Genomic DNA, 1072632 nt, shown 5'->3' with positions numbered 1-1072632 from the left:
ACCCTATGGTAGGTAGTTATGGAATAAGTTGTCCACAATGATAGTTTCTTCCTAACTTCCGGGAGTAAAGTGTGGTTTATTCTTTGATACGTAAGGCTTTATATCCCTCGTTCGGAGCAGCTGTTCTCCTTTCCATGGTCCCATCATCTTAGAATCAGAGAACATCATAGAATCATAGGGTTTGAAGGGACCGCAAGGGTTATCTAATCCCCTGCCAAGATGCAGGATTTGTTATGTCTAAACCATCCAAGACAGATGGCTATCAAGCCTCCTTTTGAAAACCTTCAATGAAAAAGCTGCTACAACCTCCCAATGCAGTCTGTTCCATTGTACTACTGTTCTTACAATTAGGAAGGTTTTTTTTTTCTGAGATCTAATCTAAATCTGCTATGCTGTGATTTGAACCCATTGCCTCTTCTCCTGCCCTCTGTGGCAAAAGAGAACAACTTTTCTCCATCTTTTTATTGCAGTCTTTCAAGTATCTGAAGACTGCTATCATATCCCCCCTTAATCGCCTCTTTTCCAAACTTATATATACTCAGTTCCTTCAGCCTTTGCTCATATGGTTGCATTCCATCCCTTTGATCATCATTGTCACTTACCTCTGGATCCTTTCCAGTTTCTCTTCATCCTTTCTATACCTTGATGATGAAAACTGGATATAGTACTCCAGCTGAGGCCTAACCAGCGCCAAGAAGAGCAGTACTATCGCCTCGCATCACTTGAATGCTATGCCTCTGTTAATGCACCTAAAATTGCATGTGCTTTTTTTCCAACGGCATTGCACTGCTAACTGATGTTGAGGTTGTGATCCACCACAACTCCCAGATCCTTCTCAGCAGTGCTGCTGCCAAGTCAGTTTCCCCCCATTCTGTATTTGTGCATTTGGGTTTTCTTCCCTAAGAGGAGCACCTTACATTTGTCTGTCTTGAATTTCTTTTTGTTGTCTGTATCCCAGTTCTCCTTTTATCAAGATCCCTGTGAATTTTAGCTCTATCCTCCAAAGTATTGGCAACCCCCCCACCAAGCTTTGTGTCACCTGCAAACTTGATCAGTGTGCTCTCTATTCCTACAAACAGGTCATTAATAAAGATGTTAAACAATGCCGGACCCAGAACAAGATCTCTGTGGAACCCCACTTGAGGCCTCCCTCCAATCCAATATCATTTCATTAACAGTTACTCCTCCTTGAACCCTCCTGCAGTGTAGGTACTGCTTGATAGTTACCCTCAGTGGAATACAATAGGGACCATCACTCGAAGGAGAGGAGGTTACTTACCTGTAACTGGAGGTTCTTTCAGATGTGTGGTCCCTTTCTGTATTCAACCTGCCTTCTTTCCCCTTTACTGCACATTTCTGGTTTGCGAGGGAGAAGGAACTGAGGGCGTGGTTGGTCTGCTCCATCCTTTATCGCCTCTGACAAAATCATGAGGCTGAGCAAGGGCAGCATATGCACAAACCAATGGACACTACTACTTTCAAAAGCTCCAGCTCCGGATGCATGGCACATGTGTATAACTCTCAGTGGAATATAGATAGGGCCCACACATCTTGAAGAGCCTCCAGTTACAAATAAGTAAGCTCCTCTTTCAGATCTTGGGACTCCCAGAGATTGGGAGAAGAGAGGAGCCACTCCCTGCTTCTGAGAGTTTTGGCAAGAGCAAGAGCTATTTCTGGCCCTAAGAATGAGCTCTAGACTTACACAACAGGAGAACAAGGACAGCGAACCAAACATTGTGCAGCAAGTCTATGTTTCCTTGTAGTGAAGTCTGGTCACAGTGACTAGTGACTGCTGTTTCTATAGTAGCACCACTTCCATCTCTTCCTTTTAAAGACAAACCACTCACTATTTATGCTTTACTTTGAACAGTCGCAGCTATAGGGATAAACGGAAACTTCCAAAAAGATGTGAGACCCTAATTACAAAAGGGTTTATTCATCCCTACCAAACTCTCGCTTTACAGAAGCAAATTGCACTGCGGCAGGAGACGGTGCATTTGCAATGTGACAGATGGGACAAGAAAGAAAGCAATGTGGACATGGAGAACAATACCAGCCACTAGCACAATGTCATTCACTTCCTGTGTGTAAGCTTTTCCTGCTAGATTCATGCAGAATATTGCATTTTAGAAATCTGCTGCCATGCCACATTTAGCCCTTGTGTTAAGAGCACTTTGCCATGGAATGGCACTTGAATTTCATGCTTGTTAACTCTTGTTCATATAGGAATACATTTTTTTTTAAACAAAATGGAGCAGCTGGCTGCCCCACTTTCCAGGAACTCCCGAGGCTGCTCCCAACTCTGAGAGACTCCCTGGGCTACTCCCAGAGAGTTGGGCAGCATGGGGTGTCTCAAGGAATCAGGGGAGCGCTGGAGTTTCCATGGCTGCTAAGCTCCCTGCTCTATGACGGGGAACCTGGAGGTCCTAAGATCCCCATCTCCAGCCAGGGCTACCAGATCTGCCAGACTCCCTGCCCATAGGTGCTGGAACTATGGGTGCTGGGGGTGCTACAGCACCTCCTGGCTTGAAGTGGATTCCATTATGTACTGGGTTTATAGGTTGGTGCAATGGCTCTCAGCACCCCCCACTATAAAAATTGTTCCAGCACTCCTGCTTCCTGCTGTAAAGCTAAGAGCCTAGAGTCTGGGCTTCTAGGCTCCCTGTGGCAGGAAGGGATCTCCATCCCTAGGACAATCCACATGGTGGGGCTGCCCCACAGCTTCAGACTCTGAAATCCTGGGCAGTCCAGCCACCCACCAGGTGGCCTGTCAGAAAGCCAGGGCAAAAGTTCATCAAAACCAAAAAGTTTCAGCGAAACATTTAGTTGTAGATGAATCTGCATTTACTAACCAAAAATCATTTTACTGGCAAATACCCAACCAGCTCTAGTAAGAACCCCTTTTAAATCATCTTGGCCTTCAGAACACAGTGAATGCCACCTACTTTCTGTGAAATGAATACTCCGAACCGGGGGAATTTTAAAGGGCAATTGTTTCAGAGAATGCCTGCCCTCCATGATAAATTACAGTTGCATTTATAAATTCCATCTCTAACTTCTCTACAAAACAGCATTGTGTCTGCCTGATAGTCTGTTCACAAAGAAACCCAGTCAACACACTAGGGAGATATTAAAGCAGATTCCAGGGGCCAGAGATGGCTTGGACAGAGCAGTTAATCAAGGCAGACCACAGAACTCTCTTCTGTGAGACCCTTTGAGGCAGATCCTATTTGCTTCCAAATTGAAAGTCATCTTATTCCATAGACTATACAGTAGCATAGTGCATCCAGAAATAAGTACATGGTTTTGTGCAGTCCTAGCTAAGACAGGTCATGGGGAGTGAACATGAGCCAGCATCACCTAAATTACCCATCAGTTCTGGATCAATATTTTAACACATGTGATTCTTTTCAGCCAGGAGAGGCCTGAGCTCAATTACTTTACAATTCTCTTTTTTGCTACAGAATCTGGATTGAACACAAGAAAATATTTCCTTGTAAATGCTATCATTCTCATCTGAATTGAGGGAAGAAAGGACGGTTTCCAAACAGATCAATCATAAAAGTGCAGCTGTCAGCATATTACCAATACATCATCATATAACTGGAATGGAAGGGCTGGCATTTCATCAGCACTGTCTGCTGAAGTCATAAATACTCTGTGAATATACACACTTGCACTTGTAAAATTTAAACAATATCCAGACTACAAAGTGCATTAACATGCCACTGTGTAAGGTCCATGGAAATAGGCCTGAGAAGGTAAATTTAGATCTGGCTCTTCAACCTCAGACAAAGGCCAGGGAGGTGTTTCGATCCAGTTCCATCTCTAATAGGTTATTTCAACCAATGCTGTTTTACCAGGCCTCTCTAGTGGGCTTTTCCCTGGGCCTTTTTTCTTGTGTGAAGCAGGAATAATCACATATACCTAATATATAGTCTTAAATCACTTTATTTTTGACAGGACGCAAAATAAAGTTCAGAGATGTAAGGGCAGCTACTGCTGTAGACACTGAAGGCTTGTCTACATTTACCGGGGGATCGATGTGTGGCGATCAATGCATCAGCGGTCAATTTAGTAAGACCCGCTAAATCGACCGCAGATCGCTCTCCCATTGACTCCTGTACTCCACCAGAACAAGAAGAGTAAGGGGAGTCGATGGGGAAGCGTCTCCTGTTGACATAGCATAGTGTGGACCTCGCAGTAAGTAGATCTAAGCTACATCGACTTGAGTTATGCTATTCAAGTAACTCAAATTGTATAGCTTAGATCAACTTTCCCCTGTAGTGTAGACAAGGCTTCAGTCTTCTACAAACTTTCTACCAGCTGTCTGACTGCACTCAGCCACTACCTCTGTCCTTCAGGCAGTGTGCTCCATGATTTCTGTTCACAAGGCTAGGAAGTTCCTTTTGTGAGAGTCAGCACAATTTAGTAGACTGAGTGAGAGACCATTCCTAGCTCTGACACGGTATTCCTTTGTGTGGCCATGGTCAAGTCACATAGGCCAAATTTTTCAAACTTGGGCACCCAGAGGCATGGATTTAGGTACTTACCTTTATACAACTCACATTTGAAAATATAGGCCCTAACCATTCTGTGCCTTTTTCCTTGGGTGAAGTGGGGATAAATCACATATAATTACAATTCAGAGGACTGTGGCACAATCAGGAAGTTGATGTTTGTAAAGTGCTATGTCAGTCCTAGAATACACCAGAAAACACACAAATCCCTCCTAGCTGCCCCAGGTACTCAGCCTACAAAGGGAGAAGGTAAATTAATGAACAAACCTGATGTTTCATCAACAGTGATGCTGCTACAAAGGGGACAGAGATGTTTCTTTCCAGGAGGGAATTACATCCCATGGAGGACTGAGATTGGGAAAACGAGGAAATATGCCAGATTTTCCATCAAACGCTCAGCTTTCTCTTTGAACGCTGTGCAGACACGAACCACAGATGAGTGTTTTGGAATCTTTAATCCAAGCACAACACCCCCATCTGCCAGCATTTTTCTTTCTGTTTTGTACATTGGGCTCGGTGTAGGTCATTTCCCTCTGACCACTTTCATTGCTCTGCCTGACCCTTTTATCAGAGCTAAGATTTAAAGTGCAGCTGATACATGTATGGGAGTTAATTCTGATATTGCTAGAAACTGGTAAAACAGATCTTAATACTGCAAGGTGCTGAGTGTCTCCGGAGAGGTGCTGAGCGCCCTAATCTGAGAAGAGGTCAGAATTGGGAACTCAACAGAAGCTGAGGGTACTCAGCACCTGGCAAGATCAGACACACAAACTGTTTCTTGGTTGACTGAGTGTCCATGTTCATATTTGGGCATAGGCAAGTGTTCTGAGGGTAAACCAGCTCAGATTTTTCAAAAAGGCCCCCAACTCAAACATCCCCACCCAGAACTCAAATGGAGGTCTTTTCCTGAGGTCTGAGCAAAGCTTGGATAGCTTTCTTTATTCTGTAGATGTAATGAATCTGCACAGTGTCATTGGTTCCTACTTGAATCTGGCAATTTTTTTTGGATCTGTTTTACAAACAAATCTGGTTTTGAAATTATGTGTGAACTCCAGATACTTTAATATTCACCTACATGTAGAGTGCTGTTGCAGATACCATTCACTGTGCTCCCTGTAGATATGAACCAGATGTAAATAGAGAAAGGAAGGCCCTTATATCATTTTCCCTGAATACTCATAGGGATGAGCACAATCTCATCAGAGACCTCTTGAAAAGCCCAGCTCCTTGGATCTATACAATAAGTTGAAATGATCACTTAAGTCCCTACTCTTGGCACCCATCCTCTGACAATCTACAGATTCTTGGCTGGATACGATAGAAAACAATCCAAAGTTCCACTAGTTACTTTCAAATGCAAAGCTATAGCTATAGCCTGTGATCTACTGTTATTTAGGAGAATGTGCTATTTGTTAGTTGTGTATTTATATTGATTGAGACTTGGTATTAACATTGATGTCTTGGCACTCAGGACAATCAACGCCTTTATTTACAGTGCATATTAGCATTACTATAAAATTAATACCCAGTCCAGGCAGTTCAGTGTACTTTGTGAATGTGGCTTCCTGGTAATTTCACTAACATTTCTTCCTCACTTTCTTTCATATAGAAGCTGTTATCCACTAGTAAAATTGGACTAACAATAAAAAAAACCCACAAGGGTGTTGTGGGGATTAATATGTGAACAGAGCTGAGCAAATCATTCAGAATGAATAATTTACATGTTAAATTTAGCTCCATTTTCTGTCCACAGAAGGTTTGAGAGCCAATCACTAAATTTGAAAATTAAATGACTAACCAACATTGCGTATTCCAACATTAGTGGTGGATAATACCCTCTGCTGGCAGCGTGCCACTAAATTAAAGCTAGTGCTGTTGAATTCAAAGTTGTGTTTATAGTTTACAAAAGATAGATACTCTCTGAGGTACAATGCCAGAGGTGCATTGAGGCTATCACAAAGAGAGAGGGAGGCAGGAAGCAAACCTGAATTTGTGAGCTGAACCATGTCTCAGATCACCAGGGTTGGCTGTACATATACTACAATGCTTAAACTGTGGTGCTCAAGATCTGTGCTTCAAACTGTGGGCTCTGGCTTGGTGTGTAGTTTGCACAGTTTGCACTGTCTTCAGTGGCTATCTATTCAATATATAGTTTTTATTAGGGGTTAGTTACACATAGTTCAAAGAACTCAGAACTAAATGGTGTTCACCTCCTCCCAACCCTTGAAGTAAGAAGTAAATGAATGTAGTCCTTTTGAAAGCAAAGATGGGATGATCACACTCCAGCGTAGGTACAGAATGGGCAGTGACAGTGCAAATGCCTTCTTACTTCTTCTCCAGTGTGCCCCAACCCTGAACTGGAGGGACTGGACTTGATTCTGATCTCATTACACCTGTGTAAATCCATTAATGCTAACAAACTTACTCCTGATTTACACTGGTGTGATTGAGATCAGAATCAAGCCCACACATTCTAAGGTGAGAGGGTAGGAGTCAGATATGCATTTTTTCCAAATCTACAGCCTTTTTATTGATTTTGCCAGCAAAAATGCCAGGTGTGGCTTGGATGAATGAATATCTGTCTGCTATACCATTGCTTGGGGCAATCAGCTGTTACTGCTTTCTGAGTAGCAACAGATGTCCGGGACCTTGCAGGTTGTTGTTTTTTTCTGGTGGAGAAGAAATCAGTAGGGTGGTATCTAGGTATGTGTAATTTGTTGTATTTATACATTGTCAAGGTTCCTTCCCCACTCTGAACTCTAGGGTACAGATGTGGGGACCTGCATGAAAACCTCCTTAGCTTACTTATACCAGCTTAGGTTAAAACTTCCCCAAGGTACAAACTATTTTACCTTTTGCCCTTGGACTTTCGCTGCCACCACCAAACGTCTAACCGGTATTATTATTAGGAAAGAGTCCGTTTGGAAATGTCTTCCCCCCCCCCAAACATTACCCCCCCTTCTGGGGAAGATTTGATAAAAATCTTCACCAATTTGCATAGGTGACCACAGACCCAAACCCTTGGATCTTAAGAACAATGAAAAAGCATTCCGTTTCTTAAAAGAAGAATTTTAATAGAAGAAAAAGTAAAAAGAATCACCTCTGTAAAATCAGGATGGTAAATACCTTACAGGGTAATTAGATTCCAAACATATAGAATCCCTCCAGGCAAAACCTTAAGTTACAAAAAGACACAAAAACAGGAATCTACATTCCATTCAGCACAGCTTATTTTTCTCAGTCATTTAAAGAAATCAGAATCTAACGCATATCTAGCTAGATTACTTACTAAGTTCTAAGACTCCATTCCTGTTCTGTCCCCAGCAAAAGCATCACACAGACAGAGAGAGAGGCTTTGTTTCTCCCTCCCCCGAGCTTTTGAAAGTATCTTGTCTCATTATTGGTCATTTTGGTCAGGTGCCAGAGAGGTTAACCTAGCTTCTTAACCCTTTACAGGTGAAAGGGTTTTTCCTCTGGCCAGGAGGGATTTTAAAGGTGTTTACCCTTCCCTTTATATTTATGACATACATATACTGCAGTCCTGGACCAGAGGTAGTCAACCAGCACACTGGGGAATTCCTTTCTTCAGGAATCCCAGCCTAACACCCTTGCTCAGTTCCCAGAAAGCAACTGTACCTCAAGAACTGATTCCAATCTGAGGCCATGACAAAGAGCAAACTCCCCTTCTGCTCATACAGTTCCCTCTACACAGAATTTTGCGTAAACAAAACTAGCACAACACAGCATGTCTTCCCAAGGCTGAAATTTGTTAACACACTACCTAAAAAAAAAAAAAATTAGACTACATGTAGCAGCACCACCTGATGACACCTGCCATAACACAGCTAATTTCACATAGGTGATCCTACAACCACTGTATGGTAACAATATTCAGCTGCTAACAGTTTGAGATGGATTTGAACCAGTGGCTGACTTGAATACTGGCTTAATTAATTTTCATGGAGAATTTGGATTTTGCAGGATGCCTTTTGCTCTCTTTTTTAGTTCTTCATATTAAGGTCAAGGTGTTAATGCTACTTAAGTTATGTGCTTTAGGGATTTTGGTATTGCGTATTAGCTGCAGCAAATGGTTAAAGTACTGTATTAGATTCTATTCCCCTCCTCCTGAGTGACAGATAATTCAGAGGACTAGACAGCTTGTGTGAATGAGTCTGTATAGCAAAAAGCAGCATGAATGATTGATTGCTTTGGACTCCTCTGAGTCTGTGTAACACTTTCATTTTGATGTACAACATTCTAACAATGTGAAAATCAATATACATGTGAGAAAAAGAAACAGGAGTAACATCTTGTCCTCTCTCGTTTCTTTGTCTTTTCTCTTCTTCCCATTGCTGAGGGTTTTTTTTCTTTTACACCCTAGCAGTGGTGGTGAATGCTAGTGAGGCAGCATTCAAGCCATACCTAGGAAGTTAGGTTTGGGCTAATTTATTCCCAGTATCAATTTTTCTTTTTAAAATCAGATGGGCAGGTCACCTGATCATTTGACTCCCAGCCTATCAATACTGTACATTATTTATTATCATTTGTGTTTTGGCAGTGCCTAAAGACCCCACCTGAAATCGGGGCCACATTGTGCTACGTACTGTATACACACACGCAGTGACAGAAAGACCCTCCCACAAAGAGCTCACAGCCTAAATAACAGGTTTCAGAGGGGTAGCCGCGTTAGTCTGTATCAGCAAAAACAACGAGGAGTCCTTGTGACACCTTAGAGACTGACAATTTTATTTGGGCATAAGCTTTTGTGGGCTAAAACCCACTTCATCAGATGCATGAAGTGAAAAATACAGTAAGTAGTATAAATATTACAGCACATGAAAAGATGGGAGTTGCCTTACCAAGTGGGGAGTCAGTGCTAACAAGGCCCATTCAATTAAGGTGGAAGTGGCCTATTCTCAGCAGTTGACAAGAAGGAGTGAATAAGAGAGGGAAAAGTACTTTTGTAGTGCTAATGAGGCCAATGCAATCAAGGTGTACGTTGCCCATTTCCAACAGTTGACAAGAAGGTGTGAGTATCAGCAGAGGGAAAATTATTTTTTGTAGTGACCCATCCACTCCCGTCTTCATTCAGGCCTAATTTGATGGTGTCCAGTTTATAAATTAATTTCAGTTCTGCAGTTTCTCACTGAAGTCTGTTTTTGAAATTTGTTGTTGAAGAATTGCCACTTTTAAGTCTGTTATAGAGTGTACAGGGAGACTGAAGTGCTCTCCAACTGGATTTTGAATGTTACAACTCTTGATGTCTGATTTGTGTCCATTTATTCTTTTGCGTAGAGACTGTCCGGTTTGGCCAAGGTACATGGCAGAAGGACATTGCTGGCATATGATGGCATATATCACATTGGTAGATGTGCAGGTGAACGAGCCCCTGATAGTGTGGCTGATGTGGTTAGGTCCTATGATGGTGTCCCTTGAATACATATGCGGACAGAGTTGGCAATGGGGTTTGTTGCAGGGATTGGTTCCTGGGTTAGTGTTTCTGTGGTGTGATGTGTAGTTGCTGGTGAGTATTTGCTTCAGGCTGGGGGCTATCTATAAGTGAGGCCTGGCCTACCTCCCAAAGTCTGTGAGAGTGAGGGATCATTTTCCAGGATAGGTTGTAGATCATTGATGATGTGCTGGAGAGGTTTTAACTGGGGGCTGTATGTGATGGCCAGTGGTGTTCTGTTATTTTCCTTCTTGGGCCTGTCATGTAGTAGGTGACTTCTGGGTACCCATCTCGCTCTGTCAATCTGTTTCCTCACTTCCCCAAGCTAAGTTCTCTCTCCATTCAGGTGGTCCCACGAGTGTGGGACTGAAACACTTGGCAGGATACTGTAGTGAAGCTTACACTGCTGTTGCCTATGCTGTACTTGTCCTCTGATTAAATCTATCTGGCTAGCTAGGTATTTATACTACTCTGATCATGGTAGCATGTGAGTGTCTTAGAAATGTATTAAGGTTAACAGTGTTCTGTGCTTCTCCCTTCCCCAGTTGGCACTTGTGGGGCTGCTATGTCAAAGAAGTGAGATTTACATTTGTTCTGAAAGCTCATGGTCACCCTGGTTTCTTCTAAAAGTCTTTATCCCTTTGTGCTGCACTGTGAAATATACCTCTGTGGCACTATATTAATGTTACTCCTTAGCCAAACTTTGGAATCTAGTGGGTTAAGAGGAGACATTGATGATGGAGCCAGTGTTCCTTTCCTTGGCTTTCTACTGTTTCTCTCTCAGCTTCTCTGCTGTTTCTCCCACTTCTTTCACACATATAGACAAACACACCTCCACCACCTAGAAAAACCCCTCTGCCCATAAGTGCCTTATATGTGCTTTGTGTTTTGGATGGAGGCTGCTTTTGTTTAAGCTCTCTATTCTATAAAGGTACTCGATTGCTTTTGACATTTGTCCTGAATGAAAGGCAGCTGCTACACCCACCAATTTCAACAAGATTTAACCCAACCTAGTTTTAATTAATAAAAACTAAAAAATGCCAGATGGGGAAATTGGATCCCCAATAAACAAATGGGGCCTGGCAACATACCCCATACTACGCTTTCTGGAATTTCTTCACAATACTGTGTTATCTGGACTTCTGCAAAAACCAAATCAATATATTCTAAGAATACGTGTTAATCAATCTCATTATGTGAGCAGCTTGAGATACAGGGAGATATGATGGAAAAATCACTAAGAGGATGATTTTTTTTTAATCTTCCAGAGGAAGAATTATTCAAAAACAAATGCCTATTTAATTTGCATTTAATGCTAATGAAAAATGTCAGAGACTGAAGTCCTCTACCTCAGTCACAAATGACAGCAGGAAGGCAAGTTGCTTGTAGCTGCTGCGCTTGCAAACTAACCTAGAGGGATCAGCTATAGGGCAGGGGAGGAATTCAGCCCACATGGCCCATTCAGTCCTTAGCTCTTCATCTGTAACTGCTAGCTAGGGAATCAGTGACATGGAGACCCAGTCAGTGGAAGGATCTCTTAGGACACTGAGTCCTTTGAGGGTATGGGAATCTAACCATAAATGAGGCCTCAAAATGGGCTTGGGGGTTGGGAGTTAGTAAAAATAAAAGGGTTCTTTTAAAAAGAAATATGTGACTAGCAATTGCTTTGGATATTCTGGAACCTAAAGAGGGACCACCATGGAACCTGGAATCTGAACCCACCCACTGAATTTTGCATGGGTGAGTTTTGATTTCAAATCCTCAGATCAAAATGCAATTATTGGTTTGGTGCTGAATCAGATCCAAAGCCTGGAATGAGCTTCTCTTCAATTTGGATGTAAGTGAAATTCCAAGATATATGAACATGTAGGGCCAGATCCTCAGCTGGTGTTAATTGTCATGGTTCCATTGACTTTGATGGAACTGCATTGATTTGCGCCATCTGGCTTATGGTCAGCAGCTCAGATTCTGTACCGGGAGATGGGTAGTTCAGAAAATATACATTCAAATGTAATTCACTCTTTCTACTGAGCAAACTTTATTAAAAGTATTTTCTTTGTTTGGGGGTTGTGAGACTTCAGATTCACTTGCTCTGGTTTGGTCACAAGAAGAAGAAGAACCAGATAATAAAAGGAAACATATGGTATAAAATATGGCTTCTGGAAGCTTCTTTAAAAAGTATTGAGAGACTGAATGCTCTTAAGTGCAGTGTTCATTTTCTGCTATATATAGGATGGCAATGTAAATGATGCCTCACAGGATAGAATGGATGCAATGATGAAACTTTATACCTCTCCTGGCAATATCTTTCCTGTGTGTCTGCCTCACCCATCTGTTGAACTGTACTCTGCTGAATCGTTGTGAGCCTCAGCTAGAACGAGCTATAGTAGTTCAAAGAAATGCTGTTACTGATTGGGGTGTATGTATCCCTGCTCCCTACTGCAATGAAACAGACTTGCCCAAAGATCTTGGTGATTTTCTCACCCTGTAATTGTTGGCCTACACAAATGTGTAGTCGGTGGGTGAGATGGTATGTGTACACCCTGCCCTCTAATAGATCATTGTACGTTGGACGCATCTAAGTGAAATGACACATCCAAAAAATGCCTAACGTCACTGAAAGACGATGCTACATCCCATGAAGGATGTAACATTAACTTCAAAATGTTCCAATACATATTAGCGAGGTATTGTTTATACTACTGCTGGGCAATGTGTAATCTTTGATTGCAACAGCATGTTTACAATATGAGAAATGAGGGCAAATAATATGTGAGGCCAGATGTTCCAAAGGAGTGTGAGCTTCTGCAATTGCACCTGCCTAATGTATGTTTGGATACAGTACACCTAGTGTGTCCTTGCTGGGGACCAAAGATGCATAAGCATTTGTATGACCACACAAATACTGACTGTGTGTCACTTCAGTTATTTATATATATATACACATACACACACACACTGGGAGCTGTTAGTGGTACACACACAAATGCATGAGCACATCTTTGGGAGTCAAGAGACCTAGATTCAATCCCTGTCTCAGCCACAGATTTCCAGTACAAGCCACTTAAGCTACCAGTGCCTTAGATTGCCTCTCATAAAATTGGAGTAATACTTTCCTACCTCACAAAGGTGGTGTGAGAATAAAATCCATTAATGATTGTGAAGCCTTCAGATATATAAGTACCTATCAGGACATAAGTAGATGTGTAAGTGATAAGTAGTGCTGTCTAGAAATACATGAACTTGTTCTCTTGGGATTGATACCTCCTCATCAGTTATTGAGAGTGGACCACATCCACCCTGGTTGAATTGGCCTTCAATATTGGTTCTCCACTTGTAGGGAAACTCCTTTCTCTTTATGTGTCAATATATATTTATGTCTGTATCTGTAATTTTCATTCCATGCATCTGAAGAAGTGGGGTTTTTACCCATGAAAGCTTTTGCCCAAATAAATCTGTTAGTCTTTAAGGTGCCACTGGACTCCTTGTTGTTTTTATGAAGTTGTTTTATCTGGTTTACTTTTCAGCCAAAGGGCAGAATCTACCCCCTAGAACAGTGGTTTTTAACCTTTTTTCATTTGTGGACTCTAAAAAATTTCAAATGGAGGTGTGGGCCCCTTTGGAAATCTTAGATCCAGTCTGTGGATCTCCAGAGATCCATGGATCACTATGGGATAGCCACTGCCCTAGAATGTACAATACTTTACCTCCCAACAATGACCAGATCCCACAAAATTCTCATTGACTTCAGTGGGCGCCGAATGGAATCCCAGAGAACACACTGTCAGGGCATGGGCCCACAGAGACTGATACAATCCCTTTAAAGAAATAGATTGCTTAATCAGAATAACCTATGCTGTCTGGGCTTCTTCATTAAACAAGGAGTTAACAATTCAGTAAACTTGCAGCTTTCATCTTTGCAAATAAAAGACTGTTCTCAACAGCTGCTTCATCCAGTCTCTCAGTAGAATGAAAAAATTCTCCTTTGTTTACAGCTACTTAGAATCCTGATATGCTAATGTAATGTTCAGGGTGATGGTCTTAATGGAGTGTGGCAGCACAGAGAAGTTCTTCTATAATAAAGAAAATAAACTGCCTGTATCAAATTATTTAATAAAATCTTTTATTGGTGTACTTCAGCCTTTACATAGGGCTACACTGTGACTTGGGCTATACGCCTGCGCAGTTGAATAAAAGGGAATAAGAACCTCCCTTACACACTACCTTGCGTCCAGATATGCTTGAGTGAACAGGGCTATAGACCCATTTACTTCCTCCCTGGAACAGGTGGTCAGAATGGGAAGAGCCTGGCTCCATATCACCTTCCCAAATTCAGTGCAGAGTAGCTGAGTCAGCCAGGGTGAGCAGGGGGATATATGTATGGTATAAGCCAGAAGTAATGTATGGGAATATATGTCTGGTATAAGCCAGAAGTAATGTATTACTCCTTAGAAAGAAGCAGGGGAAGAATTGTGGCTTAGAGGGAAAGTCAGAAATGCCCAACTCTTTAAAAGCTGGAACCATCATAGCCTGAGATGGTCTGACCAGAAGCAAGAACATTCCAGCAGAAGCAGGATAGCCCTTAAGGACTTAGCACCAGGCTCCAAGGAGTGCTCTGTTCCCGTTTCGACACCTAAATAAGTGGCCAGGTTTCAAAGCAGCACAGCATGCTGGGTGCTATGCGCTTTTGAAAATCTGACCCTTAGTCAGGTGCCTAAATGGGAGAAAATCTGACAGAGGGTGTGGGTTGCTGAGTACTTGGAAATCTGACTTTGATCTCTTTTGAATATCTGGCCCCACACATGGCAACAGTCAAGGGTTTAATGTTTATCAGCATTCTGTTTTGTTTTTTAATACTTCTCAGTGGCCTTAGTAAAAAGGAAGGCTGTTCCAGTGGTTAGGCCAGTAGCCTGCCACTTGCAAGATCCAGATTCAGTTCTCAGCTGTGCCACAGACTCTCCCCCATGACCTTGGGCAAATCACTTGGTTTCTCTGTGGCTCAGTTCCATATTCATAGCAGCCTTCAATTACCTGAAGCAGGGGTTCCAAAGAGGATGAAGCTCGGCTGTTCTCAGTGGTAGCAGATGACAGAACAAGGAGCAACGATCTCAAGTTGCAGTGGGGGAGGTCTAGGTTGGATATTAGGAAAAACGATTTCACTAGGAGGGTGGTGAAGCTCTGGAATGGGTTACCTAGGGAGGTGGTGGAATCTCCATCCTTAGAGGTTTTTAAGGCCCAGCTTGACAGAGCCCTGGCTAGGATGATTTAGTTGGGGTTAGTCCTGCTTTGAGCAGGGGGTTGGACTAGATGACCTCCTGAGGTCTCTTCCAACCCTAATCTTCTCTGATCTGTAAAATGGGGCTAATAGCACTGCCCTGCCTCCCATGGCAGTGAGGATAAATACACTGAAGACTGTGAGAAGCTCAGACACTATAATAATGGCTCCATATAGATACCTAAGATAGATAATTTGGAAGTAAATAAAGCTCTTAACCCTTAAGGTTCCACGTATGATTCTATTTCTCCAATAGGAAAAAAAGAATCATACTAATGGGGACCAGCCAAGCCACCCCTCCTGGCAGACCCAGGACTGTGCAGAGGCAACCACACTCTGGGAGAATTCGGATCCAAGGTGGTGTCTGCCCTCCCCCAACCCCCTCCAACCTGACCTGGGGGAAGACAACACATGGAAACCAGCCAGCGACTCCAGCACATCGGTGTAGAAGCAGTCAGAGCAGGGACACTTAGAACTTTCTTCAGTTTTGACTGGACTTTCTCTGCCCCGTGCTGATTGGCTGTTTGCTCCAGCCTCCCCCTCACCCCCCCCCCCCCAGTATCTTCAACTCAGATTCATTCTCTTTTCCCCTGCCTGGCCCTCCTCAACCTCCTTCCCTGATTCCCTACTAACTATCCCCCTCCCCCCAAAATTGTGGCTCTACCATAACATTTGTTGCCACCACATTGTTCACTATGCTTGTGTGTTACACCCCTTGCCTCACCCTGTCTGTCTTGTCTATTTGGATTATAAGCCCATCAGGGCAGGGACTGTCTAAACAATGCCTAGAACAACAGGGCTGCATTCCTGGTTAGCCTTTAGGCACTACTGTAATAAACATCATTAACAACCAACAATAATAATAATAATTAATAATAGAAATTTGTTAAAACGAAAATGTTCTTTTTTATTTGAGTACTAACTACTTTGTGTTGCAAAGCTATATTGCAGGCAAATCCTGGTGTAAACTCAGCAGCATCAACTTTACTGTTTGGGTTTTGCTTCTTTTGATTGTGTTTACAGTCAGAGTATGGTGGAAAGCAACTACAGTCCCAAGTCCATTTGACACAAACTTCTGTCATATTATTTCTGTATGCCTATTTATGCAAGTGGATATTTAAGTGCTATTTTATGGCATACTTTGGCCACAATACAATAGGACATGTTTTTCTGTCCTGTGCTTGACTTCATGAAAGGTACATTCATAAAATCAACGATACTTTCCAGTAAAGTGTTTGGGATCTATTTCATCACCAATTTAAACTGTGACCGAGAAATAAGATGCAGGCAAATTGTTCCCCATTATTTGTGAAACTATAATAGACAATGTGGAGCTAGAAAAGCATTTAAATGCTGTATCATTTAATGAATGAACCTTCAGTCTAATGGGCAAATTGCTCTCTGTGTGGGTTCTTCTCAGATAGGGGAGTTAAAATGCAGCAAATTTCAACTCATTGTGTTTTCTGGAAATGTTTCCATTTGGAATGGTGCAGTTTGCTTCCCACTGGGCAGATGCAATGGTATCCTCCTACTCAGCCTGTGGATTAACCATAGGCAAAGAGCTTTCCTATAGAGGCCTCCTGCCTCACTACTGCTGCCCTGCTCTACTGGCCCCTCAAGGGTTCCTGGATAGCATAGCACTGATATGAAACCTATACGAGACACGATGTCCAGAAGCTCCCGCAACTTTGACTGCTTCTGAAACACCTCTCAAGGGGCATTTTCAAATCACCATGGGAGACTCAGCATAAGTTGCTACAGACTTCTTCTGGGGGGTTGTGAGAGAGGATTCAAACAGAGCTTGGAGATGGAGTTATGATTTGTCTACTGTGACAAAGCTCTGTCCTTGCCTCCGTGGGTCCCATGTTTCCTGGCGGATTTTGCTAGCCTCAGAGGCTCACTGTGACCCTGCATGTAACCCTTCTCCCTCTAGAGACAAGGGTCACAGTCTACTGAGCCATTTTCATCATAAGCCAGCAAGGGAGGTGAGGACAAGTTATCCTTCCTTGCACAGTCTCTGTTGTCTCCCAGTCTCAGTGATTAATCAGGGGGCAAAAGTGGGGGGGGGAGCCCAGGCCTGCCCTCTACTCCAGGCTCCAGCCCAGGGACCCTAATAGTATCAGCTATGGTAGCTGACCTTTTAGAAACATTACATGTACCATTCCCTAGGCTACTTCCCCCATAGCAGCCCGCACTTCCTCAAGCTCCACTTCACCCTTCCCTCAGGGCCTCCTTCCTTGTGCCTGATATGGTGTGTACTACTCAGCCTCTCCAACAGCGCAACTTCCTCCCACAGCTCCTGACATGCACACCCACCTGACTAACTGGGAGGCTTTTAACTAGTTTCAGCCAGCCCCTGATTGGCTTCAGATGTCCCAATCAACCTAGCCTTCTCCCTGCCTTCTGGACAGTTCTTAATTGGCCCCAGGTGTTTTAATTGACCTGGAGCAGCTGCCATTTCACTTATCCTGGTACCAGAGATTTGTTTAGCCAGGAGCTAATATATCTATCTCCCACTACTTTTCTATAGCCATCTGGCCTTGCCCCATCACATATCCCCTCCTCTGCTCAACACCATAGAGTTGGGCAACTTGGGTGTTAAGGAAAAGTTAGCATATGTGATTCCATTTTGATTTGGGGTCCACTGTTGTCTAAAAACAAGCACATCATGCACCAGAAGGCGTGTTCCTTAGATACTGCATTCCTGTGAAAACTCTCCCCCTCGTTCCCAGCCTGTCTCTTTCTTGTCTGTTCTTAACTCCCTGCATCCTGACCTTTTGATATGGGCCTCCCATCCTGATAAGAAAAGTTACTGGTGCATTGCTTCAGTGCCATGGTGTGTAGTTAAAGGAATGGTTTAGCACGGAGAATGTACCTAGCAGGGATAGGTGGAAGATAAGAAAGGGGTTTGTCTATTGGCTAAGGTTTCCGATGCACGAGGGCAACATGCTTTGCTAAAAGGTATATAATTTTTGTATAACCTGCATTCGGGGTCCCCCTCTGACTACCAGGGGGGCACCACGCTCGAGTGTAATAAACTTAGTATCTTTGAGAACTCTGCAGTTGTGGACTTTGTTTGTGTGCCTCAGCCTAGACTCGAACTGTGCATGACCTATTAAGTATAATTCGTAGCAGTTCTTGTGCGTGACCTATCAGGTATAATTTGCAACATGGGATGCCAGGCAGTATGCTCATGACAGACCATCAGCGTTGCCATGGTGACATCCAGCCCTGTGCCGTATGCGGAACTGGAATGGTTGGAGGGATAAGAACCACCTGGTGACCCTTGCATTCTTTTCCTTATTCCGCTGCATCCACTGGAGAGATGCATGGTCCGTTACAAGAGTAAATCGCTGGCCTAAGAGGTAGTAACGCAGTGTCTCCATAGCCCATTTGACAGCAAAGCATTCTCTCTCGACTACTGCATATTACTGTTCTCTTGGGAGAAGCTTTCTGCTTAGGTAGAGGATCGGGTGTTCCTCTTCTCCCACCATTTGCGACAGAACTGCCCCCAACCCCACCTCGGAAGCGTCTGTTTGTAAAATAAATTCCCTGTTAAAGTCCGGGGCTATGACTACGGGGTCATTACAGAGGGCTGCCCGAAGGTCTGTAAATGCCCCCTCTGCTGCGTCAGTCCACTTTACCATGTCTGGACCTCGGGCCTTCACCAGGTCCGTTAGGGGACTTGCCTAAGTGGTGAAGTGGGGAATAAATTGTCGGTAGTAGCCTACCATGCCTAGGAACACACGGATCTGCTTCTTTCGTGTCGGCCGGGGCCAGTTTTGAAATGTCTCTCGGTTATTCATTTGGGGCTTCACTATGCCCCTTCCCACAATATATCCCAGGTACCTAGTCTCTGCTAGCCCTATGGCGCATTTAGCGGGATTAGCAGGGAGGCCAGCCACCTTAAGGTGCGCAGTACTGCCTCAACTTTCTCCAAGTGGGTTCCCTGGTCTGGCGTATGGATGATGCCATCATCTAGGTATGCAGCTGCATCACTAGTATGGGGGCGCAGCAGCTTATCCATGAGGTGCTGGAATGTGGCTGTGGCCCCATGTAGCCCAAAAGGGAGGATGGTGTACTGGAATAGCCCATCCGGGGTGGAGAATGCTGTCTTTTCTTTAGCTTCTTTGGTCAGAGGAATCTGCCAGTACCCTTTTGTCAGATTCAGTGTAGTCAAGAATCGGGCACTACCCGGTCGGTCAATCAGTTCATCGATGCGTGGTATGGGGCATGCATCAAACTAGGATATTTCATTCAGTCGGCGAAAGTCATTACAGAATCTCATGGTACCATCAGGTTTATGCACTAGAACAATTGGACTGGACCACTGACGGTAAGATTCTTCAATAACCCCTAATTCTAACATTTTCTTTACTTTGGCCTTGATTTCTTCTCTTTTGGCTGCTGGGATTCGATAGGGTCTCAATGTTACCTTGGCTCCGGGGATCGTGCAGATATGGTGATAGGTCTCAGTCGTCTGCCCTGGTTTTGTAGAGAACACATCTCTGTTGCGATTAATCATGTCGGCTGCCTCGATCTTTTGGATCGGCGTCAAGTCGGATGATATCCTCACTTGCTTGTGTAAGTTATCCTCCTGGGGAAGGGTCTCCTGCATGACTAAGCATGCCTCTTGATCATGCCAAGGTTTTAGAATATTGATGTGGTAAATTGGCTCCGATTTCCGGCAGCCTGACTGCCGCACCTTATAGTTCACCTCTCCCACGGCTTCGATTATTTCGTAGGGTCCCTGCCACTGGGCCAACAGTTTACTTTTTGCTGTGGGCACCAGTACCATCACCTGATCCCCTGATTGGAATTGTCGAAGCTTCACTTGGTGGTTGTAATGGGTTCGTTGGGTCTCCTGTGCTCTCTCCAAGTGTTCCTGTACAATGGGCGTAACTCGGGCTATCCCATCTCTCATCTGCAGTACATGCTCAACTATGTTCCTTCTGGGATTTGGCTCCTCTTCCCAGGCTTCTCTGGCTATATCCAATATGTCCCAAGGGTGGCACCCATATAGTAGTTTGAATGGAGAGAAACTCGTGAAGGCTTGTGGAACCTCCCAGATGGCGAACATGAGGTAAGGCAATAGGGTATCCCAATCTTTCCCATCCTGGCTCACCACTTTCCTGATCATGGCCTTGAGGGTCCTATTGAACCTTTCCACAAGACCATCTGTTTGTGGGTGGTATACAGAGGTCCGCAGGGCTTGTACATGGAGCAATGAACAGAGAGCTTTCATCAACTTGGACATGAAAGGTGTCCCTTGATCAGTCAATATCTCCTTGGGTAGCCCAACCCGGGCAAAGATCTGTACTAGCTCCTTAGCTAGTGTCTTGGAAGGTGTGTTGCGCAGGGGAACAGCTTCCGGGTACCGGATTGCATAGTCCAGAACAACAAGCACATATTGGTGGCTCCGAGCTGTCTTCTCTAGGGGCTCTACCAGATTCATGGCTATCTGTTCGAAAGGAACCTCTATTATTGGAAGAGGTTTCAAAGGAGCCCGCAAGTGCGGGCAAGGGCTATGTAACTGACACTCCGGACAAGAGGCTCAGTATCGCCGGACATCTTCATGTACTCCTGGCCAGAAGAACCTCCGCAGGATCCATGCCTGGGTTTTCTCTACCCCTAGGTGTCCTCCAAACAGGTGACTGTGGGCAAGACTCAATATGGCTTTTTGATGTTTTCATGGCACCAGAAGTTGTTGTATCTTTTGCTCCTGCATTTGCACCACGCGGTACAGGAGATCTTTCTTCACTATAAAGTAAGGTCCGGGACCCCGGACCTTCCAATCCACAGCTATCCCATTGGGTTCACTCGGCCACCTCTTTCCTGGTGTTATCATATCTGGGGTCCTCCGCCAGGTCCTGCCCAAAAATCTCTCTCCCAGGACTAACCTGCCCAAGCTCCCAGGGGCCGGCTTCTGCTTCTTCCAATGGCTCGCCGCCATCATGGCTGGGGGAAGCTTCTGGTTCAACTTCTGTGGTGGAAGTTTCTCTGTTGGCTGCTCGCGTCCCTCTGCCTACTAGGGAGATCTTCTGGCCCTGGGTCAGGATCTGGGTTCCCAAGGCCTTCGCTACCTTCCTCTCTTTTTTTGTTTTCCGGGTCTTTCGGGGGGCTGAGAACAGATCCTGAGAAATCTCAACGAACATCGGGGGTTGACATTCCCCCGGTGATGAGTTGCTGTCCTCAGGGTCCCCACCTGCCTCCAGCCTCTCCGGGGGGAGTAAATTATCAAACCCTGGATAGTGGTTTGTGGATAGTGACTACAGGCCATGGGAGTTTAGGAACTATGCCCAAGGTCACCTCAATGGGATTTCCCTGAACCTCTGTCTCCACTGGGATGGTTGGGTAATGGCTCATAGCCCCATGCACGCACGTCACTGCTACGCATTTTGCTTGTAGAAGCTGACTACTTTTTACCAGCTTACCCGATACGAGGGTGATAGCACTCCCAGAGTCCACAAGCGCTGTAGTCTCTGCTCCATTTATCCTCACTGGCCTGGTGCAATTATGCAGGGCTAATGCGACCCCCACGAGGAGGATAAGGGAGCATGGGACCTCCCAATTCCCCAAGTTACATTGCATAGGCTCCTCAGTGCTAGGACACTGTGCTGCTATGTGTCCCCACTCTCCACATGCATAACGTCTATAATTGCTTTTAATCACTCCCCTATCCCGGGGGTTAGGGGGTTTAGTCCCGGGGTTCCCCCCACTCACGCCAATCCCTTCCTTCTGGGATCCCTGCTGGTTTTTGGCCCCCCCTTCTTCCACGTAGTACTCCCCAAGAGTTTGGCTGCCCAAACTTCCAGGGTTGGGGTCGGGTGCTTGCTTTGAAAGGGGCCTTCCTTGGGTAGTCGGGTCAGTTCCCTGGCTGTCATCCATCTTTCTACCAGTGTGATCATCTCGTCGTACGTGGATGGATCATTCTGGACTACCCATTTGCGGAGATCTGGCGACAGTCCCTGCATGTAATGGTCTATGAGCAGGATCTCCAAAATCTCCTCTGGCCTGCACACCTCGGGCTGTAACCACTTCCGTGCGAGGTGTATGAGGTCGAATAGCTGGGACCTTGCGGGTTTGTTCTCCTGGTATTTCCACTCATAGAAGCTCTGGGCCCTTACCACTGCCATTACCCCTGATCGTGCTAGGATCTCTGCCTTCAGACGGGTATAGGCAGTGGCATCCGTGGCAGGCAAGTCAAAGTAGGCCTTCTGGGCCTCTCCACACAAAAAAGGGGCAAGAATGCTGGCCCACTGTTCCTGGGGCCACGCCTCACGCTGAGCAGTCCTTTTGAATGGGAGGAGATATGCCTCTATGTCATCTTCTGACATCATCTTTGGCAGACAACCAGTCGCCCTCAGGGTTCGTGTCCCGTCAGACCACCGGGCCTGGGTGGTGAGGATCTTCAGCTGGTCCACCACTTCTCTCAAAAGGGCACGATCTTGGGTTGCCTCGCTCATCAATAATTGATTGGTTTCCTGCTGTAGCCACATAGACTCCCGTTGTGCCATTGCCTGAACCCAGGTGGCCTCCTGCTGGGCTGCCGTGGCTTGTACCAGACCTCTTACCACCTCCTCCATTTTGGTATAAAGCAAACAAACAAACCAAAACAAAAAAAAAATCCAAAACCCCAGTGCATTTTTTTTAAAACCTCTTTCTTCCGCCACGCTGTGAACGAAATCCCACTGCTAACACCAGTTGTGACAAAGCTCTGTCCTTGCCTCCGTGAGTCCCGCATTTCCTGGCGGATTTCATTAGCCTCAGAGGCTCATTGTGACCTTCCACATAACCCTTCTTTCTGTAGGGACAAGGGTCACAGTCTACTGAGCCATTTTCATCATAAGCCAGCAAGGGAGGTGAGGACAAGTTATCCTTCCTTGCACAGTCTCTGTTGTCTCCCAGTCTCAATGATTAATCAGGGGGCAAAAGTGGGGGGGGGGGGGCCCAGGCCCGCCCTCTACTCCAGGCTCCAGCCCAGGGACCCTAATAGTATCAGCTATGATAGCTGACCTTTTAGAAACATTACATGTACCATTCCCTAGGCTACTTCCCCCATAGCAGCCCGCACTTCCTCAAGCTCCACTTCACCCTTCCCTCAGGGCCTCCTTCCTTGTGCCTGATATGGTGTGTACTACTCAGCCTCTCCAACAGCACAACTTCCTCCCACAGCTCCTGACATGCACACCCACCTGACTAACTGGGAGGCTTTTAACTAGTTTCAGCCAGTCCCTGATTGGCTTCAGATGTCCCAATCAACCTAGCCTTCTCCCTGACTTCTGGACAGTTCTTAATTGGCCCCAGGTGTCTTAACTGACCTGGAGCAGCTGCCATTTAACTTATCCTGGTACCAGAGATTTGTTTAGCCAGGAGCTAATATATCTATCTCCCACTATTTTTCTATAGCCATCTGGCTTTGCCCCGTCACACTACCCTAAGTCTTGGAAGTAACTGGAGAAGTCTCCTAGGTCTTGTCTGCACTAAAAAGGTTTTGCCAGTATAACTATACTGGTAACCGCCCTCAAGTGGAGACACAGCTCATACTGGTAAAAAAGTGCATCTGCCAGTACAACTTATACCCGTTCCCTGAATGAAATAAGCTGTAGCAGCAAAAGGACTTTTTGCTGGTATAACTACATCTATACTAATGTTTTGCTGGTATAGCTATGTCAGTTGGGGTGTGCAGACCAGGCCCAAGATTGCTGTCTGCTTTATCCTCTGTATGCTATACTCTGGCACCCAACAATACACTTTTTTTCACTAATTCCATGGCTAGGCAGGCTTTCAGAGATACAGCTGCATTTTTAAGTGATGCTGCTTTGTTTTTTTAAAGAATTTTAAGCTACTTTCTCTTCTAATGGTATTTGAAATAAGTTCTTCTTTAGAATTCTGTTCAGTTTTCTTATCTCCAGTATTATATTTAAAAGTCTTAGAAGAGAGATAAAGCCTCATGCTTCAGGGCATAAGCCAAGAACTAAGGCTTTGTCTTCACTGCAAAAGATGATGGCTTTTTTACATGGAGAGTTAGTTTGAGATAACTATCCTGATGTAAAATCTTAGGCATGGCACAGGTACTTATTAACTCATTAATCTTATACTGTGCTTCTAGGACTGGCCTCAATGAGCTACACTGAAGTAAAAACTACCTGTGCCTTCTCTCCACTAGATTTTACCTGGAGAATGCTTTATCAATTAGAAACCTACCTTTTTTTTTTCCAGTGAAGACATAGCCTACCTGTCCTGGTCTAGGCAGTAACTTTCCCAATGGGAAAGCTATTCCTTATTCATTCACCTCAGGGGAAGAGGGGGAGAGTTGCACTTTTTCTGAAGCATCTGGTACTAGCTGCTTTTGGTTACAGGATACTTGGACTACTTCAGGAACCATGGGTCATCCAGTCTGGCAGTTCCTATTTCCCTTGAAATAATGGTGTTCCAGTATCTACTCAAAGGACACAACCCTATTATTAATGCCAAACTGTCACCTAGTGTCAATCAGTGTAGCTCCTTTGACTTTGATGAAGTTTTTGTAAGGAGAGGTATCAACAGCTACTAGTATGGGAGCAACTAAGCAAATGAGGTGATATAATGTTAGCGTGGGAGTGACTATGCTATTGTACATGTTAAACCATCAGAGGAGTGAAGTTTTGGAATAGACTTCCAAGGGAAGCAGTGGGGGCAAAAGATCTATCTGGTTTTAAGATTCTACTCAATAAGTTTATGGAGGAGATGGTATGATGGGATAATGTGATTTTGGTAAGTAATTGATCTTTAAATATTCAGGGTAAATAGGACTAATCCCCTGAGATGGGATGTTAGATGGATGGGATCTGAATTACCCAGGAAAGAATTTTCTGTAGTATCTGGCTGGTGAATCTTGCCCATATGCTTAGGGTTTAGCTGATCGCCATATTTGGGGTCGGGAAGGAATTTTCCTCCAGGGCAGATTGGAGAGGCCCTGGAGGTTTTTCGCCTTCCACTGTAGCATGGGGTATGGGTCACTTGAGGGAGGATTCTCTGCTCCTTGAAGTCTTTAAACCATGATTTGAGGACTTCAATAGCTCAGACATAGGTGAGATTTTTCGTAGGAGTGGGTGGGTGAGATTCTGTGGCCTGCGTTGTGCAGGAGGTCGGACTAGATGATCAGAATGGTCCCTTCTGACCTTAGTATCTATGAATCTATAAACATCTGAACATGGCCAGAGAGAACTTAAATGGTCCCAAAAGTCTGACCAGACTCAGGCTGAGCTGGCTGCTCTTGTAGTTAATAAAAGTGCAGGTGCCTGTGTTTTGCTGATCAGGGCCAGAGTGCTCAGCACCTTGCTGGAGCAAGGCCATGAACTGTATAATATAGAGAAAGAAATGTACTACTTTTTCATTACAACCATCATTCCTGACATCTATGATTCAAAAATAAGGGTCTCAGGGCCTGGTCTACACACAATGTAGCTATACTGGTACAGTTGAAGCCATAGAATCCCACCCCCCACCTCTCCGTGCCGATTCAGTGATATTGGTATAAATATGCTTTCTATTGGTAGAGCTAGTTCTGTAAAGGAATGGAAATAGCCATGCCAGTAAAAGGAACCTTTATTACACCAGTATAACTTTGTTCACACTAAGGGGTTTACCAGTATAACAATTTAACTAAAAAGAATCACATCCTAACTGAAATAGTTATACTGGGATAAAAATTATGAGTAGGCTAGGCCTTATTCTTATTTCCACTGAGGCCACTTTATCACATTTTGGCAATGTAAAGTGGTTTTAGTGTAATGAGACTCAGGCTCAAACTTTCCTTACAAGAAGTTATTTATGCTAAGTAATGAATCTGAGCAATAGTTATATTTTACCTTGGGAATAAAAGCAACACATTAGAAATGTTTCTAATTCCCATCCCTCCCCAGATAGTGTAAACAGTAGTATTGGAAATTTTCTCATAAATTTATTACATTTTCTGTCCACGCATAATACTATCAAACACAGTTAAATTTAGAAATGTTTATGGTTATGTTCCATTTGTATACAGAGTAACACAGTTTCTAAGCTAATAATATCTTTACAATCTTTTCAAGATCCCCCAGTTTCTCATTTCCCTGAGTTGTATGATGTATCTAACCAGAACCCTGTTTGTGTCTCAACAGAAAAATGAAAAAAATCAACAAAGCAGAGATGCTGCTAGAGACCAGCTCAGGGACAATTCTATAGTCTAGTCTGTCAGTTACCTGCTTCTGTCTCATACTAGCAGAACATGAACTGGTGTCAAACAGTCAGAGGCTTGCCTTACCCTTGAGTTTTTAATTTGTTAACCCTTTGCATCTTGGATGGTTATAAACCCAGCTGCTTTTGTCTCTTCACCTATACATTTGCACCCAATTACTTCACATTACAGATGTTCACTGACTTCAGCAAGTGCAGGATCAGGCCACAAAATGGACTCAGGTGTCATATCCCAAAAGAAGCAGTCTTAACTTTAATGCTTTTCAGATAGCACAGCCCAAACAAAACAATCTATATGCAAAACATACAGCAGATACAGAATAGGCCAAATTCTGCTCTTAGTTACACCCGAGCCATTCCATTAACTGGAGGTGTAAAAGAGTAGAATATGGCCCATTATCCTTAAAGGAATTTTGGACAAGACAGATAATTTATTAAGTGGAGCAAGCTATGGGCCAACCAGTAACAAATACAAGAAACAAAATAAGTATAAATCTACTATTCCACATGCATGCTATAAGATTGTATAAGCCTACATAACAGTAGAGGCAGTACAGGACATGCATGCAGCATAAAAGATGGACAGTACTGGAAAAAGAGACCTGAGTTACAAAAATCAATGGAATTCAAGGGTTTTGAAGATCAGCAACCCTGTGTGTGTTTTAAAGTGTGTCACTGCTCTCTGCTGAATGGAATCAGAACTGCTCAGCGGTGCGTCAAAGGCACTATACTGGTAACAGCAAACTGATATTCTTTAGATGAAAGGGAGCTGTGCTTTTGGGACAGGAGTTTCATACATTCACAGAAGGGACTATTGTGATTATCTGGTCTGTATATAGCAGGCTATAGAACTGCCCCAAAATAAATCCTAGAACATATTTTTAAGAAAAACATCCAATCTTGATTTAAATATTGTCAGTGATGGAGAGTCCACCATGACCCTTAGTAAATTGTTCATTGCAATGGTTAATTACCCTCCCTGTAACCAAATTCTGAATGGCCATGATGTTCAGCACAATGACAAATGGACAGTTCAATTTGTTAGTCTCTAAGGTGCCACAAGTACTCCTTTTCTTTTTAGTTCCTAGCTAGTCACAGATTTGTTACAATATTAAAACAATAAAGCTTGCAAGTTCAAAGACATCAAGATATTTACAATCAAGCCAAAGAAACTGTGTGAATGATATAACTATCTTTTCAGTCGCATTTTGATGAGATTTGCGATTTAATGTTTTTAGTGGGAAAAAATATCATGCTAAGGAATATTTCTTCTTTAAAAGATCACTTTGGTGGGGATTGCATTCAGTAGTTTTCCTTACTACATCGTTGTGATTCTGAAGCCAATACTGTCCTTGCCATACTGATACATTTAAAAAAAAAAATTCAGTACTGCTCTAATAGCTTTGTAAGGCAGTTCTGCCTAAGGTATTGTTTTTATTTCCCTTCTGTTCTGACATGATCTGAAAGTCATTGATTTTTAGCATGTTTGAAACTTTTCCACTTTTATTTCTTTCTCTTTCATAAATCATTTCCCCTTGAATGCTTTTGACCATGATTATGGCATAGCACAACAAATTCAATGTTTACTCGCAAAAGGCAGCTGAATTAAACTTCTTCTAGGGACTCATCTTTACTTAGGCAAAAGTCTCAATGAAGTTGATCGGATTGCTATCCTGATTCCATTGACATGTTAAGGTTATCATGGAACAAATCCTGCTCACCTTAGCTCCCAATGAAGTCACATAGGTAAGGTGGACAGGGTTGCGTCCTGCTTTTTAATGGTAAAGCCCAGCTCCCTTGCCAATGTCTTCATATAAAATCATAGGCACCAAAAGCTGCAGGAAAATAATACTAGAGCATTGCTGAGTTCTGTCAGCATGGATCACCTGTTATCTGCTCAGTGCTCAACTCATTTTTCTTACCTTTAACTGTCTACATCATATCTTTCATCAAGCCCCAGTGATGAACAGAAATACTGTTTCACATTTTGCTTTGAATATCTTTCTCTTTTGTTATGGCTTTCTGTGTAATATTGTAAGTGATGCTTTAGCACTTGATATAGGTTGTCATGTAATCACACTAGATTCTGACCAAGCACGAGAATGTTCCTGCTTTGTAACAGAGAATCTGTTCTTTGGGAGTGCTTTGAGTCCAAACAACCTGCAAGCAGCAACTCGATACTTCTTAGACATAATGTTGTACAGGATAGGGTTGATGGCAGCACTAAGGTAGAAGAGGACGAAGGACACCAAGTTGCAGTACTGGCTGATCACAGCTATCTCCAAGGATCCGGCTTCAAAGGATTTGGAAAACAAATATCGTCCTACATGAAAAGGCAACCAGCAGAGTATGAAAGCAAACACCACCACAGCTGAAATGGAAACAGCAGAAGGATATTAAAACAATAGGTCATTTAAAATTAAATGTACTTATACTTCTTTAATACTAGTGAAATTTAAAGAGTGTGATTTGTATAAAGTAAAAAGCTGATCATAATTTATTTTGTTTTTTGGTATTTATTTTTCCTAAATTAATATCTACATTATTAATAGATTATAAATCTCAATAACAATAATAATAATAATAATAATAATAATATAGTAAAATATATAGCTATATTTTAATATATAAATCTCAGCCGAGTTTAGTGTAGAATAGTTTTCAACTACATCACTTTGGGTTTTTGCTAAAACAGGATTGCAGGAACAATATAGTGATGAAAACACTGACATTAAGTGTTTTCAATTAACAGTAACATACACGGTGTTTTAAAAAGCTCATAAATATAACTGATGGCTTTAGAACTGCAATTTTACATTAAAAGTATAAGGACATAGAGCTATATTGAATCTGGGTAAAGGACTCAAAGAAAGGGAAAATGAAACTGGAGCTCTAAAAGATTTATCTGCAAGATAATGAAAGACAATAAAACAAGCTACCAAGGCAAGCACAATCCATCCTATGAACCTTCTGGCTTGTATATTGCTCTTGAGAATGAGTTACCCTAAGAAGAACAAAGCTAAAAATATGAATCTGAAAACTTGAGCTTTTGCCCATTTTGCTTTCTACACTTCCTGGAAAGTGGGGAATATTTTCTGTTGGTTCATTACACATTATTGGTTCAACAGTACTTTTTAAATTGTTTTGAATAGCCCTTTTCACACACAAAAAAAGACCAGAATTTCAGGATAGAGTTTTTAACAGCCTTTTCATTAGGTAGTTAACTTATTTGATTTTACCAGAAGACTCATTTTGTTTATTATCGTATCTGGGTAAGATCCTGGCCACTGATATCAATGGGACCAGGCATGTCACGCAATGGCTGAAACAATACTTATAGAGTGTGATTGAAAAGCAATTGAAAGGGGATAATTATCACCAGCTTTTCACAAAACATGATTTTTATGTTTAAATGCACATACAGCGAGAAATCATAGTCTCCCAATTCTGCTGATAGCGGCTTGATTTTGGGAAAACCATTTAACAAGTTTCTGTCTTGGGAGTCCCCATTTGTAAAATGGGACAGTAATATTTCCCTCACTGAGTCTTAATTTATAAGAAATTAAGATAATCTAAGAGAAGGTGCTAAGGAATCAGAGTTACTATTATAAACCAAGGCCAACATTTTCAAAAATAAGATATGTATGAAAAATCGGCTTGACTGGACTGAATTTAGGTATGCTGAGCCATATTTAGTCTCTAAAAGCTAATGGTGTGATCGTCAAAGATGCTGAGTTCTATTGATTTAACTGGGATCAGTGGGCTTCTGAAAACCACACAACTTTTTTAGGCCTTTGAATATGGATAAAGAAGCCTAACTTTGCCTTTTGATAATTTTGAATTGTTGACCATTCAAATCAATGGAAAGTGAGGGCATTATGCACCTTGCATTATTGAACCCCTATTAAGTTCCTTCATTATATCCCTCATTAGATTTCCAGTGGGTAGATAATGTTGTCTTTCTCTTAAAGGATATTCTAGCCACATGCAGTGTCATTGTAGCTGTGTCAGTCCCAGGATATTAGAGAGACAAGGTATGGGAGGTAATATCTTTTATTGGACCAACTTCTGTTGGTGAGAGAGATAAGAGTTCGAACCTGAAGAAGAGTGCTGTGTGGCTCGAAAGCTTGTCTCTCTCACCAGCAGAAGTTGGTCCAATAACAGATTCCAGCCACAGTCCTTTCGTTCTCTGATGTGGTGTGAAGCAAGGTGTTTGAAATATTATTAATGTTTGCGGCAGTGCTTTAGGATTGAGGTAAGTATTTTAGGATTGGAAATTGGTATATTTAAACTTTTAGAAATATAAATATGGAAATGAGGTACTGGAGGGTTTTCTTCCTGTAATAAGCAAAAAATTCACAATTCTGAAAATTTAGATCAGGAAACAGAAGTGTAAGTAGTGAGTTACTTCCAAGGTAACGCCTAACCCTCTGAAGTATTCTATTGATCCTAAAATATAACTGAAGGTGCACGAAGTATCACAGCTTTTATCACACATGCTGTTGTTGCCTAGTAAATTTAAAAAAATATGAATAATCTGTTAGATACAGTTAATAATTTAGATACATGGGACCACACTGTGTAGCTCTTTGGCCCATAACTCCAACTTAATTGAATTTAGTAAAGTGGGGCTGTCTCCTGCAAAACCTTATTCATGTGAGGAAAAAAGTTACCTACATGAATAGACCTACTGAAATCAGTGGGTTTACTCATATGTGAAAGGACTACTTGCACAGGATCAATGCTGCTAGAATAATATGAGAATTTGTAATTTTCTACCAATAAACTGATGGTAATTTTTTTCAAACTGATGGTGCCAGAAAGTGTTACCTTTTTCTGTACTAGTGGATCTAGTCCATACATGGGATGCCTGTTAACTGCACTGACATTGAGTGCTTATGGGGTCAGATTCTTTAGGGTTAAAGACATGTGCCCATTTGTATGTTAAGGTTAATATTTTACAAGCGAATAATATTATTTTACTGAAAATATGTAAACATACTAAATTAAAAATGACAGGGGCTAATGACTTGGTCTTGTTTCCCGCAAGTCAATGGGAGTTTTGCTATTGACTTCAATGGGAGCAGAATCACAGACTCCAAAAGAGAGAGAATATTCCTTATTAAGTACTTTAGTTTTCATTACATTAATAAACTATATTTGTTAGTTTTCTTCAACAGGCTCTGAGAAATTGACATTCCCATCATTCTGTACATGCATTGATCCATTCTGTTTAGATCTCCTGCAATCAAACATCATGCTTTTAGGAGGGTTTAGTTTTGTGGATAAATACAAATCCCCTCAAACTGGCATTTGGTACCTTTAACTTATTTACAAAGAGGTTCAGGAATTTTCAGTGCAATAGTGATTGTAATATTAATATTTTTCACTAATTATTCTTTTCAATATCAGAGATTGTTATATTAATATCTGCCCAAGTATTTTGCATAGGACGCCGGTATAAGTCACAGAGAGTGAAGAGTATTGTTATATTGCTACTATAAACTTTAGCCATATGGTAAAAATGGTCTATAAATGCTTCACTTTTAGTGACCATTTAAAAGCACCATCAATGTCTGTCTCTCTCTCTCTCTCTGACACACAACGCCCCACAGTCAAATGGAATTAATATAAAATCCTACCTAACATTTTCACAGTTTGTTTGTTGTTCTTGTCCCTGATAGAGGTATTTGGTCCTATGTTCTTTCTCTTCCTCCTCCAGATTTTCCTCCCAATAAGGCTGTAAAGCACAGTCAGGCAAAACACAGGCAGGAAAAAGAAGACGCTGGAGGTCCAGACCATGATGGTGAGCAGCCCTGATTTGATCGCATACTCCGTAGCTCTGCACTCGTTGGTGTCCAAGGGGTTCGTTCCGTTCTCATGCTCAACCCCAACCAAGACAAAAATAGGTCCCGCGCTTGCAAAGGACACAGCCCAGAGGACCAGGATGACCAGCTTGACTTTCCCTTTGGTGATCACTGCTTTTGCTTTGAGGGGGAAACAGACGGCGAAGTACCTCTCCACGCTCAGGGCTGTGATGTTGAGGATGGTGGAGTAAGTGCAACTTTCGCTGACGAACTGGAAGAGCTTGCAGAGGAGGTCTCCGAAGTTCCAGGGTCGGTACTGCCAGAGCCGAAAGAGATCCAGGGGCATGCAGAGAAAGATCAGCAGGTCGGAGAAAGCCATGCTGGACAGGTAGAGGTTGGTCGTAGTCCGCATGTCTCGGAACCGGGACACCACCAGCATGGTCATGAGGTTGCCTAGAATCCCAACGACAAAGAGGAGGACGCAGGTGACCGTGATGCCCGTCAGCACCGGGGCTGGGAACAGGTGCATGGGGTACTCGGGCCAGGTGTCGTTCTCGTAGCCCGGGGCAGGCGCGCTGGAGTTGGGCCAGCCGCTCTGGTTCCGCATCCTGCCGCCTACTCCGGGGGCAGCAGGCGGGTTCCGCGGCTCGGCGGCTCAGCGGGTCCGGGGCAGCCCCGCGGGGCGGAGGTGCTGGAAGGAAGCAAAGGCGGGCGGCACAGGGTTAGAGACGGGGGGGGGGGGGAGAAGACACAGAGCCCTTAGCAATGGAGCCAGCCCCACCAGCCACCCCGAGGCCCCAGGCGGCTGCACCCCCCAGCCCTCTTGGCCTCTGCACCGGGTGCGAACCGCCCCCCCCCCTCCTCCTCCTCCTCCTCTTCCTCTTCCTCCTCCCCGGGCTTGCAGGTGCCCGGCGCCCCATCGGGGGCTGCCCCCGAAGCAGCAGCGGCGGCTTTAGCCCCCGTCCCGCTCTCCGCTGTACCTGCAGCTGCTCCTGCCTCTGCCTCCCCGGCTCACCTTCCCCCCGAGCTCCATCCCCGCCGCTGGAGCCGCTCTGCCCCGCTGCCGCCAGGCGCCGGCCGGGGGCTGCTGCGCTCGCAGGTGCGGCCGGAGGGAACAGCTGGAGCCGCCCCGCGCCGCCCTCTTCCCCCTGGGCCACTGGCCCCGGCGGCGAGCCCGCTTCCCCGCGCTCTGCGGGCGGGCTGGGGGCTGCAGGGCGGCCGCTCCCGCGGAGATCCCGGGGGAGGGGAGCCAGTGTGTGAGGAGAGAGAGGGTGTGATTGTGTCAGGAAAGGGTGTGTCCCTGTCCGAGGAGCGGGCTGCCCTGGGTGAGTCGAGGAGTGTGTGTGTGTGTCAGAGGAGAGGGCTGTCCTGTGTGTGTGTGAGAGAGAGAGAGAGGAGAGGGCTGTCCTGTGTGTGTTTGTCAGAGGAGGGGGTGTCCTGGGTGTGCATGTGTGTGAGCGGAGAGGGCTGTACTCTGTGTGTGTGTTTGTGCATCAGAGGAGAGGGTAGATGGGGGGTTGTGTCCCTGTCAGAGCAGAGGGCTGTACTGGGTGTGTGTCAGTGTCAGAAGAACGGGTGTATTGGGGGGGGGGGTGTCAGCATCAGAGGAAAGGGGCGTATTGTGTGTGTGTCCTGTTGGAAGGAGGTATATTGTATGTGTGCTGGTGGCAGAGGAGGGTATGTGTCTGTGTCAGAGGAGAGGGGTGTATTGTGCATATGTGTCCTGTCAGAGGAGGGGGTGTATTGTGTGTATGTCAGTGTCAGAGGGCGGGGGGTGTACTGAGTGTGTTGGTGTCAGAGGAGAGGGCAGGGATGCTGGAACTAGGGGTTCTGGGGGTGGAGTAGCACCCCGTGGCTTGAAGTGATTTCCATCATATACAGGGTTTACAGTTTTGTTCAATGGCTTTCGGCCAAACCAAGAACTGAGTATGAGTATAAAGGTAGATTGTCTATGACAAAATCAGTGTAGAGTGTGCAAAAGTGCTGGAAAAGAGACAGCTACATGTGAGGGGCTTTGTAGACAGAGCATGGATGCGACAGAAAAAAATGTGTGGATGTGTATGAGGTGTCAGTGTGGTTGAAAAGAGGTGTGTGTGTGTACATGCAAACAGTGCATGAGTGCTAGGCAGGAAGGTGGGCATATGTGGGGGGTGCCAAACAAAGGGGTGAGTGTGGTTCAGTGCAAAGTGTTAGTATCTGTGAAGAGGGAGTGTGTAAAGGGTCTTGGGAGAGAGACAGAAGTTTGGGATTTTTTAGGGGGAAATGGGTGTTTGAGGACAGGAGCAGACAGTGTATGCTGTGTGCTGGGTTAGCAATGGCCTGGATAGGAAGAGCACCCAAGCTCTCAGGAAAAGAAATCTAGAGGTCAGTGAAAGAAGCCCCATGTGTCAATGTCTGAAGAGCTGCAGTACAACTGATCCGCAGCTGCTGGAAGGAGGCCAGAGAGAAGAAAAGAACCACATGGGCTACATTATTTTGTTCAGCAAATCAAATCTGCACTTGTAAAACTGTGCACTAAGGAGCTGACAGTTCTTGCAATTGATTTCTAACTTTCTGATATTTCCTTAGGTGTTGGTTTAGGTTAGTTTGTTTCCTCAATGTGTGCAGTAAAAACCTGGTGCAGGGGCCCCAGTGAATGTGTCTTGCAGTTTTTGCTGCTAAACTTGTTACAAGAGGATTCTCAAGGGGAAGAGGAGGATACACATAAGGGTGCAAACGACATGATGATTAAATTTGTAGGTGGATTATGTGATTCCTGGTAAAGGAACAAGGCAGGCTGATGTTTTCTTCTCTTCATTCAGATCAGATTCAGATTCATTGAGCAGTGAACTTGTGAAATCAGATTTTTAAAAACATCATACGTGGAAGGAAGGAACTACTGTTCAACTGGATGTTTTTTTCCCCACTGTATTTGGTGATGAAGAGGGATTGTGTTTACCCAGGAACAAACTCAGGTTTTAAAACAAACCCTCCTTTTAGATGCATATTGCCCTCTATCCAAGACAAACCTGATAGAAATGTGTCATGATGAACCTGTTGTGTATGAGAGTGAGAGAATCACTGCTCTCTAACACACAATAGGGTGTATTAGAAGGGTGGAATCAGACTGTCACAAGCTCTTTATTGCCATCAGCTAGAGTGAATTGTGTGTGGGCCTCAGAGTAGGGTGATCTGCTACCATGAAATTCCAAGTGACCACTGTGTGCTGCAAAATAACAACTAGCCATAGGTGTCAACGTATCACCAAATCATTCACGTTAGGAATAGTGAATATAAAAACTGAGGTTCATGTTAATTAAACAAACCCTGTTGGCCAGTTCCTCAGCTGGTGTAAATTGGTGCAGTTCCATGAAGTCAGTGGATCTACCCTTGATTTAAACCAGCTGAGACTCTGGCCCAATATCTTTTAAAGTTTGTTTACAAGTCATCTTTAGGAAAGGATTTCTAACAGAAGTATCAGCACTTTTCACGAGAATAGGGTCCTTGATAAATTCTCTTTTGGCTTATTAAGTACATTCTGGGGCTGTCTACATTCCCCTCAATTTTTCAACTGGATAAGATATATTCTTCAGTTCCTGACATCAGTGATTGTGAAGGGAGGTTATGATCCCTGGAACAGCTGCTACATTTTGATCAACAGGTGATTGCACTTTATTGGTTGTTTAAATGGTCTCTGTGTGTAGTTTGTCTACTAAATTTGTAAAGTACACGGCAATCTCCAGAACTGGAAGGTACTATAGGGCACCTAGAAACTTTATAATACTGCTATATAAAATGAAGGGATTTTTGCAACTGGAGTCCCTCATTATGTGTCTTTGGTCTGCATTTGGCTCTTAGCAGGTATATCTAGGAATACAATGCTTAGTGAAGGTACAGACACAGCAGGTACAGTAATTACCCTCAGAAATGATTTACATATATTGAGACTCTGATTAATGTGTCCCTGTTACAGTCCTCTCTGCCCTATTGGTACTTTGGAACTGTTATATATAATCTAACCCAATGTTTCCCAAACTGTGAGGTGCTCCTAAATACAAGAACCATATATTGCCTGATGAGAACTAGCCAAAAGGCAATGCAGAAGGAGTTTTGGGATGGCAAACCAACTCCCAGAGCTCTCAGGTACATAATGGGAGCGTACCCAATGCTACATGCCTTCAAGGTGTTCAGTGTTCTCCCCTATCTATGCTTCTACTGGCCATTGTGCTGGGGGGCAGGGCAAGCCCGACATGGCCCTGACTGTTCCTCATCACTCCTATCCCACTCCTGGCTATACCCCAGAAAGTGCTAAAGGGGACTGCAAATGTTTACCCAGAAGAATCTCTAAAGCCATTCAAACTCAACAATATGTCCCCTGTGAATACATACACTGTCTATTTAATGACAGGTTTCAGAGTAGCAGCCGTGTTAATCTGTATTCGCAAAAAGAAAAGGAGTACTTGTGGCACCTTAGAGACTAACAAATTTATTAGAGCATAAGCTTTCGTATGCATCCGATGAAGTGAGCTGTAGCTCACGAAAGCTTATGCTCTAATAAATTTGTTAGTCTCTAAGGTGCCACAAGTACTCCTTTTCTTTTTGTCTATTTAATGTCCTCATTTGTGTGAATATAAGTGCTTCTGAGGGAGGGAATGATTTAGTGCATAATGCTTGGGAAATTACCTTACCTCATAGAACCCTTGACTTTTTAACAGACAGTAGAACCCCTTTCTACAAACTAATTGGGACTGAGGAGTACATAAAATTGAACATCTCAAAATCACTGTAGGTATGCTGCCTAACTGCATCACTTTCTTCTTGTCCTTCAAACCACTGCAAAGCCATTTCCAGTGCACTGAAGTCATCAGAATGTGAAGGGAGATCAACTTGTTTTTCATCTACACCACATTTGTTATGTGATGAAAAATGGTTCATATAACTGGTGTGTTTATAAATTTGAGGTTCTTCTGTAGTTGCTTTAAACATGCACTGAATGAAACAGATTTTCCCTATAATAATATTCCAGATGGATCACTTTCTTTTAAGTTTACCTTTTAAGCATGCCCTTTTCCCTTTTTCATTATTCTGTGGCCACTGGTTTCCCCATCCCCTTCCTCTACCATTGGGCAACCACTTAGTAAAGTGCTTAAGGGTACCATGGGTGAAATCCTGGCCCCACTGAAGTCTATGGCAAAACTCCCATTGACTTCAATAGGAACAAGATTCTGTCCCTTCTGTATGCAGGGTGATACCCAAAACCAAATGCAGCTCTGCTCCCTTCTGTAATGTAGTAGAACCTGGTAAATTGTACCTACTAATGACAGTGTGACAGTGTCCACAGAGCTTCTTTGCCCTGTACATTTTGAGGCACGTCAGCCCCACAACATGGAGAACCTGTAACAGCAGGACTGTGGTGAATGTTTACAGGTCTCACTGCAAGATGCGAGGCAGACCCTCACCTTTTGAGGATTCCTGATGGACAAGGAGAGAGTAGGTCCACTCGTCAGATTTTCTGAAGGGACTGAATGGGCAAGAGGGATAACTGGCTGTCTCAAAGACACCATGGGGTCACCAAATGCCAGATTAAAGTAAGTTTGTGCAGTGGTGAAGGAGAGGGTCTCGCCAATTGGAGCGGAAGTCCTGAGATGCAGAAAGCATTTGTATTAGGGGAAGGAGAGTTTGAACAGTAGGATCCCCAAACAGTGACAGGTTTCAGAGTAGCAGCCGTGTTAGTCTGTATTCGCAAAAAGAAAAGGAGTACTTGTGGCACCTTAGAAACTAACAAATTTATCACCTGGTTTTGAGTAATGAGGTATTTTCCCATCATTAGTTAACAGGGCAGCATTGTGTTAGTTATTATATAATAAGGGGTATCTCCATAATCAGAAAACCTAGAGGCATTTTTTTTGTAAAGAAAGCTACATGCTGCAGAAAACAGAAAAACGATTTGAAAAAGCCCCAACATCACAGAATTCACAATTTCCCAGCATTTGTGATTTCCTACTATTAGTTAATGATAACCTAGATTGCTAACTCTGAAGCATCTGTTAGAATCATTATCCAATATCTGCAAATCTAGGGCTAAGCACCAATACTACTGGGACATTATAGCTCTGAAAGTGACTTCTTTCAGATGACATAATATCAGAGCCCTGACCACTTATAGTCATTGAAGATTCCACAGTACGTTTTGTAATCATAGGGGTGTTATGGCATCCTCGCCATATTCCAGTTTGCTTAGGTTTGTTTTACTTACCTAAACTCTTCTTGGACTTTCAGTTGTAGTCAGTATTGTTCAGTTCTGACTGTAGCATAATGTTCCTCTGAGCTATTAACAATTGCTGGATTTCACCCGGTTGCAAATCCGTGGTGGGTGATTTGAAGAAACATCTTTCCATGCAGCTATCTGTTTCTCTATTCATCTGCCTTTCTAATTATGTTGCCAACTTCTAACTGCAGAAAACTGAACACTCTTGCCCCTTCCCCTTCCCCACGGTCCTGCCCCTGCTCACTCCATCCCCCTCCCTCCATCGCTCACTCTCTTCCACCCTTGCTCACTTGCTCATTTTCATTGCTCTGGGGTGAAGCCAGGGTTGAGGGGTTTGAGGTGCAGGAAGGGCCTCTGGGCTGGGGACAAGTATTTGGAGTGTGGAAGGGGCTCTGGGCTGGGGCAGCAGATTGGGGTGAGGGAGGGGATATGGATTCTGGACTGGGGGTGTAGGCTTCAGGGTGAGGCCAGAAAGGAGGGGTTCAGGGTGCGGGAAGGGGCTCCAGGCTCAGGCAGGGGGTTAGAGTGCAGGAGGGAGTGAGGGCTCCGGCTGGAGGTGCGGGCTCTGGGGTGGGGCCAGGGATGAGGGGTTCAGGGTGCAGTAGGGTCTCCAGGCTGTGACCAAGGGGTTTAGAGTGTGGGAGGAGGTTCTGAGCTGGGGCAGGGGTTGGGGTACCGGAGGGGGGTCGGGGTGTGGGCTCTGGGTGGCGCTGACCTCAGGCGGCTCCCAGAAAGTGGTGACATGTCCTTCCGACTCCTAGGTGGAGGGGCAGCCAGGTGGCTCCGTGCACTTCCCCCACCTTCAGGCGCCACTCCCACAGCTCCCGTTGGCTGTTGTTCCTGGCCAGTGGGAGCCGCGGAGCCAGCACTCGGGGCAGCACCTGCGGGTCGCGCCAGCGCATGGAGTCCCCCGGCCGCCCCTTCATCTAGGAGCTGGACATGCCATCTGCTTCCTGGGAGCCACCCGGAGCCAGGTAGGGAATCGGTCAGCCACACTTCACTGCCAACTGGACTTTTAATTGTCAACACCGCTGCCATAGTCCCTTTTTGACCGGCTGTTCCGGTCGAAAACAGGACACCTGACAACCCTACTAAACATCATAGAATCACAGATTTTCAGGCCAGAAGGGACCATTGTAATTGTCTAGTCTGACCTCCTGCATAACACAGCCCACAGACCTTTCCTGTATTAATTCTTGCTTCAGATCCAGTAGCTGTGGTAGAACTAGAATAAATCTTTTAGAAAAACATTCAATCTTGTTTTTAAAAATGTCTAGTGATTGGGAATCTGCCACAACCCTTGGTAAATTGTTCCAATGATGTTCCAATGAACCCTTCACTGTTAAAAATGTATGCCTTATTTACAGTAGAAATTTGTCTACCTTCTCCTTCCTGTCATTGGTTCTTGTTGTAGCTTAGGTAGATTGAAGAGCTCTATATCATAGATGTTAGTAATGGAAAAGATATAGTAGAACATCCAGTCCACATACTGCCAACACAGGATTGTTCCCTACCATTCATATTATTGTTTCGTGTCCAATCTAATTTAAATGATATAGCTCTATATAATAGGGGAACTGGTAGTGCTCCCTACATTTAGGTTGCCTAACACATTGCATGAATACAAAGAATTCTTGCAATATTTTCTTTGAGAAGTTCTTGCACCTTCATTGTCTGCAGCAGACTTTTGATGCTTGGCAGGAAGAATGCCCTCAGGCTACTAATGTGCCTTTTCTTTGTCTCATGAAATTCTGTTCAGCTTTTGTTGAGGGTTAAACTTCCAGAAATCACCAGTTCTGATCTCTTGCTTTTGTTCCTCGGGATGATTGTGACAGCTCGCCTCATGAACATTCTAAAGCGGGGCACATGTATGGCAGGCGGCAGGGTGAATGTGTGTGTGCTGGATTTTCCACTCCCCTGACCTATCATGTGGCCCTAGTAACCTGTGTCACCCTTGGGTGCACCACATGGGGAAGGAAATAGTCCAGGCTTCCATCCCAAACACATATCTTAACCCCCACCTCACTGAGTACTTAGCCCCCTGCACATATTCCCCCTGTTCCCACGAGCACTGCATAGGATTGGAACTCCCCAAGTCCCCATTGTGGAGACAGGAGAAGGGAAGGCTAAAGAACATACACTCAAACACCTGTACACAAACACACAAAACAAAAACAACTATGTTAAAAACATTTAGTTTGCAAAGTCAAGCACTCAAAAGTCAGGAAATGTCAAATTTATGATTGCCTATGCAACCTTAATTCAGCCCCCTTGTGTATAGGGTTAGCATTATGATAAGAGACTTTAAATACATAATCACAGGCTATTATTTCCACAGGACCCCTGCCTCTTTCAGCGCACAAGATGGAGCTACAAAGGGGGCAGAATTAAGATTGTGCAGGCAACTGCAAATTGGTATGTCCTAATTGTTGAGTGCGTGACTTTGCAACCTAAATACTGCTCTTTTAGCTTTGTTCATTTGTATGTAATAGCTTATGTATAAATATAGTTAAATCATCCCCTTTTCTTTAAGGCACAAAGGGAATGAAAGATGGGCACATACCTGATTTTGAAAAATGTTGCATACAAATATAATTCAATAGAATAAAGAAAAATCCGTATTTTTTTCAGATGTTATGCATCACCTTATGACATGCTACACAGCTCAGGGAAATTCTCTGTGTTTTAGGGACTTAATGCATACAAGTCTGTGCCACTTTGCAACTTAAAGGCTAAAGGCCTGGGCCCAGCCAACCTTGATTACTAAGGAGGCACACCTGAGCAGGAATCATAAGAGCAACAGAAAGAAACTGGACTGCTGGCCTTGCAGAGTTCTCAGGGAGACCGGGCAGGGCGGGGGGAATACAGAGGCTGTTAGGACTGAGTAGACTCCAGTACAGAAACTTGAAACTTGGGAAGTGATATAACAGGTAGGAAAGGCCTGGGAGAATGAATGGTCTCGAAAACTTTATTTTGAATGTTAATTTCATAAAGCAGAACAGAGAAGGGATGGGAATGGATAAATGGATTTGTGAGGAGGAAAACAGGCGAAGGACCACTTGCAAGGCTGCTCTGAGGCCACAAAAGGGTACCCAGGCAGCAGCCCTTCTTTGATGCATCTATATCGGTGGATCTTGAATATGTGCCTGATCCTGAAATCATTCCACAGAACTCTTACTGATTTTTGATGGAAGTTCAGTATGTAGAATAATGGCATGACTGGGTCATAGATACCAAATTTCATTGGATTTAACAGCATTCCAGCCTTTGTTGCTTAAATAATATCATGACTCAAGGGGTTTTCAAATTGTGTTACCTAGTCAGGGCTAGACCCAGGGCAGCAGTAATATGAGGTTGAGAAAAGGGGATGCACAGATGATTTTTTTATAACAATTTTTGTTTCCGTTTGGTTTGGTCATGTGTTTGCTGTGATCTCCTTGCTGGTCTTCTGAGCACTTGGCGATTGTGGGCCATGTTCAGGCTTGGTATAAACAGGTACAACTCTGTTGACTCATGCATTCATGCATATACTTTAGGAATTGTGTAGTGCAGTGGTAAAGAGCTTTGCCATTGACTTTGATGGAAGCTGGTTTAGATCCCAAACATTCATTTACTTCCTTTTATCTGCAGCAGCGGGGGGGAGGGGGGGGGCAACATTTTTAGTGATGGTCCCGGAAAGGGAAAAAGTTAATTCATCACTGTTTAAAATTGCATGGATTTTTAATTTTTGTTTATTTCAAGCACTGTTTTTCCACTGTTCTATCCATTAACTGGATGTATGAGATACAACATTTAAAAACCCCACATCAGTGTACTTTTACATCGAATATGTTTACTCTCAAAATACCTGTGCTGCTTTTGTGAAGCAAGCACTAGAGTTAAGGTTGCAAGAGAGTTTCTATTTATTTCTCCCTGTTGTTTTCTCCATTTTCTTTTCATCCAATAAAGTACTAATTCCTGCTTTTTACATCACAGCTTGTTGTCATCGGAATCGCTGAAAGTTCTGAACCTGGCATGATTGTGGCTTTATTGCAGGAAGATGAAGAAAGTAGGAAAACAGACTGGGAGGGAGAAATCTCCCTTTTAAAAATGACATATCTACAACAATTCACAGAAAAGCAAAACGCAGATATTTGATTATATCAAAGGGCAGAATATGTTTTGACTTGTTTTATATATTTTAACAAGTGGAAGGGCTCTTTTAAGGACAATCAGGTAGCATCTGACATATGCTTTTAAAGTACTAATAAACCGTTTAATAACTAACAACAAACAAAATCTTTGTACTTTAACATAATGATGAAAAAAACCAGAATATCCTTGAGTCACTCCACAGTTGTTTACATGGAGGTAAACATCTGCAAAGAGACTTAGAAATGGTATTATTTAAGCAGTGACACTCTATTGTAGAATTTAATTTTACCTCTTTGCAGTATTTTAATCCATTATACTAATAGGCCATGTCATACTAATGCTTCCATCACTTATCTTCCTACTCACTAAGCTAGAGAGGGAGGCTGTGGTTCTTTGGTCAGGGCTATACTGCATAGATTCATCAATTCCAAGGCCATAAAGGAGCACTGCAACTATCTATTCTGACCACCTATATAACACAGGCCATAGAACTTCCCCAAAATAATTCCTAGAGCACATCATTCAAAAAAAAAATCCTATTTTGATTTAAAAATTATCCACGATGGAGAATCCACCATGATGCTTGGTAAACTGTTCCAGTGGTCTATCACACTGTTAAAAATTCATGCCTTTTTCCCAGTCTGAATTTGTTTAGCTTCAACTTCCAGCCATTGGATCATGTTATACCTTTCTCTGCTAAAAAGACCATTATTAAATAGTCGTTCTCCATGTTGATACTTATAGACAGTAATCAATTCACCCCTTTAAGCTAAATAGACTGTGTTCTTTGAGTCTATCACTATAAGGCATGTTTTCTAATCTTTTAATAATTTTTGTGGCTCTTCTCTGAACGTTCTCCAATTTATCAACATTGATTTTTACTCTCAGTTAAATAAAAATCTAGAGATTATATTAAATGACTTATGGCGTAAAAGAGTAATGGAAGATTTTATTGTATTTCTTATGGATGTCAATGAGAGTTTTGCCAGAGTAAGGACTTCAGGATTTGACCCAATATTATTTTCTTCCTTTGGCTTCCCAGATAGAAAGTTGTGACTATTGTTCGGATGCCCAGCATCTTTTGACAAAGCTTTGCAGTCACAAGGCAACAAGTATTTGTATGTGTAGAGGCTTGTAGGGGCTTTGTGCTGGGAGAGAAGCTGAGCCCTGATTGGGGGCGGGGCTTCTCTGACTAGGCGTCCTATAAAGGTAGCTAGCCAGTCAGGCAGTGGCACAGGAGCCAGCAAACAGAGCTGTAAACAGGAGAGTTTGAGGGGGAGTTTGTATTGTGGTGCTTGTTTGGGGTTTGTTTTTGCTGTGGGTGGTGTTTTGGTGTGGTTTGTGTTTCCCAGATTAACAGGATTGAGGTGGGAAGGCTATGACAGATACAGAGGCAGCAGTGGGAGTGACTCATGCTGTAGAACACACAATGAAGATGACTGGATGTGGAAGCTGCGGTATGTACATGATCCTGGAGTGGGTACCTGGTAAGAGTTTTGTCTGCATAAAATACCTTCTGATAGAGCTGATGGAGGAAAAGATCCGAGGTTTGGAGATGCAGGTGGAAAGTCTGATTGAGTTTAGGAAGGGGTTTGAGCAGATGATGGAGCAAAGACATGAGGTATCTGAAGGGAAAAGCTCAGACTTACAGATGGAAGCAGGACTGAGGAATTCTGAGGGGAGACGGGGTGAGGAAAGTGGTCAGTGGAAGCATGTGACTAAAAGAACCAGGTAGAAGAAAAGATGGGCCAGTGAAGGTGAAATAGAGCTCAAGAACAGGTTTGCAGAGTTGGAAAATGAAGAAAGGGCTCAGCAGATAGTCACTGAAGGTGGAAGGGCAAGGAAGAAGAGAAGAGCGGCTAGTCCTATAGGAAAAGGGGAAGAGTCAGTGGAGACTACACCAAATATGAGCCCCAGGAGGATACAGGAAGGGTTGAAGAGGATTATAAGGGAGAATAGGAATGGAAAGAACTTGCAGCCAGAGGGAACAGTGGATAGGCTGGAGAATAGCACCTTCACCAGGAAAAGGCAGGTCTATGTGATTGGGGACTCTTTATTGAGAAGAATAGACAGGCCTGTAACCAGAGCTGATCCAGAGAATAGAAGGGTGTGCTGTCTGCCGGGTGCTAAGATACTGGATGTAGACTTGAGGTTGAAAAGGATCCTAAAGGGAGCGGGAAAGAATCCCCAAATTATCCTTCATGTGGGAACAAATGATATGGCTAGATTCTCGCCGGAAAATATTAAGGGAGACTATGCTAGGCTGGGGAAGACGCTTAAGGAAATCGAGGCTCAGGTAATCTTTAGTGGGATTCTGCCTGTTCCTAGAGAAGGGCAACAAAGATGTGACAAGATTATGACTATAAACAGATGGCTTAGGCAGTGGTGCTATAAGGAGGGCTTTGGGATGTATGGCCACTGGGAGGCATTCATGGACAGAGGACAGTTCTCTCAGGATGGACTTCATCTGAGTAGGGAAGGAAACAGACTTCTAGGATGGAGGCTGGCACAACTGATTAAGAGAGCTTTAAACTAGGAATTTGGGGAGATGGTTGGGAGATGTCCAGGTGATCTCCAAGCTGGATTTTATCATTGAGAGGGAAGAAAACAAAGTAAGAAAGGATATAGCCGTGGGTAGGAGAATGTATATAAGGAGGAAGAGCAGTGTGGATACCAGTATAATAGGTTATACTGGCTGTAAAATGACTGTGCCTAATAGGGTACAGAATGTGAGCGAGGCCAAACAGCAAAAATTAAGATGTTTGTACACCAATGCAAGGAGCCTAGGTAACAAAATGAAGGAACTAGAGCTACTGGTGCACGAAGTGAAACCAGATATTATAGGGATAACAAAAACATGGTGGAATAGTAGTCATGACTGGACGACAGGTATTGAAGGGTACGTGCTGTTTAGGAAAGACCGAAATAAAGGTAAAGGTGGTGGAGTAGCATTGTATATCAATGATGAAGTAGAATGTAAAGAAATAAGAAGCGATGCAATGGATAAGACAGAGTCTGTCTGGGCAAAAATTACATTGGGGAAGAAAACTATTAGAGCCTCCCCCGGGATAGTGCTTGGGGTGTGCTATAGACTGCCGGGATCTAATTTGGATATGGATAGAGCCCTTTTTAATGTTTTTAATAAAGTAAATACTAATGGAAACTGCATGATCATGGGAGACTTTAACTTCCCAGATATAGACTGGAGGACCAGTGCTAGTAATAATAATAGGGCTCAGATTTTCCTAGATGCGATAGCTGATGGATTCCTTCATCAAGTAGTTGCTGAACTGACTAGAGGGGATGCCATTTTAGATTTGGTTTTGGTGAGTAGTGAGGACCTCATAGAAGAAATGGTTGTAGGGGATAATCTTGGTTCAAGTGATCATGAGCTAATTCAGTTCAAACTGAATGGAAGGATTAACAAAAATAAACCTGCAACTAGGGTTTTTGATTTCAAAAGTGCTGACTTTCAAAAATTAAGGAAATTAGTTAGGAAAGTGGATTGGACTGAAGAACTTATGGATCTAAAGGCAGAGGAGGCCTGGGATTACTTTAAATCAAAGCTACAGAAGCTATCGGAAGCCTGCATCCCAAGAAAGGAGAAAAAATTCATAGGCAGGAGTTTTAGACCAAGCTGGATGAGCAAGCATCTCAGAGAGGTGATTAAGAAAAAGCAGAAAGCATACAGGGAGTGGAAGATGGGAGGGATCAGCAAGGAAAGCTACCTTATTGAGGTCAGAACATGTAGGGATAAAGTGAGACAGGCAAAAAGTCAAGTAGAGTTGGACCTTGCAAAGGGAATTAAAATCAATAGTAAAAGGTTCTATAGCCGTATAAATAAGAAGAAAACAAAGAAAGAAGAAGTGGGACCGCTAAACACTGAGGATGGAGTGGAGGTTAAGGATAATCTAGGCATGGCCCAATATCTAAACAAATACTTTGCCTCAGTCTTTAATAAGGCTAAAGAGGATCTTAGGGATAATGGTAGCATGACAAATGGGAATGAGGATATGGAGGTAGATATTATCATATCTGAGGTAGAAGCGAAACTCAAACAGCTTAATGGGACTAAATTGGGGGGCCCAGATAATCTTCATCCAAGAATATTAAAGGAATTGGCAACCGAAATTGCAAGCCCATTAGCAAGACTTTTTAATGAATCTGTAAACTCAGGAGTTGTACCGTATGATTGGAGAATTGCTAACACAGTTCCTATTTTTAAGAAAGGGAAAAAAGTGATCCGGGTAACTACAGGCCTGTTAGTTTGACATCTGTAGTATGCAAAGTCTTGGAAAAAATTTTGAAGGAGAAAGTAGTTAAGGACATTGAAGTCAATGGTAAATGAGACAAAATATAACATGGTTTTACAAAAGGTAGATAATGCCAAACCAACCTGATCTCCTTCTTTGAGAAAGTAACAGATTTTTTTAGACAAAGGAAATTCAGTGGATCTAATTTACCTAGATTTAAGAAAGGCGTTTGATACCGTGCCACATGGGGAATTATTAGTTAAATTGGAAAAGATGGGGATCAATATGAAAATTGAAAGGTGGATAAGGAATTGGTTAAAGGGGAGACTACAATGGGTCCTACTGAAAGGTGAACTGTCAGGCTGGAGGGAGGTTACCAGTGGAGTTCCCCAAGGATCAGTTTTGGGATCAATCTTATTTAATCTTTTCATTACTGACCTCAGCACAAAAAGTGGGAGTGTGCTAATAAAGTTTGTGGATAATACAAATCTGGGAGGTATTGCCAATTTAGAGAAGGACCTCCATATAGGAGGATCTGGATGACCTTGGAGTAATAGTAATAGGATGAAATTTAGTAGTGAGAAGTGTAAGGTTATGCATTTAGGAATTAATAACAAGAATTTTAGTTATAAGTTGGGGACGCATCAATTAGAAGTAACGGAGGAGGAGAAGGACCTTGGAGTACAGGTTGATCATAGGATGACTAAGAGCCGTCAATGTGATATAGCCGTGAAAAAAGCTAATGTGGTCTTGGGATGCATCAAGAGAGGTATTTCCAGTAGAGATAAAGGAGGTTTTATACCGTTATACAAGGCACTGGTCAGACCTCACCTGGAATACTGTGTGCAGTTCTGGTCTCCCATGTTTAAGAAGGATGAATTCAAACTGGAACAGGTACAGAGAAGGGCTACTAGGATGATCCGAGGAATGGAAAACTTGTCTTATGAAAGAAGACTCAAGGAGCTTGGCTTGTTTAGCCTAACTCAAAGAAGGTTGAGGGGAGATATGATTGCTCTCTATAAATATATCAGAGGGATAAATACTGGAGAGAGAGAGGAATTATTTAAGCTCAGTACCAATGTGGACATAAGAACAAATGGATATAAACTTGTCATTGGGAAGTTAAGACTTGAAATTAGATGAAGATTTCTAACCATAAGAGGAGTGAAGTTTTGGAATGGCCTTCCAAGGGAAGCAGTGGGGGCAAAAGATCTATCTGGCTTTAAGATTCTACTCGATAAGTTTATGGAGGAGATGGTATGATGGGACAACATGATTTTGGTAATTAATTGATCTTTAAATATTCTTGGTAAATAGGCCTAATGGCCTGTGATGGGATGTTAGATGGGGTGAGATCTGAGTTACCCAGGAAAGAATTTTCTGTAGTATCTGGCTGGTGAATCTTGCCCATATGCTCAGAGTTTAGCTGATCGCCATATTTGGAATCGGGATGGAATTTTCCTCCAGGGCAGATTGGAAGAGGCTCTGGAGGTTTTTTGCCTTCCTCTGTAGCATGGGGCACAGGTCACTTGCTGGGGGATTCTCTGCTCCTTGAAGTCTTTAAACCACGATTTGAGGACTTCAATAGCTCAGACATAGATGAGAGGTTTATTACAGGAGTGGGTGGGTGACATTCTGTGGCCTGCGTTGTGCAGGAGGTCAGACTAGATGATCATAATGGTCCCTTCTGACCTTAGTATCTATGAAACTTTGCCACATTGAAGGTGGCACTGACAAGGGCTAGAGGGCTTCACCTGACTTTGTGTGTATTTTATTATGAAATTTTACTTGGGTTGCATTAGTGCCAAAAGGCCCAAGCTCAGATTGGAAAATAAACCATGCCCAGCCATACTTACTTGTTGGTTCGTCTGTTTCTCATATTGGATAGAAAGCAGTAGCTTGCTGACTGAGTTCACCAGAAATGGAAATCTGCAGTTAATCTGCTTTGTCATCACCCTGTGATTATAGGGAATAAGTACAGATGGTTTAATAGAAAAAAAGAACAATGTGCTCTGAAAGAGTTCTAACCAGACAAAACCAAAAGTACATTTGAGAGAAATAGGTGACGTGGACTCCGGTCTGATAAAATCATTAGTGACTACCTCCACATATAAGAATGTGAAAAATGATGGTTCCCTAACAGTTGCTAAGGCTATTGGTGCTATATATATATATCATATGTTTTAGGACTCCCTGGCCCAGTGGAATGGGGATATGTGCATCATAGAGAAGGAATATCAATTATGCTAAATGTGATAGGAACCTCCTATAAAAATGAGACACTGCATAACAAGCAGATGCACACTGTAAATTACAGCCCTAATACCAGCAATCAATGCACTGACCATCACCAATAAGACAACATTACTGTCGTGTTCCTGATACAATGTCATGTTGTCCATATAGAAAAGGAGTACTTGTGGCACCTTAGAGACTAACAAATTTATTAGAGCATAAGCTTTCGTGAGCTACAGCTCACTAAGTGAGCTGTAGCTCACGAAAGCTTATGCTCTAATAAATTTGTTAGTCTCTAAGGTGCCACAAGTACTCCTTTTCTTTTTGAGAATACAGACTAACACGGCTGCTACTCTGAAACCTATGTTGTCCATATGAATTTGAGAAGAGATTAATGTAAAGAGATACCCGGAGAGATTCTGAATTAGAAATCACTCAGGAAATGGATCTTGGAATTGGTATAGAACGAGTAAAAAGAAAAGGAGTACTTGTGGCACCTTAGAGACTAACAAATTTATTAGAGCATAAGCTTTCGTGAGCTACAGCTCACTTCATCGGATGCATTTGGTGAAAAAAACAGAGGAGCTCCTCTGTTTTTTCCACCAAATGCATCCGATGAAGTGAGCTGTAGCTCACGAAAGCTTATGCTCTAATAAATTTGTTAGTCTCTAAGGTGCCACAAGTACTCCTTTTCTTTTTGCGAATACAGACTAACACGGCTGCTACTCTGAAACCTATAGAACCAGTGTTTCTCAACCCCGCGGCCTGCCTGGGGCCCAATTAGCACACAGCTACTGCCCAGCTCAGCTGTGTGCTAAAGGCTGGCCTTCGTGGTGGGGTCCAGGCTGCCTGTTACCAGAGTGGCAGGGCTGAGGTTGGGGCTGCTGGCCCGCCCCGTGTGGCAGGGTCCAGGCTGCCGGCTGACCCCAAGGGGTTGGGGGTCCAGGGTCTGGGGCTGCCGCCTGGCCCCACACAGCAGCGGTCCGGGACAGCCACACGACAGGGGTCTAAGGTGGGCAGCTGGCCAGCCCCGTGTGACCGGGCTCTGGGGCGGGCGAGGCTCCAGGGTCAGGGTCTGGGCTGCTGCCACCTGGCCCCTAGAGCCCAGGTAACACATTGTGGGCTGCATAAATAAGTTGAGAACCGCTGGTTTAGACAGTTGAGTTCACTGTGCAGCGGTAATCAATGGAGGTAGTAGACTCTGTTAATCAGGAGTTAACAAAACAGAGATTATTTACAATGCTACTATGTAAACTAATGGTACATTTTTAACCCTGAATATGGCATTGAATTTTGGTAATTTCATGTTCAGAGCAGCAGAAGAGAAGCAGAAAAGTTCTAGAGAAGGGCATCTAGAAAATGATTAGAGTCTTCCATATTACAGATTTGAGAGACTAGGGCAAATTAGACATTAACCTCTTCAGGTGTATGCTCTTCTGGAATATAGGAATTGCCCTACTGGATTAGAATCATGGCCCCACCAGTATTGTATCCTCTCTCTAGCGTGGCAGGTATCAGATGTTTTAGAGGAAGATACAAAAATCTCACCTTAAAGCAATGTGGAATAATCTGCTCCTCACATTAGGTCTCCTCTTCATCCCTAATATTTAGAGATTGGTTTAAACCTAAACGCATGCATGAGGTTTAAAACTTCCGGGTGGGGCCTATGCTTTTTTACATGTTTGTACAACACCAAACAATGGGGCCTGTTTGGGACATCTGGATGCTACAGCAACCTAAATAATAATGTAATTTAATATAGCGAAGGTGAAGTGTATAGTGAGAGTCAATTAGCTGATCTGATGTATCCTTTCCCATAACAATACAAAGAAGGAACCCTTAATTAAATAAAAAGGAACACACATATAATAAATATTTTTGAGGCATGTTCTGTGGGTGCCATTACCATCTTGGGCACCAATGCTACAAGATGAGCCACTTGGCAGACTCCTGCTTTTTGCTTTAATGGGGGTCTCCATGCATGCTGAGCTCCAGGCACATGGATCAACTTGCAGGATTGTGACTTTGCTTGCTACCACTGTTTCAGGTGTGTCCTTTACTCGAACAGGGAATAAAACAATCATTGTGGTGAATTTACTTAGATTGTAAACACATTGGGGAGGGGACCAGCTCTTTGTTACGTTTGTACAGTGCCTGGCACATAGGGCTAAGGTCTTTAGGAGACACTGCAATAACAATATTTTGTACTATGTAGGCACTGCCCTGGTAGGGCTGGTGTGGATCTTGCTTGCCGAGGGGAAACTCTGTTGTGGGATGGCATCTCCAGGAGTCACCGTCCTTACTCACTGACTTCCCAGCACAGAGTACAAATGCACATTTTGTTCCCCAAGTGCTCTATTCTACATTGTGGGGGTAGGAGGGAAGTAGCCCAGTCTCCTCCACACCATTTCACTAGTTCAGGCAATGTCTGCTCATGGGGGCACATGGGCTGAGAAGTCCTCTGTGCTCCTCTTAAATTTGGGGTTACAATTGTCATTGCCCTTTTGAAGAGCTCCTGTCCACCTTCTCCCTCTCAACATGCTGTTCAAGGACCATGGACAATCTGTCCTATGAGTTCAGTGGGTCCCTTGCTGCAGTTTGGTAACAGAAAGGGTTAGATATTTATATGACTAAGAGCAGACTCTCTGTTTACAATAACTACGGCTAAAATTATGGGCCTATTTCAGGAAGGTGATGATACACTCCAGAAAGGCTCTCAATACCGTACAGTCTCTGTCTTAACAAGGATTTTCAATTTTCTTCAATACAGTGCTTCAAGGATTACCAGCTGGGATCAGGAAGCAACTTCCTCATGTCATGATATTGCAAAATTACATGCATTATGGGCCTTGCACTGAAGTCACTCTCTGACTTCACTGAGAATTGGATCAGGCCCATACATATCTCACTGTCAAGATATCAGATTAAGTGAGATGTTGTTATGGAAGTCTTAAAAGAACAAGCGTAATAATTAAAAGACAAAATAAGTATTTACTAAAAATATTTTATATAAAAATATGTACAAAAATTACATTTTTTTAATAGAAAAGTTAGTGTTATTGCAGCTGCACACGCACAATGAACACAAAGAACTATTTGCTATATTTACCGTTGAAAGTCAAGAGGGTAACGAGGCTGGGGGAATGAGAGTGTGAATCCACAAACAGAAATGGTAGATACATCTATTTGTCTTCAAATGAGTCCTTGTCAGATATTGCTCATTAGTTTTTCACCAGGCTGTGTGTCTTTGGATTACTGGGAAATAAAATATGATTATTCAGTCTATTCCCTGTTGTGCTACATATATTCTCCCAGAATGGAGTGACATAAAAATGTGTACATATGGAGAGGAAAAAGGTTGGAAATGCCTGGGAGCACTTCCTAAATAAAATTGGGCCCATTATTATATATCAAGTTGCAGAGACAAAGTGATAAAAAACATCTGTGTGTAGTAGATACTACTATCTGTCTTAAGTTACTGTCAGCTATGAATTTGTGCACAGCCCCTATGGCTTCTTCCCCATTCTTTTCCATCTGTGTCTCTCCGAGTTCTTTATGTCATATAGACTTTTTCTTAATCATACGTATGGTTTTCACTTTTAGGCTACAACTAATATATCTGAAATTCTCTCACAGTTAAGAATTTTTTTAAAAAAATAAGCACCTAATATAACTGGATTTTGAAAAAAAACCATTATTTTATTTATATACTTGTAATTGAGTATGTTGCTGAGGAGTTAAATAATATGAGCCTGATTCAGGAAATGAAATCTTTGGGACTACTCCATTTGTAAAGTGAAGTACATATATAAGACTTTGAAGGATCCGGGACAGAAACTAGATCTGGAGGGAGCTGTTTAATGCAGTCTTGTACTTCTCCTGTGTTAAGTAAGAGCACTGTGTCACCTGAATCAAAAATTAGAATTGGGAAGAAAATTTGGATAAAAGTTCTCTGGAAATTATTTTCTTTTGAAAATTTATTAAGCTAAAAACTGAACTCTGTAGTTTGAAAATTAGTCAGTTTTGTGAAAAATAAGCCCAGTGTAGCCTAATCGGATTGGATCAGATTGTGCTGGCCTTCCTCTCATTGAATAATATCTAAGGGGTTGGTCCTGCCCCATTAAGTTTTTTGCACTGATCTGAATGGGAGCAGGGTCAAGACCTTACTCCACAAACAATTTCATTGAAAATCAATGGAACAACTTGCAAAGTAAGACCTCGCTCGTGGAAACACCTACACTCAGGCCTAACTTTATGCACTAAGAGTACTCCCATTACTACATTGGGACCTAAAGTATTATCTAATATGAGTAAGGGCAGCAAAATCTGGTTCACGCTTAACTAGATAGACCCGAAGTATCTACACCAGTGTAAATCAGGAGCAGTTCAATCAAAGTCAGTGGTGATCAGTGTGAAACTAGTGCAAATTCATACTGTATTCAAGATTAGGAAGCCACCAAATAAAGCTAAAAACTCCGTGGTGTGGACTTGGAGAATTCTTAGATAATGCTTCAGAGGACTAGCTGAAAAAAATATATAATGTATAGGAGACATGACTGCACCGCAAAGCCAGCTTCTCCAGTAAGCACTGGAGCAATTCACAGAATTGGTTACTATTGAAATTAACATATTTTCCTCCGCGGAGAAACAGCAAACACAGATTGGAATAATGATTTCGAATCTCTACCTGCATGTGCTTCTTTCTTCTAACTAGTCAAAACAAACCGATTGCTGTCAGTTCTTTTCTTGCTGTTCATAGGTAAGGTAACTAGAGTGACTGGCGTGCCTACCTTTCTGATGTGTATAGACAAGGCAAGTGAGGCGACTGATACACATTCATTTCCTGTTTGCCATAAAGAAGGTAGTAGGGTGAGGGTACACCTGTTTTTCCTGTAGGCCATGGACAAAGTAAGGTCGTTTGCTGACTTTCATCATTTTATGACTCCTGGGACAACCTTATTATATCAAAAAATATAGGGCCAAATTCTCTACTGGCTTAATTCTGTTTACTTTGATTTACATCTGCAGAGAATTTGATCCATACAACTTCCTTGCCCCACTTGCCTTTCACTCCCTCTTTCTTTCAGAAATATATGGTCTTTCCTGGGCTAGACCTGTAGCTGGTGTAAATTGGTGCAGCTCCACTAAAGTCACTGGAATGGTGCTGGCTGTTGTACACTACCTGAAGATCCGGCTATCCTGCCTATTTCTTAACAAAACTTTAACTTTTGAAAACCAGTTCTAATCATACAGCTAACAAATCTAATATTCAGTCCAGGTAGAAAAATAAATGCTATGTTGTCCCCACACAGCCCTGCAAATAAAACAAAAATCTAAACAGTATTAACTAAAATCAGCCCATGCTGAAGCAGAGATAGTCACGTATCCTCTCCAGGAATGAGAACGTTCTCCTTCAAATCCAAGCTAATTATTCTGCATCACATCATGTTCCATGGCATCATGCCAATTAACATGAAAGAACAACGTCATGTCATGCTTGATGTGAGACAAATAATGTAGTCCTCTGAATGCAACATTTAAAGGAAAACACTTGGGTTCTGGATCAAATACTCATTTTCAGTAAGTATAGAGTGAATCCATATTTGAACATGCTGTAAGTGTGGTAAAATCTCTGCAGTACAATGTTAGTCAACTAAGCAGGGATTATCAAAATGTTCTGGGAATACATAGTATTGACTTACTGATTTCAACGGCTCTGCTGTGCCACTTCATTTTTCTGTCATCTACTCAATATCCAAATGAAGACAAAAATAACTAGGCTGTGATCCCATGCAGCACTTAAGCACATGTTTAACTTTAAGCACATGAGTATCCCATTGATTTCAAATGGAGTACTTGCATGTCAAAGTTAAGTATAGGTTTCAGAGTAGCAGCTGTGTTAGTCTGTATCCGCAAAAAGAAAAGGAGTACTAGTGGCACCTTAGAGACTAACAAATTTATTTGAGCATAAGCTTTCATGAGCTACAGCTCACTTCATCAGATGCATTCAATGGAAAATAAAGTTAAATATGTGCTTAAATGCTACTGTAGTTTAATTGTTTGCTAGCCTTTCATTTTAAGAAATCTAAGATTCAAACATAGGGCCTGATCCTGCAAACCTTATTCTCAAGAGTGTAGTCCAACTGGCATCAGAGGGACTTCTGCTCAGGTAAAGATTACTCACGGGAGAAAGAGTCAGCAGGATAGGGTCCAAAGTGTCTTTCATGATAAAATCCATTTTCCAACCTCAATCGAATCCCCTCTACAAGTCTATTGTCTTCATCTCATCCCTATGCAAATCCACCGCTCCTGCAGAGGGACTGCCACAAATGAGGTTTTGAGATGCTTTGGTAGAGTGGTATGAGGAACCTTGGATAGTGCCTGCCTGCACTTGATCCGGTCCTAGCCAAAGCTATTCATCTTTGACACATTAAAATCCAGGCAAGTCCTAGATCACTAGCATGTTTCGGGATCTGCTGTGCTGTTATACAAGGCACAGTCATATGCAGCTGCAGCCACCTGCTGCTCTTCTATATTACGATCTGTTACCATCATTTCTCAGAGCAATCTAACCTTTCACAGGATGAATTGACAGTGGGGATTCTTGCATTGTCACTATTGCTTTGAAGTCACGGTATTGTCACAGTGGCTTCCTCCCCTCTCTGCCACCTTAGATTATAGAATTTAAAAAATGATTTCCTTTGGGGGGGTCTGGTTTTTTGTTAATCATTTAGCTGATCAAAAAGGCTCCAAAAAAACTTGCTTCTTTGTCCATGTCAACCATGTCCTCATTACTGACAGAAACAAAAATCCTATCATCCCTTTTCAGCTGAAATACTCCACCTTGATATATGGAGTAAAGTCCATATTCTGCCTTTTTAGACCAGCAGCTAGTTCTTGCACTTTTCATGAGCAGGATAGGCTCTGGATATGTTGTCAGTTTGTAAACATACTGGACCATTTGCTTAGGGTTTCTGATTTGTGCTAACAGATCTGATTCTGAATCCTCGTTCTCAGGTTCGCGGAATCGAAAGTAAGTTTGAGAGTAGATGTAATAAAACCCTGTTCTGGGTATAATTAACTCCCCATTTTTCAACTCCACATTATAGAGGAATGAATGGTCTTTCCTTGAGGGTTCCCAGGTATTTATTTTCTGCCCAACACCTCTTCTGGATGAGGAATCTATTCGAGGGGGGAAAAAAATAGATAAGAATATAGAGCTAAATAATGTGCTATATGATAAATAATGTGCAACAAAGTCCACTGTCTCTTAGCTGATGAGACTGTTTTTCAAAAACTAAATAAGAGCAATGGGCCAGATCCTGCTTCAGATGCCCCAATCTCTCTTAAAAGGTATGTCTTCACTTGCTGGTAGATCAGCACTGCTGCAATTGATGCGATGGGAGAGCACTTGAGTACTCCACCGCCCTGAGAAGTGTAAGGGAAGTAATAGTTTGTTCTATTTTTTTGATGTGCCTATCACCATAGCTTCTAGGCCCTTATACACATATCTTTCTCCAAAAAGACACTGCAAAGGAGATAGACAAAGTTAGGAAGAGGGAATTTTAATTAAAAAAACAACTAAAGACATAGAAGGAAGGTGCACCATAGATCCCAAGTTAAATGGGGTTGATACTACTACTAGAGTGAGCTGAAGAATTATTCTGACCAAAACCAGAAAATCTTTTTTTTTTTTTTTTTAAAGCCTTCCCTGTTTTCTGGCCAAAAAATGTCATTAAGTCCGTGATAAACAAGCAGAAAAGGGTGCCTAGAATAATCAGCAGTCAATATTCATGTCTGGAAAATCACAAAGCACACACATTCAGAGATCTTTCCCTATTTTGCATCCATTTTCTTCCTTTATCAATATAGCAAAATATCTTACTTGATGTAGATAGAGAGCTCTTCTTATTGTGGCTTCCAGTTAAGTGAGCTGCTATTCTGTGTCCATGGTTCTGAGATCCCTGTTCTTCAGTTCCTGGAAGAGTTAGAAAAATTTCAGATACGTGAAGATGAGAAATAACCATTTTAAATCTCAAATTAGAATTAGAGAAACAACAAAGTCATTGTCATCTCCATGGAAATATGTGACTGTCTAATTACTAAATTGACAGTATTTGAGGATTTATGTGTTTGTCAAAATGTTATATTTGACCAAGTCAATGAGAGATTGAAGTGTAATGGTTGATATGGTCAAAATTTCTCAGAACTTCTCATACTCTCTTCGAAATGCCTTTTTAAGCCTTCTATATGTCATGTCCCTCCTCTCCCCCCCGCAAAAAAAAAAACCCAGTGCCCATACACCCTATACTAAAAATAAGTATGTGCTCATGGAAAGGGTAAATATCTTTAAAGGACAAATTCTGTAGTCTTTACTCAAGCAAAATTTCCTCTGACTTCTTGAGTCAGAATGCTTCCTGATAGTCCTCCTGGGGTGTAAGGCTCTGCATCAGCGGAGAGCTGTGCCCAATCCTTAATTAATGTAGCTGCACAACAACAAAGTACTATTTGTTTTCTGAAGAACAGAGAGGTTAAATGAATTGCATAAAATCACTGAATCAGAGACAAAAACAGAAGCCAGGTGCGTTTCCTGAAACCTGATTCCATGCTCTACTAACTTGACCACATTTTCTGACAGCTTAATATGGCTCTTAAAATAATACCAACCAATACCAACAGCTACTAATTTCCCATGCTTTGGACAACTGAGTAAGAAATTAGGAACTATTCTCTACAACTGGAAAACATGTATGAAACCACTGCACATCTGCTATCATCGCAGTTTCTTTTTTATGTGCTAAATAAATGTGTTACATTAAAAATACCTTTCACTGCAGATGAAATGTTTTCCTCATAGTTTCTTGATATCATCTGCAAACACACGTAAAGAAAACAGTTTTCTTTCTGGGAAATCAGTAGAGCAGTGACAAAGATGCCAGAAACACAACTATTCTACATACTCTTATATGCCACATAACTGAGCAAACTCCAACATTTGACCATCAAGCAAATTTTATTTCTATTTGTAAATAAAAGCAGACATCAAAAGGAAACTGTATCATAAATTTCTCACAACAAACTGTTTTGCAATAATTTTAAATATCTGGGCCCAAATTGCAACGAAGCTCATCCAATTGAGTGTTAAAGTTCTTTGGAAAATCTGGCCCTCAATAAGAGGAAATATAGAGTTTATGGCGTCAGATTCTGTTTGCAATTACTCCAGTGTGGATCTGGAGTAATTTGGTTGTGGAGTAATTCACTGGAGATACTCCAGATTAACCCTGGTACAACAGAGGTGAATTAGATTCAGTGGTTTTCACTAAGAGCCCCCTGGAGTCAGTGGCAAAACTACTGATATATAAATAATGGCAGGAATATACACACAGCCACTTTCAGCGCTAAAACGTTAGTCATTCAGGGGTGTGAAAAAACACACCCTTGAGTGACAAAAGTTTTAGCACTGAAAAGCACCAGTATAGACAGCGCTTTACATGGCTCCCCGCGATAAAGCTACCACCCCTTATTTCAGGGTGGTTATTTTTTATCACCGGGAGAGCTCTCCCCTGGCGATAAAGCGTGACTACGCTGCCCATGTCACAGTGCTGCCTCAGCCACGCTGTAACATGGACAGTGTAGACATACCCTTAGTTACTGTAGTAAATCTCATACCCTGTTCTCAGTCAGTCGATCACAAAACTTACATTCAACATCTTGAACTAAGACTCTTGTGAAAATTTCCTGGCTTTCTTGAGGTTTTAATCAGATCCCACCTTATTTTCATGTAATTTTGATGTTAGCTCTTTATTAAACAAAAATATTTTGTCACTTGAAGCCATTACTATTTCTCCAGTGTAACTCATGGTTCCAGTCTCATGGGAAGGATATTTTGAAAACACTGAAATAGCAATACAGTTTCCATTGAGCCATGATGGCTCCTCAATTGTAATATCACCATGAGAACAACAAAAGCATTGTCACCTCCTTGGAAATGTAAGAGACACTGCCATTATCCAAGGAATATTGAGGTTACAGAATGTAATGGCTCTGGATTTCTCGATCTGCATTTCATTGACCCAAAAGGTTTCTTTCTAGCATAATGTTTATATGGATTTTGGAAACAGCTACTATACGCATATGCAGCAGTTGCTTCTCTAGGAAACAGTCTGAATCCTAAGTGTCTTTCCAGTGGTAGTAATGTTAGAAGTTGTAGTGCAGACAAGGTGAAGAGCCTTTTTCCAACTATGTTGTATAACTGCAGGATTGCACTGGTGCAAAAAAAAATATTTATGAATTTTTCCCATTGTAGAAACCTACTAAGTTAATATAGTGAGCCAAATTCTGCTCTCAGTTATACCAGTTACATTTGGAGTAACTCTGTGGACTTCAGTTTGGGCCAATATTTTATTTAAAACAGACCTCCAGTGCATCATCATATAATAACTAAATCAATATTAATTTACTAGATCAGTATTTCTCATCCTTTTCAATTTGGCAACCCCTTATTCAAAATAAAACTTCTTCACAATTACATTTGTGATAAAAATAAGAGTAAAAAAAAAGTATCAATGATAAGCGTATATAATTTATTAGTGTGTGTGTATGTATTTTGAAAGGTTGACACAGAATACCTGACCTTGAAGGGTTAGGGTGTGTGGGGAACGGGGGAGTGAGATTTCCAGTTTAGATAGTAATAAAATTGTCAATGCTTCATGACATACCTGTTCTCTGTACAGCTGTGAGGTGGGAGGTGAAAAGTGGTTTTCTTTACGATAATGGGGACTGTGGGCAAGATTTTAATCTCACACCTGTTACAGTCCCTGTGGCTTGTGTGGGAATCACTCCTGATTTGCTAGTGTGAGTGAAAGAAAATCAGGCCCTACATCTCCATGCTCTGTCACAAATGAGGAGAAGGATAGACAGACATTCTACATAGTGGGCATGCCAGACAAACATTAGTGGATGAACCTCTCTTTGGGATGAACTTAGTAATAATTGGTCACCGGTATTTTCTATCTCTTAAGTATAGCGAAACTCTTGTAGTGAAATGACAATTTTTGTTTTCAGAAGAACTTCACGGCAAACAAAATTCCTTTATATCTGGAATTGCAATTTAACCATTAAAATGCAAGGAAACAGTTTGGGATTTGCATTTTATTTCACTAGTTGGAGCTTAACTCTCTGAACCATCTGGATTATTATAACCAAGCTCCACTGTTTAGTCTGTGTGAAAGTTCCAAAGTACCTTTTTAATTAACTTTCCTAGTTGCCACTTCATTTGCCAGCAGGGGTCACTCTCTCTTTCTTCATTTTCATTTAGATCCACATGTCTTATGAAAGTTCCGAGATCTTCCCCAGTGAGACAAGCAATGCCGCTCTTGGAATATGTGTCCTGGAGCTGTGGTAGAAGGCAAAAAAACTAGTTAATTTACTTAAGGTGCCAATATATGATGCATTTCTAAAACTCCTGTGTTTAGGAAAACCCTTTCTGTTCTAAGTAACACCAATATGCTACAGCAAGTAATGATTTTATAAAAGAGAGTTAATCCTGTCTTTACATATTTATTGAGTTACAACCAGATACCTGATATGTAAGAATACACTTAAATTTTTATCTCTCTAGTCATAAACTGGACATTCAGAACTCAGCTGAATAAGTTTATGCACTTGCAATAGCTACGTCACTAATGCTGAGAATTATTTTATCAGCTCTAACACTGTTAGAATTTAGTTCCTTTACACAAGGGATCTTCCTACACTGAGGACTGAAGATAAGCCTGAAAATCAGCTGACACTGCTGCCCCACTAACACTGAATATGAACCCGCACATCAGCCACTAACCCACTCCCCATGTCTGCACTTTGGACAAATTCCACCCCAGATTCAAATCTTGCAGCTTGGGGCATTTTCTGTAATGGAAGGGGGCTAGAAGACCACATTCCAAACCCCTTCCCTATGAATTTTGAGGAAGCTGGCATTCAGATCTGATTCCACATCTCAGTCTTGTGACTTGGGCCCATCTCTACATCATTCATCTATCTAAAGAGATAATTCCTTCTTCTGAGGTGTACAGAGAGAGTGAAATCAGGGCCCCACTAAAGTCAATGGCAAAAGTCCCAATGTCTTCACTGGGGTCAGGAATAACTTTCCTAGTTATAAGAAAAGGAGTACTTGTGGCACCTTAGAGACTAATAAATTTATTTGAGCATAAGCTTTCATGAGCTACATCGGATGAAGTGAGCTGTAGCTTACGAAAGCTTATGCTCAAATAAATTTGTTAGTCTCTAAGGTGCCACAAGTACTCCTTTTCTTTTTGCGAATACAGACTAACACGGCTGCTACTCTGAAACCTTTCCTAGTTACAGTTTAAAAGTAGTAGTTTCAATAGTTTAAAATAGTAAAGAATATAGTGAACAACAAAACCCTTCTTCAAGCTCTGCTGCTTCTGCAGGGGATAATAATAACCCATTATCAAAACTGAAGCTGGCATTTGTTGCTTAATGTAAGAACACAGTAACCTAAGCAGGTTCATCACCATCATCATCCTCCACAACCCCTGTTAAAACCTGTATGCCAGTAAAGTTTGGAAAGGAAAGAAACCCGTGAACATACAAAGCATTCAGACTACCTTCTTCTTCTTGATTTAATAGTTTAAATCCAACCATTCCTATTTTAACGGATTTTTTTGGTTTGTTTGTTAATCTGCTGCCTCTGGATGTTAATTTACTTAACATGTCACAGTTTCAACTATCCTTCAAGCTTGGAACATTCAGCATCAGAGAACCAGGGGGACTGTTCTCTACCCCTCGCCCCACCATTCCCATCCTGTCCTGTCTGCTTGAAAACAAAGGAGGCAAGCCACAGATTTCCCGCTTTAGCAGGATGGAGAGAATTTACCCATCTGACCTTACAAATCTTACCTCACTTAACTGAAGCTCCTGACCTTTGTGCAGCAGCATCTACAGAGCATTCCCTTATGTTTAAAAATACTACCGTATTCTATAATCATTGATGCAAAATGCTCTGACTGACAGGAGTATCCCTACAGGCTTCTGGGTCATTACTGCAGAATAGGGTAGTATTTTTAATATAAGGTTTCTTACTTTGGGAACGTTACTTAAATTGATGGAAATAAGCCATACAGATATAAGCACCTTTATACTAGTGCAACTGCATCCATGCTAAGGGGTTGGTTTTTAAACCAATATAATTAAATTGGTACCAAACTTGTGTGTAGACCAGCCCTTACCAGACCACTCTCCTACCAGATCTAGGGACCGGGAAAGGAGAGGGCACTTCAAAACTTTGCTCTTCAACCTGAAAGCAAACTGTACTGCCATTTCTGCTTTTTGCTTACTTGTCACACATCTAGCCCCTGAGAAAACTTTACTGTACTAGTACCTGGCATTGCTGCAGCATCGTGCATCCACAGAGTTTAATGCACTCTGCAAACACGAATGTGGCAGTGGAATATTAATATTCACATTTTAGAGGTTAAGGAAATGGAGGCACAGGACGTTATGAGCCTTAATCAAATGATATTTGTACAGCATTTTGAGATCCATTGAGGGAAGGTGTCACAGAAATGTTAAATGGAGCATTATTAGTGAAATATTTCTACAACGTACCCATTATCTAAGGGCAACATCTGGATTATGCTTTTAAAGTCAATTAAGTCTATTTTCTTCGCTGTCCTATATCCTGGATGTGTAATCAACTCTACCGTGCATCCTAGGGCTGTCTCTGCTTTTTAGCACTCCCCTCCCATAAGCCAAACTACGCTGTTCAAAAAGCTTTATCCATTTTAGGAACAACAGATGGTTACATTTAGCTAATCAGATGACTATCCATATAGACTGAGAAAAATTACCTAGCATTAAATAAGATTTTTAATTTGTACTAACAGCTGAAAGGATCTGACACCTGGCCAGTGATGACTATTTGACAGAAGTCTCAAAATACAGATACTATGAAACGGCAAAAAGAAGGGAAAAGGGGGACCAGGCTCACTGATAAATATCACTAATCATAATCCACATGTACAATAAAGGTAACAAACTGTATTTACAGTTCTAATATAGCAGTGCCTTACATCTGTGTGTAGGAGAACAAAAAGGACGGGTAATAGAGACACCATGTAATATAATTATGCAGATACCGCAGGCTATTTTCAGGCCAACAGAAATTCCCTTCAAGGTGACCAGAGCTAGCCTTCACACCACAAAGGGGTTAGTTATTCTCCTGCAATCATAAGAGCTATATCTGAGGTACAAATTGTTGGAGGTGGTTTATTTGGGCTAGTAGAGTACCCTTTCAAAAGTTCAAACCATACCTATTTGGAGGAAAAGCAACTAGGCAAAGGTGCTGTGTTTACTAATTGTTCATGTTCAAAAGTTTGACAACAAAGAACTTTGAACCAAGTATATGAGGGTTGGAACAACTTTGAGTACATTTCTCTTATCACCAGAACCCTGTAATCTATTTTCTTAAGACAAATGTGATGTTTCTGTAAATTCTTAATCTCACCAAATATGAAGCTATCAGAGCAACAAACTCAACAGACAGGTCCCCAGTTTTATCCATTCAGGAAGTCTGGTATGGATTGTAGAATGGTGCAAATCATTGGATAAGAATTTCCCAAACCATCTGATTTAGCCATCTCAAAAGAAGCTGTGAGTAGAGTATTACTAAATTTTGCGGGTGGTAGATTCAAGGGTTGCAATAATATTTTATATTTATACAGCACCTTTCAAATGCAAGGATCTCAAAATCCTACAGAAATGATAGACCTAGCATGCTGCTTGCGTGTAGTCAGGAGTTAGGGCGAGCCCCCAGATGGACAGCACAGTATAGTAGAGATGGCAGGATAGGAAACGTGGATGGACAAACCCACTACCCCTGCAGAACTGCCCTGGGGTCATGAATGTCCACAGAGGACCATGGTTTTTAAAGTCTTGTGCCAAAGTCAACCCGCCAAACATTGCGTGGAACTTCCATTACCTACTTAAGAAAAGGTAAATGGCCGAGCCGATGCTTCCAGGACATGAACCTTTGGTTGCACGGAGTGCAAAACGCAGCCCACTACACAGTCCTTCCCCAACTCTCTGCGTGGGGGGCAAGGATCAGCGTGCGGTCCGCCCGAGACTCTACCAGGCTTAGTCACTGTCTGAAAAGGAAGCGTTGTCGTTGGGGTTGTTTTTCAGCCTGTGTGACTATTGGGGTGAGCAAGCTGACTCTCCTTGTAGCCCCGAGCGCCACTCGTGTTCCAGCAGTGCCGAGCAGGCACAAACTGGAGGGAAGAAAGAGCAACTTTGGGACATTCGCGGAAAGCACCTTTCTGTTTCGGCGGGGAAATATCAATATACGGTGAGTTTTAAAAGCTTCTCCTTTCGTGACCTTTGTATTCTGCATTCAGAGCAAGCCAACCCAGCCAACCAGCAAAACAAACCAACCCAGCCTAACCCGTTTCTCCTACAGTGGAGGCAAAAGCTCTGCATCTCTACAGCTTTCCTGCTAAAATAAACATTGCCAAACTACAGGTTTCAGAGTAGCAGCCGTGTTAGTCTGTATTCCCAAAAAGAAAAGGAGGACTTGTGGCACCTTAGGGACTAACACATTTATTAGAGCATAAGCTTTGACAGCTTATGCTCTAATAAATGTGTTAGTCTCTAAGGTGCCACAAGTCCTCCTTTTCTTTTTGCCAAACTACACTTCACCGAGGGCCCGATCCTGCTCCCTGTAAACCCTGGGAGTGTTGCCGCTGCCGTCAGTGGGAACAGGATCACTCGTGCGTGAGCCCATCCAACCTGGCTTTGAACAGGACAAGGGCATACACGGTGCACACCCCCCCCCCCCTTTGAATAGATCTGCAACGAGAGCGAGACAGAGAGAAAATGAGGCCAAATCAGCCTGCAGATTGAGCAGCGCTGGATCCGACAACCTGGATCACCGCAGTGGCACTTACCTGCTTCAGCTCATTAGTGAAGTAAAGGAAAGTCACCGCCACGCAAATGGACTGGAGCAGCACAGCGGAGATCAGCACAAGCCCACAGGTCTGGCCAGTGCTGGGGCCAGCCGTAGGCAGCATCATGGTTGCTGCGCTCACAAAGGGAAGACCCGCAAGACTGGGAGAGCGAGCAAGGCAAGGGCGGTTGTTATTGTTGGCTTTGTTTGAGGTGGCGCTCTTCCTGGCTGAGCGGGGCTGCAGACTTTGTCCCTCATCCACCCCCTTAGAGGATTTCCCTGCTGGCTGATCTCCAGGAAATGGGGAGGGGAGAGGGGGAGAAGGCACAACAACAACAATCCTAAAATCTGCACATGAAAAAAGTACAGCCACAAAAATCCAGCTTCCGTGTTTGCAAAACCGGTCTGTCCTTGAGCTCTGCTTTCTTTGCTGTATAGACAATGCTGCTGGAAAATAGAGGGGAAAATAGAGAGGGGGGGGGGGTGAATATCATGTAAATAGCTTTTGAATAGCTATGCCTTTTTGCAACCCTTTCTTTGTTCCTTGTAAAGCTATCATTTCTGCCACATGCTAATACAGAGCCTGATTCTCTTGGCTCACCAGTTTTACACCTGCCTAACCCCATTGAGTTCAATGGAGTTATTCCAGATTTACATCAGAGGGAGTGAGGTCAGAATTAGACTCTTCATGTGTATTGAAAATGCAATAAAAAAGCAACACCAAGATGCTGTTCTCCTCTATGTTGCAAGGCCAAATCCCCTCTTCCCCCCCCCCCTTCAAAAAAACCCCACAGGGTAGGTTGGAAAAAGAAGATACTGAAAAAAGGTCCTTCATGGAATGGGAGCAGCAGTGGTTCTCAGCTGCCTGGCAGCCTCTGCTGGCAGTTTGATCTGGGGACAGGGCTGAGGAGAAATGGATTGGGGGGTGGGGGGGATAGGGGCCCTTCACAGCATCCTTCCACCTTCAGCCTGGGGAGAGTGTGCAGTATAAGATATTTCTGACTTTGCCCTCCTGAACTTACCCTGGGTTTCCCCTCCTCACATTGGACTATCCTTTGAGGAGCATTTTTGGGCAGCTGCCATTAGAGAGCCATTGGAACATGACTTATAAAAAACTGGGCTTTTGTGCAAATGCCCAAACCATAAGCTCTGAAGCCCACAAGATTTCTAGGAGCTTCAAGAAGATGAAAACCTCTTGAAAGAACAGTATGTAGGAATTGACATGTGGAATTGACATTCATGGAGATTCCTGGCCTTACTGAGGTTCTCCTGTAAGATAGCCTTTACCTGTAGAGTTGTAGGCACCTTAAAGATTAATGGATTTATTTGGGCATAAGCTTTTGTGGGTAAAAAAATCCCACTTCTTCAGATGTCTTCTTATGCCCAAATAAATCCGTTAGTCTTTAAGGTGCCACCGGATTCCTCATTGTTTTTGTGGATACAGACTAACACGGCTACCCCTCTGATACCTGTAGAGTTGGTGATTCCAGTCAACTTGCTGGTGGATTGAGACCACCCCACTGGCCATTAGTTCCCTCCCAAACCAGTCTTGCCTGCCCCAAGCAATTTTGATTCTTTTCATGTGCTGCCTGCTTTTTGAACCTTTAGCTTTGCTTTGTCCACAACCATGAGAGCCAAGCAGGAGATTTTCAAAAGCACCCCAGCAATTTAGGATCACAAGACTCACTGACTTTCAGTAGGATTTGTGTTTAAGGGATTTAGGCACTTTAGAAAATCTGCAGTCTAGAAACTCTTCATTTTTTAAATGAAATCTGAGATTCTTACATAATCACCTGACTCCAGAATCTGGGGCTTTAAGAGCAACATCAAATATCATGAGACTTATAATAAATGAAAGTTGGCAGCACTGCCTCCCTTCTTCACTTCCTCCCAACACCCTTCCATCCCTGCTTTGCTGGCAGGCTCAGAAGAGAAGACTCCCCTTCTGCCACTAAAGTTGGTTCCTTCGGGTCAGGGTTTTGGTACTTTGGCTGAGTTCTGTGGATAAGCTGATATGGCTATTGTGCCTATTCGCATTCTAGTCTCCAGGGCTGTCCCTCACAAGCACTAAATTCACTTCAAAAAGATAAAACAAAACATGATTTCCAAGAGCTTTTGTTTATATGTGTTTACCAAAGCATCTGCTACTACTAGTTCTCTCATAGAGGATGGAGCCACCATAGTCTGTGTGTGGAGGGGTGTGTGTGGGGGAAGCATGTCTTCTCTTTCCCCTCCAACTTTCCTATTTAAACTCTGAAAACTGTGTCTCTTTTACTCAGACTTTGTTCACACTTGCAAGTTGTACCTGTATAGTTAAAGCAGTACAATTCCCCTTAGTGCGGATGCAGTTATTCTGGTACGAAGGTGCTATAAAGAACTGCCTTAAGTCACCTTCATACCAGTATAACTGCATCCACACTAGGGACTGTAGCAGTATATGGGTTAAAAAAAAATCACATCCCTAACTGACATAGTATAAAGAAAAGGAGTACTTGTGGCACCTTAGAGACTAACAAATTTATTTGAGCATACGCTTTCGTGAGCACTGAATGCATCCGATGAAGAGAGCTCAGATAAATTTGTTAGTCTCTAAGGTGCCACAAGTCCTCCTTTTCTTTTTGCGAATACAGACTAACACGGCTGCTACTCTGAAACCTATAAAAACTATGTAGACCAGGCCTCAGCGGTACTGTAGCTTTGAGGAGGTGTGTGATAGACAGTGCCAGTATGGATCTATTGACAATGCAGATGGCTGTGGGTTGAAATCCACAGCAAGACCTGAATTTACTTTATGTTGACATTTCAGAACTATATTAGGGTTAAAGACTATCCTGTCAGACAGGTACCCTAATGATAACCTTGTATTGTTCAACACACGAGAGGCCTATAACACAGCCTTGGGCACCACCCTTTCTTCTTGACAGATGTAGCCAGTGAAGCTGTACCAGAGAAGTTTCAGTAGTGGGGCAGATCAAAACAGCTGAGAAAATTGTGTTAGGATGAATAGGTGATTGGAAGCTAAAAGTCTGTGTGCTAAATGCTGTAGCATTCAGATTTTTATTGTATCCCACTCTCCCCCATTTGGAAACTCTCATCCCATTTCCAGAGAAACAGGACTCTCTGCCCAACGTTTACTGTCCAAATAGAGTGGAATCAAAAGTGAAAGTAGAATAGATTTCACAGAAAGTTTTAAGGCACGCCAGGTTAGGGATTCATTCTTCATCTTGCATTTTGGGCCCTTCTCTGGCCTCCCAACAGACTTCCCCCAAATCTGCAAAGTTAATAGGACTAATCATATGAGTAGAGCTACTCATGCATGTAGGTGTCTGTTGGAACAAGGTCCTTAGACTGTACAGTGCCCCCAGTGTAGGGCCATGTCCTCCTATTGTTGTTTCTTATAAGCTTCATGCACATTTATGACACTGAATAAGTGATAAATAATAACAGGAATAAATGGTACCCCCAGTGTCCTTATTTAAAATCAAATTAATAAAGTTCACATTGAAAAAGAAAGGTGTGAAAAAAGATAAATAACATTCAAAGGCCTTTTCCCAAAAAATGATGGTGTCACATTTCATTTTGAATTTCCAAATTTCACTAACAAGAAAGACCCCATAAAATTGTATGGGTTTTCACACTAAGGTGGGATAATTTGGGAGGAAAATCAGCCCATTTTCACTATAAAATAGACATATTTAAGAGGGAAAATTGCACACATTTTAAAGTTTCCTGTTCTGAAATTAAAATATCTTTCTGACTGTACATTGCACAGGTGAAATGTACAATTTTGCAGGTTCTGAAGGTGAAAATGACCATTCTGTGGGAATTGCACACACACTGAAACTTCTGGGTCACAACATCACCTCGAAGGAATTATACAAGTTTTCATATTCCATTTATCTAAAAACCTGTTCTGCCCTTTTGCACACTGCAGGAGCTGAAGTAGCTCACTAGCAAAAGTAATGTATCTGATCAGCCTCTGCCTAGCTGTCAAGCAATCTCTCTGTCACCCCATAAAGCCTATTCATTGACCCATGCACGGGACTTTAATAAGGGATAAACTCACTCCCTGTCCCATGACAGGATAGTGGAAGAAACCTAGGTACATAAAATCTGCATTACTCACTACACCAAGAAAACATTCTGGCTCTACACCTCCAATCACTCTTCCCTAGATGTCTGATCAGTAGGAATCTTCAATACCTATGCAAATCTCTGTAAAACATGCTGAAGTGTCCCTGTTTCCCCACTGCAGTGATGGCAGGCACATTTTCAGCATCATGAGGGGCATGGAGGTTCAAGTCTAATGCTGCATTCATGAAGATGAACATCATTATTAATATTTATAATATATTAATTGTTTTTTTATTTGCAATGCAGTAGCACAGAGGAGTTATGGACCATGGCTCCATTGTGCAGCTGCTGAAAAAAAGATGGTCTCTGACCTAAAGCACTTACAATTTACGTACCTCCAAATGCCTAACTGGACAATATGAGCCATATGCAAATGAGACAGACAATAGCAGATGTTCTTGCATATAGGGGCTCTCTACATTGACACCTCTTCTTAGCGACAAGGGATGTCCTGGTTTCTCCATTGACTTTACCATATGGAGTGTTGGTGCTATGGCTGGGACAGAGGAACCCAGCCAATCTGTAAAAGGAAACAGCACTGTGCTGTGTTGTCATATTCTAGCTTTTCACTTCTGGAGACCATGGTCCAAATGGTACCCCTAGCTCTTTGATCACAAGTGGAATGAATCATCCCCATTTGATGCCTCAGGGCTTGTCTATACTGGGAAAGTATACAAATAAAGGTGTGACATTAATGCACAAAAGTTAAAGTGAATTAAGCCTCCCTGTGGAGTCTCTCATTCAGGAGTAAAGTGGCTTTAGTTCTCAGTTGCTTACTCCTCCTCCAGGATTAGTCCTGGCTACAACTGGGTCTCTCTATTTAGAGGTAACACAGTTAAATTCACACACTAAAGCAAAGAGAAATGGGTGTTTAACTAGAACCAACTTCATGTTGTTTTAGTGGCACTTGAACTCTTGATACCAACTGTCACAAATGGTCCAAGGCTTATCTCAGTGACAAGGTGAATGTGCACCTAGGGCTCTATTTTTAAGTCATTGCCCCAGTTTGATTCTTCCCTCACTTATGCATATAACTGCATTAAACGGCGCGATTCCTGGTTCCTTTTATGCTGGTGTGAGAGGTGAATCAGGCCCTGAGGGTAGCACATCCACACATGGGAAGCACAGCCATTACTACACCCCTGACAGAGCTAGCAGTGTGTGCTTTCCTCCATGGCTAGGCAGCTCTGATGGCCACTGGAGCCATCTTCCTGCCCTCCCTGAACCTTGTGCAGTCTTGTGTTCAGGTAGACACAAAAATTGTGATTTGGACCAGCCTTTGTATGGTGAGTGCAGGGTGCTATCGAAGGCTACTTGCATATACCCTCCCTATCTTTGTGTATCTGCCCAGTGACACATCCCAGCCTGGCCCCTACTTAGCATTTAATGTAGCCTGTAGGTTCCTTAGAGGAGGGTCAATGGACCAGATTCTGAGCTCACTTTTCACTGTTTTTTAACCATTGCAACTTCATTAGAATTATTCCTGATTTACTCTGGTGTAAGTGAGATCAGAACTGAGCTCTATTTGCCTGTAAAATGCCCTGCTCACCTGTTATATATATTAATAATAATAATAATTAATAATAAATTTAAGCTTGGCCTGCCTCAGTATAGGATGGATGAGCCAATCTTTTCAGGCTGGGCACAGCTTTATTTTAAATGCCCCCAGGATAGGATTTATTTCAGAAATATCAAAATGACCTCATCAAAATGTTGTTTCAATAGCGTCAAAACACTTCATTTTGTCTTTATTGTTTCAATTATTTTATTATATTGTATTATGCAAAATGATAAAGATTAAATGAATGCTTTGACCTTATCAAAATGAAATAATGAAACATTTCAATATTTTTGACAAAATCAATATCTTCCCTAGAAACATTTCAATTTAATCAAATACATATTTAATATTTTCAGATGAAAAACTGTCCTGTCAGAAAATTTTCAACCAGCTCGATCAATTTTAACTAATAACTTACTTAGTGAGCAGAAATCCTAGAATAAGTAAACACGGGTGCAACTATCTATGGGCCCAAATGTGAAGTCCTCATTCAATATGAGTGAAATCCTGGTCCTACTGAAGTCAATTGGACTTTTGCCATTGACTTCAATGGAGTCAGAATCTCACCCTTTGTATTTAGTTCTTACTTAGATAAAACTTCTGTTCAGATAAGAACTTCAGAATTTAGCCCATTGTAAACAGGAATCACCATCCTCTTAAGCTGTAGCTGTGTTTCTCAGGGCTGTGAAAAATGTTGCGCCCTAAATGTCATGGTTAGGTTGCCATCTCTCAGGCCTTGTCTACACTATGAAAGTACTCCAATGTTACAGAAGTCGATTTTTGGGAATGGATTGTATAAAGTCGAGTGCATGCATCCACACTAAGCCCATTAATTCGGCAGAGTGCGTCCACAGTACCATGGCAAGCATCGACATTCTGAGCGGTGCACTGTGGGTAGCTATCTCACAGTTCCCGCAGTCCCCGCTGCCCATTGGAATTCTGGGCTGAGCTCCCAGTGCCTGATTGGGCCAAAAATTTGTCACGGGTGGTTATGGGTAAATGTCGTCAGTCAACCCTCCCTCCCTCCGTGAAAGCAATGGCAGACAATCATTTCGCACCCTTTTCCCTGGATTGCCTGAGCAGACGCCATAGCATGGCAAGCATGGAGCCTGTTCAGCTCACTGCAGCAGTTATGACCATTGTAAACACCTCACGCATTATCGTGCAGTTTATGCAGAACCAGCACCTGAAAAACCAGGCCAGGAGGCGACGGCAGCGCGGTGATAAGGACATGAACACAGATTTCTCTAAAACCGCAGTCCCCAGCAATTTGGAGATCATGGTGTTACTGGGGCAGGCTCATGCCGTGGAACGCCGATTCTGGGACCGGGAAACAAGCACAGACTGGTGGGATGGCATAGTGTTGCAGGTTTGGAATGATTCCCAGTGGCTCCGAAACTTTCGCATGCGTAAGGGCATTTTCATGGAACTTTGTGACTTGCTTTCCCCTGCCCTGAAGCACAAGAATACCAAGATGAGAGCAGCCTACACACTTCACAAGTGAGTGGCAATAGCCCTGTGGAAGCTTGCAACGCCAGACAGCTACCAGTCAGTTGGTAATCAATTTGGAGTGGGCAAATTTACTGTGGGGTTGCTGTGATACAAGTAGTCAACGCATTCATTGAGCTGCTGCTATCAAAGGTAGTGACTCTGGAAAATGTGCAGGTCATACTAGATGGCTTTGTTGCACTGGGATTCCCTAACTGTGGTGGAGCTATAGACGGAATGCATATCCCTATCTTGAGACCGGACAACCAGGGCAGCCAGTACATAAACCACAAGGGGTATTTTTCAGTGGTGCTGCAATCACTAGTGGATCACAAGGGACATTTCACCAACATCAACGTGGGATGGCCGGGAAAGGTTCATGACGCTCGCGTCTTCAGGAACTCTGGTCTGTTTAAATGGCTGCAGGAAGGGATTTACTTCCCAGACCAGAAAATAAGTGTTGGGGATGTTGAAATGCCTATAGTTATCCTTGGGAACCCAGCCTACCCCTTAATGCCCTGGCTCATGAAGCCATACACAGGCACCCTGGACAGTAGTAAGGAGCTGTTCAACTATAGACTGAACAAGTGCAGAATGGTGGTAGAACATGCATTTGGACGTTCAAAGGGTTGCTAGCGCAGTTTACTACTCATTCAGACCTCAGCAAAACCAATATTCCCATTGTTATTGCTGCTTGCTGTGTGCTTCACAATCTCTGTGAGAGTAAGGGGGAGACGTTTATGGCGGGGTGGGAGGTTGAGGCAAATCACCTGGCCGCTGAATACGCACAGCCAGACACCAAGGTGGTTAGAGGAGCACAGCAGGAAGTGCTGTGCATCAGAGAAGTTTTGAAAACCAGTTTCATGACTGGCCAGGATACTGTGTCACACTTCTGTTTGTTTCTCCCTGATGAAAACCCGCTCCCTTGGTTGACTCTAAATTCCCTGTAAGCCACCCGCCCTCCCCCCTTCAATCACAGCTTGCTTGCAAAGAAAATAAAGTCACTATCGCTTAAAAATGTATTCTTTATTAATTGATTATAAAAATAGGGAGATAACTCACAAGGTAGCCCGGGTGGGGTGTGGGAGGAGGGTAGGAGGGAAGGAAAAGGCCACTTTAAAACTTGTTGAGTAACAGCCTTTTGTTGCTTGGGCTGTCCACTGGGGTGGAGTGGTTGGGTGCCCGGAGCCCCCCTCCTCCCCCCGCGTTCTTGGGCATCTGGGTGAGGAGGCTATGGAACTTGGGGAGGAGGGAGGGTGGTTAAACTGGGGCTGCAGTGGCAGTCTGTGATCCTGCTGCTGTTCATGAACCTCCACCAGATGCCAGAGCATGTCCGTTTGATCCTGCAGTAGCCCCAGCGTTGCCTCATGCCTCTCTGATCTTCCTGCCACCACCTCTCCTCACGTTCATCTGCCACTGTTCTGTACTCTGCTATTGTGTCCCTCCACACATTCTGCTGAGCTCTGTCAGTGCCGGCCGACTGCATGAGCTCAGAGAACATTTGATCGCACATGCATTTTCTCGCGGCCTTATCTGAGATAGCCTTTGGGACGGAGGAGGGAGGCTTGAAACATTTGCAGCTGCTGGAGGAAAAAAAGGCAGTGAAGTATTTAAAAAGATACATTTTACAGAACAATGGCTATACTCTTTCACGGTGAACAACACTATTCACATTACATAGCACATGTGATTTTGGTACAAGGTCGCATTTTGCATCTTATATGGAGTGCCTGCGGCTTTGGTCTTAGAGATCACACACGCAGTGCAGGGCAACAGAATTTGGCTTGCAGGTGGCCATCGTAAGCCATAGTCTTTTGGCTTCTGCAACCTTCATAACTGCAGCGCCCTCCTCTCCCCTACCAAGCAAAGCCCGTTGAGTTGGCCATTTAGTGCTGCGGTTTTCCTGTTAACGTACAGCAGCAGAAACCAAACTAACCCCCCGCCCCCATCCAATTCTCTGGGATGATCGCTTTTCCCCTCCCCCCACCACCTGGCTGGTATCAGGGAAGATCCCTGCTAACCAAAAGCGAACAGCTCAGCACCAGTGGGCCCCCCCCACCGCGTGGCTAACTGCAGGGAGGATTTCTTTTCAGCCACAGGCAAACAACGCAGTAGGAACAGCCACCTCTGAATGTCCCCTTAATTAAATTCCCGTATTTCAACCAGGTTATTATGAACGATATCACTCTCCTGAGGATAACACAGAGAGATAAAAAACGGATGTTGCTTGAATGCCAGCAAACACCGGGACCATACATTGCCAGGCTTTGTCATGCAATGATACCAGATTACTTGCTACTACCATGGCGTGGTAAAGTGTCCTACCATGGAAGACGGAATAAGGCTGCTCTCCCCAGAAACCTTCTGCAAAGGCTTTTAGAGTACCTCCAGGAGAGCTTCATGGAGATATCCCTGGAGGATTTCCGCTCCATCCCCAGACACATTAACAGACTTTTTCAGTAGCTGTACTGGCCACAAATGCATCCCAAGTCCTCAGGGCTACTTAATCATTAAAAAATGCTTGCTTTTATAACATGTATTATATTTAAAAAGGTACACTCACCAGAGGTCCCTTCTCTGGCTTCGTTGTGTTGGGAGGATATTTCAGTCAGGGTGATAAAAAGATCCTGGCTGTCGGGGAGAACGGTATGCTGTGTGTTCTCCTCAAGCTTGTCTTCCTCCTCCTCATCTTCCCTGTCCGCAAAATCCTCAGGAATGGCAGAGTACCCCATCATCGGAGTCCAAGGACAGGGGTAGGGTAGTGGTGGTGGCCCCCCCTAAAATTGCATGCAGCTCAGTGTAGAAGTGGCATGTCTGGGGCACTGTCCCGGAGTGTCCGTTTGATTCTTTGGTTTTCTGGTGTGCTTGTCTGAGCTCCTTAAGTTTCACGTGGCACTGTGTTGCGTCCCTCCTATAGACTCTGTCCCTCGGAGATTTTTTGAAATGTTTTGGCATTTCTTCTTTTGGAAAGTAGTTCTTATACTAGGATTCCTCTCCCCATACAGCAATCAGATCCAGTACCTCCCGTTCAGTCCATGCTGGAGCTCTTTTTCGATTCTGGGACTGCATGGTCACCTGTGCTGATGAGCTCGTCTGGTCAAACAGGAAATGAGATTCAAAAGTTCCCCGGGGGTTTTCTTGTACACCTGGCCAGTGCATCTGAATTCAGAGTGCTGTCCAGAGTGGTCACAATGGTGCACTGTGGGATAGCTCCCAGCGGCCAATACTTTCGAATTGCGTCCACACTAACCCTAATTTGAAACGGCTCCTCCTTGGGGAGTAGCACAGAAATCGGTTTTAAGAGCCCTTTATGTCGAAAAATGGCTTCGTTGTGTGGACGGGTGCAGGGTTAATTTGATTTAAAGCTGCTAAATCCGACATAAACTCGTAGTGTAGATCAGGCCTCAGAGAGGTGGATTAACTACATTGACAGACAAACCTCTTCTGTCAATATAGGAAGTGTAGAAATATCTGTTGATATAGGAAGTGTAGACTATAACTTTGCCACTGTAGCACCTGTTGTGTAGATATATCCTTGGGACATGAAATTTTTCACAACCCCAAGTGATGTCGCTAGGTTGATCTAATTTTTAAGTGTAGGCAAGGCCTCAGACCTCTTACTAGGATTTCTCATACTGAAGCAGACCATTGATCCATCAAGTCTAGTATCCAGCAGTGGCCAGTGTTGTCATGTTTGAATCTGGCTATTAAAAATTGGATCCTGATCTTCTGCAACCTTGCACCTTATGGAGTCCTCCAGACCTGTGCAAAGTGGGTGACTATCACTGCACTTAAATGGTGGCATCTTACTTCCACTTTGCACAGGTGAAAGCAAGTACTCAAGGTGCAGGCAGTTGTGAATCTTAGCTTTAATAATTCAGAGCAAACTGGGAGGGAAATCCATAACTTACCTAGCTGACTCTGTAGCATTTTAGAGAGAGGAAAAATCATTCCTGTCAAACAGCAATCTACTTATGCCCTGAAGCGTGACATGTTATTACCCTTATCTTTGATAAGAGACTTTGCCCTCCATGAAAATAGAACAGATAAGTACTGCTCTGTGGGGTGCCAAATATGCAAGCAGAGAAAACTAAGTTCCTTTCTGTAAAGCATCTTGACTGTCTTTGCCAGGAATGTAGTTTCTACCTGAGACAGTTTAAAAGAAATATACAAACTGATACTTAGGGAAAAAGAAAAGGAGTACTTGTGGCACCTTAGAGACTAACAAATTTGTTCATCTCTAAGGTGCCACAAGTACTCCTTTTCTTTTTGCAAATACAGACTAACACAGCTGCTACTCTGAAACCTGATACTTAGGGAATGATTTTAATGAGATTTCTCCTTTCTCAGTGAGAGAAACTGCCATTCACACACTGATGTCCTAAGACTCCTGACAATATTGTAATGTGGTGCACCTACAAAAATGCCCTCCCTTAGGCTGTATCAAGCCCTGTGTTCAAGACTTGTGTGGGTGCAGAGAGCAAGACTGAAGAACAGGGGGCTACTGGACTTCAGGAAAGCAGACTTTGACTCCCTCAGGGAACAGATGGCCAGGATCCCCTGGGGGACTAACATGAAAGGGAAGGGAGTCCAGGAGAGCTGGCTGTATTTCAAGGAATCCCTGTTGAGGTTACAGGGACAAACCATCCTGATGAGTCGAAAGAATAGTAAATATGGCAGGCGACCAGCTTGGCTTAATGGTGAAATCCTAGCGGATCTTAAACATAAAAAAGAAGCTTACAGGAAGTGGAAGGTTGGACATATGACCAGGGAAGAGTATAAAAATATTGCTCGGGCATGTAGGAAAGATATCAGGAGGGCCAAATCGCACCTGGAGCTGCAGCTAGCAAGAGATGTCAAGAGTAACAAGAAGGGTTTCTTCAGGTATGTTGGCAACAAGAAGAAAGCCAAGGAAAGTGTGGGCCCCTTACTGAATGAGGGAGGCAAGCTAGTGACAGAGGATGTGGAAAAAGCTAATGTACTCAATGCTTTTTTTGCCTCTGTTTTCACTAACAAGGTCAGCTCCCAGACTGCTGTGCTGGGCAACACAAAATGGGGAAGAGATGGCCAGCCCTCTGTAGAGATAGAGGTGGTTAGGGACTATTTAGAAAAGCTGGACGTGCACAAGTCCATGGGGCCGGACGAATTGCATCCGAGAGTGCTGAAGGAATTGGCGGCTGTGATTGCAGAGCCCTTGGCCATTATCTTTGAAAACTCGTGGCGAACGGGGGAAGTCCCGGATGACTGGAAAAAGGCTAATGTAGTGCCCATCTTTAAAAAAGGGAAGAAGGAGGATCCTGGGAACTACAGGCCAGTCAGCCTCACCTCAGTCCCTGGAAAAATCATGGAGCAGGTCCTCAAAGAATCAATCCTGAAGCACTTAGAGGAGAGGAAAGTGATCAGGAACAGTCAGCATGGATTCACCAAGGGAAGGTCATGCCTGACTAATCTAATCGCCTTTTATGATGAGATTACTGGTTCTGTGGATGAAGGGAAAGCAGTGGATGTATTGTTTCTTGACTTTAGCAAAGCTTTTGACACGGTCTCCCACAGCATTCTTGTCAGCAAGTTAAGGAAGTATGGGCTGGATGAATGCACTATAAGGTGGGTAGAAAGCTGGCTAGATTGTCGGGCTCAACGGGTAGTGATCAATGGCTCCATGTCTAGTTGGCAGCCGGTGTCAAGTGGAGTGCCCCAGGGGTCGGTCCTGGGGCCCGTTTTGTTCAATATCTTCATAAATGATCTGGAGGATGGTGTGGATTGCACTCTCAGCAAATTTGCGGATGATACTAAACTGGGAGGAGTGGTAGATACGCTGGAGGGGAGGGATAGGATACAGAAGGACCTAGACAAATTGGAGGATTGGGCCAAAAGAAATCTAATGAGGTTCAATAAGGATAAATGCAGGGTCCTGCACTTAGGATGGAAGAATCCAATGCACCGCTACAGACTAGGGACCGAATGGCTCGGCAGCAGTTCTGCGGAAAAGGACCTAGGGGTGACAGTGGACGAGAAGCTGGATATGAGTCAGCAGTGTGCCCTTGTTGCCAAGAAGGCCAATGGCATTTTGGGATGTATAAGTAGGGGCATAGCGAGCAGATCGAGGGACGTGATCGTTCCCCTCTATTCGACACTGGTGAGGCCTCATCTGGAGTACTGTGTCCAGTTTTGGGCCCCACACTACAGGAAGGATGTGGATAAATTGGAAAGAGTACAACGAAGGGCAACGAAAATGATTAGGGGTCTAGAGCACATGACTTATGAGGAGAGGCTGAGGGAGCTGGGATTGTTTAGTCTGCAGAAGAGAAGAATGAGGGGGGATTTGATAGCTGCTTTCAACTACCTGAAAGGGGGTTTCAAAGAGGATGGCTCTAGACTGTTCTCAATGGTAGCAGATGACAGAACGAGGAGTAATGGTCTCAAGTTGCAATGGGGGAGGTTTAGATTGGATATTAGGAAAAACTTTTTCACTAAGAGGGTGGTGAAACACTGGAATGCGTTACCTAGGGAGGTGGTAGAATCTCCTTCCTTAGAGGTTTTTAAGGTCAGGCTTGACAAAGCCCTGGCTGGGATGATTTAACTGGGACTTGGTCCTGCTTTGAGCAGGGGGTTGGACTAGATGACCTTCTGGGGTCCCTTCCAACCCTGATATTCTATGATTCTATGATTCTACTTATTTACCCTCTTAAATGAGGTACACTTTCTCATTCCCATAAGTAAGAAGGGAAGCACCACCACTTGGCAAACAGATTTAGGGCTTGTCTTCACAGCAGTTAGGCCAGGTCTACATTACAAACCTATATCGGTATAACTACACACCTGAACGACACAGTTATACTGACCTAACTCCCCCATTTAGACAGCACTGTGATGATTTCAGAGAGGGTGGGCTACATTACAGTTAGGAATTATTTAGGTAAGTCGATGGCTAAAGAAAATCGGGGAGAACTTTAGAGAGGACTTTACAAAGTTAGCTCAATAGGCAGCATGGTGGTAGATTACATTAATTGTTAAAAATGCAAAATAATGCAAATTAGAAGGAATAATCTGAATGATTCATACACATCACTAAGTTCTAAATTAACTGCAACTACTCAAGAAAAAAACCTGGACCTCATTGTGGATATTGTATTAAAACCTCTTTTTTAAGTGCAGCAGTGGTTAAAAAAAAAATCGGTTGCATAACAAATAGGGTAGAAAATTGTTTACTACAAATATTATAAGGCCATTGCAAAAACCGATAGTCTCTGCTGTGGGAGTTTCTATGGAAAGTTTTGTTTTTAATCATTTTGAAATGGCAAGGCTGTCACCTCCTCAGCCCAAAGATTAAAGATTATAGTATAATAGGGAGTAGAACTTCCTCTTAGCCAATAACAAAGCCAGGAGTTAAAAAGTGTGCTGTGGCCTGATAATCAAAGGGAGTGAAGCCAAAGGCGGCTGGGCTTGTAATGGCATTCCTAAAAACTGCTGTTCATGGAAGGTAAAGTTTGCCAGTTTCAGGATATTTTCCATTGCCTGAATAACCCCTAGCCCTGTCACGGTGCAATCCAGTTAAGAACATAGGCAGGAGGAGGAAATGAAAACCATCTCTCAGGCTGACACACTTTTCACATACATCATGCCCCTTCCAAACATGTTATTTAGATATTTAACTAAAGATTGAATTAAAAAACATTTGGTTTAAAAAGTAGCCAGTTAATCTATAACTGTGGCAATAATTGATGAAAGTCCATAGGGCTGACTTGAAAGCAAGTTGCATATTTTTTTTAACTAAAGCCACAGTATATTTACTGGTCTCAGAGTAGCAGCCGTGTTAGTCTGTATCCGCAAAAAGAACAGGAGGACTTGTGGCACCTTAGAGACTAACAAATTTGTTAGTCTCTAAGGTGCCACAAGTCCTCCTTTTCTTTTTGAGTATATTTACTGCTATGGTTTAGCCTTTTCTGTCCTCCTGTATCTAGAGTTTAAAACAAATCCAAGTTAATACGCCTTCATCTTTCAAAACAAGATAGGATTTCAGTGCCTGGGGAAAAGGAATAAAGCAAGCACTTCCCAGCATTTTCCAGGCAGGATTTCCTTCTTTGACAAGCTGCACTTGGGAAGGAAGTTGGACACTAAACCATAACAGGGACAATCAGTATCTAGTGCAAAACAGCAAGCATAAAACTGAAGAGCGAAGTTTTTGTTTGTTTGTTTTTTTAAAAAAAGATCAATATTTCGGTGTTGCCAAATCTCAAAATGATTGTTGTAGCCGGGTAGGTCCCAGGATAAGAAGAGACAAGGTGGGTGAGGTAATCAGAAAAAAACTTTTCTCAGGAAAAACGTCCTAACTGTAAGAACAGTAGGACAATGGAATAAGCTACCTAGGGAAGTTGTGGAAACTCCTTCACTGGAGGTTTTCAGAAAGAGGCTGGATAGCCATTAACAAACCCTGCGTCTTGGGAGGGGGTTAGATAGTGTAGTTCAAAAACTTGTCCCTTCCACCAAAGGCAGTTGGTCCAATAAAAGATACTACCTTACCTACCTTGTCTCTTTCCTGTCCTGGGATCAACAAACATACAACAACAACACTGCAGCAAGAATGATTAGCACTTCAAGACAAGGGGCAAACAATGATTTACTCACATTGCTTATATAACTTCCTAAGCTAGATATGTTTTGTTACTCCCATTTTATAGATAAGGAAACTGAGGCACCAAAAGCTTGAGGTTTGCCTAAGGCTGCATGGCAAAACATAGGCAGAGACCTGGCAGGCAGTGGGATTTTCAGCCATATTAACTACCCATGTAGCTGCCCAGGTGCTAACTAGTGTAGACAGATAAAGCTACTGTCTGCACCAGTGTGAGTGAACTAGGATAAGTAGTATAGGTGAAAATCGTGACTTACAGTGGCTTTGCCAGTCTACCGCAGGGGTTTGCACTGGCACAGCTATGGAGACATCTGTCCACCATTGGCTGTGATCATGGCAAACCTCCTGTGTAAACAAGGCCTAAGAATATGGATCGTTTAATGCTATCTGTCAGTATTTGTGCATGAGCTGGTCTAACTCTTTTCTTTGCAAAGCCACATTGTTTTGCTGTCTCCTTTTGGATTGTGGATTGATACTGTATCACCTGGTTACCAAACTTTAGGGGTGGGAATTGCAAAACTGAAAATGTTGCAGTTTAATCTTTCTGGGGAAAATCAAGATAGAAATTGCTTCATAATGCCTGGGGATAGTAATCTCAGAAAGATAACCAATGGCTGCAGGCTGCAATCAGCCAGGAAAACTAGCTCTTCAGGACAGTTAGGTTGCAAAACTACCTCCATGACCAACTCAGTTAAAACAAAAAGAAAAGGAGTACTTGTGGCACCTTAGAGACTAACAAATTTATTTGAGCATAAGCTTTTGTGAGCTACAGCTCACTTCATCGGATGCATTCAGTGGAAAATACAGTGGGGAGATTTATATACACAGAGAACATGAAACAATGGGTGTTACCATACACACTGTAAGGAGAGTGATCACTTAAGGTGAGCTATTACCAGCAGGAGGGAGGGGAGGGAACCTTTTGTAGTGATAATCAAGGTGGGCCATTTCCAGCTCTTGACAAGAGGAACAGTGGGAGGTGTATGTGGGAACCCCACCCCCACCCCCCACCGTTCCTCAGATGTTGTCAAGTGCTGGAAATAGCTGAATGCATCTGATGAAATGAGCTGTAGCTCACCAAAGCTTATGCTCAAATAAATTTGTTAGTCTCTAAGGTGCCACAAGTACTCCTTTTCTCTTCTAACAAGGAACTTTACTAGTGTTAGGAAAACAACATTTTCCCTAAAGCTACTTGCTGTTTCACTATACAGCATTTCTAATTTTTCGCCTGCCGAATTTCCTGCTATAGTTTTAAGAAAACAGAACACAGATTCTCATTGTAACAGGGTGTGTGCTGGCCCATTAAATGAGGCTATAGGTCAGAGGTGGGCAAACCATGGCCCGTGGGCCACATCCGGCCCGCGGGACCCTCCTGCCCAGCCCCTGAGCTCCTGGCCCGGGAGGCTCGCCACCCGCCCCTCCCCTGCTGTTTCTCCTCCCCCACAGCCTCATCTGACTGCGTCGCTGGCGCAATGCTCTGGGTGGCCAGGCTGCGAGCTCCCGGGGCAGTGCAGCTGCAGAGCCTGGCCTGACCCACTACTCTGTGCTGGTCGATGTCATGGCTGGCTCCAGCTGGGCGGCACGGCTGTAGTGCCGCCAGCCACAGGTGCTCCAGGCAGCGCAGTAAGGGGTAAGGGGCGTTGGATAGAGGGCTGGGAAGTTTGAGGGAGTGGGCAGGGGGCGGGGGTACGGATAGGGGTCAGGGCAGTCAGAGGGCAGGGAACAGGGAGGTTGAATGGGGGTAGGGATCCCAGGGGGACAGTCAGGAATGAGAGGAGGGGTTGGATGGAGGGGCGGGGGGCAGTCAGGGGCAGGGGTTCTGGGGGCGGTCAGGGGACAGGGAGAAGGGGTGGTTGGATGGGGCAGGAGTCCCAGGGGGGCCTCAGGGGGCGAGAAGCAGGGGAGGTTGGATAGGGGTCAGGGACCAGGCCACGCCTTGCTGTTTGGGGCGGCACAGCCTCCCCTAACTGGCCCTCCATACAATTTTTGAAACCCGATGTAGCCCTCAGGCCAAAAAGTTTGCCCGCCCCTGCTATAGGTCAAGTACTGCCCATGCTTGGTTCAGCATGTAATGAAGGAATTCTGGGGGATGTAGTTCAGAGAGGCTGATGGGCGATGTAGTGCAGACGTGATGAATAGCAGGTGATTGCAAGACTATATAATGCAGATGTTTGGTTAGTTTTAGAAAGACCAGGGAGAGGCTAGACTTAGAGTAGAGGGAAAAGGTCTGGGAGGAGGCCTAAAGACGGGTAAGAAAAGAACAAAGAACTCTAAAGAGGGGTAAAGAATATGAAGGAAAAGGCCTGGGATAACACACACGAGTGTGGGCTTGAGATCTGGTGTTGGTATGTGTGCTTGGGCAACCTACTGGTGAGCTTGCATTACAGGTTCCCCTCAGCGTCTAATCCATGGAAAAGATGATTCTATTGTAGATGTCCCCTGTCCCCCTCCTCCAGCTCTGGAGGTTCCCACTCTATCCCTAGTGTGTTGGCCAAGATGGCAGCTGCCATAGTTGTTTGGTAGCCTTCTGTTGAAATTTCCAGTGAGTGTGGCAGGAAGTCCCCTCTTGATCCCTTCCACTGACAGAGGTGAAAGTTGTGGCCTGTGGAGAACCAAAGAAGGAATCGTTTAGCCTGAAATGGGCCAAGAGTCTCTTTAGTCCTGTGTCAATGAGGCAGTAGACTGTTGAGCACAGGCAGGTTGAAGAAGTGTTTTGTTTTGGACTCTTTTGGTTGTTCTGGAGGGCCAAATCACTAAAAAGCAACTAACCTAACTGACCCTTCCACAAAAGGGAGATTGCAAATCTGAGGAGAAATAGAGATACCTGAACTGGATAAACTGAGGCACAACCACTCCCACTGATAGGTAGGACTCTGTTGCACTTGGAAAACCTAAAGTTGCATGTCTGACAATTGCAGTGCACTTGTGCTACAGTCTATTCGATTCTACCTTCTACCCTGCATGCCATATAGAATGGGGCTGGGCTGAATGGGAATGATTTAGCAGTTGGTTTTTTTTCCTGTGGTCCTGTGATGCTCGAGCACCTTGCTGAAAATGTACCTAGTTATTCATTCTGCTCTGCCCACCAGTGTGGCTTCAGGGAGCCCTGTGAGTAATAGAACTAATGTGATTCTGCTGACTAACAGGCAAGGAGATGGGAGGAGTTGGGGGTCTGCATCTCTTGCACCTTTCAGGGTGGAAACCACAGAGTTGGCCTCTATCTGTGTTGTAAGGTCTTCTGGGTGATGTCAATCTACAGATCCACTCCTTATTGCCTGTTAGGGCTCCCCAATGCAGTAGTGTCTGCCTAGCCCAGTGGTTCCCAAACTTGTTCCGCCACTTGTGCGGGGAAAACCCCTGGCAGGCCGGGCCAGTTTGTTTACCTGCCATGTCCGCAGGTTCGGCCGATCGCGGCTCCCAGTGGCTGTGGTTCACTGCTCCAGGCCAATGGGAGCTGCTGGTAGTGGCGGCCAGTACATTCTTCAGCCCACATCGCTTCCAGCAGCTCCCATTGGCCTGGAATGGGACTTTCCAGCACACAGCCCGGACAGCTGGGTTTACTATAGGGAGGGAGATTTTGGCTCCTGTGATAGCTGGAGATACTATGGAAGTACAGTGGCCCAGATTCACAAAGGGACTGAAGCACTGCAACACTGAGTGGCAATACCTAACTTCTAGGCACCAAGCAAATCTCAGGAATAACCATATGATTCACAAAGCCTAATTAGGTGCTTTTGCTCTCTATACAACACATGGGGAGAGAAGTGCCTTAGAATGCAATCCACAAAAGCCAGTATGCTAGGTGTGGGGGGCTACCTAAGCTTGCCAATGAGAGATGCTGCCAAGAAGGATGTGTCCTAAATCCCTCCCCTCTCGGAGCTATGTACCGATCTGAGCTTGTGATCCACCAACAGGAACCTGTCTCCTGGAGTCAGGCCCCTTAGATGCCCAATAAGCTTTGTGAGGGAATGAGTCGGGCACTTGCCTTGGCTGGAGAAGGTGGTGCCTGCCTTATAACAGTCAGCCCAGTGGTTAAAGTACTCACTTGGAATATGGGAGACTCGGGTTCAGTTCCCTTCCTCTGCCACAAGGGGGGAGAGGATTTGTACAGGGGTCTCCCATTTCCCAGCTGGGTGCCCTAAACCCCAGCCTGTAAAATCACACTCTTTCCCACCCAATGACTATGAAAGTATTTATCCACAGTGGGACAGTCATTGGAGGTGAGAGATTGACTCTGTTGTTTAGGGCACAGACCCGGGAGGTGGGAGACAGCAGGGTCCAGTCCCCTTGCTCCAGTCACTCAATCGTTATTGATCCACAGTGGAACAGTTTCAAGGAGAGAGACTTAGTGAGCCCCATATTAGAACATCCCATAGCTCAGTGGTTAGAGCATTCTCCTGAGACATGGGAGACCACTGTTCTTTCTCCCCGTCAGGCAGAGGGGGAAACTGAACCTGGGTCTCCCACATCCTAGGGGAATGCTCTAACCACTGGGCTAAAAGCTGTGACATGAGCACTTCCTCTTGCCAGACTATGAATGGGACCCAATTTAGTAAGCAGCCTCTGAGCATGCCTACCCTGCACACAAGATAGACATTCATCTGTCTGTCTGTGAATCGCTATGGAAGATGGACAATTGGATACTTAGAAGGAGGCAGCAGTGTGCATGCCCAGAGGCAGAAATTTAGGCACTGGGGGAAATTCTACCATGAAATCTTAGTTGCCAAGTTTAGGTGCATAAAGGGTTTGCTGCAAATTTTGTGGATTGCACTGGAGCCTAAAACTAGGATTTAAGTGCCTAAATCTGGGTTGTATGATAATGCACCTAAATACCTCTGGATTGGGGCTAGGGTGACCACATGTGCTGGTCATTAATCTGCAGTCTGTGTCAACTGTGAAAGGTACTGGGAAGGTAGCAATATGTGGCCTTTATCCCATGATATTTTAAATGTAGGAATCCACACTATTTGACCCCAGTGAGAATTTGTCTGTGTCCACTGTCCCAGAGGTATGTATTTTTGTTTTTACAACAAGATAACTAACGTGCCACAGTTATCTCGCTGTCAAATCCTAGTGGAGACAAGGCAGCTGTAAGTTGAACAGCAAGATAGCTAGCTGAAGTCAGCGTTATATTTCCCCCCCTACCCAGGGCTGACCTTGCCTAGTTTGTTTCCTGGTGACAGTACAAGGCCTTGTCTCCACTACGGTAGGGAACGGTAACTGAGAGTCTGCTGAAAGAGCCTTGAAAGAAAGAAGTATCTCTCTTGTTTCTAAAGGGTTTCCTTGCTGCTAGCAAAAAAGTTTCAAATGTAGGAATATTTCTCTCAAATGGAAACTGTCCTTACAAACTACAATTAAAAATCCTTTTTTGCCCTTGTTACTAATCATGCCTCACACACCTTATGGATGAGTCCTAGAGCAGTTCTAATTTTCTTTAAATTCTATATTTGTTTTAACCTTCTTATAGAATTTGGAGGATACAGATTTTTGGAGATTTCTTTTGTGGTTCTGAGGAACTCTGACTGGACCTGAAACATTCTATCCTTAGGGGAATAGAAGGAGAAATCATGGATTCTGTGTCTCAGTTGTTCCATATCACTTATCAACTGAGACAAGGTGGGTGAGGTAATATCTTTTATTGGACCAACTTGTGTTGGTCCAAGAGACATGCTTTCAAGCAGCACTGATTTCATCTTTAGGTCTGGGATAAGATCATGAGAAGACAGAAGTTTTGAGGTGCACTCTCAAATTAAATGGGGTCATGGTAAAGAGCCAGACCTGAAGAAGAGCTCTCTGTAGCTCAAAAGCGTGTCTCTTTCACAAACAGAAGTTGGTCCAATAAAATAAGGAAAAGCCTGGATGACAATACCAAAATAGTCATTTCTGAACATCTTCTCTCTTATTTTAGGACCTTAAAACACTTTGGAAATACTGGGCCAGCACCTCAGCAGATGTAAAAACTTGACATTCCCCCATTTCTGAAAGATGGCTGCGAAGTGGGGGAAGGGAAAATATCCTTTGTGTCCTAATACAAAGATCATGAGGAGACTGAGAGAGTGCCATAAAATTTCTAATTAAATGAGGTAATTGTAAAGTACAATTTACTCTCTTAAAATAAGGTACATGTGGAATCCTTGAACCTGATTCTCTTCTCATTTTCATCAGTTGAAGTGAGTGGAACAACTCATGTGAGTAACTAGTGTGAGCAAGGGATTCACCATCTGGCCCATTGTGTTCCCCAGGGTGCATGTTCTGTTTCATAGCTGATGGATGTATTCACTTAAATTACAGGTTTCACTTAAATTACAGAAGTAACAGAAGCAAATGAGGGTGCTATTATAGAACCAGACTGAAATATTATCAGTATTGTCTCTTCTCTCAAGATTACCCTAGCTGGGAGAATGTGCTTGAGAAGACAAGTGCAATATCAAAGGCCAACAAATTGCATAGATTTTTACACAACTAGATTTTCTTCTCTCCAGTTTCTTTAAAGATGCACTTACCATTGCAAGGGGTGTGACAAGGGACAAGTGACATTGTGTGACAAGGGGCAAGTGCTGTTTCTAAGTGCACTTTTGTTACACTTGAAAATGTATCCCAAGAAACTGATGCTCATTTAGAGATCAATGTGCTATCTTTTAAATAGCAATTTCTTTGTCTATACTGGCATCTTCTACATTCTTCATGTCTGGCATTTTATAAATACTATCTATTATCTACTCGTGTTTGTGCTGGTATGATTACAAAGGAGGCAATTCCAACAGAAGCATACAGCATATAGGCAGGCAGAGACACTATTAATTTCAGATAGCCCAGGGGTTGCCAAACTTTTTGGCCTGAAGGCCACATCTGGGTACGGAAATTACATGGCGGGCCATGAATGTTCAGGAAATTGGGGGTTGGGGTGTGGGAGGGGGTGAGGGTTCCAGCTGGAGATGCGAGCTCTGGAGTGGGGCTGGGGATGAGGGGTTGGGGGTGCAGGAGGATGCTCCAGGGTGGAACTGAGGGTTTGGAGGGTGGGAGGGGGATCATAGCTGGGGTAAAGGGTTGGGATGCAGGAGGGGGTCAGGGGTGCAGGCTCTGGTTGGCGCTTACCTCAAGCATCTCCCAGAAGCAGCAACATGTCACCTCTCCAGCTCCTACGCGGAGGCGCAGCCAGGTGGCTCTGCATGCTGCCCTGTCCTCAGGTGCCGCCCCTGCAGCTCCCATTGGCTGCAGTTCCTGGACAGTGGGAGCTGCGGGGGCAGTGCTTGGAGCGGGGGCAGTGTGCGGAGCCCCTTGGCTGCCCCTACGCATAGGAGCCGGAGGAGGGACATGCCACTGCTTCTGGGAGCCGCATGGAGCGGGGCAAGCCCCAGACCCCACTCCCTGGTGGGAGTTTGAAGACCAAATTAAAACATCTGGAGGGCTGGATGTGGCTCCCGGGCCATAGTTGCCCACCCCTGAGAGAACCTCACTCACAAATAAGGAACAATGAAGTTGTCAATCCCTTTGAAGCTCGTCTCTGGACGAGGCTGAGTTCAAATGCCCCCGCCACCCAGCTGGTGCAGGGGAGGAGGAAATTCAGGCAGGAAAAGGAAAACAAAGAACTAAAGTAAATAAAATCCTATTTTCGGAGGAGGAGACACAGAGACAAGGGGAAGCAGACTGAATTCCAGTTCCAGAAGAAGGGGGAGTTTGGACAAGCTAAGACAGATGCATGTGGGCTGTTGTGTTTAAAAACTTTTTTCTTGTTAGGCTTTGATATCGTTGAGATTAAATCTTACTTTACTTTGAAAAAAGCTGTTTTATGTCACCACGTTGACACCGGTCACAGCTCCAAGAGAGAAGAATTGGAGGACTTGAATCCAGTTGGGCCTGTTGAGGCCTCACACAGGGGACTGTAGCCTAGTATCCTGTTCTGAGGGTGAGAATCATGACATTCCACCCCAGTGAGGTGAACACGAGACCTAGAGGGGGTGCACCTGGACTTCTAATGTGGATTGGAGGATAGACTGAATTGTGACACCAGATTGCCCTTCCTATCCTCCAAAGGCATTCCTGATACCATCACTCTATGACCCAGACTCTTGCCTAACACCACTACTGTATGACCCATGATGTTATTAATAATGGCCTGTATTTTATAGGGCTTTTTGACATATGATATCAACTGTGATTCCAGCCATGGTACGTATTAAGAAGGGGTTCATCTCCAATTAGTAATGTTCAACATGCCCTTTGCTTTTCTTGGTGCATATCCATAACTCTCATTGGCATCAACTGCTGCTTTTGCTCTTCATGCAAAACTCCTGTCTGAGTTTATGGGATTAGAGTTGATCCTGTTGTCTTTGGGCTTTTACAACCCTGCATTCTCAGCTGGATCTTTATTTCTGGTGTACTGCCAAACCTACCTTTCCAGCACAGCAACAATGTGAACCATGGTCAATAGCTGCACCTTATTGCAACCAAGAAAACTTGCAATAAGATTCTCATGTGCTTTGGGCAAACCAGGCTTTCTCCAGCCTGAACCTTTTAAAAGCTTGATATTTTAAACAAACAAATCCCCATTTCAGACTGCGCACTACCCAACTCATGCTCTGGGTAGCCTACATAGGGATCTTATTCCCTTGTGCTGGGGACAGTTTAAGTCACCATCAAACTCTTATTAAATTATTGGTAGGTGGTCTCTCCACTTTCTTCTTTTGGGTCTGAGGATCAGATTTGCATCAGAATCCCGCCTTTCACATCAGAGTTAATAACTGGTTTACTGAGGGGCATGGTCCAAGAACTGGGCTAAGAGCCAGGAGCTTCCAAATTCTAATGCAGGCTCTAACATTAGCTGTGACTTAGGGATAGTAACTTAACTTTTCTTACCAGGTTTCCCCCCCTCTCTGTGGGGGGAGGGGAGGGAAAGGACTCTTACTCACTCAGAGGCGGCTTGGGAAGGTTTAATGTCCACAAAGCACTACAGGTAACTTAGCACTTTCTACCTACTTTATGATACCTCGATGTGTCTGCTTTTTAAAGAGGTCAACTGCATCTTTTTTTTTCTTCACATGCTTCTGTATATACAGAGATTTAGGTGTAAATTATAATATCTATGTACCAATATTGCTCACATCAACATAAACTAAAATAGCAATCTTGAGCCTTGCTTGGCAGGATGCCACATCTGGGACATCATCATGGTGACTGCTGCATCAGCCAACCATTTCTTTGACTTGGTTTAAACGTACATGATCAAATTAATCCCTGATGTAATTACAGTGTAGTTTCTCCTGGCATGAATTTGGCCTGCAAATCTCCTTGGCAAACTTCTTCCTTACATATATAAGATTGTCTGTCTTAAGTAATTTTAATAACAAACCAATATAAAAGTTTTTCAATTCAGTGCAAGCTGAAAACTTGTATAAGGCGCTTATTCAGACTTCCATGAAATTCAAACAACGTGTAATACAATTTCAAAAGCCCATTAGAGAGGCGTTCTTATGTTGTCTTTGCCTCTTTGGGTTTAAATTTAACAGAGACTCTTACTGAGCTATACTCCTAATAAAACTGTAATATTCTCCCCCTCTCACTCTCACAACTATGTATGCAGACAGCATCATCTCCAAACAGCCCTCACGGATACATTGTTTCTGCCCTTTGCTAGGGCCATGGATTTGGAGTTAGGGGACCTGAGACTTTGTTCCCAGCCTAGATCTTCCCTATCTTCTCCATGAGAGGATCTGTTCTGTCCTCCCCATCTTAAAACTCTTCTTTAGGTGTCTCCGTTCCTGTCCACCTTGAGGTGCTTTCTGAATATAGTGCCAAATTTGTATAGCCGCAGAAGAGGGAGCTGCATTGTACTCTGACTCTGGCAATATCAACAGACTTGTTAGCTGTGTTCTAACTCTAGAATCTCTGGTCACCAGCAAGGCTCAAATAGAGTAGTTTGTAGAAGGCTGGATGCTATGGGAGGTTGGGTGGGGGAGGTACTGGTCTTAAGGGGACACTTGTGGTATGCTGTTGGTGAAATCTGGTTCTTTTCAAATGCAAAAAAAGTCAAAAGTATTAAAAGGCTGGAATAAATCAACTCATTCTTGGTCATGCTGCTTTAGCCCTACCGGTTCCTCCACTTCAGTTCAATATTGATGATGCACAGTGCAGAAGGAACTCGGCCTGATTTTCAGATACCAGACTCAGCTTGTAGTGCTGGCAGGTAGAAAAAAATCTTGTGTTGACTTGCCAACTGAGGAAGTCTTGTATAATCACTGATACAGAATAAATATGGAACATCTGAATTTAATCTTTTACACAACCACTTCTGACCCATAGGAAAGACATGAATGTGTGGAGTGGAGGGGAGGCATTGACCTCTACTGAAAACTAAATTTACTGTACAATGGTGTGGTGATTACACATATGCACCTGAGAATTAAAGAGGCTAATATAGAGAGTAGGAAGAAGCATGTGACCCAGCTGATGCTAGAAAAAGTAGCCCTATAGAAGGCAGAGGATTGGCTGAGGGAAGGATCTCTGTAAGGGTGAAGCTTACCCTGGGTACTGAGGCAAGTTTCATCCTTAGAGGATCTTCCCTTAGTAGTACAATAGCCTTTAGCATGGTTAGACCTCTTTCTGCCTGTGAGGAGAGCAGTTCTTGGCTGCCATAGACCTTGAGAAGGTTTGCTTACGATAAGTGTTTGCTTCATTACTATTTAAGACTGGGCTGCTGTAAAGCATTAATTGTATGCCGTGTTATAGCCATGTTGGCCCCAGGATACTAGAGAGACAAGGTGGATGAGGTAATATCTTTTAATATCTGTCCAGACGTGAGGAAGAGCACTGTACAAGCTCAAAAGCTTGTCTCTTGCAAGCAGAAGTTGGCCAAATAAAAGATATTACCGCACCAACCTTGTCTCTGTAAAGCATTAATGGTTTTTCTTTTTGCTTTGACTTAGAGCTTGCTTACACAGGAAAACTGACTATATAGCACTGGCAGTAGAACTCCTCCATGTGGACACTTTATTCAGAAATAAAAGTGACTTTACTCCAGAGTAGGTATTCTGGACTAAAGTAATTTTTATTCTAGAATAGTATCCCCATAAGGGAGTTATACCAGCGTAGCTATCATGGAATTACTATTTAACAATAGCTATGCTGTTTAATTTCTCCATGTAGACAGGCTCTTAAGCCTAGTCTACACTAAAATCTTAGATTGACATAGCTACAGTGCTTGGGGGTATGAAAAATCCCACTCCTGAGCCCTGTAGCTATGCTGACCTAACATCTGATGTAGATGTATCTGTGACAGAAGGATGCTTCTGACAGAAGGTACTGGTGCTCTGGAAGGTGACCTACAGAGACGGGGGGAAAAATCTTTTAGTCACTGTCGGCTGTGTCTATGATTTGAGGTTATGCTGGTCTAGCCATAGTGTTGAAACTGTTTCTATAGTCCCCATAGTGTAGACATGGCCTTAGCCTGTAAAGACCTCCCTTATCTGAAATATCCACAAATGATTATAGTTTACAGATGTTGCTTTTTGCTTTAAATATGTGTGGGATGGTGTTTGGGGTCTGATATCTGTGCTGCCTTCCATCATTCTGCTGCTGATGTGTAAGCCTGGAAAGAATCTAGGTCCTTCTCCTGTAGCTGTATAGACTCTGTAATACTAACAAAAGTAAAAAGTAGTAAATACTCACTATCTTCTAGCACAAATAGAACCTTGAATATATACAAGGAGGAGACCTACTACATACAGCAGTGTGCTCTTTTTTTTTTTCTTTGATCATCACACAATTTTTAAGAAGCTTTGATGCTAGTTGATGACTCCACTGTACTGTGTACATGCATTATTATGGCAGCATCCACATGCTCCATTCAGGACTGGAGTGCCACTGTGTGCCTGGAGGGCTTGCAGTCTAAGGCCAGGAGCCTCTAACCCCTTATGTGCAGGTAGACTGCTGAGCCTGCATGAACCCAATTGAAGTCAATACAGATCTGCAATGGTGCAAGAGATTACACCTGCAAGAAGCTCCCAAACTTTGTTAAATTAAGTTGGAAAGCCAGGAAATGCAGAGTTTTCAAACAAGGCATCCAAACTACTGACTTTGCCCCTGTAGTGATGGTCTGAGAATCAAACTCATACTACCTTATCTATAACCATTGTTTTTTTACTTTTATCAGTGACCCTAAAAAACTAGAATGCTTAATAGCACAGTACCTATTGTCCTTTTATCATCTGAGTAAACAGTAAAGAATCTTACAAAGAAATAGATAAAGATTAAACAAATAATCAAGTGAAGTCTGTCAGTCCCCACCCTTTCATTAAAGACCTATAGAAGTACTCAACACCTTGCAGGTTTAAGCTCTGTGATTCTGTGTTGCAGCACAAAACATCTCCATATAGACAGGTTTCAGAGTAGCAACCGTGTTAGTCTGTATTAGCAAAAAGAAAAGGAGTACTTGTGGCACCTTAGAGACTAACACATTTATTAGAGCATAAGCTTTCGTGAGCTACAGCTCACTTCATCGAATGCATCCGATGAAGTGAGCTGTAGCTCACGAAAGCTTATGCTCTAATAAATTTGTTAGTCTCTAAGGTGCCACAAGTACTCCTCATCTCCATATAGAAAACCTACTCCTAGAGCATGGAAACACAGCACTTGCATGGAAAGAACAAAGTCACATTTGGGACAGGAGGCATGTATGAATGTCACTCGATTACAGACCTTAGAGTGGCTATCCTTCAACAAAAAAGCTTCAAAAACAGACTCCAACGAGAGACTGCTGAATTGGAATTAATTTGCAAACTGGATACAATTAACTTAGGCTTGAATAGAGACTGGGAATGGATGAGTCATTACACAAAGTAAAACTCTTTCCCTATGTTATTTCTCCCCCCCACCCCACCCCCCCTTGTTCCTCAGATATTCTTGTTAACTGCTGGAAATAGCCTACCTTGCTTCAGAGTAGCAGCCGTGTTAGTCTGTATTCGCAAAAAGAAAAGGAGTACTTGTGGCACCTTAGAGACTAACAAATTTATTAGAGCATAAGCTTTCGTTGAAGTGAGCTGTAGCTCACGAAAGCTTATGCTCTAATAAATTTGTTAGTCTCTAAGGTGCCACAAGTACTCCTACCTTGCTTGTCACCATGAAAGGTTTTCCCCCCCCCCCCCCCCTGCTGGTGGTGGCTTATCTTAAGTGATCACTCTCCTTACAGTGTGTATGATAAACCCATTGTTTCAAGTTCTGTGTGTGTGTGTGTGTATATATCAATCTCCCCTCTGTTTTTTCCACCAAATGCATCCGATGAAGTGAGCTGTAGCTCACGAAAGCTTATGCTCTAATAAATTTGTTAGTCTCTAAGGTGCCACAAGTACTCCTTTTCTATAGAACCAAGGTTCTGTGGTGCTCATTTTCAACACCTTATGCACAAAGAGTGGCCCAGGATAGATGGGGATGGCCAAGTTTTTTGTTCAGGCCCTAAGTGACATCCAATAATACAGGAAGGATTTGGATTCTGATGTGTGAAGAAAGGAATATGCAGGCTGGCATCTCCATGGGGCAAAATGTAAACTAGAACCAGACATCCTAACTACAAGTGCAACTGTAACACATTTCCTGCATTTCTAACCTTTTAATTGTAGTGTTATTGATGGGCAATAAATATATTTGCAGACCACTGATGTGCCTGCTACCTCAATTTCAGTGTTAAAGTTTTTCTTATGGGCATACTTTTATAGGCTTGGAGTACTTGTGGCACCTTAGAGACTAACAAATTTATTTGAGCATTTATTTGAATGCATCCGATGAAGTGAACTGTAGCTCACGAAAGCTTATGCTCAAATAAATTTGTTAGTCTCTAAGGTGCCACAAGTACGCCTTTTCTTTTTTGCAAATACAGACTAACACAGCTGCTACTCTGAAGCCTTTTATAGGCTTGCATTCAACATGGAAAGAAGAGCTCCAAGTTGTTCTTTATCTGTAGCATTTTCCTTTGTTTTTGATTGTTACTTGAAAACAACTTGTTTTCTGCAATACTGGCAACAATTGAGATGTTTTATCCATAATCTTTACCAGAATGTAGAGACTTGACATAGAGCTGGGTGTAACTTCCCTATAGTGGTTTGTTTTATTAATCCTGATTACTCATGCTGTTACTGAGAAAACATGAGTAAAACTAACAGACTTTGGAAACTGAAACTTAACACTATATTAACAAATATTCTTTTGCTTAATAGAAAAGAGGCCAGGTCCTCAGCTGGTGTAAATAAGCATAGCTCCCCTGACTGCAGTAAATCTATACTGATTTACACCAGCTGGGAATCTGACCCAAGATTTGTAAACTTTTTTGATTAATGAGAAGCTGCCATGTCATTCCCTGATCAACTTTCAGAGTGATATTTTTGGTTCTGGCGACACCAAAGATCATGGGTTATCACAAGTTAAAAAGAAGTCAATGTATTTCCTACTGTCCTAATCGTAGATCTGTGAACACTGTCAAGCACATTAACACCCAAAGTTCATTGAACTAACATGGCTTATTTCTATTTAAAATCTCACAGCATGTGTAATAACATGGTTGGGAGTGTTAAATCAAGACTAGTAGTTTGGGCATGCAACTCAGAGTCAGGGCTTCTGTTTCTTCCCCCACCCCCCACCCCCACTCCCACTCCGTTTCTATAATGGATGGCTTACCAAAGATCCCTATATGAGTCAAGGTCTGAAAGTTTTGGCCTTAACCCCTCTCTGCTTCAGTTTACCTACCTCAAAGGTTGTAAGAGACTCTCTGGGAACTGATTGGTTTCAGAGTAGCAGCCGTGTTGGTCTGTATTCGCAAAAAGAAAAGGAGTACTTGTGGCACCTTAGAGACTAACAAATTTATTTGAGCATAAGCTTTCGTGAGCTACAGCTCACTTCATCACTTCAACTGATCCTGTCTCTCTCTCTCTCTCATTGGCATGGCGTGCTAAATACAAAGCCACCTCATGGTGGCAAACTTAACACATAACTACCAAAATACTTGCTTGAATAAGAAATATTGACCCTAATGTGAACTAACTTTTTGCACATAAACCATATATCTTCAATTGAATGAGTGTGGTTGTATGTCTGTGAGGCTAGTAAGCTCAGTCCTGCACTCTCTTCCACAGCCCTGACGAAGTCTACACTTACTCCCATTGTTTTCTGAGGGAGTTTTTTTCCTGGTGAGTACTACAAAACTTGGCACCAGTTCAGGGAACAGTTATCAGGAAATTAGATGCTACCTGAGACTGTGGAATTCCCCGTCCCAGTAACTGAAGGAGTAACAGTTGAGTTTATCAAATACAAAGGTGAATACCACCTCTGCTGGTCTAGATAGTGTAGCTCTAGGTCCTAGTGGCAGCATAGTCTAGTTGATAGGAGCACTGGACTGGAACTGTGGGTTCTGTTTGTGGCTCTGTCCTGCTAGGTGATCCTGGGCAAGACACTTCACTTCTCTGTGCCTCCATTTCCCCATCTGTAAAATGGAGAAAATGTTACTGCCCTCCTCTGTAAAGCTCTTTAATATTTACTGATGAAAAGTGCTAAACAGAGTTAGGTATTTGTTATGAAAGTTAGTGGATCTATGTTGGTTTATATCAGCTAAGGATCTGGCCCAAAGATTTTGCATTATAGTAACTGTTGCATTTACAAGCTCTTTTCCCTCTATCAGATGCTTGTCTTCCTGCATAGCAAAGGTCTCAAAGTTATTGAAACTTGATACAGACACTTTGGAGGGGGGTGATTAGCTATTAATAGGAAAAATTTAGTTTAGCTTAAAATGTTACTAGTCTGAAAAGTGACTATAAAAATTATATTTGCAGATCCTTTTAGCTAATAGATCACAATGATTTCTGTATCAAATGTGCTTCATTTACACAAGTTCTTTCCAGCTTCCAGCTCTGCAAACTCATGCTTGGGTGTTTGACTCAAGATGGATTCCATTCATCATCATTAATGATAAACTGACACCTGTGTAATCCCATTGTCTTCAGATGATTGTTTACTTACCGCCGATGTTTGGTGATGCATACCAAGGAAGAGAATCCAACAATGTTGGCTCTGCATGGCTAACAGACTTTAAAAAAAAATCATTAAGCATTTATTTTTCTCACTAAAGTCAGCAGATACACAGGGGGACAAGTCTGATTAGCAAGAAAGTGCCATTTCCCCATAGTCTTTGTCTTAAGAACAGCCATACTAGATCAGACCAAAGGTCCATCTAGTCCAGTATCCTGTCTTCTGACAGTGGCCAATGCCAGGTGCCCCCAGGTGAATGAACAGAACAGATAATCATCAAGTGATCCATCCCCTGTCACCCATTCCCAGAGTCTGAGGGTAGAATCACAGTAAAGTGACATCAACAAAGTTTTGAATCAAAATGTTGGTGTTAAAGAAAAGACCAAAAGGAAAAGGGATGGGGGTAGGGCCATGTGTGTCTGTTACAAAACCTAATGCAAACAAATGTTTTCTTTCATGTAGATTTAAATAGTCCCTAGGAGACCCAAGCATACAAGAATTGTGCTAGCACATGAGAACCAGAGAGTGACACTAGAACAGAAGCCCTGAGTCTGATAGTTCCTTCTGACCTTAAAGTCTGTGAGTCTGAGTCATCTGATGTGTGATACAGTGCATTAATCCACACCAGAGGGGTATGAATTCTAGTGTGCACTAGCACTTGAAACAGGACGATATTAACACACACACAAGGGAACTTTTTGTGCACACCAGTAGGGTCCATGCAGGACAGCTTGTGTGAAACATGCTAGTGCACACTAGAAGTCACATCTCACTAGTGCAGACTAATGCATCATGTAGACAAGCCCTCTGTTAATCTTAATGAAATTATTCCAGATCTGTACTACTATATCAGTAAGACTTAGCTCCATATACATTTTATTCCTTTTGTGGCTATTGTTGTTAACGTTAGATAACTAGTAACTTAATTTTTTTTAAATATATTCTTCCCCACATCAGCTATTGATTTCCTGCTTCTTGCATTTCACCCCTTCTCTTCGACAGTGCAACTAAACTGGTCACTTCCCACTGTGGGTCCTGTCTTTGATCTTGCCTACTCTAGGTACATGGGGAATAAATCCACAGAAATATGTGGAACAATCCTGCTCTGCTTCTGTGACTATAAAAGCTGAGCTAGGCGACCCAGCATGGGTATAGTGTGGTGTTGTGGATGTTGTGCCATTATGTAGATCTATTTCTCTTTCTTCCTGAAAGAAGATCAGGAAAGTAAGCAAGCACATGTGGAAGCCTTCAAGACTTCAGCACGATCCAGGAGCATGACTTGCTCCTGTCCACGCAAGATGACCAAACCATATTTTAAACCTGTTGGTACCATGATGTAATCAGATCCTGCAACATGGTATCTCTATAACATAGATGAGACATAAGAGTGCAGTGGGAGGTAGGAAGAAGCATATAATGAAGTTATCAACTCCATACAGATTTCTTCAGAAGGCTCCAATGACTTTCTGCAGAGATGAACTGACTGATTTTGACTGGCTGCAGCAGAAGTCTGGTTATTATTTCTGCTTAATAAACTCCATAATTAGTCTCTTCTCTGTGTAAAGAATATAATCATTCCAGACAGCAGATGCATAAGGAGGCAATGTCACTTTGGCTTGCAGTCAACAAACATCTGAAATACCCTAGCATTCATTCTTAGCTACTTTCTGATTTAACTCTCAAAATACAGCATCACATGTAGTGCGTAGGATTGTCTTGCAGGCCAAACATCTATTACAGAGGACTAAACTGCCAAAGTAGACTCTTGCGCTTGCAACCAATTCTAGGTCCCTCCTGCCTACAATACAAACCAAATTATTATCTTATAATATATGTTATCCTCATAAGCAAGGGGGAAAAACTCCATGGTAGTACAAATGTGTTTTCCTGTGTGTGTATAAAACACTAGGAAAACACATTTGTACCCCTGCTATGGAGTTTTTTCCCCTGCTTATGTGGACAAAACATGTTATAAAATGGATTATATAATATAAACATAGTTTACTGTAGACCAGGGCCAAAGGCTGGGCATGTCTGTAGCTTTGGTCCTGTTCCTACTTTGGCTTGATACATGTTTCAACCAGGCTCAAAAACGATTGTCAACCATAGTTCTGTGCTTGATGACCTTTCTCCAGCATAGTGGTACTATTATGGACAGGGATATTTTTAAACCATCAGGGTACCCCTAGGTTGTCTATACTTTGAGCTTTTTCTTAAGATGTCCCCATATCTCACTATACCCATTGCAGCTCTCTCAGCAATAGCAATGATGAACGTGCTAGTATAAACAGCAGAGTGTCTTCGAAATGCAGCTCAGAGCAAGTCTCCATGACATGGGAGGTAAAAACACAATGGCTTCTAGCCCCTTCTCTGAGGTGAGAAACCTTGACTACTGGGCCAGTAAAAAGTAAAGAATAACAAACACTTGGCTCTTATTTACCACTTTCCATCCATCAGCCTCAAAGTGTTTCACAAAGGAGGGTAGATGATATCATTCTCGTTAATTGTAATTTACAGACTGGCCCTTTTAGGGAGCTGCATTCCCCCAGAGGAGCTCTAGGGGGAATTCTGTCTTGGAAGCCACAATGGATATACCTGCAAGGCAAGAACAAACCTGTGGCAGCAAGTCTCAGAGCCAGGGCCAGCAGACTCAGGCTTATGCTACAGTGCTATAAATAGATGTGTAAACATTCCAGCTTGGCCTGTGAAACCCATCCCCTCCCTGGCTTCAAACCCAAGCTAGACCCTCTACAGGGCTATATTTTAGTGCCATAACGTGAGCCTAGGGCTCTGGCTGGAGGTGTGGGCTCTGGGGATGAGGGATTTGGGGTGTAGGAGGGTGCTCCAGGCTGGGACAAAGGGGTTCAGAGTTTGGGAGGGGGCTCCGGGCTAGGGCAGGAGGCTGGGGTGCGGGAGATGGATCAGGGCAGGGGTTTGGGGCACGGGAGGGAGTCAGGGGTGCAGGCTCCAGCTGGCCTTTACCTGAAGCAGCTCCTGGAAGCAGCAGCAAGTCGCCTCTCCAGCTTCTATGTGGAGGTGCGGCCAGGCTCCTCTGCGCACTGCCATGTCCACAGGCGCCTCCCCTGCAGCTCCCATTAGCTGCAGTTCCCAGCCAATGGGAGCTTTGGGGTGGTGCTTGGGGCGGGGGCAGCACCCCTAAGCATAGGAGCTGGAGGAGGGACATGCTGCTGCTTCTGGGAGCCTCGGCATACGTGTGCGGAGCGGCCTCCAACCCTGCTCCCTGGCAGGAGCTCGAGGGACGGTTTAAACTGGCTGGAGGGCCGGATATGGCCCCCAGGCTATAGTTTGCCCACCCCTGGTGTAGCAATGAACCCAGTATCTCCTCCCAGTACACTAGGGGAGTACAGTTAGGGTACCACATCCCTCTCCCACTCATCTGGGATGATTTGCAAACATGAGGAAGAAGCATTTCTTAGAGCACAGAGATTGCTATTGTGCCCTCCACCCACTTAGGCATCATTGTTAGAGACAGACACAGCAGACCATTAAAGTTAGATCCTGCAAATGGAACCATTGAGATATATCTCTGCCCCTACATAGCCTCATTGTTTACTAGCTAGAGCACTGGACTACGATTGAGGAAACTTGGGTTCTAGTCTTGGCTCTGCTTCTGGGTGACCTTGGGCAAGTCACTTCCTCTTTCTGTGCCTTAGTTTCCCCATCTGTACATAGAGGTAATAATCCTGACCTCTGATCCACTGATGAAAAGTGCTATCTAAGAGCTAGGTATTATTATTCATTTGGAGGATCTAGCCCTAAATTTGCTCATTCCTGTTTTGATCCTGGGAAATAGCCTTCCCTCTGCAATAAAGAAATGCAGAGATGCCTGCAGCAAACAAAAGGTGAGACTCGAACACATGCACCTCCCCCGTCAATTGGTCTGCAAGGTCAGAATCCAAACCCACTGCAATTAGCTCTCCTGAAAAAGAATCTTGTGGTATGCAAAACACAGCAGGTGTGTCCAGTTGTGAGTGGGAGAGGAGAGGGCTATGGGTCTCTCACAGCACAAAGACACTGGATTAGCATGGATTCCAGTGAAGCATTTGGGAGTCAGGAAGTAGACTGATCTGACTTGCATATAAATAATTCAGTTCCTGTAAGCACACTTTCATTTTTGTACTACTGTCTTTTTAAAAACATCTTTTCTTCATTCAATGCAAAAACATCCAATCGGGAGCTTTATTTCATCACTTGCTTTCCAGTGTGCCCTCTGCTGGCAATTCATTGAACTTTTTTTTTTTTAATTAAAAGCCTGGGATCACCTGTTGCAACAGAACTACAGATTTAAGAGTAAAATATCTTTTTTCCTGTCCAATAAACTCTGAATTCCACACCTAAACTGCAGTAAGTATCCTGCAGAAGTCGTGATACCTTCAAATGTCTCGACACAATGGAAGCATTGTAGTTGGGTCATTCTAGACTTGCTGAAACAATTGGTCTTTATGTTGTGGGTTTTTTAAAATGTCCCAGGTTTGATACAAAATTTCAAAATGAGCTACACAAGGATGTCAACTTCTGCAGAATAAAGTAGCTCATCAGGAGTTAGGGTGGGGATTTTTTTTTGAGACTAGTTTATCTAAAGCAGAATGTTGGAAAACATTTTAAGATGCTCTGAGGGAATGATTACATTTGCATTTGGCATGATACTTGCGACTAAAAGATGTTAATGATACTACTGCCATCACTATTTAAACAATATTAATGAAAAGAAAAAAATGCAATGGGACTTGTGCCAGAGCAATGATGAGATTTTAAATCATCAGATATTTGTGCCAGAGAGTTGTGTAAAAGTTTGGAGGTGGGGGGGGGGGGGGGTTATCATGCTGTTTTATAGGCAAAGCTCAGTTTGCAGAGTTATTTCCTCTGGACACATGTGCTGTTATAGCTGGGATTGTAGATGTATTGTGGCTTTCCCTACAGAGCGCAAAGCTGGCTTTGCACTCTCTCCACAAGAGTCTCTGCCATGAGGATGTTTCCTGGCAGGGGAAATGGGGCTGGCCCATATCTGGTTACAACAGTCTGCTGCCATGGGTGTTCCTCAGGTGCTCAATGGCAGCTGTGACCACTCTTATCATGCTGTGCATAAGTCCTGCTGTCAGCCTGTCTTCCTCCTGTCTGGATCCACCTGGTGTATCTTGTCTTACACTTCAACTGCAAGCTCTTTGGGGGGAAGGACCATCTTTTTGTTTCGTATAGCACCTAATCCAATAGGGCACTGAGTAGGCCTCTAAGGGCTACCGCAATATAAATAAGGCCCATAGGGGCCTGAATGATCTGTGGCAATTCCAACATACAGGAGCTGGTTCAATCAGTCCTCTACTTCCTCCCTTAGTCCCTATTTGGGCTCTGCACTGATGGAGGGATGAATAGTAACCATAGTTGTCACTGTTCCCTCCACAAAAGTTCCACATGGCAGCCCAGAAATAATGGGAGTGGCCAACGTGGAGGATTTGGAGCTGCTGTGACATATTCCCTGTCCAACATGGCTCAAATATTGAGAGTGCTTTTAAGGGCTGACAGAGGCTGCTCACAGTCATTACACAGTGCACTCTCCTTGCTCAGGGAGAGCCCCAGGACCCAGCCATGGGCTTGGAGCAAGCGGAAGCACTGAAATGCATCAGCTACGGCAGTATTGATGGGCCTGCGGAGAGCATAAAAGCAAGTCCTCTTACCCATATGGCCAAAGATCCACAGAATTTGGATCAGTGTTCTATAGATCCCCGGGACAATGTAGACATAGCCTAAGTCAGACTTTTCAAGCCATATTTGGCTCCTGCTGCTTTAAAATGTTGTGGATTTATTTTCATTTCTAGTCTTCTCCTTGCACCCTTTCTTCTTTATAAATCCAACAAGAATGGAGTTCTGTGATGGGACGGCCGAGCTGGAAGCAGTGACAAAATAGCACAGCTAGTCACTTTCAAAGTAATGCCATCAACACCATTAAAAAAAAAAATCTGAGTGAAAGGGAAAGAGAGGACAGGAGTTCAGAAATTAAACAAGAAGTGGAAGGTAGAAAGAATGTGGATGGAGAAGGATCTAAAAGTTCAACCATCTAGAAGCCAGCTCAGTAAATAATAGTAATTATATATATAAAATACTTGCCATAAAGAAAATCCCTTTACGTTGGTGAAAAAATCTCTTTGAGTGAAGAACACAGCAGGTGTCTGTCTTCAGGCAGCATGACAACAATGGTGCAGGGGTCAACTATTGCTCAACCAGAACAGATGAAATTGACATTTATCATTTGATAGAATAGAAATCAAGGAAGACAAGGTCATTGTAGCAGAACATTTTCTCAGGATCAAGGTTTCCTGCTTTGAAAACAAATATTCTGGCTGTGACTCAGCATTTCTGAAGCAACCTTGTGGCCTCCGAAACTGTCTCATTCCATTGACTCCTTCTAAGTGAAAACATGACAAAAATTCAAGGCAGCATGTCACACCTCTGAAAAACAACATTTTTTCACCCTCAGGGCACGGGTGAGAGAAAACTCCCTAAACACACAGGACCAATCCTCAAAGGTCTTTTAGGCGTTGTACAGCTGAGCATTGCAACACCTAACCCTTAGGTGTCCTACTGCCTAGTTAGGGTGGCCACTCATGCATCCTCAGAATACTAGACATGCCGGTACTTCTGGGAATGGTGTGGGCCCACCTTTGCTGGCATGACCTTCCATACCTATGAGGGCATGCCAACTGGGGTGAAGCAGTGTGCTTTTCAAAATGGCATCCCCCCACCTGTGATACCGGTCAGAAACCCCATCCAGTTTTATCTCGGTACTGGACAGGGGACAAACCATTTAAAAACTGGACTGTGGTTTAAAACCAGAAGAATGGCCTGCCTGCACTTAGTGAATCCTCAGTCTTGACCGTGGCACCCAGGCTCCCCATACAATACACAGGGAGAATTAGATACCTAAGAAAAAGCTGAGCTGTGAAAGCTAGCTAGCAGTGAAATTCTGGGAAGGGAGCAGGGAGAAGACAGAAGCCTAAGCAGTTCTCTTGATGCACCTGGCTGATGTCACCCATCTCTTGTCCTCCCTCCACTCAGGATCCTCAGATGTGAAACCCTATTCTGGAATTAAGCTGTTGACCTGGTTTAGGTGCTTAGGTAGCTCATGGCTGATACCTCTCTCATGCTTACTCTTCATTTCCCCATGCACTTAGCTGTCTCCTATGCAGGCACTGCACTGTCCTCCCCACACATTCAGCCCTTCAGCTGCAGGGAATGATGGGTAACAGGTGTTAAGAATGCTCAGAGCATGCCTACAAGATCTGGCCTTGCTGGAGAGATAGATGTTCCCCTGCTTAGTTTGAGAATCCTGCATTGGTGCCCCTAGGGCTTCAGCTTGAGGTAGGGCTCTGAGTAGCTTGATAGTTGTAGGGCGGTATCAATGCTTAAAAAGTTTTGTGAATACTGACCAGCAAAAACTTATGTGCCGAAGGGACTTAGGTATTTACAGGGTTAGGTGGCAGCTCTGAAGTGTTTTTTGAAAATGAGTGGTGTCTAGAAGACTTAGGCACCTTCTAAAAACAGTACCTTAGGGCTCTGGATCACACTATATTGTCCTCTGTCACTAGGAGTTGTTTTTGCATACACAATATGGTCATGAAAAAAGATGCACAACAAATACATTTTGATCTATTTATTGATTGTTTGTGTACCACACTTGCATCACAACTGCAAATTAAATCTTATGAACTCTTTTTCCCAGCAGTGGGAAAGAAGCAGAAACTGGTCATGCATAAGATATTACATGCACCCACACTATGTTGTTCTTTTGGTTTTGAACATCTTCACAAATACAAGAATGCAAACCCAACTGGGCTTTAACTATATTTTGTTACTTGCACAATTTAGCAGCTTAAAAGGATTTTAACCAAGTTAACCCACTTTTTTATCATTAGCTTTTTTTTTTTTTTTTTTTTTTTTTTTTTTAAGCGATGCAAGTCAGACAATCTTGGTGACTTTTTTAGTAAAAGATGGGTGGGGATACAAAAAGGGTCCAAACACTAATTTGGAAAACAAAGTCTAGAACAATATTTGGGAAATTAAAGGAAACACCCTAATAATTTAAAAGCCACAGTGGCCCCTTCTGCCCTTGTTAAGGAAATGGTCTACATAGGCAGCAAAACTAAGTTCGGGACTTTTAAGCAACTAGTGATTTTTGGGTGCTCAACTTGAAACGCCTTACGGCACTAGGATTCAGGAAGTAGTCAATACTCCCCCTCTGGAAATCAGGGCCTTTTAACATGTACTTGGACACCCAAAATCACTAGTCACTAGCCTGCTCCCTGCCCAGGCTCAGCTTCTGGGGACAGGAGCTGACTCTGAGCATGGCAAGGGGCTCCAACTCACTTGGCTGCTGTCCCCAGAAGCTTAGCCTGTCCCAGTCAGCCGCTGTGCTGCACCGGGCACAGTCCCTGGCAGCGTGCGTGACTGAAAGAGGAGAGGCTCTGGTCCCGCCCCTTCCTCTCTCCATCCCAGGCCAGCTGCTGGGGGCACTTGACCCTACTGGAGGGTAACTTGACTCTTTGTGCCCCTCCCACGCATCGCCCTTGCCTGGTTAGTGAAAGCAGGACCTAACTACTAATGGTTCGATTAGGTGAACTTCTCTTTGGTTTCCCAGTGAACAGCTAAGTCCAAGACTGGTGCTTTCATGGTCACCAGAAACATTCTCCTCTCACTATGGATGAGGAGACCTAATTTGTGTAGGGGAAAAAAAGCTACCTTCAAAAAGTAGTTAATAGTATTGGCCTATTTTACCAAAAATTCAGCAGGTTACTTAGCATGAAAGAAGTTTAAATGTTTTTAGATAAATATAAAAATTTGAAATATATAGGATTAAGTCCAATATCTGTACAAGGTAACAATGTGCTTAAAGCCCCAACTCTCACTGAAATGAGTAAGGGTTGAAGGAGCTCAATACCGCCCAGGATTTAGGCCTATCCAAATGCAGCTCTTCAAAAAATGTTGAGTCATTGGAGTAAATCAATGTATTGTAACACGGATTTTCCTTAATCTCTTCCAGGCAAGAATCAGATTTGCCTCACAGTACATACTGGGCCAAGTTGGACTCTCAGCTGAGTTATACTGGTGTCAGTGCAGTTACTCCAGTTTAACTCAGAAGAGAATATAACCTGTAAACTTTGATCATGGGAAAAACTAGAGCAAGGAGGCAAGAAGTAGAAATACAGAGGAGAACAAGCCTATGGCTTACTTCAGGCTGATGTGGAATTTCTGGAAAGTGTCTTGTGCTGCTATACTCAGTAAACTGTTTCAGAGCCGGAACCCTGATTTCTTGTAACCCGTTAGAGGACATATTACACAGCTTTACAACTAAGTACCATATACTTGTTACTTAGCTGCAGGGTAAAACTTGTTCAGATACTTTGATATAACAAGTTGCTGCTGTTGCTTCACCTTCATATAGTGCAGCCATTGTGGATTTCACATCAAGATGGCGATGACAATGAATAAATTCAATCTAGTTATCTACTTGCTACCATCTTCTGTGCCAAAAATTTAATATGCTTCAGTGCATGAAGGAACTTTACAACCAGCTCCATGAATATATATTCTAACTGTGCTATCCATGTCACTACAGTTAAAATAGATCAGTAGTTCCATTATAACTTCATATTAGGGATTTATAACTGCCATAAACATATGCAGGGCTAAAACTTTTGCAGACAAGTCTTGGGGCCAATTTTCTTATTATAGAACACAACCCCAAATTTACAGGACTATTAACCACTTGGATGCTATTTTGTAGTACTATAGCAACTTTAGTTTTCTAAAATGCATTTTATAAGCCTGTAGCCGAGTGTACCTTAAGCTATTTTGGTACTAAGATTTATTTTTTGAAGTACAAGGCCTGATCCAGAGCCCAATGAAGTCAATGGAAAGACTGTCATTGATTTCAGTAGAGTATGGATCAGGTCCATAGCCATAAAGGCCCTGAAATAGAGCTAACTGAACTCAATGGAAATGTTTTCATTGACTTCAGTGGAGTTTGGTGTAGTCCCTATGTTAAGATTTGCAAGATGGCTTTCGAGTGTATACAGTAACATTGAAACTAAAACCCTGGATAACACTCCTGATGGGGGAGCTTTGAAATCCAGATCCGAGTCTGAATCTTCCTGCATTTTGGGATATTTGGATACGCTGGCCAAATTTTGCTGCAATTTACATATATGCAAATCTGAAGTATCACCACTGAAGGCAATTAATCGAAACCAATGTAACTGAGAGAAGAATCTCTGTCAGTGCTTTTACTTGGCCAGTTATTGAAATTGGCTTGGGCTGTGCACTCTGTGTGAACCTACAGCCAGAGATCAGTTTCAAGCTCTTATGGTTCAGCATGGACTGGGGCCCTCTCTTGTTAATCATTCTTAATACACACAATTATAGCAACATCCTGCTGTTTTATGCTATGAACCCATATGAGGCAACCAGGTCATTCTGCCATTAGCTCCCAGTCTATATGTGCACATACTAATGAAAATGGACTCTAAATATCTATTTTAAAAATGTGGAAGTCAAGATTGTGGAAGGTCCATCAAGTACGTGTGTTTTAGGACTTTCTAGAACCTTCCCATAGAAATCAAGTACAAAAAAGGCTCTATTTTAAAATGTTCCATAATAAATTGACAAAAGCCAGGAAGGTGCTTACTTTAGTGCTGTAAATTTGCAGAGCACTGTAAAGCTGAGCCAAAGAAATAAGTTGTCTTTATCAGAGGGCATGTATTCCAATGACCCAAGCTGGCATAGTACAGAACAATACAATACAGAGACTGAAGAATGGGAAAGTTTAACAGAGTCCTTTGTAGTATCACAGTACCTCATTAACATTTATGAATATATCTTCAACAACCTTGTGAAGTACAGAAATAGGACTCCCTCTCTTACCGAAGAAAGAACTGAGGCACAAAAATGAAGCAAGTTGCTCAAAGTCACACACACAGTGGCAGAGCTCAGAATTGAAATCAGCTATCCCAAGTAAAAACATTAGACTTAGATCGCAAGACAATTGCTCTTTCTGTCTTAGATTAAAAGCTCCTGGCTTTTGTCAGTTTGTCACAGTTGACATTCAATAACAACAACAAAAACAACAAACATTATGCAAAATACACACTGTTGTAAGTAGTTTCCATGTCCTTGTCTTAACTTCAGTTGTTGTCTGGCTATTTTAGAGAGGAGCTCAAGTTGCAGAACCTGATTCCCCAGTAGCATAGCTATTCATATCTGGGATTTTGGTTCCATCCATAGGAGAGAGAAGATCCAGCTGCATAGTTCAATCTGAATCTGGACTTTAGGGTAAAGCTCATCTCTAGTGATTTTGCTTGCTACACAGGGGAAACTTCCTCCAAAAAGCACGGAGGACAGTGAATGGAAGTTACAAGCACAGAAGAGACTCAGTGAAAAACAACTGTAAATGTTAAATACAAACATCAGTGCAAACCACACAGAGGGCTTTTTTAATTGTTAGTATTTTCATATTTTCTCTAAAGTGGTCATAAAACTGAAATTTTAAAGGCAGGCATAGTCACAACCTTTGGCCAAAAATGCAATCAACTTTAAAGATGTAAATTCACAAATGGAATCTGCATTTGGTGGAGTTTCCATTGGTCCATATAAGCTTGCACACCGCTTTGTCTGTGTGTAGGATCAATGTCTGTTAAAGTCAACAGAAAGGACATACACAGGCTACATTCTTTTTTACAATTTTTTTTTTAGCACTGTGCTTGTTTCAAAAAAGGACCAGACTCCAAAGTTGTTACATTTTTGGGGTAAAAAGCTTGCTTAGCATGCTTTAAAATGCCTTGAAGTTAGAACTGTTTTTTTAAAAAAGCTATAAATCTGTGTGCCTAAAGGCCAACACCTAAATCCATAGTTAAGCACCTAAATAAGTGGCCTGATTTTCAAAATTTAAGAGCATCGCAGCTTCCCTTGACTTCAGTGGGATTTGTAAATGCTCAGACCTCTAAAAATCAGGCTACCCTTATTTAAGTGCCTAAAACCAAACACCTGTTAACTGAAAATTGTGGCCTTGGTGCCTAATGTTATGCACCCAAACTTGAAAATTTTGACTAATAAGAATAAGTTTGAGGAACACTGATTTTCTTGTTGAGAACTGCTCAGTATTCATTCACAATGGTTGCAATTGATGTCGCATCTGAATCTACAATGGATTAGTTTTTAATGGCGCAACAAGGTGGATGAGAATATCTGTTATTAGACCAACTTCTGTTGGTGAGAGAGACAAGTTTTTGAATCACACAGAGCTGCTCTTCAGGTCTGGGAAAGGTACTCCGAGCATCAAAAATTTAAATTCATTACTTAGCCAGACACTAAAAACCATGGACTGAACAGAGACATTGGATTTATGGCTTATTACAACAATCTGTAACCCGCTAACCTCCTCTTTTTGTCCTGTGACTGCAGAGATGTTAATGGGCCACTCTACCTTGAATGGTCCCTTAGCAAATGTGCTAACTATTTATGAAAAACAATTTGTTCCACCTTGCATTTTGCTATGACCCTGGGAGTACCTTTCCCACCAGAGCTGAAAAAGAGCTCTGTGTGGCTCAATAACTTTTCTCCCTCACCAAGAAGTTGGTCCAATGAAAGACATTACCTCACCCACCTTGTCTCTCTAATATCCTGGGACTGACACGGCTACAACTACACTGCATACCACAGTGTTTAATAAGTATTTAGCAAATTGCTACGCTGGACAAGGCTAATCAACTACTAACCAAGTAGTTAGTGACACACTACTTCTTGCAACAGAAGTTCTATGACATAATCTTGAACAAATGAACTTAGCGTAAAAGTGCACAACTTTTTTGTTTTTGAAATAGTGAGCTTTAGATTGACTGTTCTGTGCCTTCTAGAGAGGACTCACTTTCTTCACAGGTTTTCAGCAAGCCACTTTATGTAGCTGTCTCTGGTCCGATGTCCTGAAGAGAAATTGGTAGGCCAAATAGTAAAGATCATGCAGCCATGAAAGCAGTCATCAAAGTGATCAAGTGTGACCTCCACACCTGCACTCTCCAACCGTTTGGCATACATTATTCCATCATCTCTCAGGACATCATTCTCGCAAGTCAGGATGTAGGTCTTTGGCTGAAGCTGGAAAATTTCTTTTTCTGCTAGCAATGGAGCTGCACGTATGTCAAGTAGTGCAGGTATTTCCTGGATGATTTCGGCCTTCCCTGTGGATTGTATCACAGGTTTGTAATTCTTTTTGAACGTCGAAGGCAGGAGAGAAGTCCAGTTCAGACGTCCCCTGAAAGAAACAGCCTGGCTTACGTCGAGGGAAGTGTGGTTGTTGATCAGCATCGAGGGGGCAAAGTCGTAGTTACCATTGAAATAATCTATCCAAAACTTCACCATGACGAAGCGAGGAAGAACAGGCATGTCAGTGTTCTGCTGGTATGAAGGAGTGTTAAAGTCCAATGCCTGAAGGACTGGATAGATTAAAGCCTGCAGCTTCAGTTTGTTGGTAACACTGTCATCTAGACTAAGCTGTAGGAAAAACACAGGACAGAATCCAGATTGTAAAAAAGCGGTCACTGCTTATGCCGTATCTGATCCTACATCACTGGTTCCACTGAAAGGAGTTACAATTCATTCCCCCAAGAGGAGAGAAACCACCATTTGATGTTTTATGGACAAATGCCCTGCTGGTGTAACTCCACCGCAGAGAATTTTGCTCTTAGTCTGGAATCTTAACAGTCTAGATCTGATTCTGTTCTCACCTGCACTGCTTTTACACCAGTGATTTCAATGGAGTCATAGTTGATTCATACCAGTGTAAGTGAGAAAAAGGCCATGTCTACACTAGCAAGTTTATAGTGGCACAGCTGTACTGATGCAGCTCTATGCAGATTGGAGCAAGCTCTTCCGTTGACATAATGAAACCACTTCAATGAGCGGCAGTAGCTATGTTGGCAGGAGAAGCTCTCACGCTGACATGGCGCTGTGCACACTACCACTTATGCCAGCAAAACTTTTTTTTTCATGCCCTGGAGCAATGTACGTTTTGCCGGCATAAGTGTTAGTGTAGACCTGGTGTAAGACATGCCATTTCCAAAAAAAAAGGGCTGCTCTCCTGGGTGTTAGTCCTAAAGAACTGACCTGCTTTGATAATTGCCCCTTATTGATTGATTAATGGCAATTGCCCCTAATTAAGGCCCCATTGCCTTAAAAATTCCAACCAGATCAAATTCAGACTAATTTAAATTAGAAATACATATGGTATGAATAGCAGGGAAAATAGATTTTTCCTACAATTGAATTCAAACTCTTCTGTTAAATTGTCTTCCTGTGAGGAAAAAATGCCATTTAATTAAAAAAAATTATTTCCCCTTCAATTGTATTAAAAGAAATAAGGTCATTTTCAAAGACGGGCAGCTGCAAAAATTGCTTATTCACAAAATAGGGAACTGAATTTATGAATTATGCATTTATGTGCCCAATTAGCCACTTATGCAGGCAAATAAAGGATTCACTAGCACAGTGGGTAAGGTTGGGACCTAAATTGCACTTTTAAAATCTGGCCTAACAGCTTATAAAAGCAGTAAGACATTCTAGCACTTCTTGATTCAGAAATAATTGACAGGTCTTACTTATGTCTAGCAGCTGGCTTTTACGGGGGACCACTACCATTCTATCTCTAAAGCTAGTCTGTCACTTTGTGATGATGCAGCACAAATAATCTGTCTACCCATGTGTACTGCTGGAATATGAATTATTATTATGATAGATACAGACAATGGATTTTACCTGCTGGCACACAGCAGCAGCCAAATTTCCTCCTGCACTATCACCAGAAATTGCAATTCGACCTGGATCAACTGAGTATTTAGCTAGGATATCAGACCGCAGAAAATACTTTGTTGCACGTAAAGTATCGTGGAATTGCTCAGGGAAATGAACCTCTGGTACCAGCCTGTACCTACAAAAGAAGAAAGACGCTTACAAAGGATAATCATTATACGCAAAAAATGTACCTTTCTAGGAGGACTATTATGTACTATCAGATGGATAGTAAAATGAAAAAATAACTTAGTTTAAATATTATGGTTGAAATACTTTTTAATACTTAAACAGTATTTAATGCCTACATGTTGTTATTACAACTCTAATTCAGAAAGTGTGATGCTAACCCACTGAATATGAATAAATTAGGAAATTGTTAAGTGGAACTTTTAAGTTGTTTCCCAATAGAGGATCTCAAAATGTGAGGATTCATTCATTAATGTTTTTATCACAAAACTTGTAAAAAGCAGGTGGTATTATCTGCTCGGTGTGGAGCTGAATACCCTGCTTAGCCCACATGGGTAAGGGTAAGCCATGTGTCCCCAGCAGAATAAGGATACAAAATCAAAGTTATGGAGTTCCCTGTCCCCTGCATTTGTAATTACAGTTGGTGGACATAGCAGTGGAAACATTTAACACAGCTACAGCATATTCAACATGAAATGAATGTGGGCCAGGAATAATAATAATACCTAGCTCTTATCTAGTGTTTTTCATCAAAAGATCTCGAAGTGCTTTACAAAGGAAGTTTGTATCTTTATCCCCATTTTACAATGGGGGAAACTGAGGCATGAGTGAAATGACTTGCCCAAGAGCATCCAGCAGACCAACGGCTGAGCCAAGAATAGAATGCAGCTGTCCTGAATCCCAGTGCAATGTTGTATCTGCTAGGCCTCCTTGGTCTTCAAAAAACAGTGGGAGATGAATGATTTTTCAGTCATTACTTAAACCCTTGGGAGTCTCAGGGTTTCTCTAGAGCTGTGTAAATACCATTGACCCAAACTGAAATTTGTGGGGAGGAGGGGGAAGAGGGGATTTTTGATAATCAGCATGAAAAGTCAAAAGTTTTTCAGTATCTTTAAAGCTTTCTCAGGACAGGAAAAAACTGTTTCCCGTATTCCTGAAATGTTCAGCTTAATTTAATAGAATCATAGAACTGTAGGGTTGGCAGGGACCTCGAGATGTCATCAAGTCCATCCCTCTGTGCTGAGACAGATTAAGTATGCCATCCCTGACAGGTGTTTGTCCAACTTGTTCTTAAAAACCTCCAATGATGGGAATTCCACAACTTCCCTTGCCATCAGCCCATGACCGGCAATAGAAAAGCTACCCTTTTCTCTAGTGTTCACAGCAGGCAAAGAGTCTGGTTTCTTTTGTTTTCCCTGTTAGGATTGTTGTGAGCAACTGGCCATTCTGAGCAGTCGTTTCTGATCAGTTTGCAGCCAAGGCAGAAGTTAGCATTTGTTCTCTCCCAACTTGTGAGCCAAATCGGAATGGTGTTATTATGTGAAACAAGTCTGCAAGTCAAACTTGTGCCAGTAGGCAGAGTTGTAATATAAAAGTGTCTAATTGCATCGGTTGGAAATGTAATGTTTCCTGACATTTTAGATCCGCAGAAAAAGACTGTCAACTCCTCCACTCAGGAAGCTAACAGGATAGCTTCGGACATTGTTTCCTAAAGTTGTGGCTGTTACAGAAAACACCCTCGGAAAGATATCCTTAATCAGTCAGCCTTTTGTTCTCTCTCCCCAAAGTGATCTATTGTATTTAAAAAAAAATCTCACAGGCCCTGCAAACTTGGTTTTGTTCCTAGAGTAGTCTTCGGCTGATACTGCAAGCAGGCCGCTGCTTGGAAGCTACACCATCCTCAACACTAGGGCACCAGGAGTCTGGCTGGTGGATAGACATGGGGTTGTGATGACTCTTTCTCTGTTGTGGGATTAATTTGAGGTTGCAAGTCAGGCTGAGTCTTTTGACCATGTTTTTTCCATGGAAAGTCCTGCTACTGTCAGACAGGCAGCTGATTAAAAAGCACCTTCCAAACTTGCTCCCTTGTTTATCATCCAGCCTGGCAACAGCAAAGCAGGCTCTTGTGTCTAATAAAATAATAATAATAATAATAATACTTAGCTCTTATATAGTGCTGTTCATCAGCAGATTTCAAAGTGCTTTACAAAAGTCAGTAGCATTATCCCCATCTTACAGATAGGGAAACTGAGCCACAAAGAGGTGAGATAATTTACCTATGGTCACTCAGCAGGCTAGCGGTACAGTCAGACATAGAATCCCAGTCTCCTGAGTTCCAGTCTGCTGCTCTATCCACTAGGAAACACTACCTCAGTAGGCGATTTTTGCGATTCTTATTCTCTTAAGCCTTGTATAGCTTAGTATGTAAAGGTGTGTTGCTAGAATGTTAGCTAACATGTGCTAACCAAAATGACAGGCCTCAACTCTACCAGCTTAGCATACGTTACAGGCAGTGTGTCTTGTCTACACTAGCTAGCACCCTTTTAAATTCTAGTCTAGATACGGCCTTAACTTTCAGCCTGCTTAGGATACTCACTAATTTGATTTTATTAATCTTGCCCTGTGGGGTTTATTGAATATAATGTGGTGGATTGACTGACTAACACTCTTAAATGCTATCTCCTGTATCCAGGATAAGAATTGATTCACCCTGAAGCACATGCCTTTGCATAAAACCAACATGTGCTATACTAGAGCATACTCCTATATTCTACTGACTGTTTTGCATCCAACAGAAATTATATGCGCAAAATAAATTTCAGGCATAATATTGAGATAAATAAGAAGTTTTTCAGATTCTTAAAACTATTTAGGCTTTAGAAAGCAATCTGTATATTACATTAGATAAAGTAAGATATGATAGGCCTTTGGGAATCCCCTCTACAACTGGATAACAGATTGGGTATGCAACATTCAAGTGAGAAGATGTGCAATTAAACTAATGAGAAATCAAATTAGACTTCACTGAGTACAAAAGGCTTGATTGACAGAGATAATGGTTGGGTAGAGAAGACTAACGGCTCACCAAAACAGGCAGAATTACAGCATCATAAACAAGAAAAGGAATAAAAAGGGACATTTCAATATTGTGATAGCCACTTGTCTGCAATGGCTAACATCTTGCTCATTTATTTTTGTGTTTATTAGAGGAGACAGTTAAAAGGAACTGGAAACAACTACCCTTAAATTATATTGGAATGAATACTGTACCAGTAAAATCAATTCTGCATAATGAGGCTGTAATTTGATCACGAGAATTGGCAAATAATCTCATTAATTCAGTTACTGGCCCCACTCTTCTGTCAACTTTAATATTTTCATTTACAAAAGAAAAGTGCTTAATGCAACCACTCATATTTCCCTCTTCTGGTTTATTAGAGTGGCCCATTAATATACTTAGCAACTTAAGAGGGTTGTTAAACTAACTGAGAAGACTCCATAAGGTAAAGAGAAGGCCTAAATTCGCCACTGCCTTCCAGCATGTGTAGTGATTTGCACTCGTGCAAAATGTGTGGCAGTTATCAGGTGAGGCACACATACTGGCAAAGTAATCTCTACACTTGTGTTTGATACCATCACCCTCAGTGAGGGCTCTGCCATCATGATATTTTATTTTGATTGATCACAGAAAAACCTGTTGGTAAGAAATCTGACCACTGTGAACATACCTTTTGTGCTATTACTCTTTCTAATTCTCAGGTTACATACATTTTGCCTTTAGATATTTGCCCTTGACTGATCTAGACTGCCTTTCCATCTGTCTGCTCAGTTCCTTATATTCTCTCCTACATTCTTCCATCTCCAAGCTATTCTCTTTCACTCTGCACCATTTTTCCACTAGTTTAAACACCTTCTCAGTTACCCACAGAGCAGTCCGACAGTGACATTTCAGAATGTGTGCTTTGGTGGTTTTGAGCATAACAGTTTTCATTTTACCTCCGTATGTTGGGATTGTTCTCCTTCACCTGTGCCAATGACTCAAACCCATTGTGGACTGAAGTTATATAATGGTCGTTGATTTTGGATAAGTCCAAATGTTGAATGTCTTATGTTTAAGTTTTAATTTTGTTGCAAGCTAACAGCTGATGGTCTGCACCAGTCTGCACTCAGGAAAGTCTATGTTCATTGTGTACTTGATCTCTAGTATAGCTGTATCGTTACATATTTGATTTGTTTCAGAGTAGCAGCCGTGATAGTCTATATTTGCAAAAAGAAAAGGAGTACTTGTGGCACCTTAGAGACTAACAAATTTATTTGTGCATAAGCTTTCGTGAGCTACAGCTCACTTCATCGGATGCATCCTTTTCTTTTTATAGTTGATTTGGTTCTTTGTGATATCGTCAGATAAGCTCCATGTGTGGACAGAAAAAGACTAATGCCTATGTTAGAAATATTATTTGAGAGCAGCAGATCCTGATGTCAGAAATCAACACATGCGAACTTATGTACTTTGTTCACATTAGGCGTAGAGATGGCAATGACCCTGAGAAAGTTATTATGGAAGGAATGGTGGAAGGTCATTGTAGCAGGGATGACAAATGAGGAAATAGATGGTATGCAGCAGATCACTGTGGTCAGCATGAAGTTAGTGATGGATTGTGAAGACTTCCAAAAATTCTGTTCTGATGTCAGAGTAAGGATGTACTTACTTTAAGTGTTCGGGTGAGGTTAGATCAATATATCAAGTGTCTGCAAAAAGGAGTACTTGTGGCACCTTAGAGACTAACAAATTTATTTGAGCATAAGCTTTCGTGAGCTACAGCTCACTTCATCGGATGCATTTGGTGGAAAATACAGAGGGGAGATTGATATACACACACAGAGAACATGAAACAATGGGTTTTATCATACACACTGTAAGGAGAGTGATCACTTAAGATGAGCAATCACCAGCAGCGGGGTGGGGGGAAGGAGGAAAACCTTTCATGGTGACAAGCAAGGTAGACTATTTCCAGAAGTTAACAAGAACATCTGAGGAACAGTTCTATTCGGGGGACACCATCATAGGGCCTAATCACATCAGCCACACTATCAGAGGCTCATTCACCTGCACATCTACCAATGTGATATATGCCATCATGTGCCAGCAATGCCCCTCTGCCATGTACATTGGTCAAACTGGACAGTCGCTACATAAAAGAATAAATGGACACAAATCAGACGTCAAGAATTATAACATTCAAAAACCAGTTGGAGAACACTTCAATCTCTCCGGTCACTCGATTACAGACCTGAGGGTAGCTATTCTTCAACAAAAAAACTTCAAAAACAGACTCCAACGAGAGACTGCGGAATTGGAATTAATTTGCAAACTGGATACAATTAACTTAGGCTTGAATAGAGACTGGGAATGGATGAGTCATTACACAAAGTAAAACTATTTCCCCATGTTATTTCTCCCCCCCACCCCACCCCCCACTGTTCCTCAGATGTTCTTGTTAACTGCTGGAAATAGCCTACCTTGCTTGTCACCATGAAAGGTTTTCCTCCTTCCCCCCCCCGCTGTTGGTGATGGCTCATCTTAAGTGATCACTCTCCTTACAGTGTGTATGATAAAACCCATTGTTTCATGTTCTCTGTGTGTGTGTATATAAATCTCCCCTCTGTATTTTCCACCAAATGCATCCAATGAAGTGAGCTGTAGTTCACGAAAGCTTATGCTCAAATAAATTTGTTAGTCTCTAAGGTGCCACAAGTACTCCTTTTCTTTTTGCGAATACAGACTAACAGGGCTGCTACTCTGAAACATATCAAGTGTCTGTGTTTGTGGAGGAGAGGGCACAGCAGGAAATAGTCTCCACTGCAAGTTTTAGTTAAGCAACAGTGGTAAAAATCAGCTACCAATTGAAGTTCTATACAAAGGATTGGCAACCTTTGGCCCGTGGCCTGCCAGGGTAAGCCCCTGGTGGGCCGGGATGGTTTGTTTACCTGCCACATCCGCAGGTTCAGACGATCGCAACTCCCACTGGCTGCGGTTCGCCACTCCAGGCCAATGGGGTTGCAGGAAGCGAGGGCCGGCACATCCCTCAGCCCGTACTGCTTTCCGCATTTCCCCATTGGCCTGGGACGGTTTGGCCATGGCGGAGTGAGGCGCGAGAGCCAGCAGCTCCTCTGCCAGCATGGCTTGTATTCGTCCATTAATATCTGTGTACTCCAAAAAGGGGGAAGTATCAGGCAAAAATGTCACCATGCCTGCTGTGGCTCCTATTCGCCCTGATACCGTGAACTTCGTTCATACCAATTTGCGCAAGAACAACAGACAATCCTATGCTGTCAGTGAACGGACGTAGGACAGAGGAAAGAAGGAAGAGACAATGGGCGGAGAGAAAGATTTGAGGAGATTGAGGGAGGATCATGCTCATGTTTCTATTCTAGCGTTTGAGGAGTTTCCTGTCTGGGAGTGAATCAAGCCCTCCCCCCAGTCACTGCCATTTCTCCTCCTGGAGAATCTCAGTGCTGGACAAACACATTTTCCCCTTTATCTCTGCCTCTGTCTATAGCTCCCCAAATATATATATATATATATATATATATATATATATATATATACACATATACACACACACATACACAAAGAGAGATGGCCCGACCCTCACCCAAACTGCCCTCGTCCATTTTCGCCCCTTTGGCCGCTCCTTCTACCTCCCTCTGCGTCATTTAACAGCCCATCTGGAACCCTTCTTTGTCAATGGGGTCTTGCATCACAGATGAAGTCAGCAAAGTTCTGGAATGAGTCACTGTAAGGTAAAGGCTTGCTGCTATGCCCCATAACCCAGCTTCTTTCAGATCCTCCTCCCAGACAATTCTACTCATGCTGACAGGTATCGTGGCAGCCTGGTTAAAGCCACTGGCCGTGCGAACCACCCTTCTTTTGGGAAAAATGCAAGGAGCAATTAAGTTCCTTCATAGAGCAGGAGAGCTGGAGACAACAGAAACCACCCAAGGCAATCAGCTGCATGGCAAAGCCTGAGCATGGCTAAGCCATGTTGGCTGTAGAGTTTCCCTGGGGTCGGGAAGGAATTTTCCTCCAGGGCAGATTGGAAGAGGCCCTTTAGGTTTTTCTCCTTCCTCTGTAGCATGGGGCACGGGTCACTTGAGGGAGGATTCTCTGCTCCTTGAAGTCTTTAAACCACAATTTGAGGACTTCAATAGCTCAGACATAGGTGAGGTTTTTCATAGGAGTGGGTGGGTGAGATTCTGTGGCCTGCGTTGTGCAGGAGGTCGGACTAGATGATCAGAATGGTCCCTTCTGACCTTAGTATCTATGAATCTATGAACTTGCAGGACATCAGACCAGTGCTGAATCTTGGGTACTGGAAGAGCTGTTGCTCGTATTCCCCGAGTGCGAGGTGGTGGAACTCATCGCTCTGGCCAAGGTGCTTTTGGAAATATGTGTCGCGGAGGCCGTATGTTTGCCCCAACCAAGACTTGGCGACATTGGCACCGCAGAGTAAATACAACTCATATGCATGTGTTAGCAAGATTGTGGCTTTTTAGTTCCAGTTAAAGTGGTTCCCTCTCACTCCCTTTTTACTATGTACTTTTAAATGTCCTGTACTATTGAGGGTGCCATTATCTCTTGTAATGAGAACAGTATTCAGATACCATTCTAATCCACTGTCATTGAGAAGGGCACAAAATATCAAGTCCTGTTAGAGACTTTTTTCAAATGAAAACCTTTTAAACAAGTCACGACAAAGAAAAAAGCAATTAACTCATTCATAATGATCTATATTTCTAAATACTTTAAGATTTTGTTGATTACTCACTCAACTGAGACAATTACAGCATTCAGAAATTCTGCCATGATCCTGCAGAGATTGTTATAGAAGCTTGTTCCTGGGAATAAGACGACCAAACGTTAGTGCAAGACAGTAAATTTTGTGAATATGCATATTGCACACAGCTTTACATATCTTTAGATTCATAAGAAAAACAGCAAGCACTTATATTCAATCCTGTAAAAACCCCTGACATTATAATAGACACTCATTATTATCAGTAAATCTTTATGCAAATGTAAAGAAATGGAATGGAATGCAGTCAGTGTATAACAGCAGGTACCATGATCTAATGGAATGAACACAGTTTGTGTCTTAGCAGTTTGTGCACTCTCTTCCTGGCTTTGGCATCAACTTGCTGTGTGACTTCGGGCAAGTCACTTCACCTCTCTGCCTCAGTTTCACTTATCGCTACCTAACCGCATTGGGCTGTTCTGAGGATTAGTGTCTGAGAAATGCTATTTTTGTGCAAGTCATTGTATATGTGGTCATGATATTATGCATGCTGGACTTGAAACTTGCAGTTTCTACTGAAGGTAGTAGTCCTATTAAAGTCAATGGGACTGCTCACCTGAATCAGGGGCAGCAGATTCAAAGCCATCTTATTTCTCAGGGTACTAATTTTCTTTAATTCTATGCCTCTTCAGTTACTGAATAGGTATTTCATGGTGGTGGAGGATATAACAATGTATAAGCATCTCTTTAAAGTACACAGTCTTGAGATTTAATATTTAGCAGTAATATTTCTACCACTAATTTTTACATCTCAAACTGCAATAATGTGGTTAGAGTTACAGTGATCTGAGTGAAGCACTGTAATTCTGCAGCACACACTCTGCCTTGGGAGTGCTATGCAAGTGTTACCACAGAACCAGTGCAGCTGACCAAGTTCTATAAAGCATCACTAACAGCTACCTATGACAGGTCTTCCTGAAGACTGCACTGGGCTACCGGGGGCTGACCAGTCATTGTGACCCAGAGGCCATGCCCCCTCTTGCCTGCTGTACATGCTCCAAGTGGAGAACTCAGATAAAAGGAGTCAGGCCAGTCGCAGGGGTGGAGGAACACTGCTGGCTCCTGCAGAGGTACCTGCAGTGCCCCGGGTGGTAAAGCCCGGGGACCAAGACTACCTGCCAGCTGCGGTGACTGCCGTGGAAGCCAAGCTGCCACCTGTTGAGAAAGCTGCTTAAACTACGGCCCAGAGAGGCATGAGGCCTATAGACTGATTGTTTACCCTCCCGAGGCTGCAGCTGGTTTGCTGCTTCTCCCTGCCCAGGGGGCTAATTCCCTAGTCTGTTTGATTGTTTGCTGCCCCAGCCAGAGGCTGCCAAGCTATAGAGTAAAAAGTGCCACAAGTACTCCTTTTCTTTTTGCGAATACAGACTAACACGGCTGCTACTCTGAAAGCTATAGAGTAATTGCTTACTTTGCCCCACGCAGGGGCTGCAGCCTGCTTGCTGCTTTGCCCTGACCACAGGACTAATTCCACAGACTGTTTGATTGTTTTGCCACTCAGAATCCACTGATTACCCGTTTAGGTGACCCTGTCAGGGAGCCGGGCCAAAGGTGGCCGAAATCACCTATGTAACGGGGAAGCCAACGACCGAGGGGCAGAGTGGACTACCCCCATACTGGACTGATGGGGGCACCCCAGCTTGATCAGCAAGGCCCTGCCGTCACAGGGCTAATTGGGAGAATTCTGTGAGACTAGAAAGGCAGAGGAATTTTTAATGGGTACAGTTACTAATTATGGACCAAATATGCTGGCATTTCCAAAAGTGCCTACGTGATTTAGGTACACACGTCCAACTGAAAGTCAAAGGCACATCTGATAATCCCACCCATAATCGTTCTTCACACTAAAACTGTCATAGGGTTAAGCAGTAATTAAATCTGCACCTTTCAACATACAATATGCTTTATTATCCTCTTGGAGTGTCCGTGGAAACACAGAAGATGAAGAGGGCACGGCCTTCAATCTTCACCCCAACCAGGCAGATCTTAAGGACACCCACAGGGAGTGTTTGCGCTCACAGCCCCGCACTGAAAATTCTACTCCCTGACAATAATGTGGCTGGATTAGTGGCCAGGCTACCACTGTCTACAGCTGCGCACTACCTTCCACATTCATAGCGTGTTAACTTAACACCGCTCTAGGCAACTTTGACATCCAAGGCAGTTTTCTGCTAAAGGAGCAGGCCATACAAAGTGCCTGGTCCCACCTCCCTCTAGCTGTCTCTATTCCCTGCAGTTGCACATTGCTCCAAATACGTGTAATTTAGAGCCAATCAAAAAATGGGAACATTTCCACAAAAAGCTTCAACATTTTCAACTACCTATAAGGTGCTTCTTGTAGAAGGATAAACTGCTGCCTGGGGCTTAGGCAAAATATATCATGTAGCCATCAGTCCCTAATTGTTTGGTCAGTGTTTACTGTCCTCGGTGGCATGCAATACAGAGACCATAGTGACCTACACCAGTGATTTTCAAACTGTGGGTCGTGACCCAGTACTGGGTTGGGGGACATAAGGCACTGGGTCGCGGAGGCTCTGGTTAGCACCGCTGACCGGGCTGTTAAAAGTCCCGTCGGTGGTGCTACCCGGCTAACGCAGGCTAGTTCCTACCTGTTCTGACACCCGCTGCACCCCAGGAAATGGCTAGCAGCAGATCTAGCTCCTAGGTGGGGATGCCACAGGACTCCGTGTCTGCCCCCGCCCCGAGCAATGGTTCCTGGCCAATGGGAGCTGGGGGGAGAGAGGAGAGAGGTGCCTGCGGACAAGAGCCATGCAGAGATGCTTGCACACTTCTGCCTAGGAGTCAGATCTGCTGCTGGCCGCTTCCAGGACACAGCACGGTCCACGGTGCCAGGACAGGCAGGAAGCCTACCTTAGCACCCTTGCTGTACCGCTGACCAGGAGCCATCCAAAGTAAGTCCGCGCCCAAACCCCACAGCCCAATCCCCTGAACCCCCTCAAACCCAGAGCCTCTTCCTGCACCCCAAATCCTTCATCCCCAGACCCTGCACTCCCAACCCAGAGTCCTGATGCCCTCCCGCACCCCAAACCCCACCCCCTGCCCAGAGCCCCCTCCCACATCCTGAACCCCTCATTCCTGGTCCCACCCCGCAGCCCTCACTCCTGCCCTCTGCCCCAGCCCTGAACCCCTCCCACACCCCAAACCCCTCATCCCCAGTGCCATTAGGTTGTCGGCATCAACAATTTTCTTCAACTGGGTCACCAGAAAAAAAGTTTGAAAACCACTGACCTATACCAGCTTGATCATGAAGGAGTCCCCATAAATAACTCTCTACTCTTTTCAGTATGTGTTTAAAATAAGCTTCTGATTCTTTTGCAGCTATGTGCTGATAAAGAATGCATTTGTTTTCTGTTTCAGGATTACTCTCCCGCCTCTTATGGCAAGAGTTGGGACAGTTACTAGAGACCCAGGGTTCCAGCTCTCATTAGGTTCAGACATGTCTCAGAGAGCAAAACTCTCAGCTTCTGGGTGGGAGAACAGCTTTTAGTTACACTGAACCTCCTCTGATGAGAACATATCATAATCCACTCTAATTAATGACAGACACATACTTGCACTTGCCAAAGCCCATCCTCCTCCATGGATGTAAACGACACTGCGCTTTAGTGTTTCATCTTGCTTTGGAGAAGGTTCAAACACTCTGACTTCCACTCCATCAAAAAGGGCATCTGTTATCTTAATGTGTTCAGAGGACGAGGGCTCCAGCTTGTCAAAAGTACCAATCACATAATTCAGAACTCTCAAGTGATGGCTGAGTCTTAGGCAGTGAACCAGGTTGCACTAGGGAGAAATTGAGGAGTGGGGGGAAAAAATCATTTGTTACTCACAGGCTTATCTTACTATGTTGCATTAAATATCCTTGCAATTTTCTTCAAATGACAGTACCTGTAACTAGACAGGTAACAGTACTTAACACCCATGAGGTAATGATGTAAAAGCCTTCCAAAGTTATATTGTGACAAAACTGTGCCACCCTAGGCATTCTCAGGGCATGTCTACACTATAAAAAGAGACCCCTGGCAGTGAGTCTCAAAGGCTGGGTCAACTGACTTGGACTCCTGGGGCTTGCACTACATGGCTACAGTGTAGTTGTTTGGGTTTGGGCTAAAGGCTTAGCCCTGAAACCCAGTGAAGGAGGTGGGTCTCAGACGCTAAGCTCCAGCCTGAGCATCTACGCTGCTATTTTTAGCCCCATAGCGTGACCCCAAATCAGTTGACCTGGGATCTGAGATTTCCTGTCCCAGGTATTTTTTTTTCTTTTTTTTTTGGCAGTGTACACATACCCTCAGTTGTCTTAATATATATTTTGGAAAAAAAAAAAAGCACCATGAGCACGTGGAAGATCAAGATGGCAGTGGGTTAGAACTGAGACACTCCACCTTGAAAAGCACAGTTAGATTGAAAAAGAATTGTCAGGAGTGGGTAGCACCATAGCAGTAGTTCTCAACCTTTCCAGACAACTGTACCCCTTTTAGGAGTCTGATTTGTCTTGCACACCCCTAAGTTTCACCCTCACTTAAAAACTACTTGCTTACAAAATCAGACATAAAAATACAAAAGTGTCACAGCACACTGTTACTGAACAATTGCTGACTTTCTCATTTTTATCATATAATTATAAAATAAATTAACTGGAATATAAATATTGTACTTACATTTCAGTGTATAGTATATAGAGCAATATAAACAAGTCACTGTCTGAATAAAATTTTAGTTTGTACTGACTTCGCTAGGTCTTTTTATTTAGCCTGTTGTAAAACTAGAAAAATAGCTAGATGAGTTGATGGACCCTCTGGAAGACCTCTGTGTACCCCCAGAGATACATGTACCCGTGGTTGAGAACCACTGCATCATAGGACCCTTAGAACTGCTGAACTGTGTGTCAATTTCTTCCAGTAGAGGGCAGTAATACACATACACAGTAGTCATTTTGTTATATTATTACAATTAATTTCTACATTTCTCATAGTGTATTGGGAAAGTTTAGGTGTTAATAAAATCCCATACCACAAACTTTTCTACACTTCCAGTGAAAATACGAACCCTAAAGATCCAAATTTTCTTCTTCTGACTTTACTAGTCTGAATTGCATCACCTAGTTGTTAGGCAAGAGTTAAAAATTCAGTTAGCAGCTGAGACAGAAACCTCCGTAACTAACAAACAGAAATATCAGAGGTCCAAGGATAGTGGCAGCTGTAAACACTTGATAGGCTTACGTGGTCAGATGTCCGCCCAGTAACTCAGCCTCTTGGTAAGAAAGAACAGTACAAACCCCCGCACAACTCTCTGGATATCTGTGAACACTCATCCCCCTCACCCTTTCGCCTTAAGAATAGTCACAGATAAATGATGTAATTAAAATAGTTTCTATGTGTATGTCCTGCTCCTGTCATTATCATGTTAAATGTTCTCTCCCTCTCTCTGAAATAATGTTTGTCTCTGTAAGTACAAAATAAATGCAAATAAATTAATAAGAAAAGGTATATAATTGGTTACTGTAACACTATACTTTTGAAGCTATTTATCAGTCTTCCCGGTACCATGAATAAACCTCTTCAGTATTGTCTGTGCTTGCCTGATTCCAGGGGAAAAGAATCTCCTTGCTTCACACAGTAAAGCCTGCATTCCTTTCTACAAGCTGAAAGAGTGTGAGTAGCTCACTCAATTGGGGCCTCTGCCTCAGTTTATTCTTCCCTAAACTGATTGCAATAATACCTGCCTTGTAGGGACAGTGACTGTGAGGCTTAATTCATATTTAAAAAGCTGTGAAATCCCTGGAGAAAAGGTGCTATTAGAGTATTCTTCTTCTTGTGTATAAATGATTCATCCTGAAGTATAAATCTTTTCACTTTCAGTAAGTTTCTTCAAGGAAAAATCTCAATTACTGAAAACAAGACTGAGAGGCAGGAATTGGTCTCAAGGGAACATGTGGTGCTTGCTAATCAGCCCATCTGTGTTTGCTGACTGAATGTTTAGCCTCCTAGGATGAGATCAGAGCACTAGAAGCAGAGTGGGTTGGGAATTTATTTCTACCCACTGAGCCCTTTGTTGTGATGCAACAAGAAAACTAGCACTGGCTTAACTTTTTACCTATATATGGGCTTCAGGGATGTCTATGCTGCAGTTGGGAGGGTGTCCCGAGTGCAAATAGACTGACATGCACTAGCTCTGCTTGAGCTAGCGAGCTAAAACTAGCAGTGTGGCTGTAGCAGCACAGGCAGAAGCTCGGGCAAACCCACTCAACCGACTGGGGACATATTCAGGTGCCTAGCCCGAGCTCCTGTCCATGGCCACGATGCTCCTTCTAGTGCACTAGCTTGACTAGACCTAGAGCATGTCTGTTTACCTGGACTGGGAAGTATGCTCCCAGCTACAGCATCCTCAGGATGCAATTCTGGTATCTGACTTCTTGTACTTTGTTTATGCATCTTGCCCAGAGAGGATAAAGGACCTACTACTACCTGCTAAGGGAGAGCCCCTTCAGCTGAAAAGGTAGAGAACTGTTTCCCAATGTACATATGCTTTATATAGTAATTGTGCTTGCAGCACATTATATTTTTTCCCATGCATGCTGTGGAAGATCCAAGAGGGGATGTGGAAGGGAAATATCAGGCCAAACCACACAGTGCACTATGATAATGAGGCTACTAGTGGGTATTTAAAAAAAAAATAGATGGGTTGGAGGGGAGGTCTTTCACTATTTTGGAAGGCTGACCACTTGTCCCAGCTAAGGCATGCTAGAAACCAGGAAGGAGTCTGAGCCCTTTTATAATTATTCCCAACAAGTCAGAGTGTTGAACGGGGAGGTAAGGGGGATGGTTACCAAAAGCCATGGGAGCTTGATACGCAGTAACATTAGAGAAAGTGTCAGAAGTGATATTTTACTTTGTGAATAGACCATGGATAAAATTTTCAAAAACACCTAAGTGACTTACGAGCCTAAGGGCTTGTCTGCTCACAAAAGTTTTACCTCTAACTATATTGGTGCAGTCGCAGCACTAAACACATACCCCCAGTGTGGATGCCATTATACTGGTATAAAGGTCTTTTATCTGGTATAGCTAATCCTGCATCGGAAGGGGGGCTAAATGATACTGGTATAAGGCATCTTTATACAGTAAGACTGCATCCACACTAGAGGTTGTACTGATATAACTTTAAAAGAACTACTAAAATAATCACTCTCCCTCACCCCCAATCAAAATAGTTATACCAGAATAAAAACTGGGTGGAGACCATGTCTCGGGAGAAAAAAATCAAAGGTCATTTAAGCTCCAAAGTGCCATTTGGAAATGGGTTTTAATACTACTAAGTGTTAATTTTTTGCTGATTTTTCCAATTCATTTTAAGGATGTGTATTTCACCGATTATCAGAGGGGTAGCCATGTTAGTCTCTATCCACAAAAACAACGAGGAGTCCGGAGGCACTTTAAAGACTAACAGATTTATTTGGGCATCATCTTTCGTGGGTTAAAAACCTACTTCTTCAAGCATGCATCTGAAGAAGTGGGTTTTTTACCCACGAAAGCTGATGCCCAAATAAATCTGTTAGTCTTTAAGGTGCCACCGGACTCCTTGTTGTTATTTCACTCATTGTTAATAAAAAACAGTCCTTTGTATTTACTACATCTCTGCACTGTTATTTTCCCTGGTCACTTTCCAGTGGTAAGCCTGGGAGCCTGTTACTGCAGGCCACAGTGTCAAAGCTTTCGGAGGATGGATAGTTTAATAGAAGCACACTATTCCTACAAATACAGAGGGGTAAAGCCCATCTTTTTGTTCTGTGTATGTCCAGCACCTAGCACAATGGGGGCCTCGTCCATGTCCAGGACTCCTTGGCGCTACGGTAATATAAATAATATTTCAGAGGAACTCCAATGAAAGAAGGATTTGTTGCATGACTGCAGATTCCTTGTCATGGAGGCTTTATTTCTCTGGGGCCATAAATCTAATCTCCCACCTATGGTACTTTACAAAATTTAGATAATCAATATTCAGTACAAATATGCGGCATTAACATTAATCCAACTGGTGTATAAAAAGCCCCTAAACCACCTTCACTACATGTGCCTTTAGAAAGAGGCAGGCTTGAAGTAGGCCTAATTTTATAAATCTCAGCTTCAATGGACCAAGGAAGGCAATCCACTTCCAAAGCTGAGAGGCACTGACAAAGGATGCCCTCCCAGCAGCCTGTTTAAACTGTGGCAGTATCACGGTGTGAAAGAGGTGGCTTCTCAGGAAGCCAGGTTCCAAAATGTTTATGGTTTTATTGACTGAACACCAGCTCTCTGTGTTTAAGAAAGCCCTCCCATTAAAAAGAATACAAAAAGTATCAACTCAACCCCTGGAAATGCTGAATGCACAAGACAATTTGTATCTTTGAATTTCAGATCATGCTATTCTCCCTCTGTTCCTCCCATAGGAAAATCCAATTCAAGGTTGAATGCAGGAGGGTTTCTCTCACACATGTTACATTAGGGGAAACGTAAGTCAATGTGGATCAGAGAACTACCCCCAAGCTTCCTTTGAGGTTCAAAGAAGTTCAGTAAAGTTAAGTAATGCTTTGACATCTAGCTGCATTAACTTCAGTGGAGTTGTGCTGATTTACACCAGATGTGATCTGGCCCTTTGTGGGTCTTGTGGTGGTTCTCAGAGGTTATTCTTTAGTCAAGGAAATTTTGTGAAACTGTTTTTCTGCCTGATCTGCTATAGTGCAACAAGCAGCGTGTTCAGGGAAAGGAGCAGATAGGTCTTGCCCAGCTTGTTCATTTTAGCTCACATTCTCTCTGGATAGGGAGCCCACATGTCCCATAGTTAGGGCATGTCCCTACTTCGTTTCACAGAAAATTGTTTTGCAAATCTGCAGCTGCTTGGCTACCTGCAGGTCTATCGCATGCTGTCACCCTACCCTGCTCCCATGAGGCCTCCCTGCAAACTCCATCTGTTACATGAGTGATGGAGCCAGTCCACTCCCATTTATGGGACTTACTGTTGTCAAAAAACAATCAAAGGGAAGAAACCTACCAAGTTCACACATTCCTGTACATCAGGGTTTAGAGAGACCGAACAATTTCTGTTAGACCCAGACACTCTTTTTGCCTTAATTGTGCTTAGTGCGTAGCTACCAAAGTGACAGGTGCATTAGATTCATAGATACTAAGGTCAGAAGGGACCATCCTGATCATCTAGTCCGACCTCCTGCACAGCGCAGGCCACAGAATCTCACCCACCCACTCCTACGAAAAACCTCACCTATGTCTGAGCTATTGAAGTCCTCAAATTGTGGTTTAAAGACTTCAAGGAGCAGAGAAGCCTCCCTCAAGTGACCCCGTGCCCCATGCTACAGAGGAAGGCGAAAAACCTCCAGGGCCTCTCCAGTCCGCCCTGTAGGAAAATTCCTTCCTGACCCCAAATATGGCGATCGGGGCAAAAGATCTATCTGGTTTTAAGATTCTACTCAATACGTTTATGGAGGAGATGGTATGATGGGATTAGAAATATCTTTGATATATGCAAAGATTGGTTATCATTTCTAGGGACTGAGAATGTGCAGGTTACTAAATGAGAAAGTCTTGTCCCCAGGAATTTACAATCAAAATCTACAGTATATGGAATCAGAAACTGGTTCTGACTCTGGGCACTTCTGCTTGTGGCAAAGCTACTGCCAACTCAGTGTCTGCAAAAGAACTCCCAATGTTGCTAGCACCTTTGGAGCTTAACTATTGCGAGCAATGGCTGGGCACTTAGGGTATGTGTACACTGCAATTAAAAACCCGCAGCTGGCCCATGCCAACCAACTTGAGGTTGCGGGGCTCGGGGTGACAGGCTGCTTAATTGCAGTGTAGATCTTGAGGCTTGGGGCAGAGCCCAGGCTCTAGGGTCCTGTGAGGGTCCCAAAGCTCGGGCTGCACAAGCCCCAGTATCTACAGCGCAATTAAACAGCCCTTTAGCCCGAGCCCGGCGAGCCCATGCCAACGGACATGGGCCAGCTCCGAGTGTCTAATTGCAGTGTAGACATATCCATAGAAAACGTCCTTAGTGGAAGCAGGGCCACAGAGGCTTGGTTTGTGTTTGACAGGGTGGGGCACAGCTTCCTGGCAAGCACCCAGCAGAAATAGGAGTGGTGAGGATTTGTGTCTCTGTGAGTATAATCACTGCCGAGAGATCACAAGGCCCTGAGGCTATGTATGAGTTTAATCATCTGAGGACTGTCATCCTTGATTGATTGTGAAGAAATGTGCCAGCCCCTTCCTCAAAGCATGTCACTTTTGCTCCCTTCCTCCTTTTCTTTGTAATCACACTCCCAATGTCTTTCTTGTATTTCTGCATTGCATCTATATGCCCTCTTCTTTATTAATCTTTCCTGTACCGAAGTCAACTTTTTTGACCTTATTCCTTAGCCCTGCCCAGGCTACAGTTTAATTGAGTTTGTAACCAGTTAGGGACCTGGTTGGCTCTAAACATGAGTTGTGCTCGCACCCCGTGTGTTTAAAACTTGATTGGTATCTGGATTTCCCCACTAGGAAGTTTGCCAATACAGTGGGAAGCATTAGACTGGCATAATGGTTCTACACTGCCCCCTGCCTATATTAGGCTTTTGCTGGGATGAGTTGGAGGAGGAAGGGGTTGTGGCAAGAGCAATCATACTTCAGCTGTTCTGAGCTATGGATGGGTGGGGAGCATTGCAGCTCAGTCATAAATTACAGCACCCCTGAACCAAACACCAGCCCAGGGTCTCAGCCTGCTGGCATGTTTATCTTTCTATAGTGGGTTCACCACAGTTACTTTGCTGTGTTGGCACGAGAACTTGCCAATATTTGTGTAACCAGTTTGGCTGGTCCTCCTTACCCAGAGCTCTTTGTGGTAGCACCCTAAAGCAGATTGCCATATGTGCAGCTGATGCCATATCCTTCAGGCACTCTCATCTGACAAGAAAGATTAGGATAGCTGCCCATATTTTCCTAGAATGCACTTCTTACAAAAAAACTTCATGGTTAATAAGACTGATAGACAGAAAAGGTGCTGTGTGGACATAAACTGACCCATGTTTCTTGTAACGGGTTACACCCACCATGCCTGTAACATGCAGCAGAATCTTGGTTGTAGTGTGGACAAGGCTTTAGTCTTTATACTTTCTCTTCTTTCTCCCAGGCTTTTGGTTCTCATATTAACTTTCTGTCTCTTTCTTGGTTTCTTTCTCACTTTCTCCTCTGATCTCCCTCACCTTCAACCTGTTCCCCCTTTCCCCTCCCATTCTCTGCCACACTCCTATTCCTTCTCACTATCCCACCCTGGTGTTGTCTCCCCCCATGCCAGGAATATGTTGCCAACTGAAAGTGAGAGAGATACAGAAACACACACACATGCTGACCTCTCACAATCCCGTACTCTGACGCAGCGAGGGCAGTGAATTAATATAGTGAATTAATATAGTTAAAAAGTAAACATATCATTTCCACCAAGAAACTGTAACGTTTAACTGTCACGCTGTCTTTATAAAGTTGTTTTAATAACATGGCTTCAGAATAGTCGAGAGGACAGTTAGGTATTATATGATTAGAAGCAAGTAAAGTCAAGTTCATGCTCTTGGGAGAAAAGGTTAGACACAAGAACTCCAGAGATTTTAAAATCAGAACATTTAGCCAGAAAATTATTACTTCAGTCTGCAATCAAACCCCCAGGGGATATTATTGTGATAAACAGTAACAAGCTGAAAACACATTCAGGAGTAGGTGAAAGTTCAATGGACACATTTAAAGAAACCTAAAACCAGTCAGTGTTGTAACAACCACTGTGAGAGGCGGGGGAAATTTAGCCCTACTGAAAGTATCCTTTGTTGTAAAAACTGACTTTGAAAATAACTGCCATGGCTTGACTTTTATAGTTACCACTTCAGCTACTCACACATTGAGTTTTTGGTCTTTCAGGCTCCCATTTTAAGGACAGTCCCTCATTCCTGAGTTCATGCTGTCACTCAGCTTTGGAAAACCTCCTAATTAATATCTGCCAAGCACCTTCTCCCTCTTTGCTCCTTAAAACAAACTCTTGAAGGCTCAGCTGTACTGTGATGTGTTCCATCTATGAAGACTAAACTACACTCCATATTTGTTCTGTATTGTAGTCACTTGTTCCTTTCTTTAGAAAGTAAACTCCTGCGGGCGGGGACAGTTTGTTCTTTTACCCAGTGTGCAGTACTATGTATTTCTCATGTTACATAAATAAATAATATGGTGGAGACATATGGCGTTTATACACTAATAGTAACATGTACACAAAAACTGATTAAATCAAGAGCAGATGTCTTTCTAGAAGATATGCTGTCATTCAACTAGAGGTTATGGGCATGATGCAAGAATTACAGGGTGAAATTCTATAGCCTATGCTATGTAGGAGGTTTAAGTAGATTATCACATGCCTTCTGGCCTTAAAAATCTATGAACTGATTATGGTGGATACTTACAATCCAACTGCTTCAGACACTCATACTGAACACATGAAGGGGCCCAAACGTGTAAGATGCTGAGCACCCTTAACTTCTATTGAAGAATGGAGCTATTTTGGAGCACTTTCATGTCATTTGGCAGATGCAATATGTCATCTATTACAAGGATGTGTGAGAAAAACAAGATTTTTCAGTTCACCCCCCATGTAGACTTATTAAAATGGCAGTCTTGGTCTCCACACAAAAGCTAAGACGCATCCTTTAAATGTTTTTAAATTGCTATAAATTGGTGTTTTAAAAGGTGTTTTTCATGTATGCAGTTTTATAAAATGAAGCAGTACTGGCAAAAATAGTTTTTTAAAAAGTGCCTCAGCATATATGGCAGGGTAAAACCCTGATTGTCGCTATAAAAAGATCAGACTCTATTAGCAGAAGAGGAATTAAATTCATGTAAAACCATGATGTGAAACGTTTTGTAACCCCTGGTCTGCATGATGTCACCATGCAAACACCAAAACAAAATTTAAAGTGGGGAAAAGGTTAGGGAGCCTCTGAAATGTTATTTGGAAAACACAGTATAACAAATACAGTGTCCAAAGGTAGATTCCTCTTGCTTATTAGTGCAAGCCCAAATACTAATTTTACTTGACTTGAAAGCCTTTCCCTCTGCTTTCAAACTCTTCCACCCTACATTCTTCCTGGAATATGATGGGTAAAGTGCTAGGATAAAAGCACTCAATTTGTTTCTTCTCTTAGGAAATACAGAGGAGGCAACATGTAATAAACTCCACACAAAAGATCTCCATCACCTAGAGAGAGGGAAATACATTGCATTTGAAATCCCCAAAACCTTATGCTTCTGGATCTGTGAGTGGGATTAAGTAAAGCAGAGATCAACAACAGCCCCTTCTCGGTTATGGCATGCAGAAAATGTCTACGACTGCGCTGGGGGCTGTAATGAGGTTAGCTGGCCTCCTTACCTGCCTGGAATAGGGACTGACTACCAAATGCTTTGATTCTACAATGGAGTCAGCCCATCACTTCCCACTGTCAAATGATTCAGGGGGTGGGGGTCCTAAGGAACTGAAAAGGTTTGGTTTTGTGCTGAGCAATGGGAAGAGCCTTCGCTCCGAGCTGGCTCCCCAATGTCACAAGGGCAGCCGCAGCCTGGTAAACAAGGCTAAGGACCGACCTCATGCTTTTGAAGTGGATGGGCTCGCGGGGCATTTTCCTCCCAGCTGATATGTGTGAGAGGGAGAGACACAGAGATCCGATTCTGTTTCTAGATGCCGGGAGTCCATCAGCCACCGGAACTACATTCAAGGGAGCAAAAGGAGCTGGCACAAAGGGGTTTCTTTGGCATTTCTCATTCATTGAATGCAAAGGCAGCGAGGGAGGAAGAGGGAGCGCTTGCTGCTGTAAATCAACCAATCAATTAATCCAAGAGGCGCAGAGCCGTCCAACAGCAGAATTGATAGCGTATTAGCACTGTACTTTAAAGAAATCAAGATCAGATACATTTGCAGAGCTTTTTTCCACCAAATGCATCCGATGAAGTGAGCTGTAGCTCACGAAAGCTTATGCTCAAATAAATGTGTTAGTCTCTAAGGTGCCACAAGTCCTCCTTTTCTTTTTGCGAATACAGACTAAGACGGCTGCTACTCTGAAATTTGCAGAGCTAATTTCTGCCAACTCGCCCGGAGGCAGCTGCTCCAAAAGGCTGAGACGCCTCTCCTCTCTTAAAATCAGTCCCTGGACATACATGACATTTCCTCAGCTGACTGCAACGGAGAGAAATACAAGGGGCGTGTGGGGGTGGCGAGGGAAGGCGAAGAGAGAATAAAATTGCATGGATCAAGCTTACCATTTGCTGGGTTGCCCTGAAAGTGGCATCCAGCAGCATGAGCTTCCAGGGATCCGACACTGTGCTGGGTAAGGGCAGGTACACATAATAGGCTGTCAGGGCTACCAACGCAGTCAGCAAGACAAAGGCTGATTTCATGTTGGACCGGTGCCTTCTTTGCTGTGTACAAGCACAGACACTGAAGCAAGTTTTTTCTGCCTCCTGACAAATTTGCTGCAAGGTTGTAGCTCCCATTCAGGGCTTTCATAACCTTCACAAGCCAATCAGAGGACGCGTAAAGAGGAAGTGTAGGCTTTTCCGTCCCCCTACATCGGTGTCCTTGCAATTGTTTTCGTTTCATCATGTTTCGGGCCTTATCTGAGCACAGAGACATCTAGGGGACACTGTGATGCAGTGCACCACTCGAATCGCAAGCCTATAGCCACACAGCAGATAACGCACAGCACCAGGATCAGGCTGCATCTATGTAATCCAACCCCCAAATCATCTGGCTTAACGGCAAAGTGCTGCAAATGTTGCATGTGATAATACCTAAGTCTCCAGTCCCTCCAGAACCTAACTTTACACGCAGCAGGAGCAGTCCCATTGAAGCCCAAGCCAGACACTTTGTGTGCCTATGAACAGTCCCAATGGCTTCAATGAGGCTGCTCAGACGGGCAAAGCACCCTGAGGGGCTTGCAGGATTGGGAGCAATATTTTTACAAAATACACTGCAGTACATATATTAAAAGTATGACTGCAGCTAATGAAAACTACACTACCCTTAAGGACCAGGAACAATGCATGTATTTTTCACCTCTGCCCCCTCTCCTCCTGACATGTAGAAGCTTAAAGTTGGGCAGTGACATATTGTCAGTTACAATAACGTCTGCTACAGGCCAGTGACTCCTCACTGACTCACAGTAGGGCAGGGAAGGTATCCTTGACTATACTTGTATTTAATTTTACAGAGCCTATAATACCAAGGCACCTATGCGGTGACAGGAATGGAGAGATCAGAATCCACTGAGAGAAGCATGAGGAGCATTAGATCTGTCTCTGTCAACTACGGAGTCTATAAATGAGAAATGAAGGATATATGTTGGAATCCATTACTTTGGGTCACAGTAAGGGGGTACTTTTAGGAAGGGGGTGGTTTTGACCAAAAGAAGGTAGTAAATGGCCATTCAATTAGAAAAAGAGAAAAAAGCCTCAAGTAGAGACAGTTTCCTAAAAAAATGTGTGATAGGGTTAAAATTGTAAAAAGAAAAGGAGTACTTGTGGCACCTTAGAGACTAACAAATTTATTTGAGCATAAGCTTTCGTGAGCTATAGCAAAGTGAGCTGTAGCTTACAAAAGCTTATGCTCAAATACATTTGTTAGTCTCTAAGGTGCCACAAGTACTCCTTTTCTTTTTGCGAATACAGACTAACACGGCTGCTACTCTGAAACTGGTTCAATTTGTACATACTATAGTTTGGAATGGGCATGTTGAAAACCCAGGGAAGGAACTGTAGATTTGGGATGAAAATCTGTCCCTTTTGAAGTCAATGGCAAAACTTCCCTTGACTTTAATGGGGCCAGGAGTTTACCAAATGGCTATAGTACAAATTTTGCTTTTTACTTCAGCAGAATTTATCTCACATACAATAAAAAAAAATCCTAAACAAGTTTCTTCTTCCTTATCCTTTTCTTCCCTCATAAATTCAAAGTGGAGGCCACCTCACTGTGTCATGCCAAGTAACAGACATGACAATGTTCAGCATGGATCTGACTAACCTCCATATCACCAATGGTTACCCTATATTTGAGCTTGTTTATGGGACCATTAAACAAATTCAAATATTTCGTTAAATGGCTTGTTTCCCCATCAATAAAATACACATAAAAGAATGAACACACTCCTAATTTTAATATTTATTTTAAGATTAATTCATCAGATAAGAAAAGACATAGGAAACTAACACAATTTATGTGAAGCTCCTGAAAAGAGAAGCTTTCTAAAAGAAATGGACGTGAAAAATTAGATGACTAGTTTATAAGAAATGAAAAGCTGACACTTGATCCTGTTGTCATTGGAGTCAAAGATAAAAAACATCCATTAATTCCAGTGGTAGCAGGAGCAAATCCCTGAAATTTGTGAGGAAACGGGGTTTCAAGGACCACAACACTATTTATAATTTTATATTACATCACAAAAACAATGTGTTTTCTAGAACTGTTTCCACATACAGTTTATCGAGCAAGTTGTATGTTAAAGGGCTATTAGGAAATGAGTCAGGAATACAGCAGCACATTAACGCTACTTTATTTAAAGAGAATCAGCAGTTCCCCGGAGAATCTGTTTTTTCCAGAAGTTCATAACTTGGTTGTAAAAAAATTGCTGTGGGTTGGAAAACAATAAGCAAGGTCTCAGCCTGGGAGGGATTCTTTTTTACAAATTAGCAATTTTTTCAGTCATTTCTATATGCAAAATATATGGGACACTCTGCTGGTGCAAACTGGCACAACTCTACCGATTTCAACAAAGTAGCACCAATTTACAGGAGCAGAGAATTTTTCCTGCAATTAGAGTGAAAGCCAGCCTTTAAGCAACCACTCCAAGGTATTGCCAAGGATTTTACAATGTTATATTACCTGTTATAAGAATCATGTAATTCAGTTTCCATAAGGTGCATGTATATATGCACAAAGGGCTGGACTTTGCAAACACACACATTAAGTTATGCATATGTGTAACCGCAGAATCTGGGGCAAGGTTCATGCACAGGAGATTCTGCACTTTGCATTGTTCCATTTGTTGGTTCTAGTTTTTATGCTGAAATGCCAAACAGTAGTCAGATACAATGGCCGTATTGTTCCCCTGAGATCCAAGCCCAGCACTGATTCTCTGTGAAGGTATTTCCCAGTTAATTGGCAGAAGTGGAGTAATCTGTCTTTGTTGCAGGATTCCCCCATCCTCCAGACCCCATGGAGACCTTTCTGAGGATACAGAGTCTTTGCTGAGGGACGAAGTGGAGGCTGGATGGCCAGGAAAGGAGGAGTGGGATGGGGGCAGGACTCTGTCCCTGCAGAACATACCCAGAAAAGATAATATACCATCTATCTGGTTCGCAGGGTTCAAACCTTTTACTCATGCATGTAATCCCTATTTACATGGGACATATGCCTGCAAGCCTTTACTTGCATGAGCAATCTCTAGTATCACAAGCAGTGTCCCCTTTCCTTTGGCCCTTAGGATCTGACCCAAAGCCCACTGAAGTCAACAGAAAGACTCCCACTGACTTCATTGGGCTTTGGATCAGGTCCTTAGTCCTCAAGATACCTAGAGTAGTAAGAATCCCTAATATAAAAAGGATGAATACTATCAAAACGTTTAATTTTGGCATATAATAATTAGGTTAGAAGGACATCAGTCAAATTCCTTTTAAATTGACACAGTCAGAACTTACTAAATCGGGTCTTTCATAAGATGCTGAGTACATACAAAAATACTCATTTCCAAATCACAAAGGTTTAATGTTAGAGACAAATATAAAGAAGAAAAAATCAAAAGCATTAGATATGGTTAGTTTTATATCAGTTTTGATACAGTTGAGTCAGCTGACATTCACATTAATCAACTCATTTTTCCTTCTTTTGATCTAATTTAATTATTCAGAAACTCCTCTTCACCAAAATCATAAAATACTTTTTAACATCCTTAAGGCAAAGCTTATTAAATTTATTAATGTGGCAGTATTTTTGATGGCCAAAGTATTTATAATTATTTTTATCATGCCTAAAGGTGGCACAGGTGGTTTACTGAGCAATTAGATCTTTGGCTTAAAGAGACAGATTTAAATATGATGTGACTAAGGTGCCAGCAAAAAAGTAGGGAGGAAATGGGGTGAGAAGGGTGAGCAAGCAGTAAGATTGTGTGACTCGGTTTAAGAATATGCACACTTGCAGGGTCAAAGACTCATTGCTTTTCTTTTTATTATTATGGTCATATTTCTAGGAAGCATTTTAGAAGAAGTACCGCCTCAGGAGACATGAGGAAAGGCGGCTCCAGTTTGCCAGTTTGGGAAGCTTAACTGAGAACTCAACTGAGCCTACAAATACTAACCAATAGAAATGGTTTTCCTTCTAGCTGGGGCTGAGCTAGATACGTCTGGGAAAATATGTACTTTACCATCAACTTTAATGGCTACAAAACACATTCAGGTAAGAAGCATCTAGCGTGATCAGACAGCAAGTGTGAAAAACTGGGACGGGGGTGGGGAGTAATAGGACCCTATATAAGAAAAAGACCCCAAAATCGGGACTGTCCCTATAAAATCAGGACATCTGGTCACCCTAGAAGTATCAGAGGGGTAGCCGTGTTAGTCTGTATCCACAAAAACAACAAGGAATCCGGTGGCACCTTCAAGACGAACAGATTTATTTGGGCATAAGCTTTCGTGGGTAAAAAAAAAAACCCCTTTTTCCGTGCATCTGAAGAAGTGGGTTTTTTTTTTTTTTTTTACCCAGGAAAGCTTATGCCCAAATAAATCTGTTGGTCTTGAAGGTGCCACCGGACTCCTTGCTATTTTTGTCTACAGTTTCCAAGTTGGGGCCCCCATCCCGCACGCCCTCCTGGGGCACGGCAGGGGCAACTCTCCCATCAGAGGCAGGCATGGAAACGGACAGCGCCGGATTCCCTTCTCGCTCAGGCTGGCTTTAAAGGGACTTTGTTTAGGGCCGTGTGGCTCCGCCCCTCATGGACGCCGATGTCATGTCTTAGGGGCGGGGCCCATTGTCAAGCTGCGCCCATTGGCTGGCAGCTGCGGCGTCGGCGATGGGCGGAGCTCTGGGGACCAGGGCGGGGTTCCTAAGGCGCCGGCCTTGAGAGTAGCCTCCTGGAGAGTGGCCAGGCAACGGCAGCTACATCCGGGTCTGTCTCTCTCTCACGCCCTGGCTTGCCGTTGGACTCATTTGAAAACCGCCAGCAGCCAATCAGAGCCCAGGTGAGCTCAGCCCCTGTGACCTATGTTCGGGCGAGAGGAGCCGCAGAATAGCTCCCTTTCATTCACACACCTAGGGATGAGGGAATCCCGGCCGGCCAATGGGAGATCGCTTTGCAACGAGCAGCACGGGCAACGCCCAATGCCCGAAGGCAGGACAACAAGGCCTTTTCAAAGAGCGAAGGGGGGGGGGCGGAACCTGGTGATGCCAATCCCGAGAAGGGCTAATGGGAAACCGGCTTTCATAGGGACGCCTGCGCCGACGCCGCCTGGCAACCAACGGGCGGCTGGCTTAGAGCAGCGGCTCGCTTTTTGAATTGGGGTCGGCGGCGGCCGCTCGCGGTGCCTGGGAGACTGTGCCGGTTGCGGGTTTGGCGGTGAGGAGCGGTCAGGGCCGGGGACGCTGGGCTGGGCGGTGCGAGAGGAGAAGGAAGGGGGCCGGGCGAGGGCCGAGCCTGAAAGCTGCCGACCCCCGGGCCGCGCAGTGCACAGCCCTGCTCCCGCCGGCTCCTCTCTCCCCCCCGGTGAGCGCGTTTGTATCGCTCGTTACAGTCCTTCAAAACCAGTAACGCGCCTGGGCCGGGAAGGGGCGCGATCAGCTTCCGCCACTCGCCCTGAGCGCAGCCCCTGACTGGGACCGCACCGGCCGGGAGGCCTCCCTGCCGGGCGGGGGGCTTCCCAAAGCCACCCTGACAAATACCTTCTCTGCCCCTCGGTGCTCTTTGAAAGCGCCCCGCGAGCGGGGAAACTGACCGGTGCCCCGGGAGGTACCGAAAGTGCTGCCAAATACCCGCCATTAACAAAGGGGTCCCCCCCGGCCCCCCCAACGGGCTTACAGCAATATTAGGTGTTCAGTTTTTAACGATAGTAATTGTTGCTGGCGGGGGCGGAGCGTGGGTGGGTGTGTGTTTGTATATATATTCTGCCTGTTTGGCACCTTTTATTTTTTCTTTTTGCGAATACAGACTAACACGGCTGCTACTCTAAAACCTGTTGTGTGTTTTTTTTTTTTTTTTTTTGTAACCTTAGATATGTAGGTTTCAGAGTAGCAGCCGTGTTAGTCTGTATTCGCAAAAAGAAAAGGAGGACTTGTGGCACCTTAGAGACTAGCAAATTTATTAGAGCATAAGCTTTCGTGAGCTACAGCTCACTTCATCGGTTGCATATTTAGGACCTTTGTGCAAGAGTAGGGTCCTCTGAACTGTAGAAGGAATTCCTTCTTCTGGCTATTTACAAGAACTATAGTAAAGAGCAGAATTATCAGACACACAGATAAACATGATTGGTTGGGGAAAAGTAAATGGCTTTTGTAATAGACTGAGGCTTGACTTCCCATTAGAATTCTTTGTGGATATTAAAAAGCATGTGAATAAGGGTGGTCCAAAGGTGTACTTGGATTTTTCAGAAAGCTTTTGACAAAGTCTCTCATCAAAGGCTTTTAAGGAAACTAAGTAGTTATGGGATAACAGGGAAGGTCCTCTCATGGATCAGTAACTGTCTAAAAGATAAAAAAGAAAAGGAGTACTTGTGGCACCTTAGAGACTAACTAAAATGTTTTCCACCAAATGCATCCGATGAAGTGAGCTGTAGCTCACGGAAGCTTATGCTCTAATAAATTTGTTAGTCTCTAAGGTGCCACAAGTACTCCTTTTCTTTTTGCGAATACAGACTAACACGGCTGCTACTCTGAAACCTGTCTAAAAGATAGGAAACCAAGGGTAGGAATAAATGGTCAGATTTCACAATGAAGAGTAGCAAACAGTAAGGTTTTCCAGGGATCTGTACTGGGATCTGTGCTATTCAACATATTCACTAATGATCTGGAAAAGGGAGTGAACGGTAAACTGGTAAAGTTGCAGATAAGTAAGTCCAAGGCTGACTGTCAAGGGTTGCAGAGGGATCTCTCAAAACTGGGTGACTGGACAATGATACATTCAGAGTAATACTTGTTGGGGGGGAATAATCCCAGCTACCCATATATAATGGTGGGTCTAAATTACCTGTTACCATTCAAGAAAGAGATCTTGGAGTCATTGTGGATAGTTCTCTGAAAACTTTTCTCCGTGCGCAGTAGCTGTCAAAAAGGCTAAGAGAATGTTAGGAGCTATTAAGAAAGGGATAGAAAAATGAGACACAAATATCATAATGCCACTATATAAATTTATGTTGCTCCCACACTTTGAATAGTGTGTTCCATTCTGGTCACCCCATCTCAAAATTGATATAATGGAAATGGAAAAGGTTCAGAGAAGGGCAACAAAGATGATCACAGATATGGAATGGCTTCCATATGAGGAGAGACTAAAAGGGTTAGGTGTGTCAGTCTTGGAAAAGATGACTGGTGGTGGGGATATGATTGACTATGAAATTGTCACTGGGGGGGGAGGAAGTGAATAGAGAAGTGTTTATTCTTTCCCACAATACAAAAACCAGGGGGCACCCAATGAAATTAATAGGCAGCTGGTTTAATACAAAGAAAGAGAAATAATTTTTCAGACAATGCACAATTAACTTTTGGAACTCATTGCCATGGGATGTTGTGATGACCAAAAGTATGACTGAGTTTAAAAAAACAACTAGGTGAACTAATGGAGTATAGGTCCATCCATTGCTATTAGCCAGGGTGGTCAGATGTGCAACCCCATGCCCTAAACCTCTGACTGCCAGAAGCTGGGAGGGAAAGACCGGTTGATTGCTCCTACTGTCCTGTTCTGTACTTGGCTCCCTGAAGCTCTGGTACTGGCTGCTGTGAGAGATGGGATACTGAGCTAGATCCATTGGTCTGACCCAGTATGGCAATTCTTATGTTCTTTACTGTAAAGGATCGTCTGCACATACGATGCCAGAGCAGTGGATCTGCACCAGTCTTTAGTGAAGACACTCCTAGACTGATGGGAGAACGTCTCCCATCGGTGTAGTTAATACAGTCCCCGAGAGGTCACAGGTATGTTGGTGAGAGAAGCTCTCCACCCTACATGTGGAGTTAGGTAAGTATAAATACATTGCTCAAGGGTGTGGTGTTTTCACTCCCTTGAGTGATGTAGTTATACAGACTATAGGTTTGTAGGGTAGACCTGGCCTATGTCAGTATACAAGGTAAGATCAACCTTGCTGTCTGTAAAATAATGTTGGTCTTTGTTACTTAGTTGATTAGGCATTGCACTCCTTGCCCATACACCATGTTCCTGGAATTTTACTATGTCCTCTCCCATGCAGTGTGTTAACTTGTGATTTCAAAGACTGCTATTTTAAAAGGGCATTGTATTTTACAAGTTTTGTTTGTGTTATAAGAAAAAACATCTGTTCATATTGTTGTAAGCAAAAATATTTATCCCTTTTTGAGCACAGTGAGCTGTAAGGATATCCATGAGTAACATTTTGCAGCTGTCTTTCCTTAAAATAGTAAAAGCGTAGTACATTTGGGAGCATAAGGAGAAGAGAATATCGGCAAAAAGGATACTTAGCACTTTCTCCTTGATTTTATATAATACCTATACCATGGTATCTTAAACTTTTTTTCATACAGTTTCACGTTCCCTCATACCACTGTGCAAATACTTTAAGCTGTATGATGGATCACCGGAATTGCATATTTCCAAATCCACTTACAAAAACATGGTTCTTCCTAGTCAGGAGAATCTTGGCCAACTGAACTGATGATTCAGATAAGTGGACCTGGCTCTCTAGTCATTCCCTTAGTCTGGTGGGAGTGGGGAGGGATGTGAGACAGGGATGGCTCCTTTTCTGAAGTTCACAATTGTTCAGGCAGCTTCTCAGAAGATGGAGAAACATATTGTGCAGACAAGGAGTCAAAGGATCATTTAGTGTGGGACAGTGAACTCTGTGAATGAGTATTAATGTTCAACAGTCTTCATCCTGTGGAAACAACAGAGTAAATTTCCCAGTGCTGGATAGTCAACTTACGTTGATGTCCTGCAGATTCACTGATTCCACACCCCCATGTCAGATAACTGAGGAATTTTGTATTTAAGTGCTGCACTGAGTACTTTAGTAGTACTTTTTTTTATAATACTTCATAATTCTGTATGTAGATTATGCACTTGGTGCCTCCATGAGGCTTTCCGGTGATGGCAAGGAACCCCTTCTCTCTGTCTGTGATAAGGACTGCATCACTGAAATTGCCCAGCAAGCCAGGCCTGAGGACCTTCAACAGTAAGCTGGACAAATCTGGTCAACTCATCTGGGGAATCTGAGGTCAAGTGTGTTGACCTGTATACCACAATCTTCTTTCTTCAAACTTTCACCTTTGGAAAACGTATGCAAAACCGCCATTTCTTTTTTAGTGTGAACTTCTCTGAAATTAAATGCAAATATCACAGTTAATCCAGCTTCCTGAACCTCTTTCAGATCATGTTTTAACAAAATTCCTATCTGAAGTAAGCAAGCAATTTCTTGAGATCCTGGATCAAAATAAATCCTTAAAGCTGACTTTTTTTTTTTTTTAAAGGGAACACTGGGCTTTTTACTCTCATATCCCTAGCTATCAAAATGCTCTGTCTTCATACAGTTTTCCTCAAAAATAAACTACTATGAATTTCCTGTAGAAACTATTTCTGTGATAGTTGTTTGTGTAACTGTGACTCTTAAAATAGCTGTAGGCTAAGAGGATACTAATATGTAAGTGGGATTTGTTAGTTTTAATATTTAGAAGTCTAAAACTAACTTCTCTACCTTTCCACAGGACTTTTTACGGACTATTTTTTTTTAGTATGTACTGTTCAGATGAAACTTATTTTGGGTACTTATTTTGCAGCCACTGAAGAAAGAAACACAGACTTGATCATGACCGACGGCAGTATGCTAGTGTCTGACACTGGAAGGAGTCTCTTGGGAGATTCTTCTGTTCTTGATTCAAAAATTATAGAAACTTCCAAGGAGAATATATTTATTGGATTGGCTTCAGATGTTGAAGGTAACAGGAAAAGCTTTTTTTCAATACTGTCTCACTTCTTTGTTTGAAGATTGTTTCTTGGACGATATATACATATACATTGTTTTTTTGTTTGTTTTTAAATGGGAAGGTGTCATAGCCTGAAGCCTTTTGTACAGCCACAAAGTGGGTACTGAACCAAAAGTAGTGTGTCTGTCTTCTCTACAGATATGTTAAAAAGGGACAGAACTGTACAGGTGAAAGTAGTTCATTCTTCATTCTTGCTCATCACACAAAGTGCCAACCAAGAATCCAGTCATAGTGATGGTTTTATGATGTGGACACTTTTACTAAGAATAGGCATTGATCACCAACTTGCTTCATGGGCTGGTGAAGAACCGTGAGATGGGTGGCTTTTTGGTCTCTACTGATGTCTATAGATTTGAACTAGTAATCTACTTCTGGAAAGATCTACATTGATTACCAATCTCCTGAATTATACAAACCAGTTTTACCCCCTGCCCCCCTCCTCCCAAAGAGAGACTAAAGTATGCTCTATTTCCCACAAAATATTGTAGTTTTCCTCTGTATTTGATTTATCCTCTTTCTCCTGATATTTCAAGAATGGATGTCTCTACCTGAATACTTCATTCAACCTAAACCTGATTAGAGGATATCTGTAAAATTAAAAGCAGGGTAATTCTTCAGTTTGAAAGCTAATGAGGCTCCTGCAATTCAACCAAAAGATTGTTAGTAACTTGTGGTGATTGTCATTTGCAGTGGCTCTAAATATACAGTATCAGTATTAATACCTCTTTTGATCTAGGTTCAAAGTAAATATTTCATCCCATTCTCCCTTCCTTGTTTCACATGACACAATCACACAGTTGGTAGTTTCCATTCAATAGGCCATGACATAGACATCAATGCTTGTGAAGAACACTAGCAGAGCTTTTTGGAAAAGCTTGGAGAACGTATATCCACAAAATGCCTGGTTAAATTCATGCCACTACTTTAACTTTTTGTGAATTCACCAAACTATGGTAAAATTTCTTACTGCCAAGGCTTTTGACCTAAACTAGGTTTAAAAAAAAAACAAAACTACAAAAAACCCTTTGTTATTCAATCAAAGGAATGAAGAATTTTGTTCTTTGATTACAGGCTTGTCTGTTCAGTACCCATCTGTTGCTAAAAAGTGTCAGTCGTAGAAATGTAGGACTAGAAGGGCCCTCAGTAGGTCATCTCGTCCAGTCCCCTGCATTGAGACAGGACTAAGTATTATCTAGACTAGACCATCCCTGAGAGGTGTTTGTCAAGGGTCACCTTTGATGGGAAAGGCTAAGTTAACTAGAGTTACATGTACTATTAATTGTTCACAGGTGTGCATTTGTATGTCCCAGATTCGTTGGGTTACTTCTGTGGTATGGCTGCAACTTTGTCTAGAGTCAACTAGGAGTATGTTATAGGAAAATCAGCACTCGCAGTTAACGCATTCTCTGCAGTAACTTCCTTGAAATGAAATCCTGTGTTCAGGGTTTGAAAACTACCCTTGCTCATGGTCGGTAGAAAGCTTTCACAGACAAGTGCCATCAAATTATGCAGAATTTAACCTTATTTACAAAATTTAAGATTCTGGCTCTTTGTCTGCAACCTGTCAACATGAGACAAATAGAAACTGATGTAGAACTGTCTTTCTTGGCATGGGGCCCATGGGCCTTGCATTTGAGATCCCTGATCTAAAGATAGGAATGGTGGTAAATAGTTACTGTAGCAGGAATGAGCCTCTGAACTTGGCATGCAGTAAATATGAGCATGCAAGATAGTATGAAAGAAGATGTGAAGTTGGGAGTGAGTAAATGAGATGGAGGGAGCAATTTAGGAAGATTCTTGGACACAAGTGATGTGATGGAGTTATGTAATGTTGTGGAAAAGGAGTGGCTTGAATAAGACTTTCCATTGGTGGACTATAAACACAAAGCACTTCATCTTGACTCTGTAGCTAAGTGCACTTCCAAAGGTATATGCTAAATAGCCATTTGTGATTTTCAGTTTTTTTTTTAAATGACTTATTAATTCAAATCTGCCACCTGTACCTCTGACAAATCCTGCCCATTGTGGGAGCCCCTTTCCTTCCAAAAAGGTAAGACCCTTTTTGTTGCTGGCATTCCCATTCAGTAATTCTCAATCTAGGCTTTCTATATAACCCATTAATCAGTCATACTGGTGCCCATTCATAAAAAGCAATGTTTGAGAAGTTTAAAATTGTCGTACTGCAACTCTAGAATAAACAGACCTTTTAAGATCTGCAAACTTTTTGTTTGGGGTAAGATACTTGCATATAATTGATCCCTTTTTTCCCAAAGGGCACAGCTAACTTAAACTTGTTAAATAGTTTCAGATAAGCCTGTCCAGAGTTGCAACCCCCATCCAATCTTTGTGGCTTTAAAATCCTACTTTCTTAAATTTACTCTCCTTTCCTGTGTGTGAAAGGTGCACAACTAAGATGAAAATGACTAGATAATGCTCATAAACTGGGGAAAATATCAGATTCTGTAGTAACCTTGGGTGTTATGTGGGAGAGTTAGTCTTTCACAGAGAAATGTGACTTTTTTTTTTCTCTTTAGTAAATAGTGTTAAAGTAAAATCCTATTTCCCTCAGTTATGCCAGGCAACTTTCTATCTGCCTCAGGCATTTCAAAAGATGCAATTCTGTGAATGCCTCCAGGATGTATGCTGGAGAAATGGAGCAAGTTCACAGGGGCTTAGACATCACTTTTTTTGGAAAGCTTTATTAATGTTAGAATATTAGACATTAAAATACTAAACAGCCATGCCTCTGCACCATAGACTAACTCCACTTTGCAGCAGTTTCTTCTAATTGTGACCTAGAATAACTTTCTGTTTGAGATTGATTTGCACGGTGAAGCAGGAAGGCTGGTGAGTGACTTAAACATTTCTTTGGTAAATTTGTTACATAGCTAATTCTATTAGTAGTAATTCCCATGGAATCTAAAGCTCTACTACTGCTGTGCCTCTCAATACTTGTTGTTCACTTTTTTTTTCCCCCTTTCCACACGGTTCCTGTGTGAATATGAATGAGCACTTCATTGGCCATAAACTATGTGGTCTTGCTTCATCATAGACTCTAGCAAGTATATGGCTCCTGAGTTCTACTTTAAGCTGTATCATCTGGCTTGCTATCAGACTGGGATAAGATGTCTAGTGGGGCCCCATGCAGGGGGGGTCTGTTTTGGGTCCAGTACTAGTGAACGTTTTCATTAATTACTTGAATAACAGAGTGGAGAGTATACTTCTAAAATCTGCAGATTATGCCAGACTGGGAGAGGTTGCAGGTACTATAGAGGACAGGATTAAAATTCAAAACGACCTTGACAAATTGAAGAATTGGTCTGATCAAATTTAATGTAAACAAATGCAAAATACTTCATTTAGGAAGGAAAAATCAAATGCACAAATACAAAATGGGGAATAACTGGCTAGATAGTAGTATTGCTGAAAAAAATCTGGGATTATAGTGGATCACAAATTGAATGAGATGACAATGAGATACAGTAGCCAAAAGGCAAACATCATTCTAGGTGTATTAACAGGAGTATCATTTGTAAAACACAGGAAGTAATTGTCCTGTTCTGCTTGGCACTTGTGAGGCCTCAGCTGAAGTACTGTGCCCAGTTCCAGGCACCACACTTTAGAAAATTATGTGCGCAAATGGGAGCGAGTTCAGAGAAGAGCAACAAAATGGGAGAAGATTTAAATAAGCAGACTTTTTTTTAAGCCTTTCCTCATAGATTAGGTAATGTTTAGTTTTTAGAAGAAAAGACTGAGGGAGGATTTGATGATCTATTTGACGACTGTTAAGGGTTGTTGTATATGTGTCAGTGATCAGTTGTTCTCCTTGTCCATAAAGGAAGGACAAGAAGTAATAGGTTTAATCTGTAGCAAGGGAGACTTAGATTGGATATTACAAAAAAATTCCTAACTGTAAGGCTGATAGTTAAGTACTTAGAATAAACTTCCAGAGGAGGTTGTAGAATCCCTGTCATTGGAGGGTTTTAAGAACAAGTTAGACAAACACCTGTCAATGATGGTCTAGCTTTACTTAATCCTTTCTCAGCATTTGGGGCTGAACTAGATGACGTCTTGAGGTCCCTTCCAAACCTACATGTCTGACTGATGCACTGTGCAATCCGTCGGCTGCAAGCTTGACTTGAAGAAGCTTTTTAAGGCAGCACCCAGTCTTCAGAGTTGAAGTATTCTTGGTAAATAATACTTTTTGAGAAAGGACTATGGATCTGGCAAGATACCAGTGTACAGTTAGCATGTTTGCCTACATTATGGCTTTGTTTAACATTAGGATTAGATTTTTCTATTGGCTATGAATATTGCAATTTTTTCTCCCCTGAACAGAGGAAATGCCTCAGATTGAAACCAGAGTGGTTTTAATTCAGGAAGCTGGGAAACGTGAGGAACTCTTGAAAGCCTTGGAGGTATGTGGCCTTAACATAAAGAAGTCATCATAATGACATTGTTTTGACAAACTTCATGTAAGTAATTTAATCTCATACTGAAGTTCTCCTCTTCCACAGACCATTAAGATAATGGAAGTCCCAGTTATAAAGATAAAGGAAACTAGTCCTGGTAAATCGGAAGAAAAGCTAATAAAAAGTATAATTCATATGGTATGTCAGGCATCTATGCGTGTAAGATTGCATGCAGCATGTTGCACTTCTCTGGGACTGGAGTGCACAAACACTTAAACTTCATGATATTTGGGTGTGATGAAGGCATAATAGACAATGTTTCCTGTGGTGTGGTTTGAAGCTAGTTGAGTAGAAACTTGTATCAAATTTGAAACTGCAATTTGCTTAAGTGTCCGTTCTGAATCCCTGAACTAACCTATTTGTTGTACTTAATGTGTTCCATGCTTGGATATGGAACACTCAAACTATATGTGTAATGTCCAAATGCACACTTCTGTTTAGACTTTGTAAGTTTCTGCTATAAACTAGCTTCATAATTAGTTAACTGGCTTTTTTTACTCCACAGTGAAAGAGCTGCAATATATGATTGGTGCATGAACAGTTTTGTAAGCATTAAGTGGTTTCTTAATGTGAAGGATTCTAGAAAATGGAGTTTGGACCTGAAATCTCCAGATTCAGAGCAGCCTGTAGTTAAATCTTCTGAAATATGAAGTCTAACTTCATGCAGCATAAAACATTTTTTTATGGTATCTTTTGGTCTGCAAGTTGCAACTTTAAATTGCTAAACTGAGTCTATTTTTAGCGAAAGAATTCCAAAATACACAAACTAAATTCAGATGCCATGAAGGAAAAGATTCACTTTTCTGTTGTACAAGAACAGTTGTATCCAATTGAATTAATATAACAAGATGATCTTACTCTTCTTATATTGTCAATGTGACACTCTACTCCCCCCAAAAAGACTGAGGAAATCCTTAAAGAGAGGTAAAACGATTAATATTAGAACAAATACTTTGGACTCTTAAACAATTCCTTAAATTCAGAATCTGAAATCACTTTAGAAACCTAGATCATCCCTAGTTCAGTGGTAAGAATATACAAAGATGTGGGTGTTTTTTGCATCTTTAAACAGAATATGCAACTTTTTGGAACACTGGTGAAAACTGTAAAGCTATCTTTGATACTAAATTTCTTTAACACTTCAAGGTAAAAATAAACTAAGAATGACATACCTAGTAAATGAATGTTGCAGGAATGACACTTTTATTTTAATATTGTGTGAAAAAAAATTAAGGAAATTAAAGTGCCCTATATCAAGATGGAGTCCGTGGAAGAGTTTGGGGATTCTGAGTCTCCAGAATTTGAGACAGTCTTCATTGTAGCAGACTTTCAAGATTCCATCTTGGAGAACTTGTACAAGTTTGACTGTCGTGTTCTTGGACCTCCAATAGTACTTCATTGTGCTCAAAAAGGAGAGGTAAGGTGAAAGCAAATGACGACCTATTCTTTTACTTTATTTGTTGATGGACATTGACAACACATGTAAATAATACTAACATGAAGAGTCTGACTACTTTCTTCCTATGGTAGACATTTCATTTAAATAGCAATATAGCTCTCCTTATTGTTTACGTAGATGAAGATCTTGTATTGTGATGGGGCAGCTATTCTGAATCTCTAAATTCTTCTGAACCGGAGGCATTGCTGAAAGCTGTAGCAGTCTTTCTTGGTGCAGAATTCTGGTCTTTCACATGTCAGTTTCACAACATACATAAATGGCCTTTTAAAAAATTATATATATATATATAGTAAGCACCCATGTCTCTAAGTGACTTGGGATTTGTTATTGTTCAGCACTTCTGAAAAGTAGGCCATAAATGGAGAGTGAGGTGGCTTACAACTGCCAAGCCAGTGTGCAGAAGTAGCTTAAGCCAGTCAGTTATGTTCACAAATTACTTCTGCTGGAAAAAGTACTAGACCTGGTCTATTCTTGGTTTGGTTAATGGTGTGAAGTTTTTTAACCAAAATAGTCACCTGAGTAAAAGTCCTGGTGTAGATGCAGTTGAGCTGGTATAAAAGTGCCTTATACCATATAGTTTATTCCTTTTCATGTACAGAAATAGGTATACTAGTATCAGCCCCTTTATGCCAGTATAAGTGCATCCACACTAGAGGGATTGTACTGCTTTAACTATACCAGTATATTACTTTGTAGCATCTAGGATGGTTAAAGCACTATAACTTTCTAGTGTAGACAAGCCATTAATGTAATGTGTAGAGCTTCCTTTTCTTAACTCTTTCAAGAGCCTTGGCAACAACATAAACCCCTTCGTTGCTCTCCCTCTTATACTGCTATTTGCAGGTTATTCTCGGAAAGGGAAAGCTACTAGGAATTCAAGTCCTGAGAAATCCAGTTAAATTAACTCTTAAAAAAAAATAAAAACATGTTGGTGAAACTGCTGGTAATGATGCCTATGTTAAGTACCATTTGAACCACCCAAGAATGGGTATGCAGCACAGGCTAAAAGTGTTTTATAATCCATGTTCTAATCCCCTCTAAAGTCTGATGTTGACAAAAGAATATTCAAAGTAGGATCTTTGACAGACAGGAGAAGTGCACAAATACTACTTTGCACCAGGAAGAGGTTTAAGGAAATACAGATGCTAATTACTAACACTTACTTGAAATTAATAAATTATCTGAAATGCTCCTCTTCTTTGGAATACTGCAGTGAGTGAGTAAAGACTGCTTTAGTGCCAGGCGCTTCTGTCCAACATAGTTGCTATAAGGTGCAGAAGAATATATAGTTGGTGGGAAGTAAAGCTCTGTTGCAGGACAATAGTGTATAATATGATCCTATAGGAAACATAGAGGCATCTATGATAAAGTTACAACTGTAACAAGTTTAGAGCACTGCTTCAGCATAGGCTACAGAGATACTTCAATCATTTCACCAAAATGCTGGCAGTTTCTATTTCAAGATGTACCAGAAAACAATGAGCCTTGTTAGTTGGTATCAGTGCATTTTAACCAAGTTAAAATCTTGTAGAGCTACTGTCTAAGTTTTTTGTTTAACCTTTTTTTTTTAAAATAGCTTGTGGTTCTGACTACTGTAATAAATTTATTTGATTTCAGCCTCTACCTTTCTCATGTCGCCCATTGTACTGTGCAAGTATGTTGAATCTGGTGCTGTGCTTTACAGGATTCAGGAAGAAAGAAGAACTAGTAAGATTCTTTTGTCTTACACCCTTGTCCCCTCCCCTTTCTTGGACTGATTAATCTACATGTAACTATGTTCAAGGTAGTTTTCTGTTACATTACCCCTAGTGTACAATGTCTAACAGTTACTAAAGCTTGTATTCTTGAGTACAGATTTAGGATTCTAGGGTCTACTTAAGACACTCTCCTACTCCTGTTGAAGACAGTGGGACTCACTGACTTGCATGGGAGCAGCATTGGACCCTTAGGCAGCATCAAGTTGATCACCTAAGAATTTGACCTGTCACTTGTGTTGGATAACGTACATGCTCTTGAATGCACTCAAGTAAAACCTGGATATCCTGTTCAGAGCATTTGGAGTGTCACTGCCGTGTACCGTAATCTTGTTAGAACTACAGCTAAGCAGCATCGTTCCTGATCAGTAGTCAAATGGGAAACTTTGATATTACAAAAAGCAACTGATAATTCACTTGGTGTCTTATCATATACGCCACTACTGAATTGGTGTTCTGGCATGGTATCAAGGCAAACTGTACTGCTGGAGATGCTGGCAACTGCATGAAGCACAGAGCCAAGACCATCTTCCAAGAGCTAGGAGTTAACTCTGATGTCCTGCCAGACTCAAACTGAGCAGTTGACATTCATTTGTTCTAAACTCCTGGGTGGCTTTTTTTTTTTTGTTTTTTTTCCCCCAGCCAAGTATGTTAGCCTTCATTTCTATTTTTTAATAGCCCAGAATCCAAAGACAACTGCCACTTCTACTTACAGAAGTGGCAGCATGACAACGGGCTATGATATGTTGGGAGTCATCTTGTTTAGTGGCTTTATGGGCTGCTAGGTAAATGTAGACTTTGATGGGGTGAGATGATTGTGAAGCAGCATGAACAGCTAACTGTATAGCTGAGAAAACGGCAATGGTTGCTTGAATGTTTCCTTAAAATACATTTGATACACGTTAAATGCTTCTAAGGCAGGTAACATGGCTTGCCAACCATGTCTCCTTTTAAAAATGACTCCTTTAATAACTACAACAGTACAGGTTAAATGAACATGCAAAAGATTTGCTTTACGTTTAGTTCCACTGTAGTTTATGGTGTATATAACTCTTGTCTTTGTCCCTTCATTAACAGCTGTAAGTTTCAAAAGTGTATGATTCTCTTACTTCCTGACTCTTGCGCTTCAGGTTAAGCTGGTGACCTTGGTTCATCATATGGGTGGAATTATTCGAAGGGACTTCAGTTCAAAAGTTACACATCTGGTGGCTAATTCTACGCAAGGAGACAAATTCAGAGTACGTGAACTTGAGTTGCACTTCGAGCACTTCAAAAAGTTTTTCAGTGTAGATTGACCCCTTCAAATCAGAATTTTTTAACTTGGAGCAGATGCACTTTTGTAATGAAGAAAGTGGGCTAAGTACAAAGGATTAAAGATTTCAGCATATCTTTACCCCTGTGATGTCAAGCTTTAAAAATAACAGGTGGTAATTGTTTAGCTGTTGAAATCAAGAAACAGCCTGTTTTTTAAAAATACCTTTTGTCTAATAGCTCAGTGGTTTGAGCATTGGTCTGCTAAACCCAAGGTTGTGAGCTCAATCCTTGAGGTGGCCATTTAGAGATCTGGGGCAAAAATTGGGGATTGGCCCTGCTTTGAGCAGGGGTTGGACTAGATGATCTCCTGAGGTCCCTTCCAACCCTAATATTCTATGAGTCTAAAGGCTTTGTTATAGATGAAAACAATCTCTGAAAATAAGCATTTTGTCTCTTGTGAAGTACTTAGCATTAAGTTAACTGAGACCACTGCAATTGAGGTTTCAGAGCACTTATCAGCTTGTTCTGCTTCTATGGGTATACCTATGCTACAATAAAAGACCAGCGGCACAGCTCCAGCTGACCCTGGTCAGCTGACTTGGGATGCCGGGCTAACAATTACAGGGTAGAGGTTCAGGTTGAGATCCACCCCCTTTGTGGGATTACATCACAGAGCCTGGTCTCTAGTCCAAGCCTGAATGTCTACACTGTTGTTTTGCGCCCCATGAGCCTGAGTCAGTTGACCCAGGCTCTGTGACTTGGTGCCACAGGTTTTTTATTTTATTGATTGTGTAGATGTACCCAATACTTGTGAAAAGTATAGGGAACACTTGTTGGTATAATGAACATTAAGGGTGCCTTATACATAGCAAATGTCTTTAAGTACTGATCGTATTCTGTCTTGTGTGCTGTGTAACTTGACCGGTATTGGTTGCAACTACTGCTGGCAACTTAATGCATTACATAAAGATACAAAGTGGAAATAAAAATTCCATCTTTTAGGTCAATAGAAGGACCCTACTAGTTATAGCAATAAGCCTTCATAGTCTCATTCTACTATACTAAAACAGCCATCCTTATGTTTTGTCAGTATGTTGATCGTTACAGGGGAATGCTTTGTCTGGATGCAAGTTTACTGTATATATAGCTAATACACTAAGCTATAAACTCTGAATTTTTATTGGTATTTCTGTATTTGATTTGGCACAGACTACCAAAATACAACTATCTCCTTGCAATAAAAGTAGTGATAATTCTGTTTGTGGGCAGGACCCTAAATTATGTCCTGCTGGATGTTCTGAGGGTGGGAAGCTGTCAGAATAAAATAACTAAAAAAGGATACCATTTGGTCAATAACGAACCTCTGTGACGTCTTTGGCTTCAACCCCTACCATAGCAGCAGTGCTCGGCCTTCAGTCTCTCCTGGCAGTCAGCCTCTCCTCTCCTCCTCCCTCCCCCTTTTTTTTTTTTTTTTTAGTAAAAGTTATGAACGGGTCAAGGCCTTCTGTAAATGTTTTGTTTTGTGACTTTTACTAAAAATAACCATGACCCAATTTTAACCTTTAAAAATAGGCTAATGCAAACATCTTCAAAAACTGTAGGCTGCAGATACAAGTCTGTGGTAGTTCTCTTCTTCCCCCCACCGCTTCGCTCTCTTATCTAAGCAAAGGTAGAAACTTTTTCACTGGATAATGTACTTCTAGGCTGCAGCTATCATTGTAAATGGGGTAGAGCTTAATGCTCATGTTTACTGGGTAAATGTTGAAATGGATGTTGTGGCTTTGTCTATTGAGTAAAGATACTTGCACATCTAAAGACTCTCTCTACTGTAATCACTCTAACTACAGTGATCCATGCTACTACTTGGTTATCTGCTGATAATCATAGTATAAGGTGGAGTGCATAACTAGTTGAAGGACTGTACTCGGAGTAATTACCAATGGCTTGTTATCACAGTGGGAAGACTTATCTAGTGGCGGTCCCACAACTGCCCTGTGTTCAGTAGTATTAAATATTTTCGTTAATGACTTGGATAATGGAATGGAAAGTGCACTTATAAAATTGTGGATGACATCACGCTGGAAAGAGATGCAAGCACTTCTGAGGACAATTAGAATCATAAAAGACACCGATAAATTGCAGAATTAGTCTGAAATCAACAAGATGAAGGTCAATAATGATAAGTGCAAAGTACTTCACTCAGGAAGGAAAAAAAATGAAATGCCCAATGCAAAATGGGAAATAACTGGCTACAGAGTATTACTGCAGAAAAGAAACTAGGGGTTATAAGTGGATCAGAAATTGAATGAGTCAATAAAGTGATGCACTTGTGGAAAAAGGTCAGTATTATGGGTCTATTAACAGGAGTGTTGTATGAAGACCTGGGAGGTAAATTGTCCTGCTTTACTTGGCACTGGTGACACCTCAGCTGCATTACTGAGTCCAGTTTTGCTTCCATATTTTAAGAAAGATGTGGCAAATGAGTCCAGAGGAGAGCAATAGTGGGCTAAACTTTAGGAAATGTGACCTATGAAGAAAGACTTTAAAAATTGGGTGGGTTGACAAAGTGGTGAGGGGCCCTCATAAGTTTCCAAATATGTTAAGGACTGCTCCAAAAAGGATGGTGATCAATTTGTTCACCAAGTCCACTGACAGTAGGAAAAGAAATAATCTTACTTTACATCAAGGGAGGCTTTGGCTAAATATTAGGGAATGCTGTCTAATTGTAAGGATCGTTAAGGACTGCAATAGGTTACCTAGGGAAGCTGTGGAATTCCTGTCACTAGAGGTTTTGTAAGAACAGTTTAGACAAACGCCTTTCAGGGATGTCTGCCTCAGTGTGCGCGGATGGACTAGATGACCTCTCAAGGTCCCTCCAGCCCTACATTTCTGTGATTCTGTTTCTCAGAGGAGTAACTTCATCCTTTTTACAATACCTGATTTTCCAAATTTAGAAATGTTGCCAGGAGCCTTTCTCCAAGTTTGGAAGGAACTTAAATGGAGAGTTCACTTCTCATAGCTAATGACTTCCTTCTCCTTCTAGCTTGCTGTGAGTCTGGGAACTCCTATTGTGAAAGCTGAGTGGATTTACAAGGCTTGGGAGAGAAGGAATGAAATGTAAGTGTTCCAAAAAAAACCCCCAAACCCCACTCAATTTAGACCTTTTCTATGATACAAAAACAAGCTTCTATGCAGTAATGACAGTAAATATACAACTGGTTTTAATGAATATTTATTTTTAAGTGATTTCCGTGCAGCTGATGAGGAATTCAGAAATGAGTTCAAGGTTCCCCCATTCCAAGACTGCATGTTAAGTTTCCTTGGATTTTCCGATGAAGAAAGAATTAACATGGAAGAAATGACAAAAATGCAAGGTTATTGTTAATCACATTTGCAATGGAATTTATAGGCAATGCATTTTTATCTTTAAATCTGTCTAAAACTAAAATGCTGACTCTTTGCATGCAGGGAGGTTTGAACAGATCTTCTATTTAAAAAGCTACATTTAACTTTAGATCTCATGGGGCATAAAGCATGTAGCAAAACCAAACTTATTTCGTGCCAAAGTGAGGGGTGGGTGTGTGTGGTGTGTGTTTGTTTGTTTGTTCTGCAACGCTATGGATTCAAAACTGTTGCTTCACTATTTCTCGCCCACCCCCCATCTAATGGTCAAGATTTAACTTTTTAGGAAGTTGGTTAGAAAAACGTGCAATGTGTATGCTTGGCTTCTTCTGACTCAAAGTTGCATTCCACAAATATCTGATCAAGTGTGTTACTTGAAGCAAGTAATACTCACAAGTTTTATTATGTATTTGCAAGAAAATAAATCCCTTGTATAGAATTTATGGCAAAATATTTGTTTCCCTTCAATAGTGTAATACAACGTAATGAGACTACTTGGCTGATTTGATTGGTTTAAGGTCTGTTCTTACTGTGTGTGTGTGTGTGTGTGTGTGTGTGTGGAGAGAGAGAGAGCGAGCATCTTGCAGCAGAAGTTTTTCCTATTCTATAGAACTGCACCGACTATTGTCATGCAAACATTATACAACTGAGCCTTTATCAAGACAGAGAAGGAAGGAGTCTCCCTCTTTCAATGTCCTTGTAGCCCATATGGTACAGCTAGCTTTACAATGTACACAGCTTCCCATTTGTAATGGCTGTGTTTAGGTAAGCCGTTTCTGGCTTGCTCTTTAGGAGCAATGTCTTTTGTGGGAGTCTCATTTTCAGACATTCTCAAAGATGTTCTCCAAACTATTTTTTAAAAATCATCCCTAGTGGCACCTGAGCTCCAGGAGAGCAGGAGATCTCTATCCCTTTTTTTTTTTTAGCTTCCACCATAGCAGAAATTGTGAACTTGGGGAGGGGCTATAGTCCTAAATGGTGCACCTTGGCTTATCGAAGCTGTCCCCTGAAGTTGTACTGCAATAGAATGTCTGCTGGTACCCTCTTCGTTTCCAGAGTGGTGTGTGCTGGGGGTGCCCAGGATGCAGCTGTGTCAAAACTTGCTGACTAACTCCCCCTTCATCTTGCATCTTCTCCCCTTCTTTATTATTCCTTCTGTACCCCAACTTTGATACTACTACAAAATCATCTCTTACCAAAACTTTAGATGCCTAATTCTTCAGTTAATTTGATTTATTCTCTTACTGTAGGTGGGCAGTACTTGCCAGTTAGTGATGACAGGTGCACACATCTGGTTGTTGAAGAAAATACAGTAAAAGATCTCCCATTTGAGCCTCCAAAAAAACTTTATGTTGTAAAGCAAGAGGTTAGTGTACACAGAAGTCTTAGTACTAGAATATTTTTTAAATCATTCAGTATGTTAGCAACAGTTCTATTGGGTGTATATAATTATATATTCTGAATGAACATAGTTACACTTTGAGGATTTTTTCATACATGTAAGTGGTATTGAATATCGCAGGTCAAAAACTTGTATCAAGTTTTTGAAACCAGTTATAAAAGACTTTCTTTCCCCCATATAGTGGTTCTGGGGAAGCATTCAGATGGATGCCAGAGCTGGAGAATCCATGTACTTGTTTGAAAAGGTATGTTGACCTTTAGTAGTATTGTAATATGTTGACTCTCAAAGCCCACATCCTGCAAATACTTAACTTGATTACTGTGAATCGTCCACTGAAACTGATGGGATTACTCACAGTAATAAATTTAAGCATGTGTGTAAGTATTTTAGGGCTTAATTTGGATGCTGATAACTCATGATGACAGTATATTTCTAAAATTCCTAAATTCTCTTGAAGCATTCAGACTGAAATTTAAACATGTGATTTACTTGGACTTTGCTTGCTTAGTAGTCACTTCATGGTGGTCTTGCAGTTATGCGGTACAGAATTTTTAAAGCTGGAAAAACAAATACATATTAGCCTTTTTTTTTTAATAGAAATCCTGTTTAATAACCTAAGGGACTGTAGTGTCTTAAACTATTAACATGTTTGCTGTATAAAACTTTCAATTATTTTGTTTGACCATACAGCAAAATGCAGGCAACTGTGTCTTGTGTAGTGTGTATATATAATCTTTCTTTTCTGTAGTCTAAACAGAAACAAGTTGGAGGCAGTGACTAAAAAAGTACTAAACTGAATTTTCATATCTAATTACAGCCGGAGAGTCCTGAACTCAAAAAGTCAGTGTCGCAACTTTCTCTGAATACCCCAAATAGCAATCGCAAGAGACGTCGTTTGAGAGAGACCCTTGCACAGCTCACCAGAGAAACTGACATGTCACCATTCCCTCCTCGGAAACGCCAATCAGCTGAGCATTCCCTTTCTATGGGGTCTTTACTGGATATTTCTAACACACCAGAGTCCATCATTACCAATGGAGGTAGTTGAAAGAGAGGTTTAACCAAGCTTACCAATGCTTAAAGCAGTATTCTTTCTTTGCAAATTACAGAAGTAGAAAAAATTAGCTATGCTACAGTTCTGACAAATAACTACAGGCTTTCTCCCTTTCAAATTATGCAGGGAGCAGAATAGGAGTGAGGCGTGCAGACACATGTAGCAGCCAGGCCAGCTGTTATCATGTCAGTAGATGTAGTCAAACATGGAGGAAAATGAGGAAAAAATACACATTTACCAAATATAAATCTCCAGATAATGTTACTCCAAAGCATTGTGTGAAACTTGTCAAAAGTCTCCAGCAAACCAACAAGGTAGCTAGCATTAAGTCATCTGGAAACCTAGGCAATAGCATACCTGGAAAAGCGACCGTATCAAATCTCAAAAAAAAGATTCTTTTTCCAAAGGAAAGCAAAAAGATCACTGTAAGGCAGACTTATGTTGAAGCCTTGAAAGATACTTTTGCCTCATGTCAACATCTTGTAGGGACAAATAACATATCAAACGTGCCACAAGATTGTGAAGAACCAACTTGCTTAATTTATGTTGACCAATTAACTAACACAGAAACTAATATCTCTGCATATGGTTCCTGTGGCAGAGAGCAAATTGCAAAATTCACAATTAGTCAACTCCTAGAACTTGGACTCCAGAATAAACCCCAATTCCAACATGCAAGAGAAAGATCTGGAAATGCTACAGATGTAAATATGAATACCCTGACTTGTATGAACACCTATGATTATGTCCAGCAAGTAACCTATGGGCATAGTCATCAGGGAAAGGACAGCAAGGACCAGTGTAGCTTTATAAATGAAACATCTTTGATAGAGGAGACTAATGATTTAGTAGGAGACTCTGAACCTTCTTCTGATTCAAAATCAAAAGCCAGTTACAGTGATACCAGTGCTGCTCTGATAACAGGTAAGAGTACTTGCTGCAGGCACAGTAATGTTGAAGTTGATCGGTACAAATTCAGAAAAATCAGGCATAAACTTCCCTCTAAGCCGTGTTTGTTAAATGTACTACTTGGGACCATGTCATTCTTCAGAATGTACAGAATATCCCAAATCAATCTGAGTCTGTATTCAGAACACCACTAGCTGCACGATTAGTTCCCCAGGATTCTCTCCTGTAGGTTAGAGGTTTTCAGGCTTTGCATAATGTGGACCTTATCTTTAGTCTACCATTTCATTGGCAGTTGCTCATCTTATGACAAATGCTAACATGGAAAAATAACAATGAGGAAAATACTTGCGCTTTTTTTTAAATAGCGTTCAGCAGCTAGAAATAGAAAGGTACCTTCATATGAACAGGCAGCTCTCTGTACCACTAGAGTGGTGCACCATTTTGAGAACTAATCCTATAGGATATAAAATCATATTTTTTTTTAAAAAAAAAAAACCAAAAACAAAACAAACTCCCTTGATGGATATTATCCATAGTGTAATGTCACTGTCCTAGGGCACTTGACAGTCCTAGTAGGAGTTTGACTTTGGGCTAAGGCTATGTCAACAGTATACATCTTACAGTGGCACAACTGTACTGCTGCAGCTGCGCCTCTGTAAGGTCACCAGCAAGCATAATTAAACCACCCCTAACTAGCAGCAGAAGCTATATTGGTAGGAGAGCGTCTCCCGCCGACATAGCACTGTGCACACTGGCACTTTTTGTTGGTGAAACTTACGTCAGTCAAGGGTGGGATTTTTTTGCCTACATTCCTGACTGACCAAAGTTTTACTAACAAATGTGCCAGTGGAGACACAGCCAAAAGAAATCTCCCGCTAATGGAACAAATATTCTCCTTGCATCAAAAAAGATAATATAACCTTTCTACCCCTTTTCGATATTAAAGGGGATACCCTTAACAAAAGCAGCTGATATCTTTCTGATAATCTTGAGAATCCGTCTTGAAGATTTTAACACAATTCTAAAATAGTCTGTCCCTTTCCCTTTCGTCAGAAACACCAAAATCATGTTCAAAGCCTTCCAAAAATTCAACTCCTCTGCCTGCAAAGCAGTCTGCAAGATGGCAGGTTGCAAAGGAACTGTATCAGACAGAAAGTAACTACGTAGATATTTTGACAACAATTATTCAGGTAAGTTGTTAGATTTGTTACTGTATTTAGATGAGTCTCGCTATTTAATTTTCAATCCCACCATTGATTTGCAGTTTGATACAGCCTCCTCTTTGGACGATCTCAAAACACTTAGTATTTATTAAAAACTCCCCTTTTCTTCACTGACGTCAGAAACCTACTCTAGTGAAGAGATGGAGAGAGAGAGGCATAAGACTTCAGAAAAAAGAAAACTAATTTGTTCAGCATGCCTTTTTAAAAAAAAAAAATCTATACAAAATCAACTTGACTAAAATATTGAATGCCATTGAGCTAATTTCCTTTGCAGTAGCTGATCATACACTTAAGAATGAGCTCAAATATGATTATTCAATTAGAGATGTTGTAGCATAAGCCTGTGCCCTACTTTTCTAATGTGGTGGTTACAGAATGGAATGGCCTTGATAATGGATGAATTTAATGCTTTTACTCTCAAACCCTGTATTTACCATGTGGCATAATACAAAATACTCCAGTGAAGTGTAGGAATAAGGAGTTCCTCTTGTCAAGTTTATGGTTTATAGAAAATATGACCAGGAACATTGCAAATCTTTCCTTCACACCAATATTTCAAGTTGAATAGTGGTTAATATGTGTATACGTTATCTCAAAGATGACAGCTGAATCCATTACATTTTTTGTTTTGTTCTTTCAGTTATTTCAAGTTCCTTTGGAAAAAGAAGGGCAGCTTGGAGGACCTATCCTTGCACAGGAGGAAATTAAGACCATATTTGGCAGCATTCCAGACATCCTTGATGTGCACACTAAAATAAAGGCTAGTTTTGTCATACTTATCTCTTTTTTTTTCCTCCAGACCATCAGTTATTTTCCAATTTGAGTTATTGTGTGCACCTTTTAACAGTAGACTTCTGTTGCACTCAACTGGAGGGGGTATCCTTAACTTGCTTGTGTTGTATAATGCTGTCTGGTTCAGAATGACTGACTGCCATGTTTTGTCTTGAGTTGGCTCTATTTCAGGACTGGTGAATGATGTGCAAGTCTAAAACATCTTAAGATCCTGCAGGATCAAAGGTCCTATACATATAAGTAGGTGGTACTTGTAGGTTGAATGTAGAAGACTTCAGACCATTCTACAGTAGATATTGTAGAAACTCTTCATTCAGATCACTCCACTCCGCAGGCTGGCTTGTTCCATTTCCATCTCAATAGCTGCTTTCACAGGGAGATATTTGTAGCTGTGGGATATTTTTTTGGGGGGGGTGTCTTTGACTGACCTGGGCCCACATTCTCAAAAATAGTCTAACATTAGGCTAACTTTCCAAAGTGTTGAACGCCCAGCAATTCCCATTGGAGTAAAGAGCAAAGACACTGAAAAATAACTAGAGGGGTGGGGGGGTGCGTGTGTCTTATTTTTAAAAAGGTTTGTCAGTTTTTTGGTGTCCAGCAGTAAATTCCTTAAAGGGGCCTGACTGTTCAGAGCGGAGCATTCATCATTTTGAGAAAATCAAACCCCTTTAAAAGATGCCTTGAATTGGACACACGCAATTGGTTGTTTTTGAAAAACTTGGTGTAAACTTCTGTCTCTAAAGACTTTAGTATGGAAATGAGGCATGAACTGAAGTTTGGAGTGAAATATAGCCTGTATCACTCAGTCTCTACTCTTAGTTTGGACACTTGATATGCAGATTGCTGTCTAAATTAGCCATTAAGTTTTTTGCTTCAATATGGCATATCCAGGAGCCATAACATTGAATCTCCTGATGAAAGGAGATACAAATTTCAATCAAATGAAGAAAGATTTTTGCTTTTATAGTTTTAGAAAAAACTTAGTATGCAATTGCAAGATGCTATTTTTGGTGGTTTTGGACTTTCAGTCCTGATTCGTATTTGAATAGTCTGGAATAGAGGCTTTCAGACTGCTTGCTTTCTTAAATTAATTTTTAATAATTTTAGAAATTATACTGTATTTTGGGGCATCGTTATCAATGCATTAACTGGGAAGCGCACAACATACACCTGCATGTAGGTGGTGCTCAACTTAAGGTGGAGAAGGTGAAGGACACTTGCCTTTTTCCTCTGTTTTCTTAGTCATGGTGAAAAGGAAGAGCAGCACAGGAACAAGACACTCAAGTGACTTACCCATGGCATAGGCTGTAAGTGCAAAGGCCTAGGATCGAACAATCCTATCTGCCACATGGAGCACTGTAGAAACAGCTCTGCTTGAAGTGTATGCTGGTCTTTTTCACTGTCTGCTCAGGATGCACCAAGTGCTAACACACACCTAGCTCTGACATCAGCCAATGAGTATAAACCTGTGTAGTGTGTGACATGCTGGAACTGAAGTTGGCAACATGGGCGAGGTTTCTGTGGTGCTCTGGTGCAGTTGATAGCTTTTTGTTTAAAATTTTTAAAAAAAAATCAAGAGTTTTAATGGAATAACTATGAAAGCAAATAGAATCACTATTATAGCCTTGCTATTTTGAGATTAATTCAGTTTTGTGTCCTCTGCATAGTCCTACTTGTGAGATGTACTGGTGTGGGTGCAATTCAAATGGTGGAACCTTCTCAACAGTGCCTGATAGACTGCTCATGTGTTTGTCCTATGCTTTCCCTCTGTGTTCCTGACCATTCTGAGCATGAGACTATGAAAGGGTATATGGCATCCTCTTCCACCTTTGTTCCTTCCAACTGCAGCAGTAATTATGTGTGAACCATCAGGATCCATTGAACCTAGATCTTTCTCTTGAGAAGAACTTAATGGTTTATCTAGCTTTAGCTTTACTTTTAATGTATTTTGTAGTGTTAGTTGTGGTAATTTTAAGTTTAAATAGTTAATGAACAGTTTTTATTCTTCAGTAGTAAAGTCTGAGATTCTTCTTCAAGTTGATCCAGACATGTATTCCACTTAAGTGTATGTGCACTGGTGCTAGAGAATTTTTTGTAGCAGTACCCTTAGAGGGACGGTGCTCGCACCTCATGGCTGTAGTCCCTCCCCATCTATGTGAGGCAGCGCCACCCCGACTCTCCGTCAGTTCCTTCTTGCTATCTGTGGCTGGAGTTGGAGCTTGGAGTGGTTTAATCACACATTTCTCTCTGCAACATTACCATCCGTAGCATGCTTTTGTTCAGCCTTTCCCTCCTTTGAGGCAGTGGGACTATCCCAGAATGGGTCATAGGTCCAACAGGAGAAAGTAGTCTGGCTCAGGGTTAGGTCAATCTACACAAAACCAAGGCCATGCTTTGCAGCCTGAGTTTGGCTCCCTGTATCTTGCAGCGTGGCTGCTGCAGGGCTGAATGAAGAGGAATAGCAGTGTTCGGGTGACTGTCCCAAGTCGTCCTCAACAGTAGAAAGCCCTCCATCAAGGTGGCCTATTCAGCGGTGTAAAAGGGTCTTTAGTGTGGTCATTAGCCCACAAAGTCCAATCAATACTAGCTTCTAGCCAGGACATTTTGGAGTACCTGCTGCACCTTCAGAAGTTGGGGCTGGTGATGACCTCCTTGAAAGTACATTTGGCCAAGATATTGGCATTTCATCCGCCTATTCAGGGATGATCAGTCATCTCCAATGCTATGGTGGCAAGATTTGTGAAAGGGCTCCTTTTGTCTGCATCCTCCGGTTCGACAGTCTTTCCCAATATGGAACCTTAAGGCTGCAAGGACTACATTAATAAGACCTCCCTTTGAGCCCCTGACATTTTGTCCATTCCTGATCCTGTGTCAGAAAACCACGTTTTTGGTAGCCATAACATCTGCTACCAAAGAAATAAGTTGCAGGTTCTGATGGAGAATTGTATACAAGGAGGCTGTGCCAAGGATAAAGTGACTTTATGATTACTCCCAAAATTCTTGTTTAAAGTGATTTCTCAGTTGCACTTGAACCAGGTGATTATATTTACCTGTGTTCCGTCTGAAGCTGCATTGCTTTCCAGAGGATCAGAGTCTTCATACATTAAACATCAGGCAATGCTTAGCCTTCTACCTGGACAGGAGCAAACTGTTTTGTACTTTGCCTCATTTGTTTTGTATGTAGATCCAATGAAAGGTCAAGCAGTCTCTTACCAGATCTCCAAGGGGATAACATCCTGCATTAAGACTGTATATGAAGTAACTTCAGCCGCACCCCCTCAGCGGGTATGAGCTCTTGCTATCGACATTGCTTGTGCTCTTGTAGAATTTCTCATTAATGTTTCCATATGGACATCTGCAGGGCTGCTATTCGGTCATCTCTTCATATGTTCACAAACCATTATGCCATAATCGCATCTTTTGGGATGAATTTGAATGTTGATAGTGACCTGCAGTCTTCGTCTAGGTAGACTTCAAACCCCGTTTCCTAGGGCGGTACTGCTTGTGAGCCACCTAAGTGGAATACATGGCTGCACTGAGTCAAAGAAGAAACTGTTACTTACTGTAATTTGGGTCTTCAAAATGTGATGCAGATATTTATTCTATGACCCACCCTCTGTCCCCTCTGCAGTGGGATCTCAACTCCAGGCACAGGTGCCAAAGAACAGAGGGAAAATTGGGGTGGTGCTGCCTCATGCAGTCTTGGGAGGGGCTACCATCATGAGGTGTGAGCACTCTCCCTCTATGGGTACTACTAAACAAATCTCCAGCTCCAGCACGCTGGGCACACGCACGCATAAGTGGAGTACACCTCTGCATCACATCTCGAAGAACCACAGTTACAATAAGTAACTGTTTCTTCCATGATGGATTGAGAAGTTGAGACCTGGCTTCCAAAGGTGCATCTCTCATCAAACAGTCTTTCCTTTGTTGGACGTCCACACAACGAGCTTGGTGTGCTTCTGAGCACTCTTAAAGGAAAGTGGACCCTCTGAATCATAGCACTTGTACTCCAAGGGTATGCGATGACTGTCAGAACAGGGCTGAAAGCCATATTGTTTCAAGAAATCCTGGGTGCAAAGCTACCCAGATCTGACACATCTTATCCAAGGTGAATAGGGCACTGATGTTCCTAGTATGAAAACGGCAACACTCTCTTCCAAGATCTCACTTTCGTAGCTTGTATCGCTTTTTGAATAAGCCTGTTATAAGACAAGGCTCCTATGTTTCATCAAGGAGTATCAAACGTGAAACGGCATGAAGGTATTTAAGAAGCCAACTCAAATCGTTCCTCCTACACGAGCATACACAAGCAGGTCTTGAACAAATTTAAGGTTTTTTTTTTGTAATGTGCATTGTTTGCCTGGACTGCTCATCCATTTTTAAAAACAATACTAGCTGCCTATTTAATTTTAAAAACTGCAAAAAATACCCACCTCCCTTTCCATTTCTTATAAGTAGTCTTGAAGTTCCTATCTCCTCAGTGTGATAGATATGCTTGCTTTTGATCTGCTTAGCTCTTGGAAGTCCAGGAAGGCTCCAGGCTGCTGGCCCTGTGCTGCCCAGAGTCCCTATAACAGCTCTGCCTGCCATTAGGGAATTTTTTCCTGAGAACCCCCTGTAACATTTCACAAACCCCCAGAGATTCACAAACCCCAGTTTGGGAACCACTGCCCTAAGGGGATACAAAGAAACCTACTGCTAGTTTTTATCCTCAGATCTTCCACCAGGGAGGGTTGTTAAACAGATTTGTCCATAGATGTTTTGCAGCGGAAGTGAAGCATTTTTTGACTCTCCCATTAAAGTTGTTTCTCCCTTCTCTATTTTACATACGTCAGGTCCAATAGTTTCTCCATTTGTCAGATCCACAGTCTGAGGAATAATTGGAATGTTTTAGACATACTGTGACAGAATGCACCCCTGTATTCACACCCTACACACAACAGTAGTGACCTTTGTACAAGGTATGCATTGTGAGGTATCATTTGAAAACTCATAACTTGCTTATCCATAATACCATGGTTAAAATGTGTGTGGCAGCATTATAAGTAAAGTTATAAACATCCCCCTGTATAATGTTCAGATGCATGTAGCACCAAACTGGTCATACAGACTTGTCTTGAACAAAGGAGTATGCATCACCAAGCAGAATATTCCAGGTAGTGGTGGGAGTGGGTGGGTGTGAGGCTAAAAGATCAATATACGTACAGACACAAGTTCAGTTCTTAAGGTTCAGATACATAGCTGACATGGTAGTTGCAAAGAGTCATTAGGATATAGTCCAATGTTTATATTTCAGGGCGATCCAATCAGACCGGGGGGTCTCAGTCCTTGTGACTTAGACTTCCCCTGCATGAAACCTCAAGCAGATCTGAGATGATGGAATCAAGACCCAACAGTCTCTTATACAGTTTTCTAGTAGCCACTTGACCATACAGACCTGGGTAAACAATAGGCTTTTGATGTAACCTTCTGCTTTCTAAACACCACCAGTAATTAGTTACGCAAATTAACATAGGGCAATTTATTCATTAGGTAGTCTATCACAAACTTCAGAGACATACAGACTATGACATTACTTCATCCAAAATTCATCTAAATGTTAATATTCCCTTTTGAACTCTGAATTAATAGTTTATAGTTACAGACAGGAACGGTCTGTTCACATGGCTAACTTTTGAGATCCAGTTAGTATCACTTCTAATATAGGTTTGCATTTCAAAGTTCTAGCCCATCTACCATGAATGGCCCTAATTATCATTCGCATACCTTTCTAACATGACTTTAAAGGTGCGCTCTGGGTCGTTCAGCCTGCAAGCTGCTTAACCGTTTCTGAGGGTTTCATGAGTTATACTTTTGTATATAATTTGCTGTAATTATATAGCAGTAGTAGCAAAAAATAGTTTGCATAATTATATTTTAATTTGTTTTCCTCCATGTGACATTATCTAAGGAAGCTCAGACAGGTAAGAACCCAGCAGGGAACATCCTTCCACACAGATTTTGTCTCCTGGTTCTCAGCTGGAAATGCTTTTCAAAGGGGGACTAAAACTATAAAAAGGAGGGCAAACACCCAAAGAGACTTCTTTCTCTCTCTCTCCCTGCCCCTTTCACTCTTTGCACCTGAGAAGAAGGTGCACACAAGAAGCAGCTGTTGGACTCTGGGGTAGACACTCTGACCTAGAGGTTGGTCAGTAATACTGTTTGAAGCATATGGTGAGACACTTTGCTTGAATCTAATATAGTTTAAGTTGGACATTAGAAAGCATTTTATCTTATGTAAACTTTTCTTATTCTTGTACTCAAAATTCATTTCTTTGTCGTTTATAAATTATCTTATTGGTTTTATCTAATCCAGTGTGTTTTAAGCCAGTGTCTGGGTAATGCCATTTAAGGTGGCAAGTAGTTGTATGTTCCCATAATAGACTTATATATTTGAACTGTCCATGAGAGGGCTGGGCAGCACATTCCTGGGGGGGGAATCCAGGACTGGGCATGTGTTGGGGTCACCGTGCAATATAACCAACGCAGAGTGTGACTGATAGGCTACAGTTACACAAACGCATCTGGGAGTGACCTGCACACTGGCAAACTGTTCATTAGTGGTCCAGGTTGAGAGCTAGGACAGTAGGGCATTGCAAGGCACTTCAGATTGCAGGGCAAGGGTGACACAGCACGCCACTGGTCTTGATTACACCCCAGTATGTCACACTTCACAGGTTCTGTTATCTCTATCTGGGTTGGAGGGAGAAGAAGAAAGTGATAGTTTTGTCTTAGGAAGGGTTTTCATTCTCCCCCATTGGGAGTTAATATCCCATTTGAGAATGCAGGAGCTCTCATGTCTATTTATCTGCAAACTGGGAGATAACCTTGTATTGACTTACACTTGGATGATGTTTGGAAAGCTGTTTCACAATGATGAATGCGAGGCATTTGTATGATTTGTAAGCTTAGAATTGGAGCACAGTTCTATAGCAAGTGTTGGATTCCATGGCAATTGCCACACAATGTCAGGCTTTGAGTAAAGAAATGTATAAATACTAGCTGTACAACTTAGATACATGGCTCTTTTAAATCAGGCTGCTTATTGTCTTCCTAATACAATTGTTTGTTTTATATTCCAGGAAGACCTTGAAGGCCTTATGATAAACTGGGCTGAAAGCAAAAGTATTGGTGATGTCATTCTTAGATATGTAAGTTATTTTTACAGTTACTGTAAACTGGTTTTTACTAATGTAAAAAAAAGCTTTGTACAGATGTTTATCCAAACTCTAGAAACCAGGCTTGAAATGTTACAAAGAGATTTTTCCTGTAACCTCTGGTATTCCACTGCTGTTTGAATAAACTGGGAGCACCAAGAAAACAGCCTGTCAGTTTTGTAATTGTGTGGTTGTACTTTGCTTCCACTTCATTCCTAGTGAAAAGATGCATTGGGGCGGGGGGGAAGAGGATGGTTGAAGGAATACATTTAAACCAGCTCAGAGGGTTAGCTGTTTTAGTCAGACCAGGATTTCCTATCCCTTGGTAATGAATATGCAAGAAGGTAGGGACAAATGCAGTTCTAGGGAAACAATAATTGGAATACAGTTGTCCAGTGTTCTCCCTGACTATTGACAATAGGTTTCATTTGCCCTACTGTGGCTATATTTTCAACTGTCACGTTCGCACATCTTAGCCCAAGATAAAACTACAGGCAACCCTATGATTTCTTCTGTAGGATGAGGAATACAATCGGTGAAGAAAAGGGGTTCTGTTTTCAAGCTTCAAGGAAGGTGTGGTCTAAATAGTAAGACCCTCGGAAGTCCAGAGTGGAAAATGGCTGCAGCTTTCAAAGCTGTCTTACTATTGTAATACAATGTACATAAAGACTGCTTGCTTGTTTACCTAAGGTCTATGCTTAAAGCATTTTGCAATATTTTTTTCAGTCAAAAGACTTGTTGAAAACATACCCTCCTTTTGTGAATTTCTTTGAAATGAGCAAAGAAACTATTATGAAATGTGAAAAACAGAAGCCACGGTTTCATGCTTTCCTAAAGGTATTTATGCATTGAACTTTATTTTCAGCAACTCTTTGAATATATTACTGAGACTCAAGTTTAATACCACTAAAAACTTCACTAACTCAGTAAATCAGTTAGGGGAAGGAAAAATACAATAGAACTGTAAATTCTGGCCATGGGATAGGATGGGAGGTTTAGGCACTATAATCCTCACTAATTCTTCAAACCTTTATAGAGAAGTGGCATTTAGCAACCGGTATGGGACATTAGTGTCTCCAGGGTAACAGACTGACAGTCTGAAACAAGGCTGTTACATTTAAAATGTAACAATCATCAGCACCTCCAGAAAGTGTTAATATCACTGTGGAATTAAGTTCTTGAAAACAAATGAAGGGTATTTTGCTGCTTCTTAGATGAGCAACCTATTTTTCTGGACTAAAACAGAGATTTAACTCTCTCCTTGGTTGAGTTTTGGCTACTTCCAGTATGGTAGGAGGTTGGGGGTTTCTAACTACAAGTTAGCTCTTCATAGCTATTAAAAATAAGATGGAAGACATTGGGTCAACTGGTAGACCATGTTAATGCTTCCATCAGGGAGATCAGGGAGCCACATTCACTCAAAAGATTTTTATGAGCATGTTCAATAGTTACAACAGTCAGGATTTTGTCAGCTACTGCCCTCTATAACTTGTCCTTCTTGGGAAGTGGTTATTCAGAAGGTGGTCAAACTCTGGTATTTGAAAGTCTTGGATTGCCTTAATTCTTAGACCTGTATGCGGAATACTAATGACTGGTTTCTTTTGCGGATTGAGCGATGGATAAGAATTGAATTGGATAGCAAAACTGACAGACTTAACACCTACTATCAACCTGATTGGGGGGGTGGATAGGATTGCACTTGGATGCTACTGTGCCCCACCTTTCAGACTGCCCGAAGGAGGGGTGCTATTACTAGGGGATCTTTAATATAGAAGCAAAGGGGTTGGGAGTGGGGGAAGGGTTCCTTTTAGACTCTAGTGGAGTGATAGCTTGGTTACACACAAATCTAGGTAATTGTTCAAAAATAGGCTTTAGACCTAGTTTTAACAAAAGCTGTGTAAATGGTGCTGAATGAGCACCCAGGGGTGTTGCAGTAGTCCAGAATTTTCACATATGCTGTCACTTGTATTTATAGATTCTCTTTTAATACTGTCTTTTTTGGCATAAATTATGCAAGTGGTAAGAGAATTGAAAGTACTCTTTAATATACTATCTTGAATTATAGCTTCATATCTCAGGAATGTAACTGAGAATCAGCTATGCTTAAATTTTTATTTTTTTATTTTTTTTAAATTCCATGTTGGATTTCTTGAGCAGAAAAGCCTGCATGTTGCTCTGGTGTAAAATGCAATGCCTTTCTCCTTTCTAGATAAACCAAGCTAAACAAGAGTGTGGCCGTCAAAGCTTGGCTGAACTACTCATTCGACCAGTTCAGCGGTTACCTAGTGTTGCTTTACTTCTAAATGGTAATTTTTTTGGTAACGTTTTGGGTCAGACACCTGGCTTATTAGGCAGTAAATGAAAAGTGGTGGTTGCTGTTTAGATGAATTAGAATCTTATTTCAATGTTCCAATCATAGTTGGTAAACCCAAGAGCCAGATTGTGTGGTATGTATTTCAGTAGATTCAGTTGGTCATATGCTTCACTTCAGCATACAGGTATAGGCAAGCCTCTACTCTGTGGAAATGGTGTATATGCTCTAAATCTTAATCTATTTCAGCTCCCAAAGCCACAACCTTTATGCCAAAATAATTGGGAACACTTCAGTGTCATAGCATGAACTACTTTCTGTCGTCATTTCAGTTCTAATGACTCAGTGTGTGAACTGCTACTTGATGTAGTAACAGTCATTATGTACTCCTGAGTGATTTACTTGGGATGCTCTTAAAGGCACTCTAGTTTAAACATCCCTCTTGCCTTAAATCTACTACCTAGCAGTATTAAAGTAGAGCCTAAGACCTCTCAAACACATTGTTTTATTTTACTTTGTGCCTGTGACAGAAGCTTATGTGTAGCAAGTTTTGTAATTTTTTATATATCTGACTATCTTGTGATTGTCCTGTTTTTTTGGATCTTTCAACCCACAAAACCAACCCCTGCCTCTAAAAAAGGGAGAAGATAGTTTTAAAAGAAACTCAAAAGAGAATGTGAATGCACAAAAACTGGCAGTGGACTTCAAGGCAGGGTAGTACTCTTGAAAGTTTTTTCAACTTTCTTAATTGACTAGATTTCAGTTTTATGTTCCTTCACAAGCACTGTAAAGGGTAGAACCTGATATTTGTTGCTAGGATTGGAGTGTAGATGACTTTTTTCCAAACATAAACATGGGTGTACAAAAATACAAACAGATGGCTTGTTAAGTGGCTAGATTTTTATGGAAACTGTATATGCAAATGGAACATGCAGACGTGAAACAGCAGTGAGCGCATGTGACTCATACCTCTTGAATGAGTGTAGGTGAGCATGAAGGTGATTGAAAACACCTATGAGTGTGCGAGATTGATTTCAGCAGTAAACTCGCTAATAAGTTGCTTTATCGTGTTGGGCATGAGGCTGCATTAACTTAACAATGAAAAGTAAGAGGTCTTCCTGTCATGGGAATTGTAAAGCAAAAGTTTTAAATGATTTATTGTTGCAGAGATTCAACATTTAACATTTTCCTACTGCAGACCTTAAGAAACATACAGCAGAAGACAACCCAGACAAAGGCATGCTAGAGAGAGCCATTGAATCACTAAAGGAAGTGATGACGTAAGTGACGCTTTTGATATGAAATATTCTCTCAGGTCTTACTGAGGTATCTTGCAAAGCTGTGGCACCCCATACCTCTTCAACATTCCTCCCACCCCGTGCCAGAGCTTTCAAGGGAATCCTCTGAAAGCGGCCTCATAGCTATCTTTTGCTATGTGTGCCTGGGGAATTCCTCCCTCTTGGCCCATGTTGGGTCTAGCACTTTTAGAGCTCCCTTATGCCACTCTTAGTCAATGTAAAGGAGATCTTTACACACATGCACACCCCGCCTTGACTCACCCATTATCTTGACTCCAATGAACGCTATTGGAAGGACATAAACTACTGGTGGAGGGTCAGTTTCTGTTGTGTGTTGTGTAACTGTGTAATATAAGTGTTCTCCGTCTTGAAGTTTTAGGTTCTAAGAGTCTTGCAGGTGTAGGATGTACCCTAGTGAGGAAAGATATTCAACATTAGAGTAATGCTATATTTGTCCAATACAAAAAAATTATTCATGAACTCTAACTAGCAACAGTTCACTTACACATGCCCAAATCTCTTAAAGTGAGCATTGCATTTAATTCAAAGGACAGAACAAAAATGGCAAGTACTTGACACTGTTGAAAATCAGTTTCTGCTTCTCTGTTCATAGTTGCTGAGCAGTTTGCTGGTTTCTGCTAACGTGTAACTGCATTGTTCCAGATTTGGATGCACATATATTTAATGCATTGCACATGGAAAAGCAGTTCACTTAAATGATCATGTTTGTGGTGGTGGTTATTTTAATTTGAATGGTCAATTACTGTATACATTGGTGTGCCTGTGGGGACGATATCTTGGAATGTTCAGCTTCACTTTTGTGTTTTAAATTTAGTTTGATATGTTCTTATTATTTAATACTGATAAACCAACATGCTTTCCTCAGACACATTAATGAAGACAAAAGGAAAACAGAAGCACAAAGACTCATCTTTGATGTTGTGTACGAAGTTGATGGATGTCCAGTAAGTTACTTCCCTCAAGCTGACCTGTAGAATGACTAACGAACTGATTTAGCTCTTGTGTCAAAATTCTACTTAACCTGATTACCTCTGTATAACTCTTGTGTTTAGAATGTACATTCAACAATATCAAAGGTTAAAAGGTCATTCACGATACTATATTTCCAGTATTGAGTTGAGGGAGTGATAGTTTGGCTCGTATTTATTAATGTCTAATGAGCTGTTCATTTCTACCATTTAGGCCAATCTCTTGTCATCTCACCGAAGCTTAGTTCAGCGATTGGAAACGGTTGCACTTGGCGATGACCTCTGTGACAGAGGAGAACAGGTCACGCTCTTTCTGTTTAATGACTGTCTAGAGGTAAGGCTGTAGAAAATTCTCACTGAACTGAGGCATTGCAGAATGCTTTGTAACTCAAACTTTAGTATAAATAAGCAAGTTATCCTAAATACTGAAACCCTATGAAGAAATAGTAAACAGAGAGGGCAAGTTGAACAGTTAGCCTGCTATCAGTATTGCCTGTTTGTTGGCACTACTGTAGAGATGTCTTGTATCCCTAATGAACTGACTATGTATTGGCAGTGAAAGACATTGTTATGTTGAAGCAGCATATGGAATAATACTGTCCGCTAAAGTAGAAGGATGGTGCTTCAGTATCTCTTGCTCTTCCACAGGACATAGTTCCTTGGAACAAAAATTAAATAGTGACATAAATGACAGGTTTCAGAGTAGCAGCCATGTTAGTCTGTCTGACATAAATGAGTTTAACTTAGTTATAATTTTCTTCTAGCCTATGTCTTCTGATAAATCACTCAATTTTTCATAAGTAAATGCAGTACATAAAGATAATGTTCGCCTGAATGGGTGAACACTGCTTGCATCTCTCAAAGCTTTTAAATTACAGCAAGTTTGAGCATTTTACTTGTCCCTAACACGTCAACATCCATTTTCCTCTAAGAAGTAGAAGATGTTAAATCTCAGCATGCTTGGGATTGGATTGACAACCTGGATTTCAGTAGTTAAGTGTGTGTGTGTGTGTGTGTATGTATGTATGTATGTATGTATGTATGTTTGAGTTACTTTCAGCTTGTAGTGAATCAAGCCTTTGGTGCGTGCGTCAGCCGCTGGCACTATTGGAAGTGCTGGAGATACTGGCTTAGCACATTTTGCTTCTTCTGGGTCTTATTGGTATTTAATATCAGTAAATGGGTCTCTCTCAGATAGCTGCTTATGTACACATTTTTGTGTAGTCTAAAGTGTCCACACAAGCAGTATAACCAGTAATTGCTGTTGGAAAAATGAAGACGTGGTGGGGGAGCATAATTGGGCTTTGGAGGCTTAAGTGAAAAAGAGAGAGAGTATTCTTTACAACCTCAACTACTGTGATTTGGTTCAGAGACTTTCATTAAGGAATTTAAAACTCGCTACAAAGTCTGCCCAAAGAAAGACCACAAGGCAGTTTAACAACTTGGACTAGTGTCACGCCACTACAGGCAAGATAACTTATTGTATCACTTAATGACAAAACAAAGCTGAGCTACTTTGGCCCAGAGAAGCACCACTCTGCCAAAAGAAGGGCAAGTTAAATTGGCTTTGACAAAACTTTGGGCTTGGAAAAAAAAGAAAAAAGAAACAACCCTTCTCCTTTAGAAGGCTGAAAATGACTGAGCGTTAATGGACATAAACTCAGGGCCTAGTATAAATTCCTAAAACTACAACAAACTTGGTGGGGTAGTGGGCCCTGGTAAGCAGGATCCACTTTGATTCATTCTAGTCTATGCTACCATATGGGAATATGTGTAGATATGCCCACTTGAAGCATTGTAACTGTATAGCGGCAGGAGCACCTCTCTCATTAAGGCTAAGACTAGCTTGCTGTTTAACAGTTGATATTTTCCAAGGGCTCTAAAATGTGTACATGAATTTGTTTTTAAACTGCCACGTAACATTAGTGTCTGGGGTAGGGTTAGTGGTCACATTGAAGGTTGTTTGAGCAAGGGGTTCCTGAGATACTGCTCTGATTTAAATTAAATAAATTGTCATGTGTTCTGCACATTTGGGGCTTAAATAATGGCTCTCATCTTCCCCCAAACTGATATAACCTACTCAGGAATGATCTCTACTAGTATCTGGCACCCACTGCCCCTTTTTGGGGAAGCAGTGTTCTTTGAGTAGTGGAGCATCTGTGGGTGCTCTATTTCAGATTCACATACACCTCTTGAGTCCTTGATTGAAAATATCTAGTGTCCATTCAGCCCACATACGTGCCCTATGAAATCTTGTGGCAAACACCAAGGCTATATAGGAGTGCATGGCGAATTGTCCTCAGTTCCTTCATTTCTGCCGCTGCCTGAGACTGAACACTACATTGTCTGTCTGCCTAGAGCATACAAGGCCTTTCTCTTTGTCCCCTTTTTCTGTCATAGTTATTTAGGGTGGTTTTAAGTGTTGTTTTAGATGTGAGAACTGCTGTCCTTCTCTTCCCTTGGAGACTTGCCCTTTCCTGGTGGGGTATGCCTGGTTTGCCAAGTTTCAAATGATGCCTCTCCTCCAGGAGGCTATACCAGTGACAATGGATGATCCAAGTGTGTTCAATGCCTTGGGGAGTCTCGCATCTCCCAAAGTGATCCTTTTTTTTGTTTTTTGTGTAGCACTTAAGTCCAGGGCTAGGCAAAACAGGGAGATAAAACTCCAACTGCTGGTGATGGAACAGTCCCTGCAACCACCCTCTGATCCAGGTCAGGCCTCCCTCCCCCTCTGAACATTTGTCCCAGGACTGATCCAGCACCCCAATCAACCACGGGTCATGCTTCTCCTAAGAAAAAGCCTTTTGGCGCTCCCTCAGAATACTCCCAAAAAGATGAGCACAGACTCTGTATCTAAGGAGCCAGCTGCAAAGAAGACTAGGTTCCTGTCCAGGCCTTCATCTCCAAGGGTTCTGCTGAAGCCAAGGACTCTTCCTGTAGTGCTGGCAGGACCATGAAGCCTTGGAGATCCAAGGAGAAGAAACATAGCTCCAATAGGGTGCCCATACCCTCCGCTAGTAAGGGGTGTAAACAGAGGGTACCCTTGAGCTTAGCCCCATCATTGGCATTGAAGCATCCCATTGGTGCCATCACAAGCCTTAACCCAGCCATAGCTACCAATGCAAGTAGCTCAGGCATGGTCCTTAACCAGCTATACACTTGGTACTGAGCAGGCATCGGCATCTGACACAGCCTGTAGCATGCTCATCATTAATGGTGCTATCAGCTCCAGCTACCATGACCTTGGCTGTGGTGTTGGTATGAACTAGAGTCCTGGTTGCTGTCGGGTACTGAGCATCTCACAATGCCGAGATCTCGGGCTCTGAATGGCAAATCTGTGACACAGGACTCTCCTACATCTTCATTGGCTGCTTTCCCCTTCCCTTCTCCCATGGAGAACATGGAGGAAGACTCCCAGTCAGTCTCCTCGATTCCCTCTCCCCTCCCCCAACTCCTATTAGGGGTTCTCCAACATTCCTCTTCAGGGAGAACTTTGCAGCTCATCTAGGATGGAACCAACCCTGTATGCCACTCCTGCTCCATTATGGACCCCTGCAATGGCCATATTGGGACCTGTGGGCTGGCTATTGGCAACAATTCAATAGACTTCTGGTACTGTCCTTTAGGGAAACTGAGGTTACACCATCCTCCCTCTGCCCTTTCACGGCAGGCAACAACATTTGAGGAACTGGAGGCTAGGGCAGAGGAGGAAGTCACCCCAAGACTCCCATTTCATTGTCGTCATTCCTTTAAAAAGTTGCAGCTATAATGTAGCTTGAGCCAAGCTGGTGAGCCAGAGTCACTTGTCCATGTGCAGCAACACTGGGATGGCTCCACAAGACAGGTTTGCGGGCAGCCTGACATCTGAATAACTGGGTGCCTCAAAGTGGTGATGTGGCCATGGAATTTGAGTAGCACCATGTACCATGAGTACTTCTGCCTTCAGCAGCTTTCTGAACTTTAGCTGTGCTATGCCTGTCCTGTACTCAACCTGTTCCCTGATTCTGAATAATGTTCCAGATGTTGGCACCCATTGACTGTTCCAAGAATTCCTCATGGAACATCACCTGTGCATTGTCATGTATGCCAAGACTGCCACAGAAAATAGATTTTTCTGCTTCTTTTGCATGTCCCACCTAACTCAGCAGAGAAATGGGGGGGTTGCAGTCCCTTTGTGTGTCATCCTCACTGTGCTATGAACTCTGGCAACCTGCTGCAGTAATCCCTGTACCAGTCAATACAGTTGTCTTTAACCTTTTCATGTGTCTTTTATATTTGGGAAAGGAACTTGCTGCCTGGTTTCACTAGCTCTTGATGGAGGAAAACTCTTCACTTTCAACACTATTAAAGGCAAACTTCAACATAGGTCTCCCAAAAAATGCTTGAGGAACTTGGATATTTATCAGACCGGTACACAGAATACTTCCTAAGGATTGGGGTCAGGGTTTTAGCAGCTATTGATTTTGTGAAATAGTAGACAAAAAATCACTTGTGCAGTCTGTGCTAGATAGCTTTATTAGAGGTCTCAGTGATATAATGCACTTAAACCCACATATATAAAACTCTGTCGTGAGAGATTATGAACTAAATAAAACTGCTAAAGCAGAACGGACCCCAAAGGAATCTCGACTTTAAGTGCCAGGATGGGATACAATGTGTTTGGGGAGGGGAGGAGGATAGTAAGAAAGGATTAATTTGGAGATTAATGAATTGTAGATGGACCATGAAAATTCCATTTTGAGACACTATTGTAAAAATGTGTATTTCACAAATACACAGATTACGTGAGTTGTGATGGTTTGGTTTTTTTGTTTTTGGTGGGTGGTCCATTTCCTATCCCAAGGAGTTTCTAGAATTCCCTGTTCTAAGGGATGCCTAGAAATCAACTTTCCAAAGTTCCCTACCTCCTTCAATGTAAGATCACATGAATTGGGGTACTAGTAATAAATAGGGAATTTTTCATTGGTGTAAAATCTTACAGGATTTCATCAGGAAATCTAGTGAAACTTTTGGCTCTAGTGAGGACAATTTTCACCTTTTTAAAAAAATAGATATTGCTAATACATATGTTCTCATTGAGGGAGAGGAAGAATCTAAAGTGGACTAGTACTGCATCAAACTTAATAGAAATCCTGCAAGCAAACTGGGAGCCCATGATTTTGTAGCCTTCATTGTACACACACCATAGCAAGTGTCTTATTTTAAATAATTAATTAAGATTAAGTACCACACTTGTTTTTGACCAAAGGATTGCTTTCCTGTGCAACAGCCCCAGGCTCCATAGCTTTGCTTTGGTTTTTCACTCACCTAACTAGTAGGAATCTGGAATTCTGGGGTGGAGTTTGCAGTATTGTGCCTTTCTGATGAAAGAACACTTCATGTAATTTCTAAAGTATTTCTTCCTGCTGAGCAAGGAACAGGCTACAGTAAAAATAGTATGAAAACCTGTGCAGTATTGGTGGATTGCAGAATACTCTCCAGTCCTCAGAATAAAAAAAAAAAAATTGCTGTGTGTGAACTCTTTCCATTTGAATCAGAGTGACTCAAGGGTGAGATCTGAAAGTAAACAAAGAGCAAAAAGAAAAGGAGTACTTGTGGCACCTTAGAGACTAACAAATTTATTAGAGCATAAGCTTTCGTGAGCTACAGCTCACTTCATCGGATGCATTTGGTGGAAAAAACAGAGGGGAGATTGATATATACAAACACAGAGAACATGAAACAATGCGTTTATCATACACACTGTAAGGAGAGTGATCACTTAAGATGAGCCATCACCAACAGCGGGGGTGGAGGGGAAGAGGAAAATCTTTCATGGTGACAAGCAAGGTAGGTTATTTCCAGCAGTTAACAAGAATATCTGAGGAACAGTGGGGGGTGGGGTGGGGGGGAGAAATAACATGGGGAAAGAGTTTTACTTTGTGTAATGACTCATCCATTCCCAGTCTCTATTCAAGCCTAAGTTAATTGTATCCAGTTTGCAAATTAATTCCAATTCCGCAGTCTCTCGTTGGAGTCTGTTTTTGAAGCTTTTTTGTTGAAGGATAGCCACTCTTAGGTCTGTGATCGAGTGACCAGAGAGATTGAAGTGTTCTCCAACTGGTTTTTGAATGTTATAATTCTTGACGTCTGATTTGTGTCCATTCATTCTTTTACGTAGAGACTGTCCAGTTTGGCCAATGTACATGGCAGAGGGGCATTGCTGGCACATGATGGCATATATCACATTGGTAGATGCGCAGGTGAATGAGCCTCTGATAGTGTGGCTGATGTGGTTAGGCCCTATGATGGTGTCCCCTGAATAGATATGTGGACAGAGTTGGCAACGGGCTTTGTTGCAAGGATAGGTTCCTGGGTTAGTGGTTCTGTTGTGTGGTGTGTGGTTGCTGGTGAGTATTTGCTTCAGGTTGGGGGGGCTGTCTGTAAGCAAGGACTGGCCTGTCTCCCAAGAAACATCTCTGACATCATAATCAAAAAGGCTGACAAAGAAGGTGCTGTCGTCGTCATGAATAGGTTGGAGTATGAACAAGAGGCTACTAGGCAGCTCTCCAACACCACTTTCTACAAGCCGTTACCCTCTGATCCCACTGAGAGTTACCAAACGAAACTACAGCATTTGCTCAAGAAACTCCCTGAAAAAGCACAAGAACAAATCCGCACAGACACACCCCTAGAACCCCGACCTGGGGTATTCTATCTGCTACCCAAGATCCATAAACCTGGAAATCCTGGATGCCCCATCATCTCAGGCATTGGCACCCTGACAGCAGGATTGTCTGGCTATGTAGACTCCCTCCTCAGGCCCTACGTTACCAGCACTCCCAGCTATCTTCGAGACACCACTGACTTCCTGAGGAAACTACAGTCCATTGGTGATCTTCCTAAAAACACCATCCTAGCCACTATGGATGTAGAAGCCCTCTACACCAACATTCCACACAAAGATGGACTACAAGCCGTCAGGAACAGTATCCCCGATAATGTCACGGCTAACCTGGTGGCTGAACTTTGACTTTGTCCTCACCCATAACTATTTCACATTTGGGGACAATGTATACCTTCAAGTCAGAGGCACTGCGATGAGTACCCGCATGGCCCCACAGTATGCCAACATTTTTATGGCTGACTTAGAACAACGCTTCCTCAGCTCTCGTCCCCTAATGCCCCTACTCTACTTGCGCTACATTGATGACATCTTCATCATCTGGACCCATGGAAAAGAAGCCCTTGAGGAATTCCACCATGATTTCAACTATTTCCATCCCACCATCAACCTCAGCCTGGACCAGTCCACACAAGAGATCCACTTTCTGGACACTAGGGTGCTACTAAGCGATGGTCACATAAACACCACCCTATATCGGAAACCTACTGACCGCTATTCCTACCTACACGCCTCTAGCTTTCATCCAGGTCGTACCACACGATCCATTGTCTACAGCCAAGCTCTACTATATAACCGCATTTGCTCCAACCCCTCAGACAGAGACAAACACCTACAAGATCTCTATCATGCATTCCTACAACTACAATACCCACCTGCTGAAGTGAAGAAACAGATTGACAGAGCCAGAAGAGTACCCAGAAGTCACCTACTCCAGGACAGGCCCAACAAAGAAAACAACAGAACGCCACTAGCCATCACCTTCAGCCCCCAACTAAAACCTCTCAAACGCATCATCAAGGACCTACAACCTATCCTGAAGGACGACCCATCACTCTCATAGATCTTGGGAGACAGGCCAGTCCTTGCTTACAGACAACCCCCCAATCTGAAGCAAATACTCACCAGCAACCACACAACAGAACCACTAATCCAGGAACCTATCCTTGCAACAAATCCCGTTGCCAACTCTGTCCACATATCTATTCAGGGGATACCATCATAGGGCCTAATCACATCAGCCACACTATCAGAGGCTCGTTCACCTGCGCATCTACCAATGTGATATATGCCATCATGTGCCAGCAATGCCCCTCTGCCATGTACATTGGTCAAACTGGACAGTCTCTACGTAAAAGAATGGATGGACACAAATCAGACGTCAAGAATTACAACATTCAAAAACCAGTTGGAGAACACTTCAATCTCTCTGGTCACTCGATCACAGACCTAAGAGTGGCTATACTTCAACAAAAAAGCTTCAAAAACAGACTCCAATGAGAGACTGCTGAATTGGAATTAATTTGCAAACTGGATACAATTAACTTAGGCGTGAATAGAGACTGGGAATGGATGAGTCATTACACAAAGTAAAACTCTTTCCCCATGTCATTTCTCCACCCCACCCCACCCCACTCCACCCCCCACTGTTCCTCAGATATTTTTGTTAACTGCTGGAAATAGCCTACCTTGCTTGTCACCATGAAAGGTTTTCCTCCTCCCCCCCCCCCGCTGCTGGTGATGGCTTATCTTAAGTGATCTCTCCTTACAGTGTGTATGATAAACCCATTGTTTCATGTTCTGTGTGTGTGTGTGTGTGTGTGTGTGTGTGTGTGTGTGTGTGTGTATATCAATCTCTCCTCTGTTTTTTCCACCAAATTCATCCGATGAAGTGAGCTGTAGCTCACGAAAGCTTATGCTCTAATAAATTTGTTAGTCTCTAAGGTGCCACAAGTACTCCTTTTCTTTTTGCAAATACAGACTAACACAGCTGCTACTCTGAAAAGGGAATAAGGGATCCAGTGATAGAATCTTGAGGGGGCAAAAATAGTCAATCACTGAAGAAAGCACAGAAGAGGAAGTCATTATCAAAATGTAGCAAATAGAGTACAGAGAAGATTCTTCCAGTTTTGTGAATGTAAGAACAGAATCATGAACTAACTCCTGTGAATTAGGTATCCGAGGTGTCAGATAAACCCCTCTAAGTTTGAATGTAAAAGAAAAGTGCTTCTTTGAGTGTGGGTAGTATTGGAGAGGTATGTGAGGTCAAAGGATGGCTTGCATTGGACCATGTTGGAACACTCTCCCTACCTTGGACTACTTATAAACAACTTATGCCCAAATTCCCCTTCTTTCCCGTAGCAAATAGCGCGTGGCTTCATGGAAAAGAGCAGTTAGACATTTAAAAAATACTAACATAAAGCAAATGGCTGCCAAAGTGTCTCCTGGGAACCCTTAGTCCATCCACCTTCCAATGCTGTGGCCCTCATTGCTTTGAGTTTGCCATGTTTTTTAGTAGCTTGTCTCGCTTAGGTAAAGCCAACCTTATCACATTGTAGATAACACTGCTTTAAGTCACTCTGGTTGCAGAGAAGTGGATTTTCTAAGCTGGGCCAAGGGCTCTGAAAATCCAAATACTGTACTGGGCTACAACTAACTGATGGCATCCCTGTTTGAACATTGACCGATCTGCTGTTTTTAGGATTTGCTCTACAGCTAGGTGCATGCAAGAGTATACTGGGAAACTAGGGGAAGCAGATGAGAGGAAATGTCATAGCCTTTCAAGGAACATGCCTCCTCTTTTTTAAATAAAACAATCCTAGTTCTTCTGAAAAAACAGACGTACAGCTTCTCTAAACAGAAGTATAAATCCATATGTTGGAGCTGGTTACTAGATGAAGACTTCATCTGTTCTCTCACTAAGCTTTAAGCTTTGATTTTTAATGATTGTTTTAATTGTAAGATATAAACTTGTTACCTCATACTCTTCTTACAGATTGCAAGGAAACGGCACAAAGTTATCAGTGCTTTCAAGAGCCCCCATGGCCAGACCAGGCCCCCGGCATCTCTCAAACACATTGTTCTCATGCCTCTCTCGCAGATCAAGAAAGTGCTAGACATCAAGGAGACAGAAGGTCTGTGCTTGGAATGGTGTTATAGCTAATAAACCCTGTGGGGGAGACACACTTCAATGTTCTATAATATATTCTGAGAACTAATTATGTGATTACACTCCAGCTGACAGCTACAAATGTTAATGTTCTGGCTTGAAACCACAGAGGAACAAGTTTTTTATTTAAAGATTGTTTGCCTGTTGGCCAGTGATCTTGAAATAACCACTAAAGGCCATATCAACAAGAGCCAGCCAAATGGCACTGTGAACCTGCAAAAAAAAAAAAAAAAAGCAAGCCTACAGACCTTTTAAACACAGCCCTTGTTCTGCTGAGTGTGCTTTTTGTTGCTTGTCCCATTGCTGTTTCCACAAATACAAATCCACATTTCAAATGTGGTGGTGGCATTCAAGGAGCTATCCCTGCCACCTGAGGACAAAGGTTTAACTTAACTCGTGTTACCTTTTGGTCACGATTAGATTAATGTTTCACAGTAGCAACAGTTCATACCAGTTTATTCAAGGTTGTAGCAGCAATGCTATCATAAATCTGTTTTCAGAAGCTTGTAATTGCTGTAAACATTCTCTGGTTAGAAATTAAAATACAATAATGCTTCACTTCAAGTGATCAAACTTTTTGGTTGGTGTTCTCTAGATCTCTTCATCAGATGTTACTGGGTTTGTATGTTTTTTCAGAGCTTAAGACTTCTCTTCTGAGTAAAGTAGGAAGAGGCCATCTAGTAAGCAGGCACCCACCTCATACAGTCTAACTGTAACTTTAGATTTAACTGCAGTCATTTTTTTAAAACTGGTATTAATGGAGAGTGTTTGGAATATATATATATAATATGTATATATAATTTTTTTTTGCTGTAGCCTTGTTTGATGGCAGAGACACCAGAGTAGACTGACAATGAATTTTAGTCTCTTAGCTTCTTCACACTAAAAGATGATCCATTGGTGGCAAGAGGGTAGCTGAACTCTTCTGACCAAGTTCTAGCTCACGTTTCTGAAGCAGTGCTGAGCACTGTCTGTCTACATTTGCAACTTAATTGTGTTCAGCAGCGGTTGGCTGTCAGCAATGGGTCACTTGTCCAGCATAGACTGGGTTTAAAGGAGATTGATGTTAAGATATAATTCTGTTTAGTCAAACTTGTATATCTTAAATGGTCAAACTTCCTCCATAATAGAATAAATAGCAGCTTTGATGTTGCTTCTCAAAGTGCCCTACAAAATAGGGCAGGCATCACTTACCTCTGCTTTGCAGGTGAAGAAACTGGACCTGCCCAAGGTTGCAGAACTGAGAAGAGAATCCAAGATTTGTTACTATTTCCGTATCCATTAGACTATGCTGCCTCTAAGGCAATGTCTACACTTCAGTTAGACCCCCTTCAGCTGGCTTGTGCCAGCTGACTCTGGCTAGTGGGGCTCAAGCTAAGGGGCTGTTTTAATTGCAGTGTAGATATTCAGGCTTGGGCTAGAGCCCAGGCTCTGGGACCCTCACAGTGCAATTAAATAGCCCCTTAACCCAAGCACCGCTAGCCTGAATCAGCTGGCACAGGCCAACCACAGGAGCCTAATTGCAGTGTAGACATATCCTAATAGTCTTTTTAACTTGAACCTGACTGCTACTTAAATGTAAGTCATAAGATTACTTGCTTAAAATCTGGTGGTTTTTTTTTTCTCCAGAATTTGTATGAACGTTGACTGTCCTCTGTCTGGAAATGTGTGAACTGAATGTTTTTGTCTTCAATTATAGACTGCCACAAAGCTTTTGCCTTGGTTGTGCGGCCACCAACAGAACAGAACAACTTGTTGTTCAGTTTTCAGATGACAACTGAGGAGCCTCCTAAAGAGGATTGGTTGAAGATGCTGTGTCGGCATGTAGCGAACACAATTTGTAAAGCAGATGCTGTAAGTTGTCTAGTAGTAGGTTATCAGTGAAAATAGTTCATTGCAAATGTCTTTTAGATGCATTTAATTTAACTGCTTCCTTGTGATAACAGGAAGAAACCAGGCATTGGCATATCCACAAGCTAACAGAATAAGAAACTTCTCTGGTGGTTAAGAGGGCTACTAAGGCCTACCCCTTAACCATTAAGTTCTACAGAACCTAGCTCTTTTTTTTTTTTAAATAACCATAAAGAATTAGTAGTTTTTTTTATAACAGTCCAAGGCCTGTAGTATAGATGCAATAGGGCATGTTTATACTATCTTTTGGGTCTTTTACCAGTGTAAGCCAGGCTAGCGTAATTCTCTGCACTGTTGTAGCATTTCTAACAGTAGGCATTTTCATTGAGATGTAGAAATTGACTGTGTATAATCCCTTAATTCGTTGGTCTGTATAGACAGCCTGATAGAACAGGTTGAAATGCTTCTACCTCAGGGAGGCATAGAGCCCTAAAGCATCTTTCATCACAAACTGGAATGTTCTAAGATGTCAACCTTCTCCCAGCACGCCTTTAAGAATTTCTAGTGTGTATTTCCAGGCCAGAAGCCAAAAATAAAAATTTTATTAACTTTGAAATACAGCATGTAAATGGTAACTGGGCAAGGACCTTCCAGCTTACATTTTCTGTGTGTGTGTGTGTGGGGGGGGGGGGCGGGCGCACGCACACATGTACCTACACTCACTCACTCTGGAGCGAACAGCCGGTTTGAATTTGACTGTGCTCAGCATGTTAATTCATATTTTCACTATACAATCTGTTAAATATTTGAGGGTTTTTCTTTAAGGCTGAAAAAAACCAAACCTTTCTTTAAATGAGTCTTGTCTTTCCATGAGGACACTAGTTCAGAATGTGTGTACTATTTCTGATCCACTGGCTCACTTTGAATGGGTGAACTTCTGGAGAAGGGGTATTTTTACCCCTCTTCTCTCCCCCCCCCCCCCCACAGTAAAAGATATTTTTATCCTGAGAGAAGTATCTGACAGTTTTGCTAAGTGGGCAAGCCACCCATCTATCAGTTCCTTTAATTGTCTCTTTGTCGCCACTCAATTCTAATAAGTATAATGGTAGAAATGGGGTATCATCTGTTACTAATGTTCTGTCATTGGAAATAGTGAGGGGTCAAGTGCTTTTCTAGTGTGGTATACGATACTCTGAAACACACCTTGTCCATTCCTAACTACATCCAGTCCTCAGAGTGGTAATATACATTGGTGTCAACTTAAAGGCAGCAGCCCCACCACACTTTAAAGCAACACATTTCCATCCTGAGTGTGCCCCCATCTTTAGCTTGATTTGCATACCAAATAAAACTGGAATCTTTTTTGCACTTTAGGGGGTCAAAAACTTGATCTTCTCCATCTGTACCTGGACACCACACCCTTTCTGAAAAGTCTGTGATGTATAATTATGCCTGTTTTCTCATAAATTCAGTAGGTATTTACAAGCCTGCCACATGGTGGCAGTAAAGGCTTTATCTTGAGCTCTGCCCTAGTAACACTGCAGTGAATAATGCTGTCATAAGCTGTTCTTGAAACTTAACTCTGTGTGTACAGTCGTCTTCGGGCAGCTTTCCTCAGACTTCACAAAAGATCAATTCCTTATCCCTCACATAAGTCTAATCTAAAGACTCCTGTGATGCTACTGGAGTTTCAGAACGCAAAATATGAAATATTTATTGGGATGTCAGTGACTCTTCTAAAACTGGCAAGTAAAACTATACAAATATTTAAAGCTTCATCCTATCCTATGCCCTAGGGCACTGCTCTTAATTATGTAACTGAATAGTCTACATTTTTTTTTTTGAATCATTCCAGTAATGTTAATTTCTGTTCTCTGGAGGAACTTGGGATCTTCTGAAGCACTTTTTACCAAACATAGGCCAAAGGTATCGACTTTAACTAGAAGACTTTTGAAGACTATCCAATCTGTCCATTAAAATAGTAGAGTATCTTGCTATGCCAAGACTCCACTACATTTACAGTTCAAATGTGCATACCCCTTTACATCAGCCCTGGCTTTTTAACAATTTCAGATTTGACCCACTTGGTTTGCTTTGACTACCCTGATTTTGAAAATGGGGCTAAGGTCTCCTACAAGAGACTGTTCTAGTAGCTAGCTTCAGTAAATCTAGTAAATCCAAATAGCAGCTGCAAGATTAAGTACAGCTGCTACATTCGCTATCCCTTCTCCAGTGGAATTTAGAGATCTTTAAACAGAAATTGATAAATTTTACAAGATTCAATTCAAATTTTTGTGTACTCGATGTGTTGGATTTGTGCACCTTTTCTTATAATTATGCCTGTCTGTAGGAAAACCTTATTTACACTACTGATCCTGATTCAATTGACATAAATACAAAAGATGTGGACAGTACGTTGAGTAGGGCATCCAGGGCAATAAAGAAAACATCAAAAAAGGTAAGTGTTTAATTCCCTACTTGCTAAGTAATTACTTGATATGTGAACCTTATTACTTGCACCAAAATCTTCCAGTGCCAGTGTAGTCAAGAAATTTATGTTGGTATTTCTGCCAGTGCTGGCAAAGTTCTATATATGTGAACTGATTAGGAGGAGAAAATGAAATTTTTGTTTTGTTTCTGTTTTTTAATTGCAGGATTGTAAATACATTCAAAAAATTTCTTTACTTTTTATACATTAAAAGAAATTCCATGAGATCAGTTGTGCTGCAGAGTTGCAATGTGACTGTTTTGTGATCTATGTAAAATGAAGAGTCTGTGTTAATTCAACCCATGTGTCCAGACCATATGTAGCATTCAGCTGAAGAAGCAAGAATTGAAAAGCATGCATGCACAGGTTGACTACTAAAGTAGACCTCTAAGATGCTGTATAGAAAGCACTGTAGGACATGCAAGGTCTCTAGACTGTTGTTGGAATTCCACAGCAAATCAAAATGTGAATGCATGTTAGATGCTAATGGTCTCATGCTAAGACTTAATGTATGTAACAACTCTTGTCAAACTCTGCAGGTTACGAGAGCATTTTCTTTCTCCAAAACACCAAAGAGAGCTCTTCGAAGGGCTTTAATGGCACACAATACAGTAGAAGGAAGGAGTCCCTGCTCAGCTAGTGAAAGTTACTTAGGCAGCCGCCTGACCAGTACATCCTCATTAGCAGTAAGTGACTTGGCTGTACAGTCCAAGTGGCATAACCTTCATTTTGATAAAACTGACTGTGTATTAATTCTGGTGCATAGAGCTTATTCTTACATGGCAACCTCTTATTAAACAAGGTCCACACTGCATATGCAACAGTTGTCTATACTTTCTTAAAAAATAACTCCATTTATATTCTGGTCTGAGTAAAGTCTCTTAAGATGTCCTATCAGTCTGTAAAATGCAGAAATATCTGCTGTACCATGGGAAACAAGAAGCGAGAATGCACTATGCAGATTCCAAAAAGCGACTACCTTTTAAGAGTGAACATACCCTCTCATGGCAAGATGAGAAACTCTTTGCACAACTTGGAATGAAATTAGTTCTAAAGCTATCCTAGGACGAAGTATACAACTGGTTCATGCAACTTGAAATGGCTAAATTTCCCATTTTAAAAACAGACATCCTGTGCTTTCTACCTCCATTAACTTCTATCCTCATGGACTCTAAACAGGGTGGGGGAGGAACCAAGAAGCTACAGCCCCAAACCTCCAGGAAAGGATATTCAGTGTCATAGATTTGGGGAGGGGAGAGGATCTCGGTCTTCAGTGTCTAAAATAACACAGGTTTCAGAGTAGCAGCTGTGTTAGTCTGTATTCGCAAAAAGAAAAGGAGTACTTGTGGCACCTTAGAGACTAACAAATTTATTAGAGCATAAGCTTTCGTGAGCTACAGGTCAAAATGCATCCGATGAATGAGCTGTAGCTCACAAAAGCTTATGCTCTAATAAATTTGTTAGTCTCTGAGGTGCCACAAGTACTCCTTTTTTTTTTTTTTTTTTTTTTTTTTTTTTTTTTTTTTAAAATAACACACACTGCTACTCTTTTCTCTGCTATAGTTTAAGAACTGTAACAGTAGACACTCAAGTTGCCAGCACAAGCAACTATAACAGATGGGACTTGGTGGGATTGAAAATAAACTAAACTAAATTTTTGAGTAGAACGCCTGCTCTTAGATCTGTAACTTGTTGAAAATTTCCCTTGTAACTCTTGCGGTGGTTGTCTCCAAAAGTTGCCTTGCAGGATATCCCCTCTGGAATAGGGGTAATACAGCAGAATGTGCATTCTAATGGCCCACTGATAATCAAATCAGTCAAAATATTGCTTCACTCTGCTGCTTGAGTTAAGGATGGGAGCATATGAACTAACATTCTGAATCAGATCAGTGGTCCACCTGGTCCAGTATTCTGTCTAACAGTAGCCAGAAATAGCTGCTTCAGAGGAAACTGCTAGAAGTTCAGCAAAAGGTAACTAAGGAATAAATTGCCCACAGGGATAGTTGCATCCTACCTCCCATTAGAGGTTCCTTCTCCAAACAATCACTTACAGATTTAATTTTTATTCCTCCTCCCCTCTTGATATTTTGTCTATGGCTATCCTCATTCTGGTACAGTTTGTATCTCATAAAAAGTTACATTCCAGTCATGCATTTTCTCTACCTCCTATGTCCTTACATAGTTGAGCTTCACCCTTAAACATGTCAGCAGAACTACAAGGGATTGGTTGAATCCCTTTCTTTTCTATGCATTAACAAGATGAATTCAAAATCTCTTGATGCTCTTCCAAATAGTAAACTACCAAACATATAAGTTGGCAGCATGGCATCCATCCTATGCTTAGGAAAAGGGGAGCTGTGGTTAAAAACAATCCAACCTGTAGCTAAATTAGTTATGAAATCAACAGTTTTGCTTTTAGATGAGGCTAAATGGCAATTTTCAGTTTTCAAAGTAACTGCATCTCTCATCCCTTTTGTGGCCTCCTTGAGGGCACCCACACTCTAGGGGTCTGAAATTTTTCTTGGGTGGAGTCCCACAACTCTTTGTCTAGATCTAGAATGTAATTCCTACTTCAATTCACAGATTATCCCAGCATGTCTGCATTTCATTGAGCACCTGCAGTTCTGCTTGCTTTGATGCTGTCATTGCCCCAGAGAGCCGTGTGTGTGTGTGTGTGTGTGTGTGTGTTTTGTTTGAATCAAAAGAAAACAAATCTTAAAAACAGCTCACATACTAGTCCTAGCTTACTAAATAGTCACCCATCTTTCATCTCTCCAAGTCCTTCAGGATTTGTCCCTCTTTGTCAGTGTCATTGATCCTGTGAAAGTGACTTTTCCCCATTTATGTTAGGGTGATCGCTTTATACTGTTTGGTTAGTCAGGGACTCATAGAGTTAAATTAGCACATGCAACTTCCCCCAGGAGGTAAAGCTACTTCAGCCTTGTTACTTGCTTAGGGATTTGCAATAATTACCCCAGTGACTTTTAGTTCCAGCAGGAAACCCTCTAAGAGCTAGGATCCAGAATACAATCCCATGGAGGAATTAAAGTTACATATAACACTTTTTTTTTATAAAGTTGATTCAATTGTCTGAAATTGTATATTGCTGTGACAGATAATATAGACACCTGGGATATCCAGGCAAAGCAGTGCTTTACACAATAGCATTGATAGTTGCTGATGCTGTATACCCAAGAGCATCATTTGGATGGGGAAAATGACTTGTGAATTTGTCATTACTTCAATTTAAGACCATTAATACAATCTCCACTATGAGCAAACTATTGCAGAAAGAGTACTGTTCTGGCTTGTATGCATTATTGAACCTGTATAAAGTGCTGTGGCATGATCTCACTGTTGTTCCTGCAAAATTAATCTGTTGAAGATATTGAGTAAGTTTTAAAATTCACAGAACATAAGAGCCCACTAAGCTTCTTACAAAGGGCTCAAAGGAATTGTTTAGGTGAAGTGTTTTTGTGTAGATAATATCCTGGCCATAGGTATGTACAATCTTTTTTTACTTAGAGATATGGCATTGAAATAAGGCACAATAAAAGAGTAACGTGAATTATGCAGTGTCTGCACTAACTCTTCACCCCAACCCCCTTCCTATTTGTAGATTGCACGTTCCTCTTCTACATACAGCCTAAATGGATCTGTCAAACATGTCGTTAGTGTTCAGCGCTCCAATTCTGTTGATGGGAGCTCTCAAAGTTCCAGGTCTCGACCTGTGCTCCGTCCTGACTCTCCAACTAGCCGTCCTTCACATGCCAGAGAAGGAAAAACTCCTTCCAGCCCTGAAAGCTTAAATGGCCACTCGTTGGCCAGACCTTGTCCCATTCCTGTCATTACTACCACTTGTGATGTAGGAGATGACCGGAGTGGTGTTGAGAACAGTTCCGTTGTCAAACCCTGATCTTTAATGCCCACGTTGCATAAAGTGAGCTTCCTAAAGATTCTCATATTTAGCACAACTACTAAAAGATTAAAGAATTGGTCAAATGTTTTCTAATGGGTGCTGGGTTTTCCTTGGTCTGTCTTGGTGCACATCTCAACTCCCATTAGTCTACTTAATATTTCTTCTGTTAACTAGTTGGGTCTGAAATGGGGAATTTAAATTCTTTGGAAATGGAATTGACATCACTGATAATGAGGGGGTTTGGATTTCTTTCCAAGTTTTTTAACCATGTTTGCCCTATGATAGCATTAAAGTGCCCCTTAATATTTACACATTTAATGTAAATATGGGAGAGTCTTCATGCTAAAGTCAAAATTTGACCAATCAAATTCTGGATTCAGCATGCAGTCTATTGCCTCTGATTGCAAATATGGAAGACTTCTAGAGTACAACTGTTAAGACTTTCATGAGTCTTAAACGGTGAGTTTTGCAATTATCATCCTATGCTAAATACTTCCATAAGAACATGTTTCTCTTCTAGTTCAACAACTAAAGCATAACTATAGTACTATCACTTGTTACCACTACAAGTGAAATATAAACTTTTGAGATTGTAAAAATTTTTTAGCTCTTAAAGCAGCTCTTACAACTATTCTTGTACTAATTTTAGTTTCAACTTTTGCTTAGCAACAAACTGCTAAGCCTGCAGATCATCTCAAAATCCACTGATGATCAGTTCTGCTGAGACTTGTTCACATCAGAATAGCAAGCCTTTGTCTAGTTTGCAGTAATACACAGGCTAAGAGTATTTAGTAATAAACTACCAAAAGTAAGTTACAAATTTTTTTGGCCTTTTTTATACCAAAGTCTCTGTAAGGGTCAAATCCAGTAGTTTTTGAGGAAGCTTGAAAATATGGTAAGAGCAGAACAAGTTTAAGTGGTTATGTAGCTAGGGGAAGCTCCTCTCAAACTTTCAAGATTTGCTAATATAGTAAACTGTCTTATAACATGTTCTCTGTTAGAAAACTTGGAAGGAGATACTATGCTGTTGTAAAAGCATGAACTGCACAAGGATGTGGGTTAGATATTTTGCTTTATTAAGAGAACTCTTCAGAAGGTCTCCTAGTACTGTGCATACCTCTCAACAGTCTTATTACAGGAGAAATCTTCATTTTATATAATGAACTTAACCATGTCTCTTACCCACCAAGTTAGTTATCCAAAACTTGAAAATGCCAATCCTTAAAATTAAGGGTTAGCAGACTACCTCTACTGAATAAACTGGACCCACTGTGTCCCGCTTATTTTGGGTCTTGAAATGTTGAGAGATATGACTACAACACTGACACTGATACCTTGATCATATTAACAATTTTTTTTTTCTTTTTTCCCTACCAGGGTATCCCTTCTCCTTCCTTGGTCAACCTTCCCTCAATGTTTGCAAAGAGGAATTGTACCTTAAGTCGATCAACAACCCACTTGATATGAAGTAGGCTTAAAATGGACTCCTATACTGTAATGACTGACAAGCTACTGGCTGTTCAGATGACATATTACTGACATAATGGTACTTTAGTCATTGTCACTTAGTTGCTTAACTTAGTTACTTAACATTTTGCTAACTGGTAGGGACTCTTTGACTAGTACTGAAGCAGATCACCTAGTCAACCAAACAAGTGAAAAACTTGATCTAGGTTTAGAAATAATGTACTCGTTTGCACAATCCATTTCCTCACCGGCATAATGTAAACACTTTCTTTCAACAAACTGTCACCATTTATGCAATAAAGTGTTTTGGTGTCAAATGCTGAAATTAAGAAGTCTCTTACTTGAGTCATTAACTGAAGATCATCATCCAGTGGATCTAGAAGAGGCTGCTTAACTTCATCAATTGGCTCTGTACCACTTGTCTTAAAAGCTAATGCATGGACCATTGACTAACCTGAAATAGTTTAAGATACGCCCTTTAAAGTATGACAGTTGGCCTGTTATAAAGCTGCTTTGTCTGGCTGTTCTAGAAGATCTAGTTTATTGGTGCATGAGTGTACCTTTTTGAGTGGTCTACTGCATATGGTCCTTCGTATTTTCTACGCATCCTTTTCTAATCCCATACATCCAAATCCTGTGATTGGCTTAGCCGCCAAAAGTAACTGATCTGATAGTAAATTAAAAGTAAAATTTTTGGATGTGGAAGTCCAAGAAAAAACATCACTGTACTTAAATTGTATTTATAGCCTTTGAATTGAAACTATTTTTAAAAATAGTCTCCAAACCTTGTATAACTACTTTTTTATATATAGTTTGTTCATGCACAGGCTCCTCCAATGCAAAGCTGAAATTGTGGACCTGGTTTCAATGTCTGTCAGTAATATTTTTACATACAGATTTTTGGTGTATAATTTCCAAAACCTTTTTCTACACCTTTGCTATACGTAATCTTTTTGTATTTTTTTTCTTTGCAAGCTGTATATTTTAAAATCACGTTTTCAGTCTGTATTATCCAACCCTGTCTCAGGAATTGTCCAAATGTGTATATTTCTGCACTTAACTTTGAACTAATTGCCTGTGTGTCATGCGTGGCATTTCCAACACTTAAGATTCCCTTTAATCACAAAATGCTACTTTTTCTGTTATGTAACTAGTGCTGCTTTTGAAGACGTCAGATGGCCTGTTACTTCTGTATTTTTAAGATAGGTTTTTTTGCCAATATAAATCATGTAAATAAACTGTTTAAAACAATATTGCTTACTGTTGTACTAAACAGACTTAGGAAAAGTCAAATGAGTCTGTGTCAAGGTGAGTGTTACTGCATCAGGAGCTAGTCTAGAAGCTTGTATAGTGAATCATAGTAATATAGTTGCAGTCCACTAAATATATGCATATATACCCAACAAGGTTCCTGTGAAATTCCTTGTGAGGATTTACTGTTGTGGATACTGTTCTGTCAGGGAGCGTTGCATGTTTTTCTGACAATGTGACTATCTTTGGGTTCCTGTGTTTGAAGGAAAAGTGGCTCTCTCTTCCAAGAGGAAAATCCCTGAAGTACACAAACATGCTATGAAAGCTAGCTGTAGTAGATAGATAAAATACAGTCTAAATTAAGGAAGAATCATTCAGTGTATTTCATCATAAGCTAATTGCTGCTAACGCTACATTACTGATATCAGAAATGTAACGCTTTAACTTTCCAGTAAACTGCAAAATTCTAAATATTGAGCTTTCTCTTGCTAGGTCCTGAGAACTCTTATCCCATTGACTTGAGTCCCTTGTTGTATTTGGCCCTTTTTTTTTTTCCACTTAAAACTAACACACAGGATAAAGCAGTATAAGGGTGTCATGCTCTTTGGAATGGCTCATCACCATGAGTGCCAACCTCAGGGCAAACTGTCAAAAAATATGGTAGTCACCCTAAACTGGTTGCATGTTCTAAAATTAGATTTCACCAAACCAATAACAAATGTGAACTCCTGAAGCACTATAATTACCTTACCATGGAGTTCTAGACAGTCCCCTTAGACTGGAGTGCCCATCTTACCACCCAGACAAGCTGGACTTAGTGATAAATGGTCACTTACTCCAAAGATCTCAAAATATTCAGGTTGATCCAAATCCCAAGAGACCAGTCACTTACCCCATGTTAATTTGTACCGGAGATGTCTCACTGAAGGCAATGCTTGTAGCCAGTCCTATAGTAAACTAACTAAGGATTTATTCACTAAGAAAAAGAAATGTTTACAGTTTAAAGCAGGCAACTTATTTACACAAATGAGTTAGACAGATGTAACTGTCAGCATTGAATGCCTTTTAAGGCTAAATCAGGTTGATTGGAGAATCTTTGCTTTTGTTTCCTCACTCCAGCCCTGTGAAAGCCCAAACAGCAAAGGGATATAAAAATTCTTTATAGTCTTCCAGAATTCAAGGTGAGGGGATGAGCTTTCTTGTCATAGCACCTTCACAGGGGTAAGAGGACCATCAACCCAGTCTTTGTATCATGACATTTGCATGATGGCCTATTTCGTCTTTATAGTCCTTGATGAGTGGGGAACCATTCCTCCTGCTTTGGTTCATAAATTCAGAGCAGGCATTTTCACAACTATAGAACAAAACTTGTGTATTACCTTTATAACATGAGATTCAGACATTCTAAATAAGATTAATGCATACAAGCATTTTTTTATAGAGACTAAATGCATCCTTACGAGTCTAACACCTATCCTGAATAAGACCAATGTAGAGGTGAGCTGGTCTGGTTTCCAGCTATGAATTTGTCAGTGCTCATCTGGTGCCTAAAGCCCTGGTGAGAGCTGGCACGTGGTTTACCATCATCACAAAGGCCAATCAAGAGACAAAGTCACACAACATTTATGTATAGATCTTTCTGGATGATGGATTACTAACTATGTTCTAATACAATTTGTCACAAGAATGCCTTGATGGAATTATGGCTTTGTATTGTATAGTTGTAGATCTGATCTGTATGTGGTTATAGCAAATGCTGCTATCAACATTGTCGACTATATTTCTCAGCTGTGATGACATGAGTCTTTGACTTTGACTTTTATGTGAGAAGCCCCAAACTGACTGTAATCAATAGGGTTCCAGTGCACCAATGGAAATAGAGCAAAGGCTTGCTGACTAGCTCGGTTAGTCTGCTATTCCCACAACCAAAAAATTATATGTATAATGTTCAGAAAACCAATGGATTTTTTTTTCTGGTTTTCTTTAGCAAGTCTTTTATATTTCGTGAAGGCAAGAGTCAAAGTAAAATAAATTTGATACTCTGTAGGTTCAAACTTAAAATGGAAGTGGACTAAAGCCCCCCCCCCCCCCCCCCCCGCAAGGCCTAACGAATCTTCCACCAGAAGAGACCAAAACTCTGCCACTCTTTGTACATTCTAGTTGGCTCTCTTGTAACTGCAGTCTGTCAAAAGACCTATCTTTCTGGATCAGCATGGTCCATTACTCTGTAATTTGGCCATGGAATCTAGCTATTGATTATGGTAGGGAGTAATTCTGCAGAGTGCATTTTTTTTTTTTTAAATCTCACTCTAGCAGTGACCATGAATCAGGTTAAGAGTAGGGCTGTCAATTAATTGCAGTTAACTCACGCAATTAAAAAAAATCATGATAAAATTAATTGCAGTTTTAATTGCACTGTTAAACAATAGAATACCAATTTTTGGATGTTTTCTACATTTTCATATATATTGTATTCTGTGTAATTGAAATCAGTATGTATTGATTATTTGCACTGTAAAAATGATCAACAAAAGAAATGGTATTTATCAATTCTCCTCATACAAGTACTGTAGTGCAATCTTTGTTGTGAAAGTGCAACTTACAAATGTAGATTTAAATTTTTGTTACATAACCCCTCAAATAGTTTAGCACTGTACCAAGGATTGAAGTGAAGGTAAAAGGCTACTAGAAAACTGAAAGATATGCTGTAAACAGCCTAAGTGGGGTTTTTGAGGTCTGAAGTGTAAAACCTAGAAGTAGAGGCTCATTTTTCTTTTATTGGTGGCTTGTCTTGTTTGTTCTTTCCTTTAGTTTTCTACTCCATAATTTGGCACAAATGGGTAGCAAGCCTATTGCACCTCAGGCCATGTTTCTCAGGCTTTAGTATGACCATTCTGCAGTTGATTTGTGCTTGTTCATTTCATGCACTGTTTGCTAATTCCTAATACTGAAGATTTCCTCTTCTCCCAACCGGTTGGATTCTCCTGTCTAGCTTCTGATGTGAAGCAGACTCTCTGCATACTTCAGGAAGTGCTTTAGGCAATATCTGTAGCTGATAATGAACACCTAGTGTACTAATGGACCATAAACAGGACACTTTTTTTCCTTCTGGCTGGTCTTGGCTTCTCTGCTTGCCTGTCTGAATTTGGCTGGGGAAGAGCTCACAAATTGCAAACTTTGTGTGGTGAGAGAGGAGAGGGGAATTTGAGAACATTTTGCTTGTAATGTTTGTCCATCATTCAAAAAAAGGTTAAGGAACAAAGCTGATGTAACTTGCAGTTGTTCATGTACACCTCAAATATGACTGGTTTCAGAGTAGCAGCCGTGTTAGTCTGTATTCGCAAAAAGAAAAGGAGTACTTGTGGCACCTTAGAGACTAACAAATTTATTAGAGCATAAGCTTTCGTGAGCTACAGCTCACTTCACTGGATGCATCCGATGAAGTGAGCTGTAGGTCACGAAAGCTTATGCTCTAATAAATTTTAGTCTCTAAGGTGCCCCAAGTACTCCTTTTCTTTTTTTCAAATATGACTAACATAGTTTAGAAATTTAATGCTTAAGATAGTTTAAAAAACCTACTTTCAACACTAGTTTTAGGCTGCAAGAGTAGCATCAAATCCATTAACTGAACAGAGGCATTTTAATATCCCTTTTCGGGCCAGACCATGTAGAGCCTTATCTTTCCGATGCAGATCTTGCTAGCTTTGTCCATACCTTTTTTTTCTTCAAGGTTAGATTCTATGCACTCTACCTGAGAGGCTGCATTTTAAATTGATTTGGAGGTTTAATTGGTGGAGGTTTTCTTGTTTTTAAATGGGGTGTTTTATAGAGAGCACAAGACAGCTGTAATCAACCATTTTGTGTGGTGAACACTTGATGCTGTAAGTCCTTAACTGAAGGCAAAATTCTTCAGCAGGTTTTCTGTCAAGTAGGGTGTGAGAGGGAAGCTTGTTTTGAAAACTCCAAATTTAAGAACTAGGAATTAAACAGAACTATTGTACAAATGAGGCTGCTGGTTAGTCTTACCAAGATGAGGACCAAGTTTAACCCTAAACTACAGTTGTAAGTCAAGGCTTGCAAATTCTACTCAATATTGTCCAGTCACATTCTGTACTATTTATGCACCAAGATGGAAAAGCTGGCAAGAAGGGAAAGTTGAATTATGAGTACAAAATTAGAATTACAGGCTAGGTACTCCAGCTTGTTTACCTACAAGTCTTCAATCATAAAGATAATATCACATTTTTGGACTTTAATACACTGGTTTGTTACATTATTTTGCCATTTAAAAAAATTTTGGACTTTCATACGAAATCTTTCTTAGTCAGAGAGGCAAGGATCTACTGGTGTACTCTCAAGAACAATGCAATCTCGCTTAATGGCCAGTGCACACGGATGGTGCAGCTATCACTGGATTTCATAAATTGTGTTGTAAAAGATCAAATGGATACCCCAGAGCTCCTGCATAGAGATAAATTGTGCACGCTGTGTGGCAAAAGGCCAGAACCAACATCATCTGCCTTCAGGTAGTTTGGAAAATGGGCATATGCTTAATTCTTCACTTTCAGGGTGTTACTGCTTCCAATGATAGGTGCTAGAGTAGACCAGGTGCAGACAATCCTGGTGTAACTATTCTTGTTGTAGAATGGGGAGGGGGGGGACAGCGGGTCCTGTTCCTAATGTATCCATTCCCCAAAGACTTTTTCTTGACAATCACAAATTTAAATCTATTCAATGTTTTCAAATGGAGGCTCTAGGTCTGTTCACGTCAACAAGCCAAAGCTTCTATTAAGAGGAAGGGTGAGAGTGGGGATAGTGTCCCCCATCTCTCCCCCCAACCCTTTTGCTTTTCTGTATACCTAGGCAAATCCGCCATAGATGGCGGGGCTGAACTTAGCAATTAGTTAGAAGTTTTGCAGTAGGTCTGCACGAGGACTGAGACCTCCCTATGACAAATTTTTGTTACCAATCTGCCTAGGCCACAATTGATCAGACTGGTGCCACAGGATCTTTTTGGGAAGGAGATGATGAGACACACCAAGTGTTTAAATTTTAAAGCTTTAGTGATTAAAATAACAGCAGAGAGTGTTGGGAACACTCCCATGTCACTCAGGGGAAGAAAGAAAGTGTTAATGCCCCAAGGCCTAATCCACTTTCATGCTCTCACACGCCTCCCAGACTGGCCAAGTCTGGTTGTAACATCAGAAGAGGTTGTGGGGGAAGTGGACGGGAGTGCTGTCCTGGGCCCAGGCTGTCCAAGGATCTGCTGTGCTTTCTGAATTGCTCTAGGTCTCAGGAGGGTTTTAAGCTCTGGGCTCCTTTAGGGGTGTTCCATTCTGCGACCTCTGTTTCTGGTGCTCTTTGTATCGGTCTAAACCAGCTTGCTGTGACCTTCTCTGTTTCCCAAAACATCCCGGCTCCAGAGACTTTGTTTTCCCTTCTATTGGGCTTTGTTGTCATTGTCATCTCATTTGCTCTCACTGTTCTTGCTGTTATCTTTGCAGCTTTGCTCCACTTAATTTTTCTCTTCTTATGGCTGGTCCGGAGGGTTGGACTTTCCCCCTTCTGTCTTGGCAGGTAGCAGCTGGCCTTGGGCTGAAGTCAGCTTCTTATCTTTGGACTTAGCTTGCTAGCTGCAGTGTTGAGTTAACTCATTCTCTGCTCTCTTCCCTGCCTCTCATACCTGCAAAGGAAACTTCCACTCGCACACCTCTGACCCTCCCCAAAATGCTTTGCGATGCTTGCAACAGTGTCAGCAATGTACAGTGCTGCTCTGCCTTCCCCGGGGCTTCCCTAAAGCAAGGAGGCCACTGGATTGTGACACCTGGTCAAATGAGGTGCTAAACTGCAGAGACTGCCCTCAGTGGCACTGTGTGCTGCTTTGTGACTGCATTGTAAAGTGACAGACTTGAGCAGCAGTTAATTCAGGGCATGTTTGTTCCCTGAATTGCTAAGAGCACCTGCCGTTATCAGTCTCAGGCTAGTGGCAAAAGCCCTTATTCTGCTTTTAGTATTGCCCCTAAGAGAGCCAGAATGGGGAAATAAGAGGAGGGAACTTGTTTAAAAAAAAAAATAGCTGGGTTAAAATACTGAGACTTGTGCAGTTCCACAACAGGTGCCTAGTATAACTGGCAAACTGCATTAGTCATATAGGTTGTTATGGTTCTAGAGTTCCACTAAACTCAATGCTTCCCAACCCCACAAATGGATGACTGTGCTGGGTAAAAGTGTGAGATCCAAATTCCATTGTATTAGGCATCATACAACCACAGGAAAAAAAATGTTCCCTGACCAAAGATTTTATAATCCAAGGCTGGATGTAACAAACACAGTGCAGTACTGCAGTCAGATAATGAACTGGGAGCGTTAGGCGGACATTCAAAGGGACTAACATGATGATAGAAGCCATAGTCATCAATAAATGATACTACCTAGCTTTTCAGTCAATCATCTGTCAACTCTGTCCCTGCTCCTGACAGGGAACAAGTCAAACTGCCCTAATACCCAGTAAATCATGCAGTTTGATCAAAGCACACCTTGTGACTAACTGAGCTAGGGCAAACCATTTGGGAGGTAGTGGGAGGGGACAATAATTGAATGCACCAAAAGAACTATTATCAACACCCATTTGCCCATAGCAGAATGGGCAGGACTGGAAAAAGCCCTACTTGACAGAACTAGCAACCCTTCACAACCGCTTTGCCTCCACTCCAGAGGGAGGTCTGCTTTGTTCACTGACTAGTTGGAGGAATGAAAGAACGGATGAAAGGGGTAGCTCCCAGTGGAAAAAACCTTAAACTACTGTAGGAAGGACCTGGTCAGTTTAACTCTCAGTCAGGGGTGTGAAAAATCCACACCTTTGAGCTGCACAGTTAGACAGACCTAAGTCCCTGTGTAGTTAGTGCTGGGTTGCTACTGCCTCTTCGGGAGGTGGACTATGCTCCTGGGAGAATCCAGCCCTTTGGCAGAGGTAGTGACCGCACTATAGCATTGTAAGTGTAGATTAACATTTTAGGGCTTGTAGATTCACTACTGCTACCTGCTCTTCATAAATAAATAATAGTTTAGTCTCTTAGATGTAAGGTAATCTGTAGAACAGTAGTTTTCTACTGGTGGGCCATGGGTGCTCTGGGGGTCCTCCGACTAAGATTTCCAAAGGGGTCTGCACCTCCATTTGAAATTTTTCAGGGGTCTGCAAATGAAAAATGGTTGAAAACCACTGCTGTAGAACACAGGATATTTAATAGTTATTTATCTTTATACTACTTTTTTTCCTGTCTCAAAGAGCTTACAACGTATTTGTGTTCAGTCCCTGGTACAAAGGGGTCCATGCCTAGGACTCTTAAGTGCACCCCCATATTACAAATAATTAAGTGCACCCCTGGTAATTTGTAAACTTTTTTTCTCTTCTGTTGTTTAAAAAAATCACCAGGTTTCAGCCTCAGTAGTATACAGGGATACCCTCTCCAACTTTTTCTGGGGGGAAGGGAGGCAGGGGTCCATGTGGAAAGAACAGTAGCAGCAGGCACTTCTTTAAAGCCTGCTTCACTTTCACTTGTGACTTGGCAAAAGAGCAGCCCAGTGAATATTCAGCAGGCAAAGGATGGTTCAGCTCTCCCTAAGTGAAAGCAATCTGAAGATGACTTATAGAAAATAAAGAACATGTTCCATAAACTCAGCAATCCATCTTGTCAGTGGATGTACAAAATTAGAAGCTCTTAAAGAATAGGAGATTAAGATGACTTGTACTGGCAGTTATTGGAAAATAACTATAACTGGAAGAAATCTTATCTCTTTGGGGTAATTTCTGCTCCTGCTGCAGCCTGCAGTTATTTTGCCACTGATTCAAGGAGGGTTAGGATTTGGATTTTTGTGACCATGTAGATGAGCATCCACCTTCACCTATTGTCTGAAACCAGGAAATGAAAAGGCAATAACAATCTCCCCAGAGAAGGATTCCTACTTGGATTAGTTTACGTGGGGACATAGCGTTCCTTGGTACCCTGCACAGCTGTCCATCCCATAATTACAATCTGCACTAATAAGTAGTTGCATAGCTACTGTCAAGGTGAATGTTCTCCATACCTTCAACAATTTTGGGTAGCAGCCTAATGTTTCTCTCCCAGTGAATAGGTACATCTCTTAAAAGTCCCTTTTGCTAACTGCCTCACCCTAGTTTAGAGCTATTGTTACTATAGATCATAGTTAATACATTAACAGAATGCCATGGCCATGCTTAAGCTAAAGAGATTTGTTATAATAAAAGTTACAGTAGGGCCCAGAGGCATCTTCTGTGATCAGTGCCCTCAAAAGCTTCCATTGTCAATAGCCAAGACAGAAAATATGGAAGATTATTACTCCTGTTTTACAGATGGGGAAAAAGTGACATGCTCAAGGTCATCTGGGAAGTCTGGGAGGTGCGGTTGGACTTGAACCCTTTCCTCCTTAGTCCCTGTCCAGTGCCTGAATTGCAAGAGCACCCTTCCTTAGATCAGAGAGCTCAGAGGTCGCAGCCAGCCATAAACCTATTCCTATTTGGAATTCATACCTCACTGGTTGAAATAAACATACTTTCACTGCAAGCTATTAAAGCATTTATGGACTAAGATTCATCTTTCACAATTCTTTGAAAAAAATAAGTGGAGAGATTGGAACTGCCTGAAAGCACCTCTTTTTGAGTCTGGTGCAAAGAGTACTGTTTGACCTGTATTTTACAGTAAAATAGCAGCTATTTCACACTATTTTCTTGTTACTATTTTTGAAACTGATGTTTACATCTAAAAGCCAGACAAAATAAGGGCCAGCTCCAGTGATTTTTTTTTTTTAAACAGACAAGAAAAGCTGTTCACAGCTAGATATGTTGGCCAACTCTACACAACAGCTGTTGGAGTGGTGAAGTAAACTGATGTCAAGTTCTTTGCCTTGAGACTGGTTTTAAGCTCAGAGTCAGAAAAGGGCTGTCCTCTACCACTGATAGAAGCCAAAAGGACAATCCGCATGCCACAAAAACAAATTAAATGTGTAACCCTGTCAAACATTAGGCAAACAAGTCATTTTTAGATAAGAACATCACAGTGATTAAGGGCTGGATTTTCAGTTGCTACAGAATACATTTACAGCCCATGTGAAAACACACCCGAACATTTATTTGTGCAAATTAGTTAGGTACACAATTATCCACTGTGTGTGCAAAAGCCCTTTTGTTTTGTGCTCTTTTAGTGCCTTTAATGGTCTGATCATAGCAGTACTTAATTAAGCCTGGTAATGTTCAGATAAAGGGTTATGAATAACCCCAGCTGATGCAGTCACCTCTAATAATGTAGGAATAATGACTAAGAAGTGGATTTTTTTTATTATTATTATTTATTATTGTATAAAGAGGGGAACAGGACCTATTGTGAAGAAAGAGGAGGCTGATAATACATTTGTGAAGGGTATAAGATGTGAGGTATTCTCATATTTTGAGCATAGATAGGAAATATGGGAGGCTTTATATTTGTGGAGTACATATGTGAACTAAGAGATAAGATATGCGTTTCTGCAGAGTGTGCTAACTAGTACTAGAGTGAAGAGACAAGACCAGTGGCCTATAGATGCTGGATTGGAATGGTCTAGTTGATCACTAGATCTGTTTAGAAAGTTTTCAAAATGTTTTCATGATCATTGATTTATTTTTGTGAAAAAATTCACCATTTTTCACTTCTCTTCTCCCACTCAACAAAGTGATCAATAGTGATAAGTAAGGATATGCGAACTGGAGTAGAAATGTAAGTTGGATAGAGTAAAGTGGGTAAGGGGAACAATGGTTGTGATACAGAGATAGAATTGGTGGTGGTGGTTAAGCCATAACTGAAATTTCTAGTCTTTTGGAATCACTGGATGGCTAATAATGCAAAAAAGTATTTTGCCAACTGGGGTGGTGCAGGGTCTGACTTTTTTGACCTAATGCCAGTGGTATGTGAACCCTTTGTTCCTGGAGGTGGGGGGCGGGTGGGCCCTTGGGCTGGGAGCACTGTGGATGCCACATATGTCCCCCTTTTGGCAAAGTAATATTTTGTGCCAATCAATTCACAATCCCTGGCAAGTGTGCAGGATGGAATTAATGGGCTCAGGGGTGCGGTTGCAGTCTACTTTTCTGGGCTGGAGGAAAGTTTGTTTCTACCTGAGGTTGGAAGGTGGTTTGTGGGTGCTCATTTTCACCCCTTTCCTCCCATAAAAGCACAGTCTGCTGAGCACAGTATTGATCTGTTGAGAGATTCTTCTAAATTGGGATTGACTAGAATCTAAATCCTGTTACCTGTGCTCTTGGATGATTTGTTTTGTGTACAGTTAAAAATGGTAGTGTGTGTTTCTCACTGTTTGGAGATACTAACTACCTCAGCATCACTGCCCTCATGAATTTTCAAATTCTCTATCCTTACCTAAACAGTAAGTGTCTTATTGCCTATATTGGATTGCAAGTTCCTACATGCTTTCTGCTACTCTGTGATGGCAAAGATAACATTTCGGTAGTTTCTGCAGTGTCTCAGCCTGGAGGGAATGTAAATATAAGCATAATTGATTTCCAAAATGTGTCTTTTCTCTGTGTTTCAATGGTTTGTGCATTACAATTGGTATGACTGACAAATCAGCACTGATTGCTAATTAAAAAGCTGCATATGTTAAGGAGTTTCACACATCCATTTCTTCCTCAGATTAAACTCTAGCTGTATGAGTGAGTGCTAGCAAAGCTCTACTGGATATAGTCTAATTACTTGCGATTTTGCTTTGACTTAACAGTTCATGAATTACAGTAGCTATGACTGACAGATCATTGCTGATTGCTAATTAAATGGTAGAATTCAGTTTTCTGCACCTCCAGTTTATACCGCTTGAAAAGTGACACTCTGGATCTTAGCAAAAAGCTTTCTCTGTGCTCATTTGTTGGTTATGTAAAACCTGATGCTCTTATCCCTGTGTGAAATGAAATTTCTCAAGGTAGTTTTAGCGTAAGTGGCAGATAAATAGTAATTCTATTTTCTAAATCTATCATCTCACTTATAAAGGAGACTTTGGAGGGAGACAGTTAAAGGCAGGATAATGACTCAGCATGGTTCCCGGCACACTCAATCTCTTATGGATCACCTTATCCATCATTCACTGAACATGAAGAACAATGAGATCTTCAGCCTTTATCTGTAAAATGGGACAGTTCATTCACTACCCCAGGCACCCACTAGGTCGCCCCCAGACACCAGAACATATGCAGGAATGGATTTTCTTACCCCTCCGTTTGTCTGTTTTATTCAACACACTTTCAGAATTTAATTTGATCCCTGCCAGAGGGGCATATTTTAATTACAGCAATCTAGACAAAGAATGAGGCAGAAGGTGGGAGCTTTTTGAGGTGGTTGTCATCGAGTGTTAGATGGGAACAGACAGCATCATGGTGAGTTGGAGGACTAATAGCTATAACACGTCTCAAAAAATGTCTGGTAATATTAAAAATATTACTCCAGAATTACATTCACAACCCGGTCTCATTAAAATTGGCCATTATGCTGCAGGATGGAGGGAAGCCAATCTTACAGGATTTGCCTTTAAAAAGGGTGCTAAAGGTAATCCAAGGAGTTACAGACCAGAAAGCCTTACTTCAGTAGTGGCAGTTTTACTAATTGAAACTGTAATTAAAATAGAATTGCAAACAACTTAGACAAATGTTCATTAAAGGGGAAAATTGGCACTGCATCTCTAAAGGAAAATTGTGCTTTCCTAATCTGTTATGCTTCTGTGAGTATATCAACAAAATAGTGAATAGCTCAACCTGTGCGCACGGAAGTCCACAAGAGATATTGCCATAAAGCCAAGGTAAAGGAGAACAAGACATTATTTCAGCTCGCATTTATCAAAAAAGTATAGAGTTAGAGTTCTTGGCATTCAGATGATCATAATGGTCACTTTTGGTGTTAAAATCTGTTAACCTAAAGAAGGGAAAAAACCCAAGCAAGCTGTATTAGAAGAAAAAGATAAAGCATGATAAGACACATCATTATTTCCTGAATATCAGGAATATCCCCATCTGAATCTAGTTCTTCACCTTTTAAAAAACCAGGGACCATTTTTATTATTAATCTGAGACAATAAAAGGATTTAGTCAATGCCAGTTACAATGTAAGATTCTAAGCAGTGGTATGTAGAGGAGACATCCTTCATCCAAAGTAAGAATTAAATTATACTGCTGATTTAGTGTTTAAACATGAGAATGATGAGTGCTACAGAGAAACATAAAGTAGATGGACTTAGATGACATAGTTTAGAGATTTGTTTCATTAATCCAAAAAGGTACTTGCAGGGCCAGTACAGAATTTTAACAAATAAAATGGGGTTCAGCCTCTTGTGCCAAATATGAATAGGTTGATCTGATTTACATAAGGTCATCCTCGACTGAAGTTAAATGCAACAGGTTATTTTTGAAAGGTTCTGTAAAAATACAGCTGTTGCGTTTGTTCCAAGCAATATTTAAGTAATTTCTTTACCTGTGGTTCAGATTTCAAATTTTATTAACACAGTAGGTTATATACATTATGTAGGTAGGAATAGCGGTCAGTAGGTTTCCGCGCTATTCCTACCTACATGCCTCTAGCTTTCATCCAGATCATACCACTCGATCCATTGTCTACAGCCAAGCGCTACGATATAACCGCATTTGCTCCAACCCCTCAGACAGAGACAAACACCTACAAGATCTCTATCATGCATTCCTACAACTACAATACCCACCTGCTGAAGTGAAGAAACAGATTGACAGAGCCAGAAGAGTACCCAGAAGTCACCTACTACAGGACAGGCCCAACAAAGAAAACAACAGAACGCCACTAGCCATCACCTTCAGCCCCCAACTAAAACCTCTCCAACGCATCATCAAGGATCTACAACCTATCCTGAAGGACGAGCCATCACTCTCATAGATCTTGGGAGACAGGCCAGTCCTTGCTTACAGACAGCCCCCCAATCTGAAGCAAATACTCACCAGCAACCACACACCACACAACAGAACCACTAACCCAGGAACCTATCCTTGCAACAAAGCCCGTTGCCAACTCTGTCCACATATCTATTCAGGGGATACCATCACAGGGCCTAATCACATCAGCCACACTATCAGAGGCTCGTTCACCTGCGCATCTACCAATGTGATATATGCCATCATGTGCCAGCAATGCCCCTCTGCCATGTACATTGGCCAAACTGGACAGTCTCTACGTAAAAGAATGAATGGACACAAATCAGACGTCAAGAATTATAACATTCAAAAACCAGTTGGAGAACACTTCAATCTCTCTGGTCACTCGATCACAGACCTAAGAGTGGCTATACTTCAACAAAAAAGCTTCAAAAACAGACTCCAACGAGAGACTGCTGAATTGGAATTAATTTGCAAACTGGATACAATTAACTTAGGCTGGAATAGAGACTGGGAATGGATGAGTCATTACACAAAGTAAAACTATTTCCCCATGGTATTTCTCCCTCCCACCCCACCCCCCACTGTTCCTCTGATATTCTTGTTAACTGCTGGAATTAGCCTACCTGCTTGTCACCATGAAAGGTTTTCCTCCTTCCCCCCCCTGCTGTTGGATGGCTTATCTTAAGTGATCACTCTCCTTACAGTGTGTATGATAAACCCATTGTTTCATGTTCTCTGTGTGTGTATATAAATCTCTCCTCTGTTTTTTCCACCAAATGCATCCGATGAAGTGAGCTGTAGCTCACGAAAGCTTATGCTCTAATAAATTTGTTAGTCTCTAAGGTGCCACAAGTACTCCTTTTCTTTTTGCGAGTACTGCTAATGATGGGCGTACTAAAGTATACATTGATGGTGTCTGGTGCAATTGCTTGCTCAGTGCTTAGGGTGCCCCATGCCTGGATACTGACAGCTGGGCTAAACTCAATGGTGCTAGTCCCAAGTGCCTAGGCTTGCCATCCTTGCTGGTAGAAGATACTGAGGATCTATGGAGCTGTCTATCTCCTTCATGCTCAGAGATTTAACAGCCCCTCCAGTACTGGAGGAGAAGTCAGTTTACCTTCAGGACCTGGAAAGATAATTTAAACAATCAATTTGCAGACACATAGAAGATAAGGTGATAAGTAACAGTCAGCATGGATTTGTCAAGAACAAATCATGTCAAACTAACCAAACTAACCAGCTTTTTTTAACTGGGTAACAAGCTTTGTGGATAGGGGAGAAGTGGAAGATGTGGTATATCTTGACTTTAGTAAGGCTTTTGATACTGTCTCACATGACCTCATAAAAACTAGGGAAATACAATCTAGATAGAGGTACTATAAGGTAGGTGCATAACTGGTTGGAAAACCATTCACAGACAGTAGTTATCAGAGGTTCACAATCAAAGTGGAAGGGGACATCAAGTGGGGTCCCACAAGGATTAGTTCTGGGCCCGGTTCTGTTCAATATCTTCATAGAGAGTACACTTATAAAGTTTGCAGACAATACCAAACTGGGAGAGGTTGCAAGTGCTTTGGAGGATAGGATTAAAGGTCAAAATGATCTGAAGAAACTGGAGAAATGGCCTGAAATAAATAGGATGAAATTCAATAAGGACAAATGCACAGTACTCCACTTAGGAAGGAACAATCAATTGCACACATAGAAAATGGGAAATGACTGCTTAAGAAGGGGTACTGCAGAAAGGGAGCTGATGGTCATAGTGGATCACAGTAAACATGAGTCAACAGTGTAACACTGTTGCAAAAAAAGAGAACAGCATTCTGGGATCTATTTGCTGGAGTGTTGTAGGCAACACACAAGAAGTAATTCTTAAGCTCTACTCCATGCTGATTAGGCCTCAACTGGAGTATTGTGTCCAGTTCTGCGTGCTACATTTCAGGAGAGATGTGGACAAATTGGGGAAAGTCCCGAGAAGAGCAAAAAAAATGATTAAAGGTCTAGAAAACATAATCTATGAGGGAAGATTGAAAAAATGTGTTTGTTTAATCTGGAGAAGAGAAGACTGAGTGGAGACATAAAAGTTTTCAAGTACATAAAAAGTTGTTACAAGGAGGAGGGAGAAAAATTGATTCACCTCTGCACCCCTATATAACCTTGCTATCTGGAAGAAGAAGGTATAGGGTGCATGCAGGGGAGATGGTTAACTGAAAATCTCTGATCAAGGACTCTAGAGGTTCATGTGTATCTGAAGTAGAGCACCCATACGACACTACTTGGAGAACAAGAATGAGCCTTTGGCAGCAAATTTCCTGACACTGGATTTTTAAAAAAAGATCCTTTGCATCTTTATTTGATATGAAAAATAAGAGACACACATTAGTAAACGATGCCTATGAGTGCCAAGCATGCTTATTTATTAATATTAGGCCTTTTATAATTTGTATGTTGCACTCACTGGAGGGAGCTCTGATCTCTCACACACATTTAGCCCTGGGCGTGTTCTCTCTCACACACACTTTATTATTATTTATGGGTGTTATCAATATATTTGGGCCTGTATTTAATACAAAGGATGACACAATCCATACCCCAAAGTGCTCACAGCCAAATTCCATATTCCTTAATGAAGCAAAACTCCCATTGACTACAACAGGATTTTTGCTCAAAGATCGTACAATTTGGTCTAAGGACTCGGTACTTTTCCTATTGAAGTTAATGGGTGTTTTGACTTGATTTCAGTATCATTAGGATCAGGGCCTGAGTTAGTCAGTTCAGACACACATTGCAATTGAGATACTGAACATTGTTCAGCTTTCTTCCTTCTGTGAAGAGAGGCTATCTGCCCTGGAACACAAATAAAATGGCTGGAGAGATGGACACCAATGGTATCACAGTGATTCCTTCAACTCAGCCGTGAGTGAACTTGGAAAAAGTTTTCAGAGAAAAATTTAAAAAATCACTTTCTTAAAATAGAGATCACATTGTTTCCTTAAGTAGCTTTCGTGTAAAAAAAAATAATTAAAAATAAATCACTCTGGGCTATGTCTTCTCTATAAAGAAAATTCATGGCAGAACAGTTTAATTCATATATTACAAAATTCCAGCTATGACTGCACATTTGCAGCAATGCATTGTTCAGCCGCAGCTTACTCTCAATTAAGTAAAAATAATAATCAGAAAAGCAAATGCTTATGTCAAACTGCGAGAGTAGGCCAACCCTGGCCACATCAAAAAATCCCACTTATAGCACTGCTTTATGTGCCCTTCTTAATGTGCACGCTGAATGGGGCAAGAACCATATCTTCTTTTATGCACCAGGTACAGTAAGTGATCGGTACAATGCCTGGGCCCTGATCCATGGTGGTGGACTTAGCCCAACCAGAATCACATTTTATTGAATGGGGTTTGCACAGACTTAGCGCTCTGCATGTGCAGATCAAATTGTATTGCAGGATTGTGGCCAGAAGTAGTTAAAGGCAAGTAGCCAGAATAAGGAATATATGGCATCTTTACATTCCTTCTTGTGTTGTTTCTTAACTAATACAAGCACAACTTCTGCAGTGCAGTATATTTGTCAATGCCATTCATTCAGGCTTTGAATGAAATTTTAGTCCCACTGATGCCCATTGACTTCAATGGGGCCAGGATTTCACCCTTTATTCCAAGTGGAGAACTGCATATTTACATGAACTCGACCATTTCATCTTCACCTTAATTGTTATTCAATTTGTTAACTGGATGTGTAATACCCTTCAAGAATAATACAAATGAGATTATGACCTCGATGATCCCTCATCAATAATGGTTATTTCTGTCTTGTTATTTATACAGGACACTGTGAGGTCTATGATGCATTTGTCTCTAGTCATTATCAATTGTTTACACTGTAGTATTTGAACCAATCGTACTTTAGAAAAGAACACTGCAAAAAGAGCATGAGTATTCCTTCCATTGGTTTAATAGGGTTTTCTGCTCCTCACAATACATTAATGTAAAGATTAGTCACTATTCGCAAAGTTCAGCCTAATTCTCACTTTTTTTGAGACCTTTTAAAACTTAATACCAAAACCACCCTGAAGATACCAGCCAAAGACAATGTATGTGCACAAAGAAAAGGAAAAAAGAAAAGGAGTACTTGTGGCACCTTAGAGACTAACAATTTATAAGCATAAGCTTTCGTGAGCTACAGCTCACTTCGCGATGCATTTGATGAAGTGAGCTGTAGCCTCACAAAGCGTATGCTCTATAAATTTGTTAGTCTCTAAGTGCCACAGTATCCTTATCTTTTTGCGAATCAGACTACACGGCTGCTACTCTAAAGAAAAGGAAGAACATCATCATATGATTGCCAGGGGAATGTGTGCCTATGGTGCTAAAACTGTTTACCAGTGATGCTCATATCAATGCTCTCTATAAAATAGTGAAGCCATATGCTCTAACCATCAATTGGGCTTTCCAAGCATTGTCTGGTGCTTAGAGCAGGTGATTTCTCCATTCATGCACTGTGTGACCCTGGGCAAGAAACATAGGGTACACCTAAACTGCAGCTGGGAGTGAGCTTTTCAGCTCGGGTTGACAGATTTGCACTTGTGGGGCTCAAGCTAGTGTGCTAAAATAGCTCTGTGTATGTTGCGAAATTGACAGATGTTTGGGCTAGCCCCAGCAGCCTGAACCCATGGGGTTAGGTGGACTTGAGTTGGAGTGACTAGCCTGAACCTCTGCTGATGCTCCACATCCATACTGGTATTCTTAGTGGTCTAGTGTGAGTCCTGCTCGCATGAGTCTGTCTACCGAGCTGGGAGGGTTGCTGCTTGCTGCAATATATACATGCCTGTAAATTGAGCTTTTTAAAAGCACAAATGGAAGTTAGGCACCTACCTTCATTAGGTGACTTGTGACAATCTCTCTGTGCCTCACTTTCTCCATCTGTAAAAATGGGGATAATAGGATTCATCAACCTCACAGTAATGCTGAAAATTTGAAGTGAAAAAAATCAGCCCTTGACAGCACACAGTGAGATGGATGAGACCCCAGTTTCTCCCTTTATTTAGGGTAGCACATAACTGCAATGACTCAAGTACAGTTGTGTGGTAAATGACTTTTCACTGGTGACTGCAATATTATTGAGTAGCAGGAACAGTGAAGAACAAGAAAAAGATAAAAAGCTATCTCTGTAGGAAAAGCTTTTTAACTTCAATATTCCATTTACTCAGGAAGGACCAACTTCAGGTGAGGGACAGACAAATTGACTGCTTTAATACAAAGAACATTCAATCAAAGCGGGGGAAGGGGAGAGTAGTAAACATCACACCAAGTTTATTCTTGCATAAACTAACATCAGCGAGGTGTGACATCTGAGGAGAGTTACATGATTACAGTTTTAAAGCTGGAATGAGAATATGGTTAGGTTCATCTTGTGTCATTTCTTATTTTCATGGCAGACTCTGAAAGAGGAACAAGATATCAGGATGTTAATACCCACTGCAGCTGAGGCAAGCCAAGACTGTGCAATTCAATGTTAACCTTTTTAATATTCTGCAGGCTAATTGTCTGTCCATTCCACCTTTTCCTCCCAGGTTAATGAAGTGGTTAACAGGGGAGAATAGGACTGGCTGGCCAATCACATTACAAAGCAAACTGAAAAGGTCAGAGTAATACAGTGTATTATCTTTCATGGACTATTCTGAAACTGAATCTCAGATCTCATCATGATGGATTGCAACAAGAACAAAAAATGGCCCTATCTGATGTGTGCTCCTGACAATGACTGTAGTTAAAATTGGACTCTGTAAGACTGTAACTATGATTGCCCTATTTTAAAATTAAAGTTATATGATCAGTCCAAGCTTTAGGTGGCCCACAAGATCCTATTCTTAGTATAGCAGCACCTCTGGGTTACATTGGTTTGTAATCATTGTATATTGCTGGGCTCTTTTCTGGTCTCTACTACTGACTTGCTACAGGAAAATCACTTAATTTCTGTATAGCATTTTCGAAGCTCATGATCAGCATGAATTTTTTGATGTTTTTAATCCTTTAAAATGCTGTTTTGTTTTATGGTGTTAATATGGTTGTAATATAATAATACCTAGAAGTCCCAAATGAGATTTTGACTCCAGGGCCAGCCACTGTGCAAACACATGGTAGAAGACTGTTCTTGTCCTGAAGACTTCACAGTCTAAATAGACATCACAGATTAAAGGTGGGCGAAATGAAGGATTTATTATGCCCATTTTACATATTGGAAACTGAGGCATGGAGATTAAGTGATTTGCCCCAAGTCAGTCAGTAGCAGAGCCAGGAACTTATCTCAGCCTTCCTGAGTCCCAGTGATGTGCCTTAACCACTGGATTATCATTCCTCTGCTGTTTGCAATGATCCTGTCTTGTATTTTAAAGTGTTTGTGCAATACCCCAGCAGCTTGTCAAATGGAAAGACTTTATAAATTATCAATGTGAAAAAGTTCACTATGGCCAAATGCTTTGTTAACATTGAATGGATGGGTAGATTGTATTGCTAGCAACAGTTTTGGTTCGTGATTAAGGTTAATAGTAATTTACCTAGTACCTGAAAGGGTTAAAAAATCGTGCCTAGTGTTTAGAGCGGAAACATTGGTCTTCATATACAGGCTCTAACTTCAGCAGCAAGGAAAAAAAACATAGGCACTGTTAGAGGGCTTGGATATTTATATCAATTTTTGAAATTGATGCAATTTTTTTTGTTTTTCGTTGAGCAATTTTAACTGACATCAGCTGCTTGAGGCCAGTGAACCCAGTTGTCAATAGGTCAGGCATTTTCATGACACAGGAGAAAGCGATGCAGTAGGAAAATAACCATTATTCATTCAGGAATTATCCCTTCCAACACAAATAACCTAAAATTGGAAGCCTGTGAGAAGAGTCCCAAATGTGCCCTCACTTACATGTCCGAAACTCCCATTGTAACCACAGACAGGAGAGTTTTTAGTGTTGGCTCCAAATAGGAGGACAAGAAGTCTGGAATGGCAGATAAGTTTGAAAATAATGAAAGACACTGAGTAGGTAATCATCAGATGCAGTGCCATAGCACAGGAGATGATAGCGTCAAGTGGTGTGGCTAGAATTTTTTTTAAAGGGCTGTATAATTGACTATCTATTTACATTTACAGTTATTCATGGTGAGGCAGGTGCAGTTGAATCATCCATTAGCATTTATGTTGGCTGCTGAAGGCATAAGTGATTTTCACGGTGTATGCCACTGAATAATTTTTCCGGTGCATTAGATGTTTCTTTCCACTGTTTTCTGAAATATCAGTAATTGGGTATTGTGACAGGACAGGCAGGATACCAAACTGACTGGGACACAGGTCTGATTTGTTAGGGCAAATCCTACATTCCCAGAATGGACTATGTTTTGTAGAGAGCCTCTTATACGCAAGGAATTCTAAAGCACCTGGGAAAGTAATAAGCAGGTGCTGCAGAGACTTCACTGTTGGTAAAGACAACAGTAATTACGCATAACAATAACTCACATACAGCCTTGGACACACTAATGGGGTACATGAGAATGTTTTTATGGGCCACCTGCCTCTTTCTCATGTCTGAGTTGAGTCGTTTTTAACATTTTATTTGCATTGTCCCTAGGGTGACCAGATAACAACTGTAAAAAAACGGGACAGGGAGTGGGAGCTAATAGGTGCCTATATAAGAAAAAGTTCCAAAAAACAGGACTGTCCCTATAAAAACAGGCCATCTGATCACCCTAATTGTCCCACAGACTTTTTTCCCTGTGTGATAATTGCTATAGCACAAGGCATCCTGCAGGCTGTGACACATGGCCTCTAGCAATGACACTATACAGATCAATCTGAGTGCAAAATGTAGAGCAGTCCTTCTTCCCCATCTGGACATCAAACATCTGTTCCTGAAGGTGTGCTGCCACATCTTGTCTTTCCCCCATTCCACCACCACACACCCTGCACTTGGTCTCTCTCAGCGGGTCTGTAGTTGGAACCACTCCAGAGCAATCAGATTTCTAATATGGGACAGGAAACTGTTTTCTTCAGGGTCGGTAACATGTCTCCCTTGCCCCAAGCTTTAGATATTGTGTAATCATCTGTTTTGCACTTTGTCCTTTACACCATACTAGGTAGAAATATTTGTGTTTGTCTTCCATACTGCAGGATAAACAGAATGATCAGTTACACCAATTTACACCAAATTTCCTGTCATCCTGACAATTTACCAAAAGAGGATGTGATTAGCTTGTAACTTTCTGGTCCATGGAGAGCTAGCTTTCCATTTTACCCTGCGACTGCTCATCAAAAATGGATGATTGCCACCACCATATATCATAAAATTCCAGCTGACAAAATCTATTCTGTTGTACAATAACCCTGCCTCCATAGTACAATAAGCCTTTCTGGCTGTGTCCCATGAGTCTAAAATAGGTCTAGGTAGCTCAGATTATTAGAAAGCAGTTGATCACATTTTCATTCTGTTGTACCCTTTCTTTGACTCATGGTTGCATATATCAAGCATTCGTCCTGCTGTGAAGATCATAGCTTTACTAGCATTTTGATGTCAGGTTCTTCAGTTTGTGTAAATCTCACTACTCTCTGTGAGACAATGCATTCTACAAGGGTCGGGCAAGACTGTCACAAGCATCTGAAGGGAATGGCAAAGCAGTAAGGGATCAAACCCAATGGTGAAGTATGGAGCCCCATGGAAGGCAATAGGAGTTTTGCCATTGACTTCCATGGAGCCAGGATTTCATCTGAAAAGCCTTGGGATAAAATTTTCAAAAGCATCTAACTGCCTTCTAGATTCATGTTTATTTTGCATGTGGACATAGAATCATAGAATATCAGGGTTGGAAGGGACCTCAGGAGATCATCTAGTCCAACCCCCTGCTCAAAGCAGGGCCAATCCCCAATTTTTGCCCCAAATGGCCCCCTCAGGGATTGAACTCACAACCCTGGGTTTAGCAAGCTAATGCTCAAACCACTGAGCTATCCCTCCCCCCATAAGGGTCTTAGGCTCATATCCTCAAAGGTATGTAGGCCCCTGAGCATTCACAAAGGAATTCAGGTGTTGCAGCTCTCACATAATTTTTACAGTGCCTTGCCACCCCCATGGAATCCTCAGCCAAAAATTAGGCACCCAGGCACCCTATACAATGCATGGGGACTCCGGAACCTGGACCTCCTAAGTGAGGTGCTGTCCTCTTTCTGGCCTGATCAGTATTTAAGAATTTTATAGCAAGTGGAACAGTTTCAACGGGAGAGATTGAGCAAGAGAGTGACCACCCCAGAATACGAAGGTTTCTAAGCATCAGAGGAGTGAAGTTTTGGAATAGCCTTCCAAGGGAAGCAGTGGGGGCAAAAGATCTATCTGGCTTTAAGATTCTATTCGATAAGTTTATGGAGGAGATGGTAAGATGGGATAATGTGATTTTGGTAATTAATTGATCTTTAAATATTCAGAGTAATCCCCTGAGATGGGATATTAGATGAATGGGATCTGAGTTACTCAGGAAAGAATTTTCTGTAGTATCTGGCTGATGAATCTTGCCCATATGCTCAGGGTTTAGCTGATCGCCATATTTGGGGTCGGGAAGGAATTTTCCTCCAGGGCAGATTGGAAGAGGCCCTGGAGGTTTTTCGCCTTCCTCTGTAGCATGGGGCACGGGTCACTTGGGGGAGGATTCTCTGCTCCTTAAAGTCTTTAAACCACAATTTGAGGACTTCAATAGCTCAGACATAGGTGAGATTTTTCATAGGAGTGGGTGGGTGAGATTCTGTGGCCTGCGTTGTGCAGGAGGTCGGACTAGATGATCAGTATGGTCCCTTCTGACCTTAGTATCTATGAATCTATGAATACTGCATAAACCAGGGGTTAGGGCACTCATCTAGGCAGTGACCTGAGCCAGCTCAGAGAGAGCGTGTGTGGGGGTGAGCACTCTAACCATTGGGAAAAGGGAGGGCAGTGCCACCTCTTCCACAGCTGTGGATTTTGTGAGTTTGGCGTGCTGTGAGGAAAACCTGTTGGATCGGGCCCCCGAGCAACTAGGCAGGGGACCACCTAGCTGAATGGGGCCTAGTTTGTGAATGGGGCTTAGGCACATAGCAGCTCAGCAGCATCAGGCGACTTTTCAAATGTGCACTGGCAGAAATTTTGGCACCTAGGGAACTTTACCAGCCACACATCGGTACTTAGGAAATGTAGGCACCTACGTGGCTAGGTGGCAGCTAAGCAGGGTTTCAAAGATCTTAATTTTGGACTTAGGCAACTAAAGTGGCAATTAGGTACCTAAATCGCTTCATGGGTATAGCCTTAAGTGACTTACTCTATGTCTACACTACAGCCTACAGCAAATGTCGGACAGGCATGAGAAGAGGTGTGAGCCCTGACCAATATAACTCTGCCAGCAAAAGCCACTAATGTAGACAGTTATACTGGCAAAATTGTGATCGTATCATTATAGCTTGTTTCGCTCAGAGAGGCGTGAAATAAAATAGTCTATGCTGGTAAAAGCACACCTTTGCTGGTGTGGCAGTGTCTGCACTAGGAATGCTGGGCCAGAATAGATACTGGTATGGCTATGCCAATAAATCGCATCTCGTGTAGATATGGCATTAGATGGCTAAGTTCCATTTTCAAAAGGGAAAACTTAGGCCCAGCTCCTCAAAGTATTTAGGTGCCTAACTCCTGCCCTGCTGGAATCAAGGAGGACTTGGGCCTCTGGCCTTGTAATGCTGAGCAGAGCAACACCCAAATACCTTTAAAAATCTTCACCCTAGTCTCTGTTTTCTGAGGCTCATGGCATCCATTAATTTCAAATGGATTTTTCAATTGGATGCTTAGCACTTCTGTGAGTCAGGACTTTAAGGAGGTCCCCCTATTTCTAGGCCACTGTTGTAGTATGTGGGCCTGTAAGTGTAAAGCCTGCTGGCTTTACTTCAAACAGTCCTATAAGTCAAGTAGACTTCATGCAGAGGCAAGGTGAGCAGGCTCTGGCTCAAGTTATAGTCCACAGAATAACAGACTAATATTCTGTCTGAACACGTGTGTGTGTGTGTGTGTGTGTGTGTGTGTATAAAAAATCTTTAGAGCAGGATAAAACCCACTTGCCTTTATTCTCTAATACAAGGAGAGAGTGGGAAAGATGCAGCAATGGCTATTTCTCCACCATGTTTAAATAAACAAGACAATTTTGATTAAGACTCTCAAGCCAAGCTTCCTGCAAACATTTATTCCTGCCAGTTGAGACTAATGAAGTGCAGGAGCTTCTTGCTAAGGATGAGCCATCATGAGGGGACACCTCATTAATTTGAAGGCAGGCCTTTGTTGTCCCAACTGTCAAAACTTCCATGGTATTAATGTCCTTGCTGCCTTCTTCGACATGCCTTCGAGGGCTGAGGAGGGGATAGTATCATATTTCCCCAGGGACTAGTGCTGCTGTACACTTTGAAGCCTCTTCATTTTCATTTTCTGCCTCCTGGCCGTTCTGAGCTTTTTGGTCTTTAAGAAGTTGTCTTCTAAGTGATATAAGAAGTCTTCAATTATTCCAACCTGCAAATAGAAATAAATAAATGTCAAAGGTCTGTTTCCCCCTGCAAATAAACACAAAAAGCTTCTTTTCAAATAGGTTTGTTCTCTCAACATAATTTTTTTTTAATAAAAAAATTGGTTTATAGAATGAACAGTGCTCCCAAAGAACAGGTTGGTGTAACTGTATCTAAATATTGTTTTGTCTCTTTCCATTGGGATTGCATTCCTTTACTGATGTGGAATAGACTCTTTCACTGGGTTCTGCACATTGGAAATAGGAATTTATCACAGCCCTGTCTTTTAATGGCATTGAAAAACAGTCCCTCTAAAAGAAGGCATGATGAGGAAATTAATCTCAAGCAAATTTTTCTGATAAGGAACGAATGACGAAAGAGAATCGAGGCGTCTGGCATTTATATGCTGAAAGTCAGCACAGGGAGAAAAATGAGTTGTCCACATTGCCATGGCAAGAGTCATTTTTCTATTAAATCTAAATGAAGTTCTGAATAAATACATTTCCCCATGAAATATCATTCACCAGAGGATAGTAAAAGACTAAAGGAAGCAAAACAATAATTCCCGACGATACCATCAGTCTCCTGCTAGAATAAAATCAAAATTATTCTAATAAATGGCACATTTCAGATACACACACTTTTTTCTTGTCAACAACCGCTTTAAAACAATCTAAAACAGCATATACAAAATGGGGCTGTGTACAGGTGTTCTGTAAATACTGATGCATACATATTTATATGGTTCTTCAGAACCATAATTTAGGTTTATTCAGATCCACTGCCATGCTCTGAAATGAGCAGCAGTCTCATAAGGTGAACACGATTTTGATGAGTTTGCACTTAATTACATACAAACTCATTTCTTAGTGCCCTATTTCTATAAGCATCTAAAGAAGCAATCTTCCAATTGCATTCTAAGATGCATATTTAAAAAAAAAAGGCTTAATCTATCATCCTGACACACATTCAGCAGAGTGTTGCTTTTGTCATAACAGAACAGACGACTACGAACTAAGCCGAGCATGGCTTACTACTACATTCACAGATTGAGGTCAGGTTCTGCTTGCACATACCTCCAATATGGGCTGTTACTGGGCTCCTGGGCTCCAGCTCTAAGCAGCTCCACTCCACCCTGGTTATGCCTGGTGCGTATGCATATGTGGGGGCCATGGTGGGTGGTGCATGTAAAGCTCATGTAAATCATGCACAGAGACTCAGGGTTTTTCCTAGAATGCTCCTCTGAGGCTCCTGCTGTAGAAGGCCCACAATACAGCCTCTCTTTCTATGACTTTTGGGGCACCACCACAGATTTTCAGTGGGGCACCTATACCCAGCACCTTGCTAGAGAGCCACTTGAAACGCCTGCCCAGGTATTTTTCCCCCAGCTATCCTAGGAAACATGGTTTGCATTCAGTTGTGGAATTTCACCCACATGTGGCTGAGCACTCTGTCACAGTAGCATCGACAGGCGCCCTCCAAGACCATCGAAAGAGAGAGCATGAGACGGTCTCTGCCCCGAAGAGCTGACAGTCCAGTCTAAAGAGACAAAGGGTGTGTGAAAGGAAACATGATTATCCCCATTTTAAAAAAGTGCCCCTTCCATTGTGCCTAGGTATGAAATTACCTACCCAATATCCCACAGGAAGGTGCAGCAGAGATGGGAATTGACTTCCACAGTCCAGTGCTTTACCTGCAAGATCATCCTCCCACTCAAGGTTAGATTAAAAGGCAACTTTGGTTTTTTCCTTGAAGTTAACAAAATCACTCTTTTATTTCAGCCAAGCAAACACCTTGGGGGCATGGCTCCCGTTGTTTCCCCTCATGCCAGCATTTCCTAAACCTTGTTCAAAACAGGCTATGGGGAGTGTGTGTGTGGGGGGGGGGTTCTCCTCTGGGCTCTTGAGACATAATAAACCAGTGCAGCACTGATCCCATGGTTTATAATGTCTCCAGAAAGCCCTGGATGGGATTATTTTCATAGATCAAATCACAATGCGCCTGTTATTGTATGCATTTTAAACACACCTCTCAAAGCAAGATCCCCACCCCCAAAATGGCATAGCAAGGGATGGAGGGCTAACAGTTACTTACGTAACGGCTGTATTACTGCCATAGTTGATGAGCTGATGTTATTTGCACAGCAGTGACGGCATTCAAACCATAGCTGATTTACAATTAAAATGTACGGCCGTGAGCTGAGCAAGATTTAAAATTAGCATACGAACACAAAGAAAATACAGTCCTTTGACAACATGATAGGTGGTGGGGGCTAGTTTAGAATGGCTGTTAGGTGGCTGCACCTTTCAGTAGTGCTTATTCATGGTTCTTAGCTTGCACATGTCATTTCAAAAGGTAAATTGGAGGCATTGTAAATGGAGCATATGGCTGTCATGTTGAAGGGATATCGTCAGAAGAGGTTACTGTCACAGAGCGGGCGTTTCGTGGCTGCTGTAGAGAAAATGTTAGAAATATTTATAGTCAAACCATAACAATAGCTGATAGTCTACCACTGACAAGGGCAAATCCTGGAGCGATAGCACTAAGTCCTTCAGTCCTTACTCAGGCAACAATACCACTAAAGTCAAGACCTGCAGGCTTTGGTCATAGACCTGACACTAGTCAATTATGTTAGTGATTCTTGTTTGACTCATTTCAGGCCTGGTCCTATGCCCATTGGCTCAGCCTTTCAGCTTCCACAGTGCAGAGAAAACCCACTGTCCACTTTATAGAGATGCACCATGTTCCACTGTGGAGTCATTGCCTGGACTGGGCCTATTAGGATTATCCTATACAAGAAGCCTTTGACATCATGGGAGCTCCACCAGTGATGTCCCTTAATGCCTTCCCTATTTGCAAGAGATGTACTTAACCTATACATCCAAATGTACAGTGTCTTGGATGGCCCTGTGCTAGGGTGCAAATTCTCATATGCTAGTGACCTGGGAGTCCAGGAGGCCCATTTGCATTCATTGACCAGACAACTTGTATTGCTACCTGTGCTTTGCTGTGTTGCTTCAATGAGCTGCACTGCCCCACACGCTGCAGGCAGGTGTTCCCACCATACCTGCCTCTCAGCCATTCAGTGGCAGCAGAAACCATTTCTACTCTGGATAAGCTTCCAAACATCAGAGAAGCAGCTGAATGCAGCCTCATACTCATGTTCTTTGGGCCATGACAGGAATGGCCCCTTCGCTGAGGTGACTCGCAGCTCTTCCCCTTCAGTTCCTAATTGCAGGTTGTACTTGGCTCTGTTTCTTCTCACTGGGTCACTACAGACAGGTCCCAATAGACAGAGGAAACAGGGGAGATGTGGAAAGACATTGCAAAAGGGAAAACAAAGAGAAAGAGGGGTGAGATGGAAGAAACGGGACTATATACTTTGTAGAAAAGTAGACCTAAATTCTGCAGCAAAGTCCCTCTATTTTGCAATACAGCTGCATGGCAGACTGCAAGTGCTGTGGCAGCTCTGGTTAAATATAAAAATTGAGATTTTTTTTTAATGGAACGAAATATGTAACTAATCTCAGTGCTGTGTATTCCTTGTGATATTTAACTTGATATTAAATTCAATTTATTTTATACTGCCCATAAATTTTCTCTTGTGCTTCAGAGTCTTATATTGACAACACACTGGAGAAGTTGTCAGGTGTAGAAGTTGGAGGTCTTGGTAGCTGGATAGTGGAAAGCTGGGGCATCTGATACTGAGAAAGGGACGAGAGGCAGCTTGAGATCCTGGCATACACATGTTAGCTACTACAATGATTAGGGTGAAATGCTTAACTATGTTTGTAAGTTGTCCTAATTAAGTTTCATAGCTTATACCCTACTGAGAAGCATAGGGAAGTCTATGCCCATCTCACAACTAATTTAACTTATGTTGTTTGCAGCCTAACGAAGACAAAAGCATCAGTTTCTGCTGGATTCACACGTATAAGCTTTTCTTTTTTAGCAATAAGGAATTTCTACTAAGGAAGTCAATAGAGTTCTGCTGGTTTACATGTAATTCTCTTCTTAGGGTATTTCTACACAGCCAAGAAAAACCCATGTCTAGCCTGTGCCAGCTGAGTTGGGCTCAGGCTGTGGGGCTGTATCATTGCTATATAGATGTCTGGCCTTGGGCTGGAACTAAGCTCTGGGACCCTCTCACCTCACTGGGGCCTAGAACCTGGCTCCAGGCAGAGCCCGAACGTCAACACAGCAATGAAACAGCCCTGCAGCCTGAGTTGGATGGCACGGGCCAGCCACAGGGGGTCTAGTTGCTTTGTAGACATACCCTCAGATGCTGGTCTATAATTCTGCATGAAGAAATATAATGGCAGAAATATATAAGGTCCTGGGGAATTTACTGATATCGAGAAAAGCAACAGAGGCCAAACTGAGGAAAAGAGAAAAAGAAAAGACAAAGAGGTAGAAAATTCAGATGGACTGATAATCTGGGCAAAAAACAGAGGGTGAAAGAGATACAGAAGAAATAAAGAATGGATCCAGAGTGGGGGGAGGTTTTTAAAAATGGGAAGTAGGACTGAGAGAATGCGGCAAAATTCTCTAAGGGACTAAGACTGAGAGTGCCAGGATATAGGGAATCAGAGTCTTTCAGGAGGAGGCCTTTATTAAAGCAAAAGCTGCAAAGAGGCTTCCAGCTAACTTGAGTTTGAGTTTTGTTTCCCTTGTTTACCAGAGCCCAAGCCCTGTATGGAACTTTGTACTTCATATGAGACAACTAGCGGCCGAATGATATACTGCAAGTATGTCTCATTATGGACAAAAAGAAAAGGAGTACTTGTGGCACCTTAGAGACTAACAAATTTATTTGAGCATAAGCTTTCGTGAGCTACAGCTCACTTCATCGGATGCATTCGGTGGAAAATACAGTGAGGAGATTTATATACACACACAGAGAACATGAAACAATGGGTTTTATCATACACACTGTAAGGAGAGTGATCACTTAAGATGAGCCATCACCAGCAGGAGGGGGGAAGGAGGAAAACCTTTCATGGTGACAAGCAAGGTGGGCCATTTCCAGCAGTTAACAAGAATGTCCAAGGAACAGTGGGGGGTGGGGTGGGGGGGAGAAATAACATGGGGAAATAGTTTTACTTTGTGTAATGACTCATCCACCCCCAGTTTCTATTCAAGCCTAAGTTAATTCCAGTTTGCAAATTAATTCCAATTCAGCAGTCTCTCGCTGGAGTCTGTTTTTGAAGTTTTTTTTGTTGAAGGATAGCCACCCTCAGGTCTGTAATCGAGTGACCGGAGAGATTGAAGTGTTTTTGAATGTTATAATTCTTGACGTCTGATTTGTGTCCATTTATTCTTTTACGTAGAGACTGTCCAGTTTGACCAATGTACATGGCAGAGGGGTATTGCTGGCACATGATGGCATACATCACATTGATAGATGCGCAGGTGAATGAGCCTCTGATAGTGTGGCTGATGTGATTAGGCCCTATGATTAGGCCATTATGGACAGATAACAGTAAATGGGACACGAGGAGTTAAAGGCTAATTTGCCCACCTGTAACTCTGTGAACTTCTTATTTTGGACATTATGAGTTGACTATAGTTGCCACCTTAGAGATGCAGAATAACCAGCCAATGGCCACCTTCACTTCCAGTTCTTACCCTCTCCTTGTTGGCAAGCCTCCGGTCTGTCCTGCTTCCCAGTCCCCAGTGCCGGTTTTGGAAGGTAGAGGACCTGGCCCACAGAGTGGGACCTAGATGCTGGCCACATTCCCAGCCATGTGACATGCACAGTAGTTACAAGATCACTGTGCAGCTGTGTGCACACAGCTTACAGTGAACATGAGTCCCACATGACAAAACCGAGCAGCACAAAAACTGGTCAGGGCTGTTAACAACCAGGTAGGGGTCACCTAAGTGGAACTGACAGTGAAAAGGATGGGGAAAACTTCAAAGCTGGACAGGACAAGGTGTGCCATCAAACCAATTATCCACAGGCCTGGCATTCCACTGATTAGAAAGTACCTTCTCTTCTCACACTTGCTGAGACACAGCCGTGTACCTGAAGGAGTTCTTTTTTTTCACTTTCCCACTTCACTTTAAGAAAAAAAAAAAAAGAAGAACATAAATGGAATGATGGAAGGTCTTATTTCAGGGCCACACATAAAGGCACTTCCATTCTCACACATCTTGAAAAAGATGAAAGGTATAATTAATGCACTCTAAATGACTGGATGGGCTACAAGTCAATTACTCTGCACTATATGTTAATTCTGAATTCACAGTAGAAAAGGAGATGGTCTATAGTTCATTTAACTACAAAGGCAAACAGCTCATATTTAACTAAAATGTTGTTACATTATTCTACAAAAGTGTGCAGAAATTGTAAATGGTTAAATACTTTCAGCACATTTATTTAATATAGTTAATGCCAGGCTGCAATGCCAATATGGGGTACTTTGATAACAGAACACAATTCATTTGAAGACTGAACTGCAGAATTTCTTGTCAGTCAAGAAGAATATATGGTTTTTACTTTAACTGGGAGTTTGATTTAGAAACATTTTATTGCAGTCTTGAAAGTGACATTAAATAGAACTCCATACAAAGATAAGAAACAATATATGCTTGTTTGAAGCGAATAAAGATATTTTCAGTCCTGACCCTACCTATTTTACCAGTAATATCCTGCAAATATCCTGAGGCTTGTCAGCAGGGAGGGGTAAGATAGGTCAGTGACAGTGAATGGAAATGCAGGACACAACTGTCAATGTTGCTCATCAGCTTGGAAAGTGCCCTCCGAAGGAAGTTGTCATGGATCCTAGGCACCTCACTCTGCTGTTCCCTGGTTCAAGTCTATTCTCTGGGTGACATCCTGTTTGCTTAGGGAGATCGTGGATGTAATTAGATGTATCTCAATTACTGCTGCATATGGGCCAGCTGTGTCCATCTTACTTGTATCTTGTGATTGCTTGTGATGGCCAGATGGCTAGTTTTGGATATCTACACCTAGCCACCGATGGTCACTATACAGGTCTCCCTCATATATATGAGAGATCTGTATAGTCCCTGTTACAGTAACTCCCTGTGTCTTGAATACCATTAACAGGTGGATCCTGAACATTCCAGTTATTATGCTGACTTATCTGGGGGACCATATGAGGGATCAGAATTAGGTTGCATCAGTTTTGCCAAGGTGCCCTTATTACTACTGCCAGACTCTCCTGGTGTCTCATGTGGCTGCCTACACGCAGTACCCACCCATCCTTTTAACTCCACAGTCCCATAAACACTCAGTAACTGGGTGTGAAGGTGCCAGAGACTTTCTCAGTCTCTCGTGTGCTTTTGATATGCAACTTCACTTAATCAGGGAAAGAGACAGCGTGTAACACAGGCTCTTTCAGCCTGGCCATATTTCTTTTTGAAAGACTACTTCCTCCTCTTCTGATGGCACTTGCTTCACATATATATTACTAGTACTCTCAAAGAGAGCCCAACTGCATTGACTTTCTGTGCACTCAGTATATTCTTCACTGGGACAAGGACACTTTGCATAGTCATCCTTAAACACACAACATGCACCAAACAGGAAGTTAGGGCCCAAGATGTATTATATAGCTATTAGCCATAGTCCATGCTGTTTTCATCCAAGTCCTGATGAGTCTCAGATGTCATTAAACTTGTCACTGTTATATATAATTGCTGCAGAGGGCTTGCCCTGAGGCACAGACATCGATGATCAGAGATTTTCTTCTTTGACAGGGTAACTGGTTTGGTGGATGGGAGAATGCAGTAGACATAATATACCTGGACTTTGGCAAAGCTTTTGACACAGTCCCACAAGATAGTCTGATAAGTAAGCTGGAGAAATAGGGGCTCGGTGGAACTACCATTAAGTGAATACATAATTAGTTAAACAACCACAAGCAAAGAGTAGCTATTAATGGAATGATGTTAGATTGGAAGGCAGTCTCAAGTGGGGGTTTCATATTGATCTGTTCTGGGTCTGGTGTTATTTAACATCTTTATTAATGACCTGGATGTAGGAATAGAGAGCATACAGATGAAATTTGCATATGACATAAAGCTAGGGGAGGGGTTGCAAACACTTTGAAGGATGGGATCTTGTTAAATTGGAGAGCTGGGCAATAGACTATAAAAGGAAATTCAACAAAGACAAATGTAAGGTTCTACATATAGTGAAGAAAAAACAAATGCACAAATACAGAATGGGGGATAACTGGCTTGGCAGCAGCACTGCTAAGCAGGATCTGGGAGTTGTGGTGGATCACAACCTCAACATGTGATGCTACTGCAAAGAAAGCAAATGCAATTTTAGGTTGCATTAAGAGAGGCATAGCATGCAATTCACAGGAGCTGATAGTACCACTCTACTCAGCGCTGGTTAGGCCTCAGCTGTGTCCAATGTATAGAAAGGATGCAGCAAAACTGGAAAGGATCCACAGATGAGTGACAAAGATCAGATGGATGGAATGCAAGCCATATGAGCAAAGGTTGAAGGCACTGGGTATGTTTAGTTTGGAAAAGAAGAGATCAAGGGGGGACATGATAGCTGCCTTCAAATACTTGAAAGGCTGCCCTAAAAAAAGATAGAGAAAAGTGTTCTCACTTGCCAGAGAGGGCAGAACAAGAGGCAATGGGTTCAAACTACATTATAGCAGATTTAGGTTAAATCTCAGAAAAAAACTTCTTCACTGTAAGAACAGGAGGACGATGGAGCAGACTGCCTGAGGAGGTTATGGAAGCTCCTTCACTGGAGGTTTACAAAAGGATGCATTCCGATGAAGTGAGCTATAGCTCACGAAAGCTTATGCTCTAATAAATTTGTTAGTCTCTAAGGTGCCACAAGTACTCCTTTTCTTTTTGCGAATACAGACTAACACGGCTGCTACTCTGAACTCTACAGAAAGGGATCGTAGAGAGAGGCTAGTGATGTATATATATGAAGCATCGGAGTAAGAGCTGAGAGGATTATCCAGTAAAAGTGATGAACAGAAATCTTCACAGATTTTATTTAAAAAGTAAGTGATCTGGTTTGCACAGGTTCTGTGAGCAAAGGGTGCTCTTTACCTGGGGAAACTATGGCCATAGAAATGCATGATTTTCATTGCTGTAGTACATCTGGCCATGCATGTTTGAGAAGCACAGCTGCTACAAGAATGCTCTTTTTGGGGGCATGCACAGTAACACAATGTGACAGATATGGCCATTTCCTGCCATGTCCTGGACAAACCTTACTGAATTAAATTAAACCTTACTGAATTAAATGTAAGTATCTTAGGAGTTCATTGTATTAAAATACAAATGTTTATGTATTGGATTGTATGTAATGACACTAGGTAGGGTGACATGACTAATGTAAACCCTGGGAGTGCTATGAGCATCAAAGAACTATTTGAAATAATGTGCCAGACAAGAATTAACTTTTAAAGTTAAGTGGGTTTTCCAGGAAATCTCTAAGGGGAAGTGAATGCAAATGTACTTCTCCGGTTATGCAAGAACTCAGCTTTTTGAAGATTCTCCTGAGGAGGGGACCTGTGTCTGCTGATCACCTGTTATGCGAGGACAAGATCAGAGGTCCAAACTGTATAAAGGAGTGAGTTATAGATTCATGGTGTTCTTGTTCTGGGCAAAAGGTGATATGAACCTGTAACCACAGAAAACCCCTGTGGTGCAATTAGAAGGACTGACTCCTAGAAAAACCCTTGTTGGAGTTGGGGTGATCGCTGGTGAGCTTATTATTATGTGTGTTTTAGATATGTTTTCTCTGTAATGCTGTCACCTTAACAATTAATGTGCTTGCTTAGGAAAAAGCTGTATGGTAGTTTATTTATAGCCTCTGAGGGGATGCCTTGCTAGAGGATGTTGTGAAGGCCAACACTATAACAGGGTTCAAAAAAGAACTAGATAAATTCATGGAGGATAGGTTCATCAATGCCAGAAGCTGGAAATGGGAGACAGAGGATGGATCACTTGATGATTACCTGTTCTGTTCATTCGCTCTGGCGCACCTATCCGAAGACAGGATACTGGGCTAGATGGACCTTTGGTCTGACCCACTATGGCCGTTCTTATGTTATGTTCTTATGAGAAGAAAACAAAGCAGGCCTGCTTAGGCAGTCTGACTTGCTGAGGAACTCGCAATGCAGGCAGAAAACCCAAGAGCAGTGATGGCTGAAGCACCAGGAGCCTAAATGTAGGTGCCTTGCTGACCACTTAGGGGGAATACAGGTGCAGTTGCCCTGAACTGTGATGTACACAATACTCATAACTACTCTTTCTGGATCCAAAGCACTTGCCTACAACTGTCTGACAACTTCGTCTAAAAGATTGTGCAATTCGTGCTTTGGACTTACTTCCAGAAGAGGTCACAATTTTGGATGCTGATGCAGAAGATAAATACAATGTTTCTCTTTAGTATTTTGCACACATCTAACTCATCTGCATTGCCATTCTTTAATGAAACAGGCATGTTAATGACAGACAGCTCTGTCACACATTTCCTTCTTAAAGGACTGAATTAGTGAATCACTGAAAAACAGTTCAGTATGCACCGATAGGAAACAGGGCAGTTGGTATGTTAGCATTAATTTGGTGCTAAAAGTAGGTGTGGGAAGAGGGTTAGCAATGAGAGTGTGAATACTAATAATGATAGATTACATTTACTAAGTGCCTGACAGTTTCACAAACTATCCTGCAAACATTCCCGATCAAGTATAGTGCTTACTATTACAAGTAGTCTTGATGACTCATGGTATTTCTCATAGTTATAAGCATAATGCTTGGTAGTAAGAGTTTGCAGGATTGGGTTCCATATGCATACCTGTCTGGGCAAAGGATGCCACCTCTGTTGTGGAGGGCAGCAGCTAAGCATGGAATTTATGCACAGGGCTCTTCATGACAACAAGCACTGAGGAAATGTGAGCCAAAAATACCAGTGCCAGTCCCTAGTTATAGGAAATGTGAAGTGGGATCTTCAACAGAGCTGTGAAAATAACTGATTTGACTGTTTGCTGACAGTTCTGAAAAACTGGAAAAGAAAATTCATTTCAGATAGACTTGACATGAACAAACAAAAAAATTACATTTTCAATGAACCAAGAAGTCAGGGAAAATAACATTTTGGATTGAATGAAATATTTCATTTTGATTTGGGTTTTTTTTAAACTTTTTTTTAATAATTGAAGAAAATTTCAAAATGAAAAGTTATTTCAAATAGAAAAAATGAAATGTTGTTTTGAAAATGTCAGAATGAAAGGTTTTGATTCTTTTCAGATTTTTTTTTGTAATTTTTTTCCAACCAAAACAATTTGGTGAATTCAACATGAATTTACAAAGTGTGTAACTCAATTCGAATCAGCAATTTTCACTGAAAAATATTTTGGTCAAAATTTTTTGCCCAGTTCCGATATTTAATGCCTTGTGCCCTGTGACCTACTGGAAAAGGAACTGAATTGGTGACCACAATCAGCTGAGTTTTTTAAGGTTTCAAGGACTACTATATCGCTATATTTTTCACCATTATTTAAAATTCTTCCCCTGAACAGTCTTTTCCTGTATCTTGCATAATGGAACAGGCCAAATTTGCATGTGAACAGTATAGTACAATGCACAGTGGATTAGATTACCAGAGATTTTTTTCCCCCACCTCTACCTTCCAACATCCTCTATACCAAGTAAGTATAGTAGTATCCAGAATCCAGTACTATTCAACATGTCCTTTCTCCCATCAAGATACCAAGAGTGTCCCTGGTTGTTTCCTAGTCTTGATCTGAAGATTGTTAGACTATTCTGCCTTTCCATTGTTTACTTTTCAATTAAAAGGGAATGTCAATTAAATAGAGCAGTTCATCAAACAGCAGCCTGTTGCTGCTGAAAAAGGCATAGACATTGGAAGCAAAGATCAGCTATCTAGCAGTCTGTTTGCCTGGCAAAAATATAGCCTAATTTCACTCTGTTTCATATGCATATACATTAGTACTGCTTTTCCCATACATTTATCCTTATGTTAGTTACAGCTGTTCTTTTATTCATTCTTACGTGTTTGCTCTGCTGTCAGATTTATGAAATAGTCATTCCACTGAGCTCAGCACACGGCAGTCATAACTTAGCTACATTGCAAAATACGGGATGCCCTTGAGGTAAACTCAGGTGCAAAGGTTTTATGAAGCATCTCACATGTGGCAGTTCAGAGAAGTCTATTTGTCAACTTATGTCTATTGTTCAGTTGTTCAAAAGATGTTAAAAGGGCCCTATTAAACCACAAGCTGTCTAAATTCCAAGGAAACTGAAGGGAGGAGAGGGAAAGATTTGCATTATTACATATGAAGATTAAAAAGATCTGTATTGGGCCCTGTTGCATTATTGTAACTTCCTTTTGATGTGGAAGATACCAGTTGGTAGGTTCTAATAGTCTGCTTATCCACTTACGTGCACCCCAGTTACTCTAGTATCTGGGTACCTCACAAATATTAATGAATTTATTCTCACAAGGGAAGTAAATATTGCTATGTCATTTATTTAATTTAATTTATTTATTTATTGTACCGCAGGCCGGAACTAAGGCACAAAGCAATTAAGTGACTCAACCAATATTGCACAGGATAGCTGTGGCAGAGCAGGAAATTGATTATAAAACTCCTGAGTCTTGTAACCCATAGAGCTAGCTTTAGCATTTATTTTATTTAGCAGTAATGCAAAGAACCTACAGGCCTGTCTCCTATAAGACATTGGCTTCAGTAGTTAGCATAAGGCTTGAGGCCTATGAAGTTTGGCCCAGATAAATGGCCCACTGGTCATCCTTAAGTTTTGGGGAATTGGGAATAGAGTGTTTAATGGGGAAGTTTGTACTTACTGACACCAGGCAACCACAGGAATATGAGCTAATACCAGTGTTTGGATATTTTAGGATAGGAACATCTGCAGAGATCTGACCGCAAGAGTGCCATGGCAACAAGGTGAGGTATATGATAATAAGTTGAGCTCATTAATATACTAACCTATAGGAGAAGGGCACCCCAATGTTAGTAGGGTGATGAAATACAAATAAGGAAGAGGAGAGACACCCCTACTAAATATGCATTAGGCATAGTGATGTCAGCGTAACATATTATAAAAGTTGGATTCCTAGCCTCTGAGCAGGAGAAGAGAGAGAGAGATGTAGCCCTTGGGAGGTGCCAGGATGATGACCACAGGTGATGATGAGGAAGGTGATGGTGCTGAGGAAGATAATGTCTAACATTTCAGGTTGTTCTGCTAGGGATGGTGTGAGTATATAGCTGTTCAAATGTACAGTCTGTATTATCTCTATCTATCTTGCAGGTTATAGTGAGCAGTGGCGTAGATAGGCGGAGCAAACAGGGGGAGCGGATGTAAAGAAAGGTGCCACCCGCCGGTCAGTGCTGCAGGTGCAGGTGAGTGCTGCAACCATGCACATTAGTGTTCCCAGCTGAACAGTAATTTTGATAATACTGGACCTGATCTTGGGATAAGAACCTATCAAACCTCAAAGTGATAACTGGGTATTAAGCAATCAATATAATGAATACATAATCCATAGATCAGGCTACCGTACTGGCCTAGTGCCTTGAACACAAGACAAAACTTTGCTGTCCTGACATGTGGATAGAAGATCTTTTTTTAAATATAGGCACAGAGCAGACAGTGGCAGTGCAAGTTCTTCAACACTGCTCAGTAAATGTGTTTGAATGCGGGCGTGGAGGGGTTACCCTGATGAGTTAGAGGAAGGTAGGTCTCCGTGGGTTAAATGTATCTAGCAATATATGGCACAGAAAGTCCTCTGCCATATACTGCCAGTGCCATGGATTCACTGCATGGGGGGTGAACGGCAGCATAGTGGGGATGCAGGAGAACTCTATACCTTCTACACATGGTGGAACTAGGCTCTATGTCAGCCCCACATGGGAACATGACAACTGGGCTGGGACTGGACAGAAGCATGTCCAGTTGGTCTTTGATTACATGGATGATTACATGCCACTTGCAACATTAGCTTCCCTGCACAAATCACAGGTATTTGGGCTTTGGGTTGAGGGCGAAGGGAGGTGAATTTCAGCTTCTGTGTATCTAATTTCTTGGCCTGTCTGCTGAGAATACCAGTCGGGGTATCAGTGATTAGTGAGCATTCTGTGGTCGGACACCTGTTCACCAGGAAATGGACTGAGATCGCCCCCACTTCAAACAACTGTCAGATAGCAATAATTTCAACAACTTGGGAAGCTGGCCAAATTTTATGCAGGGACCTACAGGTGAAAGTCTTCATGTCCCATTAATACTGAGAAAGACAGACTCTTTACATTGCCATTTGCCTTTAGCAGTAAAATTACTCAGCCCTTTTTTCTTTGTTTTTAATATTTAAAATAACAATTAACCCAAATGATAAATTCGATCACAACATTTAATGAAAAAAGCAAAGCAATCAATGATGAGAGCAGAATCCCATAAAACATCTGCCTCCCCCAAAGTCTAATGTTTTTGTCACTCTCACAGTTTAAAAATGGCCAGAATAATTTGAAACTAATTTGATAAGCCCTCTCTACTATCACAGGAAGCAAAGAAATGTGTTTAGAGGGTCCTTGTATATCAAGTTTCAGCCTGAATAAATTTTTATGGTTGATTTAAAGCATAAAATCCTGAAAATAGTGATTTGCAAAGGGAATTCTGACAGACCCTTTAACCATTTGGAAAATAAGCACAGCTATAATTCCGCTGCTTCAGAGGAAAATTTTGAGTGTTTTGGTAAGATGCAACTGCTGCTTCTATTGCAAAAGCCAAACTTCAATAGTGGCAATCTGGATATCAGATTTTGTAAGAGCTTTGCATTTATAACTGATTGCATAAGCTCCACTGTGGTCTCCTGCTTGTTCCAGAACAATGAAATTAATTCAATGGCAATAAAGGCAACTAACTAATTTGTAACTGCATAAAGCCATAAACAGCTGTATGCATACAGCAACATAACCAGTCATGTGATGGCTGAGCAATTTATAGCCCTTTGAGAAATTTGAACCTCTCCAAAAAGTCTTAGCATATATGAGTTACAAACTGTATTCTATGTACAACCTCCATCCACCAGCTCTTCATCGTCTGAGGTAATCCTTCTCCTCAACTATGTATTAGGGCTATTTAGCCTAGTTTAACATTCCTAACTAAAGGTGGTTGAAAAGTTCCCAACAGAATGATTTTTCTGTCAAAAAATGCTGTTTCATTGAAATTGAAACTTTCCATGTGAATGTGTTGATTTTAATTACATTTTATTTAGGAAAAAAATCAAATAAAATGTGTTTTGATAAAATCAAAACAGAACATTTCAACTTTATATGAATGGAACATTTTGATCTTTTGTTTAGAACTTTATTCGATTTTCTGTTCGATTATAAGCGACTATAAAATACAAGTCAAAATCAGAACAAAATGTTTCAATCATATAAAAATGAAACAGTTTGATTGACTGGAAAAGAAGTGTTTTCAAAAATTCTGTTTTTTGGGAAATTTCTAATTTTGTTTGTTTTTGTTATAATTCAGAACAAAAACAAATTTTGAAATGTTGGAATTTCCCACAGAATGAAAATTCTGAATTTCGGACAGCTCTATTCCCAACCATAGAATATTCTATTCAGTTTTAACTGTTGTACTGGTTCATGTTAAGGTTACAATAAAAGGGAGAAAAATATCCTGGCCAAAATTTTCAAAAATGCATGTCTAAAGTTAGGATACATAAAGCATGTCCAGCGCTTATTGAAGTGTCTGGGAATCCTTCCATTAATTTCAGTGGGCATTCGATTAGGCCTTAAATCAATATTTAGGTGCCTAGATAAGTGGCCTGATTTTCAAGAATGCTGAGAACTCAGCAGCTTCTGCTGAAGTCATTGTGAGCTGTGGGGTTGCTCCACACTTTTGATAATCAGTTTATTTAACCAGGTGCCCAAATACGGATTAGACTCCTTACTTTAGGTGTCCATTTCTGGAAAAAACCTGTCTCCTACATTTAGTTTTTTTCAAATGTCACTGTTCTAGAATACATTTATATGGTGCCTCTGTATTATAGGCAGAGCTGATGGGCAAACACATATAGACAGCACTAACACTTTTCTCTATAAGACTTTTTTTCAGTTGCTTATCACTTAGCCAAACTTTATTCAGGGAGAAGTTTTCAATGCTGGGTGGCTGCTCCTGACTGAATTTATCTGGAAAGTTTCAGTGAAAATAGTTTAGCTGTTTCTGAGAATTAGATTAGGAAAAAATATGTAGTTTTGCCTATGTTAAAAAATTCATATAATTGTTTCACTGAGAAGGTCTACTGCACCCAAGTTTTGGAGCAGGGACTGGAAATTTAACAGGAGATGCCCTTTATGTCAGGGATATGCCTTTTTCCATCCTCATGAATATTTGGCTGTGATAAGCCTTTGAAAAATCTCAGTTCTCAAATGCTCAGTAGAGACTTGTTAAGACTTTGGCAGCTAAATTCTCCAAAGAGCTCATCTGCACTGAGCACCCGCTGTCCCCACATAGTTGTTGAAATGACATAAGCATGGGATACGTATAGTAAATGAGGTTGAACACGCCAGGGTAACACTTACACTAAGCTTGCTGGCTTTGACAAGAGTGTTTGCCTTGCTAATATGTCCTTATATTAATAGTGTTGTATAGGACAAAGGTGATATTTTGTTCACGGAATGTACTGACTTGATAGATAAGAGGAAGTTATCAGCACAATGAGCGCACAAAATGTACTACCAAAAAGTTCCTACATTGTGAAAAAACATGAGAGTCCCTACACCAAGCAAGGGGTGAAAGGCCTGGTCAGCATGCATGATCAGTGTGTGATCAGTGATAATAAACCAATTAGAAGAGAGATATAACAACATGGAAATAGAATGGACAGCAAAAATTATGTAAACTGAAGCTTGCACTTGCATATTGTATGAAAGACATACTGCTTAATGTTGATTGGATGGTCATATAATGCAATTGTTTGCAATTGCTGTTCCTGGTTGCTACAGATCACTGAGATGGTCACACTGGGCACCAGAATCAAGAGCAGGGGGGAGACTGTTTCTCCTGTGCTTTCAGTGGTGCCTCTGGTGGCATGCTGGCAGCATGGAAGAAGAAGAGAAAGACAAATAACTGCACAGAGAACAGCTGGACCAATGGGGCAGGGAGGGAGTGAGGGTGGAAGGGAGAGGGGTCAGAGGGAGTATATTGGGATGAAGAGCCTGGGGGCAAGACTGGGACTGGGTGCCAGTGTGTGTGATCATGTAATTAAAGACAGTGTCATAATACTAATAATAAAGTTGCCCAATCAACCTAATTTTTGGTATTTCCTATCTTTGAGTGTTTGACGTTGCAAACATAATATTTGTTTAACACAGATTTGGAGTTCTCTATACCTAAAACAGAACCATTCTGCCCTCCTATGGCTCAAATTGTAACCCTTTGGGAAACACCTAATTATACAAAGAGATAATCTCAAAGCACCAAATTCTGTTAGCAGAAATGAGCATACCTCTCACACTGCTCTCCATGGGAGTTGTATCTGAGGCTAGAAATTGACCCTTTTAACTAAGGGGGAGGGGTAATTGTAAATGAGGCATAAGGCAGTTGGATCTTTGTGGACATTCAACTAGCTGTTCATATTTCTTTTTAAATTTTATATCAATGTCTAGTTATTATTTATGAAGGAAATATTATAAGCATTAAAAATATCATCTCATGGGATCTGTGGGCAGATGTGAGATAATCAGAAGATATACCAATTGCAGAGCAGAAATTTTGTGAACATTATAGCATTTATTTAATCTCTTCGTATTTCTAATAAAATCTGACAAAAAGACATCTCTTTATTACTCTAGGTATTTTTGAAAAATATTTGAAAAAACCCCAATGATTGCCTTTTGCAACAATCCTGAACTTTGAAAAAGTCATCATAAGCCACTGATCTGACATGTATACAATGAATTATTTCTTGTTAAAACTGCATTCAGATACAACATATTCTGGGAATTTTAATTCAGTTGGCTTCAGTTGTAATCACTGATTCTGAAATCCCTCTACATTCCTCTGGCAGCATCTGTTTGAACAGTTTCGAACATCTCTGTCGTATTTGGCTAGTCAGAAATATTTTTGTTGGTTTAAAAGTTTTGATATTTCAAAACCAGACCCAGATCACTGGAATATAAGGAAATAAACAAATGGAATGGAGGCGATCGGATTCTGGTGATATCACAAACCACTATCGCCCTGCTGGTTTGAGAGAGCATGGAAAGCTCAATGCTCAAATCCCTCTGCATTCTTTGCACAGATGTAGAATTCTGAAATAACGAGGGACATGTTCTTGTCTCAGTTACACCTGTGTAACTCTGGAGTACACGCTACTGAGTTACCATGAGTCAATGGATTTAGGGTTAGAGTTTGCAGTGATGTGACTGAGACCAGAATCCAGCTCCTCAGCTCCCTGGAACCACAAGTTCAGGCGCTGGCAGTATTCAAATTCAAGTCATCTGCCCTTCATTTTTCCAAGAGAAATGCAATTTGTTATGCATGAGTATTTAGATGGGATCTTTAAAACTGAAGTTCCATCTGTCCAGTTGGGACACTGAAGATCCCATGACAATCTGTAACAGAGCAATGCTCTGAACCTCGAGCAAAATTTCCCCTTGCCTGTGCTGTCATCCCCTTTCTTAGAGGTGGCTGTATTTAACCAGTGCTGTATGTATACAATTGTAAAGTGCTTTGTGGTGAAAGGCTTTGTGTCAATATAAGATATCCTTATTTCTTCACAGGCAGGCCACTATTTATTACATAGAATCAAATTTATCCCAGTGCTGACAGTCAGCACAAGAGTCTAGGTACCATTTAAGCCTTTCTTAAGTCCCTTAAGGGTGATATTGACCAAATGCAGAGGTCCCAAGAAAGGCACTACACACCTGGTAAGCCTCACACCACCTAAGCCTCACTTAAGCTTTTCAGTGGGGTTTAAGTGAGGTGTAAATAGCACACAGAGTCTTGTGTGTGTTCTCTGATCTGTGCTGAATTTTACTAGTATTGAAAAACAGTTAAAACAATACCCCAAATGGGGGAGAATGAAGGTGTACTAATGAAGTGTACTAATCATCAAAACGAAGTGATTCAAACTGTTTCCCCAGACGATGACCATGTGAAACTGTTAACACTGTCAAAGGCTGAACATATGAGCGTATTAAGTCAAAAACAAATACTTATTGGCGCTAACTGTCTGTGCACTAACAAGCGCCAAGACAAAGGGTGGGGCTCACAATAGCACCAACTTTCGTTTTCACCATTGGAACAAATGAGAGCCAAGAGGACATTCACTCCCTGAGAAGCAGAGTATTCTGCTGTCTTCAGATGCAAGTTTTACCTTCTGAATTTTATTCCACACACGTTCTTTATCACTTCTTCCTTCAAGGGTGTCCATGGCATCTGCCATTAGCGACTGCAGCTGTGGCACCAAGATAAAAATTATCAGTGTGGAATTCACACAGAAATAACTTCTCTAAATACAAAGATTAAAACCTAATTAAAAATTCATTTGTACACTGATGATTTTATTACTCATCTTTCACACAATGAGCACCAGCACCTCATCTTTGCTTCAACCATTACCCTGTATTATTGTGGATATAAAATACTTAACAATGGGGAAAATTCTACTGGAAAATTTGTACTTAAGACTATAGATTTTAATACAGTAAATGTTTATATTTTTTAAAGCCACTTTTGGGTTGTAAAGAACAAAGGTTCCATATTTCATTATTTAGTTCTCCAAGATATTCTATGTATTATAAGAATTTGTGTGTGTGTTTTCTTCCAAGGCTAATGCATCATAATTTAAGACAGCATGTAAAACCACTAGAGTACAATGCTAAAGCTGAGATGTTTTTACTGTATCTCAAAGCATGTAGCTCATTTACCTTTTTTACTATCCTTTTCTTTGACAGAGCCTTCCCATCATTCAGCATAACAGAGCATAAAGAATAAGGCAGACTATTTCTACTGTAAACTATAAAAAGTATGTATTGATAAATGCTTGATAACCAGTATTCAGTGCTAGAGGCGAGGCCCAAAATTCAGTGTGCTTATAGTGTTGCCTCATTTGGGGTCTTCCTCTCAAACATTTTCAGAAATACATTTTCAACTGCATTTAAATAGAATAATAATATAGGAATTGCCAGACTGGATCAGACACCTACTTCATCTGGTTCTGTCTCCAGCAGTGGCCAGAGGAAGGTGCAAGAAACCTCACATTAAGCAGATGTGGAATAAGTGCCCCCTTTCCCCCATAAGATCTCCTCCTAAACCCCGTAGTTAGAGATCAGCTTGAGGCTTGAAACATGAGGTTTAATATCTCTTCCAAAGTTTGTTAGCATTACCTATTATAACTCTGGAAATCACATAAAGGTCCAATCTCCTCAAGGGTTTGGTATAAAAAAGCACATATATAAGGGAATTCAGAATTAAGATTCAGAAGATTCAGGTGCTGAACATTGCCAATTACTTACCTTTCTGTACCTAGGTAGTGCAGGACCTTAATATGAGTACGTGTTCTGATGACATATAGGAGCCCTGACGTTTAGGCAAGGTAAGGGAGAGCTGACTTGTAATCTGAGCAGTAGCTCTATAATTCCTAATTTTATGGAAGAAAGTCTCAACATTCAAGTTTTTGCAATTAAAATTACTTCCCCATGCTCCAGTGCTGGAGAAATAATACAAAATCATCTCCATGAATACGCGTGTAAATCTCTAAATGAGTTTGCTTTGGTTACATTCACTCCCCCCTTTTGTGTTAATTTTCTACAAGCATCCATTGGACAGTCTTATTGGTCCAAATATTTGCAGAAAACAAATGTCAGTCTTTCACATAAGTATATGTGGAAAACAAAAAACGCAAGTTTTGCCATTGGCTTTAACAGGAGCAGAGTGAAAGTCTTTGATAGACCTGTTTGGGAATTTTCTGTTGGAATGGTTTTCTGATAGAAAATGTCCTTTTTGCAAAATTTAAATTTTGTGCAAAAAAATTTCATTTTTGCTGAAAAATTTTAATTTTCCACCAGGAAAAATTCAAACAATGCTTCTTGGCTATCTCTCAGGAAGGCTTCTGTCACTCTCTCTTTCTGCCTTTTTGGAGAAAGTGAAATTGACACGAGCCTTCCAGGAAGGCAGTCAGCAAGCTGAAAAATTCTGTTTTGGTTCTGCAGAAACAAAAGTTTTCTGGAAATTCATTCTCATGAAAAATTTCATATTTTTGATCCCATTTAAAATGGACAGTTTTTCAAAAAAGCAAAGTTTTTCATGAGAATGGAATTCCATTTTTCAGACAGTTTTGGTCTTTGATTTATGGGAATGCAAATGTGAAACCACAAAACCTCTGGAAGTTCTGTATTGATTGTTGTTAGCATTGACAGCTCAAATTAACTGAAGTCTCCACTGCTTCCACAGATTTTATGAATTAATAGTAATTTAAAAAAAATCCTGAGCTGAGGTTCTCTCTGCCATATTTTAGGACTCTGTGAATTTATATGGTTTAGTAGTTACAGAAAGGCGTTTATATCTGAAATGCCTCCGGAGGCCCTTTACCAGTGTAAATCTAGAGTATCTCTACTGACTTACATAGGTGCAAATGAGAACAGGATCTGGCCTATTATATTCTTGGTGGAAAGATATCAACAATCTAGTCATACAGCTATAAATGGGAATTAAGGACTAAGCAAAACCACCACAGAGTGTGCACTCATTAAGGCTGCTATCCAGTGCCCACTGAAATCAGTAGGAATTTTTCTATTAACTTGAATGCATACTGTATCAGGCTCTGAGAGCCCAATCCTGCAAACAGTTACTCCTGCATGTACAGTCTCTCCCAGGTAGCTTCCCATTGAAATAACTGGGAGACTCAGCAGGAGTAATTGTGCCCTAACTGAGAGACCCAAACTTTGCTATAACATTCCAGCCCTAAGGAATTTGCCTCTCCTTTAATGTAAACAGTTTAAAAAATGCAGTCAGACAGAGTCCTGGAGAAGATGAGAGGGCAAAGAACCACTGGGAAATGAAGAAAATCATAAGTACATTTTAATACTGTGGACAGGACAGCTTGTTAATTTTTATCTCCTTTTAAATCATTTGTACTTCGAGCTTGGCAAAGAAGGAATTTTCTATTGAATGTTTAACATTCATGATTGAATATTCAGCTATGGGCTCTGGTTCTGCCAAGTCCTAAGCAAAAAAGAAAAGAATCGTTTTTCCCTGTCCTTGTTTTCCTGAGGCTTCCTAACTTCAAAAAAAGTTCCCAGGAAGGTCAAGCTTGCAGCTGGAAAAAAGCTGTTGTAAGTAGATTTAGGCAACATTTTAACAGTATGTTTCTTAGCTGTGATATAATAAAAATATAGTACCCTGGAGAAAGTCTGTGCTGACAAATGTATCAGTAACTCAAGATATTCCTCTAGTCAGCCTTACAACATGGGGACATAAGGTTCTAATACCAGAAAACCCTTGCCAAAAAGGATGGTGACTTTTAATAAACAATTTGCTCTGTAATGTGGTTTCCTCTTATCTTGAGCACAGTCTTCAAAATCCGGCGACTACCTCCCTCAGCCATAGGCACTTGGTCAGCTTCTCTACAGCAAGCTACTCTGAGAAGCTTCAGTGCTGCAGAGCTTAGGAGCTTTGCAGGACTGCAGTCAAGGGGATTGGCTTTAGGAAATCCAAGAGCTTTGGTAAACCAGGATTTGGATCATCAAAGTCTGACCAAATAAATGGAGGGAGTGAGGATCATGTAATCCTCATTCAGGCAAATCATGAGAGAGATTTGTTTTGCCTGAATAAGAGGCCTTAAATGTTTAAAACATGCAGATGGCTTAATAAAACAACCTTTATCCTATACAATACTGACAATGCTTGCACTTCTATAACACTTGCCATTTATGGAGATCAAAGTCGGTTAAAAACATTAATGAATTCAGCTTCACAACACCCCTGTGAGTGTTAATATCCTCATTTTGCACACAAAGAAACTGAAGCACAGAAGAGCAAAAGTGACTTGCCCAAAGTCACACAGCAATTCTGTGACAGTGCCAGGAATAGAAAACTTTTGAATCCCACTTTGGTGCTCTAACCACTCAACCATTCTGCCTCTTTTGTTTCATTCAGCTACAGTGCTAGATGTTTTAAATACATCACAATCTAAATAACTGCATTTTCTAAGATTATTTTCTGAGGGTGAGGGAAAACATTTTAAAAACGCAAGTGTAAATGATTCAGACGGGTTGCATAGAAGTTATTCTTGCAGGTGCTTAGCTTCTCCTCTGACAAAATGCTGCTGTGAGGTTTTCAAAACTATTCCAAGTTCTCTGCATATTAAAAATTGACTTCCACTACAAATAGCACCGCAATGTTTCCCCCCCCCCCAAGCTACAAAAGCCAAAACAAGGATTAAAAATAAATACTTACCAATTCAGCATCCTGCTGACTGATGTCCTGTAGATAGGGAATGGTTGCTAGCTCAGCCATTGCTTGATTAATCACTTGAGACTGTTCCTTGACTCGCTGCAACCGACTGAGGAGGCTGGCATACTGCAACTTCTCTATCACACCTGAACATGCAGAGAAACTCTCCTATCCTCTCAGCAAAAGCAAATGGGTTAGAAGAGAGCCACAGAAAATCTACTTCTCTCTTGAGACTTATGTCAGGGCTTATCATCATATATATTCACGCTGGCAATACTGTAACCAAAGAGGTGTATAGCACCTTTAAGATAATGCTTTCTAAAATCTTATATAGAAAAAAGTCATCCTTTATACAATCTCTCTAGTACTATAAAAATAAATACATAGCTTAAAACAGATAGGAAGGGGGAGACCGCAGATATCCGATATTAATGTAATTTTTATTGTCATCACTTAGAAAACGCTTTTCCATAATCCTCTTTGTTAAAATATGGTTTGGCTTTTATGCTTTTCATGTTTCAGCAAAGAGGTTGAGGAAACCATGTAGTGCATAAATCTACCACATGTTCACAGGCAAAGAAAATCCACAGCTTTCAAACCTGATCTTAAACACCAGAAAGCTGCAGAATCTGAGTCTGATCCTGCAGGCACTTAGGCAAGGGCTACCTTTCTAGCATATGAGGAGCCTAGTCATATGCTTATATTTAAGCACATCCCCAAGTAGTTGCAGAATTAGGGTCTTAAAAAGTGCCTAAAGATCTACATAGGTGCCTAATGGGATTTTCAAAAGGTGCCTAACTCCCACGGCATCTAATCTACTTCAGTTCTTTTGAAAATCACCATACACGCCGAATATTTGTTTGAAAATCAGATCTTTAGAGCATATTCACGTATTTTCTTGAGGAAGGTGGGACAGGAGAAAGGGGAGCTAATATCTTCATTACCCTCTTTTTGAAGGGTACACAGCTCTCTCACTGAAAACTCCTTAACAGGTGTTACGAAAGCAAACTATTAGTGATTAGAAGGATATACAAGTTCAGCGGGAGCTGTGTGCGCTCAGCATCCCTGAAAATCAGCCCACTTATTTAAGAGCCTGAAATTCAAAATGTTGGACTAGATTTTCAACACAGCTTCTAATAGTTTTGGCAGATCTTTGTTCCCACAATCACATATAGTTGCAAAACAGCAAGTGTGGTTGCATCCACCTAGATACCTAGCTTTGTGATTTATGGGTCCAATCAGTTAATGGGCTGGTTGACATTTTTTGAATGAAATGAGGTTTCTTTGGGCTGGTTGACATTTTTTGAATGAAATGAGGTTTCTTTGGCAAAAATATTGACTTTTAACTCTTGGTTTTTCACAAAAGTTTGAGATATTTTTAACTGACATTTTAATTAAAGAAGTCATCAAATGGTTATTGCAATTGTTGTCAAAAACTTGTATTTTCAGTAAATGGAAGATTTTGATAAGAATCCTGATAATGGTTTTGGTACAGTTTTTGATAAAAATGTTATTAGAAAATTTCACAAAAGTTTTTGAAAAAAATAAAAAAGGGTCCCTCTTCCAAATCTGTGAAATGGAAACAACTTTGAAATTTTCAATTTTTTTTTCATTTTTGACCAGTTCTAATAACTAGGCTCCTAAAAGTGAGCAATTGTGGATGTAATTAATTTTGCCCATAATTTTGGACCTCTGCTATGGGGGAAGGAATGGCATCCCAGTTAGAAATCAGGTCTTCAAGCCTAACCATAAAAGAAAGATGGGCAGTTATATAAGTACAAGTAAATAATCCCTTCATCTCTCCAGGGAAGTCATTTCCTTAACTCCTACTCATAAAACTACAGCGCTACAGAAGAAATCACTGGAGATCCTATGCAAGAGAAACGATGCTGTCCTCTATGCACCACAAAAAAGGTAACCCCAGCAGATCAACACAGCCCCTGGTCGATAGAAGGACTGTAGCAGAAACAGTTGTACACCCAGTGGGTGCATCCATTATGTGGGCTCACTGAACCAAATCCCTGTATAAGGGATGTAGCAAGCATGTTTGTTACTCCTCCCCATGCACAGATAGCATGGTCATTTAGGCTCCAGCTTAGCAAAACATTTAAGCATGTACTGAAGTCCATCCCTATTCAGCAAACCACTTAATCATCTGCTTAACTTCAGGAAGGTGCTTAAGTCCCATTGTCTTCAATGAACTTTAGATTAGATTCTTATGGGAGGTAGGGGAGATTCCATCCCTCAGCCCTGTCAACATTTTTGCAGTGAGAAAAGCCCTATTCTACAGGCTTTCCATGTCCCCAGGATATGAATTAGAATAATTAGAATGCAAAGTCAAGGAAAAGATTTGTTTCATTGCAGCAATATAGATATATATTAATTCAAATAAAGAAGAGCAATTAATTAATGAGAGTGAAAGAGAGAATTTATCAACATGTAACAACTGAAAACAAGTTAAATAACATTTCTGGTTGCAGCAGAAAGTTGTTTTCTGGACTCCTGATCTCCCACCCCCATATAAATGATAAGAAATGAGTGTATTGACTCATCAGCTGAGAAAGAGGTTAAAAATGCTTCTTCATTTGGCTGAATCATGCTGTCTTGGGGTGAGGGGAGGAGGAAGCGTGCTTCTCCAATTTTTATAAAAGGGGGGGGAAGGAAAGGAAACTGCTCTTTGTCATCTTGATTTGCTAGAAAAATAGGGGAACACATCATGGAGCTAAAGAAAACAGATTTGGTGCCTGAGCCAGCTCTGCTTTATGGCCCCAGCGATGTTATTGACATTTACAATAGGCCAGAAGTAAATAAATAAATAATGGACAGCAGGATATTTTTAAAGGAATTATAACAGGTTGAACATTGTCAGGGGTTGTGTTTCAGTGACAATGAAAAATGAAGAAAGAGAGCGTAAATAACCGCTTCTGACATGAAAAAGAGTTCACAGGGATATGAACCACATGATGAGAATTACACGAACTAGAGTGGAGTTCAAGAGGCTACTAAACTGCAGTAAAAATTTAATAAAGTGGCCATGGATGAAGCTGAAACTGCCTCTACAGGTATAATGAAGGTTACGTAAATAGCAATCTTAAATGGAGGCTTTAGGGGGGAAAGAATTGGCCTATTTAATAGAGGGAAGAGTTAAATATCTAAGAAACAGGACTGTGATATAACCAACAAATTCATCAGAAAGGTTGAAAATCTGTCTTTGATAGGAATGCAATAAGGGACTAAAACTTTAATTGGCAGACAAATCACAATGCTCTTCCTTCCAGATGCGCACAGACATACATCATCCAGGTCTCACACAGAGTAAATGAAAAGTAAAATTAACAATTGTTGGGCCTTATCCTGCAGCCCTCACTCACATGTATCGTCTGATTGAAGTGAAGGACCAAAGTTACTCCTGGGCCAGATTGCCCCCTCCCCAAAGAAAACCCGCAGCTAAAAGAGAAATCTCACAAGAGTTTCCCCTGAATTTAGACAGGTGGGGTTTGCCAGTCCACAGAAAAAGTAGTGGAATCTTGGGGGATCTTCTGGAAGGACAGGAACGTCTAAGGATGTGTTTCAGAGTAGCAGCAGTGTTAGTCTGCATTCACAAAAAGAAAAGGAGTACTTGTGGCACCTTAGAGACTAACAAATTTATTTGAGCATAAGCTTTGTGAGCCAAACACCAGCTCTGAGATCCCTCTGTAAATCCTTGAAAGGTCATTGCTAATGGAGAAGACCAACCCAGTAGCAAAGCAGAGTAGCAAACCAGCCTACTCCAGGTGGAGTTTGCTTGACACAATTACTGGGCAGTGAGAGGGGCCTCTGAAGCACAAAACCTAAAGCAAAGCAAGACTGTTGTCTTATTGCAAAAGAAGCTGGAGAGCCTGTAACATACAGGGCACCTTAAGTGTCCTAAAGAACTTTTCAGGTTGCATATTATTGGTCCCACATGACACTGAGATATATCAGAGAGATGGTATTCCCCCTCTTGTTTTTCTAGATACTATTTAAGAAGTAATATCTGTGTCCCTTCTATTCATTAATAAAGTTTGCTTGTGGAGTCCTAGAGAATAAGAGAAACAAAGTGATTGCTCAGCTTAGATTTAAAGTTGGAACTCTGACATCAAATGCAAGTGACGTGTCTAACCATCCAGCCTTTAGGAACAGAATTTTGCAAACTTCTGCAATCCACTCCCCTATAGCTGTTGTCCTTCATTTTTATGGTATCTCCATTTTATCAGCTTAGCATGTGAATGATGCTGTGCCTTGCGAACAAGCCCAATGGTGAGCTGGAACAATCTGGAAATCTGTCATCACAGTTCTTCAATGTCCTCAGGATTCTCGAGATAACATACCCTTGAATCTGCTTATAATAAACACTGTTACAGAAGTGAAAACAGACAGCAGAGCAATTTGTTCCCTAAGTGTGTTTTATTTCTGTATGTCTTGCTGTGGAACCCATTAAGGGGATTATATACCTAAGGGCCCCCCTTGGTCATGTTATGTAACACCCTGTCCCATACATATGGGATGGCTCCAGGAGCAAAGTTCTATTCAACACAGACAAGAGTAGCAGAGTCTGGCCCATGGGACTATTTAGTTGAGTACCTGCTTACCAAGGGTTTCATAATCTGGCCCTAGAGTAAAAGTCTGCTTCTGCTCCCATTGGATCAGCAAGAAAGACTTCCACGGGAGCAGGAAGTGGGAGACACTTAGATACCAAAGAGGTGAGCCTGGTGTAAATGTCTGGAAGATTAGATTTAAAGAATTTTTACCATCAGATGAAGTTATTACTAGAGTGTGGTATCCTTATTCATTCTCAGTCTTATTTGATTATGCAAATAGTCTCAGTGATTTTAGTAGGGCCCTGTGGGTACTACTATTCAATGAAAGTAAGAGTATCACAACTGGGAGCACAATGTATGTTCGGCATATATTTCTCATTAACTCCATGACTTACAAACAGCAAAGCTTGAATGAATTGTATAATTAACTCCAAGTTACTGTGCTGCTCATCTGAAGTGGTGGAATTGATTTATATTTAGGACAGCTATTATTGTTTAATTAGCTCTGCTTTGGCACTAAGATGTTTCCACCAAGGAATATTATTAAAATGACTAGGAGAAGAATTTTGGGTTGCCCAGAATTTTGGGTTGCATTTTGGGTAGCTCTGGCTTTTCAATTTAAGCACAGCTTTTTTGTTTTTGTTTCCCCCCATAAATGACCTTGTTTTCTTTTAACTCACGAGAAGCTTGTGCAACTAACATCAGTAATTGAAGTGGAGTGGTCTACAAAACATTCTTCTTGGGACTACATTGTATGTAGCTTGTGAGAAATAAATAACAGGCTTCAAGAAAAATTTGGAAATTTCAAGAAAACTGAAGTGTCTGGTTTTTGCATTGCCTCGAATGAGGCTTTAATCAGGGCTAGCAGAATAGACCTTGCTCTGTTCTGTTAGGTCTAGCTTGCTTTGTAATCTGATTTTTTGGTCAGGGTGCTACGTTGTCAGGATCATTCTGCATTAAGAAAACTGAAGGGAAGGAAAACAGTCCCTCCCACAATAATATATGCCTGCATCTTTATATTTTTGTGCAAGATTGGCAGCTGCTGGTTCTAAATCAATGATAATTAGTTTTGTGTCAGGTTTTTCTCTCTTCTAACAAAGCCCCTACATATGACCTCCTGGTAAAGTGGCTGCTGGTTTAGAATCTATATGAATATGTCTTACTAAGTCCACTTAAAATTCTGCTTCTTGTAAAGTTAAGTTGCATTCAGGGAGGTCTCATCAAAACTTCATGGGTGAAATCCTGGTCTTGCTGAAGTGAATTGAAGTTTTGCCCCTGATTTCAATAGGGGCAGGAGATCACCACATCTATTTTGGAGTTCCTCAGCTGGTATCCATCTCAGCAAGAACAGTCATTTTAAAATCACAGGGATGGATCCATAGCTGTTGTAAATTGGCATTGCTCTATTGAAGTCTATGGAGCTATGCCAATTCACACCAGCTGAGTATCTGGCTCATAAACTCAGATAACCCTACCACATTTTCTACTAATCCTGTCTCTTATGTTGGTTGATTGCATCTTTTCTCTTGCATCCCCTATACCAAGATCTCAAATGTGAAACTTTTCTATTGAGACCATCTAGCCTTGTTTCCACAAATTCATTTCCAGGATAGACTAGAAATGGAGAAACATATTTGCCTGGTACTGAAGCTAAGGCTTACTGGCCTGTAATTGCCAGGATCACATCTGGAGCCTTTTTTAAAGATTGACTTCACATTAGCTATCCTCCAGTCATCTGGTATAGAGGCTGATTTAAGCAATAGGTTACATACTATAGTTAGTAATTCTGCAATTTTATATTTGAGTTCCACCACAACTCTTGGGTGAATATCATCTGGTTCTAGGGACTTATTATTGTTTGATTTATCAATTTGTTCCAAAACCTCCTCTACTGACAATTTATTCTGGGACAGTTCCTAAGATTTGTTACTTAAAAAGAACGGCTCATTTTGGACCCAGGTATGTTTCCATAAGGTTTTATATGAAGGTCTTAGAGAAGAATGGTAACATTACATACTTCAGAGATAGTTCTCTGAAAACATCCCCTCAATGTGCAGGGGCAGTCAAAACAGCAAACAGAATGTTAGGAATCATTACAAAAGGCTAGATAATAAGACAGAAAATATAATGCCACTGCATAAATCCATGGTACACCTAGACCTTTAATACTGCATGCAGTTCTTGTCACCCCATCTCAAAAAAGATATATTAGAACTGGAACCAAGGGTTATCCAATGAAAATATTAGGCAGCACATTTAAAACAAACACAAGGAAGTACTTCACATGATGTACAGTAAACCTGTAGAATTCATCACCAGGGAATGCTGTGAAGGGCAAAAGTATAACTGGGTTCAAAAAAGAATTAGATAAACTAATGGAGGATAAGCCCATCAATAGCTATTAGCCAAGATGGTCAGGGATGCAACCCCTTGCTCTGGGTATCCTAAGCCTCTGACTGCCAGAAACTGGGACTGTATGACAGAGGATGGATCACTTGATTGCCCTGCTCTGTTCATTACCTTGGAAGCATCTGGCATTGACCACTGTTGGAAGACAGGATACTGGATTAGATGGACCATTGGTCTGACCCAGTATGGCCATTCATATGTTCTAAAACTTGGGATGAAATCCTGCTCCCACTGAAGTCAATAGGAATTTTGCCATTAACTTCAAAGGGGCCAGGATTCCATCCTTGGAAGCATCAAAGTTGTCTAAATAGACTTTAGGATTTTTTTATGCTAAAGATGCACAAGCACATCAGTAACACATAATGTACTTTCTTAAAGTAGTGCATTTCAAATCAGCCTGCACACCAGTTAGAAGGGGATTTGGGTCAGTCAGAGAATGGTCAAGGACAGATGAATTCAAAGAGGCACGTTAACACTGAAAACAAAAAGACATTTCTTTTGGGATCTGTGCCATGAGACTCCTTCACCTTTGTCATACTGAGCTAAGAATGTTTTATTAGGGTCCATTTCTGCAAGGTGCTGAGCACCTTCACCTCCCACTGAGTTTTGTGAGATCTGTCCTTTATTGTCTGTTTACTTATTACTGTCAGAGTGAAGAAGATATAATTTCTCGAAGATTTTAGCTAATGTTTTTCATTTGATAGAGGTTGCTAAGTAGCAGTTTTGTCAACCTCCTACCTACTGTCAGACAGTAAGAATATTAATTCTGTCATTTGCTAAAACACCTGATGAGGAAATGCCTCTGATTTTTCCAAGACACAGATAACTAGAAAACTGTTATTGCTAGGGGAAAAATGTTAACATTAGCATTTGTAGTCTGTTGAGGAGAGGTTCTTCCACTTATTTTCTGGAGAACAATTTAAGAATTGCATTAAAATAGTCTAGTCTACATGCAAATTTCATTTTTGACCTTTTGTGCTAATCAAAAGCCAAAGTGATAAAAAGCTGTGTACATTACAGTAAAAAGTACAGTGTGGAATATGCTAATATATCTACAATATGTCTGTCTCAGATTTGAAAGTAATTTCACTTACTTCCCTATGTAGAGCCTAGGTTGGAATTGAATCTAAGAGTATGTCTACACTACAATGAAACACTCATGGTTGGCCCATATCAGCTGACTCAGACTTGCAGGACTTGGGCTGCGGGGCTATAAAATTGCACTGTAGATGTCCCAGCACAGGGTTCTGTTGAAGTCAGCTGATTGCTTTGCAAACATACTTGCCTAGTTTGCCACACATCAAAGAACCACTAACTAAAAATATTTTCTTGTTTCTCAAATTACAGAATCATTTAAATATCTGTCTGAAACAACAGAATAAAAGACATCAACAAAACACATCTTAATCATCACATATACACAAACCTCTATTACTTCATTCACTGCATTCTATAAAGTAGAATCTATACCCACAGTTAATTTGGTGCCTCTGATAAAATCCATTATTGGCAAGATCTTTTTCCCTATGGTCTCCAAGTGTGTTACTGATTCTTCTCTTGTAAGAGGACTAAAAGGAGCTCTGTGTTCTAAGAAATGAAATAGTAAACCTTGATATTGTTTTTGATCATACCAGTGCACAGTGCACCTTTCAAACAAAGTATTCTGTAGGGGATTTAGCAAACCATGTGGGCTCGGGGAAGTGTCAACTTGCTGGGAAAAGCCACCCAGACACTCAGCTGTCAGGAGCAGAGAAAGTAAGCTGGTTGCTTTATTTTATTCCAGTTTTTAATCTGGTCATTCTCCCGCCTGAGCTGGTTGGATGTTTACTACCACCCCCTTCCTTCACTGTGTCTATACTTCAGCCTCACTCCCTCTGCCTTTCATGCTCCCTTTCTTCCCTCCTTTTTCCTTACTCCCCTCCATTGTTGAATCTTTTGCTCTTTGCACAACAATAATATGACAGAACCACTGGGGCACCGTTGGGTACCAAATAACTGCATTTGCTCAATAAATACAAACATGCAAGGCCTACCTACGTACATACTGCTGCTCTGGCTGGTTTCTCATGCTTCTAAAAATATGTGAGCACCACTCAGGGATTACAAACTATTTAACGGAATACTACCCTATTCCTATACACCAGGAGTGGCCAAATTTACTGACCCACTGAGCCGCTTACTATAATTCTAAGAAGTTTGAGAGCTGCAAGACATGCACAACCTGCCCTGTGGGGTGGCACCCACTGGGGTGAGGGGCTAAACACCTTAGGTCCCCCTCCCTGCAGGGTAGAAGCCCCGGTCCCACCACCCCTCTGCAGGTCAGAAGCCTCGAGTTCCCGCCCATCCAGTCTTGTAGGCGGAGAATTGGTGGTGCGTGGGGAGCACCGCAAGCCACACTTTAACTGTAAAAGAGCTGCATGAACTCACAAGCCACAGTTTGGCCACACCTGCTATACACTATACCCTCCCTTCAATGTTCTCTCTACCTTCCTTTGTTTCTCTTTAGCTAATCCCCTTCCAACAAAACCTTCCTTCCAAAAAAATTAAAAGATACAAATAAATCAACCAAACACAAAAAAATCATGGCACTGATGTGACATTTGCCAACCATCACATTATTCCTCCCACCCTTTTGTCTGTGTTATCTAATTAGATTGTTAAATTCTTTGGGGCAGGGACTGTTTCTTACTCTACATTTGTACAGTGCCTACCACGATGGGGCCCCATTCTTGGCTGGCGTCTCTAGGTACCACCAATAATAATAATCAAATAAATAATAATAATAATAATAAATTTAATACTACTTTGCACTCCTACAGTGTTTTCCATTTGAAATATTAATTAATTGGGCCTCACAACACCTCTGTGAGATGACTGATTTTTAGCCTCACAGATAGATGAGATGACTGGTCTCCAAAGATTACTGTAACACATGTGCTTTCAGGACACCTAAAGTTTTCTAAGAGTAACTGAGCATCCCACAATCTTTACTGCATTTATCTTCACTACACCTCTGTGAGGTAGAGCAGTGCTAATAACACATGGGGAACTGTGGCACACAGAAATTAAGCAATTTGCCTAAGGAACTTTGGCGGGAGCGGGGAATTGAACTCTCATCTCCTAAGTCACAGGGTAACACCATAATCACAAGATCTCCTTCCTCTCTACAGCCAAGTAAATCATTTAAAGTGAATATCTGCCTGCACTGGCAATTGGCAAACACAGTGACAAATGTCTACATAGATAGAGTGGGGGGAGGGGGAGGGAAGTGAGTGGACAGTGGGGAGGAGTGACAAGCGCCTACAAATACAGGATGGGGAGGAGGTGAATGGTTGTCTGGTTGCATGACAGAGTAGACATGCCCACTGTGGCCTGTGCTTTAGCATAGTTCCTTGGTCTGTGTCTCAACCAGTCCTCTTCCCTTGCAGGTGACAAACCCCATTGCATTCAAACTACTAGGCAAATCAGCAATGCATACCTGAAAAGGATGGCAGCTTTTTACTTGACATCTTTTCCAAGAATTTCCCGACGTCTTTGTTTTTGAAACCCAGCGTCAACAAATATTGTTGGGGAGGCAAAGAAGCCCAATCTGCTGTCTGTGGTAAGATGTGAAGTCCATGGGGATCTGGAACAGGATAGTGATAGCATTTTGCACCCTTGCTTTTTCTTGAGGGCTTACGTTAGTGCCTCTCAAATTTTAGCTCCTCGCTTGAAAAAGAAAAGAGCTAAAAGAGTACTGCAGTCTATTGAATTTAACATAAAACACCCACCAAAACAAGTGACCAGAGAAACCCCTTAAACATGTCCAGTGCCAAGGCATAGGTGTAAGTAGTTTTTGAAATTCTGAATGTTGATGAATTTTTTTGTTGAAATGTAAAATTTCACGGAAAAAATGGTAAAAATTTTCTTGAAAATTTTGTCTAATTTTTTGAATAGCTCATCAAAAAATCCTAAATTTAATATTTCAACATTTGTTGTTGAAATTTTTACTTTTAACAAAACAAAGACAAAAACCTCAAACACCACCATCCTGCACAAAAAGCAGGATGAAATTTTAGTGACAATATTCACAAAAATGTTATTGTATTTTCAACCAGCTCTACTTTTAAGATGCCCACTAATATAGTGAGATAATGATAGAGGATCCCATTCACTGCTCACTGGGCTTACCAGCACAAAAATAAAATACAGTGAGCAAGATATTCCTCTTCCCCAAGTATTATGCCAATAGATCTCCATTAACTTTGCTAGAGTAACTACTGAGTTTCACTGAGGTGACCCAAAATGTGTTCTATTTGGTAGAGTCGTTGTTTTACTCATACACTTTACTCTGAATGTATGCACATTCTGGATGTGTGAAAATATTTTAAATGATCTAATTTTGTGCTATACCATTCCATTCTTTTTATCTCATTTCTATATACAGAGTTTACTTAACAGGTGGTTAACAGCCAGAAATTATAAAATTCTACCTGCTGAAGTTCTATGTAGCTTTTAATAGGATGCTAGGGGTTTGCAATTGTTGCTCTTAAAAGCCCTACCTATATTCTAAAAGCTTTCTGCCTCTGATGGATTCAAAAGTTTAAAATAGACTGTATTGTGCATTTGAAATTAAAAATATACCTCCTTTTCTTCCCATGGAACAAAGGAAAACTTGTGGAGAAATTCAGTATAATACATCCTTACAATAAGTCAAAACTTGAACCAAGATTTGGATGAATGAATGTTACTGAAATTCGTGATTAAGGTTATTTTAACTAACCAGTTAATAATAATAGAGCAAGTATTTCAAACTGTATTTTCACAGAAGTGGTTTAGTTCACATTTTAAATCCCAGAGATGAGGGGTATGGAGACTCTCACTTTCAGGTCATAAGTTCAGACCTGTGCCAATCTGGCAGTGATGGAAAATCTGGCAGTGATAGATATGGCAATTTCCTGCAATATCTTTGGGAGATCTTACTGAATTAAGTTTAAATAGCTTTACAGTCAAGTGTATTACAAATTCAAAGTTTATGTATTATTGTGGGATTGTATGTAACTTCTTTAGGGGACAATCCAAACCCTGGGAAATTTTATTTGCTTCAATAGACTATTTTAAACAATGTGCCAGACAAGAAGGAACATTCGGGACAAACAAAGTTAAATGGGTCTCCTAGGAAATACCTGGGGGGAGGTAAATGCAAATTCTCACTTTTGGACGCAATCTTTCAAAGATACACCCTGAGGAGAGAACCATTGTATCTGACTGATTACCTATTCCCAGTCCCTGAATATCAAAGTTCCAAGATGTATAAAGGAAAGGATAACTTATGTTTTTGTTCTGAGGAAAAGCTGTTATGAACTTGTAACCACAGAGAAACCCCTGAGTGAGGTTTGAAGGACTGATCATCTACCAGAGCCTTTGTTGAAGTTGGGGGTGATCTCTGGTTAGATTAGGATGTGTGTAGGTTCTTTTTTTTTTTAATACGTTTTTCTCTGTTATGCTTTCACCTTAAGAATAACTGTGCTACTCAGAAAGGGCTTTGTGGAAACTTACAACAAAGGGCAATTTCCCCAGAGAGAAAGCAACCTGCAGATACTGGCTGTATAGGCCATCTGGCTTGTTGGGGAACTCACAGTGTAGACAGGGGACTATGCTGTCTGGAAACCCCCTGGTCAGGAGAGAGAGAGATGCCAGTCTCTACCTCAGAGAGGTGATGGCTGAAGAGCCAGGAGCCTAGAGTGGGTGTCCTTGCTGGTCCATAAGGTGCAATTGCCTTGAACTATGACAGGCACTAGCTGAAAGCTCTTCGATGAACTAAGTGAAATGGCTTGGGGGTCTCAGTCCAGTTCTGAATAGAAAAGTCACAAACAACACCACCACAGTTGGCGCTAGCTGTTACCCTTGTCAGCTGCCTCAGCAGAGCATCTAGTGACAGTTAATTTTTCCATCCTTGTCCTAAGTTCTCAGCCTTAGAGGGTGCTCCCTGCAGGTCAGAAACGGGGCATATTGGTGGAGAAGCTTGCACTGCAGCACTGCCTGTGCTTTACCTGTTCTGTAAACATATGAGGGCTGCAAACTCCAGAGCTGTAAGTTCAGAATCCTTCACCATCATTACAGTCACAAAAGCAAACAAAATAAAACAAGCCATGCTAAATCTTTTAGCATGTTTTTAACTAGCATTTTAACTGTTTTTTTTACTTGTATTACACAGAAAGTTGCACACAATGGACCCAATTATGACCTCAGATACACAGGACAATTCCCAGAGAAGTCAATGAGCCAAATTCTGCTCTCAGTTACACCAGTGTCAAACAGAAGTCTAATGGGTGACTCCACTGAAGTCTAATGGGTTATATAACTATGCATCTGAGGCCAGAACTGGGTCCATTAGCTTTATTTATAAGCAAAATAATTGATTAAAATGGTCTATAATCAGGTGCTCTCCCTTTCCCCTCCTCTTTATCTTTTTTTCTTTCCTTGGGTGTAGTAGTGAAAGAAATTAAAAATTAAGGGTGACATTTTCAGAATGCCTATGTGATTTAGGCACACAAATCCTATTGACTTTCCAAGCAACTTATCCTCCTATGTCACGTACGTACTTTTGAAAATCCCACCCTCTCTCTGTATTGTTTGGGGGAGACGGGATTCTATGAGGTATGAGTTTGTCTCCTTTTCAGTCAAGTTCAGGGAGTTTTATATTATACTCCTCTTAATGCCAAATACTTTTGTTCCCTGGAAGTTCTCCACAAATTCACATCAGCAAGTAAACAGAAGACAGCTACTTTATAACCTCCATGACAAATAACAAGTCTCTATTTTCTCTATTTAAAAAAAATACCACCACACATGTAGGGATGTTCTTCAACTTGTAAAATCAAGGTGATCTGTCTTTACAGTGACATTTTTAAAACAAGACATAAAATGAACAAAATAAATGTGCTTAGTTGTGTACAATACTTACATGACTTTGTTGTCAGTGCTTGGACTTACTAGTCTAACAAACTATTTGTTTTTTTAACAAGGAAGTTTTCAGTGCTCCTGAAAGGTTCCATATTGATTGCCCTGAAGGATGAAGTCATTATTCACAGAGCTGGTATTTCATAGAAAGTGGTATAGTCATATAGCCCAATCAATAAGTCTCAGCTCTGACCTAGGGCAATACCTCTAGGAATTAAAGAGTATTTCAGTCTCCTAGAGCATTCTGCTAGAACTGCCCACAAAGCATCAGCTATAGTGTGGGTTCTTGTAATGGGAGCAAATGTCCTCAAGCAATTCGACATAGTGAGAAACTTACCTCTCCCTCTGTCTGATCCTCAGTCATCACTATAGTGTGACGCCTTAGGGTCTTCTCATAGTCATCACTGCTCCAAGTAAACTCAGTTAGCAATGATGACAAGACATGCCTTAGCCCATCATCCACTTTCCTTCTGGGATTAGGATTGCGATCTAAGTGCTTATCAACTCAGGAAAAGGCTAATTTAACTTGCTCAACCAGCAGGGGACAATAGTGGTCACACAGAAGATTCCCCTGTTCACACCAAAACTCAATGCCCTCCACTGGATCCCCATTCACTTCTGGGTCTTACTCAGGGTCCTGGATCTGAATGAAACCGGGCTACCCATTCATGACCATTGGGAATGATCAATCATTATTGCCCCTGGTGGGGGAGACCAGTAAGAAGCAGCCGCAGAGCATCTGCAGCAGAGGGGCTCTTGACCAGAGGTTAGGGTGAGCCCAAATCTGATAATCTTCAGAGCACACGACAAAGCCCAATGTACAACGAAAGCTTTGCTGCAATAATGGAAGTTAAAGAATGATGCTTCGAGGCATCATGGGTACAATTCACCCTTGGGCAGGGTGTCAGTACAAAGCTACGCCTCCCTTACATTGTGTTTGAGGACTTAAGTGCTACATAGATCATATGTTGGCCCTCTGCTCAGGGGTGAATTTCACCCCATGTGAGAGTAAGAATTTGTGGGATCCGGCCCCCAACCACCCACAAATCAAACTCAAAGTCAGCTACAAACACACAATACAATGAGGTCCAATGCCACTTGAAGATGTGAAATCCACTCTTACCTGTGTATATGTATTCCACATAATCAGGGTGCTTTTTAGCAAAAGCTGCCTTCATCTTGTCTGTTTTGTCAGCCTTTGCTTTTGTTGCAAATGGTGTGTACATAACTGAAAAAGATTCCTCCCTGGTGATGGCTTCTTCAATCATAGCCTAAAATAAAGGGGGAGAAATGATATATACTGTGCTGTTAAAAAGTGAGCTACCATTAAAAAAAAAAAGTATGTGAGGGAAAGAAAAATAATTGACATCACAGCTGATATTTTTCCCTTTAATAATTGCACAGTCATGCAAAGATAACATATTTTGGTCTTGAATATTAATTAGAGAGGAATTCAAATTAGTTCCAGAAAACATTGCCTATCTCATGCTCAGAAACTCAATTTAATGTAAAAAAAGCATTTTTAAACAACATTCAGTGCAGTGAGTCTATGTCTTCAGTGGGGAGAAAAGTATTAGATAAATTATCTTCAAGTTAAAAAGACCAAATTGATTCCATGTTCTCTGAAGGTCACATCCTTCCACCTGAAATTTTATTCATTATTTGGGAGCTGGTTAAGCAATACTCTACATTTACATTATCCTTTGGGTGGCATGAATCAAGTACTGGGGCTGTATGGAATGTTAGCCTTAAAATATTAAATCTATACATAGTTTGCATAAAGAGTGAAATTCATGCTTGTGGAGAGGGCCAGCACAAGGTGTATGCATCATGTAAACCCTTAAAATAGGGCTAAATGGTACATTATGTTGGCTTCCTGAACAGAGGTGAATTTCACCCTAAATGGACTACCAGAGTAAAATGACATCACGCCACAGTTTATCTGGTCCTCAGCTGGGGTAAACTGCCAACATCGATCAGAACTAATCTTGCTCAGCATTATTACTGCCCCTGCATAGGCAGGATTTAACCAGTTTCTGAAACAGCACTGAACACAGTGCATTCTGATTTGCACGTTTTGTTAAATCATGTTCAACACTGATTCAGCTGCACCCATTACAGACATATGTTGCATTTTCCCTAATGTCAACAAAGCTTCAATAAAATTTGGAACACTGAAACATTTCTTCAGTATAACTTTGTTTATGTGTAATCGTTCACCTAACACAAGGTTAGTGGAGACAATCACAAAGAAAAAGCATAAAGAGACAGATTTGCATATTCTAACAGGAAATAGCCCTCACATCACACTATATTGAAGTGAATCACTGAAAATCTCAGTTTTTGAACTGAGCTGTTTTACTGACAGACCAAATGGATCTTACTTCAGCTGTTGAAGTCATTCCTCAGTGATATAAAATTGCCCAGGAAATAATGAGCATATATGTGAGATATGCTCAACAGACAATTGTTTCTGCTAGGCTGGAATGGAAGACTGCAATAGGAGACGAGTGACGTATCAATGTCCTTTTCTGTAATGGCCTTAAGCAGGTCATTCTACCAATTTACTTCCAGTAACAGAATACTGGATCCAGTGAAAAGATCTATTCCCTTTGTACAAAGTGTCTCACAAATGACTTGTTTGTGGATGTGGTTAAGAGTCAGAGGGTCTGCACTTCATAAACATTTTCAAAAGGAGGCAAAATTCAGAAATAGGCTACTTTATATAGAGAAAACACATGCTCTCAATAGCATGACAATACCATATATATGGTCATGATACCCATTGCATAAATAAATTGATACAATCACAGAATATAATGTGGAATATAATGTGGAACCAGGAAATTAACTGCACTTATGCCCAAATCCTTCCATCTCTTTGCTGACATGGAGAGCCCTCACAGCAGCAGAAATGGAGCAGTTTCACTCTGCATGGAGTCAAACAGGACTCCAGGAATACCACACAACAAAAACACTAACCCAGGAAGCTATCCTTGCAACAAAGCCCGTTGCCAACTGTGTCCACATATCTATTCAGGGGACACCATCATAGGGCCTAATCACGTCAGCCACACTATCAGAGGCTCGTTCACCTGCGATATATGCCATCATGTGCCAGCAATGCCCCTCTGCCATATACATTGGCCAAACCGGACAGTCTCTACGTAAAAGAATAAATGGACACAAATTAGACGTCAAGAATTATAACATTCAAAAACCAGTCGGAGAACACTTCAGTTTCTTTGGTCACTTGATTACAGACCTAAAAGTGGCAATTCTTCAACAAAAAAACTTCAAAAACAGACTCCAACGAGAGAGTGCTGAATTGGAATTAATTTGCAAACTGGATACAATTAACTTAGGCTTGAATAAAGACTGTGAGTGGATGTGTCATTACACAAAGTAAGACTATTTCCCCTTGTTTATTTCCCCTCCTACTGTTTTTGTAAAGTGCTGGAAATGGCCCACCTTGATTATCACTACAAAAGGTCCCCCCTCCGCACCGCCCGCTCTCCTGCTGGTAATAGCTCACCTTTCCTGGTATCTCTAAGGTGCCACAAGCACTCCTTTTCTTTTTACGGATACAGACTAACATGGCTGCTACTCTGAAACCTGTCATTATGCAGGGAATTGTAACCCCTATGCAATGTGGGGCCCAAAACCATAGAACCAGCCTATGCAATCATGCTCACAACTCTTGGTAGGCAAGACACAGTGTCAAGGAGCTGCCGCTGAGTGGACCTTCTGGTCTGTTTCTCCCAGTTTGTGAATGTAAGGGCCATATAGATTTCTCCTCTCCCTTTTGCCCTGGAGGAGTTCTCCAGGGCCCTGCCAAAATACTCAGGCTGGGTATTTAGAGTAGCATTTGGGGCTCATTAAGTCCTGTTAGCCTACTCACCTGCACTCTGCCCACTCATCCATCTAACATTCCAAACCTCTGAGACATGGAAAAGAAAACAAAACCCTGCCTTCTTTTCACCCTAAATACGAAGTAGGGAAAAGCCAGGATTGAAAATTACCCTGCTCTGCAGTCCAGAATGGGAAATATTCAGTCTTGGACCAGTGACAGGTTTAAAATATCTGTTATACCATGAGCCACCTGATATAGGGACACTAAGGATATGTCTACACGGCAAAGAAAGTGGTGGTGTGTCTCAGAGCCTGGGTCAAATGACTCTGGCTTGAGGGGCTTGCACAATGGAGCTAAAAAGGAGCAGGTATATATTCATGTTCGGCTTAGAGCCCAGGCTCTGAAGTTCAGCAGGGGGGATGGGGAGGGTCTTGGAGCCCAGGCTTCAGCCTGAGCCCTAATGTTTACACTGTAAGGTTTAGCTCCAGGTCAGTTTACCAGGGCTCTGAGACTCACTGCTAAGAGTTGTTTTTTTTTTCTGCAGCGTAGATGTACCCTGACTGTTTCCTTCTAGTGAGATGAGATAATAACATTTACATGATATATATCTACAGTAGCCATGGCTAGTTCTGGCAAGCTGAAAAATAGTAGACCTTAAAATAGCAACATCATGATTTATAGGAAAGCTCTTTCAGATGTTGTATGTTAGTTTTATGAACTCTAATTTTTCTATCACTCTAGGATTTGCAAAACCTGGCTTTAGAGATGAAGAAGTATGAAAAATAGGACCAATAAAGTCTTCAAGAGACACATTTTTTAAAAAGCAGAAGCCCAGCTATTTGCACACACAAAATCAACACAACATACAGTTCTAATACAAGTACTCAATGGGGTTGGCATTTTTGTGCTGATATTGGGCACCCATATTAGCATTTAACCATAAAGCTATAGAAAGCAATTTTCTAATTTGTAGTCTAAATGGAATGCATGGTGGCATGCTGCGGTGTAGAGGTTTTGGTGGAACTTACTTGCATAACTCACTTTTGGCTTCACCAGCCTTGAGAACAATTCAAAATCATGGCAATAAAACCTTTACACCACCATGTACCCATACACAGTCTGTGCAGTTTGCAGATAGGGACTGGGTCAGAGTGCAATATGGTAAAATATCACTCAAAGGGGAAAAAACAGTTCCTTAGATTTTGGTCAGTACTACTACTGAAGGTCCTATTATTATCCAAGAGCAATTTTTTTCTCCAGCTCCTGAGCTTGCATGTAGCTGCTATTTGTTTTATTATCCCCTTGGATTTTTATGGGCTAAAATCTTTAAGGACATAAAAACTTCAGCACATAAAAACTTTGGAACAGAAAACTTTATGCAGTGGGGTCCCTGAAGATTTCTCTGCTGAAGTCTTTATGCACTGAAGTCCATATGCTCAGGGAGACTTCAGCACAGAAATCTACAGGCATGTCTAGGCACTGAGAATGAGATGCTAGCAATTGTTATTCCTCTTTCCGTGTGCACCTAGAGCCCATTCAGTACCCATTCAAGTTAATGGAAAGACTTCCATTTATTTCACTGGACTTTGGATTGGGTCACTGGAGAACAGGATTGGGAAAGTCATTCTGTTTCCTGCCTTCATGCCTCTTGATGGGCTCTGCAGAGGGGTAGCAGGGAGAGGATGATGCTGATTTACACCACTAGTGGCAATAACGTCACACCCTTGCATAAGGATGGAGGTGGACACCCTCTAGGTAGGCAGAGACATCTCCCTATGCACTATATAAGGCGTTGCTGAATTTTCACACATGCCTGACACAAGCAATTTGTAGTGACATCTCAACGATGGCATTGGTACTTCTTTGACCCCAGTGGGATTAGAAAAGTGGGTGAGGGGAAAGAACACCAAGGAATTCAGAGAAAAAGATGGAAGAATGTGAAATCTGGGACTTCTGTGAACACCATGATAAACATCTTCCCCACAGGTCACACTGAATTCCAGTCCCTTGGGACTAATGTTGTCCTACCATGTACAATGCATTGGGATGAAGGAGGTGACAGCAGCATAGCATGCGTCCCCGCACAGACAGGTGGGCTCCCACTTCCTTTAAAAAGGAGACAGGTTTCAGAGTGGTAGCCGTGTTAGTCTGTATCAGCAAAAAGAATGAGGAGTACTTGTGGCACCTTAGAGACTAACACATTTATTTGGGCATAAGCTTTCGAGGGCTAAAACCCACTTCATCAGATGCATGGACTCCAATGAGAAACTGCAGAACTGGAATTAATTTGCAAACTGGACACAATCAAATTAGGTTTGAATAAAGACTGGGAGTGGATGGGTCATTACAAAAATAAAAACTATTTCCCCATGCTAATTCCTCCCCCCCCCCCCCCCCCGCCAGTGTTACTCACACCTTCTTGTCAACTGTTTGAAATGGGCCATTCTGATTATCACTACAAAAGTTTTTTTCTCCTGCTGATAATAGCCCACCTTAATTGATTTGTCTCATTAGAGTTGGTACGGCAATCCCCATCTTTTCATGTTCTCTGTATATATATATATCTTCCTACTATATTTTCCACTCCATGCATCTGATAAAATGGGGTTTAGCCCATGAAAGCTTATGCCCAAATAAATTTGTTAGTCTCTAAGGTGCCAAAAGTACACCTCTTTTTTTTAAAAAAGGAGAGAGGAAGGAGTTTGGGATCTCTTGGCCTTTGGTCCAGGCTTGCTATATTTATGTCTAAACATATATAAAATGGCCAGGGTATACCTAGAGTTAGAATATAGTCACAATGAATTTGAATGCATTTTTTTTCTTTATAAAAATTTGAAACATTTTCAAACATTCTCCTCCCTAAACCTCCCAGATTTGGGGCAAGTCAAGCTAACAGAGCTTCCATTCTCTCTCACTCAGGGCTTGATGTAGTGCTCATTGAAGTCAATGGAAAGACTCTCACTCAGTGGACATTGAATCAGGCCTGTATTGAGCATTGCAATGAATCAAAAGTACCCTCTTCGGCAGTGCATTGAAACATAGGAATTGCTATACTGGATAAGACCAGTCCCTCCAATCTGTACCAATGTTCCCTCTAATTTTTGATAGGCCGTGTGCCCAAAAAATTTCTTCTGTGCAAATGTTTGTACTTCTGTGTAAGTTGTTGTGCATGCAATGTTTCACCATGTGCGCGGGGTTTCAGATCTGTGTGGGCACGCACATGCGCACAGCTTAGAAGGAACAGTGGCAGGTACCCATTGCTTCAGAGAAGGTACAAGAAACTCTTTAATAGGAAGTTATGAAAAAACTCGCCCACAGGAACATTTTCCTCCTATAATCCGTGGTTGACATGCCCTGAAGAAAGAGGGTTTATATCTTTTCCAAAACTCTTGTTTTAGAACTGTGTGAAATCACAGAGTCTGTAGAGTAATTATTAGGCAGCAGAGTATTTAAATTTTCAACCTCAGATATTGAATCACTGATTCTTTTTAATCTGAAATAAAAATACCCATGGGGTATAGAATGGCTGCTGTATGAGGAGAGATTAATAAGACTGGCACTTTTCAGGTTGGAAAAGAGACAACTAAGGTGGGGATATGATAGAAGTCTATAAAATCATGACTGATGTGGAGAAAGTAAATAAGGAAGTGTTATTTACTCCTTCTCATAACACAAGAACTAGGGGCCACCAAATGAAATTAAAAAGCAGCAGTTTAAAACAAACAGAAGGAAGTATTTTTTCACACAACACACAGTTAGCCTGTGGAACTCCTTGCCAGAGGACGTTGTGAAGGCAAAGACTATAACAGGATTCAAAAAAGAACTAGATACATTCATGGAGGATAGGTCCATCAATGGCTACTAGCCAAGATGGGCAAGGATGGTGTTCCTAGACTCTGTTTGCCAGAAGCTGGGAATGAGTGACAGGGGATGGATCACTTGAGGATTACCTGTTCTGTTCATTCCCTTTGAAGCACCTGGTATTGGCTACTGTCAGAAGACAGGATACTGGGCTAGATGGACCTTTGGTCTGACCCAGTATAGCCGTTCTTACGTTCAACATTTCCATGGTTTATCAAAGGAATGTTTAAGATTACATTGCTATCATGAAAATTAAAAACAAATTAAACTAAAAACATTCCCAAACAAATAGTTCTGTCTAGACAGAGCCAATGGTTTAAATATATATTCCTTTAACAGAAGGAACACCACATATCCTGTTTATCTCTGACCACCTGACTTCTGTGGAAATATATCAGAGACACCCTATATCATGTCTACAAATATGCAGTTTCATAGATCTTTTAATGAAACCTAAATTTTAGCCAAAACAATCTTACATTGTCTCTTTAATAACCTCTAAAATTTTGGCAAGAACTCATAAAACGACCAGGTAGATTTACAAGAAACAAAGCTTTCCTATGCCAACTTTTCACGGCAGATGATATAACTACTTTTCTTTAATGAAGCTTTTGCCATTTTGCCTCTCTCCTAACAGACATGGGAGAAGAAAAATGACAGCATGGCTGCAAATTCTTCATAATGGTGACAGAAGCTTTTGTGGCTACCCTTCCTGACATTAACATGCATAAAGGTTTAATTTGGAAAATCCAATTATCTTGACATCTAGAGTTAGCTGGATATTTAGACATCTTCCGAGAGCCTTATCGTGGGGCTGCAGTGCAAGCTCAGCCACTGTCACATATACGTTACAGCAGGAATTGATGTTCTTATTGACGATTTTTATGGATGTAATGATATAAGTCAGGGCAAAGCTGAGAGCCTAGTGTACAAATGGTTACTGCTCTGATGCTGGAATGTTACACTTAGAAATATGGGAACACTGCAATGGAACCTACACACTGTCCTCTATATTTTTCCTAATGTGAGGGAATATTTGGCAGCTCTGCACTAAGTCTGTCAGTGCTGTGATATAACTATCTTCTTATCATTCTGATCTTCTGATGTTATTTTTCTGGGGGGAAAATAGATAGCGTGTTCTTTTCCCCAATCTGTTTATGCTATGAAAAATCATATACTGTACCGTAGATGAGAACTTTCTGTTTATCTGCCATGTAATACTTTCTCATTAACGTATGTCACATCAAATCATAGAATCATAGAATCGTATACTATCAGGGTTAGAAGGGACCTCAGGAGGTCATCTAGTCCAACCCCCTACTCAAAGCAGGACCAATCCCCAACTAAATCATCCCAGCCAGGGCTTTGTCAAGCCTGACCTTAAAAACTTCTAAGGAAGGAGATTCCACCACCTCCCTAGGTTAACGCATTCCAGTGTTTCACCACCCTCCTAGTGAAAAAGTTTTTCCTAATATCCAACTTAAACCTCCCCCACCGCAACTTGAGACCATTACTCCTTGTTCTGTCATCTGCTACCACTGAGAACAGTCTAGATCAATCCTCTTTGGAACCCCCTTTCAGGTAGTTGAAAGCAGCTATCAAATCCCCCCCTTATTCTTCTCTTCCGCAGACTAAATAATCCCAGTTCCCTCAGCCTCTCCTCATAAGTCATGTGTTCCAGTCCCCTAATCATTTTTGTTGCCCTCTGCTGGACGTTTCCAATTTTTCCACATCCTTCTTGCAGTGTGGGACCCAAAACTGGACATAGTACTCCAGATGAGGCCTCACCAATGTCAGCTTATTTAGGTTCTTAAGTTATTAATGTATTTACGTCAGGGCAAAGCTGAGAGCCTAGTGTACAAATGGTCACTGCTCCGATGCTGGAATGTTACACTTCTTAGAAATATGGGAACACTGCTTTTTTAATGTGCGGTATATTTTTAAAACCAGCTTTGCAGAGCAGCATAAAAATACATCTGTGTATTCTGCTGAGTTCTAAAAGGCGGAAGCAGAAATGCTTAAGATAGTTACTTTACTGTTCAAGATGTATTAGATATTTTCATAACTGTCACTTTATGTTTTGGGCAAGAGGATCCAGGCTTTACATCCTTCTGTAAAGATCACAACTCATTAAAAAAAGTATACCTACCATTAATGGGTGGCAGGGAAAGGGAGAAGTCTAGGCTGTTACTGAAATTCCCTGCATACATTGCTACCAGTTGGGGAAAGCGTTCAGCAACGTATCTACACATGTCTACAAAAGCTTCCCCCCAAATCCCACAAAACATCATGCAGGAATGATGGCACTGGAAGTGCTCATATCTCATATAACAGGTTTACAAGCAAATCATGAGTGACATCAACTGTGGATGGGGGACTGAATCTTTCCTTTGTGCCCCAGGATAGGAGTCCCAGTGATGAATTTTGTTCAGAATGTCTCTTAGTTGTGAGTTGGGGGAGAATCAAGCCAATGAGACAGAATTATCTGGTATAATGAATGAGGCATAGCTAAATTTGTAATGGGCTGGCAGGAGGGGGAAGTAGTTGCTAAAATCTATAATTCAAAGACCAACTCACTTGGAAATTCAGCACAACACCAATGCAAAATATGGTAGTCCACAGAATTGGTGCCCCCACATATTTGTGGGGAATAATGAAGTTGGCCCAAAGAGCTTTTAACCAACATTGCTAAATGTCTACCCTTTCTTTATAAACAAAGAGATTATTTTGATAGTGAGCAGTAGTAGAATTCCAGTAGCTGAAAAGGAGAATTTAATGTGATTTTGTCCCTGTACAACCAGGTTTACTTCTAGCACCCACTAAAAAAGACCTACGGTTGTGGACCTTTGTTGCTGCCAGTGCCATGGGAAGGTGACTGATATCTGAATGCTGTGCCCATTGTTAGGTTTCTCCAGTGATATAGGAAAGGAATTATAAACTGCAGAACTTTTAAAGAGCTTGGTCTCAGAAAGAGAGGACAGTCTCACACCACATGGGCAGAACAAAAGGCTCAGCATCATTCAGCACTTGTACAATCATGCCCAGAGGATAAAATCTACACAAAGGAGTCTGAAGCCACCAACTGACTCCTCAATGTGTTCATCCACTCTTAGATTTTAAGGTCAGAAGTGACCATCATGATCATCTAGTCTGATCTCCTGCACATTGCAAGCCACAGAACCTTGCCCACCCACTCCTACAATAGACCCATAACCTCTGGGTAAGTTATCCTCAAATCATGATTTAAAGACTTCAAGTTACAGAGAATCCACAACTTACACTAGTTTAAACCTGCAAGCAACCTGTGCCCTATGCTGCAGGGAAGAAAAAAAAGCCCCAGGGTCTCTGCCAATCTGACCTGAGGGGAAATTCCTTCTTGACCCCAAAGTGGTCCATAACCATTTCTGCAACACCCAACAGCCAGTCACCAGGGAAATAATTCTCTGTAGTAACTGACAGCCCTCCCCATTTAGTGTCCCATTAACAGATATTGGAGATATTTGCTGCTAGCAGTCGCAGATGAGCTACATGCCATTGTAGGCAGTCTCATCATACTATTACCTCCAAAATTTATCAATCTCCGTCTTGAAGCCAATTAGGTTTTTAACCCCCACTGCTCCCCTTGGAAGGATATTCCAGAACTTCACTCCTCTGATGGTTAAAACCTTTGTCTAATTTCAAGCCTAAACTTGTTGATGGCTCGTCTATATTCATTTGTTCTTGTGTCAACATTGGTGCTTAATTTAAACAACTCCTCTCCCGCCCTGGTATTTATCCCTCTGATTTATTTACAGAGAGCAATCATTTCACCCTTTGTTTGGTTCGGCTACCCAAGCCAAGCTCTTTGAGTCTCCGCCCATAAGGTAGGTCTCCCATTGCTCTGATCATCCTAGTATCCCTTCTATGCACCTGTTCCAATTTGAATTAATCTTTCTTAAACATGATGGAACACAGTATTCCAGATGAGGTCTTACAAGTGCTTTGTATAATGGCACTTACGCTTCCCTAGCTCGACTGGAAATACCTCGCCTGATGCATCCTAGGATCACATTAGTCTCTTCCATGACCGCATCACATTGGCGGGTGATAGTCATCCTGTAATCAACCAATATATCCAGGTCTTTTTCCTCCACTGTCACATCCAACTGATACGTCCCTAGCTTATAACAAAAATTCTTGTTGTTAGTCCCTAAGTGCATGACCTTGCACTGTTCAATTTCATCCCATTTCTATTACTCCAATTTCAAGGTCATCCAGATCTTCTTATATGGTATTCTGGTCCTCCTTTGTAGTGGCAATACCTCCCAACTTTGTGGCAGCTGCAAATTTTATTAATGCACACACACTTTTTGTGGCAAGGTCATTAATAAAAATGTTAAAGAAGATTGGTCCTGAGACTAATCGCTGAGGAATTACACTAGTAATCTCCCTCCAGCATGATAGTTCATCTTTCAGGATGACCAGTATGACCTGGTCTCCTCCTAACCTAACCAGTTCCTTATCCGCCTTTCAGTTTTCATCTTAGTCCCCATATTCTCAAATTTAACTAATAATTTCCCTATGTGGAACTCTATCAAATGCCTTACTGGAAATCCAGTTAGATTATATTTGCATTTCCTTTGTCTAAAGAATCAGTTATTTTCTCAAAGAAAGAGATTAGGCTGGTCTGGCATGATCTATCTTTTTTAAACAATGTTGTATTTTATCCCAATTACTGTTTACCTCTATGTCCTTAACTACATTTTCTTTCAAAATTTGTTCAGTTGTACAGCTGAGATTAAACTAACAGACCAGTGGTTTCCCAAATCACTTTTTCCCCCTTTTCTTAAAAATAGGTACTATATTGGCAATCCTCCAGTCATAGTTTAACTCCTGAGTTTACAGGTTCATTACAAATCCTTGCTATTGGACTTGCAATTTCATATTGCCAGTTCCTTTAATATTCTTGAATGGAGATTATCTAGGCCCTCTGATTTAGTCCCATTAAACTGTTTGAGTTTGACGTCCATCTCGGCTGTGGTAATTTCTACTTCCATATACTCATTTCCATTAACCAAACTCCGAATTACCCTTATTAAAAATCAAGACAAAGTATTTGTTTAGGTGTTGGGCCATGCCTAGATTATCTTTGATCTATCCCTCATCCTCAGTGTTTAGCAGTCCCCCTTCTTTCCTTGTTTTCTTTTTATTTATATGGCGATAGAATCATTGACTATTGGTTTTAATTTCTCTTGCAAGGTCCAACTCTATTTGGCTTTTGGCAGTTCTCACTTTTCCCCTACACTTTCTGATCTCCAAGAGGTAGCTTTCTTTGCTGATCCATACCATCTTCCATTTCTTGTAGGCTTTCTACTTTCTCATAATCAATGTTTGAGATGCTTGCTCATCCAGCTTGGTCTGGAACTCTTACTGATGAAATTTTCCCCTTACTTGAGATGCAGGCTTCAGATAGTTTCTGCAATTTTGGCTTAAAGTAATTCCAAGTTTCTTCCATATTCAGATCCTGGAGTTCTTCAGTCCAGTACACTTCCCTGACTAATTCCCTTAATTTTTTAAAGTTTGCCCCTTTGAAATCAAGGATCCTAGTTGCAGATCTATTTTTGTTTATCCTTCCAGTTAGTTTAAACTGAATTAGCTATGATCATTCAAACCAAGGTTGTCCCCTTACAACCAGTTCTTCTATGAGCTCCTCAGCAGTACGAAATCTAAAGTGGCATCACCTCTTGTAGATTTGGAGAGTATTTAGTGAAGAAATCTGTCAGCTATTGCATCCAGGAAAATCTAGACCCTAGTATTATTTGTAGCACTTATCCTCCAGTCTCAAAACACAGGGGAATGAGAAGCGACACTGAGTGGAAATACCCCTTGAAGGGGAAATGGAATGCTTATTTCTGGAACTTTCCAGTGGCCTTAGCAGAAAAAATAGAAGCTGACACGAAAGCAATGCAAAAAGCTAAAGCTAACTGAAGGAGACATCAGTCCTCCTTCCCAGCACACAGTTCCATGCCCTTTGGGAACCAGACCCAAACATGAGAAGCTTAATCAGTCAGTAATAGACTGAGACAGACATGGTCTGCCTACAAACAGGATGTTGTTATTGGGTTTCAGAGATGCATCAACTAACATGACTGGGCCAGTGCAATGGCAAACCACATTTTATGTAAGTGAAGGGCTGCTGATCTAGTGGCCGGGCAACTTGACTATATGTAGAATTAAGGCATGTTTTTGAAAACTGCTTACTGTTTACTCCCTTCTAAGAGACTTCATCTAAAGCTCTGTGTGGTATCCCCCTAGAATAAGAGTAGATGTCCAAGTGGAAACTCATGTGACAGTTAATACTTCTAGGAGTTGCACAGGCATTGCTTCATCTCTTTTCAGAGAGGAGGTGGTATGCAGTGATGGGGTGAAACGGATAATGGATGCATAACTCCTGAAGAAGACCTGCAGCCTAGGAGGGAGGTGAGGCTGGGTTTTCCCTGATGTTTCCTTGGCATTCTCCTGAATGGGTCTATATTCCCCCATGAACCTTCAAGCTCTCTACCTTCTGCAGTCTAGTAAACCTGTCCCCTAAGCAGTGCATGGGTTCAGAATTCCACTCCTGGCATTTTCATATTATTTTTGTTCCCTCCTGCATTTTTCAAAATGGTATGGACCTTGTGTTAGCCAATCAGATTGCTCTCTTTTTACACCTCATTTTGACAACATGATTTATGGATCTTCATTAATAGTTAAAACTTTTATTGGGTTTTGTATTGTGCTTTATATTGGGATTTCAATAGCTACCGACTATGACCAAGATATGTATTGTCTATTACTTTAAACTGAAATATTGGTTAAATAAATCCATCCCTTCTGAAATTAGAGATAATTAAACCATTTGTTTTAATAAGAGCGACATTCAAAGTGCTACCTTCTCAATATATGAAAAAATTGGTATGCTTCAACGCGGACATTAATTATCTGATATTAAAAAAATATTACTAAGTAGAAATCATGTGGAAGGGAGGAAAATTAATAAAGGGAAACGACTGTGTAGAAAAAATAATTTAAAAATAACCTGGCTAGATACATGCATAAGGCTGCCTGGATGAAGATACTAGTAACAACTACAGCAACAAAAAGCCTTTAAAATAGTATCAGATATGATATTAACTCGCTGCTATTTTATGGAGCAGTGAAAAATTCAAGAACAAGTGACTGGTGCAATCTCATAAGCAAAGGGACAAAATATTACAGAAACTCCAACTGTGATTAGGATTCTGATGGCAATGGAGTTGTACTAGCACTTCCTCAGTGAGGAAGGACGGTCAAATGGTTAGTGCAGTAGCCTAGGCTGAGGGAGACCTAGTTTCATTTCCTGCTTTGCCACAACTACCCTGTGTGATCTTGCACAAGTCACTTGGTCTCTCTTTGACTCAGTTTCCCCATCTGCAAAACGGGAATATTAGAAATTCCTTATCTCATAGGTGTATTGGGAAGAAAAATATATTAAAGGTTGGAAGGTGCTCAAATACTGTTATGATGGAAGCACATACTAACAGGACAGTTCCTGCCCTAAAAAGCTTATAATCCAAATAAGTATGACAGAGAAGAAATAACTTTAATTGGCTTTAGATCAGATTTTAAGTGACTTGCTCAAGATGATATAGAAAGTCAATGGCAGAGTCAGGAATTGCAGCCAGATCTCCTAAGTTACAGTCCAGGGTCTTAAGAAGAAGACTATCCTTCTTTTGTGTTGTGATACAGCATGGTCAGAGGGCAGCAGAAGAGTGTTAGAAGAGAGCCTTATTCCTTATAGAGGGAAGAAAGTTTGCAATAGATTAATTAAAGCACCTGAAGCCAATTAAAGCACCTGAAGCCAGTCACCTGATAAACCCCTTCCTTCCCCACTTCAATCAGACAAGGGAAGGAGTTGAAGCAGAGTGGATTGGTGTTGGAGCAGAGAGCAGTTTGGAGGAGTTCATAGAATCATAGAATATTAGGGTTGGAAGGGACCTCAGAAGATCATCTAGTCCAATCCCCTACTCAAAGCAGGGCCAATCCCCAATTTTTGGCCCAGATCCCTAAATGATCCATCAAGGCTTGAACTCACAACCCTGGGTTTAGCAGGCCAATGCTCAAACCACTGAGCTAGTTGAAACAGAGTGGATTGATGTTGAAGTAGAGAGCTGTTTGGAGGAGTTGAAGTAGAGTGGATTGGTTTTGGAGCAGAGAGCAGTTTGGAGGGGAAGCAGAGGAGAGTTTGGAGAAGTGCTGCAGTGGGCTAAGAAGGCCAAGACCCTAGGTAAAGGGACACCTGGTTTGTGCAGAGGGAGGGCAGGAAGCCCCACAAGCTGAAGGGCAGGAGAGGGAAGTAGTCCAGGGGAAGGAACCACTAGTTCAAGAGGTTTACCGCTATCCCTAGGGCCCCTGGGCTGGGACCCGGAGTAGAGGGCAGGCCCATGTCCCTCCCTCTCCACTTCCCTCCTCTAGGACACTAGTGGGGCAGTTAATACCCCAGTTCAGGGGTGAGAAACGGTGCTCTGAACCCTCCCCAAGAAGAGAAAGCACGAGACCCATCGAAGTAATGCCAGCAATTTGCCACAGTGTGCAAAAACATTTTTGGTTTTGTAATGGAAATGCAAGATGATTTCACTCCAAATTTCCAAAAAGCACAAAGAGATTAATCCTTTAAAATATCCATGTCTCATATATACAATTTGGATAGGCCTACAGATTTTATTGGCAAGAGCGACGAGAGAAGATGAAAAGAAACACGTTACCCTTTCCCACAGTGAGAAAAGTTAAAAAATACTTCTTAGGGCAAAAATACGTTCTACAAGGGTATATGTAGCTTGGATATTTGCCTCTAACTACATTGTTTCAAAAATATGGGCCCTATCCTGAAGTGCTTACACTTACAAAATACCAGCTGAAGCCAATGGACTTTCTATGAACATGGATTGCCAGATAGGGTACTTCTGAAGTGAAATATGACAACAAGCTTAGCCACAAAATATATGGTGCCCTCAAGAATTGACGAGAAATACATTTTCTCACTAAGATGATACCCCAGCTATACAAAGAAACTAAACTGTCAATTCACATGAAACATTCCATTAGAAGGATTACAAAACATTTTCCCTGTTGCCAAGCTAAAAACCTGACATGCAATGCAGTGCTGATTACGGGACACATCTATAGAATGAGTATATAATGCTGCTGGTAGCCCCCTAACCAAATGAAGATTGCTGATGGTATTTTGGTTATAGTCTGAGTTTTCTTGCTATTAACCTTGCTCTCTTGGGTCACGAGCCTGCAAGATGTCAATTGAAGTTGACATCTATGGGAATTGAAGGTACTGATCACTACTCAAGAAGTACTCAGACCATGTAGGATTGGGGTCTAGTTGCTTCATCACACTGTAAATTAATTATTTTGTGTTTATGACACCATAGATTTTTGACATGGGAAGGGCTGAGGTCTCAATGAACACTGCGTAAACAAAGCAAAACAAATTCCATTTAAATATTTAAAGAATTTGCTTCTACCACTAGTGTCCCCCTTCTTTTCTGTAAATGTTTGAGCAATACACTTGAACTGACATAAATGTTTGTAGAAAGCCAAATCCAAAAGACCCAGGCACAAACAGCCACAGATCCTGAAGGTTCTCTAGCTGGTGTTGTAACAGACAGATCCTCATGGATCAGCACAGAGAGGAACCTGTAACACATACTCACCAGGGGGTTACACTTGCCCAATAATCCAGGAACAGAAAAAAATACCTTGTGACTTATATGACCAATCGCAACTAAGCCAGACATTGCTAATTTTACATATTTGTTATCCCCCAGTGGGGTAAAACTTTTCAAAAGATATTCTGTGACCAGAGCAAAAGGCTTAATTTGAAATGGATATTATTATTCAATGAATTATTTGCTCAGTTCTATGCAGCATTATACATAGGAATTGTTTTGACAAAATGTGTTTTCAACCAAAAAAACCCAATTTGTTAAAACCAAAATTGGTCACAGGAAAGTTTCAGTATTGATCAAGTTCCAATTTCAAATTTTTTTCGGAAAAAAGTGTTGAAATTGTCAAAACATCCCATTTCAAGTTTTTTGAAACAAAAAATTCATTTTGTCAGTTTGAAATGACTTTTCAGTTAGTAAAAATGTAGAAAAAGCTTGAAATAAAAATGAAACAGAAATTATGTAAATGAAATATGTCAACTGACCAAATTCAATTTGTTTTCTTCAGATTTTCAGTTTGAGAGAATTTGAGATTTTGATGTTTTCATCCTTATTTGGGATGGGAAAACCATTCCCCACTGACCTCTAATTATACTTCCATCTCATAATGGAGTAGACAGAAAAGATTATTATTCAGAACCAATATTGTATATCATATTACACATCATTTCACAGAAGTATAGTGAATGAAAGACTTGCCTTAGAGTGAGAAATTTAAGGAGCTCAATCTATTTAGTTTACAAAGAGACGCTTAAGAAGGGCCTTGATCACAGTTTATAAGTTCGTAACTAGGGAGAAGATATCTGTCAGTAAAGGGCTCTTTTCTCTAGTAGAGACAAAGGCATAGTAATATCCAATGGCTGAAAGTTAAAACTAGCCAAAGTCAAGGTGGAAATAAGGTGTGTATTTTTAACACAGAATAATTAACCAATAGAATATCTTTCCAAAGGACGAGGTGAATTCTCTATCACTGAAATGTCTAAATCAAGATGGGATGTCTTTCTAAAAGATATTCTTTAGTTCAACCACAAATGATTGGGATTGATACAGGAATTACTGGGTTTATATATATCTAAAGGCAAACAAACACAAGAGAAGACATAGGCCATCAGTGGAGAAGAAAAAAAGCCTAGGGGTTACTATGATGAGAAAGGGCTGTTTAAACAGGTATGTTTTAAGGAGGGATTTGAAGGAGGAAGAGGATTTTTGGCAGATGTTGCCAGGGATAGGGGCAACCAAAAACTAGAGAGATAGATGAAGGGAGAAATAAGTGAAAGGATCAATGTGATCATAAGGAACAGAGGAAAGAAAAAAGGGTGAGATATTGATGGAGGCAAGATGATAATAAAGAGCTTTGTCTTATGGATAAAGAGCCTCAGTTTTATGCAGTAAGAGGAAGCTAGCCAGTGGAAAGATTTAAGAAGGGTGACACATTCGAAGCCATGGAAGAGGCAGAAGATGAGTCTTATTCCAAAGCAAAATCACCAAGTGAAGATACGAAGATAGCCAGTAGAATCCTGAAAACCTTGTGTCGGGCCATTGGATCAGAAGTAAAGTGTGATAGTTTTCCCCCCCACATAAAAATCAATCTTTACCAAAGTAAAGAGCCTTAATGATCTCCACCAAGATATCCATCCTGGTTATGTCCTCTTCTCCACTTTCCCTCAAAATCGTGAGACTGCCTTGCAGAATTCTGGAGGAGGAAAATGGTTAACAAGAAAAGGAGCGTGCATCAATAGCTGTTGCTTTGGTTACAAAGGCACATAAGCATGTACAGTCGTGACAAGTTATTTTCAGCTTAATCAGAGACAAAGAGAGAACATTAACATAAAGATCAGTACTTGTTAATGCTACCTGGTCACCCTCTGGTGATAGGTCTCAATGGTGTCATGCCCCACAAAATGCTGGGTAATCATTGCTATAGGCACTATTAACACTGAAGTGACCCTTAATGCTGAATGCACAGAATTCAGCAACTCAAAAAGGTAAGGTTGTTGTTCATGCATCTTCAACATACAGTACTTTCTCAGGCCCCAATACTTCTAATGATTTCAGTAGGCACAATATTGGGCCCTAGCTGCCTGTATGTGAACACTCCTAGATGTTATTGAGTCCTTAGCCCATGCTAAAGACACTAAATTGAAGGCCAGTGACTTTGTCCAATGTCTGCCTCACAGTGAAAATAAAGCACCTGGAGAGATCAAACAAATGGGAAGATCTTTGTTGACACTTCACAGCTTCTGCAAACAAAGAAGACGAGCAATTCCAGCTCCAAGGACAGGCAGAAAAAAAATAGGAACAGGGATGGCAAAGACTGCATGTTTCCACCAGTGAGGTCTTGGGGAGTTGGGACTTTACTGGATCTCCTGATGCACATGCAGTAAGCACGTAGGGGGAAAATACCCATCCCAGTGTCCAGCCCATGAATCAAGCCCACAGAATGGGAGTGGAGCTGGAACCTGGGCTGAGGTAGAGGTTAATACACAGGTCCCTTGGTCGATTCACATTTGAAAGTTCACAGGCACAGCAAATTCTAGCTCAATAAACTAGACATACTTTGCACTCACAACAGTTCCAAAAGACGATGGCTCCTAGGGTAAGATGTATTCATGTGTATAAATAAGAAGTCAGAGGATGTAGCTAACAATTTTAGGAAAGGGTAGGGTGACCAGATGTCCTGTTTTTAAAGGGACAGTCCAATTTTTTGGGACTTTTTCTAATATAGGCGCCTATTACCCTCCACCCCCTTTTTCGTTTTTTCACAGTTGCTATCTGGTCACACTAGGAAAGGGAAGATTCATCCTGCAGACCTCCAGGAGTGATGCTGGAACATAAAGGGCCTGATTCTGCTCTTCATTCCACTGGGGTAAATTAGAAGTGTTTTTTCTTTTAGTCTTCATACAACAAAGAGTAACTGTGATACAGTGTACACCAGTGTAAGTGGGATCAGAATCAGACCCTGATATTTTATCATAAGGTAAAGTTTATGCATAATGTATGAAACCATTGTAGATTGTATGGATTTTTATTAACCATTTAACCAGTGACAAAGTAGCTTGACATAAAACATCTTTCATCTCATCCTGGGAGTCAGGCCATGAAGCATTTGCTTGGACAATGGGGCATGCAGATAGGGAGGTACAGCTGGGGCAAATATCAATTAGGGAGTGGAAAGAATTAGTTTTATAACTGATAGAGGGCTCACCTTTGCCTTTGGCCCTAAGTGCTGGAGAGTGGAGGGACAGCCCATGAATTACCCTCTGATGGTAGGGGATGAACTTCTTGTTGGGTCTCACTGCCGGAAGAATGGAATGGGCCCCATCTGCAAATTGGGAGGTGGGTCCCCCAAAGGCTGGAACCCCAGCTGCCACACAGTCTTTGCACCATGTTATAGTTGTGCTTAGGGCCAGCTTGGGCAATCAGGAAGAAAGGCACAAACAGGAAGAGAAGAAGTAGGGAACTAATGCCCAGAGAGTGGATGGGAGGAAGCAACTGAAAAATAAGTATCAGGGGGTAGCCGTGTTAGTCTGTATCCACAAAAACAACGAGTCCGCACCTTAAAGACTAATAGATTTATTTGGTCATAAGCTTTCATGGACTAGAACCCACTTCATCGGATGCATGGAGTACTCTATGTATCCGATGAAGTGGGTTCTAGCCCACCATGCATCCAATGAAGTGGGTTCTAGCCCACAAAAGCTTATGCCCAAATAAATCTGTTAGTCTTTAAGGTGTCACTGGACTCCTTGTTGTTTCTGAAAAGTAAGGAGATCCTTCTATTAGCTCTTAACCCAATCCTAAAAATAAAGAGACAGGAAGGAAGAGAGACTCTCAAGCAGTTACTGGAGTGAGTAGAGTTTCAGAAGCACATATGTGCGTGTGTGTGTGTGTGTGTGTGTATATACACGTGGGTTTGTGGGTGTGTTTAAGACAGAGGTTAGAGCTGTAACCAGTACCAGTGAGATAGCACTAAGCCCCTAGGCCCCAATCCAGCAAATGTTTACTTGATTACTTCCAAGAATACCAGTACTCCCATTACAGTCCGTGGGGCTACACATGTGCTTAAAGTTAAACATGTGCTTAAGTGCTTTGTTAGATCAGGGCCCTGATCCTACAAAACCTTACTCAAGTGAGTAATCATTGCTCGAGCGATGAGGGTCATCAAAGCTGATAGGACTACATGCAGTGATTAATCTTTGCAGAATTGGGGTCTTACTAGTTATCTTTCTTATTGTACTTTGTTTCCCTGAGACCGCTGGTTAGGTCATTTTTCCTTCCATTTCAAAGAGTATGAAAAGTTATCAGAAAAACAGTCTCAGGCAAACTTTTTTAAAAAAGGGTCAGTATCTGGAATTAAATTTTATAGCACTCCATAAAATTGAAGTATGAGCCAAGGGTTAACAACAACCTTGAATTTTGCCCTTAAAATTAGTCCCAGAAAATCTACTTAATTATAAATACATTAGCACTATACAGTGTCCTGCTGATTGATATGCCCCAGAGCTATCTTTGTCGGCAGTCTTTTAAGCACTAATCCTTCATTTTGGTTCTAATAGTGAGATGGGCTCCTCCTTTCTAGTTAGACCATCAATTTTTACCTGCCAATACAGTTTGATGAGCTTGCTTATATGCTGCTCACTGCCTCCAGACAGCCAGTACATGTAGTCAGCAGTCATGGCACTCCTAATGACAAGAGCAGAATGAAGATGTGAATATTGGGGAGTGGAGTGAGATAAAAGTACCTAGGTTTTAAAGCAGATAATATAAAATGAATATAATATGAAGTTTATATAAAAAGGGCACACAGTTATACAGAACTATCAGTCATTGCTCAACAGTAAAACATATTTTGGGAATACAGCAAGCATTTTTATTAGGTAGCTAAACTATATGCGAGAAAACAACCTTACATTTTTTCCTTTTATGGTTTTTCTATTTATATTGTGCTCAGATATTTAATGGCTGCTCAAAAATATTTTTTTCTGGCTGCTGCTTATTATGCTTCAAAGCATTTATGGACTAAAATACATTAAATACAATCTAAATTTCTTCCAGAACAGCACTGGGATGTACTGCGAGTCTGAGAATATCTCAGTCTACAGCAAAGTCAAACATAGTTCACCTTTGATTAAATTATGCTATAAAAAACCCCAAACCAATCAGCAATCTTTGTATCTAATTGAATACGCTTTAGTATCCAGACTGTTTGTTACAACCATTGCATTACTCTTATTAGACTGGGGGGATATTAAAAACTATTGTAAAGCAGATATTAATGCTTTGCTTTCACCTACTTTAGAAAATCAGTTTGCTTTTATTGCTGCTTCTCCACACTGCTCTCCATTTCCTATCCTCTGGAGATTCCAAATCCAATTAAATGTGACTAGATGTAATTCCAAATTGTCACGTTAGCCAATTAAACATATAATAATCTTGTGTACCTAATTACTAGCACCAAAAGTTATTTGTTGAAGTAGTGCTATCAATGTGTACGTCTGCATGTTTCCCTTATCATTGACTATATATTAATTGTACTTTGACATTACTGTAAATTGAATTTGAAATTTCCCCCCAGTTAAGTGTATTGCAACGAGTAATCCCAATCCTGTTGTAATACCCTTTCAGATTGTTTTCCAAGACAGTATTATGTTCTTAACAAGATCTGACCAAAAATTACAAGGATTTAATAATAAACATTTCAAAGCAGGCCTGGTATTAGGGGGCTGTATATTGTGATACTGTCTTATAGACCTAGGAACGAAATCTGCGCCCAGTTGTATGCATGCAGCTTCCATTGACTTCAGTGGGAGAGAGACTTCAGTGGAAGCCATGGATTTGCATCTGAGGGCTGGGTTTAGTTCTAAGGCTCTATATCTAGTCCTCATTCAAGTCACTGGCACAAGTCTCAGTGACTTCAGTAGGACAAAGAACAGCATCTAACTGAGCACATTTAGTACTCTTGTAATCCTGATACAGTAGACACAAAGGGTCAAATCATGGCCACTGTGAAGTCAATGGCAAAATCTCATTAACTTTAGCGAGGCCAGGATTTCACCCCCAGCATATAACTGAGGAGGAAGGGAGAAGCTACATAAGAACCCTGCAAGAGATCTGGAAGGATTTTGCCTAGATTTGTAGAACGATTCTGTATTGTTGTTCACAATTTATATGCAGGGTGGTCTGTAATATTTCCACCTGCTCTGGTAAAGACAATAGTTAGTATTGAAATGTAGTGTGTGTGTGTGTGTGTGTGTGTGTGTGTGTGTGTGTGAGAGAGAGAGAGAGAGAGAGAGAGAGAGATGCTGCCCTCTAGCATCTAGCCCAAAAGAAAGACAAGAGACTTTTATTTTGAACTAAAGCAGTTCTTCTTCATGTCAAGTGGCGAGGCCTGAAGAAGGCCAGGGAAGCTAAAAGTCTTTAGTTCTAGTTCCAGCTCACCAGGCATGTGTGTGATGAGGAGAGATTTATTTAAGAACTGTGCCTGCTATCTGCAGCTATGGATTCTTTCCAATACCAAGAAATGTTATCTATCCAGGTTTGACATGTTTCCATTTTATAAGCTTTGCTGAAATGGGAAGGTGCACAGCTAGGATCCATAATCCATTCAGCTGGCTTTATGTTAGGTGAATGCAGAAATAAGCAGACATTTGCTAGCTGGGATTTCATCTGGACCTATTACTCAACAACTGCTGCAATTTTAAAGATTAAATTTTGCAGATCCTTACTCCAAAATGTCATGCTCATCATGGCCTCATTCTGTCCACTGCAGTATGAATGTGTCACTGTGGGGATGCCAAGCAGCTCTGCCATGGGCCAAATATGACCAGATGGGTCGGTTGGCATATGCCAGGAGTTTGTTTCCCCATCCTCACTCCAGGCAACACTCGCTGAGCCTATCATCCAGATGACTCCATCCTGCTGAAAATGTAACCCAAATCCACCTATCATTTCTATGACATGGACAGCCCGTTCCTCCTCAGCTTCATACAGTTTTCAGGGTAGTTTTGTAGTTCAATCACTGTACTGGGACTCAGATGTGGATTCAGTATGTGGCACAGACTTCCTGTGTGACCTTAGACAAGCCACCTCATCTCTCTGTGACCCAGCTTCCTGTCTGTAAAGTAGGAACAATAATACTTGACTGTCTTGCCTGTTTAGTTTGTAAGACAACAAGGACCGTTTCTTACTAAATCTTTGTACAGTGCTTGAGACACCATTGTACTTCAGATGATACCCTTTCCCTATTATTCTTGCCCATTATTTTGTTCTCATTTTTATGAACAGGGTTCTCACCATGTACACATTTCATGTCTCCATGTTTAGTTTACAGCATCTGTTCCAGTTCTTGCTAAATTTCTGCCCCTTCTTAGGCACTTTTGTAAATCCCGCTAGGAACATATCTACACCTTTCAGCACTGAAATACCTTTACAAATCTGGCCCTTGGTCTCTCTGTGCCTCAGTTCCCCATCAGCAAAATGGGGACAATAATCCTTCCTTTCTCCTACCTATTACTTATCCTAACTTTAGCATGTAAGCTCTTTGCAGAAGGAACTTTCTCTTACTCTGTGTTTTTACAGCACTACAATCTCAGTTCTGGTGTTACTGTAATACAAATCACAGTAGCAATACAGAAGATGGTGTCTCACTCTGTTTTAAATGAATGTCAATTACTATACTCAAGAGACCTCTATTTCAAGGGACCTGTACTTTCTGCTCTTCTCAAAACACAGATGGAAATGGAAAATAAATGATACCCCATAATCTGGTGTGCGTGTTATAGCGCTCTGTTTATCTTGGGAGTTCAGGTGAAATTTATAAAGCCATTGAGTTCCACTCTCATGACATGTATTGTCATCATCAACCCTTAATAAAAATACAATGTTTCAGTATAATGTAGAGTTGTGTACATTTTATTCTCTCTCTAATTTTAAGTGTAAAATTGAAGGTATGGCTCCCTTAGAGTCTTTACTATCTCTGGTGTTAATCCATATTTAGTATTATATCAACCTGCCGTTTGGTCCATCCCATTCAATATACATATGTAAAAGATACTCTGCTTGTATTCTAGCTAATTTCTAAATGTTAATAACTTGGGTTATTTTTTTAACGGCCTAATGCACATTGTAGATTTTGCAAAGGTAGAAAAGGATGGAAAATTGGAAGCACTAGAAGAAGAGGTGATAGTAGACACACACTGTACAAGAACCGATTATGGAAAATTAGAAGATCAAGCTGAAACATGGGATTACTCATAAGAGACTCTATTTCATCTAAATACTTTTAACTGTTCCCTGGAGAAGGTTTTCAGAAATTATAAATGAGAAGAAGGACAATCTTGTGGTTATTCCAAAAACTTCACATTTAGGAAATCCAGGTTCTGTTCCCCAGGTCATCAGAATTCCTTTATGATCTTGGGAAAATCACTTCAATATCTCTGTTTCCAAAATGGGGACACCTTCTTCCCAAAAGGAAGAAGAAGGCCACCAGACTGACAGACAGCTTCCCAAATTGCCTTAGATTTGAGGACAGCATTGTCCTCTTTGCTGAAATCCTTTCAAACATAAAGCAATGAAGAAAGAAATCAAAGCAAAGAATATGGAATCATGAGTCATCTGCAGAAATAAAGTTATAGCTCTAATGAAGGAGCCAAAAAGAGAAGGAAATGAATATGGGTCACTAGCAGAGGATCTGAAGTAACATTTTCAGAAGTGCCACAGTGACTTATGAGCCTAAGTCCCATTTTCAAAAAAGCCCTTGGTTCTTAGAAGCCTACCTGTTATTTAAAGCCAGTGGGACTTAGGCTTCCAAGGGCTAGTTTTTCAAGGGTATTTAGGTGCCTAAAGATGCTGATAGATGTTGATAGATTTTCAAAAATGTCAAAGTGAGTTAAGTGACTAATTCCCCTGGATTTCAATGGGAATTAGGTGCCTAACCTGTCCCTGCACTCCCCTGAGCACAAGGAATGTACTTGTCCTCTGTCCCAACATGGGGGCGGGGGAGGGGGAAGGCAGAGAGACAAAAGAAGGGGAGAAAGCCCCTATTGGCACACTTCCTCCCTTAAAGCAGCTATGCAGGGACAGGACAAATTCTAGCTTTATACCTGTGGTCAGATAAACAGTGTTTTGAAGACACTGCTGTGTAATATGACTCCAGTTCATGTCATCATCTCCCTGTTTCTGACACCTTCAGTGACATGGCATCACTGTATAAAATACAGACCTGTACAAACTTGTAGTTTCTAAGGCTATCAACACTCCTCATTACTCATATTGCTCAGGTGGCACCAAATGTGCATGGATAATCTGGACTGAAAGAGAACAAGTAGTTGCTGGCAGTTTATTAGAAAGCCAATTCAAATAAATAGGCTTTACCAGTGAACTGTCCTACATGGAAAGCAACCTCTTGTCTTCAAAGGGTTTTTTTTTTTTAGGTTTTCTGGTTAAAGCAATTGGACTGGGAATTAGGATCTGGGTTCTGTTCCCAGCTCTACCATAGTTTCCTTGGATGACACTGAGTAAATCAGACCCAAATTTCAAAAGCGTGGTGCCCAGCTTGAGACACCTCAAATATGGCCTGAATTTCAGAGGAGCTGCACACCCACAACTCCAGCTGAAGTCAGAGGCAGTACTAGGGGCTTAGCACTGCTGAAATATCATTCCCAAACCCAAAGTTAGTGGCTTCATTTGAAAACATTGGCCTTAGTCTCTGTCTTTGCTTCTTCATCTGTAAATTAAATAACACTTCTTGCGTTATAGGAGTATTGGGGGCTTAATTCCTTAATAGCTAAAATGTTTGAGAACTCAGATGGAAGGTACTAAGTTTAATAGCAGGACCAGCAATGACCACCAAGACATTGTCAGGCAGTTTCCATTCTTACCCCTCTATTTTTAGCAATGCACCACAGAGACTACCCTTCTTTACCCATTAGAAATTAGTCTTTTCCCTCACTCTCTCAAGAATTTCTTTTGTTGCCCCAATGAGAAATGTGTCACAAATTCTTCCTTCAGCTATTTGCCCACGAAGAAAGGAACAATTAGGAGGCCATGTGGATTGGCATGGTGGCACATAGCTTTTTCCTGTCCTTGCCGCGATCTGCTCTGATGTAGTGCTACCCTTTGCAATCCAGTCTGAAGTCAGTACTGGTGTCAAGCTTGGACTAAACTAAGCACTGCTTACCAAAACTTACAACCAACTCCACAAACCCCTGACAACTCACCTAAAGCCTGTCAGAGAATAGGGAGAGGAGTTGCTGGTTCTGAAGCCCCTCACATGAATAGTAAAGGAAATGAGAGCTACTGAGGTTGCAGCTTCTCATGTACTTGCACTTTGAGCACTGCCACAAGGGGGTATGCACACAACCCCAATGGTCACTGCTTTCAGGATGGTTAAGGTGCTAATGGCACATGCATCCAAGAATGGGACATTGCAGAGGCAATTGTTCAAGAATCTGCTTGACATTTAAGTGGCTCTTCCAAAATGAGAGGTCTTTTGTTATATCCAAATGAAGTTTTGAAAGCAGTCACTAGTTAAACACCTGTGCCCTATTAAGGGCCACCACAACAAAGCCAAACCCAGATTGTGTTAAGGTAGTAAGGTTAGATTCAAAAATTCTTGCTATATCTGCTCAATCTGGCCACTTGGTGGTGTAAAACAATAAGATATTTATATAGAACTGAAGAACACTACAACAGACCCTGAAGTCTGTCTTAATCTTAAAGAATACATATTAAAAGAATCAAAGAAAGTTGTAGATACATGAGTATTGCTGATTCTAATAGAAAGCACATGGCCAGAACAGCATGAGGGGTCTGTGATGAGAACTGGAAGGTGTAATTATGATAAACATGCACAATTGTATGGAATGCACCAAAGTGTTAGATTTCTAAAAAGGACAAAAAAAACCCTACCATTATTACTGGAAAATCATTTCCTTTCATAAATTCTGGCAATAGTAAGACTCACAGTCAGATCTTCAGACCTGCTAAAGTCCTCTTGGTGCCACTTTGGCAACTAAGAGAGGACTTAAGGATGCCTTAAAGATCAGATGAGGATTTTCCAGGTGTGGCGGGATTCTCCTCTTGAGATGTGGACACCTCTGTGCCATCCCCTATGGTCCTCTAATGTAGAGAAATGTCAGGAGCAGTAGGGAGCGTGGCCTTGTTGGTGCAAAAGCCCACAGGGGGCCATCACAACTCTGTGCAAGTTAGAGCAGCCCTCAGGCTATTCTAAATTGTTCCAGGTGTTGAACTGGCCTGAACTGCCAGGATTGGGAGAAGGTGGAGAAGGCAGATAAGTGGCAGAAAGTAAGTTTTGCTCCCCACCTGAGGTGTACTCAGTGATCTCCACTGGCCCAGAGCATCTATTATTACTAGAACTATTACAATAACATGAGAAATAGGATGAGGAATCTTCCCCAACGGTGGAGGAGGAGAAGGCATGTACCCCCAACAGGTATGCTAGAACAGGGGGAACCTGGGGACCATGGCTCCACCAGTTTTTACTGGTTGTAAGGGCAAGTGACAGGGAGGAGGGAGAATAGAAGAGTGAACAGGGGGTGAGGGGCTTGGGGCAAGAGGGGAATGTGGGGGCATGGCCTCAGGGAAAAGGGGTGCTGTGAGGGTGGGGCTCAGGGAGAAGGAGTGGTGCGAGAGCAGGAGTTCGGGGGAAAAGGAGTGGCATGGGGGGAGCGGGAAGCCCCCCACATTTAGGAAGCTTTCGCTGCTCCTGACCCCCCAAGGCTGGAAGGATCGCTGCCACCACTCCCAAGAGGAGACGACGGGTGGTGGTGGTTGGTGACTCCCTTCTAAGGGAGAAGGAGGTATCCATCTGCTGGCCTGACCTGGTATCCCAGGAGGTGTGCTGCCTGCTGGGGCCCATACATGAGAGATTACAAAAAGATTGCCTAGGATCATCTGACTACATGCTGCTTATCCATGTGGGGACTAATGATACTGCAAGCAGATCAGAAGTGATTACAGTGCCCTGGGAGTGAAGATGAAGGAGTTGGGGGCTCAGGTGGTGTTCTCATGATCCTTCTGATCAAGGGTAGGCCCAAGCAGAGACAGACACATCTTGGAGGTGAATGCATGGCTATGCGGATGATGTCACCAGGAGGGCTTTAGCTTCCTCCACAATGGGATGCTGTTCCAAGAAGAAGAACTGCTGAGCAGAGATGGGGTCCACCTATCAAGGAAGGGGCAGAGTATCTTCAGATACAGACTGACTGACCCAGTAAGGTGGGCTTTAAATGAAGTTCAACAGGCAAGAGATAAAACTCATCCAAAACATGGAGAGCTAGATGACAGGTCAGAATCTGCGGGAAATATGGGCAATCACATCAGGGACAAAGGAGAGACAAGCGGGAATATAGAGGGGAAATCTAATGAACATCTTAGATTTCTGTATACTAATGCAAGAAGTATGAGGAATTAGCAGGAAAAACTAGAAATATTAGTGCATAATCACAATTACAACATAATTGACATCAACAAAACTTGGTGGGATAATTCACAGGACTGGATTATTGGCATAGAAGGTACAGCTTACTATGGAAGGACAGGCAGGGAAAAAAGGGAGGAGGTGTTGCTTTGTATATCAAAGATGTATACACTTGCATTGAGGTTGAGATAGAAGTGGGATGCAGACCTGTTGAAAGTCTCTGGGTATGGATAAAAGGGGTAAAAAAACAAGGGTGATATCATGGTAGGTGTCTCCTATAGACCATCTAAACAGGAAGAAGAGGTGGATGATGATTTTTTTGAACAACTAACAAAACCATCCAAATCATAGGACTTGGTGGTGATGGGGTATTTCAACTGCCCAGGCATCCACTGGGAAAATAACACAGCAGGGCACAGATTATCCAACAAGTTCTTGGAATGCATCAGAGACAACATTTTATTACAGAAGGTGGAAAAAGCAACTAGGGGAGATGCTGTGCTAGATTTGATTCTGACAAACAGGGAGGAACTGGTTGAGAATTTGAAAGTGAAAGGCAGCTTGGGTGAAAGTGATCATGAAATTATAGAGTTCATGCTTCTAAGGAATGGTAGGAGGGAAAACAACAGAAGAAAGACAATGGACTTCAAGAAGGCAGACTTTAACAAGCTCAGAGAACTGATAGGCAAGATCCCATGGGAAGCAAGTCTAAGGGAAAACGAGAGTTCAAGAAAGTTTGCAGTTTAAAAAAAAACATTAATAGGGGCACAAGAGAAAACTATCCCAATGCATACAAAAGTTAAGATGTATGGTGAGAGACAACCTTGCTTTAACCAGGAGATCTTTGACAACCTGAAACTCAAAAAAAGAGTCATACAAAAAGTGGCAGCGAGGTCAAATTACAAAGGATGAATATATACAAAAAAATAACGCAAGCACAAGGGGACCAAATTAGAAAGACCAAGGCAAAAAGCAAGATTAAACGAGCTACGGACATTAAAGGTAACAAGAAAACATTTTACAAGTCCTTGAAAAGCAAGAAGAAGATCAAGGATAGGGTAAGTCCACTACTTAATGAGGAGGGAAAAACAATAATAGAAAATGCAGCAATGGCCGAAGTGTTAAATGCCCTTTTTGTTCCAATTTTCATCAAAAAAAATGATCAGTGATTGAATGACTAACATAGTGAACATCAGTATAAATGAGTTAGATAACCAAACAAACAATTTGTAAGCACCTAGAAGAAAATAAGGTAATAAGTAACAGTCAAGAACAAATCATGTCAGACCAACCTACTATCCTTCTTTGACAAGGTAGCAAACCTTGTGGATAGGGAGGAAGCAGTAGACTTGATATATCTTGACATAAGTAAGGCTTTTGATACTGTCTCACATGACCTTCTCATAAACAAACTAGGGAAATATAGCTTTGAGGAACCTACTATAAGGTGGGTGCCCAACTGGTTGGTAAAGCATACTAAGAGAGTAGTTTATAAATGGTTCACAACCAAGCTGGAATGATATATCGAGTGAGGCCTGGCAAGGATCTGCCCTAGATCTGGTTCTATTCAATACCTTAATAAATGATTTGGATAATGGCATAGAGAGTACACTTATAAAGTTTGTGGATGATACCAAACTAGGAGGAGTTGCAAGAGCTTTGGAGAACAGGATTAGAATTCAAAATCATCTTGACAAACTGTCTGAAATAAATAGGATGAAATTCAATAGGACAAATGCAAGTACTCCACTTAGGAAGGAATGACTAACTGCACAAATACAAAATGGGAAATGATTGTCTAGGAACAAATACTGCAGAAAAGGATCTGGGGGTTATAGTGGATCACAAATTAAATATGAGTAAAAAAGGTAATACTGTTGCAAAAAAAAAGTAAACATAATTGTGGGCAGTATTAGCAAAAGTGTTGTATGTGAGGCACAAGAAGTAATTCTTCCACTCTCCTCAGCACTGATAAGGCCTCAACTGGAGTATTGTTGTGTGCAGGTCTGGGCACCACACTTTGGGAAAGATGTGCCCCAATTGGAGAAAGTCCAGAGGAGAGCAACAAAAATTATTAAAGGTCTAGAAAACATGACCTCTAAGGAAAGATTGAAAAAAACGTGTTTAGTGGGGTGATGAGAAAATTGAGGGGAAACAGGAGAATAGTCTTTAAGAATGTAAAAAGTTGTTATAAAGAGGAGGGTGATAAATTGTTCTCCTTAACCACTGAGGACAGGACAAGAAGCAATGGACTTAAATTGCAGCAAGGGAGATTTAGGTTAGACATTAGGAAAAACTTCTTAATTGTAAGGGTAGTTAAACACTGGAACAAATTACCTAGGGAGGTTGTGGAATCTCTGTCATTGAAGATTTTTAAGAACAGGTTAGACAAACACTTATCAGGGATGGTCTATATAATACTGAGTCCTGCCTCAGTGCAGGGGACTGGACTAAATGACCTATCAAGGTCCTTTCCAGTTCTATATTTCTATGGTTTGAATGATTCTATAATAGTGTCTAAAGGTCCAAATTAGGGCCCCATTGTACTGTCGGTTGGCTGGGTCTCAATCTTCAAATGGAAAATATAATTATACTTCTTCTGCAATTTTAATAGCTCTACAAGATTGTCTCTAATACACAAACCCATGTCTTTCTGGTGTTAATGTTACTCTGATTTCATAACCTTCCTTTCCAAAATCCTGATACCGCCCCTCAGAGGCAAGGTATCAGACTAGGTGAACCACTATCCTCTTCTGGTATGGTACAGCTTACGTTTTCTGGAGGTTATAAACAGAAAGAATATATATGTATATATATATATATATATATATATATATATATATATATATAATTGGAATAGGGTTGGAGGCAGATCCTTTTTTACCTAATTAGCTAACTCGGAGCGTGAACAAAGAAATAATAGTTCAGTTTTAAACATCTGTCCCAGATCATGAATAAAGGGAAACTCTGATTGTTTTAAGGTCTCTGGAAATATCTGAAACCACCAGATAATCAGAGTTTCAGATAAACAAAATTTGGTTTCTACAGAATTTTGAATACAGGAGAGAGGTGTGAAATTAGCACAATCAGGGTCTGATGATTGTGTATACACGGATATGGAAATAGCTACCAAATGCAGCAAAAGGAGCCCTGTGGCTCATGACGTAGCTAATATCTTACTGGATGCAGAGGAGTGAATAGAACTCCCAGGGAACCTACCAATAGTGAACCTTTATCATATGGAGAAGCAACACAAAGCACTCAAGAGCTGAGCGTGCTGTTCTGTTGTACTCTGAGTCCCAGATGGCTTAGGCAGTGAGAGACCATTACTAGGAAACAAAAATAAGTCTGCAGCGGGGCAATAAAAGAGTACTAACCACCAGGTCAGTAGTTCTTATTGTGCAGTGGTTGCCTTTTTAAAAGAACCTGTCTTTTGGTAGTAAGTAGCAATATTTTCCTATGTTGTATTGAGATTAATATAATTAGTTACAAAAATGCTACCTTTTTAAATGGCAACTACTATATAAGTAAACAAAGACCTTGCAAATGTAGAGTAAAAAGCAGAGAAGATGTACTTGGAAAGGACAAAATTTAAAGGAAAGAAATGACAGGAGGCACTTCTTAAAACAGGTCATTATGCACAGCAAGATCTCAGATGCTCTGTGACACAATATAAAACAAGTAGTGGTTTGCATAGATCAGTGTCATGCAAATCTCAAGAAGCATGGAAAGCCATACTGCGTGTTTAGGTTAACAGCTGAACTGTTTGAGAAAAAATGGAGTAACTGGGATGAATGGCTTAAAAACAGGTAGCTGATATAACTTTTAGAATAACAGTATCTATACTCACTGTAAGTCATAACTGATACTTCCTCAGTTTGGCTGTATTCCCTTTTCTGATACACTCAATGTCCCCTCTATAAAGACAAATCCCATACTATCAATAATGCGGTTTACTTTTAGTGAAAAATATTAGTAACTAAAGCTACCTTCTGTTTTTGACACTGCTTCAGCTGAATGAACTATTGTTTGACACTCAAACATTTGAGAGTGATAAAATAATAATGAGTAGAGCATAGAAATAACAGCTAGGTTTTTTTGGCTACAGACTGACAACATATACTGGTGTCAAATTAAATAATAAGCTGCATGGACTTTCCGTTGGGCTTTGACTGATACTGTTAAATGTCAAAGCCTTTTTCTTAGCTGCAATTTATGAAGTGCTCTTTTGTAATATTTCTCTGGGGAAAGAGTACACACATAGTGGAAACTCTCCATTCCTTCTTTGCAGAAAACCCCCCAGATTCATTTTCTTCCTTCAATACTGAAAAATCTGACATCACAAATTGTCATTCTAGCCAGCAGAGGTCTCCCTGCCTCCTGGTTCTGGGAAGGAAGTCAGTGACTGTAACTAACAAGAAATGTTTTCATCAAGCTGCACTACAGTAAGAAACAAGGAAGGAAACAAGGAGGAGGGAAAATGAGCAAAATAACGTGGGATAAGGTGGGTTAGACTCTTCCTTTATTTTATCTATACAAGGATGTAGCAAGGAGGGCAAAGTCGGCATGCAATATGGGCATTCAAATGAGATCCCACCCATGCACAAGAGTATGCTGTTAGGTATGAGTTTCTAAGACAAGAAGACATTATTAAGGCAGCAGAGTATGTGATTTCAGTCAAAAGGGATGTGGCTGGTCCAAAATATGGCAAGCACTTCCACTGGGCAGAAATGCAAAGATAATGCGTGCATAGAATAGTCATGAGTGTCCTTCACTAGGTGTTTTCTTTGCCTAGTCCATACATTAAAACTTCTAAATAATACTTGCATGCCTTGTGCACCATCCTTATATAACCCATTAGTGAACATGGGTTAAGGTCCCTTCTCTGTGCCAGTCTACAGAGGATAGGAATTGAAACAGCCCCTAGTTACACAGCCTTGGCTTTTTAGCTCAAGCTGTAACAGTTTGTGTTTTTAGTTCTGGAAGTCCCAGATTCAATCCCTAGTGTGTCATCCAGGAGGGCAGCCATCACACATGCATGCTGTTTACAGTAGAGTTGGTACTGGCATTTATGCCATCATGAATAGCAAATGCAAAATAATTTCCTTGTCTCTGAGCACTTCGTTCCTGAAATCATCAGTAGTAAATGGCACCCCAAAAGACTTCAGTGTTGAGCCAGCCCAACATAAGGATTCTTGCTTCACTGGATGTATCTGGGTAGCTGATACGAAGATGCTTTCACTGGCTACATCTTCCTCTGCTGCAATGATTTTCTGGCTTACTGAACAAGCACTGCACAGGATACTACCTTAAGTTCATTCTCTCTGTCTTGACCCCAAGAAATTCACAGGGCCTGAGATACTAGTATAAAAATAACCTTCGCTACAAGATCTGTTAACATTGCGCAAACCATGCGGCCCCAACGGGACTTTCATTAGTGTAACCAGAACAAAGTTGGTTTCCATGACAACAGATTTTTATAGAAATGGTTTTTGCTTTGTTTTTTGTAAACTGAAAGAAAATCAGTAGAAAGATAAATAGACTGTCTTCCATTTCTTGAAAAGCAAAAAACAGTGTGTAGGATTTATTATTTTTTTTAACAGGAAGTAGCCCATGAAACAGGTGAGTGTAGAGGGAAGTCAATTAATGGCTTTGGAGAAGAATACAGGATCAATATTTATGTGATAGCACCCTAGTGAAATTTAAAGTTATACTGTTCCTAAGAACAGAATGACTAAACTTCTGAATGAGTAAACTTCTTAGGAACATTAAACTGTTCAAACACATGCCTTTTAAGTGATAAGTCAGAACCATTTATCCACCCCTACCCCACTGTACAAATTTGGAAGCTTTGGATAAAATATGACCAAGAACTAGATTCATGCAGAGAGAGAGAGAGAGAGAGAGAGAGAGATCCTGTAATAGACAAAATACTGAGTTTCAGAACTATCAAATCTGGTTTGCTATAGAGCTGATGGGACTATCTAATGCCGTTTTAAAAAGAAGCAGTAAACAGCTGAGTCATCCATACTGTGGCTATTAAGATCCTAAAACTTCTTTCTCCTTCAGCACTGCTTAGCACTATCCTGGATGAAGTCACGGGTGAATATGAGCTGTTCTGGCATAGGGAGAATGAGTCTGTGCTTTGATCCACTTTCCTCTGTTTTTATACAGCTAGTTCCAAGTTGCTAGTGTTCTAGCTGGTTACAAAAAGTGCTATCGTAAGTGCCTCACAGGTTTCAGAGTAGTAGCCATGTTAGTCTGTATTCGCAAAAAGAAAAGGAGTATTTGTAGCACCTTAGAGACTAACAAATTTATTTGAGCATAAGCTTTCGTGAGCTACAGCTCACTTCATCGGATGCATACGAAAGCTTATGCGCAAATAAATTTGTTAGTCTCTAAGGTGCCACAAGTACTCCTTTTCTAAGTGCCTCACAGAACATGATGCAGTTAAACTAGGCAGTACAGCATTCTGAGCAGCAAAAAGATGACAGTGAAATGGTTTTATTGTAAGAAGGAAAAATACGCTTCTGGACTTTGAACTTCAGGTTTAAAACCCAATATGGAGCCTGACTGTTTTTATGCATTGCAGATTTTCACTTTGTATTACTCAGGCTCAAGCCTGCTCCAGCTGAAGAGGTTAGTTCATACTAACATATATTAGCAAGGTAGGGAAGAATGATAGCTTTCATATCTATGCCCCCTGGTTTGCCCATTTATTTCTGCAGGAAATGCATTCTCTATTACTACTGCCTTACCACATCCCTCAATGGGAGAGTTTAATGACAACTCCCTTTGTACTGCCCTCATTAACTTCCCTAGATGCTCTCTCTTACTTACAGGCAATCCAGAAAGTTTCCTGTCAGACTCCAAGTTCCTCCCCACCCTCTAATCCATTTCTCCAAATTTCAGAGATGACTTTGGAAGAGAAACATTTTTACTAAAATATTTAGTACTATATGTCTTAAAGTCAGTGGCTACCATCTTCTAGAACTGCTCATTTTTCAAAGCTCTGATCCCTCAAGCAGTGCCTTTGGGATTACTTGCATAATGACAGGTTTCAGAGTAGCAGCCATGTTAGTCTGTATTCGCAAAAAGAAAAGGAGTACTTGTGGCACCTTAGAGACTAACAAATTTATTTGAGCATAAGCTTTCGTGAGCTACACGATGATTTTGTGAGCTACACGGAGCTTCACTCCGATGAAGTGAGCTGTAGCTCACGAAAGCTTATGCTCAAATAAATTTGTTAGTCTCTAAGGTGCCACAAGTACTCCTTTTCTTTTTGGGATTACTATACAACACCATACAGTTCATGAAGTGCAGCCTGTTAGAGTCTTGGGTTGCCAACCCTGCAGGATTGTCCTGGTGTCTCCAGGAATTAGAGATTAATCTTTAAGTAAAGATTATGTCATGTGATGATGCCTCCAGGAATACATCAAACCAAAATTGGCAACCCTATTAGAGTCACATACAGGAGTCATTTAGACACATGGAGCCAAATTCAGGCAGTGGTACACATTCAACTGCTCACACTGATTTTGACTCCCTGGCATTCAGGGTGCCACATACATACTTATATCCATTCTACCAATGTCTGAGGCAGCCTGAGCTGGTGTCAGTTACACTGAGGAGCCAGAAGGCAGTAAAAATTACAAGACCTCTCACCCTACTTTAACTTGTACCGTCTGGCTATTCAGTGTGCAGGGCCGGCTCCAGGCACCAGCGAAGGAAGCAGGTACCTGGGGCGGGCAATAGAAAGAGGCGGCACTCTTTCCGTCATCGTGGCGACACGACCGGGTCTTCGGCGGCACTTCAGCGGCAGCTCAGCCAGGCTTGGGGTTTTTTTTTCCTTCGTTGCTTGGGGCGGCAAAAAAGCTGGAGCTGGCCCTGTCAGCGTGTAACTTAAAGCAGTCCAGTCTTCTTACATATGGAGAGAATAGGTGTAAGTAAGTATGAAGGAGTCTAACTGAATACAGTGGGGTCTAACATACATCAGTTGACACATCATCTCTCAATTTGGAACAGAGAACAGAATTTGCTTCAGGGAATTTAGCCTGTTATATCCTCAAAGATATCAATAGTTCTCTATCTTGGGCACCCACAACCTGCCAGGTGGGCTGAGTTATTCCTGCCCATTTGCTGTATACATATATGTTACCTCCACCAAAAACAATTGTTCATAGCCTATAACAATGTTCTGGGTATGTATAATAATAACTAAGAGAGAAAAAAAATCACACAAGGAAACACACTAACCTCATTCACATATATAGAGCAGGCAAAGATAAATGACAGCTCATGCTAACAAAAGCATATTTAGACTTTTAGAAACTGCAGCTAAACACCTGCATACTGCAGTCTATTTGTAACAGATTGCATTCTACACTGTTAACAGGGTCAGACTGATACCACTGACTCCAAAGAGATGCTGCTGCTTAGCTTAGTTTAACACAAGGCTGGAACAAAAACTCCACACAGTTATTACAATACTATGTTAAACTAAGCTAAACTCACAATATTACTGTCACTTATTTGGATCCACTTGGTCTCCATCTGTCAAAATGTTCTCCTCCTTTGCAAAATACATAATAATCTCATTTTAAAACAACTAGTTCCATGAAAGCTCCCTCACATGAAAAAAAGCTGACACAGTTCCTTCCTGCTTGCTGATGCAGTACTCCTGTTGAATGATTACTTATCTGCGGCAACACCACCCACCTTTTTTTTGTTACTAGATATCTGAGCACCTCATTTTCTTCTTGGATCACATTATGCTCTCAGATCTTTTCTAAAAAGAAAAGGAGTACTTGTGGCACCTTAGAGACTAACAAATTTATTAGAGCATAAGCTTTCGTGAGCTACAGCTCACTTCATCGGATGCATTTGGTGGAAAAAACAGAGGAGAGATTTATATACACACACACAGAGAACATGAAACAATGGGTTTATCATACACACTGTAAGGAGAGTGATCACTTAAGATAAGCCATCACCAACAGCAGGGGGGGGGAGGAGGAAAACCTTTCATGGTGACAAGCAGGTAGGCTAATTCCAGCAGTTAACAAGAATATCAGAGGAACAGTGGGGGGTGGGGTGGGAGGGAGAAATACCATGGGGAAATAGTTTTACTTTGTGTAATGACTCATCCATTCCCAGTCTCTATTCAAGCCTAAGTTAATTGTATCCAGTTTGCAAATTAATTCCAATTCAGCAGTCTCTCGTTGGTTTCAACAATTTCCATCCCACCATCAACCTCAGCCTGGACCAGTCCACACAAGAGATCCACTTCCTGGACACTACGGTGCTAATAAGCGATGGTCACATAAACACCACCCTATATCGGAAACCTACTGACCGCTATTCCTACCTACATGCCTCTAGCTTTCATCCAGATCATACCACTCGATCCATTGTCTACAGCCAAGCGCTACGATATAACTGCATTTGCTCCAACCCCTCAGACAGAGACAAACACCTACAAGATCTCTATCATGCATTCCTACAACTACAATACCCACCTGCTGAAGTGAAGAAACAGATTGACAGAGCCAGAAGAGTACCCAGAAGTCACCTACTACAGGACAGGCCCAACAAAGAAAACAACAGAACGCCACTAGCCATCACCTTCAGCCCCCAACTAAAACCTCTCCAACGCATCATCAAGGATCTACAACCTATCCTGAAGGACGAGCCATCGCTCTCTCAGATCTTGGGAGACAGACCAGTCCTTGCTTACAGACAGCCCCCCAATCTGAAGCAAATACTCACCAGCAACCACACACCACACAACAGAACCACTAACCCAGGAACCTATCCTTGCAACAAAGCCCGTTGCCAACTCTGTCCACATATCTATTCAGGGGATACCATCATAGGGCCTAATCACATCAGCCACACTATCAGAGGCTCGTTCACCTGCGCATCTACCAATGTGATATATGCCATCATGTGCCAGCAATGCCCCTCTGCCATGTACATTGGCCAAACTGGACAGTCTCTACGTAAAAGAATGAATGGACACAAATCAGACGTCAAGAATTATAACATTCAAAAAGCAGTTGGAGAACACTTCAATCTCTCTGGTCACTCGATCACAGACCTAAGAGTGGCTATACTTCAACAAAAAAGCTTCAAAAACAGACTCCAACGAGAGACTGCTGAATTGGAATTAATTTGCAAACTGGATACAATTAACTTAGGCTTGAATAGAGACTGGGAATGGATGAGTCATTACACAAAGTAAAACTATTTCCCCATGGTATTTCTCCCTCCCACCCCACCCCCCACTGTTCCTCTGATATTCTTGTTAACTGCTGGAATTAGCCTACCTGCTTGTCACCATGAAAGGTTTTCCTCCTTCCCCCCCCTGCTGTTGGTGATGGCTTATCTTAAGTGATCACTCTCCTTACAGTGTGTATGATAAACCCATTGTTTCATGTTCTCTGTGTGTGTGTATATAAATCTCTCCTCTGTTTTTTCCACCAAATGCATCCGATGAAGTGAGCTGTAGCTCACGAAAGCTTATGCTCTAATAAATTTGTTAGTCTCTAAGGTGCCACAAGTACTCCTTTTCTTTTTGCGAATACAGACTAACCCGGCTGCTACTCTGAAACCTGAGATCTTTTCTAGAAAGTAATGCGTAGAAAATGAAAATATCAACTCCTGGAAGTGAAAAATACATTCTTCTACCTGGTTTCAAGTAAAACCCTCTTGCCTGTTGGTGGGATAACAGAGAATTAACGGATCTGAAAATACACGCTTTAATCAGGCTTACTTGCCAGTCATGGAATAATGTTGTCTCCTGCTATAACCTTTAAAACTGTGTAAAATCACTGAACCTTGAGTGTTGGTGATTCAATAGGTGGCAATTTTCTCTGAATCAATACTGACCCAATACCCCAGCAAGATGTTAGTGAGCATTGTGTTGTTGGAGGTACTTTCTTTAGAATGAGATGTAAAACCAAGATACAGATCACTTGAGGTTCAAGATCCCATGACAAGGTTTATAGAGTGTTAATCACAGCTCCTGGGCAAAGTTCACCAGAGATAATTACAAGCGACCTCCCTAAATTCTCTCTGAAGTTTTGATTGGATAAAGTATTCTTCCCTTCCCATACTAAACTGTTGTGTAAGGGTTGTCATTCATTGTTAAACAGCTGCCATGTTCTATGCCACAGGAGATTGATTTCAGCGGTGAGTAAAGTGACTGTTCTATATCTCTTACCTAATTCACGCCTGTTCTGTCTTAATTCACTAATGGTTTGTAAAACACTTTATGCTACTCAAATGAAAGGTTCTATATAAGTGCTGAGTAGAAGCAGTAACATAGGTGTATAGTTACCTCTTGCATTACACCAGGCAACATCACTCACCTCCTGGAAGGTAACTTCTTTCATGTAAACCTGTCAGGTGGTAACAATATTTGCTCCCTGCTGACACTACGGTTTCCACCATTTGGTAGTGCCAGTGCAGCTGCACCACTGCTGCACAACACCTACACATTTTCCCAGTATAAACACACAAGTAACGCTCAATCTTGCAAGACTTTACCCCTGCTAGCAGTTCTTATTCACGTTAACAGTCCCATTGACTTCAGTGAGACTACTCGTGAATAAGGGCAGCAGGATCAGATCTCTCCTATAGGTTTGATCCTATGCTCACTGAAACCAAAGTTGCCATGGACTTTCATGGTGCCGTATCAGGAACTCTAGTAGCACTTTAATGTAGAAAGGAGGAGCAATCATTAAGTATTATATAGTTTTGATTCTATCAAGGGATTCTGACAAAGTCATGGACCACTAGAATGAAGCATGAACACATGATGATGTCCCTAGTACTTATGAGCTTTAGGAAATAATTTCCCCAATTGTCTGTAGTACTGAGAGCTGGAATGAAGGAGCGGTAGGGAAAACTTTAGTTGTAGAAAATCCACAAATGCCAACCATACCTTGCGGCTTCAGAATATCGTTCCAACCATCTAAATACAGCAGCTTGACGAAGATGATTCAGGAAATAGGCTGGGTTCAGAATAATGCTCCTTTGAAATATAAAAGAGATGCTCAAGTTAAACCTCAAATTGTTACACTATTAAAAGATCATTAATATCAAAATCTGAATAAGGCACATGTTGTACACACTTTCTATACACAATTCAAAATCTATCTCCCAAAACCCAGTAATGAATTATCACTTTTTTCCCTTGACAGCTAAGATGGATGAACAGGCATTATTAAAATGTCTATTAAAGCTGTGTCATAAATGCAATTTCATTTATAGCTTTGCCTATTGTTATAGAAACAGCTATTAAATTCCTGGTGTGCGCATGTTATACTGCATTTAGCTAGCGTATAACATCAGCAAAGATACCACATACTATTGTAGAACTTCCTTTGTTATCTGTCATCTATATTTCTGGGTTTGATGACAATCTTACATTATTATCTTTAAGGAATTATTCACACATAACTAATTAAAAAAATCCTAAAAGCCAGTGAGAGTGTTTCCAAAATTATAACAAAGGATAATCCCACTCAGGTTGGATTTGTATGGATAAATCCTTGTACCTTTCTCAGCCTCACTGATTTCACTGAATGCGGGTATCCTCACACATGGATCCAATTGCAGAAGCGGGGCCTACATCAATAAGAGGTGTAAGGAAAACTAGTATACACTATACTATTAGAATAGACAGGCAGTATGTATTTTGGTGTAAGCAGGGGACAGAGATTCAAGATGAATCTGGATCCTACTTCTGCTTTGCTGACATCACAATTTCACTACTAAAAAGGGCTTAAATACTACAGTCATAAGGGCGGTACAAGGATTTATCTAGAATACAGGACCCAACCCCCCTCAGTCATTTGAAATGTTAATTATAATTTAGTTGTGGTGAGCGAACTTCGTTTTAAAAGGTTGACCACTGTTACCAACGATAGACAGATTTTGTATTAGATACTACATTTTTTCAACCAAATGCTGGAGAACTTGGAAGTTCAAAAGACTCTGAGGCACACCAAAAATGAGTTTAGCCAGAAAGCAATCCCAAAGGACTTCAAATATTTTTGACATTTAATGATCAGTATGCCTAAGGCATTAACACTTTAACAAACTGAATGATAACTGGTGCTGCAGGAAGAGATTTTAAAGAAGATTATTGCTGTTATAAACTGTAGTCAACACTTGATAATAGCAACATCGATTTTTTTTTCAAGTTATCGGCTCTACCACAGCTAAGCAACAGCAATGAAAAAAATCAATAATTTCCTGGTAGTTAGCAACAAGTTTTCTACAAGTCTTAGAGCAGGATGTACTCTGATAGGTTTATAATAAATACAGCATTGTAGTAGAATCTCAAAGAATTAGATTTCAGCTCTCCTTTTTCATCCTGATTCATTCCTAATATTAAGAATATAATAATATTATCCTTCTTTCTATCTATAAACTCTATACTGAAAAAATATGATAGTGTTCTCTAAAACCTACGACAAATATCTAACTCACTTGCTATAAGCGGAGACCTAAAAACTACCTTTGATTATTTGATAGGTCAGCTGAATGCTGTTATGTCTTCAGAGATGTGTACACTCCCAAGCATGCCCAGTTCTGTGGATTTACATAGAACAGCTGTTTGACACAGTAATACCACTACAGTTTAGCAGCTTTTTTGTAGAATAATTATCATTCGTGTCATGTGATGAACCTAAAAATGGGTAAAGCTGGCCCATGACCTGAAAAATACTATCTCCAGATCTGAGAAGCCACTTTTGGTAAAAATAAGCAAAGTCAGGAGTGAGAGGGGGGTCATGTAAAAGAAAATGAATGATACAAATAGAGATCAAGAAGAAAAGCAACAATCCAGGAAGCCCATCCTTAAAATGAGGGTAGACTGGAGGTCCATCCAACTATGTGGGAATCTGCGAGGCTGTGAACACTGAGAACAAGTCCCTGCTCCAATATTCATTTCCAGCCATGAACCGTACATGACACCAGGCCAGCTACCCAAAGACTTAGGAGGACTCTGTACAATGACAGGCACTGAAAGAAAAATGAAGGGGGAAGGTCCAGCAGTGAAGGAGATGGGCCTAGTGGATGTACTACAGGGTCATGAAGAGCTGTGTTTGTGTCATGTGCAGAAGTATCACTCACCACTAGGTGCAAAGCTTCCACTGAAATTTTACTGATATGCTTTTTGGGGGAACATCATAAGGAGAAAGGAATTTTAATAAAATTTTTTGAAACAACTGTTTCTCAATTCACACGCAAAAGAAGTTTTAACTGGAAACATTGTAAATAAAAAACGTATGTCTGAAGATTAAAACTTGTGTTCTTGCCAGACTTTCCCCTGACCTCTTCCCCCCACCCTTAAAGTGACTAGACTAAAGTAAACATGAAATAGATTTTCATTTATTTTTCATCTGCAGTGTAATCCAAAGACTATCCAGTAAATGCCTTTCCTAAATCATTTGGTCAGTTTTTCTCAACAAAACAGTTTTTAAGTAATACAGTATATCAACCTGTTTTTTGACATTTTCGTTTTTTCATCTTGACATCTTCCCTTAAAAATAATACAGGGGTTGTCCTATTATCTTTTCTTCAAGTTCCAAGGGGAAAAAAAAAGAAAACCAGACATCAGTATTCTCCCACCAGAGCTATCAGGGCACATGAATTAAAGTGTACGTATTTGACCATAGTTTTCTACCTTTAGTTCTCCTTCGACCTGACTTCCCAACTCCAAAAACACCAGATGCAGCAAGAAAGGCAAGTTGCTGTATAAAAATTGATCTCTGGAAAACATCAGCCTCACTCTTCCTTTTCTCCAGAGATGCACATCTTTTTCTTGCAGCTCTTCCCAACTGCAATGGGGATTTAGCTCTAAAAATCTGATTAACATTAAGAGGAACGTCTTAGCTACCTACCAGCACATTGTGTTTAGTTAGCCTTTGTAGAAAAAAAGTCAAGGGGATGTCTCTATAGATGAAAGATAGAAATAAACAAATGTATTTCACTGGCTTAGTGCTTGTGATCATGTCCCTCTCAGGTGGCTAGGCATAGTAAAGCTAAAAGCTACTTCCTAGAAGAGAATATAGTAATTTCTTTAACTGAAGTGGCATGGGGTTGTGCTTTCGGGGTTGAAGTTGCATGATTTCTCTCAGCTGACAAATGTGGTGTCTACATCTGCATGTAATGCACTTCTAGCTTATTGCACAAACATTTGCTTTAACATTTTTAATTGATAGAGGTATTTACAGGTAATTGCCCAGGTGTACAAAAGTAAATGTTGGGTGCAATGTTGATTTATACAGTCAGATAGGTAGGGCTGATATGACATCACCTACACAAGGAGATGTATAAATAGGTGTAAGATGCAGCAATGTTATACACTAGTAGGTACACACATCACTGATATACAATAATTATACAAATATATGTGTAACATATTGTGTTATTATGTGTAACATTGTTATACACAATTTATGTGCAGTAATGTACCAGATAATATTATACAGAGTGGACCAGATCCTCAGCTGATGTAAAATGGCATGGCTCCATTGTTTTCAGTAGTTATACATTCAGTATATAGATGAGACCGACAAATTCTGATTATTATACAATTTAGTTTTAACTTGGGGCTGTTTTTCTTTCTTTCCTGTATGTTCCAGGTAGCTCATTATCTAAAGCCCAATACTCGTCACACTAGTCTTAGAACTGTTTGAGTCCACCATGATATAGTCTCTCTTACAATAATTATAAATTATTATTTGTCTCTCTGTAGCACCTAGGAGCCTTACTTATACTACGACCCCATTCTGGTAGGTGCTATGCAAATACAGAACAAAAAGACAGTTCCTGCCCCACAAAATGACAGTCCCATTGGCTGGATCCTCAGCTGGTGTAAATCAGCATATCTATTGAAATCAATGAAGCTACTCAACCTTACACCAACCGAGGACTAGACCCCATCATATTGTCTGGAATTTTGTGTGTTTAGCTACATGTTGATTCTAGCAATTTCATTCGGGGGGAAACAGTATGGTGGTGCATTTCCTCACACCCATCTTAATGTGCTGAACAAGTTTCCTTCTTGGTGCTGTTTTGAAGATAGGGAACAGTGTCTCCCAGCATACAAAATTTGGAGTTCTTCTCAAAATTTGTGTCAATGGTTTTTGAAAGTTTTCATATTCAACCAACGAATAAGCTATCTGGAATGTTTGGGTAGGCCCATAAAATGACTAGATCTGTGCAAAACTGGCAATATTTTCCCCATGAAATGTGGCAATTTGGGAGAAACAGCACAGGGAAAAATGGGCCTAAGTTTGAGTTCATAATAAAATGTATGAAAACTGCTGCAAGTAATCTGACCTTTTGTTTCACGCTGTCCTAGTAGTGATCTATTTGCACATACCTTCTTCAGCAGAGGCTGCGTTAATTTTGCTGGTATCTTCTGGAGGGTAGAAAGAGTGTGAGCTTACTTGTCATTGGCAATCTCTCTATGATGGTAAGAATGTGGTGGTATAGGTGTCACCACAAAAAAAAATATATTGTGGTAAGGAGAGGACCATTTAAAGAAATTCATGACACCTGCAGCCCCTCTGAGAGGGATATCAACAGGACAATAAAAATCTGGAGCTAAAAAGGTGGAGGACATATACCCTATTACCTCCCCACTGGCTGTATCTGTGAATGGTGCTTTGTGCATGCTGGAGAATGCCTGCCCAGAAGACTGTCTAAGATGCCTGCCTAAGATGTCTTCTATGGTAACCTGAAAATTAGTTTGAAAACTTTTCCAATTTAATCTTCACTACAGCTGATCCAACAACTGCTGATATCAATGGAAGGACTCCCACTGACTTTGATGGGGTTTGGATCACAGCATTGTTGGTGAGACAACTGTTTCTCCCTCTCCCTCTGTGAGACACAACTTGGTGTTGTGTAATTAGATTTTTTTAGTACAGCCTAACAGAATTAGCTATGAATATAGTGTCTGTGACAGCTGAGGACATTTTTAGCACACAGACCAAAAAATATCATGAAGCTGCTTTCATGTCTAAACATAATGAAGGGGTTTTTACAACAAGGCTTTCTCATACACATAGTATCTTTTTTTCTGACAGGAAAGGAGAATGCATCTTCCATGCTAAACATTTCTCTTCTTGCACATAGGATTCGGTAGTGAATCACTTAGAATTGCAAACCAAGAGATAAATCTGCCCGCCAGCTCTCAATTCATTAGCTATGAAGGAGAAGAACAAGGAGAACATTCTCCTTCCTTGCTAAATGAAAGGATATTTGGAAAGGCCTTATTTCAAAGCATGCAGTTTAGGAGCTTGAGCTAGTCCTAATATGCGTGAACAGATTCCGCTTTCCCTGTCTTATTCATGTAATCCACTGCTGACTGATTTCCCAACTGTACAAGTACTAATTTCTTGACTACCAAATTTCACTAACATCTTTACAACTGCTGTCATTTCTAGGATGAGGATATTTATCTCAGCCTGCATAAAACCTGTTGGACTTTGCTTTAATCTTTTCAGTCATGAACTGTGTTTCTCCTAAGGAGAAAGAAAAGCTGTTTTAGGTGCTTCTTTTTGAATGAATCCTACAAAATAGTACACACTATGGGCATTAGTCACCCTCAAAGTCAATGGGAGTGTGTAGGGCAGGATCAACCCTATTGGATAACAAATATGTAATTGGCCCTGAAAATAAAATATAGTTCAAAGGTGGGGAATGTTAACTGAAAATGTTTTTCATAAAGCAGTTGTATTATAAAGAAATATTCAAAATGCAGCATAAGAGAAGGGAATTCTATTGTGGGATGCTAGGTTTTTTTTAAAGCGCATCTAGCTTATGATGTCTCTGAACATCTCAAGTGAATAGCCTTGTATTAAATAATTGCTTATCAATTATGTATATTGCAATGTACCCCGTATATTTGCTAAAGGTTATTAGAAGCCACTCATTTGGATTCTCCAGAAAGTTTGTATATTCTTTTTCTTTGGGCAGGGAGGGGGTATTAGTGAGGCATGGGGTTGGAGGGATGTATACGATATCTTAGGGCCTTTCCCTTCCAAAAATCATCAGCATTGGTCTCAATTCCTCTCCCTTTTCCAGTTTTATCAGCAAACCTCTCTTCCCATCTATAGTTATTTTTTCCTCCCTTTGATTCCACTAACTGCATTACCTTAAGCTGTCACCATGCTATTTATTGTCAATTAGTTATCACATAACAATTACATAATCAATATGCCTCTCCATAAATTGTGCAAGTGGTGTTACAAAGGGCCATATCCTCCACTCAACACATAAAAGGCACAGAAGAAGCAACCTTAGTAGAAAAGGGACATGGGTTTGCTGAGGGTGAAGTCCTCCATGCATTCCATTTTTGGAAGGGAGATGAAGAATTAGCAGGTGGCAATACCTGCAGAAAGTTTCAGGTTTGAAGAGAAACCTGAGTTAAACCCCACAGTTCTCAGACTGTCCACAGCAACCCTCATCAAGGCAGAAGTAATTCTGGCTTTGTCAGGCATCATTTACACCATTCAGGGAGGCAAACATGCCACAAAGGATGATTTTCCCCTGATTCCTCATTGTCTCCTGCTTGACACATTCCTTTTCTTGAAGGACATATGTTGAGGGGATGCCAGTGGCTTTTTGGTAAGAAGAGCATAATAAACTTTTCATTCCAGATGGGTCCTCCATAACATACCTAATTTTTCCACCCAGCATTTCTGTGCTTTTTATTTTCCAATGCTTAACAGAGGGGAGCATATGCCCATTGCTTGCCAAAGGATTGGCCATTTTTGTACCTCTGTGCTACAACATCAGAAGACTTACTATCATTTCATTGAAATAACATTTGATGTGAAGTCCTACTAGTTGACCAGGCTGGATAGTTACATTTATTGCTAAACTATCCTACCTGAACTTCTGAAGGAGTCAGGCAATGTCCTGGATTTCTAATCTGCACTTTTATGGACTCCACAACCATAGTGGTGCTGGATAGATTACAATCATAAGACAAAACAGTGCAGAGAACAAAACAACTTCTGTTGGCCTTTGTGTAGTTATCTGAGATGTGAGGATGAGGCCAAAGCTCCTTTTTGTTTCCTAACACTTGAACCACTCCAGCACTTGAGGAAAATTCCATTTACAAGAATTCCAACAACATATCTGCCCTGGAATTTCTCATTCTGTACTCCTGCAATCTTCCAGATTGATGAGAATTCCCAGGAACCAGCATCTCTGAGAAAATGTGTGTGCAGGGGGTGGGGAGGGCGTGCCTTCTTGAAAATACAAAGATACTGTGCTATTTTTCCCCACACACCAGCTGTGAAGCACATGGGGTCAGTGTAAATTAGTTTTCATGGGGGGGGAGGGGAAATAACAGCAAAGCTAGGCACAAATCCGAAGTCTCCTTGAAAAAGCAGAATTTCTGTCTCACTTTGCCAGATCCTCCACCTTGAATCACAGCGCATCTGCACCCTCTTCAATGTTAAAGGTGCACAGAGAAAACCAAATCATAATAGCTCCTCTTGGTTACATAGTCATGCATGCCATTGCACGGCCGCTTGTGTTTCCTCACATGACTGCAGCTTCCTGTATTTCTCTGTTGGGCCAGACTCTCTAAGCAAAAGGACAGACTCAATAGAGTAGACTGATGAGCTGAAACATTGTGTTCTGTTTCAAAACGGCTTTCAGTTGGAGCCAAAATAAATAAATAAATAAAATAAAAATCAACCTTGGAGATCAGGTTGAGCAACATAAGGCCTCAACACAATTCTGAGGTTCCAGTCAATTTCTTGACATAAAGTTTAGACCTTCACTGTCTTGCCATCTGGTGTAATTGAAAATTGCCTTCTGTAACAAAGGGGAAAAATCTAATTTCTCAGCAAGCCATATGGGGTTATTAGGATAATTAAACCCTGGTATATGCCATAATGCCTGGGCCAAGAGGACTGCAGGGAATGTAAACGTTGTATGATTCAGTATTTATTGGAGTACTGTATTTCTACCAGTTTAGACTGTGTGTTAGCTACCCAATGATTAGGCTAGTGGTCAAATAAGTTATTGTGGTAGCTGTTTGGCTAGGTCAACTCAGATGCATTTATTCACACTGGTGATGAATTAGGAGTGTTTCTAATAGCCTTTTATCACCGAGTGTGCATCTTTTATGTCAGCCTGCCAAATGGTCAAAATCCAATGGATGTCCTCTCCTCTCATGTTACCAACAGTGCAGAAAGGCAGCCTCAAGTCCTGAGAACAATAACCAGCTGATTTATTTCCAGTTGTATGGAAGAGACCATCGTTACCTCCGATACATGCTCAAAAACCAAGGATAATGGAAATGTCTCTCTTTCAGTCAGTTAGTGGAGAAGCTGTTCTCCGAACCAGCATACTCCTCTTAACCTAGACACTGGGGTTTGGTCAGCTGTAACATTGTGCAAGCTTCTTTTAAGCATATTATATATTTATTATATGACATGCTTGGAAGGAAGCGTCATAACTGACAAAACTCGTATATTTAGGGGCACGTCTACACTTAAAATGCTGCATCGGTGCAGCTGCACTGGTGTAGCACTTTAATGAAGACACTCGAACCTAACAGGAGAGAGCTCTCCTGTTGGTGTAGTTAATCCACCTCCCCAAGAGGCATTTGCTATGTTGGCAGGAGAAGCTCTCTTACTGACATATACAGGGGATTAAGGTCGCCATAACTACATCACTCCTGAGCAACACAGTGATACCAATATATGTCTGTAGTGTAGACCAGACCCTAGTTAAGAAGAGCATGCAGGAGCAGACATTTGAAGAACAGCTTTGCATCTTTGGCTCAGAGTGCAAGCATATGCACACAAAGACACATGAGGATTTTTAGTTAATAAGGCTTCTAAAGTGTATGCAGAAACTGTGAGATTTACATGAAATTAAATAAAGATAGTCTAGCAAATGCAAATAAATGCAGAAATGAATATTTTAATTTTGATTCATGATTACTACCTAACCATTGCAGCGCAGTGATGACATAAAAACTCAGTAGGAAGCAAAATTCTGCATGCACTGGATAACTGATGGCTAAGAGCTATTTATAGTATGCGTACTCAGAGTAATTTACTTATTTATTCTTTTTGAGAAATAGATATTGATTATGCTTCATTTTTGGTATTTATGTTAATAGTATCTCAGAATATTTTCATATTGGAGTACTGTCTGTATCTGCTCCTGCAGCTCCACAGTCTAACAAGCACAATGTGTAGATTTATTTCATAATCTGCATTATTAATTGAATTAAATTAAGGATTCAGTCATTATTGATTTGCATTTCTCCTTTATATTAACTAAAAGGAAAGCAAGTTAGAATGTTTGTTAAAATCGGATGCAAGAAAAAAAGGAACAGAAAACACCCCAACCTGACACCAGATCTTTTATTCCTTCAGTAACCCAGAGATCATAATCCAACTTCATTTACTCTGTCTGTGATCCGTATCTCCTGCTATGACTCCATATGGGCAGAGTTCCATGGAATACAGAAAGGCCCCACCATATGGCTGTGCAACAGGCACTGGGGTTCCCCAGCATGGAGCTCACTACAGAATCAGGGCCATATTTTGCAATCCTAGTATTTTTAAAACATGCAAAAGAAGGTTTGCCCATTCATTTTTACACATTTGTCAGCCTCCCATTTTACTATGGTGTGCATCTTGGGGATGGTGGTTAGAATGAGGCAGGGAGCTCCATTAACATGTTTCCAAAAGTAGGCAAATAAGCAAACTTTAGGTATTTTTCTTTGCACAATCTTTTAAGAAAGGTGGTGTGTCATTTACAGAGCAGAGTTGTTCGGGGGCATAAACACCTAGTGCCATAAATCACTGTAGATCTGCATGCAGAACTCCCCCTGACATCACTTGCCCTTTAATGAAGCATATTACTAGCTTAGCACCATGACAGGGATCATATTTTTATACTGATGAATTGCCCGTCACCAATTTCTCTAGTGTATTAGGCACAAACGTACCTTTCTTCTTAGATATAATCAAGTTGTCTCTTACGCAATAGTTTTCCTTCATTTACATTCACTTAAAACAATTGTAAGAAAAACCCAACTTGTGTTAACTATAGTATTTATTCAGATATACTTAATGATAATGAAAAGTGGTGGACTGGCAGGCCACAGAGTGAAATCCTTTGTTTACAGAACAGGTACAGGATGGAGAGTGGTAGTGTAAGCTTCTGCTAATGTGCCTGAACACTGATTGGAGAATCCAGGCAAAATCTTGACTCCAAAGAGTCAAAGGGAGCATTTGATTTTCATGCCTTTTTGATTTCTGGCTTTTCCGCCAAGACTGCAACTGTGGTGCTACTCTTTGAAATGTGGATAGTGACTGCAACCACCAAAGAACCATCTGATGGAAAGAACTGTAAGTCACCTCTGGCCTGACACTGAACTGATAACTAGTAGAAAGGGATTATATCTCATTTTCAATTATTTGAGCCTTCTAGCATCACTGTGCCTTAATAACCAAATTCCCAGCATTCCTCTTAGCCTATTCCAAGTGGGATTTTTTTTGAAGGTGAGTTATTGATTCCCCTTTTTTTGTCATAGGATTGGGTAATTAACTGCTGCAAATCCTTCCATTCCAAAATGTATACTTGTTTTTCTTTTCCCTGCTTCAAGCCCTAGTAACACATTAATCAATATTCATTTTTACCTGTGAGAATGATTCAGAGCCAGGTCAGGCTTCCTCATCCTTAGGTAGCAGGTTACAATCTTCGTTTCAATAAAACTGGCAATACTTGAAATATCCTCGGGGGATGCATCAAAGGGTTTCCCTAAAGCTGCACCTTTACTGCAGAGCTATCCAAGAAACAAAAACATTGTTTACTAATTTGCAATGTACTTCTGTTATGCAGAAATGCATTTGTTAGCTGATGAATGAATAAAGTTGACTTCTGAGTGAAACATACTCTGACTTTAAATATTCATATTAATATAATATAATAACAATCAATACACACTTTATCTATGAATTTAGTATAAAATATGCTGTCACCTTTCATTGTGCAATACTCCATAGAAGGGATATTCCAGACAACATATAATAAATTAAAAGCTAAACAAGCACTATTAGAAAAGATAACCATGTTTCCCCCATTCACAAAGTAAGAACCTGCTCCCAAGCTCATTGAATTCACTGGGAGTCTCTGGATCAGGCACCTAAGCAAGGGTAGTTTCAGAAAGCATTTATGAATGTCTACATACCAAAAGAAAGGAGATGTTAGACTACTAGGCTGTCTTAGTCAGTCTTACAGTCAAGAAATCCCAGGACATAATAGAAGGAAACCAAAGGGAAATAAGGAGGTAATTGTCTCTCCCGGTTCCCAAGTAATGGGCAGGATTATTTGCCTTAATGGAAAAGTCCCATAGAATATAATAGGGATGAAGCCAATAGTCTTGGTTTTATTCTATTACTCTAAAATTGTATAGAATTTAATAGTGAGTAATCTCCTATGCAGAATTCTGAAACACAAATATATTTCTCTATTCAATTATATGAGCTTTTTCAAAAGCCTATGAAAGGGAATCATTATATAATAAAGTTCTAAAGGACCTTTCTATAAGGACAGTGGTTAGGCTTTAGGACTGGGAATTGCAGTTCTTGGTTCTGCTTCCAGCACACTCACTTTTTGACCTTAGGCAATTCACTCATGGACACTCTGTGCTTCAATTTCCCTGTTTGTAAAATGGCGATAATGAGATGTACCTACCTATCTGGGGTCTGTAAGGATTAATTAATTAATATTTCCAAAGCACTTTGAGATCTTCAGGGAAAGCACAGAAGGATTATTGAACCAACAGAGATCAAGACGATGACTGTTCTTTGTGTGCTAAGGAAATCTCTCTATGCCTGATTCTGATCCCATGCTCAACTTGGATAGCACCTTCCTCAGCATATAGCCCCATTCATTTTAATGGGTTTATAAATGGATTAAAGTGCTATTCAACATTAATAAGGATGTTAGAATCTGGTCCTATGGGAGATGAGTCCAGCTGTGTTAAATAGATAGGCTGTGGTAACAGCAGAATCTGTTAATGAAAATCCAGAGTGCTAGATATGTGGTGACCATAAGACCAGTAAAATAACTTGTCAATAAGGTTCAACGGTCTCACATCTCACCAGACATGCAAATAGACTATGAAAAAGAGCTGCCATCCTCAGACGTGTTAGGAAAATCATGGTATAGTTCACCACAGAAAGTTACAGTCCTCAAGTTGAAATATACCTGCAATTGTATACTATACTTGAGGATACACAGATCATTTGGCTTACAGAGAAAGCTTCCTCTCAAGATTTCTCCTGCCCGTTACAAGAACAGCCAGGAATAGCAGAGTAGTGGGAATATATCACACTAACACTAACTTTCCCTTGTTAACAGTTAACCTCAATACCTACTTTGCAAGTAAAAATGTTTTATAAAGATCCTTATGCTTTTAGGGGATGAGGATAACCTGGTCTTCCTTTATGATCTGTTTCCTGCTATCCTGCTCCATCCCCCTTGCAGGTAATACATATTTTTCCATTGAGGGAACTTTTTTTGCCAACGGTTAAGATTTACAGCTGATATTTCATAACTCTTCGCCTGGCCTTGAAGCTCATACGTCTGCAGCCTATTGGAGATAAAGATAATCCATTTATCTTGTCATAACCTCCAGGAATCCTCAGACAAGGTCTCTAATGCTTTGGAACCTCAAGGCCAGCTAACTAACTAATTTGAGGGATCTAGATTTTCTGCCAGACTTGTTCATCCTTTAGCAGCTTATACACGGTGTATAAATGGTTCTTTTCTCTAAGGTTTCAGAGTAGCAGCCGTGTTAGTCTGTATTCGCAAAAAGAAAAGGAGTACTTGTGGCACCTTAGAGACTAACAAATTTATTTGAGCATAAGCTTTCGTGAGCTACAGCTCACTTCATCGGATGCATTCGGTGGAAAATACCAGTATTTTCCACCGAATGCATCCAATGAAGTGAGCTGTAGCTCACGAAAGCTTATGCTCAAATAAATTTGTTAGTCTCTAAGGTGCCACAAGTACTCCTTTTCTTTTCTGTAAGGTTGTTTGTAGAAGCATTAACATTTATAGTGAGTGTTCTACAGAATGAAGGAGTTTAAAATTGATTTCAGTGGAATTGCCCTAAAGAGCAAGAGCCTTATATGAGGGGTAGGCTTACAGAAAAAAGCATGAGAAGGGGAAGAGAAAGGAAAAACTAGCTTTCAAGGCCTATAATTTCTCATTCACTATCAAGATGTTGACTCCCGCCTATGGTCAGCCCATGATGCCAGATTCCATCGTCCACTTGTTATATTTTCAAAGAAGCACCATCGTGCTTTCTCCTAGGCTGCCCCACACGCTTGGGAGGAGTTCACCATAAATATCCACAAAACTAACTCATTATCCTCCCTCAGAATCCTTCTTCTCCATGATGCCTACAAAAACTTGACAATTAGGCTGCTGGTGTGCTGAGACCACAGACTATCCTATTGACCAATATTGTCTCATTGTTTCCTAGTATTGCCCAATCGGTCTGCATCCGTCTGTTGTCCCTTGTCCTATATTTAGATTGTAAGCAGGGATCATCATTCTGTTCTGTGGTTGTATAGCACCTAGCACAGTGGAGTTCTGGTCCCTGACTAGGGTTCCTAGGCACTACGGTAATACAAATAATAATAATAATAATATAGCTAAGATGGTAAGACTCAGCGTGACTGGGATGGGGAAGAGAAGAGTAAGATTTGAATCTGACCATTACTGAACTAGTGAATTCTGCTTGTTAACCACAAAGTTGCACTGAGTTTCCAGTTTCCAGCTATAGGCTGCTGCTGAGGTGTAGGTCTGCCTACCGGCTCGCTAAGGGCACATCTGCACCCGCAAGAGGAAACCTGTGGTAGCAAGTCTCAGAGCCTGTGTCTGAAGCCCACCATGCTCCCTAGGCTGGACCTCGGGATCTGGAGCTTAACCCTGAACATATACACAGTTATTGTTAAGGCTGTAGCATGAGTTCTGCAAGCCAGAGTCTGTAGGCACGTGCTCTTAGACTTACCCCTGCCAGTTTCTGCCTGCAGGATAGACATACCCTAAGACTGAATAGTGCTTAGCAAGGGTACTCAGACCCATGGGTAGAATTTAAGAACAAGAAGTTGGTTTGGATATAACTGCATTTCAAGCTCTCTGATGGGCTGGTACTAAACTGCCTTAGCTACAGAAAATGTAATAAACTCTCTATTTTATTTATATAGGAAAAATTATCAAGTTTACAAATCCTTGCCATGTAAATATCAGAAACAAAACAATCATTACAAAAGTTCGCTTTTGTTTACAGAGACAATCTACAGGAGTAAAGTCATCAGGTCCTTCTATTTAACAGGGTGTTACCATGACAATGGAATAACTTTCTAGTGTCACATAAAAAGGGAAATGGAAATTAGGATAAATTAGTTGACCATTCCTAACATGGGAACACTAAAATTAAATCACAAACACACTGTGGATCCAGTAGAAAAACAATGTCTTTAGAGAAAATAATTTAACAGAAGTGTAATTGTAATATGCCAGTCCTCTTGGCCAGAGCAGATCTCTTTAAGAGGATAGCTTTAGTGGTACCTATTGGGAATTGGGGACGAGTGGGCATAAGCCCACCCACAGCTAAAGACCCCCTTCCTTCAGTCTAAGGGGAAGAGCTACCGGACCCTGGTCCCAAGCAATTGTGGGGGGGGGGACAACAAATGATGGCTTTCGTGGTAGCTAAGCAACATCACTGCAACCAAGCTTTAAACTCTCGTGATGTTTTCATGAGTGATGGTATTTCAGAGGGTGCTGGAGCTCATCTGGCGATGATGCAAGAAACTCCACCCCCTCATGAAATTCAACCCTGCCAGAAGCTAACAGTCTCTCCCCTCTGCTCATCCTTCTCACAGGGGGAGGAGGGAACAAAGGGTACATCTATAGGCTGATAAAAGACTTGTAGCTTGGCTGTGGCTGGCCTGGGTCAGCTGACTCAGGCTCAAAGGGCTTGGGCTGCAGGGCTGAAAATTGCAGTGTAGATGTTTGGGGGAAGGCTGGACCATGGTCTCTGAGACCCGCCCCCGGGCAATTTTCAGCCCTGCAGCCCAAGCCCCGTGATCCCAAGTCAGCTGACCCAGGCTCGGAGACTCAGTTCCACAGGTTTTTAATTGCAGTGTAGATGTGCCCTAAGAGATCCAACAGCCCAGTGTGGCTCTGGTTCTTAATCCCTATTCCCTTCCTGTGAGAAATATGAGCAGGATGACACCTCTGCTCCTCCCTCTTACCTCTGCAGCATCTGATCTGGGCGGGGTAGTGGGTGTGAAGAGGCCTTGGAGGGGGGATAGGGGACCCACTGCAGCCCCTCAGGCCTGGGGGAGGGTGGTGAAGGGCCCTAGAAAAAGCAGAAGTGAGGCTGGGGCAACAGAACAGGAGGGGTGGAGGTTGAACTGACTGGGGCACTGGGGGACAGAGGATGGACAGCTCCTGCAGCAGAGGCCAAAAACACCTTGCCCAGTAGATTTGGGAGAGTGGACAACAGTGTGTGTGAGAGAAAGACGCACATGGGATGGGCGGGGGAGATGAAAAAAAATCAAAAGGCAGACTGAAAAAATGAAGTCTAATCTTTATGCAAAAAGGTTCTCATGATTTTTGGGGCCAATCTCATGATTTATGAGGGTCCAACTCTCGATTTTTGATTTCATGAGCTTGGCAATACAGAGTTAGGATTTCAGATTTGCCAAAGATATGCCTTTAAACTCTAAGATCTCACTGAAAATGATCTATAGGACCCCAAGAGAACACTAACCCACAAGCAAGTTCTGTCTCAGAAGAGTAACTTCTGTTTGGATCATGGTACACCGAGGCCTTGCCCACCTGAGTTCAGGTGGGACAGTTCTGGACTGCTTACTGTGCCCATTACTGTGATCAAGAACCTTAGGATGGAGGACTGGGCATATGTTGGTTTCTTCTCTGTCCATTCCCTCCCCGCCAAAATTTGTGACCAGCTAATATCTGTTTTAGATGCAATACTCAATTGTGTATAGAATGTGCTAAGCCACATGAACAGGCCAAGGCACCTCTTTAAATAACAAAGGCACGGTAAGCAAGTGTCTCCATAGTCTCATCTTATTTTGCACATACACACACTAGAAACAGGAAGGTTCATGTACCATCACTGACATTTAACACTTACAAGGCTACCATGGTCTTTAAAATTCATTTTATGTGATTGTTTTGAGACCAGCTCCATATTTTACAGACAACAGGGGTCATACAACCAAGCCTCCACTTAGTTGAGGGGTGATGAATATCTTCTCTTTCCCTTCTTGCCTCCGCTGGAAGAAGTTGTGGACTCTGCAACACCCATAAGCTTACAATTTTCTATTATCTTGCTACCAAGAAGAGTTATAAATCAGAGAATTCATCACTTGTAACTTTACTCCTGGTGCCGTATACATCTGCTGAAGTCTTTCTATGGGTAAGACACGCTATGTGTGGATAAAAGATTCAGAGAATTATGTTCACACATCAGTGAGTGTAAAGGTATCACAGGGGTTCTCAGTGATAATGCTTCTCAGCTGAATAGGTCATGCTGTGACCTCTGTTAAATTTATGGGATTGGAGAATTGAGGCTACTCCCTAGACTGCATGTTCTTAAAGGATAGTGAGAAGGAGGGAATCATTCCAGATCCAAACACTGAAATTCTTCAATTCAGTATCTTTCTCAAGGTTTCATTTTATTCCTGATTTGAAAAACCATGTTCAATGTTATAATCCTTCTAAAGTCTTTGAAGGGAGCATGAGCCTTGTCAAACTACTTTAAAAGAGACAAGGATTTGCCAGACAAGCTTTGACATAGACAAGAAGGATGGCTTTGTCATTAAGACACTGGGCTAAGACACAAGGTTTCAATTCCTACCTGTACCATATACTTGCCATATATCCTTAGCAGGAGATTTTTCAAAGATATAAATGACAATCTCTCCTTTAATCAGTTTGGTTCTCAGTTCCCCATTTGCAAAATGGGAGTAACAATACTTTGTCTGTCTTGTTTCTTTATGTAGTAAGTTCTTCAAGGCAGGGACTGTCTCCTAAGCATTTATATAGTGGCTAACACAATGGGATCCTGATCTTGATTTGGGTCTCTACATGCTACTGTAATGTCCCAAGTACAGTGTTGTAATTAGAATATTCTCTATTTTCAAAAGTAAAAGTCTATGCACAACAGAGTGGTTTGAATATTTGAAATGTTTAGAGTACCTGACATTAGTGAAATGAACAGTAAATTAAATAAGCTAATAGCTATTACCATCATTGTAAGGAAGACTTTTTTGTGTTAATACAAACAAGGCTGGAAGAAACTTGTGTTGGGTCATCCACCCCAACTCATTACAGCCAGCATGTGGCCTTTTGAAAACCATTCAAAAGATGGAAGAAGTCTTGGAAAGGTTCCTAGCTTTTGCATAAGTTGTTTTCCAGTTATGTTACAGAGCACAATTTGTTTTTAATGCTGAACTGGGAAATTTTGGGGTACTTTTTACAAAAGATTTTTGTGCCATTTGGGTCTGTGGAAATCTTTGTGTGTCTAGAATTTTTATAGGTGCTATAAAGTTGAAGAAAACAATTTAAACAGTTGAAGTTTTACAGCCGTTCTGGGATTAAAAAATAAAAAGCTGAAACATATCATTTTATGTCCTGCACATATGATAGACAGTATTTTTACTTTCAGAAGGTTTACTTTTAAACTGAGATAGTCTCAGATTACCTAAGAATACTTACCCAGGGTACACTGAAGGGAGAGTACTTTCAGCAATAGTGCTCAGTGTCTGAATAGCTGCAGAACAATACATACACATAATAAGAGACAGTGTGTGTGCCAAAGAGTTTACTATGTAAATGGAGAAGACAAAGGGTGGGAGAAAGGAAGTATCTCTATTTTAGAGCTGGGAAACAAAAAGAGATTAATTATATACTCTTCAGTGCAAAGACTGTCTCTTGCTGTATGTATTGGATGTATAGAGGCTAGCACATATTGACCGAGGCCCCTAGGTGCTACAGGAATAGAAATAAAAAGATTTGGCCAAGGTCACAGAAGAAGTTTGTGACAGGAAGAAATCAAACTCAGATCTCCTAAATCCTAATCCAATGCCTTAACCACAAGACTATCATCACTAAGTACTGTGTTCAAGAGTGCCATCAAAACAGTGGAGGTGTGCACACGGCAATGCTCTTCCAGCTGATTTAACTCTCCTGCTACACCGACATAATAAAACCACTAGTCCATGATTTTTAGTGTCCAGCAAGGTTATGAATTTAAGCTCCCAGACTCGTCTTTTGAAAGTGTTGTGCAGGTTTCCTTTGAGGATGAGAATTATTTCTTCTTAGTGTATGTGCAACATGCCTCAGGTGGCATGTGACCAGGATTCATCACTGAATTTGGTCCGCTGGTTGGAGAAGAGCTCTGTGTAAGCTCAAAACCTTGCCTTTCTCCCAAACAGAAGTTGGTCCAATAAAAGATATTACCGTACCCACCTTGTCTCTCTGATATCCTGGGACCAACAGGCCTACAACAACACCAAATTATACTACATGTCTATCAGCCAACAGTTCTAACACTGCAATTTCATCCCAGGAACTGCCTCTTAAGGAAGGCTACTTCCAGGAATAGCTTTCAAAACTTGGCAGCACCCACTGCTGTTTATGGCTGGACCACCACAATCTTCATATAAACTAGATTTCTTTTTCTAAATAAATAAATAAATACCGTCTCTTAAACCTATTAGTATATTCTGTTCAGCCTCACTTTCCAAGCAAAATGATAGGAAATCAGTATAATAAAGAACTAATTAACAGTGGCATAGTATACCCCGTAACAATCAGCGTGGATGAAAATAAAAAAAGAGGAAAGGATTGGCTCTTAGTGATATCATTGCTCAAAACCCAACTTTCCTTCTTCGGGTCAATATTATATCGATATTTTGGGTTATCGCTTCAGTCAACTGAGCAGGAATTCTGTGCAAAAATTCTGCCTTTGTTGTTAATGCTATATGTGTAAATAACTTTTTGAGCAATGAATTGAAAGGGTCATATCATTTTAATTCATTATTAATACTGTATGCAGCTGCCACACAAGAAGAGCTAAATTCACCAGGCTTTGCACAAGCTGTTCTGCCATGGATGTTTTGTATAGTGTATAGATGGAGATATGATTGTCTATTATTTAGATACTGCTGGCAGTGAGCTAGGTGCACCTGTGACATGCAAAACTCTGGAAGATTCTCTATTATACTTACAGCCCCTATTCAGGAAAGCATCACTATTCTGGAAGGGCCCTGAAGCACACTCGTAAGTGCTTTTCTCAGCCAGAGTGTAAAACAACTTTTAATGTGTCTCACTATGTGAATGGATTGGTTGCAGGATGGGCCTGAAAGTAAAAAATTCAAATCTAGCTCCAGATTTCTAGCTCCCCAAAATTTGAAGGTATGTGAATGTGGGTCTTTGGTTCAGCTTCCTATAAAGATGGGGGCCATTTGCAAAATTCAGATTTCAAATGCCCACAAAACACAGGGGATGCTTAGATCTCACATTTCAGTTTGTGTTCATTTCAAGTTGGTTGTTAAAAGACAGTGGTCATTTGCTACACTATATTACAGATATATATAAACTTGACATGAAGCATTCTCATCTCCAATAGCTAAGCATACAGTTCCTGCAGCAGTCCCACCCCTTAGTCATGTTCGTCTAGTCTCCTAATTTCAGTCCAAAGTACTACCCTACTTGTAACATGCAGCTGGTGCTGTCACCATAAATTATTTACATCAGAAGTGTTAATCAGGACACTAAGTTTTCAGAAAATGTCATCCATTTTACAGAAATGAATCCCCCAACATATTAACCTATGTGCACTACTATAAAACTGTGACCCTCATTAGGAATCATTATTTCACAATATGCTCCAGATGCGAATATTGCCAAGGTGAAAAGTGTGGTCAGGGAAGCAAAAACCCACAAGCTCTGCAATTAAACATATATTATTGAATCAATATACCATGATGGTTCCAGAGGAGCTATTGCGGTCCGAGCAGAACAATCAAATCTCATTTATAGAGCATCTTGTCTTGCAAATGTCTCATAGCACTTTCTGATCTATCATATCTAGTATCATATATCCACAGCGTGAGAGGTTAATGTTAGTCCAGATAAGGGACAGATTCACCCTACTAGTGCAAGGAAATGCAAATTTCTGCACCTATTCTCTGTTACTGCTGGCTACACCATTATCCTGTCAACCAGGCTTGTAACCAAGGAGTCCTCTTCAGCTTTTCTCTCTCCTCTCTTGATTCCTGCAGCCTCCTTTCTTCTCATCTCTGGATATGTAATCCCACACATTCAGTCCACCCAAATGCAGCCCCTCAATTTATGCTCCTTTCCTGTTAATCTGACCATTTTGCCTTCAGCCATCTCCCACTCTCACTACACCAATCCCCACCTTCTCTTCTTCAAATCTCACCCAAAGACACAATGGCATTTAACTCTACCACTATACACAAATGTTCACACATCTCAGTGCACCAAACCAAGTCCTAAGACAACATCGGTGAGAAACAGAAGTAATTGTTTCACTTGGATGGCCAACTCGCCAGAACTGGTGAAAAGCAACCATTTGCGGAAGTTATTTTCAAGCAGTATCAGCATATCAAGCTAAAGTTAGCTGCACAGCCAGCCTCCCTCACTTCCACAATTCCAGTAACATGTGTGGTGGGGTAAACTCCAAAGAGAGTCTTGCTCTGAATGCTGCAGTCAGCATGAGGTATTAGAAACCTGGCAATCTCACGTTCATTATCAACAAGCAAAACCAAAGCCCTTCCCAAAAGCATCCAGAACCCGATTACGCCCATCTACGCCTTTCATTGTCTGCTTCATGGGTATACAGTTTTTCAGTGCTTATATTCATCCTACTCCTGTTCAGCCTTTGAGAGTGTAAAATAACAAATGGGTCTGGTAAGAGCTGTCACTGTCTGCTGTCTGGGTGTGCTGGTGTGAATCTCTAAATGGAAATAAAGTACTTTAATAACACATTTTCTCCAAACTGTCTTCACAGATAAAGTTACCTTCCAATCAGTCCATGAACACTTACCAACTCAGAGTGCCCACTCCAGCCTGCATCTTCAGCTCTCTTCTCAGAGGAGTCTGTATAAGTGTGCAGCGATTTGATTTAAAGACTCTTCAGGTAAAAAATGTTTTCACATAACACCCCTACCATTACCACCACCTGCCTGTGCTATTTAATTTGTGCTGTTGATGTTTGCACTTTCTCCATACTTGCCCAGATAGTTCTCCCTACAAATTGAGCTGAATGTCACCATGTTTTCAATCAGTGTTGCTTCCAGTCATGAAATGCCACAGTCACAAATTAAACAATAATCCCCATGCCCTGTGTAATCCTATTATGCACCTTCCAGTCAGTAGCCACCAGCCCAGGTGCTCTAATTAATTGTCCCAGCATGTAAATTCCCAGACACTGGTGACGGGGAGTTTTTCTATGGAAGCACCTTGATTCTAGGAAGAAGCATGGACTCATGCTTGAGCCACTGAACTAAGCCAAAGCAGAGCTGGCTTCATCTCCTGGCTGTGTCAACGACTTCCTGTGTGAACCTGGGCAAGTCACTTAATCTCTCTCTTCACGTCCCCATCTCTAACTGTAGGGACAATTACGCTTCCCTGTCTCACAGGGATATAGTGAAGGTACTTGCCTTAGTATCTGTGAGGTGCTCGGATAATATATTGATAGGGCCATAAAAATACCTAACATAGTGCAAGGCTCACACTTAGACCCTGGCCTTTGTGCAATGGCTTACGCAGACAGCAACTCAGTCCTATAGAATTAGGTGGGGTTGGTGTTTTGGGGTTCCTTTCACATTATTGAGGTGATTGTGACTAATCTAGCAATTGCCTGCCAGTTCGTAATTGTTGGTGAATCACTACTAAGTGGTGTTTTTGAACATATCGAAAACACGCTCAGAAGTGGGTTGCATGGCTTATAAATGCAGGTAATAAAATATTAGTTACAATAAATTAGTCACACGCCATATCTGGGGCCTCCTTATTGTTGGATCCACCCACTGCATTTCTGTGCAATAATCAGGAAAGTTTAGACGTGGTTCCAGCCTACTAAGTCGGAAAGATGCTCCCCAGCATGCAAGATCTCTAAGCTGTCTATTCAAACACAACTACCTGCTATCGTATCATAAGCTTGGCATATGGTACTTCTCTGTCTGCCATTACTGTAGTATCTGAGCATCTCAGAATCTTTAATATATTCATCCTCACAACACTCCGGTGAGGCAGGGAAGTACTAGTACCTCTTTTTGATTTCCAGGAGGCCCAGAAACTTTAAGAGACTTGACCAAGGTCACACAGGAAGCTTGTGGCAACAAGGAATTGAACCTATATCTCTGGCTAGTACCCTAACCACTGGACCATCCTTCCTTTTCTGTATGATGCCTACTGAGGGTCCACTATATGCACCACATCTTAGTTTCTCACTGGTAGTGATACATTTACCCGTCAGTCATACAGGGCAGTGGGAGTTTCAGCTGTAAGTGACAGGTAAGGGTGATTTTTTGTACAATTATTATTTTGTTTATTAATGTTTCCAAGGAAATAGGAAAATATTTTGTGCTTTTGAATGCCTGACATCTCCAGGTAAATAATTTAATAGTATGTAAAGATGCCAATTAGAACTAATTATAAATTGACTGATCTGCTTTGGCCCTGAAATGATAGCAAAATATGTTCTGTCCCTTCTGTGATCGGGATTTTGCTTCTGTACAAGTCTAGTTGGGGAAGCACATTCTTTTATGGATTCACACAGAGCATTCTTTGAGGAAAAGCACTGTGTAAGCCAAAGAAGTAACATCAGCTCAAACAAGGAAGAGGGCAGAGTGAGATCCCTTGTGGACAAATAGTTGTGCAGATTTTAGCTCTACCATGGTGATAGGCACTCTTGAAATGCCTGAAAGACAGAAAGATTCAAATTCAGTGATGAAAAGGTGAGGGTATGCCCAAATGGATCATTATCACAGAATCCCACTTCATTCCACTAACCAGATTTGATCCATCTGTAAGTTTCACATCCCTGATCTAAAATCTTCTACAGCAATAAAAGACAATAAGTGGCGGTGAAAAAAAATCAATTTCTTGGCTTTGAGGCCAAAAATATGACTGTACTACAGGGAGAGAAAAACTGCTGATTATGAGGCCTTTCTTCAAGAAAGTTAAATTCAATGTATACATTTAAGGATCAGCTGTGTGAGTGGAGGATGAAAACTTTATGACTGGAGTGTAAGCTCAGCATCTTGATTCTAAGCACTATGAGGGCAAGAACTATCTTTGTCTCTGCAGTGCTTAGCACAGTGGGGCCTTGATCCTTGGATGGGGTTCCTACTGGCTGCCTTAATGATGATGATAATAAAATAACTTAAGGGTCTGATTCAGCTCTGAAAAGCAAAACAGTACAGAGGCTGAATTTCTAGCTTCAGCCCATGGGATTTTTCAATTCACAGGGGTCAGACTGTGGCTGGCTTGTTCAGGGGCACAATGAGGAGGGGTTGGGGGAAATAACATGGAGATGCCCTCTCTTCTCTTTCCTGCCTGTGCATGAATCGGCTACAATTGCAGTCCCCTGTGTACTCCCTGGGACACAGGACATGCCAAAAGGCACAGGAAGGAACATGGAAAAGGCAGTAAATGGCTGCCCCCTATCCCTCCAGAGCAGCTAGAAAAAGTTTACTGTCTGAGGAAAAGAATATATCCAATATATCTCCAAGCATGGTGCAGTGGCTGCATGCCCTAAGAGCTCTAGCAGACACTGTGCTCAATGCCTCCCAAAGTGTCCACTGCAGCAGAGAGGCTCTACATTGTCTCCATGAGAGTCAGATGTGCCTAGCAGGCACTATCTGACCACGCTATTTCAGTTTAACCTTCTATATTGTGTAGGTGTTGCAGCTGCTTAGGAAATACTCATCTTTGCTTCCTGCCTCATTTTGCATAGAAGGTATGTAATAAGCCACATGATGGAAAGCGATGTTGGATCTTATTGCCTAATTGTAATTATGTCCATTGTACCCTACAACCTTAATTTTCTCTCCCCAAATGTCTGGCCTTCAAGGATGGTGTTGTCGAGAAGGTAGAAAGGGTGTCCCTGCCAACCACTTGTTTCACAAGGCAACAGCAAGTCACAGAGAGGGTTAATCTAAAATCAGAAAGTTCACTTAAAAAAAAAAGACACTAATGGTTGTTTCAGTGTCATAGATGCAGAGCCCATAATGGCCATCTGTGGAATATGGAAATATTCCAGCTCATGAAAAGACCACTATAGCACTCCTGTGAATTAATCACACTTTATTTGAGGTCTTCACCTCACTCGTGGGATGAATTTCATATCCCAGAGACACACGCTTCTCTGGATATTGTCTGTACTGTTTCAGAGTAGCAGCTGTGTTAGTCTGTATTCGCAAAAAGAAAAGGAGGACTTGTGGCACCTTAGAGACTAACAAATTTATTTGAGCATAAGCTTTCATACAGTAGGGAGGTATAAATAAATCAATTTGTTAGTCTCTAAGGTGCCACAAGTAGTCCTCATTGTTTTTACAAAAAACTAATTTCCCCTTGCTAAAAACTCACACCTTTGTGTCAACTGTGTGAAATGGGCCACCTTGTTTACATTGGCCTCATTAACACTACAAAAGTGACTTCCACTCCTTCTCGTCAACTGTTGAGAATTGCCTACTTCTAACTTAAATTGAATTGGCTCCTTAGCACTGAACCCCAACTTGGTAAGGCAACTCCCATCTTTTCATATGCTGTGTATTTATACCTCCCTACTGTATGTTTCACTCCATACATCTGATGAAGTGGGTTTTAGCCCACGAAAGTTTATGCCCAAATAAATTTGTTGGTTTCTAAAGTGCCACAAGGACTCCTCATTGTTTTTGCTGATACAGACTAATACGGCTACCACTCTAAAAACTTCAGTGAATTTACAGCACTTTCCTCTCCACATACTATATTGTCAAGATACAGGGACTAGTGCCCCAATTTCTTCAGGTGTTCTCCTAGTGGCAGAAACCACTTAATTCTTAAGCTCCATTGATGAGAGTTCTCCAAGGAAGCATTATTTTGTCCTACCCCAGATCAAGTGTAATGCAGCAAAAAATCCTTTCTGATTATTTTAATGGCTGATAAATAGTACAGAAATGGTGAAAAGCAACTTATTCTTCTCTTGATAACAGCACTTTTATTACATCTGTGGTAATCAATAGCATACTGTCTTATATACAAGAGTCTCTGAATGAGACAAGAAATTCAATTTTCCTCCTCTCCTAATATTTTTCCTTGATTGATGAAATGTGACATCTTAGATTTTCAAAATCAACATTTACATGTGCAAATATATTATCAGGTTAGAACATAGGACATTCTCTGAGAAATACCAGGATAGTGCAGGCACGTCTAAAACAGGGACAGAAGAGTGTTGATGCTGTACAAACAAATAGGTAGGTGTGCAAAGGATATTTTAAACAAAATAACTGCTATTATTGTTATTTATTGTTTGTGTTATGGTAGCACTTGACTCCAATGGAACTGCTCATGCACTTAAAGCTTTGCGTATACTTTTTCTGGATTGGTGCCTCAGATGCAAAATAAACAAATGTCAGGATAAAACAATAATTTATTTCCTTAAATCTGAATAGTATCTGTGATTGTTTCAAAGTTGGAGAATCACTTGAGATGCCAAGTGTCTTACTTACAATTGCTTTGGGAATCATAAGTTTGAATTTCCTGGCCCATGTGCATGAAAACTCTTAACCATAATATTCATTAACTTATCAGCAATCAAGTGTAAAACTATAATTAGGTGAGCCAAAAAAGAATGGGAAGAGTAATGAGCAAAAGACACAAAAACTAACAGCATTTTTTTAAAAGTACATCAGAAGCAGGAAGCCTGGTAAATAATCAGTGGGGCCATGGGACAATCGAGGTGCTAAAGCAGCACTCAAGGAAGCAAGGCCATTGCAGAGAAGCTAAATGAATTCTTTACATTCTTCACTACAGAGGATATGAGGGAGATTCCCACACTTGAGTCAGTTTTTTAGATGACAAATCTGAGGAAGTGTCCCGGATTCAGGTGTCAATAGAGGTGAGGTCTATTAGGTCAATAGTGGTTTTGGAACAAATTGATGAATTAAATAGTAATAAGTCACTGGGACCAGATGGTATTCACCAAGAGTTCTGAAGGAACTCAAATATGAAATTGCAGACCTACTAATTGTGGTATATAACCTATCGCTTAAATCAGCTTCTGTACCAGATGACTGGAGGATAGCTAATGTGACATCCATTTTTTAAAAAAGGCTCCAGATACGATTCTGGCAATTACAGACCAGTAAGTCTACCTTCAGTACGAGGCAAACTGGTTGAAATTATAGTGAAGAACAGAATTACCAGACACATAGATGAACACAATTTGTTGTGGAAGAGTCCACATGGCTTTTGTAAAGGGAAATCATGCCTCACAACTCTATTAGAATTTTTTAAGTGGGGGGGGGTCAACAAACTTGTGAACAAGGGCGATAAGTGGATATAGTGTACTTGGACTTTCAGAAAGCTTTTGACAAGGTCCCTCATGAAAGGCTCTTAATCAAAGTAAGCTGTCATGGGATAAGAGGGAAGGTCCTCTCATGGATTGGTAACTGGTTAAAAGACAGGAAACAAACGGTAGGAATGTATGGTCAGTTTTCAGAATGGAGAGAGGTAAGTAGTGGAGTCCCCCAGGGGTCTGTACTGGGATCAGTGCTGTTCAACATATTGACAAATGATCTGGAAAAAGGGGTAAACAGTGATATGGCAAATTTATAGATGATACAAACTTATGCAAGATAGTTAAGTCCAACAAAGATTGCCAGGAGTTACAAGGGATCTTGCATGACTGGGTGCCTGAGCAAAAAATGGCAGATGGAATTCAAAGGGCAACAAAAATGATTAGGGGTATGGAACAGCTTACATCTGAGGAGAGATTATTAGGACTGGGACTTTTCAGATTGTAAAAGAGACGACTAAGGGGAGATATGACAAGGGTCTATAAAATAATGGAGAAAGTAAATAAGGAAGTGTAATTTATTCCTTCTCATAACACAAGAACTAGGGGTCACCAAATGAAATTAATAGGCAGCAGGTTTAAAACAAACAAAAGGAAGTATTTCTTCACACAACACACAGTCAACCTGTAGAACTCCTTGCCAGAGGATGTTGTTAGGCCAAGATTAAAACAGGGTTCAGAAAAGAAATGGATAAGTTCATGGAGGATAGGTCCATCAATAGCTATTAGCCAGGATGGGCAGGGATGCAAAATCATGCTCTGAAATGTCCCTAGTCTCTGTTGCCAGAAGCTGGGAATGGGCAACATGAATCAGTTGATGATTACCTGTTCTGTTCATTCCTTCTGAAGCACCTGGCATTGGCCACTGTTGGAAGACAGGATACAGGGTTAGATGAACCATTGGTCTGACCCAGTATGGCCATTCTTGACCCAGAATGGCCATTCTTATGTAATGTTGATAAATACAAAGTAATGCACATTGGAAAACATAATCTGAACTATACATACAAAATGAGATAGCTAATTTAGACCCTATTGCCACTCAATAAAGAGATCTTGGAGTCTGTAACTGGGTGCGACTCTCCACTCCAGCACCTCCTCATGGCCGATACGGGCCAGTGTGCCTACTCTGGTGGTGCTCCACCTGTCACTTCTGCTCCTGGACCCAGGTCCCTCCAAGGACCACCGTGTCCTCTTCAGAGACACAGCCCTCTGGCTATGGCACACACTGTGCTCCCCCTCTGGGGCCGTCTCTGCAATCCCTGTCCAACCACTTCTCTCAATGGCGACTGCAGTCTGTCTTGCCACTTCCCCAGTGGCGAGCAGGGGCGGAGACCCTGTAGAAGGTCGTTGCTTGCTGCACCCTCTCCAACTCCTCGGTAGATTTCCCTGGGCCACTTCCCTGTGGTCCCAGCACCCTCTTTGCCCTCACCTCAGGGCCTCAGCCTGCAGATCCCTGCAGCCCACCAGGAGCTGCCTTTATCTGCCCGAGTCTCTGCCTGCACCCTGTATCCAGGGTGCTTGCTGCCTTCAGCCTGCAAGGCAACCAGTCCATCTCCCTCTTCAAGCTCTAGGGAGTGACTGAAGCTGCTCTGCCCTGCCGGGCCCTAATTGGCGGCTCCCCTCAGCCCTTCTCTGATTGGCTGCCTCCTGCGCAGCCTCCCTCAGCTCTATTAACTCCTTAGAGCCCAGTGTGGGGCAGGTGGCCCATCACATAGTCAATGTGGATAGTTATCTGAAAACATCCACTCAATGTGCAGCAGCAGTCAAAAAAGCTAACATAATGTTAGGACCCATTATGAAAAGTATAGATTATAAGATAGTAAATATTATAATTCCATCACATAAATCCGTGGTATACCCACACCTTAAATATTGCATGTAGTTCTTGTAACCCCATCTCAAAAAAGACATTAGAAATGGAAAAGGTACAGAGAACGACAACAAAAATGACTAAGGGTATGAAACAGTTTCCATATGATTAAAAAGATTGGGACCATTCAGCTTGGAAAAGAGACAGTTAAGGGGGGATATGATAGAGGTCTCTAAAATCATGAATGGTGTGGAGAAAGTAAATAAGAAAGTGTTATTTAGTCCTTCCAACAGGAAGCAGGGCTCAACCAATTAAATTAATAGGAAACAGGTTTAAAACAAACAAAAAGAAGTACTTTTCTTCACACAACCCACAGTCAACTTGTGAAACTCATTGCCAAAGGATGTTATGAAGACCAAAACTATAATGGGGTTCAAAAAAGAATTATGTAAGTTTATGGAGGTTAGGTCTCTCAATAGCTACTAACCAAGACCATCAGGGATGTAACCCCATGCTTTTGGTGTCCCTGTGCCTCTGACTGCCAGATGCTAGGACTGGACAACAGGGAATAGATCATGTGATAATAGCCCTGTTTTGTTCATTTCCTCAGAAGCATCTGGCATTGGTCACTGTTGAAGACAGGATACTGGGCTAGATGCACCATTGGTCTGACCCAGTATGGCTATTCTGATACACTTATATTTTTGCACATAATTATAAAGCATGAAGAAATTTTGTGGACATTTCCAGGAAAAAATGTGTTAAACAACTACAACTTCCAATTACCTTGATTTGCTCAATAAAGTGCCTAAAATAAGGGCCTAAATATCAGTCCTCTGAGATTGGTCCTTAGCAACTGGAAAGGTAGGCCAGATGTCAATAAGTATCACCCGCAAAATAATTTGCTTTTTTAATGACTTCTATGTAGAATTAACATTTTCCTGTCCTCCTTCATGAAGCCATAATAGAAATCTATGTACTTTTTGATAGAAAAGGCTGAGGGAACTGAGATTATTTAGTCTGCAGAAGAGAAGAATTAGGGGGGAATTTGATAGCTGCTTTCAACTACCTGAAAGGGGGTTCCAAAGAGGATGGATCTAGACTGTTCTCAGTGGTACCAGATGACAGAACAAGGAGTAATGGTCTCAAGTTGCAGTGGGGGAGTTTAGGTTGGATATTAGGAAACACTTTTTCACTAGGGGGGTGGTGAAGCACTGGAATGGGTTATCTAGAGAGGTAGTGGAAACTCCTTCCTTTGAGATTTTTAAGGTCAGGCTTGACAAAGCCCTGGCTGGGATGATTTAGTTGGGGATTGGTCCTGCTTTGAGCAGGGGGTTGGACTAGATGACCTCCTGAGGTCCCTTCCAACCCTGATATTCTATGATTCTGAAAGATCATGGCCAAGATAATGGCTCAGTGAAGTTAAGGAGTATGCTGTGGAGGGGTAGTGGGTGCTGTATGCTTGGCACTTTTAAAAATCAGGCCACTTGTTTAAGAGTCTAAATATGACTTAGGAGCCTAACATCAGGCTAGGCAAGACTTCTAGCTGACAAATTCTTAATAGCCCTTTATGGGTGAGATTTTGCATCACTTATTGGAAAAAAAAAGCAAGATTAACTTGGGCTGTTGCCTTATCTCTGAGGATAGCGGCCATCACTCAAGCTTTATAGGGCAACTATATGAACTTCTGGAGACACTACTTTCAAAATGCTATAATATCACTTCTCTTGATGCAGCCTTTGGCTGCAGCATGATACAAGTGTAACAGGCTAATCACTAATGATTAAGAGAGACTGATGCCATCATTAAGGTTGATTCTGCACACAAGCAAACAGTTTATCATAGCCTGTTCCCAGCAATTGTAATCCAATTTCTGTTATCTTTCATTGTTTAAAAGAGAGAGAGCAAGAGCAAGAGAGAGAGAGACTGTACATCATCTGATAAAGATGTAAAAAACCTGGTGCTTTTTTGCAATTATGTCGGTTTTATAGCAGCATTATGGAAACACGACAGGGAAACTAAAATCTGATTATGTCTAATTCCTTGCCCATTATGTGATTATTATGAACCATGACTTCTCCTGGCACAGTTTGAATTACACGGTTATAATACAAGGGATTTCCAATATATTTAACTGAGACTGGCAGCACCAAAGAAATCTGGGCATAACTTTGCAATGCTGTGGCTTCCTAAAGATTTTACAGTTTTTCTCTTGATTGCGGGGAGGGGTAGCTCAGTGGTTTGAGCATTGGCCTGCTAAATCCAGGGTTGTGAGTTCAATCTCTGAAGGGGCCATTTAGGGATCTGGGGCAAAAATTGGGGATTGGTCCTGCTTTGAGCAGGGGGTTGGACTAGATGATCTCCTGACATCCCTTCTAACCCTGATATTCTATGATTCTCTTCCAATAAAATTCACTGTATTCATATTAAAGCCCTGAGAATTCCTCTTTTATTCCATTCATCTAGGAAGTTATTACAGCATTGGTGAAACTATGGTACCTCACTCACAAACTTGGCCAAGATTTTCAAAAGTGACAAGGGATTTGGGGAATTTTAATTTTGGGAGCCTTATTTTCAGAAAGTGCAGAGCATCCACCCTCTGAAGATTAGATTCTTTTAAGGTGCTTGGGCCACTAGGAATAGTCACTCAAAATCATCTCTCAGTTTTGAAAATCTTAGCCAAGATCTTACTTCTTTTGTGTCTGGAATAGCTGAGATTTTGCAATTGTCACTGAATCTGAAATCTGGTCTCTTAGGTGGCTGAGAAAAATTGAGTTATATCCACAGAGGACTGCTGTCTAGCAGATTGATCCCTGATAATTAGGAGGAAAAGGACCACACATAGCAGCCAGGGGTTACCTCCACATAGAGTGCTCTAAGGAATGTAATAGCAAAACACAACTTCACACAAAGTCAGTCTTTCCTACAAAGCACTTTACAGCCTGTCTAATCCCAGCAGAAGATAAGTGACTGGAGGAATGGGATAGAAATCGTCAAATTAAAAGTAATAAATAACTAAACACTACTGCTGCCTGGCCACTGAAAGAGCTATTTACAGGCATATCTGCTGGAAGGGGAAAACAACTGGGCAGGATCCTTTCCTTTTATGGGACAAGTGACATCACAAAAATGTTGCTTTACTCCTGTCTCCATCTACTGGAAGGCACACCCCTACCCATTGTCCTGGATGGTATAAGGGAACATAGAATTATTTTCTTCTCACTCACTGTGGTCCATCAGCCCTCAGTTGTCTGTCTGTACATGTTTCTATTTGCAACAAATGGCAGTGAATCATCTAATATCACAATGGGATACATGAAAGTAATTTAGATGAACATGAGAATTTTAGTATACAGTAAATGGGAGCATAAGAGATGGGTGATTTCAGATAATTCAGGTTCACTTTGCTTCTGTAGTTCTGATCCAGTTACAGTGAATATGGAATATGAATCAAACTATCTTTTTTTTCAGATATGCATCCAAAGATTTGATTTTTCATTAAAAATACGATGATGCATTTTTAACTAATAAGATGCAAATGCATCAAGGGAAAAAGCAGAGAATGATAATTGGTTTATTTACTTCTGATGTCATATTTCCCCACAAGAAGGACATAACAGTTAGAACTGGGTGAATTTTTTCAGCTAAAACTTTACATGCAGATTGGGGGCAACTGAAACATTTCACAGATTTGTGTCAAATTCACTGAATTGTTTTGTTTGAAAAACAAAGAAAAAATTCCCTCCTCCCTCCCCCTCAAATCAAAACATTTTGTGCTGACATTCTCAAAAGAAAGTGTTTTGATTCTTAACGACTTTTTGTTTTGAATTTTGCTTCAATTTTAAGTTAAAAAAGTCAAAAATGAAAAAAGTGTTTAATTTGACCCATAATTATTTTTTAATTTGGTTTGGCCACTGAATCAAAATAACTATTGTTCACATAGCTCTAATAATAATAATAAGCCTAACACAGATCTGTTCATAAGGCAACAGGAAAAAGTTGGGGTTAAAGATGGATAGTAAGAACAAGGAGAAACATCAATCTTAGGTACTAATAGGATCCCTATTACTGCAGTATCCGAGTACCTTACAAGCTTTCATGTGTTTATCCTCACAAATACCACTATGAAGAATGGAAGTACTATTATCCCCATTGTAGAGATGTGGAATGGAAGCACAGAGAGAGAGAATGACTTGCTCAAGGCCACATTGTGGCAAAGTAGGGACTTGAACTCAAGTCTTCAGAGTGGCTCAGGCCCTAACCACTAATCCATCCTTGCTCTCTGTAGGATACAGAAGTATGATAGAGGAACAATGCATTTATCCTAGCAGTTGAATTTTTCTCCTCATACAGTATATTACAGTACATTAGGGTTCAGTTAACACCACAAATCACTTGAGCTTTGTTGTGTTTATTATAATGCCTCACAAACCCCAGGATTTATGTATATCCCTTCGTTTGCAGATTTGGCCTGAAATCACATCTCAGGATTCTGATGAAACCATAAACACACTTGAGTTTTGTGACCACTGCTCATTATGATGTTGTCAGAACCACTCAGTGCAATCATAGGCTTGCACTTCATAGTTTTCTACCATTAATCTATACTACTTTAATCCCATACCTCAAGTGCTGTTCTGAACTGCCCTGCTGCTACTGCATACTTCTTTTGTCTATAGCAAGTGCTGGCATCTTTTAAGGCTACATGAAGCCATTTGTCAATCTGTGGCAGAAAGCTGAAATTAGGTGCACTCACAGTGTCTACTATTTCAACATCTCGACACGTTGATTGTGTGCTGGTAGACGCCATGGACGCAACGAACTCATATGTAATATCCTCCTCATCAATGTAGACCAACTTTAATTCCACATCCATTAGACTTTTCAGAGGAATATGAGGCCGAGGCATTGTGGCTAACTGATTATCAAGCTCTAACATTCTTGCGTCTTTTTTCACAGCTGGCTTTTCTTCACTTTCTAATTTCCGTTTAAATCCTGCTCTGTCTAAATCATTACTTTGTTTTTCCTTGCCATTCTTTGCCATTCTTATTCTCTCCATTACATTTTCTACTGCTGTTTCCCCAGGTTTTTTTTTCACCTCTTGCAGTGCTTCTGGAATATCATTCAGTTTATTGGCTGCTACGATTGGCTCCCTACTAGCGTTTGCTTTTAGGGAGGTTTCATTTTGGCACCTCTTGTTTATGATGTTCCCAAAACCTGTGTTGCTTGCTGACTCCATGACTCATTGAAGAAAGCAGAATGTCCTATGAGAAAATGTGGAAAGGTTTATAATTCTAAACTGCTGCAAAGTAAACAATGCAAGTAAGTGTTTTATTCAGCACATCTACTACTGACACCATTACCAGTCAACATTCACCAGCAGTTAGCACATAGCTTATCATAGACTGCATAGTTATTCTGTGCAAATGGCAGTAAAATAGGGTATCAGATACTGTTTGGTAGCTTTCAGAGTAGCAGCCGTGTTAGTCTGTATTCGCAAAAAGAAAAGCAGTACTTGTGGCACCTTAGAGACTAACAAATTTATAAGAGCATAAGCTTTCGTGAGCTACAGCTCACTTCATCGGATGCATTTGGTGGAAAAAACAGAGGAGAGATTTATATACACACACAGAGAGAACATGAAACAATGGGTTTATCATACACACTGTAAGGAGAGTGATCACTTAAGATAAGCCATCACCAGCAGCAGGGGGGGAAAGGAGGAAAACCTTTCATGGTGACAAGCAAGGTAGGCTAATTCCAGCAGTTAACAAGAATATCAGAGGAACAGTGGGGGTTGGGGTGGGGGGGAGAAATAACATGGGGAAATAGTTTTACTTTGTGTAATGATTCATCCATTCCCAGTCTCTATTCAAGCCTAAGTCAATTGTATCCAGTTTGCAAATTAATTCCAATTCAGCAGTCTCTCGTTGGAGTCTGTTTTTGAAGCTTTTTTGTTGAAGGATAGCCACTCTTAGGTCTGTAATCGAGTGACCAGAGAGATTGAAATGTTCTCCAACTGGTTTTTGAATGTTATAATTCTTGACGTCTGATTTGTGTCCATTCATTCTTTTACATAGAGACTGTCCAGTTTGACCAATGTAGATGGCAGAGGGGCATTGCTGGCACATGATGGCATATATCACATTGGTATAGTCACTCACAATGGATGAGTCATTACACAAAGTAAAACTATTTCCCCGTGTTATTTCTCCCCCCCATCCCACCCCCCACTGTTCCTCTGATATTCTTGTTAACTGCTGGAATTAGCCTACCTTGCTTGTCACCATGAAAGGTTTTCCTCCTTTCCCTCCCCTGCTGCTGGTGATGGCTTATCTTAAGTGATCACTCTCCTTACAGTGTGTATGATAAACCCATTGTTTCATGTTCTCTGTGTGTGTATATAAATCTCTCCTCTGTTTTTTCCACCAAATGCATCTGATGAAGTGAGCTGTAGCTCACGAAAGCTTATGCTCTAATAAATTTGTTAGTCTCTAAGGTGCCACAAGTACTGCTTTTCTTTTTGTTTGGTAGCTGTTGGCAAAGGATATCTTTTTAATGGTGACATCAGTGTCTCTGTATCTTACATAGATGACATGCAAAAAACTGCAGCATTCATAGATTCTTATTTAGGGCTCATGGAAACAAAAATACTAAGGACTAGAGTGCAGTTTGGGTTGCTTAGGCTCAAATAAATTTGTTAATCTCTAAAGTGCCACAAGTACTCCTTTTCTTTTTGCAAATACAGACTGACACAGCTGCTACTCTGAAACTAGTCCTAAATTGTTATTAGTAAATACAGAGTCCTAGGGCTTAACCCTCAGCCCCTTCAGTGGGACCTACTGGTGCAACAGGAATGGAAGAGTCAGGCCCTTCATCTCAGAAGGAATAATCTGTGACTGATTGACCCACAATGCACACTTTCATAGACTGCCCAAAATCATCTCAAGAGAAAACCATTGACTGATTTTCAGGCATTGAGGTAATGAGACCTGTGGGATGTTTGACAAAAATCAGACAATGGAGGGCATTAAAGCAGGAGTCCTAACTGCACATATCCAAGATGGATTCTAATGTGAGCCAAGTCTGAGATCATTCACATCTGGGCTGATGGTTCAGACCCATCTCATGTATAGAGACTCCACAGGTTACCCTGAGTTTTGAGGCACATATTGCTGTTAAAAAACATAAAAGCCGAAGGGCCCAATTCTCTACTCCATTTTGATGGAGTTACAGAGGCATCAAACTAGCGTAACAGAATGCAGAATCAGACTCAATCTTCATCTCTGCGTTACTTTTCTCAGAAAGAGATGGTGGCCTAAACCATATTACAAAGCTGACTGCTAGCTTGCATAATAGACTTCAGATTCAATTTTTTCTCCCATTCACAGCTGCCTCTTCTGAACTCAGTCTAGAAGTGTGGGAGACAGAAGGAATTTTTTTTTTCATTTTTCAGTTTATTATGAGAACCTTAATCGTGAAAGGTTTAATGGTGACTGACTTTCAGAATGGCTTGTTAAGCAGAAAGGTTTGGCCTCTAACCTTGCATTACAGTTAAACAATCTTCTACACATTTAAAATGCTTTAATACAAGTGCAGATTGCACAAATGATAGTTACAAAACAGATGCAATGATTTCTTTGGGCAAAACCAGATTTTAAAATATTATACATAGCAAACTTTTTTGCTTTTGGTATAGGTCTCCAGTGATTACTGTGGGGCTTATTGCAGGCATCGGAAATATGTCTTTGGATACCATCACACAGTGATACATCAGATTCACTCTTTAGGGCAATGGGCATTTGACAATGGGAGAGGAAAAGAAAAAGAGAGAAGAGAGCGGAGAAAACAGGTGGAGGCATTGTAGGCCACATGAGACCATGTTTTTTGTCAGTCACAGTCTAAAACAGAGGTTCCAAACCTTTGTCATGTTGCGACCCACCTAACCACCCTAGGTCTCCTCTCATCTAGCTGGGATCTAACTGGGACCCCTCTCCCATTTCACAGTATTGGAATAGCAAGGTAGTCACAACCCGCAGACATTGGTTCCCAACCTCCAGGTTGAGAAATCTGTTCTAGAAGAACTGCCTCCAGAAAAGCATTTTCAGGCCTCTACAAATACTATAGAGCAATAGGTTGGAGCCTGATTTAAGCCTGATGCACTGAGCACCCACAACTCCCATTGACTTGAGTTGGAGTTGAAAACACTCAGGACAACCCTGGCTGGATGCCAAAGTGACCATATTCATAGCAAACTTTTGGAACGGCAGCCCCAAGCGGCTGAAGGAAGCTACCCTTGAAATAGGCATCAATTTTGCCTGTTTTATAACATGCACCATTTTTTAAAAAGAATCCTGCATAATGACCTGGACTTGTGATTGCTCAGTGCTGCCTGCAGTTTTAGATTAAGGGAGAAATTCTCAAAAGCTTCTAAGTGATTTAGGAGCTTGAGTCCCATTTATTTTCACAGGGGCATGCGCAAGGGGAGGCAAGCTCTTCCAGCCCTGGGGCCACAGAATGGGGACAGTGAGCTCCTCCAGCCCTGGGGCTGTGAGGTGTCACAGAGCTCCTCTGGCCCTGGGGCTGAGGAAGGAGAATGAGCTCCTTCAGCCCCAGGGCAGTGGAGGGAGCACAGAAGGTGCCCTTCCAGAAGCTTCAAATTTTTATTCCTGTGCATGACCCTGACTTTCAATGAGACCTAAGTCACTTTTGAAAATGGGACTTAGGACTCTTAAGTCACTCAAATTTTCTTGAAAATGTTGCCTTAAGTGTCCAGCATTTTATTGTGTGTACTGTACTGAGATATGATGGAACATGACTGAATTACTCCACTGTAGTCCCAAAAAACTCAAAAAAACAAGTTCAATAGGAGTTTTCATAGTGGCTGTGATGGGAGCAGGAGCAGGCCACAGATGCCATCAGGAACCATCCTCACGAGCAAAGTTTAAAATAATTGAGCATAACAAAAAAAAATCAGCCCATTCCCCTTTCCTGTAAAATGTAGACTCATATTTTTGCAATCACTGGTGGGAGATTTTTCCACTCTGAATCGTGTCTGAAATGACCCTGATGTATCAGATAGATCTACACCACCAGCCTCCCCATCTATTGTATTTTTATGTGTTCAAGTTGATTAACTTGCCGTTAAGTTGTACTGTGGAATCATGTTATAACTCAGCTGGACTACACTTTAATCACTGTATCAAAATAAAGGATACTTTTAAGAAAAAGCTATTAGAAAATCATTATCTTTGTCAGATAAGTATTTTCCTGATAGACTTTGGTTAAAATGCCCATTTTTTATTTTGGAACAATGCACGGCAAAACTAGGTTCCTTACAGTAGCAAGCAATCTAAAACACAACTCTGGTAACTGTTGAAAGAAAGGATTTGTATTAAAAACAAAAATAATCTAAAATGCTTATCATGAATCAATGTGAACATAGAGGGGCAACTTATCATCATTTCCAGAGGGCAGCTCTTCTAAACTTACTTAGTGGACTCTCAAGAATGAGCTTATTTGTGGTACACAATGAGTACACAATACATTTCCATGTATTTTGGAGTTACTTCTTTCTTGCACATATACTATAATTCACAGAACTGCCGGGTAGCCCAACGAAGCTTTTGTTGGCTTTCTTTGATAGAATCAGCTGGAAAGGTGTCAATTTTAAAATGTGTTATTTTTACCAAAGAAATCTTATGTCACATAAGTTATCTTTAAAATCTTCTAATTTTAGCTCACTGATTGTTCTGTTCTTATAATGCCCTCCTAAGGGAAAGTAGACTATCTAGTAGCCTTCATTCAATGCACTAGTTCTGCTCCTCATGCCTTTTTATTCTGTAGCTAGTTAGGTTCTACCTTCAACACCCTCTTATTATCTGTCAGATGAAAACAGCATGTGCAGATAAATCATACTGGCACTTTAGATGCCACCTGTTATTAAGTTCTTCTGTCACTTCTCAAGTGATCCCATTAGTTTCTTCAGAATTTAAACAAAAAAGTTTTTAGCCCTTATAATTACAAAGAACCCTTTCCAAACATGAAATGATACAGTGCTATCTTTCTGCATCTGCAGATAGAAACAGTGGGCTAAATTCAACATTGACTTAAACAGAATTACACCAAATATTAACTTGGCCCAGCTGCTCTGACAGAGACATGAATTGCACTTTATCACCCAGGCCCTGATCCTGCAAGTAGGTTAGAAGTTTGCCCCCAATCTGGCAAAGCAGTTAAGCATGTGATTAACTTGAAGCATACGAGTATGCATTTTTAAAGACTATGGGTATATCTACACTACGAAATTAGGTCGAATTTATAGAAGTCGGTTTTGTCGAAAGCGTTTTTATACAGTCAATTGTGTGTGTCCCCACACAAATGCTCTAAGTGCATGTAGTCAGCGGAGTGTGTCCACAGTACTGAGGCAACCATCGACTTCCGGAGCATTGCACTGTGGGTAGCTATCCCACAGTTCCCACAGTCTCCACCACCCATTTGAATTCTGGGTAGAAAGCCCAGTGCCTGATGGGGCTAAAACATTGTCACAGGTGGTTCTGGGTACATATCATCAGGGCCCTGTTCCCTCCCTCCCTCCGTAAAAGCGAGGGCAGACAATTTGTTTTGCACCTTTTTTCTTGAGTTACCTGTGCAGATGCCGTACCACGGCAAGCATGGAGCCCGCTCAGCTAACCGTCACCTTATGTCTCCTGGCATACTGTGCTACTGCATTGCTACGCAGCAGCAGTTTATTGCCTTTTGGCAGCAGACAGTGCAGTATGGCTGGTAGCCGTTGTCGACATAGTCCTGGGTGCTCTTTTAACCAGGTGCCTGGGCAAACATGGGAGTGACTCAGCCAGGTCATTTCCCTTGTTTCATCTCATGGCAATTGAGTCCTACTGGCAGTGCACTGTCTTTTAATCTGCAGCTAGCAGAAGATGATGGCCAGTAGTCATACTGCACCATCTTCTGTCGAGCACCCAGGAGATGACGATGGCTAGCGGTCATACTGCACAGTCTGCTGCCAGCAAGATGTATAAAGATAGATGAAGTGGCTCAAAACAAGAAATGGACCAGATTTGATTTGTATTAATTTCTCCTCCCTCCCTCTGTGAAATCAACTGCCTGCTAAACCCAGTTTTGAGTTCTATCCTTGAGGTTTTGAGTTCTATCCTTGAGGCGGCCATTCAGTTTCTCGCAAAGCCACCCCCTTTGTTGATTTTAATTCCCTGTAAGCCAACCCTGTAAGCCATGTTGTCAGTCGCCCTCCCTCTGTCAGGGCAACAGCAGACAATCGTTCCGCGCCTTTTTTCTGTGCAGACGCCATACCACGGCAAGCATGGAGCCCGCTCAGATCACTTTGGCAATTAGGAGCATGTTAAACACCACACGCATTATCCAGCAGTATATGCAGCACCAGAACCTGGCAAAGCGAAACCGGGTGAGTAGGTGATGTTAGCGCAGTTGAGGACATGGACACAGACTTCTCTCAAAGCACATGCCCTGGCAATGTGGGAATCATGGTGCTAATGGGCAGGCTCATGCGGTGGAACGCCGATTCTGGGCCTAGGAAACAAGCACAGACTGGTGGGACTGCATAGTGTTGCAGGTCTGGGACGAGTCCCAGTGGCTGCGAAACTTTCACATGCGTAAGGGCACTTTCATGAAACTTTTGACTTGCTTTCCCCTCCCCTGGGGCGCAAGAATACCAAGATGAGAGCAGCCCTCACAGTTGAGAAGCGAGTGGCAATAGCCCTGTGGAAGCCTGCAATGCCAAACAGCTAGCGGTTAGTCAGGAATCAATTTGGAGTGGGCAAATCTACTGTGGGGGCTGCTGTGATGCAAGTAGCCAATGCAATCAAAGATCTGCTGATATCAAGGGTAGTGACCCTGGGAAATGTGCAGGTCATAGTGGATGGCTTTGCTGCAACGGGATTCCCTAACTGTGGTGGGGCCATAAACGGAACCCATATCCCTATCTTGGCACCAGAGCACGAAGCCAGCGAGTACATAAACCACAAGGGGTACTATTCAATAGTGCTGCAAGCACTGGTGGATCACAAGGGACGTTTCACCAGCATCAACATGGGATGGCCAGGAAAGGTACATGACGCTCGCATCTTCAGGAACTCTGGTCTGTTTCAAAAGCTGCAGGAAGGGACTTTCTTCCCAGACCAGAAAATAACCGTTGGGGATGTTGAAATGCCTATAGTTATCCTTGGGGACCCAGCCTACCCCTTAATGCCATGGCTCATGAAGCCATACACAGGCAGCCTGGACAGTAGTCAGGAGCTGTTTAACTACAGGCTGAGCAAGTGCAGAATGGTGGTAGAATGTGCATTTGGACGTTTAAAAGCATGCTGGCGCAGTTTACTGACTCAGTTAGACCTCAGCGAAACCAATATTCCCACTGTTATTACTGCTTGCTATGCGCTCCACAATATCTGTGAGAGTAAGGGGGAGATGTTTATGGCGGGGTGGGAGGTTGAGGCAAATTGCCTGGCTGCTGGTTACGCACAGCCAGACACCAAGGTGGTTAGAAGAGCACAGAAGGGCACGGTGCGCATCAGAGAAGCTTTGAAAACCAGTTTCATGACTGGCCAGGCTATGGTGTGAAAGTTCTGTTTGTTTCTCCTGGTTGAAACCCCCCGCCCCTTGGTTCATTCTACTTCCCTGTAAGCTAACCACCCTCCCCACCTCCCTTCAATCACCGCTTGCAGAGGCAATAAAGTCATTGTTGCTTCACATTCATGCATTCTTTATTAATTCATCACACAAATTGGGGGATAATTACGAAGGTAGCCCAGGAGGGGTGGTAGAGGAGGGAAGGACAAGGCCACACAGCACTTTAAAAGTTTAAAACTTTAAAACTTATTGAATGCCAGCCTTCTGTTACTTGGGCAATCCCTTGGGGTGAAGTGGCTGGGTGGCCAAAGGCCCCCCCACCGCGTTCTTGGGCGTCTGGGTGAGGAGGCTATGGAACTTGGGGAGGAGGGCAGTTGGTTACACAGGGGCTGCAGCGATGGTCTGTGCTCCTGCTGCCTTTCCTGCAGCTCAACCATATGCTGGAGCATATTAGTTTGATCCGCCAGCAGCCTCAGCATTGAATCCTGCCTCCTCTCATAATGCTGCCGCCACCTTTCAGCTTCAGCCCTCTCTTCAGCCCGCCATTTACTCTCTTCAGCCCGCCACCTCTCCTCCCGGTCATTTTGTGCTTTCCTGCACTCTGACATTGTCTGCCTCCACGCATTTGTCTGTGCTCTGTCAGTGTGGGAGGACAGCATGAGCTCAGAGAACATTTAATCGCGAATGCGTTTTTTTCACCTTCTAATCTTCTCTAGCCTCTGGGAAGGAGAAGATCCTGTGATCCTTGAAACACATGCAGCTGGTGGAGAAAAAAAAAGGGACAGTGGTATTTAAAAAGACACATTTTATAGAACAATGGGTACACTCTTTCACGGTAAACCTTGCTGTTAACATTACATTCATAGCACATGTGCTTTCATTACAAGGTCGCATTTTGCCTCCCCTCACTGCGTGGCTAACAGCGGGGAACATTTCTGTTCAGCCATAGGCAAACAGCCCAGCAGGAACGGCACCTCTGAATGTCCCCTTAAGAAAAGCACCCTATTTCAACCAGGTGACCATGAATGATATCACTCTCCTGAGGATAACAGAGAGAGATAAAGAACGGATGTTGTTTGAACGCCAGCAAACATACACTGCAATGTTTTGTTCTACAATGATTCCCAAGTACGTGCTAAAGGCCTGGAGTGGTAAAGTGTTCTACCATGGTGGATGGAATAAGGCTGCCCTCCCCAGAAATCTTTTGCAAAGGCTTTGGGAATATATCCAGGAGAGCCACGAATGTCAGGTCAAATTAATCATTAAACATGCTGGCTTTTAAACCTTGTATAGTATTTTAAAAGGTACACTCACCAGAGGTCCCTTCTCTGCCTGGCGGGTCCAGGAGGCAGCCTTGGGTGGGTTCAGGGGGTACTGGCTCCAGGTCCAGGGTGAGAAACAGTTCCTGGCTGTCGGGAAAACTGGTTTCTCCACTTGTTTGCTGTGAGCTATCTACAACCTCATCATCATCATCTTCCTCGTCCCCAAAACCTGCTTCTGTGTTGCCCATCTCCACTGAAGGAGTCAAACAACACGGCTGGGGTAGTGGTGGCTGAACCCCCTAAAAAGGCATGCAGCTCATCATAGAAGTGGCATGTTTGGGGCTCTGAGCCGGAGCGGCTGTTCGCCTCTCTGGTTTTCTGGTAGGCTTGCCTCAGCTCCTTAAGTTTCACGTGGCACTGCTTCGGGTCCCTGTTACGGCCTCTGTCCTTCATACCCTGGGAAATTTTCACAAATGTTTTGGCATTTCGAAAACTGGAACATAGTTCTGATAGCACGGATTCCTCTCCCCACACAGAGATCAGATCCCGTACCTCCCGTTCGGTCCATGCTGGAGCTCTTTTGCGATTCTGGGACTCCATCTTGGTCACCTCTGCTGATGAGCTCTGCATGGTCACCTGCAGCTTGCCACACTGGCCAAACAGGAAATTGAAATTCAAAAGTTTGCGGGTCTTTTCCTGTCTACCTGTTTGAGTCAGCTTCACATCCAGACTGATTGTGCCCACAAAAATGACACAAAACAGCCATGTCAAATCCCAATACCTGAGCCACAGATTTTGACTATAAATAATCCAGTATGGTTATGAATAGGAAGCTAGTGCAGTGACCTGAACACCAGAGTGATGTAATCCCAGTCACCTGGGTATGACCGGTAGGCACCCAATGGAGTTTCTTTAGTGGCTGTGGATTAATTCCGCAGACAGTTACGGTTACCTCAGTACTTTTCTATGGTGAGATTTGGAAATATTTTGAATATTGCAGACACTGAGGGTATCCAGTTCACAGACATATTTTGTTATCTAAGTGGGTCACTACAGTATTTTATTGCTCTCTTTTCCACAGTGATTGAAGTGCTCGTGGTCTGGTTCAGCAATGTCACAGCTGGTTTTTCATGCAGGTATAGAATAGCCTCCTTCCTCCCTCTGAAATTACATAGACATTGATACTAATCCCAGATGTCAGGAACAACTCAGTCCCACCATTCTGTAGTCATGGGACCATAAATTGAAGTCTGGTTAAAGCCCCTTTGTCCCATTGAGTTGGGGCAAAGAGCCCATAATCTAACTGCAAATCATCAGTGGATATTTCCCTTTACAGAGAGGAGGTCCCTGCTTGCACATCTATGCCATTTCTGGACCCTTCCAGCATAGAGAGCAGGTCAAGGTGAGATGGGTGTGATAGAGACAGAGAATGTGGTGAGGCACCACTATGTTACACCAATCCCCCATGGACTCTATGCTAGTGGCCTAGTTTAGAATTACCTGAAAACAGTTCTAAATGGATTGAGGCTAGGGCTAGCTCTCAAAGTCAGAGGGCCAAAGCCAATACCTCGACACCTCCCATAGGCCCGGCAAAGGAGAGAATCTGTCCCAGGAACTGGGCCTCTGACAGGGTCAATACAGAGGTCATGAAAAACCACTGCTGGGACCTCAATCAGGTGCATAAAACAAAAGATCTTTATTTTGCTGTAGCCCCCTTCAAGCAGGGCATCATCTGCAGCAGTCTTACCCAGCAGTGACAAGCAAATGACAAATCATTGATAGCAAATCAGTCATAGTCCCGCATCAGGCCTACTTTCCTTCAGAGAGGCTCTGTCAGGCAGCTGTCCCTAGTCAGTTCCTGGCCCTAGCCAGGCTTCTCTCACAGAGTGTGGGCTGACAAAGAGCTGCTCTCCTTCCCATAGCTCCCCAACGAGCTGTGTTCACCCCTTTTAAGCCCACCTTCCAACCCCGGCACCTATTGCAGACATAGCAGGGCAGAGCTGACTGAGCCTTTCCTTTCCCATCCCAAGGCCCAAAAGCAGCATTCCACCCAGTGAACCGCATCTTCAGCCACTGCATGGATCTGGTACTGCCAGACAACCCTCCACAACTTCACTGCTGTCTTTCTCAGACACCTCAAGACTGCTTTTCAAAAGCTCCCAGAAAAAAAAAATCAGTTTTACTGAGCAAGGCACCCAAGTTGAGAATTCATCCTGACCTCCATCTTGAAAGAAAAATGTGGAAATAGAGCTGGACTAATTTTTGGGGGGGCGAATAATAAATTCACACAAAAGTGCATTTTTCAGGGCACTGAAGTTATTAATGAATTCAGGTTGAATTTGCAAATACTTTTGGCTTTTTTTTTAATGTTGAAACATTTCATTTTGGCCTTTCCAAAACAAAGTGTTTCAACTTTTCATTTTAAAACAGCATTTTTATTCTGAAAATTAGCTAAATAAAAAAATAGTGAAATAAACATCCCAAATGACCCAAAGCTAAATGAAAAACCCAAAACATTATTGTTTTGCGTTTTATGAAACATTTTGTTCAACTTGAAATTAAATGTTTTCATTTTTTTGTTTGAGAAAAACAGAAAAGTTCAGTTATTAGTTCAAATTGAACTGTGGGGTTTTTTATTTTTATTTTTTTTTGTTTAAATTTTTCAGGTAGGCCTTTAAACTGAAAAAAAAAATCATCACTCAGCTGTATATTTGGAAATTGCATCTGTTTCTAAGAATTTATCATATTTTTATCCTTCTGCTGAGCAGTAACACATTTCTGGTGCTTTTCAGATAAGCTTCTAGTGGAGGAAACTTCAGTGACATGACATCTGGATATATTCAAAAAGTAACTTGTTTATTTACACATTTATACCAGTGCTGGAACAGAGGTAGTCATAAACAGCATGCAAACAATCCCATTTTTTAGGGACCCACTACACCGTTGGTACTTACACCATTGTCATCCCAACAGTTCAGTGACCTATGTCTCAGTTCTCCAGAGTGGATGCAGATATATAGTACTATTGCAAAACATATCCAAAGTCCCCGCCCCACCAAACAGGCCATTAGCTAAATTTCAACTATCATAACTGCATTTGTACAGATTCCAGATATCCTCATCAGTCCAAAAAGTAAAGGCATACTAGGTTTGTCACTTAAAAATAAAGCAAGATATATCTGTGTCAAAATTACAGATATATATATATATAGATATATAGATATATATATAGTGTGTGTGTGTGTGTGTGTGTGTATGCAGACAATAGGTACACTGAGATTTAAACTAGAGATTTTTCCAGTTGACATTTCAATGGGATGACTTCTTAATCACTTCCTTTACTGCTGAAAACCACAAAAGCTTAGATTGTCTATTGATGACAAAGGTCAACACCTTTTTAGCAGCCCCTAAAAGTGAATTTTTCCCAATCAGGTTTCAGACTTTTTAAAGATTCTAGCCATTTCTCTAGGCAATGAAGCAACCTAGTTCTTTCATCTTGCTATTTTTATTGTTTGAAAGCCTGAGTCACATCTCTTCTTTTTTATTTTTAGTTTTCTTTTGGAAAAAAAATGTTAATGTATTTTTTCCAGGTACTCAATTTCTTTGTGGTAGACATAAGTAATAGCTTATTCTGTGCAATATCAGAACTCCTTACGTTTTTCTTGCTGGGATAAGGGCACACTTGCCATTATTATAGCTGCATTGTCCAGGCTGCTGCAGTAAAGTTTTGTCAGCACTTCCCCTATAAACCACTATTTTTACTCACTTTGTTTAACTTGGTTGTAAAAAAACAAATCAAAACAAAATTGTGCTCTTGGCTAAACCTTGGCATGAGGAGTGGTAATTTTTCAGGGTAGTTTGCAGAGAGTTAGCCATATGTCTCCCATAGCTCTTTGAGGCTGGGAGTATCATTTATTATATGTTTGTACAACACAGGGATCAGCAATCTTTGGCACGCAGCCCATCAGGGAAATCCTCTGGTGGGTCGGGACAGTTTGCTTACCTGTAGCATCTGCAGATTCGGGTGATTGCAGCTCACACTGGCCACCGTTCGCCGTTCCAGGCCAATGGGGGCTGCGGGAAGCTGTGTGGGCCGAGGGATGAGCAGGCCGCCCTTCCCATAGCCCCCATTGGCCTGGAACGGCGAACGGTGGCCAGTGGGAGCTGCAACTGCCCGAATCTGCAGACGCTGCAGGTAAACAAACCATTCCGGCCAGCCAGCGGATTTTCCTGATGGGCCATGTGCCAAAGGTTGCCGATCCCTGGTATAGCGCCTAAATTAGGTTCACTTTTTTTTTTTGCAAGAGTATTACATTTTTGACTCATATTTAGTGATCCACTGTAACCTCCTGATTTTTTCTGCAGTACTTGTTCCTAGGCAGTCATTTCCAATTTTTTATTTGTGCAATTAACTATTCCTTCCTAAGTGTAGTACTTTGCATTTGTCTTTATTGAATTTACTCCTATTTATTTCAGAGCATTTCTCCAATTTGTCAAGATCATTTTGAATTCTAATCCTATCCTCCAAAGCACTTGCAACCCCTCCCATCTTGGTATAATCTGCAAACTTTATGTGTGTATTCTCTATGCCATTATCCAAATCATTTATGAAGATATTGACTAGAACCAGACCCAGGACAAATCCCTGTGGGACCCTACTCGATATGCCCTTCCAGCTTGATTATGAACCATTGATAACTCTCTCAGAGAATGCTTTTCCAACCAGTTGTGTACCCACCTTACAGTAGGTTCATCTAGGCTATATTTCTTTGCTTTGTTTGTGAGAAGTTCATCTGAAACAGTATCAAAAGCCTTACTAAAGTTAGGGTATATCACATCTATTGCTTCCCTCCTATCCACAAGGCTTCTTATCCTGTCAAAGAAGGATATTAGATTGGTTTGATATGATGTGTTTTTGATAAATCCATATTAACTGGTTTCAGAGTAGCAGCTGTGTTAGCCTGTATTGGCAAAAAGAAAAGGAGTACTTGTGACACCTTAGAGACTAACAAATTTATTTGAGCATAAGCTTTCGTGAGCTACAGCTCACTTAACTGTTACTTATCAGCGTATCTTCTTCTTGGTGCTTACAAACTGATTGTTTATTTGCTTCTTTATCTTTCTGGGTACAGAAATAAAGCTGACTGGTCTTAATTCCCTGGGTTGCCCTTATTCCCCTTTTTATAGACAGGTATTATATTTGCCCATTTCCAGTCCTTTGGGCTCTCTCCCATTGTCCACAAGTTCTCCATATCACTGTTGGGCCATCATAATCCTTACCAGGAAAGGCATCCTGACCAAACCGGACCACAGAGAGGGAAATGATGACATTGCCAACTCCATTGGTTTTGTCTAAATTCTGAACAGCTCCTGGAATGTGAGATGTGGTTTCCTGGTGCCACTCCCTCCTCATGAGTTCTTCTCCTTCTGCGCCTTATTTCCTATCTTTCTCTTTTTGCCTTTTGTTTGGTGCAGCTGGCCAAGACTGCATGTTTTGCAACACTGCTGTGAACCAGTGGCCACTGAGGCAGCTCGGAGTACTGTCCTAAACAGCCCAGTGCTGGTACAAATTTGCCAGGTCTTGGAGGGCCAATCAGAGCATGTACTGTGCCTATGTTTCACCAGCAGCAAGGTTGCAAGTCAGCAGCAGTGACAAAAGCTGCATTTTCTAGCTTTGCCATTCTTTTTTGTCTCCAAAACAAAGAGAAAGATTGTCCAGAGCAGATAACTTCTTTTTTTTTTTTTGCCAAAAAGGGACAGTTAATACCATTTTAATACCACCTAAAAACTCTCCCCAGCTAAAAGGAAAGGGAATAAGTGACAATTTCAACTCCTCTATTCAAGATTGTAGGGATTGTGGAAGTGAATTCCTCACTCTATCCATTAGTAAAAGACTTTCATCAAAAAGCAAGGGTGTAAATACTGCCTAACTGCAGGAGAAAAAAGAGACAGCAAGAAGAGCATCTCCACATTGCGTGGTGATGTCTTCCTATCAGCACAAAGCCCAACATTGTGAGGTCAATATTGTGCCTGACAGGGATCTGAGGCCTGGTTTGCCTTTCCAGAAGGGACCAGCAGTTTAACAAAGCAGTAGCAGAGCCATACAATTTCATGACCATAGATACACCTGGGGGAAAATTAGAGAGGAAGGGGGAGAGAAAATAGAAATAAAAAAAATATATAAAGAAGAGATTTAACAGCCAATATGGGAAGAAAAGAAAAGAAACCAGGAGCAGTCCATGCAAAAGATCAGTTCTTTGTGTGAGAAACCAGGGTGGATATGTATGTGTAGGGTACAAACAGGGAAATAAGCTTAGGGAAATCCCTAAATCATGAAGATTTTCCCCATGGCTAGGAGCTGGGAAGGTGGGACTAGGAGCTCCAGAGATCCTATTTTTTTTTCTGGTGCTGGGAATGTGGGTTCTGTGATATTTTCTAATTATGTTAGGAGGCCAGGAAAACAATATAAAAAGGGATTATAAAGAGAACCAGCTGGTACTGGTCAGCAATTAATTACTACTCCACAGAGCAAGGAAGGAGCAAGATAAGAATTGTGGCTCAGAGGAGTGTCTGAGTCATAATGTCTCCTGGGGTTACTCCTGAGTTGATGCATTATATGGACCACTCTTTGATCTGGGTTATGCCTAAAGTTTCAATCCAGCCCTTTATCAAAGATAAAAAAGCCAAAAAATATGTAGAAGGACCAGCAAGACCTAACATGTCTGATTAATAATAGGCTCAGTTCAAATACTTATGTCCAATCTTTACAAAATATATTGTGCTACTCTAGAGTTAGCTAAAGAACTTCCAATAATGAATGGCACAAAACCAAGATACAATATTTGTATAGAGGTTATAAGTTTACTTGAAAGATCAGTAACAAAATAATGGAGTAACTGGGGGGAAAGTTTTCTACTGGGACACAGGGAAAGGCTTATGGCTTAAAGAATGAGCCTTATATATCAAAACATCAGATAAGCAAAAGAAGAGAGAAGGGAAGACAGAAGACAAGGAGAGCGATCATGGAAAGAAGAAAAGAAGAGGGAGGGAGAAGAAAAGATGCAAAGGAAATCAGAAGGAAGGGTCTGAGAAAGAGAAGAAAATTTAAACCACCCTAGAACTGCCCATACCTATGAATACATAAGCCAGTTTTAGCTATCTGATGGGCATTCTTCTTTCCAAAATGTCCTCCCATATTATCTTCATTCACTGCATAGGTCTCCTTGACTACATTTAGTTAACTCTAAAGTTAATTTTTGGTCTGTTTCACTGGTTGGGGTTTTTTTGTTTGTTTTGATTGCTTTGTAAGTACTATATTTGATATCCCATGAAGGAGTAGTGAAGTGGAAAGAAGAACAGTGAAAACAGCAGAGCAAAATCAAGGGTTGGAACACAGAGCAGCAGACAACAGACGTTGAAAAGCATAATCTCCTTCCACAATTGAGAAAATGTTGCAGTAAGGGTCCATGCAGGCTCCAGTCCCGATATGAGAATTAGGAAATCTTAAAGAGATAGGCCAGATCCTCAACTGGTATAAATTGGCAACAATAGAGTTTTTAACCAGCTTTGGATCTGGCCTGGAGTTTCCTGCATACATATCAGGAAAGAGGGAAACTGGCGACTCCTTCTAGGAGCTAATCAATTCCTATGTATCAGAAGTTCATTCCTCATAGAAAAGAATGAGCAAACTATGTCATAACCATAATCCTTGTACTTCAAAGTCTACAGAATTAAGTTGTTTTCTGACAAGTTAGCTGCACAGAACTTCGGGTGCATTCACTGAACAATACAATTTATCCAGAAGCTTCTGCTCAGGCGATTCTTAAAGACAGTATTGGAATTCTTCTGCTTGAGTTAGGCTGGCTAATAAGAATCAAAGTGATAAGTGGTGGGAGGGCACTGAAGCATTCATGCATGTGAAATCAAATGCACACCCACAACCTGGAATTTCTTGATCCCATGAAAAGAAAAAGAATGCAGGTCTACAGGGACTTAAATCGCTGCAACTTTCAAGTCAGGCTCTAGGCTCAGGTGTCATTCCAATGAGTGATGCTTAAATTACTCAGGTTCCTCATCGAGATGACAAGACATTTATCAAAAATAAACATCAAGGTAAAGTGGAGACGTTTATTCTCAAAAACCACAGACATTTATTCATGTGCAACAGTCTATGCTAATAATTCATTTTTGTTATAGCAATTAAAGAGCAAGGTCTAAATCTGAGACCCGATGTACTGCTTTATTAAATGGGCTATTCACTAGGGAGGATTGCAAGTGCTCTTGGGGGGGAAGGGAGGAGTCATCCTGATGATGGAAAAAGATGATTGCTCCTTCCTGCAGCAGTAAACACACTTCACTTTAAATTTAGTGGTGGCAAAGAGCAATTAGATTTAGAAGCAGCAGCAGTAAACACAATGGTGCCTGATCTCGATGGAGGCCTCTGAGTACTACTTGATGAAAATAACATAGAATAGTAAGAGGACATCAGTGTATGGTTGAATAATACAACCCAGTAGCAAACATAGTATTATCTTACTCAGAATAGACAGAGTGCTCTGTATTTTCAAAGCCCTATTCTAATATAAGCTAATTAATCCCCAGTGCAGCCCCAACCAATACTGCAAGGTGCTGTGCTCCCACCTATCCTGTTGAAAACCAGGGGAACCGAGGTGGCTTAGTAACTCACTCAGGCTGAATTCCCCATTAGGTATGAAATTAAATCATAGAATATCAGGGTTGGAAGGGACCTCAGGAGGTCATCTAGTCCAATCCCCTACTCAAAGCAGGACCAATCCCCAATTTTGGCCCCAGATCCCTAAATGGCCACCTCAATGATTGAACTCACAACCCTGGGTATAGCAGGCCAGTGCTCAAACCACTGAGCTAGAAATATTAGTGTTTCCATTTTACCAGTGGGGAAATTGAGGCAGTTAAGTTAAGCAATTTACCCAAAGTCACACAGTAAGTCAATGCCCAAGGAGGAACTAGAATACAGGAGTTCCTGGCAACTAGTCCTATGATCAGTCCTACAGATTCATGCTTCTTCTTTAGGCCACCGCTGCCCTTTGCCTTGTTATCTTTATGCTAAAACGCTACTTTCTCTTCAGCTTAGCTACAATATTTTTGTAGTGATAGTAACTATAGCTAGACAAACCTCAAAGGTTTGGATAAATGATGAAGCATTAGGTAGCTCCCCAGATCTTAGCAGGTCCCAAGTCCTGACTTGCACTAGCTCCTCTAGCAAATACACAAGATATGCTTATTCCATTTCATGCAGTGTGGAATAACGTGGACGTTGTTTAATAGTCCTTGACAAAAAAAAAAAAAGAAAAGAAAAAGAAAAGAAATGAAAACCTACGTTAAACTGGAGATAAGCTTGACAGTGGACATTAGTAATTCAAAGGAAACAGCCTTAGTTATGTCGTGTAATAACAGCATGCAATAATCATAATTACAATTTTAGTGTTTGTTATCTCAAATTAGATTAACCTGATTTTTAATGAGAAATTAGATTTTAATTTTCCCTCACATGACATCAAAGTTGCCTGAGTGCTTTAGCTGTGCATTTCCTTACCGTAACATATTTGGGTGTCATTTAAAAGTAACCTTGACTCTGAATATCTTGGGTTTCTTTGGCTTGTGTTTGTGATGTAATTTTTTTACTCTTAAAATACTACTATGTACTCTCAATCTTAACTCAATTATAAAATAGCTTTTTTCATAGGAATTTCCAATTTTATTATTATTAAAAATGCCACATGTGAATGCAAAATGGGAGACCTAAAGAGTTGTGTCACAATCACTTTAATGAGTTTATCACAGATGATATCAACCTTTTAAATTACTTTTTATATTTTAATTTTTAATGCCAGATTCCTCTGGCCGCTTTGCATCACTTTGGAGCAACGCAAAACAGCTGGAGCATTATCTCTCTTTCCACGGATTTTTGTGCCTCTCATTGCTGTACTATCTGAGAGCCAGGTTTATATCTATTTTGCATTAATGAAACAACACAAACCATCGAGCATACTCTGGCGAATCTGGTCCTTCATTTGCTTACATGTAGCCACCGAATTTTTAAGAGCAATGACAGTTGAGAGCCAAGAAATCTATCAATGAAAATTATTAATTTGTGTAGACTTCTCTACTTCACCCCAATGACTTATCTCAACCAACAGAATTGCAGTATACTAATTAGCTGGAGAGAAATATGATGATTGATTAAGTGGCTCTTTAAATCACAGTAGCCCCACTGAACAGTGACCTGAGTTATTGACTTGGCCCTCTTTATTGGTCTATAATAATAACTTAGCTTAATTACAACCTATTATCTTCAAAAGTACCTTATGTATGAGATTTCAATGAGTTTTAACTACCTGAATTTTTTGAAGAGTATGGGACATTCTCATTTGGGATTAAAAACAATATGTGACACAGGCTGTTAAATTTCTTAAACTACCAATTTAAAATTTAATTTTAACACAGATTTATTTGTAAATGATCAGAAAATTCATTCTGTTCTCATAAAATAAATGCTGTAATTTTGGGGAGGGTACACTATATTTCCCATAAATAATAAGGAATTTGAATCCATTCTTTAAGTGCAAAACTCAGCCTTAACTTTAGAGCAGGTATCTCCCTAAAGATTCCTTCTACCCTTTATTTATCTTGCTTAAGGACTGAGGTCACTTGGTAAAGGACTAAGAAGACCTATACCCTTTTTGCAAACTTTAGTTCAGTATTTCTTTTTATTCTTTTTCATTAGCCTGAACTTTTGACACTGGATTACAGTGTCCTCCTAGAACAATCACAAGCTTCTAGTTGGTTTCTGAGACAGCTCTCTTACTTTTAGAGCTTATTTGGTATTCTACCAGTGGGTTGGTCCTGAATTCTGTTTCTTCATATCTCAACAACTGGCTTTCATGGTGATCTCTTTTTGATCTCCATGCTCTTGCTTCAGCAGTATCTATTACCTTCAATGCATTATTTTTTCATCACTATGGATTTTAAGATTACAACATTACAAGAACATTAGTTCTTTTTTCTCTCTTTACTGAATACTGCAGTCACCTTGGTTTGGTCATACACATCTAAAGAAGGGGCTGATATAAAATGGCATTGTAGGCTTCCTGTTTATATTGGAAACCTCCCTACCAAGTACACACTTTCTATATGTATGCATTAATGCTCATTTAAATGTTCCTTCTACTTCCATTAAAAATAAATAAACCTAGGGGTTGCAACAGACTTTTGTGCATGTGTTTATCATATTAAATATATGGTTAGTCCTTGCTTTTATCTCCTACAGACTACTGCTGGAACAAAGCCAATGCTGTTACAGACTAATGCTGATGCTGTAGTCCATGCTTTCGTAACCTTTAAGTTACACTACTGTAATGTTTTATTTTATGACCTTCCTGAGAAAATTCTGCAAGGCTCCAATGGGTGGAAGATGTTGCAACCTGAATATTAACTTGCAATAAGGTGACTCAAAATATTAAACCAGCTGAGAGGGAATTACATTGGTTCCCTCGTTCAGTATCCAAATGATTTTAAAACTGCCAGGAGAACCTGATAGTGTATGGTAATGCTATATTTGGGACCAGGGTATCACCAAAGCATGACTTTTATTGCTGTAGATCTTCTAAGCTGTTCTATTGGCTACTGCAAAATCCAGGTTAAAAAAGGAGCAGGTGCTTTCATTGCTGTGTGTCCTGAATTAGAAATACAGGTTATTTCTGATCAGAAACCCAAACTGCTGAGTTAAGAGACCATTTTCAAGTTAGATTTGATCTTGGATTATTCTATTTTAAGAAGATCTTTTGCTTTTTTGTATCACTTTTTATTGGAAAGCTCTGTAAAATGAATGTTCTTCTAAGGGCTTTATTTTATAAGATGGATATGAATGATGGAGTGGTGTGATTAGCTGATGTCAGTTCCCAGTCACCTATGCAAGTTTATTCAAATGCATAGTTCAAAATTATTTAATTACCTCCCCCACCATCATATCGACTTGTCCTGAAAAGGGGGAAAGTTATTGGACCTGATTCTCAGTAACTTGCAGGAGGGGCAGGATGGTGGCAGTTTCCTTTGTGCCTCCTCTGTTCTGGGACTATTCGGAGCCCTACTGCTACATTTTACATTCTGCTTCCTCTGAACCCCTGTGGGCTTTGTAAAGTAGAGAACAACTAATGCAGTGCACTGACCACACCTTCCTCCCTGCCCCGACATACCCCCATCCCCATGTGAAAGCGAATCAAGGACCAGAGTCAGTCAGCTCTGCACCAGTCAAGGTCAGCCCCTGCAGAGTGGATATTGGTGCCCCCTTATGCTACAGAAAGTCTGAAGGGGTCTTAGTGTAACTGAGAATGTAGCCCATATATATTTTCCTTTTCTTGATACTGTTGCATTTAAAGAAATTGCTTTAGTGCTTGTCACGGAGAATTTTTTTTAAATGAGATATCATTTGCTGTTTTCCAAATGTCTGTGTCTACAGAGGTACAGGAAATACAGAGGTTTTCAGTCACAAGGCCAAACTAAAACCACTGTGAATTCAACCCTTAGCCATTTCCACCATGAAACAAGCACAATATGAGTGGATGCTGGAATTAAATTAAAAAAAAAAGAGGGGGAAAACTAAGCACAAAGACAGGAAATTCTTAGTGGAGCTCGCTTCAAACACGGGCTTCTCTTTAAATTCCTGCTGCAACTGCAGCTACATTATTTTCAAAGAGGCAACAAAGGCACAGAAGCTTAAGTGCTACTCTGTAGCCTAGTTACAGAAGAATTAAGGAGCCTACAAGATCCTAAGGCTTACAGGGTTTTTATATACTGCACATTTTGAAAGATTTTTAATAAATATTTGAATTAGAGTGGGCACCGTTAGTCTTTATTTTTTGTTAAAGAGTTAGATAAGATTTTACTACATCAAACATGTATTCCCTGTGATACTAAGAACTAACACCCAGACACAGGCTGAATTTTACACCTGTGAGTAGGCCCATTGACTTCCATAAAGTTAAGCATGTGCATGAGTGTTTGCAGGATCAGGGCCTATATTTACAGGGGAGTAATACCATTGGAACCAGTAAAACTTTTTAACTGTACCCACTGCACACTCTCTTAAAATAGTGTATATGGGTGGGATTTTCTCATTGTTGGTCTAACTTTGCTTTCATTGAACTCAACAGCAAAATTCTCATAGACTTCAATGGGGGCAACATTAATGCTTTTAAAAATCCACTATCTATGTAACAAGTGATTGTCCATAAACATCTTTCAATTGCCTTTTTAGAAACTACTGTGAATACCCTAGTAATGTTATCCAGTTGCAAAGGCAAAACTGAAAAGCATTTAAAGGGCAACTACTACATGCTTTTTATAAGTAATATTTGATAACTTGAATAACACTCCATGGTTTGTGGTCACAGAATCATACACATAAAGGTTATATGTGCATATTCCTTAGTTATGCAGGGATCGTCAACCTTTGGCATGCGGCCCATCAGGGAAAGCCGCTGGCAGGCTGGGACAGTTTGTTTACCTGCAGCGTCTGCAGGTTCTGCCGATCACAGCTCCCATTGCCCGCAGTTTATCGTCCCAGGCCAATGGGGGCTGCAGGAAGTAGCAAGGGCCGAGGGATGTGCTGGCCGCTGCTTCCCGCAGCCCCCATTGAGCTGGACCAGCAAACCATGGCCAGTAGGAGCTGCGATCAGCCAAACCTGCAGATGATGCAGGTAAACAAACGGTTCTGGCCCGCCAGCGGCTTTCACTGTGGGGCCACATGCCAAAGGTCGCTGATCCCTGTTACAGTGTGTGCCCAATCCTGCAGCCCAAGCACATCAAATTCATATGAAATCAAAAGAAGTTTGAAAGCATTAGAAAAAGCAAGGCACAGTATGGACAGGATAAAAGAAGAATTTGATTTGTCAATGTAATGTTTTACACAAAATGTATATGATATAACTATGATGATTTTATGTCAAGTCTCGCCATATTTTGAGTGCTTCCTTAGGCCCCACATGGAAGCATGTGATTAGATGAGAAGCTCAGCTTTCATTAAAAAAGAAAAAATCACCCCTCAAGACTGCAAAGAAAAGCTTGCAAGCGTGACCTAAGTGCAACATAAAGGCTCAGAAACCAGAAGCCAAAGAAGAAGTCTCCAAATGTATTATTTTTAAAAAAATCTCATGTTTTTTTGGAGCCTGAGTAATGATTTGTATTGCTTAGGAGAAGCAATACTGGATGAGGAAGGATGGTTTTGTTGTTAAGGCTGTGGACTGGAGTAAGAACCAGGAAATCTGTGTTAGCCTAGCTCTGCTGCAGATTTCCTGTGTAGCTTTGGATAAATCACGTGGTCTCTTTGTCCCTCAGAGGGATAATAATGTTTCCCTTCTTCACCAGGGTGCTGTAAGAAAAAACTTGTTAATTCTTGTGAAACACTAAGGTATTAGGATAATGAGTGCCACTGAAAAGGCAATAAATGAATAAATGTATCTTCACTCATTAGCCCAAGAAAGCTCCTCTTTGTTTCAATCTGTGATTACCAAAGAGTCTTTATCATGTATTTTTTCAGTAAACAAGCTGACATTAAGTGGCAATATTTTAAGAATAGTTGTCATGCATTCTTTAAACTTTACTGGAAAAAGGTTCCATTTCATTTTCAGATTATATTCCCCCAACTATAAAACAGACTGGTGAACTATGGGTTTGGATATTAGATTTAGAACATGTTATTAAATTTACTGAGAAAAAGGAAGCCCAATGAGATAAAAATCAAAATGTCTGAAAAAATATATTCTTTTCACTGGCCTGGAGTCTCATGTTCCTTCTCTATAGCAGTGAAATGTTGGCAGGAATTCTCTCAGCCCTGATCCTGCATTTGGATCACCACAGGCACAAGGATACACCCGTGCAGAACCACTTGAGGGATTGGGGCCTAATGTCATTAAATCCACTTCTGTGCAGAGCAATTATGTGTGCTTAATATATTTATTATCATCACAGTAGCACATGGACGGGCCAGCTGAGATCAGGGCTACATTGCGCTTCTACATACACATAGTAAGATTCTTCCCCTCCAAAGCTTACAATCCAAATATACAAAGCAGAGAAAGGAAATATTATTATTCCCATTTTACTGAAGGGGAACTGAAACCCAAAGAGATGCAAGCATCTTGCTCATGGTCACAAAGGAAGTCAGTAGCAGAGATGGGAATTGAATTCATATCTCCTGCTTCCTCACCCAACTACTTACTCATATTCTTCCTCTCTAAGGAAAACTTCCTCCCCAAAGGCTGGTGAGCCAGCCCAATCCAGCTGGGCTGTGGGGACCCTTCCTACCTCAACAACTTTTTCCTTGAGGAGACAATGTTTTGCAACTGGAACATGCCAGACCTGATGGAAAGGACCCTCTTAGCACACCCTCCTCAGGGGAAGTTTATCCTGCCCCCTTCCTTCCCCCACCCGCATCCTATCACTTCACTCACAGCTTGTCTCAGCACAGAGCAGGAGCATTTACCCACCTTGAATTACCTATTCCGTGGGCCCAGGCAGAGAGATTCGCAGATCAATAGGGCCCAATGACATCTTCACTCCCTTCCTACCTGACCTCCCCCAAATGTAAATGGTAAACATTTTTTAAATAGCATGTTTATTGCTCATTCCCTTGATGAAATGCTAAATGCTGTACACATTTAAATCTGTTTGGGTAAATTACAATTAGTAACATGTTAACATTAATCTTTATAGAGTGCTATAAGTATATACAGCATTTTGAGAACACATAAAGAGACAAAGTCCCTGCCTCTTCTAACTGAAATGAACAGGACTCATGAGACAATAAATTAAATAGCGGAAGTAGAGAAAGGCTCATCATACTGATATTTGATCCAATGCCTCAGTCTGCACATTTGTTAAAAATAACATTTCAGAATAGATTACACAGAGAAATCAAACTCAAGCATCAGTTTTAGTCCTGTTTGAATCCATCCTGACATCCTCATTACTAAAAAGCCTTATTGTCAGACATAAAAAGGTGGATGAGGCAGCACAAAGAAAATACAATAAACAAGAACAAATAAAACCGAAAGTCTCAAACAGAACAATAAATGCACCAGATTGTTACAAACCAGGCAGCTGACTGATTTAACTGCACCTACCAGGAAACTTGCTTTTGGTGCTACCTCTGAGCAGCTCCTCCAGCTGTGTCCTGGAGCAGCACCTGTTCCAGCTATGTGGCTGTTGGGACAGGCACAACCCAGAGAGCTTTGAAACAGGACTTTCTGTCTACACCTCCTGCTCTGCTGGGCTTCAGCATATGGAGCAGTGGTATTGGGAACAGTGAGGCTGGGCTGGCAAGGGGCTTTAAGGCAGCAAGAAGGGTGAGGAAGAGAAATGCAGGCAGCCACAGGTTCCGTTGGGTAGACAGTGAGAAGGAATGTGGACAACTCACAGGAGGAATCGAGAGGTAGTGGGTGACCCACACAAGGGTGAAGGGATGAAGGTGAGAAATCCTGGGAGAGAGAATGCAATAATCAGAGAAAAGAAAGAGACAATTGACTGGAGATGGAAGGGGAAGGAGAGATGGAAAGAGAAGGCAATAGAGAAACAAAAGTGGGAACAGAAAGAAAGGCCCATCTGCCCATCCCTCCCTACCCTTTCGAAGTTAGTGACTGTAATTTTTACTTACTTACTTTACTTTTACTTACTTTTACTTTACTTTACTTATTTACTTTTACCCTGATGGGAGCAGGTGCAGGAGAGAGTTTGGGGAACCCTCTTGATGTGCCCAGGGAGATGGCAGCTCTGGGTGGAGCCTGATTTTAGGCAATGAAGGGAACAAAGGAAAGGTGGGGAACTTGACTGTAGGAGAGACATTTGATGAGGAGGAGAGGAGGCAGCTTGGAAGAAAGTTTTAGTTTCTTTTTATTGTTGAGGCTTGGTTGCAAATTTAGGTGGTTTGGAAAGAAAGAGAAGCTTCCCATTCCCAAGTCTTTTCTTCTGTTGGGTGAGTGGGGAAGGAGAAAGAGGGTGTGGTTTGCTATACTACAGCTATGAGCCTTCTCTAATTCTCCTTTAGGATGTCTCTCTGTTGTAAGGAGAGAGCTAAGGGTCACCTTTCCCAGCTAAATCAAAATAAAATGAACCTTCGTAAGGGAAAAGGTCATAGGTTAGCTTGCCTCAACCTCATATAAACAACCTCTCCATGCAGCTGAATGAATGATCACCCAAGCTTTACACTGTGGAAACTTACTTTGACACTTGACACTTTAACCGTGGAAACTTATTTTGCAGCAGCTGCAGCTCCCCCAGGTGCAAGCTGGGTATGGCCCCTAAGTGGCAGATGGAACCCAGAGGGGTTTGAAACATTACATTCTATCCATTCTTCCTGCTCTGCCATGGGGGGTAGGGCTCCAGAGCACAGAGCAGTTGGAGAGGAAAACAGCTAACAGCAGCATCTGAAGCAGCAAGAAGGGAGCGAAAGATCAGGGTGGCTAGAGGTTTCTGTGGGGTGGAAACCCATAAGCCTTCCTTCTACAACCTATACCCCGATCACTGTGTTGGGGTCCTCCAATTCCAAGTTATGGCCCCATGACTGGGAAACAAGTTGCCAGATCAGTACAGATCTAAACTAGTGTGTTCTCCCTCAGACCACATTACAAGGCATAAACCATGATTTACATTACATTACATTATTGTTTATAATACTGGACCTGTGTTGGGGGTACTGGTAGCAGAGCTGAAATCCAATAAAAGTTGTTTGTTGAGAGTAATATGCTATACATCCTATAATCGCTTGCAGGGATCTAAGCCATGCTTATAACAAGCTACTCCCTATGTTTCTCTGCTTTCCTGACTCTCTTAACAAAAACAACTGAAACAGAAGGAAGATTTGAGGAGGTACCATACACGATGTAGTATCCTGCATGTCCCCAATATTCTGATCAGCTCTAATGTTTGGTACTGCACACTGAAAGGAGGAGGACATGGACTAAACCTAATCTATGGTGGCAAGGGGTTCTGCAGCCCAAAGTTGTTCTCTGACAAAGAATGCTCTCAGACCTGAAGGGTTCTTCCTGGACTCTGTCAGCTGTTGTCCTTTTGTGGACCAAAGAATTCCAGATAGCATGTGAAAAGAGTGGTGGTCACTAAATCAGGTCCTAGCCGAGGGAGTGTTTTGTGAATTAATTTTAGGTCCTTGAGCTGGATTCTGTACCTGGGTGGAGAGCCAGAATAGCATATGGACCACAAAACTGATATACTTTCTCAGACCAGTTCCAGTTAAAAGATGGGCTGCCATGTATTGGACCACTTAAGTGCAACACTGCCCAAGTGTACCCAGGGCTGTGAGGCACCTCACTCCACCTGCTCTTAGCACAAAGCAGTTTTGTCTAATGCCTGCTCTAGCTCAGCATCCTGAAACCAACAGCCACTGGCCACACAAACACTGACTTCCATGTCTCTTCAGACCTCGCCTCTCCATTCTGGCTAGTGATAGACACACAACAATCTCCAAGTCCTTGAAGTACTCCCTGCAGTGTTCAGCCCCTGTCACTGGACACTCACAGAAATTACCAGGTAAGCTGTCCCTCAAGAGACAACTTGACTGGCACAGCTCAAGATCAGGCAACTTTATTACATTACACCACGGAACTATATTTATAGTGAAACAATCATAAGCTTAATAGTAAAGGTTAAGTCTGAATAGATAAAGATAAGTGGAAACAGAAATGGTTACTCATAGAAAACTAAATGAAAAAATGCAATCCTAGGTCTATACTTATTAATGGTTAACTTTCCTATTTAGTAAAGTAGATTTTCTCCCAAGTATTCAGTCTTTGACAGAGCTTCTGGTTTTCAGTCATAAGCAGGATCCGAGCTTTTGTGAACACACCACACCCTTCAGGGATTTCCTCTGTGAGGATAACAAAATGTTTTACCTGTCCCCCAGTTATAGTCCAGAAAACTTTCACAGTGCTCTCCCATTGTTTGTTCTCTGATGTGTCTCATGTTGACGTGGAATGCTAATGTAGCTCCCATTGGGTTTGGCTTGCAATGCTTAATTTACATCAGAGACAGGGATAAGTGAATAGACATGCTCTGTCTGGCAGAAAACCTGTTTGTCAATTTGGCCTTGTTACATAGTTTAAAATACGTTTTTAGTAGGTTCACATAACTTCTTACACACCCTTTGTATATACATCTTCCAATGCTTATGATGACCAGTGTGTCCAACTGGCTTTCATGTGATACTTCACACAACATTCTTTATAGATAAATAACATGACAGCAATGTGTTAGGTGTAGTGAGTTTGTCAAGCCTCCAAGGAATTGATGATACAGAGTAGCGAACCCTTTCTCAACTGGAACCAGTGGGTCTCTGTGTCACCTTAAGATTCTCTAGCTAATTTTTATGGATGGACAATGTTGCAATTGTCATCGGCTGATGCGACAAAAGCATGGACCACTCTGCTGTGATCTGTATCTGACAGGATAGGGCCTAGCATTCCACTCATTGAAAGAAAAAAGCATGTCTGGCGACTGTTGATATTTGGGATGTTTTAGAGAGAAATCATGGGGGAGTCTGAGACTTCACAAAACTCTGACAATTGGAAGGATGATGTCCTTGATGGAGGGAGCAGTCAAGGTTCCCCAACAATTTGTCTAATCACTTTTCTCTATCTACCAGCCTCTTCTCATTCCTAGCTGGGTTAAGACTGATCCAACTACTTTTCATCCAGTGTTTACTACATTCAAACACTGGGTTATCTGAGAGAAAGCATCTACTTGAACTATAAAACAACAGAGAGGCTGCTTTAAGACCAAATCCTGCATTAAGTGACCTACTGCACGTGTATTCCATGGAGAATACCATCCTTCTACTCTCATTCAAGACTGTGAAGCACCAGCAGAGACACACCCCAGCCCTATTGCATGCTCAGGGGCTCGGTTACTTCTGTGGCAGCTGTGCCCTTTATAGAGTGGGATAGTGTTACCGGTGGAGTTTCATAGTCCCATATCCAGTAGCCATGCCGCTACCCTTGCCTCAATATGGCATTTCTAAAGTACCTATCACTGTGTTATCGAAGAGTTTCTGCCAACCTGGAGTGATGGAGAATTCAGAAATGATCTGTGGTGCACAGGGGCTATGGTCCCCCACTCAGCACATGCCCTTTGCGTTTTGACTTCCCCTCTCAACCACTTCAGTCAGTTCTGTTGCCTTTAGGGCCATATGTACCTGCTGAGGAGGAGGAAGAAGTAGAACTTGTCTGTTCAGAAGAACAGTGGCATGTTGGGCCATTAAAATCGAGATAGTACCAGACTGAAGTAAAAATCAGATATATTGGATCCTATCTGAACCCAGATGCAGTTTGGAAAGGAGACGCCTAAAGAGAAGTTGACTCAGTGACTTAAAAAGACCAACAGAACTTGATAGACATTTAGGCTTTAGGCCTTAATACAGACAGGCTCTCCCCCAGCCTGTTTTTAAACAAATTATTTTCAATATTGCCTAAATATTAATGTTTTAGAGTGGGTACTCTTCATGTTTTCATAAATGTTTTAATGGTTCCAAGCATGAATTCCACTGAGGTCAATTAGAAGACTCCAAATAAATCCTTCTTTTCTCCAGTTGTATTAGTATGCAGCCAGTAAAAGGACTAACATTGGTCCATGCTTTTATCTTAAAATAACCCTAAAGGACAATTACTTTTCATATGGGAAGTGCTAGAGTGCATAATTCCTGGGTGATACTTTATGGGGATACCACCAAGATAAAAATCATATTTATCTTTAATTTAGGGCCTAAATTTCAGAGGTGTTGGGCACACACAACTCCGCCTGAAGTAAATGGGAGTAGTGGGTGTTCAGTACCTTTGAAAATTGGCCCTTAACCTTTAATTTAGTGCTGAGGCTAATATTCTACATTTTTTGGAATAAATTGTGCAGCAGGTTTGTGTATAAACCGACTGCAATAATCCCCATACAATAAAGTCATAAATCATATTTCTATTACACATTTTTAAAAATACAGAATACATTAGGATTTTTTTTTATTTTGATCATAGTTCCATGTGTTTTAGTATCAGACTATGTGGTTTGCTTCACATTTTTGAGAAACTGGATTTCAAACCTTCAAAGTAAATGATAATTGATATTCATCATTTCTCCACAATGAAGAATTGTGTTAAGTCCTTGGTCTGACATGCCATAAGGAACTAGAGGAATGGCTGTGACTTATCATGAAGAAAGAATTCTGATTATTTGCTTTCTCATACTAGGGATGGCTAAATAGGATAAATATTATATAAGAAAAAGCATGGACTAAATGCAGGACCGAGAGTTTTGAGTTTGAACCTCTGTCCTGACTCCAAATTGCTGTATGTCCTAGGGCAAGTCACTTAGGACCAGATTTTCAAAGGTGTTTTGGTGCCTAAAGATGCAGATAGACACCTAGACACAGCTCCTCAATGGGAGTTAGGTGCCTAAATTGGATTGAGAAGCTGGGACGAGGCATCCAACTCCCACTGAATAATAATTTTTTCACCATTTATGCTGTTTGTTCACTCTGTGCATTTCACACATTTACACAATGGAATTAGACTGGCCAACTTCATGCATTTATAAATAATTTAACTTTTTGGATTCTCATGCACTGGCACAATGCGAAGTCCACTACACTGCAGGAGAATATTTGTCTCCTGAGACGGAGGGCGAAAACCGTATTTACTTAAGATTTTTTTTAAACAAAAATTATAAATAAATACATGGAGATGTAAGTAGTGGGCTGTAAGCCTCTAGGGAGCCAGCCTCTAGAGGGAGATATCGTTATAGACACTATGTATATCACACATGTATAAGCCTCTAAACCAATAGGCCTGTTTTTTAGCATAACAGCTTTGACAGTGTCTTTTTGATGCTGTTTAAATGCAGTTTTCATAAATACTTTCCTTCATACAGTGTTTTCAGAATTTCAAATTCTCCAGGACACTTTAAGAAATCTAACAGGCTTTCTGGTATTTGAAATGAGGCTTGAATTTGTGCTGAAGACATAGTTCTTACAGAAAAACTTTTCTGCTGAATAAATTACACCAGAATCAATCTCTGGTGTATGGGACAAGAAATCTCTGGTGATAACCTTGGCTGGTCTTATCGTAGATCACGTTCATGATTCAGAATACAGCTAGGGACATATTGATATAGCTATTATAGCCTTCAATTTATGTACTTGCTATGGTTTTGGACATCTTGAGGGGAAAAAAGACAATTTGGTCAAAGACTCTGGCATTTTTTGCTTTTAGTAAGAAATGACTTGTGGACTCATTAAATGTTTATCTAAACTATCTAAACCCCCTTGTAACAAGAAATCTGCGTTGTATATTAGTAATGTACCTCATTAGCTATGTATATTCCAGCTGGAACTATAATAAACATCTTGCTCCAAGCAGGAATCTTGAAATGATTCAATAATCTGAATAAGAAATCAAGCTGCACCATTCTTTTCATCACTTTTTGTTGTTAGATTTTCTGTGTGTGCATATATGTATAGAGGAAATATGGGGTATGTCTACACTGCAGGGAAAAGTCCTGCAGTGCAGTATCAAGTCTCACAGCCCGGATCAATTGACGTGGGCTCTCAAGGCTCAGGCTGCGGGGCTGCAAATTGCAGTGTAGATATTCAGGCTTGAGCTGGAGCCTGGAATCTGAGACCCTCCCCCTCTCAGGGTAGACATACCCATAATGGCTAGGTGAAATTAAGGACTCAACACCAGACTATTTTTGCTTTAAAAAAAATCTGCCATAGCCGAGCAATCAAACACTTGAAGCTGCTGACAAACCCATGTGCTCGATTCCCCATCATCTTGCACTTTATGTAGTCATTTTCACCTTTGCAAGAGTGGGTGTAAAGTGCCATCATTGTCACTTGGCAGCATTCTAGACCCACTTTGCATGGAGTAAATGAGAGGCAAAGTACACGGCAATGAAGAATCAGGCTCCTTTATGTTTTGGTATCTTCAAAAGACCAAAATAAATCTGGGCTGAGAGAAGGGTTTGTTAAATGTTAGAAACAAATTGCTTTTTGGAACTGAACCTGAGAAAGAGAAGCAGAGGAATTTTGTAACCTCACATTGCTGTATTCCACTGAGGGTTTGTGATGACATCAAAAACACTGAGAATCTGCTTCAAGAAATGTAGTCATTTGACCTGGGCTCCCCAAAGAGAATGGACAGCCTCATTATACTGCTACTTCTGTGCAGCTCTAACCCACCCCTGCATCTGCTTCTCTCCCCCAGCATCAACACTCTCATGACTTCAAAAGGTCTTATTAGCCATTGAACTAGGCACTATGCAGGGATGGAATTCTGCCTGAAATGGGCCCACTCAGGGAATGTCTGAGGTCTGTTCTCTTCTTGAGGCATGAGAAATCTATGATATTATTTTTATTAGTTATTTGTACAATCCCACTCCTGCAGTTGGAGCCACTTGTGCAGACTTTTGTGCCTGTGTAGAGCCCCACTTGGTTTCAATACGTTTCCACACAAGAGAATCCAATCGCAGGATTATATAAATCATTTTGACCATCTAGGAGCGTTTCTCAAACTTCATTGCATCACAACCCCCTTCTGATAACAAAAATTACTACACAACCCCGGGAAGGGAGACTGAAGCCCGAGCCCTGCCACCCAGAGTGCGGGGGCTGAAGCTGAAGCTTGAGGGCTTCAGCCCAGAGTGGGGGGCTGTAACCTGAGCCCCACTGCCCAGGGCCAAAGCCCTCAGGCTTCGGCTTTAGCCCTGGGCAGTGGGGTTTGGACTTTGGCTTCAGCCCCAGGCCCCAGCAAATCTCACACTAGCCCTGGAGACCCATTAAAATAGGATTGTGACCCATTTTGGGGTCCCAACCCACAGTATGAGAACCCAGGAGTGGATTTACCATGAAACAAACTGTGTGGTGGCACAGGGCCCCCAGTGACTGGGGAGCCTCCCAAAATGCAGGACAAATATCTGACAACCTGTCCCCAAGTCTCAGCCCGTGGCATGCTGTGGCTGGTGGCCCCATGCCACTCCCCCAGCTGCTGGCACGTCTCTGCATGCCCCTGCCCCCCCGCCTAAGAGCCACTGCCAGAGGGGTGTGTGTGCCAGTCGCTTTGAAAGCCACGCCGCCCAAGGTAAGCGCCACACCCCTGCTCCCCTCCTGCACCCCAACCCCCTGCCCCAGCCAAGAACCTGCACCCAAATGTCCTCCCAGAGCCCACACCCCTCACCTCCTCCCATCCCCCATCCTCCTGCCCCAGCCTAGAGCCCACACCCAGCACCCAAACTTCCTCCCAGAGCCAGCCCCCACACCTCTTCCCACACCCCAATCCCTGCCCCAGCTCAGAACCCACATCCCACACCCAAATTTCCTCCCAGAGCTCACAGTCCACATCCCCTCCTGCACCCCAACCAAGGTACCTCACTTTATTTTCATTTACTTCCCATTACTTATAATTTAGGAGGAGGATGAAGAAAAAAAGAATGAAAAATGGGGGTGGGGGGAGATAAGAGAGAATGTTCTTTTTCTTGGCTGGGTCCCGAAGGGGGCCCCGAAAATGAAGCTGCACACAGGGCCCCACTAACTCCAAATCTGCCGCTGTGAGAACCGCTGAAGACCCTAGGTCATATAATTTCCTACAGAGGGATGAAGTTCTGCCGTGACTCATAAGTCAAACAATGGGGTTGCATGGTATGTAAATCAGTATAGAATTTGACCCTGAGCGATTATTATTGTTATTAGTTTGTGGTAGCTAGCAGCCATAATGTGCTAAGTGCTGTCCAGATGGACAAAAAGGTGGATGATTTCTGCCCCAAAGACTAATGATGGACAGACAGGTAGACACAGATTTGGGGAGAGGAACAACACAAAGGATTTTCTATACAAATTCCTCCTTTTCCGCCAAATGAATTGTTTTATATCTTCTCAAAAATAATGCAAATAAAATTCCTCTTCCTTGTACTTATGATTCTCTGCCATTGTGTTTATTATAACATTTAATTATTTTGCTTAGTTACAGATTGCTACAGGGTTGTTATATGTGAAAAGTTTGACCATTGAATCACTGTTTAAATAAAAAATATCCATAAAACATTTTTGACCTTCACTGTGTTCACAAATGCAGCCAACTTGTTTTGCATTACGTTTTATAACTACACGGTATGCATATATTTTAAATTATGCAATAAATCCAAGAAGCAGTTGTTACTGACTGTATATCAGACTGCTTTATCAGAACATGAAGTGAGATTCTGTGAAGTTATAAAGAAATATTTCTGTTCTGTTAAAAAATCGTGAACCTGATTCTCCTCTCACTTTCACTGGCATAATTCAATTGACGTCAACTGAATTATACCTGATTTATGCCTGTGTTAAGTGAGAGAAGGATATAACCAGCACTTGTGTTCTTACTGCAGTGCAGTTTACAGAGATGTAAAATTTTATTTACTGTCTCTTGTCAATTGCACTAAAGATCTTTGTGTAAAATTGAAAGTTGAATGCTTTATAAAATTTACCCCATATAACATTTGCATTTGCTTTAATTTCTATTTAAGTTACCCTGTAGGGGGCAGTTACCACACTCCTGGGAGAAAAGATAGGCTGATTGGGGAAGTGGCCACAGCTGGGGTCACACCTAATCAGACCACAGCAGGCCCTGATAAGAAGGGCTAAGGGAAGAGGTGGGTCAGAGTCTTTCTCTAGTCTTGGTGGGAGATGGGTCTAGCTGCCTGGGAACAGAGGGCACCTGACTTAGAGCAGTGCTGGGGAAAGGCAAGAGGAGCTGGGGAGCTCTAGCATGGCAACTCCAGCCAGGCTGAGGCCTTGTTTAAGGTCTAAAAAGATACTGGGGCTGAAACGGTGTAGCCCAGGGAGAGACAGAGGCAGCTTGTCCTATCCCTTGCCAGTGATGAGTGGCCATTACAAACTGCAGTTTGCCCCAGTGAGAGGGAGCTAGATGATGACTGGTAGTAGCCACTGAGGCAAGGTGGGCTTAGAGGGTTGGGGGGGCCCCTCTGGGAGGGGAGACCCAGAGTGTGGGGGTACTGCTGGGGGCAGTACCACCAAGATAAGAGGGTTTGGAAGGAACATGGGGGGCCTAGAGGCAGGAGAGACCCTCTGGCCAGCAGGGGGTGCTGTAAGCTGGAATCAAGCTAATTCCCAAGGCAACCAGCTGGAGGAGCTGCACTGGTGAGTCTGAGGTTTGCTACACATATGTATTTGAATTTTCTTGAAAGTCACAAATTTTAAATTTAATTGACCCTTTTTCATATAAGTGCCCTAATTTCTTTAGATAAGTTCAGCCTATATTCTAATATGGTGCAGTTCAAAAATTAAAGCTCTTCTTTGAGTGCATCTGCATATTCCCACTTATGGTCACTGTGCCTCCTGGCAGCACCCAACAGTAGAAACTTCTCCAAGAAGTGTCTGTTAGAATGCATGTGCACCCCCTTCTAAGCTCCCTTTGGTGTCTTCAAACACAAGGACTGCCTCACAACTTTTTTAAACTATCTATAGTCTATTAGACTTAAACTACTGCATTCTCAAACTATATGCCAACAACTATAGCAAGGCACTATAACTAGAGAGAACCCTGGATCCAAAATACCAGAATGGTTCACTTCCATCTGGTGGAGTGGTTGGAAGTAACAGGGTGTCTGGAACCAGGGCATGGGCAGTCATGTCCAGCAGTTAGAGCGATAGACAGTCATGCCTGAGGGGTTAAGCCAGAGTCAGTAGCCCATCCACTACTGGGCCTACAGTTCAAGGTTGAGCCAGAATTAGTGGTCAGCAATTGTAGCCAAGGGTCAAGTCAGAATCAGCAGCCAGGAACTGTCACCAGGGAGTCAGTAGCCAGGAACCAGAGGGCTGGGCAAGGAGGCAGGGACCAGGAACAAGGCAGACGCTAGCTCAACAACAGGTGAGAGATCTACCTTGTTGCATAGATAACTTCCTGATACTCTCCTCAGGCTTAAACAGTAGGTCAGAGTCAATCAAAGGTGATGGGAGGAGCTGCCAGTCACTGGGTGGCACTTCCTGCAGTGAACTGATCTCCCAGGATGTATGAGGCGTTGACAGCAGCTCTGCCAAGGCTACCTGGAGGTGCTGTGGAAGTGCAGCCTGCCTGCAATCCCACAGACCCAGCTTCCAGTCCTCACACTGAGGTGGCAAAGTGCATAGTGCCCCCTTATATACCTTTGCCCTCAATGTTTGAAAACCCCTTAGGAGGGAGGTGTGCAGGCTCTGCTCAGAGAAAGTTCTACAGTTGGGTGCCACCAGTTGGCACAGTCCCCATAAATGGGATTATGCAGAGCCATTAAGTAATCTTCATTTACAATGAAATCCTAATTTTGAGGGCTCAGTCAAGGCCAGGATGTCAAAGTAATCAAATATTTGCTTGTTCAGCAAAAATAAAGCAACACTGTCTGTAAAACTAAGATATTTATTTTTGGGGGAAATACTTATGAAATTATGCATGCAAAGCTTTTAAATTGGGATCTAATTAAAGTATCAGTCCCCAAAGTCCATATCACACTGTAGCAGGGTGGTCCCCCTGCTCCAGCCCTGAAGGGGTCAAAACAGCTCTGGGAAAGGGCTGCCCTGGGGACTCAATAGGAGAAGGCTGGGAGGCAACCAATTAGGGCCAGGCTGGGCCCTATAAAAGAGCTGCAGGGCCAGAAGGCAGAGGAGTCTCTTGCTAGCTGTGGAGAGAAGGACCTGGCTGCCTGGGAGCTCAGGGTACCTGAAGCAGATCAGTGCTGGGGAAGGGCAAGAGGAGCTGGGGAGCTCCAGCTGGGTAAACCCCCAAGCTGAAAGCCTTGGTGAAGGCATACAAAGGTACTGGGACTACAGAGGTGCAGTTTGGGAATAGGCAGATGCAGCTGGTCCAAACTCCTTGCCAATGATGAGTGGCCATTACAGACTGCAGTCTGCCCCAGTGAGCGGGGGCTAGATGATGGCTGGCAGCAGCCACTGAGGCAAGATGGGTTTAGAGGGTTGGGGGTTCCCCTGGGAGGGGAGACCCAGAGTGTGAGGGTACTGCTGGGACAGAATCCTGAGGAAAAGGGCACTTAGGTCTGGGAGGGACACGGGGCCTGCCAGCAGAGGGCACTCTGAAGGCTGGAAAGAGCTAATTCCCAAGACTACCAGCAGGAGGCACCGCACCAGTGAGTCTCAACCTCCTTCTACACACCTACTGAGAATACATCCAAAATTATATTAATTGAATCCCTGCCTGAGTATGAATTCCCCAGTCTAGACCTTTTGCAGTTTAGTTAACAAATTAAAAAAATCCTGACATTTAATGAAGACCCTAACTTTACTTTTGATTAAACAAAAGCATTTTTCAGTAAAGATTTGTGTGGATCTCAGTCATTTTGATGGCTAGCAGGAGTTTGTAAGCATGGCAGGCTTTCCCAGGTCTTAATGAGGCTTGTATGCCACATAAAAATTTGCAGCAACAGGGAACAAACTAATCCAAAACCCATCCAGATTTTTATGTGCAGTTGTCAGCCTGCATTTCCCCCAGCTCTACAGGACCAGTGGGATTCAATGCTGAAAAGAGGTGTGTGGGTACATCTACACAACACCCCCACGCCAGAGACTCTCCAAGTCTGGATCAACTGACTCAGGCTTGTTGGGCTTGCGCTATGGGATTAAAAATAGTAGTGTAAACATCCAAGCTTGGACTGGAGCTAGGGCTCCAAGACCGTCTCTTGTTGTGATTCAGCCTGGGCTCTACCCTGAGCCTGAATGTCTATGTTGCTATTTTTAGCCCCACAGCAAGAGCCCTAGAGGCCTGAGCCAGTTGGCCTGGGCTTGGAGACTCATTACTGTGGGGGGGGGAGGGGTGTGGTTTGCAGTGTAGACATTTGTGGCAGCTGAGGGCCTGGCCCCAAGTCCCACTAATCTCAACCCAATGTGAAGGTCTCTCCCATCACAACTCTTCAAGAGCTGCAGTATAGGTTAGCTCATGGATAAGCTGACTACCATTAGTTGGTCAATGCAGGCATTCTCTGACTCCTCTAACAGAGCTCATAAAATGTTTGGGATAAGCTGGTGCAATGACACCAGACCAGTTGCTTCTGCTTATTTCTTCCATGGATTTTATAATGTGTGGGAGGGAGAAAGTGCCACTCACAGCACCTGTTCCCCAGTCCCAACCCTCCTGCCACTGTCACTTCCTGACCTGAATAACCCACAGGCTGTACAGAGTTTTTGCAGAGGGGCAGCTATGCAAAGGTGGGATGAACATTCTATTTGGCCACCTTTGCTCTCTGTCCCACTTTCTTTTCTCCTCTCTGCACTGACCAGCAGATGGTGGGTAAGGATAGGTACCTAAGTAAGGAGAAAAGTTGCTCACATTTCTCAAATTCCTGAAGAGAAGACTCTTGTGTATGGGAGAACTTCAACATAGGAAACCCATTTCAAGTTACAATCTGAGATGCCCCTGGCTGTAATAGGGTGTTCACCTCATACCAGAGTGGAAGAGGTTAATGGAGATCTTATGGGCCTGCCATACCCCATCCCAGAAAGGAAAGGAACAGTGGAGATGAGTCCTCCACGCACCCTAGAGAGACTGTGCAGAAGCAGCCAACTGGAGAGAGGCTGCATGAAGCAGCCAAGTGGACTAGTACAAATTTGCCACAGAGCAGGGTGGTGGCTACAGGGGGGCTTAGCAGGCTGCAGTACAGTAGCTTCTTGGATAGAGCAGTTGCTGGCAGGGACCGGGGGAGCAAGAGGGAGCTCCTTCTGGCTGGCTGTGGGGAAGTGGCCCAGAGAATTGAAGCAGCACTGAACAAAGTTAGAGACCCAGCAGAAGGCTGCTATCTACATGGCTGTGGGTCTGAACCCAGAGTAACAGGTGGGCCTGGGTCCTTCCTATTAACCCCTGGGGTAGTGGCCTGACTATTGGACCATGATAAAAACCCCAGAAGGGGAAAACCAAGATGGTGACCTGACTGGAGGACTGAGTCATGAAGATTGTGTGTGGTTCCTGGAATGACGTGGGTCTACAGGCAGAGATGATGACAGAAGAGGCACCACTGGAAAAGGGCTCACCAACTGGCAGAGCTAATCCCCAGGATGGCCAGCAAGAGGCACCATTGTGGTGAATGAACTCTGACGGACTAAAAAAATCAGTGGGTAAATATGGTACTTTCAACTCCATTGCATGAAAAAGAATGTGATTTAAGACTGGTTTAACTGTATATTCATATATGATCAATGAAATCCAGATTAAAATAAACTTTTTACATAACAATCCTCCAGCCCCATGAATATCCACATGCTATTTTCCCCTGGGGAAGAGGAATGAAGAAGCAACCACTTGTAACAGATACTAGTCACCTCACTTAATGTGCCACTGGAAGGCACTTGGACAACATGGTGTCAAAGACAACAAAGAGCAAAGTACCTTCCAACCTGGGCTATGATTTTGAAATGTAGTTCCTAAAGAAATATCCAATTTACATACTAAAGACCTGATCCTTTATTGTAATTAGCATAGGCATATCTGCTAGTGCTGAGCTCCACTGAAGCCTACAGGCCTCCGTGTGGGTGCCCACGTGTTCGGGGGGGCGGGGAGAAAGAGGCCTCAATATGGACACGCTACTGATGAGTCTCCTCTCCGTTACACCAATATAAATCCAAAGTAATCTTTTCCAATTGGACTCCAATGTAGTTACTCCAAATCTATACCAGTGTGAAACAGAATCTGGCCCTGTGATGTATTAACAGTATTGTGTGATATTCAGAACCTCGGCACAGATGCTTTTGAATTAAAACTGCAGAGTTGCATCAATGTTCACTGACGTTTAAGAGACAGCCATTGATATTTTAAAAATATGCCCATTTGTATATACCAACCCAGCTATGGAATACTAGATATCTGAACAACTGGTGCCTACAACCAATTAGTTATTTATCATTAAATGCACTTGGTTTTTTTTTAAATTTTATTATTGCTGTAAAAGTGTTTTGGTTTTTTTGTTTTTTTCTTGAATAAAACGTATCTTTGGAAAAAAATGTACATCTGTCCTTTTAATATAACAACATTTAAGCTGGAAGTAAAGAAGTTCTATGACTTTTATATGGTTCCCATTACCATACTATCTGAGCATCTCTCAATCTTCAATGTACATATCATCATGTATGTAAGTTAAGTTACAATCTGAGATCGCTGACTGTAATAGGTTTCAGAGTAGCAGCCGTGTTAGTCTGTATTCGCAAAAAGAAAAGCAGTACTTGTGGCACCTTAGAGACTAACAAATTTATTAGAGCATAAGCTTTCGTGACCGATGAAGTGAGCTGTAGCTCACGAAAGCTTATGCTCTAATAAATTTGTTAGTCTCTAAGGTGCCACAAGTACTGCTTTTCTTTTTGACTGTAATAGGGTGCTCACCTCACACCACGCTGGAAGAGGTTAATGGAGATCTTATAGGCCTGCCATACCCCATCCCAGAAAGGAACAGTGGAGATGAATCCTCCACGCTAAGGAAGTGCAGCTATCCCCATTTATAGACAGAGAGACTAAGAGGCTTGTCTTCACTGAAAAATTAATTTGAGTTATAATTTGAATGTTGCCCTTAACTCAAGTCTTGTCATAGACTCGTGGCCTTTAAGGCCAGAAGAGCCCATCATGAGCATCTAGTCTGACTTCCTGCACTTTGCAAGCCACACACAAAACCTCACCCACCCACTCTTATGATAGACCCATAACCTCTGGCTGAGTTCCTGAAATCATCAAATTATGACAAAGACTTCAAGTTAGAATCCACCATTTACACTAGTTTAAACCTGCAGGCGACCTGGGCTCCATACTGCAGAGGAAGGCTAAACCCCTCCAGGCTCTCTACCCGATCTGGCCTGGGAGAAGATTCCTTCCTGACACAAAATATGGTGATCAGTTAGACCCTGAGCACGTGGGCAAGACCCAGAAGCCAGATACCTGGGGAAGAATACTCTGTAGGAACTGAGCCTGCCTCATGTAGTGTCCCAACACCAGTGGTTAGAGATATTTGCACTGCAGAAAGGGATCTGGGGGTTATAGGGGATAACAAACTAAATATGAATCAGTGTAACACTCTTGTAAAGAAAGCAAACATCATTTTGAGATGTATTAGCAAGGGTATTGCAAGCAAGACATAAAGAATTCTTCCGCTCTGCTCCATGCTGATTAAGCCTCAGCTAGAGTATTGTGTTCAGTTTGGGGGGCCACATTTCAGGAAAGATGTGGACAAATTGGAAAAAGTCCAGAGAAGAGCAACAAAAATGATTAAAGGTCTAGGAAACATGACCTATGTGAGAAGATTGGGGGGGGGGGGAAATGGGTTTGTTGAGTTTAGAGAAGACTGAGGGGAAGGGGGTCGGAACAGTTTTCAAGTACCTAAAAAGTAGGAGGGAGAAAAATTATTCTTTATCTGAGGATAGGACAAGAAGCAATGGGCTTAAATTGCAGCAAAGGCAGTTCAAGGTTGGACATTAGGAAAAACTTCCTGTCATGGTGGTTAAGCATTGGATTAGATTGCCCAGGGAGTTGAGGAACCTCCATCACTGGAAGTTTTTAAGAGTAGGTTAGACAAACATCAGTCAGGGATGGTCTAGCTAATACTTAGTCCTGTCATGAGTGCAGGATACTGGATTAGATGGCCTCTCAAAATCCCGTCCACTCCTACAATTCTATTAGCAATCACAGACCAGCTATATGCCATTGTAGGCAATCTCATCATATCATCCCCTCCATAAACTTATCAAGACCACTCTTGAAGCCAGTTAGGTTTTTTGCCTATGCTCCTCTTGAGAAGAATGAATAGCCATTTGGGTCAGACCAATGATCCACCTAACTCAGTATATGGTCTGCTGCCAGAGGCCAATGCCAGATGCTTCAGAGGGAGTGAAAGGAACAGGGTAATTTATCACTTGATCCATCCCACGATCTGGAAGTCAGAGGCTTAGGAACACCCAGACCATGGAGCTGCATCCCTTGCTATTTTGGCTAATAGCCATTGGTGGACCTATCCTCCATGACTGACCACTCTTAACTCAAATGTAGTGGTATTTTTAACTCAAGCTGGCTGGCCCCCCTCCAGGATTGGCCTGGAGTCTCCTGGAACTGGCATTGGTTTCCCGGGGACTATTGAAAGCACTCCAGGAGATTGTAATGGGATATTTTAAGAAAATGACATTACATCATGTTGGCCAAAAAAAAATTCTCCCAGAATAGTTTCAGTCAGAGTTGGCAACCCTACTGGCCTGTCAGGGGTCTAGGTTAAAGCTCGAGCTATCACAACTCAGGTGCTAACAAGACTCCTCTGCAGTGTGGATGCAGACTAGCTCCACTTGAATGCCAGTAGTCCTCCAGTCCTTCCCACAGTTCTTCCTTCATGGCTTGAAAAGACACAGACAAGTTATCCCACAATTCAATTGGAAAATTCATAGAGTGGCTCAGATTACTTCAGCACAAAGAATCATGGGATGTGTCCCCAGAAGTTCTAGTGTCGCACGTGAGTGAGTTCAGCACCAGTGGGAATGCAGCGATTCAAGTGTTGTTTTACAGTGTGGCCACTCTCACTCAAGCTAGGCTAACTCAAGAGAAATAACATGAGTGAAGATAATTCAAGTTCACTCTGCAATGCCGATTTACCTAAGCTCCCACAAGACATCTCTGGGAGAGCAGGGAATTGAACCTCAGTCTCCCAAGATCCTAACCCCTGGATCAGAGAAGGTGGAAAAGAGGGAACAGGAACAGGTAAGTACATCAGCTTCCCCCTTGGTTATCTCCTCATGGTCTTTTGTGTTTTGACAGCCTTGAAGAGACTTCCTTGTTGGCCATATAGTTTACCTTCAACACCTACTAGCAATATTAGGAGGGTCTGTGTGTCATATCCACTTCTTTCAACCGTTACAATACTGATGTACCAGTTCACTAGGATCAATATTTGATGTCCAACAGACAGAAATTTAAGCTCAAAGAATATCAATCAAAGTTACCGTCCGAAGTATATGAAAGAAAGTTCAGCATAGTTAATACATTATAGTAGAAGTTTAAATCACCAAGAGGAAAATGTAGAATGCAGATGTCATGCTGCTACCTGTTGCCTAGCAATATTGCATATGTGTGGCACAAGATTGATAGATATCACCCACTCAGATCACTGGATTCAGACCTTCGCCATAGTCTTGTCACTCAGAGAAACTGCCAAAAATCAGTAAGAGAAACAGCAGATGGAGAAGTGAAGCCCCACAGGCTGACCTAATCTTACTGTCTCCAGTATAATAATGCCCAGAAGACCAGCTCTAAACCAATGGCTGTTCAATTATTCTGCATATATTTTCCCTGTGTAAATATGAAAACTTACTGCCTAGAGAGAGATAGCTGGGTCGTGCAAGTTGAGATAATAATATCTTGGAATTAAAATGGCAATTTGGTTTCATAATTTTTATTGACTCACACTGCATTATCTTTAAGTAGGATGAACAGAAAATTCTCAGATATTATACATAATTATGATGTTATTATAGTATTCCTGATATCAAATGCTGAAGTTAAGGTTAAGATGCAGCCCAGCTTTTTCAACAACTCATAACATTCTCAAAATATACTTTGTTGAAATTTTCCATGATCCAGCTCAGCCAGAAGGCAATATTTAAAAAAAAATCATCAGGATTGGTTCAGCCATTTATTCAGTTGAGTATAAAAAAGACAGTGTCTACATATGTTCCATTTTTAATTTTGGACTTGCATAATTCCAAAAAATGGCTAAAGACAGAACTTCAAATTCAGTGTGTTTTATAGTCCTCGTTAGGGTAAAAAAAAAAAGGTATTCAAGTTTGAAGAAAATGAACTTAGTATTTTTAAAATTCTAAAAATAAAAATTCAGAGATGTCCACTAGAATTTTTCAGGATCTTAAAGCTAAAATGTTTCAGAACATTGCATTTACTGAGACTCTCTTAACTACTTAAGGACTCACAATTAGAGTCATAGAATCACAGACACTTAAGACTAGAAGGGACCTTGCTATGTCATCTAGTCCAGTTCCCTGCACTGAGGCAGGACTCAGTATTATCTAGACCATGCCTGACAGGTGTTTGTCTAAACTGTTCTTAAAAACCTCCCAATGACAGAGATTCCACAAACTCCCTAGGGAATTTGTTCCAGTGCTTAACTATCCTGACAAGAAGTTTTTCCTAATGTCAAACCTAAATCACCCTTGCGGCAATTTAAGCCCATTACTTCTTGTCCTGTCCTCAGTGGTTAAGATGAACAATTTATCACACTACTCTTTATAACAACTTTTTGAAAACTGCTATCATGTGCTCACTCAGTTTTCTCTTCTCCAGACTAAACAAACCCATTTTTAAAAAATCTTTCCTTGTAGGCCATGATTTCTAGACTGTTAATCATTTTTGTTGCTCTTCTCTGGACTTTCTCCAGTGTGTCCATATCTTTCCCAAAGTGTCGTCTCCAGAACTGGTCACAGTAGTCCAATTAAGGCCTCATCAATTCTGAATGGAAGAATGACATCTCATGACTTGCTTACAACACTCCTGCAAATACATCCCAGAATGATGTTTGCTTTTTTGCAATAGTGACATTGTTGATTCATATTTAGTTTGTGATCCACTATCACCCCAGTTCCCTTTCTGAAGTACTGCTTCCTGGGAGTCATTTCCCATTTTGTTTATGTGCAATTGATTATTCCTTCCTAAAATATAGTATTTGTATTTGTCCTTATTGAATTTCATCCTACTTATTTCAGAGTGTTTCTCTAGTTTGTCAAGATCATGAATTCTAATCCTGTCCTCCAAAGCACTTGCAACCCCTCCCAGCTTGGTATTATCCACAAACTTTATAAGTGTACTCTCTATGCCATTATCCAAATCATTTATGAAGATATTGAATAGAACTGGACCCCAGACAGATCCCTCTGGGATCCCACTAGATATGCCCTTCCATCTTAACTGTGAACCACTGATAACTATTCTCTGAGTATGGTTTTGCAACCAGTTGTGTACCCTCCTTCTAGTAGGTTTGTTCAGGCTATATTTCTCTACTTTGCTTATGAGAAGTTCATGTGAGACATTGTCAAAAGCCTCACTAAGATCAAGATATATCACATCTATTTAAATTAAAGAAATTAATTACAGAAATTAATTATTTCATGTAATCTATTGATAAATAACTTATTAAGGCATTCTACTTTCATTTATTAAAAACAATACTAAACATTGGAAAAATCTCAATAAAAAAGGGCCAGCCAGCCGTAGCTAATAGACCATGAATCAAACTGCTCTCAGGCACCCTACTGTATTTGAAAAGGATTCAACCTCCCTTTAGTGTGGGGAAATAGGAAAAGCAAATATACAAAAAGCAAAGGGAAGGAGCCCCAAATAAACAGAAGAGGAATGACCAACGAGAATTGCAGTAGTCATAAAGTGGGGGACTCCAGTGGCCCTCTCTGCAGTCAGAATTCCACAACAAAGGACCATTGATCAATGCTGAATCTAGAGAATCAGCATACCAGCCTAGACTGACCAAATATATTGCTAGGCAATATAGGTGATTGCTTCATTACTTATGGCCTATATTACAAAGAGCTATGTATATTCATTAGGGCTGTCGATTAATTGCAGTTAATTCATGCAATTAACTCAAAAATATTTTAAAAATTAATTGCAGCATTAATCACATTGTTAAATAATAGAATATTAATTGAAATTTATTAAATATTTTTGGATGTCTTTCTACATTTTCAAAGATATTGATTTCGTTTACAACACAGAATACAAAGTGTAGACTGCTCACTTTATATTATTTTTTATTATAAATATTTGCACTATAAAAATGATAAAAGAAACAGTATTTTTCAATTCACCTTGTACAAGTACTGTAGTGCAATCTCTTTATTGTGAAAGTGCAACTTACAAATGTAGATTTTTTGTTACATAACTGCACTCATAAACAAAACAATGCAAAACTTTAGAGTCAACAAGTTCACTCAGTCCTACTTCTCATTCAGCCATTTGCTAAGACAAACAAGTTTGTTTACATTTACAGGAGATAATGCTGCTCACTTCTTATTTACAATGTCACCGGAAAGTGAGAACAGGCATTCACGTAGGCCTTTTGTAGCTGGCATTGCAATGTATTTACGAGCCAGATATGCTAAACATTCGTGCCCCTTCATGCTTCGGCCACCATTCCAGAGGACATGCTTCCATGCTGATGACGCTTGTTAAAAAAATAATTCATTAATTAAATTTGTAACTGAACTCCTTAGTGGAGAATTGTATGTCTCCGGCTCTATTTTACCCACATTCTGCTATGTATTCCATGTTATAGTAGTCATAACTATCATAGAATATCAGGGTTGGAAGGGACCTCAGGAAGTCATGTAGTCCAACCCCCTGCTCAAAGCAGGGCCAATCCCCAAATAAATCATCCCAGCCAGGGCTTTGTCAAGCCTGACCTTAAAAACCTCAAAGGAAGGAGATTCCACCAGCTCCCTAAGTAACGCATTCCACTCTCCTAGTGAAAAAGTTTTTCCTAATATCCAACCTAAACCTCCCCCACTGTAACTTGAGACCATTACTCCTCGTTCTGTCATCTGCTACCACTGAGATCAGTCTAAATCCATCCTCTTTGGAACCCCCTTTCAGGTAGTTGAAAGCATCTATCAAATCCCCCCTCATTCTTCTCTTCCGCAGACTAAACAATCCCAGATCCCTCAGCTTCTCCTCATAAGTCATATGTTCCAGTCCCCTAATCATTTTTGTTGCCCTCTGCTGGACGCTTTCCAACTTTTTCCACATCCTTCTTGTAGTGGGGGGACACAGTACTCCAGGTGATGTCTTGATAGTCTTGGATGATGGCTCAGCACAGGTTCATTTTAAGAACATTTTCGCTGCAAATTTGACAAAACGCAAAGAAAGTACCAATGTGAGATTTCTAAAGATAGCGTGACAAAGTTCCTCCTCTACCTTGGTGGGTACTGTGCTTATTGGCAGATTTGCTTACCTCAGAGATTCATGGCAGCCCTCAGTTTGGCCACTTTCGTGGTTCAAATCTGCCGTTCACTCAGATAACCTCATCACTGGCCAGCATGGGGAAAAAGAGAAGAACAACCTCTGCAGTCTCTACTGATCCACCATGTAGGTCAGGAAACAGCCCAGAGATCTCCCCTCTGGTAGAACCCACAGTCCAGGTCAACTCCTCCTGTGTCTGATCAGGAGTTGGGAGGTTTGGGGGGGGGGAACCCGGGCCCGCCCTCTACTCCAGTTCCAGCCCAGGGCCCTGTGGATTGCAGATGTCTAGAGTGCCTCCTGGAACAGCAGCTTGACAGCTACAACTCCCTGGGCTACTTCCCCATGGCCTCCTCCCAACACCTTCTTTATCCTCGCCACAGGACCTACCTCTTGGTGTCTGATAATGCTTGTACACCTCAGTCCTCCAGCAGCACATCCTCTCACTCCCAGCTCCTTATGTCCCCCCCCCCACACTAAGCTGGATGGATGAGATGGGCCTAGATGGTTGCAGGGAGGAATTCCTTATTGACATTTCTTCCCTTGATTTCTTAACTTTGACATGGCATTGACATTAGTTTTGATATGTAATATACATCTGCGTTTATGAGTAACACAGTATTTTTTCCCATATAAGATGAAAAACCCAAAGAAGAAGACAAATGAGATGAAAATGGATTTTTCAACTGAGGGGAACAAAAGAGGAAATCCAGCCATCTTTCCTGAGCATAGAGAAAGTAGTATTCTGGGAGGCACTTTAAGAGTTATTGCTGTAGGTCTGACGATTTCCTGCAACGCTTCCACACTAGAAATACAGATATGTATCGTTTTTGCAATTTGGTAGCTATATTGCAATCAAATATTGGGGTGAAATTTATCCCTGTGCAGAATGCCAACACAGCAGACATGTACTACTTAAGTTCACATCCTTCCAATTTGGTGAATTTACCATTTTTAGTTCTATTCTGACTGTAAAATGAACTCAGTATTCCTTTTTCTATCAGGAAAGTGGATGGGTGCCAATAGCTGCCCTGTTATTTGGCAGGCAGGAGGTAACCTTATAGTAAACAGCTGTCAACTTCACAGTCTACCTACATTTTAGTGGTTCAAAAGGGGAAAGAGACTTGAGGCTTTTCTTGAACCAAGGTCTTCTATATTGAAATATCCAGGCCTACATTTAACTCACCAGATCAGGATCATATGATTTGTCTATATAAATACCACAAAAGTGCCTTTAAGATGCTGACCTCATTTTAACCTAACCAGAACTATAAATCCATTCCAGCACAATTTAAATTTGTGATCTAGTATAAAACAATCAAATCACTAAGTTGAATGTATATATTTAGTGTTTATCAGTGCTGAGTTATAGAAAGGGTTCTCAAGCTTTTTCAAAGTATGGACCACTTTTTAATAAATAGTCTCATAGATCCACCTCCCTGCCTAAGGGCAAAGAAATAACATCCCTGTGACAACTGGGGGTCACAGGGGATAACAAGCTAAATATGAATCAACAGTGTAACACTGGTGCAAAGAAAGCAAACATTGTTCTGAGATATATTAGCAAGAGTATTGCAAGCAAGACACAAGAAGGAATTCTTCCAATCTACTCCATGCTAATTAGGCCTTAATTGGGGAAGGAATAGCTTAGTGGTTTGAGTATTGGCCTGCTAAATCCAGGGTTGTGAGTTCAATCCTTGAGGGGACCTCTTAGGGATCTGGAGCAAAAATTGGGGATTGGTCCTGCTTTGAGCAGGGGGTTGGACTAGATGACTTCCTGAGGTTCCTTCCAACCCTGTGACTCTATGATTACCTGGAACAGTAATATTAGGGAGATATTTTTTGTGATTTTACCTGTCACACAATTCAGTTATGGAGGCTTGAAATCAGGAAGAGCCAACATCATATGAACAGCCAGCTTTCCGCAGGCCACCAGTAAGTGCCCTCTGGGACCACAGTTCAGGAAACACTGTTAAAAGAGGAGTTTGCTGAAGCAGTGATTTATGACAGCTTCTTATGCATTAAAGAAAGAACATTTAAATCCATACTGTAATTCAGCATCAAGGCAAGTACTTTCAATTGCTGCTGCAGACTATGTTCATGTATTTTACCTATCCATCAATGACAGCAGACAATTAAAGCCATAATTTAATTGGGAATTTTGGAGCAAAGGGTGTTGGGAGGAATATTGATAGTTTAATGAAAGATCAAGCTGTGGTAATGGGTCCTAATGGTAATATGTAATGTGATGAGCTGGTTCGTTCATGCCAGAAAGTTAAAAAGAGATGCAAAGCTAAGAGTCACTGATAAGCTAACTGTACATTATCAGCTACCAGCTGTATAGAGCTTTAGAATCCAGCATACTTGCATGCATCTGTATACCTCACGGAATCTATACCTGCATGGTGCTAAATTGTTTCTTTTCTTAAAAATTCAAGTATGGCTATCCATTTTTAACATTGCCTCTGGTGATGGGGTATATGAACCCCACACTGGTCAACAAGAGGTTGAGCAGCTGCTTTGAGTTCAGGTAGCCTTGCATTGCCACACCTGTAACAGATGCATAGGAGTTAAAAGGGAGCAGAGCAGCTCACTTATGGGCAGGCCAGGGAAAAGAAAGGACTTTTATTGTACAGCTCCTGAGGAAAAGACTGAAGGAAGACAGGATTTCTCCCATCAACAATAGCCTGAAGGTACCTCCACAAGGGAAGGGAGGCCCTGCTTCTGACAGACCCTGGGATGGAGGCATTTCCTCCTTCCACATCCTGAACCCGGTTTATTTGTGTTGATTCCCCGTGTTTTGTTTATGGACTACTCCTGAAGTAGGCTCTACCTTTTTTGCCGCCCCAAGTGGCGAAGCAAAGAGAAAAAAAAAAGTGGCCACCGAAGAGGAAAAAATGAAGAAGCTGCCGCCGAAGTGCCGCCGAGAATCCGAGCGCCACCCCAAGAGTGGCCGGAGTGCTGCCCCTTCCAATTTGCCACCCCAGGCGCTTGCTTCCTTAGCTCATGCCTAGAGTCGGCCCTGCCTGAAGGGGAGAGATTTGGAACTGACCTAACCAGAGGGCTAAGGCAGAAGTCGAGTTGGCTGCTGCCTCAAGAGGGGAAGAGGTAGCATGCCATGCCTGGCTGTGAAGAGGTGCCATGGGGTGAGCCGATCCCCACCTCTCTACACACTTTCCTATTCTAGACTGCAAACTTTGGACTATAGCATGGTGGTAAGAAGTGGCCCAGGGAGGGCAGCGTTAAGGTGCTCTTGAGTGACAGACTCTTTCATTGCCTTCACGGGCTCCGGCCTGTCCTACCAACCACCCTTATTATAGAGGGGGCATAAACCTTCCTTCCACAACCCCCTGCTCAGAAGAAAGGAGCAGGGAAGAGATGCTGAAAGCACCGAGGCAAGGGCAGGCCACCTCCAAGGGTCAGAAGGTGGATTAAAGCCCTCCTTGTTGTGAGGATGTGGATATCTATATGTTTCTTTGAATTCTGTTCCCCTGAAAGGGAGTGAACTGAATTGGAGACCCAGCAAGAGGTGAGCTAAGACACTGTTGGAATGGTTGCTGGCAGTAGGCACTGAATATAGGGGCAAAGTGGAAGCCCACTGACCTAACCACTAGGCAGTGCTACTGATAAGCCTTGCTACTGGTAAGTCCAGCCCCTGTCACACATGGATTCTTGCAGGGGAGGGATGTAGAGGTGCAGTGGGGGAATACAGTCAGCAGCTCTGCGGTATATCTCAGAAGTGGTCATTTTTTGGAAGATAAAGATGTGCACTGCTGAGAGGATAAAATGAAGATTTATTGAAGCCAACAACAACAACAAAAAGGCTATATATTGTATTTCAGATCCTTTTTATATTTTAGAGTCTATAAAGTCAGGCTTTCTCCACTTTATATTGCAAGTCAAGCAAGAACCACCACAGAGAATTTTTTGATCACCTTATTTTATGTCCCATATAATCAAATATAAAATTCTAGATAAGTTCAGAGAAATGTAGGGCCAGAAGGAACCTCAAGAGATCATCAAGTCCAGCTATCTGCACTGAGACAGGACCAAGTAAACCAAGACCATCCCTGATAGGTGTTTATCCAATTTGGTCTTAGAAACCACCAACAATGGGGATTCCACGACCTTTTAAGCCTATTTTAGAATTTAACTACCCTTACAGTTAGCATATTTTCCCTAATACCTATCCTAAATCCCATTTGCTGTAGATTAAGCCCATTACTTCTTGCCCTACCCCTAGTGGATGTGCAGAACAATTGATCATCTTTTCTGTAACAGTCCTTAATGTATTTCAAGACTTATCAGGTACTCTTGCAGTCTTGTTTCCTCAAGACTAAACATACCCATTTTCTTTTTTAACTTTGCCTCATAGGTCAGGTTTTCTAAACCTTTTCTTATTTTTGTCTCCCCTAGACTTTCTCTTATTTATCCACATCTTTCCTAAAGTGTGGTGCCCAGAATTGGACACAGTATTCCAGCTGAGGCCTCACCAGTGCCGAGTAGATCAGGACAATTATCTCACGTGTTTTACACACGACACTCCTTTTAATACCCCCTCCCACCCAAATGATGTTAGCCTTTTTTGAAACTGCATCACATTGTTGACTCATATTCAATTTGTGATCCACTATGATCACCAGATCCTTTCCAGCAGTACTACCACCAACACAGTTATCCCCCATTTTGTAGCTGTGCATTTGATTTTTTTCCTTCCTTGGTGAAGTATTTTGCACTTGTTTTTATTGAATTTCATCTTGCTGATTTCATCTTGCTAATTTCAGACCAACTCTCTAATTTGTCAAGGTCATTTTTAATTGTAATCCTGCCCTCCAAAGTGCTTGCACCCCTTACCAGCTTAGTGCTCTTTTGCAAATTTCATAAACATATTCTCTACTCCATTATCTAAGTCATTAAAGAATATTGACTACTACCAGACCCACGACTGACCACTTCAAGATTCCACTAGATAAACCCTCCCAATCTGACAGTAAACAATAGATAACTACTCTTTGAATACAGCTTTTCAACCAGTTGTGCACCTACCTTATAGTAACTTCATCTAGACTACATTTCCCCAGTTTGCTATGAGAATGTCATACGGGACTGTGTCAAAGGCCTAACTGAAAACAAAATTATATATATATATATATATGTCTACTGCTTTCCCCATCCACTATACCAGTAAATCTGTCAAAGAGGGAAATTTGGTTGGTGGTATGTTTTGTTCTTAACAAATTCATGCTGGCAATTCCTTATAACCTTATCACCCTCTAGGTGCTTACAAACTGATTTTTTAAATAATTTGCTCCAGTATCTTTCCAGGCATGGAAGTTAAGTTGACTGGTCTACAATTCCCTGTGTCCTCTGTGTTCCTCCTTTTAAAGAGAGGTATTATGTCTGCCCTTCTCCATCCTCTGGGACTTCACTTGTCCAACCATGAGTTCTCAAAGATAATTGCTAATGGTTCCTTGTTGCTTCAGCTAGTTCCTTAAGTACTTAGGATGAATTTCATCAGGTTCTGCTGACTTGAATACCTCTAACATATCTAAATATTCTTTAACCTGTTCTTTCACTATTTTGACTTCCATTCTTTCCCCCTTGTTGTTAATATTAATTGTGTTGAGTATCTGATCATCATTAACCTTTTTAGTGAAGAGCAAAGCAAAATAGGCATGAACCATCTCAACCTTCTTAATGTAATAAGTTTTTAGCTCTCCTTCCCTGCTATGTGGGGGACACTTTCCTTCATGTTTCTCAAGTTCCTATTATATTTAAAGAACCTCTTCTTATAGTCTTTTATGTCCCTTGCTAGGTGTAACTCATTTGGTGCCTTAGTCTTTCTGATTTTGTCCCTACATGCTTGTGCTATAGTTTTGTACTCATCTCTAGCAATTTGTCCATGTTTCCACTTTTTATAGGAGTAATTTTTTATTTTCAGGTCATTAAAGAGCTCCTTGTGAAGCCTTATTGGCCTCATACTATTCTCCCTATCTTTCCTTCACATCGGATATTTCGCAGTGGTGCCTTTAATGCTGTTTTCTTAAGAAACTGCCAGCTTTTCTGCACTCCTTTATCCCTTAGATTTTCTTCCCAGGGGACTTTACCTACCAGTTCTCTGAGTCTGGGAAAGTCGACTTTACTTTAAGCCCATTGTTCTTATTCCACTGTTCTCCTTCCTTTTCTTGGAACAAGCTATAGCCACGTGACCCTAACAACCTCTCAATGCCAACTGGCAGAGGAACCACCTTACTGTAACTCATATCAGGCCTGACACACTCACTACTCTGAACACACTATTGTTTTAATATGTACCTAAAAGTGACAGGTAAGGTATCATACGTTAACTGGTGAGACCCTGGTCCCAAAAATCATTGTGTGATGTATGTATGGGTTGTGTACAAAGAGTTACATATATGTGCTGTAAACATGTTTGTTTGGAGGCAAACAAAGCCACCAAGCTAACAAGCAGCAGCGGAGACAATTTAGTAAGCATGCCGAGGGATAGAGTCTGCATCCCAGGATGCCTCCCTGGCTCTTGAGGCAGAGATAACAGTCTTTGGGTAATATAAGGGGTGCAAAAAGACATTTCGGGGACCCATCACTTAAAAGACAAAGGCAGCCAGAGCTCTTGCAATCGATGAAAAGTGGATCCTTCAAGCAGGTGGAAGGATCTGGCAACTGACTATATGTGAGGAATTGCCTGAGACCAAGATTACAATCTGTTAAGCTTTAGACACTAGAAAGCATGTTTTATTTTTGTTTTGTTTGCAGCCATACTTGTCTTTTTATTTCTCTTGGTCAGTTTCACTAAAATCTCTCTTCTTAATGAATAAAGTTATTCTTGTTTTTATCACAAAACCATATCAGTGCTGTGTATTAACGTAATGTGCGGGGCTACAGCTAAACCTAACCAGCTGGTGTGTATCTGTCACTTTGGAGGCAGCAAACTTAATAATGTCAGTGAATTTCATAGTGAAAGCAAATGGACACTGCAGAGATATGCCTCTGGGGAACTAGTGTTCACTGATAGTTACCGGCAGCACAGGGTTTAGACTGGCAGAGTCTCAAGGATTTTGCTGGTGGGGCAGACAGATAGATGTGGCAGGGAGCTGACACACAGTCTAATCTCCAGCAAAGCTCGCTCTTGCTGAGACAGAGGTAGCACAGGGCTTAGGGTTCTGGGTGTCCTGAGCAGAATGTCACAGCTCTTCTGAGCTAATATTCCAGTCTTGAGATTTAGCACACAAAGTCTCTGATGTCCCTTAAGTTATAATGTAGCCTTGTGTTCTAATATTCCTGTTTTTATACTCCTTGCATGTGTGTATATTCATCCAAGATATTGAGCAGATTCCCTCACCGATTCCCCCCTTGTTGCTGCAAAGCACCACAGGTTTCCCTATGAAAACAAAGCAGAGAGAGAGAAAATTGCTCAGTGCCTTATCAAAAAATGTTTTGATTTAGTATCAATGGAAGTTTATTTTCTTGGCATTTCTCACTGGATGTTGATGCATCTTCAATATGTACACATTTATGTTCAAAGACTTCTGCTTTCTCACTTTGGGTGAAATTTGTAACCCTGCACAAAACCCTAACAACCCCCTGTGTGGGGCCACTTCCCCTCCCTCCGGCAGTGGAAATGAGCCATTCCTCAGGCCCTGGAGGTCTTCTCTTGTCTCTACAGCACTAGCTAATTTCAACAATAGGTAGTAGTCTCCTTGATGCTTAATATCAGTCAAAGCTATGTTCCCAATCAACCTTTCCCTGGGAAAACCTGCAGAAGGGATATTAAGGAGAGGACATCTGTGAAGCTTTCTCCCAAATTGTTCCACTGAGGGAGGTGAGATTTGCTCTCTGGCAGGTTAAGCAATGGTACCTACACACAAATCTCAAGGATCCCACCAGCTCACCATAGGTATCTCTTAACTTTCCATAACTTTCCAGCTGAGGCATACCTCCCAATTTCTAGCTTTCAAGATACACAGAGCTCTTCTTTACAATGGAACCCTACAGACAACTATGTACAAGAAACCCAAGATCACCACACCTGTCTTCATAGATCCAGTAGCCCTCTCCCACCACCCCTTCCAAACACACCAAGAAATATGTTATCTACAACCAGGAACTCAGATACCGCAGAATATGCTCCCAGGAGCAAGTCTGAGATAGACACCTTAGCACTCTTAAAACCACCTTCACGAAACAAGGACACTTCACCAGAGAAGTAGATAGCATCATGGAATGGGCAACCCAAGTACCCTGAAAGAACCTGCTTCAACACAGAAATACCTACCCCCCCCCCCGCACTGACGGCATACCCATAGTTGTGACTTACTACCCCACACTGCAACCCACACAGATCATCAAACAACTACAACCCATCCTGAAAGAAATCTTTTCTGAACCCCCATTTCTGGCCTTCAACAACTCCTCACCCACACCCCCAAACCTCTCCAAGCTCATCATCAGAAGCAAGCTTCCCACAAACCAGGACACACCTACTCAAAGCGGCCCCAGACTCTGCCAGAATAACAGATGTAAAACCTGCGGACATAACTCCACTGTCACAATGACCAACACCCCCCACAACCCACCTTTCAAGATCCATGGATCTGACACATGCTTATAACAATGTGGTACAACTCATCCAGTACACTAAATGTCCCCAACAACAACTATGTGGGTGAAAATATACTCTCAAATGAACTGTCAGAGGAAAATAATGAAAAGACAAAAACACCCTATCACCTGTGGGTGAACACTTTTCACAGAGCAATCACTGTATATTTGACCTCAAAGGAAACCTGCACAATACCTTCAATAGATAAACCTGGGAGTTTAAATTCATTACTCTGCTAGACACTAAAAATCAGTGACCAGAGACACAGGATTTATGGCTTATTACAACAATCTGTAACTCACTAACCCCCATTTTTGTCCTATGACTGCAGAGATGTTAACAGGCCACTTTAGCTTGAATGGTCCCTTAGAATATGTGCTAACTACTTATTAAAAACAAACCGTTCCACCTTGCATTTAGCTGTGACACTTGGAGTATCTTTCCCAGACCCAAAAAGTTCTGTGTGGCTCAAAGGTTTCTCTCTCTCACAAGCAGAATTTGGTCCAGTGAAAGACATGACCTCAACCACCTTGTCTCTCTCATATCCTGGGGCTGACACAAATACAACTACAATCTATACATCCATACATGTAGGTCTTTTACTGTTACAAGCATTTAGAACAAAATGAAACTCTGAGGAACAATTAAATACCTTGTTTTGAAGAAGCTGTTTTTGAATCACTTTAATCAACTGCTTCACAGACTCCAAAAAGAAACTGTTGCAGGGTCTAAACCCAGCTGGACTTGCCCCAGGGGGCTATAGCTCAGGGCCCGATCTAAGAATGGGCAAATTGCTGGAGAGGTAAAGGCCTAAGATCTGACACCCATGGGGGCATGCTCTTGGTGAGATCCCAAGAAAGGAGAGTAGTACAGCGAGCCTGGTAATTGTGAAACCTTACACAAAAATTTAATCCCTCCATCATGTGCTGGGAAAAATTAGCCAGGCCTAGAATTAACACACGCAGGGAATGCAAATAATACTTGCTCATGAGAAATAAGACCATTTCCTCCAAATATAGACTAATTTGCTCTTGCCTTGTTAATGATTTATACCCTAGTCCAGAAAAAGATATATAAAATTAGCCAGGAAAGCTCACACAAATGCTGGGGATGTAATGGTGTTTGAGGTACTATGCTACATTTACTTCTGGACTGCCTAAAATAACAGCATTGGCTAGAGATAGTGAATGGGCTGGGGGACATGGAACAAAATAAATTATTAGAACTGGGCTTTCCTTTGCTGTAGTGGGAATGAAAATAATAAATAAAATAATAATAATAATAATAATAAAGTAACGGGGAGCCTCATTACTTCTTCTCCCAGGAAAACCTGCAAAAGAAAGGAAGGGGGTGAATGCTTGTGAGATTTTCCTTCTGGGAGCTTCTCCTCATATTAATTGTGGGAATGGGTCTTACCACTTGCAGAACTTGTTGAGGGACTACCCACAAACCCCCACAGATTTCTTATAGAAATTGGAGGACCAAGGCAATTTGAGTGGTGGTTCCATGCCATCTCTGTGCCCATGGAAGTATCTTTCTACTCCCCAGCTCCTGTTGATGTAGATGGTTAATTTGCTAGAATTCACTAATATTCTCCTCTGGCATTAGAGGAGTTGGTGACTGTATTGATCTCCATTCCCCACCCCAAACCTAGATGCCAGCAAATTGCTTAAGACATCCTTTCCAAAAAGTGTCTCACTGAAAAGAGTTCTCTTTGGCCACTGTAGAAAGTCTAATTGACAAAAGAGCAAATTAAGGTGCCGATGTATAGTCAGAAGAAGCTTGTTGTGTTGATGTACATTCTTTTTGGGAATGCCAATGGCTTGATCAGTTTATAGGAGGCACAGCTAATGATCTGAGCATAGTGCTGGCCGGTGGGAATTCTGGTGAGACTGTCTTGGGCAAATCACTTGACCTCTCTGCCTCCATTTCCCATCTGTAAAATACAGATGTTTGTATTAGCTAGCTTAACTCACATTAGTGTGGTGAGGTTTAATTCATGTTTGTTTATAAGGTACTTTGAAGATAAAAAACACATGTAGTGTAAATTCTAGGTATTATTTTTATTAGGTGTTGCTCTCTGACGTCCCCCATTCATAAAAGAAAGGAGCAACATTTCTCCTGGGACCTATCAACTGGTTAAGTTGAAAGTGCACAAATAAAGCTAGCATTCCTCTTGTTACATCCCCCGTGAGTACAGATGTCTCTCAAGGACTGTATATGAGATTCACTATACCGCAAATCCCTGATGATAGGAGTATCATACAGGACACTGAAGGTGGATAAAAAATTATATCAAATACCTGAGGGAGTTTTCAACGATAGACTACAAGAAGTATATTTTAGACAACTGAGGTTGTATTATACTCTACCAGTTCTAATGATCAGCTATCATGTTGTCGATTTGTAAAAATCCACAAGTAGCTTCCTTTATTTTTAATATAGACTTATCGTGTACACCACCACACTATTAATCAGATACCAGCTGTTTAGATGAGCATGTTGAGGACTAAGTGGTTTACGTTGGCGTAATGTCATGCTCAGCATATGGCAGCAGTCTGAATACTGTTAAAGCAAAAATGGAGAGAAACACACCTTAGTCTTTCCCTACCATCTGGCATAGTAAAGTAGGGCTGATGCATGTCAGTGCAAATTTTGAAGGCATTGATGTTACAAGCCTAATGCAGATCAATAGGGACTCTCACTAAACCAATTTTCTATCTTTGTAGAGAGAGACACAAAACTTAGAATGACAGGTACAACATCTGCTGAACTGAGTTGTTTTTAGTGTGGCAGCCAGGAACATTTTGGTTTAGTCAACAAAAAGTTAAATGTATCATGCAAAATACAACAGAAAATATTTAAAATTAAAACAAGCTAAACTGTAGAAATGTCTAATTAAAGATAAGTGATACGCTGGTCTGCTAGGTTGGCAGAAAGGCTGCAGGAGTACTATATTTAGGGCAACTTGGAGAATCCAGATCTGAGACTGGCAGTCAAATGCATTAAGTATTTGAGGTGCTAGGCCTCTGAGAAAAGTAAGAAGTGCCTGCAGCTGCCGCCAGCTGATTTATGGAGAGACGATGGTGTTGGACTGAAAGAGGCCACTACTACATGCTACAGAAAGAGCACTTTGTGGGAGTTGAAGGGGAGGTATAAATTGTTTTCATCTAGCCTGCGTTCAGCTGCTCTAGGGAAAGATGCAAATAGAAGTCACAATCCGTGGCCGAGGGGCCTGACATCCCCACCTCCACCATTTATATTCATAGTAAATCTTGTGGTTTTAAAAGGATTTTTACAACACTTTGGTCCTATCTAAGCAGCTTGACATTGACTCAAGTGAGGAAGAGTTCCTAGGGATCACATAAGAAGTTAGTGTGTAGTTTGCTCCTTCACCTCAGTAGCATTTTCACACTGTATGAGGGAGTGACACACCTTATTTTTCACAAAGGAACATGGCTTCCTCTAACTGGTCCAGGGAAGAATACAGAGTTTGGTCTCTGGGAGGCCTGGGGAAGCACAAGGCACTTGCCACCTAATCAGCCCTTGCTGGTCAATCTGTGCATCATGCAATGAGAACCATTGAAACCTCCATATTTGGTACTTCATGGCAACTGCCGCACTGTAATATGTCCTGTTGTTGTAAGTATAGGACGGTACCACAGTTACTGCAGGTTCCTGGGTTGGTGAAATTTGTCTTTAATGGCACCCCTGTAGATGTCAGTCTTAGAGGAGCCTCTTTTAAGACTGGTGTAAAAAAAGGTGTCAGCTTCTGAATAGGAGAACATACTGAGTTAAAAATATGAACAAGTGGAGAACATCACCTGATGTGAATTTTCTCTTGTTTCTTTGAGTAAGGTATAGCCACCCAACTTCAGTCAATAAGTCTTTCTGGAACAAATCTGAATGCAAGTTTGACAATCAAATCTGCCCCTGCTGTGGTGGCATGAGAGAAAACATGACTCAAAATTTTTGCAGGCTGCAAAATAAGTAAAATGTTTGCCAGGAAAGAGAAAGATGTGATTTGATGCACCTTTTAAGAAGAAAATTGAAGCTATACTTTCACTTGATTGAGACATTAATCCTAGAAAATTGTCTCCTTCAAATAACCTGAAACTATGCCACACTTTTCTACCTCTGATATGAGAAGTCGAAACCATATCAAGGGAAAGAAATCTATCTTCTTGTCCAAAATGCGAATGATTTCAAGAGAAAACACGGAGACCAAAGAGGGATTTGAATAGGAAGCACAAAAACTAATAACCTCAGCAAAGAAATAAGATGTTTGTCTCTAACTAAAAGTGAGGACCGTGTACTGCAATTGACAGTAATATAGCAACTATAATTTGGATCACAAACCTTTCAAGAAGCAGTAAACAGTGCTATACAATTTCTTGATGAGGAAGTGGGCATGTTCTTGACCTCACCAATCTAAGACATTTCTACTGCTGTGGATATTCAGAGCACATGGCATTTCCATTGAGTGCTCTTGTTCTATTTGCTGAAGTATTATATGGCTGTTTCATTCAGTGGCTGAAGTTACACAGAAGCCAAAGCAGAGATCCCAACTGTGCACTCATAAAGGGTCCTGGGGAACAATTTCAAACAAAATGGATGCTGAAAATATTGAACATAGTAGTAAAGAGAGGTAGTCCTTCTGCTAATATTTGCCTTTTTATTGCACATAATAGTTGCCCAAATAACACTGGGAGTCAACAGACGGTGCTATTAGACTTACAAGTTCCGTTTATGGACTGGATAGGCAGTTAGACCTTGGAGAAATTTCTCATTGCAATATAGTTCTTTATAGAAACGGTGCAAATTATTTTACTTAGGAAGGGGGAAAAAATCAAATGCACAGCTACAAAATGGGAATAATTAGCTAGGTGGTAATACTACAGAAAAAGATCTGGGAATCATAGTTGATCTCAAACTGGATGAGAATCAACAGCGTGATGCAATTGCAAAAAAGGAGAGTATCACTCTGGGGTGTATTAACTGGAGGGTGGTATGTAGAACACAGTGGTAATTGTCCCGCTCTAGCTGGTACTGGTGAGGCTTCAGCTGGAGTACTGTGTCCAGTTCTGGACACCACACTTTAGGAAAGATGTGGACAAATTGGAGAGAGTCCAGATGAGAGCAACAGAAACGAGTAAAGGTTTAGAAAACCTGACCTATGAGGAAAGGTTAAAAAACTGAGCATGTTTTGTCTTGAGAAAAGACAAGGGAGGGGGGGAGAACCTGATAAGATACCTGAAGACTATGGGCTGTTATAAAGATGTTTAGCAGAACTAGTAGTAAGTGGCTTATTTTGCAGCAAGGGAGATTTGAGTTAGAAATTTTTACCTAATATTTAACTATAAGGATAGGTAAGCTCTGGAATAGGACTTCAAGGGAGGATGGGGACCCCCTCCCCATCATTGAAGGTGCATAAGAACAGGTTAGACAAACTCTTAGATATCCTTAGTCCTGCCTTAGTACTGGTGGCTGGCCTTGATAATCTCTCGAGACCTCTCCCAGCCCTACATTTCTATGATTCCAGGATATTTCCAGTGAAGTCCAATTATTGTCTTAGCCTCTCTGACTTAAGGACAAAGCTATTGCATATGGTACACAAATATTACATGACATCACAGCAAAGGTTCAGGGCTTCCTTGGGTCTCTAGATGCCAGCTAATCAGCAAATATCTTCAGTTTTAATGTTCTCTTCTGGTGTAAAAATGCACAGAGGGGAAGGCATTAAATAACTTAGTGGAATTTTAGCCTCCTAAATGACAGAGATACTTTTGAAAATTTTACCCAACGTTGTTATTTATCAGAAGCAACGCCATCAAAACAAGAACTGTAAAACTGACCATTGTCATTTATCTTAGCTTATTCCTCTGTATTGGCATAAACCTGTTAGCAGATGGGAAAATAATCAGGTTACTACCACATTCTGCTTTTGGGATCAACTCTAGCATCATCCTTGTTGCTGGAATCATTGCTGTTTTATTTTCTTCCAGTGGCTAAATTAGATCAAGTCAGGACAGGGAAACCCATACATTTTGGTGGCCGTTAACACAAATCTTGATATCACGTGATGATGCAGCATTGTATCATCTTCTGGTCACCAGATACAGCAAGGAGAAGAGAAATCTGACAAGAGAAGAAATGCATCTAAAAACAGTTCATGTCCCCAAGCAGGCCCACATCCAGCCAAAGATTATTTGCATTAATAATTTGCAGAAATGGGGGATGGCACATCCCAGTGCTCTTGAGAATCTGTATTGATGTAAATACAAACACAGGTACCTTCCATAGAAAATGCTGAAATACCCAGTGCAGTTTTCTCCATTGTTGAGTTTTTAGCCATTTAAAAGTAATTTTTTTATGCAGAGTCAAGGTACTGTCCTCTGGTCCCCAAAGAGGACAGGAACCCTGCGGGAGAGAGATCTATTAGGGTACTTTGCATTTAAAAACACCCATGACTGGCCTGAATCAGCTGACATGGGTTTTCACGGTTTGAGCTATGGGGCTGTAAAACTGGTGTAGACATTTGGGACCATTCCTCCTTCAAGGGGTCCCAGAGCTTGGGCTGAAGTCTCAATGTCTACACCACAATTTTACAGCCGCACAGTTCAGTCAGCCGTGGGTATTTTCGATTTCAGTGTAAACATATCCTTAGAGTAGAAGAGGCAAGTGGACTCCCAGTAGATTTCCCTCTCAGCAGCTGTGGCACTAGACACCTAACTCCCATTGAAATCAATGGGATTCAAGGACCTAGACACTTCTGAAAATCCCACTAGGCACCTATCTGCATCTTTAGAGGCCTAAATCCAGTACCTTCTGGATTTAAAAATCCAGTACCTTCTTCCTGCAGCCATTTTACATTGAAAATAAAATCCATTCTTAACCATTATCTATATGTCTCTGTATTGCAATGGGAAAAATAGCTTTGTTTTTATTGATGTAGCTCAATCCATCATTATAAAGTACATATGACTTTAAATTCATTTGCACGCTGTAACCACATCTGGTTTAAATGCCTCTCAAGTTTTAAGGCCTGATCCTAAGCTTGTGTAAATTGGCATAAATCTGCTGATTTCAAAGGAGCTATGCCAATTTATTTCCGCTGAGGATCTGACCCTTAAACAAAGATGTGAGCGAAGTAATCAAAGATGTGAGCGAAGTTCTTAGAATGACATCCACATCTCAGGAGGAAAAAAGAGAGAGAGAGATTCAAATGGTGCCTCACTGCCCAAATAAGATTTTAACTACAGAAGTAATTCACTAAACTTGCACACAGAAGTTGGACAGTATGTAGGATCTATAGCAAAGAGATAGTTGTGTGTTTTCAGGCAGAATTGATTACTTGTTATGGGAGGCAGAATTACCAACTCTAGAGAGAACAGATGTTGACTGGCATAATGCCCTCTTCATGCAAATAAATGCATTACATGCTGTATGAGTCTTTAAATCAGGAGAAATCATCTTGTCTGAAGATACTTTTTCTAGATTTTTTTGCACTATTTATTTTGTTGTACAGAATTGGGATAATGTAGTTGAGGAGCTTCCAAAGACAAAAAGTGAGATGCTCAGATTCATGTTAACTGCTATTTTTATGGTTTTTATATGAATAGCTCTATATATGTGCACAGACTAACTGCCTTACTTGGGACAGAGAAGAGCCTGGATGCATGGCTGGTAGGCTAAACAGTGTTGCTGGCACTGATCCGTAGTGACCAGAGACCAATGGACTGCACAAATACACCTCAATCAATAGAATTATTGTGTGGGAGGGGTACACTGGTATTTCCCCTTTCCATTTAAAGGGTATCACATTTATATCCTTCCTACATCACACATGCTTTTTATGGTTCATATCTTAACAACATTATCAAACATGTACTTAATCCTCTACTTACATTTGTAAAGAGAAATTCAGTAGGGCACAAAGATATTGATTTCTGTGGGAGCCTCTGTTGGAGATTTTTAATTTAATTTGGCTGATGGAGAAAGGTGATGTTATCATATTAATGAGTAGCATCAGCAGAAGACCTACAAAAGTAGTAGACTATAAATTAGAATGGTCCAGCAACAATATGTAGACGTGCAACAAGAAATTCTAAAATATGTATGTGATAGGGCAGCCAAGAGGGAGGCAGGAATTTAGCACTTAATTGGTTTTCACTGGGGCAGATGAGATTATTACCCTGATATCATTGTACATTATACCTTCTCTGATCTTTGATTTCAGATATTTTGCCAGCTTCTCTCCCTCTCGCTCCTATCTTCATAACAGGTGGAACGGAAATACCCTCTCCAAATCAACCAGGCTACAGGTCTTTTTAAAGCTCTCTCCTTTCTCCTCTTCTTCAATGTTTAGCCAGACAGTCGGCCATAGCGATCATTCTTCATTTGGTCCATTCCTGCGCAACCGCAAAGGCTTGACGGCCTGAGAGTCCAACATTGGAACAGACCTGATGAACCCATGTAACAGGGGGTCTGCCTCTGGGCCGCCTCCACCCTTCAGTTGGTGGAATTTTATCCCAGATGTTACAAGCCACCCAGAGAACAGCGTTCGCTGGAAAGTCTGTGGCATCCTTGCGACATGTCCAAAAAGCGTAAGGCGCCACCTGCAGACAATGGCCCCAGTAGTCTATAGACCCGAATGATCATAAACATCTGCATTACAGATGAAGTCATTTCACTTTATGCCCAGTATATGACGTTGATATTTTGTGTGGAAAGCCTCCAGCTTTGTCCAGTCTGTGCAGCATAGTGTCCATGTTTCGCAGCCATACAACAGTATAGGAAGGATGCAGCTCGAATAAATCCTGAACTTGGTTGTCATACTAAGATGATATCCATTGTAAATGGCCTATGGCAGATGCTGCGATGCCTATCCAATGGAGAACCTCCGTGTGAGAATTGGAAGAGCTGGTAAGTATAGAACCCAGATAGCAAAAGCTGGAAACTGATTTGATGGTTTTGTTGTTCAAAGAGATTGGAGTCGCAGGTGGATCTGGTCCTAGATTTTGCAGTTTTGTCTTTGACCATGAAACATGGAGACCTTTGGGTCATTGAAATTATTGTTATAAAATAACTAACAATTAAAATATAGACGGGACAGAATGAGATACTTCACTTAGCAGATGGAACCATCATACTTGATTTCCTGTTTCAAATAATAAAGGCTTCTTTGCAGGAGCAAAAAAAAGTACAGGACTGGTATAAACTACAGTAGAAAAGAGTTCCTATCTTTCACTGTTCCTTGAGACTCTGGGAAGGTACATGGGCTATTGAAACCCAAATCAAGCTGGGCTGTAAGAGAAACATGCTTTGGAAATTTTGGATGCTTACCTTACAGCCAAATGTTTAAAGCTATAAAAAAGAGTACTCATAAAAGGGGCACACACAGAGGTTGAGATTATTACTTCAGTCTGTTCTTTCACCTGGAAATAATTGCTAACATATATGTTAACTACAACACTGTTGCTGTAAAAAAACCTTCAGTCCTGCAGAAAGACTGAATAAGAGGGCATATGAAAAAAATAAATGGCATAGAGAAGATTGAGTGGGAATTTCTGTTCACATATAAAATACAAGAATATGGGAACAGTCAAGGAAATGAAAAGTGGTAAATTAAAAATTGATTAAAATACTTTTCAAACCACACACAAATTAGCCTGTGGAACTCATTGCCACAAGATAGCTTTGAAACCAAAAGTTTGGCAGGATTAAAAAAAGGACCGAATGTTTATAGGAAAACAAGTCTATCCAGAGTTATAATAGAAAATATGTTTTTATAAAGTGCTTTGGAAAGGATATAAATCTTCAAGACAACCTCAGAGCATAAGCCAGGCTATAATCATTTGGGATTTAAGAGGAAATTTTCTAAGAGGGCATAACTGCCTGCTTTAGGATTTCTTTCTCCAAAGTAGTTTTTATTAACTACTGTTTGAAAAAGGATAGTGGACTAGATGGACCATTGGTCTGACCAAGTATGGCATTTCCTGTTCTTTATTTTACAGGAACTCAATACTATTCAGTTGAATTCACCCTGCAGGGCAGGAAATCTTTGGCAGGACAGATGGAATTTTGAGCATCCAGTACTGTAAAGTGAGTGTCACTAAAATTCCAGCATTCCCTACCCTGGTAAACGCAGTGTCTTATGTAGTTGGGTCTGTGGTATCCCTGGTGTTTTCTGATAGTTAGTATGGGAGCATTAATGTCACTCACTGTATTCCTTTTGACTATAAAGTGGGCTAACCCCGCTTTTTTTTTTAATTTAAAGATGCCAGCACTCTCCACTCCAGACCTGTGGACTGACTGCAAGAAGAGATCCACCTTTTCTCTTGCACATCCACAGGGGTAGGCTGTGCAAGAAGCAGAAGAGAGAACCACTGTCCACCACATCCCAGCAGAGCTTCACACTGTCCTACACAGGTCTCACTCAGGCTTGGAGATATCATGGATGCAGCCCTGGGGCATAAGTAAGACATAGCAGGTGAATTAGGAACTTCATGTGAAATAGAAGCAGCTCCCTGCCTGAGCTAGACTTGACAGGGACAATATGAAGCTCACTGAGGTGGATGCATGAAGAAACAAGTGGCTCCAGCTTCTGCTCTGTAGCCTTTTACTGTATTTTATTTAGAATAGATCTAGTGATGCCATCCTACACCACCATGAATTTGGCTCTGGTTGGTACAGTTTCAAGCTCAACAGATAAGTGAAAAAAGAGAGTTGACTATCTCCAAAATCAAAGGCCCAGTTAAAGCAGTAAATGCTAAACAGACAAAGAAGAGTTTTGGAAAGGATATCTAAACCATCATGCTTCATGGTTAAGCCAACATCTAACTCTTCAGGGTTAGAAGACAAAGTCATTACATATTTCAGGGTTTCTTTCACCTTTTTTAAAAGCCTCTTGCAAGTGTCAATGATAGTATAGCAGAGTGGATGGACACTGGTTTGCTCTGTTATGGCAGTTCCTATCTTCCTATGCCGTCGAAGTTTTACAATTTTCCCACATTCTTAGAATGAGGGGATGGAGTCATGAGGGCAGAAGGGAGATACAGATAGCAAGGGAATATTATTCTCCTGCTAGCTACTTGTCACACTACATAGCTGCTTCCTTTTTAGCCATTTATTTGCTCCCCAGGTCTGACTTTTTAACTTCCTGAAATCATTTTTCAATGATTTCTAATATCTTTTACCTATCTATTCATCTCTCCCATTTCCCCACACTGTCGAGACAGTTTCTTTGTGTGCAGTGCTGTTGTTTTACAGAAGCCGTTCCTTCTTCACACTCATATCTCCCTGCTTTACATGCTACTGTGAGCTCCCTTTACTAGTGTCTGCATTTCTGCAGAACATCACTCACATTGTGACAGATGCAGCCTCTAAAATAACGTGTGCATGTTGCACGTAACCCTAAAATAAACATTTATTTCAGTTAGGTGCATCAAACCTGCAAATAACCTCATTTATCTAGACAAATTTATTTTAATGATCATTGTATAGATACCAGTCTCAGCACACTCTACAATACCATCTGTCAGTTGCTCTTGTACTATGCATAATTTAATATAGCCCGATGTTACTCGAGATTTTTTATGTTGCCAAATTCCCACGTGTTTCTACATACTTTGACAAGTGTGTTATAAAGATTACATAAAATATTATACTAAGATCTAAAGTCAGGCTTTTTTAGTTACGTGATATTGATTCAAATAACTTCTTTGACACTATCAGCTGCACAATTATAGACACAGGCAATGCTGATATTTCCCTCAAGCTCTGTTTGAACACTTCCTGATAACCTAAACACCCAGGGGTAAAATGCGCAGATTGGTATGATGTGAGAATTAAGTGCATAGTTCCCCTTCCTGCTAATGAATTTAAGCACCCAATTCTTCCAGCTCCATGAGAAAAGTTTCCCCTTTGTGAGAGTTCTACTCAATTTATATCCTGTTTTGATAAGTATGGAACAAATTGTACAAAGTAATTTCTTTTGTAAGTTCTTGTAGCTCAAAAAACATTCCACCGAGATTGATGTAACTTTGCCACATATTATTTTTATGACACTGGAGTTGGATAAGATCACTATGGTCCCGTCTCCAGTACTGGCCAATATCTTATGTTTCAGAAGAAGTGTGAGAAATTCTGCAGTAGGTAACTATGGGACATCTTGGTCCCAGGGAACATTTCCTCCTAACGCACAGTACTTAGAGATTGGTTTAAGTCCTGGAGCATGAAGGTATATAACCCTTATGTCTTTGCGTACTGTTGGTGTTAGAGCAGGGATGGCCAACCTGTGGCTCCAGAGCCACATGCGGCTCTTCATAAGTTAATATGCGGCTCCTTGTATAGGCATCAACTCCGGGGCTGGAGCTACAGGTGCCAACTTTCCAGTGCACCAGGGGGTGCTCACTACTCAACCCCTGGCTCTGCCACAGGCCCTGCCCCCACTCTACCGCTTCCCATGCCCTCCCCTGAGCCTGTCATGCCCTCGCTCCTCTTCCTCCCCACAGAGCCTCCTGCGTGCCACAAAATAGCTAATAGAGAGGTGTGGTGAGGAAGGGGGAGGTGCTGATCAGTGGGGCTGCTGGTGGGTGGGAGGTACTGGGAGCGGCGGGGGGAGCTGATGACATATTACTGTGGCTCTTTGGTAATGTACATTGGTAAATTCTGGCTCCTTCTCGGGCTCAGGTTCGCCACGCCTGTGTTAAAGGGCTCTCTCTTCACCCTCCCACTTCCCTGGTTCTTGTCATGCAGACAAGACCAGAAGTCTGAAGTGCAAACAATGCAATGTTTATGGGGGTTAGTTTCCAAGCAAGCATATTCTGAAGCCCTTCACACCAGTCAGGCATATCTCTATGTGCCGACGGAGTTTGTTCCCCAGTGTTCCATTCCCAGCTCTGATGCCTCAGAGCATTTACCCCATGTTCCCCTTCCCAGCTCTGATGCCACAGAGCCTTGCCTGTGTCCCTGTTCCCCGTTCCCTATTCCTGTCCCCCTCCCTTTAGCAAGCATGATTCCAGTTTCCCTTCCACTTCCTGTTTGACCCCAGTTTATATAGTAACATTCTCAGCTATACCTCAACCAATCATTTTACTGAAATTTAACTAACCAATCCTAATATATTGAAACATAATTCTCTCACCAATTATATGCCACTACCCTAATTAACTTACACATAACAAAATTAATTATACAGCAGACAGAAACAATTAGAGAACCAGATAGATTAACAATAGAAAAGTGGGGGCCATAAAGATAAAACAGTACTGAAATGAGGGTTTCACAACCACAACCACAGATAAGTGACTTCTTGCCAGACAGGATGCTATCAAACTAAGTTTTCTTTAACCATCTTAAGATCTGTTTCTTTATCTGGTGGTGATGGGCACTATCAGGACAGGATTGTCTTCCTAACAGCCCAATATCACCTTATTTCAATGTGACTGGTTTGGGATGTGAGGATGTGACCGTACACTTCCCAGTTTATGGCTGCCTCTACTGCTTAGCCAAAAGCCTTAGCCTAAGAACAAGGCCTCAGACTATCCTAGTGAGAGAAGGCCCATACACAGGTGGACTTGTGATTTTGATCCTTTATTTTATACCTCTATAACTAGCTAAGTGATAAAGTACACCAAAGTTCTTAAAGTATAGGCTTTTACAGGCGGGCCTGAATATGTATATTCTGATAGTAGGCTATACCTTTGCACTTCCAAAACTGGAGTATGTATTGCTTTGTTTTCTAATTCCAATGTCTTTGTAACAGAACTGCAACGTCATACCGTAGCTGGCTATTTTTTAGGAAAGGTTAATGCTGGCTGGCTAAGAACTGCTTTTGAAACCGAAGAACAACAACTGATTAATATCAGTACTAAGGACCCATTTCTGAAATCAATGAGTTTTGCCATTGACTTCACTTAGAGCAGGATCTGGCCTTAAGTCACTAAAGCTCTTAGAGCACTAAATTAGTTATTACTTGAGAAAAAAAGTTTGCAAATGCTAAAGTTTTACAGAGGATTTTTAAAATGTGCAACAGCACAGATCTAGCCTCCAGCCACCAGTTTTATAGATCACCATGGGTGATGTTCACAACTCCGAACAGAGGGAATCTTGTGCTGTATGAACAGCTGCTGGTCATTATTTCCACTTAAATAGGAACTCTGCTAATGGTATAAGAATAAAGAAAATCCCCAGAGATGTTTCCAATTGCTATACAAATTATATATAAACAGAAACAGCATTAAAAGTCATGGAGAACTAGGGAACATCTAGAGTATAATAATTTGATATTGGAAATATTTTAACCAAAACAATTCAGTCAAGAAGGCAGTTTTAACAAAAATATTTTTCAAAAATACTTTGCTTTAATCAAAAATTGCTATCTTTTGACATGTTAAAAATGAAAAGTTTACATACAATTTCTCATTTTTTTGGTTGGAGAGACGCCACTCTCACATTTTAACTTTTTTTCCACTAGAGAAAAGGGAAGTAAAAAGAGTACATTTCCTGCTGCCCTCTCCTAAAATTAATTTTCAAAATGTTGAAAAAACATCATTGCTAAATTTGATTGAAAGTGAAATATATTGTGAAAAAAACTGAGCAAAATGAAAATGTTTTTCCAATTTTTTTGTTAAATATAATTACCTCTCTTCAACCAGCTCTAATGAGAATCCTTTTTCTTCTTCCCTTTTTTAAGAATGTGCCTAATATGTGCTGAACTAATATTATTGGGGTAGAAATTTCTACCTTTTACTTCCTCTGTGTGCCTGTATACAGCATAATAAAATGCCCTTCAAATAAAATGAGAATCCACTCAATTTATGTTTAACTAAACAATTTCAAAATATAGGATTGACTTCAGTGGGAACAGAGTTAGGCTAATCTGTGCACTGATTGCTTTTGAAAATTCTACCCCTAGAGTTCAAGGACCTGCTCTCAATATTACGGGTGATTGTATTTTATTCTTTGAGAAATATTATGCCAAGCTACCTTTGTCCAGTCTAACAATTCTTGCTTGATCACTGGTGTTTTGTTTTGGGTTTTTTAAGATTTGGAACTAAACAATTCTCATTTAACAATCAAAAATCCCCCTTTGAATCTAGAGGACATTGAGAACATTAGTGCCAATTATAAGCACTATTGTTAAAACAATGGCGAAGGCCTGGTCTACACTGGGGGGGGGAGTCTAAGATACGCAACTTCAGCTATGAGAATAGCGTAGTTGAAATCTATGCATCTTAGATCGACTTAGAATCACGTACTTTGTGTCCTCGCAGCGCGGGATTGATGGCCGCTGCTCCCCCGTCGGCGCCGCTTCCGCCTCTTGCCGTGACGGAGTTCCGGAGTCGACGGTAGAGCGATCGGGATTGATTTATCGTGTCTACACTAGACGCGATAAATCAATCCCTGATAGATTGATCACTACCCGCCAATCCAGCGGGTAGTGTATACGTGGCCTAAGAATTACCTATGTCACTGAAATGGAAAGGACTGATGGATGACCAGTCAGATAGCTGCATACTACATTTCTTCTGATGTGGATATCTGGTTTGGTCCTTTATAGAAAGATAAAACAGATTTGAAATCCTGACCCACATCAGATGCTGGCCAAAAAACTCAGGGTGTTAAGGTGGAAGTCTCAACAGTAATCGCAATATATCCTGAATAGTGAAAGGTATGGTCACAAGCACTGCAGAATCCTAGGACCGTACAGTAAAGTAAGGCATGGCATTGTAGCTAAGGCTGCATTTCAGTTTTTATTTTTAACCCCTAATTTTCAGTTGCTTAGATCTTTCTGAAATGTTTACCTTTCAGGCTGAAGTTTTCCAGATTGGATCTCTTGTCTTAAGGCAACTTTGTTTGGGAAAGTTTAGGCCATAAAGGTTCTGACATTTGAGAATATACCGGGAGTGAATAAAATACACCATCTCCATTATGTTAAAAACAATGCAACTTCTTGGGTCAAGTCTACAGCAGAAATATGTTGTGGCAGAAACTTTTCATTTGACATGGAACTAGCCCTTATCAAATCTTTCAAAAATATCTCCTGTGAAATATTGGATAAGCCATAAGACATTGAAGAAAACATGCTGTATATGCAGAGTACCTTTTGAATTGGGGTTCTCTCAACTGAGGCCCTGACCCAGAACATATTGACTTCAATAAAATGTGCAGCTATGGAAAGTCACACTGAGCCTGTGTGCATAGCTAAGCTAGCTAGAGCATCTACTCCTTTATTCTCATCCCCTGAATGACTCTGACCTAGCCAGGATCTATGTGCATATGTCTAAGGAAATACAGGGTCTGGTTTAAACAAAAACACCTCTGAAAATGGTTCTTTAGTCAAAAGGAATGTACATAGAATATCCTGGATCTCAGCCTCAGAGCCACTTCTGTCCTCTTCACTGATCTTCGTAAGACGTTGTGCTTCACTTATTTAATGGGTGTGAGGTTGGAGGAGATTGCTAAACAATCTAAAACCCAGTTCAAACATGGGCATGGCTGGCTCAGACCCCCATTCTCAAAAATCATGAACTGCATAGGCCAAGCAGTTTTTTTTTAACTAGACTTTGAAAACTCATGAGTATTGAAGAGCTCATCATGCAGTTCGTAAAAGCAGAGGTTTGCAGTGACGTTGTTGGACAAAACATCCCCTTGCCCTATCAGCATCTTCTGCTCCAGTTGGTTGCTGCTGACCCTTCACTTCAGAGCCTAATGCAGTATCACAGTGCTCAATGAATAAAATGCAGCAAGTGCTTTGAGATAAGAGATGCTATATGCCTAGCAAATATAATTACAGTGGATTCTATCTCACTGGGACACAGTATATTAGGTCAGCTAGATACTGGAACATCTCCCAGGAAGCTGATTTAGCCTAATGATAGAGATGATAATAACGGTTGGTTAACCAAGACAATGTTGGCATAAACTTAGATAGTGCCAAGTAGCTTAATGGTGATTAACCAGGTGCTAATCCTAAATCTGTCCCCTTCTGTATATGTAGTATGATGCTGGCTTTTAGCATGCTGTTATATGCGGATCCTCAAATAATAAAAGTCATACCACCACTGGATCACCTCCTTGTGGCAAAGCATAGCCTAGCCATTATCTTGTCAGCCTAGCACCACTGCAAAACTCTGTGGTTACTTTACCTGGGACTCAGCCCTCTGGCCAGGTCACAAATTAGTCATCCCCTTCTTGAGTAACAGAAAGTCTGACTAATATCCTCACAGGTGGGTCTTTGGCCTCTACTCCAGGCTCACATCATTACCAGTGACTGATAGGAGAACCCAGGCTGTTCAACCATAGCAGGTTCCAGCCCAGGAGCCCTATAATCAGAAATCAAGCTCTATGCAGTCCCACAGCTTGCTATTATTCTCCTGAGCTCCTTCTCAGCCTGTCTCATTCCCCATTACTTCTCTAGGTTGACCCTTCGTTCACAACTAGTATCCCCAGGCTTATTTCCAGCTCTCATTACCTTTCTATCCACTCTCCTCCACCTCATAACCACAAACTTTCTCTTCAGACTCCTGCTGCAAACTTCCTCTCTTTATACTAACCAGCCTGTTCCTGCCCAGCTGGGCTTCCTGTTCAGGTAAGGCTGCCTCTTCCTCCAGCTGCATCCAGGTAACATAAGTGGCTTCTCAGGCTCACATTACTCCATTCAGAGCCTGTGTGAAGTGCACACCCCACCACAGTCACACAATGTGTGATCATTGCACTTTTCCAAGGATGGGAAGTGACAAAATTAAAGACAAATTTCCAACATCAGTTAAAGAGATGTGGCTTGATGAAGTGCCTAAGTTATCCCTTGTTTAGAAGGGACTGCCAATTAATCAGAAGGCACTTCAACCTGTATTTTTTGTTAGCCAAAAGAAGTGAGCAAACTGCTTACCAGGGTTTTCAGTGATGCCAAAAGCTAATTGCATTAAATCAGGTACAGTCTAAGCATTAACATGTTTTGCAACATCCAAGGCATACAGCAACCAAATCTCCCAAATTCTCCTTCCTTAACTTCCTTAACAGTGCTTACAAATCCCTAAAATGGAAACCAGCCCATTTGCTGTGTTTAATCTGCTTCATTTGGCAGGTTAGCTTACTTTCCAGCAGAAGAATAGATCTCACTTTCCTAAAAACAGGAAAGAAATTTGCTCTTCTATTGCTGCTCACGGTAGGATGCTCCACAAGTTTATAACCCTTGGGGGAAAACATTTTGCTTGAATTCTATTTTTAACTGCTGTTTGTTTATTTTTAATTGCTCTCCTAGTGTCCTAGGGTTTATCATTGATTTTTATCTGCCTGCTCTCTCCTCCTTAGTATGCTGAAGGCTTCGATTTTATTTTTTGACTATATATGCTCTTTTAACTCTCTATTGTCCTGTCGAACCACTTGAAATCTGTAGTGATCCCTTGTATTTTGAGAAAGAGTGCATTAATATAACTGAAGTTGTGAGGGTATAACACAAAGAAAAGATGCTATCTGAACACAAGCAATTTCTTGGGGAAATTGTATTTATTATTGTATCTCAGGGAAATAAACACCCTGAAATGAGGAACTTCTGCCCCAAGGTTACCCAAGGTCACCAATGAAGTGAGCTGTAGCTCACGAAAGCTTATGCTCAAATAAATTTGTTAGTCTCTAAGGTGCCACAAGTACTCCTTTTCTTTTTGCGAATACAGACTAACACGGCTGCTACTCTAAAACCTGGGAACCTTGTAACTTAGATGTGGGAGGCTAATTTAAGTGTGTCATAAATGTGATAACGTCTCTGCAAAGTGACACCTACCAGTTTTAGAAACACCTTTTAAGATCACTGAAAAATGTACCTGTAATTCCACCGGAGGCTTCATTTTTATAATGACTTCTCACAATATGACCAAGTCGATTTCAGGTGAAAATTGAAGTTTTCAGAATAGGTGTGGGTTCTGTACTATCATGATCTTTTAATAGATTCCATCCGTTCATTTTAAAGAAAAAGGGCTAGATCTGCAGGGCTATAAATTGGAATTGTTCCATTGACTTAACTTATATCCACTGAAGATCTGGCCCAAAGATATATTCCCTTTCCCTGCATAATTAACTTTTCCTGCATAAGCAAATATATAAACAACGTTCTCTGCTCCAGGTAAAAAGTATTGGCAGCAAAAGTATGAAATTCACTTCCATACTCAACCTAGTGGATTAACTATTAAAGGAGGGATGACCTGTTTCCCACTAACATATTATATAAGCTCAACTAGAGTTAAAGAACATTTATAAACAAAAGTCTAGAATGTGATCTCATTTAAACAGGTAGAGCTGGGTAAATAATACTCAATGAATAGTGTATTTGATAAATCTATTTTTCTTAATTTAGCCCCAATTCCCAGGCAGAGTCTCATTGATATGGGGTCTAATAATGCTATTGGATCAACACAGGGAGACCTCTGTACCCACGTGGAGCCCAATTGACCTTGGTGGGTTCTTGCTAGTGGTTCTGATTGCGGGCTGAAACTATAGACTATAAACTCTTTTGTGCATGGACTTTTTATGTGTCTTGTTAAGTGCCTTTCAGACACTATATAGTGACAATAACTTTCTGTTTGCAACTAGTCGGAGAGCAGTTTAGTAATCTCTCAAATGTATTTGTTTTTCAAAAATATCTGCTGAACAATTGCTAAGAATAATGCTTATTCTGCAGGTTGTGTGTGTCAGATTGTATTCCTCTTGTTCATGATGAGTAGGATTCTACCGCACAAGCAGGACCCAATGAAGTCAATAGGATTCTTTGAGGAATTAATGTACTGGGTAATGTGAGTACAACATCTAGGCCTCCATGAGTAGTTCTTTGTCACTATTCAATATTTTATATTTGAGCTGTGTTGGTTAATTATTCTAGGACACAAATAGGGTTGCCAACTTTCTAATCGCACAAAACTGAACACTCTAGCCCTGCCCCTTCCCAGAGGCCCCGCCTCCACTCACTATATTTCCCCTCCATCAGTGTCTCACTCTTCCCCACCCTCACTCCCTTTCACTGGGCTGGGGCAGGGGATTGGGATGCCAGAGGGGGTGAGGGCTCTAACTGGGGGTGTGGGCTCCAGGGTGGGGCCACTTCCAGGGCACAATGCAGTGCCAGCACAGGTAGGGACTAGCCTGCCTTTTAATGGCCTGGTCAGCGGTGCACCATGGTCCCTTTTCAACCGGGTATTCCGATCAAAAACCAGACACCTGGCAACCCTAGACACAAATCACATGGCATTTTGTTCCCTTATGGAAACAGAATTCTTTCTGATGTGAATACAAGGACAAAATTCACTTTCTGAAAATATTTTCCAATATTCCTTAAAATTCTTTATGCCTGTGGAAAGTCATTTGCTAGAATATTTATGGAGACCAAAACCACCAAAGTGAAGAAAATATAGCTGAAAAAAAAATGTAGTTTGAGCAAACAGTAAATGTTTTGAAGTATTCACCCAGCTCTACTTCATTGACTTCCATGGAATTACTTTGGAATGGATCAGAATCTGGCTTAATGTTTACACGTTCTCTTTTTCCAATTAATGAACATATCCAGAAAATGACTGAGGTTTTCATTTCCCCTTTTTTCTTACCATTTTTTCAATATCCCCTTTCCTATAAATGTGTCTTACATCAAGGCTGCTCATAGCTTTTGTCAAGCCCTTGCAAAATAAGATGTGCAAGGCCCCAGGCATCTACAGAACCTGTAAGGAGAACTGTTGGTGTTGTTGCAATTGAACAGAATTGGGGAAAGCAGTGAGTGAATGGAGCCCTGTAGTAATGGTCCTTAAAACATGCGAATTGCCTGGACTAGCTGAGGGTTCATGCTTAGCCCCTTATTCATGCTTAGCAGCTCTTACTCAAGTAATGTCATTGAGTTTAATACGTCTACGGTTACAAGTGATTAAGGATTGCAGAATTGGACCCTAAATAAGTGTTTGCAGTTGGATAACCACAATATTCAAGGTTTTTCCTCTGATAACAATAGAGAAATGTTGAGGAATATTGCCATTAGTGAGGTAAATTTGTCCCTATATATCACTGGGGGGCAACCTGTGGCCTGTGGGTCGCACATAGCCTGTCAAGGTATGACAGTTTGTTTACATTGACCGTCCGCAGGCATGGCCACCCACAGCTCCCAGTGACAGTGGTTCACCATTCCCAGCCAATGGGAGCTGTGGGAAGCGGCGGCCAGCATGTCTCAGCTCTGCAGCTCCGATGAACAGGAACAGGAAACAATGGGTTTTATCATACACACTAAGGAGAGTGATCACTTAAGATGAGCTATTACCAGCAGGAAGCAGGGGGAGAGAAAACCTTTTGTGGTGATAATCAAGGTTGGCCATGATTTCAACAATTTCCATCCCACCATCAACCTCAGCCTGGACCAGTCCACACAAGAAATCCACTTCCTGGACACTACGGTGTAATAAGCGATGGTCACATAAACACCACCCTATACCAGAAACCTACTGACCGCTATTCCTACCTACGTGCCTCCAGCTTTCACCCAGATCACACCACACGATCCATTGTCTATAGCCAAGTTCTACGATACAACCGCATTTGCTCCAACCCCTCAGAAGGAGACAAACACCTACAGGATCTCTATCAAGCATTCTTACAACTACAATACCCACCTGGTGAAGTGAAGAAACAGATTGACAGAGCTAGAAGAATACCCAGAAGTCACCTACTACAGGACAGGCCCAACGAAGAAAACAGAACAACACTAGCCATCACCTTCAGCCCCCAACTTAAACCTCTCCAACGCATCATCAAGGATCTACAACCTATCCTGAAGGACGACCCATCTCTCTCAGATCTTGGGAGACAGGCCAGTCCTTGCTTACAGACAGCCTCCCAACCTGAAGCAAATACTCACCAGCAACCACACACCACACAACAGAACCACTAACCCAGGAACCTATCCTTGCAACAAAGCCCGTTGCCAACTGTGTCCACATATCTATTCAGGAGATACCATCATAGGGCCTAATCACATCAGCACACTATCAGAGGCTCGTTCACCTGCACATCTACCAATGTGATATGTGACAGCAATGCCCCTCTGCCATGTACATTGGTCAAACTGGACAGTCTCTATGTAAAAGAATACATTGACACAAATCAGATGTCAAGAATTATAACGTTCAAAAACCAGTCGGAGAACACTTCAATCTCTCTGGTCACTCAATTACAGACCTAAGAGTGGCTATTCTTCAACAAAAAAACTTCAAAAACAGACTCCAACGAGAGACTGCTGAATTGGAATTAATTTGCAAACTAGATACTATTAACTTAGGCTTGAATAGAGACTGGGAGTGGATGGGTCATTACACAAAGTAAAACTATTTCCCCATGTTATTTCCTCACTCCCATTGTTCCTCAGATGTTCTTGTCAACTGCTGGAAATGGCCCATCTTGATTATCACCATAAAAGGTTTTCTTCCTCCCCCCGCCCCCCGCTTCCTGCTGGTAATAGCTCATCTTAAGTGATCACTCTCCTTACAGTGTGTATGATAAAACCCATTGTTTCCTGTTCTGTGTGTGTGTGTGTGTGTGTGTGTGTAAATCTCCCTGCTGTATTTTCCATTGAATGCATCCGATGAAGTGAGCTGTAGCTCATGAAAACTTATGCTCAAATAAATTTGTTAGTCTCTAAGGTGCCACAAGTACTCCTTTTCTTGTCACTGTAAAGTACGTAGCTGCATCCATCAATGTTTCCCTGTATAGAAAAGATCTTTAAAAATGTTCTCTCTTATAGAATTCAAGAGAGAACTATATGAAGTGGTACAGAAAATCTGTAGAAAAGAGATTTGCTATTAATGCTATGGACCAGATCCTCAGACTATGTAAATTTGCATATCTCCCTTGAAGACAATGGAGCTTTTTTGTTTTGTTTTGTTTTATACCATCTGGGGATTTGGCCCTACCAGTTTTAAAAAGTAATTTCTGTAGATCCCCTATTAAATGTCTGTGGAATTCTATTGTTTTCATCCTTACTCAATTCTGTAGGACTTTATATTAAAGTTCCAAACCCGACTGTTGACCAGGTGACTTTTCCTCGACTTCTGTTGCACAGGTCACTTGTCACTACTCATTAGTCCTTGCTAACACCTGTAACTTACCAGTGGGGACCAAGCAAATTCTTTGCAAAGAGCAGTGTTCTGCAATCATTGGAAAACAAAGATCAAGGAAAGGACAAACCTAAAGCTGATTCTTCTGTCTTGTTATATGATGAGTTGACATGGCACCACAAACAACAGGTTTTAAAAAGGTCAGCATGGTCTACAATTAATCTAAATTACACAAATGTCTCAAAAATGCCATTTTGTATAATTTTGTCTAATATATTAATAATCATTGGGGTTCAGATAAAGTTAATCCTACAATTTTACACAGTCCTTACCTAAAGAAACTTTGGTTTTATAGGGGGAAAAATTGAACTAAAATACTCTAGCAGATAAATTCCTAACTGAAGTCAGTGAAGTTAGGAGCCTAAATATTTTTGTGGATCTTGCCCAAAATGATTGAAACCTAATTACAATTTACATTCAGTCCATTCACCATCATACATTGCAATTCTAATATTTCCCTACATGTCTTCTATTTCAGTGAGAAGATCTGCAGTAGAATGAGCATGTGGAGTCCTGCTAAAAATAAATTTAATTGCTAAAGGTTGTATTCTGTATAGAACTTCCATAGCACCTGTGTGAATACCTATTAAAAAAATCCAACAACTGACTGTTCAATTATCTGAAAATTCACTTTTTCATATTGATAAATTGGAGAAGGTTGAATGACAGGTGTTAACTATGCATTTCTGCCCACTCTTTATGAGCAATGCATTTTATAACAAACTCTGGGAAAAGATTTTCCCCCACAGAACTATCCTCAGTGAGAGAGGATACCATGACATCTGGAAGGAGGGTCCCAACTATGGGATCATTTCCCTCTGCTGCAGCTTGATGTTCTCCTTCCCCGAGTTTTTCATCCTCAATGGCACAGATGTTGTCAGGCTGGGGGTGAGACCGTTCTTCTGTGTCCGGGAAAGTCTCCTCTATGTGCCTCTCTGTCTTCCTTAGCTCCTCCAGTTCAGCCATTCTGGTCTCAAGAGCCCAAACTTGGTCTTTGAGGGTCACAAACGTCTTGCACTGAATGCATAATGACAGGTTTCAGAGTAGCAGCCGTGTTAGTCTGTATTTGCAAAAAGAAAAGGAGTACTTGTGGCACCTTAGAGACTAACAAATTTATTAGAGCATAAGCTTTCGTGAGTTACAGCTCACTTCATCGGATGCAAATGCAAATGCAATGCAACCGATGAAGTGACCTGTAACTCACGAAAGCTTATGCTCTAATAAATTTGTTAGTCTCTAAGGTGCCACAAGTACTCCTTTTCTTTTTGCACTGAATGGACGCATATGCCACCTGCCTACAAGGCAGGTAATCATATGTGCTACACTCAGTGTAATAAACTGGATAGCTCCCACTCTGCTGCTGGACTTCTGCCTGCATTGTTTTTATTCTTGCAGGGTTAGCTTGTTTGTTCTTTTTGTATATTTGTGTTTTTTTTCTGGGATAGGGAAAAATTATTGACATAAGTTTAGAGCATGTTTAATAGGTGTATCTTGCTGTCATGCTCCCTTGCAAAGTGTCCCTGTTTGCTACTCCCATACTCTATCTCCTCCAGTCTCTTATAAGCTGGCTTTTAGAACAATTGTTCTCTCTGACTTAGCCCTGCCCCCCCTTGTCTAGGGATCCTAAAGGGCTTAGGGATCATCAAAGGATGGCAGGCCAGAGCCTCTTAGGGTAGGTCTACACTACAATTAAAAACCCATGGCTGGCCTACGCTGGCTGATTGGGGCTAAGCAGCTGTTTAATTGCAGTGTAGCTGTTCGGACTCAGGCTGGAGCCCAGGATCTAGGACCCTGCAAGGCAGGAGGGTCCTAGAGCTCGGCCTGCAGCCGGAGCCCAAACATCTATATCACAGTTAAGCCATCCTTATCCTGAGCCCTGGAAGCCTGAGTCAGCTGGCACAGCTGTGGGTGTCTAATTGTGGTGTAGATGTACCCTCAGTTTTGCGTAGGCTAGGCTCAGCACACAGCCCCACCAACTGACTTCACTATTAATAGGGTGACCAGTTTCCCCAAGGGAAAATGAGACACCCCATGGGGCCATCCTGAGGCCCCAGTCTACCCCAACTCAGGGCCATCCCGAACCCTCCTGCCCGCGTGGGGCCAGCCCGAGGTCCCCCTCCTCCTGCATGTGGGGCTGACCCAAGCTCCCTTGCTGCCCACCTGTGCAGGGCCAGCCTGAGACCCCCCTCTCAACCTCTTGCACATGGGGTGGCTTGAGCCACCCTGCTGCCCACCCGCGTAGGGCCAGCCCAGCCTGAGATGCTCTCCTGAGCCTTCCCTCCCATGTGTGGCTGGCATTGCTGCTCATCCCCCTTTTCTCCATGCCCTACTATGGGTTGCACCCCACTCTTTTGGAAAAACTGTGCTTTTATCCCATTAGCTCTTGCCAGCTGATGGCCAATTGGCAAGAGCAAGCAGGACAAATGCCTAATTTTGCCAGAAAAAGTCAGGATGCCCAGGACAGGGCTTTGAAAAGGGACTGTCCCAACCAAAACGTGATGTATGGTCACCCAAACGATAAACTTCAACCAAGCAGACACATGGCAAGCAAAGACTCATACAACAACAAACTAACAGACAAACTCACCACAAGGGTGACATCATTGCTTCTCCTTCACCTGGAGAACTCCCTTGCAAAAACTCCTGTTTGCTGCTTCTGTTCACTAGCTCCACTGGGGTGCATTGGGAGCAGAAAGATGTGACTGGGATGGTTTCCATGCTCATTCCCTAGTTGCTGCAGGACCTACAAAGGCCATGGCAGCCAGAGAGCAAACACCTCCTCTTGGTTCCTGTGATGCCATATGATGGATGAGCTTTATCATTTTGTAACTGTCCCCAACACCATGTCCTTCCCCACCAATCTCATTCCACGCATTTACCCATTAAATTGAAGAATCCATTATTTTTATTTAATAAACACAGGCAAAAAACAAACACACATATTTGGTTTGTGTCCATTTATTGGAAGGCAGCTAAAGTTCCAAAAATTAAAGCAGTTAGCCTGGGGTGTAACATGCTACTGTGCTGACTTCACACCTACCTTGCACAGGTGTAAATACCTAAACAAGTTGCAAGGCCATAGAGAATCAGGCCCATTATGTTATAAACCATTAAGTTGGATTAAGATTTGAAAAGAGTTACTCAGTTTTAATACTACTTGGGAAAAGGGAACAAAAGAATGTTGTCATGGGAGGAGGATGAAGAGGTCTGCCAAATGAAGAGGTCTGCCAGGAGCCCAGGTTGTGTTTGAACAGTTCCTGAGGGCAAGCAGCAGAAAAATCAGTCCCAAAGAAAAAATCTTGAGGAACTTGTGAGGGAAGGAGTTAGGGTTTAGACTGACTGAGACACACTTATGCTTGTGATGCCACTCACTGTAGCAGAGAAAACCAGAAGTCTGCAGCTCAAGGCCCAGTTCTCAGTTACACTAAGGCAACATCACACCACTTGGGGCAAAAATGGTCCTCTGGAAATACTCCTTCACAGGAGGCCTTCTAAGCCAGTGTAGTGCTGAAATAACAGCTCTATGCTGGCCCTGCTCCCAGCCTCTGGAGTAGAGGCATGTCAAGGGTTACTCCTACACTGCAATTAAACACCTGCGGCTGGCCTGTGGCAGCTAACTTGGCTCACAGGGCTCGGACTGTGGGGGCTGTAAAAGTGCTGTGTAGATTACCAGGCTCCAGCCTGAGTCCGAATGTCTACACTGCAATATTACAGACCCGCCTCCCCAGCCCTGCGAGTCTGAGTCTGCTGACCCGAGCCAGCCGTGGGTGTTTAACTGCAGTGCAGACTTACCCAGTGTCACCCCTGGGCAGGAAGAGACGTGGCCAGAGCCTACTGCCCTATGACTTTTTTCTGCTTCCGAGGGCCGTGGGTGTAACTATAAGAGGGGTATGGGGGGATATTGCCCCTTCCCAACTTTTGGCAAGCTTTGAAGTAGAGGAAGGAGAGTGAATCTCCTTTGTGCTACAGGGCTTAGCACTCTTTCCCCGTACAGCTTATGTGCCTGCCTGCTGTTTACAGCAAGAAGCTGCAGTTGCAGCCTCCTGCTGGGCAAACAGGAGCTTACAACTGTGGCTCCAGCCTGCAGATTTCTCAGCTCCTTCCTTGCCAGGGCTCACCGGCTAACTTTAGAGATCTGCTGAGCTGGAGGGGTTGGGTGGGAAATGAAACTGGAGGGAGAAGCAGTTTGGGTAGGAGAGAGGGGCTTGGGGGTGAGAATGAGGAGGGGATTTCTGCAGGGCAGAGACTGGGGGATAGTAGAGGAGTTCCTGCAGAGTAGAGATTGTGGGGAGCTGTGGGGGGTGGAGGTTCCTGCAGGGTAGAGTCTGTGATTTGAGCAGTGATTTGGGAGAAGGAAAGAGGTTGCTTGGGGGAGAGTGAGGTACATTGGAGGAGTGTGTGTGAAATAAGGGAGTTAGGAAGATGTCACACAGAGAGAAGTCAGTGGGGGCAAGGGGGAGGGAAAGCAAGGAGATTAGGGAGTCTAGCAGGATGGTGGAATCTAAGCACATAGTCTGCAGGCTGCTTCAGTGGAGGATGTGAGCCAGTCAAATACAACCATATAGGAAGAGAGAGGGGATGAGGACAAAGTAAGCTCTGGGGTTTTTACTTGTTTTTAAGTGGGTAGAAAGAAAGGAACTTAGGCTGGCCTCTTTTGGGGGCTGCACTGAAGGGCGATGGCCTTGTGCTGCTGCAGGGAAACGTCTGCCTCCTCAACATTTTGAGCAAACGACTCCGGTGCTCATAGGGGTATGGAAAGCAGGGCGTAAATTAGAGCAGCCTTGAAGCTACTGTAAATTTTACTGGGGATTTGGTAGGCCCCTGCCTGTTCCAGAATGTGGGGAGAACAAAAGAGACTTAAAGCCTCCTTTGCATCCTCCCTACCCTGACTGCCACAAGCACAGGAATGGAATAATTGACAATTGTATTATAATATGGTGCTAATTCCATTTAAAAACAGCTGTGTACTTTTCGGTCCTTTTGGGATCTCAAGCAAGTTTTTAATTTTCAGCAAAGGATTTGCTAATCACCTTTAAGATCAGGGCCAGAGCTAATTTTTGTTAAGTGCCTGAGGCACTGTTCTAGGGAAAGGAGGGGGGAAGCAGTCTTTAATGGCTTCACAGAGTTCAAGGAGATTTTATGGTGTCCTGAAGCTTTGAGCACAATGTTTAGTGCTGACTGTGACTGGAAGTGCAATCTTATTCAAGAATTAAATAAAGAAACCTACAGCAAACACAGTGGTGATCAGAGTTGTAAGAAAAAGGGAAATACCAGGACCTACCAAAGGCCTAATTCTCCTCTGACTTACATGGAGCAAATCAGTAGTAACTCCATTGAAATCAGTGGGGCTCCAATGATGTAAAATTTGAGTGAGAAGAGAATTAGGTTTCAAGTTCACAAAGATACTGGTAAACAAGCGAGAATTCATAGAAAAGAACCACTGGAGGGGCTGGAGGCTCTCGCCAGAAAGATCCATCTAGCTCTGCAAAGCCTTTGCTGGGAGGGCAGGGAGACATAGTTCTATACATATCAGACATGAAAGAGGGACAAAAATAAAAGGAGTACTTGTGGCACCTTAGAGACTAACAAATTTATCTGAGCATAAGCTTTCGTGAGCTACAGCTCACTTCATCGGATGCATCTGATGAAGTGAGCTGTAGCTCACGAAAGCTTATGCTCAAATAAATTTGTTAGTCTCTAAGGTGCCACAAGTACTCCTTTTATTTTTGCGAATACAGACTAACACGGCTGCTACTCTAAAACCTGTCATTGTGAAAGAGGGACAGGAATTATTTAGAACAGAAGAGAGGAATGCGATGAAGTTGAGAAGGGAAAATTTAGGCTGCATATCATGAAAGGCATCCGATCTGTGAGATCTACTATTATGCTGTACAATAGGCTCCAATGAGAAGTAATGGAAGACTTGTTGCTAGGTATATATACAATGAGACAAAACGAGATATTTTCTTTAGGCATAATTTCAATAGGAGCAGAACATTATCCTCCTTCTGCCGGTGGTGCGTGTCCTTACCAGGAGTGCTTGTACCAACTTAAGGGGGACACGCAGGTGTGTTGAGAGACTAAACCCATCAACATTTGGGAGGCACTCAGATACGGACTGTGGCTGTAGGAGCAATATAAATAAGCAGATGGACTACCACAAATACAAATCTGAATTAGTTTAGTTTTAATTGTCAAAGAAATTTGCTCCCATATTAGGGATTTCATGACAGTTTTCATCCCCTAGTGCATGCCCGACTATCAAACCTCTGAAAACAATGGGTTATTAAGTACGTATTGCCACCACCTTACTTAAATGGTGATATAAAAATGTGAAGCTTTAAAATATAAATGTTTTTTTTGTTATGATCTTGGTTATATAGAAATAGAGTAATTTTTACAATAAATGGGTAATAATAAATCTTAAAGTATCATTGAATTCATATGAAAATATACATATTAAATTCACATTAAATCAAATGAATTCATAATGGTTAATATTGTTACAATAAATGAAGGAGTTTTTTCTGCAGAACTGTTACCCGAGGGTCAGACTGATCAGACTATGTGCAGTTTGAGAAAACAAATGAAAGACAAGTGCAGATTAATTTTTCTACATTAAATATCTTCTTTTGTATGGCACATTTAGTTCATATTTCACACAGTTGCAGTTATGTTTAATGAAGCAATTAAAGTGAAATGTAAATTGCACCAGTATTTATATTCTATTTTTTCCCATTATAAAGAAACAACAATTATTTGAGTAATAAAAATCTGTAAGGTATGAAAGAATACCTATGAAGTTTGGCCTCTTCAGCTTGGATTTATTGCATATTAATTTTAATAAGAAATTGGGGGAGGGGGATAGGAAAAGGAGATTGTAAACTAGCATGTTACCTATTTGCCTTACTTTAAATATTGTAAAAACTTGTAAAAGTTGGACTGCTAATGAGAAGGAAAACAATCTATGGGCAGCTTTAACTTGAGTGATTCACACCAGAAATTTGCTAAACTTGCCAGTTTTGGGGCACGTGTTTCACATTATTGCATGTTTATTCAAATCCAAAACAGTAAATGTAAAGCCAGCCCAGTGAATTTAGCAACATTTATGGATTGTATATAGGTTCTAATGGTTTGTTCAATGACAGAGTTATCATATAACTAACTATTGCAAGTATAATTATTAAAACACCAGAATCTCTGTGCCTGATACAAAGGCCACTGAAGCTAATGAAATTCTTTCAACTGATTTCAGTAGCCTTTGGTCCAGGTCCTTTATAGTACATGTTAGAACTGAATCAAATTTCTGATACATTTGGTTTCAAGACCAAACTTAGCAATTCTGAATTCAGAGAAGCCTTTGCAAATTAAAAAAAAATTTTTTTTCTCCTGTAGCTGTAAAATGTGTCTGTGTGTTCCCTTAAAGACATTGGGTCTGACTGTCATTTTGCCATTGTAAAACCTCAGTTCAGGACATTACTTAACCACATGCCTAATTTTAAGCATGATTAATTCCATTCAACGTAAGAACATAAGAATGGCCATATTGGGTCAGACCAAAGGTCCATCTAGCCCAGTATCCTGTCTACCAACAGTGGCCAATGCCAGGTGATTCACAGGGAATGAGCAGAACAGGTAAGCATCAAGTAATCTATCCCCTGTCACTCATTCCCAGCTTCTGGCAAACTGAGGCTAGGGACACCTTCCCTGCCCATCCTGGCTAATAGCCATTGAGGGACCTATCCTCCATGAAATTATCTAGTTCTTTTTTGAACCCTGTTATGGTCTTGGCCTTCACAACATGCTATGGCAAAGAGTTCCACAGGCTGACTGTGCACGGTGTAAAGAAATACTTCCTTTTGTTTGTTTTAAACCTGCTGCCTATTAATTTCATTTAGTGACCCCTATTTCCTGTGTTATGAGAAGGAGTAAATAACACTTCCTTATTTACTTTCTTCACACCTTTCATGATTTTATAGACTTCTATCATATCCCCCCTTAGCTGTCCCTTTTCCAACCTGAAAAGTCCCAGTTTTATTACTTTCTCCTCATATGGAAGCTGTTCAATACCCTAATCATTTTTGTTGCCCTTTTCTGAACCTTTTCCAATTCCAATATATCTTTTTTGAGATGGGGTGACCACAGCTGAACACAGTATTCGAGATGTGGGCGTACCATGTGGGCAAGCCATTAGAGCCTATGTACATGGTGTGACAAAGTTCCTCCTCTGACACAGTGGGTCCTGCGCTTATTGGCGGATTTGCTCGCCTCAGAGATTCACAGCAGCCCTCAGTTTGGCCACTCTTGCTAGTGGCTCGAACTTGCCATCCACTCAGCTAACCTCATCGCTGGCCAGCATGTGGGAAACAGAACAATCTCCACAGTTTCTGTGTCCCACCTAGTGGGTCGGGGACAGACAGATCCCTTTCCAATTTAGACCTTCCCTTCTGGCGTTTCTCACAGACCAGGTCAACTCCTCCTGTGTCCAATCTGGAGTTTGGGGGGGGAACCCAGGCCCACCCTCTACACAAAGTTCTAATCCAGGGCCCTGTGGATAGCAGCTGTCCACAATGTTCCCTGTATCAGCTGCATGACAGCTACAATTCCCTGGGGTACTTCCCCATTGCCTTCACCCCAGCGCCTTCTTTATCCTTATTGCAGGATTTGCCTCCTGAAGCCTGATCATGCTTGAACTCTTCAGTCCTACAGCAGCACACCTTCTTACTCCCGGCTCCTGGCACGCTCCCCTACTAACTGATGGGAGGGCCTTTTTAAACCAGGTGTCCTGATTAGCCTGCCTGCCATAATTGAATCTAGAAAGTTCTTAATTGGCTCCAGGTATCTTGATTAGAATGCCTGTCTTAATTGGTTCTGACAGGTTCCTGATTGCTCTAGAGCAGCTCCTGCTCTGGTCACTCAGGGAACAGAAAAATGTTCATCCAGTGGCAATATATTTGCCTTCGACCAGACTCCTGTATCCCACTGGTCTGGGTCTCTCACAATGGATTTATATAGAAGTGATATTTTCTGTCTTATTATCTATCCCTTTCCTAATGATTCCCAATATTCTGTTTGCTTTTTTGACTGCCACTGCACATTGAGTGGATGTTTTCAGAGAACTATCCACAATGACTCCAAAATCTCTTTCTTGAGTGGTAACAGCTAATTTAGACCCCATCGTTTTACATGTATAATTGGGATTATGTTTTCTAACGTGCATTACTTTGCATTTATTAGCATTGAATTTTATCTGCCATTTTGTTGCCCAGTGTCTCAGTTTTGTGAACTCCCTCTGTAACTCTTCAACGTCTGCTTTGGACTTAACTATCTTGAGTGATTTTGTATCATATGCACATTTTCCCACCTCACTGTTTACCCCTTTTTCCAGAGCACTTATGAATATGTTGAACAGTACTGGTCCCAGGTCTAGCCAGCTGAACTGAGTTAGAGATATCGCAGCTCTCCCGTATCATGGCACCTTCTGTTATGGAATTAGTATTCCCATTTTATTGAAAAGGAAATTGTTTGAGCGTACTTTAGAGAGGTTTGAAATACCTGACAAAGTAATAGTTTATAGAGAATAAACTGGTGAAGTGTTACAAGAAAATAATTCACATCCATCATAATGATTAATTGGGCAATTCAGGAATATTTCAGATTTTCTTTAACCTATTTTAGTAAGTGTTATAGATCTTTGCATATAAAAATAAAATCTAAATTGTATGAGCTGATGCAGACAATCCAGATATATTATGTGATCACTTGTTCATTTTACTGATAGAAATATGTGGATTATTTTTTTTGTTTCATGAGGTAGTTCTGTGAAACTGAACTGTAACAATGCATAATTATTTTAAAAAATTCTTTACTGCAAGTATGATTTATTCCATCATGGTTTACTCTCATCTTTTTTTTTTTGACAATGGTAGTGGCCCATTACTAGATGGAAATGGTAGAATTATCAGTAATAATGCAGAAAAGGCAAAAGTGTTCAATAAATATTCCTGTATTATTTGTGGAAAAATCATGTTTGGTGGTGGTAACACTCTTTCCATTCCACCAATATCTCTGGAGGATGTTAAACAGCAGCTACTGGTGTTACACTTTTTAAATCAGCGGATCCAGATAACTTGCATCCAAGAATTTAAAAAGAGCTGGCTGAGGAACTTGCTGAATCATTAATATTGATTTTCAATAAATTTTGGAGCACTGGGGAAGATCCAGAAGACAAGAAAGCTAATGTGTCAATTTTAAAAGAGTAAACAGGATGACCCTGGTAATTATAGGCCTGTCAGCCTGACCTTGATCAAGGGCAAGTTAATGGAGCAGCTGATATGGGACTCAGTTAATAAAGAATTAAAGAAGGGTAATGTAACTAATGCAAATCAACATGGATTTCTGGAAAACCGATCCTGTCAAACTAACCTGATATCTTTTTTTAATGACATTTCAAGTTTGGTTGATAGAGGTAATAGCGCTGATGTTGTATACTTAGACTTGTGTTAGGCGTTTCACTTGATACCATACAAAATTTTGATTAAAAAACAAAACAAGATAAAATATAATATAAAATGAATATGGCATTCATTAAATGGATGAAAAACTGTCTAACTGATAGGTCTCAAAAATGCAATTGCAAGCAGAGAATCATCATGGAGCAGGTGTGTTTCCAATGATATCCTGCAGGGATTGGTTCTTGGTCCTAAACTATTCAACATTTTTATCAGTGACCTGGAAGAAAACAAAATCATCACTGATCAAGTTTGCAGATGACACAAAAATTGGGGGAGTGGAAAATAATGAAGAGGACAAAGCAATCTGGATTGCTTGGTAAACTGGGTGCAAGCAATCAATAGGCATTTTATACAGCTAAATGTATACATCTAGGAAGAAAGAATGTAGGCCATACTTACAGGAAAGGGGATGCTATCCAGGGAAGCAGTGACTCTGAAAAAGATTTGGGGTTCATGATGGATGTGAGTTCCCAGTCTGATGCTATGGCCATAAGTGCTAATGTGATCCTTGGATGCATGAACAGGGGAATCTTGAGTAAGAGTATAGAGGTTATTGTATCCCCGTATTTGGCATTGGTGCAACTGCTTCTGGAATACTATGTCCAGTTCTGGTGTCCACCATTCAGAAAGATGTTGATAAATTAGAGAGGGTTCAGAGAAGAGCCATGTGAATGATTAAAGGGTTAGAAACATGCCTTATAATGATAGCCTCAAAGAGCTCAATCTATGTAGCTTAATAAAGAGAATGTTATGGGGTCACTTGATTACAGTCTATAAGTATCTACCAGGGGAACAAATATTTAATAATGCACTCTTCAATCTAGCAGAGAAAAGTATAACCAGTGATCCAGTGGCTTCCTTAAGGAAGCTGTTGTGGGTGCAGAGATTCTGGCTAAATACACAGCTACAAGCGGTGATTTTCCCCCTGAGAATATTAGTCTGTTTAGGCTACTAGATTAAATTCTGTGCAGGATAGCAGACACTGGGACAGATCCTCATCTAGAATGACTGGACATAGCCATAGCTCCACTGAGGTCAATGAGGCTACATCGATTAACATCAACTAAGGAACTGGTCCACTGTGTCCAATGAACTTGTCTCTTAATATTTAAAATTTTCATTGATTTCATTGGTTTCATTGATTTCAAAGATAACGCGATAAATGTCAAGCACATGATGACATTAATTGCCTGATAAATTATTAAGGGCACGCCTTTAATTGGGTAGTATGGAGTTCACATCTTCATAGAAAACACTTAAGGAAGCTGTTCACAGTGGCTGGAAGTTGAAGCTAGACAAGTTTAGGAATTAAGGAAATAGTGTAAATTTTTAACAGTGAGAGTAATTAACCATTGGAACAATTTACCAAGGGCTGTGGTAGATTCTCCATCACTGACAATTTCTAAATCAAGATTGGATTTTTTCTAAAAGATATCCTCCAGGAATTATTTTGCAGAAGTTCTATGGTCTGTGTTATACAGGAGGTAACACTAGATGATCTCAGGGGTCCCTTCTGGCCTTGGGATCTATTAATCTATTGAATATTGTCCTGATAGCTCTAGTCAGGTATCTGTCATTGATGGTTTGTTTGTTCTGGACTTTATAACAACCGTTTGGTAGGAAGCTAGTATCACCAAATAGTTGGACTACATGCCTGGGCAAGGGACTAAGAAGGAGCAAACCACCCCTCTGTTACATCCCTAGGTACAGGTATCTGGACCTTGGGTCTGGGTGCACTTACGTAGGCAAGGCTTTCCATCCACTTGCTCCTGTTCCAAAGAAGGTGGTTTGGTAGGGCCAGGGAATGGACACCCCCTACTTGGTAGCTAATCTAGCAAAGGCCTCTACCAACCTTAAATTACCGTCTACCAGGAGCAAGGAGGAATCAGGAGAACTGAGACTCAGAGGTGTGTCTCTGAATCACAGCAGCTCCTGGAGCTGTTCCTCGGGTGGTGCAGTTTACACAGTAACTCCTAGCTTAGTGCCAGAATCTAGTCCCTTATTTTAGGCCAAATCCTGCTATTCTTACATAGGGCAGATGTCTGTTGCAGGATTTGGTGCCAGTTGAGCCATTTTCTGTTGGGTAAATGGCTAATATGAGTGGCATTATAGATAATCATGATGTTAATTGTTTGGTGTGAACAATCTTTGAACAAGATTTAAGAGAATATACTAAGTATAATGAATACCATCATGTGAGTTTGTGAGACAGTTGCAATTCCAAAATATGAAGCAAAATCACTGCTTTCATAACTACAGCATTTCTTTCTAATTTTATAGTATGCCTAGATGTAATTTTTGTAGTAGTATATTCGTAAAAAAAACAAACTACCTGTCTGCTTACTTTTAGCAGGTATATATTTCAAGTGCAATACAAATGATTGTGCAGAAATATATATATGACTAGTTTTTTTGAGGAACTGTAAATATATGCCAAAAAGAATTAGTGTATCATATATACAGCTAATGATTCTTACATACACAAGTTTTGATCTTAACATTAAATCAAAGCAGTAATGGATACACATCTGTATACTAAAAATGTGAAATTCCCCCTAGTTCCTGCAAATAGCTTGAATTTGACTTTCTGGGCATGGTGCAAAAATCATTTTTATAGGATTTTTGGGACGGCTGAGTGATATTCTCAGAGATAATGTGGGGTGAAGAGTTGTTTTCCCGTTACTTTGGCTTACTAGCTGTCTGAGTTCATTTGTTACCTTCCATGACTCTTTGTTGCTGCTAGTGGGCTGAACTTATTTGCTTTCCATGTATGTTTCTTTAATGCTGCTGGGTGGTCATTGTTATATAGTTGTAATGCTAATTAATTGTCAAGGTGCCTATAGCTTTTTGCAGTGGTGTTTTTAAAACTATTATTTGTCTAAATAAATCAATTCAATTTACACTTAGTGAAGTTACTCAATCCTTATGCAGCACTAAATTAAGCAATTATAATGATTTCAATTGCTACCCATAAGTAAATACAATCATGGAAACATTAGCTTTGTATGGCTGATTGTTGTAAACAATAGAGCACAAGAGAGTAGGTAGACATTCCAGGATAATGCATGCAGAATTTTTCCTCTTTTTATAAATCGCACTATGAGCACAAGGATAACACGGTATCTCAGCAACAACTTGACAACAGATGTAAACTATTCCCTCAGAGAATGGAAAAAAAAATCATTTGTCGCCAATAAAAGTATTTAACATTCTGAACCAATCTTAACATTAATTAATTTGCTGTTATACTAACAGTGTTTTTACATATGCATTTTGCATTTGCATCAAAGGCCTTCCCAGTGTTCAGGAACATGTGCTGCTTTTCTGAGGATTAACCATTGAGAGTATTAGTAGAGGTTAACATTCTGCATACTTTAAGATCAGCTATGGTTTCCCACTTATGTAGTGCACTTAGTCTTCAGAGGATTAAACATGTCTGTTCTTGATGATCCAGATGAGAATGAATATTTATTAAATATTGTGTTGGGATATGATTATTCATACAGCAAATGCAATATATATATTTAAACTACGTACAAGGACATGAACAGAACTGAGAGAAGCACTTCGTTTTGCCCAGCAGAAAGCATGTGTTTGGCTACTACTTATTGTTTTAGGACCTGGGTGTCTAAAATACTACAGATATATTGGAATAAAGTAGCATAAGAGAAATGGCTTTTGGAAGGGTCACACTTTTTATCAGATGAGAGATATATAAGCCAGAAAGATGCATGCCAAGTTTATCAAACAATCTTGGTGACGAGACTGATAATCCTAGAATACCAGGCAACCACAATAGTGTGCCTGGTGATTATATTACCAGGTATAGATCAAATGAAAATGGAGGAGGAGCTATTTGGTCTCTGTAGTATTTATGGGCTATACAATAATTATTGTTCATTATGGAGCAGAATTTATAAAGTGCTCTGAAGATGGAAAACACCAGGTATTATTATTTGACCAAAAAGATGAATAATCATTTACATGAATATATCTGTACTGTTCTCTCACACCTACAACAATATTTATAACACTACTATGAATTTTGTAATTGATAGGATTAGTTTAGTTTAAGGCTCAAGCTTTTCTCTGCTAGATTATGCATTTAGACACTAACCTACACTTTGGAATAAAGGAAAGTACAATAAGAGGAAAAAATAGGGGTTGATTTTTCTTTCATGAAAGCCAGTGGTACTTGAGGCCTATGGATTTTCAACTGTGCTTCCATTTAGATATCTTTGCTTGGTGTTACTGACCAATTTACCTAATTATTTTCAGCTACGTGGTCAATATTCTAATATATCTTCAGGAATCTTGATGTCTTCCCTGTTTAAGTATTAGCCCCTTTAAATTTCAAAATGTTTACATTGGTTGTGTAGCATCTGGCCTCATTAAGATACAGCAGTTGATAAGAGATTTCACCAAATTGCTTATCAGGGAGCGAGAAACACAGAACTATAATATACACACTTGTCAAGGACATTATGCAGACAGAAATGGAAATATGTTGGGGAGGAATATGTGACCATCTGTAACTCTTTGCTTAAGTGTATAATATATGGCTATCAAGGAACAGCATGAAGTAATTCCGCATAGAGAATCCCATACGTGCAGATAAAGAAAAAATATCCTAAATGAATATGCATCTCTTGATACCATTGTTCTCATGCTATGTAGCTAGCCAAAATGTCTTCCTCTCAAGCATTAGATGCAGCTGAAGTGGGCAGAGGCAACTAGTTCTGCCTGGTTGCTGTTGTGCATATGTCTGGCATATGCGGAACAGTAGAAAATAACCATAGCTGAGTCACCATGCCAGTCTTCTTCTGGTACAGCTGATATCAGCAAGATACCCAACCCACTATAGGCCATATCCTCAGCTGTTGTAAATCGGTGTAGCTACATTGATGTCACTGGAGCTATGCCAGTTTACACCAGTTGAGAATCAGATCCCATGAATCCAGAGCTGGCAAGGGAAATAGAGTGTCCATCTTATACCCATCTGTCCCCAGATAGAGAAAGAGATTGTTTTCTTTCTCCCATGACCCCCATTACCATGAAGCCAAAATTGTTCAAATGCCACCTGTCTAATGTGAGTCCAGGGCAGGATCTGTGTAAGAATTCTAGTAGGGTATGGACTATTCAAAAGCAATAAAGGCTTAACCCTTCAATTTTGTCTGAGTAAGAGATGCTGGAGTTTTATCCTTATGTTGCTGTTTGGGCATTGATTTTGTTTTCTATTTTTCTGTTTGTTTGTTTGTTTGTTTGTTTGTTTGTTTGTTTGTTTGTTTGTTTGTTTGTTGAGGTAACATCCTAAGCCAATGAGGACTATGACATCATTGTGCTTTACAAACCCACAGGAAGAATTAGGCACTTTCCATATTGTCATGTCTGAATTATCAGTAATATTGATTATTATTAGAGGCTGTCATGTCTCGCTCTCGTAATACGAGGCAGTCTATCTAGTCTTTCCACCTCTATCTAATGCCACATTTCTTGCTCTGTTATAGCTTGTTACCATGACAGCAACATCTTTCTCAATGTGTCATCTGTTGTCCTCCTCTTTTCCGTCTTCTACCAGGTGGTATTCAGTCAAGGTCTTGTCTAGGAATTTTTGGACATCCATATTAGTCCAAACCACTTCAGCCTTCTTTCTCAAATCATTGTCTCAACAGTCTGCAGGCCAATCCTTTGTAATACATCAGAAAACACCAAATATTCTTCATTAAGTTTCCTGTTGTGGGTTTCTAGCATTTGCCAAGTTTCAGAAGCATATACCAATGTGGGTATCACAATGGCATTGTATAATTTTGTCTTAGTTCTTGTCTGAATCTCATTATTTTTCCAGATTTTTGCCAGTCTTGAAAACTTATCTTCCCAATTCTTGCTTTCAACTCCTCATGGAGCTGGCCATTGGCACTAATTGTGCTTCCAAGATACACAAGCTCATTAACCATGCCATATTCTTCATTACTGATCATATATTCACCAACAGGGCAGATTCCTCTTTCAACACAAACATGACTTTTATTTTCTTTTGGATGATTCTTAATCTTGCTTTGGTGAGCTCATGTTTGACATTGGTAGTGGTCTTTTTCATAGCATCATCATCTGCATCCCACAGAACAATGTGAGATGCAAAGTTGAAGTTTTCTTCTACTCCACATAATCTCTGTATCTTCCTTTAATGTTTCTTTTCACAAAACATGATCTATCACAGTGCAGAAGGAGAGGTAATAAGATGCATCCCTGTCACACTCCAGTGACAATATAAAACCACTTATTTTTTTCTTTCCACTTTCTGTGGAAGTTTCTTTCCAAGTTTCTGTGGAAACGGTCTTTCCACTTTCTGTCCTTGTATAACATTTTGAACCTTATCTTAGCCAGTGACATTATCTTTCTCGGAGTACTTGTGGCACCTTAGAGACTAACAAATTTATTATTATTATTATTAGTCTCTAAGGTGCCACAAGTACTCCTTTTCTTTTTGCGAATACAGACTAACACAGCTGCTACTCTGAAACCTATCTTTCTAGGAAGTCCATATTGTCCCATGATATTGCTTAGTGGCTCTCTGTGAATATAGTATTATTATCAGTAACAGGGGGCCCAAACCTGTTATTTATGGGAGTCAATGAGAGTTTTGCCTGAATAGGGAGTAGGATATTGCCCTTATAATTTACTTAATCAAACCTTTATGGAGCGTTTGCTGTCGTGTGAGTCTACTTCATGATCCTTTGTGCCTACATAGAACAAGAGATTAAAAATAATTTGATTAGGAGATTATTTTCTGTTGTCAATATTTATATTATGATTAAGGCTACGATTTAATCACGGGTATTTTTAGTAAAAGTCATGGACAGGTCATGGGCAAGAAACAAAAAAAATCACAGCCCGTGACCTGTCCTTGACTTATACCATAAATACCCGTGATTGAATCCTGGAGGGTGGGGGGAGAGGGGTGCACTGCAAGGGGCGGGGGAGCCCACAGCACCAGCTGCCAGGGGGTGAAGCCTGCTGCTGGAGGAGAAAGCCAGAAGGGCCAGTGGTTGCCTGGGGCCATCGCCAGGGGACGGGGGGAAACCCGGGGCCAGCCACTGCTCCAGCTACCCTGGGACTACTGCTGGGAGCTGCTGAGCTGCAGCAGCTCTGGCTGCCCCTGGGACCACTGCTCGGGCGGTCCACAGGGCCAGCTGCATCGGCCACTGCTCAGGCAGTCCCCGGGGTCACCTGCCCGAGGCTGCCAGAGCAGCGACCGGTGTGGCTGGCTGCGGGGCCTCTCCAGCAGTAGCAGGTGTGGCTGTACCGAGGCCACCTCAGCAGCTGGCTCTGGAGCCAGGTGGTCCGAGGGTCAGCCACACTGGCTGCTGCCGAAGTCATGGAAGTCACAGGAAGTCCACGGAATCCGGGACTTCTGTAACCTCTGTGACAAACCTGGAGTCCTAATTATAACTCCCAAAGGCTTCAGTGGTGTTGTGTGCTGTTAAAACATAGAGAAGAGACAACCCTTGCCCCAGAGGGCTTTGTTGAGCAAATGCAGAGCAAATAGCAAAATGATATGTCCCAGAGCTTGGACTGGGCAACTGCAGGAGCAAGAGCAGCAGCAGCAGTCAGCCTTAGGAAATACCATCAACAGATTGAAGGATTTTGGCCTGCAAACTTGCAACAGACTGAAGGAATATGGCATGGGGAAGCTGTAGGAACATGAGCAGCAGTTTGTGAGACAGACTGGCTTATGCGAATGCGGAAACGGCAGCAACAGACTCTGATGGGAAGTGTTACTGAGCTGACTCCAAAAATTTTAAAACTGGCTGCTCCTGTAATACCAGGGTCCTATCACGTATATGCTCAATTTATCACTGTGTCTTGGAGCTGTTCCACTTGAGTGGAAGAAAGCAAATATTATCCCACTATATGAAAGAGAGAGAGAGACACACACACCACTGGGCGTATTACTTACAGACCCATCTCACTGTTTCCAGCCCTATCCTTAAAAATAATGAATAAATTAGTTCATAAGCAACTGTAAGTATTTGGAATTAAACAACATACTGAATTATGCTCGGTCTGAATTTAATTCTCGCTATTTCACTGTCATTGCATTAAAATTGTTGGAGACATTTTCTCTGCTCCTGGATCCAAGTTTATTTAGAGGTGCAATACTTATTACCCTCTACAAGGTCCTTTTGACACTGCCGGTCATTCTCACATAGAGAAATTAGTCACAAATCAATTTAAATAAAAAAGCACATGATTGGTTTCAATCATCTTTTTCCTCTAGGTACCAGATGGGCAGTAGAAGTGATGAATTGTCATGTCCACAGCATATTGCTAAGAATGCTTCAAAATGCTCTGTATTGGGCCCCAAACTGACTACTGTATGTTTGTAAAATGATGCAGCCCTTGATAATAGAAGAGTGTACCTCCATATGGCTGAAACTGTTGGATGTACCAGAGCCACGTCTTCACTAAAATACAAAGTAAATATTACTTGCCTGGGCCCATTTAAATCACCCAGGCCCCTGGGCAATTGCCCCCTTTGCCCCCTGGCCCCATCGGCGGGCCTGATTGGTGAACAAGGAGGGTGTCTGTCAGGAGCAAGGCCCTCAGATGCCCCCACTCAGTATTCCTGACACCCTAACGAACCAGCCAGGGATTGGCTGAGGGAGCCAGCAGACTGGTTCTTAAACCTACCAGCTGGCTTGCTGGCTGCTCAGTGTATATGCTTGTGGACTTTGCTTCAATGTGTTTGTCTCTTGAAGCCCTGTTCTTGCTCTGTTCCTCCACAGTTCCAGCCCAGAGCCTGTCCTGCACCCAGCCTTGTTCCCATCCTGCTCTAACTCCTGGTAATCTGGCTCTGACTCTCAGCTCTGCTTCTGCCTCAATACTTGGCGTTGGCATTTGGACTCTGACTTCAGTCCTGATCTTCAGCTCTGATTCTTGACTTTGACTCTGTCTTGCCCCTTGGCTCTTGCATTCAGGCTCCAACAATTATGACCTCCTATGACCTGGGCTGCTGAGAGTGTCACAATTTCAGATACCAGAATATTGGACTTAATTTCACACCTGAGATTTGTTGATGGCAATTAATCATAAACTTTCAAGTTCCACTGGTTTAAGCAAAAAGTCAGACAAATTAAAATTTCATCTTTTGTTGTCCTATCTAGGTTATGGTAGCGGTGTGAGTTTTTTTAAATTTATTCCCATGAGCTCACCAACTAATTCAATAATACTTAACTTGATTTGTACGCTTGTCCTTTCTTGCAATTTTTCTGTCCATCATTGTGAAATATATATGCAACCTTCATGGATTTATTTTCAGAATATGTAACAACTCCCCTGGTTCATATTTTAATTCACTGCCTGTCTGTTTAGGTACCTGCTTATTAGAAAAGATTTATTCTTTCATTCTATATCTGTTTTTTCTCTGAGATCTTCTAATGAATCTGCTTTTGTACTACCCACAGTTAATATGAATTGTAGAAAAGTTGCATCTATTCCTCCTGGTCTCTCATCGCACAATTGTGTGAGATTGAGCCTTTGATGTGAGAAAATGCCACAAGTTTAAACATTTTTAAAATGTATGTTGGAGAGGTTAAAAGCAAAATATGCATGTCTTAATATTTATCATTTATTCACTTGGGTGTATGATTTAATCTTTGTAATATGTTCTATACTTATATTTTTTTTCTCCACTATGCTTGACATACAGTATTTATATCAATAATTTCATGGCAAAACGTGTTCTAAATTAATTTCTTGTTGAACTGTTGAGTCAACAGCTGATTAGCAGTTGTTTGGTTCATGGGCACAGACAAGCTTAAGCACCATCATGTTTACATTTTGTGTTTTAAAAAAGAAGCACCCACAATAGGAAGTCCACCACTCCCAAGAGCACCCAGAGAGGACTTCCCCACAATAGTGAAAACTTCATGATAGCCTTAAGTTGGGTGTATGAGTTTGAGGAGAGCAGCCACGCATGGAAGGAGTTGCCAAGTGCTAGGGTAGTGAGCTCTAGTCACAATATGAGTAGGCTGGCATGGAAGGGAGCTTAGAGTGCGTCAAGGAGGGGCCCACTTCTATGTGGATCCAGTGGTAGGGAACCCAGGTTATCAGGGTGGAAGAAAATCAGTGGCCATAGAGTGCTGGTGTAACCCCACACTCCTCCTGGGTGTGATGCTCTGTCTACTCTAGTGGCACCAATACCACTTAGAGATTAATGAGTCTTCTACAGCCTTAGTTAAAGGCCAGGTGGCATGCAGTAGAGGCTCATGCATTGAGGTCCCAAGTTCGATCTTGTCCACCGATGACCAGGGTCTGTCTGTATTACTAGTGGGGGTTCGTCCGGGATTTCAAGTGGGAAGTCTCTGAAGCTTGGAATGTGCTTCCTCAGCTAGGAGAAGTATGTAACCCACATACCTCCTGGGTGTGGTGCTCTGTCCCCTCTAATAGCACCGACACCACTTACAGATTAATGAGTCTGCTACGGGCTTAGTTAAGGGGTATGTGGTTTTTAACTCATGCATTAGAGGCTCATGCATTTAGCTCCAGAGATCCCAAGTTCAATCCCAGCTGCCGACAACCAGGGTCTGTCAGTGTTACATTGGCCAGGAGAGTCAGTGACCATGAAGTGGCTGTGCTGTAGCTCCACAGTTATTCTTGTGTTCATCAATTTATAAGTTTTAAGATTAGAAGAGACCATTATGATCATCTACTCTGATGTCACAGGCCATAGAACTTCATTCAGTAAATCCTTCAGCTGCGGGAATAGTCCTTCTCCACTAGCTGGAGAAATGGATTGTGTGTCTCCCCCTTCCCCACATTAACTCCCCCCATAGTACACCTAGATAAAGACCAGTTGCTCTGCCTTATGCAGTTTACCTGCATTTCACCCTGATGGACAATTATTTTGAACAACTCTGCTTCTTTGTGCGGTCTTATTTACTGTTATCATCATGAACCAAAAAGGGACATGCTCTTTCATCAAGGCAATCACTGAAGAAATGACAGCAAGAATACATGGGCAGCAAACACAGAAAAAAATGAGAGATTGAAATGGCTTGTGAAATAGTCCTTTCATGCTGGCAAAGTAGAACCTGTCTTCCACCATGAATAGAGTATGGAAAGTAAATAAGTAAAAACTGGTTAAAGTGAACTGCACTGAAGGCTACAACTAAGGTTTTTAAATTATTATTTATTTATTTTTGTATATAGCACACTTAATGTACTTCATAACTTGTCCCTAAATAGGGCTTCTTCAAGAACAATATAACTTCCCTATAAATTCCAATACTTTTAACTACCATAGCATTTAGCTATTTAAATGCTTTTTCACATTGCCAGTGATTTTGAGATGTCCACTCTTCTCGGGTTCCCCGTATGCTAGCCTCACTTCTCCATGAGGTCGGTACCACCATTGACCAACCCTCCACCTGCCATTGGCACACACTTCTGTGGGAAAAAGGATAATGCAGAACGAAATTTAATACCGCTTCCGCCGGGGTGTATAGTTTGTGCTCCTAGTGGCATTAATCCCAGCTGTCTTTCCTGGCAGCATTTCTGCTGATTTGACAGAAGACCTTCATGCAGGTTACTGCAGCTGCTCCCTGGCCTGCTCACACATAGACAAGAGGCAAACCCCAGCCACAGTGGAGGCCCAGCTCATGTCGACAGGGCTTATTCATGTGAGTTGTCCTATTAGTTTCAATGGGGACTACTTGCTAGTGTGAGTTTTCACCAGGGTGAGTACAGGTAGCAAAGTCAAGCCCTGGACATGTGGAGGGGTTTCTGCAGGTGGAAAGGGAGAATTCCATGAAGATGTTTTGCCCTCTGCTCCCCCTCTCCGTTTCTGATTCCCCATTCAGTGTCTGCCTACCTCTTCTGCCTTCTATTAGTGTGAGCAGAAGGGAGCACACAGTCCTTTTATTAGATATACTTGGAGAGGCACGTGTATATTTTAAAATTAGTTCTTCATCTACTTCCAAGTGTTACCGTAAATCCCTGACTTGTTAATTTATGTATGACCTGCCTTCTGGAACTTTATCAAGGACTTCCTGAAATTTTCATATAAATTATATTGCATCTACTGTCCTTGTTAATAATCTCTGACAAGACCTTTCCTGGGCGAAAAGCATTTTCTGTCTGCTTACCTGTACATACAAAGATCAGAAAAGGTATCTCAGCTCACCTTTTCACACTTTTGTTTTACATCAGTAAATGAAAGAAAACACCTAATAGGTATTATAAAATATTTTTTAAAACCAAGTGCTTATGAAAGCTGCTGTTTAAGAGACTTATAGAGTGGAAACATAGTCACTTCTCCACAGAATGGGTCTGAAATATATGGTGAAAATGCAAGTTTTCTTGCAAAGACTCTCTCTTCCACAAACAAACAATAGGCAAGGGATATAATTAAGAGAAATGGTAAATCTTACTCCTTTTTTAGGTTAACAACAGAACTATTTAATGAAATATTCATGAAGTGGGATGCACTACTTAAATACAAATTATGGTCAACCTGTAACAGTATATATAAACATTGTGGTCCATAATCTATATGTCTCCAGTGGTGTATTCCCTTATTTTGTATATTATGATGCCTTTTCTTTCCGTTTATATCAGCAAATAGCTTGCAATGTCCACATTTCTATTTACTATTAAAAAAAAACAGGACTCAATACCACCAGTTGTTGAAAGAGATGTGGTGAGTCAAAGTTCTAGGAGTTTCTCTGCACCTGTGCAGAGACTCAGTATAGTGCACAGAAATGTGAGCAAATCTTTGGCTCTATCAAATTGCATGCTTGTGAGTAATGGGGAAAATAAGCATAATGATGGCAAAGTTGGAGCTTTACCACCTCTACAGTGGCTCAAATGCAATCCATAGAATGCAAATGTTGTCCCCAGCAGCAATTTTTAGCGTTTTCAGTTACTTTGGCTGCCAGCCAGGAGGGATGGCTACTCAGGTGTGTTCCAGAGATCTACAGCACAAATGCAGAGGAAACAGATTCATAGATTCCAAAACCAAAAAGGAACGTTGTGAATCATCTACATAAAAACATAAAAAATGTCCCTACTGGGTAAGACCAAGAGTCCATGTTGGCCAGTATTCAGTGTTTGGACAGTAGCCAGTGCCAGATGTTTCAGAGGGAATGAACAGAAAAGGGAAATTAATGAGCGATCCAGTCTCCGCTTCCAGCAGTTGGAATTTAGGGACACCCAGAGCATGGAGTTGCATCCCCGACCTTCTTGGCTAATGGCCATTGTTGGACCTGTCCTCAGTGAATTTATCTAATTTTTTTAAACCAGTTGTACTTTTGACCTTCACAAAATCCCCTGGCAACAAGTTCCCTCAGACTTTCATCCTCCTCAACAGCACAGAGACTATCAGACAAGGGGTGGAACCGCTCTGCTGTGTCCTGGAAAGTCTCACCTATGTACCTCTCTGTCTCCCGTAGCTCCTACAGTTCAGCCACTCTGGTTTCCAGTTATTTAGTCTGACCTCTTGAAAAACACAGTCCATAGAACTCCCCCCCACTCAAATTCCTAGAATAGATGTTTTAGAAAAACATCCAATCTTGATTTTAAATGATCAGTGGTGGAGAATCAATCCCCCACAACTGTGGGTAAATTGTCTGAATGGTTAATTACTATTACCATTAAAAATTTGTGCTTTATTTCCAGTCTGAATTTGTCTAGCTTCAATTTCCAGATATTGGAATATGTTATTCCTTTCTTTTCTATATTGAATAACCCACTATTAAATATTTGTTCCTGTGGATGGGCAATACTGGGATACTCAAAGATGAACAATGTCACCCCTTAACCTTCTCTTCGTTAAGCTCAATAGACTCAAAGAGCTCAATCTATCACTATTCGGCATGTCATCTAATTCTTAATCGTTCACATGGCTCTTCTCTGAACACTCTCAATTTATCCTTCTTGAATTGTGGGCACCAGAACAGGACACAGTATTCCAATGGTGGTCGCATCAATGCCAAATACAGAGGTAAAATAACATCTCTATTTCTATTCAAGATTCCAGTTTATGCATGCAAGGATCACACACCTGATTGCCTCAGAAACCTCTGCCACCATTTTAACCACCCCTGACTTTCCAACATCAAACTGGTTGGCAATGGACCTGTAGCAGTCTGGACCTTCCAGACAGTTTTAGCAACATACTTCTGGACTGGGATGCCCATGCTCAGGTTTGTGTCTTTACATGATGAGGGCCAGGCTGGCTGCTCACAAGGGTCCAGAATTGTGGCCTTCTTCATGCAAAAGTTGTGGACACACTGCTGGTTATCCCAGGTCTGCATGATGAAGTGGTCCCACTAGTCTCTGCTTGTGGCCCTGCTCCAGAAGGCCAGGCTTCATAGAGGGAATCAGTGACTATACTGAGTGTCATGAGCAGCATGAGCCAATTAGTCTGTCATGTCTCCTCTTGTTCCATCACAAGCTCTGTCAGGTGCCTGTGGTGGGTTAGAAAATGCTGCCAAAATGTCCATCCACATCTCAAGAAAGTTCTTCCCATTTCCTAACACAGGAATGAAAATGCAAGCAAGAAACGTACTTCAGAAGGTTCCTCCTTCATGTTGCTGGCTCTGGTAGTGGGATTCTGTGAGCACAAAATGACTGTTTGGCAGGATGTGTGGGCAGGCTGTTCAAACTTCCTGTAAAGTGCAGGATGGACTGTCAAGTTTTCCCATAGTGCACATAGGTCAAAGGCTAGCATGGCTATATTTTGGAAGGGCACTAGAAAGTCTGGAATATGATTGGTTTGACTTGGATCTGTGTGCTGCAGTGTGGATGTCAGAGCCCCAGCTTCAAGCCCAGGTTAGAAAAATGTAACAATCAGTGTAGCTTAATGGTGGGCAACCTGCTGCCTGTGGGCCACATGTGGCTCATCAGGGTAATCCATTGGCAGGCCACCAGACAGATTGTTTACATTTTCACGGCCGCCCGCAGCTCCCAGTGGCCGCGATTCACCGTTCCTGGCCAATGGGAGCGGCATGGGCTGCAGGAACATGCTGGCCGCCACTTCCTGCAGCTCCCATTGGCCAGGAACAGCAAACAGTGGCCACTGGGAGCTGCGGGCGGCTGTGCAAATATAAACAAACTGTCTGGCGGCCTGCTGATCTGGTAATCTGGAGCATTACCTGACAGGCCACAGGTTGCCCACCACTAGTGTAGATCCTCAAGCCCTGAGTTTGCTAACCCAGGGTCAGCCAACTCAAGTCCCACTAACCCTGGGCTTTTGTTGCTTTATAGACATATCCTCAGTCACTGCTGAACTGGGAACACGAATCATTTTAACTTCAGATAATCAGCAGTTTAAATAAATTTTTCAATAACCAGTAATGCTTTAAACAGGAATTTTTATAGTGGTTTTTCTTGAAAATCCCAGGGCACTTTACAGCTGAGTAATTAAAGAGAAAAAGACAATACAGCTACAAAATAGAAGCCTCAGCAAAGTACAGCTGCATTTGGATCTCTGTTGTGCAGGTCAGAGCCAGATCTTACACCATGTTCTAATTAAATTTTCAAATAATTTTTTGGTCATAAAACAATTATTGTTATTTATTGCCTGTTAAGTGAATGTGGGCTAAATCTTAAAGCAAATTTATTAAGGATTAACAATCTTTGTATATTGGAACTACTAATTAGAAGATAATTCATCCTAAATGATTGCATAAATCTCAAATGCAAAACTTAAATGGTGCATAGCCAGGCACAATGAAACAAAAGCAAATGTTTGTGCAAATCATCTGAGTTTTGCATAACTGTACATTTATTTTATGCCAGCCAAGGCTCCAATCCAGCAATGAACTGAAGTATGTACATAACTTTACGTATTGTTCCACTGACTTCAGTTAACAAACATTTAATTTGTTTTGCTGGATCAGGGCCTGAGGCCACAGTCCTGCCAACCCTTACTCACCTGAGTATCAGATAACCTGCCTACTTGGCCAAAATTTTCCTCTCTCCACTGTTTTGAAACGTCTAGAGCAAGAGTACTTAATTTTTTTTTTGTGAAAATTCAAATTCCTTGGTCAAGGTATAGTCAACGTCCAGACTCCAGAGAAACATTTTTTCACACCAGAAGAACAATAATCATAGAATCATAGAATATCAGGGTTGGAAGGGACCTCAGGAAGTCATCTAGTCCAACCCCCAATCATAATGATGATAACAAGTAAATAAAAAGATTTCATGACACATTCAAATGCGTCTGGGAGTCCAGATTTGGCCTGTGGTCTGCCTATTGATGACTCCTGATCTAGTGTCACTTTAATACTCTAGAATTACTAAGTGTTTGTTTCTTTCCCCGAGCCCTTGGAGGAAGTAAAAATTCTGTATTCCCCAGACCCACTACTCCCCACATCTTCTCCCATGCTCTCCCTGACCCGCATATCTGAGTTATCAAGGCATGTCTGGGAGCCTTTACCTCTGACTTTTTACGTGCCTCTGCAAAATCGACATCTAACCTGTGAATTATATTAGGAAGGACCATGCATGAAGCTTCCTTGCAGGATCTCACCCACATTTCCAGTATAGGCTAGTGGCAAATCTGCCCATAAGACAATTCATCAGACTACTCTGAAAAGCAAACACACGATCTCCACGCTAAAGGGTTCATCAAATGCAAAATGACTAAATAATCTTGTAATGAAATGTAAATGGTAGACTATTTCCCTTTTTCCTGTGCACTTGAATCAAAACAGTGCTAATGATTAATAACTAGAATTTTGTCTGTCTCGAAAACCAGTGTTGTGGAATCATACAAACTATCCTAAATAAGGAAGTTTGGTTACCATTGTGGCACTACAACTATTTGATAGTCTTTGAAAATAGTGGGAAATCTCAGGGGATTTGTAGTGGGACAGTGATCCTTTCTTTCAGCTCTAAGTTATTGTTTCAAATCTTGCCTATGCCTAAAGTTATGAATAATATTTATCATCTCTGTAATATTCCACATTATCAAAGCACATTATAAATATTAATTAAACCTTGCAATATCCCTGGGAGACTAGTGTTTAATTATTACTATCCCCATTTTACAGAGAAGGCAACTGAGGCACGGAGATAAAGCCAAAATTTGTAAACTTTTAGGCACCTAAGTAAGTGGCTTGAATTTAAAAGCTTTGAGTCCTCACAGCTCCCATTGATTTAAGTGGAATGGTCCTTCCCAGTCTGGATTAAGGCACATCAGAGGGACACTTAAGGAACATTTGCACTGCTGCTGCCTGTGAGATACCTACTCTGTTCATAAACGAAGGCTTCCAGTCCCCATGGTTGTCAGTAAGGCACCATTCATAGGTACTGATAAAATAGTTAAAACTGCAAATACATAAACAGGGAACAAAAGTGCCACTTGCTCATTAAAATTCTGCAAAATGGAAATTAACCTGTTTTCACTGATTAGCCTAGCTCAGAGCCTAAATTCTCCTTGGTATTACACCAGTTTTAGGCCTGTGTAACTCTGTTGATTTCAGTGGCATCGCACAGTGATACCATGATGTGATGCATTGGTGAATCAGGCCCTAATTCTGCGGATCATTTTAAAATGCACAAATCTCATCAGCATAATTTGCTTCACAGTATTAACGTGGGGCCATATCCTGCATTTATCATTCACATTGGGTAAAATTCACCTCCCACACAAGTGCACACTTAGTGAGATTTATGTGGTGCTTATACCTTCTGCTGGCCTTCCACACAGGGATGAGTTTCACTCCCGAAACTTTTACTGGCTTTAGTGCAGTGGTGCCCAACCTTTTGCTGTCAACTCCCACCCCCTTTGCCAGTAATGGAATCTGTTTGCACCCGCACGCCCTCCCCACTCCATTACTGCACAGCCAAGGCTTCCTCAGCAGAGGAGCTTGGGCTGAAGGCGGAGCTGGGGGAGGAGCTTGGGCTAGAGGTGGAGATGGCTTGGGGGCGGAGAGGGAATGATGGCAGAGCTGGGCTGAGCCAGAGCTGGGCTGGAGGCAGAGGGGAGCTGTGGCTAGCACAGGAACTGAGATGGAGGGAGAATGGAGCTGCGGCTGGGGCCTGGGGGTGGAGTAGAGCTGTGGCTGGGGTTGGAGGTGGGCTGGGGGCAGAGCGTGGTTGGGTGGTGCTCCCTCCCTGCCCCCTTGTGGGGGCTGGCCCAGCCCCCACAGCATGTTCCTCCATGCCTCTCTAGGGAAGTGCCCCCACAGTTTGCGGACCACTACTTTAGTGGCTATTCCTGGTGTGGAAGGAAGCCAGGATTCAGGCCCAGAAAATATAAAATAATAGAAGAGAGATCTGAATGACATTTTCTTCTTCTTTTTTCTATCATATCTATGAAGAGAGAGCTTTCCAGCAGGAAATATACTGCAGTATGTTTCTAAGGCATCCAAACCTCCTCCTCCTCCTCCTGCCTTCTAATTTTATTCTTTTCACTGATTTTTATGCTTTAACTTCAATGTATATAGTTTATGGCAAAGACTATACTAGAGACATTTGAAATCCATTAGAAAATTCCTGGATAACCTCCAACGGTAGGTAGATTTAGTAGTGACCTGTAATAGCAAATAGTCATTAATATATTTTTTAAAACATATACTTATTCAACAGAAGAAGTTGATTAAAAGAAGGCTCAGAAAATCTCAATGATCCCTTCAGATGGATGTGAGTGGGACTTTTTGTTTAATCCACATAGAAACATGCTTATGCTGTTTTGAGCTATTCATATCAGTTTGCCATAGAGATGAGACCAACCTGCAGAATTCTGATTCTAATCAAGATTTTGAACACCAAAAAACTCAAGGGTGTTTGGAACCAGATCTTCAGGTTGGCCCAATGTAGAGTGGGGTTTAGTCTTGGAAATCTGGGTTCAGATTTTGACCACACCTTGTGTTCCTGAGTCTTGGGTTTGAGCCCATTCATAGTTCATATTTGTTAGAGGGAACAAGTTGCTTATCCAAGTGCCAGGATTTCAGATACATTATCTCAAGATGATGAAGCTATTGAGAACCCAGTGCTCAAACCTGAAATTGAATAGGAGTCCTCATTGATAATGGGACTACTTAAGTTCAGTGATTCATGTGAGTATATATTATCGCCTTTGAATAAGGTTTGCAGAATTGAGCCCTATGTTTGTTTTAAAAAGTTACATACTTTTCTTGAATGAATATATAAAAATATTTGTCTTCTCTAACAGGGTAGCTGGCCCATTATATGAAACTCGGCTAAGCTCTCCTGTTCCAGCTCAGGGACTGCCAGTTGGGCCAGTTCAGAGGGTGGAGCAGTATCTGGGTGCTCTAAAAGATCAGTCAGGAGAAAAGCAGGAGAGGAGAGCTGTCAGAGACAGAAGAAAAACAAGAGGAGTTTGCTGGCTGGTATCCACAAGTCAGAGAGCCAGTGCTGGAAGGCTGATGGCAGGAGCAGCAGCACTAGAACAAGTAGATGCCTACTGGCTCTAAGCCAGAGAGCTGGAGCCAGGGACCAGAGGGGGCTGAAAAAAGAGGGAGCAGCAGAGGGGCTTACCTGCTGACAAGTTTTTTCCTGAGAATTGGAGGAACAATGGAACAATGAAAGGGAGAGGAGTGATGTATGCTGCCTGTCAAGAATGCTCCCATCAGAGAGGTTATGGGAGTTCCCTTGGGGAAGAGTGGGGTTGCACCCCCAGAAGAATGGGCTGAGGTGACTATCTTGGTAGATGGATGGAGGTGCGGCAAATAACACCAGAGTCTGGTGAGAAAGAAACTTAGTTTTAAGGAGTATATGCATGGGGTGGGTGTGATATGGGGCATATTTTGGGACTTTTGTTAGTAAACCATATTGCTGGACTAGAGATCAAGCTTGCCTGGGGACCTGTGATAGGCGAAGCCCGTACACTTCCTGGATCCCAATATGGACCTGGGACAGGGTGTGCTGAGTCATGAGCTAACCCAGCATTCTGTCATTCAAATTCCCACCTGTGTTGGCTGAGACCTCATTAGTAGGTCTATCAACTGAGCAGAGCTACAGCTGAGGGGCTAATTAGAGGTGGAAGCAACAGCAGCTGGGAGCACATAAATGGAGGGGAAAGAAGCCCCCCCCCCCCAGAAGGGGGGAAGCTGAAAGCTGGAAGGTAAGCTCTGTTCCCTTGTCCAAAATCACATGGGGGAGCTGGCTGGGGCTCAAAAATATATGTACTTAGCACTACAGGTAGAGGTCTGATGGAACACTGAAATGAAACATGATGGCCTTGAAGGAGACCTCAAATAGCATGGTCTGGAATGACTCAGGGGAACACCCTGTGACAGAAAGAACCCAAGAGGAAAACTGAGGTGAGGGACAACCTTCAGGGCTGCCCTGAGGCAATGAGGGGTCACCCAGGAGGAGGCCGGTGTTTACATCTACAGTAGAACCAACAGAAATGTGTCACCTCTTTTCAGGTAAGAGGGATCAGGCAACGCTTTCCACATTTCCACCTTCTATGTTGTGATCTTGTTAGACTTTTTGCCTAATTAATTTGGGATTATCTATTAATTTTGGATATACCAACTGGTGGAATACAAGAAAAAATACTTCACTATAGGTGGATGATACCCTACTTTAACTGAGCCTTGCTCAGTTTTTCTTATTGTATTGTCTGACATTTAAGAATTCAGAAGGTTACATGAAATATTTCTTATAAAATTAACAAGTTATAGAAATTAAATTATACATCTTCTCTTTTTTTGTCCAGTACAGAACTTAAAAGAATAGAAGAGTTTACCTTCATCCATTCTGGGTAGAAATAATGTATTAGAAATGAACATATTGCCATGTTTCCTATTTCTGTTCCAAGTCATCCCATGTTATTTGTTTTACCCTTTCTTTAAAAAAATTGTTACTTTTGTCAAAAGCCATGAATTATGATTTTTCTTCCTGGACCTTTGCAGTTCAGGAGCTCCAGATCCATCATCAGCATTGTGGTTTTTGTGATATCCTGCAATTCTAATGCAAGATAAATATTCCTCAAGTCTGACTTGCTCTTTCGTAGACTGGGTGAGCCCCTCCCCTGGATCTTTCTTCTACTTTGCTGAAATGCTGTTCAAGTTTTGACATTTATTGCAAAACTATGATTGGCCCTCTACTTTTCCTTTCAATTTAGTGTAGCAGATCTAATTAAGGTCCTATTTTTCATCTGCTGTCATTTATTTACATATTTATTTAGATTTTTTGCTTTTCTTGTATGCATTCTAAGCATTCATCAAAATATTCCATCATACTTCTCATTGTGCTCTCTCCCCTCTTGTATTTCTTTATATAATCTATTTCTCCATTTTGGGGGCAAGATTTTCAGTAAGGAGGCTAAGGAGGTTGATGGAAGGATGTGTTGTGGTCAGATGGAAGCTGCTGGAAGTCTTTTTTCCTTTTTCACATATATGGTTGTATTTCCTGTATGGTTGTCCTACTTTGATGATTTTTTTTTCATTTTAAAGTGCGTATTATGTGACTTTGGTAATGCACATACAGCTCAAGATAGGTGCAGCTAAAGCAGCTCTATTCCCCATCACTAAACTAACTTCAGGGAAATTCACTTCCTCCTCCTCCTTGCTAGAAGTGGGAATTTGTTCTTCATAATGTCTCTTTATCTTGTTGAGTGCACTTCAATCCACCTAGTTGCCTTTTGCATTTTTGTTGATTAAGTTTCCATCTGACCTGCATAGCTGTCTTTCGCTTATTTAGCATACTTGGGGAACATCATTAATCTATTTTAAGCTACATGACTATTAAGGATTGTCTCTATTTTGCTACAGTGCCTCTCATTTTCATTTCTGTTTTGTTGCTTTTATAACTGGAGGCCTTAATTAACTATTGTACTTCACATGTGTTACCTGTTACCAAGGCAATATTGTCTTTAAATCTAAGGAGGTGGAATTGCTTTCTTTTTCTCTCAAGTACTCTAGTCTGATCTCTGATCTGCACCTGCTTAGCAACAAAAAGACGTGTTCAAGGGGTAACAACCTCTGCTCAAAATGGAAGCTATACCAGGATATTACCATCTTCAAAAGACATTTAGAATTCCATAATAGTCTATATGGTGACATTAGATTATAATGAAATATATTTCGACATATTTATTGTGAATACAAAACCAATGTGCAGAGTAGTCGCCAAGTAAAATTGTTATGATGTGATTAATGGGAGGTGTGTATATACTACAACATACAACCTGTTTGAACTATCCCATTCACATCACAGTTCAGGAGACTGAAACAGATGACATCTTTTGTCAAATCAAGCGTAGAAGCAAAACAAACAACCCAAACAAACGTTTTTAATGCAGGAAAATTCTTCTCTGTCGGTCTGCTTCCATCTGTTACTTGATGCTACCAGCTGCCAACCATCCCAACACATACACAGTGGTACAGACAGGTAGAGGGTGACTTTACCTTCTGCTGGAGAATCTGGTTCCCTGTTTTACAACCCTGATGTCTTTAATAGAGTTCCCCTGTGCAACTGACGAACTGCACAGGTGAAAATCCAGTTTATGTGGGCATAATTGTTCTAGTATAAAAGCAATATAATATAGGTGCCAGATGTGGCTTTGAACCATCGTCTGAAAAGTGAGGCTGTTCAAAAATTAACATTACAAATTTTGCTAGCAGCGACAAAAGCATGAGGGTTTTTTTCTGTTGAATTAGGCACAGAACTTGTGCCTGAGTAAGAATAGCAGGATTGTTCCCTCTGTTACCAAAGTGCAGACATCACTTCTGCCATCATATAGCCATGAAATGGAGGGGAGGAGGAGGAGTAAGGTTTGACCTGCAAATGACCTCACCTAGTATTGATAATCAATAATTGTGGGAGGGCTTTTTTTTCCGCTTGGATAGCCTGATCCTGCGAAGAACTGAGTTCAGTGGCAGTTGGTCAGCACCTTGAAGGATCATACATTTAGCCTTTGAATCTGGATTTGACTGTAAATCCAGAATGATCTATTTCACAAAGTCAGGGTGTTCCATCTTTAATGGGATAAAGTACAAGACTGCAAACTTGGTCTGGGAAAACGCACAGTAAATCCTGATCCTTAGGATATTTCTCCATATTATTATTAATAATAATTAATACAGAATTACTATAGTGTTTACACATGACTCTTAATCTTCAAAGTACTTAATCATCATTTGCTTAATTATCATTAAGTTAATCTTTGCAACATCCCTTTTACTGATGGTGAAACTGAGTAACAGAAATACTATGCTCTGCCCACTGAATTTCCATGGATACATTCTCATTATTCCAATGGAAGAAAATGGACTCTTTTGACAAATGTGCAAAGGGAAAAATTCTATATGTGAGCGGGAATCTGGTTTTCCGTCCTGTGTCTCTCTGAAAGATTGTGCGAGAGACAATTCTTACATTACATCAGTTTCAAATGACAAGAGAATTTTCTTCCTTAAGTGACTTATGAAGCTGGCACCCAGGAGACTCTTGTGCATGCAGAAGATAATTTTCAAATTTAAAAAGGAAAGTAGGAAAGTGTAATTTCTGTGTCATTCTCGTAGTTCCCTTTGAGCCTAATCTCCTCTCTATTTTGGATGCAGAGTCCTTCCAGCTGTACCTTCTACACCTTTGTTTTTTCTCAAGCCTCATTGTTGATTTAAGGAAATAGCTTTTCTCGGGTGACCCCATATGGTGCATCTGTTCTTGTGCTCCGGACCCAGTAGTACAAATCCCACTAGGGGGTTCCAAAACAGCCAGGAAAAAGTGAACAGCATGGCCACCATAACAGCACTCAGAGTTACTTTGCATAGGATTCTGTTCTATCGGGATTCTAATTCCACACCCATCACTGTAGTATCTGAGCATCTATAGTGGCCAAGTTATGAGCATATTCAGAATCAAGGCACACAATGGTGCCCTTCTGAGATGGTGACATGGAGCTGCCATTATCCCAATGTTTCCTGTCTCCCACTGGAGCCAAAGAGGTTACTGCAGCTCTAGGTCTACAGCAACGTCTGAGGCATCTACTGGGCAAGAAGGGGGGGGAAGGAACCTGGACTGGGTTCCACATGGAAGGGTGGGAATTCTACAATGATGAAGGAATGGGTGCATTATAGGACTGTGCAACTGCAAATGCAGCCAGGAAAGGAAGAATCTTCCAACCAGTTGTGTGGTCGGGGGGCAGGATGGCGCCTGCCTGCTCAGAGATCTTCTCTCTTGTGTATTCAGGGTCTTACCAGCTGACTTCAATGACAAAAATACGTTTTTAATATTTTTCTTTTGCTAACAGAGCCAACAAAGCTCTGGGAAAGCAATCAGAGTTCTGTAGGTTTCAGAGTAGCAGCCGTGTTAGTCTGTATTCGCAAAAAGAAAAGGAGTACTTGTGGCACCTTAGAGACTAACAAATTTATTAGAGCATAAGCTTTCGTGAGCTACAGCTCACTTCATCGGATGCAGTGAGCTGTAGCTCACGAAAGCTTATGCTCTAATAAATTTGTTAGTCTCTAAGGTGCCACAAGTACTAGAGTTCTGTAGTAGCTCATAAAACATTAAGCATTGTTAACTATTAGCCAGACATACACCCAAGCAAATCCATTGCTTTTTGTCATTTTTATATGGAGCATAAGTAAGGGCAGAATTTAGCACAAGGTTCCAAACTGCAGTGAAGAAAATGGAGTGGTACAAATATAAATGAGGCAGAATCTTTTTATTGGTGATAATGCATGAGCCAGAAAGAGCACAGTCTGATTTACATAGGCCAGGTAAAGACCCAGAATCTAATCTCAGCCACACCCATGTCAATCTGGTGTAAATCTACAAAAGTGAATGGAGTGAATCCAGCTTTACTATGGTGTGAATTGAAACCACTATCTGGCCCTAAATTTGCAAGGCTGGTATTTAGAAAAGACATTTTTTAAAAAACTTGTACACTCAGCCGATTTGATCTGGATGTAATTGAGCCACAATGCACATGAAACCCCACTATGACACTTTTAAATTAGTTTTCAGGGTAAACCCAGATTTTTAAATTAAAGCAAAACTTCATTAGAATCTGGCTAAGATCACACTCTTTGCACCATGGGTGGGGTGGGGAGAGTGGGAAATGGGTTGGTGGTTTTTCTGGAGATGGGGTTTAAATTGGACTTAAGTGTTGCATAGACCTTGATGTTGCCTGTCTACTAAGGGATGAATTTCACCCATAGGGTCTGATCTTGTTTCCATGGGAATAAATGACAAAAATCCCATTAGATTGACTGGGTCATCTCCATAGCTAGTCCAACAATGCAGAAGTAGAACAAAAGCATATTTTACTGTACTGATTGAGGAAGGTGTTCCAATTACAAGCTATATTTAGCAGAATAAGGCCATAATCAGTGTCTACGTCATATAACGCAGCTAGATAAATTCTGGAAGCATTTAAAACTAAAAAGCCTTTAGGATTGTAAACAACCCATACGTCTGTCAAGGCTGAAATTTTGCTGCAGCAAGTAAAGGAAACAAAACTTAATTTGCAATGAAGCTTACCCTGCCGGAAAGCACAAGTCTCCCTCTGCTCTCATTTAAGTTACTGTTCACAATTACAGCTTTTCTGCTACTTCAAAACCCTTGTGAAATGTCTTGTTTCTTTTTTCATAGAAATGTAGGACTGCAAGGGACCTTGATAGGTCATCTAGTCCAGACCCCTGCACTGAGGCAGGACTAAATTTTCTCTAGATCAGTGTTTATATCAACCTTTTTCATACCAGGGACTGGCTTGTTCCCATCCTAAACGGTGTCAGGGAGATCTCAGGGACCTGTGCTAGTCCACGTTTCAGTCACTGAAAAAGATTGCTGTAGACTATCCTTGACAGGCATTTGTCAAACCTGTTCTTAAAACTGCCAGTGACAGATTCCACAACCTGCCTAGGTAATTTGTTCCTGTGCTTACCTACCCTTACTGTTCAAAAATTTTTCCTAATGTCTAACCTAAATCTCCCTTGCTGCAATTTAAGCTCATTGCTTCTTGTCCTGTCCTCAATGGCTAGGGAATCACAAGAAGTTAATTTCATGGTATAGCATTTCTGTTTTCTGATATGCACAAAGGAAATAAGGTTATTGTTGGGTGGGAGCTGAAGGGGAGAGGGAAAACCAATCATGATCTGTTTTTTTTGGCACTTATGCTGGAAGATCTCTAGGCACCTTAGCAAAAGATGATAAAAATCCTAATTAATAATAAAGGGGCAACTTGCCTGTTAGATTCAAGGATCAGAAGAAAATCAACATCCCCATCCCCAAAGATAACAAACATCTAGTTTGCCCAACCGATCACCCTACAATAAACAACAAACTTTAGTTTTAGTCTTTACTTTTGCCCTGGTAAGATATTTTTCTTGGGTTAATTTTTGAATTCTTAAAAGCAGAGGTGGGATTTTCAAATGCTCAGCATTGACCTAATTCTTCCCCCACTGAAGTCACAGAAAAAGAGGGAGAATGACTCCATATCTTGGTGCTTTGGGCACTCACCTGGGAGACCCAGGATCCAGTACCCCTGCTCCAGTGACTCGTTAATTATTTATCCAAACTGGAGCAGCTTCAGTGGAGAGATGGGGGAACCCCATGTTAGAATATCTCACAGCCCAGTGGTTTGACAAGCACACCTCTGAGAGGTAGCGGACGCCTGTTCAAATCTCATCTCCCCCTCAGATGAAGGGGGGGCTTGAATAGGGGGTCTCTCAGGCCCCATAGAGTACCTTAGCCACTAAGCTAAAAGGGATGAGGTTCCTACCCTCTGTCACCCAGCCATTTTGTGCAAGCTCACCTATAAGGGCCTGATCCAGTAGGTGAGCCCTGAGATCACTTACAGGATCGGGCCCCACGGGCAAGTTAGGGGGACAAATGCCTATCTTCCCCTGGTCTGTGCATTGCTCTGGGGCTTAGGTCCAGAGCTGCAGTGTGCATGCTCCGAGGTAGAAATATAGGTGGCTAGAGAACTTTTACTGCAAAAACTTAGGTGCTGAGTGAGTTTAGGCACCTATAGGGTTCAGTGGCAGCTGAGAGGGCATTTTGTGAATCTCAGTGGGATTCAGGTGCCAAGAGACATTAGGCACCTCAATCCTTTTTGTGAATCTAGTCTGGTGTTTCTTCTTATAATTCAGTAGTACTTAACTGCCACTACGTATGGTAAAGAATGTATTGAAATAGAAGATATATGTCCATTCTTCACCAAAACAGTGAGTTGATGTTTATGGGACCAAATCCTGTTTGCCTCACTCACGTGAGTGGGGCCACTGAAATCAAGGGAACTACTCACATGCATGGCGCAAGGAGGATTTGGCCCTTGATGTGAACATTTCACCACCTTAATCATCAGTGACCAAAATTGGTCATTAGATATAAATGAAAATTCCTACAAGTGAAAACCAATCATACCATTAGCTACTGTCATTAGGTTGCCCTGAAAAACAAAGAGGTAAACTGTGTTCAGCTATGTACACACTCACTTGGGGCCAAATCCTGAGGTCCTAAAGCAATTTTTAATCAGTCTTTACTCAAACAAGACTCCCACTTAAGTTAATAGGAATTTTGTCCACGTAAGGATTAAATGAAAATGGGGACCCAGATAGTACTTTGGAGATGCACATGGAAAGGACCTTCTTTGTGTGGATCTCCCACTGCCTGGGTAGAATGGTGTGGTCAGCCACCTTCATGACCTCACCAAAGACATCTCTAATTGGGTCCAGTGTCCATGTGTGGAGAGTGGGTGGAGAGTAGGCCCCTCTCTGGTCTTACAGAGATTCTGTGGGAAAATAACATGTTGACTTTTCTGCAGAGCCTCCTGTCAGGGATTCTTGGCCTGACCTACTCTGGATTCCTGTAGATATGCTGAAACAAGGGATGGGGCCCTGCCCCTGTTTCTATGAGGCTGGGTATAACTCTTACCATCTCCATATAACAGGGAAGGAATACTCTGAGTGATTTCTCTTGGAGATTTTCTCTATTTGAGCATCCTCTTCCTTTTACTGTAGGTTGGGATGATCTTGGTCAGTGTAAGGAGTCGAGGATTTTGGTCCATAATGCCAATCATCTGGCTTTGTTTCATGTTTTTTTCTCCTTTCTATCAGATTTTGCCTCTGTAGGATGCACAAAACCACTAATGTTGCAATGGACTCTGGAGAGGCTCACAAAGTATGGTTGAATGAGAAGTATAATTAGCGAAAGCAAGCTACAGAAGTGAAAATATTTAAAAGAAATAATGTAGGAATAAGAGAAATTTTGTTCAGTCATAGCAGGGTGTCCAGAGTAACTTCCTTGAAATCAATTAATATTTTTAAATTATGTATAGATTGGAGAAAAAGTGTTAAAACAAACACCCCCAACCCTAAAACTTTAATAATAATAATGAATAATGTACAGTTACTGAGCCAACTTGAAGAGGAATTTAAAAACACACACCCCTATAGGTTCAGTAATCTCTCCACATGTGATTTTAGAGATTAATACTCTGAATATGCAGAGCTTCTTCACGTGTCAGGTCTTCTAAAAGGATGAAACTGTACAAGTGCACTAGTGGCCAGTTTAAAGTGTTAATGTCAGATACATTTTAAGGACAATTATAAATCTTTCCATCTAGTGGATCCACTAGTCTCAAATATAGAAATGAGACTCTTGACAACTAAAATACTTGCAAAAGTAGCAAAAGTCTTAAATGTATAATATTTTAAACCTAGATAAGCTGTTCCATCTCTCTGTGTTGAATATTTTATTCCAAACTATATGTATGTCAGTTTTGTTTCAATGATTGTAGTTTAAAGATCCATTAATTTTCATGATCACAAATCTGATTTCTTCCCTCTGTTATCTGATGTGTGGGTTTTCAATGCTGCTGCTTAAACAATGCTTCTTTATTCAAGAACAATATGAAGTAATTTCATGTTTCTACAATACACCTACAAAGAAATACAGACTTGCTTGAATTAGCCTTCTGGAAGATCATGTCAAATTGATATTTTCTTTTGTACACATCTAGGGTGCTGTTTGCTCCCTTTAATATCCATGGAAGTTTTGCCAAAATAAGGAGTGCTGGATTGGTCCCTTTTTATTCATCGGAGTTAAAAAGATATCTGATTTGGTGCAAAATAGAATTTTGAACATATCGTACTGATGCTGTGGTTAAAGATGCATTTAAGTCAAGCAAATGTTAAGGTATGTTTTTCAAAAACTATTGGATGCTGGTACATTTTTGTTTGCTTGCTTATACGATTATATAGCATTTTAACATCGAACAATAGCTTTACAAATGTAGATTGTGAGCTGCTATGCTCGTGGGGGATGTTAGTCTACTAACTGACTAATTCTTTGGGCTGATATATTTATTGCTTATTTAATATAATGTTGGCACTTCAGAATGAAACCCTGTGTTTGCCACGAGCCAGCTATAATCAGACAAGTGCAATGACTATGCTCTCCTGTACCTTTAATGAAGCTCAGCTTTGACCTGTAAAGCACCCTCTACATGAGTTAGTCCATAATTCTGCCTCTGAGGTGTTTGAGAGAGACTCTGCTTTTCAGTTAACATTAAACTGAAATATATGAATTATTCTCCCACATCTACTCTAGCAAATTGCCTTTTAAGCTTAATTATAAATAAACTCAGCTATTCAATCATTTAATCTGATTGTCCATATCATAAACATAGTGGTGAAATGCAGTGATAAATTGTGTTCATTCTAAATGAGCCACAAGATGCTCAGGCTAGATTGTGCCAGACTGCGGTGAGTGCATAAGAGGTATGAAAGTACCAGATACTTCAGATCCCTGAGTTCCTGCATCTGGGTCAGGACATCTTTGGTGTGTCACATTCACCTAATTACAAGGCTAGTGCTGCTAGCCACCTATGTGGAGTTGGGGAAGAAGTGTGGCCATGGCCCCTTCTCCTCACATTGGCCAGCTTGAAGTATAAGGGGCATGAGCAGGATCTGGAAGTCAATGGTATCTTTTTCCTGAGTAAGATCTCTGGATTTGGCCCAAAATGATTTCATTGCATGCCCGATCCTGCTTTCATGGGAATCAGTGGCAAAATTTCATTAGCAGCAACCAGCTCTGTGTGAGTAATTGTACACATAAGTCACCACATGTTTGGCCCAGTCCTGTGAAGTGATGAACACCCATAACTCCCCCTGAAATAATTCAGCGAGAGCACTTAGCACCTCAAAGGCCTAGGCCCTAAGAGTGGAAATGTGAGAGATGAGAATATACTTTAATCATCACTAAATACCTCTTAAAAATTTGGCTGCTGGCACTTGATTCTAATCTGAATTACAACAGTTTATCATCAGTATACCTCATTTGGCTTCAGTGGAACTACTGATTTACATCAGCATGAAATGTGAATCAGGCCCAGGGTTCCTTGAAGAGAAGTTTCTTTTAATGCCTATATCCATTGCTTAACATTTGGCTCTGTGATGCTACTGGAGTAAATGCAACTCTATTTAATGTTATGGGGAGATGCATGAATTTTAAGGAGAGTTAACATACACCAAATGCTCATAAGTGTCTCTTATGTTCTCCATATAAATATTAAAAGTAAGACAACTGCAGTGAGGCGAAAAATGCAGCCACCTCAAATCACCCCAGGATCCCAACACATCAGCATTTGTTTCCTCTTTACATAATGGTTTCTTGTTACTCAGTAAAAGCCCCTTAACACTGCTGTGTCCATCTGAATAACAGAAGGGAGTAAAATATCTTTACCCTTTTAAAGCAGTAAGCACTAAATGCAGGAATGTTTTCTTATAGTAAGCAGTATGTCCCATATATTGTATTATATTCATATAGCACCTTTTGTACCATATTATACATAATTTTTATTTAAAGGTTCTATGTCAGCTTTTTTAGGCTTTGAATTTAATCCTTGAGGACATCTGCTTATATATCTATTTTAAACGGAGGAAAAAACCTTATTGTTTAAAAACAACCTTGCTTGAAATTTCAGTCTTTAACAATCCAAACATTTTGTTACATACTTCTAGAATTCTTAGCATCTCAATACCCATTGTCCTTGTGACCAAACCAGCTCCTGGTAGAGTCAGTGAAAGTTTTGGCTGAGTAATGACTCCAGGAAGATGGACAGAAAATAAGATCTAGAGATATAGACAAAAATGATAAAACTTTAATACTTAAATTTACTCTTAAATCCATACTCAGGCACTTAAATTAACTTTTTTTTTACTTTATTTTCAGAAGTGCTGAGCACTCACAAATCCCACTGCAGTCAATGTGAGCTGCAGATGCTCCAGCTCCACACCTCTGAAAGTCGAACCATTTTTATTTTAGTACCTATACTAACTTAAGAGTCTAGCTTTGCACCCCGGGTTGAAATTTTTACCATACCATATGCATAATATTTCCATGTGCATTTATATTGCTCCTTTAACCAAGAATCTTAAAAATCTTCTTTACAAGGATGGGTGAGTATTATCATCCCTATTTTTACAGAGGCAGAAAAGTTAAGGTCACATGTTGCGTCAGTGACAGACAGGAATGAAACTCAGGTCTCCTGATCTTCAGTTTGTTCTCCCTTCCCACCATAACACTGGACAACACTGTCTCTTATATAATCATTTTGCACAAGGATGTGAATTTGGGGGAACTAAACAAGTTGACAGTTTTCTTTGTAAGTCTGTTTCTGCAGTAATTCATTTCCAGCCTTCTCAGTCTCTTTTGGACAGTTACAAAAGACAGCTTTATTATGCAGCTTTCTTCTCTCTACTTATGTGCATATCATTTTCTGTTTATCATGTTTTGGGCACCTTCATTTTCCCAGACTCATAAAGCAGAGCTGATTACATTAGGTTTAGAAGTCTCTCTCTCTTTCTCTTTCAGACATTAAAACAGGCAATTATTTCCCATTATTCTTTATAAATTCTAGCAAGGTTTCTCTGAGTGTTAAAGAACCTGGCAAGACCTACAGGCTAGCACAGAGAACTGTGATTACAGCCTGAGGAGGGCTAAATTTGTGTTAATAAAGTGACTTTATGTTGTCCTTGTGAGCGGTTTAGCTACTGGCTGAATTACAGCCTCTTGCTCCCTATATAAATCTACAGGAAGAGGTGTAGGAGCTGGGAAGGACCTGAAAATATATACAATCCTGTTTCATCATCACAAGTAAAGAGAAGGTATGAGAAATACCACTGAGGCTAAACCTGACGAATCACCCTCATGATGAAAGGAGGAACTGATATGTGCAACTGCCTTGCATTCAAACTTCCACCCACAGAAAAACCAGCAGAAGATGGATGGAGTGGAGAAACCACATAGAAATCGACAGAAAGTTCCTCCCACTGAAGAGAAAATGCTGGGGAAACGCACAATGGAGGGCTTAAGCGATCATGAAGAAGGAGCTGTGGGCATGTGGGATGAGCTCTTGAAACCAGCCAGAGCCATACTTTTTTGGGTGCTTATGTTTCTATATGTCCCATTTGAAACACCTATGCATGCAGATACTACTGTGATTGATTAGGATCATGTAAGCATCTGAATGGATGGATGTCTCATGTTGGGCACCCCGAACTAGTGACTGCTTCAGAAAATGTAACCTTTATATCACCTCGACCCCTTTGCAGCTCTCATAATGCCTTTCTTCCTTTGGGCACCATGACTTGTCATGGATGCAGTTGTCCTGAACGGTCTCCCTTCTATGGTCTACCAAGGACAACTATTGAAAGGTTTGCAGCTCCCAGCCATCTTTGGCAGAGATCTGTGTCCCTCTTGACTGGAGTTTTCCCAGGCAGTACCATTTCTTGCCTACACTGGTATTCCTAACAAGCCAGACTGCCCCCAAAGGCCAGCATCTACCATTTGCTTTCTCTTTAAAGGCATATGTATAGCGTAATTGTCCACAGTTATAAGTTATCATGCAGCTCTTTATAAGCACATTTATTCCTACTATGAAAGCATTACAGAGACAACATATTAAAAAGCATAAAAGAACCTACACACATACTAACAAGCTTATCAGAGTTCAACCCTAACTCTGGACTTGAGCTCTGGTAGCTATCAGTCCTTCAAAACCCACAACTGTGTTGTTCCCCTCTCTTCCCCTCTCCCCACCCCCCGGCCCATGATTACAAATTCAGAACCAGAACTGACACTGGGCACATCAGCCTGTTTCTTTATACAGCTTTGCCCTTTGATTTTCAGTCTCTGGGAGCAGTTACTCACCCTATCCTCGGGGCTTGGCTTCAAAAGACTGGATTTTTGCACATACAATCCACAGTTATACATAAGCTGCTCATTTAATACAATGGACCCTAAAGACACTTAAAGTTAATTCAATGAGGTCTTCCAAGGATGTGGTAGGACGTTGCCACGTCGGTCTCACGGCTCCCTTTGAGAAGCAACACTGCCTTGGCTTCTCTGGTATCTGCAACTTACTACTTTCTCAAATGGGTCTGAAGGTGAAGGATAGATATTGCTACTTCCATCAGCAGTAACAACTATGCAAATTTCCAGGAGAAATTCACACAGCATGAGTGGGAAACATGCCATGTAGAATAGCTGCTCCCCAGTTCTCTCTCTCTCTTCCACACATGTGGGTCCCCTCACCACAAAGCTACAGGTGCCTCAACCACCCATTTCTCCTATGTTTGTGGGTGGGGTGGGGTAGTGGCTAGGGGACTCCATTTCTCTGACTGGGGAAGTATAGCAGAGGTGCTACTTCCACCAACCTATGTTTCTGGGGCTCTTCTGGCTCATTTTGCTTCCCTCAATGCCATACAGCAGATGGGAGAATCTGGCCCTGCTTTTGCAGCCATTGGAAACAGGCACTAAAAAGAGAGAGTGCTCATATATTCGAAAGTCGTATACATTTCTCCTGGTGATAAATCAAGGTTTTGTATGGCTGTTAAAAAGGCATTTCCATGCACCAAACTTTTGGGATTGCTGGACAGATTTCTGCTTTAGAACCCCATATGTTACACGGACTCCAGTGCTAAAAAATAACCCATATTTGAACACATCCATGTGTGATACCTTTTGGAATATCTGCTGGATTTCCAGGCTGCTCTGCATCCAGCACTACTATTAACGAATAAAACATTTCACTCCATCTGTTCATCCAATTGCACCGATTTCTCAGCAATGATATTTTGCCCTTTCTATAAATAGCTTTTGTGCATGCCTGTCTCACACAGGAACTGTGAGAAATCTTTGCTGGGCTCAGCCTTATGCCTCCTCCTTCAACCACTTTTATGTCCCTCCTCTTCTACTTTACTTTGTTCGAAATCACACTCATGAGACAGACCACACTTACACACAACACCCAGCAATATAACAAATTGCTGGGCTGTGATGTTTGGCTTACCTGTCTCTCTCAATAGGAAATGCTGTGTCAGATTTTTTTTCACAAGGAAGTGATGAGGGGCTTTCGAGGGCCTGCAGGATTTAGTCTCTGCCTGCCTGTTCAGATATGTCTACACTGCAATAAAACACTGGCAGCTGGTTTATATCAACTGACTCTGGCTGTGGCCAGGGCTATCAAATTGCAGTGTAGATGTCTGGGCTCAGGGTGGGTTAGCACAACTTGAGTGTAAGTGAAAGGGGTGGGTGTCTTGATTCTGAGTTCGAAGACTGCTTGGCTTACACTGCAGCGTAAACATACTGTAAGCCAGTGGTTCTCAAACACGGGTATGCAGAGGTCTTCCCGGGGTCATCAACTAGTACCATATGATACTGCTGTTACTCTTGATTTCCATTCATAATTTTCCACTTTGCCCTGACATCCCCAATGTCTTGTTTGCTCAAGTCATGTCCTAACTTAAATTGTAAACTCTTCAGGCCAGAGACTCTCTTGTATCTGTTTGTTAAGCAACATGCACATTTATGAAGATATAACAATAGTAGTAGTTAGGCAAGGGACAAAGTCTCTTGCTTTATCCTGGGATTTTCTGGCATTGGGGTCGTAACACCAATGTATCACCAGTGGTACACTAAAGAAGTACTGAACTGGTATAAAATAAGCTTGCACTGGTACCAAGGTAATTTACTGGCTAAAGTAGCACCAGAGCCCATTTTGCTCTGATGCAGCTGCCTGCATTAGACAAAACCTGGAAGACGGGACTCTGAGATGCCATTCACAGCTCTGCTACTGCCTTTGTGTGACCTGTTAGCTAGCCTCTCTGAGCCTCCATCAACCACCTGTAAAATTTGGTCTATAGGCAATGATAATAGTAATTAATACTATACCAGAGGATCTGTGGATCTCATTAATTAAAATGGGTAAAGCTCTTGGAATTCTCAGACTGGAAAGAGATAGAAAGATGAGGCCGGGTGGTCTCTCTGTGTCTTGGGCACGCACAGTGTGGAACTGAACTGATTATGATCATTCTAAGGTGGGGCATAGGGTGTAGAAAACACACATACCACCATTAGCAATGGGCATTGCTGGGGAAGAGCATGATGGAATATATGTCACGGTGAGTGATGGACTTTCTTGCCTGTTTAATGTGCTCCTGCATGTATAGAATGGAAAAAGGGGAAATAGGTGGTGATCAGTCCAGCTGTTTTTTCTTTCTCTCTCCATACGCAATATTAAACAAACTGACTGCCTGGATGATGTGTTTTCCTGCCAGACCATCCCTGTTCCTGAACTTAGAGGGGAAGAAAGGCCTAGAGAAGGGGACATATTGAAGCAGACACCTCCCTCCCCCCCCTCCCAGCATGCTGCATGGATTCCCTGTCCTGATGGTCCTGTTTCCTGCGTTTAAAGACTGGAAAAATAAAGGGGGAGGAAGCTGGGGAAAGTGGTCGGACAGACCAACGGATCTGGGGAAACTTTCAGGGGCAGAGGCTTCCAGCAGCTGCTATTGTTGTCTCCTCCCTCACGTGCATCTCTGTGTCTTTGGTGCACGTCACATCTGACGTCTGGGCCCTTCACGCTCAGTGCTGCCACCACTCTGCTGCTGGCCAAGTGTAGAGCCCGGAGAGAGGGAGTGTGAGAGAGACACGAGAGAGGGGGAGAGAGCGCGAGCAGGACGCACACGCATACACACACACACACACACGCGCGGGATCCCCCCCCCCCCCAGAATCCAGGCCCCACTGTGAGGGAGCATCGGAGGAAGGGAAAGGGAGGCACATTGCTAATTGGTTAACCTGCTCCTCGTTTTTGCACAGCCGGCATGTTGCACCGCTGTGGGTCCCTCTGTGTGTGTATGTGTGCGTGTGTCTCTGTCTACAGGTAGCGGCAGCATCAGGGAGAGAGAAAGCAACTGAACTGCAGCAGTTGCACTGGCTCGGATTTGGGAGGCGATCGCTCACTTTGCCGACGGATGTATAGCTAGGAAAGATTTATCCCGCCGTCCCATTTGTGCTCCTTTCATGCATTTTTCCAGTGTGGCGTTTATGCTTCTAAATCTCCCTCGGAATTTTGTTTTTTGCATCAGTTGTTTGCATTCCTGCTAGGAAATCCGTGGATACGTCTTGCTTGCCAAGTTTGTAGTGAGACCTCTCTGATTTTCCCCTTCCCCCCTTTTGTTGGATATATTACAGTACCCGTTTGTATATAGACATATATATGTTTCTGCCTCTTTCAAGAAAATTGGAATTCTTTGGGGAGCGAATGGATACTGAAGAGGACTGTCATAACATTCTTCTTTTGAGCCTGTAAAAGAGGCGCATGACGAAATTGCTTAAATTCAGCCATCAATTTAGCTTCACATTGAGTACCTCGAAGTATTTATGGTTGCAGATCAGGTGCAAACGAGGAGTAGTGATAAGGTAAGGGGTGAGCTATTTGGGGCAACGCCATTTGCTGTGGGTTACCAATAACTTCTTTTTCAGAGCACCTGGGCTGATTTCTTTTTCTGTGCAATCCCGTCCTTTTGAGTTTTTATAATGCATACGGTTGCTTTCTTCCGTTAATATTGCTAGTCGCAGCTACTCGCATCGCTATATTTAAGAGTTTGTTGGTTGTGCACATGTTTGGACTATATTTTGGTAACTGTTTTAAAACACCCATCTCCTGTTTTAAAATAAATCTTCGGAAAGCACTTTCTGGAGCAGGGCAGTATTTCTGAAAATCCCTGTGGAAAACTGCACACAAAAGCCTTTATTTGCATTTAAAGAAGGAAAGATAAGTAGTTAAAATTCCCCAAGGGAGAACTCGACAGTGGAACACCACCACCACCAACAAAAAGCAGCAGGTCCTCCCTCCACTAAAAGCAAATTAATTTCCCTGGGCGGTTCATTTCAGCAAGAGGGACCAAGAGGAGGCTGAATCGTGGATATTAGGGTTCAGATTGGAAGATAAGGGGAATCCTTTTGCGGTGTGGGTGTTTAATCTCCATGAGTAACCAACACGACGTTTCCTGCTCCAGACCAGACTCTGGTATGTCATTTCAGGATGAGGGACTTTCATTTATCCGTGTAAATCCCCCCCCCCCCCGCCCGGCCTGCTGCCCGGCTGCCTTGGCGATTTGTGTCTTCTTGGCTTTCCCTCCTGAGATTTCGGCGGCTCCCCCTCTGTCTCTCAGATGATCGCTTGACCCCTGCGTGTCCAGTGGCTGCTGTGTGTGTCTGTGCATGTGTGTGTGTGTGTGTGTGTGTGCGGGGGGGGGGATAGCGCGCGCGCGTGGGTCTGTGCGGGCGAGGAGGGATTCAGCAAGAGCGTGAGTGTGCCCCGGGAAAGCCTCGGTGGGCGAGAGGCCGGCGCGAGGAGCGTGCTGGGGCCGCTGCAGCCTCAATGCGGCGCGCTCGCTAGTGAGTTGCAGCTCGGCGAAGGAGCCGGGGCCACGGGAATGGGTAGCGAAGATAAAGGAGAACGAGGGAAGAGATCTGGCCACAAAGGGAAGGAAAGGAGGACTTGTGGCCCCTTAGAGACTAACACATTTATTTGAGCAGAGATCGCTAGGGCAGTGCAAGCTCCAGCACCCGCGCGGAGACACCGCGTCCTGCCCCTGCCTTGTCTCCACACTCTCCTGTTGGGTAACCCCGTCCCTCCCTCCTTTTACCCTAATCCGGCATGCCTTCCCCTCCACCCTCCCCCCCCCCCGGCCCCCCAAAGTTTCTGCATTTCCTTTTGCAGCCCCTGTAAGGACAAGAGCACACGCACCCACACCGTGGCTCGGGTAGTTCCCAGGCACTCTGCATTGTTAGGCAGTTACCTTCCTTCGCCCCCAGGAATTTAATCCAAACATGTAAACTGTTCTGTAGGGGCTCAGCAGCATGTCTGGTGGGGATGATGGAAAAGCACCTGCCTTGCATGTTAAATGAATGTGGGTTGTGACTTTGCACTGACGGGACATTCAGTCTGGACGGAGCTGTGCAATCAGGGCATTATAACTGCGGGGGGGGGGGATTCTGAATATTGGCCCGCTCTTCATTCTCAAACATGATCGATTCTCGGTCTCGATCAACTTGCTCTAGTTATTTGTGTTTTTCCAGGTCCTAGTTAATGATACACATGGCACTTGAGGAGTAAGAATTTCAGTTAGCAGCCAACTGTAGAAATATTCGGCTTTTTATGGGATTTAACGGTTTTTCCTTTTAAAACAAAGAAATATATTAATGCTAATAATACAGCGGTCTATAAATAAATATAAGTAAGGGTGTTCTAGTAAGGGTAACTTTAGCCTTTTGCTGCATCCCCCGAATAAGTAATTACACTGAACAGTTATTAAAAGGGTCTTGGTAATAAAAGTGTCCTTAACAAAAGGTGGATGCTTCTTTCTGTGGGTCTCACATTGTATGGAATCAAGTGAATATATCTTTGATTTTAGACTACCATTGTAAACTAGCAACAGGCCACCCTACAGAGAAGAGTTTATTTGGAAATAAGGGTAATCCCTGACCATACCTTTTCAGTGTTGTAATGTTTACATTGTCCTTGGCATAGACAGGAGCTGAAGTCTGCCTAACAGCCTGCTTCAGTGACTTATACTGAAAGAAGAACGTAATCATCACTTAGGCCTTCTGATTACATTTTGATTAAAAGAAGAAGTAAATGGTTTTTTTGGAAGCTTGCTGATTCTGTGGTTAGCTTTTCCAATCATCTTAAATATAAGCAGGATCTATGTTGTTGACTCTTGCAGCAGAATATATTGAAGCTCCTGCAGTGCTGAGGGGAAAGCTCCCTTTTCATGTTATCCCTTTCCCTTGACTTTATTTTCACCTTTTCCTTTATTTACTGATTTGATTTTTTTGATCCATCATTTACATTTAGGATGTATCCAAAATTGAAATAAAAAGTTAATGCCAGTCTTTTGACAGTTGGGAACTCACTATTGCAGAAGAATGAAGCCTGGCTGTTTTAAAAGATTGCTCAAGCTCAGGATTTGCATTTACTTAAGTTTCCCTTCAATTCTCTTTAGTAATCTTTAAAACAGTCTGTAGCTGGTGGTAGAGACAACACTTGTAAATAAGGCGACTTTGATTATTTATTTTAAATATATCTCACACAGTGTTCAATTGGAATTCCATTTAATGTTATTGACAGATCATTCATCGTGGAAAAACGTGATTACAAAAGTAGGTTCAATTCATCATATGTTTCTCCAGGCTACTATTGAACATAATATAATTAGTCAAAGAAACTGATTTTTTAATCAAAACATTACCTTGTATTTTTTCTGTAAAATGTGTATGTGCAGATTCTGATAACATTGTCTTCAGTGGGACTACTGGCAGAGTAAAGGTGCTTCTAAGGAAGAATAAGCATTTCAGAATCCAACCCTAACATTATTTCATGATTTATATGGTGGCAACATTTTTTTGTTTACCACATTTTCTCTGACACTTCTTGGAATAAAGTTTGATAACTTGTATTAACCTGAATGCCCTCAGAAACTTTGGGCCCAATCCTGTTGTCCTTACTAAGGACTGGAAGGGACCAAGGAGTTTTTTTCAAAATGAGTTAATATGCACCTCATTCTACTCCAAAACAAGCAAACCATCCTCTTTTACCCTCACTGGTTTAAAAAAAACAACCCTATCCTGCAGTGCGGGCAGGTTTATTTTTAATTCAACTCTTTTAATTTCCTTCCTTTTAACTTCAGTAATATTTAGCAATATTAACTGGTTACTCATAACTGCCATATCCATCTGAACTTCACATTTTTAAACTTGCTGTGGGGTTCTTTGTTCTACATTTGCCTGCGATTTAATTATGGGATCATGAAGTCAGTGTTTGCAGAACTTTGATCTTTTAACTTGAACATTTCTCTTTTAGACAACCACTCTATCTGCTGCAACCAGACTCTAGATTTCAGTGGTACATATGCTGTGATGATCACCATTCCTAAAGTGACAGTCAGTTGTAGGCAAATGCTCAAGTTCATAGGTCAACATAGTAATTCATTACTGGATAGAGAACATTGCTGATCTAGTGCATGCTACATTAAATCTCTAGGCATAATTTCTGGTACAGGTAAAATACAGTTTCCATTTTGCTCATGTTGTTAACTTAGCACTGGGAACATCTTTTAAAGGAAGAACAATATTACAGAGATCTGATATGAGTAACATCACAGGATGGAGTTATTTATACCCTGCAGTGGGAGTACTGGGCCCCAGGTTTTTTAGTATCAAATACATTGATTTGTTTTACCTGTGTTCAAATGGTTACTAGTAATACTTTGCACTTACATAATACCTTTTATCTGAAAATATCCAAGGGCTTTACAGTTGTGGGGAAGTATTAATATCCCCAGTTTTGTAGATGACGAAATAGCCTCCCCCCCAAGTAAGTGATTTATGGAAGGTCACAGCAATTCAGTGGCAACTGTAAATAGAACTCATGTTTCTTGACTTCTGATTCCATGCACTACCCACTAGGTGGAAGTTAAACATTTGGAAAAATTGCAAATATTGCAATAGATAGGACAGATCTGGAGAAGAAAAGCAGTAAATGATACAGGACAATGAAATGGTACCTTCCCCAAAATAGACTTACTTGAAAGGAACATGGAGATGGGAAGCCTGGAGCCAGAGCACCCCCTTTTGCAGACATCTTGCAAAACTCCCACTCGGGTCACAGGATCCCAAATTGGCCTCACCATTCCATCAATAGGCCAGGGAAGTGCAAGGGGCAGACAAACCTGGTCTGAGCAAGGGATCCATAGATAATGTGGCCTCCACCACATGGGACAGCAGAAACCTTTCAGACATTCCCATTCCCCTATCTGGGTGATACTGATGGTTTGCACATGATATTGGCATTGGTACCCCCATTGCAGTGGGGCAGTTCCAACTCTGCTTATGGGGTCTTTATGCCATTGTGGTGTTATGAATGAATACTAATCTGGCAGCACTAATTTTACATTTTGCTGAGGAATTTTATTCTTTGCCCTAGCCCATTCTCTAGTGGCTGCACAGAGGATAACAGCCTGTTGCTGCTGCCAGCTAATGGAGTTACTCCTTTAACTCATGTATTACTCATGTAGGTCTAGGCTTTGCAAGCTGAAAGTCTGGGGTTCAGACTCTGCCGATGGCCCATGATGGGATCCTTACAGTAATTTGCTTTATGACTAAACAAGCTGGCCTACCAGTGTCTTCCATAACATACTCCACAGAGGGCCAAAGACATTCATTCTATGAAGGGTAATTAAGTGGGGTCATACAAAATCCTAAATCTGTTTTTTGGCAAAATGTAAGTGCTGATGAAGGGAATAAGATTCTGCTTTTGATTATAAAATAGCTTGGAAGTAGGGAGAGATCAAATTGTTTTAAGACTGTCAATGTTCCCTGAAGACTGTTATACCCAAGATCATATTGTGCAACCTCCTGAGAAATGGTGACACCCGAGCATGATGTACACATGCACACACTGAAGACCCATTGTAAAAATCAAGAAAAAAAGAAGAGAAATGGTTTTATTTCTTCTTCAAGTATGAATCATAGAATCATAGAATATCAGGGTTGGAAGGGACCCCAGAAGGTCATCTAGTCCAACCCCCTGCTCAAAGCAGGACCAAGTCCCAGTTAAATCATCCCAGCTAGGGCTTTGTCAAGCCTGACCTTAAAAACCTCTAAGGAAGGAGATTCTACCACCTCCCTAGGTAACGCATTCCAGTGTTTCACCACCCTCTTAGTGAAAAAGTTTTTCCTAATATCCAATCTAAACCTCCCCCATTGCAACTTGAGACCATTACTCCTCGTTCTGTCATCTGCTACCATTGAGAACAGTCTAGAGCCATCCTCTTTGAAACCCCCTTTCAGGTAGTTGAAAGCAGCTATCAAATCCCCCCTCATTCTTCTCTTCTGCAGACTAAACAATCCCAGCTCCCTCAGCCTCTCCTCATAAGTCATGTGCTCTAGACCCCTAATCATTTTTGTTGCCCTTCGTTGTACTCTTTCCAATTTATCCACATCCTTCCTGTAGTGTGGGGCCCAAAACTGGACACAGTACTCCAGATGAGGCCTCACCAGTGTCGAATAGAGGGGAACGATCACGTCCCTCGATCTGCTCGCTATGCCCCTACTTATACAACCCAAAATGCCATTGGCCTTCTTGGCAACAAGGGCACACTGCTGACTCATATCCAGCTTCTCGTCCACTGTCACCCCTAGGTCCTTTTCCGCAGAACTGCTGCCGAGCCATTCGGTCCCTAGTCTGTAGCGGTGCATTGGATTCTTCCATCCTAAGTGCAGGACCCTGCATTTATCCTTATTGAACCTCATTAGATTTCTTTTGGCCCAATCCTCCAATTTGTCTAGGTCCTTCTGTATCCTATCCCTCCCCTCCAGCGTATCTACCACTCCTCCCAGTTTAGTATCATCCGCAAATTTGCTGAGAGTGCAATCCACACCATCCTCCAGATCATTTATGAAGATATTGAACAAAACGGGCCCCAGGACCGACCCCTGGGGCACTCCACTTGACACCGGCTGCCAACTAGACATGGAGCCATTGATCACTAATGTTTCCACCTCAAAACGTAGTTCCAAAATGAAAGCCTCAGAGCGTGTCCTCCCCTGAAAAAACAAACAAAGGAAGGAAGGGAGGAATTATGTGGTTGGTGTGTATGCTGGCAGAGGATTCAGAGGTCTTGTTCCTATGGAGTGGAGACCTGTCCTGAACAGATAATGGGACTGCTGTCAGAGAACCCATGGAGGATACGCAAGCTCATACATCTACATGCATGTAAATGAAGTGAGCTGTAGCTCACGAAAGCTTATGCTCTAATAAATTTGTTAGTCTCTAAGGTGCCACAAGTACTCCTTTTCTTTTTGCGAATACAGACTAACACGGCTGCTACTCTGAAATCTAGTTAGACATGTTAGACAGTTTATCATATCCATATATTTGTGATATTAAAAGGGGATAAATAGGAGGAATACCAATAGTAGCACCTATGGGTACACAGTTTAAGAAAAAGTAAGCCATCTGAAGGAAGATTTTTATATTTTCATAATGGAACTGCCATTATTTTTAACTTAAAATGACTGAATACACATAAATACCAGCTATTTTTATTTAGTTAGGGTCTGATCCTCTTCCCACTGAAGTCAGTGGGAGTCTTTGTACTGAATTCTGTGGGAGCTGGATCAAGTCCTTATTCAGTTGCAAGTTAAATATATGTTGCCACCTCCTCCTCCCTAATGCACATGGCAGAAGCATAGTCACAGGATGAGAGGAAAAGAGTCAAAGAACTCACAGCACTGCCTGATTATCCAATGGAACTACTGTATCATTCTGCAGGGACCTATATAGGCATGCAGCAGTTCTCCAAAAAGGGCCATATTTTGGAGTTTAATGTACCCACTCTACACACACCCCATCATATACCATTTGAAAGCTTATTTTATGTATGTTAGATGAGGTATGATGTGGAGCTGTCAAATGGTACCATAAGCCTGTAGGAAAGATGAACCAATGGTACCCAAAATAAGAGTGTCATTTTTTGCACAGTTCCAGGAAAACTACAACGTGACTATGACTACCCTTGTTACTGTTTATATTAATTTCAACACCTTAATGTGGTGTTTATTGGTCAAACAACAACAATGTTGCTACCAAACAACAGTGTATTAAAAGATTTATATTGGTTTTGCATGGGCAAGCTTCCCCCAACCCCAGAAATGAAGCTTTTTAGCACATTGCTAAAATGGTGACTATGAACATTTTGCCATAAATACCAACATGATATGTTTTCTTAATCTCATTCTTAATTGTTAAAGTATCTCATATGTTATTTTTGTACTTTCAGTTGAAATTTGCTGACCAGAGTGCACACATAGTGAAGGTTGTGCACCAGTAACAGTAGATTGCATGCCCACGGTTTGTACTACATAGTGGGAAGATATAAATGTATGTGAATTCCTATTGTAATGCTTCTCCATTTGTAAGCTTGTACATACAAGGTAGCATTTAGAAGGTTTTAATTTGTAATTGCCTAAGTAGCCTTTGAAATATTCTAGCAGCTAGCTTTTCAATTCAGTGACACTTATCAGTATGTGATAGAGATGATGATACACATATTCCTATTATGAATATGCAAAAGCTGTCAGAGAAAGAAGTGGCTTAACAAGAAGTAGTGATGAAGACAAAGTCCACATACAAGTCCTTGCCTCTGCACTGAAGAGGGACGAAGAGCATGTTATTGCGCTTATCAGCCATGTCATCAACAATATGATGAACAAACCCATTTGATCCAGAATTACATCCAAAGATGCTTAACAACATATCTACTGGACTGTATGTAACATCATATGTACAATAGTCTCTGCTGAAAATAGCAAATGTTGGTGAAGAACAAATAGTAAGATTTGTGAGAGGTTCACTTGATTCTGATGGGACACGTAGCTTCTCCAGGCCAGTCAAGAAATCTCGCATGAAAATATTTGCTGAGCAAATTAAGTCTGGCAAGAGAGGGACAATCACAGCAGCTATCAGTTCAGAAATTGTTTTCCACATAACCCTGTCCTTAGCAAGATGCAGAAATTATCATAGAATATCAGGGTTGGAAGGGAACTCAGGAGGTCATCTAGTCCAACCCCTTGCTCAAAGCAGGACCACTCCCCAATTTTTGCCCCAGATCCCTAAATGGTCTGCTCACAACCCTCGGTTTAGCAGGCCAATGGTCAAACCACTGAGCTATCCCTCCCCCCATGATGTTTAAATGGCAACTGTTCTTAGTCACTCATTAGGATCTGTGTCTATGGCCCTCTTCCATGTTGACGAAACAACAAGAAGAACAGACAAGGCTTAATTAGGGCATCCGCTGGAAGCTGAAGGAATCCATGAGCTAAAAGCCTTCAACAAAGAAACCACAGGATATATCAGAGATGCTATGGCTGCCATACAAATGATGGCTAGAGATAAATTCCACACATTTGATGAATTGGCTGCTGAGTACTTGAGGCAGGTCCTACAAGGATTTGACAAAACTAATTCTGTAATAAAAGACTTTGACAGATATCACAACCGTAACTCTGTGGAAAAATGCAGAAAAGACAATGCAGAACAGGATCTAAGGTTGGAGGCAAGAAATACCAGTTAATTGATGGATGACCTCTGCCTCCATGAAAAAAGTTTCTAAACATGGCATCCAAGAAACAGTCACTTGTAAAATTCCTCTGTGAATATATGATTCAGATTGCACCTGGGAGCAGAGGAGCACACCCAACACAAACACTCCTTCTTGCTAGAGGCTTTTCCAGTGGTGCAAAGTTCTTCACGAGTAGAGGTGCTGAAGAAGCCCAAGACTTCTACAACACTCAAGAGGCAGTGGACATAAGGATGCTTCTGCATGCTGCATATGGCATTGTGGCTTTCGGGTCTTTTGGTGTCAAAGGACCCATAGTAATTAGGTTATCTGATGCAGCTGTTTTGATCCTTGCTGTTCATACTTTCCAAAAATGGAACACACAGATTACATATGGATTGAAACAGGCAGCGCCCCCAGCACAACTGACAAGCATCACTTCAGACCTGTGCATATCATTTGTGACACATTCACCCCTGACTTCTGCAACATACTTCCTGCTGCATACACATTAACAGGATGTGACTCTGATTTCATAGAATCATAGAATATCAGGGTTGGAAGGGACCTCAGGAGGTCATCTAGTCCAACCCCCTGCTCAAAGCAGGACCAATCCCCAACTAAATCATCCCAGCCAGGGCTTTGTCAAGCCTGACCTTAAAAACCGCAAAGGAAGGAGATTCCACCACCTCCCTAGGTAATGCATTCCAGTGCTTCACCACCCTCCTAGTGAAAAAGTTTTTCCTATTATCCAATGTAAACCTCCCCCACTGCAACTTGAGACCATTACTCCTTGTTCTGTCATCTGCTACCAGTGAGAACAGTCTAGATCCATCCTCTTTGGGACACCCTTAAAGGTAGTTCAAAGCAGCTATCAAATCCCCCGATTCTTCTCTTCTGCAAACTAAACAATCCCAGATCCCTCAGCCTCTCCTCATAAGTCATGTATTCCAGTCTCCTAATCATTTTTGTTGCCCTCTGCTGGATGCTTTCCATTTGTGATGTCATCCCTATTGCATCGTTGGGGGAAGGAAATCTGTGTTTAATGTTGTGAAAACTTCTTCTTAGCATATGCGCAACGTGCCTCAGGTGTCACATGACCAGGATTCATCACCAAATTTTGGTCTGCTGGTTGGACCATTAGCTTCCCCAGGCTGGGTACTCATGGGGAGTGCAACAGTGAATGCTGATCCATGCCTCCTTTTGTCAAAACAAACAGAGCTAAAATTTTTATTAAAGCTAATATTAAAAAAATTATATAGTACACAGGTTAAGAAAAGAGTGTCTGTACATCTGGGTATAGTGCTTAGATTATAGACAAATACAGAGTTTGTTTTAAAAGTCATAAGATACATATAGTACATAATCAGCAATAATCCACATTTCGGTGAATAAATTTAACAATACAGTTTAAATATTAACATCCAAGTATTTGGGTACGTCACTCATGAAAAGTTATACAGAGAGTTGGTTGTGGAAAGCAAATACAGCAGTGAGTGAAAATTGTCCCTTAGTAATTGAGCATTTAGAGTAGATTGTCCATTTAGAAAATATAATGCCTACTTTCCCTGGTATTGCCGATGTCCGGTGATGTGTTCTATGTAGATATCCTTGACCACTTGATGGCGTCCAACACCATGAGTTGTGTCATTGGCTTAGCATAGCACTGACCGATTCCGCATTCTCTCAACACTCGCTTGTTACTGGGGTCCCATGTGCCCAAGGCTCCAATATTTCCCATGTTTCTGAACCTGGTAACCCCTAACTCTCAAGGTTTTGGCCAGAGGGGCGTATTTCTCCACTTTTCGAGCTCAGGCATTGTGGAAGACCGGGGTCCTGTTCTTGAAGGGCACTGTGGCATCCACCATCAAGATCTGGCCAAATTGGGAGAGACAGACAACTGTCAATCTCTACAGCAAGGAAGCTGGCACACAATGCTGTGTGACCAGAGCAAGAAAGAAAAGGAAACCCACAAAGATCTGAATTGCTAGTACCTCTGTCTAGTCATCTAAAAAGGACAAGTCACTGGCCAAACTCCGATCGTGTGAGGACAGTTTTGGAGAGTATGGCAAAAGAATATTTTGGCAAACAAAGATTTGGATGCCTATGTACATAGGTGAACCAGATATTGGATCATCATTGCAACATGGGTGGTAAAATGTGCATAGTGAACTAATGGTAAATAAGATGATGATATTGACTAGAAGTGTCATCAGTGCTATTTCATTTCCGTGATAGCTGCACTCATTTATTGTTAGATTTTTGTTTTACCCTTTAGATTGCTGTTGTGATGCTTTGAGGTCACAAAGAAATCCAATGTTATGTCTTGAAATAATAGATAGTGTGACGGGGCAATGCCAGATGGCTATAGAAAAGTAGTGGGGGATAGATATATTAGCTCCAGACTAAACTAATCCCTGGTACCAGGTTAAGTGAAATGGAATCTGCTCCAGGTCAATTAAGACACCTGAGGCCAATTAAGATCCTTCCAGAAGGCAGGGAGAAGGCTAGGTTGATTGGGACACCTGAAGCCAATCTAGTTAAAAGCCTCCCAGTCAGTCAGGTGGGTGCGCATGTCAGGAGCTGTGGAAAGAAGTTGTGTGGTTGGAGAGGCTGAGAAGTACACACCATATCAGGCACAAAGAAGGAGGCCCTGAGGTAAGGGTGAAGTGGAGCTTGAGGAAGTGAGGGCTGCTGTTGGGGAAGTAGCCCAGGGAATTGTACATGTCATGTTTCTAAAAGGTCAGCTACCATAGCTGATACTATTAGGGTCTCTGGGCTGGATCCCGGAGTAGAGGGTGGACCCGGGCTCCCCTCCCGCTTTGCCCCCAGTTTAATCACTGAGACTGGGAGACAACAGAGACTGTGCAAGGAAGTCTCCTCACCTCCCTCGCTGGCTTATGACGAAATGGCTCAGTAGACTGTGACCCTTGTCTCTAGAGAAAGAAGGGTTACGTGGAGGGTCACAGTGAGCCTCTGAGGCTAGCGAAATCCGCCAGGAAATGTGGGACCCACAGAGGCAAGGACAGAGCTTTGTCACAATAGACATTAAACTAACAACAAATGAATGCAGATATTTCAAAGTGATCATTTTAATGAGTTGAGGGTGTCATTGTTTATCCCTGTTTCTATGGTAATGGCACAACTTGACAGCTCCACATCGTACCTCATTCTAAAGTAGACATAATAAGCTTTCAAATGAAGTATGATGCATGTGTGTGCATGTTCTGTTTCTTAATATTTCATATTGTTAATTACCAAAACTCAGTAAACATAAAGTTTAAAATAAACAAAAGCAAGTGTATGCTAAATCATAAAGGCCCTGCATGAGCTGGTGGCATTTTATTTTGACTATTTCTGTCTCTTCTTTTTGTTCAGCGTTCCTACTGCAGAATTAACTTATCTTTTATTTTCAGTAAAGCCTCACCACTGGCTGAGATATATTTAATTTTTATATTTCATTAAGAAAAAGTCTGAACTAGGAAAAAAACCCTGAATGCCTCCAACTAAGCATGTTTATTAGAAAATTAAAGTTAAAAGTGGCTGGACAGCAGATGAAAGCCATAGCCAGTTGGCAATTTTATTGTTAAAATGGCGGTACAGTGAAAATTAAAGTTTCTCAGTTAAGGAAGAAAAGCTATTAACTGCACTTATTATTATTTACTATTTGTAGTCCAGAGCACACAGAGGCCTCAGTCTGAATCAGCACCTCATTGTGCGAGGTGCTATAGAAATCCACAATAAAACACAGTCTGGACCCTGAGGAGCTTACATTCTAAGGACCTGTTCCTGCAGTGAGCTCTGGGGCAAGAGGACCTCTACACTCACACGGAGATAATTGCAGGCTCATGGCCTAAATAAAGAAGGTAAAGGGAGGAGAAGTAGGCTGCAAGCAAACAAGTAGAGTGATCAGGGCAATGGGTGACAAATCTCCTTGGCATGCAAAGGGATCTGAGCATTTGGGAGCAATTTTTTTGAATCATGAAATCAGAGACTCCTTGAAAACCTAGTATCTGTAAATGTATGTTCTATACTACATGATATTGTACTGTATCAAATATTATACACACAATGGGCCTGTTTCTGTTATCAGTTACACCAGTGTAAATAAGGAATAACTTCAGTTAAGTCAATGGAGTTAAACCGGTGTTAAAACACTTTGTGTGATTAGAACGAGAGTCGTTCTTTTTTAATTAGAATGCAACTTTGTTATATATACGTACCTGTAATCTGATATGAAAACATGTCTGTCTAACTAACTTCTGGTGTTTCAGTTGTTTGATTCCTCAAACACAGCAAGCTGAATATAAAAAAAACTACAGTGACATCTAAGTGCAACCTGTCTTAAGCAACCATTCAAGAGACAGGTGACGTTTGGTTGCTAAGTAAAGGTGTTTTTTAATTACAGATTGAACAAATTAGACTGGAAACCTTAGTTTAAAGTGGTTGTTTAAGATGAGACTGTCGACTGAATGGGGGCCTTTACTGCAACTAACACTTAAGTAAAGAGTGGTTTTCAGAAGAGTCAAAAGCAGATGCTTTCATTGTTCTTGGCTCACACTTACTCTTCAGTCTTGTGACTATTATGCTTTTGTATGTATGATTACTATGAGAGAAAAACCACTCGATCCTTCAAGTCTCATTGTTTTTGAGTATAGACAAGTCCAACAACATTACTGTAAATTTTCATGTCCTTCTTTTTATTTTCCCCATAAGTTTTATGTGACACTTCCATAAAAATGAGTTTTATCTCAAATCTACTTGTAAACGGTGAAGAAAATTCTATGAAGAATCATGCAGTCCTCTCAGTATTGTATAAGCTCTCATGGATTTCCTGTGAGGGGTAAGTGCTTTGTAAAAGAGACTGCCTGAACCAAAAGCTCCTTGTTCTATATTACTGGTTTTCTCTTCCCCTGCCCACCCAAAAAAACGTTTAAGATAAAGTTCAGGTCTGGATCCAAACTTTGTGGCTTGAGTTCACCTTCACTTGTTAGTTGATGGCATTCTTTTCACACCCTAAAATACTGTGTAAAATGAAGGATAAAAATATTACCAGAAAGAGACAAGGTCTCCAGCACTGAGAGTCAAGAACTCTTTCTAATCCTGGTTCAGATACTGATTTCCTCTGTGACCACTTAGGGATAATTATTGCTTTTGCCTCAAGTTGTCTGAGAGGCACAGTTCCTTCTTTGTTTCCTTCATGCTACAGGGTGATGTGGTAACTTCTTGCAAGCGTATACCAATATCAAATTATAACAAACCCACATTGACTCAGGTGGATTGGTTGGCTCTGACTTGGGTGGGCAGAGAAAAGCTTTGCCCATTCTCTGTGCTTTCCCCACCCATTCCTCATCCACCTGCTGTGGGTAGGGGAGTAACAAGTGCATTTCAACTTGCTTACTCCTGTATGCCTGTCCCCAAGGTCTTAGCCTGCACATGGGCCTACAGGCAAAGAGAAGGTGGTCTTTTACCCCTTACACTTCTTCATGGCTGCGTAGGCCAAGACTCAATCTCTCTTTGTTAATTTCCCATCAGTAAAAGGACTACCTTACAGAGGTGCTGGATGTAATTAGTCTCTGTAAAGTTTCTTTTGAAGATGAAAAGTGCAATATTAATTATTCTTAAAATTATTATGCATAAATCTTGTGTCATTTAAAATAAGTGTTGACGTACTATTTGTGAGGGGATGGCTAACCTCCACACTGGAGAGAGTCAAGGGGGCAGGAACAATTCTGGGCCTGGTAAGCCCCGCCCCAACAGGCCTGCTGGGTGTTCTCCAGTTGGAGGAGTGAGGGACATAAAAGGGAGTCTCTTCAGCAAAGCATGGTGGCAGGCAGAGGGAGGCCGATCTGCAGTCATAGCTGCGGAAGGACTATGCTAGGAAGGCATCCCCAAGGGGAGGTCTACTGCATGGAGCTCCCTAGCCTGCTGAGATCCATGGATCAGATTGCCAGGGGCAACTGCCAGCCATGACATGCCCTGATGGTGGGGGCCTTATGCCCAAGAGGGCCCCTGGATTGGAACCCAGTGGAGCGAGAAGGCCTGGGTTCCTCCAACCCTATGCTGCTAGGTGGTGCTGCTACCATGGACTCTTAATGCTTAGCCGGGGCTGACTTTTTAAGACCATTGGAATTGCACATGGAGGGCTTCAAGGATTGGGACCTGATAGATGATAGATGCTATTTGTATTTCATCCATTTCCAAGCATGTTTCTTTCCAAACTATTATGTATGAAGGGGTGAGAGGGTTGGAGCCAATGTGATCTAGGCACCTATCTAGCTAGAACATACAAACAGAAATATCCAACATACTTATATCCTTAGATATAAGCACATTTTCCTGGAATACGGAGCCTCTCAGCTGGCAATTTGTGTATTAGGATTCTCCAGAATATAATAAAAAATAAACCCACAATGATAATAAGGAATGGTAATGGAAATGTTGACCAGCCCTTTACTATCACAGAGCTTGGGATAGGTGCTGCTTTAATCTTCCTTGTCATAAACCTTTTCCTACTCCAATATTTTAGAGTAGGGCCTGGCAACCTATTCTGATCTTAGTCTTGATAACTGTGGCACCAGAGTGCACAGCTTTCAGAAAACTGGGGAAGCGATTTCTAACATAGTTCTAACATATGCAAATACCAGAAATGTATGAATTAATCTAAAACTAAATAAGACAGTATGTTGCACTTATTATTATAGCAGCAGCTGAGGCTCAAATGGTAATTTTATCTCTTACACCATTTTGCAAAGTTGTATATTAATTCAGAAAATATTAAATATTTTTTAACTTTAAGTTGTTCTTTATTCAAAATAGAGGGACATTCATAAATACCAGCAAAGAGCTGAATCCTGTAATATGCTGCATATACGATACCTTAAGTTCTGTATGTTGCTTTGCATCCTGTTAAACTAAAGAATCAAAAGTTCATAACTGCATTTTCTGGCTGAAGCCATGACTAAAAAAGGAGACTACCCTATAAACACCTGGACCTGATCCTGCTGACGGTTAGATTGTGAAATACAGTCAGTAAGATCTATGAAATCTAGAGAGCAGTATTGATGTTGGCACCAGAGGGAGCCACTTGCCTACCTCTTGACCAGATAAGAACTATAATATTCAAACAATAAGGGACAAAATGGCAGAAAAAATTGGTAATCAGTTGGACATAGTCCAGACACTGTAAATTATGTTTTAAAACATAAGTCCTTACTTGGAGCTGTTGCCTGATTCTGGCATTTTTTATATTGAATACTCAATTTTTTTTATATTTAGATCTGAATGTACACATCCAATTTTGCATTTAGAGTGTTGTCGTTAAAGCTAGCGGGGGGACAGAACATTAAATATTCTAAAACTGAATTATGAATTTAAATCATGAGTATCATCTAGTTTCTGTATATACTACAATAATATGTGTTGAAGTCTGACTGATATAAATTTAATATATTGTGCAGTTAAATACATGCATTTGCAGATTAACTTTAAGATAATTAAACTCAGTAATTACATACTGGGCCCTAACATTTCTGATTCTAAGTCACATCATGTAATATCTGGTAGTTAGATAGATATGGCCAATTCTGCATTTCTTGTGCCCCAAATCCTACATTCCTTGACTTCAGTGAGATTGTTGGGTGCACAGGAATTAAGATTCTGGCCCATATTTTGACATGTGCTCCCTCAGACTATTAGACTGTGAAATTTGTGCAGTATACCATGGGAGAGGCATTTATCCTAGATTTGCCTCTAAGATCTTGTATTTTAGGCATAGCTTATTATGTATTATTTGTTTGTATTACAGTAGTGTCTAGAAGTCCCAGCTGAGATCAGGGCTCAATTGTGCAAGGCACTGTATTTACCAATAGTAAGAGACAGCTCATTCTCTGAAGAGTTTACAATCTAAATAGACAAGACAGACAAATTATTGGAGAAAGGAAGTATTATCCCCTGAATAGCAGTGGGCTGAAAAGTTTGTCTGAAACGGGGCTTATCTGACTTGCCAAGTTCACAAAAGTAAGTCTATGGCAGAGCTAGGAATCAAATCTAAATCTCTTAAGTCCCAGTTCAGTCCCAGTACACAAGATGATCCTTGCTCTCCTAACTTTAATGCCACAAGCACTGATCGCCATACAGTGAATACAGAGGCAAACAACAGTAAGTTATTTAAAAATAGATTTGTATTTTCAAGAATAAACTCAGGTAGTAGAAATCAGTTACCTATTTACATACAAATATATCCTTTCCTCTGGGACAGATTGCTCCATTGGTATTCCAGCAATGTAACAATACTGAAAATGTCATGCGAATTCATGTAGAGCTGAAAAGTAATTTAACAAAATATTTCATAACTGCAAATTAATGTCTGCTTGAACGGAGCATTTCCAAATATACATGTGTAACATTTAAACATATGTAAATTCATATTACACACAAATATGTATTATACATGTGTGCTAATTAGAGATTTTGTAAACTTGCCCCAAAGTACTAAATTGCATTAACATACATCTACTGAGAAACTTCAGGACACATACAGGGTCCTAGCTTTGTTTTATTTGATAAGAAAGATCAGAATTGCCTAATGTGTTCGCTGCACAGAGTTTGGAAATGAATGGACATGCTTGCCAATTTTACATGTTTGGACTAAATCAAGAATGAAATTCTTCTATACTTTACAAGTTGTGCTGCCAGATTTAAATGAATTCCCTCTCTGAGAGTGAAGGGAACAAAAAGTGATGGTGTTTCTACAACAGATTTTCCACTTTACATTTTTAATCCATTAAATCCAGAAATTCTCCTGACATCCCTATCTTATCCATCCTTTTGTTTGGCTGGCGGGCAGCAGTTGTTTAGTGGACTGAGTTCAGAGACCAAGAGTCAGGCAATCTAGATTCTAACAGCACTACTAACGCCTGTGGAGACTTTGGGCAAGTCACTTAATGTCACTGTGCCCCAGCTTCTCTCTCTGTGGAATGAGAATAATATGTTTGTTTGTAAAGTGCCTTGGTAAAGCACTCTGGGGTCTACACATTTAAAAAAAAATCACACTTCTAATAAATATAAAATATTATTTCTTCTCTGCTATTTTATCTGGATCATTTAATTCCTATTTAATTCTCCCTGCTCCTAGCCTTTCTGTTCCTTCAGTCCTTTTGTAATCCGTTTAGCTCTGCCACCCTATATATTTCCTATGCCCTCACTTTTAGCCCCACAGCTGCTGCCCCTTTAACTTGAAACACTCAGCAGCTTCTATAGTGTTTTTGCAGAAAAATCAGAACTTGAAACAAAACCTTGCTATAAAATATTAACATTAAAGATTCACTCCAAATTCATACGGCCTCATTTTGTGAAGGAGCAGGACAAGAGAAAAGTATTATGGCCATTTCAGACGGATTGGTAGGCAGCTAGACCACTGAGTGGTCTTTTGAGCTTTGAATTTGTTCTGCCTTTGGCAGTGGGACTTGGAGTTACTATGGGAATGTAGCACATGGGTTAATCAGCCAGACATAATCAAAGACTGGTGATTTTTTTTTTAATTTATTGATTTAGCAGCTGTTTCTCAAATGACAAGCTCAGGGATTTTAAACAAGTTGCCTTCAATCAGCTCAGAGCAGAATTTGGTCATGAGCTGCTCAAGTGTCTGCTACAAATCATCATATCTCCTATGAAATCCTATATGCTATATGTAAGCGGGGGAATAGTCCCGCTATTGTGGGGAACTTTCCTGGCTTCTGCACTACCCCAGTAAAGTGGGCTAGTGAAAGGATCCAAGTCCTCGCTCCCACTTCCTTTACCCAGTGGCCTCCCTGCCCTTGAGGACTCCCCTTCCACTCTCCTGTCTGGCAGAGTCCTCGTAACCCCAACAAAGCTGGGCCCAGGATTCCTGGGGGGCTCCGGGGTACTCTTTCTGCACTGGGCACTTATCTGACCCACTGACCATTACATACAAGTTAAAGCAAATGCAAGTTATTTAATCAACCATTAATTTTAAAAAGAATAAGGAAAAATGGGAAGGATTAAAGGAAACACATCAACCCGCTCTGTGGCCGGGAACATCACAAACAGTGTCTCTGGAACGTCAGGGCAGTTCACAGCCTGTTCCTTGTAAGTCCCAGGCCGCCTTCTCAGGCCCTGGCTGTGCTGCAGGGATGCTGTGGGTTGGACACTCGCTCTGGTGGTGGCCACACGCTCTCAGGCTCTAAGTGGTAGGACCCTTCTTCCCAGTGTCACCCCCACCCTGTCAGGGTTACGATCCAAACCTGGCCTGCAGAGCCTCTTGGCTGAGGTGTCTCCCTGTGCTGGGCCCGCTGCGCAGGGTCCCCCTCACTTACCCCAGCTGCTCACCGCACCCGGCTCCGGACTGCTCCAGCCCCAGCTGCACCACTCTGTCTCTGCACTGCTGCTGCTGCTCTGCCTCCAGCTCCTTGGGCTGCTTCTCTGCCCCCTCTGCCTCTGGTTGCTGCAGCTCTGCTCCCAGGACAGGTCTGCTCTGCAGGCTGCTTCTGTGACTCAGCTCCCAGCACTGACCTGCTTCCTGGGCTGCTTCTCTGGCCCCTCTGGCTCTGGTTGCTGCGGCTCTGCTCCCAGGGCAAGTCTGCTCTCTCTGGGCTGTGCCTCTGTCTTTGGGGCTGCGGCTATACTCCCAGGACAGGGTCTGCTCTCTCTGGATCGGGCCCAGTTCTGCTCCCCATCTCAGCTCGGCCCCACTCTGTCTGACCCCGGAAATTCTAGCTCACACGAAGGACAGGACCTCCCTGGCCTCCTGACTCCCTGATTAGCCTGCCCACCTTGTCATTCAGGCTGACCTGGAGCATTGGTCTCTCCCCATTGTTCCTGGGGGCTGTCAGTCTCAGGGTCCTGACTCCCCATCAACCTTTCTCCCTTTTTAGTATTGGGAGCTAGAAACTAAAACACCCCCACTGAATGTTAGTAAGGGGGCAACAGTCCCCTTACATATAGTGATTGGCACATTAGAGATGCCTAAGATAGATGAAATACTAGAGAGAAGGCAGACACTTCCACAGAATTAGAGGATCATGAAGAAATGGCTGGATGTAAATGAAGCAAATGAAGGCTGATGATTTATATCCAGACCGGGCGGGGGGGGGAGGGTGTTACTTGCAATATTTGCCGATTCAAGCAGATCGTACAGGTGTGATTCTTCTTCTAGCTGTTTTAGGTACTTATCGGATCCCATTACCACAGTATCTGAATGGCTCACAATCTTTCATGTATTTATCCGTGTGTAGCGCCCCCTCTGCACCTGGTTACTTCCTTTAATGCCAATCCGCTTACAGGTTTTGATGGATAGGTCTGTGTTCTTTTGGATCCCGCCACCCACTCAGTGGGGTGTATCTTCTTTCTTTTTTTTCCTATGAAATTATTTGGCGGTGCCTTCACCCCCCTCGCTCCTTCCTGGCAGGGTCACCAGGGCAGCTTGGGCAGAAAATTCTAAGTGCAGAGTAATCCCCACTTACTTGCCAGATAGTTGGAGACTTCCAAGAAATAACACAAACACATAAAAATATATTCAAACACAATAATTATATTAAACAGGAGACAAATACAACATAACAGGGTAAAACACTATTTTTAGGGTCACCGGTGCTCACACTGCAAATACCCGTGACTTGATGTAGCAAATGTAAAATTAGTGTCCCGTTAGTACGGGTACTTTGCTGGGGACCTTGATGACCTATAACCACAAAATTCTTCTCTGCAGTGGTTTAGCAGCATGGCTGACTGGCTTCAGGACAGCCCAAAGGACTCACAAGTGGGAGAAGGTGGTAAATCCATCCACAGGTGTAATATGCAGCAGGTTATAAAATCCTTAAACCCTTACTCCCTGGCTTGAGGACACAGTTCAGGGAGTAGGGGGTCCCCAGAACAAATTCCCTGACTAACTAACTAAATGATGGTGCACTTACAAACTCCATGAATGATCCTCCATGAAGATGACTCTGGACTCCTCAGTCACTGCAGAGGGGCTGCTCTCTGCTGGCAGGGATCCTCCTCAGGCAGGAATCAGGATGCGTCGGTCCCAGGATTTCCCCTCACCACAAAGGGGTGCAGGGCTCAAGGTATAGGTTACACAATTACACTAACATCCAAACGGTAGCCTCCTAGCCCAGCCTCCAGTCACACACTCAACAGGCAACTTCCCTGGACTAGCAGCCAGAGCAGAGCTGACCATGTGGTGACCGGTCTCACCTAGGGAGCTGGAGGGCAAACTCAGCCTGGCTGGGAAGTTTCCCAGCAAATGCTACAAATTGGGACTCATCGGTGGGGAAGGAAAAAACCCAGCTGAGGGATCTGCTGTCAGGTCCCTAGAGGCCTGTTCTCAGGGGGAACCCTGCATGCAGGCCTGGGACTCACCAGCACCCCACACAGCCAGTCCTGCCCTTTTCCTGGCTGGCTCCAGACTGACTCCCAAATAGCTTCTCCCTGGGAGGGCCTCTCACTCCCTATTGGTTGCTGGGCGGACTCTAAGTCTGCCTTGGCTCCCCCTCCCTACCAGGGGCAGTGTGCCTCTCCCTGAGCTGCCCGCAGACAGAGCCCCAGGAATCTGTCATCTCCTTGGGGGTTATACTTGTAACACCCCTGCGAGTTAGGGAGTACCATTTTACAGGTGGGGCGTTGGGGCACAGAGAGATGAAACAACTTGCCCAAGGTCACTCAGCAAGTATGGTATAGAGCAGAAATCTGAACTTGGCTCCCAAGCTAGCATCCTTACCACTGGACCACTTTCCTTTTCTTTCCAGCATCTATAGAAAAGGTCATTTTCACGTTACTATGCTTCTCCTTGCTTCTGGATAAAATTGTATCCTTAAAGATCAGTCATGGGGGAACTGCAACTTTCATTTCTTTTTCAGCCATTTATCCAAATCTTGAAGGCTGAAGACATTTTCTTGCCCTGAAGTGAAAAGAAATTCTTGCAAATTCAAAATCTGAAAGATCTTCGTAAAAGGACCAAATCATCTGAAACAGCCACAAGAAGACCCTTCCTAGTGTTCTTTGTTTTAATGTAACTAACTTCATGCTCCTGGTCTTTGCTTCAGGTTTTACTTTCATTTTGGCTCAGAGACCAAAAGCGAATAAAAGATTTATTATGATTTGACTGGACATGTGAAGGGCATCCAGATTAGGAGATTACATAATGAGTCTTCTGACTTCTTTCAAGTCAAGTGCAGAATTCCTAAAGCATCATTTTAAACTGTCATTTATATTCAGCTTTCCTAAAGTCTTTCTGCACGTCTCTTAAGTAAGTCTGCCTAATCAAAAGTCTTCTTACCACCTAAGTAGTCAGAGAACACTAGTTGTTTGTATCTTGAAAGAAATTATTTATTACTGGGACAAAATGAGTCTATACTAACCCACTACTCGATGCAGGATGATCTAAACAAACTGGAGGATCATGAGAAACTCTTGGTGGAATGATTGGACAGAAAAATGGCACTTGAAATCAATGGCAGAAATAAATTGAACTTCCCCTCTGAGTTTGTGGTGTACCCAGCAAAAACCTTTCAAGCATTGTGAATTAAAGGTATGCACTAATTTATTTGGAAGCAGCATTGGGCATATCGTGTGGAATAGCAAGCAATTAAAGGAAGCAACCAGCATGTTTTGGTATATTTGATCCAAAGCCCATTGAAGTCAGTGGAAAAGGTCCCATTAACTCCAGTGGGCTTTGGATCATACCCTCTAAAACCTATGCAGATGTTACTGTCTTCCTCTAGTAATGGCATTATAATGAAAAACGGCACATCCCTATCTAAAGTATGGTGCCCACTTTTGGTCATCTCAGCTTAAGAGATTTCTAAAGGTGAATTATCTCCTCATTTTTATTTCTGCAACTCCAGTGAAGCCAAAGGGATTGCATGGTTACAACCAAGGACAAAATATAGCCCAAATCTACTGTGATGCTTCCCAAGGCGCTGCCTTGAGAATACAGTTTTCAGTAAGATGCTTAACTCCTTAAATATTATCCCTGCATGCATTTTGCAGTGATTATGATGATCTGTTGGCTAATATAGCTGAGTAGGGACCTCACATGCACCCTTTAATGAATTATTATGAATGTATCTGACCTAGGGGATCCCTGTAAAACTCTCTGCAGCCTCCGTGCTCTTTGACAGGTGACACCAAGTGGCTGCTGGGTCACAGCTACTTTAGACAAAGTCCAGAGGAGGGGAGTGAAAATGCTTAGATATATCTCCTTTTTAAGAGTGTCCCATAGTATGAGGGACCACATGATGGTTGAAACATTTTAGAATAAATAAAATAAATATGCTGGAATTTGCCATTGTGGGAGGTCATCAGATCAAATCCTGTGGCTGGGTTTTTAAAGGGCTGAACATTTGATGGCTATATATTTTAATTAATCCATTCATAATATTTGTGGCTACTTTATACAAGCCAAAATAAAGGTAATCATATCTCATGCTTAAGGGCATAATCTGATCATCTGATAGGTTTGGGAGAATTGGTTTAGTGCATAATAATGGGAAAGAAGAATCTCTTTCCTCTAAAACTTTGGGGTGAAGCCACCTCCTACAGCACTATACTGGATTTAATGGACCTATAGTTAGATCCTGTATGACACCTGTATAGTTCATAATAGGAGGTGCAGCAAGGGTCAGTTAATATTAATGCTGAGGCCTTAGCTTTTTATATTTCCTTTTTTTAAATGATTTAAACTTGAAGTTACATTAATGTGGGTTATTGAACTGTATATACTACGTAGTATAGATCTGTGTTTAATGGTTCTTGATCTTTCTGCCATTTCTCTCAAAACTGGGAAGGTTCCCAACTGACCGTGAAGACAGTCTTCACAATAGCTCAGTGCTGTTATATATAGAAGTTGATGTTAGATTGCAATTATTACTTAAATCTCTTTGTTGATCTGCCCGGCACTGTGGTGTGTGGATGTTGTGTGTTCTTGTTTGTTTTAAATAAAAAAGAAAATGTTTACAGTGTTTCCAAATTAGACCAGTAATAAGTTGTAATAGCTTTTTGATTAACTCCTTGGTTCCGGGAATAGGACTTAGTGGGTGCAAAGTCTGTTTCTGACAGTGGATGTTCCAGTAACCACCTGCTCAAAAGGATTAATGCTATAGTTGAATCTCAGCTTCCCTTAGTGAATGGGTTTTGTTATCCTAGACCAGACTGTGGCCAGCTCTGGAATGGCTGTATAAAGTGGCAGCAGGGAGGAAGCCTCTCCCCTCCAGTCCTGCATAGGGCCAGACCACGAATGCAGTCGTTGCACTCCAATGGGGAAAAGGAGAGTTCCTAGATAATGGTGCTTAGTCGCTTGAGAAGGAAAAAGCAAAGAAAGTTCTACCTCTTACAGAAAAGTCCAATAGACTCTCAGAGAAAATGAGCTTTGGGAATCAATCCTATAGAATGCAATAGACATGATAGCCCTACTAAAGAGCTGAATAGGATGATTTTAAAAACTTTGAATAGAAAATAAGATCTTTTCTCTTCTTTTTAGAGTAATTTGAGAGTAATAGTAATTTCTTTCTTTTATCCCTATTAAATAGAGTAGGGCTTTTCCATAGAGATGTTTGTTATTGCTAGCAAACATCCACGCTTCTACTAGTAAAAATTCGTTGAAACTAAAAATGAAGGGGTCTTGTTTTTCCTCTGCTCCCCAGGACACAGTTAGCTCCTTGTGACTGCATTTGTACACCCTGGACACTTTGGGTATTAGGAAGGACAGTAGGAAGCTTTAGTACTTCCACTGCAGCTCCTTACAGTCTAGCCCACCAAGATAGTCCCCTTTTGAAGACTCAGAAATAAAGCAGCCAGCAGGGCACTAGAGATGTTTAGAAATCTTCTCCAGCTGCCCAGAGACAGGAATTCCCAGTCAGAATGTTCCACATTGCCACAGTTCTTTGCATCACAACTAGGGCCAGATTTTCAAAAGAGCGCAGGTCCCATTTAACTCTCCAATTCAGGAAAGCACTTAAGCACATTAACTATGTGCGGAAGTCCCAGAGAGGTCAATGGGATTTAGCAATTTGCTCAAATTCCTTCCTAAATCAGACCCTAAATGCAGTGGCCAGATTTTCCAAAGTGCTCAGCGTCTAACCACTTCCATGGAGAACAATGGGAGCTGTTGGGTGCTGAACTCTTTTTAAAAATTTGGCCACAAGTGGTTTCTCCTTGAGGCCTTGGTAGAAGCAAGTGGCTCCTGAAACTTTGTTACTAGTTTATATTGAAACAAGCTTGTAAATTAAGGAGTTTATATGTTTCCTTTGCACATGGTTTGCTCAAAGGACTCTAACCGTGTTTTAAGAGACAGTACTGTTGGGAGTTCAAGAAACATAGCGGTCTAACTCCCATTAAAGTCAACTGACTTGGAGTTAATTTTATCTCATATGGGGAAGAGGCATGCACAGGAATTTAAATGTGTCCCCTTTTTGGAGGGGCACAGTGCCCCACCAGGAGCTGCCTCTTCCCTCTTCCAGCCCCGCCTTGGCAGGAGCTTGCTCTTTCCCCTGTCCTGAAGGAGCTCGTTCTGCTCTCCCCCCGGCCGCGGCCTGGCTCCATGAGGAGGAGGTCGGTCTTCCTTCCCCTCCCCACAACCCCGGCCTAGCCCTGGGTAGAGCTTGCTCTTCCCTGCCCCTGCGGCCCAGGAGTCGGAGAAGTTCTGTTCCTGCAACGATTATTGGGGAGGGGCATGCTCCTCACCCCACCCTTGTGCATGCCTCTGGTGCTGGCTGATTGGGCCCAGAAGTCCTGCAAACTTCAGCCGACTTGTCCTTTATGTAACTACCATCAAATGGGGGCTTGAGGAAACTCACAACTCTGCACATTGCAAGCACTGGTCAGAAAGCCAACAGCTGAAATATATATAGCGTTTTTTTTTCTGCTGAATAAATTTAATAAAGCATTTTCATAATTTCCACACAGTGGTAATCATTTTATTGCTTTCCTTTGTCTGTAGCTATTACTGCTTACACTGTAGCTGTTCAATGCTAATAACTGGGTGGAAACGCATTCCATGCATAACACAAGTTTTGCAGAATTTAATAAATTTCCTGAATTTCCACTTCAAAGTACACTGGCGAGGTTTATGGTGGAAGATATTAAGAAATTTGTAGTCTAATTTGATCTGGAAACATTTAGTAATTCCATTTCCTGATCATTTATTTATATATCTCCAAAAGTAATTAAGGCTTTTCAAAGTTATATGTATAATTAGGATTTATACAATTAGTTGGCCTAGCACTGTGATGGCAAAGTATAGGCTTGAATGACTCAGGAGAATGGAACTGAAGAACGGGAACTTCAGTCTTTCAGAACCTGACCCAACAGCTCAGCATTTGAGAAAGAAAAGTAACTGATGGAACATATGCCAGCAATCTGTAAATTGGGTAGCATCTTCCTCACTCAACATAGTGTGTGCATGCACAAACACACATGTATGCACCCGTACACACACATGTTGGTTATTATCCAAACTCATTCTCTTCTTTGTCTTTATTCAAGTAACAAAAGTCTAAAAGGGTGCTATACTCACAAATTTAAGGCTTGGTTTTTGTGCCCATTGAAGGCAGTGATAAAGCTGGAACTGAATTCAGTGGTATAGGATCTAGCAAAAAGGGCAAAATTTTTAAAGGTTCCTGAAGAAACGGATAGTGGGATTTTCAAAAGCATTTAGGTGCCTAACTCCCACTGAAGTCAACCCCTGTAGGCACCAATCTGCATCTTCAGGCACCTAAATATCTTTAAAAATCTGGCCCAGAGTGCACAGTCCTGCCACTGTTGGAGTTAATAGCAAGCTCTTATTCATTGTAATGTCAGGAAGCTCAATCCTATAAACCCCAGAACTAAATAACTTCTTGAGTTGGCTGTTTGTAGAGTTTCTCCCTGCAGGACCTCATGTCTTCCCTCTTTTAGCACTCCTTAGCCTCAGAGAGATGCTTAGCTTTTTTATGTACTTGAGGGGGACCAAATGAGACTGTCTTGAGGCTTCTGGAATGAGTCAGCAGAAGAGCTCTCTGCACCTCCACACATGATCATAAAGTTGATGATTTGTCACATGCTAGCTACTGGATGAAGATTGGAGAAACACATGAATTTATCTTATTTTGGAGAATCTGGCACATATTCTGGTCAAGGGTGGACTTCATGTCGAAGTAGAATTTTACATTCTATTAGATTGTCAGTTTGGACAGTAGCAACCGATTCACATGCAAACGTACAGTATACATATTTTGATACCTGCAGCTTCATTTTCCATAATCCAAGTTGCAGTAGAACACCTGTGACAATTAAGATAGAGATCTTTGATATAAATAGAATTACTTATGGTGTTACTCCGCCATAACTGAGGGAAATAATTATGCATCGCTGTGATTTTTATAACTTTTTTAACAAAAAAATCACATTTTAAAAAAAATCTTTTTAAATTGTGGATCAGATTCTAACATCTTTTACATCTGTGTAACACCAGTGAAGTAAATGACATTGTACGGGTATAACTGAAGGCAACATTCAGCCCTATTAATTTCTTTATGCAATGTTTTGGCAGCTTTTGGAATATCAAAGGAGGTAATGTGTCTTTACTCTGCTGATCTTATGATTCACATTTATAATATTAACACTTAGTACTTCTCATCTTTAAATCTCAAAGTGCTTTACAAAGGTTCATAAGTATTATTATTCAAGTTTTATAGATGGTGAAAATGGAAACACAGAGAGGTTAAAGACCCAAGCTCACAAAGATTATCAATAACAGCTTGGAATAGAACTCAAAGGCCTGATTCTCTTCTCACTGGAATTGTTGTAAATCAAGTGCTGGTGTTTAAGTCAATGATGTTACAATAATGTAAAACTGGTGCAAATGACAGGAGAATCAGGCCCAAAGTCTCCTTCCTCCTACTTTGATTCTTGATCCACTAGGACATGCTGTCTCACTATAAAAGTTCTGAGTCTACATATGAGATTGCCTTGTCTTTTCCTTCTTGATAAATTAACAGTGAAGTCTGAAGAAATCGCTGTTTAATATTTTGAGTTCTGCAGAGAAGACAGGAAAATCTTTTATTCACACAGGAATTTCTTTGTAAAATATAGGACTGACAATGTGAGCGGTTGAGATTTGCTAGAAAGCTGAAGATAAATATTCTTACTACTTTGAAGAATTTTCAGTTGGGTACTCCCAAAGAGATTTTGACATACCTCATTGGCTTGTGCAAGATGTACATCCACCATAGTACTAATAATGTGAATCACTAAAACTTTTATTATTATTATGCAAAATCTTTTATTGATTAAATATGGAGCAGATTTTTTTTAATCAAGTAGGAAGAGTGGCAAGCCCTTATGAGAAATTCTGTTAGGGCCTGATCCTTCCAGGTGTGTTTAGTACCCCCAACAATTAATAACTTCAGCAGAAGATGAAGCTTAGCACCTTGCATGAGGCTCTTAGTATAGGCCAGTCCTGCAAAGGCCTATCTATTTAAGGTTGTTTGTAGTGTTAATCTCTAAAAGAATATCTAAGGCCCTGATTCAGCAAAACACTTAAACACATGTTTAAAGATGTGAGTAGTCCCATTGAGGTCAATGGATCTACTTGTGTGCTCCAAAGGGACTCCAAAGAGAAGTCTGCCCTGCTTCTCCCTGGTTTATGAAAAGTTATTCCGCTTTTTTCTTTTATTAAATAAATATTGTGTTCTGAGAATCTGATCCTACATACGCACATGTTTAAATTTACTCCTGCAATTAGCCCAATTGACCTCAAAGTTAAATATGTGCATATCTGCAGGATCAAGACTTTTGATTATGATAGAAAAGCTTTACCTAATGAGTGGACCCTGCAGAAAATTACAATATTATTTATATTATTTCACATTAGTAGCAATGCAATTAAATATTTTGCACTTAAAATCAATTTTTGTACTGGAACTAGACAATTCATACAGTATTGTTGAATGTACACATAAAAGAGAGCAGGGGAAAATCCAGAGAGGGAGCTAATGTTCACATCAATTTTTTCCCATAAAATAAATAGATATGTAACAGTTACTTCTCCAACCACACCAAACATTTTGAATTGCTATTTCAAATTGGTCACTTAACTCCTCCTGACACATATAAAAATCCCACCCAGTAGGAACCCTTGAAACAGTCTCTTTACCTTGACTTCTTCCCAGGTACAATCAGTGAACATGAACCCCGGTGCATTGCCTTAAAAAGACAGCAATAATTGCAAGTAAATTAACATTTTTGGCAAACTAGTCTTTTTTTGCTAAGCAAAGAATGCAAATATGCAGAATTTTTCATTTGGATTTTAATATCATAATTTAATATCCATAATTTTGATCCCAGATGTTCTTCTCCACTTAAATGCGCCACCTGCAGAGCCAACCCTGGCAGGTACAGCCATGCTTAAAGGGATGATGATATTAGTTATGCCCACCCAGTGAATTATTCTCTTATTCAGTACAGTTTGGCATAATCCAACTGAATGTCGATCTGTGCACTATATTTCCTGGTCTGTGCCTATTTCCTTGTTTAGAACAGTATGAATGAGCATATAATGAGCCTGATGAGTAAGTCCTTATATAGGCATGATATAATTGACACAAAACAGGTATACATGTTCTATAGGGATGGGGGAACCCCATTAAATTCTATAGCCCTAAATCAATTATAAATGGCAATACATATTAAAAGATGCTTCAAATATACTCATCCTATGGTCGTGGAAGACTGATCCTTCACTCTGCTATTAAAGCAAACTTCAGGTGAATTCCAGAATTCTGAAAGACTGGACTTTATCTCTAGAAACAATAAACTGAAATGAGAATAATAAAAGTGGAAAAGAGAACTAACACATGGGACTGGCACATGCTTTAATGGATGCACTGTTGTTAAACAAAAGAGACTGTACATTAGGTGAAAATCCCAGTAACCATATTGCAGGTAATGAGTCACCTGACTGTTGCTCTGCATCACTCTCCCACTTTCTGATAGGCAGATAAATTACTAGTTATTAAGACCCAGATTCTCAGAGTTATTTAGGCATCTAGCTCCTATTGAAATCAATTGAGGATCTGGGCCTAAGATGTTACCAATACCAAATTCTTAATAAAATTGGGTACCAAGGTCCTGCCTTGTTCTTGGCAAATCATGAAGTAGTTACTAGCAATGCAGGCTCACACAAGTGCTTCAGGGAGGGGACATAACATCAGCTGCTTCAGGAACTGAGTACCAAATCCTGAGCTGGGCATATTTTTACAGTTTTTACCAATTTCCCTATGTATTTTGTGCCAATCTGCTTCTTTAGCGTATACTTCCCTTCATCCTTTTGCCTTGCCATTCCTTGGCATGCCATACTCCTTGAAATAAACAACAGGCTTTCCCCTCTGTAGATATAACTTCAAGTAGGACACTATCTACCACTGCTGTAATCTAGTTCCATTAAAATGTAAAAATATGTCTTGGACTGTTAGAACTCCTTCAGCTGCCTGGCTACCCCAATGACATAATGCTCTTTCCCCCCAAGTTTGCTGTGGAATCATGCATGCATCATTAGAAACTCACCTTGCTGGGATGACTCTGCTGGTCAAGTCTGTTGATCTGTTAATCATTGTGCTACTTCAAAGTGACATTACATGCCTGAGATTCTTATGCCATTAACCTGTACAGATTTTGGAAGCAGTCTTCACAGAAATATGATTTGAATTGATATTTACAAGATGTTCACAACCAGCATTTGATAGCCTAGTACATTTTCCTTTATTATCTGGACACCATGTGAGCGAGGCAAGCTCTCAATCTTAATGGAGTGGCTTATGCATCACTTGAGGCTGCAAATAAAGGGTGTGATGAATGAGAAAAGATCATTCTCATTTGTGTTTATCAAATATCAGAAGGAAAAAGAAATCACTTTAGGTATTGGGACATTCAAATGTGTTTGGGAGGAAACATGAGCATGCTCCAAAAACTGCAATGAACAGCTGGTCCCTTTGACTTGAGGATGCCAAGATGCAGGAGTCTGGCAAAAGAGATATGAGATGCTAGATTTATTGTGGTACTGCTCAGACCCTCATATTCTGATAGTTTGGTTGAAGCTTTTGCAGGGACATATTCCAGAGAAATGGCAGTACCCTTGGGTAGAAGTGATAAATGTATGTGTAACTGATTGATGTCAGAATTCAGATTAAAAAAAAAGGTGAAGATTATGAAGGGGATATTTGAGACTGTTTTGTGTGGTCCAACACTGTGCTGCAATAAATATGAAAACATATGAGATATGAAGATTATAGAAATGAGAAGAAAGAAAATTTAGAGATTTGGTTGTGTCATATAAAATACATGGAAATTGTAAGAAGTCTCCTGGGCTAATCACTGGGATAATCTTCCCGATTGTTGGTATTGAACAGAGATGTGAGTTTGGGTTCAGTTTAAATGGAAATTGTTTTGCAAGTTAAAGGGAAGCCTATTCTCTGTGTTTGGGACAGATAAATATTCCTAAAATCTAAACTGTCTGAACAGATGCACAGTATACAGTAGCTTTGATTCACAACTGCTCAATTTTGCAATCTCCGATATTCAAGAGAGCACTGGCACCTATTAGGGAAATTACCCCTCTGAGAAGGCCAAGTAGTCGCAACACTGTCACCCTCCAGTAGGGGAGCTTTAAATTCCAGCTGGGGCTCCATAGAAGTCCTAGACTGGAGGTCTCGAACATACACTGATTCTGTGCATCTTCCAGTGCTATAGGGCTGTGCCTTCCCTAAATAGCACCACTCACTTTATAAATAATGGGGTTTGTGGATGCTTTCTGCCATTTTGCTCTCTCCTCCACTAAGGATCAGCCACCTGGGTTCCACTAGGGGAAAGTGAGTTGGGCCGACTTCAGTTTGCATTCCCAATCATTGACTTCTCTGCTGTGCTGAGACTGCAAACAAGGAAGCCCACTATTTCTGATTGGGTTGTGATCGATGAAATGTGGACACCGTTATACTGGGAAATGGTCAGAAATCTATGAACATGCTTCACATAAAACACCAAACAGCTGTCAGATGGTAACAACTTTCAGTCAAAATTTGGGCTGGATTTGAATCAGTGATCTAGAGGTAAAATGTTCTGTGACACAATAGCAACCCCTTGAACCATCCAGTCCCAGCTGGTATTTCTACACTTGCAACTTTCAATTTTTAATTGACATTTTTGACTAATTAACAACATAGTTCACAACTGTTGCTATAACTATTAATGGTCCATTAAAACAGTGTAGGATGTTTTGTGTGTGAAGATAAAGAAAATAAAAATCCTTCTAGCAGAGAGACATAATGAATTTTGTAAAGTTTCAGTTGCCATGACTACTTGATTCAGCTCATTATGTGGTGCCCTTTCTTCTGTCATTCTGAGAACTTCAGTTACCCAAAAAACTACACAGCCAAATTCAGCAGGTGCAACACCCAAGTAAATCAATGGGGAGTTTCACCTACTTGCACCAGGGCTGAATATGGCTGATTTTTAGTCTGGTTTTCACTAATGGAGACAAGTTGTTTTCCTGGGAAGAAGTTTGGAGTATGATGGATAACATATCATGAATAATTAGACAATGCTAGGCTGTAAATCCCAATAGAAACAATGCATCTTTGAGATTAGTTGCTTCTTCTGCAAAGGGCAGTGTGCGCTGATGAAACAAAGCCATTCATTCTAGATACATTCTATTTGCAAGTGAAAGGAAAGCAAGATGTATGATAGTTTACATGTCAATTAAAACATAATAGGAACTGTAGAGCATTTTCTTAAACGAGCTCCTTGAGAAGGCATTTGATCTACGTTAGAGTCTAATACCTATGTGAGAATCAACAACAGACTCATTGTAAAACTACCTTAACCACAGATTCAAACAATTAACACTGAAAGTGAATGCAAAGAACCTAATATTGCAATTAGTGCAGGTCTGGAACATATGAACTATCCCAGCAAGAGCATCTGAACTTTCACAGTGTGGTGAAAGAGAACTTCAAAGAGAACATTATTCCCTCAATTCAGTTGGATAGTTGGCTGCTAATCCTTTAAAAAAAAATCTAACTCCCTGCTGTGGAAGATAAGTATTGAAATGCTGAAAATGCTGATTTGCAGAAAGACTTCTTAGAATGAAAGCTGCTTTTTCTTCCCATTAGTATTTTACTGCCCCGTGTATAGAAGGGGAAAAAGGAAAGTAATCTGGATTATGATATCAGCACCCTTCGTCCTCTTTGTGATATTGTTTCTCTTTGTTGGGTTGTAAAGTTTTCAGTGTTAGGATGTCAACCTCTTGTTTTGAATTCTTGAGGATTTGAAAATGGTCACAATGGTTGAGATTTTGATTTAAGCCATTGTTTCAGGTCTGTTAAAAGCCTCCTTCCCCTGCTTCCTCCCTCAAGAAATAATTTTCTCAGATTCCTTTCTGTAGTCAAGAAGACATGCATGCTGCATTTCCTACAGCTGGTGCCAGCAGACTAGTAATACAGTGCTCTCTTTAATGAGGTGGCAGTTTTCCTACCTCAGAAAATTAAGAATGTCAGTCTGCAGCAATTTGGCATGGGGTAGCTCTGCCCATATCACTGTCTTACAGTAGCACTGAGAACAAAGTGCTGCTATTAACCATGAGCCTAGATCAAACCTTAAATCCTATATATAATATATCTTTAGCTCATCCCCTAATCAGTGTTCCCTCTGAATACCTCAGAAAGGCCTCATCACAGGTAATTCTTCCCAATATTGTACAGTTGGCAGATTTTGCTCAGGATAGGGGAAGGCAAGGACAAAACAAGAAATAAAAAGTTAATCGCCCATTCCCAGTGTTTAGATGTTTGACTAGTGCAGAGATTACTGACAGAACAAAATGGAAAGACTGTGCTAGGGTTGCCACCCGTCCGGTTTTACCCAGCTTGTGTGTCCAAGTATCATTTGACAAGCCTTGATGTCCAATTTCTGTGATCTGTGGAAAAAGTGGCAACATTCGGTGGAAGGAAGGAGGCAGCGCAGCAGCAGCAGGGGCCAGGCTGCTCGTGCGGCTTTCGGTGGTGTGTGGCATGCAGAGGTGGGGCCTTGGGGAGGAAGTGATGAGGTAGGCCCACGGGGGGAGGAGGTGGGGCCTTAGAGGTCTGATTACCAGCCATTAGAAGGGTGGCAACCCTAACCTCGCCTTTCGAAAACAAAAGAAATTAATCAAATCCCTTATTAACTTTAAAAAATGTTTACTTAAAACAGCAAACATCAGAAGGGGCAAATTCGATGCAAAATGCAATTTAATACTGTGCCAATAATTTTCTATATAACTTCAAGTCCTTTCTGCAGGATTTGGCAGTGAATGAAAATATGACTGTTTTTTTTAATGGTCAGAAAAGTGACTGCAAAAATGACATTTTATTATTCAGCAGATCTATTCCCCGTGTACATTCAGACTCTCATCTGCTGACTTTTGTAGAAAAATAAAGGCGTGCTATTCTTTAATCAGTTAGCATTACGGAGCCATCTCTGGGAGACTGTGAACTGGATTCTGGGTTGGCTCTACATTGCCAATAGAATCGTTAAGTCCCAAAAGCAGAGCTTTATTAAAGATTATGGTGCATAATCCATAAACAACACAACTTGATGTTCAGATCCCAAGCTGAAGCTTGTGGTGATGGCTGTTAGAAAACATTCCTTTTGCTGACAAGCTGAGTAAATTTGATCAGGAGTCACAGAGACAATATATGTTGAACTTAGTGACGCCATTTATATAGATTCAGTTCTCAGACATAAGTGCATTTTAACATGAGTTTAGTTCATTCTTATCATGAAAGTGGATGTTTTTTGTTCATCCATAGAACAGGTACACCATGGGCATTGACAGGGTCAGTTTCCAAATGAAGAGATTCATTTTTCAATGAGAACCACCTCATTTCTAGCCCACATCTTCTTAAAGTTGATCTGCATTGTTTATAACATCACAATCTCCAGATTTGCCAACATTTTGGTTTTGTAATAAGGGGCAGTTGAAATTTGTGACTGAGTGCACCAGACGTGGAGGAAATTGAGGAGAGACTCTGAATCCATTTATCTTTTTCAGTTAAGGAAACAAACAAACAAACAAAGCACTTCATACATACAGGAGGTGGGCAAGATCATCTGCTCAGCAAATTTATCAATACTGTGACAGGGTCAGGCCAGATGGCTACAGGAGAGTAATCCTATTGGGATCCAGGAAGTGGACAGGCGAAGCCCATCCACTGCTAAAGGATCCCCCCCAGCCTAAAAGGGGGATCCACAGGACCTAGATGCCAAAAAATTCTGGGGGACAACTAATGAAATAACAGGGACAGTAGTGTGGTCAAGGGTCAAACGAAGGGAACCGGATGGGGACACCAAGCAGAGAACCCCGGACAGCACCCACTGCTCCTCAAAGGTGTCAAGGGAGTCAGAGGATGCCGCCTGGAGACGTGAACGGACCAAGAATCGGAAATAGGCCCCACAGTCACAGGAGACTCCATCAGCCAACCTCCTCACTCTGGTTTTACAGATGGCCATTTTAGCTAGGGACAGGAGGAGACTGACCAGGAGATCCCGTGACTTTGTGGGGCCATGGATAGTGAGTGCATAGATAAGAAGGTGAGGGGAAAAGTGCAACCAAAAGCATAATAAAATATTGGTGAGGAGCCGGAATAGGGGCTGTGCCAGGGTTTCCCTCACACCACAAAAGGGACAGGTGTCTGGGATTGAGGTGAACCACGCCAAGTACACGCCCGTGCTCACGGCTCCGTGAAGGAGCCACCAACTGACATCCCCGGCGGGCCTCGGGACTAAGGTGGAATATAGGCTGGCCCACCGGGGCTCCTCACCCTCCAAAGGTGGCAGGAGGTCTCGCCATTTTGTATCGGGGCGGGACACGAGGGTGAGGGCATGAAGGGTGTGGAGCACGAGTGTGTATAGATGTTTTTTTGGCGCGGTTTGAAAGCAGACTGGCTGCATCTTGTGCACCGGCTTACAGTGAAGGGGCGAGGGGGTCGGTTGGGTCCATGGGGCAGGGGTCCAATGAAAAGGTCCGGTGGGCCTGGGGTAGAGGGTGGGCGGGGCGTGTCCTCGTGCAGGACCCGGTCGAGATAAACCCGAGCAGTGGGCGGCAAAGCGGCCTTCACCTCCTGAAGTATGCACCAGGGAGTACAAGGTCTGGAGAGCCCCATGCGCTGAGCAAGCGTAAGGTGATCCAGCCAGTGTCCCTGGTCATAGTCCAGGAGGTCGCCGACTCTTGTGACTTCTGCCAGGACCAACCTCTGGCGCACTGAGCGGGATTCCGCCACCTGCACACGGAGCTGGGGGTTGTGTAGCAGGGGCTCTGCGAGGAGATCTGCCCCCTCGGTGGCCACCACAGACCTGGTCATTGCAAAGAGTTTCCAGATCTGGAGGAGGTCCTGGTAGAAGACCGGCAGCCTGGAGAGGTCTTGCAGAAGACCTCTCGGATGGAGATGAAGGAGCTGCCGGTCGTATCGGAGCCTCGGAAGCGATGCAGGAAGGTGTGCGCCAGTATGCTCCATGCCAGACTACCTGCACCATAAAGGAGTCTCTGCAGGGCCTGGAGGTGAAAGACATGGACCTGAGTAAGTGGACATTTCAGGCCCTGCCCTCCCTCCTCCAGGGGTAGGTGGAGAACCCTACAGGGACCCAGTGCAGTCCTGACCAAAAGAACTCCGAAATCGATGTCCAGAGGTTGGCCAGGAAACCCAGGGCCAGGACCAGGGTGTTGAACCAGTACCAGAGTATGGACAGGACTAGTTGATTAAGCACCAGCGCTCTCCTTCGAAGGGAGAAGCACTGGAGTAGTCCTGTCCATTTCCGGAGGTGCTCTGTCACCCCACCCTCTAAATTCTGCCAGTTCTCCGGCGGAGAGGGATGTGTGGCAGAAAGGTAAATGCCGAGATAGAGCAGAGGATCCGTGCTCCACCGGATGGCCTAATGCGGGTGGGAGGGAGCTTGCCTGCCGCCAGTCCCCTACCACCAAGCCAGAGCTCTTGACCAAGTTGACCCGTGTGGAGGAGGCTGCTGAATAGATGGCCTGGCAAGCCTCAACCCGCGCCAAGTCGCCCGGGTCCTGGACCACGAGGAGCACGTCATCAGCGTATGCCGACAGGACCAGCCGCAGCTCCGGCTCCCGCAGCACCAACGCTGTCAACCTCTTTCAGAGGAGACAGAAGAAGGACTCGATCGCCAGAGTGTACAGCTGGCCCAAGAGGGGGCACCCCTTCCGTACTCCTCACCCGAAGCTGACCGGTTAGGTCACGGTCCAGCTGAGCCTGACCAGACACTCTGCGGAGGTGTACAGAGCCCAGAGAAAACCCACAAATTGGGGTCCGAAGACAAACGCTTGCAGAGTGCTCAGGAGATACCCCATGATCCACCCTGTCAAACGCCTTCTCCTAATCTAAGGACAGGAGGGCGAACGACAGACCATCCCTATACCCGAGTTCCAAAAGGTCCCGGATCAGATAAAGGTTGTCGAAGATGCTGCGGCCCGGGACGGTGTAGGTCTGGTCTGGGTGGACCACGTCCACAAGCATGGACCCTAGCCGCAGCGAGATTGCTTTTGCCACGACTTTATAGTCCGTGCTGAGGAGCAAGATGGGACACCAATTTCGTAAATCGTGGAGGTCTCCCTTCTTCGGCAATAAGGCGAGCACGGCTCGCCTGCACGAAAGAGGGAGGACCCCGCTGTGCAAAGACTCAGCCCAGATGGTGACTAGGTCTGGGCCGAGGACGTCCCAGAATATGCGGTAGAACTCCACGGTCAGCCCGTCCATGCCCGGAGATTTATTGGTGGGCATGCGACGGAGGGCTTCCGAGAACTCGGCCAGAGTGAGAGACAGCTCTACCTGGTCTTGGTCGCCCGCACTGACCGTAGGGAGCTCCTCCCAGAGTACTCTGCAAGCATTAGGATCGGTCAGATCCGGGAGAAAAGGCTTGTGTAGAAGGCTCTCGCCCTCCCGCACATTTCCACTGGATCCGTGAGGGGGGTGCCGTCTTCTGCCAGAAGCTGGAGCCCGATCCATCTCCCGAAGGAGACGGATGTGGGATCGAACAAAGGCACCCCGGGCCCAATGGTCCTCGAGGGCCCGGAGCTCCTCCCGCTTCTCCCGGCACACTCCGCAGAGGGGCGGATCCTCGGGGCTGGCGGCCAGATGCCTCTCCAGCTCTAAGACCTCCCGTTCCAACTGCTCTATCGCCGCATCCCTCCATCGGCTGGCGCCCCAGGTGTAGTCATGGCAGAAGAGCCAGGCGCGCACCTTCCTTAGTCCCACCACTGCCGCGCGGAGGGAAAGGCACGCCGCTGCCCTCGCCAGGCCAGCCAGAACTCCCGGAAGGACGCTACGAAGCCCACATCCTCCAGCAAGCTGTTGCTGAAATGCCAATAGGCCAACCCCGGCCTCTCCGCGCAGAGGGAGGCCGTCACGGTGGCTAAATGATGGTCAGATAATGGGGCCGGCCGGATGCTGGAGGAGTGGGCTCGTGAAAGGTGGAAACGTGATAATAAATGCGGTCCAACCGGGAGTGGCTCAACTGATGGGCCTCCACCTGGACAAAGGTGAACGTGGAAGTGTCATCCGGGTGGTGGTCGCGCCAGACGTCCACCAGGGAGTGTTGTTCGACTATCTCCTGGAGGACGGTGGTGGCAGCCAGGCTCTGCTCGGTCCCCGAGCGGTCCCACTCCTTGAGGGTGATGTTAAAGTCCACTCCCAGGACGAGGCACTCATGAGGATCCAAGGTGTCGAGGAAGGCGGACACCTGCTGATAGAATTGCAGCCGCTCTGGGCTCGCTGCCGGGGCATAGATGTTAACAAGGTTGACTACGAGCCCCTCCATGCAGACCCGGAGGTGCAGCAGGCGGCCCGGTACAGCCTCGGCAACCCCCAACACCTCAGGCCGTAGGTCGGGGGAGAACAGGGTCGCCACTCCACCCGTATGAACTGTGAGATGGCTAAAGTAGACCCTGTTCCCCCAATCCAGCCGTCAGCTGTCTTTGGCGGTTGGATCCGTATGGGTCTCCTGCAGGAAAACCACAGAGTACCCCCCCTCCCGAAGGAAGGAGAGCACCTGGGACCTGCGGAGACCCATCCTACGAGCCATGGGTGTTCAATGTTGCGATGGTAAGAGGTGCCATGAGGAGGGCTGGGGGGATCCTCGCCGGCAGGGATGCTCGCGGCTCCCGACGGGCCGCGCAACAGTCCATGACCTACCCTGTAGGTGAGTAAGGAGTCACGGAAGAGCTGGACCTGCTGGTAGACTGCGGCACCCTGCCTCCCGGTCCTTTTACCCTCCCCCATGAGGGCCCTTGCAGCCTGGAGGATTTGATGAAAGTCCCTCCATCGCTGGAAAGCAAGCTGTACTTGGTTGCGGGAGCCACAGACATCTTCTAAAAACTCCCGCAACGCCTCTCGCAGCGTGGGGGTGGGGTTACGGTCTCCTGGTTACTTCCCGACGGGGCCCTTAGTACAGCCCCATGGCCCACTGAGACGGGCAGACAGGGTGCGGACCCCTGACGGGGCTCCTGATGGGTTGGCGCCACTAGGCCCGCCTCGAACCCTGGGGCGATAGGGGGCGGCGGAGGGAGGATAGCAGCCCCTGGTGGGTTGGGACAGGTAAACACAAAGGCCACTCCCTGGGGGACATCTATTGGAAAAGAGAAGGAGACAGCCCCAGGGGTGGCAATAACATCGCGGGAGGTGGACGGGATAAGGGCAGGGTTAGAGGCAAGATTTTGGGCAGGGAGAGGGCTCTCAGTATTGCTGGGCACAGACTTTATGGTGGGTTTGGCAGCCACGGCATCAGGAGGTGGACTCTCTTCTGTAGGGCCTCCTCCCGGGAAGGAGGTCGAATGCTCCTCACCAACGAGGGGTGCCCCTGGTGGCTCAGGTCCCGGCCGCGTGGCACTGGCCGTCACCTCAACAGGCTCGGTGGCTGTCAGCGGGGTGCCATCTGCGGCCGGGTTGATGGAGGAGTTCAGGGGCTCCTCGGAAGTGGGAGTGGAAGAAACAGTTAGTGGGAAGGAGCATGGGGAAAGGGGGGCTGGAGTGAAGTCGCCCAGATCGAGGCCCGCTGGCATAGGGTCGTCCTCCCCCTGGGTGACTGGGGTCAGACCCAGGGCCTCGATCTCCTCATATATGGATGGGAAATCATTTTCCACCACCCCGGGATTCTCCCCGCCGGCACCTGATGCCACGGTCGCCTTGGGGCTCACTGAGGTTTCAGATGGTGTCAGGGCAGGAGGGGCTTCCTCGGGGGCCTCGGAGGGAAAGGCCTGTGGAGGGGAGATACTGCCTTCCAGTGCTGCCACGTCTTCCCCAGCCGGCTCTGGTGGATGGAACACACCCGTGGGTAGAGCGGAAGGCTCGGCATCGGTGCCCCCCTTCCTGGTCTCCCGGGGGGCCTCCGCGTCAGATGGGAGGAGCGGAGCTCGAGCCTTCCACTTGCCCCACTTCCCCTGGACTAGGGCCCAGCCCTCCATGGCATCATCCGGGGGCTGGCTAGCAGGGGTCATGTCAGGGGGCAGAGGCGATGGCTCAGGGACTCGAGGGGGTAACGGTGGGGCAGCACAAGGGAGGGAAGATTCCCCTTGGGGCGGGCCCTCTCCCATGCCCGGCGGTGTCCCTGCCGCACCCTCCTCCACAGGCCCCGCCAGATTGCAAGCAGCGGGGGCGGGGCTCTCCAGCTCATCTGGGCATAGTGGGGGAGGTGCCTCTTGGGCCCGAGCGGGAACAATAGTGGACTGGGAAGGAGGAGGGGTGGTTTCGGGCACCAGGCAGCCAGGAGCGCCGGTGATGATGGGACCGGTGCCCTGCCGGGGCTCAGGGGTCCTGGATGCCCCTCCTTGCCGGGCCAAGGGGCAGTCCCTCTGGACATGCCCCATCGCCCAGCAGAGGTAGCACCGGGCCTCCCCCGTGGAGTAATGCACCCGGTAATGGGCGCCCTGGTAGGGGACTAGGAAGTACCCCTCGAGCGCCTCTCCGTCACATACCGCCGGTGGCAGTTGAAGCTGCACTTGCCGGCAGAACGAGAGGACGTGACGGAGGGCAGAGTCTTTGCACCCCAACAGGAGAGGGCTGATGACAGAGATGGGTTTCCCCAGGGTAGAGAGGGTGGGTTACAGGGTGGCATTGGGAAGAAAGGGAGGGACGGAGGTCAGGACCAGGTGGATGCCCAGGTCCTCTAGCGGCTCCAAGGGGACAAACACGCCCCCTATTGCCAGGCCCTTCTCCACCACCTCCTGGGCAGCGGCCTCCGATGAACTTGAATCATTCATAATATAGTTAACAGAAAATATTATTTTAAATCTCCACTGATATTTGAAATAAATTTACTAGAAATCTTGGGCTCACCTTGGGTCATATCTTGCTTCATTTACTAGACCATTCTCCTCTCTGTTCTTCTTCCTTCTACCAGCCTGTCGAAGATGCCATTACTAAAGTCCTTTTCCACCTCTCCAACCACATCACTCTTCTCAGATCCCTTCACTGGGTTTCTCTTACCCCATCAACTCAAGCTCCATGCCAGCACTCTAAAGGCCTTACATAATCTCACCTACACCCTGCATACATCGATGTTCTGAGTCTCTCCCACTCTGTCAGTCACTTTCTGAACTCAAGAAAGTAAGTACTCCCCAGTAAACTGTATCTAAATTCTGTGTCAAGATTCCCGGAGCCTGCAGCACTCTCGGGTGGCATATGGAAAATGTGGTGGCAGTTCCAGTTAAATTTAATGTGGAGGTTTTTAATGAATCCACTGTGAATGAATAGTTTCCAATCAGAACAGTAGCTGCTGTGTTTTTATCCAATATTACATTTCATTTATTTTGTACTGTCCACACATGTACAGTTTAGTGACATCACAGATATTGGTACCGACCTCACATAATGGTATTATGGGAGCAGCTGAGGGAATCTGGAGGTTCTGGCAACCTGTTAGAGGCCATATGGAGCTTTTGGCTCCAGAGGAGGCACTGGAGATAGTTTGGGATTGAGGGATAAATATATTAGCTGGATGTAGCTGAGCAGATACTCAGATACTGCGGTAATGAGAAGAAGAATAATAATCTAGACAGATGGATACACAGATGTTTAAATACACATGCTAAAATGATCACTATTGAAACGGTAATATTCACATTTAGACTGCAGTTGTTAGTTCCAGAGTCAAACATTCATCTCAATGAGGCTGGTAGCTTGCACCTCTCAGAGCTATTGTTCTTGTTGTCTGTAGTCTCAGGTAGAGAACATTATTTCAGTTATGCTCATTTTATGTTTCCTTGGTTCTCTTCTCAGTTATGAATGATATATACACATACACACACAAAATGAAAATTTTGACTTTCAAACACAATTGTGAGGCAAAAGGTGAATTCCACAGCAAATTCCACTGCCATGTAATTGGAGAATACCCAGGGAATTTCCTATGCAAGGCAAAATAATCTGTTTCTCCTTTTTTGCTGTTTGATCTTTTTTTCTGTATTCACAGCTTGATTGCCCCAATACTTGGAATAGTTCCCACTTTTGTCCATCATGCCCCTTCTATGTCCTCCCTAAAATTTCCTCCTTAAAATCCAATTATTATTTCCTTCTTACTTGTCCATAACAATAATCTTCGCTCATCATGCTCTAATATGTTTTGTCTTGTGTTTGTTTGTATATCTTCCTTAGATTGTAAGATGGTTGTTCTGTCTCAATTTATATTTATAAAACACCATGTAAATTTACAAAACTCTACATTTGATTATTTGTACTAATAATAGACCTGAACAAATGGCTTTTAAAATTCTACGGGGTTGAGTTTGGTTTGGCATGTATTAATATGTCTTGAAATTGCAAATGTAGCTTATTCTATGGAATTGTTAAATTTGTTTGGTTGACATTGGAGGCCCTCATATGATCATATTTTATGATCAGAAGGCTAATTAGCCAACACAAGGCTGATAAATAAGTGGTCTGGAGACACGTAAGAACTATAAGTTATAGTCTCAGAGGGGTAGCCGCGTTAGTGTGGATCTGTAAAAGTGGCAAAGAGTCCTGTGGCACCTTATATACTGACAGAGAATTGGAGCATAAGCTTTCATGGGTGAATGCCCACTTCGTTGGATGCATGTAGTGGAAATTTCCAGAGGCAGGTATAAATATGCAAGCAAGAATATATAAGCAAGTTATAGTGTTACTTAGTAGCAGATTATCCATGATCTGTAAGAGTGTAATCAATAAATCATGTGCCAGTTTTAGATATTCTACACATCAAGTCATAGTTCTACTTTACAGTGTCCAGACTATTAGAGAGCACACTGTGTGTTGAGCACTTCCTCTGTAATGTTTTAAGAGCTGTTTTGCCTGTCTTTGTATATATAAAACTCCAGTCTGTTATCTGGCCTTAGTAATATACATGTGATAGTCAAAGCAAGGTAAGGTCTTTTTTTCATAGTGCATTATTGTAAAGAAAATAAGTGTATTGGAATTAAATGAACACTGTCATACTTATAATACAGTTCACTCTTATACATCCTCTTCTGTGTGTAATGCCCTCTTAGAAGCTGGAGAGCAAAGTTTTCTTATGACTTGACCTTTTTCTATTTGTCAGGTTTTTTTCAACCTGTACTTTTGATGGAGTTTGACATTGACATGCCTTTTTGTTAATTTCCTTGCTTGTGAATCAGCTTCAGAGGTAATATTAGCTCTGCTCTGGGAACAGGGTATGACAATTTGCTGCTGTTGCAGAACAAGATGATATAGCACAAGATATTGTTTTTCTGTAAGATCTACACAAACAGGGGCCAGTTACAGAGTGATATACAGTGGTCATGGGTCCTATACACCTTAAATTGGCAAAGCTTAGAAGGCAGTGGAATTTCTGACTGAGCAAGATGTGTAGAATAAGCATTGGAGTTGCACTCGATCAGACCAGTGGGCCATGTCCAGTGCTGTGTCCAACAGTGGCTTATACTGTACGCATCACAGGTAGGTGCAAGAAACTCCATGATAGACATTTATGGAGTAACCTGCCCATAGGGGAAGTTTAATCTTAACCCCACAGAGGCCAGGTCTATACTATAAACTTACATCAGTATAACGACATTGCTGAGGGGTGTGAAAAATCCACACCCCTGAGTGATGTAGTTATTCTGACCTAACCTGCAATGTAGACAGCACTATGTCGATTGGAGGGCTTCTCCAGTCACCATAGCTATAGCCTCTCATGGACATGAATTAACTATGCTGATGGGAGAAGCTCTCTATTTGGCATAGGAATCTCTTCACTGAAGAGCTGCAGTAGCACTGCAATGTTTTATGTGTAGACCTGCCCTTAGTCAGTGATTGGTTTATGGCATAAAACACCAGGATTGTATCTCTTCTTAAAAAACAACAACTCTGTAGCTAATAACTGTGAATGCTCTCATCCATATACGAGAGCTCTCATCCATGCTCTTGTAAATGTGTAGGGCTTGTTTGAACATAACTAAGCTCCTTCCCTCAATTGTGTATAGTGGAAATGAGTTCCACAGGTTAATTTGGATTATGTAAGTGTGTATATCTATGTAGATACTCAGTAGCTATCCTTTTATCAGTTTTTAAATCTTCTGGCTTTTAATTTAATTGACTGTCCCCTTATCCTTGTATATTGAGAATGAGTAAACAACTTGCCTAATCTACTTCTCTGTGCCATGAATATTTTATTTCCTCTGACTCATTACCTTTCTTTACTCAACAGTTAAATTCCTTTCAATCTCTTTTCATATGGAAGTCTTTTCATATCTCTAATTTTTGTTACCTGTCTCTTAGACTTCTCTATTTTTGCCATATACTTTTCAGATAGGGATTGAGATTTTCAGAACCAGTTAGGTGATTTAGCACACAACTCCCATTAATTTTAATGTTATTAATTTCAGCAGCAGATTTGTATCTAAATATCCTAATCTATTTTGAAAATTTTTAACCAGGGTCATTAGAACTGAATCCTATATTCCAGGTGAGGGCGTACAAGTTATATAATGACATTATCATCAGTGGTTCAGGTAACAATGCCTTTAGTTAAGGTTGCCCAACATTTCTCATTATAAGACCTTGCTTTCAGTTGCTTATATCTTTGCTAAACTTTAACCATTTGGGCTGAAATTTTCTGGGGCTTTTTTCCCAGCTAAATCAATTCAGCTGTTTTTCATAATGAGATTAGAGAAAAAGACATTTTTTTTGCCCATATTAAAAAAATCCATACAACCTTTCAGTTGAGAAGCTCTCGGTCTTCCTTGTTTTGGAGCAGACAGTTGAAATTTGCCATAAGGTTCTACTGGTATCAGGAATATGCCTTTTGATGTTCCCTTGAAAAATGTCCAAAATTGGTCCAGTTATAAAGTTCTCTGAAAAATCTCAGCAAATGCTCAGTAGAGATTTGTTAGAGTTTGGCTGCTAAATTCATCAAAAATTCCACCTGCGATGAGTGTGCTCCATTCCAGGGATACAGGGGCTCAGCAGGGCTTTTCCTGCAATTGCTGCTTCTGGCTTCTATGGTGCTGTGCACAGGAAATGAGATCAGGAAAACTGTCTGTCTTTGCTCTCAATGCATCACTGCTGGTGCCCACTGAATAAGACAAGGATCCTGTGGAACAAATAATATGTGATTATATAAAGACTGTAGCATAATGCATATGCACAATGGGGCCACATTAAGGTTACATGGACAGCCTTAGTTTTTTGTAATAATATTTATAATGTTCTTTAAGTCCAGCTTATATTGAAAATCCTGAGGATATTCTGAGTAGCTAAGTACAATTAAATAAACAATTTTTTAAAATAAGGAAAAGTGTTCTATTTAAGTCTAACTACAGCATTAGTGGTACATAAACAATTTTTGTTAATAATAAGAAAATGAAAGAATTCAGAACTCTGACTGAAACTCTGGATGAATTCTGGTATGAGTTACACACATCCAGCCCCAATGAAGTCAACTGGGGATATAACTGAAGGCAGAAATTGGCTCTCTAACTTGAACTCACCTCAGTATACTCCCACTAGCTAATGCAGGAATTAGTGAGTCACTGTGCGTTCCTTACTCAGGTCAAACTCAATAGGCTTGACTACAAAAGCAGAAGTGTAAGATCAGTAAGTTTGCATGTAAAGTCATACACTGGATGGAGATCCCTGCACTATCTAGGTGGTGCACAACAGCGTTATGGTTGTAGTTTCAGCCTGTTTATGCAGGTTTTACATAAAAACATAGTCTTATGCTAGATCACCTTGCTCTGCAGCAGTAATCTGTCATACCTTTACTCAAGTTGAATGATATCTTACTCCACAAGTGGTCCCATTCACTTCAGTGAGACCAATAGTGGAATTTGGTACTATTCAGCGTAAGTGGAAATTAGTATAACATGACAAAATTCAGTTAGATTAAATGATTAAATGGCTCAATAGGGATCAGGGCTTTTCAGGTATCTTCACCTATACAGGTGTTTCATATAAGACTTCATACGCATTAGCAGAGCGGTATAGGCAAATGGAACAATGGTTACGTGCATTAAGTTATTAATCATGTTTATTACGAAAATGCCGGTGGGTCAACCGAGATTGGGACCCTTTTGTGCTAGGCACCATACAGCCACAAAGTAGTAGACAGTCCCTGCCCTAAAGAGCTTACAAACTAAATAGAAAAGACAGACAAAGGATGGAAGAAAGGGATATAACCCACAAGCAAAGCAGTCAACATAATAATGGCAAACAGCTCAATTTTTTTTAGAGGGATGGGGTTGGGAGAAGATAAACTAAATAGAAAGACAAGGAAGGGATGAGAGGAACAGCATAGGTGAGAAGAGGGAGGGGAGGAAGGTATGAGGAGCAGGTGTAGAATAAGGCTCAGGTGAAGAGATAGTAAGACAGGTATTGGGGGGTAATATTGGAGAAAACAGCCAATCAGCACAGGACAGAGAAACCCAGCCAAAACTATGGAACATATTATCAGTAACTGTTGATCCCTGCTTTAGCTGCTTCTAGAGCTGTTCTGCCAGCTTCAGTCTCTGGTCCTCCTTCCTGCAGTTTCTTTCCCAAGCACCACATGGATGGGGGTGGGGAGGAGAGGGAAGGCAACTCATGGACCCTAGTGCCCCCAAAATATGTAGCTCTCCTACACGCTCTGAGCTAGGGGTTGGGGGTGCTAAAATGAAGAATGGCCCTGCTGGACTCTATTTTATGTCCTTCCCCCCACAGGGCAGCAGAACCTGCTTGAATTGCTTCTGCAGCTGCTTTGATGGCTTCAGTCTTTGCCTGGTTCCTCCCTATAGCTTCTTTTCTAAAGCCCACATGGTGGAAGGGAAGGAGTATGCCTGCACAGGTCTGAGTCCAGGGGTGTATTGGGATTGGGAGAAGAGCAGCCTCCCTTATTTGACCCTTTTCTTTTACATTTTTAGTTTTATTAGCAACCAACTTACCCCAAAATTCCTGGAAACACACAGAAATTGAAATGGCAGCAGTGGCTCAATCCATTCGGTAATACAGAGCCATATCTGCGAGGTGCTTAGCTCTGCCTGATTTAAGTGGGAGTTGAGGATGTTTAGCAACTTTTACCAGCTGCTCAGCACTTTAAAGGATTGAGCCTTTAGTTGTAACAAATGTGGTCAATTGTTGCTGTGTTGCACATCCCATACTATTGGAAGGTCAAGGTAGCAGCTGGAGTAGAACATGAACCAGCTGCTTCTAACAGGGGAGCATCTTTTTAGCTGTTAGCAACAGTTCAGCAGCTTGAAACTCGACTGAACAGTTCTGATTTTGTTAGGGCAGTGGGACACATACCCACTAGACAGTTCCTTGCAATATGTAGATCATTTAAATGCCTAATTTTAACCTCACCTTCAGAGACAGTATGGCCTACAGTAACACCTTCTTAATTTTGTATTACAGTGATGCTCATTCTGATTTGTGTTTAAATGAAGTTAACTTGTCATGATGATTTATTTCATGAAGGTGCTGTTTTGCCTGTTGCAGTATCACAAAACATAATACACAATCAAAGTGCACAAGAGGATTTAGCCTTGTAACGTGGTGGCAAATATAGCAATATGTCTAATTTATCTACAGGAAATTTTGTGATGATCTAGCAAGGTGATAGATTTTTGCATAGCAGCACTTTTCTGTTTAATTATTCACTCTCTTATCTGGTGCCCTGAGCTCTTTGGATAAATGTTACTTGATTGTTTAGTAACTAAGGTGCTTTTGATAAAGCCTGTCATCCTGCCAGAATCCATGCAGTTTAGTTCATTCATGTTCTGCTTATAAATAGGTAAAACACAATCAGTTGGGTATTAAGTAATTACTGCTTTGGGCTATTGCTGCAAGACTGCTGTAATGGAGGGTATTGCAGATATAAAGGTACTGTATTCTGGCATACTGCTCTGTTGAGGTGTATTTTAACTCCTTTCCCAGAGAACACAATGCTTAAAAAAATTACTTGGTTCCTAAAAACAAGCTTATACAAACTGTGGACTAAACTGAACAGAGTTTACTGTTGTGCCCATTAGAACTGTCTTTAAAGCTTGGTTCTGATTCTGATTGATTGTACACTCAGTTTACATGGGTGTAACTCCATGACTTCAGTGAAGGCACTTCTGGTTTATATCAGTGTATGATCAGTCAGAATCAGAAACAAGATTTGAAGACAATTCTAATGGGCACAACAATAAACTCTCTGTTCAGTGTAGCCCACAGTCTATATAAGCTTGTTCTTAGGAACCAAGTAATTCTTTTTACCATTGTGTTTTCTGGAAAGGAGTTACAATACACCTCAACAGAGCAGAATGCCAGAATACAGAATCTTGCTATCTGCAATACCCTCCATTACAACAGAGGTCAGAATCAGGTCTTTTCCTTCTACTTGACAGCATATTCAGAAATTAAATCTAACAATAAATCTTCCAGACACTGACCTTTTCCAACATAACGAGCCTTATGTGCACATGACATGTAACAGTGAAGAAGAAAACATTGCTGACCAATGTTCTTCCATACTCCTTGTAAATCTCTGTAGTGCACATGAGTATTGTAAAGGGGTGACTGTTATAAGCCCAACTTTAAATACAGTTTATTATTTGCTAGTCAGTGAGCAGCTCCTTGGGAGTAACTGTCTGTCTGTGAGGGAGCTCACAGCAAGTTGCACCTGTCTGCCAAAGTGCAAGTTGCTGTTTTGCTTCAGACTGATACAGCCTAGAGATACATATGGTGCTTGAAGGGAAAAAACAGCACATTATTTCATAATTAGGCCAAATCTCCAGCCTAATCTCCATAAAGTGGTAGTATGGGCTTCCATGTGCGCCAGCCATTTTTAATCAGTCATTTTGTAACAGCCTGTGACCTGGGAAACAGGAATGGAAGCAAATCAGCAATACGGACCGCTGGGAAGGTCAAAGGGCAGTGCTGCTGTCCATGAATATGTCAGGAATTGAAGTGGTGATACTTTTATTCTTATGATCAAGACTGTGACAGAGATGTGGAGAAAAAAACTGCATCGCATAGCCTCATGACAGATATTGTAAAGAGATTGAAAAATGTTATAAATTTATCCCATTCTGTTTACATGGTAATCTGGTGATCCTCTCAGATGCAATTCATAAAACAGATTAAGCAAAAGAATAGCAGGGGAAATTTATATGATCACAAAATTTGATCTTGAGGCCAATACTTTTGGTGTCACCTTACAATTACAGGTAATCTATTCCACTCATCTGATCGTTCTAGACCAGTGGTTCCCAAACTTGTTTCACCGCTTGTACAGGGAAAGCCCCTGCCAGGCCAGGCTGGTTTGTTTACCTTCCGCGTCTGCAGGTTCGGCCGATCACGGCTCCCAGTGGCCGCGGTTCGCTGCTCCAGCCCAATGGGAGCTGCTAGAAGCCCCAATGGGAACCACTAGTCTAGACTGTTACTGTTTACAAGGTGTACTTATCTAATGCATGTTGTTTCTGAGAATTGATTGTACTTTCCTTGTAATTAATCACCTATGTTATGTTTTTCTCTATTGTGTAATATTGTTTCTGTGGAAAGCTATATATGGATTACCGTATATACTCATTCATAAGCCAAATATTTTTGTTAAACTGAAGCATTAAAGAGCGGCGGTCGGCTTATCAACAGGTCTACACCAAAATTTGACAATTTTAAGCGCTATTGAATTGAATATCTAATACATTCTTGTTTTGTTTATCTGGAGCGTTCGCAGGCACAGAGCCCCTCAGCTCCCAGTAGCCGCGGTTTTCTGCCAATGGGAGCTGCGGGAAGTGGCGGCCAGCATGTCCCTTGGCCCGCACCGCTTCCCGCAGCTCCCATTGGCTGGGAACGGCAAACTGCGGCCACTGGGAGCTGAAGTACTCCGTGCCTGCAGATGTTCCAGCTAAACAAAACATCCTGATGCCACTGGCTTATCCTGACGGGCTGGGAACCAAAGTTTGCCAACCCTTGAAATATAGGGTCGGCTTATGAAAGGGTCATACAGTTTTTGCCATTTTTACCTATCCATCTTGGGGGGTCGGCTTATAAACAAACTGTCTAAAGAATGAGTATATACGGTAATTGAAAGGGTTGCTGATTAACAAAAAGAAAGTAAGCTATCCCTTGTTCCCATCCAACTCCTTCCTCCTACTCATTTTATAGGCATGTTAAAGGCTGTACAATGTTATGCTTGTGATCTGAGATGATTAAGATTGTTTCACATTGATGTCTTGAAAATCCTGTCTCATAGCATTCAGTGAAAATTTCTCTTGGCACCCATATGCCCAGGCCAGTAGCTAACACAGTTTGGGCCAGATTTTCTAAAATCACAGGGATGTGAAGTATTCTGACTGAAAAAATCTGTGAAAAGTTGGGCACCCAGTTCTGGCCATCTATATTAATGAGTAGACACTCAGCTTTGAACCAGCTTTGAAAATTCCAGCCACGGTTTCTCTAAGTCTTTCTCTACGACCCACAGCCTTGTGAGGTGTTGTGTAGACAGAGTTGATTTTTTTTCTGAATTTTTTAATTGTATTTTTAAGTAATTGAATTTTTTTGCTGCTTGGTAGGTGCACTACTAAGAGAGACCAGCCACTTAGCCCATTTTATGAAGAAGTGAGCTCCCTCTGTCGACCAGCTGGTAGGAGGATCTCTAACATTTCCTATGGTCTGTTCTATCTCCAAGGAACCATAAGAAAGAAAATTATCTAGTAAGAGGTGGTTGTTCTACTACTTTCAGGGCCCATAAAATTATGATTGGATTAAAAATAATGAGGTTTTAAAATAATAAATTGATGGTGTTTTTATTTCCCTTCTGGTCTCTGAGGCCATAGAGAGCACTTGGGCCTTGTTTTCAAGCACTTCTCTGTAACCATAATGGCTAGAAACTTTCTTTTTTAAAATGAAAGCTGAAATTCGCATCTAATTACAGGACTCCAGGGTTAAGGAAACACATAGATATTAAACTTATGATAAAAGTCACAAAAGTTGCAACAGTGAAATGATCATAATATGAAAAATGTTGGCGAGGAACCAAATGTTGTTCTCAAGTAAGCTTATGTAAAACCAGAGTTGATCCCATTGGCTTGCACTAGATTTACATTACTGGGAACATAATCTGGTTCTGTGATAAATAGTAGTTGTGCAAAGAAGCTACACTGATAGTAGAATGGAGAATTTTAAATGCTGTCTGTTGGCAGGGTGGAAAATCTTTTCAGTATTACATACACCTCTTTAAAGATTTCTGGCAGCCATTTCAGATTTCCTCTAATTGCAGTTGTGTTGGTTTAGAGTGGCAAAATAAACAGCATAGGTTGTTATGCTCTGCAATGTAACAAATAATTTACAAGCAAGATCAAAGTTTCTTATTACCTACACTTCCTCTGCATGGCATTTTTAGCATTATATTTTCATAATGATTTCTGACTTTCTGAATAACATAAACCTTGTCAAGTCTTGAAGTTATAGATCTATTAAAAAAATTCTAATTTACAAATCACTTTTTGTAGCCTCTTCCCATTAAGCAATATGTTGTGTTTGATTTATTTAACCCATCTTGTTGTGTGATGTGGCAGTCACTTCATTAAACATCTAGACGAGAGTAAAGAGAAAACAATCTGTCTTGCAAAAAAAATGATAGTGTATTTAACTATATTAATCAGTCCAGTTTTCCATATTAAAACATAATTAATACAGAGACTAGAAATGCTGACACACAGAACTCATAAGCAGTGTTCATGATAGACAGACACACACCTTATGGACTTCTTATCAAATGGCCTTAATCCACTTATGTACCAATAGACACTGTAGTGTAGTTTCCACTTTTAGAAATAAATCCTGATCTATCCTTACCCAATTCTTTAATCCTTACACTGAGTAGCACTGAAAAAATGCTATGGAACATTAGTAAAGATTGAAGAAATGGTCCCTATAATGTATACCTAAAATCAGTGCAGCGTGGGAAGCTGCTTTGACCCAGAGATGGTGTCCAATGCACCCAGTCTAATGGCAATCATACCACTTCATATCAGTGTCATGCAGAACCAGGCCAATTTACTATAGGCTGCTTGTGGCTGCAACTTCTCTGAGAAGCCTTTTATAGCTGGCTTCTTGCTTATGCTTAGAATGGATAAATACACATTCTCTAGTTTCATAGCTGATTGTACCCCTTTGTTCCATTTTCCACTGTCTTTTGCTTTAGCCACATCTATTTAGCACAGAGGTGTAGACCTGTTTTTATCTTCATCACAGGGCATAAATGACTTGCTTGCCAACTTCACATTCTTTACTATACTCTAAAGCCGCAACATTCCTTGCCTACCTGGGGGCAGGGGGAGGTCTTGTTTTAGTCAATGGATTGCAACCTCTGAGGTACGAAATCCTCTGTAGAAAAGGTGAAATGAGGACTCCAGGCTTTCCTGTCCTGAAGCCTCTGAATAGGCACAGACAGAACTTTGCAATTAGCGTGTGATGTACCTGCTTTACCGTATCAGTAGAACTGTCTCTTAGCCCTATTGTTAATATCTCTCCTTTGTGAGGTGATGCTGTGACACCTGCTCAGTTTACCCAGAACTGTGAGCCAATGTGTTACTGCTCTGCCCCTGCAAAAGCGGGCTTTGGTGCCGCTAAGCTCTGCGTGAGCTCCCTGACACAAAAGCTTGGATGCCTTGCTAGCAAACTCCTCAGGACTCTGCCCGTCCAAACCTTGACTTGCAGGTAACAATCAATGAACCCCAATTCCCGAGTTCCCCAGAGACATCTCTCTGCAATGTCCAGCCCTCTCACTGGACCCCCATAGAAGTATTCAAGTTCACTGCTTCCAGCGAGACAGAGCACACATGAACCTGTCAGCTTGGCTGAAGATTTTACCCTTCAGTTTACCACACAGCACTGAGATGGTTTTGTAATAAGACAAAAGGTAAGTTTATTAACAAAGCACAGAGATTTAAGTGTTAAAAAGTAAGAATAGGAGAGACAGAGATGTTTACAAGTAAAACAAAACATGCTTCCTAGTGACTAAAACTTAACTTCAGCAAGTTACTATCTTGTTTTAAGCAGGTTTCTCACCTATAATCAGTTCCAAGAGACTTCAACCCTCTTGGCTGAAGCATCCAACTTTCTCAAAATAAAAGAGTTCTGGTTCATTGTGTCCAACCGGCAATGGGTGCCAAAATGGTTTTCTGCTTGAACTTATATTTTTTGCTTTTATTTGGAGGGGAAAATGGAGTTCTCATCTTATATAAAGAATTATATTATTTAAATGTTAGATTCCACAAGGAGTTGATGGTTCTTCATTGCTTTGATGCCCTGGCTTTCATAAGTGGTCTCATAGAATATCAGGGTTGGAAGGGACCTCATCTAGTCCAATCCCCTACTCAAAGCAGGGCCAATCCCCAATTTTTGTCCCAGATCCCTAAATGGCTACCTCAAGGATTGAACTCACAATTCTGGGTTTAGTAGGCCAATGCTCAAAACACTGAGCTATGCCTCTCACCCGAGTCTGTTTTTGCTTACATCACAGAACAAATAAAGCTTAGAATGGTTAGCAACAGTAGTTGCTAGCAACAGTAATCCCCAGAATGCTTGAATAATTGAGCTGTTCCATGTCAGGATTGCGGTTCATTGCCAAAAGGGTACACAAAGTAATGGGGAAACCTGCAAATCACCTTCCACTGCTGGGACAAAATCTACTTCTCTTACATTCTTCCTACCCCATTTGCTTCAGTGGATGAAAATTACAGTGGCTTGTATGAATGTGGGTTTGCCAACTTTCTAATCACACAAAACCGAACACCCCAGCCCTGTCCCTTCCCCTTCCCCTCCCCCCACTCACTACATTCCCCCTCCATCCGTGACTCACTCTCCCCCACCCTTGCTCACTTTCACTGGGTTGGGGCAGGGGGTTGGGGTGTGGGAGGGGTGAAGGCTCTAACAGGGGCTGTTGGCTGTGGGGTCAGGCCAGAAATGAGGGGTTCAGTGTGCAGGAGGGGTCTCCGGGCTATGGCTGGTGGTGTGGGCTGGGGTGGGGCTAGGGATGAGGGGTTTGGAGTGCAGGAGGGGGCTCCAGTCTGGGGAGTGGGGCCGAGGGATTTGGAGTGTGGGAGGGGGCTATGGGTTGAGGCAGGAGATTGGGCTGTAGGAGGGGTATGGGCTCTGGGCTTGGGGTGCGGGCTCTGGGGTGGGGCTGGGGATGAGGGGTTTGGGGTGCAGGAGGGATCTCCGGGTTTCTGGGGGGTTCAGGGCTGGGGCAGGGGGTTGAGGCTTGGGGTTGGGGTGCAGGCTTACCTCAGGTGGCTCCCGGTCAGCGGTATAGCTGGGCTAAGGCAGGCTCCCTGCCTGTCCTGGCTCCACGCTGCGCCTGGAAGCAGCCAGCGGGTCCGATCGCTAGACATGGGGGCCAGGAGGCTCCACACGCTGCTCTCGCCTGCAGGCATTGCCCCCCCAGCTCCCATTGCCATGGTTCCCAGCCAACTGGAGCGTGGAGCCAGTGCTATCAGTTTGGCAGTTTCATGAGCATTACTTTTCATACACATTTTTTAAAAACATATAAAAAGGCAATGAATATAAAATTCATTTACCATGATATAACAATAAAGGAAAAATATATTCCTTAATTTTGCTAATTGCATTAAAAATTAGAAACTTGAACAAGCTTAGATCAGGCACTGCTATATTGTATCTGGGCTTTTGAGAAAGTGCTCTTTACCTAAAAAATAAGACAAACGTTACGGTCCAGCAGGCAGTGGTAAAATGCATCTCACTTGCCTTCAGTGGATCTAAACAAGTGTAAGTGAGAGCAGAATTTAGCCCTAAAAGTATAGGAAATACTACAGTAGACAATAGAGTATGTTATGTTTTTTTAAAAATTGGCAACTATGGTACCTTCACTTTGAAAGGTAAACAGAGCCAAATTGTATCATTGGGGATGAATTTGGCCCATTTAATTTTATTTTTTGATAAACAGGATTTCTCGAGCTTTTTTCCAGCTAGATATGCCCCTGTTGCAAGTGATATCTCCCTTCTTTACTTTGATTATAACCCATATAGTTAAAGGAAGAGTTATTGATTGACATACAAAATAAGAAGCCTTTTGTGTATTGTAAAGCTGGGGCATGTAGACCCTTGGGAGGGTACTGAACTTTTTATGTGTACATGGTTGTAAATGGTGCATAACACACTAATGAATAGGACCCTAGGTAGCCTCACGGGCACATATACACCAGATGGAGTTGTATACATTATTGGTCAACAGAGCAGAGTTACAGTGAGAAGACAAATGAGGCTAATAAAGTGTAAAACACTTGTGGTTTCACAATGAGTTTTTGTAGCCATTTAGAGTGTTGATGTGATCTTAACATTGTAAAAAAACCTCACACAAACACTGACCAGGGTACCAATCTGAATCCAATACACTGAAAATATAGCAATACATTAATATGATAGTGATAATCCATGTAAACAATATTTGAAAAGAAGTACATAAGTTAATGGGTTATAATTGCTAATCGGCATTGGTACTGAATGTTATCTTCTGTTTTGAATTTGGGAGGTGGCAGAAGAATAAAGTCTGTGTGAGTATAATGGAGTATGTGATCTGCATTTAACTATTTTGAAGACTACTAAGGTAAATGATTTCTCATGGATGTTAGTAGATGGTGGAGCATTTAAAGGTGTTGGTGTTTGAGAGAGTACTGTATGCTTGACCTCTCTGTGCTAACCCTCAGAGATACCTGTTAGTTGGAGAATGCCCTATCTCAATAAACTGAAGCCCTTTATGCTAAACTCTGTTTGATTACTGCTTCATCCTTCAGAGTAGCAGCCGTGTTAGTTTGTATTCGCAAAAAGAAAAGGAGTACTTGTGGCACCTTAGAGATTAACAAATTTGTTTCATCCTTCTAACTCACCTTCACTCACCTTGTCTCCTTTGTTCATCTGTTCATCCCCTAAACATGTGGATTGTAAATTCTCTTGGGTGGAAATTCTCTTCTTTTTCACTTGTCTGTAGAGAGCCTAGCACCATGGACCATGATCCTTGACTGCAATTCCTAAGTACTGCTGTAATAGGCATACATTATTACCATAATATGTGTATATCATAAAATCATAGGACTGGAAGGGACCTCGAGAGGTCATCTAGTCCTGTCCCCTGCACTCATGGCAGGACTGAGTATTATCCAGACCATTCCTGACAGGTGTTTGTCTAACCTGCTCTTAAAAATTTCCAATGACTCTCATGACAGTACAGGTGGAAATTAAAATCCACATAGACTCTTTCGAAAAGAGGAGAGGGTTAACTTACCCGACCTCAATGTCCTAGCTAGAATTCCCGCTCTCATTTAAAAAAAAAGTGTGTTCTTTATTCCAAGGCAATGGGTTAAATATTACTGAATGCATAATGGCTGGCGTTTGCTTACTCAGCCACTATACTAACAGCACCTAACTAAAATAATTTATACATATGAAGCATTTTAAGATATCTTGAGTATGCAATGTGCTATTTAATACCAAATTCTGGGAGTATTATAATACTTTGTCTAGGTCCTGCACTGGAGTGTTGTGAGGTTAATTCATTATTGTTGGTAAAGTTCTTTGAGATCTTCAGATAGGAAATTATAAGGACATGCAAAGTTATTTATTACTCTGTGGGCAATAGAGTGGTCTATTAGAATGGTCCATTAGCTGTTGCATTACAGCAGATGTTGTTTCTTCTAAAAGACTCATCAGACTAATCAGCCAGTGAAAAATTCTCATTGGATCAAAGTTCCTGGGAATACTGTATTTTATTATACTTTAAATATCTTTCATATTTTTGAAGGTCAGTTGAAGGAAAAAAAAATTTATGGCTCTGACCAACTTTTCCTTTGTCTAACTTCAATCGCAGTAAGAGATTGGAATTGACTTTACAACAGAGTGAATATCTAGGAACTAAACATAATAAACTAGTCATCAGTAGTAATAATTTGTAACCATTACATTATATGGAAGGTAAATGGTTGTCTTCATAAACATACCAAGCTTTAACAAAATCATTGATGGCAACCATTCAGTTCCATTTTACAACAGTAAACTATATTTTCAAAGCTGCTATGATAGAAAAAACTGTATATGTAAAGATCAATGCCAGAAAATGTAAGCTATAGATTCAATGAACTAGTAAAGAGTACCAGATAAGCTGTCTTTAATATTATATGTGATCAGATAAGCTGGCTTTATTGTTAGTTATAATTAGCCTTCATTATTTGTATGTAACGTTAGACTGCCAAACCTATATTAATGTGACTGAACACACAAGATGGCTTCTAATGACATATCCAGGGCATTAATAGAGAGAAATTAATAGATAATTTATTTTCTTTTCTATTTTTCAGTTTAATGTTTGCATTATGTTGAATGAAATATTGTACAAAATGATTTAACAATGATTTTTAATCCATAGCTAACATTTAAATTAATATTACTTATTTGTATTCCAGTAGCATCTAGAATCCCCAAACAAGATCAGGGAGCCATTGTGCTATCCTCGTTGAAATCCAAAAAGAACATACTTTTCTCATGTTACTAGTTTACATTTTTTGAAAAATCCTCCTTTTGTGCCATGGGGCTAGCTTATCCTTGGGTTTGTTGGTTCTTGTTAAAGCAGTACAGCCATAGTCTCCTTCAGAGTTAGCCTCTTGTGCTTTGATCCAAGTAGGGACAGAACCTACTTGTCTGAGACATCACAAGTCAAAATCCAGGGTACTGCCTGAAGTTGATAGTATTGAGTCAGCAGATGGCACTGTTCCCATTGGACCAGTACTGTACTCATGACCCTTCATATTGTTAGACGCTGTATTTGCAAAGGTTCTCTTGTTCAAGTGTGGCATGAAACAGAGTCGCTGCCCATTTAAATATCACATGGTGCTTTTTTTGTAAAACAGTGTTAACTTTCAAGTTGTGACCAAACTGCAGTTTGGGTAATTTCATTCTGCCTATCTAAATCACCCCTCACTGTCCACTCTGATTCTTCCTTGAATTTCTGCTCCTAACTGTTCGTTAGTGTTTCAGCAGCTCTGATCTGTGGTGGGAGCCATTTTGATGATGAGCATAGTCATGTGTATGCATTCCTTACATTTCATGAGGAGACTTGATTAATGTTCTTAAAGTGCTTTGAGATCCTTGGAAGCAAACTATATTCTCTATTGTAAAGTATTATATTATTAATTATTATGGCAAAAAATGTTCTCCCATCTTTGAGGAAAAGGCCCAAGTCACATCATTGGGTTTTCGTTCACCCTTTCATTCTTGGCCACACTTATCCTCTATTAAAATCCTAATCCTAATTCTCTCCTGCCCTCAGATGCATTTCCAGCTTTCCAAAGACAGTCCACACTAAGCCATGCACCATCCCTCCAGAGATTGAGAAATCACCCACCAACCCAAGAACAAATCTTTTCCTCAGGTTTGGTACCGGAGCACGTAGGGTCATATTATTTTGACTTTTAAAAAAAACTTTAATGATGATAAAATGTTAATGGGTCACATTTAATTAATTCTTTACATCCTGACAAATGAATGCCTACAGCTAGACTCCTCCTATGAATGTAGAATGCAGACGGTCCCATCTGATATCATTTAGACAAGTTACTTGACCTTCCAGTCTTGTTTAATTATTACAGCTGGCAGTAAGAAGCAAATGTTAAATGTCAGTAACTAGAAAAGCCCCCTAAAATGCCATGTTAAGCAAGTGCTTTTCTTGGGCAAAGCATTTCAGCTGTGTGTGAGTAATAGCAATATAGGGCATTTAAAAAAATAACCTAGTCTACTAGATGAAAATATCAGAAGGATCTGAACATCCTCCTGCACTTTGGAGGTGTTTGAAATCCAAAGCAAGATCCTTATTTCAATGTAGTAAATGGCAATGGGACTATTTGTGTGAGTACTTGCTCACATGTGCGAGTAAGGTCTTCATAATCTGGCCTATAATGATCTGATTTCAGGAGTAATGTGGAGAGGAGGGCAGTGAGGATCACAATTTCTCTTCCTCTGTTAAAAGCTGAGAGAAAACTCTTCTTCCTACAAGAGTTCACTCTCCTTTGGGCTGGTGTAGGGAGAGATTCCCCTCCACAGACAGAATCCATCACCTGCATTTAAACACACACTGACCTTAGGGTTCAAAAATCTGAAACCTGACCCTGACTTTGCAACTTGAGCCCCTATCTAATAAAAATGCACAGTAACAAACAAATCAATTAAGTAAGCTCATAGCATGTAACACAACTAACATGCATTGCTTTGATGAAATTGGTGCGGAGGAAGCGAGAGGATGAATCTACTTTGCATAAATTTCCAGTCTTGTGAAATTTATGAGATGCCACTTACTTTGTGTTCGAACCCCATGTTAATGGATGGGCAGTTACATGTAGCTAGCTTCCTGACATATCGAAGGCGGACAAGGAAGGGCAAGTTAGTCAACAGAGGGAATATGCATTCATGAAGAAAAAACCCTGAAAATGTTGACCTTGTGTCTGTGTCTAGCAGTGTGGTGCTAACATGCACACTAGTTAATTACTTTGAGAGCATTTTATGGTGCTACTTATCAACATGATGCCATTACTGCGGCAGTGGAACTTCAACAGAAGCTGCACTTAAAATTACATTTCTGCTCACAAAAAACCCCAGAAAATGAAAGAAATATTAGTAGTAAGGTAGCTGTCCTGGAGATTTCTCCAGGGATGGGAAGTTGCTCCAGAGATTTCAACAGGGATGGGAATAGTCTGCAGACTATTTCTCTCCCCCACCAAACACACCTATCAGAAAAAAAAGAAAAGAAAAACAAAGAACCGTTATTTGTGAACATGCTTAACCATAATAGAGTTGCTTCAGCACAAAGGATACATTTACATAGATTGCTTTCATCTATCTTCACGTGCCTTACAGAATTATACCATGGGCCTGGTTGTGGGAAGCATTCCTGTCTTGAGTAAGGACTAGAAAAACGGGCCCTGTGTACAAAGATCTCTTCCCTCATTATGGAAACATAGCGGCCCTTTCACTCATCTTTATGAATGCATGTTTATATCATGCTCAAACACTAAGGACCTGACCTGTAAGCACCTCCTTGCTATTCCATGGACATCTTCAAATCCCATTGAAGTCTATCAAAGTCGAGACAGGACCCTAAGAGGGCAGTGAATTGTCTTTTATAGCTGAATGGGCTAAACATCTGGATAGTGACTGATGGCCCAACAACCCAGGTTGCTCCAGCTGCAGTGGGAGAATGGTGTCATTTTCTGATATCATAAACTCTTTTTTGAGTTCACTGTTCAGCATACAGCTGTATGTTTGCACCTCCTTGCAGTTTACAGGGAATATAATATTGGGGATTATTGTGTCGCTTGTTGAATGTTGATATTCTAGATGAGGACCCATCCCATTTTATTTATGCCATATGTGATGCTTACCCTCATGTTTCGACAGGGTGTAATACTACCGGTTGGCAACGATATGTATCCCTATTCGTTTAGCTTTTGTACATCAGACCCTTACTTTTATGTTTCCAGTAACATGGCTTAGGTTTTGTTTTATTTTTTGCAGGTGCTTATTTGTTTGGGCAGGATTCCCTTGTTGGTTTTAGTTAGTTTCAATAAGGCATCAGAGGTTTCTTGGGCATGGATGACACCAGTAAAAACTTCATCTCATTGAAGGCCAGGTCTGTAGTTTGTTATCGCTTCTGAGATATCTTATGTATCTGCCAAAAGATTTCTTCAGTACTTAATTTGTGCCCGGGCTGAGCCCCGGCAGCTCTAGGCTTGGCAGTTCATAGCCCCAGCATCTCTGGGCTTGCCACATCAGCTATGAAAGTAAAATAAATTGCTTGAGCCTCAACACGTATTTGCTTGCACTGTATTTCTTCAATATGGTTTCTAATTTTGACTCTTTCACAATATCAGAATAATGTACTGCACATACTCTATACTAGAAAACTTTAATATCTGTTTACCCTATACTATTCTTAAAAGAATGCTCCCATAACCCTCTTCATTTCTACAAAAATCCACATTTCTTGGGGCTGCAAGACTGCCTCATTCCTAGTACCTGTAATCCAAACTATTTTGTTAATGAATCCTGCTTAAATTCTTCATCCTCACCCATGTAAATTTTGTTGACTTAAACATGTTATGGTAGTCAGTCCATTCCCCCACCACCACTCCCCCAAGAATCATAGCAGTCTTAGCCATCTAGGGCAGATTCTCTGCTAGTGTAAATTGGTATGACTCCATTGGCATCTATCACTCCAGTGATTACTCCAGCTGCGAATCTGATCCTTAGAATCTTTGTCAAGACATAGCAATTGTATTAGGGAAAGAGTCATTTAGTTCTTTGTTGTATACCAGCCATTTCTCCAGGTTGTTTTATTTTCCTGCTGTGTTTTCAGTACAGTGCCGTGATCCTGTACTGCGAGGGAAGCCAAAGGACGAACAGCATGAGATATTATAATTTGGTTTTATTCAAGACCTTTTGAATAATATAATCATTTATGGTAGCCAGGTTTTCCATAAAGACAATTTATGCAAAACCAGTTTTATCTCAAATTATTTACAAAAGCATGTTTTTAAACTAAATAGTGATTTTCTGCAAAATGAAGCAATTCTGGGTAAATACAGCCAACTTGTCCAAATATGTGGCATGTAGATCTAAATTAAGTTACATTTTGTGTAGCAGGGTACATTGAGTGCTTTATTTAGAAAAATGTCTGAGTGAGCTTTGTATTAGGATGTGTTGTCTTAATATATTCAATACATACAGCTACAGAACACCCATTTTCACTTAATATGAAATTGTTCAGTACATTGGGTTAATGATAGCATTTCCTGCACATCGGTTGATTTAAAATGAAGTATTCCATGACATATTTAATAATCTGTGAAGCTAAGAAGATTGCTTTTTCCTTAATAATGGCCAAAATCTCTGCAGTTTACAATAGCATTACCACAGTGTTTTAAGTTAATTAGTATACAGCACTTTGTTCTTCTGTAATTTGAAAATATGCTCAGTAACTTTAAAACTGTTTCAGTGGCAGCTTTCAATTCATTTATAAGCAGAAATCCATTCTGCTGATGCAGTTCAAATACCTGTCACAGTTACTGATTTATTCCAGGTTTTATATGCTGTAAAGAGAAACTGAAGTGGAGCTTGAATTTAGCTAACTAACTTGAACATTCAGTATGTTGCTAATATTACAGAAGTTCTAAAGAAACTTCAACTTCTGAGCCTACTCTTAATTAGTGATGCAGCAACAAGAAGTCTTAGCTATTTTTTTTTAAACAGATATTTCAGACAACCACTGCAAGTCAACCCAGCCTTAGATCTCCTAACTGAAATAAGCAGCTGTATTACTTTATAGTTGCTTGTTTCGCTACCTCGACACATTTTGACTTGTATAATATATATATTTTAAAATCTCTTTGCTTAGTAGAGCTATTTCTGTAACGTTTGGAGTAAATAAATAACTTTTAAAAGGCTAATATATAATTTTTATTAGTTGTTGCAATCATTGTAAAATACGCAGTGCAATCATATTTGAAAAGGAGTACTTGTGGCACCTTAGAGACTAACAAATTTATTAGAGCATAAGCTTTCGTGAGCTACAGCTCACTTCATCGGAAATGCATCCGATGAAGTGAGCTGTAGCTCACGAAAGCTTATGCTCTAATAAATTTGTTAGTCTCTAAGGTGCCACAAGTACTCCTTTTCTTTTTGCGAATACAGACTAACACGGCTGCTACTCTGAAATCATATTTGAATGACCATGCTGTGTGGCTTGTGGCAAGATGTTTCCTGTATGAAGTGTCCACTTAAATTTACATTTTGGCCCTTAATCTTTTCATAGTAATGGTCAAATTGCCAACAAATTTTAGTCTGATTTATTAATCTATTACCATTGCAAGAAAGGAGGAGCCATGACAGCTTGGCATTTTCCTTATTGAAAATTACATGATATTCTACAGCAATGTTCAAACATTACATTTAACAGCAGTGTACTGCATTTATTAGGCCATTATTGTACTGTTGTATTTTTATTCATTGTCAACTAAAATTGTCTTTTTAATTCTGACCTGAGCCTATGTGGCCTGTCCATGGTGTATGTATCTCATCCTTTCACACAAATGGAATGAAAAATAGATGGTACAGTATATGCCTGTCTTTTTCAAACTATGATACCATTATATTATGAGCCCTTGTATTCCTAGAATTTGATATGCATCTGGGAAAGCTTACCATCTGCTGTAAGAGGCTAGAGGTTGTGTATGTCAAAAAGGGGAGGAGGTAATTTAAAAATGGACATGTCTTGCCAAAAAAAAAAAAGAGCAGAACTGAAGTGTGTGTATGTGTACTGGTTAATAGTGACTCATGTAAGGAAGCTTACAAGAAATGGAAACTTGGACAGATGACTAGGGAGAAGTATAAAGATATTGCTCGATCATCCAAGGGTGTAATCAGGAAGGCCAAAGCACAATTGGAGTTGCAGCTAGCAAGGGATGTGAAGGGCAACAAGAAGGGTTTCTACAGGTATGTTAGCAACAAGAAGAAGGTCAGGGAAAGTGTGGGACCCTTACTGAATGGGGGAGGCAATCTAGTGACAGATGTGGAAAAAGATGAAGTACTCAATACTTTTTTGCCTCAGTCTTCACAGATAAGGTCAGCTCCCAGAGTGCTGTACTGGGCAACACAGTATGAGGAGGAGGTGAGCAGCTCTCAGTGATGAAAGAACAGGTTAAGGACTACTTAGAAAAGCTGGACATGCACAAGTCCATGGGTCCGGATCTAATGCATCCGAGGGTGCTGAGGGAGTTGGCTGATGTGATTGCGGAGCTGTTGGCCATTATCTTTGAAAACTCATGGTGATCAGAGGAGGTCCCAGATGATTGGAAAAAGGCAAATATAGTGCCCAAATTCAAAAAAGGGAAGAAGGATTGGGGAATGACAGACCAATCAGCCTCACCTCACCTCACCTCCCTGGAAAAATCATGGAGCAGGTCCTCAAGGAATCCATCTTGAAGCACTTGGAGGAGAAGAAGGTGATCAGGAACACTCAGCATGGATTCATCCAGGGCAAGTCATGCTGGCCAACCTGATTGCCTTCTATGATGAGATAAGGTTGGATATGGGTAAAGCAGTGGACATGATATATCTTGACTTTAGCAAAGCTTTTGATACAGTTTCTCACAGTATTCTTGCCAGCAAGTTAAAAAAGTATGGACTGGATGAATGGACTATAAGGTGAACAGAAAGCTGGTTAGATCGTCGGGCTCAATGGGTAGTGATCAACGACTCGATATCTGGTTAGCAGCCAGTATCAAGTGGAGTGCCCCCGTGGTCAGTCCTGGGGCCAGTTTTGTTCAACATCTTCATTAATGATCTGTATGATGGGATGGATTGCACCCTCAGCAAGTTGGTGGATGACACTAAGCTGGGGGCGAAGTAGATACCCTGGAGGGTATGGATAGGGTCCAGAGTGATCCAGACAAATTGGAGAATTGGGCCAAAAGAAATCTGATGAGGTTCAACAAGGACAAGTGCAGAGCCTTGCACTTAGGACTGAAGAATACCAGGCACTGCTACAGGCTGGGGACAGACTGGCTAAGTGGCTGTTCTGCAGAAAAGGACCTGGGAATTACAATGGATGAGAAACTGGTTATGAATTAATAGTGTGCCCTTGTTGCCAAGAAGGCTAATGGCATATTGGGCTGCATTAGTAGGAGCCTTGCCAGCAGATTGAGCGAAGTGATTATTCCCCTCTATTCGGCACTGGTGAGGCCACATCTGGAGTATTTCAGAGTAGCAGCCGTGTTAGTCTGTATTCGCAAAAAGAAAAGGACTACCCGTGGCACCTTAGAGACTAACATTTATTAGAGCATAAGCTTTCGTGAGCTCCAGCTCACTTCATCGGATGCATTTGGTGGAAAAAGCAGAGGAGAGATTTATATACACACACACAGAGAACATGAAACAATGGGTTTATCATACACACTGTAAGGAGAAAAGGAGTACTTGTGGCACCTTAGAGACTAACAAATTTATTAGAGCATAAGCTTTCGTGAGCTACAGCTCACTTCATCGGATGCAAGTGAGCTGTAGCTCACGAAAGCTTATGCTCTAATAAATTTGTTAGTGTCTAAGGTGCCACAAGTACTCCTTTTCTTTTTGCGAATACAGACTAACACGGCTGCTACTCTGAAAACTGTAAGGAGAGTGATCACTTAAGATAAGCCATCACCAGCAGCAGAGGGGGGAAAGGAGGAAAACCTTTCATGGTGACAAGCAAGGTAGGCTAATTCCAGCAGTTAACAAGAATATCAGAGGAACAGTGGGGGGTGGGGGGTGGGAGGGAGAAATACCATGGGGAAATAGTTTTACTTTGTGTAATGACTCATCCATTCCCAGTCTCTATTCAAGCCTAAGTTAATTGTATCCAGTTTGCAAATTAATTCCAATTCAGCAGTCTTCGTTGGAGTCTGTTTTTGAAGCTTTTTTGTTGTATAGCCACTCTTAGGTCTGTGATCGAGTGACCAGAGAGATTGAAGTGTTCTCCAACTGGTTTTTGAATGTTATAATTCTTGACATCTGATTTGTGTCCATTCATTCTTTTACGTAGAGATTGTCCAGTTTGGCCAATGTACATGGCAGAGGGGCATTGCTGGCACATGATGGCATATATCACATTGGTAGATGCGCAGGTGAACGAGCCTCTGATAGTGTGGCTGATGTGATTAGGCCCTATGATGGTATCCCCTGAATAGATATGTGGACAGAGTTGGCAACGGGCATTGTTGCAAGGATAGGTTCCTGGGTTAGTGGTTCTGTTGTGTGGTGTGTGGTTGCTGGTGAGTATTTGCTTCAGATTGGGGGGCTGTCTGTAAGCAAGGACTGGTCTGTCTCCCAAGATCTGTGAGAGTGATGGGTCGTCCTTCAGGATAGGTTGTAGATCCTTGATGATGCGTTGGAGAGGTTTTAGTTGGGGGCTGAAGGTGATGGCTAGTGGCGTTCTGTTGTTTTCTTTGTTGGGCCTGTCCTGTAGTAGGTGACTTCTGGGTACTCTTCTGGCTCTGTCAATCTGTTTCTTCACTTCAGCAGGTGGGTATTGTAGTTGTAGGAATGCATGATAGAGATCTTGTAGGTGTTTGTCTCTGTCTGAGGGGTTGGAGCAAATGCGGTTATATCGTAGCGCTTGGCTGTAGACAATGGATCGAGTGGTATGATCTGGGTGAAAGCTAGAGGCATGTAGGTAGGAATAGCGGTCAGTAGGTTTCCGATATAGGGTGGTGTTTATGTGACCATCACTTATTAGCACCGTAGTGTCCAGGAAGTGGATCTCTTGTGTGGACTGGTCCAGGCTGAGGTTGATGGTGGGATGGAAATTGTTGAAATCATGGTGGAATTCCTCAAGAGCTTCTTTTCCATGGGTCCAGATGATGAAGATGTCATCAATGTAGCGCAAATAGAGTAGGGGCATTAGGGGATTGTGTTCCGTTTTGGGCCTCCCACTACAGAAAAGATGTGAACAAATTGGGAGAGAGTCCAGCAGAGAGCAATGAAAATGATTAGGGGCCTGGGGCACATGACTTATGAGGAGAGGCTGAGGGAACTGGGCTTATTTAATCTGCAGAAGGGAAGAATGAGGGGGGATTTGATAGCAGCCTTCAACTACCTGAAGGGGGGGGGTTCCAAAGAGGATGGAGCTAGGCTGTTCTCAGTGGTAGCAGATGACAGAACAAGGAGCAATAGTCTGAAATTGCAGGGGGGGATGTCTAGGTTGGATATTAGGAAAATCTATTTCACTAGGAGAGTGGTGAAACACTGGAATGGGTTACCTAGGGAGATGGTGGAATCTCCATCCTTAGATGTTTTTAAGGTCTGGCTTGGCAAAGCCCTGGCTGGGATGATTTAGTTGGGATTGGTCCTGCTTTGAGCAGGGACTTAGACTAGATGACCTCCTGAGGTGTTCTCCGACCTAATCATCTATGATTCTATGTTAAGAATTAAAAGTGATCTGAAAATAAAATGAAAAAAAAATCTTTGCAAATTTAGAACTATATGCTGAATGCCGAATAGAGCAAGAGTAAAAGAGGACATTCAGCATAGAACAGATATGCAACATACCTTTCTTTATTCCTTCATTTGTAGGGCCAGATGTCACCAGCTCTTGCTCTATGTCACGTCTTAATATGCACTATGCTAGTGAATCACGCATGTAACAGAAACCCAGTGCAAACTTGATTTGGGCTATAGAGCTTTGGACTTTTTCTTGTGTTTTCATGTTGCACAGATAAGCAAAGATTTTATTCTGAAATACTCTAAATTACTGAAATAAGGTTATTATAGGGACACTGTCAGGTTACAAATCACTGCCCCGATGCTGCAGAGTTCCATGCACGTGGACGCCTGTGCTAAAGCAGAGCTAAGTGCACAATTAAGTTCTATATATTAAAAGAAAAAGATCCTTACCTCTATCACCTCAAATTATTGAAAAATAAAAGATGATGTTTAGTATTTATGTCCTTTGTTTACTCTTTTTGCTTTCCTCTCAGCTTGGACAATTAAAATATAGTAGTTGGTTTCATTTTTGTTTCTGTTTAGTTTCTATTTAATGTCACTCTTGGGTTCTCCTGCATTGGCTCAAAGCTGCAATTTGCAGATTTATTTTAAAAAAGGCAAAAAGCCAACCATGTTTCCAACTAAATTAAAATATTTAATGGCAATGTTTTGAGCAATTTGAGAGCTTTGTTAAAGTTTTATTTATTGTTTTTACAAAATATAAATTTGGAGTCAAATATTGTCCCAGTGCTGCTGCCATTAAAGTATAAAAGTAATAAATTGGTTCAAATCAGCAATGGAATTATTTTCTGGCTTGCCTTCACACCAGGGCACATAGAAAATTAAGAAAAATTTCCCTGTGTGAGTTATTATCATATTTATTACAGTAATACCAAAGGAACAAGTATGATCAGGACCCCATTGTGCTAGGCACTGTGGAAACACATAAATAGTCCTTCCCTGAAGAGTTTACAATTTAAATAGACAAAACAGACAAATGTAGTGAATACTCCTCTTCCTCTTGCAAGAATTTTCAGCACATACAGTATTTCTATGGGGCAGAGTGAGCGGAGCTATAGCAATTTGCACGAGCTGAGGATAAGTCCCTATATATACTGGAGATTTCTTTTTAAAATGTTGGAGGTTTTATTGATGTTTACAAGATCATGTTGCCATGATTCAAGAAAATTTCAAGCATAATAGAATGTTACAGCTAGATTTAAACAACAGTGTTATCCTTCAGAAATATAATATGGACCTACTTATTGAAAAATTTGAATATTTAAGGATGTCACCTTCCAAAGGAACAGAAAATACTCTCCACTTTCCCCAAACTATTGTTACCTTCTTATTTTTGTGTAATCTTCACCCGACAGCAACCCATGACATCTCCTTATTTGTATAATTATTTTCTGGAATTTTAAATTCTTGTTTGTTAGTGAATTTTAAGGTCCCCCAGTTCAGCGGAGTTCTTAAGCATATGTGTCATTTTTATGTATGTGAATAATCCTGTTGGTTTCATGTGATTAAAGTTAGTGATGTGCTTAAGTACTCAGTTAAATTGGGACTGCAGTAGCCTTTGAGGCACAGAGCCCATTTCTTGTGTACATTAAGCTCCCATTGATTTTTAGAGTGTAACTTCAACTGGACTTTGAGGAACACAAAAATTGAAGGATCACACTCCGTATCCTGACTTGATATTTATGCCCAAATGTCTCTGTGTATCACATAGATCAAAGGAGAAGGGCTAAGTTCTGCTTTCAGTTATGCAGGTGTAAATCTGGAGTACTGCCATTCAAGTCAGTGGAGTTACAAAAGATTAAAATGGTGTAGTTAGGAACAAAACTTAGTCCTGAGAAAAAACACTTCCGTCTTTTCATTGTCAAAAATACAACATGTGGGTTCATATAGAATATGTAGTTGCATATAGATTTGAGGCATCATTCTGAGTGACACAAATTGCTGAATCTAGAGATGAAGACCTAATTGTTCATCTAGTCCATCTCTTTGCCTCTTCAGTACTGTTCCCTGCTGTACATTCGTTCTTGCTTTATTCAGTCTCATTTTAATTGTGCGGGATGGGGTTTCCACCATTTTCCTTAGGAAACTTTCACAGCCTAATAGCTCTCACTATCAAGTAGCTTTTCCTGATATTCAGCCTTTCTTAAAGCATCCAAAATATCGAACATACAGGGCACAGTAACTCTGGTTTGTGTTTTGGCCATGTAAAACACTCAGTTGTAGCGTATCTCAAAATCCCAGAGAAGTTAAACCACAGCTGTAGAGTAAATGTGTCTATTGGAGCTCGACGTCTCAAAGAGCATATGTGAAATAGATTTTTGGACTGAGAACAACATACACATATTTAATGCGAGAGGAGAGAGCTACAAACCACCTCAAGCCCCAGAGCCACCATTTTTCTATTTCTTGCTCATTTTTATCTTGCTCATCCCACTTTGCCTTCCCATGCTGCACTGCAGAAACCAAAGGAACTCAGAACTCCTTGGTTCTGCTTCAGTGACATATTGAGACCAGCTGAGATATGTAGGGGATGCAGATATTTGTTTTACTATCAAGTTTATTAAGTAAATTATCATGGTTGGAAGACCAGTACTGCTTCTGTTGAAGTCAATGAAAAAACTCTTATTCACTTCTGAGGTGTGTGTGCATGCAGTTGGTTATTTGGTTTTTTTTAACATTCTTTCTTATTTTATTTTATGTCTTGTCTTCCAGGACCTGGGTAGGTGGAATAGGGATGAGGCAGAGAAAATACCCTGAATTAGGGATAATGTGACAGGATTTCTTTTCTTTTAACCAACTAAAATATGTATATGCCAAGGTAATTTATCAGTAGTCAACTCCTGTGGTGAACAAAGAGAACAGAAAATCTGTTGATTAAAGCACATTTTCAGAAAAAGTAAGACCCAAAATGTATGAATAAAACTATTTTCTTTAAATATTTGTGTACTTTGGCTTTTGGAAGTGATATTTCCTTTCTAGTAAAAGTATCAGACTGACATTTGCTATATGCCTATGGGATTATTCCATTAAATGTAAGTGGATTGTTTGGTAATTACCAGAAAGTGAGATAAAGTGGGTGAGATAATATCTTTTATTGGACCGACTTCTGTTGGGGAGAGAGATGAGCTTTTGAGCTCTGTGTAAGCTCAAAAGTTTGTCTCTCTCACCATCAGAAGTTGGTCCAACAAAAAGATGTTACATTGCCCACTTTGTCTGTCTAATATCCTGCTACTGACACAGCTACAACAACTCTGCATATTCCAGAAAGGGAGGCATTCCTCCAGCATTATCTGCTGCTACATGCAGGCAAATGGTTGGCATTAACTTACTTCACAGGTTTGTTTTACAGCTTCCATTTTTGGAAGACAAGGACATTAAAGGAGTGAGTTTGGCAGAGGTGGCAGAGAAGTCCAAAAGACAGAGATTTGGAAAGCAGGAAAACCAAATTCCATGCCACACCCACATCATGGATTCCATAATGAATTGGCACACATAAGTTTAATGCAACACAACTTGGAAAATGCCTTGAAAACCCATTTTGGAACAACAAATGCACGTCATGATTTCATGCATTTGATTCCTCTTTCTGAGTCAACTAAGCCAGATATCTAAGGGACAATCTTTTACTTTTACTTTTAGGGATAATCAAATTTCCTTTCCTACAAGAACTTTAAAGTCTATACAACAGCTCTAAGAATTCAAGAAATAACTACAGAAGCTCACAAGCAATGTGGATTGAGTTTAAATCATCATTTAAATCAGCAATCAGGAAACTTCAATTTAAATAGTTGATTTTAATATTGTCTTGCATTAGTACTCTTTAGTTATTTTCCTAAAAAAAGGTTCAGTTAATTCTCGTACGCTCTTGTCAACTGCTGGAAATGGCCCACCTTGATTATCACTACAAAAGGTGGTTTTTTTTCTCTCCTGCTGGTAATAGCTCACCTTACCTGATCACTCTCGTTTCAGTGTGTATTGCTTCATGTTCTCTGTGTATATATAAAATCTCCTACCAAGGCATTTTCCACTGCATGCATCTGATGAAGTGGGCTATAGCCCAGGAAAGCTTATCTCCAATAAATTTGTTAATCTCTAAGGTGTCACAAGTCCTCCTGATCTTTTTGTGGATACAGACTAACACGGCTGCCACTCTCAAACCTGTCATTAAAACATATTGATTTGCAATCACATATAGCCTTTCACCTAATATGCCATTTCTTTTTTTGCTAACCAAGAAGATACACTATATCTATTGTGACAGACCCAGACCAGTGGGGTACAGGAGTCTGGTAGAAGGCAAATACACTGGCCACTGGATGCATAGTTTTCTGTTCCCTGAGTGACCAGAGCAGGGGTTGCCGTAGAGCAATCATGAACCTATTAGAACCGATTAAGACAGGCAAACTAATTAAGACACCTGGAGCCAATTAAGAACTTACTAGAATCATTTATGGCAGGCAGGCTAATCAGGACACCTGGTTTAAAAAGGACCTCCCATCAGTTAGTAGGGGGGCGTGCCAGGAGCAGGGAGTGAGAAGGTGTGCTGCTGGAGGACTGAGGAGTACAAGTGTGATCAGGCTTCAGGAGGAAGATCCTGTGGTGAGGATAAAGAAGGTGCTGGGGGAAGGCCATGGGGAAGTAGCCCAGGGAGTTGTAGCTGTCATGCAGCTGATACCGGGGACATTGTAGATAGCTGCTATCCACAGGGCCCTGGGTTGGAACCTGGTGTAGAGGGTGGGCCCAGGTTCCTCCCATCCCCCCAACTCCTGATGGGACACAGGAGGAGTTGACCTGGTCTGTGAGAAACACCAGAAAGGAAGGTCTAATTTGGAAAGGGATCTGGCCTGTCCCTGATCCACTAGGTAGGACACAGAGATTGCGGGGATTGTTCTCCGTTTCCCCCATGCTGGCCAATGATGAGGTTAGCTGAGTGAATGGCAGGTTTTGAGCCTCTAGCAGAAGCAGCCAAACTGAGGGCTGCCATGAACATCTGAGGTGAGCAAATCCGCCAAAAAGCACAGGATCCACCAAGGCAGAGGAGGAACTTTTGTCACACTATGCACAATTATTTAAGCAATTATATAGCTTAATTTACTATTTTTTCACCTTTTAATATGTTAGAAAGTGGTGCATAATGTATTTATGTATTAGGGGATTTTTTTTCTTTACTTGGGATTTGTGTCGAGTAGCATTTGGAAGAAAATTGGAATTCAATTAAAATATATAAAACCAGCATTTTTTTAAATTGTTGTATGTTAGTTAAATAAAACTACTTTCACTGTCCTGGATATGTTAAGGAGAAAAAGTAAGTTTATCAAAACATATTTTGTATTGAAAACTATCAGATTCATTAAACAAAGGAAGTATTAACTTTAGTCAATCAATTGATGAATTGTTTTTGGTCATGATGGGCCAGAGGTTCAAATACATTTAGGTGCTAAATTGAAAATAGGTGGCCTAGAGGGATTTTTCAGAAGTAGTTCCTAAGAAGCTTATGTAAGGTACCTAACTCCCATTGACATCACTTGGTTTTTATTCATTGATTGGAAAAGAAAACAAGCTTTCCTGCTTTTTTTCAACTCTCAGTAGGTTTTTTTTCCAAGCATGAACTAGGCCAAATGAAGAAAATATTCTCTGCAGCTACTATTTAAATTGAAATCAACAGTAATTTATGCAAAAGCTTTTCTATGCAACTGAAACTGAAAGTCCTGACATTTGGAAAAATGTGATACTAATATTTGCTCCATTGTAAAGATTGCAAATAAGATGGATGCATGACATAGTGACATATTTATAAAGCTTAAATTGACCTCAAAAGGTGTCTTCCCTCTGGTTCTGTACATAATTAAAAGAGTAACACTCATTAAAACGTGGCGGTCTCATTAATATAACACTTTATTTATTTACATTATTTTAATAAGTTATCATAAGATTGGGCAAACATAGGTTGTCATACTTTCAAATGTAATTTTAAGCAGGTTTATTTTTAAAAAGAAAAATGTATTTAAAATAAATAAAATGTGTTGGGTTTTTTAAATCTGATTTTATTTATTTTTTTTTTAATAATCAGTTTTACCCACCCTACTCACAGGAGTAAAACACGGGGAGACTAGAAAACAAAGAAAATAAATCCCTATGTTCTAACACCATGTGGTGCAACACAAATTCAGTAATATGCATATCATCTCATTATGATGTTACAAATGGCAACGCAGCATTACACGTTACAATGCTATTGTTTCCAGGGGCGTGAGACTCATTTTGAAATCTCATACTACAGCACCTCCACAGTTTGAAAACCATACAGGCACGAAAGTGCTGTGGTGTTTCCCCAACCCCTTCTCCATAAAATAAACTAGGTTTGATATTATGAGATTGTAAGGGAGGGGCAAGGAGGTTGTTCTCACACAAGGCATATTCATGTTAGTGTGTTTAAATTCTATATTTGAGTCACTGAAGACCCAAACCATATATATAAGATGTACTTGTGCATATACTTATCAAGTAGGTGTTGCCACCTGGCTATCAAATGTAGGTAGGTGGTGGTAAAATGCATGAGTTAATCTTCTAGGAGTGCAGGTAAGCAATCTCATAATTTCTATGTGTTAGGATAATTCATCTGAGAAATTTATCCAGGAGCACAAAAGATCCCTGATAAGGGAATAACAACATATGTAAGTACAATCCTAGAATACAGCCTTTAGTATTAATAGAATATTTTGTAAGAATCTCATTAAACTGTAACTAGAATTTACATATTGATCAATACTAAGCTAAATCTTTCCTTAAGGGACAAAAATAAAATGTAAACCTGGCTCCTGCCAGACTTAATATATTCACTTGAAATAATTCTCTTTTCGATATTAGATGTGAGCCACCATGCTCCCTATTTTTTTTTTCTCACGACCCAACTGCATTATTTATACTCTTTGGACCTGCAATCCTTTGACCCGGGAGCTACTGTCATGTGTTTTCTCAAGCCCTTCCAAGTTGAATATATCTAATTTATTTAAATATTCTTTAACCATTTCTTTCCCTATTCTGGCTTGTGTTCCTTTCCTCTTGTTAATATTGTGTTAAGCATCTGGTCACAATTACTCTTATTAGTGAAGAGTGAAGCAAAATAGGCATTAAATACCTCCGCCTTCTTGATATCTGCTATTAGCTCTCCTTTCCTTCCAAGTAGAGGACCTACTCTTTCCTTGGTTTATCTCTTGCTTCTAATGTATTTGAAGAACCTCTTCTTATAACTTGTATGTCCCTTGCTAGATGCAACTCATTTTGTGCCGTAGCCTCTCTGCTTTTGTCCCTACATGCTTGTGCTATTCTTTTGTACTCATCTGCAGCAATTTATCTATATTTCCACTTTTTATAGACCTCCTTTTTGATTTTCAGTTCAATAAAGAGTCCTAATGGAGCCATGTTGGCCTCTGACCATTTTTACTCTCTCTCCTTTGCATTGGCTAGCTCAGAGGCTCTCAACTTATTTCTTTCTGAGGCCCTCCAGATAGGTTGGCAATTTTCTAATCACACACAACTAAACACCCTAGCCCTGCTACTTCCCCGAAGCCCTGCCACCACTCGCTACATTCCTCCTCCCTCAGTGGCTCACTCTTCCCCACCCTCACTCACTTTCACTGGGCTGCAGCAGGGGGTTCAGGAGGGGACTGAGCAGGGGCAGAGTTGGGGTACAGAAGGGGGTGAGGGCTCTGACTGGGAGTGTGGGCTCTGGTGTGGGGCTGGGGATGAGGGGTTTGGGGTGCAGTAGGGTGCTCCAGGCTGGGGGGGGGCAAGGGATTCAGAATGTGGGTGGGGGCTACCCAGGTTGAGACAGGGTGTTGGGATGTGGGAGGGGTACAGGCTCTGGACTGGGGGTGCTGGCTCTGGAATGAGGCCAGGGATGAGGGGGTCAGGATGCCCTCATCACCCTCAGAAGGGAGTCCCCAACCACCACCACCATGCTACATCTCCTTCTCTTGAGTGTGGTGGCCATGAGCCTTCTAGCCTTGGCAGCAGGTATCTCCTTTTCTTCAGCCATTGTGGGCTCTTCTGCTGCTAATACAGCTTGCTGGTTCTTATCCCTGATGGATGGGAGACCTGGGTGGGGGATGGAGCACTGTCTGCTGCCCGAGGTGGTCAGCAGCCAGTCTCCTCCCTGAAGAGCAGCTGGTTCTCCTTTCTTGTTTGGTGCTGCTGTAGTCTTCTCTATTTGTCTAGCATCCTCCATCCTGGACATCTCCATGTGCATCCTGTTGATGACGTCCTCATGCTCCCAGACGCTAAGCAGATGAGCCATCTCTTCCTGCAGCTCTCTTGCCTTCTTCCAACAGACACCTCTCACATGATGGTTCTCCCAGTATGGCTTTCTTTGGCAGGGACATGCAAGCCCCCACAGGGTGCAGGAAGAGGAAGACTTAGTAGTGGTAGGGGCAATGTGCTGTTTTCTTCCCATTGTGGGCTCTTCCATGTAGAGTACCTGCAAGTAAAAGAAGGAAAAAACCCAACCCTACCTCCCCTCTTTCCTCCACTGATGAACTCAACTGGCTAACTCCCTTAATCTTCCAGCTGCCTGAACAGCTGAATCAGAAGACTAAAAATTAGGATTTAAAATACCAATTGTAATAAGTTTAGTGTCTAAGAAGTATAATTGAGGTTGGGAAATTTATACGTACTGCGTATGAAGTTTAGTGAAGAGGAAATCGATTTCACAGTTACATTTCAAGGGTGTGAAGTCTTCCTGTGTATTAGGCCCACAGTGTGCTCCATCTATTTCAACTATCAAGGTTACTGAACTTCAGATACACTTTTCCTACTGTGTTTACAAATCAATTAAGTAAGAAGAATAAAGCTTTTTTACATGCTGCCGAAGTAATACTCATTAAATTTTGGATTAAGGTACAAAGACAATTGCTTCTAAAAATGGCTTAAATTAATTGCCGTCTTGGTTTCTTTTGATCTTCTTTAGCTTACATTATTCTTGTAGGGTTTTTCTCCCCCTCTCATGAATTTATTAATGTTCCAGAGACTACCATGCATTACTGATTAAAACAATATTTTTATGAATAAATTTGCCTGCACTCTGCCATCTTCAAAAACAATGAGCTTGCATGAAGAAAACAGGCAATATCTTCATTTATTAAATGCCTTTATTAAGGCTACTTTTAAGAGGTAATGTTGCCCAGTTGTTAGAATATAGTATTGGGATCCTCTCTGGGCTCAAAGAACAGATTCTTCAGATATGATTCCACATGTTTTGAGGACCCAAAACCTCCACTGATTTTAATAATGCAGCACTGGACTATGTGTCTCAGCTTCTCAGTCTGTAAAACTGGGATAGTATAGCTATTTTACAGGGCAAGCAATGAGGATTAATTAATGCTTGTACTTTGAAGATATAAGGTAGGCTATGTATAATAAGTGGTAAGTAGTAATTACTGCTGAAGATATGTTGCCTTAAGCATTCAAATTACAACATTTTATAGAGAAACAATGTCTTAAAGTACAAAGAGCTGTTTGTTTTAAAGCTCAATTGACTCTCAATAGACAACTAATGCTTTGGAAATTACTATTCTAATATTGGAAATTATGGAGAGCAAATTTGTATACTTAGATTACAAATTACTTTGTATTCAGTGCAAATTCCAGAATAAGCATTTTGTTCCTACTTTAACTTTTTCTTTTCCTGAGTATAAGTGGACTCCTCTCAGTTCAGCACATAAGTGCGCATTCAAAACTGAGTAAAGTCATTTCAAGAGATGCTTCTGAGAATATATTATTCAGAAGTTACAACCTCTCAACAAAAGTGCTTTAAGTTACAGTATTCCCGAGGTACAATCTGACACTGGAGTCTTTAATCAAGTAAATCACTCACGTATGTCAGTGGGATTTTTACCTGAGCAATGATGACAGGATTGGGTTCTTAGTGCAAAAGTAGTTTATATGTCAGAAAGAGAGCACCAATTTCTGTGCACACTGCTGTTTAATTAAAAATACATGTAGCCTAGTAAACCTTGCATAGTAGATTTCAGAGTAGCAGCCGTGTTAGTCTGTATTCGCAAAAAAGAAAAGGAGTACTTGTGGCACCTTAGAGACTAACAAATTTATTAGAGCATAAGCTTTCGTGAGCTACAGCTCACTTCATCTGATGCATTCGGTGGAAAATACAGTGGGGAGATTTATATACACACAGAGAACATGAAACAATGGGTTTTATCATACACACTGTAAGGAGAGTGAACACTTAAGATGAGCTATTATCAGCAGGAAGGAGGGGAGAAGGAGGAAAACCTTTTGTAACGTCTGAGGAACAGTGGGGGATGAGGTGGAGGGAGAAATAACATGGGGAAATAGTTTTATTTTATGTAATGACTCATCCACTCCCAGTCTCTATTCAAGCCTAAGTTAATTGTATCCAGTTTGCAAATTAATTCCAATTCAGCAGTCTCTCGTTGGAGTCTGTTTTTGCAGTTTTTTTGCATAGTAGGGTTCTTGGTTCTATATTGCACTCTCCTTACTGGTGTAAATAATTGATTGGTCCAGCAAGGATTCGATTCCCTGCAGGTCTTTCTCATGCATCAGATAGAAGAAGGGAATTGCCATGGGGAGGGGAAAGATAGGGGGCAAAGCTGCGCTTACAAAGCATCTTGGCCCTTCCCCCTTGAATGCTCTGTATGGGGCTCCATTTGAGGAGGGGTGAGACTCTTTCCCATCTTGACAGGGGGACGGAGGAATTGGGGGCAGGGCAGTGATCCATTGAGGTGGGTTTGTTGTCAGGGAACAATACTGATAACCCCAAACCCAAGGACAAGGATGGATGAGGTAAGGCTGAGTCCTGCTCAGGATTTGGGTGGAGGTAGTACCTAAATGTGTGGGCAAAGGTGAGGTGCTCTTTTGCTGGGCTCTCAATTGCTCAGATGCAAGTCAGTTTAGGGGATTTTGGCTAAGAGTAACCAACCCTCCCATTAGTCTGGTGTAAGGAATTTACCGCAATGGAGCAGGTGTTGCTGGGAGGTCTAGTAGCTATTTAGATATTACTACTAAATATACTAAAATAATTACTGCCATTGAGCCATATTAATTCATTAATAAGCCATATTTAATTTTTCTCCATGTCTGGTTGTCTGTCTTGTCCATATTAATCAGAGTAGTAATATGGCCAATGTATATTAACAGCTTTTGATTTTTTTGGGAAATATTTGATACTCATTATTGAAATAGGAAATATTTAGCTGGATGCTTTTAGTGATATTTGGATTCTCTGGATATATTTCTAGACGGGATTGGGATTCTTATGTTATATTTCCAGTGTGGTCACTCATGGAATTACCCAACAATTCCAAATCAGCAGCAGTATCGCTGTAAACACATTTTAGCTCATGTGGAATAGAAGCCCCTATAAATACCTGTTGACGGAATCTATTTGTTCTTGATAAGATGTATGAAACAAAAAGATTGTAGTTCTATCTGGTTGTGCAATAATATAGTATTTAGATTTGTAATGTAAGATATAACTTGGGGCATAATTTCACTTGTACAACTGAATATAAACAAACAATTATGCAAAATGTACATTTGACTTTAGTCATAATACACTACTGCATATTTAAATAAATGCACATAGTACAAAATATCAAAATAATAAATATGATCCAAAGTAATTCAGTTACATGAGATAAAATTGGGGTTTTATTGAATTATTAATAATAATGAGTCACATGATTGAATTGGAGAAGAGCTTATAATTACTGTAGACTTTTAAGACTGAAGTCAATGAGAGACTTTCCACTGGTTTCACGGGACATTGGATCCGGTCATTAATCTTCAAAATGTGTTACAAACAATCTTCACAAACCCAGGAAAGATAGGCACATATTATTATTCCCATTTTACAGATGAGGGGAGACTTAAACAGAAGTGACTTTTTCAAAGGCCAGAGGAAGTAGCTACTGATAACTAAAACTAAAATATCAGAACCACGGGAAGCTTTGGAACTGAATCCAAACTTTATGGTTCCTACTTGTGATGTGGGTCCATTAGTACTTCATACAGAAAATATTGATTTCCCCTGATTTGGCTGATCATCCAGGAAGATCCTAAGACTACAGGTGACTTTTATTTCTTCCCCCATGATCTTTATGAGCAAATGTATGAGGTGATTATAAGGGAAATGGGTGATGGACTGTGGCAAGACTCAGTCTCTTTGTATCTTGATCTCCTAATTCTTCTGCTGTTACTATGATTGATAAAACTCATCTTTCATTATGCTTAGGACAAGGAATCTGGCAAAGGGACAATATCCATTAACCCGAGTAACGTCGTCCTATCCCACATGATTCATTAACACTTACAACTATGTGTTTTATCATATCTTTACAGTGTATCACTGGTTTTCTTTTAATATCTGAAAAGCAGTCAACTCAGCTTTGCCTAATTTTTGGGTGCTTATGGAAGCATTCTTAGAAGGATTTTCTTATGGTTTGGCTCTGTGATTGCTTACCATTCTGCATCAATGATTTTATTGCACAGACATTGGCATTTCATTCATTATCACTTTGGTTCTCATGCCAGATTGTTGCAAGAAGAGTATATGATACCAGGTGTCAAGCAATCTTGTCATTCCACTGAATGAAGCATTCCTTGTATTGCATAGTCAAAAGATTACATCCAGTCCTTTGTGAACACTTGAAAAAAACAACCTCAGTCATTTCATGGCAATACATAATTTAGCAAGGACAGAGAATACTTCTGACACTGTACCTTCTCTCAGGAGTAATGCCTCACATTGCTCAACATCATCATCTCTGGCCAATTAAGAGCTGCTGTTTAATTAATGGTCTCTGAAAGCAGATGTATCCAATTACTCCTTGGCTGGAAGCATGGTGGCTGTGCTGTGGAGACAAAATATGGTAGAACTTAAGGCTCCACAAAGATGCCTTCAAAAATTAAAAATTTGCTTATAAATATCTGTGTAATACTCCCACCCATATGTTTACCTGAATGGTATCACTCTGAGTAAGATCACTGAGTCATGCTTTCAAAGATCCCCTGGAAAACATGACACAAACCTGTAAATCCTAATTAATTAAAGAATGATTTATGTTAAATTATTATACCTTTGGAGGATAAAACATCTGCAATTCTTGATGCACTAAATTATTTTAAACTTAGCAATGAATTCTTAATTGCATTCATAAAGAAAAAGAAAGCTTAATCATAGAATTATAGAACTGGAAGGAACCTCGAGAGGTCATCTAGGCCAGAACCCTGCACTTGTGGCAGGACTAAGTATTATCTAGACCATTCCTGACAGGTATTTGTCTACTGCTCTTAAAAATCTCCGATGATGGTGATTCCACAACATCCCTAGGCAATTTATTCCAATAGTTAACCACCCTGACAGTTAGGAAGCTTTTCCTAAACTCCAACCTAAACCTCCCTTGCTGCAATTTAAGCCCATTGCTTCTTGTCCTATCCTCAGAGATTAAGAAAAACAGTTTTTCTTCCTCCTTGTAACAATCTTTTACATATTTGAAAACTTATGTCCCCTCTGCCTTCTCTTTTCCAGACTAAAAATCCCAGTTTATTCAATTTTCTCCCATAAGTCATGTTTGCGAGACCTTTAATCATTTTTGTTGCTCTTCTCTGGACTCTCTCCAATTTGTCCACATTCTTCCTGAAATGTGGCACCCAGAACTGAACACAATACTCCAGTTGAGGCCTAATCAGCACAGAGTAGAGGGGAAGAATTACTTCTCATGTCTTGATTACAATACTCCTGCTAATACATCCCAGAGGGATGTTCGCTTTTTTGTAACAGCATTACACTGTTGACTCATATTTAGCTTGTGGTCATCTATAACTTCCAGATCCTTTCCCGCAGTACTTCTTCCTAGGCAGTCGTTTCTCATTTTGTATGTGTGTGACTGATTGTTCCTTCCTAAATGGAGTACTTTGCATTTGTCCTAATTGAATGTCGTCCTATTTACTTCAGACCATTTCTCCAGTTTGTCCAGATCATTTTGAATTTTAATCCTATCCTCCAAAGCACTTGCAACCCCTCCCAGCTTGGTATCATCCGCAAATTTTATAAGTGTACTCTCTATGCCATTATCTAAATCATTGGTGATTGCCCATTGTCCATTCTGTTGTCCTGCGACCCATGTTGCTCCCCGTTTGGCGGCGTCTGCTTCAGGACACTACCCTCCGGCAGTGCCCACTACTCCAGACTCACCCCCTTCCGGCGCGTTAACAGCAGTCTTTGGGACTTGCACCTCCCTCAGTGGCCAACCACAACCCAAAGTCTAGCCCCTTAGCTCAGGGGCAAATTGCAGTCTGTATTGGCCCCTGTCTTCCATGGCCAGGTGAAGTGTAAGAGGGGGACCCAGGCTCGCCCACTACTCAGACTCATAGACATTAAGGTCAGAAGGGACCATTATGATCATCTAGTCTGATCTCCTGCACAATGCAGGCCACAGAATCTCACCCACCCACTCCTGCAATAAACCTCTCACCTATGTCTGAGCTATCGAAGTCCTCAAATCAAAGTTTAAAGACTTCAAGGCACCATTCTGGGTCCCGACCCAAGGACTCTCTCCGGGAAGCTTCTTTCTGCCCTCCTTCGTTACTTTCTTGTCCACCTATTCATCCCTGGGCCACTTCCCCTTTGGCCCTGTGCACCTTCTAGGCCCTTTGTAGCAGGGTCTGCAGCCTGGCAGATAACCAGACTGGAGCTCTCTCCTGCTCCCTCGAGCCTGCCCAGCACTGGTCTGTCCAAGGTGCTTGCTCCCTAGCTCAGGAGCCAGTCCTCCTCCCTTGCTAGTCAGGGAAAAACTGCCTTCTTCTCTGCTAGGCAACCTTTATATAGGGCCTCGCCTGGCCCGGATTGGCTGCCTCTTCCTTCCCCTGATTGGCCCTCCACAGGCCTTTATTGATTGGCTGCCAGTCTGCGCAGCCTCAAAAGGCCTGTTCCAGCCCTTTTCTCAGGGGGTGGGGTGACTGCCCCACCACACCCCCTTATCCAGAAGGCTTGTTACCCTGTCAAAGAAAGCTATCAGGCCGGTTTGACACTTTTTTTTTTTTTTAAATCCATGCTGACTGTTACTTATCACTTTATTATATTCTAGATGCAAATTGCAAATTGATTGCTTAATTATTTGGTTTCAGAGTAGCAGCTGTGTTAGTCTGTATCTGCAAAAAGAACAAGAGTACTTGTGGCACCTTAGAGACTAACAAATTTATTAGAGCATAAGCTTTCGTGAGCTACAGCTCCCTTCATCCTATGCATCCGATGAAGGGAGCTGTAGTTCACGTAATCTTATGCTCTAATAAATTTGTTAGTCTCTAAGGTGCCACAAGTACCCCTGTTCTTTTTGCTTAATTATTTGCTCCATTATCTTTCTGGGTACACAAGTTAAGCTGACTGGTCTATAATTTCCCGGGTTTTCCTTATTATAAATTGGCACTATAGTTGCCATTTTCCAGTCTTCTGGACTCTCTCCTGTCTTCCATAGATTATTGGAATAACTTATTATTCCCTTTTTTATAGATTGGCACTACATTTGCCTTTTCCAGTCTTCTGGAATCTCTCTTCCATGACTTTTCAAAGATAATCGCCAGTGGGTCAGATATCTCCTCAGTCAGCGCCTTGAGTATTCTAGGATGCATTTCATGAGGCCCTGGTGACTTGAAGACGTCTAATTTGTGCAGGTAATTTTTAAGTTGTTCTTTCCCTATTTTAGCCTCTTCTGAGCTACCTCATTTTCATTGGCATTCACTATATTAGACTTCCAGTCACCATCAACCTTCTTGGTGAAAACCGAAACAAATAAGTCATTAAGCATCTCTGCCATTTCCACATTTTCTGGTATTATTTTCCCCTCCTCATTGAGTAACGGGCCTACCCTGTCCCTGGTCTTCCTCTTGCTTTTACTGTAGTTGTAGAATGTTTTCTTGTTGCCCTTTATGTCTCTAGCTAATTTGATCTCATTTTGTGCCTTGGCCTTTCTAATTTTGTCCCTACATACTTGTGTTATTTGTTTATATTCATCCTTTGTAATTTGAGCTAGTTTCCACTTTTTGTAGGACTCTTTTTTTTTTTTTTTTTTTTTTTTTTTTTTTTTTAAAGATCATTGAAGATCTCCTGGTTAAGTAAGCCAGGGTGGTTTCTTGCCATACTTCCTATCTTTCTTACACAGTGGGATAGTTGGCTCTTGTGCCCTTAGGAATGTCTCTTTAAAAAAACTGCCAACTGTCTTCTATTGTTTTTCTGCTTAGACTTGCTTCCCATGCATTCTTACCTACCAACTCCCTGAGTTTGCTAAAGTCTGCCTTGTTGAAATCCATTGTCTTTATTGTGCTGTTCTCCCTCCTACCATTCCTTAGAATAATGAACTCTACCATTTCATGATCACTTTCACCCAAGCTGCCTTCCACTTTCCAATTCTCAACCAGTTTCTCCCTATTTGTCAAATTCAAATCTAGAACAGCCTCTCCCCTAGTAGCTGTCTCCACCTTCTGAAATAAAAAATTGTCTCCAATGCATCCCAAGAATTTATTAGATAATCTGTGCTCTGCTGTGTTATTTTCCTAAATGTCTGGGTAGTTGAAGTCCCGCATCACCACCAAACCCTGGGCTTTGGATGATTTTTTTTTAGTTGTTTTAAAAAAGCCTCATCCACCTCTTCTTCCTGGTTAGGTGGTCTACTAGGACATCACCCTTGGTTTTTTATCCTTACCCGGAGACTTTCAACAAGTCTGTCTCCTATTTCCATCTCACCCTCAGTCCAAGTGTTCACATTTTTAATATATAAGGCAACTCCTCCTTCCTTTTTTCCCTGCCTGTCCTTCCTGAGCAAGCTATACCAATATTCCAGTCGTGTGTGTTATCCCATCTCTGTGATGCCAACTATGTCATAGTTGTGTTTATTTAATAGCATTTTGAGTTCTTCCTGCTTATTCCCCATACTTTTTTGCATTAATATATAGACATCTAAGATAATGATTTGATTTCCCCCCCCCAGTTCTTTGTTGCCTCTCCTTTATCCCCATCATTCTTATGTATTCCACTGGAATCATTATCATTATATTGTACTGAGTTTTGATGATGAAACAGTACATCCAAAGCAACAGTAAATCTTGGAAACATGCTGGATTTTTAAAAAATAGTTTTATTCATTCTCCTAATTTGCTTGGGTTTAGTCTAAATAAAAAGAGTATAAATCAACATGCTCTTTCTCTCTATTTAATTCAGCCAAAGAGATGTCTCAAATATACTTATGTAGTTCTCTTCCAGTTTCTTTCTGTCACGAGGTTAGATTATTCATTTGTCCCCTCCCTTTTTTTTAAGCCAGAAGACCTCAGCACAGATTGTAGGCCTGATTCATTACAAATTACACATCCCTGTTCTCAAAGCTCTGGCATAATTTTGGAGAGCCCCTCATCATTCTCAGCTAAACTTTAAAAGATAAAAGGCCAGTTCCTCAGGTGAGGATTAACTTTGATATAACTTCTTTGAAGTCAATGGGGATATACTGATTTATAGGAGTTGAGTATCTGGCCCCTAATAGTTTACCTAAACACCATTAAAATGTTCTATACTTTTACAGTTCATTTCCCATGATTGCTGATTAGCAAGATATTTGAAATTTCCTTATAAAGTTGGCTTCTTTTCCTTTTAACCTTTTGGCATGTGTTTTGCCATCATTTCTGTAAGAACCATCCCCAGAAGATGAGAAAGCTGGTAATGACTTTAGACATGGCAACTGCCCATCTCAAAAGATTATGATGTAAGCGCCAAAGAAGTTCAGTTACTATGTATTGAACTGCAGCATCATGAGTGGCTTAAAATGTCCAGTTCTCAGGGGCAGCCTTTGCCATTGTTGGGGTGCAGGAGTAAGGTGCAGAGTCAGAAGATGAAATCAGTGCACTACTGGTGCTTGAGGTCTGCCGCACTCTTCTTTCTCAACCGTCTGTCTTCAGCTTCTTTGACTTCTTGAGGCAGCACAACCCTCCAGTATAGCCTGTTGCTGGCTGCCTCTTCTCCATTTCCAGTGTTGATGTTGAAAGTTTTCAAATCCATCTTGCAAATGGCCATGAACCTGAGTCTTGGAGTCCTGGTTATGACATTACAGTCCTAGAAACCCCATTTCACTGGGTCTAGTCTAATTCCTTAAAGTATTTCCCTGAAACCTTGTGCTTTTCAATATTAATGTCCCAGAGTGGTTGGGTGACCATGATTAATGACTATCCATAAGTGGGACAATGTAGTGGGCATATCAACACCGATGCACACAGCTGTAAATGATATTTGTAAGTATTGTAAAATCTTGTACAATAAAGGACTCCCTTGTGACAAGCAGGATTACAGCCTAAATGAGAGTTTCATAGAAAAAGTTGGGTGGAAGAGATTGAAGGACTAATGATTATTTAATGCCTCAACTACCTGAATGAATAGAAAGAAACAAAGTGAGCACTGACCTTACTGCGGTGCTCAAATCAGTTGATTCTAGCACTCGATCCTGTAAAGTGTTGAGCATTCTGACTCAGATCTTGTAAAGTACTTAAGCACATGCGTAACTTTAAGCACACAAAAGTCCTGTTGGTGCCAAGTCGCTCTCCTTTATTTTCCTGTTCAACTTCCTCCTCTCCATTCATCCTTATCTCTGGGGACTCCATTCCATATCAGCTCCTTTAATTAATTCCCCTTTTCTTTGAGTTCCTTTCCCTGAAAGGCTAATGTTCTCCCTCTGCTTTCCCACCTGGTTGTTACCCTGCATGTCTGTCTCTGTCTGTGTCTCTCTCTCTCTCTCTCTCTCTCTCTCTCTCTTGTTTCCGTAGCACTACTGGCTGGCTCAGTTGAGAATGTCTGGCAGCAGAGCTGACAAGGTTGTGTGGCACGTGGGCAGGAAGGCAGAGAGAACAAAGAAGCAAGTACACAAGCGTGTCAAAGGACCTGTAGAACACAAGAGCTAACACCCTCCCCACAGACGGGGATAGGGGGAGGGGGTTGGGAAGGGAGAGAGCACATGGCTTTTTACTGTACTTTTGCATAGCAGCAGGACTCATACACTGACAGTTGGGGTCCCCCTCCCCACAATTTCATGGCTGCACTTATGGAAAGTGTGTGAGAGAGGGATAGAAAAAAGCACATGGCCTTCCAAACATCTTCTGAAGGGACATGGGCAGAGCTGAGAGTCCTCACTCAGCATGCTGCCTTCCTGACATGGAGTCATGCTATCTGCTAGTATTCTGCACATGAGAGAAGAGCTCTTGGGTACCTCCACTTCCCCACCCTACAGGAGTCTCCCTCCTGAGGCTTTGATAAACTGCAGAGAAGGATTTAAATGTCCCTAATCTCTGGGATCATGCCCTGAATTTATAGCAATGAATAAGGGCCCTCCGTGAAGGTGAAAATGGGCTGTAACAGTTTTCTGGGCTGCAACTGGCTGAAATCCTTCTTTTAGCCAGCCGTAGTAGTAAGAGACATTTATAAATCATAAGGCTGTAACACAGGGGCCTACAGGACTCAACTGCCCCCCTTTGCTTGGCTGCTCCTAGGGTTTCCCTCCAGGACCTCCTCTGTCCCCAAAGTGCCCTTTTCATACCTTTTTGTATCTTGTTTGTGACTTCATCCCTATACAGAATTTGAATCTGCAAAACTTCTTAAGTCCCTTCCTAAGAGACATAGCGTAGGTATTTCTTATGTTTCTGTTACCTTGATTTCTAAAACGCAAATCCTCAAAGGGATTTAGGCACCTAACCCCCATTGAAATCAGTGGGAGTTAAGTGCTTTGAGTGTCACAGTGTATTATATTAACCATGGTAGTCAACTACAGGACACCATAATAACTCTGGTTTAATAAGCAAATTTTAGACCTTCCTAAAATACATGAGTGTATTGCTTGTTGGTTTATAACATTGATAAGTTCCTCCTGGATGTGTAGCTTTGTCAAATGTTTTCTGACTGTCTAAATAACCAACATCTTTGACATTTCCTACTTCCTCTTTGCCAGTCCACACAATAATAGCCTCAATAAAGTCTGAGTTACTGAGGCATGACCTGAAACAATATTAGCTGTCCTTGATGAAACTCTGCATTTCCAGATTTCATCTACCCATTCACCCACCAATGATCCCTTATAATAGTCTTCTAAGACTTCCTCTACAACTAATGGGAAGTGAACTGACTGGTAATTCCTTGCTGTATGTCTGGTTGGCTCCACTTCAGTCTCTTGAAATGAGTGAACTAAATATAAATTTTCATTATGCTTTCTTCAGTGACTATGCTTACTTCATTTAGCACTTGCACTTGAATATTGTCTGGTTCTGGTCTCATCAGTTTTAAGAACAATCCAGTTAATTGCCAGTTTAGGTATTATCTGCCTGTTCCTTAATTCCTCACTTTCATTCCTGCATGTTGAGATTTAGGCAAATGTCTGCTCTCTTCAATTGTAAAGATAGGTACGGGCATAATTGCAGTATAGCCTTCCTATTCCTTTACACTCCATCACCTTTTTCTCCTGCCAGTTGCTAAGTGTATAATTATGCTTAAAATATCTTTTGGTATTAGTTGAGATGCTCTGCACTATTCGATGCTCATTTTTCAATTTGGCTTCCTCAAGTATTTTTGATTGCCTCAGGTTCTTGTTATAATTTACATAATCCTCCTGTCTTCCAGGTCCTCCTGAGCTTTTAATGCTGTCATTTGATCCTCGATAGGTGTTTTCCTCCTACTTGGCCTCTGTTCTCATTTGTGACATGTACTGTAGATACAAGCATAAATTGTAATACCTTCCTTTGCTACTCTTGATTTTTTTGGATTCTATTTAAGTCACATCAATTTTCTTAAGATCACTCCTTCAGAATCTACCACTTTAAAAGTCCATTATTTTTGTGCTTGTTTCCTTTGAAAATGTTCTGATGAATATCTTGGGTGTATTATACATGGCTTGTTTTCTAAATCCACAATAGCCTGTAAGGAAACACTACCTCTTCTTAATAATTCATTCTTCTTCTAGGGGGGAAAAGTATAGTCATTATGCATTAAACTTTCCCAGTGCCTTAAATCATTAAATAACAGCTACGTGGGGGTTACTGCAAAAATGGAGGTAAAGTCATCTAAGGCAAAATTTGAAAGGTTTTAAGCATGACAATTGTAAAATACCTTGGTAACAAGTATGGTATAAAATATAGATTTCCTCCCTGAAATCAGGGTGTTCTCATGGTAGGAAGCATACACTCAGTTGCCATTGACTTGTTTAGTCATTTATACTAATGCAACACGTGTAAAATGCTACCATTATGATATAGAAGCATTTAACCCCCTTTTGCTCTCTTTTCACTATTATTGAGTACACAAAATGCAGGGTAATAGTGAATGTGTCCCTAAGGATCAGGCCCTAGTATCCCAATTTAGTTGTATGCTGTTTATCTTGAAATACATATTAAATTCAGAAAATATACAAATGCAAAACCACAAACCTGCAGGATCTGCAGAGATTTTCACACTTGTGGTTTTTCTCTTGTATCCTGGCATTCAGATGTTGGGGGATTTCAGTGAAACAGTTGCAGTCACCATTGTGCCAGTGAGCATAGGTAGACAAAATGGGCATTGATGTCACTCTTAGCAGGTGCCATTGAAGATGCTCAGAAATGACTTATGTCAGAAGACTCAAACCCATAATCTAAAATTTGCTCAGTCCCCAAAACATGATGGCTGCCAGAGACCAATGAAGGAAAATTTTAGCCCTAAAGCTGAATGTTGCAGAATATTATAAGCATATGGAAACAAAGGGTTATAATGGAAACTACTTTCCCACCTCTGGGTACAGCTACAGGATGCAATTGTTCTAATGCTTACTGCTCTGCAGTCTTTCTTCTTAGTGCTACTATTATACTGATAGAAGCACAAACTTGCCTTCACTCATGTTTTTTTTTTCTGTGAAGGTGGAATAAACTTTCTATTTCCCCCCCGCGCACGCGCGCACACACACACACACACACACACACACATTTTTGTATTTCTCTCTGATTCTATGACTTTCACTGTCAAATTAATTCTTTGTCATGAATTATTGATTTATTTTGTATCCCTACTCACCAAGACCTGTCGTATAAAAAGAATATTCAGTGTTAGCCTGTCCAACTGCTCACTTCTCTGATGCCAGCTTAACTCTCAACCATCTACAAATCCCATGCTTTCCCTCACGAGTAGCTTCAGTAGCCCATTAGTTATTCATTTTATCCTTGACAGATCAAAGGTTCCATTTATGAACTATGAATTAACTTAATATATCTTCTGCTCAATTTCCTTAATCTTACCTTGGAAAACACCTATCTCTTCTATAGGCACATAACACTCAAAATTGCACATCAAGATCAATGCCAACCCATTATTCAGTGCTCTAGGGAAAGGTGAAACTATCTCATCATCCAGTTTTTTGCTTAGCCAAAGTGTGAACATTTTGGGGGGGGGATTCCTTCTCCACACCCCTGTGGGTGATCATCCTACATCCTCAACAATGAGATTCATTTTCCTTTGTCATTAGTGCAGACTAATGTAGTATTTTAGGGTAACTATCTATGATACATTGCATTTATTCATGTTTCTAAGGTACCTAGAATCTCTTTTTACATCCTGCTAAACTACTCAACTCATCATTGTATTGTAAAAGTGAATTCTACCAATTAATTATACATTGTGTAAAGAAATATTTACATTTATGAGTTCCAAACTGTCTTTCTCCTTTAGGTACAACCCTTTTGGCACATCTCCCATCCATCACAATGGGAGTTGCATGTCTAATTCTCCAAGTGATTGAAAAATCCTTTCTTTAGCTTTTATTTATAAATTGTACCTTCCTTTATCATGCACTTACTAGTTTAATTCATTGAGTGGCCTTTACTATTGTTTTCATAATAATTGTGATGGCCAAATCTCAATGTCCTTGCTCAGAAACTAATTTTGATCTCACTTTTATCAATTTGACACCCGTATAACTCCAATTAGTGCAATGGAATTAGTTCTGATGTACATCACTGTAAATGGATCAGAATTAGCACCCCATTTCTTACTTAGAACTGTCTCTCCTTAAAAATGTTTTGGGGTTTTGCATGCAGAATCCACAGATGTCCTCAGGGCCATAGAAGACAAGGGGTATTGGCTTTGTTACCTGGGAACCCTAGCTCCTGTTAGCCCCTCATGAGCACAGCTCCTGCAGGAGATTTTCCAGGAATTCTCCTGACTGCAGCTATCTCAAAGCAGGGCTTCACAGAGCAGAGGGGGAAGCTGGTGTAAATTAATACAGCTGGAAGGTCTACTAAGGTACACTGACTTCCCTTCCACGAGTTTTGAAGCAGGAGAATTTGGAGTAGCCCAGCCTGCTCATCACCCCACTCTAAACTTGTGGCTCCACAACACAGGGTTTAGAGGCATGCCATATAGGTGGAATCTCCTCACCTTCTTGGAGTGGAAGCAGGCTCACCTCCTTATGCGGATGTGGAAGGAAACATAACGTATTAAAGTGACACCCCCTATTGAGGTCAGTGGGAGTTTTGACTGAGAAAAGACTGAGTAAAAACTATAAGGACCTCATGATTAAATTCTATTAAACCAATATAACAACCCGTATGATTATATGACATAATCTTGCATTGGTATATATTTCTGTCCTTCAGCACCCGGCATTTCCTTCACACTCTTGCTTCATTATATTGAAGTAGAATTGTCTCAGCGAGTCAGAGTGCCCGCAGGTGCTGTTTGGCTACTGAGCCATAAACATACAGCTTTGTTTCTGTTGTGTATTTTTCTGCTCTCTGATTGGTTGTGGGTGTTTGAACTCCAGAATCACTAACTGGTTATTTCTCAAGAACCAGATAGAGTGAATAAACAGATCTTTCTACTGTGTCTGGTGGCTATAATCCCTCTCTACTGGTTGACGCATCCTTTCAGGATTTGACAGCATCAAATAAGCACCCAACCCCCCTATTTCTCAGTCCTTTCATCTGAAGCAGAATGAAACGCCAGCATTCATGAGAAAGAGAATGAAACTTCTGCCCCCGAAAATAGAGAAGGGGGCTCAGTAATAACTTGTAAAAGCCTTTGACTCATTTCCTTCCTTGTTCTCTCATTCTTCTTCTTTCCTCTTAGGCTAACAAGGTTCTCGTCCCCAGAATAACTGTCATGTGTTTGTGCTTACATTGTTTGTTTGTTTTTTATTGGAAGAATCCCAGCCCCCTCACTCCAGAAACACAATATAAACATGGAAAAGTATTGCAACTCTTCTGGGATGAAGAGGTTGCTGTCCTTCAGGAGCTGGGAACAGAAAATAATAGGGTAGGAAGAAGGAAAATGAAGAGGGAAAGATGAGAAGGAAGAGCCAAAAGGGTTCAAGTATTTTTCTTAAAATAATGTATCGTTCAGCATTTTGACAGCCCCGTTTTTTGTAATTTCTTTTATTTTTCATTGTGAATATTTAATGAAGTATTTACATGTAGTAATAACGCAAGATCCCTTCCTGCGAACTCAGTAATAATCATATCCTGAGCTACATCACTTTGGCCTTCATCCTTGGCCTTTATTCAATTCAGGATATGGTTATTTATCTTGTAAAAGTGAATTGTTATAAAGATACATTGACTGATACAATAGTAACGGTCTATGGAAAGGCTCAAGTTGGCTAATACTGGGTAAAATTCACATGATTCCAAGGATTATTAAGTCATTGTAGTTGGCTACAGGTATCTCACACTCCTTGCTTAGCCCGCTATATATGCTTGTGTTCATCATTTGACCCAAAAGACTAAATTCTGCTTTGACAGCAGGGCACCTGCAAAAATTGAATGTGGCATGAAATAAACTATTTGGAGAGGTTAGGTAAAACAGTCCTCTCCAATGCCAGTTCTGCTCTTCATAACATGCAAATAGCCTTTTAAAAAAGTCTAAATTTTTAAAAAAGAACAGGAGTACTTGTGGCACCTTAGAGACTAACAAATTTATTTGAGCATAAGCTTTCATGGGCTACATGCATCCAATGAAGTGGGCTGGAGCCCAAGAAAGCTTATGCTCAAATAAATTTGTTAGTCTCTAAGGTGCCACAAGCACTCCAGTTCGTTTTGTGGATACAGACTAACCCAGCTGCTACTCTGAAACCTCTAAATTTTTAGTGTGTCAGGAGATCTCAGACTTAAACAAAGCAGCCTGTACTATGCATACATTTTTCTTCTTCACCAATGGGATGAACATACCTTGCTGTGTATGTTGAATTCAGTTTTCGTATCATAATGGATGGTTCTTGAAATACAAATGGTTAGATGTTTTGCAGGTGAGTAATAAACAGAAGATCAGAGTATAGAACTTGGAGAACCCATAATGCCCAAGATTTTCAAATGCTACTGAATCCGTACGACCTTTTGGCATTGTTTTTGTGCTTTGGAAGACTTTTATTATGCAATCTAGGGTTTGTCCATTATTTAATTACTTTTACTACATTTTTGATACTTTCCTAGTAGTTTAATAGGTAGTTTGCATAAAATGCTACCAGTCTTAAATATCTGTTTGTGCAACTACCAACTCTGTGGTGTTTCTCATATCCCAATATATCACTTAAATGGAGATGAACTAGTGATTACATTTACTGTTTAGAACAATAGACTTGGATTTACATTCAACTGAGGCTACATATGTAACTATTTTGGCAGTGTTATTTGAGCTTTTAGAAGATACCAGTACTTACTGCCACTGTTACTCTGGCTTTGAACAGAGAGTCTTATTTTATTGTCCTGCCCTTAACCTGCCTATCTTTCAACAGCAGTACGTGTGAACATTTTCCTTTAACCCAGCAGTGAAAAAAGTAAAACCTTTAGGAATATTAAGTGATATGTGGTACTGTTGTCTGGCTCTGAGTTTCATTACATTTTAAAAATCTGAAGTGCACTAAAGGTCACTGAGACCAAGGTGGATGGAGGTTCCTTGAGCTATGAAGTGGACCACTGGGAATCCCCAAGCATTGTCCCCTAAACCATCCATTGCTGCAAGAATTCTAATGGACAAAGTCAGTTTGGATACCCTCGAGAGTCTGACGGAGATTGTGGCTTAGCGCTCCAGTCCACAATGGAGGAAGGTATGGAGGGGCCATGCCAGAATTTCTCCTGAGTGCTCCAAAAGAAACCCATACTGCAGCAAGAGTGCACTCATCTCTATGCCATGACAGGAAGAGGGTGAGACCATCTAGCCCCTACAGTCCCCTCTGGGGAGGCCAGTGCTGCTGGTAGTGTAAGTGATGTTCCATGCCTCTACTCCCTAGGGATATTATGCCTGGTCCATATGCAGGGTCACAATAACAGGAAGGATTTTTGCACTCGGGTTTGAAAGAGAAGGCCAGTCAAAAGGAGAATGGACTGACTCAGTTCCCGAACAACCACCTGTTATTCCAGAAGCATTCACCAAAGGGTGAACCCTCCCACCAGGTTGGTACAGCAACAAACATGTTCCCCATTGAAATTCCAGAGGTCTTGTTCCAGGCTTTAAGGAGCCCTTTAGTTTTTTTGCAGCCAGCACTATAACTCTCATGGCTTGATGATTATAATGAATTTGGATGGCCAATGCTTCCATGGTCAAAAAGGAGCAAAAGTGCTGTCAGAAGTCAGCTCTGATGAATACCCTGTGAAAGATGGGAAAACTCTTATTAGCGATTAGGCCATTAATGATGAGTGATGCTGAAGGGTAGAAATGATGTACTAAGGAGATATATTGGGTCATGAGAAATGTACCACTGATCAATTTCTTCTGAAGGCCTCTCTTTAACCATCAAAAAGGACTCAGTGGGAATCTACAGTCCCAACTTACTGAGTAATATTTGAACATTGCCAGATGCTACCCTTCTGCAGACATTATGGGGGGTTGTTTGTTTGTTTTATTTATTTGAGGAACATAGTCTTGATCTGTAAGCAGTGGCTGATGTGGGTTAGCCTTTTGGATGGGGGTCTGTAATTCATGTTAGCTGAACATATGCATGGCAACTACTGAAAGTGAAGGTCAATCTGTGCTGCAGTTGCTTGGCTGCTCAATGAAGTCCTGCTGCTGTTGCTTGGAACATTGTCCAGGAACATGCATATGCCCATGTTCTACTTGTGAGGCCCTCGCATGGATATACTATCTGAAGGAATATTCTGTCAAATTAATGGCTGCGAACAACGGCCAGAACTAAAGTGAAGGTACATTTATTTTACTCTGATTTCATTTTCTAGTGTGAGTGGGCAGTGCCCCATTTGCCTCAGCAGCAGATTTGTGTCAATCTGAGTATATTAGTGGAGATAAGCATGACTCTAAGCACTGGCCAAATATACTTGGAAGAATATGGTAGCCATTCGGTGTTTAATATGGATGTTATGCAACAGTGCTGACACAAAGTGGGAGATAACTTTGTATTTCTAAGGCATAACAGCCCCAGAAGTTCCTCCTTTTGGATTCATTGTATGCTCATAGCAGTTGGTGTAATCGAGGTTCAGATAATTATTTTTATAATTCTAGTGTCAGACTCAAATGCTTTGTTGACTGTCATTTTTGAAATAATAATACCTAGCCCTTATATTTAGCACTTTTCATCCATAGATCTCCTATTATGTAGATGGGGAAATGGACACACTGAGAAATCAAGTGATTTGCACAAGGTCACCAAGCAGGCTGGTGACAGAGCAGGGAATAGAACCCAATCTTCCTGAGTTGTAGCCCAGTGCTCACTTCACTAGGCCATACTACCTAAATATATTACCTTTAATTTTGTTGCTGGCTATAGGACTGTCCAGAATTTACCTGGTTTCTTGTGGGAAGATGTATGAAATGTTTATATCTGGGATTGTTCAGAATTGGTATAGAGCAGTGGCTCTCAACCCTTCCAGAATACTGTACCTCTTTCAGAAGTCTGATTTGTCTTACATACTCTCACGTTACACCTCACTTAAACTGCTTGCTTACAGAATCACACATAATACAAAAGTGTCACAGCACGCTATTAATGGAAAAATTGCTGACTTTCTCATTTTTACCATGTAATTGTAAAATAAATAAACTGGAATATAAATATTGTACTTACATTTTAGTGTATAGTATATAGTGCAGTATAAACAGATATTGTCTGTATGAAATTTTAGTTTGTAATGACTTCACTCGTGCTTTTTATGATGCCTGTTGTAAAACTTGGCAAATATTTAGATGAGTTGATATACCCCCAGGAAGACCTCTGTGTACCCCCAGGGGTACACATACCCCTGGTTGAGAACCACTGGTATAGAATGTTATAAGATTGTGGAAGATTGGTTTGTTCTGGTATGCTTGGCTGAAACTATCCATTTAGCAGGTATAGTGTCACTGTATGTATCTGTTTCAGTCTACAGCAGAGAGAAATGTTTGGGCCTCCCAAAGTAACATGAAGCCAGCTCATTATTTTCAGTATGTTTTATGGTTTGCAGAGTTTAATCACATTTGAGAATCTGTTGTAGGAGGTGAAACAAATTTGTAGCACAACTGTATGTAGTAAAATTCTCCTGCTATGCTTTGTCAATTCAAAACATTTTTTCAAGGAGAAATTAGGACATCTCTCTAATACATAAACTGTCATATTTATATCTCCTGTAAGAGTGGGTTGCAGCAAAGTCCCGTTCCAGAGTTGAGTTTTTTTTCTCTGAGGTTACCAGATTCTATCTTCATCCCACATCATAAGTCTTCAAGGCCTTCCAAAATGGTAGGAAGGTAGATTGAAGAAAGATAAGAGATAGAGATAGATAGATATAAATTGAAAGCAACAATAATATATACATATTTTTCATTGGCTGGCCTAAAGCAATCAGTAAAGACATTGAGGCATAATCTGAAAGAACCATATTCTCTATCATTTGTAATAAAATTTGTTTTGAATGTATCAAACTCTTTGTATCTTTAGGGACATTCTAAGGTATAGAAGTGCATTTGAGAATAATGCAAATATGACTATACTGTTCAATATTAAAGATGTTTTGTTCTTGATTGGATGACTTTTCTGATTAATATATCAGATGGCCCCCTTCCAGTTATTAATGGAATAAAAAAATATAAGCAATGGTGCTTATATTTTTTTTTTACTTTCATGCATAATGTATGCAATAGCAGAGCTATATCGCCTCTCTGTAAATCAGTATTATGATGAAAGTTATATGTGTTAATTATTTTTATTTATTTTAATAAACCTTCTTTGTCTACAGGGCCTAATTATTTTGGTCATATTTTTATAGAGATTTTTCCATTGTGTTATAATGACATCAGTGTTCTGTGGAGGGAATTTATAATGGTCTCTGATCGATCTGAGAGTAAAAGTGCAGTAGCCTCTCCAAGTTATGGCATTGTGGAGGTAAATCAGAAGCAGGGCATCAGACAAATTAAGGGTCCAATCCTGAAAGCACTCCATAAAGGACTGCCCACAAAGTATTTGAAGGGTCAGAGCTTAAGAACCTATACATATAACACCTTGTAAATTAGTGATCTTTGATCCACAACAGTTATCACAGAGTCTGTGCTATCAATGCTCAAGCTAGTGTGCTAAAAATAGCAGTGTGGCCGCAGTGGCTAGCAGCCCGAGTATGTCCCCATCCCAGATCCTAGACACGACCCTAGTGGGCAGCCCAAGCTATCGCCTGTGACCACAGTGCTACTTTTAACATGCTAGCTTGAACAGAGCGAAGCCGTGTATGTGACATACCCTAAAGGCTTGACCGAGGTAAGTTGATCTAAGTTATGCTACTCCATCGATGTGAATAACATAGCTGGCATCGACGTAGCTTAGGTTGACTTACCCCAGTGTCTTCACTGTGCTGCGTCGACTGGAGATGCTCTCCAGTCAACTTCCATTACTCTTCTCGGAGAGGTGAAATGCCAGGGTCAACTGGAGAGCACTCTGCCATTGATTTAGTGGGTCTTCACTATAAAATCATGTATCTTCAGTCAAAACTAACCTACCCTTAAAATACATAAATCTTCACTTGGATAAATATCTGAACATTGTGAACCCTCTAAATATTCCCACAAGCTAATTTCTGTTATCAATCACATGCATTTTATGCTAACATGGGAGTGATAAACTACATCTTATTTTAACATCTAACCAGTTTCACAGAAAAAGCATTTAAAGGTTCCCCCAACTAGACCCAACAAACAAGGACAAATAGCTTTAGCATGGTTTGTACCAATTTTGCACCATCCCAATACATCAATGCTTTGTATGCTGTAAATTTATGATCAAGTTACTTTAACTATGCTAATAAAGCACTGTCAGTATTGATCAGCCTCAGATATAGTCCTCCTCTCCAATTTATGACACTTTAACCATACAAATATGCTCCTAATATTGAAGAGATTCTCCACTCTCTGAAACAAAGTCTGCAATAACCTCAAAATCAAATTGTTTAAGTAATGTGACCTAGAGTATCTGGGCTATAGATCCTGGATTTCTCATGCATACATGCTCTCTGCTCTTCCCTTTGCTCATTGTATTCCATTAGTCTATTAAAAACATTGTTATACTTTAAAAAAAAACATTGACATTGTCCACACTAGTGTGGTAACCATGTTAGCTAGAATCATGTTAAATAATGTTTCTAGCTAGCAAGGTACTAACAAGGCTTCTCAGCTAATGTAGACATGGCCTAACCTTGTTATCAAGGGTTTTGCTGGAGACTAAATGAACCAGTAAGAAAGTCATAATCACTCTGTCTTTAGCCCACTGTGTTCTTATGTTTAAGGTAAGCAGTGAGAAGACAACATCTTGGGCAAGTAGTCAACTACCAGAACTGGTATAGGATTTCTGAGCAGCCATTCCGGGCTACACCCACAAAAGGACTTAGACACCCAGCTGTCACTTTAGCACACAAGTCCAACATTTAGTTGCCTCCAAGATCCTCAAAATCCTCAAATGTGAGAGGATAAAAAGCTTCCCAACTAAGACTGTAGCATAGCAGAGCAAGAAGATTAGTTAAGGAACTATAATGATGGAAATAAGCATCCTCCACCATTCAAGTTTTTCCAATATACTGTATTTATTGCCCTTTGTGAGATACAGATATATTAGATTTAATTTTAACAAACTTTCGTGATTCATGAGGACTAACTAGAATTATCACAGCAAACATGCATGACTGAAAATGAGATGATAAAACAGTTTTACTTTTTCATCATGAAACATTACTTCAGCATGTTTTTCCAAGCTCCACATTTGCTGAAACTCATGCCACAGAGAGGGCCATCCTTTGACTGTTACTTGATTTCTAGCTCCACTTGTGTTAATCAGTAAATTGTTTATTTGTTCAATGGGATTACAATCCCGACACTGAGGGAGCTACTTCATCCTAATTAGCTCCCCAAACACCTCTTATTTTTTTTAAAAAAACAATTCTATAAAGTCAAGATGACTATTTTGCTCATTATCTTCTTGATAAATGTACTCACCACCAAGCCAGTCTTTCCCAAAAGGGACCCTGCAATGTAGAAGTATATTGTGTTACACTTCCTGTTCCATGATTGCTTCAATTTTCTCAGATCACCCAACATCGTTTCCAGAAGTACCACCCCAAATCAACAAACAACAACGTTCAACAGGCAACAGGCCCTCATAATTCATCCGAGCATCATTGATCATAAGTTCTCTCCTCTGCTTGTTTCATACTTTGATGGACAGGATGCCTGAGGGGATTGGTAGTGGTATTCAAGGCATTTCATTTGATAGATTGCTAGTTGTTTCTGTGTCTGGTCCAGGTTGATATTGACCTGAAGTTGTTACTAATTGATGGCTGTCTGTGTATGTGTGAAAATAATTGACAAGGTATGTTCTGTTCTCACTAGGCAAAGGTTGTTCACTTCTAAACTTTACCATAATAATTTTACCATCCCACCTTGGGATGTGATTTAGTCAGATCTAAGCAGGGATAATCTTAGTCAACCCTTTGATGGAAACCCTTAAGGAAACCCAGGTGGTGCAGGAAGTGGTGTTGGTGGTACAGTGGGTGCCAAATAGACAGCGACATTACACATCTTTAAATAAATAGCTTGTCAAAAGCAAAGAAATCTTTCATTTTCAGACTCAAAGTTTATCTCCAGCCCATAAAAATGTGGTATCATCTTTCATTATAGTAAAATATGTAATTATTGGCTTGTGCTCTTTGTTTGTTAATTATTCACCTGCATGATTCAGTAACATGTCAAAGAAGGCCCAGCACTTTGGTTAACTACATGAGCACTCAAACTCAATCTGACTGTGTTTAGGCTTTTGGAAACATCTAGTTCATAGTCAGTACACTCAGCAGCTTACCATGGATACGATATAGGCATGTTCACTGCCATATTAACCCAACATCATCACATTTGTGAAGCCAAAGGCTGCCAAGTGTCACATGACACTCATACCTGGAGACCCCCGTCACAGGTTCCTGCAGCCCCGTCTGTGGGAACGGAGCACAGATTCCCTTGCAGTGACTCCTCCTTTTTATTCAAGGCCACTGTGCCACCTGCTTTGCAAGCAGCCAGGCAGTCTCTCTGCTTTCGCTCTTGCTGCTCATCCTGCCAGATTGCAGCCACCCTGGAGCAGCAGCTGGGGACAATGAGGAAGCAGTGACAAGACAAAAGGTGAAGAATACTCCCCTGCACCAGCACCCCCAGAACCACCCTTCCTTTGCCCAGAACAACCCCAAGCTACCCAGTGTTGCCAGTTGTCACAATTTCATTGCTAATCTCACAATAGTTGGTGTTTTTCTTAAAGCCCCAGGTCCTGGAGTCATGTGAATGCATGAGAATCTCAGCTTACTTTTTTAAAAAGTAAGTTTGCAACCCTCATGATTGCAGAGCAAGGCAGGAAATCTGAGATTCCTTCTCAACATACCCCCAAGGCATGATTTTTTTTTAAACTCATGAATTTTAAATGCTTGTAGTTGGCTATCCTGGGTATCTCTACCACTCTCCACTCAGCATTCCCCCTCCATTTGTGCAGCCTATCCAGTGGCTCCATTGTTTTCCACATTCCCTATCATTAACCCCTTTCCCCCAACCCTCATCCAGCTGACTAAGCATCCCAGTGGGGAGTGGTATAGAAGCAGCTTCTGCAGGTTTATGGTTCTGGAGGCTCCCTCTAACCTAGATATGGGGTAATCCTTAAGTGGTCAATTAGCTGGTTTCAGGGCATCTTTGTGTTACTGGAGCAATCCAAAGCAAACCCAAGGAAGCAGATGATTATGGCCCTGTAAGTGCTAAAATTTTTCAAGATGCATATTCAATTTCTGACAGATGTAGGAGAGTAGTAGTCCCGGACTCCAGCTTAGTAGGAGAATAGTCTATTCCAAAACTTTTCTAACTGTTGGCAGCTATGCGCAGAGCCTAGCAGTTACCTTGGTAACTGTTGGCAAATGTTCATTGTCCTCTGTACGTTACTATGTACTTTAATGGTGCTCTATAAGCAATTACTAATGATATAGGATGACAGGGTAATATTTGCAGTGGACTTTATACCTTGGTGAAAGACAGTAAATTAATAACAGATGTTGTGTGCAAATGGTGATTGCATGAAACTTGAAATGTTGACTTAGAAAACACGGGAATTTTTTTAATCACTGCTTTCTGTTATCGTTGATTCTAGCAGTTTCCATATTTTTTTTGTCTGACTCCTCCCATTGTATGAGTTGCATGCTTCTGTCCCAATTTTTCATCAATGAGTCACTTTCTCTATTAGGAAAAAAAGAGGCTGATTATCTTAAATAGTAACTTATGAATAACAGGCACATTTCTGTACGCCCATAAATTAAGCAAATCTTGCGTCAGGACACAATGATTTTGCTATTCTGTATTTAATAAGACTGTATTGGAACAGTTTTAATATTGTACTTTTCACAAAACAATTCTTAACTCGCTATTGCTCAGCAGGAGCAGTCCAATATGTCTCAAGTGTCTTAACACAGAGATTACATTTAGCACTTACCAAGTTTTATTAATATGTTTAAGAGTTTCTGTGCTATAAAGTAAAATGTACCGGAAACATTTTTAATTATTTGAAACATTTGCTCTGCCCCTAAGATTAATAAATTGCGAAATGTTGAAACTTCTTCCAGATTTGTTTGAACAAAGGAAAGGCGAAAAAAAAACCTCATGAAAAGCATTTCAAGGCTTGTGATTGTGTCTTTTTAGCTTTATCCTCCTCCTGTGTGGTTTTCAGAGCCCTAAGGTGATACTGGTACTTGAAGTATCAAATAACAGGCAAGGAATTATGCCTGCTTAAAGGCGTGTTGCAGATTTAGGGTCAGGAACACAAGAAGTCTATACTTTGCACCTCCCATGCAATAGCTGGGCATGGTTGCAATCCCTGAGCTTATGTGTACAGGGGCTGCCCCAAAGGAGGGCAAGAGTGGGGGAACTGTGGCTCCGTCCCATCTTTCCAATCAACGACAGGAGCTGGCAGTTCAGATAAGAAGGTGGCCTGTTGCTCCTCTATAAGGAGAACTCCCCTGCACACATCTTAGAGTGGTGGGAGGTTTTGTACCCCTCCTGGAGTTTCTCCTTTATTCAGGTCTGTCTCTGACAGGCACAATTGAGCCTTTTTTGATTTGCACCTTAAAAGCAATTTGTACTTTAGGCCTGCTAAGCTCCCCCCATATAAAAACCCACTTTTTATTTGGATCAGCTTGGCAGTTGGATAGCTGATATTTCAAAAACCTTAATAGACGTTTTTTTTTACTTCAGTGGGAGCTTGTGTGAATAAAGACTGATTAAAGACCTCAAGATTTGATCTGACAGAAATAAATTTTTCATTGCTCGGCAAATGTAGCTTTTTATCCTTAATGTTTATGAAAATATCTTTATACTATCGCTCAAGCTTGCAAGCGTATGACATTTGACACTGCAAGCCTTCCTTGCAGGATAAATCTACTAGGTATGCATGGGTCATAAAGACCCTGCATGATTATAAAATACTGAGAACACTTGAGAATGGACTGAAACCAGAGGTGAACTGCGTGTATATGGAACAGTTCATATATTGCATTCAGCAGTGAATTAAAAACACAGTGTGCATTTTGGATGCCTTGTTCACATTTGTTGACCTACACAAACAAGCTAAAGAAACAGCATGCCCCACACTACCATAGAGGAGATCCAGGTTCACTCACACTGCACCCTCTACTGGCTGATGAGAAGGTCATCTATGATTTTAACTTGAAAACAATTATCTTGTTCTTGTTTATCTGTACAAACTTATAGGCTGAAATCCTGGCCCCACTGAAGTCAATGGAAAAAACTCTCAGTGATTTCAGTTGGGTCAAGATTTCACCCCATAATGAGAGGCAGTTCCTGCCATGAAGAGTTTGCAATCTCAGCAGACCAGACAGGAGGTAAGGGAGGTGAAATGACATGCCCAAGATCACACAGCAGGTCAGTGGCAAAGCCAGGAATAAAATACAGGTTCCTTAACTCCTAGTCTAGTGCCTAGATGCTTCCAATTGTGCTGCACTTGAAGAACTGAATTCCAGACATAAATACAGATCAAATAAATAGACGGAAGTGATATATTACCATTTTAAATTATTTTTATGCATTCAATACATTCTTTGTGGATTTTTTTAAGGTATTATAAATTCACATTAATTGCATGAGCTGTTAGTTAATGGGAACACATTCGTTGCTCTATTTTAACATTTTAAAATATTGGTGCTGTATTTGATTCATTTTGGACAGTACCCATAGTTTCAGCCAGGCTAATGACATGGGTCATTGAGTTATTGGTGTAATCCTAATTAGAGGCAAACAGATGCCAATCATCTGAGAATTTGGAAGGAAAATAATACTGTATTTGCCAAATCAGATTATTACTAACTGATTGAAGTAGGGATCTGAGATACCTCTTCAGTGCAATGCAAGCCTCAAGAGTTCCACAAGTCTTAATGCACAAAATTTCAAGCCTTCCTGGCTTATGGGAACAAGCTCAGAAAAAGGAGAAAAACATCCTTTGATGGAAGCATGCAGAAAGCTGCAAAAGGTTTCTTTTGCTTTTAAGTGCTGAATTGTCAATCCTGCCTGTGTTTTGATTTTTCAGCGAAGGTTACTGATGATGTAGACATCAGAAAGCAACCAAACGCATGGGGCCAAGTTCATCTCTGCTGAGACTATATTGACTTCCATAGACTTACACTGGAGATGAAGCTTGTCCATGCTGCCATGTCATTATTAGGCTAGGCAATGAAAGAATATGAACTAAATTTAATAACTCAGTACATTTGTTCAGCTTTCTTCCCTGATAGTCCCTGTGTGCTTAATAATTCAGATACAGTTAAAAACAGCATCCAGCATGTATGTTTTTAATTTTGATTTCAAACTAGAACTACTTAGGCTTTCACAGTGTAAAGAAGAAGCTGATTTCATAAGCATAATAAATACTAAAAGCTCTAGCCCCTGGTGTTTCCAGATTATATTGAGAGCAAACCAAGAAATTTGTGGACTCTGACTTCAGAGAACAACTGGGAACTTTGAATAGGAACATAAGAAGAAAGCAAGTCATAAAGTTATTCTAGACTAACAGTATTTGCAAGCCTATAAGTATGGACATGGACTTTAAAATTAATGCAAAATTTCACTGGCAAACAATGTAGAGATTTCTAAACTAGAGTGTTATCTAATAATCAAGATCCATTGAGAACACTGATAGCAGCTTGCTTTATCAATTTCAGTGTCTTAACAGTAACCAAAAAGGACCTGAAAATAGTGAATTACAGTAGAAATAATGAGAAGTCCTTGTGGCACCTTAGACACTAACACATTTATTTGGGCATAGGCTTTTGTGGGCTAAAACCCACTTCATCAGATGCATGGAGTGGAAAATACAGTAAAGAGGCATAAATACACAGCATATGAAAAGATAGGAGTTGCCTTACCAAGTGGAGGGGTCAGTGCTAAGGAGCCAATTCAATTAAGGTGGAAGTGGGCTATTCTGAACAGTTGACAAGAAGGGCTGGAAATCACTTTTGTAGTGCTAATGAGGCCAATGTAATCAAGGTGGCCCATTTCAAACAGTTAACACTGCTTGCTTTGGGATTTGAGCGTGCTCAGCACCTTGCAGGAATACCCTTAACTATGTTTATTATCTGAATCCAGGCACAGACTCATAATGGCAAGTATTATCTTCTCAGGAGCAGAACTAAGGTCCCGGAACACCACCTTAAAGGAGATCAGGAGGAACGCTGCCCTTGTTATCTTCAGGTCAATCTGTAAATTGCACCTCTTTGTCATAGTATCCCCCAGGGAATCAGGGTCAGAACTGGTCACACGCAGAAGTATTAAACCAAAATTAAAGCTAGAGTGGAGTAGTGGACTGGCATTGTGCTAAAAATAAAGGTCCCTATTATACCAAGAGCAGTATTGAGCACTGGGTGCCACATAGTAGCTCTCACTGAGTTTTAATCTACATTTAATCAGAGCGGTAGCCGTTTAGTCTGTATCAGCAAAAATAACAAGGAGTCCTTGTGGCACCTTAAAGACTAACAAATTTATTTGGGCATTCGTGGGCTAAAACCCACTTCATCAGATGCATGGAGTGGAAAATACAGTAGGCAGGTATAAATACACAGCACATGAAAAGATGGGAGTTGCCTTACCAAGTGTGGGGGGGGTCAGTGCTAACGAGCCAATTCAATTAAGGTGGACACCATCAAATTAGGCCTGAATAAAGATTGGGAGTGGATGGGTCATTACAAAAACTAATTTCCCCATACTAATTTCCCCCTACTGTTACTCACACCCTCTTGTCAACTGTTTGAAATGGGCCACTCTCATTACTACTACAAAAGTGATTTTTCCTCCCTTGGTATTCTACTGTTAATTGAATTGTCTCGTTAGCACTGACACCCCCCCCCCCACACACACACTGGGTAAGGCAACTCTCATCTTTTCATGTGCTGTGTATTTATACCTGCCTACTGTATTTTCTACTCCATGCATTTGATGAAGTGGGTTCTAGCCCACGAAAGCTTATGTCCAAATAAATTTGTTAGTCTCTACAGAGAACAGAAAATCTGTTGATTAAAGTCATGTCCAGCAGGCACTTTTAGACTGGTCAATGAAGCAGTACTCTGACTGGATTCAACTTCACAAAAGTCTTTGCCATTTGACCCTGAACTTTATGCAAACCACTGGTCATAACTGTTAATCAAATGGAAATGCTAAATATACTTACATCAAAAGGATACCTAGATCATACTGATGGTTAATATTACCCCAATGGCAAGGTGTGCATGCTAAAAAGCCAGTGTCCCAGAAGAGAACTCTGTTTGATGGTAGGGCATAAATCCTAACAAGTGATGGTATGTATGAATCCCAACCAGAGGTTGGCAGGGAAGGGGTTAACCCTCACCTTCTGGCTGGAAATACTAGTATTTTTAGAATAGCAGGGCTGGATGAGATGTGGGATTGATTCGTTCCCTTCTGATTCACTATCAGAGAGAGATGCTATGAAGAATAGCAGATGAGTCTGGTTGTTAGGGAGGAAGGATCTCTAGGAAATTGGGAAGAGCTAAAAGGCAAACCAGAGTTTTCTCTTCTTTTCTGGAGCTTAGCCGAAGAGAGCCACACTTTAAATCTTCACTTTTGGACTTTGGCACAGAGAAGCCTTGTTGTATTTGGCCCTTTAAGTGGCCGGACATTGTTTCAATTCATTTTTATGTTTAACAATAAAGCAGGTAACAAAGGTGTTCAACTCCACCTGATTGCGCAGTATCCTTTCCTATTTCTTTCCTATCCAGACAGTCTTATACTAAATTGCAGTTGAGAAAAAAGAATATTATGATTAACAGTGTAGAAAGCTGCAAAAAGTCTAAACAAATTAGTGAAGAGAGATGATCAAAATCTTTTCAATTAGGCAATCAATGTAATCTTCTTTGACTAGGCAGTCTCAATATAGTGATGTATACAAACTGTTGTTGTTTTGTCCCATGATAACCATATAGAGCCAGGACATTGGAGAATGAATTTGGCCACTCTTACAGGTTCCTTTGTAAGGGCACAATCCAAGCTGTCAAATCCAGAGAGCCCCACTTTCCTTACGATGATACATTCCATAAGCAAGTGTTAAAGCCTGCTCTTGACACAGCTTACAGAGTGGATATATCATGATCCCATCTCTATTGATTTTCATTTTTGTAGTGCGCCCTGTCTGCACTCTCATGGTAGTGGATGTTATTTTCTGAGGTGCTTTCATGTCAATCAGAGAATCTTTTGTCTTTCGACCATTTATCTATGCTAACGATCCCTTGATAAGTCATTAATGTCCTCAACTATTGTCATTCCAACCAGCATTGCCAATCTTCCTACTTTGGCCAGATCATCAGCTACATCACTTCTGTATATACCTTCAGATAAGAACGCAATGAATATCGTGATATATCTTAATATTAAGAAAAGGAGTACCCGTGGCACCTTAGAGACTAACAAATTTATTAGAGCATAAGCTTTCGTGAGCTACAGCTCACTTCATCGGATGCATTTGGTGGAAAAAGCAGAGGAGAGATTTATATACACACACACAGAGAACATGAAACAATGGGTTTATCATACACACTGTAAGGAGAGTGATCACTTAAGATAAGCCATCACCAGCAGCAGGGGGGGGGGAAGGAGGAAAACCTTTCATGGTGACAAGCAAGGTAGGCTAATTCCAGCAGTTAACAAGAATATCAGAGGAACAGTGGGGGGGTGGGGTGGGGTGGGAGGGAGAAACACCATGGGGAAATAGTTTTACTTTGTGTAATGACTCATCCATTCCCAGTCTCTATTCAAGCCTAAGTTAATTGTATCCAGTTTGCAAATTAATTCCAATTCAGCAGTCTCTCGTGGGAGTCTGTTTTTGAAGCTTTTTTGTTGAAGTATAGCCACTCTTAGGTCTGTGATCGAGTGACCAGAGAGATTGAAGTGTTCTCCAACTGGTTTTTGAATGTTATAATTCTTGACGTCTGATTTGTGTCCATTCATTCTTTTACGTAGAGACTGTCCAGTTTGGCCAATGTACATGGCAGAGGGGCATTGCTGGCACATGATGGCATATATCACATTGGTAGATGCACAGGTGAACGAGCCTCTGATAGTGTGGCTGATGTGATTAGGCCCTATGATGGTATCCCCTGAATAGATATGTGGACAGAGTTGGCAACGGGCTTTGTTGCAAAGATAGGTTCCTGGGTTAGTGGTTCTGTTGTGTGGTGTGTGGTTGCTGGTGAGTATTTGCTTCAGATTGGGGGGCTGTCTGTAAGCAAGGACTGGTCTGTCTCCCAAGATCTGTGAGAGTGATGGGTCGTCCTTCAGGATAGGTTGTAGATCCTTGATGATGCGTTGGAGAGGTTTTAGTTGGGGGCTGAAGGTGATGGCTAGTGGCGTTCTGTTGTTTTCTTTGTTGGGCCTGTCCTGTAGTAGGTGACTTCTGGGTACTCTTCTGGCTCTGTCAATCAGTTTCTTCACTTCAGCAGGTGGGTATTGTAGTTGTAGGAATGCATGATAGAGATCTTGTAGGTGTTTGTCTCTGTCTGAGGGGTTGGAGCAAATGCGGTTATATCGTAGCGCTTGGCTGTAGACAATGGCTCGAGTGGAATGATCTGGATGAAAGCTAGAGGCATGTAGGTAGGAATAGCGGTTAGTAGGTTTCCGATATAGGGTGGTGTTTATGTGACCATCGCTTATTAGCACCGTAGTGTCCAGGAAGTGGATCTTTTGTGTGGACTGGTCCAGGCTGAGGTTGATGGTGGGATGGAAATTGTTGAAATCATGGTGGAATTCCTCAAGAGCTTCTTTTCCATGTGTCCAGATGATGAAGATGTCATCAATGTAGCGCAAATAGAGTAGGGGCATTAGGGGACGAGAGCTGAGGAAGCGTTGTTCTAAGTCAGCCATAAAAATGTTGGCATACTGTGGGGCCATGCGGGTACCCATCGCAGTGCCGCTGATTTGAAGGTATACATTGTCACCAAATGTGAAATAGTTATGGGTCAGGACAAAGTCACAAAGTTCAGCCACCAGGTTAGCCGTGACAGTATCGGGGATACTGTTCCTGACGGCTTGTAGTCCATCTTTGTGTGGAATGTTGGTGTAGAGGGCTTCTACATCCATAGTGGCTAGGATGGTGTTTTTAGGAAGATCACCAATGGACTGTAGTTTCCTCAGGAAGTCAGTGGTGTCTCGAAGATAGCTGGGAGTGCTGGTAACGAAGGGCCTGAGGAGGGAGTCTACATAGCCAGACAATCCTGCTGTCAGGGTGCCAATGCCTGAGATGATGGGGCTTCCAGGATTTCCAGGTTTATGGATCTTGGGTAGCAGATAGAATACCCCAGGTCGGGGCTCCAGGGGTGTGTCTGTGCGGATTTGTTCTTGTGCTTTTTCAGGGAGTTTCTTGAGCAAATGCTGTAGTTTCTTTTGGTAATGAGTCATTACACAAAGTAAAACTATTTCCCCATGGTATTTCTCCCTCCCCCCCACCCCCCCCCCCACTGTTCCTCTGATATTCTTGTTAACTGCTGGAATTAGCCTACCTTGCTTGTCACCATGAAAGGTTTTCCTCCTCCCCCCCCCCTGCTGCTGGTGATGGCTTATCTTAAGTGATCACTCTCCTTACAGTGTGTATGATAAACCCATTGTTTCATGTTCTCTGTGTGTGTGTATATAAATCTCTCCTCTGCTTTTTCCACCAAATGCATCCAATGAAGTGAGCTGTAGCTCACGAAAGCTTATGCTCTAATAAATTTGTTAGTCTCTAAGGTGCCACGGGTACTCCTTTTCTTTTTGCGAATACAGACTAACACGGCTGCTACTCTGAAACCTATCTTAATATTAGTTAGGCTTTTGACACATGACATTCTCATATGCAAACTAGGGAAATGTGGTCTAGATGAAATTCCTATGAAGTCATGCAACAGTGGTTGAAAGGCCATATTCAAAGAGTTATCAATGGTTTGCTGTCAAACTGGGAGAATGTATCTAGTGGTGTCCTGCAGGGGTCTGTCCTGGGACCAGTACTAGTCAGTATTTACATTAATGACTTGGATAATGGAGTAGAGAGTATGCTTATAAAATTTGCAGATTACCCCTAGCTGGGACAGGTTGCCAGCACTTTAGAGGACAGGATTAGAATTCAAAACAACCTTGACAAATTGGAGAATTGGTCTGAAATCAACAAGACAAAATTAATTGTCTGGGTATACTGCAAGAAGGACAGGAGACTTGTTATGGGTTTTAATCAGGCTGCAACTTTATTATCTAGATGTCTGGGACTACCCGGCAGACAAAGTGTACAGTGCAGGCAAATCCATGCTTATTCAAATCAATTCTCCGGGGCTTTCGCCAGCCCCCCTTTGTTTCCATGCAGGTCCCCCATCCGACCCATGGCTTGGACCTTACCATCCACCCCTCTCGTAAGAGGGTTAAGGAGGGCTATGAGAACGGGGGGTGGGGCTGGCTCCCTGCCATACCAATCATGGGAGTCCCCAACCCCTCCCCCGTTCTGTTCCTTTATCCAGTACTTCCTTTTAAGCCCTTTACTAGGCCATTTATCTGGTCACTGGCTACCCTCTCTATGGAGTAGCTGCACTGAATTGGAGAATTGGTCTGAAATCAACAAGATGAAATTCAATAGAGATAAGTGGAAAGTACTACACTTACAAAAAAAATCAAATGCAAATCTACAAAATGGGGAATAACTGGCTAGGCATTATTACTGCAGAAAAAGATCTGGAGATTATAGTTGATCACAAATTGAATATGAATTAACAATACGATGCACTTGCTACAAAAGCTGGGTGTATTAAATGAAAAGTCATATGTAAGACATGGGAGGTAATAGTCTCGAGATAATCGGCTTTGGGGAGGCCTCAGCTGGAGTAGTGTGTCCAGTTCTGGGCACCACACTTTAGGAAAGATATGGACAAACCAGAGATAGTCCAGAGGAGAGCTTCAAAATGATAAAAGGTTTAGAAAACCTGACCTGTGAGGAATGAGTGAAAAAACTGGACATGATTAGCCTTGGAGTAGAAGACTAATAAGTCTCCAGATATGTTAAGTGTTGTTGTAAATAGGACAGGGAACAACTGTTGTCCGTGTCCACTGATGATAGGACAAGAAGTAATTGGCTTAATCTGAATCAAGGGAGATTTAGGTTACATATTAGGAAAAACTTTTTAACTATAAGGATAGTTAAGCACTGGAATAGGCTTCAAAGGAAGATTGTGGAATTCCCATCACTGGAGGTTTTTAAGGACAGGTTAGACAAACACCCGTCAGGGACAGTCTAGGTTTAGTTGTTCCTGCCTCAGTATAAGGAGCTGGGCTTGACGACCTCTTGAGGTCCCTCCTAGCCCCACATTTTTTCAATTTCTGTAATCACATTTTTCCAGCAGTTTAGTTAAAAACTATGGACCATATTCATGAGAAGTTGGATTCACTTACATTAGGGCTAAGTTTGACCCTCTATGTTCAAAAAACCCAAACTTGATAGCTAGACAAATTACCTGCAAGTGGAAAGAGATGCTTTTTCTAAAGAATTAATGTGGTCATTAGTTTTTTTTTTTTTTTTTTATAAATTTCAGAATGAAAAAGAGAGGTTCACAATGTACAGGAGATTTGGACCAAACATAGGCAGGCGTTCCTTTACTCACCAGATTAGAACTAGTTCATGAAAACATGTAACTGAGCTAAATGTCGGCTTTAACTTCATGAAATTCGAGAAGGATAACTGAAGAGGACAGTTTTTATGTCTGCAATGAAAAATTCAACGAGTCCCACTGGATGCAATGAGAGATCAGAAAACTAAACCATCTCTTACTGCTGAAATCTTTATTCAAAAATACCTTCAAAACATTAAACACTGCTACAGAGGGCATAAAAATTATCTTTATATTTTCACTGATGTTCCTCCAAGTTGTCCATTGTGCTGCCATCACCTATTATCATTCAGATGCAATGGAATGATAGGACATATCTCGGAAGCTTAACAGAACAATGTGTGCATTCTACCTGGAAGTCAGTACAAGCCAAGTGTTTAACTGGTCTATCCTGATTAAGAAGCTTATTGATGTTGCATGGGATGTTTCTCGTCTGTAAAAATAATCTGAGTAATAAATTGCCTTTAAAGAAGCCAGAATCTTTGGATATACTTTTATTATTTTGGAGTTCCAAGATGCCAAGAAGACCTATAAAACAGTTGCTCTCAACTTGTATTTCAAACTTCATGCCTTACAGTAGGAATGTGACAAAGCTGATAACTTGGAATGCTCCTAATCCTGGGAGCTATTTTTTCCTGATTAATACATGAATTTCTATTATAATCATTTGCAGCGGTACATATTTCCTCAAACACCAGTCACATTTACCAGATCAGAAATAGGGACAAAATAGTTTAGGGTTTGTGTGCGCAGAGATTTGTTCCAGAATAGCTATGCCTGATTAACTCTTCCTGATTAACTCCATGTGTGGATGTTCTTATTCTGGAATAAAAATTCTGCATGGATTAAGCTAATTCAGAATAACGCATCCTAATTCAGAAAAAAAGCATCCACACATGGAGTTAATCAGAAAGAGTTAATCTGCTTTAAATTTGCACCCTACCTTATTCCAGATTAATTTTCATATGTAGACAAGCCCTTAATTTAGTGACTGATGCAAACCCCACTGGAATTAATGGAAATCAAATTTCTAGTTAGTCTGAACATCCATCTGTGAGACTGATCAGTAGAGGGAAAAATTTGAGGTGTAAAAGATATTAGAGGTGAAAAGGAAGCAAAAAAAAGTAATGATACTAAGTAATTTCAGATAAACACAAAGCAAGTGAATTAATTACATTATGTCAATGATCCCTTACTCTTACTAATGTACATGTACTAATAGATACAAAGACCAATAGTCACAAGAATTGATGAGAAAATCTATCATATACATCATTCATATGGATTTTAAAATTGCCCATCAATAATATTTTGGCATTACATACAAAAGCTCTGCAGGCAAAAGTTCTGAAAAATCAATCAAAAAACCTTAATATGGATTGGAGAGCTAAAAGATAGAACCTAAAATAAAAGAAACAAAACAAGATTTGAATGAATAAAAGACTTTCAATGGTTTCTGTACAGACCTAAGGGTAGAGTTAAAAATAACTGCTATATTGCCATCTTTCCCAGGACTTTGTGTGTGCTGTGAAATTTTTAATTCCTTAGATTTACCTGCTGTAAAAACATGATTTTGTGTAATCTGCTAATAATACCATACAGAGAATATAACTCTCCAGAAGTACACATTAATTTAGATCATATGCAGCCCAAGGAGAGAGAGGGGAAGCAGTGGAAAGCTTTTGATCTGTGCAGTGGTGAATAGTTAAATATGTGACTTGTAATTCTGCAGGTTTTGAATGGAGATGATTTTTTCTGCACATTTTTGGTCAATTAAATTAAGCTAGTTAGTGCCTCATCTTGGGAAGGGTGTAAGTGATTTAGGGTTTATAGGCCTCCGTGAAGAAGGAAAGACTTGAAGGAAGAAAGGGTGGAGGCATGTCCAAGTTGATCAGAGAGGGAGTTCAAGGTGTATGGGTAGGGTCCTATCAAATTTACGGACATGAAAAACATAGCAAGGACTGTAAAATCTGGTCTCCCCCATGAAATCTGGTTTTTGTGTACTTTTACTCGATACTATATAGATTTCATGGGGGAGACCAGAGTTTCTCAAACTGGGGTCCAGACCCCAAAGGGAGGAGTCGCAAAGTTATTATAGAGGGCTGAAGGCAGCGCAGAAATAAGGATGGCAATTACGCAACCCCCTTACAGTAACCTTGTGGACTCCACCCCCAGCTCCATTTTTGGTCAGGACCCCTACAGTTACAACACTGAAATTTTAAATTTAAATATCTGAAATCATGAAATGTACAATGTTTAAATCCTATGAGCATGAAATTAACCAAAATGGACTGTGAATTTGGTAGGGCCCTATGTATGGGGTGTCTTGGGAGAAAAGGGTGGTTAGTCATACGACTTGGAAGGAATGAAGTATAGTAGGGAAAGCTGTGGAAAGAGATGAGAGCAGAGAAGTAGGTAGGAGATAAGTTGGTGAAGGCTTTGAAGACAAGAGCAAATTTAATCTAAACTGTGAGGGGAAGCCAAAGGAGTGTTTTGAAGAGGAGCTCGGTGTGTCTAGAGCAGCAAATTTGCAGATGGTTTTTGTAGCACCAATTTTGAACAGGCTAAGAGGATTTGTGAAGGAGGCAGATGGGAGCCTACCAGGTCAGAGATGACTGGTTGCTGTAGATGAGATGTAAATAATTAGAGCCTTAACAGGGGTTTTGTCACAGAGAATGGAGAACAATGGGCAGATTTTTGAGAAATGCCAGGATTTAGCAACCCTTCTTAGTCTCACATCTATCCATTACTCAACTTTTTAAAGTGACACAATTCTGTGGCGGTTGCTGATCTGTTCAGTGAAACATAGGTGCTCTCCTGCCATCTGGTTGCTCCGTCTATGAAATGTCCTGGAGGAATATTAACTACACAGTATGCGGGACACCAAGAAGGTACATGCATCCTTTGGAGATCTAGAAAAGGAAAACTCAGTTATGAATAACTCACAGAATGGGGAGGAGGATGCATTTATTTCATTTTAATGTTGTTTTCTCGAATTTCTGAGTGGGGCAGTGCTCCAAAGGTTGAACCATTATTGGCTGGCCCTCCCCAAGTTCAGAGTGTCAATAAATAGGCTGGTGTTTGGTGGGTACCCATGGGCATCCACATGGGTATCTTCAGTTTTTCCTATATCTATTTGTAAACAATTTTGTTAAAATCTAGAAATATTTAAAAGTAACAATTAGAGACTAGCTCCTTTTTTTCCCCCACCTTCCATAATAATAGTGTTTCGGCTCTCAGTTGTTTGATGTTTTAGGCCCACATTTTAAAATTGCAATGCCTAACCGATTTAGGAGCCTAAATTTCATTTTCAAAAGGCCTAAGTCTCATTGAAAGTCATCAAAGCACCTGGGTCATTTTTGAAAATGAGATTTAGGCTCCTAAATCAGCTGTTGCAGGACTGAAGAGAGCAACTCCTAAATACCTGTAAAAATCTGGGCCTTGGTCAAATTGGTGGCATGTGATTGGCTAAAAGAAAAGGAGTACTTGTGGCACGGCTAACCTGGTGGCTGAACTTTGTGACTTTGTCCTCTTCACCCATAACTATTTCACATTTGGGGACAATATATACCTTCAAATCAGCAGCACTGCGATGGGCGCCCGCATGGCCTCACAGTATGCCAACATTTTTATGGCTGACTTAAAACAACGCTTCCTCAGCTCTCGTCCCCTAATGCCCCTACTGTACTTGCGCTACATTGATGACATCCTCATCATCTGGACCCATGGAAAAGAAGCCCTTGAGGAATTCCACCATGATTTCAACAATTTCCATCCCACCATCAACCTCAGTCTGGACCAGTCCACACAAGAAATCCACTTCCTAGACACTACGGTGCTAATAAGCGATGATCACATAAACACTACCCTATACCGGAAACTTACTGACCGCTATTCCTACCTACATGGCTCCAGCTTTCACCAAGATCACACCACATGATCCATTGTTTACAGCCAAGCTCTACGATACAACCACATTTGCTCCAACCCCTCAGACCGAGACAAACACCTACCAGATCTCTATCAAGCATTCTTACAACTACAATACCCACTTGCTGAAGGGAAGAAACAGATTGACAGAGCCAGAAGAGTACCCAGAAGTCACCTGCTACAGGACAGGCCCAACAAAGAAAATAACAGAATGCCACTAGCCATCACCTTCAGCCCCCAACTAAAACCTCTCCAATGCATCGTCATGGCTCTACAACCTATCCTGAAGGATGACCCATCACTCTCACAGTTCTTGGGAGACAGGCCAGTCTTTGCTTACAGACAGCCCCCCAACGTGAAGCAAATACTCACCAGCAACCACACACCACACAACAGAACCACTAACCCAGGAACCTATCCTTGCAACAAAGCCCGTTGCCAACTCTGTCCACATATCTATTCAGGGGACACCATCATAGGGCCTAATCACATCAGCCACACTATCAGAGATTCATTCACCTGCACATCTACCAATGTGATATATGCCATCATGTGCCAGCAATGCCCCTCTGCCATGTACATTGGTCCAACTGGACAGTCTCTACGTAAAAGAATGAATGGACACAAATCAGACTTCAAGAATTATAACATTCAAAAACCATTCGGAGAACACTTCAATCTCTCTGGTCACTCGATTACAAACCTAAGAGTGGCTATTCTTCAACAAAAAAACTTCAAAAACAGACTCCAACGAGAGACTGCTGAATTGGAATTAATTTGCAAACTGGATACAATTCACTTAGGCTTGAATAGAGACTGGGAGTGGATGGGTCATTACACAAAGTAAAACTATTTCCCCATGTTATTTCCCCCCTATCCCCCACTGTTCCTCAGATGTTCTTGTCAACTGCTGGAAATGGCCCACCTTGATTATCACCACAAAAGGTTTTCTTCCTCTCCCTCCCCCCTGCTGGTAATAGCTCACCTTAAGTGATCACTCTCCTTACAGTGTGTATGATAAAACCCATTGTTTCATGTTCTCTGTGTGTGTGTATATATAAATCTCCCCACTGTATTTTCCACTGAATGCATCCGATGAAGTGAGCTGTATCTCACGAGAGCTTATGCTCAAATAAATTTGTTAGGCTCTAAGGTGCCACAAGTACTCCTTTTCTTTTTGCGAATACAGACTAACACACCTGTGATTGGCTGATAATCATCAATTAACTTTGTTTACAGAATCTATTTCTGGGTTTGAAACTTTTTTTCCCAGTGCCTCATTGAGAAGAATACAACAGAAATCTTATTTCACAGTCAGGGTAATCATATATTGCTTTTCTCCGCCAATTCTGCAATGCCTGTGTTTTCAACTGTAGTGAAAGAGTTAAATTACACAGTTTGTGAGGGGTTCTAGGACCATGAGTCTTTGAAACTGAATTCTATGTTATTGGTGCATATTAGGTTAAATGCATACAGGTTAAAATGATTCCAGTGCCGCAGAAATACCACAGAATTCACTGTGCACTGCCACCATATGCTCTCATCCTTGCCATAGAGGTATAGATTACATCTGCCACTGAATTCCAGGGAGGGCTGTGTGCAGGTAAGGAGAATAAAAGCTTATCAAATTTATGGGCACCCTTTAGACCTTCCCTGAAGCTATAGGCACATTGGAATCTTGAATGTGTGTGCTGTGCTTGATTAATGTCAATATTTTAAAATGAGACAGATTTGTTAAAAAACTATAATTTTTAATGTTACAGAGAGAAGGGAGAGCCTCTGCTAACAGAACATGAGATGTTAATGACTTCTCTGAAACAGGCTTAACTCAGGATGCTTGGAAGCTTCTGAGCATGTGTTTCTGGTTAATGTTTTAACATGTTGGCATTTCAGAATTCAAAGGGTTACTTCCCCCACTGGTCCCACTCATCCATCCTGAATGGTCACCTTTCATTCTCCTGCTGTGGCCTTAGTAGCAAAAATGACATTTTAATAGGAGGGAAGCATATGTCTGAATTTAAATATGCAAAGCAGGCAAAATCAATTTTAAAAAGTAACAAAAACTAAAAAAAGCTTTTAAAAACAATGGAAGAGAAATAGTCACAAATATATGAAGTCCAGATAGTGATTTTTTTAAAATAAAATGGGTCTGAATAGCTACTATTTCATACCAATGTATGTTTATATGAAATAATATTCTTGTATGTACACAATATGTATATTGTGCAGACTTTTTCTTTTAGATGTAACTTATATCTGCATAATTTCATACATTTGTGTGTGAATGTGTACAAACCTGAAATTAAGTGATGTGCACCTAAATTTGTTTGCATGAAATAGTATTCTTATGTATATGCAAAAGATATATTATATATATTACAAGCAGGTGCATAATTTTTTTCCTTGGAATGAATACTTTGTAAAAATCCAATACAGCTTTTTAAACTTAAAAAAAAGTTTTAAAATCAAGTCATTTATTGTGTAGCCTTTGCACTATTAAAGTTATTCATTGTCCAGAGACATTGTTAATTAACAAGGCTGAACAGCCTCCTAAAATTGAATTTATGTAAGCAGATGGCTGTCTTTTGGAGTAAGATCTCGTGCCATTCAGCTGTTGACCACTAGGGGTATCTTTGTATTATTTTTTATCCAACAGCAATTTGGAGTTGAAACCTGTAATAGGGGAAAACCAAGGTTCTCGGCATTTTTTTTTTTTTTTTTAGCGAGCAGTGCATCCAGGATCCAAAAAAGATTTTTCTAAAAAAAGAAAAGAAAAGAAAAGAAACACACACACAACCTCCTTCAGTCACCCAACAGTGCTCTGAAATCACACAACTGGACATCAAGCAAAGGGGATTCATCTGGAGGGCAATTTCAGATCGAGATAAATCTATTGGATTAGTAGGATTATCTGATTGCAGCTGAAAAGAAGTAACGTTTGATCATTTCTATTTCTTGCCTGATGGTCGGATTTAAATGGAGGTGGCTTGCTACACAGGATGATGAATTCCGGATGGGGATTTTTTCGTCCCAATCTTGGGCGAGGGAAAAAAAATGATCTAAATCGATGCCATTCGGAAGTGTCCGGGGGATGATTTAAAAACCTGGGGGTTACAGCTGCTTTGAAAAGGGGATAACGGCTCGAATCCAGCGAATGACAGTTTTAGCTGTGATTGCAAAAAGCCACAGTGAACTGGTAAATACTTTGCGCTTTTCAACGGTGTGGTGTTTGCGGTGCGATGGGATAGAAATTGACCCCTTGAATTATTTGGGGGCGGGCGGGGGGAATCAGTGTGGTGCCCTTGTCTGTCTGTGTGAATGCTTTTCATGAGGGGTTAAATCTCGGTTTCTGTTATTAGGTTGGCGAGGGCGGATCTGTTACTGCTACAATAAGAAGGGGATGCAATCAGGGGCTTCTCTGCTTAGGGGTGAAGGGATAGTGAGTTCATAGGCATTTTGCACAGCTGCCAAACGGTCAGTGTTTGCCTCTCCCCCGACTAGCAAAACAGTCGTGCGTGTGTGCAAAGAGACTGGCATTTGAGCTTCTGCAACTTCGCCTGGAAGACAGGGCTTGGGGTTGATTCCTATCTGGTAGATTTCTTGCCTGTGTAACTTACAAGAGCAAGCCTCGATGCCTGGAAGGAGCCGGATGCAGGGATCGCCCCAGTGTTTGCCCTGCTGCTGCTTGGGGAAATCTTTGCAGGGGGATCTGGCCGCGTACAGAGAAAGAGACGCACAGAAGGCAGCGCCGTATCACCTAGAAGTAGGGTACGCTATATGTTTGGATCCTCTCCTTTGCAATCGCACGCATTGCTCTCCCTAATGCAGCCAGGGCTAACTTTATTCTCCCTTCCCTCTTTAAATAAGTAGATGTTCCAGCTTGATTTTTTTCCCATGCACTGAACTGTTATGTGCATCGTGCATTCCGAGTTGCATTCCTGATGCATCAGGACAATACAGTGCCTCCTGCTAGGTTGCCGTGCCTGATGGAAGGATGATTTTTTTTTTTCCCTTCAGACATCTTCTTGCATCTGAATCCTGGGTGTTCAGGACGACTCCTTCCTCTTTCTCTTCCACTGGAAAATGCACTAGAGCCTTATCTTGATTTGCTGAAGAAAACTCAATTTTCAGCAGGTTTAATGAAAATTAATCAGTCAGATTACTTAATATTAATTGACTTCTCATTAAAGCTAGAAGTTACCTTGGAATCAAGAGAAAGGGTGTTTATCTCATATCATTTTGAGGATGCATATGGTTCCAAAGCAATTGCATTAGAATAATTATTTTATTTAAACAAATCACAGGTCGAGTAAACTGTGGCATTCTTGCTGCAGCAGGTACCATGATCAGAAGAAACCATTTCCCCCTTCTCAATTTAGTGACCTTTTTTAGGGGTTATATTTTTAGTTTGATTTTTTTTTAAGATTGGTTTGTTTTTTAGTTTTACGAACTGTGGCATTAACATGCTTTCATATAAAATGGACACCTCTTGTGCCTGCAATATATATCAAATATCATGTTTTTAGCACACTTAAATGTCTCATGAATTTGAAATGAAACCATTCTCTGTAGCATGAACTCAAGCAAGCTATTTCAGCAAACATTTTTCAGGCAGTGCCTTTCACTGAAGATATTTTGCATTTATACAGATGCATTTGAGGTATCTGCCTGTATCAGTAAGTATGGACAGGTGATTCACATTAGAAAACATATATTTGTGAACATACTGAAAACAAATTTTTGGGGATTTCTAAACACCTGGTTGCTTGTTATTTTTTGTTTTTGTTTTGTTTTACATTTCAGTGTATTTAGAGATTGATTATTGGTGAACGAGGAACACTATGAGCTCTTCAGACTTCCTTTTACTCTTTTCTTGGTGCTTAATTCAAATAAAGGGTACTTATGAAATAGCACAATCCTTATAAATGGTGCAAGATGGCCTTTTACCTTATCCACCTGCATGAAACACATGTACACGTAAAAAACATGGGATACAATATTAACATCTGGGTAGCTAAAGCTAAGCTCCTAAATTCATATTTAAAGTGGCCTGCTTTGATGAAAATTGTGTGGGCTCAGCACCTCTGAAAAATCAATCTATTCCTTTTTATTTTTATGTGTGGATTTAGGAGCTCAGGGTTAGTCATCTTTGAAAATTTTGACCTTGTAACTTTTTTTCCCCCCAGAGTGTTGCCCTGATATAAAGTTTACTCCTTTCTCACCTTAGCTACCTTTGATGACTGTCACCAGCTTTCTTAGAGGAAAGTAATAGACTGAAGTAACGTTCTAAATTAATGGCCTTTTTTCAGTAAAGGATGAGGGAAATGTAGATACATATGAAGGAAAAAGGCATTCTCTTATTCTATGATATGTCATGCAGAGTGTGACTGGAAGGAAGGATGAGCCTGAACATAATCATGCTAAAGCACGCTGAGAAGCAGCATTTGGTGGAACACCTCCCTTCTGGGTGGCATATGGAAGCCGCAAAGGAAGTAGTGAAGGCAATACAGGCTGCTTATGACAATACTGTTATGTGGAAATGAACAAGAAGGTTGGGCTGAAATTGATTTTGGGATATTTTTACCCCCTTGTAGCAAAAAGAGATAATATCCTGGCTAACACTCTTAACAAAGTGGGCGTGCTCAGGGTTATATGGCTGGAGGTGGAGCAGTCTGTTGAGGAGGGTGATTTAAAGAGTAGGGTTGAGTAGGAGCTTGACAAATTCATTTGAAAGTGGATGGAAAGACTTGGGGATGGTGCTTATTTTATTTTTATCAATTTGCATATTTCATAACCACTGACTCATACATAAGCACACACTACACTATTGTTGGAACGGTATGGGGCGGGGGAAGAGAGAAGCAGCAGCAGCTGAGAGATGAATTTAATTTGTAGACATCCCTTTCTTTATTAATAGATATATTCTCTACTATTAGATCTGCATTATAGATCTCCGGCCTGCTTTGAATCACTTGTTTGTTGCGGTATTTGTGAGTTTTTTAATCACACGGAAGGAAACCATTTAAAAATTAAATACTGAAAAAGGATGATGAGCATAATGCAGTCATTCTCTGAAAGTGGATAATGAAAAGGCCACACATTGCCAGATGCTCATTAGAAAGTGTTGCAGAAGATATTTTTAAAGTGTACATGCAGGAATAACTGCAATAAAATCTGTTCTGGTATATAGTACTATGTCCATTACTTACCAGTATCCTAACCATCCCTAAAATTGTAGAGGTAGCAGATAGTCAGAAGACAAAAATGTTTGTTCTTCAGATGTTGACTGAAGATTAAATGTTTTTTGTATTTTTATATCAGTATATTCCATTTATGTCTGTTGTGAAGAAATGAATTTAAACATATAAGGGAACGTGCATTTTAACTGTGATGCGTTGGTATTTGTTGCAGAAGAGCTTGTATCAAAGAGAGGGAGAAAATTAATGGATGGTGAAAGAGGGAGCTGGTTGGGAAAACTTCAGGAAACATTGCATGTTGAAAGCACATCCTGTCTTTTTAGTGACAAGCGATGGCATTAAATTTCCCCCAGTCACTAGTGGTATTACAGGTGAAAGAATCCTACTGACTTCTTAGTGACTCAGCTTTATATTTACACCTGCCTCTAAAGACCCACATGTTTTCCAATAGCCTTTGCTTTTCATGATTATCAATTGATTAACTAATGGCTATCTGTGTGTCACATTTCATGCAGAGATGTAATGGGTGTATTTGCTTAGGTTGCTTTGTTTTTGTGTGCACCCTCTAAAATAAATCAGTTTTTTACCTAAAGAATGTTAAAGGGACATTGCCTACATAAAAATCATGGGGTGGATTCTCGGTGAAAATGGACCCACAACAATTCACACTGGTTTGGGGATCTGGCCTCATACTTTTGTCTAAACATTTTTTGCCACTGTTGTTACAAGTAAAAGCTTAGGTTACTATAAATGAAAATGTTTAGAGCAAGGGTGGGCGAACTTTTTGGGCCGAGGGCCACATCTAGGTGGGGAAATTGTATGCAGGGCCGGGGCAGGGGGTTGGGGTGTGGGAGGGAGTGCGGGGTGTGGGAGGGGGTGCGGTGTGCAGGAACAGGCTCAGGGCAAGGGATTGGGGCAGAGGAGGGGTGTGGGTTTATGAGGGTGCTCAGGGAAGGGGGTTGGGGTGCAGGAGGGGTGTGGAATGCAGGAGGGGGCTCGGCAGGGGTGCAGGAGGGGTGTGGACTGAGGGAGGGCAGGGCTTTGGGGTGCAGGTGTGATGGGGGCTCAGGGCAGGGGTTCGGGGCTCGGGGTGTGACAGGGGCTCAGGGCAGGAGATTGGGGTGCAAGCTGCAGGCTGGGAGTTGGGGGGTGGAGTGCAGGAGGGGTTCAGGCTCCGGCCCGGCGCCGCTTACCTAAAGTGGCTCCAGGATGGCAGCGGTGTGCACTGGGGCCACGTCCCTGCGTGGCCCTTGGGGGAAGGGGGAGCACAGGGCTCCATGTGCTGCCCTTGCCACGCCTCCAGGTACTGCCCTTGCCACGCCTCCAGGTAACCTCTCCCGAAGCTCTAATGGGCCGCGGTTCCCTGTTCCGGCCAATGGGAGATGTGGGGGGTGGTGCCTGGAGGCAAGGGCAATGCACGGAGCCCTCTGCCCCCCCCCCCACGGGGCCCCAGGGACGTGGTGCCAGCTGCTTCTGAGAGTGGCGCCTGCAGCACCATGGGGGGCAATCCCATGGGCCGGATCCAAAGCCCTGATGGGCCGATCTGGCCTCGGGTTGTAGTTCGTCCACCCCTGGTTTAGAGAATTACCCTACCCACTTTTAAAGTTTCTTTACTTTGTGTATATAATGCTTTTTGTATAGTCAGTTTCACTGTAGCCTCTGAATCTGTTAGTTTCCATTGGTGTTTGCTTGGATGTTTCCCATTTTTAAAGATGGCTTTTCTTCCCTCTTTCTGTGTGAATGTGTGATTTAAAGCCACAGAAGTGTAAGGGGACACAGTTTGTGGGCGGCGCAAGATGACTATATTTCAAGTTAACTGAGTTCCTTTTAATTGAACAATGAATGTAAAGGGCAGACTTTTTTTTTTTTAAATATTTCCTAAAAATGTTCCAAAATGCACTTTTTCATAAAGATGGCATTAGCATATTTGTTGAACTGGTTGTAATGCGTTAACGTGGGAAACAGGTTGGCGTTGCACTTTGTACTTGAATCGTCCATTTAAGTGATTTAGAAAAGAATAGCTCAATATTTACATGGCTGGTTATATGGTAAGCTGCAAGAGTTGAATTCCAGTAATTTTTTAATGATCGATTTTAAAAAAAACCCCAAAACTTATTTGTTTAATTGAAAGTGGAAAATGTCATTTTCCCATAGGATTCATCCACATATTAGTACTAGGGTGTAACTCCATAACAATCACATTTAAGAGGAATAATACAATATAAAACAAAATGAATGTGTTTTAGTTCTTGATCCCACCAATGTAACGTCACTGAAGTCAGTGGAGTTACTCCTGTTTTATGCCCGGTGTGAGAGGAGAATAAAGTCCTCAAATTCTTATTGCAGGAATCATGGCCAACATGATCATAAGGAGACATGAGACTAGGTTGCTGTAACTTACTTAGGTATCTTTCTTCACCCAGGTAGCAAAGGACAAGGGAAACAGGACAGCCAGCTGAATAATAGGCGCTAAACATGAAGTCAGATGGAAAGAGTAAATTACAGCAGACATTTAATAGTATTATACACTAAGCTTTTGAGAAATTTTATTTTAATTTTTTTTACAACAGTAAAGATAGTCCCTGCTATGTCTATTTCATGTGAGAGAAAAATCTGGAGTCTGTGGCACAACACTTTACTGCTGCCATTACTGCAGACTTTATAGATCAGAGATGTGTCAGCAAGTTAGCTTTAGCTGTATTGTGGTTTTTTTTGTGAAACTTTATGGCCTTGCAGCCACTTTCTCATACTGACACTCATAAAACGTTCAAGTTCTCATATTTATTATTTAGTTTTCTTCCTTTATAAAGCAACAGAGCACTTCAGTATATGAACGTGAAGTCAAAAGTGACAGGCAAGCATGAATAGGACTTAATGAGTTTTAATAATACACATATTAGAGACTGCTAAAGAAAGTTTAATTAAGAAAAACAAGCTAAGCATGAAAGTCATTTTAGAGCAAATACAAGTGAAGTTACAACTACAGATGTAGAATCAAAAACCGGAATGATACATCATAGGAAATGGAATCTTAAACTAGATGATAGGTCCATTTAATTCTAATACTAAATGTAGTGTGTATTCTGCAGTGCTTTAAGTTGGCAATAGCAACACAAACCCCTTGCTTTAGATTCTGAACTATAGTTAGAGGTGACAGCTTTGTGCTCAGCAAAGTTATATTTTGATTTGATTCTGATCTCAGTTACATTGATGGAACTGAGATCTGATTCTGGGGTAATGATATCAATGTTTGCTTTTTTGGTGTAGCACAGATATATACACTGCATCTATTTGTGTACTGAATTGAAAAAGCTATTGATTTAGCTCCACAAATATGGATTTGGAATGCTTTGGTAGTGATACTGTGTGGTGCTGTGATGGAAGAACAATCCATAGCCAGAGTCTCTGCACATACTAGCCTTTTTGCCTTCAGAGTTCTCCAGCAAGCTACAGGATTTGGCAGACAATTGTGTTTGACTTTGTGTATCTCAAATGCTTAATGTTGAAAGATAAGAAAAATGCAGAAATTGGCATGTTTCCTACATGTTTGATGTGAAAGCATGGGTTATTTGATCAACATATATTAAAGGGCAATGATAAAGGGTCAAATTCTGCTCATCTACTCAGGATTAATCCTGTTGAATTAAGATTTGGCCAGAAGTATGTATTATTCATCAAAATTTAGTACAGAGTTTAGTGCTTAATCTTTCACCCATTGAAGTCAAAGACAAAACTTCTGGTCATTTCAATGGGAGCAGGATTGGGGCTCTCTAGCTGTGAATTCTACAGTGAAATGTAAGACTGAACAGATTTGATTTAAGATAGTGGAGCGTGTTAATGTTTCATAAAATGTTGGTCAGCAGAGAATTAAATTAATTGTAATCTTCAAATACAGGAAGTCTTCTGTATCAAAGAACTCGCATGAGAAATATCTGGGGCATTTTCCCTCCCACATGATCTATCATTAAAACAAGATCATCTAAATTTCTAGACCAAGCCAAAAAAATTCTCAAGTCCAGAAGCACACTGTTGGTATGAGCATGGTAGTCAACTGTATATTGTATTTTGCAGAATAGTTATATAATTCAAATTGAGTATAATATTTGGTCCATTTAAGAGTTAATCATAAGCGGCTAAAAGGAATAAAGATTCACTTCACTACCCATTATATTCCAAGCCAGTGCATCTGTCATTTTTAATTTAAATCTTTATTGCTTAACTGTCTAAACTTTACACACACAAGTGACAGAGTTATCTATTCTTTCTGTTCGGAGTAAAATCATCATTTTTGTTGCCTATTTACTGTGCAAAATGTCAGACAGTTCTAGTCTACATGTTAAACATAGTAGCCAACTTATGGTAATATAAACAATTACTTTAGCTAAGGAGTAGGAATATTTAAAAAAATAGTTATTGATATCAGAAAATGGAAGATAAGAAGTAAATGACTTTATGCCATGAGACTTAAAGCAAGTCTCATTCAGAAACCGTTTATTAGGAAATTATGATCAGAAGTCTTGCTATCTTGGTAAATCTAAGTTACAGAAAAGTATTTAAAGACAACATTTGATAATGTAATTAGCAAATGTGTCCAATAATAGGAAGAACAAATATATAATGAGGCTGAAAATGTAAAACAAGTTTAATATGTGTGCCCCTTTTTAGTCTTATATCATCCATTTGTTTTAACATAGCTATTTATTAATACTATGCTTCTAAAATAAGTATGTATATAGAATGTATATTACATATATACATGTATATTACATATAAAATTGTATATTCTTACTAATTTGTTGTGCAACTAAAATAAAACATATGGCTTTGTTTACATATATAGACGTAATGTTAAATAAAGGGGAGTGGATGGCTCAGGGAATAGGTATATAGGAACAGAGCCAATCACTTCTAAATAGTGGGTTCTATCTGATGACAGCTAGTCCTGTCTGAAAATTCTTACCATCTGATAGTTATGGGGTGACTTGTGTGGAATAACTTTTGTGGTGTCAGATCAGTTCCTGGTGGGCTGGTGACCACATAAAAATCGCCAACATAACATTTGGCACCATTGTTGGCTGTTTCAGCAGAGAGCAAAGATTTGAATGGGTTTGGATACTGAATTTCTTTCTAAAGAAGAAAGGAAAGGAGTACTTGTGGCACCTTAGAGACTAACAAATTTATTTGAGCATAAGCTTTCGTGAGCTACAGCTCACTTCATCGGATGCATTCGATCCGGAATGCATCCGATGAAGTGAGCTGTAGCTCACGAAAGCTTATGCTCAAATAAATTTGTTAATCTCTAAGATGCCACAAGTACTCCTTTTCTTTTTGCGAATACAGACTAACACGGCTGCTACTCTGAAACCAAACCTTTTTAAACAGGTGTACTCTAATGGTGAGACACATTGGCAAGACAGTGTGGGGAAGCATGCATTGTTGTAATCTGTGTTGTACATCTCTTGGGTGTATATATACAGGACTGCAGTCTCTAGTGCTGTCAGTTTGACAGATTTCAATGCATTAAATTCACATGGATAGAGGGAAAGTAGTTTTCTTTAAAAAGATATAGGAACAATTCCTTTTCTGAGTTAAATCCATACAAACTCATTGACTATACTTGTGTACACACAAGAGCAGAATTTTGTTTCAGTCTTTAGTGTCAGATAGAAAGAAAATGTGAAACTTTTGTTACAAAACTTTTTTCTTCAAGCAATGAAAAATGTTAGAAAAGAGAATGCAAACATTATCAGGTAGGCTGAAAAGATATATTCTATTCTGGGGTTTGCTATCAACATATCCCTCTGGTGCAGTATAATCTTTTTTTAGTGCCGTGTATTATCCTGCTTATAACATTCTTGGTTTTTGTCTAACATTAGTTTAGACTTTTTTTTTGTCGACATGAAGTAACGTTTTTGCTTTTTAGTTATAATTTGAGGTGGATATCAGTAGGAGGAGGATGAATGGTGCAATGCTCTGCAAACTCGTTTGAGTTTTGAAAGGAAATTGCGTTGAAGGTGTTCAGGTCCCTTTTTGTGTTCAGTTTCCGTGAACATTTGTGCAACAGTTTCACAAATGCTTGTGAAAAGGATCAAGTTATGGGGTACTCTATGGGCTACATTAGGGCAGCTGTGTGCTAGTTCTCTAGCTCAAGTCTGCCCCAAAGATGGAATAATTTACCCCAGGTTGTGTAGAGCTGCCATAGCAACTCCTCTGCCATCCCATTTCCAATAACTGGCACAGAGGGTGTGTCCAAGGGAAAGGAGACTTAGCCAGGTCCTTCTGTTGTCTCACTCAGTTGCTGTAATAGTCCACTGAGGCTATTGGCAGTTGGTGCAATTTAGAGCATCCATCAGGCATGAAATTAAGTGGTGAGGAGCAGTAAGGCTGCTCTAAATTATGCTGGGGGACTGGTCTGTTCCAGAATTGTTCAGGTCATGAGGAGCACCAATGTGACCTAAAGCCATCTTTGCATGCTGGCTCCTGAGCTATGGGGAATGCTTGTCTGCTGTCACTCAGGATTGGGGCCATAAAGTAAACGAGATTCAGAAAAAAAATCAAATAATTTTGAAAAACAATATATAGAAAATCTCAATATGCTCAAAAATTTCCCAAACCCATGAAATAATTTATTGAATAAATTGTATATGTTATAGGTGATTTACTCAGTGATAATTGACAATGATGATCCTCAGCCCGAGACAATGATAACATCTGACAATGATAATTTTTAAGTCTAGACCTCAGTATATTCTTATGCTACAGCCATTAATGATTGTCTTTATACTCTGCCACTTACCTCAAATTGCTCACCACTATCGGGTATCTTATTTTCCAGCCTGCCGTCTTGCTCATTCACATGATTGCTCATTGCTGCTTCTGATAGTAATGCACACACACAAGACTTATTTTCTCCCTACTGGTTCCTGTCCAGTCAGCTTCAGTACAGGTACCGGGGAAAGCTATACAGGGAACACATGCTGGGGTCTAAAAAAACGTTTCTGGCAACAATTAAGTAGAACAGGTAGATGTGCTCCAGGCAACAGTCCCAGCCTGTCTTGAGGTCACCTCACTACTAACAAGTAGATCTTTGTGTTAGAGTTCTGCAAGAACTTGAATAAGCTAAGCACTCTCTGTATTTGAGGGTAGCTTTCATAGGGCTGAAATAATGCACTATTTCTGCCATCCCAGAAGTGGACTATCCAGAGGAGGTCAGATCTCTTACTACTTCTCCATAAACAACTCCCTTAACTATTGAAAAAAAGCCTATTAAAAAAGAAACATAAATGCAGATACTGGAATGTGTGGACATCGCTGCTGGAAGCCCTTTCCCACCTACTGGCTTATACACCTTTGACTCTGCTGGCTCCTGCTAACCAGTAAGGGTTAATTAATAAAAATAGCCAAACAGATTATTGATTTATGTTCTCATCACTGCAGCCTCCTTGTGATGTCAAAGATCAAAGCTTTATCCATGAGTGGCAGAATGACACCATTGCTGTTTATCTGCTGGGCATGACATCCAATGGCATGTTTTAAAACCACAGCTCTACACTTATGGAAATAGTTTAATAACGAGGGGGAAACCCTCCGACATCTGAACTATTAGGGGGACTACTGCTGACTATTTAATTTTATGTTATTTTGAAGACAACTGCTTTTGGTTCCTAGATTTATCTTTTTGGATATTGGAGTATACCAAAAAAGTGCTTGTCTTGGTAATTGAAAAATAGCTTTGACACTTTAAGAGAAGGGAGTCTGCTAAATGAACTGTTATTTAAAGCATATCTTGGTAATTTTCCATGTTGAACTGATTCAGCTGCTCAAAATGAAAAAGAAAGGAAGGAATTATTTGGAGCCGCTTTGTTGAATTTGATTTCTCCTTAGACATTCCCCAAACCATATATTTAGTGGGACAGCTACTCCAATGAAGTACTTATTATTAAATAGAAAATATCAGAATTTTTGGGAGGAGAGGGGCAGAGGGCAGAGCACATTCCTTCACCACTGAGAAAAAACAAGATTTTGAGACTTAACTAGATGGATTTAATGCAAGCAGTTTGAAATATTTAACTGGCCTATTACTGTCCACCAAAATTAGGCCAGTAAGCAACTTTCTCATTTAGACTTTGAAGGTTGCACTGACCACTGCTCCTCAGTCTCTGAAATACCACGTTCTTACTCCTGGTCAAGAAATTTCTTGCTGTCTCCAAAATCTGAAAGGTGACTAAACAAAAATCTCCCAAGATGCAATTGTCTGGGTGCCATTTTTCACATTTATTAAGCTAAATAGAAATGCATACATTAACCTTCAGATGTAGTTTGTGCAAGTAAATCTGTGTGTTTCCAATAAATACTGAGAATTTGAAACAGAAGAATGATGAGCATAAGCCTGTCTTCTGTATGTTAATATAGTTTCACAGCAAAAGGTATTAGAATTAGCAGAGAGTGGTGAAATTGTCAAAGCTACATCTATCTCCTTATTACCTTCTGAGATAGATTTTTTCAGAGCTAAAGGAATATTAGACATGAACCAAATCTCCTGCTGTCCTATATAGCTTTTACAATCTCCTTTTTAATAAGCCAAACTGCAGGGCAGTCTGTCTGTTAGACAAGCTCTTCTTTTGAATTCCCTCTTCCATGTGTATAGACATGATAAAAACAATTTTCATTAAAGCTGCCAATGTTGTCTCAAAAGGTGTTTCTAAATGTGGCATGTACTAAGTAAAACTCATTTCCTGTACATTACACATTGTTTTACAATGAGTATAAGATTATCCTGTTACTTTGTACATTATACTGCATTTAAAATTAAAGTATATTGTAAATTGTGTTGGCAATGTGATTAACATGAAAAGAAAAGATGTTATGGTATGCTCTAAGCAATCTTCAAAACTATTGCATCACAGTCTCTCTGTATCACAACCTCTGTGATAAAGTAGAGTTGAAAATAGAATCTGGGATTCCAGATTATATAGTCTCTGATCCTAACAGATTATTTTTCTAGGCTATTGTGCCGTAGACATACTGGTGTTTGAAAAATCAGGACTTGTGGGAACATTTAAATGGTTGTATTGCAAATTAAGTGTAGGGGGAACTGATTCTGCATTCCTTGCACACACACATTTTTCACTGCAGTCAATAATATGCAAGGAATCGGGCCATAAATGAGAATTGTGATACACAGTCAACTCTATTTGTTTTGTGTGTCCATTCCCTTCTTCAAATAATTTCCAAAAGAAGCAGCCTTTGAGGTCCAATCCTGCTTCTTAGAAGTCAGTGGGAGTATTGCTTTGACTTCAGAAGGACCAGAATCTGGTCCTGTATTGTGAATATTTGGAAATCAAGTTAATTATTGTAAAGATTGTTTCTCTGTCGACAATGAGTGTCAAAATCCTCACATCCTGATTTTCCATTAGCTATCAGAGATAGATTCATGGTTAAGAGGTCATCATATAAAGCAGAGAAAGTATTTAATGTTGTACCCTTTAAAATATTGGACAAGATTGGGTTTTTTCCCTCCAGTTGCTTCAGTGTTCGAATTGTAAATTACATTTTAAAATGGGCAAATGAGTGTTTCTTATATGTACATGTAATCTATTTTTAATGAATTAAGTTACTTTATGTTTTAGCATTCAGCATCCCGATCTGACTTGCTTTTACTGAGTATTGAGATTTAATAAAATAATTGATCTATTGTCTATTGATAAACCAACCTCTGCTAACGAGTTTAAAATGGAATTTGGGCCAGTTGAGTCATATAAAAATGTCATGGTAAAACATATTTAATCTGGCCACAATTTGTTTGATTTTAGGAATGTGCATTTTAACACTGCATTTTTATGAGGTCTGTTTCTTCTGAAAAACTCTGTAAACTAAGGAGGAGACACTGTAAATAATCCAATAATCAGTAGTTCTCCCGTCATTTCATGGAACCCATAAACTACCTACTGTAGAATTTTACTTACATGGCTCTAGCAAATATTAATATATGTGCAATAACTTGTAAAATAACTAGCTATCACTCTGCCCATATTAGCTCTTTCTTACTAATGATTTATTTTCATTTTCTCCAGGATATAGACCTGCAGCTAATTGGATTTGATTTATAAGAGGGAACTCTGCAGTAAATGGCCGCTCTCTGCATATTGCTACTATGGAAAACAGAATTGTCAATAGGATGTAGTCTGATAAATAGTGCTGTGTGAAGATGCTGCTTCAATAAGTGTGAAATCAATGGAAGATACTTGCCGTGTGAAAAGCCTTTTGAGATTTTTCTGACAGGCTCATATTTAGGAAACTTGATCCATTTCTTGCGGTTGCCCTGTTTTTACACAAGTGGATACAAATAAGATTGCTTCATTGTAGCTATACAATTAATGTGGGACCATGGCCCTTCCAAGATCCGTATGGCTGAACTGCGTATGGAGAGCGATGATGGTCCGTCTATTACATATGGGATTGGATGCCACTTTTGTTCTTTGTATACTTGGATTTTTGCTTCATGCTGCAGCTGTGTCCTCACAAAAATTGGATGATATCGACCCACTCGTGACCACCAACTTTGGCAAGATAAGAGGGATTAAGAAGGAACTTAATAATGAAATTTTGGGGCCTGTTATTCAGTTTCTTGGGGTTCCGTATGCTGCCCCACCAGTAGGAGAGCATCGCTTTCAACCTCCTGAACCTCCATCTCCCTGGTCAGATATCAAAAATGCTACTCAGTTTGCTTCAGTGTGTCCGCAGAACATTATAGAAGGCAGATTGCCCGAAGTCATGCTCCCTGTGTGGTTTACTAATAACTTGGATGTAGTTTCTACCTATGTACAAGATCAGAATGAAGACTGTCTCTATTTAAATATATATGTCCCAACTGAGGATGGTGAGTTAATAGCAGACAAAACAAGGAGACCTTTTTATTTTCCTATTCTAAGGTTTAACAGTATTAATTCACGTGTACTGGTAGCATGCATGGCTTTCCTTGTTTGCATGCCAGCATTTTACATGTATGCATGCTGCTTTTTCTGTGTATGCATCTATTCCAATATACATTTTTTTTTCCTGTCTACGCTCATTTTCTCTCTCCCACAGCACGTGTACTTTAGGTTGAAGTTGGTACCTAATTCTCATTCCCACCCACTGACTTCTGGGAAGATGCATCAACATTTATCCATTGCATGTGCAGGCACAACAAATTGGGAATCCTCCGCACCTAATAAAAGCAGGCCATATTTAAGTTAGATAGTGGTGTTGCATGCTCCTACTGTCTGTGATGGAGCTCCATTTTATTTTCTAGTCTTCTATTCATTTTTCAGTCAAAAGAATATCCAAGGAATGTGCCAGAAAACCCGGCAAGAAAATTTGTAGAAAAGGAGGTATGTATAAAAGTGGACCAAAAAAGAAAATTGGGGGAAAACCAAAACTTTGTAGAGGAAGAACAAGTAACAAATCTTAAAAAGGCTAATTGCTGATACTGTGAAGTGAAAGGTTAGGGAATATCTTGTATTTAATGAAGTCAGAAAGATAATTAAATAGAGACCTAGTTAAAGTAGATGAGAGGATAATGTTTGTAAAGCCTGAACTCAGTTACACCTGATTATATCTCTTGTACTGTCTTGTGCTGACTGTATTGACAAGTTCCATCTGTACTTTGACCTTTTAGTCTAGAGAAGTGGCATTCAAGTATAACTACCGTATATGCATGCACAGTGGGTGGTGCATATGCATTAGGGATTGCCCTGCTACCACTGCCATCAGTGGCAAAACCCCCATACCCACTGATTTCAGTGATGTAGTGATTAAGCCCTAGCAGCGGTTGTAAAGCTCCCCAAAGCAGAACTCATTTAGTAAACTTATACGCTTTAAAAATTGAGGCTGCATCTGTAAGACTAGAAATCTCTTAATGGGGTGTAGTGAAATGTTAAAATATGTTGACCCCATAACCTGGAAACTACAACTCCTGGCTGATTTTTGTCTTCCAATATTAAAGTCTTTTTCTGTTAGTAAGGGAGAACTTGCAAATTTCTTTTGTGAACATTTGCAGATTCCCAAAGCTATTGAGGTACAGTATCAAATGTATACAGCTATGCTTATTAACACAATTTAAAACATGAGAAGCAATGTATTATTTAGAAGTTGCTTTTACTCTTAAATCCACTATTAACATTATATTCAGACCAGCATATAAATTCAGAAACCCAGTTGTTCTGACATAATATTTTTCCTATAATTTGCCAAGAACCACATGTCATTCTCCTGCATAATTAAGCATAAAGGGCGATGTCAAGAAATAATTTTTAAATCCTTAGGGCAAAATGTTTAGGCTCCTAACTTCATATTTATGCATCAAAATAAACATGGCCTGATTTTCAAAGGTTCTGGGCAACTACAAGTCCTACTGCCTTTCAGTGGTAGTGGGGAGTGCTCGGCACCTCTGAAAAATCAGCTGCTGTTATTTAAATGCCTAGATGTAGAACAGCAGCCTAAGCATTTGGTCTGAAAATATTGACTTTATCAATGGCTTAGGCCTATTCCTGTGTGCAGTTTTCTGGACTTTACACAGAAGACAATGTTTTCTGTATATTTCCATGTCAGTCTTATTTTGGGGGGAATCCTTATATACTTTGCTTAGTGCTTTAAAGATGCTCTGACTGTCTGGTAGGAGTGCAGTGCACCAAGCAAAGGTGGAAGGAGAGAGAATAGGGGTGTTCTGGAGAACACTACCCTTTATTCCCATCTCCAAATTCTCATAACTGCAATAATTTGCAGTCCTTCAACTAACGTGTGATGCTGCAATGGTGGTGGTTATGCAGATCACCAGCATGTGTAATTAATTGAGCAACTTTTGCCTGCTATCACTTAGAGGTTGATTCATACCATCATAAATAAAGATGCAGGGCCCCTCATTTTCTGAAGATTACACACATTTCTATTAGAGAATATTTTAAAAAATCAAGAAATAGGGAAAAAAGGGAGAGACTTATAGGTGAGAAGGTCATATTTATTTGCAGATAAACTTGAAAGAATAAAGACATAATTATTTGAAACGTTGTGGCTACTATTCCAACTGAATCCATAATCCACTGCATGGCACAGCAAAGAACAGCAGAAGCTTACCTTTTTTTGCTCTGACAAATTCAGATCCACATCTCTGGGCTATGACTATAGTAGTTTTTCAGGTTTCAGAGTAGCAGCCGTGTTAGTCTGTATTCGCAAAAAGAAAAGGAGTACTTGTGGCACCTTAGAGACTAACAAATTTATTAGAGCATAAGCTTTCGTGAGCTACAGCTCACTTCATCGGATGCATTTCAGAAAGTAGTAGTTTTTCAGTACATGCAGGGTATATATACCCTGAAGGACATACCCTCAGGGACATACCGGGAATAACTCTAGCTGCTATTCATCCACACTTTTAGATTCTAGGTACAAGCACTGAAAGGAATCACCCTAACTCAGTTTCATAGAATGGTGGGTGGCAGTTACTGGATCAATCAATCACTAACTATATAAAATTGTCAGTTAATTAGTAAGAAAATTCAAGATTTTGAATGAGATAGAAAGAAGCCCCAGGAAGGTGAGCATGGTAATGAAAGGCAACTGAATTTAAAAGTTGTTGTTATACATTGTAATGGACACTATAGATTGAAAGGCTAGAAAGGAACATTGTGATCATGTTATCTAACCTCCTGTTTCACACAGGCCACAGAATGTCCCTGAAGTAATTGCCGTTTGAACTAGAACAGATCTTTTGGAAAAACATCCAATCTCGATTTTAAAACTTTTTTAATGATGGAAAATCCACCACAACCGGTTGCTTTTTATGAATGGCATCAATAACTTTACAATGCTGCGCCATTAGCAATATAAGAAATGTTAGGGATTTGAGAAGGAATGAAGGAAGCCTATCTTAACTTGTTCTGCCTTGTTTTTCATGCTAGTTTGTTCCAAAACTTCCTAAAAGAATTCGGCAATGCTGGTTGTCCTGGTGTCAAGTGTTAATATAAACAGAAGTGAACGTAACCTAAGAAAGGGATGGACACTGAGATTTGTGTAAATTCACTGAGCCGTCTTCTTCAAATAAAGATGACTGCTAGCTCAGATAGCCTTGTATCCTGTAGTGTCTTCTGTGTTCCTGTCAGAATTTTGCATATTTCAGTGATACTCACTTTTGGTCATCTTGGACCAGGTCTTGTAAAATGCTGACCACCTCCTGCAAGAACCCTCATTTTTAATTTCAGTGGGAGTTGAGGACATACTATGCCGCCTTTTGTAAGGAACACAAATCTACTTCAACTAGTATTTCCGAGGAACTAAGGATCAGGTTGTGGCTTTCCCTGGGAAAAGGGGGTGGACGGGGAAGCACAAGGAACCTCTTGCTTTTATACCTCACCTACTGGCTGGCTTTCGGCACCTACTACCTTTGAAAGTCTGGCATTAAACTCTTACTGGGAGGATTTACCTCTGATGCCTCCTGACTGAAAGGCAATCAGTCTGACACTGGACTCAGGAGGCCAGATTCATCCTTGCAGTACCAGCAGGCATTAATTTAGCACCATGGTCCCCAACACTAGTGCACTACATAAAACAAGAATGTTCCATTTTTTTGTTGGTGTTTGAAGTGTTATTTGTTCCTGTTTTTCTTTAGCCACCACGCAGGCATTTCCTGTTGCACCTCTCTACTTGTAATACATGGAGGAAGATAATGAACCAAACATTGTCTTGTACAGACCCTTTCATCCCTTCACAATCTAAAGCTGTTAGGGTTGGGTGGCAGCAGTTTTCGAAGACAGGAGTAGTTTAATGACCCATTTGAAATAATGTAAAATGCTTGAATTCTAGCTCACTTTCTACGTTTTTCTAAGAGAGGTAATGCTTGGGGTAGAAGGTTTTTCAGACTCTGAATTTTCAAACACCAACTACCTCTAATGCCATCTGTACTGATGGAAGCCATGTTTAAATGTACAGCTATTTAGGGCACCCTGTGAGCTCCTGAAATGCGGCCAACACACTGTCATTACTTTGTAAAGAAGCTTGAGGCATATACCTTGACTACATATGTAACTTTATCAGACTAGAATCCTATTCTAATTCTGTTCAGTTTAAAACTTGTTTCATTCCAACGTCCCTGATTTTACTGCTTACCTTTTTAGTTTCTACATCCTCCCACACACAGATATGCAGGGCTCTGAAATATCATTATCCAGATAAAACTGTTCTAAATAGCATATAGCTGTTCTGACTCTCTCCCCTCCCCCTTTCTTATTTGGACTAGTTGAATGCAATAAGTCAATGAGCGAATGTTTTAACTGTTCTTTCTGAATTTCGTACTTAGAGCTATGCTGTACTAAGCTGTAGAAAATAGCTGGTGGGGTGCATTCCTATATAGTGGCAGGGGGACGGATTGGATGACTTTTCAGCTTTTGAATAGCTCTGATTCTTGTGCTTTTATTATTATTGTATTCCCCTGAGTTCATTCTCTTGTTCCCCTATTCTCCGTAATATATACGGATACAAGTACCATTATTAGCAAATTCTTTATATATATATATTTTGAAGCTGAAAATATGCCTCCATGTTCTGTCAAGCCATTCTTAAAGATTGCCTCAATTATAACATTAATAATCCACTTATAACTTGATTATTACTACAAATATATTTTTCTTGTTTTTTTTTCAGATTCTTTACACTTATAATTCTTTTGCCCTTTCACTTACTTTATTTTGTCAGATTTCCATGCTTTACCCTTCCTTTCACTGATTTTTTTTTCTTCTTTGATATCTATAGTATTGTTAATTCTGCTCTGCATTCAGAACCTCACCGCTCTAATGAGCTTAACATCAATGAGATTTGTTTTTGGGATATCAAGTATTTTCCTTCCACTTATTAATATTATTTTTTTTATTTTGCTCATTATTTCTGCATGCTCGCAATAACAAACTCTTGAGGCCAGATTCCGCGCGGCATCTCCTGAGAGAGGCAGCACCGAATTTACAACACAAGGGGAAGTGGGGCAAAGCTGCCTTTAGGCCATCTTTACACTACCTGGCTTCCGGGCTGCTGCGGGGGCCCCAGACATAAATTGGAGCAGCTTCCAGGGTTGGTCTAACTTATGACAGACTTTCCTAGATTGCTTATTAACTGTAGCACAGTCCAGAATCTCCATAGAGCCAAGCACTATGGCTATTCTCCCCTTCCCCGCTTCTCCTGCTATGTCTGTACTGGCGGGGGGGGGGGGGGGAAGAGGGCGACGGGGGAAGAGTAGAGTAAAGTGACCCTTCTCCTATGCCACCGAAGCAGCAGCCAAAATCTGCCCCTGGCTATAGCTCATTATTTCACTTCAGAAATACACTTAATTCAGATATGAAATTAAGGGCTGATCTTGTCCCCCACCCCCTTACACTACAGAGTAATTCCTTACTCTGCTGGGTAGTCCACTGAGGTAGACTGCGCACTTGAGTAAAGAGTACTTATGTGTAAGCGATGCAGGGGCAGTCTCTAAGTGCACAGCAGTTCACATCTTACCTGTTAGGAACAGGTACTTGTCTTTTCAGAGAATCAAAAACACTAACAATCCAGTAAACGTATTGTAATTTCAATCTTTGGCCTGCTTATTAATAACGTGCCAAAGGAAGGGAAATTGCCTCAGTGCTGCATTTTACCTTCCCCAGCTGCTAAAGGTGTGGAAGGCCCTTACTCGACTAGGATTGCCTCAATTCCAGTTTGCAGTGGGAAGAGGCTAGGTGGGGATTGGCCGTGTTCTATGGTGATTTTATTTGTGGTGGGCAGGGGTTTGATCCATCTGTATATCTACTGGCCAAAAACTGCATGTGGAGTCCGGGTCAAAGCCACTACTGCAGCTGATAAGGCATGCTGTAGTGGCAGCTGTGCTGAGCAGCTGAACAATAGCTTCTTCTCCCATACCCAGTTGCTGTAGAAAACAGCTGCACAAGGCCCGTTTTCTCAGGATTTGTGCAGCGATCCAGAATTTGGTCCTTGCTTTCTAGAGATGAATGAAAACACTGATTTTTCTGCTATAACTGCATACGTTTTCTTTTTCAGTATAAAGATGGCAGTTCAGGGCCCAATCTCTTGTTAAGGTACTGAGAAGCCACATAAGATCACTGTGTTAGGGCTCCATTGACTTCAGTGGGCTTTGGGATCAGAAACAGTATCAAAGTCTTTTAGCGTGATTCACTAAAATATTCACTTTGAACCTTTCATTATTATGCAGTATGGGAAAAAGATATTCACAGAAGATCTAGAGGCTGAAATCATATAGAAAATACAAACCATATTCATTCCCTGGCAAGATTCCGTTTCTCATATTTTACGCTTTTTGCAAAGGCCTTCTTTAAAGTAACTGTTAGCTGAGAAACAGGTATTTATGCAATTACCATAATTATATCTATGCATCTACTGCACATGCAATCATTTCATTAAAATTGTAATTATATAATTATAGGAGATAATGACGTACTTGCAGGATGTTGCAAATGTCTTCATTAAACTGTGGCACAAAAGAACTGGGGGTGATTCTGAAGTTTTAAATACTGTTTTATTGGGAATATCAGAAGTGATTAGCCCACATTACGAACTGGTTGTAAAATGTATGTGAAAGGCACAACCCTCCCTCCAATGTTCTTTTGAGAAAAGGATGTACAGAAAGCATCCTAAAATCCTCGCTTCTCTTTCTCTCTTGCTCTTCTTATGTGTGCAAAATGGCTGCAACCCCCTGATGGAAAAGCACGTTTTACAAAGAGCAGAAAATTACTGTCTTTCTGAATCTCTCAATGTGAGGTTCAGCCCAGTAGGGGATAGTCCTTCCAGGCTTTACATAGAGAGAGAGATTCTCCACACAGAGATCTATTCCTTCCCAGAGGGAGGGTGGAAGAAATGCAAGGATGCATGAGGATGCATTAATGGTCTGATCCAAAGCCATGGAAAGGCTTTCATTACCTTAAACAGACTTTGGATCAAGCCCACAGTTTTTAGTAGTCCCTCTCTGCTGTGGAACCCCCTTTAAGCGGGAGGTGGGAGAAATCCTGGCAGCACAGCTCCATTGAAGCAATGCTGCCAGACAGCTGGAGGGGGGATGACCAGTGTGTGGGCACAGAGACTTCGCACAGTGGGCCCTGTGTCTCTAGTCTGGAGGATCACTCAGGGATTGGAAACTGAGTTACTACTTCTTCCACAGGGGAAGGGCTAGGATCCCTAATTGAAGAATTTACAGGAAACTGCCCAAAGGGAAGCTCATGGAGTTTTCCTCCTCACTACCCACTCCTGTCTACTGTCCATAAGAGGGGGAGTTTCTCCTCTCACTCCCTAGAATGAATTTTTAGAATAGTCCTTGAAAGCGGGAGGTGGAGTCAAAGTCTTAGGACTTTTAGTAGTCATATTTTATGTTTAAAAATCTTTTAAGTATTATTTAGCGCTTGTGAAAAGTGATGGCTTACCAGGTCAGGGCACTGTCCTCTCTTTATCCACAGGACAGCTATAATATGGTCCGCAGCAGTGCCCCATATTGCCATTGCCTGGTCACCTCAACCTCACCCTGAAGGGACTGCCCTCTGTGTGACTCAGGGAAGTTCAGTGTTCAGGCCATACAATATTTGGCTCCTCTGCTGAGATTGCCAATAAGAGTGTTAATTTGTGCAACCTATTGTGGGGTGGGCACCTCTTTACTGGGAACTGAGCCCCAGCCTCCTTCCCAAATGCAATGCCTTTGCCAAATCCATATTCATTTTCTTTTTGCCAACATTTCCCTTTGCTTTTTGGACTCTTATCTTTTAATATTGTAATCATCTAATAAAGCTTCAGATAAAATATATGATTTGCCAGCAACAGGAAAGATCAGGTTATAATATTCTGTTACTGGAACCAATGCTCCCTGGTTCCATAAGAGTAATCATTTTTGTTAACAAAATGGACTAGGTGCTAACGCAGTGCAAAAGATGCACACTCAAAAAAAGCTGAAACTTTGTGTCTCTTGTCTTTATTTAGTTGCAAATCCACAAGTGCACCAAGATTTTCATATAGGTATGGGTACATTTTTCAAAATTGACCAGGCGACTTAGATTTTTTAACGTCATTTAGGCTCCTTAGTCATTTAGACAATTTTCAAAACTTTACCCATGCACATCTAAGGCCTAAACCTGCTTCCATATAATTACTGATCATATAGCTCTTGATCTGTAAAGCACTTTGGGATCCTTCCCAAAGGTATTACAGTAGAGAACTTTAAATGACCTTTCATCAGACTTTAGGTCCAGTCCTGTAGACCTTAGTCCTTTTCTGTTTCTCCATGTGTACTCAGATGAAGTGCCCTACTGTATGAAAAAAGTAATCTTTACAATATGTAGAGCTCTAATGATATATGTATGTTCTGTCTTCTACTTTTTTCAATCATTAATTAAAAAGATGACATAAGATTACTCTTGCTAGAAACACTGTCTTTTGATAGCCAACATATTTAAAATTATTAGGTACTGGGGATGGATTGGTGCCTGTTCTGCAGTCACTTATGTATTATTTACAACTTAGATTCTTACATAACAAAGGGAAAAAAGATGCATCACCTGTCTTGTTTAAAAGACCATGGACTGCCCTATATCCATTGACATCAACTGAGTCCCAGCCCACTGTGCCATATGATGCCAAATATGCACACAGTATTTTCCAGACAACTGTAGAGTTCTGGTCAGATTCCTGAACAGTTTACAATAAAGAGCCGAGTTCTGAAGCTGAATCTACTAGTTCTGATCCTTTGCTTTCACTGCTCTGGGGCTATGTCTTTGTCATTTTCTCAGTCACAGCACAGAATGTGGCCCCATTAATGGTGTTGCACTGACATGTTTTGCTTGGGTTGTTCTGTTTGTTTTTTACATAATTATTTTGAAAGATGATTGCTGAAATATGGTTAGGCCTGAGAGAGGATATTTACCTGATGAGCTGAGATTATTTATGGAAGACAAGCTGAAAGAAACAGAGCAGAGATTTGAAGGACAGAGAAGGCTCTTGACATGCATGTGGAGTCAAGGCATAGAAGTGAAAAAAGCTTTTCATCTAGTAAGATAAAGGAGGCGAAGAAGAGGGCAGCACATAGGGTGTGAGATGGTGGGATTTGTGTTAACAATGTATTTTAATGTAAGAAATTCCTGTGGCCCAGGTACTTAAAGGTATTTAGACACCTAACTCCATTAAAATCAATGGAGGTAGGCCCAGATCCTCTAAGGCCGGGATTCTCAACCTTTTTCTTTCTGAGGCCCCCGCAATATGCTATAAAAATTTCATGGCCCACCTGTGCTACAACAACTGTTTTTCTGCCAGGACTAGCATTAGGGGTTAGCAAGCTGGGCAATTGCCCGGGCCCCGTGCCACAGGGGGCCCGGTGAAGCTAAGTGCCTCAGGCTTCAGCTTCAGCACCAGTAGGGGGCCCTATGCTTCCACCCCATGTGGTGGGGCTGTGGCTTTCTGCCCTGGGCCCCAGCAAGTCTAATGCCAGCACTGCTTGGTGGCCCCCATGAAACCTGCTTGTGGCTCCCCGGGGCCCCGGGACCCCTGGTTTAGAACCACTGCTCTAAGGGAATGAGGCACCTAAAATCCCCCTCTGCCATTTCAATGGGAGAAGCCATTCTTCACTGCCCTCCAAAAACCCTTGTGTTGTCTTTGGCACATATTTGGCTGTCATTTTCCAGCCCAGACCACTGATGGATTGAACTATGGGCTGGCTGGGCCAAGGCCAGGGGCAACATGCAGCAATGGAGGGAGAGAGCAAGGAGTACCCAGATGGTTTATAAGAAATATTTCCATTTCTGATTTGACTTTTTTGTGTCTTTGACTGTACCCAGTGGCGAGTACTCTGACCACTTCCTGGGGCAGGGACACTCTTTTCTTCTGTTTGTACAATTGGATTGTGGTCTATGATTAGGGCTTCTGGGTGCTAAGGCAATACTACTATTAAAAATGACTGTGTTCTTGATGTATGGGAAGATTTACCTTTTTTCTGAATTTAGTGCAGTACATTAGGTAGACTAAGGTGGGTGGCTGGTTGGAGTTAGTTTCTTACAATCTTTGTTTAGGCAGGGTAGACCATAAAATTGTATGAGGATTCTGCTCAATGTTTTGAGGGCAGAATTTGTTCCACAGTCCATTCAGCACTTTGTGATTCTGTGGGATGAAAGGTTCTGTGTAAATAGCAATGCAGGGGAGAATCTGACCTTTAATATCCCTTAAAATGCTCATTGTGGATGAATATAGATAAACCCATAAGCATGTGGGATTTTGGCTGATTCCATCATTTGGACTATGAATAAACTACTAAATGCTGCATCTTCCTTAAAGGTGGCACAGTGTAAATTATGGTTTCTTTTGAGCTTTAAAGTGGCTTTGATTTAAAGCTTGGCTGATTCATTGCTTGGTTCATTGAAGACTGTTAGGAGCAAGGTTAAGGTGTTAACCCCTTGGTTCTTGAATTCTTTGTAACCAAATGCAAAGATTGCCACTGTGGTGGCTTTTAGGAATTAAAAGGTAAAGGAGCAATAGACATATATCAAGACATTTCATAGTTTTCAGGTTGGGGCAGCTCTAGAATAAAAAAAATACACAAAAACTATACTAATACAGCAGACCCTCGCAACTAACTAGCACTTTATACTTGCAAAGAAATGAGTTTGAAGGGGAACATACCACAGACAGCAGCTGATTCTTAGCTCTGCCCCCATCAGGTATGGCACATCTCCTCTTATCCTGTGTAGTCCTTCTATATGGCCTTTAAATGGAAGGAGAAGTTTGACACAAAGCCAGTGCTTTCCAATCATTATTTGCCTTTCCTATACTTCACACCACATGGTTAAGCAACATCTGGCTCTTTGCTTTTAGTAAGCTTGCATGACTAGATTTCAAGTATAGATCCAGTTATTAAATTTTGTGGATAAGGTATAGATCTGTTCCGCTAATCAAATAATACAGCGGTTAGCACTGTATAAATGCAGGGATGGATCGATTAGATTAGATTATTTGAAGAATGATAAGCAAAGCCTTTAGAAAGACTAAGCAATAGAAAATAGCCCCAAATCACAAGTATTTATTTAAAAATAATTATTCATACTTTATTGATTTTTGTTAACTGGGCCAAAATTGTGGTGACAAAGTGCCTCAATTTCAGAGTTGCTCTGGAGGACAGAGGCCATTTATACTAATTTCTTAGTATAATTACTCTGTATGATATTGATCAAAGGATAGAACACAATTCTGTGAACTCAAAATGAACAAACACATGAGAATCAAGAGTTGATTAAAACAAAACAATGGAACACTAGATGACCAGTGTGTTGAAGGAGCACTCAAGGAAACCAAGGCCATTGGAGAGAAGCTAAATGAATTTTTTGTGTGAGTCTTCTGTGCAGAGGATGTGGGAGAGATACTTACATCAGAGCTATCCTTTCCAGGCAACACATCTGAAGTACTGCCCCATACTGTGTCAACAGAACAGGTTTTAGAGCAAATTGCTAAATTAAACAATAATAACTCCCCATGATCAGATGGTATTCTCCCAAGAGTTCTGAAGGAGATCAAATATGAAATTGCAGAACTACTAACTGTTGTATGTAACTATCACTGAAACCACCCTCTGTACAAGATGACTGGAAGGTAGCTAATATAATGTTGATTTTTCAAAAAGGGCTACAGAGACCATTCTGGCAATTATATGTGGGTGAGCTTAACTTAATTACCAGGCAAATTGGTAGAAACTCTAGTAAAGAACAGAATTATTAGACACATAGATAAACACAATTTGTTGGAGGAAGTCAACACAGCTTTTGTTAAGGGAAGGGAGAGAAACAGCAGGATTCCACCAAAGATCTGTACGGGGACATGTGCTGTTCAGCATATTCATTAATGATCAGGAAAAAGGAATGTAAGTGGCAAAGTCTGCAGAGAATACAAAATTATTCAAGATAGTTAAGTCCATAGTCCAAAGCTGACAGCAAAGAGTTACAGGGATCTCTCAAAAGTGTGTGAATGGGCAACAAAATGACAGAGGAAATTCAGCATTGATACGTTCAAAGTAATGCATATTGGAAAAAATAATCCTAAACTACACACACATAAGGATGGGTTCTAAATTAGCTGTTACCATGCCAGAAAGTCACCATGGATGGTTCTCTGAAAACTTCAGCTCAGTGTGCAGAAGCAGTCAAAAAGGCTAACACAACGTTAGGAACTATTAGGAAAGCGACAGAAAATATCATAATGCCACTGTATAAATTCCGGATGCAACCACACCAAGAATACTATGTCCAGAAGGATATAGTGGAACTGGAAAAGATTCAGAGACAAGCAACAAAGATGAGCAAGGATATGGAATGGCTTCCTATGAGGAGAGCCTGAAAAGTGTAGGGGTTAGGGCTGTTCATCTTAGAAAAGAGACTACTAAGGGGCAATATGACAGAGGTCTATAAAATCATGAGTGATGTGGAGAAAGTGAATAAAGAAGTGTTATTCATGACAATGTGCTTAGACAGCAGAGGTCTGTAGCACCAAGTGTCCATGACCACACTCTATGGCTTTATTCCAGATGGCTAAGAGCTCCATAGGATTATTTCTGATCTGGTGCAGCCAGGTTGACTGTGGGTGACCGTGTGACTACCGCCAGTCCATGACGAGGCAGTATCCCTTGTTGACCTACAGTCTGATCTTCAGACCTTGATGCACAAAGACTTTGTCTTCAAAGTGGGCAACATAACCAAAAAGGGCCAGCCAGTAGTGGGCAATGATGATTACAATCCTCTCAAGGCCTGTTCTCAATTATACTTGCCTATTACTGATTTTACCCCTTCCTACAATATAAAAACCAGGGATCACCCAGTGAAATTAATAGGTACTAGGTTAATACGAACAAGAGGAAGTACTTTTTCACACAGTGCACAATTACCCTGTGGAACTCATTGCCATGGGATGTTGTGTTATCCAAAATTGTAACTGTGTTCAAACAAGAGCTAGATAAGTTCATGGAGGTAGGTCCACTGTAGCTATTAGCCAGGATGGTCATGGATGAAACCCCATGCTCGGGTGACCCTAAGCCTCTGACTGCTGGAAGCTGGGAGGGGATGAAAGGGGTGGATCACTACAACTGCTTTGCTCTGTACCCTCCCCCTGAATCTCTGGAACTGGCCACTATCAGAGACTGGATACTGGGCTAGACGGACTATTGGTTTTACCCAATATGGCAGTTTTTATGTTATGTTATCTCAGTACTGTCTTTGGGCAAATCGGATTCCAACTATTTGGATTTTTAGAGGAAAAAGCCTTCTGCTTTCCAAACATCCATTTCATCTCTAGGTTATATACCTTCAGTATTATGTTGCATGATTCTTTCTTATGTAATAAAAGCAAACAAAGTATGGTATTATCCGCCTACTATAGCTTCTTCAGATAAACAAATCTGAGCTGATCTCACTCTTTGTTCTTTTCCAGTTTTCCTTTGAAAATGGTTGTATATACTATAGCTGTTCGTGTGTCAGTATTTTTCCTTAAAGTAATGTCTTCTGCAGAGTACAATGTTATTCCAAGTAACAGCCTTAGTAGCTTTTCTTTATATATGTTTTATTAGGTGCTAGAGTTAATGCTTATACACTGTTTGCATGAGGGAAGTGGGGAGAATAATATACATCAAAGGCAACAATTAACGTATTTTCGTTTGACTTGTTCAGCCTATTAGGTTGTTAAATTTTGCATAGAAAATCATTAGCATGTTTAATGTAGGAAGGAAGCTCTTGGATGAGGAGTTGTAAATGTAAATCCATCAGTGGAGAGAGTCACTCTAACAATATTGTGATAGCAGTTGGAGCTATAGGATATTGCAAAGTATTTTCCCTAGCCATTTTTTGTTAATATACAGAGCAGAAAAAGCTGCAACATTATCACTAATCTTGCAAGTTAATGCAAAAATGTGGAAAGGCACGGTCCAGTAACTATTAATGTTGAATACAAGGATGGTAACAGAAATAGCTCGGAATAATTGTAGTATCCAGGGCTCATTTTCCTCTGACTGACCAGCTTTACATCAGTGTAACTCGGAGACTTTGGTGCACTTACTTTTCATTTAAACAGGTGTAAGTGAGATCAGAACCAAGCCTTGAGAGCCACTTTAGCATAATCAGCAAGTGACATATTGAAGCTCTTAATGTTCCAATACTTCAGAAATAAAATTCTTTAGTTTTAAAATACTAGAAGAATAGTTCAGATTGTGCCAAATAAAATTCAAAAAGGGAAAAGCAAAAGTCAACAACAAAAAACATTGAAAGGGAACAAATATGTAACTATATAGTCCTAGGCATATAAAGGCTAATCAGTGCCTCTGAGTGTCCTGCTGTGTCCTATTCAGAAGCCAGTCATTAGGTCTTTATTATGAAAAAAGATCTAGTTTCCAGAGTCTTTACTGCAGTAAAATCAAGTACATTACTGCCCTGATGAATGATTTTTTACTTTGCTTGTATATTTTATCTGATTAAATGTTCAGAACTAGACACAGGCCTCAATTTTGTGCAAATAAGTGTGGGTGCAGTTACTATCATTTCAATGTCTAGGTACTGGACTGCACTCCTAAATAGGGTACAAAGCTATTTACGTAACCTGAGTGTCAGAACTGCAAACATATTTATTTTAAAGGCACAAAAATGGTGGCCTTGTTAAAATTGGGCTGAAAATTTGGCCCTAAGATGTATCTATACCCATTTGCAAACACTGGATGAACTCCTGGGCCCATTGAACCTAATGACAAAACTCTTCTTGACGTGAGTGGGGGTCTAGGATTTCACCCACTGAAGTCCACAACTTCCATACCCAAATCAAGTAATGAATACATATTTAGGGCAGGGTAAGGGATGAGTAACTTATTAAATTTTGCAGAAGCCTTTGAAAATTGCCCCTTAAAGCAAGATTCTCTCTTGTGGTTCACATTGCCAGTACTTCGTATGAATGCAGTGATCCACATGGAGGTGAGAGGAAAAGAATTAGTCCCCAAGCATTGGTATTTCATTGTGATATCCCTATGGAGGAAGCCTGTTGTAGTATTTTGGGGCTCACAAACTCACGGGACTCCTATCAGCCCTAATCAGACCACCACACTCACAATGAGCTTCAGGGTTTCTGTCATGTGATATGAGTTTGTGCCCTTCCCTTTTAAATTTAACTGACTTATTTTATATTAAAAGGGGAGGGGAATCTTTGGGCTGTCCCCAGTTTGCTGTGTTGCAGGAGAGGAGCAGCTCACCTGCTTGTGCATGGATCTGTGGACAGTTACCAATATTTACGCATTTATTTCAAGAGACCATTTTTCAGTGAGCTGCTGGTCTGTGAACTGTTAGGCCTCCCGGTGCTGGATGTGTGTGTGTGTGTGTGTGTGTATAAACTATTTACTCTCTGTCTTGGCTCTAGTTGTTTAACTGTGGAATCCAGAGTAGCCATATATAACAGTAGTTTAATATTAGTGCTTAAAATAGCCATCCAATCCCTTTCCCCTAAGTATACAGACATCCAGGATGTCTGCCAGGAAAGTACAATAAAAAAGTCCATAAATAACTTAAAGCAACTAACTTACTGTGCATGTTTTCTCTGTCTTTTCCTGCTTCTTCCTCCTCTTATTTTATTGCATTTTTCTGCTTCCATGTATCAATCTATCACTGTAATATCTGCGCAACTCACATTACCCTTATGAGGTAGGGAAGTGCTATTCTGCCCATTTTACAGATGGGATAACTGAGGCCTGGAGTGGTTAAGTAAAGTCACATGCCCAAGGTCACACATGAAGTGCCTTGCAGAGCAGAAAATTGAACGCAGGCTCTCCCATGTCAGTGGCTAGTACCCTAGCCCCTGGACCATCCTTCCTTTCCCATATGTCCATTTACAAAATATTTTCCTTTGCTTTTCTCATTTCTATCAGTTATTTCTCCTTTATTCCATTCTTGTGTCCTCTAATTCATTCTCTTTCATGTTCATAACATTTCGCTGTCCTCCAGGCCTGTGCTCATAGTACCTAGTCTCTTTCCCCTTTCTCCCCTTCTTACGTAATCTCTATTCCTTTTGGTCACTTTCATCCACTTGCTGTCAACCCTAGTCCTTTATTTCCAGGTGATACTTCCCAGTTCTCTTTCTTTCTAGAAATGATTACTGCTTCTTGCAGCACTGTACAAACATGAGCTAATTATCACATCACCACCCTGGGAAATTATCGTCTCTGTATTGAAGATGGGGAAACCAACCGAGAATGGCTGACTTCCCCAAAAGCAGGGGCGGAAGAGAAGTATCCCTGTCAAAACTGGGATCAGCATGCAAACTGTCCTTGTTCTGTGACCCATGTTCAGTCCATTGGACCATGCTGCTTCTGATGCTGTTAAGCTGCCTTTCTGGCTTGTGTAGTTGACTAAATGCTGCTTGTTTTAAATTCCTACGTTGTTTAGTGCTGCTTCCTAAATGGAGGTATTTGTCAGTCAATTATCCAGTACTGCCAACCTCAGTAGATCAAAAATCATGAGTCAGATCCTCAAAAATCAGTAGATTGGCCCCACAAATCCTGAGACATACAAAACGTCACAAAACCATGTTTTTAGTCTGCCTTTTGACTTTTTAACTCCACTCTACCTTCCTGGCAATGTGTGATAATTTCAGGTTTAAAAATCAACCTCTTTAATGCATCCATGCTCCCCCCTGGCTGCTCAACTGGAGACGTGGTATATGCTTGAAGTACACCCATGTTTTTAAGGAGAAGATGCACAATGATTAAGTCTTTGATTTATTTGCGCTAGTCCTAAAAAGTAGCAAGAGACTCATTTCAATATACTTGTCACGCTTCTGTTCAGGATATCTCATTGTTAGACTGGATGTCCCCTCAAAAGAATCCTTTTGAAACCAAAGAGATGAGTTGGAGGGAAGATATCCAAGCTGGTGGGGGAAAAGGGGGAATATTTATGTTAAGTTCTTATACACAACTATAACCTAAGTACTCAGTGAGCTCTATAGTGTGATAAAGTTAAAATATGATGGAACAGGCTAATTCACACATAATTAGAAATATACTGTACAAGGCCTATAAAATGGAGCTGGAAAATGAACATCCAAGAAACACAAAGTGCTCACATGTATCAAGTTTTCCAATTATTTTGCAATAAAGATTTATGTGAGCTGCAAAGATATTTACATGCAAGAATATCTTCACAATATCAACCACCTTTCAGAGCCTTCTGTATTTCAGTGCAGTAATTTTATTTATAATCCCTAAATACTATTTTGAAATAAATAAATTCAGTCACTTTCAAAGTAATTTAAAAATAAATTTAAATAATTCTTCCTTCTTTGTATAAGTTTGATAACTACATAAATGTGTATATTATTCAGGAATTACAATAAATTATCAATTAAAAAAAATCTCATAATTAAGTATCCAAAAACAAAAATCAATTGATTTATTTTAACTATTTTCCCCTCCTGTAGCCCTCAGGGCTTCTCCCCTTCCCTGATCCTAATGGTCTCCCCAATTTCAGTCCCTATCCCCCAGTTCAGCCACCCCCTTACCCCCAGCCTCAGATTTGCTCCTCCGGGGGCATTTCCCCTCACCCCCTTACGCAGACTGCAGCAGGGTTCCCTGTCCCCCTTCCTGTGCTGGGGATAGCAGCTCCAGGGCCCCATGCCTGTTCTCAGGCTGAGTGCTGCAGGAGGGAAAAGCAGATACCTGTATGTATTTCTCTCAGGAGGGGAGAAGGGACCAGAGCCATGCTGGGTTCATTGCTCCCTCCTCCCTTTCCCCTGCTGTGAAAACTGCAAGTAGAGAGGAGAGACTCTGCCATCTTCCATTAGAGCTGAGCTTTGTAAGAGGGCCAGAGCTTCTCCCATCGTTGCTAGATGAGCTCCAGTGCCCTCTGAAATCCTGTCACTCAAAAATTGCAAGAGTTGGCAATACTGGTTACCTCATATAGGAGAAAGACTCAGATACTCATCCCTTGCTTAGGGTATTTCCTGCCCGAATTTTGACTGAGTGCTAGAGGCCTAACCCAAACACAGGGAAAGAAAGGATAGCTGCAGTTATGTATGTATTGTTAACCAACATTCACAGAATGCTGCAAATTTACATAGCTTTGTGCAAACCTAGGCATGTTCCCTGCCCTGGAGAACCTGTAAAAAAAAGATGAACAGAGAAACAGAAAAGAATATATCGAACCTCTAGTTCTGGAAAAGGAGGTGGCAAATTTTGAGAAGGAGAACAACAATTGTTTGAAGACCAGGTTGGAAGGAGGGGAGAGGAGGAGGGATTGGCAGATGAAAGAAGGAAGGTATTCCAGCCACTGATGGTTGCACAAGAGAGAGATCAGCAAGAGGAGGCAGAGGCAGCAGTAGAGGCAAGAAACAAATAATGCAGATTTCAGAGTAGCAGCCGTGTTAGTCTGTTTTTGCAAAAAAGAAAAGGAGGACTTGTGGCACCTTAGAGACTAACAAATTTATTTGAGCATAAGCTTTCGTGAGCACTGAATGCATCCGATGAAGTGAGCTGTAGCTCACGAAAGCTTATGCTCAAATAAATTTGTTAGTCTCTAAGGTGCCACAAACCCTCCTTTTCTTTTTTGCAAATAATGCAGAGATTGCAAGAAAAGCAAAAGGCATGACCTGATCTGTGTGTTTACCTCTCAAGAGCCTGCTCCTAGTAGTCACTTTCAGCTCACCAAGCAAAAACATTTCGCTCAATGGGGGACAGAGAGAAATGCTGGTTTTACTTTGAAGCCTGCAAGGTACTGCCCTCCAGGATGGGACACTCGACCCCATGGTTTCCTAGCATGTGATCCTCTGGTTGATACATATTTTCAGAAGTCAAATGTAGCTATTCAAAATGGCCCATTTGCAAGGATTGATAACATGTTTAGCCTCTAGCACCGGGCGTTCTTCAGTGCAGTCATAGGAGCCGTTATTTTCCCTTCATTCTCACAGTCAATATGATGATGGTGCAAAGCAAAATGCTAGATACACTACTGAGTAAGCTGTCCTTTACACGTACCCATACATATTAAAAAAAAACCTGTCTATTTATCCTGTCTATATGATCTTAATTTTAGAAGCATGAAAGGACAAGGGCAAGCGAGAAAAGTTTTTATAAATAGCAAGGAGTACCCAGAGGGAAATATGCTGGACTTTGCAGAAAGCACTACAAAAATCTACAAACAGTACTTGCCAGTGATTTTTTGCCAAGGCTATTCTGTGCGTCATATGGTACTGTACATATACCAGGAGATACAGTGGTTACTATGGGAATCGCTCAAATTAAATGAATATTGAATAGTAGAATGTATGATAGAATAATTAGCCAAAGGAAAAAGTAAATTGAGACAATACATAAAAGAGAATACATTTCTACCAAAAGAGCCCAATGTGTCTAAGTGAGATAATGTTTCACATTTATTCAGCTCAGGACAAATAACTTCTCTAACTTATTTCTGGCCAGGTGTTCTTACATTTTCCTTCTGTAGCGAAATTCAGGTAATTTATGTTAGAATACAGTACTGTGTCTACACACCTAGAGGGCTTCCTACTCGCACTTAAGCCCCCCTCTGGGAAGGCACTTACTTAAGCTTGTGCCTAACTTAAAGTGGTTGAGTAGGCTCTTTGTCCTCAGTTTGGGACTACACACATGCTTAAAATTATGCATGTGCTTAAACACTTTCCTGGATCAGGATAGACCCATATACGGTAGATTTTATGGGGCTGATTCTCATTGACTCTAAGGCTTTGTTTACACTTAGAAGTTGTGTTGGCATAATGACATCAGTCTGGCCTGTAAAAAAACCACACTCCTGACTGACATAGTCATGCTAACAAAACACCAGTATACATGGAGCTATGCCGATGAAAGAGTGCTTCTGTACCTAACATTCATTGAGCTGGTGGTGTTCCTTCATCACCAGAAAAACTCCTTGTGTTGGTGTAGACATACCCTAAGTCACCTTTACAACACTTTTGTAGTATAAAGGGACCTTAAAATGAGTGTAAATCTAAAATATAATGTAAATGTAAATATACCCACTTTGAGGTCCTTTATCTGAGTAACACAGTTTTTTTTGTTTGCTCCTTTATGTTCCATTATTGAATGGAGATGGCTGGAGGCATTGCCTAAAGTATTGTTGGCACTATGTTATTATAGTCCTGTTAATTTATTCTAATTTTCCTTTTATTAACTTTAAAAGGGATTGTTTTAATATACGTGCATGAAGCATGATGGTAATCTGTGTACAAAAAGATCATGCAAAATAATTAGAAATGAACAAATACATAATCACCGATCTTGTGGGAATAAACCATGCTTTCAACTTCTAACAAAATAGCTTTAAACAACATGACATTTGACTAGAGCAGGGAATTCCCCTGCCACAGAAACTGTGCCCCAGGGATTCTGTCATTTATTACAGCTGCAAGATTGCTAATTGCTTTTATGACAGCATTAGCTTGCTATGCTTTTCATGTTTTACCTGTAGAGTGTTACACTGTTAAAATATTTTTTAAAAAAATCAGTGAAATTCATCTCTCTCTCTCTCACTCACACACACACACACACAAAGTAGGAAAGGGGATTTGCATCTGAAGTGCGTCCACTGCCTTACCTATACCAATGCTAGGAAGCAAACAGCATTGTCTGTATCATGGTCACACTACAGAAGATTGTTATGATATAAATCAGCAACATGGCTGCTACTCTGAAACCATGTTTTTTCACTAAATCACAGAAATGCAGAGCACTTGAATTTGCCTCCTTTTTATTGTGTATTTTTGCACCTGGGACTGGAGTGATGGAAGGCAGTTCCATGTGGCAAGTGTTCATGGTTTGTTTGCTGCTTCCTCCACTTAGCAGGGAGGGTCTAAGTGTTGCCTGCAAAAGCAATTTTTAGCTACATAGCAGAGTTTGTTTCCATGACTATGGAGAACTGCTGTCCTGGTAACTAACTTTCAAATGATAGATGGGCCCAAAAAGCAGATCTGGATCCCCTTAAACTTTGAGAGGTTTGGATCTAGGGTTGCCAACTTTCTAACTGCACCAAAACCGAACACCTTTACCCTGCCCCGCCCCTGCCTTGAGGCTTGGTCTCTGCCCCGCCCCTTCTCTGAGACACTGCAACCCACTCACTCCAGCCCCACTCCCTCTGCCGCTCGCTCTCTCCCACCCTCACTAACTTTCACTGGGCTGAGGCAGGGGGTTGCAATGTGGGAGGGGGTGAGGGTTCCAGGTTGGGGTGTGGGCTCTGGGGTGGGGCCAGAAATGAGGGGTTCAGGGTGCAGGAGAGAACTCCAGGCTGGGACAGGGGGTTGGAGTGCATGGGGGTGTGGGCTCCGGGAGAGAATTTGGGTGCTGGAAGGGGTTCTGACCTAGGGCAGGGGGTTGGTATGTGGGCTCTGAGAGGGAGTTAGGGTATGGGAGGGGGTTCTGACCTGGGATAGTGGGTTCGGGGTGTGGGCTACAGCTGGGCAGCCTTGCCTCTGGCGGTTCCCAGTTGGCGGCGCAGTGGAGCTAAGGCAGGCTTCCTGCCTGCCCTGGCTCTGTGCTGGTCCTGGAGGCATGTCCGGCCCCTAGGCGGATGCGCAGCCAGATGGCTCTGCATGGTGCATGCTGCCAGTGCCCGCAGGTGCAGCCCCTGCAGCTCCCATTGGCTGAGGTTTCTGGCCAAACTGGATCCAAACTTTGTGACTTGGGTCCATCCCTCCTTCAAAGAAGAGCCAATTAAGATGAATTTTATGCCTTCTTTGGAGCCATTATTTCAGTCCTGGCTACAAATGAAACAACACCATTACGATTTATTTTCCAGGCTTATAGATCCAAAAACCTTTTTAAACAGGAAAACTTTGTTTGTGTAGAATACAGTAAAAGCTGCCCTAATTCCATCTGTGTTTCCACAAGCATAGATGATGATATCCTCATTTACAATCATAGTAAGCAACAAGATATACTGCTTTGTTATCCAGCTATATTTTAATGAATCATAGTAATGCTCCCTTCTTATTATAAAGAAAGCATGGATCTGAATTACCAAAACCTGATCCCTAACTAACCTTATCATGCTGTCAGTCTGATATAACCCAGATTGTTGATGTGATCTCACCCTCCTTCTCAGGGAATAGTGAAAATACACTTATTCCCTGTGAGAAAACGTAGTTTATGCACTGAAAGCCAGTCAGGGCTTAGAATGAATCAGGGCTAAGAACTGCCAGTAAACACTCTAACTGCATCAATCGGCAGAATTTCTCCACTTCTTTTTCGTGTTGGTAAGGATTTTTCAATTAGTTTTTTTTTAAAGTGATTTTTTTAAAACTAGAGTTGGTGTTGGTTTTTATTTTACAGAGATTCATCACCGTCACTATGAAACTTACACCCAAAGGGCCAAATTCTGCTCTCCAGTATGAGTGCCTTATGGCTCAGTGGGCTTATGAATTTCAGTGTGATTTTTCTTTTAGCAGGAAGAAATAGGTCATGTTAAATGGTGTTATTTAAATTGTATTCAGGTGAAAAATACTGAATTTTAAATGATTGTGTGAGACAGACTCTCAGAAATTAAGAAATTTAAAACTAAAAAACTTTGCAATCCCATTAGTTACTTTATACCTAGGTTGAAATTGACTAGAATATCACTGTAAGCAAAGTGAACTGATTTTGTCTGTTTTCAATATCCAACCTGAGCGAAATGCACAAAGTAAAAAGACAGGATAAACTATGAAAATTAAATCAGATGTTAAAAGTCCTTTCAGTTCTAGAAATCTGGGTGATATTCAGTATATGGGGCTGTCAAGTGATTTAAAAACTCGTGATTAATTGTGCAATTAATTGCACTGTTAAACAATAATATAATACCATTTATTTAAATATTTTGGATGATTTCTACATTTTCAAATATATTGATTTAAATTACAACATAGAGCACAAAGTGTACAGTGCTCACTTTGTATTTATTTTTGATTACAAATATTTGTGCTATAAAAACAAAAGAAGTAGTATTTTTCAATTCATCTCCTATAAGTACTCTAATACAATCTCGTTATCATGAAATTTGAACTTATAAATGTAGAATTATGTACAAAAAATAATTGCACTCAAAAAAACCCAATGTAAAACTTTAGAGCCTACAAGTCCACTCAGTCTTACTTCTTGTTCAGTCAGTCACTCAGACAAGTTTGTTTACATTTGGAGATAATGCTGCCCGCTTCTTGTTTACAATGTCACCTGAAAGTGAGAACAGGTATTCACATGGCACTGTTGTAGCCAGCGTCACAAGATATTTATGTGCCAGATGCATTGAAGATTCATATGTCCCTTTTTGCTTCAACCACCATTCCAAAGGACATTTGTCCATGCTAATGAGGGGTTCTGTTTGATAATGATCCAAAGCAGTGCAGATTGATGCATGTTTACTTTCATCATCTGAGTTAGATACCACCATCAGAAGATGATTTGCTTTTTTGGTGGTTCGGGTTCTGTAGTTTCCGCATCAGAGTGTTGCTTTTTTAAGACTTCTGAAAGCACCTCATCCCTCTCAATTTTGGAAGGCACTTCAGATTCTTACACTTTTGGTCGAGTGCTGTAGCTATCTTTAGAAATCTCACATTGGTACCTTCTTTGCCTTTTGTGAAATCTGAAGTGAAAGTGTTCTTAAAATGAACAACATGTGCGGGATCATCATCCTAGACTGCTCTAACATGAAATATATGGCAAAATGCAGGTAAAACAGAGAAGGAGGCATACTATTCTCCTGCAAGGAGTTCAGTCACAAAAATAATTAATGCATTAATTTTTAACGAATGTCATCAGCATGGAAGCATGTCCTCTGGAATGGTAGCCAAAACATGAAGGACCATACGAATGTTTAGCATATCTGACAGGTAAATATCTTTCAATGCCAGCTACAAAAGTGCCATGTGAATGCCTGTTTTCACTTTCAGGTGACATTGTAAATAAGAAGCCGGCTGCATTATCTCCCGTAAATGTAAACAAACTTGTTTGTCTTAGCAAATGGCTGAATAAGAAGTAGGACTGAGTGAACTTGTTGACTCTAAAGTTTTGTATTGTTTTGTTTTTGAGTGCAATTACAAAACAAAAACATACATATTTGTAAGTGGCACTTTCACGATAAAGAGATTGCATTACAGTATTTTATGAGGTGAATTGAAAAATACAATTTCTTTGGTTATCATTTTCACAGTGTAAATATTTGTAACAAAAATAATATGAAGTGAACACCGTACATTTTGTATTCTGTGTTGTAATTGACACTGATATATTTGAAAATGTAGAAAAACCTCCAAAAATATGTAATAAATTTCCATTGGCATTCTATTGTTTAGCAGTGCCATTAAAGCAGCAATTAATTGTGATTAATTTTTTCGAGTTAATCGCGTGAGTTAACTGTGATTAATCGACAGACCTATTTTTTTTAAAAATATTTAATTTCAGAAGGCCTATGTAAATAAATACCAATGCACAAAGAGTGTCAATGCAACACCAAGGAGGAGAATTGAGGCATTCAAAAGTGAAGAACTTACTTCTACAGATTCAAACTTCTACTAACATGCTTGTCAGTCATACCATATATCTTGTAAGTTCTGTGGCCCAGATAAAATAACATGAAAATAAATGCTGTTATATTGTAGATTTAACAGTCTTCTGAATGACCCATAAATTGTTTCTCTGAATGACAATGCATAGTCATCTAGCCATGAAATGAGAGTGAGATATGGCTCTGCACCCTTGTGGGGGCAACCAAGGATGTGGAAGACCCAGATTCAGTCTTTGCTCCAGTGGCAATTTAATTATTTAGTAAAAGGGGAACCGCTTCAAAAGGAGAGATTAAAAGACACTTGTACGCTCCCTGCCCCAGAATATCCCACAGCCCAGTGGTTAGGGTGTTCCCTTCAAAGGAGAAAGACCCAAGTTCAAATCTCTTTTCTGTAAGAGGCAGGGAAGGGAAATTGAACCTGGATCTCCCATGTTCCAGGTAAGTGCTCTAACTGTTGGGTTAAAAAGCACATGTGTACCACTTCCTCTAACTCTTTTATGAATAGCATCTAAGTCCTTCCAAAATTTTTTTTGGATGAAACTGTTCAGAAAATTTGTGTCAAATGCACAAATAGCAGTGGGTCAGCCAAAATGGCATTTTTTGGTGAATAAGTTATTAATCTGTAACATATCTGAACTGGGCAAGGGAGAGGGAAGATGGGGATGTTGTTCCAGATCAGGCAAGGGGCCAGTAGACCCTAGCCAAACAGTGAGCAGGTAGTTTCTGCTGCATGTAATTTGTACAGGCACAGGCAGAGGGCGCCAAACAGATTTTTGCTTGCAGTAGCAAGTGGCTCTGCAAATGTCTCTCTTTCCCAGGTTCTGCACAGGGTCAGCCTCATGCTCCTGCTAGCAAGCGTGTGGAGGTGACCAGTCTAATTGAGCCAGGGCTAGCTAAATCTGCAGGTGCCCTCTCATCCCCCTGGACCTGGGAGATGGAACCCCAGATTCTGCTGAAAGAACTGGGGAGGAGACCAGTTCTGCAACAGGCTCCAGCACTTCCCTTTCTCCCTGCGGTGAATGAGGGGATCATGTAAGGGTCAGATTCTACAAGCTTCACCATGCATGCAGACCTTTGCTAAGGGGGGGCCTCATGAATTTTAATGCAGCTTTATGTGATTGTAAGCCTCCTCCCAGGTGAAGGAGCTGGTAGGATTGAGGTTTAAGAGAGGGAGGTAAAGAGAGATAGGGAGTGTGTGAGACTAAACATAGAAAAAGTGAGCCCCAAAGCAGTTTATTTAGAGAAAACTATGAGCAGCTGATGGGGGTGAGATGTGGAAAATGGAAGCTAGAATTCCACCATTAACTGTAACAGTTGCTACCCACAGTTCCTATCAGACAAATGTATATGTTGCTCTAAACACACTTCTGTGAATTGAAAATGTGAAACAGTAAGTACCAGTCATTGCTGTTATCACTTTATTTTTATAATTTCATATATGTTGTTTAAAGACAGTACTACTACAGCTAATAAAGATGACCTTTCTGTTTCTTTATGATATATTAAGAGAGCCTGAAAGGTTTTTTTAAAAAATATTTTTCTGCTAGTTTTTTGCCTTAGAAATAGCTGGATTGTCAAACCTGTGGTGTTTTGTTTTGTTTGCTTTCTCTGGGGGGAGGGGATTTCTTGGTTGCATCAACTATGTGTTTTGGGACAGTCTCTTTAATTAAAGGGACAGTGGTAATAAACCCTTATCAAAGATAACTTTTCTTCCAAATGTTAAATAGTTGCAAACAAAGAGGAATTTTAGACAGTCTAAAAATCACTTCCCCTCTCAATAATCAGACTTAACTTCCTTGGTATCTTTGGATATCAGAAACATTTTAATTCTCCAGTTTTCCATAGACTTTTCGAAGTCCAAATTTCTAATGCAAAAAGCTAGGAAGTAAAACCCTTTGTTTTGTAAAAGAAAGCAAAATATTTTTAAAAAGATATTTTCAGCTCTTTTTAATATATAATAAAGAACCAGAAAAGGACACACACCTTTTATATGTATTGTCTGCACGTTATCATTAAACTGATTCAGCCTTTGGGGGATTCCTTTTGGCTGAGAATGTCTGTTTGAAATCATGGCAGAGAAATTTTGCCAAAAGTTAAATACCACAGAAAAGGATAATTTAAAATGGAAAACCTGACAGAAGCTCAACTATAGGTAGCACAATGTTACAATGTAAAGTTAAAGGCTACAGCAGAAGGCAGTGTGCTTCTTTGAACAGTAACCATAAATATTTACACTTCAGAATAAATGATGAATAATTCATGGTACATAACAAATGCAAATGTATTGTGTGTAACATATGCTGCATGTGGCTCTTTAAAAATAACTTGTTTTTAGGCAACACCTTTAATTACAAAGTGCTTTGCAAACAGATATACAGAGATCACTTCACCTTCCGCTGAAAAGTGGCTTTCTCTAGAATGAATTGTGGCAGATGCTTAATAAGGCACAGCAAACATTATGGAATTTTAGAGCATGGAGAAAAGACACATACCATATCAATTTCAAACTGCAATAGGAATTTAGGTGGACGGTGTAATTAGCCTGGAAACTGGGGCTTACTGCTTGTGAAGAGATCTGTGGATTGTTTAATAAGCACAAGTGGGCAAGGGCTTTGGTTTATATCTCATCTGAACAATGAGAAGCACAGGGCCTTCTGTTGCTGTGGCATTGGTTGAGAACTGGCTCAGAGGTTAGATTGCCATCTACTGATTCACTGGTATCTCTTTCTGCAGCATCTATGTTTTGGAAAATTCCTATCTAAATACTGACCCGGCCTAGCTCTCCCTACATGGTGACCGTTGATGGGATCTCAGCACTACGTGCTTTAAGAGTTGCTCATATTCTTGTCAAGATCATGGATTTCCTCATAGGACTGTTATGAGTGATGCAGATAATGATGATGATACTTAAGGTTGCTTAACATTTTCCATTATAAGTCCCTGTTTTCAGTTGCTTATACTTTTGCCAAACTTTAAACCTTCAGGCTGAAGTTTTCTGTGATGGATATCTGCCTCAAACCAAACTTTGTTTAGAAAATTTCAGCAGAAACAATTAAACCATTTAAGAAATAAGATTAGGGAAAATTCTTATGACCATTTTGTTGAGATGCTCTACTTTTAGCAGGTCTGTGATATCTTTGACTTTTTAACTTTAACGCTCTCTTTTAATATAGGCATATAGTCCCTATAGGTCCCATAAATCTGATGACCAGGTGGAAAAATCTAACAGGAGGACATTGTGAGAATAAACTAGAGAATGTGCATTCACATAGAATCAGAAAATGTCTCCTCTATGTTAGGGAAAAGTCATATAGAATATGAGAGTTAATAAAACCCATAGGTCGAAATCTTGGTTCCATTGAAGTCAATGGCAAAACTTCCTTTGCCTTCAGGGGAGTCAGGATTTCACCATAGAATTTAATAGAGAATTATATTGCTGCAATAGAATCAGAAGTAGAATAACTTAAAACTTTCAAAAGGACTTCCATTTTCTATTAAATTCGGTGGGGTTTTCACAATAGATTCTATATGATCCTATTAAATATCTGTAGGGCCCTTTCATAAGGGAACAAGCAATTTTTTTGTATCCCTGTTAAATTCTACAGAACATATCCATAAGAGAACAGGCAGCTCTTTTTTTTCAATTGACTTCCATCAGTAGAGACTCATGAACAGGGCCCTTAAGGTGGAAAGTCCACTGGGAGGGGGATGTTGCAGTGCTAGAAAGTGAGCTGTCCACGAGAGGACTTTTAGGGTTCAGCATAGGCCAAAAAGTTGGTGAAAGTAGTTAGCCAAGGGTTCATCCATGCAGAAGCCCCACTGGTGGGACTCCTATTAGTCCCCAGTGGATATCAGATTTGCCCTTCCACAGCAAAAGTGCCAAGGGAGGGAACGTGGCAGAATCACCAACCATAAGACGGCCCCTGGGAATGTAATGGGATTAGTTGGCACAGGGAGGTATAAATTACACACACCTGCATATCCTGTGTGAATCGGGACCAAAATCATCTGAATGTAAATACAATTTTCTGATCTAGATTCTACATTTTGTTTTAAACAGATGTATAAAAGTCCTAGTCTCATTTGTAAGAGGCCATCTCCTACTTTTTTCCCTCTAAGAAGGGTATTTATGTGAGAAGCAGGTGTGTGTTCTTTCTGCTAGGACCATTGTATGAGAGAAAATGTTTTCATACATCACTTTGAAACATTACATGGCTGCCTAGAAAAATAGAGGAGTGTTTTGGGAATATGCTGAGCAGGAGCTGACTTTTTTTGCACCAGTGCTCCATTACTTATCGGTAAGGTTCTAAATAACTCAAAGTATCCTACAGATAAGTACTGTTGGTCTGCTATTTTGTTTCTTCCCCTCTAAATCTGGATCAGGTAAAAGCTGGGATTGAAAACTGTAACTATTTCACAAAGAAGTTTTTTGTATATTAATATTACATTATGAAATGATGAATCACAGAGAAACCATAGTCAGAATTTCCCAGAAACACCTATGGAATGTGGGTTACATCTTATATGTGTCTGTATATAATATTCCCCCTGGGAACAGAAGGAAAATAATTGTTGATTTAATAGAGTTTAATCAGAGCCCTTATCCTGCTCAGAAGACATTTCATAGACTCCTTTCAACTCCTGACTTCACACATGTCTTTGAAATCTCAGGGCTGCGGTAGATGTCAACTAATTCATTCCTAAAACAGTACACGTTTTCCTAAGCAGAGATTCTATATATCAGAATGTTGCAGTTTTATGAGCTGCTATTTTGCAAATTCCTAGGGCTAGAAATTAGAGTTATAACATTAAAAGGAGAGGAATATCTGCTCTCCAGTGGGATACCTGATTCCTTTCTAAATCCCAATGGCATGATTGAATTCAGCATGTGTAATTTTCAGTTTGTGCTTTTATTTGATCTTGATTTGGTGGGGAGGCAGAAATTAAAACAATTCAGCAGGGAAATTGTTTTATTTTTTAAAATGATAGTGGAAAAAGAAGTGACAGGACTGGATCTTGGAAGTATCTTGGCAGAGCTAGAAGAGTTGGCAGAGCTAGGAGAGTTAGCAGAGTGTTGGTAAGAAGTTCAGTGGTGCTAAATAAGTGCGTGTATTCTAGGGTTTATTGAATAGATCTCAACATTATATTAGAAATAGTTATTTATTCCATGATCATGCTTGTGGGTATATATTAGTAACATCTCATTTAATTTTCTCTCCTTTGGAGGAATAGTCCTATGTTGGCCTTAGAAATTATTTTCTCACAATCTTCCTTCAACGGGTATAAGCCAATTCTAAAACTTAGACCAACTTTCCTTCTGGTGAATGAAAACCTTTCAATTTTATGCAGGTTAGCTGTTGCTGAATAGTACTTTGTGTTAATTTTGATTCTGTAACTTTTACTTCAGACCATTTCTCCAGTTTGTCCAGATAATTTTGAATTTTAATCCTATCCTCCAAAGCACTTGCAACCCCTCCCAGCTTGTTATTGTCCAAAAACTTTATAAGTGTACTCTCTATGCCATTATCTAAATCATTGATGGAGGTATTGAATAGAACAAGACCCAGAACTGATCCCTGTGGGACCCCACTTGTTATGCCCTTCCAGTGTTACTGTGAACCACTGATAACTACTCTCGGGGAACAGTTTTCCAACCAGTTGTGCACCCACCTTATAGTAGCTCCATCTAGGTTGCATTTCCCTAGTTTGTTTATGAGGTCACGTGAGACCGTATCAAAAGCTTTACTAAAGTCAAGATATACCACATCTACTGCTTACTCCCTATCCACAAGGCTTGTTACCCTGTCAAAGAAAGCTATCAGGTTGATTTGACACGGTTTGCTTTTGACAAATCCATGCTGACTGTTACTTATCTTCTAGATGTTTGCAAATTGATTGCTTAATTATTTGCTCCATTATCTTTCTGGGTACAGAAGTTAAGGTGACTGGTCTGTAATTCCGTGGGTTGTCCTTATTTCCTTTTTTATAGATCCTGAAGCTGTCTTCAAGTTTTCATGGCCTCCATCCATGCTGTGGAATTTCTACCCTCTAGGGGGAGTCCTAGAAACGGGCCCAGATGGAATCATGAAGCATACACTTCTACCACTTGAGTGAATGAATAACTGCACACCTTAGTGGGTCTGAGCCAATCCCTTATCAGTAAACATCCCCTTTTGTCAGTGATATCTTAGCCCTGAGCAGAAAGCACTCCCTTCATATATAGTACGGAAGGCAGCAGGGAGTCTTCACATGTTGAATCGCGTAAGAAAGAAACAAAACCAGAATGGTACTAGGTGTCAGTCTGTATAGGGATACAGTATGTTTGTCAATACACTGGCTTCTTAAATACCTTTTTATAATTTGGCACTCCAAGCATTCAGTAGGTGAAAGTAACAAGGGAACCAAATATACGCTTCAAGTTTCTGTAACTGACTGTAACGAATTAGAGAGAAGAAGTGGTGACCAAAACCGATGTTAAAAAATGCTTTAGAGACTATTCAGATATTAAATGCAGATGCCATTTAGCGTGCCACTCTAGAGCCTGCAGATATTGTTTATTTCCTTTCTGAGGTAGAAACCTTTCTCTGTGAAAAGCCTGGGTGAGAGTACTGATGATATCCATGTGCAGCTGTGTATTACAGGGATACGCACTTGAGAGGAAAACTCTTAAGGCCATCTCTGTTTAACTGAATTATTACTGCTGTAAGCAAAATGAGCTTTGTATATCTGGTTATGGGAAAAACCCAACTGTTATATGTAGCACTTTAGGAGCTGGCACTTTTGTTTTGCTATGGCATGGAAAATGTATTAAACCCAAAACAAATTGGGAAAGTTAGTGTTTACTGGAAGAAACAAGTTCAAGATCTGGATTTCTTCCCTAAAAACACTGGCCTTTGATGTGTTTCTTGTAAGGTTTTCTGACAGACCCAGCTAGGTTTTTTTCTCTAGTTCAGTAGGGCTATGGCCTTCAATCGTTTCTTCTGCGACTGACATGTCTGCTCTTCATAATGGCAAAATGACAACCTCCTTGACTTTGCCCTTTGTGGGGCTGAAAGGGACCTTGAGAGCTCATCTAGTCCAGCCCCCTGCATTGAGGCTGGGCCAAGTACACCTAGAGCATCCCTGACAGGTGTTTGTCTAACCTGTTCTTAAAAGACTCCAGTGATGAGGATTCTGCCACCTACCTTGGAAGCCTATGCTAGTATTTAACTCCCATTATAGTTAAGAAACTTTTTTCCTAATATCTAACCTAAATCTCCTTTAGATATACCAGTAGCATGTCAAAACAGTTAACCATGTGCATGCAGTGTTGTTGTAGCTTTGTCAGTCCCAGGATATTAGTGGGATATTGGGCCAACTTCTGTTTGGCAAAGTTTGATATCTTCCATTGTCGTATGCAATCTTGTTGTAGCCTTGTCTCTCTAATATCTTGGAATTGACACAGATACCACAACACTGCATACAACAATAGAAAATATTGAATTTTGCCATCTGAAGTGGAAACTCCACGACATGAAGAAAAGGGAAGCAAAACTTAATCGCAACATCTACTTCCAGAGCAAATGAAAGAAACAAGGTTTCACCATCTATAACTCTCTGACCACTACATCACCTTGTAGATCAGTCCTTCAGCTCTCACATACATTGTGTCGATCACAACATGTCTTCCATTCTTCTCTTGTCCTGGCCTTCCTTCTTCATTTGGAGCTATCCCTTTTCACATTAAAATTTTCCCATCACTTTGGAGGTCGGCTGAGCAGTCATTTCAGTTCCCGTGGGTATCACTCGGTGACAGTTGTAGTCCAGCGATTGTCAGTGAGCCTGGCTATATGCCCAGCCCATCGCATTTTACTGTACGTGCTTTCAACAGCGACGTCTTGCATGTCATTCTGCTGCTTGATCACTTCACTGGGGACTCAGTCACGGATTGAAATCCCCAGAATTCTTCTTTCTATCACCGTCTCTGGGACAGACAGTTGTTGTTCCTCTATCGTCATCAGCATCCACGTTTCGCTACCATACAACACTGCTGGCAGTACTGTTGAGTTGAAGAGGTTGGTGTGTGTTGCCTTGATTTTTTCCCTTGAAGGAAATCCTTGATAGAACTGAATGCATGCCAACCAGCTTTCTTTTTTCACCAGAGTTTGCCTTCCTGATTGTGGTGCATGTTAATTTCTTGGCCCAAATAAATGCATTGCTCAACTTCTATTTGTTCTTCCTTGACTATTATTTGGGCTTTTGGCAAGGCATTGAACCACATAAATTTAGTTTTAGAGTGGTTCATTTTCAGTCCGACTTGGCTGCTTTTTGTTGAGTTCTTGCTGCATTTTCTGTAGTTTGATAGTGTTTTCGGCAATCAACATATTTCTTCCACAAATCTGAGGTGGTCTAACTCTTCACCATTGATGCTGATTCCACCCTTCCAGTTCATCTGTCTCATTACCATTTTGAGACAGGCTGTAAAGGGTTTCAGTGAAACTGTGTCTCCTTGCTTCACACCTTTTTTGACTGGGATGCGAAGGGGAGTGTTGAAAGAGTTATATCCATAGTGCAGTCAGAGATTGCTTCCTTTAGTAGTTGGATGTAATTTGTGTCAATGCCCTGCTCTGCAAGAGCTTTCAGCACTGCGTTGATCTCTACGTAGAGATCAACATAGAGACCACTACATAAAACTCCAAATATGTTAAACAGCTCTGCAGGCAGACTTCAGGAAAACTGAGGAACTACTTACTGCCACTCACATACTCCAGAAGGGACTACCTCAAAAAGAAATCACATGCTCCAACATACTTGAAGAAAAAATATCATGGAAGAAAATCCAAATCATGCGGATCATGCAAGGAATCCAAAACAAGGAATCCAATCATGCAAGGAAATCATGCAAGGAATCCAAAACAACTATAACCCGCCCCCCCGCCCCCGATAGCCATCCAACACAAAAACAAAAAGTGGAACCAACTTCAACTACTCCACAACCCATAGAACACCACCTCTGGGAGAAACCATGACACCAGTACCCCACCACTACACAACCCGAAGTTGGTCCAATAAAAGATATTACCTCACTCACCTTGTCACTCTAATAACCATGTATATGTCATTTAAAGAGCAACTAAGTACAACCAACATCATTCAGCAGTTAGAAGTGTTCAGCCCAGCAATAAACACAGCTATGGACCTCAGTCTGTTTTATGGCTGATATATGTGTTTTTGAGCAGATAAAGGAGACCACAATAGTTTGATGGCTATTATACACACATGACAAGTGGATTTTGAATGATTCAGTTCTCAGTGGGGGTGTTGTTTGCAGTGTCAGATAAGCACTAAATCATAGGTGATCGGAGATTGAGTGGTTTCTTTTTAATATCATTTTCTGTCTTTCTACCACTTTTTTTCCCCCACAACAGAATAAAGTATATATTATTGACTCTGAGACAGCCTCATAAGCTGCTTGTGATGGTTAATGGAGCATTGTGGTAACTTATTTTCTTTAATGATAAAAAAAGGGACTTTTGTTTTCCTACATTCAGTCCGTTTGCACAGAGCTTTTGTCCCCAGGAGAGAAAGGTAGAATATTAAGTGTGTGTGTTTATAAAATAAAAGGTAAATTTTAACCATTTTTGAGACGCCTGCACAATATTGTGACAGCTATAGCAGGTGAATAATGTACCACTACATCAGGCATCCAGATAAATGGGCCTTTCTCCTTCCTTTGCTGCAAAGGCACCTAGAAAAATACAAAGCAGTTTTCCAGTATATAGTATATCACTCAGTAAGGCCAACTGACACTCACAAAACACTTGTCCCAGATATTACACCTGTATAAGTTACTTATCAGACTGTGTCCATCTCAGTCACATCGTGACCTTACACAGAGGAAATACTTGGGATGGGTGACTCTCTACAGAAAAAACAGTGTTCTCCTTTTGCTTTTAAACCTGTGGAAAAGCCATAACTCTGTAAATAGAATTACAAAGGTGTTAGAAAAATATTACTTTTTTAGCTGTAATGCTAGAGTATATTTTGAGAGCAGGTTGGTGGCCATTGAGGTAGACCTTATGTACTTCACAGATGGCAGGGGGTATATTGTTCACAAGCTTATCAAAACCAGATGAGAAAATACTAAGAAATGGGAGGTTACTCTCTCTCAAACCAAAGAGCCTATAGGAGGCCCTTGTATAAAATGGACTTTCCATTAGGTGCTCAGATTCTACTGATTGGATTGGAAGCTGTAGATTTACCTAGATATATAAATAGGAGTTAAAGGAATCTGCATTTGTGAAACAGGACCAACAGGATTTTGGGCTAAATAAGATTCAAAATTGTCTCTTTATTATGATACTGAAGAGTGTTTACTAAAGATGTCATGTGATTGAGATAGTGTGGTAGTATGCATTAATATACCTGTCACCACTGTTATTACAGCTCTCAGAACCAGCCATATAAACTATATCTTAAAATGCTATTGCCCAAGGCAAATTCTCCAGACCAGTGTATGAACATCACACATCTGTCTTAAGATAGGTGTGTTGGACAAATATGAAAACATCTGGCATTGTGTACGTGAGACTTTAGACTAGGACTTCTTCCGATTACCCCTTGAAAACTGCCATAAGATAGGAAAAAATAAAGTAGAAATAATCAGATGTAAATTCACATTCCAGATGGATTTGGAAAATACAAAATTTAACTCAAACACTTATCAACCACTCCAACTAATTCTTTACTTCTTGAAAACCACTCCTGGAGATTCATTTATATATAACCTTTCTTAGAAAATTCATTTTAATTTGAATGTGCTTCTGATGAGACATTTTATCACAATAATTACATATCTGTATGAGTTGGAAAATGTATAGTGAATGAAACTATACCTATATTATAGCCCTCTTCTGATAGTATGGTGCCAGTGTTTCGTTATAAGACTAACTTAATGTATAATTTCTGTACGCCCAAGTTTTTTGGGGAAAAGGGGCACAACAAATGCTATAAATATATAATTATTGTTGGGTCCTTGCTAATCAAGTGTGAGCAACTTCCTGTTAATTAGAATTACTGTAGGTTGATTGCTTACGGCACAAGGCTGTCAGTATTTAACTGTGTTCTTGCACTTTTTACCCCTGGGCTTTATGTGTGGTAAATTCAGCAATCATTCCCCTTCCCTGCTCTTTAGATTACAAGTATATAATAATCTATCACTGGGAAACTGAATTGTCTTTAACTTTAGACATAAATGTAATGAGATTGTGAAGCCACATTAAGTTCAAAGCACACAAAAATTTAATTAAAACCGAAGGACCTCTTATTATCTGGGGAGAACACATGTGTGTGCTCTCACACACACACACACACATGCTCACGCATACGTACATACGTACGTATGCAATATCTACCCTAATGGATAACTGTGGTTTCTTTTTAAGGGCCCTACACTTAAAAGAAAAAGAAAACCCAACAGCCCAAAGACTATGGGTAAAATGTTCAAAATCACCTAACTTCCATTTTCAAAAGTGACTTGGGGTCAGATTTGCAAAGGCATTTAGGTGCCTAGTGTGATTTTGAAAGTCACCTAGGCACCTAACTTCTTTGCTTTTGAATATCCTTCTAGATGCCTGTCTACATCATTAGGCATTTAGGTCCAGATTTTTAAAGATATTTAGATGTTGCTACAGTCATCATTGTGACACCTAACTGATTTAGGAGTCCAAATCCCACTTTCAAAAGTGACTTAGGCACTTAGGAGACTTTTGATGAAACTTAAGCTCCCAAATATCTAAGTTGCTTTTGAAAATGGGACTTGAGAATGTAAATCATATAGGTGCTTTTGAAAATTATACCCCTGATCTTGTAACTCACAGAATCATGATAACAGGAGTGGGGAAATTTTTGGAGCTGATACTGGGATACTGAACCTCCCTGTAGATGGACAAGGCCTCCCAAGGGTCTGCTGAGATGTAAAATCTGGGGACAAACCCTGGTGTTCATTCTGTGCAGGGCAGGCACTGCCCCCAGTGCAACAATCTGGGGAAAATCACAAGTGAAATTTGAAAGCAATAGGAGCACTACAGAATGAGCAGAGCCAAAATGTTTACCTGTTCATATGGGGGAAAAGCAGAACAGCTGTGTCTCCTCCCTGTCAGTTCCAGGACATTACTATATGCCATTCAGCCTGCCAGAGCCTGACTGTGTGGACAGACCTTCGAAATCGGCAGTGAAGATCTGAACTGAGTAAGAGACACTGCAAAAACTAGCTTGAAGTTACATGGGTTAGATGTCTGGGACAGGTGTTTTCGAGGATCTTGATTTCATTATTCATCTTTTGAGATGTTTAAAAAATGTACATTTTTTAAAAGGTACCAATGAGACATTTAAAATTGGGCCCAAATTGAATGAAGTCATCTCTTGTTCTGTATACCATGAGGTACAACATGCTCTCTGCTTGTATTCACAATGTCCAAAAAATGGACTGGAAAGACTCAAAGTATCATCTTATATAGATTAAAGCAACAGTTTAAAAGTAAAAAGAAAAGGAGTACTTGTGGCACCTTAGAGACTAACACATTTATTAGAGCATAAGCTTTCGTGAGCTACAGCTCACTTCATCAGATGCATTTCATCGGATGAAGTGAGCTGTAGCTCACGAAAGCTTATGCTCTAATAAATTTGTTAGTCTCTAAGGTGCCACAAGTACTCCTTTTCTTTTTGCGAATACAGACTAACATGGCTGCTACTATGAAACCAGTTTAAAATTAATGTTCAGTGATTTCTTTCCTATCTGGCTCAATACAATTGTAAGGGGACTGTTGCCCTCTTACTAACATTCAGTGGGGGTGTTTTGGTTGGCTAGCTCCCAGTACTAAAAGGGAAAGGATCTATGGGAAACCAGGACCCTGAGACTGATAGTTCCCAAGAACAATGGGGAGAGGCCAATGCTCCAGGTAAGCCTGAATGACGGGTGGGCAGGCTAATCAGGGAGTCAGGAGGCCAGGGAGGTCCCGTCATCCGTGTGAGCTGGAATTGTCTGGGTCAGACAGAGTGGGGCCAAGCTAAGGAGAAAGCAGGGGCTTGAGCTGAGCTGGGGAACAGAGCTGTGCCAGCCGAGAGAAAGCAGACCCTGTCCTGGGAGCAGAGCTGCAGCCCCAAAACCACAGGCACAGCCCAGAGAGAGCAGACTTGCCCTGCGAGGAGAGCTGCAGCAACCAGATCCAGAGGGGCCAGAAAAGCAGCCCAGAGAGAGCAGACCCTGTGCTGGGAGCAGAGCTGCAGCCTCAAAGCCAGAGGCACAGCCCAGAGAGAACAGACTTGCCCTGGGAGCAGAGCTGCAGCAACCAGAGCCAGAGGGGCCAGAGAAGCAGCCCAGGAAGCAGGTCAGTGCTGGGAGCAGAGTCACAGAAGCAGCCTGCAGAGCAGACCTGTCCTGGGAGCAGAGCTGTAGCAACCAGAGGCAGAGGGGCCAGAGAAGCAGCCCAGGGAGCTGGAGGCAGAACAGCAGCAGTGCTTAGACAGAGTGATGGAGCTGGGGCTGGAGCAGTCCAGAGCTGGGTGCGGTGAGCAGCTGGGGTAAGTGAGGGGGACCCTGGGCAGCGGGCCCAGCAGAGGGAGACACCTCAGCCAGGAGGCTCTGCAGGCCAGGCTTGGATCGTAACCCTGACAGGGTGGGGGTGACACTGGGAAGAAGGGTCCTACCACTTAGAGCCTGAGAGCGTGTGGCCACCACCAGAGCGAGTGTCCAACCCACAGCATCCCTGCAGCACAGCCAGGGCCTGAGAAGGCGGCCTGGGACTTACAAGGAACAGGCTGTGAACTGCCCTGACGTTCCAGAGACACTGTTTGTGATGTTCCCGGCCACAGAGCGGGTTGATGTGTTTCCTTTAACCTTTCCCATTTTTCCTTATTCTTTTTAAAATTAATTGTTGATTAAATAACTTGCATTTGCTTTAACTTGTATGGAATGGTCAGTGGGTCAGAGAAGTGCCCAGTGCAGAGAGAGTACCCCAGAGTGGGGATACCATAGCCCCGGTCCTAGGTGACTACAGCAGGGTTGGGGGTCGAGCCCCCCAGGAATCCTGGGCCCAGCCTTGTTGGGGTTACGAGGACTCTGCCAAACAGGAGAGTGGAAGGGGAGCCCTCCAGGGCAGGGAGGCCACTGGGTAAAGGAAGTGGGAGCGAGGACTCAGATCCTTTCGCTAGCCAATGTTATCGGGGTAGTGCAGAAGCCAGGTAGGTTCCACATAATAGCGGGACTATTCCCCCACTTACACAATGATAAGCAGAAAACCCATCATTTTAAGGCTTCTTGAAATGGTTGGCTCCCACTGACAAGAATTGCAGTGTAAAGATAAAACAGCAGATGGTGCTCTGGAGCATAACTAAAATGATATCCAACTCTACAGTGATAATGCTGTTGGAAAAGGGTTTGGGACAACGAAAGCAACAATTTCTTCTTTTTTAACACATAACATGTTTAAAATTCTGTGCACTGAGATAATGAGGTATCTCTCAGTTTTCTTCTGTTGTTTGCAATAGTAACAGACCTCTAAAACTGCCTTATGTATTTTTAAAAAACTAAGTGGATTTGTTATGATAAAACCCCCACATATCTTTGATGTGTATAGTTAACTTCATATAAAAGTCAATAAATTGGATTTAAAAATGCCAGGGTACAAAGTGAAAGAGAACAGGTACAGACTAAAGAACTTCATTAGCACAACATACTGTATTTCTTTTGAAAGCAAATGGATTCAGGTTAGGAACGGAATGTTTCCATTTAATCAGAGTTTGATAGTTTTAGTCCGCAATGGATCTTCTGTCGAATAGCAGGAACATTATTAACAGATCAATCATGGCATAAAAGGGATTCTCCTGGTGATATCCTTGCACTTCAAAAATGATCCCAATTCTCCTTGGATGAATAGTGGTTTTGTAGCTATCCCAAGGGTTTAAACCCACCTATGCTTCTGCAACATATTTAAAATAAACACTGCATTTCCATGAGGTAAATGTATCCTAAGTAAAATTGCAGTTGCATTTAGAGGTCATATCTGCTGTTTAAAAATTAAAAGGACATCTTTCTAAACCGTTCTTGAGCAAAATATAAAACATAAGTCAATGTACAAAGTTGTCATTACATAATACATAGATAATTATGTGCATAACTGCAGCACAATTTCTAAAAGCATTGGGTTTCAAATCATGTATATGACACATGTATCATCTCTGCATATTAATAACTTTTATTAGAATGTCAAAAACTGACAGGTGTATGGCTTACAGGAGATCAGGCAAAATAAGTTAATTTTTTTCCAGTTTAGGATTTTTTAATTTTAAACTGAAGAAACAAACTGCAATAAATGAATATATTTGGTATAAATCTGAAATGGGCTAAAACCACAGCAGTTTGTCTGTCAAATTCCACTTTTGCCCCTTTTTGAGAGTTCAGATAAAATCGGAACTGGATACAAACCATTTAAACTTTATTCATCTCTAAAAATAAAAAAAATTATAGTACAAAAAGATCACTGATAAAAGGCATAATATATATAAATTATATACTGAATAATAATTCACTTCTTTTCATAAAGTTCAGAAAAGGTAGGCAATATACCATCTAAAAATGTCTACTTTGATCTGCATCTTTTCATTATGTCTGATTTTCCAAGACTTACTCTCTATGATTCAGATGTAAATGACTATTTCCACTTTATGAGGACTGATTTTCTTTTTCCAGTGAGGAAAGGTTGTAATATCCATCTTCTTTGATCTGTGGCATTTATATGAAGAACATTGCGTTATCTCCTGAAAATAACAAGATATAACACCTACAGTATTGGGTTAGCCATATGCAGATGGATTAGATTTAATCACACCCTTTTGAAAGTGTGAGGGCCTAATTCTGCTGTGAGGTGCATGCAAATGGCTACCTGTGAAGTCAGTGGGAGACATCTGGACACATCTAAGACAGAATTTGACCCTTGGAGCATTATACTATTACAAAATGTGTCTTAGAGTATGCAGGTTAGAATGAGGCAGCGTGATCCAATGGCTAGGTCACTGGACTGAGAGTTCGCAATCCTGGATTCTGTTCCTTGCTATGCTACTGATCTGCTATGTGACCCTGAATAAGTCAGTTTGCCTCAGTTTTTCCTACTCTTTGTCTGTTTATACTGTAAGCTCTTCAGACTGTCTTTCCCTAAAAAACCAACCTTCCTCATAAACTTCTTCGTGGCTGGACTTTACAAAAACTAGACAAGCCATTTACAACACACACTTTGCTTCTCTACAAAAGAAAAAGGACACTAAACTATCTAAACTACTACATGCCACAAGGGGCCGCAACAGTGGTTCCCTTAACCCACCCAGCAATATTATTAATCTATCCAACTATACTCTTAGTCCAGCAGAAGAATCTGTCTTATCTCGGGGCCTCTCCTTCTGACCCTCCACCCCCACAAACACGATACAGTTCTGTGGTGACCTAGAATCCTATTTTCGACGTCTCTGACTCAAGGAATATTTCCAACACACCTCTGAACAACATACTAACCCACAGAAACCTTCTTACCAAGACTACAAAAAGAAGGATTCTGGGTGGACTCCTCCTGAAGGTCGAAACAACAAACTGGACTTCTACATAGAGTGCTTCTGCCGATGTGCACAGGCTGAAATTGTGGAAAAGCAGCATCACTTGCCCCATTACCTCAGCTGTTCAGAACACAATGCCATCCACAGCCTCAGAAACAACTCTGACATCATAATCATAAACTACAGCATTTTCTCAAGAAACTCCCTGAAAAAGCACAAGAACAAATCCTCACAGAAACACCCCTGGAACCCTGACCAGGGGTGTTCTATCTGCTACCCAAGATCCATAAACGCCCCATCATCTCAGGCATTGGCACCCTGACAGCAGGATTATCTGGCTATGTAGACTCCCTCCTCAGGCCCTACGCTACCAGCACTCCCAGCTATCTTCGTGACACCACTGACTTCCTGAGGAAACTACAATCCATCGGTGATCTTCCTGAAAACACCATCCTGGCCACTCTGGATGTAGAAGCCCTCTACACCAATATTCCACACAAAGATGGACTACAAGCTGTCAGGAACAGTATCCCTGATAATGTCACGGCTAACCTGGTGGCTGAACTTTGTGACTTTGTCCTCACCCATAACTATTTCACATTTGGGGACAATGTATACCTTCAAATCAGCGGCATTGCTATGGCTACCCGCATGGCCCGACAGTATGCCAACATTTTTATGGCTGACGTAGAACAACGCTTCCTCAGCCCCCGTCCCCTAATGCCCCTACTCTACTTGCGCTACATTGATGACATCTTCATCATCTGGACCCATGGAAAAGAAGCCCTTGAGGAATTCCACCATGATTTCAACAATTTCCATCCCACCATCAACCTCAGCTTGGACCATTCCACACAAGAGATCCACTTCCTGGACACTACGGTGCTAATAAGCGATGGTCACATAAACACCACCCTATACTGGAAACCTACTGACCGCTATGCCTACCTACATGCCTCTAGCTTTCATCCAGACCACAACGCACGATCCATTGTCTACAGCTACGGTATAGCCATATTTGCTCCAACCCCTCAGACCGAGACAAACACCTACCAGATCTCTATCAAACATTTTTACAACTACAATACCCACTTGCTGAAGTGAAGAAACAGATTGACAGAGCCAGAAGAGTACTCAGAAGTTACCTACTCCAGGACAGTCCCAACAAAGAAAATAACAGAAGGCCACTAGCCATCACCTTCAGCCCCCAAATAAAACCTCTCCAACGCATGATTGATCAAGGATCTACAACCTATCCTGAAGGATGACCCATCACTCTCACAGATCTTGGGAGACAGGCCAGTCTTTGCTTACAGACAGCCCCCCAACCTGAAGCAAATACTCATCAGCAACCACACAAAAGAACCACTAACCCAGGAACCTATCCTTGCAACAAAGCCCGTTGCCAACTGTGTCCACATATCTGTTCAGGGGACACCATCATAGGGCCTAATCACATCAGCCACACTATCAGAGGCTCGTTCACCTGCAAATCTACCAATGTGATATATGCCGTCATGTGCCAGCAATGCCCCTCTGCCATGTACATTGGCCAAACTGAACAGTCTCTACTAAAAGAATAAATGGACACAAATCAGATGTCAAGAACTATAACATTCAAAAACAGTCGGAGAACACTTCAATCTCTCTGGTCACTCGATTATAAACCTAAAAGTGGCTATTCTTCAACAGAAAAACTTCAAAAACAGACTCCAACAAGAGACTGCTGAATTGGAATTAATTTATAAACTGGATACAATTACCTTAGGCTTGAATAAAGACTGGGAGTGGATGGGTCATTACACAAATTAAAACTATTTCCCCATGTTTATTCCCTCCCCCCAGTGTTCCTCAGATGTTCTTGTCAAGTGCTGGAAATGGACCACCTTGATTATCACTACAAAAGGTTTTCCCTCCCCCCCCGCTCTCCTGCTGGTAATAGCTCACCTTAAGTGATCACTCTTATTACAGTGTGTATGGTAACACCCATTGTTTCATGTTCTCTGTGTATATAAATCTCCCCACTGTATTTTCCACTGAATGCATCCGATGAAGTGAGCTGTAGCTCACGAAAGCTTATGCTCCAAATACATTTGTTGGTCTCTAAGGTGCCACCAGTCCTCCTTTTCTTTTTGCGGATACGGGTGCTACTCTGAAACCTCTCCCTATGTGTTTGTGTGAAGCCTATTACAATAGGTTGTTATTGTGTTTATGTCCATTCCAAACTGAACCTCAAAAAGCTTGTCAAGTTTCAGAGTAGCAGCCGTGTTAGTCTGTATTCGCAAAAAGAAAAAGAGTACTTGTGGCACCTTAGAGACTAACAAATTTATTTGAGCTGGCTAGTTAAAAGCCTCCCAGTTAGTCAGTTGGGTGTGCATGTCAGGAGCTGTGGGAGGAAGTTGCGCTGTTGGAGAGGCTGAGTATCAGGCACAAGGAAGGAGACCCTGAGGTAAGGGTGAAGTGGAGCTTGAGGAATTGAGGGCTGCTGTGGGGAAAGTAGCCCAGGGAATTGAACTGTCATGTTTCTAAAAGTTCTGCTACCATAGCTGATACTATTAGGGTCCCTGGGCTGGAGCCTGGAATAGAGGGTGGACCCAGGCTCCACCCCCCACCTTTGCCCCCGATTAATCACTGAGAATGGGAGACAACAGAGACTGTGTAAGGAAGGATAACTTCTCCTCACCTACTTCGCTGGCTTATGATGAAAATGGCTCAGTAGACTGTGACCCTTTTCTCTAGAGAGAGAGAAGGGTTACGTGCAGAGTCACAGTGAGCCTCTGAGGCTAGTGAAATCCGCCAGGAAACACGGGACCCACGGAGGCAAGGACAGAGCTTTGTCACAACACTAAGGTAACTCAATCAGAGGATGTTTTTAAAAATTAAATTTTGTGCTTATGAATGGTGCTGAACTGACAGCTTTCCTTTCCTTTAAACGCATATCTGCAGAGGCAGACGTAATGTGAACTTTCCACAGTGCCCTTGCAGCATTCCTCAATGTATTCCAAATTTAGTGTCTATTCCATCTCCATTTCTTGACATATTTACTAAGACTGCCAACAAGATGGCTAATTATGGGGGTGGCTTTTGTGATGTGAACCCCCATCAACTAAGAAGTGGCAAAGACCACCCTCCTATTTTACAGAGGTCATTGAATGACCATCCAATAGAACTGCTTTGGATCACTCCAATAATCGTTCCATTATTAAAAAAAACGAGGAGTCCATTTGGCACCTTAGAGACTAACAAATGTATTTGAGCATAAGCTTTTGTGGGCTAAAACCCACTTTTCTCTAAGGTGCCACAAGGACTCCTCGTTGTTTTTTTGCTGATACAGACTATAGACTACCACGACTACCTTCTGAAACCTGTCTCTATTAAACTTTCCCATCCCCTGAGACAGGTATGTTACTTTAAGGTACAGAAATGGACTCTGGATAGACACTAGCATTTTCTGTCCAAAATAGTGCAAGTGTAATTAATTAGAAGATATTAGTTAATGCCTAAATCCTTTGGAACATGGAAATGGAAGGAGGGGGATGGAATTTTCAAGTGTCACAAATAAAATATATTTAAAAGGTATTTTTGAATAGAAAGCCATTGCAAAAGGTGTACTTTTTATATATTGATCTAATAAACAGTTCAGTAAAACCTTTGCAAACTTGTCAAAATGTCGTATCCAGGTACTGGGTTGGAAAATTAGTAACTGCTGAAGTGTGTGAGTGTTTAAAGGTGTCGCTGTGTCTGGCAGCCTGGCAGTTTTTAGCTTCTGGCATAAAGGAGAGATGTTAATCTTTATGGTTGATATTTAAAATGTCAGAAAACCTTAGCATGAAGATAAAGGATTTAAGGTGAGCCTCTGCTGTGTGGCATTTTGTAATATAACAGAAGGGAGAAAGAGCATGTTCCATTTTTTTTAAACACAATGAAATTATAATAGCTCAGATGGCATCACAAGCAGTAGAGTGTAGGGCTGTGAAGTGGGTGGTTTAGCTATTGCTTTTGGTGTAGAGCTCCTTTTTCTCAATGGTGGTTCTCGTCAGCTTCTCATAATATGCTCATCAGTGTAATGCACTGCACTCAAAAGTATTGATAGGAAAGAGAGGTTAGAATAGGGGATATGGGTTCTATTCCTGATCTTGTCAGTTGTGACTTTGGTTGAGGAAATGGGGGGAAATTCACTTCTCCTGCCACAAGCTCCCTTCTAGGCTAGAACAGGGGTTGCTGCTCTGGATTTTCTGGATCAGCATAATTGGATCAGCATAATTGCAGAATCATTTTACTTCTGCTTCTACTTCCATTGACTTCAATTTACTTGCTAAGATTAGGCCTAAAATTGGTGGGGGAGGAGGTCATCTAATCTCTCTCTAATTCCATAAAGAGCTGCAACGTATGGTCTAGTGATCTGAGCCTAGGAGTGGAAACCTACAATTCCTGAGTTCTAATCTCAGCTCTGACACTGACTTCTTCTTGAGCATTGAACAAGTCACTTGTTAATCTCTCTGCTGCAATGTTGACACCATAAAATGAGGTGCTAATAGTTACTTAACTACCGTATAGGACATTAGGAGGATTTGTAGAGCACTAGGAAGATGAAAATGTCCCAATATTGCTAAGTGTTATGGTTTTATAATCCTTTTTTAGAAATCAGTAGAATTAGGACTAGTCTACACACAATTTTTATACTGACTGAACTATTTAAGCTAGGGATGTGATTTTTCTCCTGAAATACTTAAATCTATATAACCCCTAGTCTGGATAAAGCTATATCTGTATAAGGCCTACAAGAAGCAGTCCCTATACTGATATAACTGCATCTCCACTAGTGGGTTGTACTGCTTTAACGGTGTTGGTCTAATTAAAGCGGTACAACTTTTATGTATAGAGAAGGCTTAACTGTACATTTTAAAGCTCACACATTTTGTTGAATTATGAAATAATAAAGTTCTGCCAGTGACACAAATTGTTGCCATTGCGCAATAAACTACTAGCTGCCCAAGGAAGGCTCGAAATATCAATTTTAATTCAAATCTTTATTTTCAAGTTCAGTAATGGTGAGCAATCCTCTTTGCCATATGCCCTTTCAGAATGCTTAGCTTGGCAGTTGAAGCATAGCACTTTTTAAACATAACAGAAATCAGCAAAAGATATATTATATGCTGAAGACCATTTTGAATATGCTAGGAAACTAGATGAAAGTGCAAGATTTTTGCTCCTGGAAAGGTATCACAGAGTCTTTATGGTTGATATTCAAGATTTGAAAAGAGAATGGAAAAAGATTGATGTCTTGATGGATAATAATATACATAATAATAATCAGCTGTCCTCATTTTCCTATGTAACAAACTATTTTCTAAAAGCAGGATTGCATTTGTGGTGCTGTTACCTTGGTGTCATTCTAAATAATACAGTTCTGTGCCTCAACCTTTATCCATCATTTTAAGTAAATAGTTATTTTCCAGGAAGAATGAATCGCTCAGGGGATATGGCAGTGGGCTACGGGTTTTCATATCTGGGTTCATAGGGTCCAAGGCCAGAAGGGACCATTGTAATAATCTAATCTGACTTCCTGTGTAATACAGGCCACAGAACTTCTCCAAAATAATTCCTAAAGCCATGGGCAGCAGGTATCATAGACTGGGATGGCAGTGCCTCCTCAAATTGCCAGGCATGGCCCCGCCCATGCTCTCTCCCCTAGCCCACCCTCCTGCTTCCTGCTTGTCGTGGTTCCAGTGTCCAGTCTCCCTTCAGGGTGGTCCCAGCTTGGGCTGCGCCACCTGCCCTCCCAGTGCTCCGGGCCATGCCACAAGTTCTCCATCGCTCCGGGACTGAGGGGGCTGGGGCTATACTGCTTGCTCTCCTGGTGCTCTGGGGCTGTCGGGCTGCAGCTGCGCCACCCATGCTCCTGTTGCTCCAGGGCTGGTGGAGGGGCTGCGGGTGATCCGGGGTTGGGGCACTATCCTGAGGTGGGGGCTGGTGGCTACAGTGGGGGGAGAGGGGCTCTGGGCATGGAAGGGACATGGCCTCGGGTGGAATGGGTGGTGCTGGGGGCTAGCCTCCTTCAGCCGGCGGTTCATACACCACCCATTCCTAGAGCTGATCTTTTAGAGAAACATCCAGTATGGCTTTTAAAAATGCCAGTGATGGAAGATCCAACATCACCATTGCTAAATTGTTCTAGTGGTTAATTATTTTCAGCATTAAAAATGTATTTCTTATTTCCAATCTGAGTTTATCTAGCTTCAAATTCCAGCCTTTGGATCATGTTATACCTTTCTCTGCTTCATTTAAGAGCCCATTATCAAATATTTGTTCCCACTTGGATACTTATAGACTGTTACCAAGTCACCTCTTAACCTTCTCTTTGTTAAGCTAAATGAATTGAGCTCCTTGAGTTTATTACTGTAAGGCATAAGATTCTTTAATCATTCTTGGCTCTTCTCTCAACTCTCTCCAATTTACCAACATTATTTTTAAATTGGGACACCAGAATGGACATAGTATTCCAGCAGTGGTCAGGGCAGTGTCAAATACAGAGGTAAAATAATCTCTCTACTCCTACTCAAGATTCCTGTTTATGCGTTAAGGATTTCATTAGTCCTTCTGGCCTCAACGTTACACTGGGAGCTCATGTTCAGCTGATTAGTCACCACGATGCTGAAATCTTTTTCAGTCACTTCTCAGGATACAGTCCCCCACTGGATAGATTTGGCCTACATTCTTTGTTACTAGAGATAGACATTTACATTTAGTCATCTTAAAATGCATATTGTTTGCTTGCACCCAGCTTTTCAAGCCTTCAGTGCTTGACATTCCCCTAATTTTTGTGTCATCTGGGTACTTTATCAGTGATGAATTTGTGTTTTCTTCCAGGTCTTTAATACAAATGTTAATAGTGTAGGGCTAAGAACTGATCCCTTTTAATCCAGCTTTTAATCCATTTAATGACTGTCATGTGAAATTTATATTGTTCTATTTTTTTAATCAAAATGTCACATGATACCAAGTCAAACACCTTACAGAAATCCAAGTGTATTAAATCAACATTATTACCTGTATCTTTTCTGAGGACATGACAAGTTTGATTGATATCAGGTTAGTTTGACAGGATCTATTTTCCATAAACCCATGTTGGCATTAATTATGCTACCTTTCTTTAATTCATTATTAATTGAGTCCCATATCAGCTCATAGACTTTAAGGTCAGAAGGGACCATAATGATCTAATCTGACCTCCTGCACATTCCAGGCCACAATACCTTATCCACCCACTCCTTAATAGACCCCTAGCCTCACCGTGAGTTACTGAAGTCCTCCAATCATGGCTTAAAGACTTAAAGTTACAGATAATCATTTACGCCAGTTTAAACCTGCAAGTGACCTGTGATCAATGCTGCAGAGGAAGGCAAAAAAACCCCAGTGTCTCTGCGAGTGTAACTCCAGAGAAAATCCCTTCTCGACCCCAAATATGGAGGTCAGTTAAACCCTGAGCACATAGGCAAGATCCACCAGCCAGACACCAGAGAAAGTTACTACAGAGAATTCTAAGAGCCATCACTACCTAGTGTCCCATCACCAGCTGTTGGAGATTTTTGCTGCTAATTGTTGCAGATCAGCTACATGCCATTGTAGGCAGTCTCATCATACTGTCCCCTCCATAAATTTATCAAGCGCCATCTTGAAGCCAGTTAGGTTTTTTGCCCCCATTGCTCCCCTTGGAAGGCTGTTCCAGAAGGTCACTCCTTTGAAGATTAGAATCTGTCGCGTAATTTCAAGCCTAAACTTGTTGATGGACAGTTTATGTTCATTTGTTCTTGTGTCCACATTGGCGCTTACCTTAAATAACTCCTTTCCCTCCCCCTGGTATTTATCCCTGTGATGTATTTATAGAGAGCAATCATATCTCCCTTCAGCCTACTTTTGGGTATGATAAACAAGCCAGGCTCTTTGAGTCTCCTCATGTAAGGTAGGTTTTCCATTCCTCGGATCATCTTAGTAGCCATTCTCTGCACCTGTTCCAGTTGAATTAATATTTCTTAAACATGAATTGCATCCAGTATTCCAGATGAGGTCTCACCAGTGATTTATATAATGGTATTAACACTTCCCTCTCTCTACTGGAAATATCTCACCTGACGCTCCACGTTCACATGTTGAATTCAGCCCAGGTCAGAGCAACCAAAAGTTAGTTACCATTTAATGGCTGTTCGATATCCCGTGAAACAAACTTGGTTGTCCCTGTCCTGTTCTCATTGGAATGGGCATTGATCTGCATTAGTGCAAAAGCTGCCATCACTATTAGTATTAACTGACATCTTTGTTGGCAGCCTCTGTGGAAAGGCCAAGCATTGAATGGCCAAGGAGACTGAACAAACCCATTGTGACATTTCCCAAGGGGTACCCAGGATTGTGAAACAACTTGATACAACCTGCCCTTAGCATGAGGGAGCATTGTCTGTGTCAGCCGGGGCTCGGCTCCCTGACTCTCTCAACCACAAGCAACATAGTAGGGTGACCAGATAGCAAGTGTAAAAAATCAGGACACTTTTTTGGAGGTAGGGGAGGGTATAGTTGTGTATATAAGACAAAGCCCTTAATATTGGGACAGTCCTAATAATATCTGCCGTTCAGTATTGGCCTGGGGTACTTTAGTGTGACGGTGCTGTTCACTTTCTGTACCTATTCTGTGAGCAAAGGACTCTGTTTTTCAGGATCATCAATTGGCATCTTTTAAGAAGCACTACATTCACATTTATTTTATCCAGTGTAGTAGGTATATTTATGGCAGTGAGTTTTGAGTTCTGGGGGCACAGGAAGTTCCTTGCCATGACCCCATGCCCAGGATATTCTTATTTATCCTTCACCAATCCCAACTGAATCAGACACTTTTGCTCTCCTTTTCATGCTAGGTGGCCATTGTGCCCTATGAAGTCCCCCTTTCTTTATCGCTACTTAAGCCATCGCTGTACTATGGAAATGGACACAGTGGCTAAGTACCTAGGTTTCTGAGCTGGTTACTGGAGGATTGTTTGTAAGTGATGTGTTGCATGGTTCCTTCTGTCACCTGAAGGCTCAGAGCATGAGCTCTGTTATCCTCCTAGCTTCCACATGCGAAAGTGAAACTGAAACCGGAGTTAGTTTCAAACTCGGATTTCTCACATAGCTGAGCAGTGCACTAGGCTCAAAGCTACAGTATCTAATCTTAAATAAGCTGTTACAGTATGTGAATTGCTGGGGTTATTTCTTACTGTGTCTTCTGCTATCTTAGCATAAGATAATGTAATGAAGAAAAAGCAATGCATTTCATTACCCAATATTTTGCTTTCAGCAGCTAAGTGCTAAGCTTTGTAAAACTACACTTACCTGTGGCCAGCTTCTGTAGAGCATTAATACATGTGTTGCTTACCATTACTTGTTTTGGAATAGAAAGCATGTGATAACCATTGGGGGGAAAAATGCTGTGTACTGTCTCTATCCCTTCATCTCTCTTATCTTCTACCATCCCCATAACTAATTTCTTGTTTGTCCTGGCATCTATTCAATGGCACCTTCCCACTAGCTGACAGGCTGGATAGTTTCATACCAGAGGACTCAATCAATGTACTATAGCTGATATGATCTTCCCCAGGGAGTAAAGTGGAAAAACTTCCAGATCCCACTAATTCTTCATCAGCCAATCCACCTGATGGGAACTGGAGTTGGGCTGAGAACATGGGATAAGCTGGTGGCAGAGCACTAGGGGGTATGATAACTTGTGCACTGAGAACAAAGGCTTTATTTTTCCATAACAAAATCAAGTTTGTTTAATTAAAAGCATTAAAAAGACATATTTATTTTTCTGATCTCAGAGATAATTGATGGATATTCTTGCTGTGTCTTGTATTTCACTAAGACAGAAAGCATTAGGTAGAGGCAAGTTTTGTATCTGTATCATCAGGTGCAAAAAAATACTGCCTATAATTTTAAATATCTAAAGCAATTTTGACAAGTATAAACTTGACAGTCAGTGGTCAGAATACATTTAATATAGCTTTCATTTGCTGAATTGATTAGGTCTAAGATCGCTCTAGGGTAATATGATGTAAAGATGTTCAGTGCACTAATTTACTCACAGGCCATTAGCTCTCTCCAGAAACTAGGCTTTAAAGATTTAGACAGAAAGAAAATATGCTTAAGATGTCCAAAGGATTCAAAATTTCTTCATTTCCTTAAAGTTTAACACTATATTGGTCACATGACATACAATAAAAGGTAGATCTTAGAAATTGTGATAATGGATCTTGTTCTTTTGCACTAAATATTTAGTGATTTTTTATTACTTAACTAAAGTGCAGTTTGAATTTGAAATGTAAAGTTGATTTATTGCAGTGAGCTGTGACAAACAGATTTCTGTGCTGTTTCAGTATTTTTCTGGCACAGGAAAATGAGAGGCTAACTTGGAATGTAAAGAAAAAGCTTCATAAACTTTCTGTCGCTGTTGTCTAATTTTAATGAGGTACCTATAAAAATGAATAATGAAACAATATATTAACATTATACAGTAAAAGCAGTCTTTTTTCATTAGGTCTATCACCGTACTATACTATAGACAGGATTTTATTTTATGAAGATAAGTTTTATATAAAATGGTGAGAAATTGTAGAATGATACATAAAAATGGAGGTTTAATGTCACATACCAAATTGTGTTGGTGTCTGAATAATATATCCTACAATGTCGTGCCAGCAGATTTAACAGTCATGTAAGCTATCATTATTATGTTATCAAAGGGGCCATCTTCTTAGCACTGGGTAGTTTAATAGCTTAGAGTATGCACACAATAACCAATAATTATCAGATATCGGATGATCTCAATTGAGAATCAATTAAAATAAGTTGCAGTTAATGTGACCATAGATATAGACAAAGTGAAGCACACTTGACAGTTACAAATTACAGCAGGCAGCCAAAGAAACCCTATGGAGATACAAGGATAGAACGTGGTTAAATTAGTAAACTAAGTTGACACGCTGGCTGTCATTTTAAATGAGTTAGTGTGGCATATTCCCAGTTCTGGTAAACCTTATAAATTCAGCTTTCTTATATTTTATGAAAACAGAGGACAAAATATGATTTTTAACAATTAACGTTGCTCAAAACTAATTATAACAGTAAAATGGAAAGAGGAAGCTGTCTCGGGGGGGAGCTGCAGGGGTCTGTGTTGCTACCTGAATTCAAAAGAGACTGCCAGCAGGATGCTTTTTAACCTGGGGATGTCAGCATGGTAATGCTCTCATTCTTCTAAAAGAGAGGATGCAGGATTCCATCCCATTTCTCAGCTACTCTTTGTCCACAGTGGGATTGCTGCATCACACAGCTGCAGTGGGAGTTAGGGAAATGTAAATCTGGGACAATTCTGCCCTGTTGTTACTGAGTTGCAGAGCTTAAAGTTCCCTTGGCGTATGCCCTTAGTTGGGATAGTGGCCAAGAACAGAACATATTCAGATGCCTGGGAATGGAGGGAGAGAACAAGCCTTTTCTTTTGATTTCTAACAGGTGCCAAATGATTTGGGCATATTTTGGATGAAGTGGTATTCATTTCATTCAGAAATTTGTATGCCCACACGAGGCTCAATTTGTGCATCACAAGATTGATCCTAACAAAACTCTAAAACAGAGTATGACCGTTTTAAAATTGATTCCTGCATTAAAAGCACAGGATATAATATCCTCTAATTTGCCAGAACATTCCTGAATGTTAAAAAAGGAACTATCATTTATAAGACAGAATTGTTACCATTAACTTTGCTCTCCGCCACCCATTATTAGCATGTTGCATTTGCAGCCCTATACTTCTAGCACTAGTGACTTTTTCAAGGTCATTGACTGTATCAGCCATTGGAAGGTTATAGCACAACACTGTGGCCACCACTTTCCATCATGCACTGCACATTTATTGCATGCTATTTTCAATGGCAGTGTCATTTTCGCCTCCTCTCTCTCCTTTCCCATAGCCAGACTTGTCAAGTCCTGCTGTTTTTTCCTTCACAACACCTCTAAAATCTGACAGTGCATCATATTCCATTCTGCCCTCTGAGTATCCATTCAACAGATGATGTATTTCCTGCAATCTGATATTTGATTGTGAACAATATCTAGTGGAAAACTCTAACTCATTTTCAATCAGAAAAAAAAAATCACTTCAACAAATAATATTTATTTGGCAATATTTTCTACTAGAACTCTGATCCTTTGCTGTGTTTCAGTCACTTCCTGCTGTTCCAGAGGCACAAATTGTCCCTAGAGCTATGGGAAGATCACCTCATCATAGACAAAAAGAAATGGAGTACTTGTGGCACCTTAGAGACTAACAAATTTTAAATTTTTTTTGAGACTGTGTGGCACAAGCTGTCAGCATAGTCTGTGTGGTACGTAGATTGTAATGGATTTTTTACCTTCAGTCCTTTTGGTATGATGTCCATCTGTTTGCATTTGGAGAGGAAGATGGTGTCTGTCTGTATCTGTACGAGTTTTTTCATGAAGTTGATAGATTTCCACTCTATACAGTTAAATTCAGTGCCTTGCATAATGACAGGTTTCAGAGTAGCAGCCATGTTAGTCTGTATTTGCAAAAAGAAAAGGAGTACTTGTGGCACCTTAGAGACTAACAAATTTGCTATTCTGAAACCTGTCATTATGCAAGGCACTGAATTTAGCCATATAGAGTGGAAATCTATCAACTTCATGAAAAAAACTCGTACAGATACAGACAGACATCATCTTCCTCTCCAAATGCAAACAGATGGACATCATACCAAAAGGACCGAAGGTAAAAAATCCATTACAATCTATGTACCACACAGACTATGCTGACAACTTGTGCCACACACACTCAAAAAAAATTTTAAATTTGTTAGTCTCCAAGGTGCCACAAGTACTCCTTTTCTTTTTGCAAATACAGACTAACACGGCTGCAACTCTGAAACCTGTCATCATAGACAGTTCTTTCAGAAGTATAGTGCTGGTGTACTGACTACTAACTCACCCCTACTTCTGGAGCCGGTGTAGAGGGTGTGGCTATGGGTTCCCAAGCCCTGGATGGTCCCCAGTTGTTGTAATGACAGACAATGCTTATTATAGCAGACTTCAGGCTGTTTTAATGTTCTTCTAAGGGCCACCCTCTTGCGTTGCATAGCAGGGCCAGCATCAAGCCATCTTTGTACCTTACCCCATTCCAACATGCAAAGTGTGCTCCTTGAACACTGCTGACAATCAGGGCCAGTGTCGTATTCTGCCTCTTAAATGATAGCTAAGATTTATCATAAACTCATAGTCTGTGCTTGAATTCACATATTCCATTAACTTTTTCACTGCTAAATTATTGAGAACATGCTTTTTATCTAATTGACCATGATTTAGCCATACAGATATATTTAACTTACAGCATGGCATAATCCTTTTCAAAAGTCCGTTCTCTCTCTCTCTCTTTCTCTCTCTCTCTCTCTCTTTCTCTCTGTGTGTGTGTGTGTGTGTGTGTGTATATATATTTTCAAACCAAGTATTACTTATTTATTCTGCATTTTTAGAAGTGCAACTAAGGGAACTGCACAAACAAGAAGTGAGAGTATAAACGTAGAGAGTTGTTCAAGACTATAAATGGGCCTCAGCCAAACCTCAAGGTCTGAACTATGGATTTAAATCTAAACTAGATTTACAATTTTTAAGACCCAAAGGAAGTATTATCATACTCTCGTCTGGCCTCCTGCATAACAAAATCCATAGAACTTCACCCAATTTTGAGTCCAATGATCTGTGATTGAATTAGAGCACATCTTTTAAAAATACACACAACCTTGATTTGAAGGCTAAGTAACAGAGACTCCACCACATGCCTTAGTAATATATTTCATTGGCTCTTTACCTACACATAGCACCTTATTTCCTGCTTGAGTTTTTATAGCTTTAACTTCCAGGCATTGGATTTTGTTATACCTTTGTCTGCTGTAATAAAGAGCCCACTAATATCAGATGACTTGCTGTATAGGTACTCACAAACCACGCTCAAGTCACCTCAACCTTTTTGGACAGTGTTATTAATAAAATGGAATAAGATGAGCTAGGGAAAATCAGTGATTTGATTGTCTTCTGTATGTACTTCGTTAAAGGAGTGTGGTGTTGTTGAGACCATCTTAGATCCCCTCCAGTGCGAATAGTCTGTGAAACTCACTTTATTAGAAACCTCAAACAGTATTTTTGGGGCATGTATGTTACATGGTAATTGCTTTACTTCATTGCTGGAAATTTATCTTTTGACCCTATGGCTGACAGTACACTTCAGGGGAAGATGTATTAGTGCATAGTTTACACGATTCATGGGTGGTGAGCTGTGTATTTTTTAAAAAAAGAAAAGGAGTACTTGTGGCACCTTTTCTTTTTGCGAATACAGACTAACACGGCTGCTACTCTGAAACCTGTGTATTTTTAGTAGCTCAATGCACTAGTTTTGCAATAGCAAACCACTTTCTCAATGGATCTGAATCTAAATAAAAACACATAAGCAAGTTAAATCATTCTTATGAACCAGTGAGGAACGCTTCCTTTTAATTTTTGTTGGATTACTCCAGAGTGTCCATGCATTTGTATGAAAACTCACCATCATACCTGTTTTTGTGTCTAGAGCAGTGGCTCTCAACTGTGGTCCACTGTTTGTTCAGGGAAAGCCCCTGCCATGCTGGGCTGCTTTGTTTATGTGCCATGTCCATAGGTTCTGCCGATTGCGGCTCTCACTGACCGTGGTTCGCCACTTCAGGCCAATGGGGACTGCAAGAAGGGTGGCCAGCATATCCCTCAGCCTGCGCCACTTCCCACACCCCCCATTGGCCTGGAGTGGTGAACTGTGGCCAGTGGGAGCCGCGATTGGCTGAACCTGCAGATGCGACAGGTAAACGAACCAGTCTGGTGCGCCAGGGGCTTTCCCTGAACAAATGGTGGACCACAGTTGAGAACCACTGGTCTAGAGGTACCAGTATCATTGGTCCCCCCCGTTATATACTCCCTATATATCCAGATTCTTCTGAAGAAAGATTTAGAGACCATTAGGGTATTCCAGAGACTTTTCATATGAATCAAATCAATAGGGCCACATTCTTGGCCCTAGTGCAGCTGTTTGCACTGCTAAAGTGTTGTAAAACAGGCATAAAGCTGGTTTAAAGAACCCCTTGAGGCTTACCCCAGTCTAAGAGAATCCCCTTGCCGTTGCTGCACTACGCCATCGCCTGATCCCAAGTGCAAGAGGCATGGCTGGGGAAAAGTGGATATGGATATCATCTTCAGTCTTTCTCATACAGTACTGAAAGCAAGGCAAAATCTCAACATGGAACCACACCATGCACAACACTTCTCTCGTGTGTTAAATATGAGTGAGAATGGTTGAGACTGCATGTTTCTACCATATAAGGTGTGTGTATAATATATAAGCCTTTTTTATGTAAAGAATTCTTGCTGGATGTTGTCATTGTTCAGAAATTTTTTTTTATATGTTTCTTGAAGTTTGAATTCTTGTGACCTCAGAGGTAGTTTTTCCATATGAATGTTTCTCTTTATATTGAGCTTGAGTTGTCTGGTGTTCTCTGACATTTCTCACCCCCCCCCCCGCCCCGTCACTGTATACCGTCTGTATGTCTTTAAAGCAGCCATTTAAAGTCATTCTGGTACTGATGTGACAAGACCTGACAGGAAATTCCATTGAATAAAACAAATTATACACTAGAGATGTGCTGAACTGAATGAAAACAATTTGCACACCCGGGTCCAGGAAGAGTGCAGAGAAGCTTGTGAATCATGACAACATTTCCTCTTAGAATTTAAAAAAAATGTTTCAATGTGTCAGCATGAGATGTGACGGAAGGCAGAGTGCTACATTTAATCACGGTATTGGTAGAAATGAATTACTGAATAGCACTGTGCCATATTGTCCCATATGGTACAATGTGTTGTGACCAAATAGTTCATTTTTGGAATTGTGTGAAGGTGTTGGTGTACCACGATGGCTGTTTCAGACATTTCTGTGCTAGATATTTTAATCTAAATGTATCTAATTCAAACTTCAACAAGGACGCTCCATTTAGCAATCAAATCTGTGTGTCTACAGTGGCCCGAATTCTGCTTTCAGTTACATCCCTTCAACTCCACTGAGTTTGGGGTGTTGCACTGGTGTAAATGAAGGTAAAATTTGGTTCAGTTTGTTGGTGAAGTTGTCAAACAATCAGAACTAATAAAGTATTCTTAGCAATAAAACTAGAAACTCAGTTCATGTTTCTTTTTTTCAGTAAACCAGGATTGTTTAGCGAATCCAGCCCGGTTTATAGTTTCATACTAAAACATATAAAATTCAGTATGCTTTGTGAGTTCAGTGCAAAACAAGGTAATACGTGATAGGTCTAACCTGAGTTTCACTTTGAGATTTTGGATTCATTCCCAGCAAAAGCAGTGGACATATGATCCATGCATTTTCATAACCAAAGAAAATGTCATCATGAGGCCTTGGAATATGAAATGTCAGGATTTTACATGGCACTAACATGTAGAGCTTGATATTCTGATGGGTTTAAATCTCTTTGGTGAAGGAGATAAAAGTTAGCTAATGACTCTTTCATAAACAGTGATGAAATCATGTTCAATATAGGTCTTGTCTTGTAGTGGGTAATGGTGCACCCATATCTTTTACCCATGTTTTGCTGATTAATGGTGTCTAGCCAACTTGTAATGAGACCAGGTTTTGTACCCAGGTTGTACTTCTGTAGTGTTCCACTTCATAACAGCAATCACTTACATGGAATACAAAACAAATTCTAAATTAAATGCACACTGTCATATAAATATCAAAGCAATAATGAAGGCTGCTTTTGCCACATACAACTATGAAGAGTTTCTTGTAAGTTTAAATAAAACAAGGAAGACATGGAAGAAGTCCAAATGTCCTGGAACAAAATACAAAAGGCCCAAGAAAAAGAAAGAAAAACTAATATGATAAAGTTACTTATCTAGGAGTATTTAGTAAGCATTTCCTCCAACCTTCATAGCAAATGAATCCTTGAAGACATTGGACCTAATTTTTCTCCCATTTACAGCAGCGTGAAAAATTGACTATAGTGGGGCTACTCCTGATTTACATGGTTGTAAGGGAGAGCTGAATCAGTAAGTTATTGTCAGTAAGCTACCAGTGCCAGCTTGTCCATGAGCAACAGAACACAAATGTGAGCCTTTAAAAAGGTGCACAGACTGGATGTGACACTAGTAATTAATGATATTTGTTATATTCATTAATCTTTCTCATTTTGCTTTTCATCATGTAATTTTTTTAAAAACAGAACTGATGACATGGCAGTCTGAGCTGCAGTCTACAATGAGATCTGCAAGTCAAAGGTTTTCTTCATCAGGAGAGGATATTCACATAAAGCGTTTGCTTTCTGTGGTGTTCACTCAGAATATAGAAAGCATAGCTTCATTAACTAAAATGGAGCTAAATTGGTTTATAACAGCTGATCATCTAGACCATAATATTTGAAAGGAGTTTTTCATCATCTTATTTGAGCAATCGTGCATTTTGTCACAGTGTGCTGAAAATCATCCCTGGGAAAGCAGGAGAGTCCTTTCCGAGTAACTCCTGAAAAAACAGGACATTTGGTGCGCTATTGTCACCTGGAAATAAAAGTATTGGCTCAGAAATGTAGGTGATAGAAGACCAAGCTTACTGAGCCTGAAGAATCAGACCAACATTAAATATAGTGAATATATTCATAAATTTGTTGTACACTAGAAACTGGAGGGCTGATTGTTACCTCATACCAATGTAAATCAGTAGAGACTCTTTACAAGTTGGAATTACACCAGTGTAAAAACCTATTTAAGTAAGAACAGAATCAGGATGTCAGGCCAATTTCCATATGCATTTAAACCCATATATGCCTATTGGTATAAATCGGATTAATAGTGTTGTCCTAGATTCACATCAGTGTAAATGGGACCGGAATTTTGCGCACTGGAATGACTGAGTATGAAATTCTGAGGCTTGTGTCTGTTATTTCAAACTATCTACTATTACTGCCTTGCTTTATGCAAAAGTTCAGTGCATCTTAGAATGTCTGTGTTGTGTGAAATTTAGTATAACCTGGACATTGAAATATACCATCATTGCATGTAGTATACTAAATACACCGTTTTCAATCTTACTTTTCAGAAAAAAGCACAATCAGAAATATTGGTCTCCATGGAAATATAAAGTAGATTCAGACTTAAAGGCACTCAAAAGCAGTTAAATGGGACACATGTTCATGGACAATGATTTATGCATGAAGAGCCAGATTTTAAAAACCACTCAGCACTCAACATTGTGACACTTTTATAGCCAGATTTTTCAAAAGGGCACAGAACTCAGGGTGCTCTGTTTTTGAAAACTTACCAAAGACCTCTCTAGTACAGTCTCCCATCTCCAGTGGTGGCCAATGCTAGATGCTTTATATAATGACATAACTCTCCTTAATGTACCTAACATGGCAGTACTGTACCATTGAGAGCTATCAAACTGACCTTGAATATCTTATGCCCTGAAGTATGCAGTCAGATAGTCTTTGTAATTTTATTTTAGATAAATAAATATTTTAAATGTTGGATATCTCCAAAGCAATTTCTTTACATTTTTGTCATCATAGAGATATGAACTGCCAGATCTTCCTCACTCCCATTTTTCTAATAGGAAAAATGCCAGATGTGTGTATGCATATGTATACATGAAACTGTAAACATTGTTTCAAAGACATGTGGCTATAACTGAATAGATTAAAAATATTCAGATATTTACCAGAATAAAACATATTTTTATGTCAGAAAAAAATTATAGTACCCAGCATCTACTCTTTTGTCTGTACAACTCTAAATGCTGTATATGTGCTAAACATTTTTATTATTGTAAGCTAGACACCACAGATTTTTCTGTGCTGTTCATTAGGTGAGCATTTTAAAATTAGTTATATGGACATCTTTTTGGAACAAAAGAGTCTTTCCTATAGCCATTGTACAATTGTTACTCCCACAGTGGTAACAGGAGTTAAATGTATGTTGCAACAGAAGGCTAGATCAGAAAGTAATATGTCTGAAGATATATTTTTCTCTCTTCAATTCCTTTTGTTTTCTTGTTGTTTATTGTTAAGAGCTTGTCTTTGTCAAATACCCAATTTGTCCCCTTATTTCATCTGATTCTGTCTTCCAAAGTTCGTTTGGGCACATGCTTTGCAAAAGTTTAACTTAGGGCAGCATATGTACACAGCCCATGTTTGCAAGGATTCTCATTAGGAAACAGCTCACAAAATGCTATCCTGAAACCTCTCTGAATTATACTTTTTTATATATAAAGGAAAAAACCCTAAATGCCAATATTAATTTACATGTATTTTAATGCCCAACGTTAAATGTTAAGTGCTAACAGTGAATCTATGGAGATGGTGTCATATTTTGCTGTCTAAGTACTTTTAAGTAGCACAAGGTCTTTCAGCATAATTAGCAGAGAATATCGAACCCAGCCAGAAATATGGGATATGTCATTAAATTTAGAGTCTTCTTTATCTCTGTGAGTCTAATCGTGTGTGCAGAAGACTAATTGTTAATGGCATGGTCTTTATTGCTCATAGCTTTCTTTTATTTTATATGGAATGGTCTGCTTTGTAAGAAATAATTAGGTTTTATGTTCCTACCTGCATAGAGTCTTTTGTTGAACATCTTGTGGTTTTACCAATTCAGATCCTGAGAGCAATTAGCAGCAGTGAATGGTGCTTTTCCTAAAATCACACACATTGTGTTATTGTCTTCTTCCTTTTTTTCCTTTTCCTTTTTTCTTTGAACAGCAGTGGCAGATGTACGAACTGTACTTCCTTAAAAGCAAATTTCAATAATTAACTAGTGCAAAATATGAGTTTGCAGGACTTGCGTTTGAAAATAGAAAATGATTTGTGGGTGGATGTGTTTTAATAAATTGCAGGAAACTTTGTACTGTTGAAAATAAAAAATGAAAAGCGCTAAGAAGATTTACAAAACACACTCCCACATAATTTTCAGTGACTACGTCATCTTTTGCCCTTGATATTTCACTCAGTTTTAGAGAATGGTGACTATAAGTAGGCATTGAGTAATCTTCTGCTAGCTGCTTACATGGATGAAAGATTTGTTTTTCTATAACAAGGGTCATTTGTTTTGTCTTGAAGTCTCTAGAGAAACGCTCATCACACTTCTGTAAGTACAGTGCATTCAAGAATTAGTTTAAGTGTAGTGTTTATACAACAGCAAGGGACTGTATGTCAGTGACATTTAGCAGATCTATTGCCTGTGGATTCAAAGGTGGAGATCTCAGCTTTGTTTTGTATAGGTTCCAAGTCTCACTTGTTGATTGACATACCTTGACATGTGTTTAGAATGAGAGATTTAGGCCCATTAAGGAAAAACAACAACGATGACAGAAAAGTGAGTGTGAGATGCATTTTTCTTTGTACTGGAATGGAAGTGGATAATTGTTTTTGAGTTCCTCTTCTGTGTTTTTGAATGTGCCTCCTACTGGTTGCCAAGATGTCTGGAACAGTACTGCTATGTCTGCACACACTCCATTAACTTCCAGTGCCCTCTGTTGTTGCAATGTTTTAAAAACAGGAAATTACTTGAAACCGTATATTTTTCCTTTCTCCCGGGTAAGGCAAATTCTGTGAGAATTTTTAAGCCTAAACTCTATATTACCAGGTGATGTAAGTGATTTTAAAATGCAGAGAACTCAAAACTCCAATTAAGAATTAATCTTATTTTAAATGCATTTTCTTCTCAAGAAAAGGAGAGATATATTTAACAAGAATTATGCAGGCTTTTTTGTTTGATTACCTAAAGGAAATATTTCTCTATGAAAATTACTGTTTGCTGATGAATGCATTTAGGGATAATGCAGACGTTGGCAGCTGGCTTCACTAACCTCGTTTAGGTACTAGGCAGTGAGGAACTTTAAAGCACCAGGGCTGTAGGTGAGAAGTTATAATAACTGCTGTGTTTCCTGTGCTTTATAGCATTTCTCATAAAGAAGGGAGTGAGAACAAGCAAACAAACAAAAAAATAGTGTTCTACTATCTCACCAATATGATAGAATAGTTAAATTAATGGCTAAACCTAATTAGGAACTGAAAAATTACAGTTTATCTGCTGCCAACACCAAAGCCAATGGACTGTGAGATAGAGCCATGGTTGCATTCCAGAATTATCTCACCATTGTTGAATCTTAAAATGGCTTTGCTGCCTGCACTTGGAAATAAAATAATCCTAGCAATTATGGTTTGTAATTTGTGAGTGGTTTGAAATGTAATGGCTTTTACTATAATAAATGGATTATCATATGTTGACAAAGTAAAGGTTTAATTAACAGTGACAGATAAACCTACTTGCATTCAGAAGCTGTTTATATTAAAAATTACCTGATAAATGAATTTTTTTAGCATCCTAAGGACTCACTTGTGCAACTGTCAACTAGATCTGCTACCATATATATTCATCATTGCATGGAAGTTGCCTGGATTTCAGGCCTGATACTGCAATGATTGTAGCATGTATTTCTGAGACATTATACTTCTATAACTGATAAATTAATGGCTTGATTCATATATTTGTTATGGAGAACCTGCCTGTTTATATTAGTGTAGCTTCAATTCTTATGCACGTTTTGGCTAAAGTGAATTTGCAAATAATTATTTTCTAGTGGAAGCTCATAGTTTTTATTGCATTTTAATCAGTTTATTTACCCATGACATTCAATGAAATAAATAAGGCATGATAGCCCCAGGATCTCATATAGCGTATTGCAACACTATATTGCAACACCTGATAATAGTACTCCCTGGGGAATTCTGTGACAAAAAAATTAAAAATTCTGCACACAATATTTTAAAATTCAAAAACTGGTGCCATGTGGCAAAACCACAAGTGAAGCTTCGTTCTGCACAGTTCATATTCAGTAGTTTAGATTATAGATCCGATATTGCTGGCTGCATCACACTACATCTCAACCCTAATGAGGAAGGGAGGTTGCACAGAGGTGTTAGCATGGAAGCCCACTTGCTGAAGTGAAGAAACAGATTGACAGAGCCAGAAGAGTACCCAGAAGTTACCTACTACAGGACAGGCCCAACAAAGAAAATAACAGAACACCACTAGCCGTCACCTTCAGCTCCCAACTAAAACCTCTCCAACGCATCATCAAGGATCTACAATCTATCCTGAAGGATGACCCATCACTCTCACAGATCTTGGGAGACAGGCCAGCCCTTGCTTACAGACAGCCCCCCAACCTGAAGCAAATACTCACCAGCAACCACACAACAAAAACACTAACCCAGGAACCTATCCTTGCAACAAAGCCCGTTGCCAACTGTGCCCACATATCTATTCAGGGGACACCATCATAGGGCCTAATCACATCAGCCACACTATCAGAGGCTCATTCACCTGCGCATCTACCAATGTGATATATGCCATCATGTGCCAGCAATGCCCCTTTGCCATGTACATTGGCCAAACTGGACAGTCTCTATGTAAAAGAATAAATGGACACAAATCAGATGTTAAGAATTATAACATTCAAAAACCATTCGGAGAACACTTCAATCTCTCTGGTCACTCGATTACAGACCTGAGAGTGGCAATTCTTCAACAAAAAAACTTCAGAAACAGACTCCATCGAGAGACTGTTGAATTGGAATTATTTTGCAAACTGGACACCATTACATTAGGCTCAAGTAAAGACTGGGAGTGGATGGGTCATTATACAAAGTAAAACTATTTCCCCATGTTTATTTCCCCCTGCCCCACTGTTCCTCAAGCATCCTTGTCAACTGCTGGAAGTGGCCCACCTTGATTATTACTACAAAAGGTTTTTTTTTCTCTCCTGCTGATAATAGCTCACCTTACCTGATCACTCTCATTACATGTGTATGGTAACACCCATTGTTTCATGTTCTTTGTGTATATATAAATCTCCCCACTGTATTTTCCACTGAATGCATCCGATGAAGTGAGCTGTAGCTCACGAAAGTTTATGCTCAAATAAATTTGTTAGTCTCTAAGGTGCCACAAGTACTGCTTTTCTTTTTGCGGATACAGACTAACACGGCTGCTACTCTGAAACCAAAGAATATAGTCACTAAAGTTTTTATATTACCAAAAAGAGTGACCCCCCACCCCTTGTTGGCATCACACCAATTTGTGAATTTGCTGAAAGACTTTTTGGCTCAATGTTTTTTATCTTGTGTGCTATTCAGTGTGGTAAAGAAGCAAAAAGGTGTGTTTACGGGTAACAAAGATGGGATTACCCCCTTGCTGGAAGTCGTTTGTTTTTCAACATTATTGTGCTACATATAAGGGAAGGGGGAAATTAAGAGAAATTAAAATGAGGAGACAATAAAAAAGTGAAAACTACAAAAAGCACCAAAGAGCAATGAGCAAGAAGCAGGCTCTGAGTCACATATTAAAATGGCAGCAGTATTGATGGGGGCAGGTTGTTAAGTGAGAACAGGAGAGATGTGGCAGGTACCCAGCTCACAGAGTCGGAGACGTTAGCAATGGAAAAGACCTGTTAGGCCATTTTGTACTTCACCCCGTTAACTCCAATTCCCCTTGTTAATACAGGATTCTTCTCAATGGTATTTTCTATTGCTGTGTCCAGTGCCATTAAAAAAATTTCAGCATCCCCGCTTAGCACCCAAATGAGACACTAGAAGCAAAACCCTTTGCCAAAGGGCTCCTCCATCATGATCTCTTGCATCCTCCTGTGTGAACTAAATGTAGTACCACGGTTGACAGTGCAAATTACACTGATGTGAACTGAATACCTAGTTTGTTTGGTAAACGGAATCAAGAATGAGAGTGAGATTTTGTGTTTTCATCTGTCATCAGTTTAGCACATCTATCGGCTGCATGTTGATGTAGACAGAGGACATGATGTTAGCCTCCAGCATGTTACTAACTTTAGTTTGTTTGGTAAGGGTTAGCTTAGTTCATTTGTTTGGTGCCTATCATCAGTTGTGTGACTAAAGATACAAGGGAAAAAGTTGTTTTATTTAAGGTTCCAGCATCTGATAAGTTACTTATTTGTTAAATGAATCAGACAAGGGTTTTTTAACATTTTATTAGAGATTTTTCCTAGGTGTTCTAATGTGAAAAATAATTTTAAAAATTCAGTTGGGTAATCAGTATATCAGCCATGAGTTATGATTTGCAACACTGGCAATAAAGTTACACAAATGTGCTTGCAGTGCTAACACTCCATGGAGAGTTTTGGAATGCTCATGAGGTACCCCAAGGCATTGGCTCATATAGATGAAGACTTAAGGCTGCTTAAAATAGTTGTCACACCACAGGGAACTGAAACATCCATTGCATTGCTCAGCTCTGCTGTTGGTGGGCCACTTCATTGAAGCAGTTGTAATGGTCTTTTGTGGAGGAGGATATAAGAAATCTTCCAGGTTCTTACCTCTCATTTAAAAATTATATTTTAAAGCATCTCCTAGTAGTTCACTGTAATTTTTCATTTGGTTGATAAAAAAAATATGCCTACAGTTTGATTTCAAAAGGGCAGATTTTGGGACATTAAGGGAATTAATTAAAAAAGTTAGCTAGACTGAAGAGCTCAAGGACTTAAACGTGGCAGAGGCTTGAAATTCTTCAAATCAATGATACAAAAACTATTGGAAATTTGCATCCCAACACTCTGGGGAAAAATGTAGAGAAAGGCTCCAGACCCAGCTGGATGAATAACCACCTCCGAAGGGCTATTAGAGCGGAGAGCCTACGGGAATCCGAAAAGGATTAATTAGCAAAGAAAGATACATCACGGAGGTTAGAAAGTGAAGGAATAAAGTGAGATCTGCTAAAAGTCAAGCTGATCTAGCTCTTAACAAAGAAATTAAAATACATAATAAGAGGTGTTTTAGTTATACAAATAAAAGAGAATAAGGAAGGATGAGCTTGGGCTGTTATGCTGTGTGGATGGGAAGGAGGTTAAAAATAATCTAGGTATGAACTAAAAATTGAATGTATACTTTGCCTCAGTTTTCAGTAATGATGATAATATGGAACATGAACATAAGGAAATGAGTGTCTAGAAAAAGAATTTACCAAATCTCAGATGGAAGAAAAATATAAAGAGTTTAATGCACTCAGATCAAGAGAACCAGATATTTTCTATGCCAGAATACTGAAAGAACTGGCACATGAGATCGCTAGTCCACTAGCAAGGATTGTTAATAAATTCATCTATTCGGGGGTAGTACCATATGAAAGAATAGCTTATGTTGTACTGTATTTAAGAAAGGAGGAAAAAAGAGATCCAGGCAATTACAGATCTGTTAGTCTGACCTCAGTAGTAGGCAATGCTTTTGAGCAAATTTGGAATGAAAGAATAATTAAATTCATGGAGGCAAATGATAACGGGAATGTAATGCAACATTTACCAAAGGTAGTTCACATCAGACCAACCTGATTTCCTTCTTTGAAAAAATAACTCACTTTTTTAACATAAGGGAAGTGTAGTAGATTTAATATGTTTGGACTTCAGTAAAGTATTTGACACAGTGCCACATGGGAAATTATTAATTAAATCAGAGAAGACAGATCAGTACAAGCTTTGTAAGGTGGATAAGGAATTGGCTAAAACGGGGAAGGCAGTGGGTTGTGCTGAAGGTGAATTATTGGACTGGAGAGCGGTTACTAGTGGGGTTCCTCAAAGATTGGTCTTGCGATCAATCTTATTCAAAATTTTTGTTAATGACCTTGGCACAAAAAGTATGACTGTGCTAATGAAATTTGCTGACAATACAAAGCTGGGATGATTCGTCAGTACAGAAGGAGGATCAGAATATTATACAGGAAGATCTGGATGACCTTAAAGACTGGAGTGACAAAAATGGAATGAAATTCACTAGTAGAAAGTGCAATGTCATGCACTTACGGTCTAATATTATGAATTTCTGCTACAAAATGGGGGCTCATCAGAGGAGAGAGACATGGGTGTGTGGGTCTAGGATGACTATGAGCCACCAAAGTGATGGGCTTGAAAAAGGCAAATGTGATCCTAGGATGTATTAGGTGAGTCATTTTCAGTGGCGATAAAGTAGTATTAATGCCATAGTACAAGGAATTGATAAGACCTCATTTGGAATACTGAGTACAATTCTAATCACCCATGTTCAAGAAAGATGAATTCAAACTAGAACAGAGAAGAGCTACTAGGATAATTAGGGGAATGGAAGGCATATCTTATGAGAGGAGAAGGGAGAGATTGGCTTGGTTAGTCTTGCAAAAAGACAGCAGAGAGGGGATATGATTGCTCTCTGTAAATACACTGTGGGTAATTATCAGGGAGGGAGAAGAACTGTTTAATCTAAAGGAAAATATTGGCCAATGAACAAATTCAGACTGGAAATTAGAAGACTTCTAACCATCAGAGGGGTGAGGTTCTGGAACAGCCTTCCAATAGGTGGTGTGGGGACAAACAACTTAATTAATTTTAAGAGAGCTGGACAAATTTGAGTGGAATTTTATGATGGGGTTGCTTGTGATATGGGAGGAGCATAGCTCAATAAGCTGTGGGGCTCATGTCCTGTTTATATCTTATGTTCCTAAAACTCATGCTTCAGGCTTTCAGACAGCCACCAGCAGGGGTCAGAAAGTGACCCCCCCCCATGTATTCTGAAAAATTTGTTTCTCCTTCTGAAGTATCAGGGATGACCACGACTGGAGATGGAACACTGGGTGGGGTGGATCAGGTCTCTGACGTGATCCCTCTCAGGTGCTTAGCCAGCTGATTCTTGCTCACATGCTCAAGGTCTAACTGATCGCCAAATCAGGAAGGAATTTTCCCCAGGTCAGATTGGTAGTGACTGTGGAAGTTTTTTTTTGCCCCCTTCTGTAGTGTGTGGGTGTAGGTCACTTGCCAGATTATCTGGTAATGTTTCACTTAATCACTTCTCTGCAATTGCAGGGGCCTCAAACACTGGTGGTCCACATTCCCCCCGTTTATCTGCTTGTGGCACACAATAGCCTAGTCTGCTGTGGGTATCATTCACTTTGGTCTCATTTCTTCTGTTGGTTTTAGTGCGCGGGTGCTAGGTGGTGGTGGTGGTGGTGGTGGGGGCCTGTGATATTCCGGAGATCAGACGATATGATGTAGCAGTCCCTTCTGGCCTTAAACTCTATAACTCTAAGTATAGTCCCCATGGTGGTGGAAGGTCATTGATCCACTAGGACAGCTATTGAGATTTTTCTATTAGTAACCTATACCTTCACTGACCTTTTGTTTATATCTTTCTTTTAAAGTGAACTGATATTATAATATGATGTAGGTGCATTCTTTATTCTGTCTTCTGTATCTTCTATAGCTCTCAAGAAGAAGTTTATTTTTCTTTTGGGTGCTATTGCCGTTGGCATTCCAGTTAGCTTTTAAAATTTCAGCTCACTGCTGCATGAACAATAATATATGCCACTAATACATTCCTCTTTTTCTCTGTCATACCTCCATCTGTGTCCAAATATATGTGTGATATCTATCTATATAGATACATAACACTAGTCACGTGTGTAAATACATTATGCAAAAAACTACTGTACATCAATGCAAGTTGAAATCATAAGAAGTCAGAAATTGCAAAATATGAGCTTGCTAACCAGCTGCATCACATGCTAATCAATGCTAACCAGCTGCATTACATATCTGGTACAGCTTTTATGATATTCACAGCAATGTACTAAATATCTTAATTTAGAAAAACAGGAATAGAAAAGAGTGCTCTATGTGCAATCTGGCTGAGTTAATGCTGCTGTTGGAATATTAATTATTGCCTTCTATTTGGGGCCAAATTCAGGGGTGATGTGAATAATGTCTTGTTATAGACCAATTTATTCAGAATATACCAATGCATTTTAAAGCATGCTTTTCAATTAGCTAAATATCACAGCTGCATCTTACACATCAGGAAGTCTGTGTTAGCTTAGCTTCCATGCTGAGATGCTGGAAGGCCAAGGTTGTAGAAGGAAAAGGAACCACACGAGGCTTTAAGGTGGGATGTGTTGATTACTTTTTCTGCCTTCCTGAAAGTTACACTCAGTTTTGCCAAAAAAAACAACAAGGAGTCAGGTGGCACCTTAAAAACTAATAGATACTACAAAGGTTATTTAGAAATCTTTTCTTAGGACTAGACGTTCTTATAATGTAAATTCTCGTAACTCCAGTGAAGTCAATATAGAGACACAATTTACAAGTGCCACCAGACTCCCCTTTGTTTTTGTGGGTACAGACTAACACTGCTACCCCTCTCAGTTTTGCCAGAACTTACACCACTACTTATGTCACCATTATATTTGACCCTTTATGATATTAACTGTGCAACTTTAATCTTGCATTAATATAGTAGTTTTATTTTTCTCCTTTTATTAAAAAATAGAAATAAATGCAGTTACTTGTGTTTATCATTGTTGACATTTAAATGGTTCCACTTAGTTGAGTGGGGTGAGGGGACAGGATTTTGAAATGCTTTGAAGAAAAGTGCATTGTTTGTTATAAAAATGAGACGTTGGGAGAGGATGTCTTTGGAAAAAAACTATTCCTAACTAACTGACCTGCAGAATGAGAGAGGTGCAGAAATGCTGAGCTGAAGGATATGATCTCCATTGTGATTAAGGTACAACTCAACCACTCTTCAGTTCTGATAGTTTAAGGATACATAGTACCTGTTTTTATTTTACTGTATTTGCAGTATTCATTTATGATCGTCTCTAAAAAGCTATGGTCTGTGAAATAGAAGCACATATGTTTTATGTTAAATAATTCAAAATGGCTTTTCCTGAATTGTCAGTGGTTCTAATGAATATCCAAGTCAGTGTGAAGATTTCACTTTTGTTTCCTTCTTCCCTGTATTAATATTTGAAATCTTCGTAAAGGTACAGCATTGTTCCTTTGGGTTTGAGAGTTTTGAGGTTTAATTGTGAATGCAGGGATTGTTGAGTTAATTGGTAATATTTTAAATAAAGGTTCCATTTATAAATTATTCATTGATATGTGATTCATGATTAATAGATGCAGCTCTGTTCTTCAGCTTGTTGAAAAGCACATTCAAATTGTATTTATTAAATTCTTAACAGATACTGCTATGACAAACTGTTATAATGAACATTATAAATAGTTAGTTAAAGCTGTTCATAACAATATAGCATTTCTTATTACAAAAGATGTTCTGAAGTGTCATTGGGCTTGATTCTCTATTGTACCACTTTTTACATCAGTGTCAATCAAATGGTGTTTCTTCTGATTTATAATGGGGTGAGTGAAAACAAAATCATGCCCATTGAGAAAACTTCACTGAGATCAGGATTTGACCCATTGAGTTAAATACTAATGCTCACATTTTGAGGTGCTGTAAATTGGTGTCTCTGTATTGACTTCACTGGAGTTATGAGAATTTACATTCCTGCAACATCTAGTCCTAAGAAAAGATTTCTAAATAACCTTAGTAGAAAATTGTAGTTAATTTTTGATTGCTGTTCACAAACATTGTCATAAGGAATACCTTACAGGTCTAAACTTTCTGTTGTGAGACCTTATGCACCCTAGAAGTTTAGATTCAAATTCCAGTAAGGTCAATTCATACCCTCTTCCTCCTTCTGTAGGTAAATTGAATTCCAAGCAGTTTCTTAGTTAGAGGCATTTTGGATGGAACCTTAAGAAGCAAAGGTCTGCCTGCTTTGTCTTAATGATAGCGCTCAAGGCACATTTTGGGAGACTGTATTTTCACCGAGTTCCTCAGTATCCTACTGTTGTGTGCTTTGCACTCATCTGTTGCCATCTTCCACTCTAAAGGCAGCTGCAGCTCAGTGGTGCTACATGTAAAGAGGGCCCAATCCTGCAGCCATGCACGAGTCCCCTTACTTACATGAGTACGTCTCCTGTTGACCTCGGATTAAAGCCACTCACATGCATAAGTGTCTGCAGGAACAGGCTCTGAGTTTGTAAAGGATAATTGGCAAGGTTAAAAGTGATTTCTGAATACGTGAGGGATTTAAGAGTGTGATCTTTGTATTTTAGCTGATTTTTAATGAGAGTCTTAATTATAAAGGATATTGATGGACACCCATGCACTCTTTCTGAGACTCTGTATAAAAGTTAGTGATGAGAGAAGCTGAAAATATTTGCAGTTCAGGTTAAGTATACAAGATCTTTCCTACCTGTAGTTGCCTACTTGGGGTTGGGAACAGTTCCAGATGTCTGTTAGCTCTACCTCCTTCCGATATCCCTAGGAAAGCCTGAGGAATCACCCCATCACCGCAGCAAGAAACTGCTTAAAGCTCCTGGGGCATATGGCATCATGCACCTGTGTGGTGCACCACGCGAGACTATGTCTCGGACCTCTCCAGTCTTGGCTGGCATCAGTATACTCACTGGGCCGACACCATCTGGATAGGGTGGTCTTGTTTCCCCCGTTGGTGATCTCCACCCTCCTTGGGTGCCTAGCCCTGTGGCCAGTATGCGCAGTAATCCCATTCTTGAGGCCCTAGCCATCACTGTCTCTCGTTACAGACGTGTTGGCGATGGGATGGGGGGCTCGCTTGGGGATCCTCAGGGCCTCTGGTCCTTGTCGGAGCTCTTGTTACACATCAATATGAGGGAACTGAGAGTGATGTGCCTTGCTTGCCAGGTGTTCCAACCTCACTTGGAGGGCACCTGTGTGTCACTCCTTACAGACAACACAACAGTAATGTTTTACATAAACTGGCAGGGCAGAGCATGCTCCTCTCCCCTACACCAAGAAGCTCTTTGCCTGTGGGAATTCTGCATAGCCCATTTGATCTACCCTCCTTAGGTAGCAGAACGATTTAGCAGATCCTTTTCCAACTCAGCAGATCCTTTTCCAACTATCACAAGTGGTCCATTCGCCCACATGTTGCGAGCACCATTTTCCAGAGGTGGGGAACAACCCAGGTAGACCAATTCATGACAAAGCACAACAGGAAGTGTCTTCAGTTCTGCTCCTTCCTAGGCTGCAGTCTGGGTTCGCTTATAGGCGCCTTTCTCCTCCCTTGGATGGACCATCTCTTCTACACATTCCCTCCCATCCCTCTCACAAACAGGGTCCTGCTGAAGGTCAGAAGGGAAAGGATGAATCTTATTCCTGATAGCCCCAGCCTGTCTGCATCAGCACTAGTTCACCACCCTCCTAGATCTCTCGGTGAACACACCAATCAGCCTGCCCCCATTTTCAGAACTGATCTCTCAGGACCACAGCCATCTATGTCATCTGAACCTCAAGTCTCTTCATCTCATGGAGTGGAAGCTCCATGGCTGAACCCCACAGAACTGGCATGCTCTGGGGCTGTTTTTGAGGTGCTTTTAGGGAGCAGGAAATTGTCCTCTAGAGCCACATACCTGGCAAAGTGGAAGAGATTCTCAATCTGGTCAGCACAAAAAGGTGTTTTGCCTACTTAGTCAACACTGCCTTTTATTCTGGATTACCTACTCCACTTGAAATAGCAAGGCCTAACAGTATCATCTATTAAGGTCCATCTAGTGGCAATCTCAGCTTTTTACCAGGTGAATGGCTGGTCAGTCTTCTCAAACTCAATCTTTGGTTGTTTTCTTAAGGGTTGGAGCAGCTATGCCCCCCCAGGACGCCAGCCACTTGTTCCCTGAGACCTCAACTTGGTGCTGGCAAGGCTAGCAGGACACCCATTTAAACCATTGGCAATGTGCTCTCTGCTTTATCTGTCTTGGAAGGTGGTCTTCCTGGTCACCATTATTTCTGCCCGAAGGATCTCAGAGATCTGAGCTCTTACTTCAGAACCTCCATACACAGACTTCTTCATACACAAGGTTCAGCTAAGGCCACACTCAGTCTTCCTGTCAAAGGTGGTCTCGCAATTCCATAATAACCAGGAATGTTAGAGGAGAGAGAGCCATAAAAGAATAATTGTGGTATAAATATATGCTCATGCACTGTTCTCCATGTGCAACATTTACAGCTTCTAATTTGAAACCTGGAAGTATCTGTGCTGTGACTAAGCAGCTCTATTTTATTTAATTGCCAAAAACACATTGGTTTTGATGTTTCTTTTAAATAGTAGCTGATTCTACAGCAATCTGCTAAGTAACTTTTCATACAGAATAGCTGAAAGTAACATGTATAAACATAAAGGAAATCTGGTGTAAATAATTTACTGTGTTAAATTACGTTTTATAGTAAATTTCCCTTAAAAACATTTTTTTGAGGTGGTTCCCTTTGGAATACTGATGCCTGAACATGGTAAATTCTTACTGCAAATGACATTTAGGTTTTAAAAAGTAAATTGTATATTACCAGCAGTTTCTAGATTATTATTCTGGTTACATTATGAATACCTAAGATAATTTGAAATTATTTTACTATAAAGTGTTGGGATTTACAGTAGATGCAATAAAATAAACACTAGCCAGGGGCTGAAAGTTAGGCATGTGCTTAAGTACCTTGTGAATTGGGGCAAAAATTACAGCCAAGAACCACTTATACTTCTTTTTGCCATCTTGGCGTTTCTATGTAGGAAAGGATTTTGTGTATGCAATGTATGTTCTTCAGATACACCTGCTCTCCTTACTATAAAGTGTGGTTTGAACTGGAAAGTGACTCCATAAAAGTGGCTTTGTGGTGTTTCATGTTTATTGCTTACAATGATTTCCAGTGTTCAGTTCACAAGTAAAGAAGTTTTTTCTTAAATGCCTTTCAAAACCAGTGATGGACCTGAGGCAAACTGGACTCCTTCCTTTTCTCGCATCATCACTAGTAACAACCTTCCTGGAGACTAAACAATGCCATAACTCAGACCTGAGCATCTCTGTTATCTTCACCATGATGAAGCCCAGGGTGACAGCTGATCAGCTCATTGCCTTTGACCAATTAGAGTTTAGTATAACCAATTAGAGTTTAGTAAACAAATATGTGAATTTGTATGAGATGGCATAGATTCCCACTACCTGGGCAAATGGAAGTAAAAAGCAGTAGAAATATGCAGCCATGTTTTCAGTAAGTATTCACCAATTTTGTCTCTCTCTGTTTTGGGGTGTCTGACTTAAGGCACTTCGGGCCTTGTTTTCATATGTGCTGAAGACATATGTTAAGGCTACAATTTAGTCATGGAGGTCGCAGAAGTTATGGAATCCGTAACTTCCAGCAATCTCTGTGATTTCAGCCTGTGGTGATTGGTAGCTGCAGGGTCCCCTGCTGTCTGCAGGTGCAAGGAGCTGTGGGGTACCCCCGCCACCTCTGGTGGCCCCCAGAGCTCCTGGCCGCTGTGGGTCACAGGAAACCCCCAAGCTCCTGGCTGCCATGGGTGGTGGGGGAATCCCTGAGCTTCTGGCCACTGCAGGCCCCCAGAGCTGTGGGCAGCAGAGGTACCCCACAGCTCCCAGCCCCTGTGGGTGCCACGGGGGGAAGCCTGGGCATGTCAGGTGGCACGGGTACCCCGTAGCTCCCAGCTTCTGCAGGCAGCTCCTAGCCCCTGCGCAGCTGCCCGCTTCAGGCGGTGTGGGGACCTGCAGATCCCAATTTTGTCAAAGATAGGTCATGGCTTTCGTGAATTTTTCTTTTTTGCCCGTGACCTATCCGTGACTTTTACTCAAAATATCCATGAAAAAATCTTAGCCTTTCTCACCGCTTCTACTGAAGTTTACTGTATCCAGTCTAAAGTCAGGGGAATCTGTGGGTCTTCAGCACCTGGAAGAACCAAGTGCAAACAATTATTGGTGAAAAATCTGGCCTCTTTTTGTCCGTAAAGTCAGCATGTAGGATGCTGAATACACAGATGGAGTAGTAGATCTGATGAGTGAATCAGTGCCCTTCTTACATAATAATAACGTTTTAGAAGGCAGCCCAGCTTTAAATCTCTCTCGCCTAATATCCTCATTTCTCAGCCCTGAGCCTTCCATCACTTTGGTTGGAGGCCATCAATGCCGCTTCTAAAACAGGCGGGATGCAGGATGCTTCCTCTCCCCTGTGTCTTCTCTTCCTTTTTCCTGTATATACTCCAGAGTATCCAGCCCTGGCTGCCCCAAGGGACAGGAGAACTGTTATTTTAGTGAATGAGAGTGAGAATTCTAGTGTTGCTAGGAGCCAAAGTATATCATTATCCAAGAGAGAAGCTTGCAATAAGGGGGCAGAACAAATCAGTTTAGGTTATTTGTTAATCGTGCTTTTTAATTAGGATTTTTCACTTCTGTAGTCCTGTGACTGGCTGCAACTCCAAGATGAGTCATTGCCACATGTCTTTAGGAGGATATCGTAGCAACCGAAATATGGTAAAGGCAGTAAATGAAAAAGTCCACAGTCCAGCAGTTTGTTTTTACAGACGTTAATCAATGAAACTGCAGCTTCGATCGCAGAGCCTGAATTCATCTCTAATGTTTGATTTCCCTTCCAGCTACCTCTGCAAGTTACTTTTTATTAAATAACTGCTGATGAGCAGATGGCTTTAACCACTCCTCAGTCCCATTCCTCCACTATATTATTGTGAAATGGAGGTGATTAAACTACCCCAACTGAAGTAAATTTAAGCAACATCATTCTGTTTTGTGATGTCGCAGTAATTCTTACAGTTACAAAGCACCTTTGGTGAACTTTAGTCATTAACTGAATTTAAAGTAATCTAGGCTGAAGTGCTAATTTGATCTTTGTGTAGGCTGATAAAAGATTTCTAACAAAAATGAAAATGTCAGCAGCAACAAAAAAGACATGCAATCAAATAATTTTTTTGCCATTTCTAGCAGAGGGGTTAGCACTAGAGGAAGCACTTTTATAATCCCTAATTTTCTCTAATTTATTTTCCATGCCCGGAGGAGTTGTATCTTCTGCTCCATGTGGTCCAGGGAGGCATGGACTTGCAGAGATAGAGTTCAGACAGCTGAGCCTATATGACTGAGCACCCAAGTGGATCATGCTGAGTTGGTTCCTCTAACCCTTTCATTAGATCAGCTGTAAACAAAGCACTTTGTACACCAATGGGATGGCAAACACATTGCTGCCTGACACAGGTGATGCTGTGTATTGAAAGCCAGTAGGAAATGGATAGTCTGAGACTGAATGTGCAATCTTTGCCAGAGTCAGTATTACCACTTGTCTGAGGCCATGGGAAAAATCAATTGGGGGAAACCAATTTGTAAGCAAAGGAGGCAGTAAGCAGTATAACTATGGGAAAGACAAGGGCTTCCACAACCCCCATGTAAAGTGAGCTGTAAGGAAATGAAGAATAAAAGCCAGAGAGAAGTGTAGATTTTTGAAAGGTCTGTGGTGCTACGGGTTTCCCAGAAGCTTATTTTACATGGTGCATTTCCAGAATGAAATTATGCACAGAAGAATGAGGAAAAAAGAACGTTTGTCAAATAGACATTGTGACAGGGCCCCCAGGGTGAAATCTGGACTGTGGGACCACTGAACCCTCCAAACCCACCAACCTGGGTTGCTTCTCACACTCTGATGCTGATGTCAAGCTACAAACTTCTAATAGGCACTGCACTTACACAGACATCCCCAGGCAGGGACACACCCAACTGGGTTACGTGAATGATCTCCCAGCCAGTCATGAACCATCAATAGAAGCCTGACCAATATAAGTTCATTACTTAGTTTGGACATGCACTTTTTGGACATGCACCAGCCTTTGTAACCTGAGCTGAGATTTCCCACACACTTTAGACAAACTCACTGGTAAGGATAAAACATTAAAATAAGTGTATTAAGTACAGAAAGATAGATATTAAGTGATTAAGCGGTAGGCATAAAGGTCAGAGATAGTTACCTTAAGAAATACAAATAGAAACATGCATTCTAAATCCTAAACTTCTAGTGTGAGCAAATGTTGAATCAAACCGCTTTTCTTACTCTGACAGATGGTACAAGCAGGCTACAGTTCCACAATACACAGGCTGGGATTACCTTCCAGCCAGGGCTCAAACTTCCCCAGTTCAGTCTTTGTCCTCCAGATGTTCTTCCTGGTGTTGAGTTGGGGAGGAGGGGCGAGGGAGGAGGGGGGGAGATGAGCAAGGCCAAGTGATGATGTCATTGTCTCTCTTTTATACTTTCTTCCAGCTTGCTGGAAAGATCTTTGCTGCGATGTAGATTACTCTGCCCCCGTGGTGTACATGACTTCTTCGAGAAGTCTTTGGGATAGTGGATTGTGTGTTGAGTCATTATTGCCATCTGACTATTGATGACTACTCCTTTGCTGTAAGTGAAAGGCTGGTTGTGGGTGTTCCCAACCTCACAACATATTTCAGCAACACATAGAGCAACCCTTCATAACTTCACATACAATGATAGCAGAAACAATCCAATAGGATATTGATGTTCAACAGATCAAGACTTTTGAAATGATACCTCACATGGCATACTTTGTACAAAACATACCATAATCATATCACAGTGGTGAATATGTGGATGTGCATACTTAATAAAGTAGCTAGTGTGGAAGCAGGGAACGAAAGAGAAGGCTTAAGCGCAGCCCCCATTTAAGTGTCAGAGACAGAACAACTGTTGAGCTAAGTCTTAGCCTAATATTGTGAGACCTGTAGAAGCAGGGCTCACGTCAGAAGCGAGTGGGAAACAGCAGAATAGTCAGTGTGACCTAGCCTTGAGATAATGATGTTTTGAGAAGAGAAAGTGAGAAAATACTGGATTAGATAGTAAATAGCCCAAATAAAATGTAGATGTTTTTAATTAATGCACATCACAAAGAGATATAAATGCTTGTGTAATTTTGCTTGTACTTTGGAGAAACTGAGGCAGAGATGCTCTCTGCCAGCTGCATCCTTCCCTTGCAATTGCTCGAATAAAGTGGTCTCTGATTTTGTTGCTTCCAACCTGAGAGAAGAGTTTGTTTTCTTCCACACTAGTAACCAAGAGCTCAGTGGTGGAGCATGCTTGTGGGAACTCATGGGCTGTAATTGTGGTTGGCATGAGGTCAGAAGGCAAAGTTAAAGGTTTCTTGCATCTTCCCATTCCTAGGACAGGTTCCAGACTCAATCTGGTCTCAAGGAAACTTCAGATATTTATCATAATCTCCTTTCTCTCACTCCATTTATTATTCTTTCATCCCCATCTTGTTCTTTTTCATCTGAGCCTTCATTCCCTGTGGCTCCACCTCTCTTCATCTCCCCTTCTCCCATTTGCATATCCCCCTTTCCATTTCCCTATTGCTCCCTTGTGTTTCTTTCCTTTCCTGTACACAAACTTGCCATTCTTTCTTATAAAAGGCAGAGTGATAATGCCTGTTGATTCTCCTCTATATCAATGACAGATTGCCTATAAAGATGAGTATTTATGAAAATAATTTTTCATTGAATTTATATGTATTTGTCACCTGTGGAAAAATGGAAGCCAGTAAAGGGCTTTGTTTTCCACTCCACTGTGTTGGCTCTCTGTTTATTTGATGCACCATTTGCATAGATACAGGATCAAAGGTAATACCCCTAGGTTGTGTGCATGCTCTTGTCCTACTACATTTCTTGCACTTTCTCTTGTTATCTGCTTTCTAACCATTTTAGGAGCATAACTGAAAGGAGCAGTATTCTCCAATCACACTAGTTTTGCATTTATGGAAATTTGAGTGCTCCTGTTTTTACATGAAAGGAGAGAAAGCACGTAGGTGTGGTTTAAAAAACAAGAATTAGAACTGCACATTTTGCAAAAAAGTTTTATTGCCCTTTTTATTGCCTAAAAATGCAAGGAGAGTTTAAAATTAATATCAACCAGTGTAAACATTAACAGAGAACAGGAACTAAAATATATTTATTGCCTAGAACAGCTGTAGTCCCCTTACCTCCTTTCTTTAGGAACACACAAGCTTTCTGTTTGCTTTAGCAGTAGAAAAAAAAAAGATGGTGTGTGTTTTTGCAAACACCAAGAATTTTTCTATCCTTTTAATCATAGATCTGTAGGAATGCATGTACTGCAGAAGTACAACAGGAAAACAGATATGAACTTTTAAAATAGCTAACATTATTGAAATACTGCTGGAAATGATGCACTTGCAAAGAACAGTTAGATAATGTTCTTAGGAATTTATGTCATGGATTATAACAGCAAAATTCTGGGGTTCAGATTAGATGTCCCATTTCTATTCTCTTCTATTCAGGTTTTTTATGCTGCCCTCAGCACCATAGTCTCTGAATGGCTTCCAGGAGTACATTAAGCAATGTGACTAGCATTTGTCATGTGTGATTCTTTGTCCCTATTCTCCCCAATGGGAAAATTATATGAGGGTTGGGAGTTTTTTAAAATAGCTAAAAATAAATTAATTTGGTTTGCTGTGCTGTGTTTGTTACTGATGGGTTGCTCAAACAAGTTCACCTGGCACTTGGAACAAAAAGTAGTAATGTTGGAGGCACTTCTTAGACCCTGTGAGAATTCACAGCTTTGCACCAGCCCCAGAGAAAGCTCTGTCTCCTGGACAGATAAGCATTACCCTTCCACAGATAGCTCCATTGTACGTGAGGAATGGAACTGTTAATCACTACCCTTATCTTGGAGCTCCTGATGATCTTTTAGATATCCTGGACCCATATCAATGAATGCCTTGAAAATGAGAAAAAGAGGCCTTGGATTTGACTCGTTAATCGATGGGAAGCCAATCTAGAGAGTGGAGGACATGTGATGTTGCTGAGAAGACATGGTGCTGTATTCTATACTAATTTGAGTGTCCTAAAGGCTTATGACTTCATGCCTAGAAATGTTGCATTGCTGTAGCCCAGCTGGAAGGAGATGAAGGCATGTATGACTGAGACTAGATTGTAGATGGGATGGGGTCTTGACAACTGGAATGATTGAACATGTTAGCTTTGCTCTGAAAGCCGGTCTCCTAAGCATCAGCAAAGAATCAAGGTGCGTTTCTAAACTGCAGAGTGAATTGATCCACAGTAGGTGTATATCTTCAACCAAAGGGGACTGCATACTCCTCACAGTGCTTCCCTCTGCTAACCAGCACAACCTCCCTCTTGCTCAGGTTTAGCTTCTGCCATCAGTTGTCCAGTCATTAGCTGATCTCAGCCAAGCACATGGTCTTTTTCTGGTCATCCTATCTGAGTCTATGACTAGTCAGCATAAGCTGACTGTAAAATGAGTCCGCCTCATTTAAGAATCTTTCTTCTCCTGTTTGGGGAAGGCTGGTGCTTAATTCATAAGCGTGCTGCTCAGTAGCTGTTGCAAAATACAGTCAAATCGGAGAAGCATAAGTACTGTCTATGCTCCATTTACTCAGGGAGATATGCATCTCATTTAAAAAATAGAGTCCACAGTCTACAGCAGTCACATATAAGCAACTCAGCCTCTCAATTCACTTAGAATAACACATAAGGCAACACTATTTTCCACCGACAGTCACAGCAAATATCAGACTGCACTTGTGTGCCATGCTCCTCTTGAATAGCCTGCACCACTGATTAGGGTGACCAGATGTCCTGATTTTATAGGGACAGTCCCGATTTTGGGGTTTTTTTCTTGCATAGGCTCCTATTACCCCACAGCCCATCCTGATTTTTCACATTTGCTGTCTGGTTGCCCTACTACTGATCCTTCCTGTACAGGGCCAGATTGTTTGAAGTGCTGAGGGCCCACAGTTCTAGTTGGCTGTTCCAGCAATGGATGTCATTCAGCACCAACTTGCCGGCCTAGGCCCAAAGTTGGCTGTGACTGTATTTAAGGCAATACATCTGAGAGACAAGGTGGATGAGGTAATATCTTTTACTGGACCAGTTTCAGTTGGTGGAAGAGACAAGCTTTCAAGCTACATAGAGCTCTTCTTCTGGCATACTGTGAAGCTTGAAAGCTTGTCTCTTCCACCAACAGAAGTTGCTCCAATAAAAGATATTACCTCACCCACATTGTCTCTCTAATATCTTGGGACCAACGTGGCTACAACAACCCTGCAAAATTATCATCTTTCTGTCTATTTTATCTTGGGTATCTTGCAAATGTATGGGGATTGTTTACCTATCATGACCAAATCATGGCCATTTTCCCTATTGATCAGTCTCTTAGACCCTGGCTCTCACTGGGGCTTCTTTCTGGACTGGTGGGCTGGCTGGTTTTCTAGGCATCCTTCCCTGGCCCTTCCTCAGACTTTATTCTTGGCTCCCTCCCACTCCTCCTTCCCTTCACTGCAGCCTTTATCCAGATCCCAATAACACCCTTAGTGGAGAAGCTATCTATCAGGCTGCTATTTTCTTTAGTCCTCATTCCACACTGAGAAAAGTGGCCTGGCTTTATGCTGCTACTTCTCCCAGGAGTCCTTGCTCTCAGACTTACAACTCTGATGTTGCCTGGACTACAAGTCCCTTGATCTGGAGGACAACCAGGCAGAAATAGGAGATGGATCTTGAACCCCTCTTAGCGCTCCAGCTCATTCAGTGTCAGCCAGTTAGCATAGTATCTAGGCAATGAACATAGTAAGAGGGCATAAGCAAATGAAAGTGGCTCTCACCATTCAGGATGCTGCCTGATTGTGTCAGTTCTCTTTGTTTGTTTATATGTAATGGTCATCAGGGCTCCAGTTTTTGTGGATAGACTTTTGCATCCTTAGATGCAAATTTAGAATTGTAGTGCATCTCCTGTGTCAGTATAACAGTGTAAAAACTCTCAACTTCTTCATGAGAGTCCTTGTGGGAATTAGAATCTAGCAGTCGCAGGATTGGGACTTCAGATTTGAATTTATGAGAAAAATACTCTAATTTTGTTTGTTTCTGAGGAAGCTAAAACTACATTTACTGTTGTATTCTGAAATAACAAGTGCAAATCTGTACACAATTTCTTAGTAAGATTTTTTTTTTTGGAAGCTGACATCCAGGGTCCATATTTAATCTTTAAATTGCACTAGCTAGGAACATAAGTTGTGTAGGTGTGAAAACAGGCAACCGGGCTGCATTCTAAAGCAATATGCACACTGTTTGAAATGTACTAATAGCTCCTTCCTTCCTCTTTTTTTTACTGTGGTAGTGAGAAAAAAAAGGCAAATATGTTCTATAATCCTGATTTATACTGTTTATGACAGATGTACATTAATATAAAAACATTTTTAAAATGCACACATGGACAATCCAGATTTCTTACAGCTATAACTGGGCTAATTAAAATTGAATGAATGTTTTAATTACCTTGTTGTTGTTTAAAAAACATATTTTATACCTGCATACTCTGTATAATCCATTCATTCTGAGATCATAAAAGTAGGAAAAATGTCCGACTACATTAAAGTCAGGAGGAACTAAAATATTTGCAGGGATTTGTTAGCAGTGACTTTTTTATGAGGAATAAATGTTCAAAAATAGCCTCAGCAAAACTGTAAATGTGCATAAGTTATGTGGGCAACTTCAGGATAGTTTCAAAATCTAGCCATTTATGTTGGGATTCAATGTGTTTTAAAATAGTATAGCTGGAGACAGAGCTTGAGCAGACTAAGCTGTTGCCGGGGGCCCGAGCAGCTCAAGGGGCCCCCCATTCACTTTTTATTATATGTTATTTGTGGAGGGGAGGAATATTGCTGCTTAGGGCCCCAATGGCCTAGCACTGCCTCTGGCTGAAGAGGAGCTCTGTATATGCTCAAAAGCTTGTATCTTTCAGTAACAGAAGTTGGTCCAACAAAAGATATTAACTCATCCACCTTGTCTCTCTAATTAAAAAAAGTTGATTTTCCTTTCTTATAAGTATCAGAGATACTTGGTTAGCTTTCCTGGTGCTCTTGATCAAATGAACTGTGCACTTGCATATCATTTGTATGGTACGGACTTTATCTATTCCAGTTACATTATAAATGAAAATAAGCTCTCCCCCTCAATATCACATATCTTCTCTGCCTGTCTTGCTAACCTTATTACCTGATGCTGGATTCCCTACATGCTCAAAACTCTTACGGATTTCAAGGAATACCACATCAGATATTCCTTTATATGTACTGTAATCTATCTGTAATGACATTCTTATCCTCATCTTTTTAATAATATGGTACCTTACTCGCATCAGTTCTGTCCGACTAACAGTTGCCAGCTTACAGTCTTTTCAGTTTGAATCTATCTTGTTCCAGTAACAACTATGTTTTGGTTTTTGTTTTTTTTCAAATTTGTATTCTTCATAATGATCTTTTGGCTTCCATTATTTGCTGTGAATCTTTCCAGTTTAGATGATGTAACAGGTTTCAGATGCTTGTGCTGTGAATCCTTTGTTCTTAACATTTTACATGTATAATGTAAGTAAAATGCTATTAATATAATTAATTCAGGCTTCCTCCACATGAAGAACAAGAGTATTTTTCTACTGTTTGAGTGCTGTGACACAGATGTGAATTTTGTCTCATCAGAAATCTCCCTGATCCGATCCCTGGCCTTGCACTTCTTAGAAGGAATACTGGCCCCATTGCAGTCAATGGGAGTTCTGCCTCTCTTTTTCTCACTCTCTTTAATAAAATCAGCATTTCGGCTCAACCCCAGCATGGGCTCAATAAATCCTCTCCTTCCAACATACCATTTTCTTCTCTATCCTTGCATCTTACCTCTCTCTTCCTCTCCAAAAGCCCCCTTAGCTTTGCTCAACTTCAGCTTTGACAAATCCATATCAGGTCTCTGCAGCTCTGATGGTCTCTCATGAGCAGGTTTGCCTACACAACTTGCAAGAGCTGGGCTTTCTCTGAATCAGTAGTGCCCAGTTTACATTATATGCCTGTGACTCTGGAGAAATATCACAGCACACAGGATTTGAAGGCCGCCACAAATAAAGCAAAGACCGCTACATGGATTTAGACCTCACTATGGACTTCCTGAGATATCACCAAAGGTTTGAGCTCTTTTGGGAGGTGGAAGGGGTGAGATAGAAGAGTCCTCAGATCAGATGCCTAGAGACAGATGTACTTCTGTGAACTTCCAGAAGATTCGGGGTTTCTTTGTTCAGTGTGTCCTTATGATTCTTAGTTTTTCCAACTGCTTTCCCCATTGTTATATATTATATAGTATTCTTAAGATACAAAATACCCTAATGAAAAGTTGGTTCCCATATCATGTTTTCATGGTATATTCATTTTTTTTGGTCTGTATTAGCCACTTATATGGGTACTGCCTTGCCCTAATGGGAGCATTATGCCCTGCTTGTCCATCTCCTTGTAGCATACTCCCATGTATGATGGTCCTCACTCCTTCCTGCTGCTTTTGGAGTGATATGAACCCCTGCGGTTCTGACTGGCTCTTTGTCCCCGCTTCCACACTACCTTAAGGGCCTGTCAGTCTGGGTTTTCATTTTCAGGGTTGCCTCCTATCTTCTTGAAGAATTACAGGAAAAGAAAACAAATTAAAATAGTCTGAATATATGCCCCCAGTGAAGAGGAAATTTAGAAATGGAAAGCTATGGACTGCATTCTAACTGCAGCCTTGGCTCAGTACTCCAATTAGCGTGAATGGGAGTTCCCTGCATTAAGCCTGGGTTGCAATATAATCCAATAGCATACACTGCTTGTTTGATTCTATGCAAAAATTAAAGGTAGTGAAAATAATTCAGGAAGAGAACTGGTGGTGGTAGAGGATGTTGGAAAATAAGAACCAGATGGCGCAGTGTTTAACTTTTGCTCTCCACTACCACTGCAGCCAGTGCAAATCGAGGGCACTCAGCACATTGTCCAAAAAGTGCAGAGACTGTTCTATCTTTTGGGGCTCTCAGGGTAATTGCTTTTCATGGGATAGGTTTTAAAAAACAACTTTTATGAACCTAATTTAAATGTTAACATTGAGGTGATGTAGATGACTAATATCCTCTGCTAACTGCTACTGTATAGAACTGTTACCATCTCCCGAAGCATTTTTTACATTGAAATCTTATAACAGAATCTTCACATGGCCAATCTAATATCTAATACACAGAGTCTCGGGAGATAATAAATATGTGTCTTTGGGAGAGTACAGCGCTCCATGCATAATTTAAACAGCTTTATTACTAGACTGCCTTCTTAAAGGAATAAAAATTTTAAAGCTCTTTTTCTTGTTCTATATTCTGTGGTGGTGTGGTTTTTTACATCTTTTCCTAATTAAATAAAAAACAATACTGAAACAACATTACTGTTGTGACACAAACTGAGACAAGAAGGGATTAAATAAAGAGTATTTCTTGATTCAAGCCAGTTTGTACAAAGAAAAATGCACAATGATGGAGTAAGTTAGCTTTGTCTCTGAATTTTCTTGCTTTTGTCATTTAGTATTTCAGTTTTAGTATTTATCTAAATGAAGGGTGATGGGTAATATTTAAAAAATTACAAGCTTCCTTTTATAATTATTTTAAGGTGCCCAATAACTGCTTTGCAGAAACACATATATGGTCTCTATTCTGATAGGTCGACATCCCAAATTTTAGATGTTACTTGACAAAAGAAGGAACAAAAGATGCCAAAGAAGGACAAGGATTAGAGCAATGTGACCTTGTTGAGATTCAGTTTAGGGAAGTTCACATCTTAATGGTTCAGTAAAATGTTTTGAGATCAAATTCTTGATTGTGTTTCAGCCTCTTTGTGACACGCACTGAAAAGCATCCAGATCTGACCAGTTGAGAATTTCCCTGTTGTGGAGGAAATCTCATTTGGTGCATAGCCAACATACCAAGCACTTGTACTGCTCTCTTTGGCCCCAGCACAGGGGGCATGTTGGAGTGTTGTGAGACAGGGAGGGGTAACGGCCAGAACATGTTGCATTCCATTTGTTCTCAGCAAGCTACTGCCCTTTAAGGATGCAAGCCAGGTGGTACAAATTAGAGCAACCCTAAGGCAGTCCAGGTCTGCCTTGAGAATATCAGTGATTTAACCAGCTCCTTGACAGCCCGCTTTCTCTATTGTGCTTATCATAAGCTTGGAGAAACAGAGAAAATGGCCTCCATTTTTATTTTTAATTTTGCAGTTGTGAATGTTGACCCACTTCTTGTGAGCATTGCAGAACTTAGTCTTGATTTGTATGTGTCTGTTTGCTTGGGTGTGTTTGAGAGAGAGAGAGATTGCAGTGTGTTGTGCTGAGGGATCAAAAGGCTGCTTAGATGTCTTTTGTAGTCAGTATCAAAAGTCCTTATTCTAATATCCAGGTGGCTACAGCTGTGATTCTTTGATGTCTACTTTATAATGACTTTATGATGGCCAAGCCGTCTGGAACATTGCCTAGGTCTGGGAACATGGTGTTTTGGCATTGGGGACGTGGTCAACCATAGAGAAATGTATATTTGTTTTGCAGATAAAATTGACCATATTCCCTGAAGATGCTGTTTTGTAGCTTTTGTGTATGAAATCGCCATTTGATGTTAAGATATCAGACAACCGTTATCCAATTTTCCATACTTGAATAAGAGTATAGAGAAGGTTGTGTCAAGACCACCCTTAAATACCTAAAGTCTCTTTGCTTAGGCAGAGATGCTCAAGCGAGAGCCACTCAGTATTATCTAAAGGGATAAGAGGTTACTAAAGTTAATAACAGGGAATTTCTAGGAGGGTCCTTAACTTTTTCAAATTGCTCCTCCTCATTTGTCTGAATAATAGCCCATCTTCATTAACCTTCAGGGCATGCTGCAAGGCCTGTGTATTTACCATGGTTTGAAAAGGAAAGGCATAATATGGGCTGATATTGTGGTAAGTGGGTATTGACTATGTATTGATTCTATCTCTAAACCAGTACTTTTTGTTTTTGTGTATGAGAAGTAGTTCCTGATTGAGGTCTTTGAATTGTGATTCTGTGTTTAATTGATAGCAAAGGTGTCTAGATCCTTGGAGAAGTATTATTTAAAATAAGTATTCGAAATTGAGATAAATAATATTACGGAGAGATTTGAATGACAAGATGATAGTGGCCTGGCAACAGGGTGGATAGATTTTTAAATCACCAATTTTAATCAGCAAGCAGCAAACCTTAATTTAAATAATCCATTTTTATCTTGTTTTGCATTTGTATTTTTAGTTATTTTTCCTAGAGAAAGGTTGATTCTTATTGATTGGTATAATTTGGTAGTACTTTTTGCTAACTAGGAAGATATGTTATATCTACACATATTTATTTTAGCAGTTACATAGCTTAATATACACTGAGTCATATTCTTAAATTTTTACTTTTTTATTGTTAGAAAATAATATGACATTTTATTTCCTAGATTTTTTTATTTGTGATTTATGTCAAACTGCATTTGGATGGAAATTGGAATTCAAGTGAAATTAGGGGGCGGAAGGATAGCTCAGTGGTTTGAGCATTGGCCTGCTAAACCCAAAATGTGAGCTCAATCCTTGAAGGGGCCATTTGAGGTCGGGGCAAAAATTGGGGATTGGTCCTGCTTTGAGCAGGGAGTTGGACTAGATGACCTCCTGAGGTCCCTTCCAACCCTGGTATTCTATAATTCTAAAATGCACAAAACAGCATTTCAAAACTGTTTTTAGTTGGTTAAGTAAAATTATCTTAAATGAGCTGGATACATAAATTTCTTTTTTTTCTTATCAACTCATGTTTTGCATTTAAAAGTAACCAATTTATTAAACAAAGGAAATATTATCAGTATTTAGTTAATTAAACTGTTTTTGGTCACCGTGTTCTTCAAAGATTTTAGGTTAGTAGGTCTCTCCTTTTACATCTCATTGGTATTCGTATTTTGAAGAAGAAAAAAAGTTTTCCTGCTTTTTCAAATCCCAATTATTTTTCAATTTTGAATAAACTCATCCAACTCAACTAGTTGAATGAAATGAAATGAAGAATGTATTCTGTCTGCACCTGCATAAGTGGCTACTGCTATCAAAAGCTGGTTTAGCACTTCATCAAACTCTGATTCCAGATGGTTAGCCAGTGACCTCTCCCAATTATGTGGTTTGACTTGTTTAAAAACTTTATCAGCAAACAAGTTCTGCTTACATGTTTTAAATTTAATTGAAATAATTTTAATAGATTATTGTAAATTTAGGCCTTAATGTAGGTTGGCATAATTTCAAATTTAAATAGGCTTATTTTTTTAAAAGAAAATGTCTTCATTTTAATTAAATGGATTTGAATAAAAAATCTGATTTTTTAAAATTGATTTTTATCTCATTTGCCAGGCAAGCCGTAATTGGCATTCCTTTTGTAGGAGCAGCATGGTTGGAACATCAAAGCTGGCATTGTTGCTGGGTGAAAGGAGAGGGGTAGGATGTAGAAAGAAATTATGGGCCAGGCCAGCTTTTCAGCTAGCATGAATCAGTGTAACTCTATTGAAAATAATGGAATGGTGCCGATTTATTCCATTGAGGATTTGGTTTAATTCTGCTCTCATCCACTGTTCCAAATCAAGAATAACTCTTCTGAAGTCAGTAGGACTACACCAATGCAAGTAGGATTTGAATCATTACCTAGGTTGGATATGAAGGCTGGGCTGAAGTTATGGAGAGCGTTGAGGGTGAAGATAAGATTATGCTTGATTGATTAGAGGAGTTAGAGCCGCACTTATTATTTACATCTGAAATTCCAGCCTACTGGGTAAATATGTATACATTATAAGCAGGTTTTGTTATATTGAATTTACTAGATTTTCCAGAGGGTTCATGTACTGTGTATAAAAGCCTTGACATTTATAGATAAAAAGTGCTATATAAAATAATAAGTATTATAATGGTACTATGAATCTTAAAAAGGGCAAGCAAAGTGCTTAGTGCAACTGAATGTCTTTTTGTGCCTTTTTTGTATGTCTCAGTTTGTAATTTTAAGTGCCTCTGTATAATCTGAAGGGTGATGAGAAAGGGATAAAACTATTGTAGAGGATGTGTAGGAGTATTCTTCCACAGGAACATTTATTCAAAAACATGTGCCATCTGGTGTAATGAGGTGTATTTCAAAGGCAAAATATTTGATTTGTAGAAATATCTTTGAGTTGGGATAAATTTCTTGTTTGAAAAATATGGTGAGGCAGTATCCAAAAATGTTTGAAATTCAGGGAAGGGGAAGAAGTCCAGCAGAGGCAGGAAAATCTTGTGGCTCTCTTTTAAACGCTCTCCAATTTTTCATGATACTTTTTGAAGCATGGCACCAGAAGTGGACACAGGAATGGTACCATGCTGTAGACAAAAGGTAACACCACCTCCTTACTCCTACCTGATATTCCTATTTTACATCCAAGGATCACATTAGCCCTCTTAGTTACAGCATTGCAGCTCACGTTCAGTTGGTTAACAGCCATGACCCATAAGTCCTTTTTGGAGCTGCTGCTTTGCAGAATACAGTTTGCCATACTATAAGCATGGGCTATCTGCTTTGCTTATAGAGAAATCACTGGGCATTTGGCCATATTACAATGTGTGTTTGCTTGTGATCAGTTTATCAAGCAATTCAAATTGCTCTGAATAAATTGTTGTCGGATTTTGCAATTCACTGGTCCCACTAGTCGTATTACCTGATATGGCCCTGGCCAGCGGGGCTAGCAGCTTTCATTCAGAGCAATAGTAAGAGAACCAAGTCACCGGGTTGAAACGCCTGGAGGGGGAGCCTTTTTTTTTTAATTATAGGCTGCTCTCTGTGTGTTCCGGACACATAAGAGGTTCTCTCTGAGGAACGAGCCTGAAACTTCAGGCTTCTCTTGCAAGTTAAGGATGTTTTGTATCACATTATTTGCTTGAGACAGTGGTTATTCCCACACTTCTCAAGCAAGACCTAAAATCCCTCATGGCTGTCTCCCATATAGTAGCTTGAACAGAGAGAAGCTGGGGGAGGACTGTGATACATCTCATGTGGCAAACAGGAAAGGAGGGAGCAACTGGTCCCATGGTTGGACATCCATAATGATGAACCTCCTGAGCATAGTTTTGATTATTCAGTTGGATTGTTCCACCAAATCATTTGTGGATGGTGGACAAATGTTCTGAGGGTGTCAGTCAGGGTTTTGGGATTGCACTGTGTTTTCCCCCAGGGGCAGTATCTGGGAGAACTGTTCGAGTATGACAGGTTGGCCACTTGAGCTCCCATCTTCATCTCCAGTCTGATCCATCTCCAGCACGAATCTTGAGCTTCAGGTGACCAGGCAGTTGCTTCCAGAGGGTACTGCTTGTCATCAAAGTGTTACCAGAAAGTCCTTTCTGAGATGTCCATGTCATCAAGAATGGCCTCCCTGAGCTGTGCATATCCTCGGGTCAAAATAGGATCTAAAGCTCAATAAGTGATTTGTGCCACCCCGGTTAGCTTTGGAGCCCATTGGAATGGCCCATTGGTCTAGTGACTACCAAGCTATTGTGACCACTTGCTTGAAGGTTTCGAGGAAGGCGTTGGGATTGTCATTAGGCCCCATCTTAGTAAGCCTGACGGGGGCAAGGTCGAAGCTCACTGACTGCGCTATGGCAGATGGCTGTAATATCGTGGCCACCAGCTGTACCAACTTCTGTTGTTGAATGGCTAGATCATGGATCAAGTGCACTGCTGATTGGCCATTTGATGAAAGAGTTGCTTCTGATATGCTTTCGGTTTGGCCATCCATTTTAGCAGCTGATCCATCTCCATTAAGCTATGGGAGAGGGCGTTTGCTTGAGATTTTTTCCCCCCCATCTGACTCCCTTATGCCGGGAGTAGAGCATCTGCCTGCATTCTCCACCACTTCTGTGATAGGATGCTGGAAAGGCCAACCAGCCTAGCAGTGCACTTGACTTCCAGCCCCTTGCTTCCCTGGCAGAAGTGTCTGATTCTTGACCTTTGTCTGGGAACCTTCTGGCCTCCACTTGCATCTGTGCCTCAGCCCTTAATGGGGAGTGGTAGTCTGATTTGGTGGTCTGTAACAGATCCTTAACTGAACACAAAATAGAGTCCTATCAGTTAGAACTTTGATCCAAAACCATTCCAAGTCCTGCACTTCTAAATTGTCAGTAACAGGTAATGGTATCTTCGACGTAGAGTGTAATGGACAGGGGCACAGGCAGTCTGGCCTAGCTGTCACAGCTGGGCTGCAGTCTGCCCACCAGGGGACGATAGTCACTGGGCAGAAGCTGGAGGGATCTCAAGAGCCAGGTTCCGTAAGCAAGGGTCAGGGTCAGGCCAGGGTCAAAGACCAGAATTCAGAAGCAGTACCAGGTTAAAGTCGAGAGGCAGGAATCAGGGTCAGGGTCAGAGTCAGGCTGGAGATGAAGCAGAGTTTGGTGTTGCAGCAGGCCAATGTCTGTGTGGTTGACCAGACAACTTCCTGGGGTAACCCCTGGGGCTAAATAGAAGACTTGGCCAATCAGAGGGCCACAGGGTACTGTTACTCTGTGTCTCTTATGCACTTCCTGTGGCACCTACTCTCCATAGTGTTCCCTGGCTGCATCTCTGTAGGGCCTCCTGGTGGCACTGTGGGACTACTAGCCAACCCAGGCTCTGCAGACCAGTGTTCTAGACCCAAAGTTCTTACACAGAGTGCCACTCTCTACTTCCTGAATAGAATATAGTCAGTGATTTTAACATTTCAATCATGTGAATCCTCCACTGGGTTTCAGCAATTTTGGTTATGCCTAATTTCTTATATCCCAGCATTCCCCTTATTTATTATAGACTTCTAGCATTAGCATACATGCAATTAATGAATTTCTTCTTTTCATATCCCAGGATAATTTGATTCATTATGTTTGTGACACCTTGAGTATGAGCTATATGTTTGAGCATTTGTATGGCATTGAACCCCTTACGACACTCTTACCTTATCATTAGTTTAATGCGTTCCCAAATAGTTTAGTTAGTCTGGAACCCAGAAGGTTAGATTCCCTGCTTTTAAGATTTTATAGGTTTCTTGATGGTGCTGGTTATCCAAGAACTTTTCAGCCTTTTTGATTCCAGAGTAGTGTAAAGCAGCCCCACTGTAACTGAGAATCAGGCTCTGACTTCATACATCAGGTGTGATCAAAGAGCCTGAAAGCCCAGCTGTACAGGGCCAAATTTAAAGAAATATTTAAGAACCTAGAGATGCAGATAGGCACGTGTTGTGATTTGTGAAAGTTCCTGTGAGTACATTTGAGCTGGGAGGTGTGATTCCTAGCTTCTGTAAATTAGCTGTGGCAGGATCTATAAAATAGCAATGTGTTCATGGCAGCTCAGGATACTGCCTAAGTACATACCAAGAGGGACAGGCAGGATAGTACACAGGGTACGTATTCCAAGATGCTGCCCATATGAATATGCTGCTGTTTTTAGATGCTAACTTAAGTAGAGCCAACAGAGTATGAGGCACAGTGGTTCTCAAACCTGGGTGTGCAGAATTGCAAGGTAGCAGACACCTCCATATTACTACCCAGCTGCAGCTATAACCAACTTGTACGCCACTACCCATGACCTGTTGAGGACACAGACCATAGGAAGTCCTGCCTCAGTGAGTCAGACAGGCAGCAGAGTCATGGCTCCTGACTGGATCCCTCTCCTATATAAACCACAGGGGCATTCCAGAAAGAGACTAGATAACAGTGTGGATTTTCTGCAGTAGCTTCTATCACCATGCCTGTTCTTAGTTCTTGAACTCCTGGCTTTGACCTTGGTTGACTTGGACTCTGATCCTTGCTATTGACCCTGGCCTGGAACTTGACTATGAACTCCTGTGCTACTCAGCCTCAGGTTTGACTCTGCTCTGATCCTTGGTTCTGACTCCCCTAGTCAGGATCATGACACAGTTTATGCAAGCTGTGAATTGCACCTTCCAGCTCAGATGTGGGTTAGTGAGTTAGGCACCTAAGTCCTATTGACTTTCAATGGGAATTAGGCACCTAACTTGCATTGGAGCATTTGTAAATTCCACTAGGCACATATCTCTGTAAATCTGGATCAGAGTCCTCACAGAGAACCATAAACAGACCAAATGCCCTTTAAGTACATATAATTTCTTCTAAATGTACAGAGCCAAATTCTCTCTGGCATAACTCAGAGTAGAACTTGAGCCACATTCTTGTGGTGATCCCTTTAGAGCACAACATAAAAAAAATACTGATTAAATTTATTTGAAGAGTGACTGCTGCTTTACCAGGGCATTAATCATTCGTTATACTTTCATATCCTTCAGAATTGAAAAAGAAGTCAAACAATCTACTAGCAGTTTGTCAAACTAAATTTTGTGATCTAATTTTTTATTTTATTTTTTTTTGTGGGCTGATTTTTTTTTTCCACTTAGAAAGTGCAAAAATAGAAGTGCAAGACATTTTATTTAGTTAGTAAACAACAACAAAAGTTCATGGAGCCAGACCTTTGCATGCCACATTTTTTGCCAGGAACAAATGTTTACAGCCAAGTTACAAACCTAGGAACATAGGGGTTCATAATGGAAATGGCAAGACAACTAAACTGTAGTGGGGGAAACAGCGCCACTTATAATACACGGAGACCCTTACATTGAAAAGGAATTTCCTCAGAAATGAAGCCCCTCCGATTGCTTTCCACATCGTGTTTTAAACAAACACTGCAGTGCTTTAGCCATTACTTGGTTGCCTAGGATACACAGTCAATGTAGGCCTAAGATGCTTCTTGCAGTTATTCTTTGAGGCCAGGCCTATAAGTGCTGTAGATAGATGATTTTTAATATAGATTTATAGGAGAAAATGGGTGACAGAATTTTAAAAGTAGTAGCATTGTGAGGCAAACTGTGGTTTGTTTGGTTTTATTTTATTTTACCTAACTAAATGGTGGTGTGATCAGTTGCTGAACGTACAGGACCTCTGAGCTGAAGAAAAAAACATGGCTTTTACTTTTTTCTTTTTTTTTAACAAGGACTGTCTTTTCTGTAAATAAAATAAAATAAAATAAAAAGGAGGGGAAGGGGAAAGAAAAAAACGTTGCTTGAATCAGCTGGCCAACTCTGATGCATTGAGCTCCTTTTACAAATTATTAAGCACTGACTCTTATGTATCGTCTTAACATTGCTTATGGAGGGTTCTTAGGAATGGCAAAGGAAGGGAATACATATTTTTTTCTGAAGCTTGCCACTTCTTGGCAAGGCACAGGGCTTAAACTCATTTCAAGGTACAGTAACATGGACTTTTTAGTTTTTGTTTAATTCTGAATGCTACTGGCAGTTTTGTTTCTAAATGAAGAGCAGCCTTAGAGATGATTTTCAGTCGTCAAGAGAATGAATTAACTCTTTAAGCAAATGAGTGTATTTTCCCTGTGGCTGCTAAATAGTAACTGCCCAGCTAGCGATGGATACCCACAGACCTCTCCAGGTTAGAGTATTCTTAGGCTTGACAGAATTAGATTTTTTTTTTTAAAGCTTTTTTTAGATTTTTATTTATTTACATTTTCACAGTTGTAATAAGTTATAGGGGGGTTCAGACAATAATTTATAGCAGTTGACTTAAATTCAAAAGAGTAAAGCTTTATAAACGATTGAAACACAAATTGTCAACATCACATGTCAAATTATACAAAGTAAATATCCTTAAAGCAGCTCTGCTAATGCTGGCATCGCAGCATGTTTTGTCCACATTAAGGTGGGACTCAAATATGTTCTCAAGCAGCATTTTTCTTTCTTTGCCTATCTGTAACTTTCAGTTATTATTGATGGAAATATTTTTGTTCTTGTGTGTACAGTGAAAACATTAACTGACATTTACTAATAAAAATCTAATCTTTCCAGGCCTAAGTATTCTCTAACTGCATTAGTAAAGCTGAAAGTTAAAATCATACGAAGTTTTGAGAACAATGACCCAAACTCTATCCCATGACATTTCCATGGGATGGTGCCCTTAGAATCCTTGTAGTCGACCAGGATTCTGTAGTTGTGGAGACAAACTGGGTTCCTGTAGTATTTCCCTTTGCATCTCTGCCTCTCCTCACTGAGATCATTCGTGGGAGAAGAGGGTTCTTCACTCTGACGAGGACCCACCCCTACCCTGGCTGACAACTTCATTAGAGTAACTTTGCCTCCTGTCCTGGCACTCGCTAACTCTCCAACTGGAGATGGGGTAGGGCTGAATGACCCTGGGTCTGATTCTCTCCTGCCCTGTACCTAATGTAGTCATTCACACTTGTGCAAAGTGGGTTTCAAATGCTACTGAATCAAAAATCTATCACTCAAACCGATGGGAAGTATTTGATGCCCCACTGTGTGCCTTACTTCCATGAAGTAGAAATCTTGAACTGTTTTTAAATATTTAACAATTATTATCCATATCAAAATAAGATGTTCCAACTTCCTAATCTATGGGTGAGAAGAAGCAGTGCTGTTGTTCCATTTTCAGTATGTTCTTAGTATTTTCAATCAATTAAAAATCAAAATCCAGAGTACAGTGAGCTCAAAAGCATGCTTCAGTGAATCCTGTTCTAACTTTCTAGTTTAGATAAGTTTAAGCAGATGGGATTGTGTCATTTTTTTTTAGAATACAGAAGTCCCATTTTGAGAGTTTCAGTGTAGACTGAACCTGGAGATTCAGAATTGAAGCATCAGTTGGTGTGTAAACTGTAAATGTATGTGAAACAGAACTCCTCACTTGCTTACAGAATTATTTAGGATCTTTCTGTTGTAATCTTTGGTTAGCAATCTTTAGGTGTCAAAGTCTGATTTTGGTTTCTTACTTTCTGGATCAGAACCCCTCATTTTGTTCTGGATTCTCCTTTCCTACTTTGGCACTTACTGGTGGGAGAATGACAGAATGGATTTCCCCAAAGCCCGTGCCTGAGTTGGCTGGCAGGCAACAAAGCCCCTAGATAAGCTGGTTGGCAAAAGCTACTTTCTGACATTGGCAGCTCCACCCTGGAGATCAATTGTGTTGCCTGCATAGTGGCAAACAGAATGAGAGCTCGCATTTCCTTCTACTCTAAACCTTTATTTCTCACATTATCTGTTCAGTTCTACTGTCTACATTAATTTACTATAATTGCTATTAATTTTGTTGTCGTTACTTGTTTAGCACCAGCAGTGTGCTTCGCATTGTACACTATAAGATAAAGACAGTCCGTATCACAAAGAACATTCCAATCATAGCCCTAATCAGATCCTCACGTGCTGACCCCCACTCATTTCAATGGGACATGTATGGGCAGAAAGATCTGCCTCTGTGGACCAAAGTGCAACATACGGACTTAAAAGCCAAATTTAAAAGGGCAAATAGGGCTAATTGTAAATGTAGACCTGTAACAACAAATAATTTAGGTCATGCTTACAGGATGGGGAACTTTACCCTGGGAAGCAGTGACTCTGAAGAAGATTGGCGATCATGGTGGATAATCAACTGAACATGAGCTCCCAGTGTGACTCTGTGGCCAAAAGTGCGAATGTGATCCTTGGAGGTATAAATGGGAATCTTGAGTAGGAATAGAGAGGATATTTTACCTCTGTGTTTGGCACTAGTGTGACCATTGCTGGAATAATGTGTCTAGATCTGCTATCCACAATTCAAGGATCATGGTAAATTGGAGAGGGTTCAGAGATGAGCCACGAGAATGATTAAAAAACATGCCTGATAGTTTCAGAGTAGCAGCCGTACTAGTCTGTATCCGCAAAAAGAAAAAGGAGTACTTGTGGCACGTTAGAGACTAACAAATTTATTTGAGCATAAGCTTTAGTTTAACAAAGAGACGGTTAAGAAGTTACTTGATCACAGTCTGTAAATACCTACATGGGGAACAAATGTTTAATAATGGGCTCTTCAATTTAGCAGATAAAGGTATAACATGATCCAATGGCTGGAAGTTGAAGCTAGACAAATTCAGACTGGATATAAGGCATACATTTTTAACAGTGAAGGTAACCAACCATTGGAACAACTTACCAAAGATCACGGTGGATGCTCCATCTCTGGCAGTTTTAAAATCAAGATTGGATATCCTTCTACAAGATATGATCTAGGAGTCATTTAGGGGAGCTTCTATGGCCTGTGTTATACAGATGATCAGATTAGATGACCAAATGGTCCTTTCTGGACCTGGAATCTGTGGAAGTTAAAAAATGGTAGATTGAGAAATCAAGAGGTAGGGAGTACTTGTGGCATCTTAGAGACTAACAAATTTATTTGAGCATAAGCTTTTGTGAGCTACAGCTCACTTCATCGGATGCATTTGGTGAGTATTGGTGATAGTATGTAAAGGTTTTTGTGGTATTGTACTATAAAAATAAACTAACATTCTTGAGTAGCAGAAGAAGCTTTGCAATAGCTGTAGGATGCAGTGCATAGGATAGCTACACTAGAAATAAATTGAAATAAATAAAACTCTTTTTAGCTAGTTATACTACTCATCACCATAGTATCTCAATGCCTTACAAGATTATATTAGTCCAAATGGATGATCCATACAGATGCTTATTTCTCTTGTACTTCCATTTCAACAATGTATTGCTTTCATTTTGCCATCTGTCTGTTTAGTTTTGTTAGATTGTTGTTACAAGCTTGCACACATTTTCTTGCTAATTGAATGTTATATTTCTCTAAGTAGAAAGGAGAGTTTAGTGAAGCTACAGTATTTAATAAATATCAACAGCACATGAGAGGTGCAGATTTCGCACTCTGCCCTGGAATTCCAGGGCACTTTTAGCTATACGGTTCACTTTTAGCTATTGAATCTATAGCTACAAATGGAGAGGCAGAAATTAGAGCAACTCCTGAAACATCACAGAAATTAAGGACCTGCTAGTTTAATGTGATTGGAGCATGTAAATATTAACCCTAATGATGACAACATGTAAATTGGAGTGTGCTATAAAATTTGAGCACATGATACAGAAGTGCCAAAGCGTGTTTTATTGATGATTTAAAAAAAAATCAGCTGCATTTAATTTGCCAGGCTATTTATATGTGCTGTCCAGTAGTTATGGTTGCAGCAGAGTTTCTGTGCAGTCACTAGTATTTTCAAAACTTGTGTGTGTATAAATGAAATAAATACGAGTAAGATAAATTATTCAGACTTAGTCGTGAGTTAGGCTTCTGAGGCTTTTTCGATTCACAGATATTCTCATTAACATTCTCCAGCTTTGTTGACCAGGCAAACAGAAAAGTCAACAGAGATAATTATGTAACATTAAAACTTTGTGGCTTGTTTAACAATTAAAACTCTCATCAGCTAATCCACTAGAATACTAGCAATAGATTAGTGTTAGTGCTTGTGAATAAATCAGTTTTACAGAAAAACTCAAAACCAACTGAAAAATGGCTAGTTTCAGTTTGAACAAGGGCAAATTTACAGATTTAATCCAAAACTGCTTTGAGGGGCAAGCACCTGTTTCATGAGACTTTGGAATAAAAATATTGGTGTCCCTAGATAGGCATGATTTTTTCCAAAACTGAGCTATGTGGCTTTGTTTTTGTTTTATAACAAATGTTTCTGACAGTTTCTCATGTGCTAGGTCTTCTAGTTCCCATGAAATCTCACAAACAGTGAGGCTATGCCAATTTTGTTTTAAATGTTGGCTTTGATGTATGGGTTCAGCCAGAATGGAATACAAGTGATTTTGAACCAAATCTGGAAAATAAAATTGTCAAAACTAGCATTTTGATACTATGGGGATGGGTGCTCTTTAAATACTTAAAAGAGAAAGATTAGATTGTTGTGCAAATTAAACAGAAGAATAGGTTTCAGAGTAGCAGCCGTGTTAGTCTGTATTCGCAAAAAGAAAAGGAGTACTTGTGGCACCTTAGAGACTAACAAATTTATTAGAGCATAAGCTTTCGTGGGCTACAGCTCACTTCATCGGATGCATTTGGTGGAAAAAACAGAGGAGAGATTTATATACACACACAGAGAGAACATGAAACAATGGGTTTATCATACACACTGTAAGGAGAGTGATCACTTAAGATAAGCCATCACCAACAGCAGGGGGGGGAAAGGAGGAAAACCTTTCATGGTGACAAGCATGTAGGCTAATTCCAGCAGTTAACAAGAATATCAGAGGAACAGTGGGGGGTGGGGTGGGAGGGAGAAATACCATGGGGAAATAGTTTTACTTTGTGTAATGACTCATCCATTCCCAGTCTCTATTGAAGCCTAAGTTAATTGTATCCAGTTAGCAAATTAATTCCAATTCAGCAGTCTCTCCTTGGAGTCTGTTTTTGAAGCTTTTTTGTTGAAGTATAGCCACTCTTAGGTCTGTGATCGAGTGACCAGAGAGATTGAAGTGTTCTCCAACTGGTTTTTGAATGTTATAATTCTTGACGTCTGATTTGTGTCCATTCATTCTTTTACGTAGAGACTGTCCAGTTTGGCCAATGTACATGGCAGAGGGGCATTGCTGGCACATGATGGCATATATCACATTGGTAGATGCGCAGGTGAACGAGCCTCTGATAGTGTGGCTGATGTGATTAGGCCCTATGATGGTATCCCCTGAATAGATATGTGGACAGAGTTGGCAACGGGCTTTGTTGCAAGGATAGGTTCCTGGGTTAGTGGTTCTGTTGTGTGGTTTGTGGTTGCTGGTGAGTATTTGCTTCAGTTTGGGGGGCTGTCTGTAAGCAAGGACTGGTCTGTCTCCCAAGATCTGAGAGAGTGATGGCTCGTCCTTCAGGATAGGTTGTAGATCCTTGATGATGCGTTGGAGAGGTTTTAGTTGGGGGCTGAAGGTGATGGCTAGTGGCGTTCTGTTGTTTTTTTTGTTGGGCCTGTCCTGTAGTAGGTGACTTCTGGGTACTCTTCTGGCTCTGTCAATCTGTTTCTTCACTTCAGCAGGTGGGTATTGTAGTTGTAGGAATGCATGATAGAGATCTTGTAGGTGTTTGTCTCTGTCTGAGGGGTTGGAGCAAATGCGGTTATATCGTAGCACTTGGCTGTAGACAATGGATCGAGTGGTATGATCTGGATGAAAGCTAGAGGCATGTAGGTAGGAATAGCGGTCAGTAGGTTTCCGATATAGGGTGGTGTTTATGTGACCATCGCTTATTAGCACCGTAGTGTCCAGGAAGTGGATCTCTTGTGTGGACTGGTCTAGGCTGAGGTTGATGGTGGGATGGAAATTGTTGAAATCATGGTGGAATTCCTCAAGAGCTTCTTTTCCATGAGTCCAGATGATGAAGATGTCATCAATGTAGCGCATGTAGAGTAGGGGCATTAGGGGACAAGAGCTGAGGAAGCATTGTTCTAAGTCAGCCATAAAAATGTTGGCATACTGTGCCAGAAGAATGTATCCCAGAAAACTGATCCATGAAACTTAGTCTTCTAGATCAGTCTAGCAGTGACATCAATTTTACTATAAACCCATAACCTGACAGGAAAAGATTTCCATTGATGATGATGATTATCATCATCTTCAGGGATTTTTCAGAGTATCTTGTCTAACATATTTAAAAAGCATGGACCCTTCATGTCTGTCATGAATTGATGCTCTCATTATTCTACATAAAAAACTTCTTTGCATTTTTAACTTTTAAAAAATTTACACAAATATATTTAACTTGTTTTATTAATGTTATCATAGGAAGGCAAAAACACTCCTAATCAAAATTAGTCCTATACAAATGAGGGAAAAATTGCATGCCAACTTAATATTTGGAATTTCATATAGACATCTGTGATAGAGTGTTGGCAACAGCATCTGTACCTGCACTCTGATCAATGGGTCACCAATTAAACTGCCCCCCTGGAGTAAACATGAGGGCCAAAACTGGGTCTAATTGATATATTGGGAATGGGCTGGAGAGAGTGACAAAGCTAATTAACCCAGAAAGTAAAATGGCACCTGAAGGACGTGTTCAGAGGGAAGAGAGAGACTGGTAGGCTTTTGAGAGTTGGAGCCAGGAGAGAGCTCTTTGAGGAACACAGGCGATATCTTTCCCTCTCCTTGGAGGAGTGAGCTAAGGAGTGTATGCTATTGTAAATACAGAGCTGCACAAGTTTATAAGGGCAGTGGGGAGAAGACTGTAAATTGCACCAGAATAAGGTCTCCAAGCAGTTGGAGACTAGCAAAGAGACAGGAGCAGGGTGACACTGTGTCACAACATACAATGGTGCTCTGATTATTGTGCCAATGCCACAACGTGCACAAAAAATACCAAGTGTACATTCAAAGAAGCTGTTTTGAGGCAGAATGTTTTCTGTGAAAGCATCTCAGTATAAGTTTCCAGAGAGTTGTGTGTATTTACTTTATTTTTTAGAGTCATTGAGTATGATCAAAGCAAGGAATTCAGTTGTTTTTGACATGTTTGTTTAATGGATCTTGCTGTGTTTATGTACTGAAGGGGTCAACAAGGTAAACCCATCTATTGGTTTTAAAAGTGCTGCAGAAGCTATTTATAGTAGGAGGAGTTACCTATGAGGTTTTCCTTGGTGACTTCACTTACGGCTGAAGTCAGATAATTTTCTTTCATGTTTTTAAATTATGACTGGCTTTAAGTAGCTTTCTAAGTGCTGCTGCAGAACATCAGGCTGTAATTAGCTACTCAAATGGAAACTATATTATTTTGCAGAACATCAAAACAATGTATAGAAAATTGGTGATCCAGATCAACTTGATGACAGAGGGCTACCAAGAGACTCAGCCCTTTGTGAGGTGCCAGGCTAGTATCCCTCCTTTTGGGAAAGAGGGGAAGAGAAGGGAGGTGGAATTGTTTATCTTGACAGCTGACAGGGTTTGCTTACGTTAACTCGGGATTTAATAGTAGACAGGCAGAGCCATGGGGACCTGCTGTCATTTTGTCAGAGTCCTTGTGGAAAAGGTATTTCTGACATGGAAGGAAAGGTTTCCTGAGAATCCATAATTAAATGTCATGGCCTAGAGTGGGCAGAGCTATAGGAAAAATAAATCGGAAACTTTTCAATAATATAGAGAAAATGAGGCTTTGGCAAGATGTGATTTTTATAGATCACTGAAGAAACCTTGGCCTGTCAGCAAAAGACTATGTGTTGCAAAACTAGCACTCAGCAAATAACTTTCTTACAGTAACAGTTAGCACTTTTCATCCAAGGATCTCAACAGGGCTTTAGAATTGATTGATTAATACAGAGAAACATATTTGTTACTGCATTTTGGCTTCTTGGCACCCTATAAGATCAATTGTTCCTGACTTGTATCAGTGAACCAACATGGATTGAGGATTTCATATATTTTGAGGCTGGTGGCAGATGAATATAGAAAATTGTTGACCTAGAAAGTGTTAATAGCCCATGATGTCAAGGAAAACAATGGAGTTACTCTTTTTCTCCCATCTCGATAATTTAGGCTCAATTTGAAAACTGTGGCTTGACTTTCAGAGGTCTGGCATGAGGAAACGCTGTCTTCTCTTTTAGTGAAGCAGTTAGTTACTACAGAATAAGCCAGCTGTCTCAGATAAAAGGGGGGCAGGCAATATATGACAAAGCAGGGGGCTATGGAGTACCCTCTCATCCAGGGTGGTCTAAGAAACTGACTGTGAGGAGTGCTGTGGAAACTGAGTGAAATAGATTGATAACACCATATCCTCAGAAGGACTGCTAAGGCCAATGAAAATAATGTGGAGTCTGAGACTTTAGGATTGGGCTGAAGTTTTCATTGCTTTTTGTTTCAGAGTGTGCTGAAGCAAAACCAGAGGTCGCTAAACCCCTGCTCTTCTGTAGCACAAAATAGGGGGCTCAATCCTTCAAGCTGTCCAAACAAGTCAGAAGGTTGATGTGGTCAGACTCTTAACATAGCTGTGCTGCCAATTCCTTGTCACTGACTGCAGATGCTGAGAGGAGCTGGAGTGAGTTTGTTTTTACACTGCCAACTTAGCACTGTGCAACTTGTGTACTGCTGCATACCTTAAAACTGATTAAATTTAATCAGTCAGATTAAATTGATTGAGAAACACAGGAAATAAAAATAATGATTTGGGAAGAAAGGAAGGATCAAGAAAACAGGAGAGATGAGAAGAAGGAAAGTGGAAGGCACATAGGTGGAGTAAAGTAGCAAAAAAGCATGGGGGTAAAGGGAGAGACAGAAAAGGAGATGGGGGAAAAGGAAAATGTAGTGAGAGAAGGAAGGAAAAAAGAAATACGAAATAGAAAAGGAAAAGGAAAAGGGAAGGCTGAGGGAAATGCACAAAAGAGGAAATAAAAAAGGTAGAAATAAGGAAAAAAAATAGGAAAAAATTAATGTTCAGAAAATGATGCTTCCAAAGTCCAGCCTATGGCTAGATGGGCTTTAATTTCACCAAGTTATAATTCTGTTGAGATTCTACTGCGGCTCTTAATTAGCTCTAACACTTAAACAATAATCTGTACATTAATATTTTGCTGATGCATTGATTATAGAATACACCTGTGTAGCAAGGCGATGACTCACCACTGCAGCGCCTCCTGCTGGTCATCTTGGGAATTAGCTCTTGTCCAGCCTGGAGCACCCTCTACAGGCCAGTGTCTCACCTGCCTTAGGGCCCCCCATGTCCCTCCCAGACCCCGGTACCCCTTTACCTTGGAGTTCTGCCCAGCAGTACCCCCATGCTCTGGGTCTCCACTCCCAGGGGAGCCGCCAACCCTCTAAATTCACCTTGCCTCAATGGCTAGTGCCAGTCATCATCTAGCCCCCGCTCACTGGGGCAAACTGCAGTCTGTAATGGCCACTCATCATTGGCAAGGGACCAGCTGCCTCTGCCTATTCCTAGGCTGTATCTCTGCAGCCCCAGTACCTTTTGTAGGCCCTCACCAAGGCCTGAAGCCTGGGGGTTTACCAGGCTGGAGCTCCCCAGCTCCCCTTTGCCCTTCCCCAGCACTTCTCTACTTCAGGTACCTTGCTCCCAGAGAGTTAGCCCTTCCCACTCCAGGGCTAGAGTGAGACTTCTCCAGCTTCTGGCCCACAGCCCTCTTATCAGGGCCAGCTGGGCCCTAATTGAACTGGCCACAGCTGTGGCTGCTTCCCCAATCAGCCTAGCTTGGCTATTTAACCCCTGTTCTCCAGGAGTGGAGCAGTCGCCCCACAACAACCTGTTATACCACATGTTCCTTGTCCATTTTGTCAGTTACTAAGTTTATCAATTACAGAGCATTTATGAGCATGTCTTATCAATTAGACCATTTTGTCCATTACAACATACATCTATAATAACTGGCATCTCTTTGTATATTATTAGAGTGTCCAGATAGCAAGTGTGAAATATTGGGACAGGAGGTGGGGTGTAATAGGCCCTTATATAGGGCTCAGATTTTCCTAGATGCAATAGCTGATGGATTCCTTCATCAATTAGTTGCTGAACCGACTAGAGGGTATGCCATTTTAGATTTAATTTTGGTGAGTAGCGAGGACCTCATAGAAGAAATGGTTGTAGGGGATAATCTTGGCTCAAGTGATCATGAACTAATTCAGTTCAAACTGAATGGAAGGATTAACAAAAATAAATCTGCAACTAGGGTTTTTGATTTCAAAAGGGCTGACTTTCAAAAATTAAGGAAATTAGTTAGGGAAGTGGATTGGACTGAAGAACTTATGGATCTAAAGGTAGAGGAGGCCTGGGATTACTTTAAATCAAAGCTGCAGAAGCTATTGGAAGCCTGTATCCCAAGAAAGGGGAAAAAATTCATAGGAAGGAGTTGTAGACCAAGCTGGATGAGCAAGCATCTTAGAGAGGTGATTAAGAAGAAGCGGAAAGCATACAGGGAGTGGAAGATGGGAGGGATCAGCAAGGAAAGCTACCTAATTGAGGTCAGAACATGTAGGGATAAAGTGAGATGGGCTAAAAGTCGAGTAGAGTTGGACCTTGCAAAGGGAATTAAAACCAATAGTAAAAGGTTCTATAGCCATATAAATAAGAAGAAAACTAAGAAAGAAGAAGTGGGGCCGCTTAACACTGAGGATGGAGTGGAGGTTAAAGATAATCTAGGCATGGCCCAATATCTAAACAAATACTTTGCCTCAGTCTTTAATAAGGCTAAAGAGGATCTTAGGGATAATGGTAGCATGACAAATGGGAATGAGGATATGGAGGTAGATATTACCATATCTGAGGTAGAAGTGAAACTCAAATAGTTTAATGGGACTAAATCGGAGGGCCCAGATAATCTTCATCCAAGAATATTAAAGGAATTGGCTCCTAAAATTGCAAGCCCATTAGCAAGAATTTTTAATGAATCTGTAAACTCAGGAGTAGTACCGAATGATTGGAGAATTGCTAAAATAGTTCCTGTTTTTAAGAAAGGGGAAAAAAAAGTGATCCGGGTAACTACAGGCCAGTTAGTTTGACATCTGTAGTATGCAAGGTCCTGGAAAAAATTTTGAAGGAGAAATTAGTTAAGGACATTGAAGTCAATGGTAAATGGGACAAAATACAACATGGTTTTACAAAATGTAGATTGTGCCAAACCAACCTAATCTCCTTTTTTGAAAAAGTAACAGATTTTTTAGATAAAGGAAATGCAGTGGATCTAATTTACCTAGATTTCAGTAAGGCATTTGATACCGTGCCACATGGGGAATTATTAGTTAAATTGGAGAAGATGGGGATCAATATGAACATCAAAAGGTGGATAAGGAATTGGTTAAAGGGGAGACTGCAACGGGTCCTACTGAAAGGCGAACTGTCAGGTTGGAGGGAGGTTACCAGTGGAGTTCCTCAGGGATCGGTTTTGGGACCAATCTTATTTAATCTTTTTATTACTGACCTTGGCACAAAAAGTGGGAGTGTGCTAATAAAGTTTGCAGATGATACAAAGCTGGGAGGTAATGCCAATTCAGAGAAGGATCGGGATATTTTACAGGAGGATCTGGATGACCTTGTAAACTGGAGTAATAGTAATAGGATGAAATTTAATAGTGAGAAGTGTAAGGTTATGCATTTAGGGATTAATAACAAGAATTTTAGTTATAAGCTGGGGACTCATCAATTAGAAGTAACGGAATAGGAGAAGGACCTTGAAGTATTGGTTGATCATAGGATGACTATGAGCTGCCAATGTGATATGGCTGTGAAAAAAGCTAATGCGGTTTTGGGATGCATCAGGAGAGGCATTTCCAGTAGGGATAAGGAGGTTTTAGTACCATTATACAAGGCACTGGTGAGACCTCACCTAGAATACTGTGTGCAGTTCTGGTCTCCCATGTTTAAAAAGGATGAATTCAAACTGGAGCAGGTACAGAGAAGGGCTACTAGGATGATCCGAGAAATGGAAAACTTGTCTTATGAAAGGAGACTTAAGGAGCTTGGCTTGTTTAGCCTAACTAAAAGAAGGTTGAGGGGAGATATGATTGCTCTCTATAAATATATCAGAGGGATAAATACAGGAGAGGGAGAGGAATTATTTAAGCTGAGCACCAATGTGGACACAAGAACAAATGGGTATAAACTGGCCACCAGGAAGTTTAGAAGTGAAATTAGACGCAGGTTTCTAACCATCAGAGGAGTGAAGTTTTGGAATAGCCTTCCAAGGGAAGCAGTAGGGGCAAAAGATCTATCTTGTTTTAAGATTCTACTGGATAAGTTTATGGAGGAGATGGTATGATGGGATAATGTGATTTTAGAAAGTAATTGATCTTTAAATATTCAGGGTAAATAGGACTAATCCTCTGAGATTGGATATTAGATGGATGGGATCTGAGTTACCCAGGAAAGAATTTTCTGTAGTATTTGGCTGGTGAATCTTGCCCATATGCTCAGGGTTTAGCTGATCGCCATATTTGGGGTTGGGAAGGAATTTTCCTCCAGGGCAGATTGGAGAGGCCCTGGAGGTTTTTCGCCTTCCTCTGTAGCATAGGGCACGGGTCACTTGAGGGAGGCTTCTCTGCTCCTTGAAGTCTTTAAACCACGATTTGAGGACTTCAATAGCTCAGACATAGGTGAGGTTTTTCATAGGAGTGGGTGGGTGAGATTCTGTGGCCTGCGCTGTGCAGGAGGTCGGACTAGATGATCAGAATGGTCCCTTCTGACCTTAGTATCTATGAATCTATGACTCTATAAGAAAAAGACCTGAATATCAGCACTGTCCCTATAAAATCGGGACATCTGGTCACCCTATATACTATGTGTGCTCACAGAAAAGAGACAGAAAATAACTATTGACTATGGACTTCTTTACATGATATCTGGTTTACATAATGGATAAGCTAAACCTAGCCTCTAATTGGCAGAAGTGGGTCGTAGATGACGGGATGGATCACTTGGTGATTTCCTGTTCTGTTCCTTCCTTCTGAAGCACCTGGCAATGGCCACTGTCGGAAGACAGGATACTGGGCTAGATGGGCCATTGGTCTGACCCATTATGGTTATTCTTAATGTTCTTATGACTAGGGCTCCGTGTCTGTCATGGAGGTTGCGGAAGTTGCGGATTCCAACGGCTCGGGTGGCCCCGGGGCCTACCACACGAGCCGCTTGGGCAGCCCCACAGACATCTACACCCGGCCACTGCTGCAGCGGCCCTAGGGCCAGCCACACCAGCCACTGCTCTGGCGGTCACTGGCAGCTGGTGCCGCGGCTGGCCCTGCACCTCCCCCCCATAGAAGTGGCCCCCCAGGAGGGAACCCCTGTAGTAGCGGCCCCTTGTGGTGTGCCTCTGCAACAGTGCCCCCCATTTAGTCAAGGGTATTTACAGTGTGTCATGAACAGGTCATGGGCTGTGAATTTTTGTTTATTTCTCATGACTTTTACTAAAAATACCCCTGACTAAATCGTAGCCTTACTTATGACACATGTTCTACCATCCACTATTTTATCAATTACGAAAGATATCTGTAACCAAGTCATCGTGACAGAAATCATCTGTTGGATTCATTCCTGATCAAGCTAAAAACATCCTTGGATGATTATTATCTTATTAATTACAGAAAACACCTTCCCTATCTGGGTAACAAATGGTTTCTTTCTGGACGTATCCCTAAGGGTCAAGAATTCAGAGTACAAAGGATGCACATTATTTAATAGCATGGTAAGATTCAGCTAAAATTCAGCTTAATAGGGACTCAATAGGGTCGGCTAAAGTTCAGAGTGCATAATGAAGTACAGGACCACTAGGACAAAGGCATTCATTTTTCCAAAACAAAACCCTCTTTAACAGTAGACTTTAGCTAGCACCTTTGGCTAAAATATAAAAGATTCTGTGATGTTTGGTCAAGAAATTAAGAGTTTGATATAAAAAGAATAATAAAAAATTAATATTTACTGACAATATCTGCCATTAATTTTAAAACTGATACTATTATAAAATTAATGGAAGCTATGTTGCTAAATTCCCTACACTGGTTTGGAAATACCAGTCTCGGTTATTAGGAACAAATGAAATGCAAGGGGTTTTCAGCATTCCTAAAGTAGTCAGTAAAGGATTCTGATGGACCTTCTCTAGGAAGGGAGGTTCCATAATCAAGAGAATGACACACCTGATTCTGATGGAACCTAGGGACTTGAAGCAGTCCCTACCTTTACTCCCAAGAAGGTACACAGGATGAGAGGCAAATTCTCAAGTACTAAGCCAAGATTAGGAAAGGCTTTATACACCAATACTAAAGCTGTAGGCCCTTTTCCTGCAATGAAGTTGTATGTTTGCACAAAGGTCCTTTCACACAGCCGATTGCAGGATCAAAGCTGTTAGATTGCATCTTCTGGTAAATCAGCTGTCCCGTTATACCTCATGAAGGATCAGCTTAAGCGTATCTGTATAGCTAGTGAATTTTGAGAGTGCTTTTCTCATGCAAAGAGACCCCTTTATCAAAATGACCCCTTTGCAAATAATAAACTCTTGCTTTGACAATAGAAAGCTGACTGTTATCTTCTCAGGTATAAATTTATTTTATTTTTCATTAATGTTTTATATCCTTATTAATATTTTAAATCACAATACCCAACATGGATAGGTCAAACAAACAAAATATGAACCGACTTGTTTAACCACTTGTGACAAATGCTACAGTTTTTCTTGTCATGTTATGTTTCTGTTGAAGAAATGTGTTACAGTTTGTCATGATATCCTGGTGGTATTAGTCGTAGTCTTGTTAAATTTGCTTTAGTTTTCATATGTGGACTTCAATTAAATATATTAATCAGTTAATTATATACACCTGACCTTGATTAAATAGTTAGCTCTCCCAGTATATGTTCAATGACAACGAAGCATATTGCATATAGCTAAGAATATTTGCACAAGTGTCAGTATATTTGTACACTGGAAGCAGAAATACTGTTTAAGACTTTTGTTTTATTTGATAGGCACATATGCACAGCTCTAGATACCTGTCAAAGTTGAAACTCATGATTAAAAGTTGTATCTATATAATATTTTCATTTAAATGCCACTATACAGACATTCCCACAAAAGAAAACCAAAAGACCCTCTACCCAACTATTTTATGAGGTCCTACCAGATCATTTTTCAGTCTCCAACCCCTCCAGTAATAACATCCAGCCTTTCTAAAACCATGATCAGTTCACGTGAAGTTGATAGAAAGACTCTTATTGACTTGAGTGGGCTTTGCATCAGGCCCTATGTTTGCGAGTAAAAATGGGCTTTGCCATATGTCTAAAGGGTTGACAAATCCTGTCTGTGGCTGGCAAAGAGAAATGCATATTGCAGAGACAGAAAAACACCCTGGTACTGGTGCACAAACACCCTGACAGCAACACAGTCCTATTTGTATCCCTCCGTATTTGTATTAAGGGAGCCTTAGTTCCAGTTTCTCCGTTAATCTGTGTTATAGGTTCTTTCATTTCAACTGGAATAATGATTGACATAAACAGTCAAGCATTAGTGCTCATTTACCTTCATCTTGGTTTACCTATGAGCTAAGAGCAGTATGGATTTAAACTTATGACCTTTGATTATTGCAAACTTTCATGTAAAAAAACAAGTAAACCAATCTAACCGCTGCAAGGCAGGGTTTGAGTGGAAGAAGGTGACGATTGAAGTTTCCTTTTCTTTAGTATTGTTTATACCCTTCTCTGATTACTTTTAACCATTCCTGCCAGGAATAACTGTTATCTTTGGCTCAGAGAGTTACCTCTGGAGAAGAAAATATTTTTGACTCTGTAAGATTCTGGATTTTGCATATAGTTTCAATGAATCCTCTTTCCCCTCTTCCCCTTTTAAGTTCTTTTTACTAGTGTCTGTTCCCCTGCAAATTACTCACTTCAGACATGCTTGAAGGGCACTTCACTTTAGTACTGAACTCCTGGGAAATTCATCTCAGGAATCATTGTTTTATTTTAACATAGAAAGAATGGTTCATACCAGTAACCCAGTTCCTTTTACAGGTACCTTAAATCCAATTCACCATTACCTGCAAATATCCAGGTTGCAGTTAACAGTAGCAGTATCCTATTTATTCAAAGCTTGTCATCATGAATTAGCAATGTAGACTAGGGCATGTCACCCCTTTGCAGATTGACTAAGTGCAGTTGTAGTGGCTGTACCTCATCTATTGGGGAGGTGTTGATAAATCTCTCCATGTTGCCTGTCATCACTGGGAAGCCTCTTATAAATCTCTCTAGGCTGCTTGTCCCAGCAGTGAAGGCTCTATAAATCTCTCCATGCTCCCCTCTTCACCACAAATGCTCCTATAGCTGTCTCAAAGCTATCTGTCCCCCAATGCACTGAACTGAGGCAGAGAGATTTATTGCTCGGAGATAGGTGGTACAGGGATATTTAAAGGACCCTTCCGATCAGGCAAGTTATTTAGAGTTGTATTTATCTGAGGTATTGGTGCACATGCACAATCTGCAGGACACTTAGTAGAATGACTATGCCAGTATCTTATGACTATGCCAGTATCTTATGCTTAGCAACATGCATATAGAGTAGTAACCATTAAAAAGTCAACTTTTGCTAACAGTTCATTTGGAACCGGAAGTACACGATCAGGCAGCAATAGAAACCAAAAAACAACAACAAAAAAGCAATTAGAGAGTACTATGTTAAATGTAAACTACTAAAAAAATAAAGGGAAAGTTTAAAAAAAAGATTTGACAAGGTAAGGAAATAATTTCTGTGCTTGTGTCATTTAAATTAAGATGGTTAAAAGCAGCATTTTGCTTCTGCATAGTAAAGTTTCAAAACTGTATTATGTCAATGATCAGTTGTAAACTTTTGAAAGACCAACCACAATGTTCAGAGTTATGGATATTTCAGAGTTACGAACAACCTCCATTTCTGCTGTGTTTGTAACTCTGAGGTTCTACTGTATTTAGTTTGTGGAAAGGTTAGGGTGACCAGGCAGCAAGTGTGAAAAACTGGGATAGGAGGTCGGGGGTAATCGGCGCCTATAGAAGAAAATGCCCCAAACATCGGGACTGTCCCTATTTTATAGGAACATCTGGTCACCCTAGGAAAGGGTGTGGTGTTGAAGGTGCCACTCCAAGATCAATGCAGACAGCTATATTGGTACTGCTTCTGTCACGGTATCTAAAAACACTCACAGTTTTGAGGCAGACTGGTAATTGAGATTAGATGTGCTGCAACATCTAGACAAAACAGAGTGACTTAAGGCTGGAGTGACAGCCAGACTCCAAATGTTTTTTCTCTTGTCCAGTTATGAGACCCCTAATAATTCAGAATATACAGGAGAGTTGGGAAGACATTACTGCTGTATCAAGTGGTTTAACAGACTTCTCAGTCTCTGGTTTCCAACCACTGGATTGATACGCTCTCTCGATCTCACTATCTGCAGTTGTTTTGTGGACTCATCTACTGTAACAGAGTTGTCTGTTCAGGAACACCTCAGCATGTGTTTAGGATTCCTCTTGCCTCTGTAATAATTCAGGCTGTGCAGGAGAGTTCATGTAACATTACTGCTGTATTCAGCAGCTCAACACAGAATCCTCTACGGTAATGGGCTCAGTTGAAAAGGAAGCAGTGAACTCTGCCATCTTTACAGAAACAATGGTAAAATCAGTGGTATATGTAAGTCAGAATTTTAAGTGGATTGTTCCTAACTTGTAGTCACGTATGTGCTTAAAGTCACTTTTTCGAAGTGCCACTCAGTCTATTCTATTCAGTATAGATTCTTATACCACTGTCTTCACAGTAGTATTTGCGTGCCTTCCAAGACTGCATTAAGTGATCTGACTAAAGTCAGTCGCATGTAGTTTGTTTTCTCTTGGATCTTCTCCCCAGGTGGAGAATTGTGTGTGTAGTGTTTTGCTTAAGTAGGGGCTTTCTTGGTGGGTTTTTTAATGTATACATTTTCTATGTGTTATTTTCTAGATAATACTTACTCCTGCCTCAGTGCAGGGGACTGGACTAGGTGACCTATCGAGGTCCCTTTCAGCCTTAAATTTCTATGACAATGGCCAGGTCTACACTAGGGGGGAGAATGAATCTAAGTTACGCAACTTCAGCTATGTGAATAACTTAGCTGAAGTCGACGTATTTAGATCTACTTACCACGGTATCTTCACTGTGGTAAGTTGACAGCTGATGCTCCCCGTCGACTCCGCCTTCACCTCTCGCTCTGGTGGAGTACTGGAGTTGACGGGAGAGTGCTCGGCAGTCGATTTATTGCGTCTTCACTAGATGCGATAAATCAACCCCTACTGGATTGATCACTCCGGAGATAAGTGTAGACATGCCCTATGTTAGGAAAGGCAGGTTGAAGACATGCATCTTTTCCTTGGGTTGGAAGGTGGTGAATTTTATGATGGTCCTTATTAGAGCCGAGTGAATAACTAATTCTTTTGGCTTGATGGCCAAAAAAAAATATTTAGGGTCAAACTAAACATTTTGTTCAATCTAAAATGATTATTTCTTTGATTTTGTTTTGTTGTTTTTTCACCAAACATAAACTTTTGAACATTTTGCCTTTCTCGAGAAAAAAGGTATCTAAAAATACATGAGAAAAAACGGTAGCATATAGTGTCATTATTTAAACAGCAAGGAAAGGAAATATACTGTATTCAAACATACCCTGGTACAGAATTAGAACATTATACAGTAAAAGAAATCCACTCTATTTTCATGCTATGGTGATTTTTAAAAATGGATCTAGGATGTAGTAACAATGTCCTGCTTATGTAACAAGGACAAGCTTCATGTTTGTTATATAACGATGATCTCATTCATATTTATCAGAATAAACTAGGTGATACTAATTGTTTAGCAGGAGGGTGTTTTATAAGTTCATACCATGTTAAGTACATTTTACAGTGTACTATGTATGAAGTAACATTGTGTATGGAATACAAAGCTATTAATCCAAATGCAGGTTGAAAGTTGAATGGCAAAATATTGTTAATTGCTTTGTGGACCCCATCTCTTCTCTGCTTTCAGTTGCAGTGCAGATGACACACAATAAATTCTGGGGCAGATCAAGCCCCAGAGTATGCAAAAACGCAGTGTGGAGGTGGTGGCCTCAAGACTTGAAACTTTTTTCCATGATCAGATTTGCATAAAGTTCAATTTTAAGGGATAAGGTTCAAGATTTTTTTTTTACTAAAATGATAAAAAGTTAGCTGCTCATTGCATTCAGTACTTATCTTAAAACTAAAACCAAATAAACATGACCAAGCCCAGATATTTCACACCCAAAAAGAACAATGAATTCTGACTTGAATACTTTGCCTCTTTTATTCTGTCAGTTGATTCCCCTCTCTATTGTATTTTTTTTTCATGGCCAGATTCAACCAACCTCACTCTGATTGAGTTATACCTTTATGTATACATTGTTTCATTGGTTTCAATAAGACAAATTGCAGAATAATGCAGAGGGCAAGTCAGGGTGGCAGAATCTGACTCTAAATGTCTTTCTTTCATCCATTCCTGTGTGAAACTCCCATACAAACAGTAGGGACTACTGACTATACAAGGGAAAGAGTGAAACTGACTATAAACAGAGCGCTGTGCATATCATATATAAAATGGGTGAAAAAATGAGATTCTTTTAATCTCTTTCAATTACGTTAGTCTTTAGGTGTTACTTGTAACAATAGGTTAATAAAAATCACACAGAAGTGTGACATGGAAGTTTACAGTGTTCCTTTAAAATTGTTTTTAAAAATACTGGGAAAATGAGGTGAAATATCATGGTTTCAAGCTTACATAGAGCTCTTCTTGACCTGAACAAGAGCTTTGTGTAAGCTCAAAAGTCTGTCTTTCTCACCGACAGACATTGGTCCAGTAAAAGATATTAGCTCACTCACGTTGTCTCTCTAATATCCTGGGACCAACAAAGCTACAACATTGCATATTGAAATATCCTGATCATGTACCTGTTGTACAGTCAGAAATAAACTGCTGGCAGAGTCAAAAGTCAGAGAGGTCCCAGGGGCAAGGAGAAGCTGTTGCTGAAGGGCCAGCTGAGATATGGAGACCATATTTGCCAGCCAGGTAGCATAATGTGGGTGGTACACAAGCTTTAAATTGCCAGCTCCTCTGTCGTGGAGGAAGGTTACCCCATTTATATTTATACCCAGATTATTATTTTTAAACCAGTATGGCTCATCTCCTTTCAAAATGAAACAGCTGACTGTAATCTGACTAAATATATTCCTGACACTAAACATTTCCACATGGATTTGTTAAAAATAGGACAGGAAAAGAATAATAGGAGCTTATATGTTTATCTTATACTCATAAAGGGGTGACTGTCATAACTCATTTGTATCTTTACCAGTTATGAGTTAAGGAGCCTTTACCATGATGCACTTTCTGCCTTGCTTTACCTGTTAAATTTACATGTACCATACTGACCTTATGGTGCGGGGGAAGGGTTATATCTTGGTTAAATTTTTGTCTGCATTTATATAATGTCCACATTTCCAGTGGTGCGCAACTCATGAAAAGTGCTTCAGGCGCAGTGTTGACATGCAAGTTCTGATCCCTGGAGAGCTTGTTTCTCTAGATTTGATTGAAGTCCATTGGCATGTTGTTTTGTTGTTGTTTTAAGGCATGGGCAAAACATCAATTTTGGTTGGTGTTGGTTTAGCTTGGTGCTTCACTGTTTCAAATTAAGAATGAAAGTTTGCAAACCATTTGGCCATAATGTGAATAATAGCTTTTTGGTTTTATGACTAATAATATAATAACTAGCCATTAAATAGCACTTCTTGTCTATAGATCTCAAAGTGCTTTACAAAGAAGGTCAGTATAATTATCCCGATGTTATTGATGGAGAAACTGAGGCACAGAGAGGGGAAGTGACTTGCCCAAGGTCACCCAGCTGGCCAGTGACAGACAAGATTAGAACCAGGTTTCCAGACCCCCAGACCTGTGCTTTATCCCCTAATATATCTTTATTAATTGGAAATGGACCTGGAAAAAACCCTGCAGTCCTTACTAATGACTCATTCCTGCATCTGTTACTCATGTTAATACATTGACTTCAGTAGCAATATTCACATGACTGTAAAACCTTCCGGATTGGCCTGCTGAATCTTTACTCATACAAAGGTTTCATTGGCTTCCATTTGTTTTTGCTTCAGCCAGGACTGAAGAATTTGTCTCCATGTGCTGTAGCATCCTTTGTAATCATTTTTAGTGCACATATAAGCAACAATGATCAAGGCTACTCATTGATGTAATGTAACATGCTGATGAACCATATTCCTGTATCATATCAAAGAATAGTATTCTTGATGCATATTTAAACAAATAATGTTAAATACATATCAAAGAAAACTTTTTAGTTGTTTGAAGGTTTGACTAAGTCCATAAAATCAACGAAAATGGAAGCTAGAGCTCCTGCTTCTTCATTAATTCAACACGGTGCCTGCCCCTGGGCAATGTTACAGAACATGTGAATTAAAATACCCTTAACTGATTCTCTACAAAATTCCTGCAGTACCCAGACACAGTGAGATAAGGTAAATATGGAGTGATATGCTCAGTCTGAACTAACTTGTTTTTGTGAGCTTCGGTCAGAACCCCTTAATGGTTCCTTTTCGTTATTTATCTATTGTATATCACTGATACCTAAATCTTTCTCTGTATAGCTATGTAATCTATACGCAAGGCTAGCTTTAAGTTTCCAAGCTGCTTGCCTCTTCCTCTGGTCCCACTGCTAAAGAGAGGGAGATGGTCCTTCCATGAACTGCAGACCCTATATGGGGTACAACCCTCAATCCTTCCATAAAACAGGTTCACTTTTTTTGACAGAGCTTTGCTTCAACGAACATTTTCCAGCCAGCTCTACTAATTTGTAATTAGAAATTGATAGATTTGATTTGTATTCAAATATATGTAACCTTCTGTCAGATTCTCTGTGTTTTTGTCTAGTTAGGGTCTTATAACAGTACCCCACACAGTAGAATCTGAAAAAAGAAAAGGAGTACTTGTGGCACCTTAGAGACTAACAAATTTATTAGAGCATAAGCTTTCGTGAGCTATAGCTCACTTCATCGGATGCATTTGGTGGAAAAAACAGAGGAGAGATTTATATACACACACACACACAGAACATGAAACAATGGGTTTATCATACATACTGTAAGGAGAGTGATCACTTAAAATAAGCCATCACCAGCAGCAGGAGGGGGAAAAGAGGAAAACCTTTCATAGTGACAAGCAAGGTAGGCTAATTCCAGCAGTTAACAAGAATATCAGAGGAACGGTGGGGGGTGGGGTGGGGGGGAGAAATACCATGGGGAAATAGTTTTACTTTGTGTAATGATTCATCCATAGTGGCTAGGATGGTGTTTTTAAAAACTCCCTGAAAAAGCACAAGAACAAATCCGCACAAACACACCCCTGGAACCCCGACCTGGGGTATTCTATCTGCTACCCAAGATCCATAAACCTGGAAATCCTGGACGCCCCATCATCTCAGGCATTGACACCCTGACAGCAGGATTGTCTGGCTATGTAGACTCCCTCCTCAGGCCCTTCGTTACCAGCACTCCCAGCTATCTTCGAGACACCACTGACTTCCTGAGGAAACTACAGTCCATTGGTGATCTTCCTAAAAACACCATCCTAGCCATTATGGATATAGAAGCCCTCTACACCAACATTCCACACAAAGATGGACTTCAAGCCATCAGGAACAGTATCCCCGATACTGTCACGGCTAACCTGGTGGCTGAACTTTGTGACTTTGTCCACCCATAACTATTTCACATTTGGTGACAATGTATACCTTCAAATCAGCGGCACTGCGATGGGTACCCGCATGGCCCCACAGTATGCCAACATTTTTATGGCTGACTTAGAACAATGCTTCCTCAGCTCTCGTCCCCTAATGCCCCTACTCTACTTGCGCTACATTGATGACATCTTCATCATCTGGACCCATGGAAAAGAAGCTCTTGAGGAATTCCACCATGATTTCAACAATTTCCATCCCACCATCAACCTCAGCCTGGACCAGTCCACACAAGAGATCCACTTCCTGGACACTACGGTGCTAATAAGCGATGGTCACATAAACACCACCCTATATCGGAAACCTACTGACCGCTATTCCTACCTACATGCCTCTAGCTTTCATCCAGATCATACCACACGATCCATTGTCTACAGCCAAGCGCTACGATATAACCGCATTTGCTCCAACCCCTCAGACAGAGACAAACACCTACAAGATCTCTATCATGCATTCCTACAACTACAATACCCACCTGCTGAAGTGAAGAAACAGATTGACAGAGCCAGAAGAGTACCCAGAAGTCACCTACTACAGGACAGGCCCAACAAAGAAAATAACAGAACGCCACTAGCCATCACCTTCAGCCCCCAACTAAAACCTCTCCAACGCATCATCAAGGATCTACAGCCTATCCTGAAGGACGACCCATCACTCTCACAGATCTTGGGAGACAGGCCAGTCCTTGCTTACAGACAGCCCCCCAATCTGAAGCAAATACTCTCCAGCAACCACACACCACACAACAGAACCACTAACCCAGGAACCTATCCTTGCAACAAAGCCCGTTGCCAACTCTGTCCACATATCTATTCAGGGGATACCATCATAGGGCCTAATCACATCAGCCACACTATCAGAGGCTCGTTCACCTGTGCATCTACCAATGTGATATATGCCGTCATATGCCAGCAATGCCCCTCTGCCATGTACATTGGCCAAACTGGACAGTCTCTACGTAAAAGAATGAATGGACACAAATCAGACGTCAAGAATTATAACATTCAAAAACCAGTTGGAGAAGACTTCAGTCTCTCTGGTCACTCGATCACAGACCTAAGAGTGGCTATCCTTCAACAAAAAAGCTTCAAAAACAGACTCCAACGAGAGACTGCTGAATTGGAATTAATTTGCAAACTGGATACAATTAACTTAGGCTTGAATAGAGACTGGGAATGGATGAGTTATTACACAAAGTAAAACTATTTCCCCATGGTATTTCTCCCCCCCACCCCACCCCCCACTGTTCCTCTGATATTCTTGTTAACTGCTGGAATTAGCCTACCTTGCTTGTCACCATGAAAGGTTTTCCTCCTTTCCCCCCCCCCCCCCGCTGCTGGTGATGGCTTATCTTAAGTGATCACTCTCTTTACAGTGTGTATGATAAACCCATTGTTTCATGTTCTCTCTGTGTGTGTATATAAATCTCTCCTCTGTTTTTTCCACCAAATGCATCCGATGAAGTGAGCTGTAGCTCACGAAAGCTTATGCTCTAATAAATTTGTTAGTCTCTAAGGTGCCACAAGTACTCCTTTTCTTTTTGCGAATACGGACTAACACGGCTGCTACTCTGAAACCTAGTAGAATCTGAGTGCCTTCTAAGAGATAACAAAAACTATAATAGGCCCAGTTCTCTAATTTACTTCCCCCAAGGCAGGTGGGATTATATGGTTTTTGTTTTTAACTGTATTTCCTTCTTTTCTTTCCCCTTCCTCCCTCTTACTCCTCTCTCTCTCTTCTTTCCTTTCTTTCCTTTCCCTTTTGTTGACTTTTTCCCCTTCCTTTAGTTGCAGTTTTGAGAAATCTAAGTCAAAGAAGTGAGGTTGATTCTTCCTTCAGAAAGCTGAGATTTGTAATCAATCTAATCACTTAAGTGGCAAATTCCAAAGCCCAGATCCTATGCTGAGGGAGCCCAGCTCTGTCTCTCTCTATCATTAATTCCATCCTTGAGGTTGACAGTTTCAGAGTTCCTAGGGAACTCTCATGGGAGGTTGTTGTTGTGGAGAGAGGCACTCTTGGAGATATCTTGTGCCAATTCCATGGAGGGCCTTGCAGAGTAACAGCAAGACCTTAATTTTGACCCTGTATTCTATGGGAGCCAGTCTAGTGAGAAAAGCAGATATTACTAAGGAAGCAAGCTGCTGCATTCTGGACTAACTGAAGCTTTTTAAATGTTAGAAGTGTTTAAACCCAGGTACAGAGAGTTGCACAGTCCAGCTAAGGTATCACAAAGGCATGAATAATTGTTACCAAGTCATAGGCACGAGTCTCATGATTCCCTTAAGTGGGGACCTAGTCTTCATATGTGTTGGTACAGCACCACACATGCCTATGGTGGAAATAAAACATGTTTACTTTTCTTTGTGATAGTAAATTTTGAGTGTAAATTTCCTGGCTCCTTGCTCAGTGTGTACATATTGCCTCAGGGGTTCCTTTAATATGTATGGTGTTGGGTTAATGTTTTTCTTAGTCTTGAGAGTTTCTTAGTCCTTTGGCGCACTTAAGGTTTCTGGTAGCATCTGATTTTAAGCAACTTCTGGGTTTTGACTTAATTGTCATTTTATCTTAACTTGTTTTGGAGTTATCACTCAATTTGTTTTTGACACTGGAAGTGTGTTAGACGGGGATGTTTTGTATTTTAAATATGTTAGACATTTCGTACAAATATATATTTTATAAACTATAGCAGTACACAGTTCAAAGTAAGGTGCTAAGGAAAATGAAACGGAAGTAAATAAAAGTCAACGTGCTCAGTTATTTAATACCAGAAGGAAAGAGAGGAAATGTTTCCTAAGTTAGGTTCATGGCTTGATCCTGTATTTCATGCCACTATAGTCAACAATACAATGTTTACATTTGTAAGAACCAAAATATTACAGGAATAGGTATTTTCTCATGATATAAAAGTTGCAATGTCTGTCTTCTGTTTCCTTGTATATGTCCCATCTAAACTTCCCAGTGCAGATGGGAAGTTCTCCTTGGCATAGAATTCTTGCCATCACATTCAGGTAAAGGTTTTATGTGTGAAGGGGGCAACACTCAAATAAGAGTCTGAGTTAACTTTGCCATGAAGACAAGCCCTGTGCTGACTGAATAACTAAAGAAATGATGAAATAACAAGTCAGGAGGGCCAGCTCTTCAGCTGGTATAAATCAGCATAGCTCCCTTGAAGTTGATTTACACCAACTGAGGAGCTGGCCAAACCGAAAGATAGCTGAGCAGTTGAGAGGGGAAGGGATTTTTAGTTAGCCTGTTTTATTTAGATAGGATATATTTAATTCAGTGACTAATGAATATTGCGGACATTTTGTTAGAGACTCAAAGCCACTTCCCCTTCAATAAAGGTGTTAAAACACACAATGCTCTGAGACCCCCCCCCCCCCGAGAATTATAAGAACAACAGAGGTGACATTTCTGATACTTCTAAGGTTAAAAACAAGATGGGTCCCACCTCTTTCCCAAACAAAAAACAAAATGAAACAGCTCCCCCCATCTTCTCCCCCCACACACATACAACACTTCGGTCTGTCTTTATACATCATCATAAAGATCCAAAAAAGAACAAATGCCCAACTTTTTCAAAAATACTTTGCAGGTCACCTTCAAAATCAGAGCTCAAAAAATCAAGGAGAAGTTTAAAAAAATGGGAACTGGGCATCCAACTTCGGGATTCCCATAGGGATCCAGTGTTTGAAGACGGTTCACTAACCATAACAAAGAATGGAAACGTAAAGTTCAATAATCAGGATAAAGTGTTATTGCTCTGGAGTGCTATAATAAAGACCTGGATTTAATTCCCAATATTTTGATTCCTGTGCTTATCTCTCTGTACTTAGCCTTGCTGGGAATGATGCCAATAGTGTTGCCTCCCATCCACTCTTGCTATGCCAGAATTATGGTGTTTGGAAGCAGGTTTCAGAGTGGTAGCTGTGTTAGTCTGTATCAGCAAAAACAATGCGGAGTCCTTGTGGCACCTTAGAGACTAACAAATTTATTTGGGTGTAAGTTTTCATGGGCTAAAACCCACTTCATCAGATGCATGGAGTGGAAAATACAGTAGGGAGATATAAATACACAGCATATGAAAAGATGTGAGTTGCCTTACAAAGTGGGGGGTCAGTGCTAACGAGCCAATTCGATTAAGGTGGAAGTGGGCTATTCGTTGTTTTTGGTGTTTGGAAGGGCCTCGGAAGGATGAAGTAGGATGTGTGGAGGAACTGAAGTGGTTCCCTGAGGACTCTGAAAGGAACATGGATAATGAATGTAGCCCACTAGAATAAAAGAGAACCAAAAGCATGAGGAAACTATCTCATTTGGTGAGGAGATGTATTTGGATCAATGTGGTATCAAGATCTAAAACAATGAGAGATAAAAGATAACTGGCTTGCAATAAAAGATAATTGACCACACAGAAGAGCAGACTCTGCTGTGGCCAGCACAATGTTCAGATTGAGAACAAGTGACAAGAGGCCTATTGAAAGGATGGTTAGGCAGCTGAGAGGAAACAAACTTACTTACTATAGAAAGGAAATGTGGTTTAAATTCTGAAAAAGACTGTAAGGATCAAAGGTTTTTAAAAGGACAGCAGAGGAATGACTCTGGAAAGATTTCAGTGGAAATAAATAAAAGGATGACTAACTGGGGTGGAAGGTGGCAGAGGGAATGGAGAGGAACTGGGAATGATAGGATCTTGGAGAATAGCATTTTTTCTAAGCTCCAGCCAGATGGAGTACTTTTTACTTTAAAAATGAACTTCAGTCCAGTACATCCATCATGTACTAGGTTTTGCTTCACCCTGACTGTCATTTGAAGTCAATTTTTAATTGACTCCAGTGGACGCTTGATTGGCCCTGTAATAGCAGTCAGATCAAAGTCCTCATCCTTAAAGTGTCTAATGGTAAGAATGGGGATAAAATCATTTTCACCACATACACGCTATCTGGGTGCCATGGGGAGCTGAAGGTGTCACCTTGTGGTTTCCACGTCCTCTGCCAGCACATGGTGACTCTCAGGACACTGCCCCAGCTATTGCTTAGCAAGCTATGTAAAGTGTAGGTAGTCTTATCTTCTGCCTCTTGTTAGGAGGAATTAAAGCTTTTATCTGTCAGGCTTTGCCAAAAAGAGTGAGAACGCTAACAGAGGAATCTTACAGGGCTGATGTACAGGTGACTGAAGGCAAGTTCTGAATGAGAGACATAAGTCCTAGCTACTAGATGACTAGCACCACTTAAGTATTCTGAATGTTCTTTGTCATCCAAGAGAGCAGGCCTAACCTTGCTTGGCTTGAGTTTTGTTTTCTACAAATGTACTTTAGCCTCAGTGTATCTGATCTATTGAACTTAATAGGAGAACTATGTCTCTAGCAGTACTATGTCTCTGTAGGCTCTTAAAAATGAGAGATGGAAAAGACCTATGAGACAGTTAGCTACATGTACAAGTCTGCCACATGTAGAGGATATTGTCCCCAATGGAAGACATAACAGATTTTAAACTCATTCTACCTTTGAGTTTAATCAAAAGACCAAGAAACTGCAAGTCAAGACATAAGGACAGAGTTGTATTATGTCAGTAGTTAAAAGATCTAAAATATAGTAAAAGTATATTAAAATATAGCTGCCATGTCCAAGGCAAAAATGAGATGACAGAAGATTCACATGAGGTTTAATTGACCCATGTGCAGGTGAGGAGCTCTAGGCCTGTGCCCACCTTACGTTCCACTTGTGCCCTCAGAATAAGGCTTCAGAAAGATATCAGGGATACTGTGATGGGGTGTATGCAGCCTTTGTGGCTCCCTGTGTGGGGACTCCACAGTGCAACTACACCCCACCCCAAGAAGCAGCAATCTGAGAAGAAAAGAACAGTGATGCTGGGTCCTCCAGGCTTGCCTAGAGAAGACTCTTGGAGCAGTCATTTTGGAAACCACAGAGATCTGATCCTCAAAGGGCTAGAGAGGCTAGCAACAGTCAATCTGGGCCTGGCGGCGCCAAATAAAAGGAGCTGCATAGCCTTAGCAGTCCAGTTCCTGCCTAGGACCAGAAGAATAAGGATGGAAGCTCCTCTCTGGCCAAAGGAGCCTGACAATTAGTGTTTATGGCTGGCTGAACTTAGATAGCTGGGTTGCAGAAAGAGAATAACCTGAGGGTGTTGGGCCTGAGATAGGACTGGAGATAACGCACCTGGTAGGAAGAGGCCCAGGGAAATAACAGTGATGGATTGGAGTAAGCAGTACATGGCTGCTGTATATATAGTCTCTGGGTTGGAACATGCAGTAGCGGGCGGGGCTAGGTTCTCCTTCCAGTCACAGATAAAAGTGGTATAAATCCCGAGAAGGAGGGACAAGCCTAACCTTAGCCCTAAGGAGAAGACAAGGTTTGTTCAGAAGGCCAAATGAAGGGCTGAATTTAAAGGGCCCAGAGCCAGTGCAAGCAAATAGACTATTTGTTGGACAATTTAATACCCCAGAAGGGGTTCATTTGGACTTTGTGACTTGGCTAGAGAGTCAAACCTCTGAAGACCCACCAAGGTCAGCCTGCAGGGTGCACCAGGGATGAGAAAAAGTTGAGTTGAGTGCCACTTTACAGGCACATAGTCTTTGTCCTGGCCCATTGCCCACCAGTGTGTTTCATCTATAGTGTATGTAAGTTCACCATGGAATCATTATTTTATTCATAAGGAGCAAGGTTACTGTAGTCTAGCGATGAATAGATATGACTAAACCAAGTGGGAAAAGATAATCATGGATTATGAAGGGAGATGAGACAGCATGAGTAACTTTTTGGATGTATGCATTTTCCAAGAGTTTTAACAATTTCCAATTCTTACCAAAAAAAAAAGGAGCTCTTCAGTATTTCTCCTATTGTGAAAGTAATAGCAGAAATAGAGCCAACTACATCAAGAAAGAAATTAACAGCAGAAAAATAGATAAGAGATCTCCACCTCCATTAGTAATAATGGTCACATTATGTTGTACTCCTTTTATACTGGGGGTTTCAGAGTCTGGTAAGATTGAGATCTGATATTGAACAATTGAGGCAAGAAATGTCATTGCTTTGAAGGCACAAATTGCATTTCCATGTTAAGGTTATCTTTACCAAGGTGACCAACAAATATAGAGGGAAGTATTTTACTCTAAAGTGTCCAAGTTCAGTGCAAATGGTAAACAAAGCAGAATAAGTTCTATGCTAGGTGTAGGAGGGAAATGGCTTAGCAACTAAAGGATTAAGGAACAATATATTGTCAAATAATTGAATGGTATGCAGTTGCCGAGGAGATAAGGAAGAGAGGGCAGTTTTTATTGGAAGTAAAAGAGTTCATTAAAGGCTCTCATCTCCCTAGCTATTAGCAAAATAGCTTAGAAATAAACACCACACTCTGGTCCTTGTTTAAGGTTCTGAAGCACACCTTAACAAATCAACCCATTGGTGCAGAAGATTTATCCCACTTGCTTCTGCGCTCAACGTTTGTGTAGAGTTTGGTGGGGGAAGAAAGGGAGATAAGCATGAAAGGCAAGATGGACATGTGGTTAAGGAAATGTAGATTGTGTAGATTCTAACTTGACTCTGCCACAGACTACTTGTGTGATCTTTTGTAAGCCACTTACTCTTCCAGTCTCAGTTTCTACCTCTGCAAATTGAGAAGGGTCATACCTTTCAGGTGTGTTGCGAGCATAAATCCGTTAATCGATGTGAAGTTCTCAGATACTTTAGTTATGAATATTGTAGAAAGAGCTATTAAAAAAGCTTAAGTCTGTAAGAAGTTTGAAAGTCTAAAATTGATGGGAGTTGGATGCTTTACTCCCGTTTGTGCTTTTGAAACTCCCATTAATTGGCTCCTGTGTAAATCTGAGAAGACCTCAAGTACATATAACCCTATAAAATACAACTAATCTTAACCTCAAAATCTAGGCAGTGTCTGAAGTTTGTGTGTTCCCTTTTCTATAGCACAGCCATTAACATGTACAAAGCTTTCGTTTGTAACCATGACAAGGTATTATTTTTAATCAGCTCCTAGTGATAGTGATTACATTTATGAATTGTTTGTGGGTTAGGTCCTTCACTTCCCTTGCTAACTTCAGTCCATGTCTGCATAGTTTTGAATTAATTTCTATCTCAAACAGTTCATGGGCATAAATCTATTTATTTTCAAGTCGTTATCAAATATCTCTTTAGTCTCCTGTTTTCTAAAGCACAGAAACTAATTTTAGCACATTTGCATCATAACTTATACCCACAAAACCTGACTCATTTTAGTTGCCATCTGTTGCATATTTTCAGTGTCTGCAATATGCTTGCTATAATGTGACAGCCAGAGATGCACACAGTACTCTAGATTTTATCTCAGTAGTGGCTTAAAAGGACCAGAAGAGTACCCACTAATGTTACACTCCTTAGCCTATCAAACGTTACTTGAGAGACCAATATCTCTATAAATCAAATCACTGTATGTATCACATTTTCAAATTTGCTCAGGAAGAAGATGGTTTTGGCCTTTAAAAACAGACTTCTTGAGAATAACTTGATTTTATCTGCAGTGTTAGTTTCAATTTATAACCTACAGGAAGCATGATTAGTAAACTGCATTTGTTTTTCTAAGAGGTTTTCTTTATAAATGAGAGTTTGAATGAAGATCTTTTTTTAAAAAAAAATCTGCATTCCTTGCAATTACAGGTGCATGACATTGGCAAAATTTATCAAATATGGGATAATAAGATCTGCTCAGGTAAATGTAGAATTTTTGCTGTTGCCTGTGTGGCAGAAGAACACTATAACTTACATGGTTTGCTGCCCTGACCTTTTACAAAAATCTGCATTGGCCAATGTGTGATAAGGTTTCAAGTCCCATAGATTTGCATAAACCAAAAGACAAATGGTCATGTTTAACCCATGTTTTAAACTTTACATATGTTGTGATGTCCTTGCAAACAATGTGCTTTGTTCTAGCTTTCAAGTAGAAAAAGAATTCTAAAGCAATTTCTTGACTGTGAACAGCATGGAGTCAACATGTATCTGAATAGGAAAGGTCTTGTCATATTATGTACTTGAAATAGTACTGTATTTATTTTCTCAATAACAAATTTCCATTGGGATACACCCAAAAGAGGGTGCAAGGAAAAATAACTTCCAGGGCAATCTGCAATATTTATCTATACCAGTGTTCTTCTACCAACCCCCTAAGAGAAAAGGGGAGCAGAGAATAACAACCAACCTGCTCGTTAGGCTCTCATCCTTTTTCCAAATCCCCTGTTAAGTTAAGGAATGGATCCTATCCTGCATTCTCTCCCATTTCTCTCTCACCTTGGTGTATCAGCCCTGCGACGGGGTCTTCCTCATGCCCTAAAACAACTTCTCCATAAGGGACATAATCTCTTTCCCCTTATTTTCAACAGACTGGGATGGTCTTATCTTAACCATACACAGCCTCCTGTCAGTTAGACCAGAAGAATTTGTGGGTGAACAATCAATGAGAAGTCAATCCACAATTCATTATTTAGAATGCAGATTTCTAACCTCAGCCTAGGGAAAGGATAAACCAACACACTCAGTCCTAGAGGCCTCCTAAACCATCTGCTTCTCTGATCACTCCCAAAAAAACCCACCCCAGTGAACTATCCCTTCATCCTTTCTCCTGCCCTTCATCACCAAAAGCAAAATGAAACCAAAATCTAAAATTATTCCCATCCCCTTATTTCAAAAAAAAGACACACACAATTCCCCAAAGCAGTCATTGTATCTTTTAAAAATAACTCAAAAATCCATATTATTTTCTGTGCACTGGATATTTTAATGGCAGAATTTGGCTGTTGGGCTGAGTATATGTCCTATCTTGATAAAAGCTTCTGTTTACAGCAAAACTGAAATACACCCTACTTTGAGAGTTTACTATGGGTAAGAATGTGTGGGGTGAAAGTGGAACATTGGTGCATAGGTCTTATACTGGCCTTCAGTAGAGAGAAGAATTTCATTGTTAGTGAATGCCATAGTTGCAGGCAATCATATTCGGGGGATGACATATAACTGGCTTTTTACAATAGCTAATTCAGGTCTTTAGCTTTAAAAACAAGAGAGAACGAATAGTAAGGCTGTAATGTAAGAGCCATATTATAATTTAGAGGCTCTGTTCCAATAACTGTTTCACTTGTTTTTAAATTTGACCACATGTAACCTCATACAGTTCTATATTTCTCCTTGATGACTATATCAATCATTACTACTGACCTGTAAGGAAACAAAATCGATAACGCATTTTTATTAGTCATCTTAATGTTTTCCTTAGTCATTAAAAGTAGAAGAGAACAGATTTCAAATGTCATTGGCATGACTCCAGTTTCCCTTACACAGATACTAATTAAGCTTTTGACTAATTCACTTACTCCTTAACCACTAAGATTTGGAGGCTTGGGGTTTTTTTATATGAATTGCAATGGTGTTTTTCTTCTCATACAACAAGGAAAATATTAAAATGTACATTTTTCAAATGTGTTAGTTTTAAATATTGAAATAACATTATATACTTTTAATAACATTAAAAAAGGAAGGTGTGATGTCTTAGCAGTTCACAAGTATTCATACAACACAAGAAATTTAGCTAGCTGTTATGGAAAGTTTCTAAGTTGTCTAGCATTTTACTGCTACAATTTTTCTTAGTCTCTGATCCAGCAAAGTAGTTAAGCACATACCTAACTTTAAGGACATGAGCATTTATTTATTTGCTTAATTTATTTAGAGTTTAAGAAAAGACACCTGTGCATGGCTCTAAATGCCCAAACACGTAACTAGCAATACAGCAAAATCCCAGCAGCATTAAAGTAAGAATTTCAAACAAGAACTCAGCTAGCTGCCTACAAAAAATTCTTTCCAACCCTTTCATTCTAGGAAGCACACTCCACATTCTTCTTCCCAAACCCATGAAATGGATGCCTTTTGCAGTACATCCAGGTCACTAAAGTTACATGCAGAGGGTTCCATTATACTCTGTGACTACTCATGCTTAAAGTTATACAGATTTTTAAATGCTTTGCTGGATTGGGGCCTTAGTTCTGAATTCCAATCCTAAATTTGTAGAACAAGTGATGATTTCCATTTAATTAAAATTAATTTCTTTGCCAAGAGAGAAGCTTATAGAAGCCACTTTTGTCATCTGTGATAATGTCATCCAGTTTTGATAACTCTTATTTATCTTCTTAATGTTTACAGATTAATAAAACTAAAACATTTAGAAGGGTAAACAGATTTTTAAAAATCTCACAGATGATTGGTCTATTGTAAGAAAAATGTTTAACATTTTAAACATTTCCCCAATTTATGGTTATAAGAAAGCAGAAAACTTGTTCAGACGAGGGTTTAAATACTTCAGTCAATCTTCTTTGGGTCTTGACATTTACTTTTTAATGTTAGCCTAATATATTCCTTAGGCAAGGTAACATAATGTAGCATATTATAAAACTCATTGATATAGTATGATGTGGTGTTAGGCAAGGATATTGACTGGAATTTTATAATTGTTTACCACCTCCTTCTTTTTGTAAGAGGGAGAACTTCAAGCCATATTAACTGACAATGGGGAGCCTTTCAGCTAAATATGCATGACAAGAAAAATACACGGTAATTGTTAATTCTTAGTATGGAGTGTTCTGTGTAATGCATTTCTAGGAACTGAGGCTAGTCTGTAATTAAAATCTCAGCTGCTTTCTTTTTCCATTCTCTAACCGTATTAGTCACCCAATGAGATTTCATTTGATTAGTATAAGTTAATGTTTTCAATTGGCCTGTTTGCACATTTGAGCTTAGAATGTTGTGTTTCTGGCATTGCACAGTGATAATTTTTGTGGAGAATTGCTTCAGATAGAGTGTTTGTTGGCCCACAAAGTTTACTCTCATCACACTGCGGACTAGGAAATCTGAAGATTCTAGATACTACTGGGATTGGTTCTTTACAATCTCTTGATAAGAGTTTCCCATGTGAGAGTTCAGGCAAGGTGGTGATTGGCAAGATTTGCCCTATCAAATGCAATTTTTTTTTGTCTTGAGCAAAGGCCAAACTTTAGGTTCACTACTTTAAGATATTATGGTACCTTGTCCACCCTAAAGGAAGCCTTGACGTTCTCCTCTAATAACAGACCCAGTATCTTGTCTCTGGATTTCAGGTTGCAGGAGGTTAAAAGCTCACCTAGCCCTTCCAGAAACTTACTAATCAACACTGGCAGTAACTCAAGCAGGGAATGCTGTGTTTATCCACCTCAGATACAGTTCTGCTTCCAACTAAGATATGAATCTGACAATCTTATTCCCAAAGCATGAAAACTCCTTAAAATGGGAAGTACTGTAGTATGTAACCAAATGGAGAAAGTGTGGATTAAATGGAAGTTCACTCCCTGGAATAGTTTCACTTAGTGGGAGGTGCTATGATGAAAGTCAAAGACATCTTTCTTGAGCTCATGCATACCCACAGGGAGTAATTTTAAAGTCTTTGTACTGCATGCAGTCAGACTCAACATGAGACTTCCGCCACTGGCACACTATCAGTCTTCCCTCTTTGTTCATATGTCACAAGCTTGAAGTATATCATGGTGACCTATCAGTATTAAGCAGAGGGGGAAAGCAGTTATGGGCCACATATTTGATAGCCAAGAGGAAAAGACTATTATAATGCCTTGCCATACCATCAGTGGAGTAGTCTGTCACTTCTACATATTTTCCTTGGAGTCTTCCAAAAGCAATCTGAGTCCATTTGGCTCAGAGAGCAGATCATCAAAACAAGTCCTCTGCCACAATGAGAAACGTATGGTTGAATATCAAATTGCAGGTGATAATGGTTGATCCAGTAAGACAATCTGAACATCTCTCTCTCTCTCTCTTGCTCTCTCTCTCTCTCATGCTGTAATTTCAGCCAAATGCTTTAGTCACAGTGTGGCCAGGTATGCCTTGAGCTATGCATCACCATTAAATTATACTCTAGATCACATTATATGCTTGTTCCATGCATAGCACTCTCATTCACAGGAGTTCAGTGGTTCGGCTAATGTAAGGGCCTGTAATCATGGGAATAGTTCGTTAGTGGGACTATTGACATGAATAAGAATGAGTCCCATGAAAAAAGGCTTTGCAAGACTGAGCTCTAGAAATGAACTTTAATATATGTTTACCAGCAGACATTCATTGTGACTCATCAAGCAAATAGTATTCATTTTCCAAATTAGTACTGTCTACATATGAAATATGTACTTACCAAACAGCTGCGGTCCATGGAATATATACTTTTCTTTAAAAGAAAAATAAAATTCAAAGTTAAAATGACATATCTGGATAATCTTTTTAACTAGCCTGGGACCTGGGCTCCTTATATTTCAGGCAATAAATCTTAGCAATTCCATGTCGAACTAAAACTATTGGCATCAGCAAGTTAGAACTTTGCCTCTAAAAATCCCTTAACCCAAATACCTCTCTGGAAGACTACCAAGAAACAATGGTGGGAAATGCAATGAGATGCAGACCTCTGCATGGAAGGGATTCCTGTCTGGGAGCGTGTGAGCTGCTTGCACACACTAGTGACTTTCACCACTGCAGTTCCCAGTAGAGCCCTGCAGCTCCGTGGATATCCACGGATATCCACATTTGCGGATTTAAATTTTTTTTATCTGTACAGGGCTTTAGTGACAACACCAGGTCTTGGTAGTGCTTTTGAAGTAAAAAGCTATCATGATGAGAAAGTCATTGTAAGACATAAAATCTCAGTGGAAATTGTGGCCACAAAAGAGAGACTGGGCTATTATAAATTCGGCTGTTTGTTCTTAGTTCATGGTCCAGTGCCATCTCCCCTTCACAATTATGAGATAATTTGTATCAGATCTGTATGTGTCATACAGCATACAAATAATGATGTCATATAATAATTACACTCTGTGTCTGTGAATATGGGGAAAAGATCTCTTATGGGCCTTTGAAGCTTGAAACCTGAATCAGGCTCTGCAGTTTCAGTTAATATGGCAAGTGCAACTAGCATGAAGACTTTGAAAGTTCAGTGAATTTTGCATATAGCGTACATTTTTGAATGCCCCATCTCTGTCCTCAGTAATACATGCACTAATTTTGGATACAATGTATCAGCTTGATTGTGCAGCCATAATGCCATACTGTATGTTCTCTTTATGGATGGGATATAAAACTAGTACATCCTGTCAGTATGGAAGTTGAACTCCCATACAAGAATTAAGAACGAACTGACAACTAACTACCCCAGTTGCTTCCCAAACTTCTGAGTCCAGTAAAATAATATAGAGGTTCTGACACTTAACCCTCTGCCTACTCGCCAATCTGCAATGTTTTTTATCCGCACAGGGCTTCATAGAATCATAGAATTGGAAGGGACCTTGAGAGGTCATCTAGTCCAGTACTCTGCACTTGTGGCGGGACTAAGTATTATCTAGACCATTCCTGACAGGTGTTAGTCTAACCTGCTCTGAAAAATCTCCAGTGATGGAGATTCCACAACCTCCCTAGGCAATTTATTCCAGTGTTTAACCACCCTGACAGGAAGTTTTTCCTAATGTCCAACCTAAATCTCCCTTGCCACAATTTAAGCCCATTGCTTCTTGTCCTATCCTCAGAGGTTAAGAAAAACAATTTTTCTTCCTCTTCCTTATAACAACCTTTTACATATTTGAAAACTGTTATCATGTCCCCTCTCAGTCTTCTCTTTTCCAAACTAAACAAATCCAATTTTTTCAATCTTCCCTCACAGGACATGTTTTCTAGACCTTTAATCATTTTGTCACTCTTCTCTGGACTCGCTCCAATTTGTCCACATCCTTCCTGAAATGTGGCATCCAGAACTGGACACAATATTCCAGTTGAGATCTAATTTTATTTAGCCTGTAGTCTTAGTAATAAGACTCACATCCCAGGTAAATGCATCCATTTACTTAGAGTCTGAGTTAGATTTTGCTTTTAGGCTTGGAAAGGGAAATGGAGCCCAAGAGAGGATTGTATTCTAAAGAATAGCTGCAAACTGTGGGATAGTCTCCATTGCACTCTTCACTTGCACTTTTTGATCTACGATTAAAAGACTTCAACCAGTGAAGTTTCAAAGTAGCCAAAATCAGTTGAGATAGTGTCAAAGTCAGCATGGTGGTGAATTACTAGAGTAGATCATGTGGTATGAGCAATTACTGGGGATGGGATGAGCTGTTCTGGAAGAAATAAAAATCAGCCTGAATATATGAGCGTATTCAGATAAAACTGAAACTTTTTTCAGGTTCAGATAGGGACCACACATTTTTTCCTCCTGTCGTCCTCTCCCTGACTCCCAAGAGCTGCAGTTCCAATCTTCTCCGCAGTTTTTCAATAGTTCTTCTCCCCTACTCATGAACCCATCTCCTTCCAGTCACAGTTTCTTACCCCTAACTTTGAAAATCCTTCTGTGGGAACCAGGTGCCTCCATAATCTCTCTGGTTGGCCTTGGCCATCAGTGATGCTCAATGCACTCTGCGGTGATAGCCCTAGGGCATAAATCTCTGCAATTCAGTAGCGGTTTGGGCCCCACAGAAGGGCTGCGAGAACCGCTGGCCCTTAAAACCTTCTTATGAGCTATGAATGTCTATTATATTGGAGGGTCAGAGGTTATCAAATAGGCCCTAGTTCTGTATCTGATGTTTGTGGGGCTGAAAAGTTACTATTGCACTATGTGGTACACTATGACTAGGGAAGAAAGACCAGGGGACTTATTGGAAAGTTGTCCGGAAGGAGAGGCAATCCAGAGGACTCCTATAAGTTTATAGAGAGGGAATCATAAACACAGGATGGACTCCGGATTAGCATGCAAACTTTTCGATGCGTATCCAAATCACGACTAACCTCCATTTTTCTGTATTTTAAAGATTTATGTAGATTATACTAATTAAGAAAATTCTGCTTGCTCCATTTTCCCACTAATATAATCAAAGCATCAGTCAAGGGTACTACTGTAACTGGCTCTGATGAAATGCACTGGAACATAGAACATTAAATGTCTTCTAATAATGAAGCAGTCCATCTGCCCCTTGTGTGGGTGGAAGCCTGATTGTTTCTATAATAATTTGAAATCTAAAATAATTCCCTTTCTACAATTCCCTTTCTACAACAACTTCCCAAGAAATAACTCTAATCTATCAACATGTTATAGCCAGCAGATTAATTAGATGTCTTTGTTCTCTCTCAGCAAAGTGACCCTGACACCATCATGGCCTATACAAAACTAAATTTCATCAGTAAACAAAAATTAACAAAAAATTCTTTTGAAATATTTGTCTCATTTATTTAATTCACTGAGCCCTAACTCCAAAGTGATAGGGTCATCATCAGTAATTGGTCCTCTTTGACCATTTTTTCAAATGACCATTTTTTTCTCCCCAGCCAGTCTTTCTAAGGGTATGTCTTCACTACCCGCCGGATTGGCAGACAGCGATCGATCCAGCAGGGGTCAATTTATCGCATCTAGTCTAGACGTGATAAATTGACTCCTGAGCGCTCTCCCATTGACTCCTGTACTCCGGCACCACGAGAGGCACAGGTGAAGACACCACAGTAAGTTGATCTAAGTACGTAGCCTTCAGCTACGTTATTCACATAGCTGAAGTTGCGTAACTTAGATCGATCCCCCCTGTAGTGTAGACCAGGGCTATGTTGAATGTGTCAAACAGATGCATATCAAATCTTATCTTCCAAAAGAAGGGTGAATTCTTCTAACCTGTAACTCTTAGTTTAGCCAATAATAGAGAAGCCACCTTTATTCACATATTTCTAAAACCTTCCCCCTTCATTTGCATCACAGAACTAACATGAAGATTGTCCTCCTGATCATCACTGGGGATTAAATTTACAATTTCTAGATTTAATAGCATAGATTGAAGCCTTTATAGCCTCTACTAAATAACTAAGGGCCAGTACCAACTGAAGTCAATAGGGGGTTTTCCATCATGGGGAAAAACAGAGATTCTACATTTAGAATTTAGTTAATCATCCAGTTAATGGAAGAGGAAGAGTAGAATCCACCTCATCCCTGTGCTGGCTCAGCAGGGTTAATGAGTAAAAATTTTCGTTTTAGTCTAGTCAGTACGGAAGCAGATATGGTATTTCATGCACTCACAAAGAATATCTGAATAAGAAGGTGCCATTTTTACATAATCACCTTCCAAACTGATGCTACATACCTTATAGTTTATTTTTAAGCATGTTGAGTTTTTACAGATTAGGCTTTTTAAAAAAATTAAAATTACCATTTGTTAGTCCATTATGTTCATTCTTTCGATCACCTTATTGTAATTAACATCACTTCATTTTTCCTTATAAAGAAATTAAAGGATTCTTCTCACACCTGTTTTATATCGTCTCACTCCAGTGGTTTCAGTGCTGTTTCTCATGATGTATATTACTGTAAGTGAGAGGAGAATCATGCATACAGTCCTTAGACAACAAGTAAGGAAGCTAGGTGGTAGTAATGGTATTTCATTCCATTTAAAATTAAACATTTGCTTTTAAAGTATTCCTGCTCTGGATAAGTTGCCAGTGTTGTTCTCTTTCTACATGTAACTGATTTATGGGTCATCCAGCCTTGAGTTTAAATACAGACACAAAACAAAATATTTTTTCATTTTGGGAAATGTAAACCCACCCTCTCCAGTGGATGAAAATGTGCTTAATTCTTCTCTCACGCTGATGTAAATCAGGAGTAACTCTGTTCACGTCAGTGAACTTGGAAGGGCGAATAAACTGTGTGAGAGGAGAGTCATTCCTGTAGTTCTGTTCTTGGGGTTTTTTTATTATTACTTCACAAGTACTCCTGAAGAATTGCATTAATCTTCTTAAAGTAGTAAAGTTAAATCGCTGCTGGCACAACCCTAACAGCCTAAAATAGTCTTGGGAAAGTATTCTGCTTGATGATATTGATTTTTGCCCCAAGTGAGAGATGTAGCTGATCCTATCTACCACAGTCTTCATTTATTTTATTAATAATTGACCCAAGTCAGTTTTAGCCAGATCTTGAAGCTTAGTAAATATCTTCTGCCCAAAATGTTTCATTTCCTCTCTTGCCAAGTCAAAATTCCTTTCCAAAATCTGTGTTCCATGACAACTGGAAAGTACTTAAACTGGGCCACGTAGATTCATACAAAGTATGCGATCAAAAAGGCATTGAACTTCAGAGAAATGAAAGGATTGTGGCCTCTCCTCCTACTCAGTCTTTCCCATCTACTCTGGATAACTACTACGATTAGGGTGTTAGCCTTGCTCACTCCTTTATTTAAGGGAAAGCAAGTATTGAAATTGTACTCAGACTATGGGTTTGTGAGCAAGAAGGATCCAGTTTGACCTCCCTGATCCTTTGCATCCACACAGGGACTAGGTAGTGTGAATAACTCTCGCTTTCCCTACTTTAAGCTATAATTTGGTATTTTAAGATTTAAAAATATTGTTTACTATCAGTAATATATAAAAGATGCCTGAGCCATGAAGGCCAGTTACATGTACAAATATAATTACTGTGTTTGCCAAAGGAGTTTGCTCTGCCCAATAAGATAGAATTGGATTATTAATTATACCTTTTAAGATTTTAGGGTCTGATCCAAAGCCCATTAAAGTCAAGGTCAGTCTTCCCGTTGATTTCAGTGGGCTCTGGAGCAGGGAAATAGGGAATACATGCTGAATTTCTTTTAGAGGCATGGCTGTAGGTTTATGTACTAAACAGAAGATATTCCGGTGTTATCCCAGGGACCGTTTGCCAAGACAGATGATTATTAATGATGTGCTTAATAATTGTATATGTATCGTTATTACAAAAATGTAATTCTTTTACCTCATGTTGTGTTAATAATGTTTTCCTTATCAAGAGGGCACATGAAAGAAACCTTTGGCCAACTCGTAAACAAGACAGCTCAGTGTTTACTTAAATTGCCTTTATGTGTTAGAAAAAGACCTGTTTTGTCCCAGTGGGACCAGCTTCAAAACAAAGTTCCAACAGAAAAGTTGAAAAATATCCTTTACAGTCTATTGTCTCAAGTAGAAGATTTTTTCTCCTCTTCTGCTTGTAGATAGTTGGTATATTATTAGCAGATGCTTAATTTGCAGAGTAGTCTGTAAATGTCAAAATGTAATGCAACATCAGCTGGGAGGAAGTCTTGTCAGATCAAATTGCTAGTGCATCATTGTTGCATGTCTGTTAATAAGCATTTTTTGTCCTTTACGGTGCATGTAGTACTTGTGAAATTGACTGTGCAAAAGTATACATATATTTTATCAAAGATAATTTTCAAAACATCTTGTCCTGTTCTAGGTTGGTCAGGAGTCAGTTTATAGTGATGCTTGTCTTTTTTTGTCACACTGTAAAGGTTTGTCCCAGAGGTTTTATAAGCTCTGTTTGCCATATTAAGAGGATGGAATGCACATTATTACTATGACTGCATGAAATCACAAGTTTTTTTGTACAGCTCAGGAGGTTGGGAACAAAACTCAGTGCTACAATTCCCATTCCAAATGGGTGCCGTTACCATTGATATCCGTGCTTATGCCAAGGCACAATTTGGATCTAGAAGTGAATCCATAGGATATTTATCTAGTATATTGAAACCATCTTCAGGGTGACTGGATGGTACAGGGATTAATGGTGGCCTATGGACCCTGTCAGCTCAAGTTCATCCGTTCAAATCCAGCACAGCTCAGTAGATTCAAACAGGCTGTTAGTGGCATGTGTGAAATGAGTAGGTTTTGGTCCAGTTAATAGTTTACTGACAATCATCATCTTAACTGGCTTCCTTGTTTGCAGTCTCACCACTGGGGTTAAGGACTAAATCAGCAGGCTGACTGCTCTGTCCTCACCCCTTCAATGTGGTTCCTGCTGTTCAGAGATGAAATACATTTTCAAGGACACATGGGAAAACGTATAGATTTTTTTTTAAGGTCAGAAGGGACCATTGTGATCATCTAGCCTGACCACAATCTTAAGACAAGCTATAGAATTTCACTCAGTAATTCCTGCAATGAAGGAAATTATTCTTCTCTAATATGTAAGTGAACAGTTTACAGTGCTGCTGCCCATGCTGTACATGTTCTGTGGATTAAAAAAAATACAACCTTCAATCTGCAGGGGTTTTTCTTGAGCATATTTCACTAGCACTGAGTTCACTGCAAAATAAAAAAAGAAATTAGCAAACACATTAACGACAAAGCATGCCTGGATTATTTCAGTGGCTCTGCAATTCCTCTCACCCTTACAATTAAATCCAGGTTAGACATGAACATTCAGTCCAATGTTCTTTATCCAAATATGAAATACAGTTGTTGATTTCATGATAGTTCCCCTGTCTTCTTTCAGTGTGGATGAAAGGAAAGCGTGCCCCATAGAGTTGAACTGGAAAAAATGTGACAGATCTGCTATCAAATGAATTCTGTCATTTAAAAAGGTTTTGTGCTCTGATATTCACAAAATAATGAAATGCCAATGTCAGAGTTTTGAACTGCTTAAATTATCTTTAAAATTATACAAAGTAGGCAAAGAAGAAAAAAACTCTTCTAAAAATATTTTTGTATTTTATTACAATAGAAGGAGGAAGAGAACCAATAGGGTGGAGGGTAGGTCATTGCAGTATGAAAGCAATAGACCTTTCGACAGCTCACAGCCTCTTATCCTGTATTGTCTCTAGTGATCCTGTAAACAGATTAAAAATTATTGAAAGAATTGCCTTACCTTAGATCCCTCTCCTTTTCAGAAGATCAAATGATTTAATATTTTTTCACAGGTAACTTTTTACCTTTTGAGGCCCAGAGTTTTAAGAAATTCAGTTTAGGATCAAATATATTTTTCTGCATCAAAACACAGCTACTGTATAAGTTTCAAGTTTTCAGTATCTGTCAAGGTGGTTCTTAAACCTTTATGTAAGAGCTCTACACACATGCTTTATGAACAAAAACTTTTTTACTGTAAAACACTCACTATAAAAACTATTACCTGTTTTTAAAAATCCTAGTGTAGTAATTTTGCTAATTATGTCCATACGGTATACTAAAAATAAGTAGATGTTCTGGGGGGGAAATCTTGAAATGAGAAAACAGTCTGTCAAATGCTGGGAAACCTTACATTTGTATCTGGCACACATTTTTTCTGCCTTTCTCCACAGAGTGTTGGCATTGGCATAGATAAGAATTAGACATGTTATGTTGTCCCCAACCTGTCAACTCTCACCTTAATGAATACTGTGAGAGTGGAAGCAAGGGCCATGTTGACATTTTGCTTTTAAACTTGATGTACTTTTCAAAAACTATTCTGTGTACCCAGACATGACATTTTGTGAGTCTCTCTATTTTTATTGGCCATTTCCTGTTCGCTAACTTCAGTATTGTAATAGTCAGCTATTAAATAGTAAGTGAGTGAAGAAGGCTTCCGTTTACATCTGTTTTGAACCTTCTGTTCCTGTGTAGGAGTCCACTGCAGCTGTCTAAATGCATGGCCTCAGACTCTGTGCTTGTCTTTTAGTTCCGCTGCATTAGAAATGCTGTGCTGATTTCTTTTCATGCTTCATTCAGTATAAGAGCTTTATGTATCCATATGGGAATGCTTAATATAACATGCAGAACAAGTGAATGGTAGTTTCAAAACAAGAGCTACGCTAATGTTGAAAACATGTCAGAATGCAAATGATTCTTTTATGACATGTATTTGATCCTTCTAATCTTCAAACACTGCTTGTACTATTCTTATTCAATGTCACTCCAGTCAAGATGTTTTGAATTTTCCTGCCTAAAAACTTTGCTCCTCTAAAAAGTCTATATATACGTATAAGAAGATTGGTGCAACTCCCCATGTCTCATAATTCTTTAGTTAGCCTTTGAAATATATGTTGCCCTCTGAACTTTCTCACCACTGTTCTTGAGAGTTATGCACTTTGATTCTGTCAAAAGGTGTGGTAATGAGGGCAATTATAATTATGTTTAATTTAGCTAGTTGCCAGTGTCCCAATTAAGGAGTATTGTAAGGACGCCTTAAATCCTTTGAACTATGGAGAAACATTTAAGTTGAAGTGTTATTACTTGATAATGCAACAAACTTGTGTGAATGGTGCCCACTGAACAATAGGTTATTAGTATGAGGTTTTTATTTTATTTTCAGCATTTATCATTTTTCTTTTGGTAGCACTCGCAGTGTGCTAGATGCTGTCCACATGAATGGGTAAACACAGCTTCTGCCTTGAAAAGCTCACAATTTAGGAAAACAATCAACATGTAAGGTGTGGTTGTATGTCTATGTGTGTACGGGTGCATAAATATATTCACACACCATGGTGTATGGTGCGTAACTGAAACAAACTAGAGTCATTCAAGGTGAAATTCACTCTGGCACAGGGGTTCCACACAAGTCTCTTTGCACCATATAATTCCCAAATTTGCTGTCCTGGGAAAGGCTTAGAGCAATGGCTGTCAACAGGGGGGTACATGTACCCCTCAGGGTACGCAGAGGTCTTCCGGGAGTACATCAACTCATCTAGATATTTGCCTAGTTTTACGAGACTACCTAAAAAGCACTAGAGAAGTGAGTACAAATTAAAATTTCATATAGACAATGGCTTGTTTATACTGCTCTATATAGTATACGCTGAAATGAATGTGCAATATTTATATTCCAATGATTTAATTTATGATTTTATGGTAAAAATGAGAAAGTAAGCAGTTTTTCAGTGTGTTGTGACACTTGTGTTTTTATGTCTGATTTTGTAAACAAGTAGTTTTTAAATGAGGTGAAACTTGGGGGTACACAAGACAAATCAAACTCCTGAAAGGGGTACAGTCATCTGGAAAGGTTGAGAGCCACTGGCTGAGAGCAGAGAAGTAAAGGAGTGCCTTTCTCCCTAAAGGTTAGAGCTTTCCTCCCTTAACAACAAGCTGCATGCCCTCCTACAATATCAATATGTTCCCAGTACAGTACTGGCTTTTGAAGTGCTGTGCTGGGTGAATTTTAAAGATGTATTTGGATTCTGCTATGTGGCCTGCAGGTCAATAGCTAAAATATCAACAAAACTTTCCAGGGCTGCTGTTCCCTACGTTTTGTCTCTGCAACAGAGTCTGCATGAGAGAGGAATGGGACAGAGTAGCAGAGGGTAAGGCAGCTCCCATGCTCTTCGAGCTATGCACGCCATTGCAGGGAAGCTGTTCAGCTGGGGTTGATGTGAGTGAATGGGCCACCTGGCTAGCAGATGGTTCCCTTTAAACTCCTGGCCCACCGACCTATTGTATGTTCCTGTGGTGGGCCAGACAAAGATGCTACCTAAGCAACACCCGCAGGCCTCCTTTACAGCTATTGCAAAAGGCCTGGTTATTCAATGATTTTGGATGCCCCCTGAGATAGTTAGATAATGAGAGTTTACCTGTAATTATTTGATTACATCAGCCCTTCCATTCTCAGAGATCGTGCATTATAAACAGTACACAGGTTATAGTGGACAACACACGCCTGGAAGGATGTGGTCTAAGTGGCGGATCTGGGCCGAACTTAATTCATGCCTAATAATGCTTTATGCTCAATTATAATTCGTGGTTACTTTGTGAAAATATTATAGATTAATTTGATTTGCTTTGTAATGTGCAGTTACTTCTACATGGCTACTTTTCATGGGCAGCAGTTAACTCCAGTATCTAGGGCCCGGTTCTAGTCCCAGCTGTGCCACAGATCAACTACATAGCCACTGTAACAACCACTATAATTAATGGAGTTACTTATGGAATATAGTGCCACCCAACATGAAGAAGGTTACCAGAATCTGGTCCCAAGAGATTATTGTTGTGCATATGGGTCTCTCGTCATAGTCCAGGCATATAGGACTGGTGTACTGCCTTAACTAAAGTTGATTCTTTTGAAAGAAGTATAGTTGGGTCCATGATGAGTAATGTCACACTGACTTGACAAACTTGTACTTTTGCGCTAAATTCTGGGCCTCCCATGCTTGATTGCACTTCGTGATTCTCCCCAGTATAGTAAAAATTAGGCCTTGCATGTCAATTTTTAAACTGGTTGTACTACATTTATTTAGGTATTCTGGGCAGATGGTAGCCGTGGGTATTGTCTGGCAACATAGCTTAAGGTTGGTGGTGACTTCATGACCTGGTGTCAGTAGTGTAGCTTCCTCAGTCGCAACAGTATCCCTTTGTACATTCTTATGCTGTGAAAACTTCACACACTTAAATCAGCCATTGCAGCATGAATGTTGGAAACCTTTGAAAAAAGTGAAAGTATTTGAATATTGATAGACAACAGTGTGGCCAATTTCTTCTGCTGGGATTTGAATTGTGGACCTTTGAACTCCAAACTTGCGATTCAGCCACATAAGCTGAATGAGATCTTTTGGAAGCTTATAGAATGAAGAGAGTTCATATCCTTCTTACAATTCTAGAGCAACTTAACTGAGATTTATAATAAGAGTTTAGTATTCCATCTAGATTCTAAATAGAATAAAGAAGAATATATTTGTAATGTAGACAATTTTGGAGTTATTTCACATCTAGTATGTGCTATTTGAGTACCTTCAATACTATTTGCTGCCGATTAAAAGTCCAGTAATGGACCAGATTCATCCCTAGTGTAACTCCATGGGGTTTTGTCTGGCATAAATTTGACCCTTCAATTAAAGGCCCAATCGTGCCAACACTTGTGTGTGTGCTAAACTTTAAGCGCATTAGTTGACCTGTTGACCCAAATCTTCAGAATGCAAATTGGTAAGCTCCATCAAATACAGTGGAGCTACACCAATTTTATATTAACTGAAGATTTGGGACTTCAGCCTGTTGACTTCAATGATTCATCTGAAGCTTGTTGACTTCAATGATTTTATTAAGATGCTTCAAGTTACGTATATGTATAAGTCTTTGCAGGATCTAGGATCTAGTCATTACTCATGAACACAGAAAATTGTTTCATGCACTTTCAATTCAGCTGGCAGAGCAGCTGTGGAAGAATGAATTCATTATAGCGGAGTGTCATAGCTGGAATATGAATATTTGTAAAACAAAGTGAATTATTAATGCAAGTTAAATGTTAAAAGCTGCATGGATTAAGGAGTGGGACTGTGATTGGTAAATGCTGTAAAGCCAACTATTGTCGAAACAATAACTATATTTTATTGTATTGATGAGATTTACTTTATAGAATGTGTAAAAACAGTATAAATAATGGTCATCTTGTTGTGATGGGAAATCTATGAAATAAAAGTTATAGTTCAGAGGCTGGCATTCCATCCTCAACCTTAGATTTTCTGGCATTGAGGTTTCCATCATTTTTGTTAATTGCCTTGATTTTTTTTCTCCATAGTTTCCTGTGTAGCCCCAATGTAATTTAAAACTGCTCCCCCTTCCTCCCAATGGAATCCATATGGGAGGGGCAGCACTATTTACACTGCGACCTTATCCCAAGTGCCTATTCCATCCTCCTATGCCACTGGGAGTGAACCAAGCTTATAGACTCTAACCCTAATGGTTTTTATTACCCTGCTGTTTTTCCCTTTTGCATTGGCATCTGTTATATGTGATGGAAGCCAATGTGGCTAAGAAGTTACAATAGGTATGTGTGATTTCCAGTACTCAAATAAGCCAGAAAGACTGATTGCCAGACTATCAGATTTTTTTCTTCACTCTTCCGGTCCATTTTATGAATATTAGTACCCAGAATATTAAAAAAGATTGATAGTTATCTAATTTATTACCAGAAAGCAGTGATCATGAGTACAAAAATAAGATTTAATTAGCACATTTTGTAAGTGCTATCACAATCCATGGAATATTTATTAGGTGTTTCTGACGATAGAGACTGATCCTGCAGGTGCTTAGACACATGAGGAACTTTAATGGCATAAATAGTCCCAGCAAAATCCATGGGATTCACACACCCAGTGTTTGGGCCTTCATTTAAATGCAGCGCATTGCCCATTAATTTAAACCTTTGTGTTCTAAAAGTACTAGACTTGTTGGCTGGTGTGAGAACATCAGTGTGTTCCAGCCACATCACCCCAAAGTGACACATTTGGCTGCCGCACTGTGCTGGGAATAGAATATTTGCCACCCCTAAATAGAATGCTCTTCTGTATTTCTCTCTAATGAGGACACTGCTTGCTAAGCTATTCTGCATAAGCTTAATTATTTGCTAGGATAAAAGTGATTTTTGGTATTTTTTTTTAAATGGCTGCCTCCTATGTAAAGGAAAACCTTGGATGGCCACAATGCCTGATATATACTTTCATTACAATCCGATAAGGATTTATAGTTGGCTCCATACAAAATATTCACAGCAATGTCATAAGCAAAATAAAATAAAATTGCATATTGCCAGTGTACCTCCTCTTGCAAAATTTATTCAGATGAGTAGCACCACTGTACCCATTTCTGATGTCACTTACACCCATATACATTTGGAACTTACTTACACTGGTAAACAGAGATCAGGATCAAACCCATTGATTCAAATGTGACTACTCATGAAAGTCGAGGTTGCAGGATTAGGTATCCCGTCCTAACTACTCAGCAGCATGTTGGTGTAAAAAATATAGCAGTGGATAGATAAGCAGTGCCATGATTGCCTGTTTGGTGATTGAAGAGTATGCAATTAAACAGGTAAGCTTTCAGAGAAAGTGGGTTCCTTGTTGTGGATGCAATTAGTAAATTAATTTTGTGCCTATTTTTTTGTATGTGCAGTTCACTGGCAGGTGTAACTACAGTACTTGCTCACAAAAGCCTTAGCCTAGCTGAAAAAAGGTTCTATACAGTTCATTAGAGGAGAATTAGGTTCTGTGGAAACAAAGACAAAGAAACTTAGCTTCTATAGAGACTAATGATACAATAATCTTTTTTTTGTATAAACAGTTGAAATGCACACAGTCATATGGTCCAATAGCAATTGCAGCGGTCAAAAATGGAATCCAGTTCCTTATCATGCCTCATTTATATCTGAAGCCCTCTTCTGGACAGAACATTTGGAAACAGGCTTTTAAGCAGGATCAGGTTGTATCTATGAGAAGGGAGATGAAAGGCTTGAGAAAAGCAGGAAGTGTGGATCTTAACAATTTTTTGTCATTTGTGTTTTAGTATTTTATTTCTGTGGTACATACAGAAAAGTGCTTGCAGTCTAAAGAGAGAAAAGAAAACAGATGGGAAGAGCAACAATTATACAGTTAATTAGAAAATATGAATAAATATGACATGTAAAATCTAATCTATTTACTCCTCAAGTGCACCAATGTCAGTAAGTTTCTCATAGGTGAGTCTTCAGTAATTATTTTTGTGTGTAGAGGGTGGGAACTTTATGGATAAATTCAGGAAGCTTCTTCATGTTTTTCAAGGAGCAGCGTGGAAGACAGCACAGAAATGATTGTCTGAGTAGCTAATGAATGGGCATTTGAAGCTCACATCATTGGAGCAGGAGTGAATATGGGGTGGGGGACCTGAACTAAGACAAGAGTTGACAAGTAGGGAGAGTCACGGTGGGTTTTGAAGGCCGTAATAAGTGCCAGACAATGTTGCTGGTTTTTCTTAAACTAATTACAATAAACAATAATCATACAAGACAGAGAAATAATGAAGAAAGGGGTCAGCAACTGGCAAAACCAAGCCATACAGGTGTGGTACCAATAATAAGTAGCTGAGGTCCACACCCAAGGTTGTACAGCCCACGCTGAAGCCCATGGTGCCAGAGCTTCACTGCTGTTAGCACCCACAGTAGCTTGGGTATGCCAACACTTGCTGCAATCACACCCCCAATTGCAGTGTGGGCAGCAGTTAGGAGCCTAGCTCCAAATTAGGGTCATTTGTGCCTTTGAAAATCTCCTCCCAAAGAAATTCTGGTTCTGTTTCTCCCCCTAGCTGCTTTTCATGGTTTTTTTATTTTATTTTTTTAAATGAATAAAATTATTTTATATCACCATTCAGTAAATGACCATCATAATGGATCTTTCCAATTTGTCATAACACTTATGCAGGCAGCTGTCATAAAGACTTGTATCAATATGTAAACATATGTCTGATTTTAGAATTGCAAGCAATGAGTATACTGGAGTGTAAAGGTCTTAGGAGGTTGATACTATCCCCAAATTAAATTTAAAAAAATCATTAAACCTGAAAAGTACCAATGTTATTTTGAAAAAATAATCTGAATTTACTCTATTTGGAATCCATGTCACCTAATGTTTGAAAATGACATCTGATCCAACAAAACCTTGGATATTATTTTATAGCCCCAAATGTCTAAAATGAACAAATACAATTTTATTTCATAGATCTTTAAATGTCCAATCAAAACTTCTATGCTATTGATGAAGGCATAGTGGTAGATGGATAGAAGCTCACCTAAATTAAAGGTAAATATATCATAATATTGTAACAGGTATGGAGCAGTTAATGTGAAACCAGAACTAAATGTAGCCCATTGAATGAATCTTGGCAGTACCCATATTGTTCCATTGTTAAAACCACCTTCATTCATTTCAAGTTATGGGACAGACTATCTAAGCCAGGAACAATAGTCATCTAAATGAAGGTACTCAAACCCTATAAAGTTCTGTGATAAAATAAATCACTCCTGCATCAGCATTTTAGAGGTTTCAGTCTCTTTTTTTCATAATTTAAGATACCTGCTCTGTGTTCCAATAGGTAATATTTATGGCATTAAAAAGATGCAGAAATGATAGTTACAACTTGGTCCAGCTGCTCTTTATATTTGAAGGCTACTTTATAAACATAATAAAAGGATTTTTTTTCTTAATGGATGCACAAGTGTTAGGTGGAATGAGTGAAAAAATAAGAGGAACTAGTGAGCATTCATCAAGGATATTAAGAGGCAAAAGTGGAACAACGGAATGAAAAAGTAGATATACAGCCACTTACATATAGAGAAAAATGTAGTAGTCTGGTGCCATAAGAAGTAATTCTGGAAAGTTAAGAAGCTTTATTTTTTGCTGCTCTGTCTCCCCTGTCTCGCTACCATTTAGTGAATTCTGTTTAATTAGCTTTTAGCACCTGCACAAAATATAAAATCAAAACCAATTGTTTCCCCAGTGGAAAAACCCCATAGAATCTAATAGTGAATAAACGGCTGTAGAAATTATTCTTGGCAAAGTATAGATGAATAAACAAAAACTTTCTATAAATATTTATTTGAACTTAACTGAGAATTATGTCCTTGCTATACAAATTCCAGAGCTTGTTTAAATTTTTTATTGAAGGGATATTCTTGTCTGCTACATTCTGTAGGATTTTTCCATAAGGATTTATTTTCTTACTGCCTGAGTTGAACTCACATTGACTTCAGTGGGAGTTTTTCCTGTTTAAGGACTGCAGGTTTGAACCCTTATCTTATTAACTTAACCGAGTAGGCAGACACAGCAATATTATTAATCAGTGGAGTCTATTATTCCTGAGAATAAGGAAATAGTTGGCATTATTTACTATATTGGAATGAGAAGCATTGCTGAAGCAAAGGAAAGCCAAGTCTATGCTACTCTACTACTGCTTTGGTGTTTCAGAAGGCTTTCCTATTGTCTAGCCTCAGGTACTATGGTTATGGGGGCCTTATAAGTACCTAACATAGATATCCAAACAAAAAATTGCCACTGTTTCTTTAAGATCTCAAGGTTACAATGCCGTTCTTTTGGAATTTAATGGTTCAGACAGTCACGTGACCAATAATACTAAAACAAACCTTTCATCCAAGGACTACAGAGCATTTACAAACATTAATGATGCCTTGCAATACATCTGAGAAGTAGGAAAGTACCGATCGTCACAGAAGACTCTCTACACTGTGATACCATGACCTAGGTTTCAACCACATCAGTGGCCTCAGGAAGTAGATCTCCCATGGCAGAAAGTATATCCAAAGAGGTAGGCATTTGTTGCTCTGAGGTGGCCATTGCCAAAGTGGATGCTGCAGCCAATAAGGTTTGCAGGAATGGGCCAGGTCATGCTAGAAATCACTCCTACTATCTATCTTGGAAGAATATCCAGAGGAGGGAGGGCAATGGTATGAATGAATTCTCCCCACCAGGAGGGGAGATTAGTTGAGCCTCTTATTTTAGACTTGATAGAATTTAAATGTAAATCTGGGATTCCTGGACTACACTGAGAAAACAAACTATGTTAAACTATGCTAGCCTGAAGTGTGTTCAAGATCATTTGATTCCATTAACAGTGTGTTTCCCCCTGTTACTGGGATCTGTGTGTATTGCATATGGCCATGTAGCAAGCTGACCAGCAAAGTGACCACCTACGTTTCAAATAAACAAAAGACAACTTGATGAAAAATAGAGGCTAAGCTTATTTGTAAGGCACATGTTTCGCTGTATTGTGCATCATTTTGCAGCACAAGATCATAACTTTACATAACAGTGTTTGATTCTTTGTATGACTGCTGTTAAAATGTGGGATTATATTGATTTTAGACAGATATGAAACACAATGTACCATATGAGAGACATCCCTTATAATAAGGGATTAGTCATTTTTCAATTTGCAATTAAATATTTTCTGAGAAAGAGAACTTTCCCTCTACACAATTTATTTACAGAAATACATGAGACATTTGTCTTTCCAGATGTCTCTAGGTTTGCCTGTTGGTCACTCCTTTTAACATAAAGTTGTCAAGAAACCGCATACATATTTTTAACTGTAACATGTCATTCCGGGTTACTATATGCATATCTCCTAGAATTGGTAATAGTTAATTCTTCCCTGTATGCTTTACTAAAAACATACCTTTAAGTGAATGATTTTCTAGTTTCTTTGCTATACTTAGTGGTTTTGTCCTTTTTCGGGAGTATAGTAGTTACGGTGCGAGAATGATAGCAGCAAATCATTAGGGTGCTACCTGCATTTAGATAGGGTCACATTATGTAGATATCATATTTTGTAGCGATTATATTGAGGATTTCCATTAGCAGGAGCTATTGCATTCACCAAGGTTCTGAATTAAACAGAATGATTGCTTGCAGGTGTAATTGTAAAATTCTCTTGTTGAATTTATGATGTATAATTCCAGTGTTCTGTGTTTAGAATGAGCTTGAAACTATTCTCCTGACTGATGCAGTAATTAAGGTATTCAACTGTGGTTTTCAACTATATGGTCCAGTTTCAAAATTCACAACTAAAATTTAATGGTACATCCTGGATTATTTATGTTTGTCAAATATATACACCTGGTTAAATACAGACAACATTTTCAGATTTGTTTTGTTTAAGTGCACTAATCAGAATTGTAGTGTTCTTTGTACAGATTACAGGCTTAATGTTGAATTACTAATATCCTGTAACATAACAGAAGTAGATGGAGCTTTTTAAAATACAGATGTTTTAACACCACTTCATTGTTCAATGTGCTTAAAGTTAATGCGTGCCTCTTGCCTACATGTACAATAGATATCGAGACACACGTTTCATCTTTGTTCTTGTTTTTGTCTGTTTTATGCATGAGAAAGTTCTTGTTTTCTACTATGTGCATGGCTGCGTTTTTTAACTTGAGTACTGTGTTTGCACTGATTGCTTTTTTTTGCATGCAAATTACAGAATGTCATGGAAATTGGATAGCTCTGAAAAAAGGAAAGATAATACTGAGTTCCAACTGTCTTGTGTTTGTGCATAAGAGTGTGGAATACATGATATATGGAAATATTTTCATTACGGCCTTTGACTTTCTTCTGCTGTATTTTTTATTACTTGCTAAGAGAAGGGCAATTTTTTTTCTGTTGCAAAAGATGATGAATCTCCTTACATGTTAATGGTACTTGTGTTGGCATAGAATATGGAATGAAGTTATTAAACCTTAATTCCATTATTCTTAGTATTGATTGTAGGATGTTAGTTGCCCTGCCTATGCTGAGACTGGAATAGCCTCTGTTTTAATTGTTATTTTTGTATAGATTGTGTGACATCCTAGTCCCACTGAAGTCAATGGAAAATGTAGCTCCCATTGACTTAAGTAGGGCCAAGATTTCAGCCGTTGTTTCTAAAGCCCACTTCGGGACTTTCATTTTTTTTTAATAAATATATCAACAGATGGTCAAAGAAAGGTTACAGGAATTTTCAGTTCACAGCTGTATTTAAATTGGAATATAATCAATGAGTCAACAACAACAACAAAAAAGCCAAACCCATGCTTGTCCTTTTTAAGCAGGAGCTAAAATGGTTGGACTCAGAACTTTGACTTTACTTGTCACAGAAAATTTTCTCTTCACTAATTGTCAAAATATTTATCAGATATTTCATCAAATATGAGAGCTAATTTGGTTTTAGTTTGTTATTGTCACCACCTGTTCAAATTTAAAAATGAAGGAGATAAATATAGTTTCTGGTTATTTGTTTGTGGTGGGTATGCTTTTAGTAAACATTTCTTTTAATTCTTGATTTTTTTTAATGTAAAGTATCAGGCACTATTTGCCTCTCCTGCTAGACGTTTCTAATAGCCATACCCTGTAGGAGAGATTTTGCTATATAGTTTAAAACATGAAAAAAAATGTGTGAGTTGAACCTCCCCACAAATGTTTTTCTTGAAACATCCTTGGGAATTTAATATTGACTATTTTTTCCCTCAGTCTTGTATATTCTTGAATTGTCTTTTTTTTTTCCCCTCCATTTTCTCCATTCTCAATCCTAGGTCCCCTTACAAAGAAACAGACAGATGATTTAGGTGATAATGACGGTGCTGAAGATGAAGGTATTTTTTTTTGCCGCCAAACTGATTTGCATGACAAGGATCCCTGAAAATCTTTTTCTCCCCTCTTTTTTTAACTTCTTGTCTTTTGAAGATTTTTTTTTATTCCCATTTTTGATGTGTTTTGTCTTCTTGCTTGTTGTTTATATATATATATATATATACATATATATATATATATATATTTCTTTTAAAAGAAAGAATGTTGTTAAGTTTTACATTTTTATGCAAATGAGTAACAATATTTAAAGATGAGGGTTTTTGTTTTCTTGAAATGGACTTTTGATATGTTTCATCCCACCTTTTGACTGAATATTGTCCATACTATTTGAACTAACACTTTTTTTTAAGTCTCTCTGTACACCTTTTTGCATGTTTTCTAACCCTCTGTATTTATATATTTCACCAAATACAAAGATATTTCTTTCATCAACTGATCTCAGTTTGATAAACAGAGAAAATATTGTGTTTATAAAGAAAAAATGTTAGAAAGCTCTTATAAAGTGTCTCTCAAGCAACTGAATTTGCAGTACAAAAGCACAAAACCCCTTCCTTTCTACATTATCATGTCAAGAAATGTAAATTCAGATACCTAATCTCACACAGACAAGAGGCCTGGCACTAAAATTTTAGCCAGATTTTCAGCTACTGTATATTGGCCTCGTTCCATTGAATTCAGTGGAATTGAGCAGATCTTCACCAAGTGGATGAAGTCCATTATGTTTTTACTATTACAAAGATCTACAGTTGTTTGGGCTGATGTTATTGAACACATTAACAAACACTAAACAAAAGAACTACCTCTTCCCCACCCTCCAAAATGCCACCCAGGACGTCAACATATCAAACCACATGCCAACCTTACCCCCAGCTTTCCCCTGACAAATTCTGTAATACAGTTATTTGTGGTCAGTGCAAACACCTGCAGAGGACTGAACGTTTAGGGGCAGCAAAAAGCAAATATAAAAATAAGTTACACAAAAAACCTTATTCAGATTGGACTGGCCATGGCAAGGAGGGCTGTGCTGCATAATTGTATGGTCCCTCCCACATAATTAAATATAATGTGCTGCAAAGAGCAACAGGACTTTGCCTATGTTTCTTTAGAGGCTCAATGAGCGCTTACCAAGAGCCTGGATCATAGCCACCTGGTTTAAGGGACTGGACAGTACTCCCTATGGAGTCAGTCTCTCACTTTAGTTAGCAGCAGATTTCAATATAAAACAGTATTAGATAATCCCCAGTCCCATGTGTTACTACTACAGCATCAGCATTCCCAATCATTGCAGCCCAGGAACAAAGGAGCCTGGGATCAGTAATCAAACTTGGGTCTTCTGTATGTGCTATAACAATTAGGCCAGCCTTAATGAGATCATTTTTCATTTTTCTTTTCAGAAGACCCAAATGCACTGTTTCACATTACAGGCTAATCTGCAAATTTGCAGTTTAAAAAATGAAGGTGTTTTCAAGTCCTGGGTAAAATGTGTGCAAAGTCAGAAGTTATGTAAACTTCTTTGCTTTCCCATTTTGTTTGCATTCTTGCAACTGTATAACCTTTATGTGTCTTAACAGGCCAGCATCTGTCTCACACGAGCTGTACTAAAAGTCTTGCCTTGTCTACACTTGGACATTATCTTGCCTGTTTTGAACAACTAGGTAGCTGCACTTATGTTACCACTGAGCTACCTCAACAGCTGTGCATGACATTGTTGTAAAAACACCTGTGATGCATGTAGCATCAGTGAATCTGAACTTTTGCTGACAAATGGGTAAGAAATATCTAGTGTAGTTACAACATTAAACTAAGAGTTTCTCAGGCAGTGAATAAACTAGCATCCCAGATCTGGAAACCTGGTTTGGGTTAAAAATGTAAAGGATTTGAATGTTTTCATCCTCGTCCCCTATTTTTGTTTAGTTCATAAATTAATTTAGTTTAATCTGGATTTATATTAAAAAGTACCTATCCTTTAGGCACTTTTGGTAATATACATTAAAATAATTATTAGCAATATCTTCAGCTGGAATTGTGGCCCAGAGTACTAGGTGCTGTACAAACATATGAAAACTTGGTCACCAATGGACTCTTCTCATCCATCAGAAATCCCATACACTCTGTAGCTCACCTATGTTTCTGTCTCACTTCATCACCATGGTATCAGAGTAGCTCAAAATCTTTACTGTATTTATCCTCACAATCTCCCTAGTAGGAAAGTGTCTCGCCCATTTTACAGATGGGGAACTGCGGCATGGAGAAGCTAAGTGATTTGCCTGAGGTGACACAGGAAGTCTATGGGGGAGCAGGGAATGGAATCCAGGACTCCAAGTCCAAGGCTAGCCCTTCTCCACTACTTTCTCCAAAGTCTGGGAGAAGAGATAGACATTGCATCCTGTTTTGAAGATCAGCAGACTGAAGCTCTATTGTACCAAGAAGGGAAGTGAATTCCAGGACTGTGTATTTCTGGTGAAGAGCCCTCGACCAGCCCCAATGTTTTAAAAGTAATCTAGGGGATTGCTAACTCAACCCTCTCAGCTGATCTCTGTTGCCATGGTAGCACAAGAAGATAGGCAGTCTCTTGGGTAGCTATGACTCAAACCATTTGACTTTAGAGAACAGTATATAGTAGTACACATTTGTCTATATCACAAAACAACCACATGCTTCAGCATAATTACAGTCCCAGCCAGGCTGGAAAAGCATAAATGTTGCAATTTAGGCTGGAGATTTTTTTGACTGATATAGACAGACAGCACAGTGCCTGCTTACACTGTCACCCAGGCATATTAATTTCTCATTCCATGAGCATCAAAATTTCAGAGTAAAAACTTTATTTGCATGTTAAATTTTTCAGTGAATATTTTCCCCCTTTGACTGAGAACTTTTGTTCAACCTACATTGAATTTTTACAATGATGTTGCTAACACTTCAAAATATATGTAGTAAAAATTCTGACAGCCTCTTAACATAAGCAGCTCTATTGGGTTCCATTATAATTATATCCCTACCAACCATTCGTAATATGGTGAAGGTTCTGTCAGTTTCTGCAGTACTTTCATCTTTCAGTCATTTATAAATTACTGACTTGGTTGCAGAGTCCCTCTCTAATTAGAACCTTATATTGCTGCTTACCTATTAAAGATCTATCAGAATTACAACTCTTGCATTTCATACTACTTTATATCTCTTACATTTATACAGTGCTTTTCATACAAGAAGGATCTCAAAGCAATTTGAAAATTCAGCAATTGCTATATAGGGATCACTTCATCCAGCACTTAAATGCAGCCACCTCTCAGGTGAAATGCACCCAGAAGCTTAACAGCATACAGAAAAACGACCCAAAAGCTTAAGATAGGAGCTGAAGAAGAATACTACATTCAACTGAAATTTGAGGTGGTATTTAGGCTGAATGTAATTAGAGGAGGTGGAATTTTGCCAGAATGTTAGGATTAGGATTAAACACTCCCACTCTTAAGAAAAGTGCAATAGGTTCTTTAATGATCACAAGCTGTCAGGCCTTCAATTTGACAACTCATCTAAAAGATGTGATTATTTTTAATGGAAGTTTGCATAATGAGATTTTCAGTGACACTGGCTCACGCTATTAAAATAACTATTGATGTATTTAGCATCTCATATATTTGAACTCAAAGTAAAATGGCTTCAAAGAAGGTTTTAAACTGTGAAAATAGTTGCATTGACTAGTGCCATGTTCCCATTATGCAAAATTTGTTAGAAAAAGATTTTGGAATAGCTAAAACAGTACATATGTAGAATCTTGCTAAGTAAGAAGTACATGGATTCCCGAGCAGCTAGTTTGCTTGTAAAATCTTCTTAACAGTTTTCAACAATAACATGATTCACAATCCAAATGGACCTGAGATGGTAAATAAATCACACATCCCTATGTCAAAGTGTCAAAGTGAGACTTTTAAAAGGACCCTTGGAACAAATGAAACTTTATGAACTTTATTTTTGAAATTAGTTATTTATTCTTTATGCATTACTGTAGTGCCCAAAAACCCAATCAGGATTGATGCTCCAGTGTGCCCTCTAGAAACACAGAATAAGACAGCCTCTTCCATGAATGATTTAATCTAATTAAGAGCAGAATGGGGGTTGGAGAATGATGGAAACCATAATAAGAGCATATATTTACATAGGCCATATAAATAAGATAAATATCAGACATACCCACTCCAGTCTACTTAGACATTATCAGTCGGCAATTTAAGACCAAATAAATCATGGTATCAAGGCAAAACACAGGTATGAATAAAAGATGAAGGGAGTGAGATGCCTGAAGTCAGGAAGGATTTTGAATGGAGATGTCCCATATACATTTCTTTTGAAAATGTTCACACTTCTTGTCAGAAACTCCAAACTCCTGGTAGAAATACCAAACTTGTGACCTGATTCTGCAGGCCTTATTCACATTGAGACTACTCACATGAGTAACTACAACTCAGCATGAGAAAGGGTTATGGAGCAGGCCCTTAATGGCCAAATCCACCACTGTTGACTTCAACAGAGTACGCTGTGCATAAACCCATTCCCTGATTCACTCAGAATCAAATTCTGATTTCATGAAAGCTGCAAAGGTATACCTGAATGTAGAATTTGGACCTCTGTCTAGACACTGCAATGTGTTAAACTGAAGATATTCTAATGTCATGCAGTTTACTGACCACACTGCAATACTCTGGCACAATGGGCTGATATTGCCTCAGAGGTTAGAGATGGAAAACATCTGTCAGATCATTTAGATGGGATTTTCAAAAGTAGCTAATGAAGTTAAGTGCCCAAGTCCTATTTGATTTCAGTGGGAGTTGGGCACCTAACTCCAATCCAAAACTTTTGAAAATCCCACCCTTAATCCTTCTTCATACCAATACAGATTTATCCTTACACAATATTTTTAGTACTTTGTCCAGTCTCATTTTTAAAGGTCTCAAACAATGGAGCTTATACCAGTTCCTTGGCCACATATTTCAAGGTCTAATGGAATGCGTTAAGAAGTGATTCTTCCTACAGCCTACATTGCTGCTTTCTGAATTTCATACCAGTTCAATTATTAACTTCTAGTTTCTAATATTCTCTTGTCCCACTTAAACAACTCCTGTCTATCCTTAATGTTTACACCTATCAAAAACACCCAGATGTGGGTAAAATATCCAGATCCTGTTCAGGCAAAATTCCCACTGATTTCACATGAAATGCAATATTGGATCTCAAAATTGAACAGTCTCTAGTCTGTTTTAAATTACAATTCATAGTAAGGACCTGATTCTGCATTCTATTCTGCTAGCGCATACTCTGTACATGTGCAGAGTCTCGTTAACTAACTTGTCTCCTGATATAGGATTAGAGCCTTAGTATGTTTTTCATCTGAGGATCTCGAGTTTGCTCTCAGGTGAGCTTGATAAAAGTGTGGCTCGGTCTCGTTCACTGTTAAACTTCCCTTTCTGAGAGTGAGACAAACACAACCACCACCTTTAGTTTCTAAAAGAAGTGGTTACCCTTAAGTCAAGGTTGAGATCTTTGACAAAGCAGTGTGGAGAAAATTTATATTGCATCTAGTCTTATCTGATGGTGGCATATAGATAAATGGAGAGTAATTTGCAGTGCTTGCCTGTTCTTAACCTTTTCAAGCATAATATTTACAGGGAAATCACAGAAAGGCATAATGTCGGCTGAATTTATCAGAGAATCCTTTCTTTAGACCTTGAACTTTGCTTTGCTCATGAATGTATAGTTCATCGTTCGTTTCCGATAAAAGCCACCCATTCTTCTCTAAATACCCCCAATACTATTTTCCACATAAACAGAACAATACTACCAAGATTTCATTACTGTTCACAGTTGGTGCCTTCTAAATCTATGTAATTTTAATTAAAGAAGAATTTGAAATAATCTCCCCCTGTGTTACCTCCAAGTCTACAATTAACAGTGTACAGTTTCTGCTGTGAACAGTCATTTAGTGATTTCAGATTAATAATTTATCATTGCTTCCTCAGTTGTATCCAGGCTAGAAAAATAGAAAGCAAAAGCTGTGTGTAAACAGCCATTTGAAATAAATGCTTTAATGAATCTGAAAGGACTTTGCTCTACTCCTGTTTGAAACCTAAGCATGTAATTCCATTGGACAGAAAAAGATATGTGCCCTGTTAACTTTAAACGCTGAGAGTGGCACATTGGAAAGTATTGTGTGCTTCGGTGAAGGGCACGTTATTTCATGGGCCACCTCTTACCATCCTTTTGGTTTTGAAATAAGTGATTATTCTAGAACTTGCAGTATAGAAGAGCCCATTTCTGGAGTTTGAGCACTGACTTTTTTTTCAAAACAAACAACACAAAAATTATACAGTAGCTGCCCTTATAAAAACAGAAACATCTATGTTGACCATTGTCACCAAATACAGATGAAGGAGCTCCTGTATTTGAACAGCCTGATCTCATTATTGTCCTTCCATACTTGGGATATGATTCAAGATAAAAGTATGAAGAATTTTATTGAAGGCTGCTTCATTGAGTGTGCCTAAAATTAAAGGAATCACTCATAAATCTAAGATAGCCTTTTCCACACTGATATTAAACTGAGCATGGATGGGAGAAAACATGAATATTGTTATGATGAACACGGTTATCTTTCATAGTGAAAGCAAATTTTATGCCAGGACATTGAGAGAACTCCCTTTTCCTTACTCTGGTATTTTAAACATCGTCTTCAGTCTGCTAATTTTCATAATCTCTTCGGAGACATGTTAGAATGGAGCATTGTGTGCTGTCTTGGGCAGTGGAAAATGATGAGCTAGTAGCAGATCAGATCAAAATATCATTAATCCAAACATGTATCAATAACAATTTAATTGTAAACTTTTACATCACTTTATTTCTTCCATTTCTGATAAAATGATGTTTAAACAGTTAAAGGGCAAATTTGGCATTTATTAAAAAATCCTCCACAGAAGCCCAGCATGGCTATCAGACCCACTAAGAAGAATCTTTAAAATAAAATTTGTAATTCAACAAATAGTTGAAGTAGTATGGCTTCATAATAGCCAATAGCTATTAGTAGAATAGCCAGTAGCGTGACTTCATAATGAATGTTTAATGCTGAATTTGTCGGATGGACTTCCCCCACAATGGACTGTAGAGGAAAATTTTTTGACTCCACTTCAGAGATCCAAATTTGTACTTAAGTGGACACATCAATTTACAAATCACTTTGTTCCGGTTTTGTCTTGTTATTGTTATAGGTTCCATCTAATATTAGAATAAATGAATGTTTAGAGAGTTACAAGATTTTCCCCATTTCCCCAATTTATTTACTTTGTGAATATGCAGCATGTTGTATATAGTCAATTTCAGTATTTCCCCATACAGTCATAGTGGTGTATATGCAGTACAGTTGTGGCTCTGTCGGTCCCAGAATATTAGAGAGACGGGGTGGGCGAGGTAATATCTTCTGTTGGACCAGCTTCTGTTCATAAGAGAGCTCTGTGTGGCTCAAAAGCTTGTCTCTCACTAACAGAAGTTGGTCCAGTACAAGATACCTCACCTTATCTCTCTAATAGTAGTGTGTAGGAGTGAGTGTCCCCATTATCACCTACAGCAGCAGAGGAAAGGAAAGTTTTTTATTTTCTTTCTTTCTCTTCTCACCTCCCCCTCCTAAGGAAAATTTGATTATAAAACCAAAGAAATTACCATTTGGAAATTGGCAAGATTTGAAATGAAGTGTCTTCTGAAACATAAAGGCCAATATTTTCAAAAAGAGAAGCCTGAAGTTCCATGCCAATTCAGTACTTTTGAAAATTAGGCCACTTATTTAGCTACTCGGGTATGGATTTAGGAAACTAATTTCATGCAACTCTGTTTGAAAATCTTGACCAATCTATACTTTCTTTTTCTCAATTATGTAATCCTGTTATCCTTATCCTTATCCTTCTGGCTGTCTCTGGCACAACATAATGTCAATTTGAGGTCTAAAGCATGCAAACTGTTTTCCCCAGCAACAGCAGAATAACTCTGACACTTAAAACTTCAGGCATGTTCACAACTCCTTTTACAAGTTAGTTCTCTTATCTTGTTAGAAACCAGCAAAGAATACATGACTTCACCTACTTAGATATGGGGCCAGATCCAATTCATCTTAATAACAAGATATGTATGTTAGTATGTGCACAAAACTATAGGGTGGGATTTTCAGAAGAGTTCAACTTTGGCTTAACTCTGCCCCTACTTAAGTCAGTGGACAGTTTACCATCAACTTCTATGGGGGCAGAATTAGGCCAAATGAGTGGTGTTGAAAATTCTACCTGTTTAAACAAACTCAATGACCAAATTATACGTTTTCATACGTTTCTTGGCTTATTAGTCTGTTTAAAGCATGAAGTGTGGAAACAAACACTTGTGCCCTCTCCCAACCCAGTAATTAATACATGTTGCTTGAGAGACATATGCTGAAAAAGAAAAATAACCTCACTAAGAAACATTATTGCATGTATCTTTTTTTGCCACTTTCTTGGGATAAAATGTTTCTCAATATTTTTTCCAGACATTCGGGACAGTGGAGGACCTAAGCCAGTGATGGTGTATATTCATGGAGGGTCCTACATGGAAGGCACTGGAAATTTATATGATGGCAGTGTTCTGGCAAGTTATGGCAATGTGATAGTCATCACAGTCAACTATCGCCTGGGGGTACTTGGTAAGAAGCTTTTGGATTTCAATTAATCCCTGCTATCTGCATTGCACTTCATATTATTCATGAGAATATATTCAGAAAACTGCTTTTGTCTTTGTTTTTAAAAGCCTTTTTCCAAAATAAGTCTTGTTATCTGTAAATCCAAAACAAAATGTCTGCCTTTAGTATGCCGGATAACCTGAAATTCTGCTTCCAATTTAATGATATAAAAATACAATGCAGATGTTCAGATTTGCTGAGTTCATGTTGACTCTCTGTTATTTATGAACATTATGTTGTTTAGACTTACATACTGCATAGGGAAAATGAATTTATAATATTCAAGTGCTAATTCAGAAATGGGGATTTTTGGTTTGTGAAGGGAAAACCAAATAATGGTTGAAATAATGCTTATGTTCTGTTGATCCACCATGGCTTTTTGTTCTCTGAAGAAGCAAGAGATTTTGGGATACTAAACTGGTATTTTTATAATGACATTGTGCTTTCTTGATGTAGCTGAATTCCTTTGGTTTTAAAGTGGGAAGCATCGGTCTAGTTAAGTACATCCAACATTTTCTAGACAGAATAAGAGAGTCAGAATGGAGAGTAGACTCCTATTGTTTTGACTTAGATGAATGATGTATGCTAACATTGATGGTTTAAATAACGAAGAGTTGTGAGGTTGACTCCAAACTAACCATTCATAAATATTTTTTAAGTAACATTTTGCCACTCATTCAGTATAGGCAAGCTTGTGACAAGCTGACACCTCGAGACAACAAAATAACTTGTTTTTTCCATTGTTTTCTGCTGAAAATTTGTGATTTGAAACCCATTGGTTTCTAGGATATTGTATAGATCGATACAATCTGAATTGGATTCTAGGATATTGTACTGATCATAAATAATTTGTTTTTTCCATTGTTTTCTGCTGAAAATCTGTGTTTTGAAACCCATTGGTTTCTAGGATATTGTATAGATCGATACAATCTGAATTGGATTCTAGGATATTGTATAGATCAATATTGCATAATAGTGTACCAGAAATTTTATGAAAGAATCATGACGCTATATGTAATATCCCAAATGGTTTGATAAACTGGCAGCTAAATAAAGTGTTTAGTTAACAAGGCCAGTGAACTTTATTCTTAGTGTGTTAGCAGTAGGAAAAGACTACTGGGGGTTATAGAGCATGTTGCTTTTGTTTTCCATTCCATGGTCATATTATTTACTCAGTCCCCATTTAATTTTTGTTTAGTATGCACCTAGTCTTTTCATGAATTCATTAATTCTTACTGACTCTCTTGGGTAACTACCATCTGTCGATTACCTTTTTTGTTAAAAACTGGGGAATTGGAAGACAATGAATTTGACTTTCTCACTATTCTTGCCTGCCTTTGGTTTTGATGTAGTCTAACTTCGATTCTTGAAACTTGGTATAATTTTAATTGTTTTACATTGCACCCAGTCATTTTCACATAGAAAGTGAACAGTACTATTTAAAGCTTATCTAGCTCTTCGTTTAGTGTCCAACCCTGGCTTTAATTTGTCCGCAGTTCTTTTGGCAATGCAACATGTTATCTTGTTTGCTTTTATTTCAATGTAGTTACACATTGACTTGTTGGTACAATAATTTGGAATTCACTTTCCTTGTCAATATATTGTATCAGCTTTCACTTAATGGACTTTCCTTTTTTTAATTTATTTTAGTGCACTCATTGCTGATGTATCAGTTTACATTTATCTGCATTACCAGTCCACTAGGCTAGGCTGTCAAGCAATATAAATGTTCATTGTCTGATTGCATTGTTACTTATTTGCTAGTTCCAAACTGTACTTGTAACAGCAATGCTGGAAATCTTGTTTTTTGTACCAAAAAATGAACTACTTTGTATGGATGATTATATTTTAGCCTGAGATTTCAACACTGATCCCTCTAGTACCTGGCTAGTAACATCTTACTAAACTTAAATATTCCTTGGTTCTCCCTCTGGTTTGTGTGGTCTTTCAGACAACAACAATGAAGAAAGAAGTACTTTTTTTTAATTGTAAACTGTATCGGTAAAAGCACTAAAACTGAAACAAGAACTCGGTGACTGCTGTAATACTTAAAATGACTGTCCTTTCAAGTCTGCTTTCAAAAACTGACTAAATTTCAGGTTGCCAGTCTTCCCTTAATACAGTAAACATACCATTTGATTGCATATAAAATGATTGTTATACTTCACTATATATGCACTACAGCAACAAGTCAGCGCTTAAAAAGAGAACTTACACAGTATGCAGTTTTCTCCTCTGCCTTGCATCATTTTTTTTCTTCCTTTAACATCTCTGCGGGTACTATTATGCAATAAGTGTTTAATTCCTCAACACAGTTGGTATAAATTCAGTAGATATCAACTTCGATTGATACTCTTTAAGAATATTACTTAGCATTGTCCAAAATGACAGGTTTCAGAGTAGCAGCCGTGTTAGTCTGTATTCGCAAAAAGAAAAGGAGTACCCGTGGCACCTTAGAGACTAACAAATTTATTAGAGCATAAGCTTTCGTGAGCTACAGCTCACTTCATCGGATGCATTTGGTGGAAAAAACAGAGGAGAGATTTATATACACACACACACACACAGAGAACATGAAACAATGGGTTTATCATACACACTGTAAGGAGAGTGATCACTTAAGATAAGCCATCACCAGCAGCAGGGGGGGGGGGAAAGGAGGAAAACCTTTCATGGTGACAAGCAAGGTAGGCTAATTCCAGCAGTTAACAAGAATATCAGAGGAACAGTGGGGGGTGGGGTGGGAGGGAGAAATACCATGGGGAAATAGTTTTACTTTGTGTAATGACTCATCCATTCCCAGTCTCTATTCAAGCCTAAGTTAATTGTATCCAGTTTGCAAATTAATTCCAATTCAGCAGTCTCTCGTTGGAGTCTGTTTTTGAAGCTTTTTTGTTGAAGTATAGCCACTCTTAGGTCTGTGATCGAGTGACCAGAGAGATTGAAGTGTTCTCCAACTGGTTTTTGAATGTTATAATTCTTGACGTCTGATTTGTGCCCATTCATTCTTTTACGTAGAGACTGTCCAGTTTGGCCAATGTACATGGCAGAGGGGCATTGCTGGCACATGATGGCATATATCACATTGGTAGATGCGCAGGTGAACGAGCCTCTGATAGCGTGGCTGATGTGATTAGGCCCTATGATGGTATCCCCTGAATAGATATGTGGACAGAGTTGGCAACGGGCTTTGTTGCAAGGATAGGTTCCTGGGTTAGTGGTTCTGTTGTGTGGTGTGTGGTTGCTGGTGAGTATTTGCTTCAGATTGGGGGGCTGTCTGTAAGCAAGGACTGGTCTGTCTCCCAAGATCTGTGAGAGTGATGGGTCGTCCAAAATATTAGTCTTTGCAGTCCCCAGGATTTCACTCCTTGTTTCTCACATTAACTGTCTCCCTCACTGACATAGCTGAGCTATGTAAACACTTAAGAACTGGTAAACATATTAAGCTAAGTTGGTGGTGGTGGGGAGGAAGGAAGGAAGGAGAAGTCTCAGGGCAGAATTTGACCCACTGGTATGTTTTTACAAATACATGATATAAAGCTTTGGGGGAAGTAGTTCTCGACTTTTTCCATACTGAGACACCCTCCAATCTATTCAGGAATGAGGCAGAGTCTCCTCTTATTTAGCAATATGGGAAGGGCAAAGGTGTCATAACCCCCAACACTGTTTTGCAATCCCCAACTTGAGCCACCTGCATTTTAGGGCAATATAAAGATGGCTTTTGAATTGTTTGTGAGTTGGTAGTATTGCTGCTGATCCTTTTAATCTATTTAAATAGCTTGTTTCTTTTCTTAACAGTAGTAAACTTGAGCGGCTTATTTTTACTTCTTCAGTTTATTATTTATTCAGTACCTTCTAAGAGCCTTGGGCTCTTCGTCAAGTCCAGCACTTTTGAATTACTGCTTTTTGTGAAACACATGGCAGAGATAATGCACATCTGATATTCGAGTAATTACTAGTTCTTGAATACACATCTAACTTAAATCTTATTTCTCATTCCTAACTGATTGAAGTTTATACCAAGCAATCTATTTTTGATCAACAAGCTTTGAGGAAACAGCACTACATTACTCTTAGGATCCTACATACAACTTTCTGCAATTGTGTATCAAAAGAAGTCACACATTTATTGTAATCTTTTCTGATTGATGCTGTAGATTAGTTTTAGGCATCCTTGTGTTCGCATTCTGACCTTGTAATAGTTTCTAATAATTTGGTGGTCTCTTTCCAGGGCTTACTCTGCACTAGTGTAGGGGAGTGTTGCTGTACAGATCTGGATGTGGATTACTATGTAGCCAACAATAATAGAACACTGCAGATGAACTCACTAGAGGCCACATTGCTCTCCCACAGCTTTTTCCTGGGAGGATGGTGAAACTACATGGAGTTCTAGCCATCATCTCCTCTAATCGGGAAGGAATTTGCAGGTCTGCAGTGGGATAGGGAATCCCTTGGGTTCTGAGAATTTATGAAGCTGCGTTGAACATAGCTTGAGACTATAAAGCTGCTTACACTCCCACTTGCCTGACTCAGATGTTAGTAGTCAGTTGAACTTGAAATGTATTTAATAAAGAGAAGATGATGAAAATGAAGAGGGAGATTTAAAACAAACCAGAAACCTGATGAGGTTCCTGGCCCAATTTAATCTTTGTCTGGAACCTGTCTCCAGAATAAAAGCCCATTACAATCTTTCTTTAACTAATGGCAAGGGAAAGAAGAGCTGTTTGCATTGGAAGCTTGGGGACCATTGAATGGAAATAGATCATTTATATCTTTAGTGGCCTTTATATTCTGTTTAAATGCACGTCCTGTGCAATCTGCCTCGTCCAGTGAGGGATGGTAAGTGAGAAGTCTGATATCCTTGAACTTCCGAGACTCTTAAGGGAGAGCCTTGTGGTAAGTGCTAGGAAGGTTTTATGTTTTCTTTATAATAAACACAACTTGCAAAAGGGCAAAAATGCAGACAAGTTAAATTTTGAGGTCAGTTAATTTAAAACTTTAGCTGTATATCTCAAATACCTTAATCTAATAAGTGAAGTAGTGGCAGGTTATTTATTTTTTCTTAATTTAAAAAAAGAAACATGAAAATGTTTTGTGATTAGAATGGGTTAAAAAGTGCTCCTTGGCACTTACGAAAACATATTGAAATGACTTAAATACTCACAGTGTTATTTTTCATGTCCTTCTATTTGAAAAGAAATATTTAGAAAGGGCCAATGCTTTGTGATTTGCATCAGGTTGCTTTACCATCTGTCTTCCTTGGCAAACTCTATGCCTATTGAATGATCATCTTTCTTCTGCGGCATTAGTTTATTTTTACAGTTCTTGGACTCTTTTTACTTCCCTGGATCCTAATGGGATTCACAGGAAAAATAGTTCAGACAGTCTTTATTCCAGCTCATCTCTAAACTGCCTTGGGGGATGCAAGGATGATTCATGAGAATCTTTCTCTGGAGCTAGTGATGGGCCTCGTTTAAATTTCCCATTTTGTTCTTCCTCCACAAGCCAATGAAAACTTTACCATAGAAACAGCTAAATTGTTCTTCTAATGGCCTGAAGCAAATATTTGTAATGATCAAAGTAAGAACAAGAAACTTTTGATTTCTAGTTTTGTATATTCCATCTTGCTGCATTGGCGCTACAAACAAATAGCAGATCTCCTAAGAGTGTGAGACCACAATGTGTATACACCCACACAGAGAGAGAAATATGCCGATAAATGAGATCCTCCTGGTTATATTGTAATTACTAATAGCAGTTTTCCCTGCTGAGAAAGCAGATGTAGGTGTGCTTAAATTCTGTAATTGTACAGTAGTCTTTTAAATATTTAGCAAGATATTGACTCTGATAATCAGGTTAAAAACACTTACCTTCCTCTGTGGTATATTCAGCTAATTTTACATTAAAATGGTTAAATCTTTAATCACAGGTACTCCAATCACCCTTTCTGTTTTCTGATACAGTTTCTGTGTGTGGGGTAGAGTGGGGTGAAATGCCTATGGGTTAACCTTACCCCCTTGTGTTCAGTGGAATCCAAATCTTCCAACACTGTATCCATGGCATCTCTGATATTAAATGTATTGTGGTCATGGTAGCTATTTTGACAGAAATTGTAATCGCCTGCAAATAAGTTAGAAGTAATTAAGAAAAATCCATTCATTGTTAGCAGAAGCTATGAACATTTAGGATGTGTTTTACAGTCAGTGTGGTATCTATCTATGTACTTATATGATCCCCTTCGCTATAGTATCTAGATGGGCTGAATTTAAATATCCACTATCTCCTGGTGTCTGCCTAGCTTGAATTACCTGCATATTCTTTCATTTCCTCATATACCAATTTCCAGAAGTTCATATTTCTGGGAATTGTTTTATTGTGCCAGTCAACTAGCTAGGACACTCAGTGTTGTAATGGAAATGCCAACTAATTAGTTAAACCAGTTTTCCTCTTTCTGCAATTTCATTCCTATACGTAAATTCTGAATAGGTGGCACTTCTGGTCAGTCACAGGTTGGCATTAGCTGAGAAATACTTATTCTCTATGTAGGTCTCCAATCCAATCTCTCTCATCTGTCTTTGTAGTTACCAAAGTATTTCTTAATCTGTGTAGCATGTTTTTTAATGTGTGGTAATGATAAAATAGAATACATCTTTATTTTGTACTATACAGTGCCTTTGATAGAAATTTTATCCCAGAATGTTTTACAGAATTAAATTATAGCTATCCAGCAAAATGAGAGAGAGAGAGAGAAAATGTCATGGGTTTCTATCCTTCATGTCATAGTAATGCTATGTACCCTTGATAATTAGTTTTAAAGCTGGGTATTTGTTAAAGTATTTCACACTCTGGTCCCAGTATTGTGTTTTGTTCCTATTTTACCTCTGACATACAGTTAGCAGTATTATTGGACCCAGTCCAGATTCTATACACCAGAGGTGAAATCCTGGTCATATTGATGTCAATGTGAATTTTGCCATTGACCTCTGAGGCTGGGATTTCACCTCAGGTCTTTGTAATCCTAGCTGGTGGACAAATGTAGCAATTCTGTTTTGGAAGTTTGTTTAAACGGCTTCTTTTTTCCAGTGAGTGTCCTTAAAGAATCAACATCTACCATACTGTTATTTCTGGTATTCCTTATAATTAGACACGGGACTACAATACTGCCAAATACTTTGGTAAATTGAACTGCTGTTGATAGTAAAGGTTTTTGTTAATAGTGCTTAATTGTATATGCTTGAACTGTATTATTGTTTCTATATGAAATCTTGAAAAGTGAGTTGTATATTGATAATTACTAATAAAAACAAATATTGATATGAAGGCAAGCAGAGAATCTTCATTTTTATACTCACGGTGAAAGTCAGTCTATAATTCCTTTTCCCATTCTTTTTACACTTGCTAAAATGATGAGCAATTCTTAGAAATCTTAATTTTCTGTATGGTTACTCAGCAAATATAGAATGTTAGGGTATTAATATCGTTTGACTGAGTATTTCAATTTTAAGGAGCACTTTATTTTTATTTAATCTCTGAATGGCCCACTGTTTCTTTATAAAGTGCTTGTTGACTGTACTGTGCTGTGTTTTTCATCTTGTCATGGTTCTTTGTGTTTGAAAATATATTTTAGCACTGAATAGGTGGTCTTTTAAAATTCGTACCCCTTCAGCTACACTCAAGGACTTATACTGCCCGACTAAGACTATATTGTGAAGATGTAATGTTCCATCTGGCTTTGCAGATTGGTTGTGCTTTGAGTTTCCTCTCTGTTTCTGTATGGTAGATGAGCATCCAGCAACTTAAAAAGTATGAAATAAATGCAACCTGCTAAATGCAATGGTTACACAGTAGATCCCACCATTTGGGTCTCTATCAGTACCAAATAGATAAGAATGTGAGTCATGTTTCCTGCACTAGAGATGGCAAAAAAAGAGCACTGTCTGTACAGACACATGTTGAAAGGGCTTCATGCTATTAGAATTCACAGTATAAAAAATCTAGGTTCAGATTCTGATATCCTAAATCATGTTGTATAGCATTTTATTCCCCAAATATTCCCATTAAAATCAGTGGGACTATTTAAGAAGTAAGGTGCTACTCAGTGAGAGTGGGAGTGACAGAGTCTGGTCCTTATTCCTTTGAAACAATGATTGAGCACCCGACTAAACCTCTTACTCCTATTGGTGAGCAGTTACTTGTTATCCCATAGGGTTCAGTGAGATTATTTGCATGAGTAACTACTTAGCAGTGTAAGTAAGAAGTTTTCAGTCTAGCCCTTGACTTTTCAGCAGTCTGTTCAAGTAGGTATATGCAGCAATAACCAAAATATGTGTTTGAGCAAAAAGCTACTTCCATTGGTGAAAATTAAAGCCTTTAGGCCAACTTTTGTGGTAAATGTTCTAATAAAATGAATATAAATTGCATTCTTATTCTCATTTGGAAAATGTATTAGCTTTGCAGAATCATTATTGGTTCTACACCAAATAGTGCATGTTTTAAAGAAAAACTGCAGTAGTTTATTGTTTGGAGAGCTATGTGTTCTTTGCTCACCGTGACCCATGAGTACATGCCCATTGGCTTCAATAGACCCAGGATTTCCCCAGAGAGACAACTTGCATAATTAAGGGCTATCCATTTGAATTAAGGGTTACAATGTTGATCGCTGAGTTTACAATATGTAATATTAAAAATGTATTTCCAACAGCTTTAAAATAATTTCTAGATTCAGTATCACCATCAGTTTAATTAACTGAAAGTGTTTTCCCCTCTAAATAGAATTTGATACCTGGTTTTTCTCAGTATTTTCAAATAGGGCCTTCAATTTCTCAGTGTTAATCTAACTCACAAAGCTGTTGATGACACACTTGTTTGGGTAATTATTAATTTTTGTGTGTGACTTACTCTCCTTTGTATTTGGATGTAGTGGATAGAATAATTTCTTCTATATTGAATTTTTTTCTTCAGAAACGTATACAAAATAGACCATATTAAGTAGCATTTTCAAAAGCATTTTCAAAAGCATAACTGATTTAGGACTGTGTACAGTGTGGGATAATGCACACTATGGGGGGTGTGATCTGTAAAACGCACTAATGTGTTGCATGTTAACTGATCTGTTAGCCCTGTTGGTGCACACTAAATATTCTCTAGTGTGCTTTAACTTAGTGCTGTTTTTGAAAAAGTGACTTAGGTCTACATCTTCCATAGTATTTAAGCACTTAAGTCTCAATAGGAGCTAAGTGCCTAAGGACCAGATCCTCAAGTTATTTAGGTGCCTAAAGATACCAGTCGTAAAGGGATTTTTAAAAACGTCTAAGCATGGTAGGTACCTAACTCCAATTGATTTTCAAATCAATTGTATTAGGTACCTAATCTGCTTAGAAAATCCTGCTAGATGCCTTTTGAAAATCTGGCTCTTAAATCATTAACCCATTTATAAAAATGTAGCAAATATTGTAGCAATAGTGTACTCTTGCAACCTTTAAGCTTCTTCTTTCATACGGCATTTGAAAAGCATTCGATTGGGATTATAACTGAATCATAAGACTTGAAAGCCATTCTAATGCTTCCGGGGTAGGTCGGTGGATCCCCCTCCTAAATGCAGCAGTTGTCTGTGATGTGTCACCTGATTTGTACCTCACCACAGTCACAACCTGGTGAGTCTTTGACTTTTTCCCCCCATTTGTGGAAGAAATATCCACACCTTCCGTGCATTGTCTGAATATGGTTGAGTACAGTCCACTGCCTACAGGAAAGGCAGAATCCCGGGACTTCTTTCATTGGCTCTTTAATCAGGTCTTTGTTTGGTGCATCACAAGCAGTCCACGATTCAAGCCAGCGAGTGCTAGAGTCCTTTCCATTGGCCTGTAGTGTTGATACATGGATCCAGAAAGGATTCCTGGATTTGAATCGGGAGAGTAGCAGTGAGTTGAGATCTTGGTGTATCAGGTAAGCATGTCCAGAGTGGCCAGGATCTTATTGTATTCCCAGACCACAGCAGTGTCTCGTCTGATGCTGGCTGGCAGGATGCCCACCAAAACTGGGAGGCACAGTATTGGCATTGATTTGAGAGAGCCACTCATGATCCTGAATGCGGCATTGATTTCAGCGTCAACAAAGATGAGCGTGGGAGCTGTTGCACCAAACTGGTGCACGCTACTCCACTGTTGACAAAACCAGGGCTTGTACTGACGTTTGAAGTGTGTGTGCATCACATCCCCAGGATGTGCCATCGAGCTCCGGAATGATGTTAACCCTGGCTTTTATCTTCTTACTCATGAAAGTAATCCCTTGAACCTGAGTCAAAATAAAAGTTATGCTTTAATCAAACACAAGTTAATGGCTCAGTAACTGGGTAACTCAGTAACTGGGTGAAAATTAATGGCCTGTGACGTACAGGAGGTCAGACTAGATGATCTAATTGTCCCTTCTGGCCTTAAACTCTGAGTCTATGAATAGTCAATGGAACTACTCATGGCAACAAGTACTGCTTAGTATGAGTGAGAGTTGCATAAGCAGACTCAGTAGTTAGACATCAAACAGACATAACTGTGATTATAAAAATAAACAGAGTTTTTTCCTCCATTTGTCATACAGTGGAATTCTTTTATAGTTCATAGTTTAATATCTAGTAAAACTTCAGAAAATGTTAATCATTAGCATCAGAGTGACAGGCACATCCATTATCTTTTTATGAACTTTTAAAGATACTATCAAGAGATGGCATTTTATTTAGTCTCTTTCTGCTGTGCCACCACTGGTTCTCTGGTGAGCTGCCTTCTGTGTTTCCTCCCATGCCCCATTTGAGTAAAGATGATAAATGAATGGAAGATTCTATATTATTGCCTAATTAAAAGTACATTAAAGTGAAAGTAAAGAGGGGGGAATTAATAACAAAAATCAAAACTCTGCAGTAGAAAATCATTCATTTAATCTTCCTGAATGTAAGAACATATAGAGGAAATGCAACTCACAACCCCTTTTGGGGGACCTTAACAATTGCATATTGAGGCTTCTAAATTTTTCCCAATACCTAGTAGTTACTTTGTGGCACTTCAACAGCTTTGGGGGATTACATTATGCTACATGTTATGTAATCAGTACAGGTTGCCGTACTTGAATCCATTAGCCCTGGGGCATCAGTGCTGTCTGGATCACCTGAAGCATTCAAAGTAAGTAGTTTCATTCTCATAGATAGTAATGGTAAATGTTTACAAAAATATCAAGGTCCTCCGACAGCATTTATCTATTTCCTATATCAATGCATTTATGATGCCCTGATTAGGCTTGCTTACAATGTGCAAGCATTTGAGTCACCTCTTTCTTTAATGTAACAAGTGACCTTAGGATAACCCAGATCATATGAAGCCCAACCACTACTCACCTAGATTTACAATATCCTAATTTCCTAGGTCAGTTAATAAGATTAACATTCAGATCTCAGACCTGCTGTAATTCATGACATTTAAGTGACTTTTTGAGAGGTTAGCCAAAAAGAATCATGTATGCAGTGAAGCAGAGAGAGACGAGAAGATTGCCATGCTTCAATCTGTACCATCAAAATGACAAAATGGACTTATAGTAAACAAAAGGTTATTGACTTGGTATGTTTAAAGGGTCAACTGCAGTGTACAGCAGGCAAGATATTTATGAAATGGGCACCCTGAATATACAGTGCGCATATAAAATGAACCGTTTCTTTTCTATCTGTGAATTTTCTGGCACACCAAATTGACATTATCCATTTGTTTAGATAGATGATAACTCTTGCTTTTCTATTTTTAGGGCATGATGACACTATTGTTTGCTGCTAACGCATAGAGCTCTAGCCTAGTACAAGGACATTTTAAATAGTAACTTTTCCACAACATTTGTCATTGGACTCTCTCTTTTATTAAAATTGGAAAAACAACATACCTTTAAAATTACTCATTTTGGCACAAAAGCAGTTTTTGTCACTCCTGTAGAGAGAAATTACTCTTTGGTAAGAAATTCTCTTGATCAATATTTAATCATGTAATAAATGTATCTCAGTTTTGCCAAAAAACAAATTTATCTTTGGGAGTTTATTAAAGTTCAGCTTGATAATTTTGTCTGCAAAATATGAATGAGGAAGCGTGCACTGAGGGCAAAAAAAACCCAGGCATTCTGCTTCCCATAGAGCAGACACCAAAACAAGATCTCTGACTCCCTAAACCGTTACTTTTGCCCAACTCCTGCACATTTTGTTAACTTGCAATACTCATCTAGCTGCATCTAGTAACGATCATGCTCCTCAATACAGTGTCTGAGAAAACTACTTTTTTCACCATTGTTTGGTCTTTTGTGCAGAATAAATTGTATTTATAGGCAACAATAATGACCCAGATCCATAGCTGCATTGTTGGGTTGTGGGCAGCTGTGGTGTAAAGGTGGGTTCAATGAGGCCAGGCTTGTCCCCAAGTCTACAAGAGACTGCAGTCTAAACCCTTCTAATTTACGCTGGTTGCCAGTGTTCCCAACCACAGTCACATCCACTTTCCCTAGGCAGAGGGATGGAGGTAAATTAAGATCTCTTATGCTGTCTGTACACCACTCTAGGACCTCTCTACATTGGCATAATCTTCCTGCATGTGGCTATGCTGGCTGTGTGGTCATTGCAGAATGGCATTGAGTAAATGCAGTACAGCCCAAAATCTAGGCTCGTACCTGTGAGCTGCCTTTGCAGTCGAAGTGGGTCTGGCTCTCCACTGACACTGCTCTTTCACTCTTTTTTCCACCAAATGCATCCGATGAAGTGAGCTGTAGCTCACGAAAGCTTATGCTCTAATAAATTTGTTAGTCTCTAAGGTGCCACAAGTACTCCTTTTCTTTTTGCTCTTTCACTGGTGTATCTCCACTCACTTCTGATTTACACCACTGTGTGATGAGAATAAGGCCCAATATATAATTATACAGTATAGAAATGCAGTGTCTGGTTTTCTAAGGCTTAATTGAAATTACTCCTACATACTATAGTTGCATTTAGTAACAACATGATAATTGATGGTCTGTGGGCATTACCATTCTAAACTCTGCTGCCATTGTGCATGCTAATTTATAACTGTATAAAAATGACTGAATTCTATGTCTTGCACATGTAGAGCTGCTAGCATATATAAGTAGCAGCTCCGTCCTACAGACTGATATGATACTTCCTTGCCACAATACTTCATAATATATTTCTGTATCTAACAGCAGCTCTATATTATAGCGTGTAGCAATACCTTTAATGCCTCCAAAGAGCCATATGCACAGTAGATTTACAAGATTTCAGGATGCAAAACCCTCTGGACAGCAGTAAGGGCAAATGAGGGCCCTAAATTATTTCTCTGATTTGATGCATGGTCCCTGTGTAAATATATGCTTTAGTGGGCCAGCATAGAAAATTATACAGTATAATGTAGCAATTTGCATTACACTCCAACTGAGAATAAACAGAAGACTGCAGATTCTGACATGGCAGTTTCTTAACTTGCACCCTTCGAAATCCTGTCATATAAATAATACTTTTTGGTGAAAATTGTCCCTGAATGCATAATTACACAACAGACATGTTAGAGCACCAAAGGAGCTATTGTAGCCTAAAGGGTAAATGATATGCATTTTTTGAAAGTCCCTATAATGTATTATGAAAATTGTCTTTAAAACAGTGTTTATTATGTAAATATATCACCACCTTTGGAGCATCATAAACATCTCTTGTGCTGTACACATTAGCAAGCTAAATACAGTTTTAGACAAAACCATATAGGAACTTCTTTTCTTTTCTTTTCTTTTCTTTTCTTTTCTTTTCTTTTCTTTTCTTTTCTTTTCTTTTCTTTTCTTTTCTTTTCTTTTCTTTAAAGCTGAGCATAAAAAAGAAACAGGGAATTATGAATTAAGGCTAACTTCTAGTTCTCTAACTTACTCCATTATTATTATTTATGGTAGTGCCTACTGTGTGCTCAGTGCTCTTTAAATGTTCCAGAAAGACAGTCCCTTTCAGAAGAATTTACAATTTGAAGAAAAAAAAAGGCAGACCAGAAGACAAAGGTTGTGGGTACAACACTGTGGGAACAAGAAGTAGCTATTGGGTCAAACCCTGCATTTTAAAGCTCAGCAATAAAATACAGGATTCTGCTGTTTGGTGTTGATCTGAGTGCACCAATAAGACCAACAGACCTTGATAAGATGCTGCATTTTCCTTCAAGGATGTGGAGGAAAATAATTGCTACCTTACAGCAGGATTGTGAGGTTTGATTAAATGTTTGCGATGCCTTCGCTGCAAGGCATGATGACAAGTGCAATGTATATTAACAATAATTTCTCACGCAAATGAATTTGGTGGGTCTTCCTCATGTTTCAGACTTTTCTCAAGAGTTTAGTATTGCTCAGAATGAGACGCAAGCATGCTTGCTGAGTCACTGGAATTTGTACTTGCAGACTGAAGTAGTTTTTGATTGTCTATGTGTCAGGGATCCTGAGAGAGAAAATAATAATAATAAAAAAATGGTGAGCAAGCAGTCCTGTTCAGAACAATTCACTTTGTATTCAGAAGTTCCACTGATACTGAAAATCATTTTTCCTGCTGTATGTTTCCATCATCTATGGGCAGTTTGCCTTCCTGAAGTCTTCCCATATTCATTAGAATTTCTTCCATCTTTTCACACACCTTTCACGAGTATTTACAGGAAGAGATTTTACATTACTGCAAGTATACAGGAGAATTGTGGGCAGGTGGGGTAGGACGGGGGGGGGGGGGTGGGGAGATCTTAAGCTGAAGTGCAGCTGTGAAAGAGTTATAGGTGGGAAATACTTGGATAGGCAGAATGCCATGTACACTCCAGTGCTTTCAATAAAAAATGAAAGCCAGACACATTCCTAAGCAATTTACTGTTCTCCTTATCTAGATTGTGCTCCCCTTGCACACACTGGTGATCACTTATACAAATTGCCCCATTGTCTTTAACCATGGACAGTGGACAGGTTTTAACCTCAGTTTCTGAAATGCTTGTTTCGGACAGTACTCGCAGAAAAAATGGTTTATCTGTGTCAGTGACCAGGGTGTGGGCAGTTGGTCCTTGTGGTTGGAGCAGGAGGTAGTAGTGTGGATTCGGAGCCAAGGGTCAGAGGCTCCAGAACCAAGGGTCAGAGCCAAAATCTGAAGTCAGGAATTGGAGCCAAGGGCCAGGACTCAGGTTACCTAGAGTGAGCGAAGGCAGGAGCAGGGCTGGGAACAAGCCGGAACAGAAACTATTGCAGTCATGGGCAAATGCTTTGAGCAGCCACTGAACTGCTTACCAACAAACCTTGTGTACGTTAAGATTCAGGCTGCTGACTCAACCAATCAGGCAACCTGTGACAGCCCTCTGCACTTGTTACATTGCCCGGAGCCCGGCTCAGTTGTAGGCCCTGATTCCTGACACCCATGGCTTCCACCCATTGACAGTGATAAGCATGGAGCAAGCCTAAAATCCTCTGGTGTTGGTACTAATAAACTGAAATATTACAGCACAACTCAAAACAGCTCAGCACTGAAGCTTTATTAAGGCAATAGGACACAATAGGGCATCCTTTGTGGAGCCATGAATGCATGCCTCGTGTATGTTATGAGGCATGAGGCCAAAGGCTGTGTACTTTCAGCAACTAAAGAACCATACTAATAATCCTGTAAGTTGCACCCATGAGTGTCTTAATGCTCTTATAATAAGGGATTTTATTATATGCCTTTTAAAAAATCCTCTTTTACTTTCTATAACCCTTAACTATGAAGAGTTTATGGTGGATGAAAAAGGGCAAGTTATATAGAAATAAAGACTATGGACTTTCCTCTCCACTTTTATTTCTATTTTAAAACACTTCCTTATAATGCTTCTTGAGCTTGTACCCCCTTTAGAGTTGTGTACCCATTTTACCTGCCATCTGCTTAGCTGTCATTGTTAATTGTGGCTCACATACATGTTGGTGTCTTACTCATTAGCTTCTTATGTTTGTGTTTAAAAACTTCAACTGGAAACCGTTTACTATTCCATAATTTGTCTTTTTAATGGAAAAAGAAAGATAAGGACTGTGCTAGCAGTCCACCCTTTGCTCTAGTATTTCACCCACTGTGTAGACAGGAGTTATGCTTTAAAAGTTCAGTTTCAGAAACAAGATGTTACCTGTATATATCCAGGGTTCCCAAGACTGATAAAGTTACTCAGTATTTGCAATATTCCCTAGATTCAACATCTGTAGTTTTATTTATAAAAAAAATATTATGGAGGTGATGGTCATGACTCTGTATTTGTCTGCATTCTGAAATGGGTTTAAAATAGGTTATAAATTCCTGCTTTTTTCCCCCTCTGCATAAGTAGTCTTTCTGTATAAAATTACAGTGTGTGTTAGTTTCTGTAGACCTCTGAATTTTCCACATAGTTGGGGTTTTTTTTGGTTTGCTTTCTTTTCATAAATGTTTAATAGAAAGTGTTTGATCTCTGTCTGAATTTCATCCATGTCAGCCAGACTTCTTCTGTTCACAGCTTTCTTTTTTTTAAAAAAGTCTCTCTACACAAAAACTGGCAGAGGGGTGAATTCTGAGTAGATCTGGTGCAATGAGTAGTTTTGGGGAAATGTTTTAAGGTTAATAGACCATTATTGCCATTATTCATAACTAGCACACCAAACTACTAACCACCACCACCAAATATCCCCAACAAATAGAGTTGAGAGGTTGTAATGTGACAAGACTGATTGTAGAATGGAAGTTGGAGTAGACTGGTGCATTTTCTTTCAAGGGGGAAGTTTGGTTAATGGGATGCCACAAACTTCCTATTTTTTTATTTTTTACCTTAATAGATAAATGTGTGTGGACCTAAGCTTTCTCCTCCATGAATTGGGGATAATACTTTTCTACCTGATAGGGGTGTAGTAAGGATAAAATTCATTAAGGTATGGGAGATACTATTGTGATTCCCATAGAAATGAAATCCCATGAATGAAAAGAGACACCATCCTTCCCCAAGCTTCCAGGCATGGAGACGAAACATCTCTACTGCACCATCACTTGAGAGTGAACCAGCTGTGGTAGCTGGTGTAGGGGAGGAGAGAGAATGGCTCTGTCCCCTCCCTGCCAGCTCTGGAGGGTGGCTTATGTCCACAGACTATTGAATTCAGGAGAGTTCCAGGGGGCTGGAGGCAATTAGCACTCTCTTTCCCCCCTCACTTCCACACCGACAAAGGGACAAGTCACAGTCTGCACTTGTGCCAATGAAATCTGGGTCTGCTTGAGTTATTTGTCAATTTCCTATATTAATCCTACTAAGTACAGACTGATATTATATCTCAATTTTTTCCTTGTTTTCATCATGCACAGGTTTCTCTTCCACTTCCTCCCACTCACCTGAACTTTATTTTGCACAACACTGTGCCTCTCCTGACCATGCATTTTTCATATCTCTTGGCACGTACTAAAAAAAAAATCATTTTGGTGAACACAAGTTTCTTAACTGGTTTCAGAGTAGCAGCCGTGTTAGTCTGTATTCGCAAAAAGAAAAGGAGTACTTGTGGCGCCTTAGAGACTAACAAATTTATTTGAGCATAAGCTTTCATGAGCTACAGCTCACTTCATCAGATGCATTTGGTGGAAAATACAGTAGGGAGATTTATATACACACACAGAGAACATGAAACAATGGTTTTTATCATACACACTGTAAGGACCATCACCAGCAGCGGGGGGGGAGGGGGGAGGAGGAAAACCTTTCATGGTGACAAGCAAGGTAGGCCATTTCCAGCAGTTAACAAGAACATCTGAGGAAAAGTGGGGGGTGGGGGGAGGAGAAATAACATGGGGAAATAGTTTTACTACTATTTTACTATTTTTACATTACACAAAGTAAAACTATTTCCCCATGTTATTTCTCCCCCCCACCACCACACCCCCCACTGTTCCTCAGATGTTCTTGTTAACTGCTGGAAATGGCCTACCTTGCTTATCACCATGAAAGGTTTTCCTTCTTCCCCCCCACCCGCCCCGCTGCTGGTGATGGCTCATCTTAAGCGATCACTCTCCTTACAGTGTGTATGATAAAACCCATTGTTTCATGTTCTCTGTGTGTGTATATCAATCTCCCCTCTGTATTTTCCACCAAATGCATTCAATGAAGTGAGCTGTAGCTCACGAAAGCTTATGCTCAAATAAATTTGTTAGTCTCTAAGGTGCCACAAGTGTTCCTTTTCTTTTTGCAAATTTTCTTAACTAAAAGCTACCTACGCCATGGATGAATACATCCGTTTAACTACATTAGTGAAATTCAAAAACCTTACCAACATACCTGGTGCAAGTTGAACATGGAACTTAATGCAGCGTATGAGGAAAAATGTAAATTTCCAGTTACCGTTAATAGCATTCTGCAATTGACATGTGTAAAGTGGATTGAAGGTCCTTTTAATAGTTCCTTCTAAGTAGGTGCAAAAGAAAAGGAGTACTTCTGGCACCTTAGAGACTAACAAATTTATTTGAGCATAAGCTTTCGTGAACTACAGCTCACTTCATCGGATGTAGGTGTAAATTGCGCAACATTTTGAGCTAAAGTAGTCACAAAAAGCAGGTTAAATGTCTCATGCTTAACAACTTGTAGAGTCTAGAAAATTGCTTTAAAGACATCTTTGAGTATTGCTCTCTGAGATGACAACTGATAAATAGCTTTGTTTTGTTTTCCCCCAAGAGAGACTGTTTACATGCGTCTGGGACCTTTCATTGCATTTTCTTCATAAATCTGTCTTTTGTTCTCTATAAAATAATACAAGATTAAAAAGAATAGAGAGGGGGAAACAACTTTGGTAATAAACTCTGCATTATTCTGTAAAGTGTTTCCACCAGTGATTATACACTTGCTTTAAGTGAGATGTTGACAGGAAGGATCAAATGAACAAATTGAAGTGGTTTTTTCCCCAAATTTGTTTAGTCTATTAAACTGCTCGTTTTGCAGAAAAAATTCATTAGTAGTTTAATAGTGGAAGGAAGCTTCAAGACAAGCAAGATGCTGGTAATACTATTGTAAGTAAAGTAATAAAAAATTCTCATTGAAATAGGATTTTCTGTACCATTTTGTTATATATTTTTGATGCTGTTTAAAGTACATCAGGTACAAATGAAAGGTTAAGAGAGTAATAAACTAAGGCTGTAATATGAATTGATGGGTATACTGCACTTTGATCTTTAGACCATTAAGAGTCCACCTGGGTCAGCATTGGTAGTCAGGAGACAATCAGTGGTTCAGTGCACTATAAAATTCTAAATTCATTATTTCGTGCCATTAAAAAAAAGCACTGGTTGGTAGCAAAATACTGGGGCGGGGAAGAAAAGGAGAACATACATGTTTCAGATCAAAGCCTTCATCAAAGTCAAAGTACAGGTTCAGGAAAAATTGCAAATTTCATTACTGTGACTAATTTAAAGAGACAGTACTTTGAAGTGGTTTGAACAAAGTATTGAAAGAAAGCATTATGCAATCGTTAAAACCATACCAATCTAAGATTGGTGAATTGATATAAAATATCAGACAACAATGAAGACAGTGAAAAAGATTTTCTGATAATGAAAATGATTTTGTAATTAGAATTAATTTGCTGACTACATGATAATGAAAGTCCATATAATTCCCATTGCTAAAATTACACTCGTAGTATTCCAATAAATTCCTTTGTAATAACTTTCTTTTTCTTGTCCTCCCCCTCCCCTTATTTCCTATCCCTCCTCCTGATTTCTTGTTCTGATTAAATTGATTAATTTCAGTGATTCTTCCAACCATAATTACCTTCACTATTGGCCATGTTAAGACGTTACACCTGAACAAGTGAGTAAAAATCCTTCTTGCGCCCCTACATGGGCTATGCAGACTTTGGGTCCGGGTACTTAGGAGTAAGAAGCTATTCATCTGTTTACTACCTCCCCAGAGACAGGTGGGAGATGAGGGGATGGATTTAAATCCAAATAATTTAAATAATTTATTTTAATCATGATTTAAGTGAGCAAGCAAGAAACCTTGGTTTAAAATAATCAATTTTAATCTTGTTTTGCATTTTTACTTTTTATTTAAGGAAGCTAAAGGACAGGTTGGTTCTCATAGTTTGGTAACATTAAAATGTTCATTAGCAACTAAATATGGTCTTTCCACTGAATTTGGTACTCCTTTTTGCTAATGAGGCAGATACACTATATCGGGATGGCCATTCTGAGCCTGAGAAGGAGCTAGAATTTACCAATGTACATTGCCAAAGAGCCACAGTAATACATCAGCAGCCCCTCATCAGCTCCTGCCCCCCCCGCACTTCCCACCCACCAGCAGCTCCGATGATCAATGCCTCCCCCTCTCTCCCTGCACCCCCCGATCAGCTGTATCGTGGCGTGCAGGAGGCTATGCGGGAAGAGGGAGGAGTGAGGGCATGGCAGGCTCAGGGGAGGGGGTGGGAAGGGATGGAGTGGGGGCAGAGCCCGTGGCAGAGACAGGGGTTGAGCAGTGAGCACCCCCCAGCACATTGGAAAGTTGGCAGCTGTAGCTCCAGCCCCAGAGTCAGTGCCTACAAAAGGAGCCACATATTAACTTCTGAAGAGCCGCATGTGGCTCCGGAGCCACAGGTTGGCCACCACTGCACTATATCTATATACACTTCTTTAAGCAATTATAGGGAGTACTTTGTGGCACCTTAGAGACTAACAAATTTATTAGAGCATAAGCTTTCGTGAGCTACAGCTCACTTCATCGGATGCATTTGGTGGAAAAAACAGAGGGGAGATTCTGTTTTTTCCACCAAATGCATCCGATGAAGTGAGCTCATGAAAGCTTATGCTCTAATAAATTTGTTAGTCTCTAAGGTGCCACAAGTACTCCTTTTCTTTTTGCGAATACAGACTAACACGGCTGCTACTCTGAAACCTGTCATTAAGCAATTATATGGCTTAATATACATTTATTCAAATTCTTAATTTTCACATTCTTCTATTAGTTATTGTTATTGCCACATTTCTTATTTATTAGATTATTAAATTTTGTATTTGTAATTTGTGCAAAGCTGCATTTGGATGGAAATTGGAATTCAATTAAAATACATAAAACAGCATTTTATAATAGTTTTAACTAATAAATATCATTTTAAATGTGCAGCAAACAAAAGGAAAAAAAACATAAGTTTATCAAAACATGTTTTGCATTTAAAACTAACTGATTTATTAAACAAAGAAAGTGTTATCTATAGTTAATTAATTTAACTGTTTGTTACTGGTCACCATGACCTTCAAGATTGTAGAAGTAGTAGAGATCATCCTCTCACACTTCCTTTTAATTCATAGATTGGAAGAGGAAAATAAGCTTCTGCTTTTTCAATTCCCAATCAGTTTCTCAATTTTGAATGAACTAATCATTAAACAAAAATGAAATGAAGAAAATATTTTCTCTGCGGAGGAGGCTACTGCTGTCAAAAGCTGGTTTAGCACTTCAACAAACTCTCTGGTTACAAGTGCTTAATCGGTAACTTCCACACGTTCAGTAGTTTCACTTTCTTTAAAAACTTTTCTAGAAAACATGTATTGATTGAATATTACTTTTAGTTAATATAAAAGGATTTGATTTATTTAAGTTCATGCCTTAAAATAGCTTATCATTTCATATTTAATTTTAAATAGGTTTATTTTTAGAAGAAAAAATGAATTTTAAATTTATGTAATTCAGCTTTATCCACTGTGTAAATCAATTGGAACAAAATATTATTCCTTAATTTAAAAATATATGCACCAGATCTACCCCTGAATATATTATGGTTTTATATATTTCTAGGAATATCACATAGTGCATACCGCTGTTAATATGTAAGTCACTTTTTAAAATTTGCCAGTGTCTTCTAATTATTAGCTTGATTCTATACTTATCCAAGTCAATGGAAAAATACCCATTAACTTTAAGGTTGTAGAATTAAGCCCTAAATTCTTACTATGATGTAACATGTCAATATATTTATGGAGTCTGGCAATATGTTTAATGGGAAAAAAACATGTTGACCTTGATGAAGGCATTGAGATGAAATGTATATTTCTATATCATATTGACAGATAAAGTAGAGTTGGTCACAGAATTACTGCAGAAAAGGAAGAAGTCTTGAATAAATATTTATTCTTTTGGTATTTGAGAAAAAGACAAATTATGTAGTCTTATCGTATGATGATGACGGTACGCTTGCCATTCCAATAGTAACTCACGAGGATGTTAAACACCAGCTACTACAGTTAGACATTTTTAAATCAGAGGTATGGATAAATTGCATCCCAAAGTTTTAAAAGAGCTGGCTGAGGAGCAAGAGGCAGTTAATGATTTTCAGTAACTCTTGGGATGCTGAAAGTTCCAGAAGACTGGAAGAAAACTAATGTCAATATTTTAAAAGGGACAACTGGAGTAATTAGAGGCCTGCCAGCCTGATATTGATTCCAGGCAAAATAATGAATGGCTGATATGAAACTCAATTAATCAAGAGTTAAAGGAGGGTAATACAATTAATGCCAATCAGCATGGATTTATGGAAAATAGAACCTATCAAACTAACTTGATATTTTTGAATGGTTGATAAAGGTAATAGTGTTGACATAATATATTTAGACTTCTGTAAGACATTAGACTTGCTATCATATTACATTTTGATTAAGAAACTGGTTTTATATATTAAATCAATATTTAATACATAAAATATTGGAACAATATTAAATCAATATGGCACCTCTTAAAAGGATTAAAAACTAGAAAATATGTTTGTAGAGATGGAGCTCAGTCTGTTTATTTTAACAAAGAGAAGGTTGAGGGATGACTTGATTACAATCTGTAAGTACCTACATAGGGAACAAAACTTTGATAAAGGGCTCTTCAGTCTATCTATAAAAAATGGCTGAAAGTTGAAGCCAGACAAATTCAGACTAGAAACAAGGACACTATTTTTTACAGTGGTAGTTTACAACCATTGGAATAACTTACCAAATGTTTCAGAGTAGCAGCTGTGTTAGTCTGTATCTACAAAAAGAACAGAAGTTCCTGTGGCACCTTAGAGACTAACAAATTTATTTGAGCATAAGCTTTTCATGGGCTACAGCCCACTTCATCGGATGCATGCCCACGAAAGCTTATGCTCAAATAAATTTATTAGTCTCTAAGGTGCCAGAAGTACTCCTGTTCTTTTTACCAAATGTTGTATGGATTCACCATCACTGGAAATTTTTAAATGAGGATTGGATCATTTTCTGAAAGAGGTGCTCTTGTTCAAATAGAAGTTAAGTTAATTCATCTCCTGTGGTCTGTGTTTATACAGGAAGTCAGGCTAGAAGATTACAATGATCCTTTCTGGTCTTAGAATCTATGAATCTAATTTTTCCTGGAGTTAGCTATCAAGCAATGCTTGATCAGCAACAAGAGAAATCTTCAAAGGATTCATGAAGTGAACAGTCAGAAGATATATTATTTATATTCATATAAAATTTTACATTGCTCCCATCATTATGATATCAACCTTCGGTTTAAACCAGCTCCTGTTTCTGTCAGAATTCTGCCATTTGTCTGCTAGGGGTTGAAGGAGCTGTATCTTTATTTCCCTGATTTTTTTTCTCTAGAAAATGTGTTGCCACCTTTTGAACATTTGACTAATAGGAGAAATTTGATAAATTATGAGGTTGAGTTGGCACATTGCACCATAACTTTATGATAAACTGTGTTGGTTTTGTTTGACTGAAAAGAAATCTGCAGTATCCTTTAAAACTGACATCTCATCAAAGCTGAGACAATTCTAGAAATATGAAAATGGATTGCATCAGTTAAAACTCTTAGCATGGACAAATGTCATTGCACATTCATTAACTTTCTCCTTGATTCCCTCTTCTGGCCCAGTCTCTCCATAGGGTGGTTTCATTTTAAACTCTATATTTAGATTGACAATAATCAAGTTAATGCGTGATAGATGATCCAATCTTGTTGCTTTTACTCAGTCAAAATTTCTAATGGCTTCAATGGGAGTCATGAGTTAGGACCACCACCCTAATCCTGCAGTGAGATCAGTGTGGGCAGATACTTGAGCCTTCGTAGATCCTTTGGCTGTGCTTGGGTGAGAAGGTGCAAGCCATCTGTTTGTTAACTCTTCCAACTCATTACTGATTTACTGTTTGGTTTTTGCAGAGGTGAAGGCAAAACATATTTTGGGACTCTGAGAATCCATATACTGCATGCATAGGTAGTCCAAATGTGTAGTTTTTTACAGTGCAAAAAGAGGGTAAATATAAAGTATTTTTGTGTATTTTCATCTGAGTAGGGGTCCTATAAAGGTAGCCAGCCAGTCAGGCAGTGGCACAGGAGCCAGCAAACAGAGCTGTACACAGGGGAGTTTGAGTGGGAGTTTGCAAGGGGAGTTTGTATTGCAGTGCTCGTTTGGGTTTGTTTTTGCTGTGGGTGCTGGTGTTTTGGTGTGGTTTGTATTTCCCAGATTAACAGGATTTAGGTGGGAAGGCTATGACAGATACAGAGGCAGCAGTGGGAGTGACCCATGTAGTGGAAGACACAATGAAGATGACTGATGTGGAAGCTGCGATATGTACATGATCCTGGAGGGGGTACCTGAAAAGAGTTTCGTCTGCATGAAGTGCCGTCTGATAGAGCTGATGGAAGAAAAGATCCGAGGACTGGAGATGCAGGTGGAAAGTCTGGTTGAGTTTAGAAGAGGGTTCGAGCGGATTATGGAGCAAAGACATGAGTTTATGTCATGAGATTATGGAGCAAAGACATGGCTGAAGGGAAAAGCTCAGACTTGCAGATGGAAGCAGGACTGAAGAATTCTGAGGGGAGACTGCTGGGTGAAGAAAATAGACAGTGGAAACATGTGACTAAGAGAACCAGGCAGAGGAAAAGACAGGCTAGTAAAGGAGAAACAGAGCTCAAGAACAGGTTTGCAGAGTTGGAAAATGAAGAAGGGGCTCAGCAGGTGGTCACTGAAGGTGGAAGGGCAAGGAAGAAGAGAAGAGTGGCTAGTCCTATAGGAAAAGGGGAAGAGTCAATGGAGACTACACCAAATAAGAGCTCCAGGAGGATACAGGATGGGTTGAAGAGGATTACAAGGGAGAATAGGAATGGAAAGAACTTGCAGCCAGAGGGAACCGGGGATAGACCGGAGAATCACACCGTCACCAGGAAAAGGCAGGTCTACGTGATCGGGGACTCCTTACTGAGAAGAATAGACAGGCCTGTAACCAGAGCTGATCCAGAGAATAGAAGGGTGTGCTGTCTTCCATGTGCTAAGATATGGGATGTGGACCTGAGGTTGAAAATGATATTAAAGGGAGCAGGAAAGAATCCACTGATCATCCTTCATGTGGGAACAAATGATACCAGTAGATTCTTGCTGGAATGTATCAAGGGAGACTATGCCAGGCTGGGGAAGACGCTTAAGGAAATAGAGGCTCAGGTGATCTTCAGTGGGATTCTGCTTGTTCCTAGAGAAGGACAAGAAAGGTGTTACAAGATTATGACTATCAACAGATGGCTCAGGCAGTGGTACTTTGGGATGTATGGCCACTGGGAGGCATTCATGGACAGAGGATAGTTCTCTTGGGATGGACTTCATCTGAGTAGGGAAGGAAATAGACTTCTAGGATGGAGGCTGGCACAACTGATTAAGAGAGGTTTAAACTAGGAATTTGGGGGAGATGGTTGGGAGATGTCCAGGTAATCTCCACGATGGATTTTAGCATTGAGAGGGAAGAAAACAAAGTAAGAAAGGATACAGTCGTGGGTAGGAGAATGGACATAAGGAGGAAGGGCAGTGTGGATACCAGTCTAATAGGTCATACTGGCTGTAGAATGTCAGTGCCTCATCGGGTAAAGAATGTGAGCGAGGCCAAACAGCAAAAATTAAGATGTTTGTACACCAATGCAAGGAGTTTAGGTAACAAAATGGAAGAACTAGAGCTACTGATGCAGGAAGTGAAACCAGATATTATAGGGATAACAGAAACATGGTGGAATAGTAGTCATGACTGGACTAGAGGTATTAAAGGGTATGTGCTATTTAGGAAAGACAGAAATAAAAGTAAAGGTGGTGGAGTAGCATTGTATATCAATGATGAGGTAGAATGTAAAGAAATAAGAAGCAAGGGAATGGATAAGACAGAGTCCATCTGGGCAAAAATTACACTGGGGAAGAAAACTACTAGAGCCTCCCTGTGATAGTGTGCTATAGACTGCTGGGATATAATTTGGATATGGATTGAGCCCTCTTTAATGTTTTTAAAGAAGTAAGTACTAATGGAAACTGCGTGATCATGGGAGACTTTAACTTCCCAGACATAAACTGGAGGACAAGTGCTAGTAATAATAATAGGGCTCAGATTTTCCTAGATGTGATAGCTGATGGGTTCTTTCATCAAATAGTTGCTGAACTGACAAGGGGGATGCCATATTAGATTTGGTTTTGGTGAGTAGTGAGGACCTCATAGAAGAAATGGTTGTGGGGGACAATCTTGATTCAAGTGATCATGAGCTAATTCAGTTCAAACTGAATGAAAGGATAAACAAAAATAAATCTGCGACTAGGGTTTTTGATTTCAAAAGGGCTGACTTTCAAAAATTAAGGAAATTAGTTAAGGAAGTAGATTGGATTGAAGAATTTATGGATCTGAAGGCAGAGGACGCCTGGGATTACTTCAAGTCAAAGCTACAGAAGCTATCGGAAGCCTGCATCCCAAGAAAGGGGAAAAAATTCATAGGCAGGAGTTGTAGACCAAACTGGATGAACAAGCATCTCAGAGAGGTGATTAAGAAAAAGCAGAAAGCATACAGGAAGTGGAAGATGGGAGGGATCAGCAAGGAAAGCTACCTTATTGATTTCAGAACATGTAGGGATAAAGTGAGAAAGACTCAAAGTCAAGTAGAGTTGGATCTTGCAAAGGGAATTAAAACCAATAGTAAAAGGTTCTATACCCATACAAATAAGAAGAAAACAAAGAAAGAAGAAGTGAGACTCCTAAACACTGAGGATGGAGTGGAGGTTAGGGATAATCTAGGCATGGCCCAATATCTAAACAAATACTTTGCCTCAGTCTTTAATGAGGCTAGTGAGGATCTTGGGGATAATGGTAGCATGACAAATGGGAATGAGGATATGGAGGTAGATATTACCATATCTGAGGTAGAAGCGAAACTCGAAATGCTTAATGGGACTAAATCGGGGGCCCAGATAATCTTCATCAAGAATATTAAAGGAATTGGCACATGAAACTGCAAACCCATTAGCAAGGATTTTTAATGAATCTGTAAACTCAGGGGTTGTACCATATGACTGGAGAATTGCTAACATAGTTCCTATTTTTAAGAAAGGAAAAAAAATTGATCCGGGTAACTACAGGCCTGTTAGTTTGACATCTGTAGTATGCAAGATCTTGGAAAAAATTTTGAAGGAGAAAGTAATTAAGGACATTGAGGTCAATGGTAAATGGGACAAAATACAACATGGTTTTACAAAAGGTAGATCATGCCAAACCAACCTGATCTCCTTCTTTGAGAAAGTAACGGATTTTTTAGACAAAGGAAACGCAATGGATCTAATTTCCTAGATTTCAGTAAGGCGTTTGATACGATGCCACATGGGGAATTATTAGTTAAATTGGAAAAGATGGGGATCAATATGAAAATTGGAAGGTGGATAAGGAATTGATTAAATGGAAGACTACAGTAGGTCATACTTATAGGTGAACTGTCAGGCAGGAGGGAAGTTACCACTGGATTTCCTCAGGGATTGGTTTTGGGACCAATCTTATTTAATCTTTTTATTACTGAAAGGTGGGAGTGTGCTAATAAAGTTTGCAGATGATACAAAGCTGGAGGTATTGCCAATTTAGAGAAGGACCGGGATATCATACATGAGGATCTGGATGACCTTGTAAACTGGAGTAATAGTAATAGGATGAAATTTAATAATGAGAAGTGTAATGTCATGCATTTAGGGATTAATAACAAGAATTTTAGTTATAAGCTGGGGATGCATCAATTAGAAGTAACAGAGGAGGAGAAGGACCTTGGAGTATTGGTTGACCACAGGATGACTATGAGCCGCCAATGTGACATGGCCATGAAAAAAGCGAATGCGGTCTTGGGATGCATCAGGCGAGGTATTTCCAGTAGAGATAAGGAGGTGTTAATACTGTTTTATACAAGGCACTGGTGAGACCTCATCTGGAATACTGTGTACAGTTCTTGTCTCCCATGTTTAAGAAGGATGAATTCAAACTGGAACAGGTACAGAGGAGCGCTACTAGGATGATCCGAGGAATGGAAAACCTGTCTTATGAAAGGAGACTCAAGGAGCTTGGCTTGTTTAGCCTAACTCAAAGAAGGTTGAGGGGAGATATGATTGCTCTCTATAAATATATCAGAGGGGTAAATACAGGAGAGGGAGAGGAATTATTTAAGATCAGTACCAATGTGGACACAAGAACAAATGGATATAAACTGGCCATCTGGAAGTTTAGACTTGAAATTAGAAGAAGGTTTCTAACCATCAGAGGAGTGAAGTTCTGGAATAGCCTTCCAAGGGAAGCAGTGGGGGCAAAAGACCTATCTGGCTTCAAGATTAAACTCAATAAGTTTATGGAGGAGATGGTATGATGGGTTAACATGATTTTGGCAATTAATTGATCTTTAACTATTCATGATAAATTGGCCCAATGGCCTGTGATGGGATGTTAAATGGGGTGGGATCTGTGTTACTACAGAGAATTCTTTCCTGGTATCTGGCTGGTGAATCTTGCCCACATGCTCAGGATTCAGCTGATTGCCATATTTAGGGTGGAAAGGAATTTTCCTCCAGGGAAGATTGGAAGAGGCCCTGGGGTTTTTTCGCCTTCCTCTGTAGCATGGGGCAAGGGTCACTTGCTGGAGGATTCTCTGCACCTTGAAGTCTTTAAACCATGATTTGAGGAGTTCAATAGCTCAGACATAGGTGAGAGGTTTATTTCAGGTGTGGGTGAGTGAGATTCTGTGGCCTGCATTGTGCAGGAGGTCAGACTAGATGATCATGGTGGTCCCTTCTGACCTTGATATCTATAAATCTATTATTGCATTTTTCTGTCTCTCAGCTAGTGAATATGAACAATTGGTCCTGCTTCACTCTTGTGAACAACTATTACTGTAAGAAACTGTGAGGGGAAAAGATATTACTTGCTTCTTTCTTGTTCTACATTGAAGTGGCAGGCAGCAGTGGTGTTCTTTCCCCTGATTCTCCTTGGCTTATACTAGCCATTTTACACGAGTGAGTGCATAATATTTAAAGCAGTTGCAGTGCAGTGCACCCCCTGAGATTCTATTCTAGGATTTTGTGTCAAGGAACTTGAGTGCTGTGTTGAGTTGTGTGACATGTGGGAAGTTAGTAAAAGACTTCTGTTCAATTGAAAGCCAGAATGTGCTGTATCTTTTCATTTAGTGTAGTCTTCTAAGAGAGAGCTCTTTCAAGAGGTAATATTATAATTCATCTTTTTTCAAGATGTTATTTTAATCTGCTGTCATAGACTAGATGCAGGTGACTAATTCCCAGCAAAGCTAAGTCAAATATCTATCTGTATTAGTCTTTTTTTTTCTACCTGGTGACTTATCAAACTAGTTAAAAAATCAGCGAAGTATGTTAGAAAAAATAATTAAGTTGGCAAAGGTTATTTAACCAACTAAGGGTATGTCTACAGCAAAGAAAAAACCCTGGCTGGTCTATTTCACTCAACTCAGGCTTGGGTTGTGCAGCTGTTTCATTGCTGTGTGGACTTCCATGTTTGGACTGGAGCCCAAGCTCTGGGACCCTCCCACTCCGCTGGTCTAAGCCCAGAAATCTACACAGCAATGAGACAGCCCAGCAGTCCAAGCCCTGTGAATCAAAATTGGCTGATACGGGCAAGCCGTGGGTTTTTCCTTGCTGTGTAGACATACCCTTAAATGCGTTAGTCACTATGGTTCAGGTTTGTATGTGACAGATGTTCTTTGCTGTTTCTTGCTGGTAAATGGTTTTAAAATATAAATCAAATGCAAAAAAAAAACTAAACCCAACAACCCCCGTCCAAATTATCCAAGTTGGACAAGTTGGTAAATTAGTTTCTCTGGTTTTTTTTTATACAGTGGTGGAAGAAGGGTGCAAAGCAAGATTGTAACTGGTATAATTACCAGACAGGCTTGTAGTTATATAGTTCTCCATGTTATTTTCAGAAATTGCCTATGCCAATAATATTTCAATATTTGGTTTGGGTAGTACTTAAATTGTAGTGCCCTAGGCGATCTGAAATTGTACCATTAAGCCAAGCTGCCAAAGTGAAATATGTCATCACACAAGGGATGGGATTGAGGAAAATAGAAAAATGGGAATATCTGAGCTTGTCTTCTGTTCCACTCAGACTTAATTATTTTCCTGGTAGTTCAGTTTATAAAGTTAGTGCCGATAGAAAAAAAGGAGAGAAACGTAATGTTGCTATGTACTGCTGTTGGTGTGCTGTTTTTAGTTTCCTATCCAATAGATTTAATAACACTGCTTTGGGTTTAAAAATGTAGTTCCTTTCAATAAGTTTTTCTTCCTCCCATCTCCTTGCTATTGCTGCTACACTTTCTGATGACTCGGGTATCTGTTAAAAAAAAAGTCTCCCCCATTGCTATTAGCACAGTAAATCTGGGTGTCATCTGTCTAACAGCATAATGAGCAGTAATAGCTCATAATGACCATAATGAGCACTAACAGCTGAACATGTCAAATATATTGAAGAAGAAAATCGTTCCCTGTGGGACACAAACCTCAGCAAAGTGCAGTTAAAAAGTGGAGTCACTGTAGCTGGCAGTATAAGTGCAGTGGAAGAAAGGTTCCTTCCAGAAATGCTTTAAAGAGGAAGTCATTTTTCTTGGTAGTCACTTTTTGATAATACACTCATTGCAAAGTAAGGATTCAAATACAAAGGAGATATTCTGGCTTTAAACCGAATATGAAAGATGAGCTTGTTTTATTACCATACAAATACAATAAAGCCAATCTTAAGCCACCTCTCAAGATGCTGACAAAATTGATGGTCTTCCAGTAAAGGCAGAGCTGAATGTATTGAATACATTTGGGATTTCTTTGGGGCAGTCTCTTAATTCAGGATATTGCCTAATACATTTCTGATAAATAGCTATATCTTTTTCACCTTGCAGTCTAATGCAGAAATTGTTCTTATTTGGTAGCTGTAGCTCACCCAACAGTAGTGTCCATGTCCGTGTTTCCAGTTACAGCTGGCTTAAAATCAAGTAAGTTATCTTACACAAAATTTCATAAATTCTCCAAAATCTCCTATTTTAAGCTGTAAAAAGAGTCTCTGGGGCTCCTCACCACATCCAGTTTCCATCATGGGGTTGACCTGATACAGGCCACAGCCTCTTAGTCCTGGTACTGGCTGTGAGTCGGAGGGCCTGCTTATGGTACTTCTGGGTGAAGGAAAAGGAAAAGGAAAAGTTCAGGCCAACACAAACCAAGCCCATGCACTCATGGCCCAATTCTACATCTCATACTCTCTCCAAACCAACCTGCTCAGTGGGAGTTTGGGATGTGTAGTGAATACAGGATCAAACCCTTAAGTGAGCCAGCTGACCATTATGCAGAATTACAGAACATTAACAAGTCCAAAATGGGTGAATATCTGCAAATACTGATGATTTTGTCAATGGAGGTTCTATCTTAAACACACACAAAAATTGGTGTTTGTTTTTCCTTCATGTAACGTGTCTAGAGCATGTTTCTGTAAATGGAAGAACTGAACTGATTTCAGATCAGTTTTTTTTCTTTTACCCATTCAATGGTGGGTAAAAGAAGAATATGGTGATTCTCTAAACATGGAAATGGATTTTCTATATCGTGATTAATGTCTATGAAATGCTTTTCTCAGCGTTAACTACAACATCCATTCAGTGATGTTACAATGTTACAATCCTGCCTCTATTGCAAAAATACTATAACTGACATTTTTTGTAAATACAAATGTGCAATTATGTCATGTGACCATTCTTAGTAAAAGCGAACCATTTTACTATTGGGCATATGTGAATAACTAAGTAGTGCACATCTGGAAGATCTAGTCTCACTTTCCATCATGATCTCTTTTAGGATTTAAAAATTAATAAATACATAATTATTTCAAGCATGTATACAATAATACGTGGCACTCACACTGTACCTTTGATTTAAGGTTCATATCACTTTATATAACCATAATTTAAGCCTCACAATTTCCCTGTTAAGCAAGTAGTAGATTGATATTTTAGGTGGGTTACAGAGGGTAAAGGACTTTCCAAATGTCCCACAGTCAATCACTGGAAATCAGATTCAGGACTGCTGAGTACCAGTCTGCTGCTTTAACCACTACAAAGCACTCGCGTAAAATAGTGATCTGATGGGATGATCAGTGTTTTCAGCAATGCAGGTATCTCAGATCCTCAAATCCATGAAAGGATACAAACGAAGTGGTGGTGGTGGGGAAGTCTTAAAGATATTTCCCTGCTTTTTTTAGAATGTAATTTATGTTTAGTTTTAATCTAAAATAGATTCTAGATATAGTGTAGGTTCTAGTAGAATCCAAATGTCAGGATACCAGCTACGTCAACCCAGTTTTCTCAAGAGAGATGAATGTTTGATGATGTGCCCTCTTTCTTTTAATACTACTGATTTGCACTTGACAAGTTGAGGATTCTTTGAGACAGCGGCTTCTGTTAATAAAAGCGACTTGCTGCTTTAGAACAGTTTTTCACAAATTCTTGGCTCTGACATAGGGGAGAAGTGTCTGGGACTTCTTTATTTTAAAGAATATTCCAGTTTTGGAATACTGCAGCATGTCGCTGGGCTATGAAGGTATGGGATACAGTGTCTTCCTTGATCGTTACTCATGTGAAAATCCCATTAGAAATATATGGGAATTGGGTTAGAGTAGAGACCTCAGAATTTGGCCCTAGGTAAAAAGTAACCAAAAGTCTGAGATTCCAGTCATTTGTGAGACGTGTAATTTATTTCATACCAGTTGCCAGTGGAGAGGTGTCAACGATACAAAGACCAATATTGTAGCTAGCGCCTCTGTTTGCACTCTCAACTGGTAAATCACCGATCTGTGGTTTAGATACTGGACATGCATTTGTCAGCTATAGATATGGTCCTGCGGGTTGTAATTAATGCACATTAATGGGGTAGTGCTGAGAAATTTAAACTGATAAGGACTTTGTTCTTCAGAAGGTCAGACTAGATGATCATTGTGGTCTCTTTTGGCCTTAAAATCTAGTAATCAATGAGTCTGGCTAAGTCAAGTGATTATGAGAGTGATAATGAGAGGAGTCAAAGTTGCTAAAAGGACTTGTATAAAGGAAATGGAAGTCTGAAGCAGTGCTAAAGTTTGGGGAAGAGCACAGTGGAATAAGTGAATTTGTGAGAACACAAGTTAAAATTCAAGGACTTTCTAGCAACCATTCTTTATTCTTAAAATATGTCCAAATCCTTGTCCCATTAAATGAATTAAATGAAAGTTTTTCCATCAACTTCAATGGGACCAAGATTTGGCCTCTAATTTTTACTTCAGTGGGACCAAGATTTGGCCACTCATTTTGATAAAGTATTTCTGATTCTTCTTTCCTTTTACCAGCATTCTGCCTGCCACAAAGGCTTTTTACGTTCTATAAATTGTTTCCTTTTAAATTCTGAAAATTAAATAAAAACAGAAAGAAAAAATAAAAGTAGACAGCCTCTTGTAGGGAGGGGAAAAGCATTTTGAATTAAAAAGAGATACTTAATAGGTTATTTATCCACTGCTATTTCTACTTTCAACAAGGTTCCTGTATGGATGTTAATTAGATTCTTTTATATAAATGTAACTAGGTCAGGAGTATTTTTGCATTATTTACTATAAGACAGTCTATATACCTTCATATTTTCTGCAAATGTTGCTTGCCTGTTAGAAAGAAAGACTTCTAGTTTTGGACAACCAGTGGTTTATTTTTTGGTTGGGGGCAGGAATTAAAACGCGGAAATTAAATCGGAATTGCAGTAAGTCATCCTGAGCATGTACTCTCAATATAATCCATGGGTGGTAGAAATTAAATGTAAAGATGAAGATGAGCTGTAGTTCATCACAGGTTGAAGGTAGAACCCAGCAGCCTTTTAACAGGGAAGAAGAGATGTTGCACTGTAGTCTGTTTGTCTAATTGCAGGTTTACATGAGTCATCTCATAGAGAACACTTATTCTTAATTTGTAAAAAGTTCCTATGTTGACATTAGGTGCCTATATGAGAATTTTTTTTTTAAATTGCAAATTAACATAGTCACCAGTGTCAAAACCTAGACATTTTTAGCAAGTACCCCCAGTGTGAAGCAAAGGAGAGGAAGCCACGTAGGTATTATTACAATTTTATCACACTGAAAATATTTGTAGCAACATAACTTTGCGCTTTATACATTTTTTAAAAAAATCAACTGGGGGTGGTGGTCTGGCCCCATTGAAGTCAATGGGACCAGAATTTCTCCCAAAGTCTCTGCATCCAAAAGATTAGTCTAAGGCCCCAGTCCCATAATGAGTTCTGCACAATCAGAGCTCTTCACCCATCCAAAGCTTGTGTTGAGCTCCTTACAAGATATGGAGCATAAGGCAGAGAAGACCCAAATCATACAGAGCTTTATAGATCAGAGTCTTTTAAGGGATAATTACAGCTGTCATACATACATAATTGTGCAGGCACCAATTTATATCAGGAACTGGGTCTCCAAATGTTCCTCAAGCAAAACGCTCATTGATTCAATGGGAATTAAGCATGCAGATTAGGACCTTGGAAGGTGTGTTTTGAAGAGTTGGCTGGTGTAAAATCACTTATTTTCTCCTCAGTGGATGCCTTTCCACTCCCCCATCCTCTTTCTCTGGATGTTTGGAATAGACATAACATGGAATACTTGGGAGTTCTCTTCACTTTCTTGAGGCCCAGCATCAGACGTGCTTTGTGTGTGAATGTTTGTGTACTGGCTCTTTGCTTTAAAAGGGAGAGAGAATGTGCTTCATGGATTTTTCTTTGCCTCTGGCATTGTTTACCCTCTGAAGACAGTGCTGAATGGTGCGAGTGATGTATAACTTTTTTTTTGTTGGCTTATAAAAAGACCACATTTTTTGACTTTATAATGATAAAAATTGCACCAAACACATTTCCAGGGGGAATTACTGCTGGACTTTATTAATCTCTCCCCCCCCCCACTCTCTATATTGTGCCATAATAAGAATACAGAATACTCATCATAAGAACAAACTGAAGAACTGTGGCAAGTTTATTTACTATATTGATCACTGTGGAAAGTGGTAGTGTTCTCCTTCCTTGGTTATGGGTAGGAACCAGCTATTTTTGAAAGAAGAAAGGATGCGCAGAAGTGTAGCATTTTAGAATGCAGTAAAAATGCAAAATAAATGTGTGTGAAGGTGACTTGTCAATAGAGAATGTTTCATTATTTTTAATGTGCCTTTAATGTTAAAATGTGTTTTACTGGAGCATACTAAAATTTGGTAATCCCTTTGAGTCCCCAGGATTTTTCATTTTTTCATCTTTCCTTCATTAAAATAACAATTACTAAATGCAATTCAATTGTATATTCAGCGAAACTCTTCTTGAATATAGACATTTTGCCCTATGCAGAAAGCTAATATTTCCCCTTGTAAAAATTTTAGTCTCTGAGATCTTATCCTCTTCCTTTCATTTTTCTAGAGGTATATTTCTGAAGTGTGGTAAGTACCCCTCAAGAGAGTGTGTTCAAAGATGCACATAATTCCAAAATGCTCAGTACCTTCCAGGATATGGCCCCTACTTACCATCACAGCATGGGGTAAAGAATGATCTCCATAGTAAGCACTGGTTTCAGAGTAGCAGCCCTGTTAGTCTGTATTCACAAAAAGAAAAGGAGTACTTGTGGCACCTTAGAGACTAACAAATTTATTAGAGCATAAGCTTTCGTGAGCTACAGCTCACTTCATCGGATGCATTTGGTGGAAAAAACAGAGGAGAGATTTATATACACACACACAGAGAACATGAAACAATGGGTTTATCATACACACTGTAAGGAGAGTGATCACTTAAGATAAGCCATCACCAGCGGGGGGGGGGGGGGGAAGGAGGAAAACCTTTCATGGTGACAAGCAGGTAGGCTAATTCCAGCAGTTAACAAGAATATCAGAGGAACAGTGGGGGGTGGGGTGGGAGGGAGAAATACCATGGGGAAATAGTTTTACTTTGTGTAATGACTCATCCATTCCCAGTCTCTATTCAAGCCTAAGTTAATTGTATCCAGTTTGCAAATTAATTCCAATTCAGCAGTCTCTCATTGGAGTCTGTTTTTGAAGCTTTTTTGTTGAAGTATAGCCACTCTTAGGTCTGTGATCGAGTGACCAGAGAGATTGAAGTGTTCTCCAACTGGTTTTTGAATGTTATAATTCTTGACGTCTGATTTGTGTCCATTCATTCTTTTACGTAGAGACTGTCCAGTTTGGCCAATGTACATGGCAGAGGGGCATTGCTGGCACATGATGGCATATATCACATTGGTAGATGCGCAGGTGAACGAGCCTCTGATAGTGTGGCTGATGTGATTAGGCCCTATGATGGTATCCCCTGAATAGATATGTGGACAGAGTTGGCAACGAGCTTTGTTGCAAGGATAGGTTCCTGGGTTAGTGGTTCTGTTGTGTGGTGTGTGGTTGCTGGTGAGTATTTGCTTCAGATTGGGGGGCTGTCTGTAAGCAAGGACTGGTCTGTCTCCCAAGATCGGAGAGAGCGATGGCTCGTCCTTCAGGATAGGTTGTAGATCCTTGATGATGCGTTGGAGAGGTTTTAGTTGGGGGCTGAAGGTGATGGCTAGTGGCGTTCTGTTGTTTCTTTGTTGGGCCTGTCCTGTAGTAGGTGACTTCTGGGTACTCTTCTGGCTCTGTCAATCTGTTTCTTCACTTCAGCAGGTGGGTATTGTAGTTGTAGGAATGCATGATAGAGATCTTGTAGGTGTTTGTCTCTGTCTGAGGGGTTGGAGCAAAATGCGGTTATATCGTAGCGCTTGGCTGTAGACAATGGATCGAGTGGTATGATCTGGATGAAAGCTAGAGGCATGTAGGTAGGAATAGCGGTCAGTAGGTTTCCGATATAGGGTGGTGTTTATGTGACCATCGCTTATTAGCACCGTAGTGTCCAGGAAGTGGATCTCTTGTGTGGACTGGTCCAGGCTGAGGTTGATGGTGGGATGGAAATTGTTGAAATCATGGTGGAATTCCTCAAGAGCTTCTTTTCCATGGGTTCAGATGATGAAGATGTCATCAATGTAGCGCAAGTAGAGTAGGGGCACTAGGGGACGAGAGCTGAGGAAGCGTTGTTCTAAGTCAGCCATAAAAATGTTGGCATACTGTGGGGCCATGCGGGTACCCATCGCAGTGCCGCTGATTTGAAGGTATACATTGTCACCAAATGTGAAATAGTTATGGGTCAGGACAAAGTCACAAAGTTCTGCCACCAGGTTAGCCGTGACAGTATCGGGGATACTGTTCCTGACGGCTTGTAGTCCATCTTTGTGTGGAATGTTGGTGTAGAGGGCTTCTACATCCATAGTGGCTAGGATGGTGTTTTTAGGAAGATCACCAATGGACTGTAGTTTCCTCAGGAAATCGGTGGTGTCTCGAAGCTCTCCAACACCACTTTCTACAAGCCATTACCCTCTGATCCCACTGAGAGTTACCAAAAGAAACTACAGCATTTGCTCAAGAAACTCCCTGAAAAAGCACAAGAACAAATCCGCACAGACACACCCCTGGAGCCCCGACCTGGGGTATTCTATCTGCTACCCAAGATCCATAAACCTGGAAATCCTGGACGCCCCATCATCTCAGGCATTGGCACCCTGACAGCAGGATTGTCTGGCTATGTAGACTCCCTCCTCAGGCCCTTCGTTACCAGCACTCCCAGCTATCTTCGAGACACCACCGAAGAAACAGATTGACAGAGCCAGAAGAGTACCCAGAAGTGACCTACTACAGGACAGGCCCAACAAAGAAAACAACAGAACGCCACTAGCCATCACCTTCAGCCCCCAACTAAAACCTCTCCAACGCATCATCAAGGATCTAAAACCTATCCTGAAGGACGAGCCATCGCTCTCTCAGATCTTGGGAGACAGACCAGTCCTTGCTTACAGACAGCCCCCCAATCTGAAGCAAATACTCACCAGCAACCACACACCACACAACAGAACCACTAACCCAGGAACCTATCCTTGCAACAAAGCCCGTTGCCAACTCTGTCCACATATCTATTCAGGGGATACCATCATAGGGCCTAATCACATCAGCCACACTATCAGAGGCTCGTTCACCTGCGCATCTACCAATGTGATATATGCCATCATGTGCCAGCAATGCCCCTCTGCCATGTACATTGGCCAAACTGGACAGTCTCTACGTAAAAGAATGAATGGACACAAATCAGACGTCAAGAATTATAACATTCAAAAACCAGTTGGAGAACACTTCAATCTCTCTGGTCACTCGATCACAGACCTAAGAGTGGCTATACTTCAACAAAAAAGCTTCAAAAACAGACTCCAACGAGAGACTACTGAATTGGAATTAATTTGCAAACTGGATACAATTAACTTAGGCTTGAACAGAGACTGGGAATGGATGAGTCATTACACAAAGTAAAACTATTTCCCCATGGTATTTCTCCCTCCCACCCCACCCCCCACTGTTCCTCTGATATTCTTGTTAACTGCTGGAATTAGCCTACCTGCTTGTCACCATGAAAGGTTTTCCTCCTTTCCTCCCCCTGCTGCTTGTGATGGCTTATCTTAAGTGATCACTCTCCTTACAGTGTGTATGATAAACCCATTGTTTCATGTTCTCTGTGTGTGTGTATATAAATCTCTCCTCTGTTTTTTCCACCAAATGCATCCGATGAAGTGAGCTGTAGCTCACGAAAGCTTATGCTCTAATAAATTTGTTAGTCTCTATAGTAAGCACTAGGTATAAGACTAGACTTCTAGTGCTAAACTTATCTACAGGCTGGTTGTGAGACCTTGATCATTCTGTAGAATGGGGTAATATTACTTATTTACCTATCACACGCATGCGTTGAGAAATTACAGTCATTAATTTTTGTAAAATGCTTTGAGATCACCAGACAGAAGAGCTACCACACAGTAAGTATAAGATGAAAATCATTACAGAAAAACAAAAGTATTGCCATTAATTATAACTATTATTCTTAATATTTATTTTGTTCTATTACATGTTCCCTACATTTGAAGGGCCTATATTTTTTTCTCTGTTCTAAAATAGAAAGACATTATATTATGGATTGGTTTATATTTTAGAATTGTATTCTAAAAGCTGCATAAGTAGAGTAAGATTAGCTCTTTGGTACCTCTCTTTTCCAGAATCCATTCACAAATCAGAAGGGAAGAAGGATTTGTCACTTTCTATTCTGGGTCCTTTAGCTGGACAGCAGCCCTCTATTTAATAATTACAGTTGTTACAAAAAACGGTGCTTCTATCATGCCTTAGATTTGATTTATTTTGTTCAAATAGTGCCATTTAGAAAGGTATCCAATGTATTAGGCTTTCTTGCTCACCACTGCTGTTTATTAAAATGGGTTGTGGTTTTTATCACTGGTTATCCTACCTTAAAGCCACAACTTTAATTTCCAAAGGTGTCTTCCTGCTTGAGTCCTACAGTAATCCTCAACCCACACATTATTGGATTTCATTTCCTTTTGAATGTCAGTTTAAAACCTTTAAGTATTGAGTCCAAATGAAATTTTTATATGAGGCTCTTTATTCATCATGAGGAGTATATTGTATAGAATAGGTCACACGTGTAATTATAGATATCTTAGCTAGGACACTATCTCTGAAAATTTTTACCCTCTGCTTGGCTTGATTCTTACCCTAACACTATTTTAGGAATGCTTTATGTACGATTTAAAAATGGCTTCTTTTGACTAATCTAAACTGTAGATTGTATTGCGAAAATAGACAAGTATGTCCTCTAATATGCATTCATTATTAGAGAGAATGTTTTCTTTATCTCTGATATTTGTGCATGTGAATTTACTTCTGTTGAGTTATGAGTGGTGGGGAAGAGATACTTGCAGCATGCCTCTTCTGCTAAACTCCTGCTGACCCTCTGAATGCATACAACTTCACCCTTGAAGCCCAGCAGTGATCTAGCTGCTGACCTGGCCACCACCTTGTGGGCCCAGTGCCCTGTAAGATGCCCACAACTCCAAACATCTAGTAAGCTTTGGATATTTCCTGCAATCAGAAACAGACAGGGTTAATCACACTTATGGCCAGTCCCAGCAACCTGTCAATTTCTAGTGGCCAATTGCCTGGACATTTGTGTGAGTGAAAACCCTCTGATGCTGCCAGTGCCGCTGCTGCAATCCTGAACTAATATGTACCTAAATTAGCTGGGTTCTGAATGCAGTATGCCAAAGCTTTTTTCAATACTGCAGAGAACTGGTATCTTGTCAGGAAGCTGCCATCCCTGGGGATAAAGAATGGGCCAAGTTCCTGGTTCTGTATGGCTAGGAGAGCTTTGAATCCCGCTATGGGGCACAGGCATTTCTCTGCATATTCACGTAACACCACTAAGGCCCCTTTCCAGATCTGGTCTGCTTTAGAGTACCTTAAATGCACTCTAGAGTGTAGAGTACCGACACTGCACTGGGTGACAACAGTGCATCTGATAATTCAGCTGCTTACATAGACTTGTTCCTGGCTCCTTGGAGGCACCAGTTCACTTATCCTGAAAGCACTACAGAGGGCTACAGTGAATGCTTCCTTAAATAAAATGGCCTCCATCCCACAACTGCGTATCCTGGGCAGAGCATTTAACAATCCCGTAATCTTTCTGTGGCTATGGGGTTCCTGTCATCTTTCCTGTGCCCGTCACCTCCAAGAGCTTCAGCACTATGAAATCCCTACCGGGGTCTAGGAAACTTGCTACTTACACCAAAAGGACAAGCCAGCTAGTCAGCCCAATATATTCGAGGGAGCTAACCCATGGTGCACAATGAACACTGCATGTCTCACTATCTAATAGTGATGAACCACCGATGGTTGAATCCTTTCCCGAGCTCTAAATTCTGTGAATTCAGTAAGGCAGCGCTTTTAGTCCCTCAACATCCTTGGGGCACCTGCATTCTTGACTAGTCTTACAGCTATCTGAAGCCAATATTCCACAGCTGACTGGGCATCACTTTGTATATCTGTTGGCAAATGGGGTGAGCTCACATCTGCCTGCCTGCCGTAAGAATGGTCTCAGATTCTTCTGTCTGGCTGCCAAGATCTTCCAGTTCTAGTCTGCTCCTCAGTCCAGGATGGGAGAGGGTCTCCCCACAGCTCCCCTCCTCAGCATCGTTGCCTTCCATCTGCTTCAAACACTGAGGCCACCACTCTTACTACATCCATGAGGACTGTATTGGGACCCTCAAGGGCAGAAGCAGGCACATTCTTTCTACAGCCTCTGGCCACTCCTGTGTTGTGCCCCTCCTTCCTCCCAGCAGCACTAACTCCTGTGTACTGCGGAGGAAGGGGCAGCTGTAAAGCCAGCAGCTGCCCCAGACCCCCAGATGCTGTATTCTGGCAGCAATGGGCTTGCCCCCCAGCCCCATCCCAAGCAAGGGGGGAAGGAAAGCCTAATTCTGTCCGTGCAGTGACTCTACCATCATATGGGCCCTGGTACCCTCCCCCATGAGCTCAGAATGGTGACGGAAGGGACCCAGCATCTTGATGGGTTCCAGACGAACAGCTCCAGGAGCAGGTGCTGGAAGAGCTCCCTACCCTATCATCAGTAGCAGCAGTCAGATGTGTCCCTTGCACCCCACTCCACAAGTAGGATGATGGGGGAGGGCAGCAGTAACTTGGCTGGTCCTGGCATTGGGTCCCAGAGAACAGGATGCTCCTGCAGCAGTGGCGGCAGCAGCCTCCCTTGTCCCTCAGCCCCATGTTCTGCAAGTAGGGAGCAGGGGAAGGGAACAGCACCCTACTTAGTCTTCTCAGCCTCCTTGGCTTGAATCCCCTGCAGCAAGCAAGCTGCATCAACAACCTACCCCTGCCACCTTTTCCCCTCCACCCAGCCGGGCTCCTGCTCCTCCAGAAGGAAGCACCTACAGGTTGGGGAACCGGGTTGCAAACTCCATTGTGGGACAGAAACCCCGTCTGCTGGTTTGCACCCCCCACAGAGCTCCTACCTTCCCTCCGGGTGCTGCATACCCTGGGGTCAGAATCTGCCTGAATTCTTCCCTGTCCTGGTATCCTGGAGCTGAGACCCCAAAAGTATCTGTGAGGTGGTTCTGTTCCCGTAACTCTTCCAACATGGCCTATGGGCTCTACTGTTCCAGGCATGGCTGGGCTTCTCTCGTTCCTCTGCTGTCCAGTCAAAGTCCTCCCCTGCTAAAAGCATTAAGAGGGTATTTTGAGGGACCTTCTCCATGGGGAGAATAACATTCAGACTTTGGCTTCTCCACTGAGATTGCCAACAAAAATGACAGTTATGATGATTTCCCCCCAATGCGGACACTTGGACAATGGGAAAAATACTGAGGTCAGCAGTATTTCATACAATCACCAGTAAACTATAAACTTCCTTTTTGTACATTCATTTCTGGTAATTTTTCTCTAGGAAGAATTACAGTTTGGTGCCATTGAAGGCAGAATGTTTCTGAATTTGGTGAGAAACCAAGTTGGGTTTTTTAAACCAAGGATATGATTTATATAAAATGTATCCTCTAATATTGTGTCATGCTCATTGGCCATTCTTGAGTAGTGCAGTAACTCGAGAGTTATGGGAAAGTTAGGCAAATCTTTAATTTACTGCATTTCAAAATATTGTGCTCTATGGTTTTCACTTTAAGTTCAGAAGGGTCTACAGGCAGCACACTGCCCTACAGTGGATTTGAGTTTTGGGACTGCGATAGCCATAACTGCAGAGACAAGGGGCTCTAACATTTGAGTAAGAGAGTACTCTACTTCACAGCTGACTCAATGACTCAATGCACCCTTCAGCTGACTTTGGAAATGGTGGTGTGCTCCAAAGAAAACTATTTTCCTCTGTTCTTGATTTTATGACATGTTCAGCTGGTTTTGGAAGGGAATTGTGAGGAATCATGGAAGGCTCACCCTAACCCCAAACTTTCTTAATTGTGGTTTGTTTGAAACTAGAAAGCCTGCAGCCTGATGTTTTGTTTAAATAAGGTAATCATGTTGTCTGTATGATAGTCTGTAGATTGCACACCATCCGGCTAAATATGGGACACAATGTAATGAAAAAGAGCCAAAAGGAAAAACATGGGGAAAAGATCATGCATGAAGCTTTAAGCCATGTAAGATTAATGTCTTCAGCATTAACAGTGTTGCCTACAACTCAGTTCTATTATGCCATATTTCTGATGTAAATAATTTACAGTAATAGAAATAAGAATGTTAGGTTAGTATAAGGCGAGGCCAATTTGATTTCCCTTGTAATGAGAGATGTTGGAGAAGTATGATAGACTGCTATGTTCTATGTTCATATAGTCATCCTGCACTTCAGTATTGGTAAAGAATTACATGTCCTTTGCTCTGAGTAGGGTAAAGTGACAGGAAAAAAATCACATTTGTGTCAATTGTGGAAATGAGATATAAGCAGTGTGTTATAAATTTGTTGCAGTTCATTGCTGTGACAGCAAATAGATGTATATATTGGCAATTTGCTTAGTAGATTATCATTTACTGTCACTTTTATAATTAGAATGTGATCGTCCATTGTCTTTAATCTATTTGCATCATGGATGATAAATTTCTTTTCCTTAGGCATAATCTTTTCTTATCATAAGACAATTTTTACTCAACTATTACGCTAAGTCTAAGAGGAGAAAACCCATGACTCTAAGCATTTAACTTCTGAACGTTTGGAAGTTCTTAGAGTGATAGCACACTTGTAGTGATTGATTTATCAGGACTGTAGTTCACCAGTTCATCTAATAGCACTAACCTTTTGCACCAATTACAGAACATATCCAGTATATGGTAACTGTTCTGACTCTTCAGATCTCTATCCGAGAGGTCTTGGTCCAATCTGTTTACTACAGTCAGAGCAGTATCACTGACAGACAGAGCAAACTGTTTGTTCTAGATTAGAGAAGGAGGCTGTGAATCAAGATTTCTAAGCTTTGTTTCCAGCTCTGTCAGGTACTTTCTCTGCAACGTTGGGCAAGTCACTTAGACCAAAATGTTCAAATGTGTCCTCTGATTTTGGATTCCCAACTTGAAACACCTTAGGCCTAGTTTTCAGGTGTCAATGGGAACTTTGGGTGTTTAGTTTCTCTAAAAATAGGACAGATTTGTTCTTACCTGAACCTTTGCAGTTCCATCATAGTCTGAGATAAGACTACTGGGTAGTCACTCTCCCTAATGCACATAGAGGTAGCTGACTAGATACCGTCCGGGACTGAGCTGATTTCCCTGTACAACCCATAAAACTGCATAAAAGGCTAAATACAGTATCTTCCAAAGCCTAGGACAGCCTATAGCATACTAACAACATAATTAACAAAGGGATTGATTCTCCAGGCTGATGGCTTCCCTTTGTGTTATGAAAACACAAATTTACAGGTAGGAAAGAAATTGTCCTTTTCTAGTACCCAAGTACTTTCAGTCTGTAAACAGACTACAAGGATTCAGCAGTCTAAAAAATGTCTGCAGTACCTCAAGCATGCCACTAGGGCAATAGGCAAGCATTTTTGAAGAGGAAATCATGAGGTATTACAATGTATTTGTACAATGTCTAGCACAGTGGGGCTGTATCTAAATTAGAACCTACAGAAGTGATTGTAATACAATGTAATAAAGATGAAATAAGATAGAAGTTTCATTGGACAACATCTTTGGTTGTCTCTTTTCTTTTAGATTAGGTCAGCTGTGAGCACAGGGTGCTGCTTGGTAGAAGAAGTATCTGGGCAAGAATGCCGAGGTTGAATGAATATTGCATATTAATCATCAGTGTAAATAACAGCCAAACTGTAGGATTATGATTATCACCGGTATCTAAATATTGGACGATTTGCCTGTTCTTTACCTAAAAAGCGTTGCAAATGTTCAATGTGTATACATTTGTGTGTGTGTGTATAGATAGATAGATATAGCCATTGCCCTTACAAAAATCATTCTTAAACTGCTTCTGGAAATGTATAGTTTCTGTTGGCAACAGTTTCACAATGTATGTTCTGCAATTGGTTCATGTAAAAAAAAAAAGTTAAAGCGTGGCTTGCTGAATTAGGGAGTGTAGCTGTAGTCATTACAGGCACATTTCAGGATTAGAGAACATGAACTGAGACATTATTGCTCTGTGATCTAATGTCATTTTTCATATTTCTGTAATATTTTTATTGAGTGGAGATTTCAACTTTTAACGCACATAGTGATGAATTTCAAATATGTAGCACTACATTGTAGAATTCTACTGGAGCTTACTAATAATCTTTTTTTTTAATTGCAATTCATTTATTTTGTATAACTCTGCAGCAATTAAACCTGCAGATAACTGAAGAGAAACAATAAAGAAAATAAAGTGACTACAAAGAGCAGTTATCAATCACTTGTGACAACATCAACTGAGCTATGGCGGCATGTAGCAAACAAACCCAAGCCTTCATTTGATGAGTAATATTATGTTTTCATAATTTTGCCTGATTTAATTAGATCAACATTATGAAGGCATTTAACCACTGTAATTGAATTAGTGTCAGCAACTAGCTGCTAGTGAAGTTAAAACTTAAGGCAGGGACTACTGCTAAATTGTGGAGAGAAATGTTGATAATTCTGTCATATGTTGTGCAGAATTGCAGAGCTATCTCACATATCAAAACCCAATCTCTGCCCTCAGATACAGAAGTGTAACTCTCAAGAATTGTGCCCATTGTTTTTCCCAGATGCTGTTGCCAGTGTGTGTTGGTTATTATTACACACTTAAACATGTGCATTAACGTGAGCAGTCTCAGTGACTCACTAATGTGTAACTGTTTGCAGGATCAGGTCCGTAATTATTTGTTTTATATTGTTTTAAGTACTGTATCACTTTTGTGCTCAGTGTTGTACAAGACACACAAGAAGTTCCTCCTCCATTGAACTTCTAGAGTATCCCACATACAACAGTATTGTCCTTGCAGCCCACGGAACGGTTGTTTATAGTTTTAGAGAAAACTATAATTGCATGATGAAAATGGAGTAGGAATTTCATCTTTTTAAATTAAGTAGAAAACTATAAAAAGTTTGCTTTAAGACTTTATAAATTCTGGTACCCATGGCATGAATCTGCATTGGTTCTATTTCTACTTTAAGCATTCTAGTTTTGAAAAGTGACTGTGGCTTGGTCTACACTACAGAGTTAGGTCAATGTAAGGCAGCTTACGTCGACCTACCTGTAAGTTTCTATACTACAGTGGTGCTCCCGCCGATGTAAGTCACCCACTACCCCAACCTAATAACTCCACCTCCATGAGAGACGTAGCACTTAGGTTGATATAGGTAGGGCGACACAGTGTCTGTAAAAATAGCATTATGGGATTCCAAGTTGTTTTTGCCTCAGTGACTCCAGATCAAATCTACTCTGGTTTTCCAGTTGTCAGTCCTGTAAATTCAGCCTGCAGTCTCTAAGCTGAGGTGGCTTCTTTGTGGTTTATGAATGGGTCATGTAGTTTAGTATGCAACAATAGAGATTTTGAGATCAGAACTTAGTAGGCAATCCTGTTGTTGTGTGAGCAAAATAGAATCCAGCTGTCTGTCCCAGAGCTGTGTTGTCTCTGCCATGTCATCAGGAATAAAATGTAACAAAATACACTGTATTGCTTTTGTCAATAGAGCAAGCAGCTGTGACTCTCAATACATGTAAGGAACAACTCTCACATGAGAGAGTGACATTTTTACACAGCTTCTTTGCAGAATGGAACAGCACTTTGGGCCTAGGCTATTTAAGGTACTTGTATGTCCCCCATCACCTTTAATCTATTTATCCCCAAATCACCCTGTGAGGAAAGGATAAAAGTACTATCCACCTCTTTTTTTGTAGACTGGAAACTGAGGTACAGAGAAACTAAGGGTTTGCCTACACAAATGTTTAGTTTGCAGCAAGCTGGGATGTGAAGCTACCCTACACTAGCCTGCTGTGAATTAACTGTCCATGGGCACCCTGCTGACACACAATAACTATTCGTTAGAACACTTTGACTAGTCCTCTTTGAAATGGGACTAGCTCAAAGTACACGAACAAACTGTTAACTCAGTGGAACAGGGAACTGAACCTTCGTTTCCCACAGCCCCGGCGAGTGCTCTAAAAGACTTGCACTGACATCAATGCGTGTTGAGTCAGGACCTTTCAGATAAGCTGCTTCTAAAGTTTATTTATCAGACTAATAAGAAATGTATTTTCAGAGTAACCGCAGGGGGGTGGGGTCCAGTTGCTACAGAACTGGACTGGCATGCGGAGGCTTTGGGTTCTAGTCCCAGCTCTACCAAGAAGCTGCTTTGTTTTCATCCCAGCCACGTTACTAACTTACTTTGGGCAAGTCCCTTACCTGCCCCCTCCTCTCCTCCCCCCAGGTCCATACCTCTGTTTTCCATGCCTTGCCTATTTATACTGTATGTCCCTCAGAACAAGAGGGTTTGTGGATTGCCTAGCACAATGGGGCCTCTAAGTACCACTGCAATACAAATAATATAATAACCTATCCACTGTTAATAAACTAACGTAATAAAACTAATCAGTAATCCACTTGATTTTAATGCTAATATTTTAATGGATTTTTCCCTTTTTCTCCTTTGGTGAAGCATGCTCCAATGTAGCTGTATGCATCTGATGTTCAGCTCTGTCTCTTCATCAAACCCACATTTATGCTTTCCGAGTGCCCTAAACAAGATTTGGACATGGCTAGGAGTGAACCGTTTGGACTGAATCCAGACATGATATAATATTGGTTGCTCAGTGTGTTCATCTAGAGGAATGGAGGAGTACTGTGCCTGCATCATTGTTGTTAGTATCATGCGGTTGGTACTGTCCCTTTCCAAAATGACAGACTGTCTCAAGGATCCTGTTAGATCTCTTACTACAAGAGCAGCACATGATGTCTTTGCCTGTCTTACAAAGGGAATGTAATCAGTCCTTATTGCAGTCACCCATAGTTTCACTACTTCCAGGCTGGATTCCTATAATGCACACAGTTTAGAATTCACTCCCCGTGACAGTTCATCAGAGCACAAATCCGATGCGCTTCAGTTCATATTGCAAGACTTCTTAAAAATCAGACTTATTTGAGGAGACTAATCTTTTGATTAATTTACTTTAAGTTAACAAATACATTTTAAAAAATCTATTTTCATTGGGATATGTTATTACTTAATGTATTTTTGCTTTTAAAATGATTGCCCATCGACTTCTGCCTTTCCCCATATACAGTGCATATTTATTACTTAATATTTATAACAAAAGCATAATTTTAAATTCACTTATCTAATTCCTTCCAGTCAATATCTTGTGCATACATTGTGTGTGTGTGTGTGTGTGTGTGTGTGTGTGTGTGTATTTTCTATATCTATAAAGTTAAACATGTAGGAAACGAATAAAGAACAAACCAAAGACCATAAAACTGACACACATTAGATATATAATTTTCTTCCCAAAATTCCTTTAATAACTAAACTTTATTTTTAATATTTATTTATGTCTGTACTCAATCTCTACCCAAATAAGTGATATAAGGTACTCATATTTCCTTAAAATAGATCACCTTGTTCTGAAGCTAGTGAAATAGCTACCCGTATGCTGCTGAGTTGGATATGGATAATGTCCATTTGGAAAGACAGGGGTTTGTCTAATGTTTCCAGTATCTTAATATGACTTTTAGCGTTTATTAAGGATATGTAAATCCACATTTTCAGAGGAAGAACCAGGTACTACTTGGGGTAATTTGATATGCAGAGGTCCAAAGTAAGCTATAAATCCAGTCCTATCGTCTCTTTTACAGCACTGATTATTGTATCCCAAAATTCATAAATCGCCACTCGAAACTTCCATTTTCCAGCTGCACATTTGTACCTTTCAGCATAAGTTAGAATCAACTGAAGTAGCTGAAATAGTGTCCAGTGCATTTATTGGATTGCTTCAATGTTTGGTAATTGCAACTTGGCACAATATTCACTCAAGCTTGTAAAGGGATTTAGGCTTTCTCATGAATGTGAACATGTTCTTTCCTGGCATCTTGCACCTGGAAGGCTAGGGGCTTCAACTAGGCTTAGTTGTTTTGCAATAAAAATGTATACAGATTAGATGTGTGGTGATATTTACATCTGATTTTCTCTTAAATCTGTCAGTTTGCAGCTGGGAAACCTTCTTAGGAAAAAGTATACAGGGATTTTTGAATGTTTGCCCTTTGTTGTAAGTATTTCCAGAAATCTGATCCATTCCAATCTCTGTTTTGGGGATCTAAGAAGTCAACCTATATTTTGCAGGATAGAGCCTTTTATAGAGACCCACATTTGGGTATGCATGGAGCTTTTGGAATAATTTACATACATTAGGTAAAAAGTTCTTATGTAGGTTGTAAAAACATTCATATATGATAGGCTTCCTCTAAAAGAAAGCCCTGCTATATTGCTTGATGAAACATTGGTTGACTATAAAACCATATGGATTTGGAAGGCTGCTTTGATAGCCTTCTCTATTCTATCAGTTCCATTCCTGATGAAAAAAAAATTAATTATTCTTTGACCTTGAATAAATTATTTATATGGCCGCAAAATTTCTTGAGGCCAACCAGAGATGACCCTCTATGTTGTACTCCCAAACATTTGGGGTTATCTAGTGTAGCTGCAGGCATATGCCAAGACATTCTTGTCCCACTCAAAGCCCGGCAGCTTGCTTCAAGGACTTTGATCTTTTAATGCAGCATATGTTGAATTGTAGCAAACAAATAGAAGGTCTTCTACCTGCTTTCTGTGTTAATATTTAAAGAATAATTTTATCATAAATTTAGTACTAGTCTTAGCAATATTACATCTTACAATATATTACAATATCTTACAAAAATAAGTCTAGACCCTCAGGAGATCGATTCTATGCTGTCTTACTCCAGCTGAGGATCTGGCCCATAATGTGAATTCCAGCACTATTCCCTTTTATAATTTTATCTTTACTTTCTGTATACATTATCACAATATAATTTCTATCCTCCTAGTTGAAGATGATATCAGTGATTCCAATTCACTCTGTTGTTTTAAATAAATATTTAGTTATATTTTACATGTTTAAATAGGAATAACTCCCATATTTAACAAACCATGTGTCAGCTGTCAAAATGATACATAAAATATATGAAAAAAACTACCATGGTTTCACATGTCCATATGTCTTGTATAAGATATTTCCTTCACAAGGAAAATTTTTTTTCAAATTATTTCCAGTACCAGGGATTAATTCACCCCTTGTTTCGTAATCCAGGCATATCTGTGGTTTTTAAACACAATATACAATATCTTTACGTATCTATATGTACAGAAGTATAATGGGGACATATGTTGTGAAGTTTCAGGTGTTGTTAAAATTTTTCTAATTCAAAGTGTTAGGGCAGGATTTTGCTCTCAGATTCTGAGACCACAAAACATATTTATACTTCTGTACATTGCGGGAGGGGTGTGTGTGTACACTCCTCCAAATGTCTAGAAAGATTTAGGAGGCCGCCACATTATTAATCAAATGATTATGGAAATCACATTTTGCTAATGGAAGGAGTTTGTATGGGAAAGGAATTAACTTTGTGGAATACCTCTGCATTGATTTCTGACATATGTGGAAAGCACTACAAGATTTAAGGTCCTCCCCCTAGCTTTCTTTCACATTCAGAAATGGAGTATCCATTCCTTGGGGGATGATTTTGTTATTTGTTATAGGTTTTTTATTTCTTGCTGGTTAGATTCCTGATCAAAGATATATGACCAAGGCAAGTGTTAGACCATGATTATGGCCACAGATGTCTGTGTTGCTTTTGCCTCTGTGTGTCTATTACTTCTATGGTGACTGAGGAGAGTCAGTTGCCATCAATTTTTCACCTCCCCAAGTCCACAGTAAAATGAAGGGAAATATTTTTCTTAATTGAGTGCTTAATTTAAATAGGCCGTCCATTATGGAAAAATGAAAATACTCTGTTCTTTTATTAGTTTAGCAGGTCCTCCAGAAGGTTCTGATTTAATGTGAAGAGAGTCAAACAAAGGACCAACTTTCTTTTTAACAAAAGGGAACACATGGGGGTCTTTAAAAACTAATTAACTAATGAATTAATGTCAGGGTCACGAGCAGGTGAAGATGGCAGCTGTTAGTGTCATGCTGCTGCAGCTCCTACTTTTTCCAGTTTGATGTCTCTAGTTACTCTTTTAGGATAAGAGAGAAATACTATAATGCCAAAAGAAAACCCTCTGTGCGTGCTAAATTGACAGCATGTCACTCCCAAGCCTGCGCTGATCAGAGTGAGCCTGTCTGCCTTTGTTTTCATATATTCAAAAGGCATGGATGTCTCTATGCAAATAATGCTAGTACTGCTTAGGAAGAACTCAGTGGATATTACTAAACAGCAGTTCTGCACGATTGGATCTGTAGAGGATAAGACATTTTGAAAGGTTAGATTCAAAGTGTGAAATATGAGAAACTCTGGACTTAGAGATTGAGATAACAGCTGATGGCCATGATAATATTCAGAGAGTAGAAAAGAGGGGAAAGTGCTGAGAAATCAAAGTGAGTATTTTGTAAAACAAGATCAGGTTAAGGAATTCCTTCTGGATTGCACAGGTGTTTGAGATGCAGGAATGCTAAGAAAAGAGGTTGGAGTTTAAATTTCAAACGTGTATGGTCTGCTGATCTCATATTACTTAAAAATAGATTCAAGCAGGTATCATTTTAGTACCGAGAAATAAGGCATTCTTGCCTCTGGTTTTCCTTCTACTTCCTCTTTGTCTTTTAAGTTTGTTTCAAGTTTGTGGCTTCCTCCTATCACATCTGTATTTCCTGATGTCTTGGACAATTCTTTTGCTTCCAGAAGATTCTTGTTTTGCTTCTTTTCTTTCCTTCCTCCCTTCTTCTTTACTTCATTCTGCCAGTTCTTCACATCTTTAATCTGGTTGCCCTTTTCCTCCTTTTTCCCATTGTCTCTCCCCCCTTCCCCCTGCCACACCAATGCCTGTCTCCCCTGGACCCTTAATTATCTCCCTGCTATGAGGTGTACACATCCCACAATAAGTGAGGCAATAACTTCCTTCAAGGGGAAACAGGGAAGCTCTTCAGCCTGCTGGCTAGAAAGAGGGGATTCCCATCTGTGCTCAAAACAGCTAATATATTAAAAGGAAAGGTAGTGGATTAGAGTTTCTGAGAAGTGTTCTTTTCTATCTTCTCAGGCCAGATAGGTATTAGATCCAGAAGGGATCCCTAGGAAACTGACTGGCTTAATCACACATGCGTCTCCCCATCTTCCTGGTCCAGGGAGGTAATGGAGCTAGGAGACACCCACACCAAGCCCCAGCCAATAGGCATGGAGAACCTGAGAAACTCTTACCTCAAAGTGTATCTTGTAAAAATTACCATCCTAAATTGAGTGCTTGTTTTCTCCCTTACTTTGGTTTTCCCTGGCTGCAGTGAGCCTGCCAGCACCTGGCAGTGGATTCTCTTCCTTTTCAACTCAGTGGAGAAAAGTCTTAGCCATAGCTGTCTCCAAGCTGCCCAGAGCAGAGAGGCTTCATGCAGGATGTCATAAGGTGCCACGGGTACTCCTTTTCTTTATGCTCATTAAAGAAACAGTATTATATCTGTCTTTTGTTGTATTCTCCCTTAACTTGCTGGTGCCCAGTGCAACAGCTCTGGGCTATTCTTGTGCATTCTCCTTGCTCCTACCATCAATGTTTCTTGCCTCTGGTTCCTTGTACCCCTGTTGTTGTTCCCTGCTCAGCCTCCAATAGTCTTTGATTTCTTGTATTCTATTTATGTTTGACATGTTCAGGGCTTGAAATTGTGCACTCTTTGGACATTTCAAGGCTTCTAAAATATTACATTTTTGTTGCATTTATTTTAAATGCTGGCTACTAAAAGTCACCACACCCAGGAGTGTTCACTTTCAAAGTGGAAACCCATAACACAGCGTTAGAACTGGTGCACAAAAAGCAGAGGGGATCGCTCCATTTCAAAGTATGACCTCATAATGCGCCAGACTGAAGCAAGCACGCTGCGAGTTATTGAGCTTATCCTTTGAAACACAAGGATCTCCACTGCTTTGAAATACCAGTGTAAGTATGGCTTTATTCCTTAAAAGAGAACCAGAGTGCTTTTCTTCTCTTTTACATGACCACTCTACCAATTCACCTGTTTATCTTGTCGCCACATGCATATAAGTTTGTATTGTGAAGCTATGTAGTGTACTACAAATGCACTTTGAGCTAGTCATTGGGGTGAAATCCATTGAAGTCAATGGGAATTGACTTCAGTGGGGTCAGAATTTCACTCCAGATCTTTTCTTCTCATTTTCATGGTGCTCTGAACTCACTCCTAAATTCGATGGACTTGACTTTGAAAGATGACATCCTATGGCCCCAGTCCAGCAAGGTATTTAAATCTATCCCTAATTTAAGGTTGTGAGTAGTTCCCTTAGCTGGATTATGGCTTCAGTTCTTGGACTCTGTATTGAGACTGCCCATACAGTTGACAGTTAGAGCTCATGGTTATTGCAGGGAAGTCTGGGTATCTGATGAATACTCTTTGATTAAGTATTGTTGAGCAGTTAATTGTCAGTTCCATTTCACAACATATTGTTTTCAAATTATTCCTGTATTTTTTCTGGTATTATTAAAGAACCTTCTCTTAGCAGAGCTTTAATCAGGCAGGCATTTCTATATCACGATACTTGGAGATCCAGCATGCATGAATCTGATTTTAGGCAGTGTTCACTTCTGAATTGTTTACCTTCCCTCCAGATTAAAGCTACCCCTCCATGATACTTACTGTGAGAGGCACATGAAAGTTTGTGCCTCCTCTGATACACTGTGTGCCTTACCACCATGCAGGAAACTTGAGTACAACAGTTGGTTTACAACTGACCCATTGCTATTAGCTTTTTTTTTTTTCTAATGCCATTTCCCCTGAAACTTTGGCCTGTCGGGCTGCCTGTCTTTCAAAGTGCTGAATCTGACACTTCTCAAAGCAGTGCCTCCCAGTTAACCTGCAGGACTTGCTGCCTCTGGAGAGTAGGACACAGCCACACTGTGACTGACAGACATACCACTGGGCTGTCACAGCAGAGGTAAGGCAAAATCCTTTACTATTTTGAAAACTTATTTGAAGGAGGGGGTTAATGGGAAGAGAATAGCATGCTGGTATTTGCCACCCAACTTCTGTTTTCAAGTTTTGCTCCCTAGTTGCCTCCTGGCTAACTGCCAAAATTCCATGGGCTCCCCGAAAGCCTTTCTCCTGGAGAATACCTCCTGTGTGCTCTATTATCAGCCAAAAAGAGAGGTGGCTTTTAAAGAGGCACTGTGCAGCATATGCGTCAAATTAAGATTCAAGATACACAATCCAGACCTGGATTTACACTTTAACCCCCAAATTTGATCTTTACTCATGACAACACTTGTTGCTGCACTCATGACTCAAGGTAAAATGGTCTGTTAATACCTCTGCAGTCATAAAACAAAGAGGGGTTTAGTGGGGGGTTTTGGGATCCATGTAGATACTTGCTTCTCACCCATGACCACTTAGTAACCTCTTGTGAGGGACCTTATCCAAGGTCTTTTGGAGGACTAAATAAATTGTCAACTGATTTTCCTTAATCCTCTACTTTGACACATTCAAAGAATTCTAAGAGATTAGTGCGAGATGATTTTCCTTTGCAAAAACTATACTTGTTAGACCTTATCATATCATGATCATAACTATGCTGCAGCCCATTCTGGTCAGCTGTACTGTTTCTTTTCACTGGAGCAGCAAAGTGCCCTAAAAGTCCATTCCCCCTTGCCTCTCTATCCTGTAGCTGAGACATTGTGCCCAGCTGGCAAGGTTGATCCCTATCAACACACACTTACCACTACTCTGCTCTACTTTTTGCCCATGTGTGTCTATCACTTAAGGGCAAGATTTCACTCATATACTGGAAAAGATGCTGGGTCTAGTGAATTACAAAGATCTCTTGCATATCTTAAACTGTAGTATTAAGATTTTAAGAATACCAGCTTTGTCTGTAGTCCTTACAATGAAACTGTTCTATTCAATGTTATTTCTATTCTTTGGTCATATTCATATTAGTTAGTGATAAATGGCTATCTAGACACTTCCCTGGGGGCTAATGCAGGATTATTCCTTTTAAGTACATTTTGTAGAGCTATTCCAGTATGATCCTGCTGTCTGTAACAACTTTTGGGGTTTTTTTATTTCATCCCATAATTCTTCCTTGCATCCTCTTTTACCATGTGAAATAATTTCTCTCCTCTTTATTATTTGTGTTTGAATTACTACTACTACTACTAAATGGCTAGTACCTATTCACATCGTTCTGATATGTGTAGAAAGTTCCCACCCTGGGTTGTTGCACAGTCAAGCTGAAAATATTTTGTTTTTTATCTTTCTTTCCCTCCCCTGATCATTTGATTGACTTTTCGGAACCCCTTCAGTTTGCCTACATCATTCTGACAGAAAGGTTCCCAGGAATAAATGCAATGATTTAGGCTTGTCCTCTGGGTACAGTTATTAGTTCATTAACAGGAAGCCTCTTCCAGTTATGTAATTAACCTTGTGTCTAAGAGGAGAGGCACGAGAAGAGAGATTCTTAATACCATTCATGATATCAGCCACAAGGGGACGTCAAGGAATGATACAGTCTGCACTTTGCAGTCTCTGGAGCTGAGACTCAGTTTGCTGCTGTCCTAGCCTTCATTGGCACAAAAATCTAATGCCCCAGAATTGCTTCCAAACTTCAGCCTTCTATATGGCATAACATGGCATTACCAACTGAGCCAGCAGGAGAGCTTTAATTGATCTTGACATGCAACATCGCAATTAAGCATCCTAATGAAAGCAGCAATTTCAGCTAGTTTAATGACAGACTTCAAGGAGGAAAGCCCTTTGCTTCAAAGAATCTTCTAATTAGTGTGAGGTAAAAAATGAGGGAGGAAGAAATAAAATAACAGTATAAACATAGCTGTATCTTTTAAATGATTAAAGGTCCAATAGTTTAAAATTTAACCTTAAAGAGCCTGGCACTTAAGTCAGGCATACAAGAGCCTGAGCAAAATACCTATGCAGTTTGGCTCGTAATTTGCTCATGCAGCTGCCACAGTTGAATACAGTTATGGGTATACTGGCTATTCAGCTGTTTATTTGTACATATGGTTATCAAATGTACACATCTTACTTGTTTAAAACAATCAGTCCTACACAACTACTTTGTAACATTAATAGCATTGACAAACACTATGGGTAAAATTCTGGCCCCACTCAAGCCAAGGGAGTTTTCACATTGACTTCAGATAAGCTAGGATTTCACAGTATAAGGGAAGTAGATGAGGTGCAAGCAGGTCTTGTCCTCTGAAAGTTAAACCATTCTGCTAAAGATCAAGCTCCCAGATGAACACAATCTTTATTCTAAAACCAAAATTCTCGCTCCCCTCCATATGCTAGGTCCTGCCTGTCCAGTGGCAGAGATGACTTCATTACACAGCATTTTCCCTCATGCAATCTGGACTTGCACTTAGAACAGTAGCATTGACACACAGTGGAAGCAGGAGCAGTGGGTAGGAGATTTTTTTTCATTTAAAAAAATAAAAATGTTAAAATGACTTTTTTATACCACATATAAAATCTCAGAAATAGATATAGCCTTCCCTCCAAAGAACGGTTCTTAAATTACTTTATATTTTATTTATTTGAATAGCCTCATTCAGAGCAACACTAGATTGGGGGAATGAATCAAAAGATCTTCTCTGTAAAATAGTGGCTTTGTAATGCATGGCATTGGGGAGGACACAGAACGGAAGGGGGACATCACTGTGAGTGTGGCATGGCACTGTGTGTGTGGAGGTATATATCTAAATTTTCCTCCTTAGTCACCATTTATTGGAGTGTGAATAAAAGGATTCAGGAAATGAATGTTAGCAACAATGATGATACTGTCTTGAATTATGCATGAATTCAAGTTAAACTTGTGCTCAAGTGCTTTGCTGAATCCGGGCCCTGGTGTACCCTGCACTCATGTCCATGTGCACAAAGCAAAGGTTTCTGAGCGTTGCGAGTGAGAAAATTTGTCATGGTTTGTAAAGATGAGTTGAATCATGTACTCCCACTCAGCAGGTGGTTTAGGGTGATGCCTCCAATCTCTGGGTTTTATACTGTTGCATGTCTTTCCCAGAAGTACCATCATTGAATGTGTTCTTTTCAAAGATATATATCGATGTTAGGAAACATTTTAACAGTGGTCACAGGAGTCCCATCTTCCAGAAGCATTATTTTGAGAAATGGGCAGGAGGATGCCCATAACTGAGGCCAGAACTTCAGAAGAGTATGGCATCTGCAGCTCCTGTGGAGAACAACGGGAGCTATCTGTCTAAGGTGCATACGTGGCCCACGTTAACAAAGTATCTGAGCACCACACAGTCTTTTCATATATATATATATATATATATATATATGAAACACCTCTGTGAGGGAGGGAACTACTTTAACTCCATGTAACAGAGGCGGAGGCAAAAACAGTCAAAGAGTTCACATTGGGAGTCTATTGCAGAGCAGGGAATTGAGCCTGGGTGTGTCTCAAGTGCCAGGCTGACACCCAAAGCACTAGGCCTGCATACTGAGCCCATTTAAAAACCCATTCCAGAGATTTTATAGGGCAACTTTCTGATGACCAGTACAATGTAAAAATATACTGGTTTAAACTGCATTTAAAGAAGAAACAAAAAAGCATGCAGTCTATTATCAAGGCTAAAAATGGGGTCACTTTTTCACAAAGACTGTATTATCGGGCAGCCGTTTAAGGTGAATTGATTATTACATCTAGCAGGCAGCATGGTCCAGTATATAGAGCTCTGGACTACAATTCCTAGCTCTTGCTGTGTGATTTTGAGCATATCACTTTACCTCTCCAGCTCCAATGATAACGCTTTTGTAAAATGAGTGAGGTCTTTTGATTCTTTGCTTGTGTGTTATACCACCTTCCTCCCGCTATCTTGACTGATGAGATTGAAAGCTCTTCAGAGCAGAGACCATCTGTGTTTGTACAGTGCCTAGCCCAATGGGACTGCATTCTTGGCTGGCCTGTAATAAAGAGCTATATAAATATTACTGTTGCTATTACAGTAATATTATTGTTTTATATTTTACAAAATGATGAATGGAGAAATGTCTTTGTTTCACTTCCTAGAAGGTGCTAAAAGGACTAAACTCTGTGTGTGTGTGTGTGTGTGTGTGTGTGTGTGTGTGTGTGTGTGTGTGTGTGTAAAAACATCACATTTAGATATCTGTTCCTCCTATGCATATGTTTTTATTTAAAATTAATGTTCTGATAAAAAAGGGAAAGGGCATAACACCCTCTGAAGCCCAAATTAGTTATGTCTGAAGATGTCTGAGAATTTCATTTATGCAACAGAATGTTATTACTCATCTAAAGCCACAACTGTTCAGAGTTATGGAATAAAGAATTAAAATATCCCTCTCCCTTTCCAAGACAATGGCAGTAATAAGAGTGTATAATTTAAACAGGCAGCATATCAGCAAATGCTTTGCCTGCATGCAGTATGACAAGATGGTAATTGGAAGCAATGAATGGCATGCTGCTGGCAGGGGTGTCAACCTATTTTAGCAGCCATGTTGCCTTTCTGACCTTGCTTTCTGCATAACTGCAGTCTCCAGCCAGGTGTAGCCAGCCTCTTTGTAGGAGATGTTGACAAAGAGAGCAGAAAAGAGGTTTTGGAGGTCAGCTCATGCATCCCCAGAGATTGTTGCTTTGCATTATAAAACCCAGTGGTATGAGTGTGAAGTTGTAACTAGCCACTTTCAAGCAATTTCTTTAGAGATCTTTTCCTTTTGCCTGCCAAAAAATAAAGGGTACTGTCACATTTTCCTTTTTAATTTTATTTTTAAATTCAGTCCATTTTAGCACAATGCTGTATATCTTACAGTGGGAGCTTCTCTTGAGTCTGAGAGGCTACTACCATACATACTGGCAGATGAGATGAATTTAAAAAAAAAACATCTGGCAGAGACCTGGATAGTAGTACCTCTGCCAAAAGTAGTAGTTATAGGAGCCACTTGTAACAGCTAAACAAGCTGTTTGATTCAGATATATCTAATAGAATAAGCTTCTTTTTGCTTAGATTTACAGGGTGCATGTGCACGTGTGTGTGTGTATGTGTGTGCGTGCGCACATTGTTTGCCAAGCAAAGAAGAGCTGCTTGATTTTGGATGTTCTTGGTTTGGGGTTTTTCCTCTTCACTGGAAAAAATTCCAGAGGTAACAAGCAGCACAAAGAAAAAGGGCAGCAAGAAATTTGTGATAATGGGATGATGTGGTTTCTTTATGATGAGTGAATTACCTTCATTTTTAGCTTGCATAGAACAGTTCATGATCATTCGGTATAAATTTCATTTCAGGCTTTGTAGCAGTCATTAGTGATCAGATGACAGTACTATGTGCTTATTGACCTTTCATCCAAGGACCACAACAAGTTTCCTTAAACAACCACCATCTTGTGAAGTCATGTGACATTATTATTTCCAGTGTTCACATGGATAAAATGAAGCACAGAGAGGACTAAAAGTCAAGTGCACAAGTTACTATTTTGAGGGCTTATGTAGGACTTAAGTAATATAGAGGCTCTGAGCAGACCTTCTGCTCAGGGGTGAATCTCACATGTCTTTGTATGTGCACATGCCTGTGTATGTGCACAAATCTATTTTGCTTAAGTGTATTGGGTGTTTTATGTATGTGTACAAAAGAGTGTGTACACTTTTAAAAACTGACCTGAGTAACTTGCCCAAAGTAACACAGGAGACGAATGACAGCTGAGTTTATAATCCAGTCCCCTGCTCAAACAACTAGCTTTTTTCCTAATATTCAACTGCTGAGCGTATATCATGGCTGTTTATTCACAATAGGCCAAATTCTGCCATCATTACTCACCTTGGATAGTTCTCTGGTTTGCAAATAATCCTATTGATTGTGCTGGTGGTGAGTAGAGCTCCACCCATTTCTGACGCTTACTCACTTGCTGCCCACCTGGTTCAGGGAGGGTGCATTGCCCTGTTTGCCCCACGTGCCTGGACCCAAAGTATGGATAGCCCACAAAAGGATGTGGGTTCTTACTCCACTGTATGGATGTACAGTAGAGGTCCCAGATCAGCCCTGCATTAGAGAAGACAAGAATTAGAGCAGTAATTCAGAGCAGTTAGTGATTATATGTTTTTGAGATGATGGAAAAGATTTCTGTAAAACCTGGATTATAACAAGGGATTTGACTGAGAGGTGAATAGGGGCATGGTGGGTAAGTATAGGGAGGCTTTTCCAAGCATATGGGGTCTCAATGGTAAAGGTTGAGTGCTGGGGGTGGCAGAAGGCGATAAAAAGAGCACCAAAGTGAGAAGAAAGGACGAGCCAGAGGAATGAGAGGGCCAGGGAGAGGAAATGAGGGCAGAGTTGGAAGTGGGGCAGTTTTCCATAGACTATGCTTACTGCCATTTTCCAAAATATTCTGACTTGGAGACAAAACCGCACCAAGTACATGAAAATTCCCACAGCAGTGTGATGCTGAGGACACCACTGAAGATATGTGCACTAGAGGGGACAATCTAGTTTGAACAGTATACACTCAGGACAATATAAGACATTATTGAAACTGGTGTTTGTTGAAATGGCTCTTAGTTACCCCAAGTCTCACACATGGGCCAAAGTCTTCCACGGCAACCTTTTTGAAGTCACTATGGACAGAGTCTTCATTGCGCTAAGGTCAATTTGCACTACCTATGTGTCGTTAAGTGGCTTTAAAACAGTTGGAATTAGCATAGAGTTCCCTAACATCTGTGTCCTCTGCCCCTCCTACCCCAGCATAAGAGGAGACAGGGTTTGTATCTGGCAGCAAGGTGGCATAGGTTGGTGGAGCAGAGCTCCACTACATCTGATTCTCCAATGGCATAAATGGCATTGTAGATCTTAAGCCAGTGGCAGAAGTTAGAGCAGGCCTCCTGCTTCCCTAACTTCTGCCAAAGTCCTGAGTATTAAGGAGCTGCAACTGGCTCCCAGCAGCCACCGCTCTACACTAAAGCTTAGATAGCAACTTTCACACACAAGTTAAAAAAAAAAAAAGGCTGCACCTTTAACAAGATTTCAATTAAATGGTCCAGAAAACAAGTGTAAGATAACAATGCTGCCCCAGTCATCAGTGAGGAATTTTTTTTCCTTACAAAGAATAATGAGCCTAATGGGAATTTCCCCTATGTGCACAAATCTAGCCAGATGAGGGTTCATGTCTCTACACTCTCCTTGGTGTTAAACCATACATGGAGGGGGATGGTACACAGGATATTTCTGAGGAAACCCCAGGCACAAGGAATTTTTTTTGAAGTCTCTCTCCAGACTCAAGATCTTCCAGGGGCCGCCACTCACATAGGATTTTTGAGTGGCTTAACCTCCATGGTTTCCCCAGAAGCAGCTGCATTTGCTTTTGCAGTAAGCAGCACCCAGACATGAACACCTACTTGGGCTACGTATACATTTGTATTTGTAGGCTGGTCTTTTTATCAACATGAAACAGAGAGGTTGATCTGCCAAAAAAAAATCATTTTAGAGCAAAATTTAAAAAAGTAAATACAGGCATCCTTTTCATGAGACAAGAATGCTAATTATGCATTGTATAAAAAATTGAGTTGACAGTGTTCCTTTAAATTTTTCCCATTGTACACCTCTTTGGACCATCCCAAATGATTCCTCTGGCTTCCTGGAATATTTGTACTACATATAATATGAATGTTGCTCTCACTATGCTCTGTGCGAGAGAGAGAGAGAGAGAGAGAGATGAGTTTAGCTTTTTTATATCCTTGTTACCTAGGAACAGAATTGGCTAACATTGTTTAATAGAGTAATCATATTATCACATTAATACCCACTAGTGAATGACAAAGGTGGAAATCAGTATGCTATGAATGACATATAATGAATATTTTACACCAGGGCATTGATGTTTACTGACCTGTATAAGATTCAGGGACTTCATATCACAGGTGTGGCAATAGATTTATGTCCATGGCATAAATACCACTTAAATTTTGAATTGGTACAAGTAGAATGGCATGATATTCTTGCATCTATTTGACTAAGTCGTTCCAAGCAATCGGATTTCCATGTATAAAAGCCCCTTGTTCAGCACCTTAATGCGCTGTCTAAAATTAATGTAAAATACAAAGAACATCACAACCTCTAAAACATTAAAAGAGCCTCTTTCACCTTGTTATTCTGACAACAACAGGTGCTGGTTTCAATAATGGCTCTTCTGAAACTGTAGAAATTGTTCCTGATTTGAAGATTTAAGGCCTGAAAGAATTCAGCACTCTCAAGCTACCTAATGGAAATTGGGTATCCAAATCCTTTGAAATCGAGCCATTTAAATGTCCATTAAAATTAAGCTTGTTGATTAGATGAAGTTTAAATTAAGTCAAACTAAGTCTCCCAGGTCCTGATTCTGCCACCCATACTTGCACCAAGTAGTACCTTAATCAAACAACAAGTGATCTTCTGGAGTTGCAGTAAAACAAACCTTGATTATACAGTTGTAATTCTGTACTCATTTATAGTTACTTCTGCAATTTGGAACGCCCAATTCAAAACACAGAGGTCTCTTAAGACATCTTTCTTAGTGCCTTTTTTTCTGCACTCCATAGTGTAGGACCTTCAACTCATGTTACAAAATGGGATAGATGCACAGTTCCATTGCCACTTTACACCACCGTACCATCTCTAGACTTGAGATTTTCACTGATGCAGCTACATCAGTGTCTCTTAACCAGTGGCTACAAGCACCAGTGTAGACAAAACCTTCATTAGAAAATAAAGTTGAGTGATTTAGACAGTAGTTTTTCTCCAGAATCACTATGTTGTGTGGGTTTGGGGTTTTTTTTTTAGTAAAGTTAGATACTGCTGAATCGCCTGGCTGGAATTTTTACTCAACAGCTTGTAAGTTATATGAAGTTTAAACCTGATTATTGAGTGATGTTTGTGCAAAAGCAACAGATTTTCTGCCAAAAAAAAGAAAAATGTGTGGAGTACTTTTTCTAATGTCTTGCTCTCATAGGATTCTATCTAGCCCAAAACAGCCTTTGCAGCTCCTGACATATGTCGGTTCCACAAACATCCTGGCCTTCACGGTAAAGGAGGCTACTCCGGTTCCAAGAGACTAGTTCATCCACAGAAGCATCAACCCAGTCCTTCCTTTGTCAGCCAGCACGTGCGCGTCTAGCTTTTGTACAGCCTACTGTGTGTATGTATTATTTATATAGTGTCATAGATATGTGTAATACTTTACAGGAAATTAAGCAGGAAAGATCCCTTGCCCCCCCGAGTGTGTGGGTGTGCGTGTATACACATACATACTGTGGCAAATTGCAGGCACTACTTGGATGGGTCTCGCGCTTTCTCTTCTTGGGAAGGGTTCAGGGCAACATTTCTCGCCCCTGAACTGGGGTATTAACTGCCCCACTAATGTCCGAGAGGAAGGGATCCGGGCCCACCCTCTACTCCGGGTCCCAGCCCAGGGGCCCTAGGGATAGCGGTAAACCGCTTGAATTAGCGGTTCCTTCCCCTGGGCTACTTTCCTCTCCTGCCTGTCAGCTTGTGGGACTTCCTGCCCTCCCTCTGCACAAACCAGGTGTCCCTTTACCTAGGGTCTTGATCTTCTTAGCCCACCACAGCACTTCTCCAAACTCTCCTCTGCTTTCCTCCAAACTGCTCTCTGCTCCAACATCAATCAACTCTGCTTCAACTCCTCCAAACTGCTCTCTGCTCCAACACCAATCCACTCTGCTTCAACTCCTCCTCTTGTCTGATTGAAGTGGTGGGGGGGGAGGGTTAATCAGGTGACTGGCTTCAGGTGCTCTAATTGGCTTCAGGTGCTTTAATTAATCTATAGCAAACTTTCTTCCTTTTACAGGAAATAAGGCTCCCTTCTAACACTCTCCTGCTGCCCTCTGGCCATACTGTATCACAATACATACATATTCGTGTAAATAGTATGGTTGAGGGTGAATACAATTTGTACTGAGAGTCTAGAATTATAATCTTCTGCTGTTTAAGATTCTTGTTTCTGTGACTGGTTAAAGCTATTTATTCCTTTCCCTGACATATATGTACATTTTAATGTTGCATATTTGATCTAAGTAAGCGATGGAATTTTTTTAACCAATTTGATTTGAACTCTTCCTTTGAACTCTTCCTTTCATTGTCATAGCTGGTAAAAAAAACAAACCATGCATGCATGCTCTATGTACAAGATGTACTCATGATAATCTTTTTGTGCAGAGTTCTCTGCAAAGTAATACGACCATACAGGAGTCCTCTTGTGATGTACATAGCTCAAGTGCATGTGGGAGGATTTCTGAAAACTTTGTATTCAAAGCAAGTTAGTTTGATTATTTCATTCTGGAAATGAAACTTGGCAGTGACTTCAACTTTGGTGAGACAGATGATGCAGTCATATCATGTTACAGCACTCTTTTCATTTCAGTAGTGTATCAACAGCTACTAAAGTTAGACTATTTTAAATCAGTAGGTCCTGATAACTCATATCCAATAATTTTAAAACAGCTGGCTGAGGAACTTGCTGGACCATTAATATTGATTTTCAGTAAGTCTTGGAGCACTGAGGAAGTTCCAGAAGACTAGAAAAAAACAAATGTTGTGCCAATATTTTAAAACGGTAAATGGGATGACCCCAGCAATTATAGGGATCCCTGGGCAACATAATAGAAGGGTTGATACAGGTCTCAGTTAATAATTAATTAAAGTAAGGTAATATAACTAATGCCAATCAATGAGGGGTTATAGAAAATAGATCCTGTCAAATTAACTTGATATATTTTATAATTACAAGTTTGGTTGATAAAGGTAATAGTGTTGATGTAATATTAGACTTCTGTAAGGCATTTGACTTAGGGTTGCCAACTTGGTAATATTTAAAAATCGGACACTCCAACAGGAGTGCCGGAACCTCCCCTGCCCCTCCTCTTCTCCTTGAAGCCCTGCCTCTGCCCCATTTCTTCCCTTGAGGCCCCACCCCCATCAATTCCTCTCCTTCTTCTGCCCCCCATTGCTCCCTGCTTTTCCCATCTCACCTACCTTGGTCAGGAAGGACTTGCATGCGGAGCCAGGGCTGGGAGCTGCAGCCACCCGATGAAGGTAGGAGGCAGCCCTGGCTGAGTAGGGGCTGAGATGGTGATGTATCCCCACCTCTTCCCGCTCACAGTAACCGAACTTTCCAGATATTGTTAGGTCCCCTTTTCAACTGAACTTTCTGGTCGAAAACTAGGCACCGGACCACCCTAATTTGACTTGCTTTCGCAAGACATTTTGATTAAAAAAAACTACAATGATGTGATTAATGATGTAATTGTAAGCAGGGTGTGTTTCTAATGGTCCCACAGGGATCAGTTCTTAGCCCTATGCTATTTAATATTTTTATTAAAGATCTAGAAGAAAACCTAAAATCATCACTAATAAAGTTTGCAGATGACAATAATTGGAGGAGTGGCAAAAAATTAAGAGGACACGACACTGATTCAGAGCAATCTGGATCGCGTGGTAAGCTGGCTGCAAGCAAATAATATGTGTTCTAAGGTGGCTAACTGTAAATATATACACCTAGGAACAAAATTGCCAGAATGAGCAACTTTATCCCAGGAAACAGTGACTCCTGAAAAAGATTTGGGAGTTGTGGTGGATAATCAGCCTCAAAAACAAAATGTATATTGGTTATAGAAGCAATAAGAATCTCACTGCATTCAAACACACACTTTGTGCCTGGTTAACATAATGTAAAAATACTTCTACATATAATTTAAATCAGAATGTATTGTAACAACTAACTTATTTAAATTATCCAGTCTTCTATTAAACATTGTACATTTAATATGTACAATGCGTTATATTTGGAACATAACTCCTAAATGCTATATGATTATTTCTTTACTTTACTTTACAGACTCTCATACTATATCCTTGAATGCTCCTGGTACCTCAAGACCATGGTGTTGGGCCGTTTATGAGCCCTGTTCTGTAATTCTTACAAACACACAGTGAAATTCACCCTTTTGCAGAGGCCTGTGCCCTAAAGGTCTGCTTATTCCTTCAAAATAGGATATAAATGATATACAGGCCTTTTGGTAGCCTGCAGCACAGGGGTGAATTTGACCCACAAGTAGTCCAGTTTACTGCAGCGAGACTGCTCACATCATAGATTCATAGATACTAAGGTTAGAAGGGACCATTCTGATCATCTAGTCCGACCTCCTGCACAGTGCAGGCCACAGAATCTCACCCACCCACTCCTATGAAAAACCTCACCTATGTCTGAGCTATTGAAGTCCTTAAATCATGGTTTAAAGACTTCAAGGAGCAGAGAAGCCTCCCTCAAGTCAACCATGCCCCATGCTACAGAGGAAGGCGAAAAACCTCCAAGGCCTCTCCAATCTGCCCTGGAAGAAAATTCCTTCCCGACCCCAAATATGGCAATCAGCTGAACCTTGAGCGTATGGGCAAGATTCACCAGCCAGATACTACAGAAAATTCTTTCCTTTGTAACTCAGATCCCATCCATCTAATATCCCATCTCAGGGGATTAGTCCTATTTACCCTGAATATTTAAAGATTAATTACTTACCAAAATCCCATTATCCCATCATACTATCTCCTCCATAAACTTATCGAGTAGAATCTTAAAGCCAGATAGATCTTTTGCCCCCACTGCTTCCCTTGGAAGGCTATTCCAAAACTTCACTCCTCTGATGGTTAGAAACCTGCGTCTAATTTCAAGTCTAAACTTCCTGGTGGCCAGTTTATACACATTTGTGCTTGTGTCCACATTGGTGCTGAGCTTAAATAATTCCTCTCCCTCTCCTGTATTTATCCCTCTGATATATTTATAGAGAGCAATCATATCTCCCCTCAACCTTCTTTTAGTTTGGCTAAACAAGCCAAGCTCCTTAAGTCTCCTTTCATAAGACAAGTTTTCCGTTCCTCGGATCATCCTAGTAGCCCTTCTCTGTACCTGCTCCAGTTTGAATTCATCCTTTTTAAACATGGGAGACCAGAACTGCACACAGTATTCTAGGTGAGGTCTCACCAGTGCCTTGTATAATGGTACTAAAACCTCCTTATCCCTACTGGAAATGCCTCTCCTGATGCATCCCAAAACCGCATTAGCTTTTTTCACAGCCATATCACATTGGCAGCTCATAGTCATCCTATGATCAACCAATACTCCAAGGTCCTTCTCCTCTTCTATTACTTCTAATTGATGCGTCCCCAACTTATAACTAAAATTCTTGTTATTAATCCCTAAATGCATAACCTTACACTTCTCACTATTAAATTTCATCCTATTACTATTACTCCAGTTTACAAGGTCATCCAGATCCTCCTGTATAATATCCCGATCCTTCTCTGAATTGGCAATACCTTCCAGCTTTGTATCATCTGCAAACTTTATTAGCACACTCCCACTTTTTGTGCCAAGGTCAGTAATAAAAAGATTAAATAAGATTGGTCCCAAAACCGATCCCTGAGGAACTCTACTGGTAACCTCCCTCCAACCTGACAGTTCGCCTTTCAGTAGGACCCGTTGCAGTCTCCCCTTTAACCAATTCCTTATCCACCTTTTGATGTTCATATTGATCCCCATCTTCTCCAATTTAACTAATAATTCCCCATGTGGCACGGTATCAAATGCCTTACTGAAATCTAGGTAAATTAGATCCACTGCATTTCCTTTATCTAAAAAATCTGTTACTTTTTCAAAAAAGGAGATTAGGTTGGTTTGGCACGATCTACCTTTTGTAAAACCATTTTGTATTTTGTCCCATTTACCATTGACTTCAATGTCCTTAACTAATTTCTCCTTCAAAATTTTTTCCAGGACCTTGCATACTACAGATGTCAAACTAACTGGCCTGTAGTTACCTGGATCACTTTTTTTTCCTTTCTTAAAAACAGGAACTATATTAGCAATTCTCCAATCATTCGGTACTACTCCTGAGTTTACAGATTCATTAAAAATTCTTGCTAATGGGCTTGCAATTTCAGGTGCCAATTCCTTTAATATTCTTGGATGAAGATTATCTGGGCCCCCCGATTTAGTCCCATTAAGCTGTTTCAGTTTCGCTTCTACCTCAGATATGGTAATATCTACCTCCATATCCTCATTCCCATTTGTCATGCTACCATTATCCCTAAGATCCTCTTTAGCCTTATTAAAGACTGAGGCAAAGTATTTGTTTAGATATTGGGCCATGCCTAGATTATCTTTAACCTCCACTCCATCCTCAGTGTTAAGCGGCCCCACTTCTTCTTTCTTAGTTTTCTTCTTATTTATATGGCTATAGAACCTTTTACTATTGGTTTTAATTCCCTTTGCAAGGTCCAACTCTACTCGACTTTTAGCCTGTCTCACTTTATCCCTACATGTTCTGACCTCAATTAGGTAGCTTTTCTTGCTGATCCCTCCCATCTTCCACTCCCTGTATGCTTTCTGCTTCTTCTTAATTGCCTCTCTGTGATGCTTGCTCATCCAGCTTGGCCTACAACTCCTTCCTATGAATTTTTTCCCCTTTCTTGGGATACAGGCTTCCGATAGCTTCTGCAGTTTTGATGTAAAGTCATCCCAGGCCTCCTCTACCTTTAGATCCATAAGTTCTTCAGTCCAATGCACTTCCCTAACTAATTTCCTTAATTTTTGAAAGTCAGCCCTTTTGAAATCAAAAACCCTAGTTGCAGATTTATTTTTGTAATCCTTCCATTTAGTTTGAACTGAATTAGCTCATGATCACTTGAGCCAAGATTGTCCCCTACAACCATTTCTTCTATGAGGTCCTCGCTACTCACCAAAATTAAATCTAAAATGGCATCCCCTCTAGTCGGTTCAGCAGCTACTTGATGAAGGAATCCATCAGCTATCGCATCTAGGAAAATCTGAGCCCTATTATTATTACTAGCACTGGTCCTCCAGTCTATATCTGGGAAGTTAAAGTCTCCCATGATCACACAGTTTCCATTAGTATTTACTTTATTAAAGACATTAAAAAGGGCTCTATCCATATCCAAATTAGATCCCGGAGGTCTACAGCACACCCCAAGCACTATCGTAGGAGAGGCTTTACTAGTTTTCTTCCCCAGTGTAATTTTTGCCCAGACGGACTCTGTCTTATCCATTGCATCGCTTCTTATTTCTTTACATTCTACCTCATCATTGATATACAATGCTACTCCACCACCTTTATCTTTGTTTCTGTCTTTCCTAAACAGCACATACCCTTCAATACCTGTAGTCCAGTCATGACTACTATTCCACCATGTTTCTGTTATCCCTATAATATCTGATTTCACTTCCTGCACCAGTAGCTCTAGTTCCTCCATTTTGTTACCTAGGCTCCTCGCATTGGTGTATAAACATCTTAATTTTTGCTGTTTGGCCTCGCTCACATTTTGTACCCTATTAGACACAGTCATTCTACAGCCTGTATAACCTATTAGACTAGTATCCACACCGCCCTCGCTCCTTATATACATTCTCCTACCCACGGCTGTATCCTCTTACTTCTTCTTCTTCCCTCTCAATGCTAAAATCTGGCATGGAGATTTCCTGGACATCTCCCAACCATCTCCCCCTAATTCCTAGTTTAAAGCTCTCTTTATCAGTTGTGCCAGCCTTGATCCTAGAAGTCTATTTCCTTCCCTACTCAGATGAAGTCCATCCCAAGAGAACTGTCCTCTGTCCGTGAATGCCTCCCAGTGGCCATACATCCCAAAGCCCTCCTTATAGCACCACTGCCTAAGCCATCATGTGCTGTTTAGGAAAGACAGAAACAAAGGTAAAGGGGGTGGAGTAGCATTGTATATCAACGATGAGTTAGAATGTAAAGAAATAAGAAGCGATGCAATGGATAAGACAGAGTCTGTCTGGGCAAAAATTACATTGGGGAAGAAAACTAGTAAAGCCTCTCCTATGATAGTGCTTGGGGTGTGCTATAGACCTCCGGGATCTAATTTGGTTATGGATAGAGCCCTTTTTGATGTCTTTAATAAAGTAAATACTAATGGAAACTGTGTGATCATGGGAGACTTTAACTTCCCAGATATAGACTGGAAGACCAGTGCTAGTAATAATAATAGGGCTCAGATTTTCCTAGATGCGATAGCTGATGGATTCCTTCAACAAGTAGTTGCTGAACCGACTAGAGGGGATGCCATTTTAGATTTAATTTTGGTGAGTCGCGAGGATCTCATAGAAGAAATGGTTGTAGGGGACAATCTTGGCTCAAGTGATCATGAGCTAATTCAGTTCAAACTAAATGGAAGGATTAACAAAAATAAATCTGCAACTAGGGTTTTTGATTTCAAAAGGGCTGACTTTCAAAAATTAAGGCAATTGGTTAGGGAAGTGGATTGGACTGAAGAACTTATGGATCTAAAGGCAGTTGAGGCCTGGGATTACTTTAAATCAAAACTGCAGAAGCTATCGGAAGCCTGTATCCCAAGAAAGGGGAAAAAATTCATAGGAAGGAGTTGTAGACCAAGCTGGATGAGCAAGCATCTTAGAGAGGTGATTATGAAGAAGCAGAAAGCATACAGGGAGTGGAAGATGGGAGGGATCAGCAAGGAAACCTACCTAATTGAGGTCAGAAGATGTAGGGATAAAGTCAGAGAGGCTAAAAGTCGAGTAGAGTTGGACCTTGCAAAGGGAATTAAAACCAATAGTAAAAGGTTCTATAGCCATATAAATAAGAAGAAAACTAAGAAGGAAGAAGTGGGGCCGCTTAACACTGAGGATGGAGAGGAGGTTAAAGATAATCTAGGCATGGCCCAATATCTAAACAAATACTTTGCCTCAGTCTTTAATAAGGCTAAAGAGGATCTTGGGGATAATGGTAGCATGACAAATGGGAAGGAGGATATAGAGGTAGATATTACCATATCAGAGGTAGAAGCGAAACTGAAACAGCTTAATGGGACTAAATCGGGGGGCCCAGATAATCTTCATCCAAGAATATTAAAGGAATTGGCACCTGAAATTGCAAGCCCATTAGCAAGAATTTTTAATGAATCTGTAAACTCAGGAATAGTACCGAATGATTGGAGAATTGCTAATATAGTTCCTATTTTTAAGAAAGGAAAAAAAAGTGATCCGGGTAACTACAGGCCAGTTAGTTTGACATCTGTAGTATGCAAGGTCCTGGAAAAAATTTTGAAGGAGAAATTAGTTAAGGACATTGAAGTCAATGGTAAATGGGACAAAATACAACATGGTTTTACAAAAGGTAGATCGTGCCAAACCAACCTAATCTCCTTTTTTGAAAAAGTAACAGATTTTTTAGATAAAGGAAATGCAGTGGATCTAATTTACCTAGATTTCAGTAAGGCATTTGATACCGTGCCACATGGGGAATTATTAGTTAAATTGGAGAAGATGGGGATCAATTTGAACATCAGAAGGTGGATAAGGAATTGGTTAAAGGGGAGACTGCAACGGGTCCTACTGAAAGGTGAACTGTCAGGTTGGAGGGAGGTTACCAGTGGAGTTCCTCAGGGATCGGTTTTGGGACCAATCTTATTTAATCTTTTTGTTACTGACCTTGGCACAAAAAGTGGGAGTGTGCTAATAAAGTTTGCAGATGATACAAAGCTGGGAGGTATTGCCAATTCGGAGAAGGATCGGGATATTATACAGGAGAATCTGGATGACCTTGTAAACTGGAGTAATAGTAATAGGATGAAATTTAATAGTGAGAAGTGTAAGGTTATGCATTTAGGGATTAATAACAAGAATTTTAGTTATAAGCTGGGGACGCATCAATTAGAAGTAACGGAAGAGGAGAAGGACCTTGGAGTATTGGTTGATCATAGGATGACTATGAGCTGCCAATGTGATATGGCTGTGAAAAAAGCTAATGCGGTTTTGGGATGCATCAGGAGAGGCATTTCCAGTAGGGATAAGGAGGTTTTAGTACCGTTATACAAGGCACTGGTGAGACCTCACCTAGAATACTGTGTGCAGTTCTGGTCTCCCATGTTTAAAAAGGATGAATTCAAACTGGAGCAGGTACAGAGAAGGGCTACTAGGATGATCCGAGGAATGGAAAACTTGTCTTATGAAAGGAGACTTAAGGAGCTTGGCTTGTTTAGCCTAACTAAAAGAAGGTTGAGGGGAGATATGATTGCTCTCTATAAATATATCAGAGGGATAAATATAGGAGAGGGAGAGGAATTATTTAAGCTCAGCACCAATGTGGACACAAGCACAAATGGGTATAAACTGGCCACCAGGAAGTTTAGACTTGAAATCAGACGAAGGTTTTTAACCATCAGAGGAGTGAAGTTTTGGAATAACCTTCCAAGGGAAGCAGTGGGGGCAAAAGATCTATCTGGTTTTAAGATTCTACTCGATAAATTTATGGAGGAGATGGTATGATGGGATAATGGGATTTTGGTAAGTAACTGATCTTTAAATATTCAGGGTAAATAGGCCAAATCCCCTGAGATGGGATATTAGATGGATGGGATCTGAGTTACTATAGAAAATTCTTTCCTGGGTATCTGGCTGGTGAATCTTGCCCACATGCTCAGGGTTTAGCTGATTGCCATATTTGGGGTCGGGAAGGAATTTTCCTCCAGGGCAGATTGGAGAGGCCCTGGAGGTTTTTCGCCTTCCTCTGTAGCATGGGGCATGGTTGACTGGAGGGAGGCTTCTCTGCTCCTTGAAGTTTTGAACCATGATTTGAGGACTTCAATAGCTCAGACATGGGTGAGGTTTTTCATAGGAGTGGGTGGGTGACATTCTGTGGCCTGCGCTGTGCAGGAGGTCGGACTAGATGATCAGAGTGGTCCCTTCTGACCTTAGTATCTATGAATCTATGAATCTGTTGACAGTCATAATCTTAGGTTTCATAGTAGCAGCCGTGTTAGTCTGTATTCGCAAAAAGAAAAGGAGTACTTGTGGCACCTTAGAGACTAACAAATTTATTAGAGCATAAGCTTTCGTGAGCTACAGCTCACTTCATCGGATACATTTGGTGGAAAAAACAGAGGGGAGATTTATATACACACACAGAGAACATGAAACAATGGGTTTATCATACACACTGTAAGGAGAGTGATCACTTAAGATAAGCCATCAGCAGCAGCAGGGGGGGGAAAGGAGGAAAACCTTTCATGGTGACAAGCAAGGTAGGCTAATTCCAGCAGTTAACAAGAATATCAGAGGACAGTGGGGGGTGGGGTGGGGGGGAGAAATAACATGGGGAAATAGTTTTACTTTGTGTAATGACTCATCCATTCCCAGTCTCTATCTTACCTTAAGTGATCACTCTCCTTACAGTAAAAAGAAAAGGAGTACTTGTGGCACCTTAGAGACTAACAAATTTATTAAGCATACAGACTAACACGGCTGCTACTCTGAAACCTCTCCTTACAGTGTGTATGATAAACCCATTGTTTCATGTTCTCTGTGTGTGTATATAAATCTCCCCTCTGTTTTTTCTACCAAATGCATCCGATGAAGTGAGCTGTAGCTCACGAAAGCTTATGCTCTAATAAATTTGTTAGTCTCTAAGGTGCCACAAGTACTCCTAGTCATAATCTTGTCACACCTTTGTTGCCCTTCTCTAGGAACAGGAAGGATCCCGCTAAAGATCACCTGAGCCTCAATTTCCTTAAGCGTCTTCCCCAGCCTAGCATAGTCTCCCTTAATACTTTCCAGCGAGAATCTAGCCGTATCATTTGTTCCCACATGAAGGATAATTTGGGGATTCTTTCCCGCTCCCTTTAGGATCCTTTTCAACCTCAGGTCTACATCCCGTATCTTAGCACCCGGAAGACAGCACACTCTTCTGTTCTCTGGATCAGCTCTAGTTACAGGCCTGTCTATTCTTCTCAATAAAGAGTCCCCGATCACATAGACCTGCCTTTTCCTGGTGACGGTGCTATTCTCCAGTCTCTCCCCTGTTCTCTCTGGCTGCAAGTTCTTTCCATTCCTATTTTCCCTTATAATCCTCTTCAACCCTTCCTGTATCCTCCTGGGGCTCATATTTGGTGTAGTCTCCCTTGACTCTTCCGCTTTTCTTATAGGACTAGCCTCCCTTCTCTTCTTCCTTACCCTTCCACCTTCAACAAGTACCTGCTGAGCCCCTTCTTCATTTTCCAACTCTGCAAACCTATTCCTAAGCTCTATTTCTCCTTCACTAGCCCGTCTTTTCCTCTGCTTGGTTCTTTTAGTCACATGCTTCCACTGACCACTTTCCTCACCCAGTCTCCCCTCAAAATTCCCCAGCCCTGCTTCCATCTGTGAGTCTGAGCTTTTTCCTTCAGATACCTCATATCTTTGCTCCATCATCTGCTCAAACCCCTTCCTAAACTCAACGAGACTTTCCACCTGCATCTCCAAATCTCGGATCTTTTCCTCCATCAGCTCTATCAGACGGCATTTCATGCAGAAAAAACTCTTACTGGTTCCCCACTCCAGGATCATGTACATACCACAGCTTCCACATCCAGTCATCCTCAATGTGTCTTCCACTACAGGAGTCACTCCCACAGCTTCCTCTGTATCTGTCATCGCCTTCCCACCTAAATCCTGTTAATTTGGGAAACACAAGCCACACCAAAAAGACCACCCCCCCCCAGCAAAAGCAAACCCCAAACAAGCACCACAATACAAACGCCCCTTGCAAACTCACACTCAAACTCCCCTGTTTAGAGCTCTGTTTGCTAGCTCCTGTGCTGCTGCAGCTGTCTGAAAGGATTACTCAAGTAAGGATGTATGGCAGGATCAGTTCCTAGAAATGTCTCAATAGATAGAATACTGTTTTTAGCCACCATTGCATAAATGTCAACTTAAATTTTTTATTAACATATTCTAATCAAGAGAGACTCTCAACATTTAGCTCTGTTCCCTCTTTGATACATGTCTAATTCTTGTTAGCACCCATGGGAGGTCTGAGCTATAGAACGACTAAGAGAGATCCTTTAAGATTCTATTTTTTTTGCTCAAGGTAAAATTCAGGAGGCCCTTACACAGTAGCTCCATACACTGTATTTAGTAGGATTCTGTAGAATTTACTTGAAAAATAAAGAATATAATAGAAAATTTACCATCGTATAGCTGGGATATAATTTTCTGTTACATACTACAGGACTTCTCAATGAGGGTGGCTTCTAGCATTTGTGCATTGGCAAAAGGATAAGCATAATAAAACTTCCGTCTCTCTGCTAATCGCCACGAGGATTGAGGACTGGATTCAGTCAAAAGTTTGCTGGATATTAACAATGGAGAAATCGATGTAAACCACAAAAAAATTCAAAAACAAACCCTGCTTTGGGTGTCTGGATTAGGTTACTGAATCTGGTTACCGTTTTCATATAGTTTTCACAGGTGGGAAGCTAAATAGAATTTATGTTGATTGTGCTCATTCATGGCTAAAAAGATATTGCTTGCTTTCCTTCAATTTTACTTACAGCTTCATTAAACCCTTAGCAATCTCCAGGTGGATGCTTTGATGCTTGGCTTACTGGCCCTGGCTATAGAAAGTGCTGAATGCCATAGAATCCCAGTGAAGCCAGTGGGAGTTGAAGCATTCAGCACACTGCAGGATCAGGTCCCTAATAAGCATTGTCATGTACAATGCAAATTACGTTATGGGTGGAATAAATTCAACAGCAGTTTCTTTTATGTTGGAAATCAGCCCTATGTAGTAACTTAATATATTGCAATTAAAATCACAAAGGGAGAATCCATTGTGTGTATGGTTTAGTGCACAATAATAGCCACATGCCCTATTGCATCTTATTACCTCATCATATCATCAGAAAATAAGGAATTCCTAAATTTCCACAATTTGGGTTACATCTCTGAAAACAAAAGATGAAAGTCAAGCAAATTCTAACAATAGTATGAACGTTATCTTTAAAAAGCACAATAAAATGTATTAATTTGCCATAAATAATTGTTTAGGCCATTACAAGCTCCAGTGCTTTTATAGCCAACATTTTATTCCTCTAGGTTTGTTAAGTCTAGCAGTTTATCTCAATTATCAACCAATATGAAAGTAAGTAGACCTGAAATAAATCCATATTAACCTCTGCTGGAGTAGCTTCTAAAACAAGGAACCAAGCCTCATCAGAATGCACAAAAATCCGTTAAAATATAAAACAGCCCTCCAGACACATTGGCAATTCTTAATTAAATAGCTGAGAGTATTTATCCCATCCCAAAAGTCAGGAATAATATGCTGCTGACTTTGTGCTGCAAGACGTTGAATGTCAGAAAGCCCACCAAAGGAGTTCAATCAGGTATTAACTTGAAATTGGAAAATAGAGCTTAAATTAAAAAAAAAAAAAAGTGCACCTTCTAAGACATCTAGGCAAACAGAATGCTTAGCAGAGACAGGCTAATTTATCATAGTGCAGTTGCTATGGCAACAACAGTGCTTGGAGATCATGTGACCCGAAGCAGTTTCTGTTGACTGGTTCTATCAGTTCAGCAAAGGTTCCACTGTTTACCAGTGAAAGGGAAGGCAGAGCATTGATACTTGTTGAAAAGGCATAATAATAGTGTATCAGAAGCCATGAAAGCATCTCTTTGTCTTGTCGGCGTTTATTTCTATTCTAGTTAAAAGAACCCCTCTATTTTTTTCCCACAAAGCCCTCTTATTTATTCACACTTTAAAAATGTGTTTCACTGTTTACTCAGTAAGAATGTCAACTACATGGATGAGGTCACTGATTCTACATATTTGGTACCAAACCACATTTTTGTCATCATTGGCCCAGCACCTAAAAATGTACTGCTTTCATTTTTGTTTTGTTTTTGTTTTGGGGGGTTGGAATAAGGTTAAGAGAAAAAGATCAACAAGTATTAATCTTCTTAGGCAGCTTCTTAGTCAAAGATGACAAGTGTAATAATTAAAAAGGTGTGAGGTGTGGAAAGCACAGGGAATAAGCAAGCTTTAAGGGCTGTGCTGGTGTCTGGTAATTAAAATATGGCTAAAAAAAATTTGCATGAACACCATTTCATTGCATGTTTGTATTTTGATTTCTAGCTCGCCCCTGAGAGGAGCTTAGCTTAGAGATCAATGGGAAAAGACAAAGATTTTTAGAAATTCTCACTTTCAGAGAGAGAGAAAACAAATGTTGCTTCTAAAGTTTCTTTTAATGTTATAGCCAAAAAAATAGAAAAAAAGTAAAGTTAATCTTTCACTTATGTATACACTGGTACCCTGGCCCAAACTCTAAGTGGTCATAGCTCTATGTAGTTAATGAAATTGCAGCTGGTTACTACAGGGCTGAATTTAGTCATTGACTTCAATGGAAACTGAACATAGATATCAGAGGGTAGAGTCTAGACTTGGATTTTAAAACTCTTTGACTGTTTCTCCTCCCCCCCCCGCCCGCTGGTAATAGCTCATCTTAAGTGATCACTCTCCTTGGTTTTTCCACCAAATGCATCCGATGAAGTGAGCTGTAGCTCACAAAAGCTTATGTGCAAATAAATTTGTTAGTCTCTAAGGTACTCCTTTTCTTTTTGCGAATACAGACTAACACGGCTGCTACTCTGAAACCTCTCCTTACAGTGTGTATGATAACATCCATTGTTTCTTGTTCTCTGTGTATATAAATCTCCCCACTGCATTTTCCACTGAATGCATCCGATGAAGTGAGCTGTAGCTCACAAAAGCTTATGCTCAAATAAATTTGTTAGTCTCCAAGGTGCCACAAATACTCCTTCTCCCTCTGTTGTTAATTAAAGGCAAAATCTTGCAGCCCCTTACCTGAGAGAAACTCCCACAGGAATAACTGTTTCTGGCAAAAGGTTTGGGTTTTTAGACATAGTAACCCAAGAGATTGTTTTATTTTTTCTTTGAGTACTGTCCCAGGTGTTCATCTTTTTCCCTTCTAGAATTACGGAATACCTCCTTTAATAACAATTTTTGAATCATGTTAGGCCTTTGCAATTTACATATGTATTTAAAAGTTTGGAACTAATACCACAGTGTGTACTTCTACATCATCCATCTTTATATGGCACCCAGCCTCTCCGTGTTAGCTTCTCATATTATTTAAGACTTGATCCTGTGTCCATTGACAAAGCTCCCATAGAGTTCAATTACCAGTCCCTAAATAGGCCAAGCTAATATATATTACCTATTTCAGAGTAGCAGCCGTGTTAGTCTGTATTCGCAAAAAGAAAAGGAGTACGTGTGGCACCTTAGAGACTAACAAATTTATTAGAGCATAAGCTTTCGTGAGCTACAGCTCACTTCATCGGATGCATTTGGTGGAAAAAACAGAGGAGAGATTTATATACACACACACAGAGAACATGAAACAATGGGTTTATCATACACACTGTAAGAAGAGTGATCACTTAAGATAAGCCATCACCAGCAGCAGCGGGGGAAAGGAGGAAAACCTTTCATGGTGACAAGCAAGGTAGGCTAATTCCAGCAGTTAACAAGAATATCAGAGGAACAGTGGGGGGTGGGGTGGGAAGGAGAAATACCATGGGGAAATAGTTTTACTTTGTGTAATGACTCATCCATTCCCAGTCTCTATTCAAGCCTAAGTTAATTGTATCCAGTTTGCAAATTAATTCCAATTCAGCAGTCTCTCGTTGGAGTCTGTTTTTGAAGCTTTTTTGTTGAAGTATAGCCACTCTTAGGTCTGTGATCGAGTGACCAGAGAGATTGAAGTGTTCTCCAACTGGTTTTTGAATGTTATAATTCTTGACGTCTGATTTGTGTCCATTCATTCTTTTGCGTAGAGACTGTCCAGTTTGGCCAATGTACATGGCAGAGGGGCATTGCTGGCACATGATGGCATATATCACATTGGTAGATGCGCAGGTGAACGAGCCTCTGATTGTGTGGCTGATGTGATTAGGCCCTATGATGGTATCCCCTGAATAGATATGTGGACAGAGTTGGCAACAGGCTTTGTTTCAAGGATAGGTTCCTGGATTGGTTGTTCTGTTGTGTGGTGTGTGGTTGCTGGTGAGTATTTGCTTCAGATTGGGGGGCTGTCTGTAAGCAAGGACTGGTCTGTCTCCCAAGATCTGTGAGAGTGATGGGTCATCCTTCAGGATAGGTTGTAGATCCTTGATGATGCGTTGGAGAGGTTTTAGTTGGGGGCTGAAGGTGATGGCTAGTGGCGTTCTGTTGTTTTCTTTGTTGGGCCTGTCCTGTAGTAGGTGACTTCTGGGTACTCTTCTGGCTCTGTCAGTTGGAGAACACTTCAATCTCTCTGGTCACTCGATCACAGACCTAAGAGTGGCTATACTTCAACAAAAAAGCTTCAAAAACAGACTCCAACGAGAGACTGCTGAATTGGAATTAATTTGCAAACTGGATACAATTAACTTAGGCTTGAATAGAGACTGGGAATGGATGAGTCATTACACAAAGTAAAACTATTTCCCCATGGTATTTCTCCCTCCCACCCCACCCCCCACTGTTCCTCTGATATTCTTGTTAACTGCTGGAATTAGCCTACCTTGCTTGTCACCATGAAAGGGTTTCCTCCTTTCCCCCCCCTGCTGCTGGTGATGGCTTATCTTAAGTGATCACTCTCCTTACAGTATGTATGATAAACCCATTGTTTCATGTTCTCTGTGTGTGTGTGTATATAAATCTCTCCTCTGTTTTTTCCACCAAATGCATCCGATGAAGTGAGCTGTAGCTCACGAAAGCTTATGCTCTAATAAATTTGTTAGTCTAGAGATTTGTTAGTCTAAGGTGCCACAAGTACTCCATATATTACCTAATTATCCAGACCTCTCAGTCAGTATACAGTATACAATAGATCAAGATTATAAAGATTATCCATATATGTTCAGTATTTTCCATGGAAAACTATATTTACTTCCTTCTTCTAAGCTGCTCTTGCATAGTAGCCAAATATTAAAATCTGCCATCCTGGAGGCCGATTTTGCTTTGTCATGCTAAGAGCTGTAAAAATTGAGAATGTGTCCAAATATGTTTAAGGAATCCAAAAAAGCAATTTCTCTCCTCTCAGGGAGTTCACTTCAGCAACTTGTGATTCCAATTTTACATTGAGCTTTACTAGTAGGGTAAAGTGATAAAAGTAGACGAAACTAAGTAATAGTCATCATCAGTGAATGTTTTTATCTTTTCTGTGTCCAGGTATTGTTTCATGCTCAGCAACCTATTCAGGCACTACTTTTTTCTTCTTCTTTTGTTTGATTACAATGCAAATCCACATTTTCTGCAGTCTGATTTCTTTTTCAAATTGAGATAATGCCTGAGCCATGTCAGTTTAATTATGTAGATTAAGAATATTGTTAAAAATATACATCAGTAAGGGATTCCTATCTTTATGAAAACTTGTAAGATTTTTTTTTCTGTTTTGGCTACATTTGATTGCACAGTTGTTTTTTTTTAAAGATGAAGGCAGAATCGTGATGTAATTGTTAGAATTTTAATTTAATTTTCAGTCTTGACAAACCGATTAGCTATTTTAAAAAGCAATACCAGATAATTTGGGGGAAAGATAAAATAAGTCTGTACTATTTTTGGCCAATCCTCATTAATCAAATGCATTTGGAATACAAATAGGAAGCCTGATTCTCCACTCACTGACCCCAGTTTTACACTGATGTTGCTCATTCAGCTTCTGTGGAGTTACTCTTTATTCAGACAATTATGAGTGAAGGGAAAATCCTGCATCTCCAGCAAAACACAATTTGTTTGCCAGGAAGGATGGGGGAAAATGTAGTTATCACCCAGGAAATGTGCCTAGCTGCTGTGTTTACCATAAGATGCTCAAAGAGAATTATTTAATCCTTGTTTGCATAGTAACCTCTGATAAATAATTCAGGAATGTATGGCCTAAAGTTTTTTAAGGCATTGCCTAAAGGAGAAACACAATTCTGCTCCAGTTTTAACAAGGAATGAGGAACACCAGCAGAGCTGTATGCATTGTATACAAGTTCCTCGGACATGTTTTCATCTATGAGGTATAGTGATTTTCACAAGAAGAGGACTTCAAGGTATTTCAGGGATACTGTCACAAGAGGGAATATGCTTTTGCACAACACAAATAGTGCATGCATATTGTGAGAGAGAAATTGTAGGCTGGAAGATAGATGTTTAGTAACTGGTTTTAATAGCATAATCCATTAAATCTAGTGTTTAGAGGGTGGTGTTCTGAAGAAGGATTTTTACATTATCTCAACAAGATGCTTATTACAGACTTGCTGACAGCAAGTGTTTAAAATTAACTTTTCTCTCTCTTGGATTAGGTTTAACATGTGTTACAATGATCCTGATTAAGCAATGAAAATGATATAATTAGCCTTCGCTGCATTTTCCCTTATACTTCCTATTTATATAAAGTTGTTTTCCTTCAATACCAAAAACCATGGCTTGATGCAAATATTCAGCTTCACTTGTCATGTGCTGGATTCTACCATGCTTACATTGACTATCACCTTATTCGCAAAAAGAAAAGGAGTACTTGTGGCACCTTAGAGACTAACAAATTTGTTAGTCTCTAAGGTGCCACAAGTACTCCTTTTCTTTTTGCAAATACAGACTAACACGGCTGCTACTCTGAAACCTATCACCTTATTGTATTACATAGCCCTATTGACTACAGTGGCATTACATGTAGAGTAATGAGCTACTCAGCATAAAATCATAGAAATGTAGGGGCTGGAAGGCCTTGGAAGTCACCTAGTCCATCCCTCATACTAAGGCAGGACCAAGAATACCTAGACCATCTCTGACAAATATTTGTCTAACCTGTTCTTTAAAACTTCCAACGATTAGGATTCCACAACCTTCCTTAGAAGCCTATTCCATGCTTAACTATCCTTATAATTACAATGTTTTTCATAATATCTAACCTAAATCTTCCATGCTGCAGATTAAGCCGATTACTGTTTATCCTACCTTCAGTGGTCATGGAGAACAATTGACCACTTCCTCTATTTCAGTAGTTCTCAAACTAGGGCTGCCGCTTGTTCAAGAAAAGCCCCCTGGTGGATCAGGCTGGTTTGTTTACCTGCCGTGTCTGCAGGTGCGGCCGGTCACGGCTCCCACTGGCCGCGATTCGCCGGTCCAGGCCAATGGGGGCTGCGGGAAGTGAAGCGGGCAGAGGGATGTGCTGGCTCCCCTACCTACAGCCCCCATTGGCCTGGAACGGCAAACTGCAGCTAATGGGAGCCTTGATCAGTCGAACCTGTGGACGCAGCAGGTAAACAAACTAGCCCGGTCCACTAGGGGCTTTCCCTGAACAAGCGGTGGCCCTACTTTGAGAACCACTGATCTATTTAACAGCCCTAACATATTTGAAAATTTTAAGGTTTCCCCCTCAGTCTTCTTTTCTCAAGACTAAACATGCCCATTTTTGTTGCTTTCCTCTGGATTCTCTCCAATTTCTCCACATCTTTCTTAAAGCATGCTGCCCAGTATGCCAGCTGGCCTCATCAGTGATGAGTAGAGTGGAACAATTACCTCTTGTGTTTTACATAGAACACTCCTCTTAATGCACACAGAATGATATTTGCCTTTTTCGCAACTGCTTCACATTATTGACTCATATTCAGTTTGAGCCACTATAATATCTAGATCCTTTTCAGCAGTATTACTGCCTAGCTATTTATTCCCCATGTTCTAGTTATCTCTTTGATTTCATGAAGTGTAGTACTTTTCACTTGTCTTTATTCAATTTACTCTTCTTGATTTCAGACCAATTCTTCAGTTTATCAAGGTCATTCTGAATTTTAATCCTGTTGATATGAGTAAATGTCCCATCTGGCCCCAATATTTTTCCTTTAGAAGAAATTGTCTGACTTTTGGCTTAATTATCAATCTGCTGTACACCTTCTCAAACCCAAAGTGATTTGCCTTAATTCCCTCATTTTTGGACCATTGACATTCACAAGTATGGCACTATAAATAAGTGTTAAATAATAATCATTGCCTAGGTACATCCACGTATATGGATTGAAGACACAATATGCCCTGAATTCTGTTTGTCCAAAAGTTTCCTCTAATAACTGTTAGTGTTTTTAGTGGTGGTATCCTTTTCCATTAAACATTTTTTAAAAATTTTTCTCTCTGAAATTTTTTTAAACTAATGAAGATACAGGAAGTTTTTATGGGTCACATATGGGAAACTTATGAATCTGGAGTACTGAACCAACCTGCTCAATATTTCAGCTTCTTAGCCATGGGAACAAGCTTGTGATTCTGGAATATTGTTTATACGTTGTTTATTACAAGACCTACATGATTTACCTACCAAATGTTAATTCCAAAAAAGTAGATATATGTGAAAAGGGTACATTTTAATGGCATTTTATGGAAAAAAAATCTTTATCCCATTTTGGACAATTTTGCATTTTTGAAATTTAGCTTTTGCACAATTTTTTGGGAGAATGACCATTTTTCACAAAAAGCCACTTTTGCATTAAATCCTGTGCTTGTGAAATTTGAAGCAGAAGTGCGAAGGTGGTCATCATTAAAGTGTTCCTTTGATGGTTTAGAAAGAGGGAGGGAGAGATGGTTAAAAAAACTTATTTACATATCTAATACACATACACTTATTTACATATCTAATACACTTAGATTTTTTTTCTGACAAACAGATGAAGAGGAAAAACCCTGCCCAACTTTGATGTATTTTCAATGGAGGTGAATAGCGGACATGAAACTGGACATGTTTGCAGAAGATTCACAAGCTAAAAACATTACAAATTTGATATAAGACAAAGTGCAATTTAGGTTGTAATATGTATTTGTCTCCAGAATTCCTATGAAGACCCTTTGATACAATGGTCCATTGAAAATCTTTTAGCATTGCACACTTTGTTCTAGCTTAGGTTTAAAAGAAGCAATAACATTTTGATTTTTCTGCCTGATGACAATGTGATAAACATATATTAATCTCTGGTGTGGTTTTTTTTTTCATCATTGGGGAGGTTTAATTATATCTATTTCTGGTTATAATGTCTAGAGAATCTACTTTAGGATCCAGCTAAATCTCTGATTTTATATAGCTTTGTCCCTTTGGACCTGGTATGCAACATCATGGCCTTGATTCAGCAAGCTGTTCAAGCACGTGCTTAAATTTCAGCATGGGAGGAATCTCATTGAACTCAAAAGCTAGGCACATGGTTAAGCACCTTGCTGAGTCAGGGCCCATGTCAGAAGCAACGTGGTTTTATAGTAATTCTTAGTATTTATTATTGCTTACAGCATGCATTAGTATGCTGGGCATATTATAGTGAAAATAGGAAAACTAGATCCCTGCTTTCAAGAGTTTACAATCTAAGATCTCAATCCTGCAAACACTTGCTCAGGTGCTTAATCGTATTCATGTCTGTATTCTGTTGACTTCCATGAAACTACTCGCGTGCTTAAAGTTAATCACTTTAGTAAGTGTTTTAGAATATACCAGGGCCTCACTTTAGATTAGATGCAACAGCATAAAAAATAGCAGGAAGAAAATGAGGCGATACATAACGATGATTACATTAATAATATAGACATGCACGCATAGTGGTCCACATAAAAGGGTGAGAGAGTTTTTGGTTTTTTATGTACTGCTTTAAATTTTCAAAGCATATTAACTGTTTGTTTACCCAGTTACTATTGTCTATTCCTCTCATATTCTAAGATAAAAAGAAAAGGAGTACTTGTGGCACCTTAGAGACTAACAAATTTATTAGAGCATAAGCTTTCGTGAGCTACAGCTCACTTCATCGGATGCATTTGGTGGAAAAAACAGAGGGGAGATTGATATACACACACAGAGAACATGAAACAATGGGTTTATCATACACACTGTAAGGAGAGGTTTCAGAGTAGCAATGCAAATGTAAATGCATCCGATGAAGTGAGCTGTAGCTCACGAAAGCTTATGCTCTAATAAATTTGTTAGTCTCTAAGGTGCCACAAGTACTCCTTTTCTTTTTACTGTAAGGAAAGTGATCACTTAAGATAAGCCATCACCAGCAGCAGGGGGGGAAAGGAGGAAAACCTTTCATGGTGACAAGCAAGGTAGGCTAATTCCAGCAGTTAACAAGAATATCTGATGAACAGTGGGGGGTGGGGTGAGGGGGGAGAAATAACATGGGGAAATAGTTTTACTTTGTGTAATGACTCATCCATTCCCAGTCTCTATTCAAGCCTAAGTTAATTGTATCCAGTTTGCAAATTAATTCCAATTCAGCAGTCACTCGTTGGAGTCTGTTTTTGAAGCTTTTTTGTTGAAGGATAGCCACTCTTAGGTCTGTAATCGAGTGACCAGAGAGATTGAAGTGTTCTCCAACTGGTTTTTGAATGTTATAATTCTTGACGTCTGATTTGTGTCCATTCATTCTTTTACGTAGAGACTGTCCAGTTTGACCAATGTACTTGGCAGAGGGGCATTGCTGGCACATGATGGCATATATCACATTGGTAGATGTGCAGGTGAACGAGCCTCTGATAGTGTGGCTGATGTGATTAGGCCCTATGATGGTGTCCCCTGAATAGATATGTGGATAGAGATGGCAACGGGCTTTGTTTCAAGGATAGGTTCCTGGATTGGTGGTTCTGTTGTGTGGTGTGTGGTTGCTGGTGAGTATTTGCTTCAGATTGGGGGGCTGTCTGTAAGCAAGGACTGGCCTGTCTCCCAAGATCTGTGAGAGTGATGGGTTGTCCTTATTCTTATCTTATTCTAAGATAGACACTGTGTTACTCAGTCATAAGGAGACAGTTGTATTTTCAATCTGAGGAATCCATAATAAATGAGACACAGCTGACAAGTTTTGTGCAGTGCCATGTGGGATTTTTATGCCAATTAGTTAATTTGCATATAACCATGAACTTCAGTTTAAAATCATTGGGTAGATTAAAGGCACTGGTCTGAAAGCTCCGCTGAATGACGTCCTTGTTTATTGGCAAGGGAAGCTTCCAATACACTTTACCCTGCTGTCATGCCTCAGGCTTGATGTGTAGGCAAAGTGTACTTCAGGAGTGTCAAGGATAATTCAGTCTCCATAGCCCAAAGAGTTCGGGCCTCCCTGAGTTTGAGGGTAAATCATGTGACAAGTATGTGGTGTTGTATGAAGATCTACCACAGTTATTTTATGTAGGAGCCTCCAAACATCCAGTAGACAGGCACAACTTTAATCCCTACTGAGCTGCTCTGGATTCAAGCTGGTGATCTACAGGTGGAAGGTTCTGTAGTTTATTAGCTCTCTCACCCACCCACACATTTTCCCAGAGGTATGAAGCTCATGACAGGTATGCCAAGCGCAGACATCTGGTGTCTCTGAAAGGACAAAGTAGGATTCAGCATGGTAGATGGACCTTGCACAGTGTGATATATTGGTCGGGGAGAGTAAATCAACATAGAAGTTCCCAGCACCATATAGGAAATAGGGGTAGGGGAGGAGTCTGTGGTTTAGATTTATAGTTTTATAGTTATTGCTTTCACAATTAAAATATACAGCTGCTCAATAAAATATATATAACAAACTTTCAAAAGGTGCTTTTTGAAGAACAGTTTTAAGAGAAATTGCTTGGCTAGCAATCTCCAAATGTTGGTTTTAGCAAGCAGCCTTGTGCTGGTAGTCACAAAATTTCTCCTGAATAGTACTGGCATTTTTGGCATTTTTGCTAACTGCTTTGTTCAAATGGAGAGTACCTTTTTTCCTGTTTTATCAGTTCTTTCCTGCTGATCCTGGGAAAGGAACAAAAAAAAGTCTGAGTTAAGAGTTAAGCAAAGCTCTTTCAAACCATGAATCCATCCAAACTGCATCTTGATTGCAATTTAAAAGTCAGATTATGTGGTAATGTCTGAATCAGAAATGCTTTTAAACTTCCATAATGGAAGTGTTCAATTGGTTTTGAATCTATGCATGCATTTTTTCCTTTATTTTTGAATCTTCTACTTAACACATCATGTGTGTTAACTGCTGCATCTATTGTGCTGCACCCCAAGAGTATGACAATACACAGTAATGCAACCGATTCCTTAAAAAGCAGTTGCTTAATGATATAGTTTAACACACATGGGCTTTCTAAAATAATTTAATATGTGGAACATCTTCCACAGAATTTTTATATAAAAGGACTACTTAAAGCAGTGCCTGAGAACTGCTTTTTCTCAATGGAAACAGATGATAGAACTACCATCAACACAGGCTACCAATGTATTTGTACTTGATGCACTTTTTGATATAATTAATTTCAATATTTCATCTGAGCCTTTTACTGGCGGTGTCCAAACATTCCCTTTTGAGATGGGACAAGGGACACAGAGGAACTCGTACACAAAGGCAGAGGTGGATTGTACTTTAATTTTCTAGAATGACTGTCCATTGAGGTAAAATAGCTAAAGAACTTAGATGTGCCTAATTTTACATAAATGCTTTTCAATGATGCTTTTCATTGCTTTTCAATGATGAATAATGACAGTTTTTCCAATTACATAAGGAACTTGTCAGATGCAGAAGATAAAGCCTTCTTTGGCACCTTCAAGTTGTTTGAAGAAGTCAGACCGGGGAGGAGGATTGAACTTTTCAGTTTTTTCTGATTAATTAGGTTCACATTTGCACAGTTTATAAATAAATGGAAATCGGACTAGAGGGAGGATTAAACTCAGTACAGAATTAGCCATTGTTAAAATTTACTCTTGCCTTGTCCATAAGAATTATACAAGTCTATCTATCTAGAAAAGAGTAATAGTGTAATTTAGTGGATTGAAAGCATCTCAGCAGAAAGCAAATTTGTAACCTCAGAAGTGCAGACCCAGATTTGAATTTTCCTAAAGCTCAAGGATGGAGCTGTTCAGAAAATTTCATTGTAATGACAGTTCTGCAAAAAATTTGAGAGGGGGTGGGAATCACAGAAAAATGTGAAAAAAAATTTCCCTATTTTTTGAGCAGCTCTTTTTAAAGGGTTATCCATAGTGCTGGTTCAGGCCTATTTTTAATTGTAATTGATTGCAAGGAAGTAAGGGCCAGATTTGTAAAGGTATTTAGGCACTTCAACTCTGAAATTAGTATTGGAGTTAGGTGCCTGAGTATATTTGAGCGTATGGACCTTAAGAACCTAAGTCTTATTGAAAGTCAGTGGGGCTTAGGCTCCTAAGTCACTTTTGAAAATGATACTGAGGCTCCTAAGTCAGTTGGGTGCTACAGTGCTGAGAGGAACAATGCTTACATACTTTTTAAAAAATGGCACATAGAAGCTTGTGCTAAATGCTTGGGGTAACATTTTTTGCATTACTGGATAGCTATTTCCCCTCTATAAATTACTGTACAGTATTGCCTAAAATCCTGTGTTTACCTTAAAGAAAATGAAGAGTTGTCAGCTTTGTCTAGTATCAGAGGGGTAACCGTGTTAGTCTGGATCTGTAAAACCGGCAAAGAGTCCTGTGGCATGTTATAGACTAACAGACGTATTACAGCATAAGCTTTCGTAGGTGATGCATGTATTCACCCACGAAAGCTCCAATATGTCTGTTAGTCTATAAGGTGCCACAGGACTCTTTGCCGCTTTTACAGCTTGATCTACTGTGACAAAGCTCTGTCCTTGCCTCCGTGGGTCCCGTGTGTCCTGGCGGATTTCGCTAGCCTCAGAGGCTCACTATGACCCTCCACGTAACCCTTCTTTTTCTAGGGACAAGGGTCACAGTCTACTGAGCCATTTTCGTCATAAGACAGCGAGGGAGGTGAGGAGAAGTTATCCTTCCTTGCACAGTCTCTGTTGTCTCCCAGTTTCAGTGATTAAACAGGGGGCAAAAGTGGGGGGAAGCCCGGGCCCACCCTCTAGTCTGGGCTCCAGCCCAGGGACCCTAATAGTATCAGCTATGGTAGCTGACCTTTTAGAAACATGACATGTACAATTCCCTGGGCTACTTCCCCCACAGCAGCCCTCACTTCCTCAAGCTCCACTTCACCCTTACCTCAGGGCCTCCTTCCTTGTGCCTGATATGGTGTGTACTACTCAGCCTCTCCAACAGCGCAACTTCCTCCAACAGCTCCTGACATGCACACCCACCTGACTAACTGGGAGACTTTTAACTAGTTTCAGCCAGCCCCTGATTGGCTTCAGGTGTCCCAATCAACCTAGCCTTCTCCCTGCCTTCTGGAAAGTTCTTAATGGGCCCCAGGTGTCTTAATTGACTGGAGCAGCTTCCATATCACTTAACCTGGTACCAGGGATTTGTTTAGCCTGGAGCTAATGTATCTATCTCTCACTACTTTTCTATAGCCATCTGGCCTTGCCGCCATCACACTACACACTTGTAATTGGAATTACCTTTAGATTAGTGTGAATATAGTATCTGATTTTTTTGTAATGATCAACTGTGAGAACAGTTTGGGGCTCCCCAGATATTTGCTGGGGAAGGAATCTACAAATTGACTTTGTACGGCTTATTCTTTCCTTGATGCACATGTGTAACCATCATTATGATTAACAGTCCTAATGAATGTGTGTTTGAAGATAGACTCAATACCTAAATTAATGTCATTGTTTAATAGATTGTTTATAGTAGTGGCAAAGGACCTGATCCTACAAATGCTTATGCATGTGAGTAATTTTATTCACCTGAATGGACCCATTGACTTAGAATCATAGAATCATAGAATCATAGAATATCAGGGTTGGAAGGGACCCCAGAAGGTCATCTAGTCCAACCCCCTGCTCAAAGCAGGACCAAGTCCCAGTTAAATCATCCCAGCCAGGGCTTTGTCAAGCCTGACCTTAAAAACCTCTAAGGAAGGAGATTCTACCACCTCCCTAGGTAACGCATTCCAGTGTTTCACCACCCTCTTAGTGAAAAAGTTTTTCCTAATATCCAATCTAAACCTCCCCCATTGCAACTTGAGACCATTACTCCTCGTTCTGTCATCTGCTACCATTGAGAACAGTCTAGAGCCATCCTCTTTGAAACCCCCTTTCAGGTAGTTGAAAGCAGCTATCAAATCCCCCCTCATTCTTCTCTTCTGCAGACTAAACAATCCCAGCTCCCTCAGCCTCTCCTCATAAGTCATGTGCTCTAGACCCCTAATCATTTTTGTTGCCCTTCGTTGTACTCTTTCCAATTTATCCACATCCTTCCTGTAGTGTGGGGCCCAAAACTGGACACAGTACTCCAGATGAGGCCTCACCAGTGTCGAATAGAGGGGAACGATCACGTCCCTCGATCTGCTCGCTATGCCCCTACTTATACAACCCAAAATGCCATTGGCCTTCTTGGCAACAAGGGCACACTGCTGACTCATATCCAGCTTCTCGTCCACTGTCACCCCTAGGTCCTTTTCCGCAGAACTGCTGCCGAGCCATTCGGTCCCTAGTCTGTAGCGGTGCATTGGATTCTTCCATCCTAAGTGCAGGACCCTGCATTTATCCTTATTGAACCTCATTAGATTTCTTTTGGCCCAATCCTCCAATTTGTCTAGGTCCTTCTGTATCCTATCCCTCCCCTCCAGCGTATCTACCACTCCTCCCAGTTTAGTATCATCCGCAAATTTGCTGAGAGTGCAATCCACACCATCCTCCAGATCATTTATGAAGATATTGAACAAAACGGGCCCCAGGACCGACCCCTGGGGCACTCCACTTGACACCGGCTGCCAACTAGACATGGAGCCATTGATCACTACCCGTTGAGCCCGACAATCTAGCCAGCTTTCTACCCACCTTATAGTGCATTCATCCAGCCCATACTTCCTTAACTTGCTGACAAGAATGCTGTGGGAGACCGTGTCAAAAGCTTTGCTAAAGTCAAGAAACAATACATCCACTGCTTTCCCTTCATCCACAGAACCAGTAATCTCATCATAAAAGGCGATTAGATTAGTCAGGCATGACCTTCCCTTGGTGAATCCATGCTGACTGTTCCTGATCACTTTCCTCTCCTCTAAGTGCTTCAGGATTGATTCTTTGAGGACCTGCTCCATGATTTTTCCAGGGACTGAGGTGAGGCTGACCGGCCTGTAGTTCCCAGGATCCTCCTTCTTCCCTTTTTTAAAGATGGGCACTACATTAGCCTTTTTCCAGTCATCCGGGACTTCCCCCGTTCGCCACGAGTTTTCAAAGATAATGGCCAAGGGCTCTGCAATCACAGCCGCCAATTCCCTCAGCACTCTCGGATGCAATTCGTCCGGCCCCATGGACTTGTGCACGTCCAGCTTTTCTAAATAGTCCCTAACCACCTCTATCTCTACAGAGGGCTGGCCATCTCTTCCCCATTTTGTGATGCCCAGCACAGCAGTCTGGGAGCTGACCTTGTTAGTGAAAACAGAGGCAAAAAAAGCATTGAGTACATTAGCTTTTTCCACATCCTCTGTCACTAGCTTGCCTCCCTCATTCAGTAAGGGGCCCACACTTTCCTTGGCTTTCTTCTTGTTGCCAACATACCTGAAGAAACCCTTCTTGTTACTCTTGACATCTCTTGCTAGCTGCAGCTCCAGGTGCGATTTGGCCCTCCTGATATCTTTCCTACATGCCCGAGCAATATTTTTATACTCTTCCCTGGTCATATGTCCAACCTTCCACTTCTTGTAAGCTTCTTTTTTATGTTTAAGATCCGCTAGGATTTCACCATTAAGCCAAGCTGGTCGCCTGCCATATTTACTATTCTTTCGACTCATCGGGATGGTTTGTCCCTGTAACCTCAACAGGGATTCCTTGAAATACAGCCAGCTCTCCTGGACTCCCTTCCCTTTCATGTTAGTCCCCCAGGGGATCCTGGCCATCTGTTCCCTGAGGGAGTCAAAGTCTGCTTTCCTGAAGTCCAGGGTCCGTATCCTGCTGCTTACCTTTCTTCCCTGCGTCAGGATCCTGAACTCAACCAACTCATGGTCACTGCCTCCCAGATTCCCATCCACTTTTGCTTCCCCCACTAATTCTACCCGGTTTGTGAGCAGCAGGTCAAGAAAAGCGCTCCCCCTAGTTGGCTCCCCTAGCACTTGCACCAGGAAATTGTCCCCTACGCTTTCCAAAAACTTCCTGGATTGTCTATGCACCGCTGTATTGCTCTCCCAGCAGATATCAGGAAAATTAAAGTCACCCATGAGAATCAGGGCATGCGATCTAGTAGCTTCCGTGAGTTGCCGGAAGAAAGCCTCATCCACCTCATCCCCCTGGTCCGGTGGTCTATAGCAGACTCCCACCATGACATCACTCTTGTTGCACACACTTCTAAACTTAATCCAGAGACACTCAGGTTTTTCCACAGTTTCGTACCGGAGCTCTGAGCAGTCATACTGCTCCCTTACATACAGTGCTACTCCCCCACCTTTTCTGCCCTGCCTGTCCTTCCTGAACAGTTTATAACCATCCATGACTGTACTCCAGTCATGTGAGTTATCCCACCAAGTCTCTGTTATTCCAATCACGTCATAATTCCTTGACATCACCAGGACCTCCAGTTCTCCCTGCTTGTTTCCAAGGCTTTGTGCATTTGTATATAAGCACTTGAGATAACCTGTTGATCGCCCCTCATTCCCAGTATGAGGCAGGAGCCCTCCCCTCACAGACCTTCCTGCCTGTGCTTCCTCCCGGTATCCCGCTTTCCCACTTACCTCAGGGCTTTGGTCTCCTTCCCCCGGTGAACCTAGTTTAAAGCCCTCCTCACTAGGTTAGCCAGCCTGCTGGCAAAGATGTTCTTCCCTCTCTTCGTAAGATGGAGCCCGTCTCTGCCCAGCACTCCTCCTTCATGGAACACCATCCCATGGTCAAAGAATCCAAAGCCTTCTCTCCGACACCACCTGCGTAGCCATTCGTTGACCTCCACGATTCGACGGTCCCTACCCAGGCCTTTTCCTTCCACGGGGAGGATGGACGAGAACACCACTTGCGCCTCCAACTCCTTTATCCTTCTTCCCAGAGCCACGTAGTCCGCAGTGATCCGCTCAAGGTCATTCTTGGCAGTATCATTGGTGCCCACGTGGAGAAGCAGGAAGGGGTAGCGATCCGAGGGCTTGATGAGTCTCGGCAGTCTCTCCGTCACATCACGAATCTTAGCCCCTGGCAAGCAGCAGACTTCTCGGTTTTCCCGGTCAGGGCGGCAGATAGATGACTCAGTCCCCCGGAGGAGAGAGTCCCCGACCACCACCACCCGCCTTCTCCTCTTGGGAGTGGTGGTCGTGGAACCCCCAACCTCAGGACATCGCATCTCATGCCTCCCAACCAGCGGAGTCTCCTTCCGCTTTCTCCCCCCAGACATATCATCTGGTCCACTCTCCGCATTGGTACCTGTGGAGAGAACATGAAAGCGGTTAGTTACCTGTGTCTGTGTTACTGGAACCCGGACATTCCGCTTACCTCTTCTGGAGGTCACATGTTGCCAAGCTTCTTCACTGGCCTCTTGGCTCCTCTGTGCAACCTGCTCTACATCTTTAGAGCTTTGTGCCCCTAGAAGGCTATCCTGAGTTTGGTCCAGAAAATCCTCAGTCTCTCGTATACAACGCAGGGTCGTTACCTGTTGCTCCAGACCTTCAATCTTCTCTTCCAATATGGAGACCAGCTTGCACTTTGTACAGACAAAGTCGCTTCTGTCCTGTGGAAGAAAGACAAACATGGCACATCCAGTGCAGGTCACAACAGCTGAATCCCCCCCTTCCATATCACCTACCTACTACGGAGCTTCCTCAGAGACGTTGGCCAGATGTAAGCCTCACTGGGCTCACTCCAGGCGAACTCCCAGGCAAACTCCTGCTGTGAGCTGCTCTGCTGTCCCCGCTGCTCCGCTGCCGCTCAGCTGGTTCGCGAGGCTCTGGCTATTTTCAAACAGCCAGGCTTCCCTGACGCAAACACACAGACACCCTAATGCCCGCCCCCTGCAGGCTAGCAGCCAATCAGACACTCACTCAGGCTCCCTCCCAGCAAACACACGCTCGGATACTTCCTCAGCAAGCAAACACACACACTCGGATACTTACCAGTCCCAGGCAAACTCCTGCTGTGAGCTGCTCTGCTGTCCCCGCTGCTCCGCTGGTTCGCTGCCGCTCAGCTGGTTCGCGAGGCTCTGGCTATTTTCAAACAGCCAGGCTTCCCTGACGCAAACACACAGACACCCTAATGCCCGCCCCCTGCAGGCTAGCAGCCAATCAGACACTCACTCAGGCTCCCTCCCAGCAAACACACGCTCGGATACTTCCTCAGCAAGCAAACACACACACTCGGATACTTACCAGTCCCAGGCAAACTCCTGCTGTGAGCTGCTCTGCTGTCCCCTCTGCTCCGCTGGTTCGCTGCCGCTCAGCTGGTTCGCGAGGCTCTGGCTATTTTCAAACAGCCAGGCTTCCCTGACGCAAACACACAGACACCCTAATGCCCGCCCCCTGCAGGCTAGCAGCCAATCAGACACTCACTCAGGCTCCCTCCCAGCAAACACACGCTCGGATACTTCCTCAGCAAGCAAACACACACACTCGGATACTTACCAGTCCCAGGCAAACTCCTGCTGTGAGCTGCTCTGCTGTCCCCGCTGCTCCGCTGGTTCGCTGCCGCTCAGCTGGTTCGCGAGGCTCTGGCTATTTTCAAACAGCCAGGCTTCCCTGACGCAAACACACAGACACCCTAATGCTAAATCCTAACTTCAGTGAGACGACTCGCACAAGTAAGGGTTTGTGGGATCCAGTTCACAGGCTGCACATGTTTCAAACCCTGGCTACTGGGAGACTTACAATTAAATATCACATATCAAAAATGTAAACTGGATATTCTTTTTACTCCTTTATTCCTTTTACAAGAGGAATAATGAATTTACTCAGATAAATGTGCTAAAAGTTACAGAAAGAACTGTTGTTTTCTTATTTTCTAAGGGACATCTATTTGTATGGTTAATATTTTAGTAATAAAAAGCAAAATGTAAATCTGCAGCCTGCTGTGAAGGGAAGTTTACATCTTCAGTGAACACTACAGGATCTACTCATAAATATCATTAATACTGCTTCACCGAAAACGAAATTTAAGTACGTAAGTAATGGAATAAAAGCAGGTGAAAACCTGTTTCCTATGAGTGAAGAAAACAGGATAGTAAGAGATAAACAAAATAAAGGAGATTAAAGTGATGGCTTGACTTTTATCCTAAAATATGAAATAAGGGGATTGTAGGGTTAATAAATTTAAAATGCTTTATCCTATGGTTAGTGAAGCCAAATTATCTCATGATGACATTTAACAGAATATTGGGCCATTTGGACATTTATATTCAGTCACATCCTCATTCATTGCTATTTTGTATTGCTTAATTTTTTTTGTTGATTTTCATAGTATTCTCTACTTATTCTTAAAAAATCCCTGATCAGTCAAAGACTGAGAGGTTCTCCCACACAAGGAGCAAAACGTGTACTTTCAATCTAAATGACTTATATTCTAGATTCAAGAGAACAAGGGTAGAATAAATAAAATGGGTGTATTAAACATAAACTCCAATGGAGCTATGCTGATTTTCATGAGCTGAGGATCTGGCCCACAGTCGCCATCAGAGAAATTTGAATGTCTCACTCAGTAAGATCGTTCATGATTTTCTTCAAATTATTGTCTCGTATGGTGCTGCACCTCAGGATATGTGCACCGGCACTCTTGATTGGAGATTTTTGTCAGCAGTGTTTGCAGGTCTGCTCCTGCGCTCTACACTGCTTCTCCAGTTCCTCCTCAACTGCCTGTGGCTAGAGACTGGGCATTGCTATGTCTGCTGTTAGCTACATGGCTGAATTTCTGTATACTTTGACTTCTTTATTTCTTTGTTTAGCAGTGGCTTGTGCTTTTCCAGGGGTTTCCTCAATCTCTTTCTTTGTGACCAGGGCCTCCTTCACCTTCAGCTTCTTTTATCTGCAGCCTCCAGGCTCAGGTTATGCCAAAGACCCAAGGTTTCAAACCCTGCCAGACCTGCCACAGGTCTTTCTTGCTCAGCAACAGGCATTCCAGCTACCTTTGTTGCCTTAGAGAGTCCCACTTCCTATCTAAGTGTAAGGTCTGCTCTGCGTTTAAGAGCAGATCTCAGATGAGGGAAGACAGAGTGAAGCTCCTCTTGATGGAATATACTTGAGACCTATGGGGTCCAATTTACCCCCAATGTACATCCATTTCAGCTGCTCAGAATGCTCCGGTGACCTCAGCCTCAGAGACCATGGGGCAACTTTGGAAGTCTTGAAGTTCTCAAAAAGGAGGACACCCCACTACCTGGAGAGAGACTCCAACAGAATGGGAAAGTCAGTTCTGAGGCCAAGGAACCAGGAAACCTCGTGTCCTGATATGGATACTGCAAGGCTTCTGCTAGCCCCAGTTCTAAGATGCTGATACCCATTGAAAAGATTTCTGGTATGCCCTGCATTGAGAAGTCTTTTGGCAAGCTGCCTCAAATGACATCATCATCAGTATCAGAACTGGAGAACTCCAAAAACAAGGAGTCCTCTAAGAAGCTATCTTCACCCATGCTCCGGTACCATCCTCCTCAGGCCTCAGTCACAAGGAACACATGGACTACATACTGTCTCTGGATACCTCTCAATATTCCTGTTGATGAGTGCCCAGGATCTCTGGTACTGACCAGGTTCCTATCCTACGAGCATCTCCTCCACATTGAGGTTCTGCTTGGGAGACTACTGAGGTGGAGCATCACGGGGACAGTAACTAGAAGAAGGAGCAGTTACTTACCTGTACAGTAACTGGAATTCTGTGAGACATTTTGTCCCTGTGGGTGCTTCACCACCCACCCTCCGTTTTCTCTGCTGCAGAGTCTTGCTTCTGGGCTTTATGGTTGACAAGGAACTGAAGTGGCAGCAGGTCTGTCCCTCCCTATATCCCCTCACACTGGAGCACAAGGATATATAAGGCACAGGCATGCACCCACGGACACTGCTGATGAAAATCTCCAATCAAGAATGGACCCATCTTGAAGAACTCCAGAAACTGTACAGATAAGTAACATCTCTTTTAATTGCCTCAGAATCCTGAGCTTCAGGAGACTGGCAAACGAACACCTTACAATTAAGGTGCAGCAAGCAGAAAACAAAATATAATGACCATTGTAGGTAGCTTGTGAGGTAGAGCATGTACTGATAGTATACTGTTCTCAGCCCAAAGGAATTAATGAACACCCTGATCAATGACATTGTTACAAGAGAACCAACAATTCCTGCTTATAGTCTTTAACACTGACTTTTAGACCTAGGCTCTTCATACAGAATAGCTAATGCCATCTACTGTAATATGATCCTCAAAGATGTTGCCAGCAGTTGTTGGTGGGGTTGCAAACCTCCACTGATCCTCTTTTTTTCTAGTTTCCTCCTGCAGCAGATTAGCTCAGTCTCTGAAAACCATTTTCTCCTCAGGTGCTGGAAGCGTTCTCAAACCTATTTGTGCCAAATCATGTGGTGGGTCCTTTGAAGAGCTTTGAAACCCAATGCAAAGAACCAAAGTGCATCTGAGGAGAACTTGTTGTGAGCTTGCTGCCCACTGTTACGATTTTACGGAGAGTTGTCTGTCTGTGTCTCTGAGTACACTGTGGGCCTAGCCAGATTGCCTTTTCAGAGGCCAGGAAGGGATTTTCTTATTAGAGATTAGCTCATGGAGGCTGGATTTCTTCCCTTCTCCATGGGAGCCTAGAGTTTTGGCTAGTTAGGAAAAATTAAAAACAAATACTAAAAGAGAAAAAACCCTACTCCACCTTTGTCACAATTCGTAGCCAGTGTCTAGTGCAGATAAACATAGTAAGTGGCTGAGCAGCTCCAGGGGAAATCTGCATATGAGGCATAAAAAGCTACTGGCACCAGCCCAGATTGGTTTGGAGCGGGGGCAGTCTCTTAAGTCTCACACAGACTGAATAACTCTTGCCCGTAACTTTCTCACCCACACAAGGTAAAGGAAGGCATGTGTTGGTAGGCTGTTTCACACCCCTCCTACCACTCTTTTGAGATTAGTTGACTAAAATTGCTGCTTGCCACATTAAACCTATTCCTTTTTTGTCTGTGTCATATTTCACAGAATCATAGAATTGTAGGACTGGAAGGGAAGGGACCTTGAGACATCATCTAGTCCAGTCCCCAGCACTCATGGTAGGACTAAATATTATCTAGACCATTCCTGACAGGTGTTTGTCTAACATGCTCTTAAAAATCTGCAATGATAGAGATTCCACAACCTCCCTAGGCAATTTATTCCAGTGCTTAAATATCCTGACAGTTAGGAAGTTTTTCTTAATGTCCAACCTAAACTGCCCTTGCTGCAATTTAAGCCCATTGCTTCTTGTCCTATCTTCAGAGGGTAAGGAGAACAATTTGTGTCCCTCCTCCTTGTAACAACTTGTACTTGAAAACTGTTATCATATCCTCTCTCAGTCTTCTCCAGACTAAAACCCAAGTTTTTCAATCTTCCCTCATAGGTCATGTTTTCTAGACCTTTAATCATTTTTGTTGCTCTTCTCTGGACTTTCTCCAATTTGTCCAATTTTATGTTGAGATGGGATCCCTGGGGTACAACCTGGAACTGAGGTACCGCTGTGCCCCCTTAACTCTCCAACCTGGGCTGTCTCTCACAATGCTTTGCTAGTGACAAGCAGCAAACCCCTCCAGGAGCTGTTATCACTTAGTGCAACAGCATGTGGAGCCCCACACCCAGTTAAATTGCATGAATGCTCCCTGAGCGACTCACGAATCACAGAGAGAAAGGCACCAGCCAGTTCCCTCCAGGTCCCCAGCCTTGCACCCCAGAACTGTACCATCTTGCCCTGGTCAGAAGCCTGACTAGCATAAATTCATTACCCAGTCTGCCCCTCCCTCGGTGGGGAGAGGGCACGTACTAATCTTTGTAACCTTAGCTGAGATTTCTAAAGCACTTCAACCAAACTCATTGTTTTAGGTAAAATATAAAACAGATAGATTTTTAAGTGGTAGGCATATAAGGTTAGATAGTTACCAAAGAAAATAAATTATAAGCATGCAGTCCAAGTCCTGAACCTTATTGGACTAGATAGTATTTGGATTAAGCAGTTTTTCCTCTCTCCAGTGGATGTTGCAGGTAGGTTACAGTTCTTAATCTACAGGCTTCCCCTTTAAGCCTGGGACCAGTCTCCTCAGTTCAAATCTGTCTTCCCAGCATTCTTGTTGCTTCCAGTGTAGGTGGGGAAGGAGAAAGGTAAAAGCATGATGCCACCGTCTCCTATATCATATCCTCAGTCCATGTCCCTGGAAAATACTAGCCCAGACATGTCCTAGTGGGCTCTGCTGAGTCACTGGCTTGAGCAATCCCCCATTGTGTGATGCTTGCGCTGCTCTCTTACAGCGTTGTAAATCCCTTTTTTACAACTCCCCTGCTGATTAATGGTCATTTAACACCCTCCTGGGGGTCACCTCCTTTGGTGTCACTGGCAATGGACAACCCTCAAACTTAAAACATTTTCAGTAAGATCCACACAGCAAAATTTCGTAACTTCATACATACTAACGATATACATATTTTGACAGTACAATGGGTTTCAGCAGATATTGAACTTTCCTATGATATCTTACATGGCATGTTTTGTATGAAACATCATAACGATATATGAAGAATATATGGGGGTTCCAGGGTCCTGCTTTGAAGTACAAAGTGCCACACCTCTGCATGAAGATCAGTAATGCCCTGCTAGGAACATAGATCATAGAAAGTATGGATGGAAAGGACCAATGAAATGGAGTCCATCAACCACTGTCGTCATGATCATGTCTTAAATGATATATATGGCATGTATCGTATATTAACCAATACTGCTCATGTTCTGAAGCAAACAGGATACCCGAGTAACTCAGTAAATAAATATCTGTGTATAAAATAGAATTTTTCTGAGCTATTTAAATATTTGCTAAAAAGCTTTAAGGTACATTTAATTAATGTGATAAGGCAAAACAATTTTATTTTTAATAAAAAAGAAATTGCAAAAAGAACTCGTTACGTACTTAAAACAATTAATATTTAAATAAAACATCTGCCTCTATGTCATTTTTTACGATAATTGCCAGAACAGGAAGGGAATGTGAAGGCTTGTGTTTAAAATTAGAAATAAATACTTCATATTCACACAGCATCTCTCATCCAGAAGGGATGCCAACGAGCTTTTACACTGTGGGCCTAGTACTTTTCTAACACCTATATAAATCCAGAGTAGCTCCATTGAATTCAGTGGAATTATGGCAGTGTTACTGCAAAGATAATTAGGCTCTGTGTGTGTGTGTGTATATATATATATATATATGATGGTTATTTCACCTATTGCCATACTGCAGCCGCTTCTGAGTGGAACAGAGAAACTTTTTGCAAAAGGATTTAGAGTAATTATTAGAGAACCTTATCTAAATATATAAATAAATGCATCCGATGAAGTGAGCTGTAGCTCACGAAAGATTATGCTCTAATAAATTTGTTAGTCTCGAAGGTGCCACAAGTACTCCTTTTCTTTTTGCTTATCTAAATAGTAATTAAATTGGATTTTTAATTTCTGTTTCACCTGCTGTTTAAAATGTTTCTCTAACTGCCTTTGATGTCTGACCCTACTATTCCGTGGACGTGACTGATATTAGTGAACATGCACAGAAGACTTACTTCACCCTGTTGTAACCAATGCATGTAGCCTCTAAGGGCTGTACACTGTATGTCAGATTTTAAAAGGAGATCACAGTTGGTGGGCCCATGAAATTAGAAACACAACACACATGCACACACAGCTATGAATATTTGTGCACATTAGAGCCTTTGGATGCACAGATCCAGTAAACGAGTGCTTACCTACCTGTTCGTGCTTCAGAATGGGAGGTTGCATTGCTAAATCCTTTGTTGAAAAATCGTAACACTTGGATCTGTAGAATAAACCAATTCAGATACTAGCCAGTATCCCCCCTGCCTCTTTTTTTAAAGAAAGACTGATTTGAAGATTTAAAGTTATCAGTTTTTGTATACAAAGAAGCACCACAGTAAAGTGGAATAGTACATGTAAGCAGATAAATAATCTTAAAGTTATCAAGTCTATGATTTTTTTTTGTAGCATGTTGAAGGATGGTTGCTAAAGTTTCTAAATTGCAATTCTCAGCTGAAGATATACCACAGGATTGAAGAAATGACCTTTACGGTGCAATAACATTCTTTAGCCATCAGGAATTAGTGTATTGCTTCTATCATTCTTGCAGGCCTTTAAGGTAGGTGCCGAGTTCTGTTGTGCCATTCCTGTAATAATGTTACAGCTTTGAGAGAGACACTTCACTCTTCTCAATGCCATTATATCATTGAAATTGGTACTCTTGTTTCAGCCTTATATTACCACCATCATCTGTTATGCAGTTAGTAGAATAATGAAATGGATTTTGAAGTGGCTGTCGTTCTGTTGGTCTGATATTACCAGATTGTATCACCGAGGCTATTGCTTTAGCCCAACTACTTAGCTGCAGTGTTTGGTAACTCAGAATAAGGTTATATAGTTAGTTAGAGTAAGTAGTGCTAGTTTGAAAAGTTAGAGGCATGAGGATTTAAGTTGGGGTCTTGCACAAACAAATACAATGAGATAGACTTCTATTCTCTGGGATATTTTATTATTTGAAATTATTAACCAGATCCTCTCCACTAAACTGTCTATTAAAAGGAGAAATATATTGTGCCTGGTTCAAAGAACTATTAGTTCTTCTAGTAATGCATTTGCAAACTTTATAGCCAGGAACTCATAAAAAGGAATTTACTTAACCAAATAGTAGTTAATATAAGAAAAGGATTTTATTTGCCCAATTTAATCTGTATACAATAATACAAATAACAATGCAGGGTAGAATATTCAAAAGCACTAAGGATCCTAAGTCCCAAGTAAATGGGATTTAGGCAAGTCATGTGAAGGATGCTTTTATTGACCTTTAGGGAAAGGTCAGGTTTGCCTCTATTAAAATCAATCAAGGTACACAGGGGACCTGGAGGGGGTATAAACTAGTCCTGGTGGTAGCCCTTAGTACAGGTTTAGGCTTAAGAAGAGATAGGGTATATTATATTGAAATGGCCATTGTCAAAAGGCCACCAGTGACTACCACCTAGGAAAAGTGCTAAAATAGCACATTTTCAGTTGATTTAACACTGACGATACAAAGTAATGGAGTCATGCTTCCTAAGGGCCAGAATGCCCCTGGCCTTTGAGAGTAAGTCTACACAGCAAAGAAAAACCCAGGGTTGGCCCTTGCCAGCCAACTCTGGTTCATAGGGCTTGGGTTGCAGGGATATTTCATTGTTATGTAGACTTCGGGGCTTGGGCTGGAGCCCAGGCTCTAGGACCCTGTGGAGTGGGAGGATCCCAGAGCTCAGGTTCTAGTCTGAGCCTGGAAGTATACGCAACAATGAAACAGCCCATCAGCCAGACCCCTGAGAGGCCAAGTCAGCTGGCACTGGCCTGCTGCAGGTTTTTCTTTGCTGTGTAGACATACCATGAGTGCATACACAGCAAGGACACCCATTATTTCTGTGCTTCTTAAGCAAGAAATACGGAAAATTTCACTCCCTGTGATTGTGGGAGGGCAGTAATCTGTGGCCTCTCATCTCGCCTGCACCATCTTCACAGTTTTCTGGGTGAGGAAATGCGAGCCTGGTACACCATCCTTAGAAATGATAGTGCCTGCTCACTCCTGCCCTGCACACTGGGTAGTTGGAGTGAGTATTGTTTCTCTGCCTAACTAGGATTTTATAACTTGTTTATCACCTCATGGAGCCACCTATGGTTCAGGACATGTCCACACCACCCCAATACAGGCCAATGGCTAATTGCCACAGTGTGGGCCTAAATCATATTAAATAATAATGGACCACTTGAGTGCCTTAACAAAAACAAGATAGCTCTTAAGAAGCACTGCTACCATAGCCCCATACCTGTGTGACATTCAACTTGGGGATGTGATTTGTAAAAGGGCCTCAACCTGGTCTCTGATTTCAAAGCAGTATTTATTTCCACAGATATAGCTGTAAAACCCTCACCTTAACTACTTGGCAACTTTGCCACTGCAAGATCTGGATTGAGTTTGAGACAAATAAGGTTTGCAAGATGTGAGCTGCAATCAGATGGTCAGGGACCAGGAACAAAACAAATCTGTGCATCCATCACAGTGAGAACTCCGCAGTAACTGCAGGTAACACTAGTGGAAAGTTAGACTAGTGTTCTTCTATAGCTTCTGGTCTTGATTTCAAACCAGAGGGATGTCATCCATAATATTGTTTAGATATTCAAGTTTTACTTAGATTTGAAATAAATTATTATATAGTCTGTTCTGACTCAGTCTGACTGGTGATGGCCAATTTATATTTAAGTGAGGAAAAACCAAGTGAGAAACAGACACACTAAAGAGAAGGGATTGAGGTTTTTAAAAAAGGGGTGGAGGCGTATGACAGAGAGAGAGAGAGAGAGAGAAAACTTCCTGGTTTGCTTTGAGAATGGGCTTCGGGCCAGGCTGTACCCACTTCACTAATTCGTAGAAGTATTGCCAGATGATATTGATTCTTCCAAAATCAATATCACAATGCCATCAAATCTGTAAATCCAGAGGTGAGCTATATACATACCTGAGCTGTTTTGTTTGTTGTGTTTGTAAAGTACATTTTAATGGCCTATTGGGCTGCATTAGTAGGAGCATTGTCAGCAGATTGAGGGAAGTGATTATTCCCCTCTATTTGGCACTGATGATGCCACATCTGGAGTATTGTGTCCAGTTTTGGGCCCCCTCCTCTCACTACAGAAAGGATGTGGAAAAATTAGAGCGAGTCCAGTGGAGGGCAACAAAAATGATTAGGGGGTTGGGGCAGGAGGAGAGGCTGAGAGAACTGAGCTTATTTATTCTGCAGAAGGGAAGAGTGAGGGAGGATTTGATAGCAGCCTTCAACTACCTGAAGGGGGGTTCAAAAAGAGGATGGAGCTCAGCTGTTCTCAGTGGTGGCAGATGACAGAACAAGGAGCAATGGTCTCAAGTTGCAGTGGGGGAGGTTTAGGTTGGATATTAGGAAACATTATTTCACTAGGAGGGTAGTGAAGCACTGGAATGGGTTACCTTGGAAGGTGGTGGAATCTCTATCCTTAGAGGTTTTTAAGGCCTGGCTTGACAAAACCCTGGCTGGGATTATTTAGTTGGCCCTGCTTTGAGCAGGGGGTTGGACTAGATGACCTCCTGAGGTCTCTTCCAACCCTAATCTTCTATGATTTTTATACTAGCCGTTTATACTAGCTGCTGGAACAGAGCAGAAAGAGGATCCACATGGTCCATGCTCCAGGTTAAATCATAGAGCTGGGGGATGTGGACCATTCAGTATCCCTTCCCCCCAACTGGTATCTCTTCCCTGCAACTGGCCAATGGGTACCAGAGACTCCAAGGGGGCGGGGAGGAGCTATCTGGTGACCCTCAATGACTGTCCCCTTCCCTTGCTGCTATAGCTGTCCCACTTACTTGCTGCCCCATCAAGTTCTACCACCCGTTGAGGGAGGTAGGTGGCATTTTTATATTGCCAAATAGGGCAGCATCAGCATTCTGAGGAACAGAAAGGACAGTGTATTAAATGTAACAGGAGCTCCCTTTTAATTCCATCGTTGCCATTTTTCAGTGTAATTCAAAAATGTGTAGTTATACACGGGAGCTGTGAAATTATTTGGTACATTTGAAAAACTGCATATACATAACAACAGTTTACATATAGAGCAGAAGCCTGGGTAAGAGGAAGTTATGTAGTGTTGAATTTTTTTCATATTGAACAAAAATTTAGTCAAAGAAACATATAAAGATTTCACTTGGAAAGTCTAATCTGAATCTAATATTAGTGATCAGAAATGAACAAGATGCACTGGTTTTCTACAGGGGGTTGGGTTTTTTCCCCACCTGCCTTAAACTGAAAAGAATCAACTTTGAATTGGGTGGGGAATAAAACAGAGGCAGCCCTTAGCACGAATGTTCATGTGACGTCCTATTGCATTTATCTTGTTGACTAATAACATTCATTGATCACTAATCACCAGTGGTTGTTTACAAACAATTTTTTTTCCTGAATAGCATCACATTGAGGATTGTAGGTACTGCAGGAAGTAATCAACAACAAGGGCTCATGATGATCTTAACGAGATGACACTGAAAGCTTTTTCCTTTGTGTAGAACCGTGATAGGGTTGTCAAAAGAGACACAATTGTTTCCAGGAGGAAAATATTTTTCAACATTAGATCCCACAAACCACTTTTCTCTTTCTCTATAATGATGTTAAAGTTGAAAAAAGATTATTCCAATCCCCCTTTATTAAACAAGATAGTGAAAAGCAAAGTGAAAGATTTTCGTACCTTCAACTTTCAGCCTAAAAATAGTAAAATATATCTATTGTCGCTTTGACAATATTAATGCTGTGTGTGTGTGTGAGAGAGAGAGAGAGAGAGAGAGAGAGAGAGATGTCTAAAGCAACGAACTTGGTTGCTTCAGCTGAAATCTAAATTTTGATTCTAGTTTTTAATATTAAAGACAGTTGTCCTACAGGTTTTCAGTGTGATTAATTAACCTACCCTTACAGATTGGTTACTTAGAAGTATAACAGGCATAGAAGCTAACTATAAATCTTCACAGCAGGTTTTATATTATTATTGGTAATAACAGTAATGCTGTGGAGTGAATCATAGAATATCAGGCTTGGAAGGGTCCTCAGGAAGTCATCTAGTCTGACCCCCTTCTCAAAGCAGGACCAATCCCCAACAAAATCATCCCAGCCAGGGCTTTGTCAAGCCTGACCTTAAAAACCTCTAAGGAAGGAGATTCCACCACCTCCCTAGGTAACCCATTCCAGTGCTTCACCACCCTCCTAGTCAAAATTTTTTTCCTAGTATCCAACCTAAACCTTTCCCACTGCAATTTGAGACAATTACTCCTCATTCTGTCATCTGGTACCACTGAGAACAGTCTAGATCTAGTGAGACTGGTCCATTCATCTTAGGATCTCAAAGATGCTTTACAAACGATAATTAATCATGCCTCACATCACCCGTCTGGGATATGTAAACAGAATTAGATATGTTTGGCATAAATATTCAAGTGCCCACAAATTTAGGGAGCCTCAATTTCTGAGTGTCTGCTTAAAACCCAATGGCCTGATTTCCAGAAGTACTGTGCACTCACAACACCTATTCACTTCATTTGAAATTGGTGGTGGTTAGCATCTCTGAAAAGAAATTGAATAGATGCTTTAAGAATTTTGGCTATGGTAACTTACCCAGTGTCAGAATGAGCAATGGAAACTGGAATCATACCTCTCATGTCACCTGCTCTGAAGATTAGACAGCAGTCATTCCTGGTTCTTGCACTATGGTTTCCTAAAAGACCAAAAAAAGTGAAATTTTCTTATGGAAAATGTTTTCCAGATGACAAATAGAAATTGCCAAAATGTTGCCTTTTAAATTCACTATTCCACAATTGCATGAATTTGTTTAATTATAGAAAGATGGAAAGGACTTTAATGGTGGCTCCTTTGGACAGAATGTCTAAGTTGTTTGTATTGAAAATAATGACGTATCCCAAATGTCAAACAGTAAAGCGAAGTTAGAAATCCTAAGATTATGCAGATTCAAAGAGACTTTGTGGCTATCCATTAATATTTGCATGCTGGATAGTTCAGTGAGCTGCTCCAATTATCTGAAGCTTGATCGCTGTGGGTAATCATTTGTTCTCAAAACTACCCAGGACTGTCAGAACTCTGCCTGAAATTAAGCCTCTGCTTCTTGCACACAGTTTATGAAATATTGAATGGCAGCTCATTTTCACAAAACATAACAAACATAAAAAGAAATTATGAATTAATTTTAAACCTTGCTTAGCAGAGTCTTATCAAATGGATGGAGTCCTTTGTCTTACTGAAGTCTGGCATCATAGCTGATATGCTTAATTAGTATCAAGCATCTCTAAATGTCTCTGGTTGACAGGTTAGATCATTCAGTGCCCCCTCCATGAATTGGAGTCTAGAACATAATCATTTAGCTGAGGGAGGCAGACTAAATTCAACTTTCGTACCCTTATGCCAAATTAAACTCAAAAACTGAATTGCTGTTATAGAAGAACAAACAGACAAAAACCATGAAAGTCAAAGATAAACAAAATGACAGTTGCTACTGTCAAGCTATTTAATGCTTAAATTGTTATATTTCTGGTCTGATTTGAATTTAAATATGTTATTTTGACATTTAACACTTTGAGAAATTAAAAAAAAAACAATGAGTAGCTAATGATTGGGTCCTAGACAGATCCTATAGAGTCCATGGAGAAAGTACAAACTAAGGGCGCTTTCTACAACAGCTCATTGCCTCCTGAAAGACACAAGATGCCCCTGATATCAGTGGAAATTGAGGGCACTTTGCACAAGGGCAGACCTTATGGATGGGTGATGTGGGTGATTGCCCAGGGTGCTGTGGTCAGGGGGTGCCACGGTCAAGAGGCAAGGGGCGCTCCTGGGGTGCGAGGCCGCAGAAGGGAGCTCAGGGCAATGCAGGGGTGGGCAAGGCAGCAGGGCCCGGGGTGATGGGAAGCCCAGGGAGGCAGAGGGGGCCAGTGGTGCCAAAATACAAGTTCACTCAAGGTACCTTTTCCTTAAGGCCGGCCCTGCTTGGCATCTCAAGGCTAAACCCTAAATAACTTAACCTCATCTCAGAAATGTGCTGATAATTGGTGATGCTAGTGCACAAATAATGATTTAAGCAAAACAATTAGTTTCAAGCTTTGTTCAAAATGTGGTGATAGTGTTTGCCAAATGGAAGAGTTATAAAATTTTCAAGAGGGGACTACAAACAGCTGGATTCTTATTTCACTTCACAGAAATAAAGCCAGGGTAGCTACACTGGTTTTGGTGGAGTCATTCCTGAGTTGCATAGGTGCAACTGAAAGCATTATTTGGTCCATTGGACAGTTTAAAAAAACAAACAAAAACAAACCTAAATTGCAACAGCATCTTTAAAATTGTCCAGGTTTTGCACATTCTTAGCAACATCTCAGGGGGAAGTGTGTGAATGGGCAAATTCTGAGTTAATTTAAACTCTTTGCAATGCTATTAAAGATAATGGTTGGTCAGAGGATGAATCAGCACAGCATTTGGGCCCAAAAATCTAAGGCACATTATAATAAGTTAGAGTGTCAGCCTCAGGACCGGCTGTAGGCACCAGCAAAGCAAGCACGTGCTTGGGGTGGCACATTTCAAGGGGTGTAATTCCGGCCATTTTTTTTTTTTGCTTCGGCAGCATTCCGTCCACCCTTTTTTCTTTTTTTTTTTTTTTTGCTTGGGCAGTTGCGCTCTTGGAGCACTTGCCTAGTCAATAATCTTGCTGAACTCAGTTACACTATAATCTCTCATCTTTGGAAGACACTTGGTATCTGAGTTCCCTTTTAGGTTGTGAATGCTTTTGCTCTCCAAGATGAAGCCAGTGTAAACCAGTGATGAGCTTAACCTGTTTTAAGTCATTTGATTAGTTCCTACCAGAAGAGTATTTTTATGCCAACAGTAAGGGGGGCTATTTCCTCCCTAGACCTCTCTTGACTTAGGGCTGGTCTCCACTACGGGGAGATTGACCCTGCTGCAATCGATGCAGTGGGGATCGATTTAGAGGTTCTGGTGAAGACCCAGCCCCCTCCGGTCGACCCCAGTTTGAGGAGAAGAGTAAGGGAAATCGACCAGAGAGCATCTCCCATCAACTCAGTGCTGTGAAGACACCAGGGTAAGTCTACCTAATCTACGTCAACTCCAGCTACGTTATTCATGTAGGTGGAGTAGCGTAACTTAGGTCAACTTACTCCCGTAGTGAAGACAAGCCCTCAAGTGTAAACTCAGTTGTCACTGCTGTTTTATTTTTCATCATTCCCAGATCCTGTCCTTTAAAAGTCACATTTGTAGGCTAGGCAGCAGTTCTGCAGAAAAAGACCTCGGGGTTACAGTGGATGAGAAGCTGGATATAAGTCAACAGTGTGCCGTTGTTGCCAAGAAGGCCAATGGCATTTTGGGATGTATAAGTAGGGGCATTGCCAGCCGATCGAGGGACGTGATCGTTCCCCTCTATTCGACATTGGTGAGGCCTCATCTGGACTACTGTGTCCAGTTTTGGGCTCCACGCTACAAGAAGGATGTGGAAAAATTAGAAAACGTCCAGCGGAGGGCAACAAAAATGATTAGAGGACTGGAACACATGACTTATGAGGAGAGGCTGAGGGAACTGGGATTGTTTATTCTGCGGAAGAGAAGAATGAGGGGGGATTTGATAGCTGCTTTCAACTACCTGAAAGGGGGTTCCAAAGAGGATGGATCTAGACTGTTCTCAGTGGTAGCAGATGACAGAACAAGGAGTAATGGTCTCAAGTTGCAGTGGGGGAGGTTTAGGTTGGATATTAGGAAAAACTTTTTCACTAGGAGGGTGGTGAAACACTGGAATGTGTTACCTAGGGAGATGGTGGAATCTTCTTCCTTCGAAGTTTTTAAGGTCAGGCTTGACAAAGCCCTTGCTGGGAGGATTTAGTTGGGGATTGGTCCTGCTTTGAGCAGGGGGTTGGACTAGATGACCTCCTGAGGTCCCTTCCAACCCTGATAGTCTATGATTCTATGATTCTGAAATACGATTACAAGAAAAAGCTTTTATTACGCATATAGCTGGAGGTGTTATATGTCCAAGAAACACTTTAGGGCTGAGGATAAACTTTTCATTTCAACTTACTTAATATTTAGCATTTAATAGCTGCTAAAGCAGAGGTGGGCAAACTATGGCCCGTGGGCCACATCCGGCCTGTGGGACCCTCCTGTCTGGCCCCTGAGCTCCTGGACTGGAAGGCTCGCCCCCGGTCCCTCCCCCATTGTTCCCCCTCTCACGCAGCCTCAGTGCGCCGCACGGCTGGCGCAATGCTCTGGGCAGCCGGGTAGCGCAGTTGCAAAGCCACGGCCTGACCTGGTGTTCTGGGCAGTGCGCCACCAGTGCTCCAGGCAATGCAGTAAGGGGGCAGGGAGCTTAGGGGGGTTGGATAGAGGGCAGGAGAGTTGGGGGTGGTGGTCAGGGGACGGGGGTGTGGATAGGAGTTGGGGTGGTCAGAGGGCAGGGAACAGGGGGGGCAAGTCAGGAATGAGAGGGGAGGTTGGATGGGACAGCAGAGGGCAATCAGGACGAGGGGTCCGGGGGTGGTCAGGAGACAGGGAGCGGGGGGTTGGATGGGACAGGAGTCCCAGGGGGGCCATCAGGGAACAGGGCAGGTTGGTTGGGGTAGGAGTCCCAGGGTGGGGGGGTCATCAAGGGGTGAGAAGCAGGGGTGGATAGAGGGGACCAGGCTACACCTGGCTGTTTGGGGAGACACAGCCTCCCCTAACCAGCCCTCCATACAATTTTGGAAACCCGATGTGGCCCTCAGGCCAAAAAGTTTGCCCGCCCCTGTGCTAAAGGTATTTATGTACCTACCAACAGAAACAAAATTATTAACTCTTGTAGTTATTAGTAATGAGTATGTTGTTTGTTTTTAAATGGAATGACAAGAAATGCAGCTAATTAGACACAACTTGGCAAAAAAGTAGAAAAGTCCCCATTCTGCAAACTCTTATCCCTCAATCCTAGAATAGACTCATCTATCTGCTTGACATTGCACATTGCGAGTAGTCGCAATGACAATTAAGTGCATGAAGTTGAGCATGTGTACAAATCTTTACAGGAGCGGGGGGTCTTATTTTCTTGAGGGAAAGGGTTGTGGGATCTCATGTGTTTCTTTCCAGTCCCTGTTCTCTCCTCCCCGAACTCCACATCCTATGTTCTCCCCCACTAGCTCCAAGGCCCAATCTTCAACCCTGGGTTCTTCATGCAATCTCAGTGTCACAGGCTGGCTCTTTCTCAAATCTGTCTCGTTTCCTCCTTCATCTCTCTCCCTTAGTTCCACTGGTTCTCAGTCCCAGTCTCCTTGTGCAGCCAGTCACAATGCCCTCAATAGCCCAGGCCTGTAATTGCAAGGAAAATACTGCTCAGCATGGATGGAATCTTTGTGGAATTCAGCCGCTAAAATCTAAGAAGTTGCTACCGAGCCTGTGCAAATGGTGATTTTTTTTTAAAGGCATGTAACTTGACCAAATTTGGGTGGGTTTTCACAGGGACAGCAAAAGGCACATCACCAATACGAAGGCCACTTCTCTGCCAAATTTCAAGTCCCTGCTCCAAAACATAGGGAGCGTCAGAGCTGTTCAAGGGAAAGGTCACCAAAATTATTTAACAAAACAATGTATTTTCAATAGCATTGTTCTCAGAAACAGCTGAACAGTTCTGGCTGAAATTTTCCAGGAATATACAGATTAGTACAATACCCTTATACTTGATGGTATAATATCTATAATTTTCATAATAAGGATTTGTTGTTGCTTTACTATTCAGAAACAAAAGGGCAAAATATTTGTCCAGTGGTAGTACACTATTCTGATATGATATTCCATATCATAGTAAATATCTATTTTTAATTTGTACATACAGTTAGTGGTCTGACTCATTTAGATGATACATAGAAAAGTACATATTCCCTGCGTTAATATTTTTATAATGATTTTACCCCAAAGAAAAACTGGCTTGAAGCAAGCTCAAAGTGACTCTAATCTTAGCCTTTTCCATTATAAATCTTTGATTTCAAAAGTGTAAAGACAACCCTTGGAAGTTCTTAGGGCAGGAAAGAATCAAAGATCCAAACTGTAAATTGAATATAATTTTGAAAGATTAATCTTAAATTGCTCCTGGCAATTTTTGTTGCTGGCACTTTTGTTTCTCATAGCACAGCAACTGTCTGATGTTAAAAGTACTCTCTAAACAGTGCACGCAAATATCTGCTTAAGCAGAGATGGGAGAAATACTCATACGGGAATTTTTTGTTTGTTTGTTATCATGTGCTTGGATTTGAATAAGTGAAACATTAATAGAAATGCTTAACGTTAAGCGTATGAGTTTTGCCATGTGCTTCAAGAGGGCCTTATGTGCCTTGCTGTATCTGAGCCTTACTGCACTGATGACAATGTTTGAAATATTTTAAAACAATAGGTTTCAGAGTAGCAGCCATGTTAGTCTGTATTCGCAAAAAGAAAAGGAGTACTTGTGGCACCTTAGAGACTAACAAATTTATTAGAGCATAAGCTTTCGTGAGCTACAGCTCACTTCATCGGATGCATTTGGTGGAAAAAACAGAGAATCTCCCCTCTGTTTTTTCCACCAAATGCATCCGATGAAGTGAGCTGTAGCTCACGAAAGCTTATGCTCTAATAAATTTGTTAGTCTCTAAGGTGCCACAAGTACTCCTTTTCTTTTTAAAACAATAGTAACCCCCTTCACTTAGCCCTAATCTTAAAAAGGAACCAAACCACTCTGTTCAAATACATCTCGTTCTAAATTTAGTATGTTCCATTGTTGAAAATTAATCCTTTCATGGCATGTTTCAAACATTTCAGCATTTTTTTTAATGTGGATAAAACTATTTCAGAAGTGTCATTTAAATGGCCACACATTTCCACACCATAAAAGTGAAGCACAACACAGGGGTAATGGGACACACAATATCTGAAATTTCCACAGTGAATTTTAAGAGTGCATAATAAATCTGCAATTAGCAAAGGCAATAGCATTAATAATATCTTGCATTGCTGCATCAGTTACCTGGTTCAGTATGCCATTGAAGAAAAGGCTCTAATAAATCCTACCTCCTGCAGTTGAAGGATGTTAGCCATCCATTTATGGGGAGGTTTTCATTTACAGAGATGTGAAATGATGTTTGACCCAAGTGGTTATTAAATGTGAGCCAATGAAAGATACAAATAATTCTGTTGTTGTGGTCTGCCTTACCAAACCAACAGGAGTGGGGGGAAATGAAACCATTTGACTTTTGTATTTTGATTTTGTTTGTGCATACATAGCGATTCATGTGATATGAGAAAATACATCTTCGTGTCCTAAAAGTGAAACAGAAAACCATTTGGAACACACAGTATTTTTCCTATTTCTATGCCACTTGTATTCAAGTTGAGGCATAATTACTAAGTGTGTGCTTTAAAGCATTAATACATATCATTTTGAAAAAGTGACAGGCAAATAAAGTTCTTGGTTCAAAATGCTGCATAGATAAAGAGGCCTTCATAAAAGAGCAAAGTTCAAACTTTTCATGGGCAGAAAATTTACTCTCCTTATAAACTAATACCCCATTGTTTGCAAACTTTTATGAACAAAGGGCCAAATTGTGTCTTGAAACAGCATCCATGCTCTCATTGAGTTCTTTGGGAGTTGCAGATGCATATCTAAGAGCAAAATGTAGGTTGGGAGAGGGAGGGTCCATATCTTCTAGTGTGTTTGCACCATGACTACTACTAGAGGGTTCTGATCGTGATTAGAACTTTTGAGTGCTACTGCATGCAAATAATATAATTATAATTATATTATATTTAAAATATATGGGTCTGTGACTGCATGCTGGGAGTCAACACTGAGCCAGCACTCTGTTCACTCTGGTACTTATTAGTTTAATCTTTGAGGTCTGACTGGGGAATGGAATGTTATTAGCTAATCAGGCTGGCAGGATAAGTGAGCTAAAGAGCCAATTAGCCCAGCAGTTCAAGACTGGTAAGATGGGCAGAAGAAGGAAGTGAAGAGAAGAGGAGCAGGGCTGACTGAGCCCAGACTTGGAGAGATCTCAAGGAAGAGAGACCTCTTCTCCTCTTGAGCACTGGGGAAAGGGCTGATAGTAAAAGAGACGCTGTAAATACTATTGATGCAGGGAACTGTAAAGATGTTGGTGGAAGGATCTGAAATAGGTAGCTACGCTGTGCAGTTTCACTGGTGGAGTCTGAGCAGTTTCTGTGGGGATAGAAGGCATCAGTGGAGTGCACCCTGTTACAGGGTGTACTCCTACAGCCTTACTCATACAAGCCGTGCTTACATTAACTTAATGGGACTTTCACATGAGCAAGGGCTAGAAGTAGTGTTTTTCTAATAGAAACTGTAAATATTTCTAGCATAGTTTCCCACACTCCATTCTGTTCTAAGAATTAGCCTCCAGCTAATTTGCTTAAAATAGTAGATGGCAAAATATAAATGGACAAATAAGATTATGCTTTTCAGAGGGGCCCAAGATAGCTTGGCAACCAGCTCCCATTGAAAATCCATGTGAATTGGGTACCTTAATTGCCCTTTGTGCCTTGGAAAAATGTAGCCTAAGACTCTGTTTATGGTGACCATCCTGAAAAACTTTTCAGTTTTGCTTTAGACAAACAACTAGGTGATGCTACACCAGTATTTTCAAGTGCACACACAGCCCCTTGTGGAAATGAGGACAAATTTCTGCTGCAGCAACAGATCCACTGGGCCTTCTCTTCAAGCAGGCCACTTCCACTCGATCTGTAATCCACCTCTATGTGCTGCAGCAAAAGGTGATCCTAAAAGCTGAGTTCTGCATTGTGCTGGAAGTGAGTATCTTCAGCATAGCACCCCCCTGCCACCCAGCCCTCACCTTGTTCTTTGGAACTGCCCCAGTTCTGTTGACTTAGGAGGCTCTGTGGCTGGATTTATGCCTGTAGATTAATGTCACTGATACAAATTCTACACTGTGTTGTAAATGAGTGCAGAACTCCTCCCCATTCTTTACAGAAAGTTAGAGACATTTTGCATAAAGTTACATACTGCTTGTTGGTAAGGTGGCAGGAGTAAGACTTACTGAATTCACATGTTTCAGAGTAGCAGCCGTGTTAGTCTGTATTCGCAAAAAGAAAAGGAGTACTTGTGGCACCTTAGAGACTAACAAATTTATTAGAGCATAAGCTTTCGTGAGCTACAGCTCACTTCATCGGATGCATTTGGTGGAAAAAACAGAGGAGAGATTTATATACACACACACAGAGAACATGAAACAATGGGTTTATCATACACACTGTAAGGAGAGTGATCACTTAAGATAAGCCATCACCAACAGCAGGGGGGGGAAGGAGGAAAACCTTTCATGGTGACAAGCAGGTAGGCTAATTCCAGCAGTTAACAAGAATATCAGAGGAACAGTGGGGGGTGGGGTGGGAGGGAGAAATACCATGGGGAAATAGTTTTACTTTGTGTAATGACTCATCCATTCCCAGTCTCTATTCAAGCCTAAGTTAATTGTATCCAGTTTGCAAATTAATTCCAATTCAGCAGTCTCTCGTTGGAGTCTGTTTTTGAAGCTTTTTTGTTGAAGTATAGCCACTCTTAGGTCTGTGATCGAGTGACCAGAGAGATTGAAGTGTTCTCCAACTGGTTTTTGAATGTTATAATTCTTGACATCTGATTTGTGTCCATTCATTCTTTTACGTAGAGACTGTCCAGTTTGGCCAATGTACATGGCAGAGGGGCATTGCTGGCACATGATGGCATATATCACATTGGTAGATGTGCAGGTGAACGAGCCTCTGATAGTGTGGCTGATGTGATTAGGCCCTATGATGGTATCCCCTGAATAGATATGTGGACAGAGTTGACAACGGGCTTTGTTGCAAGGATAGGTTCCTGGGTTAGTGGTTCTGTTGTGTGGTGTGTGGTTGCTGGTGAGTATTTGCTTCAGATTGGGGGGCTGTCTGTAAGCAAGGACTGGTCTGTCTCCCAAGATCTGAGAGAGCGATGGCTCGTCCTTCAGGATAGGTTGTAGATCCTTGATGATGCGTTGGAGGGGTTTTAGTTGGGGGCTGAAGGTGATGGCTAATGGCGTTCTGTTGTTTTCTTTGTTGGGCCTGTCCTGTAGTAGGTGACTTCTGGGTACTCTTCTGGCTCTGTCAATCTGTTTCTTCACTTCAGCAGGTGGGTACTGTAGTTGTAGGAATGCATGATAGAGATCTTGTAGGTGTTTGTCTCTGTCTGAGGGGTTGGAGCAAATGCGGTTATATCGTAGCGCTTGGCTGTAGACAATGGATCGAGTGGTATGATCTGGATGAAAGCTAGAGGCACACAACAGAACCACTAACCCAGGAACCTATCCTTGCAACAAAGCCCGTTGTCAACTCTGTCCACATATCTATTCAGGGGATACCATCATAGGGCCTAATCACATCAGCCACACTATCAGAGGCTCGTTCACCTGCGCATCTACCAATGTGATATATGCCATCATGTGCCAGCAATGCCCCTCTGCCATGTACATTGGCCAAACTGGACAGTCTCTACGTAAAAGAATGAATGGACACAAATCAGATGTCAAGAATTATAACATTCAAAAACCAGTTGGAGAACACTTCAATCTCTCTGGTCACTCGATCACAGACCTAAGAGTGGCTATACTTCAACAAAAAAGCTTCAAAAACAGACTCCAACGAGAGACTGCTGAATTGGAATTAATTTGCAAACTGGATACAATTAACTTAGGCTTGAATAGAGACTGGGAATGGATGAGTCATTACACAAAGTAAAACTATTTCCCCATGGTATTTCTCCCTCCCACCCCACCCCCCACTGTTCCTCTGATATTCTTGTTAACTGCTGGAATTAGCCTACCTGCTTGTCACCATGAAAGGTTTTCCTCCTTCCCCCCCCTGCTGTTGGTGATGGCTTATCTTAAGTGATCACTCTCCTTACAGTGTGTATGATAAACCCATTGTTTCATGTTCTCTGTGTGTGTGTATATAAATCTCTCCTCTGTTTTTTCCACCAAATGCATCCGATGAAGTGAGCTGTAGCTCACGAAAGCTTATGCTCTAATAAATTTGTTAGTCTCTAAGGTGCCACAAGTACTCCTTTTCTTTTTGTGAATTCACATGTTTACTGAGTGTAGCACTAAGGAAGTTTAAGGCTTTATCACTTCTAGTTCTTTCATTAAGCTTCATTTGTAAAAATATGAATATAGATGACTTTTGAGGAGATTATGATAATTAGTCTGCTGAAGTCACTCCCTGGATAAGATTTAATACATTAACATATTTGAACCATATAATTTTTAATGAGAGAAATACCAAAAGAACACAGCATTAATTTTATGTATGAGTCTATATAATAACAATAATAAATAAACTAATATAGATAGCACTTTTCTCTGTAGACACAGAGATGTGTAATACATAAAAAAGTCAATTTTGAGGATTCTACTTCCCAATGTATATATATTTACAATGCTGTCATAGATGTACAATTTCTCAGGTGTTGAGACTTCAAACCCAAGAATTAGTTTGTCTTATTAACTTTATTATATGTTAGTCTCTCACTTAGGAACTGTAGATGCAGAAAACCATTGGCCCATCTAGCCTTTCTTCTGTTTATTTAACAAGCTTAGTTATCTCTGGTGATTACAGATACTGTATGTATTCATCTTTGCCTTGGAGGTACTGATATTCTCTGCTCTTGCAATATCAGGTTGAAGTCACAGGTTTCCTTCCATTTGCACTGTCAAGAAACTATTCCTCCTTTCATTTAACAAAACACTCATATTCCTCAGAGATATTTTGGACTTGTAAAGAGACCGCTCTGCTGTAGCTGGAGAGAGTGATCTCTCTCTAGGAAGATGCTTTTCCAAAAAGCTCTTTTCATCACTAAAATTGCTAAAAAGAATGCTGATGAGGAGAAAAGTATTATATATCCTTTCAACTACAACTTAAAATGTTTAAGTAAAATGTTAATGGATGGTCATTTACTTGGCCCTGCCTCAGTGCAAGGGCTGGAATGGATATCTTCTTGACGTCCCTTCCATCCCTGCACTTCTGTGTTTCTATGATTTCACAAAGATAATGTATGATGTCCATAGATTATGAGGTACAATAAAGATCTCGTACCCTGAAGAACGTATAGAAACAGAAGTGATAGAAAAGAACATTTTTCTTAAACTGAAAAGTTGTTCTTATAATTATTTACATGTATTATGTTTTGTATTAACGTAGTGCCTAGGAGCCCTAGTCAAGGACCAGGACTTCATTGTGCTAGATGCTGTACAAGCAGACTGAAAAGACAGTCCTTGCCCTAAAGAGCTTACAGTCTAAATAACTGGAGAAAACAGATGGATAAAGACAGACTGGGCAGTACAAGGAAAAAATGAGACAATATTGATCTGCAGTGGTCTATGTATACCAGCAGCTTAACCATTGACAAGTGTTTTGTAGGCATCACGGCAAAGAAGAGTTTTGAGGAGGGTTTTGAAGGTGGATAATGGGTTAGCTGTGTGGATGCTTATGGGGAATTCCTTCCAAGCTTGAAGGGTAGCCTAAGAGGAAGCACAAAGTTGCTTGTTTGCAAATTTAACAAATGGGCAAAGGAGGCTGGCATCATAGACCAATCAGAGGTGGGAGTTGACATTTTGATTGTGAATGAGAGGTGATTAGTAGTGTGGGGTTAGGCTGTGAAAGGTGTTTGAAAGTGAAGACAAGTGATTAATGTGATAAAGAAGGGGGAACTGGTTGAGGGATGCAAAGTGACTGCGAGGAGTTACAAAGGGATGTCCCAAAACTGGGTGAGAGGGAAACAAAATGGCAGATGAAGTTCAGTGTTAATAAATACAAGGTAATGCACATTGGAAAACATATTCCAACTACACATATAAAATGATGCGATCTAAATTAGTTTGGAAAGGGATAGACAATAAAACAGAAAATATAATGACACAACATTAATCCAGGGTATGCCCACACCTTGAATACTGTGTGCTGTTCTGAGTGCCCCATATTGAAAAAAGATATATTCAAATTGGAAAAGATACAGAGACGGGCAATAAAAATCATTAAGGGTTTAGAACAGCTTCCATATAAGAAGAGATTAAAAAGACAGACTTTTCAGCTTGGAAAAGAGACAACTAATGGGGGATTTGATAGAGGTATATAAAATCATGACTGGTGTGGAGAAAGTGAATAAGGAACTGTTATTTACTCCTTTACATAATACAAGAACCAGGGGTCATCCAATAAAATTAATAAGTAGCATGTTTAAAACAAACAGGAGGTACCTCTTCATATAACACACAATCACCCTGTGGAACTCATTGCCAGGAATGTTGTGAAAACCAAAAATATATCTAAAATATATCAAAAAATAATTAGGTAAATTCATGGAGGATAGGTGTATCAGTGGCTATTAGCCAAGACGGTTAGGGATGCAGCCCAAGACTGTGTGTGTCCCAAGCCACTGACTGCCAGAAGCTGTGAATGGACAACAGGGTATGGATCACTTGATAATTTCCTGTTCTGTTCATTCCCTCTGGAGCACCTGGTATTGGCCACTGCTGGAAGACAGGATACTGCACTAGTTGGAGCTTTGGCCTGACCCGGTATAGCGTTCGTATGTTTTGAGATGAGTGACATGGTCAGACAACAGCCAGGAAAATGATCTTGGTAGCAGCATTCTGAATGGCTAGAAGCAGGGCAAGATTTCATTTGTCAAAGCCAGAGTAAAGGATTTTGCAATAATAAAGATATACTATGATGAGAGACTGGATGAGAGATTTAGCTGTGTGGATGGATGGAAAAGGCTGTATTTTAGAGATGTTATGCAAAAAAAAAAATTGGAAAAGATCAGATGTATTCTGAGTGTGAGGACCTAGAGACAGTTCTGAGACAAAGATGATGCTCAGGTTATGAAGTGAGCTGTAGCTCACAAAAGCTTATGCTCAAATAAATTTGTTAGTCTCTAAGGTGCCACAAGTACCCCTTTTCTTTTTAGTCATGATGGTAATGCTCTCCACATATTTTGAGAAGATGGTGGGGAGGCTTTGAGGGAAAGGTCTCTGTTTTAGCATAGTTAAACTTGAGCTTACAGCCACACGAAGATTAAGGAAGGGGAAGAAATTTGGCATGAGGGAGATCAGGAGATGGATTGGGATGAGATCACTGGGGCAAGTGTGTGTGTTAGAGAAGAAGAGTAAATAAACTTCTGTGTTTGTGATCGGGGAGAAGGAGAAGAGAGTTTGTTATAGATGGGAAGGGAAAGCAACCTGAGGGGAGGGTAAAGGTCAAGTTGATTTTGTCAGTTTTCTCTTGAAAGAAATCTGCAAGATCCTGTGCAGAGAGAAGAGGGAAGGGTTTGAGGAGTGAGTCAAAGGCTTTGAAAAGACAGCTCAGATTGTGGGTGTGGGATTCAATTATGTTGGAAAAGTATTTATTTAGCTAGTAAGTTATTTAGCTAGTAAGATGGCAGAACTGGAGGAGGAGGAGGGAACAAATTATTGTTAAATTTAAGATTTCAAAGTGATTAAAAATTTTAAGGTAAGGCATGACACACTTTTGGGCCCAGTGGGTATGTCTGTGTAGCCATCAGAGAACTTTTACACTGCATTACCCTTTGCTAAATCACATAACTCCTGACACACATTTTATATAATGATCTCAAAGTCTGGTGAACTTAGAAGTGGACTCTTTAAGCAGTTTGAATTTCTGGTAAATTATTCTATACAGTTGTGTATGGTGGCTTTAAACAGTATATGACACCTGGTATGAATTATGTTATAAGCATAGCCTAAGGAATTTATTAGGCTGAATCTTTTTTTTTTTAAAAAAGCCCAATGCAAGAAAGCTTTAGCCGTCTAAAACAATACAATAGCCACTGTGAACTTTGATTTTTACCTCTGTTTTCTGTCATGTTTCACATGGTTTTAAACTAAAGTTATAAGGGAAAAGGTTGCTAGCATATACTTCCGTTCTGTGCTAACGTTTGTGATGATGAACCTGTGTAAGGTTAACAAATGTAGCCTGCATATCCCAACATATAAATGTTCAGTTCTGTAGAAGACAAGCCAGTAGGATTTGTCGTAAAGTCAAAGGAGATTGTTTTACTCTTTGATTTAGTAAATGGCTTGTTTGGATTTAATTTCTAATTAAGCTTGTTTTATATTGGGGAATTTTGTTTCACAGTCAGTTTATTACCAAAAATGCATCTCAGATAAACATGCAAGAGCAAACCACAATCAAATCCATCACTAATATTCTGACTTTATAAGAGATTTTTTACGCTAATGCACAAAATCACCAAAGACAAACATTTAACCCTATTCAATATGATACTGTATGTCAGATGTTGATGGAGAGGTTTACTAATGATTTTGGATTTGCTGTGTTCCACTTAGGATTCTCTAGTGTTTCCATTGACAAATATTGAGGCATAACTGTCATTTGCATGAATAGAAATTGTAATTATAAATGTACTTAGGCCCTGTGTAGAAGTCAGGAATGTAAAGAGGGAGGCTGGCTAATGCAGAACTATGAATTTCTATGCTATAGAAATGTTTATTCTTTACAATGTAAATTGTATTTCAGACCATTTGAAATACATTTTGGTTTTAAAATAATAGTAACAAGCTGGATTTTAATATTTTCCACTATGTTGCAATTAAATTTTTAATCATATAAACAAGCTTGGCAATAACTGTGAATTCATTTATCATATGAGAGAAACAAGTGTGAGAGTAGGCTTTGCAAATTTAAGGCTTAACAGATGATGAAGGCTGACACTATAGGAAAGAATTCATTTAGTTTAAGAAATCATGACAGCGTCCCAGACCAGACCGTAGTTGCAAGTGCAAATCATTGTACTTCGCTCATTAATTAACCTATGGGTTGGTGGTGGTATTTTACTTAAACCCAAGGCATTTCCAAACTTCTTGTCAGTGATATGCTGTTACAATGGTAATCTTCATGTATGGAGGAAGTAAGACAGACAGGAAGAAGTAATTTAGTTACTAATTATTAACAGGTGCATTTTTAATTGTGCATGCCAGAGTTTGTCTTGGAAAACATCAATTTTCACCAGTACTGGTAAAGTTGGAAATTTTATTGACATCTGAAATAGTATTGGTTCAGTACCTTATGCCAAGCAGTCAGAATAATAATTAAATGTGTAATACGAAGAGATAACAAATCTCTAGCAGTAGGTCTTTTCTTGCACAGGGACCTATGTCAAGGGAATAGATATCTTCCTCCAGAGTAGCAAAGCAACTTCATAGCAGATAATTTTGCCAGTGGGCTGAAATTATCTGCTGTAAAGTTGCTGCTGCCACATGCAAGGGTTTTGGCTAGTTCACAAATTAATGTCCATGCCATTTAACCTCTCTCCACACTGCTGCAGAGACTCTACAAGGTATAAAGAAAAGGAGTACTTATGGCACCTTAGAGACTAACAAATTTATTAGAGCATAAGCTTTCGTGAGCTACAGCTCACTTCATCGGATGCATTTGGTGGAAAAAACAGAGGGGAGATTTATATACACACACAGAGAACATGAAACAATGGGTTTATCATACACACTGTAAGGAGAGTGATCACTTAAGATAAGCCATCACCAGCAGCGGGGGGGGGGGGGGGGAAAGGAGGAAAACCTTTCATGGTGACAAGCAAGGTAGGCTATTTCCAGCAGTTAACAAGAATATCTGAGGAACAGTGGGGGGAGGGGGGGAGGGAGAAATACCATGGAGAAATAGTTTTACTTTGTGTAATGACTCATCCATTCCCAGTCTCTATTCAAGCCTAAGTTAATTGTATCCAGTTTGCAAATTAATTCCAATTCAGCAGTCTCTCGTTGGAGTCTGTTTATGAAGCTTTTTTGTTGAAGGATAGCCACTCTTAGGTCTGTAATCGAGTGACCAGAGAGATTGAAGTGTTCTCCAACTGGTTTTTGAATGTTATATTTCTTGATGTCTGATTTGTGTCCATTCATTCTTTTATGTAGAGACTGTCCAGTTTGGCCAATGTACATGGCAGGGGGCATTGCTGGCACATGATGGCATATATCACATTGGTAGATGCGCAGGTGAACGAGCCTCTGATAGTGTGGATGATGTGATTAGGCCCTATGATGGTATCCCCTGAATAGATATGTGGACAGAGTTGGCAACGGGCTTTGTTGCAAGGATAGGTTCCTGGGTTAGTGGTTCTGTTGTGTGGTGTGTGGTTGCTGGTGAGTATTTGCTTCAGATTGGGGGGCTGTCTATAAGCAAGGACTGGCCTGTCTCCCAAGATCTGTGAGAGTGATGGGTCGTCCTTCAGGATAGGTTGTAGATCCTTGATGATGCGTTGGAGAGGTTTTAGTTGGGGGCTGAAGGTGATGGCTAGTGGCATTCTGTTATTTTCTTTGTTGGGCCTGTCCTGTAGTAGGTGACTTCCGGGTACTCTTCTGGCTCTGTCAATCTGTTTCTTCACTTCAGCAGGTGGGTATTGTAGTTGTAGGAATTCATGATAGAGATCTTGTAGGTGTTTGTCTCTGTCTGAGGGGTTGGAGCAAATGCGGTTATATCGTAGAGCTTGGCTGTAGACAATGGATCGTGTGGTATGATCTGGATGAAAGCTAGAGGCATGTAGGTAGGAATAGCGGTCAGTAGGTTTCCGATATAGGGTGGAGTTTATGTGACCATCGCTTATTAGCACTGTAGTGTCCAGGAAGTGGATCTCTTGTGTGGACTGGTCCAGGCTGAGGTTCATGGTGGGATGGAAATTGTTGAAATCCTGGTGGAATTCCTCAAGGGCTTCTTTTCCATGGGTCCAGATGATGAAGATGTCATCAATGTAGTGCAAGTAGAGTAGGGGCATTAGGGGACGAGAGCTGAGGAAGCGTTGTTCTAAGTCAGCCATAAAAATGTTGGCATATTGTGGGGCCATGCGGATACCCATCGCAGTGCCCCTGATTTGAAGGTATACATTGTCCCCAAATGTGAAATAGTTATGGGTGAGGACAAAGTCACAAAGTTCAGCCACCAGGTTAGCCGTGACATTATCGGGGATAGTGTTCCTGACGGCTTGTAGTCCATCTTTGTGTGGAATGTTGGTGTAGAGGGCTTCTACATCCATAGTGGCTAGGATGGTGTTTTTAGGAAGATCACCAATGGACTGTAGTTTCCTCAGGAAGCCAGTGGTGTCTCGAAGATAGCTGGGAGTGCTGGTAACGTAGGGCCTGAGGAGGGCGTCTACATAGCCAGACAATCCTGCTGTCAGTGTGCCAATGCCTGAGATGATGGGGCGTCCAGGATTTCCAGGTTTATGGATCTTGGGTAGCAGATAGAATACCCCAGGTCGGGGTTCTAGGGGTGTGTCTGTGCGGATTTGTTCTTGTGCTTTTTCGGGGAGTTTCTTGAGCAAATGCTGTAGTTTCTTTTGGTAACTCTCAGTGGGATCAGAGGGTAATGGCTTGTAGAAAGTGGTGTTGGAGAGCTGCCTAGTAGCCTCTTGTTCATACTCCGACCTATTCATGATGACGACAGCACCTCCTTTGTCAGCCTTTTTGATTATGATGTCAGAGTTGTTTCTGAGGCTGTGAATGGCACTGTGTTCTGCATGGCTGAGGTTATGGGGCAAGCAATGCTGCTTTTCCACAATTTCAGCTCGTGCACATCGTCGGAAGCACTCTATGTAGAAGACCAGGCTGCTGTTTCGACCTTCAGGAGGAATCCACCCAGAATCCTTCTTTTTGTAGTGTTGGTAGGAAGGTCTCTGTGGGTTAATATGTTGGTCAGAGGTGTGTTGGAAATATTCCTTGAGTCGGAGATGTCGAAAATAGGATTCTAGGTCACCACAGAACTGTATCATGTTCATGGGGGTGGAGGGGCAAAAGGAGAGGCCCCGAGATAGGACAGATTCTTCTGCTGGGCTAAGAGTATAGTTGGATAGATTAACAATATTGCTGGGTGGGTTACGGGAACCACTGCTGTGGCCCCTTGTGGCATGTAGTAGTTTAGATAGCTTAGTGTCCTTTTTCTTTTGTAGAGAAGCAAAGTGTGTGTTGTAAATGGCTTGTCTAGTTTTTGTAAAGTCCAGCCACGAGGAAGTTTGTGTGGAAGGTTGGTTCTTTATGAGAGTATCCAGTTTTGAGAGCTCATTCTTAATCTTTCCCTGTTTGCTGTAGAGGATGTTGATCAGGTGGTTCCGCAGTTTCTTTGAGAGTGTGTGGCACAAGCTGTCAGCATAGTCTGTGTGGTATGTAGATTGTAATGGATTTTTTACCTTCAGGCCTTTCGGTATGATGTCCATCTGTTTGCATTTGGAGAGGAAGATGATGTCTGTCTGTATCTGTATGAGTTTTTTCATGAAGTTGACAGATTTCCACTCGATACGGCTAAATTCAGTGCCTTGCATAATGACAGGTTTCAGAGTAGCAGCCGTGTTAGTCTGTATTCGCAAAAAGAAAAGGAGTACTTGTGGCACTTAGACTAACAAATTTATTAGAGCATGAGCTTTCGTGAGCTACAGCTCACTTCATCGGATGCAGTGAGCTGTAGCTCACGAAAGCTTATGTTCTAATAAATTTGTTAGTCTCTAAGGTGCCACAAGTACTCCTTTTCTTTTTGCGAATACAGACTAACATGGCTGCTACTCTGAAACCTGTCAGATATTCTTCTTAACTGCTGGAAATAGCCTACCTTGCTTGTCACCATGAAAGGTTTTCCTCCTTCCCCCCCGCCCCCGCTGCTGGTGATGGCATATCTTAAGTGATCACTCTCCTTACAGTGTGTATGATAAAACTATTGTTTCATGTTCTCTGTGTGTGTATATAAATCTCCCCTCTGTTTTTTCCACCAAATGCATCCGATGAAGTGAGCTGTAGCTCACGAAAGCTTATGCTCTAATAAATTTGTTAGTCTCTAAGGTGCCACAAGTACTCCTTTTCTTTTTGCGAATACAGACTAACACGGCTGCTACTCTGAAATCTACAAGGTATAGCTCAGTGACATACGAGGAATGAAGAATCACCCTTGTTTGGTCTCTCTGCAGTCTGCTTTCCAAGCAGCAGAACCACAGTTGCTCTGCTGGTTTAGGGCCCACCATCCTGAAGCATGGGGAGAGACTTGGCCTTGATAATGGAGCCTGCTTGCTTTTTCACCAAGTTAAGCTTAGTTTGGGTTACATTCATGCACATTAGTTATTTGATATCTAGTCTAAAGTTAGATCAGCTCTGTTTCAAATATTTTCTCCTTAAAGTCCATATTCTAAGCTGCCAATCAAAAATGTTATGAACAACTATAATGACACATCAATATATAACAACATATTTGAATGATAGGAAAGTCTGCTATACGTGAATGTAACATTGCATCTATGCATAACAAAGGTATCTGTGGATAAGTCATCTGAGGCAGAACCCTTCCATCCATGTTTTATATTTGGATTCTATGGTGAAAGGATGCTTTAGAAAAGTATACAGCAACATCAGTGATAAATTAGGAAGCAATTTATGTAAAATTGTTTTTCAAATATAGATGGGCCAGATTCTGATCTCAGTTTCAGCAGTGTAAATCCAAATAACTTCACAGACTTCAAGGCTCTGTGGATTTATGCTAGTGTAAGATTGGAATCTGGCCCTTGGTCTTCACAATATCTGCTGTCAATTTAGGATTATTAATTTCCAAGAAACTTTCAGCACATCTGTTAAATACATGTATAGGTATCTGTGAGGGATACAGAGTTTATTGTGTATAGTGTATGTAAAACAAGGGCTCAACATTTAAATGGACAGGATACAATACTTCGCATTTCGTCACAGCCTCTTACCACTAATCTTTGAATCTCTGGCTAGCATAAGGATTCCCACCGAACCTGTCAAAAAGAAAACACAATGTGTTTTTTATTCAGCAGTCTGACCTAGAATATTTTACAAAATTTTAAAGAGCTGCCTAAAATATAATATCACAAAACTTTTGCCATTTTGGAAGGAGGCTAGAAATGAATCCATGATTTTTTGAAGAATGAAAAACAGAGGTCTCTCTTGCTCTTGCTCTTTCTCTCTCCTTAAAATCTGTTTTAAACAGAATTCAGAGTTTATGCCAATTTTTGTAGTAGTAAGATATGTGTTCACAATGGCCAACAATATCTCATATACTTCAACACAGTGATACAGCCCTGTTCTTAAATTTCTGAATTATATGCGCTGGAGGAGGACAGGCTTAAGACTGTAAAAGAAAATAGTTGTTCATCCACTAAACCCAAATCAGGAGCTTCCCTGATAGCTGAGTGCCTAGAAGGAGTTAAGAGTGCATAGGTAGATGGCAGAAAAAAGTACATTTAGTTTCTAATAGAATTTCCAAAATATGTCAGTTTTTCTAAGGGAGACGTTCTCTTGGTAGCCTTGGCCAAACTCACACACCAAATGTTACTTTCAGAGTAGCAGCCGTGTTAGTCTGTATTCGCAAAAAGAAAAGGTGTACTTGTGGCACCTTAGAGACTAACAAATTTATTAGAGCATAAGCTTTCGTGAGCTACAGCTCACTTCATCGGATGCATTTGGTGGAAAAAACAGAGGAGAGATTTATATACACACACAGAGAGAACATGAAACAATGGGTTTATCATACACACTGTAAGGAGAGTGATCACTTAAGATAAGCCATCACCAACAGCAGGGGGGGGAAGGAGGAAAACCTTTCATGGTGACAAGCAGGTAGGCTAATTCCAGCAGTTAACAAGAATATCAGAGGAACAGTGGGGGGTGGGGTGGGAGGGAGAAATACCATGGGGAAATAGTTTTTCTTTGTGTAATGACTCATCCATTCCCAGTCTCTATTCAAGCCTAAGTTAATTGTATCCAGTTTGCAAATTAATTCCAATTCAGCCGTCTCTCGTTGGAGTCTGTTTTTGAAGCTTTTTTGTTGAAGTATAGCCACTCTTAGGTCTGTGATCGAGTGACCAGAGAGATTGAAGTGTTCTCCAACTGGTTTTTGAATGTTATAATTCTTGACGTCTGATTTGTGTCCATTCATTCTTTTACGTAGAGACTGTCCAGTTTGGCCAATGTACATGGCAGAGGGGCATTGCTGGCACATGATGGCATATATCACATTGGTAGATGCGCAGGTGAACGAGCCTCTGATAGTGTGGCTGATGTGATTAGGCCCTATGATGGTATCCCCTGAATAGATATGTGGACAGAGTTGGCAACGGGCTTTGTTGCAAGGATAGGTTCCTGGGTTAGTGGTTCTGTTGTGTGGTGTGTGGTTGCTGGTGAGTATTTGCTTCAGATTGGGGGGCTGTCTGTAAGCAAGGACTGGTCTGTCTCCCAAGATCTGAGAGAGCGATGGCTCGTCCTTCAGGATAGGTTGTAGATCCTTGATGATGCGTTGGAGAGGTTTTAGTTGGGGGCTGAAGGTGATGGCTAGTGGCGTTCTGTTGTTTTCTTTGTTGGGCCTGTCCTGTAGTAGGTGACTTCTGGGTACTCTTCTGGCTCTGTCAATCTGTTTCTTCACTTCAGCAGGTGGGTATTGTAGTTGTAGGAATGCATGATAGAGATCTTGTAGGTGTTTGTCTCTGTCTGAGGGGTTGGAGCAAATGCGGTTATATCGTAGCGCTTGGCTGTAGACAATGGATCGAGTGGTATGATCTGGATGAAAGCTAGAGGCATGTAGGTAGGAATAGCGGTCAGTAGGTTTCCGATATAGGGTGGTGTTTATGTGACCATCGCTTATTAGCACCGTAGTGTCCAGGAAGTGGATCTCTTGTGTGGACTGGTCCAGGCTGAGGTTGATGGTGGGATGGAAATTGTTGAAATCATGGTGGAATTCCTCAAGAGCTTCTTTTCCATGGGTCCAGATGATGAAGATGTCATCAATGTAGCGCAAGTAGAGTAGGGGCATTAGGGGACGAGAGCTGAGGAAGCGTTGTTCTAAGTCAGCCATAAAAATGTTGGCATACTGTGGGGCCATGCGGGTACCCATCGCAGTGCCGCTGATTTGAAGGTATACATTGTCACCAAATGTGAAATAGTTATGGGTCAGGACAAAGTCACAAAGTTCAGCCACCAGGTTAGCCGTGACATTATCGGGGATAGTGTTCCTGACGGCTTGTAGTCCATCTTTGTGTGGAATGTTGGTGTAGAGGGCTTCTACATCCATAGTGGCTAGGATGGTGTTTTTAGGAAGATCACCAATGGACTGTAGTTTCCTCAGGAAATCGGTGGTGTCTCGAAGATAGCTGGGAGTGCTGGTAACGAAGGGCCTGAGGAGGGAGTCTACATAGCCAGACAATCCTGCTGTCAGGGTGCCAATGCCTGAGATGATGGGGCATCCAGGATTTCCAGGTTTATGGATCTTGGGTAGCAGATAGAATACCCCAGGTCGGGGCTCCAGGGGTGGGTCTGTGCGGATTTGTTCTTGTGCTTTTTCAGGGAGTTTCTTGAGCAAATGCTGTAGTTTCTTTTGGTAACTCTCAGTGGGATCAGAGGGTAATGACTTGTAGAAAGTGGTGTTGGAGAGCTGCCTAGTAGCCTCTTGTTCATACTCCGACCTATTCATGATGACGACAGCACCTCCTTTGTCAGCCTTTTTGATTATGATGTCAGAGTTGTTTCTGAGGCTGTGGATGGCACTGTGTTCTGCATGGCTGAGGTTATGGGGTAAGCGATTCTGCTTTTCCACAATTTCAGCTCGTGCACGTCGGCGGAAGCAGTCTATGTAGAAATCCAGGCTGCTGTTTCGACCTTCAGGAGGACACTACGGTGCTAATAAGCTAATAAGCGATGGTCACATAAACACCACCCTATATCGGAAACCTACTGACCGCTATTCCTACCTACATGCCTCTAGCTTTCATCCAGATCATACCACTCGATCCATTGTCTACAGCCAAGCGCTATGATATAACCGCATTTGCTTCAACCCCTCAGACAGAGACAAACACCTACAAGATCTCTATCATGCATTCCTACAACCACAATACCCACCTGCTGAAGTGAAGAAACAGATTGACAGAGCCAGAAGAGTACCCAGAAGTCACCTACTACAGGACAGGCCCAACAAAGAAAACAAGTCATTACACAAAGTAAAACTATTTCCCCATGTTTCAGAGTAGCAGCCGTGTTAGTCTGTATTCGCAAAAAGAAAAGGAGTACTTGTGGCACCTTAGAGACTAACAAATTTATTAGAGCATAAGCTTTCGTGAGCTACAGCTCACTTCATATTTCCCCATGGTATTTCTCCCTCCCACCCCACCCCCCACTGTTCCTCTGATATTCTTGTTAACTGCTGGAATTAGCCTACCTGCTTGTCACCGTGAAAGGTTTTCCTCCTTCCCCCCCTGCTGTTGGTGATGGCTTATCTTAAGTGATCACTTTCCTTACAGTGTGTATGATAAACCCATTGTTTCATGTTCTCTGTGTGTGTATATATAAATCTCTCCTCTGTTTTTTCCACCAAATGCATCCGATGAAGTGAGCTGTAGCTCACGAAAGCTTATGCTCTAATAAATTTGTTAGTCTCTAAGGTGCCACAAGTACTTCTTTTCTTTTTACCAAATGTTAGTGTGGTTTGTTTACAAGAGTCATTATCTTGAGGAATCTTTTTTTTTTAAATTAAAATTCCTGGAAGTGCTCTGGTGCTGCAAGCTCCATTTGTGGGGTCTGGGTCATTTCTTGGTATGCTTCTGAGAATGTATCCAGGTCATGATCTTTAGTTTCTAGTTGAGCTATCTAGGGTGAATAAAACTCGTCTTTTGTGATAAATACTTGAATAGCTTGCAAAACGGTATCCTAGGAAGTCAATATAATTTTAGTAGCACCTAAAGATAGCCTCATGTTCATCCAGAGTAGCAATATTTAAATTTGTGTCAGCTGCCAAAACTGCACATACACCTGAGAGTCTGTAGGAAGAGTAATAATCGCAGGGCTGGGAAGCAGGGAGTTCCCTGCTGTCTTAATAAGAACATTAAAATAGCCCTCTGCCTGGGCATAGTGGTCCCATTGCCCAGTGACTAGCCCTTGAGGACCTAATACACAATGGTGCCTTCTCACATGGAGTTGTAGAAGTGTAAAATAGACACTGTGGCATAACTTTTTTGTTCAGTGCATTCAGTGGTCTGAAGCAGCCTATTTCTAGCCCAGAGGCCTTTGCACTGCTCTGAGGCCAATAAAGTTGGATTGCATTTGGCAAGACTGCCAATCTGCTCTTTCCATTTTTCCTGGTTGGGTTAGATGTAGAATGAAGGTGCAGCTTGTTATCTATTTGTATTGTGGTAGTGTCTAGGAGGCCCAGTCAAGGTCCAGAACCCCACGGTGAACTGTACAAATGCAGAACAAAAAGGTAGTCCCCAAAGAGCTTGCAATGGATGTAAATTATCTCTCGGGTGTTTCAGTCAGTTGCCTCATGAGTGGCATGCTACTGAGCAAAAGAGAGTTCCTATCACTAGGACAGCTTTTTGATATCTGAATGACTGGTTATCCCATGTAAAAATCATAATTCCAGAACCTTTCTGTTAGAGCTGAACTGCCAAAGATAAGGAATATATGGTTTCAAGCTTTTCTTTTCTTTTCTTTTCTTTTCTTTTCTTTTCTTTTCTTTTCTTTTCTTTTCTTTTCTTTTCAGTATTTGGTTATTTTCATTTATTTCCCAACATCACTGTTTGGGAAAGTGACATATGAATATGTTTATCATGCAAGCAATTACAGTAGGCATGATTCCCAGAGTCCTTTAAAAATGTACCAGTACCTGCTTTAATGTCTTTGATGCTCTTGCAGTAGATGAGCTGTAATGAAATTTGTTAAGTGAATAACGTGTAGGATCTATTTTACAGCCAGATGGTGCACTTTACATTCTGTGCACAAAAATAGGCACTGTGGGTAAATTATTACAGCAGCAGACATGAATTATGCAGTCATCCTCCATGACCATATATCTCACACCGCACAAAAACTAAAAAATCTTTTTTTTTTTGCATCACTAGGTTTTCAGCTGAATACTGTAAACAAAGATAAGGTAAAGATTTGACATTGGACTATGCTTCAATTTGTTGTCAACATATGGATTAATATTTCTCAGTTTTTGTACTGCTGCTAAAATATATTTCAATCAAAATGAGGTATAGACATTCTTTAAAGTGAGTTAAATATAAAGAGTCTGTTTGCTATACCATGGCAGCTACAATTTAGTTTGTACTGTCCTATGTTAAATACAGGTTTTCCCCCTTTTCCTTAAAGACCATTAAAGATATAGAATTGTTTTTTAAATACAAAGTGTGAAAGGGATTTGTATAAAGTATAATAATTTTTGCTATATTTTTATTGTACTGAGTGAAGCAGAATTTTTTATTGAAAAATAAGCTTCAAATTTTTAATTAAATGTACAAGCATCAGTGCTGATAAATCTTCAGATTAAATATAATGATAATTTCAAAATACAGAAAATAGATGCAGGGTAATTTTACTTGGGTGCAAGGTGCTGAATTATTAAACTATAAAGGGCATTTGAAATTCTTTACAAAGTTCTCTTGAGAAACTGTTGCTAGGAAACAGCATCAAGTATGGTAGCTACTTAAGGTCAATTTCTCCCTTAACCACAGTGACAAGTTCAAAACATGTTTAAAAGGAAATGTCAGTTTACATTGATTGTTTTTTAAGCACTTGTCCATTTGCTTTGATGTAAACCCTTAAGTTTTGAAAGAATTGCTAGGGATTTAACCACACAATTCCCAGTGACTTTAATGGGTTTTGAGTGACTAAATGATATGCGGAGCAACACCTTGAAAATATAGAAATGGTGTTGTGTAATATTTGAAAAAGAAGTTATTCATCTACTGATGGTGTCTCAATCAGTTTATTTTATGACTAATGAAAATGAAAAACTACACTTCCCGAATACTACACCCATCCTAATGGGATTGATGCATGGGTGAGCAGAATAATTGATTGACACTGAGATCACTAAGCAAACAGTGAGCTAACTGAATCAGATTAATGAAAACATATGGTAATTACAACTGTGGAAAAACAACTTAGAATCTATAATGTCGCCTTAGGGTAATAATCAAAAGTGTTATCAAGGAATGATTAGAGTTAATAAAAATCTTATTGTGCACAGAGGATTAACAAAATCTCAGAAGGGTACAAATGTGAAGTTATGGATGTATTTTAAATGAAAGATTTATTGCAGGGTTGTTTTTTTTTTGTCTCAGATAGATTAGTATGACACGTTAAACACATTGGTGATTAACAAATAAAATAAACTATTCCTTAGGAAGTTATTTTATATCACAAGATCAAAATTTATGTATGCTTTTTCACTTAGTCTATAAAACATTCATTTTATATGGCTTATTACATTACATTAATAAATTGTCCTAATGTGTGTACCTTATCAATGCAAATTCTTATCAAGAATTATGATATTGGGGATGAGCTTGCAGTCCTCTGGCTCCAAAAAAAACTACTTCACCTTAGAGACAACAGGATAAAGTCATATATAGTAATTTAGGGGAGAGTGGCAAAAATCCACCACAACTTTATTAAGATATACAACTAACAGCTAATGCCTGAGGGCAGGAAGCCTTGCAAACTCAGCTTTGGGGAGGGACATACCTTTTCCCCCCCCCCAAGAAAAACGCCCCACCCCAGCACACCAGTCCTGGGGTATCAGACATGTTCCAAACCTGGAGTATAGTATCTGCAAAATAATAAAGTATCATATCTCAAAAATGTTTGGAGTGGAATTTGTCTGGAAAATTTTCCTGTAGCAGGGAAATGTTTTGAGATTTCAATAATTTTTCGCATTTCTCACTGGGACTAAATTCAGATGTCTCTACATTTTTCAGGGACAAAGACTCCTGACACAGTTTCAGGGCGACTGCGCCTGTGTTCCCCCTCTGTAGTCCATCAAGGGTACCCACTTTTAGACTCTGGCTCCCTGCCATCACCTCTCTTGGGTAGAGGCTTGCATCCATCTCCCTCCTGACTAGGGTTTTCTGCCTAGGCTGTGTTATCCCCAGCAAGCCAGACTGCCTAAACAGGCCAGTGTCTGCTGTTTGCATTCCCTTCAAAACATATACCCAGTATATTGCCTGCAGTTATAAGTTACCACACTGCTCTTTCTAAGCAAGCACATGCATTCATAAGGTAACAGTGTTGCAGAAAAAAATATATTAAAAACAATAAAAGAACCTACAAGCATGCTAAAATACCAGAAATGAAGCCCAGCCTCAGCCTTGGGCTCTGGTAGGTATCATTCCTTCCAAACCCACAACTGGGTTTTCTCCATGGTTACAAGTTCTCAGATTCAGAACCCAGGCTGGACAGTTCAGCTGTTTCTTTATGCAACTTGGGCCTTTGTTCTCCAGTCTCCAGGAGAAGATAATCAGCAGGTAATCTCCCTCTTTTCAGGATGTAGCTTCAAAAGGCTGGGATTTTGCATTACTAGAGGTGGGGAATTTGCATTAACCTTTCCCAAGGTATTCCCCAAGAAATCCACTTAACTTCATTTAGTTATTGCCCCAAAAATCCATTCTTTTCTGGCACATTTTCAATATAGTCCTTGTGACTCCCAGGCTTCACATTATATTTACCCACTACATGGAATCCCAGCCAACAATAATACGTACACTTTGCATTTAATACAATTGATCCCAAAGATACTTAAACTTAATTCAATAAGGTCTTCCAAGGATATGCAGGCAATTGACATATCTGTCACAACTCCCACCCCAGAACACCCACTAGCACATTCGTTAAGGCACTTACCTGGGATGTGAGAAACCTAGATTCAGGTCCTTGCTCTACAGATGGGGCATGGTTGACTTGAGGGAGGCTTCTCTGCTCCTTGAAGTCTTTAAACCATGATTTAAGGACTTCAATAGCTCAGACATGGGTGAGGTTTTTCATAGGAGTGGGTGTGTGAGATTCTGTGGCCTGCACTGTGCAGGAGGTCAGACTAGATGATCAGAATGGTCCCTTCTGATCTTAGTATCTATGAATCTATGATTTGGAGCAAAGATTGGACTGCCCTAACAGCTGGGGAATTTGCTATTCTGGGGTTTGTTGTTCTTGTGTTTTGACCAGAAATTCCATCCTGGACCTAAGGAAAGTTTTCTCGAAAAATTCCCAATCAGGTCTAGTTTGAAGAAAAAAAGATAATTAAAATTGATGTGAGAGACCGGATCTTAAAAATAAAATAAGAAATGAAAAAGTAGGAAATTATCACTACATGATTACTATTATTATTGCTGAAACTCTGCTGTTCTGATATTGGATGAGAAAAGATATAGATTATTGCATATATAAAAAGCATACTTAAAGTTAAAGGGGAATAGATAAAGTCCATTTCTGCAACTCCTCATTCATGCAAGGAGCCCAACTAAAGTCAATAGGACTGTTTGAGAATGGATTACTCACATGACGAAGGGTTTGTAGGACTGAAATGTAATTTTATTTATCAAAATTAGCTTAGACCAACTTTAGAGTGTGATCCTGCAGCCTCTCTCATTTAAGTAATTCTCTCTTACGTGAATAGTGTCATCAAAGTTAACTGAGTTACTCCAATATAACTGAGAGCAGAATTTGTCCCCTGAATGGACCAGAAGACAGTGTAAGTTACTTCAGTTTAAACTCATTTTGATTCATGAAGACACCTGAGCATTTGGCCCCTGGAGCTCCAGGAGTGTCATTATCCCTGTTGCCTTTGCAGGGGCTCAGCCAGCTGAAGCTGTTGCCCCACTTGTGCACCAATGAAGGGCGGGGCACTGTCTGGTCCAGAATCCATAGATTGTTTAGTTTTAACAGCAGTAGTATAAAATGACAAAATCAGGTGGTTCTAGTCTCTCACTTTCATGTTTCCATCTCAATCTTGTTGCTCTGTTCATTCTTTGTCATAGTCCTCTTTACACTAAGAGCTTACAGTGAAATGTATCTGGATAAAACCTATTCATTGAGACATTTGACAACTTAATCAAGTTAATTTTGTTTTCATCTGCAATACTTTTACACAAAAATAATACGAAGATAAGAAATTTCTTAAACAAATTTACATTTCTAACATTTTATCTGGTTTCAAGATTAGATGACGCCACTGGTATCATGGTAGCTGTTTACAGTATTGGCAACTTGATTAATCCTCACTTTTAATGAGGATTTAATGAGGATTAATAATAATAGCCATATGCGCCTTCTTGAGATAATGTCATTTTGATTTAAAATGGAATTAGTAAACATCTCACAGCTGTTGTGGTGCAAAATGTGTTTGTATAGTAATGCATATTCATGAATATTTCATACTGTACCAATTTTATTAATTTTGTTTAACAAAGAAACAAGTCAATGATGTTTTGTATATTGATGTTTGGCAAATAATGTAGTTTGCTTTTTCTGCTGGTGTTATTTATGTCTGAATCTTCTGAAGTGTATTTTCTCATTGAGTATCATTTCTTTAAAGAAGCCCTATGTGCTAAGGAATACTTCTTCCTGTGTGTTTTTAGGTGCAAAATGAATAATGTTAGGTTCATAATGCATTGTGATTTTTTGGTTGTTTTTGCATGTGACCCATACACATGTGAGTAGTTCCATTGGCCTGATCTGTCTGAAATATATTTTCAGTCTTTAACCCAAATTCTGTTCTCTGTCATATCTGTGGAACCTCAGTGATTTCGATAGCATTTAGTCCTTCTTTACGTTTTGCCATAAGATTAAATAAACATTTCATAGTGTTTAAGCATAATTCAGAACCCACTTTTTAAATAAATCTATTATATCATCATTATCTATCATTTTTTGTTTCCAGTAGTCCCCACCTGGAAACAGGTCAATGAAGTGACTTACCTGAGACTGCATATATGACAAAAAAAAGTCTAAAGGCTTGCAGGATGAATCCCCACAGTATCCTGTGATATCAGGATAGCTGTTTACAGAAACATTTGAATATATTTTGAATTGTACACTTTAAAGTGTACTATCGACCATACTATTTCCTGCTAGAACATATTATTTTGTTTGTAGGGACTAATAATTTTTATCTAGGGCTGTAAGAATACAAAGATTTGTATAATTATGTAATGCTTACTATGAGGACTATTTAATTCACACAGAGCTCTGAAAAAGCAGTAAATTACCCAGTTAGACTGTATATTAATGTATATTCTAAAATTATTTAAATAGCTGCCCTATTATTATTTCATGGTTGGATTGTGAGGTACCCTTAGTTCCAGGGAAATGTTATTTCTCTTGTTAAATTCTGTGCCAGTCCAAATGTTTGATTTATAGTTCCTCCCTGCCAGCAGATGGAGACAGTACAAGTCTTAGTGCCCAAAGCAGGACCAACCCCAACTAAATCATGCTAAATTTCATGCTAGATTCAATGTCTCAAAGTTGTGTGGTCTGTCTAACTGAGGTCTGGGAGCTGGCTAGTCCCTTATATACAAGGGATGACATCACCAAAATGTCTAAAAATTCTGTCACAATCTCCAAGTAGGAACTACATATCAAGAATCTTGACCGGCATAAAAGTTCTGAGGGAAAAAAAACTAAAAGGGAGAGAGCATTTGCATTCATTAATCTAGCAGTGCTAAACCCATCCCTTCCCAAATTCTTCTTTTATTTAGATATCAAATCATAGGCCACATTCTGCCTTCAGTTACATCAGTGATATCCCACTAAAGACAGTTCTGGGTATAACTGAGGGAGAATTTGGCCAGAGACTACAAATATATTTCATATGGTTGAAAATCGTAGGGCTAAACCCAGCCATCTGGTATGTTTGTGCGCCAATGGGGGAGGAAGGAATCTCTCATGTATCCATAGCACGTCAGGATTGCAACCATGTTTGAGTATAAAATAGAGTATAAATTGAGCTGGAGAGAGGGTTAGGTTACAGCACTGGCTGCTAGCCTAGGCAGTGAACTTTGGTTGTGGTGGTGTTATGCCTGGGAACAGGGTCAGCCTTCCATGTATATGGAGCCCTCCTGCCCACCATGTATGTTGCAATGTGCAGTAGTTGCTAGCTGGTGCACATTCTACTCTTTCTGCCCCCTCCCACTCCCAAAACATCCTGCCCTCTACCAGGAAAATGGCTCTTTTTCCTTGGGTGACCCTGACCTCTGTCTTCAGTTCCAAATAGTAAAGACAGGGTTTTGCTGGTAGAAATTAGGGAGGAAAAAATTTGTTAGCTGAAGTCTTTCTGCCACTATAAAGCTATTTTCTACAGTACAATTGCTAGTGTTGCCTCAAGCATCCACAGCCACTATTCGTCAATGTTCTGTACCTGTTTTGCCTTTAGCGAATAAGCATCTTGGAGCAAGGACTGTTCAGTGTATTGAACCTTCTGTATAGTGCTGTATAAAGTCACACAGCTATGTACATGATGCTTTATGATGACTCTGGATAAGGGTGTACACACTTCCCAGAGGCTGAGGAAACTTTTGCTGCTGTTCATCCTGTTCAAGGAAGAACAGCAAACTTGTGGTTAGGTCAAAAGACTGGGAGCCAAAGTTCTGGTTTAGTCTCTCTCAATGACTCATTATATTACCACAGAGGCAAATTACTTCACTTTTCTGTGGCTATTATTTTCCCACTTATTAAAAAAACAAAGTTTGTAAATTGTTTTGAGACCCTTCAAAAAGTGCTCTGCAGCTGGAATCTTAAAAATCTATGTCCTGGAAGGAACTGTGTGTTTGCTTTTTTAGAGGAAGATAGGTGTTGTTCAATAGAATTCAATAGAATCATAGAATCATAGAATATCAGGGTTGGAAGGGACCCCAGAAGGTCATCTAGTCCAACCCCCTGCTCAAAGCAGGACCAAGTCCCAGTTAAATCATCCTAGCCAGGGCTTTGTCAAGCCTGACCTTAAAAATCTCTAAGGAAGGAGATTCTACCACCTCCCTAGGTAACGCATTCCAGTGTTTCACCACCCTCTTAGTGAAAAAGTTTTTCCTAATATCCAATCTAAACCTCCCCCATTGCAACTTGAGACCATTACTCCTCGTTCTGTCATCTGCTACCATTGAGAACAGTCTAGAGCCATCCTCTTTGAAACCCCCTTTCAGGTAGTTGAAAGCAGCTATCAAATCCCCCCTCATTCTTCTCTTCTGCAGACTAAACAATCCCAGCTCCCTCAGCCTCTCCTCATAAGTCATGTGCTCTAGACCCCTAATCATTTTTGTTGCCCTTCGCTGTACTCTTTCCAATTTATCCACATCCTTCTTGTAGTGTGGGGCCCAAAACTGGACACAGTACTCCAGATGAGGCCTCACCAGTGTCGAATAGAGGGGAACGATCACGTCCCTCGATCTGCTCGCTATGCCCCTACTTATACATCCCAAAATGCCATTGGCCTTCTTGGCAACAAGGGCACACTGCTGACTCATATCCAGCTTCTCGTCCACTGTCACCCCTAGGTCCTTTTCCGCAGAACTGCTGCCGAGCCATTCGGTCCCTAGTCTGTAGCGGTGCATTGGATTCTTCCATCCTAAGTGCAGGACCCTGCACTTATCCTTATTGAACCTCATTAGATTTCTTTTGGCCCAATCTTCCAATTTGTCTAGGTCCTTCTGTATCCTATCCCTCCCCTCCAGCGTATCTACCACTCCTCCCAGTTTAGTATCATCCGCAAATTTGCTGAGAGTGCAATCCACACCATCCTCCAGATCATTTATGAAGATATTGAACAAAACGGGCCCCAGGACCGACCCCTGGGGCACTCCACTTGACACCGGCTGCCAACTAGACATGGAGCCATTGATCACTACCCGTTGAGCCCGACAATCTAGCCAGCTTTCTACCCACCTTATAGTGCATTCATCCAGCCCATACTTCCTTAACTTGCTGACAAGAATGCTGTGGGAGACCGTGTCAAAAGCTTTGCTAAAGTCAAGAAACAATACATCCACTGCTTTCCCTTCATCCACAGAACCAGTAATCTCATCATAAAAGGCGATTAGATTAGTCAGGCATGACCTTCCCTTGGTGAATCCATGCTGACTGTTCCTGATCACTTTCCTCTCCTCTAAGTGCTTCAGGATTGATTCTTTGAGGACCTGCTCCATGATTTTTCCAGGGACTGAGGTATAGGTTTGCCCAAGGAGTCCCAGGCACGAGAAGTGGAATGTTAAGGCTTCAGAATTGTATATAAGTGCAAAGTATTATTATGCATTACTATTAAACTTTCCTTTGCTTTATTCAACCCATTAATCTTGGTAATGTCCTCTTACACCTCATTGGTGTTTATATTCTTCGTACTCTTGTACATGGCAATCATGTCCCCACTTAGTCATCATTTGGCCAAGCTATACATAAAATTTCTTATAATCTTTCTTCATAAGTCATTCTCTCCAAATTCATAATTACTTCTCTTGTTCTTCTCTGTTTCTTTCCAATCTATCAACCTCTTCTTGGTAGTGAGGTAGCTGGAACTGAATATATTATTCTAGATGCAATTACACCAGTGCTTCATAAAGAGGGACTGTCATTTCCTTTTTCTTAAGATGATTTGTAAAGAGGTAGCATACTTATTAAATTATAGTATATTTGGTATAGGCAAATTTGTGCTTAGTTATTTATCTTACTTTCCTTCACTGGACGGGGTCTTAATTTTTATGTGGATGTTGCAAAAGTGAAGCAATTAAATTAACAATTATATAATTCAACAGGACAAGAGGCTTTCCAATCCCTATAGATAAATGATTCTTCAATGTAATTTATTTTTTCTCCTGGTTCTTGTTTAAAATATATAAATAAGCAGAGACCACCCTGCAGCCATTTTCATTAGCTTTTGGTGTCACTGGGAATATGTTAACATTGTTATAATGAGCGAGCTGTATGCAGAGTAAAAGTAGCATTTTAATAATCATGGATGGGATTTTTGTGTGATCTGTTACAACAGTGTAATACTGCCTTAAAGATCAAATTGATATTGGCCAAACAAAATTATTACAGTCACTCTTTTGATGATATTCAACCAGATCTAAAAAAACCAAAATAAAACAATGATCTAATTACACACACATTATATTTACTATAAAATATAGAAGGTATGTGCTGTGTAAATTATAATTCCATCCCATGTAATCCGTAGATCTCTAGCATGAAGTCCAAATTAACTCTGTTTACATGGTTCGTGGCCTGACCTGCATTGTAGAGACATTAGTTTAGTACCCTGTAAGTTAAATGTTGCTTTTAACTGTGTTTTGTGAAGTTTCTGTTTTATTTTTCTAGGATTGGTATAGTAGCATTTGGTCAGTAGATGGAGTCACAAACTTGTCAGTTTTCCCATGTGACATCACTTTGTTGACCCTTATTCAGTTCAGTAACGTAAAGTTTTAGTTTAGACATGCACCAGTCACAATTTTTCTGCTAATGAATTAGGGCCAGATCCTGCAGGCTTTATGTACATGTGTTGTCCCTTTTGAGTCAATAGGAGTATTCAGGTGAGCAAGGGTGGCAGGATTGGGCCCCTAATACTGAATTCATAAAATCAAAAGCAAATTAAGGTAGATGAATATTTATTCACTTTTAAGCAATTTATTTTTATAAAGCAAATTGAATGAACTGATCAGACTCTATATTAGATTTATTGTACTTTTTTGGAGACCATTTTTCTAAAGATAAATCAGATTAGAAATTATTTTAGTTTTATATGTGGTGCCAAATTCTGCTATCAATTGCACCAAAATAAATCCACATTATTTCCTTTGAAGTCCATAAAGTTTCTAGGTACTAATGCTGGCAAAACTGAGAGCAGACTGAGGCTGCTTGAAATCCTGGAGATCGCAGTGGAAAGTCGGTTGTTAAGTACATGCTGCTTGATTAAATTTTAAATTACATGAAAAGGCTCTTAAACTAATCTCAAACTTGAAATCAAGAACTAGTATGTCAGTTTGGCAATTAAAAATCGAACACATCAATTAGGATCTACTAGAATTCAACTTCCTTGCATTTCTAACGAATGTTTTGCCTAGTGTCACCCATGGCTAAAATTAGCAGACTTTTTTTTCCCTTCAATTGAAGGCCAGAAGTACTATTTATGTTGAATTCCAGGGTGGATATGACGTGGTTGGTGAAGTTATGACTTTCTTTTCTCAGGCCTACTGAAACCTTATATCTGACACAAGGACTGTTCTGTAGGATGTTATTTCTTACAGTAGCAGTAAAAGGTAACAGTTCACTTACTCAGTGGGAGTTTTCCCTGAGTAAGAAATACAGGATAGAAACTATTAATAAGTACTTGCCTCAGTAATATTTAGTATCATCTAATTTCAAAAGTTAGTTGGCTCTTTACATGGTGATATAGTTGTGGTAGGGACATTGGCCAAGATTTTTCTAAAGTAACTAGCTGAGGGGTGATTTTACATCTCAATTTTTGACAACCAACAACTTTAGGAGCCTGATATTTGGAGGATTGGTGCTCAGTGTTTTCTGAAATGCAGGGTCCTTTTAAAGTGTCTAAAGTTAAGGATTCAAAACTCAAGGGACTCAGTCATTCATAGTATCTGAAAATCTTGGCTCGTCCTTGAGTTTGTGGTGGTCTATTCAGTGCCTCGTACACTGGTGCTATATTATAATTATTAATATATGATATATATGCAGCATATACTATATATAATATAAAGCTCAAAAGCTTTGAAAACTAACTGGATTTATTTTTGCAGAGTATTAAATAGCTCTTCTTCTGGTATTTAGAGCATACAAATGCAAGAGCATAAAACCATTTTAAATAGAATTGACTTATTGAAAGACTGTAGGAAAAAATGTGTTAAGGCATATATCAGTAATGCTGCCTATTACACAGGCTACATTTCTCTTCTGAACTGATATGTTATGTGTACTAAAATATAGTTAAAAATTCCTTTCTGACAAATTTTAAATAACTTCTGATTTGTTTATTAGTTAAATGGTTTATGATTGGTGAAACATGCAATTAAAAAATCAAATATGTGAACTAAGCTTGTTTCATAAATATGTCTTGTTTTCTGCATGAAAATTGATGAGTGTATTGATGATTTATTGTATTTTCTTTTCAGTAACACATTTCATTTTGTATCAATAGCCCATTATGCAAATCACCTTTGATTCCAGTGGAAACAGGATCAGGTCCAAAATATTAAAATGCTAAAACCGTAATTGCTTTCCACATTTTTAAAAAGGCAATTACAGGAGATTTTATAGTATGTTTGGTTTTGTGGTGGAATAATGTAAATGTAAAACTTCAAGGTCAAAACATACTTTCTTGACTGACTCAATTATTGCTCAGCTTAATGGCAGTAGAGGAACTACGCTATAACACTGCTGTATTTTCATTGTGCAAATACAGCGTATTAACAGGAAACCATTAAATGCTATTTATGTGTGAATAGCCCACTTGATAGGCACATTGGTTCCATCATTTGCAGGATTAAATAAATGTAAGAGTTTCGCATTATCACTCTCTGATTAGAATGAATACTAAGTTTTTAGTCAAAAATGTCCATAGATGTATTTTAAGAATGACACAAATCCATTGCCTTAAAAACTGAGGTTATTCTTGTATATTTACTCCTGTACAGTTTATTATGGCAGTACTTTTCTTTTAGCATTTGAATTTTTGTTTTCCCCTTATGACTTGCGTTCAACTTTGTGGCAACACATTTGTTATTTAAATGTTGGTTTAAATCGTGTGTGTGTGTGTGTGTGTGTGTGTGTGTGTGTGTGTGTGTGTTCAGTAATTAAAATCTTTGGTCAGTATGCCCATGAAACTATGGTCTACACTGAAAAGTCACTGATATACCAGTTATTTTCCAAACAGAGAGGTGCATAAAGTATGAGTTAAAGTATAAATTTAACATAGTCTTAACTGTATGCCAGAAGGTCATTGTGGTTTTACATTCCATGTGAATGCCCATTTCAGAAATAAGAGAGTGTAAGTTGTTTTTTTCCTCCTTATGCCAACTTACCTTGCCTGTAAACCACTTGATGGTGTGTAATTTACACCTCCATTCATCACCTCTGATTTGGCCCATAATTCCTGCTAAATATATTCAAGCTGAGTAAATACAAATACGCCTCAGGGGTTACTTCTTTTGAAGGGTAGGCCCAAATGTTCTTTCTGGTTTTAACTCTGTGACTGTCTCTTTCGCAAATTGTTTCCATTAGTTATTAACCTCATTATGTTGTCATTGTCATTTCTGAACCATAGTATGGAAATACTATGCTTTAATTCCTTGCAAACCATGCAAATGTACTGTAATCTAATAAATGCAGTTTTATAGCGTTTCTGCTATTGAAAAGATGCTCCCAGCACTCGTAATCTGCAGTGTGCTAGCAGTAGTATTCACCGTCTTACGGGTAATGTACAAATAAAGGATATTACACACAATCATCACCAGTTATTAAACTAAGTATATGTTCTAGATATTGTAATTGGCTATTTTTAGAGTACAACAACCCAGGCATTGAGAACAGGTGCAGACTGACACTCTGCACTTCCCCCAATCAATGGCCACCTATGTAGGGACTAATACCACCTTATTATTATGCATTCTTTTCACTCTGATTTTGCTGATCAACGTTGTGACAAGCTCAAGACAAAAACCGCTTGTCTGTCCACCCTCTGGTTTTGCTGAATTGCCTCTATGTGCCATTGTACCTGATGCAGGTCCAAATCTACTATTCCATGAGACTGTTATCACTCTTCTGTCTGACAGATGTATTGCCCTTACCTGACATGTAATAACAATGTGTCTTTGACATCTCAGGGGGAGCTGGGGTTGTCACTGTGCAATAACATTTTGATAGAGAGCCTTATAGTGGGGAAATACTACATTAATTTTCAGTTTTCAACCATTTTAGTCAGTTTTGAGAACATTACTCAGCTTATTCAAAATAAGCTTAAAAATTAGAGAGCCATTTCACCTTTATAATTAGTCCTTCAGATAGTTTCTCCATAGTTGTCCAGTGTTTCATTAGTTTTCTAATACAGTACCTTCTACATATCTAAATCGCATATCTAAATATCACTTATCACATATCTAAATCACATACACATCTAAATCATGCAGTACCTTCCACATATTTAAATCATGTGGGTCATCTTGAATAGAAGATAGAATTTGACTCAAAAACCAGTATTTTAAAATTGGTTAATAAATTAATATAATATAATATTAATATAATAAATTATATTTAGCATTTATTCAGTCCTTTACCTTTTCAAAGTTCTCTGCAAACATTAATCCTCAAAACACCCTTGGGAGACAGCTTACAAAGGAAGAAAGAGAGAGCAATATTAATGACAATAATTCTAATGAACAAGTCCTAACAAGAAAACAGCAAATCATAATACATGTTATTTCTCTGAATTAAATATCTGCATATAGCGTTAGAGGGTTGGAAGGGAATAAATAGACTCTGATGAGAAAAATCACATACCTATATGCACAGACATCAAACTTCCCTACTGGCTATTAAGCAATACCAATCCTTCGCACTTACAAGCCCCAGTTCAGCAAAATACATACATCTATCATGAAGTCCATCTCTCTTTAGTAAAGCTTTTAAGCATGTGCTTAAATCTGATTGACATCAGTGGGATTTAAGCATGTTCTTAAAGTCAAGCACATTCTTCAGTGATTTGCCAAATTAGAGCCCTGATGCCTTTGACAGAAGATTTACCAATTAAACATAGCATTTCTGTGAGATAAGTGTGATAATTCCCATTCAACAAATGAGTAAACTGAGGCAGCAAAAGATTAGTTACTTTCTTAAAGTCAGCCAGCAAGTTAGTAGCAGAGGCAGGAATAAAACACAGAAACACTAGCTCCAAGTTCTCTGCTTCAGCCAGTAGAAATCACTAGCATTTCTTTATGTCATCCAGACTCCATTCCCAGCAATCTATAAACCATATTGATTAAAAATAAATAAATACCCCAAATAAAAATTAAAGCTCCATCCTGCATTAAAGAGACATTTCATTAACTCCAACATTAGATAGGACTTTTGGATGTAATAACTCAACAATTTCTCCCCCATATAATCTTGAATTCCAAAAACTTTTTAGTCTTTGTAATCATCACTATTAAAAATCAACAGAGGTGCTATCAAGTAACCTTGTCAGTTGTTTGTTGAGTGGAAAAATAAAAGCCTTATAGCCTAGTTTGTTTTTTCTTCTTCTTCCGAATACGGTCAATAAGCAAGGCACCTATGTGCCCTTTGATGAGTTCTGAATGCTAGCACTGGACAAATAGCAAAGCTGGCTCAAAATAAGCAAATCTTCTCAAATGACTTCTCTTTCCTCTCAGGAAAACTAGAATGTGCACTTTACAAGTGTCCGTCGTGACATTCCTCTGGCCCATGGCCATTTTAAATATCACAGGTATCAAAAGAGTTATTGACATCTCCTTTCATTTTTAGGAACCTGATTCAAATTTAATTTCAGATCCTATGTAATGTAAATTTGAGGTAACTCATTTCAATCAATCATTTATCCAAATTACAAAGCCATCACACGTAATTTGACTCAAGTAGCAATTTTATAGCTTGCAATTAACTTCATTGTTAATTGATTCCCAGTGTAAGAAATGCTGGAGGAAACAAAAATTACGTAGTTTTATATTTATACCAAAAATAAGAGTATTTTAATGGCAAGATTGCTACAAAACTTGATTAGACTTTGGAGAAGGAATTAATGGTAATTGCCATAAAAAACATTCATTGATGTACAGTAAACAAACCTTGTGTTCTCATTTAGAGTTGATAAATTACAAAAAGTCAATGTGGTGTCCCTTTATTGTGGCTGTTTTATAAAATATGATTTTTTTAACAACTCTTCAAGACTGCATTGGCTATACTGTAATTCCAATTAATTATTTCATCGTGGCTGTCTAGTTCAAGGAGTATTGTTCTTTCAAAGGATGTAATTAAATGTTCTTTTGTAAGGAAATCTATTTCTGTATCAGTTTGAGGGAGTCCATATAAATTTGTAAAGGATTAATTTTACATTAATATCTATGCTGTGCTTTAACGCAAATGCTAATTTGAATGCTTCTGTTGGTTTTAAGGGACTGTGAATGTGCTATTGTACACTAGCTTTCACCGTAATCTTCAGTGGGCAAATCAAATCCATTGCTGTTTAAATATTCCATTCCAGTGAGATGAATGAATCTTGAACATAGGGTAAGTAAAGGAGAAAAAACTGTTGCAACAACCTAATTAATAAAATGGGTTTGTAAGTGGCTAGTTGGAAATGGAATATAATTTCATGCCATTCTGAAGTAGTATTCAATTAAAATGATGAAAAATCATTAGAAGACCATGCAAGAATTTTAATAATTGAAGACGTAGGGCCAGATTTTCAAAGGTATTTAGGTATCTAAAGATACAGGCCCATATTCTTAAAAGTATTTTGGTATTGCTCCACTCAACATGGTAACATCTAACTCACTTAGGAGCCTAAAGTTTCATTTTGAAAAGCAACGTAGCATATGTTTACACTGAGGTGAAACGCCTGCAGTAAGCCTGGGTCAGCGGACTCGTGCTTGCTGGGCTCAGGCTAAGGGGCTATTTAATTGCCATGTAAACGTTTCGGTTTGGACTGGATGTGGGGTCCCAGAGCTCGGGCTCCAGCCTGAGCCCAGATGTCTACATTGCAATTAAACAGCCCCTTGGCCTGAGTCAGCTGACCCAGGCCAGTCATCGTTGTCTGATTGCAGTGTAGACATACCCTTAGAATACTATCCACAAAAGTACTTAGCTGCCTAAATCCCTGTATTGGCTCCACTGCAATGCACAAAACCCCCAGCAAACCTACAGGTGCTTAAACTCTGCATTTAAGATTTTGCAGTTAAAGTTCTCTAGGCACCTGTATTTCTGCATCTAAGCATGCACATTGCTGCTTCACTTTAGGCTTCTGCAGGCCTATTTCCCACCTAAGCCACAGAGTGATTCACAAATCATTCAGCCTTCAAAGTCATGTGTGGGGCAATCCAGTAGGCGGCCTCTAAGCATTTAGAAGACTTAGGCACCTATCTCCATGAGAGGTATGGGGCTGAGCATATACCCCTTTAGTTGGAATCTCCCATTGGTTAAGTTAGGCCACTCCCTGCCTAGCATGCTGGCTTTTGTGGATCATGTGCTTAGGCACCTATCACTCCCTATTCATTGTATAGGGGAGCCTAGACCTCCAAGTTCACTTCGTGGATCACAGTGTTGTTCCTATGATATTCTGTGTGCCTAAAGGTTCTGTGCTGTTGCTCTCAGCATTGCAATGACTAAGTCCCTTCGTGGATCACATCCTTAGTAACTTAGGAGCCTAAGTCCCATTGACAGCCTCCTAGTCCCAGATTTTTACAAGTATTTAAGTGCCTGAGTCACTTTTGAAAATGAGACTTAGGCTCCTGCGGCAACACCTAAATGCCTTTAAAAATCTGAGCCACAAATAAGAGCTTAGCAGGATTTTCAAAAGCACCTAAGCAGGTGAGGCATCTTACTCCCATTGAAATCATTGGGAGTTAGGCACTAAACCTGCTTAGGTGCATTTGAAAATCTTGGTAAGAACTAAATACTTTTGAAAATCTGTGTAAGAATCCTTATTAGTAAGGATTGCAGGGCTCCACTCTTAAATAGTGCAGCTGCAAATCCATGCCAAAAGATCAGAGAAAACTGTCAGATCACTCACAGAGCTTGCTTGGCCCTATTTTTGTTTAGTATATTAGAGAAAAGAGAAAATTAAGTGTGATTCATATTGTACAATGGCCTTTATAATCAATGGTAGACCTGGAGAAAGTACCCAAATCTTTTAAGGTCAATATTGGTAACATCACGTATAGTAAATTCTTATTGCTAGTTTTGTACGTGCCTCTATAAACATTGCCATGTATCATTCCTTGAAATATTACTGTTGAAGGTTGCTGTTTCTGGAAACAGTGTTACACAACTGAGAATGCTAATTGGCTGTACAATGTCATTTCCAGAAGCACTGTTTCTGGAAGATGGAACTTCCATGAATGAAATGATAGCATGGTGAGTTGGTATATACCCAAACCAAACAAGCATTTTCCTGCCACACCCATCATGCAAAGCTAGGGCCATAATGAATGGCATATTAAAATGTGTTGTCTCAGATCATATTTAAGTGAGGTAGAACTCTGACCCCTTTTAGTGCAACTCTATATTATGTATGTTTTGTGCTTCTAGGAAAGGGACTCTCTCTCTCTCTCTCTCGCTCGCTGAATACAGTACAACCTATCCTAACTGCTACCCATACAAATGACTTGTTTTCTGTATTCCTAATATATTGAGTAGGCCATGTGCTTTTGGTTGCATAAGTAAAAACAAAAAAATCTTGTTATTTATGGTACTGTTTTCCCACTTACCCCATCCCACTTTTCTGAATAGTGGAGTTTCACAAAGTGCGCATTTAAATGTAAGGGGATGGGGGGGAGGGAAGGCTGCCAAATACATGGAAATGTGCACACACGTTTTTAAAAACAAAAACAGAAAAACACCTGCAAATATTAGATGTGGCCACTGCAAGTTCAGAACTCCATCAGGCTACAAGTGACCCAAAGTGTCCTTAAAGTTTGGCTGTTATATGCTGGATGGGATTGGCGGCTGCCTAGAGTTTGGGATAGGCACTTTTTGAGAGAGAGAAAGAGGGATCTGAGAGGAGGAGTTAAAATGAAATATGGGCATGCTAGTTTGGCTGGGGTTTTGGAGATAATTTGAGCCTGTTCTTACATTATCCAAATTAACCTTTTTTTTTGAAGGAGGGAGCATGGCCTAGCAAGCGGGCCTAGTCTCAACTTAAAAGCGTAGCTAGTTTAGCTATACCAGCAAAACCTTCTTTTCTGTTTTTTCTAATGTTCTAAAAAGTGTTTTTGATGGGGTCTTTTATACTGGTTTGGCAAACAAAATTCAGTGTGTCAACAAAGTACTTTTATGCTGGTATGGCTGTGTCTACATTTGGGCTTTTGATGGTATAAAAATGTCACCAAAACAATCACACTCATAACTGACATTGCTATACCAGGAAAAGTTTCTAATGTAGAGTAGGAGGCAGTGATGGACTCTAAGCACCATTTCTATCTGTGCCTCTAATTCACTGAACACCCCTGGACAAATAACTTAGGGTTTAATTGTGCCTTGTAATGCATGAGAGTTCACATATAGGAATGGCTTAATGAGTAGGCTGTTGTATACAGGGGCTGGGTATGATGGCACTCTTTGAACTTACTGGAGGCCAAGCTATATGCCAGCACCACTGTTGACAGTAGCAGGGTCTAGTGTCCTATGGACAGTGGAGCTGGTCCAACTTCAGGGAGAATGCACAGTGCATACTGCAGGGGAATGTAGCAGCTGTGCTCCTCTTCCGTGGTTTGAGGCATTGGGCCTGCTTGAGACGCAGTGCCTCAAGGAGCTCTTTCTAGGATGCTGCATCTGTGCATTTCCCCCAGCTGCAATCCACTCATTGAGCCCCAGCTCCAGTGGTGCAGTTATCCATCTGTAAAATGGATTGAATATTTATCTACCTTGCAGTGGCCACATCTAATATTTATATTGTGAGACATTCAGTCTGATCGTGAGAGGTGCTAAATTCACTTATCTTCAGTTGACTTCTGTGGGACTTGATGGTACCGAGCACCTTCCAGGATCATGCCTTTTGAGATTTGGAAATGCAGTGTAGAAGATGTCGAGTATTAGGGCAATAGGGAACTCAGGGAAAGTTTGGATAGTTCCTCCATCCCTTTTGTTTTTTCAGATTAACACTCTTTTGCAATCCCAAATAGATTCTTGTTTGTTTTTTGCTTTTCCTGTCAATTGTTTTGTTTTGTTGGGAAATAAATCCCAGTGAAAGCATAAAGGAACTAGAATAGCCAACCAGTCAGTGTCACAGTAACTGACAAACCATAATCAATTCAGAGTACTGTATGTACAAATATATTTAATAATGAAACATACAGTTAATCTGACTGAAGTTGCTCAGGAATAAGTCTCCTTATTTTACCAGACTTTTCATATTTATCATAAAGGTGATGAATAGCCCTCACTAAATATGCCAGATCATTGAGGCTGAAATATGATTCAGTGCTAATTTTGTTTGCTGACTTCCAGTTTCTAACAATTCTAACTCCTTGCCAGTCAGTCATGTATTGAGCCCTTTGAGCTAGAATTGTCCTTTCTAGCCTTATCAAACCAGAGCTACCTGCTGATCTCTTGCATCAAAAGGGATCCTCAGAAAGACATCTCACATGCTAAGGAATTGTTTATGACACAAAGGCTATAGTTTGAATAAATAACAAGAAGGCAAATCAAGAAGATGAATAAACAAAGTCTTTAAAACAAAGAGTGGTTGCAGCCACTTAGCCTGAGCATGATCCATCTTCTGTCTTCACTGACAGACACCAAAGTCAAAACTCCTACCCAGCAGATTCCATCCAGCTAACCCAAGCCTGAAATGCAGATTGCGCCAGAAGCTGTTCTCCACCTCTGTAGACGGAGAGCTGCCACTGTGACAGATTAGAGGTAGTCTCTGCCAGTAAATCTCTCTCTCTCAGTTACACAGTGAATCCTACAATTCTGAAAGATATGTTCCTCCCCCTACTTCACTATCGTTGACCAATCAGCCAAATAAGTTTATCCCCCTGCAACAACTACATCCCCTCCCAAGTTGCACCATAACATGTGGAAACATGCAACTGTGGTTTGACTTGCCCATGTTTGAGCATCCACACTGCATTGCAAATCTTCATTTACAACTGCTGGACCAAGGTCTCACAGCTGTGCTAACACATGCATACTGCACTACGTGACCTTCTGACTACATAGCTTTAGCTGCGTCCACACTGCAAAATGACAGGGCTTGGACCCGAGTCACAGCAGGACTCGGATTTTGACCCACCCCTCTAGCAGAATCCTAGGACCTTGGCCCCGAGTGCTTACTGACCTGAGTCAGACTGATTTGTGTGTGTATGGGAGCTCAAACCTGAGTCAGAGCCCAGGTTTAGTGAACAGTGTAGATTTACGTTTAGGGTACATGTACACTGAAATAAAAGACCCACAAAGTGGCTGCAGCTGGCCTGGGTCAGCTAACTTGGGCTCGTCAGGCTCAGGCTGTGGGAGCTATAAAATGACAGTGTAGATGTTCAGGCTCAGGCTGAGTCCTGGGTTCTGAGGCCCCATGAGTGTAGACATTGCAGCATAGACATACCCTTAGAGTCTGTGTGGTGGGCAGGGGCTAAGGGAAGAGGAGACTGCTGAGCCTACCTATTAGAAAAAAATAGGGTCAATTTTATTTAATTATTTTTCACATGTGCCACATCCTGCTCCCACAAGTTTGCTTAGAAAATAATTAAATAAAATGGTAAAAACTGCACGTGGCAGATTAAACCGGGACTTCTACTTACTCCATCCTTTTTGCAGCACATGATGGTGGTACAGTGCCAAAACATATGCTTTTTAAATTACCGAAAGCTCATCCACAATTCCACCAAGTTATCACTCTTTCACATGTTGAGTTTCTGCTCCTTGCCTGCAGCAGTCCAGTAAATTCTGGACAGGATTTTCTCCTGAATCAATCTCATTCTAAGTCTGTAGTAGACCTACTAATGTGTTTTATGAGTTCTGCTTCATATTTTCCTGTTGATACTGCAGTTAAGTATTGACCGCCAGATATTTCTATATTCATCTTCTCTAAGATAGAAGAGTATTGGAGATGCTGGTAAATGACAGCTGCTGCATTTTTAGTTTTTACTGTAAGGTTCCAAGCAAAGAGAATGCTGAGCTTTTTGGAATAAAATCCTAGGGCAAGTTATTCTGCTGCTAACAACTACCTGAACCTGTTCAAATTTCCATGGGCATCCTTGCCAATAAGAGCTACTTCACAGCTCAGACCGACAGGAAGGTATATTTTCCCTATGAAACCATTTTTTTTAGTTTAGGGTAAATGCCACATAATTTTCTTAGGGCTTCAGAGAATCTGAGTCTGCCAACTGCCTTGACCGACACCAGAGAAAATCTGGAGTAACTCCCTAGGCTTTGAAAGCTTAAAGCCAGATCCTGGCTCCATGACAGTAGAACAAAGCAGTCAGAAACCCAGCAAACCTGCTCCATGTGTGGATGGACTCCACTGATGGTGTAGAGCTGCCATACCATCTCCTATACCATCCCAGCTCTCAGTTCAATGAGCAAGGCTGAAGGGAAAGAGTACATGGCTGCAGTGTTTTAATCCTAGGTGATTCTCAGGTATCAAAAAGGCCCTTTGGAGCTGTGGGCATCTGGGAATAAGTTATATTAACAGCTCTTGTAATTTATGCCAGGAGCCAGACCTTTTTCCACTGGCCCCAGACTCAAGGGAGTGTAGAATTGTCCACTTTTGCTCCATTCCAGCTCCTCCTTTTCTGGACTGAGTGCATGTAGGACACACCAGAGGATCTATCCCAGGGTTGGCAACCTTTCAGAAGTGGTGTGCCAAGTCTTCATTTATTCATTCTAATTTAAGGTTTTGCGTGCCAGTAATACATTTAATGTTTTTAGAAGGTCTCTTTCTATAAGTCTTTAATATATAACTAAACTATTGTTGTATGTAAAGTAAATAAGGTTTTTAAAATGTTTAAGAAGCTCCATTTAAAATTAAATTAAAATGCAGAGCCCCCTGGATCAGTGGCCAAGACCCAGGCAGTGTGAGTGCCACTGAAAATCAACTTCCGTTCCACCTTTGGCACACGTGTCATAGGTTGCCTACCCCGATCTATCCCTTAACGTACAACAATGAAGCTGGGAACACAACTATCTTTCAGTTGCATGGGCCCTTAACCGCTATGAGAGCTGCGTGTCGCCATGCCTGCAGTTGAAAAATAAAGCAAAATAAATGTTCAATGCATTGCAGTTTCCTGCTGGTTAGTCTTTTGTGATACTTGTCTTCAAGATTTATAGTCATGCCCATTACGAAAATGTCTGAGCATCTTGCTATAAACGTATAATAACAAGAGAAAAAAATTATGTATAAAGTGTGTAATTAATAAATTTTAAGAAAATGTCCAAAAATAGATTATGGGCCAGCTATAAAATATGGGCCTGCTATACCTGTCCGGATGGTATGAATTGTTGAAGCTCTCTGAAGTCAAATGGAGCTACACTGATTTACAATAGCTGAGAATCTGGCCGCTTAAGTGTAAGAGGCCACAACAAAAAATAATGCTACCCTCAGTCATGCTGGCTTTCATGGAAACCGCATGCATATATGTGAGAGCAGAATTAAGCCAAGCAGATTTAAGCTTACCATGAGACACTGCTGGAATCAGAGCTCTGCTTTATTCTGTTCCAGGTCTCCTCCAACTAGGTATACTCTAATCATTCCTTTGTGGCATATGCATACTCGTCCCAGAAAGCTTATTCCATTTTACCATCACAGATCTTTAGTTTGACAGGGAAAGAGCATCAATGTTATTACCTTTTTGTCTGCAGAAAGGCTTTTTTGCTGGGTAAAACAAATTTTCTTTTAAGTTGTGCAGAAGGTCTCTGGTCAGGGAATACTTTAACTTTACGGCTCTTGTTATACAAGTTGTGTTGTTACATTCTGCTGAGAGCATCATCTCCTAGTCTGTTAGATTTGAGGCTGAGAAAGAAAACATGCTATCCCGCTGTAGACCTTGTCCTAATCATGTTCTATCAATTCCTGATACAAATAGAATCATCTCTCACAGCCCGGGAGAGAATCTCAGAGCCTCTTTTTAGAAAACAAAATTCAACTAATACTATTACCATCCAATTTCTTTGCACAAGGAACTTGTATAAGGTGATAATAATCATGGCGCAATGCAGAATTAGTGACTTTATATGTATAGGGATTACTTCACCCATCACTTTAGTGCAGCTACCTTTGGGGTAAGTAATCATTTTAAGAGTCATTATACCATCCACAGTAGCAGTTATAATGATAACATCTAAATGATGATCCCTGAGACTTCATGTAGACACTTGACCTTCTAAGGAAGGCACTTCCAACATATCGCATTTAATTTTATTCATTGGGATTGGTGAATTTACAGTTTTAATCTTCCAACTTTCCCTGGTGATTTTTTTCAGTCATGCCTGTATCTGCCCCAGTCAGCATAATTTAATCTGATTTTCATGGCTTTGACCAACAGGAACAAAATGCTCAGTCATAGAAAGACACATATGAAATAGCCACATGCATCTCCTCAAACAGAAACCGATTGAGAATAACAGTCCAGCATTTCAGACCCATTTACTTTTTGCTTTTCATAATGAAAAATATATTGCATGAAGCCAGAGCTTAAGGGGGAAGGGGAAAGTCATGTTCTAGTTTAATTTTACTGTTCTACCTCTTTGAAATTTCTTGATTGATTTTGGTTCTGTATGTTCTGTGGGTGAATGTAGTGCTTGTGAAAGAGGTTGGACTGACAGCCTTGGAAACTTCTCTTCTCCGTATCTACAGAAGAGAGATAACAATCACAGGGCAAGCATCATCCACTGTCTTGGCCTGGAAGAATCACCTCTTTGGTGAGAGTGGCTCAGTTTTGTAAAATTTAATCCTTGACCCATTTCAGGATGTCAGTTCTAGTGATGATCTTGCGTTGTGGACACCTACCTCCTGTATTTGAATGAATGACAAACTTTTTCTTAGCAATTATTGTGCAAGTGATTCTTAAAATGAGGAGAAAAGCCTCAAGCCAACTTTATACATGGAAACAAGGCGAACCTTTGCTACCATTTTCCCCTTCATTTAGTATGTGACCGGGATACGAAAATTAGTCGTAGCTTTAGAGCTGGTGGTAGTATCTTGGTATCCTCTGGAGATGTTGGATGGTGGTCCGCTATTATCTTCATAACTATCTACAGTTTACTTCCCTGAACTGTTGTTCCTGTAATTAGTTGTGCTGTACACTGACAATTGCTCACTCCAATAAGCATCTTAAACTCAGACCCTTATGAAAAAAGTATCTAAGCACTTTGTTTTTCTTTTATTGGTAAAATAATACCAGATCTATTCATGTTTGTACTTCATTTCCCAGATAAGACTTTACGGACACATTTTCAAAAGAACAGGTGAGAAAGAGTGTGTGCATTTTTGAATGACCCTGGCTTACACACTTACGACTTCTGTTTAGGTTCTTGTAACTGTCTCTTCTGTTCAGGTTTTTATACCTAATTTGTAAACACAAATGTCAGGAGATACCTGTCATCCTTTGATGAGCTTTTGCGCGTATGTTTTTGAAAACCTGGCACAAGTTTTATGTAGTGCTCAAAACTTCCCCAATAACTAAACTACTCTGGTGACAGACATATGTAAAATTATTAAATAATTTTCTAAACCAGTTTTTAAAAAGAGATTAGATTAAAGAATGAGATATAACATAAATTATAACATGATGAATTTGGGCCAATATTATTTCAACTGAAAATAAGAAATCAACTCCTCACTTTGCTGGCTTCTATTGTGTGAAAATGAGATACAATAATTCATAATTATATTAATAATATAACATGAGAATAATAATAGTCTAATTTTGTAGAATCACCTTCCTTTCCATTCAAAGTCTGCTCTTAGAGAAGTAAATTAACCCTTGGCAACAACAATATTTGTTTTCCTTGTGCGTTCAGTGCCTCACTTATGGAGCAGCAGTAGGCTCACCATTGTTCTAGCATTAGCATCACAGTGACATATGTGAAGAATAGAGGAGCCCTCCCAACCCACTGTCTTGTTAATTCTTCTGTCTGGTACATCTGTGTCCATTACTGTAGACCATAGCATGAAATAATACCACCTCCTTTCACAAGCTATTCAAATGGGTCAACTTTTAAAGCTGTTCATTTTATAGAACTTTTATTTATGACCTCTCTGTTCTAAATACCTTTGATAAACTCTGGTGTAGGTGAATATGGGATTTGGCTACCTGTTGTCCCAACCATGTCCCAGAATCCTTTGCATGATTATGCAGTCAGTAGGGAGATTCCTGACACAATCTATTGTCCCTTGCTTGCCTGAAAATGAATGAGTATGGTGCTCCCAAGCACTATTGCAGGAGTTCTCAAACTGGGGGTCGGGACCACTCAGGGAATTGTGAGGTTATTACATGGGGGGTCATGAGTTGTCAGCCTCCACCCCATGCCCCGCTTTGCATCCGGCATTTATAATGGTGTTAAATATATAAAAAGTGTTTTTAATTTATAAGGGGTGGGGTCACACTCAGGGGCTTGCTATGTGAAAGGAGTCACTAGTACAAAAGTTTGAGAACCACTGCACTATTGGGACTATTGAATGGGACTCTCTAGGTAGTCTCCCTATGCCCAAAGCTGGCCTAAATTCCAGTATGTTCTATAGTAATATAGGCAGTTATTCTGTTTTTATGTTCTTTTCCTTTTGCCATGAAACATAAATATTTAAGTATGGAACTAACCCAACTAGCACCCACTATATCTTCCTGTAATGAAGGCGAGGAGGAATTTATTCCTAACCATTTTCCACCCTTCCTTGCAGCATCTGAACTTGCTATCAGTAAAGAGACTGATCCTTGCCAGCATGCTGAACTTGAGAAAATTGCCACTTGACATTAGACAACATTGTGCTGATTCTACCAGCAGCACCAGAAATTGAAACAGAGTCCCCAAGAGCAAAAGGTTTAATAATGCAGCAGTCTGTTGAGCAACTAAATTTAAATAATGGTATTATGCAAAACACTAGTTACTACTTACTACAAGGAAGGAAATTGTAACAGAAAACTTTCAACAGTTGCATTGTCCTGTGACAGTATTATAAGATTGGCTTGTTCTCGCAGTATAAAATTCTGATCTCAAATTGATTAACAAAAACAAACCAACAAACAAAAACCCTTTAAGAAGCGGACACCTTGAAAACTGGAATTGAATATTTAGACAAAAGATGCAATATCTACCTAAGTAGTAATGAACACAATAAAAATGTGGCAAGTGGTTTTCATGATGCCAGTAAGTGATCGAAAAGGCTAATGTGGAGTTGCTGAGCACTAACTACTCCCATTGATTTTAGATGGGGTTGCGGGGGCTCAGCACCTCTGAAAATTAGGGCCTAAATGTTTGTTGTTTAACTAGTAGCATGGTATAAATAAATTAAAGAATAAAAACTAAAAAAAACAACCATTATCAATCAGATTTATCATAGGTGTATTCTGTATTCAGGATCATTTTAGATTAAATTCACACTAACCAATTGTAACCAGTCCCTTTTGGCCAATACATACAGTACTCTTTCTCAAAAAGAAAAGGAGTACTTGTGGCACCTTAGAGACTAACAAATTTATTAGAGCATAAGCTTTCGTGAGCTACAGCTCACTTCATCGGATGCATTTGGTGGAAAAAACAGAGGAGAGATTTATATACACACACACAGAGAACATGAAACAATGGGTTTATCATACACACTGTAAGGAGAAAGAAAAGGAGTACTTGTGGCACCTTAGAGACTAACAAATTTATTAGAGCATAAGCTTTCGTGAGCTACAGCTCACTTGAAAGCTTATGCTCTAATAAATTTGTTAGTCTCTAAGGTGCCACACGTACTCCTTTTCTTTTTGCGAATACAGACTAACACGGCTGCTACTCTGAAACCTGTCATTATGCAAGGCACTGTAAGGAGAGTGATCACTTAAGATAAGCCATCACCAGCAGCAGGGGGGGGAAAGGAGGAAAACCTTTCATGGTGACAAGCAAGGTAGGCTAATTCCAGCAGTTAACAAGAATATCAGAGGAACAGTGTGGGGTGGGGTGGGAGGGAGAAATACCATGGGGAAATAGTTTTACTTTGTGTAATGACTCATCCATTCCCAGTCTCTATTCACGCCTAAGTTAATTGTATCCAGTTTGCAAATTAATTCCAATTCAGCAGTCTCTCGTTGGAGTCTGTTTTTGAAGCTTTTTTGTTGAAGGATAGCCACTCTTAGGTCTGTGATCGAGTGACCAGAGAGATTGAAGTGTTCTCCAACTGGTTTTTGAATGTTATAATTCTTGACGTCTGATTTGTGTCCATTCATTCTTTTACGTAGAGACTGTCCAGTTTGGCCAATGTACATGGCAGAGGGGCATTGCTGGCACATGATGGCATATATTACATTGGTAGATGCGCAGGTGAACGAGCCTCTGATAATGTGGCTGATGTGATTAGGCCCTATGATGGTGTCCTCTGAATAGATATGTGGACAGAGTTGGCAACGGGCTTTGTTTCAAGGATAGGTTCCTGGGTTAGTGGTTCTGTTGTGTGGTGTGTGGTTGCTGGTGAGTATTTGCTTCAGATTGGGGGGCTGTCTGTAAGCAAGGACTGGTCTGTCTCCCAAGATCTGTGAGTGATGGGTTGTCCTTCAGGATAGGTTGTAGATCCTTGATGATGCGTTGGAGAGGTTTTAGTTGGGGGCTGAAGGTGATGGCTAGTGGCGTTCTGTTGTTTTCTTTGTTGGGCCTGTCCTGTAGTAGGTGACTTCTGGGTACTCTTCTGGCTCTGTCAATCTGTTTCTTCACTTCAGCAGGTGGGTATTGTAGTTGTAGGAATGCATGATAGAGATCTTGTAGGTGTTTGTCTCTGTCTGAGGGGTTGGAGCAAATGCGGTTATATCGTAGCGCTTGGCTGTAGACAATGGATCGAGTGGTATGATCTGGATGAAAGCTAGAGGCATGTAGGTAGGAACAGCAGTCAGTAGGTTTCCGATATAGGGTGGTGTTTATGTGACCATCGCTTGTTAGCACCGTAGTGTTCAGGAAGTAGATCTCTTGTGTGGACTGGTCCAGGCTGAGGTTGATGGTGGGATGGAAATTGTTGAAATCATGGTGGAATTCCTCAAAAGCTTCTTTTCCATGGGTCCAGATGATGAAGATGTCATCAATGTAGCGCAAGTAGAGTAGGGGCATTAGGGGACGAGAGCTGAGGAAGCGTTGTTCTAAGTCAGCCATAAAAATGTTGGCATACTGGGGGCCATGCGGGTACCCATCGCAGTGCCGCTGATTTGAAGGTATACATTGTCCCCAAATGTGAAATAGTTATGGGTGAGGACAAAGTCACAAAGTTCAGCCACCAGGTTAGCCGTGACAGTATCGGGGATACTGTTCCTGACGGCTTGTAGTCCATCTTTGTGTGGAATGTTGGTGTAGAGGGCTTCTACATCCATAGTGGCTAGGATGGTGTTTTTAGGAAGATCACCAATGGACTGTAGTTTCCTCAGGAAGTCAGTGGTGTCTCGAAGATAGCTGGGAGTGCTGGTAAACCAGTTGGAGAACACTTCAATCTCTCTGGTCACTCGATCACAGACCTAAGAGTGGCTATCCTTCAACAAAAAAGCTTCAAAAACAGACTCCAAGGAGAGACTGCTGAATTGGAATTAATTTGCAAACTGGATACAATTAACTTAGGCTTGAATAGAGACTGGGAATGGATGAGTCATTACACAAAGTAAAACTATTTCCCCATGGTATTTCTCCCTCCCACCCCACCCCCCACTGTTCCTCTGATATTCTTGTTAACTGCTGGAATTAGCCTACCTTGCTTGTCACCATGAAAGGTTTTCCTCCTTTCCCCCCCTGCTGCTGGTGATGGCTTATCTTAAGTGATCACTCTCCTTACAGTGTGTATGATAAACCCATTGTTTCATGTTCTCTGTGTGTGTGTATATAAATCTCTCCTCTGTTTTTTCCACCAAATGCATCCGATGAAGTGAGCTGTAGCTCACGAAAGCTTATGCTCTAATAAATTTGTTAGTCTCTAAGGTGCCACAAGTACTCCTTTTCTTTTTGCGAATACAGACTAACACGGCTGCTACTCTGAAACCAGTACTCTTTCTATGCTTTTTGTATAAAAGTACTGAAAGGTGTTAAGGGTAGAAATCAATCTATTCCATTTTGCATATTATTACAATACAGTTTACTATCAAATCCAATGTGTTTTGCTGAGCATAACAATGTACCCATCTAGTAGGTACAGGGTTTGGGGTTTTTTAATCTAAAAATGTATCAGTTTTGAGGTATCTCTTTTAAACATTGTGCAATATAGACAAACTCTAACATTTAAGAATAATCATAACAATAATAATTTGCTCTTATTTAGAATCTTTGTAAAAAGCCTCACAGCTCTACTGTGAGGTATTTGTCATTATCACTGTATTACAGGTGGGTAAAGTGAGTCAATGGTGACTTGCCCCTGATCACAGAGCAAGTCAGTGGATAGGGTGACCAGATGTCCAGATTTTATAGGGATAGTCCTGCTATTTGGGTTTTTTTAATTATATAGGCACCTATTACCCCCAATCCCGTCCTGATTTTTCACATTTGCTGTCTGATCACCTGATCAGTCAAAGAGACAGGAACAGGACTCAGTAGTCCATTTCTTAGTCCCTTGCTTTAACTGCTTAATACAGCTATTGATGTTAGGCCATATATTGTAATGGGTCACATTACACAGAGAAATGACAGCAAAGTATAGTATAAAATAAGATAGGCATCACAATACTGAAGTAATGGCACAATAATACTAAAGGAGAATGGCTGGAAGGGTAATACATTGCTTAAAGGGACAGGCAGAAACAACTGATGAAAATAAGGGCACTCAATGGAGTGAGGGGTGGGAGGACGCATTATGGAGCTAAGGAGGTTGATCTGCTTTGAAAGTTAAGAATTCCTGTTACATTAAACGATTAAGGGAAAGAGGAAACACCAATATTTCAGGTCAGCAAAGTGGCAGAAATGTTTGAATCTACTACAGTGGAGAAAATGGGAAGGGGTGGTATGAAACTAGGCATAAGAAAGTAGTCTGAGATTATATGGAAATATGAAGTAGAACAATAACGTGGGGGAGAAAGGGGGTTTATCTTTTTATGGTATGTGCAGAACTCACATCAGCATTAATCAGATTTATGCGCATTCTTGAAAAGTGAACACACAAAGCGATTGAAATTTACAGTTAAGAAAGAACCTGTCAACATGAAGCTTGAGCAGAGACACACCACGACAGGAAGAGGTGCTATGCAGAAGTAGCTGTAGACACTTAGTGCTTTCCATCTCCCCTATGTCTGAGAAGTAGTCTCTTCCTGTCATTGGAATGTCTTATTCTTTTAGTAAATCTGTGCTTGCGGCTTGAAGAATCCTAAGCAGGTCTACCATGAGATTTTAATTTCTTCTTTTACTTGCAGCAGCAGACGCTTATTGAGATGTTACTATTCTTCCTATAAAACAACTGGTGGGAAATGTGAAGTATGAATGTCATTTAAGCCTTTTTTCTTCTTGTCCTTTGGGCATGGGCTAATTTACCCAACACATGAATTTGTAACAAGGTAAGGCACAGATCTTTCAGTATATAGGGGTCACTTCTGAAGCATAGAGCAATGTTTACTTTTGTTCCTCGCAAAATTAACAGCCCTGTCTGGGGACTTCATTAGAGGGTTAACAGAATCCTTTCTGTGAGTTCTCCAGCTAACAGGGATCTCAATAGGAATTTATAATGTACAATAAGTAAGCAGAAAGTTTGGAAAACAATTAATTGAAGATCAATGTGATAACGAGCATCTTCGTAATGGAGGAATTAATATTAAAAGACATGGCTCAATGTTGTACTGTGGTATTGATGTTAATACAAAAATCAGGTCTGAAATATCACTATATGGAAAAAGAAATGACACTAAATCAATTATCATTTGGGGATTGTGGAAGCAAATATGTACTGTGATCTAAATTCTGCTTTCCTTACAAATGATGAACAATGCCTGATGCAAGGGGTAGTTCTAGTGAAATGAACAGCACTGGTTGAGAAATAAGTTGCTACTCAATGTGAGTAATGATTATGCTACTCAATGTGAGTAATGATCTCTCTGTTGTTGGTTTTGCCAACATTTTCTAGTGATTTTATTAAAGAACACAAGGCACTATAATATGCATCACTGCTGGAGAATGCTAAGTGGCTATCTATGGATAGCGTGCACTGATAATTCTACATCTTCTTACGTGTTTATTTAAATTGTAAGTGAGTTTTGTAACCTGTATGAATGGAAGAGATGGGATTATTGGGATGGATAGAAGTAACAATATTGGGATTTAGACTGGAGATTTTATGGGAGAAAGAGGAGATTTCTGAATATGTGGTGGGACGTTGCAGGAGGTAAAGTTTATTTATTCAACTCAAACCCCCAAAACACTGTAATTAAAACATCTTTGCCGGACATCACCCCATCACTCTCTTTGCACTCTTTGCCACCTTTTAGCTGTCTTTGTCTTTTCATTTGTGTGCTTTTTGGAGTAGGGGTTATGGGGGTTTTTTTCTGTGTTTGGAAAGCAGGTAATACATTTTCGACACCAAGCCAATGTAACAATAAATACCAACAATGTACCGATTTTTTTTATTTCTGCATATTTGACAGTGAAATTCAGACTCTGTGGTCTTCTAATTAGATTCTCAATTTTGGCTGCATCAGTATATGTTGTTATCTATACAGTTCCGAAAGGCTTTGCCCCAGTAGTAGCCTGTCCAGCACAAACAAAAATAATGTTAGCTAAGCAGATGTAGTAATAGGATGCTTACAACCAACTCCTCCTCACCCTCTCTAGAAGGGACTAAAACAGAAACTAAGAGACAGAAGGTTATTGTCGCTCTTAACATCACTTTGATAGGAAATACATGCGGCTTGTCTAAGACTTTTCAAAGCAATTTCTTCCTGTTGTAAATATGATATGATGAAGCTTCTAAAGCATATTGCTGTAGTGAATTTTCAAACAGTAGCCTTGTAGAAATGGGACACATTTGAGAAACCATTTGTTCATATTAGCTGGTATTGATACAAGCCTACAAATACTTACACCATTTTCAGCAAGAGGATTGAAATTCTGTCAGCATGTAGTAATTAAGGAGAATTCTGGTTTAAAAAAAATCAATGAGTGTATACCTGGGATCAAATCCTGCAAATCCTCTTTGTGTGAGACTTCTACTGACTTCAGTGTGAATTAGGTATGATGAGAGTTTATAGGACTGAGCCACCAGTGTTTAATATAACCAAGCTGTTGAAGGGTTATGTTGCATGTTAGATACACTAATTTCAGAAAATCAAACTGTTAAGGCCAATTAAATTGTATTTGCCCATAATATGGTTTTATCAGGGTTTGAACAGTAATGATAGTCACTGTTAATAGATGTACAATGTAGAGAGCAAAACTATTATTCTTTTTACTACTTTGTATCATACATAGTAAGTACAAGTGGCTAGTTTGTGCATTAGTATATAGGGCTCTGATTTGCGTATGCTTAACTACTTCGCTAAAGTGGGACCTATGCTAACTACCCTTGACAGGAAAATTTCTATATGATAAATCCAAATAGATTATCTGAATTTTGAGTTATATAAGTGTAGAGAGGTTTCAGTGTAGAGACCTTACCAACAATTTTAAGGGGTGACTTTGCTGTCATAGGATCCTAATTTGTTCCCATTGAGTTGAAGAGGAAGTTTGCTGTTGAATTCAGTAAGAGTAAAATCAGGCTTGTAAAGCCTAATCCTGCAAAATGCAAAGCACTTCCTGTGCAATGCTGCATGCCTCAAGTCCCACTGCTTGCTTTGGGATTTGAGGGTGCTCAGCACCTTTCAGGATTACCCTTAGCTATGTTTATTATCTGAATCCAGACACAGACTCATAATGGCAAGTATTATCTTCTCAGCAGTAGAACTAAGTTCCTGGAACACCACCTTAAAGGAGATCAGGAGGAATGCTGCCCTTGTTATCTTCAGGTCAATCTGTAAATTGCACCTCTTTCTCATAGTATCCCCCAGGGAATCACGGTCAGAACTGGTCATACCCAGAAGTATCAACCCAAAATTAAAGCTAGAGTGGAGTAGTGGACTGACGTGCTAAAAATAGCAGTTCCTATTATACCAAGAGCAGTATTGAGCACTGGGTTCCACAGAGCAGCTCTCACTGAGTTTTAATCTGCATCTAACACTTAGTTACTCTGAAAGAGTATAAGGTTTCGTGAGCTACAGCTCACTTCATCGGATGCATTCAGTGGAAAATACAGTGGGGAGATGATTTATATACACAGAGAACATGAAACAATGGATGTTATCATACACACTGTAAGGAGAGTGATCACTTAAGATGAGCTATTACCAGCAGCTGGGGGGGAGGGGGAGGAAGAAAACCTTGCAGAACACAATGCCATCCACAGTCTCAGAAACAACTCTGACATCATAATCAAAAAGGCTGACAAAGGAGGTGCTGTCGTCATCATGAATAGGTCGGAATATGAACAAGAGTCTACTAGGCAGCTCTCCAGCACAACTTTCTACAAGCCATTACCCTCTGATCCCACTGAGGGTTACCAAAAGAAACTACACCATCTGCTCAAGAAACTCCCTGAAAAAGCACAAGAACAAATCTGCACAGACACACCCCTGGAACCCCGACCTGGGGTATTCTATCTGCTACCCAAGATCCATAAACCTGGAAATCCTGGATGCCCCATCATCTCAGGCATTGGCACCCCTGACAGCAGGATTGTCTGGCTATGTAGATTCCCTCCTCAGGCCCTACGCTACCAGCACCCCCAGCTATCTTCGAGACACCACTGACTTCCTGAGGAAACTACAATCCATCAGTGACCTTCCTGAAAACACCATCCTGGCCATTATGGATGTAGAAGCCCTCTACACCAACATTACACACAAAGATGGACTACAAGCCGTCAGGAACAGTGTCCCCGATAATGTCACGGCTAACCTGGTGGCTGAACTTTGTGACTTTGTCCTCACCCATAACTATTTCACATTTGGGGACAATGTATACCTTCAAATCAGCGGCACTGTGATGGATACCCGCATGGCCCCACAATATGCCAACATTTTCATGGCTGACTTAAAACAACGCTTCCTCAGCTCTCGTCCCCTAATGCCCCTACTCTACTTGTGCTACATTGATGACATCTTCATCATCTGGACCCATGGAAAAGAAGCTCTTGAGGAATTCTACCAGGATTTCAACAATTTCCATCCCACCATCAACCTCAGCCTGGACCAGTCCACACAAGAGATCCACTTCCTGGACACTACGGTGCTAATAAGCGATAGTCACATAAACACCACCCTATATCGGAAACCTACTGACTGCTGTTCCTACCTACATGCCTCTAGCTTTCATCCAGATCATACCACTCGATCCATTGTCTACAGCTAAGCTCTACGATATAATCACATTTGCTCCAACCCCTCAGACAGAGACAAACACCTACAAGATCTCTATCATGCATTCCTACAACTACAATACCCACCTGCTGAAGTGAAGAAACAGATTGACAGAGCCAGAAAAGTACCCAGAAGTCACCTACTACAGGACAGGCCCAACAAAGAAAATAACAGAACGCCACTAGCCATCACCTTCAGCCCCCAACTAAAACCTCTCCAACGCATCATCAAGGATCTACAACCTATTCTGAAGGACGACCCATCACTCTCACAGATCTTGGGAGACAGGCCAGTCCTTGCTTACAGACAGCCCCCCCAATCTGAAGCAAATACTCACCAGCAACCACACACCACACAACAGAACCACTAACCCAGGAACCTATCCTTGCAACAAAGCCCGTTGCCAACTGTGTCCACGTGTCTATTCAGGGGACACCATCATAGGGTCTGATCACATCAGCCACACTATCAGAGGCTCATTCACCTGCGCATCTACCAATGTGATATATGCCATCATGTGCCAGCAATGCCCCTCTGCCATGTACATTGGTCCAACTGGACAGTCTTTACGTAAAAGAATAAATCGACACAAATGAGAAGTCAAGAATTATAACATTCAAAAACCAGTCAGAGAACACATCAATCTCCCCGGTCACTCGATTACAGACCTGAGAGTGGTTATCCTTCAACAAAAAAACTTCAAAAACAAACTCCAACGAGAGACTGCTGAATTGGAATTAATTTGCAAACTGGATATAATTAACTTAGGCTTGAATAGAGACTGGGAGTGGATGTGTCATTACACAAAGTAAAACTATTTCCCCATGTTATTTCCCCGCACACACACCCCACACTGTTCCTCAGATGTTCTTGTCAACTGCTGGAAATGGCCCACCTTGATTATCACCACAAAAGGTTTTCTTCTTCCCCACCCCTCCTGCTGGTAATAGCTCATCTTAAGTGATCACTCTCCTTACAGTGTGTCTGATAACACCCATTGTTTCATGTTCTCTGTGTATATAAATCATCTCCCCACTGTATTTTCCACTGAATGCATCTGATGAAGTGATCTGTAGCTCACGAAAGCTTATGCTCAAATAAATTTGATAGTCTCTAAGGTGCCACAAGTACTCCTTTTCTTTTTGTGAATACAGACTAACACGGCTGCTACTCTGAAACCTTAGTTACTCTGGTGATAAGTGCTTTACAAATGCATCTAAATTTCATAGACACTGTTTGAAGGTAAGTTAGGAGATCCTTATTGCACCTTTCCCAATCAGTTAAATTATTTGTCTGTGTGTGCACCATTTGCAAATACAAATGATATACTGTAGATTTAAGAAAGCTATTCTCCATTTTAATAAATCTAGCAACCTTGTTATATACTATGGTAAACATGAAATTGATCAAATTAATAATAAAGGGGCTTCCCGTTTATCTTAGAATGCCTCAGTTCCTCTAGGGAGTGTGTGGTTTGTTTTCATAACAAGACTTTTAGACCACACATTTTTTTCCATTTTCATATATTAAGATTAATTACTTGCTGATTGACATTTTGAGATGGGTCCTATTTTTCTCCTGCATAATTATGTCCAATCATTTTGTTATCCTTCTATAATTTCATGACAACTCTACCGAAAGTATTGTGACTATAGATTGATGTTCCATGGCGTCTTATATTTTTGTAATTTAGAGCCTATTAATGGCTAAAAGAAAGCCTCCAAGAACTTAATTGGATTTAAATTGGTCTTAAATTGTAATTAGAGCAGAAGAGAAGTAAGTCATAACTTAGGTATTTTTTATCACAGCAAAATTTAGAAGGGTTGATTAGTTCAGGCTCTCTTCTGAGCTATGCACACACTGCCTGTGCTATATTCTGTAAAAGGAGCATCTAACTGGTTTGTCAAGCAGGTTTGCACAGATGGGTTGTCTAATAAGCATATTTTAGACACCAGGCATGGGAAGAGAAATTCCCCTTTTCTGATAAGGAAAAGAAAATGAAAAAGTTTTAATAATTTAGCAGTAAAGTGGCAGCTGGCTGTCAATGCTGTACGCAGAGCATGGAAAACCTCTTACTATTTTAGGTGACACATACAGAACAGAGTCGGTCCCATCTGACTGGCAAAAAGGCATTATTTTACATAATAAATGTAAAACATAAAGGCAGCAACTGACACTGTTGTAACTATTGTGGCATTTCTCTTCTATCCATCCTGGAGAAAAATTTTGCTTTCTGCCTTGTTGGCCTGGGACACTGATATCTTAAGGAGAAAGTGAAGATAACAGAAAGCTGTTTATGCTAGTCATTGCATGACTGAGGAAATCTTCACAGTGCCCCAGCTTATTGAGAAAGGCACAAGAATTCTAGCACTCCATTCACATTGTATTTGTGGATATCAAAGCCATGTATGAATTCATTGACAGGGAATTGCTTTGGCTGATCTTGAAACTTGCATGACGAAAAAGAAATATCAGGGATGGTGAGAGTCTGCTGCTCAATGGAGAAGGTGAACTGGTAATGGAAGATAAGAAGGTGAAGCTTCTCAATGCCTACTTCTCTTCAGTCTTCAAACAAAATATAACGTGACCAGACAACCAGTGAAGTTATCATAGATAATAAAGGGGAAGGGAGGCAGATAAGGATAAGTATAGAACACATCAGAAACCATCTGACTAATGTGAATGAATGCAAATCAGCAGGGACTGATACTGTTCACCCTAGAGTGCTGAAATAATCTCAGAGCCACTGGCAACAATATTTGCAAACTTGTGGATGACAGGCGAGGTCCTGAAAGACTGGAGAAGGGCTAACATAGTGCCCATCTTTAAAAAGGGGGAAAAGAGGAGCAGGGAACTATAAAGCAGTCAGTGTGACCTCGATACCTGGGAAGGTACTAGAACAACATATAAAACATGTCAGAGTAGCAGCCGTGTTAGTCTGTATTCGCAAAAAGAAAAGGAGTACTTGTGGCACCTTAGAGACTAACAAATTTATTAGAGCATAAGCTTTCGTGAGCTACAGCTCATTGCATCCGATGAAGTGAGCTGTAGCTCACGAAAGCTTATGCTCTAATAAATTTGTTAGTCTCTAAGGTGCCACAAGTACTCCTTTTCTTTTGATATAAAACATTGAATTTGCAAATACCTGGAGGATGAAGGGGTGATCACTAGCAGCCAGCATGGATTTACTAAGAACAAATCATGTCAAAGCAGCTTGATTTCCTTCTTTGACAAAGTAACTGAATTGGTGGATCGGGGGAATGCAGTGGACATAAAATTTTAGCAAGGCTTTTGACGCTGTCCCACATGACATTCTCATAAGTAAGCTGGAGAAATGCAGGCTTGATAGAACTACCACTAAGCGGATATATAATTGCTTAAACCCACAAACTAAGACTAACCATTAATGGAATGATGTTAGATTGGAAGGAGGTCTCAAGTGAGGTTCCCCAGGGATCTGTTCTGGGTCTGATGCTGTTAACCATCTTTATTAATGAGGTGGATGTAGAAATACAGAGCATACTGATCAAATTTGCAGATGACACAAAGCAAGGGGGGATTCCAAACACTTTGAAGGATGGAGCTAAAATTTAAAGGGATCTTGATAATTGAAGAACTGGGCTATAGACAACAAAATGAAATTCAACAAAGACAAAGGTAAGGTGCTACACTAGGAAAGAAAAACCAAATGCACAAATACAGAATTGGGGATAACTGGCATGGCAGCAGTAGTGCTGAGAAGGATCTGGGAGTTGTGGCTGATCACAACATCAACATAAGTTAGCAATGCAATGCTGTTGCAAAAAATGCAAATAAAATTTTGGGTGACATTAGCAGAGGCATAGCATGCAAGTCATAGGAAGCGATATCCCATTTTGGTTACCGCTGAATAGAAAAGATGTAAAGACACTGGAAAGGATCCAGAGGCAGTGACAAAGATGATCAAAGGGATGGAAACAAGCAATATGAGCAAAGGCTGAAGGAACTGGGTATGTTTTGTTTGGAAAGAGGAGATTAAGGGGAGACATGATAGCAGTCTTCAAATACTTGAAAGGTAGCCATAAAAAAGATGGAGAATTTTTTCCTCTCTTGCTATAGAAGGCAGGCAATGGGTTCAAACTACAGCAGAGCAGATTTACATTAAATCTCAGGAAAAGTTTCCTAACTGTAAAAACAGTAGGACCATAGAACAAACTGCCCACGGAAGTCGTGGAATTTCCTTCACTGAAGGTTTTCAGAAAGAGGTTGGATAGTCATCTGTCTTGCATGGTTTAGACACAACAAATCCTGCATCTTGGCAGGAGGTTAGACTAGAAGACCCTTGTGGTCCCTTTTAATCCTAAGATTCTATGATTCCTCAAGATGCAGTCTTGTAAATGAGAAAAGAACAACCTTATTCTAAAATTAGGTTGGGCATTCAACAAGTATACCTTGCCTCCTCAAAACTCTTTAATGCTGTCATAGACTACATGCTTGACCAGACACTAAGTAAATGCATTTTAGGTGTATATCTTGATAAGACCCTCACTGACATTGATTTTGCTGACAATATAGCACTTATTGTCGAATCAATGGATGCGTTAGTTGTGACACTTAAAGTTCTGGAAAGCTCTGTGGCAAAAGTCAGCCTGAAAATTGATTGAGATAAAACAAAAATTCTTCTGATTGACAATTTTGAATATGCTGCAGGCTCTAACATCTTAGTGGGTGACCAGCCAATCGAGATTGCCGGACATTTCATCTACCTCAGCTCTGTTGACGATCACACAGGCAGTATCAAGAGAGAATTTGAAGCCCACACTGCAAAAGTGTCATCAATAACATGGTGCCTCATCAAGAGAATGTCTTTTGCAAACCAAACACACTGATCAGTAGAGAGACCAAGCTAGGATATATAATGCTTTGGTGGTCCTATATTCTTACCTTTGGGATGAAATGTGGCCCCTCACTGTCAAGACTGAAGGGAACTCGGATACCATTCAGATGAAGCATCTCTCTATTGAAAACGTTACAAGTGTTACAATTCAAGTTGAACAAAGAGATCGATTTTCTAACTAACCAGGTCTTGCTCTCTCAGATGGTTGCCCAACATTCTCTAAGGTCATACAGTCATCTGTTCCAAATGCCTACCAACTTCCCTTTGTGAATCATCTTGAAAATCATCCATGAAAGCAGAATGGAGAAGACTCTTCAGAAGACCTAAAGCATGATGACCAGATGGTATCAATAGACATGTGTCCCTCCCAAGTGCTCTGCTCCATAATGCACCAGATTTGGCTCGGAACAGAGCATCATAAAGGCATATAATGCATTCGGTGGTAAGTGACAGCTTTGAGAATTAGCCTACCCTAAAGTATGCAGATTATGGCTGTAATCCTCCAAGTGAAAACAGAATTCTGATGCTCTTCAGCAGCTATAGCTGTGGTGATTCTCTAACAGGAAATCTTGAGGGAACCCTGGATATGTGATGTCAGTGAGACCGGTAAAGCCTTCCAAAGAAGTATCCCTGCTTTCTCTAGTGTATTGATTTCCTAATACAGCGTCTGAAAACTAACTAGTAAAATCCACTGCTGTTGCCGCTACCTAGAACATAATTCATCTACTGCTGGTACCACACACTGGGGCTGATGTTCGGCTCTTTCACAATTTCCAAATACAATCAGACCATATGCCAAGGTCCATACTAATGCTCTGCTCATTCCTTGCTCAGGTGAAACTACAACTGAAGCATCGGAAAGAGTTTTGCCTGAGTAAGAATTTAGTGAGAGCTTCAGAATCTGGCCCAGGAATAAAGGTATTTTAACCAGCTGGTGAAATTGATCTTGATTTTCCCCTGCCTCTTCTCTTCCTCCTGCTCCCCAAACTGAACTACCGGTGTATCAGGTTACTAAACATTCCTGCTTGTTATTAGGCACTGGTCTCTTGATCATCTGCTGTATCAAGGTTACATTTATAAAAAAGTTAGTACATTATTAATAGATGTTTTAATACATGGTTAATCCATTGTTCGAGATTATTATGAAGTTCAGCAACTCAATAGGTCACTTAAAACTATGGTTTATAACTATAAAAGCTTCTATTGATGTGCTTACAGCTATCTCTAATGCTTACAACTCACGCTTATAACATCTATTCATCATTTGTTAATGCTTTCTCAACTATTTAAAAATGTAATTTTAATATAAATGATGAATGAAATGTTGAATGGAGAACAACCCAAAAAGAGGAAAGATTTTGGAATACAATGCTGTCCTGTATTAATTGCCTGAGCTATTTGAAAAGGGACATAGAGGAACTGAAATATAAATGGTGAGAAAGATTTATCTTTTATTGGTTACTATCAATGCAAGAAAAATAAAAAAGGTTTGAAAGAAGAAGACATACATGCTGAAGGCAACTATTTTGCAATCAGGCTTAAAGACATAATGCAGATATTACAAATTAATGCTTCCATTCTCTGGTTTTCAGCACCATTGTGTTGCAGCCCTACAAAGGTAATGGTTTGAGTGATGTGGTAGTGACTAGTAATGAAAGGTTCCAGTAGCAAAGCATATTTGTATGGGTTAGATTTCCATCCCAGTATATGCATGTTACAACTGAAGTTTTAGCCTTCTATTTATTCCCTAATAATTGCATACTATTTTCATTGAAGATTTTTTTGTCCCAAACAGTGAGAACATTCTTTCAAACTGTTAGTCTATGTCAGGACTCTAACTGATGGCAGAAGTGACCTGAAACCTCACCAGTGCCCTATACTTGGAAGTGAGGGTAAGGTAGCTCTCCCTCATGTGAGGACTAAAAAACAGTAGCACCTTAAATTGATATAGTATCTTCCAACCCAAAGCATTTCACCATCATTAGCCCTGATCCTGCAGTCTGCCATCATAACACACACTGAAATAGGAATTTTGCCAGAGCAAGGACTGAAGCCCGCTCCAGTGGGAGCCTTAGGATGGACCAGAGACTCAGAGCCACATTTCCTTTACTGCCTCCCATTTGTTTTAGGGAGGAAGTAAGTTACTGCAGTCCTTTACTGGATGCAGTTTACTTCTCCACATCACACTGGCTCAGCTGCGCTAGTGTCAGTCCAGTGACTTCAGTGGAGTCACTCCTGATTTGCAGAACTGTGAGATCCAAACAAAGGCCCTGAACTGCCAATAGCAAATCTAGCGATGTCAGAGATTTATTGACTTAGTTGTTTCCTTTTTAATAATTCACACTCCTACATCAATTTCTATTTACCACACAATAGATCAGCTTTGTAAAATAATGAAACACAAAGTTAACTAGCTTCTACTTCATTCTGAAGGAAAAGAGGGAATCAGGGAAGGCATTGTGTTTCAGTGGGATGTCTCTGAGACACAATGCTTCTCAGGACTACTTTACAGGTGGTGCAGCTTATGTACCTCCCATCCCTGGTTTAGGGCATCATCTACCCCTTTTCAATGAATGTACAATAGGCACAATTCTGGCCGCATGTATTTGTACAAACTGTTTTATGTAATGTAATAGGGGTAGCATAGACACTGACTCCGTGAGTGCTCCAGGGCTGGAGCACCCATGGGGAAAAATTGGTGGGTGTTCTGCACCCACCGGCAGCTCCCCAACCTGCCCCCCACCCCAGCTCACCTCCGCCTCCTCCCCTGAGTGTGCCGCCTCGTCCTGCTTCTCCCCCTCCATCCCAGCACGTGCGCCACAAAACAGCTGTTTCATGCAGCAAGCGCTGGGAGGGACGGGGGAGGAGGGGAAACGCAGTGCACTCAGGGAAGAGGCAGGCCCGTGGTGGGGATTTGAGGAGGGGTCCAATAGGGGCAGGGAGAGGGTGGAGTCAGGGCGGGGCCGGGGATGAGGGGGCACAAGCACCCACCGGCACCAAGGAAAGCTCGTGCCTCAGAGGGGTAGCCGTGTTAGTCTGTATCCACATAAACAACAAGGAGTTTGGTGGCACCTTAAAGACTTACAGATTTATTTGGGCATAAGCTTTTGTGGGTAAAAAACCCACTTCTTCTCCATGCATCTGAAGAGTGGGTTTTTTACCCATGAAAGCTTATGCCCAGATAAATCTGTTAGTCCTTCAGGTGCCACCAGACTCCTTGTTGTTTTTGTTTTATGTAATGGGGCCAACCTCTGCTCTTGTTTACATTGGTGTAAATCCAGAGTGACTCAATTGCAGCCACTCCATTGACTGTTACATCAGTGTAAATGAGGGTAGATTTCAGCCCCCATAATCTTTGTTCCAGAGGCAGCAGCTTTCAGTTGTCATTAATAAAGATCTTCTCTTATGTTGCAGTTGCTGAACTCTAAGCACTGCCTGCTGACAACAAAATTGTAAAAATGTCAGACATGGTGTTTGCCTCAAATTGTTTTCTTTTTTCATAATAATGTTTTAGGGGAAAATAATAATATATAATACTTGCACTTTTAGAGTGCTGTATATCCAACAATTTCAGCATGCTGTATAAGTATTTATCAAGCCTCACACTCCCCCTTGGAAGGTAGGTAAGTGTTATGATGTCAGCTTTAGAAATGGATAAATGAAAGCACCGTGGTATTAAATGATTTGTTCAAGGTCACAATGAGATGAATCAGTAAACGCTCTGGGAGTAGAATGTAGGGGCACTAGTACGCAGTCCTGGCACTCAATTTAAATAGTAGCTCACTGTATCTCCAGTGGTATAAGAAAAATGTCGGTGTGTGTTCAGTGCCTAGTTCTCTCTGAGATTGGTTATGTACTTGTCTAACTGCATTGGCTTCAATAGAGTTATTCCTGATTTCCCTAGTGTAAGTAAAAGGAGAATCAGGACATAATGTACATTTATTATGGCTTTGCATATATGTACAGTAAATACATTCAATACATATAGAAAGGAAATGCCATAGGTCATAAAGAATCAGAGAAATCAAATGCTGCATCTGAACCAAACTATTCTTTTAGAATTGTTACCTATTATCTGCTGTATTTGTAAATGACTACAATCATTAGTGGCACTAATTACATTGTACTACATACTGTGAGCATGAGCTATTTATTAGTAGCATCATACTCTAAGGAGGGTATCACTAACTTGAGATACACTATCTACATTGTCTCATATTCATCAAAACAGAATAGCATATACTCATTAGTTTCTGTGCAGAGTGTGTATATGTGTATAGACAGAGCAGCTTTGTGTTAGTATAGCACTCTCTCACCACACTTTATGCAAATAGTTAATTTTCATTATCGCGATTGTACAGATGGAGAAACTGTGACACATAGGTTCTATTATTTGCCCAAGGTAAAAAAAAGCCGGTGGTAATCAGGAATAGAACTCAGGTCATTTGATTCACATTTGCCTACTAGAAAAAAAGAAGCAGGTCCTAAAATTTACTCTGGACTGCACCCATTCCATCGAAGATCGAATCATGGACGCAACCAACTTTGAGCAGTTCTTGCAGGAATGAATCAAAGTGAATGGAAAAGCTGGTAGTCTGGGTGGAGGTGTGGTGACTATTGAGAGAAGCAAGAACAAAATTACTGTAACTTCAGAGGTGCCATTTTCCAAGAGATATCTGAAGTACTTACAAGAAATATCTGAAGAAAAACAACTTGTGTGACTGGCTGCGTGTAGTTGCCAATAGCAAGGAAAGGTATGAATTGCGATACTTCCAGATTAACCAGGATGAAGAGGAGGATTAAATCCATGTGGATCTGGAAATATTTTGTACATTACATTTCCTTCAATAAAATGTGAGGATGGGGGAGTAAAAAGGACTCAAATGCTTATGCAGATGTTGCAAATGATTTTACTGCTAATACCCTCTCCACCTCTATTCATATGGACTTTGAACTGAATCTTTCTAAGCTAAAAACTGTTATCCTTTTGGCATTCAGACAGTTTCCTATATGACCCATTTCATTCATTTAGCTGCTGATAGCATGACAAATGCATTTTTTCCCTTAAAACATTTTCTCAGGAGCAGATATTCAGTTTATGATATTGTCACTTTTTTGTGCTACCAACCCTTGGGATCCTAACTAAATCCTAAGGTTTTATTTCTCCACTGGATTACTCTGTCTCTTTAACTGAAGTCTTTCTATCTAGTCTGTGGTATTTGAGAAGTTCTCACTTGGGATCTGCTGTGACCTTGGTGTTGTGTGCCATTTGTGCATCATTAAAAGGTTGTAATGAAGTTCTGCCACACACAGATTGTAAAAGGTCAAGCAGAAAGTTGGGAGCCAATGAGGTTGGAAAGAAAAATTGTGCTAGCGGCAGAGGTTGAGGGATTCATTATATTGATGCTATGGGGTTTTCAGCAGAGTAATAACTGGGTTAGCAGTAGAATGTAAATCTTCTGAGCCACTTAGTCGGAGTCTGCTTCTTCTTGATTTGTGGGGATATATTTTCACTAGAGTACAGGAAAAGTCATTACACTCTTAGTAAAGCCACTGGAACTAGTTAATGCATTGTAGATAGAAAAGCACAAGACAAACAGAATTGTAGGGAAGAGGTATATCACCCATCAGTAACTCCTGAGCAGTCACTCAGACCATGTGGGAAGTTAACTCGCATGAAAATAATGGTCTCTAATTAAAGCCTTTTGAGTAAATAATTGGGGTTGCTCAAGTACACAGTTATGGTCTTGTAGATTTAGGTGGACAGATTGTCATATTTAAGCAGAAATTTAAGAACCAATTTATACACTCTTATGAAGACACCCACAGGAAAGGGATAGTGGAGCCAGGTGATTTCCTTGAAATTTTACCCTCCATTTCAAGGGTTTGGGGGGTTCACAGAAGAGACAGTGGGAGTGACCTCCAATTCCACATGTCCATGGGGAAGATAGCCTTCAGCCCCCACAGAGTATAGGACCTCACCAGCCCCTTTTCCATATCCCTGGCTCCTGCAGTTGTAAGAGTATATAATGGTCCTTACGTACAGCAACATTTAGCAAACCAAATAACTTTCTTCCATTCTAATCTACTTTCAAGTTAAATTTAATGTATTTTGCATTATCAAATAAAATAAAAGAGTAATTCTAAACTCCAAAAATTGCCATGCCTTTAGCAACATTAGGGTTATATGAAAAGTTTTACCTCCCACTTCTCGGAGACTTATTAAATTATGTTTCAGCCACAGTTCACGCATAGAGTTAAAATTGAGACTTGGTATGATTATTCTGGATATATTTGTTGTTTTAAATGTAGAATTCAGCACCTGTATATTTGAGATCTAAAAGCCAATAGCCTCTAATCCTAATCCATCATCCTTTGAAGTCCATTGGAGTCTTTCCATTGTGCACTTCACTCCATGTCCCCAGCCAGCCCCAAACTGAAACTCTCTCCAGCCCCTCCTCCTCTGGGCTTTGTCCCTTTCCCGGGCCAGGAGGTCACCTGATTCCTTTGTTCTCCAACCCTTTAGCTCTCACCTTGCAGGGGGGGGAGGGCCGGGCCATCAATTGCCATGAAACAGGGTGTTGGCCATTCTTGGATCATGCCCTTTGGTAGTTCCTAAAATCTCCTATTAACTAAATATCCAGTGGCAGAATTGCTTTTATATTGAATAAGGGGTAAATCCCAAGAGCTGATACCAACTTCACTGCTAGGTACATCAGACCCAATCCAACTGTACATTTCAAATATACTGGATCCAGCATATTATTCCTAAATTAACTGCCTTTCAAACCTGAAAAAGCAAGTTTCTTTTCATCTCAAGCCAACGATCTGGGTAGCTCATACAATGTGACAATTACAGGCAGTTTTGAAAAAAGGTACTAAAAGTATCTAGGAAAAAATTTACCATGACTAAAACAGGTTATTTGGCATCCACTCAGTTTACATCAGATCACTGCAAATTACCTGTCACATTATTCCATTTCTGACCATGCTTTGTTTCAACATCCTCAGCTAAGCAGTTATGTGTTTTCTCATTCTCTTTTCTCCTCCCCGCCTCTTTCCCCCTCCCCCCACCCCCAGTTACATTTTCAAACTTGAGCTTCAGGTCAGTTTTGTTCTAGAAAATAAAGCATCTGTACAGTTTGTGATAAAAGAACTAATATGACTTTCAGAGAAAGCTTCAATAACTATTTGGGACCAGATTCTACCACCCTTAACACTGAGTAGTTACTTAATCTGTTTCAGAGTAGCAGCCGTGTTAGTCTGTATTCACAAAAAGAAAAGGAGTACTTGTGGCACCTTAGAGACTAACAAATTTATTTGAGCATAAGCTTTCATGCTCAAAAACTTCATCGGATGAAGTGAGCTGTAGCTCACGAAAGCTTATGCTCAAATAAATTTGTTAGTCTCTAAAGTGCCACAAATACTCCTTTTCTTTTTACTTAATCTGTGAGTAGCATTTTAATTGAATAAGACATTACTCAAGAAAGGGTTGCAGGAAGATCCTGGACTTTTACTTTCATTGGCAGCATAGTGAATGGTGATATTTACTAGAAATGCTGAAGACCGGAAACAACCAACACCTCCGCATTCTAAACCCACCCAATTTTGGGGAATTTAGATCAGTCTGGATACATAATTCTTGATTCTATAATCTTCTGAATCCAAACCCCAGCTCTGAACAGCCATATAACCTTCCTCTCATGTTTTAAGGAAGTTTAGAGCCCACTTTTACATGTTCCCTGGGTATGCTGTAGGATCAAATTACCTAAAGTGTACTGCATTGTCTTTATAATACTAATTCCACTACATTGCTATTCTTACATGACCATAGGCAATTGAAACTCAATGGAAAGACTCACATTATAATTTCATCAGGTTTTGGATGAAGGCCAAAGTGCAGATACGTTCTGGAAAGTGATGGTAAAATAGGCTTGATATGGCTTTATGTTCAGTTTCCCTACCATTTCCATAACAAATGAACTCAGTTTATAAATAAAAATATGGAGTCTTATTTCTAATTTCAAGGCTTGCAAACTCACCCTGGTCTCGTCTTTTTCACATATCATCATCGGTAATAATAGTAAATAAATTAAGCCTTGAGTGATGACTGGGCCACCAATGCATAGGTGCAAGTAACTGATTGGAAATGGGTAAATAATTCTGTTGATAATACTCAAGAAGGAGCACAGTTCAGCTCCCTCTGTCTTAGCTCAGCAGGACTAAAGGGAACAAAAACCAGTGTAAACTTATTTTCAGGGCTGATCTTATGGGTGGGCAATGTGGTCGACCACCCAGGGCACCGTTGGGGCGCTGTGGTCAATAGGCAAGGAATGGGTGGGTCCGGGATGCGAGGCCACAGAAGGAAACTCAGGGTAATGGTGGGGGGGGAGGCAGTGAGGCCTGGGGACAGTGGGGAAGGGTGGGAAGCCTGGGAGTATGGATGAGGAGCCTGAGGGGATGGGTAGGGGGAGTGGAGGCAGTGAGGTCCAGGAGCAATGGGAGGATGGATGGGGAGACAGAGGGAGCCAGGGGTATCAAAATACAAGCTTGTCCAGGGTGCCATTTTCCCTAAGGCCGGCCCTGCTTATTTTTATTACTAAAGTCAGCTGATATAACCCTGAAAGGAGCAGATCCGTTGAGTAAGAAGGCACATAAATATTTCTCAAAGTAGAATCACACTTTACAGTGATCTTTACTGGGGCAAGGTGTATTTGTCCTGACATCATAGCACAATGACTTGTTCGTATTGGAAAATATGACCTGCACACCCGTGATCCATATAAGTTGTAGGTTACATTCACTTACACTTACAAGCTCTCTTTTAAACTAACTTTTATGTTATGTATTTCTTGCTAATGAAAATCAGTTACAGTATTTGTGGCATTAAATCACAAGGTCTGTTGCTGCAGCATTCGGTACACCATCTATATTATTAACTATGTAATTGTTTCATTGATGGAGGTGGCAGGATGGTATGAAAAATAAGATGGGTTGCCACAAATAGCACTTCCACAATAAAAATATGTAAATAATTGGATTATGCTGTGAGTGGTTTAGAATGGATAAAATCTGTCTCTAGTTGGTTTTCCCTCACCACATCACCCAAAGACTGAAAAATAAAAATGGTAGCAGTGACTGTTTCATCTTCCATCTAACTCATGAAACACAGTGTAGATGAAAAACACTTAGCAACAGATATTTTGGGGCTTCGTTATAAGCGATTATACATACGGTTGGAAAGCAGAAACTTTTGCTTCTGTTCAATATTTAGCAGGCTTTGGTTCAGTAATTAAAGCATCCAACATTGATTTCCTTTCCTTTTAAGTTAGAGATGAGATTTACAGTAGCTTTGTTTTACAAATTGTGGCATATAAATCTGCACTTTTCCCTATTGTGAAATCAGATGTACTTTTACTGTTTTGCAGAACAAAGAAACCGTGTTCACCTAGTAACTTTATACTCTTTAACTTCCCTTACTACATGGGAATAGATAGACTCTGAAAACAATAGAACAGACGATCAAATAATAGTTATTCTTTAACATAATAAGGGGTTCCTGTTTAAATCACATTATTACTGATTAATACAGAAAGTTACTGTGCAGATTCTGTTCTGAGTTGCATTGATGTAAATCCACATGAACCCCACTGCCTTTCATTTCGAAATCTTTGGTTACATACAACCATGTGAGAAAGACGTTTCATTTTTGTTTCCATTAAATGGAGAAAATACTGTTAATTAAACTCTTAATTTACATGACCTTTTTCTGACGTTAAGAAACAAAGTGAAAGGGCCTACCTCACAGTTGCCTTAAATTGGCATAAGACCATTAAAGTCAGTGTTTATTTGGCTATGCTGAATGCGAACAGTCTTTTTGGGTCTATGTTTTCCCAGCACCTGACACAATGGGATTCTAAGCCATGACCTGAGGAACCAAGGTGCTGGAATAATATAAATAGTAATATTATTTTCTAATCCTGTTTTTCTTTTAAAATCTGTATTTTAGTACTCTTTTTATGATGACAGATTAACTAAAGATTACATATGTATTACAAAATGGCTGGGTTGCTGTTGGGATCTTTACTTTTGCATCTTCTGCAGTGTTACCATTGTGTTTACGTAGCTTTTAAAAATCCAGTTTCTTTGGTTGCTTACCAATATTTGCATTTCAGTGGGCCTTTTTTGATTTTGAAGTTCACGAGTTAATAGGGAAGGGAAGGAGTCAGAGGACCCAATCTAAAATGAAATGAATTCAGTGGCCTTTTGAGGAAACTCAGAGTTTACACTTTTGCTGTTTCTTTTGTTTGACAGGAGACTGTTTCCTGCAGAGTTGGCCAACAAGACAGCAGCACTTGTGCTTGCTCTTTATGTCCTCCATCCAACCAACTCCTCCAAAATCCACCCACCTTGGGAATGTCAGCTCACAATACTGAATTTTATTACTATTATTCCTAATGTACCAGCACCTTTGCCAGGGACACCTAATGGGAATGGTGTCAAAGTCCCAGTGATTTAGCATTGTCAGCACTTTAACAGTATCTAACTATTATACTTTCCAAACCTCTACTTTCAGAAATAACAAGGAGCAGGCTGTTCCTAATGTGGCTTGATCCTACTCCCATTTGAGCCTATGGTAATTTTTCCATAGTGGCAGCCAGATTGGGTCCATAGCAGTTGGTACCATGATTAGCAAAATACCTGACCAGTCTATTATTTAATATGTATCCCTCTATTTGTGGGAAGGAAGTGGGTTTTTAATATATTCTCCCATTCCTATAGAAGTCCAAGGGCTCCATTCAGTGGGACCATCAGGCCACTTATCAGATTGATCAGACCAGAAACATTCATTTGGGCCTCATCCTACTTTCCTCTTTCCGAACCAAGTATAACTCCTGTTGGTTTTAATATGATGAGAGACTCAATTTATAAGAAAAGGAGTACTTGTGGCACCTTAGAGACTAACAAATAGTCTCTAAGGTGCCACAAGTACTCCTTTTCTTTTTGTGAATATAGACTAACACGGCTGCTACTCTGAAATCAATCTATAATATTTCTTAGGTGCTTATCACTTTATCACATTCATAAATAGTACATAGAATGCCAAGCTCTGCCAGATTCCTACATTATCTGTACTATTAAATTTACTTCAACTGGGTGGATTCATAATCTTCTGCAACATATAGTCACGTTGTTGTATTAGAAACTACTGTGTGAGCACTGGCATCTAAAGTACTAATGAAACCAAATGCCAACATGCTGTTCTTTATACCTCTGCCCACTCTGCACTACTCAATTAGCTCGTGATTACTAGACCAATTAAAACTGGATTTTTTTATTTTAATTAGCTATCCAATTTACTTTGATGTTTTGTAATCTATCAGAATTGAGCCAGGATATTTGTTTCAACACATGCTTTGTGTTAGAAAAGGAATTGGTTCTAAAAATAGTGAAAAGTTGTTAAGCAAGTTAGGTAGTATAAATGCATTTCAAAAGCGTACTGTGTCAAGGAATTTAGGCCCAAAGTGTGGCCTTCCTTAAAGTTCCTGTTACAGGGTGACTTGATTACAATCTCTAAGTATCTACACAGGGAACAAATATTTAATAATGGATTCTCAGTCTAGCAGAGAAAAGTCCAAAAGGATCCAATGGCTGGAAGTTGAAGCTAGACAAATTCAGACTAGAAATAAGACATGAATTTTTAATCGTGAGAATAATTAACGATTGGACCCATTTACCAAGGATTGTGGTAGATTCTCCATTGCTGACAATTTTAAAATCAAGGTAGGCTGTTTTTCTAAAAGATCTGCTCTAGGAGTTAATTTAGGGAAGTTCTATGGCCTGTGTCATACAGCAGGTCAGGCTAGGCAATCCCAATGGTCCCTTCTGGCCTTGAAATCTATGAATCTATTATGGGGAGGAAGTGTCTTACAGATTTTAAACATAATTTTCTGAAAGACTCTTCAGTTCCACTGGTGAGAAACCACATTATTTTAGTTGTACCTACATAGAAAAATCATTTTTGTACTTATTTCCCTTGCTGGCTGTGCAGCAGCAGGTAACTAACAAAACACTATTCCCAGAGCTATGCACATTACTGCTGACGTCCTGGTTGATTGATGGTGGTGTGCAAACAAATAAACAAACCAGAGCTAGGATGTGTTTTGGAGGCTTAAAACACTGTGGGGGAGAGAACTGGTGTTTTTCAAATGGAAGAGGATGGGAAGGAGATTTTATTTTCATTCTTTTACTATCTCAATGCAATGCAAGCAACACTCTCCTCTGGCTTTTTCCCTCACAATACTAGCCCGCTTTAATCTCTCCCATCTTAAAAATACCCACTGTGGACTGCATTTGTCTCTCCAACTACTGTCTCTTCTCTAAAATCATTGAACACACTGTTTACAATCCCTGTCTGGAGTTTCTGCTCTCCATTTCCATGCTAGACTCTCCAATCCGGCTTGCACTTCACTGAAATCATTCTCACCAAAGTTGCTAATAATCTCTTCTTAGCCAGTGCTCAGAACTCCATCCTCATCTTCCTTGACCTGTCAGATACCTTTGATACAGTCAGTCATGCTCTTCTTGTGGAAGTCTTGTCCTTATTTGGCTTCTGTGACTCTGTCCTCTACTGGTTCTCCTCCTATCTGTCTAATCACTCCTTCAGCATGTCGTTTGGCAAATCCACTTCCTCCCCACCTCTAACTTGCAGGGGAGTTCCACAAGGCTCCTTCCTTGGTCCTTTCTCTTATTCCTCTGTTTATCTTTGAGTAATCTTATCCACATATACAGATTGAGTTACCATCTCTATGTTGATGATTTACAGATCTACCTCTCTATTCTGGATTTGTCTCCTTGTGTCCAAACTAAACTCTTGCCCTGTCTCTCTGATAACTCCATGTGGATATCTAGCTGTCAGCTCAAGTTCATTGTGGCTAAAATAGAGCTCTTAATTTCCCCCCAAAGCACTTCTCCATACCTCCTTTCATGATCATGATGGACAACACCACCATTCTTCCTGTTAGACCCATAACCTTGATGTCCTCTCTCTAGGTTATCACATCCAACCATCTAAATCTTGCAGATTCTTTACCTTTAACATCTCTAAGATACAGCTTTTCCTTTCCATCCATGCAGCTAAAACTCTGCTGTCATCATCTCACATCTTGATTATTGCAACATCCTTTTCTCTGAACTTGACAAATACAATCTTGTCCTGCTCAGATCCAGTTAATTCAGAATGCAACTACAAAGATCATTCTCCTAGCTCATTGTTTTGACCATGTCACCCTTCTTAAAACAAACCATTGTAGTAATTCCTACAAAAACTTGACAAAAGTTAAGCCGCTGGTATGCAAAATTCACTGCTTATCATACTGACCAATATTGTCGCACTGTTTCCTTGCATTGTCCTATCTATCTGTCTGTTTCCATCTATTTTACTCTTGTTTTATTAGACTTAAACTGTAAGCCTTAAGGGGAGGGAATATTTTTTGCTTTGTGTTTATACAACACCTAGCACAGTGGGGTCCTGCTACATGTTTAGGGCTCTTAGGCACTATTATAATAGAAATAAATAACAATAATATTTGTTTATTCAAATTAGCTGTCAGTGCCCTATCAGGACTGATTCTGCAGTCGTTAAGCAGTGTAATTTTTGTCTCAAGTAAGACTTTTGCCTACAGTTTGCAGGATCAGATCAGATCTTAAAGCTACTTTATGCACACATCTAGTCTATGGAAAAGATGGCTAAAGTTTTTGTTACTTTGCCTTCCCACCCTTATCCATTTGTTTGTTTCATCTACCCATTGTGTCTTGATAGTAACCAAGGTTGCAAACTGTTTAGGGAAAAGGCCAGCTCTTTACTGTTTGTTTGAACAGTGCCTGGTATATTGGACCCTGATGGGGGCCTCTAAGTGACACTGTCATACAAATTATTCATACTATAATAATAAGAAATAGTGTAGGGCTATGCAAGATATATAATCTGTATAGGAAACTAAATGTATGGAAATTGAAGCCTGATTTTGTAGGATCTCTGTAACAGGAAAGTTGAAATCCATAAAATATGCTTTCAGAGAAAAGTGTTCCATTAATTTTCATTAATGCTTTTATCTTAGTGTGTGTTTGCACACGCATGAGGGTGAGTGTTTGTAGTAGAAAAGGAACAAGATCTGTACATTGCTGTGTATTTGTTATGTAGAAAAGACTGTCAGCCCAATCCCCCCAATCTTACAAGCTGTTTAGCACTCTGCTAAAAGCGTGCACTCCCAAACCAAGAAAGCACTGAAGTGCTGAACTTTGAGTGAGTAGTCTCACTTATTTTAATGCGTAAAATTAAGCGTGTGCTTAAGTGCTTTGCATGATTGGGATAGGAGTACTTAGCGCATGAAGGATTGAGCCCCTAAATCAAAATTAAAATATTCCAAATGTTCAGAGAAACAGCCAATTCATATGAAGAAATAAATGTATGTGCAAAGTGATGCAATATTAAAATTACTTTAGAAAATAAAAATGCAACCCAGATGCTGTTCCCACAGCAGTACGTCTATCTAGGTCACTCAGACTTCTACAATAACCACACAAAGGAGCCATGTTTACTGCCATGCCTCCAGATATCAGAGGATCTGCACAGAAATAAAAGAAGCTAATTTTCAGTGCTTGAGGCACACTCATATAAATTTTACTCTCATCTTTCCTTGACTGACAGATCTCAAGAAGGCAACACAGGCTTTTTTTGAAGTCTGATAAACAAAAGCTTATACAGCTGTTCACATATTATAATCAATTACCCAACACTATATGACAAAATGTCATGCAAGGCATGCAAATATGTTGGCACAATGAGCTCCAACTGTAAGAAACCCTTCTGGAATTGGCAACAGCATCCTTCAGAAAACTCTGAATAAGCAGATGAAACTTTTAAATAGCAAATTGCCTAGAAAACAGACCATTAATCAATGTGGACATTAGGAGATCAGAGAGAAAAACTGGCATCCTGATGAAAACATGCATTTCCTTTAACTGAGCAAGTGGATGATGGTGGCTGATTTCATCTGGGGGATACAGCTTTTCAACTCTAAATCACTGATGCAAATACAGCCCAGTTTGGTAGAGACCAAATTCTGAGACCTTCATGAAATGTTATGGTGGTCCCAAAACAGCTGTCCACATCTGTAAAGCCCCCACCTACACAGTTGATTCCTTTATTGGTTGTCTCAGAGAGGTCAAGAACTGAACAAGCCTGATGGTCTCACCACTTTATGCTTGAGGCACACAGGTGGTAAGAAGAAACTTCCAGTTAAGCTTCCAGTGCTACACCTCTTCTCTAGAAATATAGATCTTCAGGGTTATCAGTCTGGTACCATTCAAAGGAATAAATTCACTTTAAAAAACAAACAAAAATGAAACTTCCTAAGCAGGTACAAACAGGGATCAAAGATGGTTGCTGGATAATAATACTATTTAATTCTTCTATTGTGCTTTAACACTGCAGATCTCAAAGAACGTTATGAATATTAATGAATTAAGTCTCCTAACACTCCAATAGGTAGGTAATTATTAATATCCTTATTATGCAGATGGAGGAACTGAAGCCCAGGGTTGAGGAACAACATTTTAACACTTGGGTGCCTATTGTTTAGAGACTTAGTATGAAATCCTAGCCCCATTAAAGTCAGTGAGAGTTTTGTCACTGACTTCAATGGAGTTAGGATTTCATCCTTAAATATATATTTAGGCAAATAAATAAATAGCTAATTTTCAAAGGTGCTGAAAACACAATTCCCATTGAAGCAAATGTGAATTGGATTTACTTGCCAGAATATGGATTTAGGTATCTAATTTTAAGGCATCCAGATTGTAAAATGCATGCTAAGTGACTAGCCCAACATCACACAAAGTTTATAGCAAAACCAGGAATAAAACCAGCAGCTCATTACTCCCAGTCCTATGCCTTATTCTCCAGAAGCTAGATTCACAAAAGGACTTAGGTTCCCAAAGTCAGGCCCCACTGGGATTCACAAAACCCCCACTCAGCTTCCACCAAACTCTGTAGATGCCTAAACTTGCTCAGCACCTCAATTCTTGCAGTATAAGTACCCCTAGGCACCTATGTTTCTGCCTCTGCGCATGTGCATAGCCCCACACCAAGCATCCGGATGCCTAACCCCACAATGATGCATGAAACAGGGGAAGATAGGCTTTTGTCCACCTAACTCACTGTGGGGCCCAATCCAGTACATCACCTACTGGATTGGCCTCCTATACACAAAACAAATGGAGAAGTTAGAGAGGGGAGTGTGAAAGCCCACCTTCCTAATAAATTTTAGAGCAGTGGTTAGAGTATTCCCCTGGGACGTGGAAGGTTCCTCCTCCACCTGAGATAGTTACAAGAAAGTCACTGACACAGTGGGACTGGATGCTGTCATTAAGCTGGGTCTTCCACCTCCCAGGTGAGTGTTCTAAGCACCAAGCTATAGAGTCATTCTCATGCTTGAATACTGTCTCTTTGGCCCAATGCTTCTTTCATTATTTAATCCGTAGCACAACAGCTTCAACAGGAGAAACCAAGTGGTGGTTAGGGCAGTCACCTGAGTGACTCAGTTCAGATCTCAGTTCATATCCCTTCTCCCCCTCAGATGGAGGGGGGGACTTGACCTAGGGATCTTCCACATCCCAGTTGAGTACCCTAATCACTGGGTAAAAGTTAAGAAAGTTGACATCATCTTCCCTCCTTTCCCCCACCAGCTTCTTCCTAAAACAGTGTGGGCTCTTAACAATGAGAGGATTTGCAGCTGAGAAACCCAAGCAGAGAGAGGTGCCTCCCTGAAGCCTGGATTTAGGCATCTATCTCCAAGAGAGGGGTTGGTCTTAGCACACACCCATCAGCTTGGAATCTCCCATTGGCTTGTTTAAGCGGAGAGCTGCCTAATACGCTGGCTTTTGTGAATTCCATTCTAAGGCTCCTATCTCTGCCCATTCATTGTATAGGGGCCTAGGCAGCAAACTCAGACTTTGTGAATTCCAGTTATTTTCAAGGTGCCTAAAAGTTAGGCTCAATGTCACCACACCTACCTTTCTTTTTGATTCTAGCCCCGGTCTTTCCTCTGTGTTAAGCATCACACATTGGCCTGCCCGGTTTATGCAGGTGCTCCAGACTTACACTCTGTGAGCTATAATAAACATTTGTAGTATTTGAAAAATATCAAAGTAGATCTGCTAAATGTCTCTTAACCAGGCATTGCTTAGTCAGGAGTTTTTATACTACAATTAGCAATATTACATGTAGTCTTCAAAACAAGTAACTCAGAAATACCAGGTTTGTAAATGCTAGATGATGGGAGGAAGTCAACATTTAATATTTTGGCATGTTGCACCAAAACTAATTCCTCGTGCAACTCCACTGACTTTCCTGGATTTACTTCCAGGGATGAATTTAGCTCATAGTTGTGGCAAAGCAAACAGACAATAAATTGCTTGTACCAGTCACCTATGATTACCTTGTTTGTACCTATGATTCAGACGCCTTTTTTTTCCCACAGCCTACCATCTCCTAATGTTCTCTCAAACCCCACTATTACTTTAAATGGTGGAAATGGAATGATTCAGATACTTCAGCACTTGTCAAAAGCAGCCATTTCAAAACTTGTCACTTGACAAAAGACTAAAACATAGCTTAAGGTTGGACCTGCTGGTTTAGAGGGATCTTTCTCTTTGATCCTTTACTGTATGTAAAGGCTATATAGTGCTTTATTCTCAGAACTTGCCTCTCACTAACTGAATTTATTATTTTAATAAACATCTGTGATTACTACAAATAAGAAACTTTTACAAAGTTAGTTATGTTTTTTATGCTATTAACCACTCTCATTAATCAGCCCAACTAATTTTCTAAATGGCCTGAAAGGAAATCATACTGTGCTCTGTGCACCTTTTGCTTTTTCACTTCCTTGAAATTGTAAATCGTTGGAGGGTTTGTGGATTTGCATCATTGAGAGAATTCCTTTGTAGACATTCTCATCACTAGGGAGACTAGGTCTTTTGTAGAAAGTTTCTCTCCACTGAGAGTGACCTCCTTGAAATTTTTTCTCATTTTGGTAATGCTGAGGGAAGGATCCTCTAAAACTAGGCTGCCGGCTTTTTATGGCAGCAAATGTAGGAAGGAAACTGCCGTTGTACTTCAGTCTTCAATACCTGGTTGTTTTACAGAAAACAGTTAGGATCTTTCGTGAGGGGTGGGACTTCTTTGCATAAGATAATGAGAAAACTAAGAACATTTTCACATCATACGAGGCCTGATACAATCTCAATGGGAGTTGGACTGGGCCCAGTATGAAAAGGATGAGTGCTCCCATTCAGGTATAGATCTAAATTATGCCTGCACCTGTACTACATGCTTATTTGTCCCCAGTCCAGTGATGCAGGGGGAGGTGCAATCTGCTTCCCTCCACTTTGGTGTGGAGCAAGAATTTGGGGCAAACAAGCATCATCCCAGAGAAGTTGTGTCTGGGTGAGACATGAGTGGTGCAAAGGCCCCAGGGTGTCTGCACTGGAGAAAGTGCTTGCTGCATCCTTTAGAGCTGCAGCAAGGCCTGCCATGCAGTGCACACTTTGCTTCCCATAGCAGTGTGTCTCCTTTCCTTCCCCACGTGGCTCAGCCACAAGATAGAGGCATAACTCAGCTGTAATGGTTAGTGCTGAATGATAGTGGATTTATATTCCCTTTTGTGTTAACTGCACATGCATAATGTTTACCATCCCACCATCCATTCATTAAATGTAACACCAGTTACCATGAATCTAGGGGGGGAAATAGAGTGTGTACCTGAGTAGGTGCCAGTGTGTAAGAATACATACACACACACACACGCCTCCGTATAAGCTGCATTCTTTTTCTCACCATCTTTTTTGCCTCTTCTGGATATATGAGGTCTTATTATACCAGGATAAACTCCATTGACTTCAGTGGCGTGCCTCCTAGTTTACACTCGTGTAAGTGATATCAGAATCAGGCCCATTAAGATACTACTCTGTCCTCTCCTAGTTCTTGGCCAGATTCACTGGTTCACTATGGCTGCTTTGTGCCCCTTAAACCGTGACAATTTTTTTTAAATCCATTTAAACTGTCTCATATCATAGTGGTCAACAGAGTTGCTTGACTACTTAGACTGGATTTGCTAAAGGCCTATGCTCTGAGACCTGGCTCACCATTCAGAGTTGGGGCCAGACCCTGACTTGGTGTGAATTAGTATCATTCTATTGACCTCAGTGGACAGCCTTGACAGAGTCCCACCAACCTTTATCCTGGAAAAATTGCGACAGCCCCATCCCTGTTTTGAGCTCTGCATTTTCCTGCTAACATTTTTTTCCCCAGTAGAGGAAAAAGAGAGAGAGAAACACAATCCCAAGGTTGGTTTTCTAGAAGAAAAGGAACATGAATGAGCATGCTGCTCCCACAAGGGTTTCTAGCTTTCTGGGAAAAGGGCATAGTTTGTAAAAGCATTTCCTGTCTTTGACCTTTAGGACAGCAGCACTGCTTACTCTCAGCAATCATTAAGCGGTACATTTCACACTCCTCTCTTGCTGCCTTCCCTTCTAGTTCTACTGTCAACACCAGTAAAGCACAACAGAGTACTGTTCTAGAGAATTTGGTTCTATCCTGTATTTTTGTACTTATAGCAACAGATCTGATTTTCAGTGGTATGAGAACCCAGTGACTTCTTTTGAAAAATAGGATGCTCACCACCTCTGAAGTTTGGGCCAGATGGTTGCAGAATAGTTAGTACAGGGATTGGCAACCTTTGGCATGCGGCCCATCAGGGAAATCTGCTGAGACGGTTTGTTTACCTGCAGTGTCTGCAGGTTCAGCCAATCACAGCTCCCACTGGCCGGGGTTCACCGTTCACCGGAGTGGGCCAAGGGATGTGCCCATTGTGTGAGGGAGGTTTTCTTCACCTTCCATCTAGGTCACTTACTCTCCGTTTGCAGCACTGTTTGTTACAAATTGCTCTCAAAAAGATCTCACCCATATCTTTCTTGAGCTCAGTAAGGGTCTTGGGCTCAACAGTATTAAAACAAACAGATACAATTTCTTCTACACAGAATCCAGTAGGGGGAAAAAATGGCTTTTGTGTCCACCATTGATGTGTATGTTAAGTGCTATGTGGCTCTCCATTTGAGATCAGTATTTCTTATTTGCTTTTGAAGAGTCCTATTTTTTACCCGATTATATCTCTGCTAGGAGCAAGGGAGGAGTTAAGTTCAGTTGTTATCTGCTCATTCTCCTTATCTGCCTGTTTCCAGACAAAGTTGTTTTCTCAGACTATCTCTGGATTTTATCCCTAAAATTTGAAGTTTCGTATAAATCATCCTGTGTTTTTTCTGACTCAGGAACTTGATAGTTTAGCTGTGAAGAGAGCTATCAAATTTTATTTAGCATAGACAAAGCCTTTCTGGAAGTCTAAGAATCTATTTTTATCATGTATTTCCAAGGTCAAAACAACAGCAGAAGAGTTTCTAAAGACATGATTGCTGGGTAGAATGACGACTGTATTAATACGCTACACTGTCAAAACAGGCATCCTTCTTCATGCCTGTTCTAAGATTCTCTGCTAGAGTTATTGCCATCCTTTTTAGGTAGCTGATGAAAGTTATATATATAAGGTTGTCCTGCCGGCCCTTCCTCCCTCTTTATTACGCTTTATTGGCTAAATCTATCCTCCTTCAACGTGGATCATGATCATGGATTTCTACAGGTTACCACTTTAAGTAAAGCCACCTTGGTTTTGTTCACACTGCTCACCAGGTCCAATTGCTGTATGGAATTTCTAGAATGGGAGAAAAGGAGGACTCTAAATGAGGGGAAATTACACTCTGGTAATTGTAAAAAGAAAAGGAGGACTTGAGGCACCTTAGAGACTAACAAATTTATTTGAGCATAAGCTTTCGTGAGCTACAGCTCACTTCATCGGATGCATTTGGTGGAAAAATGCTGCTACTCTGAAACCTGTCATCTGGTAATTGTCTGTCACAATGCTTCCTCTTCCTCCAACCAACTTTCTTCCTTTCTTACATAATTCTTGCTGTGCCGTAAAAATTTACAAATCTCCTCTGTTATTGGTTTGCTTTTAAAATAATTAGAGAAAGGGGGTGGAACCTGACTATATATACCTCTTGTGATTTAAATCCTGGTGGATGACAGGTGCTGGATCCTGCTTGGTGGCATGAAGGATTCTGGTAAGTGGAACTATAAAACATCTAGGGCAAGCACAATTACTAATATGTAATTTTTCCTAATGAATACAGCAGAAAATGCCATGTAAAGAAGGTGCTAAAAGGACCTTTTTAACTGCACTTTATATGCCACTTAAGCGCACAAAAGTTTATGACCAGATTCTCAGCTGGTCTAGCTGCATTGGTCTAGCAGCTAGGCCTAACCGCATTGACTATAATTGAGCTATTCTATTTTACACCAGCTGAGGATCTGGCTCTATATATGTTGTCTAGGCATTGAAATGTGTTGTAATAAATTGTGATATACTGAAATAAATTACTTTGTCTTTAATTGTCTACCTTATATAGGTATAACATGAATGTCATTGTAGTCAAAGGCACATTGTAGGCAATTTCAGAACAATTTTAATATAGCAAAGTAAAGGGTTAAAAGCCATTGCTGATGTAATAATCTGGTATATGGATTTGTGTACAGGCCCAAAGTCCAGAGTTTGGTCAAGAGGTCAGAGCCCTAGCAATAGCTAAGAGAAAGCAGAATAACTAAAGATAACCTTGCTTTTGCTAAGATATGTCTGGTCAGCAAAATGCCAAATGTTGGGAGCAATAATTGTGTCTTATTCAAAGTTGCAAATAGAACAAAGAAGCCCTGTTTTCTGTTGTGTTAGTTTCTTCTGTAGGGAGATGTTCTTCCCACACATCCAACCTTGAGTTTATAAAAGGTTCAAGCATGTTAGTATAAAATATACTCCCACCTCACTTTCTGAGGGACTAATGCCTGCGTTAAAACACAAATGAACAACCTGAAAGACCATCTTTATTGCCATATATTTTCACTGTTTCTTTGCTTTTACCCCTAGATATGTATCTGTTGGACAATCAAAGGAGCTACTTCATTCCTATGAATGCCAAATCAGAATTCAATATATATATTTTATACTAATACATTTATTAAAGTACTAATTAAATGTAAAATGTTAATTTGTCAACTTGAGACCATGGGCGGAGACATTATGTAACCTTTGACCATTGGCTACTATGCTATCATGTCTTGCAGCTAAACCTATCTGGGGGTGTGGGACTGCCTACTCTGTCACTTTCCCCTGCCCATGGAAAATCCATATATTCCATTGTAATCAATTGATTGACAGTGTCTCTAAGCCTAATAAGCAAGGTGACACTCTGTCAACGCTGTATGTAATAAACTCCTGTGCTTAACCTCTACACAGTGTGGATTTATGTCCTTCAAAAGCCATCACTACTTATGCTGTATCCAAAATTATAAATTTAAAAAGGAATAAAATATAGATGAGAGGGGAAAAAACACCTTTGTTGTGTGTGCCTAGAAAGCATTAACCTCTCAGATGAGCCTATCATTTTGTTGTCCTCTTCCTCGACCGTCCCTTCTCCTACACTTTCTGTGGTTGCTCTCTCCTGTTTGATCTCAACTTAGATTAGAAGTTTCTAGGGGCATGGAATCCATGTATGTAGTAAAACACTATGTGCTTCCATTGAACTATGCATATAAATAGTATTAGTTAATGTATTAAATGTTCTTTTATACTCAGCTCTCCCCCACTGATACACTCGAGAAACAACCTTAAAGTTTGTGGGAGTTGTGAGAATGTAATGAGAAATGGTCAGCATCTTAAACATAGTATAAAGAACAATGCCCTAATATGATGAAATACCAAAAACTGGGCATTAATGTTTATAGAAGGCATTGCAGTCAAGCTTTATTTTCATAAAGCTACCAGCCTTCATTGGAATCTTGTGAAGAGCTTGCTCAGACAAGTTGACCCAGTGTGCTTTGAATTTATAAAATGTCTTCCCTTATGTTTGTTATGCAGTTAATTACAGGGAGATAACAAGATTCAGGAAGATAAGTGGAGAAATGATTTTTACTGAGTTCTTTTATAATATGTATAAAGAGCACATTAATGCCAAGGATTATGCATTTTTATTAGAATTGATTTGCACCCTGAACCACAGAAATGTAAAGCTGAGGTGTGGGAGTTCATTAAGTTACAAAACAAGGTGTGAACTACAAGACATTGCAATTCCAAATTGTGTGTATTACGTAATTGTTGAGCACTGTCCATAGGAGCTGGAACTAGTGATCCTGGGGGTGTGGCAGCACCCCCTGGCTTGAAGTGGTTTCCATCATATACAGAGTTTATAGTTGGTTCAATGGTTCTGAGCACCCCCACTATACAAATTGTTCCAGCATCCCTGACACTGTTAATACAATGACAACACAACTACAATTTTCTCAGTAATTATGCTATTGAAAGCAAAAGACATAGGAAAACTACAGCATCAAAGACAGAAAACGCTTATTTCTCTTCACTAGTCAACGTCATAAAATAGCATTAAAAGAATGATCATGGCCTAAATAAAAATATTAGAATGTCACCCCATCAGTATCAGCTGACATATGCTACTGGTGACAATGCACTAAAATCTTCCCCGAATCTAACTATTTCCAACATTTTAGAATGCAGTTGAACTAGCTTCCTCCTGTAATTCAATCATGCATGGAATTTAATACATTGTACTATACTTCAACCACTTAGATTGTCAAATCTATCCAGAACTTATCCAGTCTTGAAATCTTTTGGCATACAAACTTCTCATTGACTTCACTGGCAGTTCTGCATGTTAAATGACCAAAGGTCATAAATGATTAGGCCCTTAATCTATATGCTATAGGGCTGTAAGGGCTCCTTTTTCAGTTATAACCCTGTTTTAACAGAAAGATAAAATATCCTTAAAGTCCACTGAACAATTTTATTTAAAGTCTGATCCTGCAGTTCACATGCAAACAAAACTCCATTTATCCTCACAGATCATTAATCAAGCAAAAAGTACATTTTTTTTCAAACAGCAAAGCAAGACATCTAGTTTCCTTTTGATCTTTTCAAAATTCCAGCCTGAAGGACTATTCTTTCCTGGGGTCTGAATTGTCTGTAGCACTTAAGGAAGTCTACAAGCTTGTGGATTTCTTTTTACTGGCATTTTGACATTCATATTTTTTTTATCCTGTTTGGTGTTATCTCCTAAAACTTGCAAAATGTGCAAACATTACATTAGGCCATGAACTGCAGCAATGTTTTAGATATTATGCATTCTAGATAAAATCTATAAAAATACTATGCCTGTAATAAATTGTGTATAATGATCTGCTACACATCAGCATTAAAGGTAGAAAAAGAAGGCAGTGCAATTTCTATGCAGTAAAGAGATCAGAACTAACTAAAATGTATTCCCAGATACATACTGCCTCTGTCAGTATTATACACATCCAAAATAATGGCAACTAAATTCACTGATGTGGAAGTTCCCTTCGTACTATTATATTGATAGCTTGTATTAGAGAGGTTTTAAATGATTTGGCAAAGTGTAATGAGGCCTTGTCAATTTGTCCTACAGAGAGTCCTTTGCATTAACCAGCTTTCCACCAAGACACAATAGCAACTTTCCATGTACCTGCTTTAAATGCAGAATCTTCTGATTTCATATTGAAATTACCTTCATAGTTAGAAACTTCCAAATCAACCCTGAGGAAATACAAGTCTTATAAATGCTTATCAGTTTGTCAAGTTCTACTTGTAAATCAAGAGCCAGAGCTGGTTTTTATCAGCTCTTTGGTTATATCAGCTTTTTACTTTACTTGCTGTGTGTTTCCTAAAAGATTTGAATCTCCTCTAGTATTGTTGCTAAAGTTTTGTTTCCGGCAAAACTTAATTAATCTAAAAATGCCAGGTAAAATCTTGTTGAGTGTTGGTGTTAACTTTCAGTCAACAAACTATTACGGTTTTACAAGGATTCAGAGAGTTTCAGCAATGTGTCTTTGTTTCTGTAGAGTGGTTTTATATCCGGTAAGAACAAGATGATAACCCTAGCAGTGCTATCAGAATTTAAAGCTACTGAGTCTCTCCATAAATTTCTGCTGTCTTACAAGAGGGTACAAAATGCCTTTATCATTTCTTGTGCTCCGAAGACAGCATGAAATAAAAACGTATAGATGTGTCAAATTTAAGTAACTTGAACTATCAAAAATTGCCACAAAAGCAATGAAATACATGCTTTAGTTTTCAGTGTTCTTGCCATTCTGTACGATAATTAAGGGCTTTGAATCTAAGAATCACATGTCATATAAACAATGTTGTATTTCGGTAAAATATGATCATTTCTACCCCTTGTTAATACCTTCACAGCGTCTTTCATGCAAAGTGTTTTACAGAGGTTTCACACAGGGAGGCTAAATAACAGTGAATCAGTGCCTGAGGTGATTGTAGAACCCTGATCTCCTAATTTCCAGTTCCCAGCTGTAACCACTGGACAATGCTATAGATGATTAACACCAATTAATATTGGAGGGGGGGGTTATTATTGCAAAATATGAATGAGTAAAAAAGGTTATTATGTGTGCTTATAATAAAATACTCTTTCATCCAAAGGACCAGATTGCAGTTATTGAAATCTCAGCTCTGTTAAATTGAGGTGCAAAGCAATACCACACCCTTGGCATTCTGTCTTCAGAGAATACATGCACACAAAATACAACCAACCTTAAAAAGGACTATCTGCACTTCCCCCAGTGCCAGCCCCTGGGAATGGAATAGGGCTCTTTCGGATGTCTAGCACTGCTCATGGCATAGACACTCCCTACCTTGCACTCATGGGATGAAAAGCTGACTCAATTGAAATTAATGGTAAAACTCCCATTGACTTCAGTAGGGCCAGGAAGGGCCGGATTTAGGGACAGGCGACCCAGACAACCTCCTAGGGTGCCAGGCTTGGGAGGTGTCAGGGTCAGGGTGCTGTTTTTGTTGTTAGGGACAAAAAGGAAAAGAGAATGTTTGAAGTAAAATGTTTCAGGTATTCTATATGTTGATTTTTCACTAAACTCCTATCATGTTCTGGACCGTTGTAGAATCTCGTGGGACCTCCAGACTTTGAGAACTACATTTTCCTCAAACCTCCTAGAATGTTGTCAGCCATGCCCTCGCAGGAATATAAGCGGGTGGTGCTGACGACTCTCCTCACCTGGGGCACTATTTGATCTAGGACAGGTCTAAGTGCCAGGATTTCCACCCTAGAATACAGCTACCAAGATGATTGTTCCCTGTGCAAGTGTAGGGAGCCTGTTCCTTGTGCCCTAGCTCATCCAGGCAAGAATGGTGAGAATCTCACCCTAAATATCTATCACACAGCTTTATTTTGATATTAATGGGATGAATATAATGCAACAGGCTTGTCAAGCTGCAAAGAAACACCTCTTTGTGTATTGAAAAAATTATAATTTGTTCTCTAGCCTTTTAAGACTTTTAATGCAGGAACTTTAAACACATCACTGATCACTAACTGTTGGTTAAGTTGTCCTGTAATTTGAGACTCCCTTTTATGAGAGATTTGAAATAAATCTTAAACAGGCCATAGAAAAGGAATCCTGTCTCTTTTTTAAAAAAATCAGTAGCTTTCAAAGCCCAGGACAGGCTTTCCACTGAGATTAATAAAGGCTGAGAATCCATTCTGAATGCAAGCAATGACTTCTATTACAAGGGGGGAAATGAAAAAGCTGCTATTACTGACATAGTCAATAGATCGAACCTCAGTGTATACTGGGCTTTCTATATTTTTAATATAAAATGCATTCAGTTTAAAAAATAGGAGCATGACCATCATTCATTAGGCAATAATGCAAAAAGTTGAATCTCGTGTAATAAATAAATAACCTGTCTTTAAAAACATTTACTTGGAATGTATTTTCCAAATGCTTATTCAGAGATACTTCTAAGGTTTCTGTCTCCAAAACCTTCTCTTTCATTTTTAAAAAAAGCTATTTCTGTATTTGAAGCACAATATAATGAAATCTTTGTCATCCTCTGTTGTGAGGAATTGTGCTGATTATAATGGCAGCCTTATTTTTTGTTGAACCAGTGTAGTTTAATGTGATGAAATGTTAAAATATAATTTAAGGCATGTGATTCTTTTTCAAGTGACATGTAAATTTTCCAGGAAAAAATCTACCAGGATGTTTGACGATAATGAAAAGATGAATTATATTTTACTAATCCATCATTCAAATATTCCTTACCTTGGGCAAGTAGAATTTTCAAAGGCCACTCTTACAGAATGACTGGGGCAGTGCACCACTGCTCTGCACTCAGCACAAGTCTGTGCATTAAAGAAACAATCAAGGCATAAGTTTTATGCTATTAAATGCAAAGCAGTCTACACTGTGCAGAATAGGCAACTAATTGTTGCTTTATGGATCTTAGCTTTGGCATTTTCTGAATTATTTTAATTTAAGTTGTCCAACCCTCAAATTGCATCCATATCATTTTTTTGTGCATTTAATTTCTTCAGGGGTTTTCTCTGACTTTTAAAGGAAAGCATTGAAGAAATGACCTTCTCTCTATAAATGTATGTGGTCAGATCCTCAGATTATTTTAGCTATGTCAGTTTATATCAGCTGATGATCTGCCTCTTACCATGTAAATGGTCTGAATTAGATTTTATTCAATGAATAGAATTAGATTTTATTTATTTATAGAATTAGCTCTGGAAGGAATTCAATAGTAGGATTCATGTTTCTGTAGATCACTTGCTTTCTGCATCTGTTTCCATGTCTAACTTGGCAAATACATTCTGTGTGCACAAAACCTTTCAGGGCTGGTTAGAATCAAGTAAAGGAAAGTGATTTTCTGATACTGAATGTACAGCTTGTAGGAAAATAAAAGTGAGACATAATCACCAATCTTTGAGGTACTCCTTTACTGAGGGGAATCGTTTGGAAGGAGACTATGTAGTTTGACTCACATCTGAGAATAAATAGGCTTTTCTATTAACATAATCCAAACAATGGGCCTGATATTTCTCTCATTTATACCTGTTTTACATCAGCACAACTCTGTTGACCTCACTGGAGTTACCACTGAGTAATTCTATTCTGAGGGAAAGAAGAATCAGGCCCTAAATATATATAGGGGAATAATATACCTGTCTTAAACTACTAAAAGACTGCAAGCACCAAACAGAGAGAGGATTTAGAGTGGCCCAAGTGCATATAGCTAGCCATAATAGAATGTAACTTAGCAAAGGAAATTTAAGTTGAATATTGGGACAGTGACCTATTATTATGACCTTTGAGGAAAGGTTGATAGATTTGAGCATGTTTAATCTTGAGAAGAGAAGACTGGGAGAAGGAGAGAGGCAAGGATAAAGAGGATAGTGATCAATTGTTCACCATGTCCACCAAGGGTAGGACAAGAAGTAATTTGCTTAGTTTGCAGCTTTGGAGATTTAGGTTAAATATTAGAAAAAACTTTCTAATTACAAGGATAGTTAAACACTGGAACAGATTACTTAGGGAGATTGTGGAATCCCTGTCACTGGAGATTTTTAAGAACAGGGTAGACAAACAGTTGTGAGGGATGTTCTAGAACTATTTCATCCTACGTCAGCGTGGGGGGATAGACCAAATGAGCCCTGAAGGTCCCTTCCAGCCTACATTTGTATGTTTATTTTATGCTATGGCATAACCTTCCAAGGTTAGTGGTAGAAGCTTCATTGATTGAATTATTTACAACTAAACTGGACAAACCTTTCAAGATATAGTATAGGGAACAATTCTGCCATGGCAAGGAGGTGGATATGAAGACATGATATTTCTTAACCATTTCTAATACAAGTCTATACGCACATTGTAGCTGGTTTACAACTTGCAAAATCATTCTCTTGTGGGAATCAAATGGTTGATGCTAAGCTTAGGCTAGAGATAGATCTTTCAGTATTCCCAGTGAAGAAAACCCATTTTCCAGTCCACTAATACAAAGATTTCATACAAAGTCTTCTGTAGCTTTTCCTTCAGTTCTCATTGAAAGGCCAAATATAGAAACTTTATGGAAAATGTGATTTTCACCATTTTCTAGCCTAGAATGCATCCCAAACACTCATGAGATAACTACCTTTCACTAGGATTTCAGATCATCTACCTAATCTACTTATCAGGATTAATCACGCCAATTATTGTAATACATAAACTCTTTCTATTACCCAACCACAATGTTGGCTGGTAAACATAATCTTAAATCACTCTTACATTTTCCATTTCAATAAAATGTTATTTTAATTTCTTTTCTTTTTTTTCCCTCATACCTCATCTGGCTCTATTATAAAGCAACTAATTTTATTGATTGTTTTGTACCTTTTTGTTAGTCCTTGAAAAAATATTTAATGCTCTACTGCAAACATTTAATGCTCTACTCACTCTATTAAAATAAACTTGATCCATTTATTTTGATAGTATCTTCCATGAAAACAACCACAAAACAATCTGCATCCCTTACTTAACTTCCGCAAAGAGAATTTAGTATTATGAAAAAAACATGCCCTGTTTAACAATGAAATAAGGCATCATGCTTAGCAATACTAAAAGCTTCCCTACATTTTCCTAAGAATATATTTTTAATCTTGAGCTGAAGGGCCAGTTCTAGGCATGTCCATAACATTTTAGTTATTGGGCTTTCCTACTGAGACTACCAATAAAGGTGATAATGTTGTTGATTTATTGCCTGCTTAGCAGGAACTAGAATAAAACCACTGATTCATTTCCCAGTGGCCAGAGATGAAGGATGGTCTAGTGATTAAGGCACTAGCACATGACTTGGGATATCTGCATTCAAGTCCTTGTTACATCACAGACTTCCTGTGTGATATAGAGCAAGTCATTTAGCCTCTCTGTGTCTCATTTTCCTATCTGTATAATGGGGATAGTAGGTTAGTAGGGTACTTCCTCACACAAGTAGTTTGTGAAGATAAATATGTTAAATATAGTGAGATGCTCAGACACTACAGTAATAGGGGTCATAGAAGTACCTAAGTTAAGCCATCAAATAACTGCAAAATTTGTAACAATTATCAATCTTGGGAATGATCCAGGAAGTTACAATAATTCCTTCCTCTCGTCCAAGAAAACCCTTCTCCAGTCTGAGGAACGATTTACATTTTCCTGTGAGAAGCATAATAACCTGGTTGTCACACTAGAGGTTCTGAATGAACAGATTTTCTTCAGTACTTAATTTTCATTAGTGGAACAGCATACTGCCAACAATGGTAAGTCTTGTATTCAGAAGAGGGTACATCGGTTACAACATGAAATCAAAGAAAAAATACAGAGATGTATATTCAGCTATATTATCACCAATAAAATGCATATTATAAAAACCCACGCTCTGTATAGGTAGCTCAAAAGAAAGGAATAACTGGAGTGCAGGGGTGCTAAAACAGTTTGCATTAGCAGCGGGGGAGGGGGGAGAGGGAACAGTGCTGAAACCCATTGAACCAAACTGTAAACCCTATATATGGAAGCCACTTCAAGGCAGGGGGGTGTCAGCACCTTTAGTTCCAGCACCTATGCTAAAGTGACTGATGTTACTCTGGAGCAAGGGACTGGAAGCCCTTGAAATGCATATAAAGCTGGAATGGACATGGTAAAAACTGGGTAATGAGCAAAGCAGTGAATGAAGTAGGGCTACGTCAGAAGAGCTGCATGTGGAGGGGCCCACGCATATAGATCTCTTACTTTCGACATCAAAGGTTGGAAGTGACACCTTTGCAGTACCAATTCTCCCACCCCCTCCCTGTGTGGCTGCTTCATGGATTCTGGGACCAGTGGCAGTAGAAAAGAGGAGCTGCTGACTGCAGCACCATCCCCCGCTCCCACATTTTTATTCAGAAAACCAGGCCAGAGGTAATAGAGCTCTGAGCTACACTACCTCCCTCTTTGCCCTCTTTGTGGCTGCTTCTGAGCAGGGTGACCCAATGACAGCACTTGTCTTGCAGAATCCAGAATGTCAAAAGAGAGGAAGACCAGTGGAACAGCAACAGCCACCCTTTGTAGCTGCGCCGAAGTGGGCTCCCATCTCTATTCCTATATATATATGAGACCTATGGAGTTGGGAATCCCCCTTTCAGCTGCTCCCACAAGAAGGGACTATACAGGGAAAATTCCATGTGGGGAACTTCATGTTGTTGTCCTCTCCTTGCTGCCTAAATCATCTGCCATTGGTTTTTCCATAGGAAGGGTGATATGAACCTCAGGAGAATTGTGTAGTCTAGTGATGATAAGTAATGTGTGTATTAATCATCTGAATGGAAGAGAAAATTTTAAACCATTAAGGCACTTTCAGTGTAATTAATAGAGGTGCAGGTGGGGAATACTGCTATAGTGATCCCGCTATAGAAAATGGGGCTTTGGGTAACTGAGGGTTGCATAAAACAAGATTGTAATGTATAGGAGATATAGTTTGTGAAATGTATACATCCTCTATCATGTAATTCTTTATTAAAATAAATAAACACATAAATAAAAAGCATTCAATCCAATTCACTAATTAAAAATAAGGGTTTGGTTTTGGTTCTATTGAAAAACCAAATTTGGAACGTAATTTATGTGATTGTCTCCTTCCAGAAGCTGGCGTGCATCAAGGATGACAACCTATTGTTTTACTCCTAGCTAACATTTACTCCTTTAGCTCAGATAGTATTAGTAGAAGGAGCTTATGGATTTTGGTGATGATGGTCCCACCTTCATCATCCGAAGACCCATGGTGTGTGTTTGTATGTGGTTACAAGCTCATTACATTATCAGAGCAAGATTCTCCAGTACTGAGCAAAATAGAGAAGAAAAGATTTCAAAAGCGCTCAGTTTCCTTTTTGACATCCCTATAAGCAGATTTGCAAGAATGATCAGCACCCTGCATCTCCCATTGTGACACTCATGGGAAAATTTTCACTGTTGTTGAGCTCTTTTTGCAAAATGCTGCCCATTTCTTTTTGTGCCCTCAAGCGGAGCTGAGCTCTTTAGTAAATCTGACCCTTACTGTCTTTTTGTAAAAGAATAGGTGATGATAGAATACTATACTGAATTTTGCTGTCATTGGGGCTCAAAGAAAATGATTGCTTCTCCAATTTACATAGCCTAAAGCATTTTGAAAATAGGAATCACTGAGTGATATCATTACTATGCCATAAATCAGACTTATCTGCATAGAGATGAAAATTCATATTTAAGTGCTCTACACAGTAGTGCTGCCCCAAGGGTAGCAAGTAGACATTAAGAAATGGTCCCAAGCTCTCAGCCTGGACTATATTAGAATTCAAAGGATATCTTCTACCTTTTTAATAACAAAAATCCCTATCTGAATCCATTCAGTAAGTAAGGATAGACCTATTGGCTAGTCTTAGAGCTAATACCATAATTACTGAAAGCCATTCATTAAAATATCATGATACATTGTGTCAAAAGCACAATGACATATTCAGTAGGTAAGTCACATCGCCAAGTTCTGATTGTAACCTGTAGCGATGTTAATTCAGAAATGTGCACTGAGATGTGGAAATAGTCTGTTACAAATAAATGAGAGTTAGCCAGCTATTTTGTAGGTTCATTTTTCCTAATACTTTTGTAAAGAAGGGAGGTGAGTTATAGGACAATAATGTGCAGGTTCATCAAGGGATGACATTGACTTCTTTAGGAAAGATACAATGATAGCAGGTTTAAGAGCAGCTGGAACAGAGCAAGACATAAAAAACAAATTAATCTTGAAATTACTGAAGCATATTCTCAGGAAAAGTTATGAAAGTGTTTTGTAGATAATGGATCAAGTGCATATGTGGATGTCTCAGAGTTAAGAATAATAAACTAAGTCTGGCCATAAGTGGTCAAGGTTATACAAACTAATTAGAGGTCTAAAGAAGTAGTTCCAAAGGGAGTAGATGAAAAAGTTTGCAGTTAAAAGAGATAGAGAGACTGCAGATAAGAGATGCAATTTTTATTAGAAAATATCCAACAATTTTTCCCCACGGTAAATTCAGCAGATGAAAAAGAGCCATGTGCAAAGTATTTGGAAATGGAATGTATTATGCAGAAAAATCCCTCCCTATAGTTTTTGAATGGCTAAATGAGAACAGAACATTAATTACACTTTTGCTTCTTTTAGTAAAGACTTCTACTTGGGCTCAATTCTTAAATCTTTACTCATGTGATGATATCTACTCATTCAAGTGGTCTTGTTGACTGTGATGGGCCTACTCGAGTAAGTAAGCACTACTCAACCTGAATAAAGGTTGTAGAATCAGGCTCTGCATAAATATATTCTTTACTCCTGTAACAATGGACAATGAGGCTAATATCATGTATAGTATCATGACTTTTTTACTTAGGTGGATGAATGTAAACTACAGTATGTTAGATATGTTTGTTGGCAAATAATGCCAACACATAATTGACAATTACATATATGCATGAGCCAGTCTCTGCAAGACTCCTGCAAAGTAGGTACAATTACCTATTCTAATCAAGTGAGGAAACTACGAGCAATGTGATTGATGGGCAAACTCTACTCACTTACACACACATAGCCCTACTTGTTTCAAAGGAGTTGCATGGATGTAAATGAAAGTGAGAGCAAAATGTGCCTTATGTGACTGTCCAAGGTCAGACAACGACTCACTGGCAGTGTTGGGTTAAGAATGCAGGTATACCTGGTTTCAGTTACCTGCTCAGTCATTAGTGCAAAATAACTCCTCTAACTATCCTTATGTATGTTCCCCCCCCCATGAAAAAAACAACTTCTGAGAAATGTCCAAAAGTGAACAAAATCGGAATATCATATGTGCCCTTGGACAAGAAGACCAGAGTGCCAGCTCAATGGCTTACCAAGAAAGGATAGACACCTGATTATCAAAAGCCACAATCTAATTGATTAGTTGGGCCTTCTAGATGTCACAGCCATGCAGAATTAGGACTCGTCACCAGATAAGAATACAATTCCCTGACGCCCCATTATATTTAAGGATTTGGGAGGTAATCTGATGGGGGATGGAAGAAGATTTTGTCATAGTTGTAGTTGTCTCTCCACCTATTTTCTAGTATATAGAACACTGCACTGAGACTCAGGGGATCTGGATCTCTATCACAGGCTTGCTGGGGTGACCTCGAGCAAGTCACTTCCCTTCTCTGTGTCTGTTTCCCCTATCTGTCAAATGGGGATAATACTACTGACCACCTTTGTAAAGCATTTTGAGATATCACTTATGAAAAATGCTATATAAGAGCCAGGTATATTATTTTTAAATGATTAAGTATTAAGCAAAAATAGAAGCAAAAGCCTGATATAACACTCCCCCATCAGCCCCTTTCTCCAAGCTCCTCCACTACTCCCTCTCTTCTCTAGCAGGTGGTTGGAAACTTGAAACTAATACATCTATTCGCAAAAAGAAAAGCAGTACTTGTGGCACCTTAGAGACTAACAAATTTATTAGAGCATAAGCTTTCATGAGCTACAGCTCACTTCATCGGATGCATTTCGATGAATAAATGCATCCGATGAAGTGAGCTATAGCTCACGAAAGCTTATGCTCTAATAAATTTGTTAGTCTCTAAGGTGCCACAAGTACTGCTTTTCTTTTTGCGAATACAGACTAACACGGCTGCTACTCTGAAACATAATACATCTATTGTAACAGGCTGAATTTGGAGTCCTAAACCAGCTCCCAGTTCAAACAAGTTCAGTTAGAAGCAGCTCTCAGCAGTGCCTAATAAACCATTGGGATCCTTTTGATTGAACTAGACATATCTGATTGTTGGTTTATAGCTCCCAGTTCAGCCTTGTAAGTAACAATGACACTTTAGAGTTCCTAGAAGAGAGACAGACAGACAGAGACATCTTGGTGTGGGGAGATGTCTAGGAAGGAAAGGAAGTTCAGTTAGAGAGAGACAGCTGGGCTGGCAGGGGAAAGAAGGAAGGAATGAGGAAAGTTACACATACAAGTAAGTGTTTGCAAAATAAGCTCCTAAGTTACCAATGGTCTTGAGGTCAAAACCTGTTTGGGTTTTAAAATACAGCATTATTTTGAAATGGTGGCTGCAGATAAAATAATAATACACATCTGTAGTTCGTGATTGACGTTGGTGATTAATGCTGTATCTTGTGGGCGCATAACTTTCTCTCTTCCATCCATGACTGATCACTAGTATTTTCATCTGATTTCTTCCTTAGAGCCATAGAGCCACCTTATTAACTCAGGTTTCAGAGTAGCAGCCGTGTTAGTCTGTATTCGCAAAAAGAAAAGGAGTACTTGTGGCACCTTAGAGACTAACAAATTTATTTGAGCATAAGCTTAACTAAGTAGTAATTCCTCTGCAGTTCTTCCACTAAAGCATGAAACCACTGAGCTATGTGCTGGCTGGCTGCCCCTTCATGCAACAAAGAATTACATATGGATAGATCAAACACATTTTCTGCACTAAGGGGAATAATCAGCCAGTATGGAGGCTGTTGGGTTGGCTGACCTAATGTATCTGTAGAAAAGTTACATGAGAATTGCATGAGACATTCAGTACAGAAACCTCCCTTGACAGCTCTCTGAAAGAAGTTTTTTGAATATGCTCAATGTGGAAAAATACCATATTTCATACCTGTTAGCACTATCATTAATGAATGAAAGTGCTCTAAAACTCTAGTTCCCTTCCAAATGAAGCAGCACCTATATTGGAAATGATAAAACACTTTCTTTGTTGTAGAATTCCAATGATACTACTTTGACATCTAGGGCAACTTCCTGCAATATCTTTGGGACACCATGTTGTATTAAGTGTCTGAATGGTTTATGTATCAATGTAGGACAGAGATTGTATGCAGTCCAAGGGGGGAAGGGTACCAAAGCTCTTTCAGGAAGTGATGAAAACATTCGGGGATGATTAAGGCAAATCACTCAGATTATAACTTTAGAGAGATACCCCTGGTCGGGAGGCTTGCATATTCTGGTTCAAGTTGGATTCTCCAGAGACCAGCAGACAAAGAAAAATTGGACTAAATAGCGTGATCTTAAACTGACTTGGGGCCTTCATTTTGGTTATTGATCTAAAGACTGATATGAACTTGTAACTGCAGGGAAAACCTAGTTGTGCAGTTTGAAGGACTGACACCTACCATAGCCCAGTCTTGGAATTGCGGGTGACCACTGGTAATCTTTTTAGCATACATGTAAGTTTTTTATTGTTTTTATATACTTTCTCTGTAATGGTTTTACCGTAAGAATAAATGTGCTTTCTTAGAAGGTGCTGTGGCATAACTTTTAATAGGATAGTTTAATAGTTGATAAGAAGGTGTGAGGATACTTAACTTAAGCCAAGCCAAGTATCTAGTTTGCATATTAATTCAAGCTCAGCAGTTTGCATTAATATGAAACTAGATACCATTAACTTGGCTTTGAATGGAGAATGGGAATGGTTGGCTCATTACACATTGAATCTATGTCCTTAAATTAAGTATCCTCACACCTTCTTGTCAACTGTCCAAATGGGCCATCTTGATTATCACTATAAAAGTTTTTTTCCTCCTGCTGTTAATAGCTCATCTTAACTAATTAGCCTCTCACAGTTTGTATGGTAACTTCCAACTTATCTCTGTGTGTGTGTGTGTGTGTATATATATATATAAATGTTCCATTCTATGCATCCGATGAAGTGAGCTGTAGCTCACGAAAGCTTATGCTCTAATAAATTTGTTAGTCTCTAAGGTGCCACAGGTACTCCTTTTCTTTTTGCAGATAAAGACTAACACGGCTGCTACTCTGAAAACTGAAAAAATAATTACTCCTACATCTCTGAAAGATGATTTTTTAATATCTGCCTGTGAACCAACATCCTGATAAAAGGGTGCTTCTGTCTAGCATAAAGAAAAGGAGTACTTGTGGCATCTTAGAGACTAATGTTTCCTTCCCCCAGTGTATCCACTTGTTAAAAAGACAAGGAGAAATGCAGTTTGAATCAAATACATTTTTTAGGTCTTGATCCATCAGACACTTACTAGCACTGTTCCTCTGATATTCTTGTTAACTGCTGGAATTAGCCTACCTGCTTGTCACCATGAAAGGTTTTCCTCCTTCCCCCCCTGCTGTTGGTGATGGCTTATCTTAAGTGATCACTCTCCTTACAGTGTGTATGATAAACCCATTGTTTCATGTTCTCTGTGTGTGTGTATATAAATCTCTCCTCTGTTTTTTCCACCAAATGCATCCGATGAAGTGAGCTGAAACTCACGAAAGCTTATGCTCTAATAAATTTGTTAGTCTCTAAGGTGCCACAAGTACTCCTTTTCTTTTTGCGAATACAGACTAACACGGCTGCTACTCTGAAACCTGTGATTATGCAAGGCACTGAATTTAGCCGTATAGAGTGGAAATCTGTCAACTTCATGAAAAAACTCGCACAGATACAGACAGACATCATCTTCCTCTCCAAATGCAAACAGGTGGACATCATACCGAAAGGACTGAAGGTAAAAAATCCATTACAATCTACATACCACACAGACTATGCTGACAGCTTGTGCCACACACTCTCAAGGAAACTGCGGAACCACCTGATCAACATCCTCTACAGCAAACAGGGAAAGATTAAGAATGAGCTCTCAAAACTGGATACTCTCATAAAGAACCAACCTTCCACACAAACTTCCTCGTGGCTGGACTTTACAAAAACTAGACAAGCCATTTACAAAACACACTTTGATTCTCTACAAAAGAAAAAGGACACTAAGCTATCTAAACTACTATATGCCACAAGGGGCCACAACAATGGTTCCCGTAACCTACCCAGCAATATTGTTAATCTATCCAACTATACTCTTAGCCCAGCGGAAGAATCTGTCCTATCTCGGGGCCTCTCCTTTTGCCCCTCCACCCCCACGAACATGATACAGTTCTGTGGTGACCTAGAATCCTATTTTCGACGTCTCAGACTCAAGGAATATTTCCAACACACCTCTGACCAACATATTAACCCACAGAGACCTTCCTGCCAACACTACAAAAAGAAGGATTCTGGGTGGACTCCTCCTGAAGGTCGAAACAGCAGCCTGGATTTCTACATAGACTGCTTCCGCCGACGTGCACGAGCTGAAATTGTGGAAAAGCAGCATCGCTTACCCCATAACCTCAGCCATGCAGAACACAGTGCCATCCACAGCCTCAGAAACAACTCTGACATCATAATCAAAAAGGCTGACAAAGGAGGTGCTGTCGTCATCATGAATAGGTCGGAGTATGAACAAGAGGCTACTAGGCAGCTCTCCAACACCACTTTCTACAAGCCATTACCCTCTGTTCCCACTGAGAGTTACCAAAAGAAACTACAGCATTTGCTCAAGAAACTCCCTGAAAAAGCACAAGAACAAATCCGCACAGACACACCCCTGGAGCCCCGACCTGGGGTATTCTATCTGCTACCCAAGATCCATAAACCTGGAAATCCTGGACACCCCATCATCTCAGGCATTAGCACCCTGACAGCAGGATTGTCTGGCTATGTAGATTCCCTCCTCAGGCCCTTCGTTACCAGCACTCCCAGCTATCTTCGAGACACCACCGATTTCCTGAGGAAACTACAGTCCATTGGTGATCTTCCTAAAAACACCATCCTAGCCACTATGGATGTAGAAGCCCTCTACATCAACATTCCACACAAAGATGGACTACAAGCCGTCAGGAACAGTATCCCCGATACTGTCACGGCTAACCTGGTGGCAGAACTTTGTGACTTTGTCCTGACCCATAACTATTTCACATTTGGTGACAATGTATACCTTCAAATCAGCGGCACTGCGATGGGTACCCGCATGGCCCCACAGTATGCCAACATTTTTATGGCTGACTTAGAACAACGCTTCCTCAGCTCTCGTCCCCTAATGCCCCTACTCTACTTGCGCTACATTGATGACATCTTCATCATCTGGACCCATGGAAAGGAAGCTCTTGAGGAATTCCACCATGATTTCAACAATTTCCATCCCACCATCAACCTCAGCCTGGACCAGTCCACACAAGAGATCTACTTCCTGAACACTACGGTGCTAACAAGCGATGGTCACATAAACACCACCCTATATCGGAAACCTACTGACCGCTATTCCTACCTACATGCCTCTAGCTTTCATCCAGATCATACCACTCGATCCATTGTCTACAGCCAAGCGCTACGATATAACCGCATTTGCTCCAACCCCTCAGACAGAGACAAACACCTACAAGATCTCTATCATGCATTCCTACAACTACAATACCCACCTGCTGAAGTGAAGAAACAGATTGACAGAGCCAGAAGAGTACCCAGAAGTCACCTACTACAGGACAGGCCCAACAAAGAAAACAACAGAACGCCACTAGCCATCACCTTCAGCCCCCAACTAAAACCTCTCCAACGCATCATCAAGGATCTACAACCTATCCTGAAGGACGACCCATCGCTCTCTCAGATCTTGGGAGACAGGCCAGTCCTTGCTTACAGACAGCCCCCCAATCTGAAGCAAATACTCACCAGCAACCACACACCACACAACAGAACCACTAACCCAGGAACCTATCCTTGCAACAAAGCCCGTTGCCAACTCTGTCCACATATCTATTCAGGGGATACCATCATAGGGCCTAATCACATCAGCCACACTATCAGAGGCTCGTTCACCTGCGCATCTACCAATGTGATATATGCCATCATGTGCCAGCAATGCCCCTCTGCCATGTACATTGGCCAAACTGGACAGTCTCTACGTAAAAGAATGAATGGACACAAATCAGACGTCAAGAATTATAACATTCAAAAACCAGTTGGAGAACACTTCAATCTCTCTGGTCACTCGATCACAGACCTAAGAGTGGCTATCCTTCAACAAAAAAGCTTCAAAAACAGACTCCAACGAGAGACTGCTGAATTGGAATTAATTTGCAAACTGGATACAATTAACTTAGGCTTGAATAGAGACTGGGAATGGATGAGTCATTACACAAAGTAAAACTATTTCCCCATGGTATTTCTCCCTCCCACCCCACCCCCCACTGTTCCTCTGATATTCTTGTTAACTGCTGGAATTAGCCTAAACTGCTTGTCACCATGAAAGGTTTTCCTCCTTCCCCCCCCTGCTGTTGGTGATGGCTTATCTTAAGTGATCACTCTCCTTACAGTGTGTATGATAAACCCATTGTTTCATGTTCTCTGTGTGTGTGTATATAAATCTCTCCTCTTTTTTTTCCACCAAATGCATCCGATGAAGTGAGCTGTAGCTCACGAAAGCTTATGCTCTAATAAATTTGTTAGTCTCTAAGGTGCCACAAGTACTCCTTTTCTTTTTGCGAATACAGACTAACACGGCTGCTACTCTGAAACCTATAGCATGAATAGTCTTTTACTCATGTGAGAAGTCCCATAAATGGTAATGGAACTACTTGTGTGAGTACGGACTAGTCACCTAAGTAGGTTTTTGTAAGAGCTGGGCTCTTAGTATGACTATTTTCAAACACATATATATGGATTGCTTACAACAGTTGAACAGATGAATTTTGGTACATTTCTTACGTTAGGCTTTGCAAATGCAAATATTCTTAAAATGTTGATTAGAATAAACATTTCTCTTACTGATCTCTTCACTTACCAATATTCCTTATCAGATAATTTCATTTATTCAGATAAATAAAAAAGTCTTGCTTGCTAGCTTCATATCGCAGAGTATATTTTCAAAAAAATTAATTGTTGATGGAAAACAAATGTATATCTTACTGCTTTCTTACACTGCTAATTCTCCTTGTAATAATTAGTGTGATGCTGAGTGACTGTAAACTTTTTTAACTCACCCCCATACTTCCACCATCCTTCTTCATGCCTAATCTGATCTAGTCTTCTTTCACTATTGCCCAGTATATTAACCACTGGTATCTATGACACTTCATGTTTCCTAATAGCACTAGTGTCCTGGGTTAGTGCCAGCTCATTTAGTGGCACAAGGTTGCTCCAATTCTTCTTCCGATTTTTTCCTTCCTGCCCTCAAGGGGCAACCAATCTGCCTAATTTAATGAACATGTGGCGATCTCATCCAAACCTGATGGTAATTTTAATGCTTCTGATGTAACACTAAGAATCAACCCACAGTCTCTGGAGTTCAGTAGTGTACAAAATCGTGCAGTTGGCTCAGATGTTAAGCTTTCATCTCTGGAGATTTGACACAGTTTCCTATATGTGTAAAGATAGATAGATATAGATATAGCAAATGTTTACAAAAAAGCTCAATTTACTATTAACTAGTTTCTAATTATTGAGGCTGAGTGAAAGAAGGGTTTCTGAGCTCAAGATTTCTGGCTGTCATTAAAGCATTTTTGTACTAAACCTGGTGTAACACTGACAGATCCCATCAGCGGACGGGATCAAACCTGCAACCTCAGTCCGTGAGCCTCTGCTGCATGAGCTAAAACCCATAAGGCTGTAGAGCAGACTCATTAATCTCTCTCTAAGTGGTCTCGGTGCCACTAGATAGGACAGAACACTACCCTGGAGGTGTGTGGATTACATACTTCCCCTACCTGAGGAAGCACGTCCCAAGCTTCAGAGACTTCCCAGTTGAAATCCCGGATAAGCTCCCACTTGTAACACCAACAGACCGCGAGCGGGATCGAACCTGGGATCTCTGGAGCTTACTGCATGAGCCTCTACCGCATGAGCTAAAAGCTATATGGCTGTTAGCTCAGGCTATAGAGAAGACTCATTATCTCTCTCTAAGTGTCTCAGTGTCACTAGATGGGACAGAACATCACACCCAGGAGACTGTGGGTTACACTGGCAATGACAGCTTTTGCAGTGAGACCCCCATATGTTTTGCTCGTTCTCTCCTGGTGATGATGTAAATGGTTAGAAGCCCCTTCACATTGCATGATTTGTCTTTTCAGGAGAGGTGTAATTCTGCACACAGAAGTCTCTCTCTAGTCTGAGCCCAAGCCTACACTCATTGAAGTGACTTGGAGTTTTGACATTGACTTTCACAAGAGCAGATTGGATTTGCTGCAAAGCTTCTCTGATCATGGACCATTGAGTAGTTTCAGTATACCATGTTGATTGCTTTGGGGGCTGCTTAGCCTCGGTGGTTATCAATCCCAGATCCCCATGATATTATAAGATCAAAGGGAAAATCCTTTGGGTTCAGCTTGTGTCCCCTTATGGAAATAGATATGTAGTAGACACCAAGTATTGTGTTTCAGAGTAGCAGCCGTGTTAGTCTGTATTCGCAAAAAGAAAAGGAGTACTTGTGGCACCTTAGAGACTAACAAATTTATTAGAGCATAAGCTTTCATACATCCGATGAAGTGAGATGTAGCTCACAAAAGCTTATGCTCTAATAAATTTGTTAGTCTCTAAGGTGCCACAAGTACTCCTTTTCTTTTTGCAAGTTTTGTGTATACAGTATCCTGAATGCCCTCTATTGACTTGTTTGATTTCAGGTCTGTTACAAATGAAATGCAAAATATTATATAATGTTCTGAGCAATCAATATAGATGTGATATACAGAAGATATTAGAGCTCTTTAATATAAATATATAGTAAGTGGTTATGTCCTTGGTGTTGCTACACATATAAATCAACTGCTTGTTTGCTGTTAATTCCTTCCATTCCTAGGCTTTTGATGGCTTATAGGATTCCTACTATTAGTTCTTAATTTTTTGGCTATAAAACGTAGGCCGGATAAATCTGTAGAAATATGTTAATACCATATTCTTTCCAGCATCAGATGTTATGTTTACTTGGTTGGTTTTCTTTTACTATGGATTCTCCTTGATTTGTAATTAAATTCATTTCCACTGGGTACTGTATCTTACTTGGGTTTATCACCATTTAGGGTTCCACTAGCTCAGTGGTTCTCAACTGTGGTCCACCGCTTGTTTAGGGAAAGCCCCAGCGTGCCGGTCCGGTTTGTTTACCTGCCAGATCCGGAGGTTCGGCCGATCGCGGCTCCCACCAGCCGCGGTTTGCCGCTCCAGGCCAATGGGGGCTGCGGGGAAGGGCAGCCAGCACATCCCTCGGCCCGCGCCACTTTCTGCAGCCCCCATTGGCCTGGAGCGGCGAACCACGGCCAATGGGAGCCGCAATTGGCCGAACCTGTGGATGCGGCAGGTAAACAAACCAGCCTGGAGCACCAGGGTCTTTCCCTGAACAAGCAGTCGACCACAGTTGAGAACCACTGCACTAGCTGTTCCTCATCTCAAAATTCCCGCTGCTCTGACCACATGTAATCTTTTCAGTTACCTGTTTCCTTTATGTCTCTAGTTTTACCAGGTTGCATCAAAAGAGGTTAAAGTTCATAGTGTGAGTTCCCTTCAGGCTGGACTATTTGCTCCTGAATAGAAGTTCTTTAGGTTCAAAGATTAGCTGTGAGGATGGAAATATGGGTCATAGTTCCTTCAAAGCAGTCTTTTCATCTTCTTAACTTACCCTGCTTCTTTTGCCTTCAAATTTGTTACATATTGCAATGGACTCATGTAAGGCAAAATTATAGGTTGGAACTTTGGGTTTGGGTTTGTTTTTTTACAAAAATTAGATTCAGCATTAATCTGAGATCTGATATATCCTCTGAGGCACTGTATTTTGCACTTTCAATGGGATTTACTCAATCTAGTAAAACAGTGTCACTTAGTGGATAGAGCACTGGACTGGGACTCAGGAGAGACCTGGATTCTATTTTTGGCTTTGCCACTGGCTTGCCGGATGACCTTGAGCAAGTCACTTCACCTCCCTGTCTCTCACTGTGAAGTGGGGATAATGATACCAACCTCCTTTATAAAGCACTTTGAGATCTACTGATAAAAAGCACTATAGAACAGGTAGATGTTATTTATATATTTATTTATGATTCACAATGGTATGAGCAAATAATACAGGACATATTCAAAATGTGATGCAGTATGATAGCCATATTACTCCTAGTGGAGCCATGAGTCTGAACTTCCATACAACTTTCTGAATGTAGATATTTAAAAATGCAAACAAAAATAAATAAAATACACCCATCTATATGTAATAGACATCTTTGACATAACTTAAAATATTGTGTAAATAATACCTTAAATACAACAGTATGATTTAAAATAAATTGGAACAGGTATCTTAAAAACTTTTTAAAAAAAAAAAGCTTTGCAAGGTGCCCTAAAGATATCAGATTCAGGCTCCTTCAAACCAGCAGGTGAGTGAATTCCAAAGTCACGGAGAACACCGTGACAGTAGACCCCTCTCATTTATACCAATCAGGCTGGAATTTGAGTGCCTGTGCAGATCTCAGCTTTGGCACTAAAGCACAGAGGGAGAGATAGTCTCTTGGGTAGCTGCCCCAATGTGGTGTTGATGAGGCTATATAAATCTTTTTCAAGTGGAACACTGATTTTGACAGTCTGTCTGAAATCTGACACATTAAAATGTACGGTTTCAGAGTAGCAGCCGTGTTAGTCTGTATTTGCAAAAAGAAAAGGAGTACTTGTGGCACAGGGCTTCTACATCCATAGTGGCTAGGATGGTGACCGCTATTCCTACCTACATGCCTCTAGCTTTCATCCAGATCACACCACATGATCCATTGCCTACAGCCAAGCTCTACGATATAACCACATTTGCTCCAACCCCTCAGATGGAGAAAAAAAAACCTACAAGATCTCTATCATGCATTCTTACAACTACAATACCCACCTGCTGAAGTGAAGAAACAGATTGACAGAGCCAGAAGAGTACCCAGAAGTCACCTACTACAGGACAGGCCCAACAAAGAAAATAACAGAACGCCACTAGCCATCACCTTCAGCCCCCAACTAAAACCTCTCCAACGCATCATCAAGGATCTACAACCTATCCTGAAGGACGACCCATCACTCTCACAGATCTTGGGAGACAGGCCAGTCCTTGCTTATAGACAGCCCCCCCAATCTGAAGCAAATACTCACCAGCAACCACACACCACACAACAGAACCACTAACCCAGGAACCTATCCTTGCAACAAAGCCCGTTGCCAACTCTGTCCACATGTCTATTCAGGGGACACCATCATAGGGCCTAATCACATCAGCCACACTATCAGAGGCTCGATCACCTGCGCATCTACCAATGTGATATATGCCATCATGTGCCAGCAATGCCCCTCTGCCATGTACATTGGTCCAACTGGACAGTCTTTACGTAAAAGAATATATCGACACAAATCAGAAGTCAAGAATTATAACATTCAAAAACCAGTCAGAGAACACATCAATCTCCCCGGTCACTCGATTACAGACCTGAGAGTGGCTATCCTTCAGCAAAAAAACTTCAAAAACACACTCCAACGAGAGACTGCTGAATTGGAATTAATTTGCAAACTGGATACAATTAACTTAGGCTTGAATAGAGACTGGGAGTGGATGTGTCATTACACAAAGTAAAACTATTTCCCCATGTTGTTTCTCCCCCCCACCCCGCCCCCACTGTTCCTCAGATGTTCTTGTCAACTGCTGGAAATGGCCCACCTTGATTATCACCACAAAAGGTTTTCCTCCTCCCCCCACCCCCTTCCTGCTGGTAATAGCTCATCTTAAGTGATCGCTCTCCTTACAGTGTCTATGATAAAACCCATTGTTTCATGTTCTCTGTGTGTGTATATAAATCTCCCCACTGTTTTTTCCACTGAATGCATCCGATGAAGTGAGCTGTAGCTCACGAAAGCTTATGCTCAAATAAATTTGTTAGTCTCTAAGGTGCCACATGTACTCCTTTTCTTTTTATTAAAATGTATAAATCATTGTAGGTTTGTGTTATAGCTTTATATATCCTTCTGTATACATTGGCATTTCAGTGACATTTCTTAGCATCGCAGTCTACTCTGCATGCTGGTCAGGAGAGTTGATTGCTGTGTCAGAGTAACTACACTAGTGCTTTGCAAGAAATGCATACTAAATCACTACATTACTTTAATTATTTAAATTTAGCCAATGCTCTCATCTTTTATTTAGATCACTTATATAAATATATGAAGTCTGGGCTAACATTTTCAAAAGCGCCTAAGTGATTTTGGAGTCTAAGGGCATGTCTACAGTGCCCCACAGTTTGGACTAACAGGGGTGTGAATAGCAGTGCACCGGAAGGACTCAAAAAGTAATAGCAAAAAAAATGTTAAGTACATCAGAAGCAGGAAGACTGCTAAACAACCAGTAGGGCCACTGGATGATCGAGGTACTAAAGGAAACTCAAAGACGATAAGGCCATTGCAGAGAAACTAAATCAATTCTTTGCATCAGTCTTCATGGCTGTGAGGGAGATTCCCAAACCTGAGCCATTCTTTTTAGGTGACAAATCTGAGGAACTGTTGCAAATTGATGTGTCATTAGAGGAGCTTTGGGAACAAATTGATAAATTAAACAATAAGTCACCAGAACCAGATGGTATTCCCCCAAGAGTTCTGAAGGAACTCAAATGTGAAATTGCAGAACTACTAACTGTAGTTTGTAACCTATCATTTAAATCAGCTTCTGTAGCAAATGATTGGAGGGTAGCTAATGTGATGCCAATTTTTAAAAAGGGCTCCAGAGGTGATTCCAGCAATCACAGGCCAGTAAGCCTGACTTCATACCGGGCAAATTGGTTGAAATTATAATAAAGAACGGAATTGTCAGACACATAGATGAACATAATTTGTTGGGAAAGAGTCAACATTGTTTTTGTAAGGGGAAATCATGCCTCACCATCTACTAGAATTCTTTGAGGAGGTCAACAAGCATGTGCATAAGAGGTATCCAATGGATATAGTGTACTTAGATTTTCACCTCACCAAGGCTCCTAAGCAAATTAAGCTGCCATGGGATAAGAGGGAAGGTCCTCTCATGGATCGGTAAATGGTTAAAAGATAGGAAACAAAGGGTAGGAATAAGTGGTCAGTTTTCAGAATGGAGAGAGGTAAATATTGGTGTCCCCCCAGCCAGAAGTGAAAGTAAGCCGGTACGGCATACCGGCAAGAGCTGGTGCGCCGTACCGGGACCAGTTTTCCCAGATGGCAATTTAAAGCCCTGGGGTAGTGGCGGCAGGGCTCTGGCGGGAATTTAAAGGGCCCCAGAGCTCCAGCCGCTGCTACCGCCCCGGCCCTTTAAATCCCCACTGGAGCCCTGCTGCCGAAGATCTATGGTAGCGGCGGTGGGGCTCCGGCGCGCATTTAAAGGACCCCAGGGCTCCAGCCCCCGCTTCCGCCTGAGCCCTTTAAATCACTGCCTGAGCCCTGCTGCCGGAGCCCTAGGGTAGTGGCGGCAGGGCTCCGGAGGGGATTTAAAGGGCCGGAGTGTTAGCGGCGGCTGGAGCCCCGGAGCCCTTTAAATCCCCGATGGAGCCTGGCCGCCACTACCCCAGGGTTCGAGCATCAGGGCTCCGGCAGTGATTTAAAGGTCTTGGGGCTCCAGCAGCCGCTACCATAGCAGATCCCCAGGCCCTTTAAAGCTCTGCCAGAGCCCAGAGCCCCGGGGTAGTGGTGGCAGCCGGGAGTCCCCAGGGTTCCTCAGTGATTTAAAGGCCCGGGGCTCCGCTGCGGTAGCAGCAGCTGGAGCCCTGGGCCCTTTAAATTGCCCCTGAGCCCCGGGGCTCCAAGCCGCCTCTGCAACTGGTAGCTCGGTGGTGATTTAAAGGGCCTGGGGCTCCCAGCCGCCACTACTGCAGCTAGGTGCAAGGCATTTTTGGAGTGGTTCTGTTCAATGATGTCTACACCTACTTGGTAATGATTTAGAACAGTGGACTAGAATGGCTTCTTTTAAACTGTTATAATTGGCAGAAGACCTAATCTGAAGTACTTTAATTCATAGAATATATCCATATGAGACTGTTCCATGCTAGGAGACACTGTAACTCCTGTGCATGCACGATAACTCAGCTTACTAATAATCAACGTGAAATGTGAAACCATTACTAAAATACACAATGGCTGCCTTACCTAACAAAATTATATTTTGTGCACTCCAATGACTTAAAATAGCTAAACCAGTTTAAACAGCTGGGCTGAAATCTTGTAGGCCAGAGGTTCTCAACCTTTTTCTTTCTCAGGCCCCCCTGACGATGCTACAAAAACTCCAAGGCCCACCTGTGCCACAACAATGATTTTTCTGCATGTCCCAGAGATTAAAAACTCTATTAAATGGATTGTTATACAGTTAAACACACATACCGAAAATATATAAGCAAGGACAATATAAGCACAAAAATAAACTGAATATTATTTTTGATTTACTCAGTGTGAAACTTGTTGTTGGTGTTGATCAACAATTCTGTCAAGACGTAGGGGTATCTCTGAAGAATACATGCGCATGTCATGGTAATCTTGGTTCAATACTTTGTTTTCATTGATGTCATGGCTGAAAATCCAGCTTTGCATAAGTAGGTGGTACTAAAGGGGATCAAAACTTTCAGTGCTGCTGAAGAAACAGTGATGTGTTCATCAGAAAACTCACACCAAAATGTCTCCAGCGGCATTTCTGTGAACCTGGTTCTGAGGGAGCCATCTGACTAAATGTCAATGAGCTCTTTTAACAATTGTAATGGAATTCTGATGGAAGTTTAGCTTCAGTGTTCTCACTGAAGGGGTTTGTAGTCCAAATGTGTGTAGCAGCTTGTTCTGTTGTGAGTTCGGGAAAATAAGCATTAAATTTTGTAAGCAGACCAGACAGATGCGCTGCTAGCTGAGGTTTAATTACGGCAGAGTCAATGTTTCGTTCCTGAATGAAAGAATGTAAGAGCTCAAACATATCAGTAGTGCCTCCACAGACACGAACTTTCCAGAGTTGTGGTTTTCTTTTGAATGCCTCGAGTCTTTCACATTGCGCAATAAAAGTAGTGTTCCCATCTTGCAAAGCTTTCTTCAGCTTATTCATTTCACAGACTATGTCTGCGGGGTAACCCAGTTTTTCCAGCCACACACAGTCGTTCAGCAGTTTGGCAAATTCAGTTTTCTTATCAACTAAGAAAGTACATAACTCTTCCTTGAGATTAAATACACGGGGAAGCATTCTGCCTTGAGATAGCCATCGCACCTCTGTATGCATGAGCAAGGAATGGTGCTCTGCACCCACTTCCTCACAAAGTGCAGCAAAATACCTGGAGTTTGTTACTCTGGATTTAATAAAATTAACAAGCGTTACCGCGGTATTCAGAACATCGTGAAAACCTGGTTCAATATCTTTTACAACAAGCACTTATCGGTGTAAAAAGCAGTGTGTCCAAATAGCGCAAGGTGCAAGGGCTTCTATTTTTTGCACAACACCAGCATGTTTTCCGATCATTGCTGCGACTCCATCAGTGCAGACCCCAGTGCAATTAGTCCAGCTGATTTCTGCTGAAATCATAAAATCATCTAGCAGTTTGAAAATGTCGTCAGACTTTGTTGCTGTCTTGAGCTCTTTACAAAACAAAAAGTCTTCCTTTATTTCCTTATTCCACACATACAGAACATAGGCAAGTAAATAGGACATTTTTGAAATGTCTGTGGATTCATCTAGTTGTATAGGGAAATCAGTGTCATGCAGCTGATCAATACACTGAGAAACTATGTCTCTGACATAGAAATGATCTGTCATCTGACAGTATCATTTGACGTTGATATTTTTGTCTGTACCTTGGCCTTCTCCTCTCCAAACACTTCCTTTGTTATTTCAATAACACATGGCATTATCAAATGGCATTATCAAAATCTCAGCAATTGTATCTGATTTTTTTGTTTTTGCAGTTTTCTGCACCACTATGTAGGATGACCTTAAAAGCTTTTTGTTTGCTGTAGTTGTAGATGTCATTACTGCTTTAGTACCAAGCAGTTCCTTGGCCTTTTGCTCAAAAAACGAATGGTGCTTATCCTTATAGATGTCATGTTTTGTAATTACATGCCTCTGTAATTTGGAGGGTTTCAAACGTTCATTGGACAATACTTGTGCATAAATTACACACTACGTTTGAGATATATCTCCACTTCTGGAACAAATAAAACCAAAATTCAAACAGCTGTCTTCATATGTGAGGTTAATAGTGGCTTTATGTTTCTTACTCACATCACCTCCTTGATGTTCTTCAGCCATTATGGTGGTTGAACTTGCTGAAGGAAGTTTGGTATCATCACTGTCTGGATTTTGTTGTTTTGAAGCTGATGGTCAAATAAAAAATTTATCCATATCTGATATTTATTGTATACACTTAATTCCCGCCCCCGTGCTGTGGCACATGTCCTGCTCCTTTTGAACTAGCTCCTTTACAACCAGTATAAGGAGCTAGCTAACTTGCAAGGCTGGTGTCAGATTCATTGGGCCAAGGGCAGAAACCAAGGAGTGAGCCCTTGCATACAAAGTCTCTGGGGCCAGAGACAGAGCTGGGCCAGAAGGTCTTAAGGCTGACCTGCAGGCTGGGTGACCTCCACTCCAGGAGCTGACCCAGAAGTCTGAGCCCCCACCTTCCCTGCAGGAAGCTGGGGCTTGAGCTTCAGCCCACGGTGGGGGGCTTCACCCCCAGTTAAATTCAGCACTGTCACTGGTCTCACAGATTCAGCCCTGGTTCCCAGCTTTAGCCCTGCGGGGATGAGTGGGCTCTGGGTTTCAGCCACAGCTCCCAGCTTCAACCCATGGCACCGCAGCTTCAGCCCCGCAGCAGCACCGGGGCTCAGGACTTCTGCCCGCGGCTCCCGGCTGCTACCCTCCCCACCCCTCCCCCGCAGTACCAGGACTTGAGGCTTCAGCCCTACAGCGGCACCAGGGCATGAGGCTTTAGCTCTGCAGCACCACTGGGATTCGGGGATTCAGTATGGGGCTCGGGGTTGCAACCCCACAGCTCCCAGCTGCAGCCCCACCATGGCACCGGGTTTGCAGCTCCCAGTTGCTGTCCCACTGGGGCTTACAGCTCCCAGATGCTGCCCTGCTGTGGCACTGGGGTTCCAGGCTTCAGGCTGTTGCCTGGAGGGGGTGTTGGGGCTCCAGGCTTCAGTCGGGGGACCCTGCGGACCCCCTGAAAGGGCTCAGCCACTGATCCCCAGTTGAGAACCGCAGTTGTAGGCCACATGTCAGTGAAGAGCTGGTTCCATAGCCAAGAGATTGGAAATTGGAGTTTGTAATAGAAATACCAGCAGAACATTACCAGTAGTGGGTGTTGTTTTAATAGAGACACTTTTTCTAGTTGCCAGAGCCTCTCTTACCTCTCTTTTTATTTTTAGATGAGTTGCTATAAATACCAACCTGTACACTTCAGCAGTGTGTAAAGGAAGCTGAAAATATAGCGTCTGATCCAAAGCTCATGGAAATCAAAGGGAATTTTTCCACTGATCTGAGTGCCTTTTGAAACACGGCTATAGTGCTGGTTTCTATGTTTATGAAAGTTTTTGGTACCTGAGTATCTTGTACATGCTAATACTCTGTGTTTCCCTTTCTACTTTGGATTCTTTAAAATGTGATATCATTAAGTCCAGTATTCTTTAGCAAGCCCTGCTTTCAAATTCTCAGAACTACTGATGAGTGCAGGGAAGCATTGCTTGTAAATAACACCAAGCATATGTTCTACCCATTTAGGGTGAAAGATTCTAAGTAATTAAATATATCCAGCTATGAATGGCAACTTAAAAACTCATACTAACTGGAGTAAAATGCTTGTAATTTTTTTTCTCTTTTTCATTTGCATATAATCCCCCAGTTTTATAGCAGAATACAAACAGGTCCAGGAATCCTGGTAATACTATGAATATTTAACTGTGGTTGCTTCATGCTTGTTTATCTGATGCTGCATGCATTTCAGCCCTAAATGTAAACTAGGGCTCTGTCACAGAAACAATTAGTGTGTCACAAAAAAGGAAAATTTAAACCCTTGTTCTCGTTCTCTGTAAAGTGTGAGACTTACATATTATGTTGGTTTCCCCTTTAATTTTAAATTAAGTAAATGTCAAGTTTAAGTTCTATGCTTTTCAGATATAGAGTTTTACACATTTCCCTTGGAGGACTTATTCAGTTAAGTTTTATCTTGATCTAAGAGAAATGCTTTTAAAAAGTTTACCAGCATTTGAAAAGAGGCATCTTGGGGATGTTGATCAATTTGCATACAGCATGATAAATCACACCCTATTAGATTTATTAGAATACATATTGTACAGTACAGAATATATTGTACAGAACCTCAGATATGATGCAGCATACTGGGAGAAAATGGATGCATTATGTATGGAAAAGTTAACAATCTCCTTAGGTAATGCCCATTGCAAGGCAATGTTATTAGTGCTGTGATACATATGAAGCATTCATGGGGACTGGCAACTTTCCATCACCATTCTGTTGAGATTTGCTGACCTTGGATTTGAATTCAATTAAAACATTTTTCCAAGTCTTTTCGAATGTGTCATGCAGACTACATTTTAATTGAAAATACTATTTCCTATCTGTAGTCAAAACAGTATACAAAAGCAGTATACACTAAAAGGCTAAGGACCATTAAAAAAGGACCTTTTCTTTTCTTTCCTATATACTCAGCCTGCTTTATTATTGCACTTGCTAATGTTCCCTTAAGCATGTAGCCTTAATGAATGGTTTATCTTTGGCATTGCAGTGCACAGCATAAATGATATTGGCCTTTGAGGGGTTTTTGAGTTAATTTGTTAGATGTGAAGCCTCTATTTCCAATAATTTATTACAATTCAAGACCTGCTCTGGGAATATAAGATGTGCATTTGGTACTACAATATTTATTTATTTCCAATCAATTTTTAAAGCCACAGTATTTTCTTGCATGCACAAGTAGATTTCAGGCCACTCTTTTTTACTGTTTGAAATATGAATAGAATAAACATGATCATGTATTGATTTGTATATCACCTTTTGCAAGCTTTAAAGTGCTTTACAGAATTAGAAACTATATTACATTCCCAAAATAAATTGATGGCACATTAAGGTTATGTATTAAAACACACACACATACACAAAGTCACTGTGGGAATTTTAACCTATTTTCCCCTGAATAGTTTATCTTCCACTGTGTTTTCAGAACATTATATTAATGTAGGTTTTTAAGGGATTTGCTTCATTTAATGTTGTTATTTTCATTGGTCTAATGGTCAGGATGCCAGACCGGAGACTTGGGTTCTAAGCTGTCTCACTGATCTGCTTTGTGACCTTGATAAGTCACGTCACATCTCTGTAGGCCCCTTCTTATTCTTTATCTATCTTGCCTGTTTAGATTGTAAGATTTTTGAGGCAGGGTTTGCCTAGCATAATGGAGCTCCAATTTCAGTGGGGGTCTGAGACAGGGACTATTCAGCCTTGCAGCTCCCTCGTGGGTGCCCCAGGGTACTACCACATCCAACCCAAGCAGCAAAGAGCTGAGAGGAAGAGAGCAGCAAAGGTAGGTTGTTCAAGTTGGCCTAGAGAAGACTCTCCAGAGCAGCCATTTTGGGAACCACAGAGACCTCATCCTTCAAGAGCTAGAGGGTCAAGCAACAGCCAATCAGGGCCATGGCCTTATAAGTTCAGTTCCTGGCTGGCTCCAGAGGAGTGAAGAAGGATGCTCTTCTCTGGCCAAAGGAGTCCAACAATTAGGCAGAGTTTATGGCTGGCTGAACTTACATAGGTGGGGTTGCAAAGGAGAAGAACCTGAGGATGTTGGCCCTGAGATAGGGCTGGAGAGAGAGGCCATAGTAGGAAGATGCTCAGGGAAGTAGCAAAGAAGGACTGCAGTACGTTGCCATTGTGTATAGGGTCCCTGGGTTGGAACCGAGAATAGAGCATAGGCCTGGGTTCCCCTACTGGCCACAGGTAAAGCAGCATAAACCCCAAGAAAGGGACAGGCCTTATTTGGGAACCTAAACAAAGGCTCCCAAATGTAAAGGGCTGAGGACCTTGGGGAGGGCAAACAGACTGTTTATTTATACGACTCTTTAACAACCTGGAAGGGATTCAGTGGAACTTTTGGATGTGTCTGGAGGGTCAAGCCACTGAAGACCTGCCAAGGTCAGCTGGCAATCTGCAGGAGGTACCAGGGGTGAGAAAAGGACACACCCTGCTGTTTGGAGGTGCTCAAGAGGTGAGTGCCTCTTTATGGGTCCCGAGGCACTACTGTATTACAAATGAACAAAAGACACGTGCTACCTGTGTGTAATAGCATGAAAACAGTCCCTACTTGGCTTTACAGTTCAGATTTCCATGGGGTGTATGGTGTGTTCACACCTTCATTGCTCTTATCAATTGTCTACAGTTATTTTTCTGGATAAACAGAATAAAAGACAACTTGAAAAATTAATAACTGCAGATGGTTTCCATATAGAATAATACACTAAAGACTCAATCTTGCAAAAACTTATGCATGTGCTTCACTTGCGATGTATAAGTAATCCTATTTAATTGAATGGGACTACTGAGAGTCATGGAGTTAAACATGAGCAGTCTTTGCAGGATCTAGACCATAACGTGCATATTTTGGAAGATTGTGTTGTGCATGTTTCAATGAAACATTACGGCAGTCTGCACTGGGAAAATGTTTATATTAGGGGCTTCATCCTATAAGGTGGTTTAAAGTTTTGATTTCAGTGGAACTACTCACATGAGTAAAGTAAGCACATGCTTAAGTACTTTCTTAAATCAAAGCCTGAGCATGCAGTTGAGCTCTTAGTAGGGGTACCACATACATGAAACTATAATGGTATTCCTAACATTTTCAGCTGCAGTTACAGAGCACAGGCTAGGTCTGGATAGGTGACATCTGGATAGAACATCGTTCTTGGCTCTAAACTTTTCACTTAGTTTTGTGCATGTGAGTGAACATTAAATCAGACTAATTATTTTTATGACATAAGTATCATCTGGCACTACCATGTTTCAGCATAAGAGAGCACAGAGATATATTTTTCTCTACCAAGTGGAAGGTGGACAAGCACTAGGACCCAAAGGACTCATTGAAAATAACTCCTTAAATAATCAATTACTTTGAAAGGAATTAGATTGGTACAGGCTGAATGAGACCACTGATAACTTCGGAGAAACAGAAAGCGGTGTTACAATCTCTTTCTTCTGGCGGACTAAAGTCCTGTCAGTCACATGGTAGATTAAAAATTCGGACGTATGCCAACCTAATTGTACTGTGTACGATTTCTTTGATGTCAATTGCATTAGCTTTCCCCTTGTGTTGCATAGAAAGTAAAATTGAGAGAATCAAGGTCAACACAACAGTAGGTTCTCCTACAATTTGTATACTTTCCTAATATGGTACAGTCACAATGTTTGAGAGATTGAAAATACATAGGCATTCAGGCTGAGGGCTAGATGGCCTTCTCCTGTGCCTAAAGTTCTAAGACTTCATCCTGATGTCCAAAATAAAATGAGTGGCTGTCCCTGTTTTGTCCAGAAAACAGTTTACTCTGAAATTTTTAAATGGACACAGATTGCCCTCAGACACTGTGACCGGATATTATGTGCAAAAATGCAGTGGGCTACCTACTCTCTGTAAAATACGACCCACTGCAGCATGCCTGTCTAGTTTTCTCCATTTCGTTCACTGTAGAATGCAGTATCACATAGAAATCAGTGTAACCGATGAGTAAGGGCTAGATTGTGCCTGGATGGTATGACTACACAGGGGAGTAAGTCCCTATTACATTCCTGCAGGAGTTACCCACCTGCTTGCTCTCCCTGAGAGCAGGTTGTCGAGGAGGCATGATGAATGGATGGAGCCTTGTCTCCACACCCAGTGTGTCAATCAATACAGTTGAACCAGCACACTGATGGTGAATGGTGGTAGCAGTGGCATATATGTGTGTAGTTTGCTACTGATATAGACCAGCAGCAAAGTACTGACTCCTGACCACAAGGCTAAGGGGGACACAGGGAGGGAACTATGCTCCAGAGATGTGAATCTTAGGCACAACACCTTCTGAGATGATGCAGTTTATGCACCAATACTGAGTCTACAGGCACAATTTAGCCCTAAGAAATCATCAGTAATATGACACATTGACATTCTAGGCACACCTTGTAATCACAAAACCTCCTAGTAAGATCTGGAAAAGGCCTCAGAGAGGGCAGAATCTAGCCCTATAAACACACTTCTATGGAGAACTGCCCAACCCACCAACCAGACCTTTATAGACTACCCCTTAAGTTCCCTGCTAGAGCATCCCCTATACATGAGCTTGCAAACCTTTGAGAGCTTTCACAACTTGAGTTCCTATCTCACTGCTAGGATAGGGGTAAACTATAGCTCACTAGGTAATCACTAGGGCAGACTCCAGCATCAATCAACTTGTAAAATAATTTGATTGACCCTGAAGGCTTTTCAATGATTAATAGGGGAACTAGATGAAAAGGAACTTAACTGAGGATATTTCTGGAGATGCTATGAGAACATAAATCCAGCATTTTTACTTCTGAAATAACAGTTGAAGTCTCTCCTAGAGTTATTTCACATCAACTGGTCAGAGGCTGTGGACCTGGATGAAGTGAGATAGTAGGACTAAGGGACAGGGGTTGGGAATGGATGGCATAGTGACATCGCTCGGGGGGAAAGAGTCTCTAGGGTGCACCAATTCCATCAAATTTTTCTTGATATGCTGATCTTGGGGGAGAAATGGGGCCAGAATTCAGCGTCCTTCTGTATCCTCCTTAGGGAATTCCCCTGCTGAATGGGACCATTGGCTGGAGTACGTAGCCCTCTTTATAAGCCAGGATAGTGGCATATTGGGGGCAGGAGGGGAAGTGGCTGTAGCACAGAGCGCTCTGAGTATTCTGTATTTGATAAACAACCTGGGTAAGGTTGCTGTGAATAAGAGCAGCCCCCAGGGGCAGCACTAGTTTCCGAAGCAGCCTTGAATGTTGGAGGTGCATAACTGGTATAAAACCACCTTTGTCCTGTGCCAGCCTCCTGGGCTGTGTCTACTGTGCTGCACCCGCTGGGGATCACAGTACAGAATCAGGTTCAGGAAATTTAGGAAAGCGTAGTGGGCGTATTTATTATTTTTTCTTGCTCAAGCTTGCAACTTCTTATATACCTTTTCTAATTCGTCTCAGAGAAGGCAGGCTGGCTCCTGGGTGGAAGATAGATCCATGCAAAGCATGCCATGGTATTTGTGCCATGAACTCTGCAGTTTTATGACCAAGAGGTTGTCAGAGAGCCGATCACTGCTAGTTAGATGGATGGTTCAGGTTTAATACATTCATACCTCAAGTCAACATCCCACAATCCAGCAAGCCCAGTAAACTGCAGTCTTCAGAGGGAGCCAGTGGCTTCTTCTTACCTCCTACTCTTTCTTCAGCTTGGAGGCCTCCTGCCTTCATCTTCAGGCAGATGCCAGCTGGCTTCACTTTGCAATGTTTGTGTCTGGGGGTGAAGGGAGGTGCGAGGGAAGGCCAACACTGTTTTTCCCTGCAAATCCCTGAGATGTTCTGCAGGACAGGAGGTGATTCAGCACTAGGCTTCAAGGGCAAGTAATAACCATTGGAGACCTATGGTAGCATATTCGTTAGGGAAAGCTCAGGTGTTCAGCTATCACATGATACAAAGTTATTACTGGGGGGGCATGCCATTGTTTAATTGCTTGGGAATCTCTGAGGATGTGAGGTGTGACACTGTCAGCTGCTTTGGCTTAGATCAGAGTTGCTGTAGCAAGAGAGGGAGGGTCCTGATGTGACCAAAAGACACTGGAGGTTTGGGGGACGGACAGTGACCCACAAAATAGGGAAGTGTTCATTGAAGACCTATGAACCATAGAATCATAGGACTGGAAGGGACCTCAAGAGGGGTCACTAGTCCCAAGAGGCAGCAGGCTGGATATGGTTACCAACCCTCTCTCCCATAGATAGCAATGGTGAGTTGGTGGAACAGTGGGAGGCCAAGAAAAGAGTGTTCCACTGTGTTTTGCTGATTTCCCAGCTGCAAGAATTGCTTCCATCCAAATGTATAAAATCATATCAATCCTTGAACCCAGCCCAAGTTTGAGCTGGTTCAAAAATGGATACCATGGTTTCACCCAACATTAGTGACTACTTAGTGAAAAAATATATATATTTTTCTCAAAAGTTGGTACCCACAGTTCTGAAATTGTGATGAGCCTGTCTCTAAAGGATGTAAAAAAGTGGAAGGAAAGAAAACTCTTTGTGATGGAATAACAAAAAGCTAATAGGTTCCTTTGATCTTAAATTGTTTTCAATCTAGAGGGAGAAGATTCATTTTTTAACCTCTCTGATTACATTTCCTCAATCTTATTCCATAATAACCTCTACAGAGAAAAGAGGAAACACAATTTGTACAATTCCCATGAGCATTGTTTGCTAAATTTGCCCTTCAATTTTCACAGTGACTGTTCTTAAGTCGTATAGGGATAGACTTCCCAAAGCAATGTAACTCAGCTGTACTGTGTCTTTCTTCATATGGATGATCATGAATGCTCATAAAATAGAGACAAGGACAACATTTCATCAGTTACTCTTGATAGGTTTACAACCTTAAAATTATAAGAGAATGCTTTAGTTTCTTCAACTCTATATAACCTGTCAGATTACTCAGTATTGCCAGGCATTAATGAACAAAAGCCAAATGTGTGTTGCTTAGCTTAATGGCAACAACAGAAGTCTTTAGATGGTGGAGAAGGAGTAGTTCTACGATCTAACTGAACTGACATCTTCAAAAAAGGTACCATATGGTATGGAGGATAAAACAAAAGATGTCAAAGAAAATGTGGAAACCATTCCTAATGGCCCAGTGCTATTTAATTCAATGACAAAACTTCCATTGACTTCAATGAGAGCAGCACTGGACCCTAAATTATATTAAGTAGAAATTTGGCCTGAGATAAATCCCTGCCAGAAAACACTCCTGAACTTTGGGTAAATTAAACTGTGGAGCCCAATTTTTGCAGCTGAGACCCATCACTAAGACTAAGAGAAAAGAGCAAAGGCCTGTATCAAGGCCCAGATGTAATTACATGGCTGACAGCTGTGGTATGTAGGTCCTGATATGTTGGAGGAATGCAACACAGGGGTGAGGGGACACATCTGGACCAGTTACGCACCTTTGGCACTACTGAAATTCTCACCTGCACCACAGATATGTTTGGGGCTTCTTTATGCTGAATTATAAGGTTTGTGGTTTTCCAGGGTTCGTGTGACTAAAAATACTGTGGATTATGGCTTTCTGATCAAGCATTTTTGTAACCCAATCTGGATCATTCTTCCTGTGTCCATACATTGCCATGATATATTATTTTAGAAATATTTTACATGGGGCAGATTCAACAATGCTGCCTACTGCAATTTCATTCATTTCTTGTTTAAAAGCTTCCTTCCTAATATTTTGTTAACCCTTTCTTGAAGAGCAGAAAATCAACAACTGACAGACACTTGTAGTTGTGCATCAGAGTTTATTATATCATTCTGCTTGGGGGTGGTTGTATAGGAGTTCTCCTCTCTTGGCAGCCAACTCATTCAGTTGCTAATAATTTCCTCCTTGATGTGAAAGGTGAACTGACACAAAAACTGAAACCTCAGTTAAGCCCAGATTTTACTTCTGAATGTCCTTATGTAACCAGTCTGTAGAGGGCATTCAGAAATAATTATAAAAGGTAGTTTAAAAATGTATTTTTTTTCTTCATCTGCAATTCATGGTGTTAGTATGGGCAAAAATGATGCATTGTAGGATGCCTTTGATGAAAGAGGAAGTACTGACAGAATTTCACAGATGGGAGGGGGAAAATCACTTTTAAAAAGGTTAAGTTAGGTTTATGAAGATTTCTTTGATGAATGCCTCCCTCAGCCTGGTTACTAGTGATGTTCAGTACACATACCTAGACTTCATTCAGGTTTGAGCCATTTTGTTTAGACATATTGAAATATTTATTATATTTACATATGTTATTATATAATGTAAACTATAATATTTTAACAGTGTCAAAACAAAACATTTTCTTCTCAAAATGAAATGTTTTGACATTATCAAAATGAAAATTTTTGATGTTTTTGAAAAGAATTTGACATTTTGAATCTGCCAGAAATATTGAAGTTGTGACTTCTCATTCTGATTCAGAATGAAAATAAATTTGAAAATGTCCGAATTTCCTGCAGAACAAAAATTCTGTTTTCCAACCACCTTTACTAAATATGGATTTAGATTGTTAAGTTTTCTCAACCCAAATTTGCAATTTTGGCCTAAGTAATTTGCCCAAGGAAGCAAAGCTATTCATTGAAAGAGTTAGGAACAGAACCTTGAAATCCCAGTTCCCTTTTCCTTAAAGTCTCAGTTCTACAAGCTGAACACTCTTTTCCCATCCAGCAAAGCACATAAGCATGTGTTTAACATCAGACTTACATGCTTTACTGAGTGGATCCAGAATACTTGGCACTTTCACTAAGTATGGAAGTCACTAATGGATATGGAAACACATTGTTTTGCATATAGAAGGAATAATCATACATCAAACACCTGGCAATTTTTAGGATCCCTATTTCATAAGAATAACAAATGAGAACATAGGACAGAAGTGCCAAAAGCAATCTTTAATGTCATTTTTATGAACATCTGTCATTTTGTTTAAGTACAAAGAAAAATGTTTGTGTAGAATGAAAAATTAGATGTAAAATGAAGACAGCACCTTTTGCAAAATGTTCTTTTTTTAAAAAAATACCTTTTAGTGTGTGAGAATTTGCAGCATTCATTTTAAGGCTGTGCACCACCCCATTGTGCATCCGTTCCTGCTGTGGAACAGAGGACTTGGCTTATACATGAGGACAAAAAGAAGCCTAATGAATCATGAAATGAGCCCATTTTATTCAATAAGACAGAGTCTCAGCTTTCTTTCCACATGAAAAACTGGCCATTCACACAGAAATGGCCTGCAGAAATTTTTGCATAGAAAGGAATCTAAATGAACTGGGGCAGAGGTAATCTAAACTATGTTTCATGATATGATGAGAATCAATTAAGCAATACTTGCATTTGGCAGTTTACTTAATACAGACTATTGTATGTACTGCTGTGAAGGACAGCAGTGGAATCTTTTTATCTGGAAGACGTCATTGATTTGCTTCTCCAGTAGCTTACCTAGCTTGTGTACACATTTACCCTGTTTGCAATAAAAATGCAGGTGCAGATGTGTAGTACAACAGATAAATCAAAATTCCATATAGGAAAAACTACTATGTATCGTAAATGGTTTATATATACATTCAAATTGTTGCCTGATTTTAGGGGATTCATATTATTGTTTATATAATATGGGTTAGAGGCTTGCCAATTAATCTGATAAGAAGATACAGTTCTTGTCCCAGAATCAGACTACACCGAGTTTTGCAAGGACCCTGAGGATGTATAACAAGGACACTCATACTGAGAGAAAAAAAAATACAGCCTCGAATACTTCTGTTGAGATAAATGGAACAGTAATCAAATGAAAAAGTAATCAAGCAGAATTAAAGAGAAAATAATATTGTTCTAGAGCAGTGGTTCCCAAACTTGTTCCCCTGCTTGTGCAGGGAAAGCCCCTGCTGGGCCAGGCCGGTTTATTTACCTGCCGCGTCCGCAGGTTCGGCCAATCGCGGCTCCCACTGGCCGCGGTTCGCTGCTCCAAGCCAATGGGGGCTGCAGGAAGTGGCGGCCCGTACGTCCCTCAGTCTGCACCGCTTCCAGCAGCTCCCATTGCCCTGGAGCAGCGAACTGCGGCCAGTGGAAGCTGCAATTGGCCGAACTTGCGGATGCGGCAGGTAAACAAACCGGCCCAGCCCGGCAGGGGCTTTCCCTGAACAGCAGCGGAACAAGTTTGGGAACCACTGTTCTAGAGGAATGTATGGTATTATTTACTATAAAACTTCCTAGCGCCCTTCCTTGATAACCTGGGGGTAAGAGACACAGGACAGCCTCGCCTCTGGCATGCCAAAAGAGTCCAGTGATCCAGTTTCCTCAATCCTTGAGTGGAAGATGAAGAACTTAAGAGAAGCTAGAGAACTAGAAAGCTTTAGAAAGACCTAAGAGAAACTAACTTAAAACCTGCCTAAAACTAACTAAACATGGTGGTTTGCCCCTTTTATAGTGCCTGAGCACTATGCGCCCACCCTTCATATCCAAACTTAATTTCATCACCCACATATTATCAGGGTATGCTTACTCTATAGGCTGGCACATTCATACATATTAATGACAATTAGCTCATTCTCACATGTGTTATTTCTCACCTGAACCAGTTTGGTGGCTATTTTCAGATTCTTTGTGGTGTACCTGTTAAGTTTATAAATTTACGTTTATAGAGGGCAGTTGGTCAGCCACTTATCTATGCCAAAGGACACAACCATGTATGCTAACCTGCCTCAGCTCATCATTACCTATCTATGTTAAAGGTCACAAACATAAATAAGCTAACTTGCTTTAGCGCATCATATAGGATGTGGCCTGTAGGTTCCTTGCGTTACTGCCAAAATGCTTTAGTAAAAATCTATACATCTATTATCTATTATAATAAAACAAACAAATAACCCATATGAAAGGATATAATAAAGCAAGCAAGCAGGCTAGCACTATGGGCTACAACATACATAACAACATAAAGCATATACACCCTGAAGGGTACTACTGTGTGTGACATTACGAACCCTACAATCCATATACAGTATAGTATTCAATTTTAGTAAGAAAAGCTTATATAGTTTGATTACGTCAACATTTTCATAGATTCTAAGACCGGAAAGACTAGCCTGTATTACACAGGCCATAGCACTTCCCTCAAATAATTCCTGGGACAGATATTTTATAAAAACATCAAATCTTGGTTTAAAAATTGTCAATAATGGAAAATCCACTGCAGCCTTTGGTAAATTGTTTCATTGGTTAATACCCTCGCTGTTTAAAAATGTACCCTTTATTTCCAATCTGAATTTGCCTAACTTCCAGCAATTGAGTCATATTATACCTTTCTCTGCCCATTCTAAATATTAATTCCCTATGTAGATACTTATAGACTGTAATCAAGCCACCCCTTAACCTTCTCTGGTAAGGTAAACAGATTGAGTGCCTTGAGTCTATCACTATGAGACATGTTTTTCTAATCTTTTAATGGTTCTCATGGCTATTCTCTGAAATCTCTCCAATTTAAACCACAGAGAGATGAAAGAAGACTTATTATATTTGATATCATTTATAGATTGCTGTACTGTGGCACAGAGGCACATGGGTGTCAAATGGCAAAAGAGTTCACTGTTCTTAACCAGTAACTCTTGTCTCAGACCTGACAAAATCTCCATACCCAGTACACCACTTTCATGGTTCATGATTGGAGGTGTCTGTGGAAAGCTTATAACTTATCAATACTCATAATCATTACAAGGTGCCTGTATGGGTAATATTTTAGGAATAATGTAACTATACTGAAAATTATGCACTTATGGTCTTGGAGTAAAAGTCAGGTTATGTCTACATTAGAGAGCTTACATGTACAGCTGTACTGATGCAAATCTTACAGATCTCTCATGTAGCCGCTCTATACTGACGGGAGAGAGCTCTCCCACCGACTTAGCACTGTGTACACTACCACTTATGCCAGCTAAACTTACGTTGCTCAGGAAGGTGTTTTTTCACACCCCTGAATAATATATGTTTTGCCCACATAAGTGGTGGTGTAGATATGGCCTTAGTCACCAGGGAATCCTATGTCTCAGAGATGACCCATTCAAGTGGGAGGGAGTTGTCACTTTCCCTGGCTAGCCAATTATGCAATGTATTCTTCAATTGTCTACCTTTGCCCTATCCCAGAACAGACAATGGACAAACCCATAGTTTGCAGTGTTGTTGTAGCTGTGTTGGTTCCAGGATATTAGAGAGACAAGGTAGGTGAGGAAATATCTTTTATTGGATCAACTTCTGTTTGGGAAAGAGACAAGCTTTCAAGCTACACAGAGCTCTTCTTTAGGAAAACCATCAAAGATAATTGCAAACAATCAAAACCACTTGAAGGTAAAAAGGAACATTAAGGCTATGTCTACACTATGGACGTTATAGCGGCACAGCCGTTCTATGCCGGCAGGAGAGAGCTCTACCACCGGCATAATTAAACTACCCCCAACAAGCGGGTAGCTATGTTGGCAGGAGATGCCATCCCTCTGGCATAGTGCTATCCACACTGTCACTTTTCTCTGTGAAACACAAGTTCTCTGTGTTATATAGGAGCAGTGATCTGAGGTAAAACTAATAAACTGGGGGAAATTGTTTCTTTGGCAACAGAGGATCTAGGATTTCGGTGAGTTAGGGGCTGGATGTCATAGGGGAATGCTTCAAGAGGACTAATGGACTGGGATGCACTTCTTGTTAACCTGCAAGGCAAAGACAGGGCTGGCATGGCAGAGAGTGCCTTAGTGGCTGACCTAATAGGCTGGTGGTGGTAGGGTTCAGGAGCTAACAGCCAGCCAGTACAAGCAAGACTCCATAGAGGCAAGGGATAACAAGCTGACTTTCTGTCCTGGGCACCCCAGGAACTGTCACACATACATCTGACCAGTGTTGGACTTCATTCTGCTCTGAGCACCACTGAGTTACATCATGGAGTTACACCAAGATCAAATTGGTATGACAGCAGAATTGGTCTCCATTAGTATTTTACGGCACTCAGTTTCCTTCCTTTCCCCACTTGGCAGAACAAAAAGTTTCCACTTCACATTCAGAGTCCTATCCCTGTTGTGACCATCTGGTAACATAGGGACTTATTCCGCAATTAGTTCTACTGTAAGGCTGGCAGAAATGGGCCCCTGAAGATCAACACACACATTGCCTTTTCCATCCCTATGTAACAGTATTATATACTGTTCTAACAGTATTATAACTATATTCAACCCTCATTCAATTTCATAACGAGCAATTAACCTTTAAATGAAGGTGGAGTATAATGGCTTTGCCAGCGACAGGTCCATCCCTGCTCCTCCAGATTCCATGAACTGGAGATTTCCATCACTTGTTTGTCAAGAATGCAATGCAGCCTTCCACCTAGGGAGCCTTCTTTAGGAGCAGCCTAGGGTGCAGATTGGAGGGTAGCCCTTGGGATCTCCTACAATTCCTAACGGCCAATAGCTGCTAAGTGTGGGAACCTGATAAGCTAAGGGGTGGGGAATTAACTGAGGGTGGTGACCAAAGGAAGAGTTTATAAAGAGTACATGGACACGGTAAAAATATTTAGCGCCTGCCTGCCTGCCTAGCTAATAAGGTCATTGACCCTCCTGCATTGGTAAAACAGTTTTTGTCATGGGAGTAGATTTGGAGGAGGTATAATTCAGTATATGTGGCTTACCTAGTGTTTTCTATCTGTAACGGAATTAGTAGTGTGGTGGGTGATCATTGCAGTTTAATGGCAGGTTGCTACATACCCTGGGCAGTAGAATAAGAGGATGAGGAGGCTAGAGGTTATGCTACCAGTCCTGATTCATAGGTGCTGCTGAGGTGCCAGTGCTGGACTTAATTCCTGTTACAGAGGGTAGAGGATGTTCGCTTGTTTGTTTAGAAGCGTTGTTGACCAGTGAGCCCTTACAGCAGTTTAGAGAGGTATTTTAGTTATATGATTTAACACACACTGAGGCCTTTCACCATGTAAATGTTATGTGTGTTGGGGTGTCTTGATGCATCTCTTAGTAATAGTCTGCAACTATATAGCGTTTATGAAATATTCTCTCATGTTTTTGCATGTGAACCACTGCATTTTAGCTTCAGTGGAATTCAAGTGGTTTTTGGTTTACGTCCACACAACATGTTTGATAGTTCTATGCTCACAGTCTCTTATTTGTTCTTGCTGTGGTCGCGGATGCTTGTACTTGATTGGTTTTTGAATAGAGCAATTGAAAAAAGCTCCTAGAAAAGCTCTCCTGGATAAAGATTGCTGCAAGACTCTGCTCCTTAGCAGTTCGTCAAGATGGCAATGCTGCATAGTCAGGGAGGCTGTGAAGCTCAATATACAGAAACTTTGATTTTTCTTTTAATTTTCAGATATGACTTCTTCACAGAGAAAACACTCACTGCAAGTCATAGGGCAGCAGGCTATCAAATCAAATTAAAACTGGAAGCACAGAATAAAAGTCAAAGAAAATTTCTCTTCACCTCTGAGCAGCACACCATCTCCTCTGCTCATTAGGCTCTGACCTTAACCTTTTCATTTTTAGCAGTCCTTAATAGAGCAAGGAAATAAGTAACCTGAGGATATCTCAGGGAGAGATGTAATCCACAAACAATTCTTTGAATCATGGTCAGCACCACCTGAGTCACTTCTGGACACACCGTTGCTGCTTTAAATAGTTTTACACAGCTTAATGTGTCTTACCGATATTTGACAGATTTCGTTATTCATTTTCATTATGAAAGGGCAATTTAATGTTCTGTTGAAATTCTAAGACAGTCCACATAATTTTCCTAAATGTCATTATATCAGCTACAGTTCTTATCATCCCACATAACTGAGGTTTGTTAATGTTCCTTAATATTTTAGCAATACTAGACATTCTGTCTGAAAAGTTCTCTACTTCTTTCAGTGCAAAGAATGGTTACTTACACTTTTGCTAACATGAGTCTGGTGAAACACTAATTGCTTTCTTCAAGGTCTGAAACTTGGTGCTAAGTGAAGATGCTTGTACTTTTGGAAAATGTGTGTCTGATTCTATTATTAAATGCTAGTTAATGTTTTTTTTAATCTGTAATTTCATCATTTTCTGTGCAGCACTTGTGGGTTAGGCAAATCTCATCCTTGATCAAATTTCATAGGTACACATAGATTCTACTTGTTCTACAACTTCACCACTGCTACATTTCAACACTTTATTTATTGTCTCTTTTCCAAAGTACAATCACTTTGTCTTCTTAGCATTTATGATAAGTCCAAGTCAACTACACAAATTTTCCAAGGTAAAGAAGAATGTCATCATTAATTCAAACATGTCTGGCAGTTATATGACAGCATCTGCCTAAACTAAGGAGCTTAACTGTATATCATCCAATATCATGCCCTCCAACTTATCTAATGGTCTTACTGTCCAGTTTTAAGAACGTAATAAGCTAAGGTGATTGCATGACCCCTTGTCTTACACCAAATTTTGACTTGAACCAGTTGCTTAATTTTCCACCAATTCTTAATGGCACTGCAGGAGTCTTCATATGTAGCTTTTATAATTGCAGTTATGTTAGCTGGAATTTCCTTTGATTGTTGCTGCTTTCCATAATTCTTCCCACCAAACTGAATTAAATGCCTTTGTAAAGTCTATGAAAACAATAAATATCTTTAATCCCCATGACCTCTGTGAGCATGACCTCTGTGATCAGTGCAACTTCGTCCTGGTCTCAAGCCACATTCTTTCTCATGGACTATATCTCCTAAAACTGGACTTAATCTGTTGACAATTACTTTCATCATAATTTTTATTCTCTAATTATTTGGCTTGGCATTACGTGTGCCGTCAAAGTGAAAATGTAGCAAACCAGTGTACAAATAGTATTACTGGATGATCTGGAAGCTGCATTAAGTAAAAGACATCAGAAGACTGGAACCGGTAGAGATGACAGGTTTTTGAAAGAGGGCATATGTAAAGTGGAATAATTTTAAGACAAATTAAGTTAGAAGAAGAGTAGGAGTACCTTGCTTGTCACCATGAAAGGTTTTCCTCCTTTCCCCCCACCCCCGCTGCTGGTGATGACTCATCTTAAGTGATCACTCTCCTTACAGTGTGTATGATAAAACCCATTGTTTCATGTTCTCTGTGTGTGTATATAAATATCCCCACTGTATTTTCCAGCAAATGCATCTGATGAAGTGAGCTGTAGCTCATGAAAGCTTATGCTCAAATAAATTTGTTAGTTTCTAAGGTGCCACAAGTACTCCTTTTCTTTTTGCGAATACAGACTAACACGGCTGCTACTCTGAAACCTATATAAGAGCTAGTTGTTATTGTCTATGTACTTTAATGTAATAAGTGTTTTGGCCTTTTTGAAAACAGTTAATCACAGTTCATCTTTTGCTCTTCATCTCATCTCTTTATCTCTTTCACCCATCTGTTCTGTTCCTCTCTCTCCCCCAGGTTGTTCTGCAAATGTTTTGTCTGGCTTGTGGCCCATTTCTTCTCCTCTTCCACTGCATGTGTGCACCTGCTTCACTGCTGTCTGGTTGCCGTCTCCCTCTGCACAATTCCCTTCTCTTTTGTTTCCCTGGATTTAATGCCCAGTTGCCATTTTATTTGGACGTGCTGCCCAGATACCTTTCGTTCTTTCCTGCTCCACTACATATTTCTCTCCCACTTGTGGCTCTAGTCCCAGAGGGCAGGTTCTCTTTCCTCTCCTCTTACAATAGCAGCAGCAGCACTGCGCGGAGACATCTGGGCTGGCACCTTCTTGTTTCCACCTGATTCTACGGAGCCTGGATGCCTGAAGCAGCAGCTGGAAACAGCGCAGTGTGCTGATCCAGCTCTCTGCTGAAAGCCCACAAGAGTTGTGTGAAATACCACTCATTCATAGAGCAATTGGAAACCAATACCTTTGACAACTCCTTAAATAACTTTACCTCAATATCTGCAGTATTCCAGGTATTCCCAGGGCATAGTAAGTAAAAGGAAGTTAATTAAAAAATAACAAGAGAACTGTTTGAATCTATCCAAGGCAAAATTGGCATGTTTTGCAAGATGGCCAGGTTACTTTTAATCCTGTGCAGTTTACAGAACAGTTTGCTTCATAGTTCACAGTGCAATTTAACTGTGGTAGATGATTTGTGAAACTCTTATAAGATACAGTTGTCAATATAAGCATGTGATTCACCAGCTGCATGCCCCTTAGTGGCTGGGTGTGGCATAGCAGGCTCTTCTCCATAAGCGCCCCCCACTGACAGCCATTCTGGCCGTGAAGCAGTCTGCTGCTTCTCCCATCTGCATCTTCTGGTCAGATCAGACATAATCTCATCCCCTTTGGGGTACCAATCGTCCAACAAATAACAATGGACTGTAAGTCTGAGTCCAAACTCACTAATCCTTACCTCTGGTACTGGGGAAGTCAATAGTCCTTTCCCTTCTTGCGAGGAGGGGAAGGAGAAGAAGAAGGAGAACGGTTCTGCTTCACTCTTTCAGTGGGTTGGTGGGGGAACCCAGGCCCTCCCTTTCCAGTACAGTGTGGTCCAGGAACCTGTGAATACATAATCCAGACTTGACTTCAGACCCCTTGCTGCATCCCTGAACCATACCTTCCCCTGTCATGGGCCTTTGCTCATCCTCTTCCTGGGCTCCCAGTTTATCAGCCCTGCTTTCTTCCCCAGGCACGCTGCAGGGTGTCTCATCACTTTCAGCCACCCAGCTGGTTCTGCTGCAGGAGAGTTTTCTCTACTCCCTCAGCAGGGCAGTCCCTGACCATGCTGGAACTTTCCTGCCCCCTGCAGGCCCTGCCTGTGCGCAGAATCCTGGATGGACTCCTCCCTGCCACTCCTTCCCAACTGCCTTGGGATCCCTGTTATAGAGGCAGCCTCCCCAAGGAAGATACATCTGCCACCAGTCTACCTCAGCTCCCTGACTCCAGCCAGGCTTCTGTCACTGAGTGAGAACCAGAGATCTGCTCTCCTGCCTGGGCAGAGCCTAAGTGAGGCAGGTTCAGCATCCTTTCTAACTCCTCCCTCCAGGTTTGACACTGTCTGCAGGTGTAGTGCTGTAAGGCTGATTGCACACCCCAGGCTCTCATTAACCCATCCAAGCCCAGTGTGGGGTTGGTAGGTCCCACCATAGTCAAGTATGTGAGATGAAAAGAAATTAGTAAGTAATGTAAACACAGCAGGTGATTTTCATGTTTGAAAACCTTTACAGATCCGAAAAGCCTGTCCTATCAAGATGGAATGCTAGTGCCTATTAATAAAAAATAAATACATTCAAAATTAATCTTTAAAAAGTATTTCAAAATTCATTCAGAACTGATGTGATCTCTTAATAGCTGTGCCCTTTAAAAGCAATTTGTCTATTTCCGAAGCTTCATCGGGGCATAGGATGTTCATCAACGGGGTCATTAAGAATGATGACTTTTCTTTCAATATATAGATACATATATTCTAGCCTGGAATATTCGATTGGGTTAAGAAGGGAATCCCTTAATTATGCCTATGCTTGCTTTGGCTGGGGAAGGTGATCTAATGATAAGGCAGCGATATGGGAGCTGGGTATTCTTAAATGTTTTCTAAATCAGAATTACTAGTCAGGATAAGATTATTGGAGACTTGGCTTGAGAAAGTGAGATCATTCTCACTTGCAATGAGATCATTCATGGAAGAAGGTTCTGCTCTGTATAAACAAAGGTATCCAATTCTAACGCTGTCTTCCCAAATCTTTCACCAATATTTCTGACCACTAGTTCTGATTTTGAAAACATCTGAGTCTCCACCTTTTCACACTACTCGTCTTTAACACCCAAGGCAATGGTCCCCAAACTGTGGGGCACGTTTCTCTAGGGGGACGTGGAGGAACATGCGGCAGGGCCCGGGCCAGCCCCCATGGGAGGGAGTGCCATCCAGCCCTGCTCTGCCCCCACCTCCCCGCCCAGCCTCAGCCACAGCTCCACTCTGCCCACTGCTCCATTCCCTGCCCATCTCCAGTCCCACCCCTAGCTCCACATCGCCATCTGCTCCACTCCCAGTTCAGCTCTGCCCCCAGGCCAGCTCCACCTCCAGCCCCAGGTCCTCCTCTATCCCCAGTTCCGCCTTCAGCCCAAGATCCTCTGCTGAGCTGTGCAGTAATGGGATGGTAGTGGGGAAACATAGAAGGATTCCATTACTGGTAAGGGGGGCATGACAGGAAAAGTTTGGGCACCACTGCCCTAAGACTTTATCTACAAGCAGAAGTTCCACTGGTTTAATTCCAATCATTTTTTAAACCCAGTTTAAGTTAATTGAATGCAAGTCCCTGTGAAGACACTTAAATTGATTTAGGAGTAATTTATTTTGCTTTAATTTAAATTGATTCCAGATTAATTGAAATTAATTCAAATAATCCTGGTTTAAACCAAAAGAGGTGTCCACACTGCCTCTTGCACCTGTTCAGCTAAGCGGGAAAAAGATCACACCTAATGTTAAGACTAGTGCAGCTTTCTCTTGCAGTCAAGTCTTAAAATGAGCAGACACATAAAGATTTCATGGAGTTCTCCAGGTAAATATAGGGACCATTTCATTAATCATTAATAAGGAGGGCAACATAATGCCAATCAACATGGTTTTATAGAAAATAGATCCTGATACTTGGAAGGAAATGAACAGAATTGGGCAAGCATCTAGTGCTCAACGCCTTGTTGTCCAGTCCCAGCATCTGGAAGTGACAGGCTTAACCTTAATAGACCAAAATCTGGTCTCAATTATGTTCATACTGACCTACTGATATTGAAGTGAGTGAGGGAGAACATAGACAGCATTACTGAAAGGGTTTTGTTTGTTTGTTTTTATGTGATGGGTTATGCATCCCTTGTTGTGTTTTTTCTTGTGCTCCTAACAAAATGCTTTACTTTTTCCATTGAAGTAATGCTACAATGAATTTTGCTATTAAGAAAGTTATGGGTTGGGTGGGGGAAATCACTTGACACATCAGATTATTTTTCAGGCCATTAATAGGTGGCATTGTCACATTCTTCAAGAAATTCACTAGTGTGACAAAGCTCTGTCCTTGTCTCCATGGGTCCCGCGTTTCCTGGCAGATTTCACTTGCCTCAGAGGCTCACTGTGACCCTCCAAGTAGCCCTTCTCTCTCTAGAGACAAGGGTCACAGTCTACTGAGCCATTTTCATCATAAGCCAGCGAGGGAGATGAGGAGAAACTATCCTCCCTTGCATAGTCTCTGTTGTCTCCCAGTCTCAGTGATTAATCGGTGGGGAGGCAAAGGGGGGAGCCCGGGCCCACCCTCTACTCTGGGCTCCAGCCCAGGGACCCTAATAGTATCAGCTATGGTAGCTGACCTTTTAGAAACATGACATGTACAATTCCCTAGACTACTTCCCAACAGCAGCCCCCACTTCCTCAGGCTCCACTTCACTCTTACCTCAGGGCCTCCTTCCTTGTGCCTGATATGGTATGTACTGCTCAGTCTCTCCAACAGCACAACTTCCTCCCACAGCTCCAGACATCCACACCCACCTGACCAACTGGGAGGTTTTTAACTAGTTTCAGCCAGTCGCTGATTGGCTTCAGGTGTCCCAATCAACCTAGCCTTCTCCCTGCCTTCTGGAAAGTTCTTAATTGGCCCCAGATGTCTTAATTGACCTGGAGCAGCTGCCATTTAACTTATCCTGGTACCAGGGATTTGTTTAGCCTGGAGCTAATGCATCTATCTCCCACTACTTTTCTATAGCCGTCTGGCCTTGCCCTGTCACACTAGTGAAAATAAATTAATTTGCCTAGCCTGAGGTACAAGATAAGAGAGAAGTATAGGTACATTTTTTCCTATGCTTTCATCGTGAATTAGAATTTATTGAAAACCATAAACTTCAATCTTGCAAACTGCTCTATGCCGGCAGTTCCGCACATCTATTGAGATCCCTGCTGAGGGGTCCCAGAAGAACATAGGTTTTAGTTTGCTGATTTGGGCTCTAAATGTTACCTACGGTGTAAAGAAATATAAATAATGAGATTAAGCTAATAACATTCTTTAATTGATATTCATAGCAGCTTTGGAATTTAACCTACTACGATATAACACCAGTTAACTTGGAAGGTAGTTTAGTTGGAGTAAGGTGGGGAAGAATTTGCCTATAGTGATGTCAATGAATTTGATTAATTATGGAGATAAAGAAAGAGAAAAAAAAATATACAGTTTCAATGAACAATGAGGCAGACAGAGGTGTGGAGCTATGGGCATGAGCTCCTAAACTTTGCCTTGACTCCATGTTAAAAAAAAATTAATAGATGAAAAATCTGGTTATTCTCAAATTAAGGTTTTTTTAGCTAATCTAAAACTGACACTGATTTATAACTAGGAATGATGCAACTAAGAAAAATACTAAATATTTAGGCTCCAGGTTAGCAAAGCTCTGAACTTGAAATGAAACACGTGTTTAAGTGCTTTTCAGGACTGGGGCCTTAAAGTATACAAATGAGAAATAATATAAAGGTAGACTAGGTTATAAATATTTTCCATGTGTTCAAATCTTCATAGTTTATACAAACTCTTAAATAAATGTTCCAATGTAAGATATCACGCTAAACATACCTTAATTGCTGATTTTTAACAATCTGATATATTCAGTGCTAAGCATATGTTGCAACTTTAATGGTAACTTGCGAATTTAATGTAAAGATAACCACAATGTTTCTGTTTTTCATTAATCTAACATTGAGATATGCCATACGTCACATATTAGATATTGAGGCAAGAGCTATAGCATTGAAATTCTTCCCAACCCTTCCTCTGTATCTCAGAAGCAGAATAAATTGTCATACTCCAGTCAACCACAGCTTGTGAGAGATTTAGCATTAGAATGATTGTATCCAAAAAATGTGACATTTCCTGGAGGATTTTTGAATCCCTCAAGTTACTAAGAGCAAATACCTTATTATTTAATGGAGTGGCGATAACACAGGGTTTGGTGGAAGAAAACCACACTATTCATCAATCCAGCTAGTAGAGAAGGGATTTTTTTTGCCCTTTCTATCAGTTGTCCTCTGTTAAAAAAAAATGCAAAGTGCTTTTGGAAAAGCATCATTCATTAGTATGATGTATTCTTTTAGATTTTAACAGGGTATATTAAAAAAAGGCAGTGTCCTTATGTAATGAAAGCATGCACAATTCATGTCTCACCTTCTGCCACTACCTTCAGAAATGGATGGAAGTGAGTAATTACCCATAAATGGTAGGCCTCCATTACTCACAGAGAGAGTAAGTATTTGGCAGTAATCATTTCAGCTTTCAGTGTATAAAATAAATCCAATATGATTTTTATAGATGCTAGTTTCAAAGCTTTAGCAAAAGTTTCCCTTGTATACATAAATCAATTTAGTAGTGATTAGCTTTGGAACCACAGTATTAGTCTGTCCTTGCTTACCTCTCTCTGGCAGATATATACACAATTATCCTAGAAAACTTTATATATCACAGATTATTACTGAATTTACATCCGAAATGCATATGAAATTAGGCCTTGCTGTGAGAAACCTCAACTGAAAAATAAAACAAGTTTGTATCAAATTGCACACTTGTAATTCATACAAAAGTTGAATAGTGTCGACATACTGCAGTGCTGCAGAGTTGTGGACAACATGTAGTGACAGCCTGTGGCTGGGGTTAGATAGTAGAAGGAAAAGGCACAAGACGCCTTTCAGCTTCCCCCATTGCACCCCTATAGAAGAGGCTGTCACATAGCTGGGATGGGGAGCAGTTGCTCCATGCGAGGCTACTCAAGGGGGCAGAGGTTGGAGTAAGGGCTCATCACCCTGCCCCACCACCTGTGGAGTGAGCTGGGCACAGTAGAGAGTGCATGCTGCGTCTGGATAGTGTGGGGGAACTCCACTACTGCAGGCACTCCTCCTTGGAAGCCCAGGAGGCAGGGCTGGCTCCAGCTTTTTGCCGCCCCAAGCGGTGAAGAAAAAAGAAAAAGAAAAACCCGACTGAGCTGCCACCGAAGACGAAGAGAGGGATTGAAGGACTTGCTGCCGAATTGCCTCCGAAGACCCGGATGTGCTGCCCGGGTAACGCACGGAGTGCCATCCCTTTCTCTTGGCCGCCCCAGGCACCTGCTTCCTTCGCTGGTGCCTGGTGCCGGCCCTGCCAGGAGGAATTCTGTCTGATCAGCTAGACTTTGTCCTACACATCTGTGATGCAGAGCTATGCCTTTAAGACACTTACAACCTAAGAACATAAGAGCGGCCATACTGGGTCAGACCAAAGGTCCATCTAGCCCATTATCCTGTCTTCCAACAAGATCCAATGCCAGGTTCCCCAGAGGGAATGAACAGAACAGGCAATCACCAAGTAAACCTAAACTGCTTTTTTGCTATGCTACATGCAGTTGCACAACTGGAATCCTGTTTGAGAGACCACCTTCCTTTCCATATGCCACCTCAGCAGCTGAGATCATGTGCAGTGTTTGTTCAAACAAACCCTAGTTAGACACTTCAAGGATCTGATGCCCATTCATTTTTATTGGAGGCCTTAGACTCTAGGATTCACTTCCACTGGGAAAGCCTAACCTTTAAGGGACAGCGCAGGTTTCATCTCTTTTCTTCAAACATTTGTTAAAGCTAAAGGGGGGGTGTCCTAGGGAGGATGGTTTCTTTTGGAGAAAATCCTTCTTTTTGGCTCTGAAAAGCTACATTGTGTTCATTTTTCCAGACACATATTTAATCATTTTATGATCTTCAAAATAAAAAAAAATTGGTCAGATTAACATCCAGAATGCTTTAATATGTAAAGGACACAGTACACTATATCTCTTGAGATGGCCTTTCTTTGACCACATTTTTCTGTGTCATTACAGCAAGTATTGCTAGTGCCAGCAGATCTGTGTCTATAAAGTGCCATGCACACTGTGATGCTAATAACAATTCTTTAGATAAAGTCACCCAAATATTACATTTTAGCTACAGGAGATATTACTACTGTCATCTGAGCTCATGATGGTATAATTTTCTTACCTTGTCTTCTGCATCTCCATGCATTAGAAGCAGTGACTGTTGGCGCATGTGGATCACCGTTATCAAGAGCACACCCATGATTACAAATTTTGGATATTTTTCTTTTTAAGCCAGCAACTGGGCTCTGGATGACTCTTTAACTGTTGGAAGCCCTACTGCCTCAAGACTGCGCCTGAGTCAGAAAATAGATTTCCATACAGATGCCACTTAAGGTTATTGTACAGGGTGTCTTCTTCAAGAGGTAAACTTTCATTTCTTGCGAGCATATATGGGTGTTCATTGCAAAGCTATTCACAGCCATCAAAGAAATACTTACTGCTTCATACACATTTACAAGGATCATTTGCATTGTATTTGGTGGATTTTGTCCAAGTATAAGGAACAAATGCCATGCTTTTGCCTTAGGGCTGTGTGAATAGATATGGTGAAATTAGCTACGGTCAGCTAAAATGCATTGAATCTGAATATATCAAGTACAGGATAAGTTAACAAAATCCCTTCTGAAGGTGATGGTTGGAGAACAGAAATTATCTAATATGACATGCTAAGAAAATCCTATCTCTAAAGGACATGCAGCAAAAGAGGGTTGTGCCTGACCCCACTAATGTTGAAGGATCCTCTTTCCTGGACTGTTCCCAATGTGAAGAGAAAGTAGAGGCCAGATTTAGTAATTTCAGTTTTCTCTCTAACTTCATGATCAACTGCAGCTCATACCTAGATCTGTTTTTTTGGCAAGTCCTAATAGTATTATAGTGTGGCCTATATAATTGTGATACTTTCAAGGATATACTTTCATCACAACTGAGAATTTCTGATGAACATAAAGACACTGTTTTTTCCTGAAATAGTTTTAATTGTTTCTGCAATCACTTTACTTTGAACAGATCAAACTTAGTGCTTCAGAGTGAAAAGTAACAAAGCTTCAAAGTGATTTTTCTCCGAACTCAGCTGAAATGCAATTGAACTAGAGAAGTAAAATACAGTGAGTTTCTGAGAAGCCTTGTGATGTTATCAGCCTTAATATGGCTAACTGGAAGAGGCATAAAAGCAGTTCTATTTTGCTGAAAGACCCTTGCCCTCATCTGTTTTGTGAGGAGGAAAAAGCGCCACCATCTCTTAGTGCCCCAGAAACTGGCTATACCTGTTTGAGTAATGCTGAATAACTTGATGTTGTCCTATATATCCAATACTGAAGTACCTTACATTTATATAGGACATTTCATTCGAAAGAATCCTAAATTCATTTACATCTACACATACAGCAGTATTTAAATGTAGCTGCCAACTTTGTGGTGGAGGACAGGAACTAACTGGGTCCTAATCTAATGGCCTTGGAATTAATGTGAATATTTCCCCTAATTTCAGTGTGCATTGGGCCAGAGCTCTGGTATACAACATGCTGCAAAAATGTACAGTTTGGGCTACAAATTCAGGGTAAACCCTACTGTTATGAACATACTCTGAGATCTTTAATGTTTGTGTAGCATAGACTTTAGTTTTTAATATCCCTTCTAATCTCATCATTGTGGGAGGGAATTGAAGGAATTCACTGATTGTATTACTGTGTAATAAAAGTATCTGAAAGTGCAGCAGCATGACTGTCTTTTACCCTTTAATACTCAAAATAAATAAGGTTTGCAAACTTTGGTAAACATTATTGATTATTCCTAGATAGTACTTTCTATCTGGCTCATGGACTCTTTCTAGTGCATTTGAAACCCTGTATCATTCCCTTTGGTTTGAAACTTCAGATGAGCATCAATCAATAATTTTACCACTAAATGTGATCTTAATTGATCAATATATTGGCATTTGAAAGTTTTAGTGCACCTCCTTGAGATTTAGGAATGCTTAGAGCTGCGGTTTTAGTATGTCTCTCATAAATTCTCATTAAACCAAGTCCAGCTGTATGTCTCTTCCATAAAAGACAAACACTGCATTTAATTTATTTCACTTTCAAAATAATTTTAACAGGCTTAATAAAGTGGGTAGATTTAGTTGGCATTACTTGAACCTAGGTTATTAGCATTATCTTAAAATATTCTTTAAAAGAGAGTGCTGATGTGGAAATAACACAGAAATTCATAATTTAAGTTGTAGAATTTGGGGGAGTGGTAGGTGTGCGGGAGGAGTCCTTCATTCATGGTTTAGAAGGACCAAATGATGCCTAAACTGTAGATATTCTAATTCTGTTAATGTTCTCCTTCCACAGGAGATTGTTGGGGATTTAGCCTCCCAAGCATACTCTGACAAGAAGATTTACCAAAACATGAATGAAATGTCTGTGATGAGGTTTGATTAGAAAAAAAACAACAAAATCCGAAATGTCGCTGAACTAAAATGAACTTTGTTCTTTCTTGGAGGGAGGCAGGGCCTTGCGAAACATGGCTACTTAGCAGGGCAGATTAGGTTTAGAGGAGACGTCAGTGGGAGGTTTTCTGTGCAACACAAATGGAATGATTGTACATACAAGTCTTGAGAAAGATCAACAAAAACAGTGGATATTAAAAAACAGTAGAAAAAAGATAGCTATAGGTTGGGTTTTTTTCTTTATAAACAGGATCATAATGTTTAGAATGACTATCCCTGCCATAGTTTTTGAGAAAAGATCAAAAATCTATCATTTTAATATCAAAAAGGGTATCTTGAATATATTTTTCAGTGAAAAAAACACCCCTTGCTCTGTCTTTTTCTCTTCTTTTTTTTCAAAGACAAAGGCATTCATACTCTAGGGTGGAGGCTGTTTGCCTCTTCCTTTCAAGAAATGTTTGACAGCTGATCCCATGAGAGGATCTCAGACTGTTTAAATTTTTATTAGGCTGCAATATTTGGAATTTTGAGGCTAGATGTTAGCCTTTGAGGTAGAGTATTTGATGGTATGAATCTTAAGCTGCAGTGCTGCTAGAGATGATTACGGCAATTTGCCACAGATGGTTTGCCAGGAGGATAGCAAGGCACATGTAAGCAATATATAGTGCAAATATGCTTGCAAACTTTTCATAAGGCAATATAAGGAAGACTCACTGTTACATCTGTGTGATTTACATACAATAGAACATCAGAGTTATGAACACCTCAGGAATGGAGGTTGTTCGTAACTCTGAAATGTTCGTAACTCTGAACAAAACATTGTGGTTGTTCTTTCAAAAGTTTACAGCTGAACTTTGACTTAATACAGCTTTGAGACTTTACTAGGCAGAAGAAAAATGCTGCTTTTAGCTATCTTAATTTAAATGAAACAAGAACAGAAACAGTATCTTTACCTTGTCAAATCTTTTCTTTAACTTTCCCTTTTTTAAAATAGTTTACATTTAACACAGCACTATACTGTATTTGCTTTTTTAATTTTTATCTCTGTAGCTGCCTGATTGCATTCTTCCGTTTCCAAATGGGGTGTGTGATTGACCAGTCAGTTTATAACTCTGGTGTCTGTAACTTTGAGGTTATACTGTAGTACTTAAAATTAGCACAAATTACCACCAGGCGAGTATAAAGCCACTTTTTAAACATAGGCCTCAAATTCAGATCAACCTGGGAAAAAAATCAAAAACAAACCAGAAAACCCAGTTTGATTAAGAAAAATCATTTAAAACTTCTGTTATCCATATTTGTAAATGTTAAGGGAAGCTAAAAACCACCTTTAAAATTAGGGCTGCATAAATGTTTCCGTTCTAAAACACTTGCAATTTTAGCTGTGGCATTTCCTGGCTTTTAGTGTTTAATCATGTCACCTTACAGTTTTCTTAACATAAAGTCCATATTCTCAGGTTTCAGAGTAGCAGCCGTGTTAGTCTGTATTCGCAAAAAGAAAAGGAGTACTTGTGGCACCTTAGAGACTAACAAATTTATTAGAGCATAAGCTTTCGTGAGCTACAGCTCACTTCATGGGATGCATTTGGTGGAAAAAAAAATTCTGTTACCCTTCTTCTGGTTGAGAGTTATCTTACTCTGCAAGTAGCCCAACTAAGGTAAATTTTGTGAAGTAAAGTACAGCTGAACATGAGAAAGGATGGCAGAATATGACTCAAAGTTGATTATATGCAACGTATTAATTCTACAAAGACACCTATTTTAACCCACCGCTCATGAGACTGACCTTTGTCTCATTTGCTTATTGGAACTGCATATAGGATCATAAAGGTAGAGTAGAATTGTGCTCATTACATTTGGGATACTTTGGTGGTCTCAGGTTTGATGGTTGCCTAATAAGTATGGATTCATCTGCAGGTTTAACAGCATGTACCTGCTTTGCAGTGATGACAGACAATCACAATATCAGATTCATGCTGTAATGACATCTAATGCTGACAGATCCCAGTCATCGGCGGTCAGGATCAAACCTGGGACCTCTGGAGCTAAATGCATGAGTCTCTACTGCATGAACTAAAAGCCATATGGCTCTTAGCTAAAGCTGTAGAGCAGACTCATTAATCTCTCTCTCACTAAGTGGTCTCGGTGCCACTAGATGGGACAAAACACCGTATGCAGAAGGTGTGTGGATTACATACTTCCCCTAACTGGGAAGTGTGTCCTGAGTTCCAGACATTTCCCACTTGAAATCCCAGACGAGCCCCCACTTGTAACACCGACAGACCCCGGTTGTCAGAGGGCGGGATTGAACCTGGGACTTCTGGAACTAAATGCATGAGCCTCTACCACATGAGCTAAAAGCCACATGGCTCTTAGCTAAAACTCTAGAGCAGACTCATTAATCTCTCTCTCTCTAAGTGGTCTTGGTGCCACAAGATGGGATAGAACACCACACCCAGAAGGTGTGTGGGTTACAAACGTTTTTGTTCACCAGTGGATTATGCAAGAGACTGGATACAATGCTTGTGGTTGTACAGATGTTTGATGCTAATCTGTGGGGATATGAATTGTGCTAATTATGCAAGTTAAGAACAATATATTGCAAAATTCTGAAAATAGTGGCCATAACTGAACCATACACAAAAAAACCCACTTAAATTTCATTGTGTTATAATTCTGTTAACAGTTGGGGTGAAGTGATGTACAGTACGGCATTAGTATGGACTGCAAATGCAACAAAGGGGTTAGCTTAAATGGGAAATAAAACAATGTTCTGGCCTTCCTCAAGAATGATCTGTAGTGGGGAAAATATTGTCAGTGGGAGGGAAAATATATAGTTAAAGTAGCACATAATAATAAAGTTTCCATTCATTGCTGCAGTGAACCCCCCTGCATGTTGTTGTGGTGTCACAGTAGGGATCTACTACATCTTTAACTATATTCTATCTTTGAACAGCCCCAAATAACATGAAGATGGGGTTTCTCATGCTGTGCAGAGAGTTTCAAAACTCATCTGCTCTAGCTGCCTTCTCAAATACTTTATATCACTACCAAGCACTCAATTTAGAAATGAAACTAAGTCACTTATTATTAAGGCTGAAGTCCCAAAAAATAATCAGTGGACACTAAGAGAAACTTTTTTTCCTTACATATGAATTTTCAAATACTGTACAATTACAAGAAAGCTGATAGGATTATTTCAGCTCATCCCTGGAGAGATGGAAATATACACGTCTTCATATATATATATATATATATATATATATATAATCTCCTTTTTCCATATTTATGTTCTCCTTTTCTATTAAACAATATTTTCTGGAACTTCTCCTTAATTAAACCATTGAGAGTCCACCTGCTTTTGCTGCTCATAAGGTAAATGACAGTACCGTAGCAGTGGCTTCATTGGTTTATTCCATCACCCACCTCGTGATCCTAGTCTGATAAGATACCAAAATGAAAAGTCTACCCTCCTCATTCTCTCCCTGGAGTTTTCCTTCTTTTATTCTTTACCACCTTCTACAAGAATTCAACCTGTAAGATGCATATATATTATGTACATATGAAGAAACAGGTAAGTTGGCATCTTGTAATCAGAAATGAGCCCAATACTTGTGCAGAAAGGTGCTTCAGAGAAGGGAAGTTTATATTAATTAATTCACACTAGCTTTCGTGTTCAGAATGTCATTCCTCCATCATAGAAACTGGAGGAAAGCATTCCATCAGAGAAATATGGCCACAGATTTCAAAGATGTTCACTGTATGTGATTGCCTCAACTTTTGAGTCTCTGCCTTGAGAGACCTTGGGCCTGATTTTCAGAAGTGCTTAGCAACTGCAATTCCAGCTGAAGTCAATTGGAGATGCTGCTGATCTGCACCTTTTGAAAATCAAGCACTAGGCATCTAAAGTTGGGCACTCTAAATTTGAGGGACTCAAAAGTAGGCACTTTGGAAAAATTTGGCATGACAGAATAAGTGACTTGGTGCCTCTCTAGTAGAGTTGCCAACTTTCTTCTCGCACAAAACTGAACACTCCCGCCCTGCCCCTCCTCCAAGACCCCGCCACTGCCCTGCCCCTCCTCCGACACCCCTCCCCCCACTCATTCCATCCCTTTCTCCTTCTGTCACTCGCTCTCCCTGTTCTCCCCAGCCTCACTCACTCACTCATTTTCACCGGGCTGTCTCAGGGGGTTGGGGTGCTGGAGGCATTGATGGCTCCGGCTGGGGGTGCGGGCTCTGCGGTGGGGTCAAGGATGAGGATTTTGGGGAACAGGAGGGGGTTCTGGGCTGGGGGGTGGAGCCAAAGGGTTTGGAGTATGGGAGGGGCTCTGGGCTGAGGCAGAGGATTAGGGTATGGGAGGGGGTACAGGCTCTGGGCTGGGGGTGTGGGCTCTGGGGTGTGGTTGGGGATGAGGGGTTTGGGATGCAGTAGGGGGCTCCAGACGGGGATCAAGGGGCTCAGAGGGTGGGAGGGGTCTCAGGGCTCGGGCAGCGGGTGTGGGATGCAGGCTCCAGGTGGCGCTTACCTCAAGCAGCTCCTGGAAGCAGCAGCATGTCCTTCCTCCAGCTCCTATGTGGAGGTGCAGCCAGGCGCCTCCGCATGGCACACGCTGCCCCGTCCGCAGGTACCGCCTGTGCAACTCCCATTGGCCACGGTTTTCAGCCAATGGGAGCTGCAGAGCCAGCGCTTGGGGTGGGGACAGCATGTGGAGCCCCCTGACTGGGACATCCCATTGCTTTTGGGAGCCACACAGAGCCAAGGCCGGCAGGGAGCCTGCCTTAGCCCCCCTGCACTGCCAACCGGCCTTTTAATGGGCTAGTCAGCATCGCCAGCAGGGTCCCTTTTCGACCGGGTGTACCAGTCGAAAAACGGACGCCTGGCAACCCTACTCTCTAGCAGACTGTCCAATTACATTATGAAATAAGTTTCATCTTCTACACAGCATTGCACTCATAAAAATCTGACAGGCACTCTGTTAGCCCTGCTCTTGTGAATAGTTTGCTTAGAAGAACTTGAACCTGTTCTCATTAATATTTGCTTTCTAAAAAATATATGTGGTGAATAATAGCTATAAATAAAGGTCCAAATCCAGATTCTGAGGCTGTGTAGGCAGGAGGTTGGCTGGAGTGCTCTTGGCTGGCCTTACTCCACACTGAGCCAAGTATCACAGCGGGAGTGCAAAGGACCAATATCCTAGCTTGAAAGTCAGCATCTCACTGGTTAAGTGACAGGAGGCCAAGCAGCCAAAGCCGCTTGAAAGCTCTCAGACCAGATGAAAGCTCTGAAGCAACAGCGGTTTAGTAGCCCACATGCACAAGAGAGGAGCCAAGATATGTGAAGGCCTGGTTGAGAGAGATTGGAATTCAGGCACCCTCTCTTCAACTCTGAACTTCTGGATTTAAAAGTTTTCAGTGAGTCCCTTTGATCGGCTTTGCATTCCCAGGTGCAGGGAAGCTTAATATCTAAGTGGTCTTTCAGGCCAACTCAGAACTCCCATATACAGGAGTAAGGGGCCTACATGCTGCTCAAAATTTTGCAAGCATAACAAAGGTCACAAAGCTAGGAATATTTTTGTTGACAAAGAATGCCATTGCCATCCAAATCTTTCTGTATCTCTCAAATCCTTTGGTCTATACCAAACTTCCTGGTTGTCCTTTGTGAAAGGCAAATTAGAGGGACTCAGAAAACTTCCAGAGTTAGTATCTGCTACTTTGTATCAAATTCAGACCTTTTTCCAAGTCTGGGGAGTTCAGATCTGCGGTTTTGGCTCCAACCCACCTCCAAAACTATTTCGAAAATATTCCACTTACCTCATGTTTTGTCCATATCAGCTCCTTCAGGCCTAAGTACTAAAGAATGATTAGGTGTGGACATAATCTCTTTGCTTTTAAAGAGTTTATGCGCTCCTGCTTTTTTTCGTCTTACATGAAATTGCAGTCCTCATTCTGTGTCATCACAATATGGTAATTTCCAAAATCACCAGTATTTTTCTATGTTTGAACACTTTCATTATTTTTAACATTTCTGCATAGTTTATATTACTCTGTTTTTTACGCCTTGTGAACTAGCCTGCCTTGTGGTGTCAGTCCTAAGTGTATTGCTAAGAAGCAATAGTGATGGTCACACAAAATCATAGAATCATAGAATCATAGAATATCAGGGTTGGAAGGGACCCCAGAAGGTCATCTAGTCCAACCCCCTGCTCAAAGCAGGACCAAGTCCCAGTTAAATCATCCTAGCCAGGGCTTTGTCAAGCCTGACCTTAAAAACCTCTAAGGAAGGAGATTCTACCACCTCCCTAGGTAACGCATTCCAGTGTTTCACCACCCTCTTAGTGAAAAAGTTTTTCCTAATATCCAATCTAAACCTCCCCCATTGCAACTTGAGACCATTACTCCTCGTTCTGTCATCTGCTACCATTGAGAACAGTCTAGAGCCATCCTCTTTGAAACCCCCTTTCAGGTAGTTGAAAGCAGCTATCAAATCCCCCCTCATTCTTCTCTTCTGCAGACTAAACAATCCCAGCTCCCTCAGCCTCTCCTCGTAAGTCATGTGCTCTAGACCCCTAATCATTTTTGTTGCACTTCGCTGTACTCTTTCCAATTTATCCACATCCTTCTTGTAGTGTGGGGCCCAAAACTGGACACAGTACTCCAGATGAGGCCTCACCAGTGTCGAATAGAGGGGAACGATCACGTCCCTCGATCTGCTCGCTATGCCCCTACTTATACATCCCAAAATGCCATTGGCCTTCTTGGCAACAAGGGCACACTGCTGACTCATATCCAGCTTCTCGTCCACTGTCACCCCTAGGTCCTTTTCCGCAGAACTGCTTCCGAGCCATTCGGTCCCTAGTCTGTAGCGGTGCATTGGATTCTTCCATCCTAAGTGCAGGACCCTGCACTTATCCTTATTGAACCTCATTAGATTTCTTTTGGCCCAATCTTCCAATTTGTCTAGGTCCTTCTGTATCCTATCCCTCCCCTCCAGCGTATCTACCACTCCTCCCAGTTTAGTATCATCCGCAAATTTGCTGAGAGTGCAATCCACACCATCCTCCAGATCATTTATGAAGATATTGAACAAAACGGGCCCCAGGACCGACCCCTGGGGCACTCCACTTGACACCGGCTGCCAACTAGACATGGAGCCATTGATCACTACCCGTTGAGCCCGACAATCTAGCCAGCTTTCTACCCACCTTATAGTGCATTCATCCAGCCCATACTTCCTTAACTTGCTGACAAGAATGCTGTGGGAGACCGTGTCAAAAGCTTTGCTAAAGTCAAGAAACAATACATCCACTGCTTTCCCTTCATCCACAGAACCAGTAATCTCATCATAAAAGGCGATTAGATTAGTCAGGCATGACCTTCCCTTGGTGAATCCATGCTGACTGTTCCTGATCACTTTCCTCTCCTCTAAGTGCTTCAGGATTGATTCTTTGAGGACCTGCTCCATGATTTTTCCAGGGACTGAGGTGAGGCTGACCGGCCTGTAGTTCCCAGGATCCTCCTTCTTCCCTTTTTTAAAGATGGGCACTACATTAGCCTTTTTCCAGTCATCCGGGACTTCCCCCGTTCGCCACGAGTTTTCAAAGATAATGGCCAAGGGCTCTGCAATCACAGCCGCCAATTCCCTCAGCACTCTCGGATGCAATTCGTCCGGCCCCATGGACTTGTGCACGTCCAGCTTTTCTAAATAGTCCCTAACCACCTCTATCTCTACAGAGGGCTGGCCATCTCTTCCCCATTTTGTGATGCCCAGCACAGCAGTCTGGGAGCTGACCTTGTTAGTGAAAACAGAGGCAAAAAAAGCATTGAGTACATTAGCTTTTTCCACATCCTCTGTCACTAGCTTGCCTCCCTCATTCAGTAAGGGGCCCACACTTTCCTTGGCTTTCTTCTTGTTGCCAACATACCTGAAGAAACCCTTCTTGTTACTCTTGACATCTCTTGCTAGCTGCAGCTCCAGGTGCGATTTGGCCCTCCTGATATCTTTCCTACATGCCCGAGCAATATTTTTATACTCTTCCCTGGTCATATGTCCAACCTTCCACTTCTTGTAAGCTTCTTTTTTATGTTTAAGATCCGCTAAGATTTCACCATTAAGCCAAGCTGGTCGCCTGCCATATTTACTATTCTTTCGACTCATCGGGATGGTTTGTCCCTGTAACCTCAACAGGGATTCCTTGAAATACAGCCAGCTCTCCTGGACTCCCTTCCCTTTCATGTTAGTCCCCCAGGGGATCCTGGCCATCTGTTCCCTGAGGGAGTCAAAGTCTGCTTTCCTGAAGTCCAGGGTCCGTATCCTGCTGCTTACCTTTCTTCCCTGCGTCAGGATCCTGAACTCAACCAACTCATGGTCACTGCCTCCCAGATTCCCATCCACTTTTGCTTCCCCCACTAATTCTACCCGGTTTGTGAGCAGCAGGTCAAGAAAAGCGCTCCCCCTAGTTGGCTCCCCTAGCACTTGCACCAGGAAATTGTCCCCTACGCTTTCCAAAAACTTCCTGGATTGTCTATGCACCGCTGTATTGCTCTCCCAGCAGATATCAGGAAAATTAAAGTCACCCATGAGAATCAGGGCATGCGATCTAGTAGCTTCCGTGAGTTGCCGGAAGAAAGCCTCATCCACCTCATCCCCCTGGTCCGGTGGTCTATAGCAGACTCCCACCATGACATCACTCTTGTTGCACACACTTCTAAACTTAATCCAGAGACACTCAGGTTTTTCCACAGTTTCGTACCGGAGCTCTGAGCAGTCATACTGCTCCCTTACATATAGTGCTACTCCCCCACCTTTTCTGCCCTGCCTGTCCTTCCTGAACAGTTTATAACCATCCATGACTGTACTCCAGTCATGTGAGTTATCCCACCAAGTCTCTGTTATTCCAATCACGTCATAATTCCTTGACATCACCAGGACCTCCAGTTCTCCCTGCTTGTTTCCAAGGCTTTGTGCATTTGTATATAAGCACTTGAGATAACCTGTTGATCGCCCCTCATTCCCAGTATGAGGCAGGAGCCCTCCCCTCACAGACATTCCTGCCTGTGCTTCCTCCCGGTATCCCACTTTCCCACTTACCTCAGGGCTTTGGTCTCCTTCCTCCGGTGAACCTAGTTTAAAGCCCTCCTCACTAGGTTAGCCAGCCTGCTGGCAAAGATGTTCTTCCCTCTCTTCGTAAGATGGAGCCCGTCTCTGCCCAGCACTCCTCCTTCATGGAACACCATCCCATGGTCAAAGAATCCAAAGCCTTCTCTCCGACACCACCTGCGTAGCCATTCGTTGACCTCCACGATTCGACGGTCCCTACCCAGGCCTTTTCCTTCCACGGGGAGGATGGACGAGAACACCACTTGCGCCTCCAACTCCTTTATCCTTCTTCCCAGAGCCACGTAGTACGCAGTGATCCGCTCAAGGTCATTCTTGGCAGTATCATTGGTGCCCACGTGGAGAAGCAGGAAGGGGTAGCGATCCGAGGGCTTGATGAGTCTCGGCAGTCTCTCCGTCACATCACGAATCTTAGCCCCTGGCAAGCAGCAGACTTCTCGGTTTTCCCGGTCAGGGCGGCAGATAGATGACTCAGTCCCCCGGAGGAGAGAGTCCCCGACCACCACCACCCGCCTTCTCCTCTTGGGAGTGGTGGTCGTGGAACCCCCAACCTCAGGACATCGCATCTCATGCCTCCCAACCAGCGGAGTCTCCTTCTGCTTTCTCCCCCCAGACATATCATCTGGTCCACTCTCCGCATTGGTACCTGTGGAGAGAACATGAAAGCGGTTAGTTACCTGTGTCTGTGTTACTGGAACCCGGACATTCCGCTTACCTCTTCTGGAGGTCACATGTTGCCAAGCTTCTTCACTGGCCTCTTGGCTCCTCTGTGCAACCTGCTCTACATCTTTAGAGCTTTGTGCCCCTAGAAGGCTATCCTGAGTTTGGTCCAGAAAATCCTCAGTCTCTCGTATACAACGCAGGGTCGTTACCTGTTGCTCCAGACCTTCAATCTTTTCTTCCAATATGGAGACCAGCTTGCACTTTGTACAGACAAAGTCACTTCTGTCCTGTGGAAGAAAGACAAACATGGCACATCCAGTGCAGGTCACAGCAGCTGAACCCCCCCCTTCCATATCACCTACCTACTATGAGCTTCCTCAGAGACGTTGGCAAGATGTAAGCCTCACTGGGCTCACTCCAGGCGAACTCCCAGGCAAACTCCTGCTGTGAGCTGCTCTGCTGTCCCCGCTGCTCCGCTGCCGCTCAGCTGGTTCGCGAGGCTCTGGCTATTTTTAAACAGCCAGGCTTCCCTGACGCAAACACACAGACACCCTAATGCCCGCCCCCTGCAGGCTAGCAGCCAATCAGACACTCACTCAAGCTCCCTCCCAGCAAACACACGCTCGGATACTTCCTCAGCAAGCAAACACACACACTCGGATACTTACCAGTCCCAGGCAAACTCCTGCTCCTCCTCCTTGACAATGTTTTCCTTCCATGTCTACAGAGTGGCTCCCCATCTATGCCTTTCCCATTCCCCGCCCTCCACCCCAACTTTGTCACCCACTTCCCTAGATTTTACTTCTTTTTTTCCCCTTCCCAGCCTTTCTTTCCAGTTGCTTTCCGTCTGTCAACCACCTTGTACAGCCTACGCTCCCTGGGAAGCAGTCCCAGAGCACAGCCTCTTCTTACTTGTTTTCCCCTGTCCTCTTATGTATCATAGTAATCATGCATTACAGAGCACAGTGTCATTCTGATGATATACTTTCATAATACATCATCAGAACAATGGCTGACAAGAAACAATGTGCTTCAGACATGCTTGCTTCATAAATGATATTAAAATGATAGACTTGTTCAGTGGTAGGCAGATGATGGAAAACTCTCAAGACTTCATATGCTGAGTATTCTGTATATCTCTAAAATCATTATTAATGCTACTGGTGATATTTATTGCAGGGTCATATCTAATAAAAAGCGTAAAAAGAAGAATTCCAGTTCCAGCTCATTTCACTTCAAGATATTGCATTTCATCATGCTTGGCATGTTGATTTTATTTATTTGTTGCTGTTATATTTTATTCTGTTTCAGCCTTATAAACATAATGAGCCAAAACATTGCTATAATAGCACTATTGTAAAGTGTAGTGCTTTGGACCATCAGTGTTGAAAACTGCAGTCTTTTCCATTCTTTTCAAAACGTTTGTGCTATTTTTTCTCTCTCTCTCTGCTTTTCTCTTCTACCATGCTTGTAGTCCAAAACTGACACTCCCAAATATTCAATAGAAAATTCACCGCACAGTGAAGGATTATAAGATGAGAAATAAATGTTTGTGGGAAGGATACAGCCTAGAAAAAATAGATTATGAATGGGGAAGATCCTGCAATTGAAACTTTTTCAACTCCAATTAATGGAGATAAATATCAAGTGCTATTGGAGTTCCAATTAAAAAGAATAACTTACAGAAATAGATAAAGTACTGTACTTGGTAAAATGATCATGTATTCAAAGCTTAGTGAGGCCTGCATGATTAAAGTCTGTGGAAGCAATTTTCTGAAAATGGTGTCCACCAATGAATTTCTTTACATATTTTGGGCCTGAGTAGATGCGCAAAGGGGTGGGGTGTCTACCTTTGACTCTTTTCCTTTTGAAATGTCCCAGAGTTGGCACTAGTATCAGTGGTAGCAACGGAGAGAGTGCTAATATAAAGTGGCCTCCAGCACATTAACCGCAGTGTCTCTCAGCAACATTACATGACACAGGGTTTATAATGCCAGCAGCTAGTCTACTCTAGAGTTGAATATGGAGTTTCCCGTATTTTCTCCTGGGAGGTGGTTCACTGTGTGCAAGTGTAAAAATGTAATTGAAAATTAAACAGAATAGATTGCAAGATTCTTGCCTAATGCTTCTACAAAGAGCTATCATGCTGACCACTGTTTCCAAATGATCATTTATTACATGTGTGTCATTTGCCAGTAAGTTTTGCTTGTTAATGCATGCTTTGGAATACATTAGTTCCACTTTTTATTTATTCCTTTATAAAGATCTTTCTTCTTCTTCGAACTCAGGCACTGATCAACAAGATAGTCACTTTTTGGGCAAGCCTTTAGCATGAGAGAGACCAAGCCTGCAAAACCCTTACTTATGTGAGTTAATAGGACTATTCATGTCTGCGTAGAACATTCATGTGGGAATGAGATGATCCAGTCCATGATTAATGTCTCTCTACATTAGAGCTGAGTGAATAATTGATTTTTTCGGTTTGGTAGCCAAATTGATTTTTTTAAAATACTTTTGGATTGAATCAAAATTGAATTTTGGAGCGGGGGATTTTGTCATTCAAATGAAAAAAATCAATTTTGTTGTGTGGAATGAAATGTGTCAACCATTATTTGGAAACAACATTTTTCAAAATGAAACTGTTTTGAAGTAACGTTTTTAAATGAATTGAAATTTCATTTAGAAACAGTTTCAACATTTTAAAAAAAAAAAGTCCTCATTTTTATTTGATTAAAACTTTTCCCCAGATCCTACCCAAATTTGTGAATAGTTTTGGTCATCTCTAAACTGCATTTTTTAGTGAACTTACTATTCAGTTGAAAAAATTTGTTCAGTTTTGCACTACAAAGTGAGACCATTTTGTAGCCACCTTGGGGGGTACCTTGATGTAATTGGGTTCCCGAACACTATTGTAGTTGTGTTAGATAAGGTTGTGTGAAATAACTAGTGTTGGGTAAAAAGAAAAGGAGTACCCGTGGCACCTTAGAGACTAACAAATTTATTAGAGCATAAGCTTTCGTGAGCTACAGCTCACTTCATCGGATGCATTGAATATTCCACCAAATGCATCCGATGAAGTGAGCTGTAGCTCACGAAAGCTTATGCTCTAATAAATTTGTTAGTCTCTAAGGTGCCACGGGTACTCCTTTTCTTTTTGCGAATACAGACTAACACGGCTGCTACTCTGAAACCTAGTGTTGGGTAAAACATCAACATTCAAAGGTATGTGTAAGACAAGGTAACCATTTTCCTTTTAACTTCCAGAAAGCTTATTTCAAAAGGTTCATAATACAGTTGTAAAAGTGGCAAAATCTATATTTATTACAACCCCTATTTATTTCTAGATAAGGGAGCTCATTACACTAATAGTGTAGTATTATGTAAATGTATTTTATACAAATATCTAGTGTCTGTAAGTAGTTTATTCTCTACATCCCTAATGTAATATATCAAACAATAACTCATTTGTCAAAGAGAGACAGTTCATTACTATTCAGTAACCATTTGGACAGAATAAAATAGCAACAATATAAAAATTGATGTTGCGAAACTTAACAAATGAGGAAATAAGGAAAATGTGATCCAGGAGATTGCAGGCCTGCCCTCAAGGGCCATTTTTAGATCACTTGTCTGCATTTTAATATTACATTTGTTTTAGAAAGAGAGTCTCCACACTATTAGTTTGGGAGGAAAGCCAATTTGCAACTAGGTGACTTTAATAATCCATGGGGTTCTGTAAATGAGAATATAATATTTGGAATAGAGTCAGGGTGAAAAAAAGGTGCGACACCACCGATATGGTATTTTAACTCAATTTTACAGTTAAATTACTGAAGGACGTAAACCTCTATTGTTTAAATACCAAAAAACTTGCTTATTTAAAAAAACAAAACTTAGTTGTATTGTTTTTAAAAAAGGGGGAAATAGCTCATAGCATGTGACTTAAACTTGCCATGTGGACAAGACCAAGGGGCGTGCATTTAAATTTGACTGCTTTTGGGGGGGCACATTAAACACACTCAACTGAAAGGTTTGCGTTCCCCCCCCCCCCACAGATTTCTTGGGACACCTCTGTGTGTGTGTGTCTCTGTGTCCCTGCAGCCCGGGGAGGGAAGAAGTAGCAGGGTGGCTAGCTGCCAGCTGAGATCCTCCTCCCCCCACCCTAAAGCTACTGTTTCTCTTTCCTTGCTGCTGGAGTCCCAGGACTCCCAGCGCTGCTGCCTGCTTTGCAGACCACCTGCTGAGGTGAGTCAGGGGGTAGAGGCAAAACATGGAACTCCAGCAGCAGAGAAGAAGAAGCAGCAGGCTGTAGCTGTAGGGGTGCTGGGAGGAGCAGCTATGCCAGCAGCCAGCCACCCTGCTGCTTTCTCCCTCTCCAGGCTCCAGAGACACCCAGAGATTTGGGGGCAGGGGGTGTCATGGCCCTTGTGCACACCCCTGACAAGACCTTAGTTTCACAAATGTAATGGAAAAAGCAAATCAATTGTATAGATTTTCCCTACTTTAGTATTATACTTGGTGTGTTTCTGTATGTGTGACCAAGTTTAATAAGAATGAGGGCCAGAATTGTCAAATGGGGGTGTCTAAAGTTAGATGCTCAATCCATATTTAAACACGTAACTAAGTGGCCTGATTTTAAAAGGATCTGAACACTGACTGCTTGTATTTTTTTTTTTAATTCTGTTCTGGTTCTCATGCCACGCCCATCCCCAAGATATCTGAGCATGCTCAAATCTATCTGTGAAATTTGTGAATTCTCATCATCTCTGAAAATCAGGCTGTTTTTATTTTGGGATCTAATTACAGATTTAGTCACCTAACTTAGGCACCTCATTTTGAAACATTTTAGCTTTTGACTATCTGCCACATACCATAAGTGGGACCTGCCTGATCTCTCTTGTGCAGTTGCACTCAATTTTATATATAGCATTTTGTCCCTGCTCACAGCATTCATTCTGCTTTTCACATATACATATCCTTGTTATATACCAGTCTGCATCATCCACAACACAGCAATATTGAATCTTGGCCGACACAGTCTACAGAGGCTTTTACATGGAACTTTCCCAAGAACTTTGAAAGTCCCTCTCCCCCATCACTGTAGTAGAAGTTGTTTGTACATGGATCTCTTTTGTGTGAAGAGTTTGAAGGACAATGGGTATGGCCTTGAAATATCCTGCTAAGTAAAGATGCACTTTCTTTCCTGACTCATATGTCACCTGAAAAATGTCAACTGCAGACTTTGTGAATCTGTGCATTTCTCTAAGTATTGTTCATCTCAGGTCAAAGAGGAATACTGATGGGGTCTCTTGCACTTCAATTACACATGTTGTAACCATTCTATGAAAGGGGGGGATTCATTCTCTAGTGCAGTCCATACACCCCTTTTGGCAAGCAATTCTTGTACAGTATATTTTAATTGACTTTTTGAATAAATGGACAATATAGGTGCCTAGTATTGAGAGGAAGTTAAGTTTTCCAAGATCCAGAGTAGCAGCCGTGTTAGTCTGTATCTGCAAAAAGAACACGAGTACTTATGGAGACTGGGAGTGGCTGGGTCATTACACATATTGAATATACTTCCCCATGTTAAGTATCCTCACACCTTCTTGTCAACTGTCTAAATGGGCCACCTTGATTATCACTACAAAAGTTTTTTTCTCCTTCTGATAATATCTCATCTTAATTAATTAGCCTCTTACAGTTTGTATGGCAACTTCCACCTTCTCTGTATTGTGACGGTCGGGCCAGATGGCTATAGGAGAGTAATCCTATTGGGATCTGGGAAGTAGGCGGGCAAAGCCTGTCCACTGCTAAGGGATCCCCCCCAGCCTAAAAGGGGGATCCACAGGACCTAGATACCAAATAATTCCGGGAAACAACTAATGAAATAACAGGGACAGGAGTGTGGTCAAAGGGTCAAATGAAGGGAACCGGACAGGGACACCAGGCAGAGACCCCAGACAGTGCCCACTGATCCTCAAAGGCGTCAAGGGCGTCAGAGGACGCCACCCAGAGGAACTCTGCCCGGATACGTGAACGGACCGAGGATCGGAAATAAGCCCCACAGTCACAGGAGACTCCATCGGCCAAGCTCCTCACTCTGGTTTTATAGATGGCCATTTTAGCTAGGGCCAGAAGGAGGTTGACCATGAGATCCCGTGACTTTGTGGGGCCATGGATAGGGAGTGCATAAATAAGAAGGTGAGGGGAAAAGTGCAACCAAAAACGTAATAAAATATTGGTGAGGAGCCGGAATAGTGGCTGCAGCCTGGCACACTGCAGGTATGCGTGCCAGGGTTTCCCTCACACCGCAAAAGGGGCAGATGTCTGGGATTGAGGTGAACCGTGCCAAGAACATGCTCGTGCTCACGGCTCCATGAAGGAGCTGCCAACTGACATCCCCGGCAGGCCTCGGGACTAAGGTGGAATATAGCCTGGCCCACCGGGGCTCCTCACCCTCCAAAGGTGGCAGGAGGTCCCGCCATTTTGTATCGGGGTGGGACACAAGGGTGAGGGCGTGAAGAGTGTGGCGTATGAGCATGTATAGATGTTTTCTTGGTGCGGTTTGAAAGCAGACTGGCTGAATCTCGTGCAGCCAGCTCACAGTGAAGGGGTGAGGGGGTTGGTTGGATCCACAGGGCAGGGGTCCAATTAAAAGGTCCGGCGGGCCCTCGTGCAGGACCCGGTCGAGATAAACCCAAGCAGCAGGCAGCAAAGCGGCCTTCACCTCCTGAAGTACACGCTGGGGAATACTAGGTCTGAAGAGCTCCATGCGCTAAGTGAGCATCAGGGGATCCAGCCAGTCTCCCCAGTCGTAGTCCAGGAGGTCTCCGACTCTTGTGACTTCTGCCAGGGCCAACCTCTGGTGCACTGAGCGGGACTCCACTGCCTGCACACGGAGCTGGGGATTGCGTAGCAGGGGCTCCGCGAGGAGATCTGCCCCCTCGGTGGCTGCCACGGACCTGGTCGTTGAAAACAGTTTCCAGGTCCAGAGGAGGTCCTGGTAGAACACCGGCACCCTGGAGAGGTCTTGCGGAAGACCTCTCGGATAGAGATAAAAGGAGCTGCCAGTTGTATCAGAGCCCTCGGAAGCGGCGTAGGAAGGCATGCGCCAATACGCTCCATGCCGGACTACCTGCACTATAAAGGAGCCTCTGCAGGGCCTGGAGGCGGAAGACATGGACCTGAGTAAGCGGACATTTCAGGCCCTGCCCTCCCTTCTCCAGGGGTAGATGGAGAATCCCTACAGGGACGCAGTGTAGTCCTGACCAAAAAAACTCCAGAATCGATGTCCGGAGGTTGGCCAGGAAACCCGGGGCCGGGACCAGGGTGTTGAGCCAGTAACAGAGTATGGACAGGACTAGTTGATTAAGCACAAGCACTCTCCCTCGAAGGGAGAAGCACTGGAGTAGTCCTGTCCATTTCCGGAGCCGCTCTATCACCCTGCCCTCTAAATTCTGCCAGTTCTCTGGCAGAGAGGGATGCATGGCAGAAAGGCAAACGCCGAGATAGAGCAGCGGACCCGCGCTCCACCGGATGGCCTGAAGCGCGGGTGGGAGGGAGCTTGCTTGCCACCAGTCCCCTACCACCAAGCCAGAGCTCTTGACCAAGTTGACTCGTGCGGAGGAGGCTGCCAAATAGATGGCCTGGCAAGCCTCCACCCATACCAAGTTGCCCAGGTCCTGGACCACGAGGAGCACGTCATCAGCGTATGCCAACAGGACCAGCCGCAGCTCCGGCTCCCGCAGCACCAACCCTGTCAACCTCCTTCGGAGGAGACTGAGGAAGGGCTCAATCGCCAAAGCATACAGCTGGCCCAAGAGGGGGCACTCCTGCCGTACTCCTCGCCCAAAGCTGACCGGTTCGGTCAGGGTCCAGTTGAGCCTGACCAGACACCCTGCGGAGGCTTACAGCGCCTGGAGAAAACCCACAAACTGGGGTCTGAAGCCAAACGCTTGCAGAGTGCTCAGGAGATACCCGTGATCCACCCTGTCGAACGCCTTCTCCTGATCCAAGGACAGGAGGGCAAACGACAGACCATCCCTACACCCGAGTTCCAAAAGGTCCCGGACCAGATATAGGTTGTCGAAAATGCTGCAGCCCAGGACGGTGTAGGTCTGGTCTGGTCGGACCACGTCCGCCAGCACGGTCCCTAGCCGCAGTGAGATTGCTTTTGCCACGACTTTGTAGTCCGTGCTGAGGAGTGAGAGGGGACGCCAATTTCGTAAATCGCTGAGGTCCCCCTTCTTCAGCAATAAGGCGAGCATGGCTTGCCTGCACGAAAGAGAGAGGACCCCGCTCTGCAAAGACTCGGCCCAGACGGTGACTAGGTCTGGGCTGAGGACGTCCCAGAACACGCAGTAGAACTCCACCGTCAGCCTGTCCATGCCTGGAGATTTATTGGTGGCCATGCGATGGAGGGTTTCCGAGAACTCAGCCAGAGTGAGAGGCAGCGCTAGCCAATCTCAGTCGCCCGTGCTGACCATAGGGAGCTCCTCCCAGAGCACTCTGCAAGCGTTAGGATCGGTTGGATCCAGGGAGAAAAGGCTTGCGTAGAAGGCTCTTGCCCTCCCGCACATCTCCACTGGATCCGTGAGGGGGGTGCCGTCTTCTGCCAGAAAGTAGGTGACATGTTTCTTGGCCCCTCTCCTTTTCTCCAGGGCATAGAAGAAGCAGGAGCTGTGATCCATCTCCCAAAGGAGATGGATGCAGGATCGAACAAAAGCACCCCAGGCCCAATGGTCCTCGAGGGCCCGGAGCTCCTCCTGCTTCTGCCGGAACGCTCCGCAGAGGGATGAATCCTCGGGGCTGGCAGCCAGACTCCTCTCCAGCTTTAAGACCTCCCGTTCCAATTGCTCTATCGCCGCATTCCTCCGTCGGCTGGCGCCCCGGGTGTAGTCACAGCAGAAGAGCCGGGCGCGCACCTTCCCTAGGTCCCACCACCACTGCGCTGAGGGAAAGGCACGCTGCTGCCCTTGCCAGGCCAGCCAGAACTCCCGGAAGGACGCCATGAAGCCCGCATCCTCCAGCAAGCTGTTGTTGAAATGCCAATAGGCCGGCCCCGGCCTCTCCATGCAGAGGGAGGCCGTCACGGTGGCTAGATGATGGTCAGAAAATGGGGCTGGCCGGATGATGGAGGAGTGGGCTCATGAAAGATGGAAACGCGATAAATAAATGCGGTCCAACCAGGAGTGGCTCGACCGAAGGGCCTCTACCCGGACAAAGGTGAACGTGGAAGTGTCATCCGGGTGGTGGTTGCGCCAGACATCCACCAGGGAGTGGTGTTAAACTATCTCCCAAAGGATGGTGGCGGCAGCCGGGTTCTGCTCAGTCCCCGAGCAGTCCCACTGCTCGAGGGTGACGTTAAAGTCCCCTCCCAGGACCAGGCACTCATGAGGATCTAAGGTGCCGAGGAAGTTGTACTCCTGCTGATAGAATTGCAGCCACTCTGGGCTTGCTGGCAGGGCACAGATGTTAACAAGGTTGGCCACGAGCCCCTCCATATGGACCCAGAGGTGCAGCAGGCGACCTGGCACAGCCTCGGTGACCCCCAGCACCTCAGGCTGTAGGTCGGGGGAGAACAGGGTCGCCACTCCAGCCGTACAAACTGTGAGATGGCTAAAGTAGGCCCTGTCCCCCCAATCCAGCCTCCAGCTGTCTTCGGCGGTCGGATCTGTAGGGGTCTCCTGCAGGAAAACCACAGAGTACCCCCCCTCCTGAAGGAAGAAGAGCACCTGGGACCTGCGGAGACCTATCCTACAGCTCCGGGTGTTCAATGTTGCAATGGTAAGAGGTGCCATGAGGAGGGCTGGGGGGGATCCTCGCCAGCAGGGACACTTGCAGCTCCCAACGGGCCGCGCAACAATCCGTGACCTACCCCGTAGGTAAGTAAGGAGTCATGGAGGAGGCGGACCCACTGGTAGGCTGCAGCACCCTGCTTCCCAGTCCTTTTACCCTCCCAATGAGGGCCTCGCGGCCCGGAGGATTTGATGAAAGTCCCCCCATCGTTGGAGAGCAAGCTGTACTTCGTTGCGGGAGCCACGGACGTCTTCTAAAAACTCCCGCAACTCCTCTCGCAGCGCATGGGGGATGGGGTTACGGTCTCCTGGTTACTCCCTGACGGGGCCCATGGTTCAGCCCCGTGGCCCACCGAGACGGGCAGATAGGGTGTAGACCCCCGACGGGGCACCTGATGGGCTGGTGCCACTAGGCCTGCTTCAAACCTTGGGGCAATAGGGGGCGGCGGAGGGAGGATAGCAGCCCCTGGTGGGTTGGGACAGGTAAACACAAAGGCCACTCCCTGGGAGTCATCTATTGGAAAAGAGAAGGAGACAGCCCCAGGGGCGGCAATAACATCGCGGGAGGTGGACGGGATAAGGACAGGGGCAGGGGCAGGGTTAGAGGCAAGATTTTGGGCGGGGAGAGGGCTCTCAGTAATGCCGGGCACAGACTTTATGGTGGGTTTGGCAGCCACGGCATCAGGAGGTGGACTATCTTCTGTAGGGTCCCCTCCCGGGAAGGAGGTCAATTGCTCCTCACCAACGAGGGGTGCCCCTGTTGGCTCAGGTCCTGACTGCGTGGCACTGGCGGTCACCTCAACAGGCTCGGTGGCTGTCAGCGGGGTGCCATCTGCGGCTGGGTTGATGGAGGAATCCAGGGGCTCCTCAGAAGTGGGAGTGGAAGCAATGGTTGGGGGAGAGAGCATGGGGAAAGGGGGGCTGGAGTGAAGTCGCCCAGATTGAGGCCCACTGGCATAGGGTCGTCCTCCCCCTGGGTGACCGGGGTCAGACCCAGGGCCTCGATCTCCTCATATATGGACGGGAGATCACTTTCCGCCACCCCGGGATTCTCCCCGTTGGCACCGGATGCGACGGTCGCCTTGGGGCTCACTGAGGTTTCAGATGGCATCAGGGTAGGAGGGGCTTCCTCGGGGGCCTTGAAGGGGAGGGACTCCCGTGGAGGGAAGAATCTGCCTTCCAGTGCTGCCACGTCTTCCCCAGCCGGCTCTGGTGGGTGGAACACACCCGTGGGTAGAGCGGAAGGCTCGGCATCGGTGCCCCCCTTCCTGGTCTCCCGGGGGGCCTCCGCGTCAGATGGGAGGAGCGGAGCTCGAGCCTTCCGCTTGCCCCACTTCCCCTGGACTAGGGCCCAGCCCTCCATGGCATCATCCGGGGGCTGGCTAGCAGGGGTCATGTCAGGGGGCAGAGGCGATGGCTCAGGGACTCGAGGGGGTAACGGTGGGGCAGCACAAGGGAGGGAAGATTCCCCTTGGGGTGGGTCCTCTCCCATGCCCGGCGGTGTCCCTGCCACACCCTCCTCCACAGGCCCCGCCAGATTGCAAGCAGCGGGGGCGGGGCTCTCCAGCTCATCTGGGCATAGTGGGGGAGGTGCCTCTTGGGCCCGAGCGGGAACAATGGTGGACTGGGAAGGAGGAGGGGTGGTTTCGGGCGCCGGGCAGCCAGGAGCGCCGGCGATGATGGGGCCGGTGCCCTGCCGGGGCTCGGGGATCCCGGATGCCCCTCCTTGCCGGGCCAAGGGGCAGTCCCTCTGGACGTCCCCCATTGCCCGGCAGAGGTAGCACCGGGCCTCCCCCCGTGGAGTAATGCACCCGGTAATGGGCCCCCTGGTAGGGGACTAGGAAGTATCCCTCGAGCTGTGATGGCGTCGCGTATGCCTTGGTGGCCGGGGGGAGGGACACCCACAGAGCTGGTGGAGGGAACAGCGGGTAGGGATGCCGCCGCCGGTGGTGGGGCCGGGGCAGTGGGGGCAGCCCCTGCCATGGAGGGCCTGGTCTTTTTAGCAGGGCCCTTCCCCTCTTCTTACCCTGGCCCTTCCCGCCGGCTGGGGGGGCTCCCCCAGAATCTGAGGGGGGGGAAGGATGTGGCAGCAGCAGAGGTTATCCCGGTGCCCGTCACTGCTGGCACCCCAGCGGGGGTGGTGGCAGATGGTTCGGCAGCGGCAGCGGAGGTAGAGGCTTAGGGGGGTGACAGAGGGGCAGTGGGGGAGGGGTAGCTCGGGCTGCTGGAGGGGCCCCACCCGTCTCCTCCCCCGCCATCATGAGCAGGGAGGGAAGGGGAGACACCAGAAGGAGGAGGGGAAAGGGGAAGCAGGTCAACCACTCCTCCCTGCTAGGCTGCAGGCAGGGGAGGAGGGCGCCAAAAGGGGTGGGCTGGACAGGGGGGTAATCAGGGGTTAGGGGTCAGTCGCCGACATGGGGTGGAATTCCAGCTCCTCTAGCTGCACTAGGGGAGGGGGGGGATACAACAGCATTGAGGGTGCAGTGAACAAGAGGGTTGAAACTAAATGGGGAGTGGCACAAGCGCATGGGAGGGGTCATGGGCGCACGGAGCAAGGGGCTAAGCGGGCTGGAGTTAGGGCAGGGAAACCAAGGGGCTAGCTTCAGAGGCAGGGGCAGGGCAAACAAACAAAGGCTGCAGAGGGAAAACAGGCAGGGCAGGCAAACAAACTGAAGCTAGTTGGGGGGCGGGGGCAAAAGCTGCAAAGGGCAAATGGGGCAGGTAACAAAGGGCAAAGCTGTGAGGTGGGCAATCCGGGGGGGGCACAGTATGCCCACATGAGCTTGCACAAAGTCTGTTTAGGCTGGCTGCTGCTTCTGGCCCAAAGGGTGGAATCAGGACGTGGCAAGCCAAGCAAGCAGCTGAGTCCAGAGGCAGGAGCTGAGGCAGATGGTATGCAGCCAGTGGGGGTGGTGGAGGAGGCAGCAGTGGTGGAGGTTGGGGAGGGGACACGGATTGGGAGGCAGCTCCACACCACACCCCATGTCCCTACAAATACAGTCAAGACCCCAACCACAAGAGCACAGTTCGAAAGTTACTCAGTCTTAAGGCCCCCTCCACGGTGGTCTGCAGAGTCTCTAGGTGCTCCCCCACTGGTAGATGATCCTCTTCTCCTCCTCGGGGCTTCAGCAGCTCCAGGCAGCAAGCTCCGCAGCAGGAACTCCAGGTGGTGGTCCAGGCAGGCAGAAAGGACCCCTCTCAGGTGGTGGTGGTGTCTACAGCAGCAATCGCTGGGATCCCTCACTCCCCTCCTCTGGGGAACGGGCCCGCAGGCCCCCAAGGGGCTGCAGTTGGAGCAGTAACATCACCCGAGAGTGGGGGGGTCTAGCAACCAGATAGGAGAGAACAGGGGAGGAGGGTGTCTGGCCCAGCCAGGGGAGCAGCAGGGAGAGCTCAGGGCCTAGCAGGAGCAGCCTTCTTCCTCCAGGCCAGAGGGCTATAGGAGAGTGATCCTATTGGGATCCAGGAAGTGGGCAGACAAAGCAGGTCCCTTTTCCCTGGGTAAGGGAACAGGGGAGGTTCCAGAACAATCAGGAACTTTTTGGAGACAATTAAGACAGGCTGGTTAGAACACCTGCAGCCAATAAAGAATCTGCTAGAATCAATTAAGGCAGGCTAATCAGGGCACCTAGGTTTCAAAAAGGAGCTCACTTCAGTTTGTGGTGCGAGTGAGGAGCTGCGAGTAAGAGGCACTAGGAGCCGAGAGTGAGAACGTGGATTGTTGGAGAACTGAGGAGTACAAGCATTATCAGACACTAGGAGGAAGGTCCTATGGTGAGGATAAAGAAGGTGTTGGGAGGAGGCCATGGGGAAGTAGCCCAGGGAGTTGTAGCTGTCACACAGCTGTTCCAGGAGGCTCTGTAGACAGCTGCATTCCACAGGGCCCTGGGCTGGAACCTGGAGTAGAGGGCGGGCCTGGGTTCCTCCCAACTCCTGGTCAGACATAAGAGGAGTTAACCTGGACTGTGGGTTCATGAAAACGTCCAAACTGAGGGCTGCCGTGAAGCTCCAAGCAAGCAAATCCCCCAGTAAGCACAAGACCCACCAAGGTAGAGCAGGAACTTTGTCACAGTATGTATATATGTATCTTCTTACTATATGTTCCATTCTATACATCTGATGAAATCAGCTGTAGCCCATGGAAGCTTATGCTCTAATAAATTTGTTAGTCTCTAACAGGGCCAGCTCTAGGATTTTGGCTGCCCCAAGCAAAAAAAAATGTTTGGCCACCCCAGCTTTTTTTTGTGCCCTGCCGCCCCTGGCTTTGCCCCAACTCTGCTCCTTCCCAACCCTTTCCCCAAATCCCTGGCCCCGCCTCCTCCCCTGGGCGTGCCGTATTTCCCCCCCCCATTGCTTCCTGCAGCTCCCCCACCCCATCCTAGCTCACCTCCGCTCCACCTGCTCCCCTGAACATGCTGCCGCTCTGCTTCTCCCCCCTCCCTCTCAGGCAAGGGAGAGGCAGCACATTCAGGGGAGCAGGCGGAGTGGAGGTGAGCAAGGGTGCGGGGGGAGTGCAGGAAGTAACGGGGGTGGGGTAGAGGAACCACTTCCCGCTCCAGCTCACCTCTGCTCCACCACTGCCACCTCCCCCAAGCGCACAGCCGCTTGGCTTCTCCTCCCTCTCTCCCAGGCTTGCCACGCAAAACAGCTGCTTCACGCGTGGCAAGCCTGGGAAGAAGGGGGGAGAAGTAGAGCAGCGGCAGCGCGCTCAGGGGAGCGGCCAGAGGCCGAGCGGAGGCAAGCTGGGGTAGCATGGCCAGCGCCAGAATGCCGCCCCTAGAACTGTGCCGCCCCAAGCACCTGCTTGTTTTGCTGGTGCCTAGAGCCGACCCTGGTTTCTAAGGTGCCACAAGTACTCCTGTTCTTTTTCCAAGATCCTTGATCTAGATGTCTTTGTCTTGCCAGGTATATTCATGAAGATATGCCTGTTCACTTGATTCAATATTCCATTCTCCTGTTATTTTCTTCCTAAAAGAAGCGTAACTGCCATTCTTCAATTCTAAGATTAGCTATCTACAGCTTTTCCAAAAATACCAAGAGCTGCCACGGTTGCAGTTAAATCAGAATTAGAATAAAACCATCTTATAGTGCTTTCTCTTTTATATTCTGCTCCCTCATTTCCATCTTTCACAGCTAAATCAGGTTATTTAGATTACAGCAAGATCTGAACCAACTCAGATGGACAAAATTATCCATATAGCCTATTTACATTTCTTTAATGAGACACTAGATTGGCTTTGGGTTTTTTTCTGTTTTATTTTTTCCAGAAAACTAATTGGGATAAGCATAGAAGTTTTGTGAAATAAAGATAATCTGTAAACTGGAGTGAATTTTGTAAATAGATGCCAGTACTATCAGTATATGATATAGATGAGAACTAATTATAAAAGTGAGGACTGTAACATGTCATTTAAAGTCAAGAGTTACTCCACAATGGTATTTGCAATACTGTACCTAAGTTATTCTGTGTCCAACTGTTGTGAATTACCTTTAAATGCTGCTGATGATTGTTGGCAAATACTGACTTTTTAATGGTCACCACTGTATATGAACCAGGAACTTGTGTGAAACTACCGAGCCAAACTTTGGTGCAAAATGAAAACCTGAGTCAAGAGTTAATCGCGCTCCTAAGGGACATTATGACGACAAGGATCATCAGAGTGCTGTGTGCTCCAGCCGTGATTTCAGCACCTCTCCTACCACTGTGGGGATGGACTGAGGTGGGCTAATATACTTCTGGCTATAGTGGCATTTCATCAACCACAGAATCATCCTTAGGTATCCTTTATGGAAGCTTTCAGGTCCCTTTGTGCCACTCTAGCAGTTCAGTGGGACATCAGCATGGGCCAGGATCTGATCTTTTATCTTCCTTACCCATCCTAAATTTAAGTGTTTTGCTTAAAATGAATCCCAGATCCGAACTGCCTCTTCTTTCGTACTTGGTTTTGCAAAAGCAAACCAAACTCAAACCATGGCAAAATCAACCTTGTTTTTTACTACAGCCACCTCCCTGCCACACTCATTGTATGCAGAGATGTGTCTTTTAAAAAGGGTTTGTGTTCCTTTTAATAAGAATCAGTAGGTATCAACCTATGCCTAAAAGGTTAGACTCTACTGCTGAGGTTTTCAAACTTTCCGTGCTGTAATTTCAGTTGTCATGATGAAAAAGGTGGCCGTTCCCATCCTGTTAATCTCCAAAACGCATTTAAAATGCTATGATTTTAATTAATTAATTAGTTTCATTTAATACAAATAATAATTGACAGATTGGGACATTATTAAATATTGCACAAACCCTAAAAACAATATGCCAGATGCTTCAGAACTATTATTATGTAGTAATTCTTTTCAAAACATCATCTATGTGCTTTGTTTCTTCTGATGAGTAGCGAAGGGATGTTGTAGAATTGTATGTTGTATGAGTCCTGCTGACTTACAGGCAGAGAAGGCAACAGTGAGACAGAAGCAGTTTTTATTTTTTGGTTAGCACAGTGATGAAAAATGAAAATCCAGCCTCATATAAATAAATTTGAGAACTAACGAGTCATTTGTGAGGAGTGCAGTAATGAATGATTACATAGCTATCAGGTTTCAGAGTAGCAGCTGTGTTAGTCTGTATTCGTAAAAAGAAAAGGAGTACTTGTGGCACCTCAGAAACTAACAAATTTATTTGAGCATAAGCTTTCCTGAGCTACAGCTCACTTTATTGGATGCATTCAGTGGAAAATACAGCGGGAAGATTTATATACACAGAGAACATGAAACAATAGGTGTTACCATACACACTGTAACCAGCGTGGTCACTTAAGGTGAGCTATTACCAGCAGGAGAGCGAGGGGGGGGGACCTTTTGTAGTGATAATCAAGGTGAGCCATTTCCAGCAGTTGACAAGAACATCTGAGGAACAGTGGGGGTGGGAGAGGGGAATAAATATGGGGAAATAGTTTTACTTTTTGTAATGACCCATCCACTCCCAGTCTCTATTAGTTATAGCTATCAGGTGTTTTATTACTGTAGGCCTTCGGATGCAGCCCTGACAATAGACAGTGGGTTTATATATAATAAAATGTGTAAATTGATAGCTGTGCAAGGTGACTTGCTGTTCATATTCTCACCTCTCACCATCATTTTCAAAGCTATCTTCTCTTTCCTCAAAGAATCCCAAACTAAAATTCTGTGCTGCTTATGCAGCACCTTTCATGTAAGTATCTCAAAGTGCTTAACAGACAATAAAAGAAAGAAATAACATTTATGGCATTATGCACCTGTAGACGTCAAAACACTTTACAACAGAGGTTATCATTATCCTCATTTTACAGATGGGGAAACTGAGGCACAGAGCCACAAAATGACTTGCCCAAGATTACCCAATAGGACAGCGGCAGAGCCAGCAATAAAATTCAAGCCTCCAATCCCATTCCCTGTACGACACTGCCTAATTAATGAATTGCAACTACAGTTACTAACTGAAGCCATCCATCTCTCTTTTCCTTAGATACCTCCCTTCTACCACCCTTACTGATCCCCTTTGTTGCTTCTTCTAGGCATTCATCCTTAACCCAGAATCATGTCCTCCTCTCATTCCCTATTACCGTGGCTGCTGCCTCGTCTCTGTCAGTCTACAACCAAGCCCCACTCTGCTCCATCAGCCGCTCTCTCCTGACATATGCCTGTAGCTAGAGATGGTTTAAAAAAAATAAACTATTTTATTCCAGAGCAAAATATTTGAATGAGAAATTTTCATTTGAAATTTTTTGTTTGAAATGTTTTGACTTTTTTGCTGGAAACATTCAGAAACAGCAAAGTGAAATGTTCATTTTGTTTTGATTCCAAGTTTTCATAGATTCATAGATACTAAGGTCAGAAGGGACCATTCTGATCATCTAGTCCGACCTCCTGCACAGCGCAGGCCACAGAATCTCACCCACCCACTCCTACAAAAAACCTCACCCATGTCTGAGCTATTGAAGTCCTTAAATCATGGTTTAAAGACTTCAAGGAGCAGAGAAGCCTCCCTCAAGTAACCCATGCCCCATGCTACAGAGGAAGGCGAAAAATGTCCAGGGCCTCTCCAATCTGCCCTGGAGGAAAATTCCTTCCCGACCCCAAATATGGCAATCAGCTAAACCCTGAGCATATGGGCAAGATTCACCAGCCAGATACCCAGGAAAGAATTTTCTATAGTAACTCAGATCCCATCCATCTAATATCCCATCTCAGGGGATTTGGCCTATTTACCCTGAATATTTAAAGATCAATTACTTACCAAGATCCCATTATCCCATCATACCATCTCCTCCATAAACTTATCGAGTAGAATCTTAAAGCCAGATAGATCTTTTGCCCCCACTGCTTCCCTTGGAAGGCTATTCCAAAACTTCACTCCTCTGATGGTTAAAAACCTTCGTCTGATTTCAAGTCTAAACTTCCTGGTGGCCAGTTTATACCCATTTGTTCTTGTGTCCACATTGGTGCTGAGGTTAAATAATTCCTCTCCCTCTCCTGTAGTTTTCTTTTTGATTTGATTCTAATAGAAATTTTCAATTCAGTTTTGGAAAACAAATTTTGTTTTTGAATTTTTTACATTTTTGATTCTCTGCCCCCCTCCCCCCCCGGCCCCTCTCTCTCCCTGTAGAGAGACTAGCCAGGGCTTGTCTCTCTCCGGGGTGGCCGGGAACCACATGGCCTCACTACCTTTAGGAATAGCTCTTGCGGGGAATTAGTCCGGCCGCGGGAGTCTTCCTCTATGGCCTTAGGGGAGGTACAAATCAACACAGTGAGCCCAGGCCCTGGGTCAGGGCGGGGCAGTGGTGAGTCAGGTGCTCAGGCCCTCAGCCAGGGGCTGAGCAATAACAGGATATAATGGTAAACCCAGGCCCTAGGTCAGGGTGGAGCAATGGTGAGTCGGGCGCTCAGGTAGGAGCTGAGCAATAACAGTATATGATAGCAAGCCCAGGCACTAGGTCAGGGTGGGGCAATGGTGAGTTGGGCGCTCAGGCAGGGCTGAGCGGTAACAGTATATGATAGCAAGCCCAGGCCCGAGGGCAAAAGGGCCTGGGAGAAGGGGAGATGGCCACCCCTGGGTTGGAGGGCCGGGGAGGACGCAGGCCCTCCCACTCCACTGCATCCAGCCTGGGGCCCTAGCAGCGGCAGAAGACCCGCTGCTGAGTCAGTGGGGATCCTGGCCGCAGCACACTGACATGGGTTCTGGCAGCGCTGCAGCCAGACTAGGGTCGGCTGCCCCCGGGCTACTTCCAGACGCCCCATCTCTTGAGGTACCTGGGGCAGGGTGGTGTCCTAAGAGGGGTCCAGCACCATGGGTTCCTCGGGATAGCTGGCCAGGGGTAGACTCGGCAACTCCTTGTGGTAGCTGGCACGGGACAGGCTCCGCAACTCCTCCGGGTAGCTGGCACGGGACAGGTTGGGCCAGTCCTCAGGTCTTCCGCAGGCCACTGGGCTTTCCCACTCGCAAGCTAGGCCGGCTGCTTCCACAGTGAGCCCTGAGGTTGGGCCTTTATCCTTCCAGGGCAACGCCTGACCCCCTGGGGGGGCAGGCTCAGAGCTCCCTGGCTCCACCCACTCTGGTGTCCGGAGGGGCTCGTCTGTCTCCGGGGCCGCAGGGAACCACACCGCCTCACTACACTCCCCTTTATCTTTTTTTATCAAAAAGTGCATAGGCACCCACGGGGAAAAAAATAGTGGGTGTTCAGCACCCCCCCAGCCACCCATCGATCAGCTGTTCAATGGTGGGTGAGAGGTGTTGGGGGGGCAGAAAGGTGGAGTGAGGCTGGGGCACTGGGGGAGGGAGGCAGAGCAGGGGTAGGAAGAGGTGGAGTCTTGCAGGACAGGGTGGAGTAGGGGCATGGTCTCATGGCAGAGAAATGGGGAGGCACCCACCCAGAAAAATGAAAGTCGGCATCTGTGGCAAAGTGTGAAAGAATAAATAATATGGCAGCTTTTTCCCACCGACTTTTTTCCCCTTGTTAGTGTCTCATTTTCCTTTTGCCACTCTGTCACTTTTAGCAAAGTTGTAGCTATTTTGAAAAGTTAGAGTGGGAAAAGAAAAAAGTGGGGGGAAAAAACTTGGAGATTATTTATTCATTTGCTCTCCCTAAGTGAAATGAAAATTTCTGTTTAGTTTCAAAATTTCCAATCAAATTGGGGGGGAAAAATGTCAAATGACATTTCCCTGCAAAACATTTCATTTGTGATGAAATTGCATTTTTGGTTGGGAAAATTTTCCATAAAATATGTCGAGCAGCTCTAGCCTTAACTTTTTTCCAGAGTTTCTCCGTCTCCTCTCTCCCTTTGTCTAGTCGCCCTGGTTCCACCCTCAGTGAGGTCCTCCATCCTACTACCTAATCTCTCTTAACCTCTTTAATGAGTTTAGAGACCAATTCACCTGTTCCCTCCTGATGGAAGATAGATTCAGAGCCTAGACTCAGAGGCTTAAAGGCCTGAAGGGACCAGCGTGATCATGTAGTCTGACCTCTTGTACATTGTAGGCCACTGAACCACACCTAACCACTCCTGTAGTAAACCCGCAACCTCTGGCTTAATTACTGAAGTCCTCAAATCAAGTTTTAAAGACTTCAAGTTACTGAGAATCCACCATTTACACTAGTCTAAACCTGCAAGTGACCCAAGCCCCATGCTTCAGAGGAAGGCAAAAAAAGTCCAGGATCTCTGCCAATCTAACCTGGAGGAAAATTTCTTCCCAACCCCAAATATGGTGATCAGTTGGACCCTGAGAACTACCTGCCAGACACCTGGGAAAGAATTTGCTGTGGTAACCATAGGCGCCGGCTTCCTCTGGGCCCCGCGGGGTGCTCAATCCCCTGCTCCGCCCCAGACCCCACACACCCACCCTAACTTCTTCCAAGCTCCCACCAATCTCACCTCTTCCCACCCCCATGCCATCCCGCCCCACCTCTTCCCTGCCTCTTCCCGCCCAGCTCCACCTCCTCCCCTGAGCGTGCCCCATCCCCACTCCTCCCCCTTCCTCTCAGAGCCTCCTGCATGCCGTGAAACAGCTGATTGCAGTGGGCAGGAGGCGCTGGGAGGGAGGGAAGGGAAGGAGTTGGTCGGCGGGGCTGCCGGCAGGTGGGAGGCGCTAGGGGGGAAGCTGGATGCCAGGGGGTGCTAAGCACCCAATAATTTTTTTTTGTGGGTGCTCCAGCCCACAGAGCATTCATGGAGTCAGTGCCACCGTTCCCTCTAAGCTGTGCACGTGTGCACACGCACGCAGATCCTAAACCCTGCGCACATGGCGAAACAATGCGTGCACAAAAATTTGCACAGAAGCACAACAATTTGCACAGAATAAATTTTTTGTGCACACGGCCTGTCAAAAAATGTGCACAGAAGACATTTTTTGCGCACACGGCCTGTCAAAAATTAGAGGGAACATTAATCGGTGCCTATGGTAGTAACTCAGAGCCCTCCCCATCTAGTGTCTCATCTCTTGTCATTGAGAATATTGGTTACTAGCAGTCGCAGATGGGCCAAATGCCATGTAGGCAATCTCATCATAACATCCTCTCCATAAACTCACCAAGGCAGTTAGGTTTTCTGCCCCCATGTCTCCCCTGAGAAGGCTATTCCAGAACTTCTCTCCTCTGGTGGTTAGAAGCTTTTGTCTAATTTGAAACATAAACTTCTTGGTGGCCAGTTTATATCCATTTGTTCTCGTGTCCACATTGGCACTGAAGGTAAATAACTCATCTTGCACTGGATTGAGAGCCAACCAGGAGCAGCTGGGTTGTGACACAGAGAGAAATGTCTAATTTGAACACAAATGCAGTATAACCTTGAATTATGTAAGGTGACATCTTTGACCTTCCGATAATTGTGTGCATCCACTCTGAAGTCTGTACTTAGGATCCCTCACCAGAGATTTTGAAGTGTTCTCACTAAAGTCTTATTGAGCCAAGAAAATTAAGGGATAAAAAGAACTTCCCTTAACAAAAATGGAAACTTCCATTTACATCAATTTGATCCTTGGATTGTTCAGATTCTATTATTATTACTTGTCTGATGCCACAGGTGTGCTTGGAACTTTACAGACATGCAATATAATCTGTAAGACATAATGGATAAACTTTGATTTTTAATGCTTCAGACACGGGGGGGGGAAGGACAAAGAGCAGTCCAGGGCATCCAAAAAACAATTTTTTAAAGGCTAGCAATTAATCTACCCAGAGACTGGATTAACTGTCTCTAACCCCACTGGGAGATACCTTTATGGAACTATCTGGCTGCTTGGTAGCTGGCTTGCTGCCAACCAGCCACAAAAAACTCTCCTTCAGTCTGGATGTCAGATGACTCCCTTATGTAGTCAGTGGAGTTCAACTGAGTTGTTGATTAATATATAAGGCCAACAAAAGGAAGCTGATTGTCATGCAAATTGAGGCAGAAGGCCCTAAAACGGTACACTGTGCCTCTGGTAAGAGGATGATTTAATCTCTCAAATCAAGATTCAACTCTGCGGATGCTGAGCTGTAGAAGCTGTACAGTATTTCCACACCTGAAACCCATGGAAAGCCTATTTCTGGTTATTAAGAGGCCTTAGTTTTTAATGTTTACCGCATTTCACCTGTAATAGAGCTTAGCATTTTGTCTATCTCCAGCTTCCCAAGTCTTGAATTTGCTGGCTGGTAAACTATTAAAACAGATTAACTAAACTTCAAACAGATTTATTTCAGATGGTTCCTGCAAATCCATTAGGATTATCTGCCTTTGGACATCATTTCCTAGCCTGCAGAGGTTCATTAAGGAAGAATTTAAATGTGCTAGCTAGGAAAGGACCAGCAGGAATAGTATTTTGAAAATTATTCATATTACCATGCCTGATTCTGCTATAATGTCTTAATGTTCAGAAACCACATTCCAGCATGATTTATGTATCATGGTTTTGTTTAAATGCCAGAGCCATTGGTAGCCTTTTCAGTTATTTTTGGTAAGGAAATGGCTTATGGTCAGAGTGCAAAAAAATTAAAATAGCCCCGAGAGATACTTCCTTAAAATCTCGGCAGTAGAAACTCTCTGAATTTTCCTTTGAGAAGAGCCTTGAGATTCAAAACATAGCACTTGAGCATTTTGCTTTGTTTCTATCATCGAATCCATTACAGAAGACAATTAGCCTGAGGTTGGATCTCAGGCTTATGTGATTATAATTTTCAAAATGAAAATGGAGATGTTTAGAATTACTTGAATTGTGCTACCCCATTTCATGAATTAGCTCTGCCAATCCTAAAAATCACATTTGGAGATCTATTTAATCAAACTTTATGCAAGAAAAACAATATGAACTTTGCCTCAGACTGAAAATTATTGAATCACATTCAGCTAAAGACACTTATTCAGGAAAGCACTTAAACACATGCCTAGCTTTGAGCACCTCAGTAGTCCCATTGAGTTCAGTGCTCAAGTGCCTTGTTGAATTGGGGCCCATGGAACAAATGCTGAGGTTCTGACTGAGGCTAGGTTGTGCCTGACTGTTACATAAGTCAGAATTGTAACCCCTGCTTTCTGGTGTGCACATGACTTGCTCTTTCCCTACTACCCTAGTTGTGCCTGCTGTTCACAAGGGGACGGAGAAGGTTCTGGGCCCCAGGGCTGTCACCCTGGTACCAGTTAGCAGAGCTGGCAATAAAGTGCAGGCCTTGAAAGGGTGCAATAGCAGCCATGTTATTTCTGCATGTCTGGGAACCGCAGGCGGCATTCTGAATGCCAGCCCATGCTTCTCCTGGGGTCATGCAGCTCCATGCCACTCTAAACGCAGGACTGCACCTAGATGGCACAACCTGGCCTTCAGATTTAGTCTGTCCTCACACAGGCTACATTCCTGTTAATTTAAAATAAAGGATTTAAAGATTTGGGCTTAAATTCTTTTAAAATGCTCTTATTTTTTGCTTTAAATCTATGATAATCTTATATGCATGCAAAGGAGAGTGACAGCATTTAGCTAGAGGCATATATAGAGCTTTGCCACCTCACCATATGAAGGCCCAATCCAGTTCCCAGTGACTTCAGTGAGAACTGGAGCCAACTCCAAAATGCCCCTAACTTCTGATCTGAAACTCCATGTTCTTACTGGCCTGGGATTTGCCAGGAAAAAAAGCTGCCATCTGCTCTGAATTGTGCAGGTCTGTAGATGAGGAGTCAAAGAGCTTTTCAAAGTAGGTGCAGCCTGCCAAGCTCATTTCATAGATCTGAATCCACGAGTCCATAGATGAACAGCTAGTGCATTAAACCATTTCACTACCCTGCTTGACCTATGTAATAAAAACTCAACCTACATTTATTATGGCTATGGCATTTTTAGCATTTGTACATTAAGTACTGAACTTTCAGCCATGCTTCTTTCCCATCTTCCACTTGTTCGTGTGCAAAATTACAAGCAGACTTGCACTTTTTTAGAAGTACTAACAACTATGAGCATACTGTTGCTAGAATTAGAAATTACAAGCATGCACAGAACTTTGCAGGCTCACATACAAATACTTGCATGCATGTAAGTGCATCAGCATTGTGCTTGTGGATGTTTGTGGCTGCAAAAGATGGATGAATATGGAGACTGGGGCTGAATAGCATTCTTTTTAAAGTACTTTAATTGACATTAAAACTAGTTAATTGTCTTAGCATTACATGTATTTTTCCTAATGACAGGTTTCAGAGTAGCAGCCGTGTTAGTCTGTATTCGCAAAAAGAAAAGGAGTACTTGTGGCACCTTAGAGACTAACAAATTTATTAGAGCATAAGCTTTCGTGAGCTACAGCTCACTGCATCCGATGAAGTGAGCTGTAGCTCACGAATGCTTATGCTCTAATAAATTTGTTAGTCTCTAAGGTGCCACAAGTACTCCTTTTCTTTTTATGTATTTTTCCTAAGCATCAGAAACATGAAAATCAAAATAGATTGGAGTTTTCATCTTTGCCTGATTTGGATCTCACCATTAAAAATGTTAGAGACATTCTCTGCTGATTTCTTTTTAATTCCAAATGCCTACAAATGGGAATGTGTGCCAAATTCTAATTGGTAAACAGCACAGATGCTTCCCCTGTCTCCAAAAGATGCTGCCATGATACATAATGCATCAAAGCTAAGGAAAAGGGAAATCAGTCAGTTCAAACAGTAACTTTTAAACTGATGCTCTTTGTCATATTTGCTTGCCTTCTAAAATAACAGAGGCCATCTTACTCCTGGCTGGTCCCTTCTCTGATCATTTTGTAACCACAGGAAAGCTTTAGAGCTTCTCTCATACTCATTTCAAAAGTCTTTAGGGAACAACTAGAACTAGTCATCAGAATAAAATTTGGCAAATTGATTCTGTCACACAATTGGTTAAGTCTTTTTCACTGTCTCAGAATATAAAGAGAAGTAAGTTGGAATGGGTCTTTTCCGAGGTTCAGGTCACAAAGATAGAATGCAAAATCCTCCAACAAGGACTGGCCTTGATTTCTCAGCCCTAATTTAGATTGTATCTACATTCTTTTTTAAAATGCCTCCTTTTAGAGAGAGAGAGATAGACGGGATCAAAAGCACACAGTGTACTCACATTCAGGTTCTCTAACCTTCAGTAATAATTGGCAGCTGGCCGGCTTCAAGGATAGAATTTATAAAGCAGACAGTGTCTCCCATATACTGCCCTTCTAGGGAGAGTCTTCTCATTACTGGAAAGCAGGAACACAGTAATGGTAAAATACTGTAAGGATCATTTATCAATCATGGTATCAGCATGGCTGTGGCACCATATAGCCGTAAAAATTAGATGTGGAAAAGATCTATTTGTTCATTTCCTTGCCAATGAAGAATTTTCTAGTGCTTTCTCCATTCCAATTTTAAAAGTACCAAGCAATGGGGCTTCCACCACATCCCTTGAGAGACTTTTGCACACTCTTAACAGATCTTGCTGCCAAGAAATGTGTTTCTTGCTATTGAATCTGACTTTTTCCTTTTCTTATTTTCATTGTAGTGATAACCCTGTGTAGCACCTAAATAATTCATAGACTGTAATGATGTCTTCGGGAATGGAGGGGACATTTTTTTTTACCATTCTGTACTTACCTTACATTATATACTACAGTATTTTAATCTTTTTTCAAAGTCACTCACCTCCAGCCTTCCTGACTGTTTTCCCTTCTCTTTTTGTGATCTTCCTTCAGTTTGTCTACTCATATTTCTGGTAATGAGGCATCCAGCGTTTCAGGTGCTGTCAGTCTGGAGTTGTGTAATGAGGGCTCTGACTTTCCTGCTCCAGAATTTTACTTTGCAAACTCATGCTGGATGTCCTGTCCACAATTACTCAAAAGTGTCTTTCCCCTTTACTATTACCAGGCTTCTCTCTCACTTTGAATATCTGGGATATGAATTCTTTTAATTCTTCCCTTCTCCTCCACATATTTAACAGCTTTCATTTTTCAAAGCTTAATCTTTTTCTGCCAGTGTTTCTAATCTCTCTGCTTCCATATTTATTGCTCCTGTGTTCTCACTGGTGTTCACAGCACCTCCCTGTTCAGTATTATCAGTTAATTTAATTAACATGCTACATACCCCTTCTTCCCAATCATTCACAAAGATGTTAAATAAGATGAGCGCTAACATAGATTCCTGTGGTACCCCAAAAGACACCCTCAGCCCTCAGTTTGGTATACTGCTGTTAGATCATTCTCCTTTGTTTACTATTATTTAGACAATTCATTCCACATGAATCTGCAACCAGCATGCAGTTAGAATCTGAATGAAGGAAACCATAGATAGTGTGACCAGATAGCAAGTGTGAAAAATTGGGATGGGGGAGGGTAATAGGTGCCTGTATAAGACAAAGCCCCGAATATCAGGCCTGTCCCTACAAAATTGGGACATCTGGTCACCCTAACTAGTGAAGATAGAAGGAAATTAATAGGCAGCAGGAAATACAAGAGGAGGTACTTTGTCACACAACGCACAATTAATCTGTGGAACTCACTGCCATGGGATGTTGTGATGACCAAAAGTAGAATTGGGTTAAAAAAAGAACTAGATAAGAACATGGAGGATAAGTCCATCAATGGCTGTTAGCCAAGATGGTCAGGGGTATAACCCTGTGCTTGGGATGACCCTAAACCTATGATTGCCAGAAGCCAGGAGAGGAAGACACTAGTGGATCACTCCAACTGTCTTGTTCTGTACACTCCCACTGAAGCTCTGATACTGGCCATTGTCAGAGACAGGACACTGGGCTAGGTAGACCATTGGCCTGACCCAGTATGGCCGTTCTTGTGTTCTTATGCAGTATGAGCAGGATGCAACTATCAATTTGAAATTTCTACACACAAAATATTACTCCCGTTGATCGGTATAACCACAATCTCCACTGATAGACACACAATATACCCACTAATATAGCAGGTGCAATTGGAAACAGATCTAACAGAGAGTTAATAAAAGGACTTGTGAAGACCAAAAACATGAAAGAAATACTGCCCCAGGAAATTAAATAATTTAACTCTGTTGCAGAGAAGGGAATGTACTTTAGGGGTTAGATCAAGGAACTGGGTTTCACTTGGTATATGAAGCTTTAAGAATGAATGTTTGTAAAATACTTAGAAGTCTTCCAATAAGAGATGCTATATAAATAAAAAGTATCATCACTATCACATATATTCTGTGACTCTGTCCTCTCCTGGTTCTGTTCCTTCTTCTCTAAACATATCTTCAGGGTGTCCTTCAGAGAGTCTTCCTCATTCTCCCTTGGACTTTTTGTGGAGGCTACTCAGGGCTCTATCCTGGGTCCTGTTTTCTTCTCCCTCTACACTTTGTCCCTGGGTAACCTTGCATGCATACAAAAAATTCTTCTATCAACTGTATGCTGACAATTTACAGATCTACCTCTCTAGTCCTCACCATAGTTGCCAACTTTCACACGGTAAATAAGCACCCCGACTTTTACAATAAGACAAAAATCAAGCTAATCCTATTCAAAACAAGGCCTAAACAAGCCAATCCCTAAGAACCCCAACTCTCTGTGTGACTACATCCCCTCGGCGTGTAGTTGGGGACAATGGTGGGCCCACTGTGCACCCCTAACTCTCTCCCCCCTTTGCCCCTGCTTGCCGAGAGCTGATAAAAAAAAAAAAAGCAACAAGCTACAACAAGCTACAAAAAGAACAGGAGTACTTGTGGCACCTTAGAAACTAACAAATTTATTATAGCTTAAGCTTTCGTGGGCTACGAAAGCTTATGCTCTAATAAATTTGTTAGTCTCTAAGGTGCCACAAGTACTCCTGTTCTTTTTATGGATACAGACTAACACAGCTGCTACTCTGAAACCTGTCAACAAGCTACAAGATACAAACCAAAAACTAGCCAACAAGCAACTCACAATCCAATTAAGTCCAAAACAAGCCCAATTTCTGCATTTTTTTCACGGGTTTGGCTTATCTGGTCCTCACCTGTCTCCTTTCATCCAAATCAAATCTCAGCCTGTTTGATATCTTGCAGATGTCTAGCCATCAGCTCAAGCTCCACATAACTAAAATGGAGCCCTTACTCTCCCACACACCTATAGCCCTCCTTGCTACCTCCTTTCTTGATCACTGTGGACAACACCACTAACCAGCCTGCAACTTGTTTCCTGGACATGATCTTCTACATGGGCATCCTTCTAGGTCCTCTCATCCAGGTTATGTCAAAGTCTTACTGATTATTGCTACATAAGAGCTGTAAGATATGGCCTTTCCTTTCCATTCACACAGCTATAACTCTTGTTCAGGCTCTCAGCATGTTGTATCTCAATTACTGCAACATCCTTTTCTCTGGCCTTGACAAACATAATCTTGCCCCCTCATATCCATTCAGAATGCTGCTGCAAAGGTCATACTCATAGTCTGTCACTTTGACCATATCACCCCTCTCTTGCATCCCTCCACTGGCTCCCCTTCTCTGTCATATCTAACATAAGCCGCATGTCTTCTCTTTCAAGGACCTTCACAGCCTATCATCTCATTCGTTATTGAGATGTCAGCTCCTCCTTTTGATCAGTTTCTGGTGCAATCCTCCATCACCCACTTGTTACATTTTCAAACAAGCACCTGCATGCTTTCTCCCGTGTTGCCCCTTGCACTTGGCAAAGGCTCCTTGTAAACATCTGCAGAATGACTCCTGTGATACCTACAAAAATGTGTTAATGGTTAGGCAGATGGTGCACTGAGACTACTGCCTATCATACCGACAAATACTGTTTGTTTACTTTCTTGTACTTCCCCCTCTATCTTTCTGAATCCATTTGCTGTCTCTTTTCTGTAAGCAGCCGCAGAGGAACTTAAGCTGTCTGCCTGCAGACTTGGGAACAAAGTGGGGTACCTTAGTTTGGGTTTGGACAGTTTTCTTTACAACCATAAGGATTGGAAAATCAAAAGAATGTTTAGATCCTGCAGAAGCTGATGGCATTCTCATGCTAAAGATTTTTACTCACCTGGAAAGTCAGTTTTTCAAATCCTGCTTTAGGGTGTTTTTGTGCACTTTTTTCTTTGTATTTTGTTTTATTAGGTTTAGAGCTGTGTGAAGTCTAGAAGTATTTCATATAAACTATGTTTAAGGCCACAGTTAGCCTTCTGTATTCCTATTATGTTTATGTAGATCTTATTATATGTAGACAGCAATTAGTGCTCTGCTGTGGTGTATTAATTTATTAATTGTTTTTTCAAAGTAATATACCAGTGGTCTCTAAAGAATACTGCAACTACACCACAGCGCTATAAGTATTTGTATGCTTTTACAGAAAAGTCCATTATATACAGTCACTCATGTAGAATAATTGGGAAGCAAAATTAGGATTTATCAGTCTAGGGCCCTTAAAGGTTGTACACAACACACAAAAATCAAATTAGAACTGCAGGGAATTTGTTCAAAATCTTAATTGGCATTGCAGCATTGCAGACGAATATTATTGCCCACTACTTAAACTTTATTACTCCATTTTTCTGTTTGGAGCCCTTTGCCTTGCCAACTTACCTTGAAAAAACAGCACGCAGAACCATATAATACTTTTTACAATCTTGGCATCTGCACTGTTTTGTCACTTGAAAGATAAGTACTATTGTGAAAACGATGAGGATGGCAGGGAACCCCTTAAGTTTGTTTTACAGGCCAGAGTGAAGTGCTGTTTGCCCTGAATTCCAATCACAAGAGCCATCTGATCCCTCTCAGTGGCTCTTCACCAGTTCTTAATGACTACAAACAGAATTTACAAGACTGTTTTTTTCTCATAGGTGATCGTCATAAAATGGGAGGCAGGATGATCAAGTAGTTAAGGCAGAGGACAAGGTGTCAGGATGCTTTTGAGCTCTGGTTTGGACCAAGGTGCAGATTCACTGTATGACCTTGCATGAGTCACTGGACTTTTTTGTATCTCACTCAAGCTATTAAATTGACTAACAGCAGGGCCTAAACCCACACCATCCTGGATAAATAATACAGGCAATGAAAACAAATGGGAAATAGGGGTCATGTTTTTGCATCTTAAAATATCTTCCTTAAAAGAGGGTGGGTTTGCTATGCACGATTATTTCTTTAGCATAAATTATTCTTATTTTCAATGATGCTTTACCGAGTATACATATCAAAGTGATACAGGGGTCTGCTTGATGTTATGATACATTAACTTTGCCAGAGTGCATTTATTATGTTTAAAACCTGTTGGATACCTGCAGAGGGTACAAAGACTGTATAGTTTTAGTTTTTACTTTAGCTTCTGGGAAACAGTATTTTGAATACAAAATATTCTAGGGGTGAGAAGTTTGCACACACACACCCTAATTAATAATTTGATAATGCATGAGGTTGACCACTATATCGATGAATTAATCACTTCTCCCTCTCCCCCTTTGTACTATTTAATGTAGTAAACAAATGGGCTATAAACCAATTTGTTTATTATTTTATAATGAACATTTTCCTCAAGCAAGCAATCCCTTTGCAATAAATAACTTCAGGGTTTTGTTTTAAACTATATATTTGGAAGATTTTGCTGCTCTAGCAATAAAGAGCATGAGATGCACTAGTGTTCAGTTTCCTGGTTTTCTTTTTCTGACTTAAAAGTATTGTTTTTCAGCATCATGCAATAAATACAAATTAAAGTCCCAATCCTGTATTAACAGCTAACAGATACAGGAGTCCATGCCAACACATCTTTTTGCAGGGCTTCAAACTTTATCATGTGTGTTGTGCGTGTGTGTGTGTGTGTGCGTGTGTGTGTACAAGAGATTACAGTATATTAGATTATAAATATGAGAGATGTGTATATATATTACATACAGAAATTATGTTAGAAGAACATTAATTTTTCAAAGTGAAGCACTCAGAGGTAGAAAATGCCAGAATTAAGGTTGCTTGTAAATATGACTCCCATCAGAGTATATTTTATGATATTCTTCAGTTACATGATCGATACTACTTTGGCCATCGCACTGACCCCCACATGGGCCATTAGTCCAAGAACCTTTAGATCCATAGCACAGACCTTTACCACTTGAATTAACAGGGTAACTGGTAGTAGTTGTAGGCTGTTATCCTCTGTGTGGACCAGCCATTAGAAGAAGAATGAGACACACACTTTACCAGTGGGTTTCACTGCTGTTGCTTTTGAGCAGAGGAATACTGAGGCTCAGGAATCCTGGATTCTATTCTACGTTCTGGAGGGGAGTTTTCTCTTGTGGTTACAGACACTTCCATTGCTAAAAAGTATATCTAACAAATGTTTTAACACTTTTATATGTAATTCTGTAACTATAAAGTACACACATACCTCTCTCAAAAATACTGTATGTATATGTATGTAAAAACAGCAAGGAGTGTTGTGGCATCTTAAAGACTAACAGATTTATTTAGGCATAAGCTTTTGTGGGTAAAAAACCCACTTCTTCAGATGCTTTGGGCTTCTGGGCTCACCATTCTTTATAAAAATGCCCACTTTCTGGTTTCTTCCCAAGTCAGTGTTGATTTGTAGATACTGAATTTCAAGATTATGAATTAGTATGGCACATAGTATACTGCATAGTAAATCTTTTGGACATGAGGGCCTACTGAAGTTAATGTGAGTCTCTTCGTTAAAGTGGACTCGGGATTAGGCCCTTTGAGGGCAACTGTCTGTCATTGGAGAGCATTGCAAAGCCCATATCAATAAACTAATATGAATGAGTGACTGATGAGGCATGAACTTGAGGTCTTGGACACCTTTTAAATATACTGTTTGCTTCATTCCTAATAAAGGAACTCTTCTATACTATATAGCTTTTGGGAATAATAAGTTTACTATCAAATTTGATTATCCATTCTTTCAGATGTGTGTATATATTCATACTGTAAACATACAGTATTTTTGTACACCCCAAATTAAAAGGGTATACCCCAAATTAAAAAACATAGTAAGAGAACCAAAAAGGTGCCACCGTGGCTAACCAACAAAGAAAAAGAAGCAGTGGAAGATAAAAAGGCATCCTTTAAAAAGTTAAATCCTAGTGTGGAATATAGAAAGGAGCATAAACACTGGCAAATGAAGTGTAAAAATATAATTATGAAAGCCAAAAAAGAATTTGAAGAAGAGCTAGTCAAAGACTCAAAGTAATAGCAAAAAAAATGTCAAGTATATCAGAAGCAGGAAGCCTGCTAAACAACCAGTGGGGCCACTGGATAATTGAGATGCTAAAGGAGCACTCAAGGATGATAAGGCCATTAAAGGAGAAACTAAATCAATTCTTTGCATCAGTCTTCACAGCTGAGGATTCCCAAATCTGAGCCATTCTTTTTAGGTGAGAAGTCTGAGGAACTGTCCCAGATTGAGGTATCATTAGAGGAGGTTTTGGAAAAAATTGATAAAGTAACAGTAATAAGTCACAAGGACCAGATGGTATTCACCCAAGAGTTCTGAAGGAACTCAAATGTAAAATTGCAGAACTACTAACTGTAGTCTGTAACCTATCATTTAGATCAGCTTCTGTACCAAATGACCGGAGGTAGCTAATGTGACACCAATTTTTAAAAAGGACTCCAGAGGAGACCCTGGCAATTACAAGGCGGTAAGCCTGACTTCATACCAGGCAAACTGGTGGAAACTATAGTAAAGAATAAAATTGTCAGACACATAGATGAACATAATTTATTAGGGAAGAGTCAACATGGATTTTGTAAAGGGAAATCATGCCCCACTAATCTACTAGAATTCTTTGAGGGGGTCAACAAGCATGTGGACAGGGTGGAATCCTGTGGATATAGTGTACTTAGATTTTCAGAAAGCCTGTGACAATGTCCCTTACTTAAGACTCTTAAGCAAAGTAAGCTGTCATGGGTAAAGAGGGAAGGTCCTCTCAGAGATTGGAGACTAGTTAAAAGATAGGAAACAAAGGGTAGGAATAAATGGTCAGTTTTCAGAATGAGGAGAGGTAATTAGTGGTGTCCACCAGGGGTCTGTACTGGGCCCAGTCCTATTCAACATATTCATAAATGATCTGGAAAAAGGGGCAAACAGGTGGCAAAATTTGAGGTGATATAAAACTTCTCAAGATAGCTAAGCCCCAGGCAAACTGCGAAGACTTACAAAGGGATCTCTCAAAACTGGGTGACTGGGGAACAAAATGGCTGATGAAATTCAGTGTTGATAAATGCAAAGTAATGCATATTGGAAAACATAATCCCAACTATAGATATAAAATGATGGGCTCTAAATTACCTATTACCACTCAAGAAAGAGATTTTGGAGTCATTGTGGATAGTTCTCTGAAAACATCCACTCAATGTGCTGCACCAGTCATAAAAGCAAACAGAATGCTGGGAATCATTAAGAAAGGGATACATAATAAAACAGAAAAAAGATATATTGGAATTGGAAAAGGTTCAGAAAAGGGCAACAAAAATGATTAGGGGTATGGAACGGCTGCCATATGAGGAGAGATTAATAAGACTGGGACTTTTCAGCTTGGAAAAGAGACGACCAAGGGGGGATATGATTGAGGTTTGTAAAATCATGACTGGTGTAGAAAAAGTAAATAAGCAAGTGTTATTTACTCTTTCTCATAACACAAGAACTCAGGATCACCAAATAAAATTAATAGGCAGCAGGTTTAATCCAAGCAAAAGGAAGTATTTTTTCACACAATGCACAATCAGTCTGTGGAACTCTTTGCCAGAGGATGTTGTGAAGGCCAAGACTATAACAGAGTTCAAAAAAGAGCTAGATAAATTCATGGAGGACAGGTCCGCCAACGGCTATGAGCAAGGATGGGCAGGGATGGTGTCCCTAGCCTCTGTTTGCCAGAAGCTGGGAATGGGTGACAGGGGATGGATCACTTGATTATTATCTGTTCTATTCATTCCCTCTGAGTCACCTGGCATTGGACACTATTGGAAGACAGGATACTGGGCTAGATGGTCTTTTGGTCTGACCGAGTATGGCCACTCTTATGGTCTTATTTTCTAATGTGTTATAGTAAGAGTTTGATGTAATATCATTATGGGGTCTGATTCACCATTGTGTTACTCCAGTTTTATACTGGTGTAGCTTCACCGAAACTTTTATATATACCAGGCAGCAGCTGCCAAGACCATGATTCTGAAATACAGAAAACCTGCCCAGTCTTTGTCAGCATTGAAAATACACTTGTTCAACTAAATGTAAAGTTAATTAAACTGACCCCTTTATTTTCTAAGCACTAAACAGTGCTTTAGTTCTAGGACTCCCATTAAACTCAGTAGAAGCTGCATGGCTAAAATTCCACATAATTTGAAAATGTAAGGATAAGAGTCTCAAAGCCTGAAACTGCCAAGCAATGTAGAGCTCAAAGTGGTACTGCAAATAATAAGCAATGAGTGATTAGTACTTGAAGAGGTTTCAGTAAATTGGCCAACATACCTGGCTGCATTAAAGAAATCGAGGCACAGATCCTGTTATGGTTTATGTAGCCATTCATTATACCCAGTGCTGATGTCAAGCTGATCACTGTGAATAGAGGGGTTCTGCTGAAAAAATATTTTGTGATCATGAGAATATAGACTGTATCATAATGATACTCACAAAGGGGCCAAACTGAGGTTACACAGTGTTGCGAATTATACCTGATAGGTCACGCGCAGTTCGAGTCTAGGCTGTGGTACACGAACAAAGTCCACAACTGCAGAGTTCCCAAAGATATTAAGTTTATTATGCTCGAGCGTGGTGCCCCCCTGCTAGTCAGAGGGGGACCCTGAATGCAGGTTATACAAAGATTATATACCTTTTAGCAAAGCATGTTGCCCTCGTGCATCGGAAACCTTAGCCAGTAGACAAACCCTTTCCTTATCTACCACCTATTCCTGCTAGGTACATTCCCCATGCTAAACTATTATTTCAACTACACAACATGGTCCTAAAGCAATGCATCAGTAACCTTTCTTATCAGGATGGGAGGCCCACATCACAAGGCCAGGAGGCAGGGAGTTAGGAACAGACAAAGAACAGTAACCGAGAGTCGAGACAGGCTGGAAACAAGGGGACGGTTTTCACAGGAATGCAGTATCTAAGGAACACTCCTCCTGGTGCATGATGTGCTTGCTTTTAGACAATGGTGGGCCCCAAACCAAAATGGAGTCATATATACTAACTTTTCCTTAACAACAGGCAACCATAATTCTGGCATTTCCTAACTTTGGAGTGCTTGACTGCACATCCCTAACATTCTTTTAACGTAGACTTTTTGATATATAATATTGATATTATTTACCTTGTTTGCATACGCCATCTTATATTCACCCTTGACAAAGAATTGGGGAGAGGAACAAGGAAAGAGAAAATCAGGTCATCATATCTTACCATTTTTAAGACTGATTCCCAAAAGTTACCAATAAGTGACTTACAGTATCAAAGTAGGTTTCAGAGTAGCAGCCATGTTAGTCTGTATTCGCAAAAAGAAAAGGAGTACTTGTGGCACCTTAGAGACTAACAAATTTATTAGAGCATAAGCTTTCGTGATGAAGTGAGCTGTAGCTCACGAAAGCTTATGCTCTAATAAATTTGTTAGTCTCTAAGGTGCCACAAGTACTCCTTTTCTTTTTGAGTATCAAAGTAAACATCTTTCATAATGTGTACTGGTATCACTGGCATGCAGCCAGTTCTGTGGTGGGTTGCAGTAGCTGTTTAATGATGCACAGCAACATTACACAACAGTTTAGGGAAGGAAGTGGACTAGAAAGAGAAAGAGAGACACTACAGAGGAAATTTAGGTGGGCAGGATGTACTTCCCAGCTTGAAATCTGGCCAGAATACCAAGGTTAACACACTTACTCCTGCAAAACACTTCAAGTACTGACCAGGCCTAGTCCTGTTTCGTTTGTGAGTTCTGAAGAAGTCATAACCCAAGGGAAGTATGGGGACAGACATTGCATAGGTATTTATTTAATATATCACAGAAATAATATTGGTTGTGGGTGTAATGTTTATATTGTGTATAAGTCTTGCCCTAACATTACCACTTTGGGGTGCTGTTAGGTGAATTATGTGACAAGCACTTTGGGAAACCTTTGTTGCGTTCAGCTATGTGAACACTCTGTTGCGTCATGTTTTTTATAATTTAATCTCTGCTTTTAAGTACCATGCAACATAAGGGCCAGATGTTGTGTGCCGTTGTTTAATTAAAAGGACTATTTTACCATCCACTACATTAAAGCCAAAACAAAAATGCAAAAATTGGATTATAGGGGGCACAGTTTAGTGAATATTCATCTTCATATAAGAGAACAGTCATGTAAGATATAGATATCCAGTCAAAAGGTACAGTTCAGGAAATAATATATTTTATATAAGTGACAACTTTTCCATTTGTTTCATGCAGAGAGGGAGTGAACATTTTGTTAGGAAACTGAATTTTTAGATTCAGTTTATTCATGAATATTGTATGCTTTAGAGTAGATGAAAGTACAGACTTGTCGGTCAGTGCACACAGTGCCAGAATTAAGATAACTGAGTTCTCATTAAGCATAGAAGACACCACCAAAGAAAATATATATTGCTTGATTCTCCACTGCCATGCATATTGTTTTGTCATTTACCCTGGTGAAAGTGAATTTCTAAATGTTACCATGCTGGTGTGACAGTATTTTACACCAACTTTTGGAAAGGTAAAATATGTATTTAAGTTACAAAGGAGAGACAAATCAAGCCCAAACAGTACAAATGTCTATATACATGTTGGATAAACTTATTTAATGATTGCCACAGTAACTGAGAGCAGAAATATGGTCCATTCTCATTAAAAAAAGAGAAATTTATTACAATGTTATTGTTTGAAAGACCTAAACTTTAAGTCAGGATCTTCAGCATTAAGTTTCCATAAACATCCGTAACTAAGCCCTAGAATTTGCTACCTTTTAAACTCTAAGATCTGTGAATTGTAATTTTGAGGTGCATAAATTATCTTTTCTTGCAAAAAATATATCTTGTCTATTCAGTCATGAGAATGACTCTAAAAACCTACAGGAATATTAAAATTGTCTGTTAAATCTATAGAACTTTTGCATAAGGATCAGCAAAATAGTGTCACTGAAAATTTGAGGCAGCTTTTCACCATTCATATTGAGTTTTTGAACTTGGTTGGTTGGAGTTGATCATGTGGTGCAAGGATCCTCTTCAGCTTCAGATCCATATCCCGTATCTTAGCACCCAGCAGACAGCACACCCTTCTGTTCTCTGGATCAGCTCTGGTTACAGGCCTGTCTATTCTTCTCAGTAAGGAGTCCCCAGTCATGTAGACCTGCCTTTTCCTGGTGATGGTGTGATTCTCCGGTCTATCCCCTGTTCCCTCTGGCTGCAAGTCCTCTCGATTCCTATTCTCCCTTGCAATCCTCTGCAACCCATCCCGTATTCTCCTGGGGCTCATATTTGGTATTGTTATCTCCATTGACTCTTCCCCTCTTCCTAAAGAACTAGCTGCTCTTCTCTTCTTCCTTTCCCTCCCACCTTCAGTGACCACCTGCTGAGCCCCTTCTTCATTTTTCAACTCCGCAAACCTGTTCCTGAGCTCTATTTCTCCTTCCCTAGCCCATCTTTTCCTCTGCCTGGTTCTCTTAATCACATGCTTCCACTGTCCACTTTCCTCACCCAGCAGTCTCCCCTCAGAGTTCTTTGGTCCTGCTTCCATCTGCAAGTCTGAGCTTTTCCCTTCAGCCTCCTCATGTCTTGCTCCATCATCTGCTCAAACCCCCTTCTAACTCAACCAGAGTTTCCACCCGCATCTCCAATCCTCTGATCTTTTCTTCCATCAGCTCTATCAGGCGGCACTTCATGCAGACAAAACTCTTTTCAGGTACCCCCTCCAGGATCATGTGCATGCCGCAGCTTCCACATCCAGTCATCTTTATTGTGTCTTCCACTGCTTGGGTCACTACCACTGCTGCCTCTGTATCTGTCATAGCCTTCCCACCTAAGTCCTGTTAGTCCGGGAAACACAAACCAAACCAAAACACCACCACCCACAGCAAAACAAACCCCCAGCGAGCACCACAACACTACCAGACCACCACACACTCCCTTCACTAGCTTATCTGTTCCTTTGCCTGGTTTTCCTAGTCTTTCCCCCAAACTCCCCTTGCAAACTCCCACTCAAACTCCCCTGTTTGCTGGCTCCTGTGCTGCTGCCTGACTGGCTGGTTACCTTTATATGACCCCTAATCAGAGAAGCCGCCCCCTAATCAGGGCTCAGCTTCCGTCCCAGCACACTGCCCCTACCAGCCTCTACAAATGCCTTCTCCTCCAACGGAACTCTCACTCAAACTCCCCTATTTACAGCTCTGTTTGCAGGCTCCTGTGCCCCTGCAGCTGTCTGTACAGTATGTTTAAAAAGTGTCCAAACTAGAATTTCAAAGATGAATGCATGGCATCTGAGACTCAGAGGGATATGCTAGCACAATATGTCACCAGCCACTTCACTGCTTAAGAGGCCATGTCAGATTCTGGAGTTGAGAGAAGGGCTGGACTCCCCAACAACAATACTGTGTCACCAGGAGGAGACAATCTGATGCCTGTACCAGGAGGAAAAAGACTTCTGAGCCTGGGTATGAAGGATGGCCCATTTGTAGGGAGATCAAGGTTCAATTCTCTGCTCCACCACATACTTTCTGTATGACCTTGAGCAAGTCACTTGGTTTCTCTGTGGTTCAGTTCCCCATCTGTAAAATGGGGAAAATAGCACTGCCCTATTTCAGAGGGGTGTTGTGAGGACAAATACACTAAAGATTGTTAGGTGCTGATACTGTTATGATGGGGACCAGCTAAGCACCACAGGTACATAGGGCTGGGAGACTTTGCTTAATGTCGAAAAGGAACAGACTTTAACTGAAGATTGGCCAGAGGACTAATTGCTCAAACTCAGAATTGCCTGTCCACTAGGTAGAGACATTGGACAACATGCTGCAAGTGGGGGAGGTGGGAAACTATGCACAGGGAGGTACAGTAACCCCATAAGAACAGGTTATCCTCTACCTGCCTACTGTAGGGTTTCTCACACCTTGCTCTGAAGCATCTGATACTGGCTGTTGTGCCAGACAAGATGCAATGTTGGTCTCATTTATTAGGCAAGTGACAAGCTATGACTTCTGCTTTACTGCTAAACTGTTTTATTGTCATTTCATCCTCACAACTCACCCATTTATCCATTTTGCCCGCCAGTTGCATCCTATCTACATTGCAGATTGAAGCTCTCTGGGGCAGGGACTCTTTGCTACTTGTCTGTACAACACTTAGCACAAGGCCCTGAGCCATGAATGGTGTTTCTAGGTGCTTCCAAAGTGAAAATAACAACAATAATAATCTGTTATCATTTCCGGGATTCTGTGTGGGCATCCCTTAAACTCATCTGAGTGTTCCTTATTCCCACATATACACCCACTGACTTCAGTTAAATTATATGCATGAATGAGGATCATTCATGTGTATACTGGCCTTAAACTCCACCTCATTGTAATTGTACAAACTGACTTTTTAATGGCTACTATATAATCAAATTTTAAAATGATAAAAAACCAAAATAAACAGATACCATTGTGTGGTCTCTGTGGGTAAATTATGACATTTATTGTAATCCATTGTGGATAAGATTTCTACCTAGAGACCTAATTCTGCCACCTTTACTTATATGATTTTACTAAACACATAGTGTCATTTAATTTCAGTTATTCATCCTGAGTAAGTGTGGCAGAATTAGGTCCTAAGTAACTAACATAAGTAATTTCTAATGGGACCAAATACAGAAAGAGAGTGTAAAATGGTTTTGTACTGTTTAATTAATGTACCATCTGTTTAGGGAAATTAGCACAGATTAAATTTCAGACTATCTCACCTGAGGCTGTGAAAGTTCCACTAGAGTCTATGGTGTTTCGTTAACAGTGTTAAAAATATATTGGCACTATTTTATGTAATATGTGACTATTGCCAAGCCGAATCCATTTTACAGTAAAACAGAATAATAGAAATGAAGGGCTGGAAGGGACCTTGAGAGGTCAATTAATCCAGCCTCTTGTGCTGACACAGGACCATCCTGCCTAGACCATTGCTGAGAGTTTTTGTCTAGCCAGTTCTTAAAAACCTCCAGTTATGGCAATTCCATAACTTCCTTTGGAAGCTTAATCTAGTGCTTAACTATCCTAATTGACAGAAAGTTTTACTTAATATCTGACTTAAATCTTCCTTGCTGCTGATTAAGCCAATTACTTCTTGTCCTGCCTTCAGTTGATATGGAGAACAATTGATCAACCATCCTCTTTAGAACAGCCCTTAACATATGTGGTCCCCCCTCAATCTTCTTTTCTCGGGACTAAACATGCCCAATTTTTTTAACTTTTCCTCATAGGTGAGGTTTTTTTAAACTTTTTATCATTTTTATAGTTCTCTGGACTCTGTTGAATTTCTCTCATTATTCCTAAAGTGTGGCACCCAGAACTAGACACTTGGCTCCAGCTGAAGCCTAACTAGGGATGAGGAGAGCAGGAAAATTACCTGCTATATCCTACATATGACACTCCTGTTCATACATGCCAGAATATTAGCCTTTTTCACAACTGCATCACATTGTTGACTCATATTCAATTTGTGATCCACCACATCTTTTTCAGCAGTACGACCACCCCTCATTTTGTAGTTGTGCATTTAATTTTTCTTTCCTAAGTGTAGAACTTTGCACTTGTCTTTATTGTATTTCATCTTACTGATTTCAGACCAGTTCTCCAATTTGTCAAGGTCCTTGTGAATTCTCATCCTGTCCGCTAAAGTGCTTGCAACCCCTCCCAGCTTAGTATCATCTGCAAATTTTATAATTATTGTGACAGGGTCAGGCCAGGTGGCTACAGGAGAGTGATAGAAGGCAGATATATTAGCCCCAGGTTAAGTAGGTCCTTTTTCCCTGGGTAAGGTAACAGGGACACTTCCAGAACAATCAGGAACTTTCTGGAAACAATTAAAGCAGACAGGCTGATTAGAACACCTGCAGCCAATCAAGAAGTTGGTAGAATCAATTAAGGCAGGCTAATCAGGGCACCTGGGTTTAAAAAGGAGCTCACTTCAGTTTGTGGTGTGTACAAGGAGCTGGGAGCAAGAGGTGCAAGAAGCTGAGAGTGAGAAGATGTACTACTGGAAGACTGAGAAGTACAAGCATTATCAGACATCAGGAGGAAGGTCCTGTGGTGAGAATAAAGAAGGTGTTGGGAGGAGGCCATGAGGAAGTGGCCCAGGGAGTTGTAGTTGTCATGCAGCTGTTACAGCAGCCACTGTAGACAGCTGCAAACCACAGGGCCCTGGGCTGGAACCAGGAGTAGAGGGTGGGCCTGGGTTCCCCACATCCCTCCATCCCTACTTGATGCTGGAGGAGTTGAACTTGACTGTGGGTTCCACTAGAGGGGAAGGTCTCTGGCCTGTTCCCTGATCCACTAGGTGGATCAGCAGAGACTGTGGGGATTGTTCTTCTTCCTTTCCCCATACTGGCCAGTGATGAGTGAAACTGAGTGAATGGCAGAATTGAGCCACGAAAGTGGCCAAACTGAGGACTGCCGTGAACCTCTGAGGTGAGAAAATCCGCCAGTAAGTGCAGGACCCACCAAGGCAGAGGAGGAACTTTGTCACAGTATACTCTTCATTCCATTATCCAAGTCATTAATTAAAATGTTGAATAGTACCAGACCCAGGGCTGACTCCTGTGGGGCTTACTAGATATGTCCTCCCAAAGGCACAAGATACCAGAGTTTCACTGGAATACTTCCAGATCAAAGGCCAGGAGGTGTGGGGAGCAGGGAGGAAAGATGTTACTCTTTGCCATAAGATTTCTCAGTAAATTGAAAAAAGATTGACATTCTTGTCCTCCTGTGACAGCTTTTTGTTATAGTTGGCAATTTTATGTAAATTCGGTGTTTGTTCTGTGTTGAGAATTTGCTTCCTGAGACCTCCCTTTCGTATTCTTTTTAGTGACAGTAGAATGGTTACAATGTAGCTTCTGCTGATGATGAGAGTTTTTTATCTTTAAGATGTCTCATTTAGTCTGGTTGTGAACAATGGAAGAATGTGAAAAACTTAGTCCTCCTACTCAAAGATCAGGCAATTATGTTTTTTTCCATATGTGTTATTTCAAATATAATTGTAGGGTAGGATTTATATGTAGTGGTTTCTAAAATATCTAAAGAATCCATGAAGCATTTACTTACAAAAAATATACATATTTTTTGTTTTATACCTTTGAATTTCCTCCCTGTAGTGCTTTATCTGCCTCTTTGTTCTTCTGGTGGAAAGAGGGAGGGGCAGGCTAGGCATATCATCTGATGCTTTTCTGAACCAATGATGCTCTCTGATCAGTCAGCACTGAACAAATGGAGTTTACAAAACAGAGCAACTTCTGAACTAATATAATGGCACTGAATGCAAAATCTGCCATGCAGCTGTACAGCACAACACTGAACACTTCCATACGTCACTTTCATTTTATGTGTCACAGGAGCATAAAACTTTTATATGGACAGATCTGACCAGAAAAAAAGACCAGTTTCAGTATTTATGCATTAGCTCAAATATATACATAAGTTTCTTTTTCAAAGTCTGCATCCATCATGTACTTCAGTCTCTGGTCATCACATGGACTGGCAGTTGTCTTAAGCATCAATTATGCTCTGCTATTCGTAAAATATAATTTATTTTATGAATGGTCACCACAACCACAGTTGCTACAATGATTATGAACATCACTTGCAACTGCAGCACACATGACCTTTTGCTGTTCACAGAGGTCAGAAACATGGAGTTCCTCTTCTGGTGTAAATTGGTGTGACTTCATAACTCCACTAAAGGTACTTTGATGCACACCAGCTGAGACTCTGACCTATCCACTAAACAGCCAAGTGATGATATCAAAACATTGCATGTGCCTTTTTTAAAATTGAGTATTGGCAATGTCCTTGACACTAATAGGAAGAGTGAAATACACAAGGGAAGATGGCTGCAAATCAACAAATCTACCCCAGGACTCACCTGGGCAGTGGAAGTGTCAGAAACAGTATAAAAATAAATGATCTCTCCTGATGTTAATGGAAATTATCTCATTGTTTTAGAAAACATTTATTAGGGCTCTAATCTCCACTCAGTAGAGTGTATGGTTTTATACATTAGCATAATGGGAAGTTAGTTGCCTACATGCACTTAGGTGACACCAGGGTCTCATCAGCAGGGTATACTTTAAACTTTATTACAGAATTCTTTAACTGATTAATAATAATGGCAAAAATGCATCCCTTTGTCAGCAATTGAATGAAATTAATAAACATTTGAAACCTTTAAGCAACTAGAAAATGAGCTCAAGGCTCTTTGCAGTCACTGGTTAATGAAGCTCTATTAGGTGCCATTTGAATGAAGTCAAAAAATTGACGTGGTGGGTGTAAAAAAAACATTTCTTATTATTTAAAATGTCAGTGTGGCTATTGTGACCATGTTTTTGAATAGGATCAGGATGCTGGGTTCAGTCAGAGAGGGGGCCCCAAAATTGAGACTCCCACTACTTTGCTCTGCAAGTATTCCAGAGACTTTCTTTGGTAAGAAATTGGTAATTTTTTCACGGATGACATCTAATCTATGAGTATAAATTACTTGCACTCTTATTATTCCTTAATAGAAATGAACCAATGTGAAATTACCATAGATGTTGCTGGAATGATTCTAGCCTCAATTAATTTGGGTGGAACTGAAGCCTTCCCCTTCCCCCAAACTGGGGACTAATGTTTGACATCTTGTACTTATTTAAATTATTGCTACAAAATTAGAAAGAAGATCTGTGTGTGATCAGGTGTTTTATAATTATGTTCTTGAGCAAAATGCAGGGTTTGTACATACTACTTGTATTATAATGTATAACCTTTGCATGCTACTGTTTTGCTCAACAGATGTGCAGACAGCGGTAGCTTAATCTCTTGGGATTTTGTTTGTGAAGAATACTTTAATAGCAGTCATTTTTTTCTAAAGTGGCATTTACAGCCTGTTATTTTTATTTCAAAAAGCTGCATTCAGGATCATCCCCTTTCAAATTTTGCTATACAGCTTCCAGACTTTAATTCACAAAATGTGAATAAAATGTGGATTGCAATGGGGGAAAATCATTTGGAATAGCTATTACATCTTACATTAGCCAATGGTAAATGCAGAAGCTGCAGACAGTAAAGCATCCATGACAGACTAGGATGTTTGGTAGGAAAAAGCAGGCATGTGATGTGGCACAGTAACTTCTTAATTACTTGATATTTGTGGCTACCAATGATCACAACTAAAGTACTGAAAACTGAAGACCAAAGAGTTAGAGATGATGCCTCAAATATTGGTAAACTGTCAGTGTCCTTGTGACCATTCCTTGTGCACAGTTAATATAATGATGGATGCAGTATAACAATCTAGATAAGTAGGTAGGTCCATAGATGAGATAGATCCCTGACCAGGGGGTTATATCCCTTTGTTTGAATAAGAATAGATGTAGTAGCTCTGTCCTCCATGAACACAAATGCCAATAGTGCTAACCTGCTTTCTTTGTGGTGGATCTGTGTGATAAGGATTGGTATCTGTTTCACCTAGCCTCGTTTTTTCTTTAAAATTTGGGGCTGAAATTGAATTGATGCTTTATCTACCCACCTACTTCATGAAAATTGATGCTCGTTCTTCTTAAAAGAAAGCTAAAATAACTATACATTGAGCTGTTGCCAACTGGCAATATTTTTGATAAAAAACAAATATGCTGTTGAGTTGTTTTAAAGTGAACAGTCTCTCTTTCTCTCTCATTTTGCTATGTCTTGATACCATAGCACGTTAGCTAGTGTGGGTTCCAGACCACAGGAAGGTCATAAGGTCAGTTAACTATGCAGTTCCTCTAGGGAGTGAGGTAAATTGTTGCCATAGCAGTAAAAGAATCTCTATGCGTTCTGTAGGGATGTTAAGCCAAAAAAAAGTGTGTTTACTCAAGTGTGTTTCAACAAATGTGTCTCAGAATGAATGACTGATCTCAAAGAATAAGATATAGTGTGATGGGTTGGATCACAGAAACCCCCTTGGGACTGCCACCTGATGTGCTGAGACTACCTCTGAGCCCGTTCTCCCTGGCAGCTTGGGACTTCAGTACCCTGTCCTGTTGAACCAGACATGCTAGTCTGCTACAAACACAGACCCAGGTCTCAACTACATCCCCCACAAGATGTAAACTTAACTGAAAACAGCTTAAGAAGTGCTCCTGTCTCTAGCACCCAGACATCCAGTTCCCAATGGGATCCAAACCGGAAATAAATCTGTTTTACTCTGTATAAAGCTTTTACAGGGTAAACTCAAAATTGTTCGCCCTCTATAACACTGATAGAGAGATGTGCACAGCTGTTTGCTCCTCCAGGTATTAATTACTTGCTCTGGGTTAATTAATAAGTAAAAAGTGATTTTATTAAATCTAAAGAGTAGGATTTAAGTGGTTCCAAGTAATAACAGACAGAACAAAGTAAATTACCAAGCAAAATAAAACAAAAACACGCAAGTCTAAGCCTAATACAGCAGGAAACGAAATGCAGGCAAATCTCACCCTCAAAGATGTTCTAATAAGCTTCTTTCACAGACTAGACTCCTTCCTAGTTTGAGTCCAGCAATCACTCCCCTCCTCCCCCCCCCCCCATAGTTACTGTCCTTTGTTCCAGTTTCTTTCAGGCATCTCTTTGGGGTGGATAGGTTATCTTCCGAGCCAGCTGAAGACAAAATGGAGGGGTTTCCAGGGCCTTTTATATTCTTTCTCTTGTGGGCAGAAACCCTTTTGTTCTCCTGTGCAAAATCACAGCAACAAGATGGAGTCTATAGCCACCTGGGCAAGTCACATGTCTATGAATGATTCAGCTTTTTGCAGGCTGATGCCATTGTTTACATGTTAATTTGAATGTTCCCAGGAAAGCTCAGATATGGATTGGCATCTCCCAAAATCCATTGTCAGTTAAGTGTTTCTTGATTGGGCATTTACTGAGAATAGTCCTTTCTCAAGAAGCTGACCAAATGCTTCACTGAGGCTACTTAGAATCAAACAAATGCATAGCCAATATTCATAGCTTCAAATATAACAATGATATATGCATACAAATAGGATGAATATATTCAGTAGATCATAACCTTTGCAAAGATACGTTACATGGCATATCTAGCATAAAACATCTTCCAGTTATGTCATATTTACACTCATAATCATATTTGTAAAAGGCATTATGGGGTGCAATGTCACATAATATAATTAAACCAGACGTAATTTTTAAAAAGAGATGCTTACGTCTTTATTTTTAACTTGATTATTTAACTCATGGTAATACAGTATGAGTATGTCAACGTTTTCAAAAAGCAAACTCTGAGGTTCACATTAGCACCTGAATTTCTGAACTCAATTGGATGATTGCACATTCCAATGGCTATTTAGGATCTAATTACATTTGTGCATGCTATTACAGTAATTGCACACACATTTTTGCAGGCAGATTCCTGACCTCCCTTTCTTCAAATCTGACTCATCGGGTTATATACTAACATTGGATCCTCATCACAGAGCCTCCCAATGTTGTTACTATTGTATCAAAGAACCTGAAAGTGGCTTGTTCATCACATTTTTAAAGCATTGTTATAAGAATAACCAACAAAAGTGTCAATCTCCATTTCACCATCTCATCGATCCATATGCATTTTCAAAAGCCTCCGGAAGTGATTAATACTAACCAAAATCCATATTAACAGCCAGATCAGCCACTACAAATCCAAGATTATTTCATGTTTTAACATGGGGGAAAACTGTTCTGTGGCCCTGCAGAGATCAGCAGAAGTTTTCAATTTAAAGACATTACTAAGCAAATCTAAACTGGACCAATGTACATTCTAACAGTCTCATGTGTAATTAACTGTCCCATGACACAATACACTAAAGTTAACATTTTCAATTTACAGTCAGTGGGAGCTGAGGATGAGTCAGGCTGCCTGAATATAAATTTAAGTGCCTCTGTTTGGCCTAAAATCCCATCCTCCACAGCATTTTCTAATCATTAGAGCTCTGTCAACCTACCATTTTTCATTTGGGAAAATTTTCTCTGCAAAAGCTGAAATTTCATAAAAATTGAAGTTCCTGGCAAGTGCAAAAGTTTGTGTTATTTTCTGGTCTCTTCTCAAAACTGATTTAAATTCCCAGTGTTTTAAAGGGGTCTTTCCACATGGATCAGATTATAGAATAAGAACCTCATTTCGTCACAGATTTTTAAGGAAAAGGAAACAGCTGGATGGGAAGGGAGACTTTTTCAGCAGATCCCGGCTCTTTTATTATAAAGATTCTTGACCTTATAGAGTTGAGAAGGCTTTTGACTCCATGACTCTATCCAGTGTTTACTGATATTCTCCATTACACCAAGCTATCATGGCCCATAGTTGTTCTGCCCAATAATATCCAGTAAGGTCTGAAGGTTCCAGTCCTTCATGTATAATTCGGTCAATATGTAATATGCCATGTGTCCATTTTTGCCACTGAAAATTGATTCTCATGCTGCTCAATAGGCAAAGGGTAGGCATTTGATTCAATGTTCTGTGTACTGCCTAACACCACATCTTGGTATTTGAGATTGATAGGATTGGAATAGTGGGGCAACCATGATATAATTATGAGAGAAAAAGAGGTAAAGCCTTCTTCGAGGAAACTGTTTTCTCCCACTAAATAGACAAGGGAAAAATATGGCATCCTGAAAATATTTCAGGTGGGAGTTTCAAATCTCCTAAGAACATTGGCTTAACTCTGCTCCAATTGAAAGTAAAACTCCCCATTAACTTTATGGGAGGAGAGTTAGGCCAGTATTGCAAATCTCACCCATTATGTTTGTGAGTTGGTAGTTTATTTTTAGGGGTTTGGTTGGGGCTGTGTTTAGTTTGGGGATGGTCTGTGTTCCAAAGGATTGGTATATGATTGGTTTTTTTTTTTTTTGTATTATACACATTACCCTGCTACAAGGATTTGCTTTGGGCCATGTTGTCTCATAGGAACTATTGGTTTTATTTTTATTAAAGTTTTCAGAGGTGTTGGGTTATGAGAGCATTGTTATTGTTTTATTGTTGAGCACTCTTCCATTGACGTAGCTGCATCTACACTGTGGGTTTTGTTGGCATAGCTGTTTCAGTCAGGAGTAGGGTTTTATTCATAACCCTGACCAAGCTAGCTGCCAATATAACTTTTCAGTGTAGACCAAGCCTAAGATCCAAAGAAGAGGAAGTTTCTTTCCTTGTTTTAAAGGACTCCAGTGGCTTGGGCTTTTTTTGTGTCACCTGTGACGCTAAAAGAAAATGAGGAATAAAACCCAAAGGAGGTGGAATTTCTTTTTGTTGTTTCAAAGACCCCCACAGCTCTAGCATTTTTGTGACCCCTGGCCTATCCCACCAACACTACTCAAAAGGAATTGGCACCCAATAGTGCATCTTAGAGATACTCATTATAATTTGTAAAAAATAGATGAGAATTAATTCAATGCCATGCTTTTCTCCATGAGTATTTTCAGAATGCTAGGCTGAGCCAAAAGGGTACCATTTTTTTTAAGTGCCTATATTTAGCTTGTGGACCTTTCGCAATTAGCTGATTACATTCTACAAATTGTTGTTTTGGCAGCAGGAATGGGGATTTCCTGAGGCCAACTACCTGTGCAGTAGTGCTGAATATTGGACTTATTAAGAAATCCTACCTCCCAGCTGCAGCACGTTAGGGTCCAGTAAGTTAATGAGTTGCTTTGCATTGCTCATAATATGGCTTATTGTTCATAAGCTTAACTTTTCAATACTGTTCTTCCAAAAGCAAAACTTAAATGATGTAGATAAAATAGCTGAACTGTTTCCTTGTATTTACAGGTTGAGTAAGGCTGTGTGGGACTATTGGGGTATCTTTTAGGAGTCCAAAACGTTTTTCAAGTCAGCCATGTTCACACCCCTTTCTATTCACCTTTCCATGAACTTCTATAGGGATAGATTTTATTACAATAACTCTTGGGTAATGGCTGTTCTTTGTGCCAAATCTTCTAATCACCTACAAACAAGGGCATAGCCTATTTGTCTGAAAGATGCTTGCCCCCAGTTTATAACATTTCAGTCATGAAATTGCAGAGCATAAACAATACCATATGACTTAATTGACCAATGACACACAATGAATATTTAAAACACATATTCAAGGTGAATGTTTATGTACAATTCAGAGATTGAAATATGTCCACATACATGATTTGCTGAACAGCTACATAGACTCCATATCTGTTCATTGATATTTTGCAAACAGCAATAAACATGTATCTGCAGTTTGCCCAGGTACAATGGCAACCCAGGTCTCCATACTGATTTATTAATCTCATTTTCTACTTACAAATCCAAAATAAAATTAGTATCTCTAGAGCTGCTTATGTGATCCTTCAAGATGCAGCTTGCTACGTAAGTGTAAGTACTGTCAGTGTCCATTCCATCGTTGACAGACAATAAAGAATGTATCTGCTTATTAATACTAAAACATATAATGATTTAGTCTGTTTTTTGAACATCTCACAGAACTAAAATAAAATCCTTCAGTTCATAAATCATTCACCTACTTGTAATCTGTATGTGTTTGGCATGAATCTACAGAAATAGGAAGACTCTCCACTTGTATTACAATCACACTGTCTTTTGCATATAAAATGCATTTGATGCAAGAAATAAGTTGGAGCAACATTTTCAGAAGCCTTGTTTATAAGATCTGGAACCTGATATGTGTTGCAGATACCTGATTGTGGAGGAAGACTTTTTAAATTCATTTTATGCTTTATGGCCTCTTTCTACTTTTTCAGTATTGTGATTCCTAGTTTGCTAGCTGTTTTATCCCTTCTCCATTAGTAAAATATTCTATTAATATTAAGGATATGCTGCCTGTGTAGTTACAAGCCCCATTCCAGAGCCTGGCAGCTGCAACACAATGCCATCCAAGATCGCCTGGTCAGAGCCATCCTGCCACCCATTGGGAAGGTTGCCATGAACTCCACCATCCCCGGAACCAACAGCCAATTGCGATTGGACAGCGTCATCACCAACAAGGACCAGAAGAAGATCATCATGGTGGATGTCACAGTGCCCTTCGAGAATAGGACCCTGGCTTTCCACAATGCCCAAGCTCAAAAGGAGGAGAAATACTCTCCTCTTGCTAAAACCTTGAGATCTAAGGGTTACCAGCTTCAGACACACGTGCTGATTGTCAGAGCCTTGGGCGCATGGGACCCCAGTTATGAGTGAGTGTTGAGAGAATGCGGAATCGGTCAATGCTATGCTTGGCTGATGCAGCAACTCATGGTGTCGGATGTCATCAGAGGGACATCTACATAGAACACATCACTGGACATCGGCAATAGCAGGAGGGATGAGCTGGACTGTCGATGAGAAGCGCAGTCAGGAAAGTAACTGAAATACTTTCCTCATGGATTGTATTTTCTAAATGGACAACTTACCCGAAATGCTCAATTACTGAGGGACAATCTTTACTCATTGATATATTTTGCTTTCTACAACCAACTCGCTCTACAACTTTTCATGAGTGATGTACCCGAGTATTTAGACTCTAATATCTAAACTGTATTATTATATTTATTCACCTAAATTTGGGTTATTGCTAATTATGTACTATGTTTCATGACTTTTTAAAACAAACTTTGTATTTATGGATAATCTAAGCACTATACCCAGATGTACAAACACTCTTTTCTCAACCTATGTATTATATAATTTTTTTTAACATTAGCTTTAATAAAAAAATTTAATCTGAGACTAGGAATCCGATATAACTAAATTGAACAAAATATGCCAATTAGATGTTGTATATAAGGTCTTAACACCGGAGAACTGCTGCCTAGCACTTTACACCAGTAGCCTGTTCCCTCCCTGGGCAATAAAGCTCAGCATTGACCTAAAACAAACAAATGCACCTCTAAATGTAGCATAGCTCAGATCTCTCTGCAGCAAGGCCTATTAGCTTTCCATGTAGTTTACAGTTGAGGAAGGTCTGTTAGAATGAATGTGAGAGCATTTGACTGAACACTAAACTAGTGCTATTCATCTGAAGTAAAAATAGACTAGAGCAATAAACAATAGTCCTGTATTATAAATATTTGTTTATTACTGCAGAATTTTAGTAATGCTAACTAGTAACAGTGATTAGGCATAATCTGACAAAACGGAACATATCAGGTACAGTGGACCAAAGTCTGCCCTCGCTCACCAGTCGTTAAGTCATTGGAGTGACTCCAGACTTACTATGGTGTAACTGTGTGCAGAATTTAGTCTAGTACTTCTTTTCCTATTATATTATACATAACTTGTTGTTGTCATCCCCCATTATGAAAAAGGCGGGACAAATAAGACATCTCCATTTGATCATCACGAGCTGTCTGAAAATTTCACCCAGCCCAATAAGAATTAAATGTGTAATGAAATCTAGTCTGAACAGTGTTACTTGTATTAAATGAAAGTTTGGCTTGTTTTGCATACTAAGAATAATAGTAATAAAAAATAGTGGACCGCTGTCCTCTAGAAAGTTTATATAAAATTTACTCTGATTGTGTTTCTGCTTTTACTGTTGGTCTAGCAGGTGAAGATCTACATCTGCAAGCTCAGAGTCATATCTGTCTCTCTTAAAAAAAAGTTTGTTGATAGTATCAAAATGAAACTTTTAAAGAACAGACTAAGGGATGATCCAAATTCCATAGCCACCCCCAGCCAGCACTGGGGATTGAACTGGGGAGCAGAAGAGCTAAAAGCATGAAGCTTGCCAGCTTGAGTCAAGAAGCACATTCTGTAGCTGGGGGCTGTAATACATTCACATCTTCTGTGGATAGAGTTCCATGGTGACTACTGACCAGCGTGTTATTCACATGCAGATCGTAAGAACTGCAGTTACTGACTTTCCTCCTGAGAAGGAGGGGATTTGATATTGGGAAGGCGAGTGAGAGAGGAATAGAAGTGAAAGAATGGAAAAAAAGGGTAAGGGCCTGTTGAAAGGGAAAGGCTGCCAATAGGGAATTAAGCATAAAGGGAAGAGGAGCAGTAGCTGAATGTCCAAAAGGGTATGGGGGAACTGGAAGGTGGAATGGAGCCTTCTTATCTTGTCATCTCTTCCCCCAACCCATGCTAGGCAAATGTTGTTTGGCTGCAGATGAATATCAATATTTTGGTCAAAATGTATCTGAGTTCTTGTTCAGTAGAAGCCACGTGATTGTACAACTCTGAATCAAATATCTTGTCACAACCTTCAGGATTAAGAGTTCATACTTGGGTACCTAAAATTTGGCACATTGTTTAAAAAAAAAAAAGTGACCTGTTTTTCAGAGAGTCTGGACATCCCAGCTGAAAATTACTTCATTCAGAGTTGAATGTGCTCAGCCCCTCTGTACATCAGAACACTTGTATTTAGGTGCCTAACTCTGGACCTGTTCCAATGCCGGTGAAGTCAGTAGGAATCTTTTAATTGACTTCAGCGGGTGTGGAATCAAGTCCTTTATCACAAAGCTTGAAATCATGGTCTTAATGTTGCTATGCATTAAGAGAAGAAATATTCTGAAACCTTTCTTCTCTTGCAATGTATCCATTTCTCACTGGAAAGGTGCATCAATTACACTAAAGCCTGATCCTTCTCTGTTGGCTCTTACTACACGTTGTGTTCTGTATTTCTGCAGTCACTCTCCTGTTGACTTCTAAAGTCAATGGTCATCTCTCTATCTATGTAACAGAGTCCATTAACTCAGCTTCTCCCTGTTTATGCCCTGGTGTTTTGGGTAACAAAAGGGATATTTTTTAAAAGGACATAGTAGCTAGCTGTTATAAATAAGGAATCTTTTTTCTTCCTTCCCCATCAATATGATACAGTTATTATTCTGAATTTAAGTCTTAAGAGCTTCATGTATTGTTGTTGATGTGACAGTGAGTGATGAAGTTTGTAAGACAATTGTTGTATGCTTTTTTCTGGAAAACTACTGTAAACTTTTTTGTTTTAGCATGGTGATCTCTGCATCTAAGGAGAGTTAAATTAGTGTAACTTTAAGTAGAACAGAGGACCCTCTCATATGTAGTTCATGTGGAGATAATTGCTTTAATGGTGGTACGTCTCTACAGGGCCCTCACTGAAAGGCTGTTACATTGTCCATTTTGTGTGCGTGAAATCAGTTTCATACACAAATGGCGGCTTTTGGTTTTCCTTAAAATGCTGATATTATTGAAACCTTTGCTCAAAAGACTTTATAACCTGTGCATGAGACCAACGGGACTCATGGGGTCCAAGATAAAAACGAATAGGAGCTTTTCTCGGATGTGTTTATTGTTCAGCTTTTAGAGTCCACTGCCTAATGGTAACAATCACAAGTCTTTAATAAACAAAAAAACAAAGTTCCTGTGTTGATTACAGGAAAAGCATTCATTTCTCCACCTGATACAATTCCCAAATGACTATGAGGAAACAAGTTATGTGCTCCCTGGTTTACATCTAAGCTCCTGTCTATTTAATGCTAGGGGATTACTAAAGAAGCTCAAATTGCCTTGTGTTTCCTTTAATGCAGACTCAGTTAACCCAGGTTAATGGACATGGGTTGGAGCTCAGGGAGTAAGAGAGTCACTCAGGTTGTACAGCTCAGCCTGTCCTCTGACATAAATTGAATCTTTTTGGGAGTAAAGCGAATGGGAGAGAAAAGAGGAAAAAAGGAGGCAATGTGGTAATACAGGGAGTACCTATACCACAAGCAATGGATTGCAAAATTGAGCAGTCCATCCCTCTGGCATGCACCAAACCCACATCTGCATATGCAGATTGGATCCCAGCTGACTCCTATGCTTACTTAAATTGCTGAAAAACAGGCATGCGCCAAGTTTTTCAGATATAATCCTTTGAACACACACCGTCAGAAGCTAAACATTTGGCCTTACAAATGTTGTGGTGTTCTATTCAAATTTGCGTTATTATTTTTTGTTAGTTGCATTCCGATAGTGCTCACAATGAGAAAGGAACTGCTCACATACAAAAAACATGGTCCCTTCCCCAAAGATTTTACTCTCAATTTATTACTTTTAAAAGCCATGGTCCTTACTGACTTATTTCCAGTCTCATACTGCAATGAGCATATTATTCTGTATTGTACCTATACAATTCTCACATTCTTTTATTATTGTTAATATTACAATGAACAGCAAAGGATTTACTGTAGCAAGGATGAGTCACTTGTAAATTATTGCCAAGTGGATATAAAAAATGATGCATTTACAGAGTACTTAGCTCCATTTACATTTGAAACATTACTGAAAAGATAACAGAGCAAAAAGCGTAATCTGAGGAGTGTATGCTAAATCTTTTCTCTTGTTCCTTTACATTGCAGGTTTCTTGAGTACTGGGGATCAAGCAGCAAAAGGAAACTATGGCCTCCTTGATCTAATCCAGGCTTTGCGATGGACTAGTGAAAATATTGGGTTCTTTGGTGGTGACCCATTAAGAATAACTGTTTTTGGATCCGGTGCAGGTGGTTCATGCGTCAATCTGTTGACTTTATCCCATTATTCTGAAGGTAACCGTTGGAGCAATTCAACCAAAGGTATTATGCAGGTTGCAAATATTGACGATTTTGGTGTCTGCATGCCACCACCATTAGTACTATGTGATGCTCTGTATTTCTCTCTCTGTTTCTATGGCCTGCTGAGTTCAACTCAATAATAATCTGGCTTTTTAAAGGCTGTAATAGCTGCCTTCCCCCCAACTCTTCGGTGCACGTTTAAATTTGGGGTGGCTTTCTTTCTGTTTCTTGTGGAGCTTCATAGAAACACTTTTGCAACAGACTTCTGAACAGCACACACACAATACATCATTTTTGTCTCTTTTCTTTCCTACCTAAGGGTGTCCTCTTGGAAAACCAGTCAGCGATGCTCACAGTCGATGAGGTCGACTATATTCAATCAGTCATCAAAGGCATGTTAAGTTTCTCATGAGGAGCAGGATTTAAAGAAAAATAAAACAACATGGTTCCTGTTTTCAAGCTAGTGGTGGAGATGCTTCACAGTATTATCTAGTGGGAAGGGGAAAGTGCCTAGTTCAGAAATCTTTTGTCTGAAACTGCATGAATTTCACTTGCCGTCTTCTGAGAAAAGAACGTTTGAATGTTTTGCATGCGTGAGCCAAAATTGTCAAAGCATCCAGGTCACAAATTAATTTTTTTTGCCTATGTGTTTTTTCTATTCCATAACTAACACCTCTTCTCTAGTTAAGTAAAGGCAAACAGCAGGAAATTTAAAACGTTGTTTGAGGTCAAAAAACATTTTTTCCTTCCATTTTGGCTCCAGAGTTCCACACATTTTTTTTTCTCATTTATACGGCCACTGCTTATTGATCACATTGTTTTTCTGACTCCATCCTGTCATTATCCGTTTCACATATATTGTTTAGACTTAGCAGGCAGATGACAGAAAACCCTTGTTGATGGAGTCTGGAGAGACACGTAAGGCCTCATTTTCATCTGATTTACATTGGTGAACTCCCTGGAGGGCCTGATTGTACACTCATACGGGAGTAACTCCACTGACATCAGTAGAATTTACTTCTCATCGAGCACCTGATCCAAAGCCTATTAAAGTCAATGGAAAGGTTCCCACTAAGTCTCAGTGGGCTTTTGGATCTGGCCTTACAGTGATGTAAATGGAAGAAGAATCAGGCCAATTCTCTTTTATATAACAATACTATTGCGGAAAATAGATTCCTAGGACAGTGGGTTTAATTTAAAAAATTATTTTAAAAATTATTTAAAATAATTATTTTTATTTATTATTATTTTTAGAAAATAATTTTAACCATTTCCAGCCAAAGACCACTTTCACTTTAATACTTGAAATACCTTGAAGCAGAAATGTAGAATCCATGTATAAATTTGACACTCACAATTATATAGGTCTTTGCACGTTAACCTGTGACATGTTTTGTAAGATGGCATTTTAAGCCAGTAATTTACCAGTCAGAACTTAGCCTAAGCATAGTGCCCATAACCATGTGTAATCTCTGGGTCATATCATGCCATCAGTTTTTCAGCAGAACTCACAATGCGGGTCATCTGTGGCATAGTGAATTGAGGATGGGGCTAAGAGTCAGGAAACCTGGCTTCCATTCTCTGCCAATGACTGACCATTTGGCCTTTGGTTTAATTACAAGTAACCGATGTAATGCTGAACACTATATGCTTTTATCTGCAATGACCCATCAGTCATGATGTCCATCTTGTCGGCTAACTCTACACAGTCATGTTGTAATGCTATAACATTTTGTCAAAAGCACAAGCCCATTTACTGTCTGCTGAGTGCCTACTTGACTTCTCTCATTTCCCACTGAACAGAGCATTCTTCAGGGGTCAGGAGACACTCAGCACTTTGCAAGATGGAGATCTTAAATAATTTGCTTTGGCTACCCCATATGCAAAATGGGAACCATAGTGCTTATCCATCTCAGTAAAGTACTTTGAAATCTGTGGATGAATAAATGCAAATGATTATTTACCTCAGCGAGACCTTGACATAAAACGATAGCAAAGTGTGGCCCATTATGCCTTAGTGTCATTTTAATATCGGCCTACAGCCCCTTGAGCCACAAGTGTGAATATTTCCTGATAGAAATCTAATTCACTTCCTTTACTGTACATTGTTGTTGGCAGAAATCAGTTACAGTATGAAAATTACTTTTCTCGCTATCATCCATTCTTCACTAACATGGTTCAACAGAAGTATTTCTTTAAAGTAACTGAATTGAGCTTTATGGCTAGAGGTCTTGACGACTTTTAACGTAATCTGGCCTTCTATGTGCAATTTAGCAAGGTATAGTGTTTATCTCAGCACTTTCTTACCATGTAACTGACTCTTTGTCTAATTGGTATAGAAAATAATTCTAAACAATTAAAAAAAAGAGATTTACACAGTATGTACATAAAGTGAAGCTACATTGAATTAAGAATTACATACTAATGAAAATTCCAATATGGTACTCTGCTGCATGTATTCTACTGGCCAGATCCTCAGCTGGTATAAATAGCTGTAGATCCATTGACTTCAAGCTGATTTACATCAACTGAATATCTGGCCCTATAACTATTATATTCTATGTATCTAATTCTGAGATTCTTTGTTTTTACTCAGCTCTTACTCAAACAAAACTCAGTTATGACTCATCTCATGAATCTAGAGATGCACTTGAGCCATATATTTCAATCCACATCCAGATTCTACTACAATGAAAGTTTTGCCTGAGTAAGGGCAGAGTAGAGACTGAGTAAGGACCTCAGGGTTTGGTCCTGTTATAATCTTCAAGGATTGTAAAACTCCCCAAAGACCTTTTTTTAAAATGTTTTCATGCAAGCAATTAATTCTAACTAGCATTTGAGAATGATCCTGATCCTGCAGTGTGATTCAGATAGGCCCTAACTCAGGCTCTGTGCAGTGCCTGAGTCCACCCGCACATCACATTGCGAGATGAAGGCCATAATTTGTATTTGTAAAGAGCCAGAATCTGAGATGAGCCAAGCAGCTGCAACTCCTGTTCACTGGAGGTACTGGCTGATCAGCAGGGTGTGCCCCAAAGACATTTTGTTTGCGTAAGTCAGAGGGTCAGATGTTACTTTCAAAAGTTGCCTTCAGTTATTGTACTGCAAATCCTTAGTATCTCTACTGATGTCACTAGAATTACTCCAGATTTGTACTGGTGTAAATAAAAGCAAATGTTGGTCAAATGTGCTTTATGTTAGTGTAATGTGTAGATGTCAAGGGGCATTTTGCATAAATTATAGTTAGCTATGAAATATAGGTCAGATTACAAAATATTTTCCAATAGACTGCACAAAGAGACTGCGTAATTGCAAATTGTTTGGAGTCCTTCCATTGCAGAACATTTTTTAAAAGGTTAAAACTATTTATCAAGAATAGTAAAATATATTGCCTAATATGGACTAAATTATGATTTCCTAGGAGTGTGGAGTAGAAGATCCTTTCCCACTTCATTGCACACGGGCGAAACTCAAAATTCCTGTTGGAAGTAGAGCTCCCCGAAGGGTATGGGGAAGGGTTGAAGTGATGCCATGGCCCAACACAGAGGGGAGCACAAAATATATAGAATCAGCCACTCTAGAGTGACCCCTTAAAGACAGAATTCCTCATAAGACTCTTTCCTTTCATAAGACTCTTTCACACATAAGCCATGGTTTAGCACTGGGATGAAATCCTGTCTCTGAAATCATTGGCAAAAATCCTGTTGACATTGGTGGACTCAGGATTTCACCCATGATGTGGACAAAGATACCTGAAGGTTTTTTTTTAAAAAAAATCAATTCAAACAGGGTTTCGTATATTTATGAGCAGAGCTTTTGGTCCAAATTCTACTCTCAGTAACACCGGAGTAATCCAGAATAATTGCACTGATGTCAGTGGAGTTACTTCAGTGTACACAAATATAAGTGACAGCAGAATCTGCCCCATCCACCCCATCTCTCATAAATGAAAACTTGAGTAAATGTTTAAATTCTAAGTCACAAAGCAATATTTTCAGATATTCAGTATAAAACATCATTTTCCTTTTTTATTTAAATGTGATCACCATAAACCTTAATTCAAAATAGGACCTTTTACAAGAAAGGATCTTGCCTCTTAGATAAATGAGTTAGGAATGCTGCCCAGCACTGTGTATGGCTTCAGAATATAAAATTTGTTATAATACTCAATTGAGAAGACCTGTACATCTCAAGCCAAGTTCAAACCTAAACAGAATCTATAAAAACAGTCTTAGGTCCTATTCAGACTTCAATTTAAAACATGGTCATACACATGCAAGCTGCTGATGACTTGAACAGTATCTAAGAAATCGGTCAATTGCAGAGTATGATTCACTTTTCCTCCAACCTGATAAAATAATTTTAGTATTATGAGCTTTTCAAACCAAACAGTGTTATCTTGAACAAGATATGGCATCAGACAATTTATCCCACTCTTTCGGTTTCCTGAGTTACTCAGATACAGGTCCTCGGTTGCTATAAATTGGCATTTGCATGAGTTTTACTTATCTATTGGTCTAGGATTTATAAACATATGAGCATTTTTGTACACGTTAGATGTGGATACAGCAACAAGCAGATTTTACCTTCTGTATTGCATTTATTTATTAGTAATTTTTTTTTTAAATGGTAAAAGATTTCCTATTGTCCCACAAACCTAATCTAAACATTAAACAGCTACATGCTTATAAAGGTCACCTCAGTACTTTTTAAATATTTTTTCCACACAGGACTTTTTCAAAGAGCAATAGCTCAAAGTGGAACAGCTCTCTCCAGCTGGGCAGTTAGTTTCCAACCTGCAAAATATGCCAGGATGTTGGCTACAAAAGTTGGTTGCAATATGTCAGACACTGTAGAATTGGTAGAGTGTCTACAAAAGAAGCCTTATAGAGAACTTGTGGACCAGGACATTCAACCAGCACGATACCACATAGCCTTTGGACCAGTAATTGATGGTGATGTGATACCAGATGATCCTCAGATATTGATGGAACAAGGAGAATTCCTCAACTATGACATCATGTTGGGAGTTAACCAAGGGGAAGGTTTAAAATTTGTTGAAAATATAGTTGATAGCGAAGATGGCATATCAGCTAGTGATTTTGACTTTGCTGTTTCCAATTTTGTTGATAATTTATATGGATACCCTGAAGGCAAAGATATATTGAGAGAAACTATTAAATTTATGTATACTGACTGGGCAGACCGACACAATCCGGAGACAAGAAGGAAAACACTGCTAGCTTTGTTTACTGATCACCAGTGGGTTGCACCAGCAGTGGCTACCGCAGATCTTCACTCGAATTTTGGATCACCTACATACTTCTATGCCTTCTACCATCATTGCCAAACAGATCAGGTACCTGCTTGGGCAGATGCAGCCCATGGGGATGAGGTTCCTTATGTACTGGGAATCCCTATGATTGGTCCTACTGAATTATTTCCCTGTAATTTCTCCAAAAACGATGTTATGCTAAGCGCAGTGGTGATGACATACTGGACTAACTTTGCAAAAACTGGGTGAGTACTAGATAGAGAGTAATCTCATCTATAAATTGAGGACTTGATCCAGCAATCCTTTCCTATGGACTTCTGCAGGAAATACTTGGGCCAGGAAGGTGTATTTATGTGAATAAGGGTTGCAGAATTAGGTTGAGAGTTATATATTTTTAATATCTTTCAGTTCAATTAAAAATTGAACATTCTGTTGACAGATGGGGAAACTATCCATGTGACTATTCTATACATAACAGTGTGATACATTCTTTGTACATAAAAAAAGAAGGGCTCAGAAATATCAGCCCCCCTGATATTTTTATCTTTTTCAATCTAATATTTAGCTTTCTCATATTACCGTAGTTGGCCTTAAAAAGTGTATTTTGCTTTGTAAGATTCTGATGCTTTGAGAGAGATTTCTCTGTACTTAAAATGGGGAATTCTGTTGGAACTGGTAACACTTTCAATTTTTTAAGTGTGGCCACTTAAAAGAAACTGTGTAAGAAATTATAACATGTTCTACAGTGAGTAAGGAACATACTGAGATCACATATAGCAGTTATAAAGTGTACATTAAAATCAGATCATCATTTAACAAACTACAATATTTGACTGTACTCCAGTAGTGGTGGTATTTTGATTGTATAGAATGTGAAATGCCACTAACATCACAGCACATGGAAGGTTGGTCTTAAAATGATGTCCACTTTTATTCAAATGACTAGGCACTTATGAATGTGAGATACATGGACTAGCACTTGAGAGGTACCGAGGACTGACCTTGTACTTCTCCGCACTCAGTTGGGCTTTCAGTGAATGTGTGCTGTACTAAGTTAACACACTGCCCTTTCACCTCTGAAAACCTGAGGTGTGATTTGTTACAAATAAAAATAAGGTTTGTGACCCCTCATCCTAGTTTCTAGTAGGCATTAATCCACATCACTAGTACCAAAGTGTAATACTGTTGACAATTTTTCCTCAAGAGAAAAGGACTGGGATGCTGATTGGGGTTGGGGTACGAAGGGCATTGGAGAAGCTTACAATGTCCACTTGCATTACGTTGGCTCTAACTGCTATTAGGCCTGCAATTCCTTCAAAACCACATTCACTGCCCTTCCCCTCCTCCCTCCAAATAAATGTTAAAATGCTGGATCAAGTCTTAATTTTATAATTGCTTTTGAAATGCAGGCTTTACATCTCAGCTTTTTTTTTATTCTAGTGACCCAAATCAACCAGTCCCACAAGATACAAAATTCATTCATACTAAACCCAATCGTTTTGAGGAAGTAGCATGGACCAGATACTCTCAGAAAGATCAACTGTATCTTCACATTGGATTAAAACCACGAGTGAAGGAACATTACAGAGCCAATAAAGTGAACCTGTGGCTGGAACTGGTACCTCATCTGCACAATCTTAATGACATTTCACAGTATACCTCGACCACAACTAAAGTGCCATCAACAGATATTACTTTCAGACCAACACGGAAAAATTCTGTACCTGTTACTTCAGCTTTTCCTACAGCCAAACAAGATGATCCCAAACAACAACCAAGTCCATTTTCAGTGGATCAAAGGGACTATTCCACAGAGTTGAGCGTTACTATTGCAGTTGGAGCATCTTTGCTATTCCTAAACATTTTGGCCTTTGCAGCATTGTACTACAAAAAGGACAAGAGGAGACATGATGTTCATAGGAGATGTAGCCCACAGCGTACTACTACCAATGATCTTGCCCATGCACAAGAAGAGGAGATAATGTCCCTCCAAATGAAGCACACTGACTTGGATCATGAATGTGAATCCATCCATCCACATGAGGTGGTTCTTCGAACCGCCTGTCCCCCAGACTACACATTAGCTATGAGAAGGTCTCCTGATGATATTCCCTTAATGACACCCAACACCATTACAATGATTCCCAACACTATACCAGGGATTCAGCCCCTACACACATTCAATACCTTTACTGGAGGACAGAATAATACTCTGCCCCACCCCCACCCCCACCCCCATTCACATTCAACAACCAGGGTATAGCCAGACAAGATGAAACAAACTTTATTTTTTTTGATGGATTACAGTAGGTGACATTACTGAAGATTACGTGGCTTTCAACCTACAAGACTCTTACTATTTAAATATGGAGGAATATTATGTGAATATACATATCAAGAACTTTTGGGGTTTTGAAAAAAAATGAATTGTACATATATACAAATGAACTTAAAAAAAACTTTGCAATTGCTTGAAGCAATTGTCCTGAATGATACTTTTTCATTCACATTCAACTATTAATTTTTTGAAGATTTAAGTTACATAATGGAATTAGGCATGTGCAACACAAACAGAAAAGAACTCTGACTGAAATTTAAAAAAAAATCTATAAATATGCACAAGGGACACACTAATGGAATGTCAGATAATTTTCACCAATTTTTATTTGGAACTGTTTTATTGTGTAGTCCATATTTACATATTTGGATAAGTACACAAAGCACCAGTGCTGTTAAGGCCTTAGTAAGGGGCTCATGCTGAAATCTGCCAGTCAAACAAAGAAGTTTTAAAGCCTGGCAGGTACAACATTATCACATAAGTGCTGTCAGTATAAAAGTTGTGGGAATAAAGGAAACTGGATATTTTTAGCACGATGTGCATGATAATTTATGCTTGGTGGCTGTGCTGCTGATTAAGCCGTAATTAAAATTCTTCTCATCCCATTGGAGTTTTTAATAGAAGCTTCCTCCATCAATTGGCACAACCTAAAGAAGATTTTTTTAAAGGGGCAAAAGTAATTACAGTAAAATAATTCACAGTAGCTTCAGTAATAGAAGGAATTACAATAGTTCTTAAAGGTATTTGATGGTATTCTCGGTATATAGGGGTGAACACTCACTGAGTGAATCCCAGAGGGAAAAATATCTTTGTGTTTTTAATGTTCTCTTTCGTTTCCACCTAAATAATTTATAGAACTATAACCTTAATGGAACCTCTTTGATGAAGGATTTATAATTTTCTGTAGTTTAGTTACAATATATTTAGTTCATCTTGGTAAGATAAAGTGTGTCCAAAGATTTCATTGCAAGGATATTTTGCAGTATAAAGATGCCCCAACATTATCACTCTGATTACAGCTCTGTTATTGTTTTAACTCATGGTGCATGTGACAAAGTTTACTGCTAATATTTTAATGTAAAGTTATTTCCCTTTTTGCTATACATTATCCTTGCCATTCAAGTGAATTCACTGGATGAGATCTCTATAGAGTGCAAATGTAGATAGAGAAGATCTATAAGGATGGAGAGAGCCAACAAATGGAAATTTTTAAACTTGAATCTTACATTTGTTTGTGTGATTTTTAAATGAATGGTCTAAAATCACAAGAAACTCTTCATTCCCCTGTTTTCGAGAAACAGCTTATCACAGTCCTTTTCATGTTTGTATATGTAATCAGATGTACATTTATATAAAAAATGAGATGGACTTAAGAGCACATCCCTGATAAATACTTTCTCTTACCTGTACTATATTTCTATTAGACTAAAGTTATGTGATTTTTTTTTACATTTTTTCAAATTACTAGCAATTTTGATAGTTTGTAAGATAATGCAAAGAACTCTCTCTGACAAACTAACTGCAGTAACAGAAACATTTCTTTTCAGTTACTCTTTTTCAAGAATGAAAGCTTATTACACACACACAAAAATTGTATACTACTTGATGAAAAATTACTTTGTACTTCTTGGCCATATCACTGGTCACTGAGTGAAATAAAGATAATCTGGATAACAAATATTATTCCAATGCTAAGAGATCTGATCTTTGCTCATTAAAGAGCTAAAATGTTTATTGCTGTTTTGTCATTTTTTAATGAAGTAATGGTAACTGTCTCAAAGAGTCATTTCTTAGACTAATCTGGTTTTTGAAGACATGGATATGCCTTCTACAGATAATACAACTGCATATTTATAGGCCAATCCTACCTAAAACAGTTCCTTATAAAAATCATGACACTGTGAATGTATAATGTCACAGTGTTCCATTAATTACCACTACCCACCTACTTGCCATAACTTTTCAGCCAGAAGTAAGATTTAAAAATACATACATCAAATTTAGAAAAGGCAAGGAACAGATAAATATGCAGTATTCCATTAAATGAAACTCACCTGGTTCACACTGTGAGGGTTATTAAACTTTCATAAAATGATGTTACTAGAAAGTTACCCTTCAAAGTGTGTTTAAGAACATCAAATAGACTTCAAAAGTGATGCTGAAAACAAAACAACAAAAACCGCTGCAGTTTCAGTCATTTTCTTTAGCTAAACTAATAAAAAATATACACTAACAATTAATATAATATAGATTATCATCCCCAGTTTTAAAAGGAGCATTTTTGGTAGAAGCATAAAGATTGAAGTCTTCAAAATCCAGGATGGTCTATGTGCAATTTCTGCCTGATGTGGTTGTGCTTTTAGACTGTGACCTGCCAATGTAAACCAATAAAAAGAATTGTCTGCCATCTGATAATGATTGTTTAATAGGAAGATTGTATTTTGCTATGTTAATGAAACAAAACAAAACAAACAAAACCATGAATGGCCATAAAACAAGATATACACAAAATATGATTTCCTGTGCTTTTCTTAACTTTATCAAACTCAAAATAATTTTCTACTATAACTGAATGGTGGCCATATCTATATCTATATCTATATATCTCTATACAGTATCTGGTAATTGTTTATTTTTAGTAGTTCAGAAATAAATGATTGAGGTAAACCAAGCATGACAGTATACTTTTTCTTTTCTGTCAGCCAATAATACCACAAATGTGAAAGATCAAGGCAGCAATGCAAATTTTATAACATTTTCCTGTTCAAAAATTCACATGATGCAGATACTGTGAATACAATTTTAGTTGTTACTTTATAATTACAGTTCAGCAGCTAGTTTTCTGAAAGTAAGAGGATGTCCCACATGTTATAACATGAACGAAGGCCACAAAGTGTTTTTAAAGCTGAAACATACTCACAAATGTAAGAAACATTTTGGAGTATTTTTGATGATTATGCTTTATGGAATTTAATTTTGTCGTTTTTAAAACATATATTTGGCTGGGTTTTTTTTTTCAAAATAGACAATGAGAAACCAAATGGAGTGTGATATTTTATTTCTTGTATTGTTCATTGGAGCAAATTTCCAATGCAATTAGGATATTAGTCAGTATTTGGAAGTATAGCAAAAATATGAAAAGCCTGTATTTACTGCTTTCCCATTTTTGTAAATATGTTTGCAGACTTTTAAAGAAATAAAGTTAGCAAACATATTTTAAAGAAAAAATATTTGATTATTTTGAGGAAAAAACTATGGAATAAATGTCTCTTTTCCCCATTCATTTTCTATTAAAACTATAGATATATATTACTTCATATTTAGTCTTGGATG

The 1072632-nt window shown here is 40.9% G+C and overlaps 6 protein-coding genes and 2 long non-coding RNA genes across 48 annotated transcripts; 4 read left to right on the top strand and 4 right to left on the bottom strand.

The window, feature by feature from the left end:
• Positions 1-25995: 25995 nt before the first annotated feature.
• GHSR (growth hormone secretagogue receptor) lies at positions 25996-32933 on the bottom strand. The gene is made up of 2 exons (XM_038416561.2): positions 32107-32933; positions 25996-28835 (listed from the first exon to the last, which is right to left on the bottom strand). Exons 1-2 carry the CDS (start codon positions 32876-32878, stop codon positions 28531-28533), a joined length of 1077 nt encoding a protein of 358 aa, XP_038272489.1. The 5' UTR covers positions 32879-32933; the 3' UTR covers positions 25996-28530.
• A 19197-nt stretch (positions 32934-52130) lies between these two features.
• TNFSF10 (TNF superfamily member 10) lies at positions 52131-65550 on the bottom strand. 2 transcript variants are annotated; one of them, XM_038417126.2, is made up of 5 exons: positions 65103-65550; positions 60383-60535; positions 57966-58011; positions 57026-57118; positions 52131-56322 (listed from the first exon to the last, which is right to left on the bottom strand). In XM_038417126.2, the coding sequence occupies exons 1-5, from the start codon at positions 65226-65228 to the stop codon at positions 55871-55873; spliced, it is 870 nt and encodes a 289-aa protein (XP_038273054.1). In that variant the 5' UTR covers positions 65229-65550; the 3' UTR covers positions 52131-55870. The 2 variants fall into 2 exon arrangements, 1 of the variants encoding a protein (XP_038273054.1); XR_006273981.1 differs by lacking the exon at positions 57966-58011 and having other exon boundaries at positions 56235-56322; positions 65103-65372.
• On the top strand, positions 64000-194068 carry ECT2 (epithelial cell transforming 2). 18 transcript variants are annotated; one of them, XM_043491566.1, is made up of 30 exons: positions 83113-83778; positions 86381-86529; positions 86822-86996; positions 137899-138104; positions 142936-143056; positions 143658-143816; positions 148203-148282; positions 148382-148474; positions 149571-149753; positions 151413-151502; positions 152680-152787; positions 155847-155920; positions 156047-156177; positions 157456-157571; positions 157789-157851; positions 158425-158647; positions 160624-160760; positions 161434-161553; positions 168710-168778; positions 169511-169621; positions 170994-171090; positions 172294-172375; positions 173280-173358; positions 173597-173716; positions 183042-183180; positions 184915-185069; positions 187417-187524; positions 188094-188240; positions 191174-191494; positions 192851-194068. In XM_043491566.1, the coding sequence occupies exons 5-29, from the start codon at positions 142972-142974 to the stop codon at positions 191468-191470; spliced, it is 3066 nt and encodes a 1021-aa protein (XP_043347501.1). In that variant the 5' UTR covers positions 83113-83778; positions 86381-86529; positions 86822-86996; positions 137899-138104; positions 142936-142971; the 3' UTR covers positions 191471-191494; positions 192851-194068. The 18 variants fall into 18 exon arrangements, with proteins under 18 accessions (XP_043347505.1, XP_043347501.1, XP_043347507.1 ...); XM_043491570.1 differs by lacking the exons at positions 83113-83778; positions 86381-86529; positions 148382-148474; positions 191174-191494 and adding an exon at positions 64000-64504; XM_043491567.1 differs by lacking the exons at positions 83113-83778; positions 86381-86529; positions 86822-86996; positions 137899-138104 and adding an exon at positions 138765-138886.
• Positions 106450-134266, bottom strand: NCEH1 (neutral cholesterol ester hydrolase 1). Its single transcript, XM_038417125.2, has 5 exons — positions 133919-134266; positions 123164-123392; positions 119565-119634; positions 111733-111904; positions 106450-110472 (listed from the first exon to the last, which is right to left on the bottom strand). Exons 1-5 carry the CDS (start codon positions 134150-134152, stop codon positions 109855-109857), a joined length of 1323 nt encoding a protein of 440 aa, XP_038273053.1. The 5' UTR covers positions 134153-134266; the 3' UTR covers positions 106450-109854.
• Positions 194069-218418: 24350 nt separating the features above from the next.
• On the bottom strand, positions 218419-331707 carry SPATA16 (spermatogenesis associated 16). The gene is made up of 10 exons (XM_038416418.2): positions 331093-331707; positions 308649-308794; positions 297890-297979; positions 278102-278186; positions 257182-257329; positions 252595-252741; positions 250591-250703; positions 242152-242316; positions 238070-238150; positions 218419-218692 (listed from the first exon to the last, which is right to left on the bottom strand). Exons 1-10 carry the CDS (start codon positions 331705-331707, stop codon positions 218570-218572), a joined length of 1713 nt encoding a protein of 570 aa, XP_038272346.1. The 3' UTR covers positions 218419-218569.
• Positions 331708-405003: 73296 nt separating this feature from the next.
• Positions 405004-410777, top strand: LOC122455861. Of its 2 annotated transcripts, XR_006274362.1 has the most exons (4): positions 405004-405200; positions 406710-406821; positions 410115-410309; positions 410648-410770. It is a non-coding gene; the product is annotated as an uncharacterized LOC122455861 (long non-coding RNA). The 2 variants fall into 2 exon arrangements; XR_006274363.1 differs by lacking the exon at positions 410115-410309 and having other exon boundaries at positions 410648-410777.
• Positions 410778-440773: 29996 nt separating this feature from the next.
• Positions 440774-453445, top strand: LOC122455782. The gene is made up of 3 exons (XR_006274243.1): positions 440774-441088; positions 449632-449807; positions 452708-453445. It is a non-coding gene; the product is annotated as an uncharacterized LOC122455782 (long non-coding RNA).
• A 3146-nt stretch (positions 453446-456591) lies between these two features.
• Positions 456592-1071971, top strand: NLGN1 (neuroligin 1). Of its 22 annotated transcripts, none has more exons than XM_043492235.1 (8): positions 456691-457379; positions 588557-589362; positions 589796-589855; positions 739192-739251; positions 747804-747956; positions 1061495-1061707; positions 1066417-1067206; positions 1068402-1071971. In XM_043492235.1, exons 2-8 carry the CDS (start codon positions 588870-588872, stop codon positions 1069222-1069224), a joined length of 2592 nt encoding a protein of 863 aa, XP_043348170.1. In that variant the 5' UTR covers positions 456691-457379; positions 588557-588869; the 3' UTR covers positions 1069225-1071971. The 22 variants fall into 22 exon arrangements, with proteins under 22 accessions (XP_043348179.1, XP_038273237.1, XP_043348177.1 ...); XM_043492238.1 differs by lacking the exon at positions 456691-457379 and adding an exon at positions 574788-575482 and having other exon boundaries at positions 1061495-1061680; XM_043492237.1 differs by lacking the exon at positions 456691-457379 and adding an exon at positions 574789-575217.
• Positions 1071972-1072632: the final 661 nt, after the last annotated feature.

This window comes from Dermochelys coriacea, chromosome 9, assembly GCF_009764565.3.
Source record: "Dermochelys coriacea isolate rDerCor1 chromosome 9, rDerCor1.pri.v4, whole genome shotgun sequence".
Taxonomy (NCBI): domain Eukaryota; kingdom Metazoa; phylum Chordata; order Testudines; family Dermochelyidae; genus Dermochelys; species Dermochelys coriacea.
Note: the sequence above shows the minus strand (reverse complement) of the source record. Positions and strands in the feature narration are given on the sequence as shown.

Excerpts from the sequence above, each read along its gene's own strand:
- GHSR (XM_038416561.2), bottom strand. The coding sequence starts at position 32,878 with ATGCGGAACCAGAGCGGCTGGCCCAACTCCAGCGCGCCTGCCCCGGGC. Across the intron at positions 28,836-32,106 it reads ACAAACTGTGAAAATGTTAG|CTGTGGTGGTGTTTGCTTTC; the intron begins GTAGGATTTTAT and ends TTTCCATTTCAG.
- TNFSF10 (XM_038417126.2), bottom strand. The coding sequence starts at position 65,228 with ATGATGCTGCCTACGGCTGGCCCCAGCACTGGCCAGACCTGTGGGCTT. Across the intron at positions 60,536-65,102 it reads TCACTAATGAGCTGAAGCAG|CTCCAGGACACATATTCCAA; the intron begins GTAAGTGCCACT and ends CTTCTACCACAG. Across the intron at positions 58,012-60,382 it reads TAGGAAAGTTAATTAAAAAG|ATGATATCAAGAAACTATGA; the intron begins GTACTTTGGAAC and ends GTGTGTTTGCAG.
- NCEH1 (XM_038417125.2), bottom strand. The coding sequence starts at position 134,152 with ATGGGAGCTACAACCTTGCAGCAAATTTGTCAGGAGGCAGAAAAAACT. Across the intron at positions 123,393-133,918 it reads TCAGGGCAACCCAGCAAATG|TGCAACCTGGTTCACTGCCT; the intron begins GTAAGCTTGATC and ends ATTTCTCCCTAG. Across the intron at positions 111,905-119,564 it reads GCTGTAATTGTCTCAGTTGA|GTACAGGCTGGTACCAGAGG; the intron begins GTGAGTAATCAA and ends CTTCTTTTGTAG.
- ECT2 (XM_043491566.1), top strand. The coding sequence starts at position 142,972 with ATGGCAAGGAACCCCTTCTCTCTGTCTGTGATAAGGACTGCATCACTG. Across the intron at positions 169,622-170,993 it reads GGTTTCATGCTTTCCTAAAG|ATAAACCAAGCTAAACAAGA; the intron begins GTATTTATGCAT and ends TCTCCTTTCTAG. Across the intron at positions 188,241-191,173 it reads CCAGTACATCCTCATTAGCA|ATTGCACGTTCCTCTTCTAC; the intron begins GTAAGTGACTTG and ends TCCTATTTGTAG.
- SPATA16 (XM_038416418.2), bottom strand. The coding sequence starts at position 331,707 with ATGGAGTCAGCAAGCAACACAGGTTTTGGGAACATCATAAACAAGAGG. Across the intron at positions 257,330-278,101 it reads TCATCAAACTGTATTGGCAG|GCTATGATTGAAGAAGCCAT; the intron begins GTAAAAATTGAT and ends CCTTTATTTTAG. Across the intron at positions 218,693-238,069 it reads TGTGGAATAAAATTCAGAAG|GTTGGAATAATTGAAGACTT; the intron begins GTAAAACTTGCA and ends TTCTATTTGCAG.
- NLGN1 (XM_043492235.1), top strand. The coding sequence starts at position 588,870 with ATGGCCCTTCCAAGATCCGTATGGCTGAACTGCGTATGGAGAGCGATG. Across the intron at positions 589,856-739,191 it reads GAAAATTTGTAGAAAAGGAG|GTCCCCTTACAAAGAAACAG; the intron begins GTATGTATAAAA and ends TCTCAATCCTAG. Across the intron at positions 739,252-747,803 it reads TGACGGTGCTGAAGATGAAG|ACATTCGGGACAGTGGAGGA; the intron begins GTATTTTTTTTT and ends TATTTTTTCCAG.